This window comes from Vipera berus (genome assembly GCF_964194415.1).
Source record: "Vipera berus genome assembly, chromosome: 1".
Taxonomy (NCBI): Eukaryota; Metazoa; Chordata; class Lepidosauria; order Squamata; family Viperidae; genus Vipera; species Vipera berus.
In genome coordinates this window covers 137426794-138580226 of record NC_138202.1, presented here as the reverse complement: position 1 = coordinate 138580226, position 1153433 = coordinate 137426794, and the positions used below count along the sequence as shown (strand labels likewise).

The window sequence follows — 1153433 nt, the reverse complement described above, 5'->3', positions numbered from 1 at the left end:
TTTAATGCCCCCCCCGGCACCTGCACCCACACCAGCTTTGACAATAAAAGATTTGCAGGATGTTTTGCAAGAGGCTTTGAAAAAGCAATCCCAACAATTAGCTGAACTTATGGAGGAGAAGAACACAGAATTAAGGGCAGACATCTTACTTGCATTTCAAGGCATGGCTGTTTGTATTGAACGTTTGGATGAGAGAGTGGAAGAACTTAGTCAAAATAGTGTGAGATTAGATACTAAAATGACGGAAGCTGAAATGGTGATGGAAAAGATTGACGACGATTTATTATTGGTCCAGCATAGAGAGATGGAATTTGCTGTGAGAATTAGTGGGATGAAGGAAGATCCTAAGGAAAATTTGAAAAAAGTAGTTTCAGAAGCCCTTGAAGAGGTTTTGGGGCGCTCAGCAGAAGATATTATGGTGGATATAGATAAAATATTTCGCGTCAATTCCTGGATTGCAAGACAAAGGAAACTACCTAGAGATGTGGTGGTTTATTTTACAAAGAGAGCAATTAGAAATGAGGTTATTCCAACCTTCTATAATAGTAAATTTGCAGTTGCAGAGCAAGAAGTTTTAATTTTAAAAGAGATCCCTCCAAGAATTTTAAGGAGAAGGAAAGAGTTTGCTTTTCTGGCAAAAGAATTAAGAAGACGGGATATCCAGTTCAGATGGGAGATCCCAGTAGGTATGGTGGTGATATATGCAGGCACGAGATATCGTCTTCTCACAGTGTTACAGGCACGTGATTTCTATGCTAACATTTTAAAGGCAGTCCCCATACCACTTCTGGAATCTAAAAGGAAGAATGGTGAAGGAGAGCGTCAACCACAAAGTGAGAGTACACAAGGTGCTGAAAGAGTCACGCAGCTGAAAGATGGAGAATTTCATAAAGTTACAGGAATGGATCAGATTTCAGTATCAACGGAGGAGGTCAGAGACCAAAGAATGACACACGCTGTAGCTAGACGAATGAGACAAGAGCAAGAACAGCAGAGAGTTATGACGGCACCTCAAAAACCTACTTACAGTGAAGCAGTGGGAGGAGCGCAGCCAAAGAGAGTGCAGGTGATTTTGGAAGAGGCGCTCCAAAAGCTTCAGGTCGCAAAAGATGGCGACAAAGCTTCTAACCTGGAATGTTAATGGTCTAAATTCACCACATAAGAGAAAGAAAGTATTTCAATATTTAAAGCAATTTAAAAACGATATTATTTGCTTACAGGAAACACATATTCAAGCGGCTGATCAAAAGTACTTGGTAAACTTTAGGTTGGGCACACAGTTTATTGCTTCTGCGACTGATAAGAAAAATGGAGTTGTTATTTATGTTAAGAATACCTTAACAGCGAGTTTAATTGAAGCAGATAAACACAGAAGATATGTTATAATTGAATTATTAATAAATAGTTAAAAAGATTAAATATTTGGGGATATATCTGTCAGCCTCAAATGTGAAGTTATATAAAAATAATTATGAAATGTTATGGGGGGAAATACAAAAAGAATTAGATAGTTGGAAAAAATTACAATTATCTTTATTGGGAAGAATTGCAGCAGTAAAAATGAATGTTTTGCCAAAATTTTTATTTTTGTTTCAAATGATACCTATACTTAAAAAGGATTCAAACTTGGAGGAATGGCAAAAAGGAATTAATAAATTTGTTTGGGCAGGGAAAAAGCCACGAGTTAAATTTAAGATAATGCAAGATACGCGTGAAATAGGCGGTCTTAAAATGCCTAATTTTAAATTATATTATGAGGCTTCTGCTTTGTCAGCGATAAGTGACTGGTTTAATTTAACACAAGGGAGATTATTAAATCTTGAGGGTCATGATTTGTTATTTGGTTGGCATGCATATTTATTGTATGATAAGAAGGTGGATAATGTGTTTAAGATACATATTTTAAGGTATGCTCTGTTGCAAGTTTGGAAAAAGTATAGACATAAGTTAAATTATAAGATACCAATTTGGGCAATACCTAAACACGCAATAGAAAATATAAATGTGGGATTTAAACATGATGAGACTACATATAAGGAAATTTTAAGTTTAGAAAGGAATGTATGGCAATTAAAGCCATATAATATCTTAAAAGAAGAAAAGATTGTACAAACTTGGTTCCAGTATGGGCAATTACAGGCAAGATGGAAAGAGGACCAGAAAGTTGGTTTCTCGATGATTGATGAAAATTTGGTAAAACAAATTAGAGATCAAGGTCAAGCACATATAAAAAGGATATATAATGCATTGATAGAAATTGACTCAGAAATGGAACTTGTTAAAGATTGTATGATAAAGTGGGCCCAGAATCTTCAAGAAGTTATAACAATGGACACTTGGGAAAAGATTTGGGTTAGAAATGTAAAATTTACACAGGCCCAAAATTTAAGAGAGAATTTTTATAAAATGTTTTATAGGTGGCACTTAGACCCTAAAAAATTAGCAAGTATGTATCCGAACTGCCAGCCCAAATGTTGGAGGTGTGGCTGTGAGGATGCAACGTATTTTCATATATGGTGGACTTGTAAAAAGGTTAATTTAATTTAATTTAATTTTAATTTTAATTCCATTTATATCCCGCCCTTCTCCGAAGACTCAGGGCGGCTTACAAGCTTAGCAGTAGCCTTCATTCTATGTATATGCCTGCTTATTAGGGCTTTCACACACCCCCCAAGCGGCATTATTACAAAGTCAGCTTATTGCCCCCAACAATCTGGGTCCTCATTTTACCTACCTCGGAAGGATGGAAGGCTGAGTCAACCTTGAGCCTGGTGGGATGCGAACCTGCACTAATTGCAGGCAGCTGGTGTTACTTAAGGAGACATTAGCCCACTGCTCCACCAAGGCTCTGTGATTAAAGCTTTTTGGTTAAAGCTTTTTGGATTAAAATCTGGTGGAATATGCAAAAGATATTTAAGAAAAGGATAAAGTTTTCTCCGCAATTGTTTTTATTGGGTATTATTACAGATACTACTGTTATAGATACAAAGTTTATGTTGAATTTAATTACGGCAGCGAGACTTTTAGTAGCACAATATTGGAAGAAGGAAGAACTGCTGACTATAGAAGAGTGGACTTTGAAAGTCTCTAACTTGGCGGAAATGGCAAAGATTTCAGCATATTTGAAAGATCAATCGCAACAGAGATACATTGTGGAATGGAGAAGATGGATTGAATATATTCAGAATAAATATGGGACTAAAAAGTATCATTTAGCATTTGAATAAGTAGCGGATTTTTATGACGTATAATTAGTTAGTAGTTATTTTATTAATATTTTGACTATGGAGAGTTAAAGTGTGATAAAATTTAATGTTTTATTATTGTTGTTAGCTTATTTTAGATTATGCTTGTTTGTATTATTATACCCTGTATTCAGCTCTGGGAAGTTGGGGAGGGGGGAGGGGAGGGGAGGGGAGGGTTGGGGGGGTTGGGGAGAGGGGAGGGGGAGGAGGGGGTTTTTTGTATTCAAAAATGTATTGTAAAACTTTTCAATAAAAAAAAGGTAGGTCAAGAAATAGTGTGCCGATAGTAACTTCCATATTTTTCTAACTTCAAAGCCAGAAGACCTGTAGGATAAAACTAAGTAATATTTGACTACAGAAAATGTGGTTTGGCACACCCCATTAACTGACTTCAACATAGTCACTGTCAACCTTACCTCTTTCTGCTTGGAAAATAAAAGGAGAAAGAAATATATCAGACAGTCCCAATTTATAACAACAATGTGCAAAATCCACCAGGCTCAAGGTTGACTCAGCCTTCCATCCTTCCGAGGTAGGTAAAATGAGGACCCAGATTGTTGGGGGCAATAGGCTGACTTTGTAATAATGCCACTTGGGGGGGGGGCGAAAGCCCTAATAATAAGCAGGCATTTACATAGAATTAAGGCTATTGCTAAGCACATTGATTTGTGCTTCTTAGATTGTAAGCCGCCCTGAGTCTTCGGAGAAGGGCGGGATATAAATGGGATTAAAAAGAAATGCTTAGCTATTACAAGCTGTACATTCTGGGAGCTCTAATCTAACATGGGAAGACAATGGACAACATACATGATAGCTAACCTTTGTGGTTGTTTAGAGTGACCTCAGAGTGTGTCCTGTGACTTCTTGACATATTTATAGCTCAAAGCACACTTCACAACTGCCTTTGAATTTCTGTGCACTATAACTGTAAGAGTGGACAAACTGGATGGGACAAAAACATGCTAAAGGGAACTTAGAGTAAAGTAGTTCCAAAGGTGCTTTTCTAAAAGGCAGCTGGACTATCTTGGTTGTTTTTTTTCTTTGAAAAACTTTTCGCTGCTCACCCAAGAAGCTACTTCAGTTCTGATGAGTAGCAAACATTTTCAAAGAAAAAAGAAACCAAGAAAATCCAGTTGCCTTTGGAAAAAGCACCTTTGGGATAATTATGTACACTGCTATTTATGTACATATGTTAATTAGAAATATGTACACTAAGAGCTTATGTTTGTATGTACACTGTATGCTTATATGCACACTGTATGTTTGTAAGTACACTGAGAGCTGATGCACCGGACACAAATTCCTTGTGTGTCCTATCACACTTGGCCAATAAAGAGTAAAGAATTCTAAGAAAGAAAGTATTAGGACCTGGGTGATTGAGAATCTCCACAGACATCTAGAGCAAAAGCATGCATTCTTGCAAGACAGACAACAATGGGAAGGATTCTGATGCTGTAGCTGGGTGCATTTCCTCAGCCTAATACCCCAAATACCTACCTCCCCAGTCAGAGGGGAGGGTTTTGCCCTGCATTTGAGGAGCCTGTTTGTCACCGGTACCAAATTTCACAGGAAGACGTTTCTGTCTTTGGCAGACAAATGGTTTGTATTGAGTAACAGGATCCTACACATTTTGCCAAGGTGCCAGATAGACCAAAGGAGCCAGGAGAAGGTGACAGCAAGGAGTTGTTATTTATATTTGAAAGACAAGGTGACATTTTACTTTTGAACTAACAAAATCCATAAAATGCAGTCTGTTCTGATGACACCTGAGGTTGTTCTGAGACAAACATCTAAGGAGGTAGTTAAAGACTCAGTAGAGATGCTTTAAACAACCAATTCCAGTTTTATGACCTCCTCGGAATTGCCATTCCTAAAACTCCCAACCAATATGAGTATGATTAGCTTCAGCCCACAGAAAGATTCTGAGTTGTTTGTTTGTTTTGGGGTTTGTTTGTTGTTCTCTTTCACAATGAACACATCCTAGAGTAGAGTAGAGTAGAGTAGAGTAGAGTAGAGTAGAGTAGAGTAGAGTAAAGTAGAATAGAATAGAATAGAATAGAATAGAATAGAATAGAATAGAATAGAATAGAATAGAATAGAATAGAGCAGAGCAGAGCAGAGCAGAGCAGAACAGAACAGAACACAACAGAACAGAACAGAATAGAATAGAATAACAGAGTTGGAAGGGACCTTGGAGGTCGTCTAGTCCAACCCCCTGCTAAGGCAGGAAACCCTATACTATTTCAGACAAATGGCTGTCCAGTCTCTTCTTAAAAACTTCCAGTGTTGGAGCATTCACCACTTCTGGAGGCAGGTTGTTCCACTGGTTAGTTGTTCTAACTGTCAGGAAGTTTCTCCTTAGTTAGAGGTTGCTTCCCTCCTTGATTTGTTTCCATCCATTGCTTCTTGTCCTGCTTTGGAGAATAGCTTGACTTCCTCTTCTTTGTGGCAGCCCCTGATATTATAAAGGTCCAAGAAATGATAATACTATAGTAATTATAATGACTATTTCTTGGTTTTTCCTGCACACAGACATCTAGTCTTTCTGTCAACAATGTTTAGGTAATGTATGATGAACTTTTGAAAGCGGAGGCTATAGTTTTCCAGAAAGTATGATTGAATCATACCACCATATTTCCATGTATTTTTCGTGCAAAAAAGGTAGGTTTGTTGCTTGGAAAATTGTAAAGCATCCTTATATTTTCTTTATATTGTTGAATTTTCTTGGAATAACATGAAATTATTCTGTATCTTACTATCTTGGTTTTTACATGATAACAATATCTCCTTGTAATTGCTATATGAAGAAGCCAATCTTCTATCATAAAACTTATAAAATTCCTGAGAGCCAAAGCTAGAAAACGTAGAAGAGATCAATCTTTTGTTCCCAGTGTATTGATCCAAACTTTCCTTGAAAGAGATCTGTGGGAAAGCTTGATATTTAGTTTACTGATTGTGACATTGACAAGTTGTGGCATTTATTTATACTGTATTTCCTTTCTAATCAAAATCAGCCACAGTGGCATAAACAGAAATTTTTTAACACAGATCAGTAGCAAGCTGCTGTAGTATAAAAGACAGCTAGAAAAGCAGCAGCAACAAGAGAATAAAAGTTTTGAAAAATGGGATTTTCATCTACAAGTTTATATATTGTGCTAAATGTGGTGGATTTTCTTACATTGGCTTTATTATGTTGGGCAGAATTAACAAGCCTCAATTTCTTAGACATGGTTTATGGCATAACATTATATACAAATCATCTGAATAGAACCTACATCTTGGTGTAATACCGGTATGTGAACTAAGTCTCTTAAGTTGCTCTTAGAATTTGATGGCCATGATATAATTCAATTAATCAATGCTAACAAATTTAGTTCTACTATTCAGCGGGCTTACACCAGATTGAATCCTCTTTATAGGAGTGAAGATGAAGAGTTTTCCTTGAGAAAGTTGCTTCATAGAAGAACGGTCACAACTAGACATGTTCTACTCCATGCCATAGCAACATTTGCTTCACTATATCCATCCATCCATCAATCAGAATACTGTAGAGCTGGAAGGGATCTTGGAGATCTTCTAGTCCAAACCTCTGCTCAAGCAGAAGTTCAGACAAGTGGCCGTCCAGTCTCTTATTAAAAAACCTCCAGTGGTGAAGCACCCACAACTTCTGAAGGCAAGTTGCATTCATATATATAATATGAATATGCATATGAATATATGTAATATAATATGCATGCACTTACTATTGTTTTTCACTATTGTTCAATCTGTATACCTACCTACTCTGTACACCGCCCCGAGTCCCTCGGGAGAAGGGCGGTATATAAAAACAAACAAACAAACAAATAAATAAATTAATAAATAAATAAATAAATAAATAAATAATTTATATAATACAATTACATAAATGAGGAATGTAATACAAAATAGATTTCCTTATTAATGATTCCAACATCTTCATGAATGATTTGGACGAGGGGATAGATGGGGAACTCATCAAATTTGCAGACGACATCAAGCTGGCAGGAATAGCCAACACTCCAAAAGACAGGCTTAAGATATAGCGGGATCTGGGCAGACTTGAACACTGGGTGCTATCTAACAACCTGAAATTCAGTGGTGAAAAAAGTAAGGTTCTACACTTAGGCAAGAAAAACCAAATGCACAGGTATAGTATAAGGTGTACCTTGCTCAATAGTAGTAACTGTGAGAGGGATCTTGGAGTCCTAGTGGACAATCAGTTAAATATGAGCCAGCAGTGTGCTGCAGCTGCCCAAAAAGCCAACACAGTGCTAGGCTGCATTAACAGAGGGATAGAATCAAGATCACGTGAAGTATCAATACCACTTTACAATGTCTTGGTAAGGCCACACTTGGAATACTGCATACAGTTTTGGTCACCACGATGTAAAAAAGATGTTGAGACTCTCAAAGAGTACAGAGAAGAGCAACAAAGGTGATTAGGGGACTGGAGGCTAAAACATATCAGGAACAGTTGCTGGAATGGGATATGTCTAGTTTAATGAAGAGAAGGATGAGGGGGGACATGATAGCAGTGTTCCAATATCTCAGGGGCTGCCACAAAGAAGAGGGAGTCAAGCTATTCTCCAAAGCTCCTGAAGGCAGGACAAGAAGCAATGGATGGAAACTAATCAAGGAGAGAAGCAACCTAGAACTAAGGAGAAACTTCCTGACTGTTAGAATAATTAACCAGTGGAACAACCTGCCTCCAGAAGTGGTGAATGCTCCAACACTGGAAGTTTTTAAGAAGAGATTGGACAGCCATTTGCCTGAAATGGTATGGGGCTTCCTGCCTGAGCAGGGGGTTGGACTAGATGACCTCCAAGGTCCCTTCCATCATCATCATCATTATGATGATGATGTCATCTTTTCCATAAGGAAAAAAGGCAGAAAAGGCAAGAATGACTCAAAATAGCAATAACAATAGACTTACTGTATATACCACTTCACAGTGCTTTACAGCCCTCTCTAAGCAGGTTACAGAGTCAGCCTATTGCCCCCAACAATCTGGATCCTCATTTTACCAACCTCGGAAGGATGGGTCAACCTTGAGCCAATCAGGATCGAACCTCTGGCTGTGGGCAGAGCTAGCTTGCAATACTGCATTCTAACCAAGCAGATCTTACAGTGGCCACCCCTGAGTCAGTAAAAGAAGCGTTCACAGAAGCCCTGTTCCTTTTCAAAAGACAAAGAACAATATTCCACTGGTCCCATTCCCGAAAGTCAGGCCCATCTAATCCCCAGTGCTGGAAACAGCTGCTGTGGTTGTTAGACTGAACTGTGTATAAGTTAAAGTTTTGAAACCCAAACTCAAAATAAAAGTAATTCTCTGACTGTGAGAACTATTAAAGTGGTGGAAGAGTCTGCCTCCTGAGCGTTTTGAAACAAAGATTAGACCGCCATTTGTTTAGGATGGTCTGGGTATTCCTGCCTTGGGTAGAGAGGTGGACTAGAAGACCTTCAAGATTCCTTCCAAACATTATGATTTCATATCTTTGCTCCCTAGGAAACTAGACACTTCACTGTGTACCAGAAGAGATCATTATAAAAACATCATCACTTACATTTTCTTCTAAGCAATCTTACATAACTGGGAGTCAGATTTGGCATTCCATTTTAGCATGAAAATTTAAGATGTCCCAACTATCCCTTATGAGAACCAGCACTAGGAGAAGCTGTTTTCAACAGGAAAGCATATAACAGAAGAAATATCTTTTTGCAGTTCCCAAGGAAAGGGCTAGGTACTAATACACATCACCTTGTCACAAAACTCCAAGTGGTTTGCAATGCTTAAGGTTTATTGCAAGATAAGGACAAAGCCATCTTGATTTGTGGCAGTTTCTCCAACCTGGGTACCCTTGAGATGTACAAAACTCCCAGAATTTTCCAGCCACTGCGGTCTTTGCTAGCAATTCTGGGAATTACTATCTACACACCTGAAAGGTAAGCCATTTTCAACAATTCATAATTAAGCCACCCATACAGATATGAATGGTGCAGGCTGCTTGTGGAGCAGCTTAAACTTCTCCAGAAAAGAAAAACATTTATTCTAAGCTGCTTCCCATTCCAAGCAGTTGTCCCCTTTCATTAGACATTTAAATAATATGATACCATTCACAGGAAAAGGTTAGAGAAATAGTTTTGGCCAAGATCCAAGGACTCTCTTTTCTGACCTTGGGTTCTGTCCCAACTGTTCCCACATTAGAGCAAAACTATTTTGCCAGGCAGTATTTTCACATCTCTTGAAACAAGGGCAGGAACAGCAACAGAAAAATTGGACAAGAAAACTCAGGAAATGAATTTATATGAGATTATTTGCTTTATATAAAGGCAATTTTTTTTCAGCAAAGAAATCAAATAAGGCAGCAGATCCTAGAAGGTTTTAAAATACAAAAACACAAGCCTTGTAACAAGATTTCAATAATTTAATTAAACAGAATAGACAACAAGGGTTATACATTTATCAATTTCAATCAACTCCCCCTTCCCCAACCTGTCAGCACCCACTCATAATTGATTAACCATTGAAAATCTTTTTTCCCCCAGCATTTTTATGGAACTGAATGAAATACACAACAAATGTTATGCAGAAATAATTACAGAAGCAGACAACCGTAGCAAAAGTAGAAAATGATGAAATACCAACGCTAGGAATAGCTGAGGGAATAATGAACAGGATAGTGATCCATATTGATCTGGAGAACAGCTTTTGACGGACTGCAACCTATCAATTTCTAGAGTTTGAACAATTATTATTTCCAGGAAGGAAGTTTTAAATATATAAGCTCTTTATTCTGCTGACTTAGATGGCAAGATTTCTGAAGTTCCAGTGTTCAATAAAAGAAAAGAGCAGATCAGAACTTGGAATAAAACGAACGCAGAACATTAGTATGCCTTTCATATGGACCGTACTTTGCTAAAATAATAAGCCTCAAATGACAACAGATCTTAGTTCCTCAAAGAAGACATAAACAAACAAACATCTTCAACCAGAAATGGGCATAGAATTAAGAAAAAACGGGTGATACATTGATGGCATTGCTACAAATACACTTCTTTTGTGCCAAATAAGAACCACTGCAGAGAGAAGATACCTTTCAAGAACAATTCACTTCTAGGTTTGAATTTTAGTTACAGTAGTGCTAATCAAACCAGGTATTTGCTTCTGGATGCAGGCCCAGTCTTGGCTTAGGGTGTTGTGTGAACACAAAAAGTGAAGGAAATACTAATAGAATATATGTAGCTCAGGGTTGAACTGTGGGGTACTTAATGCTCTCTGAGCTTGGTTATTTTCATGCTGATGTTTCATTATCCAACTAGGGAACATCTTCAATACTAAATGTTTAGTATAAGAGTTTGCTCTCTGTTTATATATAGTTTGCCCTGAGAGAATTGGTGGAAGTGTGGTTTTTCTCCTTGGTGGTTCTTTGATTAGGCTATTGTTTACTACTTGATGTTTGTCTGAGTTGGTTCCTAGATTAGAGTATTTTCTGTTTGATTGTCTGCTGTTGTTCCTAGTGTTAATCTCTACTTACTTTGGGTGTGATTACTGGCAATGAAGTATTCTGGTTCTATATGTTTCTTAGTTTTTTATTGTCTCTTTTGAATTGTATGTAAATATGCTTATCTCTATGTGCCTGTTGATGGCTGATTTGTCTGAGCATCAAACATCCAGGAATGCCCTTGCATTTTTGGATTTAGTTTGGTCTAGGATGCTCAGTATAGGTAAATTTACATAGTGGCTCTTACTGTTCTTACACTGTTTGTTGTATATGACTCCATTTTGTGTTCTTCTTAGGCTACTGGATCTTTTGGTTTACTAAGATATCTTAGAGGGCTTAGTTGGCTTGTGTGCTATGGTGATGCCAAGTGGTTGTAATAGTCTCATGGCTGTTTCTGTGGGGAGGTTTTATGTATAGCAGTGTTATCTTTTTCATAGTTTGTGTTAGTTGTGCTGTAATAGATTGGGTGGTCAGGCGCTTATGGAGAAAGTTACATAGTATGAGAGATATTGTATAGGCAGCCTATTTCCTCTTTCTGGTGTTCCAGATTGCTACGGTATGTTTGTGTTCATCTGAATAATGTTTTTACATAGTTTCTCTTGTAGGAGATTGGGTTGGGAGATTGGTACTTTGGAAGTGTAACACTTAGTTAATATGGGTGGTTTTACGTGTATTTCTAATTTGCTGGCATTTCCTCTGCTGATGCATAATGTATAATGTGTTGTTGTTTTCTTCTTCCTTTGTTAATTTTATTCTTTTGAAGATGTTGTTGATTGTTTCATGTACCTTCTCTAGTTGTTCCTTTTTATTATGACAAAAGTGTCATCTACATACTAGATCCAAAATTTTGGTTGTATGCATGGGAGTGATATTTATTTTATTTTTATTTATTTATTTTAATTCCATTTATATCCCCCCCTTCTCCGAAGACTCAGGGCGGCTTACAAGCTTAGCAGTAGCCTTCATTCTATGTATATGCCTGCTTATTAGGGCTTTCACACACACACCCAAGTGGCATTATTACAAAGTCAGCTTAATTGCCCCCAACAATCTGTGTCCTCATTTTACCTACCTCGGAAGGATGGAAGGCTGAGTCAACCTTGAGCCTGGTGGGATGCGAACCTGCACTAATTGCAGGCAGCTGGTGTTACTTAAGGAGGCATTAGCCCACTGCTCCACCAAGGCTCATATAGCTTCTAGACACAGCTATGAATCCTGATAGTGGTGATCCTATGTGTATTCCTCTGATTTGTTGGTATATTTGTCCAACCAAATGAAAACAAGTCATGAGGCATTTGATAATAAGGTTCATGATTCTGGATATTTTGATCTTGTATATTTGGTTAGGTTGGGTGTGTTGTGTAGTACTGCTGCCATGCAGTCTTCCACTACTTCTGGGTCTATAGATGTAGAGTGTTATGACATCGAATCAAAGGAAATGATATATTGTGTATATTGGTGAAGGCATAGGATGTAAACTAGGCAGTACCATAATATGTTTTATATATTTTACACAAATGTAAATTTGATAGATAAGATCCAATTAACTGGATTTATACAGCACGCTAAACAATAAACCATGAGTTCATACAATAAAACAAGATCTAGCAAATTATATTGGGGCTTAGTGTGAAGTGTGCACACATATTTTCTTTGGAAATTCTTTACAAAATGAAGAGTAATGATTCTGTCTTTCTTTTACTGAAAACAGAATACTGGAATACATCTCCATCAAGTATAAAGGCTAAATGTGTGCAAAATTGATGGGAGTCTTTTAAAGTACACCAAAGTGGCAAATAAGACAGTAACCTTGAGCATTTTGAAGGGATATGAATTGGTCAAGACTTCACTCTTGATAGGTCATGCACATATATTGAAAATGGGCATCAGCACAGAGTGCAAAATATAAAGTGGGTCAGTCTGAAGTTCTTGTGCTGCATGCAATAAATTACAATTTCAAAACTTGGTGGACTTATCTTTGAATTCCCTGATAATAATCATAACCCTATCTTGGTTTGGTATGAATGAGGGTTCGGGTTTTGAAGTAACTTTTTAAAAAAATGCATAGGAAATTGATGCACAGAAAAAACAAAATGCAAAGGAAGGCAATGGAAATACACAGCCAATTGCTCCTCTGACTGATCTCTTCTTCCTTTAACAATTGCACACAGTCATCACTGCACTAACTTAGATCTTCAGAGTCTTTTCCATTGGCAGAATAGCCTGTAATAAAAGGGAGGCTCATGTTTTATTTTGTGTTTAATTCTATCTCCATAATGCAAATCCCACATCACTTCCCACATTGTTTCAAAGCTAATTTTCTGAGGCACAGGAGCTATAGAGAATACCTGTTTTTTCACCATTTGGCTAATGAGAAAGCCCCAAAATGTTGGATCCAACTGGCTTTACTAGCATAAAGATAATGGATCATTAAAATATTACTTATTCTAACTTACGATTTATCATAATTGAATAATCAAGCCTTTGATGGATGGACAGACAGATAATAGAAATGCACGTATCCAGGGGTTTTTTTTGTCATAGAATGCACCGGAACAGAGTTCCGGCACCTTTTTTCAATGGATTTTCCAGAGTTGCGTTCTTTTCCTATTGTTCCCCTTCCTATCCTCATTTGTTTTTGAAAATGCTCTGCTGGCGGTCCTCTCCTCTAAGAGGACCCATGAGGTGCCAGAGCACCACAGCCAGAGTGTGACATGGTTAGGTTGGGTTGGATTTGGCTTAACATAATATGTAAACTCAATCACTATTGTTTATAAAGCCTAATTCCCCATTTAGTTCAATAACTAAGGCACCAGGCTAGAAACTGGACAACTGTGAGTTCTAGGTTTTGTTTTTGGCATGAAAGACAGCTGGGTGACTCTCTCTCAGTCCAACCCACCTCACAGGGTTGTTGTAGGGAAAACAGAAGGAGGAAGGAGTGTTGGGTATGTTTGCTTCCTTAAGGCATTTATAAAAATAATAAAGGTAAGCAGCATAAAAATAAATATAAATAAATACATAAAAAATGTGAGAATCCAGCCAACTTTAGTAATTGCACAAAACCTAATGGAAGCATGATATAGAAAGAGCATGTGAACTCAATTTAAATATTCAGTCATGCACACCTACAAATAAATATTAAAAACAAAACAAAAAGTCCTTGGAATTCTGAGGTGAAAAGAGCTCCCAATTTTCTCATACCACAAGGCCAAATTTGTGTAATTCAGGGATAATCAAAATTGTACAAGGAGGTAAGTGCACCATGCTAAGACATTTGTGATTTGTTCTGTTTTGTCTTAGCGTGCCATACAAAACCAATTGTGGTTTGTAAATTTCTGACTCCACATAATAAGTGAGCCTACCTTTATTTAATAAAACATAGTTACCGGTAAGCAGGCCTAGGTTTAGCAAGACGCATTGATCCATTCTTTGATTGCTTGAATGTAATATAAAGCACAAACTTGCAAGACTGCTTCCGTGAAGATGCCTACTTTGATTTCATACTATCAGTTTAGATGAGACTGGTGGTTCTTAACTAGCCAAATATCACATTAAAAGAAAAAAGAAAAAGAAACACTTCATGAACTTTGCCATTGAGTAGGGATTTGTATCTGAAGCCTGAAAAGGAGACTTGAATATTGAGGAGACTTGGATATCAGCAGGGTTTTTTTATATTTATATATTCTGGCTGTCCTGAATTAAGGAGGTGTGTATTTTCTTGATCATGGAATCTGAAGTAGGAGCAGGTTTCATTGACTGAATTATTTATTTTCCCAACAAATGATTCCTATGTAAAGCTGGCCTCAAAGATAAAAATAATCTCTCCTGGTGTTTCTGTCCTTCAATCAAAGGGTAGTGTAAGTACAAGCAGGACACATTTGATGGCAGCTAAAGATATTATAGGATAAGGTTGGTTTGACAATAGAGTGTTAATTGAAAACAGAGTGACAAAGTATCTGAAAAGAATAAGCTGCCGCTAATTAACTTCTTATCATTAAGAAGATTAATGTGTATAAGAGAAGTTTTCTTCTACTTCTCCACACTGTTTCTGACATTTGTAAATCAGATCACATTTTCTCTACGCAGGGGGAAATTAAAGTAAATTGGGCATATTAATGATCTTTCATCTATATATCTTGGGAAAGAATGAAGTAAAAAAAGAGTACTCTCTCTACCAAGCACACCTGCACATGTGCTGCTCTGGTCTAATGGAATCTGATGCACGCACGATACAAGAAACTTTGATACCCGTCAGTGCTTTAGTAATTAATCACAGATAGAATTTCGATATCCTCCCCCCTTCAGAGCCGAAGTTAATCATACATGGGATTCTACATACTATGCAATCCTGTCAGTATTTCAGAAAGGCCTTAAGATGGTTTCCTTATGGATGAGGAGTTGGGTTTCCTTTGTTTTTAATCCTATGTGCGCCACACATAGGATTAAAAACAAAGTTGTGAGATGGGCAGCTCTATACATTGAATAAATAAGTAAATAACATAAATAGCATACATGCATCACTCTCAATTCACACATACAAATGATTTGGCCCAACGATGTTTTCAGATCCGTTCTCTAGTTGGGTTCACTCACTGATCTAAGCCAGGAAGGTATATTTTAACTTAGAGTTCATGTAGTCTCCACCCAACACTTCATTCTTTGCCTACCAACCTCACCAAATCTGGTGGCAAAATAACTGGTTTTCAGAAGCACTTTTTCTTCTTTAGAAAAATGTATATAATGGTGGGAATAGGAACCAAATGCCTCTGAGAAGCAAACCACTCCTTTTCCTCTCTTAAAACTGCCAATACTGCCATTCCTGATTTTGGAATAGCACTCTTCCACCAGCCAAAATCAGTTTTGTTTTGTTTTGTTTTGTTTTGTTTAAAAAAAAGTCGTATTCCCCCTTTAGGCGAGATGTTATCGCAATGTTATCAGAAGAAGATACCCTACAGTGCTGGTTGGGAAAATAAGCTACAGCCAGTTCTGCTCTAAACAACAATGGAATTTGCTTGACTCGGACTCAACGTAATGTATAAACTCAGCCATTATTGTTTTAAATCACAATTTAGCATTGTTAATAATAATAATAATAATAATAATAATAATAATAATAAGAAGAAGAAGAAGAAGAAGAAGAAGAAGAAGAAGAAGAAGAAGAAGAAGAAGAAGAAGAAGAAGAAGAAGAAGAAGAAGAAGAAGTTGGAAGGGACCTTGGAGGTCATCTAGTCCAACCCCCTGCTCAGGCAGGAAACCCTATACCATTTCAGGCAAATGGCTGTCCAGTCTCTTCTTAAAAACCTCCAGTGTTGGAGCATTCACCACCTCTGGAGGCAGGTTGTTCCACTGGTTAATTGTTCTAACTGTCAGGAAGTTTCTCCTTAGTTCTAGGTTGCTTCTCTCCTTGACTAGTTTCCATCCGTTGCTTCTTGTCCTGCTTTCAGGTGCTTTGGAGAATAGCTTGACTCCCTCTTCTTTGTGGTAGCCCCTATTATTTATTTGTTTATTATTTATTTATTTATTATTTATTTATTTATTATTTATTTGTTAAATTTACTTGCTGCCCATTTTGCCACAAAAGATGGGGACGGAGAGAACAAGGAGTGGAGAGTGTGAGGTAGGATCTGTTATTAGTCTATCAACCACCTCCAGGGTGACACTCCCTCATCCCCAGGCCAGGTCTTCAGGCTCTTAGGGAAGGTCAGGCAGGTGGGTGGGAGCAGATCTCACCCTGTGAGGTACAATGTTCCAAAGCGCAGGAGCCATGGCAGAGAAGACTATTCTCCTGGATCCCGCCAGCCAGAATTCCTTGACTGACAGGGTCCACAACATGCCCCCTTGGCAGCATTCCCCTCTGCCTCTATGAAATGTTCCAATTCAGTAAAAACCATGATGATGTCTCATGTATCGTGGTATCATCCTATAAATGACCTGAACTATTAAATTTACATTGGTCACGTCCTGATATAAATGACATAAAAGTACATACATTTGTGTAATCCTGATGTTCACCGTGAGCATTCAACTCACCAGGAACAAAACAAATCACATCTATAGTGCAATGAATTAACATTGCAGTTCTTTCTGCTACCCGCAAAATGCTCAAAAGCGGTTGCAAGGAGACTGGAAAGCAAACAGGAAACTGTGCTAATATAGACTAAATCTCCCAAGATTCTGACTGATTGTTTTCCTTCTTCTAATTTTGCTATTTATGTTTTTTTAGAATTTTATAATTAAACTAAAATAATACATGCTATTTAACGATCTTTAAAACTCCACTTTAGTGGTCTTTTAAAAAAAAATTCTCAAAATCTTTTCACCCAAGTAGGAAGAACCAAATTCATGTCCAGCATTTTGGAATGGATTCCATGACAATTGAAAGTGACAAGAAATCCTCTTGAACATTTTGAGAAATTTTTCAGTCTGCTCTTGGAATTCTCGAGATGTTTTGTCCAGGAAATATTTCCAGACTCCTCAATTCGTATTTTGGAATAATTCAATGACTACTTGATAATGGAGGGTTATGTCAAAAATCTAGCTGCAGAAAAGGAAGCCAATCTAACTATGATGCACGTATGGGTAAAAAACCAGCTTGATGAAGCAATTCAGTTGAATTGTGGCTTTGCTGATTAAGATGAACAGATGGCAAGATTACTTGGATCATGAAGTAAAAGTTAGAAAAGTACCATCCTAATCAAGCAAATGAGTCCAGTTTGGAATCAATTACTGGCATCCTTACAGAATAGAAAGAAAATCAATGCTTAACAAAGAAATGGCCTCTAATCGTGATCCCTGTATCTGTCATCTGCTTTTGGAGGAAGAACATTTAATCAACAATAAAGCAACACCATCTGCGAAACAGAAGACTTGTTTTTATTGTGGTCAAGGTCAAGCCATAAATTATTCTTTGTATACTTTATGTACTGCCTTGCTTTTATGCATGAAATCATGAAATTTTAATTGGTGAAGTTATATTCTCTACTCTTCTCTGCTTCCTATCAGACATATACGCATATATTTAGTGTTCCAAAAAAGGCAACAAAACTATGAAAGCTTAGATTGACAGCAATTATAAGGAATTATTATTTAAACAGTAACTACAAGACTATAGCAGAAAGTAGGACCTGGCTGGTCTGGAAAAGCTAACCATTTGAGAAAAGGTTTATCTTTCAGTAATCACCAAAACTCTTTTTCGGTGAAGGACATCTATTTGCATTTTCCAGTTATCAAGAATGATATCTTAAAATACAAATAGTCAACATATTAAAAAACACAGTATTCATAAAATATTCTTCTCTTAATTTCATCTAAAATGTAATAAATTATCAAATGTGAATAATCTTATATTTTAAAAGCTACACTATTTTTTGAGTCAAACCCAGTCTAATCTTCAAATTCCCAAGTCAAAGGTTGATTCTTCTCTTATTTTTTTAAGATCTAACTATGGTCTCCAGATCATAGGAAATTTAGTCAAATTATTGTCTCTAAGCAAAGTTGTCAATTTTGCCATCTTGGCTAGCTCCATTAATTTCTAAATTGTACAGGATGAATGTAGTCAGCAACATCCAATAGCAGCATAACATCTGCCCAAGCATTTTGAAACTCCCTCCTCATTTTAATTGGTCCAAACATGTGTGAGTTCACAAAGATTGGGTCAAAAATCAAGATGGCTGCTTTAATAACAATGCATGTAAACAAAGGATGGAGCTTTGATCACATGATACTTCCACCATCTTGATATTCTTGATCTTCCATTGTGGATATCCTGCCCAAAGTTATATAGATCATTGAAGAAACCGAAGCAGCTTCCCAGAGAGGCAAATCTGGGATGTCAGTGAAAGCCACAAATGTTTCTGTACTTACATACCCATATTTATAACCATTTACACAGAAAGAAAGAAGCATTTGGATTTTCTATCTCCAGATAACAAAATATCTGTTGGTTTTCCCAGACTACCTTTGATTGGCTGACATTGGCCTCAAGACTGTAATATCGGGTTAGGAAAATATATTACTGATCATTCAGAGCAATAATGAAGCTGAAGAGAAACTTGAAAAGATTAAAAGCTGAGTCTGTTGAAGTTTCACGTTAATCTGGGCAGTAGGCTACAGTAATCATTTCGCTATACAATCCATAAACTGAATTATTCTCTGGGGATTCCAATCAAATTTAATCTGACCATGAACAAGAAAATGTACACATTTTCATGGAAAAGCCATTCACTCCACATATTGAAGCTTCATTAAGTACATTAATGGCCTAGGTTTCATCAGTACCATTCCAAATAAATTTACATAAAATATCTGCCTTCCCTTTAATGAAACCTAAGGAGTTCTAATTTCAAGTAAATTCCCTTGTGGACATTGCTGAATGCGAACATTTTAGCTATAACTTTATCAACAAGGAATATACGAAGTTATCTTAGGCTAGTTACTGTCACACATCACACTTAGCTTTCTGCTCTTTCTCATGCAATTTGTGGATCAGGTATTCTTACGTTTTGTAAGCTAATGCTGACAGGCTGGTTTTTATGAGTTATTGAAGAAATAGTATTTAAGCATGCCTTATACCTAATGTAGGAATCCGGTCAGGGTTTATTTTATCAGGAGATTGAAAACTATTTTAGTATGCCAGTTAAGGTGTAAGACAGGTACTGCAATAACCCAGATTCAAGATCACCCTCAGCCACAGAAGTTCACTGAGTAACTCTGACATAGTCACTCTCTTTCAGCCTGTTATTTTATAAATTTATTGTAGAAAAAAAAATGGAGGGAGGGAGAGAAGGAAGGAAGGAAGGAAGGAAGGACGGAAGGAAGGAAGGAAGGAAGGAAGGAAGGAAGGAAGGAAGGAAGGAAGGAAGGAAGGAAGGAAGGAAGGAAGGAAAAGACACCCATCAAAACAGACAAAGCTTAGCTGGATAGATAAATAGTCTAATTCGATACAAGGCAGCTTCCTATGTGTCTCCACCGTTCTTCCTTTCTACCAGTCATTTGCAGAAGAATCAAAAAGAGAGTTGACAGCTCCACATAGCAAATGAAGGAGAAATATTGCTGGCTGGAATAAGGGATATCCTGTCTGTTCTGTGGGGACCACGCCATCCCATAAATTTTTCAAAATTAATAGAGAACAGGAGATGGAGAAGGAAGATTTCTTGGAAATACTGACATGCGATGAATCACTGCCCAGCAAATTTATGGTAGGATGTGAATCTCTATGGTGTAACCCGATGATACTAAATTGAGAGACATGCAGTTCTAATTCCACTGGTGTTCTGTTTGACAGCATTAGGTACCTGTAAGATTTCCTCCCATATCATTATTCTTATCACACAAACGGTCTCCTATTAAAACCCACGTTATTGTAATTCTGAGGCTACCTTGCTTATTTTGGAAGTGCTGAAGTCAGCAACCGTCCAAACATCCTGTTAACAGAGTTGACAAAGGTCACAGAAGCGCTTTGAGCAATTAGGAATAGCACTGTAAAATACTAATCCATTATTATTAATCAAATGCATACCTGGCAACTATTCCAGTATCTTTATCATTCTCTGCTCCTGGTGTCTGCTTATTTTTGTAACACTTAATAGGCTAGTTGAGGGCTCTTGAAATGTTAATCCTTTTCCTCAAGTTAATTTCCCAATCTTATCTGGTGATTTCTTTTTCTCTCATGCTGGGCCCAGAATTTGCAGGAGAGGCATTTTCCTTAATAGCTGGTGCTTTTATATATATATATATATATATATATATATATATATATATATATATATATATATATATATATATATATATATATATATATATATATATATATATATATATATATATATATATATATATATATATATATATATATATATATATATATATATATATATATATATATATATATATTGTTGTTGTTAGCTGCGAAGTCGTGTCCGACCCATCGCGACCCTATGGACAACATTCCTCCAGGCCTTCCTGTCCTCTACCATCTTCTGGAGTCCATTTAAGCTCACGCCTACTGCTTCAGTGACTCCATCCAGCCACCTCATTCTCTGTCGTCCCCTTCTTCTATTGCCCTCAATCTTTCCCAGCATTAGGCTCTTCTCCAGTGAGTCCTTCCTTCTCATTAGGTGGCCAAAGTACTTGCGTTTTAGCTTCAGGATCTGGCCTTCTAAAGAGTAGTCAGGGTTGATCTCCTCTAGGACTGACCGGTTTGATCGCCTTGCAGTCCAAGGGACTCGCAGGAGTCTTCTCCAGCACCACAGTTCAAAGGCCTCAATTCTTTGGCGCTCAGCCTTTCTTATGGTCCAACTTTCACTGCCATACATTGCAACTGGGAAGACCATAGCCTTGACTATACGCACTTTTGTTGACAGGGTGATGTCTCTGCTTTTTAGTGTGCTGTCTAGATTTGCCATGGCTTTCCTCCCCAGGAGCAAGCGTCTTTTAATTTCTTGGCTACAGTCCCCATCTGCAGTGATCTTGGAGCCCAGGAAAATAAAATCTGTCACTACCTCCATTTCTTCCCCATCTATTTGCCAGGAATTGAGAGGGCCAGATGCCATGATCTTGGTTTTCTTAATGTTAAGTTTCAACCCAAGTTTTGCACTCTCCTTCTTCACCCGCAACAAGAGGCTCTTTAGTTCTTCTTCACTTTCTGCCATTAGAGTGGTATCATCTGCGTATCTTAGGTTGTTGATATTTCTTCCGGCAATCTTAATTCCAACTTTTGATTCCTCTAGCCCTGCCTTTCTCATGATGTGCTCTGCATATAAGTTAAATAGGCAGGGCGACAGTATACAGCCTTGCCGGACTCCTTTCCCAATTTTGAACCAATCAGTGGTTCCGTGTCCAGTTCTCACTGTTGCTTCTTGATCCGCATATAGGTTTCTCAAGAGACAAATAAGATGGTCTGGTACTCCCATCTCTTTAAGAACTTGCCACAGTTTGTTATGATCCACACAATCAAAGGCTTTAGCATAGTCAATGAAGCAGAAGTAGATGTTTTTCTGGAACTCCCTAGCTTTCTCCATGATCCAGCGTATGTTGGCAATTTGATCTCTAGTTCCTCTGCCTCTTCGAAATCCTGCCTGCACTTCTGGTAGTTCTCGATCCACATACTGCTGAAGTCTAGCTTGTAGGATTTTAAGCATGACTTTACTAGCATGAGAAATGAGTGCAATGGTGCGATAGTTTGAACATTCTTTGGCACTGCCTTTCTTTGGAATTGGAATGTAAACTGATCTTTTCCAATCCTGTGGCCATTGTTGAGTTTTCCAAATTTGCTGGCAAATTGAGTGTAGCACTTTTACTGCATTGTCTTTTAAGATTTTGAATAGCTCAGCTGGAATACTGTCACCTCCACTAGCTTTGTTGTTGCTCAGCTTTTCTAAGGCCCACTTCACTTCACATTCTAGGATGTCTGGCTCGAGGTCAGTGACCACCTCATTGTGATTATCAGGGACGTTAAGCTCATTCTTGTATAGTTCTTCTGTGTAATTTTGCCACCTCTTCTTAATCTCTTCTGCCTCTGTTAGGTCCCTGCCATTTTGGTCCTTTATCATGCCCATTTTTGCATTAAACGTTCCCTTCATTTCTCCAATTTTCTTGAAAAGATCTCTGGTCCTCCCTATTCTATTGTTTTCTTCTATTTCTTTGCACTGTTCATTTAAGAAGGCATTCTTATCTCTTCTAGCTATTCTCTGGAATTCTGCATTCAATTGGGTGTATCTTTCTTTTTCTCCCTTGCCTTTCGCTTCCCTCCTTTCCTCAGCTATTTGCAAAGCTTCCTCAGACAGCCATTTTGCTTTCTTGCATTTCTTTTTCTTTGGGATGGTTTTGGTTGCTACCTGTTGTACAATGTCGCGAACCTCTGTCCATAGTTCTTCAGGCACTCTGTCTATCAGATCTAATTCCTTAAATCTATTTGTCACCTCTACTGTATATTCAACAGGGATATGATTTAATTCATACCTGAGTGGCCTAGTGCTTTTCCCTACTTTCTTCAGTTTAAGCCTAAACTTTGCAAGGAGAAGCTCATGGTCTGAGCCACAGTCAGCTCCTGGTCTTGTTTTTACTGACTGTATAGAGCTTCCATCTTTGGCTGCAGAGCATATAGTCAATCTGATTTCTGTGTTGACCGTCTGGTGATGTCCATGTGTAAAGCCGTCTCTTGGGTTGTTGGAAAAGAGTGTTTGCTATGACCATCGTATTCTCTTGACAGAATTCTATCAGCCTGTGCCCTGCTTCATTTTGCACTCCAAGGCCAAACTTGCCTGTTATTCCAGTTATCTTTTGGCTTCCTACTTTAGCATTCCAATCCCCCATGATGATAAGAACATCATTTTTTGGTGTTAGTTCTATAAGGTGCTGTAGTGCTTCATAGAACCGGTCAATTTCATCCTCTTCAGCACTGGTGGTTGGGGCATAGACCTGGACTACTGTGATATTGAATGGTTTGCCTTGGATTCGAACTGAGATCATTCTGTCATTTTGAGGATTGTATCCCAGTATTGCTTTTCCTACTCTTTTATTGACTATGAAGGCTACTCCATTTCTTCTGAAGGATTCTTGCCCACAGTAGTATACCTGATGGTCATCTGAATTAAATTCACCCATTCCTGTCCATTTTAGTTCGCTGATACCTAAGATGTCAATGTTCAGTCTTGTCATCTCTTGTTTGACCACGTCCAGTTTTCCTTGATTCATGGATCTTACATTCCAGGTTCCTATGGAGAAAAAATCTTTACAGCATCGGACTTTCCTTTCACCACCAGACACATCCACAGCTGAGCGTCCTTTCGGCTTTGGCCCAGTCGCTTCATTCTTTCTGGCGCTACTAGTACTAGCCCTCTGCTCTTCCCCAGTAGCATATTGGACGCCTTCCGACCTGAGGGGCTCATCTTCCAGCGTCATATCGTTTTGCCTTTTGGTACTGTCCATAGGGTTTTCATGGCAAAGATACTGGAGTGGTTTGCCATTTCCTTCTCCAGTGGATCACGTTTTGTCAGAACTCTCTGCTATGACCTGTCCGTCTTGGGTGGCCCTGCACGGCATAGCTCATAGCTTCATTGAATTACGCAAGCCCCTTCGCCACGACAAGGCAGTAATCCATGAAGGGGATATATATATATATATATATATATATATATATATATATATATATATATATATATATATATATATATATATATATATATATATATATATATATATATATATATATATATATATATATATATATATATAAGAAATACCTATGGCATCCAGTTCAGAGTTGAAGGGTTTCTCCAAGGTACTTTTTATTCCTGTCAGGCTTATTTTTGTGGTCCTATCATAATCCTACATCAGATTGGAATTCTTTCATTTCAGATGTTGATTGCATTTTAATCTGAAATATTTGGAAGAACTATTTCAGCTTGCAATGCAATGAGTGTCTGAAATGAGAAAAAAAAATCAATCTGCACAGGGAGGGAGGGAGAGAGAGAGAGAGCTTGTATCTGAAGCATGCTAGTTGTATTGTCATCTTTCCAATAGCCCTATCTGAAAATATTTCCCATCTTTCTCCGTAGCCCTATCTCCAATTCACATCACTTTCCCAATTACTGGGATATTTACCCTTCCAAGTCCGTTAAGAAGACCCCTCTCCAACACCCTCATAAAGGGTCTCTCTTCTAGGTAGCTTTTTCAAACTGTGTTACAAAATGTCCGCAAATGAAAAGTTAAGAAAACGAGGGTTGGTATAAACTGGAAGTTTTATTTGTCTGCCCCTTCCTCACATACACTTCCCTTCAAAATGCCCTAAAATGCCTCAGGGCGCTAAAAGCAGTCATAAGAGGAGTAAGAGAGAGAGAGAGGAACTTTAATATTATTATTTCTTTCACTTAGTGGACCGCCCACCACTGAAGTCTCTTGGTGGTTTACAATGACGACAAATATAAAATCTTCAAAACCTAATAACCATAAAACCAGGAAAATCAATACTTCAAGGGTAATAACCAGCATTCTATATTCTTCCTGGAAACAGGCAGCAAGAGCAGTGTTTAAAGCACAGGTGTAATATGGCTAACTTTTGTGTTCTTTCCAAATCCAGCTACAATTTGGATATTTTAAAGTTTTCAGACTAGAAACAAAGCAGCCTCACATAAAGCACATTATCTTAGTCAAACATGGAAATTATTAGAAAGTGTATTACAGTTTAAGTTTTTTCCCCATAAAAAACCCAGCTGCCCTATCAACCAATGCTCATAATTATTGTCATAATCTTGGAAATCAAACATAGACTGAAGTCCAGAAGCTCACCCAAACAAGCCATTCAGTTCTTTTAAAGGAACTACTTTCCATTATAAATACTCGGATCTACCAGCTCTTTGTAATTATGGCTGTTCAAAATAAACATCTCCATTTTTGCCTGTGTACAGTTGTTATTTATCTCTCATCCAATCCATTATTGATGGTGGAAAGCATACAAGGGAACCAAACCATTGTTTCAAAGTGTCACAGAGAAATAAATTTGAATGTCATTAGCACAGTGATAGCACCATTTAATCCTCCTCATCTAGTAGTTTCATGTGGATTTTGGATGGTTTTGAGACAGGGTCTGTCATGGAAGCTCACCAAATGGCTTTGGACCAACCAAAGCAAGATGGAAGGACTAAATAACAGTAGCGTTTATAATGGAAGATCTGAAGGACCAGCTTATGTCATAGGTTTTATCATAAATTCAGCCTATCTTTGTGGTCATTATGAGTCAACACTTACTTGATAGCACAATATTCATCAATCAGCCTTGAGAAAACATGGAAGTACAATGATGGAAAATGGTTTTTCCTCAGAGTTTTCATAAACAGCTTAAACAACGGTGCAAGTTGGGAATATCTTTATAAATTTCTTTTCAAACTTTTCCTGTTGGAGTTTTCATTACCTGGTGAGCTTTATAACTTGAAAATAAGAGCCTGTCCACTGCTATTATCCATGATGCCTTTGGAGAACTAGCAGCTTGTACAATAATACCTTATACTTAACAAGACGTTGATTTCTGCAAAAGGAAGGGGTAGCTAAAACAGATATGTAGCAGATATAACATTATATGATCTGATAAACATCCCATCCCATACCAAACAGAAATGTTTTCTTTCCCCCACTTTAATTACTCTTCAAATGGCCAACTACCAGATAATCATAAGGCTGTAGGCATCTGCAGCTAGCCACAAGGAACCAAGATAATAAAATGGAAAACATATCGTCATGATGCAAGCTCTGCCATTTTATACTTGTGTGGCAACTTCACCTACAAGTAGACAAGGGATAGAGTCGATGCTTCAACATTACCAAGCATAGTATACCCACCACAGTTTCTTGTAGGCATCCCCCCCAGCAAAGCAATGCTGGTTGAGTTAACCCATTTTGCTAAGCCAAGGGTAAAAAAGACTGGCCTCTGGATCACATGTAGTCTTACAGGAGTCAGATGTGACCTGTGCTGCTCCTTTGGCCCAGATCCTTTTTTGTTTTCTATCTACACCCATTTGCTACCATACATCCTTTCTCCACAGACTTTTACACCATCATAAATACTGTCTTTCCCTCTCACTGGCTCCCTTCTGTCTTCTATGCTTCTTTTTTTTCATGCTTCCAACTCCTCTCCAGCTGGACTGTAATGTGATTTCCACTTTACATGTTGTGTGAATCAGCATGATGGTTTATTTAATAAATCACAATAAAGGAACCTTGATTTAATGTGTGGTATGAACACAGTTCAATATTTGTGAATACAATTAGTAATGGCCAAAGCCTTGGAGTGGTTTAAAAGCATTTTGACTCCTGACTGTACTCATGTCATCCATTGGAAACTGGTAGAAACCATAATAATATAAAAAGGATGGAACTTGTGACATCCCAATTTAAACTCCAGCCTAAACCTCAATCACAAGTGCCTAAGTCATGCTGTTTGTGCTATAATATGTATTCTTCTTTGATCACTCCTTTCTGGGATAACTATGATACCATTAGCTTGTTTGGGGAAGCAATCCAACTTTTTTTCTGTCTCTCCACTGGAAGTTGAACCAAAATGGTGTCATTTCACCATCACCACCATACCTTGCAACACTGTGGTACTGCAGAACTTTCTGCCTAACAGGCCTTCCAAGTCCTACATGGGGGGAACAGAGGGGAAGGAAAAGGGTTTATACAGTCAACACTCTTCTCTCCATTAAAATTTATAGCTGTAGCTCCTGTTGCCTATACTATCAAGCAGACAAGCTTGTTGGTCCATGGGTCTCTTGAGTGTTTCAGAAAAATTGAGGTTTGAAAGTTCTACTTCATAACAAGAAATCAAGTTTTGGGGTAAGATGAACATGCAACCTGACACATATGATATAAATACATATGATATAAACAAAAATACGAATGGAAATAAATGGGAATGAGTTTTCTTTCTCTTATTTATGGAGTGGGGAATGATTTGTTGTTTTTTTTAACTCCAAGAAGGAGGTAACTCAGGTGGAGTAGTATGTGAATTTTTTAAGAGAAAGGAACAGTTAAAACTTTCAAAATTTATTTCAGTTTTCTGCATCCTACTAGTTATAAATACAACATGTACTTACATGTACTTTTATATAAGAGTCATCTGTTTTTTTTAAGAAGGTGATAAACTTTTCCATGCTAAGTTTTATGGGTTTTTTAAAGCAATGATAATCACATTTTTAATGGGTGGACAAAACAATCATTTACAGATCACTGTTGATATTTTAAATTTGAAAATTAAGTCCAAAATTCAAATGTATTAAATCTAGAAAAATACATGTGAGTTTGGGATTTAATTTTTTTTATTGAAAAGTTTTTCAGTACATTTTATCTTTAACAAAACAAAACCCCTCCCAACCCGCCCCCCTCTTCCCAACCCACCCCAACCCTCCCTCCCTCCCCTTCCCCCCTCCCCGACTTCCCAGAGCTAAATACAAGGTATAAAAGTAAAAACAATCATAATCTACCATATGCAAACGACAATAAGCTATTAAGTCTATCGCACTTTAACTCTTATAAAATGATTACAAGCAATATAAATATCACATCAATACTTATTCAAATGCTAAATGAAACTTTTTAGTCCCATATTTATTCTGGATGTAATCAATCCATTTTTTCCACTCCACAATATATCTCTGTTGCGAATGGTCTTTCAAATACGCTGAGATCTTTGCCATTTCCGCCAGGTTAGAAACTTTTAGAGTCCATTCTTCTATAGTTGGCAGTTCTTCCTTCTTCCAATATTGCCCTACTAAAAGTCTTGCTGCCGTAATTAAATTCAACATCAACTTAGTGTCCACAACAGTAGTGTCAGTAATAATGCCCAGTAAGAACAATTGCGGACAAAACTTTATCCTTCTCTTAAATATCTTCTGCATATTCCACCAAATTTTAATCCAAAATACTTTAACCTTTTTACAGGTCCACCATATATGAAAGTACGTTGCATCTTCACCACCACACCTCGGTATTGCCCATAGAGGTATCTTATAATTTAACTTGTGTCTATACTTTTTCCAAACTCGCAACAGAGCATGTCTTAAAATATGCACCTTAAACACATTATCATACAATAGGTATGCATGCCAGCCAAATAACAAATCATGACCTTCAAGATTTAATAATCTTCCTTGTGTTAAATTAATCCAATCACTTATCGCTGACAAAGCAGCAGCTTCATAGTATAATTTAAAATTAGGCATTTTGAGACCACCTCTCTCACGCGTATCTTGCATTGGGATTTAATTTTGAAATGGCTGGCTGAGGAATTCTGGGAGCTGAAGTCCACAAATCTTATACATTGCCAAGTTTGGAAGTCAGTGTTTCTCAACTTTGGCAAGTTGACGATGTGTGGACTTCAACTCCCAGAATTCCCCAGGCAGATAGATATGCTTGCTGAAGAATTCTGGGAGATGCTTTTTCAACAGGCAACTGGATTTTGTTTTTCTTTGAAGTCCACAAAAGTCCACTTGCCTCTTGGATAAGCACCTTTGGGACAACCATGTTCTGGATGACTGAGAATCTCCATAGACAAGAATTCTGGGAGTTGCAAGTCCATATATATTGTCAACTTGACACAGTTGAGAAACACTGATGTAGAAGAAAGTAGTACAGTAAAAGGAGTAACTTCAACTGCTGAATCAATTTGCATGGAAGCCTCCTTTGGCTTTGGTGGTGAGACTCATTTCAAAAGGGTCTTATAGCAAGCTTCTGCCTGCATTGATGCGTCAGACTTAAAATACAGGGGAAAAGAGTCATTCCAAAGCCATTTGTCCACTCTTATCATTCCATTCCACGACAGCTATTCAGCTCTCCCAGCAACAAGCAGACAGCGGCTTTTGCGATCCTTCATAAACAGTTATCGCAACCCCAGCTCATAATGGATAAAAGCTTTGAGTTAAAGGCTTAGATATTACATTGTGCAAGTTTTGAATGATTATATAACCCTCCTCATAAACTGTTGCTCCCAAAGCCTAAGGCTATAAAAATCTTGATCGGGCTAGCCAGTTTTAAAAAGCTACATCCTGTTTCTTTTTCCTGCCTTTAGGACCCTTTGTGCAAAGCTCATTGTTGAACTAGGTAGAGACACCAACAAAGGGAATCATTTTACAGTCTGAACGTTATGCAAAAAGATTATTGAAGAGGGACATTTTTTACTGCTCTTAACTGCCAGCACTTCAGAGGTGCCTAATTGGTGGTCCTCTGCTAGCTTAACTCTTTCAGGCTCTATACAATTCCAAGTAAATTAAAGAACTGGTCACCAAGAAATGATATACCGGTACCCTAAGCCAGAAATGATGCTTCACAAATCAACATGCACTTAACTCTGTAAATGTGTTGTGTTCATGGCAACTTATCCAAGCTAAGCTATAAAGAAACATGTTTAAGTTTTAGTGGTAGTTTAAAATGAAGAAAACCTCACTTCTATTAGTAAGAATGAATACGAGTATGAATTCACACCATCCTGTTTCCTCATCCCTGGATGGGATGAGTCCTAAGCCCCCAAATGAAAATTAAATATAAAATGTGAAAGTATGATTCAACATCAGTAGTTTCTTAATGATTTAATGTCCTACAATTCACTGTTGTGCACAATTATTTAAAGCGTGCCATTCTCTCCTGCACTGCCTGGGGACTGTAGGAATGGATGCTGCCGAAATGAAACCATGTAGGATTGAATTGACATCTATTGATCTAATTAAAATTTATTTCAAAGCTATGTATTCTCCCCCCCCCCCCATTTTTTATACTGGAAAAGAAGAAAGAAGGCAACTGAAAAGAAAAAGATGACAACAATGTCTTGACCTGGAAGGGCGGATAAAGAGACAGAAGATGTCCCAAGGAAAGAGAGAAGCACTGGGAGCTAATAATAAGTGTCAGGACAATGGGTGCATCAACTGTATGAGACTGCCAGACCTGGAATACTTGACCAGTCCTTGTATTTCTTTAGAATAGAGTGGAGACCTTTAGCCCCTGCTAAAGTCCAACTCCCGTTATCCCCAGTGATTAGCCAGAGGGGATGTACAGTTAGTAACATGTAGAATTGAAGTTCAATGACATCTTCAAGAAACAAAGGCTGAAACATTTGTTAAGTTTTGTCATCCCTGTCCAAAAATGCCATGGTCACTAACATCCAGGTCATGGCTGTCCCAAAGGTGCTGTTCAAGAGGCAACTGGACTTTCTTGAGGGGTGTGCCTTGAAAATGTTTCGCTTCTCACCCAAGAAGCTTCTTTAGTTCTCCTCCAGAAATGAAGAAGCTTCTTGGATGAGAAGCGAAATGTTTTCAAGGAGAAAAAAACAAACAAACAAGAAAGTCCAGTTGCCTTTTGAAGAGTACAGCTAGACTGCTCCTATTAATTTTCATATTAACAAGACTGATGCAAAGCTATCCTTAAATTTTGTACCCTAATGCTCTGTTATCATCTGTGAGTGCTCTCTTGCAAATGCAAAGAGGACAGGAGCTGTCTCTATTGGGAAGGTATAACCCCAGTGTCATCCGCAGAGAAACTCTCTATGGTTCAGGAGGAGTACAATGTGGTCTAGCGACATTTCTCTATCTTATCCTGCATTGTGCCAACTCCATGTGCATAAACTAGTTTCAAAAGTTCAGTCATTGGGCTTGCCTCTAACCACAAACCTCACAGTCTTTCATAATTCTTCTCCAGTGAACCACTCTGGAAAGTAACCGAAAGGCTGGGCTAATACAAAGAAAGTACTCAGAACAAAAGGAGTCCTCAGCATTCAACTGAAGAATGATTGAAACCACTGGAGCCTTTGGAGGTAATTAGATCATGATTTGTGGAAAGGAAACCTCCAAGAAGGAATTTCCTGAGATCTGTTCTGCTTTCACAGAAACATACGCATGTGTTATTTCTATTCCCTATTTTACAATCTCCCATAGAACCTACAGATCTCATTGTCGCCAAAGGTGCTTTTTCCAAAAGGCAACTAGACTTTATTCGGGGGAAGGGGTGTTTCCTTGAAAACATTTTGCTTCTTATCCAAGAAGCTTCTTCAGTTCTGACTGAAGAAACTTCTTGGATGAGAAATGAAATGTCTTCAAAGGAAAAAAAAACACCAAAAACCAAGGATGAACAGTTGCCTTTTATTAAAAAAGCATCTTTGGGACAACCATGATCTGGATGATTGAAAATCTGCATAGATATACAGATGTCATTCAAGTCAAAATTCAACTGGAATACCAACTACCCCACTTGAGGCACTGTACTGTGATTGATTTATCGCCATTTTATACCACTTTTTAAGGAACAAATGCTTTTGCAGTCTAGGTAATTGCTAAATCCAACTGTTGTTTGGTAACAAAGCAAAGTCCAATAGTCAAACAAAAGAGCCATTGAAAACATCAGTATTTTTATTCAATTAGAAGCAAAGCGGACCATCTTTAAGGCTCCTTTGCAAGTAAGCAAAGGAAAAGCCTGGTCCTCCAGTGAAATGAGATCTTAGTCATAGAAGAAAGAGAAGGCAATGCTTTAAATGTCGGGGGGGGGGGGATCCAGAAAGAATTGACATAGGAGTTAGTCAGGGAGTTAAGCTTCCTGCTCAAAAAGCAAATGAAAGTTTGGAAGTAGTTTATATATATAAAATTATTACAAATAAACTAGTCCAGGCGTAGGCAGAGTAGAGTTGAGAGATTTCCAAGTGTAAATCTATTTATTTATTAATGTTGGCTTGTTTGTTTTTATCCTATTTTTATAAGTTACTCAAGGTAGCCAACATATCTAATTCTCCTTCCTCCTCCCCTTTTCCCCACAACAATCATCCTGTGAGATGAGGCAGCTGACAGAGGTCCAAAGTCATCCAAACAGCTTTTATGTCTAAAGTGGAATTAGAATCCATAACCTTAAGTCCAGTATTTGTACAATTACAATTAAGACAACCCTGTAAAGGCTGCAGGACTCCAAATGACCACGAGAGCTAAGCAAAGAAAACCAGAACACTCAAACTGAGTTTCAGGGCCCAATATGGAATCTCTGTTTGCAATGAGTCACAAACAAGTTGCTTCCCATGGTTTTCGCTGTGCTTGTGGTCTTAACATTCTGCTGCTTGTGTCTCTGCTGCTGGCCAGCCAAGGCAACCTCCTAGAACAGGGGTCTTCAAACTTCATGCCTAGCTGAGGAATTCTGGGAGTTGAAGTCCACAAGTCTTACAGTTGCCAAGTTTGAAGACCCCTGTCCTAGAAGTACCTAATGAGTACCTATGCTCAACACTTGGGACAGCTCCCTGCAAATTGGCATTTGCAAAACTGAATCTCTGGTTAGCCCACCTAGTTAGCTATTCCACAAAAATATAGTATCAGGAGTCGGTGCCACTTTCCAACTTGGGGGATTTTGAATGGAAGTAAAACTCCTACCTGATGCTTCTGCAGACCTATTAATGTATGGCAAGGGCTTTTGATTTCAGTTGGTTCAGAATTATTATTAGACTGACTGCAACAAAAGGAGAAATCCAGATATGTGCCCTGATTTATGCCATAAATGTAAATGACCATTGGATGGTAACAAAGCGGTAGAGTTTAGTGTGTCTTTTTGCTGCCATCTAATAGTCTTCTGGACTTATGCAGCCTAGTAATCCTAATGATATAATTTTCGTGAGGAATCTAACTAAAGCCTATATAAAAAAGACGCATGAAGAAGTGGATGACCTTGAGTTTTGAGCCAACAGAAATTAAACTACGGTATAACGATCAGATTGTGATTATTTAGTAAAAAGTTATTCACTTAACAACTGTGGCCAGAAAGGTTGTAAAATAGTCACTTAACAACTGTCTTGCTTAGCAACTGAAATGTTGGGCTCAATTGCAGTAAGTTGAGAACTACGGTACTGTAAGAAAATGGGTCACTTTGGAACTGACTACTGAATGGGGAAATTGAAAGGGATTGAAAAGAAGATGGTTATACCAAGAAATCTGTTGGTTTTTGTTTTTTGTTTTTAAAAGAAAGATCATCTTTATGACAGGATATGGGAAGTTTCTTTGCAAATCAGTAGCCAATGTTATACATTTTGAAACTGATAAAGAGGCACTGACTGATTTCAGAATCTGTCTAGAGAAGCCTCCAGACGTTCACTCATTTCTAACCTTCCAATAAGAAGCTATGTTGCTTGGGGTGTAAGTATTATAGACACAGCAAAGCATGAGTTTAAAGTACTGTATATATGCTCCATGGTTTTATTTATTGGTTTATTAAGGTAAAAGGTAAAGTTTCCCCCGCACATGCGTGCTAGTCGTTTCCGACTCTAGGGGCCAGTGCTCATCTCCGTTTCAAAGCCAAAGAGCCAGCGCTTGTCCGAGGACATCTCCGTGGTCATGTGGCCGGCATGACTAGATGCCAAAGGCGCACGGAACGCTGTTACCTTCCCACCGGAGTGGTCCCTATTTTTCTACTTGCATTTTTACGTGCTTTCGAACTGCTAGGTTGGCAGAAGCTGGGACGAGTAACAGGCGCTCACTCTGTTACGCGGCACTCGGGATTCAACCCGCCAAACTGCCGACCTTCTGATCGACAAGGTGCTCATCTCAGATACATAATTCTGGGCCCAGGGAGCTTCTGTTGCAATGGACCTGGTGCACTGAAACAACTTTTTATAGAGCCAGAAATAGAAATATGAACTTTAAAAATCTTTCCAATTAATAAAAAAAAGACCTAGGGAAGCAGCCATTCCTTATCAACCTCTATAGCTAGCATCAGTCTTACTACTCTCTGAAGTAAAAGCAGAAGGAATGGGTAATATGAGATGACCAGCCACTGAATACATCAATGGCAGTATTGCCCAAGAAACAAGCCACATTTGTGTATATTTAAACATCTCAACAACTCCATTGAAAGACAGAAGTACACCTTCCCTCTTCTAGACAACGCTCTTCTTTGTTGGGCAGATATCTAAATATCTTCTCTGCTTGATACTACAAATGAATTTCAACAGATCCAGACAGTATCGAATTAATTAAGCTTATTGCATTATTTGGTAGATTTTTCTTTCAAATCTTACCTTCTGGGATCTACAGTGCTTCTGAATGGTTCCCTCCTCCACCCAAAAAAGATCTGGGTGATTCAGTTTCCATGGATGTCCTCTTGATTTATGGACTTACGGAAGATGAACATGAGAAAGGACATATAGCATAACGTCCTAGCAACCAAACTCAAAGATATAAAAATGAATACTGTACCTTGCATGTCCCAGAAAGCTCATTTATCTGGGACACTGCATAAATAAATGAAGAGTGAGCCCAAATTAAAAAAAAGATCAAAGTTATTTTAGAAATAACTGAGCATTGTACAGTTCACTGTGGGCCTTGTATACTTCATTGTAGAAGACTGATGCTACAATTTACAAAGTTCTTGCACTCTTTCAATAAATATCTAAGCCAATGTATTTGGCAGTGATAATACGCAGAAAATGACGCTTTCAATAATGTAAAAAACCGCAAACGCTCTCTGCAGTGTAGCTCCAGTGCCACCATTCTTGACAACTGGTTCATTATTGTGAGTGCTCACCTTTGCAGATAAACAGGAGGAAACTACGGTATATTTTATATGATAAATACACATTTAGAGGAGAAGCAAAAGTTAACCTGAGACTGAGCTGCTGCTAAGAAAAGATATCAAAAATAGTGCAATCAGTTTGTGTTGCGCAGCTGTGAAAGGTTAATGTGTTAAAGTGAAAGTCTCCAGCAAAATGGGACAATCATGGAACAAGCGTAGTTCCTTATCTCACAAACATGATGGAGCTAATCCTTCACAAAGTATAATCATCCTGGGTATCTTTCATGCTTTGTCCTACAGCCGCACAATGACAATACTTCATTCATGGTGACTAGGTGGATAGGCAGACAAGAAAGGGCACCATAAGGAACCAGGAGCAGCAGGGACTCTGTTCAGAGTCTCTGGAACCAAGCTGGAAGGTTGAGAATACACATTCCTTCATGGAGGATGAAATTGGTGGCACCCGTCCATCAGTTTGCCTTCCTTCTGCTGGCACTCAATAGAGCAACACCAGCTACTACTAGGACCGGTTACAACATTTCACTTCCTTCTCCAAATGACAAAGCGAAGGGAGCCTGTAACTTGTTTGCATAAACACCCATGTTTATGCAACTAACGGGCTGCATAAACTCACCACCTAAGCTGTCAGCTCATCATGAAAAAAATAACACGAGAAAAATCTTGGGTTTGGTACTTGGCTATAAGGGAGTTCTGCATGGCGCTGTTGGTGCATGCTCATCTAAAACAAAGCCAGTTCAGTCTAGTGGTTCAGGAACCAGGCTAGATGCCGGGAGACAGTGAGTTCTAGTCCAGTCTTAGATGTGAAAGCTAGATGCGTGACTTTGGGCCAATCACTCTCTCTTTCAGCTCAACTCAACTACAGGGTTGCTGTTGTGGGGAAAATAAGAGGAGGAAAGAGTAAGGTGTGTAAAGGCAGGATAATCAATCAATAAAGATAGATAGGTAGATAGATAGATAGATAGATAGATAGATAGATAGATAGATAGATAGATAGATAGATAGATAGATAGATAGATAGATGCAGGTAGGTAACTTAAGCCAACACCTGGAGACTGGCTTCACTCTCACTTTCAGGACCTTGAAGTATTTTTTTTTCAATTTTGACATTAGACATTGGCGATTTGGGATGAGCCACGGGGTTTTCAAGTGTGGGCTTGGTACACCTTAGGCAACTGACGCTGTGTATGTGAACTTAGAGCAACCCAACAAATGATCTATCTGGCACACATGAACTCACAGTTTCAGAATTGGCAGCAGTACAGACAAGAAAAAAATAACTGCTGCCCTTACTATTACTACTGCTACTATTGGGAAGTGGCTTTTTTCTGGGCAGTATTGTGTGAAGCTTTCACTTCCTCACTTTAAAAAAAATAATATTGGAATAGAAAAGTATGAAACGTAGGGTGTGTCACCCACCAATCTCTTAGTACCCATATCCAAAGAAGTTCATCCAGTGCAATAACAATCTACATGCTACTTGCTATTTCCAGGGAGATGAGATCGTGAAGATGGGTTGCTGGAAAAGGAATAACCTTTTCCATGACCATGGGTTGTGGTTTATTCCTGGGAGAACAAGGTTTCCTCCAAAAACAATCTCAATCTTTTGGGACAATATATGGTTCGTCAGCAACACAGGGAAAAAGAATGCAACTTTGGCAAAGTATTGTCTGCCTATCCATCCAGCAATGGAGAAAGAGAGATAAATTCTTCTGCAGTATTTTGTCACCGGTTATCTTTCAGTCTGGTACAAAAGAACATGCAAAATCTGCTGCCCCTTATCTGATCATTTCGCAGCTCTTCATCCTGCCTCACAAGACCTTCCTTTATATCATTACATGATTCTTGCCAACCCTACAAAGTATACCAGATTAAGAAACAAATGTCATATAGGTCAGGACTATTTTTATTGTAACAGAATCTGGCAAGTCTGAATGTATTTCCCCCTCCCTCATTCTATCTTTGCCTAAAGGTTCCTGCGATATTTTCTCAAATTACTTTCATGGTCTGGGCTCAATCCCTACTTCTCTGACTTCTGCCTTGGCAGCTGTTCCTTCTTCCTGTCCTTCAAAGCTATTCCCTATGCCTTCTACACCTCTTTCTTAGGGAAGCAAACTTCTGAGAAACTGAAGCACATGGACTTGCCAGATAGAGAAGACTTCCAATCTTCCTGTTGGTTAGAGAAGGCTTCCAATCTTGGATGATCACAAAGATTACAACCCAGAGAAAAATAAACATGGTACATTATCTTCTTTTATTCCAATGTTTATTCTGATTCTGATTTGTACTACTTGTTGGAGGGATGCCAGACATATACTTGTGGTTGTTTTCTTTCCTGAGATTTGCCTAGAGAAAAACTCAGCTGGTTCCTTTGCTCATTGGTTTACTCAACACAACTCTGCAGGAGCCCTTTCAATTCCTAAGAAGCAGCAGGTGGGTTGTGAGGTTCCTGACTTTTCAACATTTCAAGAAAATTCCAAGTACTGCTTTGAGGGGTTTGACTTACAGTTATCTTTAGCTCTTGGCATTTCTCTTTAAAGATATGTCTTATCTCATCTGGATCTGAAGAAACTTCCCCAATGCAACATTCACTAATACCATGGATGTCTCAAACCTCATCAAATGGCATCACACAATATTATTGTACTCATAAGGCATAAAATAAAATTAGAAACAAAACCCCACCTGAATTTTCACCATATTTCTGGAGAATCAAAGATGCTCCTTTCATGATAAAGACAAATTATCTGGATAAAATTAATCTTCTTTTTAGATCAATGCACTATTTTCCCTTGAGTTTTTGGAGAAGAAATGGAGTGTCCAGGAATGAAGGAAGTAGGACATCTTTTGAGGTTTTCCCATGTACGGCTGTTGAAGGGACCACTACCAACCTGAATATATATTCCCTAACCAGTTGATTCGTTTAGGTGGGAAATATGGATTGGAAAGTTCAGAGTACATAATACATAGGATATAATAATAAAATAAAATCAAATAGCAATAGCAATAGCACTTAGACTAATATATCACTTCATAGTTTTTATAGCTATATCTAAGCGAGTCAGCATATTGCCCGCAGCAATCTGGGTCCTCATTTTACCAACCTCAGAAGGATGGAAGGCTGAATCAACCTTGAGCCGGTCAGGATCGAACTGCTGGCAGTCAGCAGAATTAGCCTGCAATACTGCATTCTAATCACTGTGCCACCATGGCTCTTTAGGATAGACAAGATCTCTTTTGCTATTCATTAGGACGAGTTGTAAAGACTAACAAACAGATTCAGATCTCAGGACATCGTTTGTCTCAGCTGAACTGCTTTGCTAATATTCTTTTTGCTAAAAAAAATGTCATCTGGAAAATCAGGTAGTTAACACTTTTTCAAATTTCCCCTTGATTTGGAGGAACCAAAATGCTGAGTGGCACAAGCGATATAATGTTGGAAAATGGCTATATGTCTGGAGGTTCCTTCTGATCCAGCTCAAGTATCTAGTAGGCTTATTTCATTGAGACATTTTCATATTTTATGTTGTGAAAACAAGGAAAGAAGGTCATCTGGGCAACCAATATACTGTAAATCCTCTTACAAACCCAAGCATTTAAACATGGACATCACCCCATTAAAAAGCTGGGATGGGTTTTGTATGCTACAATGACACATCTTCCTTTGCTTCCTTGAAACCCTCTGTGTAATTGTTCTTATTGCTTTTCTTCTCTTTGCACTTTCATCTGCTGTTTTGTCTTGCTTTGCCTAATATAGACTCTCACAGGCTTCTTATAGAATGTAATCACTATTTTCTTGTACCTATATGCTAGATAAAAACTAGCACCAGTTATATTACTAACAAAGCTATTCCATCTCCAATTTGTGACTGCCTCTGAATTGCAAAACTGATCGACTGAATTTAACAAATGCTCTATTTTTTTTAATTCCATCTTACCTTTCTTTGCTTCCCATGCTTTTTGCCTCATGACAGATTCTGGAGAACCTGAAGCTTGCTTATTTTGTGTATATGTGTGTCATTTAGTTGGCCTTAATAAAGAATATCCAAAAATGTGTTTGTTTTTCTGATAGCCCAAAATGGCTATGATTGCTTTGAATTGGCTAAACTTGTTTTACATCCGGTACACCTTTTTTAGAAGGCAAAGTCAAAATACTCATAGGAGCTGCCATAGAAACCTTACCAGCGCTTCTAGCATTTAGAAGTGGTCAATTAAACAAAATTGACCATTTATGTATTTTGTCATTGTAGAGAAATACATTCTGAATGGGCTCTGGAATCCCAGTGCATAAGAATATCTCTTTATTAATTGGGGGGAGCGATTTGTGTAACTTATGCAAACCTATGGTATAAACACATGAGGTGGCTCAGGTTTTGGACCAGGAGCTAGAGATCCAGGTCCACTCTCAGCCACTGAAGCTCTGTAGGTGACTTTGGGTCAATTGGTGTCTGTCAATCTAGTCTATGTCAAAGGGTGGTTGCAGTGGAGACAAGTAGAATGAAGAAGCCTTGAACTCATGAATGAAAGGTTGCATGCAAATTAAATAAATGGAGAATACTTATGCCTTGCTCAACACCTGTTATAGCAAGGCAAAACAGAACTCCAGATGTGGTATCATAGGGATGCCCATTGACAGTGGCCATAACCAAATGGCTGGGACTTTTCCTGTACTTCATTTTTTCAACCCTTTCTCTCTCTTTTCTGATTTCTTTCTACTCTTTCACCTGCTTCAGCGTCTATCTTCTGGATTCCTTTTCCTTAATATTTATGTCTTCACTGCTAGCATGCAATTAGGTCATGAGCAACATAAAATAAATCTTGAGAGCCAGCTGCTACCACAAGTTGCCTATTCTGGGCTAAACAGATAAATAATTTAATGTCAGCAAACTTGCCATATTAACTATGAGAACAGTCTGCAAGGCTTTAGGTCTGAAGAGGCCAACTGACCTTACAGCTCCTGAGTGCTCATTATAGCAGATGCTGCTTTGGTTAGGAAACTCAGAATCTCTAGCACATAATTATTAGAAGTTTGAAAGCAATAGAAGTTTGGTCCTTTGTGGGAATATGGGAAAACATCAGCAATATTTTATCTCTTTTTTGAAGAAAGGGAAGAGAACAGGCCAGAGCACTTTAGAAGGAATCAAGACAGAGATGGTCCATTTATTAGACATTCACGTCCCATAAGTGGACATCAGGGAATGAAACCAGAAAAGGTGAGTAATGTTGGGCTTGACCCACAACCATTATACATTATACATACAGTGTATGCATGCACATATCTTTACAATTAAATGTGAGAAAGAAGCTAATTTCTCAGCCTAAAGTATAGGTGTCAAACGTGACATATCGCAACTTTTTTTCGCATTGCCAGAGCGGGGGTGGGCGTGGCCTCTGCATCATGCAACCAGCCCCTGGCCTAAAGTAACTGTAAGCCTGCAGCTCTAAATTCTTTCCAATAGGGGCAGAACACAGATCACAAATGCTTTAAAAAGCAGGGGAGGGAAACCCTTTTGCAGTTATGATTTTTCTCCCAGTGTTGGTGAAACTGATGAGAACCCCAAGGAAGTGGAGGCATGACATTATGATACAGATGTGACAAGAGGTGTAGTTCCAGTAGTGGCTTCCTAAAGTGTGCTGATCGTTTTGGGCATACTAGCGCAATTGAGGATGACACTCATTTCAGCAGTGTGACACCTGCCTTGTTTGTGGGCATTGCATTAGTTGCAAAAAGGTATCTGAATGCAGAATTGTGGTGCTTAGGCTACTTTCAGCAAACACCAGAACAGAAACGGCGCAGGCAGGACCTCAAAGATGTAGATCACTGATGACTTTTATTGCGGAAATCAGGGAAGCCGTGTTGAAGGAATTTCAGCAATTGCAAATGCAAGCTGCTTTACTTAAGAAGCAGGCGAGACAGCAAGTTAACAGTTTAACTTTTTATTCTGAACCAGGCGAAGAACAAGGGAACATGACATCTATTTATACTGACAGCTGCCGGCGGATCGACCAATCCGGGGTGAGTCTGCTCCCGCGCCGTGGTCGCCGCCAATTGGGTTCGTTTGGTTTTGACAGCTCGGAGCTGTCATCTGTAGCGCGTGTTGAGCTGTCAATGGTTGGCGCTTGCGCGGTTTCGCCCGGCAGCTTTTGACAGCTGTCAAAAGCTGCCGCGGTTTTACCTCAGCTCTGTAACTTCTGTTTAACTTAATGTAATAACAATTAGTAAATACACAACACCCCTTCCCCCTCCCTCTGATTGAGTTGATTTTACCCCAACTGTTTCTTTTTTGGTTTTCCCCATTCATAGTCTTTCAGGTATGTGGGAGGTTTCTTTAATCTCTCGGAGCGCCGGGGGGTAGTCTCGGTAGTATGTTCTGGTTCTCTTGGCGCTTCTTGGGTTGGCTCCGGGGGTGTGGGGTTTGGCTCTGCTGGATCTGCGTTGATTGGAGTGGGGTGTTGAAATGGTATGTTCCGGTCAGGGGAGTCTTGTCGTGCCAGTCTTTGCGCCGGTGCTTCTGTCGGTATTTCGTCGTCCCCCCTACCCCCTATGTTTTGAGGACTGCGTTGGCGTAGTTGGTCTATGTGTCGGCGGATATGTATATTTTGTCCAATGTCAATGATGTATGACAAGGGGCCTGTTTGTTCGATGACCACCCCTTGTGTCCATTTGTTCCCTCCCCCGTAGTTTCTAGCCCAGACAGCTTGCCCAGTGTTGAGAGTTCTATGATGGAGGGGTAGTTCTGGGTCTGGAGGGGATCTGTCTGGGTGGAGACGGTCCAGTCTGGTGGTCAATCTTTTGCCCCAGCGAAGCTCTGCTGGGGACTTTCCGGTAGTTGTGCAAGGCGTGGTGTGTTGGGAGAGAAGAAATTGTGCCAGTCTTTGGTGCCAGTTGCCGGAGATGATCTTGCGCAGTGCCTCCTTGGTTGATTTTACCATCACCTCTGCCAAGCCGTTCGACGATGGGTGAAAGGGAGCCGAGGTGGTGTGCCTAATAGAGTTCGCCGTTGTGAAACTCTGGAATTCGTAGGAGGTAAATTGGGGGCCGTTATCGGAAACTATAACATCAGGGAGGCCATGTGTGGCGAATAATCCCCTTAAAACTTGTATAGTGGCCGAGGAAGTTGTATTGGCTACTGGCGCCACTTCTAGCCATTTTGAAAAGCTGTCTACGACAATTAGGAATGATTGTCCCTGGAACGGACCTGCATAATCTATATGAATGCGAGACCAAGGTGACTTTGTCGTTTCCCATCTATGTATGGACGCCTGTGGCTGGGCTGCTCTAACTAGCTGGCAGGAATAGCAGCCAGCTACGTGTGCCTCAATGTGTTTGTCTATACCCGGCCACCAAACATAGCTCCTGGCCAGAGCCTTCATTTTGACGGTGCCCGGGTGCCCTTCGTGGAGGCTCTCTAGCACTTTAAGTCTGTGTTTGTCAGGGATGATTACTCTGCTGCCCCATAAGAGACATCCCTGATGGGTGGATAATTCCTTTTGTTTTAAGAAGTAAGGTTGGAATTGTGGTTCCTGGGGTGAATATTGCCAGCCCGTTGTGACATAGCCTAGGACTCTGCCTAGGATTTTGTCTGCCGCGGTAGCTGCGGAGATATCTTTGACAGATAAGGGGCATTCTGGCAGCTCTGAGATAGCCAGTATTCTTCCAGCTGGTGCTGGGTCTGGGTCAACAATTGGTTGCGGCAGTCTGCTCAGGCCGTCTGCATGGCCCATGGTTTTCCCTGGTCTGTATTCTAGTTTGTACGAATAGGCTGATAGAAATGTAGACCATCTCAGGATGTGGGGAGATAATATTTGTGGTGTTAGCCTGTTTACTGTAAAGAGTCCTAACAGGGGCTTATGATCAGTATAAATAGTAAATGGTCGGCCATACAGGTAATCATGAAATTTTTTTACGCTGGCCACTATAGCTAGAGCCTCTTTATCGATTTGAGCGTAATTCCGCTCAGGTTTTGACAGCGTTCTCGAATAGAACGCTACAGGGGTCTGTATTCCTTCTTTAGTTAAATGGCTTAGGACCGCTCCGATGCCGTACGGGGAGGCATCGCAGGCGAGACATAAGGGCAGCTGATCATTAAACAGGGCTACCGTTGTGCTGCTGGAGAGTAAGTTTTTTAGGAGGTTAAAACTTTTATCATGCTCAGGGGTCCACGTCCAGGGTTTGCCCTTGTCTAATAATCTATGTAAGGGTTCTGCAATGGAGGCTTTATGCGGTAGGAAGGTGTGGTAAAAGTTGACTAACCCTAAGAAAGCCTGAAGTTCTTGTTTGTTTTTGGGGGTCGGTGCTGTTTTGATAGCTTTAATTTTTGTGTCCGTGGGGTGAATTCCCTTAGCGTCTATTTTAAAACCTAAGAACTCTGTTGAGGGCACCCCGATGGAGCATTTGTCTCTTTTTAATTTGAGACCGGCCTTCCTGAACCTTAGGAGTACCTTAGTTAGTTTGTCAGCCAGGTCATTTTCTGATTCCCCTGCAATTAGGACGTCGTCAAAATATGGGCAGACCCCGGGAATTCCCTTAAGTGTTTTCTCCATGATTTCCTGGAAGATTCCCGGGGCTGCAGAGATGCCGAATTGAAGGCGGTTAATTTTGAATGCTCCCTTGTGGGTGACTATTGTTTGAGCCAAAGCGGTGTCAGGGGTGACAGGCAACTGTAAATACGCCTGCGCCAAGTCTAACTTGGCAAATATGGCGCCTGACTTAATGGCCGCGAGGATGTCTTTGACAGCCGGGACCGGGTAGGCATGTGCGTTTAAAGCGAGGTTGAGGGTCGCTTTATAATCGGCACATAATCTAATTTGGCCGTTTGGTTTAACTGGGGTCACTATGGGTGTCTCCCACTCGGCCCCTTCTACCGGTTCGAGGACCCCTAAGTTTGTTAATCTGTCAAGCTCCGCTTCTATTTTTTCCCTCAAGGCGAAGGGAACCCTTCTGGCCTTGATTCTGACAGGCATCACATTTGGGTTCAGTTTAAGTGATACGGGCGGTCCCGTGTATTTCCCTAGTGAGCTGTCAAAAACGTCCGCGAATTGACAGCAGACGGATTCCAATTTTGACAGCTGAATGGCGTTGACACCTGTCAACGCTATTCCTAGTGCCTCAAACCAGTCTAATCCTAGCAGGCTTATTCTGTTTTCTTGGGTCACCAAAATAGGAAGGGATCCTTTAAATTTTTTGAACTCTACGGGGACGGAAGCTTTTCCCCGGAGTTTAATGGGCGTTTTCTGGAAGTCAGCTAGGCGGAGTTTGGTGGGTCTAAGGGCGGGCCTTTTCCTACTTCGGTTACAAATGTCCCTGTACGTTTGCCATGAGATTAGTGAGACGGAGGACCCAGAGTCCACCTCCATCTCACAGGGAATTCCCTGAATCCGGACGTCCACCTTGATTTTGGGCTTAAGAATGCTGTGGACTGTATGTTTCTCCGCCCTCCCCCTTACATTAGACACTGGGGTTCTGGGGCTGTGCCTAGCTCTGAGTGTATATGGGGCCATACCTTCGGCTGTCACCTCCAGGTCGTGCAGGTTTTCCCGGCTCCGGCTGCGGCACACGGCTTTGAGGTGGCCTGTCTTCCCGCACCCGTGGCATTTGGCACTGCGGAACCGGCACGTTGCCCTAGGGTGGCTTCCGCCGCAACTGGCACACTTCGCCCTGTTTGTCGGGAAGTTGGGCCCCCTCTGATTGTTGGCAGGGCCCCCCCTGTAGTTGCGTTGCATCCTCAGTTTCTCGAACCGCCGTTGCACCGCGTCTATATCTGTGGGGCCGTCGTCGTCCTCAGACCCGCTGAACCTGCCGTCTTCCTGGTGCACGGACCCCCGTGGTCCGCTGTCCGGTACCCGTCGGTCGTCTCCGTGGCAGTCTTCGTATGCGATGACTTCCCTAGCCACATCGGTCATTGTCATTTCAGGCTTGGCGATCAGCTTCTTCCTCAGCCGTTCGTCCTTGAGCCCTATGACAATCTGGTCCCGGATTCGGTCTTCCAAATCCGGGAACCGGCACCGACGTGCGGCATGCCTGACCCTGGTTATGAAGTCATTTGCTGGCTCGTCAGGAAGCTGGAGTTTCCGAGCGAAGTTCACTCTCCAGTAGAGTTCTGACTTGAGGGGCATGAAGTATTTACTCAGCCCCTCAGTGAGGTCTGCATAGGAGATGGTGGCGACCGGCTCTGGGGTGAAGATCCCCACAGCAGCATCATAAACGGCGGGGCCGCTGAGCCAGAGGAGGGCGGCCGCCTTGGCCCGGTCATCCGTGATCTTCTTGACTACCAGGTACCCTTCTACCTGGCCCAGATGCGATTCCCAGCCTTCTGGGTGGCGGGTATCGAATTCTCGAATGTGGCCGTGGTTCGTCATGCTGTCTGTAATTGAGGTGCCGCTGCTTGCGTTGAATGGAAGTTTGACTTCCAGTGACTTCAGCAAGTGACCAGCTCGGCTAAGGGAAAAAATCTCTTCTCCCCTTAGGTAGTGACTTCAGCAAGCAAGCAGCATCCCACCCTCGTCGCCAGTGCTTTACTTAAGAAGCAGGCGAGACAGCAAGTTAACAGTTTAACTTTTTATTCTGAACCAGGCGAAGAACAAGGGAACATGACATCTATTTATACTGACAGCTGCCGGCGGATCGACCAATCCGGGGTGAGTCTGCTCCCGCGCCGTGGTCGCCGCCAATCGGGTTCGTTTGGTTTTGACAGCTCGGAGCTGTCATCTGTAGCGCGTGTTGAGCTGTCAATGGTTGGCGCTTGCGCGGTTTCGCCCGGCAGCTTTTGACAGCTGTCAAAAGCTGCCGCGGTTTTACCTCAGCTCTGTAACTTCTGTTTAACTTAATGTAATAACAATTAGTAAATACACAACACAAGCCTTGCGCACATTGAAGTACAGTAAAGGCTCAAAACTTTGAGCATTTCTCCCACCACCACCACCTATATCAGACATGTCAAACACAAGGCCCGGGGGCCAGATCCGGCCCGCGAAGTGGTTTCATGCGGCCCGCGAAGCCATCCTGGAAACAGTGAGGGAACGGCCCCCACTGCCTTTGCCCTGGCCCAGAGACCCTCCTTCTGCCAGAGACCCTCAGATCTGTCCCACTCCTGCCCAGGCCCTCATAGGCACCCTTGATGCGAATGATGTAGAGCTGGCCACGCCCACCCAGTAGGCCACGCCCACCTAGGCCATACCCACCCGGCCCCTTGAGGGCAACCGCAATGCTGATGCGGCCCTCAATGAAATTGAGTTTGACACCCCTGACCTATATCTTCTGAACGGGAGGAATGGTTGCTACCTGTCCTTTATTATGGTACTGGGATAAGTCTGTTTCAGGCTGTTTGCTTCTGATTTTGCCAAAAACAGCACTTGGACCCTTAGACTCCTGGTTATCTCTAGGACCAACTTCTCCAAACAGAATGTACCAGTCCCTTGCTATTATTGTTGGCTCCCGGATTGCTAAATGTTCAAATGACACGTTACTTAAACAGCCAACTGCAAACTCCCTTGTTATCAATGGAAAGATCCCAGAAAGAGATCCTGGAATGCTGTTAGAAAGAAAAGGAGAGGAGAGGAGACTTTCTTGAGTTTAAGCTTGACTTTGGGGGATCACATGGACAAATCCATGCTCCTTTACTAGACATAATGTGAAAACCATCTTCAATTGCCTTTTCCAGGATGTTTTTTTGACTTGCAAACCTTTCCTGCACTCCTGGGGTCTTCAAAAAAATGATACCATGTCCAGCCCTGCTAATACTTTTCAGGATCAACTCTCCCACAGTGCAATTCCAAGTGATCCTGGAACCACAGCAAAAAGAGGTTTGGAATCCTGCTGCTCTAAACAAACATTTTTGTTTCTTGTTACTGAACATATCTTTCTACCATGACTACTGTTGTCTTCCCCTCATATTGAAGGGGCATGCTTTTCTTTGTCTTCTTTCACCTTAAGCTGCTGGGTAATAAAAGGGATTGATACTCTTATTTCGCTAAATATTTCAACTGGCAATAACAAGGAGAACTGAGACTAAGAGACAACTACTTGTTCCCTTTGGTGTAACTGGAACCCACAATAACTTTCTCCATTCTTCCTCAGAAGGTCCACCAGGCCTCACTTTTCTTCCAGCAGCCTATCTCTGAGGTACCTAAATTGGTTTAAATGCTCTAAAACAATGGTTCTCCATCTTTTCTTCATCACAGACCCCCTTTATATACCTTTTGTGGCCACAGACAATGTCCATGGAGCACCAAGACTTAACTCAAGATTTAAAACATAACATTTCTTCAAGCCTTCGCAAACCCCCTGTGGGGTCCGCAGATCACAGGCTCAGAACCACTGCTCTTAAATGCTCTTTAGACCAGGGCTTTTCAACCAGTGGTACAGGTACCACCTGTGGTACATTGGCACCTGGCAGGTGGTACGCGACCATCCTAAAAAAGTGGTAGCGGGGGAAGGGAATGAGCTGAACCGGTGGCAGCACTGCATAAGCCTGAGCGAGAGACAGCTGGAGCTGCAGGGCTGTCAGGGCTCAGCGGAAGCGCCAGGATCAGCTCCAGGCTCCAGCTGGAGCTCGGCGCTGATCCCAGTGCTTCTGCTGAGCCCAGAAGAAGCGCCGATCAGCTGGAGTGTTGCAGCATCTCCAGGGTCTTGTGATTTACATTCAGATGCTTGGCAACTGATTCATATTTATGATGGTCACAGTGTCCCAGAGTCATGTGAAGTGACCAAAACCTGCTGCAACCACACAGCAGATGGGGGGAATAAAAACCAAACACCCCCCACCCCACCCCTGCTGCCAATCCTCAACAGAAATGCTCACAACAATGAAAACCTTGGACAGAAGGAAGAGTGCCGCCGGGCAGGCAGGCAGGTGTCTTGCTCGGCTGTGGCTTGGGGGGCACTTTTTTCAGTGCCATTGTAACTTCAAACAGTCACTAAGCAAACTGTTGTAAGTCAAGGACTACCTGTACTTCATCAGTTTTTTTCTGTTTTTTTTCGTCATCAAGTTTTTGACACCTTGCTAGGCAACTAGTGGTACTCAGATGTTGCCATATCCTAAAAGTGGTACAATGGGTGAAAAGGTTGAAAAGCCCTGCTTTAGACCACCAGATGGGATAGAGCAGAAAAAAGTAAGCTTGTTATTCTAGCAAGTAAAGTGGTCCTTATTAAAGAAAGCTAACACGATATTCACACAGTCACTATGTCTTTGGGGGCATCTTATCAGCTTTTAGCAAATCATAGGTTGCTTTCATCACAGTCAAACTGATTCAGATTTTACTCTGTCTCCTTGCTGCTTATGGTATTCAGTTCTTACAACAAAAGAGATAAAGGTTTCCCAGAAGTCCCTAAGCTGCCATATCTTGTATGTTTTCAAATATCCATGTATATACTGAATTATTAAGCACAGCATACAGTAGCAGTACTATTTTCAAATGGAGTTTCTTGGCTTAATTTCAGTTCTGAGCCATTCTAAAAACTAATCTTTCTCTGGGGATTTTCTTTTGATGGTCTAATAATTATCTAAGCAAATTTGTCTCTATTCGTTTATGCTGACCACAAATAAATTTTAACAAAAATTGACACCCATAATGAGCGATTACATAAGACCTTCACCCATGCGGTTTTGCTGGGAACGATGCCAAGTTTTATATACCGGAATTCAGAAGAACGAGTAAGAAGAGTTCTTATGGTACTAAGCGACAGTACAGGATCTTTCTAGAACAAACCAAGCAGGTAGTAGACATATCCTCAGGGTCTTCAGCTGTACCCTATCTCTTCCTGTTTTGAATAGGATGCCATAGCATCGTAGAACACATTGTCCTGAACACAAACTGTACTTGATATTTTTAGCATGACCTCCTGTACTGTTTTTCACACCTTGTTCAAAAGGTTCTAAGCAAACCATCTGAGGACAAAAACCCTCAGATGTCATACAGACTGAAGTTCCGCAAAACATAAGCAATGTTTAAAACCACTTTCTCTATCAAGTCTAAGTAAGAGGCAACACTTGTTGGTGGTTCTGTGTAAACAGCAACCCAGAAATGTCACTAAGAATGTGTGATACTCACAAGATTTGGATCAACTTTCCCTGTCTCTTTGGGACTAGAAAATAATAGGAAGTTCATTAGCTGGTGCTCACAAGACCTAAGTAATGGGGTATGTACAAATTGTTGGGCCACTGAAAAACATCTATTCTACGTTAAGGATGCTTATGTATATAATGAAAATCAAATGACAAGCACCATTATATTTTTTTATATGATATGGCCACATATGTGAAATAAATTTGGATTGTTTTGTACATCCCATTTCAGAAATAATTGAAAAAGTTCATCCATAATCAAAGAGATGAAACCTTTCTCGAGAAAGAAAATAGATTAGGCTTTTCAGTGTAGAAAAAACAACACCAAATGACAATTCTCTTCCTCACAACAGTACAAGTCTGGGATCAGCAGAGGAAATTCGCCGTAGATTCAGTACATTTTCACATCAGGTATCAGTAATTTATCCCAAATTAATCCCAAATTGTAGTGATGGAAATTTGACAAATCCATGGAGAAATACTGTGAAACTAACCTGAACTGTCAAATGCAGGATGGTATTTACTATTTAAGACATGCCATAGTTTCTCTGACCAGCTAGCAGACTTCGTGAAACATCTGGGATACAACAGATTGGAAAACATTGGTGGCTTGCATCCATCCACATATTTGGAAAACTATTCCAATTTCCTCTGATGATTAGGCATATTGGATGAATTGAAGGGAGATAATATTCAACATTTGAATGCACATGTCTTCTATTCTGCATTAGGAGATCCTTGTTCTGATTTTCTAATCTCACACTCTAGATTTTTCTTAGGGTAGTCATTGTTATAGTACTGCATAATATGGCTCAACATCAAATCAATTACAGTACATTACTTCTCCATGCAGTTGGTGTGAAAACTCAGATTTCAGGAATGGGCTCTCCAACGTTTTAACGCAAAAGAAGCTTTAAGGTAAAGGTAAAGGTTCCCCCGCACATGCATGCTAGTCGTTTCCAACTCTAGGGGCCGGTGCTCATCTCCGTTTCAAAGCCGAAGAGCTTGTCCGAGGATGTCTCCGTGGTCATGTGGCCGGCATGACTAGACGCCAAAGGCGCACGGAACGCTGTTACCTTCCCACCGTAGTGGTCTCTATTTTTCTACTTGCATGTTTACGTGCTTTCGAATTGCTAGGTTGGCAGAAGCTGGGACGAGTAACAGGCGCACACTCTGTTGCGTGGCACTCAGGATTCGACCCGCCAAACAAGCTCAGCGTCCTAACCCACTGAGCCACCGCATCCCTTGTAGAAGCTTTAGTGAAGTGTAAATGTGAAGATGAAAACCATTGCCGCATCTGGTTAAGTGAGCTAACATTCTGGAACTTGCCAATCAGGGTGAAGTGATGACCTAATTCAAGTAGTAACCCACTCAGTTTTATCTTTCCAATCTTCATCTGATGTCAGTTCCGAAAAAGTCCTGAAAAGTCATCCCACCTTGGCCTGCCGTGTAATCCTCAGAGATAAAACGGACAGCTTGTCCTGCTGCACAAATGGAGGCATGTTTGCCAGAGTGATTAACTGAGTAATCTTGTCAGTCAGTTCAGTCTAAAGTATCTTGTCAACGTCAGTTCAATCTAAACAAACAGTAAATTCTGCTAGAGGCAGTCAGTGTCCCCCTCCCCAAATGTAAACACTGCCCAAAGGGAGTAAATAAGCCATAGCTGCAGGGGACATTGAAACACAGACCGGTCCATTTTCAATCAGTCCATGTAACCAATTAGCTTACCATTTAGGGCACTTGAAACAGCATCATCTCATCTTACAGATGGAGGAATAAAGGCATGGAGGTTATTGCTTTGCTAGAGATGGATGGCAGGGAGGAAGAAGCAAAAAGGAATGAGCATTGTTGCTGCTAGACCATACAGACACACATTGTGCCTTTTTTGCACAGGTTATTTAACACCAATGCTTTGGGCTGAATTTACCTGGACAAGCAAAATCAGATCAAATAGGAACAGCAGTTAGAGATAGCAGGTATTTTTATTTTTTATTTTTTTTATTTTAATTCCATTTATATCCCGCCCTTCTCCGAAGACTCAGGGCGGCTTACAAGCTTAGCAGGTACCGTAAGTGGAGGAAATTCTTCCTGCAACTTGGTCAGGATGGAGGGGGAGGCAGTGTCAATTACTCCACCAGGCTGCTGCCAAAAAACGTAGACTGGACTCTAGGCCATTGTTTCTCAACCTTGACAACTTTAAGGTGTGTGGACTTCAACTCCCAGAATTCCTTAGCCAGCATGGAAGTTTAAGTCCACACAACTTAATGTTGCCCAAGTTGAGAAATACTGTTCTTGGCAGAGAAATCAGCTGTCTTCTCCAATTTCCACCTCTTAGCAAACATCTTCTGTAGCTGGATGACAGCAACATTGGAAGAAGCAAAGTCCCTCCATTGATTCACTTTCGATACCAGTTGCCTTTGGCCCTTCGTTTCCTTCTGCTGTGATATGGGAATAGCCCACTCATGACTGCAATACCCCTGGCATTGTATAAGTTGCCCGAAGCACCAGCTTCTTTTGAATTCCTCCTCTCCTTTTATGGCTTCCCTTCGAGATGCTGTTATGAGACGGAGTGCCTGAATATGTCTCTTTGCCTGTTCTGTCCATTCACCCTTTTTTGCCTGCGTCCTTCAACTTACGAGCCTGCAGGCTGAAGATCTCCTGTGTTTAATCTATGTTCAATATTCATTTTAAAGACAAGATTCTTTCAGGAACAGTAATAGTATAACAGAATTGGAAGGGACCTTGGAGGTTCTCAACCTTTTGGGCACCAGGGACCAGTTCCGTGGAGAAAGGTTTTTCTGTGGACCAGTGTGCTGCCGGCATCCCACGGATGGGCCTTTGCTTGTTTCTGCGGACTGGTTGCTGGCATGCCGTGGCCCGGTACCAGTCCACAGACCAGGGGTTGGGAACCCCTGTTTTAGTCCAACCCCCTGCTCAAACAGGAGACCTTATAGTACCATTTCAGACAAATGGCTGTCTTCTTAAAAGTGATGGAGTAACCACAACTTCTGAAGGCAAGCTGTTCCACTGGTTAATTGTTCTCACTGTCAGAACATTTCTCCTTTGTTCTAAGTTGCCTAACTCATAACTAAGTTAACTAACTAACTAGCCTAACTCCTGCTGACTTCATGGCTTGTTGTTGTTAGCTGCGAAGTCGTGTCCGACCCATTGCGACCCTATGGACAATGTTCCTCCAGGCCTTCCTGTCCTCTACCATCTTCTGGAGTCCATTTAAGCTCACGCCTACTGCTTCAGACTTCATGACTATCTACACTTAATTTTCTTGGAAGAAATATGGAAATGATTTCCCCTTCCCTCCGATCCTGTTCCTATATTCCAATGACCTACCCCTCTCCCTTTGGTCACATGACCATACACTGGGCACTTAGCAACCAATCCACATTTATGTAGCACGTTTCCAGCATCGCACATCACAGGACTGTTTTTTATTATGGTTTTCCTTAAAAGAGAGAGAGAGAGAGGAGGAACAGGCTTCGGCTCAATCCTGACAAGACTGAGTGGTTGTACGTTCCGGCATCTCGGGAAATTCAGTCTATTCCATCTTTAACCATGGGGTTACCATAGATAGGGCTCGCAACTTGGGTGTCCTCCTGGACTCACAGCTCAGTTTGGAAGACCATGTAGGTGCTATGACCAGGGGGGCTTTTGCCCAGGTTCGCCTGGTGCACCAGTTGTGACCCTATCTGGACCGGGATGCCCTGCGTACAGTCACTCATGCGCTCGTGACCTCTCGTATAGACTACTGCAATGCTTTGTACATGGGGCTGCCCTTGAGGACCACTCGGACGCTTCAGCTGGTGCAGAATGCGGCCGCGTGAGTTGTGATGGGGGTCTCCCAATACTCCCATGTAACACCTCTTCTCCGCGAGCTGCATTGGCTTCCAGTTGCCCTCCGGGTGAGATTCAAGGTGCTGGTGATTACCTATAAAGCCCTAAATGGCATGGGTCCGGATTACTTACGGGATCACCTGCTGCCGGCGTCATCTTCCCTTCATCCTGTGCGCTCCCACAGAGAGGGCCTCCTCAGGGTGCCGTCGGTCAGAGAGTGTCGGCTGGCGGCCCCCAGGGGGAGAGCATTCTTTGTGGGCGTGCCAGCCCTTTGGAATCAATTACCCGACCTTCGTTCTTTCCACCGTGATCTGAAAACCTACTTATTTGAACAGGCCGGCCTGGTCTAGGGTCTGGGGTATTTTTAACTATTTATTGTTAGGGCTAAATTAATTTAATCTTACTTTTAACTTTTGTATGTAGTACTTTTATTGCCCTGTACACTGCCCTGAGTCCTTCGGGAGAAGGGCGGTATAGAAATTAATTAATTAATTAATTAATTAATTAATTAATTAAATAAATAAATAAATAAATAAATACGCACCACAGAACTCTTATTATGGTGGCTATATTGCTTATATTTAATAAAAGTGTCTGTTTACTTTAAATTACTAAGAGACTATATTCACAGGGTGACATGCTAATAAAAAAGGCTTTACAGTGTTGACATTACAGTTGTCAATTATTGCTCCTGCTCTGCAGTAATTTCCCCGTCACCAAATTTGCTTTACCTATTGTCTACCATGGGGATCTAAGTCACCTTGTCATATCTTTGTAAAGCATTCTCAACCATTTTCGTATTTCCTAAATATTCTTCCAGGCTCAAGCCTCCCCAATATATAATGTGTTGCTATTGCTACATTTTCATTTCTTCAAAAAAATGTGGTTTCGTTAGGCAATCTGCTTTTCTCTCAGCAGTATGCATGTGCCTGTTTTCAAGTTCATGCATAAATTCTGCAGTTGCCTTTTGTGGTGATATTCTTACTATGAAAGGACTTTAAATCAGTGTTTCACCTAGATGCCGGCCAGCCAGAAAACCGTGGGCACAAAGATCATAGCCCATAACTATTGCCTTTGTAAACAGATACGTATTAAAATTCACATAAAAGTATCAGCTTTGATTTAAACAAGAATCCTCACATGGAAACGCTTTTTCCTGCAGACAATCACCTAGCATGAATCAATATCTTATGGAGGAGATGGGGCATCACTCATTTGGGACCTTTACAGTTATTTGTAGCATCTCACGGTCATGTGACCGCAATTTTTACAAACACCCACTGGGTAAAATGTATTCACTTAACAACCATCACAAAAAATGACGTAAAAATCAGGTCCGGTCACATGGTGACCCACTTAACCACAACCATTTACAATCATAATTTCAGGCTCAGTTACAGTCATAAGTCGAGAACTACCTAGATTTTATAAAAGAGTTAAATCTGGGTCTCCTCAGTGCAGTCCGAGTTAACAATTTTCATGAGGGCAGGGGAGTCACCTGGGGGCGGCGGGGTGGGGCAGGTCATCATATCAAAATTGTCATCAAAACCATGGATCAAGGCCCTGCGCCTTTTTTAGATGCATCGTCCTGCAAAACAGATACAGAGCAGTCCATCTGGGTCATCATGATCATATAGATCAACATTTCCCAACCTTAGCCATTTTAAGATGGGTGGACTTCAATTCCCAGCATACCCCAACCAGCATTGCCAGGAGTTGAAGACCACACATCTTAAAATGGCTACGGTTGGGACCACTGATGTGGACTCTTTCCTCCCCACGATGATGCCCATACGTGAGGTTAACAACCATAATCAAGACAGATTATTTCAGTACAGCAAGTCATCGAATTACAACAGTTTAATTACCGTTTAAAAGTTATGGTACTGAAAAAAGTGACTTATGACCATTTTTCACACATACGACCATTACAGCATCCCCACGATCATGTGATGCTTGGCAACTGGTTCGTATTTATGACGGCTGCAGTGTCCCAGGGTCATGTGATCAACTTTTGCGACCATCTGACAATCAGTCAATGGGGAAGCCAGATTCACTTAACAACCAGGTTACTCACTTAACCACTGTGGCAAGGAAAGTCATAAAATGGGGCAAAACTTACTTAACAAATGACTCACTTAGCAACATAAATTTGGGGCTCAGTTGTGGGCGTAAGTCGAGGACTACCTGTACTGTACCTTTAATCTCTCTTTCTTCAGTCACAGCCTACGGGATAGCTATCCCTTTAATAGGATTTTCTCTTTATTGATATTGACAATCTATACTGTTGCCGACATTAGTGTACCTGTAGCATTTTATACCCCTATAAAATGGATAAAATGATCGAGTGTAAATGAATTCCACTGCTTTGAAAGTTCCTCGTAAAAGCCTAGCATCACATAACTAAAGATGTGTTTGCCTTTCTTAAGTTCAACAGCCAGTTGCCTGTATGAGCAATGCCATTAAAGTGTCGTTTTGTTTGTCGCTGAGGGCCGTCAGGTAAATTATTCAACAAGTATGCATTAATAACTCACAGATAAATGAAGCAATATTGGAAAGGCACTTAAAATTTCACACTACAAATACTAAAAATTTCACACACCTAGCTTTGCTGAAATATATAGCAAACAGAATTCTAATGTTCACACATTTCTGCAATATAGTAATAAAACATTTAATGTGAAACCTAAAGTTGGCAATTACTGATTTCTTTGCTAACGTTTGTCCCCCCCCCTCCCCTTCTTTAAGAAGAAGCTTTTGCTGGAATAGCCCCTTCTTTTACTACTTTGGAAATCATTAACCACATATTATTCTGCTCTTTCTTAAAAGGAACCTTTCACATTATTTTCATACAGTCAGGATAACAAAAGACACTCTGGAGCTTAAAAAGAATAAACATCCAAAGAATGCCTACAATCAATATATACCTATATACAAATCTCATTAAGGGCTTACTGACTTTCAGAGAGTCTGGCACTCCAAAGGCCATAATCCACAAACTCCTAGGAAATTCAAGGCACCCTAAGGCCATACTTAGAAGATGGAAGACAACAGGCCAAGAGCATTGCATCCCATTGACAATCAGTACTTAGAAATCAAGGCATCCGTGCGCAAATCACGCATGGAAGCACCTGCGCCAGTCTCCAAGCATAGTTCCTCAGATTATCACAAGGACGGGAACATGTGTGATTTTGGTGAAAAGCTTTTTTTTTTCCTCATAAAAGGAAATTTTTTTTTATTTTTATTAATATTTCTATACCGCCCTTCTCCCGAAGGACTCAGGGCGGTGTACAGGGCAAGAATAAAACACAGAGATTTACAAAAGATAAAAGATAATTAAATACATGCCCAATTAAAAATACAGTAATACATAATAAAAAAACCCCAATAAAAATAGTAAAAAACCCCACCAATCCCCCCTCAGGCCAGGCCGGCTTGCTCGAACAAGTATGTTTTCAGATCGCGGCGAAAGGAGCGAAGATCGGGCGCCGTCCGGAGCTCAACCGGTAACTGGTTCCATAGCTCCGGGGCGCCCACAGAGAAGGATCTCCCCCTGGGGGCCACCAGTCGACATTCTCTGACCGGTGGCACCGAGGAGGCCCTCTCTGTGGGAACGCACAGGGCGGAGGGAAGTAGACGCCGGCAGCAGGTGTTCCCTAAGGTACTCCGGACCCCTGCCATGAAGGGCTTTAAACACCATTACTAGCACCTTGAATCTCACAAATGCACAGAGTTTCATCAAAAGCACTGGGCTATGGCTCTAAGCAAACTGATTTCAGTCCTGAACTTAGAGGCCTTGGCTTCCATCTGAAAACTCTTTTCTCAAAGGTTTCCGCCTGCAGGGTTTTTTTTCATCTCAGGAATTGAAGCCCCTCTGACCTTATCTTATAGCTGGCTGAGCATTTACTGCTGAATCCCAGCAGCTCAATGAACCAGCAAATAACTGGATTAAAAGGGGATACCACCTTGACTTTACGCCAGCCCTGCAAGAAAAAAAAACACGGAACAAATGAGGAGATAAGGAAAATATCTTGGGTAATTGCTTGTGGCCCAGCGGCCAGAGGGCAAATGGAAAGGGCAGGAAGTCTCAATATGTTCCTTTGCTCGGTAACCGATTTTCAGTTTTTATTACCAATGATAAATAAGGTTTGGTTTAACTTGTCCCAAAGTGGTGTCCTCCACAAGCGTTGGATGGCAACTCCCAGAATTCCCAATTAGGTGGGGTTCAAGGCCCAGGGTTTGGAAGATAATAAACCGGGAAGTACCATTTTTAAGAGAGCCAGTTTGGTGTAATGCAGTAGTCCCCAAATTTCTTTGCACCAAGGATCGGTTTCATGGAAGACAATTTTTCCATGGACTGGGGGAAGCGGGGAAATGGTTTAGGTTTCGCTCACTAGCCCGCCATTCACCTCCAGCTATTCAGCCCAATTCCTAACAGGCCACTGACCAGTACTGGTCCACGGCCCGGGGATTGGGGACCCCTGGTTTAGTGGTTGAGATATCAGGCTAGAAATTGGGAGAGCCAGTTGGGTGACCTCGAGCCACTCATTCTCTCACTGCTCTAGGAAGGAGAAAAGAGCAAACTATTTCTGAAATCTTTCCAAGAAAGCTGCTGCAGCAGCTTGTCCAGGCCGTTGCAGAAGTAAAAATAAACTGACTCAAAAGCACATGCATGCATACGCATACACTCACGCAAACACATGGCTGCTTTAGGAGAATAACTGATTTCAAACCGGGGTATTTCATCTACTCCACTTGTAAACAGAATTGCTTTCCATCCTGCCAAACTTCTCAAATTCTGCAAATGATTCCCTTACCACTGAAATTCACAGGCTTGAAGGTACAGCACTGTATATATAGCAACGGCCAACAGCAGGAAGAAAACATCAGAAATTGCACGCACACGCGCGCACACACACACACACACACACACAGACACAAAGTATGGAGGCAACCAGAAACTTATGCAATATACAGTATAGGCCAGGGAGAGTGTGCAGCAAAGAAACACAAAGACTCAGTGATTCTACAGGACTTTGCAGCTTTAAGCAGTGCAACTAGCTTAAGCAAGTTAAGCAAGTTACGCTCCTTTACATCGAATACAATGAGTACATTAAAAATTGCTAAGCACATTGGTTTGTGCTTAAATTGTAAGCCGCCCTGAGTCTTCGGAGAAGGGCGGGATATAAATGGGATTAAAAAAATAATAATAATATGAAGAATTCTATATTGGTTGGGTCCCAAGCAGAAATGCCCCACTGGACCCACAATAGAGTATTTTTCCAGAAAGCTAGAGAATGATTAGGGACTGTCTTACCATTACTGTGGTTTGAAATTAATCGTTTCTTCTGCAGTATTCGTTTGGAATTGCAGTTTTGTTATTAGAATTACAGAGCAATTGCACGCATGCTTACGCAGAAGTCTCACTGTTTATGATCTCACTAATCTGAAATCAGTGTATACAGCAATCAATACTTTTCCAAGGTCTGCCCCAATAATGTTGGCTGGAAATCAAGGCATTGTCCATTAGGAAAATCCAGCAAGTTACAGGCCGCTAACGTACTGGACTGCAGCCCCAGAGGTAGGTCTACATCAGAGGTGGGCAACTAATGGCCCCTCTACGGATTATGCCTGCGGACACGGTGGGCTGAGGAATTCTGGGAGTTGAAGTCCACAGATCATAAAGGGCTCCGAGTTGCCCACCCCCTGGTCCAGATAAAGAACAGCAAAGGAGTCTTGTAACAGCAAGGTTCAAGAACAGGAATTGCTGCAACACAAATTAAAGCTGTCCCGGTGAAGGGAGTGCAACCATCTGCCAGGACAAGCAGAAACACAACCTGCATACGGCATGCAGAAGCAGACAATGCAATTTGATAGCAAAGGCGGAAAAAAAAACAGAGCAGGCAGTCATTGTCTTCAGAAATAGGAGCATTTGTGGCTGCCGGTTTTAGAAGTAAGGAGAAAACTTAACGAGGTTTACTGGTGGAGTAAAGGACTTCAAACCTCGAGTTGAACTTGCAGCGTTAATATTCCAGAGTCAGATTTAAGTTTCTTGTTTGCATCTGTTAGGAAAATTGTGTACAGTATAACAGCCTCAGGCTAAGATTTCAATTCTTGGAAAACGCTCTCTCTCCCCCCCCCTTAAATCAAACTTCCTTTGACTCGTTTCAGGCATTGTTCCTTTCATTTATTTTTTTTTAAATTTTTGCTACTAGCTATTTATCCGATTAGAGCACGTGGCTGCGGGACTCTCCGAGATGCCTTAAGACGCACAATCGCACGACCGAAAAGGGAAGCCCCCGCACTCACAACGCAGACAGCAAAACTAATTGCGGGGGGGGGGAGAGGGATTGGAGATTCCTATCGAAGGCACAGCTGCCGGTCACAAAACAGGTAGCTCGGCGCATGCTCGGGGTACCTTTTTTTTTTTTGGACGATCCGTCAATCACCCCTTCCCCCGCCGCCGCCTCCTCCGAAGCCAAAGACTTGGGCGGAGCCGCCGGCAGCTTTACGGGCCGGCTCGAAGAAGGGGCAGCTTTATAAGAGAAGGCGGGTATCTCCGGGACGCGAACTTTTGGCTGCGAGTGGCGCCGCGGTTGCTGGCGAGGTGCAGAAGCGGAGCCTGCTGCCCGGGGAGCGCTCGAGCAATGGATCCGAATCTGGATGTAAGGGAGGCGCGAGATGTTTGCCCGGGCACCGATGATGGATGGATGGATGAATGGATGGACGGACGAACGAGAGCGCGAGTGCCTGGTTGGAGGTTGCTAAATGTCGGGACGTGCTTTGCCCGACGCGATCTCGCAAAGCTCTTTTGGGGAGAGCGGGACAAGGACACGCGCAACCCCTGGGGTTTTATCTTTAGATTACAAGCCGTGTAGCGGTTCTCATTCCCGATCCGATGAGAGTTCCCGCCTGGCGTTTACTAGATCTATCTAATCTGGGACCACCCAAAAACAAACAAACAAACAAATCCACTGTCGCTCCAAGCGGGTGAATCTTTGCAGCTGTGCCGACTCGCAGAGGTGCCGTTTGTAAAAAATTAAAAAAAAAAGGACCGGGCCGTGGATCTGAATTGCACCTTGTAGTAAGCGCTCTCCTATAGGTCGTGCGAGCGGACGCTCTCTCTCTCCCCCCCCCCCTTGCTTTGGAGGAGGTGGTTTCTTGCCCCGACACCTATATCAAACGTTGCGCTCTCTCAACTTGTAGAAAGCAGCTCGGTGGAGCGGCTTTTGCGGGCTCGCCGCGGAGAAAAGAGCGCCTTTGAAAGCAGCGCGCCCGGCTGCGTAAAAGTTGCGTGGGGTCGGGCGGGGACCTGCGAGGGAGCGTTCTGGATTGCAGGGAGTGAACAGGAGCTGTAATTAAACTTCGATTTTGCTTTCCTTGATCTCCCTCTCCCCCCCCCCCACATCCCTAGGATCTTAAAAAAAATAAAAATAAAAACCCTCGCCGGGCTTGGAACACGGGAGAGAAACTTGGCGGAATCTTCGGCTTGTCTTAGGAAGCGCGATTTTGACTAATATTAAAAGAAAACCTTGAATGAGAAAAGTTTTAGACGTCGGGGCGCGCCGTTTTCGGACGTTTCCGAGCAAGTCTTTTGACTCATACCGTTTCTTGCTTTTGTCGTTAAGTAGAGCTCAGAACGTGTTAAAAAAAATCGAGTCTTTGTGTGCAAGGCAAACTAGGGTGGATTTTTTTTCCCTCCTAGAATCTAGAGTGAAAGAGGGGGGGGAGTTGGTCTGTGAGCAAAGGTTTTAAAAAAATGCTTGGTCTATGAGCAAAGTATAAACGTATGTAAAGTATAGGACAGGTAGACCTCCGAAATGTTTTAACTGGCAGGGATTCCGCCTGGATATTGGCGTATTGTTTCACCAGCTTGTGGGAAGCACGAGAATCAAAACAGCAGGCTCTTTCCATAAAGTGGGGAAAGCCCTGGGTTCAAGAAAACGTTGAGGACGCTTAGAAACCCCCTGCACACTTAGGTTTCGTGCCCTTTTAATTTCTACTTGAACGCGTGGGAATGTGGAGGCTGGTCCCGTTTAGGTTCAGAAAAGTATCGCTTTTGTACCCTGGATGGGAGAATCGTCCTTGGGAGCCAGAAGGCGTCCTTTCAAAGCCTCCCGGCCTGAATAGAAACAGTCTCTGTTTTGAATGTGTTGTCAAGCCCTTTTGTAGAAGCGCCTCACAGCAAAAAGAAAGGAGAGTCTTTCTGCAAGGCAGTGGGGAGGATGAGGACTGAAGGAGGCAGTGGTGGCCAGGTGACCACTCCCTGACTTGCCTTTCAAACGGCTGGTGGTTTCCTGAGATTGCACTTCTCTTTTTTTTCTCTCTCCATCTGTTTTATTGCTAAATTGAAACTTCTCCCTCCTTTTTGTTCTGGCGGGCAAAAGGATCTGAGAAAAAGCTTTGGTGGCAGGAGAATTTGAATGGGGTTTTTTTACACCCTCTTGTTTCCCCGTTGGTTTGACATTTTTAAATTTACCGCCACATCTTATAAGCTGCTCAGACTCGCTTGGAACTACAAAATGGAGCAGCATATAAATTTAATAAATAAACTCTCCCGTTGTTTTCATTTGGCATATCATTCAGGCTGACAAAGGGTTCTAATGAACGCTAAGGCTTGCTTACTTCATCGCCACTTTTTAATGCTGGCATGTTTGGATTTATTTTATTTTTTTAATGAACCAATCTCTTGCTGGTGAGTCAGCTGCCTCATTTGGTGACCATTGGCAGATATGACAGTGATTTAAAAAAGTGGCTTTATGACCAATCCTGTTACAAGCTTTGCTGATCTGTAAAGCAAAAAGAAAGTTGAAGTAAGTTCATAAACACAGTGGCAAGCTCACTTAGCAACCACTTTGCTTAATAACAGAATTTCTGGCCCCAGTTATGGTCACTAAAGGAGGACTATCTGTATTAAACTATAGACCACTTCAGTTTCTTTCTAATGGGTTTCTTTTGAACCAATAAGAAGGTAGTTATTTTATCTGATAATGCAGGAGCTTGCAGGTGACTGTTTACAAAACTGTCTCCTCTGAATCCTTATTAGTTTGTAAATCAACCATTGCAGTCATGATCTACCTTTGCTTATTTTGATTCTTACTTCAGAAGAATATAACAAAATATGGTAGAGGTATGTACGAATTGATAACAATACATTTTGTTTCATCTATAGAAGAAATAGTTTGGTTTGCCACTTGAACCCTATTTTGAGCAGACCATAATCAGGTTAAAGTAAAACCTGGTATAGTTGGGTTGTTCCAGGTTTCATCCAAGAAAAACTAGAACTGACCTATGGGTAACTGAGCCAGTTAAGTCTAGTAGTTAAAGCACCAGGATAGAAAACCAGGAGACTGTGAGTTCTAGTGCCAACTTAGGCTGAGTGACTTTGGCCCAGTCATTCTCCCTCAGGCTAACTCACCTCATAGGATTGGTGTTGGAAAAATGAGGAAGGCTTGTTGGATATGTTCAACACCCTGAGTTATTTCTAAAAAAGTAATAATAAAGGCGAGATACAAACAAACAAACTAGGGCAAAGCTACTGCATCCTCTTCTCTACTCTTTCTTTCTGGGTGTGGCCTGTGCTGCAGCCCACTTGCCATTCTTTTCAGGATCTTATCTCCTACTTCAAGTACTTCAAGTCTGGCTTCTTTTCTGATCTTCCCAGCATCGTCCTTCCTCTATCCTGGTTTTGCATTTGTTTCCTTCTATCTCCCATGAAGAATATCTCTTCTCAGATGAAGCACGTATATTTGGCTCTAGGCATGAACCACCCAATACTGCCTCTTCCCTACATGGGACAGTCTGTGCACAAAACATTTTACGTATGTATTATTTTCTACTAGATTTTTATCCCACCTTTATTACTTCATGAATAACTCAAGGTGGCAAACTTACTTAATAGTCCTTCCTCCTCCCTATTTTCCCCACCACAACCTGCGTGTTTTTACAGAATGATTTTCAAAGCTGTAACCATATCCTAATGGAAGCATCATTGTATGAGGGGTTTTTTTAATATAAATTCCTGTGGAGACCCATTTTGTTATCATCAAATTTGAACAGAAAAATGTGATGCATCTAGGCCCAGGGGTAGGCAACCTCGGCTCTTTTATGACTCATGGACTTGAACTCCCAGAATTCTGGGAGTTGAAGTCCATAAGTCATAAAAGAGCCGAGGTTGCCTACCCCTGATCTAGGCATTCAGGAAATTCCTTGAAGCAATCACTGGAAAGCATTGGTTGACCTGGTGGATATACATCCTGTGTAACTCAAAGGTATATCTATACAGCGGTTGCCGCTCAGTTTCATTGAATGTGGTTCGTGTGGGTTTTCTTACATTTGAAAAGTCCTTCAGAGCATTGAGATGTGCACGTTGGAATGAATTGGTTGAAAATCTGACATTTCCGATCATCTCTTTGCTTCTGCATCTGATCATTGCCAGTTAACAGAGGAGCCAAATTTTCTGGGTTAGAGTAACTTGGCAACTTTAAGACTTTTGTGGACCTCAACTCCCACAATTCCCCAGCCAGTCTAGCTATGCCAGCTGGGCAATTCTGGGACTTGAAGCCCAGATGTCTTGACTGCTGAAGCATGATGCGGTGCTGACTCTTCCTCGCCACTGAATAGTCTCCCTATGTTTGCCACCACCTAATTTTTTTTTCTTTTGTCATTTACAGATGTATTCTCCTGAATATTTTACACTTGTGCTTGATAACAATACTGGTGAGCCAGGCTCCGGAGAAGAAGATAACTTCACAGGGCTATGCTTTGAAGAGGAAAACGAAGATTTCAACAGAATCTTCTTGCCCACCATCTTCTCCATCATTTTCTTGACAGGAGTTGTTGGCAATGGCTTGGTGATAGTTGTCATGGGCTGCCAGAAGAAGCTGAAGAGCATAACTGACAAGTACAGGGTCCATCTCTCAGTAGCCGATCTCCTCTTCGTCATGACCTTGCCCTTCTGGTCTGTGGATGCCGTGATAAGCTGGTACTTCGGGGAAATCTTGTGTAAGATAGTTCACATCATTTACACGGTCAATTTGTACAGCAGTGTCCTGATCCTGGCCTTCATCAGCTTAGATCGATACTTGGCCATTGTACATGCTACCAACAGTCAGAGAGCTCGGAAATTGTTGGCTAAAAGGATTGTCTACATCGGTGTTTGGCTGCCAGCTTTGCTGTTGACTATACCTGACATGATCTTTGCTCACGTTACTGAGCTTGGTGGAAAATACGTGTGCCAGAGATTTTACACTGACCTGACCTGGCAAGTCCCCTTCCAATTCCAGCAAATTTTAGTAGGCCTCATCTTGCCTGGCCTTATCATACTGACTTGTTACTGCATTATAATTTCTAAGCTGTCAAAATCAAAGGGTCATCAGAAACGCAAAGCTTTGAAGACGACTGTCATTTTGATTGTGGCCTTCTTTGCCTGCTGGCTACCGTACTACATTGTTCTCAGCGTAGACACTTTCATCCTCCTCAAGTACATCAAGAGAGGCTGCAGTTTTGAAATACTGGTGCGTAAGTGGACCACCATTACCGAAAGCCTGGCCTTCTTCCACTGTTGTCTGAATCCCATCCTATATGCTTTTCTGGGTGCCAAATTCAAGACATCAGCTCAAAACGCGCTCACCTCTGTCAGCAGGGGATCAAGCCTTAAGATCCTTTCCAAAGGCAAACGTGCAGGACATTCTTCTGTTTCAACAGAATCTGAGTCTTCCAGCTTCCATTCCAGCTAACATAATTTCCTGTTTTCTTTAAGGCCTGTAATGAGGTGGGACTTAACAAACATGCAGGCTCATTTGTACGTACTGTATAGTCACTCACAAGATTTTGGAGGGAGGAAGAGCCCTTCAAGATAATATACAAGTTTATTCCCAATTGGAATATTTTGTTTGCTATTAGTTTTCTGTGGAAATCGATGGACTTATTTATAAAAAAAAATATTAAAACCTTTTACATTTTGATGAGAATGTGTCTGGGCAGAGCCTAAAAACGTTGTTAGGTGATAAATGTTGTACTGCTTGTGTGCCTAATTGTACAGATGATGACTTTAAACACTTATAGAGAGTCTTGTCGATGTGCACAAACTGTTTGTACATAAAAGAATGCTTCCAAGATAATTTGTTGAAAGACTGTATAATCACTGTGGATATTTAGGATTTCTTGCCCAGATTGTGGGAAATGTTTTGTTTTATACTACTTCAGTGGTAGGCAGTGGATGTAATCCCCATCTTTCCAGAGGAAACATCAAAGTACATGGATTTGAATGCGGCTGGATTGTATCCAGTGGCACTTAACAACCAAAGTATCTTCAGGCATGTGCCTTTTGGTAATAAAGTAATTTTGCTGATCGCTGCCATTATAAAGTTGCCAATAAAAAAAAATTTGAAGAAAATTCTGAATGTGTAATCATTGTGAGTTTTCTGCCCTTGTTGTTTGCCCAGTTTGGATTCCATTTATCTCTGTTTTTGAATTTATAGAGAAGAATGGATAGGATATTATGCAGTCTAGATAGGATCCTTTGATCTGTAGTTCACATCGGTGTTTCCTTATATATTTTATAGACCAAACCAAAATTTCAGTAAACCTTGTGCAAATCACTGTATTTTCCTTCATGTAGATAGAATTTATCTGCAAAAGTACTTCCCTAGCTGAAACAAATGTCCAGCCCTAGAAAGAATCCAACGTAACATACATCCATGCCTTTGTCTTGAGTAAGGGCACAGCTAAAGCAATGTAGTATGCCTTGTCAGAATATATTTCAAGCCTTTTGATGAAATAGATAGCTCAATACGATGGCATGCTTCTGTGTCTTTGAAGTGGATTATGACCCTTACTCTTCCTAAAGTTCACCCATTTTTTTGCATGTGCGCCTTGATCAATGAGAACAACTTGTTACAAACAAAACAAGTGCACATGTCTTATGTGTGTTTTCCCTCCTGATGAGACACACTTGAAGTAGGAAATCCCATCACCATCAGATTTCTCCTTTGTCTTGTTCTTGGCTGTACATTGTTTCCCCCCACACACACCCTCTCAACCATGTACACACAAACATAATGCAACCTTGTCCCCCTAATTTAATTTTATTCAGGTAATCCTTCTGTATCAAGGCCTGGCATGTTTTTGCAGCCAGGAAGGACATCACCAAAGTAATTAATTCATTGCACTTCAATAGAACATAAAACAATATTGTAACCCTTGATGGCAGTCTGCCTTTTATTCCACCCTGAAAGAAAGGAGAAAGATGTCTGCATTTGTAGTAAGCCTTATTTTAAAGGGAGAAAGCTCTCTTAAGTCCTTAGCTTACTCTCTGATCATTTTGAGGTTATGAGACTTCAGATGTCCTTGGGTGAGTGTTTTGGGAAGAGGGGTCTTCAACAGTCAAGTGCAACAAGAATCAAATCAACAAAGTGTCCCTTGGAAAAGAAACAACAGCTAATGGTTGTACAAAAAGTGATAGAATGAAGGCTATTGCTAAGCACATTGATTTGTGTTTCTTAGATTGTAAGCCGCCCTGAGTCTTCGGAGAAGGGTGGGATATAAATGGGATAAAATAAAATAAATAAATAATAAATCTGTGGTTTGCCTTCTTAGGTTCTTAACAGCAAGCTGAATGAAGGCTATGGTAAAAGCAAGTGCTTTATGGATATATTTATGGGATTCATTATCACAATAAAGGTTTCAATAAATCTGAGGTAAGATCTCTGCAGAGGTAATAATAATAATAATATAATAATAACAACAACAACAATAATAATAATAATAATAAACCTTTATTGTCAAAGTACAACATGTGTACATTGAGATTAGCTGAGCCTCCCCCCCCCCCCGTGCGCTATCCCCCCCCAACACACAGTGACAACAAACCCTCCATCCCACCACAATATGTGAACCAACTACACCACACACCGGCCTCCCAAGTCAATTCTGCATAAGATTATGTCCCATTTAAAAGCCTAACAGCCCACAGATAAAAGCTATTTTTCAGCCTGTTGATACGGCTGGCTATATTCCTATATCTCCTACCGGATGGTAGGAGAGTAAAGAGATACTGTCCAGGGTGTGAGTCATCCCTGAGAATCTTCCTCACTCTTCCAAGGCAACGAGCCCTGGCGATGTCATCCAGTGGCATCTGTGATAGGAGTGGTGGTGGCCAAAACAACGAGTATCCAACAATGCTCCATGAAACTGTAAGGTTTCCCACTTAGCCTCACCATTGCCCCAGCATTACTCAGGAATTTAAAAGAGCCAAAAGTAACTCCTGAGCCGAGGTTTCAGCAAGCCAACAACTTTTATTTTGATCAGAATAGAGTTGGGTGGCCACATCTCTCTTCGTGGCTGGTAGAGAGATGAAGGCAACAACCAGGAAAGATTTCTTCCACCTTTTATACCTTTCCAGAACAAAGAGGTCTTGGTACTAGGAACCAAAAGGTACAGAAAAATAATTCCTAGATGATGACTCATACACAACAACCCAGCTTCCACCACAACTCCTTTTCCCCCTCCCCTTTAACATGCTCTTTTCATGTAAGCCAGACATGTCAAAAACAAGGCCCGGGGGCCAGATCCGGCCCGTGAAGTGGTTTCATGTGGCCCGCAAAGCCATCCTGGAAACAGTGAGGAAACAGCCCCCACTGCCTTGGCCCTGGCCCAGAGACCCTCCTTCTGCCAGAGACCCCCAGATCTGTCCCACTCCTGCCCAGGCCCCCATAGGCACCCTTGATGCGAACGATGTAGAGCTGGCCATGCCCACCCAGTAGACCATATGCACTCTAGCCACGCCCACCCAGTAGGCCACGCCCACCCTGGCCACACCCACCTAGCCCCCTGAGGGCAACCGCAACGCTGATGTGGCCCTCAATGAAATTGAGTTTGACACCCCTGACCTGTACCTAAAGCATGAAACATTTGCTTTTATATAACTAATTTCCCAATATAAAGCACCTACAAAGCTGCTTGCACATAAACAAAGATGATTACAAAGTATCACTACTCTTATCAATATTACTAACATCAACCTTAAGCATAATAAAATCCCTTCAAAACCATTAATAGAATCATTGCTGGACAATGAAGCAAAATGCTAAAATAGAAATGCTTTTTTGGGGGGGTGCCTTCAAGTTAGTGGTTGATTCATGGGGGTTGTCTAAATTAGTCTGTGGTTTTCTTGGCAAAGTTTTTCAGAAGTGACTTGGCATTGCCTCCTTCCTCAGGTGGAGAGAAAATGACTGACCCAAGGCCGTTGAGCTCGATTGGTGCCAAAGGTGGAACTGGTTCACCTTCTCCCAGTTGACCAAATGACAAAATGAACTGAAATACAATTGCAGTTTGGTATAGAGATTAAGGCATTGGGCTAAAAACTGGGAGACTATGAGTTCTAATCCCAGGTTATGTGCAAAACCAGCTGGTGGCCTTAGGCCAGTCCCTCTCTCTCTGCCCTAGGAAGGAGACAATGACAAACCATTTCTCAAAAATCTTGCCAAGAAACTGCAGGGACTTCTCGAGGTAGTCTTAGAGAAACAAACATGACTTGAATGGAAGAAAAAAAAATCTAAGAAATTAGCAGTAATTAAACATCCGGAAACCTAAATTAATAGAGGCTTCTATAAATTCTAGTCCCCATGTACTGTATTCTGCATTTAGTTGCCTAACTTGCCTTATCCATCTGACTGGATATAGGATTCTCACCCTTTACTCGAGTGATACTTTAGGACTAATCATTTCTTCAGCCTAACCTGTCTCACTAGGTGATAAGCTGCAAATGTCTTTCTGAGCTTTCTTGAAAGAAAAAAACAGGACAGAAATGTAATAAAGTAATCACTGACTTGGGGTATTAATGAACCATATCTGAAAGTGAATTTGTTTCAGAATAATGCTCTCATTTTTGTCTAATAGAACTATTATTTTTCATGAGGAAAATCATTTTCCTCCTGATAACACAATTTCAGCCTCTGAAAAGGCTTGGCTTTCACAGCCACCCTTACATCTTGGAATTAATTCAAATCAGTCACAGCATCTTGGGGGGAAAAATCTAAGCTTCATCTATACCAGCACTGAGATATTTTATTGTTACCGCACTCATGTTTAACTCATTTTACGGTAAGATCAGCTTATGGTTCTGTTTGCATTAATTCCAATAGGAGCATTTCAAATTAAATCAAAGGCCAATTTCTAAAATTAGATTGTAACATATTGAAAAAGTTTGGGAGACAACTAACGGATCCTTCCATTAGGTCACAGTAACAAAGGTTAAGAGGCTGCCAATTGTCACATTCATGAGTGAAAGTTGCTTATGATGGTCACCTGGGAAGCCCTTTTTAAACTGGTGTGGAAAGACCCCGTTGAGGTAGAGAAGTAAGAGGTGGCCAGAGGGCTCCAAAGTTAACTAGTCTCTCTTGCAAGAGATGTTACACACCCACTCACAGATCCTCATATGTCTATTGTTTGAGGTAAACGATAATATTGATTACCCTCCTTCTGTTTCACATGCCAAGGCCTAGACCTAGAGCAGAGGTAGGGGTAGGTAACCTTGGCTCTTTTATGACTCGTGGATGGCTGGCTCAGGAATTCTGGGAGTTGAAGTCCACGAGTCATAAAACAGCCAAGGTTGCCTACTCCTGATCTAGAGGATAGTGGCTGAATGTTAAAGTCCTCGCTTAATGATTGGTAGCTTATCGAATATTTGAAGTTTTGATGGATACTGCCCCCCCTGAAAAAAGGTACTCATGATCCAGTTCTGGAGTTCCAATGACAGCCCACATGGTCACATGACTCGCATTTGGGCCACTTGGGAACCGGCTCACCATTACAGTGGGTTGCACTCTTCCATGGTCACGTGACACGATTTATGACATTTTTTGCCAGAAACCAGCCATTTTGGCAAGGAAACACCCATAGGAATGCATTGACTTCCTTAACCACGGCGTTTCACTTGACAACTGCTACCTTCACTTAAAAACTGCCACAAAACACGTTGTCAAGTCAGCTCGATCACACGAGTAGCTCGCCTTATGACCATTGTGATGTACAACAGAAATGCCAGACTCCATGATGGTTGTAAGTCGAGGACCGTAGTTCAACATTGCAACTGATTGGGATTCTTTACAGCATTAGAAAGGCTACTGAATAGCTCAAGAGAATTCAAGGCATATATAGCAAACTCTCTGTTCTCTCAAATCTGTCCTTTCCCCTCCAGAATCAGCAGCCACCTAATTCTGCTGAAGAGTAGAGTCTAAAATGGCACATGGATTAAGCGGGCAGATTAGATGAGAACGACTGAATGACAGTAACCAACCTGTTGACAAATGTGGCTTTTGTCCTTTCCTAAAATAAGCGGTGAACTATCCCACTATCACTAAATACAGCATGCTAAGAAATTAAGGAGACTCTAGTAAAACCCTGGATACAAGAGAGCAATTGGCTCAGAAGAAGTGTGTCCTCTAAGATTATTCTCTGGCATCTGACTGTTCAAGCTGCAAAGGAGAAGATACCTTGAATACTAATGAAATTTTGAGAAAGCGCTATATCTAGGGAACTTGGCTGAGAAAAACTAAATTATAATCTCCAGAACTCGGTAGTTGACATGAAGGACTCATTCCCTGCAATAGATGTTTCAAAGGGAATTTATGACTCAATTGAAATGAAATCTCTTAAATCAACACAAATGGAATTTGATTTTTTAAAACAAAAACAAAAAATTGCATTGATCACATAGATGTTAAGGACAGGCATTTCATAAGTTATAGTTTGTATTCATAGATTCATCTCTGTCCAAGATGTTAACACAAATGGTTGGAACAAGAGAGATAGCGTGTGATTGCATCAAAAATAATCCACTTTCTCCTTCAAATTGGTTGGAGAAAAATTACCTCATCTGAAGATAATGTTGAGTTCTTTTAGATAATGGCACAATTTATCTATAGGCTCCAGAACAAACATTTGTATAAGTAGAGATCAAATATACAATAAGCAAGCACTATTACCTCCAATAGAGAAATGTCCTCAAAAGATTAAAAAGTATGTTATTAACTAAGTATTTTTTTTATTCCAACTTTTCTTTCAAGAACCTGAGGTTGCCTTTTATTTTTATTTGCAGAAATTTGTGTGGTAGATTACTTCAGGTTCTTGCATGTCTCTCAACCAATATGCCACACTGCTGACGTACAAGTAGTCCTCGACGTATGATTGTTATGAGCCTGGCAATTATGGTCGTACGTCATGACAGTCATAAAGTGAGTGATCACATGATTGGACCAGATTTTACCATCTTTCTTGCTGCAGTTGTCAAGCCAATGCGGCAGTCATTAAATGAATACTAAATGAATACTAGTACAATTATTGTACTAAACTAAACAGATTATTGTAATAAGCAAAGACTGCGGTCATTAAGCGAATCCATTGTTCTCTATCGCATTTTTTTTCCAGAAGATGCTGGAAGTTAACAGGGGTTTCTGGGAAAAACATTGTACATTGCAGTCACATGACTGCAGGGTGCTGCAAACAGCCATAAATGCAGGATGGTTGCCGAGCATCCAAAATATCATGAAAATGCAGGGGATGGGTGGGGGAGCGGACGTCATAACTTCGGGACAGGTCTAACTTTGGCAAGGGGGCGCTCTATTGAAACTTGAAATAGTTGCTAAGTAACCAGTCACAAGCCTACGGCTACTTTGTACAGGGTATCTGTTTTACTGCAAAATTATCATACTGCAGAGAACAATCCTATGGATATAAAGAATTATTATAAGGCAAATGCTAAATGGCAATATTCATCTCTGAAGGCAGTTTCTGAAGTGTGAAAAACAGTCATACGTCACATTTTTCAGTGCTGTTGTAACTTCAAACAGTTACTAAACAGATTATTGTAATTTGAGGACTACCTCTATGTCTCATTCATTGAAATCCTTTTTTTAAAAAAAAACAATCACAAATGATAGTGGTTTAAAATGATGATGGAGAGAACAAAGTTAGTAAAAGAAGTGAAGTAAAAGTGAAAGAGTTTTCTCCAATCCACTGTATTGTTAACACATCAACCAGCATGAACACCTTCAAAGCTGCCACCCTCTCAGCACCAGCGGTCTTTGTAATAACCGAGCATTTGGCACCGCAACCAAAATAAGAATAATAGAAAATAATGGAGAGAACAGCCAGTCCTAATTCAAGCAGCAGCACCCACGTATCATGTAGCAGCAGCACTTTTCCCTACATAATGAAATCTCTTTTTTATTTATTTATTACATTTTTATGCCACCCATCTCCCCTACAAGGTGAGTCCGGGAAGTTTACAAGTTATAAAGCAAGCAAAAAAATTAAAATACTATTAAGAATTATACTAAAACTGTACTAAGAGAGCTAAGAGCCCAACAAGACAGGGATGAGGTCTTCTTATCCCATCAGTCACCTCCAGTGTGAGCACCCTCCAGGTCAGCTGGTAAAGCCAGGTTTTGATACCCTTCTGGAAGGCTAAAAGGGAGGGGGCAGTTCTCACCTCCTATAGAAGAATCTATAGGGGCACAGCAGAAAAGGCTCTTCTCCTTGATCCCACCTGCTTCAATTCCTTAGAACAGTGGTTTTCAACCTTTTCTTCTCCACAGACCCCCTTTAAATACCTTTTGTGGCCACAGACAGACACCCCCACCAAGACTTAACTCAAAATTTAAATCATAACATTTCATTGTTAAATCATAAAAAATGTACATATGCGAGAATCAAGTTTGATACTTGCCAGATATTAGTGAATGAGTCTGGTATTATTCTGCATTACCTCACCTCCAGAATCGTTTTAATCTTTTGAGGGGAAGGGCAAAATAAATTTCATGGAATAAAACTAAGATAGGTGAGAAATGAAAATAATTAAATTACGTTTGTTTACCTCTGACTTTCAGTTTGATTAAAAGATAAACTGATTAGATCACAAGCTATGTGCAATCCATCCTAATCATATAGTCCACTGAAAGATGGCAGTTGCTCTGAAATGGTTAAAAATAAATCCCAAAATTATATGATGTTTTGCTGAAAAATATCAAAAACTAGTGTAATTTTAATGTTGTCACAGAAAATTGTGTGCAGTTTAGGTATTATGGTGCAAGATTTCATTAAATAAGAGAAAATTGAAATTATAAAAGCTCTTTAATATTATTTGATTTTGTGCAATCTACAGGCTTCTGTAAGTTTTGTGAGTGTTCCATATTTTATAGGAACCATGTGGCTGAACCCTTGTCTATTTTCTTAATTTCAAGAGAGTAGATAATTGATCATTGTCGTAATTAGGATGGGAATAAATGGGCAGGTATGCACTTGCTTGTGCTCTATAAACTTCTTCATTACATTAATACAGGTAGTCCTCAACTTACATCAGTTCATTTAGTGACCATTTGAAATTACAACAGCTCTGAAACAAGTGACTTACAGTATGACTATTTTTCACACTTATGGACCATTGTAGTATCCCTATAATCACATGATCAAAAATTCATTCACTTGGCAACTGAGTCATATTTATGATGGTCCTGGGGTCATGTGATCACCTTCTGACAAGCAAAATCAATGGGGAAAACAGATTCACTTAACAACAGGACAAGAAAGGACATAAAATGGGACAGAACTCAGTTAACAAATGTTTCACTTAGCAACAGAAATTTGGGCTCAACTGTAGGCATAAGTTGAGGACTACCTGTACAATGGTTGAAATATAAATATAATCCAAGTGAATTCCAGAGTCATGAAAATTGCTGTACTACTTTAAAAAAACAGTATTTGTTGTATTTTTGACCAACTGGCATATCAAAAATAAAAATTAATCAGGTTGGAGGCAGGGGGAAAATGCCAGAATGCTCTTAACATAGGTCATATTTTCAAAGATTTGCCTTTTTATTTGTATGCTGGCACCAGTATTGCTTGGTACAATTTGAAAATCTAGCAGAGTTTATTTTAGGAAATCTGCATAGTGATTGCTGGAAGACATTTTAAAACTGTTCCAAATGAACATATCTGGTTATCTGTCAAACATACTAGGGGCAAACAGAATGATGAGTTAGGTTGTTGATCCTGCTTTGTGTTTATGATCGGTACAAGACCAAGGTTCAAAGGGAAGTACATAGTTAGAACAGGGAGTCACTGAGCCTATTCTGAGGTCACAGATCTTGGAATTTGCTTTTGGTACAAAAACTTGAGCTTATAATCCTACCGCACAAAGTCCACTCTTGGTTGTTTCATCTGGGTTCAGGTGATACAAGTGATTTTGTTGCTTGTATCACCTGTTGCGAAATAGTTGAGACTCTTGTAGATCTACTACAAATCACCCTGACATCTAGCCCTGTATTCTAAACAACACTCTAGGGGCTAATTCTGATGAGACAGAGGATGTAATTAAAAGCCATCTCAATGTATTGAATGCTGAAACTTATCTAAAACCACAATGTCTCAGTATCAGTCATGGGGGTTTACACAAATGCAAAAAAGAAAAGAAAAGGTGGAGTTTCAGAATGAAAACTGATTGAAACTGAACAGGCTGAATGGCCATGGAGACTTAACTGGGTGTGGCAGGAGCGTAAAGGGGATAGGAAATGTAATGAAGTGTCCCAATTTATATCACAATATTTTGTTGCAGCTTCCAACCTATTTCCAACATTGAGGCAGTCTATGCCATCACTTAGGCAGACACAACCAGGCCATCCACCAAACCAAGGATCAAAAAGGAAAGGACCAAAATTCTAAGATTAAAAAAAAACCTCCAAAAAAAAACATCTGTAGAAAAACAGAATGGGGAGGGGAGTTCAGCCAATGTGAAACAGCCAGGAAGAGAAGGTGGACTATTAGGAGGGGTGGGGAACACTAGAAAATTGTGTAAAACAGAAAGCTCATGAAGAAAGACAGTTCTGCCTGACTGTAAAATAAGTGAGAGCACAACAATGTGTTGTACATTTCTTTCTTCTCCCTGTTTTTGTATTACAGATTTTGGATTTTCTATGGAGATTGTCACTCATCCAGGTTGTCCCAAAGGTGCTTTTTTCACAAGGCAACTGGACTTTCTTTCTTTTTTTTCTTGAAGACATTTTATTTCTCATCCAAGAAGCTTCTTCAGCTCTCAAGCTTCTTCAGATTTTGGGTTGCACTCCTCCAAAAACCATATTATTTATTTATTGAAATTTTATCCCTCCTTTATTATTTTATAAGTAAATTAAGGGGGTGAACATACCTAAAACTCCTTCCTTTTCCTATTTTCCTCAGAACGGCGACCTTATGAGGTGAGGTGGGCAGACAAGAGAGAAAGACCCAAACTCTCCCAGCTACCTTCCATGGCTAAATGGAACTAGAATTCACCGGCTCCTGGTTTGCAGCCTGATGCCTTAACCCAGGGGTAGGCAACCTTGGGTCTTTTATGACTCATGGACTTCAACTCCCAGAATTCCTGAGTCAGCTGACTCAGGAATTTTGGGAGTTGAAGTCCATGAGTCATAAAAGAGCCGAGGTTGCCTACCCCTGCCTTAACCACTAGACCAAACTGGCTTTGAGCTCTCTCTAGAAAATTCCATCTCATGTGCATATTTTCTCACAGAGTTACCAATAAGGATTACAATATAATACACAAGGATGTTATGGTAAAAACCTGAACAAAACCAAGAATCCAGTTATTTTCTGCTTTCTCCAGTTGGTTTCCCTTGATTCCAACTCCCAAAATTCTCAGCTGGTAAACACTTAGATTATGGAGAGGCATACGGTGATCTTTCATGAGGTTTTTAGATTATACGTATCTGTGTTTGCCCAAGAAAAGCAGATGCTTATGTATCTATGTATGGGAAGCTTTTCTTGTGACATAAGCTTCATTAAAATTCGGTTGTTTACCCAAGTTTTTTTTTTCTGGAGAGTAAATTAGTCTGCTCTCCCTGAGATTACATTGAGTGGCTTAAAGGAGAAACAATTCTGATAATGATAATTAACTGTGCTATCCAAGATATCCTGTCTGTCCTAAGCAAGATATCAACCCAGCAAAAAATTGTCTATTTGTACTCTTTATCATCTTTATCTGACTCTGCGAGAGAAATTATTCTTACTGTTATTAGCATGCACAACTGCTGAAATCCTGCTTGTATAAACTCAGTAGATTTGCTCTTCCTAATTAAGCAGTATCTTTAATCCAGGCATAATACATCTGATTTTCCTTGAAAGTTACTGCCACTCTGCAAAATAAATAACTGTGTTCTGAATGTAACCATGTAAGGCTGCATACACCTTTAATCAGCAATGGTATATATGCTCTACTAAATGTACTGTGGAGGGCAGCCGAGCTCTTTATAGTAAATATTAAGAATTAATCATCACCATCATGTTACATAAATGTAATTCCAGTTTATTACGCTATCCAGCCATCCTCCTTGGAAGCTGTTTAGAAGCAACAGGCAATGCTGTTATGGATCTGCAAGTTACTTTTACTGAGGAGCAACAATTATACCTTAGCCAAAAACAAAAAGAAGGCAAAATGCAAAAGATTAACAGGAATGCAGTTTAATGGGATAACTAATCTTATTTCGAAGCAACGGGTGTGCAAGAGATGTGCAGCAGGCAGACAAAACGAACACAAGAAAGAACATGCTCACAAGCTGTTCTGCTTCTACCACCACGCCATGGCTGCTCCTTGTCTTTGAATCTTTTTCCCACGGCTGTCTCTGCAGATCTTCCGTCCTGTTTTTCCCCATGGAATTCCTTTTTCCTCTCCTAGAGCACCAACAAAAAGAAAAAAAAGAAAAAAATCACTCCGGTCAACACTTTATTGAAAAGACACCGCTGGCAAACATGTCACCATCCATCTGCTTACAGAAAGAACTCTTGTTGCGATCGGTAATCCCAGGCCAAACTCTACCCAGCATTACTCTGGGCAGCTATGAGTTTTGAATGAAAGACATAACCTAGGTAAAATGAAGCTGAATTTTCTTTAGCTTTTCTTCTCCCGGCCCGGCCCCTTCTTTACTGTCCCAGTGTCTGAATATTTTCTTTAAATAGCTGGGACTTTGGGAAAGAGATATTTTCCTTGACCAAGAAAGACACCTCTATTAAACCAACAGAAGAGAAATTATCTTCATCAGGGTGGGGACATTTTACAGCTACCAGATTAATTGCGTTTAATCTGAACTAATAGTAATTAAAAGAAATCAAATGCATTGTGGTCTTGTCCCACCCATTATTTGGGGAGTGTAAGCCTCTGCTTACTGCTCAACAGCCAAATGTAGCCCCCCCCAACCAAGAAAAGTTGGCACATTCTTAGCCTCTAGCACTTTTAGGGGGTAACAAGGGTTGTTTTGAGTAAATTGCAGCTTTAGCAAAACAAGCAGTCAGCTTTAATTAAAGCTTGTATCTACAATCAGGAGATCCCACTAGGTTCATTCTTAGGTTCCATGTAAATCTAGAAAACGTCGCTCTCAATTCTGTTTGCACAACTTTAGCATCATAATCACATGTCTGCCTGCAAAAGAAGACATGGGGAATTCTCCCTCCCCCATTCCATCCCTGGATGAACCCTAATTCTCAGACTCCCAGACTTTCTGCAAACCAAAATGAAAGATAATGCGTTTTCACTCTTTTGCCAATTTTTTTTAAAGAAAAGCTGGTTCCTCATGATAATTGATGTATGTGATTCCCCAGAGGAGGGATTTCTGTATCTTCTCTGGTCAGAAGCAATTTCTTCTTCCAAGAAAACAATTTTAAACAATGGCCCTTTTGATGTAGCACGATTGGACAATAGTAGAAAGCAAAAACAGGAATTTATTTCATTCTTAACCTGAGATTTGATTTTGGGGGGTTTCTAAACACTTTAAAAAAATTACACTGAGCTATGGTGGTGCAGTGGTTATAATGCAGTTTTGCAGCCTAACTCACTGCTCACTCTAGGAGTTTGATCCTGACCTCAAGGTTGACTCAGCCTTCCATCCATCCGAGGTCAGTAAAATGAGGAGCCAGATTGTTGGGGGCAATAGGCTGACTCTGTAAACCTCAGTGAGTGCTGTAAAGCACTATGAAGGGGTATATAAGTCTAAGTGCTATTGCTTTTACTACTCCTAGTGCTTTAAAATCCATAAATATTACATTCCTGTTGCAAAAAGCAGGATGATAGCCAAATAGATAGTAAATTCTGCCAATTACCAAAAAGCTAGTATTGTTATATCTGTTTGCAGGGTCAGGTCAGTTATGTATGACAACCTTACCAGTTCCACTTTAGCCTACAACCCCAAGTGATCTTTCACCCAAGTACTAACCAGGTCTAATTCTGTATACTTATTCAATATTGGCCAAGGTAAACTAGATACTGCTAAATAAATGAGCTTATAGTGCAGAATATGAGGCAATTTTAATTTCTAAGGAGCGACTTATTATATCAGGGCTTTTCAACCAGTGATATGGGTACCACCTGTGGTACATTGGCACCTGGGAGGTGGTACGCAACCATCCTAGAAAAGTAGTAGCAGGGGAGGGGAATGAGCTGAACCAGTGACAGCACCTCACAAGCCTAAGCGAGACGGTCACAGTGTCTGAGGGTCATGTAAAGTGACCAAAAACTGCTGCAACCACACAGCAGAGGGGGGGAAATAAAAACCAAACACCCCCCCCCACTCCCACTGCCAATACTCAACAGAAATGCTCACAATGAAAACCTCGGACAGGAGGAAGAGCGCTGCCGGGTGGGCAGGCAGGTGTCTCGCTCGGCTGTGGCTTGTGGGGTGCTTTTTTCAGTGACATTGTAACTTCAAACAGTCACTAAGCAAAATGTTATAAGTCGAGGACTACCTATACTTCATCACTTACTTTTTTTTTGGTCATCAAGTTTTTGACACCTTGCTAGGCAACTGGTGGTACTCAGATGTTGCCATATCCTAAAAGTGGTACAATGGGTGAAAAGGTTGAAAAGCCCTGTATTATATTACCTTAGTTGCCAGGTTCTGTTCTAAGAAAAAGGGAGAGGCAGAACAAAAGAAATATTGTACCCTTACTCAAAAATGCGTAAAGTAGAAACCTTTCCATTCCTTAAGAAATTGCAAAGCTATCAGCTGCGACCCTCACCAACTATATTTCCTAAAAAAAAATCCAATAAAGCAGAAGGCTAGATTAAAAATACTGGAAAGACCACATAGCAATCTTTAATAATTATTACCAGTCTAGTTTTACATGGGCTTTTTTTTCTTTTCTTTTTTTTTTTAATCCCATTTATATCCCGCCCTTCTCCGAAGACTCAGAGCGGCTTACAATCTAAGCACAAATCAAATGTGCTTAGCAATAGCCTTCATTCTATGTATATGCCTGCTTATTAGGGCTTTCACACACACCCCCAAGCGGCATTATTACAAAGTCAGCTTATTGCACCCAACAATCTGGGTCCTCATTTTACCTACCTCAGAAGGATGGAAGGCTGAGTCAACCTTGAACAACCTTTTTTGTTCTCAGGCGATATAAAATGGTACAACACAAAAAATTAATTCAGTTTTTTGTTTTAGTTTTTGGAAGTCTTTATTTCACTCAGTGGTATTTAAACAAATAGGAGACACCACTGCTGAAGCATTAGAAAATAAAATAAAAATCTTGAAGAATCCTATAATTCAGTATTTTGACTCCATTTGCTTACAACAACTGAGTCATTTCTAATAGATTTCCTCCATCCATACAAATATATATTTTGTTACATAGGTATTGAATATGCCTATTTTAATTTTTAGATTTTCACTTTATATGCATAATATATAGAGAGAGGTGGTAGTTAAGACATCAGGCTAGAAACAGGGAGATCATAAGTTCAAATCCTGCCTTAGGCACAAAGCCAATGGAATAAACCTGGGCCAGTCACTTTCTCTCAGCCCTAGGAAAGAAGCAATGGCAAATCATGTTTGAAAAACATTACTTAGAAAAGTGTACGGGCAATAAAAGAAAGGGGGGAAATAATACAGAAAAGGTGCATCATTCAAGGATAGTGGTAGTAGCAGGGCCAAGTTAGCATAGAAATTACATATAGATGTCATTGGATTAAAACAAGGATGAATTTAGAACAGTCTGATTGGTGAAGAGCTTTTGTGAATAAAAGAGGCTTAGCAGGAGATGGGCTGGATTTGGAGTCCCAGTGGCTAAATAATATTAGAGTTATCTTGAGATAAGACGAGCAGTCAATAAATCATGGTTTAATACTCTGGCTAGAGAAATTTTTATTTCTAATTATTGTTGCTGAGTAAAGGCTCTGTTCTTAGTTGAAAACCAGCACAAGTCCAAGGTGCAGGTAGTCCTTGATTTATGACTATAATGGAGCCTGGCCATCGTGATCATAAGTTGTGATGATTGTAAAATGGATCAGTCATGTGACCAACCTGATTGTACAACCTTTTTTGCAGTGATCATTAAGTGAATGCTGAGGTTTTTAAGCAAACCAATGATTTGCTTTGGGTACCAGAGGTAAATGCCAGTTTTGGGCAAAAGTGTAGTGAAACACAATTACATAACCACAGAATACTGCAAATGGCCATACATGCAGACTGGTTTTCGAGGGCCAGAAGTTCAGTCATGTGACTGGGGAGGCGACCGTTGGAACTTCAAACCTGGGTCATAAGTAGCCTCTAGATAGGTCTGCTGTAACTTTGAATGGTTGCTAAGCAACCAGTCATAAGCTGAGAACTACTGATAAGTGATGCTGCAGGCATTAAAGAAAACTGAAAGGAGATTGAAATGGCTTTATTTTAGAAGTCTGATCCAAGTTGTGATCTTCCCATGGATTTCAATGAATTTTTGATAGTGTTGGGAATTAAATAATGGAGATTTCAAAATGAGGTTGAAGTAGGCATTCTTTGAAAGGAAAATCAAGCAAAATAGAACACAAAAGGTGTCTAATGTTTAATTTGGATTTCTAGAGAATCTAACAAGAAAAAAAAACCAGGTAGTCCTTGACTTCCAACCATTCATTTAATGACCGTTCAAAGTTACAACAACACTGAAAAAAGTGACTTATAACTGTTTTTCACCCTTACGACCGCTGCAGCATCCCCGTGGTCACATGATCAGAATTTGGATGCTTGGTAACTGCCACGTATCTGTGATGGTTGCAGTGTCCTGGGGTCACGTGATCACCTTTTACAACCTTCTGACAAGCAAGGTCAATGGGGAAGCCAGATTCACTTTACTGCCCTATTGGTAATTTAACAGCTGCAGTGATTCACTTAACAACTGTTGCAAGAAGCATTGTTAGAGACCCCACACACCCACTTTATTATCTGTTTCTGTTGCTCCCCTCTGGGAGAAGGTTTCAAAGAATTTCTAGCGGGACTATCTGATTCTGTAACAGCCTTGTTCCCTATGCCATCCGCCTGGTAAACTCGCAAGATTCATTTTTCTCACCGTGCACTTTATCCAAACTAGACCGTGTTGTTTCTCTGTGTCATAAAATATATGTGGGTATATGCATAATTCTGTATTTATTTATTTTTATTTATTTATTTTATTTTAATTCCATTTATATCCCACCCTTCTCCGAAGACTCAGGGCGGCTTACAAGCTTAGCAGTAGCCTTCATTCTATGTATATGCCTGCTTATTAGGGCTTTCACACACACACACACACAAGCGGCATTATTACAAAGTCAGCTTAATTGCCCCCAACAATCTGGGTCCTCATTTTACCTACCTCGGAAGGATGGAAAGCTGAGTCAACCTTGAGCCTGGTGGGATGCGAACCTGCACTAATTGCAGGCAGCTGGTGTTACTTCAGGAGGCATTAGCCCACTGCTCCACCAAGGCTCTTTTATTTATTGTTGTCATATTTAAGTAGTTTATATTGGAGGTGGTGACCCTTTGAGAGCTGTACGCAACAAAATTTCATTTTAATGTATGCCAATTAGTGTACATTCAAAGTGACAGTAAAGTTATTATTCTATTCTATTCTATTCTATTCTGTTCTATTCTATGAACTATGTTGTTTAGCAACAGAAATAATGGGCTCAATATTGTGGTCGTGAGTCGGGAACTATTTGGAGTCCAGCAGCTAGCTTGAAAAAAAAGGGGGGGGAAGCTTGCATCTTCATGATTCTGCACTGGCTTTTGAACTGTGTCTGAAAGAGGGGGCTTTTCTATTGGCTTAAGCAGCCCTGATAGGCCTTGCAACCAGATGGGGAGCTATAGGCATTTGATTCACAGGTTGCTCTCTTGGGATTTCCTTAGGCTGAACTACCGAGCATGAAAGAGTCCTATTTACAAAAAGCGCTGAATGCATAGGAAGTGAGAATGACACCAGGCATTATGAAAAAAATGCTTGGAAACGTGAGGTGGCTCTGAATGGCTTTTTTCTTAAGCAATTGGAGCTCTTGGGTCTATCTGAAGGAAGCAAGGTTGTCTGTGGAACCAGAGGTTGCACGACCTGAAGCACAGAGGCTGATGTGTACTCCCCTGCTTTCTTGCGAGTTCTTCTCTGCAAACACATTTTATGTCAGAAAGAAACCCTGAGGCCACCAGAGCCATGTTCAACACATAACCAGGCAAGCAAATTATAATACTTTTTATGCTGGCTATATTTCTACAATGATAAGGAGTGAATGTGTTATGTATGTACATATCTATATCTACATTTAAGTATATGTCTGTCTGTCTGTCTATCTATCTATCTACTTCCATCTGTCAATGGCTATAAAACAGACTACTCATCCTTTCAAAGCTTCCCTTTAAATAATGGTCTTTGTAGGAAGAAGCATCAACAAAAACATTGGCTTGGATCCTCATTTGGGTGATTTAGAAAAAATATAAATTCAGTTCAAACTGAATCAAAGCTGCCCAATTTGAATCAAGATCTAAATCTGAGACACAGTTCAGAGTTTTCCGTTTTCTAATGAAGGGCATCAAAAATCCCCAGATAAACTTAAAAGGGAAAACTGAATAAGATAAAATCTACCTCCTTTGGTTAGTACTGTCGCAATGTGTTTCGATTCTCACAGCTTTGAGATCTTCAACATCAATTCCTGCTGCATGTCTCTCAGAGCATCTCAGGAAAACAAGTATTTAAATACCATGAACATTTGTTAATCCCCAAAACATAAATGCTACTTTGGAAAGTCCAGTGCCATCCTGGGAACCTGTTTAAATGTTAGAATTTATTTAATATATTATTATATAGTATTGGTTTTTTATTACACTATCTACAAATAAGTAACCCAACACATTTGCACTATGTCAAGAAAGCGTATCAGTGTCTTTCAGTAAAGACACTGATCCCTCTTTATTCGATCAGAGAAACTTTGTTTTCTGCATAAAGTACCAGAGAACATATTAAAGAAAGGAAGCAACACAACAAATGCAAAGCATATTCCAATTGCTGTAGTAGATATAAGGTGCTGGTTATTACCTATAAAGCCCTACATGGCCTGGGTCCGGGCTATTTGAGGGAACACCTGCTGCCGGCATCAAACGCCCTTCGCCCAGTGCGCTCCCACAGGGAGGGTCTGCTCAGGGTGCCGCCGGTGAGAGATTGCCGGCGGGTGACACCCAGGGATAGGGCCTTCTCTGTGGGAGCGCCTGCCCTCTGGAACCAGCTGCCGGTGGAGCTGAGGACTGCCCCCGACCTCCGATCATTCCGCCGGGGCCTGAAGACCTGGCTCTTTGAGCTCTCAGGCCCAGGCTGAGGAGAAATTTTTAATTCGGGTTTTAATGTATACAGGGTAATTTAATATTTTTTAATTGGTTTTTTAACTTTTGTATGGTGGATTTTTAATTCCCTGTAAACCGCCCTGAGTCCTCAGGGAATAGGGCGGTATATAAATGCAACTAAATAAATAAATAAATAAATAAGATCACCAAATGTAAGAAGATATACTGTAGATGGGAGAGTCAATCCCTGGCAACAGTCAGGAATTTCCTGGCATGAAACCAAAAGGGGGTCTGCCATAACTCCTAGGCTTTGGCAGAAAACCATAACATTATTAAATCTAGAAGGGGGGAAAAACTAATTATTTGAAGGTTACACTTCCTTGAAGAGAGGCTTCAGTTGTCAGAAGATGTACTGATAACCTCCAGATGTGCATGTTGCATTACACCCTCCATAATCCCCAGCCAACCCACATGCATATTGGTCGGTGCAGATATTCAGCTCCCCTGAAGTTCCCTTGCCTGGGTGAGGCTGGTAAACACAGGGCAGAATTGCAGAAATCTGGATGTCTACCAAAGGGAAGAAAATTTAACCAGTTTTGTTATTTATTTATGGCTGTCCCCTGGCCATTCAGATTTTGCAGCCTCTCTTTTGGGATGCCTCACCAGAATCAAGGTCACATGAAGTGTTAGTACTGCTTTATAATGCCTTGGTAAGATCATACTTCGAATACTCCATCCAGGTTTGGTCACTACAATATAAAAAAATATCTTGAGACTTTAGAAACAGTGCAGAGAAGAGCCACAAAGACGATTAGGGGCAGGAGGTTACAACCTATGAAGAATGGTTGCAGGAATTGGATATGTCTACTTTAATTAAAAGAAGGACTAGGGGTGACATGATAGTAACGTTCCGATATTTGAGGGGCTGCCACAAGGAAGAGGGGGTCAACCTATTCTCCAAAGCACCAGAAGGCAGGACAAGAAGCAACGGATGGAAACTAATCAAGGAGAGAGAAAAACCTAAAACTAAGGAGAATTTTTCTGATAGTTAATACAATTGATCAGGGGAATGGGCTTGCCTTTGGAGGTTGTGGCTGCTCCACTCCTGAAGGTTTCTAAAAAAGATTAGACAACCATTTGCCTGAAATTGAATAGTGTCTCCTGCTTGAGCAGGGCCCAGACTATTGGACTACTTGGACTAGAAAACTTCCAAGGTCTCTTCCAATGCTGTTATTCTGTTATTATAAACTAGACACCATTTCTTTTGTTCCGTGGTTAATCGAGTCAAAGATTATTTTGAAACAATACAAACCCCAGTTTGAAAGAACAGCTGGGATTTCCCTGCCTGACTGCCAGAGCAGGAAGCAGCAGTTATTTTCATTGAACTATGTAACATTATAATTCATCTCCTTGATGTCCCATGGAGACCTGGCCCTGAGGGAATTTGTTCTGTCATATCAAATCTGCAATAACCCTCCATTCATTCATCCATGAAAAAAAAAATGTTGTTAATAGAACAAAAAAGACCATTTATTGCTAATAGTTCTTCTGTACAGACTCAGGACAAAATAGTCATATTTAGTCTAAATTAATCTTATTATTACAAAAACAATAAGGGGTTGCCCTTATTATGTTCAGCTAAACCAGGCACATCTTCAAAATATTATTCTTCATTTACAATGTTTGCTTTAAGAATTGGTGCTTTTTTTTCCTTTTAATGAATTGGATACATAAGCCAAACTATATAAAAATGCTTAATTTTGTAAAAAAAATATGTTCTATATACAAATAGTCTGTCAACGCTGCTAACATCGGATGTTTTTGCACTGACAACAGTTGGAGATGTAGTCATTTTCTTCTTTTCGCATTTAGAGTTAGATGATGCTGGGGAGGGGTGGAGAATGTACATGAGAGTCCAGCTAGACATAATAAGACTTAATCTAGCGTGAGAACCAAAGTTGTTGAAATAAGAGATAATAAAGAATTGGCGGGTTGAAGAACTGGAGGGAAAGCCCACGCTTCAAACTAATTGAGGAATGTGATTTATGACTGTTAATTGGAGGAGGGAATTGTGCTTTGATTCTATGCGCTCACGGGAGGGGAATTCAGTTTTTGGCTTTGATTATGTTAGTGCCGATGTTATGCTGCTACTCGAATAAAGATTCTTTAAGGTAAAAAAATGCCTCAAAGTTCTTTGAAGAGTTCCATTTGTCGGAACCATGACATAGTCCTTGACTTACAACAGTTCCTTTAGTGACCATTCAAAGTTACAACAGCACCGAATTTTCACGCTTACGACAGTTGCAGCATCACATGATAAATTTGGGAGCTTGGCAACTGGCACGTACTTATGATAGTTGCACTGTCCCGGGGTCATGTGATCACCATTTGTGACCTTCACAGTCAGCTTTCCATAAGCAAAGTCAATGGGAAAAGCCAGATTCGCTTAATAACCACATGATTGACTTAACAACTGGAGTGATTTGCTTAAATACTGTGGCAAATAGGTCATAAAATGGGGCAAAATTCATTTAACAATTGTCTTGTTTGGAAACAGAAATTTGGGGCTCTATTGTGGTCATATGTCAAGAACTATCTGTAAATATTTCAATAAATAGTACCATGAGTCATGAGCTATTCTGTATTGATCAGTATCTACAGTATTTTGTTTTCCTTTTTCTCTTTCCCAATTCATTTTTCCAATCATGCTATGCATTTTCAGGGTTGACAGCTGGACTGCCTGGAAATGTGTACAAATCCAAACATTCCCTTAATAGAGTGTTGTGTAACCCGACTGGGTATGACAGCCATGCTCTAAATAAAATAAGCACATGGATTCAAAGGGGCTCAACATTTCCAAAGTTTTCCTTGACTCCTGACACTTTTTGAGCCTAAATAAATCCCTTATTAAGGCTGAAACAAAGCCGTATTTACCTATGGTTCAACAGGTGGCTTCAGAGGCATCTTCTCATGTTCAGGTGGATAGGCCTGACCTTGCAGACAGCAGTCTATCCCCATCATTTGGCTGTCCCTTGTTGATTGCTCGTGGATGACATCTGTTCAGTTTAACATAATGTAGCCTTAGGAGAGTCTCAACTTGTCTGCTGCCTTCTGAGTCACACATATGATTTTTTTTAAAAAAAAAAACCTGACACAATGGCATGGAATTTTATTTATTGATTTTTGCGAATGGAAGAAAGCTGTTTCAATAGTCTTTATCTGTGCTGGGTTTTAACCACCCAAAATTCTGTATCAGTCTTGTATCAGTCCTCCGCAAAAAATGGTGTTAAGGATATTCAGAATTTGGGTTTTGAAATACAAATGCATCAGGGAGCCAGGCTGATAGAGGGGCTCAGGTGCTAAAAGATGTTTGGCACTCAAACACTGTGTTTTCTTGGCAATCACCAGCCATACCTGATAGTCACATCAAAGAATGTCACTGCTATTGGTCTACTTTGGGCGGCAAGTACAGCTTCAATCCGATTGCTTAATACCATAGGGCCTGGCTATATATTGTGGCAGGGTGACTCCAATCTCTCAGTACAGTTTCTGCTTAAATAAAGTATGTGTTCGTCTGTACTCTTCTGCGTGTTCTCGTTCCTGCTCATCAGAGCCCACGACATAATAGTCACCTCATAAAACATGAAGTCATTCTAAAGCTGCTACTGCCTGGGAACATCTGTAGTAGAGACTTTTCTTAACAGAAGCTTTGAACTGGGGAAAAGTAAAGAGAATTGTGTTGTGGTAGCACAGAAAAAGGGTTAGGATTGGAGGTAGGTTCCCAATCCATGGATTACCACTTTTTTTAGACTGTGTAATCCATTCCTACCACTCAAAAATGGTGTCATACAGTAGTTTCTTATCATTCTGGATAAGATGCACGTGAAAAATGTTATGTAATTCTTGAGACATATTCCAAACATCTTCCTTCCTCTAACTAACCATTACCACCACCAAAAAAACCAAGAAAATTTTGTGCCCACCATATAGTGATAAGTCCCACCTCATATTGCACCAGTATACTTCATACTGCACATACACCCCAATATTAAAAACTCCCTCTATTTACCAATCAATTATCCATCCCTATTGTGGAGATTAGGGGGAGGAGGAAACCAGACTGGGTTTTTATCCCCCCTGCTAAGTCAGTCTCTTTAAATGGTCTACCCGGAACTTTTGAACAAGTTTAAATCAATTTGCAGCAAGTGCACTCAAAGTCTGCTTTGGGGCACTTAGCATCTGTCCAGCTTACTTACCTTTACTGAGCAGTTATGAGGGGAAACTGTGATTACTCCATATATATGTCCTCCTGAAGACAGAAGAGAAAACTAAAGACAAATATTGTAATGAGCTGATCACAAACATTTCCTGGGAAGTAAGATCCCCTGACTTAAAAATGGAATCATGGTCAGGGAATACGTTCTATGGAGTTTATTTCTCCTTTAATACAGCAGAATGCAGTTTTTATTTGTAGTCCCATGAAGTTCTTGGTGCTCTCTGAACTTGGTTGTTTGTTTGCAGGCATTTCACTACCTGACTAGGTAGCATTATCAGTTGTAGTGAGTGTGGGGTTTGCTCCAGTGGCAGAACCAGTACCTAATTTTTTGTTGCCCAGGCTCAGAATGGACTTCCGGAAGTGGCATCCACACAGAGAACCGGTTGTTCATGTATTTGAATCCCACCACTGGTTTGCTCCTCTGTTTATATATGGTAGCTTGTCTTGCCAGTGTTGGTAGGAGTGTACTTTTTAACCACATTATAATTAGAACTAAAAGGTTCCAAAGTGGGAGTAAAAATGTTATTTCATGCGATGCTATATAAAATTCAGAAGTGCTTCAATTGAACAGAAAGTATTATTTTTTTCCTCTTTCATTTTCTCAGATTCTTAAGAATTCCTTTAGACATGGAAGGAATCCACAATATAGGGTATATAACTGTACCATAAAAAATGTCACAGCCCATAATAGCCACTCCCAAGTAATAATCCAAAGGCACCTACCTATTTTAAGCAACAAACCAACAACAGTTTCTCTGCCATTTTACAAGATAGAATCCCTGAATATTGATTACCCCAAGACAATTAGGACCATCACATTTGAAAAGAAATGCAGTTCAAATGAAATTAGCCTTTCCAATGAAACCGCTTGGAGAACGTTAGCCATGATTTAGTGAAGTAATCATCAGCACTAACTTGATTTAAAAGGGACTTATGGTTACCTTCATAAGACAGGGAGACATTAGCTTTCACATGACTTCCTAGGTAGCTATAGATATTACCAGAAATTGAAGGTAGGGGGCTGTTATTAATGTGCTGGGCTGACTGACCTTTGGTTACATTATCTTTACCCTGTCGAGATAATTTCATTTACAGCAGCTGAGATGCCATTTTCAGGGAGGGCTGCTGATTCAGGATTAGACAGTCCTTAGACAGACATTGCAGTTGCAAAATGCTAGCCGTTGGCCTTAGCGTTAGTGCAATGCTTTATGTAAAGATGGCAAAAAGGATTATTACGCCTGACATTTCCAAGTATGTTGCAATCACATATCATTTGGGCTATCAGCAGCTGTCATCCATATAGCCCCATTAGAGATAGAAGCCTGCAAACTGAAACTTGTACCAAGGAGTATATTTTTTAAACGACAGTGAAAACATTTTTCAACCCGAATCCCTAGTAGCTGATTGCCATCCCAGTGAGGGATAATGGTACCATTCACCTCCACTTTGTGGAATCGTCTGGATCCATTTGGAGCAGGCTCAACTTGCTGTTTATGGGGTACTATTATTTTTAGCCCTACTCTTATGCTTTTAACAGCATATTATTCAGTATAATCCAGCAATCTACACTACTACTTACTCTAGCAACATCAGATGTCTGAATAAGGAATGAGAAGAGTCAGCTATTAGACTGAGTAAGGGGCTTAATCAAAAGAAAGTCATCTTACCTTGTAAAACTAGTGTATCCCTAAATATGCTTGCCACAATATTGTTTATGAATCTAGTCATCAGAAGATTTTCTCTTGCAGGCTGCCCTAAAATTGTGTAATGTGGCAAAGCCTAAGGATGATGGAAAAAGAGGTATTTAGATGCTTTATTTAAGAATTGAGAAAGAGAAAATAGCCTGGGCCCATCACAGAATTTATTTCCAATCTTATTTTACAATTTTGAAAACATGTCAAACATGTCAGGCTCCCACTCACAGCTCTTTACTTGGGACCAAAAGCTAAAAGTTTTATGATTGATTGATTGATTGATTGATTGATTGATTGATTGATTGATTGATTGATTCAGGCTGCTTCAGTCCAAAGACTTTAAGCTGTTAACAATTCCCAATTACAGTAATTAGGGTTAAGACAAAACAAACTCCAAACTACTTTGCCTGTAATTAGAAGTTAGCAAATGATTACAAACTTTTCTCTGTCTGACTGAAATCTCAAAGGAGAATACAAATTGTACCTTCCCCATTTTTTTCAGATAAGAAGCTCTGTCTGAAACGTCTTCCTTTCCTTAAAAAAAATGAAATGTTTTAAAGATAGAGATGACTTTGCTAGATTAACTGCAGGCTTTTTTTTAATGCAGTTAGAAATAATTTGTTAAACAGGAAAACGATCAGAAAAATTTCAAATAGTTTTCACCTTTTACATATCCAGGTGCATAATGTGTGCTGTTGATTATAAAGCTGCCACACTGACTTTATTAATAGTTATAGAAATAAACTGCCCATCTGGGGAGAAAATAGCTAAATACAGAGTACGTTAAGAATACAAAGATTTTCCTAAGAACAAAGGCCAATCTACCAAGGAGAATATTTGTAGCTCAGGGTTGAACTGTGGGGTCTTTGCTGCTCTCTGAGTTTGGTGGCTTTCTTGCAGGTGTTTCATTATCTAACTAGGTAACAGTGCAGTAATGATTTACCTAGTTTGGTAATGAAATATATTCAAGAAAAACAGAGAGAGCACAAAAGACCCCAAAGGTCAATCTTGTCTATTGGTCAAACAGATACATCTTGAAATCCATTAGCAGTGGCAACGCCCATTGCTCTAAACAAGTCTGAGGCCTATTCCCACCCTGTTTCTTTTCCACAGAGCCTTGAAGACACAATTTTCTCAGTGGAAATGAGGGTCCCATTCAGAGCCGATCAAGTGGCTTGTTGATTCTGTTGTTACTGCCATGGGGGTGGCGGGGACAGAGAGGTTAAATTGTTAATTTTTAACTGTGGTCTTTTAATATTGTACACCAGCTGGAGTCACTGTGTGTGAGTTGAGTGGCTATATAAATTTGTTTAGTAAATACTACTTCAAAATAAAAAAATAAGGTGTAATCATAAGGATTTGTTTCAGTTAAAGTATATTTTAAAAAGGAGACACAAGTGATGGTACAAAGCTCAAAACAGGACATGACTGCTGTGTGTGTGTTCATATAGTTAAATATAGTTAATCACAATCATGCATACTTAAAGAAAAGCGGAACTAAATGAAACAACCTAAATATGTGTCTTATCTCCAATTTAATGGGACATAGTCAAAAATGCATTAGTTTTCAAGAAAGCCTCTATATTGGGGCTTGTGTCTTGGGTAGAATAGAGTGAACATGCATGGGGTAAATTTGGGTTTGGGGCCTACTTGTAGCAAATTGATCAAACTGGCAAAATTGATTGATCGATAGTGTCCTTTGATGAGCAGTGAATGTGAATATAGCATGGATGACTAAGGATGCTACCTAAGTAATATCTTTTCTAAACAAAGAAGTGGTGGAGATCAATCAAGTGATCACCATGGCACATAAAAGGAAGGAAAGGAGTAAATGGTAGGGAATTTGAATTATGGAATGTAAAACATAAAAACAGATATAGTGTGTGTCTCTCAAACAAAGAGAAAGTATGTACAGTAATAAGTCTGAATGAAAGTGGTCTGATTTCGTAGAAGCTACATGGATGAATATAAGAAAGGAAATTAAAGTCTCAGTTTAATTATGAATGAAAAAGCTAGAACACCTGCCAGTAATTATGAACTGATGTAATCTATGTTATGTGGGTGGACCTAAAAATAGCAACCCAGAGGTTAGTGATAGTTTCATGTTACATTCCAGCAAATAATAAAAATGAAAGACAGAATTTTATGGGAAATGGTGCAATATTTTGACAGAATGCCACACAGGAGAAAAAAATATTCTCTTAGGTGACATGAATAAAGAAATCAGAATGACCTGGGAAAGTACAGAAAAAGTTGTGTCATTTAGAGAATTGAAAATTAATGAGAATGATGATTGCTTACTCACTGATTAAAATAAGGTGCAATGGTTTTGAATTTGTGGTTCATGCTTAGGTCTGTTCACATGTACACATGGCGAAGAAATTAGTAAGACCTAAATGCATGAGTATTTAGACTGATTGATTTAGTAAAGATATATCATACAACAGTAAGTGGATGTTCCAAATATGGGACAAAGTATTTTTTATAAAGTCAGGAGTGGACTTTGGGGATCATGTGAACATGGAAGAAAGTGGTGAAGGTTAGAATGACTGCAAAAAGAGGAAATAACAATCTCTGTATGAAAAAATAGTTGAAGAATTAACAGAATAACAAAGTTGGAAAGGATCTTCTAGTTCAAATCCCTGCTCAGGCAGGAAACCCTATGTCATTTCAGACAAATGGCTATCCAATCTCTTCTTAAAAACCTACAGTGTTGGAGCAACTTTGGGAGGCAATTTGTTCCATTGATTAATTGTTCTCACTGTGAGGAAATTTCTCCTTAGTTCTAGGTTGCTCCTCTCCTTGACTGATTTCCATCGTTTTTTGTCTTGCCTTCTGATGCTTTGGAGATTGAATATATAAATGGGTGGCCAAAATGAAAGTTGTTCACATAGAGAGAACGAATGAAGATCAAATTGCAGAAGAAGTAGGTGAAGGAACAGTGAAGAGATTCAGAGGAAGATTGAGAAGTCTGAGCTAGATGGGGTAGATGAGCTTCCCAAAAGTAGGATGGGAGAAGCGTCAAGAAAAATGGGAATGGATGGATCAATAGAAGAATGGAAAGGTATGGAGAATATAGTGCCGGGCTTTTCAACCAGTGGTACGGGTACCACTTGTGCTACATTGGCACCTGGCAGGTGGTATGTGACCATCCTAGAAAAGTGGTAGCGGGGGAGGGGAATGAACTGAACTGGTGGCAGCACCACACAAGCATGAGTGAGAGACAGCTGGAGCTGCAGGGCTGTCAGAAGAAGTGCAGATCAGCAGGAATGGTGCAGCATCTCCAGGGTCTTGTGATTTACATTCAGATGCTTGGCAACTGATTCATATTTATGACGGTCACAGTTTTCCCCGGGTCATGTGAAGTGACTAAAACCTTCTGCAACCACCCAGCAGACAGGGGAAATAAAAAACAAACACACACCCCCCACCCACACCCCGCTGCCAATCTTCACCAGAAATGCTCACAACAATGAAAACCTCGGACAGGAGGAAGAGCGCCGCCGGGCAGGCAGGTGTCTTGATCGGCTGTGGCTTGGAGGGCATTTTTTTCAATGCCATTGTAACTTCGAACAGTCACTAAGTGAACTGTTGTAAGTCAAGGACTACCTGTACTTCATCACTTTTTTCCTTTTTTTTGGTCAAGTTTTTGACACCTTGTTAGGGAACTGGTGGTACTCAGATGTTGCCATATCCTAAAAGTGATACAATGGGTGAAAAGATTGAAAAGCCCTGATATAGTGAATATGTTACTGTAAACTAGATTTTGCTGTCTTTCTTTCTTTCTTTCTTTCTTTCTTTCTTTCTTTCTTTCTTTCTTTCTTTCTTTCTTTCTTTCTTTCTTTCCTATTATACTGATTCTCTTACTCCACTTTAATACTGCCTGTTCTGAAATAATATAACCATGTATAAGTACGTCTAAAATAAATTTTAAAAAAATAAATGTTTAAACTGAACTTTTGGCCTCATAATAATCCTGATATAATTTTGTGAATTTCTATCACAGCTGTCCCCAACCAGCTACCTTCTAAATATGGGAAGATTGCAACGCCTCATATTTTCAGCCTGACTTAAGAAAAGTTTTCCTCTTGTTTTTATTTTTAAAAAATAAACAAACAACATCCCCCCCCCCAGCATTGCAATTTGTTTTCTCCTAAAAAAAAATGCAATTGACCTCAAATTCATGCGTAGGTTAGAGGCAATTTCCTCCCCTTTTTCTGCTAACAAAGTTGTTGAAGGAGGTAAATAAATTTGAAACTTTCTCAGCACACCATGTCTGCTAAAGAAGATTGAGTCAAGCAGTTGTTGTTGCAAGCAACAAAGATAACACCTGCTGTGATGCTTTGTTTTATTCCTGTTCCTTTATGGTTTCCACCAGTCCATATGTCCATCGGTTTCTGAATGGCAATTGTTTCTTGATACTATAAAGGGTTGCCTTTCAGTCTCTGTTTTTGTAGGAAATCATTTAAGGGCACACAGGGTAAGCCTCGTAAATCAGTGGAAAAGAACATAAAAAGGAGAGGGGTGAAATCCCTAAATATAAATAGCACAATATAAAGGATATTGTGAATCATCATCGTCCTTCTACCTTCATTGGCTAGAACACTGGAAAGAAGAAGTCGGTGTAGTTCTGACTAAGCCAAAGGGGACATTTTCAGATATATATCCTCTTATAATAGTTCCATAAATAAAAAAGTTTTAGTGATGGGGGAAGTTCTGCTTCTTAGTTAAATCAAAAACTCTGAACATGTGAAAGTGCACGCAGCACACTGAATTGATTACAGCTTTAAAACAAATACAGGTAGGTAGTTCTCGAGTTATGACCACAATTGAGCTCCAAATTTCCGTTGTTGAGCAAGACAATTCTTAAGTGAGTTTTGCCCCACTTTACGACTTTTATTATCACAGTTATTAAGTGAATCGCTCCAGTTGTCGAGTTAGTAACGCAGCGGTTAAGTGACTCTGGCTTCCCCCTTGACTTTGCTTGTCAGAAGGTTGCAAAAGGTGATCACGTGATCCCAGGACACTGCAACCGTCGTAGGTACATACCAGTTGCCAAGCATCTGAATTTTGATCGTGTGACCATGGGGATGTTGAACTGTGAAAAACAGTCATAAGCCACTTTTTTCAGTGCCATTGAAATGGTCACTAAATGAATGGTTGTAAGTTTAGGACTACCTGTATATGAAATATAAAAACTTAAGAAAGAGATCCACTATATCTTGAGGACGAAGAGGGCCTTTTCTCCACCACCATCACCCCAATGATTACAGCTTAAAAGCATTAGATTCCGTGGGGGCTGAGGAGATTATCACAAGTGGAATCACATCAACACACCATTTTCTATTGTCCTAGTTCCTTTCAGCCTGCAGGTGCATGCTCTTGTATGGACCCTGGGAAGAAAACAGCAGGACACAATTCCCACGTGGTTCTCTCGTAACAATTAGTCATTGACTTCCTTTATAACTCATTTGAAACCCAGAGAATATTATTATAATGCTTTCCAAATCTCTTTTGTGGCCCACGGAGGGCAGTCTGCCAGATTGCAAGGATTCTGGAATAACAAACAACTGCAGGCTTGACTTTTCAAGCACTTCAATATCGCAGGTGTAAAGGGAATTTTAAAAACCCTAATTTATCCATAAGTCAATTCTGATTGAGTGCAAGGCAGATGGTTTTAAGTGAATTTAAAATGCTGCAGTCAAGGTGCCTACAGCACATAGACAATTCTTCCAATGTTACCTCCAGAAAGTCACTTAAGCCTCTATACAATTGTATCAGCACCTCCAATTCACCAGCTCCACACATACGGGGGGGGGTAACTATGGCCCCTTTATGACCAGTGGACTTCAACTCCCAGAATTCCTGAGTGAGCATGGTTGCCCACCCCTAGTCTAAAGCAAGCAGTAGGCTGCCCACTGACTTAGAAATTCAGATTACATAAGCCTCTAATATTTCATTGCCTGTAGACATTGTGTAAAGAATTAGCAAAAGGACTTTAAAAGAGATGTGCAAAAGGAACTGAAGCACTGTTTAAGTCTTTAGTGAGATGACATTTGGAAGTGTCTGAAGCCGACACCTCCCCAATTCATTGAAGTACAAGGAACAGGGAGAGGCGCAGCATAATCTGATTTGCAAGATCCTGTTATTATAGCCAATCCCAATTAGTTTTAGTCTTCCTATGAATATGATTTCCTGGTTTAGCCTACCTAATGGGGCAACCCTATCCCCACCATCTGAAAGGCTGAATGAAGTTAATGAACAGGAAAGCTGAAGTTCAATGTGCATAATTTCATTGCCCCTATTCAGTGCCCGTGTGGTAGAATTATGAAATTGTTCCTTTTATCCCCCTACGTTCACCACCTTGAGTTGTTTGTAAAAAACAATAAAGGTGGACTGCAAATAAATAAATCAATATACGGTATACAATAAGATGTTCATTGATCGAAGCACTTTAAAAAAATAGAGCATTGCAAAAAGAGTTCACACCATCTATTTCCAGAGAAATTAAACTAAGAACAATTTAGTTGTTTTAACCCATTGATTTGAAGCGCATTAAAGAATGGCAATTGCTTTTTAACTTCATCTCACCTTTCTAATTCCATGTCTGTTATCTTCTGTGTGCTCTCTGCAACTGAGGGAAGAGGGGAAGAGGGAATTGCCACAAGGTGCCTCTTCTATTTGTGTATACATTCCTGAATAATCTAGATTAGAAACCTAAAACATCAGGATTCCGAATTGCAGGAAAGTTGAGAGTAGAAACATTAGTTCTTCACTGGAAATATTTGCCTTTCAACTCACACAGGTCTAACTCTCTCTCTCTCTCTCTCTCTCTCTCTCTCTCTCTCTCTCTCTCTCTCTCTCTCTCTCTCTCTCTCTCTCTCTCTCTCTCTCTCTCTGTGTGTGTGTGTGTGTGTGTATTAACCGGGTTAATACAAATGTGAAATGGGCCAGGGCTGTTATTTGTAGAACTGCTTAAGTTGGAGAACCCAAGATAAGAGACCCAATGATGATCCATCTCAAATATCATATTCAGTATCTTCTCCTAAGGCCTGGAGCAAAAAAGACTGAAATTTAGGAAACAATCAAATGCTTATGCATGATAACAATGTGTTGGAGCATTGAGAGAGTTATGGCTTATTTGCATAGCAATTATCAAAGGCCTGCCAGCTTTCGCCTAAGACTCCTTTTAGTTGGAATGAAAGGTGTAAATTAAATAAATAATTGTTATCTAGAAAAAAGCATCTGTTACCAACATTAGCAATAAAATTCTCAAATAAAGATATTTTTATTATTGTTGTCATTGTTCTGATTCCATCTGTATCAAACTATTTCTGTTTTTTTAAAAAAAATCACAATCACATAAAATATCATTTAAAAAGCACAAATAATTAGAACATCAGAATAATTTGTCCTCTTATTTTCCTTTGAAATTTAGAATTTTATTTATTTTATATTAGGAGTGGATATTAATTAGCAAATACTATGAGGGCAGACATTTTTATTGGGTATGAATAGAGTTAGCTGTGCAATTTAGCTCTTTTACTACATTCAGTATTCTTAGGGAAGTTAATCTAGTCATAAGCAGCAGTTCCAGTCTCATTTTTTAAATTATATATAAAACTGTATTGTACAAAGTTGTACATAATACCTTTCTTACCAGAGATCCTTTGTAATTTTATGCTGTGATGCCGTATTCATTCATTTAAATAAAACAAATCCAATTGACTGCTTCCGGATTTTTATAGACATTGGACTATTAATAAATTATCTGAAAAACTATACAATTTTGATTCAGTAATAGCAAAGGAAGAGGTAGAATCATATGTTGTTGTTAGCTGCGAAGTCATGTCTGACCCATCGTGACCCTATGGACAACGTTCCTACAGGCCTTCCTGTCCTCTACCATCTTCTGGAGTCCATTTAAGCTCACACCTACTGCTTCAGTGACTCCATCCAGCCACCTCATTCTCTGTCGTCCCCTTCTTCTATTGCCCTCAATCTTCCCCAGCATTAGACTCTTCTCCAGTGAGTCCTTCCTTCTCATTAGGTGGCCAAAGTATTTGAGTTTTAGCTTCAGGATCTGGCTTCAGGAAAACCCTATAGACAGTACCAAAAGAATCATATGCCAACCACAAAAAGGTTTCTGACTTTAAAATAATACTGAGAGAGGCCCTTACTGACAAGAAACACACACACACACATTCCAGTGAATGAGGCCCAACATCTTTGGGGGGGGAAATCAAAGGCTTCATTTTCAAAAACAGAATATTGATGTATTGGTTTTCAGTTCTTGGGTATTATTTATTAAACTAGAACTTTCTGCAGAAAATAGTTATAGTGAAATTATTTTTAATAGAATTGTTGGTGAATTTTACACTGAATGGAGCAATTTCTTGTCACAGATTTTAAAAAAATATTGTGGACTTAGAAACTATATTGTGCAAATTCTCTCAATGGGCCCAGGTCCCATATCATCCAGATAAACCAGACCTGGGAAAACATTGAAGCAAAATAGATCTAGCAAAGCCACGTGAATAGAGGCTGCTTGCTGTGAAAATGTTATGGGATTAACAACTACTGACTATTAAAAGAAGGTCTAGTCTGGAACAGCGATAACTATGCTGCTGGATGCCACATCAAAAGATTGGGAATGCAGTAGAATCTGTTAGATAGCCATGCTAAGAAATTAAAGCAGGGCCCTTGTACCTTAGAAATCTATTAAATAGTCCACTAATCATAACAATAAACGATGAGACAGTATGTCCTAATCAAAATATATAAAGAACACCCTTGTGCATGATGCAAACCGAGGCATGATTAACATTTGCAAATATGGAAGTTAAAGAAAGGTACAGTTCAATGGTGGAAGCAACATCTACTGCACTTGAGTTTGACAGATTCCCATGTCTCACTTTGTTGACAGATTGCTCCACAAAAACTTAATTTTTCCTCCTGCTGCTGCAAAGTCATATCATCCCGTTATATATCCCCCCAATATATGGGCACAACGGGAAGAATGTCAGTCTAGTAAAAAGGCACATAACATTTTTGCAGCCACATTCAACAGCAGCAGGGTCGTAATGCTTTTGATAACGTTGTTATACCATTTGGGGCTACATTCATTTATAAGTGACAGTGAGCAATGAAAAACAGATCCAATACAAAATAAAATAACAGCAACCAAAAGGCAATATCCAAGGACTAAAATAACCAAGTCCTTGACCGAACTGTCATAAAGGCACAAACACCTAACCCAGCCCTGAGGAAAGAGGCCCGTTCAGCAAAGACAGTTCAAACCTCAGGTGTCAAGCAGGTGAGGTGGCACCCCACAGGTCAGGAGCCTTAGTCTGCAACTTGATGTCTCCCACACTTAATCTCCACAGTCAGCCTAGAAGGATATCACAAACAATAGTACTGAAAGCTACTGAGAATAACAGATGTCTTGGATGCCTTCTAGTCCAACCCTCTGCTCAAGCAGAAGTACCTATAACATTGCAGACAAATGGCTGTCCAATCTATTCTTAAAAACTTCCAGTGATGGAGCACCCACAACTTCTGGAGGCAGGCCGTTCCACTGATAGTTTTCAAGAAATTTCTCATTAGTTCTAGGATCTTTCTTAGGGTCTTGAGGAAGAACAGGGTAGAACAACGGCTAATGACCCTCTTTTACCGGTCTACTATAGAGAGCGTCCTCTCGTATGGTATTGTGGTTTGGTATGCTGGTCTGACAGCCGCGGACAGGAAAGTATTACAGAGGGTAGTGAGCACAGCACAAGACATTGTGGGCTGTTCCCTGACACCACTGGATGACATCGCCAGGAAGAGTGAGGAAGATTCTCAGGGATGACTCACACCCTGGACGGTATCTCTTTACTCTCCTACCATCCGGTAGGAGATATAGGAGTATAGCCAGCCGTACCAACAGGCTGAAAAACAGCTTTTATCCGTGGGCTGTTAGGCTTTTAAATGGGACATAATCTCCGTGAATTTATGCAGAATTGACTTGGGAGGCCGGTGTGTGGTGTAGTTGGTTCACATGGGGTGGTAGGATGGAGGGTTTGTTGTCACTGTGTGTTGTGGGGAGAGAGCACGGGGGGAGGCTCAGCTAATCTCAACGTACACATGTTGTACTTTGACAATAAAGGTTTATTATTAAACGATGGTGCTCTCCATGATTAGTTTCCATCCATTGCTTCTGGTTCTTCTGAGAGATCAAGGAAGATGAGGATAGTTGCAACCCCAGTTTCCCACTTCTGCTAGAAGCCATCGGCAACCATCTTAACTAACCATCTTAACTTGAAACCCCAAAAGAGATCTAAATAATGTATTTCCTCCAGCATGCCCTCTTAAGTCACAACCCATACTTTTTCAAATGTATACATACAGTATACATTCAGATATACACATACACACACAGCTTGATATGGAAAGTAGGCAAAATGAATTTAGGAAGAAATATATAGGAATGCGATCAAGAGCAGAAGTAAATGAATGAAGGCAAATATACATGTCCCAGGATAATGTTGCAGGATCAAATCTGAGACGCTCACCAAGATCAGAGGTTTAAAAGAGGGGACTCTTTTAAGGTGTTGCAGCCAGGGGGTCCCTAAGGGTTGCCACAGGCTCCAAAAAATATTGTTGCCTTCAGATCCAAACACTGCACAGCCATCGTAAATTACCTCTTCTAATTTCAGTTATGTATCGATCATTTTAAATTGTATTTAAAATATTTATATACCACCTTCCATGAACAACATCCCCAGGAAGTATACAGTAACAAATTACAATATTAAAAATGCATTAAATATAAAATTACCATAACATAAATAACATAAAATAGCTAATAGCAATGCCTTAATGTAACATTACCAGCGTTGGTTCTCACGTGCTGAAAGAATAAGAAATACGTAGTAGGCCATGCGTCTAAACTGGAGTGAGATTACTGCATAATTTATTTCTTTGTACTGAGTGAGTATAGGTTGTATTTGAAAGGGTTATGAGTGCTACAAACTGGGTTTTTTTCTGCTTTTGCCCAGGCATTCAGTGCTGAAGGTCAATGGGACTATGCATTCTAGAAAATATTTGTGCATCACATTCTGGTCAGCTGTAGTCTCACAGCTCCAGAGGGATCTATGCTCCCTTTCTCGGTGATGTTATTGTCCATGTTATTGTCCCTATTTAAGGAGCACATTCAAAAAATTGAGCTACCTTAATTTGAGCTAGCAGTCATGCATCTCCCATGGCATATTAAACTTGAAGGAATTAATGGCTGCCTGGTTTAAAGAGCAATGCTACAATAGATGTCTGGATGTCTGGATGGATGCATGGATTGATGGATGGATGGATGGATGGATGGATGGATGGATGGACGGATGGACAGAGAGACAGATAGGAATTGGGTATGGCTGGTCTAAAGAAAAGAAGGACTAGAAGGTGACATGATAGTGGTATTCCAATATCTGAGGGGCTGCCACAAAGAAGAGGAGGTCAAGTTATTTTCCAAAGCACCAAAAGAAGCAATAGATGGAAATTAATCAAGGAGAGAAACAACCTGGAATTAAGGATAAATTTCCTGACTGTGAGAACAATTAAACAGTGGAACAACCTGCCTTCAGAAGTTGTAGATGCTTCATCACTGGAGGTTTTTAAGAAAGGACTGGACAACCACTTGTCTGAAATGGTATAAAGTCTCCTGCTGGAGCAGAAGGTTGGACTAGAAGACTCCCAAGATCCTTTTCAACTCTATTCTGATTGATTGATAGATAAGAGTTAGCGGAGAGAGATATTAATGATAGATAGATAGATAGATAGATAGATAGATAGATAGATAGATAGATAGATAGATAGATAGACAGACGATAGATAGATAGATAGATAGATAGATAGATAGATAGATAGATAGATAGATAGATAGACAGACAGACAGACAGACAGACAGACAGATAGACGATAGATAGATAGATAGATAGATAGATAGATAGATAGATAGATAGATAGATAGATAGATAGATAGACAGTATTGTGATAACTATGAATAAAAATAAAATGATAAAGCACAAAAACTGGTATTTTAAGAAAATATTAAAGAAAATTTGACAATTAGATATTGAACAATGCTTCGGCCAAGTGTGCCAGTCCTTAATATGTTTCTCTGCAGTGACATATGGCACAGTCATTGTATAAATCCATCTCTTCTGAAGCAATAGAAATCTTTCATCTCTAAGCCAATGAGGGGATTAGAATAGGAGAGGGTCCATCTGCTTATCATTGCTGCTCCACAAAATTTCCCTGTTCTCAGTTAACTGGTGACTTTCTAAATATTGCATTTGTGTATGTAGCAAACAACCAGATGATTTCACTTGTCCAGTCAATCAGAACAATTTTGCCAATGGAATCAGTGGACTAAGTAATTGTAGTATAGCATCATGCCCAGCACAAGGGTTCTGCTAGTGTTTAATGCAGAGTTGTCTCTTTAAAGATTTCACACACACACACACACACACACACACACACACACTTTTTCGCTTTTTCTTTAACTCCTAGGAGAAGGAAAACACTTTGAAAAGATCAGGCCATCAGAATGTTTAGATCAGGGCTTTTCAACCAGTGGTACGGGTACCACCTGTTGGTACATTGGCACCTGGCAGGTGGTATGCAACCAGCCTAGAAAAGTGGCAGCGGAGAAGGGGAATGAGCTGAACCGGTGGCAACACCGCACAAGCCTGAGAGAGAGATGGCTGGAGCTGCAGAGCTGTCAGGGCTCAACGAAAGTGCCAGGATCAGCACTGCTTCGGGGCTGTCAGGGCTCAGTGGAAGCGCCAGCATCAGCACCAGGCTCCAGCTGGAGCTCGGCACTGATTCTGGTGCTTCTGAGCCCAGAAGAAGTGCCGATCAGCTGGAATGTTGCAGCATCTCCAGGGTCTTGTGATTTACATTCAGATGCTTGGCAACTGATTCATATTTATGATGGTCACAGTGTCCCAGGGTCATGTAAAGTGACCAAAACCTGCTGTAACCACCCAGTGGGGGGGGAATAAAAACCAAACAGCCCACCCCACCCCACCCCTGCTGCCAATTCTCAACAGAAATGCTCACAACAATGAAAACCTCGGACAGGAGGAAGAGCACCAGTGGGCAGGCAGGCAGGTGTCTTGCTCGGCTGTGGCTTGGGGGGCACTTTTTCCAGTGCCATTGTAACTTCAAACAGTCACTCAGCGAACTGAAAGCCAACACAGTGCTAGGCTGCATTAACAGAGGGATAGAATCAAGATCAAGTGAAGTACTAATACCACTTTACAATGCTTTGGTAAGGCCACACCTGGAATACTGCATCCAGTTTTGGTCACCACGATGTAAAAAAGATGTCAAGACTCTAAAAAGGGTACAGAGAAGAGCAACAAAGATGATTGGGGGACTGGAGGCTAAAACATATAGGGAACAGTTGCTGGAATTGGGTTTGTGTAGTTTAACGAAGAGAAGGGTGAGGGGTGACATGATAGCAGTGTTCCAATATCTCAGGGGCTACCACAAAGAAGAGGGAGTCAAGCTATTCTCCAAAGCACCTGAAGGCAGGATAAGAAGCAATGGATGGAAACTAACCAAAGAGAGAAGCAACCTACTGTAGAACTAAGGAGAAACTTCCTGACAGTTAGAACAATTAACCAGTGGAACAACCTGCCTCCAGAGGTGGTGAATGCTCCAACACTGGAGGTTTTTAAGAAGAGACTGGACAGCCATTTGCCTGAAATGTTATAGGATTTCCTGCCTGAGCAGGGGGTTGGACTAGATGACCTCCAAGGTCCCTTCCAACTTCTTCTTCTTCTGATGATGATGATGATGATGATGATGATGATGATGATGATGTCGAGGACTACCTGTACTTCATCATTTTTTTCCTTTTTTTTTGGTCATCACGTTTTTGACACCTTGCTAGGCAACTGGTGGTAGTTGAATGTTGCCATATCCTAAAAGTGGTACAATGGGTGAAAAAGTTGAAAAGCCCTGGTGTACATGGCCTCTTTTATTAGTCTGCAGCCCACACAATTCAACCAATGCATGCACACACACACACACACACACACACAGAGAGAGAGAGAGAGAGAGAGAGAGAGAGAGAGAGAGAGAGAGAGAGAGAGAGAGAGAGTGTTTCCCAAATACAAATAAAAAGAACTTAGAAAGTTTTCCTTTTAATTAGCTTTATCTGACCATGCAAGCCATAATGAGAGAAATCAAAGGGCTGGACTGTGTGGTGCCTCTTGGTAAAATAATCAGCTTTGATGTCACTTCGGTAGATCCCCATTTGGGGCGAGTGGGGGGGACAGTGTTCAAAAGTCATTCCTTAAGTTCTGCTGTCATTGGACGTGGTCTGACCAACTGGAAAGACTGCTGCTCCTGCCAACTCAGTCAGTAATCTGTAGATGTGAGATGAAGGGAATTAGAGTTTGGGGTCCTGGTGTTTTAATCAACACACCGTTTTGTTAAAAATGGAGTACAGAAAGTGAAAATAATGAAGACTTAAAAAAAAAAGCTGGAGCTGACATTAAAAGCATGAAAAGTGGAATAAAAGATTCAACAGTGCACATTTATGAAAGGGGATCAAGCTCTGAAAGGACCTTCTCGTATTTCTGGACATCAGCAAAAGAAAAAAGAAAAAAAAGGGCAATCTCCATATCAAATTGATTCCTTTGAAGGCACTCAATTAAAAGGCACATTTCAGATGTTCAGATTACTTGGTGCTTGTTGAGGTAGCCACCACTGAACTTTTAGCTGAACTCAGTGTCACGATGCAGATCAGAGAGAGAGAGTGAGAGATAGAGAGTAAGAGACAGAGAGAGACACACAGAGAGAAACAAGATAGCTAGATAGCTAGACAGACAGGCAGGCAGACAGATAGACAGATAACAGATGAATATTATTATTATTATTATTAAATTTATTTGTATACCGCCCTTCTCCCGAATAGACAGACACTTGTAATTACTACTCTTTTTTTCTGAGTGGAATTTCCAAAAAGCAATTACTGTTCCATTAAGAATATTTTCTATTTATCTCGCTCCCTCACCCTCCATGATTCTTTTCTAACCCAGTCCCTTCCCCATCATCTCAGCTTCTATCTGTGAAGCCTGGCAGGGGATCATGCAGCTTAGCAGGTGAAACAGCCAGATGCCGCTCTGCCGTACAAGGGACTGGGTGGGGGCAGGAGAATATCTTCCAGTCCTTCTCTTCTGACATTGGGAAATGACGATGAATGGCACTGTAGACGGTCCAGCACAAGAACCAACCAAAGCGTGCCTCCACTGATATCAACAGTGTGTACACATGCCAAGGCAGTTCAGCAAGTGCATGTACTTGGACAAAATTGGCTGTGCAATTCCTCACTTTTACTGCCGCCTCCTGGCACCAAAAAGCTTTGGAGAGAAAACTGTAGCAGCTGCTAGTGGCTTCATCTCCACCATCAAGTCCTGTCCATCACACAGTTTTGTTTTGTTTTTAAATCCCATTTATATCCTGCCCTTCTCCGAAGACTCAGGGCGGCTTACAATCTAAGCACAAATCAAATGTGCTTAGCAATAGCCTTCATTCTATGTATATGCCTGCTTATTAGGGCTTTCGCCCCCCCCCCAAGCGGCATTTTTACAAAGTCAGCTTATTGCCCCCAACAATCTGGGTCCTCATTTTACTTACCTCGGAAGGATGGAAGGCTGAGTCAACCTTGAGCCTGGTGGGACTCGAACCTGCACTAATTGCAGGCGGCTGGTGTTACTTAAGGAGGCATTAGCCCACTGCTCCACCAAACAGTTCTCTAGAAGCTAATCAGCTAAGTCTTTGGTGGGGTTTGAATAGGCAAAATGGAGTTCCAAAACTGAGTTCCAAAACTGAGCATGTTCTATCCAATAAGGTGACAATCCAAACTCTTCCAGCGCATCATCTGTACTTTGTTTTATCCTTTCAGGAGCAAACTTTGAAGAAGGCAACCTTCTTACATATGGCATGGAATCTCCTTGAGATTCTTTGTACTGATTGTGGGATGCTTTGGAACATTCCATAATCAGTACACAGCAAAGCTTATAAGAGTAGTGCAATAATTGAGAAGTATTAAGAATGCACCTTTACTAATAGGTAATAAGCTGCCCTCCCCCCCCACACACACACACATACAGCTTAGCAAACCAAGCTAGGTCCCCTAAAAAGCCAGACAATAAAATTTGGATTCCAATAGGAAGCATGTTCTGCTCCCTTTTATATGTCTGGACGCATGACTGAATCCAAATCCTTCCACCCTCCAGGCAACCCCAATTTCCCATTAATCCTTATTCCTCTTACTCAACCCCTGCAGCGGAGAAGAGTTTGCTCCTCACTCTCGCCCCCTCCCACTTCCTGATGTCTAGAGAATTGTAATCTATCTATCACTCTCAAAATGCCACTCTCCCAAGGATCCTGGGAAAAATATTGCATTTACCAAGGTGTGCAGAAACTGGACATTAGCTAAGAGTAGGATTCCAGGCAGCAAAGTCGGGAAAATAAAGGAAGAAAGAGAATCAAGCCATTGGTGCTCCCTGAGCTTGGTTGCTTCCTTACAGACATCTCATTCCCCAAACTAGGGAACATCTTCAGTGCTGTTTGGATAATGAAACATCTGCGAGAAAACAACCAAGCTCAGAGAGCACCGAGGACCCCTCATTTCAACTCCTCTCTATCAGTTAGAAAGCAAATTTGCTGCCTTTGTGAAATAGCAGCAGCTGAGTAGAAAAAGAAACTCTGCTACATCTTACCTTTCATTCCAAATGAAAGATGAATGACAAGAAAAACGAGGCCAAGTTCCCAATACAGATGCACATGTAAGCATGCCAAACTCATACTGGATAATTGGATGTTTGATCTGTGGTAGTATTACTTACATTCATATTGTTAATATTTAATGCAAGCCAGTTATTTCAAGCATACTATATTGGGCCATTATTCAGGTGTTAAATGTTTTTCACAGATCTCTGCTTCAGCATTTTCCTACTCTAGGCCTTTTTATTCATAGTAAACAAACCAGGGTATAACTGTTTGTTCTCCCTTTTTTCCTGGTTGGTTCTATTTGCCTTTTTGCTCTTATTCAGATATTGCCATTTCCGTGTCAGTGTGGGCAATAATATACTATTTCAATACATAAAATGAGACAAAGTGGGGGGATTATGGATTTCTATTCAGATGCTAGAAGTCACAACAACTCATTATAGCAGGATTTTGGATTCCTGCAAACTACTTGTTGCAAAACCACAGCTTATTCCAAAAGGATGGGGTGTAGGCAACCAGTAGGATCGGAATATTGTGATACAACATATTGGAATGATATGCATGTTAATATAGCTGGTATGATTTGAACTATACTCAAGTGTATCAAACATTATTAAAGAAGTTATACAATATTGTGTGAAGAAAATGAAAATGAAAGTCAAAATGAACCAAGATCACTGAAGGAATCACTGTGGTACAATATAATATAATGATGGGAGGGAGGGAGGGAGGGAGGGAGGGAGGGAGGGAGGGAGAGGAAGGAAGGAAGGAAGGAAGGAAGGAAGGAAGGAAGGAAGGAAGGAAGGAAGGAAGGAAGTAATCCTTTGCCCCCAAACACCATTAGTGAGTGAGTCTGCTCAAAATTGTTGGGTCCCTTCTGCTACTACCAATGGAGAAACAGTGATATGAAACAAATTAGACTAAAACATCTTCCATTCCAAATATCGCGTAGTGTGTATTGTGTGTGTGTGTGTGTGTGTGTGTACATCAATGAATGAACGGATGTGTGTATTGGTGAAAGTACCTAAATGTGGATGCACATCCCCAGTCTAGCACAGCATGCAGCCTTCAAAGCCAATATGTTTACTCACTTTTATAGCCAAGAAATGCTAGTATAAAGGTAAAGATAAAGATTCCCCCGCACATGCGTGCTAGTCATTTCCAACTCTAGGGGCCGGTGCTCATCTCTGTTTCAAAGCTGAAGAGCCAGCACTTGTCCAAGGACGTCTCTGTGGTCATGTGGCCAGCATGACTAGACGCCAAAGGCGCACGGAATGCTGTTACCTTCCCACCGTAGTGGTCCCTATTTTTCTAGTTGCATTTTTACATGCTTTTGAACTGCTAGGTTGGCAGAAGCTGGGACGAGTAACAGGCGCTCACTCTGTTACGCGGCACTCGGGATTCGACCTGCCAAACTGTCGACCTTCTGATTGACAAGCTCAGCGTCCTAACCCACTGAGCCACCACGTCCCTTAATGCTAGTATACTGCCTATTAAAATAATGCGCAGATCCTCAAATTTATCTAATCAGAATAATTGATATAAAATTTGGGGCCAGATCAGTCAATTTTACCTCATGCAAAAGTAGTAACTGAAAAAAGGAAAGGAAAGGAAATCAGCACCAAGAAATGTAATAGTCATTGACAGATTTGTGAATGTTCCTTCTCATTCTTTGGCACACACATTCCTTGGTGATTGGAGAGCCATAGAACTGTAGCTCCTTCCAAGATGCAAGAAGAAGCATGTCAAAGAATAAGAAGCCTTGGTGATATGGGAGAATTCTGGCAGAAGCAATTTTAGCCACAATACATGGATTTTTGCCCTTTAATTTGAGGATTCACACATATCCTAGGCCTAGGGGCATGCTGAACTACAGTGTAACCCAAGAATGTAGAGAAATTCTGCCATTTTAAAACACATTTATATCTACTACTGGTCTACGGTATGCTATTTATTGGATTAAAGGAACCGGCTTATTTCTTGGTATTAAGAAATTATTAAAACACATTATTTTAAACAGTGTTTTAATCCCTGCAACATCCATTATTAACTCTCTTTTATACTTTTATTCTAAGAGAGATAGAGAACACATTACAAAAATGTGTTCAAAATCAGACTTTAAGGAATCTAACAGAATCGTATGTTCTAAAAACTCATTTAGTTCAACACAAAATTCTCTTTGATGTTTATTGGAGATTCGCTTTCATCTTTTCTATGCTGGAAAGGTAAAATATTTGAGGGAATATTTTGATACATATTTTATGGACGTCTAAATCCTTACACAATGGAGATAGTAGCCCACTATGGTTACTATAGTGAACCAGGTTCTTGAAAAACAATTACAGGTTTAAAAGGTTAATATTTTGTTAAACTATATCCCCAAAATTGGATTCTTTCAGTCTTCAGGAAAGTTTGGATATTGAGCTTAGATTATGGTGAAAAAGCTCAATATATATTCATGGAAGAATGCTTGTGCTCCAGATTTCAAAAGTTCGCTTATTATAACTATTATATAGTTATATGCTATTTGATTTATCTATAATGTTACAGTAAAAATTAACAAAGGCTTTCAAGAAATGTTAACTGTTACATTTTTAACCTTTAATAAAATTATACACACACCCATATACAGGTTGTCCTTAACTTATACCCAAAATTGAGCCCAAAATTTCTATTGCTAAGTGAAACTTTTGTTAAGTGAGTTTTGCCCCATCTTATGACATTTCTTGCCATAGCTGTTAAGTGAATCAATGAAATTGTTAATAACATGGTTGTGAAGTGAATCTGGCTTCCCCATTAACTTTGCTTGTCATAAAGTGGCAAAAGGTGATCACATGATCCCACCGACACAGCAATTATTATAAATATGAGCCAGTTGCCAAGTGTCTGAATTTTGATCACGTGACCATGGGGATGCTGCAACCGTCATAAGTGTGAGAAACAAATGGTCACTAAATGAACTGTTGTAAATCGAAGACTACTTTTATATGAATGAATAAGATAATCTGCTCATGGCTGTTTATATATCAGCATCAAGTGAGGTCACTTCACATTTTCCTAGGAATGAAACTTACTGAACTGCATAGACTTATTTCTTAATAAACATGCTTAGGATTAGATAATAAACTCTCATATTATTCTCTAGCATTTCACCAACCTAACTGAAGGTATAAGTGAAAATTTTTAGTTTAGCATTTGTTTCTTTTGTGAATGCCTATGTTAGTCCTAGAGCAATTTGAAGAGTTTATGTGTGTGTTTGTATGTGTGTATGTGTAGTAATGCTGGCAAAACTGATAAGAAAGCTGTAAAGGTCAAGACTGGATTAACAAAACATGATGCATTTCTTTCATCTTAAAAATTTCTTGTATTTCAATATATCCCAGGACTATTCAATAAAAATGATCGTGTGTGTTTTTTTTAATCTGCTGAGTAAAAATTATGTGTTTTTTTTCTTTTCGTCAACTCGTCAACTCGACTATTATTTCTCCTAATCAAAAACAGAAACAGAATGCTGACCTTTAGATCGGTTCACTTCTGATGGACAATTTGCATGGCTCATTTCCTGGACCTTGGGGAGATTTATATATTTTATTTTTCCCATAAACCAGTGAGCTGCAAAAGAACTGCAGAGAGAGACGATATGATATGCCTGATGAAAACACCCATGACTATTCAGGGCATCTGAATCCTAGGTCTGAATTAAAATCGAATACTGTACAGTCACACATTTAGGAGAGTCATTTCAGTCAAAAGGGATTTGTTTTTCTAAGAAGCCTGATTGATTGTACCTGAGATAGTCACATTCTTTGAATAACTCCATTCGCTCAGCAGTTCTGAATCTGGTCTTCTCAAGAAGTTAATATAAAATTAAAGGTTACATTTGCCAAATTAGTTTTAGGCTGCCATTACCTGTACTGTTTTATCTAATGTTTTCGTACTGTTTGCATGAAACATCTGAACTCAATCAATCATATTATATCTGTTCACAGTTCATTATTCCAATATGCAGAGGGAATAAAATATTTCAAAATCTAAAGCTGATTGGACATAACTAAACCCAGCTTTTCTCTGGGAGACGTGAATAGAATTTAAGTTGAACAGAGTAATCCAAGCCACATACATTTGCAAGTACGGTTTCCCTCTGTTGAGAGAGCATAACCGCTAGTAAAACTATAAGATCGAGAATGGCTTCTGTATCACGGCATTTATTATTTGCTTGGATTCTCATGCAGGGCTGGTGCTTATGAGTTTCTTTACATGCATGCAAATTTCTCCTTTTGAAAGAGTGCTCATAGCAAGTCAATTTGTCTAGATTGCTGAAACTCAGGCAAGCAACAGTGAATGCACAATGCTCACTAAGACCATCTCTGATTGAATTGCCTATTCATTCCTTAAAGCAGCTTCTTCCCTTCACACAATATGTGATGGCCAGTTTTAGTGTTTCACTAATCCCCAGTCCCCAAGCTTTCATTTTGGAAAATGCCATCCAGAAAATCTGAACCCCAGTCAGGTCACATACGATATATGGACATTCTCATCCATTTAATTTTGGGGGAAGTCATTCCTCTCTTTCCCCCCCCCCCACGCCCGTTTTCTCTTTCTCTCTCTCTCTCTCACACACACACACAAATCCCAGTCGGGACACCCTTCCCTTTAGGAAGCAGCTTCCAACACCATCCTATGCCCCCTTCTTCTTCTCTGTTTTCTTAAACACAAAGCAGCCCTTCCATTGAGAGTCACGTACATCTGTGGTGACATTCCAAAGAATGAAAGAAAGCCCATGTCTACATAGCTGCATGGCTAATAATGTGCTCTTCCCATTCAGCTCCCCCTCCATTATGAATGCCAGGCAAGCCAGCCTAAACTGGTGAGCTCATTTTGGCCCTCCCTCTTCCTTTCTTCCCCTCGCCTCTTCTCTTTGCCCCTCTCTCACTTTCAATGGGTTCCTGCCAGTTACTCAGACAGACGGCATGCCGTTGCCAGGTGACACTCCCCAAAAAAGGGAGCGAAAGATGCTGGCGGCAAGGATAGAGCAAAGCCAGTCGGATGCTCTGTATTCAGGACTGAACGGGACTTGCTTTGAGGTGGCTGAATTATCTGATATGCCTCAATTTGATTGGCAGGCTTGGTACTTTTTTCTCTGGGTCTTCCAGACTAGAGGGCTGAAGCTCTACACCCCCCCCCCAGTCATTTGCCAGGTTGCTTGAATTTGGAGTGTCTCGGAGTGCGTTATAAATGACTGCCCTTTTCAAACAGCATTTGGCATAAGGGACATACAGTATAACAATTTAGCTTTAAGCTCTTAGGACAAAGGTACCTGCTTACAAACTATATATTGTTTTTCCTAATGGCTGTTTCACTATTCTGTTTATACCATTAAAGGGCTATTCCTGGGGGGGGGGAGAAATGTCATCTTTTTGAAACTACAGCTACCGAATTTTCTGAGAAAGTTTTCTTGGTCCCTAGTCTGCCACGTAAAAACATTAGCACAAATTAGTATTCATATCTGTCATTGTCATTTTTATATCTTATTCTTTTAACCAAAAGACAAGGGGTTAGGCATATACATATAGATAGTCCTTGAATTACAACCATTTGTTCAGTGACTGTTCAAAGTTACAATGGCATTGAAAAAAGTGACTTTTGACCAGTTTTCCCACAACTGTTGGAACATCCCCATGGTCACATGATTAAAATTTGGATGTTTGGTAACTGGCTCGTATTTATGACCGTTGCAGTGTTCTGGGGTCATGTGGTCACTTCTTGCAACCTTGCCAATCCTAATAAATAGTAAATCAGGACTTCTTGTATATATTCCCCCTTTTGGTTTGAAAGATCCAGATGTTTTATTAAGTTGGGTTTAGTGTATTGCATGAATCCAGCTAACGAATGGCCTACATCATTCAGCGACCTCTGTCACTGTGTGGGAATCTCATCCTCCTAATCCATAATCCAAACTCGACACCTTAACTACTACAAGTAGTCCTTGACTTATGAACGACAAAAATGAGCCCAAAATTTATGTTGCAAAGCAAGGCTTCATTAAGTTAGTTGTACCCCATTTTACAACCTTTTTGTCATGGTTGCTAAATGAATCCCCACAGTTGCTAAGTGACTGATGCAGTCGTTAAGCAAATCTGACTTGCCCCTTTGACTTTGCTTGTTGGAAGCCGGCTAGTAAGGTTACAAATGGCGACCATATGATCCCAGGACAGTGTAGTTATCATATACATGCCAGATGCCAAGTGCCCAAATTTTGATCACATGACCATGGGGAATGCTACAACTGTCGTGTGAAAACCGGTCATAAATCATTTTTTTCTGTGCCATTGTAACTTCAAACAGTCACTAAATGAATGGTTGTAAGTGAAGGATTACCTGTATTCTACACTGGCTCATTTGTTTGATAAGAATTTAAAAGAGATGGGCCAGAAGATCAAATTACAGATCTGCAATGTCTTTTCCCATTAGCCTATTTCTCCACAGAGTAACACAAGAGAAAGGTAGAGAAATAGCTGTGTTTACTATCATCAAATGGGTGAGCCACCCACAACACCCTGTTCAATATTTGCAGCTGGTACTTTTGCAAGGGGTGTGTGTGTGTGTGTGTGTATGTGTGTGTGCGCGCGCGCGCCAGTGGTGGGATTCAAATATGTGAACAACTGGTTCTCTGTGTGGATGCCGCTTCCGGAAGTCCATTCTGGGCCTGGGCAACAAAAAATTAGCTACTGGTTCTGCCGAAGTGGTGCGAACCAGCTGAATCCCACCACTGGTGTGCATGTGTATGTGTATGTGTATACCAGTTTTATGACAGGTTTCAATCATAAAACAGAAACAGAAGAAGCTATGAGAAAAGTACAAAGTCCCACCCTATTCAGATGCTTCAACCAACCATTTTCTCTATTCTGCTTTCTCTCTTCCCCTGCCAATTTCAAAGACGCTGCAGATTCAGGGCCTCTGCCAGGCAACAACAATTAAAATAATACCCCAGTTCTTTGTACTGAGTGCACCCAGCTGTCTTCAAAGGGAAATGGATTAATCTCAGTGCATTTCCTTTCCTCAGCTGCTATGTAAAGAAGAGCCTTAGGGCTTAGAGAGGAACTGACTATTACTTGTTCATTTCTCTCCAAGTTGGTTACTGCTAAAAGCAGACAGGCCAAGAGGGCAAGAATCAAGTCAGTTTCATTTTACTGATGGAACCAGGGCTGTAAACCAATCCTTTACTCTACTTGGGCAGAGACTTCAAGGATGTAGCCTTTAACAGACAAGATGTTATCCTGCCTGTTGTAGCTGAAAATCTCAGAAGGCGACTATGGAAATATGGGCAATAGCAGGGGTGGGGGGCGGGGAGAGTGATTTCATTCAAGACAAGGAATTGGTTTTGCTAGTGGTGGTGGAGGATCTAGCAGGGTTAACAGCAAAGGTGAACGCTGGGGACCGAAAGAAATCTCAGAACTGCTGCGGAATAGTTGTCCATGCACAATTCATTTGATGATAGCAATTAAGCAAGCAATAGAGTATTCAACTGTTATGCAACTGACAGGGCTCTATGTGTGTAAAGAGTGGGATTCTACAATATTTATATAAATCCATAGATAATCTGATTAGGCTAATAATCAGTTTTCACAATAAATTTTGTTCAACTAGAGATTCAGTAAAAATAAAAAATAAAAAGTCCTAGCATTTTGTTGCAATAGCTGGATTCGCTTGAGCAATCTAAGATATGAACCTTATCAAGGTCACTTATTGTTCACGCTCAGAATCTGGTATTCAAAAATTTATTACCACTAAATGAGGAAGTAATGTGGAGGTTCACATGGCAAGTATTCTTCCACAGATTTGTCTAGTGACCTTTTAAAGCTCTCACATTGCCTATTTACCACCTCTTGTTATTTTTTCCAAAGGGAAGAATTGGAAACATTTGATCCATGTAATCAAAACAATCCCTAGAATCACCATCAATTGCCACAATTGTTGAGCTTAGCTCTGATCGGTTTGTTCTTTATTTTGTTGTTTGTTTTCTGATTGCCACCCAGAGTTGTAGTTGTTTGAGTTGGAAGGCCATATAAAATTCTTAAATAAATATCACTTAACATTGAAACGTTATAATGGTTGTTAGAAAGTTATAACATTATATAAAATTATAATAATTTTTCCAACTTATTTAAATTTGATATAGATAAGGATAGGTAGACTTTCAATTTCTAAGACCTGTTGTCTTTTTAACAAGAACTCTGTGATCCACCAATTGAAACCAAAAAAAAAATTAAACAGTAATAAAGTAGGTGGACTTACAGTACACTAAGAATTAAGGGATAGTAACTCTTTTTCTCTCTTCTAGATGGCAGCATTAGCTGAGCTTGACCAATCTCAAAAAGTTACGCAAGGTTGGACTTGGTTAATATTTACTTCATTCACATTTATTTATTCATTCATCTTACAGTATATGACTCCCAATGACCCTGGGCAGTTCAAAAGTAAAAGAAATAAAATAATAAATGGAATAAGGAATATAAAATGGCAGATTTGACACACACAAAAAAACAACCAGATATGAACACACAACCCAAAGGGGCTTCAATCACCCTTGCCAAATGCCTAAGCAAAAGCCAGGTCCTCAGGGGTTCTTTGGAACACCAGCAAGGTGGAGGCTATGTGGATTATGGAAGAATGGCTACTAGGAAATCCAAACATTGTAGGCTAGATAACACCCAGATATGCAGAGATCAACACCAAGATCAATACTAGACAGACAATCAAGCAATACACAATTTCCCAATCAAGGAGCTGCCAACTCAGACAAACAAGCTAACAGTGAACAACAGCCTAATCAAGAAACCACCAAGACCACTCCCACCAATACTGAAGGGCAAGCTACTTGTATATAAACAGAGAGAAGAAACCCCTTGCTTCCAGCACTGATGATGTTACCTAGTTAGGTAATGAAACGTCTGCAAGAAAACAACCAAGTTCAGAAAGCACCAAGGAGCCCCCATTGTAGGCTGAGTTGCAAATGGGGGGGAAAAAATCCTGGAAAAAGACAATAGTACCCCACATCCATGCTGTTTCCAAGGAAACGTCATGGGCATGTCCATCTCATCACAGGGAGTTTGAAGGAGTCTTTAGGCTGATCTCACAAAAATCCATTCTTGGCTTTTCTCCAAACATACATTTTAAGCGTTTGGACAGAAATAAGCTTTGTGGTTGCTATTCATAACTAACTGGAATTGAGGTGTGGTGTTTGTTTTTTTTTGCTGGTCTTCTGCAACCAATCTCTTCACCAGTATGAATCTACAAGTAATCCTCGACTACAACCATCATTGGGACCAGAATTTCTGTTGCTAAGTGATGCGGTCATAAATCAAGAGGTCACATTGCATAGCCACTGCAATCCTGGCAGCCCTCCTTAACTGAGAATTGTGAGTCATTAAGGAAGGATTCACCCCAATCCAAGCCATTCTGGATACAAAATTCCATGGCAATGCAGCCCAAACCTTTCACTACATTAGTTTCTGTACAGTATTGTGCCAACGCTGCAATTGTCAATGGTTTTGCTGCATACAATGTTTGCAGGAAACAATTAGCACCGAGAAGGAATGGTTGGTTATTTGCTGTGTAAACCTGCCCATCATTACCCTTCTTGTCATTGTTCCTTCAACACTCTGTCTCTCTTCTGGATTTGGAGCCACATTAGAACAAATACTAAAGACTGTATCTTAGCTCTTCCCAAACCTGTAGTGGTATACACACACACACACACACACACACACACATATATATATGCCACAACAACCAATAACCAATGAGAAACACTCACAAATAGAACAAGGGAACTTACATCAACAGTTATTACTTTCTGACGGCATTTGGGGCTCATGACCCCAAGTGTACAAGGCAGACAATTGTGACTTGCTGTAAAGACATGGTGTCTGCTGCAAATCTCTTGCCTTTTTGAATAGGCAGGGAGAGATAAGGAAGGTGGGAAAGGGCAGGGAGCAAGTTGTGCCATTTGATTCTGAATCAAAAGTCAAAAGACTCCAGTGTTCCAGCCCTTCCTTTTGCAGGACCAAATGGGGGGTCCTACAGGAAGAAATCACTCAGCACTGCCAGATAACATCAGAAAACAAATAGGCACCAGAAACAAAGGCGTTTTACAATGATGGCTGTCCTGCCTTTTTTTTCCTTGCTGCCGTTCTTAAATTAGTTGCAAAATAATCTTTGTCTTAATATTTTCAGCAGGAGCCTCTCTTTTTTTCTTGGTATAAATAGCTTTTGATAGCAAAATCTAAGGATCGAATGCCCAGATCAGCTACAACAAAAATGATCCAGTGATAGGCCTTAGATTCTTGCCCTTTGGATGAGTTGAAACTATAAATCACAGTTTTCCTCATGTCATGGTGCTTCTGGTAGCTGTAATCCCTGAACATTTGGAGAGCATTAGGTTGGGAATGTTATATTAGCATATTGTTATACCCCGGAGTAGCATCTAATGAAACCTGATCTAATGTATAATTTGAACATCTTTCTGTTTATTGAGACTACAGTGGATCTTTTACTGTTGTTCCCCAAAAGGACTCATCTGGCTCCTCTCAAAGGTACTTATAATAAATGAACATGAATAAACACACAAGTTGAATCAAATTTTAAACGTATCTATAATTGTCAAGGGACGCAGTGGCTCAGTGGGTTAGGACGCTGAGCTTGTCAATCAGAAGGTCGGCAGTTTGGCGGGTCAAATCCCGAGTGCTGCGTAACAGAGTGAGCGCCTGTTACTTGTCCCAGCTTCTGCCAACCTAGCAGTTCGAAAGCACGTAAAAATGCAAGTAGAAAAATAGGGACCACTACGGTGGGAAGGTAACAGCATTCCGTGCGCCTTTGGTGTCTAGTCATGCCGGCCACATGACCACAGAGTCGTCCTCGGACAAACGCTGGCTCTTCGGCTTTGAAACGGAGATGAGCACCGGCCCCTAGAGTCGGAAACGACTAGCACGCATGTGCGGAGGAACCTTTACCTTTACCTTTACCTATAATTGTCAGCTCTTCAAGGCAGGGCAGACTAGGAAACCAAAGTTATAAATGCTAATGCTATTTTCATTATAAGGTTACCATTAGAGAAACTTCCAAGTCTGACTATGCCGAATCTCTTACCTCTCTTTATCTTTGTGAAAACTAGGGAGGGTCCTGTCTGAGATGCTTTCTCAAAATACATTTCTGCCCTAGACTCAGATTACTTTTATCTAACATTGTCTTGACTGCATCTTCTCCACCCTCATCGCGTCCGCAGATAATCGCCCGGCCGCCCTGTTTAGGGTGACTCGCTCCCTTCTTAATCAGGAGGTGAGGGAGGATCCCTTGCAGGGTCGTGCCGAGGAGTTTGGTCAACATCTGTCGGATAAAATCGCTCGGATTCGGACCGGTTTGGACTCCAGCTGGGCAGAGTCTGACGATCAGGACACGGGCGGTCTTGTCAATGTTATCTGGGAGGAGTTTGATTCTGTGACCCCTGATGAAGTGGACAGGATTATGGGGAAGCTGAGTTCCACCACATGTTTATTGGACCCGTGCCCTTCTTGGCTGGTTTATGCAGCTAGGGAGAGGACACGAGGCTGGCTCCAGGCGGTTATATCTGCTTCTTTGAGTGAGGGTTGTTTCCCCACCATCTTGAAGGAGGCGGTGGTGAGACCTCTCCTCAAGAAGCCTGCCTTGGACCCAGCTGTATTGAACAACTTTCGTCCAGTCTCCAACCTTCGCTTTCTTGCGAAGGTTGTTGAGAGTGTGGTGGCGCATCAGCTCCCTCTGGTCCTGGATGAAGCGGATTATCTGGACCCTTACCAATCGGGTTTCAGGCCCGGGCACAGCACGGAGACGGCATTGGTCGCTCTGGTGAATGATCTCTGGAGGGCTCGGGATAGGGGGTATTCCTCTGTCCTAGTCCTATTAGACCTCTCGGCGGCTTTCGATACCATCGACCATGGTATCCTGCTGCAGCGTCTCAGGGGATTGGGAGTGGGAGGCACGGTTTTTCAGTGGTTCTCCTCCTATCTCCTGGGACGCTCGCAGTCGGTGTTGGCAGGGGGGCAGAGGTCGACCCCTAGGACTCTCGCTTGTGGAGTTCCTCAGGGGTCGGTCCTCTCGCCTCTCCTGTTCAACATCTATATGAAACCGCTGGGTGAGATCATTCGTGGTTTTGGAGTTGGGTATCATCAATATGCTGATGATACCCAACTTTTTATTTCGACCCCAAACCACCCCAGTGATGCCCTCGCTGTGATGTCCCGTTGCCTGGAGGCGGTTCGGGTCTGGATGGGGAGGAACAGACTTCAACTCAACCCTGACAAGACTGAGTGGCTGTACATTCCGGCTTCCCGAGACACCTGGGATGTTCCACCTCTTTCTATGGGGGGTGAGCTTTTACCCCCTGTGGATAGGGCTCGCAACTTGGGAGTCCTCCTAGATTCACGACTCACTTTGGAGGATCACATAGTGGCCGTGACTAGGGGGGCTTTTGCCCAGGTTCGCCTGGTGCGCCAGTTGCGGCCCTATCTGGACCGGGAGGCCTTGTGTACGGTCACTCATGCGCTCGTGACCTCTCGCCTAGACTACTGTAACGCTCTCTACATGGGACTTCCCTTGAAGACTACTCGGAGGCTCCAACTGGTACAGAATGCGGCCGCGAGAGTTGTCTTGGGAGTTTCCCGGTACTCCCATGTTACACCTTTGCTCCGTGAGCTGCATTGGTTACCAGTTGTCTTCCGGGTAAGGTTCAAGGTTTTGGTTATGATCTTTAAGTCCCTACATGGCATGGGTCCGCGATACCTCGAGGACCACCTGCTGCCGGCGTCGACTCCCCTCCGCCCTGTGCGCGCCCACAGAGAGGGCCTCCTCAGGGTGCCTCCTGTCAAGGAATGTCGACTGGTGGCCCCCAGGGGGAGGGCCTTCTCTGTGGGTGCTCCGGCGTTATGGAACCAACTGCCGGTTGAGCTCCGGATGGCATCAGACCTCCGATCCTTCCGTCGCGGGTTGAAGACCCATTTATTCGAACTAGCGGGTCTGGCCTGATGGGGGTACTTGGGTTGTTTATAGGTTTGTTTTATTATTCTGGTTTTAACTTGGGCATTAATTTAATTATCTTTTAATGTTTGTACTGTTGTTTATATTTATGCCCTGTGAACCGCCCTGAGTCCCTTTGGGAGAAGGGCGGTATAAAAATCTCAATAAATCTAAATCTAAATCTAAATCTAAATCTAAATCTCAACAGCCATGGTGGCGCAGCGGTTAGAAGGCAGTATTGCAGGCTGACTCTGCCAACTGCCAGCAGTTCGATTCTCACCAGCTGAAGGTTGACTCAGCCTTCCATCCTTCCGAGGTCGGTAAAATGAGGGCCCAGATTGTTGGGGGCAATACGCTGACTCTGTAAAGGGCTGTAAAGGGCTGTAAAGCACTGTGAAGTGATATGTACATCTAAGTGCTACTGCTATCTCTTCTGTTCCTCAAGGTTATTCCTTCTTCCCATTACAGTTAACCTAAGGAACATACAGTAAGGTACCATCATCATAATAAGTGGCTTTTCCCCATGACTCAGTTAAATGCTCTCTACCAGTGGGTTAGGACACTGAGCTTGTCGATCAGAAGGTCGGCAGTTTGGCAGGTCGAAACCCGAGTGCCACGTAGCAGAGTGAGCGCCTGTTACTTGTCCCAGCTTCTGCCAACCTAGCAGTTTGAAAGCACGTAAAAATGCAAGTAGAAAAATAGGGACCACTACGGTGGGAAGGTAACAGCGTTCCGTGCGCCTTTGGCGTCTAGTCATGCCGGCCACATGACCACGGAGATGTCCTCGGACAAGCGCTGGCTCTTCGGCTTTGAAATGGAGATGAGCACCAGCCCCTAGAGTCGGAAACGACTAGCACGCATGTGCAGGGGAACTTACCTTTACCTTACCAGTTGAAACCCTGAATTTAACTGTCATCAGCTCTTGCCCTTAGCCTCTATCCCCAAACCCCAAGGCAGATTTTTTTTTCTTAAAATGGGTTATCTCATTAAACATAGCACATTAGCCAACTGTCTAGTTCACTTATATGGACGACTTGCTCCTGCTTCCCACCTGTCCTTAAGTCAGCAGAAAACTAAACTAGCAGGAAATTTTCTGTCCACACAGCCAATGCCTATCTTGTCATTCTCACTTGGCTTCCAGCCTTTTGGGTACATTATAACATTCTGATTTCCCACATGCAGGGCATATTAAGCAAAGTCACTGGTTAAAGTTTGCTCTCCTCCCCCTTTCTTGACATCAGTAACTGGTGTGAACACCCTCCCCCCCCACCAATTAAACCCTACGGTGAGGGGCATATGCTTTTAACAAATGGGCTCAGCTGCCTGTCAAAACTGATTACCAAGAGGGCTGTCTGCGAGGTCGTATCTGGGCTTTATGTAAAGAGCAGCCTTCCAAGGCTAATATCCACAAGCCGCCAAACTCTTTGCTAGTCAGGCAAAAACCCAGAATGAACAGAATGAACTTCTTTGCAAGAGTGAGATGACATTTGTCATTCAGACTTAGAGAGATACTCCACTGCCTCCATCCTGGAGACAGAAGATTCAGATTCTTTTTCAAAACAAAAGGAGAACTCGGAAGGAAGAACAGGAAAAGGAATCAGAGAAAAAAAAGCTGGAACCAAGACAGAGCAAAGAACTGGGGTTCAGTCCATCTTCCCAGCAGCCTTAGAAATAAATAACTGGAATCTCCGGAGTTATAATTAAAAGGGTGTATCTGCTTCAGTGAACTGCTGTCTGTGGAAATAAGTGCAAAAGCATTTAGGGAAGAAGGTTGTCTTCAGTTACTTTATTGTGCTGTGCTAAAGTGTCTTGTCTTTTATTTCTCTGTCTGGATAGACATATTAATGAAGTAGCTTTTCTATAGAATCTCGTATTCTGAAGTAATATTGACTACCGCTCCAATCTTTTAAAAAGTAATAGACTTGCACTAATTTTTTTCTCCCTGGAGCATCTTTTTTTAGGGCTATTTTGTTTAGCTGCTGACTCCAATCAAGGCCACTCTATATCCAAGACACTGCATCTTAATGCCTAAAATATAAAAGCATTAATAGGGGGTTTTTTCTGTGTTTTTTTTAAACAAAGCTTGCTTTTCTTTGTCTCTGGGGAGATTAGTCAATCTCCCAAGGAAGGCAAGGACTGAATCATCTAGCACAGGGGGTCCCAACCAGGGGTGCTTGCAGCCCCTGGGGATGCGAGACGATATTCCAGGGGTCGCAAAAACTTGGGTTTAGAAGTTTCAAAATTATAGTGTGTACACCTAATTCGTTTTGAACTTTTGTAAGGCGTACAAGAATATATCAGACGTGTTCTAAGGGTGCGGGGTATAGGAAAGGTTGGGAACCGCTGATCTAGCACATATCTATAAACCAAATAGCATCATTGCAATGATTTCTCCCCCTATCTTTTTTCCTATTAACTGCAAGAAGGACAATATACTTTAGGAAAGCCCCATTCCAATACTCTCGAAGACCAAAGGTATGGGGGAGGGGGGGGGTGCTGGTTAAAGTCTGTTATTAGGTACCTCCTCCCCATTATACCTATTAGCTTTTGTGCAACTTTTTAAAGGCAGGGCTTAGCCTACTAAAATTCTTTAGTAGGCTGCACTCCTTGCTATCATATGAAGGAGAAAATACTACTGTACCTCTATGAAACTGGAACAACCAAGGTTGATTGAAGTCTGTCTGCATCACGGGCTGAATGTCATAAGGACATGGTAAAATAAATTTGTTAGAGCATGCTCCTACTACAATTAGAGGCAAGAAGAGAAAGACCCAGAGCAGCTTCTTGAGAAAGTTTGCTTTCTTGTGTTATTGCAGGCTTCATAATTTGTTCAGTTTCCTAGGAAGAGATACCTAATCACAAAGCCATTATTCTTAACAATGGGTAGCAAAAATTGAGCTAGGTAGGTGGACAATGAAAAAAACCTGATCTTCTGAACTTCATGAAAAAGGTTAAAATTAATGTGTATGGAAAGAGTGAAATCACAGTGTCAGTGCCTAGTGGTTACCACATTTATGCTGCTATTGCTGCTCAATCAGAATTAGCCCTCAGGTCTCCAGAGAAATACAGACAGATATGCATATAGTACAGTCATTTATTCCCAGAGAAACATCTGAGAACAGTTCAGGTCCTCAGTCATCAATATGAGTGTGACAGCTTAAGAAAAGCATTGATTGATTTTGGTGCAGCTTTAATGCAAGGATCTTCTTTCCTAACCTTTCGAGATCAGCAACTGCTTTTGTAATTTTGACAGGACGTGGCCCTTCCAGAAAATGTTTTTTTAAAAAATGCTACGGTACTGAATACATTTGTTCATGAGAGATTCCTTTATACTGCTTCAGCCATGGACTTAATAAAGAGCTTAAAACAAGAATATGTAACAACTGTGTGCAGTAACATTATAGGTAGTCCTTGATTTACAACAGTTCATTTAGTGACCATTCAAAATTACAACGGCACTGAAAAAGGTGACTTATGACCATTTTTCATGTGACCTTTGCAGCGTCGCCATGGTCACATGATCAAAATTCAGATGCTGTGGCGATATGACAGTTGCAGTGTCCCGGGGTCAAGAGATCACCTTTTGCAACCTTCTGACAAGCAAAGTCAATGGGGAAGCCAGATGCACTTCACAACTGTGGCAAGACAGGTCGTAAAATGGGGCCAAGCTCACTTAACAAATGCCTCCCTTAGCAACAGAAATTTTGGACTCGATTGGGGTTGTAAGTCGAGGACCCTCTATACTACTGTAGGAAATTATCAAAATTATTTAATATATCGAAATAATAAAGCCAATCATTCTGAATCTTAAAAAAACCGTGATGCATTATTTCATCAAGCCAACCAAATTCAACAATTTAACCCTGCTTAGCACACATTCATTTCCTTTCTTGTCTCAGTTACCAAGTGCACGTTAATTATAAAGGTGGAGTTTTTAGATCTGATGGGAAAGTGTTTCATAGAAGGGGAACTTGGGCAAAGGATGCTTATTGGGAGTCTTTCTCTTGTTTTCATCCTTGAGAGAGGGGTTCTCAACAAGCACTCTTTACAGGTATGTTTCTGGTAGGCAAATTTTATTTGTAGCATTATTCTCAGAAATAGTTGTGCTACAAGCCATGTTGAATCTGACAGCCCCTTGAGTTGCACCAGAAAACAGACCACCAACGCAGCTCCTGCAATATTGGGATTGCCCAACAATACTTGGTTGTCCCAGTTACCTTGCTTTTGCTCCGTTTACACTGTCCAGCTAGTCTTCAAGGACAGCCCCATGAAGAGTCACAATAGCCTACTTGTGAAGTGAGAAGGGCAGGATTGCCTGGAGCCAGCACTTTCTGCTGTGTGTAGAGGACTATTGGACATACACATTAGACTTGGTTAGACTTGAGGCTGGTGCTTCACTTCAATTATCTTCCACTTTGTTAATGTAAGAGAGGGGTGCGATGGTGCAGCAGTTAAGACTCTGAGCTTGCCGGCTGGAAAATCAACAGCCTAGGTTCGAGACCCAAGAGCCACGCAGGGCAGTGAGGTCTCATTACCTGCCCTAGCTGCTGGCCACCTAGCAGTTTGAAAACATGCCAGTGTGAGTAGATAAATAGGTACCATTTTGGTGAGAAGGTAACAGCACTCTGTGTGCCTTGGCATATAATCATGTCAGCTACATGACCACTGAAAATGTTTTTAGACAATGCTGGCTCCCTCAGCTAAGAAACAAAGATGAGCATTGCGCCTTAGAGTTAGACACGACTGGACAGGGGAAACCTTTACTTTTACCTGCTAAAGTAAATTAATCTTAAAATAAATTTAGGTAAGGAATTTGGCAGGTGCTGATAAATATTTCAGTAGGCACACTGCTCTTTTGCTCCATTTACACAGCCCCATGAAGAGTCACGATAGCCTACTTGTGAAGTGAGAAGGGCAGGATTGCCAGGGACACGGGACAGAGAGCATTAGTGCACTGCTCTTTAAGAATGTAAGTAAACTTTAGACGATTTGCAGATCACAGCCTTGTACCCTCTGCTAACTAATCAGGAATAAATCAGATTTATGGCTTTGCTAAAGGCCATGTGCAGCCACTCAGCAGTACAATAAAAATAAAGATAACTTGTTCAAAGCATAAGCAAACATAACTTAATAACATCAGCCATTGCTGTATCCAAGATGTTTTATAATGATAAGCAAACTCTAACCTATTAGAGAGGCAATAGAGGATCAAATCCATTTTTTAAAAAACTGCCAGCCTTGTAATATCTGAAATATTCAGGAATAGCTTCTCTTCATTACTCTATTAACATTTTGCTAATCACAAGTGAACCAACAAGTCTTCCCAACCTTTTCTTTCCTCTTTATAATCACTTGGAAGGTTGCTAGAATAGGATGCTTTTAACCATGTTAAGGATCTATAATATATAACCTGAAGAAATGAGAAGTTTAGATTTAAAAAAAGACAGCCATAGATTTTTATTAAAGGGACCAATAGCAAAGCAGGGGGGGGGTCGTGATGTCTAAGCAGTTAAAGATGCTGACCTTGTCAGCTGGAAAGCTGACGGCCCAGGTTCAAAACCAAGCACCGCGCAAATGCAAGTAGATAAATAGGCACCGCTTCAGTGGGAAGGTAGCAGTGTTCCGTGTGTCTTTGGAGTATAGCCATATTGGCCACATGACCACGGAAAACGTCAATAGACAACACTGGCTCCATTGGCCAAGAAACAGAGATGAGCACCATCCCCTAGAGCAGGGGTGTCAAACTGCCAGCTCGCAGGCCAGATGCCGAAACCATACCCACCCCGTTGCCAGCAATGGAAAAAAGGTCACGATACATCGTGACACGTCACGTGACATTGCGAGCTTGACACTCTGCCCTAGAGTCAGACATGACTTCATCAGTCATTTGTATGAAACACCAGTCATGCAAATCAACCAATGCCAGTAGATGAGTCTGATCCATGTTCTCAGTAGCGTATAAAAACAGAGCAATTATAAAAAGTGACTTAGTGGAAGAAAAAAAAATAACCACTGAATGCACCTCTTTAAAGATTTTTTTTCCCAGTCACACATTTTTACAAGCAAGGTGTAAATTAAGAAATGGTGCAATTAAGAAAACACAAAGCCTTGGATGACATTCTACTGGTAACTGTCATTCATCACAATAGAAAAAATTACTCTTTCCTAATAATATTGCAATGTAATCAATCAGAACATTGATCCTTTTGCCTTTGCAGGTCATAGCTCTCTGGCCTTTTGTGCTATATTCAGTGCATTTTTTGTAAAAGAAAAAGGTGCCGGAACTCACACATGTCATACAACCCACCTTGCCTACCCTACAAGGTTCCATCCAAAAAAGGTGCCGGAACTCCGTTCTGAGCGTTCTATGAGAAAAAAAGCCCTGGCTATATTTAAAGCACAAGCATTCGAGCCAAGGTTATTCTGGAATGGTTAGTATTCTCCAGTGGATGTCTTCTCACTATTTAGGCTTTAAACAATGTTGCATTCTTGGCCAATTTTTTTGGTCACTTCTTCTTTCTTAAGAGCATGTGTAGCTTCCTTATGTTGTTTTCCCCAAAGCTTTGACGATGGCTGCTTATAATGATCTCAGAGGAAGAACAAAGCAATTGTAAAGCTTGTTCAGAAGTACTTCATATATTATTAAAAGTGACCTTGCCACTTCCACTTCTATTTTTTTTTCTACTTCCTTCCCTTAATGGAACAAATTATGTCCAGCAAGTGCAAAGTCCTCTAAGGAAAAACTGCTTCTAAATACAGGTGTTCCAAACTCTGATATAGAAAATTCTGCAGATTTAAGCTCATCTCTAACCTGAAGGATAGTGGACCTTGTTATTCTGAACCTTTTAATATCAGTGACATTCTCTTATATAGAAACAAATCTCATTTTCTTTCCTAAGTAGACTGATATCAGTGTTTTGCCTTAGCTGGTTTTATTGTTCTTCAGAACATGGCTGAATTATTGAAACGTGGCGCTTATTCCTTCACATGTTTCAGACTCCAGCACTGATATCGAAAGCAAAGACAACATGGCATTCCAGTATGATCAAAAACCAGACTTTGTTTCTAAAAATACATTGAAGGAAAATGTGAGATGATTTTGTTCCCCCTTGGAGAATTATTTTATGGGGGCTGGTTTTATGGAATTGTGAAGTCATTTGAAGTTGGACAGCCTAGAAATGTAAAATCAATTACCTATTTCATATAGCACATTAAAGCACAATTTTGTTAACTGTATTTTATTGAGAAACCCTACCCCCCCACACACACAGAGAGAGAGAGAGAGAGAGAGAGAGAGAGAGAGAGAGCATTTTGGAGTTCATACAACATTGTAAGTCAGGAACTGTGGATTATAAATCACAATGAGGAGTACATACAATTCTCCAAATCATTATGAAAGAGGGGGGAAAATGGCAATCTGGAGGTCCTGAAAAATCAATTACTTTCTTATTTATACATGATTTTTGTCTACAGAAAGGGAAGAAAAGGGGAAAGGGAAAAGAAATATGTATCACAACAAGAACAGTCGCTAAATTGACTTCACTTTGATAGCTCTTTAACCATCAATCAATCAGAATAGAGCTGGAAAGGACTTGGGGTCCTCCGCTCAAACAGGAGACCCTATACTATTTCAGACAAGTGGCTGTACAGTCTCTTCTTAAAAACCTTCCTTCTGTCCTGGCCACTTTTTACAGAGGAACGATTGACAGCATTTTAACAAAACTGCATCACTGTCTGGTTTGGTGGCAGCAGTGCCTCAGACAGAAAGTCCATACAGAGATTGGTAAGGACAGCCGAGAAGATTATAGGAAGCCCGCTTTCTGATGTTCAGGATGCTGCTTATAAGCCCTATGTGCTTAGAGCTCAAAGCATGGTTAGAGACCCCACACACCCACTTTATGGTCTGTTTCTGTTGCTCCCCTCTGGGAGGAGGTTTCGAAGTATTTCCAGCAGGACTGCCCAATTCTGTAATAGCTTTGTTCCCTATGCCATCCGTCTGGTAAACTCGCAAGATGCGTATTAGGATCCACCCCAATCCACGTCTTAACATAATCCAAACTAGACTGTGTTGTTTCTGTGTCACATATGTGGGTATATGCATACTTCTGTATTTATTTATTTCTGTCATATTTATGTAGTGTATATTGGAGGTGGTGACCCTTTGAGAGCTGTATGCAACAAAATTTCATTTTAATGTATGCCGGTTAGCGTAAATTCAAAGTGACAATAAAGTTACTATTCTATCCTATTCTAATTCCAGTGGTTAATTGTCCTCACAATTAAGAATTTTCTTTGTTCTAGGTTACTTCTCTCCTTGATTAGTTCCCATCCATTGTTTCTTGTCTTGCCTTCTGGTGCTTTGGAAAATAAGTTGGCCCCCTCTTCTTTGTGGCAGCCCCTTAACTACTGGAATACTGATATCATGTCCCCTCTAGTCCTTTCTTAGTTGCTCTTCTTTGCACTTTTTCCAAAGTCTCAACATCTTTTTTGTAATGTGGTGAGCAAAACTGGATGCAGTATTCCAGGTGTGGTCTTACTTGAAGAGAGTAAGTTGAGTTACTTAACTGAAGTGAGTTGGAAAAAACAAGCAAAACTCTAAGAGGTTAGAACAACTTTATTGGTCTCTGTTGAAATAACTGATTTTGAGACTTCATCTTAAGATAATTGGCAACACTACTGCAGCAGTGCCTGAAGATCAAATTATAAATTCACTTAATGCAGAGCATGAACCTACATCTCAGTCTCTTCTTTAATTAATCCTCGTTTAATTAAGCAAAAAATATAGGTGCAGGTTCGCTTTTTTGGCATGGAGCACAGACTTTTTTGAAACTGAAATTTATTATAAAATGCAAAAAGAAACAAATAGAGGGATTGGGGAAGAAAAGAAAGGGACAAGAGTGCAAGGGAAAAGGAGGGAAAACAACTTTTTTCAGTGCAATAGATACAAAGTCCAGTTACAATCTTAACTTTATATTTTACACAATTAGTAATTACTAATTAGAAAGTACCAGCCATTTCTATAACAATAAATTAATGTAACCAACAAATCCTAAGATCATTCGTGTGTTTTTTTCTGTTTCAAGTGTGAAGTCCAGAAGCAGTTTCCAAGTAGAAACAAAACTGGATCAATTTTTAATTAGAACAGTTAGTTTTACCATATCTTCAGCATGGAGTAGAGGCTTAACTTTTTTTTTCAGCTGCTACTAAACAAAAATGTTCTTTCTCTTACACACAAACACCTTCAGGTACAGCCAGGAGCTTAACAACAGCAAGAAAATTCTGTTGGTTCATATAATTGAGATTGAGATTGAGATTTATTAAATTTATATGCCGCCCTTCTCCCCAAGGACTCATGGTGGCTCACAACAATAAAAAATTAAAAAACATAAAGTACAAAATTTAAAAAAGAATTAAACAATGGATATAATAAATAAATGACAATTTAACCCAATAAAAACCAAATTTAAAACCATAGTCAGTCCAGGCCCACTTGTAGGAACATCCATGTCTTCAGGTCACGGCGGAAGGACCGAAAGTCAGGGGACGTCCGCAGCTCCGGAAGCAGTTCATTCCAGAGGGTCAGCGTGCCCACAGAGAAGGCTCTCCCCCTGGGGGTCGCCAGTCGGCATTGCCTAGCCAACAGAACCCTGAGGAGGCTGACTCTGTGGGAGCGAACCGGGTGATGGGAGGTTGACAATGGCAGCAGGTGGTCTTGCAAGTACCCTGGGCCTAAGCCATGTAGGGCTTTAAAGGTAATTACCAGCACCTTGAATCGCACCCGGAAGGCAACCAGAAGCCAATGTAGCTCGCGCAGGAGTGGTGTAACATGGGAGTATCGAGATCCTCCCATAAGCACCCGTGCGGCCGCATTTTGCACCAGCTGAAGCCTCCAGGTGCACTTCAAGGGCAGCCCCATGTAGAGAGCATTACAGTAATCCAAGTGAGAAGTGACAAGGGCGTGGGTGACTGTGTATAGGGCATCTCGGTCCAAAAAGGGGAGCAACTGGCACACCAGGCAAACCTGTGCAAAGGCCCTCCTGGTCACAGCAGTTAGATGGTCTTCCAAGTTAAGCTGTGAATCCAGGAGGACACCCAAGTTACGGGCCCTTTCTGAGGGGGGCAGTACCTCCCCCCCACCATCAAAAGAGATGGAACTTGTTGGACAATACGAGATGCCGGTATCCACAGCCACTCAGTCTTGGAGGGGCTCAGCCTGAGTCTGTTCCTTCCCATCCAGACCCGCACCGCCTCCAGGCACGGGGACATCACATCAAGGGCATCACTGGATTGGCTCGGGGTGGAGATGAACAACTGGGTATCATCCACATATTGGTGATACCTCACCCCAAAGCCACGGATGATCTCACCCACTTTACTCCTAAAGTTTTTAACAGCTTGGAGGGAGAAGGAGTGTGATTTTAAGTGTGATTGTTTGCTTCATAGGAAGACAGAAAGATTTGCCCAGTTTTCCATAACTGGAAGCCCCAAATCATTCCCACCTGTGATGTATCAAGGAAAAGAGGAACTCTATGCATGAAATATGTAGCCATAACATGTTATTTGGCCACAGAGAAAAGAGACTTCACATGCTTTACAACACATAGAATGATACGAGATGCCCATAATAACAACAACAAAAATGGTTATGATGACAGTATAGTAATTCACTGACTCTGAAACCAAGATGAAATACTGATCTGAAGCCTGAAGTAAGGAAACCATTTTTAGTTTAAATATATTACATTAATCTATGGTATTGGATTTTTCCTTTTTCTTCTTTTTGAGAACTAATGAAAAATCATTATTGTAGGGAAGTTCTAATTTTGCAGGTTGTTTCTGCTGTGATAGACCGTCCAATAAATAACAAGAATGTTCTATACATATAAGTTATGGATCGCAGAATATATGCTTTGTATACAATATTCAAATCATTGAACAGAATATTCTTAATCGAGTATAGATTAAACATGAATTGAGAAATGTCTAATTCAAATATATAAGCTGTGAATTTATTATATAATCACAGGCAAAAAATTGCCCTTATGCCTAAGTCCTCTACCCACCCACATGATAGGACTGATAAAACTATCTTATCTGGGTGTTGTAAATATTACTCTACTAATTCAACAAGAAATATATTGTAGGAACCCTTAATGTAGAACACAGCTAAAAATTGTTTTAGCAATTCTCTACCCAAGTTAATTCACAATGCATATTCAAATCATCCTCTATTTTTTCGCAAGCACTTCGAAGGATGATATTCAAAACCAGACACTTCTAGTGTGTGTGTGTGTGTGTGTGTGTGTGTGTGTGTGTACATGCATGCGTGTGAATTTCACGTCTTTTTCAAATTTTGGTCCTATTCGCATCTCCCACAGGATTAATCACACTGTTTAAACACTGTTTAAGCACTAAAGTCAAATGATTATTTATCCTGTGCAAATACATCTCTTTTCTCTGTGATCAGAGGACAAGTAATTCTTCTCTTGTCAAAAGCTTCATAGCAGGTTCCAAATTTTAACAACTAGGAAATGAGGAACTCAACAAAGCCAGAGGAAGTACTGGCACTGTTATATGAAGAAATCATGATTCTTTGTGGCAGGAAAAAATATTCCAAACATTTAAAAATGGTGTGGGAAAGTATGGCTCAGGGACCGCAGGTGGCCTGTTACTACCTCTTCCCCCCACCACCACTCTTTCCTTCTTTCTTCCTTCCTCAGCAATTCTTTCAGAATCGGTTAAAGCACCCATTTCCCGGAGTCTCTCTCAGAGAGGGTCTGTTGACCCTGTTTATTTCTGTAACGCAGATCTCATCTTGTTCTGCAAAGCCTTGTGCTGCCCTCAGACTGAAGGACGTTATTACACATGTGAGTTAGAATTAAAGGCACCAAGGAGATTTGATGATTCTGTAATAACCTCTGTAGCATACTACACTTTAAATTGAAGGTATTTACCCATCACTGAACAAAGATGTGTAGTTTCTATTCCTCAGTTGAATGATAATAATTCCTACCAGGCTGGGAATGACTTATTCAAATATAAGTGTTAGTATCTAATAACTATGTTACCATAAAACCTTTCTAAAGGTAAAGCGCTAATAGTATCTCTTTTTACACTCTCCTCCTTGTTTTGGGCAAGATCATGAGGCTAATTCAAGTCCAATAGGCAAAAATATATGTATTATATATAATATACGTATCATTTTTCTCAGAAACCTTCAAGAATAAAGAAATACATGTGCCTCAGTACCACAGAGCCCATATTAAATATCATTCACTACAAAACAGTCATTTTTGTACTTATTTATTTATTTACTTAAACATTTTTATTCTACTCTCCAGCTAAGAAGGTTCCCAGAATGGCTAAAGTTAATAAGAATTTCATTTCTAATTTAGTATTTTTCAAGTAGTAGTGACTGACTGCAGTTCTGTAATATCTATGCAATCAGGTAATGTTAACACCTTTTATGCCATGACCTAAAGAAAGAATTCTCTGCAATTTGACATTAAGCTCTGCAGAATATCTGAGAACGTTCTAATGTAAATATGTGGCAGATTAGTGATGTATTACCTGTTTAGTTCTAGAGGATTTATGCATCAAACATTTAACCTATTTTTTGCATATTTTTATATTAGTACCCCAGTTTTATTTTCATTCTGAAAATATTCTCCTTCCAGTATGTGAACTCTAACTAAGATTGCCTGAAGCCTTTGCCCAGCCCTAATTTTTAAATAATTCTGATTTATATGCCTGGATTAAATGATAGATGGGAATGCAATTATGCTACAAACCATTGTTTTTGGCCCAAGAATTATTTGCTAAAAAAAATCCAATGCATGTTAGAAGTTGTGTTAAAATATGCAATGAATTTTCTTACATTTTTTAAAAATTAAATTTACTGCAGAAATAGCACAGGGCAAGCTTAATGAATAAATGCATGAGAAGCTCACAGATCTGTGACTGAATATGTGAGAAAATGATATACACTGGCAATAAAAGGATTCGTCCCAACCTTTTATTTGGAAAAATAATAAAAAGTAGTAAATATTAGTAAATATTAATAGTAGTATTAATGGTAAAATACATGAGCAGGTTATATCCAAAATACCTGAAAAAAGTCTGAGATACTCAAAGACAGCATTTTGTGCTTTTGGCCTTTGCAATGATGTTCTGGGAATGTGAGTCAAAACAATTATAAAAAGATATTTTTTCTCAAATCTGGTGGTTCTGTGCCTAAAACCACCTCTGCCATTTTGTGGGGTCTCCATTATTTCCAGGTAAGCTTATATTTTTCCATTTTGGAAGCTCTGAATTGCCTTAGAAGTTTTACCATAAATTTTGAAACATTATTTGCATAAATTAAGAAAAATGCTTTGATATTTGGTCTGAAAATGTTTAGCTGAAAAATAAGTACTGGCAGTCCTCGACTTATGATCGCAACTGAGCCCCAAATTTCTGTTGCTAAGTGACACAGGTGTTAAGTGAGTTTTGCCCCATTTTACAACCTTTCTTGCCACAGTTGTTAAATGAATCACTGCAGTTGTTAATTTAGTAACACAGTTGTTAAGTGAATCTAGTTTCCCCATTGACTTTGCTTGTCAGAAGGTCACAAAAGGGAATCATATGACCCTTGGACACTGCGACCGTCATAAGTATGAGTCAGTTGCCAAATGCCTGAATTTTGTTCATGTGACCATGAGGATACTGCAATGGTCATAAGTATAAAAAACAGTCATAAGTCACTTTTTCAGTGCCATTGTAACTTTGAACGGCCACTAAATGAGTTGTTGTAAGTCAAGAACTGCCTGGATTCTTTGCATTTTGTCTGCTCCTGACAATTATTGGCATTTTGTTTGTTCATAATTTTCAAAGAAATGACTTATTTTATGATTGAACTTGACATGGTATACTGACAGTGTCTTGCAACAATTGTGCAATTAAGGAAATTGTGCCCTCGTAAGTATATCGAGCAGTAAGCTCACTGATCAATAGGAAAAACTTAATTTTTTTACCTCTGGATCTTGCCAAATTCAGCATGTTAAAAAGAAAACAGCCTATAGCAGGTGCTCGGAGCTGTCAGACCTTGAAATTTGTTTTGAAACCAGCCACCTGTTAGTGCAATTGTGTAGCTGTTTTTCCTGGCTTATGGGATTTTGCCTCAGCTGTTGTTCTCATGCTAACATTTATTTCCTTCAGGGATCACTCGGTTCACTTGCCGCAAATGAGATGTGTGTGTACGTTTGTCAGTCATCCTGAAGTCTGATTCATTGCTATGTATAGAAAGAAAAAGCACTTAAGTTTCCTTCATTATCAATAGACTTTTTATTCTTCTTGTAATACTTCCACAATAAGACAAGAGAAAAAATGTGGCTTAAACAATGCTTCCTGACTCATTTGCTTCATTATGATTCCTGTTTATACTTCTTCAGCAGGTCACATGGTTTTGATGCAAAAGACCCCAGGATGAACCTTTTGCAATTCCCAAAGACTTGTTAAATTATTCTGCCAGAGTAAATAATACTATTCTGGATAAATCAAGAGCCTGATACCGTGTTTCTACGAAAATAAGATCTGATCTTATTTTTATTTATTTTTTTGCCTCCAAAAGAGGCAGTAGCTCTTACTTTCAGGGGATGCCTTATTTTTTCCCAAACACCTGCCTTGCCTCACGGCAAAGGACACCAACAGCCCCGTCCAGCAGGAGCCTGCGTGGCCACTAGCCCAGTTCTGTGGCCACTCGCAGCCGTTCATGGCAGGAGACTGTAGCCTGCTGAACCAAGTCACTGCGACGAGGCAAGGCAGGTGGGGGAGGGGGTGGAGCTGCCCCAAGCGCCCCATAGGCACCCAAACACTTTTCGCCCAGATGGAGAAATGACAGAGACTGGAAGCTTCAGCTGCTTGAAAACAGGATGGTTGGAAACAGAGTGAATCCCCCGGTTTCTAACTGCCCCATTTGCAAGCAGAGAAAGGTTCCAGTTTCCCTCTGGGCAAAATGTGTGTGGCGCATCCGGATCACCTGCCTCCCCCCTACCTCTGCCTCTGTGCTGGACTTACTTGCACTGCTCCAAGGGATAGGTGGGCTGTGGCTGCTGCCGGACACTGTCGGCACCTGTGCACTCGCCGCCCCTTGTGTTGGCCACGCCCAATCCCTGGGCTTATTTTTGGGGTATGGCTTATATTAGGCCCATCCCCCAAAATCAGGCTAGGGCTTATTTTTGGGGTGGGTCTTTTTGGGGGGGGAAATGGTATGTATATGTGCAAATAATTTGTATATACAAGTGGTCCTTGACTTACGACCACCATTGAGCCCAAAATTTCTGTTGCTAAGGGAGACATTTGTTAAGTGAGTTTGGCCCCATGTAATGACTTTTCTTGCCACATTTGTTAAGTGAATCATTGCAGTTAAGTTAGTAACACGGTTGTTAAATGAATCTGGCTTCCCCATTGACTTTGCTTATCAGAAGGTTACAATAAGGGGATCATATGACCTGGAGACACTGCAAATGTCATAAATATGAACCAATTGTCAAACATCTGAATGTAAATCACATGACCATGGGGATGTTGCAACGGTCATAAGTATGAACCATGGTCGTAAGTCATTTTTTTCAGTGCTGTTGTAAGTTTAAACGTTTGCTAAACAAACTGTTGTAAGTCAAGGACTACTTGTAATGTGAATATCCTTATTATATTGAATGAAGTCTAGAGTCCCACAATAAATAAAGCTGGTAGTTGGAGGGCCAATCCAAGAAACCAACTATCTTCTCCACCAATATATTGTAATCATTGACCAAAAGATACTGATTCCCAGATACAGCAGGACACACCGTAGAAGAAAGCCTTCCCTTTCTTTTTAAGTGAATCCAAACGAGAAATACCGGTAGTAGGACAGTAGTTACCAAGGAGCATGAAGTAAAAAAAAAAAAAAGAAATATCTGGGCACTTTTCAATCAGGATTCAGGCTGCATATAACATGGAAATGGTATTGATTGTTTTTGTTTATGACAAGGAACCAGACTAGAATAGGGCGGGTATATAATTTACAGCTATTTCTGGAACAGAAGGATTTGCTCACATAGATAGTCCGCGACGTATGACCACAATTGAGCCCAAAATTTCTGCTGCTAAGTAAGACAATTCTTCAGTGTGTTTTACTCCATTTTACAATCTTTGTTGCCACAGTTGTTAAGTGAATCACTCCAGCTGTTAAATTAGTAACACGGTTATTAGGTCAATCTGGCTTCCCCATTCATTTTACTTCTCAGAAGGTCGCAAAAGGTGATCACGTGACCCCGGCACACTGCAATCGTCATAAATATGAGCATCCAAATTTTGATCACGTGACCATGGGGATGCTGCAATGGTCATAAGTATGAAAAATAGTCATATGTCACTTTTTTCAGTGCCATTGCAACTTTGAATGGTCACTAAATGAATGCTGGGAAGGATGGAAGAACCTGAGCAAGTAGCAGCTACCATCAACAAACCCTAAATAAATAAATAAACAAATAAACAAACAAACAAACAAACAAATAAGATGATGAGATGTTTATAACAAGTCACACAAAACTCAAACAAGAGTTGGAAAACGTCAGGATCTCTGTTGTCTAAGGGCTGGCAGAGCACCAGGGTGGGAATGTCACCTCTTTCAAATATCAGCTTGCTATTGCTTTCTCTAACGACTAGGCCAGGGGTCTGCAACCTTGACAACTTTAAAACTTGTGGACTTCAGCTCCCAGAATTCCTCAGCCAGCTATGCTGGCTAAGGAATTCTGGGAGCTGAAGTCCACAAGTTGTTAAAATTGCAGACCCCCCGCCCCCGGACTAGGCAAAGATAACTTTCCATATGCCTGGAGCTCTATTGCAAGGATGACTAGGATTACCTTTGCTTCTCCTTCCTCAGGTTAGCAATTCCTTCTCCTTCCATTTTGTAAGAAAAAAAACCAAGCTGGATTCACCCTACGGAAAGTGTGAGCAGACAGCAGAGCAACCCTTCAAAACCTAATTTTAAAACCCAGTTCTTCTCAGGCACTTAATTAAAAAAGGATGGCCCTTTGTATGATGTTCTTGTGGAAAAAGAAATACTCCGCTTCTTATCATAGGCAAAGCACTTCCTCAAAGTTCCTGTTTTACTAGCGTATTAATTGAATTGTAGTTTGTCAGAGGAAAAGCCTTTTGACTGAAGCAGAGAAACAAAAAGAATATCCGTAGCATTTAATCTTTTGAATAAGGTTTTGTTTCCCATTCAGAACAAACTTCCTAAAGGAAGCAACTTCCTAAATAAAAATCGCAGGCCGCACAAATCCAGGTCCTACACACATTGAAAGGGCTTTGTTATTCACAAAAAAAGGAATTTATGTAAAATCAGTTATACAGTTGCTAGTAGCTCAGAATATATAAATAACTGAATCATTTCCCTACCTGACAGCACCAAATTGGATTATATCATTGAATTAAATTACTTTTCTTTATCCCACATGTGTTGCTGCATACAAAACACACTCATACACACAAGTTTTGTTCTTTGCAAAGGTCACTGAATATATACTGTAGGCTGCAAAGATTGTGAAAGCACTGCCTCCCAAAGCATTTAGCCCAGTGCTTCCTAAACCTTTGCTACCCAAAACTGCTTATCAGAAATCCCAATTATTTAAATGTGATTGTGATAACGGCTTTGTGTGTCATCACCAAAGAAATATCATTTTTACCAAATTTTAGGTAATTTAACCAGATTTGAGAAGTACTAACTTAAGCTCATCAAGGGACATCAAAGGTTATCAACATGGTAGGATGAATGTTTTGCTTCCCAGTCATAAACCCTACAGGGAAGAGACAGTTTGTTAAATGAACTGGGGCAGTTGCTCTGTTTGAGTGGTTAAAAGCAAGATGCTACTTTGCTGAGACTCTTCTCTGTGAAAGCAAAGTTCTCCCTGAAAGATTTTCAAAGCTTGCCTTCAGAAGTTGTGGGTGCTCTATTACTGGAGGTTTTTAAGAAGAGATTGGATAGCCATTTGTCTGGAAAAGTATAGGGTCTCCTGTGTGAGCAGTGGATTGGACTAGACCAGGGCTTTTCAACCTTTTCACCCATTGTACCACTTTTAGGATAAGGCAGCATCTGAGTACCACCAGTCGCCTAGCTCCAGCCATCTCTTGCTCAGGCTTGTGTGGTGCTGCCACCAGTTCAGCTCATTCCCCTCCCCTGCTACCACTTTTCTAGGATGGTCACGTACCACCTGCCAGGTGCCAATGTACCACAGGTGGTACCCGTACCACTGGTTGAAAAACCCTGGACTAGAAGACCTCCAAGATCCCTTCCTGCTCTGTTATTCTGTTATTGTGATACTCTGATCTGCACAGCCATAACACAAAGTAAAGGAACCTAGATTACTGGAAACCAGTTTTCCTGTGGGAAAATTACCTTTCCTTTAGGTAAAAAAGAGACTATGTGCATCAGTACCATTGAAGTTGTCTAGAATTATCCCAATGAGCTTAATGAAACTTGTTCCAAGGTAAATCTGCACTCAGTGAGCGCATTAATCACCAACATTAGTTTTTTTATTGTTTTCCTTGTATAAATCATATTATGGGCAAAACTTTTCAGGATTCGGGAATTCAACAGCCAGCCAAGTTGGGCTTAGTTTTTTCAAAATCAGCCACAGTGCCACTTGATATGACAATACTGTGCATCAGAGACTGATAAATAATATTTTTATTTTTAAAAGCCAAATTCCAAATCTCATATTGAGTCCTCTGGGCCAGACTAGATCTAAATATCCTGAGGTTGATTACCTATCTATCTGCTAGAAGATGAATTTTAATAAGGGAGGAATTGGCAGTTGATAGCTTTGGTGGAAAGCTGGCATCTTGGTAAGTGCTAGCTTCTTGCCTTCTACTTTATCAGGAAAACTGAAATAATGAATGAACAGCATCTGGGGAAACGGGCTTTGCTTCAGGCTGTCTGGAAGGAAAACAGTAGTTAAAATATTGGCTCATCATCCTGTTCTTCCATCTGACATCCAACTCTGTTCAATACAATTTTTTATTGTTTTCCCATTTTGTATGCTGTTAGAATCCAGACATCTAAAATGAAACTTTTTATTAAATATATTTGCAAATTTTAGCACCATTAAAAGATTGAATTTTTTTTTCTTCAGACTAATTTGAGATCTTTTTTAAAAAAAATCATCCAAAGGCCAGATATATAGCAAAATCTTGTTCTCTGATAGATAGAAAATTATATAAACAGTGAAAAGGTTCCTCAGTTTTGTTGAGCCTTTAGTAATCAAAGGAAGAATGTTATAGAACAGTGGTTCTCAATCTGGGCAGACCGCAATGTCATCACAGAGGGTCCATGAAGGGTTGAAGAAATTCTATTATTTAATTCTTGAGTTATGTCTTGTGGGTCCATGGCCACAAAAGGTATTTAAAAGGGGGTCCGTAGTGAAGAAAAGATTGAGAACCACTGTTATAGAACATTAGAAAATCAGTTAACACCATAAATACCATCAGTAGCTGATTCTTGATGAAAAATTAAAGTTATCCATCATTTTTTCAAAAGAGACTGATATAATGAACTTCTAATTCATCACCATTTTCTATATAGTGGAACTTAAGGCCACATAGAGAGCAGCTTTGTTCTGGTAGCAGGCACTATCTACAGTATTTGAATGTTGTGTTAGGCACTCAGGTGAAGGAACCCGCTAGTTAAGTTACACAACCAAAGTCAACCTCCCTGCAGATGAAGACGGTCTAAGATTTAATGTTGATGACTTCCAGTGTGGTGATTCTGGGGGTCTTAAATCTCTTTGTCAGGACCACTTAGTCCTACTGAAGCTTTCATGGTCAATGGCATCATAACTATGGGATAGCCAAATCAAATATATGACTGGACACACATATACTTTGAACCTAGTTTCCATACTAGGCAGGAAATAGTAATTTGAAAGTTAGAGATCTTCGTTATGATTAGATGAACCTTTAGGAGTAAGAAATCTATTCCTCTCTGCCCAAGTGTGGGACCTGTTTGGAGTCATTGTTTTTTTTTAAAAAAATGGTATCCACTTCTATAAAAGAAAGGAAAAAAATACTACTTTGGAAAAAAAATGGATCCAGAAAACTTGAATAACTTTAGGTTATTAACCAATAACCTTTCTTGTGCTAGGTCACAGGTCTGCAACCCGCGGCTCCAGAGCCGCATATGGCTCTTTCAGCCATCTCCTGCGGCTCCCAGTCCTCTGCCATGTGCAGTCCCCCCAAAAAAGGGACTAAAAAAGTTCAACCAATCAATTCAAATATGCAGGGTAGGTGCATATCCTGCCTTGTCTCCACTATTCAGTCAAACCCTGTTCTGCACATGCGTGCATGTACGTGCACGCGCACACATTTTTTGCGGCTCCCAGTTTTTCCTTTTGTGAGGGAACCGGTTCCGAGTGGCTCTTTCACTGTTTCAGGTTGCTGACCCCTGTGCTAGGTGCTTAAATGAATGATGACTGAAAAGATCTAAATGTTCTTTGATTAATCGAGTTAATTCTATGTCCATTTCAATCAGAATTTTAGACTGATTTTAGTCATGAATTTGCTTTAGTTGCCCTATAGGCTGAACTTTCCCTTGAAAGAGAAATAGCATATGAATGCTAATTCACTTGCCTTATAGTCATTATTATTTATAAAATTTGCACACCATGTGTGTTCTCCAGTACTAAAAAGTTACAATGAATGTTACAATTAAACAATCCCTTCCACAATGGGAACTCAGCAGCAATAAAAATGGGACGTGGTATGGTACCATTGTGGTATGGTGATACAGCTGAAGGCCACCATTATTGGAGGTTCTGACTTAACCTTAAGTCCAAATTCAAAAAGGAGATAAATTTTCTATACCTAGCTCACTAAGAAAGTTGCTAAAATTGCAAGATGGATTTTAAAAATGGAAATGTTTGCTCCTTCCTTCCTTCCTTCAAAAATCAACCTATTTGGAATCCAATAGTTTTGACCCAAGGATTCCTAACAGTATCTTTTCATATTCACTGGCCAGATATGTCCAAAATATAAATGTAATTGCACTTTGAAATAAATTCTCTTATAAGACAATCACACTGGAGACTTAGCACGCTTGCAGGATAGATCCTGCTAGAAGACAAAAGCATTGTATATCCATATTTCTCATGCTTGCAGTAGAGCAGGGGTGTCAAACTCGTGACGTCACATGACATGTCGTGACGTATCGTGACTTTTTTGCCATTGCCGGCAATGGGGTAGGCGCAGTTTTGCTATGGTGCATCTGGCCCGTGGGCTGGCAGTTTGATACCCCTGCAGTAGAGGATGAAAGCCAACTAAACTAAAAACAGAAATCCTGCAAAGAAACGATGTCAGTTTTCTTAAAGTAGGGTTCCCCTCTTTTTAACATACATTTGTTAAATATTTGCACAAGTATGCCATGAGACATTAACCTTCAAATTCATCTCTTTTAAGCTTTCAGGCTCTCTGTGTGTGTTTTACATTACATTTGCTAGCTTTCAATTACTTTTTTATGGACAGGTGGGAGGGAGGAAGCAGTTATGACTGAAATCCCCAACTGCTGATATATTTCCAATTTGACTTAGTGGTTTACTGTAGCCCGAGGCATACATTATTTAGCACTCAGACATGATCTGCCATGTCTTGTTCCTTAAGTGCCATAGAGCTCTCATTTGTGTACCCCCAAGGGGACCATCCAATGGACAACTGGTGATGTCACCCTCATTTACCAATCCTTTATGATTAGAGAGGGGGGAAATTTAATGTTTTCAAGCAAAGTGGTCCTTCGTTTAACCCGAACCAGCTGATATATTTGGTCTCACCATGGAACATTCCCTGCTGGTAATATCCTGTTAAATATTATTGTTGTTTTAAATAAGAGATTCTACGTGGAAACTAGTACTGCTGCTTTTCTGAAGGCAGAACACAACAGAATAAACTACTTTAATTTCTGTTCCAGAATGAACTTGCCAGCTCTTACATTCTCTATCAGAGAGACCAAACGTTTTAGTTACCACAAATGGGAAACGGAAATTGAAACATTCAGATCATTAAAATAATATGTCTTCTGCATTACAAATATCATTTTGTAGTCTGAGCTAGCTGCGGTGTGGTCTTCATATGCTGTAATGGGCTTGTAATGTAATTGGATGTCCCTTGGGAGAAAAGACAGAATCTGAAAAATAAGAGGCAAAAACATGTAATGTTGGCCTTGTGAAAGCCTATCAAAAGAAATGTGCACTGTGCCCCCAAGGAGTTGTGTTGCTCAAAAAAGAAAAGAAAAAGAAAGATCACTCCCTTCAAACACAGAACATCTGGGAATCCTAACCTGGTATTTTGTCAGGTGAGTAAGGAATAGATCAACTATGTCTCCTGGGAAATTGGAGGCATTGTTTGTAATCTGTCCAACTATGATTATTTGCAAAAGAAAACGTATACTGCAAATGTATGTTTCTGGATTAAAAGAAAACAATAAGGATTCCATCTGCAACAAAGAGACAGAGAGAGGGGGGGAGGGAGGGAGGGAGGGAGAGAGAGAGAGAGAGAGAGAGAGAGAGAGAGAGAGAGAGAGAGAGAGAGAGAGAGAGAACGAGAACCCTGTACAGGTAGTCCTCAACTTATAACCATAATTGAGCCCAAAATTTCTGTTGCTAAGCAAGACAATTGTTAGTTCAGTTTTGCCCCGTTTTATTACATTTCTTGCCTTAGTTGTTAAGTGAATGACTGCAGTTGTTAGTAAACAGGGTTATTAAGTGAATCTGGCTTCCCCATTGACTTTGCTTGTCAGAAGATCAATCACATAAGCCCGAGACACTACAACTGTCATAGTCAGTTGCCAAGCATCCAAATGTTGATCACTTGACTATGGGGATGCTGCAATGGTTGTAAGCATGAAAAGTTACTTTTTTCGGTGCCTTTGTAACTTTGAACAGTCATTAAATGACTGGTTGTTAGTTGAGGACTACCTGTATTCATCTTTTCCTTCTCTTAACAAGAGCTCCAGAATGGGATGTGGCTATCAGTGAGTGATTAGTGGAAAGCTTGCTGGGGAAGAAAAAGGATCAAACCAGCAATGGGCTTTGTGGGATTTTGCATCTACCTTTGATTAAACCAGGGGTCTTCAAACTTGGCCCTTTTATGACTTGTGGTCTTCAGCTCCCAGAATTCCTCAGCCAGGCACGCTGGCTGAGGAATTCTGGGAGTTGAAGTCCACAAGTCATAAAAGGGCCATGTTTGAAGACCTCTGGACTAAACTGTACCTCAAATGTTCAGCTTCACTTTCTAATTCATTAAGAACATGGATCAAATAGCATAGAACTCAAAGATCCTATTCCGACTTTTTTCCCCCCTGACTTTTACCACTACGGAAATAAAAAACAATTGCATAGTCTAACCAAAGCATAAAGAAATATTCAGATTTTATAAAACGTTGGACAATACATAACAAACGTACAGCAGTAATAAGCATGAAACACTGGAAGTAATTTAACTGCATTTCCAACAACTGGAATCTACCTCAGGCTAGCCGAAAACTTAAAGAGAAGAAACCTTCTCAAATGAAGTCTGAAAACAGGACATTTCCATGCTATCAGTGGTGTCACCCTTCCTAACTTCACAGCTGTTCCTTAGAGCTGGGAGGTTGAGGAAGAGGGGAGGCTACCCAAAAGGGGCTGGAGAATCTACACCAGACATGTCAAACACAAGACCCGGGGGCCGGATCTGGCCCGCGAAGTGGTTTCATGTGGCCCACGAATCCATCCTGGAAACAGTGAGGGAACAGCCCCCACTGCCTTGGCCCTGGCCCAGAGACCCTCCTTCTGCCAGATCTGTCCCAGTCCTGCCCAGGCCCCCATAGGCACCCTTGATGCGAAGAATGTAGAGCTGGCCATGCCCACCCAGTAGGCCATACGCACTCTAGCCATGCCCACCCAGTAGTCCACGCCCACCCTGGCCATACTCACCTGGCCCCCTGAGGGCAACCGCAATGCTGATGCGGCCCTCAATGAAATTGAGTTTGACACCCCTGATCTACACTCTACACACCAGTGACTTGTCCTCAGTAGGAAGAGGTCAAGATGGTGGATGGATTATAATGTAAGTCCTGCCTCTTTTGTATATGCTGCACATAAACAATGGGCGTTGCAACACTGTATTAATTTAAGGTTGGCAAAAGAGAATATTATTGGAAGAAGATAAAATCAAGCAAAGCCATTACATGGACTACAGAATTATAGAAATTAATTGATATTGATTGTTTTTTAAATACTAACCCAGACAACACACTGTTTACCAAATATTAAGGTGATTATGTTAAAAATCAATAAAACATTTTTTTAAAAAAATGAAGAGGTCAAGATGGTGGATGAATTACAATGTGAGTCCTGCCTTTTTTGTATATGGTGCACATAAACAATGGGCGTTGCAACACTGCCATCTTGCCAGCATCTCCACAGATGCTGCCATCAGCCCTTGTCCTCCTGCAGAGACAGAACTTCAGGAGGGATGTCAAAAATACTGTAGGAAATATTGTGCCTACTCTTTTATTCATTTAATTATTTATCTCCTTTTTTTTGGTCTGTTTCTCATTCCAAACATGATGATCAGCCTAGAACTTCAGAGTTTCTGGTTTCTGGGTCAACATCTTCACCACACCAAACTGGCTCTCTTTGCTTCTTAAAAAAATCATATCATATAACTGAAAAACTACTGAAAGGAATTTTTTTTATGTTTAATCCCCTAGAATTTTTTTTATCCTGACAGTACAGTATAAAAATGATGGAAATTACACTGATAGATAAACCAGATCAATTTTGATTTAGTTTTTGGCCCAAAGATTTTTTTGTGAAAGAGATGAACAAGGGTGAAAAATAATTGTAAAGTGACCAGTTCAAAATCAACCTCTCTAATGATGCAGAGAAAGCAGCATTTTGTCACTTGCACCTTACTCTTGTCTTCTCTATTGTCAAAGAAAAAAAATGAAAAGGGGATTAGCTCTGCCTATATACGTAAATCTTTTGTGCATATATTGCTGTCATTAAATGACTCTTAGCAATTCATACTATATTCTAATATATTACATGAAGACATTTGTAGCATAGTATTAATAAAAGAAAATGTTAAAATAAGTCTACAAACAAAATAGCAGTATCACAAACACGCCCCCCCAAAATAAAATCAATAGGTAAATAAGTAGAAGGTAACAATACCTATTCAAATGCTTTTAAAATAGTTCTTTTTTCAAAAAAAAGTCTGCAAAATGCTGATGAAGTGGGGGTTAATAGTATCTCAATAGAAGAAGAATAAAGAAGACACTATCCAGAAAAACAACACCCGTGAGTCTCCATCCTTTCCTCTTGTGAATGTCGGCAACCCACTGGAAGATTCCCCTGAGAGGTCCACATGTGATGGATTGAGACAGGTTGTAAAAAAATGACCCTGGTGGCTTTCTTTGAAATGTGGAAGACAGCAACGCTGCTGCAGAAATAGGACAAGTATGTGTGCTCTGCTCTCCTTCTCAGATAGGACGCAAATAAAAATAGTCAACTACTGAAAATTCTTTTTATCAGGAAGAAGCTTGGTGGTTTAGTTGGACAAGTCCTCCAAGGCTGGATTAGGTTCTTGGACCAAAGGTTCCCCAAACCTGCTCTAAGGCCCTCCACAGAGGGAACACTTTGTTAGATACAGCTGCAGGATGGTTTTCTATGCAATTCTTCAAAGACAACAAATGCTTACACATTGAGGGAATCTCTAGAGCACATGTTCTGCATGCAAAAGGCCGCATGTTCAACTCTCGTCATCTCTTCCTAGCTTGGGAATGAAGTGGGTGGCTTTGAATCAGTTTTTGACTCCCAGTGACTGCCCTAGACCAGGGGTAGGCAACCTTGGCTCTTTTATGACTCGTGGACTTCAACTCCCAGAATTCCTGAGCCAGCATGACTGAGCTTGGAAACTCTCCCTTGCCCCTCAGCATGGCTGGCTCAGGAATTCTGGGAGTTGAAGTCCACGAGTCATAAAAGAGCCAAGGTTTCTTAGCAAGATTTCATAAGTAGTTTGTATTGTCTCTTTTTCCTAGGGGAAAGAGGTGAGTGATTGGCCCAAGCTAGCTTCATACCCAAGACAGGGTTAGAAGTGAGACTCTCCCAATTTCTAGCCTGATGCCTTAATCACTACACTAAATTGGCTCTAGATTCAGGTACTACCTGTCTAAAACACTGGACAAAGACTGTCAGCCATCATACAGACTATTGAGTTAGAGATGGACTGACATGCATAATAAAGCAGTCAAAATCTAGACTGGTTAATTCTAGCAATTAAGAAGGAGAACAATTGGAGCATGCCAATCAAGAGTGCAGGGTAAGGGTGCTTTTAGAAGATATGAAAAGGCTCTCCAGACATAGGAAGCTGGGCAATTTGGCTTATCTAGAAATAGTTACTTTTTCCTTTTGAAAGACACACTGTGCCTTTAATAGTTATATGACTGAAATTGAACAGGTGCATCAAGCTGCATTATTGCTAAGAGCAGCTGTTAAGAAAACTCCCTGTCAAAAAAGAGGCAGATTTCTTCATTGTCCTTTTTTAATGTTAATTGAATATAATTCCTAAATCCTGCCTCTTCCTTTTTTATTAGCATTGTTCCTAAACAGATGGCTACAATCCATCTATTTAATTGATACTTAGTCTAAATGTAAAGTGGACTTATTTCCTTAAATAGATTTGTTCAGTTAATTAAATATTTTTTCAGCTATGAAACAAAAAATAATCTACAAATATTTAACACATCTGTAGTTTGCAGTGTATAAATCTCAGCAATGATTTTTGGCTACAGCCAGGACAGAGCAGATAATATTATTGGCTGAGATTATGCATCTTGATAAACCATGTTTTATTGAACAAACTTCAGTTGGCTGGGTTTGTATACTTCACAACTATAAACCCTGGTTTTAAAACCACAACGGATAAGTTCCTTCCCCAAAGAGATCTTGTCTTCTCCTTCCCTTTTGGATTTCAAGAAAGCAATTAAACCTGATTATTCCCCTCAAACCCAAGATAACAGCATTCTGTTATTGAAGGTTTTGTGGATCATTTTGTAGATACATTTTATATAATATATATTTATATAATAACATGTTATATAATGTTGATACCAAATTTGGTTTATTTTATGGGCAGGTCCTGTTTAAATGGGGTGAGGAGGCATACTCCATGATGTTTCTAATTGTTGGCCACCTAAAAACATTCATGAATGAGTTACAACTAAAGTTCAAACTAATATTGTGGCTTAGAACGATGCACAAATCAAGTTCACTTTTAAGTGCTTTTGGTACTAGTACAATGTGGCCTTAATCATCCCACTCAATAATTAGACATAGTCTGCACTATTTATAGCTTTTGGACCACCTTTGGGGATAGAGTCCACTGCAATAATTGAGGTAGGGATATTATAACTAAACCCCTTGTTACTAAGTGTGCTGTTAGTGACAGATTGAAATTGAGGAGAAGCCTGGCTATGCACCTGTTTCTTCAGAAGAAGCACAACCTCATCCAGAATAGCCAATATTCTTCAAGACCTGAGAATCTCCTATTCTCACTATTGGTTTTACCTGAATTCAAGTTCATTATCTTGGCTCTTAGCTAGGTTTCCACACCTCTCCTGATTCAGGTAGAAAGGAGAGGCAGAGGTACCGTACTGTTTTCCAAATCTCTAAATGACCATTAGCAGTATATTCATGTAAACACTAAACAGCAGGAGTGAAAGAATAGAATCTTAAGGAGGAGCTCCACCACACAAGGACCATCCAAACAGAAACCTCCAGCTGACACTCTCTTGTGCCAGGAATGGATTACTATTAATTCTTTACCTCAAATTCCAAAGCCAATGAGCCGCTTCAGCAGGAACCCTGGAAAAAATGTATTGGATGGCCTAATACTCAAGCATCTTTTCTGTTTCCTCATGCTGCAGTGTCTAAAGCTGATCCCATAATCTAACCAATGCTCTCGAAAATTCAACAGATTCTGCAATAATAATGACATCATATTTGGAGCAGATGCAAAATACTCAGTATCTGTCAATGTCTAGTTCAGGGGTGTCAAACTCGCCACGTCATGTGATGTGTTGTGACGTATTGTGACTTTTTCCCTCGTTGGCTTCTGCCTGACGCATCCAGCCCATAGGCCGGCAGTTTGACACCCCTGGTCTAGTTTATCCTAATGTTTATTACCTAAGCATTGTTAAACATATTTATTATATGTGTTGTATTCAGAGGGCCCCAATATAGGTAGAGTTGGAAAAATTCAGCCCTGAAACACAGAACAGCCACTGGCAATCAATGTAGACAATATTGTACCAAATGGACCAATGGTTCAATTCACTATAAAGAAATCTCATCTGCTATTTTTTCATATTTCCAACAGCTTATTGAATAACGTTTCTTTATTATAAAGCTAAAATGACTACCGTATAAAGGAAGTTGGTTTCAATTATTATTTTTCTAATTAATGCACTAACCTTCTGACAGTTCTTTCTAAATAGAAAATATAAAAAAAAATAGCTTCCTCTTTACAAGCAAAACAAAAACATCTATTAGGGTGTTATTTTATATATAGTTAATGGCTCTCTGATTGTTTTGCATAATGCCTTGTAAGCAGCCAGCATATTTTCACACTATACAAATTTTGTAGATAACAATCTGACATCTAGCAGTTTCACAACCAGCTGCATTGTATATTTCCTCTTAGATTTTTATTAACTACAACCACCTTTAATTTGATTCAGATGTATATTTTTAATAAAGTATTTTTGATTACTCATTTGCTCAGTTTCAATGCCCAGTGCAATGAATAATACTTATTATTTTTGTACAATTTTATTAATAGTACATTATTTCTTTGATTTTGTGAGAACTGAGATTCTAATCATACAGGGGGAAAGTACAAGATCAGCAAGCTTAATTTTTCCACAATTTATTTTTGCCTTCTCATCATTTCATATACCACAATTATATTTGCCCTCTGATTCAACACAGTAAGTTAATTCCAAAATGTTCACAGTTGCAAAAAGAAAATTCTAAGTAGCGCCACTGATTTTTTCCTATTGCAACATTCCTTAAACTTAATAGGGAGGCAGAAATTCTTCATATTCCAAGTTAATCAAATGGTATCTTGAGCATACATATGATGATTCTGATATTGTCCTGGTAGTAAGTACATAGTGAGGACTTTGGTGCTCTCTGAGCTTGGTTGTTTTCTTGTAGATGTTTCATTACCCAACTAAATAACATGATCAGTGCCATAAAGGAATGGGGTTTGCTTTCTTTTAATATACAACAACCTAATCAATGAACCACCAAGAACACTCCCACCAACAGTTACAGGCCAAGTCATTAATATATAAAAAGAGAGCAAACACCACTCCCTTCTAGTACTGATGATGTTACCAATTGGAGAATGAGATGTCTGCAAGAAAACAATCAAGCTCAAAGAGCATTAAGGACGCCACATTTCAACTCTGACCTACAAATATTCTCTTCTATTGATATAGATATAAATATTTACTTTGACCCATCTGCATTCATAAATGATCTCTTTGCAAAAGCACCATTGACTGTATATAACAGGAGTTGCAGCCTGTGTTACAACTATTCTCATGAAATAGTTCCCAAGATGGATACAGGCAATCACAAAAAATCCATGTACCATAAACAAAACACTAGACTGAAGCAGCACTATCATTATTTTTAAAAAATATCTGATGGTTCTAAGATCTAAATAGATTCCAGAAGTATTGCTACAAATACAGGTTAAGTTTGAGGCTGATGGTTTACTCTGCAATATGCCATTTCTCATTCCTTGTTAATTAAAAGATTTTACAAAATAAACAAGGTAGGGAAAAGAGATGGCAGTTGTCAAGGAACGGGTTGGAAAGCTAAATGTCACACTGTGTTCCATATTGATGACCCAAGGCATAAAACTAGAATTTATGTGATCAGGCCCTGCTTTACTCTATTGGTAAATAATAAATAATGTCAGTGCCACTTAAAAGACATAGCCAAAATATTATGAGGTTGAGCTTTAGTTCCTCAGACTGGCTTGAGAATATCAACCTAAGGAAGACTTTTATCTGTGTTAAAAACTTATACTGAAATCTTATCATTTTATGTCCATTTGAGCACATATTTTTAAAATATGTCAGCAATGGGTCAATGGTGCTGCTCTCATAAATTTAATCTGTGACAACTGAAATAAAGCAATTGGTAGCACTCTCTCAGAGAGAAGGCAAGTGTTGACAGGTAGCTAAGCCATCTGTCAATACCTGGTTCCAAACAGGTTATTGTATAGCATGTGTGATTTTTGTTTTTATAAAACAGAAACTACTCCCTCGTTTTACTGTGTGATTCCTCATGGCAGATTCTGTTTTACCAAATAGAATGCCCAAATCAGGTGTGCTAACAACTGATCTACAGAAATGAGGTGGTTCAGCCAGTGAAGTGATTGACAAGCGGGAAGTCCCCAGGATGCTACCAGTTAAAGCAAGCAATGGCCAGAGATTTGGAGAACAAGCATGTCCACAACAGATAGCTAATTGGAGCTAGAGAGAATCAGTTATTGATCACAAACTTCGGCAACATTGTGGAGACACAATCTATTATTTGTATGGTTGGAGGAAGAGGGAAAACACTTTTACTAAACTAGAATTGCAAGTAGTTCTTGTTAGTGACTGACTGCGTTGCTAAGCAATGGTTTACAGTTAGGAAGCTAACGAAAAAGTAACTTTATAACCAGCGCTCAAATTTATGATCTTTGAAAGTCTGTAAAGAAGAGGTCCCCAACCTTTTGAGCACCAGGGACAGGTTTTGTGGAGAGGTTTTTTTGCGGACTGGAGGAGGCGTGGTTTCATGTACTGCCCTCATCCCACCGATGGGGCTTAGCTTGTCTGCACGGACCAGTTTCTGGCATGCCGCGGCATGGTGCTGGTCAATGGACTGGGTGTTGGGGACCCCAGCTGTAAAGCAAAGGAAAGATGAAGTAAAATCCTAAGCACAGTCATACTTTCACTTAGCAACCATTTCACTTAATGAAACCCCATCCCAAAGAAACTTTTATCTCAACTCCAAAGTCCCACTTTCTCCATACCAAGTCTCTTCAACTTTTCTGAATAAAATTTCAGCATTTTCTCCCTCAACCCAATATCATGACCGTGTGTGCGTGTATGCACATGTACGTATATATGTGTGTATGCATCAGGGCTTTTTTTCTCATAGAATGCTCAGAACGGAGTTCCGGCACCTTTTTTGGATGGAACCTTGTAGGGTAGGCAAGGTGGGTTGTAGGACATGTGTGAGTTCCGGCACCTTTTTCTTTTACAAAAAAAAAGCACTGGTATGCATTATTACATTATTTTATTATTACATTATCAAACATCAACCATAGGACATGTGACTTAAGTTTTAAATTGTACATTTGCCTATGATTTGTTTACTTTTGTGGATGGTAACTTTTTGGCTCAACAGCACGGGAAAACAAATTTGGTAAACAAGGTGCCTGAAGGTACACGGACTCAGTCACTCGCAAACACATAACAGTGCACTCACAAATCTTGTGTAAGAGTGCACATGAGGCATTAAGAAGGCAATTTTTTTCATTTATTTTTTTTAAGTATTATGAAATATGAGACAGGAACGTTTTAATAGTATTTTGAATGGGACGGGCAGCTTTCCTCCACAAATCCGTGCAGGAAATCCGCTCTCAAACAGACAGGTGACTCTTCCCCCAACACGTGGAGTCACCAACTATCCAAAGCTCGCGATAAAACGCTCCCTGGATAGTTTGGGAGTTGGGGGAGGGGGAGGGAGAAGGGAGAGGCAGAATGGTCCTGAATGGCGAAGAGCTCAATTCTCGCGTGACGTAATGCTTAGTTAGAGCGTGCTCGGCTCTCCCTGGTGTGCTTTACGTGCCCGGAAGTGGTACGGGAGGACACGCGGGGAGAGCGTTAAAAAAAAAAAAAGTAGCCCGGGGAATCGAGCGAGAGGCGGCGGAAAGCTTTGTCAGGTGGTAGTACGGGAAGCTTGAGGGGACAAAAAAAAGTGTGCGCGTGCCTACTCCGCTCCCCCCCCTCCCTTTTCGCTGCATGTGGTAAAAATGCCCGGCGTCCGTAAGAATCAAGAACGGAAGAGCGTCCACCCAATGGAGCCGCCGCCGCCGCCGCCGGCCGATGTGGGTTTCCGACGGGATGGAAGCGGGATGGGCGGGCGGGTAGAGAGGGCTGGTGGGCGAGGAGTATTGCGGGGCGGGGGTGGTGGTGGTAGGCGGAGGATGGTTTGCAAATGTCAAAAGGCCCAGCCTGTGGACCGAAGCACCCAGCCGGCCCTTCGCTCTTGGGACAAAACCTGAGCCGTGGAGGGGTCTTGCTTTCCCCTTTTTTTCGCACCTGGGGGCTTTTCCAGGCCGCCTTCGTTGCTCTTCAAACGTAGTCAGAGACTCTCCAATCTCCCCATTTTCACTTTTGTCCGCTCCTGGCTGTTTTTTTAGAAGGCAATGGAAATTGGCTGGAAGCGGAAGTAGGCGTTGAGAGAGGTTTGGGGCAAAATAGGTCAAATGAATGATCGTTATTCCCCCCCCCCCCTAAGGGTGGCTTTAACATCTTTTAAAATTGTCCCGTTTCATCTGGATAAACGATATATTATTCTGTGTGAGAGAGAGAGAGACAGAGAGAAAAGCGGAGACAAAATGGGTGGGCACACTACAAAGGAAGCATTTTCCAGACTAAATTTGGGAGAAAACTAGGTTTCGAGGAGGCGAGATTCATTAAAAACACTCAAGCAGATATATAATACTGTTGTATGCAGTGCTTTTTTTGTAAAAGAAAAAGGTGCCGGAACTCACAAATGTCATACAACCCACCTTGCCTACCCTACAAGGTTCCATCCAAAAAAGGTGCCGGAACTCCGTTCTGAGCCTTCTATGACAAAAAAAAGCCCTGGTTGTATGTAACCCTGAGAAATGGACAGCAGTGTTCAAAATCTGCCATGGTAAAAAAGCAAAAGGAGAGCCAGATATAACTTATTTTTTCAGGCAGTAGGAATGGGCTTAGAAGTAGGCACACCAAAGTTACCATTGTGTTTAAAACCATGTAATAGGGAAAAGTGATTTGTGCCTTTATCTCACTGCTTCCAACTGTTTCGTCCCTGGAAATTGTGTTTCTATAACCTGCAAGTTTTCCCTGATTTGATATTCTGTCCTTTAAATGTGGGATAATTCTACATTGGTAGAACTTTATTTCCCTTATTGAAACTTCACACAGATTTGCTACAGGAAATTTGCATAGAACTGGAAAATACATATTCTATTTAAATCAAACTTTCGGTACCTGTGAGTAAAGGTTCTGGGGTCCCATTAGTAAAATTAAAATAATCTGTTCTAAATACATATCTTTATGACAGCTTGCCTTTACTGTATTGTTGTCACATTCTGTTGGGAATCATTTTTACAAAGTGTGAATGATGTGATCTTGTTCAAGCTCACATCGTACTTGTTTGAGAAGTTTGTTCATGCTGTTTTCAGGTTTCTGTGGCTATCACAAATTTTGTTTTAGAGCAGAATTTATTAACATTCTGATTTTAATTCTTACACAGATGTTCTATAGAATTGGATACATGTACTGCTTTTTTAAGTATAGTAATGGGTGGTCTGCAAGTATCAAATTATTTGTGTAAATGGAAGTTGAACATAATGTAGTTCAATAAAGGAATGTACTGTTTCAGATTGTTCATTCAATTCTAATTACATATGTATTTGGAAAATCAAAAATGCTTTTTTCTATGCCTGGTGTAGCTGTCAGCTCTCAGACAGGCCTTTTTTCAGCCATATATTCTTAAGTTGCAAACTAAAGTTATTACATTCCTGAATTACATATTCCCTTCAAAAATCCCCAACGTAATCATGATGTGAATAAAACTTGCTGCACACCACTTTTGCGTTGTTGAGGTAATATTTTTTTACTTTAATGTTAATATCTTAATTTCAATTCAATTTATGATTATCTCTGTTTTTACACCTTACAGTGTATGACATATTTTGGATAGTCCTATTTCCTATTGGCATACCTGTCAAGTAAAGCCTAAGTAAACAGTGAACTCTGTTTCAAGGTTTGGAGTTCTTCTCCAGATTAGCTGGGGTACTGAATGCTGTAGTCCAGTTTCTCCTCAGAAAGAAATGTATCCTCAGAAGTTATAGCTGACTACATGAACTAAATTTGTTAGTATTAGTAACTTATTTTCCACCCTTCTGTAATTACAATAGAAAAGTACAGTGATTATTCAGTTCTCAAGGTTCAAATTATACCATGCTTCTAACAAAAACTGGAAGAGAATGAAGTCATAGATGGTGTACATTTTCCTGTGCTTATCACCAATAATAAATATTCAAAGTAATTTAGTACATAGGATTGACTGTTACTAACTAATTAAATATTTGTGTAACGTGAGTGATTCATGTATCTTGTGCTCAGAGGTGTATTTATTTGGAACTCCATTATTGTTTGTAGATTTCAGAATCTCAGATTAAAGTGCAGCTTAGCCTTGTTGATTAATTCTAAGCTTCATTTATAGAATATGTTGTTCACCCATCAGGAACTATTGTGAAATATATCAAGGCATGACTATTTGATTATGACTATTATAATTTATTGTTCTTTTCTCTTTTTAGGATTATGCAAAAGAAAGGTATGGAATATTGCCAATGATACAGTCACAGGAAAAACCAGGTCAGTTTCTGTAAAACATACAAAGAGTAAAAAGGTAAAGGTAAATGTTCCCCCGCACATGCATGCTAGTCGTTTCCAACTCTAGGGGCCGGTGCTCATCTCCGTTTCAAAGCCGAAGAGCCAGCACTTGTCCGAGGACATCTCCATGGTCATGTGGCCGGCATGACTAGACGCCAAAGGCGCACAGAACGCTGTTACCTTCCCACCGTAGTGGTCCCTATTTTTCTACTTGCATTTTATGTGCTTTTGAACTGCTAGGTTGGCAGAAGCTGGGACGAGTAACAGGCGCTCACTCTGCTACGTGGCATTCGGGATTTGACCCGCCAAACTGCCAACCTTCTGATCAACAAGCTCAGCCTCCTAACCCACTGAGCCACCACGTCCCTATACAAAGAGTAGTCAGTAATAAATAAGTAACATAATGCTGATCGTGGCATCAAATTAATTCTGTTTCTGGCTTTGATGGAGCCACTTTGAGCAAAAAGGTAAGAGAGAATTCATTTCAGTCTCAAAGGATTAAGGAATTGTAGCCACATACTGATATATGTCAAATGTGAATTAAATGTTTTCTCATGTGTTAAAAACTGGAGGAAGAACTATTGGCACATATTGAAACCAAATATGTCTAGATTAAAGATGAATTTGCTTTCCTATTAAACATTTAACTGGACAAGCAGCTGCACAGTTGCAGTTTTCTGCAGTTTTTCCTTCTCTTCCCTGTTCCCCAATTCCATTATATCCTCCGCCTAACCTTTAGGGAAATACAGGGGCTATAGAAAAGTCAGAATTGCTGTTTTGCCCCATTCCCAGCAACCCATTAGCGAGTATAAGCCTGGATCCAACCAACAATTTTGCTAAGAAATTCAATAATTCAATTTGTTTTTCATGTAAATATGAATAAAATGTTCTCAATATATGTCACTATATCTTTTATATGCAGATCGTGTGTTGGTACAAATAAAGGATTTGACAGGAGAAAAAGCTGATGAAACTGTTTGGGTTCGTGGCAGGATTCATACCAGTAGAGCAAAAGGTAAGACTGCTTCTTTTGACATTGTCATGAGTCAGAAAAGCTCAAGTATTATCTCCTTGGCCTGGTGTGTTTCTTATAGGTATTTCTATTGCTTCCATCCCATGCATCCTATCTTTTTCCACTTCTACTTCCATTGCTGCCAGATGTTCTTTTCCAAGTATTCATATCCTTGTGATCTGTGCATAACATTTATTTTGGTTTTAAACACTCAAGATGGTGTGAACGTTAAAAATAAAAAAATACAGTTCAAACTCGCTGAAACAGAAAATTGGGGTGAAAAAAATACAAATAAAAATGCTAGCTACCCATCATCCACCAGTTAGGATCACAAATTTCCCTGGCCTCTGGGAAGATGGTATTCCAGACAGTGATGACAACAACAGAGGAGGTATGACTTTGGGGTCCTACAGGATGGTACTGTTTAGTTGATAGAATCCACAATATGCCCACCTTACAGGACAGGCAAAGACAATTGGAGAAGGACAATGCCACAAATACAGTGCCATATACAACTTTATAGATGACAATTAACATTGTACCCAGAAGCCCACTGGTAAGTTGTGTATCTCATAGAAGAGAAAAGTCATGTAGATGCACCAAGATGCACCCGTAATTGCTTGCACACTTCATTCCATTGCCATGGGCTGAGGTATCATCAATATGCTGACGATACTCAATTGTTCTTCTCTGCCGTTGGTGGATTAAGCAATGATGTAGACATCTTATTCTGGTGTTTGGAGACTGTGAGGGTCTAAAGAAGAACAAGCTTCAACTGAACCCTGAAAAGATTGATTGGCTCTAGGGACCCTCTAGTTCTGGGACTGTCTCATCTTTGCTGCTAGATGGGACTACATTGCAATGTAGTTGGGACTACTATGAGCAATCGGGGGGTCTTCTCGGATTCACAGTTCCTGCTTGAGGAGCAGGTGGCAGTCATGGCTAGGAGGGATTTTGCACAACTTTATTGTTGTGCACCAGTTCACCCATTCATAGATCAAGGGGCTCTACCCACATTCACTTATTCCTTGTCACCTCCCAATTGGACTGTTTTGATGTGTGCTGCATGGCGCTACCCTTGAAGACTATCTGGAAGCTTCAACTGGTGAGAGAGAAAGAGGGAGAGGGAAAGAGGCAGAGAAAGAAAGGGAGAGAGAGAAGGAGAAAGAAAGGGAGGGAAATAGAGGAAGAGGGAGAAATAGAGGGAAAGAGAAAAATAGAGAGGGAGAAGGAGAAAGAAAGGGAGGGAAACGGAGAGAGAGAAAGAGGGAGAAATAGAGGGAAAGAGAAAAATAGGGAAAGAAGAAAAGGGAGAGAGAAAGAAAGGGAGGGGGAGAGAGGGAGAGAAAGAGAAGGAGAGAGAGAAATTAAATTAGTAACATGATTGTTAAGTGAATCTGGTTTCCCAACTAACTTTGCTTGTCAGAAGGTTGCAAAAGGCAATCATATGACCCTGGAACAATGTGACCATCATAAATATGAATCGATTGCCAAGCATCTGAATGTAAATCACATGACCCTGGGGATGCTGCAACGGTCATAAATGTGAAAAATGGTCATAAGTCACTTTTTTCAGTGTCGTAACTTTGAACGGTCACTAAGTGAATCATTGTAAGTTGAGGACTACCTGTACTTTATCATTTTTTTCCTTTTTTAGGGGGGGGTGTCAAGTTTTTGACACGTTGCTGGGTGACATTGCCTTGTCCTAAAAGTGGTACAATGGATGAAAAGGTTGAAAAGCCCTGTTTTAGTATACTGGTGCTATTTGGTTCAGAATTTTTTTTCTTCTTGTTTTCCTGCTCTAAAAACTGGGTGCGTCTTATGGTCAGGTGCATCTACTTCCACAGATTACAGCTTTTCTGCTTTCAAAAAACAAAGAAGTACCAGAGCTCAATGATGCAGAATGGAAATGGCACCTTGCCTTTCTAACAGATGTAACAGAGCTACTCAACAGTTTCAATGTGCAACTTCAAGGAAAAGGGAAGCTCATCTGTGATATGCAATCACATGTCAAAGCATTTGAAGTAAAATTAGGCCTCCTCATCAAACAAGTGAAGGAGGAAAACTTCTGCCATCTCCCCACAACTCAAAATCTGTTAGCGGAAAAACCATTGGTTGCATTCCCAAAAAAAACGTGTGGATTCACTGGAAAAATTGCAAAAGGAGTTCCAATTTAGATTTAAAGAGCTTCATCTCCATGAACAGGACATACAGCTTTTCCATAACCCATTTTCTATTGACATTGAAAATGTGGATACAATTTACCAAATGGAACTGGCTGAACTGCAGAATTGTGACTCTCTGAAAGACGCATTCAAGTCAAGCAGCCTTCATAGTTTCTATGCATCTCTCCCCTCTGAGACATATCCTCATCTCAGGAACCATGCACTTAAAATGGCAACCATCTTTGGCAGCACTTATGTCTGTGAACAGACTTTTTCCAGAATGAAACATCTGAAATCTCCAACCAGATCTAGACTAACGGATGAACACTTGCATCACTTGTTACGACTAGCAGTGACAAATATGGAACCGGACATTGACCATCTCATTAGCCAAAAGCAGCCCCATAGTTCCCATTGAAATACTGGAAAGTTTGTTGATTTAACTTTACTTGTTCTTCATTTTAAATATTGTATTTATTCCTGTTAAGTCCGGATTGACGAGCAGAGACAGCGAGGCTTAGCAAGGAACATTTATTGAACTCACATATGTCAACTCAACTAACAACGGTTAAACGCTACCTTATATACTAACTGTTATTCAAAACGTAACCAATCCCCAGCCTTGAATCCCCCGCTGAAAAGTAACAGCCAATGGCTGCACTGGGTTTTCCCGCCGAAGGAGAACCCTCCCGTAACTAAGGACACAACAATTCCCGTTTTGTTTCTTCACTTCAAAATAAGATATATGCAGTGTGCATAGGTATTTGTTCATAGTTTTTTTTAACTATAGTCCGGCCCTCCAACGGTCTGAAAGATCGTGAACTGGCCCCCTGTTTAAAAAGTTTGAGGACCCCTGGCATAGACCATACATGTCAAACTCACAACGTCGCGTGACATATCGGAGCTTTTTTGCCATTGCTGGTAATGGGGTGGGTGCATCCGGCCTGCGCGACGGCAGTTTGACACCCCTGGCATGGACCCAGGTTACTTGAGGGACTGCATCTCCTCAATTACATTTTCCCATCGCACCAGATCTAGTAGAGAGAGTATGCTGTGGCTTTCATCATTTAGAAACCTACAGTTGGTGGGCCCTAGGCAGTGGATGGTCTCAGCTGTGGTGCCCATGTTGTAGAATATCCTTCCCACTGAGGCTAGGCTGGCACCATTGCTCCTGACTTTCCAAAAGTCTATCAAGACCTGATTGTACCATTAGGCCTGGGATTCCCAGACTAGCAAACTATAAAGTAGCTCCTATTATTTACATTCCTTTGCCCATTATTTTTTTTGCTGTGTTTTTTATAGTTTTTAATAATTTTAATAATTGTTATTTTTAATTTATTGTTCTTTTAACTTTTTTGTACTCTTCCCTGAGTCATTTGGTTTGAGAGATGGGCAGCTATATAGATTTATATAGCATATAAACATAACATATAAATTGTTATGTTTTATATAAATTTTAAGAATAAATAATTTCTGGACCAATGATACATTCTGAGAGGTCTTCAAGGGAAGCCCGATATAGAGCACATTACAGTAATCCACATGAGAAGTAATTTGGAAGTGAGTGACTTTAATCATTGCTAGAACAACTTGTTAAAGGCTACATATCCAAGAAAGTTAGTACCAGGTCTTTCTTTTTTCTTCCTCCAAAAGAGGCAGCAGGAGGATGTCTTACTCACCTCCGGCACCGACAGCCCCGCCCATCAAGTCCACTTCTTCTGCTGCCAAAGAAGCAGCTTCATTCTGCAGCTGCATTCCGGCCTGCATTTTGCAGTTAGGCCTTTCCAGAAGGCCTATGCAGCCAAATACCAAGCTATGGATTCTTGCAGAACCGCACTATGAATTGAATCCATAGCTTGGTTCTTGGCTGCACAGGCCTTCTGGAAAGGCCTCTGACTGAGAAATGCAGGCCTGGCTGCAGAAGACGCCTCAGAAGAAGTGGGCCGGCGAGGTGAGGCCTGGCTGCAAGGTAAGTGAGTGTGGGGCGCGTGGGGCAGATCCACACCCCTACCCCTGCCCTAGCTTGATTTTTAAATGTGTGCCTTGCCCCCAAATTAGGGCTTATTTTGGGGGTAGGGTTTATATTAGGCCCACCCCCAAAAATCAAGCTAAGGCTTATTGTCAGGGTAGGCCTTTTGGGGAAAAACGGTAGTAGCTCAGGAAGTTTGCAAATTAGAATTCCAGGTTATGTCAAGCACAACTTGAGATAAGCAAATGCAAACATTTTTAAGAATTCTAGTTGCTTCCCTAGTTACAGTTGATAAAAAAAACCGACCACTTCCTTCAGTGAGATAGTAAAGTGTTACAATCTACTGTTTAAAATAGCAGCCTGGAAAGTTTGCTCATGGAAACAGTACACGAGATATATTTCTGAGCATGACATTTTGGATGAGAGCTTTGGATATTGGGAATGCCATTTTCTAGATCAGGGCTTTTCAGCCTTTTCAGAAATTGTACCACTTTTAGGACATGGCAATATTCAAATACCACCAGTACTTAACAAGGAGTCAAAAACTTGATGACTGAAAAAAGTGTGGGGGGGGGCTATTTTGGGTTTCATTAGTTAGATTCATTTGTTGTTATAGAAATAAATGGCTAGTTTATAATATTATAGAAAAGTAAAAAGTTGAGGTTCAATGTTAATGCTTCATTCTACTCCTGCAACAGAGGAAGTCAGAAGTCAGTGCCTTTTCTTTTTCCCTTCTCCCCTTCACTTTTCCCTTTTTCTCTCACCCTTCGCTCACAAAAGCCCCCCCTCACTCACTCACACTTTGCTCACAAAAGCTTCCACTCTCAATCACTCCTCCGTCTCTTTCAAAGGCACACTGTTCAGTCTCTCCTACAGTCACTCCGTCTCTTTCAAATGCCACTTGCCCGCTCACTTATTGCCCCGTCGCTTCCAAACGCCATTTGCTCGTTCACTCTCTCACTGCCCCGTCGCTTCCAAACGCCACTTGCTCATTCACTCACTCACTCCCTATCGCTTCCAAACGCCACTTGCTCATTCACTCACTCACTTACTGCCCCGTTGCTTCCAAACGCCACTTGCTCGCTTGCTCACTTACTGCCCTGTTGCTTCCAAATGCTTCTAAACACCATTTGCTCGTTCACTCACTCACTCACTACCCAGTCGCTTCCAAACGCCACTTTCTCACTCACTCACTCACTCACTTACTGCCCCATCGCTTCCAAATGCCACTTGCTCACTTACTGCATTTGGAAGCGATGGGGCAGTAAGTGAGCGAGTGAATGAGCAAGTGGCATTTGGAAGTGACGGGGCAGTAAGTAAGCAAGCGAGCAAGAGGCGTTTGGAAACAGGGCAGTGAGCAAACGAGCAAGAGGCCTTTGAAAGAGACTGAGTGTGTGGGGGAGTGAGGTTCCTTTGAAAGAGACGGAGGAGTGAGTGAAAGCAAGTGGAGGTTGGGGCTTCACTTCAAGGAATGTTTTCTTCAAGGAAGTGAGCTGGGCAGGAGCCCAGGATCAGTGCCAGGCTACAGCTGATACAGCCACCCAGAAGCGCGGATGTGCACATGTACTCACCCCTTGTGCCACTGTTGCTGCGAGTGTTGTGTGGGCAGCGGCAGCGCCACTAATATCACACAGGTAGCAGTATTGCCGCGAACCTTGTGCAGGCAGTGTCAGCGCTGCAAGTGGCAGATGGGCCGTGGAGTAATCCTTACAGTGGGGCAGCGGCGTGAGCCTCGTGCTGGGGCAGTATCACTGCGGGCTGCGGCGCGATCCTTGCACCTGGCAAAATTGGTGCGGGCCATGGCATGATCCTAGCACTGGTGGTAGCATCGCCGCGAACTGGCAGTGGCGGCACCACAAGCCTCACACAGATGCCTCACACAGATGCCTTGTGCGCATGCTTGCAGCCCCGTTTTGCCCCATTTTACGAATTTATCTTGCCATGTTTGTTTGGTGAATCCCTGCAGTTGTTAAGTTAGTCCCAGAGTTGTTCAACTGAATCCGGCTTGACTTTGCTTTTCAGAAGATCGCAAAAGGGGATCACATGATCTCCCTAGGACAATGCAACTTGCAAGCCGCATGTTTTCCGCAAGAAAGTGAACTGGGCAGGACCCTAGGACCCGCGTTTCTGGGCGGCTCTGCAGAAGTGCGGCTCAGCTGTAGCTGCAGACACTGATCCTGGGCTCCTACCCAGCTCACTCTTGCGCTTCTGGAAAACATGCTGCTTGCTAACTGAAGCTCCAGGATCAGCGCCGGGCTACAGCTGATCCGTGCTTCTGGGTGGCTGTATCAGCTGTAGCCCCCACTACAATTACCTAAGGCTTACATACCACCAGCCGGTTGAAAAGCCCTGTTCTAGATAAGTGCAGCAGGTCAGAATGTTGCCTTCTAGATTATAATTTTGAGAATAGAAGCTCTAGGTTTCTGCCTCTTTTTTTCTACTCCCCTTCTCATGGATTTTTATGGAATGCTTTTTAATATAAGAAAAGCACGTTCTCTAAATTACTGAAGCTCTGTGAACATTTCTACAATAAATATGTATGTTTACTCTAATCGTTATGTTGGATTTTATAACTGGTAAACTTTTTTATGAGAATATAGTTAAGTCTCCTTTTAAATGCCTTTAAGGTTATAAAGAACCATTTACAATTAATTTATATTTAAAGTCTCAAAGCATTGCTGAATTATTTCTCATGCTAGAATTTCTCTTTTCAAACTAAAATCGTGGCTTTTTATGTACTATAATACAGATTAAAGAAATGGGAAGCCCTGGAACAAATTTAGCTTTCATTTTGTGCAAAATGAAATGCTTCAGTTCTTTAAAGAAAAAAGAAAAAACTCTGCTCTTAACAGCGACCTCAGAAGAAGTTTAGTCTGAGCTCCATAGTATCTCTTTTTTATAAATATTTTATGATTTTTTTAGTTTTACAGTCAAATACTTAATAAACAATATATTGTCTGGGTCCATTAGTAATTCAGTGGTCTATATCAGGGGTGTCAAACTCAATTTCATTGAGGGCCACATCAGCATTGTGGTTGCCCTCGGGGGGCCGGGTGGGTATGGTCAGGGTGGGCGCGGCCTACTGGGTGGGTGCAGCTGGAGTGCGTATGGCCTACTGGGTGGGCATGGCCAGCTCTACATCACTGGCATCAAGGGTGCCTCTGGGGGTCTCTGGCAGAAGGAGGGTCTCTGGGCCAGGGCCAAGGCAGCGGGGACCGTTCCCTCACTCTTTCCAGGATGGCTTCGGGGGCCACATGAAACCACTTCGCGGGCCGGATCTGGCCCCCGGGCCTTGTGTTTGACATGTCTGGTCTATATTAACTTCTTCACCCTAGATCCAATATTACACCATCAGATTTTTCCTCTCTTCTTCCGATAGTATCTGTTTTCCCACACTAGGCAAATACAATTCTTATTGTTATTAATTAGTAAATATACAGTTGAATATCAACATCTTTGTTATCTTTTTCTAATAATATCAACAATGTCAGTTTAAGATATCTTTTCTACCCAAAACATATCTTAATTGCATTTGCACTTAACATCCATATGTTCAGCCAGTATCCTTTTTTCACTTTTTAAAATTTTTTAATTTCCCATCAGTGTTCAAAATATTTCTATTGTTTATAATTCCAAAGTAAGTTATATTTGGATAACCAAAAGCTTTCCTTATTCAAACTTTTTAGCATTTTCCTGTTTCCCTTCTTATACCAAAATCTAATATTCTAATTACAAATCTTATGTTTCTTGTTATAATAATACTTCTATTTCTAGCAATTATCTATTCTCCACCATATTCACACATCTAATTAATAGTATAATATCCCATCTAATGAGTCAAAACCTCTATTTTCTTCAGTCTTACTCTAGCTTTCTTCCTTTGCCAATTAACTTTCCAAGTCAGTGCGTTTGAATCATCAAGTAATTCTGCCTGTTTTCGTGTATATTGTTTGGAATAAAAAAGACCATTTGTTTAAAGTATTTTTGGAAGAACGCTTAGCACATTGATATTCATTAAACAGCCTCCCTCCTTCTCCAGTTCCCCATAGTTCTAACAGCTCTATCTTCCATTCAATCAGTTCTTCTTTTCCTCAAATATGTTCTGAAATCTTGATTGGTAAGATGTCTTTTCCATTTCCGATATTATCACTATGTCTTCTAGTTCTTCAGTTGTCTGAGTCTGTCTGTTAGTTCCTTCCTTTGGGTCCTCCATCTTTGGATCTGCTTTCTCTAGTTTTCCTTCTATTTCCTGGATTGCTAGTTCCTCCTTTGTAGTCATTTTCTGGGTTTGTTAATTTAGATTAGAAAATTGTTCCTTTATCTCCTTTGTGTTATTTTTAGTCTCATCACGAGCTAAATCAATTGTCTCTTGTATTGATTTCAACATGAAGAGAATTTCTTTCTGATCTTAATATTTTCTAGGTGGTATATCAAACCTAAGACTTTGGGGACAGGTATTAAGGATGGTTATTTTACCATTTAAAGCTGAGCATGGGACATCCATTTTATTTTTTGTAGTTGGTCTTTATAGTAAAAGTTGTTCATCAATCAAAGATTTATAATCCAAAATATTCCATCATCTCAAGCAATGATATGTGTTTCTCCTGCAGGGAAATAGTTCCATAACACAGTTCTGAAAGTCAGTTAATATTTATATTCATAGTTCAGGCAAGCTGGTTTCAAAGTAGTTTGTTGTCTCTACCACAGAGATAAGCAGCCCAAGAGTTTTTGTTTCCCTTGTCCCAGCTGCAGTCTTCAAAAGTGAAAGTTTCCAAGGACAGCAAGAGTCTTATCTGAATCTGGGCTTCAAGCCAAGTTTCCTTTAGGCATAACAAATTGTGCCATAATTCGCCACTAGATGTCCTTAGCGCCGTTTTCCAACTTTTTAAATCCCAACGTATATTAAAAGTCTTTTTTTTAAAAAAAAGTCTCAAAAGCACTTTTAGTCCCCAAATTTCAAAGCCATATATGTGTATTAATTCCAAATTAAACTTGTAATTTTTTCTGTTAATTTGCCGCTTTTCTTTTCTTGAGGGAGTGGGGTGGAAATTCCTCTTCCCTCTCTCATTGGGGAGGGTGTTTGGGGCAATTATTTCCAGGAAAAAAAGAGTCATAAAGAGAGAATATGGTCTTACCCAGTTTCATCCACGTTGCTGAAAAGTTGCTCGTTGGTGCTTATTTTCTTCAGTTGTCAGTAGCTTCTGATTGGCTACACGAATGTAGCCAGTCTTTCCCCTGCTGGTTTGGAGGGCTTCCTCCGATGAAACAGAAGGGCCGCCGCCCTCCCGCAATCAATGAGGGTCGCCTCCTTGCTTTACAGCAGGGGTGTCAAACTCAATTTCATTGAGGGCTGCATCAGCATTACGGTTGCCCTCAGGGGGCCGGGTGGGTATGGCCAGGGTGGGCGTGGCCTACTGGGTGGGCATGGCTAGAATGCATATGGCCTAGTGGGTGGGCATGGCCAGCTATACATCGTTCGCATTAAGGGTGCCTATGGGGGCCTGGGCAGGAGTGGGACAGATCTGAGGGTCTCTGGCAGAAGGAGGGTCTCTGGGCCAGGGCCAAGGCAATGGGGGCCGTTCCCTCACTGTTTCCAGGATGGCTTCGCGGGCCATATGAAACCACTTCGCGGGCCAGATTCGGCCCCCGGGCCTTGTGTTTGACATGTCTGCTTTACAGGGTCCCCAGCGGGGCAAAATTGGACAAAAGACAGAGCCCTGTGTCCTGCACCCATTTGCCGCAACGTCAAACCAGAAGTCCCAGCTGTATACTATGTCTTATGTAGATCCACCTGCCTGTCATTTTTCTTCACTATGGAAACAGGTTTTCTTGGACATCTGCTTCTAGCACACAAACTTTAAATATGTTTTGACATCTTTAGGTGACATCTGAAACTGACAGTTGTGTTGATCAAAGTTTATTTCCTCTTTAGACAAAGACAGTATTATATAACATCACAGTAATTAGGACAAATGCCTGTTGTTTAAAAAAACATTTCAGTGATGCTGGAAACAACAAACAGGGTTGCACATTATAGTTCTATAGTGAAGTAGATCAAATGACATATTATTTTGTGCCACTAATTCTGTGAAAAATCATTTTGTTAAACTGTCCTCTGAAAAGTAGGATACAGATGAATGTTAAGAGCATTCATGCTGGTTCATCAAGTCTGTGAAGAGACTCAGCTGCTGACAGTTCACATTCTTGTATTGTGACACTAATTTTGCTTTTAGTAATTGTATTACTAAATGTTCATTATTATGTTCATTATTCCAAGTCTGATCTTGTGCTATATGGGATTTCTAATAGGTAGATCTTGGTAAGCAGTTGAAAAAAAAAGATTTCCCCTATTTTCTTGGTATTAGCTATAATGCTGTATCCTGAACTGCTTGATTGAGCCTCCCTTAGGTTCCCTTAGTCTCCCTTAGTTTCAGAGCTAGTACCAATTTCTGCAGAAGCTAATTCACAATTTTAGGAAATGCATCTCTTTACCAGACTTCTTAAAACAGGTCAAAGAGGTTGACTAATTACTCGAATTATAGAGGTGTTATAACAAATGTTAAGACTATTTTAAACAATAGCTATTTTGACTTGATAAATAATATCTCTCTTAACTCAGAGACAGAATCTTGCCAGTGTTCTTTTTAAAAGATAAAAAAGGTGAGCCCCATAAATTCTAATTTATCTTCCATTAAAATGAGGACTTTAGATAGAAATGTAAATAAGTAATTTATTATAATATGCTGAATTCTCCCATTCTGACTGTAATATATTTATATGTAAATAGGTTTGTTCTTGAATAATTCCTTTGATTTTATTCCCCTGCTAAATATTTTCTGTTAAAATATTTTTAAACTGTTTAGTGTGCTTGATGAATAAGCATAGCAATTTGGTACAGGTAGTCCTCGACTTACAACCATTCTTTTAGTGACTGAAGTTAGAACAGCACTGCAAAAAGTAACTTGTGACCATTTTTCACATCTACGACTGTTGCAGGATCCCCATGGTCACGTGATCAACATGGATGCTTGACAACTGGCATGTACAGTGAGGGGGGAAAAGTATTTGATCCCCTGATAATTTTGTACATTTGCCCATTGACAAAGAAGTGATCGGTCTATAATTTTAATGGTAGATTTATTTTAACAGTGAGAGAGAGAATAACAACAACAATAAAAAAAGCATTTCAAAAAAGTTATAAATTGAGTTGCATTTTAATGAGTAAAATAAGTATTTGACCCCCTCGCAAAACATGACTTAGTACTTGGTGGGAAAAACCCTTGTTGGCAATCACAGAGGCCAGACGTTTCTTGTTGTTGGCCACCAGGTTTGCGCACATCTCAGGAAGGATTTTGTCCCACTCCTCTTTGCAGATCCTCTCCAAGTCATTAAGGTTTTGAGGCTGACGTTTGGCAGCTCGAACCTTCAGCTCCCTCCACAGATTTTCTATGGGATTAAGCTCTGGAGACTGACTAGGCCACGCCGGGACCTTAATGTGCTTCTTCTTGAGCCACTCTTTTGTTGCCTTGGCTGTGTGTTTTGAGTCATTGCCATGCTGGAATACCCATCCACGGCCCATTTTCAATGCTCTGACTGAGGGAAGGAGGTTCTCACCCATGTTTTGACAGTACATGCCCCCATCCATCATTCCTTCGATGCGGTGAAGTTGTCCTGCAGAAAAACACCCCTAAAGTATAATGTTTTCACCTCCATGTTTGACGGTGGGGATGGTGTTCTTGGGGTCATAGGCAGCATTCCTCTTCCTCCAAACATGGCGAATTGAGTTGATGCCAAAGAGCTGGATTTTAATCTCATCTAACCACAACACTTTTACCCAGTTCTCCTCTGAATAATTCAGATGTTCATTGGCAAACTTCAGACGGGCCTATACATGTGCTTTCTTGAGCGGGTGCTGCAGGATTTCAGTCATTCATGGCGTAGTGTGTTACCAATTGTTTTCTTGGTGACTATGGTCCCAGCTGCCTTGAGATCATTGACATGATCCTCCCGTGTAGTTCTCGGCTGATTCCTCAGCGTTCTCATGATCATTGAAACTCCGAGGTGAGATCTTGCATGGAGCCCCAGTCCGAGAGAGAGAGTTATTTTGTTTCTTCCTTTTGTGAATAATCGTACCAACTGTTGTCACCTTCTCACCAAGCTGCTTGGCAATAGTCTTGTAGCCCATTCCAGCCTTGTGTAAGTCTACAATCTTGTCCCTGACATCCTTGGACAGCACTTTGGTCTTGGCCATGGTGGAGAGTTTGGAATCTGATTGATTGATTGATGGCTTCTGTGGACAGCTGTCTTTTATACAGGTAACAAGCTGAGATTAGGAGCATTCCCTTTAAGAGAGTGCTCCTAATCTCAGCTCGTTACCTGTATAAAAGCTTGCTGATTGATAGGGGATTGAATACTTATTTCACTCATTAAAATGCAAGTCAATTTATAACTTTTTTTGAAATACACTTTTTCTGGATTTTTTTTGTTGTTATTCTGTCTCTCACTGTTAAAATAAGCCTACCATTAAAATTACAAACTGATTGTTTCTTTGTCGGTGGGCAAAGGTACAAAATCAGCAGGGGATCAAACACTTTTTCCCCCTCACTGTATTTTTATAAAGGTTGCAGTGACCCAGGAACTTGTGATCGCATTTGCAACCTTCTGACAAGCAAAGTCAGTGGTGAAGCCAGATTCACGTAACAACAGTGCTACTAACTTAACAGCTGCAGTGATTCACTTAACAACTATAGCAAACAAAGCTTGATCAAGGAGTACATCTTGATTCTCAGCTCTACTAGATAGATTAGATCTGGAAACTGACTCCATGGGAAGACTAGAATTGTATTTTACTGAGACATAACAATAATAACAAAAGCTTGCAAGTCTGCCTGGGTTTCTTGTTCCCTCTCTCTTATACCCCAGGGAGTCAAGAGGAGCCGGTCTTTCATGCCTCCCTAGCCTCAGTGCATACTTCTGCACCTGTTACTGTCTTAACAGCTTCCAGTTCGTTTCCCCAAGGCGACTCCATATAAAAATTGTAATTACTTGTGTAGGGGAAGTGTAAACAGGTCAATAAAATCCTGTTCTGTCCTATTCAAAGTCATAAATTAGACATCATAAGCATTTTTTATTGTGCTGATTTTTTTTATTCCCAATTGCTCCCTCGTAGCATCCCTCAGTAGACATTATAGCATATTGGAGACAGTGGAGAATTATATAATATAATGCAATTTAAATGCTATAGGATTGAATGTAGTCTAGTTCACTATTTTGAAAGAATATTCTATTTTGTACCACCACATTCCATTGAATAGAATTGTTTCAGAAAGGGAACATGGTGGATGTTAGCAAAAGCTGCCATAGAAGTGACCTCTTTGGCAAAAAATTTCTTGGGGTGAAATCCAGGATACAATTCTATGTGATACAGACGACTTCAGTGCAATAATCCATATCCTCATATACTTTCAGTTAGATTATTGTACTGTGTTATTTGTGAATCTTCCATAAATGCTGTCTGGAAACTTCAATTGTTATTAAATACAACTGGAATTAATATTTATGATTATGCTAGTAATATTGTTCATTAGCTCCCAGTATGTTTTAGGCCCAGTACAAAGCTCTTGTATTGATTTACAGATGTCTTCATAATTTTGATTTTACAGTATCTGAACAAATGTCTCTTTTCATATGTATCTATATTATTTCTATATAGCAGATAAATGCCGGGTTAAATGGGTTGGGTAAACAGAGTTGTAGAAGTTTATAAACTGGGCCTTTTTCACAAAGGGAGGAAACTATTACTCTTAAAATACATGTATCAATATTCAACTAGGGGAGACAATGTATATGTTTGTTTGTTTATTCACATTTTTTGTCTTGCCTAGTTTTGCTTTGTCTTTGAATTTTCTTTTTTTCTTTTTTGCAATTTGTATTTTAATGTTTTGAATAAAAAATTCAAAATATATTATGAAGTAGGGATTATTTGCAGGTTCATATTTAAAAACTAAAAATGAATTTTAGAAGCTCCTTTTCATACAATATCTGTTCTGTTGTGCGAGGAAGCTATCTTACTATAAGGCATCAACAGGCATCAAAATATTATTTATATTGTTATTCTATCAAGTATTATTATCAATCAACAAATAACATAGCACAATGAAAGACATAAAGAATCACATTTTTGGCTGATATTCTTTGAAAATTTGAGTTCTTGCCACGAATCTAGGAATTATCCAAGTAATATTATAAGATATAATATGTAGCTGATACAGTAGAAATATTTAATTCTTGTAAAATATGTTTGATCTGTTTTAATTCCACCCAGTGCCAATAACTATAGGAATGACTGCCATTTTTTCCAAAATCTATGTATTTTGAATGTTAAAGCTCTATATTTCATATTTTCCCAATTCTTTTTTCCTTTATTCTTTTGTTCCCAGATTAGCTACATCTACACAATTACTCTTTTGAATTATTGTTATATCAGGCGATCAGCAAATCTCACAACATTTTAGCATAATTTTAACTGCTTGCTCAATTTTGTGGTCATATTACCTTCAGGAAATGTGTAACTTTATATTTTTGTACAGATGCCCAAGAATAATAGTGACTGTTCTCTCAAGATGCTGTTTGAGCAATGTTGCTACATCCACTAATTATATGGTTTCATTTTTTTCTTCATAAAATGTTCATTTGCTGTGGTCGATACATGTTAAATACTTGATTTCATCTTTTTTTTGTTTGTAAGTTTTACTTATTACTATTACTTGAAATAAGTGTGCCATATGCCAAGATTCCTTTCTGAAACCAAATCTGGTAAGAGAAAGATTGGAGTATTTTTAACCTGACAACCAATCCAGATTAGGTTACCCGCTGATAGAGCTTGATTTACAATTATGCCATTTCTGTACTGGGCAACCAGGAAGAAAAATAGTAGATGAGTTGGAGAAGGCAGAACAACTGATGCTGAATTTCATTTGTGACATCTTGGAATAGCCAAATTAAAGTGATAAATGCTCATCCAATATTGGATACAAGAGAAGCTACAGAAAGCCAACTCTAGAGGCTTTGTTTGGCATGGCTACTGCTACCGCTCTATCTCAAGTAAATTATAGTCTAGCAAAGAATGAGGCATGAATCTGCAACCCATAGCCTTCATGTAGCTTACACTTCAGTTCTAATTGTGGTTTAAAATATCTGCAAGGCATCAGGTTGCTTAACTCTGGATTAAAGAAGTAATTGAAAAAGTATCTGTTCAGTGTCTGTCTTTTGTTCAGTGATGTTATTTATTAAGTGCTTTGAACGTGCCAAATTAAGTCAAAAAGGTAAAACCACTGAGGCGGATTGGAAACCTCAGAATCAACCTATTCTGCTTTGAACCTTAGTTACCTTAGATCTGGAGGTATTGCCTTGGTTATGTATCTTCATCTACAATTTTCCACATCTTAACACATAAGTAACTACATTATTCCTTACATTATATTATTTTTATCACTTAGCAAGGGTGTGAGCTTTTTCTGAAGAATAATTTCCTTTAACAAAAATAAGAAAATAAATCCGTTATTGTGGTGGAAAAAACACAGCAAAGACTACTGTGATTGTACTTTGCTTTATACATCTAAAGCCTGGCCTGATATTCCAAGAATAAACCATTTTCTTTTAATTCATTCAGAAACTTTCCATGTAATTTGTCCTGGAAACACTTTCATTGTTTCTTCTTCTTTCTTTTCAGGAAAACAGTGTTTCTTAGTCATACGTCAGCAGCAGTTTAACATCCAGGCTTTAGTGGCTGTGGGAGACCATGCAAGTAAGCAGATGGTAAAGTTTGCTGCCAAGTAAGTAAGCAATTATATCCTGTTACCACAGTGGACAATTGTGGGAATTCTGGCTCCTGGGGGTTGGGACCTTTTCACACATTAACATCAATGCTGTACTTGTTTTTTAAAGTGTAGTTATTTAAAATTGTCAGTTCACTATAACACTGAACGCCTTACATTTATAAAAGACAAAATGGAACCCAGGCCTGAAGTTCATTCTGAGCTGCTAAAGGGACATTCTTTGCACAGACAGTTCCCATTTATTTCAGCTAGCTAATAAAACGATTGGCAAGTTCAGCTCTCAGACCTTATTTTCTTGGATGTCTCTGTGTCCCTGTGAACTCAGTCTCAACTTTTTCTTTTTTTCTTTTAAGTTATGAGTTCCTAGCTATGCGATGTATTTCATCTTGTCTAAAGAGCAAGGGCAAATTAAAAGGTGTTTAGAAGTTCAGCACTGTGATTTTTTTTTGTCTTAAAAGGGAAAGGATTAAGAACCTAATTTACATTCCATTAATTGGTCTCACTGGTGCTTAATCTTGTTCTGTGTAGGGTTTTTCTTTTTACCTCATCAAACATTTTCCTAATAGTCATTGACTCTGTTTCTGTTTTACCAAAAAGTACTTCAATCAGTGGGCTCCTCCTTTTTGTACATGTCTTTAAAATTTTGGCCTGACGATATGACAGTTTCCTTGGGTTACCAAAGTAATCTGGCTGGATGACTTTGGGCACACACTCTCAGTCCAAACCACCTCACAGGGTTGTTGTTGTGGAGAAAATAGGAGGAGAAAGATGAGCTGGATATGCTTGCTGCCTTGAGTTATTTATAAACAATAGTAAAGGCAGGATACAAATAAAATAAATAAATAAAATTTGGAAACAAGGACAGAATGCAAGACTTCCTGGAAACAAACTAAACAATGGAATTACCAGAGTATTTCTAAACTTGCTGTTAGAACTTTTTGAATTTGAATCTTTCTTGATGTTTACATTAAACGTGAGAATGAGAGAGGGAGTCCGGTGTTAAGGAGCCATTTTCTTCTAAGATGAATAACAGAACGTATATACTTATGATTATTCACTTTTTAATTGGCATGTATCCAGATTTAAGGATTACTTCAGTGATTAAAAATGTTCTAGTGCAGACATGTCAAACACAAGGCCCAGGGGCCGGATCCGGCCCGCAAAGTGGTTTCATGCGGCCCGCGAAGCCATCCTGGAAACAGTGAGGGAACGGCCCCCACTGCCTTGGCCCTGGCCCAGAGACCCTCCTTCTGCCAGAGACCCTCAGATCTGTCCCACTCCTGCCCAGGCCCCCATAGGCACCTTTGATGCGAACGATGTAGAGCTGGCCATGCCCACCCAGTAGGCCATACGCACTTTAGCCACGCCCACCCAGTAGGCCACACCCACCCAGGCCACACCCACACGGCCCCCTGAGGGCAACCGCAATGCTGATGCGGCCCTCAATGAAATTGAGTTTGACACCCCTGTTCTAGTGCAAGATGTTTGAAATGCTGCTGTTCTCCTTTTGTCAGGAAAAAAATGCACTCGCATGATAATCCAGGTTCTAGTAAATTGAAATCTCAGAACTGGACCCCCCCCCTGTTTTCCAGCCCTGTCTCAGTTGTTTTATACTATTAAAAATTACACTGTAAGCCTAAACTTGACCTAATATGTTTTAAAAAGCCCCTTCCCAAACTGAAGTAAGCCGAAATGTTAAATCTACCATTGCAAACGTTGGCTTCCCCCAAAAGCCAGTAAAAGCCACATCCAGAGGTGGGTGTCTATCTGTGGTCGAACCTATAGAAATATCACAAATGTAAATAGTTCTAGTGGGCAAGAGAAGGAGGTGATGAGATTTGTACTTTCTGAAAAAGAGAAATCCCAACAGATCTAGCTATTCAAATTGATGAAGATGATTACTTCTCCTTTCCGATCTGTTCTGACATAAATGCTTCACTAGACCCAATCTCTATTGTAGTATTCCTCAATCTGATGCCCGCCACATTATTTAGACACTGTTCCCACAATTTTGAAAGTACAATGTCAGAGAGAGTTTCTCCAACTATTGTATATGGTTGTGCACAAAATAAAAGCTTTCCATGGAGTTCTTATGGAATAAGATATGTGGGGTGTCAAGTGTTCCATATAGTAATGTAGCTTCCCTTGCAGTTTATAAACAGGCAACAGTTAATTCATAGAACAAGAACTTTGCTTAATAATATTTAGTAGAAGGAAGGTTAAGGTTACAACACCATTGCAACCAGCGTTTGCAAATGTACCCTTATCTGTTTTCTTCCCATTTTTTTGGGTCTAGAGCTAAAAACTCTTATGTCTTATTTATGAAGACATAAAAGGTTGCATCAGTTCCCTGTTTTGATAACTTTCAGCTCTTTTATTAGCCCAGTATGAGAAGTAATTCACACTGCCTTGGGAAACATTGAGTTTGCTTTTTTTTACAATAACTTTATTAAGATTTACAAATACAAAGATATATATATATGTGTGTGTGTGTGTGTGTGTGTGTGTGTGTAAAAGTTGTTTATTGTTAAAATAGTAAAAACAATAAAACAACTATTTACAAACCTAAAACAACCTAGCTTTCGCTGGCCCACTGCCAGCATCATCAGGGTAAATGCTAGGGGGTGGGGAGATTGTTTATAAACCTTGTTGACTCAGTGTCCTGCCCATTGATCGTGTGATAGGGCCGCCCGTCCTAACTAACCATGAATATCCTAGCTGTCCCGCATCTCCTTGTGCATGTTTCAGTCCTGTTGCTTTCTTTTCTCCTGTTGTTCCTTTCTTTGCCCCTTCTACCTCTGTCAATCTTACCCTTCGTTGTTGTATCTCCTCACCTGCCTTTTTTATCCTCTCAACCTGCCCTCCCTGTGTCCAGCCATGTGATGCTACGGTTATTCCATCTTCCAAACGCCCCCCTCCCGCAATCATCATAGGCTGCGTGTCTTGGGCTGGCGTTGTATACGCCCGCTGTGATGTCCTTCCCCCCTGCCTCATCCACATGCAGTGGATCAGAGTGGCTGCTGGATCATTTTCCATCTTGTTGCGCTGTCCTCCTTCAGCAGGTTGCTCCTCGTGTGTAGGTGTGCGCGTGCGTTGTGGCATCCTCCCTCCCTGTCTCTCCGTGTTCTGTTGATTGGAGTGTTTACAGGGTCATTCCTGATCTTGTTCCACCATCCAATTGGCTGTTGTTTTATCTTGCTTCTCCTTTCTGCAGGCCACGCCATCCTCCTCTACTCGTTGTTTTTCCTCCAGGGTTCCCTGCATCACTCCACCCTCACCGATCTGTTGTATCACCTCTGGACTTCGGGTTGGGCATGCCCATATGTATGCCTGCCTCGCCTCCCAGTTGTTCCTGTTTCTCCTCTCTTCGCCCAACTGATTCCACTCTTTCCAGCCAATCTCCGTTTTCAAATGAATGTACTGGATGCAATCCACTCTCTCCCCACCCCTTTCGCGTTCGGCTATCGGGAGTTATTGCAGACTCACTCCTCATCTGTTCCCTTTTCCTGGTCTCAACAGGTTGTTGTGTATCCAGCTTCCTTTCCCTCACATGGGTAGCATGGCTGCCATCGTCCTTGGCCCCTCTCCTAAGTGCAATCAGTGTTTTGGGTTGCTCTTCATATGCTCTCAATGCTTGATAAGCTGGTGGAAGCTCTATGTGCCAGTTAATTGAGTGTGCGTCTGAGAACCAGGCTTCTCTAAGCAGCCAACCTCCTTTGGAGGTATCCTGGTCGATAGCCTTCGTCCCCCTGAAGTCAAATGAGTGGCCATTGCCGGCCATGTTTGCGAGTACTGTTCCTGCCTTTTGACGGCCAACCTATGCTCGTGAATTCTGGTCTTAATCCGTTTGGCCGTCTCTCCGATGTAATTACATTGGCAGTCCTTACATACATAGTAAAGGTAAAGGTTCCCCCGCACATGCGTGCTAGTCATTTCCAACTCTAGGGGCCGGTGCTCATCTCCGTTTCAAAGCCAAAGAGCCAGCGGTTGTCCGAGGACGTCTCCGTGGTCATGTGGCTGGCATGACGAGACGCCAAAGGCGTACAGAACGCTGTTACCTTCCCACCGGAGTGGTCCCTATTTTTCTACTTGCATTTTTACGTGCTTTCGAACTGCTAGGTTGGCAGAAGCTGGGACGAGTAACAGGCGCTCACTCTGTTATGCGGCACTCGGGATTCGACCCGCCAAACTGCCAACCATCTGATTGACAAGCTCAGCGTCCTAACCCACTGAGCCACTTTGTCCCTTCCTTACATACATACATACATATGTATGTATGTGTGTGTTTGTGTATGTATGTATATGTGTGTGTGTGTGTGTATATATATGTGTGTGTGTGTGTAAATGTGTGTGTGTGTGTGTGTGTGTGTGTATATATATATATATATATATATATATATATATATATATATATATATATATACACACATACATACATATATATATATATATATATATTATATTCACTTTATAAACCTTTCTATTTTAAAAAAACTTCTATCTATTGTCCCATGAAATAGTGTCCCACAAGTTGATTCCTTATCATTTTCCCGTTGTCCCCTTTCAAGAACAGCTTCAGAAGTTTCTCTTTGTCTCATCTCAGAAAGAGTTTCCTTGGTTTCTCACATTCTTTTTGTAAATCCAAGATAAGGCGCCTTTCCAGTTCACTCTTCTGATTTATTATTTGTATGTCCCCTTTAATTATTAAGACATCGACTGTTTCATTCATAAATCAATTTTGGTGTTGTTTTCCATATCACTCTTATACACGGAACATTTTAAAATCCACTTTCATATCCACAGCATATTTTACCATACCACTTTTGTAAGTAGTATTTTTTTAAAACTCCACATTCAGATCTGTCTCGGTTATTCTCCTATATTATCTGCTATACTATATATATTATTTTATAAATATGTGAACACTCTGCAGGAAGTATTCTTTCAGGTACATCTGGCCCCCTTAACTTTCCAAGATCCACATTCTATTTCCCCCTTTTGCATTGGAGTTTCTTTCATCCAGGATAGAAGGAGCTTTTTCCCAGTGATGTAATACACTTGCCTTTCTGAAGGTTCTTAACTCCAAAGAAATCTGTAACATGCAGCTTCCTAAAGTAGTTAAGAGAGAAAGTAGGCGAAGCCACTGTTTCTCTAAAAAGTGGCAAACTGTGGCTTAGGCACAGTTCCCCCAATCCCCAGACCTCTCAAACCCGCTGATGAAGTGTGTTTCACAAAGGTTGTTGTTTCATGATCTCTTTGTAGGGAGTTTCTGAATAGAACTAAACACGGGTGATCCTTATTCTTTCCTTAATTTGGAGAGGAATTCCAAGGAGTCAAACCATTCACTAGCTCTATTTCAGCTGCATTGACTCCTCAAAGAGCAGAGCCGTGCTCAGTCTGTTGAATTTGGAACAAGCCTTATGCTCCTGGATTTACCCACAGATGCAGTACAGTTTGTGCTGTGTGTAGTGTTTATAATAGCAGTACTTCTCCCAAACCTCCCAAAATTAAGTAAAAGTGGTTTCTTTTTGGTTAATGATACAAGAACCCATTACCCAATCCCAACAGGGACAGTTAAATAAGACTTTTCTGATAGTGATAAAAAAGGACTTTCTGATAAGCAGTTTTGGGTAATGACAGAAAATGTTTGGGAAGCACTGATGGATAGGCTCAGGACAAACATACTCTCACTTACACATGATTGACAGCCATCGAAACCTTGATTGCAGTATAGCAATAGCAATAACATTTTAGGCTTATACACCGCCCCCATAGCGCTTTACAGCATTCCCTGGGCAGTTTACAGTGTAAAAGCATTATTTGCATATTGTCCCCAGCAATCTGGATCTTCATTTTATCGACCTAGAATAAGAAAGCTGAGTCGACCTTGAAGGATCGAACTCCAGGCAGAGTTTGTCTGCAATACTGCTCTTTAACTATTGCATCACTCCTCTAGAATGGAGGTAGTCATGATAGAGCCAGATATCAAAGGCAGTAGTGTCTGAATCCTATATTAAGTCAAGTGGTGTTATGGCTATAGAGGCTCTGGGGTGCATTCTTTAGGTAATAACATGGCTGGAGAGTTTCGGTGTGGATCACTCAGATGATTACTATCAGGTCTTCTTGTAGGATGCCTCCCTCAGGTATGCATGACTGCAAGTCCCATACTGTATGTCAGCTAAGTGGTGTGACCAGTGACTTACTCTAAAATGTGATAATCATGAGTTGGTGTCTGAGGAGCACCATTTTTTCCTCACCTCTGATCATACATATCTGAGTAGTGAGCAGCTATCTATTGGTAATCTGGAGGCTTAGTGAAGGGGAAGAAGAAGGTAGTAGTAGTAGTTGTTGTTGTTGTTGGAAGGGACCTTGGAGGTCATCTAGTCCAACCCCCTACTCAGGCAGGAAATCCTATACCATTTCAGGCAAATGGCTGTCCAGTCTCTTCTTAAAAACTTCCAGTGTTGGAGCATTCACCACTTCTGGAGGCAGGTTGTTCCACTGGTTGATTGTTCTAACTGTCAGGAAATTTCTCCTTAGTTCTAGGTTGCTTCTCTCCTTGATTAGTTTCCATCCGTTGCTTCTTGTCCTGCCTTCAGGGGCTTTGGAGAATAACTTGGCTCCCTCTTCTTTGTGGCAGCCCCTGAGATATTGGAAGACTGCTATCATGTCACCCCTCACCCTTTTCTTCGTTAAACTACACATACCCAATTCCAGCAACCGTTCCCTATATGTTTTAGCCTCCAGTAAGAAAGTAAGAAGTAAGTTAGTAGTTTTGCCAGATTTAATAAACTAATGCATCAAACAAGAGCATGTCTTCTAACTCTGGTTTTGCTCAAGTTAGCTGTCTGAGACAACAAAATATATGTTGGGGCCAATGTAGCTGCATAAAATAAATCCCATTTGTTTTGAACGTTAATAGAATAAAATTCAACTTGAGCATTCTGTATTCTGCTGGTATAAAATCTGAACTGTTTTTAAGTGTTCTGGTCATAGAAAACAGAAGAAGAAATTAGGAACTAGCTGTAACTCCCTTGCTTTTCACTCCACATCTTCAAAAAAAAATAGTGTGCCAAGGGCCTTCCTACCAGGCAGACTACAGAAAATTTGTCTTAGGGGATGGTTTTAAAAACATTCTTGAAACTATTCGAACAATTTTCAATCGGAAACAGTAAAACCTATTCTGTTCTCACCCACTGAAAAGTTTTCCTAAGTGAGAATCTGTTTTCAAAACATTTCTCCATTCCCCCCCCCCCCCAAAAAAGAGAGAGGAAAAAACAGAAGTGTTTTTAGATTAAGTAAATCTGGATTGCGCAGCCCACAGGTTATAAAACAAAGAAAACACGCTAGTCTCTTCTACATTCCTTTCAATGAACACATCTCCCCTAGGACATTTTGAGAACTCTTTTTGGTAAATACCTGGCTTAGTTAGGAAGTCTAAACAACAGATTTGATGAACTTTGTATTGTAACCTATTGTTTGGTTCTAATGTTTGACTTTACTCACAGGGATGGTTGCTAGCTGGGGGAGGGGGTGTCATTTCATGCACTTCTCCAGGAAGTTACCAAGGGTCAGGAGTGACTCAAAGGCATTCATGTACAACCTGCATGCTTTTTAATTACACTAATAATTTTACAACAGTAAAACATATGAAAGAAGAAGAACATATGAAAAATGTACACACGTTCCAAAGCTGAACAATTGTATCCAGATTAATATAAAAAAATTTCAATATCAAATAGACATTGAAGTTCCATATCAGCATCTCACAGAGCATGGGCAAAATTCACATGCATGCCAGTATTTTAAAACAACAACAAGAACAACAAGCAAACCCTGGAGGATCAGCATTAAGGATAAAAGATTGAAAGCACAGGACCCACAACTGTGGGTAAAAGCAATTCTTACTAATAACTTGCCTTCCCCATAGCAGCGTGTCTGGTGCTTAACATCTTTTTTGTTTGTTTTTCTTTTTGTTTTTATACACTGGCCCCTATTGCTCTATTGGGTAAGCAGGGGGAAAAATCGAAAGAATCAACCCAGTCTTAAGTCCCAAAATAAATCTGTATTGTGAGAGCCCCAAAGAACTTCTATTGTGCGATGTTTTATAGAATTTATGGCTGCTTCTTAATTTTATTTCTGATTAGCTTTCCACAAACTGGGAGAGAAGAAAATGTTAAAAATGTTAAAAAAATGTTGCTTCTTTTTGAGGATTCATTAACACACACACGCACACACAAACGAACAACCTTGTGTTGAGTTAATGAGTGGCTTTTCATCCTTTTTCAAAAAAAAAAACCCTGCTTTGAACAGCTTATAAGAGAGATGTGCCTATAATATGGAAAGAAGAAAAGAAGAGTTTTGGAGGTCACGCCGTTGTCTCCATTTTTCTACAACGTTCCCTTGGCCAACTATTTAATAGTTCCTCTTTTTTAGTATTAGCACATAACCGAGAACTTTCATAACTGTGGGGAAAACTATTGGCACAGTTGCACTGAGCTGACGGTATTTTGGCTTTCATACTGTATGTAAATTCTGGATAGTTCATTTCTACTGCATATTCGTTATAAGAAACCATTTCTTAAACGGAAAGTATTTTGCAGACTTAATAGCGGTTAAGAAAAAAAAAAGAGTGGACCTGTTATGTCAGAAGCTCAAAGAAAAATGGGGTGGAGTTGTTTAAGCTATAGACTTTTTTTTGTATAAATGTTCATCTTGCTTTTTTAATGCAAGAACACATTGATTGCAGGAGATGCCTCACAGCTTTAGGCTTTTTCTTTTTCTTTTGCTATATAATGGGACCAGATTAAGATTGCCATTCTTACTATCTCACATGTAAACCATGTATGGGATGGTGCTGTTCAGCTGTCTTTATTTTACTCGCCTCACCCTATTGGAGACTGCATTACTTTTTAATTCCCCTTTTTATAGGCCAGATGATTTCTCACTGGTGTATACAACTGAAAACTCACTTTTTTTTTACATTTCATTTCCTTGTTGTATTATCCTAGAGTTCAGCATTTCAAGATACTTATTTTACAAGACTTAATTTAGTGTACGATTTGTTTCAGTTGGACATTTTAATTGCTTCATACCTCAGGAGCATTAGATAACGCTCCTAATTAAAATAATGTTTCTGGTCAGAAGCTAACTCACTGTAAATCTGGACAAGCCTACAAATACATAATGATTAATTGTAAAACTAGTTAGTTTTATCTAAAACAAAAAGCAAGATGCTTTGACATTGGAATAGAGTAGACTGAAATATTTTAAGGGGCATTCATTAGTATTGCTAATTTAAAGGATCCCTGAAAATGTTAGTTAGCCCACTCAGTGTTCTCACATATTTTTCTGTCTCTGGCTTTAGTGTTCTAATCTAGTTCTCTGACTGAAGATGGAAAATGATAGTTTAGTGTTGGTTTACTAAGATCTTGAGTCACATTTGTAATCATGTTTCTATTGTTAAGATGCTGCCTAGCATCTGGAATTAAACTGCAGTACAGGTCTTCCTTTTAATTGTAATATTGAACTGCATTTAAACTACATAGGACTGGAAACAATGGGCTGAAGAATAAATGTATCCACTGCTCATTCTCAGCCTATTAAACTATAGTTTAAGACACTAAGTAGGGGGAAAACACCATTGTCATCTGCTGTTCAACTTTTTAAAAGGAAGACCTCTAGAGCATAACTTACTTGTAGATAGATAGATAACCTTCATTGTCATTTTTACTGTGGGCACAATGGCACACATTAAAAATGAAATTTAGTTGCTTGCTCTCAAAGTGTACACAATGAGATGAAATTTGATGAGATGATCAGATGAAATTTGTATTACAAACCATGCAACGTTCTTGCCCAGATTTGATTTGTTGGTAAAATGTTGAGATTTAGGAGAACATTTTATAGAGGTAACATCAATCCATCACTCTTTACTAGCTCTACTGTAAGATAATGATCCAGTTCTCCAGAAACTGTCATAAAGATTAGTGTTTGTAGCTCGATGTTTAATACAACAAGAATAGTTCTCAGGTCCAAAGGAGGTGTTGACATGTTTATTTAATTTCCCTGAGGAGTTTTAAAAAAAATCAGCTGCTGTAAATATTTTAACATTTTGGAAGAACCATATTTTATTTAGCTGGAAAATAAGTATATATTTTCAGGTATTCAACAACTTAACAAAAAGTAATATTATCAGTACCCTAATTTCCAAATTCATAGTACTGTAATTTATATAAATATTGATTGCAAATATTGATTACAAACTATACCATAATCTCTAACAGCAGTAATTGGAACATTAATAATATAAAAAATATCTAGTTTTTGCAAATAAAATTAATTCTTAAATGTTAGACTCTGTAATTCTGTTTTCTGGATCTACACAAGTAATTTTTACTTTATAAATTGTTACTAATTTGTTTAGCAGCATCAAATTGATTATCAAGGAAAAAGAAATCCAACTTTATACTTTGGTTTTATTTGGAGTTCAGAATTGCAGACCAGGACATAAGTGGGGAAAAAAAGATAGTTTAAAAATGTTTTACAAAACATAGGGAGGGGGGAGGGTCCCTTCTGATCGACAAGCTCAGTGTCCTAACCCACTGAGCCACCGCGTCCCTTTTGCTCTATGTGTATACAGTATTATAGACAAAGATTTTAGCCCATTTTATCATACATTCTTTCAGCAAAAGCTTATACATTTTACACGTTCATTGCTAATACATACCGTAATTCTATTTCAAACTCAGTCTAGCTTTGTTCAGAAACATGAAATGTTTTATCCACTTTAAACTTTGCTGCTAATTGTACATAAGAAAACCATTGACAAGAATATCCTTGTTATCAAATCTTTTGATTTCATTTTACAATCCCCTTGGGAAAAAAATCTATTATATCTCAGTATGTTAACTATTTGTGCTTATTTATCATTTCTTGTCTATAGCGAGATTCTTGTGCTAAAAGCCATGCAGGTATTTTGGGCCAAAGACTGAGTTTATATTTATTCCATACTAGCCTATCTAACATAATGATGACAGTTTCAAAATGTATGATCATCTTTGCAATTGATCTGTTCACACATGTGTCAAAAGCAATCTTGGCCTTCATGGGTACACTGTTTTCAAGAGAAGAAAAAATAGAAAAAGCGGTGGGAGAGGAAGAAAGGGGTACTTAATCACTTTTGTTCTGGCCCTACCTGCTGCTTACTTTACTTATGCCTGCCTAGGAAGGCAAACATCAGCAGGTTACATCCTTGATAGAAAAAAGATTGCTTATTCTCATTTTAAGTTTTAATTCATTTGGATTTCAAATCCTTTCAGTCCCAGTTAGCATGTTAAATGGCAAGGGATTATAATCATAGAGAATTTCTAAAGGCTCCATCAAATTATCTAGCTATGTCTGAAGTTATATGCTTTCAGGTATTAAACGCAGTATAAAACTATAGTTACCAAGTCCCTATGCATTTTATGTGCTAAAGTGATAAAATACCCATTCTGTGTTTAATTCTCCTTTTTTTTTTTTTTGCTTTAATGGTATCAAAAAAAAATTACAGTAATACATTTTCCTTACTATATTCTTAGTTTTCTTTCTTTACTTTTTTCTTTTCCACACTTTTTTCTTTTTATTCTTTTATTTTTAGTTTCTATTAATTTCTTTGTTTTTAATTGTGATGTTTAATAAAATTATTATAAAAGTAAAACAATCAAAAACATGGAACTTCCTAACTAGCAATATTTTCAAGATGAAAGACTTCAGATTGCAGATGATGAAATTAAATAATTAAATAAACTACCAAGAAACACTCTGAGATAAATCCAAAACTTTTAAAATTTATGTGGGGTTACAAAATGTGGGAAATGCAGTTTATAATGTTTGTTCTGTAGTTGAACAACTCATTTTTGAATAGCAATAATACTTAAAATGAAACCAAGCTTACCTGTTCACTAGTATGCTAGATTTCAAAGTTATAAATAACATAATTAATTGCATACAAACTGTAACTTAGAAAATAAGCTATGTTTAGTTAATTAAAAACAACTTTAAAGGCATTTGTTTCCTAACTAGCGAAATGAAGGGTTTTTTTTAAAAAAGAGAAAAAAATGTGTTTGAGAAAACTGATTGAAAGTGATTCACCGCTAAGTGGGGACTGTGGGTTTGAACTTGAGATCCAGAATTGTTGCTGAAAGATGTTTGTACAGATCTCACCAGACTGCAGTCCTGTGGTTAAAATAGAAAGTCTTGACTAATATTTGTATAACTGAAGTTGGCATTTGAAAATTGAAACTGAACACTATTTGACAATTGAATGTAGGGCATTTTGTTTATGGTTCCATTTCAACATCACTTCAGCTTGAAAATCCTAGCTTAATGAAGACCTATACGAACAAGCAGTTATTCCATCTGTTAGAGTTTACAAGCGCAAATGGCATGTGCGGGTAAGCAGATTACAGGTAGTCCTTGACTTACGACCACGATTGAGCCCAACATTTTTGTTACTGAGACATTTTTAAGTGAATTTGCCTCATTTTATGACCTTTCTTGCCACCGTTAAGTGAATCACTACAGTTGTTAAATTAGTAACATGATTCTTAAATGAATCTGGCTTCCCCATTGACTTTGCTTGCCACTTTGCAAAAGGGGATTGCATGACCCCCCCCAGGACACTGCAACCGTCATAAATGTGAGTCAGTTGCTAAGCATCTGAATTTTGATCACATCACCATGGGGGTGCTGCAAAGGTCATAAGTATGAAAAATGGTCATAAGTCACTTTTTTCAGTGCGATTGTAATTTCAAACAGTCACCACCTGTACACATTTTTAGAGATGCCTTAGTAACATCCTTGGACATTTACTTGATCCCAGAGATTTGAATGATCAAACAATATTGTCCAAATCCTGCCTACAATCAGTCCTCAAACTGGCAGCCATGGAAGCACCCCATAGTCATGTCACAATTCAGGTATTTGGCAAGCAGCATGCATTTACGATGGTCATAGCAATCTGATCACATGATCTCAATTTGCGACCTTTACAGCTGGCTTCTGATAACCAAAATCAATAGGGAAGTCACAAGTTGTGGCCACGTTGACATGCTTAACTACCATACTGATTCACTTAATGACTACAACTGAACTGCTGTCATAAGTCTGGCACAGTCACGTTTCATTATTTATTTATTTTTGTCTGTGTCACTTAGTGATGGAGTTGCTGCTCCCAATTGCAGTCGGTGAGGATTATATTTCTGTTTTAACGCTTCCCAGAAATAAGATACAATGTTTGAATCAGACATTATTTTTAACTCAATCCCGTTACTAATTTATTGTAGGAAGTAATTTAACAGAAATATTCCTCCTCAATTTATTTTACACTAAAAATGTCTGTGGATTCTTTTAAAAATTATATGCAGATAGTCCTCAAGTTATGACCAGAACTGAGACTAAAATGTTGGTCATTAGGCAAGCTATCACACGACTGGACCTCTTTTATTTTTATTGCAGTTGTTAAGTGAATCATGCAGAGATTAAGTGAATCTAACTTCGTCAGTTGACTTCTGGCTTGTCAGACTATGGGAAGGTCACAATTGTGACTGCAAGACCCTGCAACCATAATAAATGTGAGCTGGTTGCCAAGTGTCTGAATTGCAATCATGTGACCACAGGGGCGGTGAGACAATCATAACTTTGAGGATATATCATAAGTCACTGTTTACGAAGCTGTCATAACTTTGTTAAACAAATGATTGTAAGTCAGGAGCTACCTATAGCTGTCTTCATAACTAAACAACTGTTCCAAACAGAAATGAATCTTTGAGACAATTACTGATTTTGTTTTTATTGACAGCATCAGCAAAGAGAGCATTGTTGACGTTGAAGGTGTAATAAGAAAAGTGCCAAATAAAATTGACAGCTGCACCCAGCAAGATGTTGAACTACACATTCAGAGGGTAATTTTTTTATAAGCAAATTAAGATGTGCCATGATATCATTGTTTCTTGTTACCACTCCTTAACTGCTGTCCTTTTGGTTTACATTTGTAAATAACAAAAAAAAACACCACCATCATTTGTGCAACAAATTCAACTGAAATAGAAATCAAAATATAAGGCAATGAAGATTTGTTTTCACCTGTTCTAAATTGGTTTCTAACAATAACAAAATATATAGGCTCTGTTTTTCTGTAGGTATGGCTAGTTCAGAAGATATATAATGTAATATAAACATTTGCATCCTTAATACAAGCCACTTAAATTCCAGCTGTCTTTTAAACTATTTCAGAAAGTGTAACAGTAGAAATAATGGGAGAAGTCCAGGCTCCCAGTGAAGTGAAAAGCAAATATATAGGGAACCTTTTAGGAATTTTGCAATATTGGGGGTGAATTGTGAGCACACCTGCAAATTTGCTGCCTAGGTGGGACTTACATATTCATAGAATCACTGACATGATTGGGGTAGTCAAGCACAAAACACTTGTGTTCGGGATGGTGAAGTTGGTTTCATGCCAACTCCGCCAGCTCATAATAAAATTCTGTATTACTGTATTTGGTTAGTTTTCATATTTCTAACAGAATTATTTAATAAAAAGATAGCACTTTTAAAAATAAAATCCAAAAACTGTATAATAAAAGACATTATTAACCCAACTTAATAGCTTAAAAAATAACGGTCCTGAAAGAATTGAACTGTTTTGAAACTACAAAATCAGTTTCAGTTTTAGCAAAAACAAACAGATAAATACTGTTGCAGCTGAGTGAGAGAGAAGCAGCTGATGTCTCGAACAGAATTATAATTTGCCTGTCCTGTCCTGTTAAAAGTGTAAAGTATAAACATAAACTTATATACAAATAATATAGAAATCTCCTGGGGGAAACATAGGAACAAAAGGGCAAGAAAAAAAATAAAAGAAAAAATAAGTTCATAATCTGAGTAAATATTTAGGAACCTGCTTCAATAAATGATTGATAGATATCTCCATTTACTCTCTCTTGACATATTCTTAGAACTGACTTTGTTCCAATGACAGATGACTGAATTTGTTATTGTTAGAAACCAATGTAGAACAGGGGAAAACAAATCTTCATTGCCATATTTTGATTTCTATTTCAGTTGAATTTGCTGCACAATTTATAAGGGACTAACTGTCAAAACTTCGAATATAGGACACAGGTACTCCCCAGGTAGATCCGTCGGAATTTCAGTCACTAAACGACTGGTCATAAGTCAAGGACTACCTGCAAATGCATGTTGCATCTTTTTTTTTTAGGCCTCCATAGTCTTTTAGTAATTGGCTTGGCTTCATATTTCTGACAGAACCATGTCTCTCTAAAGCACACTGTAGTTCCTGCAGTGCATTTATTAATTATTTGTACATATATATGTGTGTGTGTGTGTGTGTGTGTGTGTGTGTGTGTGTTAAATGCTTGTTAACTATTTAGATTACCTTGCTAGGCCCCAAACATGGGACAAATCTTTATTTCCTGTTTCAGCCTAACCGAAGGCCATCGACAGGCAGTAGTCACAACAGTGACAGCTCATATTTGTGTAATTTTTTTTTATTGTGTCTCTTTCAGATATATGTAATCAGTTTGGCTGAACCGCGATTGCCCTTGCAGCTGGATGATGCCATTCGGCCAGAGGTTGAAGGGGAAGAGGTGAAAATGTGTTTTCTAATAAGTAACATTGTATTAAAAATAATAAATGATTAGCCAAAGGCTTGAGATTTTAGCTGCCGTAAATAATACTGTTATGTTGAATCCTGAATGTTGGCCCATCCAGGATTATCTGCTTCCTAGTTCGTAAATATGGGAAATAATTTTTACTGCTTGATAACACATAGTGACCTGGCCTTAAGCAATGTCTAGTATGCCAAGATTTTGTGCACAGAGTGTTCTCCATGTTTATCTCCTGGTAATATGGAAATGTTCTCACAATTACTGTCACCTTATAAATTGAGCAGGACCTAGATTAATAAGGAAATTTTTATAGATACAGACATGTTCAGAATGGCCTTTCTAAACAGAAATCTCACTTCAAAGGGGACTTGATTAATCTTAAGGGAAAATGTATGTTTGAATTTTCTTGTATGTGTGTTCAGGAACAGGCTTAAAAAAACGACAGCACTAGTTTCTTTAAAATTAAAGTAATTGAAAACTAACCCTAAGAAATGTTCTGAATATAGTCCAGAGGACAGTGGTTGAAAAAAGAAGTTTTAGACTTCTTAAAAGCTAAGAATTTTTTTTTCTGAAACAAGTGTCAAAAGGGCCATTGTGGGGTCTTAGACACAGTGAGGTTTATTTGGTTTTAAAACATTTCAAATGGCCAAAACTTCATGAGAATGCTGAAATATGGTGCAGTCTTTTTTTTCACCTGCAATGTTGCAAAATCTCATAAGATTGTAGTCAGTTAGTAATTTGTACATTCAGTGTTTACATTGGCTCACAATCCAAGATGTTGCATGTACCAAGCTTGCAACACATGCTTTAAGATGAGAGTGGGGAAAATATGCTCCTTCAGATGATGTTTTGCATTTGTCCCAGCCAGTATGAGCAGCGATAAGGCCTTCTGGAAATTGTAGGTCTATAGTGGATCTTAATTAGTGGAGAGATATTTTTGCTCTTTAACAGGTTTGCCATCTTTTGTTTTTGTTGTCAGAGTTTGATTTTGGTCCCTGTTTAAAAGGGCCTTTAAAACCTGATTGTTCCCTAGGCCTTGGGTTAAGTGCAGTGGTGAGCCCCTGGTGGAAATGCTATTATTTGAGATGGCATCGGTTTTTATTTCTGCCTGGTGCTTATTTTTCTCTATTTAAAATTTGTTTTTAATAGTTTGCGCCATCAGAATTGCCATACAATCTAGTGAATTTATAAGTTTGATGTCTGACTGATTGAAATCTCTTGGAAATTATTAATTGGATGTTCTAATTCTATAGCCTGCTCAAAGCTTAGCCTCTCTATTCTCCACTTGAGACTGGCGATTAGGATGATAGAACCAACATACATCTGTTACTTGATTTTTTTCCCCACATTGCATTTCTGATTTTAACATTTAAATATCAAAACTGAAATACAAGAAGCCCTCATTCTGAAATACATTTATACAATATGCAATATATAGACCACATGGTTACATTTCTTGATACTGTAAAGTCAAGCACACTTAGTGTGTTAAGACACTTACTAGGTACAGTAGTCCTTGTTTAGTGACAATTCACAGGTATGATGGTGATGAAAAAGTAACTTGACCACCAATCCTTGCATTTACAACCTTTGAGGGTCTCTACAGTGAAGGAAAGCTGAATTAAGATCAAAAGTCCAGTTGTAATTTCGCTGTTCGCTTAATAATCAAGTTGCTGGTCCCAATTATGGTTGCTAAACGAGGTCTACCTGTTTCTGTGTCTTTGGATACTAAATCTCTGTCATATTTATGTCCTGAACATGCAATACAGTCAGCATTTCTTATGCTATAAAATATTTTGCTTTCTCCCTTTTTCCTAAATGTGGTTTTCAATATTTGTTTCTTTGCACCCATTCAGGAAGGAAGAGCTACAGTGAACCAGGATACAAGATTGGACAATAGAGTTATCGACTTGAGGGTAAGAATCCAATGACTCGGAACTGATCAAATTGTTCAAAAACTGGCAAGAACGGTATTATAAAAATGTACAGTATGTTTCAAAGGATGCATAACACATTGTTATAAAGACATTTTGCCTAACTGTAATCAAAAGTGTGGATTGCACAAAAATACTAAAAGGTTTTACTAGCTTATCTGTTATATTAGCCTAATTACAATTTCTGTGGCACCTGAAAAAATTGAACAAAATTTACCCAATCTCCCTTTCCTGAAACAATTTTGCTAAAATATTTCTATTCTAGAGCCTTCAAAATGGTTAGCTTCTCAGCTGACCAGTTGAAACTAACCAGATATGGTATCATATCATCTCTTCCAGTTTAGTTGAAACTATATGATATTCCCATCATTAATGTAATTAACTTAATCTTAATTAATTAGCATATTCTTTTCAATAATCAAACCTTTAATGACTTCGGCATAATTTGTTAATTCTTTTTCTGGATACCATGTACCATTTAGTTATCTTAATAGAGGTATCCAATTTTATTTACCGCATTTTCCAGCGTATAAGATGACTTTTTAACCCATTAAAATCTTCTCAAAAGTCGGGGGTCGTCTTATACGCCCAGTCGTCTTATACGCCGGAAAATACAGTAGTCTTATACGGCGAGTATAGCCCAAACCCTATACCCGTATTTTTGGACCATAAGACGCACTTTTTTCCCCCAAAAGTGTGGGGGGAAAACGAGGGTGCATCTTATGGTCCGAAGCTGATCTGTATGGCCAGCCCCAACCTCCGCAAGTGGAAAGCAAGGGAGATTGCCAGGAGCACGAATCGGCACGTGCTGAGAAACGCCGATCTCACACTCCTGCAATCTCCCTCGCTCGGTTTCAGCTTCCCTTGCTACAAGAGAAAGCAGGCTGAAACGGAGTGAGGGAGATTGCCAGGAATGCGAATCAGCTGATCTCGCGCTGCTGCAATTTCCCTCGTTTCAGCCTGCTTTCTCTTGTAGCAAGGGAAGCTGAAACCAAGTGAGGGAGATTGCAGGAGCGTGAGATCGGCCGATTTGCGTTCCTAGCAATCTCCCTTGCTCCGTTTCAGCTTGCTTTCTGCAAGAGAAAGTCGGGCCGCAGGGCCGCCTCCACAGGTACTGCTCTAACGTGGAGAGGGAAGGACAAAGGGAGGGAAGGAAGAAAGAAAGGAAGGAAGGAAAGAAGGGACAATGGGAGAGGGAGGGACAGAGAGAAATAGAGAGAGAAAAAGAGGGAGAGAGAGAAGGAGAAAGAAATAGGGAGGGAGAGAAAGGGAGAGAGAGAAGGAGAAAGAAATGGAGAGAAATAGAGGGAGACAGAAAGAGGGAGAGGGAAAGAGAGGGAGAGAAAGAAAGGGAGAGAGAGACGAGAAAAAGAGGGAGGGAAATAGAGGAAGAGAGAGAAAGGGAGAAATAAGGGAAAGAGAAAAATAGGGAGAGAAAGAGGGAGAGAGAAGGAGAAAGAAAGGGAGGGAAATAGAGGCAGAGGGAAAGGGAGAGCGAGAGAGGGAGAGAGAGACGAGAAAGAAAGAGGGAGGGAAATAGAGGGAGAGAAAGAGGGAGAAATAGAGGGAAAGAGAAAAATAGAGAGGGAGAGAAAGGGAGAGAGAGACAAGGAGAAAAAGAGGGAGGGAAATAGAGGGAGGGAGAAAGAGGGAGAAATAGAGGGAAAGAGAAAAATAGGGAGAGGGAGAGGGAGAGAAAGAAGGAGAGAGAGGAGAGAGAAAGAAAGAGGGAGGGGGAGAGGGAGAAAAAGAGAAGGAGAGAGAGAAATTAAATTAGTAACATGATTGTTAAGTGAATCTGGTTTCCCCACTAACTTTGTTTGTCAGAAGGTTGCAAAAAGCGATCACATGACCCTGGAACAATGTGACCATCATAAATATGAATCGATTGCCAAGCATCCGAATGTAAATCACATGACCCTGGGATGCTGCAATGGTCATAAGTCACTTTTTTCAGTGCTGTCGTAACTTTGAACGGTCACTAAGTGAATCATTGTAAGCCGAGGACTACCTGTACTTTATCATTTTTTTCCTTTTTGGGGGGGCTCAAGGTTTTGACACCTTGCTGGGCGACTGGTGGTACTCGGACATTGCCTTGTCCTAAAAGTGGTACAATGGATGAAAAGGTTGAAAAGCCCTGTTTTAGTATACCGGTACTATTTGGTTCAGAATATTTTTTTTCTTGTTTTCCTGCTCTAAAAACTGGGTGCGTCTTATGGTCAGGTGTGTCTTATGGTCCGAAAAATACAGTAATTTAACAGGAAAAGTAGGGGGTTGTCTTATATGCCCAGTCATCTTATACGCCGGAAAATACGGTAGCTGTTTCTGATGCTCTACATTTTTATTTATTTATTATTTATTTTAATTCCATTTATATCGCACCCTTCTCCGAAGACTCAGGGCGGCTTACAAGCTTAGCAGTAGCCTTGGGGACAGTGAAATAGAAAATTTATGTAGAGTAACTTCAAGGTTGAATATATAAAGAAAATTGTATCTTTAACTGAAAGCACTCATAAATATATGTGCATGAAGAATAGGTGTCCGAAAGCTGCATTATGTAAATTGTACAAAAGAGAAATATGATTCATTACCAGACTTCTTCAGCTATATGCAAACCTGTTTTTTAATTGAATTAAATATTATGTGTAAGTTGTATGTCAATCATAGGATATTTTGATGTATTTGAATAACTATAATCTCACAATTATTAGGTTACATTTTCAATTAAAAATTAATATTTATAACCTACTCATTGCATTCTTCATCTAAGAATTAAATCTATCTCAAAGGACATTGACAATTATTGTAGTTTTTGTTTATTTGTTCAACAAACATCCAAAGAGGTAGGCATTCCTTTATTTACATGAGGGGTTTTGTGTCACATTCTTAATATACTCATTAATTGAGGTAGCTTACTATTAAATTTGCAGTAATCTTAATTTTAATATATTTATACTTGTGTGTTTGTATTATTGTAAGTTACCCAGAGTCACTCAGGACAGTGAGATGGGTGGAATATAAATTAATAAATAAATATATTCTAAAATTACAATGTTAAAATGCAATGGAATGGAAAACATTTAAAATCATGAGGTATAAAATTTTCCCAAGAGAATGAAACATTTCCTGAATAAAAATAACTGGTAGCTCGCAGTATACAGTTAAAAAGTATGATAAAGTCATCTTCACATCAACTTACAGGTGTCTTCATGAAAAGATGTCCATGTTATTTTTTTAGCTGCAATATGAATACAATTTGCCATTGCTTTCTTCTCCTGTATAATATCCTTAGAACTTCCTTAAATAAAAATAATTGTTAAAAATGCCTGAAATTATGCATTAGAAATTAGTATTCCTCCGATTGTGAGATTTCAGAACAAAAGCATTAAGATGTGTAAAATTTGTAGAATAGTTTCTGACCCCTTAGCTATAGCATCTTCATGCTGAAAGCAGGAGAAAACTCAAATGTGATCAATCAAAACCAGAAATCTTTGTTCCTGCTCAGCAGTTTAACTATAATGTATTCTACCACAAAACCATAGCTCATAATTCCAATTTAGAGTATCTTAATACATACAGATCATCATACATGCAGATACAGGAAGACACAAATGTTTTTGCTGGAGAGGTAATACAGCAGTAGGAAAGCCTCGTTATAAAACGTACTCATGTAACCTTCATAGAGCTAAAACTATATTGTAGTCTGGAAAAGGGTAGATTTTTCATATACTTGACATTTTTATTTATTTATTAAATGTATATGCCACCAAACCCTCACTCTGCAAAGTGACTCTATGTTTATTTACGCAAATAGATACAAGTATTATTTAATCTGTGAATGGGAATGTATTTCCATATCTTTTACAGGTTTTAAAATAAAAGGTGAATAAAAATAATTCAACTGTTATATAGAAATTATTCTAGTCACAAATGTATGACATGGTGAAGAACTGTCAGAGACCTCAAGTTATATGTCAAGTATTTCCTCTATATTTTTCTAGCAGAGTTCAGGTTTTACAAAACCTGGATTGAATTTTATTAATAACTGTTATTTTAATTAAACTGGTTTAATTAAACCAATAAACTAACCAGGTCAAAAATGATTTCTTAAAAAAAACTGACTAAAATTGTTTTAACCCATAGAACAACTCACTTATAAGGCAAATGAGACTCATGGAAAATTCAGTAACTTTGTTGACATTCTCCAGTCTATGTAGAACAGATTGCATAAACCTTAAGTCAGCAGACATGAACTTTTGGGGTTTTGTTGTTTTGTTATGTAAGTTATTAAAACATCATGGAAAGTTTTTGCAAAGTATTACATAAACCAAGGGTCAGAAACACAGTGCCTGCAAACATTATGGCGCGAATGAATTTTACAGTTCTGCAGAATTTCAAGTTTAAGTAATAATTCAAAATAATCTCATAAGATTTTAAATGAGAATGTCCAAATCTTATGAAATTAAGATGTTGTGGGATTTGGACAATTGTCTCAAATTATTTTTATTTTATTTTATTTTATTTTATTTTTCTATCAAACCTTTTAACTTGCCTGCTCCTTCGTATAGGTGATTATACCAGTGTCTGTCGTAGACCCCATCATTGACTGTGAACTCAAGATTGAAAGTCATTGGTTTGGATCTGGGTTAGATCAGATGGCATTAATGAAGTTGTTTAGCACTATTAACATATTAAGTATACATGCACCACAACTGAAGTGGATACTGTTTTGCCTTTTCTTTCTTTTCCAGAATCCCCACTGATAATTTTATTCACACTTATGGGGTAGGATGTATGTATGTATGTATGTATGGAAACAACCTCATGAGAATTAAATTTATCTTTTAAATATTTTTAGCCTGTGCAACTATGGTATGTGCTGAAAATATATAGCCAATGCCCATTTCACGCAGGATTAAATGGTTCTTTCCTACATATAGAAAAAATGAGAGTAAATGAATAAAAATTAAAGTGATACTAGAGTTATTTGTATGTTGTTATGCCATATTTTCTTGTTGCAGCATGTTAACCTTTTAGCCTGATATAGCCCAGTCCCTAGTGATGGTTATCTTTCTGAGGGTGGTATAGATATATGGTATAAAATTTGTTTCTGAGTTAAGTTTGGATTGCTGGTTTCAGCAGTGTGAATTCAGTGTTAGAACAATTGCCTTTCTCTGTTTTTCAGTTATGTTTTGAATTAATAACTCAGCATTGAGGGGAAGGCCTCCTTTTGGGAAAAACACTCTCTACATACTGAAAACTCTTCAATTTCATTACTTCATCTGTTTTCATATTGATTGCTTAAATTAATTTTTCATATGGGTGGCATATGGATTAAACAAAAGACATATTCCAACAGACTAAAGTTGATGAGGTAGGAACCACTGAATCCCAGGCTAGAGAAAGATATTATGTAAACGTATCCTCAGACACTTTCCAAGGCTAGTGTCCACACTAGGAATCATAGCTGCAGGTCTCTTCTCCATTATCATCATCAGAGTTTCAGGGATATTGACAGATATTCTCATTCTAAAAGTACCAGTAAAAGCCAAGTACTTAAGTGAAGGCATCAGTAGATCTATTTAGAGTAGCAGCAATTACAATAGGCATCTTTGTGAATTGCCTACAGTTTTGCAGCTAGATCTATAGCAGGGCTTTTCAACCTTTTCACCCATTGTACCACTTTTAGGATAAGGCAACATCTGAGTACCACTAGTCACCTAGCAAGGTGTCAAAATTTTGATGACCAAAAAAGGAAAAAAGTGATGAAGTAAAGGTAGTCCTCGACTTACAACAGTTCGCTTAGTGACTGTTCGAAGTTACAATGGCACTGAAAAAAGTGCCCCCCAAGCCACAGCCGAGCAAGACACCTGGCGGCACTCTTCCTTCTGTCCGAGGTTTCCATTGTTGTGAGCATTTCTGTTGAGGATTGGTAGCGGGGGTGGTGGTATTTGGTTTTTATTCCCCCCCTCTGCTGGGTGGTTGCAGCAGGTTTTGGTCACTTCACATGACCCTGGGACACTGTGACCATCATAAATATGAATCAGTTTCCAAGCATCTGAATGTAAATCACAAGACCCTGGAGATGCTGCAACATTCCAGCTGATTGGCGCTTCTTCTGGGCTCAGCACCGGGATCAGCGCTGAGCTCCAGCTGGAGCCTGGAGCTGGTCCTGGCGCTTCCGCTGAGGCCTGACAGCCCTGCAGCTCCAGCCATCTCTCGCTCAGGCTTATGCAGTGCTGCTACCAGTTCAGCTCATTCCCCTCCCCCACTACCACTTTTTTTGGATGGTCGCATACCACCTGCCAGGTGCCAATGTACCACAGGTGGTACCCGTACCACTGGTTGAAAAGCCCTGATCTATAACACTGGAAATGGTGACACGAACCGTGCCTATGGCTCAGATATTGGGAGAAGGGCCACCAAACAAAATAGCTCATTGCAAAGACAATGATGGTGGGGGGTGGGGATGGGGAGATGAGAAAGAGAAGTACCAGACCACATACATACGAGGGCAATTTGGAAATAAACCTCCATTTGGTTATCAATGACAGACACTCACAGATACAGAACTTTTATTATGCACATTAGAAAACTACAACATTACATTACTGTATGACATAATCGCCACTCAAATTGAGGCACTTGTCATAATGTCTTACAAGGTTTGAAATTTCTTAATAGTAGTTGCTGGGCGCCAAATCTGGGCTGTGTGATCAAAAACATCCCAATAGAATTGCTTCAAAAATTCTTGGGTGCGTCTAGTGGTGTGCAGGTGAGCATTATCATGAACCAACAGTACACCGGAAGTGGTGCCATAGAAAATCCCACCAAATGTGAAGATGCCCAAGGAGTACTGCAAGTGAAGTTCATAGAGCGTGGTTCGACCATCACTTCAGAAATCAACTGTAAAACATTACAAAAACTCAAGACAATCCATCCATAGCAAGTGTCGGGGCATTCTGACTTCTGGTGTGTTGGTTCATGATAATGCACACCTGCACACTGCTAGATGCACCCAAGAACTTTTTAAGCAGATGTTCTATGATCACCCAAGAACTTTTTAAGCAGATGTTCTATGATCAACCCTCCCCATAGCCCAGATTTGGCGGTGAACGACTACTACTAAGGAATTTCAAACCTTGTAAAACGTTATGACAGGTGCCTCAATTTGAATGGCAATTATGATGATAAGTAATGTAACGTTGGATTTTTCTAACGTGCATAATAAAACTTCTGTATCTACGAGTGTCATTGATAACCAAATGGAGGTTGAATTGCCCTCGTATATTGGAGGCTGGGAGATGGGGGAAGCATTTCCATGAGCTAAAGGTTTTACATTGATTTTCTGTATGGAGACACTTCATTTGCTGCCCAAAAGAAATTACCATTTTACTAATTGGGCCCTTGTGAATATGCCAGCTTTCAAATTGTACAAGAAGGCTGCAACATTTTCCTTAAATTTAAGCAAAGTATTGTACCAACATAGAATTATGCATATGTGAACACCAGAGATATACTTGAAAGATAAAATATTGCCTCTAGCTTTCCAAAAGCAATATTCACGTTTTATGAGAGGCAGTGAGGCAAGGAATTTCACAATTATCTAAGGCTTGTTTTTGAAACTTAAGCTTCAGGAATGCATTTCACATGTTCTTTAGCACACTTTTTAGTTCAGTATCTTACTATATATGTTACAAAGAAATGGAAGATCCACCAATAAAAGTTTTCTCTCTTTCACACTGCATTCCATTAATTTAACACTTTTAACACTTTTCCAATTAAGCATTAGTTAATTGCACAAGAGAGCAATACAAGTTTGGAGATGAGAGCGGAGTGTTAGAATGGGAATTTGCCTATAGTTCTCTAGTCTAGCCAAGTTAGAAATATTAATGTTGCTTTTTGGAGTAATAGATTCCAGCTCTTTAAATATAATTTGATATAAATATACTGTTAAAGTGTTTAACAAACCATGGCTTAAATGTGGCTTGCTATGTCCAGAGAATTCAAGCGTTTTTTCCTCCTTCCTATATTGTGCCATGATAGATGGAAAGACTTCTAGTTAATCTGTATTGGACTTGCATAAAACGTATCCTGTGAACTATTCAGATCATCATACATTACAAGAACTATCACTGCCACTGAGATATGAGAGCTACAGTGCTGCAGTCTGATATGCTGTCAATGCTCTAATTATAATAGGGAAGATTATTCCAGGATTTTTTTTTTATTCTGCTGTTTTGAGAGAGGCAGACTATAAATAACTCTGGAGTAGTCCATCTGCTCTTAGGGTTGCTGTGTTTCAGAGTAGAAACCTCATATTCTTTGCTTATGTCTCTATGTCTTGGGTAAGATTTTCTCCACTTTATAAAACTCACTGTCTTAAATGCTTGAGAAATATTTTAATTTTAGGTCTTGGAAAGGAATAAGTGATATGTTTGGGAGGGATTATTTTTATTATAAAACTATGGTGCAAGTATCTTGGCATACCAATCATAAGTCAATCATAATTTATTTGTCAAGTTACTCAATATATTCATGCTGTTATGATGACCTCAAAATCCAAGCAACGTATTTAGTCCTTTGCTATTGAGCAAAATAGAGAAACAATACGTGCCTGTTTCTATATTTAGAACAAATATAATGAGGCTGTTTCAGAGAAACTATTGAGCCACAGACAATCAACTCTTTTATATTACCATTATCTATGTCATTTCTTTTCAATAATTGTGTTCATAGCATCTGAACAGTGGAATAGTAATACAAAATAATACTTTTCAATACATTATAATAAGCACCTTAATACCAATTTATTTCAAAGCAATAAAATAACCCAAGCAATGCATCTTAATATTTACAGTCTAACATTGATAATACTCTATCGACTATTTATATTTACCATGTAATAGTGTAATTCCATTCTGATTGCTCAAATTCATTCAGAGTTAGATGTCACATGCACAAATCCAGTGAAATGAAAGGTAGCATCTTGTGGAGTCTTAAAGGAATGGACATGAAAGATATCCTACAGTATGAATTCAGTTAGTTGTAGACTGGCTCCTGCCCTTCCTAGTTCATTTGAGCAACCAAGGAAAAGACATGTGACTGGATTTGAGAGATGGTAAAACTCAAATTTCCTCTCTTGGGAAAGGTAAAGAGACATCAGCTGCAGAAAATCCTGGATGAAGTGAATTATCTGGATCCCTAGGCATGAAAAAGAAATTGCAATTAGCAAGATTTGGATAGACTACCACAATTCTGGTCTTGTTACATCTCATTAGAATTTAGAATATAGAATAATAGGGTTAGAAGAGACCTTGGAGGTCTTCTAATCCAACCCTTGCTCACGGCAGGAGATCCTATACCATTCCAGACAAATAGCTGTGCAATCTTTCTTTAAAAATCTCCAGTGTTGGAGCACCCACAACTTCTTAAGGCAAACCATTCCACCAGTTAATTGTTAATTGTTCTCACTGTTCTTACCCAACCTAATTCTAGGTTGGATCTCTCTCTAATGAGCTTCCACTCATTGCTTCTTGTCTTACCTTCATGTGCTTTGGAGAATAAGTTGACTCCTTCTTCCTTGTGAAAGTCCTTCAGTTACTGGAAGACTTCTATCATATCACCCTTAGTCTTCTCTTTGTTAGACTAGACCAGTGATGGTGAACCTTTTAGAGACCGAGTGCCCAAAAACCATTCCTCTTCGCCACCACCCTACTCGGAGGGCCACCCACCGCCTCCATGGCCCGCCACAGCAGATCGCCCATGGTGGCCACACCCTCCACCTGTGCCCTGCATCATCATCTGAGCACAATGGGGCATGAGGGCGGAGTCTTGTCCCCGCTGCCTGGCTGCCATGTCCTTGGCAGTGCTGCTCTGCACGGGCCGCACTCGAGGGCAATTCTCCAAGAGGGCTGCTGGTGAGGAGGGGTCCACAGAGGGAGGCGGGGCTGGGACAATGGTGTGCATGCCCACAGAGAGGGCTCTGAGTGCCACCTCTGGCACACATGCCATAGGTTTGCCACCACTGGACTAGACACATCTAGTGCCCTCAATCATTCATCATATGGTTTAGCTCCTAAACCCCTTATCATCTCTGTTGCTCTTTTCTGCAGTCTTGTTAGGGCGTCAACATCTTTCTTGATGTTATGATCCTACTTGATACCATTGAATATCCTATTGAGCCACTTGCAAGGGTTGGTGCTTTATAGCATTAGGTTATAATGATTCTTGAATGCCAGTCAGTATTGGTAAGAAATGAAAAGTTGAGTTCCTGGTCACTCCTGAATGGAATGGCTTAAGAACTGGCTTTAATCTTTTATTTTGATGAGTGTTATCATCACACAGATGGCACCAGGTTATACAGTTGAACTCCAGTCGAAACAGTGAAGGGCCTAACCCACTCTCTAAAGACTAAGAGGAACTGGATGGAGTGGAACAGACATAGGATGAATCTTAGGAAAAAAAGAGTTAATGACTGCCCAGAAACTATTTGCTCCATATAGCTCTGAATTATTCTGGATGAGTGCCAAAGCCCCCAATAAAGCAGCTTCGTGCTCTGGGGATTCTCTTGGATTCCTAGCTCCTGCTTGAGAGGCCAGTTGATGCTGTGACCTAGAGAGCTCTGATTGATCTAGTGGTGGCAACCTTTTGGAGTCCTTCCCTCTTATCACCTCACCACCTCTTCAGATTGCTGTAATGTGCTTTAATTGGAGCTACTTTTGAAGACTACAGGTAGTCCTCAAGTTACGAGTGTAATGGAGCCTGCCCATTCCACTTGTAACTCGAAAACTCGTAGAGTGAATCTCATACTTCGAACGAGATCACTCCCTTGCTCGTTAAGACGCACACGGCTCGTTAAGTGCAGAGAATGGGAGCCTGAACTCTCGCGGTGTTTGCTCCCGGCCCCAACTCCTTTCTGCCACTGCTGGAACAATTTTCTCCAGGATGGAGAACCTTGGGGACACTGGAAGCTCCTTCTGCATGCTTAGAAACAGAGCGGCTCGCTCTTGGCTCCGTTTTCGCTGGAAAAAGCCATTTCTCAAACCCCTTCCTGGCAAAAACAAACCTTCCGGAGCGAGCACGCCTCGCTCTTCTAGAGAGCAATCCTGCGAAAACAAGCCTCCAGAGTGAGTGCGCCTCGCTCTTTGGTTACGTTTTTGCAGGAAAAAACCATTCCTCAAGCCCCTTTCCTAGTGAAAATAAGCCTCCCAAGGGGAGCGCGCTAGTGGCTTTTTCCTGCAAAAACTTAGCCAAACAGCAAGGCGTGCTTGCTCTGGAGGCTTGTTTTTGCTAGGAAGGGGCTTGAGAAATGGCTTTTTCCAGCAAAAACAAGCCTCCAAGCCCTGATACTGATGGAGTGAGGCAGCGGCAGCCAGAGCAGACCCTTCCCTGTCTCCCCATGCTTCCCCAAAGCCTCCTTTCACTAACCACCTTTCCAGCTCCGTTCTCCGCCATCGCGGGCAGGGCCACAAAAGAAGCTTGTGGGACTACCGGTTTTTTTTTTAAAAAAAGTTCAATCAGACCTTCTAACTTTGCAAGATTTTTTTTTCATGAGAAATTGGAAGGTTGGGTTGATTTATTTTTATTTTTTTGTAGTCCCACAAACTTCTTTTGTTGCCCAGCACATGGAGAACAGAGCTGGAAAGGAGGTTAGTGAAGGAATCTGGCGTAGATCTGGCAGAGACTGCAAGCTCTGTATTCCTGGAATGGGCGCTTGAGAAACGAAGCCTTCTGCCAGATCTCTGTTGGGATAAAAAAATGTTTCGGCACCTATGGAGCGCTTCCAAACGCAGGGGCTGGCTGCGTTTGGAAGCGCTCTATAGGAACTAAAAGACTTTTTATCCCAACTGAGATCTGGCAGAACCTGCAAGCTCCATTTGCCTGGAATGGGGCGCTTGAGTAACGGAGCGCTCCTTTCCGTGCAGTCACACAGGGTGCTTCAAAATGCAGGGAATCTCTTTGCGTTTTGAATAGCCCCACCAGAGCATAAACACTCCACAATGCCAAATCCTAACCACCACCCCAGGCCATCCACATTCCTTCACTAACCTCCTTTCCAGCTCCATGTGCAGAGCAACAAAAGAAGTTTGTGGGACTAAAAAAAAAAAAAGATCAATCCAACCTTCCAACTTCTCGTGAAGAAAAAAAAGGTCTCATAAAGTTGGAAGGTGTGATTGAACTGGTTTTTTTTTTAGTCCCACAAACTTCTTTTGTTGCCCTGCACGTGGTGGCGGAGAACGGAGCTGGAAAGGACGTTAGTGAAGGGAGACTTTGGGGAAGCGAGAGGAAATGGGGAAGGATCTGCTCTGGCCGCCGGCGGCATCAGGACTCGGAGGCTTATTTTTGCCGGAAAAAGCCATTTCTGATGAAAACAAGACTCTGGAGCAAGCACACCTCGCTCTTTGGCTCCATTTTCACCAGGAAGGGGGCTTGAGAACTGGCTTTTTCCAGCAAAAACGGAGCCATAGTGTGAGGCGCGCTTGCTCCAGAGGCTTGTTTTTGCCAGGAAAAAGCCATTTCTCAAGCCCCCTTCCTGGCGAAAATGGAGCCAAAGTGCGCCTCGCTCTTATTGAGAGCAATCCTGCGAAAACAAGCCTCCGGAGCGAGCCGGCCTTATTGAGTGCAGTCCTGCTCTGCACCTCCGTTTCCTTTCACTTAGAAGCAGACAAACTCAAGCCTGCCGCCCAAACACCTTTCATCCAAATGGAGACCTGAGTCATGCAGAGTTTCAAGCAGTCACACGGAGCGTCCCTTTCCGTTTCTGAAGTGCCCCAGTGCAGGCACACGGACTTTCCAATCTCTCTCAGGTCTGCGTTTGAATAAAAAGTCTTTGAGCAGCTTGAGTTTCTCTGCTCCATCCCAAAGGAAGAAACCGGAGGCGCAGAGCAGAATTGCTCTCAAGAAGACACAGGTGCACTGCATGCACCGGCCTTGTTGAGAGCAATCCTGCTCTGCACCTCCATTTCCTTTCACTTGGGGCAGAGAAACTCAAGCTGCCGCTGCTCAATGAGTGAGGAGGAGGAGGAGAAGAAGAGTGGTGAGGATTTGTGCCAGCCGGCGGGCCAGGCAAACACTAGATCAGGCGGGGTGGTTGGCTGGCCGGGGAGGGGGATCATGACCACTCAGGTGGTTGCCACTGCTGCCAGCTTGGACGCAGGTGCAATGGACCTGGCCCCGCAATGCCTCACCCCTCAGTTGAAGGCTTCATTCCTGCTGTCAAAGTAAGGCGGGTGCACAGGAGCGAGCAGAGCACCCGGGCCACAGACGGCATTGGTTCCTGCACCTGGCCAACTCCGATTCCATGCTTTGCCCCATAGGCATGCAAACGGAAACACTTTCCCCCCCCCCAGAGAATGGAAGTTTCTAGGGGCCATGATCTGTTTTGCAGAGAATTTATGTTAGAACTCGCGTGATATTACAGCACCCCAGGAGCTCCTATTGTCGGCGCAAAAAGCATTTCCAAGCCAACTCTCCTCTCCCTCAAAGAGAAAGAAACCGCAGCAGAGAGGTGACAGATTTTGCAAGGTAAGTGAGTCCGGCACAGCAGGAAGGAAAGGGGAAGCAGTTGCAGGGAGAGGAATAAGGTGAACATTGCAGAGCCTCTGCGGTCAGTCGCTCGTTAAGGGCGAATGACTGCTGTGGTGCTGCAATAGTCGTAATGTTGGGATTTGCTTGTAAACGCGGAACTTCAAACATAAGTGAACACTTGTAACTTGGGGATTACTTGTACTCAGAAACAATGGTAGGTACAGAAGATTACAGCCCATTTGGTAGTGGCTAAGAGCCATTTTAGCTAAATAAGACCCATAAGGTAAAAGGGAAAGGTTCCCCCGCACATGCATGCTAGTCATTTCCGACTCTAGAGGCCGGTGCTCATCTCCGTTTCAAAGCCAAAGAGCCAGCATTTGTCTGAGGACGTCTCCGTGGTCATGTGGCCGGCATGACTAGACGCCAAAGGCGCACGGAATGCTGTTACCTTCCCACCGTAGTGGTCCCTATTTTTCTACTTGCATTTTTACATGCTTTCGAACTGCTAGGTTGGCAGAAGCTGGGACGAGTAACAGGCGCTCACTCTGTTACGCGGCACTCGGGATTCGACCCTCCAAACTGCCAACCTTCTGATCGACAAGCTCAGCGTCCTAACCCACTGAGCCACCGCGTCCCTTAAATAAGACCCATACAGGTTGCCAGTAGGTTTCCAGATTACTGGTATTGATGTTATGTTTGTTTTTAAAAGCATTGGTAATTTGCTGGTCTTTTTTATTAGTAAATCTGATTGGGGAGTGGTACAAACATGTTAAATAAGTAAATAAATGCACTAGTCAGATCCTAAAAAGTTTGACAAAAGATGGGTATCGGTAAATAATACAGTTCCTATGTTGAAACCCTGGGTGAGACTTTTCTGATTCTCTTCCTATCCCTTCTCCCACTTCTAAATTTGCAACAGAGTAGGGCTTCGGTCTCAAAAACAATGCCTTCCTTCCTGTTTTCCTGACAGAAGCCTTTACACTAGCAAATAAATTAATTCAATACCACCCAGGGTTTTTTACAGCTTGCAGTAGATCTCTCGTATGCTTTCCTCTGCTGGTAAATAATGTGGTGCCTGCGGCCATCAACGTACCTTCAGTCTCTTTCCTTGTACCTGGCAAGCTCTCCAATTTTATTGTATTTTCTTTTCTTTTGTTCTAAGATTGTTTGAAATTGGATGAAAAGGGGGAAAGCTGCTACAGTGCCAAACACCAACTTCACCGAATATTTTTATTTATAAGAAGACTTCTGTGTCCTACATAGGCTTGAGCCTATATTCTTAGAAAATAAAAATGTTCGGTACTTCCTTTGGCAGAACGCTCACCTGTTCGGAAAGAAGAGACAAAGGTGTAAAAGAGATTATTTGGGAGTTGTGTGCTAGAGAGAATTAAATTAATCATTTTGCTTCAGATAAATGAAGAGGGAGAACTCCTAGCTCTCTAGACCCCACTTCCCCACACATGACAATCTTTGGTGACATTTTTTTCTCTCTCTCTCTAAAACAGGGGTAGGCAACCTCGGCTCTTTTATGACTCATGGACTTCAACTCCCAGAATTCCTCAGTCAGCTATGCTGACTGAGGAATTCTGGGAGTTGAAGTCCATGAGTCATAAAAGAGCCGAGGTTGCCTACCCCTGCTCTAAAACATAGACCTGTTTAAGCCCAAAAGTAACTGGTTAAGCTGTATGTATTTTGAGCAAAACCGTCCATCTCTGAAACAAGAGCCTGAACATCTGAAACCTCTCCCCCATACCTCTTCATACTTCAGAGGCCAAAAATAAAAATAAGGTGCAACTTCCAACTAGATAGAGGTAAGATGCCCACCCTTGCAGTAAATGAATATTTTATAATTAGCTATGCCCACCATGAGTAAATTCTGCTAAACAACTGACAACAAGACTGGCTAATCTTTAGAAATTCCAGCATAACTGTAGTTAAGAGCTTAGTCGAACTATAACAAAATAGCAAGATTGTATCAGTCCCTTTCTGGCTATTTTGCTTAACTGGATTGGCTAGCCTTCCATTGATGCAAAGAAGATGAAGTTTTATTTATTTTAAAGAATACAATCTGCTGCGTTTAAAATTTCTACACCCACATAACAATGACAGTTATGTCACAGTTCCTTTGTTTTTGCACATGTGTGGCTTGTTGCTATGTCATGTGAAAAACCACATGTTCTAACCTAACGAAAAAGATAGGCATCCTAAAAAAAGTTAATAGTAAACAGTTCTGTGACGCATATCCCTTTTAGTTAAAAAAAAAAAACTAACTACTTTAGGTTTAGCAGCTGCATGTTCCTAATACTTCAACATTAGCATCAGTTGTGGGTTTAGCACTATGAAAGTGTGAATCATTTTTTTTCCTTCTCACTGAGCCACAAAGCTAGTTAGTCTGTTTATAAGTATGTGGGTTTGCCAGTTTGTAAATAGCCCCTGTGACCTTTTTAAAGACTAGCTAGCTTGTCTATATTGTTTTGGAGAAGTTAATAGAAGGAAGAATAATCCTTTCACCTTCATACAAAAAAAAAATTTTTTGTTTTATTATAGTTGAATTATCTTTTTTGTACAGCCACCTGTTTGCTTTTTGAATGCTGTAATATTGATGCACTTCTTTTTTTTTATTGAAAAGTTTTATCATACATTTTATCTTTAACAAACCCCCCTACCCCTCCCCTATCCCTCCCTCCTTACCCCTCCCCCCCTCCCCCCCCCGACTTCCCAGAGCTAAGTACAAGGTATAAAAAACAAAAAAAAAAGAATCATAAACAACCATATGCTAATAACCGTAAACTCTAAAATCTATCACTCTCTAGCTCATATAGGATAACTACAAACACTATTAATATAAAATATATAAAAAAAGAGGAAAAAAAAGAGAAAAGAAGGGAAGACTTATTCAAATGCTACATGAAACTTTTTAGTCCCATATTTGTTCTGGATATACTCAATCCATTTTCTCCACTCCATAATATAACGTTCTTGCGAATGATCTTTCAAATAGGCCGATATCTTTGCCATCTCTGCCAGGTCAGAAACCTTTAAAGTCCATTCTCCTATAGTCGGCAGTTCCTCCTTCTTCCAATACTGACCTATTAAGAGTCTTGCTGCCGTAATTAAATTCAACATCAACTTAGTGTCCACAACTGTAGCATCTGTAATTATTCCCAACAAAAAAAGTTGCGGACAAAACTTTATCATCTGTTTAAAAATCTTCTGCATGTTCCACCAGACTTTTATCCAAAAAGCCTTAACCTTTTTACAAGTCCACCATATGTGAAAATATGTTGCGTCTTCGTCACCGCACCTCCAACATTTAGGCTGATAATTCGGATACATACTTGCAAGCTTTTTAGGATCTAGATGCCATCTATAAAACATTTTGTAAAAATTCTCTCTTAGATTTTGAGCTTGTGTAAATTTTACGTTCCTCACCCAAATCCTTTCCCACGTATCCATTGTAACAACTTCTTGAATATTTTGGGCCCATTTAATCATACAATCTTTAACAAGCTCTGTTTCTGAGTCAATTTCTATCAATGCAAGATATATCCGTTTGATATGTGCGGGACCCTGATTTCTAATTTGTTTTATCAGATTTTCATCAGTCATTGTAAAACCAATTTTCTGGTCTTCTTTCCACCTGGCCCGTAGCTGAGTATATTGAAACCAATTTTGAACAACCTTCTCTTCTCGCAAGAGGCTATAAGATTTCAAACTCCAGACATTTCTTTCCAAGCTCAGAATCTCCTTGTACGTAGTCACATCATGTTTGAAACCAGCATGTATATTTTCTATTGCGTGTTTTGGAATTGCCCACAGTGGTATTTTACAATCTAGCTTATGTCTATACTTCTTCCAAACTCTCAACAATGCCTGTCTTAGAATATGCACTCTAAACACATTGTCTACCTTCTTGTCATACAACAAATATGCATGCCAGCCAAACAACAAATCGTGGCCCTCAAGATTTAATAATCTCTCTTGTGTCAAATTAATCCAATCACTTATTCCTACTAATGCAGCAGCTTCATAATATAGTTTAAGATTGGGCATTTTAAGACCACCTCTCTCACGAGTATCCTGCATAATCTTAAGTTTAACTCGTGGCCTTTTCCCTGCCCAAACAAATTTATTGATACCTCGCTGCCATTCCTCCAAATTAGAATCTTTCTTAAGAATCGGTATCATTTGAAATAAAAATAGAAATTTAGGCAGGACGTTCATTTTCACTGCTGCGATCCGTCCCAACAAGGACAATTGCAATTTTTCCCAACTCTCCAATTCTTTTTGAATTTTCCCCCATAGTTTTTCATAATTATTTTTATATAACTTTGTATTAGAGGGTGACAAAAGCACCCCCAAATATTTTACCCTTTTAACAATCTCAAATCCAGTTAATCCTTCTAAGAGAGCCTTTTGCGAAACTGTCATATTTTTAGCCAGAATTTTGGTTTTCTGTATATTAACTTTAAATCCAGAAACCTTCCCGTATTGTGTTATTATCTCCATCAGGTCCACAACAGAGTTCTCTGGCTGGGTTACTGTAACAACCAGATCATCTGCGAATGCTCTCAATCTATAATCCTGATCTCTAATTTGTATACCCTTAATTTTTTCCGAATTCCGTATTTTAACCAATAATATCTCTAATGTTAATACAAATAACAAGGGCGATAACGGACACCCTTGCCTTGTGCCCTTCTCAATATTACATGCTTCTGTCAGACTATTATTAACTATAGTTCGGGCAGCTTGTTTTTGATATAATGCCCTAATCGGTTGTAAAAAATTTTTCCCAAAATCCATTTTGTCTAAAACTTTCATCAAAAATTGCCAATTCAATTGATCAAAAGCTTTTTCAGCATCTAGAAAGATTAGCGCCGCAGGGATCTGGTTGTTCCTTTCCAAAAACTCTAACACATCCACTATATGCCTCACATTATTTTTCATTTGCCTACCACTAATAAACCCCGTTTGGTCCCCATGAATCACCTGTTGCAGAACCCTCATCAGTCTATTAGCCAACACCTTAGCAAATATCTTGTAATCTGTATTTAAAAGCGATATCGGTCTATAATTTTTAACTTGAGTAGCATCTTGGTCTTCCTTCGGAATCAAGGAAATAAAAGCTGTTCTCCAAGACGGTGGCACCTTTCCCCCCCTCTGGATTGTCTGGAACAGTTCCTTTAACGGTTTCATCATCTCTAATTGTAAATTTTTATAATAAGCCGCAGACAAACCATCCGTACCTGGTGCTTTATCCATCTTCAATTCCTTAATTGCTGTAAAAATTTCTTCTTCTGTAATTAATTGATTAATCCCCTCTTTTTGTACTTGCGTAAGAACCGGGATGCTAGCATTCTCCAAATATATATCAATGTCTTTTTCATTAATCTTCTCCTTAGCATATAATTTAGAATAAAAATCCACAAAAGCATCCTTAATAAGGTCCTGTTGAAACACAACCCTTCCTTTATGCTCAATTTTGTCTATATTAGAAGCCCTTTGCTTTTTCCTCAATCTATAAGCTAACCATCTACCTGGTTTGTTGGCGTTGCAAAAGGTATTATGCCTGGCAAACCGCAAATTGGTTGCCACTTGGTCAGCCATTAATTTATCAAATTGTCCTCTTAACAGTTTAATAGCCTCCTTAATCTTCACATCCTCTGAATTCAAAATCAAAGCCTTTTCTTTTTCCTTTATTTCATTCTCCAGTTCTTTCCTCCTAGCTTCCACAGCACGTCTATGTTTATTATTCATATATATCAACACCCCTCTCATATAGGCCTTACTAGCATCCCAAACCATGTCCATAGAGGTGCCCTTATTCATATTAATTTCAAAAAAATCCTTCATCCGCTGTTTGCATTCTTCCACATTTCTCTGATTTCTAAACAAATTCTCATTTACGCGCCACGAGCGCCTATCTCTATTCTCCTTATCAATCTCTAGCCAAACTGGGCTGTGATCAGAAATAGTTCTTGCACAAATCTTCACCTTCTTAGTCCTTAAAAAAAAATCATTAGTCAACAAAATAAAATCAATCCTAGAAAAAGATTGATGTCTGTCAGAAAAAAAAGTATAATCCTTTTCCTGCAAATGTCTCTCGCGCCAAATATCTCGCAGTTCCAAGTCATCCTTCATTTCAAAAAAGGATTTAGGCAGTCTAGCATGACTTGGGACGCGCTTAAAAGCTCCAGCCTTGTCCATCTGTACATCCAAAACACCATTCCAATCCCCCATAAAAATAAAAGATTTATAATCCAACTGGGTAAGCTTTGTATGAAGTAAACTAAAAAAGTCAGCTTGTTGTTGATTAGGAGCATATAATCCAACTAAAAGCGTCTTTTTACCTTCTAGCAGCAGCTCTATCATAACGTATCTTCCATGCTTATCTGCTTCAATTAAGTCTGCTGTTAAAGCACTTTTAACATAAACAACCACTCCATTTTTCTTATTCATTGCAGAAGCAACAAATTGCGTACCCAGCCTTGAGTTCGATAAATACTTTTGATCCACAACCCTAATATGCGTTTCTTGCAAACATATAACATCTATCTTGAATTGTTTAAATATTGAAAAACTTTCTTCCTCTTCTGTGGTGAATTTAGTCCATTAACGTTCCAAGTTAAAAATTTAGTTGCCATGCATATCATCCCAAAGCTCTTGGAGCACTGCTTTGATAGGACTATCTTCTTTAGGCCGTGCTCCTCCCACTGCTTGGCTGTAAGTACGTTGTGGAAGTTCCATAGACTTCTGCTGATCTTGTTCTTTTGTTTTTTTTGATCGTTTTAAAGCAGCACGCGTCACCCTCTGCTCTCTAGGATCATCCAAAGAAGTTGTAACTTGATCTCCTCCAGCACCGTTCTCCTCTGTCTGTCCATCTTCAGCCTTTTGATGTTCTCCTTCTCCAGATCCCTTTGCAGCTTCCAGAAGTGATAATGAGGTTGCTTTTAAAACGTTATTGTAAAAATCACGCGCCTGCATCACAGTAACCAGACGGTACCTTTTACCTTCATGCATCACCATCAACCCAACTGGAATCTCCCATCTGAACCTTATATCTCGTTGCTTGAGCTCTTGCACAAGAAATGTAAAATCCTTCCTCCTCCTTAAAATCTTTGGAGGGATTTCTTTTAGAACCAAAACTTCTTGATCAGCAATCACAACTTTAGAATCATAGGCAGCTTGTATAACTTCATCTCTAATTTCCCTCTTTGCAAAATAAACCACCACATCTCTAGGCAGCTTTCTCTGTCTAGCAATCCATGAATTCACACGAAACACTTTATCCATGCCTCCCTTTATTTCAGATGCTGGCTGATTCAATACCACTTCCAGAGCCTCAGAAATCAGCTGCTTTAAATCTTCCTTAATATTCTCTTTTAAGCCTCTGATTCTAACAGCAAACTGCATCTGGTAATATTGAGCAAGACTCAATTCTCTGTCCATTTTATCTCTTAAATCTTCATTCTCCAATACTTTTGCTTCTAATATGGCATTCTTTTGAGTCAAATCTTCCACTTTTTCATCCAGATCTTCCACACATTCAGCCACTTTATGCACTGAAGACAAAATGTCTACCTTCATCACACTGAACTTCTGTTCCATCCTCTCTTCCATTCTCTCCTCCAATTTCTCCAATTTCTCCTCCATCTGTGCAAATTTATCACCCATTGATTCCAAAATTACCTGGGCATGTTTTTCAAGAGCATCTTGTAAATGCTTCGGTGTCAATACATCAGGAGGATGCAACGCCTGCAATGATGATTGTTGCACCGGAGAAGTTCCACCACTCCGAAGAGTTTTTGGGGGAGGTTTAGCCGCCATCTTTTACTTTCACTTGTGACGCACTTTCACTTTAAGTTTAAAAAGTCCATCAAGCTCGAGAGTAAAATATAATAATCCTCTTCACCTTTTCCTCTTGTACCGCTCTGCCTGCTCCTTTTATTCCATAGTCCTTCCTTCAGGCAGGGGTGGTCGCAAACGCCTGGCTCTGCTCCAAGAAATCCGGAGCAGAGACGCTGACCAGCTGGGAGCGACCCAGGCTACGGGGGAGTTCAATCCTTCAGCCGCCCAAGCTACAAGCTCAGGCGGCCCCGGAGAACTCGACCCCTACCTGGGGCCTCACCCCCTCCTCTTCTCCCGAGGAGGGGGCTTCAAATTCACCCGAACAGCTGATCGGCGCTGTTTCGGGTGAAAATTACTCAGCTGAGCCGCGGGCAGCCCGGGAAGGCTGTCTCCGGCGCCGCACAGCCACCGGAAGTCCAATATTGATGCACTTCTTATTTTAACAGACGATTTGTCGTTTTCCTTTTCTTTCAACAACTCAGCTTTTCCACCCCATCTATTATTGTTATATCTATTCATTAGGCGTATGGAAATCATTTTAAATTTGAACCATTTCAGATTTAAAATGTCCCATTCGGAGTATGAAATGGATTGTTCCCTCATCTTGAAAGTATTTTGGAACATTGGCACTTGAAACATTCCCAAACCCACTTCACATTTAAAACAGAGCATTTTGAATCTGAAACAGCTTGAATTCTTAATGTTTTGGGTCCTCGTACCATAGATCTAATTAGGATAAGAGTAGTATCACTTTGGAACAGTGTCCATCGATAGTTGCTATAATGGCATGGCAGAGAATTCTCTTCTCTAAACCTTGGATATGGTAATATGTGCATTTTAATATACCCAGTGCTATAGGGTTGATGCTAGAACAACCTTAGTCATTTCAATGAGTAACCTCTGTCAGAAAAGAACTAGAGGATTATAAACTCACTCATTCTCAGTTTTTATATTATTTATAGTATTTTGGTATAACTATGGTATAAGAGTAGAGAACAGAGTAATAAGGTAGTTCTGTTTCCATAATCCAGGGCAGGTTTTGCAAAGTTGGGTTTCCACTGAAATGCATATGTTTTGCTGCAAGGTCCCATGGAATTTGATCTTCTGTAACTCATCCATGCATATACATGTTGTCTACAATTTCTAGTAAAGTATCAAATGCTAATTAATCTCTTACCCTGGAATCAGTAATTGGGCTGGATGAGGAACAGTAATTTAAGCAAGCCTTTAATAACTTTTAATTGATTTGATAGCTTCAACTGTTTCTGGATATAAATAGCTTGTCTATAGTGTGCATCCTTGTGATTAGGTTAATGTTGGGTTAATGTTGAAGATGATAAAAAAATCAAATAGTTACAGATAGGTTTGTCAGAATTGTAACAGAAGCAACTAGATGGGAGTAGGTTATACGGGTTCTTAATGAATTACACTAGTTATATTTGTTTTCAAGTTCAGAGAGTTGGTTCTTACCTTTGAAGTTCTAAACCAGACATGTCAAACTTGCGACGTCACGTGATGTGGCGTGACGTATCGGAGCTTTTCCCCCATTGCCAGCAATGGGGTGGGCACGTTTTCTTTGTGACGCATCCGGCCCACGGGGCTTTCAGTTTGACACCCGTTTTAAATAATTTGAGATCCATATTGTCAAAGAAGTATGAATACTGTACAGCATCTTAAGAGCTTCCAAAAACACTTTTCCCAAGTTCCTTTGACAGGAGAAGCTCATTGTTTGAAAACTATATAGAGACTTTCTCCATATCAACTCCTATAGCTAAAATGCTCTCTCCACGAATGCTTGACTAACACTGCTATTATATTGTCATTACGCTAACATATTCTTACTTGCCAGCCTGTTAAAATATTCCACTGATCTATTTAACTTGATGTTTTCATGCTTTGGATTTGTTGTTGTAATATTTTGGGATTTCATTATGTTGTACTGTAGTATTTTTTATTTGTATTCTACTTAAGCGCTACCCTGATATTCTAAGAAGAAAAACAAATTAAAATAGTTTCGGTGAATGAATAAATAAAAAATAATCTCCTTTTGCCCTCAGTACTACATACTTTTAGTATGTATTTTCAGCTGTTACTCTTGGTATTACCGCATGATATTACTGCTTTGGGCAAACATGATCAGACACATCTGTAGGCTCTTAGGTAATAAAACATCCTTGAAAGAATATTTCAATGACTTCCATTGTCCTGATTAAGGCAAGCAATTAGTCTAGCAAGTAAAGTTATGAATCTTAATATAGTATCTTTATTTTCCAGACCTGCACTAGTCAAGCTGTCTTCCGTGTCCAGTCTGGTATTTGTCAGCTTTTTCGAGAAACTCTCATTCATAAGGGGTTTGTGGAAATTCAGACTCCAAAGATTATTTCTGGTATGCATTCAATATGTTAAATGGATTCAGAATTCACACATCGAATACAAGAATTTGCTGAAATATTATTTCTGCAGTAGCCAATATGAATTTATTTTAAGTGCCTGGTTGCTCATTATCACTTCTTTTTAAGTTGCTGCTGCCTCCTTTGAAACAGTAGCTGATTTAAAAAGCTAAAGCACTTTCCATTCTCAAGTATGGTATGGAAAAAAAAATCTCATTATTTAGTTTCTTCTGCTGTCATTTTCATCTTTGAAACTGACACTTATATTGAGAGTATATAAAAGAAGTCCTGTGGGGTTAGAGCAGTGGGTGGCATTGAAGAATTTATATGCTAACCTGGACTATAGAACTTACCTGTTAGTCTCAATACTGCCCATCATACAAAGCAATGAGTAGTCTTAAAAAATGCAAGACCTTTGCCTTGTGATTCCTCCTAATCTCCTCTCTGAGTTTCTGTTGCCGCTTCCTTCTCTTCTGAAATAAGCTTTGATGCTCTTGGATGCTATGCTAAAGTGAAAGATTCCAATTGAGGAATGAGTTGGAAAGTCCCTTTGTTGTAGGCAATGGGGAAAACCTGACCTGTTGACCCAGAGCTTTGGAGTTGGGTAGGAGGGCTTAACTTAGGTTGGCTTGAGGGTTGCACTGGGGTTTGGGGTGGAATGTTGAAGGCAGCATTCCCAAAGTAGGCAGGGCCAGATCAAAGGTTTGTGGGAGGAAGGTTAAGGGGTGAAATAGATCAAATAGATCCTTTTAGTTGCTCCCAATTCCAAAAATGCCAAAAAAGAATAGCCAATTTTTATTTTTATTTTCGCCTGTTCACAGTGGCCTCTGGAGACCACTGAAGGTTTGTTGGCAGGCCACATATAGCCTCTAGATTGTTCTTTTTGTGCCTTGGAAGTAAGGGGGCAGAAACCATATACACAACAGGTATATGTAAACTATAAAAAGGGAGAAAGCCACTTATTTTTATCATGATGTACCTTGTTCGAGACGTGTCACCACATTTGCTCTTGCTTTACTTTCCAGCTGCCAGTGAAGGTGGTGCCAATGTGTTTACTGTGTCGTACTTCAAAAGCAGTGCCTACCTTGCACAGTCCCCCCAGCTTTACAAGCAGATGTGTATTTGTGCTGACTTTGATAAGGTTTTCTGCATTGGGCCAGGTAAGGAAGTGTTTTGTTTGAAAGGCGGTTGTCAAAGTCTCTGGGGCAAGAATATCCTGAACGTTCAAATTACGTAAGCGCTAACTTTGCAACCTCTTTTCCTGTCTGATTTGCTAACAGACAAGAGTTTCATGAAAACAACTAATCAACATGACAGTTTCACAGAGTTTGCAGGCAGAACGAATAGTGTGTTCAGCTGAAATTTGGCTTATGAACAGAGCAATAGTGTTCTCTAGTGGCTATTAGAATACTGTATCATACAACATTCCACTAAAAAAAGTGACTGTATTTGGCATGGTTCAACCATTGTTGAATTTATTGCAAACCTACAAGCTTAGCAGGGCCAGGAGTTTGTTATAAGCAGCTTGCTGGAAATCAGTACAGCCCTACATAATGCATGCAAAATATTTATGTTCTCCATTTTGTAAGTAAACCCATATTAGTAAGCCAAACCAATATTATCCTTCACCCATCCTATTGATCCTGAACGCTTTCAGTATGTAACTAACTTGAGCTAAATTGGCAGCAGTATACCAAAAGCCTACATGCTTTCATGTACATGTTATGCCCTTTTTTGCTTGGTGCCCAAATGACAAACTAAAAGCATGTGCAATTACTGAATGACAGATCAATCCTTAAAAATGACTATAGAAGATTTTCACTTGTATTTTCCTGGTAATATTCATTAGTCTTACTGCTGGGATAGTGAATTCTCATTCAGATGTATTTTGGATGGAGGTCCCTCAGGACCAGATGCAGTTAGAAAAGGAAGGAAAATACATGTGACCTAAGTTGCAAGTTTTCTTGTGTCATATTGGATGGTAGCCTTTTTTAAAAATTACTGCTTTCAAATATTGCTTTTGCTGATCCTTATTTCTTGCCTGACGTGAATGTAAGACTAGCATAAATATTTGTTCTCCATTTGGGGATTTGAAGAGTTCCTCTCAGGGAAATAGAATTTTACTTCATATTAGAGCAATTCACAGTAGTAATGGGTGTTATAATATATCCAGGGCTTCTTTTAATTGCATCGAGAGAATCATTTAACATAATTGTAAAAGTATATTTCTCATGCAGTATTTAGAGCAGAAGATTCTAATACTCACAGACACTTGACGGAATTTGTTGGTCTGGATATTGAAATGGCTTTTAATTACCATTATCATGAGGTGGTGGATGAGATTGCAGATACCATGGTGCAAATCTTCAAGGGACTCCAAGAAAGGTAAAAAAAAAGTTTTTTATACTACCGTTATTTAGAAAATAAGATAAAACTTGAGAGTTTCAAAAGTAGTATGAATTCCGGCTACCTTTTATTTTACCTGTAATGGAAGAATTCTAAAGCGTTCTGGTTCATAATTGCAGCAACCACTATTCCAAGATGCAGATAGAAAGATCTAACAGTGTCTGAAATGTTTAGTCAACAAGATGTGAGCCTCAGCTGCCAAATGTTGGAGTCACATACTGATTACTCTATCAAAGAATGTTGGAGACCACTTATCCAGTGAAATAGATGGATGGGAGGTAAAATAAACAGAAAATTAGACTAAGAAATCAAAGATGCCTAGAAAGCTGCAGTAAAAACCCCCACTTCCATATTGCTGCAAAGAAATCTAACAGATGTGTCCATATAGTAATCAGTACTTGAGTTCAACTGGAAACCCATTGTCTTTTTCTTAGGTTTCAATTATTAAAAAAAATACTTTAAATTATTTAAAAATTTAACTCAATATATTTATATTATATTTATATTTATTAAACTTATATACCGCCCTTCTCCCAGTTCACAAGGTTTTTTAGAAACAATACAACAAATTACAAAAATTAAAAACAATTAAAATGATTACATTAACCTTGAATAAATAAAATCCCAATTAAAATCCAATTTAAAACCCCAATTAATACTCTCAGTCCAGGCCAGAAAGCTCAAAGAACCAGGTCTTCAGGTCCCGGCGGAATGAGCGAAGGTCAGGGGCAGTCCTAAGCTCTACAGGCAGCTGGTTCCAAAGGGCAGGTGCACCCACAGAGAAGGCCCTCCCCCTGAGTATTGTCCGCCGGCAATCTTTTACCGGCGGTACCCTGAGAAGACCCTCCCTGTGGGAGCGCACAGGACGAAGGGAGCTTGATGCCGGCAGCAGGTGCTCCCTCAGATATCCCGGACCCAAGCCATTTAGGGCTTTATAGGTCATCACCAGCACCTTGAATTTCACCCAGAGGGCAACTGGAAGCCAATGCAGCTCGCGGAGCAGAGGTGTTACGTGGGAGTATCGGGAAGCCCCCATCACAACCCGCGCGGCTGCATTCTGCACCAGCTGAAGCCTCCAGGTGGTCCTCAAGGGCAGCCCCATGTAGAGAGCGTTGCAGTAGTCCAATCCAGCCTGTGTCTATATATTTCTTCCTATTCATTGCAATTATTGGAATTTTACTTCAGCATTGTATTTTTATAGCTTACCTTGTAAAATCAGACTACAAATTTTGAAATAAAAGAACCATGGCATATAAAACCATAGCCTCAAATGTATGGATTAAAATAAAATTGAAAGCAGAGTAGCTTTCTTCATTTATTTTTTGTTTATGCAGCCTTTATTCAGATTAATGCTTGAAGCTCAATTTATTGAGAATAATTTTGGTGAAATTTAACTTGCTTAGTCATTTAGCACAGTAAATGTTTTGACATATACAGTGTAAATGTCGGTCACCTTATCTCAAGACATTATTTTTCCTTGCAGGAAAGCGGTAAACAGCCTTAAATATTACAGTGACAGAGTGAACTCTTGTGGTAATGAAAGGCAATGCTTCTTTGTTTTCTGCTTGGCTATGTTGAAAAGCCTTTTGTCTTTACACACAGGTTTCAGACTGAAATCCAGACAGTGTGCAAACAGTTTCCATGTGAGCCATTCAAGTTCCTGGAGCCAACACTCAGGCTGGAGTACCGGGAGGCCCTGGCTATGCTTCGGAAAGCTGGAGTGGAGATGGGAGATGAAGATGACCTCAGGTACGATTTTACCAGGAAAAGGAGGAGCGCCATCTATTGGCAAGAGGGTACCAGTTCCTGGGAATCCTCTGGTGCCATTTCTGGATTTAGCAACTGGCTACCACTGCTCATTGCTGCAGAAAATAGAAAAACTTTTAAATCTCTATAAAATAACACACCATTCCCCTGTAACGATATGATCTCCACCTCCCAAGGCATGGGTAGATCTCCAGAGAATAAGATTAAAACAAAGCTAGAATTACCAAAGGGCTTTCTTAAATCGATCAAACCATGAATTATACAAAACGTACGTGCATAATTCCAAACTGAACTTTTGAGAAGTAAACAATTCATTTGTCAAAATGCTACTGGTTATCCTCTGCAAATTACGAGGACCTCTAGCAGTTCTTTCTGATTCAAAGTTTAAACATGTTCTGAGCAGATAGTAGCACTAGTTGATCTTGCCTCAGCTCAAGAGTTCAACAAGACCTGACATGGCTAATACTTGGACTGGTGTTTGACAGGAAAAAACAGTGATGTAGGAAGGACTTAAAAAAAAATCAGGGTAAGCAAGTAGTCTAGAGTGTAAAGAGATAACACCTGTGAGCATACTGGTTGGGTTGCCCACGCCCTATTTCAACAAAATCTGAAGGTTCCCCATTATTCCTAATCCAGGTTTGCTATAGTTGAGCTAGTAATAAATAGCATTAAATGGAATTTTAACCATAAACATTTTATCTCGGTTATATTTTTTGGAAGGTACACAACACAAATCCAGTAACACCTTAGAGACATTCTTGCTTAAAAGCCAACATTGTTTACATCTGATTGTTTATTTTCAGTACACCAAGTGAAAAGCTGTTGGGCCGTCTAGTGAAGGAAAAGGTAATTTTTTTAAAAAAAAATGACTTTAAAATAAATTGAGTTTGTTTCTGACACAAGCTTAAATAAATATACCTTGTCACATAAAATTACTTGTGATTTGTGTATCACAGTATTGGTATATACTCTTCTTTAGTATGTCTCATAGGGTTTTAATTAATTTACCATTTTTTTCTTTTTAAAAATTATTAATATTTGCAGTATGACACCGACTTTTATATTCTTGACAAATATCCACTGGCTGTAAGACCTTTCTACACAATGCCTGACCCAGCAAATCCTGTAAGTATGTCTCTCAGTATTGAAAAAATGCTGTGAAATAATGACAAATATGAACACATTGCAAATTTGATGTGGGGATTTGTGCCACAAATGTGCCATAAAAATATTACAAGTTTACAGTCTGATCTGGGTCATTCCCAAAATGAGAACATCTATTTTCATATTACACAGTCATTAGTTGTCTTGTATTCCTTTCCTTTACTTCCCAGTGCATTGTGCCTGCCTACAAAATTAATTAATTGATTGAATGATTGGATGTCGTCAAGTCATTTTTCAACTCCAAGCAATCGCATAGATAGATTTTTCTCCATGACAGAATCATTGTAGTGTGTGATATTGTTGAGATAAAATAATTGTAGGAAAGGATTGGGAATATTAACTCTAGCATTTGTTCAGTGCAAAAGAAATGCTATTTGAAAGAAGTAGAAAAGATTATGAGGTCTCTATCTTGTTTGCCAAGTAAAACTTCTGTTTTAGTTAGTATAATATAAACTATTGTTTGAGCTATTAGTAGTTTCAGGTTGATGGCAATATTCTTTGGAATTAATTATTACAGCTGCTTTATTAAATTTTAAAATAAAAAATTAGCTTTTGAAATGGGTATGAAAGAATAATATAAGAGCCCAACCAGTTTCTTCAATTCCTTTTAATAAATTATAAGAGCTATAGATACCATCATTTAATAGTCTTTTGATCCTGTTTTGAAATTTTTAGTAGGCGATTTCAGTGTCCAAAGCAAAATCCTTCCAGTTAAGCATTGTCTTTCTAATAGCTGTGAAAAATATGTGACAAAAGAAAAAGCTATTATTCCAAAGAACCCTTATACCTGTCATTTTACCCATCTGGAATGCTGTTTTTCTTTTCCACTTATTTGTACAGCTGTGCAAATTAGAGGTCATTTCTGTATGGCATACCTTCTCAGTATTATATTTAAAATCATCTCTTGGCTTTCTTGAACCTGTAACAAGATAGTATGTTAATTTTAAATTTTAAAGTTAATTTGAAGAAGAGGTACAAGATAAAGGATCATACGGAGTCTCCTACTGGAAAACTGGGTGGTAGTATTAATAAGAAATACTGTGCAAGGCTGGGTTTCACTTAATAGCTTCTGAGTAAATTGATTTAAGGAGGCAGAGCCTTCCAGATACTAAAATGACATCATCTTGATTGGAAAAGGGGTTTAGCAAAGGCTTTTGCCTCAAAAAATGAAACAGGGACCTTAGGATGTTCTCCGTGAACTTGAAATAAGTCAGTACAAGAAGAGGCCTAGTCTCCATTTCTGGTCTAAAGATTACTTTCTGAATAATCTTCACAGAAGAAAGCAACCTGCTGAATTTTTCTTTTTTTCCTTCATATGTGGTGCTTTCAAAACTGAAAGAAATAAAATTTAAAAATGCAAGTTTTTAACCCTAGTTAGGATCTTATGGGTTAAGTAGAACTCTTATGACCCAGAGGAAGACAAAGGGAAACTAAACAAGTAACCGCCATTTTAGTATAGTTATACTACAGCAGCAGTTCTGAAAACTGCACACACAAAGCGAAGAGTGCTCTTTCTCATGGAGACCATGATGGCACAATGGATTCCTAGTTGGAGCAGGCAAAAGCTGCCTCAAGCAGCATTTTCTCCTACTGCAGATATTCCTGTTACATTTCTCAGAGTGGTCAGTGCCTTTATCTATGTTGTTTGTTATGTATAGATTCCAGTTTTGAAACATACTTAACTATTGGTCACTAAATCACATTTCCTTTCCCCCTCCCTTCCAGATAACCTCCAACTCCTACGACATGTTCATGAGAGGAGAAGAGATTCTGTCTGGGGCACAGCGAATTCATGACCCACAGCTGTTGACTGAAAGAGCCTTACATCATGGCATTGGTAATTCCTAAGGTCCATTAGTTAAATAAATCGTTTCTAACAGGGGTACCTCTTTATTTAGAAGAGGCTCGTACTGCTTATTTTTATGGATCCTTGTGGCTGTAAAAAAGTAATTCTTATTTTTCTCCTGGTTCAGTATTTCTCAACTTTAGCAACTTTAACATGTGTGGACTACAATGTTGGCTACAGTTCATGGGGCACAACTAGAATTTTTTTACTTTTATATTATCCGGTATTTTAAAAGTTGGGCCTTGGGCCACATCATGATTTGAGTAGCATGTTGAATAGCAAATAGAGCAGGGTCAAAACTCAAGACAGGACAAATGAGGGAGGAGTTTGGAATTTTTACAGATGATTGTTGCCTCTTAGAATATCCTTTCCCTTGCAAAGAAAGTCAAACATTTGATTGTCTCGCAGAAAGTTAAAAAAGTACATATTCAAATAATAAAAGCTATCATACGGAATTTTTTAAGGCTAGGAAAAGCCATTGTGCATAGTGTGGTTTTATGAGTTAGCCTAACAAAAATTACTACATTAGCCAAACTGCCTTGCCTTTCAGCAGCAAAAAGACTTTTTAAAAAAATAATAGTAATTTTGTTAATGTGTACAAAGAAAAAAAACTAATACAAGCTAAGAAAAATTATGAGTAAAATGAGAAAAAATTAAAAAGTACAAAAAGAAAAAGGAAAATATATACTGCTCAAAAAAATAAAGGGAACACAAAATAACACATCCTACTATTAAATACAGTACGTTGTGTTGTTTGTGTTCCCTTTATTTTTTGAGCAGTATATTAAAGAAAAATGAGAGATAAAGAAATAACTTCCCTGTTCATCAGTACAATTTCAGTAGCTTTTCATCTTCTCTAATACAACAAAGTACTCTTCTTTCCATGTCTCATCTCTTACTTATAAACAGATAAAACCTATTTAATTCTAATCAGCAAAAGTACATTAACAATTTAAGAGCTTTCTAGTCTATTGCCTGAATCTCTAAACCAGACTACCTATTTAACATTGGATAGTATTGGAACTTTGTGAAGACCTGAAACATTGGTTAATATTGGTGCTCTCTTCTATGTTGAATACTTTTTCCATGATGCTAATTAGAATTATCCCTGAGCTGAAATAAAACATTTCCTTTTCAGATTTAGAGAAAATTAAGGCTTATATCGATTCATTTCGTTTTGGTGCACCTCCCCATGCAGGCGGCGGCATAGGTAATGTAGCTTATATTCATTATATTCTATTTTCAGTTTGGTCTGTGTTCAGATGAAAGAATGCAATTTAGGATGAAGAGTATTCTAGCATTTGTCCTTACTTTAGAAAAATATCCTGCATTTACAAGTAATGTGTGCTTTAGAAGTGCAGACACTTACTTTATATGAGTGTGGAATCCTTGATGGAGTCTCCTAATCTAGTCATTTGCTTGCCAATGTTTCATTACCCAACTAGCTAATTTTATCAGTACATTTTATCTGACTCTTTTTTGTAGATTCTAATTCTAGACCACTGATTTCTGAGGGTAGTTTTTTTTAAGTTTTGTTGTAAATTTTGTTTTCTTTTTTTCTTATGAACCAGTTATCAAAGAAGTAATGAAACAATAGTGAAAGATCCTTAATCGCAAAAGAAATCATAACACTTATTTGCCATGTTCCTCTTTCTATATCATCTAACAGGGCAAAGAATAATGAGGCAAAGAAACAACTGCTGTTTGATGGGGATCTGTTTCTACGGTTCATATTATTAATGTGATAAAAATAATGGCTATTATTCCTTCCCCTGCCATTTTTCTATAAAATCAAATTTAGATGTTATAAAAAATGTAATCCAACTTTTATCTGGTAGTGATTTGGTTTATCACAAATAACCCAGTGAGTCTGTTCATGTTTGTTTTGCTTATGAATATTTCAATATATGTACAAATATCTTCAGATTAATTAAACTGGATTTAATTTTGACAGGCTTGGAAAGAGTCACCATGTTGTATCTTGGGTTGAGCAATGTCCGGCAGACGTCCATGTTTCCCCGTGATCCCAAGCGTCTCACACCTTAAGAACACTACAGCATCAAGTATCACAGATTTAATGTTGCTTCCAACTATCCAGCATAAATCAGTATGCCGTCAGAGGATATCTCCTCAACTCAAGTGCCACAATAACAATCATTCAAGTCATTACTAATGTTTAAATTCAGCTCTTTTAACAGATCTGGAGTGCTGCAGAAAATGTCATAACTTTTAAAGAAAATAATAAATCAAGGTACTACAGTATTGCCTTGTAGGTAAGCAAATTTCTTTAAAAAAAACCCTCAAATTTTAATAAAATTCATAGTTTTGCATAGTTTGTTTCAATGTATGTCAGAAGGGTAATAAAATCTCAGATTAGACTTTGACAATAACAGTGCAACACGGAAAGTAAATTGAGCAAGAATTTTTTTGTGAAGCAACTGGAAATAGTGAACAGTGTGATCTTACTAAAATGAAAAAGATTGCAATAAAACTTCTAACAATTCTATGTGTCAGTTTTTTTCCATTTTGTAAGAGAAATATATTATTCTGAAATAATACTTGATGCTTACCTGATGCTAAAATTATGCCAGCTTCATTTACACAGGGCATTGGCACGAATTAAGGCTTCTGTTGCAAAAGATCACATATAAAATGTATACTTAAAGCTAGATCTAGCAATATAACAAGCAGATTTATTCTTGCACATTAGATCTTCCGCCTGCTTTCCCAACTATTCTGTGCATCCCCAGACTTCTCCAACGGGTTCTGGAGTAGATTTCATGGTGCAAATGGGAGGAACTCACTCCATTGATACTGAGTTGAAGAAACTGTAATAAAACTGATAAAATGGAAATGTTTTTAAAAAAACATATGACTTCAAATATTAAGACCCGCGAACTTAACGAAGCAAGGTACTTTTGTTTAATGGACCAGTTCTATACATAGACACCAGCATATACAGATAGCCCTCAATTAACAACCACAGATGGGATCAGCAACATGGTCATTAAGTGAAGTGGTCACTAAGTGAAATTCTGACTATGCTTACAATCTTACTTCAGCTTTCCTTTGCTTTACAGACCTGCAAAGGTCAGTAAAGTAATAGAATTGGAAGGGACCTTGGAGGTCATCTAGTCTAGGGGTCCCCAACCCCTGGTCCATGGACCGGCACCGGGCCACAGCATGCCAAAAACTGGGCCGCGCAAACAAGCAAAGCCCCATCTGCGGGATGTACGCAGCATGTGAAACCACACCCCCTCCAGTCCGCGGAAAAGCCTCTATCCACGGGACCAGTCTCTAGTGCCCAAAAGGTTGGGGATCTGTTGATCTAGGAGACCTGACAAATGGCTGTCCAGTCCCTTCTTAAAAGCCTCCAGTGATGGGGCACCCACAACTTCCCAAAGCAATTTGTTCCACTGGTTGATTGTTCTCACTGTTAGGAATTTTCTCCTTAGTTCTAGATTGCTTCTCTCCTTGGTTAGTTTCCATCCATTGTTTCTTATCTTGCCTTCATGTGCTTTAATAAGGAAGTGGGCCCCCTCTACCTTGTGGCTTCAAGTATTGGAAGACCGCTATCATGTCATCCCGGTCCTTCTTTTCACTAGACTAGGTATGCCCAGTTCCTGCAATTGTTCTTCATATGTTACAGCTTCTAAGGCCTCTAATCACCTTTCTTGCTCTTCTCTGAACTCTTTCCAAAAAAGAGTTTATTTTTTGACTAATTCCTCACCAAATCAAAAAGAGGTATCAAGTAAGGTACTTTAAAAAAATATCAACCCCACATCCTCTATTCTAGTATTTTTTATCAGTGACTTGGATGAAGAGGTTTTAGGGAGTGCTTGTTGAAATTTCAAGTAAATTGGATGGATGGATATTCAGAAGATCTCAGCAGGTTGCAGAAATGGTCTGGAAATTACCAAAAGACAATTGTAATGCTTTCCACTTTAAAAAAAAAGCAGTTATAACATGGCAAGAGGGGAGGGAAGATCTTCAAAGAAGATTGTGGATTAATAATTACAACGGATGAAGGGTCTGATGATAGTTTTTGTTTCTTCATGGGTGCTGTGATTGGATCTTGTGTTATTTGGGTAGGGCTCCATTTTAGCATTTTCAGTGTGTGTGTGAATTGTTTAGTGTAAATTATAAGCTGAATATTAGCCAGCAGCACAACATGACTACAGCAAGAATAAATGTAATTTTAGGTTTCATTAAGTGTACTTTTTAAATCTTGAAATGGTTCATGTGATCCCTGTAGCCTTGGTTAGGTCCCATTTCGGGGCACAATGGAGTAAGGAGGATTGAGAGAAGATCAACAAAAATTAGGATTAGAAATGAGCTCCTACAAAGAGGCCGATGAAGCTGGGTATGACTGGTTTTGAGCAAAGGCTGAAGCTCATAAATCTTTACATTATCTCAGAAGCTATCAAATGGAAGTAAATCATAAGAGCCAGTTTGGTCTAGTCTAGTGGTTAAGGCATACAGCTAGAAACTAGGAAACTGCGTTCTAGTGCTGCCTTAGTGACTTTGGGCCAAATACTCTTTCTTAGCCCTGGGAAGGAGGTAATGGCAAACCATGCAAAAAAAAAACCCTGAAGTAAATCAAAATCTTCCTCATTTTTGATTGCAAGATAGAATAATGGTTTTAAGTTACAAAAACGCAGATTCTGACTGAACATTAGAATAAAAGTTCCCAACAGAGCAATTCAGCAGTGGATCCAATTACCCAGAGAGATCACCTCTACTGGATAGGTTCAAGTAAAGGTTAGATAATAGTATGTGTAGATCTATCTCCATCTACCCGAGGTTGAAATCTCAAACACGTAGTTTCTATTTTATGTAGTGCTTCTGTAATACATAAGACCAGGTTCATTGGGTGGCCCTGTAACCTGAGAAAAAAATGCCAAAGGCAGAATATCTTGACCACAGTTAGTATCTAAGGTTTGTTATTGTTCATTTGTCTTATCCTGGGTACAATTTTCTTTCAAATTCAGAAGAGAAATTTGGGGTTACTGCCTTTCAATCTCTAAACAGAAAAATGGGAAGCTAGAACAACTGCTTAATAGGGCTGTTCTAGCCATGCTCAGCTTTTTCTTCCATTCCTTTGCAAGTGCTGAGAAGGTGAAACAGGTACGTGGTTTTGGGGAAGGGATAGTAAAACTAGCACTAACACTGATTAAACACTGGGCTTTACCATTTTTTACTGTGAAACTGCTTAACCCTGCAAAGATGGCTTGGACACTAGCCAAGATAGCTACACTCCAGTAAGCAGTCCTCAAGCTAGACCACTTGGGAAATCACTTACCCATGGACCGTGGCAGGCTCACCTAAGCATGTCACGCAGACACACCCAATATTGGAACATGCTATACATAATCATTTTGCAACATTTTCTCAAAATAAGCAAAAAATATACCAACATTATAGGCACAAATCCCAATGGAAAAACATTTTTAAAGATTTAAGCACAGCAAGTCTTTAAAGATGTGGACTTGTCTCTGATGCCGACAACCTAATTTCTACCTAAAACAGCACCTAAATGAGATTTTGAAAAGTTACTTGCTAAATGCAGTTCTCAGAATTTACTGGATACTTGCAACTAGGAATATGGGACAGATTTGATATTAGGAATGTAGGCAGCTAAGACCATCCAGACCTGAGGTTTTCAAAATGTTCAGTCTAAGCAACCTGTTAGTTTTTTAAAAAAAAATCATTACCTCTAATAGAGGCAGAGCACCTGTAATAGCAAATTGGCTGAGTTAGAATGAACTTTTTCTTTTTTTGCTCTGTTCAGTTCTTTATAGCACCCCATCAAGCAATTTGAAAAATCCTGCTGTACATTTTTAGAACTTTAATTACCATCATCTCTGGAGTTTCTAGGTGTCATGGCATAAAAAGAAACAAATTTTATTTATTTCTTACATTTATATGCCACCCATTTCCCCGATAAGGTGACTGACAGTACAAAAGAGGGAGAGAAGCAACTAGGGTGGCCAACTGACCAGATGCATAGGTGCAACTGTGCTTCTTGATTAATTGTCACATAGCTCAATGGTATGTTACTCCAAAGCAGGAATGCATAGGATGCCACCTTTGGCTGGAACTTTGGGGACAAATACATATTCTGCTACATGCAAGTGAAGGAGGAAGAACTCACTGTAATCACTCTTGTAGAATTAGAAAAGTTTGTCAGAGTTTGGGGACAGGCAGGGAGTCAGACTTTGTCTGGGTGCACATTGTGAGGGAACAGCAGTTAGCTGCCTCTTGCGTGGAGCATAGCAGTGTCAGAAGGAAAATGAGCTGAAGACAGGCCACATTTTGGAAAGTTGCCAGAAACTTCAGTGACAGCAGCATGTTTTTGGGGTGACTGACAAAATGGAGTTGAGAGTGGGTGGGTTTTATACCTTCTTTGGCCTTTGTATTTGAGGTGCCTGTTCCTGTGCAATGTACTTGGAGCTGAACTTGAGTGTGCCCTTTTGGTATTCTAATGGTGGTAGGTTAATCCTATTATGTCCTAAAGGTCGTGTGCTGTCCTTGGAGCTGGGTGGGGGAATGTAGATTTTAGGAGTCTTTTTTTTTTCTTAATCCCATCAGCTCCAGCCTTCATGGTTCCAGTCTTCCTGAATGAATTACCAAATCTGCATTTCTAAAAACTGGCTTCCTCAGTTTCTGCTTGGGGCAGAGAGAGTGGGGCTAGTTTCTGCCTCCCTTAAGATTTTTTCCTCTACTTTTTCTTCAGCGAAAAAATTCTATCCTGCCTTTTTAATATTCCCCAAAATATTTCATTTCATTCTCGGGGAGGGGGGGTTGCTGTCTCCCTACACTTGCAAATGTTGGTGACGTTCAGCCAGTGAGAGGAAATATAACACTGAGGTAAGAGCTCAGTGCATTGGAAGGTAGTTTTTTTCCCCCCATAATCCAGACATGTCAAACTCGTGAGGTCACGTGGTATCACGCAACGTATCGGGATGGTTTTGCTATTGCCGGCAATGGGATAGGCGTGGCTTCTGGATGACGCGTCTGGCCCACAGGCCGGCAGTTTGACACCCCTGCCATAATCTCTTGCCAAGAATATTTGGCTTTTCCCCACCACCACCACGCACACACCCTTTAATCCCTTGTGGAATCCATTGATGTCTTTGAAGGATCCTAACGTTCCTGGAAGCTAGTTTGAAAAAGGCCCATTTAGACTATCACTGTCAATCCTGATTACAAATTGATCTCAACTTTGTCTGCCTTCCCTGGAGATGCCAGAGGTTAAACCCAGGACTTTCTATCTACAAAACACCAAGGTCTGCAATTTGGGAATACTCCAGATTCGGTAACTGTTTTCAACTGACTGTAGCAGTTCCTGGAGAGGCCATGCTCCTTGTTTACACATCGTTTCATCTATATTGTATACATGTTTTTTTTTACAGAGGTGCCTTTTTAAAAGGCTTAGACAGCTTAAACAGTTCCAGAATGCTAGAGCCAAAGCAGGGCCTGTTAATCTGAGTGTACTAATTGTTTGCTAAATGCAGCAGCTTAATTGGCCCCCATTCTATCCCTGAGAATAATTCCAAGTTGTAATTAAGATATCTAAAGACATAGCAAAGGAATGCAGAGGCTGCTGAATTTGCTATTTCAAAAACCCATCTAATGGCCTTTAGTTTTTCCACATGATACCTGTACTAGAATTTAGAAAAGGGAAAGGCTTTAGTCTTACATGCAAGCCAACAAAAGTGTATTTTCTGGAAAAACATACTGCTGACTTTTCTGGAAGACATTTTAATGTTTTTCAGTTGTCCCCTTGAATCCATGAGCAGCTCTTACATAAACAAATGAACTGTGTATAAGTTACAGACTCCAGCTCAATTGAGGAGTATCTAGTTACCATTTTTTAATTGGCAGATGATGACTTTCCTGTGATGATTTCAGTCTCCTAAAGGATATGATACTTCCATTTCAAAGGAGTAACATATCAAAGTACAGCTGATTTACAAGTCTAAAACTACTTTATCTTCATTTTGCAGCAAAGGAGAGATAACAAGAGTGAAAGATAGTGGCAGCAAAGTACAGATTTTTAAAATAATTGCAGTATCAAGGCTTTTCCTGCTCATTTACCCCTTACTTACAGCTTTAAATAATACTTTGCTCTATTATAGCCACCTATTTATTGCTCCCACTGCGACTTCAGCACATTTGCTATCCGAGAGGATGTCCCTTGCTATACATCCATCCTAATCTTCAAGGATAAACTCATTAGTTGTGCAGCTAACTGATAGCTTTTAATCCAGTTGCAACAGGAAATTACTGTCAGTTATTCTATGTTTTGTTTTTTTGGCTTTTCTCTTTTACCAATTCTCCAGTTCAAAAGAATATACTAAACTTGCATTAATAAATACCCAATGAAACAAAATGGCCTAGAAATATAAAAGTTGACATTCAAAAGCTTAACCAGAAAATCCAATTTAAGCTGATAAATGAAGTCTGCCAAAAGGCCCAGAGTCACTTTATTGGTGAGATGGAAAGCATATAAATTTAATTATTGCCAATTTTTCAGAGGATATTTTGATCAAGTCCAAATATTCAGAAGTGTTGAAAGAAAAATCTTCATCAGGGTCCAGTCCAAGCCAGGAATAAACAAAATGAAGGCTGCTTTAGAAAGAAGGCTGTAGTTTTTTGAAGAGCAGAGCCAGTCAGAAATGCTTCAAACAGGAAGGCAGTGCAGAGCAGTGGTGAGGATGGCTGAAAAGATCATTGGCAGTTCCCTCCCTTCCATCCAGGACATAACACATAAGCGTTGCTTGAGTAGGCTCCACAAGATAGTCTGGGACACTACACATCCTTTTCACGACCAGTTTTCCTTGTTACCTTCTGGGAGGAGGCTCTGTGGTATCTGAAGCAGAACATCCAGATTCAGTCACAGCTTTGTTCCATACAGTACCAACCTTGTGAACTTAAAGCTTCCTCCTTCTGTTATGTATTCAAGATGGACAGTGATTAATATTTATATGTTACTTATATGTAAGGGCTTAGGTCTATACATATGTTGTATATAGTATGTTTTAAATGTGTGTTATGTATGTGTACACTGAGACAGAAACCAACTAAATTTCATTTTTAATGTATGCCATTGTGCCCACAGGAAAAAATGACAATAAAGGTTAAAGGTTATCTAACTCTAAATGTGGCTCTGGGAAAGGTGACTACGTGTAGCTGGGAGTGGTTGGTTTTTATACCTTCTTGGGCTTTTGTGTTTGGAGTTGTTTCCTGTTCCTGTGGCATGAACTTTGACCTAAGCTTTTGAATATGTCCTTCTGATATTCTGATGGTGGTGGGTTAATCCTACTATGTCCTAAAGGTCATATCCTACTTCCTTTGGTTGAAGCTGATAGCTATGTCTTGTGTTGGATTTTTTGGGTGAGGGGTTGTTGGTTCTAAGGATCTTTGTCTTTCTAATCCCATCAGCTCCAAGCTTCCTGGTGCCAGTCTTTCTGAAAGGATTATCAAATCTGCATTTCTAAAAGCTGGCCTCTTTGGTTTCTGCTTGGGGGAGGGAGACTTGTGGTTGTCTTTGCCTATGATTTTTCATTATTCCTTTGGGAAAATGTAATATTCTGTCCTTTTTAATATCCGCCCCCCAAAAAAAATTTCCTTCTCTAGGAGGGTAGATGGGTGCTGACTTCCAACAGGTTTGATCTAGGGCACAGGTGTCAAACTCAACACATCATGTGACATGGCACAAGCTGGGGTGGGCACAGCCTCCGCATGATGGAACCGGCTCAGGGCCAGCAGTTTGACACACCTAATCTAGGGTAATGTAGCTACTGTAGCTCTTTAACCTGAAGATGAATGCATTCAGATCAAACTTATCATTGGTGTCAGAAAAAAGTTACTGAAACAAATTCTACTTTTCTTGTATTTTAAGACTACTAAGGGGAGGCTTTTCTTTGTTCTTTGCTCAAGAGACATTCAAATGTTATCTTACAAACACACTTCAGGCTACCATGTTGTGTAAACTCAGCTCATATAATTTATGTTTTACTTATGGAGCCTTGTACAAATGCAGAAAGCCATACCTAGAAAAACCAGGACAGGTTTAACCATGGCAAAGACAGGACTAGACCGCATCATTTCTGGTAGCTCAACTGCCACCAACACTGCTATCTTGCTATCATTTTGAAACCAGATGAAAACTTAAAAACTTTTTAAACAATGTTTATTTACTATGAAATCTATTTGCTTTCAATTTGTTCCAATTATGATTTCTATATTACATTGCCATTTGTTTTCTGAGATCGACAGTATATCCGAATCCATCAGCAATGTATTTTGACTTTTTAAATCTTTTTTTTAATGCTGAGGGTTTACAAAAGGTCAAAATGAAACTCCCAAATTCCAAATCTCCAAGTTACCTCTCAGACAAAAATTAGTAAAGTCGTAATGTAAAGCATTAGGACTGTAATAGCTACCTGTAAAGCCCCCGGAAAAAGACACACAGAAAACATTCCTTCTTTACTGCCATCTAATAGTCATCCGTATTTTGCAACCTGTGGCTGTATAATTATATGCATCTAAGTTATTTGAGAATAGATTCTTTAAGAGACACATGGGGTTTAATCGAACACGTATGAGGGGCACTGAATAACATCCTTCCCCTTTTCTGTTTCTATAAGGGGAGATCGGCATTCTGCGAGCAAGCCTTTACCCCTGTACCGCTTTTCTCTCCCAATATCTCTGCTTGCTCCTGCAAGAGCAATGTTGCTTACTTCTGAACAATCACTTGTAAGACTGCATTGTGTGGTGCATTCCCCTCCCTTTCCTCCAAAACCGACTTAACACTTCCGTAATCAAGTATGCAACGACCCTACTTACGGTGGTTTTCACCTAAGATTTAATCCCTCCCCCTTTCGGTTTTCTAACTCCCAGACTGCCCCTGCAACGTCCTGCGTTGCTCCCCGCTTCCTCTCCCTTACTTTCTGCTTCCTCTTCCTTTCAGTCGCATTTGGCGCGAAAAGTTTCCCGGGGAACATTCGAAGGGGGCGGGCATTCCGCTATGAAGCTTCCGATTGGCTAGGCTGGGCCATGCGGGGCTCAGCAGTGGCGCGAATTCCTTTCATTGCCCGGGTTTGCCGTCGGAGGAGAGAGGAACTGGGATGGATCTTGTAGCCGCCGGGGAGGCTGGGTTGGCCGCGGCGGCTGCCCAGAAACAGCTCCGCGATGAGGTGGCCGAGAAGTGCCAGAAGTTGTTTCAGGACTTTCTCGAACAGTGAGTGACAGCCCTGTTTCCAAAAAGGGTGGTGGTCGCTGGGATCAACTGTACGCAACAGCATCTTTTTTTGGGGGGAGGGGCGTGTGTTTTGCCTCCACTCCTCCTAATTCACTGGGCTAAAAACTACAGCCAATATACTTGGAGTAAAGCCATTTAAATTGAGGGGGAACTATTGCAGAATGCAAATAATTCTAAAATCTGCAGCTTTCCACATACCTAACTCTGAAGAAACGCCATTTATTTTTATTACGTATTTTATATATTTATATCCCGCCTTTATTTTACAAATAACCCAAGGTGGCAAACATCCAACACACCCTCCCCCTCCTGTTCTCACAACACAACAACCCTGTGAGGAGAGTTGGGCTGAAAGAGAAGGATTGGCCCGAAATCAATCAGCTGGCTTTCATGGTTAAGGCAGAGCTAGAACTCAACAGTTTCTTGGTTTCTAGCCTGGTGCCTTAATCACTAGACTAGACCAAACTGGGTCATCATGATGACGTTTGTGGTTTTATACACGTGCAATCTTTTGTGTGATGAAGTGGCAGAGAAACTTTGAATTCCATACATCCTAGATACCGGAACTGTACATTCTGGTTGTTGAGTTCCTTATTATCTCATGTATCAAATAATAAAAGTTCTCTGCCTTGTTGTATTTGTCTCAAGGAACACAAAGCAGGATGACATTCTAAAAACCACATAAAAGCAGTAGTGGAGTGTATCAGTTCAACAAACAAATAGCAGAAATAACTGTCAATCTGCTTGTTAAGCAGCTGAACATTTATGTGCTATATGACTTTTTTTTAAGCAATGCTATCCTGGCTTATTTACCGCCACATAAATTCAATTGTTTATGAGTTTCTTTTTTAAGCAAGAGAATGAAAAATAGACTGCACCAAAGCTTGTATGTACATCTATTAAAGAATAAAATCTCAATAGAGACTATTGATATACTAAACATGTAAGGTTGTTTAAATTTGCTTGAAGTTATTTTACAGTGCTGCATCAAAACAAGCTGTTTTTCCTAGAACATCTGATTTTAATTCATCAGATACAAAAAAAAAGAATTAGCCTAAACAAATATTTCCTTTTTTATTTTACACAGTTCAAAACTGATTTGTTAATGTTTTACTTCTTTTGTAGACAAAACATCAGTATTAATTTTCAGAGATAATTGTGTCAAATTTTGTAATTTGTTAAGTCATACAGAATAATTTCCATTCACAGAAATGCTGTATTTAAGTAAGGGGGGTGTCGCTATAATCCTTTCATATTCACTACATAATGGTAATGTATAATTAAACATGCTGTGTAGGAAATAATTATACAAAATTGTTCCTTAAAAGATTCCAGAATAGTGATGGAGAAGTTAAATATTTGCAAGATGCAGAAGAGCTGATCCGTCCAGAGAGAAATACCTTAACTGTAAGTTTTGAGGATCTGGAGCAATTCAATCAACAACTTGCTACCACAATCCAAGAAGAGTTCTATAGGTAAGAATATCCAAAATATTCTTAGGATAGTCCTTATAGAAGTGGTAGTTTCAAGATCACTGGTCTGAATATTCTTGATTGAACATTGCCTGTTTCATTAATTCTAACCCAACAGGGAAATTTATAACATACGTAGAGAGTCTGAGTGATGCAAAAGCTGACATAATTCTTTCTATCTTTTATTTTAGAGTATACCCTTTCTTGTGTCGGGCTGTAAAAACCTTTGCCAAAGATCATGGAAATGTTCCCCCTACCAAAGATTTTTATGTGGCCTTCCAAGATTTACCTACCAGGCACAAGTAAGAATCTTAATGATTAAATTGTCCTTTGCAATGTTATGTAACAAGGAAATAGTAAGTTGGTACTGAAGGCATTTGTCCACGTGATTATCCACAATTCAGGAGAATCCATTTTGGCATTGTACTGAACAGTTAAGCAAAGGCTGCTGGGAAATTATGCAATTTGCTTCTAAGTAAGCGGAAGGAGCATTTTGTTAGCCTGTCCACCTGCTTGTTAGCTTGTACTTGCCAAGGGTACCGTTCCATAGAAAACAATAGGCCATGATCAGCTGTGTCATTGCAATCTGATTTTCTTAAGGGTGTTAAAGTGAAAAGCTGCTAAGACTCAAAAATATGAGCTTGCTACATGTCCGTTCATTTACAGGCTGTCATATATAGCAGGGGTCCCCAACCCCCAGTCCATGGACCAGTACTGGGCCGGGGCATGCCAGCAACTGGGCCTCACAAACAAGCAGAGCCCCATCAGTGGGATGCAGGCAGCACACAAAACCACGCCCCCTCCAGTCCGTGGAAAAACCTCTCTCCATGTAACCGGTCCCTGATGCCCAAAAGCTTGGGGACCTCTGATATATAGGGACCATGGAAGCATGCCTATTCTATCACTACTCCACTCTTCTGGCATATTTTCCCCTCAGATATTTGAAAATATCTCACAATATTTCCCTCCTAGTATATTTTCAGAAAGCTTGTAATGACTTGGTTGTTCCATTAAGCATCTGGGGGACAGTGATAGTGTCACTGTTCATCTGTCTACTTTGATCTAGAATATTTTGATTCCATGCCTATGTATGATTGATTATGTTGCTGAACACCGCCTAAACAAATGAATATGTTTGCAGCATTTGTTTTCTATCAGGTATATAAAAGATGTCAACTTTCGTATGGCTTGTCTAATGTTGTCTTGCACTTGTGTAATTTTTCATCTGGATTTCGTATAGGATTTAATAAAGGGTATCTTATCCAGCCCATTTTAAAAGCTAAGTGGAACATAGTGGAAATTCTGCAACTGATGTTCCTGGACTATTAATGCTTGATTACCTTCTGCTCCTCATGTCACAGACGTCAGCACAGCCATATGCATTGTCTTAACCGATAGCACAGCAGCAACATTCTTTTCTTAGTTACAGAAAGCCTTGTACTTGACAAGGCTACCATTCCATAGAAAACAATAGGCCCTCACCAGCCGTGTCATTGCAATCTGATTTTCTTAATGGTGTTAAAGATGAAAAGCTGCTAAACTTGACTTTTCTTTCCTGAAAAGGATTCGAGAAATGACGTCTGCCCGAATCGGATCCCTCATGCGTATTAGTGGACAGGTAGTTCGCACCCACCCTGTTCACCCAGAGCTTGTCAGTGGGACCTTTCTCTGTCTGGATTGCCAGACAGTGGTAAAAGAAGTGGAGCAGCAGTTCAAGTACACACAGCCCAACATCTGTAGAAACCCAGTCTGTGCGAATAGGAAACGGTTTCTTCTGGATACAAACAGATCCCGGTTTGTTGACTTCCAAAAGGTATCGTAGTTGGAACTGCTGTCTTTAGTTTTTAAACAACAGTATGTTATTCTCAGATCAGTTTCTCAAACAGGCTACAGAAAGTCCTCAACTTGCAGCCGTAATTGATTTCACAATTTTAGTCACGATGGTAATAAAGTGGGTCACCACAGGGCCTATTTTATGAGGGTTTTTTTTGCAAACGTCATTAAACATTCAGTGATTGTATAAAATGTTTTATAGATGGCACTTGCCTCCAGCAAGATTAGCAAAAATGTTTAAAAATGTATCAGGTAAATGTTGGAAATGTAAACATAATTTAGGTACGTATTATATCTGGTGGACATGTGACACAGTAAAGGCTTGTTGGAAAAAAATACATGCTTGGCTAGAAAAAATATTAGGAGAACATGTAGTATTTAATCCTGATTTTTTTTATTAGGTATAGTACCGGAAAAGATTAATAAGCAAAATCTATATTTGGCTTTACATATTATAACCGCAGCAAGAATAAGTTATGTGCAATGCTGGAAGAATGAACGAATGCCTTCAGAAGAAGAAGTGATAAAAAAGATACTGGACTGCGCGGAGATGGACAGATTAACTATGAGGCTGAAAGATAAAGAAGAAACAGAATACTACCAAAGCTGGAATTTATTCTACAAATGGCTAGAAGAGAGAACCAAAGAGTAGGACTTGATTATGTATTAGCGTTTTATGAACCCAGGTCACACGCTGTTTGATCTTGACAAACGTGAACACTGGGCCCCATATAACAAAATGAAATTCAGTGCAGAGAAAAGTAATGTTTTTCACTTAGGTAAGCAAGCAAAACCAAATGTACAGGTATGGGTTAGGTGAAACATGGCTTAATAGCAGAAACAGGGATCATGGAGTTCTTGTGGACAGTCGGTTAAATACGAGCCAGCAGTGTGCGGCAGCCACCAAAAAAGCTATGTAATCCTTGGTTGGGGATGAGGCTAAAACATAGAAGAAACGGTTGCTGGAATTGGGTATGTCTAGTTTAATGAAGAGAAGGACTAGGGGTGACATGATAGCAGTGTTCCAATATCTCAGGGGCTGCCACAAAGAAGAGGGAGCCAAGCTATTCTCCAAAGCACCTGAAGGCAGGACAAGAAGCAACGGATGGAAACAAACCAAGGAGAGAAGCAACCTCGAACTAAGGAGAAACTTCCTGACAGAACAATTAACCAGTGGAACAACCTGCCTCCAGAAGTGGTGAATGCTCCAACACTGGAAGTTTTTAAGAAGAGACTGGACAGCTATTTGTCTGAAATGGTATAGGGTTTCCTGCCTGAGCAGGAGGTTGGACTATTTGACCTCCAAGGTCCCTTCCAACTTTATTATTATGTTGCATAAACAGGAATAGAATTAAGATCACCTGAAGTACCGCTTCATTAAGTCTTAGTAAGACCACACTTGGGGTACTGCATCCGGTTTTGGTTACTACATTATAAAAAAGATGTTAAGACTCTAGAGCAAGGTGCAAAGAAGAGCAACTAAGATGATTAAAGGCCTGGAGGCTAAAACATGAAGAACGGTTGCAGGAATTGGGTATGTCGAGTCTGGTGAAAAGAAAGACTAGGGGTGACATGATAGCAGTGTTTCAATATTTAAGGGGCTACCACAAAGAAGAGGGGGTCAAACTATTTTCCAAATTAAGGAGAAATTTCCTAAGTGAGGAATTTCCAATTAACCAGTGGAACAGCTTGCGTTCAGAAGTTGTGGGTGCTCCCAACTGGCAGTTTTTAAGAAGAGATTGGACTATCTGAAATGGTATAACGTCTCCTGCTTGAACGGGGTTGGACTAAAGACCACCAAGTTCCCTTCCAATTCTGTTATTCGAATAGCCATAAATGCAAGTTGGTTGCCAAGTGCGCCCAATGCAGTAACGTGACTGCAGTGGGGAGCCAATATCAGAATTTGTAATTCGGCTGATGTCTCATTTTTGGGATCCAACACAACTTTGACCATTTATACTTCGACCATTTATAAAACGAGGACTACCTGTACTTTAATAGAGCCTTGGTGGAGCAGTGGGCTAATGCCTCCTTAAGTAACACCAGCTGCCTGCAATTAGTGCAGGTTCGAGTCCCACCAGGCTCAAGGTTGACTCAGCCTTCCATCCTTCCCAGGTAGGTAAAATGAGGACCCAGATTGTTGGGGGCAATAAGCTGACTTTGTAATAATGCCGCTTGGGGTGTGTGTGAAAGCCCTAATAAGCAGGCATATACATAGAATGAAGGCTATTGCTAAGCACATTGGTTTGTGCTTAAATTGTAAGCTGCCCTGAGTCTTCGGAGAAGGGCAGGATATAAATGGGATTAAAATAAAAATAAAATTAAAAATACTTCAAAATGTGAACTTTGGGCACTATGTGAACAAGATATTCGTGTCTCTTCCTGCCTTTTCTTTCCTTTTGCCATATCTTATTTCCCCTCCAATCTTCTCATTGCTGGTGCAGTGAAGCATGAGACCCCTGATACAAAGGAGAAACAGTATGATCTTCACAAGTCTAACAACTCACTGGCTATACTATATCTGAAGTAATACTGGGTCTCTAGTGGAATTTAGTGTGTTTTATTGGAAAGGTGGAGATGTTGCAAATGTCGACAAAATACTTTTAGCTGATCGTATGCACGTTTTTGGTTTTCATAAAATTATGAGATTTTGTTTACCAAAAAAAGTGCTTTAATGCCAGCTTAATCAATCCCCGTGTCCATTTTAATGTTAGGAAATTTCTATTTTCTTCGTAGTTCCGTTATTTTAATAACACCTTCTCCCCATATCTTATTTCTGCTTTTTACCGTAACCAAAGATAAAAACCATCTTGCTTTTCTGGATTATGTCTCCTAAAAATTGTTGTTTTCCTAGTTCAGAAGTTGAAGGGAATCTGTTTAATGATCTTCCATTTGCTTTCTTTTGGAACAGGCATGTCAAACTCGCAATGTCATGTGACGTCGCACGACGTATCATGACTTTCTGCATTGCCAGCAATGGGGTGGGTGAGGTTTCGGTGGGACGCATCTGGCCCGTGGGCTGGCAGTTTGACATGTCTGTTTTAGAACTTCCTTAGCTACACATCAGTTTGGTATAAAAACAAGCATCTGTTTCTTTGTTTTTACAAGTCCATGTGCAAGAAATATTCAGGTTTAATTTTTAATCGTTCTAAGGTCTGGCCATTTAAAGCCTCTTTCCTGTCTTCCCAGGTTCGCATTCAAGAAACCCAGGCTGAATTGCCCCGCGGGAGCATTCCTCGAAGTGTCGAAGTTGTCTTGCGTGCTGAAGCTGTAGAGTCTGCTCAGGCTGGTGACAAGTGTGACTTCACAGGGTCTCTCATTGTCGTGCCAGACGTATCTCAACTATCTACCCCAGGTTGGTGAATCCTACCGAGAGTCTTCATTCAGTATTGAAGATATTTGTATATTCTTAGTATATGTTATACAGGTAGTCCTTGACTTACAGCCACAATTGAGGCCAAAATTTCTGTTGCTAAGTGAAATATTTGTTCAGTGAGTTTTGCCCCATTTTGCGATCTTTCTTGCCACAGTTGCTAAGTGAATCGCTGCAGTTGATAAGTTAGTAATCCGGTTGTTAAGTGAATCGGGCTTCCCCATTGACTTTGCTTGTGAGAAGGTCGTGAAAGGTGGTCACGTGACCCTGGGACAGTGCAACGGTCATAAAGATGAGTTGGTTGCCAAGTCTGAATTTTGATCACGTGACCATGGGGATGCTGCAACGGTCATAAGTGTGAAAAACTGTCATAAGTCACTTTTTTCAGTGCCATAGTAACTTCAAATGGTCACTAAACAAACTGTTGTAAGCCGAGGACTACCTGTAGTCTGCTATGCTGCTTTAAATTACAGGTTAGGAATCACATGTATTACATGTAGTCCTCAACTTAGGACCGTAATGGAGCCTGCTTGTCAGTTGTAAGTCATGACAGTGATGATTCGTATGACTGGTTTTTTTGGCAGTTGTTAAGCAAATATAATGTTCATAAAGTGAACACTGCAGTTGTTAAGTAAACTGATGTTTCGCTCTGGGCCAGTTTCATAAGTAAATGGAGATTTTTTAGCAAAAAGAAGTAAAACATGGTCAGATAACTCTGAGATGCTGCAAACAGCCATAAATATAGGCTGATTGCTGAGCATCCAAAATGTCATGTGACCATTAGGAGGAGGGCAACCTTTGGGACCAGATTGTAAGTATCTCCTGCTGAAATCTGGCTGAACTTTGAACATTCATTAAACAACCAGTCATAAGTTGAGGACTACCTCAATGTAGTCATTTAAAGAACTACATCAGAAGGCTGCTCTACCAGGCTGTGCCCTGTTGGCCACCGGGCCGTAGGAGTAGTTGGCGAGGGCCCCCCCCACTCACGGTCGTGCCGCTGCACGGGTGCTAGCAACCCTGTTTGCACATGCGTGGGTGCACTAGCACTGCCACCAGCATCACACGGGCACTAGTAGCCCGCTTCCACATGCACGCAGGCGCCTGCAGCTCATTCACACAGGCAGGCACTAGTGCCACTGCCGTGCTTGCACCCATTTGCACAGGCACAGGGCGCGCACGCACACACATTTCCTTGCTCCTCCCTTTCCTTCCGGGCCGCCAAGCCAGAAAAGTTGGGAAGCTCTGCTCTAGAATCCTAGAACTGTTCTCTCTTGCTAGGGTTAGATATATTCAACTTTCATAGTGTTTAGCTTAGCTCTATGTATGAATCATGGTCACTGTGGCTAATTCAGTGAACAATGGTTAAAGTTAAACATAACTTTTAACATGATGCATGATTTGGAACTCTGATGGTAGCCTGTCCAGTGTCCTCTTCAATTCTTCTAGGGTAGGGGTCCCCAACCCCCAGTACTGGGCCGCGGCATGCCAGCAACCATTACGCACAAACAAGCAAAGCCCCATCCATGGGATGCAGGCAACATACAAAACCACGCCCCATCCAATCTATGGGAAAACCTCTTTCCATGGAACCGGTCCCTGGTGCCCAAAAGGTTGGGGACCTCTGCTTTAGAGTGATATTTATGGGTAGCTGTTCTCCCTCTCCCCCCCCCCCCAATATATGTATTCTCCAAGCAGAACTTTCAAAGACCTAATTTTATAGGTGTACGAGCAGAAACTGGTTCTCGTGTGACTGGAAAAGAAGGCTATGAAAGCGAAGGCATCCGAGGTCTTCGGGCCCTTGGAGTCAGAGAGTTGTCCTATAAATTGGTCTTTCTAGCCTGTTACGTGGCGCCAACAAACCCAAGGGTGAGTCTTGCTAAGGGGAAATAACAGCAAAGATCATTTTAAAGAAACCAGTTGTGGGATTTTGTTGTTCTTCTACTCCCTCTTGCTGTGAGCGTTGGGAGTTCATCCGCAAAGATTTTTAGTTTCGATAATGGCACCTGTTAATTAGCAAATCGTTTTTTTCATGCAGTCTGTATTTTTAAATGCGTTGCATTCAAATCCGCCCAGTTTAAAGTAGAACAGCTCCCCATGTTGTCTTGACCAGGTTTTCCAGCATTGGAATATGGGAGTAGAATTGCTGGCCTGCTGTAGCTTCTTCTATGGGTACTGGCTGCAAAATCAACAATAACAGAACTTTCCCCTAGAACAGGGGTAGGCAACCTTGGCTCTTTTATGACTCATGGACTTCAACTCCCAGAATTTCTGAGCCAGCATGGCTCAGCTTGGAAGCCTCTCCCTTTTCCCTCAGCTTGGCTGGCTCAGGAATTCTGGGAGTTGAAGTCCATGAGTCATAAAAGAGCCGAGGTTGCCTACCCCTGCCCTAGAAGATTTTTTTTCCCCTGTACAACACTAGCTTTCTGCATATAGAAGTTATTTTAATTGGGATTTTTCTGCCACCTGTGCTCTGAGAGTTCACACATTTTTCACTATCATTTCATTTTAAAAACATATTTGTGGGGAAATAACACAATCCGTATTTTTCCCCCCTTGGATTTGGTGACTACTTCTTGTCTGTCTCAGGTTTTAAATTTTCATGAATGACTTTCTAGTCTTCTGCAGTATTTTGAATTTGTGCTGTTTTCGTCCTTAACTTAGTTTGGAGGCAAAGAACTTCGAGATGAGGAACAAACTGCAGAAAGCATTAAAAATCAGATGTCTGTAATGGAATGGGAAAAAGTATTTGAAATGAGCCAAGATAAAAATCTGTACCACAACCTTTGTACAAGCCTCTTTCCCACCATACATGGTAAGGCTAAATTAGGGAGGATTTTTTTTTACGTTATTTGGAAAGCTTTAGAATGAATTATATAAACTCTTATCTAGTCTGGAACTCTCTCCATAAATATTATCTCTTCTCAAGGGATCAGAACAATTAATTTAATTGTTAGCAGTCTTCTTTGGGGTAGTGTGTGTTTGGGATCCAGAAAACCGCAGATATGTGCACATGCCTGTATTTGACTTAAATTATATTTATGTGCATGCCTTTATTAAAGGACTTGAAGTGGTTGGCAGTCCATTGGAAGAGAGAAAAGTCTCAGAAGCTTGTCTCAATCTTTTAATATGCATACCTAGTTATCTTTCTACTTATCAATAACCTCTGCACTTTAATAACAAAATGATAAACTTGGACTTTGTTTCGCAGATTATTTTAAATTGCTTATTTTAGCTGAATGCAACATTGGCCTGTTAAACTTATCTTATGTGTCAGCAGTCCAATGTAGACTGTTTTTGAACTATGATTATTCTCTGACATAGACCTATTTTAGAGATAATGGGGCGAATCTAGAGTTCTCATGAATAGAGTCTTCAAAGGAGGATATATTATTTTTTTTCCTCTGCAGTCCTTTGGAAATGGCCTGCTGGGGGTTGGGGCCCTCCAAAACATAGTGAGAGATGGTTCATGTCAAGTGTTCATTAGTGAAAATAATTTTTCCTTTTTCAACTTTTCTCTGGAAGGTTTTGTTGGCTCTGAACCCATTCCCCCCAGAAAGTCTCCTCCTTATCAATAGTACCATAGTAGAAAGATATCAAATAATGAATATATAAAGCATAATTTATTATAAAAAAATAAAATAACAGAAAAACAAATGTAAACAAGTTTACATTATCTATGATTATGCTAATTATGTGAAGTAACATTAAAGGGATGGAAAGGAAACAAGGCATCAAAAACTACGTCATTCACATAATTCCTAAAAGTTTGGTAAAATTGCTCAAAATTTCCTTCCTTGTCCTTTGTTGGAAAAAAAAGTTTATAAATAACACATGCTGTAATGTTCCTGTTGGAAATCAGGTATAGGTGTGTTTTTTTTTCTTTAGACGTTTTAAATGATCGTTGTAGCTATTTATCATGGACAAAAATCCGCAACTTTGAGGTCTTAATAGATTCCAAACACTAAGTAGAGCCAAGAAGCATATACATATCTCTATCATGCAGTAGATAGCTGGCTTGGGCTAGCAGTTAGAGCACCAGGCTAGATACTGGGACACTGGGAATTCTAGTACCACATTAGGCATAAAGCCACTTGGATGATCTTGGGCCAGTCACCTTGTCTCGGCCCCAGGAAGAAAGCAAGGGCAAACCATTTCTGAAAATCTTGCCAAGAAAACTTCAGAGGCTTAACCAGCCTGTTGCCAGGAGTCAAAAACAGATTCAAAGCACACAGATCATACAATAAGCAGTCTAAAGTCAGGTTAATACTCTAGATTGCAGGCCATAAGGAGGCCTTATGAGATAATGTTCCAACGTAATGCTTCTTGGTCGTGTTCTGTACATCTTGAAAAGATGGGATGGAATAATGAATGTGGAGCGAATTTCCTGTGATCCTTTGACCTGGTTGATGCTGTTCAGTTACAAGCAACGTTACTGAGTTCTGAGCATTGCTTTAAGGCCAACATCACAATAGCTGGAAAAGAAGTTGCCTTTTAATTTACATACATTTACCCAAGGAATTTATTTTGTGTGCATGCATTTGTGAAATCTTTAATGTGCCTAACATTCACTTGGCTGTGGGGTAGGTAATGATGAAGTGAAGCGAGGGATTTTACTCATGCTGTTCGGTGGAGTTCCTAAGACAACGGCAGAGGGTACTTCACTGCGTGGCGACATCAATGTTTGCATCGTTGGTGATCCAAGTACTGCCAAAAGTCAGTTTTTAAAGTAAGTTTTTCCAACACTGTGGCGGGGTTAGCTGCGCAATCTGCACGGCTTACGCATCTCTGCATACATGTGAAGTAATTTTTAGATAAAGTTGAAAAAAATTATTTAGGAAAAAATCATGGATTGCTAACTTTTTTAAACAACTACTGTAATTGCAACCTTTTGCGCTAAATACCTGTATCAAACTAGAGCAGACATGTCAAACACAAGGCCCGGGGGCCAGATCCGGCCCGCGAAGTGGTTTCATGCAGCCCGCAAAGCCATCCTGGAAACAGTGAGGAAACGGCCCCCACTGCCTTGGCCCTGGCCCAGAGACCCTCCTTCTGCCAGAGACCCTCAGATCTGTCCCACTCCTGCCCAGGCCCCCATAGGCACCCTTGATGCAAATGAGGTAGAGCTGGCCATACGCACTCTAGCCACGCCCACCCAGGCCATACCCACCTGGCCCCCTGTGGGCAACTGCAATGCTGATGCGGCCCTCAATTAAATTGAGTTTGACACCCCTGAACTAGAGGAAAAAATATAAGGAAAACAATAATTTTGGGAACTGCAGGCTTAAGTTTTGCTATTTTAGGTGTAAAAATCACAATTCTGAGGGGGAAAAAACCCATTTTCTTCAGAAACGCAAAGCATCCTATTTTCTTTCAGACTGCATTCCAAGGGATTATCTGGTGGTTTTTCAGAAATAAATTTTCCAATACATGAAATGGTTTCTGTTGTTCTAGAATGCTCTGGCCCCAAAATATTTTGGGAACAGCGAATTTTGTTTATCCCTAATTTTATCAGTCATTTGAATTCAGATGCAGCCAAGTTAATACTTTTCTTAATGTAACACAATTCCTCTATCTCTTGCATAATGGAGTACAATTGTTCCAACATTCTTTCACACATGAATGAAAAGATATAATGAAATCTCCTTGCAAATGTTTGTGTATCTGATTGACCCAAATATGATTTACTTTGCTCTTTTATAGGAAACATGTGCCTGAGTAGAATTAGTACAGTTGTGCAAAGTTTTGAAGAGATGATTAAACTCAAAAATAAAATTTCATCAGGGAGTTGCCTCACCTAATGCAGTGAAATTCAGTTAATACTCACAACCAGGACTCTATAGAGATTGCCATCATTAAGTGATGCATTTATGCTTTACAACCTCATCACTTAGTAATGGAAAATCTGGTCCTAATTGCTGTTGTAAGTTGGATACCTTGAATTGCTTCAGAAAAACAGACATGGCTGGCTCGTACAAGTTGCACATAAGTATTGTATTTTAAGTCATGCAAGCTTCAAAGTGATACTTCTGATCTGAATCCAAAGCAGCAGGCAAATCTATCAAAGGTTATTATTCTTTGCTGCTGGCAAGTGTTTATTGAGACTCTAGTCCAGGGGTAGGCAACCTTGGCTCTTTTATGACTCATGGACTTCAACTCCCAGAATTCCTGAGTCAGCATGGCTGGTTGAGGAATTCTGGGTATTGAAGTCCACAAGTCATAAAAGAGCCAAGGTTGCCTACCCCTGCTCTAGTCCAATGCCTTGTTGTTATGACACCATAGCAGTGGTGGCGCGGTGGTTAAAATGCAATAGTGCAGGCATACTCAGCCCACAGTCTGGAGTTCGATCCTGGCTGGTTCACCATTGATTCAGCCTTCCATCCTTCCAAGATCAGTAAAATGAGGCCTCAGGTTGTTGTAAAGCACTATGGGATAGTATTTAAGTCTAAATGCTGTTGCTGTTGCTCTATTTTGTAAAGTTGCTGATCATTAAGTCACCAATTTGTGATCCAACAGGCATGTGGAAGAATTCAGCCCCCGAGCTGTCTACACCAGCGGAAAGGCCTCGAGTGCTGCTGGCTTAACTGCTGCTGTGGTCAAAGACGAAGAGTCCTATGAATTCGTTATTGAAGCCGGAGCACTAATGTTGGCAGATAATGTATGTTATCCAAATTATGATACCTTCCACTTAAAAAAAAAGGATTACCATTCATTTTATTTATCTCAGTAATGGAAGAGAGAATTGACAAGCTTCCTGTTGCATTCTTCCCAGGGAGTATGTTGTATTGATGAATTTGACAAAATGGATCTGAGAGACCAAGTTGCCATTCACGAAGCAATGGAGCAGCAAACTATATCCATTACCAAAGCTGGAGTTAAGGTAAACATTCACTGCCGGAATTACTAGTTGTTATTATTAGTCTTTAGGATTAGTATAGATTATTTGCCAGGCTTCTGTAGTTGGATTTGCTCCAGTCATTTCTTTTCAGAATGTTATTCTGTGACTAAATTGTTTAAAGTGGTTATGCTCTAGAAAAGAATCAGTCTTTACATAACTATAAGCCATCCAAAGTCACTTGGAATTGGGCTACATTTAATTTTTTTTTATTATTATTAAATTTGTATGTTGCTCCAGTGCCAGGTAAAAAACTTTTTAAAAATGCAAGAAGCAGGAAAACGAATATACAGTAGCAAAGATGACACACAAAATAATTAAAGGAGAAAAGCCAGATCTTCCAGCCTCTTTGAAACATCAATAGGATTTGGGCGATCCAAATTTCAAGAATCTGGAACCTCATTCCAGATTCCAGGAGCTGCTACAGAGAAATCATGTTTATGGAGTCCCAATAGATACTCTTCTTTAATCCAAGGAATCTGGAACACACCCTGCCAGATCAAATTGGTCTAGACTCTAGTGGATATTTTGGGACATAAGTGATCTCTTAGGTAACCAGATTCTAGCCAATATTTCCCATATATTAAAATTTATGTTATGGAAGAAGTAATTTTGGGGGGCAAGAGTCATCTTTGGGTAGATACGGAACTGTTCATTTCAAGCATAGAACTTCATTTAACATCCTGTTTTCAATGCAAAATGAGTTTGGTGCTCCAAATTACTTGGGAAAGCAATCTGCTCCAAGATGGTTAGGCAACAGATCTACCTTAATTGCTCTGAACTAAAAACAACTTGTTTTCTTTAGGCTGCAGTCTTTGTTTCAGGCAGATATGCATAGTCTGGATGGAGCTAGCTATGTAGGTTTAACTGGGACAAGGTTGAAGGCTTAAACAGAAGCCTCTACAACCTATCAACAAAATTCATCAAAAAAAAGTCTGCTTGACCCAGTAATATTGTCTTTGAAGATAGATAAGAGAGGAAAAGAAAGTAATTTGTTGTTCTTGCTTTTTAATATTCGTTCCCAGTTAGATCAGCTTTATGAAATAACTGTGTGCATATTAGCTATTTTTTTCAGGAATTATTTTTGGAGGAGGGGGGGTTACATCTTTTTATTTACTTTGTTTTTAACAGGCCACTTTAAATGCCAGGACATCAATTTTGGCAGCAGCAAATCCAGTCGGTGGATGTTATGATAGAGCCAAGTCTTTGAAGCAGAATATAAACTTATCAGCCCCTCTCATGTCTAGATTTGATCTCTTCTTTATTCTTGTGGATGAATGCAATGAGGTAAAGCAGAATTTGCAAGTTTGTGTAAATCATGGTAGATTAAATTATGTGCAACCCATAAAATACAGCTCTGTGTCTTTTTAATCCATCTTTTCATATTTTAGCTGGGTAAGGGGGATTTTGTACTTATTAATTGCATTATATTTTAACATTCTGAGCATATTGGTAGCTCTTAAGGATGTGCAGATTTTACCAAGTTAGAAAGTAGTATGTTATTTAATATACCTGGGAGTAAGAATAATCTTGTCAGAGTGATACTTGGTTAAATGCTGATCGTGGGACATATGGAATGGCTTAGATCCATCAGAAGCCAAGTTGGGGACGTTTTTAACCTTTTACCTAGGTTAGTACACGGAAGTGATCAATGAAACTTCTCTCTTTATTACATTCATCTGTCTTTTCTCCCTTTAAAAACCACTTGAAGAGTCTTCCTGGAAAATGAATGAAACGACCCAAAGGGATGTTAATACCAGTGATAAGGATATTCTGCAGGAATAGGAAAAATAAAATGTTTGTGAAACTGATGATTGTAGAGTTAGTGTTATGTAAACGTTATTAAAGATATAGCTTGGTCGTGATATTGATCGATATTTATTTTGAGAGCCACTTTGATTTAGCAGTTAGAAAGCTGGCTTTTCACACACTCTCCATCCAGCCCTCCTCATACAAATATTGTTGGGATATTAAGAGGCAGAAGTATTATGTGTTCCACCATGAATGTTGCAAAGCAGAAGCAGAGTATAAACCTAATATAATCACATAATCATTTTAAAACAGAATGTCCCAAAATCCAAATGAACTAACTCATTGTCTGAATAAAGATGTTATGCAGTCATGTCACAGATGATCCCCTTTTAGAGTTTCTGTTAAAATTATTTAGCAGAGTAAGATGAACAGTATTTCTATTGGCAGATCTGGACATATCAAAGTTTTTTTCTATTATATTGCTCCTTATATCTTTAGTAATGGTGCCTAATGTTTCCCTAGGTTACAGATTATGCTATTGCAAGGCGCATTGTGGATCTTCATTCTAGGATAGATGAATCAATTGATCGTATGTATACGCTTGATGACATACGAAGATACCTTCTCTTTGCCAGGCAATTTAAACCAAAGGTAATGAGAATCTTTAAACTTCCTCATCATTTAAAAATAGTATATTTTTAATATGGGCTCTTTAGCACTTCCTTCCAATTTGCTGAAATGACTCCTTGTATTTCTCTAAAGGTTAGGGCTTCTATTGCTTGATCCATGATGTCATTTTGCAATAATTTTACATGGAAATTCTACTGAATTCCACCGCAGCAGAGTGGACTATTATTTTTATCATTTTCATCGCTTCTGATAGATCTCCAAAGAGTCAGAGGAATTTATTGTCGAGCAGTATAAGCGCTTACGCCAACGGGATGGCTCTGGTGTCACAAAATCATCATGGAGAATCACAGTACGACAACTGGAAAGCATGATACGACTGTCGGAAGCCATGGCACGGATGCATTGCAGTGATGAGGTAGCTACATTCAATGGAGTGTACAGGGGAGTAGAGATCATTCCTTGCTTTGTTTAGGACTATTTGTTTGTCCCTGTGTGTGGCATATACCAGGGGTCCCCAACCCCCTATCTGTGGCCCGTTAGGAACCGAGCCGCAGAAGAGGTGGGTAAGCACACACGCGCGAAGCTGCATTTGTGAAAGCAATATGCACATGTGAAACCATTCCCTCTCACCCCCCATTACCGCCATCTCCACCAGTCCGCGGAGACAGAAAGCTTGGGGATCACTGGCATATACCATGTTTACCCATAAGGCATTTGCTGAAAAATTTTATGATTAGTTAAGATACCCTTGAGTTAAACTCCGGTGAGTATCTGGATATATCTGTGCAGATTTTTTGGTAGTAGAACGGAGGTGCTTTGCCACCTGCATTCTTTGGATGTGTTTTTCAACTCTGCAATCTAATCTACAGCCATGGATTTCCACCATGTTTTCCTATCAGTAAGCACCTCCATTCTGCTACCAAAGTATCAACTGACCATTTCCTGCTTTTTTTTGGATCCCAAACTAGATGATGCCCCTTGTTTAAACCCCAAATGTTCACCAGCTAATCATACGATCTACCTAATATTTACATACGTATCGCAGGATTGAAAGAACGCAGGTTGAAAAATCTAAAGTTTTCAGTTTTAAATGGCCTGGTGCTTTCTTATCTATTTCTAATTTTGGTAAGAATAAAGCACAGGATAAGTATTCAAAAAGGACAATTTAAACAACAATCTGCACGTTTGTGTTCATGCATACTCTTAATTAAGTTAGCTACAAAGCTAACAGCTGCATTTATTCAATATGCTAACTATGGTTAACTTTATGTTGAGTTTGTGTGGATTAGCATATGCAACTTGGTGTGTTCAGTTAGTTTGTTATATTGTGCAAACTCAGAAAATGGATTCATTCAGTAATTGGATTCTGAATTTAGTAATCCTGAATTCTGGACTTACAACCACTTTTAGTGACATAGTTACAATAGCACTGAAAAAGGTGATTTACAATCGGTCCTCACAGGCACAGTGTCTCCATGGTCACACCATCGGGTGGTTGTCAACCAGCATGTATTTTTACAACGTCTGCAGTGAGGTCACCATTTGTGACCTTCCCAGCCAACTTCCAACAAGAAAAGCCAATGGAGGAAGTAGTATTTGCTTAATGGCCAAATGATTTACTTAACAACTGTGGCAAAAAGGTAGTAAAATTAAGCAGACTCACATAACCACCTTGCCTAGCAATCTAAATTCTGGTTCCAGTTGTGGTCATGTCAAGGCCTACCTGTAAGGGAATGTGTATACCAAGGAAGTCTTTAATACTGTATATACTCTTGAATAATTTCATAATTCAAGCTTGTGCAGTGCTGTACCAACTTCATTAAAAGTACCATATTGAGTAGTTTTATGTGCCTCCCTTCGAGTATATATAGAAAACTTTGGCTTTGGCAGTAAATCTAGTGTAATTTATTCCTTCTGTTCCTTGCCAAAAAAGAGGGAATAATCACCTCAGAGAAGGAAGATGCATGTCTCTTCTACTGTTGTTTGATTCCAGTTCCTAGCAGCCTTGGCCAGTCCAGCTAATAGGGGACACTGCTGGAAGCTGTCCATCAACCCCTGGTGAGCCACAGACTCCCATCTGCGGTAGCAGTTGTGTTCCTCTATGCTTTAGGTGTAAAACTTGTGCAGGAATGTTACGTGATAGTACAGTACATGAAGCAGAATCCTTTCATCTGGTTCTCCCTGAATGCTCTTACAAGGTTCATCCAAAACATGTGAAGGAAGCTTTCAGATTACTGAACAAGTCAATCATCCGAGTTGAAACTCCAGATATCAATCTAGACCAAGATGAAGAACAATCCGTTGAAGAGCCTGAGGACCAGGACGGAGTTGCCGGTGAGTGATTGCCAGATAAGTCTTAGCCAGGGTGCTTCTCAGTTTCAAGTGAGGAGATACATCCGCCCCAAAGACAAAAAGGCAAAAGGAGAAAAGCCCACCCAAGTGTTGCTTCTTAGGGTCTGCTTGTGTCCAATCCAGTTTGAGTGATGTTGGGCCTCTTTAAGTCAATCTTGCTTAATTATTGCTACTTCTTAAGTTTAATAACACCTTGGTAATAAGCATGCTTAGTACCACTTTAACTAACTTTAAGTTAGTTAATTTAGGAAGGGTTTTATTTTCAAAAGGCTTTTAGTTGAATACACACTTCATTCAGCTTTTTTTCCATGTATCTTCATTATTTCATAACACCAGTTGTGAAATGCCAAGAGAGATTTATTGCAGAGCTTTGTATGAGCTTTACTCATTTACCTCATTGAACGTTGGGCTAATTTCTGAGAAAACTGTCCCAAAAACAAAAAGAAAGCTGGCTAACTTAATTTTTAGTTTAGAGATAGGACAATGTCTCCAAACCTGTATAGTTGCAGAAAGGAGTGAGTGAATACTTCTGTTGGAAGGTCTCCAACATTTTTGGTTTGGCGGCCCAGAAAGGGAGGCAGGCACCGTTAACGTGCGCATGCATGTGGACAAATGAGCCGTGAGTGCACACACAAATGGGCCGCGCATGCGCACATGCAAACGGGGTCACGCGAGCTCAAGTGCTGCAAATGGGGCGGCGCTAGCACAAGTGGGGGGGTAAATGCATGTACACAAGTGCGTGCACTGACCATCCCTTCACATGGCCCGTTAGTGGGCCGTGGCCCACAGGTTGAGGACTCCTGCATTACATGAAAGAAAACAATGCTCCCACTTAATGTTTTCCAACAGCTCTGGTAAAGATGCCTTTTTGTGCCCAAGGGGCAAAAAAATACATTTATTGAATACAATAAAGTACAATAAAATGTTGAAGAGACTGAAGCGCACACAAAATAAATGGAGTCATATCACCTATGTGAAATCATTGGGGAAGGAGAGGTCTTTATTTATTTATTTAGCTATTTAGGATTTCCACCACAGATTTCATCTTTTTCCCATCTCAGAAAAGAAACTGCCATCAATTTTCAACAGTCATGATTAGGAGGGATTCCAAGATCACAGAAAAAGGCCCATAAGCCACATGGTTACAACTTACGGGATAAATTATCCTGAAGGACAAAAGATTCTTCTGATCTCGGAGGGTGTAACTCATATTACTTTGCTAGAGTCCTGCCCTTTGAAGCAGGCAAGGTGAAGGAAGAGGAATATCAAGGATTTTAGGAATGTGCTTCATTGTGATAGGGTATAATAACAGTATGTTGGAAAACCTGTCAGAGTTTCATTCATATCTTAATGAAATAAAACCAGGGTTAGTTTAAGTTTCTTTCTCATCCTTTCTTCTTTCCCAGAACTGAATAGTGTTTTTTTTATTATTATTTTTTATAACTGTTCGTTTTACAGCTCATTCATCCCTCCTGCATTCCCAGGACCAGGTTTACATCCTTCTATAGCCAGCTTCCAAAAGGGGCTTGGGAGGGTTGAACCAAAACAAGTTTGGAATGCTCAACTTCTCAAAATCAGTTTCCCAAACAAATACCATAGGCCCGTGGTGGCGAACCTATGGCACGCGTGCCACAGGGGACACACAGAGCCCTCTCTGTGGGCATGCGCACCATTGCCCCAATCTTAGGCCTTCAGCTGGGTTTTATAAAACCTTTTTGCTTTAGGCCTCCACTGCCATGTGCCAAAAAAAAAAGTTTCGATTAATTTCAACTTCTCGTGGAAAAAAAGATCTCGCAAAGTTGGAATTGATTGACTGAACTTTTTAGTCCCACCCCGTCTGCCGTTACCCCTGCAGCCACACCCACCTGGCACCTGATGATACATAAGTGGGTTTTGGGTTGCAGTTTGGGCATTCGATCTCTAAAAGGTTTGCCATCACTGCCATAGGCTTTGTTCCTTCCTATTGCAAGGAATGAGAAAGAGAGGAGCTTTGGAGAAAGTGGCTTGACAAATAGACAGTCATTATGTTTGTTAGTGTTTATTTTGAATGAATAAAGCAGGAAACACATTAATCCAATTTATTTCTTGATAAAGTTTCACTGTGGTTTATCAGTTCCAGCCTAATGCATAAAATTGTTTATGCTTTCAAGGAGATGAAGACAACGTACTTACTAATGGCTTAATAAATGGTACCAGTGACCCTGCAGATGATTCAAATAAAGATGTGGCACCAAAAGCTTCTCTGAGACTTAGTTTTCTTGAATATCGAAGAATATCTAACCTCATTGTAATGCATCTAAGGAGATCTGAAGAAGGTAAGGAAAGATAACCCTCAGGGGAAGCAAGGATCCCCCATTTCTAAGATCTGTCCCTCATTGGACAAAGGATGTTAGAACATTATTTAAGAGACTTCACCTCTACATCCTACGTCTGGGTGCCAACGATATTTCAAACAACCCCGTTGCTACTAAGGTAGAGGAAAAGGAATTGAATTCTACATGAATAGCATTCAAAATGCAGATGACTTAAAAGTTCCAGATCGTTATACAAAAGCTTTATTTCCAATGCACTTTTTCTGAGTGTTGTGTCTTATGATTTATGATGAATGTTTTTTATGATTATAATCATGATTTATCACATTGCTTGTATGTACACTGAGAGCTTATTTTATTTTATTTATTTATTTTAATTCCATTTATATCCCGCCCTTCTCCGAAGACTCAGGGTGGCTTACAAGCTTAGCAGTAGCCTTCATTCTATGTATATGCCTGCTTATTAGGGCTTTCCCCCCCCCCAAGCGGCATTATTACAAAGTCAGCTTAATTGCCCCCAACAATCTGGGTCCTCATTTTACCTACCTGGGAAGGATGGAAGGCTGAGTCAACCTTGAGCCTGGTGGGACTCGAACCTGCACTAATTGCAGGCAGCTGGTGTTACTTAAGGAGGCATTAGCCCACTGCTCCACCAAGGCTCTATGCACTGGAGACAAATTCCTTATGTGTCCAATCACACATGGCCAATAAAGAATTCTGTTCTATTCTAGTCCTAGTCCTTAGTCTTAGTCCTGTCCTATTCCATTTCTGTTCTGTTCTGTTCTTTTGTGATATGTATCTGTTTGATTCCTGTGCAGGCAGAAACCTTGTACAAAATGCTGCGGTCTTCATGTCATCTATAAACTTGCTTAACCAGGGAGGGGCCCCAATTTTTATCAGACCTTACAAGGATATAAAGATAATTGAGATACGAATATAAAGTATGCTAAAATTATATAAACTGTCAAATGTATTATTAACAAATGTTTATAAAATTATTTTCTCCCGATTGCAGAAAACGATGATGCCGCCTTAAAAAAGAGTGAGCTTATCAACTGGTATTTAAAGGAAATTGAATCTGAAATAGATTCTGAAGAAGAACTCATCAATAAAAAGAAAGTAATAGAAAGAGTGATTCATCGTCTTACCCACTATGTACGTATACATATACTCGAAGGCCCAGGGCTGCATTTGAACGCAAATGTTAAGCAGAGCTCCTTATATACAGTCTGATAACAATTATGGGTAGACCTCAATTTGGAACTGTTTGTTTAATGACCATTCAAAGTTATAACGGCATTGAAAAAAGCAATTTATGACCAGTCCTTGCGCTTATGACTCTGACAACATCCCCATGGTCATGTGATCAAAATTAGGGTGCTTAGCTACCAGCATGTAACTTACGACATTGCAGCATCCTGAGGTCCTGTGTTTCACCATTTGCAACCTTCCCAGCTGGCTTCCTACAAGCAGTCAATGGGGAAGCTGGATTTGCTTAGCAACTGTGTGATTTATTTAACAACTGCAGTGGTTCACCGTGCTGGTCTATGACCAAATAAAGATTTGATGATGAAGATGATGCAATGGTTCACTTAACAACAGTGGCAGAAAAGGTTGTAAAATAGGGCGTGACTCACTTAACAATTGTCTTACTCAGCAACAGAAATTTTGGACCCAATTGTGACTGTTAAGTAAAGAACTACTTGTAATAACCAATAAACTTCCTCACATTTATTGGTTATTACAGGTAGTCCTTGACTTATAGTCACAATTGGGACCAAAATTTCTGTTGCTAAGCAAGGCAATTGTTAAGTGAGTTTGTATTTAAAAATGTAAAGAACCATGTAAAGAGTTAACAGGATCAAATTTGTGAGTTTGTGAGTTCTGGTCTAAAGCAGAGGTCACCAACCTTCTCTGTTGGCGGACTGGAGGGAAAGGGATGGGGGAGCATTTTACATGCGCATGCATCATGCGCACGATGCAAACGGGGCAGGGCTAACACCCATGTGATACTAGCCCTGCCCCCTTCTTGCATGGTGTCTTGCCCTGTGTCCACACCCTGTGGTGCAGTGGCATCTGTTTTTGCACCCTGCAGCACAGCGGCCACCCGTTTTTGCGCCCCGAGGTGCAGTGGTGTCCCATTTTCACACCCCAAGGGTTTTGAACCCTGTGGCACTAGCATGAGTGTGTGGGGGTGTGCAGTAGCCAGTCTGTCCCACAGCTTGGTGGTCAGCAGGACATGGCCCACTACCGGGCCCCAGCCCACAGGTTGGGGACTCCTGGTCTAAAGGTTGATGTTTACTCCTAGATAGACATTAGAATTCTGTGCATACTTAGAAAATGGAAAGTCTTTAATTTCTGAACAGAAATATATAAAAATGCAAAGTTACCCTTTCTGTTAGAATGTATGCAAATTACACCTTTCTCTTTCTGACTTAAAACTGCAACATTGTAAAAAAGGATGTATTTGTCATAATACAGTAAGCAAGTAAGATAGCAAAATATTTGCTGCTTGGAAATCCGTCTAAGTGAAACTGATTGCACATAGTATGATTGCGTTTCAGATCTTTTATAAACATAATCTGACCAAAAATTCTCTGTTTCAGGATCACATTCTAATTGAACTCACGCATTCAGGATTAAAAGATTCCGTGGATGAACAGACTTTTGACGAAGACCCCTATCTTGTAGTTAATCCTAACTACTTGCTAGAAGATTAGAGACTGAGCAAGCAATGCTACGAAATCCATTGCATACCAGTGAGATAATAGCTCATTAGCTGATACGCATCAATTGTAGATAGCTGACTAATCCGAGATTTATCTTGGAACTTGCTTACCTTGCCTTTTTAAATAATCTTTTATGGAGATAAAAGGAGGAGTTATATAACCGGGTAAAGGAAGCTATTTTTTTAAAAGTTGCCATCTGCTTCTTCTGTATTTTACGTTTTAAAAAATCTTATGCAGTAGTTCAGTTGTACAATCTTACTCTGTAAATCTCTTCTTATTTGTGTCCAATAAATTAAAAAAAAGTTCACTATATATGTCTTCAGTTTCAAAATAAATTGTTTATGCATGAAACGGAAAATACATACCTTCATACTTGGAATAACATTTTCAGGTTGGAATTGCTAAGATAAAACACATTGTTTTTTATGTTTGGGGAGACAAACTTCTCAGAGCATGTGTGTTGTTCGTCCGATCTCAGAATGCTGAAAAAGGGCCCTCTTTAGGTTCAGGGGTTTCATGGTCAAAGCCTTATATTCATTTTTCATTTTATTTATTCAATTTTTATAGACCTTTGCACATCCCTGCATGTTGATCTTGCTGGATCATTAGTCTTAAACATCAATTTAAAATTGAATTTCACAGTTGCGATGCTCCAATATTATTACAACAATTTAGGAATAGGCTAATTTTGTTATTTAGCCTTGATCAAATGGAAAGAAATTCACATAGAGACACACTGATTAAGATGTAAATGGAATCCATTTTTTTTTAAAGGTACGTGTTCCTGATAATCCAGGTTGGCCCATGCTACAAGGTTCTCACACATGGCACAATTTTTTTCTCCAGAAAATCTTAAGGTGGTGGGGTTTGTTTTTTGTCAAAGGGGATTTTTAGTGTTGAAAATACCATGTGGGAAAAGTTATAGTTTTGTGTGTGTTTTAGAATCCAGATGAGATAAACAGATGTTGAAGAATCCTCTGTATTGATTCTTAGCCCTCTCCTGCCTGGAGATTCTCAGTCATCCAGGTCAGTTTTCCCAAAGGTGCTTTTTCACAAGGCAACTGGACTTGTTTTTGTTTTGTGTGTGTGTGTTTTTTGACAACCACTTCATAAATGCATGGTACAACGTAGGAGAAAAAACCCATCAGGACAAGCAATCCATCTGCATTTAAAAGACAAAGGCCACTCTTTCAAAGACAGCAAAGTCCACATTTTGGACATAGACTGCTGGTTTGAAAGAGGGGTCAAAGAGGCCATCTATGTAGAACAGCCCTCTCAACAGATGGGTAGGGATACAGCATCATCTATCTCCAGTCTACAACACAGTCCTTTCAGCAGTTCCAAGAAGGCTCCACACCCATTTGCACTACTCAGGTGTCCCTGAGGACACAGCTAAACCTCCAGGTGGCCTCAACGACTCTAAAATGCAAATGACCAGCTGTTTGCAAGGAGTATAAATCCTTCCATTTCCTCACCATCCAGTCAGAGCTGAAGAAGTTTCTTGGATGAGAAGTGAAAGGTCTTCAAAGAAAAAAACAGTCCAGTTACCTAGTGAAAAAGCACCTTTGGGATAGTCGTCTTCTGATTCTTTGAAGCACAATTTGGATAAAATACTTAGGGATGCTACTACGAATGTACCAAGTATCCCACAAAAGTTACACTGCATTGTTGGCTGTTATCTTTGCAACATCTGCCTTGACTCCATTCAGATAGATGGCTGGTGACCTATGGACTTGCAGTACATTAATAAGTCATAAGTTCTGCAAACTAAGCTGCATTCTTAATGCTTGCTTCCTATCTTTAATAAAAGACATTCAGAGAATTAAACGTTTCATGGTGTTACTGTAGTACACCACAGGCACCTTTGTATCTTAGCAGTTATAAAAGTTAAATGTTAAATTTTATTATCTCTGATCTAATATAAAGGCGGCATGAGTCCTTGTGCTATAGCATCAAAAGACATGGAGCTAGTTTATAAAATATGTTTAGTTTTTCTCTTTCCTTTTTCTTGCTCTGGAGAAGCCTGGAAATTCGGCCATGGTCAAGGGCATATTTATATAGCAGGGCCTCTTTCTGTTGAGTTAATGAATACATTAAATTTCCAAAGATGTATGGGAGAATCTACCTTTCATTCTGTAGTAGAGGCTCAGCTAGATTGTCTTTGCCATCAACAGTCACTCACTTCTTTGTCATCGCATTTTGCCAAACTCCGTGCAAATGGTGTGACGCATTTTAAGGTGGCCTTGCCATGGTCTCGTATCCTGCCAGAAATGAAGGCCCAAAAGCCCAACAAGACAAATGTGGAATGCTACCGACAACTTCTCATAACTCTCAGATCTGCGGATCTTAAACCAATTTTGATTCTGCATCAACATGGTTTACCGAAATCTTTAGGCACCCAGCCTGGATTTACCACTTTTGTCAATCTTTTTGCTGAATATGCAGACTTTTCATTTAGGACTTTTGGTGAATTAGTGGACACCTGGATCACTTTCAGCCATTTGCCTGAAGTTATCAAAGAATTGTCTCCTGAGGATCCGAAAGTCTTTCCTCTACAAATACTGGTTTCAGCACATCAAAAAGCTTATAAAATCTACCGTGAAAAACATTCATTTGAAGGTAAAGGAATGAATGAATGAATGAATGAATATGAGTGAATGAATTGCAATTTTAGACAACATGAATTTTAGAGATTGGAGCATATAGAATAAGTGAGTGCAGTGCTCTCGTAAGTTAATAGCACATATTCTAGGAAGTATCACAGGATGATGTCTTTGAAGACTAGCAGAGTAAAAAGTAAAGGGTGAGCATTTCAAAGAGAATCCTATCAATCTCAGCTCAGTTGAATCCCTGCCTTCTTATCTGCATTCTTATTCCCACAACAGACCACATTTTATTTTGCCTAGCATTTGTCTTTAGTGAAACTGACCACTCTTCTTGATGTATTCTTCCTGCCTGCTTTAGATTTCTGGGAGATAATTTGTATCGTGATATTGGCATGAATGCAAGATTTTTCATTTGCAAATAGGGGTGGGGGTGGGGGGAAATGAATTGAGTTAGGGAACATGGAAAATTGCCTAAAGAGCCTAAAATTGCCTAAAGAGCCTTGGTGGAGCAGTGGGCTAATGCCTCCTTAAGTAACACCAGCTGCCTGCAATTAGTGCAGGTTCGCATCCCACCAGGCTCAAGGTTGATTGACTCAGGTTGACTCAGCCTTCCATCCTTCCGAGGTAGGTAAAATGAGGACCCAGATTGTTGGGGGCAATTAAGCTGACTTTGTAATAATGCCGCTTGGGGTGTGTGTGAAAGCCCTAATAAGCAGGCATATACATAGAATGAAGGCTACTGCTAAGCTTGTAAGCCGCCCTGAGTCTTCGGAGAAGGGCGGGATATAAATGGAATTAAAAATAAAAAAAAATAAATCATTATTCCATTAACTCAATTATATTAAAGTTTTAACATGTATTTTATATGGAGGGGAGGGGGCTATAACTCCAACTGGAGTAAACAGCAGTTCCCTTACTCCCAAATGCAGAAAGTCAAGGAAATGCTCGTTTGGATTGCCAAAATGGGGGGGAACCTATCCTCAGAAATTTTTTCCGTGTGTCTGTGTGTGTGTGTGTCTGTGTGTGTGTGTGTGTGTGTGTGTTCCTATGGCCTAGAGGTTAAAACAACTGCCTAACATGCAAAGCAGCCCAGGTTTGAATCTCAGAAGGGTGTGGCTGATTGATGAGAGCAAAGAAGCTTGAAATAGCTATATCAATCTCCCTTTAATTCTTTGTCAGCAATCCAAATTTACACACACACACACACACACACACACACACACACACACACCACCTAGTGGCCATCTAGTCAATCAGGTGTGAAGCTTTGGTTCCTCTGCCAGCTCCCTCATTTTTCTTTCTCCTTTGCTCTTTTACCAAGTCAATTTTGCTATGTGAAAATGTAAGCCTTCCATTCGATGAGATTGCTGGCCCAGGTTTCTCACCACTGTACACGGTTGTGGGTGAAATCTCCTTCCATTTTTACCTAAGCTAGTGCCTCCAAAATAATTCGTTCCTCCTTTGCTATTTAACGTCTTGTCTTTCTTAAATATAAGCTGTTTGTTTTCTCCCATCATTATCTCAAGTCTATCAAAGCCACATGGCTATTCCCATTTCCTATCCCACTCCCTACGCACCACGGGCACAGACGCAAGCACACATCCTGCTAGTTTTTGAATAATTCACTAGTTCTGTAATCATTCATTCATCCATTCATTCATCCTCTAGTGCTGCCCAATCCTCAAGACTATCTGAAGACTCCCAACTGCTTAAATACTGGTTCTTTCCATATATTTTTCTCCTTGGATTCTGATAACTGTATTTTTTTTCCTAATTTTCAGGTGGAAAAGTATCCATTTCCTTGGACTTTAGTGATAATCAGCTGGTTCTTCCAGAATCATTCATATCTTCAGTTTGGGTAATGTGTTTAATTTTCTTGGAATCAGATTATCTCCAACCTATAGCTGGGGGAAAAAAAGAATTCTAACTTACAAAACATATGACACAGAATTGGCGAAAGCAAACACCACCCATTAATAGTTCTTGTAGCCTGTTTGAGATTGTCCAACATCTGCCAAGCTGAAGACCCTGTTGGAAAAGAATATGGCACAAAACATTTTGTTCTGTACCTGTTGTCTTTATGGAACTCAAAGCAATTAGTTACAATGGCCAGTAGCCTAAAGGTAAAGGTAAAGGTTCCCCCGTACATGCATGCTAGTCGTTTCCGACTCTAGGGGCTGGTGCTCATCTCTGTTTCAAAGCTGAAGAGCCAGCGCTTGTCCGAGGACGTCTCCGTGGTCATGTGGCCGGCATGACTGGACGCCAAAGGCGCATGGAACACTGTTACCTTCCCACCGTAGTGGTCCCTATTTTTCTACTTGCATTTTTACGTGCTTTTGAACTGCTAGGTTGGCAGAAGCTGGGATGAGTAACAGGCGCTCACTCTGTTACGTGGCACTCGGGATTCGACCCGCCAAGCTGCCGACCTTCTGATCGACAAGCTCAGTAGCCAGTAGCCTACCTAATCTCAAAAGGCAATATGACACATTTATAGAAATAATCCCATTAGTTATAATGACACTATGGGAATTCCAACCTTTGAAGTCTGGCCTTTGGGGAACAGAAGAGGACTTTTCCAAAAATTCAGGTTAGCTGAGCAATCTTCCTAAATCTGCAAGTATGCTATTTTAGAAAGCAAGATGCTGGATTAGATGAATCCAACAAGACTTTAATATTCTCAGAATATTCAGAATATCTTCAGAACTGATCTTCTTTAATTTTTTTTTCAACTGTTGTCTCCCATGTAAGAAAACATGTGGAAATTATCAATAAGTCATCTAACTGAATGCATGTGACTTTTTTGGCCTTTAGGGGGAACTGCAACTGATCACTGTCTTCACAGCTGAAAATTATATCCCAAGGCCTATATCTAGATTCAGCATAGCCACACCATAGTGCAACTACAGTGTACCTTCATAGCAAAGACACCTCCCCCCCTTCAAATGGAACTTGACTGCTGGGGGTATAATATTTATGTCCATGTACTTCTCTCGCTTGTTCTGTGATGTCTTCTCTACTTCCTACTGGGAAATGTTTGTGTTCTTGTCACTAAATATTAAATATTATTAAATAATAAAGCTTCTGCTGTTTTAAAAAATGGCAAGTCTTCAAGTTAATAAATAAAATAAAGTTAATATCCTATGCTTTAGAAGAAAATGAATCAGTTTGCTACTGTACTTTGCATGCATACATAATTTTTTTATATATTTTAATCAAGATTTGCAAATGGTGATTTCTCTGCTTTTACAGTATTTTTTTTTCACCTTTACATTTGGTGAATGTAAAGTGGGAATAGATCTTTTAAATTTTGTGTTTTATGTAATTTTAGGGATAATGGTTTTTGGTTTTTTCCCCCTTAGATTTGCATTAGCATGCAAGAGTAGATAATGCATCTTTAAAATCTGAAAATCAGGCATCACCACACTAAAATAATTCTGCTTCATAATTTATACTTTTTGTACAATGCTCTGTCATTTGCCTTCAGACCAGCCATCAAGCATAAATGGGTATTTTAAAAATAAACCTAGTTCCAAAGTATAATATAAAAGGAGCATTGAGGGGGGAATGTGTGGATCAACAGTCAACAGCATCAGAATCTATGTGTGTCAAACACATCACGCATGTAGTCATGCCTCCCATTTTGATCCTGTGGGCACCTCCCTTGGCTGATACCCCTGATTATCCTGATGAATGTTCTTCCAGAGGTATAGCTGCAGAAATGATTGCAGATATTGATGGCCTCTTCATAACAAGGTTCTGTTTCATTTTAGGCCTCCATAGATTTTCTGTCTCTCAGCTTATGGTACAACTGTAAGATGGAAGCAAATATTGGAAAGATGCTAAGTGAAATCAAGGTAATTCAGATCAACTGCACAAATTTACTTTGTGGTATTTTGCGAACCATCTCTTGAATGGCCTCGGTGATATCAATGGAAACTTTTTGCATGCCTCTGAATCAGCTTTCCTCAATTTAGCACTTTTCAGATGTGTTGAACTATCAACCTCTCTCCTAAGGCAGGGCTTTTCAACCTTTTCACCCACTGTACAAATTTTAGGATATGGAAACATCTGAGTACCACCAGTCACCTAGCAAGGTGTCAAAAATTTGATGACCAAAAAAAAAGGAAAAAAGTGATAAAATACAGGGAGTCCTCTACTTACAACAGTTCGGTTAGTGACTGCTCGAAGTTACAATGGCACTGAAAATAGTGCCTCCCAAGCCACAGCTGAGCAATACACCTGCCTGCCCACTCGGCGGCGCTCTTCCTCCTGTCCGAGGTTTTTATTGTTCTGAGGGGAGGAGTTTGGTTTTTATTCCCCCCCCCCCATCTGCTGGGTGGTTGCAGCAGGTTTTGGTCACTTCACATGACCCTGGGACGCTGACTGTCATAAATATGAATCAGTTGCCAAGCATCTGAATGTAAATCACAAGACCCTGGAGATGCTGCAACATTCCAGCTGATTGGTGCTTCTTCTGGGCTCAGCAGAAGTGCCAGGATCAGCGCCGAGCTCCAGGCACTGATCCTGGTGCTTCCACTGAGCCCTGACAGCCTTGCAGCTCCAGCCATCTCTCGCTCAGGCTTGTGTGGTGCTGCCACCGGTTCAGCTCATTCCCCTCCCCCATTACCACTTTTTTAGGATGGTCGCGTACCACCTGCCAGATGCCAATGTACCACAGGTGGGTACCCGTACCACTGGTTGAAAAGCCCTGTCCTAAGGTTCTGTAAGCAAACACATCTGGGTGTGATACGTTGCCTGTCTGGGGAAATCTTAACTAAGTTCCCCTGAATAAATGTGAGTGCAATTTGGTGCTAAGCTGGCTGTTCATTCCCAAAGCAGATACACTATAATTAATTGTACACAATGTTCACTCAGAAACAAGCCAAGAAATTTGCCTGAATCTTGCACACCCGTCAGTGTATTTATTTGCAAATAAGATCTATGTTTATTGGGTCTGCTCAATTGAATAGAAAACTGTAGCCTTCATCTAAGTAGGTAATAAATCCAGTATGTATATTCTGATATTCTAGCCTCCAAATCTTTCCTTTTGATCAATATTCATTTCAGTTTAGACTCCCTTTTTTTTAAGCATGCATGAGAATGAGTGTTTAATATTGCCCTTGGTCTAAATTAAGGGCCATTCTAATGTGCTGTCTGAGGATTTTGATCAAACATAGCAGGAAAACTCAGGGTGAGGAAGGATGCTGATGGAGAGTTTTATTCATACATCATTAATCACCAGCATTTACCAAATCTTTCTACATCTCTCAGGAGAAGCAATGTTGCCTTTTTTACAGGGACTAATTCTCCCTCACGTAAGATTTGATCGATCGATTGATCGATTGATTGTCAAGTCATTCAATTCCTAGCAACCACACAGATTTTCTCCAGGATGAACTTGACTCTCACTCAAGGCTAACACAGGTCGTAACTTAATATGTTTTGGTTTCAGCATCTCATACATGATAAGGAGGTTCTACTCTTCACTCTACACTTCTCTGAATGTTCTTCTGTTCGAGAAAACCTACCTACAACAATGGCTTCCATTTTCAGTGGTATGTTTCTTGTGTGGAAAAGACAAGCGGTGCTTTTGTGTGGCTTAGCTGCATGTGGATTGGGCAGGAAGGAAAATACAGCAGTTTTCCTACTGCTCTACTGCAAAGGGGAATGCTATTTATTTCAGTGGGAAGGGGGAAATTAAACGGATGCTTGTGGTTGAAAGCAATAACATCCTATTAGAGGATAACCTTTTTTAAGAGCTGCAAATTAAGCAATTTCTCTTGAGTATGATGGAGGATAAGCCGCCCTGAGTCTTCGGAGAAGGGTGGGATATAAATGGAATTAAAATTAATAAATAAATAAATAAATAAATATTGCACATAGCAGCATTTTTAGACCTCTCTTGCCAAAGAGCTGATGTGCTTAAGAAGGACCAGTAGCCAAACTAAAAGTTCTTACTTATTCTCGCTTATCTATTTATTGCATTAATTCTGTTCTCTATTTACCAACCATATATGAAGCCGAAGCACAGGTGAAAGGCTATGATGTGAATTCCTTCTTAGAGAACTTAGTCATTCCAAAAGCAAGGTATGAAATATTAAATTTTATCCTTATGTGTGATTAAATAAAGTGCATGTTTTTTCCAGCAGTGTTTGTATGCCTCTTATAATAAATAGTGCAGTAAATCAAAAACCATATTTCGTATTATCTTGAGAAATCCCGTGCTTGACAGAAGCTGTGTTTGTGACTTTAGGAGTGCTATATAAGTGGCCATTGTAGTTTTAGCCCAACTGTTCTAAATTTTAAATGTTTTGGAAGAGCAATCTGGCAGTTCAAGAGATGGCAAACGCCACGTTGCCTAAATGTGTTACAGCTATTCTTAACTTCATACAAAATATTGTGAGGATAGTCTGGCTGCTTTATAAATGAGGAACCCTGGGATTCTGTCAGGAATTGGGAAGGGGATAACCCTACTCTTAAAGCCATAGCTCTTTCCCCAAAGTTTTGACTACAGCCCTCTACTTTCCTCCTAAAGTACCCCTGGGTTATCAGATTATAATAATAATAATAATAATAATAATAATAATAATAATAATAATAATAATAATAATAATAATAATAATAATAATAATAATAATAATAATAATAATAATAATAATAATAATAATAATTTTATTTATATACCGCCCTTCTCCCGAAGGACTCAGGGCGGTGAACAGGGCAAGAATAAAAAATACAAAGTTACAAAAGTTAAAAAAGAATTAAATATATGCCCACTAAAAACAGTAGATACAAATATTAAAATAATAAAAAACCCCACCAATCCCCCATCAGGCCAGGCCGGCTTGTTCAAATAAGAATGTCTTTAGATCGCGACGGAAGGAGCGAAGATCGGGCGCCATCCGGAGCTCAACCGGTAACTGATTCCATAGCTCCGGGGCGCCCACAGAGAAGGATCTCCCCCTGGGGGCCACCAATCGACATTCTCTGATCGGTGGCACCCTGAGGAGGCCCTCTCTGTGGGAACGTACAGGGCGAAGGGAAGTTGATGCCGGCAGCAGGTGTTCCCTAAGGTACTCCGGACCCCTGCCATGTAGGGCCTTAAACACCATTACTAGTACCTTGAATCTCACCCGGAAGACAACTGGCAACCAATGCAGCTCACGGAGCAGAGGTGTGACATGGGAGTATCGGGAGACTCCCAACACAACTCTCGCGGCTGCATTCTGTACCAGTTGGAGCCTCCGGGTGGTCCTCAAGGGCAGCCCCATGTAGAGAGCGTTGCAGTAGTCTAGACGAGAGGTCACGAGCGCGTGAGTGACCGTGCATAAGTCATCCCGGCTTAGATAGGGCCACAACTGGCGCACCAGGCGAACCTGGGTGAAAGCCCCCCTAGTCACAGCCACTATGTGATCTTCCAAAGTGAGACGTGAATCTAGGAGGACTCCCAAGTTGCGAGCCCTATCTACGGGGGGTAATAGTTCACCCCCCATAGAGAGAGATGGAATATCTGAAATAACCCGGGATGCAGGTATGCAAAGCCACTCAGTCTTGTCGGGGTTGAGTTGAAGTCTGTTCCTCCCCATCCAGACCCGAACCACCTCCAGGCAACGGGACATCACGTTGAGGGCATCACTGGGGTGGTTTGGGGTCGAAATGAAAAGCTGGGTATCATCAGCGTACTGATGATACCCAACTCCAAAACCACGAATGATCTCACCCAGCGGTTTCATGTAGATGTTGAACAGGAGAGGCGAGAGGACCGACCCCTGAGGAACTCCACAAACGAGAGACCTCGAGGTCGACCTCTGCCCCCCTGTCAACACCGACTGCGAACGTCCCAGGAGATAGGAGGAGAACCACTGCAAAACCGTGCCTCCCACTCCCAATCCCCTGAGACGCCGCAGCAAGATACCATGGTCGATGGTATCGAAAGCCGCTGAGAGGTCTAATAGGACTAGGACAGAGGAATATCCCCTGTCCCGAGCCCTCCAGAGATCATTCACCAGCGCTACCAATGCCGTCTCCGTGCTGTACCCGGGCCTGAAACCCGATTGGTACGGGTCTAGATAATCCGCTTCATCCAGGACCAGAGGGAGCTGATACGCCACCACATTCTCAACAACCTTCGCAAGAAAGCGAAGGTTGGAGACCGGACGAAAGTTGTTCAACACAGCTGGGTCCAAGGCAGGCTTCTTGAGGAGAGGCCTCACCACCGCCTCTTTCAAGACGGTGGGGAAACTACCCTCACTCAAAGAGGCCGATATAACTGCCTGGAACCAGCTTCGTGTCCTCTCCCGGGCTGCATAAACCAGCCAGGAAGGGCACGGGTCCAATAAACATGTGGTGGAGCTCAGCCTCCCCATAATCCTGTCCACTTCCTCCGGAGTCACAGAATCAAACTCCTCCCAGGTAATATCGACAAGACCGCCCGTGTCCTGATCGTCAGACTCTGCCCAGTCAGAGTCCAGACCGGTCCGAATCCGAGCGATTTTGTCCGACAGATGTTGGTTAAACTCCTAGGCACGACCCTGTAAGGGTTCCTCCCTCACCTCTTGATTAAGGAGGGAGCGAGTCACCCTAAACAGGGCGGCTGGGCGATTATCTGCGGACGCGATAAGGGTAGCAAAGTGATTAGACCTCGCCACCCTTATCGCAGCGAGATAAGACCTAATATAGGCTCTTAGTCGCAATCGGTTGGATTCGGATCGGCTGGATCTCCAACCGCTCTCTAGGCCCCGTCTCCGACGCTTCATCTCCCGGAGCTCCGCAGAAAACCATGGAGCTCGACGGGATCTGCATCGGGTCAGGGGCCGCAAGGGTACAACTCGGTCAAGAGCCTTCGTGGCTGCCCTTCATGAGAAGTCAGTCTTACAACTCATTGCTGTGTATTGTTTGACTATCTGATAACTGTCTGTCTGCTAAACACTATCTGCTCTCAGAACCCTTGTGAGCTGTTATTCATACTGCTCCCATAAAATGGCTTCCCTATATTAACCAGATCAAGAAAAGAGATTGCTGACATTTCCCCCAGTTCTGAAATAGCTACTTTCATCAAGAGCATGTTGGTGGTGTATATGCTCTCCTTCCCAATCTGGTGTACTGTATGCAACATGGACATTGTTACTTTCCAGATGGGCTGTATCAGCTCTCTGGAAGCCCTGGAGCTGAAGATCAAAGTATTTGGAGGTCTTCAGATTCAGATTCAGATGTGGGTTTCATTTTATTACGTGTCTGTGTCTGTGCGTTTGTTTATCTGCGCACATACATACACGTACACGTGCACGTGAACGCATTCCCATGTGCAGACAAAATATAAGCCAATACGGTTTGAATTTTATAATATAAACATCTCTCTTACCAATGAAGAGGTATTTTATTGGGCCAGCAGACTTTCTACACGTTAGTCTGATTTATAGAGAGAAATCTAGACTAGTCATCTGAATGACCAACATGCATCATACTGTGGGGGACAAATTCCACCCCTTGCATACATGGGTGTGATGTCATGACGCATGTACAAAAGGGCAGAGTTTGCACTGAGGTATCACAGCAACAATTCAACATTTCCTTTGGATTTCTTTATTTCTGGTATGTTTTATGAAAGTCTATATACTAAAGATTGTTCTTGTCCTAAACCAGGGGTAGGCAACCTCGGCTCTTTTATGACTCATGGACTTCAACTCCCAGAATTCCTGAGTCCATGAGTCATAAAAGAGCCGAGGTTGCCTACCCCTGTCCTAAACCCTGGATGATTCTCACAACAATTTTACCACAATTTTGCATAACATAATCTGTATTTTGAAATTACTTTCCCAAACATGAATGATTTGAATGAATTCATTTGAACGAGTCATTATAAAAACGCAGTTATTGATATAGCCGTGTTTCTTTTAAAGCCCCCACAAGGATCCAGCTATTCCATCCAAGCAGAAGGAAGACTCCACACGTGCTGTGACTCCGCTTTCAAACTATCAAAAGATCTGGGGAAAATTTGCTAACCAAACTGAGCTGGAAAGAGACTCTTTTTTGACAGATACTTTTCCTACTGGTTTCCTCTGGGGTACCTCAACAGCCTCCTTTCAGGTTGAAGGGGCCTGGGCAGAAGACGGGAAAGGAGAGAGCATCTGGGATCGATCTGGATATCAAGGCCAAATCCATAAGAATCAAACTGCCAATGTAGCTTCTGATAGTTACCGCAAGGTGGAATATGATGTTTATCTGCTTAGAGGCCTTTATCCCAAGATCTACAAATTTTCTATATCGTGGCCTAGGATTTTTGCCAATGGAGACAGCAGCAACCTGAACCCTCAAGGAGTGAGTTACTACAACAAGCTCATTGACAGTTTGCTGGATTCTGGCATTGAACCTATGGTGACCTTGTTCCACTGGGACCTTCCTCAAGTGCTGCAGGACTTTGGTGGCTGGCAGAATGAAAGCATCATTGATGCTTTTGCAAACTACGCAGCTTTCTGCTTTGCCACTTTTGGAGATCGCGTCAAACTCTGGATTACCTTCCATGAACCCTGGGTCATTAGCTATGCTGGCTATGGTACAGGACAGCATCCTCCAGGAATCGTCAGTCCAGGCAAAGCATCCTATGAGGTACGAGAAGCAATAATACTTGCTCTAACTTAAAGGTTGAAGATGAACATGAGGTCGATGTTAATTGCTACTTAATCTGAGGCTTGAATTAATTTACATCACCTATTTAAAAATTTGAAGAACAAGGAATCCAAGTCTTGAAGATGAAGATCAAACCGCTAGGCATTTAAGAAAGAATTGGGCAACTAGTGGGTTGCACATGGTGCCAATTTCCCCTTCATGGTCCCCAAACACCCTCAGAACCTTCCAAATGTATCTGGAAAGGAAAGAGCCAAACTCTTAAACCACGTTTGGTCTATTTTAACCCATCTGCTTGCTATGGAGGGTCCTCTATCTGTGCTGAAGCCCTAAAAAAAATGGGCTGAGAAAATCTTTAGATTCTCCTCCTCAGAATATGGTTAGTCAAGGCTAAATCAGGAGCCTCAGTAGATGAACAATACGAACCCGCTGATATAATATCACCTGGATTGACATTTTTTCGTATCCCTTCTTGCCAGAGACACTAGCACCTGAATTTGTAACTTCTAATAAAATACTCAGCGGAGTAATGTCTACTGAATTTATTGTGTGTTTTCTTTTCCAACAGGTGGCTCACATCATCCTCAAGGCACATGCTCGAACTTGGCATGTTTACAACACGCAGTATCGTCCCCAACAGCAAGGGAAGGTTGGCATAGTGTTGAACTCTGACTGGGCTGAACCCCGAAGTCCTGGATCTCCCCAGGATTTGAAAGCAGCCGAGCGCTACTTGCAATTTATGTTGGGTTGGTTTGCTCACCCAATATTTATTAATGGTGATTATCCAGAGATCCTGAAATCCCAGATCGAGGAGATAAATAAGCAGTGCTCTGCCAACATTGCCAACCTCCCCACCTTCACCAATGAGGAGAAGAAGATGGTGCAAGGAACAGCTGACTTCTTTGGCCTTTCTCATTATACTTCTAGGCTTGTTGGTCCTTTGGATAACCAAACCTGTACTTCAGATTATGAGACTATTGGAGGCTTTTCCCGAGATGTGGATCCTTCTTGGCCAACGACAGCTGCACCTTGGCTGTATGTTGTGCCCTGGGGGTTAAGGAGATTGCTGCAATTTGTGTCTGAAGAATATACAAAGACCAATATCCCCATTTACATCGCGGCAAATGGTGCACCTATTGATGATGGAGCTGATTTGATTAATGATACCACCAGGGTGGATTACTATCGTCTCTATATCAATGAGGCCTTAAAAGGTACAGAAGGTTTTCACATTGAACGCCCGGGAACTTGGTGAATATTTGGCTCTTTCACCAGATGCTAGTTGTTAGCGTCCCACATATTGCTTATCTGATTAGGTAAGATTTGCATGTCTTCTTGAGTAACCCAAAGATCAGAGAAGACATGCAGTCCCTACAGCTTCAAAGATCATTCTTCTGAAACCCGTTGGCAATGTAACCGTTTTAGGTGGCATGATTTTTTCCCCTCTTCTTAATAAATGCATTAAATGTCTGCTAGGTTTAACCCACCTATTCTGTCTTAATCAATTTCACATACCCTCAAAAGAGATATAAAAATTATTGAATGTCACTTCATATCTCCCATGCTTTCAGGAGCCAAAGCATTAAAACATATACAGAGTATGGTTCCAGTTACAAAGGCTTTTCCTATAAAACTGCCAAGGGGTATTACTTCACTTTTTAGAGCAGGGGTCCCCAACCCCTGGTCTGTGGACCAGTACCGGTCCACAGCATGCCAGCAACCAGTCTGCACAAACAAGCAAAGCCCCATCCACGAGATGCAGGCAGCATACAAAACCACTCCTCCTCTGCTCCGTGGAAAAACCTCTCTCCATGGAACTGGTTCCTGGTGCCCAAAAGGTTGAGGACCTCTGTTCTAGAATGACTTGTTTTCAATCACTGCTCTGGCCTTCTTCAAGAGAATGCCTCATTTCCTCCAACTGAAAGCATCAAGGCTGGGCACCTTACTTGATTTTTACACTTTGGTGGAAATGCCTTCTGCTCAGAACATTGTTCCAGGCTAGTGAAATAACCAGTATGATCAAGTTCTAAACCCATTGTCCTGAAATGGAGAGCTACTTCACTTGCTAGAGCTGTCCCAGAGAGAAGCATTCCTTCAAAAGCTTCATTTTGGCCTGCTATTTATCCTGTTTGCCTTCTCTACTGTTTGCCTTCTAATACCAAACCATGAAAGATGGGTGGAACTGGTGCTTCAGGTAGCACAAAGGATTGTCAGCCATCACTGGGAAAGCCAATCAATTGATACAATAAAAGGCCATTTCTCATGCATAGTCTTATGGGTGACAGAAGGGTCAGTGATGTTTGATGGGTAATGCTGGCCCCTTGCAATGAAATCCTTGATAAGAGAAGAATCTCTGTCATCTGGTCACTACCACATTAATGGATATTTATGCATCCAGGTGAATCAGAGACTGTTGATGTAACTATCAAAAGGCTTTATTGATCATGAAGCTTTTTAAAATGTTAGTTCACTTGTCCAGCTGTGAGTTATATATGATACAATCAATTATAATGTTTTTAGCTTTGCTTGTTGAATTAAGAGGTTTACTACCATATCACCTTTTTATGTCTTGTATATCAAAGATATACAACAAAAGTTGTATATGCAGTTCCCCAAAGTCTTGTGCACAATCCCAGAACTTTTCCAAAACCTGATATCGAAGTATAATTTTTAACAGAGGAGTAATTGCATTTCAAAACTAAATAAAATTGAATATAGTTTTGGTTCTGAAAAGAAAGGAGTGGCAGAACCTGGGAGCAGAGTTAAAAGAGGGATCAGTCTAAAATCCCTATGTAGCCACAAGTGAACTAAGACAAACCCTCCTTGAATTCCATGGACCTTATGTACCGTAACTCCAAGCAGGTGCTGTTATTTGAAAATATTTCTGTGCATAGGCTGTTTAGCAATAAATCAGTTGAATTGGACCTTCGTATGTGGACCTGATCTTCCATGCCTGTTAGGTTCTGATCCTACTAAGAGTATGGCCTGTACATATTCACATCACTTTGTACAGTGTAGATGAAAGCAGAATAAATTTGTGGTTATTCTGTGTATTTTATAGGACTGAATGAAAATCTAAATAAATTCTTTGTTCTTTGCTCAACAGCTGTAAAGGAAGATGCTGTGGATGTTCGGGCATATATTGCCCGATCACTGATTGATGGTTTCGAAGGCATGTCAGGTTATAGTCAAAAATTTGGCCTCCATAACGTGAATTTTGAAGATGCCAATAGACAAAGGACACCAAGAAAATCTGCACATTTCTTCTCTTCTGTGATTGAAAATAATGGATTTCCTAATGCAAGCATGATAAAACCTATCCAGCCATTCAGAAAGGATTTTTCCATGTTCTCAAGGTTACCTAATTTGCCAGCCTCTGAAGTCCCATCAAAAGCAAAGATAGTTTGGGAAAAGTTTTCTGGTCAGACTAATTTTGAAAGAGACATGTATTTTTATGACACTTTCCCAAAAGATTTTCTGTGGGGTGTTTCCACTTCTGCCTATCAGATTGAAGGAGGCTGGAATGCAGATGGAAAAGGTCCTAGCATATGGGATAACTTTACTCATACGTCGGGAAAAATTAAAAACAATAACACTGGAGATGTAGCTTGTGACAGCTACAATAAAGTAGATGAAGATCTTTATTTATTGAGAGCTTTAAAGGTGAACAGTTACCACTTCTCCTTCTCATGGTCTCGAATTTTTCCAGATGGCAGAATCCAGTCTATAAATAGTCATGGTGTTGATTATTACAACCAATTGATTAATGGTTTACTGGCTGCAAATATTACACCAATGGTCACTTTATACCATTGGGATCTGCCTCAAGCTCTTCAAGATATTGGTGGGTGGGAAAACGCTGATCTGATTGAACTGTTTAATAGTTATGCTGACTTCTGTTTTCAGACTTTTGGAGATAGGGTTAAGTTCTGGATTACTTTCAATGAACCTGTCACAATTTCATGGTTTGGCTATGACACAGGAGTCCATCCTCCAAATGTAGAAGACAGTCCAGGTGATGCCCTCTATAAGGTTGGTCATACAATATTGAAGGCTCATGCCACGGTATATCATACATATGACCAGAAGTATAGGAAAAGCCAGAAAGGTGTAATTTCCATAAGTCTCAACATTGACTGGGTGGAACCAAAGGCACGGAAAAATTCCCTCAATGTAAAAGCAGCGGATCGTTTCCTCCAGTTCACTGCAGGATGGTTTGCACATCCAATTTTTAAAAATGGCGATTATCCAAGTGCCATGAAATGGACAGTGGGAAACAGGACTGACTTACAGAAACTGCCAATCTCCCGGCTTCCGGTTCTCACTGAAGAAGAGAAACAATTTATCCGGGGTACAGCAGATGTCTTCTGCTTAAATTATTATACTGCCAGCTTTATAGAGCACAAAACCACCAAGTTGAAAGCATCTTCTTATGAAACTGACCAAGAAAGAGTCCTGAAGAGAGATCTTTCGTGGCCAGGCACAGCCCTGGCCAATACACCAGCTGTGCCGTGGGGGCTTCGGAGGCTCCTCAACTGGATCAAGGAGGAATATGGCAATCTACCTATTTACATTACCAAAAATGGAATTGGAATAAAAGCTAAGTCAGATGTGGATGATACCAAAAGGATATTTTATTATAAAACCTACATCGATGAAGCTTTGAAAGGTAATGAAAATAATAATTTATTAAATGTATATGCTGTCCAACTTCCAAGGACTCTTGATGAAGCTTAATAATAGCAATTTAATATCTGCTTGCATGATGGATATATATTTTGGGTTCAGTGGTTATTGGACGTCCTTGGAAAATTTAGACTTATCATGGGCATTTTGACCATCTGGTTGCCAAGATGGAACATCTAAGTTCCAGGAGGGAATCTTGAGCACTAATTGCACTAATTCAGCTCAACTTTGCCCTTTTCCGAGGAATGAACAGAAGCCCAGAGGCATTCTTGTAAATAATCTAGAGACTGCTTTGCTTTGCTTTAGGCTAAGTATTGATTTAATTTTGTTTTATTAGAAAAACCTAAAGAAAAAAAGAGTAGAGTTAAATTTGACCCATTGCTTATAGTCATCTTATTACTCAACTAAATTAATCCAAGCTTTAAATAATGTTGAAAGGGAGCAAAGCAGATAAGGCTCAATGGAATTTACCACTGAAAAAATATCCTTAGTATTGCACTGTTAGATAAAAAATATAAATTAATAATGACTACATTTAAAGTTAATGAAATCAAGCATGCAAACCTAAGCTTACATTCCTGACAGTAAATGCTGTTGACCCTTTGGGAATTCAGAATAAAATTATGCAGGATTGTACCAGTCATCATTTTTAAATGCACTAAGTCTTAATTAACTTTTCAGTTACTTTTACATCTGAAAAATCATTGTTTTCTGGGATGACCACTAAGTTTTAGTAATGATTTCTTAGAGGAAATTTCTCATGTATTCTATGAGATTTTGCCTCCTGCAAATGCGGTTGTTTCTTCAGAGTTCAAAGGGATTTCCTCCCAGAGAAAAACATGTAGGATTGTAGCCTGGTTCAATAAAAGTTCTGGCCTCCAGTTCTGAGCTTTGTAGGTCCAGCATGTCTGAAGCACCAAGTTCAGAACGGCTGCATTTGTGTGTGCCGAAATTTGTATTCTTAAGGTCATGGGTCTTGAAATCTGGGAGTAAATCCCTTGAAATTGCAGGTAAATGTACATAAGACTGTGGGGTGAAGGACAATTTATTTCTAGCTATTCCCAAGAGCACTATGTACTCTTACACATAAGTCAACAGGAGTGAAGCATCAACTCCTTTTCTCGTTTCCTAAGTTTATTTTCTTTTTTAACATTATAGTAAACATATCCAATACGAAATCAGTCTTTTGATTTTCTATATTTTTTTAGCCTACAAACTGGATGGAGTAAATCTTCATGGGTTTTTTGCTTGGTCACTTATGGATAATTTTGAATGGCTACAAGGTTACGAGCCAAGATTTGGCCTACACCAGGTTGACTTTGAAGATCCACACAGGCCTAGAACCCCAAAGGAGTCTGCTATATATTATTCAGAAATCATACGTAACAACGGATTCCCGCTGTCAAAAGAAGATGAGTTCCTTTATGGAGAATTTCCCAAGAATTTCTATTGGAGTGTGGCCACGGCAGCATATCAGGTTAAAAGAAAAAACATGCCTTGATCTAGAACTTTATTAAGAACATTGTGAAATTTGTTGGGAGATTTGTTAGATCTGGCCCGAATAGCCACTGGCTAGATAGCTAGAATGCCTGTATGTAGTAGTGGTAGTGGAAAATTAGGGGATTCACCAACCAGACTACCATGGAGAAGGCTTGGAGTGGGAGAAGCGTGGGAGATTACAGCCTGGGGTTGGAAGGGTGAAGAGGAACTGGAGAGTACGGCAAAGGAATGAGACTGGCGGAAGGCAATATAGTCAGTGGTGGGATTCAGCCAGTTCACACCAGTTTGGCAGAACGGGTAGCTAATTTTTTGTTGCCCAGGCCCAGAAGGACTTCCAGAAGCGGCATCCACACAGAGAAACAGTTGTTCACATATTTGAATCCCACCACTGGATATAGTCACTTTCAAGACTTACTTGAATTTTTGGATGCCAGATTGCTGGGAGACTTGGGCTCAGGCTGCTATTACTAAACGTCAAATCTTGTTATAATAAAATCGTAATCCTCTGCTATGTGGAAAGGAAGTGCAAACAGACTTGTACATACAACTGTAGCCCAATTTGGAGATATTCCTGTTTCAGAAGCTATAAATCTAAGGAAGGGCCAGAATAGAGCAATTTGCTAGTGGTACTGCTTGTTTACCAACTAACATGCTGACCAGCAGTGTCCTTATCTGAGCTGCTGGATTTGATAACTTGACAGAGATTGGATTCCCCATCTGGTCATGCTGGGAAATTTCAGTATCGACTCATTCTTGAGAGTGGGACTGGTTGAGAAATTCATGGACTACGTGGCAGAAAGCAGTTTCTCCCAGACGGTAATTGGTCTAACTCATGCACGTGACCTGATGCTGGTTCTAGAATGGCTGGAGAATTCTTTTTTCTAAATTAGCATTTATCTTGATGATGGTGAATTACCACTTTAATGATAATTCAAATCCCATACTAAAGAAACATGCTTATTAGACGAAATGAAGCTTATAAGATTAACAGGAATTCTTCTTTTGACAAATTTACTCAAACACCAGAAAAAAAGTGGGAGGAAGGGAGACATGCAAGATTGCCAGTTCTTAAACTCTCTCTTTTTTTTTTACTCTTATAGTCAGGGCTTTTTTTGTTATAGAACCCTCAGAACGGAGTTCCGGCACCTTTTTTGGATGGAATCTTGTAGGGTAGGCAAGGTGGGTTGTATGACATGTGTGAGTTCTGGCACCTTTTTCTTTTACAAAAAAAGCACTGCTTAGAGTCAATATAATCGTACCGCTAATTTTGTACTTAGCGGTGAGTCATTGAAGTGAGAACCAGCATGATCTTCTAAGTATTAGTCTAGGTGTTGTGTAATGGGTTCTGGAGAGTAGGAAGGACGCCAGGCCGATGAGTATAGCATAATAGCTCTTTATTAGGTGGACGTGACCGTACTGGGGAATAGGGGCTACCTGCACTCTTTATATACCTGGCCAGTACCTGGCCAGGTACACAGCCAACCAATCGGATTGAACCTCTGTTTCCCGCCAAAACTGCTTCCCGCCAGAACAGTTACAGTTCAGCGCCTCCTGGTGGTGACTCTTATACAAGTGCTTTAGGTGTTCCTAAAAAGCCTAATACATAACACTAGGGTTGGCCAAAGCTGGGTTCAAATTCCTAGTCAACCCTAAAGAGTCTCTGTCTTTCTCATTCTCTCCATCTAAATTTACACTCTTTTGATGAGGATCAAATTGGATGCAAATGTATGATTATTGCCTTGCAAGGAAGATATAATCAACCTAAGATAAATAACTTCCCTTTCTTTAAAGATTGAAGGAGCTTGGAGAGAAGATGGAAAAGGCCTCAGTGTTTGGGACCAGTTTGCTCACACGCCTTTGAAAATTGACAGCGATGATAATGGAGATGTAGCTTGTGACAGCTACCACAAAATAGAGGCAGATGTGGCTGCTCTGAAAGATATCAAGGTGACCCATTATCGTTTTTCAATCTCCTGGCCTCGCATTCTCCCAGATGGGACCACCAAGCACATCAATGAAGCTGGCCTGAAATACTATGAAAGACTTGTGGATGCACTGCTTGCAGCAAATATCCAACCTCAGGTAAAAACAGCACGAGATTCCTTACCATCTGCAGCATATATTTGGAAGGGGGGGAATATAAGATGGTATCTTTCAGGTTGATAATTTGTTATATGCAGGTAGTTCTTGACTTACACCACAATTGGGACCAGACTCTCCATTGCTAAGGAAGGGGGCTATTAAGTGAATTGTGCCCAATTTTATGACCTTTTTTTGGCCACGGTTGTCACTGAACCACTGCAGTTGTTAGATGAATCACATGGCCATTAAATGAATCTGGCTTCCCCCATTGACTTTGGTTGTTGGAAGCCAACTGGGAAGGTCAAAAGTGGTGATCACATGATTGTAGGATGCTGGAATCATTGTAAATATATGCCAATTGCCAAGCACCCAATTTAGATCATGTGACCATGGAGATGCTGCCAACAATTGTAAGTGGGAGGACCAGTTGTAGGTCATTTTTTCAGTGTTATTATAACATCAGTGAAGGACTATCTATGGTCAAGGTTGGGTATGCAATAGTCAGAAGAACTAGGTAGTGTCCACTGATTTCCAATACTCCAAAAAATTACAATAGACAAAATCTCACAAGAACATACTGTTCTGTTCCAGCCTACGACCAGCCCTGTTTGAATGTCAGGGACAACCCCTTTTTATAGTCAATAGGCTGGAAAAACCCAACCAAATTTATTTACAAAGAAATCAAAAGTTCAAACAAGAGTTCAATCAAAAGTTGAAACTAGTTAAAAAGGAATAACAGACCAGGACACTAGCAGAAGATCTTCAAACGGCTGCCTTCAGCAACCAGCACCTCCCACACCTTCCCGTTTTATCAGCAGTCCCAAGGCGTGGCTTCTCATTGCCTTCTCCTCCTCTCACCGAGTTGCCTCATTGCCTTTCTCTGTTCTACTCTGCTGGATTGCCTCCTGCTCCTAGCCTCCCTGAATAGATCCAGCTGTGAATCATCTATGTCCAATACCTCGTGCTCACACGGCTGAGTCTGTTGAGGAACATGACAAGAGGGGCCAGGCTGAGAGTCCTGCAGTGCATCAGAGCCTCCCTCCGACACCAAAGGCTCTCCAAACCCCTCCTCCTCCTCCTCTTCAGAATCATCAGACTCAGCTGCCGGTATCACAGGCTGACGCTGAATCACAGCACATACATGTTTGTAAGATTTACACTAATGTTTCTTTATTTCCACCCAAATATGTGCTAAGAAGCCAAATACAGTATAATGGCATGCACAATGTCTCTTAATTGATAGTACAAAGGTTTCAGCCTGGAAGCATTTCACATTTGTTGACTCAAGCGTTATATATTTGTACCCCATGACTTGGCTGTGGTTTTGTAGAACAGTTTAATAAACCATTTCTCCCAAAGTAATAAATTTACCGCTTGCCATTGCACAGATAACTGGCTAATTGAACAAAAATGATAGACTTCTGTAAATGCATGTCTTAAACTCTAGATAACCCTGTACCACTGGGATCTCCCTCAGGCCCTCCAAAACATTGGAGGGTGGGAAAATGACACTATCGTTCAGAAGTTTAAAGACTATGCAAACCTCATTTTTCAAAGATTGGGAGACAAGGTGAAATTTTGGATAACTTTAAATGAGCCTTATGTCATTGCCAACCTTGGTCATGGTTATGGAGTGTCTGCACCAGGTAAGACCTTTCGCCAATTCTTCTTGTTTGTGGGAGGAATACTTTAGGAAATGAGAGGATATTGTTAAGATCTCCATTGACCCAGGAGTGGGTAGTTTTGCAGTTGACAGAGAACCTAAAATTCCAGGTTTAGTCTAATGCAGGGGTAGGCAACCTCAGCTCTTTTATGACTCGTGGACTTCAACTCCCAGAATTCCTGAGTCAGCATAGCTGACTCAGGAATTCTGGGAGTTGAAGTCCACGAGTCATAAAAGAGCCGAGGTTGCCTACCCCTGGTCTAATGTAAAGATAGGGAACCTTTAAAGCCTTTCAAGTGTTGCTGGATTATACATTTTGGCCACTTCAATCATCAGGATCAATTGTGAGGGATTCACGGATTCCTCACCCTTAACCCAGTATTCCTGACTCTTCTGAGTAGAGTATTAGGAACAGGAGTGATTAGAGGAAGAAATTAATGGAGCTAAGAGCTTTGAAAAAACTGAGTAGCAAATCTGTTCTTAGATGAACAAGTTCTGAATTGTCTCTTGGGTTTGTTAATCAATCTTGTTAGAATGTCTGAGAAAGTCACAGAAAACATTATCCAATAGATTTCTACAGAAAGAGCAGAGTCTGCAAGAGATCATTATAAGCCACATATAAGCCTTTCCTTGGCCTTGTTATCTTAGGCCAGGTGTGTGGCTATGCTGCCAAACCTATTCAGATTTTCCTAGTTCTTCCTCTTAAGCCAATGGGCCATGATCAACTTCAACTGCATGTATTTTGGAAGTCTGCTGTTCTTTAAGCAACACAAGCTATTCTCAGCAACTTCTATTGGGGCATAGGGAAGGATGACTTTAGGAGTTTAAGGCAAACATGGAAATAAGTTGCGGGAAAACTTCAGCTTAGAGTTTTTAGTTAACCATAGGGGTGGGGGGGTGGGGATTCACACCGGCCAGAAACTGATGTACGTGTCAGAAATAAAACATGATATAATATGTATAATATTTAATTGTGATTCAATTCATTTATATTTTTGAACAAGGGGATTATTTCTTTAGAATCTCCTTTAAATTTTATGATCTTTATCTCAGTGCTACAATAATCAAAGCAATAAAATGGACATCTGTCACCACTTTAGTCTAATATACTGAAAGAAGGGGTGGGGGAAATGCAGGTTTTAAGAGGATATCTCCTTTGAGAAATGCAAATAGATTAAAAGCTATGATTAAAATATAGCTATTGGTACTCCTGTAGTTGCAGGGTATCCCATTCCCATGTCACTGTTTTCTCAGGCATATCTGGAAGACCAGGCCACGCTCCTTACATTGTGGGGCACAATTTGATCAAGGCACACGCAGAAGTGTGGCACCTCTACAATGGGACCTACCGTCCCAGACAAAAAGGATTGATCTCACTGTCCATCAGTATTGAGTGGGCTGAACCAAAGAACCCTCACAAGCAGGAGGATTATGAGGCTGCTGAGAGATACATTCAGGTAATACTGTATCTGTAACAATGAGACACTCCCCCCCTCCCCCCAGTCTTAGACCCTCAGTTGTGGCTGGACCCCAGCTTCCATCTGGTTTGATCACAAATTATATTAACTAAGGAGGAGATGAGATACAAGCTATCGGTAATCAGGACACAATGTTGAGAAGGTCCACCATTTCATAAATTAAATAATGTTATAAACCAGGGGGGGTCCAATCTTGGCAACTTTAAGACTTGTGGACTTCAACTCCTAGAATTCCCCAGCCAGGTCTTAAAGTTGCCAGGTTGGATGCCCCTGATGTAAACTCTATCATGCAATCCCAGTCAGGCCTATAGTAGTAATCTGCTTGGTTTTAAGGCCAAAAAGGAGGTGTTCTTCTAATTAAAATCAACAGGAAAAAATAGTGTGGGTATTCAGTAGGTCTTGGTATCTAATCTGCACTTGGATTATGAAATGTACTTGGATTGTGAACCTTTGAGTCACAGTGTAAGGACTCAATGGGCATCTGGAAAGAGATGGTTTGAGGAGCTGTTCTTTTGCAAATACGTTGGCTAATGTGTGTGTCACCCTTGATTTCTTGTGATGTCCTGCCACAGTTTTTTGCTGGTTGGTTTGCTCATCCCATTTTCAAAACCGGTGATTATAGCGATCTGATGAAAAAGAGGATACAAGAAAGAAGCACTGGCAAATCACGGTAAGTGATTCAGAATTCACAGCATATTTTTCAGCTGAAGAAGTTCTCAGGGTAGCCTATAAAAAAAAATCAAATAAGCCATCACTCTCCACTGCCTTACCTCATAAAAGGAAAAGGAATGGGAGAGGGAAGGAAAAGGAAATCCAAGTGTCAGCTGTTAAAAATGAAAGTCATTCTTACGATGACCAATCGTATCAACTACAGTGTGGGAATGGGTGGGCCGAAGAGCTTTCTGAATGTTTCTGAATGGCGGTGAGGAGTCTCCTTGGAACAACCAAGCTGGCTTCGTCAACCATCACAGTATCCTCTTTTCTGGTGACCTCTAAAAGCTAGAATGGACAAGAGAGTGGGAGAAAGATGCTGGGAGTGGGGGGTAAGGTGGGATGAGGTAAAATGAAACGATGTGAGGAGATGATTCTTGCTAGCAGAAACAGTAAACATTCATCTCAAAGGTGCTTTTTCAAAAGGCAGCTGGACTATGGGGTTTTTTTCCCCTTAAGGAAAAAAAAAGAAATAAGAAAAAAAAGTCATAGTCCAGTTGCCTTTTGAAAAAGTACCTTTGAGACAACCATGACCTGGATCAGGGGTCCCCCAACTCATACCAGGCTGCGGCATGCTAGAAAATGAGCCATGCAAACAAGTGAAGCCCCATCCGTGGGATGCAGGCGGTACATGAAACTGGGACCCTTCCGGTCTGTAGAAAAACCTCTCTCCACTGAACCGGTCCCTGGTGCCCAAAAGGTTGGGGGCCGCTGACCTGGATGACTGAGAATTTCCTTAGATACTAAATGCTCATGAAATTTATGAAGCCACAGTACTTCAAGAGAAAGCTAGTATTGCTGCCGCTTCATTTCTACTACGGCAGGGGTTTTTAAACATGGACGTTTTATGACTTGTGGACTTCAACTCCCAGAATTCCTCAGTCAGGCATGCTGGCTGAGGAATTCTGGGAGTTGAAGTCCACAAGTCATAAAAGGCCCAAGTTTGAAGATCCCTGTAGTACAGCAAAACCAGCAGTAAACCAACTCAGTTCCTGGTTCTGTTCATGAAACTGGGCATGTTCAGACCAGATTCTGAATTACCTAAGAACATCCTCTGTGGAAATGCTCTTGATATAAGATCAGTTTTCAGTGCCCTCCTTTTAACCCTTTTGAGACCATAAAGTGCCTACATCAGAATTTATGCTACATTATAAATCACAGAGTCCAGCTGATATAGTAATATATAACCTTGTCAGTCCTTTGTAATAAATGTATCATGTAAAAACTTATTTTTCTATTTCCATGTATGTTTGTGTTATATGTGATGCAGGCTCCCTGAATTTACTGAAAGTGAAAAGCAAAGAATTAAAGGCACATATGACTATTTTGGCTTGAATCATTATACCACAATCCTGGCATCCAATTTAAATCTTTCTCCTCTTATGCCATCCTACGATGGTGATAGGTAAGCTGCAAGCATGATTTTCTATTGCATTAAATTATTCACCGTCTAAGTAATCCTAATAAAAACGAAATACAAAGCCATTCTTGAGGATGAAATTACTGGATTTTATTATTGCACAGTAACATTTACCATTATGTTATTTGATAAAATGAGAATCTTCCCATGTTTTGAGAGCCCTGGTGGCACAGTGGTTAGATGCAGTATTGCAGGCAAATTCTGCCCACAGCCAGGAGTTTGATCCTGATGGAAGCTCAAGATTGATTCAGCCTTGCATTCTTCCAAGGTCGGTAAAATGAGGACCCAGATTGTGGGTGGCAATATGCTGGCATTGTAAACTGCCTAGAGAGTCCTGTGAAGCACTATAGGGTGGTATACAAGCCTAAATGCTATACTATTGCTATTTTGAAGCAACTTATGCATCACGTGTTACAGGCACAAAGCTAATATGCTAGTCCCTGTTGCAGAAAAAGCTAACTTTTCCATAAGACTATGTAGATGGCTGGTTCTCAAGGAGCTGGAAACTGTTACGTATTGATCTTTGGTACACATATGTATTGTTTGTCTAGTATAAAATAAATTTTGTGGATACCTCTAATACTACCAGCATGTCTGTAAATGGGTATCATTTCTATCAAATAGGTCCCTAAATGAAATCCTAGTGCATGAGTGGCCCAACTCCTTATAGTTACAGTTGTCTGCGTCCTCACTTTAGCACTATGCACCTCACTGCCTAAGTGATCAATACACAGTTCCTGTTACTTGGGAAATCACTGGAATGTTAACTTTAAAAAGAAGTGCAAATACATAAAACACTCTGTAAATTCAAACTAAGCATACTAGTGAAACATCTGGATTTACACTTTGAACTGTTAGCAATTCTAAACTTTTCTTATTACAGGGACACCAGTATTTTTGCAGATCACAGTGAATGCCAAAATCTCTTAAGATTTTATGAGAATGTCAACATCTCATGACATCTCATAAGATTTTGGCCAATTATTTTTTTGTTACTTTCATTTTTACTTGGTCCTGCTCCGTGGACCATTTATAGTATCCTTACAGACCACCAGTAATCATTGGAGCATAAAATTAAAAGGCAGTGTTTTGAAACTATGGACTATTTCAACAATAATTCTTGAAAAACCTAGTCTTATATATAACGCTAAGTTGTAAATCATTTTAGAAGCCATAAAGTCTGGGTTCAAAACCAAACAACTTGTTTATCTCCACATGGTTTATCTCATAGCGATAAACAACATCTACATACTATTCAAAAAAGACAATCAAAAAGCCAAAAAAGAAATAAAAAGACTAAAACACTTCCTCGCTAGCAATCAAAAACCAGATGAGCAGAGATTAACACCAAGATTAACATTAGATGAACAATGAAGGAGGAAACAATACCCCAATCAAGGAATTAACCAACTCAGCCAAACAAGCTAACAGTAAATAGCCCAATCAAGGAATCACCAAGACCCCTTCCGCCAACACTGACAGAGCAAGCCACTTGCATATAAAAAGAGAGTAAACCCATGCCCTTCTAGCACTGATGATGTTACCTAGGTGGGTAATGAGATGTCTACAAGAAAGCAACCAAGCACAGATAGCACCAAAGAGCCCATATATTTATGTTTGCTTTGACAGAGGTGTTGCTTCCATAGTAGACCACAGCTGGCTGGGTTCTGGCTCCTTTTGGTTGAAAGTGACTCCATTTGGCTTCAGAAGGCTCTTAAAATGGGTCAAAGAAGAATACAATAATCCACCTATTTATGTGACTGAGAACGGAGTTTCTGAACGTATAGATGAAAGCTTGAATGATACCTGGCGCATACATTATTTAAAGAGCTACATCGATGAAGCATTAAAAGGTATGTGGTATTCCTTCCACAAGCAGTCTCCAAATCCAATTAATCGTTCTTCCTTATCTCTATTTTCCCTTAAAGAGTGAACATTTAACTAATTTTCCACTGAATGTATGTAATGGAGAAAGAACCTTTGCTGGCATGGAGATGGGTTTTGAGTACAAAAGTGAAAAATTTAATTCTAAACCCTGTGAATGACTACGGGGAATGATATGGTGCAGAACTTCCACACTGCTTTTGAAAATTTCATCCCTATTGCAGATTTAGTTATTCTGCTAATTGTTTAGCATTGGAACAAGCTAGCTTAGTAATTGCTATTTATTATTTTTTTAAATGCTGTATGAGTGTGTTAAATGTTGCGTATGGTGCGTAGAGAAAAAAAACAACTGTAAAAAAATTAGCAAGAACAAGTTAGCATTTGTAACGTTAACAATATTAACAATAACAATTTAAAATATATTACATAAGAAGGCTAAGATTACTTTATCAGGACTACTATAATGGAGATTTTTCCTGGAAAGGGAGCTAATTGAAACTAGTTGATCATTTGAGGTTATTTCCAGCTTGATGGCTTTGTTTTACTAAAGGAAGGAAGAGGCTAATGATCAAGTACCTCTAATATATAATCAATCTCTCCCTGATGAAAACATGAAAACAGCAAAATAGTAACCATCTATTCACTGCCTATATTCAGCTATCCTTACTGGAAATATTGAGAGGCGCTTTGGTTAAGGTGCGGGCCAAGAAACCAGGAGACTGTGAGTTCTAGTCTCATTTTAGGAATGAGAACCAACTGATTGACTTTGGGCCAGTCATTCTCTCAGCTTAACTCACCTCACAGGGTTGTTGTTATGGGGAAAACAGGCGGGGAAAGGCATGTTCACATGTGTGTGTGTGTTTATAGTAATAAAAAGGGCACAGTGTTTAACTTATACTGGGTTATCTTTTAAGAGCTATTTTTTCAACACACTTTGCATTAAGCTGAGTCCCTCTGTATAACTGGCTCTAGGTTTTTCTTCTGTGCTCACTCCCTCAAGCTGAAGTTTTGAAAGCAGACCAGATGCTTAGAGGCTGCAACCCAAATTATTCAGGAGTCTGCATTGTGTATGAGTTTGTAATTAAACCTGTATAAAACCACACTGTAAAAATCTCTCCCCATCACTGTTTTATATATAACAGGAGTTGTATTTGATGGTGTTGATCTCCGAGGTTATACAGTTTGGACTTTGATGGACAATTTTGAATGGGCAGTGGGCTTCTCTGAAAAATTTGGCCTGTATTACACCAACTACACAGACCCCAATCTAACTAGAATTCCAAAAGAGTCTTCAAAATATTACTCATCTATTATTCGCTGTAACGGCTTTCCAAATCCAGCTAATGGACCTCATTTGTGTCTTGAACCACAGCCTGGAGGTAGGTATGTTAGGAGAAAAGGACTAGCTTTAAAAGGTATGCTAAGATAATTTTTAAAATATTACTATTTTTAACTATAATAATTGTACCAGTCTGAACAGTTCTATATGGCGGGGGGGGGGGGAATGAGAGATTGAGATTCCCAGGAGGAATGGTCAGCTAGTATTGATAGGAAATACTGTCATATCTGATGCTAAAAGAACAGCTTAATGGACATCCCTCTAACAATGCCAAAGCAAATTAGTCCACATCTATTTGTCTTTGATTCTGGAGCATCCGCAAGAGGAATACTCAAGAGAATAGCCTCAGGGATTGAAGCTAGAATACAGGAATTTTCATTTTTACAACTATGAATCAAACCCAATGGGTCTTGTTCCTTATACATGCCACTGACAATAATGATCTTCTCTATTTGAGGTTGGTTTGAGGTCTGTTTTAAAATTACTAGGGCAATTTTTTATCAGCTTATTTGGATGTATCAGTTTACAAATCTTATGATTACCTTTGTAGGTACTACTAAACCACCAGCTACAGACGTTACTCGGCCAACAGTTACTACTAGTAGTCTGCCACTTACAAGCCCAACAGGACTGGTAGATATCAAGAAAGTGCCATTTTTGGGACTGGACTTGACTTCATCTGAGGCTGAAATAGCTCTTTACGTTCTATTTGTCTTATGCTTGCTGGCTATACTAGGATTCGCTGGTTCCCTCTGTGCATGTAAAAAGGCCAAAAATATTTTGAAAAGAACAACATTTTAACAATCAGGAATATGTTTTGCTTTATCATCTGAAGACTCTGAACCATGCATTTTTGAAGTGCTCTATTCATCTATGAACTTTAAAGTACATTATTGTAACAACATGCATCAATTAGCAATATCATTTTTTGCACCCAAGATAAAATCGCTTAAGAATTACACAATTTTGGGATATTGTTTTGCTGTGACTATGAAGTTAAAACTAGCACTCTCAATGGAATGGAAAACATACATATGCACCTATGTGTGTGAGCAGCATAAAGCACATAGACATGGCAGGTTGTTTTTCAGGATTTCAAGTTAACTCCAAATCTCATATTACAAATGTTGGAGCGTCAGTATTTAAGTGCATTTCAGAAAAAGAGGGCCATTTGTTCAGAATTTTTTTCATAACAAATGAATGAAAACAGGTCCTTGTATGCAAATGTAATAAAGAATATTACAGAAAAATAGTTAAGAATGACTTCACTACATTTGCCAAGTTTCGGAATTACTTCTGAAAATCAAATAATCATACTAAGTACCAGTTGGAGACCTTTTGGCTTTCCTGTTCATTTACTGTGACTCTAACACAACTTTAATTCCACAGAAATCATAGCTTCAAGTTAACACATTCACAATGTCAGTATTTGCTGTGATGAAGACATAGCCAGATAGGTGGTTAGTGAACTTTGCTTATACTTCAATGTGAAAGGGAAAGGGGCAGAATTGTATTGTTTTTCTGTGAAATCTGTCCACTCATAAATCAGCCTCAATCCAATCAATGAAAAGTCCCTTCACTGCCCCCCAAAAAACATACCTGGAGCAATTGTAGTCAAAGACTATATAAAACTAAGAGTTTTAGAGCTAATGGCTAGTGTTAATCCAGTCTTTGCCTATGACAGCTCTGCATTTTCAGCGAAGGCATAAAAAGCACCTTTTCTGTGCTATGGGTAGTTTGCCTGCTATAGCCAATTCCGCAGTTTCCATGCCTTTTCTCTCAATTGTTCTACTGTACAACACTGCATGAAATAAATATATAACGTGACTCTCAGGTATTTTAGCACAAATTATTAATAGCTAGGGTTGACTAAAAGAATCATTAATTACTTTTCAAGCAGCTGCACAATTTATTGGGACACATGAGTTGGACTGAAACTGCAAGCACGTCTCTTTAAAGCGATAATGTCAAGCATTTAAGGACTTTAAAATCTCATCTGAACACCAGTGGATCACATCAAGTCAAATAAGAGGCAAAAAAGAAGGGAAAAGCGGGACGTCTATTTTTGTATGTTAACCCCCCTCCCCGTCTTTCTGTGAGAGTCGAAAGCAATGGAGAGTGGGGCACATCTTACTTTTTATTTGTAAAAAGACTGTGAACTAGATTGAACTGTTAATCTGAATGTGTTTTTCATTTTTCTGTTGTACTCTACATTGCCCTTTGATTTTTTTTCAAAGGTCTTGTCGAGGCAAGAAACATTAAAAATTAATCTGACTCTTCCTGTATTTCTGTTGCTACGTACAAATAAATAGTTGAACCAGAGCCAATGTGATATAATTAGCATTCACCACAGCAGCCATGTTGAATCACCAGACCCTGTCCCCAAATAGGATATGTTTCCTTTCCAAATCCCATTTATCCAAGTCAGGAAGACAAGTCGTCACGGGGATCATTCCATGGCTTTCTTTATAAAAAGTACGACACGTCAAAAGAATGATCATGTGATGCACCAAGGACTTGGGGGGAAAAACTTTATTGAATGCTGTGAGATAAAAACTAGGAATATTGGACTGTTGTTACAGAAGCGTTACAGGAAAAAAAAAACCTTATCCAATTTATTAGGATTACACTCTTCTAGGCTGAGTGACTTGTTTGGTATTTGGAGATGCGTACTTGCTCAAAGATTTATATAGGTAAAAAGTGTCTTTAGAGGACTGCATAAGTAGTAAATATAAAATTCTAAACGCTGATGGGACATGGAGGATTTTTGTATTCTTTGTTTTTGGCAGTAGTTACATTTGCAGAATCCAGCTGCAGAAGTGGGTTAGCATTTATTCCACGTGCTAAGATGAGGAAAAAGGTATGATCCAGGCAGAATACCCATCCAAGCCCACTTATGCAGCAGAATGTTTTAACTGAAGCTAAATCAAATAGGGAAAAAAATCAGTGATTTCTATGTACAGTTTACTCAAACTACATTTGTTGGGTTGAATTTCCATTCCAAGTATTATTGTCATCCTCTCCATCATCCTGAGTTCTCAGTCGGTAGATCTTGCCTTCTTTCTTAAATTCTTCATTCCGTTTTTCCAATACTCGTTTCCTAACTGCTTGTCTGAAGAAGAAAGAAATAGAGACTGAGTACAAATTCCAATAGTGGCAGAATTCATATCAGTATTAACTCTTGATCTAATTTTTGTCTTTTTCATTCCAAATTTAAGGAAGTGTTTATGAGAGCCAGAAAACTTAACTTGTTCATAAAGCATGCATTCACGTCACAATGTATAGACAATGCCCGACATAGGACCATTTGTTCAGCGACCATTCAAAATTATAATGCTGAAAAATATGTACTTACAACCCAAGCCCCAAGTCATGGCTGTTGCAGCATCCCTTAAAGTCATGTGATCAACATTTGAGTGCTTGGAGTCCCACCTACACTTGTGACTGCGGGGGGGGGGGGGTAGTGCAACTCCTCCCCACCCATCACCCCCCATCTATGATTTTTTTGACTGCCCTGTCCAGTGGCACACAGCAGCAGGACTGGGGCTGAAGTAGAAGAGCCGAGCCACACTTCTTCCCACTGCCTCGTGTTCCACAGGTCCTGCTCTGCCAACTTTTGTTGTTTGATTCTCAGTTAATGACAACAACCAGGATGCAGGGATTGCAGTTGCCTAAGTGATGCTGCCATGTAAATCTTGCCTTATGACCGCTTCGCTTAGTTCTGGAAATTCCGGTTCCAATTTTTGGTCATAAATTGAGGACTAATATGGTGGATTGCTGACTTACTTTCAAGGCACAAATGAACAGCTAGAATATGGAAATTACAAGCACCTATTTACAAATGGCACTGTTATCATCAGAGACCATTTCCTGAGAATGGCTTAACTTCACTAGTGAAGATGCAACAAACTAGGACATCACAATGCCAACTGTTTCAGGCCATCCCATGAAATCAGACAGCATAGACATACTTCAGGGCTTTACATGAAACAACTAGATAACCCATAATCTCTTGAATCAGAGATATTTCTTTACCAGATTCTTCAATGCCTTTATCAATGGCAGAGCTAACATACTGCCTACACTAGAAAGTTTGGGATACATTCAGAGATGTATCTCCCTTGAAAATAGCCCAAGTTGAACTGTACAGTACAAACATCAGCACAGGAAATGTTTTATGACATTTTATATTATGTCATACAACGTTTTATAAAATTTACCATATTTCAATTCCATGGAAGTCATGGGTCCAGGATTTTGGATGCATTCTGCAAATTAGCCCAATTTAGGTACCTTAGTTCAGAAATTGCCATATGAAGCACCGTTTTGCCTAGTTACTAGCTACAGGAATGAGATTTTTAATACTATGTAAAACACTGCCACCTAGTGGGCTGCAGGGGATATGATTTATTTTGTTGAAGTGCATGCTCTTTCCAACAGCATATGCCTGAAATTCAGATGCCCCCCCCTAACCCTATTAGGTTAAGATAAAGTTTCCTCTTTCCAGTCAACTATGAATCTAGGGGGCAGCGCTCATCTCTGTTTCTTAACTGAGGCAGCCAGCATTGTCTCAAGATGCTTCCGTGGTCATGTGGCCAACATGAATATATGCCGAGGTACATGGAAAACTGTTACCTTTCCATGGAAGTGGTACCCATTTATCTACTTGCATTTATAAGGTTTTGAACTGCTAGGTGGGCAGGAGTTGGGGAATGTAATGGGAGCTCACTCCATTGCACAGTGCTCAGGTCTTAAACCTGGATTGTCAACATTCCAGTTGACAAGTTCAGCGTCTTTAGCCGCTGAGCCATGGCGGCTCCCTTGGCCTTCCCTAAGGCCTTAAAAACAGGCCTTTTTCACTCAAGCATTGTATTTCCCAGCTTGAATTGGCTTTCTGAACATGCCTGTGGTTTGGCCTGATTGAAAACTAAAAACAACAACAACAACAACAACAAAAAACCCATAAAAAGACAATGCATTGATTTCTGTTCTTTATTTTTAATCCTATGCGGACTGCCCAGAACCAGAGTTTGTGAGATGGGAAGCCCAGATCAATTAAATAAATAAATAAATAAATACTGGTTTGTTTGTTTTTTAGTCCCCTGCTATATTTACAGTTGGATTTTACAGTTCATGGAAAAAAACTAAACTAAACTTAAGAATAACATGAAGAGTCAAAAGTAACTTCTACATGAAGGGACTTTAAAGCCTGTCTACCTTCACTCGTTTGTTCTTAAACTCTTCATAATTGGGAAATGATTTTTTTTGGGGGGGGAGAGAATCACTAGCAGCAACACACTGCTTCTTTTTCTACTTCATGAGTGGATCAGATTCTTTCCCTAATTATACATCCTCGGGCTCCAAGTCCATTTCCAAGGACCGCCCTACTGATTAGAAAATATTTGGAGTTTGTGCAGAAGAGAGGAATCAATACTCTATTCTTGTCAGTTTCTTCAACTGAGAAAAATCTTGAAAACTTGATGGGTTTAGTACAGGGGTAGGCAACCTTGGCTCTTTTATGACTCGTGGACTTCAACTCCCAGAATTCCTGAGCCAGCAGGAGTTGAAATCCACGAGTCATAAAAGAGCCAAGGTTGCCTACCCGTGGTTTAGTAGGAAGTGTTTGTACCTGTTTGGCTCTGCAGTGCTAGGTGCTGAAGGATTTGAGTGCTGCTGTTGATGTCTTGCAGGAGGTTGGGAGGAAGGAGGGCTGGTAAACAAGAAATTGCTAATAAATCGCCAAACAGCTATCAGCGGGTAAAGGATAGTGCCAAGGAACTTCCATAAATCTCCACTGGAAGACTGTATGACTGCTGTACCTGGTCTTCCTGCCTATTTTTGGGGAAACAAGCAAATACCATTTAGAAATTATTTTTTCAAAAAAAGAAACCGCTCACTGTATGATGTACGCGTTTACTAAAAATGTAAATTTATAGTTATTTATTTGAGTCCTGCGTATTTTTGTTTCCCCTTTTTTACACACTTACAGGCAGCAATACTATCGAAGCACTTGGAGCAAGTCCCAGGTCCAATAATTTTTTCTCGTAATCGTCTTTGGTAAATTCTCTTCTGGGGAACATTGTTGCCAGGGAGAAGTTGCCATATGTGTTGCCAACAATCTGTAACAACAGAACAAGCCAAGTTAATTTCTATTCTTTAGAAACACGAGGAAATATAAAGGACATGCTATTTCCAAGACAAATAGATTTTCATCCCAAAACTGTTTTCATAAGGAACTGAAAAAATTCTTCACTGACAGTAAGAATATTTGGATGCTCACTTGCAGTGATCGCTCAACTTGTGTTAGTTTGGTTCTGTATTACTGATATGTGCGATAGTAGACAATGTGCCTTACTAATGTCCAATGATTTAAATAAATGATCCTTGAAGGCAGAAATTAAGTAGGAGTATTAAAAAGGTTGACGTGGTGGCTCAGTGGGTTAGGATGCTGAGCTTGTCGATCAGAAGGTCGACAGTTTGGCGGGTCGAATCCCGAGTGCCACGTAACAGAGTGAGCGCCTGTTACTCGTCCCAGCTTCTGCCAACCTAGCAGTTCGAAAGCACGTAAAAATGCAAGTAGAAAAATAGGGACCACTACGGTGGGAAGGTAACAGCGTTCCGTGCGCCTTTGGCGTCTAGTCATGCCGGCCACATGACCACGGAGACGTCCTCGGACAAGCGCTGGCTCTTCGGCTTTGAAACGGAGATGAGCACCGGCCCCTAGAGTTGGAAACGACTAGCACGCATGTGCGGGGGAACCTTTACCTTTATTAAAAAGGTTAATAGGTCCTGAATATACTTTGAAAGGAATGTACGTTCTTTGATATGTTTACCCAGTTTTTATGTTAGGCAACAATGCTTTTCTTATTATAGAACAATCTTTTTCCCACAAGAAGAGAGAGAGAGAGAGAGAGAGAGAGAGAGAGAGAGAGAGAGAGAGAGAGAGAGAGAGAGAGAGAGAGAGAGAGAGAAAATTTCAATTGCATTATTGGAGCAATCGATGGGGTGAGTAGGTAGACAGGCTGTAATCATGTAAATATCATAAACACGGACTGGGATGCTTATGGTTTGCTCACTTCTATGTTTGTAGTATGTAATTCAATTTTTAAAACCCTCCTTATTAAACCTATTTCCTTAAAATTTTTAAAGGCAATAATTTGGTTAAATAATTAATAGAGCTTCCATTTAATTAACTTTTGGAAAAAGAAGAGATGCTTGTTCACCTGTGCAGCAAACCGGTGAGCTTCTTCCAAGGGGGCGTCTGAAGAGAAACTATTAGTGAAAGAAGATCCATCTGGAAGGCGAAATTGGATTCTTGCTATAGCACTAGGGAAGATATTTTACATTAAAAGTCCGGATTTTTAAACACTTCGTTTTACAAAGAACACCTTCCTAGCATTTAAATAATAGAAACACAGGTGGTTCTACAGAAAAAAGAGCTCATTACTTAATCAACTGTAGAAGAGTGGTAGAATCCGGGATGCAGTCAAAAGAGGAATGCACCTAGACTCACTTCTGGCTATGTAGCAACTATAGGCCGACTCCTCTTTGGATTCCACCCCCAGGTTCTGCCATTCTTTCTCTTACAACAATGAAGAAAGAAATCTGTGAACTCAGAAGAAACAAATTTTCTGCCAAGAAGCTTTATAGCCCTAAAGTAGGAGAAGGAAAGGAGATAAGGACTGAAATGAGAACTGGGATGAGGTTAGAATGACTGGCACTTGCATCCAAAAGTTATAGGTTCTTGAAAAATGCAAAGGGTGGTTTTGTGCAAGTTGAAAATATAGGGATTTGTAACAGGGCCTGAAAAATCTAATTACCTTTTTTCCTTTTGAGATGTTTCCTTCCTAGCTTCCATTTCAGCTTGCTTAGCCTGAAGAGCGGCAGCTTTGGCAGCTTCTGCCTCTTCTTTTGACCTTGCAAAACGAGCTGCTCTTTCAGCACGATCCTTCAGAAGACAAAAAAGTAGCCTATTACCATAACTTTTTAATACCAGCTGCAAACATCAAACATCATTGTGTTTTTGATGTAAAAGGAATTGTATTTGAGTTAGATCCAGTTCAAACTATATTTGAATGTTATTGTTAGCTGCGAAGTCGTGTCCGACCCATCGCGACCCTATGGACAACGTTCCTCCAGGCCTTCCTGTCCTCTACCATCTTCTGGAGTCCATTTAAGCTCACGCCTACTGCTTCAGTGACTCCATCCAGCCACCTCATTCTCTGTCGTCCCCTTCTTCTATTGCCCTCAATCTTTCCCACCATTAGGCTCTTCTCCAGTGAGTCCTTCCTTCTCATTAGGTGGCCAAAGTATTTGAGTTTTAGCTTTAGGAACTGGCCTTCTAAAGAGCAGTCAGGGTTGATCTCCTCTAGGACTGACCGGATTGATCGCCTTGCAGTCCAAGGGACTCGCAGGAGTCTTCTCCAGCACCATAGTTCAAAGGCCTCAATTCTTTGGCGCTCAGCCTTTTTTATGGTCCAACTTTCACAGCCATACATTGCAACTGGGAAGACCATAGCCTTGACTATATGCACTTTTGCTGACAGTGATGTCTCTGCTTTTTAGCGTGCTGTCTAGATTTGCCATGGCTTTCCTCCCGAGGAGCAAGCGTCTTTTAATTTCTTGGCTACAGTCCCCATCTGCAGTGATCTTGGAGCCCAGGAAAATAAAATCTGTCACTATTTGGATGGATCCACTGAAATCAGTAATGAGCAAGTAAATACTATTCTTAAATCGATTAAATATAACTGTACTCAAAGCACCCATGATCCACGTCAATCATCAAGGAACTACATTTAGGATCCACGGGCTGAAGTTTTCCTCGTTCAAGTAAACCACATGCTTGAATAATTACCATTGCAATTTGCTGCCTAATGCGGTCCCTAGCAGCTTTCTCTTCAGCTTTTTCTCGGTTCCTTTCTTCCAACATTCGTTTTGTAAGTTCATCTTCCTGTTTCCTTTTATATTCCAACATTTCTTTCCCAGTTTTTCTTCTTTCTATTTCTTTTTTTATTTCTTTCTGAATAAAAGAAACAAAAGTAGTACTTTAGTTACTTGACTTTACCTCACCATTCTATTTGTTTAATAACCAAGAGAGCAATAAAAATGCAAAATAGAAACAAATAGCGGAGTTAAAACAGCTAAAAATCAAATGTTTAAATGAAAAAAATGCATTTCACAATCAAAAGCATGGTGGAAGTGATGTAACTAACCTCCAGGACACAGGGGAAATAGGAGACAAGCGCATCTCCCTAGGAAGCACATTCCATAGCCTTAGAGCTACACAAAAGACAATGTGACAAAGATGAGCCTCTGGTAGTGGAAGTGTCTTCAAAACAGCCTGTTTTACTAATCTGAGTATTTACTGATTTTGTATGGTGAGTAATGCTGCTGCTTCTTGCTGGGAAATCCTTGTGAGGTCCATTCTGATTATTAGTCTGAGTGACTGGACAGTTTACAACAGTACAGGTCACCATTTGGACCTTTAAAGATTATTACCAATATTGTGAATAGTGACTAGTAAGCCACAATAGGCAGTACTAATAGGCAGTACAGATCTTTTAGTACAGGAATCTGCTTACATTTTGTAGTAATTAATTTAAATCTAAAAAGTTCTAGCCCAATGCTGGGCCACATTCATAGCAGGGTTATTTCCAACCAACAAGTCATTCTGTGTGCATGTCTTGTGCCAGGGGGCACTGTAAAAGACGGAGAGTTGTTTAAATAGTACATTAACAATAAATATCCTTGTTCTCTGGGAGAAACCCAATTTTTCCATGCGATCTTTAGTTCTAGCTAAACCAATGCACAGTCTGTTTAAACGTCTCCAAACCATCCATTCCTCCTCCGAACCTCCAGGCCACTTCTCAAGTGGTTCTATACAATTATGAAGAGGTTGGCTTAGAAGTTTCCATCTTTTTGTTTTTTTAAAGTGAAGTAACAATTTCCTTGGTGCAATCTAAAAAGCTCCTTCTTCATTTTATTTATTTATTTGTTTGTTTGTTTGTTTTTATATACCGCCCTTCTCCCGAGGGACTCGGGGCGGTGTACAGAGCAAGGTAGGTATACAGTTAAACAATAGTAAAAAACAAATGAAACCCCAAGAGCTATCAGGCCAGGCCGGACTGCTGGAACAGATTTTAATCTTTTTGTAGGGGGTACTTGGCCAAATAATGGGTCTGTGGGATCATACAACACCTTTCCATATTCCACATCTTGTGCCATACTCCTTCTACCGCCAGGCGGAGCTATTCACATTAAGATACACAGTTTGTCAAGTAGGGTGGGGTACAGACATCCAGTAATAATGCAGCATGTACCATTAAGCAACCTATATGCACCTGTGTATAATCTGCGGCCCAGCCCCAAATGGGGCAGCCATACTCTCCTGCCGAGTAACACAATACAGGGGCAGCCATTCGTAGAATAATGGGCTGGGCACTCCAAGTAGATTCAGCCAGTTTATTAGTGTAATTGCACAAGTTTGGGGGCATGTCCTAACAGGAAAGAAGGGAACCATTGCAAAACAATGCCCCCAAAGCTCAATACTGTCAAGGGTCTGTGGGTTGAAAATATTGAAAACCACTGTAAGTCCCCAAAGAACTAGCAAAATTGCATTTCCCCTATTTATGCGACCCATGTCTAAGAGAAACAAATGGCCTTAGTACCCTATTCTAAACTAATTCCAAATTAACACAAGTCCAAAAAATTGTTGCAAGCAACAATTTTTGAACCACCTTGCCTGGGAATGAAGTATCTAAATCTTGCCTAAAATTAGAAACCAGAAATGATACTCGGGTTAAGGGAGGGATTTTTTTTAAAAAAAAATATAAAATTATAACTATCTCCTTTCATATACTAGAATATAATTTGGTGCTCAAAGAGACATTTAAGTATCTTTCAGAATCAAGGGCCCAGTCCCAGCCTGGCTGAATTAATCATCAGCAAAGTCAAGGGTCAAATAAGCAATGTAGCAGGCCTCATTTCTCCACCTCTCCACACATTTCAGAGATATTAAAATAAATCTGTGTTCTGCCAACTAGAGCATTCCTAGAGGGAGGCTGGCAATGATAAAAATCAAATTATATTCTACCTGTTCTTCTTCTTTTTTCTTTTCTTCTCTTCTCTCTTCAAGTTTTTGTGTCACTCTGTATTTTGAAGGAAAATAAGAAGCTCATACTGAAACTTAATTTCCGATTAATGAAATCTCATATCAAGGTCACATCCAAATTTCACAATTCACCAGTGATAACTATGCTACAATAACTTAATTCCATATGTTTAGGATGCAACATACTGACAAAAAATGTATATTTAGGAAATAATGTAAAAATTTCCAACAAATTTTGTTCCTATGAACAGAAGCAATTCCAAATGCTATCATATGCTATACGTATTTCTATTTTGTTTTTCAAGCTTTGTACATACACCCACCCTTGTTTTTCCTTATAAAATATATTTTCCAAAACTTTGCTTCCTTCTTAAGTATGGCAATTCTGGAAAAAGCGTTGATACAAGTTTCATTTTCTTTCTGATTTCATTTTTTTTTAAAAAAGTACAAATACAAAATGTCCTAATCAAAACTCAAAGACTCTAAGACACACCAAACTTTCACTAAATACTTGCATTAAATAGTATTTTTTTAAAAAACGTACCTTTCTACTCTAGTAGCAAGATCATCCGTAGTCTGTTCTACCCGTCTGTCATCTTTCTCATTTGTCTGGACCAAATTTACTTCACCTTCTCATAAATGAGAAGTCCCATATTTAAAAAAAATACAAAAATTGAGACTTTCGTTATAATTATATCTGTTAATATAATTGTATATATCAATCCTTTCTGGTAATAAAAATAACACAACACTTTTGTCTGATTGTGGTTTTTTTAAAGAAATGTTTTATTGCATTATAAAATGTAGTAAAAAGAGGCATAGTTCTTTACTACCATTTGCAAACGAGGAAAGGTGTGAGGGACATACAGAAGGTTCGAAGGACACACAAAGCAATTAAAGGATACTAACACAAGGAGGCAGATCCAGTTATTACTAGGCTAAATATTAAACTTCATGGGATTGAACGGCAACATCTCAGAGGAAAAGTTATCTATAAAGAAAGAGCTAGTAATACTTACCATCTGGAGTTAAACGCAACCTTTCTAGCTCTGTTTCAGAAGTTTCAGCGGTTTGTGATTGAGAATCTTCTGGGTTGCTACATAAAGAGGAGGAACATGAAGCAGAACTTTCTAGCCCTTCGGTTTTTATTAAGTGCATCTAGGGAAGAAGGAAGTGTTGACATACATATGTGTTGCACTTATTTTATACTCCACTTATTACATTTAAAAATGTGCACTCGTTACATTTTAAAGAACAAAATAGAATTCTTTTTCGCCTAGTATGCACACACTATGTCAGGCTGTATTTCAAAAATTATTTCTAGTCTATGCAACATGATCTCTGCTAAATGTCTCAACTACAACTTCTATAATGCTTGCTATGAACTTGCTGCCTGGAGCTGACGGCAACTGATACCCAAAATAATGTGGAGGCACCAGATTGCCTCCCCATGGTCTACTGTATTTACTAGACCAGGTGGCATTTGTATCAACAGAGTTTCTTTTCTAGTAGGTTATCAGCCCACTTTTCCAAGAAAGACCTGGCCACGTAGACAATGCAAATATATACAATGGGGGATTATCTTAGGAAATCTGACCCTGGTAAGTAACTAATTTCAGAAAGGCGTATAGAAAAAAATTATTTAAAATAATATGTTTCAATATCACCTCACTATGCATTCAAGAAGTACCGTATTTTTCGGACCATAAGACGCACCGGACCATAAGCCGCACCCAGTTTTTAGAGCAGGAAAACAAGAAACAAAATTCTTTCTCCTTCTCTCTCTCTCCCTCTCTTTCTCTCCCTCTCTCTCTTTCTCTCCCTCCCTCTCCCATTGTCCCTTCCTTCCTTCCTTCCCTCCCTCTTTGTCCTTCCCTCTCTGCATTAGAGCAGTACCCGCGGAGGCGGCCCTGCAGCCCGGCTTTCTCTTGCAGAAAGCAAGCTGAAACGGAGTGAGGGAGATTGCCAGAAATGCGAATCGGCTGATCTCGCGCTCCTGCAAACTCCCTCGCTCGGTTTCAGCTTCCCTTGCTACAAGAGAAAGCAGGCTGAAATGAGGCAGATTACAGCAGCGCAAGATCAGCCAATTCGCATTCCTGGCAATCTCCCTCACTCCGTTTCAGCCTGCTTTCTCTTGTAGCAAGGGAAGCTGAAACCGAGCGAGGGAGAGTGCAGGAGCGTGAGATAGGCGTTTCTCAGCACGTGCCGATTCGTGCTCCTGGCAATCTCCCTTGCTTTCCACTTGTGGAGGTTGGGGCTGGCCATACGGATCACCTTCGGATCATAAGACGCACCCTCGTCCCCCCCCCCCTTTTTTGGGAAAAAAGTGCATCTTATGGTCCAAAAAATACGGTAACTGCAGGCAGTCCTTGTTTAATGACAATAATTGGGACCAGAATTTCTGTCACTGTGACATGGGCATAAAGCGCAACAATGCCACCTAACAGCAGTCCCTAGTTGCCCAAGTGAATAACCACAGGTCATTAAGTGAGAACCTTGTATGACCATGACTTCCAACTTCCTGCCGACTTCCCTATTGACCCTGCTGCAAATCACAATCGTGTAACACACAGCAATGCACCAGATCACGACTGTAGGCCCATGAACGGTGGTTGTTGACCAAGAGCCTTCTGTAACACTAAATGATAAGTAAATAAAAGATTATTTCTGACAACAAAAGCCAAGTGTGGAATAATTTATAGACAACACTGCTGCAACTAGCATGTATTGTGAGCAATATGTTAAAAATTAAGAGGATCTGAATTCTGTGTAAAGAATAAATTAATTCCACATGGCTTTTAAAGAGAAAAAAAATCATTTACAGTGAAGTTTTCTTATTGTATAAAGGCTGAAATTATAATTAAATTTTAATCCAAACTATATATATAAAAACCCAAGGAGACAAACGTACCTAACACTCCTTCCTCCTATTTTTCCCACAACTATGTGAGGTGGTCTGGGCTGAAAGAGTGTGACTGGCCTGAAATCACACAGATGGCTTTCATTCTTAATTCAAACTTAGAACATAGTTTCTTGGTTTATAGGCCAGCCCTTGAACCACTATATTAAATTGGCTATCCAACCCAATGTATATCAGAAAGTAACAATTTATTGCAATAAATATTTTATTCCTCTGACAAAAGTTCTCATGACTCACTACCTTTCAAACTTTGAACACAATGAATTTGTTTAATTGAATGCAACTAGAAAATGAAGAGTTTGTGTGTATATATTTAGGTAGTTATATATACAGTTTGTATGGCCACAAGTTCACAAAATGCAATTCTTGACAAATAATGTAGGATTAAAAACAAAACAAAATAAATAATAGGCATAAATGAACCATCATAGCACAATGTAAAACAGCCCAGAGGAAAAACTACGGCATATTCAAAATCCTGTATCAATTTTCCAGAGAGCTTCATCTGATGTCCTAACCCAGTCCTTGGAAGAAAAATCATGCTTAAAGCCTTATGAAGGGGCCAGGAACACCTGAATCGGGAGGTGGGGGTGTGTAGGGAGGGCTGTTTCAAGGGGCAGAGTGGGTGCATCATTCTGCCATCTCAGTTCTGCCACAAGACGTCTACAGGGGTGATTAATGCCACCTTAATAGTATACACTGATCTGAAACCCAATTGAAGAGAGTCCAGATAAACTGTTCAGGGCCACTCTGGAACTCTGAATATTTTTTCATCAAGCTTTCCTGGAAAGCGTAGCAGAAACAGGACAAAACCTGTCCAAAACTGAAGAGGGGCAGATCACTGCCTCCTTAACAACTGGCAGAACCATACCATTCTTAAAAAATGTAATCACTACTGCTTGGATCCAACAACAACACATCATCTTCTAGAGGGCCTTATCCAGCCAGGACCTCTTACGTAATGGACCACAGAAAACAGCAAAGCCATCAGAATGTGATCACTTCTGAGTCAGGACTTTAATAATCTGTGTCAAATTCATGGTTGCCATGCTGGTCATGAACTCCTGAGGTTTCTATGATTTAGCAAAGAAAAACTGAAATTCCCCAATATGCTAAGTCTAGGGAATTCCACTGCTAAATTAGACACTACTCAGCAAAGAGACTACAGTTGGCAGAAATCCCAACTGATCCTTATGCCCAACTTTAATAAGACCTCACACCCTGTTCTGCAGGACAGCACCTTCGAATCCCACCAGAATGATGATGATGATGATGATAATAATAAAGTTGGAAGGGACCTTGGAGGTCATCTAGTCCAACCCCCTGCTCAGGCAGGAAACCCTATACCGTTTCAGGCAAATGGCTGTCCAGTCTCTTCTTAAAAACTTCCAGTGTTGGAGCATTCACAGCTTCTGGAGGCCAGTTGTTCCACTGATTCATTGTTCTGTCAGCAAATTTCTCCTTAGTTCTAGGTCAGGGCTTTTCAACTGGTGGTACGCATATCACCAGTGGTACGTGAGCCCCTGGCTGGTGGTACGCGAGCCCAGCCTACCTAATGATAGTGGGGGAGGGAATGAGTCCAAACGGAGTCGCACCGACCTGGAGATTAGCTGGAGCTGCAGAGCTTGCCAGAATCCCCAGAATCTGTGGCAACAAGCTAATTGGAGGTTTCGGTGCATCCGGAGGAGAAAAGGAGGAGGGTGGAGAGAAGAAAAGGTATAAAAGGGGCAGACCGGCCTGTTTTCAGAGGAACAGTGAGCGGAGCGGCCAGTGAGGAAGGGTGAGTGAGCAAGTGGTGTGTTTGGGGGGGAAGGGCTAGCAAGCGAATGGCTCCTGCCCAGCTCACTTGCTTGCAGAAAATAGGCTGCTTGCTAAGTGAAGCCCCAGGATCAGCGCAGGGTAGCCTGCTGATCCTGGGGCTTCACTTAGCAAGCAGCCTATTTTCCACAAACAAGTGAGCCGGGCAGAAGCCTGGAATCAGCTGAGCCGTGCTCAGAAGCGCTGATCCTGGGCTCCTGCCTGGCTCACTTGCTTGCGAAAAATAGGCTGCTTGCTAAGTGAGCTGGGCAGGAGCCTGGGATCAGCTGAGCCACGCTCAGAAGTTGTGCTCAGAAACACTGATCCTGGGCTCCTGCCCAGCTTACTTAGCAAGCAGCCTATTTTCTGCAAGCGAGCTGGGCAGGAGCCGTTCGCTTGCTAGCCCTTCCCCCCCAAACACACCCCTTCCTCACTCACCCTTCCTTGCTGGCCGCTCCACTCGCTGTTCCTCTGAAAACAGGCCGGTCTGCCCCTTTTATACCTTTTCTTCTCTCCACCCTCCTCCTTTTCTACTCCGGGTGCACCGGAAGCTCCAATTAGCTTGTTGCCACAGAACCTGGGGATTCTGGCAAGTAGTACAGCTCCAGCTGATCTCCAGGTCTGTGCGGCTCCGTTTTGATTCATTCCCTCCCCCACTATAATTAGCTAGGCTGGGCTCGTGTACCACCAGCGGTATACGTACCACTGGTTGAAAAACCCTGCCCTAATCATCTTTGTTGCTCTTCTCTGCACTTTTCCTAGAGTCTCAACATCTTTTTTACATCGTGGTGACCAAGTGTGGCCTTACCAAGGCATTGTAAAGTGGTTTTAACACTTCACGTGATCTTGATTCTATCCCTCCGTTAATGCAGCCTAGCACTGTGTTGGCTTTTTGGGCAGCTGCAGCACACTGCTGTCTCATATTTAAGTGATTGTCCACTAGGACTCCGAGATCCCTCTCACAGTTTATTTATTTTATTTATTTTAATTCCATTTATATCCCGCCCTTCTCCGAAGACTCAGGGCGGCTTACAAGCTTAGCAGTAGCCTTCATTCTATGTATATGCCTGCTTATTAGGGCTTTCGCCCCCCCCCCAGCGGCATTATTACAAAGTCAGCTTAATTGCCCCCAACAATCTGGGTCCTCATTTTACCTACCTCGGAAGGATGGAAGGCTGAGTTAACCTTGAGCCTGGTGGGATGCGAACCTGCACTAATTGCAGGCAGCTGGTATTACTTAAGGAGGCATTAGCCCACTGCTCCACCAAGGCTCATTGCTATTATTGAGCAAGGTACCCCCTGTACTATACCTGTGCATTTGGTTTTTCTTGCCTAAATTCACCATTGAATTTCATTTTGTTAGATAGCGCCCAAGGTTCAAGTCTATCAAGATCCTTCTGTATCTTAAAGCCTATCTTCTGGAGTATTGGCTATTCTTGCCAGCTTGGTGTCTGCAAATTTGCTGAGTTCCCCATCTATACCCTCATCCAAATCACTGAATCTCTTTAGTGACAATAACTACTCCAGTATCCCTGCCCAAGGGTTCCAGTTAAAGCTTGAAACCAAGGTGGGCACATTTATAAAAGAGAAAGACTAACCAGGTTTCAAAAATATACTAGACTACTATTAAGTCATGGATGGATAAGGCCTCATTTAAATGCCAACTTAACGTTCAATAGCAACAGCTGAAAGAGTGGACCACTAAAGTACTTTCCATCTTTTACAAGCTTGGCATAATTTTTTTAAAAAAACAATCCTTCACTTTACTGGAAAAAAAAATCACATCCAAAACTGTTTTACCTGCTTGACTTTATGAATTCTTGCAATCAGTTCTTCTGCAGGAACACTGCCAGCAATTACTTCAAGAGGTATTCCATTATCTCCTATAAAGAAACTAGATGGAATACACACTACTGGATCTACGCAATAACAGTAAAGGATAATATATTTTCATAAGAGTAAACTAGAAAAGCAAAGAAAATGAGTTTAAAAGAAATGAAATTACTGAAAGGAAATGGGCAATTTACATTCTGCATACAGCAGACCATGCAGGTTCTCCAAAATATCATTTTCTGCTGTCTCCTAAAACTAAATAGACCGTTCAAAGGAAAAGCTGGACTTGAACCTTACTGTTTTAAACACGTGCAATCATCCACATTTGATGACTGCATCATCAAAATTCTTTTTAAAAAAATATATTTTATTCATTTTTTAATATAACATCTTGATATTTGGTAAACAGCGTGTTGTCTGGGTTTATATTTACAAAGTAACCACTAATGGTTAATTTCTATATTCCAAAATCCACATTATAACTTTGCTTGATTTTATCTTCTTCCAGTAATATTCTCTTTGCAATCTAATTTAATACAATTCTTATTAATTTGATAGGTAACAATTAAATATAAAGATTTTTCTAAAATTTCTACCAATAATAATCTCTTCAATATCATGCTTCTTTTCTATCTGGTCATCTTGGTTGCCTTGTCACAAATCCTGTTTACAATTCTTATTTAAACTTATAAGTTTCCCAGAATTAATTACATTAAGTATTTAAATCTATTTTCATATCTTAAAAACTAAGTAAGAAAAAGACACAAAAGACATTGAAAAAGAAAATTCTTATGCATGGTTTGTAATTAATTGCTAACTGTAACTTCTAATCCAGTAGCCCATTTCCAATCACAAATGAATGGGTATTTGAGGTGCTCAGAAGCAGGAAAAAAGGAAGTGGTACCAAAATGTCAGCTGCCTCTGTGCACTATAGTTCATTTTTATTAATATTAAAGATACTATAGCATTCTGTACTAATACATTTAAATCTTTTATAGATTTTTAAATTAGTGACTGTAGTGTTGATAGTGAAATCCCATGAGTTATAATGGGCAGTACTCAAATGTTTCAGTCAACTGAACCAACACCAGTTCATATAAAACTAGATCTAGAACTGTTGAAAGCAATAAACCATTCTGCAATCATTGGGATGCTGTTACATAATCAGCTTCCCACATGGTATATAACTTGTCAGAATTCCTGTTTTCAGCAAGCTATGGCTCTATGAACCCTAGTATGAAGCTAAAAAAAAATATAAGAGAAAAATATCTGAGAGACTAAAAGGCTTTTATTGTGTTCCTTGACTGAAAACAATAAAGATGTATATTATGTATGCATACATGCATGCATATCCTGCCTTATAGTACTATCAATGTATATAATGTTAAAACCACATAGTGCTAAAAGCTCTACCTTGAGAACAAAAAACTTGAGGAAAGTAGATATGATAAATAGAGAAGCATATGAAGCCATCTCAATAAAACATGTATGCATTTTGTTAAAAGGTGTGGAACAGTACACTGTACAAACGATACAAATGGGCTTCAAAACATGATTTTAATGGAGTGATCTGATGGTTTCGCATAAATGAGAGGTCAGTTCCAAGATTATATGATGGCAAGTGCAAAAATCATTTGAGGAAGCAGGAGATCTTAAAAATATAACAAAGAAATAAGAGATATACTAGACCATTAATTTGTTTTGTAATCATGTACTATGAATCGTTATAATTCTATGATGTTCAAAGGATACAGATTTGTGAGAACTGCAAACAGGCTTCACTGTGTAAGAGAAAGCATTTATTTGCTATTATAACCATAAATACAAAGAATGGCACAAAACAATTAGATATACCATATTATTATCCATATTACTGCATATTATTTTTGAGATTGCACTGAATTAGTTTCTTATTCTTTAAGATACCATACTGAAACTGAGAAATATAATGGTATACAAGTTACATAACATGGTTAATCTAAAGTTTTCATTTATTATCTATTATAAACATAAGTAAAGGCTTCTTTGCTGAAAGGGCTATATGATTTTTCACCCAGCTAAATGAGTTCTTTCATTTGATTCAGTGAGATGAGAGGTTAAGAATGGATCAGTTCATATTTTCCTCTGTTTGGTTTTTCCAGGTCCCAAAGTATGTTTGTCAAAGTTAGATTCGCACATCAGTTAATCTTACTGTGTTCTCCTTCTCTTTCTTCCATCTTATTGCCTTTCTCCATTGCTCATTTTATGCAAGTCATATCTTTGGCTGAAAAAATTAGATAAACCTACTTAAGACAAAAAAAGTAAACTATATTAGAGAGACAGTTTGATTAGTGATTAAGGCGATGGGATAGAAACCGAGAGACTGCGAGTTCCAGTCTTGGGTGACCTCGGGCTGATCAATTTCTCTCAGCCCTAGGAAGGAGGGAGAGAGAGAGGGTTAGGGTTACAAAGCATTATCCTAAAATTAGATAAAAGTGAGAAATATTTATTGTTTGAGCAAGAAACTATATTTTATATAACTAACTATTCCTGTGGAAGGAAGGGATGTTGAGCCATCATGAAAAGTGAATTGGCGTATGTATACCTATAAGCACACATACAGCTTAACGTTTGTCCATTCTAAATTGCCTTTAAAAGAGAAAAATATATTTAGATTCTAAATGTGAAGAAAAAGCTTAAGGACGCATTCCTCTAAACTGTGAGGCTGGGAGAAAAGTTCTACAGATGATCAGCCTTCATATAAGCATTAGGGATTTTAGAGTGAAAAGTATCAGCCAGATCTTATTTTGGCTGATGGCCAAACAATAGGAAAAATATGAAGTGAATTATGTAAACTATATTCTTAATATCTACTTGTACAAAATGTAATATTTCCTCCCTGTAAACTAACGTTGTTTCCAAAATAGCTGATTAGAAAGTATTTGAAAATAAAACATTTATTGAGAAATAAATACAAAAGATATTGCCAAACCTTTGGGTATCAATTTTAATAGCCACAAAGTCATCTGTTGCTGCCTCAGACACTTTTGCATTCTCCCAGCTGGCAGCCATTTCTGTGGACTGTTCATCTTGCCCTATGAAAAACATTGTTTTAGAGATGTAATTATAGTGCAATTGCAAATTGCAACATACCCCACATACAAAACAAAAATTATTACTTTAAAAACAGGAATGCTCATATAATTCCAAAGTTGGGTTTGATCAAAAAAAATCAGGGAACCTACAGATCAGGTTCTCATACATCAGTGTTAAGAAACCCAGGCTAGACATCTTACAAATGGGCAGCAGATACAACACCCAGACAAACAGCTCCAGAATAACCAAATTAAGAGAAGCCTGGATAAAAAAAGGGAAAATAAGAATGAGCATGCTAATTCCATATTTCCATCTCAGTAATCATACTCTCAATTTTATGATGAACCTCTAAAGTAGGAGGATCTCTTTGATCTATAGAGGTTCTTTATTGAATCAAAACACTTCCTCTTATTTTAATGCCAAAACATTAAACTTATCTCAGTGCTCAAATAAGATAGGTTAAGAATGAATCCATCCTAGAGATCAACCCTGACTGCTCTTTAGAAGGCCAGATCCTGAAGCTAAAACTCAAATACTTTGGCCGCCTAATGAGAAGGAAGGACTCACTGGAGAAGAGCCTAATGCTGGGAAAGATTGAGGGCAAGAGAAGAAGGGGACGACAGAGAATGAGGTAGCTGGATGGAGTCACTGAAGCAGTAGGCGTGAGCTTAAAAATGGACTCCAGAAGATGGTGGAGGACAGGAAGGCCTGGAAGAACGTTGTCCATGGGGTCAGGATGGGTCAGACACGACTTCACAACTAACAACAGCAAAGAATGAATCTAGTCTGATTGTTTGAAAAGAATTACACATCCCACTCCTCTTTGACCACTGCCATGTTTGAAATCTGAACAAAGTAGTGATTTTATTTGGATAATATATTTATCACTTGTTTTACTATGAGATATATGGTAGAGGATGTTCTTTATACTGCAGGAGAAAGACTTCTGGGGATTTCCAAGAGTATTGGAAGGAATGTCAACAGGCTTATTTGACTGCAGGAATTGAAGGACCTGAGAACAATAATTGTAAAAGGAGAGTGAAAAGGCTAGGCTTTCTATGAACATCAAGAAAATAAAGGTCATACCTACTGGAAAACTAGAGGATTTAGGATAAATGGTGAAATGTTAAAAATAGTTGACCGTTTCAGTTTTCTAGACTCTAGAAGATTATGGATATACAAGACATCATCATTACCATCATAAATAATAATCAAAAGATATTGGGGGGTGTACTATGTAAACTCATGAAAGACCCTGAGATTTCATCCAAAAAAACCTGAGGCGATCAATAGATAGATGCTGCACATCTATCTAATGAGAGAGAATTATTCCTTGAATTATGATGCTAGAAGAAATGGCTTCACATATCTTGTATTGTCAAGAGGACCAACTTAATACCAGAGGAAATCAAAGATCGGCTTGAATGTTCACTAGAGACAAAGATCATGAAATAAAGACTATTATACTTTGGCCACATTGTGAGGGCAGATCCAACTATGGTAAATACTTTAATATTGGGGAAGGCAGAAAGAAAGAAAAAAGGCAAATAGATGGGGTGCTAGAGTGGTATAATGTAGGGGTATAGGGATGCACTTGGTGTAATGCACAGCATAACCTGTGGATAGCTGTTATCCATCAAGTCACCAGGAATCAACCAATTGGAAGGAGTGTCACAGTTCTTACACTAAAAAGGAGGAACAATGAGGATATTTATTATAATTTCTTATTTTATTTTCAAATGAGATGGTAGGTATAGTTTTATCTCCTCCCATATAATCTGTTATTTTTCTTTTCTGCATCTAAAAGATGTTCTAAACTTCAAAAGCTTTAGATCTGGGATAGCTTGAACTGACTGAGGCGAATGAAAACTGAGGTCCAAAAATGCAGAAGGCATTATTACTAATTTAATCTGAATATATTATTCTGGAATTATATTGTAATATGACTATAACAGCATGCCCTCAAAACAGAGAGCAGTAAGTTCCTGTGGCAGATTTTCAGGAAAAAATATTGAGATTAGATTTTATTGAGGGAAAAATTATATAGCAATTCTAGTTTACAAAGCTAGATCACATAAACAATATGCAGCATGTTCTGTTTAGCTAACCAGAACAGGAAAACCAAGATATATCATTTAATTCAATGGTTTAGCAATTAACTTTCCAGTTGACCTTGAGTTATATGCTAGGACTATGCCATTAGTTTACTGATTACAGTACAGGATAGAAATATAGAAAGGGGAAAAAGTCCATAGCACAATGAATTGTTGCTATTTAATTTTTAAAAATAAAAATAGCACCAAGAGGATGTTTTAATCTTGTCAACAGAATAACTAGCATCATTACTTAAATTAAAACATTTACCTTACTGATAGAAACAGGAAAATATGTGGGGGAAAGCCTAATGCTAGAATAGATACAAGGTGTATACAGAATTACTACCCTAGAGAAAACCAGACAGAAAAATAAAAAGCTCAAATGTATCATAGTCCCCTAGAGGATATCCCTATGTGATGTAACATGCAGAACGCATGCAGGAATCATATGATAGACAGCCAGATTAATGTCTATATTAAAATACATTGTTTTATATACTTAGAATCTCTCACTAGACCATAAATGGTTTCACTTTTGAATTAAAACAACTACCGTAGCTGTAGGCTGTAAACTGAACAGTGAAATAATCCAGTTAGTGAAAATACCTTTAAATTCTTTAATCTGTATTAACTATACCATAAGAGATATCAATATCAACCTTCAGTTTAATATTTAGAAATTGAATTCACATTCATTTCTAAATAGCTGAGGATCCAGTGACTAGGATAGTATTTTTCAGGTACACATTTACAACTGCTGCTTTAGCAGACAATAATTCTACCATCTTGTCAGTGAAGAGAAATGAATAAACTCCAACAAGAGTAATGTAGCACAATTATTGTTTTCCTGGACCGATTCAGCCTGAAGCACAAAGCACATCTTGTTTAGTCCAAAGACCTTCTTCTTGGCTCCTTATCTTAACTTATCATAAGCAAATAAGAGGCCAAAGACTATCACACATTTTTAAGCTTCTTCATGAAGATTCCTGATATTCTTTTCAGTTATAGTGAAAGAATTTTCAAACGATATTAGAGAACTTGAGAAGCAAAGAAATTAGAAAGGAAAGCAGATATTTAATAAGACAGGAGGTGATTGTACAACTGATAGAACAAGGTTGCTGGGTTTTTTTTCTTTTAGTATAAGATGAAAGGAAGCAAAAGTAGCATTAAGACTATGGACCTGCCAAAAATGTGCTAGATTTGATGTAGCTTGGGGAATGTCAACCAGATCAATATGTCCTCGGATACATTCAGGATGGCCACTTCAGTTTAATCCACTAGATCAAAAGTGCTAGATTTATTATACTTGATAAACTGGCCAGTTAAACTTGAGACTGATTTTGAAAACAGTAGAAAATTCCATTCTTCTAATTCACTGCAGCCCAAGGGTTGAAGGGCAAATGTAAAGAGAGAGTATGCAACACCACATTCCAGCTTTGGAAAGTGGCAAATTAGACAAGGTAAGATTTTAAACCCAGGTGTGTCTGACACCTCCCCCCCCTCAAAATAATCAGATTTACTATAATGTGATGCACTGTCAATTTTTTAATCTATTCAATGTCAGTGAAACATCAAAGGCATTTTGTTTGCAGCTTATGCTGACATTGAAGGCCCTTCTCACAGAAATGTCAGAAAAATAGGGAAAAAAGATTCACACCAGCATTCAGCTCAAAAGTAAACAAACACACCAGGACTAAAGCTAAACCTCTGTGCCCGGTGACCAACCCAGATTGGATCCTGCAACGTTATCCTGGGACATGTAGTTTATTCGCCTTCATTTATGAGTAAACATACAGTTTACTAGGAATAAGGGGATTAATAAAAGACACCAGATCTAGAATATTAGAAAGAAATGGAGAACAGAAGGAAACTCAAACGACAAGTCTAGAAGGCTCTCTGTGGAGGAAACTTGAAGAGAAAACATGCAGAGAAGAAGTCAGGCACAAATAGTTCTTTGGATGAAATTCCTGGGCTGGAAAAATAATCTGAAACTAATGCATGGCAGCGGTAGTAATTTCTACTTAGAGGTAGTCCTAAACTTACAACCACAAGTGAGTCCAAAATATCTGCTGCTCGGTATGATGACAATGGTAAGTGAATTTTGCCCTATTTTACAACCTTTCTTGCCACAGTTGTTAAGTGAACGACTGCAACTGTTAAAAGTTAGTAATACAGTTATTAAGTGAATCTGGCTTCCCCCATCGACTTTGCTTGTCAGGAGGTTGCAAGAGGCGATCACGTGACCCGGCAACCATCACACATACCAGTTGCCAAGAGTCCGAATTCTAGTCACATGACCCATGGGCAGGGGTAGGCAACCTCGGCTCTTCTATGACTCGTGGACTTCAACTCCCAGAATTCCTGAGTCAGCATAGCTGACTCAGGAATTCTGGGAGTTGAAGTCCACGAGTCATAAAAGAGCTGAGGTTGCCTACCCTTGCCCATGGGGATGCTACAACATTTCTAAGCGTCATAAAACGGCCCATAAGTCACTTTTCCAGTGCCCTTGTAACTTCAAACGATCACTAAACGAAAGGAGGCACGTTGAGGTCTACCCGTACCGTGTTTTTTTTTCCCCCTTACGTTTGTACATTAGAGAAATATATACGCAAAACCGCAACGCCGTTGCTTCGATCAGCACGTGTCACATTCGACAACCCCGGGGGATAATGCACCGCCTACGCTCTTCTCATCTTGCCTGATAACTCGAAAAGCGAACCAGAATTAAAGGAGGAGGGGGGTTGTTGTTGGTGGTGGTGGTTTTTTTTTAAGCACCCGGATGAGACAACTCTGCTCACGGGCCGCAGGATAAGACTGGAAAGTTGACGAAGAGTCCCCGAAGAAGGAACAGCAGCGCAAACCCTTTGCCGAGTAATATTACTCGCCAAGGAAACGACACGGGCACGGCTGTGCGGTTAACGGCGTCGAGGTTGACACGACGGAAGAGTTTGGACAGTTTACAGGCCGCTCCATCCGGAGGCGACCAGGTCGGCAGAGGCCGTGAGCAGCGCCGGAGGCAGCTCTTAAGCCTCCCTTCCTAAAGCCTACGCGCAGTGGTCTTCAAACTTGGCCCTTTTATGACTGGTGGACTTCAACTCCCAGAATTCCTCAGCCAGTGTGCCTGGCTGAGGAATTCTGGGAGTTGAAGTCCACCAGTCATAAAAGGGCCAAGTTTGAAGACCCCTGGCCTACGGTATTTCAAGGCAACCCTCTCCTCCGAGGCACAGGTCCCTTGCCACCCACCCACCCACCCACCCTGGCAGGGCTTTTCCATCCCTCAGAGAAGAGGCCCAGCGTCCCTCGGGAGACCCAAGCGGCTCCGCGTCGGATTCCCAGGGGAACAAGAGCGCTGACGCGGCGCTAACCAACCGCGGACGGGCCCCGTACCTTGCACAAACACCACGAAGACGGCGCTGCGCTGCTTGGCGGTTGCAATGGCGGCCGGGATGGTGCCAGGGAACCACAGCATAATGGCGGCGGCGGCGGCGGCGTCGACTCCGCACGCAGAAGACGAACGGAGGGGGAGGAGGGCAGAGAGAGAGAGAGAGAGAGAGAGAGAGAGAGAGAGAGAGAGAGAGAGAGAGAGAGAGAGAGACGGTGCGCGCACCCCTCGTCGCTCCGTCCCCTCGACCCTCCCGCAATCCGTTTGCCTCGTACGGGCGCGCGCACGCACGTCACAAACGTCACCCTCGCTCCGGAGGCGGTGACTCTCCGCTACTTCTTCCCGCCCTCCCTTTCCCTCAAGAGGCGGTCGGCGCCGAGGGCGCAGGCGCGCCTTTAAAGCGCTTGGGTGGAACGAATAGCAGGCGAACGAGGAGAACCCGAAGGAAGGTTCCCCTCGCGGAAAAGCCGCGCTCTGATTGGGCGCCGAGGAGTGTCCAGCTGAGGTTTAGAAGCAGCGAGTAAGGCGCGGAGGAGAGCCCGGGGATGCGAGGGTGCTGGGTTAGTCCAGGGTGTTGCGTGAATTAAAACAACAACAACAACAAAATTAAATTAAAAGGATGGTATTGGGCAAGCGTGTACAGACTATTGCAGTTCTAGTATGTCCTACAACAGGGGTAGGCAACCTCGGCTCTTTTATGACTCATGGACTTCAGCTCCCAGAATTCCTGAGTCAACTATGCTGACTCAGGAATTCTGGGAGTTGAAGTCCATGAGTCATAAAAGCCGAGGTTGCCTACCCCTGTCCTACAACCTTGGCTCTTTTATGACTCGTGGACTTCAACTCCCAGAATTCCTGAGCCAGCCATGCTGAGGAGAAATGGAGAGGTTTCCATACTGAGCCATGCTGGCTCAGGAATTCTGGGAGTTGAAGTCTATGAATCATAAAAGAGCCAAGGTTGCCTGCCCCTGAGTCCTAAAGCAGGGCTTTTCAACCAGTGGTATGGGTACCACCTGTAGTACATTGGCACCTGGCAGGTGGTACGCAACCATCCTAGAAAAGTGGTAGCAGGGGAGGAGAATGAGTTGAACCGGTGGCAGCACCGCACAAGCCTGAGCGAGAGATGGCTGGAGCTGCAGGGCTGTCAGGGCTCAGCTGAAGCGCCAGGATCAGCGCTTCTTCAGGGCTGTCAGGGCTCAGCAGAAGTGCTAGGCTCCAACTGGAGCTCGGCACTGATCCTGGTACTTCTGAGCCCAGAAGAAGCGCCGATCAGCTGGAATGTTGCAACATTGGTTTGTGCTTAAATTGTAAGCCACCCTGAGTCTTCGGACAAGGGCGGGATATAAATGGGATTAAAAATAAAAAAATAAAATAAAAGTCTCCAGGGTCTTGTGATTTACATTCAGATGCTTGGCAACTGATTCATATTTATGATGGTCACAGTGTCCCAGGGTCATGTGAAGTGACCAAAACCTGCTGCAACCACACAGCAGAGGGGGGAATAAAAACCAAACACCCCCCACCCCACCCCCGTTGCCAATCCTCAACAGAAATGCTCACAACAATGAAAACCTCGGACAGGAGGAAGAGCACCGCCAGCGGGCAGGCAGATGTCTTGCTCGGCTGTGGCTTGGGAAGCACTTTTTTCAGTGCCATTGTAACTTCGAACAGTCACTAAGTGAACTGTTGTAAGTTGAGGACTACGTGTACTTCATCACTTTTTTCCTTTTTTGGGGTCATCAAGTTTTTGACACCTTGGTAGGCGACTGGTGGTAGTCGGATGTTGCCATATTCTATAATGGGTGAAAAGGTTGAAAAGCCCTGTCCTAGAGCCACTCTGACCACTTTTTTTGGAAGAAAAAATTAGCAGATTTCACCGATACCTCGTTTCCCATGTATTCGGAATTGGAGTACCACAGAAAGTTATGCAATGTTGCACAATAGTGGTTGAGGCACCAAGGTTAAAACCAGACCAGTGAATTCTGGGCCAGCCTCGGGCATGAAAGCCAGCTGGGTGACTGGGTTAGTCAGCCCAGCTTACCTCACAAGGGTTGTTATTGTGGGGAAAATAAGAATGGTACCAAAACTATAATTCTCTGGGGATTATGGAATGAGTCTTCCTGCATTTTAATATAAAGACCCCTTGAGCGGTCTCCAATCTGAATACTAACCAAGTCAGCTAGGTTTTCCTTTGTGCTTGCAAAGCTTAAAAGGATTTATTGCGGTGTTTCTGTTATCTCTGGTGGTGTGGTGTGTATGCAATAGTTTATCAGAAGTGTACACAGGAGTGAAGTTAAATATTTTTATCCATTATTTTAACTTTCTAGCATTTCAGATGGTAGGAGAAGAGTTGGAGGTTAGCAATCATTAATGCTTCAAGAAAGTATGATGAAAGTTATGTATCTTTTGACAACACAAGTCTGTTTGCTCCTGGAGAAGCATGATTTCAGTTATTATTTGTCAGAAAAAGTGGTCACTGAAAGCACACAGCCAAACAAAAATAAAACATATGAAACCATGATAAAAACATTATTGCAGTTTACCCTTATTTTGCTATATAGATTAAAATTAAATGTAAGTGGCACATTTATTTTTTGTTGAATCCTGACTCTAATTAAACTATTCATTTTATTTAGAGGATTGTCTAATTCCATCCCAGGATCACAGAGTTGCAGTATTTGAGTTCCTCTAAGTTAATATATTGTCAGTGTATAAAGCACCCACTTTGATGAACTTTTATACATTGTTATGGTATGGACGCGGTGGCTCAGTGGGTTAGGATGCTGAGCTTGTCGATCAGAAGGTCGGCAGTTTGGCGGGTCGAATCCCGAGTGCCGCGTAGCAGAGTGAGCGCCTGTTACTCGTCCCAGCTTCTGCCAACCTAGCAGTTCGAAAGCACGTAAAAATGCAAGTAGAAAAATAGGGACCACTCCGGTGGGAAGGTAACAGCATTCCGTGCGCCTTTGGCGTTTAGTCATGCTGGCCACATGACCACGGAGACGTCCTCGGACAAAGGCTGGCTCTTCGGCTTTGAAACGGAGATGAGCACCAGCCCCTAGAGTTGGAAACGACTAGCAGGCATGTGCGGGGGAACCTTTACCTTTACCTATGGTATGGATGAGAGTTTATTAATTTATTACAGATTTTATGTATCGCCACACTCCAAAATAACTCAAGGCAGTTTACTTACATATAAAAGCTTAAGATCACAAGATCCTCCAAGTATAACATGAAACTATGAGACATGGTACCAGTCGAAGACAGAAAGTTTGCAAAATTACAGATCAACAGGAGCAGCTAACCATAGCCCTTGCCAAAGAACAACCTACCAGAATCGGAAGGCCCTCTTCATTGCTATTTTTATGAGTGCCACCAAGTTTGGAGCCCCCCACCCCCACCCCAGTTCTTGCATTTTCACCTGCATTGAGTGAACAGGATGGACATTCTATTTGAAGGAGGTCATCCTGGAGATATCTGGAACTATGCTGCATTAGAGTTTTAAGTCAAAACCACCATTTTGAATTGTACCTGGAAAACTATTGGTATCTAATGCAGTACCTGTAAGTTGCTGTTCTATTTATACAGACTTTCACCTACTAACTAAATCAGACTGTTGCCATCTGTAACAATTGCAATTTTTGACTGATCTTCCAAGGCTGGCCCATGCAAAACAGAATGCAGTACAGGTAGTCCTCGACTTACGACCACAATTGAGCCCAAAATTTATGTTGCTAGGTGAAGCATTTGTTAAGTAAGTTTTGCCTCATTTTACGACTTTTCTTGCCACAGTTGTTAAGTGAATCTGGTTACCCCGTTGACTTTGCTTGTCAGGTTGTGAAAGGTGACACCAGGACACTGCAACTGTCATAAATATGAGTCAGAAGCCAAGCTTCTGAATTCTGATTATGTGACCAAGGGGCTGCTACAACGGTCATAAGTGTGAAGCATGGTCATAAGTCACTTTTTTCAGGGCCATTGTAACTTTGAAGGTCATTAATGAACTGTTGTTAAGTCGAGGACTACCTGTACTTTTGCTTCAGAATTATTAGTTATAAATCACTGTAACCAAGATCATAAATATCCACTTTCCAGTATCTAAAAACTTGTTAGAATTGCATGACTATGACTTCTTTTTAATCTCTCATTTAATTTTTTTTCCAATCTAATTCCGAAGTGAGTTAACTCAGGGAAAGTTTTTGAAGCCTCTGGCATTTCTGAAAGTAAGTTTCCATTCAGCTGACAAACACCCAAATAGGTCAAGTGCTAAAACTTACTTCAGAGTTTAAAAACTAAAGACTCTGTCATGCCAAATCAAGATAAAAGTGAGCTCATGGACCTTATTCACAGGGCATAGTCCAGGGGTAGGCAACTTTGGCTCGTGGACTTCAACTCCCAGAATTCCTGAGCCAGTTATGTGGAGTAACCCCCAATTTTAGGTTGGTTAGAACATCGTGCATATATCCTTTCAAGAAATAACAATGTACAGGTAGACATTGACTTAAGACCACAATTGAGTCCAAAATTTCTGTTGTTAATTGAGACATTTTTTAAGTGAATTTTACCCCGTTTTATGATCTTTCCTGCCTCAGTTGTTAAGTGAATCACTGCAGTTGATAAGTTAGTAACCCTGTTGTTAAGTTAATCTGGCTTCCCCATGGACTTTGTCAGGTCACAAAAGGTGATGACATGACCTTGGGACACAGCAGCGGTCATAAATATGAGCCAGTTGCTAGTCACCTGAATTTTGTTCACATTATCATGAGAATGCTAGAAAGGTCGTAACGATGCTGTTGTAACTTTGAACCATCACTAAATGAACTGTTGAAGTCAAGGACTACCTGTAATTTACAGCTTTCTTATGCTATCCTTTTTTATTCCTGTAGACATCTTCTATCACCGTAGGTGCTTCATGCTGAAATGTCTTCAATTATCTTTCTAAAAGCCACATACAAGGCTCAAAGGAAATGTACCTGTTTTCCATAGAAATAGGGTAGAATATAACTAAAGGATAGACTATAGATTAAGAGAATATTTAAGTATACATGTGATCTTGGCTAAAGTAAGGGCCTGATACTCACTTGCAAAGATTCTCTACGAGACTTCATAAGCCTTGTGTGAAATCCAGAGCAATACAAAATTTGCTTGATTCTTACTAGGTATAGCTAAGTTGAGAGAACACCTTAAGCCAAATCTATAAATGAATTAGCCATTGCAGTTTGTAAATAAGTTCATGCTGTGCAGGTCCTGCACAATGTAGTTTATTAAACAAGCTGTAGCACAATGTGATATGTATATGAAAGGTAAAGGTAAAGGTTCCCCCGCACATGCATGCTGGTCGTTTCCGACTCTAGGGGCCGGTGCTCATCTCTGTTTCAAAGCCGAAGAGCCAACGCTTGTCCGAGGACGTCTCCGTGGTCATGTGGCCGGCATTACTAGACGCCAAAGGCGCACGGAACACTGTTACCTTCCCACCATAGTGGTCCCTATTTTTCTACTTGCGTTTTTACGTGCTTTCGAACTGCTAGGTTGGCAGAAGCTGGGACGGGTAACAGGCGCTCCCTCTGTTACGCAGCACTCGGGATTCGACCCGCCAAACTGCCGACCTTTGGATTGTACCAGAGTTCCCATGATGGATGTAGCTTAATCAGTGAACTACAGCTGAGTTTCTAATGTGTTTCCATTATATCTACAACAATACAATCAGTGTCTAAAATAACGCATTTTTATTAAACTCATCTGTAAGACTTCAATTTTTGTTTCTGAATAGACTGAAGTTCTCCTATGAGGACCTGTACGATACAGCTCAATAGTTAAAATACTAATAAATAATTAAAATCTTTCACATTTATAACCAAACTATCATTAGATACTTGACCCTTTACAGTGAGGCTCCAACTTGCAAGATACCAGTTTTGAACTAGTCTTTTTTAAAACAGCACTCCAGAAAACGTATATTTGTAAACATTTATTTTTTTTCCCAAACTTGCATCAGCACACATTGTACAGCCTTGCAAATTATACAGAAATTGAAAAAGGTGTCTCCTTTATATGTGCAATGAATCGTTTGATGTCCAGTGATCCTCTACAAATGATGAAAAAAAAAACATATCTAAACCACTTAAGAAGTTTCCAGCACTTATCAAATGTGATCACTCTCACAGTAAAAAAAAAGTAAGGAAATAAACATATTGATGGGAACACAATTAAAGTGCAAACTTTTTACCATTTGGAGAGTCACCTTTTTACCGTTAACTGAAAACTAATGGGTTCCAGTTAAAATTGTTGGTGGTGGTCATTTTTGTTCCTTTTTCATATTTATTCTGTTGGAATAGAAATAAGATGCTCAAAAGTAGAATTTATTGGCAGCTACCATTCACATTTCCTAAAGAAATCTAGAAAGGGAAGGTCTTCAGTAGTTACTGTAGGACTCTTGTTATCTTGGAGAGGAAAAAAAGGGAGGGAAAAAATCAGCTAATTTCTTTGCCTTTTGCATATTGGGCTAGAAAGAGTGTAATTCCCTTGAAGCTCTTCTCTCTTTCTTTCCCGATCCCAGTTCCCTGCTCTTAAACGGAGAGAAGCGTGCTGGCTTTATACAATGGGATTACAAAATGTAGGTAAGAATATGGTTATTTCTTGTGAATAAAAGTTTGGTGTACAACAAAGCTTTGGATCTGGTACAAGAATTTGGAAATATAAAACAATAGTATTACAAAAGGGGATCTTTAATAGCATTCATTACAGAAGGCTGACTGTCCATTTTATCTTATCACAGCTGTGTTTTGTAAGTTGATGATTTTGCTTAATTTTTTCCCCTGCATCTTCTCCGGGATCACTGAGTTTAATTCTTAAAAGACTTTACTGGTGTCTGACATCCAAGGGGTTTTATGAAGACAATAACAAAAAAAAAACCATAAACATCAAGCCAATCAAGTAGAAGAGAGATAAGGACATGGAAGTAATAAAGGCTGAATGTTCAGTGCCGTAACCGTTACTGAGAACTAGCTCTTTCCAGGATGTGAAAGTCGTAATGTTTCTTGCTTGTTCTCAACCTAAACTTGTTCAGTGAGTTACTTTGTTTCTTCAACGCATTTTGGGCTGCAGACATGGTGGGAAACGTTGCCAGAACTGTATATGTGGATGCCAAGTCACTAAGTTTGGAGGGTTCCGTGTTTATGTTGCTATCTCCACTCCCACAGTAGCGATGGTGGTGTTGGTGTGGCTGATGCACCTGCACCAATGGAGGGTCTCGTAGCCATCGAATCTTGGCACCAACTTTAAGAAGTTCCACAAACAATTTTTCAGCTTCGACACGAGTTATTCCTTCTGGCAGTTCAGTAATTTCCAAAACTTTTCCTATAACTGAAGGAGAACACAGGATTTAAAATGACTGTTAGGAGATATCGTATATTGGTCCTTTTACTAAAGAGTGGCCTAAGTACAAAACTCTGTGATTGCCTGGCAATAAAATATTGGATTTGTCCTCAACCTATCACTATTCCAATTTCAGGATTTGAAAAAGACAAATTAGGTTCCATACTCAAGGGATAGCCACTTTAAAATATATTTGATGGAGGCTTATAGCATAAAGTCATGAGTAATCATCAGTGTTGCCATACTTTAAGAATTACGGAAATATAACCCAGTGTCTTTTATCTTTCTTAAAGTTCAACATTAAGCATTAAAGGACTATTAAAGGAACTAGAATTTTAAAAACATGTTTTGCTGAGTCTTTTTTTTGTTGCTGTCATTGTTATAACAACGGCCATTTCTTGAGGAAAGATTCCAGAAGAAACAGCTACTTAGCCTTTTCTCTAATGGCAGGAACTAAACTGAAATATACTCCCAGCATCCACTCTATTGAAATGGCTAAATTCTTAACTGCCACAAAGGGATGGTTTAAAGAGTGATCGGTCTACAATACCTCAATTATAAAGGGAAAAAAAAGATTTTACATACATGTTCCAGATGTGGCTGTAAACATGCACAGTATTACTACATAAAGGTTATGTACAGGCCCCCGATGGATCCAGAGGGTTCCTGAGCGACACGGGATTTTCCAGCTATCTAGAAAGTGGTTCTGCAGGCATCTTGTTAGCCTTTGGATAATGGAGGTGACCCAGGCCCTGACAAGATGGCTCTTGAGTGGCCCTTTTCCTTAGTTTACCAGCGAGTTTCAGAAAATGAAGTGGGTGAATGGATGCCTGGATCAACTCTGATGCAAATAAGTGAGTATGAGCAGATACAAGTAGAGCTTAAAATCTGAGCCTATTCAAGGGGAGTACTTCTCATCCTTATTTCAGCTGCATAATGTCAGCCAGCTGTGCAATTTAGAGTAGCACAGACCTACAGATGACCAAGAGGATCCACCAAGTATGGAATATGATCATCTGGCCAATCATTTCACAGATGAAACAGCTTGCATTTGCATTTTGTTGGAAGCTGGTTGGGTGGAACAGAGGGGTTGAGTCTCCAGGAAGTGGACTTGTGAATTTGATCCTTTTTTTCTCCCTGCCAGATTTAAACAGCATTGGAAAGAACTGGGAGTTGGGTACAAGCTGAAATAAATGCCTCTTAGAGGGAGATTCCAGACGTCCGGTTTTGCGTCACAGTAAGATGGACACAGGAAGGAAGGGCTCTGCCTTCCGCGCCAGATTTTGCCCTGCTGGGGGCCCTGAAAAAAGCCTAAAGTAGCCCCGAACAGGTGATGAAGAAGGAGGGGTGCCTTGTTGATTACGGAGACAGTGGTCTTTCCGTTTGATCCAAGGAAAGCCCTCTAAACCAGCGGGAAAGACTGGCCACATCTCTTCGGCCGGCCATTAGCTGCTGACAACCAGACAAAAGCTTCAATTAGCACATCGTAAACAGTTTGGAACTGGGTGAGAATACTGATCCCTTCTTTACTATTTTACAACTGAATTTCCTGGGAAAGACTCCCAAAAAGCTAAAAACCTCCAGATATGAATGGAAGTGGCATTTTAATTTTTTTTATGGGGGACAGAAATACACAATACTGAAGTGAAAGCTATACAAAGCTACAGTTTTGATAAATTTGAGAACTGAGATAATTGTTAAGATTTTGTTTTTGGAAAAAAAATAATTGAGGTGAAATATAAGAAATCAGTCCTTTGTTTTAAGAGTGGAAAATGGACTTTGGATGACATCTAGTGGTGGGTTTGAGTATAGCACTATAACTAGCCCCTTGGCTGCTTGGTGACTTTCAGCTGAAGGGATAACAGCTGGCAATAAAGGAAAATATTTGGCATATTTATCATCCTGACCTTCTTGGACTATAAATACCTACTGAGCTTGGACTTTTAATCTCAAGAGCTATTGGGAAAGAAAGAAAAGTTTGACTTTTGAATACGTCTGGCTGCAGAGAGGTTGTCTATTTTGAACACTTGGAACATTGTGGACTACAACCTTGCCTGACTGATAATTTTCAGGATACTTGAGACAAAGGATTACTATAAAATACTGCCATTAGGACTGGATTATAAAGGCTACATATAGACTAGAAAACTAGAGGAAACTTTGTTCCACTCTTACTGATACTGGTGACACTAGAGGATTTCTAGGAATGATGCCTTAAGAAAAAAAACCAAATACCTTGCAGAAGGAAATATTCTCCATGCTACAGCTAATTCATCAAACAATTGTTGCACCCAAAAAGGACATAAAAAGAAACCATAATGAGACTAAAAACAACCTAGTCCTAGTTTATATAAATGACCAAATCGCCAAATTGAAGCTACAACTGGAAAGTTTCCAGATAACAACTACAAAGTATGAACAAATAAACCAGAAACCAGAGGATGAAGCAGAAGAAATGGACCTAGAGATGGAGAAGATAGGAGAAGGGAAATACGGGCTGCCATATACAAATAAAATACTGCAAGACCTACCTATAACAATGAAAATACAAAAGACCCCTTAGTCCTTTCTCCAAAATACAGTTGATGACAAGGAAGATTCTAGAAAATGGAACATAGAACGGGAAGGCGAAATGTTTAGGGAATGTGGATGGGTGGAATTCCCCCACCAAAAATATTCTACCTAAATTGTCTTCCTCATGCCAAGCAGCTTTCACAAAAATAGAAAGAAAATTTTTGGGCGATTTGATTGACTTGGCCTGGAAAGCTACTTGGCAAAGAAAAAAAGAGAGTTAGATTTAAAAAACAGAGGATTTGATCTATCAGAGGGGGCTCTATCTGTTTAATATATCTGTTTGAATATGATTAAAAGTGGATGACCCTTAGATATAACTAGATTTTTATAATGGAAAATACATTTTAGAATTAAAATAGAATTTTTTTGTTCTTCTTTTGATATGGGAAATTTGAAAATAAGAGAATTGGTATGAATAAAATTTTTTAGCTATATAAATGTAAATAATATTAAGAAAATCTTAAGTGACAGATACTTTACTGATGGGAAATCAAACTTTAATAAGAGCACAAAAAACAGGATATTTATTGACTTATGAATTGATATTATTGTTATTTGTACAATATTTGTAAAATATGATGAAGATGTCTATATCAATAGTACCAAAAATTGTAATTGTCTAATGAGGGAGAAATGAAAAAATATGGGAAGAAAGGAGGATCAAGGAATTGTGCAGTACTGAATAGATTTATATTGAAGTTAATGTTAAATATATAAACCCAGACATGTTGTTTACTAAGCTCTAAAGATTGTAATTTTAAAAAAATTAACAAAACTTATATAAAAAAGAGGGAGATTCAGTTCCCTTAAAAGAGGTCCATCCTCTCTTCAAAAAATCTGATCTGGATCCAACAATATTGGACAACCACTGCCTAATATTCAACCTCATCTTTGGAGGCAAATTGTGAAGAAGCTGGCAGTTCAGTAACTTCAATAAAGTGGCAACTGTAGAGGACTCTGGAAGAAGTGGATTATTTTATCTGAACTCCTGTCGGTCAAGCTGGGATATGCAATGAAGCCACCTTGGTCTTGCTTCCTAATGACATACAGAAAGGCATGGATGGTGAGAATGCAACTATCCTTTTCCTGCTATTCCTCTTGACAGCTTTTGATACTGTTGATTACAGCAGTCTTCTGAACCACCTGTAAGGGCTGGGAATGGGGGGCATTGTTCTATGAGGTTTCTACTGCTTTCCAAATAGACAGGTCCAGTCAATCATACAATGAGAGGTTGAGTCTGTGGGTGGCCTTATATGGAATGTCCCAGAGCAAAGTTCTCTCTGCCACTGTGTTCGACGTCTACATGACATTCCCTCGAAGACCATTTGGAAACTCCAACTGGTATAAAACACAGTGGCCTATTTATTATATTAAATTAATACTTGATTTTATAGGAGGTTTCAAAACCTGGTTATATATTTGAAGGGCCTTAAGTCGTGCCCTGTTGCAGACTGTTCACACAGTACATAATAAGCAATTGAGCACACCAACTGATGCAGCAGAATTGCCCAAGAAAGACCATTGCAAGTCAGCGTGAAAAGGAAGGTATAGAGTGAGAAGTAGAAGCTGGTGAGAGAAGGGGATGACTCTCAAACACTATGAGAAAATATAGAAAGCATACCTAATCACTTAAGGTCAAACTTGCCCCCTCCTGTTCAGGGAGCGTAGACTGTCAAATCAACTAAATTCAATCAATCACACATCTGGGGATCATCATGCTTGTGCCAAATAAAATTTCAATTTCTTAATATTACCCTCATGACCCACCCTAACGTGCATGTCAATTCATTTTGGGCTGGAAGCATGCAGGTTAAGAACTACTAACATAATCTGTATTCATCTCCATTATTCCTACAGAGCAGCATAAAAAGAAAGGCATAATATACTTCAACAGTTGCAAAAGTTGCATCACAAAGTAATACCAGACAATGAGTTACATGCCTGGTTCTCCCGCACCAAGATCAGCTGAAACAGCCTTTTTAGCTGGTTTTCTTCCTCTATTTCCATGTCTGTTTCCTGGTTGACACTAAAATAGGAGTGGGGTGATGGATATGGGGGTTACAGAAAGAGAGAAAGAGAGAGAGATAGAGAATTCAGATACATGTACACAAAAAATTGACCAGGAATGATATTTCTTCTACTTCCCACATACGTATTTTCCAACCACAAAAAATGAAGATGGCCACATGATCAATCTTAATGGAGCCATTTAAATAACATATTACAGCTTCTTGGAAAGACATCTAGCACACTGTAACTTGAATTCACGAAACAGTGCCATGCTTTTAACTGTTTCATATTTTAAGTGTTAACTATTTTAAGGTATGTTTTATTTGTTATTGTTACCTGCCTTCAAAGTCCTATTGACAGAAAGGTGGAAGATAAATAACAAATCATTTATTCATTGCAATGTAATTAGTAATTTCTGACTCAGGGAAGCAGCTATTTGACAGAGGTTTTTTTTAAGGCACATACATTCAGATTTACAAATAAGTGCTAATCTATGATTAATTAATTAATTTTATTTGTATACCGCCCTTCTCCCGAAGGACTCAGGGCGGTGAACAGGGCAATACATATTAAAAAACAGAATACAAAAATTAAAAAAGATTAAACAAGTGCCCAGAACTCTTAGATAGATTAAAACGCATTTAAAAGTAATAAAAACCCAACCCCCTCCCATCAGGCCAGGCCAGCTTGTTCAAAAAGATACGTCTTTAGATCGCGCCGGAAGGAGCGAAGGTCAGGCGCCATCCGAAGCTCAACCGGAAGATGGTTCCATAAATCCGGCGCGCCCACAGAGAACGCCCTCCCCCTGGGGGCCACCAGTCGGCATTCTTTGGCCGCTGGCACCCTGAGGAGACCCTCTCTGTGGGAGCGTATTGGGCGGAGGGAAGTTGATGCCGGCCGCAGGTGCTCCCCAAGGTATTCCGGACCCATGCCATGTAGGGCTTTGTAGGTCAATACCAGCACCTTGAACCTCACCCGGAAGACCTTGGTGATCTCTGAGCTTAGTTGTTTGCCTGCACGTTTCATTACCTAACTAGGTAACATAATCAATGTGGGTGATTGTAGGGATTGCTCTGTGTTTATATAGCAGGTAGTCCTTGACTTACGACCACAATTGAATTCAAAATTTCTGTTGTTAAGTGAGACTTTAAGTGAGTTTTGCCCCATTTTACGACCTTTCTTACCACAGTTATTAAGTGAATCATTGCAGTTGTTAAGTTAGTAACCCGGTTGTTAAATGAATCTGGCTTCTCCACTGACTGCTCGTCAGAGGTCGCAAAAAGCCATCATGTGACCCTGGGACACTGCAATTGTCATGAGTCAGTTGCCAAACATCTGGATTTTGATCATGTGACCATGGGATGCTTCAAGAGTCGTAAATGTGAAAAACGGTCATAAGTCACTTTTTTCAGTACTGTTGTAACTTTGAACGGTCACCAAATGAACTGTTGTAATTTGAGGACTACATATAGTTACTTGCCCTACTAGTTTTGATGGCAGAATAGTTTCCTCTTTGGGTTCCCTGATTAGAGTATTGTTTTCCACCTGACCATTTGTCTAGTGTTGATCTCTGTTTATCTGAATGTTGGCAGCTGGAAAGGAGTAGTTCTGGTCTTTTTTTAATCATCTCTTCTGAATGGATTGTAAATGTGGTTTATCTGTGTGTGTGTTTTGATGGCTGATTTGTCCGACTGCCAAAATTCCAGGAATTCCCTAGTATTTGGGCATTTGGCTTGGCTTAAAATGCTAATAATCTACTGGTTGAAACTGCGGTTGTGTCTGTCCATGTGTTATGGGATTAAGAGTTTTCATCATGTTTTCTGACAGGTATTTTATGCTAGTGGTGTTGGAGAAGACTCTTGAGAGTCCCTTAGACTGCAAGGAGATCAAATCAGTCAATCCTAATGGAAATCAACCCTGACTGTTCTTTGGGAGGACCAATACTGAAGCTGGAGCTCACATATTTTGACCACCAAAGGAGAAGAGAGGACTCCTTGGAAAAGACCCTGATGTTGGGAAAGACGGAAGGCAAAAGGAGAAGGGGACGGCAGATGATGAGATGGTTAGATAGTGTCACGGATGCAATGAACATGAATTTGGACTAACTCTAGGACACAGTGGAGGGCTGGAGGGCCTGGTATGCTATGGTCCATGGTATCACAAAAAGTCGGACATGACTTAGCGGCTGAACAATGACAACATTTTGTTATATTCTGTTTGGTAGCCTACTGTAAAGAAAGCCCTTTTTCGTACCTGTGGACCTGCTATGTGCCCATGTGGCAGAGAAGGATTGTACTGCAAAGGCTGGCCAAGTAGAGGATATCTGGCATCTCCTGAAGAAATACACAGAAACAAGGTAATTTAAAATTCAAATACCAATGCTATTATATGTTAAGAACAGGTAACTGAAAAATTAAAGAGCATTTTGTATTCTTAAAGATTTTTAGCAAAATTTTGCAGAAATCTTTTATTCAGGGAACATTTCATCTTAAAACAAAACAAAACAAAACAAAAAACCCAACCCTGCATTGCAGCCCGGTGAGGTACTGCACATGATGAGGTAAAGGAGTTTAATTTGGTCTGGGATCACAGGGCAGAGTGGGCTAAGTAAAATAAAATATATAATTGTATAGTGATTACGTCGTAACACGTAGGCTACAAAGATGCCTTCATATGCAAAAAAAAAAAAAAAGACATGACCCAAAAGAATGTGATAGAGATGCAAAACCTTGTAATTGGGATTGCCAGCTCCAAATATTGTAAACTCTCTTTTAGGAAGTCAAAGTTAATCAAAGTTAGCCGAGTATATTAATAAAGACCTGATCAAATGAGGTTGAGAAAGACCAAGCCAGGCAAGGGGAGAGACCTCAAGCAAAGAATGAGGCTCAAGTCCTTGGCGCACTTGCAAGAGGTCCGGAACTGATTCCCCTTAAGCTCCATAGACCCTCATCTATCTGTTCTCAGCCAAAGGCTGCTAGTCGGGGAAAATTCCTGTACAATGCGCAGGATATAATAAAGTGGCAAGCTTAAACCTTACAGGTGTCGGTCTGGTTACTTTTGCCTGACAATGAAGACTTCAAGAAAACTACAATAACCCACTGAAGTCTGCCCAATGATCAGTGAGGATGCGAAGAGCCCCAAAAGTGTGGAGGCAAAGGTTACACACACAGCTCGATTTGACCCTCATGGTAAGACAATTAAAAATCTCTGTGACACAACATTATTATCCAAAATTCATAAATCCCACATTGCTAGCAAATAAATTGAAGCAAGCTGTGTGTCCTTACTTAGCGGTTGAACGGGAAAGCAAAACTTTTTTTTTTGAAAGAAACAAAATGCAACATCCTAATTTTAAAAGCCATAATAATGCATAATTCAGTATTTAGGAAATGGGAATTCTTACCTTGTCCTGGAACGAAATGTCGTGAGAATGGGGGTACAAGAGGGAGAGGTGTTAAAGTGGGACGGATGTTCTTCATGTTTGACAGCTGAGTTGGTGCCGGTGACTGGGCTGGAGATGTGGCAGGGCTACCTATTTGTGGACTATGTTGTAGCTGTTAATTTAATGAGAGCAAGAATACACAATTTTGTCAGAACATGGGAAAAAACATGCCTTTAATACACTCAGCTATCTAATTTAAATACAAATGATTCTGTGATGTGTAACCCTGTTGAACTCTCACACTTAGCAATTTCTTGAAAGGCTGATTCTCCTTTCCTATAATTAAGAGGCATAACATCAACATAAGTGATGTGAACAGAAAAACACTCTATTTCTACACATTCTTGGATACCATGTAGAAGGATCCATACTCTAGACCTCTATTAATCTTCTAATCTCAGTCAATGTAACCTTCTGTTAATTTTCTTATAGTACTGGACTTTAGACTTTGATGACTTTCTTAATATATCTTGGGGTGCGGGATGGCATTTGAATTACAGAAAACTCAGCCCTTCCCAGATCCAAAACCAGAGCAAATTTCCTACTTGAATTTGAATTCCATCCATCCTTCAATATCTAAAAATCCAGTCTAGATAACAAACATTCAAACACCCTTGTAAAAGGGATGTTTCCCTTCCTGAAAATATCTAGGTTTTCCAAACACAGGATAAGTTATACCTGTGGGCAACTCTCCAATGAACCAAACTCTGTTGATTTCTGCCCTCTTTGATGATCGCAATAATATTTATTCTGCTTCCACTGAGGAGGGGAATGGGGCCGAGGCTGAGGATTATTGGGAATATTGAGCTGCATCATTACCATTCCTCCACTGGGTGGTGGTGCTACTGCTACAAAACAAGATTGGAAAGAAGAGATGTTAGTATTTCTCCTTTGCCATTCTGAAAAACCTAAGCAAATTTATCTTTAGGTTGATGTTATCAATCAAGGCCTTGCACAATGCTCTGTCAATGTCAGACTTGCAGTTAAGAGCTTTTTGATTCTAATTCCTGTGGTTCCATCTAACTGTGTTTGCCTGCAGACAAACAGTTTGCTTTAGAGTATTGGAGGGACTTTGAAGGAAAGTTGGGGGCAATGGGGTGGCAGGGTGAAAGCAGTTCTGAATAAACAGAGTTGGAAGGACCTTGGAAGTCTTCTAGAATCTAGTCTAACCCCCTGCTCCAGCAGGAGATCCCATACCAGTCCAGAAAAATGCTGTACTCATTTGCAGCTGATCTGGTGCACCTGATTCTAAGTTTAGGGATTTGAGGTAGTGATAAATGTAGGGGTATCCTTACTTTTTTCACATTCATAATTTGCGTTATTTAAATTTCCCAATGGACTACCAAATGTAAATAGTACAGTACATGATATTTATGTTCTTCCTCCCTTTATTAACTATATTGTTGAAATGAAGAACAAATATCTGTGTGATCAAAAAGTCAAACATTTCAAGGGTTATGTGTTTTCATATGAATAAATTTAATGATTGGTATATTTTAACTATCCGCTGTAGAAAACTTGCCCATTGTTTAGAGTCTATGATAATTGAATTCTTGCCCAATTTGAGTACTTTTAAAAAAAATTGATGCTGTTATGAGTTAACAAACTTAAGAACAGAAGGCTTCCCAATTGGGAGAAGTGTTTGAGCTCTTGTGAATGCAAATAATACTAAATATAGCCCAATACTTTGGGCCTTCTGCTATGGGAGACTTGTAGGACTCCACTTTATCGTGACTTTGTTAATCAGAGGTGGAGGAAGACAAGGCAACTTTTAACTGATTCCCTCCCCCCAACCCTGTTCTCTCTCTCTCTCTCTCTCTCTCTCTCTCTCTCTCTCTCTCTCTCTCTCTCTCTCTCTCTCTCTCTCTCTCTCTCACACACACACACACACACACACACACACACACACAGGCACTTGAAAAATTGGTTTACAAAACTGAACAGCTGAAAAGATAGCTCAAAAGAATTACCACTGCTGGAACTCAAACACTTCTATCTGCTTATTTAATTAAATTAAAAGTTAATTTAAAAATCTGTTTTTGGGATTCTCATACAATAATTTTTTAAAAAGTGGCCAAGTTAATTATGCAAGAATTCAATTATTATAGAGTCCAAATGATGGGTAATTTTATTCAAGTTTTCTATAAAAAAGGTAAAGGTTCCCATGCACATGCGTGCTAGTCGTTTCCTACTCTAGGGGCCGGTGCTCATCTCTGTTTCAAAGCCGAAGAGCCAGCGCTTGTCCAAGGACGTCTCCATGGTCATGTGGCCGGCATGACTAGACGCCAAAGGTGCACGGAACGCTGTTACCTTCCCACCGTAGTGGTCCCTATTTTTCTATTTGCATTTTTACGTGCTTTCGAACTGCTAGGTTGGCAGAAGCTGGGATGAGTATATTAAAATATACTAATTATTAAATATGGTCATACGAAAACATATACTCCTTTGAAATGTTTAACTTTTTATCCCACAGATATATGATCTTCATTTCATTAATATAATTAATGAAAGGGATAAATATAACAAATATCATGTACCGTACTACTTTTTTCGTCCCTTGGGACTAAATGCAAATTATGCATACATACAGCTACATTTATCACTACCTCAAATCCCTAAACTTAGAATCAGGTGCACCAGATCAGCTATAAATGACTACAGCAGTTGTCTGGACTGGTATAGGATCTCCTGCTTGAGCAGGGGGTTGGACTAGAAGACCTCCAAGGTCCCTTCCAACTCTGTTATGTTATTGTTAGGGAGGATCTGGGAGAAATCTGTCTTTATTGAATCTTCAGATGTTTAGTTTGATTTGCTCTGTTGTTGTTGGAAGTGTGATATTATCACACCTAGATTGAAAGAGCTCTCTGAGGTCTTGAAGCTCTTGCTTTTGGATTGTCCTAAGTATTTAAGCTTTAGCTTCACAGTTAGTGCCTTCAGGCTGTAGTCAGGTTTTAGCTCATCTAATATTGAATCACCCGCTCTTGCTTTTTTCCGGATACTATCAGTGTAGTAGTAGATGGCCATTCCACCCACCTTTTGCTTTGGAAAAATGTTTTCAAGCTCTCTTCTCTCTGGCCCCTCCAAAAAACCTTTTATCCCAAAAGCTGTCTATGGTCCCCCGCTCCCTGACACTTGCAAAATGTTGTTGTTGTTTTTTTAGTATGCAGGAACAGATGTGAAACTTTTGTACCGTGTACTGTTTTAAGCGAATTTTAAGACAAGTCCATGCGTATAGTATTTAAAGCCAATAAACAGTCATTTCCTCATTTATCATTATCCTGTGTTTTATTTTGTATGCCTCAAAGTGATGTTACCAAATAATTTAACAACTAACCAGCTTGTATAATGTGAGATGTACGATGTAATGATGGGAATGACTCAGCACGGTCTGTGTCCCTTTAAGAGCCTTTGTATAAAAGGAAGGCTCTGCTACTGTGTTCTCTTCTCTTCAGTTTCCTGCTGTAATTGTGGTTTGTTGGATCCTGCTGTGTTAACACGTATATATGTATATTATTCCTGGTGTATGACATTGTAGATAGTGTAAGATAAACCACCATTTAATACAAACCACTGTTTACTGTGTTTACTCCTGGGTTATCTCAGCGCAGTAAGACTGTGCACACTTTGACAGATATATATAATGTTCCCAATGTTACCCCAGGAACCAGTGAGATAGGCTGGACTGGGACAGAGCAACAAGCCTCCTTTCATACCTAAGGGAGGACTAGAATTCAGTTTCCCTGTTTCTGATGCAGCACCTGAATCACTGCATCAAAATGACTCTCTTCCAATTCTTTGCCATAATGCACTGGTACAAAAATGATTTTTTTAAAAAAAAAAATCTAATTAAGTGAAGAAGAATGGATTAATTTGTTAGTGTTCTATTTTCACACCTGCACACTGTTGTCCTTGGAGCTGTTGGGAATTACAAGGTGATGTTGTTCTAGGAAACTGTATCTGCTCTGACCCTGGAGGTTGAAGATATGTCACTGAAGAGCTGCAGCAGATTGTAAAGGGGGGGGAGGAAGAAAAAGAACAATAGAAGCATATTAAATTGCAAGATTCATTTCATCCATAATGCTTTAAATAGATGAAAGTTGCAAGCTTAATTGGGATTTACACAAAAAACAGACATCATGCACTCCAGAAATTAAAATTAATGGTTGTATTATTTCTCATGACTTTCTTTTCTTATAAAATAGTAAATGTCAATAATAGTTTGTCTCCCTTAATTACCTTTTCGGTCTCTTAGGAAACAGATGAGCAAGTTTAATTTGCTTTCAACTGAAGGCTGAAAATATATTATTACCGTATATACTTGAGTATAAGCCGACTCGAGTATAAGCCGAGACCCCCAATTTCACCCCCCAAAACTGGAAAAAGTTATTGACTCGAGTATAAGCCGATCCGCCGTTCTGCAAGCCTGAATACACAGGAATACCCTGTGTGGCCGCGGCTCGTCGGCAGGTCTCCGTTCCTCCTGCCGACCTTTGGGGAGGTTTGGGCGCCTCCCCAAACCTCCCCAAACGTCGGCAGGTCTCCGTTCCTCCTGCCGACCTTTGGGGAGGTTTGGGCGCCTCCCCAAACCTCCCCAAACCTCGGCAGGTCTCCGTTCCTCCTGCCGACCTTTGGGGAGGTTTGGGCGCCTCCCCAAACCTCCCCAAACCTCGGCAAGTCTCCGTTCCTCCTGCCGACCTTTGGGGAGGTTTGGGCGCCTCCCCAAACCTCGGCAGGTCTCCGTTCCTCCGCGCAGACCTGCCGACCTTTGGGGAGGTTTGGGCGCCTCCCCAAACGTCCCCAAACCTCGGCAGGTCTCCGTTCCTGTTTGGGGAGGTTTGGGCGCCTCCCCAAACCTCCCCAAACCTCGGCAGGTCTCCGTTCCTCCGCGCAGACCTGCCGACCTTTGGGGAGGTTTGGGCGCCTCCCCAAACGTCCCCAAACCTCGGCAGGTCTCCGTTCCTGTTTGGGGAGGTTTGGGCGCCTCCCCAAACCTCCCCAAACCTCGGCAGGTCTCCGTTCCTCCGCGCAGACCTGCCGACCTTTGGGGAGGTTTGGGCGCCTCCCCAAACGTCCCCAAACCTCGGCAGGTCTCCGTTCCTGTTTGGGGAGGTTTGGGCGCCTCCCCAAACCTCCCCAAACCTCGGCAGGTCTCCGTTCCTCCGCGCAGACCTGCCGACCTTTGGGGAGGTTTGGGCGCCTCCCCAAACGTCCCCAAACCTCGGCAGGTCTCCGTTCCTGTTTGGGGAGGTTTGGGCGCCTCCCCAAACCTCCCCAAACCTCGGCAGGTCTCCGTTCCTCCGCGCAGACCTGCCGACCTTTGGGGAGGTTTGGGCGCCTCCCCAAACGTCCCCAAACCTCGGCAGGTCTCCGTTCCTGTTTGGGGAGGTTTGGGCGCCTCCCCAAACCTCCCCAAACCTCGGCAGGTCTCCGTTCCTCCGCGCAGACCTGCCGACCTTTGGGGAGGTTTGGGCGCCTCCCCAAACCTCCCCAAACCTCGGCAGGTCTCCGTTCCTGTTTGGGGAGGTTTGGGCGCCTCCCCAAACCTCCCCAAACCTCGGCAGGTCTCCGTTCCTCCGCGCAGACCTGCCGACGTTTGGGGAGGTTTGGGGAGGCGCCCAAACCTCCCCAAAGGTCGGCAGGAAGAACGGAGACCTGCCGAGGTTTGGGGAGGTTTGGGGAGGCGCCCAAACCTCCCCAAAGGTCGGCAGGTCTGCGCGGAGGAACGGAGACCTGCCGAGGTTTGGGGACGTTTGGGGAGGCGCCCAAACCTCCCCAAACAGGAACGGAGACCTGCCGAGGTTTGGGGACGTTTGGGGAGGCGCCCAAACCTCCCCAAAGGTCGGCAGGTCTGCGCGGAGGAACGGAGACCTGCCGAGGTTTGGGGAGGTTTGGGGAGGCGCCCAAACCTCCCCAAACAGGAACGGAGACCTGCCGAGGTTTGGGGACGTTTGGGGAGGCGCCCAAACCTCCCCAAAGGTCGGCAGGTCTGCGCGGAGGAACGGAGACCTGCCGAGGTTTGGGGAGGTTTGGGGAGGCGCCCAAACCTCCCCAAACAGGAACGGAGACCTGCCGAGGTTTGGGGAGGTTTGGGGAGGCGCCCAAACCTCCCCAAAGGTCGGCAGGTCTGCGCGGAGGAACGGAGACCTGCCGAGGTTTGGGGAGGTTTGGGGAGGCGCCCAAACCTCCCCAAACAGGAACGGAGACCTGCCGAGGTTTGGGGACGTTTGGGGAGGCGCCCAAACCTCCCCAAAGGTCGGCAGGTCTGCGCGGAGGAACGGAGACCTGCCGAGGTTTGGGGAGGTTTGGGGAGGCGCCCAAACCTCCCCAAACAGGAACGGAGACCTGCCGAGGTTTGGGGACGTTTGGGGAGGCGCCCAAACCTCCCCAAAGGTCGGCAGGTCTGCGCGGAGGAACGGAGACCTGCCGAGGTTTGGGGAGGTTTGGGGAGGCGCCCAAACCTCCCCAAACAGGAACGGAGACCTGCCGAGGTTTGGGGACGTTTGGGGAGGCGCCCAAACCTCCCCAAAGGTCGGCAGGTCTGCGCGGAGGAACGGAGACCTGCCGAGGTTTGGGGAGGCGCCCAAACCTCCCCAAACAGGAACGGAGACCTGCCGAGGTTTGGGGAGGCGCCCAAACCTCCCCAAAGGTCGGCAGGTCTGCGCGGAGGAACGGAGACCTGCCGAGGTTTGGGGAGGTTTGGGGAGGCGCCCAAACCTCCCCAAACAGGAACGGAGACCTGCCGAGGTTTGGGGACGTTTGGGGAGGCGCCCAAACCTCCCCAAAGGTCGGCAGGTCTGCGCGGAGGAACGGAGACCTGCCGAGGTTTGGGGAGGTTTGGGGAGGCGCCCAAACCTCCCCAAACAGGAACGGAGACCTGCCGAGGTTTGGGGAGGCGCCCAAACCTCCCCAAAGGTCGGCAGGAGGAACGGAGACCTGCCGAGGTTTGGGGAGGCGCCCAAACCTCCCCAAAGGTCGGCAGGAGGAACGGAGACCTGCCGAGGTTTGGGGAGGCGCCCAAACCTCCCCAAAGGTCGGCAGGAGGAACGGAGACCTGCCGAGGTTTGGGGAGGCGCCCAAACCTCCCCAAAGGTCGGCAGGAGGAACGGAGACCTGCCGAGGTTTGGGGAGGCGCCCAAACCTCCCCAAAGGTCGGCAGGAGGAACGGAGACCTGCCGAGGTTTGGGGAGGCGCCCAAACCTCCCCAAAGGTCGGCAGGAGGAACGGAGACCTGCCGAGGTTTGGGGAGGTTTGGGGAGGCGCCCAAACCTCCCCAAAGGTCGGCAGGAGGAACGGAGACCTGCCGACGTTTGGGGAGGTTTGGGGAGGCGCCCAAACCTCCCCAAACGTCGGCAGGTCTGCGCGGAGGAACGGAGACCTGCCGAGGTTTGGGGAGGCGCCCAAACCTCCCCAAACGTCGGCAAGTCTCCGTTCCTCCGCGCCCTGCCTGCCTGCTTCTTTCCGCTGCGGAAAGAAGCAGGCAGGCAAGGCGCGGAGTTTGGGGAGGTGCGCGCGCACCTCCCCAAACCTCCCCAAACTTCGGCAGGTCTCGGACGGCGGTGGCTTGGGAGAGGTGCGGGCGATCCCGGAAGCACCAAAGCCTCGGCCGCGCACAAGTCCTCGGTAAGTTTTTTTTGTTGACTGGAGTATAAGCCGAAGTGGAATTTTTCAGCCCAAAAAGTGGGCTGAAAAATTCGGCTTATACTCAAGTATATACGGTATTTATTTATTTCCCTTTCCTAAATTAATGGGTATTTGATTATTTTATAATTAAACAGGTTGTAAAAAGAATAAATTACCTCTGCAATGTATCTTAATAAAGTTAATATGAATGTAACATTGGACTTAATAGCTAGTTAACTAGACAGATAGACAGAATTACTATTTTTCTTTTTCTAACTGTTCTGTGCATTATTTAAAGAGTGACTTTTGTAAAGGTGACAAGGCTTTAAAGACTGATGTTAATTTAATGTATCACAGTGACTTGTATAATAATAATAATAATAATAATAATAATAATAATAATAATAATAATAATAATAATAATAATAATAATAAATGTAAGACACACAAACATCAGAGTAATCCTAAACGTTGAAAAAAAAACCAATATAGAAATATCCTATAGGCAAGAATGATTATAATCCCACTGAAAGTTAGTTGGGATCACAACGATTTTAAACTGATTTATTCTTCTCCTATCAAAAAAACCCAAGATGGGCCAAAGAGTTATGTAGGATAGCATTGTATATTTTTCCAGAAGATCCTTTGTAGTGTGCCTTCCTTTCCTTCCAAACTATGCTATATCAACTTGTTTTCATCACCTATTGCCATATCTCCAGCTGCACAGGACAACAGAACACCACTCCTTAAAATATTCTAATAAATCATGACATCTGAAATTTAAATTCATTTTAGATAAATTCATACATTCAGAATTTCCTTTTTTAATGGAAGATTTACTTCCATATCATTAAGGGAAGAGGACCTCAGAGTATCAGCAAGGTCAGGAAATAGACACCACAAGGACTACTAGAACTCTGTTATGGTAGGAGATACTTATAAAACATTGAAACACTGATGTTCTGAGATTCTAACATCTGTCTTCCCATGTTTTCTTGATGGAGCAGCAATCCTAGCTGTGCAAATTAAAATCTTCCACATGATGGCACAAAGGAAATGATAGAGTCAATAATAAAATTTGATTTTGTTGAAGATATTGAATAAACTGCACTTAATCACTAGGTCTATATTTGCTATGTGCTATACAAACCAAGCAAATTTTTTCTTCCTGCTATTTTCCTATAAGTTCAGGATCTGCTTTTTTTCTGCTTTAAACAAGAGTTGATACATTGGTTGTGATAGGAACTAACCAACCGGTCAGCTTGGGCAGTTTTCATATCTAAAGTAGGACTAGAACTCACAGTCTCCTGGTTTCCAGCCTGATGCCTTAATCACTAGACCTTAACCACTAGAACTCTCTATTGCACAAACCAAGTGCATACAATTAAGAATTTCTCAGAATATATATAATTTGATGAATGAATGAATGTATGCATATATGAATGAATAAATAAATAATAAGGCCTTCTTTCTCACCACCCATTCCCAACTAATCCTGTTCTGCAAAGTTTCACTGGAAGAGAATACAGATTATGAGATTAAGAATACATCCATCAGTATTTTTATAGTTAAACTAAACCACCAAAGTAAATTTCCCATATTTGTTTCATTATTAAAATTACTGAACATAATATATAAGTATAAAATATTTATATTAAGAAATAGGAATAAAGTCAATGCACTTTAAATATTTAAGCAGGAATATGTACCATATTTTAGGCTTGTAAGCATACAGCATGTTCTCAGCATTCTCATAAAATGTCTACAACATGGAGGATTATAGCTATCCACCAGAACACTAAATGCACTAACTAATGAGGATACATCCTACCACCCTTCATCACTCTTGTCTTTTTTTCTGGGAGTTGAACGTAACTGTTAATACCATCCCACTGCCACAGTCCTTTTAAAATTTCTAATTATGCCCGTGGGTTTCACAGAGGTCAGAAGAATTCCTGGAAATTAAGATGATGCTTTGCAAAGGTGTAGTTTCCTATTTATTTACATTATGAAACTGAAAAATAAAAACTACTCAGCATCTGGTGCCTTTTCCTAATTTGGGGAGCAGGGGGCAAGTAATATTGGAAAGCTGATGTATCGACTGCTCTGCATCAGAAAAAAAAAATCCCTGGAAATAACCTTTTTTTAAAAAAAGATGGTAGAACTTTTTATTCACATTCCTAAAGAACAAAAATACCCAGGTCTCAATCACCTAGAACAGAAATAGGAGCCTTCTGCAGATTCCACAAATCTGTTTATTTTAAGAACAAAGTACACCCTCACACATATTCATATAATGGGTTAAAAAAGTAACAACAGACCCAGAATTCTTCTCAACGCTTGCTTTAGAAATGAATTTCTGTCCATACATTGTTTGGCATTATATCTAAACCAGGTTGCCTATCTTAATGGCTCTTCTAAAAAAATAAAAAATAAAATCAGAATCTTAGCCCAAGAACAAAGTCTGCCTTAAGAGGCATTCTTACTGAGATGGAAACAAGCCAGCGATCCCAGCTGAGACGCCATGTAATATAAATCTAGACAGATTTCTTGGTTTATTTAGCCATTCCACTAACATGGAAAGTAAAGTGGAAGCAATTGGGAGCCAACACCAGGACGTTCTCTTGCTCATGGAAAATGGCTTGCAAATTAAGCTAATGCTTTAAAAAAAAACCTGGCATGATTCCCATATCCTGCACAGTAATTTTTTTTATTCTCAAACCCTAGCTCATTATTTGCACCATGTTCCATTTTCCCCTTTTATATAGCTTTACAAATTCCCAATGTAGTTTTCTCTGACATTAGAGAAGAACTATCTCACAGCAAGGAGTGACTCACTCCTATTCCCTGACATTAGCCGATTTAACTATTCTGTGATCCTTCTGTAGCACATGCACACGCGCACACACATACACAACTTTTTTTTTTTTGAAAGATCACTTCCACCTGCTTGGCAGTGCAGTTCACCACTTCATTTATCCTCAACAGTATAAAGACTGAGGACATTACTTGAGATTATTTTGGGCATCCATTGAGAAATAGGGCAGAACCTCATGTATTATATATAAAGCAGAGCAGCAAGCCAAGGTCTTTGTACTGTGGAGAAGGTGAACTTTTAAAAATAAATAAGTGCATGCATCCACTGAGGAGTGCGTTGGAAGCGGATAGCCATATAATACCAGAAGGAGTCCAAGAATTTTTTGAAATGAAATAGATGCATTTCAATCAATAGAAGAGGCTTAATGCCCTTGTCCTGCTGATAATTTCTACAAAAATCTCAAAATGCTTTTGTTTCTTTGGGTTTCAGCTTCCACGCATGCCTCATACAGGGGAGGAAAGAACAGATTCATAGCTTCCCATCCCAGAAGGAAAGGAAGAAGCACAATACAAATTGCTGGACATGGAGCAAATGTATTACATGAAGCATGAGAACTCAAATCAGACGCTGCAGTGTAAAATATGGAATTTAACCTCCAAGCATAAAAAGGAGGTTGCTCTATGATTAAACATTTGTATATGGAGAAAATGTTTCTGAAAACTAAAAAACCACTCCATCCCATTCTGTCATTTCTAAAAATTAAGCAGGCACAATTAAAACTTCTGCTCATTTTCATACTCCCTAAAGATATCCTTTTAAAAGAAACATTGACATGAAACAATGTTTTAGCCTACTCAGACATTTAAAAAAAGGATTAAGTCATACCACATTATTCAAATTCAACTTCAATGGGTTTGTAAGTTATTGATACTGTTTTTCATTGTGTATTGTGGCTTCTCTGACCACAATCTTTTAGTAAAAAGCAACCTCCCACTAAAATCTAATCTAAAATCTTAAATTACACTCACCTTAAATTATTCTGCTGTCCAGATGGAATGACGCTGTAATAAACGGGCATTCCTGATGTGGGGAGTCCTTGGTTTGACTGACTGGGAATAACCACTGGCTGCTGATATGTTTGTTGGGACAGTCCTTGGGAAACTGGAGCCATGGAGACCTAAGAATTAGAGTATGTCAGGATCACTAATAGTGAGCAGACACATATATAATGGCAGATTGTTCATACAAAAGAAGCATACAAGGCAACCAAAGAATACTGAAGCCTAGTATCCAAAAAGGTATGTAAGAATCTAACAGCTATGGCGACCCACTACAAATTGTACATGGATAGCCACAAAAGTGAATGTTCATCTGGATAGAATAATCTCTTTCAATTCAGAACTGGAAGAAAGGACAAAAAAGTTCTGAGAACAGTATTCGGCAAAAGCTACTTATGTTTTAACACTATCACACGGCTTACTTGATAAGATGGCAGGGGAGGATATGGAACAAGTACTCCTTGAATCTGATTTCCAATGTTGTTGGGTTGGCCTCCAACTAGATTTTGGTTTTGTGACTGCTGGACACCAACTAAACCCTGGTAGTTTTGCTGCTGGTTAGGCATAACTTGGTAACCTGCAAGTATACAAATATTTAAGACAAGGATAGGGTAGCATGACAGGGTAACATGAAAAAAAATTATATACCCAAGTATTCTTTAAATATAATGACTATACCACTTTTCTATGGGATACTTCAAAAAATGTCACATAAAACAGCAGAGATAATTTATGACTCTGTAATATTTCTGTGATAATGACCAAAATCTTAGCTGTGGTTTGCTGTGAATGACTATCGACAAGCTTACATTCATAACCAGCTAATCTGCCTACCAGCCTGATGTAGATATATAACCAACAATTTCATGATAGAGAGATGCTATACATCACATAGCCAGTTATCTCTAGAAAACAGATAGATCTTTTTAGCTAGGAACATTGTGTTACGGTTTATCTGTAGAATCCTGTTTTCTGAAGAAATAAATGGAATTCAACTCCATTTTATTAAAGTATTTTCCCCATGTAAGATAACTAGTGCCATCTTGGAGTTTGCCTGGAACATCTCTTCCTATATTTTCATTTCTTAGTCTACTCATTTGTACTGTCTTGTGGATTTTCTGTTAGATTGGTGACCCTGTTCAAGGTAACTCTACCTTACCTTACCTTGCCTTACCTTAACTTACCTTACTCTATCTATCTATCTATCTATCTATCTATCTATCTATCTATCTATCTATCTATCTATCTATCATCTATCTATCTATCTATCTATCTATCTATCTATCTATCTATCTATCTATCTATCTATCTATCCATCTATCCATCTGGCATCTTAATATTTGAAGTTTTTAACTATAAATATTTTACTGTGATAACATACTGGTTAGAATGTGGTACTGCAGGCTACTTCTGCTGACTGCCAGCCGTCAGTTCGATTCTCACCGGCTCAAGGTTGAATCAGCCTTTCATCTTTCCGAGGTCAGTAAAATGAGAACCCAGATTGCTGGGAGCAATAGGCTGACTCTGTAAACCGCTTAAAGAGGGCTGTAAAGCACTGTGAAGCGGTATATAAGTCTAAATGCTAAAGTGCTACTTATATTTTAAAATAAAGTTTCATTTTGCTTCTCTCAGGTGAGATTATCTCTAGTGAGGACAGCCTGCACTCATTAATTATATCCCTATAAAGTACATGGACATGAGATCAAATTATAAATGTATATCTCTTAATTGCCAGAAAGGTAGCACTGGTTGTGATAGTCCTAACACAGGGGAAGGATGCCATGTGAAGATCTCTGAAAGACAGATTGTGGCAGCAACTGCTAAACACAAAACAGGTGGTCAAACCAGAGTGTAAAGGGCCGTCAAGACTTCCAACAAATAATAACCACAACATTTTTCAGCTAAATACATTTGTATTTTATTTTCATAAAAACTAAACTTATATTTTATCATTTTATCATTGGGGCTTGTTAGTTTAATCTTTTTTAACATGTGTATTATTGTGCTTTATTGTTGTTAGCCGCCCTGAGTCCTTCGGGAGATAGGGCGGCATATAAGTCCCAAAAATAAATAAATAAATTTGTTGAGCAGCAGTCAACATGCAACTTTATGTTCTAATTATGCCAGATAAATAGAAATATCTATCAACTTTAGCTTCATTAAAACATAATTTGTTAGTTCTGATTCATGGCACAATATAACAGTGCTTTGCATATGTACATTTGTCTGGCTACATATAAATCATTTTTCCAAGACTCAAAATAGCCCTAAACATACCAAGAGTATGAATATATTTTACAGAGTAGGCTTTCTTCTAATTGTTTATCAAAATGGTAGTGGGAAGCCTCTTCAGCAAACCTAAAAATCTCTAAATTCTCATTGATGTTATTTAAAAGGCAGCCATCGCATTATATAAACACAACACATTTCTTCAGGCAGAATTGAACAGATTTGATTTTCTGAATTATTTAACCAGTGTTTCTTGATCTTGGTAGGTTTCAGATAACTTAGTTGGCTGGGGAATTCTGGGAGTTGAAGTCCACACATCAGAAAATTGCCAAAGTCGATATACAACAACTTAAGAAGACTGAGAAGATGATCAAACGTAGGCACCTGTTTCATAGTGAGAATGAGTTCTTCATCCAAGTCAAAGAAAAAAAAATACAGCTACTAAGATGGGACACCATTGTTTTGTTATTCAGTGGAACAAGTTTTAGAAAAAAGGCTTCACTTTTTCCACACAACTAGAAAATTATTCACAGGTTCCTTGTCAGACAATCAACCAACCTCTTACAGTTCATTTAAAGGAACGAAACGTAACTTATTATGAAGATTAAGCCGAGTATAGATTGGAAGCTACAAGACTCTCTTGTGAAGGGAAAGAGGATTCCTTCCCAATAGACAGCCTTCTCTGAATTTTCTGGCAGTCAATTAAGGTTTATTACAATCCTAATTTTTTTTGGTAGTAAAACAAACTTTATTACAATCCCAATTGTAGAAAGGGTGCAAAAGCCTTGCTCAGATATTCTAATTAACCAAAGAAGAGGGGAAAATAAGGTTCAATTTGTCATTAGGTTAAGAGCTGTTAAGGGGAATGTTTCCCTTTAAAAAAAAAATTCCACCACCACCATTTATTTTCATTTTGCCAAAAGGAATTAAGACGTTAATGGAAGACAGCAGAGCTGGTGTCTTAGTTTTCACTCTCATCACTAGAAATGTTCAACACAAGAATAATGCTTTAACGTTTTTTAATCAGCAACCTTTGATTCCTGAATAAGGGATTGACTTTTTTATAATTCCTTTTAGCCTTTTTTTATAATTCCTACCGGTAATTCCTCTCTTATTAAATTATCTCTTCTTCCCTCCCTCCCTCCCTTCCATGTTTCTATGAATAAAAGGACACTTTTTATGTGAGAAGAATATTTGCTATAAACAAATGGAGATCAATTAATTTTTTAAATGTTCACTCCCACAGAATTTATTTGTTTGTTTGTTTATAAAATTTATTGCCTACCCATCCTATCACAAGGTAACTCTGGGCGGCTTACAATCATGGAAGATGAATATGCTATATATGCTAAAAACATAAGTTAAAAAGCCAAACGCCATGCCAAGAGTCGGACACAACTGAAAATATAACATCATCATCCATGTTGTATCTTGTTTTACAAGCAACATTTTCATTTCCCAGTTTAGCCTGCAGCTGTGGCTCTTCCTGCTGGTCTCCTATTCCAGTTACTAAAGCCGGTCTGATCTTGCATTAGATTTTTATAATCTGTAAAAGTCATCCACTTCCTAAAAATCAGGATGTTCTTGTCCCTCTTTTTAAATATTTGGAAAAATATTTGGCAACCCAATAGACCCTGCAAAATAAAACATAAATTATTCTTGGGCACCAATTGCACATTAACATATAATTGGATGCATACGCTAAAGTTGCAGAAGCAATACTATTTCAACATTTCTGTTTCTCAGGGACTGCAGTGTAGCTGTGAAAGTTATTCTGAGTCTTCTGGCACTTTCGTACTGGTAAAAATCAATTTTCCATGCTGAGAGAAGGACTAAGACAATATAAATGGACTGCTAACATATTTCTGCCCTGGGTTCCAAAGCACCTTGCTATTTTTAGCTGCACTCTTCCTCCTCAGCGTACCAAATGGCAAGAAAGAAACACAGCATGCAGCAGGAAAAGAAAGAGCATCTGCTGAGACAGATGGTTATATTTTGCAGCCAGGCTATGAAAGAATGGTTCAAAACTGATGCTCAGAGATTACAAAGAATGAACAGTAGTTCTAGATCGTGAGTGTCCTTAAGTAATGAAACGGCTTCCAGTATCCAAAACCCACATATTGTACATGTATCAGTTAGAAAGACGCACAGCCTCTGTTAAAGCATTAAAATTTCAAACCACGGCAGGATTCTAAAAAAAACAAAAGAACGCAGGACAAATAAAACAGACCACATAAAGACAAAACACTTGTCTAAAATATTCCTGCCCTGGACATTACATTTCCTGATACTTTCTCGGAGTATCTGAGGGCGAAGGAAGAAGATCAGCCTATTTTTTTTTTAAAGGGGGGAACACAATCCTTGATAAGAAAGTCACAACCGAAGACAGATGCACCTGCAACCCCTTTACAAAGGAAGCCAGGAAGCAGCTGAAAAAGAGACCGGTTCACTGTGAGATATGTAACCCTCTCAGACAGTGTTACGGCCCCGAATCCAACAGCTCAAGATAAAACCGATCTATTCTACAAGGGCTGTTTGTTGCAGAGACACACATAGAATTGTGCTCAGAATACAAGTGTTTTCATCACGGACTGGACTGATTATAATGCATTTTTCAATCTTGTGATGTAAAGTCTTGTTTATCCTTCTTATAGCAAATGTTCAATACCAACAGTTCAAATGTGATTTTTTTTAAAAAAAATTTCCCAATAGGCCCACATATTTCAATCAGCATCTTTTCCAACAGGTTTTGCATATTTTATACTCAGCATTGCCCTTCCCACTGCCCTGAAATCTAATGCTTAATCCAATTCAAACCAGATCTCCTTTGCTCAGTTTCCATCTATCTTAACTATGAATCCTCTGAATTCATAATTAAGATAGATGGAAACTGTAGAAAACTGAGCACCCGTCTGAGGGAAATGGGTGGTTAAGAAATGTGATAAATAAACAAATAAACAAATCAATAAATAAAAATAAAAATAAAAAAAAATTCCCAAAGGTTCCTGATTTGTGCTTAAAGGCACAGGATAGAAGGCTGAACTTTTCACCAAATTTTGTCGTTATTTCAGCATTTGCTTCTTGAAAAAAAACCCCTCATTCCAACCTTTTGGTTAAAACACTTCACCATAGCAAGCACAGATTAGTAATATCTGCATGATTCATGTAACAGGAAATATAGAATATTGAATCAAGTGGTAAATATTTCAGTCCGATAACCCACTATATATTTGTGTTTCATCAAAAGCAATATCCAGGGCTGCATGAAAAGATGTATCAGAAACCACGCAGGAATTTTAATATCTACATAATGTATACATTCTTGTTAGCTACAAATACTTCATGACTGATGGGGAAAGGGAGAAATATCTATAGAAAGAAATAAAAAAATAGAATACACGCTATGGATCCGAGTCTAGATCAAATCTGATTTGTTCAAATTAAACAAACAAAACCACGTGAGACTGCAAGACACTGTCACACCACAAAAAGCGCTAATCACTCTAAACATTAATGAAGATAGAATTCTCCAACAATACCAAACAAAAGCAAACAATGTGGATAATGAAATTATTTATGTCATTCATTGTTAATTAATAACTCCAAAAACTGCAACTGAATTAGCTCCCTTGATATTAGTGTCAGGGTTACTATTGAAATATATGTCGGATTTCAAAGGCGCAATTTTACTTTAGTCTTAATTTTATAATTTCATAAATGTATTAGAACCTCTTATCGCCACTGAAATGCTCTATAAAAGGGTTTCTTTTAAAACACAGAAGCCAAATTATTTCAGATTCATTTCTGCTGAGAAAGCAAAGTTAATAAAATTTATTTTTATTGAAATTTATGCAGTGCTTTCCAGGTCTCAAGTCCAGATAATTGCTGCAATGATTTAACAGACTCAGCAAAGAGCAAAGGCCCCTTCTTCAATTTTAGTGTGAAGTCATAAAAGAACCAATTACTGTGTGTTTTCCAACAGTCATCCTGCTAGTTAACCATAATGAAAAACAAATGTCCATGTTGGTAAATGCAAGTAAAAGACTTGATCACCTCTGAAGAGATAAATCAAGGCAACCATTTCTTTTTGGACAATAGTTTTATACTTTAACCCATTATCGCTGAACAAAAGCATCTAAAATATATATTCTAATTTATCAGTCTAGGAAAAACATAGGAAGGGTTAATAATGTCTTTAGAAGAATATTTATAAAAGAAGGAAAGGCAAACTGATGCAGATGTTCTGGACTGCAACTGCTATCATCCAAGACAATAATAACGGAAGAACAGAAGCTACAGGTCAAACTGCAGTTGCCCAACCTCTTTAAAGCTTAGTTTCTGAGGCAAGGCAAAACATTTTGTTTCAGAAATGTTATACCAGAAAGCACAAGTTTCATGTGGATTTTAACTGATTTTTTTTCCAATTTATATGGGGCTCGGTATAAGTGGTTCTTATACTTAACGCATACAAAAACTAAATCGTCTGGCATACAAACCTTCTTAGCTATAAAAGTCAATCTGTAACGGCATTAATGATTCAAATAAAAGCAGGAAAATATACAGGAGAGGCAAGAAGCAAAATTGATTTATACAGAAGACAAACTCCATCCATCAACCTCCCAACAAACAATAAAAAAATCCCACCCAAAAGTACACCATGAAGAATGTAAGATATATCTCATTCATTCAAGATCCGGTAAAATTTGTTTATAAAACTGATGAAGAGAACAAATGCTAAATTATAGTGTTAGTTCTTTGATAAGAAAAATTTTTATTTCACTCTGGCCTTTTGCTGGAAATTATTTACAAATAAGGGTGATCAAAGGATATTTTGATTTTTTTTTGGTTTGATTTTCTAAGCAAATAATAATCCTTTCGAATTCTGCCTCATAGGATTTACTGAACGCAGCCAATTTAAAATATGCATTCCTACCAGTAGGAAGAATTTTGGTCATATGGGGTTTTTTTTCCTCTATAAAATATTTTACGTTACTTCTTCCTGCCTTGCCTAGTCACCTGAAACAGTCAAAGGTACAAGAAGTAAGGGGAGAAAGCACCACAAACCTGTTTGTTGAGCAGGCTGTGGCAGTGGCTGGTTTTGCTGTGTGTTGTAATGAACTGAAGTAACTGGCCGATATTGTTGACTGGAGTGTGGATACTGGCCTGGAGCACAGTAACAGGCTGGCATCTGAAAAAAAAATGTTGGGTTTAATGTATAAGAGACCCATGCATATGTTTCTAAATTAGATCGCTCCTATAGTGTTGAATGTAGGCAGATCAAAAGAACCACAAACACCTTGGAAAAGAATAAACCCAAGCTTAGCAAAAGGTACTGGAAGGATGTTCTTTAAATGCTAAAAAGAAAAAAAGCCACCTCCCCAAAATGTTAAAAGTGGCTTCATCTGCATTATAGCAGAAAATAATAAAGCATCACAATTTGTCAGGGAGACATTAAAAAAAAAATATTATCAGCCACACAGAAAATTCTTAAATAAATCTCATAAGTTCTAATAACCAGTTACTTCTTTCTCAGAAAAAAAAATACTGCAAATACATAAAACTGACAGTGGATCTACCATGAAATCATTATTTAATTATTGTCACAAGCCTACAGTTCTTTTAAGAGTAGAATTGTGAGTACAGCTCAAGGTGTGTCAAGTTCTAATTTGTTACGTTTTAAATTTTTATAATTAAATGAATAAGCAATACATATTGACAATAAAGTCATAAAGCCTGTCTACAATAATTTATTCCGTGGCGGTTTCTATAGATTTGTATACAATAAGGCAGCCTGTGCAACCAGTGCAAGGTACAGGAATCATATGATGTTGGTACTAAAATACATAACCTGGCTACTAATTACTACTGGGCACAGGTTAAGATGCCTGTCCTGGACTTAGAACTCTAAAGGGCTTATGCCTGATTTTCTGCCAGGTAGCCTCTCACATTATAAACCTGGCTAGCTACTCAGATCACTAGGGTATGTTCTTCTGAAGATGCCCACATTGCCAGACACTCAAGTGTTGGATACTTTGGAAAGAGTCTTCTCCTTTCAGGCTACAGATATGCTTGCTAAGAATTACTTACTTAATACTAAGTAATAGGGGGGGAATGTAACAGGTGTTAATTTGGTTTTGATTTCAAGTGCATCCAATTATCCTTTATTTCATGTATTTTTTTAATCATTGTAAACTGAGTGTAGGAGTAAACGAAAAAACAAAACAAAACAAAAAACCCAAACCCTATTACGGGCTAGGAGTAAACCAAACTGCAGGAACACCAGCTTGACTGAATTCTACAAGCACGTAGTAGAAATATCTTGCTACCTGTGGCATTGGTTGCTGCATATATCCCTGTTGCTGAAGAACTTGCTGGTTAACAGGGTGGCTGGATCCACTGTAGTTAGGAGTAGGTTGGCCAGGTGGGGGCGGTGGCGGCGGTGGCGGCGGCGGTGGCGGGGCCGTTGCTATGATAAAACCAGATTGCTGTGGTGGTGGGAGGACTACTGTAGACTGGAACATGTTGGCATGAGGATCGGCAGCTTCTCCAGATGGCTGTCGGGAGAGACTCATATGGCTAAGTTGGGATCCTAGGTTGTCTTGCTGAAATAAGTAAAATAGTAACCAAAGGCATTCTTTAGATATAGAATGCAGAAGTTGTTTAACACCAAGGCAAAGCAAGGAATCACAGGGTTTAATTATGGAGAACTATTAAGCTATATTACCGAAAACTATCTTGGAAGTAAACACACAACCCTGCTGTTGAACACAGGAGAGAATTACAGAGCTAAGAATCTAAAAATAGTCATACTGCATCTAAGCAAAGACTTAAGATGGCAGTAGAGAATTGTTAGCCCGAAAGGTCAACCAGTGTCTTATTGGACAACCTTTAGCATGAGACAGAGTTTAGAACTCTTGCCTGCTCTATTTCCCAGTGACTGGTATGGGAAACCATAGCCCTGTAATGCTAACCTAACGCTTGTCTTGAATAGTAGACACTAATAGCTTTATCCCTAGGGATTTGTCTAAAGCGCCAGTAAAATCAATTTAAAGGAAAAGCTGTATTTGTCTACCTAGCTTCTGTTAAAATATCAAGCAAACAGCAAAAATGGCAACCAAGGATACCGATGTATGGAGAACCTACCTTGAGACATGGATTAGATGTCTATAAATCTGAGGAATGCAGCTAGGCTGCAAAACTCAAAAAAAAATAATAATTTCTGGCACTCATCAAACATTAAAGCCCTGACAGAAAGCTTTCACTGTCATGGAAAATGAGATACCTTAGAAGAGAAAGATATAGAAGGGAAAAGAAAGAAGGGCATTTATATGAAACAAATTTAAAGGTGTACTGAATACTGACAGGCTGCACAAGGGTAATATCAGCAAGCACATTTTTTATATCAGGGAACCAATTATTTTTTTTAAAAAAAATATCCTTTAGGCAAACTAGTAGGTAGACCAGCCTAATTCTTTCCGCTCTCTCTCTCTCTGTGCTCCTGCCAATAATGGGATTACCTTTTGAGGCTACAGCCAGTCAATATTTACATTTCACATGCACACTTCATATATTCGTCCAGCCTAGCAGAGAATCTGTCATGCAGAGAAAAGATGAGTAGAAGATAATATACCACAGTATATTGCTGGGTAGATGAGACTGGCAGGAGCGGGGGTGGATAAGTGACTGTGGAGAACTGAACAGGCTGTGAAGAAGGCTGAAGAGGTCGGATAGGCTGAAGGAGCAATAGTTGAACATACAGCGTTAACAACTGAGTAAGAGGAAATGAAAGTAGGAATATTTCTTTTGTGTAAAATAAAAGTTTTTAAAAACAAAACAAAAAACCCCAGAAGAGATCTTCAATATTAATTGTACAAATAGGTTTTAACGCAAGCCTCAGGTTATGGTGAATCAATCAATAAACACTGGTTCAGCTATCAGTGGGAGATGATGACAACAATGGCCAAGCTTACGATAAACTAAACATATACAAATCAAACACCCAATGGCTTTAAGAAAATGTATCTTCCTTCACCAAGGCTTAAACTGTAAACCATAAAAAAAATAAGCAACTATTTGTTTAATCAAGTATAGACCGAACATTCGTATTTGATCTTAGCACCTGTGAGAGGATGTGATTGGTTGCTGGCTGTTGCTGAGGTGGTATGGGAGGTGGTGGCGGCTGAGGAGGTCCAGGCACTTGGTTTCTAATTGGTTGTTGAGGCATTGGAGGATTATACACAACTGGAGTGCCATCAGGATTAATGAATGGCTGACCTACAGGATAATTGTAGAATAATAATAATAATAATAATAATAATAATAATAATAATAATAATAATAATAATAATAATAATAATAATAATGCAAAAGGCAGCTTGTTAGCAGAATATAAATTAGCTAGTATTTTATTATATTACAGATAATACATTATTAGAATATCCAGTCTACGTCTTATCTGTCTTGCTTACTTATTTATTTATTTGCAGCACAATTATATTATAAGCTGTCTTATTCACACATTGCTTCTTTTAGCAGTTGATTCTGCAGCATAATGTAGACAGAATAAGAAAGAAGAAAAAAGTGCAAGAAGAAAAGAGAAAAGGAAGAAAACAGTGCAAGAAGAAAAAAAAAGCCAAATATAATACTTCGCAATTCTACTAGTGTGCAATTTTAAACATTGGATGCAAAAGAAATTAAAACAAAAAATGCCACTGAAAACAGAGTTTATAATTTTATTTTAATTTTTTTCAAAACATCACTGCATATCTACTCTGGGGAGGAATAAAATGCATACATCTTCCAAAAGAAAAAGAGAAAAGCATATTGGGAAGCAGAGGGAAGGGCAAACGGTTCATGGAAACACTACACATTTCTAAAACATTGTTGTCAAGTCAGTTATTCGAGACAGAGACACAAAAGGGAGAGAGAAAGACAGACAAACTGACACCCACAACTGGATACCAACCTGTTTGAGGGTTGATCAGAATACTTCCAGGTGGTATGCCTGCCGCTTCCAAGGGAAGCAAAAAGAAGCTACCGCTAGAAGACGCCACTTGCCCACTTATGCCACCATCAAAGGAAAGAGAACTACTAGTGCTGATAGTTGGATAGACGGCAGATGTGCCATGAGAAGGCTGGCTGAGAGCTGTGACTGGAAGAGGTTGCTGGGTGTGAGAAAGAGAACCCGTGGATGACCCTACACTACTAGAAGACTCTGAACCTAGGAAAGGAGTAATGAGAAAGGGATTTTACCTAGAGACAGAGTAACAGCATTCACATTTAAATAGGCAGGTTGCTATCTAAAGTTATCCAAGTAACTCCCAGCCTGAACTACAACAGCCTACTTCCCCAAACCCCACTGCAACTTCTCCAGGTTAGATTCCCATCTACTCCAAATGCCACACAATGAGGGAGAACTAATGACCCACTGCATCAATTTTGCCTTGGAGCCATGCAAATGGCAATAAAGCAGGATGGCAACAGTCTTATTATTTATCAATAATTACAACGAATATCTATTCAATGAAGTATCAGGTTGAGATGTTGGAGGCAACTGAAGTGTAAAGTAGCATTCAAAGGACCCATCTACAAAGCCCCATGCATACAAAGCTGATGAAAAGTTGGGTCTACAGAATTTTAACTTGTTAGTATTGTCAACTAATCTTAATGATTCCAGCCCTGGATTTAAATCTTACTGTTTTAAATACATTAATATGCACAGGTTTATTCCAAAATGGACTTAATTTTAAATGTTTGTAGAAAACTAAAAATATGTTTCTCTAATGAAACAGCAAGGGTTTTTTTTATTTACTGAGAAATACATTTGGATTGCCTTTTACTTTGTCTTCACATAACAAATAAAATGCCTTATTTTTATTTTTTATTGATATTCAAATCAATAAAAAGCAAGTCTTATAACCTAAAGATTAAACCTTAATAAATGGCTTCAAACCAAAATGAAAGAGATTAGTTTGCTATACTGGTTGTACTCACATTATAGCACAATTTTCTTTATATGTTTTTTAAAAACCCTCCACTATCAAAGCTCTTCTTCATTAATATCAAATATGTATGTTCACAAGATATCCTTATCGTATCACTTAGGCTCACACACAAAAAAGAGAACCTTATTTTAAGAATAAGGATCTAGAAGAATCCTGCTACAAATTCCTTCAGGAGCAAATTTAGAGTAGTTATTTGCTCCCAGAAACTTAAACATTCTGAATGCTAGCCGTAAGTGAAGTCCAGCTAGTATTCTTATTGCCTTCTCCCAAAGCAATGGAAGGGGATGTTCATAATTCAGAAAAGAAGAAGAGAAGATTTTCTGCCAAGAGCCCAAAATTGCTGTGAAGCTGTTGAGCTTCTTTAAAACCCCAGCCGTATTTTACCAGTGTTTTTTCCCCCCCCCTTATTTTCAAAACCCCAGCCGTATTTTACCAGTGTTTTTTCCCCCTCTTATTTTCAATCATTATGAAAAAATGCCAAATTGAACTGATTGGGTTGTAAAATGAAGCAGAATTCTAAAAACTACAAATTCACACACTTCCTTGTTTTTTTCCTTTGTTCTGTATCCTTAATATAGTTCTTCCTTTAAGCCACCACAAATAGTCTCCCTATTTAAGCTGTGTTGTGCAGCTTGGAGGTGACTGAAATACTTTGAAACAGACTTTGAAAGTTGACTATAACAGTACATGTCAAAAAAGAAAGGATACAGATTTAACGCTCACGACACCTCATTATGTCCAAATTCAGGGTCAATTAGACCATTCTTAATCAATTTCTTGTCACTAATTAAGGCCAAACATGAGCCTGAAAAAGCTAGGCAGTCAGGTAACAGCGTTCTGTGTGCCTTTGGCATCTAGTCATGCCAGCCACATGACCACGGAGATGTCCTCGGACAAGCGTTGGCTCTTCGGGTTTGAAACGGAGATGAGCACCGGCCCCTAGAGTTGAAAACGACTAGCATGCATGTGCAGGGGAACCTTTACCTTTTTAATCAATTTCTTGTCAATAATTAAGGCCAAACATGAGCCTGAAAAAGCTAGGCAGTCTTACAAGAGTCCAATAAAGAAGTATTTGGCAATCTATATGCAAGTGAGGTCCCAAGTGGAAATTTATTGTCAAGTTTGGGGTGTTCCAAGTTCAGAAAATCAAAAGGAATGCTTAAAAATCCTACTAAAGAACATTTGATGAAATCAGGAGTTGAAATGAATTTTTTTTGGGTGGGGGGAAAAAGATCAGTAATGTAATCCCAATTCTTGATATTTTAATGTTTTTAAAAAGGATTTCAGGTCATTTATACCAGGTTCTCCAAATTTGGCAACATTAAGACTTGTGGATTTCAACTCCCAGAATTTGCCAGTCAGCATGGGGAATTATGGAGTTGAAGTCCACAAGTCTTAAAGTTGCCAAGCTTGGACACCCCTGATTTTATACCATTACAAGAAAATGACTGATAACTTTTTATCCATCAAAAAGAGCCTAAAGGGACATTTTATTAGGCAGAAAAGGTCAGGTTCTAGCTCTCATCTGGATCACCATCACTTTTGGTATCCATAAAAATATTCACTTGCTTGTATTAATATGACTGAAAATTTCATAATGCACACTTGTGCCAGCAAAATTAACTCTTAAAAATCATGCCTAATAACAAAACAATTTTACTTAGCAAACTTGATAAAAGCTCCAAAAGAGATTTGGAGTTCCGTCGAAGCTGATACAGCCTAAAAATGGACATAAGAAATAAGGATTTGCTTTTATTGAGTTAGTGTCTAGAATCCATCTACTCCAATAGTGCCTACTTAGGCTTCAGACATATTGACAATAGGCAAAGGATTGTACTGAATTTCGAAGTAATCCCTAATCAACCACGAAACATATGGAGCTACAAAAGGAAGGGCATAATTGCCTTACTTTACTCACAGGTATGGAGCTATAAATCTCCATAAATCGTATCTAAAATATAATGTAGAACTTATTGTTGTATGCATCTCCTGAAAGCATCCCTCCATTGCTATTCAGATCAAGGAATCTTTAGAGTATTTTAAGATAGCAGTGTCTATCTCAAAATCATTTTAGAAGACTAAACTTAGGAGAAGCTCTCAATGTTAATTCCTAAAGAAACTTCCTAAAACATACCTGAAACCCTCTTGCAATGTTATAGCTTGAGTCACTGTTAACAAAATTTTAATTCCCTGAAATGGCAAGCACGAGAGAAACACTGCATTTCCAGTCTCTACTACTACTTAACAGTTGTTTCAAGGTCTCATCCTGGTCTACTAGCCTACGAAGCTGGCTGGGTTAACAGTGGTCGAAATGCAGAAGATCGACAGCCTCCAATTAAGGCATGCAATTCATTAAAAGATGTTTTATTGATAAACAATTCAAAACATTGGTAGGATCAGGAATAGCCACAGTCCTTTCTGGTCTATTCAAAATGCTACCAAAGGTGTGTCTAACACTTAAGTGATTATAACTCCAAAGAGGCACTTTCCAAAAACTGGGTGGGCAGGGGGTGCTTTTTGCAGGCTACCTAGCTATTCCCTAGACTTAAGTGTTTTCCAGTGGTACCTGTTTTGGATAGCCTGCCAGTGCTTTTGCTGCTTCCTGTGCTATCGCCTCTTGTCAGGACAGAAATCCCACTGAAGCTGCTGGCTTTGGTCACAGGGGGCTTCAAACTGCGAAGGGAGCTGTCCGAGTCCGTGCTGCTCCATGGACGGGGTTCCGAGTATTTTAGCTCGTTGTCTGTACTGCTCTGGAGACTGTTTGCCGACCTCCCTGAAGCATCCTTGTTGATTCTGTAATCCACAAGGTTAGTTTTTAAAGATGGAAGACTCTTTGTCAAAGCATAAAAAAAAGAAAGAAAAGAAAAGGAAAGGAAAGGAAAGGAAAGGAAAGGAAAGGAAAGGAAAGGAAAGGAAAGGAAAGGAAAGGAAATACGTGCAGAATGCTTTGGGATTTAAAAAAATTAATTCATTCGGTACCTAAATATCTGTCGCCTTTGCTGGGTACTGTTGGCTTCATCCTCTTGAATTCTGTTGGCGTGTTCAATAAAATTGTAGCTTAGTACTTTCTCTCATTTGTATTTAGAAAAAAAAACCAAGCTTTTTTAAAAAAATAAATAAATAAAATAAATAAATACTGATTATGCTTACCTTTTGTCAATAATATAATTCTCTTGGGAACACAGTGACTGGGGAAGAAACAATGTAGAATAAAAATCACCAGCATTAAACGATTCTATCATCAATCCATGTTGAAATAAATGTATAAACACCTGGGTGGAAACAACAACTGGTAACCAGTTGCAAGCAATTATTAAAGAAAGATTACCAAATCCTTCAGTCAGGCCAATGTGATCATTCAGACAGGTTTTAAATATAACAAATGGGGAGCAAAGAAACAAAATGCAAATGCTAGTCAACAGAACGTGCAGGGTCTATAACAATTCACCAAGGCCATGGGACAACTCACTGCGGGACAAGAGTTACACTAATATCAAAGAAATAGTGGAACAGAATCTTTAAAGAAAGGATGTAAAAGGAGAGGCAGAATGAAATGTGAATGACAAAAACTAAAATAATTATTTATTTTAAATCATTGAATTGTTAAAATTGTCCCAAGGCGAGTTTGCTGGTGGCGAGTTGCCCATAGCGAGTTGTCCCGGGACAAGTTGGCTGTGGGGAATTGGCTGCATTAGGTTGGCTGTGACAAGTTGTCTGCGAGTTGTCTTGCAACTCGCCGCAGCCAACGCACCACAGCCAACTCATCAGGGGTGTGACTGTTCTCTGTTATAGAGAAACAGAGGAAAACCACAGCAGGATTTATTACTCTTCGTTTCACTATCTTTTATTTGCAACCTAGGAGAAAACGAAGCTGGACAAACAATTTTTGGGTGTACTCTTAATTTTAAAGTTAATTTGAAACCTGTCAACCTACCATCTCTGAGCCTTGGCTACTGTTCTTAGAAAATGCAAATTACCACAATATGAATGATTCAAACAAGTATATGACTATCACCTGCATAAACAGATGCCCAGACTTTACAACATCCATGACTAGACATAATTGTTATGAACAATCTCTCCATAAGAGCGGAAAACATTTTAATTAAACAGTATCTCATAGGAGGAGATAAGTAGCAGTGATACTATATGTATACATGTATATCATCATCACTACCCCCAGCCTAGGGACTGAGAACCAATCTATTCCTCTATCCACTACTTAATAGATGTTCTCTTAATGCAGAGAATGCAGAGACAATTTTTCGAAATATTTTGAGCACTTTAATTATGCACTTTAACTTTATTGTTCTTACACATAGTCAAAGATACTGTGGACATTCCTTAATACCTACATCTTGTGCAAATATTCGTTCTCTAGCTCTCTGGTACTCTTCTTCTCGCTCTTCTATAGATTTGCTTCTTCTGTCATCTTTTAATCGTATTCGCATCTAAATTAAATAAGTTGTTAATTGCTGATTTACACTGTGCAATATAAGCATGCAGTCAAGACACTGTTATGTTCCATATTTACCTGATTATCATCTTTGTCTAGACTAGAATTCTCTCGTTTAAGGATGTACCGTTTTTGAAAATCTTCACTTTTTTCATCTTTTATATGTTCACAAAACTTCTGGTCAGGTCTTTTGGAAAAAAAAAGATTAAAATAAAATAAATAATTATAAATATGCAGGCAGTTTTTTGTGGTCCTTAGGTTTGAGGAAAATAAAACTGTAAGATACATGTGGACAACAGGCCATTTAGTGGTATAAAGGTTATCAGAATATCTTGTAGGCTTTACTTTTCTTTCACACATTGGAAATCTATGCAGAGAATCTGATACCGACGTTGGAGCTGCTACATCTTGATCTGTCATTTTTCCGCTGAAGGAATTGTATGTGTGTTTCGATGCAAGGCACCGAGTTAATGTATCCAGCAGTTAGCGTATCCAAAGTTACTTCAAAGAAATATAAGGTTTAATGATATTTAATAAAAAGATGGGAGAATGGAAAAGGAATTCAAATTTTAGAATTTGTTTCATTTTAAGTCATTTTCCAAAATTGCCAGACTTTATAATATCACTAAACACAAAAGAATAAGCTGACATGATTGTTACATTTCCAACTATTTTCAGAAAATTATTAATTAATTATTAATTCACAAAAATAAATGTTTAATAATGAAGCATAAGGTGATAAATCTGGGCTAATTCAGTTTTCAATGTCTTAGTTTTGATATACTGCTTATTATCCCATTTTTTTAAAAAAACTTTTTTTCTGTGGATTCTTTAATTTTTGCCTATTACTGAAAGACACGGAAGCAGAGAAATGAATGTTTTAGGGGCAAAGAAAGATTTCAGAACAAACCTGTACACCCCTACGGTTGTAGAGTCCTACTTTTAATGAAATCACGAGATACTTTTAGCTTTTAAACATCCAACTTCCAGGGTACCAAGAAACTTTTGTAAATCTTTTTCAAGGTGTTAGAAATAATTATGATTGTGGTCCATAAAAACATACAAAGTTATATGTCCTCATAGACTTGTTACTTGAGAAATTTGCAAAAAAGCAGGATCGAGTTTCTTTTTAATTCCCGAATTGCATTATAAATGATGAAATAATTCTCAAACACTACCTAAGAATTATTGAATGCCAGAATGTAATTAGCAGGCACTTCGGAAAACCTTTAGACTGTCTTACCTCATTTTTTTCTTAAAGGTCCCTGAATTTACTGCCCTGCCATCACCACTCCACTCCACTGAGTCGTCCCAGTGTGCACTGGGTTGATGATGTCATTAACAGCACAGACCGGCACTGGAGCGGGGAATCTCCCTATGAGGAAAAGGTAAGTTGGGTTTTAGATTGCCAAGGTTTTCTAGCTAAATTCTTATTTTAAATCCCCTGAGATATAAAATAAGAACACTGAAAACCTTTAAATAATTTACATAGTCTATTGGTTCAAGGAAATGCCTGCTAATTATACTTGGGTCTTTCAGATTCTAGCTGAGATTGTCTTTGCCATGAAAGTATTCTAAATATAGCTTGTTCTCCAAAAACTTCATCAACAGCTGCTACAATGCTGTTCCCAAACCATCTCATGCAGAGGGTTTAACAAATGGATGCAGTTATCCTCTGCATCTGGTTACATTAAATTTTAAATAGAACTTTTGGTCCCCTAGTTTATTTCTCTAACTAAGCAGCGGGGGAAGGATGGGTTGGGTATTGAAATACGACACAATTAATGGAGTACTAAAATGGAATCACTCCAAGTAGTCAGTAATTACCAGATTCTGCTTTTCTGCAAAGTCCAATTTAGCTAATTTTTAAAAAAAGACAGAGGCAAAACTTCTTCCTCTACTGTGATAGCCAGTTCATATGCTGGAGGTTTGTGTGTTTTTTTTCCCAAAGAAATGTGTCTTGTTCTAGAAGCAAATTACTGTAATTCAGAAATTTTTTTTTTACACAATGAAAACAGGATATATTTTTAAGAGGTATAATGGATAGATTTTTTTTTCTTTCTCCAAATCCAAAAGAAAATTCTGTAATACAGAATTAAGGGTAATTTTTCATGCAGACATGCTGTAATTATCCTGCTTTAGTCATTAACACAAACATCCATTACTGATGGAACTCAATTCAATGACAAACGAACAAACAAAGTAAGTAAATAATATTAATAAAAGAACAGCAACTTACATTCTGGTACTGCTCGTTTTATTCACAATCACCGACTTCCCACTCTGGTCCACGTTGTGCTCCAGGCCGAAATAAGCAGCTACTCTGTGCAATAACATTCTATGGTACGAGGTCATTGGGGGGAATTTTTTCCGTGGGATTCTGAAAAGAAGCAAGTACTTTTTAGGCTGACATAAGCCTCAGGTCATCTCCTATAATTATACGTCGTCCAATGACACTTACTCATTATTTCCAATGAAATCTAGGATTTCCTGTTCTAATTTCAGCAGCATCATTCTGTCCCTGGAAGGCAAAAAGTAACATTCGTTAGCCGGGGAGGGGGGGGACAGTAAAGTAGGACATACTTTCAGAGCCTGTAAACATATTAAAGAAGTATATATTCTCCATAATAAAAGAATTATACCAAGTGTCTGCTGAGGAAAAGCCCAAAAATATTAAGGATGCTTTTAATGATTGGACAGTACTTAGCAACTCCTTTGATTTCAAATAGCTTAGGTGGCTCACAGGAATAATCTGCACTGTTTTGTCTTGAGCAAGTTAAGATAAACTATCACTATTTTTTTTTCCTAAGGACTTTAATGACTGCTCAGTTCTGAATATTTTTGCCACTCTGGGCTAGTCGGACCAATTCACCAGAATGTTGTGGGGATAAAACAAGGTCCCCTTGATTAACCCCATTCTGTCAACTGTAACCCTATCTTGCATAAATGAGTGCTTATTAAACAAATGTACACAGAGATATTTCACTGAATCTTCTGACAATGAGTACTGTGGCTATGTTACTTGGTCGCCATTTTATATTTACATATTGCATATTTAATGAGATTTTTATTTTTTTATTTTGAGGGTTTATATTTTTAAAGTAGGCCATGAGAATCACATTGTTTGGGTAGCCTTATATTTCTTAAGTAAGTATAGTTGAACAAAATGGGACATAGGCTCAAATGATGTAGAGTTAGATATTAAGAGCATAAGCCCTTTAGCCTTATGAGAAGCAGTCCTTACCCTAATGTACCTAAATAAGAAATTAATTTATGGTATATATTGTATCACTCTTGATGTGTGTCTGTGAAAGAGGGGGAGGGGAGAGAGAGAGAGAAACCTATCAGGAAAAATTAATGTAACTCATTTTCGGTTCAGATTAATTAAAGGTTAATTAAACCCTGGCATTAGAATAAGAAGTCTATGTATTGAGCTATGGTAACCCTGAAATCTGCAAAAAGTAAATTTTGACCACAAGAATGTTTATCGTTTTATGGCACACAAAAGCAATAGGGAAAAATTGTTTGGAAAGAGGGGTTCTTTTTTCTTTTAATGAGTAAAGGTGTAAAATAGGAGGCGGAAGGTATATTGTATTTGTTCCCATCTTCAAGTTATTTGTAAAAATAATAAAGGTGGGATACAAATCAATCAATCAATCAAATCAAATCAAACTGTAGTAGCACTGATTGCAAAGCATGAATATCTGAATGGGTAAGGATAGTTGTGTGTGAGAAACAGAAAATTTGCTATAAACAGATGAAGTGTAATTTAGCAAATAAGGTGACTAGACTAGACTAGACTAGACTAGACTTCTAGACTAGACTTCTTTATTGGCCAAGTGTGATTAGACACACAAGGAATTTGTCTCCGGTGCATAAGCTCACAGTGTACATACAAACAGCAATTATTAGGTCATAGATCATAAATCATAGTTACAATGATTAATCATGTTACAAACAACAATTGATAAATCACAAGATACCAATAGGAGAAGATAGTAGGAAAGTTAAAAAGATAAAAAGAAATGAGACAGTGCTGTGGGAATTAAGTGTTCAGCAGAATGATGGCATGGGGGTGGGGGGGGAGAACTATCTTTGTGTCTGGTTGTTTTGGCATGCAATGCTCTATAGCGGCATCCTGAGGGGAGAAGTTGTAATAGATCACATCCAGGATGTGAGGGGTCTGTAGATATTTTCTCAACCCTCTTTCTGGTTTGTGTAGTATACAGATCCTCAGTGAAAGGCAGGCTAGTTGCAATTGTTTTTTTCTGCAGTCTTAACTATCCGTTGAAGTCTGTACCTGTCCTGTTTGGTTGCTGTGCAATTATTTTACAGGTAAATTATTTTAATTAGCAATTATTAAATCATTTAATGTGTGTGTTTGTCTTGGCCCTAGGTTTTTTGGCACATGGGTTCTGAATATGTATGCTATATGTGCATAAATAGATGACACACACATCACATGCACCGATTTATTACATGGGGCAGATATGCTAGGATTGCTTTCAGCAACTCCAAGTTGACAAGATGGAGAAGGTGGGTTTTGTCTAAAACTTTTTTTTTATTCTCTTCTCTTTCAGGAAGGTGGCCACTACTGAGTTAAATTCAAAGCACTCTTCCTCTCAGGTAGCAATAGCAATAGCACTTAAAACTTATGTACCACTTCATATGGCTTTACAGCTGTCTCTAAGTGGTTTAGAGTCAGTCTACTGCCCCCCCCCAACAATCTGGGCCTTCATTTTACCAGCCTCGGAATGATGAAAGACTGAGTCAACCTTGAGACGATCAGAATCAAACTCCTAGCAGTGGAATGCAGTGTTAGTCTGCAATACTGCATTCTAGCCACTGCACCCCCACAGCTCATATAGGTAGCTGTATCATATAACTGCTTCAAAATGCCCAGAATTCCTTTCTAAATTCCATGGCAACAAAACATGGAAACAAATGACAGAAAAACTAGAGATGTACTTAAAAAAAGAAAAAAGGCAAATTGATTGGTTTCTGACTATACCAAGGAACTAAAAAAAAGCTATTAAATCAATCAAAATACCTCCAAAAGGAAAGCAAGGATTCTTGTCTATCTCACTAGCCAGAAACGAGGAATTTGATGCCATCTAGATAGAGAACATCTTTCCTTCCCTTGGTGAAGAAAGGGTAGATTAGAAGTAAGAGTCCAAGATATTTGTCAGTATTCTCTCTTCCTGAACTCAAGTTGCATGGACACAGGATTCTAGTGAATTGCTTAAGTTCGGATATCTGCGCTGGTCCATCCCCAGGTACGGTGCCTTATTTTGTGTGGTTGCTGTCTTATCTGAATGCAACATAGTGGTTTCTTCTGAGAGAAGCAAGGGATTGAATTCATAGCTTTAGTTTGTTCTGAATTCTACCTCTAGCTTCTTTTTGCAAGAAGTTATACTGCTGTCTTTGGATGAGTCATCAACCTATCATGTTACCATATCAACAAACCATAGGCAGGCAATGATTTGTAGCTGCACTGTTTCAAAGGAAAAAAATAATATGCTCCAGGCAAGTTTGCAGCCAACCACAATTGCTGCCTTTGAATGCAGTCATGGCAACTGATTTTACCTAATGTTAGGGGGGGGGGAAACCTAATATCATACACTTCTGTTTAAAGCTATTTCCCACAATCATCAACACAATATTGATCATAATTTCTGGTGCAAGCTGCAGTTAATGTAAAATTGAATAAAAAGCTCCCAGACTCTTTCCTCACAACTATACAAGAAGCAAAGAATCAGCACCTACTCTTGTGACTTTGTTCTTGTTGTGCTAAACTATAATTTGGTGTGAATAGGTTCTAAATATGGTTACTGTAGCTCATGCTTGCATAAAGTTAAACCTCAATTAAAAAGATTTCTGAAAGCATTCCTGCATTTAACAGTGCTTTCCTAATGCACAACCAAGAGAGCTTTATGAATGCCTCAAAAGGTAGAATAAGAATATTAGAGGCTCCGTTAGTTTGAAAAACAATGTGCAGAACAATATGACTTCAAAGGTTTTTAATAAACTATCCAATAATAGAGCAAAATGCCTTACATGGCATGGGTCCGGAATACCTCGGGGACCACCTGCTGCCGGCATCGACTCCCCTCCGCCCCGTGCGTTCCCACAGAGAGGGCCTCCTCAGGGTGCCTCCAGTCAGAGAATGTCGGCTGGTGGCCCCCAGGGGGAGGGCCTTCTCTGTGGGCGCTCCGGCTTTGTGGAATCAGCTGCCGGTTGAGCTCCGGATCTCCGCTCCTTCCGGCGCGGGTTAAAGACCCATTTATTTGAACAAGCTGGCCTGGCCTGATGGGGAGTTATTTAGGGTTTTAATATTTATATATATTTTCTATTGTTTTTACTGTGGGCAATAATTTAATTCTTTTTTTAACTTTTGTATTTTTGTAGTTTTATGATATGCCCTGTTCACCGCCCTGAGTCCTTCGGGAGAAGGGCGGTATAAAAATTTAATAAACCTAAACCTAAACCTAAAATGTACATATAGACCAAAAGAAAACGAATAAGAAATTCTGTAAATAATATATACATTCATTTCAACATGAACAACATCATTGTCACTTGTTTACCTGGGATTGTTTTTCAATGTATTAACTAAAAACTCGTGTAGATCTATACCAGTTGAATCTGTATACTCTTGACTAGAATCTAAAAGAAAAATAAATCCACAGTTACAGAGAATGCGTTAATTCTTTCAATGAAACCAAGCCATTAATATTTTAAGACTCCCATTTACACAATAGCAGCTGGGATGACTAAGTCTGAAAGTTTAATGTCACCCTGGCTTGGATAGTTGATTGCTTCTTTATCAACAGAAAATGTGAGGAGGGAGTGAGAGGAGGGAGAAAATCTCTCTTACTTTGCCTCCCTATCTTATAGCTCTCTCAATAATCCTTCAGATGGTGAAGGACTGTAAAACAAGTGAGCAGGCCAGGAGAATGGGTCTATTTTTTTCATTATGTCAGGCCCATTTTAGGGTTTATTCTGGAATATTCATGTGTTTTGCATTTCAGAGTAGTGGGAAAGCGGTCTGTTGGTTTTCAACAATATTCCCAAAGTTGTTGGAGTATGACCTGTATGTTGTCCTGAGCCACAAGGTGCTCACCCCACTTGGGAAGGAAGTTTGAAGTAAAACATGAACACTAATCTACTTAATGAAAGAAAGAAAAAAAAACCCACTTAAGCCAACGTGTGAAATTCATTAATGTTGACATTTCTATCTCCCAAAAGATCACATTTCAAAAATGTCTCATGTCTCACATCAGAAATCTTATATACATGATATGCTAGTGTTCTGAGTTTGCACGTCTTCCTTTTTAAATTGTAGCACACTCCAATTACTTTTGAGCATGCAATTCCCGGAGAAAACTAGGTCTAAGATAGCCTAACTGCTCAGCTAAATCAACTCTCTATCTGACATGAAGATAAGGGGATTATATACTTTCAGTACTAATTAGGCATCTCTGGGAGATTCTTCCAAGAATAAACTTACCAATATATAAAGAAGAGGCATTATGACAAATACTAGCAACCTGCAGGTTTTTTAAACCTACAGCCCAAATCATGTACCGGTAATTTAAGAAGAGGACAATGTATAGCAAACCTCTTGATAACATTTTCCTGGGTAATTTATCAGACTTCTCCTTTTCAGCTTCATCTTTCGAGGGTTTCTCTTCCTTTTCAAATAACTGTGTTAACTGGATCTGATTTTTTTCCTGTTGAAAAGTTGAAAAATTAACAATTTCCCCCCCCAAGAAAGGTATCCTGTAAAGAAAATGGTGTCTGTTTTAAGTAGTCTACAGGCATAACATCAACAAAAACCCTGATATTTGGTTGCAAACCAAAAGGCCAATCTGAAATAACTGATTTTGCAACTCCCTTAAGTTCATATGCCTGGGAAATGGGCAAATGATTCAAGAAACAATATTGCTATTATTTCCTATAACATTACCCCCAAGCTAAATTTTCAAAGAAAGCCAGCTTCCATGCAATATTTGAACAACAGCTTAATGGGAGGCAGGTGAACCTTAAGAACCACAATTGATGTTTTGAAGGTTCAGGCTCCCACACTTCTTTGCATTTAGCTGGGAGGAGATTGAGGTAAGATTAATTTTGTTTTATCATGTGTGAACAAGAAATAAACCACGATTATAAGCCAACTGAGAGCAAGTTTGCTGTAGTGGTTAAGGCATCAGGCTAAAAATCAGGTGTCCCAAAGCCAGCTGGGTGACCTTGGGCCAGTCACTCTCTCTCTCAGCCCTAGGAAGGAGGCAATGGCAAATCATTTCAGAAAAAAATTGCCAAGAAAACTGCAGGGACTAGACCAGGTAGTGACCATCAAAACTGACTCAAAGGCACGCGCGCATGCGTGCACGCACACACACACACAATGATTAATTTGAACTAGGCATATCTAATCACTAACCAGAACTTGTTTTTAATCTTCATTCATAAACAATAAACCAGCTTTCATGAAAAGTAAATCGAAATCTAAATTCCCTGGCAAAGAAGATGTCTAGGAACCAGATGGTTTCCTTGGGTTTGGTCCATCTCCAGAGTGTATTCCAAAGCCAACACTAAACAACACTTGGTAATATGATGCTAATCACTTTGAAATATCCTTGGTATGTTGTTTAGGTTGCAGTATCTCAGAAAACAAAATCAACCTTAATAATTGAACTCAACAAGAAGTACAGTCCCATTGAGTTAAATTTGTGCACTGTTTTCTCTTCATATCTTATAAAATCTAGCTCAATGGGAATATGCTTCTTGTAAGACTGAACTGCAAGCCTCCACATGTAAGAAAAGTAATTTAAGCTTCAGAAGCAGTGAATTTTTTTTCTTATCTAACAATTATTTTTGTATGTATGTTTGCTAGTTAACTTCTTCCAATTATCTGATGTTTTTATATTATTATATTTTATATTATTGTACAAGACAGTTTTTTTTGCAAAAATCAGTCTCACGCATAGCATTTAAGTTAAGCAAGTAGAGGAGTTGTATGGATGGCAAAGATCCACACTTTCTAGAATGGCAAATCATTCTGCATTGAGAAAATAAATACAATAACCAAGGTAACCTCCCTTTTTCCAATCCTGTAATCCCTTACTTCAGACCAGAGTGGGTACATGCTATAAAAATGAGGATTCGCTTACACAGATCTGTTCTTTAGCCTTTTTGTTGTTTTCAAATAGGTAAATGAAATAGAAGTAGTTAAGCAACTAGTTAAGCAACATGCTACATCAGTTTCAAAATGTATTTCATTGCATGATTAAACATATTTTTATCTTGATTGGTTACATTCTTAACTTATAATATTTGTAATGGTTTTATTTATCCGAGCTTTGCAGCCCCAGAGCCAACCTTGATTTTTGTGTCACCTGATATCTGTTTTAAGAAAAAGTGATTACAACCTACAAATGAAATGTTAATGCATATGTTAACAGAACAATAAAATAATGTCTTCAGTTTCCAGCTTCTTTTGATTAAGAGTCAGTGCTATCACCAGAGATAATGCATTCAAGTTGAGTTTTTTTGAATCTTACACCCATACCTGAAATTGAATGAAACCAAAACCAACACTGAAGAGCATTTTTAAAGACTGATCATAATAAAATTACAAATGTTATGATGCACAAGCTAGCTATAAAGCATTTGGGAAGGCAACAATTATATGTTTTAGAAATGATTTACCTCCCAGTCAAGTTTATGGAAGAAGTAATTCACTCAGTCCATAAGCCAGGAATTCTCCATGAAAGCATCACACATTATTGTGTAACTAGCTCTACAAAATATTAATCTCTAAAAATATCTGCACAAATATTAATCAGCTAATAAAGAATAGGCTACAGCCATTCATTATTTAGTATTGCTTTGATACCTAGTAAACATATTAAGAACCATACTTGATGTCTTGAATGTACAGGTGCCCATATTTTGTCCTCCTCCTTGTATTTAGCTGGGAGGAGATTTAGGTTAGTTTTGCTTTATTCAAATGATGGTTATCATGTGTGAACAAGAAATAAACCATGATTATAAGCCAGATGGGTGACTGAAGACAATACTATGCTTAAAGATTACATGAATAGTTTTGCTTTGTCACAACTTTCTACTTCACAGCCTTTTTTGTTCCTTTACAGAGTCAAATACCCAGCAAGTCAGAACTTTATACAAACTGCCATAAGTCCACCACACTAAGTGATTTTCCAAACTTTTGTAAAAAGACAATGGACAAATGTCTCAATTTTGACCAACCCCTCCCACTTAAATTTCTTCCATGTGATGTCAAAGCATTTCATTTTGTCCACATTTTCGTATCCAAATTGACATAGTTGCCTTTTTAATGATATAAATCCTAAGATTTTGCGCTGTAGCATCAACTTAAAATTTGGAAACTAAAATGCAGAATGAGAAGAAATTGCACAGCCCATGTAAAGTTTCTTCTTGGCGTTTACACAAACATTAAGATTCATTGGGAATTTCATGATCTAAAATTTCTAGTCTATTGTATCACAGTTGTCAAAACATTTTTACAGTAAGGCATCATAGCTGCATACAAACAGCAAAACGATTCCCTGTACTTGGTTCTCTAGAAGAGTAGCAACTGGAACTTTAAATGATCATCTAAACTTTTCATAATCTGGCTTCCTCTAGAAAAAATAAATACTAAATTTTACTGATCAGAATCTGAGTTTAATAAATATTCCAAGGTAGAGTACCTTATTTGTAAGGAAATAGCTGGAAAGCAAACCCTCGCTATCAAATCAGCAATTTTAGAACTTCTAATTGGCAAAAGGACAGACACCAGGATGTCATCAAGAATCTAAAGAGGAAGCGTATCTCATTTAAATGTGGTCATAGATGCTAAAAGGACGAATGTCCAAGTCTGCTGTTTTCACAGAGGAAATCAATACACCTGTCTTTCAGTCCAAAGTGGTAAAAACTATATTGCAGGAGCTATCCTTCCTACTCATCTGCTTCCAGATGCAATTCAAGATGCTGATTATCACATGGCTTGAGGCCAGGCTATCTGAAAGACAGGCTCTCCCCTTATTGCATCTACTTGGCCCAACAGGACAGGAAGGCAGAGAATATTACAGGTGTCAATGATTAGGGATATACATTTGAAGGGACCACATCATTTTTAAGAAGAAATATAATAAGACTAGAAGGAACTAAATAAATTTGCCTGAATGATCCTGGCAGTTGATAATAGCTAAAATGATCCAATTAAAAAAAAGTTAAAAACCAATATAGAAACATATGAAACATCAGGAACCGTTTAGAAATCAAATAATTCTATACGACTGATTATCAGTTGCATCAAACATGGAACCTTCCCATGATGAAGACTAATTTCCAGAATTCTTAGCCAAGCTAGCCATTGCTGATCATTCTGGAACCTGAAATCCACCCTCAGCTGCAGGAGACCTGGTTCTGGAAGGATGATATAAATGAATAGCATAGGAAATGGTAGTTCTATAAGTACTCTTGGTTTACTGGAAGTAGACATGAACTTAAGGATGACCTTCAAAAATATAGGAGTATGCATTTTCTACGTAATTAGCCTGAAGCAATACCGATTAAAATAAATAAGGCACAACCGCATTCCAGTACAGCTACATTTCATTTTATGGCTAAGGAAAATAAAAACACTATCATTCAGGCTACTGGCTTGGATGGTATGTCACTCGATATTTAATCTTAAAATTATTTCTAGGCATATGAAAAATTAATCCTGGAAATCAAAATTGTTATCCTGCCAAATAAAATGAGATTTCAAAAGTCCTATTATCCAGATGGCTTCTGAGACACATCTTGCTCAGTCAAAATTAACATCTCTTCAATAATCAGATGAATCTCAACAAAGTTAACCCAGTGTAATCTTTTTTATTATACTTCATTTAGTTAAAATAGTTTTCTAACATCTGTAATTATTTATCTGACACAGCACTTAAATACTAAAAATGCCGACCTGCTCTTTTAAATGAATCCTACATATTCTTCATAAACTTAATATTAAAATAAACAAATGCACATTATAAAAGCATACGACATCCAGTTTTCCATATTGCTCTGCCAACTATCACCATTCTAATTTAATACTGGATAGAAAAAATAAATTAATTCTGATAGTGAAGCTATTTGAATAAAAAGAATATACCCAAGCCTTAACACTTTCAGGATTTGGAAGCCTGTGTTAAAACAATCAGTTTATAGTCAGTGGCTTAATACAACTGCAACAAAGGTCTATGATACAAATGTATTCGTTCAGATAACAGCCACAACCTTAACAGATTTATATGTAGGACTCTTCTTTAGATATCATGGAAACTACACTTTGCTTTTTGTGAAATACTGTATAAGTTCCCAGTGTTATGCCATAATAGATAAGGGGTTCCCAATCATGGCAACTTTAAGACTTACGGACTTCAACAACCACAGTTCACCAGCCAGCATAGGCAAGTTGCCAAGACTGGAAACCCCTGCCATAAGATCATGGTTTAAAAATCACAATGCCTTGTCTATACAACATAGTAAATGAAAACTAAACAAATCTTAGCATGACGTATGTACAAAGAAAGTTGGACTATAATTGATACTAGTGCCAAGGGAAGTTCTATTACAACATATGTGAAATTCAATCTGATTGATACCATTGCTTCAATTCTAAAGCTGCTAGACTGTGTAAGGCAATTGTTTTTTTAAAGTTGTAGTGCTATATTTTGATACCAATCCCAGACATAAATATTCCAAAGTGTATTATCTTTTAAACCACACAACTGAATGTAAAAATCCATCAGGAAGTCAAATGAGAAGACTTTTTTTCATTATCTTGGGATAGCACATGAATGCAGATGTGTACTCAGCTAAAATATTTTACAATTGTTAAGTAAAATATTTAAAGTTCAATCATCAGTTTGTTGACATTCATAGAGATTCACTAGCATGCTCCAAATAATACATCTTTTTTCATCTCACTCCCATCCTTCAAATCATTCCCAAACATTTTTACAGAACAAAAATGAAAGTAAAAGACCTCAGAACTATTTTATTTTTACCTGGATGTCCTGCGAAATTTCAGCTGTGGGAGGTGGAGGAGATTCTTCACACACAGCCAGGCTCCGAACTAGCTTTAATTTTGTACTTGACTAAAGAAAAGTATTTATAATTAAAAACTACAGTTCACAGATGTTTTACTTTAGTTATCTTGGGTCAGCTATAAAACAAAATTGCTTACATAAGGATTCCCAACAACTTTCAACACACTGTAATTCATTATTTGGGAGCAAAAACACCCTAAAAAAGCAAATAAAATAAAACAAAAATAGAACTCTGATGCCAATTTAAGCTTTGAAGTCATCACAACATCAGCAAAAAGCAAACTACAGTTAATGAAAAAAAGAGGTAGAAGCAAAAAGCAGCACTATTTTCTCTGTCTAGCAACATCAAGCCACCAAAAATATAAAGGCCAAGCAAAAGCAAACAGTTAGGCAAATCATAAATCCAAAAAACAGAAAAATACACTTTGGTTGCCAACGAAAGAAAGAACAAAACTAATTTTCAATAAACAGCCAGGCTTCCATCAAGCATAAAGACTACCTTAGCATGCCAGCACAGCACACACGTCTACTATACCTTTGACCTTTTTCCTGTCTGTCCAAAAGACTGCACTGGCCGCTGAATGGTGAGCACAACAGAAGAGAATTTGCATTAAATTTCATGTACTGATTGTGTAAGGCATTTGGTGTGCACAGTAGAACGAAAGCAATTTCATGGTGACCGTTAATTACAGGATGATCCATCCCACAAGGAAATGCAAGAGCATCCAAGACCTCGCTACTGAGATTGGACTTGCTAGGGTGTGTGTGTGTGTGTGTGTGTGTGTGTGTGTGTGTGTCTCACCAGGCCAAATCCTGGACAACAGTTCTGGCCGTTCACTGAAAAATTATTGGACTTCAGAAACTGTTATGGTCTGTGAGACTGAACACATTCCAGCCAGAGAGAAAAGGCTCCTGCTTTTCTACCTGTTCAGTTTTGACAGGTAAGGAGGCTGATACAATTATCTGAAATTAAAATTGTAAAATATTTGGTCATCTGTGCCAACCACCGTGGTAATGTCCAGTTTCTAAATGACAAGGCTGCTATTGAGCTGCGTCTTTTTTTTTTAACCTTTTACATCTTTCTGGAAAATAGACCCTGTTTTTATCTCCTTCCATTCTATTATTCAGTGATACCTCCATCTTTAGGGAGTGTTATTATGCTTACAGGTGTTAAACTAATCCATCCTTCGATAGGTTAAATTTACTGCTAAGGCTACTCCATTAGGCACAATTAGAGATTTAGAGCAGTTCTACCACAATGTGAAAAATGTCCTCAAGTGTCTTCCCTTTCGTGAACCATAAAATCCCCGTCCTCCATTCAATTATATCTTTTCCTACTCCTAAGGGAAGAGACTGAAACACTGTCTATGATATTTGTAAGCAATTTTAAGCGCTTATAATTGTTCCCTCTGTAACTCAGATTGCTGGCAAGGAAAGACATACAGAAACTTCATATATACGCTCTTGAATTCCACAGAAACAATGTGAAATAGCACTCTTCCTAGCAGTTGCTAAATAAAAATGTGGAAACCCACGTACGTATTCAAGAGCGTTAGATCCACAGTGGGAAATGGTTTCAGTCACATTTCCACAGAACAAAAATTAGGCATGATTTTCTCCATCTGTGTATTCTAATGGATAATCTATAAATATCTGTTAATTCTCCTTCCATACTTATTGATCCGCTCACACATAAGAGTTAGTGATAATACTAAAGCAGGCTTGTTAATAAGAAATGCTAATCAAAACTCCAAGTAGCCAGCAAGCTTGCTGAGTAATCCTGGGTATTAACCTCTATTTTAGTTCACACAAAGATCATTGAAAGAATAACTAAGAAGTACAGAACATTTTTCCTGAGTGGGCATGCAATTTTGCAGTATACAATAAAGAGGAAAAAAAATACCAAATGCTTACCTAAGCATAACATTTATTTATTTATTTAAATTTAAATAACATATATGGTTACAGGGTTTTTTGTTTTTGTTTTTTTAAAAATCAACACACACAAGCATGCAGGCAACGAGATCGAGGATATCTCAAGTCAGAATAATTAAAACCACAAAGAAATTGTTTGTGATTCTTATGCTAGATAAAAAGAATGGCTTCCTACTTGGGTGGACTATACTTATATTGTGCCACATCATTCAAATCTGCATTATGTAGGATGAAGATTGATGGTTTAATACTGGAGTCAGCAACAAATGTCCATAAATATTGGATATGCTTCTTGGCATCTCCCAAAGGCCCTGTCTCTAATAATTAAATTTTATTCTGTTTTAAAAACTGAACTGAAAACAGATGTGTAGCTTCTAGTTGCTCTATCATCCTTCTCTTCCTCTCATTTCAGATGACCCTGTCCTCCCAAAAACTAAGGAAGTAGAAGTAGCAGGAAGCCTGTTTTAATCCAATCACACCAGCTATAAAAACAAGCAAGCAAGCAGTTACTTGAGATGTGGGCAACAGGCCTGAGTAGGGCAGATGATAATGACCTAGGACAGGGGTCCCCAACCCCCAGTCCGTGGACCAGTACTGCTCCGTAGCATGCCAGCAACCGGTCCACACCATCCGTGGGATGCAGGCAGCACACAAAACCACATACTCTCCGGTCAGCGGAAAAACCTCTCTCCACGGAACCGGTCCCTGGCGCCCAAAAGGTTGGGGACCTCTAACCTAACAACTCCATCTCACACTTTTAACAGTTGATTTGATCTAATGCATTGTTAGCAGGCTCTGCCTGACAACAGAAGCTGATGTTTTTAGTATGCTTATGATATAAAACACCTATGCCTGAAACTTAGCTGAAAACAAATCTATTTTTTTTTATAGAAGACGTGAAAATCATTACTGGAAATCAAGCCAAATATGTTCTTGATCTATGGATATTGGAGCAAACAAAAGCCCCACTTTCTCTCTACACAGGAGAAAGTGAAGGATTTAATTCGGTGTGCACATCAGCAATCTGGTTTCTAGCCTGGTCTCTATTTCACAACTGCTTTAATGTGCAGCTTTCCCTAACATTGGTTTGTTAAAATGTGGCTTAATGAATAAAACACAAATCCCTGGGCCCCCACAATTTACAGGACATAAACATACGTAGTTTACAAACCACTATTTTAAATCACAGTCTTAATGTGGCTTAAACTGAATGTATAAATCAGGACAGTGATCTGCTACAAGGGTCAGGTTCTTACTAACTGAATCTGTCCCATTACAAGCAGATGAATTTAGCACTCTCATACGGTGTTTCTCCGAACATAAGAGCAGGTCTTATATTAATTTTTGCTCCAAAAGACACATTAGGGAATATTTTCTAGGTAGGGTTTATATTCGAGGAACTATGGTACTAAATGCGTGGGTTTGGCTGACGATCTTAACTGGGGTTTATTTTTGGTGTGGGGTTTATATTATGAGCGTCCTCAAAAATCATGCTATGCCTTATTTTCCAGCTGGGTCTAATTTAAAGGGAAACACAGTAGTACTGGTTTCATTTTCAATACTCTTTGAGCATTCAAATGAGCAAAGGGATGTCATTTAGCCTGGAGTGACTACAAAAAGTCATTTACTCCCTGGGGTAGACCACATCAATTAGATAAAAAGCTGAAAATGCAAAAATGGTTATTTGATATCCTTTGCTTTAGAGAGGCACTGCAGAAGACAATAGGATCTTACTTCCACATCTACGCGAGTTAAAGAAAAAACATGTAAAAACATCGTTATTAAACTAGTAAATTCTGAAAAAAAGAGAAAGATTCATTAGCTCAGGGAACCAAACTCCCTACAGGAATCCATGTAGGCATTCATATCGCACAAAAATGTCAACTTGGACATAAAAGGAAAAATTCTGCTGTTAACACCAGACATCATTGATGTGAATTAGAAATTTAAAAAAACCCTTCATTAATAAGAGGCAAACGCATTTAGAAAGAATCTCCGTGCCCAGAAGTGGCAGATAGTGTTATGAGTTCAGTAGACTTTTAGGGTTATTTATAATTTATTATTTTTTGAATAAAAGCAAAGTTAGATTGCAGGTTGAATCACTTTTGCTGGGCTTATTAGAACCCATTCGACTCATAGAAATGAGGTTTTCATAAGTTTTCTAGACCCAATCTCATAGCTTCTTACTAAGACAAAGCCAATTTGAGGTCATCCTTGCTTTTATAAGGCAGTCTTTTTCCATCTTAGCTGCTTTCGGATATGCAGATTTCACTGCCCAGAGTTCTCAGAAGTGTCCATCTGGATTTCGGAAGTCTTTACCAGGAAAAGTTCTCATCAAACCACCATCAAAGTAGCTATTAAGTCATGGGGTTGCCTCACCAAAATGATACAGTCCATCACTTGAACACAGCACTGCATATCTAGCTCACAATTACTGCAAGGATCAGAATCAAGGTTTCAAAATCAATCCTAAATCTTATTTTTTACTCTATGTACTTGTTTCCTCGGAAAAGACAGTTTTTAACCATCAAGGCAGAAAATAATGCAGCTCCAAAGATAATGGCTCAAAACAATAACCACTGTCAAAAAATAAATGGAATCACTGAAAATGTATCTTGCCTGACGCCACAGCGCCCATCAGCTTTCACAAACCTAAGCAGTCCCTTTTGCCTATAGTTATGTTAAAAAACATTCAGCGTTGACATCATTGAAAGAGAAAAATAACTCTCCAAACAGTCCTATACATAATGTACCTGCCTCTATGCCCAAAGCAACTAACCAAGGGAACACATTACTCTAACTGTATAATTTATATAAGGAACAGATAGCATTTTGAAGGAGGAATTACATTTTTTTCACTTTGCAAATAATTTTCCCTATCAAGTAGGGACTTTTCTATCAACAGAAAACTGAAAAGCAAGAACAACTGCTTCTTTCAGAGCTCTTCATCTCCAGTGAAAGTTACCTCTGAAATACGGGTTTCCCTAACAAGAACGCTGTATTATCACATGAGTTAAAAAGAGGATTGGGCAAAAGAAAAATCCAAGTGCCACAGTAACAGAGGTGAAAGGACCAAATAAGTTAATAACCACTTTTCACACTACTTGCTAGCATTTGTATCAGAATCACTAAGGCACTTTCGGGTTGTAAATATCAGGCGCTGATATCAGGGTGCCTCCGATCAAAGAATGTCGATTAGTGGCCCCCAGGGGGAGGGCGTTCTCTGTGGGTGCGCCAGACCTGTGGAACCGCTTACCAGTTGAGCTCCGGATGACCCCCGACCTTCGCTCCTTCCGGCGCGATCTAAAAACTTATTTATTTGAGCAATCTGACCTGGTTTGATGGGTTAGGGTTGGGGTTTTAATATGTTTTTAATTACTGTTTTAAACTTGGGCATAATATTTAATCGTTTTTTAACTTTTGTATTTTGTTTTTATATTTATTGCCCTGTACACCGCCCTGAGTCCTTCGGGAGAAGGGCGGTATAAAAATATAATAAATAACAAATAACAAATAACCACTGCCCACGGGACGCCCTTTCATGTCCCCAGCAGGAGCTAGAGCGAAAAACAGGAGTTCAACCCTGCCCCATGGCAGCACTCCATCTCGAACATGGGCTTGCTAAACCTCCATCCCAGCATCCTAACCACGCGAGCCACCATACTGCCACTTTTCACATTAGAAATGCTCCAGGCAAAGCGTATTTCTTTCTTTATGGCAGTGGTTTCAGTTGTTACAAGACAAATTTATACCTTAATGGTACTTATCGATAACAGATGCTCCACAGTGCCACACTCCCAACACTGAAGCTTCTCAAATATAGGCAGTCTTCTCTGAATATTCTATTTATTTATTTTATTTTATTTTGGAATTCTTGGGGAAATTGTGTTAAAGCCTGTCTTAAATGATTCATAAATAATTAAGCTATATTCAACTTATGCCAACTATTAGTACGACATAAGTACCTCTATTATTATCGCAAGTAAAAAAAAATAGAAATATTAAAAATCATGAAAAATTGGTAGATTTCAAAGTCATAATTTCTAAAGGAACATATCAACAGTGATCAAAGAAGACTGCCAATATTGATTTTATATTATTAAATAATAAGTTATCAGGTGTACATTCTTACTATGTTAAAAGTCAGAAATACAGCATAATTCTATTTATTCAGAAGTTGTCTCACAGCTTTAGATGGGATTTTATTTTTAATAATTATCTTAGGCATGGCGCATGTAGTAAGAAACTTTTTTTGAAAATGACCTGGTTATGTATCAATGTGAATCTAAAGCACCAGTAAAAACAGTTTAGGCAACAAATTAACTTCTGGAAATTCAGAAACAGAATAATATATTTATAAAATAGATTATGTACTATTGATAAAGGCATCAAAAATGATGTTGCCTTGGTGACCAAACATCTCTATTTTGTTCTCATGCCGAGATGCAGAGATAATAAAAGCTTCCGAAGCAGAAGCTTTGAACTTTTATTAAATTTTATAGGAAGAGAATAGGACAAAATTTGAATATAGCTGCACTAAAGCAACACTGGAAGTAACTTTAAACTCAGTAATAAATCAGAAACAAGAACTATACCACAGCAGTCTCCAACCTTTGCGGCTTGGTGGCCCGGCTGGGAGGGGAGGGGGGAACCGGGCCACGCGAGCAACGGGCCAGTGCACACACAAATGCAATTCAATTGTAAGTTGAGCTGCACATTGCATCAGCCGGCCACTTGTGCAAGTCGAGCTGCGTCCGGATCTGTGCAACCCGCCACTTGCATAAGTTGAGCTGCGCAAGTGTGCGCGCACCAGCCCATTCGCATGACCCAGTTGTGAATAGGCCATGGCCTGGGGGTTGGGGACCCTTGTTATACCAGATACACGAGTCTTGGTTTGCACCAGAGTTATTATCAAGGAAGGTTAACACATTATTATGGCTGATCACTAAGATCAGTAGTCCAATATAGCCAAACACTGGACTTCAACACAAGATAATATGGTAGTATGAAAAATTTTCTTTGGCTACAATTAACATTGTCCAAACATTTAGAGAAAAAATAGTGACCTAGTGAATATTTTGTAATATTATATAGATTACCCATAGCACTTCCAACTAAGATCTATTTGCAAGCACACATTTTTAAATATCTCAGTGAACAATTTAGAGATTCACAAGAATGCTATATATATTTACCTAAGATAAAGCCCTATTGAACAAAGTGGGGACTATGTCTAAGCAGATATGCACTGCTATAGACTATATTTCAACTTTTCTTGGATTGACAGATTTACTCCATATATAGACAATATTGGCTTATCAATGGTAATTGGCTTTTTGGCTGGGGCAGCAACAAAACAGGAGAGTGTGGCATTCATCAACGTTCTTGTTTACACAGGACTGTTCGGAAAGAAAGTGAGGTTTCTTAACTGCACGGGAGTACGGAGAAGATTACAAATCACAGGAGATAGTCCTAATCAATCTTACCTTCTATATGGTCTACCACAAAAGAAAGAAACCCCAATATTTTTCTAAAACCAATGTAGAATTCCAGAAAACTAAGGAGGTTAAGGGGAAAAAAAACAGAAGTTTGACTAAGCAAACATGTCAAAGTTGCATAATGAAACACTACTACCATAAAAGCAGAAAGTAAACGGGGCCACGATCAAAGTAACCAAAATTGCTTTAGGGTTTTAGGAACAATTCTCTCTGGACTCCGTTTTCAACTTTGGATTACTCTCTCACTTACATTCTTTTAAAGAAATGCTGAAACTAATGAAATTAAACTGCTTTTGTTAAGAATACCAACTACGAAGTAGAAAGCTTAACATTCAACTGAAATTAACCAAGCTGGTTTTTGGTTTTAAAAAGCATGTATTTCATATCTGAAGTGAACATTGATCAATTCAACATGTTTTGGACCTCTGATATTATATTAATATGATGACTCACCAATACAAAATATGTATTGCTACCAATACGCCCAGTTTGCCTTCTGAAAAATGTACACACATATTTTCAGACCTACTTAAAAAAATTAAAAACACAATAATAAGAAAAGGGTAGATTAAAGCAAAGGTGCAAACAAAATTACAGTTCGTGCACTTTAAGAACACCAACAAAACTGACTCAAGTATAATTAAGAGACACCATGTTTTATTTTATGTTATTTATATGTTAAGATTTTTATCCTGCTTTTTGTTCTGGAACACAAAGTGACATACATTGTTTTCCTTCCTTCCATTCAATATACACTAGGATGAAAAAAATAAGATGGGAGACATTTCTCTTACCTGTACATCATTTTTATTATCGGTACATTTTTCAATCTTTTCTGCTTGAATTTGCTCTTGACTTTCTGATCTTATGAACTGTTCCACTGCAGTATTGTCTTTTATTTCGGCTTCTGAACATTTCATTGTATCACCTTCCTCCTTTACTCTAATCGTATCAGTCATCCTCATTAGAAAGGGTTATTTTAAAAATCTAAAGGAAATATGGAGCCTGGAAAAAGAGAAGAGAAAAGAAGAGAAAAAGGAAGAATAGGGGTACCATCATTAGTATATGTATTAGCCCATTTCAATAATATATGAAAAGATCAGGTTCAAAAGGCAATCTAAAAAGTTTTAGCCCCGAACTCAGGATTGTTCACTTTATTAACAATCACAGATAAAATATTTGCAAGAATCAAAAGTGACATTCAAACCTAGGCAATATTAAACTTAACTAATATTTTAAAATTGACATTTTGAATTAGACTTAGAAAGTATCATTTCATTAAATACCTCCTATATATTATGTAGTTGGAAACAGAGAATTACATCCAGACTTGTACATCTGCATATGGAAGACCAGTATTTCTTCAGATATGCATATATGCTACTCAAACTAATTTTTACAGGTAGGTCTTTGACTTGCAACGATCGTTTGAAGTTACAAGGGTCTCAGAATACACCCCATAAAGCACTTCTGCCCTTTGTAAAACATAGTGCTACCCCCGTGTAGTCATGTGATGCACCTCTGGGTGACTGACAACCTGTTCATATTTGCAACTGGCTGCTGTACAACCCCGTGATCATGTGATCACCATTTGCAATCATCTCTGTCTGCTTCCCCGGAAAGTCAATAAGGCAGCCAACAGGGGAAGGTTGCAATCTACTGCTGCCTGCATCTGAGCTGAGATTCCCTCCCAGCAGGCAGCTCTTTGCTGGGAGGGAATCTCAGTTCTGCCTGGAGCTTCCATCCCCTCACCAGGCAGCTCTTTGAGAACGAAAGGGCTGCCTACCAGGAAGGAATCTACATACCGTAACTGAACGAAGGCTCTCAGCAAGACTATTCGCCAGAAAGAACGCTGTCCTGTCAAAGGACTAAATTTGGGTCACACTACCCCTATATAAGAGAAGCAGCGTGCTTCCCAAATCCATTGGCAACAACTCTCTGTTCACCTCACCATCGTGTTCCTCAACATCTTAGCTGCCTTTTTGTTTGTTTAAATATTTTGCTATTAAGGATTCCGTTTGAAAATCTTTTAGAAAAGATAAAATACTTACCTATGCACCCGTGATTTCCTGGGATGGGATAGGACACTGGGATTGTGTTTGTTGAGCGAAGCAGTCACATGAGTGACTCACTTAGCAGCCATTTTGCTCAACAACTGAGATGCCAGTCGTAATTGTGGTCATAAGAAGAGAATTACTTAATATTCAAGTCTTGTTAGAAGGCTTTAAAAGCTTTCCAAATCCTGATTTGAAGGAATATTTGTAGTTGAGTGTACCAACAAGTGTTAATGTTTCCATCTAATGCAGCAACCCCATACACTGTTAATTCTCTAATTCAGTAAGTAGAGTGTGATTTATGGATCTCTGGCCCTTAACTATGGATTTTCCAATTAAAATAAATTGGTGGTGGTTATTTTTTGTTAAAAAATAGTTTTGAGGGAAAAATAGTGAAGATACAAATGTCTAAAGTACCAAATTTCAAAGCAAAGAGGAATCATCACTCTTCTCACGGACTTCCAAGGCAAAAATGGGATGTGGCTGTCCTGCTCAGTTGTAATATTTGGACCAAGTAGTGTCTCTCTTATAGTACAGTAATACCTTGACAAACACTACTACAAATTTCACAAAGATAAATCATTATTTATTTCTAAAATATCCAACTATTTGCTGATTATATATTTACATTTTTAAGCCCTGCAGGCTGCAGTTTTAAACATAATTACTAGAAAACAGAGTTCACAAATACACTGAAACCTTTAGGAAGATGGCTTGAGATCTGCATTGTATATAGCCTTCCTCCTTCTATAATAGAAAGGCCACATAAGCAATTAAAGCTCGGTACTACTTGCCTGGTGTATCCTGTAGATCTGTGATTGTGGTCCCCCACGAAAATAAAATAAAATAATCCAAGGATCTTTTTCACAGTCGTCAACCAAGATGTCAGTTGTAATGATCCATCTGGAATCTGAAAAGTGTCCCATGTCCTTATTACTATTGGAGACCCCTGGGCTGTATTATACTGTTTGGCATCAGCAATACCATTCCTTTTAGACACCTAAAAAAAAAGTTTCAAAACCAACAGCTGATTTTTTTTTGAAAAAATAAACACAATTTTAACTCTATTTAATTTTTTTCATACCTATTCAAAAATTCCCACTTAAAGTTGTTTGATTTTCACAACTCTTCTACAGCAGTCCTCAATATATAACTTGCAATTAATTATAAATATTATTAAGACTAGCAATATATTAATTGGGTTGGAAGGAGTTAGTGAATTAAATTTCAAATGTTTTTCTTATAGCTGAGACTGTGATATAATCCAATGATAATGACATTCTTGAAAACTTTTCTGTAAAGATGTGTGTTATATATTTCAATTTAAATAAGGTACTTTCAGAAAGCGCTGATAAATGCTACCGTCTTTATTCTTCACTTTCACACACTAAGTGTAAACCAAAAGGCTAAATTAGTAAGACATCAGGGGTTGAAGATGATTTGAGATTTTTTCTTTAAAAACAAAGGTAAAAAAGCAGCTCTAAGCTAAATGCAAATATTAGATTTCACTTCACCATCTGCATGGCTCAAATGGAACTGATCTATTGGATCTGAATATAAATGCTAATCATCATCCTGAAAAAACTAGTTCAAGACTTCCATAAGCATTTCAAGACCATGCTGGAAATGGGCCAAAATTCTAAACTTTTAAAAGAATACATGGGGAAAAACAAATCACAACAGTATAAAAAGAAAAGAAAAATGATTTAGTGGAAGGACCCTTTTCTTCTTATGATCCATGAAAAGATCATGTACTATCTCTTCCCCCTTTCAACAGTCATACCTATTAGAAATCATAAAACATAATTTATTTTGTGGGGATTAAGAAGAAAGATGAGAATAATCTCATTATATACCATCTATGTTACAAAAAATATGTATATATTTCTTTAACAGAAAAGAATTCAACTATGCATGGTAAATTTTTATAATTAATTAATTGGGCATAAACAGATGACTGAAAGTCTGATAAATTTAACTGCTGGTCAGATAATAAAAAGAAAATGATTACAAGTAACAAACACAATTGGCTGATTAAAGATGTACAAGATGACCAGGATGAGCCTGAGGGAGGAGTCAAGCGTGTCATAGGTTTGGAGTCCCTTCACGCTCACAAGAGATCTAAGACCATCCCTCCTTGAATTCCGTGGCCTCTTTTCTACTGCCAATTTGCTTTGACTGTTAGCAGTTCAGATTCTTGTAGAGAGAGTTAGCATGTATATTAACTTAAACCGCCTTGACTCCTGATTTCCTGCGCATGATAGTAAGTTTTAAGTTTATGGATTCTATGAATACTAAGCAGATTTAAAACATACTGAATGAAACATGACAAAAGTAAGAAAAAAAATCTACCTGACAGCATGAGGATCCCAATTATTTATAAATGAAATTGTCCAGAGGAAAATAACTCTTTAATGTCTCACAACAGTTCAATTTTATTTCTTCCCTCATTCAAAACATCACATCGATTTCTCCCAATTGGATGTAAATGCAACTGAAATTCAGAAGCCATCACCTTGAGAAAAACAATGAGATCTCTAACTGCACAAAAGCTAATATCCTATACTCAAACCTACCAAATTACTTTACTTTACATAGTCCATCTCTTTCTTATACACATACACACATGCACATACACACAACACACACACACACATATACATGTGTATATAGATATAGATATATGGCAATTTATTTTTTTCCAACATGGGAAATCTCTCTGCCCATTGGATTTGTTGATCTTACTAAGAATTCAAGTGAATTGGATTAAGAATTGATTTGATTCTGTTAGATCAATTTTCATGGGTAATCATGAATACTACTTCTAAAAGTTAATTGATGTTGGGAAACTTTAATCTAATTTGGATCAAACGTTATACTTAGGCTGGCTAAAACTAGGATGTTAACTAATCGCACCAAAGCTTTATCTTGTGCTATCAGTCTGTACTTGTGTTTTAAATAATTGACTGTAACAGGCCCATACCATATTTTTATTTAAAAAGCATTGTAATATTACATTTTTATACTGCAGGCATTCCTTGGGTTAAAATCATTCACTCAGCAACTGTTCAAAGTTAAAATGATGCTGAATTTTGGGGGGGGGGATTAGGATCGGTCCTTCCATCCCTGCAATCATGGGACTGTGAGCCAGGAGATTTGCTTGCAATTAAGATGTCGCAATGAGCCACTTCCATATGATCGCAATTTCTGGTGCTGCTGACTTCCCACAACCAAAGTCAATGGGGAAACCAACAGGAAGTCAGAAGTAGTGATCGATCACATGATCACTTAACAATGGCAACAGGACTGTGGGAATTGTTATTGCTAAGCATCACGGTCAGATGACTTTACACTTTATAACTGGATCGCTTATCAATGTAGTTTCTAGTCCCAACTGCTCTCGTAGCCCTAAGGCTACCTGTATGTCTTGTTTAGATTTCTGTCAATACATTCATGTCCAAAAAAAGCAGTACTTCTTATATATAAATCAAGGCAGTTGGGATTGCAGTTTCTTTGTACATTTGGATTTCAAACTTGTTCGGCAGTTGAAAGTATTATATCTTATAAAAATATTATGGAGATAGACGATAGCTTCCATTTGGTCAATAACATGCTAGCTTTCAGTTGCAGTGCTATAACACAATGTAAAGAATACTCAATATAAGGAAAGGAAAACATTTTTCAGCTGCTGAACAAGAAATAAAAGATTAGAAGTGTTGCCCACGGCAGAGGGCAGTAAAACACTTCAACATCTCAAATCACTCAGATTGAGACTTGCTAATCAGAAGGTTCAAACAGTAAAACACTCAAATAATTATAACCCCCCAAACTATAAATCACTGCATAAACCATCAAAATATTCATTCAGTTATGATTTCTTCCTGTCAGGTTAGAGTTGCTTCAAGCGTAGAAAATCAATCACTGTATCGCAACCTGACTGTATAAAATTGTATACAAAGACAGAATTAAAACTGCAAAAATAAGATGCATTCCTTTTAACACAGAGCAATTTATTTTAAAATAAATGTGACAGATGGGAGATTTTGGCCCTATACAATTAAACTTCATTTTTAAAAATTTTGTAATAACCGTAAACAATGACAAATCACAATGAAGGAAAAGAAACTAGCTGAAAATCAATAAAATTATAACCATTGTCCGTGTCCTCTTAAGTCAAAAGCTGTAAAAGCTTAGCCAATATTTTGTTGGCATAACATTTCATGACATTTATAATAGAATCAACAAAAGAAGACACTCTTCTGCTTTTTTCCCTTCTTGATTATCTCTCTAATATACAGGAAGCATTCATTTTTCAATGGATAAAGAATTCTGCAATATTATTTTTGACAGATTATTCCTTCGCTAATCTATTTCATAACAGAAAGCAAAATGCTATCTGTTACATAATTACTTCCAGAAATACACTATTTCCCTTAATTTTTAGCATTATGGCTAAGTCACAATGACCGCTTTTTAGTTTAACAGAAAACACTCTGAATCTTCAGTACAGCAGACAACTCGGTATTCAGACACTCGTCTTTGTGTCCTCTTTTACAATTTAAGTCATAGGTTTGTATGGGGTTTTTTTAAGCTATTGCTTTAGCAAAAATAGGCCAAGGCGACATTATATACACATATTTAGCTGCTTCAAAATTCAAGAATAATGAACGGAAAGTCTCTGGAAGCCTTGGGCTACTACTCAATGCCTCATTATTACTTTTCCCCCAAAGGATGCAAAGTAAGCTGGTGAGGGACTCCAAATCTTGTCACTAATCAGGGAGGCAACATTTGAGGCACCACAACATAGATGGATTTTGAAGGCCATGCTGTGAATGCTGTCAGAAAATGGTTGCAATGTGACAACTTGCCAGTTCACAAAATGGTCAGTACAGGTAGTCCTCAACGTACAACAACTGAGCACATTTCTGTTGCTAAGCAAGACAGTTGTTAAGTGAATTTACCCATTTTATGACCTTTCTTGCCATACTTGTTAAGTGGATCACTGCAGTTGTTTAATTACAGGTAGTCCTTGAATTACGACAATTGAGCCCAAAATTTCTGTTAAGTGAGACATTTGTTATGTGGATTTTGTCCCATTTTATGACCATTTTTGCCACAGTTGTTAAGTGAATCACTGTTGTTAAGTTAGTAACATGGTTGTTAAATGAATTTGGCTTCCCAAATTGACTTTGCTTGTCAGAAGGTCGCAAAAGGTCACATGATCATATGAGCCCGAGACGCTGCAACCGTCATAAATATGAACCAATTTTGCCAAGTATCCAAATTTTGATCATGTGACCATGGGGATGCTTCAACGTTCATAAGTGTGAAAAAGGTCACGAGTCACGTTTTTCAGTGCTGTTGTAGTTTCAAACAGTCACTAAGTGAACGGTTGTAAGTCGAGGACTACCTGGAGTTAAGTGAACCTGGCTTTGCCATTGACTTTGCTCGTCAGAAGGTCGCAAAAGGTGATCACATGACCCTAGGACACTGCAACCATCATAAATGTGAGTCAGTTGCCAAGCGTCTGAATTTTGATCACCTGTCCATGGAGATACTACAAAGGTCATAAGTGTGAGAAATGGCCTTAAGTCACTTTTCTCACATTGTAACTTCGAACAGTCATTAAATGAGCTGTTGTAAGACAAGGACTACCTGTATTTCTGGCATGGCCAATCGTCAGAAATCCCATTTGTAAGAAAGAAAAGTCATGATGTTGTATCCTGTCTTTCTCTCGAGTTGCCCAGAATGCTTTCCCCCATCCTAGCTCATCTTTATGCACAGGAGACACTTTTGTGAAATAAAAGGAATGGGATTCATGGGTTTAAAATGTATAAAAAGTAAAGCACCACTGAGGAATATGAGCATGCGTCACATTAAAAACCAGCTCTGGCAAACAGCTCTGCATACTCAACAAAACCAGCATCTTAATTTTGAATGTAGATTTTAACCTATGGAAGGAACATCCCTCGCAATGAGAGTCTGAGCCCATGAGGAGCTATTCAAGATGACTGTTTCTCACCCTTCTGACATTTAGGCTGCTCTCAGCCATTGGACAGAAGACAAAACCTCTCCTGAGCACTTTTAAAACATGATGTTGATGGAGAAAGCAGTCTTTCCAATAACTAATGACCCATTCCTTAGGTGCATTTAAAAAAAAGGAAAAAAACAGGTCCCGCATAATGCTTAGGAGGGTGAATAACGACTGCTCTAAGTGCAATTTGATAATTGGAGTTTAAGAAATTGTATTTCACAGCACAGTAAGGAACTGCGTGTGAGTCATAACGCAAAGAAACATACTGCACTATTGTTATCCCTGTTCTAAAATGCAGCAGAAGCTGAATACATTACACTGGGAACATTAAACCGTCTAGACGCATTAGCCAAAAAGCACACCAGCTTCTTTCAATATGCCCCTCAGATTAAATAAAATGGTGCACAGGGCACAGAGAGTGCAAGAAAATATTTGGAAGGTTTTCTTCTTTTCTGGATCTTAATATTATCCTCTCTCAGGGAGTGGGAAAAGTTAGGGTTGATGAAATTTCAGAAACATAGAAATTCTATTCCCATTCCACTCTACTGTACAAGTAGTCCTCAACTTATTACAATTGGGCCCAAATTGAGTTTTGACCCATTTTATGACCTTTCTTGCCACAGTTGTTAAGTGAATCTCTGCAGCTGATAAGTTAGTAACCCAGTTGTTAAGTGCATTTGGCTTCCTCATTGACTTAGCCTGTCAGAAGGCCGCAAAAGGTGATCACATGACCTTGAGACACAGCAATGGTCATAAATGTGAACCAGTTGCCAAGCATCTGAATTTTGATCACATGACCATGAGGTTGCTGCAAAAGTCATAACTGCGAAAAATGATCAATAAATCACTTTTTTGGTGTCGTAACTCTGAATGGTCACTAAAGGAACTGTTTTAAGTAGAGGACTAACTCTATTCTATTCTCTTCTATTCTCTTCTCTTCTATTCTATTCTATTCTATTCTATTATTCTATTCTATTCAACAGTAGCGCTTATGTGCGGTTTGGGGTCCTTTAGATTTGATCGGCTCAATTGGTATTTGTTATATTCTGCCACTGCTTCACTTCAATTTCAAATCTGGAAAAACATGACAGCAAAAAAAAAAATTGACAGTATGTTATCAAATGTAGCATCAGCTTGTTTAGGAGAATGCTGGCTGGATTTATTTTTTTTATTTTTTTTAATGCAGTATGAAGATATAGTCATGATGGATGGCAAAAAAAGAGTGATAGCTTAGCCATTATGGTCATAAACAAAACACAATGCCTTCTTCAATAAACCATGGCTAAAGCAAATTATGACTTAGCATGATGAATAAACTCTGATAAATGAGGCCTGGAGTAAATCACGTTACTTTCCTTCCGAAGCAAAAAGACTGAGACACGACGTCATCAATGATGTTTCCAATTCAGTTCTCATTTTCTTGCATAGGCAGTTTTCACTACACAGATGTACAGCTCAAAACCTAGTCAATACAATTTTGCAGTTTATAATATCATCGTTTCGGTTTTACTTATTGTTTCACGGGAATATACAAGCTGGCTGGATGACTTTGGGTGAGTTACTGTCTCTCAGCCCAACTCACCTCACAACATTGTCGAGTAAAGCTCTACATTTAGGCAAGAAAAAGCAAGCATATGGTGTAGAATAGAAGTACTTGGCTCAACAGTACTGTGAGAAGAATCTTGGGGTCCTAGTGGACAATCACTTAAATATGAGCCAGCAGTGTGCTGCAGCTGCCAAAAAAGTCAACACAGTCTTAGGCTGCGTTAATAGAGCGATAGAATCAAGATCACATGAAGTGTTAATACCACTTTATGATGCCTTGGTAAGGCCACACTTGGAATATTGCATCCAGTTTGGTCACCATGATATAAAAAAGATGTTGATACTCTAGAAAAAGTGCAGAGAATAGCAACAAAGATAATTAGGGGACTGGAGCCTAAAACATATGAAGAATGATTGCAGGAATTGGGTATGTCTATTTTAATGAAAAGAAGGCCGGGGTGACATGACAGCAGTGTTCCAATATCTCAGGGGCTGCCGCAAAGAAGAGAGGGTCAACCTATTCTCCAAAGTACCTAAAGGAAGGACAAGAAGCAATGGATGGAAACTAATCAAGGAGAGAATCACCTTAGAACTAAAGATAATTTTCCTGACAGAACAGTTAATCAGTGGAATGACTTGCCTTCAGAAGCTGTGCTCCAATATTGGTTAGACAATTGGCGAGAGATTAGACAACTGTTCGTCTGAAATGAGTTTCCTGCTTGAGCATGGGGTTGGACTGGACTTCCAAAATCCCTTCCAACTCTGTTGTTCTATTATTCTGAGAGGTAAATAGAAGATAAGACTATGAGGTATGTTCACCACCTTGAGTTATTTATAAAAATAGAGGCAGGGTTTTAAAAAATCTAAAAAAAACCCTTACAATCATATATAGGTAAGTTTTAGCACCCAGTTTAACTAATTTATAAAGCAGTGTCTTGTCCTTTAGTAAAAACAATGCTCTAATGTTCCTTACAATTTGATTGGTAGGATCTTAATGCCGTTAAAGACCACCTATTCCCTAATTAGCTGAAAAGCTTAGGTAAGACTTTGTTTGCTATTCTCTCAAAAGCCTTACCACACTCCAAAGCTGTAACCATGGAAACTAGAACAGGAAAATGCTAAAATCGAATTATTCATTGCACTATAAATAACATATTCTAGAAAAAGCAGAAAGGAACATTTGTACTTTAGCACCTTTTCCGTCCTTTCATATAATCAACTTGCAATTATTTTCCGTATATATTCTCTATAACCTTCAGCTATGGAGCTTACTGTTCATTTGGAAGAGAAACAGAGCTAAGCAAATACATTATTAGTTAATATTTATTATTAACCAACGTAACTATAGTAGCTGGTATATTTTAAAAAACCCACAACATTTATAGGCTATGTGCTTCTTAACTGCATAGGATGTTGATGCTGAGCAGGAAAACACGAGGGAAGCTGGAAAGCAGGCAAGAGAGAATTAGACTGTGAAATATTTAACAGCTTATTCTGGGATTTAAAATTGGGAGGACGCAAGCCAAAGAATTAAGCAATAAAATTCTTCTACCCATGCTCTACCAAGATGATTCATGAGATGGCTTTCCCTTCTATCTGCTCTTGAACTCATCTCACTCCCACTCTATATTGATCCAAAAGCCTTCTAGAATTAAGGAAAGAGCAAAGAAAGCTGTCCTACGCTTGGAAATCTAAACTCCTCCAATGGGTTCTGAGGTGCAGTTCCCAGTAAGTCCAGATGGCTACACTGGAAGTAGAGCTCAGCAACATCTGGTTGGTTCCCCACTCGGTTCTCGCTTTCATTACAGCAAAGGAAGGCAAGGAAGAAGGGAAGTATGCTTCCCCTCAGCCCTCCATCCATGTGAAGACTGAACACACAAGACTCTGGTTTGCAGCTAGGAAGGTACTGTTGTCTGCCCTGAGGAAAAAAATCAAAGAGCCAGGGCTGCTTTTGCCTGCTGATGCCCTCTTTAAAAGCACAGATCTGACAGAACATAAAGGAGATCCGTAACACTCTTTAAAATGGTTAGTTGAAAGCCATTCAAGATATTAAAATTACAAAGAGAGCAAAAAAGCTAAATGTCATTTAAACCGACAGCCATCCAAGTAAAGATTTCCTGAAACGACAATAGCTACAACAAATATCTAACTAGGACATCCACTTTACAATAGGAGTAGAGAGGGAGAAGTAATCCCAAAGAGGTAATCACACATCTCCCATCTTATTTTATCCTAAGCCACACTGCTCTTGCTATTTCATAGCATTGTACCTGCGGTTTTAATATGTTCTAAGCACAATACCATTAAATACTGTTAAATTTCCCCCCCCCCCCGGAATATAACGTACACAGCATTTACTGTGTCATTTAAAGATCAGTTATACTGATCTTAGGTCACGGTTGATACTTGGATAGGAGACACCAGAAAGACAGGAGGTGCAGGACTGGGGAAAAGACTTGAGAAATACTGCAGAAAAAAATATATCCTGGAATAATAACACAATGGCCATTCACCGCCCTGTGGTTCCAACACACACACACACACACACACACACACACACAAACCCTTTATGAAAAAAATCCATGAAGTCATCAGGAACTGAGCTTGACAACAAATGTGCATTGCATCCATCCATCATAAGCTTCTAAAAATATGAGCATTCTCTGAACTGAGGTCAGTCAATCCATCATTGAAGATTGGGACTGAGCTGTCTTTTGCCCTTTAATGGATGAAGTGTGTTAATTTTAATATCCAAGTCAAAATATCACTTGCTGCTATTCACATGCCTGCTCTATGTCCCTGATTTTTTTTCCTCTATCACCACCGTAATTGCCACTTCCATATTCCCAAATGCTTAAGGCTACTGGTGAGCAAGGATAGGAGGAACCTTATGTCAGGTCACACTCTATTTATATTTACCATGGCACTTCACATTTCTAGCAGCCTCTTCTTAATCTTGCTTTTCTAAAAGAGGATTATGAACTTTTCTTCACGTACTGACAGTACTCTAGTTGGTAATTAAATTATATTCCTATATTTAATATCCCTTTGTGGTGGTACATCCCTTTGCAATTCCTGCAGTCCTATTTGTAAAGCAACATGCTTATTCGGCTTTATAAACTGTCTAATGGAGCTCAACAAGAGAGGGGACTAAAGGAATTTAATTCTTGCAAAGCAATTTCACTGAACACCTTCTGATCCTACTGATTTAAAATGAGAAAATCGAAAACTGCTTAAAAGTGTAATTGACGCCTAGTATGTAGTGTTTCTCTGTGGCTTGATGCCTCTGCAAAGAGAAACAGAGGGTAACAATTTGTCCTTCACTAGGATGCCAATGCCTAGGAAACTTCAAATGGTGGGAGATATTTCCATTATGATGGGTCTTTGGTGCTCTCCGAGCTTGGTTGTTTTGATTGCAGATGTTTTATTACCCAAACTAGGTAACACCATCAGTGCTAGTCAATTATATTATATATCAATTATTTGGGGGGAAAGGTTCAAGAGGAAGGGAACTCAATTTATCAGGGCGTAATTGCTGGATTCTGTCCTCTCCTACCTAAATTTGCCTTTTCAAATGAGAACAGATACATTTTCCCTGAATTATTTATCAGATTGGACTAGAATCCCAAGCAAAATTTTAAAAATCTTGATTTCATGTTGCTCTTACTAACTATACGAGTAACGAACAATAAAGGATAAAACCGAGGGTCTCCAAATCCCAATGTAAATCAGTCACCAGAGCAATATTGATTGATCAAATTTCTCCTCTCCCTCCCCTGCAGCCTCCATAAATCTACTTGGTGGGGGATGGAGGAGCTACAGGAGTAGATATTAGCAGCAGGTGCAGGGACAAGAGGAGAGAGGAGAGGAAGGGAAATTCCTGTTCCACAAGCAGACGCCCATTTGCATATATCAAAACACGACCAAATAAATTATCATTTTTCCCTAATATCGTGATAGCTAAATTCATCGACCAACAGAACAAGTAAAGCAATTCATTTAAGAGATCACAGTAATCACTAATGCCAATGTTTGGATATAAAGGGAAAACACATCGTTTTAGCAGCTGAATTCCTTATCAACGCTGCTTTTCATTTGTATATCATGATGACAATATATTACAACACTGTAATGAATTCATACTTTTTGAACAAAAGTATTAATGTTGATATGATGCACATGATCTACTATTGATATATATTGGGATCTCCTCCTGTATTGACTTCCATTTTCAATTCTGATACAAAATATGTCCATTCCACAAACTACCGGTAAATCAGTTCTTATTAAAACCCAAAATTAAACCATTAAATGGTAATGCAGTTAATGTTAAATGTTAATGCAAACATTAATACAAATATATGCAGAAAACATGGGCTATCAAACAGGGAGCAAAGTAATTCATTTTTCTAGCACGTAACAGAATACTGCACTATTCACATATGCCCGCATTACTTTAACTGCTACATCAATATTTAACTATTTATGACCAACAAAACATCATTGTCAATGAGAAAAATGGATACTTTTTATGAACTTCCACAAACCAATACTATGAAAGATGTTTCTGGGTACCAAGCTCTCAGAATTTATCTCTAACTCAAATAGAGTCTACGGACATATAGTTTAAAAAATACAAAATAAATTCTTCAACACATTTTTAAGTCTGATTTTAATTAAAAATCCTATTATTTGTTCTGGATCACCAGCTAATAAACCTATACCAGTAGTTAAAAACTGAAAAGGAAATATTTACATCTTCAACCATTTAAGCATATTACAATACTAATGAGCTTGGACTAAGTAAAACACACAAGATGAAGTGTGCTTACTGATTGCACCAAAATGGATAGGAGCATTTGGAACAAGACATCCAAGTTTTAATGTTCTGTTTCTCTGATGTTTTGAAATAATACAGTAATAAATTACAACAGTGTGATTTATTTTATTAGCACCAATTGTATTAGTTAGATAGCACAGCAACTATTATAAATGGACCACTGCATAATATTTATCTGGTAAAAGATCTCAAGCATTAACAAATAAAACATATTGTTTTCCCCCTGCATCTTATTTATACTATTGTGTTTTCTAGGACAGCATTTTTACTACGGTAGGTAAAAAGTGAAAACCAAAGAAATATTTTTTTGTAAAAACCAAGATTTATTTCCCATCTCCCCCCTCATCCCCCACCCATGGGGCTGCTTTTGTAGCATTATCACAAAATATATTGTCAATTCTTTTCATGTTTTTCTGGAAACAGGTCCTATTGTTCTCAGTAAATATTATTTCTGAAAAAACATGTAAAGGAATCAACTGTTAATTGCTTTACTGCTACAAACCACATTAAAATGAAATTTACTTAATTGCATTTTTTTCAACAACATATAAGCTTTTGGAAAAATGCCTTGCGAATTTTTGTAAAACTAAGACATTTTTATCCGAGTTTTGTATTTTCAAAAAGAACCTTAAAAAGCCTTTGCCTCTACTGAGGCAAAGCACATTCCTGACAATCTACCTATTTATATAATTATACGTTCAAAATATATAAAATCTATATATTTCCCGACAATGTAACTATCCTTACATCTCAGTGCAACTGAATTATCTATTTGCAGAAGTAAATAAATCATGCACATAAATATACCGAGTTTTCTAGCAAGATTTAAAGAAGAAATTTGCCAAAGCACAAAGAATTCTATAAATAGAACCAAGTTTGCTCCATTTTTTTAACCAGATATTTCAGAAATCGCATACCTTCATCATACTGGCATACAGTGTAGTAAAGTTGCTGAGGATACAGTTTCCATCATTTGCCTTCTCTGAAACTGTGCAGAGCCCCTTAGGAAAAGAGCTCAGCTGCTGCTAAAACCTTACACTGTTTGAGGTTTAGATGTTTAGATATTCGGCAGGTAGCTGCTGAAGGTTTTGGCTAAGGCACTGGCTGAAGCCTCAGCCATGACTGAAAATCACAACTGTTATGTTGTGATATCAGCAACGCCTTCACCCGTCTCTGTGTAGAGGAACAAGGGAAGTATCTGGGAAGCTATCTTGAGCTCTTCCTTAGCAATTCAGCAGCAAGCACTGAAGGTCTGGTAATAAGCAGAACATACTGAAAAATGGTTGTAAAGGTTTTCTTCTCTCTCTCTCTTTTTTTTCCCGAGAGGGGAGTGACACTTTGTGAAGACAAGTAAAAATAAAACGGATTATCTTGAAATATCCCACAAATGGTATCCAAAAGGACTGACGTTGCTACAAAAGCACAACTTTTTTTTGGAAATCTAATTAAAATGCCACTAACTTTCCCCCCCCCCCCTATCTGAATCCTTGTATAAAAACCTTCCTCCGTGTTGTAATAGTGTGAAAGAACAGGACTTACAAAACTCTCTCCAGACTAGCGACTGGCTTAGTTATGCCAGAGAGCAGTGCCTTGTTTTGTATTTTGACTATTTCAAATATGAAAAAGGGAAGGAATTTCTTCTGCTAGGACTTGTCAGCTTTTCCCCTCCGTTACTATAATAGGACATAGGCTTCTGAAACTTGATGACTAGAAATTTAGAATCTTCCCAATACTATAACATTCTTCTCCTCTCCCCTCCCCTCCCTCTTCCCTCCCCTCCCCTCTTTCTCCCTGCCTTAAAAATTTCAGCATTTACTGTTCCACCAGAACACACCAACAAAGACAGCAGTCTTTTGTGGCATGCTGTCAAATGAACTTGATAAAATTGTCAAAGGGAAAACCTTGAAAAATACTGAAGCCGGCCTTAAGGCTCAAATAATTTGGCATAAGTAATCAGCTAATGGCTGCCGCAGGGAAATGGCTGGGGAAAGATTTTATGTGATGTTGCAATAGTCATGCATACTATGTGATGGTTGCAGTAGCCATGCATGCTACGTTGTTGTCTGTTAGAGGTTAAAAATGCACCAGATGCACGTCTTGAGGGGGGAGAAAACCAAGAGCATTTTCTAAGACGCGTAATCTGAGACTTACTCAAAACATAGTTTTAATGCACTAAAACGGCTTTTGGTCCATTGTGGACCAGCCTTGGAACAGTGAATGAACATGTAAAAGCCATTTTCTTCTAAGAATATACAAAAACACATATGGTTTAAGTCACCCCATTCTCAGGTAAATGGGAACTCTTTCAAGACATCTTCTTTAAGAGGAGACTGGACAGCCGCTTATCTGAAACGGTATAGGGTCTCCTGCTCGAGCAGGGGGTTGGACTAGAAGACCTCCAAGTTCCCTTCCAAGCACTTGAATAATCGAAATTACACTATCCCTTTTTCTTAGCAATTTAAATGAAATCTCATATACAAGCTAATCTGGTGAGAAAGAGAGAGAGAGAGAGAGAGAGAGAGAGAGAGAGAGAGAGAGAGAGAGAGAGAGAGAGAGAGAGAGAGATTGTTATAGTGCAGGGGTAGGCAACCTTGGCTCTTTTATGACTCGTGGACTTCAACTCCCAGAATTCCTGAGCCAGCACGAGTCATAAAAGAGCCAAGGTTGCCTACCCCTGGTACAGTGGTTACAGTGCTGGCCTAGAAACCAAGAGCTGAAAATTCTAGTCTCTCCTTAGGCATCCAAGCCAGCTGGGTGACTTCGAGCCCGTTATACTCTCTTAGCCCAACCCACCTCACATTTATTTTTTTATTATTTATTTTATTTTATTAAATTTCTATACCGCCCTATTCCCGAAGGACTCAGGGCGGTTTACAGGGCAACATAAAATACAATATAAAAATAATATAGAATTAAAATACATTAAATTAATTAAGCCCAATTAAAACAATATTTAAAAAGCTAAAACCCCTTCAGTCCAGGCCTGATAGATCGAAAAACCAGGTTTTCAGGTCCCAATGAAATGAACGCAGATCGGGGGCGGTCCTAAGTTCCACGGGTAAATCATTCCAGAGGGTGGTGTGGGGGGGGGGGGAATTGGAGGAGGAAGGAGTATTAGTATATTTGCCATCCTGAGTGGTGTATGAAAAAAGTGGGATAAAAATCTAAAAAAAATATATAGGTACAGTTCTACCTTTTGACTGACGTAAAATACAACACAGTAAAAAAACGTTGAAATGAAAAATATATGAAAAACACAACACAGTACAAAAAAAGAACAGAGTTAAAATAAAAATTATATACATAGGAGCTCGTTAATGAGCACACATTTGACTTGCAAATAAGAGATTCTTCACCTTTTATCTTGCCCTATGTAGAAGCTCTGAAGCAGGCAGAAATAAAATACTTAAGAATTGGGAGGCAAGGAGGTAGCTAAAGAGGCCTTAAATGAGAATTATGTAAGTGGAATATATTTCTTTGTTCTTGCTTATTGCTGTATTCAACTTTTCCCATTTACCAGTGAAATGGATTCCAGCCATACCCCCCCCCAGAGTACTCGATAGCAGTGTTTCCCAATCTTAGCAAATCCAGGGGGAGTGGACGTCAATTCCCAGAATTCTCAGAAATGGCCAATACATAAGGGGTTGTTGGTAATATTACTGAATCTCTCCAATCACATCATCAAGGGCAGGATGTCCAGATAGCCTGTGAAAGGGGTCTTCTGGGTGAATACCTCAGCTGAATGTTGCAGAGTTGTGATCTCTTAGTTCTATCCCTATGCATCTAGATTTGAGGGTCTCTGCTTGACTTTGTTCTTGGCTCATTCTCTTTGTTCTGTATTTTTTTGGTCTATGGCAAAACACAAACAAAAATGAAATGCTACCAATTTATGAGTTATTATAATCCAAGATTTAAAAATGACCACACAAACAATATATCCCTCAGGGAACATATTCTTGAAAGTTCCAATTAAATTGAGAATCAGTTAATGTGAAATCAATATTAAAGGTATTAATGGACAAGATTTGTAACGTACAGGTACTTTCAGTGAATTTTTAAAAACTATCCTACTTGTCCAGCACATAAGGCACATTCACCTTTTAAGCAAAATAATAAAACAAGTTTCAGTAGTAATAATGACTTTTTTTAAAAAAAAAGCAGAAGTAATAGTGTGTATTATTCATACAATGTTAAGCCATAAATGCTCAGTCAAATTTTATTGTTTATTTATTGCTTATTCTTTATGGGGTTCATACATGGGGCTGCCTTTGAAAAATATCCAGGAGCTTCAATTGGTTCAAAATGCAGTAGCCCTCATGGTTTGTGCAGGTCTGGATGTACACATTTTCATCTCTCCTATGGGAGCTGCATTGGTTGCCGATTTGCTTTTGGATCCATTACAAAGTGGCGGTTGTCACCTTATAAGCCCTATGTGGCTTGGAACCATGTTACTAGAAGGCCTGCTTTTTCCTGTCACATCTACCTGAGCCACCAGATTGGGATGGCAGGGAATGGTACGGACTCCGTCTGCTAAGGAGATGCAACTAGTGCAGGGGTCTGCAACCTTGGCAACTTTAAGACTTATGGGCTTCAGCTCCCAGAATTCTTCAGCCAGCTATGGTGAAGAAGGGTCTTCACCATGTTAGTCTCTCGCTGTGGAACATCATCTCTGTGGAGATAAGATTGGTTCCCAGTTTGATACTCTTGCGCGAGGTCCTGAAGACCTGGTTTTGCCAAAAGGCCTGAGGACCGTAGAGTGGCTTGGAGCTCATTAAGAGGCCTATTTGATCATTGACTCTGGAGGGGGGGGGGATTATTGCTTTTTATATTGGGTTTTTATCTTTGTAAGCTGCCAGAAGTCACTGAGAGGTTGTTTTTTTTTTAAAAAAGATATCTTTCCTGGTTCACATACAACACTAACTTTTAATGGGTGGGTTCACTAAGCCAACCACATTCTAGCTTTGCTATTTCTAAACTAGGCCTGGCTAGTCTAGGCCAGTAAAATGTTAAAGACTGAAATTAATCTCACACGTCTTCAAAATAAAACATTTCCAGCCAAGTGTTTGTTTTCCTCTTAGCACTGTAAAAAAAATTAAGAGGATTCAAATGTCTAAAACCAAATCCACATGCCAGGCTCAAATTTCCCTTAAGATGAGATTTTAATTTATCTCCCACATTCTGTTATACATTTGTAGTTTAGCTACAGCTCAGACAAATTGCACAGTTAAAATCAGGTATTAACCAAGTCTATGGGTTATAATAATCTTACAACTAATTAACAAACCAAAATCTGATTTCAGTGGTACAACCAACGTATGATACATTTGATGAACTTGTAGGATCTCCACACACAAAATGGATGGCTCTTGAAAAAAGCATATATGAAGAGTTGAGTCTGAACTTTTTCCAGAAAGTCATCTAATAGTTTTTTTTTAAATATGACACAAGACTAAGAGATAAGGTTAGCTAATTAAGATGTTCTCTATGAGTGTTTTATTTTTAGTGTATAATGCAATGTGCATATTAATATCCAATTCTTCCAATTAAGTTTTCTTATGTTTTTTTACCCACTTGCCCTTCAGATGCAGAGAGGTTTTACACCTATTTTATGAACCCAAATCAGTTCACATGAGAGACAGAGAGTGGGCACAAATTCCTTTCAGTTCAGTAACCCAGCAATCTGATAGCTTTTTTCACATAATTAGTTTTTCTTATTAGTAATATGTGAATGTCAATTGTAAGACATAGATGATATAGCTGCATGTGTTGAGGTCAAAGGTTTAAGAACAGATTTGATCATTCTTTTGAAGAGAAACTTTCTGCATTTGAAAATATCAGCAACTGGCACGTATTTAGAAAGAAAAATGTTACTATTTTTAGATGATTACCTGGGAAACCAAAGAATTGCCATCACCTCTCTCAAACATATTCAAACAAGTTCCCCACCAAAGAACAAGATTGGGATTAAAGAAGCATATACTAGGTGGAATTTACCCAAACCCTTGTGATCACATGATCATCACCACCAAATATTTCTGTTGGATTCTAGCAGGAAAGTGGCCAGACCCTGGAGCCATCCTGAGCACTTTCAGGCAAAGCATTCAACTTTCCCTATCCATTTTTTTAGCTACAGCTAGTCCCCGACTTATGACTGTAACTGAGCCTGAAATTAGAGCCGGAAGTTGTATTGGTTGTTAACTGGATCACCACGTAGATCATGACAGTTGTTAAGTGAATCACTGCAGTCGTTAAGTGAATCCATAGTCCACACTGGGCATATTTTTGCTGGAAACTAGAAATGAATGTGTTTCCATCAAAAAAATCATAAATCATAGTCACATGATTGTGCGACGCTGCAAACAGCAGTAAATGTTAGACTGTTGCTGAGTGCCTAAGATGCAATCATGTGACTAGGGAGAGCCACTGGAACTTTGAATCCAGGTTGTAAGTAGCCCTGGAAAGGTCCTTCGTAACTCTGAGTGGTTGCGAAGTGACCAGTCGTAAGTTGAGGTTTATGCTCAACCTGGCAAACAGATTTGTCAACATTTGTTGTAAAGGAGTAATAAACTCACAAATGAGGCCTAGTTCCTGGGTAGTATTCAGGTGGATGTGATTCAGCTGTAAAATATCAAATTTGGAAAAATAAAACTAAAGGAAATATTCCAACTTCTGTAAAATACACATGAATCATGCTCATAGCAATAAATATCCATATATTTATCTAAAATGGTATTTGTCTGAAACGGTATAAGGTTTCCTTCCTGAGCAGGGGATTGGACTAGAACAGGGGTCCTCAACCCCCGGTACGTGGACCGGCACCGGGCCACAGAATGCCAGCAACCGGGCCGTGCAAACAAGCAAAGCTCCATCCAAGGGATGCAAGGCAGCACACAAAACTACAGCCTCTCTGGTCCGTGAAAAAATCTTCCTCCACAGAACTGGTCCCCGGTGCCCAAAAGGTTGGGGGCCTCTGGACTAGAAGATCTACAAGGTCCCTTCCAACTCTTTTATTCTATTCTCTTCCATTTGCTCATACTGAACATATGCTTAAACATTAATGTATACAGTACAGTATAGTCAAAGGCAAGCTTCAGGCATTTCAGAGAATCTGATAAGAGACTGAAAACAGAATGCACTTATGGGCCTGAGAGTGCATTTGAATGCATTTGGCTTTTGGTGCAAAACATTAATTTAATTAGACCCAAGATTAATCTTCTTGTTTCCTGTGTCCATAAGGGGTTTCTTTTGGATAATATGCAGGTGTTGGCACAAATCAGCCAGACTTTTTGCCAGTAGATGCACAAATCGTTAGGGTAGTTTCTTTAAAAATGCACAAATACTATGAGACGAAAATGTTTTTCAGAGTCCCAATCACTTTCACAAAATTTCTATGCCAACAGGCAACCTAACATAATGGTTTTATTAACAATTTCAAATAAAATGTGCATGAAACATTTTAAAACTGAAGCCAAAAAACTCTCCAAAAATATCCATATTATGGCCAAACTCTTTTTACTTCTCAAGCTATCATTTATATAATTAATTCATTTCTTACCACATTGTTTCCATATGCAAGGTGGTGTCCTGGGGGTAAATCTTTGAACACAATATAGCTAAAAGAACAGTTTCTGTTGGCCTGCCAGAATTTAATATTAAATTTTGAGACAGTCTAGTAGTCTACCAGTACAAGAAAATCAGCTTGAAGAGCATCAAAGACTTTTTAGTTTAAGTTGTGGGAACTTTCTCCTTGGGGGATTCTTTCTATTTTAATATAATTACTGAAGATTTTCAGCTAGGTTTCTTGTGAATATTTATTTTATTTTTCTATATTTTACTTGGGTATATATGTCTTGGGTATATTTTAACATTTTGAAACTCTATCATATTATTCTATTTGTTTTATATTTTATAGTTTGAGTTTTAAAACCCTGCTCTTATAAGTAACTCAAGGCAGCTAACATGCAAGAGAGAGAGAGAGAGAGAGAATTTCCTTCAGAAATTTGAATATACAGTATTAGAATAAATAAGTATCTGCTGTAAAATATTTGATTGCACATATTGGTAGCCAGTTCTTTTGACCTCCTCGAAGGAGCATCCTGCTTTATCAGCACTTTCAAGGGTTATAAGGCTCACAGAGTACCAGATATGAATACAGAAAGAGCTGAAGTCTACCTCTGTTCCACGACCAATGACTTGTCAGACGTCTTTGTGCAAAAAGGTTTCTGCCGCCCGAGTGTCATGGCATGGCATGTCATGGCATGTCATGTGCCAGCTGCAAGTTCCAAATGCCCTGTTCTTCCTTTTCTTTTAGAGAGCATGGCCAGACATATGCAGACTAGCAATTGGATGGGCTTCTTTTCACAAACTGTTGCTTTCCAATACAGTACAGGTAGTCCTTGACTTACAATGGTTTGAAGTTGCAATGGGACTGAAAAAAGCGCCTTATGGCTTTTTTTTCACACTTAGGACCACTGCAGCATCGCCGTGCTTATGTGATTTTTTTTGGATGCTTGGCAACTGACTCATCTTTATGACGGTTGCAGTGCTCCGGGGTCATGTGATCCCCTTTTGCGATCTTCTGACCAGCAAAGTCAATGGGGAAGCCAGATTCACTTAAGAACTGTGTTACCAGCTTAACAACTGCAGTGATTCACTTAACAACTGCGGCAAGAAAGATTGTAAAATGGGGCGAACTCAGCGACTGTCTCTCTTAGCAGCAGATATAGTGGGCTCAATTGTAGCTGTAAGTTAAGGACTATCTGTATTGGCCTACTAGCTTTCCCATCATTTATTTTCTCCCCCCATGTCATGGCACATTTGTGCAATACATAACCTTCATACCTGCTTGCAACAGCCTTTACTGGCCAATAAATATTGAATTGTTGTCCCTGAGCCCTACCTTCAGATTACAGAATGAACATTTGTTCATTCAGAACAATCCAGTTCATAGCAGCCCAGTAACTTTACAGAAAAGGACATTGGCAATAAAAATGACAGAACCGTGGCATAAATAAGCATTTACAGAGTGCCACTAAACAGGGAATTTAAGATGAATATTAAGCATTTTAAATCACATAAACATGGATCCCAAGCCATATAGCCTTTTAAACATTAAACAGTGTTTTAAGGGGAGCTCGCACACACACTAGGAAATGTTAGATATGACATAACTTGTATCATTCCATAAGGTGCAATACATGATAGGGAGAGGACCTTAATCGATGGAAAATTCAATCAAACCTCCTTAATTGAAATAATTGCTTTCACTCATTTCTGCCCTTGCTTGAAATGAGTATCTCCACCCCATATAGCAGGGACAGGAAAACTGTCACAGAGCTACAGGTACTCCTTGACTTACAATAGTACATTTAGTGACTGTATGAAGTTACAACAGAACTGAAAAAAGTCCTATGACCATTTTTCACACTTATGACAATTGCAGCATCCCCATGGTCAGATGATTTTTGGATGCTTGGCAACTGACTCACATTTATGATGGTTGCAGTGCCCCAGAATCATGTGATCTCATTTTGCAACCTTCTGATAAGCAAAGTCAATGGGGAAACCAGATTCACTTAACCATGTTACTAATTTAAGGACTGCAGTGATTCACTTAACAAATGTGGCGAGAAAAGTCGTAAAATGGGACAAAAACTCACTTAAAAAATTTCTCACTTAGCAACAGAAATTTTGGGCTCAATTGTGGTCTAAGTTGAGGACTACCTGTATTTAGCAGCCACAGGAAGTACAAGAAATAGTGAGATATATTACAACATAGTTGTAATTTAATTAGCATTGCATAAACTACCCATTGTATAAACAAATAGGAGCACAAGCTTTGGCCAAAATGCAGTTTTCAATCCTGTAACACTAGGATATTGAAGTTACGACTTATTGTGATTGGCTTTGCACGGTTCATTGCGTCTAAAGATGGCTGACTAGTTTGTGCCTCTTGATATTATATAAACCCAGTTATTACATTTAGTTTAGGCTGTCAACCCAGGCAATTGGGTTAGTTCTGGGAACTATGGCTGCACATAGTTTGTGTCTGAACAGTCTCATACAGAGAAACATGGTTTATCAAACTGACCCAAGATCTACCCTGCAAGAATGTATCAGCAAAAATTCATCATTGTCTTTATCTCACAGATACAAAAACTACCTTAACAAACTCTGCTTTGCTTATCTAAAGCAAACTCAATGCAAAAAATAATTTGCTAATATAATTAGGAGTAAAACATAACTGTTATTTCAGATACTGTATAGTAGGGCTTTTCAACCTTTTCACCCATTCTACCAATTTTAGGATATGGCAACATCCGAGTACCGCATCGCCCAGCAAGGTGTCAAAAATTTGATGACCAAAAAAAAAGGAAAAAAAGTGATGAAGTACAGGTAGTCCTTGACTTACAACAGTTCGCTTAGTGACTGTTCAAAGTTACAATGGCACTGAAAAAAGTGCCCCCCAAGACACAGCCGAGCAAGACACCTGCCTGCCTGCCCAGTGGTGCTCTTCCTCCTGTCTAAGGTTTTCATTGTTGTGAGCATTTCTGTTGAGGATTGGCAGCGGGGGGTGGGTGGAGGGTGTTTGGTTTTTATTCCCCCCTCTTCTGTGTGGTTGCAGCCGGTTTTGATCACTTCACATGACCCTGGGACACTGTGACCGTCATAAATATGAATCAGTTGCCAAGCATCTGAATGTAAATCACAAGGCCCTGGAGATTTTTATTTTATTTTTTTATTTTTAATCCCATTTATATCCCGCCCTTGTCCGAAGACTCAGGGCGGCTTACAATTTAAGCACAAACCAATGTTGCAACATTCCAGCTGATCGGCGCTTCTTCTGGGCTCAGAAGTACCAGGATCAGTGCCGAGCTCCAGTTGGAGCCTAGCACTTCTGCTGAGCCCTGACAGCCCTGAAGAAGCGCTGATCCTGGCGCTTCAGCTGAGCCCTGACAGCCCTGCAGCTCCAGCCATCTCTCGCTCAGGCTTGTGTGGTGCTGCCATTCCCCTCCCCCACTACCACTTTTCTAGGATGGTCGCGTACCACCTGACAGGTGCCAATGTACCACAGGTGGTACCAGTATCACTGGTTGAAAAGCCCTACTGCATAGCATCAAAAATGTTTACTCATGATTAATGGGGAAACCTGCTAGCTTAATATGCTTCATTACATGTGATTTCCAAAAATAAAGAGCAAAATTTATAGGCAGGATAACTATTGCTTCAAACTCCATGTAGAACTCTAGAATTGTAGTACAATGTCATTAAACAGAAACCCTCAAAGAACGAAAAAGAGCCGTAGTGGCCATGTTCACACACCAAATCAAACATGAACAAACCACATTAAGACTTAATACATCCATTTGGTTAGAGATCATTCAAAGCTACAATGGCACTGAAAAAGGAACTTATGACCAGTTTTCACGCTTACGACCGCATGATCAAAATTCAAACATTTGGTTAGATGCTTGGCAACTAGCTCATGACAGTTGCAGTGTCCTGGGGTCATGTGATCACCTTTTGAGACCTTCTGACAAGCAAAGTCAATGGGGAAGCCAGATTCACTTAACAACCTTGTTGCTAACTAGTCATTCCTTTAACAACTGTGGCAAGAAAGACTGTAAAAATGGGACAAACTCATTTAACAATTGTCTCGCTTAACAACAGAAATTTTGGGCTCAATTGTGGTCATAAGTCAAAGACTACCTATATGAAGGATAAGCCCCAGTTTATTAGCAGTTGGATTATCTTAACTTTTGCATAGGCTCTCTCAGTGCTTGAGATGAACATTAGTCAAGAAGCTCAAAAACAAGATGGATCCAGTTTAGATGATTATTTCAGGAACATAAAATTATGAATGAAGATTGGTTGCAATGAGCCATTTCATTTTTATGATTTCCATTTAACAATTAAGTTTATTTAAGATAAATAGAAGAAGCTCCAAAGAAAGTCGGCAATAGGGAGAAAGAAAATAACAAGAAGGAAAAGGCATAGAAGGAACTCTTGATCCTGACTGTGATTTGCACAATACTATAAGCTAAGGATGATTGCTTGAATGAGTTCATTCATGATTATGAACAAGGGTATATAATGCAAAAGCAGTTTGAACCTAGGTGAATATTGCAGAAAGGATAAGTGCTAGGTTTATCCTACCTTTCATTAATGTGTCAGTGGATGGAGGGAGCTCATTTTGGAGAAACAGGTGCAACTAAGCATTTCATTTGCTCTTAAGTTATTTTAAACCATCTCTTTGCATGTAAAAGAGATAAACCTAGAAGCCTCCTGCTTGACATTTTCCTCAATCTTAAGACAAAAGTTACCAACATGCGTGTTCTGCGGCAGCTGGTTCTTTTCTATCCTAATTGAATGAAATAACTGAACTGAATACCATTTGTAACATTGCCCAGGCAAGATTTCTCTACGACATAAATACAATCTTCATTCTAAACATAGAATTTTTTAAAAAAATCCCTAAGGGCAAGTGACACACATCTTCAGCATAGCCACATACACAAAGCAAATTCCATTTGGCAAAATTCCATGTCATTTCTCTCTGCTTTGGATCCTATGATGGGTCCAGCTGCTGGTGAGGACACAAAAGGGACATCTCCTCTCATCCATGCGTTGCTTCCTCCCTTTCTGTTTAAATAGCTTGATGCTCCAACAGAAAGCACACAGCAAGTCAGACGGCTCATTTGAACTTTAGCATTTTACCATTTTGATCTGAGTAGATAAATGTCATAGATTCTCCTTTTAAGATTCCACCTCTGCATAAAAAAATTAACTACACACAACAGCATGCACTCCTTCGTGATTGTTACTTCTTAAAATACTAGAAGCAGACTGAATACATTATACAAATGTGCTTGCCAGGTAAAGATGTACAACCAGAACCATGGACAAGAAAATCTAAAAAAAATATACTTACTAGCATCAGTGCATTCACCATAACGAAATCAAATGTTCTTCCTTTTTTAAAAAATCCACTACTCATATCCTTCATCCAATTTATAAAATTACAGTATTTGATAGAACATTTTCATACACAAAATTAAATTGTCCTTCTGTAATAGTCATTACATTTAGCTCCATTTTAAGTTGCATGCCACCAGGAGAGGCTGCTAAAAGTAGACAGTGATGCAGCTTCTCTCTTCTATCTGGCCTTCAACTCACATAGTGCCAAATAGATCCATGAACAGAAAGAATATAATTTCAATAAAGGCAAAAACCAGCTGGCTATCTGTTTTTCAGTAACACTCCAAAAGATAGAGGTAGTATTTAAAAAATGAGTATTTGATCAAAAGATACATAAAACCAGAGCATTACATTTTAGTAGTGAAATACATAAATCTAATTCAAATTCTTTCTGAATAGATTCACTAAGGCAGTTTCAAAATAGTGCTTCAAAGGATTATCTTCCTACAGAGAGATTTTTTTGAAAGACTAATTTGACTGTATAATTATCACTCCCATACTGAAAAACAGCCTGAGTTGGTAAAATGCTAAAAGGTATCTAATTTAGTAAAATACAATCCATTTTTCAATGTTACAAAGTCAGTTCAGACAAGTGTCAATGATGGCTACAAGAGGATTTAAGATAAGAACATATTGTAAATACAGAATTACTGCACCAAACAAGAAACTTGAAACATATATAAGGCAGGCTATGCTAGATACTTTAAAAGGTGTATTTGTATTATCAAAATATCCTGTAGCTATATTGTCTAGGAAAATAATATAAGACTATATGAATATTGCTCAGGCATCCTATTCTTGGGCTTTTGAGCAAGCGTTCCAAGGACAGACAACATCACCAAATATTTTTCTTTTCCTTTTTGTAAATCCCAAAATTAAATTTATCTAAAATTATTCTAAAATATATCAATATTTAAATCTCCATACAGAACACCAACATATGTACAGGCTTTCAGCAAGATTGAGACAGATCACTAATACAGTCTATTAAGATGCTTTGTGGAGAGCTGAACAGACAATATGATTCCAGGTACTGAAGGAGGATGAATGTGTAGCTTGACCAGAGGCTAAAACTGACAAACACCATGACTGACTTCACAGAACTTTGCTGAAAAATCAGGCACATGTATTGCTAGGAATTATGGATATGCTCTGATTTGTACAACAAAATGACTTTATTTAAACCATTTTTCAAATGATCCATGAACTACCGGTATATATGTATTTTTAACTACTGCTTTATAGCAATTGCAGGGTCATATAAACAGTGTTGGTTTTTTTCTGGAAAATTGTGAGTTCAACATCTGAAATAAAATGGCACTAGATTCTAGAATGCTTCAAGTAATTTTTAAGCAAAAATGAAAAATGAAGAGTCTGTGAAATTTACGTATTGTATCGCAAATCATGTTGCACGTAAGTCAGCTGAACAAAACTAAGTGGTGAGATATGAATTCAAGGAAGCACTTTTAGTATGGTTTAAATATCTTCGTTCAAACCAATTATTCAAAAGCATTATTTAGAAGTTATTTTTATCAGAATATTTTGAGAAATGACATTTCATTGTATTTTTTAGAAACAAAATAACTAAGATAGTTCACAAACAGAAATTCAATCAGTTTTTGGTCTCATTTTCAAACATGTTCACTTGGTTGGAAATATATCTAACATTGCACCATAAATTTTACAAAAATGAAACATCCATTTTAGAAATAAGAGTAATTGTTACTCTTATTGACAATTTCTTTTTTCCTGTATCATAGCATTAGCCAATTCAGAATTTCCTATTTACAGGCCTTAAGTAAATATTTTGAGAAAAAGGCAGCTTTCCTTCCATATACTATGACAAGGATTTATCTGTTGGAAATGCTTAAGTATCTAGATACCAACATAGAGGACAATATCTCCACCATGTTTTGTTTAGTTTTTTTTTATTTAGAAAGGGAGATAAAAACTTAAGTATATGGAAAAGAAATAGACAAATAGATTTGGGTTAAATCGATGTGCCACAGTAAACTGGCACAACCCTTCACATATTTGTATTGTTCTTTACAGACAACAGCATATCACAAGTTCTTGGGAGTGTACAAGTTGCTAAGTGTCCACAGATAAAGGAAGCATTTATATAATGATATACATTAAACAAGCCTACAGCTCTCTGTGTGAAAGATGTATTTTGCACTACTTCAAGTTCTAGGGGCAACATGGGAAGATCATGTCTTGGATAATGGAAAGTCACACTGTCTGGGACTAACAAACCAACACTTAACACCTGTTTAAAGCAGACAGAATCTCCTTGTCCCCATAATCCATCACGGACAGCTAGAAAAAGACAAGCAGACTCACAAATTACGCTGCCCTTGATTACATATTTTAGGTCCCATGTATCATTTCTAAAACAGCACAAGCCTAAAAATTCCACCCCCAAATCCCTGATACTCCATTTGGACCTTGTGGCCATTTCCACTAGGACCTCAATTCATTTGAACAGGTAAAACAAAAACAAAATCTGTGCAATCAATTCATCAACAGACCATGATCATTGCAATGGTCATGAAAACTGGGATTGAAATTGTGTGTGTGTGTGTGTGTGTGTGTGTGTGTGTGTGTGAGAGAGAGAGAGAGAGAGAGAACTAGACTTAATTTACTTATTTCATTAAAAAAATAACTCTTCTGGGTAAGCAAGGCTGACAGATCACCACAGATTTTGCAGGTATTATTTGGAACCGGTGCAATACTTCCATATTTTGGAGAGTTTGGGGAATGTCCAGTTTGTCTCAAGATTTACAGCTTCTTGGGTATGTATTTATACACAAAAATAAAGAAATCTTGGAAAAACAGAAGGTAAAGGGGGAGGGGGGAGAGGGAGAGGCAGATGTCTCTTTTTTTGCAGGCCCCGAGGTGACAATCCCAGCCTTCCGGATATTAGAAGCGCTCTGCCATCAGTTACAAGCAGCGACTTGTCACTCTATGATGTGTGGGCACGTATGCGAAACACGCAGACACACTCCGCGTCTGTGTTTTCGTGTGCGCACAGACATACATGCGCGTCTGGGATAGGCAACCCCACACATGGGCAAGCCGGGAGCGAATCAACTCCGGCATCCCTGTGCCCCGGGAGCAACGCTTTTCCTCATCGCCGCAAGGCCCGGGGGTTTAACTGCACCAACTGCATCCACGAGGCAGGCGCACACTTCCGTCCAATGCAGGCCCGGGGGGGGGGGGGGGGGAAAGAGAGGCTGGCTGGCTGGCTGGCTGCCGTGGGGTTAGTGCTCCTGCCGCCGCCGCCAAGCCCAGAGCAGCCGTGCTCCCTTCGCGTGCAATGGGGACAATTGCCCGCGGGGAACAGCCGGGGAGTTCCAAACCTTGTGCAGCCCGGGAGAAAAACGCGGGTGGGGGGCACAACTGGGCGATGGGGAAAGGGACCGGGAGCGCGGGGTAACTTACCGCAGTGCCGCGAGGATGACGAACGGACAGTCCGAGGGGGGGGAGGGGGGAGGGAGGAGCAGAAGACGTCGGCAAGGCCGGCTTGCGAAGGGAGCTTCACACACGAGGGGGAATGAACCCCATCACCAGCCCCCTACAGCGGCTCCGGCTCCTGCCGCGGGTGCCACCGAGGACCGCCCTCTACGGGTCCTGCCGACCAATCGCGATCGTCCCTCCGCGTGACTGGCATGCCGCGAGGCCACTCGGCAGCCGCAGCCCTCCATCATCGGCTAATCTCTCCCTTGGAGCTATCCGCTGAATGGTCTAAAATCCGGCCCACGAATGAAAACGCCCGTCAGGCACCGCAAGCCAATGACGGGCCGCGGCTTGGCTAAGCGACGGGTCCAAAGGACCAATTGGAACCTAAAGGACCCGGCGTACGCTTCCCCCACCTATTGACGTCATTGTGACCGGCACGATAGGTTTTGAAGTACTAACCTAAGTAAGGTACTCGGATTTGTTCCGAGTTGGGACGTGGGTTCCCAGTTTGGCTTAGATATGGGGTTGCTTGGAGCGATGTGCGCCGTAATATAATGTAACAAGCGAGAGAAATGGGTCAGAGTCGTCCTAAAACTCCCTGCATGGAGGAGGGGACTGAAGCAAAGCATGATGGGATTTGTAGTATCGCGTTCAAGTTTGCAATAGACCACTGCAAAGGGGTCATTTGAGTCCGTTGAGTCCTGAAATTCTTCCAGGTGCATTACCTGCTCAGTACGTTGTGGGCTGGCTTTTTAACAAGATGCTTAACCGAGTCAGATAAGACCTAGCACTATTGAAATAGTCTATGAATAATGTTAACAATTTAGAGCTAGGGTTTGCCACATATATGCCATGTTTAATATTTAAACTGTAAAAGCAGGGACCAAAGCCCAGAATGAGTTTCAAGCTCTCATACTGTGCTGAAGCAAGATTTTAATGGTGATCTCTCCTCTAGCTTCTGGTGAGTCACAACTACAACTACAATTGTGCAGTACGAGGAGCATGGCTAACACAGATGCCTCGTTGGCTGAGGAGCTGAATATCTTCTTCGCTCACTACACGAGGTAAAAAGACCAGACCCCGTAGCCTCTGCTGGCCGGCCTTCTGATTTTCAGCAACTCACCTTATCTGAAGACCAAGTGAGAACTGTATTGAAGGCTGTGAATCCCAGCAAAGCCGCAGGCCCAGATGGGGTGCTGGGGATAGTGGTTAGGAATTGTGCCGACCAATTAGCAGGGGTCCTGACAAGGATTTTTAACATCTCCTTGCAAACGGCATGTGTACCATCGTGCTTGAAAGCAGCTACCATTGTCCCAGTCCCCAAGAAAACTGCAGTTGAGTGCCTGAACAGACCTGCCTGCAACAGATTTGTTGCATTAACGTCTGTAGTCATGAAATGCTTCGAGAGATTGGTTCTCCAACATCTCAGGACATGCCTCCCACTGGATTTTGATAAACATCAATTTGCCTATAGGGGGAACAGGTCGACAGACAATGCCATAGCTACTGCTTTACACTCTGTAGCAAGTCATCTTGAGAAACCTAGAATTTATGTCAGGATGCTTTCTGTTGATTATAGCTCAGCTTTCAACACCATTTTGCCGAGCATTCTCATCAAGAAGCTGACTGACTTGAAATTCTCCCCCGCCATCTGCGATTGGATTCAAGACTTTCTTAGGGACCGGTTACAAACAGTGAGGGTTGGGTCTGCTTTGTCCACCCCCCTGAAGCTTTGCACCGGCTCGCCACAGGGCTGTGTGCTTAGCCCCTACCTGTATTCTTTGTACACATATGACTGTATCATCTGACCCATCCACTGCGATAATTAAGTTCGCAGATGATACGACCATGGTGGGTCTTATTACAGGTGGGGATGAGACAGCATACAGGGCGGAGGTACAAAAACTGTCCATATGGTGTTGTAACAACAACTTGCACCTGAACATCGGCAAGACGAAAGAGATGCTGATAGACTTCTGGAGGAAAAAGGAGGATCCTGCCCCACTTTACATCGGGGAGGACTGTGTGGAGAGAGTTTCCTCCTTTAAATTTCTGGGAGTCTACCTCTGCGAAGATCTGACCTAGAAAGTTAATACAACCCAGGTGGCTAGAAAGGCCTAACAGAGGCTTCACTTTCTCAGGGTCTTGCGGAAGAACAGGGTAGAACAACGGCTAATGACCCTCTTTTACCGGTCTACTATAGAGAGCGTCCTCTCGTATGGTATTGTGGTTTGGTCTGCTGGTCTGACAGCCGCGGACAGGAAAGTATTACAGAGGGTAGTGAGCACAGCATAAGACATTGTAGGCTGTCCCCTGACACCACTGGATGACATCGCCAGGGCTCGTTGCCTTGGAAGAGTGAGGAAGATTCTCAGGGATGACTCACACCCTGGACGGTATCTCTTTACTCTCCTACCATCCGGTAGGAGATATAGGAGTATAGCCAGCCGCACCATCAGGCTGAAAAACAGCTTTTATCCATGGGCTGTTAGGCTTTTGAACGGGAAATAATTTTTGTAAACTTTATGCAGAATTGACTTGTGAGGCCGGTGTGTTGTGCAATTAGTTCACATGGTGTAATAAGATGGAGGGTTTGTTGTCACTGTGAGATGGGGGGTAGGGGCACGAAGGGAGGCTCAGCCAATCTCAATGTATACATGTTTGTACTTTGACAATAAAGGTGATAGATAGATAGATAGATAGATAGATAGATAGATAGATAGATAGATAGATAGATAGATAGATAGATGGATGGATAGATAGATCAATCTAAAGCAGGAAAAATGCTTTGAATCTGTCATGGGGGCCCTCATTGTTATTTGGGAGGAGTACTTTGAAGAAACCACACCTTTTCCCAATTTTACTAATACAGGATTAGTATAAAAAAGTTTGCAGTTAGGGTGTTGCTGATAGATCCAGTGAGTGTACCCATGGTGACAGATGTAGGAGCTAAAGCACTTTCTCCTACTAAGATTGGAATACTTGCACATTTCTAGTCACTACTCATAAATTTGAGAACCCCTGCCTAAACAGATATATTTGTTAAGCTGGTTAGTTTTGTATTGTTTGGTGTTATATATGACATTCAGTTATCTGGCTCATTTACTGTTCACAGTACAGTACTGTTTAATTATTTATTTATTTATTTATTTTAATTCCATTTATATCCCACCCTTCTCCGAAGACTCAGGGCAGCTTACAAGCTTAGCAATGAAATTAATCTATATTCAAAGTTGTGCATTCTGTGAAGCTAATCATATTGTCTGCATGGTTAGGAGATTGCTCCCGCAGTCACTGCAAAAAATCCTTAGATGGAAGGGTTGTAGTTTCCTCCAAAGATGAGCAATAGAAGTTGCCTGTGTTGTATAGTGCAACTAACTTTTATATTTTCATTTTTAAAAAATACAGTTCAGATAATGTTTGCTTTTCAGGATAAACGTATCACATACTATTAATCCTTACTAGCTTTCTGAGCAGCATTTCATACTACTCATACTATCTACAACTCAAAATATTGATAATTTTAATCTTATATAACTTCTTATAAAAATCCTGTAACATTTTAATGTTGGCTAGAATTATTGTTTAGTCTGTAAAAGGTTAAAATAAGGCCGAAGATTACATATTTTGTACTTTAAAGCCAGGTTCACTAATTATCAAGGATCTCATTTTACCCTAGTTAGATGTCTTTTTCAAAGTGTCTCCATTGAAAGTCAGATAAGAACTATAAAGAATCTAAGGATACCTTAAAAATTTATATAATCTCCCATGCTAGAATGAAATCAGGTCATGACACATTTAAAATTAAACATGTTATGGTCATGCAAACCAAATCATAATCTCACGCAGTTCATTTATCCCATATTTCTTATCATAAAACGCCTTTATTAATAATGGCTGACCCAACATGCTAATCCAGCCCCTCACAATTTAGCAATGTCTAGGTTAGGATGGAAACCATTTTACTGACAAAAGTTTGTTATTGGATACAGCCTAAATACCCTTATTCCATTATGAGGTCCAGATATAGAAGAAAAGTTTAAAATGCAATTAGGTTTTTCTTCTGGGCTCTGACAAACAAGAAACTAGAAATTGGTTTGTTTCTAGTTGTTTTTTGGCAATGTCTGGGAGGAGAGAAATCCTGTCTTACATGGTTAGCCATGTAGATTACCTCATCTGGTCATTCTACATCCATGTATTAAAAATGAGTGTTTGCAAACTGCTACAAATGTGATATTACCATAAACGTACTGAAGTTTGCCTGCATGGTCCATGTGAGGAATATGCCAGACATCTGGCAGATAAAATCATTTGTATTTGCTCTGCATTGGGGCAGACTTTAAGTAAGGGGCTTTCCTTCCACCCAACTGATGTGGACAATAAAATCTATAAAAAATTTAGGGAAAGTTGTAGAGAAAGTGGTAACCTGACAGTTGCAGAGCGCCTGGTGGAAGCAGATTATCTAGACTAGGAGTGTCAAACTGCTGGCCCACGGGCCAGTTGCATCATATAGAGGCCACACCTACTCCAGCTCCGGCAATGCAGAAAAAGTTGCAATATGTCACGACACGTCACGGGACGTGGCAGGTTTGACACCTGTGATCTAGACCAGGGCTTTTCAACCAGTGGTACGTGTTATGTACTGGGCTCTTCAGGAATACGACGTGGGTTGCTGGAGCAGCTAACGGCTCTCCAGCAACCCAAACTACAAGTCTCTTGTGCTGCAATTGGCTATCTCCAGGTGGCAATGGTTGATTTAAACCTATTGGCTGCCGCCTAGGGGCTAGACTATATATTGCAGCTAGATGCAGCCATTTCCCCAGTACAGTTTCTGCACGAAATAAACTATGAGTTACCTTGTACTCAGCTTCGCGTCTTCATTCCTGCGTCAAAGAACCTGCTATTTAACAGTGGCGACGAAGGTGAGATTCTGCTTCACTGATTAAGAGTTGAAGTCTATGAGGGAAAGGCAGCGCATGCCGGAGGGAAAAGGCATTTTCCCCCCTCTCTCAAGGTCGGCTAGCAAGCTACGCTACCGACCTCGTGCTCAGTGGACTCATTCCCTGAGCCGGGAAGCAGGATCCAGAAGAACACAGGAACCAGCAAAAGAATGCCGAAGGTCAGAAAACTGCGAGAATTCAACGTGAAACACCCGGAAGAATGGCCATTATATTTATCATAAGTAGAAAACTACCTCAGGGCCAATCAGATCGCGGAAGAAGGACTGAAGGCCGCAACGCTACTCTGCGTGTGTGGCCCAGCAACCTTTGATTTGGCCGAGAACCGATCGAAGCAGTCTCCTACGCAGACCTCAAAAAGAAGCTAACCGTACATTTCCAGCCCAAGATGTCTGAAATGGTGTGGCAGTTCAAGTTCGACCAAAGAGTGCAGCAAACGGGTGAATCAGCTTCAGAGTTCATAGCGGGCCTGAGGCAGGCCGCACACCTTTGCAAATTTTCAAATTTAGAAGAGCGACTACGAGATCGGCTCGTCTGCGGCCTACGGGACAGAATGCTTCAGCAGAGACTCTTTGCTAGGCCAAATTTAATGTTTTCTGAAACACAAGAGGTGATGGCCAACGAAGCTGCCGGGGGCGCAGTTCAAACAGTGCAGCCCACCAAATCAACAAAGTTTGAAGAAACGGTCCACCGTGAGGACGCCAAACTCACCGAAAAATCTTCCGAGAAGAACCTGAAATCAACCAACTCCAAAGGCAACCCAACGCGCAACACCGCAACAACCAGCAGCGAGATGACAGTTACAAGACAGTTCTCTTACTGAGATGTAAGGGGTGCGGCGGCAACCATTTTCGCACCAGCTGCAGATTTCAATCAGCCACGTGTAGAGCTTGTGGAAGGACAGGCCACATTGCAATGGTTTGCAGAGCACGCCAGAGAGACCACCCACCAAAACACCAGTCAGAAGAACCGAATAGGAGAGGTACTGGGGCCCAGGGTCCAGTTAGTGTGGGTTTTTTCAGAAGCCGCAGAAGCATATGCCACACCGGTGCTCGACGCCCCCTCAAACCCAAACTTAAGCTCATGATAGAGCTACAAGGAGTTCCATGTAAGATGAAATTGGACTCTGGCTCTGCAGTTTCAATTATTTCTCAAGACACTTTTAACTTCGTGTGTAGGCGCAGTAACAATTGGGCTAAACTAAGACCCTCAGGTATAATCCTAATGGATTTTCAAAATGCTCACGTAAAAGTTATGGGAGAAGCCACTTTGTTGGTAAAGTTTAAAGGGTTTTTGGGGCACCTGGATGTAATAGTAGTAGGGGGTCAGAGCACGAGTCTCATTGGACTTGATTGGTTTGATGCCTTAGGTATTCAGATTACTGGCATAAATTGGACACAAACTGCAGACCTCACGTCAGTATGTGAGGAATATGCGGATGTTTTTGATTCAGGCACATACACAGGCCCGCCTATCTCATTTAAGTTAGATCCCAATATAGTTCCAATCAGGGTTAAGCCTCGTAGGGTCCCCTTTGCTTTAAAACATAAAATTGATTCCGAAATTGATAAGCTTGTAGAACAGGGCGTATTACAGCCTGTTGATGGTGGAGAGTGGGAAACTCCTGTAGTCACTCCACTTAAAGCCAACGGGGAAATTCGCATTTGTGCTGACTATAAATGCACTCTAAATAAAGCCCTCAAGCAACACGCTTACCTGGTCCCAGTGGTCAATCATATTTTAGCTTCCTTGCAAGGGGGTACTATTTTTGCTAAACTTGATTTAGCACAGGCCTATCAGCAATTGCCGGTTGATGAGGCCACAGCCGCGGCTCAAATGATCATGACTCACAGGGGGGCTTTCAAAGTTGAACGCTTACAGTTTGGAGTCAGTGTTGCACCGGGTATTTTTCAGGGAATCATGGAGCGTACACTCAAGGGTATTTAGGGCGTCTGTTGTGATTCAGCGTCAGCCTGTGGTTTCGGCAGCTGAGTCGGACAATTCTGAAGAGGAGGAGGAGGAGGGGTTTGGAGAGCCTTTGGTTGCAGAGGAAAGTTCTGATGCACTGCAGAGCTCTCAGCCAGGCCCCTCCCATCTTGTTCCTCCTCAGACCCAGCTGTGTGAGCCTGAAAGATTGGAAGAAGACGATCCACAGCTGGCTCTGTTCAGGGACGCTCGAAGCAGGAGGCAGACTAGCAGAAGTGAACAAAGAAAAGCAATGAGGCACCTCGGGAGAAGGCAAAGAGAAGCCACGCCTTGAGACTGCTGTTTAAAAGGGGAATGTGTAGGAGGTGCTGGTTGCTGAAGGCAACCGTTTAAAGAGCTTCTGATATAGTCTCGGTCTGTATTTGTTTAACTCTGTTTTGAACTGTTTCATTTAGTTTTTACAAATAAATTTGGTTGGCTTAATTCCAGCTTATTGAATATAAAAAAGGGGTTGTCCCTGACATTCCAACAGGGCCGGTTGTAGGCTGGAACAGAACAGCGTCTGCCCTTATTTTGATGATGTTCTTATTGCAGGGGAATCCCCAGAAGTGTTGGCCAGTAGGCTCAGGGCTGTCTTGCAGAGGCTTTGCAAAGCAGGCCTCAAATTAAAAAAGAACAAGTGTAGTATTAGAGTTTCTTCAACAGAATTCCTGGTTTTCCGAATTGATGCTAATGGCATTCACCCCACTGATTCTAAAGTGAAGGCCATTAAAATGGCTCCTAGGCCCAAATCAAAAGGAGAGCTACAAGCATTCTTGGGCCTCCTAAATTTCTATCACACATTTCTACCTCAAAATCAGCAATAGCAGAGCCCCTCCACAGGCTTCTAGATAGGAAAGCTCCATGGAAGTGGACTAACTTACATGAAAAATGTTTCCAGGACTTAAAAGCACTATTGTCAGAAAAGTCCACTGTAACTCATTACAAAGAGTCTAAACCTGTATGTCTTGCATGTGATGCATCTCCCTATGGGGTGGGGGCAGTTTTAAGTCACATAGAGAAAAATGGGAAACAGGTTCCTATAGCATTTTACTCAAGGACATTGTCCTCTGCTGAGTGCAACTATGCTCAGATTGACAAAGAGGCCCTGGCCATCGTTGCTGGAATAAAAAAATTCCATGACTATTTATATGGCAGGGATTTCACGGTATACACTGACCACAAACCTCTGTTGGGACTTTTCACAACAGACAAACAAACCCCCCACATACTATCTCCAAGAATGCTGAGATGGTCTATTTTCCTATCTGCATACAATTTTAAATTAATTCACAAACCGGGCAAGGAAATGAGCCATGCTGATGGCCTCAGCAGACTACCACTGCCACTAATGGATCCAGATCCGGCTCCAGCTGCTAGAATATTGTCCATACAGGACATACCTGAATTTCCCCTCAATGCGGGGGACATTGCTGCTGAAACTGCCACAGATAAAATACTTAGTAGAGTGTTGTCATGGGTATACACAGGCTGGTTGGATAAAAGTCCAGGCTCAGAATTTCAGAGCTATTTTGTCAGGCATGAGTTATCTGCCCATAAAGGGTGTATTTTATGGGGAAACAGAGTCATAATTCCCACTTCCCTAAGAGACAGGTTTTTACAATCATTACATGAAGGCCATCCAGGCATTGTCAGAATGAAAGCTTTAGCTAGAAGCTACCTCTGGTGGCCTGACCTTGATAAGGACATTGAGGCTCAAGTCCATGGTTGTTATACATGCCAGCAATCTAGGCCTGAAATGCCACAGGCTCCAGTTCACAGGTGGGAGGAAACGCACACTCCCTGGTCTAGGGTTCACATAGACTACGCTGGGCCCTTTCAGGGACAGCTCTTCCTTATAGTAGTGGATAGCCACTCAAAATGGCTGGAAGTAATTCCAGTTCCTAACATGACTACTGCTAGGACCATCCAGGTGCTAAAAAAACTCTTTGCCACACATGGGTTGCCAGATGTCTTAGTTTCAGACAATGGGGCCCAATTCACTGCTGCTGAATTTCAGGCTTTCCTTAGAGCTAATCTCATCAGACATGCAATGTTTGCGCCTTTTCATCCATCTTCTAATGGTCAAGCTGAATGCATGGTGAGGACAACGAAGGAAGCACTCAAGCGCATTGTCACAGGTGACTGGCATCACAGATTGGCAGATTTTTTACTCTGCCAGCATTCTACGCCCTGCACTGCTACAGGCAAAAGTCCTGCAGGACTACATTGAGGGAGGCATTTGATTACTAAACTGGACAGGTTGCATCCAGATAGAGTGGCGGCAGAAGCCTCTCGGCCAAAACCCCCGAGGGGGCTGCACATGGGTGATTGGGTTTGGGCCAGGAACTATGGTCATGGGAATCTGTGGGTTCCTGGTCAAATTACAGTTGCAAGAAAAAGTATGTGAACCCTTTGGGATTACGTGGAGTTTTGCATGAATTGGCCATAAAATGCACTCTAAATGTCATCTAAGTCACAACAATAGAAAAACACAATCTGCTTAAAATAATACTACACAAACATTAGCTGTTGTCATGTTTTAATTGAAGATAAGATGGAAACATTCACAGTGCAGGGTGGAAAAAGTATGTGAACCTTTGGACTTAATAACTGGTTGACCCTCCTTTGGCAGCAATAACCTCAACCAAACGTTTCCTGTAGTTGCAGATCAGACCTGCACAACGATCTGGAGTAATTTTGGACCACTCCTCTTCACAAAACTGTTTTAGTGTAGCAATATTCTTGGGATGTCTGGTGTGAATCGCTCTCTTAAAGTCATGCCACAGCATTTCAATCGGGTTGAGGTCAGGACTCTGACTGGGCCACTCCAGAAGGCGTATTCTGTTCTGTTGAAGCCATTGTTTTGTTGAATTACTTGTATGCTTTGGGTCATTGTCCTGTTGCATCACCCATCCTCTGCGGAGCTTCAGTTGGCGGACAGATGGTCGTACGTTTTCCTGCAAAATGTCCTGATAAACTCTGGAATTCATTTTCCCATCAATGACAACAATCCGTCCAGGCCCTGAGGCAGCAAAGCAGCCCCAAACCATGATGCTCCCTCCGCCATGTTTTACAGTGGGGATGAGGTTTTGATGTTGGTGTGCTGTGCCTTTTTTTCTCCACACATAGTGTTGTGTATTTTTCCCAAACAACTCAATTTTGGTTTCATCTGTCCACAGTATATTTTCCCAGTAGTGCTGTGGAACATCCAGGTGCTGTTTTGCAAACTTCAATCATGCTGCAATATTTTTTTTGGACAGCAATGGCTTCCTCCATGGTGTCCTCCCATGTACTCCATTCTTGTTTAATGTTTTCCTTATTGTAGATGTGTCAACAAAAATGTTAGCATGTGCCAGAGATTTCTGTAGGTCTTTAGCTGACACTCTAGGATTCTTCTTTACCTCATTAAGCATTATGCGCTGTGCTCTTGCAGTCATTTTTACAGGACGACCACACCTAGGGAGAGTAGCAACAGTGTTAAACTTTCTCCATGGTAGACAGTCTGTCTTACCGTGGACAAATGAACATCAAGGCTTTTGGAGATACTTTTGTAACCCTTTCCAGCTTCATGCAAGTCAACAATTCTTGATCGTAGGTCTTCTGAGAGCTCTTTTCTGCGAGGCATGGTTCACATCAGACAGTGCTTCTTGAGACCAGTAAACCCAAAACAGGTGTGTGTTTTTAAAGGGCAGGACGGCTGTCAGCAACACATCCAATATCATCACACTGATTGGAGTCAAGGTTGGCTCACTCCTGGCTCCAATTAGCTCTTGGAGAAGTCATTAGGCTAGGGGTTCACATACTTTTTCCACCCTGCACTGTGAATGTTTACATGTTATGTTCAATTAAAACATGACAACAGCTAATGTTTGTATAGTATTATTTTAAGCAGACTGTGTTTTTCTATTGTTGTGACTTACATGACGTTTAGAGCGCATTTTATGGCCAATTCATGCAAAACTCCACGTAATCCCAAAGGGTTCACATACTTTTTCTTGCAACTGTACCAAGGCATCCGGACCCCTATCTTATGAAGTGGGGTTGGAGGGAGGGTGAGTTGTCAGACGACACATTGATCAGCTCAGGAAACGGTTTCCAGAACGGCCACTAAGTGAGGACTGTGTCATAAGTCCCTCCCAAGGTCCTCAAACTTGCGGCCAAGCCAGTCCTCACATGGACTATCAGGACTTTCCCTTCTTAACTGAGGTGGAACTGGAAGGGGAACTGGGGAGCCCTGGAGTGCAACATGGATCCCCTGAAGGAGCAAGCCAACCGAACTTCAGCAACCGCTGTGCCTACTCTGCCGAACAGTCTGACTCTGGGGTGGGCCAACCTGGGGAGGCCAGCCAGAGTGCATCGAATCCCCTTGACTCAGGAGCACAAAGGGACACAAGTCTACCCAGCCCACTGGGCAAGCTGGTAGATCACAAAGTGATGGGAACTCCAAGACGTTCCTCTAGGACACACAAGCCTCCGTCATATGTTGCAGATTACGTTGTAAAATAAAGATAAAATATTACAACAAATATTGTTGTAATTCCTGTTTGCACTAGACTACAGAAAGATAAAGATAAAGATAAAATATTACAACAAATATTGTTGTAATTCCTGTTTGCACTAGACTACAGAAACTAGTGCTATGATGTAACTGTCTAAAAATGCCATCTTTGAAGCCTTTTCATTTAGACGTTTAATAACATTGTAACCTACATTGTTTTTTTATTATTATTATCACTTTTAGTATGTTTGGATGAGTCTTGACAATTGTTGAGACTAATTGGTGTTATGATGATCTGTTCTAAGAGGGGAGGGGTGTTATGAACTGGGCTCTTCAGGAATACCACGTGGGTTGCTGGAGCAGCTAACGGCTCTCCAGCAACCCAGACTACAAGTCTCCTGTGCTGCAATTGGCTATCTCCAGGCGGCAATGGTTGATTCAAACCTACTGGCTGCCGCCTAGGGGCTAGACTATATACTGCGGCTAGATGCAGCCATTTCCCCAGTACAGTTTCTGCACGAAATAAACTATGAGTTACCTTGTACTCAGCTTCGTGTCTTCATTCCTGCGTCAAAGAACCCGCTATTTAACAGTACGGGTACCACCTGTGGTACACTGGCACCTGGCAGGTGGTATGCAACCATCCTAGAAAAGTGGTAGCAGGGGAGGGGAATGAGCTGAACTGCATAAGCCTGAGCGAGAGATGGCTGGAGCTGCAGGGCTGTCAGGGCCCAGCGGAAGTGCCAGGATCAGCGCAGTTTTGGGGCTGTCAGGGCTCAGTGCAAGTGCCAGTATCAGCGCCAGGCTCCAGCTGGAGCTTGGCACTGATCCTGGCACTTCTGAGCCCAGAAGCACTGATCAGCTGGAATGTTGCAGCATCTCCAGGGTCTTGTGATTTACATTCAGATACTTGGCTACTGATTCATATTTATGACAGTCACAGTGTCCCAGGGTCATGTGAAGTGACCAAAACCTGCTGCTACCACCCAGCAGATGGGGGAATAAAAACCAAACACCCCCCAACCCCCCTTGCCAATCCTCAACAGAAATGCTCACAATGAAAACCTCAGACAGGAGGAAGAACACCGCTGGGCAGGCAGTCAGGTGTCTTGCTCATCTGTGTCTTGGGGGGCACTTTTTTCAGTGCCATTGTAACTTCAAACAGTCACTAAGTGAACTGCTGTAAGTCGAGGACTACCTGCACTTCATCACTTTTTTCCTCTTTTTTTTGGTCATCAAGTTTTTGACACCTTGCTAGGCAACTGGTGGTACAATCGGTGAAAAGGTTGAAAAGCCCTGATCTAGACCCTTTTCAGTCAGAGTTCAGGAGCAGGTTTGGGGCTGAAATGACATTGATCATACTTTTAGATCACCTCTGGCAGGTGTGGGCTGTGGATAATGTATCCATCCCTGCTGTTCTTGACTTCTCAGTGGCACTTGATCATGGTATCCTTCTGGCTTGGCTCCGGGAGTTGGGAATAGACAACACAATGCTATCTTGAGGCCCCTAATGTGTAGAGTGCTTCAGGGCTCAATTCTATTTAACATCTACATGAAGTCACTGGGTAAAGTGATCCAATGGTTTAGGGTGAGATACCACCAATATGCAGATGATATCCAGTTATATACTCCATCCCTGGCCTATTGAGTGATGCCGTGGATATTTTATACACTGTCGAGGCTGTAGGGGCCAGGATGGTGAACAATGGAGTCAAACTCAAATCCAAGCAAGATGGAGGGCTTTGGGCATTTTGTCTGCTTAGGAACAAGTTTCCTTTGAGACTGGATGGGGCAACAGTGCCCCAGACAGATACAGGGTGCAATCTGAGGATCGTCTTGGATTTGCAGCTCCTGCTGGAAGAGGAGGTGGGAGTTCTGGCTAAGAGCCTTTCGGTTGTGCATCAGTTGTGCCCATTCTTGGATCAGGCGGCTTTGTTCATTCACTCATGCTCTCTGGTTGGATTACTGCAACACACTCTTCTACATGGGACTGCCCTTGAATAGCATTTGGAAACTTCAACTCCTGCAAAACATAGTGCCTGTTATATGATACATGTAACACCACTACTACAGGAACTGGACTGGTTGCTGGAATTTCTAGTGCAATTGAAGGTGCTGGTTGTTACCTTTAAAGCCCTACATGGCTTGGGATTACCTAATGGCCCATCTTCTCCCAATAGTTTCTATTCGTCTAATTCGATCTAGTAAGCTCGGGATGCTGTGGGTCCTGTCAGCCAAGACATGGTAGCTGGCAAGTACCAAGAGACTGGTGATTTCTTGGCAGTAGCCCCTGAACCGTGGAGCATTCTTGCTTTGGAGCTCAGGATGGCCTAGATCCTGTTAGCCTTTGTAAGGCTTTAATGACTTGGCTATATGCTACAGGGCTTTGTTACCTGGTTATACTGTTAATGTTTATGCTATAACTTTTGATTGCCTACACATATGTGTGTGTGTATACACACACACATATATAATATATATATAATAGTATAGTATAGTATAGTATAGTATAGTATAGTATAGTATAGTATAGTATAGTATAGTATAGTATAGTATAGTATAATATATAATATAATATAATAATTTGTGTGCTTTTCTGGGTTTAATTATTTGCTGCCCAGAGTCAGGTTGATTGAGATGAGCAGGTATAGAAGTTAAAATATTTTTTAAAAAATTCTCTGACACTGGATTATCAAGTAAATCATTCCAGATTAGGATAGATTTGTCATATGGATTTACTCACTAGGACAGAAATTTTGAATCAAGAGGGATAGCAGAGCTAGTTTGTTACAGTTTGAAGCAAACAACATATGTCCTATTAGCTAAGGAGCAGAGGGTTATTAGACTGTATTACATTTGGAGTCTAGAATTACTTAATCGTTCCATTATTCAATTAGTAACAGATTAGAATGCCTCAGCAATCAACATGCACTAAAATGACAGCCAAATATATAAGGATTTACCACAGTATTAGATCAAACTCTTGTGCAAGCCAGCTGAGTTTCTAAGACTGCACAGAGCTGCATACTGCTTGCTGGGGAATTCTGGGAGATGAAGTCCAATCATCTTAAGACTGCCAAGGTTGAGAAACAGTGCTATAAAGTATTTCTAGGAGAGTTAATCTGCTTTAACATGCAATTCCATACATATCTACTCAGACGCAAGCCTCTTTAAGTATACTAAGTTGAAGCACCTTTCATGCTCCTAATTCATTCTCATAATCATTATCTGACCTTAGGTCTCCCATATGTTCATAAACCCACCAAACCAATTGGCTTTTTCATTCTGTAATTGCCGTCCAATTCAACTACCAGCTCAAGAATTAAGACATTATTCGCATCGTTCTGTTCCAGGAACACAAAATACTTATAAAGACGGCAGTTTCCCTTCATTAAATCCACCCTCCCCAATACTGCAGCCCAATTCCTTTTTGTAGCGCGGCTTCGGAGGCTTAGGGAGTTTTTATCCCCAACACGCACGCAAAATGCAGGGTTGCTTTCTTATGAGAAAAACCAGAAATCACTCGGGATTTCAATCCGCGAGGAAAATCGCCTTTATCGCTGCGGCCTTGGTGGCAGCATTAAGCAAAGCAAGAAGCAAAGCCACCCCACCGCTTTGATTTACAGTTCTGCGGGAAGCGTTACTTAAGCAGTCGGGTTCGTCCCGCCACTAGTGAAGTCACTTCCGTCGGGTTTAAGCGCCAAAAAAAAGGTCATTCTGGTTAGCGGAGGAAAAAAGAAGCTGTTGCTGCTTCGGCGAATGTGGTTTGGTGAGGAATTCTTTGCGTGGTTTTGTGCAGAGTGGAAGAGCAAATTAGCCTCTGCCCTTGGACTGCAATGATGTCCCTAAATGAACGTGGCAATGTGCTCTCTCTTTAATGCATTGTGCTAGCTCCTGGAATTGCTGTTTTGAAAAACAAGATTAAAGATTGCATGGATGTTTTTTGGCTGTTGTCCTATATCTAGGACAGATGCTCATTAAATTTACTGCAAAACTAGGCTAAAACGGAGTTGGGTAGTTTGCGGTTCAGCATGTGGTGTAAGCTCAGCCGCTGGCTTAACTTTATGTTAAGCTTTATTTGGGCACAAGAAATGCTCGGTGTGTTGAAAGTGGATTTACTACTGTATGAACTTGGTGGGAGTTTGATGTATTGCATGGCCCCCTTATGGTAAAGCCCCTCCCCCGAAATATATATGTTTAGTCAATTAAACACACATAATCTCACATACTGTACTCTGATGTTGCTGCAGGTTTAATTGGAGGAATCTCTATATCCATTTTAAAATTGAGTTGTTAGTAGGCCAAAGGGAATGGGAAAGGTATTACTGAAATATAGTTTAATGGTGCTGTGTGAAAAAAATAGGATAATTCCCAAATTGCCTGAAATTAATCTGACTTTCTTGACAAGGCCAGTGTGTTCTGAGTAAAGGTTGAGATGGAGCTGAATTATTGTTGGCTTTTACAGGTAGTAAGTCCTTGACTTACGACCACAACTGACCCCAATATTTCTGTTGTGAAGCAAAATAGTTGATAAGTGAGTTTTGCCCCATTTTATGACCTTTCTTGCCACAGTTGTTAAGTGAATCGCTGCAGTTGTTAAGTAACAGTCGTTGGAAGTTGGCTGGAAAAATTGCAAAATGGTGGTCATGTGACTGGGGTAATGAAGCAGTCATAAATATGCAACAGTTGCCAAGCAACCAAATCATGTGATTGCAGGAATGCTGCAATGGTCATATTATGTGAGGACTGATGATAAGTCACTTTTTTCAGTGCCTTCATAACTTCAATGGTTGTAAAGTGAGGACTACTGACTAAAACGTTTAGGTAGAGAAACCAGGAGGATCTACTCCTTCTTTAGCTGGCTGAGTGACTTTGGCCTGTCATTCTCTATCAGCCCAATCTGCCTCACAGGGTTCTTTGTGGGAAAGAGAACATATTTTGGGAAACATCAGTATAATACAATAGGACTTGACTAGATGTTTCAACACTGCACCCCAGAAAATACTTACCATGTTGTGGAAATATCTTTTAATATTCACCACTAGATGGATCTGTAGCTGGCTGGCAAACTGTACTCAATGAGTACTCAATGGCACCACATCCACATGGAGAGACGTAAGCAACGGAGTACCACAAAGTTCCATCATAGGCCCAGTACTTTCATAAAGGACTTAGATGAGGGAATTGAAGGAGAACTCATCAAATTTGCAGATGACACCAAACTGACAGCAGTGGCCAACACCCCAGAAGACAAACCCAGGATCCAAAAAGATCTTGACAAACTTGAACAATGGGCCCTATCCAACAAAATGAGTTTCAATATAGAGAAAAGCAAAGTTTTACATTTAGGCAGGAAAAATCAAAGCTACAAGAACAGATTGGGCGAGACCTGGCTCAAAAACACTAACTGTGAGGGACCTTGGAGTCCTAGTGGACGATCACTTGACTATGAGCCAGCAGTGTGCAGCAGCAACCAAAAAAGCTAATACAATCCTGGGTTGTATAAACAAGCATAGAATCAAGATCACGCGAAGTATTAGTACCGCTTTATAAAACCCTAGTGAGACCACACCTGGAATACTGCAGCCAATTCTGGTAACCATATAACAAAAAAGATGTTGAGAATTTGGAAAAAAAATTCAGAGAAGAGCAACTAAAATGATCAAAGGCCTGGAGACTAAAACATACAAAGAACAGCTGCGGGACTTGGGTTTGGCTAGTCTAAAGAAAAGAAGAAATAGGAGAGACATGATAGCAGTATTCCACTATTTGAGGGGCTGTTATTGACCAAAGCACCAGAGGGAAGGATGAGAAACAATGGTTGGAAACTGTTCAAAGAGAGAAGCAACCTGGAGTTAAGGAGAAACTTCTTGACAGTGAGGACAATTAATCAGTGGAACAGCTTACCCCCAGAAATCGTGGGCTCTCCATCACTGGAGATTTTTAAGAAGAGGCTAGACAGTCACTTTTCTGAGATTGTATAGGTTCTCCTGCTTGAGCAGGGGGCTGGACTAGAAGACCTCCAAGGTCCCTTCCACCTCTATTCTATTTTAAATAAAGCCAACTTATCGTTGGCTTTAGTGATCAATTCTGATAATAAATTGGTATTTTACAGCAGGGAATCCCAATATTGGCAATTTTAAAATGTGTGGATTTCAACTCCCAAAATTTCCCAGAGAGCCATGTTGGCTGGAGAATTGTGGTTGTTGAAGTGCACAGGTCTTTTAAGTTGCCAAGATTGGGAACCCCTGTTCTATAGGCATAAACACTCGCAAGTTTAATACTGGCAATATCAAGATACCCTAAAAAAGTCAAGCAAAGTAGATTGACTAAAAACAGGCATTAGCACACTTTTAAATCTCCAAGAATGAAAGGAAGATTTAAAACCAATTTCAAATGTATTTCCTGAAATTTTTGTTAAATTTAATAAAAGCTTCTTCCTTTTTCTTGCATGTTTTTAGAACCTTATTTTCTTCTACCTCATTCTTTGGTTGACTTAGAATTTCTTTTCAATCTCTTTTGGTGGAATTTTTGAGTTTAGAATACTATTATAATAGAGTGGTAGATGGCATTGTTTTCTATTCTGTACTGTCTCCAACATTATGTATTCTGTTGCTTTTTTTTAGTACAATCTTTTTTTATTCAGCTTGAATGAGAGAGGTTGAAAATCAGCAAAAGAAAATGTTGGTACAGCAATAATGAGAACATATTTGATATATAACTCACTAGAACATTTAGAGCAAATGTTGGACTCTGTTCCGCAGAACACAGCTGGCAATACAATGGTGTCTCTGGAAATTTTAAGAGGCTGTTCAAAGTTAAGTTATAAACAGAAAAAAATTAAATCAAGAGTAATTAGACAAGTGTAATTTCCAGGCATTTGGAGAAAAACAAAACAAAATAGAAATTTGAGAAAATAAATATATGGAACATTTTTTCTTATCAGACCTAAATGTAAATTATTGTATTAGCTTAATATAAAAGGTATCTTTTGTTTATGCCAAATTGGCATATTTATTTGATATATAAGACAACTTTGTTCATATTAAAAACCTTGACCAGGTGGCTTTCACGTAAGATTATTTTGGCTTTATTCCAAAAACCTTGTTTAATGAAATTTACTCCCAAGTAAATTGGGAATATGGTATTCTTGAGGATGCAGTCTTGAAAACTAGCAGATTCCAATTTGAGTTGCAGGAAGAAGTAATCGGGATATCATCCACTTTTGCTAATACATCACGGATAGCAAGACCACAGCAATCTGAATCTTTGAATTGAGGGAGTTCTTAAGGCTACTATCACAACTCCATTGACAAGAAAAAAATCAAATGCAGGTAGTCCTCAAGTTACACTATTCATTTAATGACAGTTCAAAGTTACGATGGCATTGGAAAAAGTGACTTACAGTAAGTCCTTGAAATTATGACTGCTGCACCAGTCCCACAGTCATGAGATTGCAATTTGGGCATTTGGCAACTGGCTCACATTTCCGATTGCAGTGTCTTGTGATTACGATTTGTGAGCTTTCCAGATGGATTCCAACAAGCTAAGATAATTGGGGAAGCCAACTATGTCCATTCGTCACTTAACCATGTGATTCTCTTAACAACCACGGTAAAAATGATCATAAAATTGTGGCCATATGATCTCACTTAACAACTGCATTGCTTAGTGACCAATTTTCCCAATTGTGGTTGTGAATTAAGGACTGTTGGTATATGCTCTCAGAGATCTGTTACATTTTTATTCATGCTCTGCATATAATCATTTAGCCTTATAAAAAGGATGGAACCTTTTGAGGATCTCAATAAAATATCGTCAGTTTGTACTTCAGAATGATCTTCCTCAATCTGATATCCTATAGAATAGATGGCCAATACTATTTTAGGCACTGACCTTCTGCCCTCAGTACTCAAGTCTGCGGAATGTCATTATTTGGGGAATAGCTACAGAAACACTTATTGAAATAAATTCACAGCATGTATTAGGCAATCCTTTGTATGAAGCAAACTTTTGTACAGGTCAACCATTTGTTTAGTGACCATTCAAACTTACAAGAGCACTGAAAAAAGTGACTGTTTTTCACATGTATGACAGTTGCAGCATCCCCGTGGTCACGTGATCAAAATTCAGATGCTTGGCAACTGGCATGTATTTATGATGGTTGCAATTTCCTGGGATCATGTCATCACCTTTTTCAAAGTCAATGTTAAGCTTTGTTAAGCTTCACTTAACAATCGTGTGACTAACCTCTGCAGTGATTCACTTAATAACTATAGCAAGAGAGGTTGCAAAATGGGACAAAGCTCACATAACAACTGTCTCGCTTAGCAATGGAAATTTTGGGCTTCGTTGTGGTCATAAGTTGAGGACTATCTGTATTGGACCAATGCCACTTCTACCTCACCTCCTCAAAAGATCTCATAATGTAGCATTTGTGTTCTGGTTTTTGCACAATACAATGTTCCCTGCATGGTTTTAGGAGATTTCTAATAGTCTCCTAGAAAAAGAGAAACAACTTGTCTATATGAAAAAAATTAGTAATAATGTTTCTTCTTACTGTTTAGCATCTAATTTTTACTAGTAGTCAACATGTAAGAGAATGGGAAGGGCTCATTGTTAGGCTATTATTTCAGTACCAAAAATCTAGTAAATGGACGTGATTGATTAATTTGGACTGTGGCTAATATTTTCACAAAGCTTAGGGTTAAAAAAAGTTCTCATGTAAGTGAATCAGAGTATATGTGAAATACCCAAACAAAATCTCAAGATTATTTTTTTAAAATATGGATCCCAATGAGGATATATGGATCTTTTGAATACTATTGGCCCATATGTTCTATGGATGTACACATTTTTTGCCTACCAATCTTCCCAAAGTACAATGAATAAGTAGATTTAGATACTCTCTTGATTGCATTAATAAGATTCATTAAGCAAAACTTCGAATTGTTAAGATATTTCATCCCGTTCTGTTATTTTCCTTAAACAGATTATAAACTACTTGGATTTTTAGAACCTTGCTCTATTGCTTATATCAGTCATAATGTCATGTTTGTTAATGGACTGTAATTAATTGCTAGTATTATCTTTTCATCTTTTATAATTACAAGCTACATTGCTTTTTATGATGTTCAACGTGAGTGTTTCTATTAGCTGTCTTCTCATCAGTGAATTTTCTGTAGAATAAAAACACTGGTTACAATAGCCTTTGAAAGATATTTTATTTTGTGTCTATATGCATGCACGCGCAAATAGAAACACACTCCTGTGTAACTACTGTATGTAGCAATAACAAAATAAAAGAGTTGGAAGGGACCTTGGAGGTCTCTAGTCCAATCCCTTGCTCAGGCAGGAAACCCTATACCATTTCGGACAAATGGTTGTCCAATCTCTTCTTAAAAACCTCCAGTTTTGGCACACCCACAACTTCTGGAGGCAAGTTATTCCACTGATTAATTGTTCTATCAGGAAAGTTCTCCTTAGTTCTAGGTTGCTTCTCTCCTTGATTAGTTTCCATCCATTGGTTCTTGTCCTGTCATTTTATTCCCAAATTAATGATCCATGTATAATGCTATTGTCTATGTCAGTGGTGGCAAACCTATGGCATGCGTGCCACACGTGGCAAGCAGAGCCCTCTGTGGGCATGCACGCACGCCGTCGCCCCAGTCCTAGGCCTTCAGCTGGTTTTCATAAAACTTTTGCTTTAGGCCTCTGCTGCCGTGTGCAAAACAAAAAAAAAGGTTCAATCAATGAATCAATTTCAACTTCTTGCGGGAAAAAAAGATCTCGCAAAGTTGGAATTGATTGATTGAACTTTTTAGTCCCACCCAGTCTGCCGTTACCACCGCAGCTACGCCCACCCAATGGGTCATGCCCACCCAATGGGGCACACCCCCCCAGCACCCGACGACACATAGGTGGGTTGTGGGTTGCAGTTTAGGTACTCGGTCTCTAAAAGGTTTGTCATCACTAGTCTATGTTGTCTTCAACATTGCTGAATAGTAATGAAGAATAATGCTGAATTTTTAATAACCTCCCCTTTTTTCACTTTTGCTAGAATAAAGATGGCAGCTATTATCCAGGAGAGTCCTAGAGTTGGAATCTCATGTTCAAATTCTGATGCTGATGAAGAACTTTCTTATCTACCTGAGAAGCTAAAGGAAAAGCTGCTTCCTTTTCAGAAGAAAGGAATTATATTTGCACTAGAAAGAAGTGGCAGGTAAAATTATCTTAAAGATGAGTAGTGATAAAATTGTTTCCAAAATACAACCTCTTCTGGCCTACTGGGTTGAATGGAAGTTCTGTACAAATGTTTACTGAAGTTTTGGATTTGAAATATTGTGTACTATTAATGTCAAATTGTTGAAACTGAACCTAAACTTAATTCTGGTTTTTGAGTTTGGATTCCAAGTCATTGGTCTGTAAATAGCGGTCCTTGATCAAGCTTGACATTTTATTTATTTATTTATTTATTTATTTAACAAATAATCGAAGGTCCTTGATCAAGCTTGGTATGCTATTTATTTATTTATTTTACAAATAATCTAAGGTGGCGATTATACCCAATAAACTTATTTTCCCCACAACATCAATCCTTTGAGGCGGGTTGGGCTGAGAGAGAATGACTGGCCCAAGGTCACCCAGCGACTTTCACTTTCTCACAATCTCCCACTTTGTTGCTGAGGACTTAACCACTAGACCAAACTGGCTGTCTATATATTTCTGTTTATTTTATTATAGATACTTAAATTACAATGAAGGTAAAAAAAAATTAAGAAAAAATAGAAAGGAGATTTGTGGATGGTATAATAAAACTGAATAAAAAACGGAAAGTAATGTTAGACTAGTATTGTTTTTTAAAGTAACTTGTACAGTTTAAAAGACCACACCTGGAATACTGCAGCCAACTTTGGTCACCATACCACAAAAAAGATGTTGAGAGTTTAGAAAAAATTCAGAGAAAAGCAACTAAGATGATCAAAGGCCTGGAGGCTAAAACTTACGAAGAACTGCTGTGGGACTTGGGTTTGGCTAGTCTAAAGAAAAGAAGAAATAGGGGAGACATGATAGCAGTGTTCCAGTATCTGAGGGGCTGCCACAAGGCAGAAGGGGTCAAGTTGTTCACCAGAGGGAAGGACAAGAAACAATGGTTGGAAACTGATCAAGGAGAGAAGCAACCTGGATTTAAGGAGAAACTTCCTGACAGTGAGGACAATCAACCAGTGGAACAGCTTACCCCCAGAAATCGTGGGCACCCCATCACTGGAGATCTTTGAGAAAAGACTAGACAATCACCTGTCTGAGATGGTGTAGGTTCTCCTGCTTAAGCGGGGGGCTGGACTAGAAGACCTCCAAGGTCCTTTTCAGTTCTATTATATTACTATTACTAAAAGGTTGAGTCAATCTACAATAATTAACAACAAATGCCAGTATACTATGAATCATAGATTAAAGTGAAGAATTAACAAAGAATTCTAGGTAACAAAAATTCAATCCTTATTTAGTAAATTAAACAAAATCTTAAGTATTAAAACAGTAAGAGAAACCCAATTTTGGGAGGTAGCATATGGCTACAAATAGAACTATAAACTATGAATGGTTTTCAACATAAATTCTGTTTCAGAATTGTTCTGCAAATACAAAGTTATTTTTACATTGATGCATACTCCTATGTCTTAAAGTGGTATTCTTCTATAGAAAAGATTGCAAGCAATTTTCAGTAAAAAGCATAAAGTGTCCTGGCAATTCTTAGCAGATTTATATGGAAATAGAAGAATTAACAGAATGATAGCTGATTGCAAAGAAAATTCAATTTTTAAAATTTGTTCAGTTCTGTCATAAATAATCTTTCAGAATTGTTGAGCATAATATTTCCATCAAATGAAAAAGTAACTGTCAAGAGTGATTTTTTTTTCTTATTTGGATACTCGAGCTGGAGGTTGACAGTAATTTAAACTGATTATTGCATTTCCAGTATTTTCTTTTAGAAAATTGATTGTCTATTGTAGCAGCCAGTAGTAGAGTAATATTCCAATGATAAAATATCTTGTAAGTCTGATATTCACACTAAATTTAATATTAATATTTCCATTAATATTCCCATTATTGCATATCATCCTGTTTAAATTTTGTACCCATTGATTCATAGTCTTTGACTTGTTCAGTTTCTGAATTATATTCCACTGACAGTTTGCCAGTAACCTCCCCAAAAGTTACGAATCTGGCATTACAGGTTTTTCAAATTCAACTTTATCAAAAAGTGTCTGCCCATTCAACCCATACAGCACAACTGACACAAGCTATGAAAAGGGTAGCATTGCCATACACCAGAAACAACACACTCTTACAACCACACGGCTTCACTGTGGTACACAAACCAACTAAAGAACTCCAAAATACCTTGTTAAAAAAGACCCATTAGCCAGAAGAAAAAATAGGAGTCCCATACAACATATCATGTAAGGACTGTAACAACTGCTGTCTAGAACAAACAGGCAGAAGTCTAGCAAAGTGCCTCCATGCACATTAATTAGTATAAGAAGACATGACGAAAATCCCATAATTTGACTATACAGTATATGGACAGACTTAGTCATAGCTGGGAGACTGTGAGCATCCTAGACCAAGCTAAATGCAAAAACTCTAGGGAATTCCTAGATGCTTGGCACTCAGACAGATCAGCCATCAACAGGCACAGAGAGATAAACAACATTTAAAAGAGACAATAAAAAAGCTAAAAGGGAAACAAGGCCACACCACCTTGCCTGCAATCAACACTCAAAACAGCAGGAATCAAATCTAGGATTAACACCAGATAAACAAGCAGTAAACAATACCTTAATCAAGGAACTACCAACTCAGATGAACAGTCAAACAGTAAACAGCAGCCTATCAAAGGAATTACAAAGAAGAAAACAATACCCTTAATCTGACAGGTTAGGCTCTTTTTAGTGTATTTACTACTATATAGTAAGATATAAATGTTTATAAACAGATGTTTATATAGTATATAAACACAGACCAACCCTACTCCTTTCTAGCACTGAGGTTGTTACCTAGCTGGGTAATGAAATGTCTGCAGGAAAACAACTAAGTTCATATTGCACCATGAGTTCCACATTGACCTTTTGCTGTATCAGTTAGATGTCAGTCTGCTGAATTCAATGGGGAATTTGGAGGGAGGGCCTTGCTGGGTTTGTAAAAACATGAATCAATAGCCTAGAGCAGGGGTGTCGAACTGCTGGCCTGCAGGCTGCACATTTCATCCGGAAGCCACGCCCACCCCATTGCCGGCAATGGCAAAATAGTCCCGATACGTCTCGCAACGTCATGTGACGTCACAAGTTTGACATGTCTGGCCTAGAGCCAGAATATCTTAAGGAATACTATCTCTCTTATGCAACTGGTCAAGTTTTTTTAGTCTTCAGAGTGCCTCCAATGAAGTGAGGCAAGGGAATATAAGGAATAGGACTTTTTTAAAAATTGTAAGGCCTGGCTTATGTAATGCTTTCCCCAGGAAAGCGTACCTGTTGCCCATCCAAAAATACGTTTTTGAGACAAGGCAAAGGTTTTCTTCTTCTCCCTAGCAAATTGGTAGTTTTGTACTTCATTTTAAGTGGGTGCCTTATACTACAATAAGGAATTTTATGAGACTCGTGTCTTTGCTATGAATTTTTAATTACCGTATATACTTGAGTATAAGCCGAATTTTTCAGCCCACTTTTTGGGCTGAAAAATTCCACTTCGGCTTATACTCCAGTCAACAAAAAAACTTACCGAGGACTTGTGCGCGGCCGAGGCTTTGGTGCTTCCGGGATCGCCCGCACCTCTCCCAAGCCACCGCCGTCCGAGACCTGCCGAAGTTTGGGGAGGTTTGGGGAGGTGCGCGCGCACCTCCCCAAACTCCGCGCCTTGCCTGCCTGCTTCTTTCCGCAGCGGAAAGAAGCAGGCAGGCAGGGCGCGGAGGAACGGAGACTTGCCGACGTTTGGGGAGGTTTGGGCGCCTCCCCAAACCTCGGCAGGTCTCCGTTCCTCCGCGCAGACCTGCCGACGTTTGGGGAGGTTTGGGCGCCTCCCCAAACCTCGGCAGGTCTCCGTTCCTCCTGCCGACCTTTGGGGAGGTTTGGGCGCCTCCCCAAACCTCCCCAAACCTCGGCAGGTCTCCGTTCCTCCTGCCGACCTTTGGGGAGGTTTGGGCGCCTCCCCAAACCTCCCCAAACCTCGGCAGGTCTCCGTTCCTCCTGCCGACCTTTGGGGAGGTTTGGGCGCCTCCCCAAACCTCCCCAAACCTCGGCCGGTCTCCGTTCCTCCGCGCAGACCTGCCGACCTTTGGGGAGGTTTGGGCGCCTCCCCAAACGTCCCCAAACCTCGGCAGGTCTCCGTTCCTGTTTGGGGAGGTTTGGGCGCCTCCCCAAACCTCCCCAAACCTCGGCAGGTCTCCGTTCCTCCGCGCAGACCTGCCGACCTTTGGGGAGGTTTGGGCGCCTCCCCAAACGTCCCCAAACCTCGGCGGGTCTCCGTTCCTGTTTGGGGAGGTTTGGGCGCCTCCCCAAACCTCCCCAAACCTCGGCAGGTCTCCGTTCCTCCGCGCAGACCTGCCGACCTTTGGGGAGGTTTGGGCGCCTCCCCAAACGTCCCCAAACCTCGGCAGGTCTCCGTTCCTGTTTGGGGAGGTTTGGGCGCCTCCCCAAACCTCCCCAAACCTCGGCCGGTCTCCGTTCCTCCGCGCAGACCTGCCGACCTTTGGGGAGGTTTGGGCGCCTCCCCAAACGTCCCCAAACCTCGGCAGGTCTCCGTTCCTGTTTGGGGAGGTTTGGGCGCCTCCCCAAACCTCCCCAAACCTCGGCAGGTCTCCGTTCCTCCGCGCAGACCTGCTGACCTTTGGGGAGGTTTGGGCGCCTCCCCAAACGTCCCCAAACCTCGGCAGGTCTCCGTTCCTGTTTGGGGAGGTTTGGGCGCCTCCCCAAACCTCCCCAAACCTCGGCAGGTCTCCGTTCCTCCGCGCAGACCTGCCGACCTTTGGGGAGGTTTGGGCGCCTCCCCAAACGTCCCCAAACCTCGGCAGGTCTCCGTTCCTGTTTGGGGAGGTTTGGGCGCCTCCCCAAACCTCCCCAAACCTCGGCAGGTCTCCGTTCCTCCGCGCAGACCTGCCGACCTTTGGGGAGGTTTGGGCGCCTCCCCAAACGTCCCCAAACCTCGGCAGGTCTCCGTTCCTGTTTGGGGAGGTTTGGGCGCCTCCCCAAACCTCCCCAAACCTCGGCAGGTCTCCGTTCCTCCGCGCAGACCTGCCGACCTTTGGGGAGGTTTGGGCGCCTCCCCAAACGTCCCCAAACCTCGGCAGGTCTCCGTTCCTGTTTGGGGAGGTTTGGGCGCCTCCCCAAACCTCCCCAAACCTCGGCAGGTCTCCGTTCCTCCGCGCAGACCTGCCGACCTTTGGGGAGGTTTGGGCGCCTCCCCAAACCTCCCCAAACCTCCCCAAAGGTCGGCAGGAGGAACGGAGACCTGCCGAGGTTTGGGGAGGTTTGGGGAGGCGCCCAAACCTCCCCAAAGGTCGGCAGGAGGAACGGAGACCTGCCGAGGTTTGGGGAGGTTTGGGGAGGCGCCCAAACCTCCCCAAACAGGAACGGAGACCTGGGGAGGTTTGGGGAGGCGCCCAAACCTCCCCAAAGGTCGGCAGGTCTGCGCGGAGGAACGGAGACCTGCCGAGGTTTGGGGAGGTTTGGGGAGGCGCCCAAACCTCCCCAAACGTCGGCAGGTCTGCGCGGAGGAACGGAGACCTGCCGAGGTTTGGGGAGGTTTGGGGAGGCGCCCAAACCTCCCCAAACAGGAACGGAGACCTGCCGAGGTTTGGGGACGTTTGGGGAGGCGCCCAAACCTCCCCAAAGGTCGGCAGGTCTGCGCGGAGGAACGGAGACCTGCCGAGGTTTGGGGAGGTTTGGGGAGGCGCCCAAACCTCCCCAAACAGGAACGGAGACCTGCCGAGGTTTGGGGACGTTTGGGGAGGCGCCCAAACCTCCCCAAAGGTCGGCAGGTCTGCGCGGAGGAACGGAGACCTGCCGAGGTTTGGGGAGGTTTGGGGAGGCGCCCAAACCTCCCCAAACAGGAACGGAGACCTGCCGAGGTTTGGGGACGTTTGGGGAGGCGCCCAAACCTCCCCAAAGGTCGGCAGGTCTGCGCGGAGGAACGGAGACCTGCCGAGGTTTGGGGACGTTTGGGGAGGCGCCCAAACCTCCCCAAAGGTCGGCAGGTCTGCGCGGAGGAACGGAGACCTGCCGAGGTTTGGGGAGGTTTGGGGAGGCGCCCAAACCTCCCCAAACAGGAACGGAGACCTGCCGAGGTTTGGGGACGTTTGGGGAGGCGCCCAAACCTCCCCAAAGGTCGGCAGGTCTGCGCGGAGGAACGGAGACCTGCCGAGGTTTGGGGAGGTTTGGGGAGGCGCCCAAACCTCCCCAAACAGGAACGGAGACCTGCCGAGGTTTGGGGAGGTTTGGGGAGGCGCCCAAACCTCCCCAAAGGTCGGCAGGTCTGCGCGGAGGAACGGAGACCTGCCGAGGTTTGGGGAGGTTTGGGGAGGCGCCCAAACCTCCCCAAACAGGAACGGAGACCTGCCGAGGTTTGGGGACGTTTGGGGAGGCGCCCAAACCTCCCCAAAGGTCGGCAGGTCTGCGCGGAGGAACGGAGACCTGCCGAGGTTTGGGGAGGTTTGGGGAGGCGCCCAAACCTCCCCAAACAGGAACGGAGACCTGCCGAGGTTTGGGGAGGTTTGGGGAGGCGCCCAAACCTCCCCAAACAGGAACGGAGACCTGCCGAGGTTTGGGGAGGTTTGGGGAGGCGCCCAAACCTCCCCAAAGGTCGGCAGGAGGAACGGAGACCTGCCGACGAGCCTTGGCCACACAGGGTATTCCTGTGTATTCAGGCTTGCAAAATGGCGGATCGAGCCTCTGCTGGCGGCAGAGGCTTGCAGAACGGCGGATCGGCTTATACTCGAGTCAATAACTTTTTCCAGTTTTTGGGGGTGAAATTGGGGGTCTCGGCTTATACTCGAGTCGGCTTATACTCAAGTATATACGGTATGTTTTCTTGTTTTTTATTTTCTGAACTTTTTAGTGCTTTTTGAGATTTAATAGTTTAAGAAACTTTGTCAGTCCTCCAGAAGATTTCAGTCATTAGATGGATCGCAAGTATTACCAATAGTAAAAATAGAAAAGTACCCCATACTGCTGTCAGACTGATAGTTCTCATTAGCACCACATTCAGTTTGAACATTCTATATTTGTGTCATTTGAGGCTCTATTTTTGGCAAGGTTCTGTTGCAAGACAAGTCATTTTGTTTCAGAATTAGGACTGCATCGTGTGATTGGTGACATATAAATGAAATGGTAGCTTGAACATTTTAAAATGTACCAGGTTCACATTCTTTAAATAACTCCAGTATGAGAAAGATGTTAATGCTAAAGTACTGCCTTGTATGTGGGATGCAAATTATATGCTGGAGTGTTATATAAAACTGATTCACATGAGTGGGCGAAAATCCTAGGAAAATCTGGAGCTCCAAATTAAAGGGAAACAGAACTCTTCCTCTGTTACAGAATGTTCTGTAGTTAGAATGTGTAAGGACTGTTAATTAAAAGGTGAAGGGGGTCCATTGGTATTAAATCAAATTTGCTTTTGCTTTATTATTCTTTCTTTTGTGTTTGCTTCTGATGTCTCTCTTAAACTGTGCTCAATTGTTAGGACCTCATGTCAGAAAACATAGAAAGCTGAGATATAAATGTTTTCAATTAATTATAATGCTGAACAAAATAAAATTCCATTTTTAAAAATGACAGCTTATTATTCATGTGCATTATAAATGATGGTCCATCTTTTTAGGTATGCTTGTCTAAAGGCTGGATCACAAATTTCTTAGGACAAAATCATGTCCCCTCTTAATTTGTGAAAACTGTGTTATGAATCATAGTTGATGGCAGTTCAGCTTTCATGGAACACAAGTCCTGAATAATCCTTTTCACAGGCATTCAGTTTGTGCAACATAATTTCTTATTTTGCAAAACAGCAGCTGTGTGTTTTCTTGTGCTATATTGCAGGTTGGCTTTTACAGACTTGGGGACTATGTATTTGCTTTAATTATCCTTTCCAAATAAACTATTAAAGTGAATGTGAGTAGTCCAGAAGCTAGAATAATGGGCTGGAATTTGAGAAATGTATTTTCACATCTGTGTCTCCTTAATTGAGCAGAGTTCCAGCAAGTATCTCCATTTATTTGTTATGGTTTGGTAGAGATAAATATGATAAATTACAAAGATGGCCCTTTTTTCAGTTTAGAGAGAAACTAAGCTTTGTACATTCAACAAAAAACATGAGCCTCCTTTGGTAATTTAGTGTCTTTAGAAATAGAGGTTATGCAATTTAGAAACTTTATGTCTTTAACGTAAAGGTTTGAGGACTTGCATGTTTATAAGGGTTAGCATTTGTAGTTTCTTGACCAACAGCTTTGATTTGCTGAAAATATTGGGAATAGCAGTCCCATCACATCTGGATGGCATGAGGTCAGAGATCTGGCCTAAGGGAGAGTTAATAAACTCAATGGTTCTCAGTGCAAAAACTATGTGAGACTTATATTCACTGAAATGTATAAAGACAATAAGGACTATGAAGTAAAATGCAGCTGTTTGTCTTTTACATTTGTGCATACTTTCATTACATCTGTATTCCACAAATCAATGTATTCAACTTGTTACTGTAATATCGTTACTCTTTCTGGAAAATGAAACAATATTTTAGGTATATAATGTAGCTTGTTGTGGCATGTGACTTCAGTCCTTTCATTTTTCCCCCCAGGGCAGGGGTAGGCAACCTCGGCTCTTTTATGACTCATGGACTTCAACTCCCAGAATTCCTGAGTCAGCTCAGGAATTCTGGGAGTTGAAGTCCATGAGTCATAAAAGAGCCAAGGTTGCCTACCCCTGCCCCAGGGCTACCATTTAAGAATATAGAGATAAAGGGAGTAAAATATTTTCTCAGAAATTAGTTTCATTATGAGTTAGTGTGCATAGTGATGAAAATGTAGAGCTAAGGGCTGGGCTTTTGGATTTAAATCAGAAAGAGTCTTTGGAGATTCCAAGGACCATTTACTCTCTCTGAGCATTATCAGTCCCATATAATGGTTGCTATAGAAAGTATTGGCAGAAGGAATACTATGCTTGCTTACTATGTGGCAAGATATGGATCTTAATAATGATAATGGATCTTAATAATGATAGTGGTGCATGTCAATATTGCAATTTATTTATTTTTTCCTTTAATGACCCTGTAATCCCTTGCATCAGGGTGGAGTCAGGGTGAGTGAGTAGAGCTAAGCATTTACCGGCTGGATGCCCTTCCTGATGCCTAGACAAGAGTTTGCAGCAGATATTTTCTCTTTGCGCCCAGAGAGAGAAATATCTGCCACTACCGAGGATCGAACTCACAGCCTCCTGATTGTGAGGCAAGAGCAACACCCCTGGGCCAACACGCCGCTCCAATATTACAACCTAATAACATTGTATTAAATATCAAGATATAAAAAATATTGAGACTCCAGAAAGAGTGCAGAGAAGAGCAACAAAGATGATTAGGGCTAAATCATCTAAACCTATAAAAGCTAAAACATATAAAGTACGGTTGCAGGAATTGGGTATGTCTAGTTTAATGAAAAGAAAGACTAGTGGTGACATGATAGCAGTGTTCCAATATTTAAGGGGCTGCCACAAGGAAGAGGGAGTCAATCTTCTCCGAAGCACCTGAAGGCAGAACAAGAAGCAATGGATGGAAGCTAATCGAGAAAACCAACCTAGAACTAAGGAGAAATTTCCTGACAGTTAGAACAATTAATCAGTGGGACCAGTTGCCTCCAGAAATTGTGGGTGCTCCAACACTGGAGATTTTTAAAAAGAGATTGGGCACCCATTTGTCTGAAATGGTATAGGATTTGAAGGGTACTTTCAAATTAACTGTGTGAACAGGAAAAACAGGCATCTGGTTTAACTGTTTGAAGAGAGGTGGTTTGTGTGTACTCCTTTTCATTCTGAAGAACTTTTTTGAAGGATTTGCGCAGCGCTAGCAACTGCTTTCCATTCTGTTAATTGGATTTCTAAAAGAACAAGAATAATTGGACATTTACCGTAAGCTAGATTGAGATCAATGTATTTTTAAGTTTGTTGGTAGAATCAACAAGAAGTCAAACTAGCATATTTAGATTTTTATTTGTATTTATTTTATTTCTGTAGCTCCCCATCTCACAAATGAGTCTAGGCAGCATACATCATCAAACATAAAAGGAATTAAACAGTACAAAATAAATATAGACGGCACCAAGTAAAACTATGGAAATTAACACAGCCATTCAATATGACTGTATTAACACACTCTTAACAGACTCAGGGGGTCCTAAGCCCAAGCACTCAATCAAATCTTCACAACTTTGCGAAAAGTCAACAGGGTCGGGGTAATCCTGATATCTGAAGAGAGAATATTCCAGAAGGCAGGAGCTATAGCAGACAAGGCAAAACACCTGGTTCTTGCTAGCTGACCTTCCTTCGCTGACGGGACCCGCAATATGCACAACCACAAACTGGATGGGTAGAAACAACTGGAAGAAGACAGTCCCTTAAGTAACCCAGCCTCGAATCATCAAGGGCTTTAAAGCTGACAGCCAGCATCTTGAATTGCACTCAAAAACTTAGTGGCAAGCAATGCAGCTCACAAAACCATGGTGTTACTTGTGAAGAATACCTGACACTCTTTAACTACACATGTAGCCACATTCTGCACCAGCTGAACCTCTGAATGCTCTTCAAGGGAAGCCCCATGTAGAGTGTATTGCAGTACAGATAAGAGCTCACAAAGGCATGAGTAACGGTGAACAAAACCTATTTTGTTTCGTTTTGCAAATAGGTACAACCTGCACACCACCCCAAGGTGTGTAAAGACCCACCTGTCCAAGACTGCCACTTTCTTGTGGAGTCTCTGGATGGCTCCAGATTGCCCACTGGGTCTTAGTGAGACAGTGCAGTGGCACCCTATCCAGGATCAGTCGTGGGAAAACCTTATCATCGGGAGGCTCAAATACCCAAAGCCATTCTGGTTGCAAGCAAACTATTCATCCTTTGTTCTCAGTCTTTTCATCCAGGAGGATAGAAGTATTAGCATTTTAATATTTTCTAGTATGCTGAACATTGATTAATATCCTCTTTTGGCACATTTGTTTGTTCTAACTGGGTTTATAGCTTGAAATGAAATGCCTCAAATCTGAAATTAGAGTTCTTGATATAGTTGTCACATAGTTTGGACAGATGGTATGCAAATTATCTATTCTCAATTGGGTAACTATCAGCTAAAAGGAAATGACTAATTGAACTTCGAAGACAAGATGTCCTGCTCATAGCAGTCAAAACATATGACAGAATTTATTTTTGAATCTCCATAAAAAAGAAAAAGAAAAATCTGAAGAACTGTTTCTTTTGCTTCAGCACCATATAACCTTTCTGAGGGTGTAGGTGGTTTGCTTTTATTTGATTAATAAAGAGACACTGGCCAAAATCTTTAATAAAGCTTCAGATGACAGATTATATTATTAATAAAGATAAGGAATTTAAAATGAGGCATAGCCGCTATGAAAACACATATAATAAAAAATCAGCTCTCTGCTACAGGTAGTCCTCGATTTACAACAGTTCACTTAATGACCAAAGTTACAACGACACTGAAATAAGTGACATGACCATTTTTCACACTGATGATCAATGCAGCATCCACGTGGTCTCTTGATTAATATTTGTATGCTTGACAACTGACACATTTATGACGGTTGCAGTGTCCTGGGGTCATGTGATCACCTTGTGCAACTTTCTGACAAGCAAAGTCAATGGGGAAACCAGATTCACTTAACAACCTTGTTACTAATTTAACAGTGATTCACTTAACAAATGTGGCAAGAAAAGTTGTAAAATGGAGCAAAAAAAACACCTGAGGGATTTTAAATTTTAAAGTATTTAATTAAATTATATTAAATTAATTTTAAAATTTTAATTTTATTGTTATTAGGAATTGTGGGCCTGTACTAATTTAATTCCATTTTATTCTTTTTGTACTGTTTTAATTGCCCTGTGAACCGCCCTGAGTCCTTCGGGAATAGGGCGGTATATAAATTCAACTAATAAATAAATAAATAAATAAATAATAAAATTCATTTAACATGTTTTTGACTTAGCAACATAAATTTTGGGCTTAAGTTGAGGACTACCCGTATTAAGATACAACAGCAATGTAAACCTTGCTCTAATAAATTGCTAGGTTCTTTTCTTATACTTTATGTTAATATTTACTTCCTGCTTTAAACCTTATAGTTAATTTCTTTATCATTTGAAGATTCTTCAGTGTTTATCCATGGAATTTGAACCAACCACAGACCTGGAAATACAGCCTTTTGAAAATTCTCTTTCGCTTACACGTATCGATGTCCTTCTTTCAGACATACGTTAGGAAGCCTTCCCAAGTAGTACTTCTGTGTTAAAGCCTCCAAGCTTGCCTGTTTTTCCTTTGGCCCCTGACTTTCATTATCCTTGACTACCCATAGTTGCAAACAGGAGCTCCCAGTTTTCTTGTCTAACTTGCCTCCCATCCATCCCTTTGTTTTCATTCTCAGCCATACCACTTATGGTACCTTTTCCATTCCACCAAGTTCCACTGCATCATCATGTTTCTATTTGAGGGCTCTCCCATTTTAAAATGGCATTTCAAGAAAAACGGTTTTCCTTCTGATTAAATACAGTATTTCAATTATTTTTTAAAACTATTTTGGATTGTTGTTTAGTGTAGATCTGTGTTTCATCTTCACAAATGAAAAGCTGTTCTACTTAAACATTATGTAATTTCAGAATTACTTGGTTAAAAGTATTGCATATTTAGTCCAACCTTTCTGCATAATCCCTTCAGTTTTATCTCTCAACAATTCAGAGTGAATGGATTCAAGCCTAAACAGAGCACTTGTTAAAATTCAGAACTAAAGCTTGGCCATCACAGCTTCATATATTTTTTTAAAAATGCTAGACGATACAGAATTTTTGAATTAAGTTTTGAAATGTGATCAGGCAGGAGATGCCAGTGGAACTCAGTATGTCATGAGGAAATATTCTTCATTTTCAAATAAAAATTGACTTGCAGCTTAGTTAAGGAATGACTTGGATTTGGGGAGACACCAATCTAAAGCCAGTTTAGGCAGAAAGTTTGCTTGCATCAGTCTTTAAGTCTTGGGGAAATCTTTTATTAAACCATGTTAGAAAGAAATTGCTTCCTGATAATTAATTTGCAATTTAAATAATGCTTTGTTTTGGTTTTTTCCTAATTTGTTTTATTCTTCTCTTAGGTGTATGATTGCAGATGAGGTAAGTGACTCTCCTCTCTCTACCTTCCCCCCCTTTCTCTCTTATTTAAATACTTGTTTCTTAATTGTTTTGAACACCTGATAGTTGAGCATAGTTTTCTTAACATTTAGAGTATGTACATGTGTCAGGAATTTCTGTGGCTCTGGGTATCAGATGTCTTTGTTGCTTTGGGGCTTTCCTGTCATTTTCTAATTTTCAGCAGGAATGCTAGGAAGCAAAGGGAAGCAGATTTCTCTTTTTTGCTGAAATTATTTTTAACAGGGCTGTTGGATGGGAAGCCTTATCCCTTTTCTCCTGGTGATCCCTTCCAAGATAAGTGGACTCTTCTTAATATGTGATCTGTTTATTGTAAAAGCCAATAAAAAATAGAAGATACTTTGTGGACCATTGTTTAAACTAAAAAAAGGAAATCCAGAAATTATCTACCGTGTTTTCCCGAAAATAAGACCTACCTTGAAAATAAGCCCTAGTTTGATTTTGGGGGGGTAGGCCTAATATAAACCCTACCCCAAAAATAAGCCCTAGTTTTGGGGCGAGGTGCACACCTAAAAATCAAGCTGGAGTGGGGGTGTGGAACTACCCCAAGTGCCCCGCATCCGCTTACTGTTGCAGCCAGGCCTCCCAAGCCCCAACACCTGCCTCGTCTTGTCGGCCCACTTTCTCTGCGGTGGCACACCACAGCTTGCACAGGCGCATCACGCTGGCCTCCATTTCGCCGTCAGAGGCCTTCAGGAAATGCCTCCGCCGTGACCTAAAGACCTGGTTATTCCAACAAGCGGGCCTGGACTGATCATGGTTTTTAATTTTGGTTTTTATTGGTTTAAATTGTTCTTATTTCTTATATTGTTTAATCCACTTTTAATTTTTGTATTTATATCTTTTAACTTTTTATTGTTGTGAGCTGCCCTGAATCCTCAGGGAGAAGGGCGGCATATAAATTTAATAAACCTTAAACCTCTGTAGCATAGAACCAAGCTCCGGATTGATGTGCGCAATGCCCCCTGGCCTCCAGGAGGTGCCGCGCACATCAATCCAGAGCTCCGTTCTCAGCTGCAGAGGCATTTCCTGAAGGCCCCTGATGGCGAAAGGGAGGCCGGGGGCGATACAAGCGGTGGTGAGTGGCCGCAGAAGAAGAGGTCCAACTGGGTGGGGCTGTCGGTGCTGCCGCAGCGAAGTGAAACTATGGAAAAGGCATCCCCCGAAAATAAGACCTGGTGCCTCTTTTGGAGGCATTTTTTTTTTTAAAAAAATAAGACCAGGTCTTATTTTGGGGGAAACACGGTATATGCGATCTAGATTAATATATGCATTTGTTTCCTCCAAAGAAAGATGCACATATTTATAAAAGTTGCAGTAATAAAAATACATTTATAATATCAGTGTTGAAAATGTAGAAGAATGTAATTAAAAGTAATATAGAGCATTCTTAGTTTTCTTGAAAGATAAATCTGGATGCCTTGTAAATACAGAATAATTGGGGGGGGGGGTGTTGATGATCATTTTTATTATATCAAGAAAATGTAGCAGAATGCTATGGATGAAGTGTTATATAGTCATTAAGCCATTCTCACTGTAACTTTTGCCGCCCCTCCAGTATTATTGTTGCCTATTCACAACAATGTGAAGTTACAACTTCCAGTTCTTTAGCTGGTGTTGGCCTTCATAGGTGTTGGCATCAAGTTATTCCCAAGAACTTAGGATGCTGTACTATATTGGGGTGGTATATGTGCCGATGTAAGCAGTATGGCCTTTTGCAATTGACTGATGGAAACTTTGTCAATGTGCATATTTTCTCAGTACCATCCAACATTTAGTGTATCCATTATTATTAGTAAGATATACACCAAAATGTGAAATCACAGTTCTATAAAACAAGGTATAATGGAGGGGAAGTGGCCATTCTGCTAGAATATACTGCACAGGCAGAAACGATGGGAGAAACTTTCTCAGATGTCCAAATCCTATGTCATACAGAGGTTTACCAATTTAACCAGCATCTTGAATTGCACTCAGAAGCTGACTGACAGCTAATGCAGCTCCTGCAACTGTGGTGAGATACAGGTATACCAAAAGGCACATCTGTGCCATTGCATTTTGAATCAGCTGTTGTTTCTGGGTAGTCTTCAAAGGCATTTAGAGTGCTTTGCAATAATCCAATCATGAAGTGACCAGGGCATTAGTAACTGTCTGAAGGGCCTCCTGATCAAAGAAAGGGTATAGCTGATGCAGAAGATAAAACTGTGCAAAGGGCTTTCTATCTGCTCTAGTATAATAAGATGGGATGTAGATACTCCTCAAGTTATGATAGTAATTGGAACTGAAATTTCTATTCCTAAGTGATGCAGTGATAAAGCACAATGCGACATAACCACATACCGTAACTTAATGATGACAATCCCATCAGTCTTCATTGCCATTGTTAACCAAATCCCTCCAGTTGTTAGGCATTCCTACCTTGGTCCCTACCAGCTCTGTGCCTCAATAAGGGTCTGCCTCCTTTTCAACTCCCCCCACCTGACTATCAAGCCCCATCTGTGCCCTTTTGCACATCAACACTCCTTGGCACCAAAGCTGGGGGCTGAAATAGAAGCCTGGCACCTTGAGATTCAGCTATCTGCCATCATCTCCGGCCCTCTTCTTCAGTGCCACCATCAAGGAGTGCCTCCTCAAGCACACAACCACACCCACCCTGTGCTCTGCAGGCTCTGATGCACCCAGCTGACTTTCACTATCTTCATCTTGCTGCTGAAAAGATGTGCCCAGTCTGGCACTATCTGAGGCAACTGTATTCTTCCTGAAGTGGCTCATTCCTTCTCCAAATAGCGTGCCCTGTTCTCACAAGCCTTCAGAAAGCTTCTGGGGCCTTCCAAAGCATCACGAGATCAGCCTGTACTATTTGGAGAACAGTCCAGGTGGCTTTGGCAAAAAGTGCTACTTTTTAGCAGCAGCGCTGGGGCCGAAGTAAAGGCTGAGGCAGAGGGCTGAGGTTGTTGAAGGCCTCAGGCCTCTATTTCAGCCCCAGCACTGCTTGACCCCATTGAGGAGAGGCATTGTTCAGTGGCTAAGTTATGTCGGACACTTTGCGACCCTATGAACCTGATCATGCCAGCCCCCCCCATCCTCCAGTATCTCCTGGAGTTTGCCTAAATTCATGTTTTATTATGTCTATGATACTATCTAACCATCTCATCCTGTCTTTTCTTTTTGCCTTCAATCTTTCCCAACATCAGAGTCTTTTCCAAGGAGTCCTCCCTTCTCATTAGGTGGCCAAAGTAGTTGAGGTAGTCCTCGACTTACAGCAGTTCATTTAAAGTTACAACGGCAGTGAAAAAAGTTAGTTATGACCGTTTTTGACACTTATATGACTGTTGCAGCATCCCTATGGTCATGTGATCAAAATTCAGGAGCTTGGCAACCGACTCATATGACAGTTGCAGTGTCCTGGGATCACGTGATTACCTTTTGCAGCCTTCTGATAAGCAAAGTCAATGGGGAAGCCAGATTCACTTAACAACCGGGTCACTAACCTAACAACCGTAGTGATTCACTTAACAACTGCAGCAAGAAAGGTCGTAAAATGGGGCAAAATTCTCTTAACAAGTGTCTCACTTAGCAACAAAAACTTTGGGCTCAGTTGTGGTCCTAAGGAAAGGACTTCCTGCATTTGAGCTTTCAGCTTCAGTATCTGTCCTTTCAAGGAACAGTCAGGGTTGATTTCCTTCAGGATTGACTAAGCCAATCTCCTTGCAGTCCAAGGGACTCTTAAGAGGCTTCTCCAGCATCACAAGAGTGGCAAAAAGGGCAGAGATGGGGCAGAGGGAGATGAACCGGTGGAGGGATTTTCTTCCCTCCCTTTATAAGTGTGGGCAGGTTGCCAAGTGCCCAAAGTTTGATCATGTAACTGCTGGGGCATCACAAGGGATGTAACTTTGGAGAGCAGCATAAGTACCAAGCAAAGTTCAGCTCCTTTTTCAGAGAGAGATGGTGTGAAAGGACAGACTGCACGTGGAGATTATAAACCTGCCTTCCTTTCCCTCCCTTCTTGGCCTTCCCTCATTGTCAGGACGACCCAGTTGCCTTCAGACAACAGTGTGAGATAGATGGGGAAGCAGAAGACAGAACAAGATGGCTGCCTGGGAGCTCTATAGCCACAGGTCTTGTGAAGAATAGGCTGACTCAAGAAACCTCAAAGCCCAGGAGTAAAAGTAACAAGTAAAACTAAAGGACAGATGGGGAGAAAGGCCTTCCCCCCCCCCACACTTTTCCCAGACCTGAAGTATAGGAAAGGTTATTCTAGATGTGTCCCCTCAGCTAGAGGCAAACTTTGGAAGAGGAGAAGAGCCATGAAGCCCAGCCAGGAACACACAGCAGGAGACAAAAGACAAAAGTCAAGACTTTGACAGAACAGAAATAGAAAGCAGACGCCAGAATCAGATAGACAGATTGAACTATGTGGAAAAGATTATAGTGCTATAGAGGGTAACCATAGAGATATACAGGGCTGTTCTATGATTGAACCACATTTTTTAATTCAGGGTTCTTCAAACGTGGCCCTTTGATGACTTGTGGACTTCAACTCCCAGAATTCCTCAGCCAGGCACGCTGGCCGAGGAATTCTGGACGTTGAAGTCCACAAGTCATAAAAAGGGCCAAGTTTGAAGACCCCTGTTTTAATTAACACAGGGAAGAAAGACTACTTAAATAAGATCACTCTTACTTTGGGGAGCAGCATGCCTTAAGTTTGCGAGCTGCAAAATAACTTCTTGCCTTAACCCCAGTTAAATAATTATTTCTTGGTTTTGCTTTAACTTGGCACCCCATATTTGCTAGACCATGGTTGTCCAAATTTTTGGCTTGCCTGGGCAACACTGAGTGAAGGGGAATTGTCTTGGGCTGCATATAAAATATATAATATAGTTAATATACATAAATAACAAGCTTCCTTTATTTTTTATATTTTTTATTATCTTGTGGGGGGGCATTATTAGCTGCCCAGGGCCATATGCGGGCCACCGTGGATACGTTTGTGCTAGATGCTTAACAATGAAGCTAGTCCTTATCAACATGTAACTTTCCTTATTAATACCTATACTAAGCAAGCCTGGGGGCAGAGAGGGAAGGAGAGAGGTTGAAGGGCTATAAAACATGCCCAGTGAAAGCAATCCCTTTATGAGAAGATGCCATGACATTTACTCCTCACTGGTGTTTTGGCTCACCATGATCTATCAAGGGGGAATCTCTCTGATGCTGTAAGAACTGTATTTGAATTGTCTTAATCTATCAATGCCTTAATCATTCTTGATTGATTATACTGAACTATACAGTTCTACTGAAATACACAGTTCAGTATCACCTGCAAATGTTAAAGCCAGCAATAAGGTCTTAGGATAAAAGATATATAAAGGACACCAATAAACATATAAAGGTAGCTACGATTGTACTGAAAAAAGTGACGAATGCACTTATGACTGTCATCCCCATGGTTACGTTGTGATTTGGTTGCCTGGAAACTATTGCACATCTAATGACAGTCACAATGATCTGCAGTCGTGTGATCGCCATTGTGATCTTTGCAACCTGCTTCCAACAAGCAAAGTCAATTGGGATGCTGGCAGGAGTTTGCAAATCACAGTTCCATGATGTCTTGCTTAAGGACCACGAATGATTCTCTTAACATGAGCAAACTAAGACTGCTGTTGCCGGGAGATTATATGATATTTTGCTTAGCAACCACTTTGCTTAGCAATGGAATTATGGATCTGAATTAGAGTTGCTAAGTGAGGACTACCTGTGTGTTAGAGATATAGAATAGGAAGATATGAAAATATGGTAAAACCGGACTAAAGAATATAGTCTAGATAACAGCCTTTAAAAATAATTAAAATAAAATATAATTGTAATTATAAGATACTGGTTTCTGATATAGTTGAAGGCACTTATAATTTCCTCTTTTTTGCAAGTTGTCCTTGTTTTGTAAAATAAAAGTCTCCCCCAGCCATTAAAGGGAGATACAAGAAGTCCAGTTTCCAGTGCTTTGTGTCTTTATTGAATCTGGGCCAATCTGGTTATTTTTGGTTCAAAAATGCCTTAAACTCAAGATAAAATTCTGAAATCCTTTCCAAAACTTATCTTACTATTAATAATAGTAGTGCCTGCCCAGAGTATTTTAGACTGCGGTTGCTATAACAAATTTAATAAATTAACAACAGTAATGCCATAATTTAGGCCTGGGCAGTTCTTGAGGCACCTAAGGTGGCCCACGTTATACCGTTGTTCCGCAAACTGCATTGGTTGCCTGTTTGCTTCTGGGCAAAGTTCAAGGTATTGGTTATTACTTTAATGCCCTTCATGGCATGGATCCAGTTATCTGAAGAACTGTCTCACTCCAGTGGGATTGGCCCACCCCACCCTTGCTGGCAGAGAGGGTATACTACAGACCCTGTCAGTCAAGGAATTTCAGCTGATGGGGTTCAGGAAAAGAGTCTATTCTGTCATGGCTCCTGTCCTTTGGAACATCGTATCCCTGATGTGAGATCTGCACCCACCCTTTTGACCTTCCGTAAGGGCCTGAAGTTGGCCTGGCTCTGCCGGTTGGCGTGGGACCCCAGTATACCATTCTTGAAGGTGGCTGTTGGATTAGGAAAGACTACACCCCTCCCTGTGTACTTTGTGTTCTTCTCCTCCCTATCTTTTAACAGTATTTATTACTGTTATTTTTTGTGTAGTGGTTATAATGATTGTAAGCCACCCAGAGTCTTCTCTGGACAAGATGGGCAGCACATAAATTAAATAAATAAATAATTTGGAGAAGAATGGGCATGCTGCTTTCTTAATAATGTTGATGCCTCCAGTTGAATGCACCCTTATTTTGCTGGTTTTGTTAGCTACACATATTGTTTAAGGAATGGTCCATTTCACTGGAGAAATATTCATGAATATATTCATTATCACTCAATTACCACCTTTACAATTACACTGATTTAGTTTTAGAGAAATAGTGTGAATGAAGATGGTAAAATAACTCTATTTATAACTGTGTGTGTGTGTGTGTGTGTGTGTATAGAGAGAGAGTGTGTGTATGTGTGTGTGTGTGTGTGTGTGTAGAGGACAGGAAGGCCTGGAGGAACGTCTATGGGGTTGCGATGGGTCAGACACGACATCGCAACTAACAACAAATATATGTACAGTCTTTTAATTACACATTAGCTTATATTTATTTATAATTTATACATTTATTTATAACTTACCTTTTTATTGATAACTAGCAGGAGTATATTCTGAGTGACTGGCAACTAGTTGAGCAACAATAAACAAAGGGTAGAAATGGGTAATTTTTACAATAAAGGGAGATAAGAAGTGTGGCCCTTCAAGGATTTGATTTGGGTTCATTGCTATTTTACTAGTTTGTAAACAATTTAAAGTTAGGCGTATCAAGTGAGGGTGCCAAATTTGCAGATAACACAAAATCGTTGAAGATGGTGAAAACACAATTGTTCAGTATAAAACTCCAAAAGAGTGTCCCAAGCTTAATGATAAGAGTGCTAAGTGACAGATGCCATTTTGGTTATTCACACATAAAAGTAAAAAAGTTTATTACTTCACCATTATTTAATACTGATAGGTTTGGTCAGCTACTGTTGAATATGTAACAACCCTAGTATATCTATATCTAGTTATACCTTTAGATCAGGGGTTCCCAACCAGGGGTGCTCGCACCCCTTGAGGGTGCAAGACGATATTCCAGGGGATGCAAAAACTTGGGTTTTCAAAATTATAGTCTATATGTATAATTCGTTGCCATTATTTTGAACTTTTGCAAGGGGTGCGGGAATATATCAGAAGCATTCTAGGGGAGCGGGGTATAGAAAAAGTTGGGAGACGCTGCTGTAGATGAAGAGCTATCATGAACAATGTATTTTTCTCCTTTCAATTGATTGCATTTTAGATGGGTTTGGGGAAGACTATCCAAGCAATAGCTATATCATACTATTATAAAAATGAATGGCCTCTGTTAATAGTGGTGCCCTCATCCCTGAGGTACCCTTGGGTTGATGAAATGGAAAAATGGATTCCAGAACTCCATCCAGAGGATATCATTGTCGTACAAAATAAAACTGACATTTGGTGAGTGATATATTAGCAATGGCATTATTTTTGAAGTGGGTACCAGATGGTTTAATCTCCTTTCTTGTTAGACAGGACATGGTATGTACAATCTCAGCTCTTCAGCAGAAAATGAAAAAAAACACATTTGTTTTGAAGATTTGGAATTAATAAACTGCTTTCAAATTCTGGAGCAGTAATACAAAAACAACATAAGTTGGAAGACAGAATAAGAGCTGTAATTTTTTTCCCTTTACTTATTTTTTGAGGTCCTAATTTGGGTTATATCATACAATTTGCTAATCCGAATATTTGGTCTTGAATTTTTAAAATTGGCCAAACAGTTAGACTATGGCTTGAAAGGATCCCAAAAAGCAAGTTGACAGCATTCCTTGTCAGTAGTTGTAGTTATTATATGAGAGGAGGAAGACAGGAAGGCCTTTTTTGTGTGATTGGTATCAATTATATCTTGCAGTTAAAAAAACCCTTTTCAATACTTGGTTTCCTTCCTTACTATATTGATCTTCAAAGACTTAAAAAGGCCTGGGTTTGTCTTAGAGTGCATGCTGTTGTAGGTAATGTTGTAGGTAGGTTGAAGGCTCCAGTTTCTACACACACACACACACACACACACACACACACACACACACACACTGAGTTACTTTGCTTCCCAAATCAGGGTGCTGTATTTTAAATATTTGGATTCTAGCCATCCCTTTCGGACCACTAGCACATGAGGGGAAGCTGATGCAACACTGTCCTAGACATTGCTGCCCTCTGAGCTTTCCAGTTAAGATCAACTCTCATGGCTAGCCTACAGCCACCCACATGTAATCTGGAAACTTTGCAATCTCACTGGCTGAAGTAAGCGTTTTCTTACTATTTAAAAATGGCTCTTTGTGATGATCACCTGGGTAACTATTCTGTTCATCATAGGATGAAAGGATATAATTTACTAAGTTTTGTTTTAAAGAAATTATTGGGATATTTGAAACAAGATGCTTTTGAACAAACCTCAGTTCATCTTATGACTTAGTAGCAACCACTCCTAAGCTTAAAGAGATTAATAATATTGGTCATGTAAAAAGTCTTTGAAAAAAGTACTTGTCCCTTAAGATTTTTAATAGCAACTTTGTTCTTTATACGTAAATTTTCTGAAGCGCTTTGAGTTGATAGTCTAGCTATGTTTAAATATAAATGAAATTACACATGTGGCACACATTCAAGCAATAGGTACTTACGGATTAATTTGAATATAGTTTAAATCACTATTTTTTTTATTCTTTTCATTTTCTAGGCAAATACCTGAAAGCAAAGTGACTATCCTAGGTTATGGCCTGTTAACTTCAGATGCTCATGTTTTAATAGAAACTTTATGCAAACAGAAATTCAAAGTAGTAATAATTGATGAGTCTCATTACATGAAATCCAGGAATGCAACTCGTAGCAAGATTTTGCTGCCCATTGTACAGAATGCTATTCGAGCTGTTCTCCTCACTGGAACTCCTGCTTTAGGAAGACCTGAAGAGGTTCTGAAAATCACTTTAAGTTTCAAAACCTATGAAATGCATGCCATGGTGAAACAGTTATGGGTGGGTGAGGAGGTGCTTTGGGCCTACAGAGTTCTCCATCACTTGCATGTTCAAATGCCCTTTCCCACTCTGATGGGTGGTAAACATAGGGTTGTTATTTCAGAGGTCTGATTTCTAATAATGGTCTGTAACAATCATAATTACTGTATATATCTTGATAACCCAGAATTGATGCATGCTGGAAAGTGATGGGGGAAAATATTGGAGGAGGGAAGAATGGAGAAAGAAGTCTGATTTAATTTGAATTGTTAAAATGAGGTTTTTTGACTAAAATGCAGCTTCAATAAAGCACCTTAGTACTTGCACCGGTGACATTACTGATGCTGTTTGGGAAGGACTGTTGATTTTACCTCAATAATATATTGTGCTGATTAAAGTCCTAATAAGAGATGGGCTGGACTTAAGATGGGCTTCATTTAGGATTTCTGACTTAATGGGCATTTTAAAAACATTTATTGTTATATTTCAACAGCTTTTCATGCAACTTGAAGCACTTTGTCCACAGAAATTTGGCACATGGACTGAGTATGCAAAAAAATACTGCAATGCACATGTCAGGTAATGACTTTTTCACCCTTTTATACATAGATGTATTCATGGTGTACAGTGCTAATTTGGTATAATGGTTAAGGCATAAGACTAGAAACCAGGAGATTTGAATTCTACTCCCACCTTAGACATAAAGCTAATGGAATGAACTTGGGCCAGCACTTTCTCTTAACTTTAAGAAGGAAGCAGTGGCAACCATTTCTAAAAAATCTTGCCAGGGAAACTTCAGCGACTCGTTCAGGCAATCTCTGAGAATCAGACATGAATGAAAGTGTGTGTGTGTGGGGGGGGGAATCACAATATAATCTTGTAGACTGAAGTTAGTTCCAGAATGCAATAATTGGAAGAACAATATTTATTGTACCCTTTTATAACAGTAAACATTACTTGTTATCAGAGGTGAGGAAATAACTGAACTGTTTCAAACCTTAGCTAAAGAAGTTTATTTTTATTACTTCAGGGTAATAGTAGACAATTTTTAGTTAATTTATTGCATAACTTCATAGTGCAAAATGCCCTTATGTAAGTCTAAACTTTGCAAAACAAAATTTCTCCCTTATCTCTCATAACTCACACAGTGTTCATCTTGGATGGGACCTCTGGATATGTGGTTTGGGGTTTTATTGTGGTAGTGGTGGCTTGCAAACATTATCTCCATGATTATTTCCAAATAGTCCTATGTCAGTGCATTGGTTCATCACATATTCTACTGTAGTGGTCCCCAACCTTTGCAGCTTGGCAGCCTGGCTGGGGAGGGAGAGAGGAACCAGCCCGTGGGAGCATCGGTCTGGTGGCACGCAAACAACTCAACTCATGCAAGCGTTGAGCCAGCACACACGTGCACACAAATCAACTTGTGCAAGTTGAGCTGCACACTGACCTGACACTTGTGCAACCTGACAGTCATGCAGCCCGCTTGCGAATAGGCCACGGCCCGGAAGTGGGCTGTGGCCCAGAGGTTGGGTACCCCTGTTCTACTGCTTTGATTTGAGTCATAGAACTGTCGTACACCATCAGACTTGAGACTTTCTGAATTGTCTTAGCTTTATTACCATTAGAAACAAAATATCTAGGCAAAACAAACATATTTGAATCTCCTATATTAAACTATTAAACTATAACTTTGCTATATAGCTTAAATGTGAATCATGACATAATGATTTTTAAGTTTTGGGAGAATGCCGTCAGTATATTATATTTACCTCCTTTGGAAAGAAATAGTTTTACTTAGCTCATATGAACGTATATGTCAAACTGAATAAGAAATGTTACAATATTTTAAAGGAGTTGTTCTATTTTTATTGTTCTTGTTCCAGATATTTTGGTAAAAGACGACAGTGGGACTGCAGAGGAGCTTCAAAATTAGATGAGCTGCATGAATTACTAAGCAACGTGATGATTAGGCGAATGAAAAGTGAAGTTTTAACACAATTACCACCTAAAATTAGGCAACGGATACCTTTTGATCTTCCTAAAACTACTGCTAAAGTAAGCTGATATTAGCATGCCGAGAAATACATCAATCATGATTCATTTTTATGGATATAATGACTTTGAGAAGTATACAGAAGCCTGGCCATGTTCCAAAAGTTATCACCGAGTGTTTGCACATGTTCAGTAGTTCTATTCAGTTTTGCTATTATAGTGAACCTAACTTGTTCATTGTAAAATAAGATGTCATACAGGGTAAATAGAACATTATTGTGACTTACCGGTAATAGAAATATCTAAGTTGGCAGTGGACTATTATTTTGTGATGGAAACTCATAGATAAGAGTGCTAAAGATACATATAAAATGGACTCAAGGAATGCTCTGCTTTGAATAGTGTAGTAAATACGCATTTTCTCAGCATAATCTGGCAGCTGAAAATGCAGTTATGTAATTTCAGGAATTTTTTGGCAAGTGCTAGTTGAGTGTCCTTATGTATTCCAAAGCTTTTTTTCCCCTTTTTCTCCTTAAATCCAAAGGCCCACACAACCCTAGCAATTATAGCCAATAGCCAAAAATTTGAATAAGTATAATTTATGTTACGTGTTCAGAAAAACAGTACAATAAGGTGCATACTAATTACTAATTTCTAAAATATTGTTTTCATGAATACATATAATACATTATATAAGTAACACATAAGGTGATATAAATACAGTACTGAGAAATAACTTGCCTATTCTGTTATTTTTCTCTCAATCTTTTAGTAAATTTTAATACATGGTAGGAATTTATCAATGACCACACATTGCATTGACATTGCTAAGTGAAAAAGGTTATTGTTCTTGTTCTTTATTGAGGAAATATGGTATGATTCAGAGACAATGTAATTGTTTTGCCTTTTCACATTTTTGCCTCTAAATGTTGTTTCCTCCTATGCAGGAATTAAATACTAGCTTTGAGGAGTGGGAGAAGTTAATGAGGGCTTCAAATTTAGATTCTTCTAAAGATGACTTTGTCCAAGTGATGAGTCTAATTACACGTATGTTTAAGCAGACAGCAATTGCCAAGGTAATCCTGAAATGTTTTGTGAGTGTTGTTAAAATGTAGTAGCTTTTTCTATTCTGCTTTTTCTAACGATATAACAGCTGGATAAAGAATATTCATTTTATATGTTTACTTATTTAAATTTACAAAGCTTCCCAGCTCTACAGCAACTCTTGAGTGGTGCGTAATAAAAATACCAGCAAAATACAGATAGTAGAAATAATAAACCCCAACTTCTGGAGGAACAAACCCAACCATCTTATCTCCCCAAATACAGAAGACACATCACTCACTCAACCCAAGGCTTGGAAGAAAAGCCAAGTTTTCAAAGCCCTTCTAAACACAGTCAGGATGGCACCACGTGGATTTCAGGGGGTGTGGTATTCCAAAGGGTGCTACCACCAAAAAGGCACCTCTTCCTGCATTTCTTGGGAATTGAAAATAATATAAAGTGGTATTCTGATTATATGCATCTACATTTTTATAACAAAAAGATTTTGAAAACCAGAAAGAAATATTTTTCCATCTGTAAGATGCCCAGATCCAGCAAAAGCTTCTATGAATAGATATATCGTGGGAGATTTTTGTTAACCATTCTTCATTCCCTACAAACCCTGAACTAAATTCTACTTTTAATTTGTCCATGAACTGCCTCGTTTTAGGATATATTATCAAAAACATATTTAACAGTAATTAGTAGTATATTTTATGATAGCAAATATATGTTCTGACATTTAACTAGTAGTACTTCATCCCTAGCAGCAGCACTTAAATATTAATTTCAAGAACTTTGTGTGGTAAACTTTTTGTCAAAGTGGACTTCTCTAGTCAGTTTTTTGTACTGCATAACATAAACCCTCAAAAGACCAACTTGAGAATCAGCTTCTCTGCATATAATTTGGGATATAGTATATTGGATTGCTGAATATGCAGGGAGCTGGGAGACATTTTATTAGTCTTTCTTGAATTGAAGAATTCCTAGTCACAGTTAAGTAGAAATACTTCCATTCAAAAATATTTTTAATCCAAATCTTAAGAGATTGTAAATTCAGGTACTGTGTGTGTTTGTGTGTATTATTTGTCATGCTTGCCTGTTTGCTTTGAACATAAGTAGCCCAAAAATCTTTACAGGAATTGATGAGCCAGTATGATGGAGTAGATGAACCAGTATGTAATAAAATAGATGCCATAGTTTGCTTTTTCTTTGCTTTTTCTTAGCCTGAATCTACATTTGATTAAAAAAGAAATTAATACTTTATTTGTGCAGTTTTATTTTATAACTTAAGGTACCCGGTATTTTGTTGGTGTCCCTTTGCCTTTCCTTTTCTCAATAATTATAATAAGATTCCAACTTGCTTATATATTTTAGGCAGGAGCAGTAAAGGATTATATTAAAATGCTGCTGGAGAATGAAGAACTGAAGTTTCTGGTCTTTGCTCATCATTTAACTATGCTGCAGGCATGTACAGAGGCAGTGATTGAAAGCAAGGTAAATATGCTTTATGGAATGAGATTGCTATTGGAGGCTTTTATTAAGCTGTAAACGTGAACATCACAGTTACAAAAAAAGGGTAAGCTTACATCTGTACCGTCTTGACTACTGACATACTTTCCACTGTGGTATAAACCTCTATAAAATAAACAATTATTAAGTGAAAATTAACAGTTAAAACCAGATAGCACTGCATACATTAGCTTTACTCAGCATGGCACTTTCCACTTATGTTGGGGCTGCAACTTCAGAATACCCAATTAGCCGTACTACAGTCCCAAAATGTTTGGAGCGGGGTGCCGGGAGGGGGAAGATCCTACTTAAATTGTTATTCGCTTATAGTAAATAAGTGACTCTTTACAATTTGTTGGAAGGCCAACAGCAGTGGACCAAAGACTAACACTGGAACAGTGTAAGAGCTTATAGTTCTCAGATTAATAAAGTTTAGTCCATGTAAAGACAACAGAGAAATTCTATTGCTCTCCAAGCCCACGATCTGGTCTTAGCCCACTGTAGCCTTTACCTTTCCTCTAAAAAATGTTGGTCAACTTTGGTTCCTATCATACTATCAAGAATCATATACTAATACGTGTGCTTTGATGCATGTGATTACCATCAAGATAGTGTTGGTTCTTAATGACCACAAGATAGAGCTTTTCCAGGAGTATCTATCCTCATCCTGACTTTTGGTCTTCCAAGAGATGAACTGATCATTATTGTAATAAAGTCCATTCACCTTATTGCTGGTTGTTCTCTTCTTTCCTTCCACCTGTCCCAGCATTCTGGATTTTTCAAGAGAGCTGGGTTTTCACATAATATGTTCATGTAGCATAATTTGAGCCTGGTCATTTGTGTTTCAAGAGAAATCTGGTCTGATTTGTCTGATGAACCGCTTGCCGGTTGAGCTCTGGACGGCCCCCGACCTTCGCTCCTTCCGGCGCAACTTAAAAACATATCTATTTGAGCAGTCTGACCTGGTCTGATGGGTTAGGGTTGGGGTTTTAATATGTTTTAATACTGTTTTAAACTGGGCTAAATATTTAATCGTTTTTTTAACTTTTGTATTCCGCTTTTTTATATTTATTGCCCTGTACACCGCCCTGAGTCCTTCGGGAGAAGGGCGGTATAAAAATATAATAAATAAATAAATAAATGATCCTTTGTTTGTTTTCTTGGCATCCTTGGTATTCTCAGGAGTGTTTCCCAACAGCAGAATTCAAAAGTGTCAATATTCTTCTTATCCTGCTTCTTCAAAGTCCATCTTTCTCTTGCATAGACTATCGTAGGAAAAACTAATACTTGCACCATCTGATATATTGTATCATGATGTTTGAATATCTTTTCCAAGGTCTTCTGTCAAGTACTAGTCTCAAGTGTATTTCTTGATTGCTGGTTCTGTTAATAGTGATTATTGATCCTAAAAGTGAGAAGCCATATAGACCATTTCAGTAATGTCTGATAATTCTTAGGCTAACAAGTGAACTTAAGCCTGTAATTGTTGTCATTTGTTTGGCCTTTATATTTAATCTTAGTCCTGTGATTCACTGCTCTTTTAATTACTAGAGTTTTTATTTTTTTTACTATCATAGTAATAATCAGCATATATGGTTAATAATGTTTCTTTCTCCGATTTTTAAACTTTGCTCATCTGCTTCCAATCCTGCATTCCTCTATACATATTCAACATTCAGACTGAATAAATAATGAGGCTTGTCTTATTCTTTTGTTGATTTTAAGGGCAATCTGCTTTGCCATGTTCCGCCACATTTTTCTAAGGACTTTACACAGCATGCCATGACCCACATAATCAAATGTAGTTCTTTCATCGGTGAAGCACATATTGACTTCTTTTTAGTATTCTTTGACTTTTTTTCATTATCAGTTGTGCATCAACCCTAAAGTTTCTTTTTCTTCTTTTTCTAAAATCAGCTTGAATATGTGGTGTCTCAGTTGTCAGGTGGGACTCCCATTTGTATTGAATGAATTAAGGATATTTATGAGAGCTTGTGCAGCCTGTCAAATCTTCTTCTTTGGTATTGGTGTATACCTTGACCTCCCAAAACTATTTCTGATTGTCTCCTTAAAATGGTGGCTATATTCTCAAGATGATACCCTAGAAACTGGGTGATTTGTTCTTCTGCATTAGCTTAGTTGGCACTTCAACAAAAGCAATTTATGATCTATTCCACAGTGAGCAACTGGATATATCTTTGCCATTCTAAATGAATTCTTCCATCTCATTATACCAATTATGGAGTGAGTTTTATTTGTATGTGTTTCTCGAGTGATGTTCATGTATATAGGCATTGGTTTGGTTGTTTGAGGATTGCGTTAGCAATGAAGAAATTGTTAGGTTGTAGAAACTAATATCATTCTCCTGATTCATTTCCTGTTTGCTAGGCTGTATAATCCAACAGTGTTTTTCTCATTATTTTCAACTTTTGACATTCCTACCCCCAACTACAAGCAAGCAGTGGTACATCTGTATACAATAGCAATATTTATTGTATTTTTCTTGCTCAAATTAACGCAAGTTAGCATGGCATGCCTCAGCTCCAAGTGCAACCCCTTAATTGATTTTGGCTAATGTGGAAATTTAGACAGAGTTGACCATGCCTAATGCTCCCATGAGGGGCCATTTGAGAAAGCAAGGGGTTTACTCTAGACTAGGTCATAAAATCAAAATTTTTGGAAGAAGGCAATGTGAATCAGTTCTAACAAAACAGAGGTATAGATAGATCTCAGCCACCAGAACTCAAATGTAATTTCACAACAAACTTTAGTTTATGGTAATAGTGACTTTCTATTTTTTTAATGTATACATATCTTAGGGTTATAATCAGAACTTACTAGTCAAGTCACACTAATAAGCCATTTGACGTGTTTTAAGGGCAAAAAGATAGTAAGGTGCTTGCTCAGCAGTCCTACCCTAACAGAGTTTTACTTACTACCAGCACAAAATACTTGCTGAACTGTACACTATGAGATAGTGTACACTGGAGGTCAAGGTAGAAAACATTCAGTTTTAACCAAAAGAGGATCATTGAGCAGATGATAGGCTGTAGAGTTTTACTGGAAATAGTAATGATACTATTTATGTAGATAAGATGGAAAATGTACTGGATAATGTATTATAATGCAGGGATATAATGAATAGCATTTAAGTGGAGAGGTCAAGGCCTAAGGAACTAATTATAAATCATAAGCAGTACCTATAGTGTTTGGCCTTATAGAGAAGTTAATTCCTGACCTCTGTTTTCTTGGCATCCAAGATGCTAAGATAAATTTGAATACGCTTTGGTGGCGGTTTTCTACTGAACACAATTTTTGGTTTTCAAGTGATCGTAATTTCAATTGCAAAATAAAATACAGGAATTTTCTTTTGTCTCTCTGTGTGCCTGTCTTTTAAGTATTTTATTAAACAAAACAGAAATTTATATTTAAATAGTAGACGGCAGAAAGGGCACATAGACCTGAATTCATTGCAATTTAACTTGGGGAATAAATTTTTGTAGAAGGCAAACTTAAGAGTTTTATTTTCCCAAACTTTTAAACTATCAGCTCCACAAGCAGGAGCTCATTATCAGCAAGGTCCTCTTCTTTGGGTTTGTGTAGGGTAGCTTTAACCGTTCTTGCATTTAATATTTATAATGCTAACGTCAAAAGTGCTGGCGAGATTAATTTTTAAACTAGCTGTTCTTGTGACAAAGCAGGGAAGAGGATTTTCAAGCATTTTAGCTACATTTACTTGTTTTGTCTAGGTGGATTTGCACATGTTACATTATTATGTTTGTAGATATTACCCTGTCAATTTAAATGGTTGTCCTGCAATAGTTAAAAAGTATTGAAATTGATGTTGCAAATGTCAGATAACATAACATGATTCTAAACTCTCCAAAAGTTTTCATTATATCAATTTAACTAGTTGACTATCCATTAATATTTTAATGTTAAATAATAATACAACAAGTGCAGTTTGTTCAGTAGAAGTGTTACTTGTTTCTACTGCCTTGCTCTTCCAATATTTAAACAGCTGCACGTTGTGCCATTTAATGTTTCTGAATCATTTTTAAAGACAACCCCATGATAACACTGGAGCATAGGAAACTTACAAGGTCCATTATTACTATTATTTAGCGTGTGGCATTGGTACATGAAAGCCAGGAATCTACAATTTTATTACAGAGTAGAAGTTTGGCTGCCTAAGATTGCTAGTTTGTTCAGTTCGTGTTCGTGTGCTGTCCACTGTGCATCATAGGAACTAGCTCCACACACAAAGCAACTAACGACATTCTGTTGGAGTGTCAGCGTCATCTGGGCCTTTTTCTCCGCTGGTTTTTGCCTCTCATTCAGGTGGTCCGGTGCCCATTGGTTTCTTGCTTATTAGTCCCACCAGAGTAGTACCTGTTTATCTACTTGGTTTTGAACTGCTAGATTGGCAGACACTGAAGTGAGTAATGGAAGCTCATTCTGTCACGTGGTGCTAAGGATCATACTGCTGGAATGCAGAGACCCAACCTTCTCTGTCCGACAAATCCAGCATCTTTTAAGCCACTGAGCTGCCGTGTCTCATTACAAAGTCCACTGAACAACTTCCCTTCAGTACTTGTGGGTGCTCCTCCACTAGAGGTTTTTAAGAAGAAACTGGATAGCCATTCGTCTGAAATGATACAGGGTCCCCTGCTTGAACAAGAGGTTGGACTAGAACAGAGGTCGCCAACCTTTTGGCCACTGGGGACCATTTCTGTGGAGAACGGTTTTTCCATGGACTGTGTGGTTTTGTGTGCTGCCTGCATCCCACGGATGGAATTTTGCTTGTTTGTGTGGACTGATTGTGGGCATGCCACAGCTTGGTACCAGTCCATGGATTGGGGGTTGGGGAACTCTGGACTAGAAGTACTCCAAGGTCCCTTCCAATTCTGATATTCTATTATTTTGTCTGTTGACTTTAGACAGGGGCAGAGCAAAAGGGGAATGACATGAACTGCAGTTTCCTCAACCAATATTGTTGCTTCCATAATATCATCTTCCTGCTATGCCCAACATTTCCTTTGCTTCTCCTGAATTGATGCAAAGCCAATATGAGAGTTCTAGTTACATCACTGTTTTGGATCCCCCAAAGATAAATTCCTTTTTAGTATCATCCTTTTTTAGTTCTAGTTCTATTGATAGTGACCTAACTATCTCTGGTTCCTAGTAACATTTTCCTTTATGTTCTTGCTATAATAGGTGATGCAATCTGACAGGGATTATTGTAATATTATTGTAATTATTCTAGCTATGAGGCAACAGCATTTGGCCATCAGACCTTCACCCCTGTTCTTCCTGTGGAAGACTAGAGCAACTTTCTCCATTAAGAATTGTTATCTTTTCAAACTAGGGACCTATATTCCTGGAAAGTTTATCATATCTGTGAAGCAAAAATGGTGTGTCTAAAGCTGCTGTTCTTTTGGGATTGAATCAGTCACACACACACACACACACACACACACACACACACACACACACACACATCTTAATTGTGATTGGTCTGATGACCATATTCAATGTGGCAAGTAGTAATCTCATTAACATCTTTCTTTCCCAATTGTCAGGAGTTGTTTTTTTTTTGTCAAAACCCAAGTATTCTGTTCAGGTGACTGTTTGTGTTACTTTATATGGTACAGGTTCGTTATATTCGGATAGATGGCAGGGTACCTTCAGCAGAACGAATAAATCTTGTAAATCAGTTCCAAAAAGATCCAGATACCAGAGTGGCCATTTTAAGCATTCAGGCTGCTGGCCAGGTAATGACTTAAATAAATAACTCTCTCCCTCTCCCCTTCTCTCTTCTCTTTCTCTGGGTGTATGTGCATGAAACCTGTTTGTTTAAATAGATGCTGAATTAACTTTTCTTAATTGACCATTGTGCAAAGCATCTGTTGATCATCATTCAGTGTGCCTCTAATGAATAAAATAAAGCCTTTTTTTAGCACAGTAGACTTATATTTTATAATCATGAGCATAGATTTAAACTTAAGTATATTACTTAAATACACCTTAAAATTGTTCTCTGATATGGAACACTGGTAGAATCATTTTCAAATCCAGTATGGGAAAATTCTTTTAGAACTCTTAGGCTGAATAAGTTCCACATATAGATTTCTACACATGGTATGCTCACAGCTAGAAAGAAGATGTTTTCCAGGTCCACAATGGAGTTGAGTGTGGAGTATAAAGTGAAGGAGAACTCAAAATCTCCTTTGCTTTCTGTTAGTCTGAGCCTTAGCTGGTCAAAATGGTCCTGATTAATAGGAACACTTCCAATTGCAGAAGGAAACTTCAGGAACCAGAATTTCTAACTCAGCTTCTTTCTAAGCAAATTCTAGCAGTGATGTCACGGCCCAGCAAATGATAGATGCCAGAATCAACACATTGCAACATTTTTGCAAAAATTCTTTTAGCTATTTTTTTTGCTAAGTACTATGAATAGTAAAGGACGCAGTGGCTCAGTGGGTTAGGACGCTGAGCTTGTCGATTAGAAGATCCGCAGTTTGGCGGGTCAAATCCTGAGTGCTGCGTAGCAGTGTGAGCGCCTGTTACTTGTCCCAGCTTCTGCCAACCTAGCAGTTCGAAAGCACGTAAAAATGCAAGTAGAAAAATAGGGACCACTACGGTGGGAAGGTAACAGCGTTCCGTGCGCCTTTGGCATCTAGTCATGCTGGCCACATGACCACGGAGACGTCCTCGGACAAACACTGGCTCTTCGGCTTTGAAACGGAGATGAGCACCGGCCCCTAGAGTTGGAAAGGACTAGCACGCATGTGCGGGGGAACCAAAGGCTCACGGAACGCTGTTACCTTCCTACCATAGTGGTCCCTATTTTTCTACTTGCATTTTTACATGCTTTCGAACTGCTAGATTGGCAGAAGCTGGGATGAGTAACATGCGCTCACTCTGCTACACGGCACTCAGGATTTGACCCGCCAAACTGCCGATCTTCTGATCGACAAGCTCAGCGTCCTAACCCACTGAGCCACTGTGTCCCTTCTAGACTAAACTAACAACTTCTATAATTTAGTCACTAATAGTCAGATAAGTGCTGTTGTCTCCATTTGGGGACACTAAATAAAGCCAAATGATTGTAGAACCACTTCTCAAAAAATGAACTGAAATTTCATCTAGGGGTGTTATCCTACCAGAAATTCAAACATATACAAATTATAGTGTGGACCCCAGCTACTGGTAGTATATATCTACATGGTTTCCTACATTTGGTCATATGTATCTGTGCATACAGGGACGCGGTGGCTCAGTGGGTTAGGACGCTGAGCTTGTTGATCAGAAGGTCGGCAGTTTGGCGGGTCGAATCCCGAGTGCCGCGTAACAGAATGAGCGCCTGTTACTCGTCCCAGCTTCTGCCAACCTAGCAGTTCGAAAGCACGTAAAAATGCAAGTAGAAAAATAGGGACCACTCCGGTGGGAAGGTAACAGCGTTCCGTGCGCCTTTGGCGTCTAGTCATGCCGGCCACATGACCACGGAGACGTCCTCGGACAAACGCTGGCTCTTCGGCTTTGAAACGGAGATGAGCACCAGCCCCTAGAGTTGGAAAGGACTAGCACGCATGTGCGGGGGAACCTTTACCTTTACCTTTATCTGTGCATATTTAATAACTTATGTTTCTATTATTAGAGAATATGTTTTTCTGGAACTTAAATTATTTTAAAGAATTTAGCTGAAGTGCTATGCATCTTTTCTTTACTTTGCCCTTGTTCAGTTGTTCCAGTTAAGAGGTTTTTGTCAGTCCTCTCATGTAGAGCTGATCCAGAAACTATTACTTGCAATATATATATAGGAGCACCTCATTTATAAAAGAGTATATCTGTCTATATAGTGCAATTTCTTATGAGATATTTAGGAAGGAGCTACAGCTTTGTTACTGTGGAAAAACAATTAGCAATGCTATTTTACTTGTGAGGCCTTTTGAGTGAATTTTTACAAAGAAGACAAAACCTTGTGAGCCAAGATAAAGAGGAATGATGTTCTCTAATTAATTCACTAAATGTTCCCCGAAATTTCTATAAGAGACCGTAAACTTATAAAAGGGATTGCTTGTTGCCTGTTTGAAAAATGATACAAGTGTTTATTTCTTCATCTTGTTTAGGGTTTAACCTTCACGGCTGCCACTCATGTTGTTTTTGCTGAACTATACTGGGACCCCGGACATATAAAACAAGCAGAAGACAGAGCTCATCGGATAGGACAGAGTAACTCTGTGAATATCCATTATCTTATTGCAAATGGAACATTAGACTCTGTAATGTGGGCAATGCTGAATCGTAAGGTATGATTAAATATTGAAAGTCCCAGCTGCTACAGATTTTATACTGCATGGATGTATACAGACCGTTCAAAGTTACAACGCCACTTTAAAAAGTGACTTATGACCATTTTTCATACTTATGACCGTTGCACTATCCCCATGGTCACAGGTCTGCAACCGTGGCTCCGGAGCCTCATGCAGCTCTTTCAGCCGTCTCCTGCGGCTCCCAGTCTTCTGCTATGTGTAGTGCAAAAAAAAAAAAAAAGCGGGACTAAAAAAGTTCAACCAATCAATTCAAATATGCAGGGTAGGTGCATATCTCGCCTTGGCTCCACTCTTCAGTCAAACCCTGTTCTGCGCATTTGTGCATGTACGCGCATGCGCACACAATTTTTGCGGCTCCCAGTTTTTCCTTTTGTGAGGGAACCGGTTCCGAGTGGCTCTTTCACTGTTTCAGGTTGCTGACCCCTGCCCATGGTCATTTGGATGCTTGACAACTGACTCATTTATGATTTATTTATTTATTTATTTTATTGAATTTATATACCGCCCTTTCCCGAAGGACTCAGGGCGGTTTACAGGGTACTTAAAACATTGATACAAAAATTAAAAACGATTAAAAAGATTAAATTAAATACTGATGATTGCAGTATCCTGGAGTCATGTGATTCCCCTTTCTCACGAGGAAAGTCAACGGGGAAGCCAGATTCACTTAACACAAGGGTCTTCAAATTTGGCCCTTTTATGACTTGTGGACTTCAACTCCCAGAATTCCTCAGCCAGCGTGCCTAGCTGAGGAATTGTGGGAGTTGAAGTCCACAAGTCATAAAAGGGCCAAGTTTGAAGACCCCTGACTTAACAACTGTATTACTAATTTAAGAACTGCAGTGATTCACTTAACAAATGTGGCGAGAAAAGTTGTAAAATGGGGCAAAACTCACTTAACAAATTTCTCATTTAACAACATAAATTTTGGACTCAATTGTGGTCGTACGTTGAGGACTATCTGTACATTTTATGCTGTTCCTTTTTCACCCGGCATCTTTTTTTTCTATCAAGTTTTGCTTCGTTTTGATTCTGAAGAAGAATATTATGTATCTGAAGAAACTGCCAAGACATAATGGCACATAAAAGTTTCTTTGCTACGAAATTTCCTTAGAAGCCCCTGAGCCCATACTTCAGAAAGCAGAAGTGTCTCAATTTGGAAAGGACAAGGATAATGAAACAGAGGAAATGTTTATGTAGGTAATTAGAGCTTGGAAGATGCAGTCAGACAATATTAAGAAGCAGCCTTTACCCTTGGAAATGTTCCATGTTTTGTCATCATTTATCTTAACCTGACATTAAAGACCTGAAATCAAGACCTTTGGAACGAAAAAGGAATTTGTTGAGCTATAGAATTCATGAAACGTCAGATTATTTGGGATGCTCTATCTGTCATCTCTGCGGATTCTGTACTAAAACAAAATTTGTATTAGTGCAACTCAGAGGTCACAAAATAATATGCAAGTTTTCATGTTCGCCATAATTTATCGCATAGCATGGTAAATAATGCAGGGATGGGGGAAGTTATTAGGGCCATGGAACCCGAGTTTAGTCACACATATTTGAGATTTAACATGAGAGAAGTTTCATACATTAACATTAGGCTAGGGTAAGTTTGTAATTGCTTGTAAGACTCTTTCCAAGACTGCTGGGAAGTAGACATAAGGAGTAATTAATTGTACCTTTATTTTTTAAAAGATAATATTGAATTATATGCTCTTAGAGGCAGACTTTCCAGGTTCTTTGGAAGGCGGCTGAAATAGAAACTAAGCAGTTGTTATTTTGAAAACTGCAAATGATTTTGGATGATATATTTGGAGAAATGGCAGTCTTTCTTGGCGTTTTTGCACTTTGTTGTTATATTAGCTCTCTAGGCCCAGAAAAGGCCAAATGAGTACAGCCAAACTTTCTCGCTTCTTTTTAGGGAAAGTTAGGCATTTGGAGATATAATGTGGATATTAATTATGTCCCTGAGGCTTAATAAGTCCACTTTGATTTCAACAAGGAGGAAAATGCAGGAATTGCATAGCTGAAAATCAGCTATTGTGCTGCTAATTGGGATTGTGTTATCTGAGAGTAGTTTTGGTGTTGGGGAGCGACATCTGAAGTACTAGGTGATAGTTCAATATTTCAGTGGAATATTAAGGAATATTTTCTCTTGAAATTTTGTTTTGGAAATCTGCAGAGACACAATTTTTACATCAGACTTCTAATTTCTATTTCTAAGTATTTTGCTTGTCATCTTGAATGCTTATTAGAAGTTGGGTATGAGACAAATAGATAAATAACAACATGTGGGGGTTTTTTAAAATCATTTACTGTTTAGGCCAAAGTTACAGGTACCACATTAAATGGCAAGAAAGAAAAGTTACAGGCACCAGAAGGTGACAAAGATAAATGGAATTTTTTGAATTTTGCTGAAGCCTGGACCCCAAACGAAGGCCTAAATGAAAGCAAGGATGAGGTGTTATTCACTCATGTAAGAATGTACATATATAAATCTTTTTCAGTAATACTATGTTTTGATATACAAGTACTTCTCCTTTTGGTTTAGATCTGTAATAACTGAATTTCACACAGCATTCTATCATCATCAATGTTAGCTGTTGTAATGCTGCTTTAGAATCATCAATGAAGGGAAATGTCCATAGGAATAAATGCTTTATTTTATATTTAAAGTATTCTTTTATTTTTCTCTTAAACCCATTGGTATGGTTTCTGTTGGATTTGCTGACCTAGACATTCGGAAGAGGCAGCTGACATTCCACATGTCATGATGTTGCACAAATGATGCTAATTAGATACAATATGTTATTTGTGTAATGGCATTGTGACAAGTGTGACATTATCAGTGCTTCTAGCAGATGCTTATGTCCACTGATTATAATTCTGTTTGGTCTTTGATAACTGTGTAGGGAGTTTTAGCGCTTTCTGCAGAAACTTAATGGTAGATTATAGCAGATTAATTTGTCTTAATATTTTGGTTCAGGGTTTACTCAAATAGCCTTTTGCATATTATCTAGGGCATTAGCTTCATTACAAGCTGCACTAATAATTTTTCATATAAATGTCAAATTGTGAAATCTAAAAATGATCACCATTGGCAGAACAGATCTCTCCCTTTACAGCATCATTTTCCTAATAACAAAAAACAGGTTCAGAATTAATTACACGGCTCATTATTTTTTAAAAAAACTAGCCAGTAATGTCAGTTGAGTTTCAAAATCAGATCCAAATACATAGAAACAAACATGATTCCTATTGTTCTAACTATAGCAAAGATTAAAATGAGTTAAATGTATGTTATTTGACCAAAATATTAGTATTAATAATTCATTCTCTGAAATTTCTCAAAATATTAGGATTAATAGTTCATTTTGTGAAATTTATTTAAAAGTCTGGAGTAAGTAGTACTCATGCAAAACCTTACTTTTCATTTGGCATCTAACATACCAATTTTGTTTAAAAGCTCTATATCCAATATCCCAACTTTTAAAAAAACAAGTTTGAATAATGTTGACAGAACGTTTATACTAATGAAATTCTATATTCTAAAATATAGAATATTACTTTTTTTCTTAAGATGTCAAATTGCCTCTTAAAATTCAAACTACAGACTTATGATCACAACTGAGCCTGTAATTTTGGTTGTAAGTCATAGTGGTCATAAGTCAAGTTACCACATGACCTAACTCAGTTTTATGACCATTTTTACAACAATCATTAAGTGAATCAACATGGTTGTAAATCTAAATCCAACTTAATGGGTATTTTTTGCTGGAAAATGGCAAAAATCACCAAACATGATTGTGACTACAATACACTGAACTGGTATTAAATATGATTATGTGAGCACAGAGGTGATGTGGCATTTGTAACTTTGAGGACCAACCATAGGTAACTTTTAGTTTATCATAACTTTTAATAGTTGTTAAGTGACCAGTCATAAGTCAAGGACTACCTATTTCTAAAATGGTGAAATTGAAATAAGAAATGATTGATAATGAAAGGGTAATGAATAGTAATTGGTAATGAAGGGCCATCCTTGTATGAAGCAAATGATTGTTGGGTCTTCCATCCTAGTTTGAAAAGGAGAAGCAACATGATATTCGTGACTTCTTTTCGCCAAAACCAGATATAGAGAAAAAGCGAAAAATGGATTCCTGTTATAATGCATCCCCATGTTTGAGTTCAAATCCTTCCCAAGCCTCGGAGGAAAAGGATCTGGAAAATGGCAGAAACATAGATCCTCAGGATCCAGAGGATCTAGATGAGCTTTGTAGAGAGGCCAAGAGGCCAAGATCTGTAGATCCATCTACACCCAAGCCTGTTCCTAATAGAGGAAAGAGAAAATGTTTGTTTAGTGAAAGAAATGGTTCATTTTCAGAAGAAGCTTCCCAGGAAGAGCAGGATTGTATCCTTTTACCTGGGTCAACAAAAGGATTTGCGTCTGAAGTAACCTGGCTTTGCAGTCTTTGCACTTACAGTAATAGTTCATTGCTACCTTATTGTGAAATGTGTGAATCTCCTCGCAGAAAGAATAGTGAGTAAAAATATTTGCTTCTGTTAAAATCTTTTTTCATTGTTTTAACACATCTTGTCAGTCCGTTTGTATTATAGCACGTATACAAAAATATCCTAACGTTTAATGCTAAAAGCAGAAATTAGCAGTTGGGCCTAAAAGTGTCATATTGCATAAATTCAGGGTTTACAGAAATAAGTGTAATTGTCCATGGTGCAAATTTAATTTTGTATGATATCTTATAGTTAGACGTGTTAAAAGAAGCAACTTTGTTAATCTTTATTACTGCATCTCTGACATTCCTTCCTTCCCTCTCTGAGTAATATACATAGACTCTTGATCTAGAGCAGGGGTCTTCAAACTTGGCCCTTTTATGACTTGTGGACTTCAACTCCCAGAATTCCTCAGCCAGCTTGTCCTAAAGGAAAGCAGCAGTAGGAAAACTCAGTTCAAGGATAGATCTTATTTCATCCCAAAGGCTGTAGGCTGTGGACCATGTTTGATCTCAGATGCGTGAAAGGAAGTGTTGCTAGGAGAAAAGTAGGACCAGGAAAAAGCTAAATTCAGTTGAATTGAAGCCTAAAATAATTACATTTAATGAGCAGCGTGGTGGCCTACAGGTGGAGCTCTTTCCTCACAATCAGAAGGCTCTGAGTTTGATCCTAGGTAGCGGCAGATATTTCTCTCTAGGCCAGGCACGTCAAACTCGCAACATCACGTGATGTCGCGCAATGTATCTTGACTTTTCCCCCATTGCTGGCAATGTGGGCGTGGTTTCATCGTGATGCATTCGGCCCGCGGGCCGGCAGTGTGACATGCCTGCTCTAGGCACAATGAGAAAATATCTGCTGTGAACTCTGTGTAGGCATCAGGAAGGGCAACCGGCCAGTAAGTGCTCAGCTCCATTCAATCACCACAACTGCACCTTGATGCAAGGATTACAGAGTCATTATAAGAAAAAAGAATGCTAATATGAGTATTTTGCAAATATTCTATAATTACCCTGTGTGTGACATTTAAAGAGTCCTGTGATAATTCTTGGAGACTTGGAGAGGGAGATGTATTTCCTTCATTTAGCATATGCAATTGTTATTTATTCAAGTGTCAAATATGTGGTAGTACCAAAGCACTATAGGGACGCAGTGACTCAGTGGGTTAGGACGCTGAGCTTGTCGATCAGAAGATCGGCAGTTTGGCAGGTCGAATCCCGAGTGCCGCGTAGCAGAGTGAGCGCCTGTTACTCGTCCCAGCTTCTGCCAACCTAGCAGTTCAAAAGCACGTAAAAATGCAAGTAGAAAAATAGGGACCACTACGGTGGGAAGGTAACAGCGCTCCGTGCGCCTTTGGCGTCTAGTCATGCCGGCCACATGACCACGGAGACGTCCTCGGACAAGCGCTGGCTCTTCGGCTTTGAAACAGAGATGAGCACCAGCCCCTAGAGTCGGAAATGACTAGCACGCATGTGCGGGGGAACCAAAGGCTCACGGAATGCTGTTACCTTCCCACCATAGTGGTCCCTATTTTTCTACTTGCATTTTTACATGCTTTCGAACTGCTAGGTTGGCAGAAGCTGGGACGAGTAACAGGCGCTCACTCTGCTACGCAGCACTCGGGATTCGACCTGCCAAACTGCCGATCTTCTGATCGACAAGCTCAGCATCCTAACCCACTGAGCCACCACGTCCCTATAGTGCTTTGGTACTACCACATATTTGACACTTGAATAAATAACAGTTGCATATGCTAAATGAAGGAAATACATCTCCTTTACCTTTACCTTTACCAAAGCACTAGATGCTACAGAGGAAATAATAGATGTAAAGAAAGTAATTGAAAACAGTTTCGGTCTTTATAAATATATTGATTAATTAATAACTGGGTACAATGGAAGACAATTTAAACAATGTAATTTATAGATTTTTCACCTTTTAATTTTTGTATTTTCTTATACTTTTGCTTTTTTATTTTTATTTTAATATTTATAAATAGTGATATCAATACTAATATGTTTAAAGTGTTATAGAACTCTCTGGTTGTATTTTAAGATGGCATAATTAATAATTCTAGACAATTAATGAAATATTTTTTCCAAATTTTATTATAATTAAAAACTCTATTTAGTATTGTTATTCTTTTTCCGCTATGTCTTTATCAGCCTTTTTGTTTTATGTAGCTTTTTATTCTGGTCTTTTATTTTTTTAAAAAAATCTATTTAAAAAATTGCTAGATGTTTGGTGACTATGTTATTATTTTTGTACCCATAGCCACTGAGTATGAGCATAAGACAAGTAGTTGGCGGACACATATCATGTTCTTGTTTAATCTGAGAATTATCTATATAATTACTACAATTAACTGCTATTCTTCTCTTAAGAACTAAGTAGTAGACTTTATAACAGAAATGTACCTTAGCATTTATGTTAGCTTTTCTTTCCCAACAGTATTATATATAATTGTTATTCCTTCTTGCTTTTTAATACCTATAGTTATAAAAAAGGAAAGTCAAATTGGTTTTCTCTCTACTGAAAGTGAAAATGGAAATGCAATCAAAAATAACATAGGTCTTAATGGTATCGAGATGATCAAGGAAGAGACAAATAAGAAATTGGACTGCTGCAAGCAAGAACTCAAAGAAGGTAATAAATATTGCCTTCCTTCTGGCACTAATTATTACATATTCAGGTTTGGACTGTGGGATATCTAGAAGTTTGAGAATTATCCGCTCTTCAGTAACTGTTGCATGTATAACATTTGCAAAATGTTTAAATGGTGAGAAAATTTCTATCTAGTCTTAAGGGTTTGGAGCCAATTTGGAGTCGAAGTGGAGAAGGTAGGGGAATGAGAGGCAGGGGAAGACTTATTAGTGAAAGTCAACTTTTTAACATTGGAACACAAAACTCTACAAAGAATAATGTAAACACTTGTTGGATTCTTCCTCTCCTCTGTTGTTGAACACAGTGCTTAGAAAGACTTACAAGATGCCCTCAGTACATTTTGGAGACCATGGTAGGGCTATAGTTTGCATTTTGAGAATTTAGACAATGCAAGAAAATGTCCTATTGGGAAAAAAATCTTATTTGTCTACCAAAATTAACTTGATTAACATAGTTGCCTCTCTCTATAACAAGGTTATACTTCAAAAAATACCACAAAATATTCATCTGCTAAATTAGAAGTGAGGGTCAGTTTGACTTAGTTGTTAAAGTAACTTCATTAGAAACTGGAAGACTCTGAGTTCTAGTTCTGCCTTAGGCAGGAAGTGGGTGACTTTGGGCCATTTGCTTATCCCTCAATACTAGGAAGAAGGCAGAAGCAAACAATTTCTGAAAATGTTACCAAGAAATTTGCATGAACTTGTCCGTGGAGTTCAAGTTATCAAAAAAAAAACACAGGACCTTGGTTCCCACAGGACAGTAAAATGATTTGACTACTAGAAATCCTCCATCCCCCTCCCAATCTTGTGTCAACTTAGAACGAGGAAAATGGCTGCAGCCAGGTTCGTTGTAGAGTTGACAGATGTGTTTTGACATGCTAATGATATATAATAATAAAAATGTTATACAACATCCTAGTATCTTTCCAATAATAATCTTTTACCTCCTCAGAACACTGCCATAGAGGGGGAAAAACAGAATCTGTGTTTTTGGTATATCTAGGGCTTAAAGCAGGGGTCCCCAACCCCCGGTCTGTGTACCAGTACTGGGCTATGGCATCCACACAAACAAGAAAAGCCTCATCCGCAGGAGGCAGACAGCATATAAAACCACACCCCTTCCGTTCCGCAGAAAAACCTCTCTCCACGTAACGTCACTGGTGCCCAAAAGATTGGGGACTTCTGGCTTAAAGCATCCTTGCAAATACAAATTAGATACTAGATCTGGGTCTAGATCTAGATCAATTCAATTCAATATTTACAACAATAGACTATTATTGTTTTCTATTTCTACTGGGAATTATTAATTGGAGATACAATTAGATTGTTATCCTTATTTCTTGAGTAAATGAAAAGATCTAAATAGACCACCTACTATAAAGGTACTTACTTCCTCAGATGTTTTTCTCATATCATTTTGTTGAGAGTTGGGCCTCATTGCAGTTGTTTTAGATACAAGTATTCCTTGCCTTACAATTATTGCTGAGGCTGGAATTTTGGTCATAAGCATTGCAGTCGTAAGTTGAATCACCATGTGACATAAATCTATCAAGTACTAAACAACCCCTGTGCCACAACAAGCTAGGTAGGATCTAAGGTTGTGGTTGCATCTTAGGAAGTTTCCTGGTAAATCATGTGGAATGTGCTTGGGCGGTGGCATGTTCATTATCATAATTGTTATAAAGAGATGAAAGTAAAATTATTTTGTAATAAAACTTAAATCATTTTTATTCACAGAGTATTTAAACGATTCAGAATCCACCCTAACATATCATAGTCTAATGTTCTGCGCAAGTAGGAACACCGACCGAATTCATGCCTACACAAAGGTAGGAAATTAATTTTGGATTCTAAGAAGCACAGGTAGAATTCTGATTGGTACAATATTTTCTATTTCTTTTGCTCGTGACTTTTCTATGCCTTCTAAAAAGCATTCCTGAAAGAGTCTAAAACTATAGGCTGTAGAATGGAATTGCATCAAGAAAGCAAAGAGGCTGAGTTTTGAGGGACATAAGTTAGAAGACGTTGGCAGAAACTGAGGAGAGAAGTTACAGAAACATACTTATTTTTTGCTGTTGGGAACACCTTTTTCCAATTTCCATCAGTTCTGTGGCTTCTCACTGAGTCATTCTCTTTTAAGATTGACCACTGGACATTGCAGTATCAACCATATTACTATCCCAATCCAGCTAGTGTACAATTCCTGGAGCATTCCATGATTAGTTAATACAATCCACTATGAGTACTGGCTTTCCACCCATTCTTGTCTTCCCCCTCTAGGTAATGTAATTTTCAACCTAACTAAGATAGTTGTTGCCTGGAATACTCCCATAACCAGCACCTCCCTATGATGTTGCTATCATGTCCTCAGGACATCTCTGTCATGGGAAGAGATATTGTGGTCTCTTCAGAGCAGATTTCAAGCTCCATCCCTACATGACCTATTGCTCTAGGATTGCTGTTTTCTTCACAGATACTATGTTTGTATCTTCAAATTTTCCCATGTCCCCATTCTATTGTCAGTATAGGAGATCCACCTTGTCATTATTTAATATTCAGGCTGAATTTCCAGAAGGCAACACAGTTAATGTCTTTTGAGGTCTTGATACAATCGACTTCTCCATTTATTATCAGGTCAGAAACCAGCTACCTAATTATTCTTTGAATTATTCCATTTCTATAATGAGCAAGTTCCTTAAATGGTGTAGTTTCTTAATGCTGAAAGTCCAACCATTTCAGATTATGTAAGACCCAGTTTACAAGCTGCAAGATATGTAAATCTTGTCCTTTGAAAGCTAATCTACAAATCCGGGCCGTATCTAAAAGGATGATTTTTGTTACGAGTTGGCAAACAATATTCCTGCAGATCAGTACCTAATCTATAAGAAGATTTTTCTAGTTTTTCTTTGTGGCCTCCCTTTGTGTCAGGAAACTATATGGCTTCAGTCACCTACTAGACAATCTTTAGAAAACTTTATTCAATCAGTACTTGATTATCACATCCTTCTCTAAGTAATAAATTAGCCATCCATGTGTGACTTACAGATTCCAACCGAAGAACCTGTTATTTATCTATGACATCTATCACAGATATCCTTGTGCTCCATTTGTGATCAAATGATAGTGACCTCAATTTTACTATGTCAGTCTCTGGGAAATGAGAGGATTTACTGTGAGCTGTGCTGAATACAAAAAGTGGGACTCACAATAAGAAATCCATATTCTACAAGTTTCCACAGAGTTACTTCTACATAGGGAAGTAACCCGTACCCAAAGATGCAATCCATGTGACAGATGGCCACTTCACTTACATAATAAATAACTCATTCTTCCTTGAAACCATTAGCAGGCTAAATAACTTCCTGTGTTATTTGATTATCCAGGATGGAGAACCTCTCAATTGCAATTTCATTCCACTTGATATAAAAATAGGCAATTGGGAAGATTTACCAGCATGTTTTCAACAAAAACAGAACCATACCCTGGTAAGTTTTATTCCATGATTCTTGATAAAGCTATAAATAAAACCCAAACTATATATTTTGACTATATTAACCTAAATTGATTTCTTAGTGTTGTTTTTGTTTGTAGTTGTTGTTGTTAGCTGCGAAGTCGTGTCCGACCCATCGCGACCCCATGGACAACGTTCCTCCAGACCTTCCTGTCCTCTACCATCTTCTGGAGTCCATTTAGCCTCACGCCTGCTGCTTCAGTGACTCCATCCAGCCACCTCATTCTCTGTCGTCCCCTTCTTCTCTTGCCCTCAATCTTTCCATATTTTTCTGATATGCTGTAAAACTACACAAATTCATTCACTTTACTACTTTAGCTTTTAGCCATTTACATATAATTTGCAATTTTTCATTTCATTTCCTCTGTAAACAAATTACCTTGGTCTTTGATATACTAGTGGTCAGATCTGTATATCCCAGTGCCACACACGGTCTTGTATTGTTTTGCAAAACAGGCCCTTGGCCAATAGGACAACAGTGTCTGCATGCATAATCGCATGCACATTTGTGTCCCCAGCCACTATCTCAGGATTTCCTTATAATTTATCCATAAATAAGTAAATCAAAAGAACATCAAGGTTCCTATGTCTTGTTTCATGTTTGATGTTGAACCATTTGTTAAGCTTCCTCCTTATTGTCACATTTGCTTTACTACACGATCGCATTGATTTAATTGACGTAACTAACTGTTTGACTTTTTGAATCTGACAGAATGTACAAAAACTTACAAATATTTGTTTCTGAAAACACAAATGAGGCTCTAGTGGATTTTTCCCCCTTCATATTACAATAACATCTGAAAATAAGAAGTGTTCACTGCTGCAGTCATCAGCTGTCCCTGTATTACAAAGCAAAATATAAAATAATAGGTGCCAATTAATATTTTATGACCAAGTGTATGCAGGGCTTTTTTTCCTCATAGAACGCTCAGAACGGCGTTCCGGCCCTCTATTGGCTTTAGGAGTAGGCAATCTTGGCTCTTTTTTATGACTCGTGCACTTCAACTCCCAGAAATCCTGAGCCAGCCACACTGAGGGGAAAGAGAGGTTTCCAAGCTGAGCCATGCTGTTCTCAGGAATTCTGGGAGTTGAAGTCCTTGAATCATAAAAGAGCCAAGGTTGCCTACCCTGCACTAGAGGAGGACACAAACATTATTTACAAGGTTACTTCTTTAGGAACTAAACTTTTAGAATCTAAAACAGTTAATTCAAAAAAGCCAACAGGAAAGAACCTCACATTTTTCATCTGCTTTTGTCTTTTGGAAGGTAAAATTAGATAACAAAATAATCTATTTCCTATGTTAACATCTCTGCAATGAAATCAATAAAGGTAACAGGAAAGAAATGAGAAACATTTTTCTCAATGTAATATGTCTAATTTAGCTGGTGCTAGAAAAAAATAGTATCTTTTGTACACTCTTGAAAACTATTTTGAATCTATAACCATCTATTACAACTAAACCACTTTAAATTAAACAATTCTTAAGAATGAAATATTCTTAATTTGGACTTTACTTTTACTGTTTGGACTGTTGTGTGTTTTGAAAAATAGATTATTTAGAATGTTGCACTTCAGTCTTTAAATAATTAACCTAGTATATACACAACAATATATGATGTTTTCCATGGTGAGCTTAACATCAATAACAACATTTATTAAAAAGGCTAAAATAATTTCTGGTGGTATTATCTGTACATTAAAATTTTCTTTAGTCACAATCTTTCACTTTTCACATTCTGGACAAGCAGTGGTCATGTAACCTAGCAAAAGATGTTACATATGCGCATAAGCATAGTCAGTAGCATATGCCTTTTTAAAAATATCAAACATGCAAATAAACAAAAATAAGTCCAAAATATCTGTATTACATCCAGAAATGCCAACTTTGCAACCAATATTTCTCATGCATAACTATGGCACCCAAAGGATACCTGCATACATTGCAAATGCTTCTCTGGGATCAGTAACGCAGCAGGGATTGCTTTTTCCTTCCAGTAACAGTTTGCTGGGAAATACAAAACATGGCCTTGAGAATTTCAATGTTTGTTACAAATTTTTCTGGATGTGGTTGGAAAGAGGCTGTTTGGCGCCGGAGACCACTGCCATGAGGAACACAGCTCTGGGCCAGGGTTCAGAGCAGCTCCGGGTGGGGGCTCAGCACGGGCCGCAGCGTGGCAACTGTGGGGAGGGGAATCCCCACAGTGGCTGTGGGGAGGGGAATCCCTGCGGCCTGTGGCTCCGAGCCGCAGGGGCAGAGGTGCAGAGGACGGGCAGTGACGCCGTAGCAAGACACCGGCATCGCTCCCAGTGACAGCACCTATGAGTTCCGGCACCTTTTTTTTTTTTTTTTAGAAAAAAAGCACTGAGTGTATGTATGTACAAGAACGATACAGCATTTTCTATTTTCAGAGGTGTCAAAGAGACAATTGAAATATACAGGAGTCTTTCTGCTAAATCCAAACATTAACATTTGTACTGTGCACACAAGGCTCACAGGCTTATAATGGAAGATTATTTCGAGTTGAAGAGACTGAGGCTGAAAAAATGGTTTGGTTAAGGTAACCTAGTGTAATAAATGTTTGAAAAAAATAGAATTTGAGCAAAGAAATTCATGCTTGTCACCCAGTATCAAGCCACTGGGCTGTATCTATATCCACGATTGAATGGATGTACAAGGCAGAATAATCTGTGGCTGCGCAACTGTTGACAAGCATAGCTCTTAGCACGCTGATTGAAATGGATGGGAAAAGAAATCTATCAAGAGAATTGAAGTTCCAAGGCTAAGTCCTCTTTGAAACTACACTAATTCTCACCCGCTTCTCTTTCTCTTTGCTGTGATTTGTGATGAAATAAGATGAGGCCTGGCTGAGTAGATATTTTCTGATCTACAGAGATTGGATTGGATGTTACTGAGTTCTCTGTTTCTGGAGTTCCATATCCCATCAATACTGAGGCGGCTGCCATGTTAAGAAAAACTTCATTTATCTTAGAAATGGTTGCATGTTTGTACAGGGTAAATGACATAAAGAGCATGTCATTAGTTGAAATGATTTTAAAACCCACTGTTATCTATTGGGTGTTTGATTCAAGGTAAAATCTTCACAGTTTTAATGAATAATAATTCTTTTCTAGATACTGAGGTTTGTGAGAGAATGGAATAGTCTAACAGCCATGAGACAGAGAATTATCAGAAAAAGTGGCCAGCTCTTTTCTAATCCTGTTCTTGCTGCTGAAGAAATACTGTCTAAACAACAAGCCAAACTCACCAGTACCAAACGGTGTGTGCTGCTGGTCCTCTTCCCCACTCTGGTCTAAGTATTATGTCTCGAGCAGTTATATTATACTTTCCTCATGATGATGCTAGACCAGGGGTCTTCAAACTTGGCCTTTTTATGACTTGTGGACTTCAACTCCCAGAATTCCTCAGCCAGGCACGCTGGGTAAGGAATTCTGGGAGTTGAAGTCCACAAGTCATAAAAGGGCCAAGTTTGAAGACCCCTGTGCTAGATCAAATGACAAATGACTTTCTTCTTTTTAAAATGTCTTTGTAACCTAAGTGCTTTTTGAATTGCATAATTCAAAAAAAATCAACAGTAAGTGCTTTTCCCAACAGTAGTGGAAAGTTTCCGTCATAAGATTTGCATTTCCTAGTAGCTCCACTTGACCTTTTTGATAGTCTTATCACCAGTTCAGGCCTTGCTGCAAAAAGCCAAATTGGATAGTGAAATGCTACCAGGAGAAGGGATGGGTGAGATACCATCAATATGCAGATGGTACCCAACTCGATATCTTTACCCCAGGCCCTGGAGTGATGCTAGTATAGACATCCTATCCTAATGTCTGGATACTATTGAGGACTGGATGGGGCAGAATGAACTCTGACTCCACCCTACCAAGACAGAATGGCTATGGATATTTAAAACCTCTGAAGAAAAGGTTCTTCCATCTCTAGTTCTGGATGGGGTGTGGCATTACCCCAGAAGACCAGGTGCGCAATCTGGGGGTCCTCCTAAACTCAGCTCCTGCTCGGAGACCAAGTGGCAGCCGTGGCTAGGAGGGCCTTTGCATACCTTCAGTGGTGCATCAGCTGCACCTATATTGATCAGGGAGGCCCTGCTCAGAGTAACTCATGCCCTTGTAATCTCTTGTTTAGACTATTGTAACACGCTTTACATGGAGCTGCCTCTGAAGAGGGCCCAGGTTGTTGTTGGCAATATGCTGGCTCTGTAAATCGCTTAGAGAGAGCTGTAAAAGCACTGTGAAGCGGTATAGATAAGTCTGAGTGCTCTTGCTGTTTGGAAATTTCAACTGATATGCAGGTAATAAATGGTGCCAGATATGCCGCACACATAGCACCACATTTGCATGAGGTGCATTGGTTACTGATGTGTTTAAAGGTGTAATTCAAGGTGCTAGTTGTCAGCTTTAAAGCCCTACATGGCTGGGGACCAGATTACCTGAGGGGTTGCCTTTTTCCAAGAGTCTCCACACATCCAACCCAATCTAGCAGAATGGGCCTGCTGCAGATCTCGTCAGCAAAATAAGTGTCGACTGGCAGGGACAAGGCCAGCTTTTTCTGCAGTGGCTCCAGCTGTGTGGAAATTAGAGTCATTCCAACCCTGTTAGCCTTTCGTAAGGCCTTAAAAACCTGGCTATGTTCCCAAGCCTGGGTGTTGATTGTGTCAAGGGTCCAGTTTCCTCGCTATATTGCTAACTCGCCAAGTATCTTGCCTGATATGTATGTTTATTTTGAATGTTTTTATTGTTTTTTTATAGTTTTAAAATGTTTTTAATGTCTCAATTGTAATACATTTTTGAACTGTAAGCTGACAATTCATTGACTGAGGTGGGCAACTATAGAAATTGAATAAATTTTAAAAAAACAACTAAATAGAACTTTTTAAAATCCGGTCCTGACCCTAAAATAGGACTTAAAATCTCATTCTTGCTGTTGAACATATACTGTGGACCCCACAGATTCCACATGGGTTGCTGTTAACAATCAAGTAGCAGATCATCACTCAATATATTTGCACAGTACAGATGTAACTTTTTCATCACATATTATGATAAACAGCTTGTGTGAAGCAAATGTTCTTCAAATATATCATTTCTTTTTCCAGATTTGAGTGCTAAAATATAATTGTGAATAGAACATAAATAGAACAAGCCAAAATAATGTTCTGAGGAATTAAAAAACTTGAATTCATAATCACTCTTAAGATATAAAAATCAGAAATTCCTCATAATGTATTTTTTAGTTTGTAACTGTTTATAACTCAGAATGGAGTAGAAAGTAATGGGGATATAGTAATAAGCCTTCAAAAGAGTAGCGAAGCTTTCTAATTCTCTCTAACAAGAAGAAGATTAAAAAATAAGTTTAACCTCCAACTAGGCTGCTGAAATAAAGCTTGCAAGTAAATAGTCTTTTTGAATGTTGAGGGTTTCTGGAATCCAAAGTTCATATACTGAAAACAAATTTCTGGCTTCCACGCCTACAGAGAAAAACCTTGTTCTGAAATTCAGTATCTGTTTGTTCAACCACTGTTTTATACATAGCTCTTTCCCAATAGACTATTTTGGAAATCTTGTGAGAAAAAGATGGATTCGGAAGCTAAAATCTGTTTCCTTGTAAGACGTCCTTACCTAACATTAACATTTTAGAAATAACGATTGGTAATTAATGCTGTAGCTTGCCCTTGGACGGGAGGGATCACCTTATGGGGGGCCATCTGTTTGTAAATAGTGCACCTCAGTTTTTAGCTTTTTCTCAAAGCTAAGAGCGGTGTTTAATATTCTAGGTACATGACAAAAGAAGACATTGCCAGAGCTTCACTGACAAAAGCTGACAGCAGTGGCGGCAGCGTTCGTATAATCACCAAAACATCCAGAGAAGTTAAAAGAGTCCAAGGAGCCTCTGTTGGAAAAGAAGATAATCATTTTATAAAGTAAGTTTAGTCGTGCTCGGGAGAAGAAAACAGAAGTACTGTATGACATTCGAATAAAGCACTTTTTCCTTGCTGTTCAATGGTGTCCAGTTCTCAGAGATTGCCTGGACAGGTCCCTGCAGTTCTTGGGGTTTTTTTTCAGAAGTGATTTGCCATTGCCTCCTTCCTAAAGCTGACAGAAAGTGACTGGCCCAAGTTCATCCACCTGTCTTTGTGCCTAGAGCAGAACTAGAACTCAGAGTTTCCCAGTTTTACCCCGATGCTCTAACCCAGGGGTGTCAAACTGCTGACCCGTGGGCCGGACACGTCATCTGGAAGCCGCGCCCACCCCATTGCCGGCAATGGCAAAACTGTCCCGATACGTTGCGCGATGTCACATGACGTTGCGAGTTTGACATGCCTGCCCTAACCTGTACACCAAATTGGCTCTGTAATAAAGTAGTTAGACCTTGATAATTGAAATTATTTTCAGAGAATTCATGCCCAGCAACTTTGGTGCCTCTTGGAGCCCTCCTCTGATAAAGTGAAGTACTAGCACACTGCACTTTTTAGTGGCAATGCTGTTAGTTAGAAAATTCCTCCCTAAGAGAAACTTTCCTGGTATCTGTTATATTTTCAGCACGTGATGAAAATGTTTCTGATACCTCTAGTATTTAAACTTTAATAGACATTTTAGATTTTGGTATTCAGCTTGCAGTTGACAACACTTTAAAAAACGAAACAAAACAGCTAAATGATTTGGGCAATTTCTCTTAAAAAAAAAACACTAGAACAACAATAGCTGTTTTCTTGGTAGCAGGATCACCAGCTATCATAAGCTTTCTCTTTCTGTCTTCTCTATACAGGAAAACATTTTTAGCCTCTTGTCTTTTCTATTCAGTGGGTCCTTTGTTGATTTTCTGCAGGAGCCTTAAAATCATTTTTTAGTTTGACTCAAACCAAAACTGAAATGTCATTTTGTAAATAAAATTTAACTTAGATTCAAAAGAATCTGACAGGAAACCAATATTAAGTGTGTTAGGAAATGTGTGTAAAATAAGGCTTCACTTAGTGTTATTTGATTGAATCATTCCTTGCTATACTATGGTAAGCCTTTTATAGCATAAATGTGCAACATTTTAAAGGATGAACGCTACACGATTTTTAAGGGGCATGTTAGGAACTCCCTAAATATAAGAAAGACAAAGAATGAATATATTCAGGCCAAAATAAAATATGCTTAAATTCAATTAAATAGGGGTAAATGTATTTAATAATTTCTGTTCTTTCATTTCCTAATAAAAAATACATTTTGGCAGGAAATCTAAGGATTTTTCCAAAGGCAGCTAACAGATTATGTGGATCAATGTCTATTTCTAGGTTTTATAACTTGCTTGGGACCATAGGCTATTCAGTAATGGTGATAATCTTATCCATTCAGTTGAATCCGACTCTTGGCAATTCTGTGGACCGGGTCTCTCCACATCTTCTGATCTTGCACTATTTCTTTGAGTTGTTCTATATTCTGTCAGCTTTGATGGTGTCCAGCCACCGTGTTCTTTGGCAGCCTGGTTTCCTTTTGCCGCTAACTCTTCCAAGCATAATTGCTTTTTCTAGTGAATATTCACTAATGGTACATAATTGAAACAAGTTGGCACAACTGTTTTAATCCAGTGAGGAGGTTGCAATTTAACCAATGCTTTCAGCCTTTTGGGAGGGGGTGGGCAGATAGTGATAGGATCAGAATGGGAGATGTCTGAGAGGTAAAGCACCCATTTTCATTTTCTTACTTAAATCCACTAATCCTTCTTTGTGCAGTTAACATTCAACCATTTTGTTACCAAATTTCAGACACATAATCTGGGGCTGCTGAAATGAGGTGATAGGGTACATTGGTCTACAGATTTGCCTACTCCTGTCCTAATGAAGCAATGGGATACAAATGTAAAAATAATCTAGGCATTTATTAATTTATTTACTGTATTATCCTTTCTCTTTTAGGTTGCCTTCAGAAGATGGGAGTTGTCCAGGTACCAGTTTAGTTTCTGACCAGATAGTTGCTGTTGCGGAATTTTCATCAAGCAAAGGCTATTTACAGGCGGTAGATAATGAAGGGAACCCACTTTGCCTAAGCTGTCAAAAGCCAACAATCCAAGATGAGGCAAAGTTAACATATACCGCCTGGGACACACGATTTTGTTCTCTTAAATGCCAGGAAGATTTCTTCTTCTATACTAATAATAGTTACCTGAGAACTAAAGTTTTTGAAATAGAACATGGACTTTGCCAATTATGTGGCTTAAATGCCCAAGAACTCTACCTTTGTGTCAGAGATGCCCCAAGGAGTCAGCGCAAAGATCTTTTGGAGAAATCTTGGATGTCCAAGCTTCCTTTAAAACAGGTGAAATATGTTGCTGGAATACAGGAAATTGTTCTGTGATGAATAAATGGTGATTTTAGAAATATAGGGGAACTTTTAAAATCTTGTGGAAGAAGCAATTTGATCCCTTCTGATACTCATTAAAGAAGCCTTTTTTCAGGCTTCCAAAAAGCCTCGAAGTTGCAGTTGCTTATAGACATCCACATGTTAATGCCAACAAGAAACAATGGTTGTAAACTGATCAAAGAGAGAAGCAACCTGGAATTAAGAAGCTTCCTAACAGTGAGAACAATTAACCAGTGGAACAGCTTACCCAGAAATCGTGGGCGCTTCATCACTGGAGATTTTTAAGAAGAAACACTAGACAGTCACTTGTCTGAAATAGTATAGGTTCTGCTTCTTGGGGGGTGGGGGCTGGACTAGACCTCCAAGGTCCCTTCCAGCTCTATTCTGTTCTATTTCTATTCTATTTTCTATTTCTGTTTCTATTCCTAAAACAGCTGCAACTTTTCCTCTAGGAAGTCAACTTCCTTCTTTACTTCTTTAACCTCTTCTAATAAAAAGGTATTGGACTTGCATGCATGAAGGTACTTTTTCTGAATTATTTTCAAAGGCTGACAACTTACATTAAAGCTGTTTTCATGTAAAACTGCTATTTATACAATAGAATAATTAGATTGCATGGTTATTGTTATGCCGTAAATGTTATGAGCTTTCAGTCCCAAGCATTCAAAGAATGAAAATTGTGCTATTCAAACAGCTTGTTACTTAACAAGACCGGCTGCTCTCTGAACACAGCAGATGTAAACATGGTAACTGTAGTCTCAATCATATTCCTTTGCATAATGAATTAAATTTATTTTAGCCTTTCAGAGACAATATAGCAGATCAAAACAAGAGTAGGAAATCCATATATGTATGGGTTTTTTTAAAATCATCTCAAAAATATTAGGTAATACTAAAACGTCAACAGAATTTATTATTTTATAGGTTTAAATGACCAGTTTTGACATTTAGTCACAAATTTTTGATAGCAGAATTTAGCAACTATCCCATGTGAATCTGTTTGACACTAACAGTATTATCAGCTGTGCTACATTTCCAACTCATTAGGAATAAATTTGAATCTCCAATGTACTTCCATTTCATGCTTTTAGAATGAATAGCTACAGTATCTGACTTACTTTTTGAAGGCAGGCTAACAATTATACTGTTAAGATGCCTACTTGCTACTTTTTTATATCAGTTTAAAAATTAAGAACAAAGCTGATTTCCCTGTGTTTGGTCTTCACAGATGTGACTTAATGATATTTGATATTTATGTTTTCCTTAAATTAGTACTGCTATTTTTGTGGAACAATTATTATTTCTGAGGCACTTAGAAAATTGATTTGACTAAAAGCAACAAAAGCATACCGGAAGAAAGATATATAAGTATATGGCTCATTTCCACTTGTAGAAGGACATGATATCTGATTGCCACTGATTCTATTTTATTTCAGTTAAATGAAATTATACTGAACCCAACTGAGGGCCATTTCTGGCAAGTGGATCATATCAAGCCAGTTTTCAGTGGGGGTGGACAATGTACTCTTGAAAACTTCCAAACACTATGTACAGTTTGTCACAAAGAGGTAAGTACAGGATGCAGCAGCAAAATACTGTAACATTCATGAACTTTCAATATTAAAAAAACTTGATTTCATATGATTTTTTTTCTTTTGTATATTTTTAGAGAACAGCAAAACAAGCAAAAGAAAGAAGCCAAGTTAAAAAGCAATGTGTTGCTTCAAAATATGCATCAGACATCACAAAGTTTTTTGTAAAATTATGAGAAGGTTTGATGAAATGGACGTCGCAGTTTGAATGAGTATCAATCAAGTTATTTCAAATTAAATCTTCAGGCTGAACTATTTTGTAAGTTTTTTAGTACAGCTCATTAAGAAAACACCATGTGAGAAATGTTTAAAAAGCTATATCAATATACATGTTTGTTCCTTCTAAATTTCAAGTTTGGAAAATTGAAGATTTTTTTTTTTACAAATTGTTAGCAAGGTTGATGCAAACATTTATTTAAAACCTTGGTACTGCAGCATTACTAGTGCGTTTTTCTTAACATCTGATCTGCAACTGGAACTGATTGTAGGATAGGTTATATAGATTATAATCGGTATAACAATCCTTGCTGCTAAACAAAAGTATCTTTTATAAAACTAACCATGTACTAACCATGAACCATTAGTTCATCTCAAAATAAACTCTGGTACTTTTATATTAACTTTTTCCTAATTTATATAGATTGAAATATATAACACCTTTTTTCAACATATTACCCTAAAGAGCAAAACCAGCGAAATATGGATGTGTGTGCGTGTGCTTGCATGCGTAATAATACATCAAGGTTAGTATTCAAAGCTGGTAGTTGTCCAGGATTTGGTATCATCCAATGCAAGTAGAGGGGTGTGACTGCTATATTAACTACCAATAATTTTCCTGACCATATTGTAACATATAAAACAAAATGATTTTAATAAGTACATTGCCATCCAGGCCACAATGAAGTGAATTTTATTATATATAATATCTATATTTGCATAGCTGTAAATAATTTAAATCCATTGATTTATTAGGTTTCTAATCTACTCACTTTACATGAGCATAAAACAAGGCTGCGAAGCAGTTTTGCATAATTTAATTTACACTTAATAATACACAGTTCTGTGATATTTTCATTATCATTGTAAAGCAATTTTTTTAAAAGAGGAATTGATCGCTAAGTAAAGATGAGTAATCCCCCAACATCTATCAACAGACAAGGGGCTTTCATGGAAAAGATTAAAATCCCATAAATATTATCTACGTGAACTGTTTCACGTCGGCATTATTCTTGAATATTATCTTCATTTCCAGGAGACTGGATAAACATCTCTTTAATGTACTTGCTTGGGTGACAATGTTGCTAGAGTGGATGTTAAAATCAGAAGAATGTTGTGTCGGATGAGAAGGCACCCGCAAGTCGGAAATCATCTTTTGTAAGGACACTGTACATCCGCTGAGGCAAAGGCTTAGAGTAAGGAGCAGGCCGTGGAACAGTTGTACGTAAAATAACCTCACGTCCTGCAGGGGGTGGAAAATCTGAACTCATTCCAGAATTCAAACGTTTTTCATCCATGGAGCCTGATCTTTTTAGTTCTTCCTCATAGGGCATCACTGTGGCAACCTAAAAAAAAGAGAAGCCTCAGCACTGAGACATTTTACTGGATTCACATTTGTTTTTGAGATATGATAGCATAAAAACATAAGTCAATAGATACTAAGTGTGACAAAGCACAACATTCACTGGGATATAAGCTTAAGGAAAAAGCATTTATTCTAGAGTTTCTGCTTACAAAATTGACTAGTGCTGATACAAACACGTAAAATATATGTTCTGCACCCACAAGAATATCTCCCTGAAATGCCAAAAGGAGGCTTTAAACGATGTCACGCTGATTTGTCCAACAAAGAAAGCAATTTATGTTATGAAACAACAGGCAATTGAACGCTGTGATTCAATCAAATGATAAAACTGGACTGAAATTATTTTGCTCTGACTTTCTGAATGGTGGTATCTATAACTAGAGAAACCTACTTTAATTAGACCTGGTATCAGGATGTCATCCATTAATCGGACATTTTTATCTATTCTAACTTAAGCTGATCCTATCACACCTAAATGAAATTTTAAACTGATTTGAAATACTGTGCTTCAACAGAGTTTCTACTCAACCATCAAACTATAACTTCTGCTTGGTTCAAATTAGCTGACCAGCTACTTCACACATCTGTACTGTACCACTGTGAAAATGAAGATTTTTCCCCCCTTCCAATATCAAGATGTAAGAATTGGGGGGGGGGGGGAGAGAAACTCCATAGAGAAAATAGCTGCAAAACAAATGGATAGTAGTTTACGATTACTTTCATCAAGCAAAATGGAGAACATGTCATTTTATACAATGTATATTTTAATGCTATCAGAATTTGGTGCTTGAAATGCAAACATGATGAGTAAGATACAGCTATATTACGCAGAAAAAGTTGAAAGTTATAAAAATCTAGAAACCCATTTTATGCATCCATTTTCAACAGTTTCCTTCATTCTCTAGTGATATCAATGCTCAGTTAATAAAAAAAAATGTCAATGCTTTAAGTTGTGCAAATAAGCAGTAGTTGAGCCATATGCTATGCTGCTGCAGCCTTCATACCCATGCACCTACATGAAGTTAGGCCGATGACTAGAAACGGGGAAAAAAAATCTAGTTACCTCCTCAGATGATTCAGTCAGCTGGGTAAGAAAGAGAATCAATGGTGAAAGGCAAGTCAGAGATGACTCACATAGGGTTAAAGAGAGGTTTCAGAACAGGGGCAGCAGCCTTACAATTGGATTTGTTGCTATCTATACAAACGGATAAACACTTGGAACACAAAATAGATCTAAAAGAAACTGATAATAGGACCAGCACAAAGTAAACAATCAATTGCATCACTATAGTCCAGGGGTAGGCAGCCTTGGCTCTTTTATGACTCATGGACTTCAACTCCCAGAATTCCTGAGTCAGCATAGCTGACTCAGGAATTCTGGGAGTTGAAGTCCATGAGTCATAAAAGAGCCAAGGCTGCCTACCCCTGCTATAGTCAAGTCCATGAGGTTTTGCTGTGAAGCTGTTATAAACCATGTCTATCCTAATTCAGTAATTGATGGAGGCAGGACCTTTTGACCTCTGTAGCCACACACATTTACTGTTAGGATTTCTAAAGGGAATTCCTATAAACATGCATTCTACTTCCATAAATCAAATCACAAGACAAGTAAACAACCCCTGCCAGGGGTAGGCGACCTTGGCTCTTTTATGACTTGTGGACTTCAATACCCAGAATTCCTGAACCAGCCATGCTGACTCAGGAATTCTGGGCGTTGAAGTCCACAAGTCAAAAGAAGAGCTAAGGTCGCCTGCCCCTGACCTATGCCAATGTATCTTTTGTGCATTAAAGTACATGCAGGAGATCGTGTCAATGTTTTTGTATTAATCCAATGTGTATAATATTATTTATTTATTTATTTATTTTATTATATTTTTATACCGCCCTTCTCCCGAAGGACTCAGGGCGGTGTACAGGGCAATAAATATAAAACGAAATACAAAAGTTAAAAAACAATTAAATATTATGCCCGAATATAAAACAATAATTAAAAGACTTATTAAAACCCCAACCCTAACCCATCAGACCAGGTCAGATTGCTCGAATAAATAGGTTTTTAGATCTTAAGTTGGCCCTCAACTTACAATAGCAATGGCTGTCTCTATGCTGTCTCTGTGTGAAACAATCGTAAAGTGAAATTAGCAATAGCAATTCCACAGTTACTAGGTGAGGCAACTTCCTTCTGGCTTCCCACAACTAAAATAAATGGGGTGGAATCCAGCAGGAAGCTGCAAGTCCCAGACCGGCAGTCAGGTAAACAGCTGCTGCAGAGTGAGGGAGGAAGCAAAGAAAAGCACGAGGTGCAAGGGATTGTGAAAGGTGCGTGGGAAGGATAAAGTGTGTGCAAGAGGCGGGGGGGAGGATGCGTGGAGTTGTACAAAATGCAGCATGGGTTAGGGAGGGTCTGCAAGGGTGTGACACGGGTTGGGAGGGGGTTATGCAGGAGGCATGGCAAGTGTTTGAGGGAATTGTGCAAGAGGCACAGAAGATTTGGGGAGGTGCAGCACAGGCCAGGTAAATCAAGGTGAGGGACGGGGAGGATGTATGCCAGGCACAGGAGGAGTGAGGAAGAGGAGCAGTTCAGTAATTTCAAATAGTTACTGACTGACTAGTCATAGGTTTCACAGGTTCTCAATCTACGACTATTCAATAAACTGTTTGAAATATGATGGAGTTAAAATGAATGGTGGTGATTATAAGTGGTCTTTGACGTTCCAGCAGTCCCTTCTGCACAGTTCATAATCTGTACCCACACACATCCTGACTCCCACTGCACTGTTTGACCCAATAACCCTATTGCAGAAATGCCTGTGTAGATTATAAGAAGCTTGTTTTTAAAACTAAAGGTAAAGGTAAAGGTTCCCCCGCACATGCGTGCTAGTCGTTTCCAACTCTAGGGGCTGGTGCTCATCTCTGTTTCAAAGCCGAAGAGCCAGCGCTTGTCTGAGGACGTCTCCGTGGTCATGTGGCCGGCATGACTAGACGCCAAAGGTGCACGGAACGCTGTTACCTTCCCACCGTAGTGGTCCCTATTTTTCTACTTGCATTTTTACGTGCTTTCGAACTGCTAGGTTGGCAGAAGCTGGGACGAGTAACAGGCGCTCACTCTGTTACGCGGCACTCGGGTTTCGACCAGCCAAACTGCCGACCTTCTGATCGACAAGCTCAGCGTCCTAACCCACTGAGCCACCGCTAGCAATATATTAATAATTGAAAGAGGGTGCCATGCTAGAATGGGTCACAGTGGCTCTCTATGATGCATCAATTTCTGTTCTAGCAAGTAAACCCAACGTCACAAACACAGGCTGCAAAGTCCCTCAGAAAAGATTAAAATCTGTTTCAGATAAATACAGATGAATAGAGAAGGAACTATTAGCATTGGATGCAGTATCTGGATAGCCTCATAAAAATTCCTTTTGGGAGGAACCAAAAGACTTTGGACAAAGAGAAGCAAAGAATCCTGAACATGCTCTATTTATTGGTAATATCTAAACCAAAATAAGCCACTAACTTGCAACAGTTAGTCTAGGAATGAGGAGAACCAAGTTGGTATCCCTGCCTATTCATGAATCTTATGACTGGGCTAGTCACGCTCTCAGATCCACCCAATTCAAAAGGTTGGGGAGAATTATACCTGTTGCCCTGAATTCCAAGTCAGAGAGAAAATACAACGCCATCAGAGTACAATTGAAGCCGGTACTGATTAGAGGAGGGCGTGGAAATGCAGCATAAGGTGACTTTTTTCCTGCACCAAACAGCAGTATTTTTTGCTTTAAACTTCTGGTTGTGCACCAGTTATAGTCTACTCATATGGCTCCTTGCATCCAAGCCTCAGCTTGACTATTTTAAATCATTCTGTTAAGATTTCTTCCATCTGTCATGCTTTCTAAGTCTTCACTTCCCCTCATACTTTTTCCATTTTTTTAGGAACTTGGTAGCTCTTTAATTCTGTCCCTATGCCTGGTGCCATTACCTAATCCATCAAGTTGTTCCAGTCCTGTTCCTAAATCAATACCACACAGTGAGATGAATACAGGTACATTTTATAGGCTACTACCATCGTATAGTATGATTAAATATTAGGCTTGAAAATCATTCACTACTATTGCCAAAGGCAAACTTGATCTAAAACAGTACCACGAGTATCACATCTTTTGAATTAATGCCATATCACATTAAAATACAGCAATCTGTTGGGAGTTTTGTAAACATTTCATAAAACTACTTCCTGAAAAGAACAGGTTCTACCATTTTCTTATTTAGTTGGAGTTTTAACACAGAATTATATTTAGTTTTTAAACATTCATGCAATTTGGTTATTTTAGTTAGGACAGACTACTATCACAGCTATTTCTCCGGAAAATACACCCATTAGTGTATTATGCAAAAGCAAATTTTCAAAACCTGGCATTCAAGTATTATAAAGAAAAAGAACAATTGTTTTAGAAGTATATTAGAGAAACTTAGCAGTTCATCTTACCCTTTGTGCATTCACAAAAAGTTTGTGAATTATAATACCAGCAGGCCCTCTTCCGGCACCAACGACTGATACTTCTGGTTGTTCCAGAAAGGAATGTACAAATCTGACAGCATAGGAAAAGTGGGAGGGAATATATCAGCAAAAGAAAAATCATTTTTACACAGACTGTTTTAAAAACACTGGAACACTGAAAGTCCTCAACTGACATTCACATTCAACGAAACATTTTCAATTGATAATTCTGAACAAATGATTCAGGTTGCTTTATCTAGGACTGAAAACCTTGTAATTAATTCCCCCCTTTAAGGGAACTTTAATCATTCAAGTTTATCAAACAAGCCACTTACTTTTCTAGATCTTTGCGTTCTTCTTCTTTACTACATTTTTCTACTCCAAATTTTGCTTTTAGAGACCTTGCCCGAGCAATAATGGCTTCCACATTCATAATTTGACCAATGATTTCCTGGGAAAAGACAAAAAAACAAAAACCCAATTTTCCCTACTTGTCATAAGTCACATATTTCAAAGCTTTGCTCAAACTTTTATCAGAGCTGGGTTCAGTAGAATTTCCCAGGATTGCTCATCCCCTTCTCTCACATAGTTAAGACAATCGTATATAACCTCTTTTTCCCCCCTTGTGATTATCATAAAATATTTATTTAAAAGCTACATTTTTAAAATGTTTTTCTTGGACGTTATTAGGAAAATAAAATTCCTTACTTCTAATTTTTTGTCTTCTGGATTTGGGAACCGGAGAATTTTACTGGAATGGCTGATTATCTGCTTAATTATCTTCTTTACTAACCCAATCTCTTCCAGAGATTCTGTTGGGGAGGGGAAAAGCCCATGAAGTACATTGTAGTAAAAGCAGCCTATTTTTACTTGAAACATACAACCTTGCTTGATAAAAGGTTATTTACCTTCTTCTTTTACCTTGAGTACGGCTGCGTGGATGACACAAGAAAGAAGATGCCTTGCAAGATCAGCTGGTTTCTGAATGGCTAAATAGTGCAAGACCTGAAGGTACAGTAAGCCAATTAGAGTGCCATAATCTTGCTGCAAAATTGGCAACCTATCTTTCAAGGCTTCAACACTGAAGGTTGCTCATGTCCTTTCTTAAGCACTCAGTCCAAAAGCATCTTTCTCAAGTCTCTGAAGGGAGGGCCCACTCTCTGAACGTGCTTCTAAATTTATCAAGTTTATCTATTTTATAACTGAAAGGAACAATTTCAGTATAGCATGCTAGGTAGCAAAAAAAAAGGTGATGAAAGACAGAGACAAAAGCCAAGAAAGTAAAATTCACTGTACTTATTGCTTAAAAGGAAAACGGGCTTAAGTTCAAAAGTAACTGAAAGTCACTCCGTTGCTTCATGTTCTTGTGAATAATTTGTTTACATGTTTCCACATTCAAAGTGGTTGCCAATTTTGACGATTATATCTCCAAATGTAACGTGCATTATCCGGTCTTACTTTAAAAGTGACCTGCCTAGTTGGTTACCGTTGTGAGCAACACTACAGAAATTCCATACAAATACAGTACAACAAAAATAAGCTAAGCTAATAAATGAAAGTGCCTCTAATGGACTTTTCCCAGTCTATACTAGGATGGGCACCATGGAAGCTTTCAGATCTTCTAGAATTAAAATGGAAATGTCTCGGGAACTCCCCTAAGCATCTTTTTTACCTTCTCTGCCTCACGGGTGTCATCAAAAAGGCGCCTCTGCCTCCTTGCTGGAACAGATTTTGCTGTTTCCCATGCTTCAACCCACATATTACTTGGAATCTTCATTCGGGCGCTCAGCTCACCCTTGATTACTACACCCCCCTTTTCATCCACAGTTTCCTCTTCAATGTAATCCCGGGGCGAATACCATCTCACAAAATCTTCCAGACAACAACCAGGGTTGGCAGCCTAAGAGGAACAAAGGGGGGGAGGAGAGAACATGCTTATTTCTATGTAGGCCATGGTTATCCAAACGTGAATGAAGACAAATTGTCCTGGGCCGCATATAAGATACATAATAAAGTTAATGTACATAAATATCAAACTTCCTTTATTTTTAATCATCTTGTTCATACTAATCATATTAGTAGCTGTCCAGAGCTGCAAGTTGGTCACACCTGATATGGATCTGCCAGACAATTCTTTTTTTGAAAAATAAGAGCACTTTCATCTTTTTAAAACCTGAGCGCACAACATTCAAAATGAAAGCCTACCTTCCTAACATTGTAATTTTCAACTTGTCTTAACATGATCCTAGATGTGACTATTGCTTATAAATTTGCAAATGGTTATATGACACATAGGGACGCGGTGGCTCAGTGGGTTAGGACGCTGAGCTTGTCGATCAGAAGGTCGGCAGTTTGGCGGGTCGAATCCCGAGTGCCGCGTAGCAGAGTGAGCGCCTGTTACTCGTCCCAGCTTCTGCCAACCTAGCAGTTCGAAAGCACGTAAAAATGCAAGTAGAAAAATAGGGACCATTACGGTGGGAAGGTAACAGTGTTCCGTGTGCCTTTGGCGTCCAGTCATGCTGGCCACATGACCACGGAGACGTCCTCGGACAAGCGCTGGCTCTTTGGCTTTGAAACGGAGATGAGCACCGGCCCCTAGAGTCGGAAACGACTAGCACGCATGTGCGGGGGAACCTTTACCTTTACCTTTTATATGACACATACAAATCAGATCTGGGTTAAGATTTTTTTTTCCCCAATGAGCCCAACTTTTCAATACAAAGACGATTCTGATCACTGGTAAAGTATTTAAAAGTAAGGTTATTTCAGAAACTGGGAGTTCTTTAAAAGCTCAACTATTTTCTATACCGTGGGATGTACAGATAGCAAAATGTCTTCAAAGAAAAAACAAGAAAATCCAGTTGCCTCCCGAAAAAGCACCTTAGGTTGTATCATGGGAGGACAACCTGTAGCCTTACAGATGTTGATGAACTGCCAATTCCCCGATTCCTTCACCACTGATTTGGTAGGCTGGAACTGAGGGAACATTCCAATTCATTTCAAACTGGAAGGACACCATGGATGTCATGGATATAAATACAAAAACGTTTTATCACCATTTTGTTCTTTAAAATAAATCAAGAGGGTCCGGTTGCCCCCAAATTGGATCTACATGGTTGTAACATGGGAGTCTAGGGTAGGATCCAGCTTCTACTTCTGTATATTTTTGAAACAAAACGAGGGATTGTTGATTGCAATTGTATGTATTTTATGATCTAGTTTCTCAAGTGTTTCTAATTTTCTATACTGTGCCAAAGAATGTAGACTACAAGTAAGTATTAAAATATATTAGACAGCTGTTGTAAGATTTAACATCGATACTGGGCATTTAGCTTCTGCTTCCTTCAAGTTCAATTAAACTATACTTAACTCACAGAAAAGACAGCCAACCAATCCGTAAACATATTTTTTGATCCAAATAAGCATAATTTGGATGAGTAAGCTTATCAAAAAAAGGGTGAGGGGGAGAATGTTGACTAATATTAATACAGACAACTGGCAACGAATACACTTTCCTGAACAAAAAAGCCAAGTAACAAACATGCTAGAAAACCTACATTTCTCTGTAAACATTTCTCATTTACAGCATGCCGATGGCAATGGAACAAAGACTAATGAGTAAAATGGAAAAAAAAATGATAGAAAAGAGGAAATATCCTGCTAGGTATGTTGCACGAGATGTTTATGTAACTGCACAGGTAGTCCTCAACTTATAAGCCTTCAACCACTGTTTAAAGTTACAATGGCACTACAAAAAGTGAGTTATGACCGTTTTTTCACGCTGATGACTGCTGCAGCATCCCCATGGTCACCTGATCAAGATTTGGATACTTGGCAAACGCATCATATTTACAAAGGTTGCAGTGTCCTGGAGGAACGTAATCACCTTTTGTGACCTTCTGAGAAGCAGTCAATGGGGAAGCCAGATTCACTTAACAACCATGTTACTAATCTAACCACTGCGGTGATTCACTTAACAACTGCGGCAAAGAAAGATGGTAAAATGGGGCAAAACTCACTTGATAACTGTCTTGCCTAGCAACAGAAGTGTCAGTCTCAATTGTGGTCATAAATTGAGGACTACCTGTATTGATTTCGTGACGACCCTGGCAATCTGTACCTACTTTGAAAGATTCCATATCTGAGAGCAAGCAAGCACTTTGCATGCGAGCTCGAAGATGAGCTCCTTCTGCTGATGTTCCCAGCTTGGCCAGTACTTCAGACTGCTCTTCTAACAGATCTTCTGTCATAGGAGCTGGTTCCTGAACGGGGAGAGAGAGAAAGAAACTCGTTACACTCATTAGCTCATTAGGGGGGAAAAAGCAATGAACAAAAAGAACTGAATGTGGCTTCCACCTGCTTAGAACCTGTTATTCAACCTCTTTATTCCAAAGCCAGGTCAGTCCGTCCAAAACCAGATACTTTCTGAATGCAGATACAATTCGGTCATTGAACAGACTGCTGGTTTTTGCATAACAGGAAATAGGAGAAGACAAAGGAAGGTGAGAGATCAGCTTGGATTAAGACAGCTTTGTGACTTCGAGGAAAGGCAAGAATTGCACGTAGTGCTAGGCCGAGAGGGAGGGAAAAAGCATTAACTGGTTATCCTATGGCTAGCTTCTAAAGAAATAAAAAAAAAACTAGCTTCCATTGTTGTACATTCCACAAATGTGATAGCTTGAGATTTTTATATATAGATGAAACGCCCATACAGGTGTTCCTCAACTTTCAACCATTTGTTTAGTGACCATTCAAAGTTACAATGGCGCTGGGGGAAAAAAAGGATTTATGACCAGTTTTCACACTTATGACCATGGGCAACATCCCCTGGTCACATGATCAAAAATTGGGCAACTGGCATGCAGTTATGACGGCTGCAATGTCACGGGCTCATGTGATCCCCATTGGTAATCTTCTCAACTCGCTTCAGACAAGCAAAGTCAATGAGGGAAGCCAGATTTGTTTAATGACCTATTCACTTAACAACTGCAGTGATTCACTTAACTACTCTAGCAAAATGAAGCAAAACTCACGTTAGCAACTGTCTTGCTTAGCGGCAGAAATTTTGGACTCAACTGTGGTTGTTAAGTTGAGCTATATAACTTTGCTGTTGACATTGTCTTGCTTTGTGTTTCCCTTTCCTTTAAAAACTTTGTTTAAAGGAAAAAGCACTGTAATACAGTTGCTGCAACTGTAACTGTACAGCTCATCTCCCATGCTGAGTCTGAATGGTAAACATATTGAACAGAATTTTTAAAAACCAAGAGAAAATTACATCTGTGAGAAAATCAATTATTTTAATATTGTTTGTGTCTAACAAATCCTTGGAGCCCCTTTTTTTCTTCCTCTGAAATGGAACTGAACTAGGAGATACCAGAGAAGCAGAAATATTTGTACAGATAGTCCTCGACTTATGACCACAATGGAGTTCAAAATGTCTGTTGCCGAGTCAGACAGTAAAAGTGAATTTTGCCCCATTTTACAACCTTTCTTGCCACAGTTGCTAAGTGAATCGCTGCAGCTGTGAAGTTATTAACACAGTTGTTAAGTGAATCTGGCTTCCCCGTGGACTTTTATTTGTGTGAGGGACACAAAAGGTGATCACGTGACCCTGAGACACTGCAACTGTCATAAATATGGCCAAGTGTCGAACTTCCGGTGGCGGCGCAGCGCCGAAGATAGCCGTTTCGGGCTGTCCGCTTCACAGCTGAGTTTTTCCACCTAAAACAGCGCCGATCAGCTGTTTAGGGGGATTTGAAGCCCCCTCCTCGGGAGAAGAGGAGGGGGTGAGGCCCCAGGTAGGGGTTGAGTTCTCCGGGGCCGCCTGAGCTGAAAGCTTGGGCGGCTGAAGGATTGAACTCCCCCGTAGCCTGGGTTGCTCCCAGCTGCTTAGCGTCTCTGCTCCGGGATTTTTGGAGCGGAGCCAGGCGTTTGCGACCACCCCTGCCAGAAGGAAAGACTTTGGAGTAAAAGGAGCAGGCAGAGCGGTACAGGAGGTTAAGGTGAAGAGGACTTTTATTCTTACTCTCTAGCTTAATGGACTTTATAAACTTAAAGTGAAAGTGCGCAACAAGTGAAAGTGAAGAAAGATGGTGGCTAAATCTTCCTCTAAAGTTCTTCGGAGTGCGGGAACTTCCCCGGTGCAACAGACATCGTTGCAAGCTCTGCTTCCTCCTGCACCTCCTGTGGCATTGACGCTTAAGGACTTACAAGATGCCTTTGCAAAGCAATCCCTGGTAATGTCAGAAATGCTGTATGATAAGATGGTAAAGTTGGAGGAGAAACTGGAGAAATTGGAGGAGAGGATGGAAGAGAAGTTTAACGAGAAGTTTAGTGCAATGAGGGTAGACATCTTGTCTACAGTGGAAAGCGTGGCTGAATGTGTGCAATGTTTGGAAGAAAAAATGGAGGATCTTAGTCAAAAGAACACTATATTAGAAGTAAAGGTACTGGAGAATGAAAATTTAAGGGATAAAATGGACGGAGAATTGAGTCTTGTCCAGTATCATCAGATGCAATATGCTATTAGAATCAGGGGCTTAAAAGAGAATCCTAAAGAAGACCTAAAGCAGCTGATTTCTGAGGCTTTGGAAGCAGTATTGGGCCAGCCAGCATCTGAAATAGAGGGATGTATGGATAAAGTTTTTCGTGTAAATTCATGGATTGCAAGGCAGAGGAAGTTACCTAGAGATGTGGTGGTCTATTTTACAAAGAGAGCAACTAGAGATGAAGTTATTCAAGCTGCTTATGATACTAAAGTTGTGGTTGCTGAGCAAGAAGTGCTGGTTCTAAAAGAAATTCCTCCAAAGATTTTAAGGAGAAGGAAGGATTTTGCATTTCTCGTACAGGAACTTAAGCAACGTGATATTAAGTTTAGATGGGAGATTCCAGTTGGATTGGTGGTGATGCACGAAGGTAAAAGATATCGTCTGATTACTGTGACTCAGGCGCGTGATTTCTACAATAATGTTTTAAAAGCAACCCTCTATCACTCCTGGAAGCTGTAAAGGGATCTGGAGAGGGAAAACCTCAAGAGGCTGAAGGTGGACAGACAGAGGAGAATGGTGCTGGAGGGGATCAAATTACAGCTTCATCGGCTGCTGCTGGAGAGCAGAGGTTGACACGCGCCGCTGTAAAACGAGCAAGACAAGTACAAGAGCAAGACCAGCAGAAGTTTATGGAACTCTCAAAGCGTACTTATAGTGAAGCTGTGGGAGGAGCGCGGCCCAAAGAAAATATAGGGGCTATTAAAGATGTGCTCCAAAAGCTTCGGGATGCCACGCATGGTGACTAAATTTCTAACCTGGAATGTTAATGGATTAAACTCACCACAGAAGAGAAAGAAAGTTTTTCAATATTTAAAACAATTTAAGATTGATGTTATATGTTTGCAAGAGACGCATATTAGGGTTATGGACCAAAAGTATTTATCGAACTCAAGGTTGGGCACGCAATTTGTTGCTTCTGCGTTGAATAAGAAAAATGGAGTGGTTGTCTACGTTAAAAGTACTCTAACAGCGGAATTAATTGAAGCAGATAAGCAAGGAAGATATGTTATGATAGATTTGTTGTTAGAAGGTAAAAAAACGCTCTAAGTTGGACTGTATGCTCCTAATCAACAACAAGCTGATTTTTTTAGTTCACTCCATACAAAGCTTACTCAATTGGATTACAAATCGTTTATTTTTATGGGGGACTGGAATGGTGTTTTGGATGTACAGATGGACAAGGCTGGTTCTTTTAAGCATGTTCCGAGTCATGCCAGATTGCCTAAATCTTTTTTTGAAATGAAGGACGACTTGGAATTGCGAGATATTTGGCGTGACATACACCTACATGAAAAGGATTATACTTTTTTTTCTGACAGACATCAATCTTTTTCTAGGATTGATTTTATTTTGCTGACTAATGATTTTTTTTCTAGGATTAAGAAGGTAAAGATTTGTGCAAGAATTATTTCGGATCATAGTCCAGTTTGGTTAGAGATCAATAAGGACAATAGGGATAGGCGCTCGTGGCGCGTAAATGAGAATTTGTTTAGAAATCAGAGAAATGTGGAAGAATGTAAACAGCGGATGAAGGATTTTTTTGAAATTAATATGAATAAGGATACTTCTATGGACATGGTTTGGGATGCTAGCAAGGCCTACATGAGAGGGGTGTTGATATATATGAATAATAAATACAGACGTACTTTGGAAGCCAGAAGGAAAGAATTGGAGAATGAAATTAGGGAAAAAGAAAAGGTCTTAATTTTGAACCCATCGGATGTGAAGACTAAGGAGGTTATTAAGCTGTTAAGAGGACAATTTGATAAATTGATGGCTGATCAAGTGGCAACCAACTTGCGGTTTGCTAGGCATAATACTTTTTGCAATGCTAATAAGCCAGGTAGATGGCTAGCGTATAGACTAAGGAAAAAGCAAAGGGCTTCTAATATAGATAAAATTGAACATAAGGGAAAGGTTGTGTTTCAACAGGATCTTATTAAGGAAGCCTTTGTGGATTTTTATTCTAAATTATATGCTAAGGAGAAGATTAATGAAAAAGACATTGATGTATATTTGGAGAATGCTAGCATCCCGGTTCTTACGCAAGCACAAAAAGAGGAGATTAACCAGTTGATAACAGAAGAAGAAATTCTCATAGCAATTAAGGAATTGAAGTTGGATAAAGCGCCAGGTACGGATGGTTTGACTGCGGTTTACTATAAAAATTTACAAATGGAGTTGATAAAGCCGATAAAGGAATTGTTTCAGACAATTCAGAGAGGGGGAAAGGTGCCTCCGTCTTGGAGAACTGCTTTTATCTTTTTGATTCCGAAGGAAGATCAAGATGCTACTCAAGTAAAAAACTATAGACCGATATCACTTTTAAATACAGATTACAAGATATTTGCTAAGGTGTTGGCTAACAGATTGATGAGGGTTCTACAACAGGTGATTCATGGGGATCAAACTGGGTTTATTAGTGGTAGGCAAATGAAAAATAATGTGAGGCATATAGTTGATGTGATAGAGTTTTTGGAGAGGAACAACCAGATCCCTGCGGCGCTAATTTTTCTAGATGCTGAAAAAGCTTTTGATCAATTGAATTGGCAATTTTTGTTGAAAGTTCTAGATAAAATGAATTTTGGGGATAAATTTTTGCAATCAATTAGGGCATTATATCAAAAACAAACTGCCCGAATAATAGTTAACAATAGTTTGACTGAAGCATGTAATATTGAGAAGGGCACAAGGCAAAGGTGTCCGTTATCGCCTTTATTATTTGTGTTAACATTGGAGATATTATTGGTAAAAATACGGAATTCGGAAAGAATTAAGGGTATACAAATTAGAGATCAGGATTATAGATTGAGAGCGTTCGCAGATGATCTGGTTGTTACGGTGACCCAGCCGGAGAACTCTGTTGTGGACCTGATGGAGATAATAACGCAATATGGGAAGGTTTCTGGATTTAAAGTTAATGCACAAAAAACTAAAATTCTGGCCAAAAATATGACGGTATCGCAAAAGGCTCTTTTAGAAGGATTAACTGGATTTGAGATTGCTAAAAGGGTCAAATATTCGGGGGTGTTTTTGTCACCCTCTAATACAAAGTTATATAAAAATAACTATGAAAAATTATGGGGAAAAATTCAAAAAGAAATGGAGAGTTGGGAAAAATTGCAATTGTCTTTGCTGGGAAGAATCGCAGCAGTGAAAATGAATGTCCTGCCTAAATTTCTATTCTTATTTCAAATGATACCGGTTCTTAAAAAAGATTCTAATTTGGAAGAATGGCAACGGGGTATCAATAAATTTGTTTGGGCAGGGAAAAGGCCACGAGTTAAACTTAAGATTATGCAAGATACTCGTGAAAGAGGTGGACTCAAAATGCCTAATATTAAATTATATTATGAAGCTGCTGCGTTATCAGGAATAAGTGATTGGATTAATTTGACACAAGAGAAATTATTAAATCTTGAGGGCCACGACTTGTTATTTGGCTGGCATGCATATTTGTTGTATGATAAGAAGGTAGATAATGTATTTAAAGTGCATATTCTAAGACAGGCATTGTTGAGAGTTTGGAAGAAGTACAGACATAAGTTAGACTGCAAGATGCCATTGTGGGCAATTCCAAAACACGCAATAGAAAACATTAAACGTTGGTTTCAAGCATGATGTGACTACGTATAAGGAGATTTTAAGCTTGGAAAGAAGTGTCTGGTGTTTAAAATCGTATAACCTCTTGCGAGATGAGAAGATTGTTCAAACTTGGTTTCAATATACTCAGCTACGGGCCAGGTGGAAAGAAGATCAGAAAACTGGTTTTGCAATGACTGACGAAAATTTGATAAAGCAAATTAGAAATCAGGGTCCAGCACATATCAAACGAATATATCTTGCATTGATAGAAATTGACTCAGAAACAGAACTGGTTAAAGATTGTATGATAAAATGGGCCCAGAACATCCAAGAAGTTATTACAATGGACACGTGGGAAAAGATCTGGGTGAGGAACGTAAAATTTACACAAGCTCAAAACTTAAGAGAGAACTTTTATAAAATGTTTTATAGATGGCATTTAGATCCTAAAAAGCTTGCAAGTACCGTATATACTTGAGTATAAGCCGACTCGAGTATAAGCCGAGACCCCCAATTTCACCCCAAAAAAACTGGAAAAAGTTATTGACTCGAGTATAAGCCGATCCGCCGTTCTGCAAGCCTCCGCCGCTGGCGGAGGCTGGATCCGCGCTCTGCAAGCCTCTGCCGCCAGCAGAGGCTCGATCCGCCATTTTGCAAGCCTGAATACACAGGAATACCCTGTGTGGCCGTGGCTCTCGGGGAAGCCCTGGCTGTCCGCTTCCTCGCTCCACGCTGCCATTCGGGGCCCGCGCGTTCCCCGGGCAAATCGCGGCGCCCAGCAGGCGAGGAAACACGCCCGCTCCAGTCGCCCCCCCTTCCCTCAGGAGACGCGAAGCAAGTGACCGCCCGGAGCTTACCGAGGACTTGCGCGCGGCCGAGGCTTCGGTGCTTCCAGGATCGCGCGCACCTCTCCCAAGCCGCCGCCGTCCGGAGACCTGCCGAAGTTTGGGGAGGTTTGGGGAGGTGCGCGCGCGGAAAGAAGCAGGCAGGCAGGGCGCGGAGGTCCGGAGACCTGCCGACGTTTGGGGAGGTTTGGGGAGGTGCGTGCGCACCTCCCCAAACCTCCCCAAACTTCGGCAGGTCTCCGGACGGCAGTGGCTTGGGAGAGGTGCGCGCGATCCCGGAAGCACCAAAGCCTCGCGCACAAGTCCTTGGTAAGTTTTTTTGTTGACTGGAGTATAAGCCGAAGTGGAATTTTTCAGCCCAAAAAGTGGGCTGAAAAATTCGGCTTATACTCAAGTATATACGGTATGTATCCGAACTATCAGCCAAAATGCTGGAGGTGTGGTGGCGAAGATGCAACATATTTTCACATATGGTGGACTTGTAAAAAGGTCAAGGCTTTTTGGATAAAAATTTGGTGGAATATGCAGAAGATCTTCAAGCAAAAGAAAGTTTTGTCCGCAGTTCTTTTTGTTGGGTATAATTACAGATGCTACTGTTGTGGACACTAAGTTGATGTTAAATTTAATTACAGCAGCAAGACTTTTAATAGGTCAGTATTGGAAGAAGGAGGAACTGCCGACTATAGAAGAATGGACTTTAAAGGTTTCTGACCTGGCAGAAATGGCAAAGATTTCGGCTTATTTGAAAGATCATTCGCAAGAACGCTATATTATGGAGTGGAAAAAATGGATTGAATATATCCAGAAGAAATATGGGACTAAAAAGTTTCATTTAGCATTTGAATAAGTCTTCCTTTCTATTTTCTTTTTTTTTTCTATATGAAATATTAGTATGTTTGTAGTTATCTTATCTGAGCTAGAGAGTGATAGATTTAAGAATTTATTGTTGGTAGCATATGGATGTTTATGATTGTTCTTTGTTTTTATACCCTGTACTTAGCTCTGGGAAGTCGGGGGGGGGAAGGGGGGGAGGGGTAGGGAGGGATAGGTAGGGGAGGGGGAGGGGGGGATTGTTAAAGATAAAATGTATTTTAAAACTTTTCAATAAAAAAAAAATGGCCAAGTGTCCAAATTTTGATCATGGGGATGCTCCAACAGTCGTAAACGTGAAAAACGGTCATAAGTCACTTATTTCAGTGCTACTGTAACTTCGAAGTCACTAAATGAACTGTTGTTAAGTCGAGGACTACCTGTAAATGTTACCCACTCACCTGGGTTACCGGCACATAGAGAGGTTGTCCAGGATGAAGCAATTTCATATTGCCATACGGATGCAGACGGCCCTCTGGCTTCAATGCTAACGTCTCTTTACTGCTTTCCTTTGCAATTCCTTTCTTTCCGCCTTCTTGTCCATTTCCTTTAAGCTCCTCGGTGTCACTCAGGCATTCAAAAAACTCTTCTTCACTGTCACTCCAAGATTCCCAAGATTTCCCCACTTCTCCTTTTTCTTTATCGCTCTCTTTCGGAAAGTCTCGCTCCACCGTGTCTTTTTGTTTTTCCAAATTAATCATCTTTTTCCCCTCATCTCTTGCTTTCTTTCTTTCGATGCAACAATTTAACATCTGGAAAGCAATCAAACTTCCATCAAGCACACTGAAAATCTATCGTTTAACGTTAGCAATGAGCATTTTCACAACAGCCATGTTTTATTCACATATGTCAGGGAAGAGAATCCAGAAGGGAGCCTGAATTAAAAAAATTGTTATTGCAAAAGACAGCACAGTTCTTCATATAAATCCTTATCCCAAATTTACAGGCTGCCCCCAATCTATACAACTCTTGGTGGCTTACTGGATACAATTAAACAGTAACTGATCACAATTTTTCAAACAAAGATTAATACATAAAAAAAAGAAAGCATGCAGATTTGTAAGATTTACCTGTAGTTTCTGATGCAATAAACAACATCTCAGATCAGGTGCACTGTTGGTTAACCTAAACATTAATTACATTTATATTACTACACCAATAGAAAAAGAATTGAACTGCAAGACGTAGAGATGCTGCCACTTTCACAAAAAGCATATACAGGTTGTCCTCAACTTTTGACCAAAACTGAGGCCCAAATTTTCACTGGTAAGCAAGACAATTGTTAAGTGGACTTTGCCCCATGTTATGACCTTCTTGAAAAAAGTTCAGATTCTTCAGTTTGCAATCATTAGCATTATGGAGATGGTAGTAGAAAATATGTGCAGATAATGCTTATCACCGCAACTAAGCCCGAAATTTCTGTTGCTAAGTGAGACAGTTATTAAGTGAATTTTGCCCCATTTTATGACCTTTCTTGCCACAGTTGTTAAAAGTGAATCACTGCAGCTGTTAATAGTGAATCTGGCTTCCCCACTGACTTTGCTTGTGAGAAGTTTGAAAAAGGTGATCACATGACCCCAGGACACTGCAATCGTCATAAACACGAGCCAGTTGCCAAGTGTCTGAAATTCCATGGAGATGCTGCAATGGTCATGTGAAAAATAAGTCATGTCACTTTTTTCAGTGCCATTGTAACTTTGGTCATTAAATGAATAGTTTGTAAGTCAAGGACCACCTGTATAACCTGTCAACAACTTAAATTAAGACCTTTGTGTCACAGCCTAACAATCTTCTGAACATAACTTTGCAAACAAGAAGGCTCGGATATTTCATAATTTATCAACCAAATCTCCCTCAACAAAGCTATTCATTATGGGCTGCTTAGAATCTCCTTCTGAGCAATCTACACAGATGATATAAATGTATCAACCTTTTTCTCCTTTTTATGTTAAATAAAAGACATTGGCTGCAAATAACTTTTGAGATGGCAGTAATATTTCACTGTCTTCAACCTAACTCTGAGGAGTGTAGAAAACTATTGGTTTACTATTAGTAATAAATAACTAATAGGCCAAATACTCACCCTGGGATGAAGAAGTTGTTCTCCCATCTATAGCGCATTTCCAAGACAAATTCCTGCCAGAGATGTGCAACCCCTTTGACTCCGCCATGATAAAAGTTGATCATACAAAGACAAAGAGCCAGTTTGTATGTCAGACTGTCTGAAGGAGCAGATTTGAACTGGATGTAGAGATTCTACGTATAAGGACAAATGAAAAGAATCTGTGAAACAATATTGAACTCATCCACAGAATTGTAAATTGTATTCTAAATTGTAGAATTTAGTTTTAATGTATCCAGTTGTTTTCTTTAAACAAAGCATGATGAAAAGTCATCCTAATCAAGCCTGTGAAATTTGCTTTTCATTTGAATAAAAGTAATTAAAATCTGGCACGTTTCTCACATATGCATTGGAAACTTACAGAGTCTTCACTATCTGGGGGTGGAATGCTTCCTGGTGAAGTATTAGTTCTAGCTTCAGATCCATCTGCTGATTTGTCAACAGCATCAGGGAATAAATACTGAAAAGAAAAAGACGTAGCCTCAGTTTTCCATTTTTTCACATGCTTTAGATGTTACTATTACACTGCCCTGAAACATGGCTACCAAACACCCAAATCATTATTTCTTCTGCTAGGAAGCTATCAACAACACATTTTGCTTATCAGCCAATGTGATTAATAGAGCATCAATCTGATCTCAAAAGCTGAATGCCTGACAGCAACCTCACTGGTGCTTTTTTTTTTTCAACTGAGCCTTCTAAATGCTTTTTCGTGACAATGCCAGACATTTAGCAGCAGTCCATTCTGAATGTGCGACAGCTAGATATCTATCTCCAGAGAAAGGTCAGGTTTGTTATTCTAGTGTCACCCAAACCGTTCTTGGCTCAGACAACTTATAACTCATCATAAAATGTAACTTACCATGAGAACAGTATTCAGGACTTCATTGTTTAAAGGAGATTCATCTATGCCTCTGTGCTTACGAATCTTTTTCTTGGCAGTATGAACCATATTTGTCACTGACAATTTATGGATTGGGACTGGTGCTGGTTCTGTGAGCTTGGACAAAGCATGGCTTATATCAGCATCTACAAAATATCATGTTTGACAAATAAATAAACAAAATCAGTGATCCAAAGTATTAACTTGTAATCTAATTTCCTTAGTATCTTTCCCTTTCTTGCCTTATAGATCATTTTAAGCAAGCAAGCAAGCAAAAAAGTACAAAGCTACAAAGTTGGTTTATTAAATCTAAAATGCCCTTTGCTACTTAATTCAGAATTAAGTTACACTCCTCTTAAAAAGAACTGGAAACAACTGCCAAGTGTGCAGGTGAGGCCAGAGAGATGACATTAAAATGATCAAAGCTACTTGGCAGTAAAGCTTAAAAATAAGTAAAAAATTAAATATGGAAAGAGGGCAGATACAAACAAAATGATAGGTAGTCCTCTCTTAACAATGGTAACCGAGACCAGAATTTCCATCACTAAGTGAATCTCTGCAGGCCGTTAAACAAAAATGTCATATGGTCGCCATTAATGATTTCCTGCCGGCTTCTCCATTGACTCTGCTTGTAGGAAGCTGGCAAAAGTCACAAACTGCAATCACATGACTACTGAATACTGCAACATTATAGCTCCAAGCCAGGCGTCAGGACATTAACTGACTTTAGTATAAGGACCAGTTTTATGTATTGCTCATTCAGTGTCATCATAAGTTCAAGTCATAAAATGAGTGGTTGCTAAGTCAGGACCATATATACTGTGCAAAAGGATTTTTTTTTTAAAAAAAAAGAACTGGCATGTTCAGAGGTTGCCGACCCCTGGGCATGTTTCTTATCCAATAGCTCACATAAACTGTTACTCTTTGTTTTATTAAATACTACTTAAATGTTTTCACAAATCCAACTGTCTCAATCTTTGATAGTTTCAGGAAAAACTATGAATTTTACCTTTCCCTTCTTCTTCAAATGCTGATCTCCCAAGAATCTCATCAGTTGATTCTTTACGACGACATAATTTGAAAAATTCAGTAACAAAATCACCTGCAAGAGAAATTAGTCATGCAGATACTTTACTGTTTTCCACAAAGGCATACTCCATATGAACAATATTGGGATTTAGTAGAAAAAGTATTCCCCTTTATCAGACCTATAATTGGCAATTTGCATTTAGTACTAAAATTAAACTATTGGTCTATTCTACTGGGAGGGCTTTAAATTTCATATTATAAGAGTAACTAGGATTTAAGATGCTAGCATAAATATAAAAACAATGTGCCAATACCATTACGATAAATAAAATTAGGATTTCAAAATTAACTATGAATAGCTAACTATATAAATCTAAATACAAGTTATTTGTCTTCTCTGTCAACACAAATCCCACATTTTAATTGGAAAATATATAATTGGCCAATGTTGGGTAAATAATCAACTGAGTGTGCTATGTTGTATGTTCAGGTTCACTTAGATTTAAATATTTAAATATTAAGATACAAATTGCCTTCTTTGAAGTTTAGGGAGCTTTCTAGAACAGACATGTGCCATTAAGAATTAATATAATTTATTGCTATCACAGAAGTTGAAACCCACATATAAATATTTAAGTATGGCAAATGAAACCATAAAATTGTTTTTTTAAAAAATCCAAATTTTACATTCAAAACATTCCAGTGCTATTTTTTCTGAAATAGAATCATATTTTAACTATTAAGACACAGAAATAAAAGATTGCTCTTACTGTGTTCTTTACCATAAAACATACATGAACTTTTCAGTATCATATAATGCTATATCAGCGTCATATCTTGCTGTAATACAGGTAGTCCTCGACTTACGACAACTGAATCCAAAATGTCCATTGCTAAGTGAGACAATTGTTAAGTGAGTTTTGACCACGTTACAACCTTTCTTGCCACAGTTAAGTGAATCACTGCAGCTAGTTAGTAACCCGGTTGTTAAATGAATCTTGCTTCCCCACTGACTTGGCTTGTCAGAAGGTTGCAGAAGGTAATCACATGAACTCAGGACACTGCCACTGTCATAAATATGAGCCAGCTGTAAAGTGTCTGAATTTCGATCACATGACCACAGGGATGCTGCAACGGTTGTAAAAGTAAACAATGGTCACAAAGTCACTTTTTCCAGTGCTGTTGTAACTTCCAGCATTCACTAAATGAACCGTTGTATACCAGTAATTTAAAAGAAAAAAATGGCAGGGGACGGAATAAATCTCCGGAATACTTACTCAATAAGCACTGTGGATTATCAGCTTTTCTGACTCTCACAGACCACTGAGGTGCTTGAGCAGGATCCAGGTCTCTTTAAAAAAAAATAAAAAAGGTTTACTTTGTTTCACCCAAACACTGCGTTTATTCTGACAAAATAAAACAAACCTCATCTTTTAGGTAGGCCCCCTCTGCCATTTTTGACTAACGCGATTATTTTTACAATCTCAAAAGCGCAAGGGCTTGTCTAGACAATTTTGAATTAGAGCATTTCCTGAAAAATTTCCCCATGTTAATTATTCAAATTAGCATATTAGTCTCAATGTATGTAGTGGATTTTTGAGGCCCTCAGGATGGTAAATAAAAGGACCCAAACCTCCGTTCCCAGCAGCTCCTTGGGTCTTCACTCCTGTTTCAATTTCTTCTAGGGTAGCAACTTTTACTAGATTTTACTTTCCAGGGGATGCCTCACCTGGAAATCATTCCCTAATTCCAGGGAATAGGAAAGCTCACACTCTACGCTATTTTTCTTGTGATTCTAGCTCAATTCTTAGAACAATTACTTGAAAAGCAGCCACCACTTAATTCTGCATCTGCCAAACTTTTCCTAAAAGAAAAAAACAATTCCTAAATATTGGGAAGAACTTTTGGGGTTGGTATAAGTCATTCAAGAATAGACTGCTTGAAGTACAGCAAGTTTTCTTTTAACCAAGGTTTTTATGCAGGTGTTAGATCACCACTGATCACTGCTTCCTGCTTTGTTTCCATTAGATTCTTTCACACACACACACACACAAAAAAAACCAATATCCACGTAAGAAAACCGTTACTGCGTAGTGCAGTTTAACCAGAATGAATAGATTCAATAGCATCTCTTATTAAACAGATATACATTCCCATTAGCAAAGTCAGCCTTAATATTATTACAAAGGTTGCTATAATGTTCATTCTATAGCAGGGGTGTCAAACTGCCGGCCCTTGGGCCGTATGCATCATGCTGAAAACGTGCCCACCCCACTGCTGGCAATGGAAAAAAAGTCACGATACATCATGACATGTCACGTGACGTTGAAGGTTTGACACCCCTGTTCTATAAACAAACCTTGTTATATAGAATCAAAAATTTAAATACAATTTTAATTATATTTATCCTGAGGGAAATGGAGAAGTCTGATTAAAATAGAGTTCTGGAATTCTGAACTATAAAATCTAATCAAACAGAAAAGTATGTACTTACGAATAAACATCATTGTCCACAATTATGCCTTCTGTTAAATGGGGCCATATAGCTGCTAAATGGAGTTCACTGGAAGGAGAAGCATTACTTTTTGCAAGTAGTTTTGAAATTATAACACAAAAGGTATTAGCGTAGATCCAAACTTAAGAGTTGCAGAAATAGGAAGTTACTAATGAGGTAACTAACTCTTAATAGTGCAGGAGAGGTATTCTCAAGACCAAAACTATTCAGTGATAAAAAATGGCCTGAAATTGATGGTGAGATTTTGCATCACTTTGGGAAAGGATTATATGTAGGCCTAAACCACGCTTAGCATCACTTGGAAGAAAATGAGGGAGAGAAAACTCTCCCAAACTTGAGGAGGGGAGGGGGGAAACCAAAATCCCTGCATTATGTGTGACATAGCTGCACTCACCTATCAAGCCCCCTAATTATTAAGGATGGTCTTTAGTACCAAAAGACTGTCCATCACTAGAGTGACTGAACTGCAAAAAAAAGACATGTTCTCATTGGTTGTAGCAAAGATAAGCAAATGGCTGCTATATAATTCGGTTTTTAAACTGCCTATGGAAATCCAAACATTATTTTACAAATACCAATGTCTATTTATTAAAATATATCCATGAAACCCAATATTTTCCTATCACTCACTGAATAATTTTAAAGAGAATGTACGCATGCCTATTCATTGCCATAATAGCACTGTTGTATTGTGTTCTCTAACAGTGAGTTTATAGAAGAAATAGATCTGGTAACTTTAACACATAGATAGCAATTACATATTCAGAGATTTATCAAACCCCTTATTACATGTTACACAATGTTAGTTGCATAAGCAACAGCTCTGTTAAAAAGACTTCTGAAATAATAATAATTAAAAAAAACTTCTTACCTAATAGGATCCTCACAGGCACCAAATGGTAACTTTCCAAATTCTACACCTCCAACTTCACCTCCAACTAAAGCATCTATATCTATTGGCAAAACATATAGTTATGTTTGTATCTGTCTGTCTGTCTGTCTGTCTGTCTCTCTCTCATCTATCTAATCTGTCATATCATAGAATATTTAATATTCTAATTCCTATCACCTGCAGAAAGGATGATATTGCCACAACAAACCAGTAACATCATCTCAGACACAAAAGTTTAATCTTCTGCTTAATTTCTATCTTTTATCAGGGACACTGGGGTGAATAAAAAAAAGATTTTGTACAATTTCTACACAACCTCTTCTTGAAAAAAGTTCAGATTCTTCAGTTTGCAATCATTAGAATTATGGAGATGGCGGTAGAAAATATGTGTAGATAATCACTGACTTAACGACCACAACTGAGCCCAAACTTTCTGTGGTGAAACAGCTCTTAAGTGATTTTTGCCCCATTTTATGACCTTTCTTGCCACAGTTGTTAAGTGAATCACTGCAGGTGTTACGTTAGCAACATGGTTATTAAGTGAATCTGGTTTCCCCATTATCTTTGCTTGTCAGAAGGTCGCAAAAGGGGATCATGGACCCTGGAACATTGCAAACGTCATAAATATGAACCAGTTTCCAAGCATCCGAATTTTGATCATGTAACCATGGGGATGCTGCAATGGTCTTAAGTGCGAAAAATGGTCATAAGTCACTTTTTTCAGTTCTGTTGTAACTTCAAACGGTCACTAAATAAATTGTTGTAAGTTGAGGACCACCTGTATCAGTATAATGCGTTCTTGGGCAACTAAATCTACTACAACAAATGAAGAGGAATCCCAATGCATGTGACAGTCTGCTAACGTAATAATGTATGAATGCTTCATTTTATGGGCAAACCTCAACTTATGACCATAACTGGAATAATTTTTTGACATTATTTTGCAGTGGTCATTAAGCAAATCAATTTTGCCCAATAGGTTTTTTTTTGCCAGAAATCAGAAGTAAATGTCACAAAAAGCTAATTGTGACCACATGACTGTGGGATACTGCAAATGATCATACAGAGAAGTCAGTTGCCAAGCACTCAAAATGTGAGCCTGAGGTGTGTGTGTGTGTGTGTGTGTGTGTGTGTGTGTGTGTGTGTGTCCATCATAACTTTGAAACAGCTCAGAATTAGCTTTGGGGGCCCTTTCATAACTTCAAATGGTTGTTGAGCAACTGTAAGTCCAGGACTACCTGTGTATACTGTTATTATTTTTAATATAAGACAGTAATAGAGAGGATATAAAAATTATCTAAGGGGTCTGAATGACACTGTTTAAAATCCCTGTGCAAAAGATTGAAATGGCACTGGTTCACATAAAAAGGGATCAGCCCACTTTATCTAAACCAGGGGTCTTCAAACTTGGCCCTTTTATGACTTGTGGACTTCAACTCCCAGAATTCCTCAGCCAGGCACGCTAGCTGATGAATTCTGGGAGTTGAAGTCCACAAGTCATAAAAGGGCCAAGTTTAAAGACCCCTGACCTAAGCCAAGCCATACAAAAGTCGGTGAAAACATGTGATAGGGAAGTATCTACAATGTGCAAATCAAGCTCACGTATCAGCAGTCAGAAGAAAAGTCTAAAACAATTCCTTAACACAGATTCAACACAATAGAGAAAATCAGAAAAAGGCTCCCTTGGGACATTGTCCAAAATTTTTCAGATGTGTGGATTTTAATCCCTCAAATTTCGCACATGAAACTGAAATTGAAGCCCACAAACATTCAGGTCAGGGAAGGCTAAACTCTTCAGCTTTGCTTAGGCTGTTAATTCTTATTGAGTATTTTTATGTCAACCATGGATGTTTAAAAATGTTTACCATGGAGGCTGATGACAGCAGGATATATATTACAGTTAATCAAGGTTTCAATCAATCAACTGAGAGTTCAACCAATTACACAATATACAACATACACAGATGTAGATCCGGTATGGTATGGCTGTATGTCACAGAATGTAGAAACTGTGATGGACTTGCTTCTAACAACAGCAGCAGCCAAGGAATCCATGACTGAAAGCTGTTAACCATGGTGACCTTGGGAATTTATATTATATGATCCAGCAGGTAATGAAACACCTCTTAAAAGGCAAAGCCTTCTTGTTACTTAACTATAAACAGAAGGACATTAAGTTCAAAAAAAATTCTACTGCTGTGAAATTCTTTTATTTGTGGCACAGGTATTAGAATTTTGACACTAACATTTGGAATCTGTTTTATATTTTAAACCTGGGGATTTAATAATCAAGATTGCAAAAAAGACAAAATTATAGAAGAGAATATTTGTAGCGCAGGGGTGAATTGTGGAATCCTTGGTTCTGTCTGAGTTTCTTGCAGGTGTTTTGTTACCAAGCTAAGTAACATCATCAGTGCAATGCCTAATTTACCTATCTTGGTATGAAATGTCTGCAAGAAAACAGCCAGGGAGCCCACAAATAAAAGTATTCTTTGCTATTGAGTTTTACGGTGAGGAACCAGTCTTTTTTTCCCCTTACCCTAGACTCAAAGCAGATGTCATATAATATCTAATATTTGTCAATCTTTTATTTGTCCTATAAACAGAACAGGGAAAAGAGGAAAAGAATCCTTGTTGCATGTTTTTTTTGGTTCTGATCTACTTTTGTACTAAATTCCACAACATGAAATTACAATACAAATAAATCAGTTTCCTACCTGGAGGTTGTTGAGGCCAGAAATACTGCTGCCAGTCTTGAAGTATATATGTAAGCCTAATACTTATATTGATTGCAGGTAGTGGGGTTAACGGGCAGCCCTGGAAAACATACCAATAAGAATAATTGTTAATGAATTTGTTGTGCAGAGGTCTCCTTGTGCTACCAAAGAGTTGCACAGACAAGGAAGGGCACTGAGAGCAGTAAAGGTCACACACAGAAATACACTGAGTTCTAAAAGCAAAAAGTATTTTACTTTGAGGTGGTGTAAAAACAAAAATGCACAGTCAAAAATAAACAGTCCAAGTCATACACAATAGCAACAGTCCAAGGAGTAATCCAAACTACAAAGTCTTCTTACCGGTCCAGAGGTCAATACACAGTTCAGCTTACAACAGTAGTAAACCAACAGCAGAGCAAAAACAGTAACAGTAGAAAGCAGTGAATTCAGAGAGAGAGAGAAGCTACGTTCCTAGCTTCCTCTTATGGCCATGAGAACACTTACACACCCATTGGCCAATTAACAACTTAAAGACATAGCATTATGGTTAATATATTTTCAACCCAACATTGTAGGCTAACACCATATGCCTAACATTCTCCCCTTTGGGTAGAATAATATATAACTCTTACAATCTTATGCACATTCTTTCACAATTAGCATTGTGTTTCACAGCACTTTGTACCTTCGTAAAATGGTCTGCAATATTTACATCAGATGGACAATACTCTAACTGTATTAATTTATCTTTGACACATTGTCTGACATTTAAATAACGAAGATCAGTATGTTTAGATCTTGTTCTTACTGCAGCATTATTAGCCATCTTTATTGCAGCTTGATTGTCCTCATACACAATGAATGGATCATTTACATTTAAACCCATATCTAACAATAATTGTTTGTACACTAGCAGTTCTGTACATAACACTGATAAACATGAAAATTCAGCCTCCATTGTAGATAAGCTTATGTGTTTTTGTCTAATAGACTTCCATCCAATCAAAGAATCACCCAACATTATAGCCAACCCTGAGGTAGATTTACGAGTGTTTGAATCAGAGGCAAAACTCGCATCTGCATATGCAGTAAGGATTAACTCACGATTTGGCTCTAGATATAACGAGTAGTGAATAGTTTGCTTCAAATACCTTAATACTCGTTTAGCTGATTGCCAGTGTCTAACAGTAGGATTATTGTTGTACCTAGCTAATTGATTTACACAGTAAGAAATATCAGGTCTAGACCAATTACTCAGATACATAAGACTTCCTATCAAAGATTGGTACATAGTCTTATCAAATACAGGACTCTCAACATTAGTGTCCTTAAAATCCATAGCCATCGGAGTTTTTGCTGGTTTACACATTTCCATATTGTATCTCTTTAATAACTGAGATATCTTACTGGCTTGCGACACCTTAAAACCCCTATTCGTTTTCACAATATCTAACCCCAAATAGTGGCTTATTTTCCCAAGATTTCTAATTGTGAATTTATTTTGCAATCTTGAAATGATAGTTTGTGCTTCTAATTCAGTTTTTGTTATTATTGCAATATCATCTGTGAATAATAAAATAAAAGATAATGCTCCGTTGTGTTCTCTTCTAAACAAACAAGGATCAGCATTACTGGCTACAAAACCTATTGCACTTAACTCATTAACTAAACATGTATTACACTCATAGCCTGATTGTTTCAATCCATAGAGGCTTTTCTTTAATTCCCAACAATCATGGTCTCTATCACTGGTCAATCCTGGTGGTATTCTTAAATAAATAGTATGTTGCAATGGAGCATGTAAATATGCAGTTTCAACATCTACATGGTTAACCATATATTGGTTTTTAGCCGCCCATACTAAAGCTGCTCTTAAAGTAGTTGCCCTTAAACTGGGTGCAAACACTTCGTCATAATCCTCAGTAGTTTGGGCAAAACCTTGTGCAACCAAACGTGCCTTATGGGTTATAGTTCCGTCTACACCCTTCTTTATTTTATATATCCATTTACAACCTATAGCTTGCTCACCAGGTGGCAGTTTTGCTTTCACATAAACCTTAAGATCCTGCAAAGAATTCAACTCCCTGTTCATTGCAGCTTTCCATGATGCTTGTTCCTTTTCAGGATACATCCTGATCTCATCATAGTTAGATGGCTCTACACTAACTTGACATACTATACTAGCTTCATAGCGATCAGGTGGATGTCTGATACGCATTGAACGCCAAGGAATTACAGGGCTTTGAATTTCTGTCTCCTTTCCTTCCTCTGATTCATCTATTATCTCCCCTATCTCCTCTTCATCTTTTATATTTACAGGAGATGTATTATCATTACTAGTTACGTTATCAGAGGAGTCCTCAAACACTAGAGGATCAGTATTAACAGTTACTTGCTCTAACCTATCCCAACCAACGTGCTCAAGGAATTTTGCACTAGCACTGTTATATACATTAGTTGTGCCTCGTTCCCAGAAACGATAGGATCTATGGTTAGCTTCATAACCTACGAAGTATAATTGCCTAGCCCTATGTTGGCCTTTACTCCTGAGTTGTGCAGGAATGTGGACCCAAGCTGGGGTGCCAAACGTGTGCAGGTAATCAAGGTTTGGTCTTCTACCATGCCATATAGTATATGGTATTTTACCAGTAGAAGTATTAGCAACTATATTCAGAACATGGTTTGCACATTTTGCTGCCTCCCCCCACAGTCTATCTGTTAAGCCAGAATCTCTTAACATAGTTCTCATCATGGCTTGTAACGTTTGCCCACGTCTCTCAACAAATGCATTATGTTGAGGTCTATAAGGGGCTGAACGTTTATGCTCAATGCCAGCTGATTGTAGCATATCAACAAAACACTTATTTGTAAATTCAGTACCATTATCAGTAATTATGCACTGAACCTTTCTCTTTGTTTTTCTCTCCACGAACTTCAGCCAGTTTGCAAATTGTTGGAAAGTATCTGCCTTTGACTTAAGCAGATAACAAAAACCATATCTAGAGTAGTGGTCCAATATACTTAACATATAGCATGACCCTCCTAAACTTGGTTTCATGGGTCCAATTAAATCAGCAAACACAACTTCCAAAGGTACAGTTGTTTTGAAGCTGTTTATCCTGTTTGCAGGAGTTGCCTTACTCTTTTCCTGATTACAGGCATTGCAATTCAAATACTTACTACATGGCTTCAGTTTAATTCCCTCTACTAACTCAACTGTTTTACGTAGTGAGTTAAAGTTTACATGCCCTAACCGCCTATGCAATAAATGTATACATTCATCATGTGGCTTCTTGTTCTCACATATTGAGTTAGCTTTAACTGTACTAACCTGGTTACTTGTGAGAATGAATAAACCATTTTTCAAATTAGCAGTTACACAGGTTCCATTCCTCTCAATAGTGCATTGCTCCCCTCTGAATGTTACCACAAACCCAACCTTAACCAATTCCCTTACAGATAACAGGTTGAATCTTAGCTTAGGTATATATAACATAGGTAACTGTTCATTAATGCATGGACAATAGGAATTACCTTCACCAGAGGCCTTGATCTTCCAACCGTTTGCTAGTGAAACATATTGGTTGCTGTTTTTCATATTAACAAACCTCTTTTTCACTTTAGTAATGCATTGTGAAGCCCCACTATCAACAACCCACAATTCATTATTTCTGGATGTTGATTCACCAGAAATAGCCAAACCAATGCCCTTCTTAGCCTTCCCACTGCTATTTACATTCTGTTTTCTACCCTTTCTACAGAATTTGGCTATATGCCCTGTAGCCCCACAAGAATAACATTTCTTGACATTGTAAGCAGTGGTAAATGGCTGCTCCTCTCGTGGCTGTGTCTCTCTCAGCTGGTCTCTGTCACGCCTTCTTCTGGACTCTTCCAGCAGTCTCCCAGTAATGTTAGTCAATGTCAGTTCCTCTCTGGTCAGGACTTCCAAAGAAGAAACATACCCATCATAACTCTCATCCAAAGATGACAGAATAATGTAGACCTGATGCAACTCTGAAAAAATCAGCTCCTTTTCATGAAGCTCTTGAAAAATTGCTTTCATGTAATTTAAATGGGTCAGCATATCTCCATTCTTCTGCAGACGAGCCCTAAACAGCTTACGTGTAAGGTGTATATGTGCACCCACACTGTCACGAACATAAAGCCTTCGCAAAACATCCCAACACCTAGCAGCAGACTCCTCACCACGAATATGGACAAGCTGCTGGTCATTCAGTGTTAGTCCAATAATGCAAAGAGCTTTCTCGTTGCTTCGTTTAAAGTTGTCTAACTTCTTTGCATCCTCTTCATCATCTGGATCCCAAGCAGTAGTATCTGGTGGGTTATTTACAACAGCCCATAGTCCTTCCTTGCGCAAAAGCAAGCAGCATTTTGTGGACCAGGAAACATAGTTTGTCCCATCCAACCGGGTTATCCAGGAGATGCCTGACAACAGTTCCTGTGCCATTTTACACCAAATACAAACTCAGCTAGGAATACTGTGTGTACTTACTCTCAGTACAGGCCTGGGCCCATAACCAGTGTTAATGAATTTGTTGTGCAGAGGTCTCCTTGTGCTACCAAAGAGTTGCACAGACAAGGAAGGGCACTGAGAGCAGTAAAGGTCACACACAGAAATACACTGAGTTCTAAAAGCAAAAAGTATTTTACTTTGAGGTGGTGTAAAAACAAAAATGCACAGTCAAAAATAAACAGTCCAAGTCATACACAATAGCAACAGTCCAAGGAGTAATCCAAACTACAAAGTCTTCTTACCGGTCCAGAGGTCAATACACAGTTCAGCTTACAACAGTAGTAAACCAACAGCAGAGCAAAAACAGTAACAGTAGAAAGCAGTGAATTCAGAGAGAGAGAGAAGCTACGTTCCTAGCTTCCTCTTATGGCCATGAGAACACTTACACACCCATTGGCCAATTAACAACTTAAAGACATAGCATTATGGTTAATATATTTTCAACCCAACATTGTAGGCTAACACCATATGCCTAACAATAATCACAAAAAATGTGAGGTCCAAAACATTTGGCATTCCTAATCTTTTGTTTTAACCTAGATAATTTAACAAAAAATATTTCTAAAGGATAAATTTTCAAGATTGTATATTGAATAATTTCTGCAGTCAGCTGAATTCTATCAATGTCCTTCTGAACCACTTTAAAGTTCAAACTAAGACTGGTTCACAAAAAATGTATCTCTTGTGAGCATTGTATTTGAAACGACAATTTATGAGATGAAAGACTTTCCCCAGGCATTGGATATGTGACAAACAACAACACAAGTCATTTTTAATCATCCTGTACATCTATTGAAGTGAAAAGGCAGAACTTTAAATTTTGAAAAATTTTCCCTACTTATACTGTTCATATTTAATTAGATCAAAAAGAGTAGGAATAAAAACTAAGGAAAACTAAAGTCGGAATAAATTATAAATGGTACATGAAACAGCACAATCTCAAAAATGTTTAATCTGCATGGCATTCTTGAATAATCTCATCTTAAGTGGCCTATTCAAAATACAGGTAGTCCTTGCTTAATGACCATTTTTTAAACAACTGTTCAGCTACTACAGTCCTGCAAAAGTCATGTTCAATCAATCCTTGCATTTGCAACCATTGCAGCATCCTTGGGGGGTCACCTCATAGTGATCCAGGCACTTAGCAATCAGCTCACACTTACAACAGTTCCAGCATCCTGCAATCACATGACAAAACATTTCTGACCTTCCCTATTTGGCTTCTGACAAGCAGAATCAACAGGGAAGTTGGCAGAAGGTTTCAAGCTGTGGTCAAGTGATGTCTCACTTAATGACCAGGGCAAAAAAAAAAAGATTGTAAAGTCAGATACAGTCACATGGTGCCTCGCTTAATGAACACAAAAATTAACTTATTTTCTGGTTCCTACTGTGGTTGTAAGCTGAGAACTAACAGTAGCGTAAGATTTGCTGCACTTGCTACTTTTGGGAAGATCATTTGGGACATATCTTCATGCGCCTACCATGTGCATGCACAAACTATACTCACAATCTTAGATTTGAAGATGTCCAACAATCCAGATAAGTGACTGTACTGACTGGGTACTTTGCGAAGATGAACCATTTCAAAGTCAGTTCTGACTCCAGGACCTTGACACTCCCCAACGTACAATTTCCGGTATTTGTGATGAATTTGCACAAATACTGGCACCTGGCTGAAAAATATTGAAAATGTTTTCCAATAAAGATGATTGTATTCTTGGAGGACTAGACTGATTAAAATCACTAGTGTAGAATTTGAGGGAAAACCACACTGAAAACTCAGCAAAGCACCTTTATGTAATTTCTATTTTTTGGTTGTTGTTAGCATCTTGTCTCATTTCTGCAACCTAGTAAAACAAGGTTCTTCGTGTGCATCTACTTTGCTACAACAAAGATAATGCAGGGTTATAACGCTTAACCTTACCACTGTATATAAACAGAGATCAAGCTCCATTTCCTTCCAGCGCTGAAGATATTATTTAGCTGGATAGTGAAACAGCTGCACAAAAATAACAAAATAACAAAAAATATTCTGTTCTGTTGGTAAAACTTTACTTACCAGCCTGTGTTGCCCAGTGCAATAGAAACTGAACTCAGAAGGAGATTACATTTGGATTCGCTAAGAACTGCCTCATTGTTTGCTGCTGGTGCAATGACTATAAGTTCACGCAAGCCATACCTGGAACCAATAAAATATTCCACTAAATGTAGATTTCAAACATTAAGAGGATTAAAATGCATCTATCTCTATTATTTAAATGTAACAACGGTCCCTCTGCTAAGTCCCCCTAAAGATTTAACATGATCTAACATCAGACAAAAGCAATATGTTAACACTATATTCTTTTTGATACCTTGCATTTCATGACTTAATTATAGTCCTATGAAATGTATTATTTAATCATAAGAAAAAAAATTTCTTACAATAATTTCTTAAGTTAAAATGTAAGATTTTGAATAACAGACATACCATCTTACTAGACAATGAGCTCTAGGAGGGAAATCATTGTTCATGCATAGAAGATCTTGCATAGCAACAGGAAGAGCATCTGTTAAATCATTAAAGATGAAACCATTAAGTCTTTAAGATTTCAACCGATTAAATAACCAAGGTGGGTGATTTGATTTTTAATCCAATTAAATGAACAATTAAATGTAATAAGACATTAATCGGTTTAATTATTTTACAATTCTAAATACTAACTGTCCTTTTAAATACACTTTCACAACTACTAAATAAAAAAATAAGCATATTAGTCCTTGGTTTTGATTTTGGGTCCTTTGGATCAGTCAGTCACTGGACAAGTCCTTGCATTTATCTGGCAAGATTTTGGAAGTGGTTTGCCATTACTGCTTCATAAGGCTGAAAGTAACTGGTCCAGTTTGTGCTAGCTCAAACTGGTACCAAACTACACCAAATTAGTCCTTATCAAGCTATATATTTGCCCCTTCAATAGTCTAATGACAATGGAAGTTGATGCCTTCTTTTTAAAAAAGTTACCATATATCTGTATGCTCCTTTAATGAGTAAGCTCTCAAATATGTAATTTGTTACAGAGTATGACACTGTCTATAAGTAATAACTTCATAGTGTATCACATTAAAAAAGTGATATTGTGAGCTACCCAGAGTCAGTTGAGAGAGATAGGCAGCATATAAATTTAATAAATAAAAAATAAATGCTATAAGCTATAGATTATTTGAGCAACTGAAAATGTACCTACCTTCTACTAGTTCATCTTTTGCATTTTTATCACTTGATTTTTGGACTAGATAATGATGTGTCACAGAGAATCGAAAATCAGCAAAAGTAATTTCATCAGCTTTCTCTTCCCATATTTCAGTGGTATATACACCCTATATATCAGACATAATTGTGTGATTAGAAAAGTTATCTGAAATACTTTAATCACATTTCATAGGAAATACCATAGTAAAAACCTACCCCATTTTTTTATAAATGTATTTATTCATAAAGAATTCTGCAAAATCTAACAAAATAGAAATATAATTTATTTCAACCACTATTGGCTCATGTTCCTAGCTTATTAATTAGTACTTTTGTTTCATTTTAAATCGAAGTAGATATAAATCAATAACTTTAAAAATAAATACCTTTTCTTAAGATGTTTGATAAAAATGATCACACTTCAAAGACATAATGAACAAATATAATCATATTCTCTTACTACTATGGAGATGAAATACAAATTTTAAAATCCTGGCAACTAATCTCCCTATAAAAGTCAAGAAAAAGGAAAGAATCTGAAGTGATTTAAAATACAAGGGAAGAACAGTGTGAATATAAAAGCAAGCGGATGGAGAGAGGAACTGAAAATGAAACAAGTTGAAAATATTTCTGCAGTACTAATAGAATTAGTATTATCCATTTATGTAGAATCTTTTTCTAACTTGCAAAAATGAAACTAAATGCCAAAGAAACGCACAATGATGCAGCCAAAAAATATAAGATATGCTTGTTGAAGCATCACTGAGATAACTACATTTTCTTTGAATATGAAGGACCTTGAGATTAGTAAATATTTTTATACATTTTTTTTCTTCTTGAAGTCTGACTTGCTTGTTTGAAACTTATAATGGACTTTTTATGCAGCTAAACAAAACAAGTAATATTTTGCAAAAATAAATCTATACAAGGAAAATATGGAGAATATAGCAAGAGACAATTAAAGACGTTTAAATCCTTACGTCTTTAAGAAATTTTTGATACAGTACCTCAACATAATTTAGTAAATTTTAGTACAATACATACTACCCAGTGTAGGAAATCCTACACAGAGATTTTTGGATAAAATATTTAAAAAAGGAAGCTGGGATATGTATAAATAATCCAGGGGGAAATAACCCCAAGTCTTGATGGAGAAATGTTGATAATTATTCCATCATATCTACTTGTGTATCAGCAGAAGAAATTCCATGTCTTAATTGACAAAAATTATACAAAAGGACAAATATTTTACTATTTACAAGTAACAGCAGCAAACACTACTTGATCCATCCACTTTGTTAATGACACTCTAAAACAGGGCTTTTCAACCAGTGGTACGGGTACCACCTGTGCTACATTGGCACCTGGGAGGTGCTACGCGACCATCCTAGAAAGGTGGTAGCGGGGGAGGGGAATGAGCTCTCTACATGGGGCTTCCCTTGAAGACCACTCGGAGGCTCCAACTGGTACAGAATGCGGCCGCGAGAGTTGTCTTGGGAGTTTCCCGGTACTCCCATGTTACACCTTTGCTCCGCGAGCTGCATTGGCTACCAGTTGTCTTCCGGGTGAGGTTCAAGGTCTTGGTCATGATCTTTAAGTCCTTACATGGCATGGGTCCGGGTTACCTCAGGGACCACCTGCTGCCGGCGTCAACTCCCCTCCGCCCTGTGCGTTCCCACAGAGAGGGCCTCCTCAGGGTGCCTCCGGTCAGGGAATGCCGACTGGTGGCCCCCAGGGGGAGGGCCTTCTCTGTGGGCGCTCCGGCATTATGGAACCAACTGCCGGTGGAGCTCCGGATGACATCAGACCTCCGAACCTTCCGTCGCGGCCTGAAGACCCACTTATTTGAATTAGCTGGTCTGGCCTGATGGGGGATTATGGGTTTTTAAATTGTTGTTTTTAGTATTGTATTATTGTTTTTTAACTGGGCATTGGTTTAATCTCCTTTTAACTTTTGTATCGTTGTTTATATATGCCCTGTGAACCGCCCTGAGTCCCTAGGGAGAAGGGCGGTATACAAATCAAATAAAACCTAAACCTAAACCTAAACCGGTGGCAGCACCGCACAAGCCTGAGCGAGACGGTCACAGTGTCTCAGGGTCATGTGAAGTGACCAAAACCTGCTGCAACCACCTAGCAGAGGGGGAGAAATAAAAACCAAACACCCCCCACCCCACTCCCACTGCCAATCCTCAACAGAAATGCTCACAATGAAAACCTCGGACAGGAGGAAGAGCACTGCCGGGCGGGCAGGCAGGTGTCTCACTCGGCTGTGGCTTGGGGGGTGCTTTTTTCAATGCCATTGAAACTTCAAACAGTTACTAAGCGAACTGTTATAAGTCAAGGACTACTTTTTTTTTTGGTCATCAAGTTTTTGACACCTTGCTAGGCAACTGGTGGTACTCGGATGTTGCCATATCCTAAAAGTGGTACAAAGGGTGAAAAGGATGAAAAGCCTGCTCTAAAACAAGTCACATCAGTGAGCTGAATCACTTAAACCTTGGATTCAGAAGCACAGTGGTAACCCAGTTTTTAACTGCAGTACCTTCTTCTGCTGCTACAGAAGAATGTTTTCTTCCTCTACTGTAATATAGTCAATATCGAAACTATAAAATATGTCTGTCAAACTGTGTATAGTTTGTATAAACTGTATAAATACACATGAAAACTACATTCACCATTTTAAATTTCTTGTAAATTGGCTAAAATTTGTTTTATATTAAAAACATTTATAACTAATATAGCAAATTCCAATGTGCATGTACTTCTTAGATAATAATTTACTCTATATTGTTTCTGAAGCTAATGAGAACTAAAAAGATTAATATAATTTAAGAACTGATCCTAATTCTCCTTGTATAATTCTTCCAAACATTCAGAACAATTGAAGGAGAACTGATTCCACTCCTAACGATTTCACAAGTTTGCATTTGCTTGCTTGACATTTAAGAATATTCCATTTTTTGTTTAATGAATCGGAAAAAACCCAATGAAATAATTGCTTTATATGGCATGTACCATATAAATGTGACATCTGTATCGTTCAATAATAAAAATATGTTCAGATTATGTGAAATGATTGTCCTTTTACTAAAAATGATCACAGAATCCTAATTAGTGAATACATATTTAAATAATTAAATAATTAATGTGACCCACCCTGCTAGGAATTTAAATTATTTGGTAATTTAAATCAAGGCCATACTAATTTTTTCACACGTTGACTCACTTTGTCTTACTTTCTTATGTTTACATTGGCCTCTAAATAATTGAGAAGCAAACATTCTTACCTTTTCTAAAGGTTTGCCTGAAGAAATGTTAATAAGTTTCCAGTCATTCAAAACTTCTTCAACTCTGGAAATAAATCTAATGAGAAAATGTTTAAAAATCATTAGTATTGTAATCCATGTTTCTAAAAAATAAACATAATTCAACAATGTACTTGCCTTTTTGCTTAACATAAAGGAAAATTCATATTTTAACACACTTTTCTAAAGTTTAAATCAACAGTGATCAAACAGTGAATTACAAAAAAATCAAGACAATTTGTTACACAAACCATTTATCAGACCTAGAGCCTTTCAAACTAATTTATGATAATTCCAAAGATCAGAAATCATCACAAAGTGCAATTTAGATCCACAATTGATCATTTTCAGAAAAAAAGCTTAACTGGCAGATACAATTTACAAAAAACATATATTAAAGAATCAAACGTCATCAGGGCAATATCACATAAAGCATTAAACATGTCATTATCCTGAATTGACATTCCAGGTACAAGCATAACTCAACACAAGTTAATAAACAAGGAGTCAAAAGTAGTGCTGACCCAAGGAGGACAAGTAGTCCTCAACTTACAACCCACAATTCAGCCCCAAATTTCCAATGTTAAGTAAAGCAATTGTTAAGTGAGTTTTGCCCCATTTTATGATCTTTTTGGCAGAGTTGTTAACCAAATCACTGCAATTGTTAAGTGAATTGTACTGTCATTAGGACGACAGAGAATGAGGTGGCTGGATGGAGTCACTGAAGCAGTAGGCGTGAGCTTAAATGGACTCCAGAAGATGATAGAGAACAGGAAGGCCTGGAGGAACGTTGTCCATAGGGTCGCGATGGGTCGGACACGACTTCACAGCTAACAACAACAACTGTCATTAAGCAAATCTGACTTTCCCCATTGACTCCGTTTGTCGGAAGCTGGCTGGAAAGGTTACAAATGGCAATCACATGCCCTGGGACAGTGCAACCATCATAAACACACGCCAATTGCAAAGCACTCCAATTTTGATCACAGAGTTGCTGCACAGTTGTAAGTGTAAAAATCTGTCGTAACTCACTGTTTTCAGTTCCACTGTAACTTCAAACAATCATTAAATGAATGGCTTTAAATCAAGGACTACCTATACCTATACTTTGAAATGGTGAATATGATCCTAATAATGATATGAATTCATCAAAAACAGATCTTTTACATTCAGTTTAGCCAAACTGATGGGAAAATTATTTTGCAAGTTGTGTAGCTATTGCCTCCTCTGTTAAGACTCATTTTCATCTACTTGATCACTGTCTAATGACATTTGCTAAAGATCACAGCTTGATCTGATGGAATTAATAGAACTTGAAGTCATAACATGTATGGTACATAGTGGTTATGTTAGCACCTTGCCCTATTCATTTTCCATGTTGTGTTTAATCAATACGTAAATATACCTATGCATATTCCTCTTCCTTGCCTTCAATAAAAACAATAGCATGCACAAAATACTATTGCACTGAGATGCCAACTTGATTAATTTTCCTATTAATATCTTAGAAAATATGTTCTATTGAGTAGAATGGAATTTATTTCTAAGAAAGCATACTCAGAATTAACAGATGACTACTAATAAATATTGACAGTAGCTGAAACACCTATGTTAGTCATAGCTAGATATCACATTTCTGCTTAATATACCATAATTTCAGAGAATCCTTACACAATGCTGAAACAGGTTCCTAAATAGAAACTATTAATAACGCTTTTGTAATTAGTAAAGATAATTCATATTTTCACCCTGTAATATTAGACAGTTGTTATATTCTATATATACTGAGTCACATCCCTTAAGCAAGGAACCTGATAGAACCCAGAAAAGGAACAATTCTCTACCACAGCACTGACCTAACAAAACAACAGCCTTCCACCTCGAGATTTGAACAGCCCTAATGCCATTTTCCTCACTGCTTAACAGCAAAGGCTCTCAACCTTTTTCTTTTATTCAGGGCACCCTTTAAGCCTCATTTCTCTTTGTGACTCCTGTCAGCGTCGCTGTTAGCTGAGAAAAATTTCTATTCAAACCATTTTTTCTTCTGTTCAACTATGTCCTATTCTAGCAGTTTTCTTGGCAAGGTTTTTTTTTAAAGAAATGGTTTGCCATTGCCTCCTTCCTAGAAATGACAGAAAGTGACTAGCCCACAGGTACTCAGCTAGCCATCTGCCTAAGGCAGGACTAGAACTCAGTGTCTGCCAGTTTCTTGCCTGATGCCTTAGCAACTAAACCAAGCTAGCTCTCTTTCAATTGTATTGTATGAAAGCAAAGTATTTTTAGCAACTAACAAAATTGATCAATTCTATGCAGACAATGAATCAGCACTGAGAATAATATGTGAAGATTATGACACAAAGATCATATACCTGGCAATTAAGTTTGGGTCACTCTCTCAAAAACATATTGGCATCCCTATAAATGTAACAAGGACCCTGGAAGGCTATATAGTCCATGATGAGAACCACTGCTCTATACTTTTGCTTTTCATTCTATACTCTCCCCAAAGTTTATTATTTATTTATTTATTTATTACATTTATATACCGCCCTTTCCCGGAGGACTCAGGGCAGTTTACAGGGTAATTAAAAACCAAAATATAAAAGTTAAAAACCAAATTTAAAAAATAAATAAATTTATCCCTGTATAAGTAAAACCTCAGTTAAAATAAAATTAATCCTCAGCCTGGGCCAGAGAGCTCGAAGAGCCAGGTCTTCAGGCCCCGGCGGAATGAACGGAGGTCGGGGGCAGTCCTCAGCTCCACTGGCAGCTGGTTCCAAAGGGCAGGCGCCCCCACTGAGAAGGCCCTATCCCTGGGTGTCGTCCGCCGGCAATCTCTTACCGGTGGCACCCTGAGAAGACCCTCCCTGTGGGAGCGCACTGGACGAAGGGAACTTGATGCCGGCAGCAGGTGTTCCCTCAGATATCCCGGACCCAAGCCATGTAGGGTTAATAACAAGTTAAGTTAATAACAAGTTGAAATATAAATAATAAAGAAGTAAATAACCACTCCAAGCAATTTTGTTACAGGCACTGTATTAGCATTTATTTTATTTGCTTTCCAAATACTTGCTCATATTTGTCTTCTGTATCTTTAGTGAACTCATTCACCCAGCACAAACAATATCCTTACCATAACTGAGTTACCAAATAATTACCAGCAATATAAGACTGGAAACGCATTTGTGTGTCCAATATTAAGTAAATATATATCAGTTTACAGAAGATGTTATAGGTATCCCTTAAATACCAGAGACTCTAAGCAAAAAAGGGCCTGGTGAGTAAGTGTGCACTTCCTAATTCTAGAACAGATTAGAATTGAATAGAGCTGGAAGGGACCTTGGAGGTCTTCTAGTCCAGCCCCCTGCTCAAGCAGGAGAACTTATACATTTCAGACCAGTGACTGTCTAGTCTCTTCTTAAAAACCTCCAGTGATGGAGTGCCCACGATTTCTGGGGGCAAACTGTTCCACTGTCAGGAAGTTTTTCCTTAATTCCAGGTTGCTTCTCTCTTTGATCCTGCCCTCTGGAGAATAGTTTGATGCCCTCTTCTTTGTGGCAGCCCCTCAAATACTGGAATACTGCTGTCACCCCTATTTCTTCTTTTCTTTAGACTAGACCATGGGTAGGCAACCTCGGCTCTTTTATGACTCATGGACTTCAACTCCCAGAATTCCTGAGCCAGCCTACCCCTGAGGTTGCCTACCCCTGGACTAGACAAAGCCAAGTCCTGCAGCCGTCCTTCATATGTTTTAGTCTCTAGTCTAAGACTGCCTTAACCTTATTTTCTTCACAATTGCTGCTATCACGAGTCCTCGCCTCCAACGTGACTAACCACTGTCGGCAATGCAACACTCCCAACAAACTCTTTCCCGTAAGTTACCTATTTACATTTCCTCTCCTAAAGCTACCGGATAAAGCAATTCCAGATACCTCCTCCCCCCCAAAAAAAAATTCAGCTCAGAAGTCAAACGAAAGCCCCCGGGAGCAGTGAGCCCCCCCCCCCTTAAACACAACCGCATCGATGCCAACGCAGGTTAAGAGGGGAAAAGGGACGAGGCGGAAAGGGTGAGGCACCTACCTCTCCCACTCGGAGGCGGTGGTGAAATCCGTGATCTCGAACACTTCGGACTCCGGCTGTGGAAAAGGAAAAGAAGGAAGCAGCAAGTGAGGCAACAAGCGGGGAAAAGAAGAGCTCTGGCCCCGCAGCGCCACTTTCCCGCTAGCCCGAAAGGAGAAAGAGGGAGCGGGGGGGGGGGGAGAAAGTGTTTCAACCGGTGAACCAACCTCGCTGTCGGCCGCCATCTTGAGAAGCAGCGTCCCGAAGGGCATGATGGGAAGGGGACAAGACGGCGCGCGGCGCGGCGCTGCACGTGGCCGCGCGAAGGGGTGGGGGCGGGTGCGCGTAAGGAAAGAACCTCTCCGTGGAGGCCGGAGAGGCTGAGGAGATTTTTCTCCCTTCTTTTGCTGCTGGGTCGCGAATGTAGAGGGAGAGGGGAGGGTTGTCTGTTTAGCCTTGGGATGAGGAAGGCCTGTGGAAATAGTCCCGGGCGGTCCGTTTTGTGTTCTCGGGGAAAACTGCAGGAATGTGATCAGGGAGTCACGCTCCATTCACACAAATGTCCTTCCTGATAATGTTAGTTTACTGTTGCAAAGATGAGCGAATCGATTGGGGGAGGTAAAGGTTCCCCCACACATGCGTGCTAGTCGTTTCCGGTTCTAGGGTCCGGTGCTCATTTCCGTTTCAAAGCCGAAGAGCCAGCGCTTGTCCGAGGACATCTCCGTGGTCGTGTGGTCGGCATGACTAGACGCCAAAGGCGCACAGAACGCTGTTACCTTCCCACCGTAGTGGTCCCTATTTTTCTACTTGCAGTTTTACGTGCTTTCGAACTGCTAGGTTGGCAGAAGCTGGGACGAGTAACAGGTGTCTGTTACCCGGCACTCGGGATTCGACCCACCAAACTGCTGACCTTCTGATCGACAAGCTCAGCGTCCTAACCCACTGAGCCACCGCGTCCCTCGATTGGGGGAACTGTGAGGCAAAAGAGTGAAGGAAGGTGCTTCAGCTATGTGGCACAATCTTCTGGGAGTTTTAAGGCAGGGTACATTGTTTCCTCTTTGCCTCACGAAATATTGTGGCTGGCTTGTAAGTCATCCTGGGAATTTCTGTGGCGAAGGAGAGATGGACCCCGATGCTGAGGCAATAGAGACCAGGCCCTGGGGCTGTCACTGCGTTTTTTTCTGTTTTGTCAGCTATGCCAGTCTCACTCTGTTTTTCTGCCAGCTGCATTGTAATCTTATCATTGTAACCAGGGTGATTGTCACATGTCCAGCCATGTTTTGGTTTCAATCTGTTTTTACTATTAAGTGCGCATGTCCAAACAAAACTTTCTCACTTTACTTTCTTCTTCTCTCTGTGCTGTCTGGTGAGAGCATGTGGTCAGTTAGGAGTTTTTCTTTGTTTTCTGATTAAAGTTTTATTACAGTAGAATATGCTTCTGGTTTTATTTTACCTGATGTGCACCATGCGTCAAATGAACCACGGTTCATCGCCCTCTGATAGGGAGCTTTTGATTTACCCCCCTGACGGGCATCTGTTTTTCTCTGTGCCACCTCAGTACTTAAAAGAAGTGTTCTCTAACCGTACACAAATTAAATGTGTAACTGCCGGCCCTGGGATGGTTGCGTCACGCCAAAACCGCACCCACCCTGTTAGGTCCGGATTGACGAGCAGAGACAGCGAGGTTTAGCAAGGAACATTTATTGAACTCACATATGTCAACTGACTAACTAACGGTTAAACACTACCTTATATACTAACTGTTATTCAAACGTAACCAATCCCCGGCTTTGAATCTGTCACCGAGAAGTAACAGCCAATGGCTGCTCTGAGTTTTCCCTCCGTAACTAAGGACACAACACCCCTTCCCCCCTGGATGAAATTTACCATTGGATATAGTCCTTCAAGTACCCAGGAGGTTTATGCTTCCTGACTGGGTATCTGCTGACCATACTAGCTGCTGAATGGGTTTCAGTTCCACCATCGCCAATTGCCTCTGACCCAGGTGTGTGTATTGGTGTTTCAGATGGTGAATCCCTATCGGGCTGTTGTTGATGCTGTTGTTGGGGTTCACTGGACTGACTGGACGACTCTGTTGGGCTGTCAGGGAACGCAATTTCTGTTTCAGCATTGCTAATCTGGGGGGTTGCTTCTATTGACCTGAATTGTATTTCCCTCCCATTACTCCCTGGTGCTGTGTTTACCCTGGCTGGGGAAGGAACAGTGTCTGCTGTGGTGTTCTCACCTACTTTGTTGGCTAGTACACATTCGGGGGCCCTTTTCCTTAACTGATCAATGTGTCTCCTAAGCAGTTGCCTCCCTTCCCCCTCAATTAAATATGACAGTGGTCCAGTTTTGTCAATTACTACCCCAGGAACCCATTTGTCCCCTTGTCCATAATTCCTAGCCCACACCATATCCCCAATGTTCAGAGACCGGGTTGAAGCGTCCAGCTCTTGTTCAGCAGATAGCCTGTCAGGGTGCAGCCTGTCCAGTTTTGTTGTTAAACGTCTGCCCCACCTCATTTCGGCTGGGCTCTTTCCTGTGGCCGTGCAGGGTGTGGTATGTTGGGCCAACAGGAACTGAGCCAGTCTCTGATGCCAGTTGCCGTGGATGAGTCTTCGAAGGGCGTCCTTGGCTGTCCTGACGTTACGTTCTGCCAATCCGTTGGAGGAGGGGTGGAAGGGTGCCGATGTCGCGTGCCTAATCCAGTTGGCCTTGAGGAAGTCCTGAAATTCATTAGATGTGAATTGGGGCCCATTGTCAGAAACAATCACGTCAGGTAACCCATGAGTGGCAAAGAGTCCCCTTAAGACCTGTATGGTTTTGGCTGATGTCATGGACTTAACAGGCACGACCTCCAACCAGCGGGAGTAGCTGTCCACTACTACAAGGAATGTGAGGCCCTGGAATGGGCCAGCGAAGTCAATATGGATCCTAGACCACGGGTTTCTTGCCTCTTCCCATTTATGTACTGTTGTATGTGCTAGCTCTGGTCTGGATCTCTGGCACTGATAGCACCCCGCAACTTTGACCTCAATGGCGTTGTCCAACCCTGGCCACCATAAATGGCTTCTAGCAAGAGCTTTCATACGCACAATACCTGGGTGCCCTTCATGAAGTTCCCCAATCACTGTGTTCCTATGATACTCTGGAATCACAACCCTGTTTCCCCATAAGATACACCCTAAGTGAGATGACAATTCATCCTTCCTTCTAAAGTACGGTGTGAACTTGGGGTCAGGATTTTTGTTGGGCCATCCCCCTTGTACCCATGCTGCTATCCTGCTGAGTATGGGGTCTCTTCTGGTAGCTGCTGCAATGTCTCTAGCCGTCAGGGGGCACTCAGGAAGTTCTTGTAGGGACATGATCTGTCCCACAGGTGCAGGGTCTGTGTCACTATCCTCTAATGGTAGCCTGCTGAGGGCATCAGTGTGCCCCATCTCTTTGCCTGGCCTGTGTTTAATTGAGAATGTATAAGCCGATAGGAGGATTGACCATCTGAGCATTCTTGGAGACATAATTTGTGGTGTTTGTCTATCAGTAGTGAATAATCCTAGCAGGGGTTTATGGTCAGTGTAAATGGTGAAGTCCCTACCGTACAGGTAATCGTGGAACTTTTTTACGCCTGCCACGATGGCCAATGCTTCCCGGTCAATCTGTGCATAATTCCGTTCTGCCTTTGTTAAGGTTCGGGAATAGTAAGCTATAGGCCTCTGTTGACCCAGATCATCCATGTGACTGATGACAGCTCCCACGCCATAAGGGGAAGCATCACAGGCTAAGAATATGGGTTTATTTTCTATAAAGTGAGTGACAGTGGAGTTACTGGACAATATGTCTTTTAGTGTTTGAAAACTGGTCCTGTGTTTTTTCTGCCACTGCCACGGGGTCTTCCTATCTATTAGTCTGTGTAGGGGCTCAGCTATAGCTGCTTTGTGAGGCAGGAATGTGTGATAAAAATTAATCAAGCCAAGGAAGGCTTGTAATTCCGCCTTGTTCTTAGGTTCTGGAGCTAATTTAATTGCTCTAATTTTTCCTTCTGTTGGGTGGATGCCCCGGGCATCAATCCTGAACCCTAAGAATTCTGTTGATTTTACCCCTATGCAACACTTATCTTTTTTTAATTTCAACCCTGCCTCTCTAAATTTCCCCAGTACCTGTTCTAGCCTCTCCGCTAGGATGTCCTCAGTTTTTGCAACGATGAGGACATCGTCAAAGTAAGGGCATACACCTGGAATGTCCTTCAAGGTCCTCTCCATCACCTCCTGGAAGATGCCTGGAGCTGCAGCTATCCCGAACTGAAGTCTGTGAACGCGGAACGCCCCCTTGTGGGTAACTATCGTTTGAGCCTCGGCGGCTTCCTTAGACACAGTAAGTTGCAAGTACGCCTGCGCCAAGTCAAGCTTGGCGAAAATGGCGCCGTCCTGGATCGTCGCGAGGACCTGCTTCACCGTCGGGACCGGGTAAGCGTGTTTTTTCATTGCGAGGTTTAGGGTGGCTTTATAGTCGGCACAGATCCTCACATCCCCGTTCGGTTTCAGGGGTGTGACGATCGGTGTCTCCCAAAGGCCCCCTTCAACTGGTTCTAAAACGCCCTGGCCTACTAGCTTATCTAGTTCGGCCTCGATTTTCTGTTTAAGGGCGAAAGGCACCCTCCGGGCCTTAAGCCTAATGGGCCTGACTGCTGGGTCTAAATTAAAGTTAATGGGGGGTCCTTTGTACCTCCCTAATGACCCATCAAATACATCTGCGAAGTTATCGCAGACGGATTTGAGGGTCTTCCTTTGTATAGAGTTAATTCCCCCAACCCAGATGCCCAAGGCCGAGAACCAATTAAGGCCTATAAGACTAGTTCTCTGGCCTTCAGTGACTAGAACAGTTAATACTCCTCTAAACCCCTTGTATTTAACCATAATGCTAGCCTCTCCCACTAATTCAATAGGTGTTTTTTGGAAGTCAGCTAGTTGCAGTTCGGTGGGTTTAAGGGGAATTCTATGGCCACCTCTCCTTTCTATGTAACTCAGGGTGTCCCTTGAAATTATTGATACAGAGGCCCCTGAGTCCACTTCCATCTTGCAAGGAATGCCTTGCATTTGGACTTCTATCCTCAATTTAGGCCTCAATATGTGGTTGATTCTTGGGGTGTAATTAAATTTAGGGTTTCCCACGTGGTTGACCCTCGCCCCAGCCCCCGGGTTGGAAGTGCGCGCCACTAGTCTAGGGACTTCTCTACCACTCCGATTGGGGGTTACCTCACCTGTGGGCCAAACATCAAGCTCGTGGAGACGGTTGTCGCGCGGTCGGCTTCGGCAGATGGCCTGGATGTGGCCCGTTTTTCCGCAGCCTCGACATTTTGCATTTCTGAATCTGCATGTCGAGCGTTGGTGATTTCCCCTGCAGCTTCCACACTTCGTTTCTGGGTCGCGAGGTCTGTTTGGAATGTCCCTCTGGGATCGTTGGTACGCGGGCGGATGCTGTCTTCTGCTTTGGTCGGGTCCGTAGGCGCGTGATGGTCTCGGCGCCATCTTCCCGAACCTTCGGGTGATCTCCGCAATATCAGCTTCCCACTGGTAATCCACCTCCCCACCGTCCACATGGCTCTCAAGGTTTACTTCGGCTGAGGCAGCCATGCTGTTGTAGGGGGGGTCGCGTCTGCCGGTAGATTCGTATGTCAGAAGCTCATCTAGAACTTCTTGGAGGTTGCCAGTAGGTTTTGAGATGATACGGTTTTGCAATTGTTCGTCACGAAGTCCCAAAACCACTCTGTCCCTAATACGAATCTCCAGATTGTCGTATTTGCAGCGCAGGGCTGCTTCTCTGACCGCCGCCACAAACTGTTGAATAGATTCCCCCGGCCGTTGGTTCCGCTTCTCGAATATCCGCCGACAAAACAGCTCCGACCTTTTAGGGGTGAAATGGACCTTCAGCTTGGCCAACAGGTCAGCGTACGATACGCTGGAGACTGGCAGGGGTTGGCACAGGCCTACGGCTACCCGGTAAACCGGTGTGCCGCTGATTGTTAGGAGAGCCGCCGCCTTTTTCCTGTCCTCCATGATCCCGTTGACCAGCATGAACCCCTCGACTTGACCGACATACTCCTCCCAGTCTTCAGGGTAATTAGGGTCGAACTCCTTCAGAGACCCCACTTGCGCCATCCTTAAGGTCTAATTGCTTGCTGCTCGGTTGACTGTAGTTCAAATTTCCCGCTTTTCGCCCGGTCGGGTTTTTATTTTTTATTTATTTATTTATTTATTTATTTATTTATTTACTCCCGGCTCCTTTGCTGATCTGCCGTCAGATCCCACCTTCGTCGCCACTGTTAGGTCCGGATTGACGAGCAGAGACAGCGAGGTTTAGCAAGGAACATTTATTGAACTCACATATGTCAACTGACTAACTAACGGTTAAACACTACCTTATATACTAACTGTTATTCAAACGTAACCAATCCCCAGCTTTGAATCTGTCACCGAGAAGTAACAGCCAATGGCTGCTCTGAGTTTTCCCTCCGAAGGAGAACCCTCCGTAACTAAGGACACAACACACCCCATTGCCGACAATGGGGAAAAAGTGATATGTTGCAAGCCGTCACGTGATGTCGCGAGTTTGACATGGGTGGCGTGGAGGATAGGTTTCCTTTTAAGGTTCGTTGTAATTATTTCTGAGCAACAGGTGATAAATAAACCCATATGCTTTGTCTCCCTGCCTCCCATACACGCACAGAGAGACAGAGGTACACGGATCCACAGTGCACCCCACACAGAGGCCAGCTACATCTATCTGCTTATGGAAATCAGTAAATAAATAAATAAAATGCAGCCCTCATTTGAGTTGCCCAATCCAGATCTTGAATGACAAAATCAGCCTGTCTGGAACTTTTAACATTTTAAAGAGGATTCTGACTCATAGGATGCAGTTAAAGCAAAAGTTTTAATTGCATTAAAACAAAAGAGTAGAGTTAAAGTGATTAAATATCCACCAAAAATAAATAGCATAGGAGTGATTATGTCCTATAGTTGCGAGAACTAAGATCTTGGCAATGTCAGTATTAGTTAAATCAGGGACACAGTGGCTCAGTGGGTTAGGATGCTGAGCTTGCTGATCAGATGGTTGGCAGTTTGGCGGGTCGAATCCCGAGTGCCACATAACAGAGTGAGCGCCTGTTACTCCTTCCAGCTTCTGCCAACCTAGCAGTTTGAAAAAAATGCAAGTAGAAAAATAGGGACCACTACGGTGGTAAGGTAACAGTGTTCCATGCGCCTTTGGTGTCTAGTCATGCCGGCCACATGACCACGGAGATGTCCTCGGCGAAAGATGGTGAACTTTTTAGATACTAAGTGCCCAAAAGCCACCCCACCCCTACCCCCGTACCTGTTCTGTACCAGCCTACTACCGGCCCTGCAGAAAAGGCAGGGACAACCCTTTTACAAAAAGGCAAGAGGCTGGAACTAAGCCTGCCAAATTTATTGACATAAAACAGAGCAAACAGAGCCAAACAAAAACACGAACCATGAAACAGGAGCTATTCAAACGGTTGCCTTCAGCAAACCAGCCCTCCCACACATTCCACTTTTAAACAGTTCAAGGCGTGGCTTCTCTCTGCCTCCTTCCGAGGTGCCCCATTGCCTTCCTCTGTTTACTCCTGATTGACTGCCTCCTGCGTCGGGCGTCCTTGAACAGGGCCAGCTGTGGGTCATCTTCATCCACGCTGTCAGGCTCACACAGCTGGGTCTGCGTCGTGACCAGATGGGAGGGGCCTGGCTGAGGGCTCTGCGAAGCCTCCGGGCTGTTCTCTGCAGGCTCTCCAACACACCCCTCCTCCTCCTCTGAATCATCCAACCCAACTGCCAAACCCACAGGCTGACCCTGAATCACAACAGTTCCACACACCCCGCCCACACCCATTCCTCCTCTCACCCGCCACCTACCGCCCCCATAGCCCACCACAGCAGATCGCCCAGGTGACCCTGCAGTGCCATGGCAGCCATACCCTCCGTCCGCACCCCCCAGCATCGTGTGACGGGTTGCAAGAGTGGAGTCTTGTCCCCATGTCCTTGGCTGTGCTGCTGTGTGCTGGCCATGCCCGAGGGCGACTCTCCTCTGGGGGGGCGCGGGGGGAGGTAAGGATGGGGCAATGGCATGTATGCCCACAGAGAGGGCTCTGCATGCTGCCTCTGGCACGCATACCATAGGTTCACCACCACTGACCTAGACCTTAGAGATCATAAACAGCCAAGGTTCTGAATGATAAAGCCTAGAGAAACAAAAAAAGGGAGAAGAAGACTACATGTTCAACTCATCTCTGTTGAAGTGGTAAGGTGTCTGAGGTCGTATTTTTTCAAATTTCAAAAGTTGAAGCCACAAGCCTGCTGATATTCAATCAGCAAACATGTCTTACATATAATTTAAGGGATTTTTGCAAAGAAAATAATTCCTTTTTATCAACTTTCCAGAAAACATTCATCTTCTTCTCATGGCTACCAAAAGAATAAATGAGATAATGCATTTTATGTGTGATGTATGTTCTTAGAATTTTGCTGCAAACGCAAGCTTGTTAGATGGCTTAATCTAAGATCTAGATTTCTCATTTGCTTTCCCAGCCCAGCTAAGCCTCTTTGATCAGTCATTCACTGTGCAAAATACCCAAAAGAGAGTTACCTTGGTGACAGCTTGTAAACTAAACAGCCAGAACCTAGCTCTCAATATCAGAAGGATTTGTGTTGAAAGAGGAAGGATCTTCAGAGCATTGGAGCTCTACAATCATGTTTCTTCCTTTCTTGAAAGTCTATATTGGCATCAAATTGAAGGTAAGAATTTCATTAGAACATCTTTATTTTTCTTCCCAGTAAATAAAATTCAACAGATTGCATATGATGTGTGAACAAAAAAGCTGCTTTAATATAAAGTTTACTTTGATTCTGCAACTGCATTGATCTACAATACTTGAACTACAGTACATAGTGATAATTCATCCATTGTATTTATGATACAACAGATCTAAGGATTCTGTTAGAATGATATTTATTGGTTTTGTTATTAATACCTATAACTATATTGATTGGTGATGTTAGCAAACTTGGAAGTAAGTGGAATTTGGAATATTTTGATCTTCCTTGCTAGATGAACATTTGCATTGGACTGCTTCTCAATTGGTAGGGCGAGTTATAATTAAGAAATACACTTTCTACTATTTCCACCTATTACTCAAATATGGATGTGATAAATAGCATAAAAGAGACAAACAGCATCTTCAGATGAGTGAGCTGCCAGGTTTGCCACTGAAATCTTTTTAATAAAATCTCATCTGATATATAAAATATAAAGAGAAAGCTCCGTTGTTTGGAAGCCCATTGTGCTCATTCTTTTGTATCTCCATTTTTTATTTGTTTTTAGCCAGTCTTTATTATTTGTATAAATAACTTGGGGGGGGGGGAAACATACCTAATACTGTTTCCTCTTCCTATTTTCCCCAAAACAACAATCCTGTGAAGTGGGTTGGACTAAGAGTGAATGAATGGCCTAAAATCACCCAACTGGCTCACAACTCCCAGAATTCCATTGTCCATGCTTTTTGGGAATTCTACAAATTGTAGTCTTGGCCTTTATTTACAGAATAATTTTGTGTCCTAATAAACCTTTGGATTCCATTTTACTTTCACTTAGCTTTTAAGTGATTTAAACTAAAGCAATTAATGTGCTACATATACCAATTTTGTACCTTTTTGTTCCACTAAATCTGGGTTTTGTACATTTTAAGCATGGAATGGGTCCTGGCTGATAAAAGGATGCTTTTATTGTGGGTTGTTCTTCTTTCCATTGTAACTTTTAAAAAGTAAACTAAATGCTGCTTTTATTAAGTATCATATTTAATTCACATAGGAGGTTTCTAGGTAAACCATTAATAACAGTATTCTATGAATTATTTTCTGCAACTTACAGAAACTTCTTGACAACCTATCAAAGCAATATACAGTAACTTCCTTTAGTAAGAAAGAACACTAAGAAAGATAATAATGCTAACAATCTTTCACATATTCTGAATTCTCATTCACCATTCAGGAAAATTGATCTCCAGGCAGATGGTCAGCGCCAGGGATGCCTTTAGCAGTCTGATGATCACATCCTCAGTAATACATCTGGAAGCTTCCCTGTGCAGTTGGGACATTCATATCCATTACTCAGAATAACATTGCATAGTCTTTGGCTACTCCAAAACCCAAGAAATTGAACTCCAGTTGAAATGCAACAGGTCTAAATCATATATCATAAATCTACCAATTGTGCAACCTATAAAGTACTAGTGATCTCTGAGAATATAGATAATATAAACAGCAGTTGTGATTTTGATTGTTCTGATAGTTGTCTCAATCCAAGTGAAATATTTCCTGAAGCAAAAGAATCGGAATGTTAATCCTTCAAGACATAAAATATTTTTAAATTTAAGTGGTGCGGGAAAAAGATTTAACAAGTAAGAGTGTAGATTAAGCAAAGCAGAATCATCAGAGGTGAAAACATCACAAGAAAAGTGTAAAAAAGGCTGCATTTGGAAGTGTTGCTATTCAGAACAAAACTATCAAAGATCATACGTTAATGACTTAATACCTTAGTAGGTTTTGAATCATCTGATACTACTGTTTGCCCAACAGATGGTTTGAATAGAAATGTAATTGAATCTGAAGCTGCTAAAAGCAAGATTATGCTTGTCCCAAAGAAAGAGCATGCTACCTAACATAAACCAAAGCTTCAATATATTTGCTCACAAGAAGAGTGGCAGATATAAAGGAAATAGTAACAAACATCTTTTAAACACTAAACCGTGTACCAAAATGACTCAGAAGTTAATGATTTTGGGCAAGGGTTCCATTCAGCATCAAAATAAGACAAAAAATCCTATTTCTCATTCTTTAGGATTGTTTCATGAAGAAACTGAGATATCTTCCAAACTTCAGAAAAATAATCTCCAACAGGAGAAAAAATGCTTCCAGCATAATGATCAGAGTTCTACAAAGGAACTGCTTCCCTGTATTTCCCCAAGTTCTGTTACTTTGAGAAAAACAATCACTCCATTGCCTGTTGGACAAGCACAATCCCCAGTAGACCATTTGAATCTGAAATACAGTGACATGTTCAAAGAAATACATTCTAACAGCAAAGGACCTGGCATTTATGAAATGTTTGGGACTCCGGTATATTCCCGTAAGCCTGATGGATATGGTGAGAATAAAGGTAACAGGAATGTGCGTTCTGTTCCAACTGGATGGCATAATGATATGAAATATAAATCCAACCGTTTCAATGGGAAGAAGAGTAGCAGAATAAAAAGTCCCCAGAAGCAAACATTCTCTAAATCTCACAAGAGTCTTAGTATTAAACCAAAGCTGAAGGAGAAGGAAGTTGCACCAAAAAAGGTGTCCAAGTTAACAGGTTGTGGTCTAGAGCAGGGCAAAGATGTGACTGTCTCTTTTGCTGAACTGCAGATTCAGCCAAAGGAGACCACTGAGTCAATTTGTGAAGATCAACAAGCTCAGATTTCCATTGAGTTCCCTGAACCTGCTAAGCAAAATGAAGTATTTCCTAATTCAGTCTTGTCACCAATTGAAGAAGCTTCTTTGGAATATACTTCAGATAATGATGATGGCGATAAAGATGATGCTTTTCCTATGAAAGCATTTGCCACCAATGTTCAGGAGTTACTTTGGCCAGAAGTTAAAGTTCATGCAGAATACGCTCCTTTCTTAAGCTATGTGAAAAATATAAATGAACCAAATAATGCAAACAACAGTAGGACTTTAAGGAGTGGACAAAACAAAACAGCTGATCGCCTTGTGGAGCAGGAAGGAAGCCAGATTTTACACTATGAGTATAATCAAAAGCCGTCTGCATCCTTTTTTACAGACCAAATAAGCTCATTTTCTCTTGAAAATTTCCAGCTTGAGAATGTCAGTGTAGCAAATATGACAAATGCATGGACTTACTATCTTGCAAACTCAGTCTCTCAGACATATACAAATATCTTTGGGTACAAAGATTATAAGGAAGTAACAGAAGACATGTTCTGTTGCTCAGTCACTGAACTGCTTTCTCTGAGTAGGACAGATGACAACAATTCTAGCTCAGTGACCAGAAATATAAATGTAGAGGCACAAAGTAGAGACTGGAGAACAGCAAAAGTTAAAAATAATAAGGTAAGTGATATCCTACATTTATAATATAGTCTAATATTTAGGCTTTGCTGTACTTTAGTTTCCACATTTTTCTTCTTATTTCTTTCTTTGAGTAAAATGGGCTCTTCATTCTCCTATATCCCCATTTAAAAATGTTAAAACATAAGAATTTGTTTACTGGATCAAACTAATAGTATTTTTCTAGTCCAGCAGATAACCTGATCTGTTCACAGACTTACAAGCAGGTCAGGGAGATCATGATCTTTTGCTGTCTTCAGAATCTTTATTTAGATTATATTTTACTTACTTTTATTTTATTATTTAAAATATTTATATAGCCACTCTGGGTGGCTCCCAATCAATTAAATTAGGACATTTAGTTAATAAATTTTTGACAATGCTAATTCATTATACTGTATATTCATCCTAGGAATATAAAACCAATATGTCTCTGAATAATAATTTTAAATTGAATAGTAGCAACTTCAGTCTTAGTCTCAGGGCTGTGATATGACAAGCAGAAATTCTTTTCAATTTCAGATGTTGCAGTGTAGAATTTACTTCATGTAAACATAATTCTCAAAACAACTGACAAACCATCTGTATTTATCTTCTATTGCCTAGCAGTATTCTATTTTTCTGCCATCTTTTGCAGACTTTTTATCTGGATTTCATGGGATTTGATGAAGAAAATCCACTTCTACATGAAACTGCATTTTCAGAAAACAGTTTAATTAACCAAGAATGTATTTTGTGGACTAAAGGTGAAATCCTTGGAAAAGGAGCATATGGCACAGTAAGTCGTATCGAGTCTGACCCCATTTTTGTATCGTATTCTAAGTAGTTTAATTATTTCCTTTTGGACAGAAACTCTCAAAATGGAGCACAAACTTAAAAGATACTGAGATATAAACTTGGAATCAAATTAAGCTTCTGAATATCATTAAAACTAGAAAATTATCTTAACAGATTTCTTTATATAAGGCAACTAGTAATTAATACAGTTGATTTTGCCCTGTTTGTCTTCTCTTTGGAATCTAGCCTTTGACCAAATATCCTAGACGTACAAATGTTTGCACACATAACTTGTTAAGGATGCAAATCTCCACAATTAATTTCAATGGGAATTGAAATGAGCAAAGTATTTCTTTGCTTGTTTGTTTAATTTATATAGCTGCCCATTTCAAAGCAGTGCCTATGGGGAGATATGGTGGGAGACTAGGAACAGGCCATTCCTTGGCAAGACAGAAACAATGTAATCCACTTCTTTCACATTCCGGCTCTTGGGGCTCAGTCCCTGGACCCAATCAGCAGACAGACAATTAAAACATTTACAGAAAGAAATGAAATAGAAACAGCAGCCAAGAGAGAACTATAATCTGACAGTATCAGCGTAACCAGGAAATGGGGCCCTTTCCACATTCAGAACTTCAGTCCCAGGCACATATCCAGGGCTCCAAGGCCCTCCAAAAAGCCAGCAAAGTCAGGCACGGTAATCTCAGGTGGGAGGGTGTTCCAGAGGGGAGGCAGTATAGCAGAAAATGCATGTCTCCTGGTTCCTGCCAGCTTGATGGGAGCTGGACTATGCCCATCCTGCTAGATCGGATTGGACAGGTAAAAACAATTGGAAGTATTTCCAGGTTATTATTATTTACTGCCAAGTCCAAGTTAAGTAAATGCAACCTAATTGTGGAGTTACACACGACATTGGCAGGTGTTAGTGTAGTCTGGTTGGCAGAAGTGCTTCAACAGTGTATGTGTGACCACGTGGGATACCTCACCTTGATGTCCTGTTTGAAAGGTGAGAAGTCACAAGAGTCTGTGACTAAAGTAGAGAGAAGCTAATGATGTTGCTAATGTATCAGCTACCAAGCAACAGCTTTTCTTGAGTAGCTAGTGTCATCATGGGGCTGGCATTGGACTGTTTCAAGATATTGTTCCTGGGACAGAGGTTTCAGACCCAACGCAAACTGCTGCTTCTTTCAGAAGAGGAACTGTAGCTACCACTGCATGGTTCCAACTGCACGTCACCTCCCAGGAAGCATTGATCAGCCAGGTGGGACATGGATCCAAAACATAGGAGGCAGCATGGCATCACGGCTGCATTCCTCAGAATTAAGAAACTCAAATACTTCTCAGTTAACCAAGCAAGATCTTACCGCAATCACCCCATTAGATCTGTATAATGAAAGACCACCTCTGTATGATTCCAAGTGAGTTTATCTGACAGATGCCTTGAAAACTCCTCACAGAGGCCCTGCGTGGTTTACCCAACAGGGACTGAGTCACCCTAAACAGACCACTATTCTATCCACAGATGCAACAGGAACATATCCATTGTATATTCCTCCTAGAGATACTGTAGAAAGCCAGTGTGTCTCTGAATAACGATATGCACATTTTGCCACTTTTACTGTAAGATGGTCCTTAACAAAAGACTTGACCCATGCTGTCAGATGCATTCTACACTTTATAACTTCCTTCCAAGACTTGGAAGTTAGGAGAAAGTATGTTAAAGTGGTTCTGTTTCTTCCTGAGTGAAAAGTGGGAGAAGAGTGACCAGACCTGTAGCATCTGCTATACAAAATGGGGCCTCTCCCCCATGTTTTTTCATGATCCCGCATGAAACCCCTGGGAGAAGGGAAAGTAATCAATATGTTGATGATATCTATAGATCTCTACTCTGCTCCATTCTGAAGATGCTGTGAATGTCCTTGGTGTTTGAGACTGTCAGCTCAGATCAGACTGAATCCCAACAAATCCCAGTTACTGTTTGTCAGAAGCCATCTGGCTCATTGTCTATTCCAATACTAGCCTGGATTGAGTCACACTGCCCCTGACCTTGCAGATCCACTAACTTAAGGGGCTGAATCAATATTGTTGTTGTATTTTTTTTTCAATTTGGGTGTCATATAAATTGTAACTTTCCTTGAGATTTTGATTTGGCAGGATAGAAATGAAATAAGTAAATAGTAGAATTGCATAATTAAAGTGTCATAAAATGACTGAGTTGGAAGATGCCATTGAGTCCAACTTCCTACTCAGAAATAAGAACTACAGCACTTTTGACCAATTTCTATCTATCATCTCCCTGGTTAAGTGATTCCTTGAACAGCTGTTTGACGTTTAGGGAGGGGACAATTGGACTTCCAGTGCTGAAGTGATTAAGCTGAATTAAATAAAAAAATATAGGTTGTTTTTTATTTGTTCTACTTCAAAATGACCTGCTTTGATATTTAGGTATACTGTGGACTTACAAGCCAAGGACAATTAATAGCTGTGAAACAAGTAGCACTGAATGCATGTGACCAAGCTGGGAATAAAAAGGAATACCAGAAACTGCAAGAAGAAGTTGAGATTTTGAAAAACCTAACACATGTCAACATTGTGGGATACTTGGGAACACGTTTAGAAGATAACATAGTAAGCATTTTCATGGAGTTTGTTCCTGGTGGTTCCATTTCCAGTATTATTCATCGCTTTGGCCCACTGTCAGAAATGGTGTTTTGTAAATATACAAAACAGATTGTACAAGGAGTTGCATATTTACATGAAAACTGTGTGGTGCACAGAGACATTAAAGGAAACAATGTTATGCTTATGCCTAATGGCATAATCAAACTCATAGACTTTGGATGTGCAAAGCGCTTAGCCTGTGTGAGTCTGACTAATACACATAGTGAACCACTGAAATCTGTGCATGGCACTCCATATTGGATGGCACCAGAAGTGATAAACGAATCTGGCTATGGAAGGAAATCAGATATCTGGAGCATTGGCTGCACGGTTTTTGAGATGGCCACTGGAAAGCCACCATTGGCTGCCATGGATAAACTAGCAGCCATGTTTTACATAGCTGCTCACAAAGGACTTATGCCTTCACTACCCAAACATTGCTCAGACAAAGCAGTTGATTTCGTACATCTGTGCTTAACAAGGTACGTGATTTGTATACCTAAAATCAGTTTTATTCGCATTAAAACAATTCACACAATTAGGTTTCTTGAGCTTGAGCTCCTTAAAAAAATAAAATAGTAGTTTAGGCATCGCAGTTCAATCACAATTAAACTTATGGTATACAACACATCCATCTTTTCTGGCCTTTTCAGTTAGGATTGGGAATAAGCCTTTTCTATACAGTGCAGGTTCATATATGCTTTTCTTGGGTGTGTTAAGTCATTTGTCTTCTGCAAAAGTCTCTGGGGTAGTTCAGGTACATGTCAGGTTAGTCTAGAACCTGCTGTCTCCTGGTTTCTGCCCCCAACCTTCACCACAATATAAAATTGGTTCTGCAAAAACTGGCTTTTCCTCCAGCATTGCAAATGGATTTTTATTGGCAAATCAGGAAAATTCCCTTTTCCTCTCTCCCTGTAAACCTCTTTGGATCCATATATTGATTCAGAAAACTCCTAAACTTTATAGAGATGTGAAAGCTTCAGGGACCAAAGGGACATCTCCTTGCCACAAATTACCTTTTAGCAAAAAACTACCACGTTGTGAGCCGTGGTGGGGCAGGGGTTAGAATGCAGTGTTGCAGGCGGACTCTGCCCACTGTCAGGAGTTTGATCTTGACCAGCTCATAGTTGACTCAGCCTTTCAACCTTCCAAGGTCGGTAAAATGTAAACTCAAGAGATTGCTGGAAAGCACTCTGAAGTGGTATATAAGTCTTAAGTGCTATTGCTATATTCCCTTTAAGACAAAGACAAACTTGTCTTCCTGCCTATCTTGTGAGAGCAACAGTTTTGAAAGCAAGTTACAGTAAGACAGGTAACTAACCCTACTAAGAAGGTTTACCCCTATGGAACCTTTGAAGATGGCCTTAAGATTTGTGTAGGATTACGCAGGGAGAGGTGAGCCTTCCAACACTGGAATGACAAGTTGTAAAGGATTTAAAACATTTTTCTTACAACCCTATTAACTGACATTTCCAAACTTGTTTTCAATGGTAACCTCAGATATAGGCCATTTTTATGAAATGTCAATATCACACACAGATTTTTCCAATACATAGCCGTCTGAAAAGAAAATAAAGGAACGCCTGTAATATGAAAACTGTAGTTATCATTTAAATAACCACCAGGAACCATGGTAGCTGGGGAGTAGAAAATATTATAGAAAATATTCAGTCATAAATGAAAAAATAATTTGTTTTGGCAGCTGGCCTTATGGCATTAAATTTAAAGATTCTTAGCTTCATTGGAATCTTTGTGATGACTCGTGGATAAAGTCAAGTTTAATTTTACTTTTCATATTTATATACAGTGCATTCAGAAAGTATTCAGACTCCCTTCACTTTTGTAAAATTTGTTATGCTGCAGCCTGTTCTAGAGTTACTGAAATTCATTTTTTTTCTCATTAATCTACACTCAGTACCCCATAATGACAAAGTGAAAACAGAATTTTAGAGATGTCTATAAATTTATTAAAAAGAAAATACTGAAATATCACATTGGGATAAGTATTCAGACCCTTCACTCAGTACTTTGTTGAAGCACCTTTGGCAGCAATTACAACCTCAAGTCTTCATGGGTATGACGTGGCAAGCTTTGCACACTTGGATTGGGGGATTTTCTGCCATTTTTCCTTGCAAATCCTCTCAAGCTTAGTCAGGTGGGCAGCCATTTTCAGGGCCCTCCAGAGATGTTCAATAGGGTTCAAGTCAGGGCTCTGGCTGGGCCACTCTAAGCCATTCCTGTGCTGTCTTGACCGTGTGATTAGGATTGTCATGTTGGAAAGTGAACCTTTGGCCCAGTCTGAGGTCCTGAACACTGTGGAACAGGGTTTCATTGAGGATATCTTTGTATTTTGCTCCATTCAGTTTTCCCTCAACCCTGACCAGTCTCACAGTGCCTGCTGCTGAAAAGCATCCCCACATATGATGCTACCACTGTTGGGATGATAGTGGGCAGGTGATGAGTGGTGCCTGGTTTCCTCCAGATATAGCATTTAGAATTGAGACCAAACAGTTCAATCTTGATTTCATCAGACCAGAGAATCTTGTTCCTCACTGAGGAACAGTCTGGTGCTTTTTTGTAAACTCCAAGTTGGCTTTCATGTTTTTTGCACTAAGGAGAGGTTTCTGTCTAGGCACTCTACCATAAAGCCCAGACTGGTGGAGGGCTACAGTGATGGTTGTCCTTCTGGAACTCTATTGGATCTCAACACAGGATCTCTGGAGCTCAGTCAGAGTGACCGTTGGGTTCTTGGCCACCTCTCTTACTAAGCCCCTTCTCTCCCAATTGCTCAGTTTGATCAGGTTGACTAGCTTTCGGAAGAATCCTGGTTGTGCCAAATATCTTCCATTTGAGAATTATGGAGGCCACTGTGCTTAGGAACCTTCAGTGCAGCAGAAATTTTACTGTAGCCTTCCCCAGATGTATGTTTTGTAATAATTCTGTCTCTGAGTTCTGCAGACAGATCCTTTGACCTCATGGCTTTTGCTCTGCTACAGTATGCATTGTCAGATGTGAGGCCTTCTATAGAGAGGTGTGTGCATTTCCAAATCATGTCTAATCAATTTACCACAGGGCAACTCTAATCAAGGTGTAGAAACATGTCAGCAAAGAGACAGGAGAAATGGGAGGCAACTGAGCTAAATTTCAAGTGTTGTTGCAAAGGGTCTAAATACTTATGCCAATGTGATAGTTCAGTTTTTTCTTTTTAATAAATTTACAGACATTTCTAAAATTCTGTTTTCACTTTGTCATTATGGGGTACTGAGTGTAGATTAATGAGAAAAAAAAATGAATTTCAACAACTGCAGAATCAGGCTGCAGCATAACAAGCCTGACAAAAGTGAAGGCCTGAATACTTTCTGAATGCACTATATACATAAAAAGGGTGAAAAACAAATTTAATAAACTTAAGAGCATGAACTTCAGTTCAAATACCGGATAAGTATCTTAAAACATTTAAGATCAATAGAATTTTGTTTAAAAATAGAACTTGGAACAATGCTAATATTTTGGCATATTTTTCCAGAGTATAGTACTATCTTTTTGGCTTTGAATAGATAAAATAAAAGCATGTATTAATGCACCATGCTCTAAGAATCAATGTACCTCTTTTATATAAGTTATTAAACAGATACAAAATAAGGAGTAATATGGTTTGTACCAAAGATTTTACTGTTAATTTGTTTTTTTAACACTTCATGCAGGGACCAACGTGAGCGGCCAACTGCCTTAGAATTGTTGCAACATCCTTTTATAAGAAACTCATGACACCTGGTAATGCTTCTGTCAAACAAATATAAGCTATTTCATTCGTGTGGAAAAATGTCTTCTAAATTGAGAAAGTGTTGGTACAAAACTTGTAGAAGTTGCTGAAATAGTAAATCTTTACCTCTTCTGAATGAACTTTGTAGCATAAGATTTAGCACGTGTGTGTGTGTGTAAATAAGTTCAAAACATTAGACCTACGAGGCTTTTTTTACCCAAACAATTCACATTCCTGCCTTTTCCCTCCAGCGGAGCTACTTAAGAGATGGACAAGCTTTTGAAGCGACCCTAAGCTAAAAGTAACAATTTTTAAAGTCCTGGACAAAAATCAAAGTATTCTCAAACTCTTTAGATTCTGGCATAAAATGAGTTCAATGTAAATTACCAGCACACAAAGTATTCCTGATCATCTAAAATGTTGGTTCTTAAGCAACAGTACTTTCAAAAGCCTATTTGTATTACATGTCAATGTGGGAATGCTAAAGCACAATCCAGTGCAAATGTCCTGATATAAATCCCTTTATCGTTGGATTACCATGTAGTGTATATTTGTATATGTTAAGCAACATTACAGATAGATGAGACTTGTTACTCGTGTCTATATTACCCAGATAGGCAGTTCCAACAAAGTTCAAAAATTATTTGAAAAATTACTTAAACATTCAAGTATAAACAGACCTTTTGTACATTGCAAAGTTCATTTAACTATCCTATTTCATGGTATTCTGAAACATGCAGCTAACCTAAGGTGCCTTCTTTTTTTAAGGGACCTGCTCATTTGCTTTTTTCTTGATGTACTATATATACTCACAAATAAGCCCATGTATGAATAAGCCAACCTTCAAATTTTTAAGCAATTTTTATCTGAGGTGACACCAAGAAAAATGTGTCACTTGCAGATAAGATGATCTCCATTTTTCGTGATATTTTAATTAAAATAATGTGAGGGTCAGTTTGGCTGCAGATGGGCTTATATGCAAGTATACACTGCATAGATTCATTGATAAGCTGAAATTGATTATTTTTGGGTGCATTTGAGCAGTCCTCTACATCGTTTCTTGCTACTTTGTAAAACATTTCTTCACTGTTTTTAGGAAATGTAGCTTTACAATGAAATCTTTATGAATTGCAGTAATCTGGGAACAAAGAACTGGTACTCTTGCTATATTGCTTCCTATGATGTGGAAAGACAGTAATTGAGAAACATGCAGATTTATACAGAATAAGAAATCCAACTTTCCTTAATTTCACATGAGCTTGTTTGTAATAAATATACCCATATCTAGAAGTAAATTACTACTTGGCTGCCTTCCATCTTTCATACTTGAAACTAGCAGTGAATTCTGAAGCTTTTTAAAAAAGATTTCTGTATTTTGTCTTGCAGTTTCTGTATGTTGAGCGTTTAAAATGCTTCCCAAAACCATATATGCCAGTTGCTAAGATTCCCATTAATGGGCAGATAAAAAATTTGAAAGCTGCTTTTATTAAAGTTGCTTGCTTTTGGAATTGATCGGATCATAGCAGCTATTTGGAATTAGTTTCTTCTTAAGTAAATATTTTAAGCTAAGTATTGTTAAGTCCATTTTGTAAATTTCTACAGGTAGTCCTTGACTTACAACTATTAGTTTAGCAAACATTTGAAGTGACAGTGGCACTGGAAAAAGTGACTGACTGGTCTTAGCACTTACAACCGTTGCAACATCCCAGTCACATTATCACAATTTGTGCACTTGTCAATTAGCATGTATTTAGAATGGTTATAGTACCCAAAGGTCAGGCAATCATCATTTGTAACCTTCCTAGTCATCTTCTGACAAGCAAAGACCATGGGGGATGCTCAATTTGCTTAACTGCATAGTTCACTTAACAACTGCAGTGATTTGCTTAACTGTGGCAAAAAAGCTTGTAAAACCAGACATGACATAAGCCATCTTTAAATGCAAGAATCAAAGTCATGCAGGTACTCAAAGCTCAATACAGTAGCCTTGTCAAAAATGAACAAAACAGTAGTAGATACAAATATGTGCTTTTCAGGGTTGGGCTTTATAATGCTATCACTTCTGATGACCGGCAAGGTCTGCTGAGGTTCATTGCAATTATAGTCAAAATCAGCTTATCTATACTCCTATGACTGAGCTTCACAATGATTATGCCGTTCTTCTTCCACAGAATGAAAGTTTATTTTCCTTTGGCAACATCTTTGTTTCAGAGATTTCAAATTTCTTACACCAGTTTAATGGCCATACTTTGTTACAATAAAGGTAAAGGTTCCCCCGCACATGCGTGCTAGTCGTTTCTGACTCTAGGGGCCGGTGCTCATCTCCGTTTCAAAGCCGAAGAGCCAGCGCTTGTCCGAGGACGTCTCTGTGGTCATGTGGCCGGCATGACTAGACGCCAAAGGCGCACGGAACGCTGTTACCTTCCCCCACTGGAGTGGTCCCTATTTTTCTACTTGCATTTTTACGTGCTTTCGAACTGCTAGGTTGGCAGAAGCTGGGACGAGTAACAGGCGCTCACTCTTGTTACGCGGCACTCAGGATTTGACCCACCAAACTGCCAACCTTCTGATCGACAAGCTCAGCGTCCTAACCCACTGAGCCACCGCGTCCCTTTTTTTTGTTACAGTACAAAATATCTATTTTCCCATTTCTTTCAGATTCCCTGAACTTTATTTAAATCAGATGCTACTACTGTATATGCTATTAAGCATCGTTCCCTCCCTGAATGAATTCTTACCTAGGACTATTTCCTTGTCTTTCCTTCACTCCTCTTCCATAATGGTGTCATCTCCAATTCCTCGCTACTATTTGTTATCTTCTATAGCACAAATACAATTCCCTCCCCTCTTGATTTCAGACATTGTCTACCTATTCTCTGAATGGGATATAGATTTCTTAAGGGCATATTCGGAATGAGAAGAAAATACCATAAATTTCTAAATGAAAAAGTTAAGTTAAAAACTAGAGCTACATGGAATACAGCAGCCAAGTTAGCAGCTTCAGGTGTTAAGTTGGCTTTCAGAGATACATGTTTTATACACGTTTTTAATTTTAAATAGTGCATGAGCTCCTAGGGAGCCTGACATATGCTTTAAACAGAATATACATACCGACAACATAGATAAATTATTTCAAGTTAAGTTTAGAATCTAAGAATATGAACAGAATTCCTCCACTGAAAAGAGCAGCGAGATCAAATGCTTCTTCCTTGCAGGTTTTCTCCAAATTTCATGGCAAGAGTAGACATTGAATTTCATCCTTACAAAGCAAATATCAAGGAGTTAAACCAGGGGTGTCACACTGGTGGCCTGTGGACTGGATGTGTCACACAGGCCACGCCCATCCCTGCTCTGCAAAGCAAAAAAAACACAACACATCACAATATGTCATGTGACATGCTCGAATTTGACCCCCGTGGGTTAAACCATCAGGTTATGGCAACATTTACATGGCACCCAAAATATGTTTTAGCACCTAACATTTAACTTTCTTGGGAGCATTAGTTCTTCCCCAGAGTAAATTTCTTAACTCTAAGAGTTAATAATGATTATAGATAATGATAATGGCTTATAATTGTAAAATGAAAATGCAACTACATCAAAGAATTAAGCCATTAGAATTCCATAAACTTCTACAACTGCATTGAAAGTTACATGGAACTGACCTCTTCTGTGAGTGTGTGTGCCTAAAAAGGGGAAGATTTATATAAACCCCTCAAGCATGCATTCCAGTGTGCCACCTACAAATACATTCCAAGTGAAATAAAATAATCCTTCCTCTTTCTCCCTAGCAGGACCCATTTTCTATGAATAAGAGTCCTTGGTATTCAAGAAACAGTAAATACTTATACATTAAGTAAAATTCTACAGATCTGTTATTCGAGTCTGATCAATATTATAGTCTGGATTCTTTATTTGCAGCTGTGCAATTAGGTTTATATCTTTTTAAGAGAATCCAATTTATAGGAAAATGGATTCCTATATAAATTAAATTAATAAATAATAATAATAATAATAAAATGAGAGAAAAAATTGAGTCCGTATATAGTACATTTAAAGAGCAGAGGAGAAAGAGAAAGAATCCCAATCCTATGGTTACTTGTGGAAAAATAGAGAGGATTGGCTTCCAAGTACTAAATTGAAGTTCAAACATATTTTAACAAACGTAAAATTCTGGGGTTGTTTTTATTTAGATCTATAGCCATGTGTCAATTATATCTTCAAACTGTAATGGATAAAATGCATTCCAAGGCAAAGCTACAAGCTGGGAAGCAAATACTATGAGACTTTGTAAATAAATTTTATTTAAAGCAAACATTTACTGGTTTGTCTTCTTCCTACTGGGAATCACAGTTTAAAACATTTAATCTTTCTTACACTGTATGTCAAAAGCTCTTGAGGATTTCATAGCATAAATGAGGTAGTGAAGAAAGTCTAAAAAGGCTTAAAATGCAACAACGCAGGATCAAATTTCACAATACAGGGTTTAAGAAATATTCTCAATATAAAAATTACAAGGGTGAAGAAGTAACAAGTATGGATGAAAGAGACTGAAGAGCTAAGGAGATTAAAATTTGAAGATACATTATTCAATAGTGCCCATGTTAAAGTATTAAAAAAGACACCCATAATTCAAATAAATGTATTCAAGTATGCAGTACAAAGTTTTGCATTACCGGCAACTAAATATTACATAGTAATTGATGCAACAGTAGTTACATTATATTGTAACCACTAATTGGATACATGCTCAACAATTATCTAAAGCACTTTTAATGTAGCTAAAGGGCTTAAAACTTCAGACTTTTTCTGAAATGTTTGTAACCGATTAGAGCATATACTGTGCAAGAACTGATTTTACCAAGTAGTGGATCCCTCTCAGATATGAGGATAACTTAACAAAATCTTTTAGATTTTACACCCAGTAAGTAACAGTTGCTACTGTACTGAATTTACGCTGAGGTAATTTCCATGCACTTAAGAGTCACAGCTGGTAAAAATGGGACATCAGCTTGGAACAAGAATTCATCAACATTTACAACAGTAATTTGTTTTTTTTAAAAAGGCAGGTGAATGAAAACAGTAATATGACACAGCCATAAAAATGTATACTAGTGGTTTAATTGGAGAGTGATTATTCAGATCTGAAAAAACAACCTCCATTTTCGTTACTACAATCACAAGTACAATTCATGTAGCACACGTGACAATTATTTTATTGTCCGAGATAAGAGAGAAGTTGGTATACCAACAATTGTACTTATTTATTGCAAAGATAGTATTCCACCTGTAAAAGAAATGGCATTTTATTCACATAGCACACTTTTTAAATTCAAAATGTGGCGTTCTGTATGAAATGCTAATGGAAAACAGTGATCTCTGTCCACTAATAACTTAAGTTTTTTTTTAAAAAAAAAAACCTTACTAATGTCACTACAGAAGTTTTATGTATTTCAGCTCTTAAATCACGTTAATCTATGTAACCATTATTAACAGCTCTGTGTGTCTATTACTGCATCAAGCCAAACATTTAAATGTGCTTTCACGTCAAAAGATTATATATAAACTTTTTTTATTTTCACTCCCCCTTCTGAAAGTTACTGACATTTCAGCATTCGATTGGTTTGTGACAAATTGAGGCCCATGCCATTTTCACATTGCGTGGCAGGGGTCCTCCTGCCAGAGTTGTTCATCCACTTCCCACCAGCACATGATTCCCCAGGCAGTGGATGGCGCTCAGAAGTGGCTCCCAAGTAAGGCCCAACGTTTAACATGAAGTGCCCCTGAAGTTTCTTCCTTATCGATGCTGACACAAGGGAAAAAGTTAGGTACACGGGTTATACTTACAAGCAGCTCCAATCCTGAGTTATTTATGGTATATCTAAACATACAAAAACGTATGTACAATCTCTCCACTTTTTTGTTGTAAACATTGTCAGTATACTTTATATATATCCCTTCTTTGAAACATGCAAATCATACATACAGTATAAATACACCAAAAAAAAAGTTACACTCATTCATTCACTAAGCAACAAAAATCGTGGCTGGCATAGTCAATTATAAATAATGCATGAGGCATTCCATACAGCTAAAAAAAGCAGCCATTTAATCTACTGTTCTTAACTGTGGTTGTGGAAATACTGTGATTTTGCACCTTCTGTATCATTAGAGTATTTATAACACTATCATTATGTGGAGACAGGCTCATTTACTAATCTCTTCAGAGTGAAAGATAAAGCAGCACGTACATATATACATATATATACATATATATATATGTATAAATTACATATATATATCTATCTATATCTATATATAAAGTGGACAACAGCTGCTGGATTTGCTCTTCTTAGATGATGATGGTTTTTTCCCCCCGTCTAATATTCTTAAATTAAGAAAAGGGAAAAGGAATCTAAACAACTGATTACATATTCATTCCTTGGGCACTTAACAGTGAATCCAGCATGTCGAATGTGTCTTTGTAGTCCATATGCTGGCTGTTTGTACTGTACTCGTGACTGGCATCAGGACCGTTCTCCACTGGGTTCTTGTCCAGTTTCACGAGGGTGCTGAGATGTCCGTAGCCCACCTGGTATGTGACATGGGGAGGAGGGGGTAAGGGAAGGTTAAAAACAGAGTTGAGAGAGGATACATACTGCTTAACAGAGGAAGAACTAGATGAACTACCTGAAGTTTTGGAACTTTTGCTCATTTTGGAATGATGGTTGTGAGAAGCATCATTGCTGAAGAGCTTCTTCCTTGAAGAGCCGGAACAAGAGACGCTGCCATCGGAGCTCAAACCAACAGGACTCCTCAGAACAGCTGGGGTTAATCCATCACTACCATGTTTACCGCTGCCACTATGCTTATGGCTGCCACCATGGTGACGGTTCATGGAATGTTCCTTGTGCTTTTCCTTGCTAACGTGGGGACTCGAGTGCTTGCTTTTCCCACTTCCTTCGTCGGACGAGCTGTGCCTCTCCGAGGAGACTTTGATTTTCATTTTCAGATCTTCTTTAGTGGCACCCTTCTCGGTGGGAGGAATGGGTATTCGCAGCTTGAGGGAGCCACTTTTGTCTTTTTTGTCTGGCAGGTACTTCTCAGGTTTCTCTGCACCCCCGATGGGAATTTTCATTTTAATAGGGGAAGTTACAGAACTGCTATTGGCTGTTTGGGGTTGGGTGTGCTTTTTATATGGAGGCTCGGATCCCAGGTAGTGTTCTCGGATATCCAGTTCTAAGGTTTCTAGCTTACGTTTCTCTCTGTATTTATCCAGGGTCATTTTCTGAGGCATTATCGCAGGGGCCGGAGCAATAATCTGCCCGTGTTTGTTTCCTGCTTTGTGGACCAGAGTGTGCTCAGAGAGTTTGTCGGCTCGATGATGCAATCCGGAATGTAACTGTAACGAAGAGCTCGGCGGATAGTTGATATTGAACTGAGCGCCTGGCAATGAAGTCTCCTGTTTCTGAGAGTACAACTGCTCTGTCCTCGTTTGTTCTTGGTGTTGAGGCCATTCTTGGTGTGTTGACAAATTATATGAGGTACTTGGCATTCCTGCAGCTAATATGGCCAGATTATCTTGACTATCTTGAACAGACATATTTCCTGAGTTCAAAGGAACTGGGGCAGGAAACGTGGACGCTGATGGTTTCTGGAAACTTGCATTTGCAGATACACCAGCAACAGCATCCACCAAGATGGAATTCTGAACCAAAGAGGAGCCGAGAAGAGAGTTTTCAGACGCTTGGCCATCTCCTTTAGGTTTCTTAGCAGCTTGATTCGCCTGTGCAAGAACATATGAGTAACTTAGCATCTATTCTCAACTGTACAATCTCTAAGGACATTTCAAGTTCTACGGGGGTTACCCAGACCCCAAAGAGAGTAGAGTGCGCAAGCGTTATGATTACCTAGGCCGTGAACAGAGAGACTAGGATCCAAATTTGGAAAACATTATTTGTACTCTCTCCCATTTCACTCCACAGCCCCATCGCCCCATCTTTTACACTGCTTCCCAGGTCCCAACCAAAAATCCTGCATTTTAGAAAATATAGGAAAATAAAAGAATTTCCCAATATCATCCGCCAGCCAGCCCACTTTGGTGCAAGCACAAATCTGTTTATACAGTAAACCCTCCTTCCTGGTGAGCTAGACTACATGGACATGTTCGTATAATCTTGTTTAATAGCAATATGGAATCCTTCTCCGTTATCCTCTTTTAGAAAATTTTCTTCAAATTACCAATCCAGCCTACACTTCCTGAAAATTTCCCAACCCTGTATACCTCAACTCTACTTAGCTTCTGAACCAATATTTTTTTTTTTAAAAAACACACAGTTCAGTAAACCATTTCCTGGGATCCCATATTAGCTATTCACTTCATAAGCCATACCGACTGGAGGGAAGGAAAGACAGATCTATCTATTCCTTCTTTTTTTGTTATCTAAAAAGTCCCCCTCAAGAACTAAGGAATCATCTGGGCTTCAGTAGGGGGTGGCCCGGTATGGAGTGATGTTCCACCAATGAAGAGCAATAAATCATTTAATTTCACTGACATTTTTGCTTTATGCTTATTTAACACAGATTTATCCAGAAAAGTCAAATAGTTTTAAGAACATCCAAGGTTCACTTTTAATAAGTAAGGTGGAATACCACAGATCTATAAACAGAAGCAGATTCCAGCTGCAGAATGAAACCCCTGGGGGAAGGAGGCAAACCCTCAAAGTCTGCTCAGCAGGTCTCTTTTAACAAGCAAGCCGATAATTTAAAAGGTATATGGGGATTACAGGAAAAAAAGGCAAGCGAAGGAAAATATATAACATTTCTATTTTGGATTTGTCCAGAATACTTCAAGAAAGCTAAAGCAAAACATCAAGGCACACATATCAACATACAGGTAGTCCTTGACTTACAACCACAATTGGCTAAGTGAGAAATTTGTTAAGTGAGTTTTGCCCCCTTTTACGACTTTTCTGGCTATATTTGTTAACTGAATCACCGCAGGGGTTAGATTAGTAACATGGTCGTTAATTGAATCTGGCTTCCCCAGTGACTTTGCTTCTCAGAAGGTTGTAAAAGGTGATTACATTGCGCCCACCCCACCCCTGAGACACTGCAACCGTCATAAATGTGAGTCAGTTGTCAAGCATCGAAATATAATCCATGTTACCCTGGGGATGCTGCAATGGTTGCAAGTGTGAAAAATGGTCGTAAGTCACTTTTTTCAGTGCTGTTGTAATTCTGAACAGTCACTAAATGAACTGTTGTTAAGTCGAGGATTCCCTGTATTAGTAACAACAGTCTTTATCAAGAGAGATTCTTACCCTCCAATTTCGAATTCTCTTTAGTCTACTAGGAGTTTTCTCCAGTATCTGAAGAAATTCATGAGTTAGCTCTGCGAAAGAAAATAGATGCAAGATTAATATATTTGAATTACTAGCTGAAATCCTTTAGTGCATTTTCAGTCCAAGAAAAAAAAAATAGGACAATTTTATTAGTGATGAAAAGTGTTTCTATCTCGACAAAGAAAGCGTAAACAAATTCAAGTTTAAGACTTGGCTGTTAACTGTTACCTCCTCCCATAAAAGTTTACATACAACGATGCTTAAGAATATGCAAAGAATGAAAGGGACTTTTTTCTAATAATTACTACATGAAAAGTGGACAGGTAACGCATATCAGTCCTCCCTTCTGCAGCCCAAGATTTCAAAACCAGGTATCACTGGTGCAATGTTAGCCTGTTTTTCAGAGCATCACTGAAAATGGTTCTTGTGGGACTTTCCCTCAAGCAAAATTTCGATAATTTCTAAAATGTTGGTTATTCTCCTTCCATTAGTATCATAGCATCACCATTTTTTTCCCAAAAGATTGGGAGGTAGAGCTGCAAGTCCTCATGGTTCAAACACTGATCACACCACCTTAAGGCCTAGCATCACTCGTTTTATCATAGCTTGATGTTTGAGTCCTAATGCTATACAGGAAGCAGGACATTATGTCTTTTTACAGAATCTCTGCTAAAAATATACTCTCAGTAATAAGCATTGGATTTACTGTTTGCTTTGTATTAACAAGGCTCTTCATTTTTACACTGTATTTTTTCAAATAGTACAAACTATAAAAAAATTACTTAATTTCTGTAGACTTCAGAAAATAAGTCTGAAGTAGTATACAACAAAACAGCAAATGTATGCAGCATTAGTACCTGTGTCCAGGAATGTTATTTAAGAAAATTGACTCATTATTTTTATGCTAAAGATGTAATAAGTTTCAACAAACTTTGGTATGCGTGTTATGGTTCTGTCCACTTGTAATACCATATTGGTTAAGAATTACTGATATGGTGAACCAGATTCTTCAAAAGCAGTTAAAATGGTTAAAATGTCAATATTCTGTTAAATTATGTCCTAAACCTCTGAAATCTATCAATATATGAAGAATGGAAATAATAGAATAATATATTCATGGAAAAATGTCTATGTTTCTAAGTCTAAATGCTGGCTTAAAGAAATTTGTTAGCTCTCAGCCTCTGAATCCATTTTGTATTCATGGAGAGACAAGACTGGATAATATAGTTCCTTATGATTTAGGTTCAAATTATTGTTTAGAGGTTGAATTACAATTTCTAGATGGAATCTGCAGTTGATGATTCCAGAGGAACAAGTTCCAAATATATGACTGTAAAATAAATAAGAAAACAATCTTGTCTATCAGGACAGGGAGTGATTTTAATTAGAAAAAAAAGAGGGGAGCATATGGAAAGAATAAAATTATGACATAACCTTAGAGACAGGGTTTCTTTATTAAATTTATATGGCCATCCATTGTCAACGTCCGCCTGAAATCCCCACCAGGAAACACACTGGAGTCAAAAAGCCCTCTAATGCAGGGGTCCCCAACCTATGGGCTGCGGCCTGGTGGACAGGGTCCAGTAGGGACAAGCTGGCCCGCAGACCCAATTTGCACATACGCACAGGGCTAGTGGCAGCAGCTAGCATCTGTGCAAATGGGGCCACTAGTGCACGCGTGGGTTGCATGGCCCATTTGTGTGGGGCTAGCAGCAGCGGCTACCTCTTGCCCGCCTAGCAAACAGAGCCATTAGCCCGGCACATGGTCCCATTTCTGCATGCATGCACGCAATTTTCCTAACTGTTCCCTTTCCCTCCAGGCCGCTAGGCATGAAAAGGTTGGCAACCTCTGCTCTAATGTTATCTTTAATGGGCTGAATCATAGGGGCAAGTTAGGAAGCTAAAACTGGCTCTAATGAAAAGGTGGGAAGCGATTAATTAAAAGAGTAACTCTCCTCCTCTCTCCTCTGACCGGTCAGGTCACACTGTCCAATAGAATTCCCAATGTTTGTTATGAGAGGCATTCTTGGTTTACCAAAACAGAACTTTCACTTCTCTAGCTTTCTCATGATGATAAACCACCTGTGGATTCCACTCCCTCTCCATCCCCCCTCCCTGCTCTGTAGACAAGCTAAAGGCACGCAGTGCTCCTAAAGGCAGCCGGGTTCATAGCTTGACACCCACCTCATAAAAAAATGACCCTGGGTAGCATACAACAATTTTCTTATTCTATTTCTGATTTTCTTTTTTTTTTTACTAATATACTATTCTTTCTTATTTTCTTTGTTTCTTTTCTAATATTTGTATTGAATTTATATTGTTAAAATTTCTAAGGAAGGAAGGAAGGAAGGAAATTTTTCCATATTCCTCATTTTCTTGCTTTTGAAAACAGACCCTTACAAGCCCACACCTCCCCAAAACCTTTTTCCTCCCCAAATGGCCTATTTGGCCAAGTTATTTTATTTATTTATTTTATTTATTTTAATTCCATTTATATCCCGCCCTTCTCCGAAGACTCAGGGCGGCTTACAAGCTTAGCAGTAGCAGCAGTTAATTCTTCCAATTAGTTCTGTTTGTGTGAACTGGCACTGATAGAATTGCTACTGCTAATCAGAGCTGTGGTGGCGCAGTGGTTAGAATACAGTACTGCAGACTAACTCACTGCTTACTCCTGGAGTTTGATTCTGAATGACTCAGCCGTCCATCTTTCCGAAGCGGATATGAGGACCCAAATTGTTGGGGGCAACAGGCTGCTTAGAGAGGGCTGTAAAGCACTATCAAGCGGTATATAAGTCTAAGCAGTATTGCTATTGCTACTTGCTAGATAAACGTAAGATGAATGGTTGGGGTTGCCAGTCCCTGAGTGCAAAGGCTATTCACCGAGAACTCTGTGACCCATGTAGCCTTGTCCACCACCAGCAATTCAGCAAAGGCATCCATACACAGTAAGTTCTCGTGATCACCCTGGAAGTGGTAACTTACCATCTGAGAACCTGCATTTTAATGGACTGCCTAGAATTAATTTAATATTTTCTATCAGGATGTCCTCTTGTGATGGAGGTGACAACTAACTGAAAAGGTCAGCAAAAGATGAAAAATACAGAGCGCCAGACTGACCCTCCTCGCATTATTTTCAATCAAAATACCAAACCACTTTAGGTCAGATGACTGCAACTTACTTCCTCTTGCTAAATCTGTATCTACTAAACTTTGAACTTCAAAAAATGACCATTAGATGGTTATGCTTATCATAAAGTTCAAATTTTCTTTACCTCTTCACTTGGCTAATAAGCTTGTTCTGAATCTGGTATTTCATATAATTTAAATCCAGAACAGATAGTTTTTTTCAGATTTAGTTTTGTAACTGTACCATTATCTCACTGATGCAAGCACATCATCTGGCAGAATACTTTCTCTCCCTTCCCAAAATGCTCCAGAAAGATTGTGGTCTGAAATCTAAAGACAGCATAGATGATGATGGAAAACTCCACTGCATAATAATAACCCAACAGCTCAACTGACATGCCTGAACATTCTTAATTAAACTCTAGTAAGATGGCTCACATTACATTCTGAAAGAACAAACCTTAGTCTTCAGGAAACTAAAGACATGTATAAATTAGCCAATATCACCTTAATATAGTTAATATTAATACAGCGTATCACAAGCAAAGCAGTTAATTATTTTAAAAAGATACAGGAAAGCTTATATTACTTACCATCAAGTAATTCTAAAGTTACAGAAGCATCTACATATTCCCACCAATGTTTTCCATCAGTTGATACAGGGATTTCCCAGTTAGACCACTTGCATGCCAAATGTATACATACACATGCTATCACAGTTGGCTTGTACTGAAGACAAAATGTAGTAAGGTGCAGGCTGTGGTTGGGAATGTTTCATAATGGAAGAACAAGAGCCAATCATGGAAAAGACAAAAGAACAAAAGGAAAGAATTTGTCAACATATATTCAAGGCAATTGTTGTGGGTTGTAAACATTTTTTGAAGTTTCAAATTTTGGACTTTATAAAAAAAATAAAAATCTAAGATATGTAACAGAATTTAGTGTTTCTCGTACTAAACACATGGAAATTTATTTATTTATTTATTTATTGATGGGATTTATATCCCGCCCTATCTCCCGAAGGACTCAGGGCGGCTAACAACAAAACATATAATAAGTACAGATATCAAGATAAAAATAAAATTGAAATCATCTGTGCAATAAATTAAAATTAAAGAATTAAAAAATAAATTAGAAATTCTAAATATAAATTAATTAAAATGCCTGTCAGTCCAGGTCAGCCTGGTGGAACAGGAGTGTTTTGAGGCCACGGCGAAAGGATTGGAGGTTTTGGGCCATCCGAAGCTCAGGGGGGAGCTGATTCCATAGGGCTGGCGCTCCCACAGAGAAGGCCCTCCCCCTGGGGGTCGCCAGCCGACATTGCCTAGCTGACGGTACCCTGAGGAGGCCTTCTCTGTGTGAGCGTACTGGACGATGGGAATTTGTTCCCGGCAGCAGATGGTCCTGCAAGTATCCTGGACCTAAGCCATGTAGGGCTTTAAAGGTAAGTACCAGCACCTTAAATCTCACCCGGAGGGCAACTGGTAGCCAATGCAGCTCACGCAGGAGGGGTGTAATATGGGAGTATCGGGGTGCTCCCATCACAACCCGTGCAGCTGCATTCTGCACCAGCTGAAGCCTCCGGGTGGTCTTCAAGGGCAGCCCCATGTAGAGCATTACAGTAATCAATACGGGAGGTAACGAGTGCGTGGGTGACTGTACGTAGGGCATCTCGGTCCAAAAAGGGGCGCAATTGGTATATAAGACGAATCTGTGCAAATGCCCCCCTAGCCACGACTCCAATATGATCTTCAAAACTGAGTCGTGAATCTAGGAGGACGCCCAGATTGCGTGCTCTATCAATGGGAGGTAACATCTCTCCTCCTATAGTCAGAGATGGAACCTCTTGGACTAAACGAGATGACGGTATGTACAGCCACTCAGTCTTGGCCGGGTTGAGTCGAAGCCTGTTTTCTCCCTGTTTTACATCTAAAAGACATATCTTAATATTTAAAATGCCAAAATATTAATGTATATAACATTTTTGCAAAAATCAGGTCATCTAGATTTTACTGCATCATTGTTGATGTTTTATTTTTAAAGTTACTGAGGTAATAACTAAGCTATCGAGTAAGGAAAAACCAAAAATTTTCTCTTCAAATCCACCTGGAAATACAGCATGTATTAATTGTTATTGTTTAAGAAATAATGAATTTATGTCAATTTTATATTCTAAAACAGCCTTGAAAAAGGTTAGTTAGAATAGCAACTATATATCAACCCGTTAATTTCTTTTGCCCAAATTATGTGTATATATACGTATCTGTTCATGCATTTTTACATAATAATGTTAATCTTATTCTTTAAATAATATGTCATTCCAAACATTCCAAAAATAGCTCTGAAGAAGTCACCATGATTTTCCAGCTTTCATTCACACAACTACTATAACTTCTTAAGATAATATTTAACACTGGATCCACACTTTCATTCACCCCAATTACTTTAATGATTTTTGCTGATTCTCCTCCGCACTTTTTTATTAAGTTTAATATCTGAATTGAATCCTAAGTTCCTAGGATATCACATCTTCCCCCAGGTTATTTTTCTTGCAATTTTCCAGATGAAATTCTTAATCCCATTTTAATTTCTGCTACATACATGCTAATCCACTACTAGCTCTCTTTTGTTTTCTTCTTTCATTGTCTCAAAACTGAAACACTAAGTTAGAAACTCCACTATTTCTGAATTCTTAAAAATCTTTTACCCATAAAATTATCTAATGTATTGCTATGTGTTGTATGCTGTGCTTCTTAGCATTAAATAGCTGCCTTGGTCTGCCTTTCTCTTCTTATAGGTTTACCAAGGTTACGTTGATTTTCACTGGTATTTTATTTTTATTCAGGTCTGAAGACTCACTGGGCAGCATCTGACCAGTTAAATGGTAAATAGGGCTTAAAAAAAAGACAACTACATTATAGAACCAGATAGCTTCTGCAACGAGAAATATTTAAGCTGGTTCTAATGTATCTAAGAATGTATTTTAACTAATGCCTTAATTTCACTTTTTTTAAAAAAAAAACAAACTTGATATTTTTACTAAGAAAAAAAATTGCCATTAACTACAAGGGTAAACTAGAAACAGCTTTGTACTTACCAAGAAGCTCGGATTTCTAGGTTAAGTTTATCTCTCTGTAATCTTTAGCTGCTATTCAGGCTACCAATTTTAGACTTATGCACTCACAATCGACAAAATGCCACCAGAAAGCACCACTACACTTCACATCGTGCATTTAACCCCTTTGTGCCATTAGGCCCTTGTACAATACACCGCACTGCAAACAGGAAGGTACCACCACAGTCGACAGCCCAGTCGCCTGTTGCAACAAGGGTTAGACACAAGTAGGGGGCCCTGCAGTAAAGGAAGCTATAGTGTGCTACAACAGTGCAACAAAGAGGTTCAGGATAACAACCTGTTGGTAGCCATGAAATAGGATGTCTGTGCCAAATCCTTGCTTGCTGTAAGAAAGAAAAATAATTAGCCATCAGTAAATGTGATTTTATTATTAAAATGCCATGTGTGTGATGGCTCAAGATTTAGATTTAGATTTTATTAAATTTATATGCCGCCCTTCTCCCCAAGGACTCAAAAGCTTCCCACTTGCAAAAAAATAAATAAAAAATACCCAATACTGCATATTTTCACTCTTCCTCAGGAAAATTAATTGCTTCTTTATAACCGATGTCAAAAGTACACAATTCTCTCTTATCTCACATTATGGCTAAGACATGTTACATCGTTTCTGGTGAATCCACTAAAGTGAATGTTAGCACAATTTCAGGCTGACATGTCAATTGCGTAATTGCTTTTATTATTCAATCCACAGAACAAGCGTTGCCAATAACGAAGTGTAAACAGTACATTTAACAGAAGATTCCCTTTTGCTTTCAAAGGACGTTTTCTGCCACAGTGATGGGGAAAATGCCCTTGTGGATTCAGTGGATATTAAAATACAACATAAAAGTCAGGATTATACATGCTGATCTTTCGATGCCTTACTTCTTCTGGAGCAAACAGTCTCACAAAAGACTACATTTTGGGATGTTCCAGTTCAAATTCAATATGAAGTGTACTTTAATGTAATTAACTTCCACTGTAAGTTAACTTTGAATTATATTTAATGTAAAAAGGATTTTTTTTCTCCTAAAGGAGCAATAAGGATAATGTTGCAAACAGACTTCTACTTAGGCAATGAAAATGCACTTCTCTTCGTCTAAAGATCCCTCTCCACTGCCTGAGTTTTGAGTGACCAGGGCAAGCCTCAAGCAGGTGGAGGGAAGGACTGATGGAATACCTAGTTATGCAAACATAATAGTTTGTTCCTCATGAATTCTGTATATACTTAAAAATGTGAATATTTTATATATACCTTTTACAGGTAGTCCTTGACTAACATAACCACAACTGAGTTCAGAATTTATGTTGCTAAGTAAGAGAATGTTAAATGAATTTTACCCCACTTTATGACCTTATTTCCAAGAGTTGTTAGGTGAAATCACTGTAATTGTTAAGTTAGTAACCTGGCTGTTAAGTGAATCTGGCTTCCCCATTGACTTTGCTTGTCAGTAGATCGCAAAAAGTGATCACATGGCCCTAGGACACTGCACCCGTCATAAATATGAGTCGATTGTCAAGCGTCTGATTTTGTGATTTTGAAGATTGTGGTTTTGGAGATTCTGCAAATCCTAAGTCATTTTTTCAGTGAGGTTGCAACTTCGAACGGTCACTAAATGAACTGCTGTTTAAGTTAAGGACTGACTACCTGTATATTCTTTTTCTTAAAAACATTTAATATGGGTAATTGGTAAAATTTCAGAGAAAATTAAATAAACTTGAAAAGTGACATTAACTTAAGAAGTTAAAGGCTTGTCAAATTAAAAACATCTTCATGTCAAAAGTATTAAGCAATCATAAGAAAGGGGACAAAAAAAGTCCTTAGGCAAGGACCTACAAGTCTAGAAATCTTAAGCTCTGGAAATAATAGTAACAACAATAATTGATGTATCACTGAAAAAGTTCAAGAGTTTTGTATTTCCCTCCATGAAGCCTAGAAGAGAGCCTCCACTTCAGATATTAATACACTTGAAAGATAATATAGTACAGCTCTTAAATAATCTGGATTTAAACCATTTATGTCTGTGTAAGACAATAACCAATATTTTATACTGGGATTTGGAAATTTTACAATATGAAAATCACATGAATTTAAAATTATGGTGTTTTAAAGAGCCATGGTGGTGCAGTGGTTAGAATGCAGTATTGCAGACTAACTCTGCCCAGAGCCAGGAGTTCAATCCTCAAGGGCTCAAGTTTGACTAGCCTTCCATCCTTGGCCAAGGTCGGTAAAATGAGGACCCAGATTGTTGGGGGGCAATATATACTGACTCTGTAAGCCACTTAGAGAGGGCTGCAAAGCACTATGGAGTGGTATATAAGTCTAAGTGCTGTTGCTATTATTTATTCAATTTATAAATCGCCCATCTCCCCTATAAGGTGACTCTTGTAAAGAATAAATAATGAACAGTTGTGCCGGCAGAAGGGACATGCTATAGACTAGACATGTCTAACTTGCGATGTCACATGACGTCGCACAACGTATCGGGACTGTTTTGCCATTGCCGGCAATGGGTTGGGCGCAGCTTCCACGTGACGCGTCCGGTCCGTAGGCCGGCAGTTTGACACCCCTGTTATAGTCCCTGTCAGCCAGGCCCAGAAGAAGAGACTTTTGTGCAGCAACACAGGACACCTCGAGGTAAGGTAAAACCTTAGTATCTGGTTCTGGCAGTTGGCCTGGAGTCCAAATGGGGAGTGTTTTCCTGGAGATGGTTATTAGATTAAATCCAAGTTCCCACCTCCCTACTCCATTGTACGACTTTCCCATCTTAGCTGCTCTTCTGTTAATTCTTAATCTTTTATACTTTATCAGATTGTAAGCTGCTCAGAACTGTGTGATTGTAAGATGGATGGATAATAAATTTAATAAAAGAAATACATTGTATTTACAATTGAAAGGAATATTAATGGTTGCTAATGTCCACTGAACTTAAGTTACATTTGATTATGAATTTTCCATTTTCTCTTAAACAGGACATTCAAAAATAGTACGGAAAAAGTACTACATGTTATTTCAAAATGTTACAAATTAAACTCACAATTTGCTTACGAAAACTATAAACTGCCTCAATAATGACCAAATTTTATATGGATCTTTCTGGAAGAATTTCAAGGTCAAAAGACTAAAAATACTGGATAAGTAAAGCAGACTGTTTCAAATTCAAAACAGAGTGTTTCACTCAACATATGTAACATTTCACAGTATCTACCCTACTCTTTTTAGATTCTTTATTTCAGTTATTCTCCTCCATTAATTCCAAAATGGTCACAAGGAATCAGCATAACATGAGAATGGTTAGAATATCATCAATTGCATTCGAAGCCCAAGCTTGGGTATAGAGAAAAGCAAAAGGGCAGTGAACAGCTGTAGACCTCTAGATAATCCTATGATCATCTGGCAATATGTCCCATTAAATTCAGCGGGAGCCATCACTGGGTTATTAAATAAACTGGGTTATTAAAATGAAATCACCATAGTTTAAAGATTTTCCATGGCACGGTGTATTATAAAAAAAATGTCTATTAGCCATGTTCAGAAACTGAAATGTACCAATGCTCAGCTGATATTAGTGCAGTGAAAGATTTTATATTCACATTTACTTGAAAACCCCCATTAAAAATTATGCTTTTTTATGGGGGTTATGTAAACAAAATAAAAGTCTTGGCTAGGCAGCACTGGAAGATTTAACTTATCATATGCTCCTGAAGGGGGATCAGTATGAAAATAAAAAGTCAGTGACTATTGATAAATATAAAGCATATATTACATTTCTTTCTTTCTTTTTTGGAATTGTCTCTTTTTAAAAAAAAGAAGTTTAAAGATTATTTTGTTGATGTATAAAATAAAAAAAGTAGCAAAAGGAAAAAAGCACCATCCTTTCCCCTTCAATAAAAGCAACTGATGAACAGGATTTTTTAAAACATGAAATGAGTCCGTGCTAAATGCTTTTATAAATCGCCTTAAACAAAAGCAGTGTTAGTATCTTTTCTCTCTCAAAATTCTCTTAAAGTTATCAGTACACGAGCTGCTTTTTAAAAAGAGCTTTCTTGCAAATGACTATGCCATTTATTTCAAATTAAGGAAAGATTTGGCAGTTTAGTTGAACCTATTCAGATATGTTTTCAAAATCAGTAATAGAAACATCAGTGAATTCTTATTGCATTTCTAAATAAGAAACATCAAAATAAGATAGGTGCTTATTTCAACCTCTGAGAAAATATTCACAAAATGACATCTACTATACAATAAGAACAAGTATAAATCAGTGCTGACACAATCCAGCATTGATTTACACAAAGCTGCAGTCCTCTAATGCAGATATCACTTGAACACATGTGAGTGTGATAAGACACTAAGGATAGATGTCACACCATTACTTTTTTCCTTAAGAATGATTAATATTCAAATGAACAAACAATCAAGAAATGGCTATTTTTAAACATATGAATATTTAGAGCAATTAATACATTTCGTTGACCCTGGATTAACTGGCTGACTCCATGCAGCATACCAAATTGCAAATCACAGTTTTTAAACTAAAGTGACCGCTTCATATTTAATCGTTTGATATTAGGATTCTGGCCTCTGGGGGGGGGGAAATGACCCTACATGCATACTAGACCAGTATTTCTCATCCTTAACAATCTTAAGAAGTGTGGACTACGACTCTGAGAATTCCTCAGCCAGCAGGTTGTCAAGGCTGAGAAATACTGAACTAGACATTAATCAAATCTAATTAAACTGATTAGAAAAAGAACCTAAACAGTGTTGTTAAAATGAAATTCACTACAAAACAGATATATACAGTTGCAAACAATTCCAGTAATAAATTTTCTATGCAGCAACAAACAAGGTGAATAAAAAAGTGGGTTTGGAAGCGTATTTTCTTGTCCCGTGGTATTAAATGAATGTTATGAAGGACTAAATAAAGACTAAAAATACAGTCCCCAGAAACTGGCTGCCGCAGTTGTCAGATATACCAGGATATCCATATGTGGGACATGGGCATAAGGTGTAAATTTACCTTCGTATCCTAATGTTACTTTGGATTAAATACGCTTATTTCAGAACTAGCTGTCAATTTTGAGTTTAGTAACTTTAAAATTGAAAAAAAATCACCTATGATTTATAATTCTTTTAAGCATATTTGCTGAACCAAGTAAACCAAAACTTATTTGAATACTCTAGTGTTTTATTCACAAGAATAATATTCCGCAAATAATTTAGTAAGTCACACCATCTCAATATCTCATAATGGAAAAAAAGAATTTAGTTACTGACCTCTCACTAACTGGGTACATTTCACAACATCTGTATGTGGATGCTCAATGGTAATCTCAAAACCTGAAAAAATAAATGTGTTACTTCAGAAAATATATTACATATTCTCATGTTATCTTTAAATTTAATTCAATAATCTCATTTAAGTTTCAAAATATACATTGATTGTATTGAACACTTTCTGAACTAATAAAAAATGTACGATATGCTAGTATAATTCTGAAAGGAGAGACATAAATATATATATATATATATATATATATATTTAAAAAGATAGCTTATGTTACCAAGGTTCCTCTTAAACATATTAAACGAATAGGCACTCCACTATTGGAAGTACAGTGTAAGAATCATATGCATTTGCTATGCTTACCTAAAGTTTGAAGCATTATTGTTTCAAGTATAACCAATTCCTGGGCCTGCTGAAGATATGCCTAAAAATTGGGAAACATATTCTGAAATATTAATATAATTTTAACATGTTTAATATGTTAATAGCACCAAGATTGATTTCAAAAAAACCCGAGGGGCTTATTTTAGGTACATTATTTGATCAGGTGACAAAAACTAAGGCAGATAAAAATCACAAGGACAGACAACGGAACAGTTTTAATTCAAACAATTCTTTTTTTTCCAAATAGGTACATGTAGTCCTTAATTTACCAATGCGATTGGGACTGGAATTTCTGTCGCTAAATAATGCGGTTGTAAAGTGCTATGTCATGTGATCGCATCACTTAGCGATGGCAATCCAGTGCTAGCTGTTGTAATTCCAGACACACGGATAATTAAATGGGATGTAGAGAAGTCCCAAGTAAAGAATGATGGGATGTTGCAGGGAATGGGGAAGGCATTTGGGGTGGTGGTGGGGGGTTGTGTTCCAAGCTCAGGTCTCACCTGAGGTGGAGGAGGGGAGTGTTGTGGTGCTGCACAAGGTCAGCAAGGTTAGGGAAAGAATATGCCACAGCTCAGTGTTATTTTGGCATGCTGCGAGTCTGGGGATCCAAGAAGCCCCCGAGTTGTAGTAGCCACCCCTGGAAGCCTTAGTTGCACAGTGCAAAGGGACTTCTCAGTGGCTGAGGCTACAAAACGTCCCCAAGCTGCACTACAGCGCACCACCCAGGAAGCCCCCGGCAGGGTGATGTCCTAGAAAGCCCCAGCTGAGCTGCGCTGCACTCTGAGATCCCCGTCACCTACCATTATTTCAAATATAACTTTCCAATTTTATTTTAGCCCGATGGGATGAAGAAGAGGTTAGGGTTCACAACATTTCCTACTACACTTTCTGCTGCTTCCCTCATTGTATGACAACCATGACAACTCATTCTTCTTCAGGTATTACAGAAGAATAGAAAAATATCCCAACCATTATTATTACTATAACTTTCTGCGTCGCTTTGTAACTACACCGAGCGCTTCTGTACTGGAGATAAAATTCCTTGTGTTTAATCACATTCAGCTAAATGAAGTATTCATTTCCAGGGAAGCAATGCCAAAATGCTCCATGAGAGCAGAGACCCCAAAATTCCTCTTTGGATGAAGGGGAATACCTGGGATTGCCCATAGTTGTCCATACAGATGCCCCCCCCCATGATGAGACTGTAAAACAGCGGTCTTCATTGGGTTTCACTTATGGGAGCTAGAAGAATCAGGTTTGCCCAAGCTACAGTTCAAAGCCTTCAAATGGACACTGGGTTCAACCGTGTCCTTTCTTAATCACTTTCACTGGGAATGGTTTGTAAACTGATTTTTAGATGTTAAGAACTTTCAGAAAGACAGGTTTTACTACACTGGGTGACTTCCTTCAATCCTCAGCGAAAGACGTTTGACGTAAGTTTAAAACTTTTAAAAGTTTTTTTATTTGGAGTCAAACAACAAAAGAGTGATTAGATTGTTAATTCTGGAAAGCTTTTACTTGAAAGATTAACTTGAAATAGGATTTTGAAATAATTTTAAAAATACTTTCTGTGGTTTGTTTAAAATCCTATTAAAAAGATATGAAGATTCTGAATTTAAGAATGTTTCTGCGAGAAAATGTTATGGATTAGAGAAAAATATAAGAGGAGACCTTGAAGGCTGGTTACTAGAAGCAACCAAAAAAATCTAAATATTACAATTAAAGGACAAAAACCACTAATACATAATGAAAAAAAAGTATTTCAACTCTGGAAGAATTCAAGGACTTTCTCTTAGATTTGTTTTGATATTATAAAACAGGTTCAAAACAAAAGATAAAAAAGCATGCATGAGGCTTTGAATGAGAGTGTCATCTTTTGAAGGAGAGAGGTTGTTTTGCATATGGATTTAAATTGGCAGGATACAAAACAATAATGCTGACAAAGATACTATACAGGTCTTACAAATGAAACTAGCTGAAGTTTTAATAGCTGAAAGGTACACACAAATAATAAACAAAGAAAATGATTTGGATATGTAGATTTCAAATCAGAAAACTCAGATGAGTTTCTTAGTTTGGATTTGCAAGATATGTGTTATAAGGCAGGGCTTTTCAACCAGTGGTACAGGTACCACCTGTGGTACATTGGCACCTGGCAGGTGGTACATGACCACCCTAAAAAAGTGGTAGCGGGGGAGGGGAATGAGCTGAACTGGTGGCAACACTGCACAAGCCTGAGCGAGACAGCTGGAGCTGCAGGGCTGTCAGGGCTCAGTGGAAGCGCCAGGATCAGTGCTTCTTCGGGGCTGTCAGGGCTCAGTGGAAGCGCCAGGATCAGCGCTTCTTCGGGGCTGTCAGGGCTCAGCGGAAGCGCCAAGATCAGCGCCAGGCTCCAGCTGTAGCTCGGCGCTGATCCTGGTGCTTTGGAGCACAGAAGAAGCGCTGATCAGCTGGAATGTTGCAGCATCTCCAGGGTCTTCTGATTTACATTCAGATACTTGGCAACCGATTCATGTTTATGACGGTCACAGTGTCCCAGGGTCATGTGAAGTGACCAAAACCTGCTGCAACCACCCAGGAGAGGGGGCGGAATAAAAACCAAACACCCCCCCACCCCACCTGCCAATCCTCAACAGAAATGCTCACAACAATGAAAACCTCAGACAGGAGGAAGAGCGCCGCCGGGCTGGCAGGCAGGTGTCTTGCTCGGCTGTGGCTGGGGGTGTGTGGCACAGTGCCACTGTAACTTTGAACAGTCACTAAGCGAACTGTTGTAAGTCAAGGACTACCTGTACTTCATCACTTTTTTCCTTTTTTGGGGGGAGGGTCATCAAGTTTTTGACACCTTGCTAGGCGACTGACTGGCGGTACTCGGATGTTGCTATATCCTAAAAGTGGTACAATGGGTGAAAAGGTTGAAAAGCCCTGTTATAAGGAATTTCTGAGAAAAGATAAACAGAAAGAAAAGAAATCAGCTTTTGGGATATTACTTAATAAATATCAATATATTTTGTTATATTTTTATAGAAAGTGATAAGTTCTGATATTAAAATTTAAGAGAAATGATAAAAAATAATTTATAGGACATTGAAGGGATTAAAGATTAAAATTTTCAATGTTATTTCTACTAGCCTCTGATGGAATTTTTCTTAATTAACTTGGAATAATGAGGTTTTAAAGATTTGGTTATAGACATAAGACACATGAAAAAGATTTTTTGCTGTATTTTAAGAAAAAAATAAGATACTGTGTAAAATAAAGGAGTACAAAATTAATTTATTTGTTTAAAGTTAAAATACATTATTTCTTATATTGCTATTTTTAGTAATTCTTAAAGGGCATTTGCTGAATAAGACTTAATTATTTGCTAATAATAAGCCTTATGGGATAATGAGATTTTTGGCTGAAATGTTAAAAAAAAATATTAGGTTACTGAAATTGCTTTTACTCATCCTGATAAAGAGGGAAGTCATTCCTTTTTTTCACTTTTTTATATATTTTTCTCCATTTCCTCTTTTTCTTTTTTCTCTGCACTTTTTACATTTTTCTCAGTTTGTATTAGTATTTTTCTTTTTAAATTTCAATAAAAATTATTCTGAAAAACATACAATGCTCTAAACTTTTCATTTTTTTACAATACACTTTAGTATTAATGTAGATTGACAGTAAACTAGAAGCAGAGAATAAGGTAAAACATTTCACTTTTTTTTTACAATTTCATAAGTTGTCACAGAAAATGTAAATGATAATTACTGTCTCATTTCAACAAGATTCCCCTTAGTAGGTATTTACTCCCAATGAAAACTTAAGTTTTCTGATGATTATTGTGATGGTTACTGCTAATAAGTTTTAAGAATGGTAGAATGTTAAGCAGAAGTGCATTACATTTGTATTTAAATTTCTCAGAAACAAACAAAAAAAACAAAGATATTTTTTGTTAATTAACAACACAAGTGATAACATGTAAACCTTCATTTGAAAAATAAAGCAATAGACAAATTCCTCTCTGATTTATAGACTAAAATCAGATTAAATCTCTATATAAACATACATCACACTTTGTGTCCAGCTGGGGCTCTAGAGGATGAAGGCAAGCATGTGCTACTTTGATAACATGTTCAAGTTTCCGTGGTTGTTCTTCTACTTTCGCAGCCAAAAATAATGCAGTAGGAGAGATGATCTGTGGGTAGAAAATGCACTCTGTTGAAAACATCATTACAGCATATCCTTTACAAGATTTGTTACTACAGGTCACTAGGAGAAATTTAACTAAGAATAATAATACTGTCTTGTATACATTGAGGTTTACTGTATGTCTCATTTTGTCACTTAAAAATATTAGGACAATTGTACTTTCTTCCAAATATTTTCAACAGAAGTGAAGAATCAAAAGGCCCACTTATTTTGGCTTGTGCCCAATGCAACGCTGATTAGAACCAATGCTGGCTTTATTTAGATTTTCAACATGTGAAGCATCAAAATTATTTTAACCTTCATCTTGTAGCCAGTAAATTCAATTGTCCTCTGGGAGAAAAATTTTAGTGAGTGCCTAAATTTGGATTTTTAAATATTCCTTCTCAAACTCTCTCCAACTAATACCACTCTTAATAGAACACAAATGTCTTTATCTCATGGATAGACTATGGAGTTCTTGGTGCTCTGAGCTTGCTTGCTTGCTGATGTTTCATTACTCAACTAGGTAAGATAAACCATGTGCCAAGTTGGGCAATGAAATATTTGCAAGCAAGCAAGCAACCAAGCTCAGAGAGCGCGGAGACCACTCTTTCACTGGCTTACTCTTAAAAGTGAAGTACACCGTAGTGCAAATCAATCAGTAGCTAGAGGTGGTGTACTATTATACCAACTATTATACCACCTCTAACCTACAGCTAGAAGTGGTATAATATTAATCCGTTTATTCTGCTGGATTCCTTAATATTTTTCAATCCTTTGGGATTATCTCTGAAGATCAGGGACAGCCTTGAGAGAGACACTGTTGTATGTTTTCATGGCTGGCACCAATGAAGCAGTGATGAGCTTTTGGGCTGGGTGGGTGACTGTGGTCTAGTTTCCTTTTGTTCTGATGTTCTGCTAGCAGTTGTGCCAAGTTGCTAAGAGGTATATGACAAAGCAGTTCCCGCTACCTCTGCAGATGCCAGCCTGAGTTGCTGGAATAACATCAGAACAAAAAAGACTAGACCTCAACTATCCAACCAAAACTCAGCACCGCCTCAGCCTTAAAGGATATTTTTCTCATCCCTAGCTCACAATAAATTCCTCAAATTAGAGTCATATGTGAATCATCCTGAAAAGTCCTACAGGGCTGTCTTTTCAACCTTGACCTTAACCTAATATAAATTCATCTTCAGCTCTGGGGCATTGTGTTAATTTGAAATAGATAGGCTAACAGCATCCAGCTTTATCATATCTACCACAGGCTGCCAGTAAAGTTTTCAAAAGGTTACATAGGATCATTTAGGAACAGTTTCCATGAAAACAACCATGCTGAAGTTCAATCTACAGAACCTTCTTCCAGTAAAGAGTTTTTTCTTCAGGCTGACTGAATTCACAAATTGTTTAAAAAGCTGTCATGACCTAGTCTACACCTAACCGCAAATTGTAGGTCTTGGTTTACAAAGCACAAGGATTGGTTTCACATAAAAAACAACAACAACCTTATTATGATTTAATTCAGTAATTGTCGACCAGGCCTCATGGACCATAACTAGACTAGGTTGGATGCAAACTAATTTCAACTTTATGCATTTAAAATTTACCATGAATGAAATATAAAAAGTGCTTTGTTTTTTTATATAGAAATGTTTCTAATATGGTTGGATCCAGGTTCTCTGACACACGGATTGAAAGGACTCAAGGTATGAAAAATATATATATTGTGAGCCCCCAGGAATGTTTATAACTGCAGCTGAATATAAATGTGATCAATATTATGGTATATTCCTCAGCTATTATAACGCATTTTATAGGGAGTTTCCTCCTGAAAATGGACAAGCAATTCCAGCTGGTGAAGAATCTACAGACTGATTAGGTATATGTGATTATTATTCATGAACTCTTTTTATTATTTACAATTGATTTTACTTACTTATATTCTTCCTATATATATATATATATATATATATATATATATATATATATATATATATATATATGGATCTTTGGTTATTCGGGTTTTTCCCCGCGTAGAACTAAAGGTGTAGGAGCGACGTTTCGACGGAATCCCATCCGTCATCATCAGGCTGGTGGCTTCTGCTTTCTTCTTCAAGCCACCAGCCTGATGATGACGGATGGGATTCCGTCGAAACGTCGCTCCTACACCTTTAGTTCTACGCGGGGAAAAACCCGAATAACCAAAGATCCACATACATAACCAAATAACCAAAGATCCACATACATACATATACATATATATATATATATATTCAAGGCAATTAACATATCTAATGTTTTTCCTCCTATTTTCCCACATCAACAATCCTGTGAGGTGGGCTGGCTGAGAGAGAGAGGGATTTGCCCCAAATCACCAAGCTGGCTTTTATGCCAAGGTGAGACTAAAACTCATAATCTCCCAGTTTCTAGCCTGGTACTGTAACCATTTAGAGCAAACTGGCTCTCAATTTTTGTTAATTTCTATTTAAAGAGCTTTAAAATCATATGGAAGTTATACACTGGACACCTTCAAAAGTACATATAGTATATACTTCCTATGAGTTTCACTTGAAGAAATATTGCCCCAAATGCTACCATAGATACAAGGCAGGTTTATTGCTGATAGCATCTAAATTGTAACATTTTCCAAAAAATGATTCTACATCAAAAGATACTTTGTGTTTTTAATTCCATAAAAACATGCTACTTCTGCTCTTCACAGAAAAAATTGCAATAGCATTTAGAATTATAAACCAGTTCATAGTGCTTTATAATCCTCTCTGAGTGGTTTACAGACTCAGCATATTGCCTGCAACAATCAGGGTCCCCATTTTACCAACCTCTTAAGGAAGGAAGTGTGAGTCAACCTTGAGCCGGTGAGGATTGAACTCCTGGCTCTGGGCAAAGTTAGCCTGAAATACTGCATTCTAATCACTGTGCCACCACGGCTCCTCCTATAGCTGTGCTTATCTTTACTGAAATTTTAAATAGCTGATTATACAATATAGCCCCTAAAGTTTTGCCTCTATTCACTGCCATCAGATTTAGGTATTTCAAAAGAAAATGATTTTTCCCCATGAAAACATAATATCAGTTGTTTTGATTTTTAATCAAACTCATAAGTGGGCTCATACACAATGCATTGTGATTTGTTTGTGCCTAAGACAAATGCATAATCCTAGCTATTTTAATTCCATAGCCTGTCTGTGGAACTACAGATATAGAAATGGTGAAGAACTTCTCATTATATTACATGAGCTACTTTGGATCCCAAAATATAACAAAGTTTGTGTCAGTTTCAGCAACCACAATAACTCATTTATTCAAATCAAGTTTTTTTTTATTTTAATGCATCACTCCTTTACTATTAACTAATATATAAGCAGAAAATATTTGACCAATGAGCACTTGTAAAATAACTGCTGTAGTGTAAACGAGGAGGGTATGGCCTCAAAACTCCCAATTTACTAGATGGCAGACTCTTCCCACCTACCTAAGCCTCTTAATAACTATCATTCCAGCTTTCTAGCCCAGAACCATTCTTGAAAATAAAATAGTACCTAGAGGTAGAATTCTGTATCATGAGATCATCTTTTAAAAACACAAGGGAACATCCCAAACATCAAGTTGCCTGCAATTAAATTTTACCAGATTACATTAAAGTCCATTGTGTTTGTCTAAGGCAGGGGTCGGCAACCTCGGCTCTTTTATGTCTCGTGGACTTCAACTCCCAGAATTCCTGGGCCAGCCTGGCTCAGCTTGGAAACCTCTCCCTTTCCCCTCAGCATGACTGGCTCAGGAATTCTGGGAGTTGAAGTCCACGAGTCATAAAAGAGCCAAGGTTGCCGACCCCTGGTCTAAGGGAATATTCAGGAATATTTTGCTGTTGTTGTTAAGACTAGGCCCGTGGTGGCGAACCTATGGCACGTGTGCCACAGGTGGAACACAGGGCCCTCTCTGTGGGCACACGCGCCCTCGTCCCAGTCCTAGGCCTTCAGCTGGGTTTTATAAACCCTTTTTGCTTTAGGCCTCCACTGCCATATGCAAAAAAAAAAAAAAGTTCAATTTCAACTTCTGGCAGGAAAAAAAAGATCTCGCAAAGTTGGAATTGATTGAACTTTTTAGTCCCACCCAGTCTGCCGTTACCACTGCAGCCACGCCCACCCAATTGGCCACACCCACCCAACTGGCCACGCCCACTCGGCACCCAACGATACATAAGTGGGTTTTGGGTCGCAGTTTGGGCACTCGGTCTCTAAAAGGTTCTCCATCACTGGACTAGGCTTTTAGAAAGCACCTTCAGGGCGAAGTGCATCTATTTCAGAAAAGCATGCTACACTGAGATTTATCATTACAAAGCGATCTGAAGTTTGCTCTGAACTAAAGCCTCTATCTTTTCACTGCTAACTGGTGACTTGTGGAAATGCTAATATGGCTCATTTTTAGTGGACTTGATAAGCAGTGTCCCAAGAGAAAACAATTCCATTTAAGTTCATGACACCGAATAAATGATGCCCAAAATCAGGTTGTTCCTTTTTTAATTTTCTGCAAAAGTAAATCTGAGTTAGGCTTTAGCTTCTTTCTGAAACATATGGATGGAATATTCTGTCATTTCGACACGAGTTGAATATAGATGTTAAATCTTTTATTTCATTGCTTAACCTATCTTTTGTTCCCAAGGAGTGCTTGTAGTCACCAAGCATATGGCTACTGGTTTCTAAAGTCTGTAATTCTCAGTTTACCAAAGACAACATGATTTAGTGATTAGATATATTAAAAAGCTATTAACCCATACTGACATATCTTGCTTGTCCATTATGTATATTAAGGTAAAGGTAAAGGTAAAGGTTCCCCCGCACATGCGTGCTAGTCGTTTCCGACTCTAGGGGCCGGTGCTCATCTCCGTTTCAAAGCCGAAGAGCCAGCGCTTGTCCGAGGACGTCTCCGTGGTCATGTGGCTGGCATGACTAGACGCCAAAGGCGCACGGAACGCTGTTACCTTCCCACCAGAGTGGTCCCTATTTTTCTACTTGCATTTTTACGTGCTTTCGAACTGCTAGGTTGGCAGAAGCTGGGACGAGTAACAGGCGCTCACTCTGCTACGCGGCACTCGGGATTCGACCTGCCAAACTGCCGACCTTCTGATCGACAAGCTCAGCGTCCTAACCCACTGAGCCACCGTGTCCCTTAATGTATATTAGCAAATTGTAATCCTGATAAAACAAACCTTTTAAAAACTCTTCTGGAAAACTGTCCAGAACACATTCTTTCTTATCACAAAGAAGGTATTATAAATAGTTTATAGTACAAGACTAATATATCCCCCAAGTTTCTAAAGCCACGAATCACAGGATATTTCAAAAGCCACTTCCAGTTACATGTTATGTCAAGTGCAGATATACTTACATTTCTATTGAATTTTGTGAATGAATGGTGCATATAAAACCTGTGCATATAAACAATTGCGGTGTTTATTGTAAGTTGAGATCTTAAACTGTGTCAAGGAAATACTACATATGCATCCCCTATTTTAATTATTTTATGTTTTTATAATGTACACTGCCAGAGACCCTTGTTGAGTTGGGTGGCTACAGAAATAAAAATAAGTAAAGCTTGCATTCAACTCCTCTGTAAAAAGGTTACGATTTTTTTTCAAGTTATTGATTCAAATATAACTTTCATGAGACTGAAGAAGTTTGTTAAGATAAATCGCTCTAAACACAAGAGTGCTATCTGCAAGTCTTCTGGTCAACCAGGACAGGGGTCCCCAACCCCCAGGCTGTGGCCCACTAGTGGGCCGCAGTCCACTCAGAACTGGGCCGTGCAGGCAGCACGTGAGTGTGCCTGCTGCTTGTGAAAATGGAGCTGCCAGCATGCATCTACATTCATACAGAACCATCCCCTCTTCCCCCCCACCGAGCCACCAAGATGGAAAGGTTGGGGACCGCTGAACTAGCACAAAGTTTGGACAAAGAAAAAAGGACAGCAAACTTCCTCATTGTTGCCCCAGGTAGAGCCCTATGCCTACAGAAAACTTTGAGGTTTGGGAAGGAACTTCCAAAATGGTGTATACGGTATTATGCAAACATTACGGTATTCCTCGTCTACAGTTAAGAACACTGAGAGGAACTCTATGCTGCCCACATCAGCAAAATAAAAGCTGGATCCAATGTAATGGTTATATTTATTCACACAATTAAAATTCCTTTCCATGCACCAACTGAAAAATCCATTTAGAGAATAAAAACATGTCCATGAAATTCTGGAAATAAGTAATGGAAAGTCACGGAGGTAATACAATTGCAGAAAATTAGGCTACAACAGGAAAGCAATCTTGGGGTTGGACTAAGTACTTTCAGTTCTTAGTCACCTCTGCCTGGAGATGGAACAGGACTGGAAAAGTTGCTGCCACCATGCCTTTGTTATTAACCAGATTCATCCTCCCACACTAGTCCTCGGATCAACCAGGAAAGGACTTAAGGGGAAATCCTCACCATACCTAGGGCTGGCTGGGCTAAACTACCAAAAGGGAAAACAAATGAAATTTCAGGGAATTAATAGTTCAGCCAAGCTGAGGTGGGTCACAGAAGGCAGGCAGACAACTCCAGGATTTAACTATAAAACCACTTTATTATAGGTGCCAAAAGAAGATAAGATTCCAGATACTAGAAATGGTCAGATATTTAAAGCCCCAATTCCAATATGATTCTAGCTGCAGCCAAACAACTCAATTTCCAATCACTGTCTGAGGTAAGCCCCTCATGGTAAGTCCAGCCAACTCTCTCAAAAGGCACCAGTCCTTTTCCTACTGAAAACCTGACAGAGAACTCCCTTTTCCTTTATTGGCTTTTAGGGATCAGGCAATTCCCTCTGGGCAGATAAGGTTGGTCTGTGATTTAAAGGGCCAGCTGCTCTCCACTAAAAGGCAGATGCAGTTTGTGCTAATGTTACATACTAAACACTAATATGTTTTAGAACACTGTGTTTTCAATAGTGCCATTTTCAAAGACATTATTCTATAACCTGAGTTTTAGAACTCAGGTGATAGAATAATGTCTTCGAAAGTGGCACTATTGAAAAAAATAATTTTCTAAAAATGTTTAGTTTAGTTTAAGAACTCAGGTTATTTCACTTCAAAGGCTAACAACTTCAGCGTCTGTTACAAAAAGTTGGCTTTTAAAAATTCAGCTAAGCCAAGATGTGGTTCAGAAATAATCTTCGGCAAACATCTTCTGTACCAGAAACTAAAATAACTATAGAAACTATCATCAGTTATAAAAGCTAGAATATGTGTTAACTTTAAACATTAAGTATTCACAATCTTTATTGAAATAAGTCTGTTCTCCCTTTTCAGTTGTTACCACTTTCACAAATTTCACAAGTAATATGTGAATTGTCAATCAACAAGTTTATTTCTAAAAATGTTCTAATGGATCTGCACTGTGCAGTTTTGCATTACATGACTCATAAGAACTCCAATTCTATGAAGTAAGAAATCTCTCAAGTGGAAGCAACTTTGATGATTTCATGGACACGTCCACGCAATTTTCTTGGCAGCAGTATGAAAGTGGTTTGCCACTGCCTTCTGCTGGGAATTTATTAGTTGCCAATCTAGAATAGTACTCTGGATTTTCTGGCAGAGTTTCATCCAAGTAATAACCAGATCCTAATCTGCTTAACGTTTTGAGATAAGCTTACTAGAGTCAACTGGATCGAAATGAGTATCTATAGAAATTGAATAAAAAATTACTAGTGGGATTACTTTTATGATAAACAGCAGCTATAAGCCAATACTTCTTTCAGCAAAATGTTGATCCACATTAGATTTGATAATAGCTCAGAAAGTACTCTGATATCTTCATTACATTTCATTAAATATGTTCTGGTATTTATACAAAACTTCTTCAGTCTGGTTTCAGAACTACAGACATTATGACAGCAGTCACTTCAAACTCCTGAAAAACTGTTGAGAATACCAGAGAGGCTGTTTTCAATTTCATTACTCTAAAATATCAAAAGTTCTATTTAATAACCTTATTTTTATGACATTTAACTTGCCTAGATTGTTTTACTCTTATTTAAAACATTTGCATAGTTTCCCTTTTTTAAAAAAAAAAAATCCTGGATGAAATTTCTTTCCCATCGATTACATTAAATGTCTAAAAACGTTATTTGCCAATGTGTGTGTGTGTGTGTGTGGGGGGAAACTGCCTTCTGTCACCAAACTTTTACCCACCCACACGCAGAAAAAGCATCAAATCTCTTTATGCTTGACCAACCGATACATAGGGGCATTTGGGGGGGGACACTTCTTTTTAACCAACAAGATGTATTAATACAGTCCCTATGAAATCGCAATTTTAAAAAAAAAACAGCAACAACCGTTTGAAAAAGAAAGAAAAAAACCATACTGACGGAACAAGTCTGAGATTCCAGAAAACCGTGTTCAGCAGCCATTATACAACCACGCTCCTTTGCAATCAATCGTTAAGAGCACTTTGCTAAAACGCCAAGCCGCGCAAGCGAGAGAGAGAGAGAGAGGAGAAAGAGAGAGAGAGGAGAGAGAGAGAGAGAGAGAAAGAGAAAGAGGAGAAAGAGAGAGAGAGAGAAAGAGAGAGAGGAGAGAGAGAGAGAGAGAGAGAGAGAGAAAGAGAGAGAGGAGAAAGAGAGAGAGAGAGAGAGAGAGAAAGAGAAAGAGAGGAGAGAGAGAAAGAGAGAGAGGAGAAAGAGAGAGAGAGAGAGAGAGAGAAAGAGAGAGAGGAGAAAGAGAGGAGAAAGAGAGAAAGAGAGAGAGAGAGAGAGAGAGAGGGAGGGAGGGAGGGAGAGAGGGGGGGGCTAAACGAGACAAGTCGCGCGTCTGCGTGGAAAACTTGTTAAAAACCACCCCGAAGCCCAAGGGAGGCAAAGAGGCGCCGAAGTCGGCCTGGCTTTTCCTCCTCGACTCCCGGGGGAGCCTGCGGCGCCTTCCCGACTCTCCCCCCCTGCAGACAGGAGCGCAGGCCGAGGGGTGGAGCCACAGCAGGCGAGGCCTCCCAGGCTCGCCCTCGGGCCGGCCTTCCAAAAGACCCGGGACCAGGCGTCACCCCGAAAGGTTCCCTTCCCAGCCCCCTCACCCGCTGACTCGCTCCCGGCCCCGGCCTCCTCTTTGCCCGTCCCAAGCCCCAACGCCCGCCGCTGAAGGATACACGTTGAGGCGCTGGCCCATATCCTGGATGAGATTGGCCGCCTGCTGCCGGTAGGAGAGCTCTTTGTCGGCCTCGACGCCGCAGTGGCGCGACGGCGTGTTCTCCAACCGCTCCCGGCTGAAAAACCAGCGCGAACTTCCTAGGCCGCCGCCGGGTCCGCGCGACCCCGAACTCGCGCCAGGTCCGGAACCCAACGCCGCCGCCATGACACTTCCTCCTCCTCCTCCTCCTCCTCCTCCCGAAGCAGCACCCGCCGCCGGCGCGCCCGACTCCTCCTCTTCCATCGCGGCACCTCTCGCGAGAATTCAGACAAAGCGCGGCCAAACCGGCTCTCTGCAATACTCTGGCTTTAATAAATCATAGAGTTGCAAGCTGGCGGGGGGGGGGGTTGAGGGTTGGAGCGAAAGGAAAGGCTGGCGAAAGACTACTGTAGTGCGGTTTTAAAATAGTGCCCCTATCGACTCGGAGGACGTTCCTCGAACTGTTTCCCTCCCCCCTCCATTGGAGGCTGCGCCGAAGGTTTTTCTTAGACCAGGGGTAGGCAACCGCGGCTTTTTTTGTGACTCGTGGACTTCAACTCCCAGAATTACTGAGCTATGCTGACTCAGCAATTCTGGGAGTTGCAAGTCCATGAGTCATAAAAGAGCCGATAATAGAAACTCAGAGACGGGAACTCGGTTGCTTCGTGCATTCAAAGAGGAGTCCTGATTTCTTCGGAATTTTTGTTCTCTATAGTTTTTTTCCCGGGTCAAAAATAATTTATTTATTTATTTTATTTTAATTCCATTTATATCCCGCCCTTCTCTGAAGACTCAGGGCGGCTTACAAGCTTAGCAGTAGCCTTCATTCTATGTATATGCCTGCTTATTAGGGCTTTCACACACACACCCTAAGCGGCATTATTACAAAGTCAGCTTATTGCCCCCAACAATCTGGGTCCTCATTTTACCTACCTGGGAAGGATGGAAGGCTGAGTCAACCTTGAGCCTGGTGGGACGCGAACCTGCACTAATTGCAGGCAGCTGGTGTTACTTAAGGAGGCATTAGCCCACTGCTCCACCAAGTCCATTAAAAAAGGTGCTATTAGTGAATGGTTGCGAGTCCACTCAGCCATAATAGTAAATAGGAGATTTCATCTTAGTTTTGGTCTATGTGCACGGGGTGAGAATCTTCCTCACTCTTCCAAGGCAACGAGCCCTGGCGATGTCATCCAGTGATGTCAGGGAACAGCCCACAATGTCTTGTGCTGTGCTCACCACCCTCTGTAATACTTTCCTATCCGTGGCTGTCAGACCAGCATACCAGACCACAATACCATACAAGAGGACGCTCTCTATAGTAGACCGGTAAAAGAGGGTCATTAGCCGTTGTTCTACCCTGTTCTTCTGCAAGACCCTGAGAAAGTGAAGCCTCTGTTGGGCCTTTCTAGCCACCTGGGTTGTATTAACTTTCCAGGTCAGATCTTCACAGAGGTAGACTCCCAGAAATTTAAAGGAGGAAACTCTCTCCACACAGCCCTCCCCGATGTAAAGTGGGGTAGGTTCTTCCTTTTTCTTCCGGAAGTCTAGCACCATCTCTTTTGTCTTGCTGATGTTCAGGTGCAAGTTGTTGTTACTATACCATATGGATAGTTTTTGTACCTCCGCCCTGTATGCTGTCTCATCCCCACCTGTAATGAGACCCACCACAGTTGTGTCACCTGCAAACTTAATTATCGCAGTGGATGGGTCAGATGATACACAGTTGTATGTGTATAAAGTGTACAGCTAGGGGCTAAGCACACAGCCCTGTGGCGAGCCGGTGCAAAGCTTCAGGGGGGTGGACAAAGCAGACCCAACCCTACTACACTTGCTGAAGGCAGTGTAATTTATTTTATTTATTTATTTATTTGATTTGTATACCGCCCTTCTCCCGAAGGACTCAGGGCGGTGAACAGTGACATAAATGTCAAAATGCACAAATACAGAAAATTGAAAATAAATTAAGCCCTACTGCCCAAATGTAGAAGATAAATTAAAACCACAATTAAAATTAAACCCCTCAGACCAGACCGGATTGCTTAAATAGATATGTTTTTAGATCGCGTCGGAAGGAGCGAAGGTCGGGAGCCATCCGGAGCTCAACCGGTAAATGGTTCCATAGGTCAGGCGCGCCCACAGAGAACGCTCTCCCCCTGGGAGCCACCAAGCGGCATTCTCCGAATGGTGGCACCCTTAGGAGGCCCTCTCTGTGGGAGCGTACCAGGCGGAGGGAAGTTGATGCCGGCAGCAGGTGATTCCCAAGGTGCTCCGAACCCATGCCATGTAGGGCTTTGAAAACCATTACAAGCACCTTGAATTTCACCCGGAGGATAACTGGGAGCCAATGCAGCTCACGGAGTAGAGGTGTAACATGGGAGTATCGGGAGGCTCCCAATACAACTCTCGCAGCTGCATTCTGTACCAGTTGGAGCCTCCGAGTGGTCCTCAAGGGCAGCCCCATGTATAGAGCATTGCAGTAATCTAAACGAGAGGTCACGAGTGCATGAGTGACTGTACGCAGGGCATCCCGGTCCAGATAGGGCCGTAATTGGCGCACCAGGCGAACCTGGGCAAAGGCTCCCCTAGTCACAGCTATTATGTGGTCTTCCAAAGAAAGCTGTGAGTCTAGGAGGACTCCCAAGTTACGGGCCCTATCTACGGGGGGTAATAACTTACCCCCTATAGAAAGAGATGGAATGTTCTGAATATGCCGAGATGCCGGTACGTAAAGCCACTCAGTCTTGTCAGGGTTGAGTTGAAGCCTGTTCTTCCCCATCCAGACCCGAACTGCTTCCAGGCAACGGGACATCACATCGAGGGCATCACTGAGGTGGTTTGGGGTCGAAATAAAAAGCTGGGTATCATCAGCGTATTCATGATACCCAACTCCAAAACCACGAATGATCTCTCCCAGCGGTTTCATGTAGATGTTGAACAGGAGAGGCGAGAGGACCGACCCCTGAGGAACTCCACAAGTCAGAGGTCTCGAGCTCGACCTCTGCCCCCCTGTCAATACCGACTGCGAACGTCCCATGAGATAGGAGGAGAACCACTGAAGAACCGTGCCTCCCACTCCCAATCCTCTGAGACGCTGCAGCAAGATACCATGGTCGATGGTATCGAAAGCCACTGAGAGATCTAGTAGGACTAGGACAGAGGAACAACCTCTGTCCCGAGCTCTCCAGAGATCATTTACCAGAGCGACCAATGCCGTCTCCGTGCTGTGTCCGGGCCTGAAACCAGATTGGTACGGGTCCAGATAGTCAGTTTCTTCCAGAACTGAAGGGAGCTGATGCGCCACCACACTCTCAACAACCTTGGCAAGGAAGCAAAGGTTGGAGACCGGACGAAAGTTGTTTAATATAGCTGGGTCCAAGGTAGGTTTCTTAAGGAGGGGTCTCACCACCGCTTCTTTCAATGCGGAGGGGAAACAACCTTCACTTAAGGAGGCAGATATCACCGCCTGGAGCCAGCTTCGTGTTCACTCTCGAGCCGAGTAAACCAGCCATGAAGGGCACGGGTCTAATAAACAAGTGGTGGAGCTCAGCTTCCTCATAATTCTGTCCAATTCCTTTGGGGTCACAGGGTCGAACTCCTCCCAGATAACATCGACAAGACCACCCATGTCCTGATCGTCAGACTCTGCCCAGTTGGAGTCCAAACCGGTCTGAATCCGAGTGATTTTGTCCGACAGATGTTGGCAAAACTCTTTGGCACGATCCTGTAAGGGATCCTCCCTCACCTCTTGATTAAGGAGGGAGCGAGTTACCCTAAACAGGGCGGCTGGGCGGTTATCTGCGGACGCAATGAGTGTAGCAAAGTAGTTAGACCTCGCTATCCTCATTGCTGTGAGATAAGATCTAGTAAAGGATCTTAATCGTATTCAGATTGGGTGGATCTCCAACGGCTCTCTAGGCCCCGTCTCCGACGTTTCATCTCCTGGAGCTCCACGGAAAACCATGGAGCGAACTGGGATCTGAATCGGGTCAGGGGCCGCAAGGGAACAACTCGGTTAAGTGCATCTGTGGCAGCCTTTTCCCAGGCTTCAACTAAGGCATCAACCGAGCTGTGAGCAAAGGAGGCAGGTGGAGACCCCAGTGCTTCCTGGAACTTCTTAGGGTCCATTAAGCGCCTGGGACGGAATAATCTTGATGGTTCAACAACTCCACAACGGGGGGTGGCATAGTGGAAGACCAGCCTCAGGAGATGATGATCGGTCCATGACAGGGGTATAATAATTGGAGAACCCCCACCAAGATCATCTAACCACCGTCTAGAAAGAAAAACCAGATCAAGTGTGTGGCCCCCCACATGAGTCGGGCCCTGAATTACTTGTATCAGGTCCATGGCCGTCATGGAGGCCATGAACTCTCGGGCTAACTCAGATGATCCTCCCAGGGATGATAGATTGAAATCGCCCAAAACTATAAGCTTGGGGAGTTCAACCACCAGCCCCGAGAGGATATCGAGAGGCTCTGGCAGGGCCGCTGCTGTGCGACTAGGTGGAAGGTATACCAGCAGTAAGCCCAATTGCGCCTTAGGGCCACATCTCAGGAGGAGGGATTCACATCCGGATATTTGGACGATGGTGGACTCCTGAGGACAGAGAGTCTTCCTCATAACTACTGCCACTCCCCCGCCCCTGCCCTGAGCCCGAGGTCGGTGAAGCACTCGGAAATCTGGTGGGCAGAGATCAACCAGAGGGACACCACCCTCTGGGCCCAACCAGGTTTCCGTAATGCAAGCCAGGTCCGTATGCTCACTCTCAATCAGTTCGTGAATGAGAGGAGCCTTATTGATTACGGACCTGGCATTCAAGTACACCAGCCGGAGATCAGGTGGCTGCTTATCCTTGCTCCCGGGGTCTTGGGAAGAAATCAGAGGGTTGGAGCGCTTCACCGCTTGGAGATAGCGGGGACGCAATCCCAGATGTCGAAAGGGTCCTCTGTCTTTACATCTGCTGCCATTTCCTAACGTCGTGGGAATAGGTAGTCCCACGACCCGTTTTGGAGCCCCGGAGGCAACCAGTCTCAGCTCCTTCCCCATGTGGTCAATCCCAGATCTGGCCTGAGCAATAGTTGGTGGATTCCCTCCCGTTTCCATCCAACCCTGAAAACCCTCCCCCCTCCCTAACCCCATAAAAAATTTAGCTAAGAAATTAACCAGGGGCCTCCTATTAGGTTTGTGATGGAGGCACCTATCCCTGCCCAACCATCTCTCAGGTCCCAACAATTGGGCCTTTCATCAAGAGGAAGAGTGGTAAGTGAGGCGGGTCGCAGCCAGGACGGAGGGGCACCCCTGAGGGTGCACAAGGCTGTGCTGGAATAGCTGAGACGAGTCATTGTTATTAAAATAAGTAAGTTCAGCAAAAAGGCAATCCCTAGATCGATCGGGAGGGTCTTAATTCAGTAGGAGGTGTTCCGTCTGCTAACCAAGCTCAACTGCCACTTGAGCTGGATGTACCCTGGTATAGATCAACCCCCGTCCTCTCACGACGGTCAGAACCGGGGAGCAGCTAGAAACACATAACCGGGATGAGGCAAACCACCTAGAGCTCTCACCCCTAGGTAGGTAGCAGATGGTAAGATTAGCCACTCTCTCACAGTGGCTATTTGTCCGGGTCCTCCTGAAACCTTGGGGGGGAGGAGAAAGGTAAAGGAGTCAGCGGGTTAATATAAGGAGTGATAGCCTGCGGAGTCACAGAGTGGTGAGAAGTACTGGTTTCAATGATCTTCTCCGCATTAGAAGAGGGTTAGGTGATGGTAAGCTGTTGAAGGTGGAAACCAGGAACTCAGAGATATTTTGCTAGGTAATAATAGTGGTGCAGAGTTAGTATGTGCCTCCCAGTCGTCTAAGGCGCAAAGCGTCTGTTCTCAATTACTGGGTCATGGTCTCTACGTTGGGGTGGCCACAGCACTTCAGTTCTTCATTGATAGCCACCTTAGATGTAACTATAATTTTCGCCTCTCCATCGATTCGACGCTGCTCCAAGCTGTGGCTATCCGGGCAGCTAGTAGGTTCTCCAAAGTGTCCTCGGGTTTGTCAAGTTTTTTCTGGCTCCGTCGGGTTTCCACAGCACCGTACATCAGCTGATCGGCACTGTATGGAGCATAGTTGTTATGAGCTCTTCAGGGTTTTCCCAGGCTCCAAAAGTTTTCGCCGAGGATCCCATGGCACCGACAATCAGCTGGTCGGCGCCGTATGGAGCACGGCTATGAAGCCAGGCTATTTCGGGCTCTTCAGGGTCTTTCCAGGCTCCGATGGTTTTCTCCGGGGCTCCCACGGCACCGACAATCAGCTGGTCGGTGCCGTCTGGAGCGTAGTTAATCCAGGCTCTTCTGGGCCTTCCAGGCTACAACGGTCTTCGCAGAGGCTCCTACGGCACTGACAATCAGCTGGTCGGCGCCGTACGGAGGGTGGTTATGGAGAGCGGCTTTTTTTGAGCTTTTCCGGTTTCTCCCAGGCTCCGATGATCAATATTAACAGAAAGGGATCCCAGTTTAATTTAATCTATCTCATTTGTTTCTTGCAAGACATGTGCTTCTGTTGAAAAACCAAACCCCTGTAACTTGCATTAGATTATCTTTCAAAATAATGGTAAAATGTCCCCCTCATTCATCACCCTATTATAGACTTGTCTTACATAGAGTATCCTTGTGGGTATTTTTCATTTCAACTGCTTTGTAAAACTCTCTAAAGTCAAAAGTCCCATACTGCCAAATGAAATGTCATGACTTGGGGAAAATGTTCTAACATTGATTCTCAGAAGAATGCTGGACTTGGATATGTCTCCATTGTTTTGAATGGACATGGAAAGCCAAAGCAAGCACATGAGCAGACATGTCAAACTCGCAACGTCACATGACGTTGCTCACCGTAGCAGGACTGTTTTGCTATTGCCGGCAATGGGGCGGGCACGGCTTCCGCATGACGCGTCCGGCCCATGGGCCAGCAGTTTGATACCTCTGCCCTAAAGGAATCTGTAAGTCAGCCATTTGGATAAAAACAGATACAGGTAGTCCTCAATTTATGATCTCAATTGAGCCCCAAAATTCTGTTGCTAAGTGAGAAAGCTTTCCCCCCATTTTATGACATTTCTTGCCACAGTTGTTGAGTAATCATTGCAATTGTTAAATTAGTAACATGCCTGTTAAGTGACTCTGGCTTCCCCATTGACTTTGGTTCTCAGAAGGTTGCAAAAGGGGATCACTTGACCCTGGGACACTGCAAATGTCATAAATGAGAACTAGTTGCTAAGCATCTGAATTTTGATCATGTGAGCATGGGGATGCTGCAACAGATGTGTGAAAAACTGTCATATGCCACTGTTATCAGTGCTATTGTAACTTTGAATGGCCATTAAATGAACCGTTGTAAGTCTCGAAGACTACCTGTAGTCCTCTATGTACAACTATTCTTTTAGGACCATTCAAAGTTACAACAACACTGAAAGAAGTGATTTATGACCATTTTCATATGACCATTGCAGCATCCCCATGGTCTTATGATCAAATTTCAGATGCTTGGCAACTGGTTCATATTTATGACGGTTGCAGTCTCCCAGCGGGGAAGCCAGATTCACCATATTATTACTAACTTAAAAACTTACATGATTTAGTTAACTCTGGCAAGAAAGGTCGCAAAATAGGACAAAGTCACCTAATAACTGTCTTGCTTAGCAACAGAAATTTTGGGCTCAATTGTGGTCATAAGTTGAAGACTACTTAAACAGTCTTGCCTGATTTGGGGAGGGGCATGACAGAGAGAGAAAAGAAAGGGGAAATGATATTTAGTCAAAGGTGAGCTTGAGATATAAACTTTCAGGTCTTCAGTAATTTACTGAGCACTTACTACGGGTCCTGTTTGCCCAGTATGAATCCAACTCACTACAGTAAATATTTCTCAGTTGTTATGGGGAAAAAGGAGGAGGAAGTTATGTTGGATATGTTTACCGAGTCGAGTTATTTTTAAAATTAAAAAAGTAGGATACAAATAAATAAACCCTCCAACTCTCTGTGTGACAGTGTAAACTTTGTGTAAGGCAGGCAGACTTCTAAATTTAAGGGATAATTATTCATTGATGTCATGCTGAAACAATCCATTCCCTATATAACAAGAATATTTTTTTTACAACTATACAACTTCTCAAAAGTTCTTAGCTCATACAGCTTTTATAAGCTTTTATTATAACCCAGATTCGCGTTTTCAGTACATGTATATTATCTGAAATTGGCATGAAACTGCATAAATATGAAGTTTATGGTTGTCCTCCAGAACCTAAAAGTGTTGATTTATAATTACAGCAGTTCTTCTATTACTCAAATTGTTTTCTGTCAATATTCAAAAATGAAAGTGCGTTGCCAGATTTGAGTTTCTCCTGTAACGAAAGGAATGAAGATTTTGAGAAAGCATTAACAAATATTACATAGACGTGCAAAAGCTAAAGTGTCTGCCTTAGGAGGCTTCCCAGTCAAATACTCAAAGAATTACTGTTTATAAATCAATTCATAAATTAATTATGTATTACAATGAACCACATTAAGTAGTTGTTCCTTAGAATCTCTCAGAACATGCTAATGTTGTGTGGAAAACAGATAGACAAACAGATAAGTATGCCTGAAAAATCTGTCAAATGTAATGTATCTTCATCTTACTCTCAGATTAATCTGATTTTTAATCACTATGTGCTACTCCAGATGCAGAGCAGATTATCAATATATCATCATCAGATATCAGTGTCACTTCAACCGAAATGTTCAGTCCTTCCTATTCTGTCAACTAATGCTGAGAGGTAACTTGGACTGGAAGATAAGGACATATATCAAAAAGTAAAATTGATGCAAAAAATGCAGGGATTCTCTAACAGATAAGGTAAAAACTATTGAATCATAGCTGATTCCTGGTTACTATTTAAATATCTCCTTATGAAAAAGTGCCCACTGTTTCAAACACAGAATCGTAATCATTTAATTTTGCCACAGAAATTTTTAATTAGTTTTTTAAAGCTTCCCGACATAACTTGACATACTATTGTCAAATGTTGCTTGATAGTGAGATGGGCTGCATATAAATTAAATAAAAACACAGATTTATAGCTTTTGAATTTCTGGATAGTTTTCTACTCAGTTACTCATTACACAATAAAACAATTTAATACATTAATTTCCTACAGTTTTTTAAAATGACAGTGGGTGATGATATATAAAAAAGGGTGACTCATTGCTAGGCTTCGAATAGATGTCTAGTTCAGGGCTTTTCAACCAGTGGTATGGGTACCACCTGTGGTACATTGGCACCTGGCAGGTGGTACATGGCCATCCTAGAAAACTGGTAGCGTGGAAGGGGAATGAGTTGAACCGGTGGCAGCACCACACAAGCCTGAGCGAGAGACAGCAGGAGCTGCAGGGCGGTCAGGGCTCAGCGGAAGCGCCAGGATCAGCGCCAGGCTCCAGCTGAGCCCAGAAGAAGCGCCGATCAGCTGGAATGTTGCAGCATCTCCAGGGTCTTGTGATTTACATTCAGATGCTTGGCAACTGATTCATATTTATGACGATCACAGTGTCCCAGGGTCATGTGAAGTGACCAAAACCTGCTGCAACCACCCAGCAGATGGGGGGAATAAAAACCAAACACCCCCCCACCCCACCCCCGCTGCCAATCCTCAACAGAAATGCTCACAAGAATGAAAACCTCGGACAGGAGGAAGAGAGCCGCCGGGCAGGCAAGCAGGTGTCTTGCTCGGCTGTGGCTTGGGGGGCACTTTTTTCAGTGCCATTGTAATTTTGAACAGTCACTAAACGAACTGTTGTAAGTTGAGCACTACCTGTACTTCATCACTTTTTTCTTTTTCTTTTTTTGGTCATCAAGTTTTTGACACCTTGCTAGGCAACTGGTGGTACTCGGATGTTGCCATAACCTAAAAGTGGTACAATGGGTGAAAAGGTTGAAAAGCCCTGGTCTAGTTTATGGTAGGGCAAAACAGGTTTACTGTAAATGGCCCAAAGAGGCAACATTTCTTCTATTCTGGAGGTAGGTATTTTACTTTAAATTCTCACTGCCATGAGACTGAAATAATAACCTTAGAACTTTTATAATGAGCTTCTGTTCTTTCCTATTAGGTTTTTTTTAAAATTTGCAGCATAGTATTTCAGGCATTGGAATTGGGTGGTGGTATTATAGTCTATTTCTCACTTATTCAGAGGACTAGTTATTTTGAAAAAGTAACATTTTATAAACTCTTCCATTCTTGCCTTCAGATTTCCTATAAATATAAATGACCACATATTAGCTTTACTCCCAATGTCTCAAAATATTTCAAAATATGATCCAGTGTGGAAACCAATTTGATCCATTAGTTAAAGTGCTGAAGTAAGAGTGGTAAAACCTGAATTCTAGGCCTGACTCAGACTTGGAAGCCAGCTGGGTAATTTTGGGCTTGCAACCTTAGGAGAAAACAATGAGAAACTACCTCCAAACAAGAAGCTAAGAAAAATTATGGAAACTAGGAATCAAGCCTAGCTTGAAAGCAAAATTTTGTAAAAATTGTCCCCATTGTAAATTTTTGCAAAGAATTGTCTCATAAACTTTTATTTACATTATTCTTATCCTACTTTTTTTCTTAAAAAGAAGTCTGTCTGACTAAAAGCTTACATTTAAATAATAGATATGTCATATAAGCCTCTAAGAAAGGCCAATGAACTACAAATTACAGTACTGACAGCCACATTAAACATAAAAGCATACAATCAAAATCAGATAACATACTTTTAATTGCTCATCAAAGTCCTCCATGGATTCAATCAGTTTTCCAGGCTCATGTTCCCCAAGTGGAAATGGATAATCTGTTCCCAATATCACTTTCTCCTGAAAATAGAAACAAGTAGATTGATTGATCTGTTGGCATTTAATGGGTGTTTGTTTTTCATCTTAAGGAATCATTATAAAACTATGGGATTAGATGGTTTGATAGATATGCACTTTTTAACTTTTTGTAAGCTTTTCTGCAAACTTACATTAAATTGTCTTGGAAGAGATAAATATCTCTTTCCTTATTAAAGGATTCTCTTTTATTTAAAAATAGAATATTCTTTATTGGCCAAATGTGATTGGCCACACAAGGAATTTGTCTCTGGTGCATAAGCTCTCAGTGTATATACAACAATAAAGTGATATAATCATAAGATATCAATAGGAAAAAGTAATAGAAAAGATGAGAAAGATATTTCTGATATAATTACATTATTTTCTATAGATAAAAATAATTTATGTATTTCAGTGAGAATTTCTTATTTTTATTTACTGAAAGATAGATGATAATGAGGATAATAATTCTGAATAAAATATAGAATCCGGTTTTGAAAGACAGCATATAGTTGATAACCAATATTAATAAAGCATTTGAACCAAAACCAATATTAATAAAGCATTTGAACCAAAACCAATATTAATAAAGTATTTGAACCAAAGGCTTCTGCGGGAGACGAGACAAAGTCCAACATGGTGGCCATGATCACATGATTATAGCCCACCATGTTTTTCTACATGCATCACACAAGCAACAGATGTAAAAAGGGAGTAGGATTTCAATCACTGACTTTTAACCCCCAAGATACCCCTGAATGAAATTGCATTAAATTGATACTGAAATTTTTAAAAAATAATATTGGTTTGCTTTTGGAGCATTTTAGTGAATATCTGTAACATATGAAGGAAAAAAGGAGAATTTGATAAACCTTTATCGATTGAAGACAATCAATTTAACCTTTCATATATATTTTTATCTAGCCACTTATTAATGGCTACAAATAGTTTTGATATCTATGTTCCATCTACAATAGGAATCCTGCTAATTTATAAAAGTATATCTTGCCCTGAAATGAAGAAAGTAGTGAAGATGAATTACCGTATATACTTGAGTATAAGCCGAATTTTTCAGCCCACTTTTCGGGCTGAAAAAACCCACTTCGGCTTATACTCCAGTGAACAAAAAAAAAGAACTGTCCCTTCGTTCGGAACAGGCTGCTGAGAGAAGGGAGCGGCAGAGCCTTGCAGAGCTGGCGGCAGTCCAGCGTTGTTTCTCCCCCTCGTGCGTGCGTGTGTGTGTCAGACCCACGGGAATGGCTGGTAGGGAAGCGGCATTCCGGCATTCCCCCCCTTCCTGTGTGTCGAGCCCACGGGGCTTGACACACAGAGAAACGCAAATGCCGGACTGCCGCCACCTTTACTAGCCATTCCTGCGGGTCTGACACACACACACACACACACACACACACACGCACGAGGGGGAGCACGAGGGGGAGAAACAACGCTGGACTGCCGCCACCTCTGCCAGCCCTGCAAGCCTCTGCCGCCCCGGCGTTGGTGGTCGAGCTCTTCGGAGCCGGCAGAGAATCTCCCGCAGGAGGAGGTCGCGGCTTTCTCTCTTGCTTCGGACTGCAAGGATTTAAACTCCAGGAACAAATCCCGATGGAAGTTTTTTTTAAAAAAATACTCCTCCGGGTCGGACAGGGGACCGAGGCTGAGGTCTAGGGGTAGTGGGGGGGGGGGCTCGCGGACATAGATGGGCTCAAGTGGAAGCCAAGCAGCCCTCCCGAATCTGGGCTTCTGGACGGAGCAGCCGGTGGTGCGTTTCAAAAAGCAGAAAAGTTGGATTTTGAACATTTCAGAGGCCGTGGGTCAAGCAGGCTACGCTTCCCCGGGCGCTGCAACGGCACCCGTTTTCCCCGGCGAGTTTTCCCTACCTGGCCCCTGCAGAATCGCGGCGGCGCCCCTGGAGAAGCCTACCCCGAGGCTGCGGCCGATTTTTCCTTCTCCAGGCCTCTGCCGCCCGTTTCTGTCTGACACACACACACACACACGCACGCACGAGGGGGAGAAACAACGCTCTGGGCGGCAGAGGCCTGGAGAAGGAAAAATCAGATTACCCCTTCCACACGTAAAACTTCCAGTTTAATTACAAAGGAAGAAGAGAGAAACTTAGATCAACAGCTCACCTTCCTTTTCCTCTAGGTTGCAAGGGGAAAAATAAAAATCAAAGATCCTTGGAAGTAATGGTTGGAAAAGTTTGCAAGTCTTTGGGAAAGTTCAAGAAGTGAAAGGAATACCCTCCTCTTGAAAGACCAGATAAGGCAGACAGGGAGATGAAGAGTTCAACCGAGTTTCCTCTTTTGTTCAGGCATCTGCACCCGCTGCTTTTAAACTCGCCGGGTGCTGCAACGGCACCCGTTTTCCCCGGCGAGTTTTCCCTACCTGGCCCCTGCAGAATCGCAGCGGCGCCCCCGGAGAAGCCTACCCCAAGGCTGCGGCCGATTTTTCCTTCTCCAGGCCTCTGCCGCCCAGAGCGTTGTTTCTCCCCCTCGTGCGTGCGTGTGTGTGTGTGTGTCAGACAGAAACGGGCTGCAGAGGCTCGGAGAGGAGTTAGGGTACACCGGGACTCCCAGGCGCGGACCCGGGTGTCCTTTTTTGCAGCTTGCCAAGCGGTCGGGAGCCGCGACTTGTTGCTTCTGCGCGACTCTTGGGAAGACGCAGAGGGTCCTCTGGCAAAAGCAGATGTGCCCTGGCCGGCCGGGCGCTTCTTTGCTTTCTTTTCCAATCCCCTCCCCCAAAATGTATTGTGGTCGGTATTTGGCGACCGAGTCCAGTGGCTTTTGCTGCTCCTGAGGAGGAGGAGGAGGAGGAGGAGGAGGAGGAAGAGGAGGAGGACAGGTGAAAAGGCCGAGGCTTTGTTATGCGCTGGATGCTCCCTGCCTGTACAACAGGTAGCGATGTCAGAAGCCGGGAAAAGCAGCGCGCCGAGTCCCGGCCGAGGCGACGCTTTTGTTCTCCTCGCCTGGATGCGCTTCCAAAAGTGAAAGGAAAGAGGCTTCACCCAAAACTTGCTTCCCGTTTTCCTCCCCCTCCCCCCTTTTCCCTTTCTCCCTCCTCCCAGCGCGGCGCTTTGAGTAGTAGCCCTTCCAGTCCCCGGCTCCCATCCCGGGTTCTTGAAAGCCTCGGTTTTCGTCCTTGGGTACGGGAAGAGGACTCCCGGAGCCCACCCGGCCGAATTGCGAGGGGAGATCGTTCTCTGCGCCTGTCAAAGGGGACCCAAACAAAGAGGTGCATTTGCCGAAAACAACGATCGGAGGGATTCTCCTTGCCTCCTCCGCCTCCATGAAGATTTGTTTTTCTGGGAGGCTTACTTAGAGGGAAATTTTGAACTGGAAGCCAGGGATGAGGCGAGAAACCAACAGCCTGCGTCCGTCTCTCTCTTTATGTATATTTCTGTATATATCTTATCTCGGGATCTAGACCTTTCGAAGGAGAAGGGGCGGCTGGAGTTCGTGAGTTGCTGTGGGACCCAAGGGTTGGGGGAAGAGAGATGGGAGGGAAAAGGGGAGAAACCTGCCGCTGGCTAGTTCTTTGTCTGATCGGGGAGCCTGAACAAAAGAGGAAACTCGGTTGAACTCTTCATCTCCCTGTCTGCCTTATCTGATCTTTCAAGAGGAGGGTATTCCTTTCACTTCTTGAACTTTCCCAAAGACTTGCAAACTTTTCCAACCATTACTTCCAAGGATCTTTGATTTTTATTTTTCCCCTTGCAACCTAGAGGAAAAGGAAGGTGAGCTGTTGATCTAAGTTTCTCTCTTCTTCCTTTGTAATTAAACTGGAAGTTTTACGTGTGGAAGGGGTAATCTGATTTTTCCTTCTCCAGGCCTCTGCCGCCCAGAGCGTTGTTTCTCCCCCTCGTGCGTGCGTGTGTGTGTGTGTGTCAGACAGAAACGGGCGGCAGAGGCCTGGAGAAGGAAAAATCGGCCGCAGCCTCGGGGTAGGCTTCTCCAGGGGCGCCGCCGCGATTCTGCAGGGGCCAGGTAGGGAAAACTCGCCGGGGAAAACGGGTGCCGTTGCAGCGCCCGGGGAAGCGTAGCCTGCTTGACCCACGGCCTCTGAAATGTTCAAAATCCAACTTTTCTGCTTTTTGAAACACACCACCGGCTGCTCCGTCCAGAAGCCCAGATTCGGGAGGGCTGCTTGGCTTCCACTTGAGCCCATCTATGTCCGCGAGCCCCCCCCCTACCCCTAGACCTCCGCCGGCGGCAGAGGCTGGATCTGCGCTCCGCAAGCCTCTGCCGCCGGCGGAGGCTGGATCCGCGCTCCGGAAGCCTCTGCCGCCGGCGGAGGCTGGATCCGCGCTCCGCAAGCCTCTGCCGGCGGCAGGGCGCGGATCCAGCCGGCGGCAGAGGCTTGTGGAGCACGGATCCAGCCTCCGCCGGCGGCAGAGGCTTGCGGAGCGCGGATCCAGCCTCCGCCGGCATGCAGGCAAATCCTGCTAAAGGGCTTTTCCCCCCCACTGGATCCGCGCTCCGCAAGCCTCTGCCGATGGCAGGGCGCGGATCCAGCCGGCGGCAGAGGCTTGCGGAGCGCGGATCCAGCCTCCGCCGGCGGCAGAGGCTTGCGGAGCGCGGATCCAGCCGGCGGCAGAGGCTTGTGGAGCACGGATCCAGCCTCCGCCGGCGGCAGAGGCTTGCGGAGCGCGGATCCAGCCGCCGGCGACAGAGGCTCGATCCGCCGTTCTGCAAGCCTCCGCCGCCGGTTAATACCCTGTATTCAGCTCTGGGAAGTGGGGGGAAGGGGGAGAGAGGGGGAGTTTGGGAGGAGGGGGAGGGGGAGCTCCACGGTGCAAAAATAAAGCCCTGCCGCTCTTCGCATTGCTTGCCCGACTGGCTGTCACGGGACCGCATGGATCGCCTCGCTCCCACCGGCAGCTGATTCCTTCGAGTTTGGTCTCGAGCGATTTTGCATTTTCTCCAGTGCTGAAAGCCACTCGGGCGGATCCCAGCCTCGGCTTATACTTGAGTCAAGAACTTTTTCCAGTTTTTGGGGGTAAAATTAGGGGTCTCGGCTTATACTCGAGTCGGCTTATACTCAAGTATATACGGTATATTATGATCAGTAATGAATTGATGTTTTCCTTCATTATAAATAATTCCTGTGTTTCTTCTCATCCTATTCCATCATGCAGAGTTTTCTGAGAATAAAGTATGCCTTTTAACACAGACTATACTGAGCAACTTGGAGAAGGATACTTCCTGGGCATGTAGACTAAAATGCAAAAAAAATGGGTTTCATTTATTGGAAGTAAAGTCCAATGTATTGGACCTGGGAGTAAAAAAACATTTTGTTTTTCTACAGTACTTGCAATTGGTAATGCCGAGAGAAGAAAGTAAATTTTCCTATTTGCTATTGCATACTATTTCCAGTAGGGGTCCCCACAGGGTTCTGAAAGAAATGCTCCGATCTAAGCACTTTATTTTATGCCATAACAGAGATGCCTACTTCAGTCTAGACTGCTTTTGTGTGTGTGTGGTAGAGGGATGATATTGTAAAACAAAACAAACAAAATGGAAATCAAAAGATGGGAAATATTTTGAATAGTGGCATCTAGTAGGACAGGTAAGACTGATGAAGACTATCACATCTCTTTATGCGTAATGTGATTCTTTTTCAAAATTTATTAAAGAAGTTTCTTGAAGCAAACTAATTTGTAAAATCAAATGTGGATATGATCTGAGAAGCTTTGTAATGCATAATCTTTACTAATGGGTGTGTTCTAGAGCAGGGGTCCCCCACCCCCGGTCCGTGGACCAGTAACAGGCCACAGCATGCCAGCAACTGGTCTACACAAACAAGCAAAGCCCCATCCATGGGATGCAGGCAGCACACAACACCACGCACCCTCTGATCCACAGAAAAACCTCTCTCCATGGAACCGGTCCCTGGTGCCCAAAAGGTTGGGGACCTCTGTTATAGAGGAGGGGGGGAGGAGGAGGATGCAATTGCCAAAAAGGATATGGTGAAATTTTTTTCCTTGTAAATTCCATGCAAGGAATAATTGAACACTATTGTAAATATCTAGTATTTTTACATTATGGTCATTAGTTGCTACAAACTTTATTTCTGCTTGTTCCCTAATGTGAGTCATTTCAATAGCAGATATTCAGATAGAATTCTTTTTTACAGCACATTTGATTTACACTGCTCTATGTTGCAATTTGGGAGGGGAATAGGAAAAATCACCCAAATATTTGGCCTGAAGGGTCATTAATATTCAATTGATATTCAGCTTCACTTCCACATAATTGTCCCAGGGAGACTATGACGGTTTGAAACAGTCCTTATACAACAAATAAGAATAAAGATACACTTAATATAGACATATGTATTGGGGAATATGAGCATTCATAGCTGGCTGTAAATTAGAGATACTACATCTGGGCTGCCCAAAGCTGGAAGAACACTAAATACGGTAGTAGTAAAAAGATATATCTTTACTGCCATCTAAAATTTATTTGGAGTTTTGCAGCCCATGTACATTAGCTATACTTTAACCAGTGTTGTGTTTTCTATGAAAAACTAAATATATAATTCAGGACTCCCAGGATCCTGTGCCAAAACCTACATATTTAGGCTGCAAAAATCTAAGCCACTATTAGATGGCAGAAAAGATCTAGAGTTTTTAATATTTTTTGCTATCATCTACGATGGTCAAGGTTTTTGCTGTCTAGAAGTTATGGTGTTATAGCTATCTAGAGAAGGATTAAGGGCCAGGAATTTCTTGCACCTGGCTAAGACTGGTGTGCTAGCTATGCTGTTGTGTGGAAAGGACTTTTTTTTAAAAAATAGGTATTTAATACCCAGGCTAGACTGCTATCTACTATTTTGCTATTAAGGAAAAATGGGAAATGAGAAAACACCAAGAAGTGAAGATTCAGCCTCTTCCTGATGACAACTTTTTTTTAATCTTTGGCTTATCTTTGTCCAATGAATAAATCAAGAGAAGGAACTGTAACTGACCAAAAACCAAAAGCTACGCCAGGCATAAGTCACACAACTAGCAATATTGTGAATATGTTTAAGTGTAAACTGCAAACTACAATATCTAACTTAGTATGTGAATTTGGAGATGAGTAGGATGTTACACTTTTTTTGCTATTATTGCAAGACTTATCTAGATTTGGAACTCTGTTCTCTGGTGCCATAGCATAACAAATTGCAGCCATATGAAACTGGAGTGGGATCCCAGTAGGAAGTGAAAGCTGTTGGAAGTGTAACTCCTATGGGGACAGGTTTCTTAGCACCTCATAACCTACAGATCATAAGGATGATCAGTAGGTAGATAAAGAGTTAAGGACTTGTTCTGTATCTCTTCCTTTTTAAAAAAATCAGCCTGTGTGTTTTTGGTCAAAAGGATTGCCAATCTCAGGTCACATCCTTCTGCTTTTGTTCCCATTTACACATGCACAGAATAGTGGCTCTCCTGCTCTTTCCCTAATAGGATGTAGTCAAATTCTTATTTTAAGGAATAAAACACAGAATGTTTCAATCTCCCAACAAAACAAAACAACACTAAAGCTCTGCACCTCTGTCAGGATGTCAGTCTACTGTATTAGAGACAACACTACTGGTACATTTTTAAGAAAATGTTCATGCCATTGCTAATTGAATGAATGGAATGAAGTCTCATTTGGCCTGCAGTCTCAAAGGCATTGTTGTGGAATTGTGTTTACAGTCTAGGGATGTACAGTGTCTTGTAGTAGATTTTCACTCACCTTTCCTATTATGTTTATCAGCAACCTCAGTGCATGCTCATCATGAACCAATGAATCTGTGTAGAATGAACCAAGGTATTGCCTTGGGTCAGTGTTGTTATGGATTGCACACAAGTCGGGTCTCACTCTGAATCCATGGGAGATACGTCCTACCGTGTAAGGAAAGGAACCACCTAAAAAAACGTAAAATATGTTTTATGTGTTAGTTTATATTCTACCTTTTCTGCAGGAGTACAAGGTGTCATATTACTCTTCCCTCCATGATTGTCTCTCCAACAGCAAGAGCATACGGTTAGTTGGGTTTAGAGATAGGACTGATCTTCAACTGAGTTGTCATGGCTGAGAGATTTTGCAGTTCTACACCAACAATATAATCATAATACTACCTTGGCTCTGATACTTACCTCCATGGGCAAAGCAAACTCTCAGATTGGGGAAGCGCTCAAAAGTTCCTCCCATAATCATGGAGCAAATAGCAATGGTTGTTTCAGTGGGCATGCCTAATAATAAGAAATAATTCCATATTCAGGAATAATGATTGGTACTAATATGATGGTATCATACCATATAGTTCTTGCGGTTTTCTTGGACAGATCTTCAACCAAGGAAGAGGAAGAAGAGCAGGGGCAGAGAAGAAAACTCTGGGCCATTTTAATTCTGGGGACTTGGGCTATAGAATTACAGCAGAAATACGCTGTACAACTGCTGACATGGCACCAATGGATGTCAGCCCTGAGAGTTCACAATACAACCCATAAGAATCTTTGTGTTATTACTTGGAGTCCTGAAGGGCAGAGAGTACTAGCTTCCTTGGAAAAGCAGAGTGGGATACAGTATTTCAAACTGTGATAAGAGAGGTACTCAGTGCCATGTAGCTTTAAGTGAAATATTACCAAAAGTGTATTGACTCTGTGATTAAAATTTGCACTCTTGGCAACTGGTCATATTTATGACAGTGGCAGTATCTCAGTATCATGTGATCACCTTTTGAGACTTTCTGACAAGCAAAGTCAATGGGAAAGCCAGATTTACTTTACAACCATATTACTAACTTAAACAGATTCAATTTACCACCGTATTACTAATTTAACAACTGCATTGATTCACTTAACAATGGTGGCAAGAAAGGTTGTAAAATGGGACAAAACTCACTTAACTGTCTTGCTTAGCCACTGCAATTTTGGGCTTTGTTGTGGTCGTAAGTCGAGGACTACCTGTAACTAATCCCTCTTCATAAATGTAATTCTTGTGCCTACTTTAATGAGACTGTCAGAAAACATCCTTGTATATTTCTAATCCATCTGCATAAGTGACTTTTAAAAAGTCTCTTGATTGCACCAGTATCAATAAATAAAACAAATACTGTAATTGTCATAGAGAATGCCAACCCTGTACATTAATTACTGACCTACAAGCCAGGGAAACCAGTATTTAGACATTCTTCTATCTGTCTGCATGTCCCAAGGATGCACAAAGAGGCAGCAGTTTAATTGTTCGACAGCCTTAAATCACCAAGAGAGAATTTAAAAGATTATTAAATAGAGGACAACAGGGATGATATCTCAGGCCATTAAACTGAAGTTTTTAGATAGATTTTTTTTACTGTTTTCATTACAGGACTTGTGAGGTTAGGAAAGACAGAACATGTTTACTTACAGCATAAATGGGAGCAAGTTCTGGGGCACTCAGTTCCCAGTTGTTGATATGGGTTCCTATCTGTACACCCGGAAATCCAAGTTCCTTCACACAGCGCTGCAGTTCCTTCACGGCCAGATCTGGAGCTTGCATGGGGATAGTGCCAAGTCCAACGAATCTTTTTGGATGCCTCTTTACTGTAGCAGCTAAGTCATTGTTTAATAATTGACACAAGTCTAGAGTATCCTGTGGTTTTGCCTAGAAACAATCATTAGAGGATCGAGTAATTAAAACATCATTTTCAGATTGAAAGGATTGGCTGAACGAATAACCTTCACTAGAAACAGTTCTAGAAAACAATACCTAATTAGAACCAAGGACCTAAGTATTTTTACTCGATGAAACAATTAACCCATGTACAAATAGTCCTCAACTTTCAACCATTTTTTTAGTGACAGTTCAAAGTTACGATGACACTGAAAAAAGTGACTTATGACTGTTTTTCATACAACTGTTGCAGCATCTTCATGGTCATGTGGTCAAAATTTGGACACTTGACAACTGACCTGTATGTCTTGGGGTCAAGTGATCACCTTTTATGACCTTCTGCAAGCAAAGTCAATGGGGATTCACTTTACAACCGAGCTACTAACTTAACAACGGCAGTGATCCACTTAACAACTGTGACAAGAAAGATCATAAAATGAGGCAAAATTCACTTAACTGTTTTTGTTATCTGTCTCTTTGCTAAGTTAAATGTTGTTGCGATAATTAATAGGTGGCACAGTCTTCAGCCAGCTGGTATGGAAAATTACTAGAGACTAGTAATTTAGGAGTACAATAATTTGAAGTAAGGAATAAATTTTAATTCATTAAAAAACCCCTCTGAATATGACACTATTAATTCTGCTCTTTTATTACATTCTTGCTTCAGTTTTAAACTGTGACTGCCAATCAGAATCATTCAAAATGTTTGAAAGTAGCTAGCCTATCCAGGGAGAAAAGGACGCTTTACTTAATATGTGAAATAGCTACTAATGGTCCTATCATGTCCGCAGCACGCTTAGATTCTCCCAGCAGATAATTCTGGACAAAAACTGAAGCAAGGCAAAACATTCAAAAGTCTAACAAATCATCATCACCAACTCCATGACCTGTGCAGTTAACTACTATCCATCTTGGAATGTTATGTAGATACTGACTTTATTTTGGGTAGACATGATACTGTAAAGGATCCCTATTGGAACAGTCACCTCTGCATGCTAATATTTTTTTCTCTTGGAATTTTTAACTTATTGCTGGGCTTTAGGAACAGAAGTAGATGCTTTAGACGTCGAGAGGAATTGCTTGCTGCAACTGATGTTGTTAAATGAACACTGTTGGCATAGTAACCTCCATTAGCAGCAATGTTTCTTAGTGAAGAGTTTCCTGAGAAATTGGCAGAGATGATGCTCTGAGATTTTTTTTAAAAAAACCTGGAATATGCTCACTGGTTAAGACAACAATTATTGTATTTCTTTTGTTTTCTGTGCTTTTCCCATGACATTTCCCTCTCACAGATATATATATATAAACACACACACCCAAACATATAGCATATTTGGATCCAAACCAAAATATGATTTCTTTCCATACTGCTTAGCCAACCTCTGAGTGACTCAAGGGTCAGAGATGTCTTCAGCAGGTGTGGGGGATCTCTGCTAAAGTCCTGATTGGTTTTCATTAATTGTTTTAAATGTGGCAGATAAATCTGGGATAATATGCCTGAACATTTCCCCGTTTGATACTTTCAAAATAAGGCTGTTGATAACTACTCTTTTGAATGGCTAAAACATGGATAACAAAATATGGACGCAGCGTTTATTCAATTCCCTTGAAAAACACATTTCTAACACAAAGTCCTGTTGCAGGAACAATATCTGTTTAAGCTATTGCACAGTGGAAGAGCAGAATTTACCTGGGGATTACAGTCCTAGATATAATTCTGCAATCATTTCAGTTCTCCTGGTGGCGCTAATACTTGAACACATTGCTGCCTCTTAAGGACTGAAGCTACAGTAATTAAAGAGTAAATATGTGTAGAATTGGCACCATGACAGTTAAATGTATTTTGGGAGGCTGTAATTTCCAACATAATTATGTTGGAAGAGTATATACCAATTTTAATTGTCATCTGGATTTAAATGTGGGAAGATTTTAATTCATTTCATTTCTCCATCATGTTAAAAAACGAGGAAAAAGGGTTATTTCTGCTAAATCAAAATTGCATGCTTGAACAAATTTCTTCATGGTGTTGAAATGTTAGCTACAACTGGGGAGGGTGAATTTTCCTAAAACTTTAACCAATGGCATCCTCCTGTGAAAATTGTACTGATATCTCCTCTTTGTGAATTCATGCTCATGTAGTTTCTTTGGAACAATAAAGAATATGCTTGTTGTTGCTTTCTTCTGGAAACAAGTCCCAGGCAATATCAAAATTGTATGGTTGGATGAGGTATTTGGAATACATGAACCAATTCCAAGATTTCTTGAATCAAACCAATTATTCCAGTTTAGCTTTGAGACTGGTTTTAAATAAGAAGTGGCTGCTTATAAGCAATACTTGCTAAGAGATACGCTATGCCTCCTGCTGCTGGGGCACTATTCAACAACTCTTAGTACTATTGACCTTTCTATACTTCTGAATAATTGTGTGCAAACTATTCTCATTTAGAACATTATGAACCACTTACTATTCCAAACCTTTGATTTGCAGAAACAAATGGAGCAAATGATAGTCGGGGGGGGGGGGGGAGAGAGAATGTTCTAGTGTTGTCTAGAACATTCTATCCCTGGAATGAAGAATTTTGCATATCCCTAATTCTGATCCATCTTAGGGATGGCCTAAGGAGCTAAATCCAGTTCATCATGGCAAAAAAAAGTTTAAAATGAATAATAATTTAAAAATATTGCCTTCTGTCAGCTGCAACCAAACCTTCAGGGAACCTATGGCATTAATATATTACAAGTCAGCTTACTCTTATTGGCAGCAAATCAGCATCATCTTGTACAAAATTTATTTTTACATGTTCCATTGGTTTCATTTTATGTTCTATTCATATGAAGTTGCTAGATCTTTGGACTGAAAAAAAGATATACTTCATATATTGTTGTGTTCGAAGAGACGAGCGACACAGTGAGGTTTTGAACAAGAACGTTTATTAGTACACATAAGTCAACTGGCTATTAACGGTTGAACTCCCTCTTAAATACTCAGATACGTTTAAACAGTAACCAATCCCCAGCCCAGAAACTCCCGCCGAAAATGCACTATCCATAATTGCACCCAGGGTTTCCCGCTTCAAGGAAAACCCATTTAATTAAACTACTGACACAACACCCCTTCCCCCCCAGTTAATGTTATTTATTAACATAGTCTTTTAGATATGTTGGTGGCTTGTGAACCCTCGTGGGGTATCTATTAGTCTTGCTGACAACAGTTTTATCTGCTGTCTGGCAATTTGCTATTGGCCCAGATGTTTGGGGCAATGACTCTGATGTTGCAACGTTAGTGGTTTGTTGTTGTTGTGTTTGTTGTTGCGCTGGAGGTGTATGGGATACTATTGTGCTTTCCACCGGAAACAACTCCCAATCAGCAATGCCATGCTGTAGAATTGTTTCTGCTACCCTGATTTGAGTTTCCTCTCCAACCTCTCCATCCCCGCAAACTGCTGTGCCAAGCTGGTCAGGACTGAATGTAACATCATGTGTCTGCGTGTTTTGACCCACATCATCCTGCACAATTTCAGGGGCCCTTTTCCTTAATTGGTCTATGTGTCTCCTGATTACTCTATTCCCTTCCCCCTCAATAGTGTAAGATAGTGGCCCCGTGATGTTAATGACCACCCCTGGAATCCATTTGTCCCCCAGACCATAGTTTCTGGCCCACACTAAGTCTCCAATGGTGAGAGACCGGGCCGGAGTAACTGGCTCAGCTTCTGCGGGTATTCTGTCAGGGTGAAGTCTGTCCAATTTTGTGGTTAATCTTCTTCCCCACCTCATTTCTGCTGGGCTTTTTCCAGTGGCCGTGCAAGGTGTAGTATGTTGCGTCAGTAGGAATTGTGCCAATCTCTGTTGCCAGTTGCCGCGGATCATCCGTTTCAGAGCGTCTTTTGTTGTTCTAACGTTCCGTTCGGCCAAGCCATTGGTGGAAGGGTGGAAGGGTGCCGAAGTCGCATGCCTAATCCAATTGGCCTTGAGGAAATCCTGAAATTCAGCAGAGGTGAATTGGGGGCCATTGTCAGAGACAATTACATCAGGTAACCCATGGGTGGCAAAGAGGCCCCTCAAAACCTGAATTGTTTTAGCTGATGACATAGATTTAACAGGCACAACCTCCAACCACCGGGAAAAACTGTCCACCACAACCAGGAATGTCAGGCCCTGAAATGGCCCTGCGAAATCAATATGAATGCGTGACCATGGATTCCTAGCCGCCTGCCACTTATGAGTTGGTGTGTGAGCCTGTTCCGGCCTAGATCGTTGACATTGATAACAACCAGATACGCGCTCTTCAATTGCTGTGTCTAACCCGGGCCACCACAAGTGGCTTCTAGCTAATGCCTTCATGCGGACAATCCCCGGGTGACCTTCATGTAGCTCTGCAATTACTGACTTCCTATGGATTTCCAGGATGACCACTCGGTTGCCCCACAAAATACAACCCAAATGTGAAGATAATTCGTCTTTCCTCCGAAAATAGGGTGTGAATTTAGGGTCGGGATTTTTATTGGGCCAACCCCCTTGAACCCAGGCTGAAATTCTGTTGAGAATTAGGTCTTTCTTAGTGGCTGCCGCAATATCCCTTGCAGTTAGCGGGCACTCAGGTATTTCGTGTAAGGACATAATTTGGCCCACAGGTGCAGGATCGCCCTCAGTGTCAATTAGAGGCAGTCTGCTCAGAGCATCTGCATGGCCCATCTCTTTGCCTGGTCTATGTTTCAGGGAGAACGAGTATGGTGACAGGAAAATAGACCACCTAAGCATCCTACCCCTTCATGGATTACTGCCTTGTCGTGGCGAAGGGGCTTGCGTAATTCAATGAAGCTATGAGCTATGCCGTGCAGGGCCACCCAAGACGGACAGGTCATACCCGAGAGTTCTGACAAAACGTGATCCACTGGAGAAGGAAATGGCAACCCACTCCAGTATCTTTGCCATGAAAACCCTATGGACAGTACCAAAAGGCAAAACGATATGACGCTGGAAGATGAGCCCCTCAGGTCGGAAGGCGTCCAATATGCTACTGGGGAAGAGCAGAGGGCTAGTACTAGTAGCGCCAGAAAGAATGAAGCGACTGGGCCAAAGCCGAAAGGACGCTCAGCTGTGGATGTGTCTGGTGGTGAAAGGAAAGTCCGATGCTGTAAAGATTTTTTCTCCATAGGAACCTGGAATGTAAGATCCATGAATCAAGGAAAGCTGGACGTGGTCAAACAAGAGATGACAAGACTGAACATCGACATCTTAGGTATCAGCGAACTAAAATGGACAGGAATGGGTGAATTTAATTCAGATGACCATCAGGTATACTACTGCGGGCAAGAATCCCTCAGAAGAAATGGAGTAGCCTTCATAGTCAATAAAAGAGTAGGAAAAGCAATACTGGGATACAATCCTCAAAATGACAGAATGATCTCAGTTCGAATCCAAGGCAAACCATTCAATATCACAGTAGTCCAAGTCTATGCCCCAACCACCAGTGCTGAAGAGGATGAAATTGACCAGTTCTATGAAGCTCTACAGCACCTTATAGAACTAACACCAAAAAATGATGTTCTTATCATCATGGGGGATTGGAATGCTAAAGTAGGAAGCCAAAAGATAACCGGAATAACAGGCAAGTTTGGCCTTGGAATGCAAAATGAAGCAGGGCACAGGCTGATAGAATTCTGTCAAGAGAATACAATGGTCATAGCAAACACTCTTTTCCAACAACCCAAGAGACGGCTCTACACATGGACATCACCAGACGGTCAACACAGAAATCAGATTGACTATATGCTCTGCAGCCAAAGATGGAGAAGCTCTATACAGTCAATAAAAACAAGACCAGGAGCTGACTGTGGCTCAGACCATGAGCTTCTCCTTGCAAAGTTTAGGCTTAAACTGAAGAAAGTAGGGAAAAGCACTAGGCCACTGAGGTATGAATTAAATCATATCCCTGTTGAATATACAGTAGAGGTGACAAATAGATTTAAGGAATTAGATCTGATAGACAGAGTGCCTGAAGAACTATGGACAGAGGTTCGCGACATTGTACAACAGGTAGCAACCAAAACCATCCCAAAGAAAAAGAAATGCAAGAAAGCAAAATGGCTGTCTGAGGAAGCTTTGCAAATAGCTGAGAAAAGGAGGGAAGCGAAAGGCAAGGGAGAAATAGAAAGATACGCCCAATTGAATGCAGAATTCCAGAGAATAGCTAGAAGAGATAAGAATGCCTTCTTAAATGAACAGTGCAAAGAAATAGAAGAAAACAATAGAATAGGGAGGACCAGAGATCTTTTCAAAAAAATTGGAGAGATGAAGGGAACGTTTAATGCAAAAATGGGCATGATAAAGGACCAAAATGGCAGGGACCTAACAGAGGCAGAAGAGATTAAAAAGAGGTGGCAAAATTACACAGAAGAACTATACAAGAATGAGCTTAATGTCCCTGATAATCACAATGAGGTGGTCACTGACCTCGAGCCAGACATCCTAGAATGTGAAGTGAAGTGGGCCTTAGAAAAGCTGAGCAACAACAAAGCTAGTGGAGGTGACAGTATTCCAGCTGAGCTATTCAAAATCTTAAAAGACGATGCAGTAAAAGTGCTACACTCAATTTGCCAGCAAATTTGGAAAACTCAACAGTGGCCACAGGATTGGAAAAGATCAGTTTACATTCCAATTCCAAAGAAAGGCAGTGCCAAAGAATGTTCAAACTATCGCACCATTGCACTCATTTCTCATGCTAGTAAAGTCATGCTTAAAATCCTACAAGCTAGACTTCAGCAGTATGTGGATCGAGAACTACCAGAAGTACAGGCCGGATTTCGAAGAGGCAGAGGAACTAGAGATCAAATTGCCAACATACGCTGGATCATGGAGAAAGCTAGGGAGTTCCAGAAAAACATCTACTTCTGCTTCATTGACTATGCTAAAGCCTTTGATTGTGTGGATCATAACAAACTGTGGCAAGTTCTTAAAGAGATGGGAGTACCAGACCATCTTATTTGTCTCTTGAGAAACCTATATGCGGGCCAAGAAGCAACAGTGAGAACTGGACACGGAACCACTGATTGGTTCAAAATTGGGAAAGGAGTCCGGCAAGGCTGTATACTGTCGCCCTGCCTATTTAACTTATATGCAGAGCACATCATGAGAAAGGCAGGGTTAGATGAATCAAAAGTTGGAATTAAGATTGCCGGAAGAAATATCAACAACCTAAGATACGCAGATGATACCACTCTAATGGCAGAAAGTGAAGAAGAACTAAAGAGCCTCTTGTTGCGGGTGAAGAAGGAGAGTGCAAAACTTGGGTTGAAACTTAACATTAAGAAAACCAAGATCATGGCATCCGGCCCTCTCAATTCCTGGCAAATAGATGGGGAAGAAATGGAGGTAGTGACAGATTTTATTTTCCTGGGCTCCAAGATCACTGCAGATGGGGACTGTAGCCAAGAAATTAAAAGACGCTTGCTCCTGGGGAGGAAAGCCATGGCAAATCTAGACAGCACACTAAAAAGCAGAGACATCACCCTGTCAACAAAAGTGCGTATAGTCAAGGCTATGGTCTTCCCAGTTGCAATGTATGGCAGTGAAAGTTGGACCATAAGAAAGGCTGAGCGCCAAAGAATTGAGGCCTTTGAACTATGGTGCTGGAGAAGACTCCTGCGAGTCCCTTGGACTGCAAGGCGATCAAACCGGTCAGTCCTAGAGGAGATCAATCCTGACTGCTCTTTAGAAGGCCAGATCCTGAAATTGAAACTCAAATACTTTGGCCACCTGATGAGAAGGAAGGACTCACTGGAGAAGAGCCTAATGCTGGGAAAGATTGAGGGCAATAGAAGAAGGGGACGACAGAGAATGAGGTGGCTGGATGGAGTCACTGAAGCAGTAGGCGTGAGCTTAAATGGACTCCAGAAGATGGTAGAGGACAGGAAGGCCTGGAGGAACGTTGTCCATAGGGTCGCGATGGGTCGGACACGACTTCGCAGCTAACAACAACAACAAAGCATCCTAGGAGACATGATCTGAGGTGTCTGCTTATCAGTAGTAAACAGTCCCAGTAAGGGTTTGTGGTCAGTAAATATAGTAAAGTTCCTACCATAAAGGTAATCATGGAACTTTTTTACACCTGCCACAATTGCTAAAGCTTCCCTGTCTATTTGTGCATAATTCCGTTCAGCTTTGGTAAGCGTCCTGGAATAATATGCAATTGGCTTTTGTTGACCTTCATCGTCCATGTGGCTGATGACAGCCCCAACACCATAAGGTGAAGCATCACACGCTAAATAAATTGGCTTGTTTTCAATAAAGTGTGTGACTGTGGAATGGCTAGACAAAATGTCTTTTAAAGTTTGAAAACTGATTCTATGTTTTTCCTGCCATTGCCAAGGGGTTTTCCTGTCTAATAGCCTATGTAATGGTTCAGCAATAGCAGCTTTATGTGGCAAAAATGTATGATAAAAATTGACTAATCCTAAAAAGGCTTGTAATTCAGCCTTGTTCTTTGGTTCAGGTGCCAATTTAATTGCTTTAATTTTTTCGGTTGTTGGGTGAATGCCCTTCTCATCTATTCTAAAACCTAAAAATTCTGTTGATTTAACCCCAATAAAACATTTTTCCCTTTTTAATTTTAGCCCTGCATCTCTAAATTTCCCCAATACCTGCTCCAACCGATCAGCTAAAATTTCTTCAGTTTTTCCAGCAATCAGGACATCATCGAAGTAAGGGCATACACCAGGTATGCCCTTTAAGGTCCTCTCCATCACCTCCTGGAAGATGCCTGGAGCTGCTGCAATACCGAATTGAAGCCTGTGAACGCGAAACGCCCCCTTGTGGGTAACAATCGTTTGGGCCTCGGCGGCTTCCTTAGACACGGTAAGCTGTAAATACGCCTGCGCCAAGTCAAGCTTGGCAAAGATGGCGCCGTCCTGGATCGTCGCGAGGACCTGCTTCACCGTCGGGACCGGGTAAGCATGTTTTTTCATTCCTAAATTTAAAGTGGCTTTATAATCGGCACAAATCCTCACATCCCCATTAGGTTTTAGGGGTGTGACGATTGGTGTCTCCCACAGGCCTCCCTCGACCGGTTCTAACACGCCTTGGCCTACTAGCTTATCTAGTTCGGCCTCGATTTTTTGTTTAAGGGCAAAAGGCACCCTCCGGGCCTTTAGCCTAATGGGTTTAACTGCAGGGTCCAAATTAAAATTAATAGGGGGGCCTTTATATTTACCTAAAGACTCATCAAACACGTCTGCGAACTCATCGCAGACAGATTTGAGGGTCTTACTATGAATCGTATTTATTCCCCCAACCCAAATTCCTAAGGCTGGGAACCAATTTAGGCCTACCAAGCTGGTTCTCTGGCCATCGGTCACTAACAGGTCCAGCGAACCATTGAACCCCTTATATTTAACCCTAATGGTGACTTTTCCCTTAATTTCTATGGGAGATTTTTGGAAATCAGCTAACTGGATTTTAGTCGGATTAAGTGGAATTTTGTGACCACTTTTGTGTTCGATGTGCTTCAGGGTTTCACACGAAATTATTGATACTGAGGCCCCTGAATCTACTTCCATTTTGCAGGGTATTCCTTGCAATTGGACTACAATTTTTAACTTAGGCCTCAGTATATGATTAATTTTTTGTTTCCCTATGTGGTTGACTCTCGCCGCCTCCCCGCGGTTGGATTGAAGTTCCTTAGGTCTAGGGGTCTCTCTGCCACGATAACTAGGGGTTACCTTACCTTCGGCCCAAACGTCGATTTCATGGATGCGGTTGTCTCGCAGTCGGCTGCGGCAAATGGCCTGGATGTGGCCCGTTTTTCCACACATTCTGCATTTTGCTGAGCGGAATCTGCATGTTGTTCTGGGGTGGTTACCCCCACAGCTACCACAACTAGTGTCCGAGTCTCTCGGTCTGGACTGGTTGTCCCTTGGTGGTCTTTGCGGTGCTTGCGGCTGTTGTCTCCGACCCTGGTCTGGTCCTTCGATGCGCGATGGTCTTGCCGCCATTTTCCCGAATCTTCTGGTGATTTCGGCTATGTCGGCCTCCCATTGTTGATCCACCTCCCCGCTGTCCACATGGCTCTCTAGATTTATTTCAGCTGAAGTGCCCATGCTGTTGCGGGGGGGGGGTGTCCCGGTTTCCCATTGATTCGTACGTCAGCAATTCATCGAGGACTTCTTGCAGATCTCCTGTGGGCTTAGCAATTATGCGATTTTGAAGATGTTCATCTCGCAAGCCCAGCACCACTCGATCTCGAATTCTAATTTCGAGATTGTCATATTTGCAACGCAAAGCCGCCTCTCTCACCGCTGCCACGAACTGCGTAATCGATTCGCCAGGTCTTTGATTTCGTTTTTCAAAAATCCGCCTCCAAATTAATTCAGACCTCTTTGGCGTGAAATGAACCTTCAATTTGGCCAATAAGTCTGCGTAGGAGACACTGGACACTGGCAGCGGTTGGCAAAGGCCGACGGCGATCCGGTACACGGGCGTGCCGCTGATGGTCAAAAGAGCTGTGGCTTTCTTTCGGTCGTCGGTAATGCCATTAACTAACAGGAACCCGTCGACCTGGCCTACATACTCTTCCCAGTCCTCTGGATAGTGGGGATCGAACTCTTTCAGAGAGCCGACTTGCGCCATTATTAGCTTTATTTGTTCGGCAGCGTTTATCTCGCAGTTGACTGTGTTTTAAATTTTTTTTTCCGCCTTGCACGCAGCTGATTATCGCCGTTCCTTCACTGGTCCGCCGTCGATCCCATCCTCGTCGCCAATTGTTGTGTTCGAAGAGACGAGCGACACAGTGAGGTTTTGAACAAGAACGTTTATTAGTCACATAAGTCAACTGGCTATTAACGGTTGAACTCCCTCTTAAATACTCAGATACGTTTAAACAGTAACCAATCCCCAGCCCAGAAACTCCCACCGAAAATGCACTATCCAATAATTGCACCCAGGGTTTCCCGCTTCAAGGAAAACCCATTTAATTAAACTACTGACACAACACATATCTTCTCCAGCATAGATTACTTGCATTCTAAAATGTAAAACTAAGTACAGTTTTTCTATAATTTTGCCTTTTTAAAATAATAATAATTTTGTCTATACCGTACTCTGAAACTAATTTATTTCCAAAGGGAGAAGGGTTAAGATCCCTAGGTCTTATATACTTTGACACTATATGGCCAAGAGTTGGCCTCAGAGCAATTATTTATTTTTCATCTTGTAAATGCCAAGGTAAGGTACTCCTTTCTCCCTCATGTGCCAGGGTTAGAAGGAAAGGTGCCCTGGGAAGCACCCCTAAAAGACAAGATGCGGCAATGTGTAATAACAAGCCACTACTCCAAGGGTCAAGAAGTGGGGCAGGATATGAGGCCTTTTGGGAGAATAAAATGAAAACCTCCATCCTTCCATCCTGCAGGTTCTGCCAAGCTGCTACAGGTCTTCCAAAAACATGGATTTCCCCCCCCCCCATTTATTGAAGACATTGAGCACTGTATTTCTTTTTCACTATCGGAAGAGACTTGGGAGAGGGAGTGTCAAATCAATGTTTGGAAGAGGGGGCTGACTACAAAAGCCACTGCCTCTCTTTCTGCACGGGTAGCTTTTGACTGCTGCAGCACAAATGAAAATAATTCTTTCTATTGACTTACCCAATAGCTAAACATGACAGGAACCGTCGAAAGTACCTGAATGGAGACTCCTATGGAACAGAAAAGGTATACATGACTTTAAATAATGAACTGATTTATCCATTAGCAGTGAGAGAGCCTTAAAAATGCTGAATCAGCACGCATGTCTTTTTTGTTACAGTTTTTTTCCATATACGGTGACAGGAATTGCTTCCAAAGTCATCTTGTCAATGGTAGACATTAAGTTATTATTGGTTTCCAACAACTGATTGCCATTAGTTGTATAAGTTACAAAAATCTCTTTGACCAAGGTGGCTTAGAAAATGATGGACCCTGTTCACTATTTATCCTTACATTTTTGAAGGGAGTGTGTGGAAATCTGTAGAGCCTCCACAACCATCTCTTCAGGGCAGTCAGGAATTTGGTGGCATTAGGTGAAACTTGCAGGCAAAATGTTACTTTTGGAGGAAAGAACCAAATGCCATTCTTCACAAAGTTAAGTACAGATAGCATCTATTTAAGAGTCTCAGAATCCTCAGAAAAGAGTCTGAATAGATATTATACTTGTTATTAAAGACAAAATAACAGCTCCAAAATAAAAACCATGAATCCTTTAATCACTCCAACTACTATCCTACAAAATCAGGGAAAAACCCTAAGCAGAGAATATTGTAGTGTGGATAGAAAAGTCACAGTATAATTGATCAAATGTTGATCAACCCAAATTAACCTAAATTGCAACACCATTAGGAAGTATAAATTAAACTGTGGTTTAATAAATGAACTGGCATAAAATTCAAGAAGAGCTGTATACTTCAAATGTAATTTTTAAAGAAGTATTATCAATAAGAACGTTTGAGGAAAAGAAGATAACATTTATGGGGAAAAGGAACATTCAGATACCTTAGAGCAGGGGTGTCAAACTCAATTTCATTGAGGGCCACATCAGCATTGCGGTTGCCCTCAGGGGGCCGGGTGGGTGTGGCCTGGGTGGGCGTGGCCTACTGGGTGGGCATGCCTAAAGTGCATATGGCCTACTGGGTGGGCGTGGCCAGCTCTACATTGTTCGCATCAAGGGTGACTATGGGGGCCTGGGCAGGAGTGGGACAGATCTGAGGGTCTCTGGCAGGAGGAAGGTCTCTGGGCCAGGGCCAAGGCAGTGGGGGCCATTCCCTCACTGTTTCCAGGATGGCTTCACGGGCCACATGAAACCACTTCACAGGCCGGATCTGGCCCCCGGGCCTTGTGTTTGACATGTCTTCCTTAGAGAGTCAATGCAATTAGTTTACTAAATAAATCAATTCACTAATGCAAAAACATTCCCAATTGTTAAAATTCATAAAAGTTTCAAATAATACATTCACCAACTTTTTTATACACAAATAGAGAAAGCAGGGTATTATTTAAAATAATTCATTTTCTGTTGCTGGCTCTAATCTTTCTTGATGCCACAGGATATCCTGTCTCTTGTTGGGACATCTTGTGATCCAAATTAGCCAACAAAAAGAATATACTTCACTTCTAGAATCCCAGGTGTGCCAATGCAGCAAAGAATATAAATGAATTGAGTTCTGGAAATTTTATCCAATTGTAATTCAGAACATTATGAATTTGATCTTCAACCTTATTCCTCCATAAATACAGAGATGCTTCTAAATCAGGAACCCTGATACTGCCCATTCAAATATGCTGAAGCAATTGATTGGAGATGTTGCTAAGGGAAGTTTTAAAAAATGGGGATCAGTCTATGCTAGCCTTGGATCTGCCTTGGAAGGCCATTGGGTGGGAGAGGAGGGTCCTACTTTGGCTGGTCACTGTGAGAACACACAGCTAGACTAGTTAGAGTCAGGGGTCTGATCCAGGAGTTCTTATACTCTAGAACCCCTCCCCCTCCCTTCAACTATTTTCTTCTTTCTGCGGACAAAAATGCAGCCGGTCTTCCAACTATCTATACCTAGAACTAGCTATCTAGTTGATATGTCTTGGTCAGGATTCATCCTCAGTTTATTGCCCCTCATCCATCATATCACTGGAGACTGGTTCAGAACATGCATAGGTCTTAATGGAGAAACAGAGCTGAGTGTTATCAATGCCCAGATAACATGTATAAGAAGTTTCCTGATTATCAGCCTCAGCAGATATGACATTAAAAAAAAAGAATCTCCTCTTGATGTTGCAGATCATTTTGTTGTCCTTTACTGATAATCTTTAACTGATTTGACATAAAGATATTTTAAAGGTTAATTATGAATGTTTCATTAAAACTGCTGATATCACACTGATATCCAAATTCTATACACTCAAGCTGAGGGTACCTGATTTGTCCATCTGTTTAATCCGAACTTCTGGATCCCAACAGTTCTCTTGGATAACTCTGAAAACTTTTCCATCTTTCATCATTTTGGCTTCCCCCTGCAACATTTATATATTGTACGGCACAATATGTTAGCACATTTTTTCATTTACTTCAGAATTATACCTTTCACAAATTGTCTTAAAGCACATAAAGGATTTTGTTGACCTTCTCTTAAAAGTGTGGGGGCTCTTGCAATATAGTTTTCTCCTGTAACACTAAGCTAATATTAGATACCTGTCTGGTATTGTATCTCATATAAGAAATCTACCGTAAAGCTACAGTAATATTGTCCTAATGTGTATGGTCTTCTCCCATGTGGCCACAGATTTTTGAAACTATATAATAACATGAACCAGTTTCATGTACTGCAGGGGTGTCAAACTGCCAGCCTGCGGGCCAGATGCATCATCCGGAAGCTGCGCCCACCCCATTGCCGGCAATGGCAAAACCATCCTGATATGTTGCGTGACATCACGTGGCATCACGAGTTTGACATGTCTGATGTAATGGTTAAGGTAGTGACCATAGAGTTGGACACAACTGGACAGGGAAACCTTTACCGTATGTATGTATGTATGTATGTATGTATGTATGCATGTATGCATGTATGTACTATATGTATGTATGCATGTATATGTAGGATAAAATAATAATAATACCAGAAAATAGTAGAATGGAAGACAAAGAATTGGAGAAGGTCACAATTTAAGATATGAAAATCAAAACTGGAAGATTATGGCATAAACCAGCCATAGTGATCCCAGTGGCTATCAGCATACTGAATGCATAGCAAAAAATCTTGAATGGCATTTAGAAAATCTGCACATTCATAAAATTTCTATCAGTCAATTACTAAAGGCTGCATTACTTGGATCAACAAATATACTACATCATGATAACCTTAAATAACTTGATGCAAATGAAGGCCAACACCAGCTAAAGAACTAGCAGCTGGGATTTCACATTTTTGTGTATATAATATTTATAGATAAGAAAGACAAAAACATCTGGATAGTGAATGTTGTAGCACCTGAAGCCAGCAGAACAAAAGAGAAAGAACTGGAGAAAATCACCAAATATAAAGATCTGCAAATAGTAGAATAACATGGCAAAATTAAGCAAAGATAGTATTACTAGCACTCCCAGAACATCTGAAGCAGCACTTGAATACCATCGGCATTGACAAAATCACCATCAGTCAATTGCAAAAGGCAGTTTTACTTAGAGCAACTTACATTCTGCTATACCTTTAACACCATCAAACAACAATATCTGCCTATCCCAGAACCTTGGAAATAGAATGACTGTGGTTAAAAAAAAGCAAAGGTAGTACCAGTAGTAATAGATGCCTTACGTGCAATCCCACCACAGCTATAGCACCACTTGAATACAATTGGCATTAACAAATTCACCATCAATCAATTGCACAAAGCAGCTTTACTCAGAACAGCTGTCATCCTGCAACAATATCTGTAGCACCATCGAACATCCACGTTGCCTATCTCAAGTTCTTGGGAAGTCCTTAATAAGCGGACAAAAATGCCAAATCCAGTCTGAACATCTGATTGACTGTGTGACAAAGCATAGTAATAATAATAAATCTGGCTGTGTGATCTTGTAGGAAAAAAACTGGTTTGGCAGAAGCAGCCAAGATAGGAAGATTTTGCAATTTCACTGTAGCCCCACACACCAGAATATCAATAATTCAGTTGATTAGTGCCCATTTCTAAAATGTTATGAGATTTTAGAATAATTAAAGTGATATTTTTCTATTAATGTTAAGGGGAAAAGATAACTTTTACTTTTTATTGCTTTAAATTAAATTTAAAAAATGAAGTCTGATAAATAGCAAAGCAAGTTTTACAATATTAGAAGCGGAATCACTTATGACTAAAAAAATCTGAAGGAATTAAACATGTTTTTTAGCTAGGGATAAAAAGAGAACAAAGTTGGTCCTTGGTAAAATGAACTCAGCGGATAGGGAACTTGTAACATCGACCATGGTATCTAGCTGGACCACCTGCAGGTATTGGAGTTTGGAGACAGTTTTTTTACAATGGTTTTGCCCTTCTCTCTCAGTAGGTAGTTCCCACTGATGATTGTGGGACAGGGAAGACACCCAGATGAATAACACTATACCAGTTCCAGGTCACACAAGAGGTACTATCAATCTGCCCAGAGTCTGGAGGCTTTGACAACCTCAGTTGGGTGAAACAGGCTGTAACTGTACCCAAGCAGGAAGAACTTATTGGATGGGTGAGGGGATGATTTTGCACACATGCATGCCACTTGCACAAGTGGAGTTTTGCACACTCACCCACTGCTTGCATAGCTTAGTTCCCAATGGGCTATGGGCAGGTACTGGTCGGTGGACCGGGGGTGAAGGACCCCTCCTTTATAGGATAAATAAGTCATAATGCCTTTCAGTCTTGCACTGTTCCAACCACCTCTAGAATATAGCATTGCCTTTTAGGAAAGACTCCAACCAACTGGAGCATGTCTTCATGACAGCAGTCAGGACGATAAAAGTCAGAGGGGAAAAATCTATGAGGAATGGCTGGAGAAGCTGTGTGTGTTTAGTCTGGAAAGAAAAGAATACAGGGAACAATGATAGTTTTCTAAGTATCTGAAGGTTACCACATAGAAGATGAGGTAGAGTTGTTTCAGAATTGTTCCAGAAAAGAAGAAACAATGGATTTAAATCTGAAGGAAGTGGATTTCAGATGAACATCAGGAAAAATCTAACAGTAAGAGATATTTAATAATGGAACAGACTGCTTTGGGAGATGTCATATTCTCCTTTGCTTGAGATTTTTATCTGACTAGACCAGGGGTAGGCAACCTCGGCCCTTTTATGACTCGTGGACTTCAACTCCCAGAATTCCTGAGCCAGCTGGGAGTTGAAGTCCACGAGTCATAAAAGAGCCGATGTTGCCTACCCCTGGACTAGACCCTCTGACTAGATGGCCATCTGTTGAGAATGTTTCTATTATGTCATGGGCTCTGATGAGCAGGAATGAAGACACACAGTTGAGTACAGAGAAACTCATTCTTTATTTAAGCTGAAACTGTACTGAGGATTTGGAGTCACCCTGCCTCAATATATAGCCAGACCCTCTGGTAGCAACCAATCGGATTGAACCCAAGTTTGCCTCCCAAAGTTGACCAATTGCAGGACTGGAGACGTCCTGTCTGGGTTGCTGGAGAACTAACGCACGTGGTGATATTCCAAAAGCCCAGTGCATAACAGTTTCAATAGAGGATTGCTGCACTGGGTAAAGCATTAGACTATCTTCAGGGTCTCTTCTAAACCTTGGAAGGATAGGATTTTATGGTTTTATGACTATCTAAATATTACAAAAGGGTGCCTAGAGTTAAGAAAACCCATGAGATGTTCACGTAAAACTGCAAAAAAGGAAACACGCCTAATATACAGCATTAGTATAAAGTGTATACAGTATGTAAAATGAATAATAGGAAGTCATATAATTTGACAGGGAAGGGAGTGATATTTCTTCTATAAGTCCACTTCCAGTCTCATTCTGTGCCTATAGGTAGCATTTAGATCTTAGAGGCATACCCTGAAAATCAGAAAAAGTAGCTTTTATAGAAGCTTGAATTCATCTCTTAGGTTAAAAATAATCACTTGCAGAGGAAATTCTTCAACTATATAGTTTTCTAAATCAGAATAGGACAGTTGGGCTAAAGGGTCTGAATGCACATATCTACATATTTTGATACATAGGATTCTTAAGTATTCTTAATCCTAAAGCTGGATTTAGCATTGAATGTTTTATGGGCTTATATATTTTTCATAACTAATACATTTTAGAACCTCAAAATCCCCCTTCCCATTCCCTAAATGTGACTTGTCGTGGTTTAAGAAAATAGTTCCAAATATCACAGGAAATAATTACACAGCCATTATATTATGTAAGTTCTCTGGCAAAACACTGTTGTAGAATTGATTTTCCAAAGTGCAAGCAGAGCAAATTTTAACCATCTATTTCTACAGGCTATGAATAATGGATGTGAGCTTCCTGTTGACTGTTACATAACAATAGATGAGAAAGTATTTACGGGGGTGGTGGTGGTGGTGGAGGATATTCAAAATAACTAGGTTGTATAAAAATAGATGCTGGGGAATCATTGTTGTTAAGCTCAATGAGAATATTTTTGATATGTGCAATAACCTATGTGGTTATTTTTCAGGCAGGCTGTTAACATGGAACCATTATAGTGCTAATGCTAAAAGGATTGTAATTGCTCCAAGGATTCTCTTAAGCTTTCATACATAAATGCCAGCTATAGCAAGATAAACAGTAGTCTTTCTAATGTTTAACAGAGCTGTCCTTGAGTTGGAATCTCCAATGAGCAAAAAAAGCTTTCTTGATGAGCGTAAAATCGTAGAATGAGTATATGCCCAAACAAACTGCTTGGATCAATAACACAGACAGGGCTTTGCCTATTGTGAAAGTTGCAAAAATCATACTATCATGTTCAATATGGAAATTCATGATCCAGATATATTTTAAAGTAAAAACTCACTTGTCAGATCTGTAGTTAAATGTTAATTTGGGGCCAGTCCTCAAAGCTTTGCCAGAATCAGTGGATCCAAGAAAATTAATTTTCTACTGCAAGCTATTTATGAGTTTTCCATGAAGTTTTCCATTTTCTTTTTGAGGCTAAATCCATTTACTTTATATCCCAGCAATTCTACTGCAGCATGTTCCAATATTAATGTTTTTACTTTCATTGATCAGAACAGAACAGAGAATAAGAAATAAGACAATAAGAAGAACAATTTCAGAATTAGATGCTGAGAAACTGAAGCTCATGGGATTTTTTAAAAGCATCTTTTATTTATTTATTTATTCCTGCCTTTATTATTTTTACAAATAACTTAAAACTAAAATTCTTTATCAGCCAAGTGTGAACACACAAGGAATTTGTCTCTGGTGCATAAGCTCTCACTGTACATAAAAACAAGTGATAAGTAATAGAATATAAATCATAGTAGAACCTCTGTAGGACTGAGACCAGAGCTCAGGGCAGAAGAATATGCCTCCATTAAATAAGTGCTCCCTTGCTCTCTGTAAGGCATTTATCACTGAGCACAGGGAGTCTTCAACTTATGAGCACAATTGAGTCCAAAATGTCTGTTGCTATGTGAGACAGTAGTTAAGTGAGTTTTGCCCCATTTTATGACAGTTGTTAAGTGAGTTTTGCCCCATTTTTTGCCACAGTTGTTAAGTGAATCACTGCAGTTGTTAAGTTAGTAACAAGGTTGTTAAGTGAATCCGGCTTCCTCAGTGGCGTAGCGTGGGTTGTCAGCACCCGGGGCAAGGCAAGTAATTTGCGCCCCCTAACCTGTGGATTTTAGCACTCGAGTCTCTTCCACTAGCTCAGGAATTCTGGGAGTTGAAGTCCATGAGTCATAAAAGAGCCAAGGTTGCCTACCCCTGAGTTAGGTTCAAGGCAAAAAAGGGTCTCTGGAGAAGAGGGAAAATGCTAGTTTAACACTGAAACAAGGCAACTTTAAGGTGCCTCAGCTGTGATTTAGGATGAGACAAAGAGAGGACATGGCGTTGAAAATGGTTAATGGGGCATGTTTGTTCCACTCTTAGTGGACGTCAGGATAAACCCCACGAGAGAATGACCTTACAACAGATGTGAATAGGCTTGGACTACGTTTGTAGATTGAGTGCATACATCACATGGAGCGATGATGGGCTTCATCAAGATTTATGATCCCACAATTGGCTAGTTTTCTCCATCTTGTCCTAAACCCTGGATACCAACCACGGTTTATGGCTTAGCATGTGGCGTGGGGTTGACCCAACATGTTAGGCGACAAACAATGACTTCCAACTTACAATGCCTCAGCTTCCCAAGGTTATTCCAAAGCCGGAAAAGCCAACCAACCCACCCTGCAGCTTTGCCTGCTTAGGCTGAACCCCAGGAATTCATACTTGCTGCGGCGCCCGACCTATTTTCTGCCCAGACGCTGCTTATCCAAGCCAAGCCGCCTCCTTCTCTTTGGCACCTCACCCCAAAGATTCGCCGGCCTGGCTGGAAACTCTCGCTGCTGGTGACGTGTGTCGGGGGGGCGGTCCCGATCGCCGATGCACGGTTGGATCGGCAACCTGCCGACGCAGCTTTCGTTCCAGAGCAGGGACCCCCGGAGAGACGCTGCAGCGATCCTCCCCCCACGGGAAATCCACCCTCTTTCAAGCCCCGCCGCGCCCCCCCGCCTTTGGCAACCCCGGGAGCGCCTTGGGAGAGCCTCCGCAGCGGAGCCCCGGGCTTGCAGGAGGGCCGCGCTCTGTGCACGCTCAGGAGCCGCCTTCTCCTTTGCGGGGGGGAGGAGGGAGAGAAGGCTTCCGTCCAGCGCCGGAGCGAAGGCGGAGCGGCCCGAAGGAGGAGTCACGCTGTGTGGTTGTGTGTTTGTGTGTGTGTGTGTGTGTGGCGCGCCGTGGGGCATCAGGCCCTTCCCGGCTGGGGCTCCGGTGCCTCCGCCCTGCCGGATCCCGGCGCCGTCGAGCGCGCCCCCCCCAGAAGTTGCGCCCGGTGCGGCCGGCCCCCCCTGCACCCCCCACGCTATGCCACTGGGCTTCCCCACTGACTTTGCTTGTCAGAAGGTCGCAAAAGGGGATCACGTGACCCTGGGACACTGTGACTGTCATAAAAACATGTCGGTTGCCAAGTGTCCGAATTTTGATCATGTGACCACCGGGAGGCTACAACAAGTGTGAAAAAACAATCATAAGTCACTATTTTCAGTGCCATTGTAACTTTGAACGATCCCTAAATGAATGGTTGTAAATCAAGGACTACCTGTATTATTATTTTTATTGTGATTGTAATGTTATATATGGATATTATTTTATATTATCTTTTTGCATTTATTTATTAGATTTCTTAAGGCCACCCTATTCCAAAAATAGTCTTTTAATTGCTGTTTAGTTCTTATTTATTAATAATTACTAAACTGCATTCTGGATGGGAACGCATTATAAATAAAATCTGTGGGGTTTTGTTTGCTTGTTTGTACTTAACTTTGGATCTAATCCACCATCAACTGTTTGCCAAATTTCCAAGCACATTAATCACTTTATATGTTTCTAGTCTGGCCTCAATGCTGAAGAAGGTATCATATAATCAGTGCTTTTTTTGTAAAACAAAAAGGTGCCGGAACTCACACGTCATACAACCCGCCTTGCCTACCCTACAAGGTTCCATCCAAAAAAGGTGCCGGAACTCCGTTCTGAGCGTTCTATGACAAAAAAAGCCCTGCATATAATTATAATTGTTTTCTATCTACAATGTTATGATTTGCTTGTTTATTGCATAACAAACCACTAGAATCCAAAGGTTCCTTAAAGACCTTCGGCACAGCAAGTCGCTCTGGTTTTCAGAGGGAAATGGAAAAAATAATTACACTAGTAACATTAGATTTCTCTGTGCACAAATGTGGATGCAATGAGCATTGCTATTTAACCAGTTCAGTTCCTTCTTTATCCAGTACATTCTTCTAGGGTTTTTTGCTGTAGAAAATATTTATTCCCTTGTTTATTTACAGTATGTGGATTTCCATGCCATTTAGTACAACAGAGATTACTGATGAAGGAATTAAAGTCCATCAATAATAAATGACCCAACCATAGACCAGAGATCAGATTCCAAATTTTTTACGTCCCCTCCTAGGGCTTTCTTTAGGAAAGTTTCCACAGTTGTCCTGAAATGAAACAGGATAGAAGCTACTCTGATCTTGGGTGATAAGGTAAAGGTAAAGATTCCCCCGCACATGCATGCTAGTCGTTTCCGACTCTAGGGGCCGGTGCTCATCTCCGTTTCAAAGCCGAAGAGCCAGCACTTGTCCTAGGACGTCTCCGTGATCATGTGGCCGGCATGACTAGATGCCAAAGGCACACGGAACGCTGTTACCTTCCCACCGTAGTGGTCCCTATTTTTCTACTTGCATTTTTACGTGCTTTTGAACTGCTAGGTTGGCAGAAGCTGGGACGAGTAACAGGCGCTCACTCTGTTATGCGGCACTCGGGATTCGACCCGCCAAACAGCCGACCTTCTGATCGACAAGCTCAGCGTCCTAACCCACTGAGCCACCACGTCAGGGTGATAGGCTGTTCCAAATCAAGTGAAGCAGCAAAAAGGCTTGACATCTGTAGGTGACAGTCCTATGGGAAGGAAGCCACGGTGAGCTTACCCAGCTCAGTCTTACTGAAAGGACAGGAGCTGCTAGGAGTAGACAATCCCATAGATAGTTATGCCCTGAGATTTATATATGGGTTTAAAGTAACATTTAGCACCTTTAATTGCACCCAGAAGCTGAAGCAGAAACCAGTGCAGCTCTAGTTACATGAAAAATTCTGGAGCTCCCACAACTGCTTGAAGGAGCTGTATTTCATATCAGTTGAAGCTTCCAGATGGTCTTTAATGACAGAGCAAGTTGCAATTATCCAGAGAGGAGATGGGCATGAATGATGGTGAGAAGGGTTTTCAGATCAAAGAACAGTCACAATTTGCTTTGGAGAAGCAATTGGGCAAATGACTCTTGGCCACAGCAGCCACCTGTTCTTCAAGCAGTAACTCTGAGTCCAAACAAATGCCCCAGTTGCACTAAACACTCCCGATGTCAATAGTAGAACTCTGTTTTTGCTACTTTTCAAGACTGATGTAACCTTTTTGTAACCTATATAAGACTCATATATCTTTGATTTTCTTTCATTTCTAGACAAACATAACTCTAGGGGATGTTCTAAACTATATTCTACTGAATGTTGCAAATACATTTCTTCAGCTCGTACAGACATGTCTTTTAGGTGAACCCCCCCTTTCACAAATCATTTATATCAGCTTTTTGAGTCACAACCATGAAACATCAGTGAAGTAATATAAAGCTTATTCCTCATTAGTGACACAAAGACTGTTGGTTGACTCTCAAAAAATCCTATGAGTGACTAGGAGGAAATGACCTTACAGCAAATGAGATTCAAATAATAGTAGTTATGAAGATGTGTATTACAATAGTTCAAAGATTCGGAGGACAAAAGCCATGGGAACAAGCTTCTTAGCATTTGCAATGTAATATTTGTTCAAATGCATACATTGGTTGTTGTTTCTCCTCTAGACAATAAGTGCTAGAGAAAATTGAGAAGAACATCAACAAGCAATAGCCATCATACTCCCTCCATAGATTATTTATTTGCTTTCTGGTCCATTAAGAGCAAGGATGGGCAGTCTGTGGAATGGGAAGAGAACTATAAATAGTGCATATTTATAAAGGAAAATTGTATGTTTATGGGAATAGAAAGGAGAGTTCTCACAAATATATTTACGATTGCTTCCATGAAAAGATAAAGTAAGTATAATTTTTAGCTCACAGATGTAATTTTATAATGATGTTGTGCTCCTAAATTATATACATATTCATTTTTCCAGGTTTGGGCAGGTTCTAAAAAAAATCCCTCCAATTTTTTAGTTTTTGGAATAACAAGTGACTAATATTCATGACACCAGTCATGCGTTTGTAATTTTTCTTCAATGTGTTCTGCTGTTTATATTTCTCTTGGGCAATATCAGTGAAGAATATTTTCTGAGCTACATTTCTCAGTCAACTTTAGTTAATAATTAAAGAAATATCAGCTAAAAGACAGAACATATAAAATGTACTCAAATTGAACAATCAAATACAACCATCACAAAGAGTTCAGACATTTTAGACCATATAAAATTATATTTTATATTACATTATTTTATGTTACAGGTAGTCCTCAATTTACGGCTACAATTGAGACCAAAATTTCTGTGGTCAAATGAAACAGTTGTTCAGTGAGTTTTGCCCCATATTACAACCTTTCTTGCCACAGTTGTTAAGTAAATCACTGCAGCTGTTAAATTAGTAACATGGTCATTAAGTGAATCAGACTTCCTCATTGACTTTGCTTGTCAGAAGGTCGCAAAAGGTGATCACATGACCCCGGGACACTGCAACCGTCATAAATATGAACCAGCTGCCAAGTGTCCGAATTTCGATCATGTGATCATGGGGATGGTGCAACAGCTGTAAGTGTGAAAATGGTCATAAGTCATTTTTTCTGAGCCATTGTCATCTTGAACAGTTACTAAATGAATGGTTGTAAGCTGAACCTGTATGTTGTCTATTTTATATCACATTGTTAATTATGCAAGGCTAGAATGAGAGAGATTCTCCCTTTCTCCCCTTACCTGTGAGAATTAGGACAGGTGAGCGAATCTGTTAAAGTGATCCTTCTTACTCTGGGATCCTCACTGCCGCTACCTAATAAATGCATTTATCAAGAACAAAACCTAAACAGTCAAAGGAACTTCTATAATACCATAGTGCAGGGGTGTCAAACTCAATTTCATTGAGGGCCGCATCAGCATTGCGGTTGCCCTCAGGGGGCCGGGTGGGTATGGCCAGGGTGGGCATGGCCTACTGGGTGGGCGTGGCAAGCTCTACATCGTTTGCATCAAGGGTGCCTATGGGGGCCTGGGCAGGAGTAGGACAGATCTGAGGGTCTCTGGCAGAAGGAGGGTCTCTGGGCCAGGGCCAAGGTAGTGGGGGCCATTCCCTCACTGTTTCCAGGATGGCTTCGAGGGCCACATGAAACCACTTCGCGGGCCGGATCTGGCCCCCGGGCCTTGTGTTTGACATGTCTGCCATAGTGTGACTCAGACACAGCTAATTGTCATCAGATCCAGAATATCAGAAAATAAGTACTTGTTCGCACTAAATTAATTATAGTAGTGACATTCAGTGCCAGACTTGTTGGTGTCTATTATCATAATGTATCTATCAGTATAGTTCAAAGCTATTATTTCCACTAAGTATCCCTAGTGGTAGGAACTGATGCTGTATTTAATACTATTTTTATAGTCTTCTTGGAAACTCCAGAAGTGCTGCATTAGAAATCTGATGCTGAATTAGATAGACCTCTGGCCTGATTCAGCATGATTAAAAGAATATTCTTTTCCAAAATTCAAATATATATCCTAATAATTATTACTTAGCAATGTATTATTATCAGTCACAAACTTAACCTACCTTATGGTCTTTCTCCAACTGAACCCATCCTCCATAGCCATATCTCTGCGAAAAGGAAGACAGAAGTTAACAAATATACATAAAGTAAGTCATACGTTATCATCCACCAAATAGGTCATGTTAATTTAAAACCAAACAAGTCATTTCTTTTATATTCAGACTGTATAATATACAAGTAGTCCTCGACTTAGGACCAAATTGACCCCAAAATTTCTGTTGCTAAGTGAGACATTTAACTGAATTTTGCCCTATTTTACGACCTTTCTTGCCACAGTTGTTAAGTGAATCACTGCAGTTGTTAAGTTAGTAAGTGAATCTGGCTTCCCCGTTGACTTTGCTAGTCAGACGGTTGCAAGAGGTGATCACATGACCCTGGGACACTGTAACTGTCATAAATATGAGTCAATTGCCAAGCAGCTGAATTTTGATCAGGTGGCCATGGGGATGCTGCAAAGGTCACTTGAAAAATGGTCATAAGTCACTTTTTTCAGTGCCATTTTAACTTTGAACAGTCACTAAACAAACTGTTGTAAGTCGAGGACTACGTGTATTGTAGCAGTGTCATATTCTCCCGATGTATTTAACTTTAACTAAAATGATCCTTAAGGATGAGTAAGTTGCTATATAACATTCTTCATTGCTTAAAGTCAAACTGTAAGTAACTATGAGTTCCACATGCATACTTAAATACAAAACTATTTATTCTAATTATATTGAAATGGAGTATAATTATTCATATCACCTTTTAAAAAAGCAATTATTTTTAATAGCAAATACTATATTACGCCAACACTGTAATGTTTTGCAATGTAAATACACCAGGAGAAATATAACAAGTTATATGAAATGAAGAGAAAGAAAAAAAACCACTGTGGAATTTTGCTGTTTAAATGTATATATATTAAATGTGATTAGAAAAGAAGAAATATAAACCTGACAGAAAAAGAAATAAAATGATATTTTTCTACGTGCCCCAGGTTTGATAGAACATTCATTTAATAAGAAATTTTATATTCGAAGAATATAATAGAATATTTAACTTTTAAACTATTTATCTTTAAAATATTTATCTTTTAAACTTTTAAAAGATATTTAACTTTTTCTTTCCAAGATATTGACCTATGTAATGAATTGAAACCAAAAGGAAGCTAATACAAAACCAATGATCTAATGGCCAACCCTATGTGTCATTTTGTGCCCTGTTCACCGCCCTGAGTCCTTCGGGAGAAGGGCGGTATACAATTATAATAAATGAAATGAAATGAAACGAAATTTTAAAATTAGGTTCTTTCCTTTTTTCGTCAACGGAGTAGAATGAATCTCATTTTTAAAGTACAGTGTATTTCTATATAAGATGGCCTTAGACAAAAAGGTTTCCTGATACAAAATGATTGAGATCATTTTGTTATAATTTAACTGAAAGAGAGATTTACTTCCTCTGGTACATCTTTTACTATTTGACTTCCCAACCCTCATATGATGAAGTTCTCAATAAGGGCAGATTTTTTTTGAACACCTTACATTCTTTATTATGTAATCAGAAGTAAAATAAAGGTAAAGTGAAATTATAATCTCAGCTGAGCAGAATTTGTTAATAATTAGTGCAGTCATGTATTGATCTGCTTTTCGGCCTGGATGGTTCAATAGTAAGGATGAAGGTCACCTTTGTCTATTAATATTTAAAGAGCAGCAAAAGGCTTCAAGTACACAAGCAAAATATCTCCTCATTCTCCCAAAGAGGATTGTAGCCTTTCTGATGGCAGAAAATACCATGACAGCAATAAGGCCAGTTTTTCCTTTACTTCACTTTCGTTCAGCTTGAACTATCTCATAATCACAAACGGAAAAAGTACTCAGCCTTTTTTCTTTCTACATAAAAAAGGTTCACAAAGAGGCATTTTAAGAAATCAGTAACAGCATCCTGGCATAAATCCTGCGATGTGGTTTTTTCGATTGACGTCAATCTATATTTGAGTTTAGCTTTAAAAGGTGCAGACCTGAGATGTTAGCAACAGCGACATGTTCATTAATTGAGCTACATGAATATAAGAACAGGTCATTGAGTTATCAAACAATCTTGTGAAATTTGATACAACCAGTATTGCTCCATATTCAAATATTTTGGGATGTGAACTTGAGTTTGCTGAAGAACCTAGAGATCTATTCTTATATCAGAATTGCAGGCAATATTTTTGACAAATTTACAGCAAGATATGAAGACAATAGCTATTTCCACATCTGCCTCCCCCCAATCCTGTTCTGGTCATTCAGTTCCACAACCAACACCCTTGATAGTTATTTTCTCAGCAATCACCAAACAAGTTCATTTTAACTGAGCTGTTTTCAAGGTTTTTTCTTCTTACCTTTCCCACTTATATATATATATATATATATATATATATATATATATATATATATATATATATATATATATATATATATATATATATGTATGTATGTATGTATGTATATTTAAAATCTTAAATGAATACTATAATAATATTGATTATTAATTAATGATTAAATTTTTAGATTTCTTTATTGCTTCCTTTGGACACTTTTTATTTTCATCTTTGGGTACATTTTAAAATAACTTTTGAGAAAAAGTGGCCACTTCAGACAAATAAATGATCCATCTCGCATAATATCAAATATTTTCATGCAGTTGCTTTGAACTATGTAAGACAAATAATCTATTAGCCAACATTTTAATTGCCACATATTTTACAAATCTCATTTATAATTTCCTATGGCAGAAAAAAGATTCAAGGTAATTGTAATACTGAAATGAAAAAAAGAGGATTGCAATACAGCATGTCAAACTCACAATGAAATTATCTTTATTTGAGGTTATTTGACTAATGCAATCAGTGTAAAAGTGTTGTTAATATTGTTCATAAGCAATTTGAAGCTTTGTAAAATACATGATTTACAAAATAAATCTTGTCAATGTGAAACACGATGGATATAAGTAGAGTTAATTTGAAAAAAGTGGTTTTTCATTTTTGCAATTACACAGATGCTGCCATTCATGACTGTATCACAAACTATTCTAAAAAAGATCACATTATGCTCAAAGCTTTATTTATATTGTTAATATCAATGTATCATTCGGATAAACTAAATCCATCTAAATTTACTGAAGCTAGCTGCAATGCCAAATATACTATATGCTCCAGCAAATAAATTGTCTTACAATTGCACTGCACAGCAATCCATTGCTTTTCACTGATTCTGAATAAAGCTAAAAAAGATGTTTATGTACTCAGAGCAATTTAAAAAGAATTCTAAGGATTCTCCATTAGCAAAATTTCTCTTTGTATAGTATTCAAATTCAGCATTCATCCCAGATCATTTTCTTTTGGCCATAACAAAACTAAAACTACACATTACTGTATTAATGGTCATAATTTGAATATAGTGGAACGTAACTGCTGAAAGTAAATAAATACTCTTACTCCCCTTTTTTTCTAGCAAAGAGCTGGCACATAGATACATGAACCCAAACTTTTTGCTTTATAAAGCAGTTAGTAGGAGGCCTTTGTTCAATAAATTCAAATGTACACCACTGTTTGAAATATTGAACATAGAGTGTTAAAGTACAGAAGCAGTTTGAAATGAATATCTCCCTAGTTTCTCATTCAATGGGAGTTCAGTCTTAAAGGAATATATATATATATAAGAAAACATTTAAAAGTTGGAACTAGCCAAGATAAAGTACTAGTGAAACTATCAAGAACAATCAGGAACTAGAAGACTTCCTAGAGTTTCTGTACCAAATATCCAAAGGCTGCCATTGTTACCTCTTTCAGATCAGGCCATTCCTTAGGCAGAATGTGACAATGAATGTCAATTTTCATTTCTGTAGTTTCACCTGAGGATTAGATGGCAATAAAGATGTTTTTCCTCACTTTTTAAACTTCACTCATGCCTATGTGGTATTTGTTGATTAACCTAAGTGACTATTGGGGTGGCTACCTAAATGAACCAATCAGGCAGAGTTTCAAGAGAGCTGTACTGTGCAATACCAAGCTGCTGAAGGGTGTGCAAAGCCAAGGAGTTTTATGTGCAACACTGAGCCAGGCAGGCATAAATTTCCTTAGATTAATCTGCCTGAGAGGTTCAACTGCAGGACAAAGTAGTGTACACTTAATTTACAAGCTGGGCAGCCTTTAGACAAAGTTGTAAACCAATGGTATAAATTCCATAGAGTTGATAATGAGGTTTTAGCTGCTAATCTCTTAGGTTTTGCTAATTTATCTAAAGCCCCATCTCATTTTTAAAAGATCTCAGGTGGTTTAAAATAACAAACACAATACAAAATTATGAAGTGTGAAATAGATTTAAAGTCTTCAAACAATTCTACTCTGGACACAAGAGCAAACAGTTGTAAGGGTCAGCAGCTACCCGAAGAACTTGAGGTTCCAAGAGGGCAAATCAGGAGATTCAAGTGGAGGCTTCCAAGTCAAACAGAACTTTATTTGGCCAAGTGAAGTTGCTGGGCGGAACACTGTCTGAAACACTGGCAGCTGCATTCAGAAGTGCCACACATGGTTAGTTAGGCACTTGTATTTATATACAGGTAACAACCAATCACAAGGTGACACTTTTTGGCATGCAGAATATTAATCATCCTTCATTACTTTCCCGCTCTTTCCCCTGTCTCTGCGTCTGTGTATGTAATCTTCCTGCCTTCACAAAATGGCATCCCTAACGCAAGCACAATGTACAGAAGCAAGATGGCGGTCATTAGGCTAATAACAAGAATACCCTTTTGTACAATCCCTATACAGTAAGAATACTTTTCACAAAATAAAACATGATATATAATAAAATAAATAAAACCCTTGCCCAAAGCCAATTAAATTTCTGTACTTTCTAAAAAGTGTCCATTTGTAGAATGACATGCATTCTAAATTTAAAAAATGAATTTCTATGATTCCATCCTTGAATAAGATCATTTCTTTGGGTTAGAGGTGGGCAAAAAATACACCACTTTTAATATGTTGGAAGGAAATCACACCTTCCACCATTCAACTCCTTCTCCATCTCTCATCTGAATTTTCAGCCAATTTCTGGGCAAAAGATTAGACATTGTATTTAAACAAATTTAACACCAAGATTGAAATTAGCAAAAGGCATCAGCCTACTCAAATAAAGGCAATCTCTTCATGATACCTTCATGACTTCCCCTTTCTACTTAAGATTTCCTCACTTTCTATGCAATAAGACTCACTTTGCTACAAAAATGTCGGTTCTAGAGGCCAAAATCCTAATCCTGACATGCTTTCTTCCCAGTTGAAGGACGGAAGAAAAATGCAAGTAGTCTTCCACTTATGACCACAACTGAGCCCAAAATTTCTGCTGCTAAGAAAGACTGTTGTTAAGGAATTTTGCCCCATTTTACAACCTTTCTTGTCATAGTTGTTAAGTGAATTACTGCAGTTGTTAAGTTAGTAACATGATTGTTAAGTGAATATGGCTTCCCCATTGATTTTGCTTGTCGGAAGGCTGCAAAAGGTGGGACACTGCAACTGTTATAAGTGCATGCCAGTTGCCAAGCATTTTAGTCACATGACAGCAGAGATGCTGAAATAGTTGCGTGAAAAATGGTAATGTCACTTTTTCCAGTGATGTTGTAACTTTGAATGGTCGCTGAATGAATGGTGGTAAATTGAGGACTACCTCTATATAAACACAGGTATGTGGATGTGCTCACAGAAAAATATTAACATAAAATATTTCTTGTGCATAGATATATTTGGAGAAAATGGGTTAAATCCTCTCCCTTCCCAAGCTATGATCCCAATCTAGGCTGCTAGCTCTGACTTCTATTTAGCAAACACAAATATAAGCGCAGGTTCGTCTTGGGAAAAGTCTAACGCCTTTGTTAACTTCAACAATGCCAAATGAAAAATAATGAAGTAATTAAGAGATAGGAAAAAAAATACTGGCAAATTGCAGTACAGGCGTAATAGCTCCAGCTTGTAACTGAGAAAGATAAAACACGGAAGGGAGGCACAAAAGAATCTTCTGATAGAAGCTAGGTAAATGTTGTTGCTATGGAGAAAAAGCCAAGGATAGTAGCATTGTACAACCTCAGCCTCTTGACTTCACATCAGAAAAAAAGGTGACTGTGCTGCCTAAAGACATTTTTCAACAGATTATAATCAAATCTGGATTGAAAAAATACAAAAATATTGACAAAACAGTGCTGCAGCTGAGAGGATATTGATTTTTTTTATCCAATGGATGTTGTGAAATCAGTGCTATCAATCATTGATCCCATCATTTTGGAGAAGCCCTTCCAGGAACAGCCACTGATTTTAATCCCGAAGTGCTTTTTTCTCTCCAAAAGGCAGCTGGACTTTTGTTGGTTTTTTCCTCTGAAAACATTTCACTTCTCATCCAAGAAGCTTCTTTAGTTCTAACTGACTGTTGGGGAATGGAATGATTTACAGGTAGTCCTTGTCTTACAACCAGAAATGAGCCCAAAATTTCTGTAGTTAAGTGAGACATTTGGTGAGTTTTTCCTCATTTTACAATCTTTCTTTCCACTATTGTTAAGTAAATTACTGCGGTTGATAAGCTAGTAACCTGGTTGTTAGGTGAATCTGGCTTCCCCATTGACCTAGCTTGTCAGAAGGGCACAAAAGGTGACCACAGTACCCAGGGGACACTGCAACCATCATAAATATGAACCAGAGGCCAAGCATCTGAACTTTGATCATATGATCATGGGGATGCTGCAAAGGTTGTAACGGTGAAAAACGGTCATAAGTCACTTTTTTCAGTGCTGTTGTAATTTTGAATGGTCACTAAATGAACTGTTCTAAGTCAAGGATTACAATATAGGAGAAAAAATACTGCTAGCAAATGTCCATCAAGAAGGATCTCAGTTGTCCCTTCATTGGCCTCATGGTTTGTTAACAATAGGTTATTGGGTAAATAATTTTTTTTCTCTTCAATTCTCTTAGTGCAGGGGTGTCAAACTGCCAGCCCACGGGCCGAACGCATCATCTGGAAGCTGCGCCCACCCATTGCCGGCAATGGCAAAACCGTCCCGATACGTTGCACGATGTCATGTGACGTCGCGAGTTTGACGTGTCTATCATAGTGGTTAAAGTATGAGACTAGAAACTAAGAGATGGTGAGTTGTAGTCCCACTTTAGGCATGAAAGCCAGCTGAGTGACATTGGGCCAGTCACTTTCTTTCAACCCAACTCACCTCAGAAGGTTGTTGTGCTGAAAATAGGAGGAGGAAGGAATATTAGGCATTTTTTGCCTTGAGTTATTTATAAAAATAATAAAGGTGGGATAAAAATAAATATTCATTATATGCTATTTCATAAATTGTAAATTGCAAACATGCTCGACGCACACAACAGAGAAAGCCAATATATAATTCACTTATTTGTAGATTAGTGTGGTTTGTGAATTTAGTCTACATCTCGGGTAACCTTCTGATTATACTTTTATTTTTTCATCCAGGGGATAAATAAACTCTGCTGATTGGACATTATCTAGGAGTTAATTAGATAACTTTATGGAAGAGAGAACAGAATGTAATAGTGATGAGGACTAAAACCTTGAAAGAATCCAATTGAAAACTTTTATTTATGATATTTGGACCCATACCTTATCAATGAGGTATGTGATTCCTGCTAAATGTAAAGAGTAGCTTGATAACTTTATACAATAAAAAATATCTAACAATAGGAAGAGGGGGCTATTAAATTATTCTAACACTTAACAAGGGTTTGAGATTATAAGGGATTTTGGAGGAGGAGAGTAGAATTTCAACTTTTTAGCAGGAATTGAGATAGGCTATTCTTTGTTCTATTAGTACTAACATTTATTCTCATTATGATTCAGTCTTCAATCAAATTCTAGTGAAGAACCCTCTGTTTTCATTATTATTGCTTCTGAAGTTTTCAGTAATGAAAAAATGGCCATTCCACAAAAATTTCTTCAAGGTTAATGGACAATGCCATCTAGTGGCATGAACAGTAATTAAATTTCTGCCTTGATATTTAGCTGGACAAATGGTACTTCCGAATGACATTTCCTCCAGTAATGCAATAGCAATACAGGAAATAATTAAAACAGGAGTAAAAAAAATTGTAATCTGACTAGTTACAGATTATGGCTGGCATACTAACAGTTTGGACCACCACACATTTTTGCAAGTTCAGTATCCTTCTAGCTTAAAGTTGCCTGTTGTTCAGATCTGTAAAAGTGGCCATGGTTCACAAACTGTGTGCTGCAATACCCTAGTAAACTCTGAGGGTTGCCATGGGGTGTTTTGCTACTTAATAAATGAAACTGTTAGTGATTTGATGTGATGCTCCAGGGTGCCACAACACACAGTTGGGAACCATTAGGATGCCATCAATTTAAAACATTTGGGAATTTCTCTGCTAGGGAAAAATAATCATATAAAAAGCAAAAAATAAACAGAAAAACTGTGATTAGTTCATTATATATCATTAATAGTTTGAATATTAATATATTTTCACACACACACACACACACACACACACACACACACACACACACTTCCTTTCAGGATAACCAATGTTATGCAGAGCACAGAAAAGGCCAAGGAAATAGTAAGCCAAAGAAATGAATGAGATATAAAAAAGGAAATACAGTTATATTTGCTTCTTGTCAACGCTGCCCATTATTTCCCTCCATACCTTTTTATCCTCGCAGACTATCTTTGTTTCCATCTCATCTATACACATTTTCATAGGCCCACCTACTGAAGGATCTCATCAAGTCTATTCAACCATGATTTTCTTGGTCTTTCCCTTCATTTTGATGCAGTCACTCCTGTTTCATATATTTGTTTTTACAATTTAATCTTCATCCATACTCTCTAAAATAAATCACCTCATTGTGCTTCTATTCAGTCCACCTTTATGTAGTATCTATTCACTCCCCCCCATTTCTTGTAGTATATTCACCATAGACAAATACTATACCATTCTGGTTCCTCTGTGGATATTATATTTACTTCTACTACTCTTGTCTTTATAGGAGAACAAACCAACAGGCTTTCAACTGTCAGGTGTAGAGGCAGTAAACTCATATACATTAAATAATCGTGAAAGTTTGCACAGCCACTCCACATAAACCAACCATGCTGATATTTTACCCTGAAAAGAAATGTGTATGTGTACGTGTAAATATATTAATATTCAAAATATTAATTATGTACAATTAAATAATTGTGGTCTTTCTCTTTGTTTTTTATTTTTATTTTTATTATTTTTGCCCAGAACAGAAATTCCCAAATGTTTTCAATTGATTCCCAACTTCAGCATCTACACCAGCAGCCTTAGTGGTATCAATATTCCCAGTATGCTTATGACTTTTTTTCTTGGAATGAATGTTGATAACCATTTTCTCAATTTCATGAATCTTTTACATAATGTAACATTATCAAACCGGTCAGTCCTAGAGGAGATCAACCCTGACTGCTCTTTAGAAGGCCAGATCCTGAAGCTAAAACTCAAATATTTTGGCCACCTAATGAGAAGGAAGGACTCACTGGAGAAGAGCCTAATGCTGGGAAAGATTGAGGGCAATAGAAGAAGGGGACGACAGAGAATGAGGTGGCTGGATGGAGTCACTGAAGCAGTAGGCGTGAGCTTAAATGGACTCCAGAAGATGGCAGAGGACAGGAAAGCCTGGAGGAACATTTTCCATAGGGTCGCGATGGGTCGGACACGACTTCGCAACTAACAACAAACATTATCTTTCACAAAGAAATCTCTAAAATATTTCTTCTGTATTCTCTTACTGTATTTTTATCCCAAATCATTCCATTGTTCTTATTTTTAAATCCATTCTCTCTGCTGAAAGCTGCATTTTGGGATCTCTTCGTCCACTTCTAAAACCACTTTTATTTCCATCAAGATAATTTTGCATTTTCTCTCCCACTTTTAATTTTAACTGCTCTTTGTGGTCTTTGACTGCAGTCTTTTATCTTTTTTCTATACACATTGTACTGTATTTCTATCCCGTCCTTATTTTTATTACTGATTGGTGTCAGCTCTTAGTGTCAACTCTTAGTGATCACATAGATCAGGGGTCCCCAACCCCCGAACCGTGGACCGGTACTGGGCTGCGGCATGGCCAGCAACCAATTCACACAAACAAGCAAAGCCCCATCCATGGAATGCAGGCAGCACACAAAATCATGGCCCCTCCGGTCCGCGGAAAAACCTCTCTCCACGGAACCAGTCCCTGGTGCCAAAAAGGTTGGGGACCTCTGACATAGATATATTTTCTCCCTGACAATCTGTCCTTGACTTGGTCCTTCTGATCTTCCAATGGTGCACTCATTGCCACTGAGTCCATCCACCTTGCTGCTGGTCTTCCTCATCTTCTCTTTCCATCCACCTTTCCCAACGTTAGAGTCTTTTCCAGTGAATTGCATAGTGGATACAGAGTAGGATAATTTGAGCCTGGTCATTTGTGCCTTGAGTGAGAACTCAGAGCTGATTTTTTGATGATCCATTTGTTTGTTTTAATGGACGTCTAGAGTATTTTCCAAGTTCAAAAGCATCAATATTTTTTCTATCCCACCTCTTCAAAGTCCAGTTTAAGCTTCCATAGAGTATAACAGGAAACACCATGGCTTGCACTATTCTAACCTTTATTACTATATTACTATATTTATTACTATAATTCTCTTAATGATAGTACTATGATTTATTACTGTAATTCTCTTCTCCTTTACTTTGGTATTCCACCGAGCATCTCATTTGGATGACTCCACACCTTTCCATGGTAGTTTGTAACATAAAGTGCCACAGTTTCCAGATCCTCTTTCCTTCCTCTGTCTTGATTTTCACCCGCCAAGTGGGGATAGCTCTGAGCGTACTGGAGGTCTCTGAGCCATAAAGTCTGAGTGCTTTGAAATGGGAGACAGGATTGCTATATAAATCAGGGATGTCAAATTCACAACATCACATGACATGTTGCGACGTATTGCACTTTTCCCCCCATTGCCGGCAATGGGGTGGGTGTGGTTTCGCCATGACGCATCTGGCTCACAGGCCAGTGGTTTGACGCCCCTGATATAAATGATAGCATTGGATACTTTTAAAAATACACTGCATTTGTCAAGTGTAATAATGCAGGGCAACTAGTGCATTATCCAGATGGTGCAGATTAATCCCTGGATTAATTTCACATTCATTTAAAATGTATACGGGGTATCAGTAATAAAAAGAGAAAATAAAAGAGATGAAGTCCAAGACATAGATGTATTTGCTTAATTTAAAATAAATAACATCTACAGCATATTTAAGAATAGTCGCCTAATTCCTGATTTTAGTTCACCCTTGGGATATTTTCCTGTGCCAGCTTGTTTATTTATTTATTTATTTATTTTAAAAAAAGCTTAATTTAAAAAATGCTCTCACAGGTACACATCACATGATATTTTCACATTAAATTAAATGCAAATTAGGTCTCAAATAATCTCTTGCAAATTAGGTTTTGTGGGTGAGTGTTGCTTGCCCAAGTCACACAATCCGTGTTTGTGGCACTTCTGCTGTTATTCTTTTCAGCTCTGAAGAAGTGTGATGCCAAGAGGAAGAGAGGAAAGAACAGGCAGCTTGACAAAACAAGAAATACAGAATCAAGAGTAATGAGTTAGAAAGGAAGCTACATATTCAAAGACAGATGATATACTAATCTTGTTTTCAAAGCCAATGACATTAAATCAAGGAGATCCTAGTGCACCATTAAAAATATATCTAAGGAGGAAAAAAAGTACCCGATCAGACAACATCGGCTTCCTATCTTATGCTAATTCATTGTGCAGTTCAACTTTACCACAACATGCTGCATAAACCTGGGTACTATAGTTTGTAAATCAAATCTTTTGATATAAACTATGTGAATCCAGCCACTGATGGAATACTATATTCAATTTTACAAAGTAAAGTTTCCTTCAGTTTGAACTCAACTCCTAGTGACTTTATGGATACATCTTACCAACAAGATGGGAAATGGCTTGCCACTGTTTTCTTTAATAAGCTACATTTAGGGGTGGGTTTACAAATATGTTGTGCCAATCCAAAGAAATCATGTTTGAGGGCAATCTGGCTGCGGCATATGTCACCCCATTGATCGCCAGGGTTGATTCGGCTGATCTGGCTGGCTAGGCGGGTGTCCCCTTCCTCCCTCACTGCTCCATGTGCGTCCCTCCCGAACCTGCACGCTCGGTGGAAGAGGACGACCATCCCAGATAGAAGGAGTGTACCGATCTTCAGTCAAGGGTACAAGAGAGAGAGAGAGACAGACAGACAGAGACAGACAACTGGATTCTTGATTTTCTTACTAACAGACTCCAATATGTGCAACACCATTTTCTTGAGCACAGGTTCTCCACAGGGCCGCATCCTACGTCTGCTGCTATTCACCCTGTTGACCCATGACTGTTGTTCTAGGTTTGCCACTAACCATATTGTGAAGTTTGCAGATGCTACAACATTATTCATTATTCATGATGGCAACAAGGGTGCTTACCGCAAGGAGAGTGATGGTCTGGTGAACTGGTGTAAGGAAAACAGCCTAGTTTTAAATAGTGGAAAAACCAGAGAGATCATTGTCGATTTCAGAAAAAGCAGGCACAGCCACACTCCTCTGTGCATTAATGATTCACCTGTGGAGATGGTTATCGGCATCAAATTCCTGGGTGTGTGTGCAGTTAAGAGTAGGCTGGCTTGATCGCTCAACAGCGAGACACTGGTGAAGTGGGCACAGCAGCACCTGCAATTTTTTCTGTGTCACATGAGAAAAGCACATCTTCCTTCCCCTGTCCTTACCACTTTCTACAGAGGGACAATCTAGAGCATCCTGTCATATAGCATCACAGTCTAGTTTAGAAGCCTCACTGCTTTAGACAGGAAGGCGTTGCAGAGAGTGGTGAGGAAGGCTGAAAAGATCATTGGCAGTTCCCTCTTTTCCATCCAGGACATACCACATAAGCATTACTTGAGGAGGGTCTGGAAGATTGTCTGGGACACTAAACATCCTTTTTATGACCCGTTTTCCTTATTACCTTCTAGAAGGAGGCTCTGTGGTATCCAAAGCAGAATATCCAGTTCAATCACAGTTTTGTGCCATACAGTATTAACTGGTTATCATTATCATTATCATTACCTTTTTTTGCAATGGTTGTTAATAAAATGCTGCAGTCATAAAGCAGACGTTATGTCATCAAATGAACCAACTGTTCACTATGGCCTGGTTTTGGCTAAAAACCAGAAATAAATAATAGATTCAGGCAAAAGTAATCAGCTGCAGCCATGGGAGTGCAGGTGCTGCAAACAGCAGTCACATGACCTTGAGGAGGGTCACCTGTAGTCACATGACCTTAGGGAGGGTCAACGTTGGAACTTCAAAACCAGGTTGTAAATAGCTTTTGGGGTTGCTGTCATAACTTTGAATGGTTGTTAAGTGACCAGTCATATGTCAAGGACTACCAGCATTTGATTAGTATTACCATCATGTAGCACATGTCAGAAATTGCATACTTTTTTTTTAAATGCCCTCATTCCCTTAAGGTTTTAGCTGCTATTCCCATATTAAAGAGGGTTGTTCTGAAGCAGATCCATGTGTGCAATTTATAAGAAGACAAGATTAAACCTCAGGATTTTAAAAGAATGAAAGGAACCATAAGATGCTTTGCACCTAAACATTCAGAAGTTTAAATCCAGGCTCACAATACATTCAGACTAATATTATCAAATGCACGTAACTCATTCATATCCAGATTTAGCACTGAAGCATGTAGGCTTTGAATTGGGGGCTCCATAAGGTAGTAGCAGAGCAATCACCAAGTACAGAATATGAATTCCTATGTTTGCATCCATAACTCTCACATCCCTTTCCCTCTTATGTGGTTGAAGTATAAGGGCATGTCCACAGGTAGAATGTCCAGTCCTAAAGCCTACTTGTTCATCTCCCAGTATATGCTTTAGGTCAGAGGTCCCCAACCTTTTGGGCACCAGGGGCCGGTGCCATGGAGAAAGATTTTTCTGCAGACCAGAGGGGGTGTCAATGTTTAGTCTTGTCATCTCTTGTTTGACCACGTCCAGCTTTCCTTGATTCATGGATCTTACATTCCAGGTTCCTATGGAGAAAAAATCTTTACAGCATCGGACTTTCCTTTCACCACCAGATACATCCACAGCTGAGCGTCCTTTCGGCTTTGGCCCAGTCGCTTCATTCTTTCTGGCGCTACTAGTACTAGCCCTCTGCTCTTCCCCAGTAGCATATTGGACGCCTTCCGACCTGAGGGGCTCATCTTCCAGCGTCATATTGTTTTGCCTTTTGGTACTGTCCATAGGGTTTTCATGGCAAAGAAACTGGAGTGGTTTGCCATTTCCTTCTCCAGTGGATCACGTTTTGTCAGAACTCTCTGCTATGACCTGTCCGTCTTGGGTGGCCCTGCACGGCATAGCTCATAGCTTCATTGAATTACGCAAGCCCCTTCGCCACGACAAGGCAGTAATCCATGTTTACTTATATCAATTGCACTGCACAAATCCAGAGGACTGGGACCTAGTCTTTGTAGTGTCTATTTATTAAAAGGGCACCTGCCTACAAATTATAAGCCAATTAGCCTTTTAAGTATAACAAGGCAAGCTCTATGCCAAACACTTATACCACAAATTAGTTGACTGGTTCTACCTAAAGCAGGGGTCCCCAAACCACAGTCCATGGACCGGCAAACAAGTGAAGCCTCATCCACAGGATACAGGCTGCCTACAAAAGCACACTTCCTCCAGGCCACAGAAAAACCTCTCTCCAAGGAACCGGTCCCTGGTGCCCAAAAGATTGGGGGCTGCTGACCTACAGCAGGGGTCCCCAACCCCTGGTCTGTGGACCAGCATCAGTGCGTATAGTCAAGGCTATGGTCTTCCCAGTTGCAATGTATGGCAGTGAAAGCTGGACCATAAGAAAGGCCGAGCGCCAAAGAATTGAAGCCTTTGAACTATGGTGCTGGAGAAGACTCCTGCGAGTTCCTTGGACTGCAAGGCGATCAAACCGGTCAGTCCTAGAGGAGATCAACCCTGACTGCTCTTTAGAAGGCCAGATCCTGAAGCTAAAACTCAAATACTTTGGCCACCTAATGAGAAGGAAGGATTCACTGGAGAAGAGCCTAATGCTGGGAAAGATTGAGGGCAATAGAAGAAGGGGACGACAGAGAATGAGGTGGCTGGATGGAGTCATTGAAGCAGTAGGCGTGAGCTTAGATGGACTCCAGAAAATGGTAGAGGACAGGAAGGCCTGGAGGAACAGTGTCCATAGGGTCGTGATGGGTCGGACACGACTTCGCAACTAACAACAACAACAAAACAGGGAAGCAAGAACTGGGTTCAACTATTTTGAATTATTATGTAATATTTCAGCATTAATAAAATAATTGCTTGGAGCTTTACCAAGCTGTAGTTGATTTGTAAGATTCCCTATTTCAGCACTTGAGATTGGGACCCTATTGGGCAGCATGTTAACACTGAGATTTAAGTTGAATTTAGGAGATTCTTTTTGTGAATATACTATAAGACTCTAAAGCAAGGGTGTCAAACTCAATTTCATTGAGGGCCACATCAGCATCGTGGTTGCCCTCGGGGGGCCAGGTGGGTATGACCAGGGTGGGCGCGGCCTACTGGGTGGGCGCAGCTGGAGTGCGTATGGCCTACTGGGTGGGCATGGCCAGCTCTACATCATTGGCATCAAGGGTGCCTATGGGGGCCTGGGCAGGAGTGGGACAGATCTGGGGGTCTCTGGCAGAAGAAGGGTCTCTGGGCCAGGGCCAAGGCAGCGGGGACCGTTCCCTCACTGTTTCCAGGATGGCTTCGGGGGCCACATGAAACCACTTTGCGGGCCGGATCTGGCCCCCGGGCCTTGTGTTTGACATGTCTGCTCTAAAGTGACCCTCCTATCATAAATCTTGAAGTCATTTTTCAGCTTGATTATCTAAAAAGGAAAAAAAGGACCCTGATATATTTGTGATTTGATAACTTTTTGCTATTGGATGATTAAACATTTGGTAGAGAAATTGCTCAATTCTGTGCATATAACAGAAGAAATGATCGATTTAATCTAAGAAAATTGCTTGAATGTAATTACTGTATAAGTGTGTGATTGTTTTATACATTCTATTAAGTCAAGACTTGCATTGGGTTTATTGAAAATATAGTATTTAATAGGCTGATTTCATACATTACTTTAGCCAAAATTAATCAAAACATAATGGTTTAACTTCTGTTAAACTAACTCTAATACAGATTAAAACTATAAATCAGCATCTAAATATGTACAGCTTTTTCTGAAATATTGTGAAAGACTTTAGACATTATATCATTTCTCCCAGCCAACTGTGGTTTCATCAATTTTGATTATGTGTCATTAAGTTGGTGTCAACTCTCAGCAATAACAGAGATACGTTTTCTCTATGACAATCTGTCCCTAATCTGGTTTAGTTAATAGAGTATTGTTAAATAAGCCATGGCTGGATAATAAATGAAGTAAATCAACAAGTACGCACACACAGTCCTTTTGGGTGATAGAATGCAATGCAGATAGTCTTGACCTATGTCCACAATTGAGCCCAAAATTTCCATTGCTAAGTGAGACAGTTGTTAGGTGAGTTTTGCCCCATTTTACAACCATACTTGCCAAAGTTGTTAAGTGAATCATTGCAGTTGCTAAGTTAATAATACTGTTGTTAAGTGAATCTGGCTTACCCATCAGGTTTGCTTGTCATAAGGTTGCAAAAAGTGATCATATTACCCCAGGACACTGAAACTGTCATAAATATGAGCCAGTTACCAAGTGTCCAAATTCTGATCACATGACCATGGTGATGCCACAATGGTTTTAAGTATGAAAAACGGTCATCAGTAACTTTTTTCAGCGTTGTTGTAACTTCAAATGGTCACTAAATGAAATGGTTGTGAGTTGAGGATAATAATAATAATAATAATAATAATAATAATAATAATAATAATAATAATAATAATAATAATAATAATAATAATAATAAGTTGGAAGGGACCTTGGAGGTCATCTAGTCCAACCCCCTGCTAAGGCAGGAAACCCTATACCATTTCAGGCAAATGGCTGTCCAGTCTCTTCTTAAAAACTTCCAGTGTTGGAGCATTCACCACTTCTGGAGGCAGGTTGTTCCACTGATTAATTGTTCTAACTGTCAGGAAATTTCTCCTTAGTTCTAGGTTGCTTCTCTCCTTGACTAGTTTCCATCCATTGCTTCTTGTCCTGCTCTCAGGTGTTCTGGAGAACAGCCTGGCTCCCTCTTCTTTGTGGCAGCCCCTGAGATATTGGAACACTGCTATCATGTCACCCCTCACCCTTCTCTTCATTAAACTACACATACCCAATTCCAGCAACCGATCCCTATATGTTTTAGCCTCCAGTCCCCCAATCATCTTTGTTGCTCTTCTCTGTACCCTTTCTAGAGTCTCGACATCTTTTTTACATCGTGGTGACCAAAACTGGATGCAGTATTCCAGGTGTGGCCTTACCAAGGCATTGTAAAGTGGTATTAGTACTTCACGTGATCTTGATTCTATCCCTCTGTTAATGCAGCCTAGCATTGTGTTGGCTTTTTTGGCAGCTGCAGCACACTGCTGGCTCATATTTAAGTGATTGTCCACTAGGACTCCGAGATCCCTCTCACAGTTACTACTATCGAGCAAGGTACCACCTATACTATACCTGTGCATTTGATTTTTCCTGCCTAAATGTAGAACCTTACTTTTTTCACCATTGAATTTCATTTTGTTAGATAGTGCCCAGTGTTCAAGTCTGTCCAGATCCTCCTGTATCTTAAGCCTATCTTCTGGAGTATTGGCTATTCCTGCCAGCTTGGTGTCATCTGCAAATTTGATGAGTTCCCCATCTATCCCCTCATCCAAATCGTTGATGAAGATGTTGAAGAGCACTGGGCCCAGAACAGAGCCCTGGGGCACCCCACTACACACTTCCTTTCATGTAGATGCAGTTCCATTGAGGACCACACGCTGAGTACGGCCTGTCAGCCAGCTACGAATCCATCTGGTGGTGATGCTATCTAACCCACATTTTTCTATCTTATCAAGTAGTAGGTTGTGATCTACTTTATCAAATGCCTTACTGAAATCCAAGTAAATTATATCTACAGCATTCCTCTGGTCCACTAGTTTTGTCACTTGGTAAAAGAATGCAATAAGGTTTGCCTGGCACGATCTGTTTTTGACAAACCCATGTTGGCTTTTAGTGATAACTTTGTTCGCATCAAGGTGTTCGCTGATTTGTTGTTTGATTATCTTTTCCAGAATCTTCCCAGGTATTGAGGTCAGGCTGATAGGTCTGTAGTTTCCTGGATCTATTTTTTCCCTTTTTTGAAGATGGGAACTACATCAGCTCTCTTCCAGTCCTCTGGTAGTTCCCCAGTGCTCCAGGATCTTTGAAAAATATAGTTCAGTGGTTCTGAGATCACGTCTGCCAGTTCCTTGAGAACCTTGGGGTGTAATCCATCTGGTCCTGGTGATTTGAACTCGTCTAGGCTGGACAGGTGCTCACTTACCATTTTCTTGCCTATCTTAACTTGCATTTCTATTCTGTTTTTTATGGCACTGGTTTTGGTAGGTTGGACTGTTTTTCCCCTTTGTGTAAAGACAGATGCAAAAAACGAGTTAAATAGTTCTGCTTTCTCCCTGTTGTTTGTCACCTTCTTGCCACTTTCCCCCACTAATGGACCAATCATTTCCTTAACTTTTTTCTTGTTTCTTATATGTTGAAAGAAGCTTTTTTGTTATTTTTGACTTTGGTCGCAAGCCTTAATTCATTTTGAGCCTTAGCTTTCCTCACTTCATCTTTGCAGGCACGGGCTGTTTGCTGATATTCTGCCTTAGTTATGTGCCCCTCTTTCCACTTCTTATACTTGTCCTTTTTATCTTTCAGTTTATCAGAGAGTTCTTTATGCAGCCATGCTGGTTTCTTTTGAAAGCTGTTATTTTTCTTCTTTGTTGGTATTGTGCTAGACTGGGCTTTTATTATCTCACTTTTCAAAATTTCCCAAGCTTCTTGAGTTGTTTTCCCCTTTAGGATTCTCATCCATGGAATTCTTCCCAAGGTCTCTCTAAGTTTATTGAAATTACCTCTTTTAAAGTCCAAGATTCTAGTTTGGCTGTATTCTATTGCTTGTGCTTCCATAATGTTGAATTTCAATATTGCATGATCACTTCCCCCCAAGTTTCCTGTGGCTTTGACACTTTCTATCATTTCATCTCTGTTAGTGAGAATTAAATCCAATATGGCTAATCCCCTAGTTCCCTTCTCTACTTTTTGGGAGAGAAAGTTGTCTGCTAGGTTTGTCAGGAATCTGTTAGATCTTCCACTTGGTGCAGAATTTGTCTCCCAGTTGATATCAGGGTAATTAAAGTCCCCCATTACTATTGTGATATGCTTCCTACATACCTTAGTTAACTGACTAGCAAAAAGTTCATCTATTTCCTCTGGTTGGTTGGGCGGCCTATAGTATACACCTATGGCAAAGTCATTTTTCCCCCTTTTATATTGACCCAAATACATTCAAGTTTACAGTTTTCATCATTGTTGTGCTCTATTTCTGTAGAGATAAAGTTATTTCTTATATATAGAGCCACTCCACCTCCTCTTTTGTTTAGTCTATTTCTTTTAAATAATTTAAATCCCTCTAGCTGTGTGTTCCATTTGTGGGTTTCGTCCCACCATGTTTCTGTAATGGCAACAATATCATATCCGCCCTCATTTACCTGAATTTCTAGTTCACCCTGCTTACTGTTCATACTCTGCGCATTGGTGTACAGACATTTGAGTCCTTTATGACTGACCCTGTGTTTACTTGCTACATAACTTGTGTGGTGCCTAAGTTCCCCTATTTTCTTAGATTGCTGGGGACAGTGATGTTCTGTATCAATTAACTCACTGTCCCCGTTGTTTAGTTTAAATATTCCTTCAGAAAAGCTGTGAATTTATTGCCAAGTAACTCAGTCCCTTTCTTGGATGGATGCAGATCATCTCTTTTGTACATTTTTTCATTGGACCAGCTACAGACATCGTGACTAATATAACCAAAGCCTTCTCCTTTACACCACTCCTTTAGCCACATATTAAATTCTGCTATACGCTGGCCTTTTCCATTTTGCTCCTTATACACTGGTAAGACCTCTGAAAAAGTGAGCCTACAGCCTGTTCTGCTGAGTTCCTTTCCCAAGCTCTGGAAATCATTCTGCACAGAGAGTACATCATTTTGGGACAGATCGTTAGTGCCAAGATGTACAATGGCATCCACATCACAGTTTTTGCTGGCATTGTTGACTATTTTGAAAATACGCTTCTTGTCCCTACTGGCAGTAGCACCTGGAAGACAGCTGACCTCTTTTGAAACCTCTGTATCCTTTCCTAAATTAACATCCCTTATAATTGAGTCACCAACCAGAAGGTGGCTTCTCTTTTTGGGTACCTTTCTTTTCTTGCATGACTGATGTGTAATACCTGATTCATACTTCTCCCTGTCAGAAACAAGTTCATCTCGGACCATGGTCCCCTGCTTATTTGAGTTATCACAATTACCTTGACCTGTTTCCTTAATGTCCCTGTTAAGGTCAGCAAGGGCACTGTATCTGTTATGCAGGGACACAGCTAAAGCTTTGGGTTTATGGTTCACAGCTTTCACCCTGCCTGTAATATGTTTTAAAGAAAGCTAGGAGAAGTGGAAATATCTTGGATATTTTGGTTTTTACTCTAATGGTCCGTGAGAATACTCTTGAGAGACAGGAGGAGGAGGAGAGGACAGACTAGGCAAAAGTCACATAATACGCCATTAACTCAAAATTACTGTTTCTGCTTCTGCTTCTTTAAATGGCTACCAACAAACTTACTTAACTACTTTCCTGTCAAAGTTTACCAAAGTGCTTTGTCCTTTAGAACTTGGGTACTGCTGATAGACAAATAAAATGTTTCCAAGTATCTGTAATGTAACGCTTGGCCTTTTTTATACCATACTAGTTTGAATTGATGATAACATGGCACATACTGTATTTTAAGAACACTTCTGAGGCTTTTATTTATTACTTCCCATCAGATGGTGATGTGAACAGCTGGCAAAGTCTTAAGAGGTTGAATTCTACAAAAAGTAGATTTCAGAGTCTTTCTGAATTCTTTTATTATTAGTTAATCAACTGGTAAGACAAAACCATTTTTTGGGTAATTATTTCTCCTATTGCATATGTGAACCAACCAACTGGAACTATTGTAATTATTTTATTGCGCTGGCTATTTTGTTGAAATTTAAATGTAGCAATATTCCTTTAACTGATACAATTATTTTTGGAAAGTAGTCATGTTCTTTGCTGGATTTGGTAAATATAAAAATACAATATTATTCTAACTTCCTCCATTGGATGCTTATAAACTTGTTTTAATGATATAGCCAAGATTCATAAAGACTCATTCACAATAATCTTGTAAATCCCATGCAAAATACACAAGAGGTGTGGCGTTTTAACCCCAGCCCTGATGGCTTGGAACTCCAATAGGCAACTGGATGAGTTTGCACAATATGTAAAGTTAAAATGGGCTTGATTGGGTGTGACATAGCGAGTCACAAATTTGACCACCGTCATTAATTTATGGTATTGAACCAGTCAGTTCTATAGATCATGCTTCATTTAGGCTTTGGTTGGCCTATGGTAGAAATACAACCAGCATGAGAAATCCAAGTCAAAATATATGAGGCAGAGAGGACTATGTAGTGTACCTACCATGCTGCACTTGAGGATTGCATCCCACTGATGCTTCTTTTTTGGTATAAACTTTGCATCTCCCTCATTCCTTTCCCTCGAGCTTCACCATATGAAACTATTAGATGGTCTTCCCATTTGCAATGTATGGCAGTGAAAGTTGGACGATAAGAAAGGCTGAGCACCAAAGAATTGAGGCCCTTGAACTATGGTGCTGGAGAAGACTCCTGCGAGTCCCATGGACTGCAAGGCGATCAAATCAGTCAGTCCTAGAGGAGATCAACCCTGACTGCTCTTTAGAAGGCCAGATCCTGAAGCTAAAACTCAAATACTTTGGCCACCTAATGAGAAGGAAGGACTCACTGGAGAAGAGCCTAATGCCGAGAAAGATTGAGGGCAATAGAAGAAGGGGACGACAGAGAATGAGGTGGCTGGATGGAGTCACTGAAGTGGTAGGCGTGAGCTTAAATGGACTCCAGAAGATGGTAGAGGACAGGAAGGCTTGGAGGAATGTTGTCCATAGGGTCGCGATGGGTTGGATATGACTTCGCAGCTAACAACAACTACCTGCCTAATGTCAGAGGGGCTGGCACCAAGCGATTCCCTTAATTTCAGTCTAATCATGTAAATCGACTGCTTTAATTCTCTAGGTGCAAATTAACTCTATAGCCAAATGTAATCTTCAGAACAAGATGGCCTTCCTTTTTCTGCTTCCCAAAATAAAGTCTTGAGAATTTTTCTACCCTCCAAAACTGATATGGGTCACAGAAAGTGGTGGAGAAGGAAGGAAGGATCTGTTATAATGGCTCCGTTTCACCTGTTTACCAAAACCATTATTGGCACTCATGGTAAATAAGAGGTTGACAGACTTGGACAGTTCCTGCACTCTGCTAAGCTGGAATTTGTTTAAAGATGGTTTATAGAATAAGCCGTGTTTCAAATTTTTATTGAGATTTGTTGTGAGATGAAATAGAAATAGAAACAAAACTCAGAAAAGACAAAGAAGAGAGGTGCAAAGGAAGAAAAACAAGTGGTGACTTCCAGCTGTTTTTTTCAGGAGAGTACCTTTTGCTCAACCTTTTGCTTTCCACTTCTAATCATTTCTATAGCAACAAAGTCAATGTAGTCATTAAAACTTAAAATCAAAGTTTCATTTTTTTCAGTTGTGTGTCCAAAGTCCAGAAGCGGTTTCCAAGTAAAAATAAAACTAGACAGATTCTTCTCTTTAATTAAAGGAATCAATTTTGCCATCTCACCAACTCTTACTGCCTTTACCATCTATTCTTCCATTGTGGTAATTAATGTATCTTTCAATCTTTGTGCATATAGGTTTCTCACTGCCGTCAACATATATAGTAACATATAAACTGCAATTGAGTAGATTCACACAACAATTAAAATTACAAATCAGTAAGCCACATTACTGCTTACATGAAGTAAGAACACAGCTTTAGAGAACAGGTAAACTATGCTAACTCATGGACTCCTTAAATAGTTAAGCATCATAATTTACATACTTCACAAACAAGCAAAATATGTGCTTTAAAAACTAATAGCTGGCTTCACCCAACATGCTGAAGCACAAATAAACAGCCACATTATGATTTAGTGTGATGTGTGAACAATTTATACACTTATTAGTGTAACTGTGTTTACATATTTCCCAATTCCAGAGGCTGTATTCACACCCTTGAGTAAGTCCAAAACTTTGAGATACATAGAATTACTTCATGATTTTTTTTGTTCTTTTAGGTTTTGGCCTTTTTATTTGGTATGGAGCTAATAGCAGAATTTGGAATCAGAGCATCCTTTATTTGAAATCTCAATTTTGAGTACCATCATAGACTACTTTATTGCAAAACAATCGTAACAAAACATATTTTTAAAAAACAGTGTTAATGTGTAAATAAATATATGAAGTGGGGGACGGGCATGAGTGAAACTGTCAACTGAGTACACCAAATAGTACATACTGTGTAAGAATAATTCACATAGGCATAGTAGAGTATAGAGTCCTCAATGCTACTATCTGATTTAGGAGGTCACAGGATTCAGTGGTATTTACGATTTGATAAATGTATTTATGATACAGCTTAAATAATACAAGTACCTAAATGATATCTGTTCAAAACTTAAAAAAAATACAAGAAAAGCTAGCAGATGAAATTCAGTAACATAATTACATGTAACATTACCATCAGTAAACAGCTAATAGAGACCCAGATTTAGGATGGAAAATGTAGAGAATGGCCAATTAGATGAAAGGGACATTTTAGCCCATGCAATTTGCTAGAGAGCTACTTCTGCTGAAATCTCTTTTTTCACAGACATTAATTGTTCTTTTTATATGTTCCAGTGCTGAAGGAATAAGAGATTTATGCAACCAGCAGACCATATCTAGGATCAGCATATTGTACAAATCTAACCTAATGATATACTCTCTAGTACAGAAGAAGGCAACTATGGCAACTTTTAAGACCTGTAACACTTCATTTATAGGGCTGGCTCAGGAATTCTGGGAATTGAAGTCCATAGTTGCCCACCTCTGTTCTAGAAACTCCCTCCTTTAACACTTCTTACACAACATTGAAATCTTAAAATAAATTGGGCTTTAGTTTAACTAAAACATATTTTTTGCATAATCACATTTTTCCATTTAATATATTTGTTTAAAATTTTAGTGTAATCTACCTTGGGTATTAGTTTCAGAATTCTATTCAAAACACTGTTATATTCAGAGTTCACAGTGCAAACACAGTAAGGACCCACTTCAATCTACATCATAAGAAAACAGAACTCTTGGAAACTGTTTCTTCCAACAGGAATTTTTATTAAAAGAGAAATTGACTGAAGGCATGCTAGACAGGATCTGAGGGATCCCACCACCATTCAATGTTTTAAAGTGTTTTCAAGCAGCCCACCCACCCTGCAGTTCTTCAGTTCACCCTCTGAGCTGTCGTCTGAGGCATCCACTGGACGTGCGGTGTAGGCTGGAGTTCCTTCCGCGTGTTGAGCAGAGGTTGGGGATTCCACAGTCTCTATCACTTTAATGGCGGATTCTTTTGGCTTCGCTGGGGACTTCCCAGATTTGCTGGCCGGTGATCTGTCTGGGTTGTGCTGGGGGGGCTTTCGAGTGGCATTCATGGCCCAATGCCCCTCTCTCTCACATTTGAAACAGCCCGTTGGCTTCTTGACCATAGCTGGTGGCTTCGCTGCTTGTGCATCGGCTTGGGTGGTGAGCGGCTCCATTGTTTTCCTCGGCGGTGCCTCTTCAGTAGGTCGATCTCTGCTTCCTTTGCCAGGATGTACCATTTGTCAAGTTGGTGTGGGTCCCCTCGGGGTAGGCATGCGTCATATATGTCATAATTTAGGCTGTCTTTGAAATGGCTAAGGAGAATGTCTTCCGGCCAGTTTAGCTGCTGGCAATGGCCCGGAATTCTTGAGTATATTCGACTACTGGGCATCTGCCTTGCCTCATTGTTTTGATTCTTTCATGGGCTTTGCGATCAGCAATGGGGTCCTCAAATCACCTTCTCAGAGAGGACATGAAATGGTTGAAGTCGTTGAGCTCTGGGGCATCGGAGTCATGCAAATTCACCACCCAGTCTGCAGCTGGTCCATCCAGAGCAGATTGCACGATCCGGATATGGGCTTTGTCGCTGGGGATGTGCCGGCCATATTCTTGCATGTAGTTGAGGGCTTGGGTTAGGAAAAACCCCAAGTGTGTCGGCTCCCCCTTGAATTTTGCATCCAGTGGCAGGAGTCTTTGAATGGATCGGTGCCTTTGTCGTCGGTGGTATTGTCTTCCATTCCGATCACCATCTGTGGTTCGGTGGGGAGTGGGGGCTGCTGAAATGGTTGCTACTGGATCAGTGGATGTCCCCGGGACTGCAGGTTCCAATTCCCCCTCAGTGTCTCTCCAGCTGCAGCTCTGGGTGCTAGTGAGGCCGTGGGGCTCAGAACTCTCCTCCCCATGGGAGCCGAGGGTTCTTTTCATCAGGTCGATAGCTTTCTCTAGGATCCAGTTCGAGTGCTATGCCCAACTTCCTCTTCGCTTACGTGCAGGGATTTTTCCATCTCCTGCTTCCATTCTGGTTGGTTGGGCCCCTGTCTCAGGGTCACCTTTCTTGATTTCTTTTCCCACTTGCTTTTCTTTCCAATGCCCATTGACCACTGAGGTTTGTGGTTACGCATCTCCACCACCTCTTCCCCTGAGGAGTATGACATTTCAGATCCCGACAGATGGCAGTTTTTCAGTTGGGGAAATGGCTCCCTCTCCGGGAGAGTTTCTTCTTTCCCTGCCTCGTTGTCTGACATTGTATTTTTTGCAAAGTCTCCCGGCAAGGTTCTCCCTTCCAGGTTGACTATTATTGCAGATCCTGCTTAATGTAAGGATCCACTTCAATCTAGATCTTAAGAAAACAGAACTCTTGGAGACAGTTTCTTCCAACAGGAATTTTTATTAAGAGAAATTGACTGAAGGCATGCTAGACAGGATCTGAGGGATCCCCCTCCATTCAATGTTTTAAAGTGTTTCCAAGCAGCCCCACCACCCCGCAGTTCTTCCAGGCGATTCAAACCAGCAGATTTCTAGGTGTCAACTTCAGGAAAGATAACATCAGTCTGGCTCTGTCAGCACGATCATTCAATCCTCTTATTACCCTGATTCCAGGTGTTGCATCTTTCCCCCTCTCCTTTTTCCTCTTATTACCCTGATTCCAGGTGTTGCATCTTTCCCCCTCTCCTTTTCCCTCGCTATCGGTAAAGAGAAGAGCTTCAGAGGAGCATAGGATGAAAGGCAGATGGCCACATTGTTATGGTTAGCAGACCCGAAGGGAATCAACAAAAGGTCACTTTGTAGTGAATACAGGAAATGAAAATAGTAAAACCCCATGCATACCCTCTCCCCTTTTTTTAGTATGACAGAATCCAAGAGATAGTAAGGATTGGTTTTAAATCAGAGAAGATAGATAGAAATGAAATATAACTGGATTCTGACAAACACTCCTAAATGACTTCTACAAAAGCCCAACTCTCTCTCATTAATGGAAATGCTGACTGTACAGGCAAGTACATCCTTGTTCTAAAAGCACAAGATGTGTTTGAGCTATCAAGTTTATTTTTAAGCTCATTTTTTAAACTGCTAATAATGGCTAATAATTATTCAGAAACACAGATTTTCAGAGGGCAGATTTTCAATCTTGCTAAGAGATGAAGATGTCAATCCTGTTCTTTACCTTGAAGTAAGTTTCAGCAAACCAGAGTCAGCTTCCCATAATATAGTAACTACAAAGGAGTCAAAAGGACTTGAATCTAATATGCATCATCATCATCATCATGCAGGTTATGAGTAAAATTATGGGTATACATGACCATGGTTAATTTAAATAATCTCAATTAACCTAAGATACATAAGCCAACTATGTAACATGGATTTGAACAATGTGTTACCTAATATCCAGTTGACTACTTCGTGGTTCATTCATTCAAACATACCCTGTTTCTTGTGTCTATGTAATGAAAAAATTAACGTTAGCATATTGTTCAGTGTCTTATAAATGCAAGCAATTGGATTATTGCAACAAACCATGATTCAACTAACTTACTTTAATACAGGTAAGCCTGTTGTGCAAACAAAGTTCATGTAACTTTATGAAAAACTGTCTCTTTCCATTTTCCTCACTCAGGGCTTTACTATTATTCTAAGATTTTCAGAGTTTCCTCCAAAAGGATCCTGCTTATCTTTGCAAGTAGCAAAGAAGAAAAATTTTATTAGATAACACCATTTCCTGGAGTATAGCTCTCAGCTGCCCTTGGGTGTGGCTTAGATTGAGAAGTCAGAAAGAAACCTGAAAGCAGGAAGGGTAAGCCACATCAATACTGTTGCCAAGGAAAATGCATTAAAATGCCCACAAAGCCCTCTGGAATGAGGTTCTCCCCAAGATCCAAATGGCCCCCACTTTGTTGTTGTTTAGAAAAGCTGTGAAGTCCTGGCTCTTCACCCAGACCTTCAGCATGGGAGACTGAGACCCTTTGAATTTGCTTCATTCCATCTGGCCTGTTGTGTTTATTATCTTTCATTGATTTTATTGTAATTTCTTCATGACTTGTTGTGAGCTACCCAGAATTGTTGGGAGCTGGATGGCCTACAAGTTTAATAATAATAGTAATGATGATGATGATCATTCAAACTTGAATCAAGGGAAATATTACATTTATAGTTATTTTTGGATAAAATAAAAGCCCAATAATTTCAGTAAAGTTCATTCCCCAAGAAATGGGGGTTGGATGGTAAAGTCAGAATAGTATGTGTGTGTGTGGGGAACCTAGCTAATTATATTGATTTAGTTCAGTGGCCCCAACCTTTTGGGCACCAGGAACTAGTTCCATGGAGAGAGGTTTTCGGTGGACCAGAGGGGGCGTGGTTTTGTGTGGTGCCTGCATCCCATGGATGGAACCTAGCTTGTTTGTATGGCCCAGTTTCTGGCATGCTGCAGCCCCGTGCTGCTCCATGTACCAGGGCTTGGGGACCCTGATTTAGTTAATCCTAAATCAGTAAACTACAGCTTAATGACTAGTTATCAAAATGGGATACAATATTTTGAATACACACAATGAAGCAGAACGGTTCTAAATGAGCGTCTGGGATAACAGAACCCATCGCTCTTATACTTATCATTGCTTTGGTTGGAGTATGCACTGACTTCTTACAAAGGTGTAGGTTGCCTTAAGTTTTACTACTCGTGTCTTTTCATTGAGCTGCATCCTTTTTGCATGCACTCTGACACCAAAGAAGTCCATGTAGAAGATGGAGACTGTAGACTACAGTCCAAAACATTACCATTCTTCTTCTTTTCCTATTCAAGCCCCTGGCAATAGCTGGATGGGTTTCACTAACCAATCTGACTCCACTAACCAAAATGAAGATGGACCAGTTGCAGGTTCAGCCTTCCCTCCTTCTGTTAAATCTCTAGCTGTGAAAAGATAGGTTCTGCATTTGAGGTTGTGAGTCTAATACATTTAAGGAGCTACCGGGTGTGTTAAACTAGAGGATTTGGAGCTCTCAACATTTGCAGAGTTGCACTGGAAGTTCATTCCTTATTCCAGCATAATCACCTGGTGCTTTGGAAGAAAAGTCAGCTGGGCTGCCTTAACTGGGAGGACGCCGTCATTGGGAATGGGGCAGCATATAAATTTAATATATTGAGGGTATAGCAGAGTGGGGAAACTGGGACAACTGCTAGTATTACTTTGGTCCCAATGTGGGGTCCTTGGTGTTCTCTGAGCTGGGTGGTTGTTATGCAGATGTTTCATTACCCAAAAACTTGGGTAATGAAATGTCTGCATGAAAACCACAAAGCTCCGAGAGCACCAAGGACCCCCTCATTTCAACCCTGAGTTATAAATATTCCCCCTCGCGTTGGTGCCAACGTCATCCAACCTTACGGGTCTTCGGGAGCGTTTCAGCCAAGGTGCGATAACCTTCGCTTACTACCGCTAGTTAAGAAGCCGAGGGGGAAAACTCCGAACTAAGGCATTTCCAAAGTGGGGAGGGCTGCGGCACGCGGCCGGTCCCAGCAATTCCCTTTAATGTCCAGCTTTTCAGGGAGTTGGGCGCGTGGGGCCAACAGCTTCCGATTGGGAGGCGTGGAGGAGGGCGTGGCGGCGTGCGCCAGGCAGGAGCTCTGCACCGAGCGAGGCTCTTCTGGAGTTAGGACATCCCCCCCCCGCCTTCCCAAATCTCCTGCGCCCCTCAGCCCGGGAAGAGTTTGCACGCTCCGCGGCCGCCTCGCCAAGGGGAGGAGGAGCTCCGCGGCCAAGCGGATTGCTGGCGGCTTCCACCTGCGGTTGACTGGCGAGGCAGAGCGGCGGCCGGGGGAAAGCTAGGCGAGAGGCAGTTCGCCCGCCTCTCCGTTCGTCCGTCCGTCCGTCCGGTTCTAAGTGTTTCCTCTCTCCCTCCCCCGCGCTCTTTCTCCTCCTCCTCCTCCTCCTGGCGCCACCGCCTTCTTTCGTTGCTCCGCTTCCCATCTTCTCGCTCAGCTAACCATGGAGGCATTTCCAGTCGGGGACGAGCTGGGTAGCACCCCAGAACCCACCATTTTGCAGCCTCCCGGCACCGCTCCCACGCCGGCTTATCCGGCCCTCGAGCTGCAACAAGGCGAGCACCTGCGCGTCGGGGAGGACGTCCAATTCAGCGAAGAGGTGGAAGATAGAGGTGAGCCCTTCGGTCCGGGGACGCCGCCCGCCGCCGCCTCGTCCCAGGTCCAAGCCTGCGGCGCCCGTTGCCCCACCCACCCCTCACTCACTCACCCACCCACCCACCCTTTCTCCGCTTCTTTTTTTCTCGCCTCTCCCGGCGTTCGAGCCCTGCTTAAGTTGCCGCTTTTCCCCCCAAAGCCCTGTGGCGCGCGGCGCGCATTCTCCCCGGCGACTTCTGAGGGAGCCCCGCTTGGTTGATTGATTGATTGGCGCTTCTCCACAGAAGAGAGCCCCCCCTCCCCTTTCCCCCACCCCCTCTCCCAATTGAGTTTCTGTAGTCGGCGCCTTGTCCGGCCCTCCCCTGATTTCCGCTTCGCTTCAGAGCCGCTTCAGCGAAGCCCCACACAGCCCTCCTCAACTCTTCCCGCCGACGGCCGGCGCGCGCCCTCCTTTGCGCAGAGCTACATTTTGCTTAGGTCGCTTGGTCGCCCCCCCCCCCCGAGGGATGCCTTCCTCCTGCGGCTCGTCCTCGGTTAACGATTGCCTGGCCTGGGACTCGCTCGGGTCCGCGCCGTCCTTTACTTCCAAAACCCTATGACCTTTCACCCCCCCTCCTCAAAATCTCCATCTCTCTGGCCCAATTCGCCCCTCCCCTCCTCACTAGCCTCGCTTTGCCCACTCCCGTCCTGGCTGGCGTTCCTGAGGCGCTGTGTTAACGCTGCTGTTAAGACGAGTTTAGGCGACAAGAAATCGTTTTAGGGGAGTCCCTGAGACCCCACGCCGTCTTCACCTGTAAACACACCGACCTGAGGGCCTCCGTTGACTTCTCCCTCCTAAACAAAAAAAAAAAAACCGTTTTCCCGTCTAGGCAGCTGGAGTTGGTTCCTGCATATCTTCCTGATTCCCCCCCCTTCCCCTTATTTGAAAATATGCAGAAAAGCATCTACCAGGATAGAAAAATAAAAACATCACATGCCACCCAGTTTTTTTTTTAAAAAATGGGTGTGCTTGAAGGCTAGCAGGCAAAAATGCAAATCCGAATGCCTTCCCTGACTTGCAAGCAGGCAGCATCCTTCATTGCAAAGAAAGGACGCTGTGTATCCATCTTCCACCCTTCCTTACAGGGAAGGGACACTTGGTCTATTGTCTCCTGCCTGTGGTGGCACCTGCCCTGCACATGCCTATTCACTGGCTTTGCATATTCTTCCCTCCCGCTTTCTTTCAATCTCCCCCTCTCCATCTCCCACCATGGCAAGGAAGTTCCCTTTGAATCCAGACATTCCTTTGAACTTATTCCTCGCTGCTCTTTTCTTTCAGTCATTGTTTCTAATTCTTCTTTTCAATGGCTTCTTTTAGATTTGTTCCCCCCCCCCCTAATGTTCTGGCAGTAGTTAGTTCCATTGTGTAAAATTGAGGGTGGTGAATGAGGTGGTGTGTCAGTTTTTAAATGAAAAGTAGTTAAAATCAGGAGGTAACTTGCTTATTACTTTGGAACTCACGGGGAATGTATTAACTCTATGTAAGGTCCAATTTCAAGCGTTTGAGTCCAGGAATAGCATGGTCTTTATTTAACCAAGAATACTCCTCCCACTGTTACCTTTTGCAGTATATGCTCCTGCAGAGATTTTGTCAGATATGAGGAAGAGGAGCTAAAATGATAAAAGAGAAAATAACTGCATGTTGGGGACATAAATGTGTGTTGGAGACAAAGAATCCCCTAAGCTTATTTCTGTATTTGCTCCCAGGAAAATGTTAGAAATATTTTTTTTTATCATTAAATGTTTGCTAATTGCACTAGGCAATTGTCAGATGCTTTTCATTGGGTCCCAATACATGGAGGTTTTATACGTAGCCCATTTAGAAAGTTTAAAGTCAGTCTCTCAAGATATTATTTATAAAAATTTTCTCTCATTTGTTAGAAAACAGAGAAATTTATGCCATTAATAGAGCAAGAAATAATCAGAAAATATAAAATGTGATGTTTTATACAACATAAAGTAGTATCAATTTCATAAAGTGAGCAGAAATAAATTATAAAATTTATTTTTAAATATATATATAAAACACAATTACATCACAATACATAGTAGAATTTTATGATATAAAAACATTTAGAATTATTTAAAAAGAGAATAATTTTGTCCAGGAATTGTGGCCTTTAAATAATGTGTATTGTATTGCCTTTTGTAATTTAACTTATTTGAACCATTATTCTAGAGGAATTTTGTACACTTGCTCAGAAGTATGATGCATATAAGAAAATATTTTTTTCTGTATAGCTGGTAGGAATATCATGTTTGTATATAATTGCAAAGGTGTCTATCATATATGTCTATTTATATGCCATGGGTCTTTAAAGGATTAACAGTTGTAACTAAATAACTACTAAATCACTTTAAACTGAAAGAACTGAGTAGTGCCTATTTTACCTGGCTTAATTTAATAGATTCAGTTATTTTAGTTTCAATTAGAATGCACTGATTTTAATTAGTAAAAGTAAGCATATTAAGTTATAAAAATGGTATAGAAAGAAGGGTTGTATGTCTTCCACCCATTACAGACATTAGACTTTTATTTATAGTTTATTATCTTATGAATAGTTTTGCTTAAGGCCTTGGTTACAGAGACCTGTAGTACTTTTTATCATAGAATTCACTAATTCAGAGGGCTTTGTCTAATCCTTTGATAGTTAGTCTTGGTTTGATAAGACTATTTGTGCTTCCATGTAAGATAATGGTACTAAAGTAGGGATTTGCTTTTTATCCAGAAATTAAAATAATATTTAAGGAAAAGCCAAGAACAATTTTTCAAATGTCGTTAAATAGACAAGTTAAATTTGCAGACATAACAATAAACCTAGAACTGAAAAAATAAAATAATAAAATGGAAATAAATTCTAATATCACCTATATGTCATCTCTCTCTCTCTCTCCCCACCCCTCCCTCTCACACACACATGCACGCACAAACACAGACACACACACACAGAGCTACTTTTTAGGTTTGTGTTTTTGACTGACCAGCATCCCAAGGAAGCATTCCTTTGTGCTTTGATAGCTAATTAAGAATTGCAGTGTAAATGCAGAGGCTTAAGGATAATGTGAAGCCTTCATATATACGCAACCTCCTTTGTGATTACAATATGCTCCAGGTGGTAATTAGGCTCCTTCAGCCTTATTGAAATCTAGGCTCAGAACTGAATCAACACACCTTACTTGTAATAAAACGATTGATTGGCCTCTACTGTAAGATTCAAATACACAGAGGGCATACCTGGTAGATTCTGTACGAATCCAGTTATAATTGGTGGCAAAGAGAAGACTAAAGCAATAGATATACGTTTTGTTTCTTATCAGGTTTACTAGAAAGCAGTACAAGATTAAAACCTCATGAAGCTCAAAACTACAGAAAGAAAGCATTGTGGGTTTCGTGGGCCTCCATTATTGTTACGCTGGCTCTGGCAGTGGCTGCTTTTAGTAAGTATTGAACCACTTTCTCATCTTTAGACTGCATGCACAATATGATACTGCTGAAATTACATAGAAAAAGCTGCCTGTTCTCATTTTTTTTCTGGAAAAGACATAATTGCTGAAAGTTAAAAGAAAGACTAGATCTTGATGTTTTTTTAACTTGTATGGATACATACGGGTTTGCATTTTTTAGTGGAGAAAAGTGTTATATGGCTTGTCTCTTTTTTAAACAAAAGGAGTTCCTTAACTTAAGTATTCCACAGAGATGCAAAAATAATAGCATATGCAAAGGTGGAATAATTATTGCAGCATAACAGCTAGTTAATATTTGAACTGCAGCCTATCATTTTGATAGGATTATATCTTTCTTGAGGTAACTTTAATGATGCGTGGGTGGATATGATTTTCTGCTTTAGGCTATTTGTTAATATTCCATTGAATGTATTATTATTTTTTGTCAATTTGCCTTTGCGGACTCCAAAACTGAATGTAGCTTTTAAAAAGATCAGATGAAGGAAGGAGGGTTATTTCATTTAAAAAGAAAGTAAATAGCTCGGCACAATGGGAAAACGTTGCACACTTGCTACCATGAATAATACAAAACGATCTTGAATTTGATAGAGTGAGCTTAGAGATGCAAAATTTTACAATGGTTACAAAAATCAATTCCATTTTTTTATTTGAAGTGCCAGAATATTTATTCTATTCTATTTCACTATAAAAACAGAATGAAAAAGACAAAGATTTGTGTGAGATAGTGAAAATACAATCTTAATGTGAGTAAGGCAAGCTGGATGCCTCTGCAGCATATGTTCCTGTGCTAATCTGCAGCAGTGGGCTATTGCTGAAAGTTGGTGTCAGCTCCCAAGGGGGGTTATTAGTCTTTGGCCAAATGGGCTCTGCAGAATTTAGCATATATTACTTGGAATAATTTGTATGGAAAACACACACACACACACACACACACACACACGGTGTATATATTTTTGAAAGGAAGAGAGGGAGGAAATATAAATGCAGAACTCATCTGTAAATCAAAATACAGCCTCTGTAGATTTGTTCTATGTCACTGATAAAATTTGCTACCTAGAAACTGGGTCAGTTCTCAAACCAGAGCTGTGGCTAGGATAGCAGTCTATGGCATTTTAGGCAAAAGGATTAGTGGAATTTTTTTTTTCAGAGATCTTTCCCCTTTTCTTTTAATCTGGCAAGATGTAATATCACTAACATTACAGTGTGTGTTCTAGATATGCTAACAATCCTGTTGCAGCATTTGCTTGAAGTATGTAAAGATGAAATCACTGGAGTTTAATTCTTAACTTTGAATAAATTTGCTAATTTGCATTAAAAGTTTGGGATAAAAGTTTCTAAGCATCACTTGGTATTACTATATTGAAATGTGCTAGTAACAAGGACTTACATTGAAAGGGGAGAGCAAATTATGTCTGAAACTGAAGTGCCACATCCTGGGAACTGAGAAGAATAAAGCCAAGATTTTTAGAATTCTGGTTATTGCTTATATCCTTAGCCAAATTCTTCAAAATTGTAGTTTATATTCACAGACTTGATAATTGGTCCACTGCAACTTTTTTTCATCACTTGGAGACATCTCATTTTTTAAAAACCGAAGCTCAGAATCTCTCTTAGCAACATGAACAGAATTAGTGCAATGCAACGCAGCCCTAGGCATTCTGTTGAGAAGTAACCACCACTGTATTCAATGGAAGTAAGTTCCAAATATTTCAATATTTGTTGGATAAAGGGTAAACTTCTTGTTCAAAGTTGACAATGCAAGAAAAGGCTAATGACCTCCAGAATTAATTTCCTGTGTTTTTATAATGTTATGTAGGAGTGACCTTGGGAGTCTGTTAGAAGAGATGCTGTTTAGGGAATGTTCAGAGAAGGGAGGGTGAGGTAGAAACTGCAGCTGCATGACATTTGCAGGGAAAGAACCTCAGAAAGCATCCTTTCTAAACTATCAGGCTGTAAAAAGAGTGTGGGGGGTTTCTGCTTTCAGATTTGCAAGATTCTGTTAATGCAACCTTACAATAAAGTGGAATTCACTCATCTCCTCTGGTTTCCTATCTCTGGTGTATGCAACATAGCATACACATGTGACAGCTACTGAAGGAAGCGCGGAGCTGGACAGCTCCGGGCAGGAACAGCGTTCCGCGGGAAAGCAGGATTTAAAGGGACAGCATTTGGCGGGAGAGCCGGATTTAAAGAGATTGGCTGACCCGCCGGCGGGAAGCAGGGGTTTAACTCTATTGGCCAGGTATAAAGGTGGATTGGTACCCTTTGTTCCCCCATTCTGGACCACGTTTTCCTCCTAATAAAGTCATGGTACGCTAGAAGTCTGAGTCTCTTTGATCCTTGAACCCGACACAGCATTGGCAATGAGGATGGGATGCTGTTCCGAAGGGCGGTAGGACACCCCGTCTGGCAGGGAGTCGTCGCCTGAAGCGGAACAGGATTGATTGGATCGCTCGAGATGTCTTAGGACGGTTAGGCTCCCATGGCTCAGGTCGGTCAAGCCCCCTTGGCACCAGTCAGTTTAGCTCCCGTTTTCAATAGCACCCAGCCCGAAGAATGGGAAGCGCTCGTGAGGCAGCTAGAGTTTTATTTCATAGTAAACCGCATCACTGAGGACAGGATAAAGGTGGCCTCCCTACTCAGCACATGCGGAAAGGACATTTATAAAGTGGCAGTGGGACTGTGTTCGCTCACGGCCATTGGGGAGGTGAAGTACGATGACCTCATGGACAAACTGAATCAGTATTTTAACCCGCATATGTCGGAAATGGCATGGACGTTCGAGTTTGTAAAGAGGAACCAGCTGCCGGGTGAATCGGGGTCGGCATTCATGGCTGCAGTCTGACAGGTGGCTCGCCTTTGCAACTTTGACAATTTAGAAAGGAGGTTGCGGGACAGAATCGTCTTCAGCCTCAGGGACCGAAAATTGAGGCAGAAGCTGCTGGCCAGACCAGGTCTGACTCTCAAGCAAGTACAGGAGGAAGTACTGGCCTGGGAGTTAGCTGAGAAGCCAGAGATGACTGAGACCAACCGAGGCAATCAGGGCATCACCGTCCATCAGACGCACGGGGCTGGAGGAAGCAGCATGGGTGATCTGGAGATGGAGGTGGACACGCTACAGCTCAGAGCCCCCCACCCGACGGGACAGCGCGATAGCTCGAGGGGTTAATGGTCCACAGCTGCGGCCAACGGCCAGGACAGGAAATGCTCCGGTTGTAAGTGCGGCTCGACCAAGCAGAAATGTGCCGGCTGTGGGGGGAACCATCATTGATCCGCCTGCAAGTTCAGAACGGCCAAATGCCGAGCGTGTGGCAAGACGGGACACATCGCGTCCGTTTGCCTGAGCAGGAACTGGGACACGCTGCACGAGGTGGATGCTGAAGCTCACCTGGCGTCAGGTACTGGGGCTCCGAAACACATCGTGTCCATCAGCCACACAGAGGGCAGAGGGGAGGTGTGTAATACGGGGGCTCGACAACTACTCACCCCAAAAATTTAAGCTAGTGGTGCATCTCCAAGGGGTTCCCTGTAAAATGGAGCTGGACTCCGGATCCGCTGTCTCAGTCATTTCGTATGAGACCTATAAGTTAATTTGCAGCCGGAGTGGCCAGCGGGTTCCCTTGAGACCATCTAGCATCACCCTCACCGATTTTCAGAATTACCCAATACAAGTCCGGGGGGAGGCTACCTTTCCTGTGAGGTACAGGGAGTTCCAGGGGTTTTTGGACGTCCTAGTGGTCAAGAGGCAAAGGACTAGCTTGCTGGGGCTGAGCTGGTTCAAAGCGCTGGGAATTTGCATTATCGGAATTTACCAGACACAGTCCCAAGTGCAAAGCATCGAATCCGTGTGTAAGGCTTTTGCAGACGTGTTCGATGGAACGCTGGGAAAATACACAGGTCCACCAATCACATTTAAATTGAACCTCAACATACAACCCATTAAAATAAAGCCACGGAGGGTACCGTTCGCATTAAAACACAAAATTGAGCGGGAACTTGACAAGCTCGTGGCGCAGGTGGTGCTGCATCCAGTTGAGGGAGCAGAGTGGGAAACCCCCATTGTCACGCGTCTCAAAGCAAACGGTGACGTCAGAATTTGTACTGATTATAAATGCTCGATCAATAAAGCATTAAACCCACATACATACCCTGTGCCACGTTCAGCAGCATCCTTGCATCACTCCAGGGAGGCACAATCTTTGCCAAGCTAGATCTTGCTCAGGCTTACTTACAGCTCCCGGTCAGCTGCACAAACAATAGTCACCCACAAGGGGGCGTTCCGGGTAGACCAGTTGCAGTTCAGAGTTAGCGTAGCTCCAGGCATCTTTCAAGAGGTGATGGAGCATACACTAAAGGGAATACCAGGAGTCTGCCCATACTTTGACGATGTCCTTATAGCTGGGGACTCAGAGGAGGTTCTGGCAGAACGTCTGCGGGCAGTTTTGGAAAGATTCCGTGCTGCTGGCCTTAAGCTCAAGAGGGATAAGTGCAGCATTGGGGTGCCAGAGACAGAATTTTTGGGGTTTAGAATTGATGCTCAGGGAGTTCACCCTGCAGCATCTAAGGTGAAAGCAATCAAAGAGGCACCCACGCCAAAAAATAAGGTGGAGCTGCAAGCTTTCCTGGGGTTACTTAACTTTTATCACACTTTTTTACCCCACAAGGCATCTATTGCTGAACCTTTGCACAGGTTATTGGACAAGCACTCCACATGGAACTGGACCAAAACACATGATTCCAGCTTCCTGGCATTAAAAAACCTCCTGGCAAGCAATGCCACCATCACCCACTTTATAGAAACCAAGCCAATTTGCATTGCTTGTGATGCATCCCCCTATGGAGTGGGGGCTGTATTGAGCCACCTGGAAAAGGATGGCAGACAAGTCCCTATTGCTTATTACTCTAGGACATTGTCAGCGGCTGAGAGGAATTATGTACAAATAGACAAGGAAACCCTGGCAATAGTTGCTGGAGTAAAGAAATTCCACAACTATTTGTATGGTAGGGATTTCACTATTTTTACAGATCATAAACCGTTACTTGGTCTGTTCACCACAACAAGCAAACCCCACAGATCATGTCACCCAGAATGCTCCGGTGGTCCATTTTCCTTTCCGCTTACTCCTGTAAATTAGTACACAAGCTGGGCAAGGAAATGGGCCACGCTGACGGCCTAAGCAGACTGCCCTTAAACAATATGGAACCAGACCCAGCTCCTGCAGCTCAAATACTGAACATTCAGGATCTGCCAGAATGTCCTCTCAGTGCCACTGACATTGCAGCTGAAACAGCAACAGATAAAATATTAAGTAGGGTCCAAACGTGGGTGAGCACGGAGTGGCAAGACAAATCTCCTGGGCCAGAATTCACGGCATATTTCACCAGGCGGCACGAGTTGTCATCACACAGGGGCTGCCTATTGTGGGGTTGCTGGGTCATCATACCTCACACATTGAGAGACAAGGTGTTACACTCATTACATGAGGGTCACCCTGAGGTAGTGCAGATGAAGGCGTTGGCAAGAAGTTATCTGTGGTGGCCGGGCCTGGACAAGGATATTGAGAACCAGGTAGCAGGCTGCTACACCTGCCAAAGATCGCGGCCACCACAGCCCCACGCCCCAGTCCACAAATGGGAAGAAACACACACACCCTGGTCCAGGATTCACATTGACTATGCTGGGCCTTTGCACAACCAATCATTCTTGGTAGTGGTTGACAGTCATTCCAAATGGTTGGAGGTGGTACCTGTCAGTAGCATGACCACAACAGGGACAGTCCAGGTGCTCTTGGGGCTCTTTGCCACTTCCTGATGTATTGGTCTCTGATAACGGTCCACGATTTACCTCCTTGGAATTCCAGGCCTTTCTGAAGACCCATGGGATTAGACATGTCACCTCTGCTCCCTTTCACCCCTCGACTAATGGCTTGGCTGAACCCATGGTGCACACCACAAAAGACGCATTGAAGCGCATCATCCAAGGGAACTGGAAACAACGCTTGGCCAAATTTTTACTACATCAACACACCACTCCCTGCACTGCTACCGGGAAGAGCCCAGCAGAACTCCGTTGGGGATGGTGCCTCACAACCGTCTTGGACAGACTACACCCTGACAGAGTAGCAGCAGTCACAGACCACCCAAAAGTCACCAGGGAATTTTCAAAGGGAGACTCTGTGGGCAAGGAGCTACAGTTCTGGGAATGCATGGGTGCAGGGGGAAGTGGTGGAGCGAACGGGGCCACTGTCTTACATCATAGGGGTGGAGGGGGGCCTCCAGTGGAGGAGACACATTGATCAGCTCAGGCATCGAGCGCCTGAAAAAGGACCTGACAGCAACATTCAGGGGGGCCTACCTGACCCTGAGTCCACTCAGAGGGTCCAGAGGGACACAATAATCAGGGAAGTACTTCCCAATCCTCGGGGGTTGGAACAATCCCGACCCCACCAACATCTGGACCTGAGTGATGGAACTACCTCAGCTGGTGGAAGCCCTGGGAGTACACAGAACTACAGGACCCAGGTGGACCGGCAGTTCCCTTCCCCGGGAACATCACCACCTGAATTGAGGAAAATCCCCAGCCCCAGGCCAGAGGCCTTCAAAAACAACACCGAGCCTGAGGGGAAAGAACCCCTGAGGCGTTCTGGCAGGTCCCACAGGACTCCTGCCTACCTCTCAGAATATGTACAAATGTAAGGGGGCAGGGGAAGATTGTGGGAAATCAATGTGTATATAGAATGTTGAGGGGGGGGGGAAGAAGTTGGAAATGGAAATAGGGTATTGTTCTGGCTTATGGGGGAAGGGGTGTAGCGTATGCAGCATAGCATAGACATGTGACAGCTATTGAAGGAAGCGCGGAGCTGGACAGCTCCGGGCAGGAACAGCGTTCAGTGGGAAAGCAGGATTTAAAGGGACAGCGTTCGGCGGGAGAGCCGGATTTAAAGAGATTGGCTGACCCGCCGGCGGGAAGCAGGGGTTTAACTCTATTGGCCAGGTATAAAGGTGGACTGGTACCCTTTGTTCCCCCATTCTGGACCACGTTTTCCTCCTAATAAAGTCATGGCACGCTAGAAGTCTGAGTCTCTTTGATCCTCGAACCTGTCACAGCACTATCTGCTCTAACTGGGAAGGCTGACAGTTTCAGCATTGTAAAATAAAAAGCAGGCATATAGATTTAGAGGTATATGTTAAGATGCTTAATTTTAGTAGCTGGAGCAGCGCGCACACACACATATGTATATACGTATATACGTATATATGTATATATGTATGTGTGTATGTAAAATATTAAACTATGGTGCTGGAGAAGACTCCTGCGAGTCCCTTGGACTGCAAGTTGATCAAACCGGTCAGTCCTAGAGGAGGTCAACCCTGACTGCTCTTTAGAAGGCCAGATCCTGAAGTTGAAACTTAAATACTTTGAGTTTCAAAGTGAGAAGGAAGGACTCACTGGAGAAGAGCCTAATCCTGGGAAAGGTTGAGGGCAAAAGAAGAAGGGGACGACAGAGAATGAGATGGCTGGATGGAGTCACTGAAGCAGTAAGCGTGAGCTTAAATGGACTCCAGAAGATGGCAAAGGACAGGAAGGCCTGGAGGAACATTGTCCATGGGATCGTGATGGGTCGGACATGACTTCGCAGCTAACAACAAAAAAAGTAAAATATATTTATATAAAACTACAAGTTTGTGTCAGAGTCTATAACTTCATTTGGACACCGGCTGCACAATTCCCTGACAATACAGCATTCTGAGCACTGGGAAACCTACAGAATAAACTAAAGCATGTAGGAGTTCTGTAAAAGATGCAGGAAGTTTCAAATGCAATTATGCTGTAGCGGTGAACATTCCTTTTATATTTTTTATTGAAGTTTAAGATGCAAAGATAAAAAACTAATACAAACTAAGAAAAAGAAAAAAGTATAGAGATAAGGAGAGAGGAAGAAAAATATATTTAAAAAGAAAAAAAGGAAGTTGGTTCTTCATCAAGATAAGTTCTTTTTCAGTAACTTTTCACCTTCTCTAACTTTTCAACCAAATTTTCTTCATCCCATATTTTATCTTTTATCTAGGAAATAATAAAGCCTCATCATTCAATCTTAATCAGTAAAGGTTCATTAAGAGTTTTTAGAGCTTAAACAAGTAAATCAGTTTCATATTCCTTTACACAGTAACCTACCATTTTCTTTCAAAAAACAACAAAATACAACAAAAAACTTCTTCCAGTTTCTGCTCCTTGGTGGAGCAGTGGGCTAATACCTCCTTAAGTAACACCAGCTGCCTGCAATTAGTGCAGGTTCGCATCCCACCAGGCTCAAGGTTGACTCAGCCTTCCATCCTTCCGAGGTAGGTAAAATGAGAACCCAGATTGTTGGGGGCAATAAGCTGACTTTGTAATAATGCCGCTTGAGGGGAGGGGGGCGAAAGCCCTAATAAGCAGGCATATACATAGAATGAAGGCTACTGCTAAGCTTGTAAGCCGCCCTGAGTCTTCGGAGAAGGGTGGGATATAAATGGAATTAAAATAAATAAAAAATAAAATAAAACAGGGGTGTCAAACGCAATTTCATTGAGGGCCGCATCAGCATTGCGGTTGCCCTCAGGGGGCCGGGTGGGTATGGCCAGGGTGGGCATGGCCTAGGTGGGCATGGCCTACTGGGTGGGCGTGGCTAGAGTGCGTATGGCCTACTGGGTGGGCGTGGCCAGCTCTACATCGTTCGCATCAAGGGTGCCTATGGGGGCCTGGGCAGGAGTGGGACAGATCTGAGGGTCTCTGGCAGAAGGAGGGTCTCTGGGCCAGGGCCAAGGCAGTGGGGGCCGTTCCCTCACTGTTTCCAGGATGGCTTCGCAGGCCACATGAAACCACTGCGGGCCGGATCTGGCCCCCGGGCCTTGTGTTTGACATGTCTGCTCTAAAAATACAGCAACAAAAAAACCTCTTCCCATATTTTATCTATAAACAAATCTACAAAGCCTCTATTAGTTCTGGACAAGAAAAACCCATCAAAAGCTACTACAAAAATTATACATTTTAACCTTGATCAAATAACCCAACTTTATAAAATATCTTACTTTTAAAAGTCTTGATGTTATTCCTTTTAAGTAGTGTCCCAAAAGATTATTTCTTTTCATTCTTTTTTATCTCTTCTCAGAAGCTCCTTCATCTTTGTCAATATGATTTTTGCATCCTGTCAACTTTGAATCATATCAAAAAGAGCCTGATTCAGAGTTGTATCCTCTTCTCTCTCCTCTTTTAATCTCATTTTTATAGTAACAATCTTAATCAAATGTTCTGCAATATTTAGCAATATTATTGCTAAATATTCTTCCTGAGTTAAAATACTTTCTTCCATTCTGAATTAATGGGTCTTCTACTTTAATTCTAATCTTTAATTCTATATGGTCATCTTTAGTGATCAGCATTTAAGGTTTCCTCTTATCATGTTTTTTCTCTAATTCACATTTTCCCAGGGAAATATTTCTTATACTTAAATTCAAAATCTCCATATATTTTAATGGATTTTTTAAAAAAACAACACAGGAAGCATTCTTATAATTATTTCTGAATCTTATTCCAGTCAATCTGACCCCTCAGTGTTCTAATCACCCTTTTACTGCTTATTTCCAAATAAAATATTTTTCTTTAAGTACTTACATGAAACCTTTTTCACTGAGGATTGAAGGAAAAATTACCCAGTGTAATAAAATGTGTTTTTCTGAAGGTTCTTAGCATCCAAAAAGCAATTTACAAGCCATTTCTAGCGAAAGTGGTTAAAAGGGTGGACTCAGTGTCTTTTTAAAGGCTCTGAACCATGGTTTGGGCAAAGCTGATTTTCGTTACTCCCAGAGTTCTAAAACTTGCTGGCGACCACTGTTTTACAGTCTTGTCATGAGGGACATCTTTATGGAGCATTCTGGATTATCCCAGATCTCTCTCTTAATCTGGGGAGGAGTTCAGGGAAATCAATTCATTCACTGGATCCTCTTCCCACCATGGTCATTGGCTCTGCTCTTGTGGAGCTGTCTTCAGTTTGCCATTGCTCCCATAGTAGATAAGACTTTTTCCCCCCTGATCTAAATTGTATCCAAAGGAATTTCTTCAACAGAGACTAAGGATATCCATATGGACAACTGAAACAGTTTCTTACAAGTTGTGAGAGCATAAATTATTCATGGGGGTTAGGATTAGGATTCCTTTTTGTTCTTTTCAATGAAAACTTAGGGTATTTTCAGTTTGTATTTCTCTTCTCCTGTCGGCAGTTTCCATGTTTAGGCAATTAGAAAGCTGGTTGACAGCTTGCTGATAGTCACCTGTGTGATGTGATTGGTTTTTGCTGGCCTAAGAATCCTTTTAGACACCTGCTATTTATGGCACACGTTTTCTAGCACACAATTCTTTAGCTGCTGCCGTTTAGTCAAACTGCTTCTCATTCAAACTGTTCACAATGGCAAAGCAATCAAATGGCAAATCGGATCCTGTATTCTGTGATTATAACTATTGACACATAATGCTAAATTATAATGTGATTTGTTGGGCTTTGCCTCAATATGTTCTACAAACCAGCTACTATGACTTGTTTAATGAACCGTGGTTAAATTACCATGAAGTGTACAACCATTTTTCTATATATAAACCAGAGAATGATGAGGCATATTAATTTATAATGGCAAAAAGAACATTTCTCATGTTATAGCTAAATATTTAAGTTCTCCTTTTTAACCTGAGTTTGAGATTGAAAAATAAGAGTATTTCCAGTAGTAAATAGAACTATTTGTTCCTAGTTAGACATGTCAAGCTGAAACTATAAATTTAACATGAGTTCATCAGACATTCTTAACAAACCATGGCTAATAAAGGATAATTTGTCACTGGTGTTACCCACCAATTGGCTTTTCTAACTGAGAGAAGGGTTTTTAACTTGGGAAGTAAGAATAAGATTGAAAGTTATTTTTGTTTAGTAAAAATATCAAGATTAGTTAATACATTGCTTTTGACCAGAAAGAAAAATCTCAGCTTTTTTATCAAGACCATTTCAGCTACCAAAACAAGTCTTAGATTACTATTTCATATAGTTACTTTTTTTCTTATGATGTGAGCATTGGTAATGAAGAATATATTCTTGGAAGAAGAAATTTATGATGTTGGTTATAAAAAGAAAGTGGAGAGCATTATTCCTTTACTGCATTTCTTTTGGCCTAGCCCTAGAAACGTAACATATCACTTAATATAATTTGTTGTTTTTAATGTTTTAATTGTTTGAGTTTTGTACTTTTGAAATGATTTTACATGTCTTTTAATTTTTGATTGGGAACTGCCCAGAGTTGATTGAAAGATGGGCACCTGTCATAAATGTTTCAAATAAATAAATAAATAAATAAATAATAAAAAACAAACAAACAAATTTCTTCTGGCTTAGTTTGTTGTGTGGATTCAACCGGCAGTCGTCAAGCGCCCTTTCGGTCCTTTTTTGTTTGTGCGCCGGTGAATCGCTCAGCCGCCTCGCTTGCGCCTTTCTCCCTTCCCCCCGCCCGAAGGGTCTCCACAGGCAGCCAAGCCCCCCACGAGTGTTTTCCAAGCAGCCGCCTTCCCCAGAAAGATTGCCATGGATGATGATATTGCAGCGCTGGTGGTTGACAATGGCTCCGGCATGTGCAAAGCCGGCTTCGCCGGAGATGATGCGCCCAGAGCCGTCTTCCCCTCCATCGTGGGTCGCCCCAGGCATCAGGGTGTGATGGTTGGGATGGGCCAAAAAGACAGCTATGTTGGAGATGAGGCGCAGAGCAAGAGAGGTATCCTGACCTTGAAGTATCCCATTGAACATGGCATTGTCACCAACTGGGATGACATGGAGAAGATTTGGCACCACACCTTCTGCAACGAACTCAGAGTGGCCCCCGAAGAACATCCTGTCTTGTTGACAGAAGCGCCCCTCAACCCCAAGGCCAACAGAGAGAAGATGACTCAGATCATGTTTGAGACCTTCAACACCCTAGCCATGTACGTTGCCATCCAGGCTGTGCTCTCCCTGTACGCCTCTGGCCGTACCACCGGCATCGTGATGGACTCTGGTGATGGTGTCACCCACACTGTGCCCATCTACGAAGGTTATGCCTTGCCTCATGCCATCCTCTGTCTGGACCTGGCTGGCCGCGACTTGACTGACTACCTCATGAAGATCTTTTTTTTTTTATTGAAAAGTTTTAACATACATTTTATCTTTAACAGTCCCCCTCCCCCTCCCCTCTCCCTCCCTCCCTACCCCTCTCCCCCTCCCCCCCCCGACTTCCCAGAGCTAAGTACAAGGTATAAAAACAAAAAAAACAATCATAAACATCCATATGCTAACAACCATAAACTCTAAAATCTATCACTCTCTGGCTCATATAGGATAATACAAACACTATTAATATTAAATATATATAGAGAAAAAAAGGAAAAAAAGAAAAAGAAAAGGAAGACTTATTCAAATGCTACATGAAACTTTTTAGTCCTATATTTGTTCTGGATATACTCAATCCATTTTCTCCATTCCATAATATAACGTTCTTGCGAGTGATCTTTCAAATAAGCCGAAATCTTTGCCATCTCTGCCAGGTCAGAAACCTTTAAAGTCCATTCTTCTATGGTCGGCAGTTCCTCTTTCTTCCAATACTGACCTATTAAGAGTCTTGCTGCCGTAATTAAATTCAACATCAACTTAGTGTCCACAACCGTAGCATCTGTAATTATTCCCAACAAAAAAAGTTGCGGACAAAACTTTATCCTTTGCTTGAAAATCTTCTGCATATTCCACCAAATTTTTATCCAGAAGGCCTTAACCTTTTTGCAAGTCCACCATATGTGAAAATATGTTGCATCTTCATCGCCACACCTCCAGCATTTTGGCTGATAATTCGGATACATACTTGCAAGCTTTTTAGGATCTAGATGCCATCTATAAAACATTTTATAAAAGTTCTCTCTTAAATTTTGAGCTTGTGTAAATTTTACGTTCCTCACCCAAATCTTTTCCCACGTGTCCATTGTAATAACTTCTTGGATGTTTTGGGCCCATTTTATCATACAGTCCTTAACAAGTTCTGTTTCTGAGTCAATCTCTATCAATGCAAGATATATCCGTTTAATATGTGCTGGTCCCTGATTTCTAATTTGCTTTATCAGATTTTCATCAGTCATTGTAAAACCAATTTTCTGGTCTTCTTTCCACCTGGCCCGTAGCTGAATATATTGAAACCAAGTTTCTTGACCGAGAGAGGCTACAGTTTCACCACCACGGCCGAAAGAGAAATTGTGCGTGACATCAAGGAGAAGCTGTGCTACGTTGCCCTGGACTTTGAGCAGGAGATGGCCACCGCCGCATCCAGTTCATCTCTGGAGAAAAGCTACGAACTGCCCGATGGACAGGTGATCCCCATCGGCAACGAGCGGTTTAGGTGCACAGAAGCTCTCTTCCAGCCATCTTTCTTGGGTATGGAATCCTGTGGCATCCATGAAACCACCTTCAACTCCATCATGAAGTGTGATGTTGACATTCGCAAAGATCTGTATGCCAACACCGTCCTCTCTGGTGGCACCACCATGTACCCTGGCATTGCCGACAGGATGCAGAAGGAAATCACCGCCCTGGCACCCAGCACAATGAAAATCAAGGTCATTGCCCCACTTGAGCGTAAATACTCAGTCTGGATTGGAGGGTCCATTCTGGCCTCCCTCTCCACCTTCCAGCAGATGTGGATCAGCAAGCAGGAATACGACGAATCCGGACCATCCATTGTCCATCGCAAATGCTTCTAAAGCAGGACTTAGTTACCACCATAGCATTTTTTTTCCTTTTTTTTGACCAAAAAAAAAATCCCCCATAACTGCGCATAAGCGAAAAAGTTTTTTGAGAATTGGCATGGCTTTGTTTGTTTATTTGGTGCTTGACTCAGGATATAAAAACTGGAACGGTGAGAAAAGGTTTTGTGACTGGCGGCAGCCTTTATTAAAAAAAAATGCAAAAAAAAAAGTTTGGGAGCGAAGACCCACCCCCCTCTGACCCCCTTCCCTCCTTCCCCCCACCCAACCTCCCCACCCCTCCCCAGTTCTGCAGTGCAGCTGAGGACTCCGATTGTATTGTGTGGATTAAACCACTAAGTTATGGTTTATGGATTTGGCACAGGGTATTAAGACAAAGTATGCTTCTAGACTTTACAGAGGCTGATAATTGGGGAGATTATATTTATGAATAGAATACAAGTAAAGAGTTAAGAGGACAGTTCATTATAAGGAAAACAGATGCAAAACTAAGAATTTAGAACCACAGGGGTTAGAAGAAAAGATGGTGGCTTGAAAGAGGAAAAAGAAAAGAGTATTTATAAAGATAAAAGAAGAGAAGCAATGTAGACTTTGCTCTTCAGTTGAATAATTAGAAAGCATTTTGGCTGATGTATCTCTAGAAACAAAAACCTGAATTCTATACCAGGGGTTTTCAAACTCTGTTCCATGCAATAGGATTATGTGAGAGATATGGAGGTATACCTTTCATGGGGATTCTGTAGAATTTAGTTTCAGAAGGCAAAAGGGCTAGTTTATGTCTTATTAATAAGCTATATTGTCCGAAGACTGCCAATATTTGTGATATCTTGGAAGAAAAAAGATTGCAGTGTATGCTTTGATTTTGCTGGTGGTATGCATCCATGTTTTTAATCTTGCAACAAATTGCACTACGTCTATTTTAAAATATGATTATGACTTCAGTATGAAAAACACAACTGTATCAAGAGTACATAAATATTGAGTTAGAGTGCCATGGAACAGAACTCCGATAAATGAATTATATCAATACTACATAAATATTGAATTAGAGTCTAATGGAACAGGACTCATATAACTGGAAGTCCCTGCTGGAGGACAGAAGTAGGTATTTATTAAATTTAGAGGCTGCCCAAATTTATCATAGTTAAAAAATGCAATAGAGACATTACCAAAAGCAAGTATGTGAGGGAAATTTTTTTCTGACTAACCAAACCTCCTCACAAAAGGTCTGCCTGGGGGAAGAGCCAGATTTTAAAAGTTTGCTTGAATAAAGTTAGGATGGAAGCTATGCTGTTCTTTGGGGAGTTGCCATTTCAGAGGACACGGACTGTGACAGAACATTTCTGGTTACATCAGATAACACTGTTTAATGGATGGGACCCAGAACATGCCAACTTTGCAAGACCATAGAGGATGAGTAGAAATTGCGAGGGTCCCTCAGCTAACCAGACCCAATGCCATAAAGAGCTTTATTTATGATAAGCAGCTCCTTGAACTGCATCCAGAAACCTATTATTACAACTAGTGTGAAGAATGGTGCCTATAAAGGGTGAGAGGGTGTGATGGTCTATAGTGAACCAGAAGTTTCCCAGGAAGGAGGGAGAAGATTCCAAAATGGAGGGAGGGGGAGAAGAGGCAGCATAGCCCGGATTTTGATAGGAGGATGATAATTAGGATAGCAACTCCCTAGAATCTCCCAGGGTATAACCATTAGGGTGGGTCTGGTAACATTCTGTGTATTGTTTGTAAGCAAATAGAGAAATGAACTCTGACTGAATTGCTCTTCATTGTTCCTGGGCTTAGCCTGATAAGTAGCTCACACAGTAACTTCAACCAGAATCTTCCACACATGGATAACAATGGAGTACAGTCTCTGAAAGCTGAAGGTCTTGAGATGACAATTTCCACCCAACTTTCTTTAAATTGGACTCACAGCTGGTGCCAAATTCAACCACCACCACCCCGGCCCACATGTCACCTGCCAAATCCAAATGAGATCATGGATGAGACAGGACTTGTTCCATATACAATCTAGCATTCAGGAACAGCAACCAGAATCCAGGGCTACTGAAGATCTCATGACCTGATGTTGAGGATGAATTTTGAAGGCCGGACAATGCTAAGCATGAGTCTTACCCTCCCACTAAATAATCCATATTCCCATCCTATTCCCTCATTCCTGTCACAACATTAATGGAACTGCTAGTTTTCCCCTCCTCTTTCGCTTATCCATCCACAATAATTACATAAATATAGCCGGTCAAACTATGCCTTCACCTTTACCTCCATAATAACAATAGGATAGCCACAGTAACCTCCTTAGTTTTTCTGCGCTCAGACACTCAGATTCTTCAGCCAATGGTTGTGATCACCAACCATTCACCCTTATCCACTCCCACTTGCCACTCATCCATTCTCATTCACCAACCTTTCCGTTCCCTGACCTCTGTATTGGCACACTAAAATAGATTGTGGGTCACATTTGGCTCAGCTCATTCCAGATTCTCCCAGGTCATAAGTAGCAAGAATGAAGGAGCAGTGGAGAATGGAGAAGCCATCAGAATAAATGCAGCAGAAACAGACTGACTCAGGTATAAATAAGAAGAAGGTAGAGTGGTCTGCAGGCTTAGTTCAATAATACCCAGTCCAACTCTGCTCTGATTGCCCCAGTTATCTCCAGGTGTACCTCTGGTTATTGTTTGCAAAGACTCTCCACAGGGTAAGAGAACTTTTCAAGTGCCAAAGAGCCCGTCAACATTCCTCTGCCAGACCAGAGAGAAAAAGGGAAACTCTACTGAAAACACATGACTGCCAACACACACACACATATATAGACATATGCTCCTAATCTGTTCTTCTATTTGACAGTATTTACACATACTTGTAGTTGTTGACTTCTTATGTAGGCTAAACACATCTACATAATGATGTAGAAGCCACAGGCATCTTCTGTGATATCATGATCATTGCCTATTCATATGGTTTGAAAAATAATGCCTGCAAAACAAGGTAATGAAAGTGTGAATGACCTTGTGCAGGGGTGGCAAACTGCTGGCCCACGGGCCAGACGCATCACAATGAAACCACACCCACTCCATTGCCAGCAATGGGGGAAAAGTTCTGAAAAGTCGTGCAATGTCACATGACATCGTGAGCTTGACATGTCTGACCTTGTGTGACAAGGGGAAGAGATGCCTAGGAAACAGTCGGACAAGAAAGGGCAGGAGCCCCCAGTGGCTTCATAGAGAAAGAAATTTAGGAAAAAAATCCTAATTGCCCAGGCAGTTAAAAGTATCAGAAGAAGGCTTGTACTTTCAGACTTGTAAGAAAATGTTAATTCTGCTTTATAATAAAATAGAATTATTTCATCTAGTCATGGTTCCTATCTGATTTACTTGAAAGAGCTGATATAAGGTGAATATTATGATAAAATTTGTGGAAGTCTTTCCTAAGGTCCAGGTACACTAAATCTATGTCGTTCCCTTAATTTACTAAGATGGAAATTCTGTCAGATTAGATTAGTCTGATATACAGTAATTTGTGACACATTCGTGCTGGTTCCTATTAATTGTGGCATACCTATCCAAGCTCCATAAAGTTGCTGTTTTATAAAATATCTGATGATTTGGTCTGGTAAAAAAAATCACGCTGACTAATCTGTATCTTTTTAGGCCGTCTTTTCCTTTTTGAAGAACGGTATTGCATTATATTTGCTGTATTCTATTCTTTTAAGAATTTTACCACTCCTCCCAGGAGTTCTCAGAAATTAGCAAAAAGATTTCTGCAATCATCCTTACCAGTTCCTTTAGTATTCTGGGATATAACTCATCTGACCCTAGAGATCTGAATTTATTTACATTAGCTAAGTTCTCTTTTATCCTGTTCTCATTTATCCTAAGGTGCAAAACTTTTCTTCCAGTGGCATAACAATGAGCAACTAAGGATCCATTCATTCTTTGCTGAAAAAAGACAGTATGAAATAGATTAATTGAAGTTAGGTAGTTCTGCCTTGTAACCATCACCATTCATTACTTTATCCTCACAAAGGACCTTGCTCCTCTTTAACTTTTATTTTTAATATATCCAGAGAAACCTTTGATATTTCTTTTAATATCTTGCACAGGCCTTAGCTGAGTCTGGACTTCAGCATTTTTGACAGAATCCCTGAAGTTTCTATGTGGTTATCGTTTCCTGTACATGTCTCCTTCTCTTTTCAGTATTTCACAGATGCCCATCCACTCTGCCCTCTTTAAATTTCTCCCAGTTTCCCTTTCGGTGGCGGCGATTGCTGGCAATTGTGCCTTGTTTGGTAGGATTTGCACACTTTTCTTCTTAAGGATTTAAGCTGGTTCTGACTTGCCTTCTCTTGCAATTCATCAACATCTGCTCTTCTGAAATCAAGTATTTCTGTTTTAGCTGCTTTTACTCTGGATATCACAAATTCAAATATAATTCAATCAATTTTCTCCACTGTGCTGGTCACCTTCACTACTTTAGCCAATTTCTCTATGTTGGCAAGGATTGGTTCCAGCATAACTTATTCCCTTACTTTTTCTTAAACCTGAAAAATGAAGTTGTCAGCTAGAGCAGAGGACAATTTTTGGTCATATGGTTGTTGACAGATTCCCAATAGATGTCAGGATAACTGAAACTTCCTTCATCATTATTTTATGCTTTTTTTTTAAAGACTGGTCATCTGATGCAGATAAGTTACATCTTTATGTTCTGACTGCTCAGGTAGTCTATAGTACCATATCTTCCATAGTATCTCTTTTGTTTCTCTTTTTACTACTTCACACACATCTCTAGTACTATTTGATATAAAATAAGGTAATAGAAATGTGTATTTTTAGTTTTTATTAACAAGTATTTATTATTTGAAAATGTAATGCTTTGAAATTGGAGAATAAGATCCTTTTTTGTCTTATGATTCTGTGTATCATACTCTTCCTGATTAGATTTGCTAGTATGACACTCTGCTTAGAATATCAAAGTTACCATAATGTTGTAATTTTTGGTTTACATTCAGGGCTCAAAAACTGCTAAAATGTGTCTATTTGCATGGAGATCTTGATTATTTGGAAAACTTTGTAGCAGTGGATTAATATCATTTGTTAGAAATAAAATTAGTTTTCTGCTCCAGTATTTTTGCATATTCAGAGAACATACTTTAATATGCTTTCTATTATTAGAAAATAAAACTTGTTGTAAATTAAAGTGTACTTTATAGAAAGTTAACTTGCTTAGTCTTAGAACTTTGTATGTACTGTACATTGTAATCAAAATTAAGGTATGAATCATATGTAATATGCGTACACATCACTTTGACAGAAATGCTGCAGACCATCACACATTGCATTTGTTTTTTTTTTAAAAAATCAACAAATCCATAGTTTAATATTAATGATGAAACTATATTTCAGAAGAGAATGATGCTTTTATCAGTTTAGTTTAGAACAAAGCTCTGAATTTGATGCTCACTGAACTTAAAGAAGCTGCTATACTATGAACGCAAATTGTTGTTGTTGTTAGCTGCGAAGTCGTGTCCGACCCATCGCGACCCTATGGACAACATTCCTCCAGGCCTTCCTGTCCTCTATCATCTTCTGGAGTCCATTTAAGCTCGCGCCTACTGCTTCAGTGACTCCATCCAGCCACCTCATTCTCTGTCGTCCCCTTCTTCTATTGCCCTCGATCTTTCCCAGCATTAGGCTCTTCTCCAGTGAGTCCTTCCTTCTCATTAGGTGGCCAAAGTACTTGAGTTTTAGCTTCAGAATCTGGCCTTCTAAAGAGCAGTCAGGATTGATCTCCTCTAGGACTGACCGGTTTGATCGCCTTGCAGTCCAAGGGACTCGCAGGAGTCTTCTCCAGCACCACAGTTCAAAGGCCTCAATTCTTTGGCGCTCAGCCTTTCTTATGGTCCAACTTTCACTGCCATACATTGCAACTGGGAAGACCATAGCCTTGACTATACGCACTTTTGTTGACAGGGTGATGTCTCTGCTTTTTAGTGTGCTGTCTAGATTTGCCATGGCTTTCCTCCCCAGGAGCAAGCGTCTTTTAATTTCTTGGCTACAGTCCCCGTCTGCAGTGATCTTGGAGCCCAGGAAAATAAAATCTGTCACTACCTCCATTTCTTCCCCATCTATTTGCCAGGAATTGAGAGGGCCAGATGCCATGATCTTGGTTTTCTTAATGTTAAGTTTCAACCCAAGTTTTGCACTCTCCTTCTTCACCTGCAACAAGAGGCTCTTTAGTTCTTCTTCACTTTCTGCCATTAGAGTGGTATCATCTGCGTATCTTAGGTTGTTGATATTTCTTCCGGCAATCTTAATTCCAACTTTTGATTCATCTAGCCCTGCCTTTCTCATGATGTGCTCTGCATATAAGTTAAATAGGCAGGGCGACAGTATACAGCCTTGCTGGACTCCTTTCCCAATTTTGAACCAATCAGTGGTTCCGTGTCCAGTTCTCACTGTTGCTTCTTGACCCGCATATAGGTTTCTCAAGAGACAAATAAGATGGTCTGGTACTCCCATCTCTTTAAGAACTTGCCACAGTTTGTTGTGATCCACACAATCAAAGGCTTTAGCATAGTCAATGAAGCAGAAGTAGATGTTTTTCTGGAACTCCCTAGCTTTCTCCATGATCCAGCGTATGTTGGCAATTTGATCTCTAGTTCCTCTGCCTCTTCGAAATCCTGCCTGTACTTCTGGTAGTTCTCGATCCACATACTGCTGAAGTCTAGCTTGTAGGATTTTAAGCATGACTTTACTAGCATGAGAAATGAGTGCAATGGTGCGATAGTTTGAACATTCTTTGGCACTGCCTTTCTTTGGAATTGGAATGTAAACTGATCTTTTCCAATCCTGTGGCCAAATTTGCTGGCAAATTGAGTGTAGCACTTTTACTGCATTGTCTTTTAAGATTTTGAATAGCTCAGCTGGAATACTGTCACTTCCACTAGCTTTGTTGTTGCTCAGTTTTTCTAAGGCCCACTTCAGTTCACATTCTAGGATGTCTGGCTCGAGGTCAGTGACCACCTCATTGTGATTATCAGGGACGTTAAGCTCATTCTTGTATAGTTCTTCTGTGTAATTTTGCCACCTCTTCTTAATCTCTTCTGCCTCTGTTAGGTCCCTGCCATTTTGGTCCTTTATCATGCCCATTTTTGCATTAAACGTTCCCTTCATTTCTCCAATTTTCTTGAAAAGATCTCTGGTCCTCCCTATTCTATTGTTTTCTTCTATTTCTTTGCACTGTTCATTTAAGAAGGCATTCTTATCTCTTCTAGCTATTCTCTGGAATTCTGCATTCAATTGGGCGTATCTTTCTTTTTCTCCCTTGCCTTTCGCTTCCCTCCTTTCCTCAGCTATTTGCAAAGCTTCCTCAGACAGCCATTTTGCTTTCTTGCATTTCTTTTTCTTTGGGATGGTTTTGGTTGCTACCTCTTGTACAATGTCGCGAACCTCTGTCCATAGTTCTTCAGGCACTCTGTCTATCAGATCTAATTCCTTAAATCTATTTGTCACCTCTACTGTATATTCAACAGGGATATGATTTAATTCATACCTGAGTGGCCTAGCGCTTTTCCCTACTTTCTTCAGTTTAAGCCTAAACTTTGCAAGGAGAAGCTCATGGTCTGAGCCACAGTCAGCTCCTGGTCTTGTTTTTACTGACTGTATAGAGCTTCTCCATCTTTGGCTGCAGAGCATATAGTCAATCTGATTTCTGTGTTGACCATCTGGTGATGTCCATGTGTAGAGCCGTCTCTTGGGTTGTTGGAAAAGAGTGTTTGCTATGACCATCGCATTCTCTTGACAGAATTCTATCAGCCTGTGCCCTGCTTCATTTTGCACTCCAAGGCCAAACTTGCCTGTTATTCCAGTTATCTTTTGGCTTCCTACTTTAGCATTCCAATCCCCCATGATGATAAGGACATCATTTTTTGGTGTTAGTTCTATAAGGTGCTGTAGAGCTTCATAGAACCGGTCAATTTCATCCTCTTCAGCACTGGTGGTTGGGGCATAGACTTGGACTACTGTGATATTGAATGGTTTGCCTTGGATTCGAACTGAGATCATTCTGTCATTTTGAGCATTGTATCCCAGTATTGCTTTTCCTACTCTTTTATTGACTATGAAGGCTACTCCATTTCTTCTGAAGGATTCTTGCCCACAGTAGTATACCTGATGGTCATCTGAATTAAATTCACCCATTCCTGTCCATTTTAGTTCGCTGATACCTAAGATGTCAATGTTCAGTCTTGTCATCTCTTGTTTGACCACGTCCAGCTTTCCTTCATTCATGGATCTTACATTCCAGGTTCCTATGGAGAAAAAATCTTTACAGCATTGGACTTTCCTTTCACCACCAGACACATCCACAGCTGAGCGTCCTTTCGGCTTTGGCCCAGTCGCTTCATTCTTTCTGGCGCTACTAGTACTAGCCCTCTGCTCTTCCCCAGTAGCATATTGGACGCCTTCCGACCTGAGGGGCTCATCTTCCAGCGTCATATCGTTTTGCCTTTTGGTACTGTCCATAGGGTTTTCATGGCAAAGATACTGGAGTGGGTTGCCATTTCCTTCTCCAGTGGATCACGTTTTGTCAGAACTCTCTGCTATGACCTGTCCGTCTTGGGTGGCCCTGCACGGCATAGCTCATAGCTTCATTGAATTACGCAAGCCCCTTCGCCACGACAAGGCAGTAATCCATGAAGGGGGAACGCAAATTAACTATTTGCAAATCTGTTGCTGAAATAATAGAAATTAATGATCTGATTTTTTTTCTAGTTATGATACTGCTTTTAGTTAGAATAATCCAGTTTCTGAGTTCAAATGTCAAATGATTTAACCATGGTATAGTGAATAAATGGCTGGAATACACAGTGTACTAAACCCAAACTATATTAATCTAATAATGGCTAAGAGCTACGGTTCCTAAAATTAGATGCAGTGGAATGCCTCATATGACATCTGCCTAGGCTCAGTTTCCTATCTGACATTTTATAACATAAAAGTCAAATTGGTGAGGGATACATCCTGGCAAGAAAGTGATAACCAGGTATTTGATGATTAGCTGTATCTTCTTTTCATGTATTGTTCCATGCCATGGTGTATAAATCACATTTGTGGGCTTATAATATTCAAAGCTATGGTTTGCTGGACTAAAGTTGTTGCATGAATAAAAGTTGAATGGGTTCATCTAGGTCAGCGGTGCCCAACCTTTTTTGGCACTAAGGACCGGTTTTGTGGAAGACAATTTTTCCATGGACTGGGGGGAGGGAATGGTTTTGGTTTTGTTCGCTTGCCCTCGTCTCACTTCCAGCCTGGTTCCTAACAGACCATGGACTGGTCTGTGGCCCAGCTTTTGGGGATCCCTGATCTAGGTCATAACTCTAATTGTAAATTGTGCCTGGGCTTGTAAAATATACCAGAAGATAAAATTACCTTCAAGATATGCATTCAGCCATTGAATTGGAAGCATAGCAATATACTACCTTGAACTAATGTGCAATAACAGGAACTAAGTTTTTAAAATTAATTTCAAACTCTTATCAATTGAAGAAGAGTAGTTAAGAGGTACTGTAGATAAAAGAGTCTTTGTAGGATGTGGAATGTTAATATTTTGAGTAAATAAACCCATATTACTTAATCCTTACTTCAGGATACAAGAGACCTACTGTTCTGTGATTTACTTTGCTTTGGCAGTAAACATTTATCAGGCCATCATTTCCAGCTGTGTGGAACTAATAATACCCAAAGGAGCCTGTTCCATGGCTTTGGCATGTGAGATACGAGGTCTGCAAAACCAACTCATCACTTTAATGAACAAGGCATAATATTTCAGATACGGTGAAGTGTAATTAGTAGAATAAAACTTTAGTAAAAGATTTTAGAAAATCTAAAGGGCAGGCTTGCATAATAATGTCTGTTATGCAATGTACAGAAAAAAATACTTATTGGTCTACTTAGGTAGATAAAACAGATCAGGCAAATAGATTATCCATTGTTTTATTTTCTAATATAAAAAGTAGAATGATATCCTTCTTTCTATTGTTTGCTATTATTTCAATATTCCAATGGGTCTTGATTGCAGTCTCCCAACTTTTAAAGTCTGTTTGCTTGTTTATTAGCATTTTTAACAATTGCCAACAATTATCTTGATATCAGGGATCTGGTTCTGAAGAAAGCAAGGTTTATGCTAAATCTTTTTTTTAGATAACTGCAGTTTGTATTTTAATATCTATTTCCTCTTTTCAGTCAAGCCAAAGAAAGAAGGAAAAGCTATGCAGTTATATAAAGCAGAGGTCCCAAACCTTTTGAGCACCAGAGACCGGTTCCATAGAGAGAGGTTTCTCCACGGACCGGAGGGTGCGTGGTTTTGAGTGCTGCCTGCATCCCACAGATGGGGCTTTGCTTCTTTGTGCGGAGTGGTTGCTGGCATGCCGCAGCCCGCTACTGGTCCACGGACCAGAGGTTTGGGACCCCTGATATAGAGAATATACTATAATTTTGAACCTGAATATAAAATATTTTTTTCCTGAAATACTGTTATGGAATAAAGACAATACTCATTAAAGGATATTAGACATCAGAAACATACAACTATTTTTTTTTACTGCTTTGCTATTCATTGCCTCATTTTTGCAAAATGGTATCAGGGTTGATTTAGAATTGCCAGCATTGAGCTACAATGATCTTAATTTATTGTTAGTTATTGTATTTGGGTTATGGAAGTGAATTAACACTGTTTTTAGTATACTGCATTTTAATTCAGATTTTTATATGATATTCTATTCACAGCATTAGGGACATTACTAATTACATGATTGAGTGTAACTCAATAAATAAGAGCATAATATTTGTTACAGTTAGTGATTATCTAATAAATATTAGATATTTTAGCTGCAATGTAGGAAAACAGCAATAAATCAACACACAGTGAAATTGACTGCAGTCTCGGGTTAAAAAAAGAATGGTGCATATATATCTATATCAAAGAGATGCAATTGAGTCTATAAATTATTAAACTATTGCTCTAACTATACAAACAACATTTTCCTTGAGTTGGCATAAATATAAAAAAGACATGCTAAAAGAAATAAGCAGGTATTAGAAAACCAAGAAAACATGATCAGAATAATAAGGATAATTCAGTAAGACAGAAAATTTGACTGTGTATATTTTATGAGGAAGTATAAGGTTTGATTACTGTGGTGATGTTCTACAGAGCAATGGGTTGTTATAATTAAAAAGGAGGAATTATGATTTGGGTGGAAATGAAAAGTGGCATGGAGGTAGATGAAGAGGGCTAAGCAAGCAGCCTCTAGCTGATTAAAAATACAAGTGATTAAATGATTGATGTTAAAATTGGTAAGGCAATGAAAATGGTGTAACTGAAGAACTATTAAAATATGGATCTGCTTTGTTTACATAAAGAAGGGGTGTCAAACTGCCGGCCCGTGGACCAGATGCGTCACGCCAAAACCGCATTCACCCCATTGCCGGCAATGGGGGAAAAGTCGCAATACGGTGTGACACATCACATGACGTTGCAAGTTTGACACCCCTGACATAGAGAGTGTCTGACTCTCTTCATGTCTCTGTGAAGACTTTATGTATGCCTCATGATTGGATTTACAGTTCCCTTGTCAAAGGAAAAGAGCAAGAATGAATGAAAAAAAATATTATTAGATCAGGGGTGTCAAACTCAATTTCATTGAGGGCCACATCAGCATTGCAGTTGCCCTTGGGGGGCCGGGTGGGTGTGGCCAGGGTGGGCACGGCCTACTGGGTGGGCATGGCTGGAGTGGGTGTGGCCTGCTTGGTGGGCATGGCCAGCTCTACATCGTTCATGTCAAGGGGGCCTGTGGGGGCCTGGGCAGGAGTGGGACAGATCTGAGGGTCTCTGGCAGAAGGAGATAGGACCGGGGCAAGTGCCAAGGCATGGTCCACTGGAGGAGCCTCACTGTTCCTCTCAGGCCATGGTGGTGGTGGTGGGGGCTGGACGGTGGCACGGAGGTCAAATGCCCAGCCCAGCCCTCAAGCACCCGTGGCACTAAGCCCAGCTCCACTTTCCCAAGGGGGGTGTCCAGCTGCACTTACCTCCTCCTCAAGGCTGCTGCTGCTGTGCTTGCTCTCCTTAGCCGGGTTGCTCATGATGGATACGAGGGCAAAGTCAACAGGTAAGCCCACTCCCTCTCCATGTGAGGAGACCTGGCTTTGTATCCAAAGCTTCCTTAGCAATAGGATGGGAGACCCCCCAAGATAGGCCAGGAGGAGGGGCAAGGGGATGGTGACAGGGCAGCAGGGCAGGACTAAGGCAGGACTTCCCTCAGACCCTCCCTCTCCCTTCCTTCCTTCCTTCCTTCCTTCCTTCCTTCCTTCCTTCCTTCCTTCCTTCCTTCCTTCCTTCCTTCCTTCCTTCCTTCCTTCCTTCCTTCTTTCCAAGAGTGGTGGGAAAATATTTGAGATGAGGGAGGGAGAAAAACAGGCAAGAAACATAGCTGGGGAAGTGTCATCCTTCGTGAGGAATGAAGAAATGTACCATCGCCTGGAAGTGGCCAGCACATGGCCCTCGCCTACTTCACATATCCGGCTTGGTGGGCTCTTGGGGAGGGGATGCCATGAACAGCATGAGAGTCGATGTTACCTGCGCAATGCTGCCCAGCCTCCAGCCTGCCCGATTCTGGCGGGCAGCGGGGCGCTCTCCACATAGTGCCGAGAGGCTGAGCCAGGTGGCATGAATCTGAAGAGAAGTGCAATGCCGCCCAGGCCCTAGCCTGCCCGAAGTAGGCAGGGCCACGTGCTGGCCACTTCCAGACGATGGTGCATTTCTTCATTCCTCACAAAGGGTGATACCTCCCCAGCGTGCGCCCAGGGGCAGTGCCGATGCGGCAGGGGCTGGTCCCTCACTGTTTCCAGACGGCCTTGTGGAGCCAAGACTTAATGTATTTCAGCATAGATGGCCACCACGAAATTGTACATTGGCCCCCGGCTGGCCTGGGCTGGGGCCAAGGCAGCAGGGGCCGTTCCCTTACTGTTTCCAGGATGGGTTCGCGGGCCACATGAAACCACTTTGCAGGCCGCATCCGGTCCCCGGGCCTTGTGTTTGACATGTCTGTATTAGATTGTTAAATGTGGTATTTTCTGGGATCACATATCAGCTGTGATGGACAGTCATAGGAATCCAGGAAAAGATGTAGCTGCTTTAAGAAATACTTATCAAATGCTATCTGTACACCAAGTTTCATTTTATGATTCAAATCTGGGTCTCTGCCCAGTCCTTATTCAGAACTGAGAAGGAAGACAAATATTGTATCATCCTTGTACTGGTTTAATTTATACTAGACAACTCGTGACCTGCTGGGTCATCATTTCAGAGATACTTTGTTACCAGATTCCTTAATACCTTGAATGATGACATAATGTACTGGAAAAATTCTTATTAAAAGTTCAGGAAAATATTCAGAAATGTATCTGCCTTGGAAGTAGTCCACATTGAACTGTATAGCACAGTCAAATGTCAGCAGTTGACCACAGGAAATATTTTATGACATTTTGTATTATGTCATAAAATATTTTATAAAATTTGCCAAATTTCAGTTCCTCAGAAGTCATGGGTTCAAGGCTTTGAATGCATTCCACAAGTTAGCCCTTGGTTAAAAAAGGTCTGCTCCATGATCCACCATTTCGCCCAATTATAGGTTAGAGACACAAGAGTTTTAGTAATATATACATAGATAGAAATATGCTTTAAGAATGCTGGATTGGAAGAGAAGGTAATTGTAATCAAACTAAAGGTTCTGAAACAGTACAGACAATACTACCTTAGTAAAAGAAAGACAGTAAAAGTTACAAAGGTCTCATATGCCATCAAGTTGGTGTGGACTTAGCTATCATAGGTAGATTTTTCCAGGAAGATTTGTGCCCAATTTGGTCCTTTAGATCTTCCAACAGTGTACCTAGTGTAATTGAATCTATCCACCTTCTTTCCTGGTCATCCTCTTTTTCATTCCACCTTTCCAGAGTTGGGTCTTTGCATAAAGTGTTGAAGTAGGATAATTTGAGACTAATTATTGTGCTTTGAATAAGAATCCTAGGTTAATTTGTTCAATGATCCATTTGTTCTTTTGTTTGGCAATCCATGGTATTCTCAAGAATCTTCTCCAACACCAAGTTTCAAAAATGTCAATATTCTTTTTATCCTGCTTCTCTGAAGTCCAGCTTTTGCTTTCTTAGTTTCACAGGAAAAAGAATTGCCTGCACAGTTTTCATCTTTCTAAATATAGAAATGTCCCAGCAACTGAATATGTTTTTCTAAAGCCCCCATTGTTATCTAGCAAATGCTAATTTATGGCATATTTCTTGATACTTGTTTCATTACTTTTGATAGTCAATCCTAAAAGGTAAAAATTATCCACTACTTCAATAACTTCATTGTCAATTTTAAGATTGGTTGCTGTATCTATTGTCATTAGTTTGACCTTTTTATTTAATCCTGGTGCTATTTTTTCCATAATGTTACTTAATTTTCATTATTCGAACTTGAAAAATATTTTTATATTCAGCTATCAAAATAGTGTCATCAGCTTGGGAGAGGTTATTGATTTTTCTTCCTCCAGTTTTAAAACTACCAATCTTCTTCCAATCAATATAGATTCTGCATGTAAGTTGAATAAATAAGAGTGTACAGCTTTGTCTCATTCCTTTGTCATTCTGGAGCTAGTCTGTTTCACTATTTTTCCTGACTTGCATATAGGTTTTGTGTGGGGCCAATAAAAGATTCCATTTTTCTAAACACATTTAAGATTTATATATTGACACAATTGAAGGCCTTTCTATAATCAGTGAAACACATCTATTTGTTACCCTTTGATTTTGTCAAATATCTAACATGCATCAGCAATAATGTCTAACTTGAACATCTGGCATCCAACTAATCTGAGTTGAATAACATTATTTTGCTAGCATGTGAAAATAAAGTTATTGTATATAGATCACACATTCTTTTAAATCATTTTTCCTTTGGTATTGGTATGTAGTTAACTTCTTCCAGTCTCTGAACCATTGTGTTTTCTCCATGTTTTCTGGAACCACTTGATTAGAATAGTTTCTTCTGTTGCTTGCCAAATTTCTCTAAATATTCCATTCCATTCCTTTAGTTTTCCTATTTAAAGACCAAAGGTCTTTATCTTATATCTTATATCTTCTTGTACCAATAGTTCTTGTAAGTAAAGTTATATTAGATATGGACTTCTGTTCTATAGAATTTTGCTACATTTTTTCCGTTTTTGTTTAATCTTCTTTGAATTGATTACTATTTATCCATTGGTGTTCTTTTGTACACCAATATTAGGTTAGAACCTCAGAACCTGTTGAATTTAGAGATGGTTGGAAGACATTGTTTTTCCATGTCTGTCTCCATCTTCAATGTCTTACTAATACTGTTGCACTATTGCTTCTCGTCTCTTCTAACATCTCTCTGAAATTCTTTCTTAAGTCCCTGAGATCTTTGTGTTTGTCTTTCTTGACTTGGCATTTCTTCGCTTGGCAATTTCCACCATTTGTTCTGATATTTAGTTTGCTTTCTTTTGTCTCTTGATCTCTGAAGTCTCTTGTCATAGTCATCCTTAACATCTTTGATTTTATTCCACAGTCCCTCTGGATCTTGTTCAGTGAGGTTCAAGACTTCAAAGTGATTCCTGATGTTCTTGCAAATGATGTGCCTATGCTTAGGGTCATATGGTGGAAAGTGATTGGCTTTTTTATTTAGCTTATCATGGGATTAACACATAAGCAATTTGTGATCTGTTCCACAGTCTGCCCCTGGTCACATGTTGTTGTTTTAACTGAACGAAATCTTGTTGGGGAAGTAAAAATAGAAAATGAGAAATCCAGGTGAATATTAACCAGCATGACTAAAAAGGAAAGAAAAGTGACATTTTTGAAATAAGAATTTGGAGGTAGAGATGATTACTAACAGCACCATAACTGCAAGAAATAGGGAATTTGAAATTGAATAATGACTCCTCCCTTGATCTGGTGATCAAAAAGCAAGAACTTACATACTTAGAACATGTCATGCGACAGAATTTAGATAAGGTTGAAGGAAGTAGTAAAAGGGAAAGACAACACATTAAGTCATAAATAGGATCACAGGAAAATCTTTGGAAGAAATAAAGTTGTTATGAGAAACAGATCATGATTATGAAAATTTGTCCGAGCAATTATTAGAAATCAAATTTGTTTGATGATGCCTAATAAATAACTATTTATCACAATATAGTTTTGTGTTCTTTATGCAATTTGTAGCTTTGTGAAACCAATGCTCTTGATATTTAGGGCGAAACAGCATCTGATTTAGAATAAAAAGATTGCTGTTATGGAATGGAGTATATCTAATTATCTGTTTAACCTAATCAGCTCTTGATTATTTGTGCTTTAGTAATTTTTTTAAAAAAGTCTTTTTTTAAAAAAGTTGCTTTTGAAGATGATCTGTAAATTGAACTTCAGAATTCAGCTTTGATCAGCTAAGTAAACACATGATATAAAGTGCTAGGAGAAATGACAAAGCTTCTGCAAAAATAAAAATAAAAATAAATGAAGTCTTGATCACTTGTCATCATAAGTACCTTCTTTGTGTTGAGAGAAGAATCTTCATCAGGATCCAGTCCAAGCCAGGAATAATCAAATTGGAGACTGCTTTAGAAAGAAGTTTGTAGTTTATTGAAGAGGAGAGCCAGACAGAAAGATGGCTCTGGAAAAAACTGACCACATGCAGCAGTGGTGGGCTTTTATACCTTCTGGGGTGCTTAAGGTTGTTTCTTGTTCCTGTTTGAGGCTTTGTATTTCCTGTGTCATGTACTTTGACTCTAGTCTGAGTGTGCCCTTTTGGTATTGGTGGGTTAATCCTATTATGTCTCCTGTCCTTAGAATTTGGGTCAGGGTATGTAGATTAGGTGTCTTTGTCTTCCTAATTTCTAGCTTCCTGGCTCCAACCTTCCTGAATAGATTATTGAATTTGCATTTCTAAAAGCTGGCCTCTGCCTAGGGGCTGGGGCTGATTTCTGGGGGCTGGTTTCTGTCTTTTTTAAAGATCTTCTCCATTATTCCTTTGGGGAAATATATTCTTCCTTTTTAATATTTCCCAAAATATTTCTTTCTCAGAGTTCTTCCCACATTTCTTTCCATTAAGATCTTTGGTAGCTGGTATTTTAAGAGTTTGAGGCAGTGGTAGGGGGTCAGGCTGTAAATTAGGAGAGTGTGGGTTTTAGTCCTGCCTTTGACACAGAGCTAGGAGGGTGACTTTGGGCCATTCACTCTCTCTCTCAGCCCTAGGAAGGAGGCAATGGCAAACTACTTTTGAGAAAAGTTGCCAAGAAACTGCAGGGACCTGTCCAGGCAGTGTCCAAGAATCAAGCAAGGATTAAATGGAGGAAAAAAAATAGATAGCTTGGATGTTGAGAAGATGGTCTATTCAGTGATGATATCTGTTTAGAGAAGCTTTCTCCAGGGATATTTTTTTGTTTAGCCTCACAAAAACATCTTTTTGTTTCTCCTAAATTTTGAACCTATATTTGTTTTAATTGATTTTACATTGCTTTGAAATGTGTCTTGCATTTATTTTAATGCTTCATTGGTGATTGCCATTTAATATATTTTACTGTATAAAATCAAATTGTCTTGGAAACATGATTGAAGGATATGTAAAAATATTTATCCCAATCTTTAATATGTAACAATATGAACTTGATTATAAAGCTTGCCTTAGAAATTTCTGGGATAATTAAATCAATTTAGCTGCTATGAAGAAGGATGCATAGTTATCAATTTTCATAATGAATCACTGATTTATTTTTAGAGTGTTTTACTTCCAAAGTAATACTGGTAATTACTTTTTAGTAATTACTAAAGTTCTGCTACTTTAGTTGGTTCAGGTTAATTTAAGTGTTCAGAACGTTAAAGCAAAGTCGTTAGGATATTTTGACTTAATAAAAATTCAGTATTTTTTCCTTTATCTTTCTTTACCTGGCAAATTGTTATCAGTTATGTATCAGTACAGATACAGCCATTTGATTTATTGTCATTTTCTAGACTGTTTCATGCATGAATAAATAGATAATTCATCATGTAGCAGGTTTATAATGTTCCTTACCTTAAAGGTAAAGGTAGCTGGTAATTAATTTATCCTCCAAGCGGGAAAGTTCTTAGAAGTTTATAATTTGGATTGTTTTATTGTCAGCTGGTCTTTTTGAGAGATGTCACAGTCATTCTACATCTGCAAAATTTTCAGAATTGCTAGAGATACCACTATATGCTTTGATTTGTGAATAGATGTTAAGTTCTAGTTCTATATCAGTTTATAAGCTATAGTTTATGATTTATCATTATGTGTGAACTAGGCTACTTTGACTTGTTTAACATGTGGATATTAAAAGAAGATTATTTTAGATTAGGAATCTAAAATAGGAATCATGCTGCAATCCATTGAATACACTGGATGGATACACTTAAGTTGAAACAACCTGTAATGTGTAAACTTAGTGCCTGAAATCAGGCTTAGACAAGTTTTTTCCATCCTGATGCTTGATCTTAGTCACTTTACTAGACTATGTTTGCTATTTTATTTCAACTAGTGAGCTATATTTAAGTATAAAATAGAATTTAAACTTTATTATTAATCTGGAGATTTGATATCTGGTAGTGACCTGAAAAGTTGGGGACCACTGCTGTAGAGCAATTGGCAAGGCATGTGGAGGTCATGCATTCTGATGACATGTCCCGGCCATCTGGGCTCTAATAATCAGGGACCCAATGCTGGTGGAATCCACAGATTTGAGATTTGAGACCTCCAGGTTGGAGATGTAATTTTGCCAACAAATGCTGAGGCTGGAACTGGACTCACTTCTGCTCTGTAGACTTTAAGCTTTGTGGAGATATGGATGTTATGTTGATTGAGCATTCTAATATGTAGCCACCTCAGTGCTTGGCTAGCTTTGCTGATCCTGGAGTTAATTTCTTTGTCCAAAATCCTATTGCTTGAGATGATCCTTCCCAAGTATTTGAAGCTATTTTATATTTGTCAACTGGGTGTGATCAACAGTGATTTTTTTTTGTTCTATAAGCTTGTCATTTGGCATTGGTTGATAAAGTATGTAAGTCTTGTTCAGGCTGATAGTCAGGCCAAAGGGCATAGTGGCATCTGAGAATTTGTTAGCAGCAACTATAAATCACTGTTTTAGTGTGCCCTGAGTGCACAGTCATAAGCAAATAAGGTTTCTTGAATGATTGTATGGAGGTACTTAATCTTTGGCAAAGGTCAAAGAGACCAGTACATCCCCCTCTTTCACACCCTGGACATCACGTGACAACATGCAAGTAAAGAACAGATTGAATAGGATTGGGGCTAGCATGCAACCCTTTTTAACCCCATTGGAAATGGCAAAAGCAGCTGATGCATCTGTTGTAAAGTATTTCTTGTCATATTGCCATGGAGTAGCTGAATCAATTTCATGAATTTCTTCAGGCATCCATGTCTCAGATCCAGAGACTCTTCCTGTAGACATTATCAGATGTTGCCTGCAATGGATAGCAGTGAGTTACCTCTGTAGTTTCATTTGCTTTCCTTGTTTTATAGAAAGTCACAATGAAGACATCACAGCAGTCATCAGGCATCTCCTTTGTAGACCAAATGTCTCCCAAGATGTCTTGAAACACCTGCAAGGTGTTTGGGTTTAGTGTTTTGTGTATCTCAGCAGAAATGCCCTCCTGCCAAGTTGCTTTATTTGAGTCATCTGCAAGATTGCTTTCCTGATCTCATCAGGAGAGGGAGGCAGGTCTAGGGTATCTAAGACTGGCAGCTGAGATATCTGCTGTAAGATATCGTGATCAACTGTGGATATTGAGAATAAGTTGGAAGCATTCAGCCCACTAGTTTTTTAGTTTTTCAGTTTTTCCTGGTCTTTGATCATGTTCAAACCGTAAGGACTATAAACTGACTTTATGGCGCTGAAAAATCCTGGTAGCATGCATTTCTGCATAGTGGTTCACCTGCTCAGCCTTCCTTTGCTATCACTTGTCCTGCCTTTCCCGCAATTCTGTCTGAACTATGGACTTCAGGTGGCGCAGTGGTTAGAATTCAGTATTGCAGGCTAGCTCTGCATTCCCACTGCCAGGAGTTTGATCCTGACCAGCTCAAGGTTGACTGAGCATTCCATCCTTCCGAGGTTGGTAAATTGAGGATTGTTGGGGACTTGTGGACTTCAACTCCCAAGCTGGCTCAGGAATTCTGGGAGTTGAAGTCCACGAGTCATAAAAGAGCCAAGGTTGCCTACCCCTGGTCTAAGTGCTATTGCTATTAAACTTGTCTTTCATTGAGATAGATGATGGGTTGTTCTGCCAGTCTGCATAGGCCTTGTTCTCCTCCAAATATAGTTGTTGATGACAACTTTAAACTGCATCCACTCTTCAGAATAGGTTCTTAAAAACAGTAACTTGCTGAATAGTTTTTCATTAAATATATGTTGGAAATGTTGGACTTGGCTTGGAGCTTGCAGTCTGCCGATGGTGAATGATTTTCTGGAAGTCCTTGGTTGCTTACAATGTAACAGGACTAGGATGCTTTCTGGGGTGTGGCTGCTGCAGCTTCTTGTAATTGCCACAGGTGAGAGCTGAACCACAAGGTGGAGATCAAAGGTGAACGAGCAGACCTGAGAAGGACGTGCATGGCAGGCCCTTCCACCAAAGATGCTACCCCTCCCTGAGCACCTTACATACCCCATCTTTTACCTATGGAGTAATGAAAGGACCCAGATTGTTAGGGGCAATTAAGCTGACTTTGTAATAATGCCGCTTGGGGGTGTGTGTGTGAAAGCCCTAATAAGCAGGCATATACATAGAATGAAGGCTACTGCTAAGCTTGTAAGCCGTCCTGAGTCTTCGGAGAAGGGCGGGATATAAATGGAATTAAAATAAAAAAATAAAAAATAAAAAGAGTTAGTATTCACTGCCAAGTTTAATAGTGGTTCTTTCATAGTTAAAACTACTTGCTCATAGTCTCACACTCTGAGTTAGAATTATGTTAAAAGCAACAATTGAACTCTTTTAGTACCACACTGCATAAGTACAGTATATAGATTTTCATATGTTAATACTTGACTGCTAAAGCTGAGAGACGCTTGTGATGATATTGCTGTCGTAGCAAGATTTTATGCAGAACACATCTCATATTTGAGGCTGTCTAGGTAGCATACTGCAGTCTCATGAGGGGACTTAAACTAGTTTAAATTACAATTAGGCATCAATTAGGTGAAATTTGTCATAGGAAAGCAAGGCTTACTAGAATTTGAAGCTGATATATTACAGACATAAAAGGCTTTTGATATCAGGTAATCTGATTATTCTTTCTGACTGCAATGCATTACAATGCAATGCAATGTAAGCCACCCAGAGTAACATTTTAGGGGAAATGGGTATATACAAATTTAATAAATAAAATAAATAATAAATGCCAGTTAGATACCTGTTTTTTAATCTTAATTTAGAAATGATAAATAAGGAATAAATGGCCTAGAAACACTAAGTGACAAACTTATAATAGGCATAGACAAACCATTTGAAATAATAGCCAAACCACGTCCTCCAATCGGCAGACAACACAATGGCCAACAGACTGAAAAAAGTCAGCCTAAACATTAATATCAGAGATAGGAGATTTAACATATTATTATTCCTGGGGTACTATAGATAGGTAAATAAAACAAATGGATTGTAAAAGAAAAGGACTAGGGGTGACATGATAGCAGTGTTCCAATATCTCAGAGGTTGCCACAAAGAAGAGGGAGTCAAACTATTCTCCAAAGCATGTGAGGGCAGGACAAGAAGGAAGGGATGGAGAGTAATCAAGGAGAGAAGCAACCTAGAACAGGGGTGTCAAACTGCCGGCCTGCAGGCCGGATGCATCATAGCGAAACGGTGACCACCCTATTGCTGGCAACATCACGACACGTCACGTGACTTTGCGAGTTTGACACCCCTGACCTAGAACTAAAGAAAGATTTCCTGACAGTTAGAACAATTAACCAGTGGAACAACCTGCCTCCAGAAGTGGTGAATGCTCCAACACTGGAAGTTTTAAAGAAGAGACTGCACAACCATTTGTCTGAAATGGTGTAGGGTTTCCTGCCTGAGCAGGGGGTTGGACTAGATAACCTCCAAGGTTGCTTCCAACTTTATTTATTGTTATTGTTTTGTTGCTGTTGTTGTTGTTGTTATAATATCCAGAGTTCTTGCTCAAGGGACAAATGTCCAGGCTCAAACTAGCATATTTTGGACTCATTGCACAAAGATACAACTCCCTTGTGACTTCCAGAATGTTAAAAAAAGATGAAAGAAAAAGGATGACCAGCAATAGGATGGATGTGCTTGATTACAGTATCAGTGAATGCACCATTGAAAAGACTCTTAAACCAAAGTGTTGTTAGAACATATTTAATTAATTAATATTAATTTACAATTGCCATTGGTTTTTTAAAAACTAATGTTGTAGCTTTTACATAAAAATTGTGCAAAATCAGCTTTCATAATTTTTTAACATAATTTAATGTTAAATATGCTCAAGCATACTTTTCAAATCACTCCATTTGATATAGTATTGAACTGATATTGCAGCTGCTGTTGTTTGAAGCAGAGTTTGAGCTTTTCTGAAAACTGACTGTAATTTTTAACGTGGCTGGTGTGAAATAATTAGCAAAAATATAGGACATTGAATAATTACATTCCAACAGTACTTTTTAAAAAATGAAATAATCATGTTGGTTTTCTATTACTGTATCTAAGCTACCAGTATAGCCTGTTCTAATAACATTAATTTGGTGTAGAAAAACGATGTAGCTTTTAAAATAGATGTTTTAAACATGTTTAATGCAGCGTCATTTGCACAGCTCTGTAAAATTTCCAGACAGAGAAGTTAAATTATTCATGTATCAGTCATGCCCTGGTCACATAATGGCCCTTTGAGAAATCAGCGTTGTAAGCATTCAATCAGTTGATAGCGTGACAGTTTAGAAATTAGTGCCTATGTAAAGTCAATAGAAAAAACATTGCCTCAGATGTGACAGAAAGTATAACATTGTGCATGTATTTTATTGGGCCATCTTGTATAAATACTTAAAATGCATAGAGAAAATATGTTCATCTCCTCGAATTTTTGCCGTTTTCTCATGTTTTTTGGCGTTATCAAGCCAGGCTAAGTACAAGATCTGTCTACCGTATATACTTGAGTATAAGCCGAATTTTTCAGCCCACTTTTTGGGCTGAAAAACTCCACTTCGGCTTATACTCCAGTCAACAAAAAAAAGAACTGTCCCTTCGTTCGGAACAGGCTGCTGAGAGAAGGGAGCGGCAGAGCCTTGCAGAGCTGGCGGCAGTCCAGCGTTGTTTCTCCCCCTCGTGCGTGCGTGTGTGTGTCAGACCCACGGGAATGGCTGGTAGGGAAGCGGCATTCCGGCATTCCCCCCCTTCCTGTGTGTCGAGCCCACGGGGCTTGACACACAGAGAAACGCAAATGCCGGACTGCCGCCACCTTCACTAGCCATTCCTGCGGGTCTGACACACACACACACACACACACACACACACATGCCGCCGGGCTCGGCTCCTCGGCAGGAGGGGCAGCCCCCGCCGCGCCCCCTCCCCTCCCGGCCCGCAGCGCCGCACCGCCGCCGCTTCCTCCGGGCAAGTCGGGGGGGCTTGCGGGGCGAAGGCCAGGGGGCAGGCAGGGCGGGAGGGCGGCCGCGCAGCTCAGCGTCGCCCCGAAGCCACAGCCAGCCGCCGCTTCCCCCCCATCGCTCGCTCGCCCGCGCAGCCCCGAACTCGCCCCAACTCACCGCCAGCCGCCGCTCGCCCCCCATTGCTCGCTCGCCCGCGCAGCCCCGAACTCGCCCCAACTCACCGCCAGCCGCCGCTCGCCCCCCATGGCTCGCTCGCCCGCGCAGCCCCGAACTCGCCCCAACTCACCGCCAGCCGCCGCTCGCTCGCCCGCGCAGCCCCGAACTCGCCCCAACTCACCGCCAGCCGCCGCTTCCCCCCATCGCTCGCTCGCCCGCGCAGCCCCGAACTCGCCCCAACTCACCGCCAGCCGCCGCTCGCTCGCCCGCGCAGCCCCGAACTCGCCCCAACTCACCGCCAGCCGCCGCTTCCCCCATCGCTCGCTCGCCCGCGCAGCCCCGAACTCGCCCCAACTCACCGCCAGCCGCCGCTCGCCCCCATCGCTCGCTCGCCCGCGCAGCCCCGAACTCGCCCCAACTCACCGCCAGCCGCCGCTTCCCCCCATCGCTCGCTCGCCCGTGCAGCCCCGAACTCGCCCCAACTCACCGCCAGCCGCCGCTCGCCCCCATCGCTCGCTCGCCCGCGCAGCCCCGAACTCGCCCCAACTCACCGCCAGCCGCTGCTCCCCCCCATCGCTCGCTCGCCCGCGCAGCCCCGAACTCGCCCCAACTCACCGCCAGCCGCCGCTCGCCCCCCGCTCGCCCGCTGCCTCGCCCGTGCCGCCCCAACGCCACAGCCAGCCGCCGCTCGCAGGCCTTTCCGCCTCCCTCCCCTTTGGGCAGCGCTCCGCCCGGCGCCTTCCCTCCCCCGCTCTCCGCCGCCTGGCGACGCGCACACTGGCGCAGCGGGGCTGAAAGGAAGCCGGTCCCTTCCCTTCGCTCCCCGCTTAGTGCCCGAGTCATGGCTGCTGACGGGGTGGATGAACGCTGCTGTCAGCGCCCAGTTCGGGCAATGTGACTCCGACGGCCCCGCCGTATTTCTCGGACAGCAGCCCGAGAGGTAAAAAAAACCCTCATCTCTCTCCCCAGCCTCATCTCCCGGCACGTTGGCCCCAAACTCCCCATCGGCTTTCCCGGCGTCGCTGCCAAGTTCGAGGGGAGAAGAAGAAGAAGAGCGGGGCGCGGGGGTGGGGGTGGGGGCTGACGGAGCGGACGAGCTTGGGCGGCGGGGCAGAATTCCGCGGGTCGCTTTCGAGGCCGCGGGAGCGAACCGTCTCCAGTTCTTCCGTTTACTCCCGGCTTTAGGCAGCTCCAGGCGCGCTGGGGAGTGAATTTGGGGGCGGAAGTGGTGCATCTCTTTGCGCCCCCCAGGCCTCCCTAGCTGCTTTGTTGATGGCAAGGGAGAATTGGGGATCGGAGTGGGGGGCATCAGCTTGGAAGGGGGCGGGGACGCGGCTGCTGCGGAGAGGACTCCGCTGTCCTTGAGGCAAGGCTGAAGCTCCTGAGCCTTCTTCCCATTTGCCTGGCTCTCTGCGCTTCCCTCCTTTCCCTCCCCCCCCACAATTTTGCTGAATCAGGGGGCTTCTCTTGAGAAACGGGCACGAGGAGGGAAACAACGCTTGACTGCCCCCCCCCACACACACAAAAGCGGCAAAAGCGGGGGGGGAGAGAGAGAGAAACGCCTTGTTCTCTCGTCTCAGCGGAGACTTGTTTCGGGGGATCCAGCCTCTGTCACACACACACACACACACAAGCGGCAAAAGCGGGGGGGGGGAGAGAGAAACGCCTTGTTCTCTCGTCTCAGCGGAGACTTGTTTCGAGGGATCCAGCCTCTGTCACACACACACACACACACAAGCGGCAAAAGCGGGGGGGGAGAGAGAAACGCCTTGTTCTCTCGTCTCAGCGGAGACTTTTTTCGAGGGATCCAGCCTCTGTCACTGGGCAGCTGACAGAAAGGGGCGGCAGAAGCTGCATCCCCCGAAAGAAGTCTTCGCCGAGAAAATGGGCGCTGAGATTTTCTCGGCGAAGACTCACCTTCTCCCGTTCACCTTCAGCAGCTCCGCCAGGCCCGTCCAGTGCCCTGCTAGCAGAGCTTGACAAATGCAAAAGCTGCTTTGGTTAAACACTGGAAGGTTTAGTGATTAACCCACCCCACCCCACCCGGTCTTCTTGCTGTTTCTCCCCATCCTCACTCCTACCCACAGGGGCTCTCTGCCTCTTCTACTACTTTTTCTTTCTTTCTTTTTTGCTGAGGTGTGCGTCTCTCTCTCTCTCTCTCTCTCTCTCTCTCTCTCTCTCTCTCTCTCTCTCTCTCTCTCTCTCTCTCGTGTGTTATCTCGAACCAGATGGGATGGCAAAGTCAAATGCAAATGGGGATCTTGCAGATCTTGCCCTGCCTTTCCCCCCACGGTTACCTTCTGTTCTTGATGAGCTCACGAGTGCTCAAGGACAAAATAGGGCTGGGCAGAGCCGGCAGTTAAAAATAGGATGCAGATAAAAGGAAAGGTAAGGAGGGGTTCAGGTTGAGAGGAGAGGCTGCGTAGCCTTAGTGTAACTCCTGTGTGGGCTGACTGGGTTGCCTCCGATGGGCTCGGACAGTGGAACAGAATGGAATAGAAAATATGGAATGGATTGGAACAGAACGTAGAACAGAACAGAACAGAACAGAATAGAATAGAAATATAGAAAGTGAATGGAATAGAATAGAATAGAAATATAGAAAGTGAATAGAATAGAATAGAATAGAATAGAATAGAATAGAGAATGGTAATAAGAATAGAATAGAATAGAATAGAATAGAATAGAATAGAATAGAATAGAATAGAATAGAGAATGGTAATAAGAATAGAATAGAATAGAATAGAATAGAATAGAATAGAATAGAAATATAGAAAGTGAATAGAATAGAATAGAATAGAATAGAATAGAATAGAATAGAATAGAATAGAATAGAATAGAAAAGAAATATAGAAAGTGAATGGAATGGAATAGAATAGAATAGAATAGAATAGAATAGAATAGAATAGAATAGAAATATAGAAAGTGAATGGAATAGAATAGAATAGAATAGAATAGAATAGAATAGAATAGAATAGAATAGAAATATAGAAAGTGAATGGAATAGAATAGAATAGAAATATAGAAAGTGAATAGAATAGAATAGAATAGAATAGAATAGAATAGAATAGAATAGAGAATGGTAATAAGAATAGAATAGAATAGAATAGAATAGAATAGAAATATAGAAAGTGAATGGAATAGAATAGAATAGAATAGAAATATAGAAAGTGAATAGAATAGAATAGAATAGAATAGAATAGAATAGAATAGAATAGAATAGAGCTGGAAGGGACCTTGGAGGTCTTCTAGTCCAGCCCCTTGCTCAAGCAGGAGGACCTATACCAGTGGTGGTGAACCTATGGCACGCCTGCCAGAGGTGGCACTCAGAGCCCTCTCTGTTGGCACGTGTGCCACCACCGCTGCCAGCAGCAGGTCCTTGTCAGTTGGTGGACTGGAAGAAAAGGGAGGGGGAAGCATTTTACATGCGTGCATGCGTGCACGGGGCCACGAGCAGGCACATGCTGCAAAGGGGGCGGGGCTAGTGCCTGCGTGATACTCACTAGCCCAGCCCCGTTCTCACGTGGTGCGGTGCCTTGTATCTGCACCCTGCGGCGCGGCGGTTGGCGTTTTTGTGCCTTGCGGTACGGTGGCCCATTTTTTGCTCCCCCTTTTTTTTCGTGCCAGAGGCGGCACTCAGAGGCGCCTCCCTGTCCCCTCCCCCGAGGGCACCAGAATGCCGATGCTGCCTTGGCACTTTGTGATAAACAAGTGGGTTTTGGCTTGCGGTTTGGGCACTCGGTCTCTAAAAGTTTTGCCACCACTGACCAATACCATCTCAGACAGGTGAATGTCCAGTCTCTTCTTAAAAACCTCCAGTGATGGAGCACTCTTGATTTCTGGTGGCAAGCTGTTCCACTGGGCAGCTGAGAGAAAGGGGCGGCAGAAGCTGCATCCCCCGAAAGAAGTCTTCGCCGAGAAAATGGGCGCTGAGACGCCTCATTCTCTCGCTCAGCGGAGACTTCTTTCGCGAGATCCAGCCTCTGCCGTGCTGCACCGAGAGAACAGCAAGCCGCCCCATTCTCTCGGTGGAGCACTCCACCGCCCCATTCTCTCAGCGGCTTGCCACCCCGTTCTCTCATCTCAGCAGAGACGTCTTTCGGGGGATCCAGCCTCCAGCTGCTGCATTTCCCAGCCTCGGCTTATACTCGAGTCAATAACTTTTTCCAGTTTTTTGGGGTAAAATTGGGGGTCTCGGCTTATACTCGAGTCGGCTTATACTCAAGTATATATGGTATTTATTGCTGGATCGTAACTAACGGAATAGAGATGAAGGAGGCTTAAAAGCAAAAGGTATATTTCAATCTCTCTCTGTATTCTCTCCAAGCGCTTCCTTGCATTTGGAGAGCCCCTCTTTGAGGGAGATGGGCAGTTCAGAAATATGAAAAACAAACAAACAAATAAACAATAAAAAGGATCAAAAGACACTGGAGATAGAACCCCTAGCACGGTTGGGAGGAAAGACTCGGTTATTGGTTATTTGCTAGCATCAGAGCTGTCCCAATCCAATCCCTTAAGAAAGAAAGGCCCTTGACTCCATTTGGTTAAAGCAAAGGGTTCTTTTACTAAAAGTGTTGGTTGCAGTAAAGTCAAGCCAGCTCTGAAATCTCCCTCGCTCACTAGATGCAAAAAAGGTGTAGTTTTGCCCAAAGCCTCCCCCTGTGACCAGTTCCACTTCCAGCTGACCGGAACTTGCCAAGATGTTTTGAGAACTCTGAGATGTTTGAGGGTAAACCACGTATTTCCCATGGGATTCTGGTACAAACAGGATCCGGCAGTTCATTTAATGACCGTTCAAAGATACAACAGTGCCGAAAAAAGCAACTTTCATTTCATTTTTCATTTCATTTTATTAAATTTATATAAATTTATATGCTGCCCTTCTCCCTGAGGACTCAGGGCGGCTCACAACAATAAAAATTAAAAAAACATAGAGTAAAAAATTTAAAAGAGAATTAAACAATAAATGCAAAATTACAAAACAATTTAACCCAGTAAAAAGCCTAATTAAAAATCATAGTCCAGGCCCGCTTGTTGGAACCACGTCTTCAGGTCACGGCGGAAGGACCAAAGGTCAGGGGCCGTCCACAGCTCTGGGGGTAGTTCATTCCAGAGGGTTGGCGTGCCCACAGAGAAGGCTCTCCCCCTGGGGGTCGCCAGCCGGCATTGCCTAGCCGACGGAACCCTGAGGAGGCCAACTCTGTGGGAGCGAACCGGGCGATGGGAGGTTGACAATGGCAGCAGGTGGTCTCGCAAATACCCCGGGCCTAAGCCATGTAGGGCTTTAAAGGTTATTATCAGCACCTTGAATCGTACCCGGAGGGCAACCGGAAGCCAATGCAGCTCACGCAGGAGTGGTGTAACATGGGAATATGACCATTTTTCACAGTTACAACTTTTGCAGCATCCCCATGGTCATGTGATAAAAATACAGATGCTTGGCAACTGGTTCATATTTATGACCATTGCAGTGTCCCTGGGTCATGTGATCACCAAGCAAAGTCAGTGGGGAAACCAGATTCACTTAATAACCTTGTTACTAACTGAACAACTGCAGTGATTCACTTAACAACTGTGGCAAGAAATGTCATAAAGTGGGGCACCTAACAAATGTCTCACTTAACAACAAAATTTTTGGGTTTAATTGCAGTCAAACGTCAAGGACTATCTGTATTTATTCATTTATTTCCTGCCTCTACTATTCTTATAAATAACTCAAGGTGGGGAACATTCCTAATATTCCTCCCATTTTCCCCACAACATTAACCCTTTGAGGTGGGTTGGGCTAAGAAAGAGTGATTAGCAGCATGACAGAACATAATTGAGGTTGCTAGTTTCTGGGTAAAATCTGTTTAACTTGTACATAATTTGATATTTTATATTTTAAATTATATGTCATATAGTGTGCCTTATTTTAAATATGATGCTTCTGACATGAATTAACAAAACAAACTGGCCCAAAATCACTCAGCTGGCTTTCATATCTGAGGTGGGACTAGAACTCACTATCTCCTGGTTTCTAGCCTGGTGCATTATGGTTTGTTAAAAGCAGTGTAGTACTTTAGAAATTAGTGATATACAGTAGAAGGGGAAAAAGAAGATCAATAAAATAATTTTCGGCAAGGCAATCTAGGGCACTTCCAAATTTCTGCTATTTCCACTCCCCCCAAATAACTACAGATCCTGGTATGACAAAAATCTCCACACCAATATTCCATGTAAAAGGAAAACAAAATGCTTCCACTCTTCTCTCATCTGCGACTTTATTTTATGCTCAGTACACTTGAATGAAAAAATAATAATCAGAATTCTTATGAAGAAATGCTGTATAACTGTCAAACTATCTTCTTCTTTGAAAGACCAGTTAAGGCATCTGAAATTGAGGATGTGAGTGAGAGAATTTTTTTTTTGCAAGCGTGGAAATAGACTGCATTCAAGAGTTTCAAATGAAAATAAAACAGATTTAATGTTGCTTTAAGTCAGTGGCTCCTTTTGTCTACCCCCCCTCCCGGAACGCTTCTGATATATTCTCACACCCCTTACAAAAGTTCAAAATAATGGCAACAAATTATGCATATCACACTATAATTTTGAAAACCCAAGTTTTCGAACCCCCTGGAATATTGTCTCGCAGCCCCAGTTGGGTACGCCTCCTTTAAGTGTATCAGAGCTGTACCACAGAACAGTGTTTCGTAATTTTTTTTTACTGTCAGGAGTCCTTCCTACTTATAAAAATTATAACTTTTTTTAAAAAAAGCTTTTGTTTGTATGGGTTATATTTATCAATGTTTACCATTAAAAATTAAAATTGATGCATTTGTGAAATATTTATTGACTCACAGAAAATAGCAATATCCCATTGGATATTAACATAAAATGTTAATAAAACAATGTGAAGAGTGTCCTTATTTCAATATCTGGCAAAATAATTTTGATTTTGATGACCTATGAGAAGGGGATTGCCAGGGATCCTAGGACCATACTCTGCTATAGAGAGCTAGTTTGGTCTAGTCTAGTGGTTAAGGCACCAAGCTGGAAAACAGGAGATTGTGAGTTCTAGTCCAGTCTTAGGTATGAAGCCTGGGTGACTTTGAGCTGGTCACTCTTTCTTAGACTAACCTACTTTACTAGGTTGTTATTGTTGTAAGGAAAAAAGGAAGAGGACATGTTGGATATATTTGCTGCCTTGAGTTATTTGTAAAAAAATAATAAAAGGCAGGATACAAATAAACAAAATATTATTTTAATTTGGACTTAATTAATTGATGATTACTACAGGTTGCTGTAGGTTAGTACCAGGTTGCCCAGACAAAACATTCTGTATTGCTTCAGAACTGCTTCATATTTCCTAGGTGTAATTTAAAAAATACAAAGAGATATTTTGTAAAAGCCTCTTTAGGCTTTGATCAGTGCATGCCAGAGAATATGTCAAAGCTTGCTAAAGATTGGGGTAAACTGTACCAGAAGGGAAAATGTCCTGTGTCCTGTAGAGATTTTGCCAAAACTTTGCAAAGCAAAGCCTAGTCACTTCGCTCTTATTACTTAAAACTCCAAAATTCTGTAGTCCTTACCCCCACATAATTGTATTTAAGTTGTACTTTTACTATGGTGGTGATAGACTTATTTTGCTCACTTTATTCCATCTAAGCTGGGGGGTGAGAAGTGGGGGAAAGTCCTTTGGATATAGGATTTCTTATAAATGGGATTCAACAGGATTTAAATTGACTTAGATTCATCTAGGAAATATACATAAGTTTAAAGAATTTATTTACATCAAATTGCTGCTTGGCATGTTTGTATTCCCTAGGCCAGGGGTAGGCAACCTTGGCTCTTTTATGACTTGTGGACTTCAATACCCAGAATTCCTGAACCAACCATGCTGACTCAGGAATTCTGGAAGTTGAAGTCCACAAGTCATAAAAGAGCCAAGGTTGCCTACCCCTGCCTTAGGTAAATATGTGAAAGGGTGAATGCAGTTGTTCCAGCATATCTTTTAAGTGAAGTACATACCTTTATCCACAGAATTATTAGTCAGGATGATTATACTGACCAGTGATTTTGGAATATGTAGTTCAGGATATATGAAAAGGCCCACAATAAGGAAAATTGCCCCAAGGGTTAAATAATAGCCAATAAACTAAGATTGTTTGTATAGTGGTTTACGTGGGTTTCTCTAGGGAGAGTAGAAGGAATTTTGAAGCTTCGTTGACAAAGCTGGGAGGTATTAAGTGGAACATTGAATTAATATTTATGGTGACTGTCATTTTGAATTATGACAAGACCTTTTGCTTCTGGAAATCTATACAATATACAATAAATATATTTTTGTTCAGGGACAGTCCTTAATTCATTTGGAACACAACATTGTTTGGACTACAGTTTTTGGAGCATCACTGTGTTTGCAATGAATTGTCTGTGTAGTATATCTACTAGATTTGGTTGTTTCTTTTTAAAAAAAATAGAAATAATCTGAGTTATGGTTTGAGACAGTAAGATAACAATTATACATGTAACTTTAACATGTGGTGCTGAAACTAATTTCTGCCTTTCTTTTTAAGTACAAAAATTTATAATATACTATTCCACCACCATCTATAGAACAGATACGCAAACCATGTTCTTTTTTCCAGATCTGGACAATACTGTGAAAATTTTCTAAGTGAATTGATTGGTAAAAGCAAATATTCCTTCACTAAATTATTGTTTTGTTCCAACAGATTTGTTGGAGATTTCAGATTTTTTTTGTTCATAAAGTAATAAGTAATAAGTCCCAACATTGGACTTGGCCAAAGTTAGATAAGTATTTCTGAGGTGATCAGGCCTAAACTGAAATTCCTTTACCCTTTTAAGAGGTATAATACATGATGCTGTTTTTAATGTTATTGGTTGTACTCCATTATTGACTTAAAAAGGTGACCAATCCATGGTTGAATGTGGCCCTCAGTCCCTGTTTGCAGTTTCTAAAGACTTCTGAGATTTAGCAACAAAATGATTTTTGTTGTTTGGTGGTTTTATTTTACTTCTTTTTATATATGGCATTTAGAGTGGAAACATCAAGGATGTATCCAACCTCCTGGAAAGCCAGAAAAAAGACCTAGACATATTTAGTCCACCAGCTCAAAGTGTAATTCCTAGGCTAAAAAGGGTTATCCTCCCCTATCTTAGGATGTCTAGTGCTCAAATGAACTCCCACATTAGATAATCAACCTGATGGCTGCTGTTGTAAATAAGAAAAAAGCTACCCTACAAGGCTGCCTTAAATTCGGTATCGCAACTAGAGTTAGCATGTCTATAAAAATGAAAAATAGCTCTAGAACATTACCACCCACTCTATTCTTTATCCTGAGATAAACAGCTTGCCAATTTCCTCTGTTTCTTGTTAGTTTGTCAAATGCAAATGTGTATTTCCCAAAGGTGGGGAATAAGGCAGTGTAAGTCTGCTAAATGGATTTTTTAATAGATAAGATAGTTCAATTAAGCATGCCTTAGTGGTAAGTATGTCCAGGGCATGTACTTCTGCGTGGTTGGAACAGAAGATGACCCTATAAACATGAATCATTGGTGTCTGAAGCACAGAGGGTCTCAAGGGCATCACAGAAATAGGTTGAGATTAACCCAAACTGGACATAATTTTGTGACGGTTAATATTGATGTCTTGGGCTTCAGTCTATTGAATTTTCCAGTTCTTCCTCTGCAGAGGTCTAGTTGTCATCCATTTAGGTGCTGGGAAAGATTTTAATAATGTGGTAGAGCTGCATTTTCTTAGACTCAAATATTTTTCAGTTGAAGAAATGCAAGGTATTTCTCAGCCTTATATTTCTGCTGCACATTGAAGTAGTTTTATGCAAAACCAAGACTTTGATTTACATATACATGAAATTACTAATAATGAGCTTCATCCTGCCTTTTTCCTACTATTTTCAGAGTTCTATAAATTCTGTGTCCTTTCTGATCTTTAGATGCTAAATACTTCTCTGCTTTTTTCAGAGAACAGCTCACTCTGTTCCTAAGAAACCCAAATGCTGATCCGCCTCCTATGTTATCAGCCATGTTATCTTCATTTCCTGTTGTTACAGTGTATTACTTTGGGGCATTCACTGTGTGGTCCACTTGTTTTTCTACATTTTGTTTGCATGAAACAAGCACATGTATGACATGTATAGATTTTCCAGAGCTGATTTGGTGGTGTAGGGGTAGAAGAGGAAAAGGAAATTAAATTACAGTCATGGAACTATTTATTCCTCCCTTTAATTTATAAGTAAATTCATAATTAATGTAATTCATAAGTAAAATCTTGATTTTAGGCACCCCCTTCAGTGGACTGGATGCATTGGCAACATCTAGATTCATATTGCTTTGCCAAATAGAATTTAGTCCAGACAATGTTCATACATTTATGTAAATTATATACATTTTACATAAGCTATGAAAATTTCATGTGGATTTCTGTGCTAGATATCATGTGAAGATAGTGGCAAGATGCATTGTTTTAAATTAATGTAATTTCTGACTGCCTGTTTTTAAGATCATAGATACATGCGACACATTGCTTCCTTATTATACATGTATTTATTTATTTATTTTTGGGACTTATATGCCGCCCTATCTCCCGAAGGACTCAGGGCGGCTAACAACAATAAAACACAATAATACAAATGTTAAAAAAGATTAAACTAACAAGCCCCAATGATAAAATGATAAAATATTAAAAATATTCTATTTAAAAATCCCTATCGTCAGTTCAGGTCAGCCTGATGGAAGAGAAATGTTTTAAGGCCGCGATGAAAGGACCGGAGATCCGGGGCCATCCGGAGCTCAAGGGGAAGTTAATTCCACAGGGCTGGTGCTCCCACGGAGAAGGCCCTCCCCCTGGAACCTATCCAGGTCCATCAGGCGCCTGGGGCGGAACCACCTGGTTGGTTCCGCCTCCCAGCAGCGGGAGGTGGCATAACGGAGGCCCAGCCGCAGGAGATAATGGTCTGTCCATGAAAGGGGTTGAGAGATTGGAGAAACCCCACCCAGACAATTAAGCCACTGCCCAGAGATAAAAATAAGGTCGGGCGTGTTTCCCCCCTCATGAGTCAGACCCTGAATAATCTGGACAGCTGTAATAATCAGACCAAGAATATGTGAAATTGCTTTTCAAGATGGTATTTGTATCGGGTGCATTTGAACCTGGGGGGCAGTGACTGAAGAGATGCTGTTATGAAATCTCTGGGGATTTTCAGGAGGATGTTACTTTACCAGTGTTTCTGTTACATTGTAATAAATAGACTATGCTGGATTGGATAGTTATAATGAATTTAGATGATAGAGATAGATAGATAGATAGATAGATAGATAGATAGATAGATAGATAGATAGATAGATAAGGCAGGCAGGCAGGCAAATCTGGCTATATGATTGTTAATATGCTGCACCAGATTTTTAAATGTAGAATTATTTTGCTTCTGCTTTATGTCTCCAACTATGATTTTTTAAATTGTTCTTTTATATATATATATACCTCTGTCAGCTTTTCAGAAGTACGATCTATTTAAATGTTTTTTTTTAAATAAAGCTAAAATTCCTTAGAGGGATCAGTATCATGGAGTTTAGAAACACATATTTGTATACCTCAGAATATTCCGTGCATAATAATAGCAGGACTCTGCTATGAATTTCACAGCATTCTACTTTAAAAGCCATTGATTACCTTATTTTAATCAGTATTCATTTGCTAAGTGTTTAAACTAGAGTAATTTTGAAACTAATTTAAAAGCAATGTGTAAATTTAATCACAATGTGAAAGATGAAGGTAGTAAGAAAACAATAAAAGGAATGCATTTTTTAAAAACTCTCAATAATGTTTTCTTGCTTTTAAATAAGAAAGGAGGGACTTTGAAATAAATGACATAATTTGAAACACTTATCAAGATCACATATTAGGAAATACACACACACACAAATACAAATAAATTATTCAAATATGACACAGGAATCGAACAAGTTAAAAAATGTATGATAAAGTGGATGCAAAACTTCAAATAAATGATTACAGTAGAAAAATTGAAAGAGCTATAAAAAAATCAAAACTTACTACAAGTTATTATTCCTTTAATTTTAAGGGAATATTTAATTAATATAAAGTGTATAATATAATTACCAATCATATAACAATAAATGTTAGAAATGCCATAAAAAGAAGTAATATTGTATCATAGAGATTTTTTTTTTGGTAAAACAAAACTCCTCTTTTCAAATATTTGTCCCTGTCACTTGCTCTCTACATGTAGATTAAATAATTTATCTGTATATTTTAACCTAGTGGAATCTTCTATTTGTTTCCTTCAAGAGAGTGGCTACTTAATCCTAAAAGGGAAAGCCCATTATTTCCCTTATGGTTTGACCTTAAAAATAAATCCATAATAAAGGTTATTAATATTTTTCAGTGTGACTTTTTCTGTTTGATGGTAAAGAGATTAACAATATAAGAGTAGCCCTTCTTAGTCAAGCATTTTATTTCTCACAGTTGGTCACAGACCAACAAAATATCTCTGGGGTGCATTCAATCAGGAGGAGAAGACATATCTCCCATGAAGGGATGAGAGACAAGGATAGAAGTCCTGTAACAGATGTTTGACTCGATTGCTGGTCAGATGGATTAATAAATTGATATCTCACAGATTCTAATTACATAAATTGCAGGAAAAGAGCCATGTAGTTTATAATAGCTAAAAATCAGAAGGTGCTAGTGGCACTTTTTTTCAAACTTAACACATTTTATTATGTGTTATTTCATTATTATATACACATTTATTTATGTGCAATAATGAAAAAACATATATGCCTTTTAATGAAATGTGTTAGTCTGAAAGAATGCTACCCAGGCTCCTCCTCATTCAGAGGTTGTAATTTGCCTTCAGGTTAATAGTTCCTTTCCCATAATATAATGATACTTAAACAAGCACAATGGATAATCTCATTAAACTATGTTTTCTTCAGGAATTAAACATTTAGAATAACTGCATGGCTGGACCCAAAGCAACCAATCCACTTTCTCTTCCTTGTTAACATCTTGTTGAAGAACGTTCTGTTTCAGTAAACAATACGGGGAAAGATAGAGAAGATGTAAGATTCTGTTTTCAGTACCAGCAACTGATACTCATGCATAACAAAAATTTGTGAAGTCTAAACAGGTCATTTAAGAGTGCAGACACAGAACAGAAGGAGGAAATACATATTTTCTCCCTCTTAAGCACAAATAAACTGTGCTAAAAAGACCCTCTTTCATCACATTTTGAAATACATATTGATTTTTAGAATCAGTTATCAAAAATAATTAGGTTTGGGCTCCTAGTAATGAGACAGGAACCAACTGCTAATGCAACCGTTTATCAAAAAATATTTGGAATACATAATGATAAAAAAGTAAAATTAATTATTATTTAAAGAATATTTTTATCAGGTTTAAAGCTATATGTTCTTTCTGATCTCTACAAGAGTTACAACTTTTCTTTACAGACTATTCCTATAAATGATTGTGCTGTGTGTGTATGCACATGCGCCTATTTGTTATTTCTAATCTCCAGTGTAGAAGGGCATTTTGAAAAAAAACATAATTTCCCCTTTTCGTTTTGTATCATTCTTATATGATAAATAGAGCACCCTGAGGCCCTTGTTCCTACGCATGTCTGACAAACAGTTGGGTTTGTTGAGATCCTGTCCTAGTGTTTAGAGGAGAGCTTCCCCAAATTTTTCTTTCAGAGAGGCAGTTTGGTCTGCTAGTTAAGGCTTCAGGCTAGAAACCAGGAGTCTGGGAGTTCTAGTCCCACTTTAGGCATGAAAGCCAACTGGGTGAGTCTTGTCCCAACTCACCACATAGGGTTGTTGTTGTGGGGATGATAGGAGGAGGAAGGAGTATTAGATATGTTTGCCACCTTAAGTTACTTATAAAGTAATTAAGGCAGGATTGGGAAAAAAAAGAATCTGATAAATAAAAAATACCCCAAACCATTTATCCTTTTTACCCAGAGTAGGAAAAAAAACTTTAAGTCAATTTAAATGTCCCAGTTGTGATTAAGTAATGGGTTTGTATGTCATCACCCAAAGATAAACCACTTTTACCCAATTTTGGATGATTTATTAAGGTTTGGGAAGCACTAGCTTAGATCAGGACTTCCTTATAGCAACTAGTGTGTAGAAACCAATTCCCCAAAATGTGTTTCTTGCCCTGAAGCTACAGCCTGCATGTTGGGGGCATTTGCTTCTACAGTGAAACTGTCTAGCAGTCTTTGCAGAGGTCGGGGCTTTCCCTAGCAATCTTGGTTCTTTTACTCTGCTCTTGCCATCCTGTCAGTCCCACAATACAAACCAAAATGGAAGGAAGGAAGTCAGCAGCAGCCAGAGGGAGGGCTCTGTGGGTCCGCAATAGCCACAAGTAGCCTAAAGGAGCTAAGCAGCTCTGGTCACCACTGAAACAACACACAACATACCTATTGAAGGTTTATGTCTTCCATCGAAGTGGAAAGTGCTACTTCTACATCAGATCAGGGGAAAAAAAGTTAGCTGACCTTTGATCTGAAGAACTTCCATCTCTTTCTAGGCCTAAATGGGCCTTTAATCCTGGGAGTCCTGATTGGAAATCTATGCGAAAATCAGTACATTTGAATTTATATGTTTAAATGTCCATTTTTGTTCCGCTGCTAAGTAGATTGATTTAGGTGTTAACAATTACATTGTATTACATGACTCAATATACCCATTTTGAATAGGATATGAGAAACATGCATTTTTGTTTCCTTGTTTCTCTCTTCTTATTTTCACATAAAAATGAAAGAAGGATTAGTAATGCAAATTTTAAATTGTAACAAATTATAATTTGATGACACTTTATATGTTCAAGGCCTTTATGTTGTAAAGTATATTTTTAAAATTGCATTAACATTATCTTAGACAGTGTTTCTCAACCCTGGCCACTTTAAGACGGGGGGGGGGTGGACTTCAACTCCCAGAATTCCACAATTCTGGGAATTGAAGTCTACCCATCTTAAAGTGGCCAAGGTTGAGAACCAATGTTGAATACCCCTGAAATTTGAATTTTGATATTTCCACAGCTTTGAACCATAACAAAACAAAAATGAACATTTGGTATTGGCTGGTGTTGATCTGAACAACTAGTGGAAAAAAAAACCCTATGAAAATTCTGTTTCTTAAAAATGGCTCCGATAGCTGTATTCTTTGTTTCAGTGACAGTAACTCTACAGAAAGCCTTGTGAGCAGAAATCAAAACACAGCATTTTAGGGAGTTGAAAGGATTGAAAGAGCTGCTTGCAGATAATAGGAAGAAGCATCTCTTGTCCTTGCGTATGAAAAACAAAACTCTATAACTACATAGAGAGAATCCTCTACGTTTTAATAGATTATATCCCTTTAAAATTTTATTCTAAAATCTACTGTTTTTAAATATTTATGATGAAATAGTGAATTTATATATTCAGCATGTGATGCTCATTTTCTTTCCAGATATTCTTTCTTATTCTCTCAAGTTTCTGAATAACAATTCTGATATATTTATTCATTTTGAGGTTATTGTACTACAGTAGTGTCATTTATTCAGAGTGAGTGATAATCAAGCATGAAATTTCAATGAATGTAGATTTTAAAATTTCTTTTTCCTTTTAGCTGTCTCTGTAATGAGGTACAGTGCTTCATCATTTGGATTTGCAGTAAGTATTCTCATAGCTGAAAAGTACATTTGCTTTTTCTGATTGAATTCATACCTTAGTTTCATCCACAGTTGCCACAAATGCTATCAATTCATATAAAAAAATTAAGAAAGAGAGGAACCATAAGTAAAGTTAAAACGATCAAATCAGAAGACTAATTGGATTTTAGGTAGGATTTCTTATTTGAATTTCACAGAAGAATTAGAAATGGGTCTAAAGCATGTTCCCAGCATTGTCCACTGTTTCCTATATTAGCTAGCATAACTCAAGCATGTTTCAACCGAGAGTCCAATTTGTGGAGGTTTGTTTTATCAATAGTGTTGAGCAAGAGCTAACTTAATTCTGTGTGTATACTCTCAGGGTAAGTCTCAGTATCAGAAGATTAATCAGCTTCATGCTGATTTGCAAGTGCTGGGAGCTCTGTTAGAAGCAAAATATGAAATAGACATTGTAGTTCACTATTTGCATAACATTAAAAAGTTCTTATACTAAGGGCAAATTTCAAATGAACAGAGAGATGGTTCCCCACCTCCATGTTATTGTAATGCCATAGAGACCCAGTGTTGTACAGGTCTAGGACTGGACTGAGAGTTTAAGTCCATTCTCGTCCACAGATGTTCAGTGGGTGATTTTGATACTGTCCCAGCCCAATCTATCAAATAGGGTTATTTTGAGAAAAACCTGGAGGAGGGAGTGCTATGTCTGCCTCCTTGAGCTGGAAGAAATTTGGGAGATCCAGCCAATAAATGCACCAATCAGTTATGAAGGAAATCCTCTTTTGGTAGTTCTGTTCATGTTCATATATTCATATTCATTAAGAACTCTTTTAAAAAGTTTGTTCCTAAGATCATCATCATATGTATCTAATAGGATTGGATTGTAGTTTGAACATTTCTTGCAGTGTTGTTCATGTGAATCCATCAGACATGAAGTTGGTGCTATAATTTGCTAATTTAGAAAATTCAGTAACAATTTGCACTCTAGTTTTTATCATTTGACATTAATGTTCATTGCTTTGCCATAAGTTTGATCCTTCTGCCCTTACAGAAGAGTCTTGTTTTTAAATATATGTGTTTTGCAGCAGAAAAAAGGTTACACTGTACGATTGATGGGGTTTCAAATCTTATTACTCCTTCAACTGACATAATTGTATTGTTTTTTTTGTTTCTTTTAAAATACAAAAGTCAGCTTTCAATGTTTTTTGCTTTTTGTTCCAATGATTAATGCTGTATCCATATATAGCCTTGCATCACCCTTACCAATCTTTCATTGCGACATGTTTTGCTTTAGTTACCTCACTTAAATTGTTTATTATTTTTTCCAGTTTGATGCCACTTTGGATGTGTTGTCTTCAGTGATAGTTCTATGGCGTTACAGCAATGCAGCAGCAGTTCATTCGGCACACAGAGAATATATGTGAGTACTTAAAGCTATTTTTATCTCTGCTGAAGCTTTCATTAATACTTTATTTCCACTGGGCCAATTATTTTTTTCTGCCCTCATGATTTCTCAAAACCTCCTGGTGGCACAGTACTAAAAATCTTTTCACAGCACCACGGGAAAGGACCACATGTAATATAGCTCCTTTGCTGAAAACCTTGGATGCCTCCTTCGGTGGGGGATGCGTACATTGATACCTGCAGCTTGAAAATCACATTGAACAGACAGGCCCTGCTGCATTAAGTTGCACAGTGGGTAATCTCAAAGCAAGCAATCTATCAAAGCATAGTTTGTGTAAAAGTGCAGCAGTAATTCATTATTTTGATTTTATCTTATTCCACTGACAGAATATGATGTATCATATTAGATTCAAAGTATAATGTTAATCATCTGCTAAGGTGCTGCTCCCCCCCGACCATTTTTCTTTAATAAACATTTCAGCAAGCTGCTATTTGAAGGTAGTTACTTGTTTTAGGTGCATAATTACCAGGTGCATAGCTATATAGGAAATGCATGATTTCTATTCATTAATCCTGCCAAGGTTGCAATTGGTTCACATGCTGTGTCACTCCACGCTAAGCAGATTATTTGTTTGGGGTAGGAGAGACACAGACTTTACCCTCTTATACAGTTTTTTTTATTACTTATGAAGGAGAGTTTCCTGCAACAGGCTGTGATTGGAAGGAGATGTAAATTGAGTGCAACTGTGCGTGTTGAGAATGTGGGGGATGTAGAAAACATGCTTGCTTCCGAATGTGTATGCTTTTGTGCGTGTGTGCAGGAAAAATAAACGCCTCCATGTTTTATGTAATGAAACAGTACCATAGGAAGTTACTTATAGAGGGAAATTACCAGTAAGAAAAGATCAGAGGTTAAAAACAATGGTTACAACTCTCATGTACACTTGTCTAGCAAATCTTAGAAACTGGCATGAGCAAATCAGTTTGGTGGGGTATCTTCTGGAGAACCTTGTAATCTCCATGAAAATGGGCGAAAGAACTGAGTACTGTATGTAATATGCTGTGGCTTTATTTAAATAATTTCACCTAGTCTAAGGTCTAAGATATCAGGGCACGGGTACTGATCTTGAACTTCCTAGCGGCCTAGCCTATGGTTGAGTAAGTTTGATCAGAAAAATAGCATCAGAAATCAAACATGAATAAACAATTATACAGTCACGGACAAACTAAAGTTATACTTACAGTACTGTATATCTTTACCTCTTGCATTGCTCATTATTTTATAAAAAACAGAAATGTGGGCCCTGTGGGTAGGAAAAAAGAATGGAGCTGTAATTCATTTTGCCACTGCATACCTACTGCAACATTTAGCTCAGAAAAAGATACAAAGTATCTTGTGTGAAATTACTTGGAATCATTAGACAGATATAATCATATAGCACTGTGCTGTTTCATATTCAATAGTTAAATGTACTGTAAATTAGAATAAACATGGATCACTAGAATAAGCATGAATAATTCTGATCATAGTGCTTTGATATTTTCTTGTATATTTCTGTTTGTATTATAAAATAGGTAGGTGAATGATACTTTTATTTTAAATTTGCTGAGAAAAGCATTATAAGATACCTTTGTTAAATGTTACCATAGGCATTGGTAGTAAGCCTTGTGATTTTTTTTAAAATAAATCGTCTCTTTATGAATATTTTAAGATCTAAAACCAAAAGAGAATAAAGCTCAAAATGCTTGTTGCATTGTTCTGTTGTACAAACTCAGCATTTCAGAGCCCAATTTCTGTCTTCCAGGCTACCTAAAATCAGAAAAGATGTGCCACAATTTTTTTTGTTAAAGTCATATATATGAAAGCAAACAATTTGTCATCAAATATACTAACGTAGTACTTAAGGAACAGTGCATTTAAAAATTTGCGTTTGGAATGATTAAAACAGTTTGTGTGTGTTGGAATAGAAAGCTGCCGTGTATATTTCAAAAACAGATAGTATAATGAAAAGCTCTGCAGTATCGGAGCCAAAGCTGTTGTCACTTGCATCGAGAGTCCTATAAATAACTTTGCAAACATATTGAGTGATTCTCTTTGCTTTGCCTGGCCCTCAGCATTACGATCTGGCTGTAAAAAATTATGTCTTCCTCCTACTCCTTGTTGACCCTGGCACCATTCTGAACTCTTCATTCTACCAGCTAATTCCCTTCTTCAGAAATGGTAATGTTGCTTCTTTCCTTAATCGTTTTGATGCAGAAGAGACTGCTTTAGGTTGCTTTTGCCTCACTGAATCCCCAGCCTGATTCTGTGTCTGACATACAGGTGCCCTTCGACTTACAACCACAACTGCTAAGTGAGACATTTATTAAGTGATTTTTGCCCCATTTTACAACCTTCCTTGCCATAGTTGTTAAGTGAATCACTGCAGTTGTTAATAAAAATGGTTGTTAAGTGAATCTGGCTTCCCTATTGACTTTGCTTGTCAGAAGGTTGCAAAGTGACCCTTTGCGACCCAGGGACAATGCAACAGTCATAAATACATGCCAGTTGCCAAGTGTCTGAATTTTGTTCAGGTAAGCATGGGAATGCTGCAATGATCATAAGTGTGAAAAACAGTCAAAAGTCACTTTTTTCAGTACCATTGTAACTCCAAACGATTACTAAATGAATCGTTGTACATTGAGGACTATTCTGGTCCTTGAGTGTTTAAAGAAGTTCCTGAGATACAGGATGTACATGCCTGTGGACAACATCTAGATATCTACTTCCAGGTTTCTCAGCAAAGGCCATGCTGGCTGGGGAATGTTACAGTTTAAGTGCACTATATGGATGGAGAATGTTAGAGTCAAGGAAGATGAATGCAAGTATATTTCTCTTGCTGATTAGTTAGTTATTTCAGTGGTGAAAGAACCTATGATGAGTAAGTTAGTACAAAAAGCAATGTTAACTAGTTTATTATCGATTATCGTACAGTTAAAGCTAGTTGGGTGGCTTGGGTGTCCAGTTACCCTAATAATGAATTTAGCCTCTGTTTAGTCTTCCCTTCATTTCAGCATGACTGTGTCCAGAAGATTATGAGGTCATAACAAACATAAGAGGCATTCGGTCTTGCATACATTGGCTCTACTTTATAGATTGCAAAGTCTAGCCTATGTAGACAGAGATTTCAATTGTTCTCAAACTACCCAATCTGGAACTGGCAATTCTGCTTAGCAGTTATTTTTCTTTTTCCTATTAATTTATACTCTGTATCTATCAACTTATTTTCTAAATCAGGGCTTTTCAACCTTTTCACCCACTGTACCACTTTTAGGATATGGCAACATCCGACTACCATCAGTCGCCTAGCAAAGTGTCAAAAACTTGATGACCAAAAAAAAAAAAAAAGGAAAAAAGTGATGAAGTACAAGTAGTCCTCAACTTACAACAGTTCGCTTAGTGACTGTTCGAAGTTACAATGGCACTGAAAAAAGTGCCCCCCAAGCTACAGCCAAGCAAGACACCTGCCTGCCCGCCTGGCAGCGCTCTTCCTCCTGTCCAAGGTTTTCATTCTTGTGAGCATTTCTGTTGAGGATTGGCAGTGGGGGTGGGGTGGGGGAGTTTGGTTTTTATTCCCCCCCCTGCTGGGTGGTTGCAGCAGGTTTTGGTCACTTCACATGACCCTGGGACACTGTGACCGTCATAAATATGAATTAGTTGCCAAGCATCTGAATGTAACTCACAAGACCCTGAAGATGCTGCAACATTCCAGCTGATCGGCGCTTCTTCTGGGCTCAGCAGACATGCCGGGATCAGCGCCAAGCTCCAGCTGGAGCCTGGCGCTGATCCTGGCACTTCCACTGAGCCCTGACAGCCCCGAAGAAGCGCCAATCAACTAGAAAGTGGTGCTGATCCTGGCACTTCCGCTGAGCCCTGACAGCCCTGCAGCTCCAGCTATCTCTCACTCAGGCTTGTGCGGTGCTGCCACTGGTTCAGCTCATTCCCCTCCCCCGCTAACACTTTCTAGGATGGTCGCATACCACCTGCCAGGTGTCAATGTACCACAGGTGGTACCCGTACCACTGGTTGAAAAGCCCTGTTCTAAATGGTCTACATAGCCATCCTTTTTTTGTATTCTGTCATCACTGTTTCTTTTCTCTCCACATTTTATTTTCTTAAGTTAGAATAAGCCTGCTAGTCCATATGTTAAGCATGTGTGCATTCTAGCTTCCAGCTGTCTTTCATAGCTGTCTGCTATGTATATGTAAAGGAAATTGTCAATTTTTTTTTAACTTCAATACCTATTTAATCTCCTACTTGAATACTGTGTAGATCTTGGTTGATCTAATTATCCTTGTTCTGAGATCTATCAACTTAATTATAACTAATTTATCCCTTAATTAGCCCATCAGAAATAGCTATTCCCCAATTTTTTTTAAAAAACAGCAATCAATAAGACATTGTTACGCATTTAAAACCTTGTCAAAATATCCTATAGATCAGATATTATCTACATACCTGAAATTATGTGTGTAGGTGGTGAATTTCTGACAAGAGTACTGTCAAAGCAAGAACATCTGATGTTAGCAGCGTTGACAAGTACACAACTGTTTCCCAATGAATTTAGAAATATAGAGGCATACTCTATGCAAAAGGATGAAGCTTTTTGAAGTCCTATTGATATCATTTAGAATGTGAAATACACTACTTTTAATAAATTTAATAAAAAAATAAAGTTTTTTTCTTTTTTTAAAAAAATGCCTTATATTAAATGAATAAAATGAGATTTGAATTTCTGACAGCTATGTCAAACTGTAAGTTAACTACAAGCTAACAAGCACACCCACTAGGTATATGATTGATATTGATAATCTTGTTCTATTCAGCGTAGTGTCATCACAGTTCAGTGAATACTCTAATTAACTTTGCAGAGAGCTGCTAAAATTGGTTCCAATTCCTTGCAAAATACGTATTGCAAAAATACAGTGGATAACAGGAGGAAGGCAACATGATCTCTATGTATTGTCACATTCAAGTGAAAACAGTTGCACAGGTTGTATTTGCGTGCATCACTGGTTTTTTCTTAATCCTTAATTCTGTTGCCACACCTTTATTGCTCTTAAAACAGATTGAGTCAAGAGTAGTAATTACCAAGAGCTTTATTATGTTCCCAGTTACACATATTGTTGTCACTATATTTCATTTGCTGAAAAACTAGGAAGTGATTATGTAGTGTTGTTTTGCAAAAACTAAATTATATCAGCAATGCATAGTTATTTAAACAGGGTAAAGAGAAATGTTATACAACACAAGGTTTATAACGAAAGTATTGCTGTATATACTGTATTTCTATGAATTGCAAGTGGTTAATGTTGGTAATAGTAAAGTAATAAGTATGCAAAAGTAAAATGTTGAGGCTATAATTTTATTACCTTTATACTGCAAGGAGATTGCGGTTATGGTGAACTGGTGTAAGGAAAACAACCAAAGAGATCATTGTTGATTTCGGAAAAGGCAGGTACAGCCACACTCCTCTGTGCATTAGTGATTCACCTGTGGAGATGGTTACCAGCATCAAATTCCTGGGTGTGTGTGCAGTTAAGAGTAGGCTGGCTTGATCGCTCAACAGTGAGACACTGGTGAAGCGGGCACAGCAGCGCCTGCATTTTCTGCGTCGCATGAGAAAAGCACATCTTCCTTCCCCTGTCCTGACCACTTTCTACAGAGAGATGATTGAGAGCATCCTGTCATACAGCATCACAGTCTGGTTTGAAAGCATCACTAGGTGGTGCAGAGAGTGGTGAAGATGACTGAAAAGATTATTGGCAGTTCCTTCCCTTCCATCCAGGACATAGCATATAAGTGTTGCTTGAGCAGGATCTGCAAGATTGTCTGGGACACTACACATCCTCTTCACAGCCTGTTTTCCTTTTTGTCTTCTGGGAGGAGGCTTCGTGGTATCTGAAGCAGAATATCCAGATTCAAAGTTTTGTGCCATACAGTATTAACCTTGTGAACTCTAAAGCAGAGGTCCCCAACCTTTTGGGCACCAGGGACCGGTTCCGTGGAGAAAGGTTTTTCCATGGACCGGAGAGTGCATAGTTTCGTGTACTGCCTGCATCCTACGGATGGGGCTTTGCTTGTTTGTGTGGACCAGTTGCTGGCATGCTGTGGCCTGGTACCAGTCCATGGACCAGGGGTTGGGGACCCCTGCTCTAAAACTTCCGCCTTCCGTTATGTATTCAAGATGGACGGTGATTAATATTTATATGTTACTTATATGTAAGGGTATCAGACATGTCAAACTCACGTCACGTGACGTCACACAACGTATCAGGACAGTTTTGGCATTGCCAGCAATGGGGTGGGCACGGCTTCCATATGATGCGTCCGGCCCATAGGCCGGCAGTTTGATACCCCTTGTGTAGGTCTACACATATGTTGTATATAGTATGTTTAAATGTGTGTTATGTATTTGTACACTTTGAGAGCAAGCAACTAAATTTCATTTTTAATGTGTGCCATTGTGCCCACAGTAAAAAATGACAATAAAGGTTATCAATCTATATCTATCTGTCTGTCTGTCTGTCTGTCTGTCTGTCTGTCTGTCTGTCTGTCTATCTATCTATCTGTTGTGTATTAGGTTTTGGGAAAGCAACTATTCACATGTTTGAACTGTAACAGTTCTGGTGGGAGTCTTAGTGGCAGGATTGTTAGGTTCAATCTGATTGGTTGTATGAAAGTATATAAGCTTGCATGTACGCCCTAACTCCCCAGTACAGACATGATTGCCAATAAAGCAATAGTTCACTTGTACTCATCTGCCTGGCATCTTCTCTGCACTTCAGAACCCGATACACAACAGTGGCAACGAAGGTGGGATCCTGCTTTGCCATAGAGCTGAAGTCACGAGGGGATGGCTTCATGTGCTGGAGGAAAGAGGTATCTTTCCCCCCCCCTCTATCGGCCGGCTAGATCAGCACACTAGCGGCCTCGTGCCCAGAAGCACCCATCTGAGTTTGTGGAGCAGGATCCAAGACCAGAAGAAAGAAGATGCCAAAAGTCAGCCAGCCTCATGAATTCGACATCCGCCACCCCGAACAGTGGCGATCGCACCTCGGACAAATAGAAAATTACTTACGGACGAACCAGATCACGGAGGACGGCCTGAAAGCGGCGACACTACTCTGCATATGCAGGCCTGCATCATTCAACCTGGCCGAAAGCCTATTCACCCCAACACCAATTGAGACCGTCTCGTTCGCTGATCTCAAACAAAAGCTGAACGCACACTTCAAGCCCAGGATGTCGGAAATGGCCTGGCTGTTCAGATTTGATCAACGAGTGCAATGCCCTGGGGAAACTGCATCAGAATTCATTGCGGCCTTACGCCAGGCTGCTCGCCTCTGTAGGTTTTCCAACCTAGATGAGCTTCTTCGAGACCGGCTCATATGTGGTCTTAGAGACAAGGCATTGCAAGAAAGACTATTCGCTAGGCCCAATCTAACCCTTTAGGACGCGCAAGACAAAATTATGGCTGACGAAGCAGCCGGAGGCGCGGTCCAGGTCCAGACGTCCAAAACCAGTGAGCCGGAAGAAACAATACACCACGAGGCCGTTTCTTACAACGAAAATGCAGTCGAAGAGGAAACAGAAGTGGACAAGATTCGGAAGAGAACAGAGCCACGAGAACGAGGACTCGAGCACAGAGAAGGCAATCAGAAGGCCGTTTTCTTCTCTAGATGCGGGGGTTGCGGTGGCTACCATGCAAGAATGTACTGCAAGTTCTGGTCGGCCACGTTTCGGGCCTGCGGTCGAATGGGGCACATCACGACAGTATGCTGAAGCCGTTTCAGAGACAGCCAACACAAATAACAACCGGGAAATTCGCCAAGGAGAGGTACCGGGGCTCAGAGCCCAACCAGTGTGGGGTTTTGTGAAAGCCGAAGGGCTATTTGCCGAACCGGGGCCCGCCGCTCTTTAAAACCTAAGTTAAAACTTGAAATTCATCTTCAGGGTATTCCTTGTAAGATGGAGTTAGATTCTGGTTCTGCAGTTTCGATTATATCATACGAGACTTTTAAATTTGTTTGCGGCCGTAGTAAGCAGTGGGCTAAATTGAGACACTAGCATTTTGTTGACTGATTTTCAGAACGCCCAGGTTAAAACCAAGGCGGAGGCCACCCTATCTGTTAAATTCAAAACGTTTCATGGGCACCTGGATGTTGTTGTGGTCGAAGGCCAAAGAACTAGCTTAATAGGATTGGACTGGTTTGAAGCGTTAGGAATTGCAATTACCGGCATAAACCGAACTCGCGGTTAACATCGAATCTGTCTGTGAAGAATTCACAGACGTATTCGATTCCAAGCTTGGAATGTACACTGGGCCCCTCATCTCATTTAAGTTGGACCCGAACGTCTTGCCAATTAGATTCAAACCCAGAAGAGTCCCATTCGTGCTAAAACATAAGATTGAGGCCGAGTTGGACAAGTTAGTAGAACAGGGGGTGCTGCAGCCTGTCGAAGGGGGGAAATGGGAGACCCCTATAGTTACCCCACTCAAATTAAACGGGGAAATCCGCATCTGTGCAGATTATAAGTGTACCCTGAATAAAGCCCTTAATCAGCATGCTTACCCGGTCCCCATGGTCAGCCATGTGCTTGCTTCCCTGCAAGGCGGCACCATTTTCGCGAAAGTCAATCTAGCGCAGGCGTACCAGCAGATGCCTGTTGGCAAGGCTACAGCAGCAGCCCAGACCATAGTAACATACAAGGGAGTATTCAGAGTCAACCGTCTACAATTCGGCGTAAGTGTGGCACCGGGGATTTTTCAAGAGGTAATGGAACGTACTTTAAAGGGCATTCCGGGAGTCTGCCCATATTTTGATGATGTTTTAATCGCGGGGGAAACTGAGGAAGTCTTAGCAAATAGACTCAGAGGTGTGTTAAATAGGTTTCACTCTGCAGGTCTCAAGCTGAAAAGAGACAAATGTAACATTGGGGTCACTTCTACAGAGTTTCTAGGATTCCAAATTGATGCCAGTGGAATCCACCCTGCAGAGTCTAAGGTCAAGGCGATTAAAATGGCCCCCAGCCCTAAAAATAAGGCAGAGCTTCAGGCATTTTTAGGGTTATTAAATTTCTACCACTCATTTTTGCCTAACAAGGCTCCCATAGCTGAGCCACTTCACAGGTTGCTAGATAAAAAAGTTGTATGGAAGTGGACTAGTTTGCATGAGAAAAGTTTCAAAAAACTTAAGAGCCTATTATCTGACAAATCCACTGTCACCCACTATATCGAATCCAAGCCTGTCTGCATTGCTTATGATGCTTCCCTCTATGGAGTGGGAGCTGTTTTAAGCCATTTGGGAAGGAATGGGGAGCAAGACCCCATCGCTTATTACTCAAGAACTCTATCGAAGGCTGAGAGGAATTACGCACAGATAGACAAGGAAGCTTTGACTATTGTTGCTGGGGTTAAAAAATTCCACGATTATCTTTATGGTAGGAATTTCACTGTATTTACTGACCATAAGCCTCTCTTAGGCTTATTCACAACTGACAAGCAAACCCCTCATATACATTCACCAAGGATGCTTAGGTGGTCCATATTCTTATCTGCCTATAGTTTCAAAATGATTCACAAACCTGGAAAAGAAATGGGCCATGCTGATGGCCTAAGTAGGTTTCCCTTACCATCTATCGATCCAGATCCATCCCCTGCTACACAAATACTGTCCATTCAAGAGTTACCTGAATTCCCCCTCCACGCAGGGGACATAGCAGCTGAAACTGCTTGAGATAAGATTCTGAGCAGAGTTCTGTCATGGGTATTCACAGGATGGCAAGACAAAAGTCCAGGTCCTGAGTTCCAAGCTTATTTTTTAAGAAGGCATGAGTTATCAGCTCACAAAGGGTGTTTATTATGGGGTAATAGCATCATCATACCCTTCGTCTTGAGAGATAGGGTACTACAGTCTCTACATGAGGGACACCCTGGCATAGTGCGCATGAAAGCGCTAGCCAGGAGCTACTTGTGGTGGCCTGGGTTAGACAAGGCTGTTGAAGAGCAGGTACATGGTTGTTATATTTGTCAAAGGTCTAGACCCGAAATGCCTCAGGCACCTGTTCACAGATGGGAGCCAACTCACACGCCCTGGTCCAGGATCCATGTCAATTATGCTGGTCCATTTCAAGGACAGCTCTTTCTAATTGTAGTTGATAGTCATTCAAAATGGCTGGAAGTTGTTCCAGTCTCTAGTATGACTTCAGCCAAGACAATCCAGGTGCTGAGGAAACTTTTTGCCACTCATGGGCTTCCTGATGTCATAGTTTCTGATAATGGGGCTCAATTTACCGCTGCTGAGTTTCAGGCCTTCCTGAGAGCAAACATGATCAGACACGCCACATCTGCGCCCTTCGACCCATCGTCGAATGGACAAGCAGAATGGATGGTGAGAACGACCAAAGACACACTCAAGCGCATCATCACAGGTGACTGGCATCACAGACTTGCAGACTTCTTACTTCGTCAGCACTCCACACCTTGTACTTCCACAGGGAAAAGCCCTGCAGAGCTGCGCTGGGGCAAACGCCTCATCACCAAACTGGACAGACTTCACCCTGACAGAGTGGCATCTGATGCTGCTCAGCCCAAACGCCCTAGGGGGCTACAACCTGGTGACATGGTCTGGGCCAGGAACTATGGACCAGGACACTTGTGGGTGCCTGGGAAGGTGGTTGACAAATCAGGGCCCCTATCTTACACAGTAGGGGTGGAGGGAGGGCGTCTAGTGAGACGGCACATAGATCAATTAAGGAAAAGGTTTCCAGAATGGTCACTAAGTGCAAGTGAGGGTGATAATTCCTCCCATAGCTGTGAAGCTGACACACAGGTTAGCTCTTATTCACCCTACCAGCATTTTCAGCATTCAGTTGAGTTCCAGTCTGAGGAGGATCCAGAGGGCATAGAGTTGCAACAGGAAACCCTTGAACATTCGGATCAGGTAATCGTCAGTGACCACAGTGCTAATCCTGTTTCAAGATCTGACTCTGGGATGGGCCTACCAGACAGGGCCAGCCAGAGCAATTCTTTGGAGTCTCCAGCTGAGATGGACACTGGTTCACAGGGCATACCTAATAAGTTGGTAGACTACAAAGTGAGGGAACCGCAGAGATGTTCCTCATGGCCTCATAGGCCACCTGCACATCTCGCTGATTATGTGGTAAATTAAGAGAAAGAAGTATGTATTGAATCACCAAGTGGGGAGGCATGCCTCTTGTTTTTTGGATTTTGTTAATTTATCTGTGCATATCATTTTTGTAAAGGAACTTACAGGAGAAGTCTATTCATAGACACATACTGGGTCATTGTGTACTACTTGTTAGTACAGGGATACTGGCAGAACAGCAGAAGGGTCTGTCTGTGATCTTAATGGCAGCAACACATAAGTGCACGTCCGTCGCGTTGGACAACTACCACCTTGAGTGAGGTCAATCACTTAACTAAATATTGGAGGAAGCACATAATCCCTGAAAATGGGTGATAAAGATATTACCTTGAGTGGGGTCAATCACTCAGAATTAATGTTGGTGGTTGGGAGTGAGTTTATAATCCTTGAATAAGGATTATAGGAATATATAGCTTTGAATGGGGTCAATCATTCAATTATTGTATTAGAAGTTGAAGTGGAAGATGTAAAGCTGGAATGTTATAAAGTTACACTGTCTGTTCCTTGAAAGGGGGAAGGGGTGTTGGGTATTAGGTTTTGGGAAAGCAACTATTCACCTGTTTGAACTCTAAAAGTTCTGGTGGGAGTCTTAGTGGCGGGATTGTTAGGTTCAATCTGATTGGTTGTATGAAAGTATATAAGCTTGCATGTACGCCCTAACTCCCCAGTACAGACATGATTGCCAATAAAGCAATAGTTCACTTGTACTCATCTGCCTGGCATCTTCTCTACGCTTCAGAACCCGATACACTATCTATCTATCTATCTATCTATCTATCTATCTATCTATCTATCTATCTATCTATCTATCTATCTATCTATCTACCTACCTACCTACCTACCTATCTATCTCTATCTATTTCACTTTGAAAATATGATTTTCAAGTGTGACAGGCAGAACAGTTCATCAACTGCAGTTGTATTACAGCTTTATACTGGCAATTTTGTCACAGTGGATTTATATTCGAATTGGGTTATTTAACATGAGACCAAAATCCCTTTTTTTACCAACTGATCAAGAATTACTTAGAGGGTTAAACACATTGCTTTGCTTTTACTGCTACGTTAGATTTTTAGTCTTTCAGACAAAAATCATAAATCAAGGAGATAAATCATAAATCAAGGAGCTCCTGATTCCATCAAGCTTATACAGGTAATCCTCGATTTATGACCACAATTGAGCTCAAAATTTGTTATGTGAATTTTGCCCCCTTTTATGACCTTTCTTGCCACAGTTGATAAATTAGTAACCCAGTTGTTAAGTGAACCTGACTTCCTCATTGATTTTGCTTGTCAGAAGGTTGCAAAAGGTCATTACATGACCGAGGGACACTGCAGCCGTCGTAAATATGAACCAGTTGCCAAGTGTCTGAATTTTGATCACATGATCATGGGGATGCTGCCAAGGTTGTAACTGTGAAAAATGGTCATAAGTCACATTTTTCACTGTCGTCATAACTTTGAATGGTCACTATATAAACTGTTGTAAGTTGGGGATTATCTGTACTGCCTAAATTTGGCAGTTGATTAATAGTGTAACTAAAATGTTATTTTCCACAAATTTCTGGTAGAGAACCAAGACAAATAGGTTCATTAAAGTTACAAGTTTAATTGCACCCCAATATAAGAAAAACATTACTATTTCTAAATTGATAGTAATGTTTCTGGTCCTGGGAAGTTTTAAGAATATGGAAAGGATCATAATAATGTGGATGGACAGGAGCTATTTGCTGAAAGATAAATATTTCATAGTGAATTACCTTGCCTGTCCATTGGAAACAGAATTTAACCCTAATTAAAAAAATAAAAAAATTGAGGATAGCCTTGGATAATCTCATTAGGGAGTCAAGTTCACATTATTTAAAATGACTGAGTAAATACTCCAGTTCAAGTGATGCTTTCATTTGTTGTCAACAGTTAAGAACCTGTGAGAAATACATTCCCTATAATTTGCCCAGGGTGAAACCACTGAGGAAATAATTTCTGAATACAGATTTTCTGCTGTGAGAAGTCTGCATTTATATGTGAGGGGTTTCTTGTGTGCTGAATCATCACCTGTTCACAAGTGTTGCTTGTATTGCTTGAGCAGAGTCAATATTGAAAAAAAATACTGCTTCTATTCAATTTCTAAATAGATCTTTTTACATAAAAGTAAAGCTGAGAAATACGTTATGACAGCAAATCATCTGCTTTATGGTTTATTACTAAAATACGGACAGTTCAAAATTTTATAACAAGGATGCCATACTTTGCGTATGATTAATTGTTGTACAGTTTAAAATATAGGTGTTTACGTCTATCATTTTTCTTATATTACTGTCTGGAACTAAAAATAAGTAGGTGGATTAAGCATTTCAGAGTTAAGGGAACAACATACAGGCCTCGACTTACGACCACAGCTGAGCCCAAATTTTCCATTGTTTAGTCAGAGTTGTTAAATGAATTTTGCCCCATTTTATGAGCTTGCTTGCCACAATTGTTAAGGGAATCCCTGCAGTTGTTAAGTTAGACCAGGGGTGTCAAACTCAATTTCATTGAGGGCCGCATCAGCATTGCGGTTGCCCTCAGGGGGCCGGGTGGATGTGGCCTGGGTGGGCGTGGCCTACTGGGTGGGCATGCCTAAAGTGCATATGGCCTACTGGGTGGGCGTGGCCAGCTCTACATTGTTCGCATCAAGGGTGCCTATGGGGGCCTGGGCAGGAGTGGGACAGATCTGAGGGTCTCTGGCAGGAGGAAGGTCTCTGGGCCAGGGCCAAGGCAGTGGGGGCCGTTCCCTCACTGTTTCCAGGATGGCTTCGCGGGCCCATGAAACCACTTCACGGGCCGGATCTGGCCCCCGGGCCTTGTGTTTGACATGTCTGAGTTAGACACATGGTCATTAACAAAGCTCCCCTCATGCGGGATTTGATGGAGGGTGAGCATGCGGACCTGGCTTGCATCACGGAGACCTGGTTGGGTCCACAGGGTGGGGTCCCTTTGGTTGATCTCTGCCCACCAGGTTTCCGGGTGCTGCACCGGCCTCGGGCTCATGGTAGGGGCGGGGGAGTGGCGGTAGCTATTAGGGAGACCTTATGTCCGCGGGAGACCACCGTTCCTCAGATAGTCGGGTGTGAGTCTCTCTTTATGAGATTTGGTCCGGGGGCGCAGTTGGGCTTGCTACTGGTGTACGTTTCGCCTAGTCGCATAGCAGCAGCCCTGCCTGAGCTACTCGATGTCCTCTCTGGGTTGGTGATTGAGTTCCCCAAACTTATAGTTTTGGGTGACTTCAATCTACCATCCCTGGGAGGGTCATCTGAGTTGGCTTGGGAGTTCATGGCTTCCATGACGGCCATGGACCTGACGCAGGTAATTACCGAACCAACTCATGAGGGAGGCCACACCCTTGACCTAGTTTTTTTATCTGGACGGTGGTTTGATGATCTTGGTGGGGGCTCTCCATTTATTATGCCCCTGTCATGGACCGATCATCACCTCCTGCGGCTGGTCTTCCGTTTTGCCACCCCCCGCCGTGGGGATGTGGAACCAACTAGATGGTACCACCCCAGGCGCTTAATGGACCCTGATGGGTTCCAGGCAGCGCTGGGGTCCCCACCTGCCTCCGTTGCTCACAACTCGGCGGAGGCCTTAGTGGAAGCCTGGGAAAGGGCAGCCACTGAGGCACTTGACCGAGTTGTACCCTTGCGGCCCCTGACCCGGTGCAGATCCCACCGAGCTCCATGGTTCTCCGCGGAGCTCCGGGAGATGAAGCGTCGGAAACGGGGCCTAGAGAGCTGCTGGAGGTCCAGCCGATCCGAATCTGACCGGTTGCGACTAAGAACCTATATTAGGTCTTATCTCGCAGCGATGAGGGCGGCGAGGCGTAATTACTTCTCTGCCCTCATCGCGTCCGCAGATAATCGCCCGGCCGCCCTGTTTAGGGTGACTCGCTCCCTCCTTAATCAGGAGGTGAGGGAGGATCCCTTACAGGGTCGTGCCGAGGGGTTTGGTCAACATCTGTCGGATAAAATCGCTCAGATTCGGACCGGTCTGGACTCCAGCTGGGCAGAGTCCGACGATCAGGACACGGGCGGTCTTGTCAATGTTATCTGGGAGGAGTTTGATTCTGTGACCCCTGAGGAAGTGGACAGGATTATGGGGAGGTTGAGCTCCTCCACATGTTTATTGGACCCGTGCCCTTCCTGGCTGGCTTATGCAGCTAGGGAGAGGACACGAGGCTGGTTCCAGGCAGTTATATCTGCTTCTTTGAGTGAGGGTAATTTCCCCGCCGTCTTGAAGGAGGCGGTGGTGAGACCTCTCCTCAAGAAGCCTGCCTTGGACCCAGCTGTGTTAAACAACTTTCGTCCAGTCTCCAACCTTCGCTTTCTTGCGAAGGTTGTTGAGAGTGTGGTGGCGCATCAACTTCCTCTGGTTCTGGATGAAGCGGATTATCTCGACCCGTCCCAATCGGGCTTCAGGCCCGGGTACAGCACGGAGACGGCATTGGTCGCGCTGGTGAATGATCTCTGGAGGGCCCGGGACAGAGGACATTCCTCTGTCCTAGTCCTATTAGACCTCTCAGCGGCTTTCGATACCATCGACCATGGTATCCTGCTGCGGCGTCTCAGGGGATTGGGAGTGGGAGGCACAGTTTTTCAGTGGTTCTCCTCCTATCTCCTGGGACGCTCGCAGTTGGTGTTGGCAGGGGGGCAGAGGTCGACCCCAAGGGCTCTCGCTTGTGGAGTTCCTCAGGGATCGGTCCTCTCACCCCTCCTGTTTAACATCTACATGAAACCGCTGGGTGAGATCATTTGTGGTTTTGGAGTTGGGTATCATCAATATGCTGATGATACCCAACTTTTCATTTCTACCCCAAACCACCCCAGTGATGCCCTCGCTGTGATGTCCCGTTGCCTGGAGGCGGTTCGGGTCTGGATGGGGAGGAACAGACTTCAGCTCAACCCCGACAAGACTGAGTGGCTGTGCATTCCGGCATCCCGGGACATTCAAAATGTTCCATCTCTTTCTATGGGGGGTGAGTTTTTACCCCCCGTGGATAGGGCTCGCAACTTGGGAGTCCTCCTAGACTCACGGCTTAATCTAGAAGATCATATAGTAGCTGTGACTAGGGGGGCTTTTGCCCAGGTTGGCCTGGTGCGTCAGTTGCGGCCCTATCTGGACCGGGATGCCCTGTGCACGGTCACTCATGCGCTCGTGACCTCTCGTCTGGACTACTGCAATGCTCTCTACATGGGGCTTCCCTTGAAGACCACTCGGAGGCTCCAACTGGTACAGAATGCGGCCGCGAGAGTTGTCTTGGGAGTTTCCCAGTACTCCCATGTTACACCTTTGCTCCGTGAGCTGCATTGGTTACCAGTTGTCTTCCGGGTGAGGTTCAAGGTTTTGGTGATGGTTTTTAAGTCCTTACATGGCATGGGTCCGGAATACCTCGGGGACCACCTGCTGCCGGCGTCGACTCCCCTCCGCCCCGTGCGTTCCCACAGAGAGGGCCTCCTCAGGGTGCCACCAGTCAGAGAATGTCGGCTGGTGGCCCCCAGGGGGAGGGCCTTCTCTGTGGGCGCCCCGGCTTTATGGAACCAACTGCCGGTGTAGCTCCGGATGGCACCGGATCTCCGCTCCTTCTGGCGCGGGTTAAAGACCCATTTATTCGAACAAGCTGGCCTGGCCTGATGGGGGAATCTCTGGGTTTTTATGGGTTTTTATATCTGATTGTTTTAATTGGGCAATTTATTTAATCTTTTTTTAACTTTTGTATTTCTATTTATATGCCCTGTTCACCGCCCTGAGTCCTTCGGGAGAAGGGCGGTATAAAAATCCAATAAATAATAATAATAATAATTAAGAGAACCTGGCTTCCCCATTGACTTTGCTTGTTAGAAGGTTGCAAAAGGGGATCACGTCATAAATAGGAGCCAGTTGCCAAGCATCTGAATTTTGATCACATGACTGTGGGGATGCTGCAACAGTGGTAAGTGTGGAAAATCCTCATAATCCCCTTTGTTCAGTTCTGTTGTAACTTTGAACAGTCGCTAAATGAACTGTTGTAAGTTGAGGACTATCTGTATATGTTCTATCTAACCATAGAGTTTTTCTTATTTGTAATTTATTTTTCTTTGGGTAGATACAGAATCAGTTTACCTTATCTGTTTTAGCTGGTAAAGCCAAATATGGCCTTTCAGGTACATTTGAATGACACCTCCTACCACTCCCTGGGTTTGCCTTCCACTGCTGGTGATTCAGCAATATTAGTTTCTCAGAAAAATAATTTTAAAGGCTTTCTCTCCTATCTAGTGCTAGTTAGATTTTTAAATGAGCTCAAATAACACCTATTTTTATTTAGAAATGCATACAGGCTTATGTTTTATGCAGAAAGGCTTGAGTTTCTAAAACACCTCTAAATATAAACCTTTATTGTCAAAGTACAACATGTGTACATTGAGATGAGCTGAGCCTCTCCCCGTGCTCCCTCCCCCCAACACACAGTGACAACAAACCCTCCATCCTAGCACACCATGTGAACCAACTACACCACACACCGGCCTCCCAAGTCAATTCTGCATAAGTTCACAGACATTATATCCCATTCAAAAGCCTAACAGCCCACGGATAAAAGCTGTTTTTCAGCCTGTTGGTACGGCTGGCTATAATCAAAGATTTCGCACCAATTTAATGCAATATACTTTAAACACTAGTGGATCTGTAGTGCTGAGATGTTGAGAGGCTGTATTAAAATTGCTACTTAGGTATGGATGATCTTGGGCAGGCAATTGTTTTTCATTGATAGATGAAATATTCTAAATTCTACTTACAGAAAAAATAAGGCTACAGATAATATTTCAGGATAAAACTCAGTAATTCATAGCCAGTTGAATTAATGTTTGTAGAATAATTGTCTATATTATGCAAGGCCTGTTTCCCATCACCTGAAGTCAAATGGGAATTCACATATTGACAATGCTGATATTACAATAGTCTTTTCTGGCTTTCCAGTAACATAGTCAGCAAAATTCTTATTCTTATTATTCCAAGCTAGAATGTTAATTTTGTCTGTCATACTAGGTTACTGCAGTGCCAACTGTGGTCAGTGAAGTAATGATGCTGAATTGGTAAAAAAAGGAAATATAAAGCAATGTGAAAGTCTTAAGCATGCTATTGTGAGGACCAGTTTCCAATCATCCTGGATTTGTGAAAGGTTTAGCTTCGGGGCATCCTCTCTCAAATGGAGGCTAAGTATAAACTATTGAGGTTTGTAATTCTTGATGCAGTTATGGGATATAAGCTTAGAGGAAGAGATGTGGAAAGAGCAGTGAACTTCAGTGAATAGATGTGGAAGTGATAATACAGTCAGCTGCAAGGAATTCTGGTAACTGATGGAGAGAGCACTGAAAGAGAAGTTTTTGGCTTTACAATGACATACACAACTTGATCATTAAATGTGAAAAGCTAGAACTAAGGAACATTTTTAAAGCAGAATCTTAAGTGTCCCAAACTGGATGTCTTAAGACTATGATTCAAGCTCATGGAAATGGCCACTTTAAACCAGGTTACCATCTTACATGATCTACCATTCAGAACATGAGTCCATACAATGGAATAAGGAATAGAATGTTGATGATCCTCAAAAAGCTGTGTGCTCAGCTAGAAACCAATGAACAATGGGATCGTATTTGTTAGATTTAATTCATGATATCCAGTGACATCAGTGTCATACAAATGCACGAGCCAACCACAGATCTTTTAGTGAAAGCAAATGAGAAATTTTATGACAAACTACAAGAAAAGCTAAATGCAGCATAAAGAAAGTAGTGGGTATTTGGAATGCAGAAACAGGAGAAATAAAGGAATCCTGAATTACTGGAAGATTTCTGTTATGTAAAATAATCATATTAAGTTTTGTAAACATAACTATTTATTGCATCACTTAATTGAAGCAGCATAAATATATAGTACAAGACATAATCAAATCGGCACTATCAGAATAAAAAAAATACATAATGAAAGATGGAGCACTAGTGTAGTTCAGTCAGGTTATTTTACATCCCAATCCTGATTACAGAAACAATTATGAGTTATTGGTAGCAAATATATGGATTTAAATTTAAAAAATTAAAGAAGTCATATACACTAATTGTGTATGACCAGGAAAAGACAAGTATATAACAGTAAAACAAAGAAGTTAGGAAATATTGCTGTATATCCTTAATTTTTCAGGCAAGGAAAGTGGGATAAAAAATAATTAGGCAGGTTTTAGAAAAAAATCTTTAGAAAATGTGGAGATTTACTCTTTGCATCAATGACTACAGCAAAGTCTGTGAGTTATATTAAGAAAATGGTATTCCAGAACAACTGATTATTCTTCTGCAAAATCTTTACAATGAATAACAACAACAAACCCTGAGACAACTTAAATTGGAGGCTGTGATCCAGGATAATAAGATTATGTTGCTCAAGTGCACAATTTATACTGACTACAATTAAGATATTTGCAGCTAAAGCCTGAACTATGGCTATATAAGATCTGAACTTTGGTTGGGCACATTTCCAAGAGAGGAACCCAGGTCTTGGTTATGAAGATCTCGGACTGACATCCTCATACATGGTAAGGTGGGGGCAAATTTACTGCAAACTGACTTGACATTCCAAAGCAGTAATAAAAGTAACAGGAAAATAATCATGAACTTTAACAAGAACTTTAAAAAAAAGGAAAATCCATCGAGAACAAAGATTAGAATAATTAAAGCAATATTTTCTCCAGTAGTGATGTCTCACTGTGAAATTGAACATGGTGAAAGAACTTTTTTTTATTATGTGTTTAGAGTCAGTAAAAATATTATGAAATTCATGAAGAACCAGCCAGTTTTAACGAACAAAAACTTACTGGTCCCTTGAATTGATGGATGTGTGTACTTTGGACATACGATGTAAACGTTGAAGTAGAAACAAATGACTACACATGGTATAGTAAGTTGGAAAAAGTAAAAGAATGCAAATGTAAAATTTTAAGGCAAGTGGAAGGATGGGGGAAAACATTTTCTGAAATTTGGAAATTTTGAATTCTGAAAGCGTTTGAAGAGCTATGGGCTCTTTTTGTAACCTTTATTCCTGGAAAGTTGATGAGCATTTGTCCATACAATGACTAGAGAGCTGAACCTGATTTTTCAGTCCATAGATTTTAGTTGAAGTTAAAACAGATTTCCATTCTTATTCCTCCATTACCTTTCCTTCCCACACCACTTGCCAAATATGTTTGCTGTACTGCAGGGCTTTTCAACCAGTGGTACGGGTACCACCTGTGGTACATTGGCACCTGGCAGGTGGTACGCGACCATCCTAGAAAAGAGTTAGCGGGGGAGGGGAATGAGCTGAACTGGTGGCAGCACCACACAAGCCTGAGCGAGAGACGGCTGGAGCTGCAGGGCTGTCAGGGCTCAGCGGAAGTGCCAGGATCAGCGCCAGGCTCCAGCTGGAGCTCGGCGCTGATCCTGGTGCTTCTGCTGAGCCCAGAAGAAGCGCCAATCAGCTGGAATGTTGCAGCATCTCCAGGGTCTTGTGATTTACATTCAGATGCTTGGCAACTGATTCATATTTATGATGGTCACAGTCTCAGGGTCATGTGAAGTGACCAAAACCTGCTGCAAACACCCAGCAGAGGGGGGGAATAAAAACCAAACACCCACCCCACCCCCACTCCCAATCCTCAACAGAAATGCTCACAACAATGAAAACCTAGGACAGGAGGAAGAGTGCCGCCGGGCAGGCAGGCAGCTGTCTTGTTCGGCTGTGGCTTGGTGGGCACTTTTTTCTGTACCATTGTAACTTCAAACAGTCACTAAGCTAACTGTTGTAAGTTGAGGACTACCCGTACTTCATCACTTTTTTCCTTTTTTTTTTTGGTCATCAAGTTTTTGACACCTTGCTAGGCGACTAGTGGTAGTCGGATGTTGCCATATCCTAAAAGTGGTACAATGGGTGAAAAAGTTGAAAAGCCCTGCTCTACTGACAGTAAGGCGTCAGAGATAGACAAAATGGGAGGTGTACTGTCTATCCTATAATATGTCCAGTGAGTTGCTGTGCAACTTGGTAATAACTGTAGTATCAGCCCTTGGGAATTTCAAGGGCTGCTTGCATTCTAACATGCTGCATTATAGCCCATAACGCCATAAAATAGGAAGGGTGAAGCATTAACAGAGACTAGCAATGACTGAGGAGAGAGTCAGACAACTGTCTTTTCCTTTCTTATTGACGCCAAGCTCATCCAGTAAGTGGGGAGAAAGATAGCATGTATGTATGTGGATAAGTGTGGCTCACTGAGAAGAAAAGACAAATTCTGGATTTTACTAAAGTTGAAAATAAGAAAAACTGATTACATCATATAACAATTTTTTGACATTTCTGAATAGACTGTATGAAAAATAAGTTTGCTTTTCTTAAGAAAAGGTTTTCTGCAGTCTATTTCGTCCATCTGATCTCTATTTCCGTATGCTTCCAAACCAGCAGATTGCCTGATGTGTATAGGTTAAAAAATAGTAGCACATTGCTGCGCTAATTATAACAGCCTCAAAACTGTCTTAGCAATAGGTGACAAATTTCTGAATGTTACATGGAAAATGTTGCTTCCTTGTTTCATGTAATATGTAAAAGAAACAGATGCTGACTATAGGGCAAATGAATGTGCAGTATCATTTATCAGAATAATTGCCAAATATTAAAACATCTTTCTTGCCAAAACCTGTATTTATTGGGGATCTATTTGAACTAATTAATAAAATCAGTTATGAACTTTGGCTTCCATCTTGAGAGGTTTTAGTCAGTTTAGCCATTACGGGTGCAGCTTCACATGACAACTGAAAATAGGGGTGCTTTGCATCAGTACAAAACTCAGCCTAAGGCAAATGCTGCACATCAGATTTATTCATATTTATGCAGTGTACGTTTTCAGACTACTTCCTAAGTCCTGAATAAGTGACAAGACCAATGTGGGTATTTTACTACATGAGCAATTGCTTGGTACTTTGGAATTCCTGACAATGGTTTTGTTTTCGTGTCCTTCTCTTGAATGTTGTTGTATGTTGTGTGGAGTATTAATTCTTTAAAAATGTTTTCTGTATAAACATTCTGCTTATTATTTAGTTCCTTGTTTTCATTAAACAGCAGGGCATAAAAGTTCCCAAAAATCTTTCTTTCTTTACAGAGCTTGTGTCATCTTGGGCGTGATATTTATTCTGTCCTCTTTATGTATAGTGATCAAAGCCATCCATGACCTTGCAACTAAGTTGCTTCCAGAAGTGGTAAGATCTTTTTTTTTTTAACAAACCCTAAATTTCAGTGTTTTTTGGTAAGAAAGCTTGTTATGCAGCTGCATGTACTCTTTTGTAGCTTTGCATAGTTCTATGGAATTGTATACAAATTGCAAGGTTATGTTTTATAGTTTCACACAGTGTGATGTCAATTTTATCTTTATTATTTCCTTTTGTATTAATATGCCAAATCCATTCACTTCTAGAAATCAAAAATTCCAGAAAATGTGCTGTGGCCAATAGTTGGCCTAGGAGTAGTTAGCACTGGCGAAATGTTGAGAAACTGGAGTTTGCTCCGATTTTGTGAACCTGTAATCTGTGCAGCAACAATAGGAAATAAGTGGTGCTCTTGTTTCCTAAGATAGAGTACTCTAGAAATTACTTACAATATTGTAGCTAAACGTTGTTACAAAAGTACTGTTCTTTTGAGATTCTACAGGCTTAGAGCTGTTTAAAGTGAAATTTTATTATCCAAAATCTTATTTTTTGTAGAACCAAGATTGTATTTATTATTATTGTCCGTTGCATATTAAGGCATATATTTAGGCTAGATTTGGCATTTTTGTCGATCTGTTGAGTCCTTCCCAAGAACCTGAGATAGGCAGATGTTGCTGTTCGATGGCATTAAAGATGTTGTTGCAAGATGTAAACTATTCCAAGTAAAGCTGCCTTTTGCAATTGATTGGTTGTGATTTTATTCAATGTTATTATTATCAGATTTAGATTAGATATCCTGCACTTGTTATATGTAACCCATGATGACGACCATACCTAATACTCCTGTCTATTTTCTTTATAACAAGAACCCTATGAGGGGGGTTGGAATGAGAGAGAGTGACTGGCCAAAGTCAGCCAGCCAGCTTTCGTGCTTAAATGAGGCCTAAAATCTTTTGGTTTTACATATGGATTATTTATATACTGTTGTCTAAGAATTATATCTAGAAGAAAATCAACTAAATTCCGTGTACCATGTTTCCCTGAAAGTAAGGCCTACCCCGAAATTAAGCCCTAGCTTGATTTTTGGGAGTAGGCCTAATATAAGCCCTGCCCCAAAAATAATCTCTAGTTTTGGGACAAGGCACACACCTAAAAATCAAGCTGGGCTGGGGGTGTGAAGCTGCCCCATGTGCTCCGCACCCACTTACCTTGCAGCCAGGCCTCTCCTTGCCGGCCCAGCTCTTCTTCTGCAGCCTCTTCTGCAGCCAGGCCTGCATTTCTCAGTCACAGGCCTTTCCGGAAGGCCTGTGCAGCCAAGATTGAATCCATAGCTCGGTTGTGCAAGACCTCTGCAGCCGAGGACCGAGTTATGGATTGAATCATTAGCTCGGTACTCGGCTGCATAGGCCTTCAGGAAAGGCCTGACTGCCAAATGGAGGCTGGAATGCAGCTGCAGAATGAAGCTGCTCTTTTGGCCCCAGAAGAAGTGAACTTGCTGGGCAGGGCTGTCGGTACTGGAGGTGAGTAAGACATCCCCCGAAAATAAGACCTGGTGCCTCTTTTGGAGGCAAAAAAAAAAGACCTGGTCTTATTTTTGGGGAAACACGGGTAATAACAACACAAGGGATTTTACCTTGATAGATTTCTTAGCTATCTTTCTTTGTAGAAGCATTTTACAAAGCTTGGTATGAAAATTTAATAGCATGACTTCCATTTTCAATCATGTGGTTTTGGCACAAACTTTCTAATACAAAATTTTCTCTTCATGTTCTGGTAAGAGTACAACATTTAATTCATGGGGCAGAACAAAGTAATAATGGAACTATGATTTAAGGATATTATGGTTTATTCAGTTTTAATAAATCTTAAAACTGTATATTTTAATGTACTTAATGTATTTATATTTTAATGTACTTAATGTATTTATATTTTAATGTATTTAATGTATTTATAGTAATTCATATTTTTAAGGCCATCACAATCCATAGTTAAGCAAATGTAGCAAATAGCAGGTCAATCATAACGGTGTTTTGGCATTTGCCCTGCTTCATTAGACTTACCTCTTACAGATAGTCCTTGACTTACAGCCAATTATTTAGTGACCGTTCAAAGTTACAATCGCACTGGAAAAAATGACTTACAACCTTTTTGTACATGATAATTGCAGCATCCCCATGGTCACATGATCAAAATTCAGACACTTGGCAACTGAATAACAGAGTTGGAAGGTATTCTAACTTGGACGTCTTCTAATCCAGCCCCCTGCTCAGGCAGGAGACCCTATATACCATTTCAGATAAATGGTTGTCCAATCTCTTTTTAAAAACTTCCAGTGTTGGAGCATTCACAGCTTCTGGAGGCAGGTTGTTCTATTGATTAATTGTTCTGTCAGGAAATTTCTCCTTAGTTCTAAATTGCTCCTCTCCTTGATTAGTTTCCCTCCATTGCTTCTTGTCCTGCTTTGAAGAATAGCTTGACTTCATTTTCTTTGTGACAACCCCTGAGATATTGGAACACTGCTGTCATATTACCTCATGTCACTGGCTTGTATTTATGATGGTTGCAGTCTTCCAGGGTTATGTGATCACTTTTTGTGACACTCTGACAAGCAAAGGCAATGGGGAAGCCAGATTCACTTAACAACCACGATACTAATTAACAACTGGAGTGATTCACTTAACAGCTGTGGCAAAAAAGTTGTAAAATGGGGTAAAATTCACTTAACAACTGTCTTGCTTAGCAATGGAAATTTTGGGCTCAATTCTAATCGTAAGTCAAAGACTATCTGTAATAACAAATAAATAGATTGAGAAAGGAATGGGAGTGAACACTGCTAGTTCCTAGACTTTTCCTCTGGTGAAACTTCTCTGAAATTTCTTCAGCTACAGGAGTAGAAGATCTGCTTTAATTGCCTTCACAAAAATCTCTTCTAACTGTAAGAGTATGAAAAAGAAGACTCTTTGAGATATATAGTAGATAATTCAAGTCATTTGTTTCAGAATGCATTTTGTCAGCTTCCAATTTTGAGTCAAGTTATTCATTGTATGTCTAATGTACTCCAGTATTTTAAGAATGTTGAATCACAGTTTGAAACCCTCAGATTAAAATGCTTGATTTGACATGATGACTTGCCTGTTTTCAAAGGTTCTAGGCAGTAGACCGTATCTCTGCACTTAAAGCCAGTTAGAAGAGGCATGAAAAACAAACTTAATCTTCAAATTAGTTTTTTTAAAGAGTTCATGTTTTCCTGTCACATGTATTCTACTTTTCTATGTAAAGCAAGCTTGATCAGATTTGACAAGGACACATGAAGTAGCTATGATTTGATTCAAGTTTGTGATCCAAGATTCAATGGCAAGCATATTTGATTTGAACTATTTGAGATTCTATTAAAGAAGATTTGTCTGCATAGGTTATAATGGGAAAACCACAAAATGCCTGAAACTGTCTTCCTTTGGGGGCAAGTTTAGACAAGTTTAAAATTTCAGTGTGATACTTTTAGGAGTTTTACTACAAAACATTCTTGAAGCCGGCCCTTTAGCAAGAATGACAAAAGGCTAACAAAGTCTCTAAATTGTCTGGGTAGCAGTTGTAAGATAGCAGAATGATATAACAATGCCATAGAAATAGGCAAATCATACAGAAGGACTTAGGGCAAGAAAATGGCCTTGCCATCCCTTATCTCCAAAAGCAGTAAAAATGTTGGGCAGTGCCTGTAAATGTTACCATAGCCTGGTAATCATTCACTTCAATTTTCCCCAGTTGTGCAGGATTAAACAATTAGATTTGACTAAATCAGTAATTACAGTATCTGCATATTGCATGCAGTTTTAATATGCTTGGATATTCCGTAGGGAACAAAACAAAACAAATCCTATACAGGTGAAACTCAAAAAATTAGAATATTGTGCAAAAGTTCATTTATTTCAGTAATGCAACTTAAAAGGGGAAACTAATATATGAGATAGACTCATTACATGCAAAGCAAGATAGTTCAAGCCGTGATTTGTCATAATTGTGATGATTATGGCGTACAGCTCATGAAAACCCCAAATCCACAATCTCAGAAAATTAGAATATTACATGCAATCAATAAAACAAGGAGTGTACATAGAACAATATCAGACCTCTGAAAAGTATAAGCATGCATATGTACTCAGTACTTGGTTTGGGCCCCTTTTGCAGCAATTACTGCCTCAATGCGGCCCGGCATGGAAGCTATCAGCCTGTGGCACTGCTGAAGTGGTATGGAATACCAGGATGCTTCAGTAGCGGCCTTCAGCTCTTCTGCATTGTTTGGTCTCATGTCTCTCATCTTTCTCTTGGCAATGCCCCATAGATGATTATTTATGCATGATGTTTATTTACTTATTTACTTACATGTCTGACATGATGACTCTAGGTAGCTCACAACAAACATAAAAAATATAGCTAAAAAGAAAAGTACCCTCCACTTGAAGGCCTTCAAGAGGAGGCCTCTAACCAATGTCCCTCTAAGTCAGGGGTGTCAAACTGCCGGCCCGTGGGCCGGATGTGTCACGAGGAAACCGCACCCACCCCATTGCCGGCAATGGTGAAAAAGTTCCGATATGTTGCGTGAGAGAAATTTACCAAATGTGAGAGCTCGAGGAAAGAATACAAGAATGAAGATCAGTGGGCAGGAGTCTGTAGCTGTGACATTTTGTGCAAGTGGCATGCTTCCCTGACTGTCTGAAATTCATATATTCATTATTATATGAATTGTCCTAAGATTTATAAATAAATAAAATAAGATTTTATTTGGGAATAAAATATTATTAAAATGGTTCATCTCTTTTTAAAAAAAATACAATTTTGATCCTTCTTTTTAGTACCAAGTAAAAAGTTCAGAAAGTCAATAAAAGAGTAGGAAAAGCAATACTGGGATACAATCCTCAAAATGATAGAATGATCTCAGTTTGAATGCAAGGCAAACCATTCAATATCACAGTAGTCCAAGTCTTTGCCCCAACCACCGGTGCTGAAGAGGATGAAATTGACCGGTTCTATGAAGTCCTACAGCACCTTATAGAACTAACACCAAAAAATGATGTCCTTATCATCATGGGGGATTGGAATGCTAAAGTAGGAAGCCAAAAGATAACCAGAATAACAGGCAAGTTTGGCCTTGGAGTACAAATGAAGCAGGGCACAGGCTGATAGAATTTTGCCAAGAGAAAACCATGATCATAGCAAACACTCTTTTCCAACAACCCAAGAGACAGCTCTACACATGGACATCACCAGACGGTCAACACAGAAATCAGATTGACTATATGCTCTGCAGCCAAAGATGGAGAAGCTCTATACAGTCAGTAAAAACAAGACCAGGAGCTGACTGTGGCTCAGACCAGGAGCTTCTCATTGCAAATTTTAGGCTTAAACTGAAGAAAGTAGGAACAAGCCCTAGGCCACTCAGGTATGAATTAAATCATATCCCTGTTGAATATACAGTAGAGGTGACAAATAGATTTAATGAGTTAGATCTGATAGACAGAGTGCCTGAAGAACTATGGACAGAGGTTCGCAACATTGTACAACAGGTAGCAACCAAAACCATCCCAAAGAAAAAGAAATGCAAGAAAGCAAAATGGCTGTCTGAGGAAGCTTTGCAAATAGCTGAGGAAAGGAGGGAAGTGAAAGGCAAGGGAGAAAAAGAAAGATACACCCAACTGAATGCAGAATTCCAGAGAATAGCTAGAAGAGATAAGAATGCCTTCTTAAATGAACAGTGCAAAGAAATAGAAGAAAACAATAGAATAGGGAGGACCAGAGATCTTTTCAAGAAAATTGGAGAGATGAAGGGAACGTTTCATGCAAAAATGGGCATGATAAAGGACCAAAATGGCAGGGACCTAGCAGAGGCAGAAGAGATTAAGAGGTGGCAAAATTACACAGAAGAACTATAGAAGAATGAGCTTAACGTCCCTGATGATCACAATGAGGTGGTCACTGACCTCGAGCCAAACATCCTAGAATGTGAAGTGAAGTGGGCCTTAGAAAAGCTGAGCAACAACAAAGCTAGTGGAGGTGACAGTATTCCAGCTGAGCTATTCAAAATCTTAAAAGACGGTGCAGTAAAAGTGCTACACTCAATTTGCCAGCAAATTTGGAAAACTCAACAGTGGCCACAGGATTGGAAAAGATCAGTTTACATTCCAATTCCAAAGAAAGGCAGTGCCAAAGAATATTCAAACTATCGCACCATTGCACTCATTTCTCATGCTAGTAAAGTTATGCTTAAAATCCTACAAGCTAGACTCCAGTGGGTTAGGACACTGAGCTTGTCGATCAGAAGATTGGCAGTTTGGCGGGTCGAATCCCGAGTGCCGCATAGCAGAGTGAGCGCCTGTTACTCGTCCCAGCTTCTGCCAACCTAGCAGTTCGAAAGCACGTAAAAATACAAGTAGAAAAATAGGGACCACTATGGTGGGAAGGTAACAGTGTTCCGTGTGCCTTTGGCATCTAGTCATGCCGGCCACATGACCACGGAGACGTCCTCGGACAACCGCTGGCTCTTCGGCTTTGAAACGGAGATGAGCACTGGCCCCTAGAGTTGGAAACGACTAGCACGCACATGCGGGGGAAACCTTTACCTTTACCTTTTTTAGACTCCAGCAGTATGTGGATCGAGAACTACCAGAAGTACAGGCAGGATTTTGAAGAGGCTGAGGAACTAGAGATCAAATTGCCAACATATGCTGGATCATGGAGAAAGCTAGAGAGTTCCAGAAAAACATCTACTTCTGCTTCATTGACTATGCTAAAGCCTTTCATTGTGTGGATCATAACAAACTGTGGCAAGTTCTTAAAGAGATGGGCACACCAGACCATCTTATTTGTCTCTTGAGAAACCTATATGTGGGCCAAGAAGCAACAGTGAGAACTGGACACGGAACCACTGATTGGTTCAAAATTGGGAAAGGAGTCTGGAAAGGCTGTATACTGTCGCCCTGCCTATTTAACTTATATGCAGAGCACATCATGAGAAAGGCAGGGCTAGATAAATCAAAAGTTGGAATTAAGATTGCCGGAAGAAATATCAACAACCTAAGATATGCAGATGATATCTAATGGCTGAAAGTGAAGAAGAACTAAAGAGCCTCTTGTTGCGGGTGAAGGAGGAGAGTGCAAAACTTGGGTTGAAACTTAACATTAAGAAAACTAAGATCATGGCATCTGGCCCTCTCAATTCCTGGCAAATAAATGGGGAAGAAATGGAGGTAGTGACAGATTTTATTTTCCTGGGCTCCAAGATCACTGCAGATGGGGACTGTAGCCAAGAAATTAAAAGACGCTTGCTCCTGGGGAGGAAAGCCATGACAAATCTAGACAGCACACTAAAAAGCAGAGACATCACCCTGTCAACAAAAGTGCGTATAGTCAAGGCTATGGTCTTCCCAGTTGCAATGTATGGCAGTGAAAGTTGGACCATAAGAAAGGCTGAGCGCCAAAGAATTGAGGCCTTTGAACTATGGTGCTGGAGAAGACTCCTGCGAGTCCCTTGGACTGCAAGGCGATCAAACCGGTCAGTCCTAGAGGAGATCAACCCTGACTGCTCTTTAGAAGGCCAGATCCTAAAGCTAAAACTCAAATACTTTGGCCACCTAATGAGAAGGAAGGACTCACTGGAGAAGAGCCTAATGCTGGGAAAGATTGAGGGCAAGAGAAGAAGGGGACGACAGAGAATGAGGTGGCTGGATGGAGTTACTGAAGCAGTAGGCGTGAGCCTAAATGGACTCCAGAAGATGGTAGAGGACAGGAAGGCCTGGAGGAATGTTGTCCATGGGGTCACGATGGGTCGGACATGACTTTGCAGCTAACAACAACAATGACCAAATTGTGAAATAACGTTTCTTCTCCCTTCGTGAAAACAGAAACTGCCTTTGTGCAGGAGCAGTAGACAGTTTGGAAATAGTAGGTTCTCTGCCACTTAAATGTGATTTTATGATCCGCTGTTTATAAAGCAGTTTTTCAAATGAAGCTGTAATACTTGATCTAGGTACAATGGCAATTTATATGAAACAATTACTAGGATTTTTCTCATTCAGCCAAGGGTACCACAAGTGCTGCTCTTGTTTGATCTTCATTGTATAGTTTCCATGGCAACCCCCTGGCAAATACATCTCAGCACACCTAGGAAAGTATTGAGATATATTTACTAATAGGACACAATGAATGGTAAGATTAATTCATTTCATAATACATCTCAATAAGTGCGTCATGTAGATCTCCCTAATCCAAACGTGCATGGAATTGAAAGTATTAAAAAGAATCTGTCTTTTTGTCTGTCTGCCTGTCTGATCAGGAAATTGTTTTCTTTACTTTTTTTGATAGGTTACCACTGATTTCCCCTAAAATTTAAAACACTGTGGGAGGAAGCTTGGAATGATGATGAAGGAGCCAAAAATAGCATCATTGTATAGAAAATGGAAATATCCGTAGGCTAAACACACAAACACAGAGAGTAACAACATAGAGGGCAGCTCCCTCCCTAGAGATATCCTTGTGAGAATTACGCATGGTTGCAAAATACTGTCTATTGGAAGAAGAGTAATTATTGATGTTAGCAGGACTTCCCGCTGATACTTGATTCTTTCTAATCAAAAGAAAAGTTAATAACCTGCAAAACAGAATATTATTTTACACTATTGCCTTTGTTCCTGCAAGCAGCTCTTGCCTTCCTATTTCTCACTATCTCTATTTCAATCTATCTACATATAAATATTCATACATTTTGTTTTCCATTTTTTCCTATAGAGGGGATGTGTTTTACGATTAATAATTTAGTAAAAAATGTTTAAAATAAGATTTATTCTGCTTCTGTACCTAAAGAGCCTTAATTAAAAACAGAATACTTATTGTGCAATGGATATGTGAACATTGCTATTATATAATTTAATTTTGGTATCAATTAAACCAACTTTAATTTTTGCCTTGACTCCACTTATATCTTTCTATTTATCCCAGTTGCATATTTAGCTGACTTGTGCTGAAAGCCAAAATTGTACATCCCTACCATATGGAGTCTTCCTTGCAATCAGCAATCTGTGAGAGTTTATGAAAAAATAGAATGTAAAATCTACTTGTAAAACCATTTTTTTTCTTTCGATTTTTGCTCGTTTTTGGATTACTTGGTTTAGCAAGTCTAGCAAACTACGAAATATCCATGAGTGCTGTCTAACCATTGTTAGAAACATATGCAGCCTTTTTTGAGGTTTACAATAAAAAGAAAATTAAATATAATAGAAATATTTACATACAATATTTAAAAGAAAGAAACAAAAAAACTTTCATCACTTAATTTAATGTTTCTATCAGGTAGAAATAAACTTGAAAGCCAACAGGAGACTATGAGTTCTAGTCCCACTTAAGGCATGAAAGGCGGCTGGGTGATTTTGGGCCTATCACTCATTCTCAACCCAACTCACCTCACAGGGTTATTGCTATGGGGAAAATAGGAGGAGGAAGGAGGAATAGGTGTATTTGCTGCTTTGAGTTATTTATAAAAATACAGGTAGTCTTTGACATATGACTGTAACGGAGCCGGCTCATTAAGTCACATTATGCAACAGTCATTACATGAAGCAGCTCAGCTAACCTGCCATCCCAGTAAGTGGCACAGGGGGTACCTCAGGAGTAGGGGGAAGCCCTTGGAAGCCTAGTACTGGCCCAGGCCCAGGCCCACCTGCCCTGACCCTCCCAAGGTCTCCCCCATTCCTGAGATTGCCCCGGGCTCCATTTCCCACACCTTGAGTCCCAACAGGCCTTTCTTCACTCCCAGTGAATCCTACCAGGCCTCAGGTCTGATTCCCACCCCTACCTGGGCCAAACGCCCTCCTCCTCACTTACCTTTTGAAGAGCTCCAAGGCTTCCCAGAGGGCTGGAATGGATTACTTCATGGTGGAAGGAGCCACCATGTTTCCAACAGCTGAATTGCATTAACAAGCCGCTTGCAGAATCATGCCATGCAGCCATGTAATAAAGCAATCATTTTGCTGCTTTAACCTGATTTGCACAGTTAATTTCTGCAGCATTCAGAAGCTTCTGCAGCTTGTTAAGGCAGCAAAATGAAGCAGTTTGGCGGGTGCCATTTTGTCCCTGTCCACATGGGTGTATGGGTTCTGGAGGGCTGGGATGGGGGGAGAGGCGTGTGTGTGTGTGTGTGTGTGTGTGTGAAACCCTGTGATCAGTCATAAAGGTGCTACAGCCATCATAATTTTGAAACAGGGTCATATATAATTTTGGACATCTATTGTAACTTTGAATGTTTGTTAAGTGATCTGTTGTATCTCAGGGACCAAGTGTAATAAAGGTGGGATATAAATAAAAAAATCAGTCAATAAATATTAAGCTAACCTAATTTCCAAGGCAAGCTCGGAAGCTTTAAATCTGAATCTTCAGGTGCTCCAGAAACTTTGTGTTTAGCCTAAAACTTAGCATAGGTCTTCCCTCCCTCGTGGTCATTAAATGGTTGTTAAACAAAACTGGCTTCCCTAATTGACTTTGCTTGTGGAAAGCCAACTGGGAAGGTTGCAAATAGTGACCACATGACCAGAAGGTGGTATAATGGTTGCAACTTCACTTTTTCCGAGACCGTTGTATCTTCAAACTGTCATTAAACAAAACAATCATAAGTAGAGGACTACCTTTATATTGATTTGATGGTGTGTAGGATATTCAAAGTAAATGCACTGATGCAGATTAACAGTACGGCTAAGAAAGGGATATTTATCTGCAGGTATTTAAAGTAATATACTGCATAATGCACACATGCGCACATATTACATTTATATATTATATAAATATAAAAGTTTAATAAATTTATTTTAAATAAAAATGATTTTTCTCATTATGGTAGTGCTTAAATCTTAATCCTCTGGCTGTAATTCAGTATACTGCTGTTCTAATTAAAATAGTCTAGTGAAGCAATGAACAATATGAGTCGATGGATTTGTTGCCTTGTTTAATGATTTTCAGAAGCAATATAAGAAGAAGATATGTGGCACCAGAGAGGAAAGGTCCCGGGGGATGTGGCAGCAGATGGCTAGGCTTATTTTATTCATTTACCACTGTACTAAAATATGTCTCATCATTTTTGGAAGGTGAATTAATTTGGAACGGTAATAATTTTCTCCTGCGGCTCTTGTGCCATTTCCAGAGATTGTGGACAGATCATTCTTTATCCTGTTGTTATTATACAGGTAGCCCTTGACTTACAACAGTTCATTTAGCGACCATTAAAAGTTTCAACTGAACTGAAAAAAGTGACTTAGGACCGTTTTTCACACTTGCAACCACTGCAGCTTCCCCGTGGTCACGTGATCAAAATTCAGTTGCTTGGCAACTGATTCATATTTACAACCGTCGCAGTGTCGTGGGGTCCCGTGGTTTCCTTTTGTGACCTTATGACAAGCAAAGGCAACGGGGAAGCCAGATTCATTTAACAACTGCAGCGATCCACTTAACCACTGGGGTGTGAAATGTCGTGAAATGGGGCAAAGTTCACTTAACAAGTGTCTTGCTTAGCAACAGAAATTTTGGGCTCAGTTGTAGCCATAAGTTGCCTGTATTCTCATCTCTGCATTCGACCCTTTGGCTGTTATTAAATTTTTGCCTTTCAACTCCCCTGAACTTCATGAACTTACTCCTACTTAGTCACAGTCTGTTCATTTTCCAAAGTGGAATAGAAAGAGGACCGATTTAATTTTGGTGTGTGTGAAATACCTGTGATATCTTGGTTTGCAGAGAGAGAGTTAGGAAAAGCAAGCAGGTGTTGCAGTCAGCAGCTCTGACGCTGAAGTGTTAATAATAGCTGACTGAGCACATTCTGGTTTGTTTGCTTGACAGCTTTTGTGCCTGAAACCTGAATTCTCTTGCTTGTTTGTGTTCTTTTTTTTCTTCTTTGTTCATGAAGCTGCAAATTGATAATCATATTTGGATCACCATATTTGAAGGGGTCAGGTGTGTCAGTATTTTTAACGCAATTGACGGAAATATCAGAGTACCTTTGCATTAGACAGAATTAGTAGGAAAGGATAAATTTAGACAGCTGTTGGGGGTGTGAGATCTGGCACAAAATGCTTCTCTCTGCGTTCTCCGTAGCCTTCTGTTCCAAACTGGCTAAAGCCCTGACATCTTGTTGTCTGGCTGGCGGAAAGAAAGTGATAGGAACCAATTGTTTCTTCCCATTTTTTTGAGGCTTGGATCTGCTGCTCTCCACAGCTTCCAAGACCTCAGATTCGTTTTGCTGTAGCTGCTGGCTCTGAATATGAATTATTTCTGTAGAGAGCGGGAGACAAAGATCAATTTTCTTGTTTCCTCCAGGGACGCAAGAGAGGTACTCTTGTTAAAATATTCATCTGAAAGACCATCTCTTTCCTCCCCCGCCCCCATGCCTGAGGCCAAGTCTTTAGCTAGGTAGCTTGGTTATGGATGGCACCAACTAGAAAGGCAGTAAAAAATGGGGCATCTTGCTTTCCAGGGAGATTAGATGTTTCCTAATCTGCCTGGAAACTGCTAAAAATTATAGGACCGTGCTACTTAATGCTAATTGTTTATCTTAAAAGTTATTTCTAGATTATTAATTTTTATTCTTTTTAGAAGTTTACCAAAAATAAGCAAAACACAAGGTTAGCTCATAGAAAAGAATCGTAGAATACTAAATAGTCATTAATAAAGAATGCTAGCCCCAAATTTAAAACTAAACAAGATTAAAAAGCAAAATGCCTATAAAGGCAGTAGCAAAATGTACTGTAATCAATTACAAAACTAATAATTTAAGATAGGCCTTAATGCTACTGTTTTACAAAAATTCTTATAATGCTATATTATCATCAAAAACAAAAATTTAGAAGTCACCTAATAATACTTCTGAATCGTAAAATATCACAAAAGAAGATATTACTTCATAATTTGATTAATTGGAAATATTGCCTTTTTCAGAAGGATAAATTACCCATTTTTTTTAAAAAAAACCAGTGTTTGGAATAACATGTTTTTTCCAATTTCACATTGTAATCCTTTTTGCCACCTACCATGCCCACTACAACCTTTATCAATGCCTCTTTGGAGAGGACATAATTTTGGCCCCAGTGCTGGGCTGTTATTACTTTCAAAACACCAGGGTCTATTGAGCAATACCAGAATTGCTTATCTGGTTCAACTATCAAAGAGAAGGCCTCACTCTATGGAATAAGCAGCTTCTGGAGATACAGATTCATTCATTCAGTTTATAAAGCTGCCTACTTAACAAGTGACTCTGGGTGTAAATGGGATTTTTCTGCTGGGATTTTGTGAAGAAGCCAAAATGGTTTTTCCCCCCTATACATTTGGGCTTTAGATTAGACAAACTATTTTAAGGATACCTAGGGCAGTTGCTGATAATTGTTTTTACGGTAATTGTTTTCCATTTTTATTTTGTCTTTGTATCCTACCCAGGTTTGTCAGAATGTTATAAAATCAATCAGTTAACTTTGACTAGCGAACTTTGATTCAGAACTATTCCATCTTTATGTTTATTATTTGAATTGCATGGCAAAATGGCATAGAACGTTTTCCTTTTCTTTTTCAGGATGACTTTCTATACAGCGTTTCAATTTTAAGTGGAATCCTTTGTACTACTTTAGCAGTGATCAAATTTATGTTGGGGAAGGTGCTTACAAGCAGAGCATTGTTAACAGATGGTAAGTTAGCATACAGGCATCTCTTTCGTGATATTATTACATCAAAGGCTAATGAAGTAAAGGTAAGTAAAGGTTATGTGTGGTTGGATTGCATTACAGAGAGGAGACTTGGCTAATGTATGTATAACAGATTTGGTTAACTTTTTTGAGTTCACTGAGCCTTTTGTTCTCTGATCTGTCCCAAAAATTAATAAATTCAGAAGCAAACATCATGCAGAGAAGTAGTCCAGGGATTACCTGATTCTGTTGTTTGTTGCTCTGAAATTATGATCATGATTAAAGCCACTAACAATTTGTCTAAATAAATAAATACAGGGAAAAATAAACTTTGAAGCCAAATAGCCAGATAAAATGTTTACAGTCAAATGAAAACAATGTATCAAAATTTACTGTAGGAATCTAAATGACTTTTCACACATAACATTTGGACAGAATGTAGACTTTTTTAAAAAAATCTAAGCATCCACATGTTATTAGATTCAATAATAATTCTCCACCTGCATTTTGCCTGGAATTGCTGTTTGTCTTTTGCTTCTTGTTGTTTTCCAGACTTCAGGAATACTGTAGATTGTATTGCTTTAAATCATTTTAATGTGTGCAGTGATGGGATGTAAGAAATCTGTGGTTTACTTACACACACACACACACACACACACACACACACACACATCTTTAGCCAGTAGCTAAGTTAAGCTTCACTTTTAAAATTAAAATGCTTTTAAAACGGGACTTAAATCAAAAAGTCTTAGCACAAATTTAAAAACTGGGTTCTTTACCTTCAAATTATAACTATATTTATGGTTTGGAACTGAATTAACTTTAGGTAAGATAGGTGGCCTATAACATTTATAAATAAATGAATAAAATTAGTAACAGCAACACTAGAGCATTCCTTCAAAAATAATATTGCATCTATGATTTTATAAAGATCATGGAATTTTCTCCACATTGCCAACATCATTTATTGTGTTTCCCAGCAACAATGACTAATAGTTCTCACTGGGAATTTTAATTCTGTGGCATTATTTTTTTGCTGTGCAAAATTTTGAAAGAAGCATCAACTGATTTATCTGTTGTGAAAAATAAAGAGATGTGTTTTCTCTGCGTGACAGATTGAGTTAGAATCCTATGACTAATCTGAGAGAAACGACCTTTGAACTCAGTAAGATTTATTTATGTCTGAGGTTAACAGGGATAATTTCACTCTTGCAATAGTGGCACGTATCTGTAGCTCAGGTGTAGGATGAGGGTGAAGGTTCATTCTCCGAGCTTGTGGGTTGGTTTCCAAATGTTTCATTACCAGGCTAGGTAACTTCTTCAGTGGAGTTTAGGGGATGTCAGTGTCAGTGTTCTTCTGTTTATAAGGGCTTCAGGTGTGGGTGTGTCAAGTGAGGGTCTTGTGAAGGATCTTGTGATGGGTCAGGTGTTCACTCTTACTTTACTGTATCTCTCAGGCATGTACAAAGCAAGTCCATATTGTAGTTTTTTTTATTTTTTTTTACAATGTATGGTCTTTAACCAGGTTCTAGCTTAACTGAATGCGTAAAGAGAATTTCCCCAAAATATGGGCAAGAATAATCATATTCATGAAAGGTCCAGTATACATCCTACGATGAATGAAATGAACGAATGAAAATGAAAAAATCCTTCAGGAGCCAAGGCATAGGAAAGGTAATCCATGAAACAAGCTGTAATCTGATAACAAATCTTACACACAAGCAAGTTGTTTAGAAATAAATTTCAAAATAATTTAATTTGGTTAGCACAGCCATTATGTCACAGGGCTGTTGGATCAATTACATTTTTAGGTTACTAATCCTGATGTATAGAGATTCAGATATTTACTGATATTTGGGCAGATAGCAGTGTGAAGCTTTAAGTTCCTCATACATGCCAAGTTGAGCATCAATATTTAATCCCTGTTGTTGGACCACAGACCCTGAAAAATGGGCATCTTCATTGAGATTCTTGGGATCCTAGAGTATGCACAAAGTATGAACAGTAAGCAGGGTGAACTAGAAATTCAGGTAAATGAGGGCAGATATGATATTGTTGCCATTATAGAAACATGATGGGATGAAACCCACAAATGGAACACACAGCTAGAGATATTTAAATTATTTAAAAGAAACAGACCAAATAAAAGAGGAGGTGGAGTTGTTCTATACATAAGAAATAACTACATCTCTACAGAAATAGAGCACAATAATGATGAAAACTATCTTGAATGCATTTAGGTGAATATAAAAGGGGGGGAAATGACATTGCCATAGGTGTATGCTATAGGCCAACCAACCAAACAGAGGAAATAGGTGAACTTTTTGCTAGTCAGCTAACTAAGGTATGTAGGAAGCACATCACAATAGTAATAGGGGACTTTAATTACCCTGACATCAACTAGGAGACAAACTCTGCACCAAGTAGAAGATCAAAAGGATTCCTGACAAACCTAGTAGACAATGTTGTCTCCCAAAAAGTAGAAAAGGGAACTAGGGGATTAGCCATATTGGATCTAATCCTCACTAACAGAGATGAAATGATAGAAGGTGTTGAAGCCACAGGAACCTTGGAGGGAAGTGATCATGCAGTATTGAAATTCAACATTCTGGAAGCACAAGCAATAGAACACAGCCAAACTAGAGTCTTGGACTTTAAAAGAGCTAATTTCAATAAACTTAGAGAGACCATGGGAAGAATTCCATGGATGAGAATCCTCAAGGGGAAAACAACTCAAGAAGCTTGGGAAATTTTGAAAAGTGAGATAATAAAAGCCCAGTCTAGCACAATACCAACAAAGAAGAAAAATAACAGCTCTCAAAAGAAACCAGCATGGCTGCATAAAGAACTCTGATAAATTGAAAGATAAAAAGGACAAGTATAAAAAGTGGAAAGAGGGACACATAACTAAGGCAGAATATCAGCAAATAGCCCATGCCTGCAAAGATGAAGTGAGTAAAGCTAAGGCTCAAAATGAACTAAGGCCTGCGACCAAAGTCAAAAATAACAAAAAACCCTTCTTTCAACATGTAAAAAACAAGAAAAAAGTTAAGGAAATGATTGGTCCATTAGTGCGGGAAAGTGGCAAGAAGGTGACAAGCAACAGGGAGAAAGTAGAACTATTTAACTCATTTTTTGCATTTGTCTTTAGACAAAGGGAAAAAAACAGTCCAACTTATCAAAAACAGTACCATAAAAAACAGATTAGAAACACAAGTTAAGATAAGCAAGAAAATGGTAAGTGAGCACCTGTCCAGCCTAGACGAGTTCAAATTACCAGGACCAGATGGATTACACCCCAAGGTTCTCGAGGAACTGGAAGATGTGATCTCAGAACCACTGAATTATATTTTTCAAAGATCCTGGAGCACTGGGGAACTACCAGAGGACTGGAAAAGAGCTGATGTAGTTCCCATCTTCAAAAAAGGGAAAACAATAGATCTAGGAAACTTCAGACCTATCAGCCTTACCTCAATACCTGGGAAGATTCTGGAAAAGATAACCAAACAACGAATCAGCGAACACCTACAAACAAAGTCATTACTAAAAGCCAACATGGGCTTGTCTAAAACAGATCATGCCAGACAAATCTTATTGCATTCTTTGACCAAGTGACAAAATTAGTGGACCAGAGGAATGCTGTGGATATAATTTACTTAGACTTCAGTAAGGCATTTGATAAAGTAGATCACAACCTACTACTTGATAAGATAGAAAAATGTGGATTAGACATCACCACCACCAGATGGATTCGTAGCTGGCTGACCGGCCGTACTCAGCATGCAGTCCTCAATGGAACTGCATCTACATGGAAGGAAGTGTGTAGTGGGGTGCCCCAGGGCTCTGTTCTGGGCCCAGTGCTCTTCAACATCTTCATCAACGATTTGGACGAGGGGATAGATGGGGAACTCATCAAATTTGCAGATGACACCAAGCTGGCAGGAATAGCCAATACTCCAGAAGATAGGCTTAAGATACAGGATGATCTGGACAGACTTGAACACTGGGCGCTATCTAACAAAATGAAATTCAGTGGTGAAAAAAGTAAGGTTCTACCTTTAGGCAAGAAAAATCAATTGTACAGGTATAGTATAGGGGGTACCTTGCTCAATAGTAGCAACTGTGAGAGGGATCCCGGAGTCCTAGTGGACAATTACTTAAATATGAGCCAGCAGTGTGCTGCAGCTGCCAAAAAAGCCAACACAGTGTTAGGCTGCATTAACAGAGGGATAGAATCAAGATCATGTGAAGTGTTAATGCCACTTTACAATGTCTTGGTAAGGCCACACTTGGAATACTGCATCCAGTTTTGGTCACCACGATGTAAAAAAGATGTTGAGACTCTAGAAAGAGTATAGAGAAGAGCAACAAAGATGATTAGGAGACTGGAGGCTAAAACATATAAGGAACAGTTGCTGGAATTGGGTATGTCTAATGAAGAGAAGGGTGAGGGGTGACATGATAGCAGTGTTCCAATATCTCAGGGGCTGCCACAAAGAAGGACAAGAAGCAACGGATGGAAACTAGTCAAGGAGAGAAGCAACCTAGAATTAAGGAGAAATTTCCTGACAGAGCAATTAATCAGTGGAACAACCTGCCTCCAGAAGCTGTGAATGCTCCAACACTGGAAGTTTTTAAGAAGAGACTGGACAGCCATTTGTCTGAAATGCTATAGGGTTTCCTGCCTGAGCAAGGGGTTGGACTAGATGACCTCCAAGGTCCCTTCCAACTTTATTATAAAAAAGAAGGGAGACTCCTTTCCAATCTGATTCAATCTCCCTTCCTTCCTTCCCCTTCACTTGGGTATGAAAAAATCTGTGACACCTTGACCAACTCTATAGTCCTTATTCCTCTCCAGAGAGCTTCCTTTCCTTGGAGGAAATACTCTTGCAACTCTATATGACAGTTGCCCAACTGGATAATTTTGGAGTATTTGTAACCCATCTCCTTCTCCATAACCTTTGATGACCTTATGTTAGGACACCTCAATGGGAACTTTATGTAACCCTTTAGCAGTGTTTCCTATTTGCAAGTCCAGGCAAGAACGGCCAACAGTTCATAAAAGGACTTAGCAAGTCCCAGGATTCCGGTGTTCCGCTGTAAATCTGGTCTAACCCTGTCAAATCCGTGAAGCTTCTCCTGCTAATGAATTTGAGACATGAATTCAAGTCTTTTCTGACACCTTTAGGGAAGTAAGATCTATTCAATTGATACATTTTTTTCCTATTATTCTGGCTCCCTGATGATTCCCAGCATATTATACAAGAAGAGCATGTCTTTTTACTTAATTAAATGTATAAATCTTATCCCCACTCTACCACTCATCTGGGGCAAAATATAATGAAATATAAATTAAGGCTGATCAGAAAACAAAATAATGGTTGAGAATTAGCATTAGAATTTAGAGAGTCATGCCACATCGTAAAATTAAAACTCCAACTGTGTAGAATAGTATTTATGGCATGTTAAAAGCTGACCAGTGAAGGAGCTCCTCTTCCTTTGAGACTGTTCTAGAGTCATGGTATTGCTATTAAAAACACCCTGTCTGAATATTTTCCAAACTGGACTTTGCATTTGAGAGACAATGCCAGAGGCCCTGATGCTTTTAAATAAATTTTGGACAGGTTGACTAGAAGGTCTTGGCTTACCCCAGGCTATTTAGACTTATTATCAGCATTCTGATTTCATAAACAAAGGTAGTTTACAACAGAGTCCCTCTTTGAGGGACATAGTGGTACACCAGGGGTCTTCAAACTTGGCCCTTTTATGACTTGTGGACTTCAACTCCCAGAATTCCTCAGCCAGGCACGCTGGCTGAGGAATTCTGGGAGTTGAAGCCCACAAGTCATAAAAGGGCCAAGTTTGAAGACCCCTGTGGTACACAAATGTAAAATAAATAAAAATCATCATAGACAGAAATAGAGAAGTAAATAGATTAAAAGAGTGATTCAACCCACGAAGTTCTTGCAATAAATATGGATTTATTACGATTAACCCTGCGAGAGCTTTCAGCAGCCTTTGATTATCACTCAATTAACAAAATTTAGGAGTGGAAGGTGATGGTTAGAGACAGAGTTGAAATTTAGAGAATCTGTGGTAGGTATGGCACAAAAAGCCTGTTTCTGAAATGGATGCCATTTGGACATAGGCAGCAGCAAACATTCATTTATCTGATTTAAACTGATTCTCCCAAGTGCTGTAGAACCATAGACATTACTGCAAAATATATAATATTAGAAAATGCTTTTCTGATGTGATTTTTTTATTTAATTTAATTTGCTTATTGACAAAACCTACGGATCTGGTTAATAAGAGTTGCCTTATAACATATAGAAGAATAGAAGTGGGACAAATATTTTATTGTTTTTAAGCATAGTTCTACATGGAATAACATAATTTAGTACCTAGAAATAAACCCTTTTGACGTGCGTGTTAGACCCTTTACTAATATTGTAGCATCTCCCTATTTTCTTAGAGGAAACAGACTTGTGGTTTTTGCAAATAGCTGAGAACGTTCCTTTTCTTCCTTTAATTATAGGCTTGTGATAATTGCACTGCTGCTATTTTCCCCATTAACAAAATTAAGGAGTGAACTGTGTAATTTGTCTGCTTGTCTATGTGTTTAACCTATTTTAGTTAAATATAGCTAAGCCCAGATTTCTCTACTTTTGCATCATTAGATTGAGTAGAATAGAATCTCTGGAAAATGAAGATCTCACTCACAAAACATTAAAAATAGGATAATCTTTGGGTACAAAATTCTTCATTTAAATTTAAAGTCTCCTTCAAATCAAGCTCAGTTCCTGGTGATTACACAGACATGTTGAAAAAAGTGGCTTTCAATTCATTGATTACTGTGATGGCCTCAATTTTTTGTGTTGTTTGTAAATAGATGGCATGTGTATAATTTTGAGATGGTGTTGGGGGCGGTCTCAGAAAGTAGCATATAAAGTCCCCATGTATGTGCTCCCAGTCTACTAGTTCCAGTTAGGTTTTACGGTAATTCTGTCTTCATAGAACAGAATTGTCATTTTCGGTTGTTTCTGGAGAAATGCATTTAAAAGGTCCAGGAAGCCTTCTAAAATTCCACCATGCTATTCAGTAAGCCTAATTAACAAATGGGGAATATTGATGAGGTAAACAAGCTATTTGGGCTTGTTGCTGCAGAAGAGCATCTCCGAATATGTTAACAACAAAGCTGGGGCCAATAGAGGGGATGTTGTTGATTTTAGAGGATTTTCATTGTAATCACTTGCCTTAAAACAAAGGGTAAGAGTGAGGGCCAAAAGTTTGTGTGTGTGTGTGTGTGTGTGTGTGTGTGTGTGTGTGTGTGTGAGAGAGAGAGAGAGAGAGAGAGAGAGAGAGAGAGAGAGAGAGAGAGAGAGAGAGAGAGAGAGAGAGAGAATGAGAATGAGAATGAGAATGAGAATGTGAATGTCATTGTGGGGAGAAACCTGGGAGATTCAAATGAATTAACCATTCAAATAACAGAGTCACTTAGGAAGTGAGATGGGTGATGTTTAAATTGAATAAATATGTTAATGAACGTCAGATTGTGGCTAATCTGGGTTTATGGATGTCGGGAGAGATGTGATCAGGCTGACATCTTATGGCCAGAAGTTGAAGAACAGAGCTGAAATATGACCATTATTTTCCCTGGCAGTTTTATTTTTTGACAGTTGTTATTAATCACTGTCTAGCATTCACAGCTTCAGTGGGAGATTCAGTGGGCTATGGAATTCCTTCTGAACTCTGATGGAGCTCTTGGGTGCAATGTCACCATTGGAGAATCTCTGGTGTCTCTTGAGAATCCAAAAGCACAAATTAAAACCTTCCCTCCTTCTGCTCTTTCTCTCTCCCCCCCCAAAAATAAATAAATAAATCAGAGTATATTCAGTGTGTCCATTTGTTCCCTTTGGGGCCATATAGAGCTCTCTGCCCTGTTACGTAAACAACCTGAATTGCTGTGAGTGAGAAATGACTAATTTAACAGTTGATTGTGGGATGGAAGTGAATTGGGAGCATCTTATAAGAATGGAATGGGGCTTTATTGAAAGATGGGAGAAAGATAATTGATTAAAAAAAATCATAAAAGAGCAACCTTTGTGTTGTCAGTAGCCTTTCTGTCAATAGGGTGGGGGGCAAGCAATTATTTAATAAAGACTGATGAAATAGCCAGCCCTGCTAGCCTTTCCTTCTTGCCACACCTTGTAAGTTTTCTGCTGTTGGGGCTGTGTGTTTTCTAACCCCCATCTACAGCCAGCATGAATGTGCTGTTTGTTTATTTTACAAAACTGAATAGACTTTCCTTGGCAGCAAGCTTCATTTTCCTCCTCTGCCATATTTGCATAGCTGTCATGTTGTCCCTGAAGGATTGGATCTACTGCAGAGTTAGTGAAGTTATGTTTCCAGCTTCTAGAAAGCAGATGGTCGCTGTTCATTCAAATGCAGTCCACAGAATTTGACACTACCCTGCCTTAAAGGCCCAGAACACACCTCTAGTGCTGATGGAATAAATGGTTTTGTCTCATTTTGGGGTGCAACTGGTAAAATATAGCTGGCTATTTGAAAACAAGTCTTCCAGTTCCATAGCCTTGCATGGGTGACCATATTAAGGCAGCAGTTGCAAGGGGTGAGGGCAATTAAAGGGTTAATAGGAATCTCATTGTATGAATTGGGACAACAAAGATTTATGTTATGGTGGATTAGGTTTCTGAGCTGTAAAGAACACTCACTGAAGTGGGCTTTGGTTAGTCCTAGGTACATTTTAAAGCTTTGGGGAGTCGTAATTCCACTAGCAGGCACCGGGATCCTGAGCTCAGGCATAACGACGTGTAAATCTTGCATCCGTTGACATTGGCTATTTCTTGCTAGGAGGGCCTAATCTTAATTTATTTCATTGCAGGTTTCAACTCTCTGGTAGGAGGCATTATGGGCTTTTCCATCCTCCTGAGTGCAGAGGTTTTTAAGCACAATGCTTCTGTCTGGTACCTGGATGGAAGTATAGGGGTTCTGATTGGACTTACAATATTTGCCTATGGTGCCAAGTAAGTGAAACCTTTTTCAAAAACAAATTATTTTACATTTGCATTTGAATGTTGCTCCATGATTGTGGCAAGAAGGAGTCTATCCCGTGTACCGTTTATTCAGTGTTGCACGTGTATTTTTAATTACAGTGACTTTGCTATCTTCATACTAAAAAGCTATATTGATTGAAATGTCCTATTACCAATAAAAAAGAATATTTGTAGCTCAGGGTCGAACTGTGGGATCCTCTGAGCTGGCTGGTTTTCTTGCAGACGTTTCATTACCCAACAAGGTAACATCATCATAGATGATGTTGCAAGTTGGATAAGGGGTAATGACATTAATGTAACATCACTGATGATGTTACCTAGCTGGATAATGAAATGTCTGCATGAAAACAAAACAGCTCAGAGAGCACCAAAGACCTCTTATTTATTTTCTGTTTTGGGGTAGACAAGTACCGATTAGGAAAATGCTTTAAAACATGCAGATATTTATGGCTGGATCTTTGCAGTGTATAACTGTTGCCCTCGATCTGGGTTTGTTTTCCTTTTCAGGCTCCTTGTGGATATAGTTCCCCGTGTACGGCAAACACGTCATTATGAAATGTTTGAATGAAGGCAACTCAGCTATTGGACTAAATACATTTTGCAGGATTTGAAAACATCCTACATCCTGGCAAGTGGGGCCGATCCTACTTGCAAGATTGAATTTTGTTTTTTCATATTATTTTTGCATCATCATTCAAGGGGAAATCAATCTGTACAAATAGGCAAATACGTGCACTGCTTAGATCTCTGCAATCGCATTTGGCATATGTTCCCCAAATTCAGCAAGCTGCAATAGAAATGAGTAAGACTTCTAATCCTTTTTGCTACATGTTTAAGTGATCAGCCCGCTCAAGTCATTTAACAGCTGCCCATTTAAAGGGGCCAAATTAAGAAGAGTCCCCCGTCTGACTGTGGCTGTTTAGAGACAAATAGATACAGTGGAGTTTGAGTTTCTCCAGGAAAAGAGACTAATCTGTCAAAGAACTTTTAGTTCTGTTACACCTAAAATTCACAGTGGATGAAGGACAGCACCTCATTAATGTGTCTCGTCAAGTCAAGGGTGTTTACACATGATTGCCAACAGATCAGACTTGCTATTTTTATTGATTCAGTATTAAAAATATTAAGTATTTTCTTCCTGCAAGATGCCAGTTTCAATAAAAGGTGCAATCCACCCCCTCTCAGCTACTCAATCTCCCAAATTTTAGGACATGGTTTAATTTATAGTTTTATTAAAGTATTTAAAATATGTCTCTCTCCCTGTCCCCACCTTCTCTCTCTCTCTCTTGATATATATTAAGCTACACAATCAAAATAAGCACAAAGTATTCATGTACAGTTAAAAGCCAAAAAAGGATTGAGGTTTAATGTGTTGATTTAGATTATGCACTTATGTAGCAGTATGTCTGTCTCAAAAACACGGGTGTCCTGTTGTCTAATAAAAGTGGAAGTAATGGTTCCATTCTGACAGTAATTAGACTCTAATCATGAAGAGTTAGGCTTTTCTATAGATATTCACGTGCTCACTCATTTTATGTTATTTAACATCTGGATTACAGAATGCATTTTCCATCTTGTATAATAGACAAAATGTTTCTTGTTTTATAAAGGACCTATAACTAACCTTTAAAAAAGCAGTGTATATAGTACATTAAATTGAAAGTCTTCCTGTACAGAAGCACCTCCCATCGACAGGTTACCTCTGTCGTTTTTCATAGGTGGAATGTTTTAGCACAAATTTAACATATGGTTAAGTAAATTAGGTTTTGAAGTTTACTGCTTAATCCACATCTGTTCGTGGCTCCACTATTTTGAAAATGGTGCGTTTGTAAAGAGGTCAAAGTAATTTTATATCTGGCAAAAAGTGTAAAGTTTATTGGAAGTATGTATATTGGTGTGGAATAATGATTTGTAGAGGGGCATAAAACTTGCAGTTGACATCTTTAATAACACCCCCTAGTGTCATTTACTGGTTTCTTGCTTCTATGTGTTATGTTTCTGTGGATGTATTTTTGTGGAAATGCAAATAGAAGATTGATAAATGGAATATTTATTTCATTTCATTTCAAAGAATTGGATGCAATGCAGTCTCCTTAATTACTTGCTTGAAGGTGTTTCCATAGGAATACTAATCTCTCCAGTACACTTCATCACTTCAGACAAAAAATGTCCAGCCTTGTGGTAATGTTTTTTATTCCATGCAGTCTTCTGAAATAAATGCATTGAACATGATCCAAAACCAGTATGTATCTTGGTGTGGTCATAGAAATAACTTTCTGCAGAGGGGCAGTTAAGCTAGCAGCTCATTAATTTACCAAGTTTTCCAGAGGGATCGATTGCTGAGTTAAATCCTCTAGCAACTTAAAAGCTAACAAATGTATTACTACATGAAATGTATTTTTGTGTGTTTTGACAAAGCAAGTCATTATCCACCAAAAGCTTATTGGGTAGCAGGCTATATATAGTATAGGTTATAGTATTACTAGTCCTTTGACTTAGTATGGATGACTACATGGCCATTTAAAACAAATCATCATTAACTGAGATTCAATGATATTGTTCACAGATGAAAGGGACAAAAAGGTAAAGCATTCCCCTGTCAAGGCATGTCCAATTCTAGAGGGCGGTGCTCATCTCAGTCTCAGCCAAGAGAGCCACCGTTGTCCATAGACATTTCTGTGATCATGTGGCCATATATGCCAAGGCACATGAAACACTCCTCACCTGTTACCTTCCGAAGTGGTACCTATTTATCTACTCACACTTGCATGGTTTCAAACTGCTAAGTTGTCAGGAGCTAGGGCAAGAACGGGAGCTCACCCTGTCACACAGCAGCATTTGGGTCACTTGCCTTAGCTTCTGTCCATCTAACAGTTTGAAAGCATGTTCTGTGCAAGTAGATAGATAGGTACCACTTTGGTGAGCAGACGAGCTGGTCTGTGTGCAGACAGTCAGATTCCTGACGACTCTGAACCTTTCCAATTCCGAGGCAGCTCTGGAAAGGGAGGGTGACACTGCAGGAAGAGCCTCTGGTCTTTCTCTTTGGTGCAAAGCCAGCTTGCCCTCCTGTGGGACACCTTGGGATACACACAAGTGTGTCCTGTTACAGGGCTGGTACCTTGGCATGCCATACTACTACTCTGCAAAAGCATTAAGGTCTCCCGGCTACTGTAACAACATCACACGCTAATAATAATTCAGATCTCAAACCAGAATCAGACTTTCCAGCTGATAAGCTCAACATCTTTAACAGTTGAGCCATTGCACCCCTGTAGGGACAACAGATGTCCAAATTCCAATATTATAAGAGCCACAAAATTTCAAACATTTACTTTTAAAAAAGCTTTGACATCCCAAATTGCGGTATCTGTATGGATAAGTTGGAAACAATTGGACCATATAGGCAAGCAGCATATAATTCTATTTGCATGTAAATACAAAAATGTATCATCTCGTTCCTCTCAAGTGGGCCGTAAGCTTTCATCAACTATCACAGAGAGCAGGCAAAGGTGTATCACAATAGAATTAGGTCTGTTACAATTGATACACTCCAATGATGCCATTTGAAAAAAATCAAGGAAAGATAATGTATTGTTAAATATAAACTTAAATGATAATATTAGCATCATGGGGTCCCAGTGTATTGTTTAACAAGGTAAATAACTTTTCCTGCAACTTTTAAATGGTGAAGAAAACACTTAGACAAAGTTAGTTGCACAATTTATTGAAAAACAAGATGCCTTCCTAGTGATAATGAAAGCCGTGCATGTTCACTTTTAAAATTTTCTAGTGATCAAATCTGTATTATTTGCCAGGCAACAATTTTCTGGAACAAAATTGAGTAGGACACAATTTATAAATAAATCCAAGCACTTACTTTTTTTTGTTTTTGAAAAAGTGCTTTTGGAGTGGCTTCATTTGAACTTAAAATATGTACTAAAAATTTACCCAGTTCTTAGCTGAACAGAATGATGAAAGTAAGTATCTAGTAGCCTATCTACCCCCTTCATGGATTACTGCCTTGTCGTGGCGAAGGGGCTTGCGTAATTCAATGAAGCTATGAGCTATGCCGTGCAGGGCCACCCAAGACGGACAGGTCATAGCCGAGAGTTCTGACAAAACGTGATCCACTGGAGAAGGAAATGGCAACCCACTCCAGTATCTTTGCCATGAAAACCCTATGGACAGTACCAAAAGGCAAAACGATATGACGCTGGAAGATGAGCCCCTCAGGTCGGAAGGCGTCCAATATGCTACTGGGGAAGAGCAGAGGGCTAGTACTAGTAGCGCCAGAAAGAATGAAGCGACTGGGCCAAAGCCGAAAGGACGCTCAGCTGTGGATGTGTCTGGTGGTGAAAGGAAAGTCCGATGCTGTAAAGATTTTTTCTCCATAGGAACCTGGAATGTAAGATCCATGAATCAAGGAAAGCTGGACGTGGTCAAACAAGAGATGACAAGACTGAACATCGACATCTTAGGTATCAGCGAACTAAAATGGACAGGAATGGGTGAATTTAATTCAGATGACCACCAGGTATACTACTGCGGGCAAGAATCCCTCAGAAGAAATGGAGTAGCCTTCATAGTCAATAAAAGAGTAGGAAAAGCAATACTGGGATACAATCCTCAAAATGACAGAATGATCTCAGTTCGAATCCAAGGCAAACCATTCAATATCACAGTAGTCCAAGTCTATGCCCCAACCACCAGTGCTGAAGAGGATGAAATTGACCGGTTCTATGAAGCCCTACAGCACCTTATAGAACTAACACCAAAAAATGATGTCCTTATCATCATGGGGGATTGGAATGCTAAAGTAGGAAGCCAAAAGATAACCGGAATAACAGGCAAGTTTGGCCTTGGAGTACAAAATGAAGCAGGGCACAGGCTGATAGAATTTTGTCAAGAGAATACGATGGTCATAGCAAACACTCTTTTCCAACAACCCAAGAGACGGCTCTACACATGGACATCACCAGACGGTCATCACAGAAATCAGATTGACTATATGCTCTGCAGCCAAAGATGGAGAAGCTCTATACAGTCAGTAAAAACAAGACCAGGAGCTGACTGTGGCTCAGACCATGAGCTTCTCCTTGCAAAGTTTAAGCTTAAACTGAAGAAAGTAGGGAAAAGCACTAGGCCACTCAGGTATGAATTAAATCATATCCCTGTTGAATATACAGTAGAGGTGACAAATAGATTTAAGGAATTAGATCTGATAGACAGAGTGCCTGAAGAACTATGGACAGAGGTTCGCGACATTGTACAACAGGTAGCAACCAAAACCATCCCAAAGAAAAAGAAATGCAAGAAAGCAAAATGGCTGTCTGAGGAAGCTTTGCAAATAGCTAAGGAAAGGAGGGAAGCGAAAGGCAAGGGAGAAAAACATAGATATGCCCAATTGAATGCAGAATTCCAGAGAATAGCTAGAAGAGATAAGAATGCCTTCTTAAATGAACAGTGCAAAGAAATAGAAGAAAACAATAGACTAGGGAGGACCAGAGATCTTTTCAAGAAAATTGGAGAGATGAAGGGAACGTTTAATGCAAAAATGGGCATGATAAAGGACCAAAATGGCAGGGACCTAACAGAGGCAGAAGAGATTAAGAAGAGGTGGCAAAATTACACAGAAGAACTATACAACAATGAGCTTAATGTCCCTGATAATCACAATGAGGTGGTCACTGACCTCGAGCCAGACATCCTAGAATGTGAAGTGAAGTGGGCCTTAGAAAAGCTGAGCAACAACAAAGCTAGTGGAGGTGACAGTATTCCAGCTGAGCTATTCAAAATCTTAAAAGACAGTGCAGTAAAAGTGCTACACTCAATTTGCCAGCAAATTTGGAAAACTCAACAGTGGCCACAGGATTGGAAAAGATCAGTTTACATTCCAATTCCAAAGAAAGGCAGTGCCAAAGAATGTTCAAACTATCGCACCATTGCACTCATTTCTCATGCTAGTAAAGTCATGCTTAAAATCCTACAAGCTAGACTTCAGCAGTATGTGGATCGAGAACTACCAGAAGTACAGGCAGGATTTCGAAGAGGCAGAGGAACTAGAGATCAAATTGCCAACATACGCTGGATCATGGAGAAAGCTAGGGAGTTCCAGAAAAACATCTACTTCTGCTTCATTGACTATGCTAAAGCCTTTGATTGTGTGGATCATAACAAACTGTGGCAAGTTCTTAAAGAGATGGGAGTACCAGACCATCTTATTTGTCTCTTGAGAAACCTATATGCGGGTCAAGAAGCAACAGTGAGAACTGGACATGGAACCACTGATTGGTTCAAAATTGGGAAAGGAGTCCGGCAAGGCTGTATACTGTCGCCCTGCCTATTTAACTTATATGCAGAGCACATCATGAGAAAGGCAGGGCTAGATGAATCAAAAGTTGGAATTAAGATTGCCGGAAGAAATATCAACAACCTAAGATACGCAGATGATACCACTCTAATGGCAGAAAGTGAAGAAGAACTAAAGAGCCTCTTGTTGCGGGTGAAGAAGGAGAGTGCAAAACTTGGGTTGAAACTTAACATTAAGAAAACCAAGATCATGGCATCTGGCCCTCTCAATTCCTGGCAAATAGATGGGGAAGAAATGGAGGTAGTGACAGATTTTATTTTCCTGGGCTCCAAGATCACTGCAGATGGGGACTGTAGCCAAGAAATTAAAAGACGCTTGCTCCTGGGGAGGAAAGCCATGACAAATCTAGACAGCACACTAAAAAGCAGAGACATCACCCTGTCAACAAAAGTGCGTATAGTCAAGGCTATGGTCTTCCCAGTTGCAATGTATGGCAGTGAAAGTTGGACCATAAGAAAGGCTGAGCGCCAAAGAATTGAGGCCTTTGAACTATGGTGCTGGAGAAGACTCCTGCGAGTCCCTTGGACTGCAAGGCGATCAAACCGGTCAGTCCTAGAGGAGATCAATCCTGACTGCTCTTTAGAAGGCCAGATCCTGAAGCTAAAACTCAAATACTTTGGCCACCTAATGAGAAGGAAGGACTCACTGGAGAAAAGCCTAATGCTGGGAAAGATCGAGGGCAATAGAAGAAGGGGACGACAGAGAATGAGGTGGCTGGATGGAGTCACTGAAGCAGTAGGCGTGAGCTTAAATGGACTCCAGAAGATGGTAGAGGACAGAAAGGCCTGGAGGAATGTTGTCCATAGGGTCACGATGGGTCGGACACGACTTCGCAGCTAACAACAACAACACAACAAGCCTATCTACCTTATTTCTATCACAGGCTTCACAATGAGGTACAGCTATTGTAATTTATGCCTGCAGAGACCCAGTGTTTTTGGATGGTTTCTCCCACTGCAATTAGATTTATTGAGACGTTTATGTAGACAAGCAACTAGTAAGAATAAGCAGATGTAGGAATTTGCACCTGCTTAAGTTAGACATGAGAAAAACCCAGGAATGTATATTTTGAAAATGGAATTCTTAAATTCACATGAAGAGCTTTACCTTCTCTAGTTTCTTTTTTAAGAATATTTTCAGTTGTGCAAAATATTATTAGAGCACTCCTCAATTTTAATTAAGTTTGAGAAAGTGTAAATAATATTGGATAGATGGTACTAGCAACTCATGCAATCTAGTCAAGAGTTGTTGTTAGTTGCGAAGTCGTGTCTGACTCATCGCGACCCTATGGACAACGTTCCTCCAGGCCTTCCTGTCCTCTACCATCTTCTGGAGTCCATTTAGGCTCACGCCTACTGCTTCAGTAACTCCATCCAGCCACCTCATTCTCTGTCGTCCCCTTCTTGTCTTGCCCTCAATCTTTCCCAGCATTAGGCTCTTCTCCAGTGAGTAGATGTTTTTCTGGAACTCTCTAGCTTTCTCCATGATCCAGCGTATGTTGGCAATTTGATCTCTAGTTCCTCTGCCTCTTCGAAATCCTACCTGTACTTCTGGTAGTTCTCGATCCACATACTGCTGGAGTCTAGCTTGTAGGATTTTAAGCATAACTTTACTAGCATGAGAAATGAGTGCAATTGTGCGATAGTCTGAACATTCTTTGGCACTGCCTTTCTTTGGAATTGGAATGTAAACTGATCTTTTCCAATCCTGTGGCCACTGTTGAGTTTTCCAAATTTGCTGGCAAATTGAGTGTAGCACTTTTACTGCATCATCTTTTAAGATTTTGAATAGCTCAGCTGGAATACTGTCACCTCCACTAGCTTTGTTGTTGCTCAGCTTTTCTAAGGCCCACTTCACATTCTACTAGTCAAGTATACAACATGTAATTCCCAAATCATTGTTTCCATTCAAACCAGGCCACCCTTTATACACTAAGTCCTTGGATGTAATTGTGTTGTTACAATTTTAGTAACCTCATTTATATAATATCCAAATTACATGTTTCTTTAGGAAAGAAGTTTTTTTTAAAAAAATAATTGCAGGGAACATACGCTTCAATTGTCTCATTTTATGGAATGGCCTATTGGTTAGTGAATAAAAGAAGACATGCTATTTATATCATTTATATCATTAAATAGCAGTTTGGGGGTTGATTTTTCTTTTTTATGTTCAGTGGGCATTTCCACTTCAAAGCAATGTCACAATTATCTGTCTCCACACAAGCACACACAAACATTTCTGAGATTTGTGAATTGACAGATATGGCTAATTATTTTGAGGCCAGCACATAAAATTGCATTTAACCTAACCTTCTGTTGATAGTTGTTACACGGTGCATTTATTACACAATACCTTTAAAGCCTAGGTGAATTCTTGGTGAACAAGAATGTGATGCAGTGGGAATAGAATTAAAATTAAAGTCAATTACAGTTAATAAGATGAAGTTTTCAACATCTGGCACAAACTCCCTAATGTAATGGTAGGAACATCCAGCTACTGCAGCTTTAAAAATAAAGGGATTCATGATCTGTATTAGATAAAACTCCAGTGAATAGATATTAGAAGCAGAATGTCAATGTTACTTAAAATTAATGAACAAAGCAATTTTTACTGTGTCAGAAGCATGTGTGCCTCATCCAGTTGTATTTTATACAGTGATCCATATTTTAATTGCTTTGCCTATCTTAATTTCTCCCCTAAATGTATAGACAAAAGCCCAATTAAAAATACATTAACTACAATTTTAAGTATCTGCTTAAGCCTTACTATTAAAAATAAACTCTTCAAGCATTTCTAAATGATAATTGGGTCTTCCGTGAGCTTCAAGAACTATTGGTAATATTAACTATCACCTTGAAGATAGTCAAAGGTAGGCTGATGGTGTGCCTCAAATTATTCACAGGTAGTAGAAATACATAATTTTTCCACCCAAAGTTGCTGTGATGGATGCTAATTCTAGAATCCAGAGAATTTTTTATGATTCCTTATTTGTACATAGTTACATGGAAGAACCAAGCAGAAATAGAAACTGGATCCGCCTCTTCAGTTTATACAGATTTACTGATTCACAATGCTTGGTTCTTCAAAAATGCTTCACCCAGTTCTCACTTCATTGCGCTTGCCATTTTTTATCGTTCACCTTTATTGATTTTATTGTAATTTCTTTGATGTAGCCACCCAGAGCTGAATAATTTAGTAAATTATTATTATTACCTGAAAAGGGATAAAGCCATTTTAAAGCAAGATGTGTGTTCCTCTTGTCATTGTCATCGTCACTGTAGTCTTTGCAAAGCAGAACTCACGTCCAAATATCATACAAACAATTATGAGACTTTTCTTGTGCAGGAGGCTGGGAATTGAATTTTAACAGAGTAACAGAGATGAACTCAGGCACACAGAGGATGGAATGAATGAACTACTAGTGTCATCCCATGAACAAAGTTCTGAAATGAAAAGGCATATTATGAGAAGCAGATTCTCCCTTCCCCTGTAGTCTATGACAGGGCTTTTCAACCTTTTCACCCATTGTACCACTTTTAGGATATGGCAACATCCGAGTACCACCAGTCGCCTAGCAAGGTGTCAAAAGCTTGATGACCAAAAAAAAAAAAGGAAAAAAGTGATGAAGTACAGGTGGTCCTTGACTTACAACAGTTTGCTTAGTGACTGTTCAAAGTTACAAAGGCACAGAAAAAAGTGCCCCCCCAAGCCACAGCCGAGCAAGATGCCTGCCTGCCCGCCAGGTGGCACTCTTCCTCCTGTCCGAGGTTTTCACTGTTGTGAGCATCTCTGTTGAGGATTGGCAGCGGGGTGGTGGTGGGGGTGTTTGGTTTTTATTCCCCCACCCCCCTGCTGGGTGGTTGCAGCAGGTTTTGGTCACTTCACATGACCCTGGGACACTGTGACTGTCATACATATGAATCAGTTGCCAAGCATCTGAATGTAAATCACAAGACCCTGGAGATGCTGCAACATTCCAGCTGATTGATGCTTCTTCTGGGCTCAGCAGAAGTGCCAGGATCAGCGCCAAGCTCCAGCTGGAGCCTGGTGCTGATCCTGGTGCTTCTGCTGAGCCCTGACAGCCCTGCAGCTCCAGCCGTCTCTCGCTCAGGCTTGTGCGGTGCTGCCACTGGTTCAGCTCATTCCCTTCCCCCGCTGCCACTTTTCTAGGATAGTCGCGTACCACCTGCCAGGTGCCAATGTACCACAGGTGGTACCCGTACCACTGGTTGAAAAGCCCTGGTCTATGACCTCGTTCTCCAGATGAGTGGGAACCTTAATGGGCCATGTGGGAAACAAGCTCTAGGGAAACATTTTGTAGCACATGGTTTTATATTATATTATGAATTATTAGAAGTGTTTTACATTTCAGAGTTGAACCAACTGTAAAAACAAAGAACAAGAAATTATGACAAAAGGTCAGTTTTGAAAAGAATACAGAGGGACATTTATCTCAAGGTGCAAATAATCCATTGGTATTTTCACTGAAAATACTGGGCAATTTGGTTTTCCTATCAAAGTTGCTTTCTTTACTATCTGGATACACAAACTAACTTTATATCCTCAATTAATGTACGTTTGCATTTAATTTCAGTAGCATATTCTATTGTACATTTCTTGAGTAGCGTATTTATGCCCAGTTCACTTAATATATTGTTTTGTTAATGGAACTGCAATTTGTTGTTTGATAATCGCTCTTGCTTTTCTAATGTTTCTGGGTTAAATACAAAGAACATGAATTAGTACTAGCAACCATTATTAAATCAAGGTCTGCAATATTTACAAGTCCTAAATGATTGAGAAAGGGTGCAGTACATCAGCACTATACCACGAAACTCATGGACTTTAAACTTGGTCTCCAACCGAGCAATGACAAAATAGTTTGTAACTATTGGCAACATAAATTACATTTGGAGCCAAGTGTAATTTTTGAGAAGTGTTTTACTGTCTCTGTGTTAGAAAATCTGTGCACTGCAATAAGAAACGTGATGGCTATCTCAATTTTCAGTTCAAAATCCAGGCAAGGTTAGCAAACGTGCCTGCCCAGAACCAATGATTCCAGCTATACCGGGTGGAGCAGACCAACAGCATAATACAAGCTTTCTACTCATCTACATGTGGATGAGTGATTTTGCTTAAATGTAGTTGCATATGTTCCAGAAATTTCTGAAGTCAACATTTGGATGCAAACATCATACATTACAAAGAAATGATTCAGTTTCAGGTCTTCTGAAATTCACCCAGAATATTTACTATTGTTAAATACATGAAGGAAAAGTTATCTATTTTATAGCTAATGTGACATATTTTCAATAGTGTAAGCACTACTGCAGTCTTTTCCCCAATACTGAGTGGATTTAATAACTGGTAACACTTTATGGCACTTACGAATTATACTGTCAATCACCCAGGTACATTGAGGAAATCATTTGGAGTTATCCAGGGCTGGGTTGTCCTGCTGTAAATGATCCTCTAAATAACGCTGACCAGAGATTGTGACTTAATAGATTTTCCATGTTCACGTTACTGGGTTTTTTTCTTCTTCCAGAAAACCCTCGTTGAAACCCAGATAAGTAATTTTTGTTACGTCTATTATTCCTTAAGTCTAGTTCTATTATTCATATTCCAATTAGCCATTATTTGAAAATTCAATTTATAAAAAAATAAAGGCACTAATGTTATCAGAATAGATACCACCATGGAAAAATTAAACGCAACCCACAACTATAGGTGTATTGATGAATTACAAAAGAGACAATTTAAAATATATTTTGAGATAGAGCTATAGATAGATGTACAAATCAACTTGCATATATGAAATAAATGAGGTTTTTATTGGCATTTTTAAACAGTGTATTCATTCTTTACCTTTCAAAGGCAAACTTTTAATGTTATTTTTAAAATAAATTATGCAAATGCTTTCTCAGGTTTTGGTAATCTCACAGATTTTAAAAAATATCAGTTCAAACAAATGTGTAAAATAAAGACAATGTTCTTGACAAATGAAGATTTATAGTTTAGGATTAATCTTTTTTTATTTTTTGATCCATATCCAATTCATTCACCCATGTTTATTTCTAATAATTGAACTAGCCCTAAATTTGCATGATGAAATTGTTGTAGTTCTGCTTGTCTTCCACCAAACATTCCTTCAGTTGGTTCTATATTTTCTATTTTAAGAAACAAGAAGGAATTAACAGGTTCATCTACTATAAATCTGTGTAATTTTAATGACATCTTGGACAAACTCCTTAATATTCAGCTTATAAAGCAGTGCTCAATGGAACTAGACTTGTTGATATCTGCATTTTAATAGACGTTTTCCCACGGAAAAATGCTTTTATTCCACCAAATCCGGATAGTAAATAAATATATAATTCCAACAGAAAGGCCTGATATACAATTTTCCTTCAAGGATCAACACCATTTTACTGTCATAAAAAACTTCAATAAACTATGAAATAATGGAATTGAATCTATTTAAAGTCTGACCCTACTCTCAATGAGATACAAGTACTGCAAAAATATAAGAACTATAATAATTCTACTTTCCCCCCCAAAAAACCCTGTCATTTGATAACTCTTAACCATTCTCTCTCAGCAAATGTATACATCTATGTTGAACTACAAGACTATCTATCCATTAGCAAATCTACCTCTGAATGAAGGTTTATAATTATTGATTGGACTAACCAACAACCCATTTTAGGTTTCAGGGTTTGTTTGGATGTTAATATAATATTACTCTCGGAAGCAATTTATGAATACAGACACACAGGCACACATTGACAATTCAGCATCAGAATATAAAATCCACAATAATAATGAAGGAAAGATTCCAAGCAGATCTGATTTCTGATCATTTCCATTCTTTCCTACAAAATTTGCCTGGATTTTTTTAATTCGTGCTTTATTGTTAGCTTTTCTGGAAAAGAAATACTGGACTTAAAGCAGTCCACCATTACGCAGGATAAATTAATTTGAACACATTAACAAAGTTGTATTTACAGCACAAATATCAAATTCTTTTGCTGCTACAGCAATTAGAAGTGCTAAGTCTGTGGGTTCAGATGAACTCATGATATACATACATATAATTCTTGGCCTTAGAAATTATCTAGGTTTGATAACCTAAAAAACACACATGCTTAGATCCCGAGAGTTACATTCTGCAGAACCAAGAAAGTAACGTTTACAATATTCAGTGAATCCTAATTTTGAGGTTAGCTCAATCCTTAGTAATTTTTAATTCTACACGTTTCAATTTAGGTAATATATTTCTTGTTACAAAATGAGTTTTCTGAATATACAATGTAAACATTTTTTTAAACATCATTTTTCTTCAGATTTTATTCAGATCTGGCAATATGTCCTTTAATATAAATAACTGGCTTCTGTAAATACTATGTTCACAGAGATTTTAAGTTATTTTAACTTGATTTTTTTTTGAAAAATCAACTTTAAAACTTCAACTTGGCAATTTGTTCAAAAATGTTTCTTTTGTGGTCTTCAGCAAGTGAAGAGATATGCAATGACTTTCAGATATAAAATAATGCATCAAGTAGTGGGGTTGATAGATTACAAAAGATTAAAAGCAGGCATATTGTTCTATCAGTAGAAATAGCAATTAACTAACATTTACAAAGGAGGGAAATAATAGTTTTGATTTTGCAAATGGTTCAAGAGTCTCCTCCCTTCTCCCCCTGCTCCCAAACTAATTAAAAAAAAGATAACACATTCATTTTCAATTGAATGCTTTTTTCCTACCCATCAACAGTGCATTTAAAGATGTGTCAGTTGTGCTAAAAAAAGAGTAAAACATTAAAAAAAATACCGTGCATTTTTTTAAACGAACAGCTTATTATCCTGTCTATGAACAATGTTTGAGTTCCATATTCTGGATTAATTGCAATTTTAAAAAATAAACGGCCTATTTCTACATATCCACTTTTTAACAAGGGCTGCAAAACATAAACTCCCCTTTTCATGGCCATTATTTGCAGACCATAATTGCTCTATAAATCCTTACAAGATACCAGGACAGACCACTCTTCCGCTATGTATCATGGTCTTTTTTTTCCTATTTTCATTATTTTATACACTGTTTTGCTATCTTACAGCAAATTCAAGAAATAAAAATATTGCTCCAGTGAAACTATTTTATCTCCAATGATTACATAGTATTCCTAACTAACACCCTAAGCAAAACCTTTGGACAAGTCAGAAAGGGAGTACAGAATTGAAAACAAGTGTTGTTTTTTTAAAAATAAAAATAAAAAAAATTGGGTGTTTATGTGACTATTCAGACTCTGATTACTGCCACAATCATAACCCATGATAGAGCCTAAAGGATCCGTCAGTCTGTCAGTCACCAATCTTAGTTTGGAGGATTCCCTTAAATGACCGTCTCAAACAGTGATGCTGGAGAAAGTCCATTGAATGAGGCTAGGATAGGCCAGAAAGTGACCAAGAGCTGGTGGTGCTATTCAGCAGCTGCCTGGCCTTGTTGACGGGAACAGCACCACCATTTAACATACCTATGGTAAGTCGTTTCTGCACTATCCAATCCTTTCAGGTTGATATTTTGTTCAGTGATATCTGACAAAGTGTCCATCGTGAGGAATCACTGGGGAAGAAACCTCAATGTATCTCAAGCTTTAGTTGGGACTTGATTTGCCACGTCTTTGAATAAAGAAATTTCTCTGGCTGGAAGTAGCTCACTTCGAAAAACGAAAACATAAAAGAGTTCAGGGTTGTTGTTTCCCCGCCCCTAAACATTTAAATCACTCATCTGTCCCTTTCTCAGGACAGATTTCTACTCTCTGACGACCGTTTTGTCTGCAGTAGCAAAGTGCACAGTGTGGCTCTCTCCAAGCCACTTTGAAAAGTCACTTTAACTTCCTGCTATAGGCAGTCTTTACATAGTGCAACTTGTCCTTTAAGATAGTCTCTACAAGGGCAGATCCTTTTATGGTTTAGATGAGATCCTGCGCAGCTGAACAACAAAAGATCGCCTTGGAAAACACAGTGTTTTCTCTTTTCATCAAACGATGGGACCAGAATATCATTTGCAGACTCAACGGTATGACACTGAATGTTGTATCTGGAAAATGAAGGGGGGAAAAAAATCCCATGAGCTCCTAATTCTATATTTTACATATATCATTTTGTAGTACAAACAATTCGGATAATATTCAGTGGTACATTTTCTACTGGTGCAAAACCCATTTTCCTTGCTGATTTATCTGTTATCTCTCTCTCTCTCCCACTCTCTCATCCATCCATCCATCCATCTATCTATCTGTCTGTCTGTCTGTCTATCTATCTCTATTTATCATCTATCTATCTTATAATTTTTCAAATAGCTCAAGGTAACAAATACTTCTTCTTCCTCCTGTTTTCCCTACAACAACCATCCTGTGGTTTAATAATTAAATGGCAAACTTTCATATCATGTTATGTTAACTGTTCCTCTAGGACGGGTCTTCAAACTTGGCCTTTTTATGACTTGTGGACTTCAACTCCCAGAATTCCTCAGCCAGGCATGCTGGCTGAGGAATTCTGGGAGTTGAAGTCCACAAGTCATAAAAGGGCCAAGTTTGAAGACCCCTGCTTTAGGATTTGAAGCCTGAAGAGCACTGCGCCATGTTTGCAGGAGTGGACAGTAAAGATTTCCTGTATATCTCACTGGCAGCAACCAGCATGGCCAATATACCGTTAGGAATTGCCACTCAACAACCGCTGGAGGACCCCAGGGCCCTCACGCTTGCACAATCTGACATTACTGGTAGAAAGAGGGCAGCTGTTTTGCTTTTTCCCCAACTGCAGTTATACTGATCTACTTCCCAGATCAACAACTCCAAGTGGGGAAAAGTAATCTTAATGCACACAGAAGTATTCCTTATGAATTACTATATAAATGTATCAGTAAATTACAGTGAACAGTCAATAATTCCAAAACTGAAAATGAATGTCTTGCTGCAGGTCGACAAACATAAGCCTACTGGGAAAATTCTCTATTTAGGATAGCTTGTTTATTAATCAAATTTATTTAGCTGCCCAATTCATAAGAAGAAACTCGGGGCAAGCATCAAATTAAACAACAAACATAAAAATCAAAAATATAAAAATCCACAAAAATTAAATATTGTAAAAATGAATAAGCAAGTCCTAGGCCAGGGGTCTGCAACCTTGACCTCTGAAGTCCACAAGTCTTAAAATGTTGTCAAGGTTGCAGTCCCCTGGCCTAGGCAAAGGGGATAAAAAATGGCAACCTCAACGATGGAATCATCTAAGCACACTTACAACTACTGCAGCATCCCCATGGTCACATGATCAAACTTCGGGCTCTTGGCAACAGGTGTGTATTTGTGACAGTTGCACTGTCCTGGGGGGGGTCATGTGAGCACCAGCTGTAACCAATGGTGGGATTCAGCCGGTTCGCACCACTTCGGCAGAACCGGTAGCTAATTTTGTTGCCCAGGCCCAGAGTGGACTTCCGGAAGTGGCATCCACACAGAGAACTGGTTGTTCGCATATTTGAATCCCACCACTGGCTGTAACCTTCCTGGCCAGCTTCCAAAAAGCAAAGTCAATGAGAAAAGTCAGCTTCACTCAATGACTGCAGGATTCACTTAACAACTTCAGTGATCCACTAATTGACTGTGGCAAAAAAGGTTGTAAAATGAGGCACAACTCACTTAACAATTGCCTTGTTTAGCAATGGAAATTGCTAAGCAATTGCGGTGGTAAGTTGAGGACTATCTGTACACAGGCCTGCTTCTTAACCTATAACCACGTCTCCAGAGAACTGACACTGGGGGGGGGGACTCCAGATTGTTACAGCTGTGGTGTGTACAATGCAAAGGGCTGTAATAGGGACATATTCATGTCTACAGTTGAAGGCAGGGTAGCTTCTGCACAGTCCAGGATACTAATAGCCTGTGAATCTGAACCTATCTCACGAGTGCAAGGGCTTAAGGGGAATCTTGTGGCCACTCCTTGTGTGATATGCATAACCACTTTTGTAATATCTCTACAGAGCGAAAGTTGCCTATCAGTAGTTCTTCAATAAACCATTTCAGATTAAAAGAACATGTCACCATTTCCTTGCGTTGCACACTTACTTCAAGAGATCTTTGTCCTTATTCAAGTGCTGGAAAAAAGATGGCTCACATATGAGCTGGTTTTCTTGACAAACCTGTTTACACGATTTTCCGGTTTCGGCAATTTTGACTTGAAGAGCATTTAACGGAGGCCACATCACTTGGCCATGACAGAAATCCTGAAATGACACATGAGTATTTCCATAATTTCCTAAGGGAGTATTATAAATACAAAAAGCTGGAAAGACTGCCCTGCTTAGCAACAGGGAATACCACAGCCAGCCAAAATAATTTTTATCTCTATTCTTTTTATCAGGGGTGTCAAACTCAATTTCATTGAGGGCCGCATCAGCATTGCAGTTGCCCTCAGGGGGCCGGGTGGGTGTGGCCTGGGTGGGCATGGCCTACTGGGTGGGCGTGACTAAAGTGTGTATGGCCTACTGGGTGGGCATGGCCAGATCTGAGGGTCTCTGGCAGGAGGAGGGTCTCTGGGCCAGGGCCAGGGCCAAGGCAGTGCGGGCCGTTCCCTCACTGTTTCCAGGATGGCTTCGCGGGCCACATGAAACCACTTCGCGGGCCGGACGCGGCCCCCGGGCCTTGTGTTTGACATGTCTGCTTTTTATATAGCACATATATAATCAGACAGAATGTGAAGAAAACTGGCAAAATTCAAAGCCCATCTTATAAAGAAAGGTCTAACACCCAGTTCTCCAAGCTGGGAAATTTGAAGGATAAAACAGAGACAGTTTTACTCCACTGAAATATTTTAGCCTCTTAGACAGACATTACTTAACTGACAATCCACAATGAATGCTTAATTGGTCTTGCCTAACCCTACATACTCATTTCTCAGTCATTGCAAATAAATTAATATTGCTGCCTTGAATCATGCAACAATGACAACACAGCAGATATCTGCAACACTGTGCACAACCTTCACTATTACTCTAATTGCCCAAATATTTCCTTATAGAAAAGAAGCAGGCTTTCTTATCCCAGTTTCCAAGGACTATTTGGGAATATCAAAAGCTGCTAAATGCCCTCCTCTGCTTTTTTTTGTTTACAATTGCCAGAAAATTTTATCCTAATCCTGCTTCTTCCTTCTAGGAACAAATCTCTCTTGCCTAATGGGCAGATTAAATCTCATCAGCACTTATCTTTCAATTGGGATACTGTTCTGCTGGCTACAACCTCAATTGATTTTTTTAAAAATTTGATGGGGACAACACAACTGGAGCCATGGTGGCAAAATGGTTAGAATGCAGTATTACAGGCAAATTCGGTCCACAGCCAAGAGTTCGATCTCATAGATCCTGACTGGCTCAAGGTTGACTTAACCTTCCATCCTTCCAAGGTCAGTAAAATGAGGACCCGGGTCATATGCTAACTCTGTAAACCACTTAGAAAGGGCTGTAAACACTGTGAAGCCGTGTATAAGTCTAAGTGCTATTGCTATTTCTGTAGCACCAGCCTTTCATTTCTCTATGCTTCCCCTCCCAAGATACTGTTGCTAAACAAGGCGTTACTGAATTCTGCAGAATGACTGCTTACAAAAACAAATACTTTCCACATATGGAAAATGCAGAGATCGAGATAAAGCTGAATCACTAGCAGATCTACTTTCTAATTCTGGCTTGAATGATAATAGCATGTGCAGAAATTGTATACAGTACAACCAGGGCTTTTTTTTGTCATAGAACGCTCAGAACGGAGTTCCGGCACCTTTTTTGGATGGAACCTTGTAGGGTAGGCAAGGCAGGTTGTATGACGTGTGAGTTCCGGCACCTTTTTCTTTTACAAAAAAAGCACTGAGTACAACTAATAAGAACTGGTGCGATACCGACTTCCGGTGGCTGCGCGGCGCCGGAGACAGCCTTCCCGGGCTGCCCGCGGCTCAGCTGAGTGATTTTCGCCCGAAACAGCGCCGATCAGCTGTTCGGGCGAATTTGAAGCCCCCTCCTCGGGAGAAGAGGAGGGGGTGAGGCCCCAGGTAGGGGTTGAGTTCTCCGGGGCCGCCTGAGCTTGTAGCTTGGGCGGCTGAAGGATTGAACTCCCCCGTAGCCTGGGTGGCTCCCAGCTGGTCAGCGTCTCTGCTCCGGACTTCATGGAGCAGAGCCAGGCGTCTGCGACCACCCCTGCCTGAAGGAAGGACTATGGAATAAAAGGAGCAGGCAGAGCGGTACAAGAGGAAAAGGTGAAGAGGATTATTATATTCTACTCTCTAGCTTGATGGACGTTTTAAACTTAAAGTGAAAGTGCGTCACAAGTGAAAAAGATGGCGGCTAAACCTCCCTCAAAAACTCTTCGGAGTGCTGGAACTTCTCCGGTACAACAATCATCATTGCAGGCGTTGCATCTTCCTGATGTATTGACATCGAAGGATTTACAAGATGCTCTTGAAAAACATGCCCAGGTAATTCTGGAATCAATGGGTGATAAATTTGCACAGATGGAGGCGAAATTGGAGAAATTGGAGGAGAGAATGGAAGAGAGGATGGAACAGAAGTTCAGGGTGATGAAGGTAGACATTTTGTCCTCAGTGTATAAAGTGGCTGAATGTGTGGAAGAATTGGAGGAAAAAGTGGAAGATTTGACTCAAAAGAATGCCATATTAGAAGCAAAAGTACTGGAGAATGAAGATTTAAGAGACAAAATGGACAGAGAATTGAGTCTTGCTCAATATTACCAGATGCAGTTTGCTGTTAGAATTAGAGGTTTAAAAGAGAATATTAAGGAAGATCTAAAGCAGCTGATTTCTGAGGCTCTGGAAGTGGTATTGAATCAGCCAGCATCTGAAATAAAGGGAGGTATGGATAAAGTGTTTCGTGTGAATTCATGGATTGCAAGACAGAGAAAGCTGCCTAGAGATGTGGTGGTTTATTTTACTAAGAGGGAAATTAGAGATGAAGTTATACAAGTTGCCTATGATTCTAAAGTGGTGATTGCTGATCAAGAAGTTTTGGTTTTAAAAGAAATTCCTCCAAAGATTTTAAGGAGAAGGAAGGATTTTATATTCCTCGTGCAAGAGCTCAAGCAACGAGATATAAGGTTCAGATGGGAGATTCCAGTTGGGTTGATGGTGATGTATGAAGGTAAAAGGTACCGTCTGATTACTGTGATGCAGGCGCGAGATTTTTATAATAACGTTTTAAAAGCAACCTCATTATCACTTCTGGAAGCTGCAAAGGGATCTGGAGAAGGAGAACATCAAGAGACTGAGGATGGACAGACAGAGGAGAATGGTGCTGGAGGAGATCAAGCTACAATTTCTTTGGATGATCCTGGAGAGCGGAGGGTGACGCGTGCTGCTTTAAAACGATCAAAAAGAAAATAATAAAAGAGCAAGACCAGCAGAAGTCTATGGAACTTCCACAACGAATATCTAGGAAGTTATCGCAATGGACACGTGGGAAAAGATTTGGGTTAGGAACGTAAAGAGAGAACTTTTATAAAATGCTTTATAGATGGCATTTAGATCCTAAAAAGTTTGCAAGTATGTATCTGGACTATCAGCCAAAATGTTGGAGATGTGGAGATGAAGATGTTACATATTTTCATGTATGGTGGACTTGTAAAAAGATCAAGGCTTTTTGGATAAAAATTTGGTGGAATATGTAGAAGATTTTTAAGCAAAGGATAAAGTTTTGTTCGCAAATTTTTTGTTTTTGTTTTTGTTTTTTTTGTTTTTGTTGGGGATAATTACGGACGTTACGGTTGTGGACACTAACTATGTGAAATTTAATTACGGCAGCAAGATTTTTGATAGCTTAGTAATGGAAGAAAGAGGAACTGCCGATTATAGGAGAGTGACTTCAAAGATTTTTGACCTGGCAGAGATGGTGTAGATTTTGGCCTAAGATTTTTCGCAAGAACGTTATATTATGGAATGGAGAAAATGGATTTCTTTCTTTTCTTCTTTTTCTATTTTTGTTTTTTTATATATATTTAATATATATATATATATTATCCTATATAAGCTAGAGAGTGATGGATTTTATAGTTTATGGATGTTAGTATATGGTTGTTTATGATTGTTTTTTTTATATACCTTGTATTTAGCTCTGGGAAGTCGGGGGGGGAGGGGGGAGAGGTAGGGGGGAGGGAGAAGGGAGGGGGAGGGGGGATTTTTAAAGGGAAAATTGTATGTTAAAACTTTTTAATAAAAAAAAAGAACTGGTGCAATACCAATTGTCCTACATGGAACTATATTGAGCAAAATATTGCTTTACAGTGCTTACTACGTTTTGACTCTTGGTATTATCCGAGAAAGCATATTGTTTGATTCTAAAGAAAAAGGAAAGAAATCTAGTATATATAATGACTCTACTTAACATTTGGGGCACATAAATTATTAGTATTTTGTCTACAGTACAGCACAAATATTAAACTATAAATCTATACGCTATTAACATCTGAAGCTAAGGAATATTAGCAAATGAAAAACAGCTTAACTAGACAGTCAAGGTTGGATCTAAAGTAGGATATAATGTGTGTAATTGGTTTCAATATTTGCAATTATTCATCAATACTTAATAGGGGAAACTGAATCAGAGAATTCAATATGTCAAAAATCAATATGCATTTTCTTAATGGGAAAACAGCTTTGAAAGCATATTATTCCATTGGTGAGTTTGACCCTGGACAGAGATCTGATTAGAGGAGGTGCAGGAATGGAATAAATTTCCGTGAATCCCTCTCTTAAATCTTGGGGATATGTTCAAAATAAAGGAAGAGAAAGGATCAGTATATCAACTGCTCACAGAAGACAGTTAAGGGTTAATAGGTATTTGGTGCTGAATAATAACTCAATTAAAAAGAAATTAGGAAGTATGCGTTCCTTCTAAAAGTGAAATTGTTCCATGCTTATGAACAAAGGAAATAGAATTGATTTAGAAACCATACCTGTTTCTCAATGAACACATTCATTCTCTGAAGCATTCCTTCACACGTGAATTCAAAAGGCAAGTAAGGTTCGATCTGTTGTATGTAAGTAATATAAATACATTTCAATTGTGCAATACAGGACGAGGATGCATCACTCTGCTAAATAGTTGAACATATGCTCAGTTTAAATTCATTAGCAAGTTCTGAGTGATCACCAAGAGTTGATGGCATGGCATGGCATTTGCCAACAGGAGGAATTCCTCTTTACTCACATACAGCCTTAGGTGTACTGGGATCTTTTGGGAAGAGGGGAAAGATAACAAAAGGCATTCCCACCGTGAAAGCTAAAGTTCACTTAAGTAATATTGGATTACACCCGTAAGTCCCAGATTTCTTGGGATTACACTTTCTACTACTGTCAGTCATGTAGCTTGGAATTATGTCAGCTGTAATTCCAATGCACATAAAAAGCAGATGGTTTGAGAAGCCTATCGTTCCTACGTATAATTCACTTTTTCCCCCCACTGGAAATATTCTGGTTCCCAACAAAGCAAGAATGCCCAGCAAATACAGATAGTCCTCAACGTACGACCACAATTGAGCCTAAAATTTCCACTAAGGCAATTGTTAAAGTGAGTTGTGCCCCATTTTATGACCTTTTTGGCCATAGTTGTTAAGCATTCGCTGCAGTTGTTAAGGGAATCATGCAGGCATTACGTTAAACTGGCTTCTTCCACTGACTTTCCTTGTTAGAAGCCAGCTGGGAAGGTTACAAATAGTGACCTCATCGCCCTGGGAAAGCGCAACTGTGCCAGTTGCCAAGTGCCCTAATTTTGATCACATGATCATGGGGATGCTGCAATGGTTGTAAGCGTGAAAAGCAGTCATAAGTCACTTCGGGTTAGTGCTGTTGTAATTTCAAATGCTCACTTTATGATTAGTTATAAGTGGAGGACTACCTGTATTACAGCAACGGTTATTTGCAATCCAATATTTTTATTAGAATCTCTTTTACAATTTTAAGGTTTCTCTTAATACCCTTATTCTAAGTATCTAGTCCTCAATACTGTAGCAACTTCTTTCAGTGCATAATGTGGTACTATTTCCCTTAAATAAATACCCCTGAAGTTAAAAGTACTGTTTCCCCGAAAATAAGACCCAACCAGAAAATAAGCCCTAGCATGATTTTTTCCCAGGATGCTCGTAATATAAGCCCCACCCCCCAAAATAAGACCCAGTTAAGATCGTCAGCCAGACAGACGCATTTAGTACCGTATGTCCCCCAAAATAAAACCTTACTGGAAAATAAGCCCTAGTGTGTCTTTTGGAGCAAAAATTAAGATAAGAGCCGGTCTTATTCTCGAGAAAACACAGGTGTTTGTGCAGAGCTATATGAAGTTATATAAAAATGTGATATTAGATGAGTATTTCTCCTCCCCGCTCTAAAATTATCAATGTACTAAAAAAGCCATCCCACATATTCCTCCAATGCAACTCCTCCACATAACGGAAAAGTACTTGGTATTTGTTTTATTTCTACAGATTTTACTCACTTAATAATCTTAATGGGGACTGGCAATTTCGCTGCTAAGCAAAGTGGTTGCTAAGTGGGAAGTCATATGACTGCAGCTGGGCTTTTTGAATGGAAACAGACAAGACCACTCAGTTTCACACCTTTGGCGTTGTTTGCCTCCTTTGGAATACTTACTGTCTTGCCTTTGGAATACTTGGGTTCCCCCACCCTTTGGAAGAACAACATACTCTCTTGAAATCTCCCCACTCTGTGGGGAGATGGAGGGGCCAGGCAAAGAAGAGATGGCCTCCAGAAACCCCTTGCTTCCCCCCCCTTTCCCTTTTGCAGAGCAGAGAGTATAAAAGAGGAAGAGTTTTCAGGAGAGTACTGTAAGCTGTTTGTATAGCGTGCCCACAGCTCTCAGCCATGGGCTATGTAGAAGATCAGATTACTCTCTTGCAATCCCCTTTTCTCCAATGTCTCTGTTCTGAAAGGAGTGAGGTAAAAATACCACACACATCAGGCACAAGATAATGCACACTGAATGCAATGGCAGTCACGACTGAAGGATGCTGCAAAAGTCATATGTGGTGATAAATCGTCTGTAAAGGGTTTTTTGGGGGGGCATTTTAATTAAATGGTCGCCGAATTAATGGTCAGTGGGTTAGGATTCTGAGCTTGTCGATAAGAAGGTCGGCAGTTTGGTGAGTCGAATCCCAAGTGCCGCGTAACAGAGTGAGCGCCTGTTACTCGTCCCAGCTTCTGCCAACCTAGCAGTTCGAAAGCACGTAAAACTGCAAGTACAAAAATAGGGACCACTACGGTGGGAAGGTAACAGCGTTCCGTGCGCCTTTGGCATCTAGTCATGCCGGCCACATGACCACGGAGACGTCCTCGGACAAGCGCTGGCTCTTCGGCTTTGAAACGGAGATGAGCACCGGCCCCTAGAGTTGGAAACGACTAGCACGCATGTGCGGGGGAACCTTTACCTTTAAGCAAGGCTTATCTGTAATTCATATTATTTTAAAATTATTACATTCAAATTCTATGTTACTTGCTACTAATATATTTAAGGTATTTTTATTCATAACGAAAGTTTAATGTTACTTCATCTTCCAACCTTTTTTTGGGTTTATAATATTACAGATAAGCTTTTCTAGAATGTTTATCTTGTGTTTTGTAAAGATTTTTTTTCCATAATAATTCCTTACAATATAGCCTACCATGTTTTATTTCATTGTAAAACACTTATTAAGAAAGTAATTATCTTTATTAACCTTTTGGCTCAGAATTGCTTTCAGGGCCTTTTCCACTTCAGAAAGATCATTAATATTTACTGTCCAAACATGAGGCTTCCCAATGTAGACTTCAGCGTAGGGATGTTGAGATGTCAACTGGAAGAAAAGGAAGAGAAATGCCATATTTTTACAGCTTAGGTTCACTTAGTAACCTTCAAAATTGTATATTAAGAAGGCTTTAATTATCTTTCTGAAATCCTGACTATCAAAAAAATTACTTGCCATACTTTTAGGAAGCCCTGAAAGATGATGAGGAGCAAATAATTTTAAGGAGTGCATTTTTTTTAACATGGTGTCTTTGAGTCAGTCTTAACTCCTGGTGACTGCCTGGACAAGTCCCTGCAGTTGGCTTAGTAGTTCAAGGAACCTTTTTGGGCACAATGTGGCCCAGCCAAACTTATATCCAGAACTTCTTGATTTTTTCCAGTTTTTAGCTGAAAACAAAGCTGGATAAATCTTCTAAGGTAGGGAGGACATGGCTTGGCCTTCTATTGCATGGCTTGTGAGATAGTGATCTGCTCAATACCTCCCTATCCACTGAGATGTCACCATGCTTGAATTCAAGGATGGCATATAGCCAGTGGGCCTCCCTACCCCTCCAAAACATTCTTTGCATTTCTCTTGCACTTCCCTTAGCTGTCACCATTTAAAAAACACTACTGCCAAGGGCTTACCTTTTTCTGTTTTTCCCCCACTCTGATAACCTCTACCTAAAATATGGCTTTTTATAGATCTGTCCCCGAAGAAAACATGTGTTCACTCCAGACATGGTCTGCCTGAACGCTTTGTGTCATTCCTAGCTTTGTCACCAAGAAGCCAAAAGACTGGGGGCCAACCTTAGCTTTGAAGGAAATCTGTTCAGTAATTTATGACGAAACAAGACAACTATCTTTATCCAATAAATAGGTCTTGAACAGAGATAACCTCAATATGGCTGCTTCTGTAGGCTTTAATATCTGGGCAAGTTAATAATGTAGTTGAGGCAGGGCATTAAGCCTTAAGTGGTTCTTTAAAGCATGAGTGATCAAAACTAGCTTTCAAGAAATTGTTGAACAGCAATTCCATCATGTCTATTGAAGAAGATTCAATGGGATGGAAACCAATTATGGTAATTGTTGCTGGATCTGCCTGATTAAAAACCAGATTAAAAACCATTTGCAAAGTAAAATCTCTCAAAATCTCTCTCTCTTTCCCTCCCTCACTCTCTCTCTATCTGGGATTTGTTCTCTGGTTTGAACTCTGTCAATAGCATGGCCTGATAACAATAAACTATTGTATTTCAGTACAGGGTTGTGTTTGAAGATGTGTTTCAAAGACACTGTTCACATATCTAATCAACAGTAATTACAAATAAAAACTTACCTCTCTAAGAGTTGGCTTGCCTTTGAAGAAGTCTGTGTTTTTGCTGCTTTTTGGTGGATTAAACTTCGGGTTCAAAAATGCACATCCATTTGCAATAGCCTCCAAAGGTGCGGGACCCTCATATGGGAAGCCAAGGCCCACAAAAAGCTGCAAAATAGAAACTCTTGATTTAGGTCTTTCTACATTTGCATCATCTTGAGGAAACTCGCTTGAATCCAAGTCTGTATTTTTGAACAGTACTGAGAACCTGAAAAATAATGAGAATCATTTCTCTCCCAAACCTTTCATCATCTTTTGCAAACTCTGTTCCAAAATCCTTTGCAATTTCTTGCTTTTGCTGTCAGAAAGAGGCTTTTAAGGTAGTCAGGATTTAGGTTAAGCTTGGCTGGGTTTGAGAGTGTTGTCAAGCTAAAAGTAACTTGATGGCAAAAGGGGGAGATCCTAAATCTTTTCAAAAAAACAACCTTCCAAGAATGGACAGTGCCATCTTTTTGGGACGAGAAAGAAGTCTGCTTTGTTTGGTTGTATTATTTCAGAAGATAACTCGAGTACAAGTAACAAACCAGTACTACTAGTGTTAAAACCTCTTCACAAAAACATTCAGCCAAGCAGCTTCAGTTGCTCAATACAAAAATAGCCTTAAAATATGTCTATAAATAACATCAAAATAGGACTGCTATTAAACTCTGGGCTCAGACTGGGTCCTTCATTAACAATGAGCTCTAAATCCTATCTAGCCCAGATTAGAAATTACAGTAGAGTGATGTCTATTTTAGTACAAGCTAACTTAGTTTGTATTTGGCTCATAATTTATCAGAGTGATCTTTAAGAATTTGTATTTTTTGTGAATTTAGTAACAGCTTTGTAAAAAAATAAAAAATTAAACAGTATAAGAATTGAAACAGGCAGAAAATATTCCCGTTATCTGTGAATACATATATGAAATTAATTAAGAGCAATAGATTATAATAGATCAGTTTGATTTAAAATGTATTTGGGAAAGTGTCCCAAACTCATATGAGTGCAGAGTTTACAATTTAATTTAATTGTTTAAGCCATTTTTTGTCAACTGTCAACCCCAGTGCTATTGGATTGTTAAATGTTCGTATCACTCAAGGAGTCAAAAAAGTTCCAACTACAAACAGCAGGTGGCAGCAAAGTTCACAAAAATGTGAATTTATCCACAGCATGGAAAGTTGTATTAAAAAGCTATTCTTAGAAATTAATGCATTACAAAAGAATTGAACGGAAAACACAAATGATTTATAAACAGGAAATGCAAGAATTATTACTGGCATTCTAACACATTTTTAAACTGTTTTCTGAAGACTAATATACTACAAAAGTTTGGAGTGAAGAAACAGATTAAGCCACAGGAGATAGCTATCATCTAATTGTGAGACGCCATAATGCTTATTTGCTATATAATGCTATTTTTTTATTAAGAGGCCAAGAATGACGTTTAGACTTTAAAAGAATACTTCCAAAACAAAATGCAGAGTGGTAGGTAGATCAGAATAGTTTGTTATATCTCTGTCTCTAGCTTCCTTGGTTTAAGTAACACTGTGATAATGATAATGATAACTTTATTGTCACTTTGAATGTACACCAATCGGCATACATCAAAATGAAATTTCGTTGCATACAGCTCTCAAAGGGTCACCACCTCCGATATATACTTCTTGTTCGTGGCCCGCTCAAATTTCACATTGTCCATTTTAGTCTCTAGGGAGTGAACGATGGCAAACAGGACAGATGGAAATGGGGCTCCATGTGGATTAGCCCTCAAATTCGCTTGTATTCTGACAACCTCGCCTTCTTTCCTTTTTCTGATCCTGACTCTTCCACCTTTTCCTTAAAGAGGCCTTGCTTCTTTTCGCCCCTGGAGCACGCTGCTGCTGCCACCAACTCCTCCAAAAGCCTCTCTCTCTTCCTCTGGGCCTGCCGACAGCCTCATCCAGTTCCTTCACTCCATAAGCTCCAGGTCCTCTCCTCCTCTGCCTCCTCTGGAAACAGCCCTGATTTGCAATACAATCCATCACTGGGCCAGCAGTCAGATCTTGCTGCTGGTAGAACAAATTCAAACAGTGCCAACGACTTTTAACGGTCTCACCAACAGTTCCAAAACAACTAGAAACTTGCCATGCCAGCAAAGATTGTCGGTCGTATGTCGTATGTTACCTTAGTTCCACCATGTTGCTCAAACACATTAAAATCTTCCTGATCATGTGGCCTATAGCCCTTACTATCCCTCCCAAAACTATTTGCCTTCAAGAGCCAATGCAGCCGCACCCATTATCCACTTCTGAATTTTTGACGGAAATGTCTGATTAAAATAATAAAAAAACATTAACTGCAATGGAAATATGACTGAAGGGCATGAAAATGTCACCAACAATTCACTGCTGATTTGGTTTTAATTAGGTACAGAAATTAATACCCTTGGTTAAATAAACATTCTTTGTTTGTTACTTCTTTTCTCTTCTGTACTGTCAATACGTTAAAGAAAATCTCCTTTCCACTGAATCCAGGAGCTTTGCCAATCAAGAACTTCTGTCACCATTTAACTATAAATACACCTAACTGCTCTTCTGTCACTTTAAAACTATTACAAACTAAAAATCCTATTTTAGAAGTTGCTACATTATTCACTATGTCAACCTGAGGTATCACATTGATGCACAACTTCCATTTTAAATGAAAAGGTTTTGTTTATACAGTGTCTTTAAAAAAGCAAACCCTGTTAGTCATGCGGCAGGCGTGACTTTTTAGAATGAATGAAACCCATGCCAACTTACGTAATACAAAATCTTCAAAATATTATTAGTAATGTCCATGCTGTGAAGGGATAAACTAGAACTTCATCCAGATTGTGTTTGGGTTAAATTACAAACTATCCAGGGTCCAAATTAGTCCAAAGACCTAAATTCCTTTTTGGGGAGTTTTAGAAACTCTATCCACTTGCCGCTTCCAAGCTTTAAAGTATAGGATTTCAAAGAAAATGAATGCAAACAGGAAAAAAAGAAATCTGTGATTCGTGGTTTCCCAATGTTCCTGGCCATACTGAAAGTCACGCAAAATTGTTCTAAAAAACAAGGAGATCTGTTTCCCTCCCCCCCTTTTCTTTCGTCATCTTGGAAAACTGCTAGGATGTTCAGAGGAACACCATGGTTACTTTGTATGACATTTCAGGAACCTCAGGAAATGAATAGGCAGAGATCGTCATAGAAGTGACCCTCAATGGCACGAAAATCAAAAACTGCAATAGCTGAATAAACTGGACTCGGAATGAACATGTTTTTTTTTCTAATTTGGAGTCTACTCTGGAGGTTTCTCCTCCATCTGTGAATTCATCTTACTTTCCTTAAGGGAAATTCTAAATGTTTACTGCCAGTGTTTGCTTCCTCTTTGAGCAATTGGTTCTCTTACACCAGGGGTGTCAAACTGCTGGCCCGCAGGCCGGTTGCATCATATGGAGGCCGTGCCGACCGCAGCTCCGACAATGCAAAAAAAAAGTCACGATACGTCATGACACATCACATGACACGACAAGTTTGACACCTGTGTCTTACACTCTGCTAATCGAGAGGCAGAAAGTCAATATATATATATTTATTCTTAATGCATCTATTTTTTTAAATGACCCAGGCCTTACTAAGGAAGGACAGGGATGGGTGGGGATATAATCTCTTGGAGGAGTTTTGGAGGCATCCAGGTGACAAAATCACTCTGATCCACTCCCAGCTGAATGCCAGCTGGGAAAATCCCAAAGAGGAGACTGTCTTGCGGATTATCTGCAGTAAGTTTACTCCGGGAGTTCTGAGGAAGCGAATGGGGTTCTCTGTAGCTTTGGCTCTGCTACTTTGGAGGGACCCCTCTCTTCCCGATAGGTGAAAAGCTCCGAAGATGAAAGGTGGGGGCTTGGGTCAGGGTGGTGATAAATGCATATCTGAATGAAGGGGTGCTATTGTCCTCCCCAAAGGAGGCAGTGGTGTGCTTTATTTTCAAGAAGCGTTTGCTTCTGGGTAACGTCTGATTAGCCTTCATCTCCCGGCCGATGAGAAAGTGGTGGGGCAATGGCTGCAGAAGGACCTGGAATAAAGATATTACTGAACCTATTTCACTCAGGCTTCTGGCCCAGTATGGCGTTAATAGAGCACCAACTGCAATTGGTGAATGGTCTCTACTGAAACCAGGATAGGGAGCGTATGGTCCTTCTCGATGAGTTGTCATTTTATCAGGCCTGAATACCGTCAACTACAGGTAGGCCACAACTGAGCCCAAAATTACTGTTGCTAAGTGAAACATTTGTTAAGTGAATTTTGCCCCGTTTTTGTGACCTTTCTTGCCACGGTTTTTAACCGAATCACAGCAGCTGTGAATAAACCTGGTTGTTGAGTGAACCTGGATTTCCCATTGACTTTGTTTGTCAGACGGTTGCAAAAGGGGATCACCCGATGAGCCGAGGACACTGCAACTGTCATAAATATGACCCCAAAAGGATTCTCCTCCTTTTAACTGGGGTAGTTCCAGTGGTGGGATTCAAATATGTGAACAACCGGTTCTCTGTGTGGATGCCGCTTCTGGAAGTCCATTCTGGGCCTGGGCAACCAAAAATTAGCTACTGGTTCTGCTGAACTGGGGCGAACTGGCTGAGTCCCACCACTGGGTAGTTCCAGTCATTGATGGTAGAGAAAGACTGGCCCCTTAGGCTCCTCAATTGTGGGGTGTCACAAGGCCCTCCTTTCTTCTAGGCAACAACTACATGAACTAGGTCAGGGCTTTTCAACCTTTTCACCCATTGTACCACTTTTAGGTTATGGCAACATCCAAGTACCACCAGTTGCCTAGCAAGGTGTCAAAAACCTGATGACAAAAAAAAAGGAAAAAAGTGATGAAGTACAGGTAGTCCTCGACTTACAACAGTTTGCTTGGTGACTGTTCGAATTTACAATGGCACTGAAAAAAGTGCCCCACAAGCCACAGCCAAGCAAGACACCTGCCTGCCCGCCCGGCGGCGCTCTTCCTCCTGTCCGAGCTTTTAATTGTTGTGAGCATTTCTGTTGAGGATTGGCAGTGGGGGTGGAGTGGGGAGTGGTTGGTTTTTATTCCCCCCCATCTGCTGGGTAGTTGCAGCAGGTTTTGGTCACTTCACATGACCTTGGGACACTGTGACCGTCATAAATATGAATCAGTTGCCAAGCATCTGAATATAAATCACAAGACCCTGGAGATGCTGCAACATTCCAGCTGATTGATGCTTCTTCTGGGCTCAGCAGAAGCACCAGGATCAGCACCGAGCTCTGGCTGGAGCCTGGTGCTGATCCTGGCGCTTCCACTGAGCCCTGACAGCCCCGAAGAAGCGCTGATCCTGGCGCTTTCACTGAGCCCTGACAGCCCTGCAGCTCCAGCCATCTCTCGCTCAGGCTTGTGCAGTGCTGCCACTAGTTCAGCTCATTCCCCTCCCTCATTCCCTTCCCCCCACTACCACTTTTTTAGGATGGTCACATACCACCTGCCAGGTGCCAATGTACCACAGGTGGTACCCGTATCACTGGTTGAAAAGCCCTGAACTAAGTGACAGGTCATCTGTCAACATGTCAATGGGGCATCATCTGTTAGCTGATAATACTCAACTTCAATTCCAACTCTGGAATCGATGCCTCTCGAATTAATAACCAATGATAACAATGTAGTCCAAGTGCCTAGAAGCTGTTTGGATTCTTTAAAGTCAAAACAAGGCATTTCAATGTTCTTAGCGCACTTTAAAAAAAAAGGTTGTATTTGTTTAAAAATACCAAGATTTGAGAAACTTACAACTTTCCTAAGCACGGAGTTAATTGTGAAGGCACCTGACTGAAAAGACAGTTGAACTGAGGATATATTTAGAATACTAGTACAGGGGTCCCCAACCCCTGGTCCGTGGACCAGTACCGGTCCGCGGCATGCCAGCAACCGGTCTGCACAAACAAGCAAAGCCCCATCTGCAAGATGCAAGCAGCACACAAAACCATGCACCCTCTGGTCCGTAGAAAAACCTCTCTCCACAGAACCAGGCCCTGGTACCCAAACGTTTGGGGACCTCTGTACTACATTACCTGATAGAATGAAAAAATGAAATACAATGGGGTTATTATGGAATAGGGTTTTGGATTTGATCCCCCAAAGATGCTTTGGATGTAAAGGCCCACAAATTAACATCTAACTGCAGAACTTTAAAGCAACCACATTTACCCCTCCCTCTTCCAAGATCACACAGTATAGTTACAGAAAATGGCTATGTGATCCTGAGAAAAGATGCTGGTCATTTAAAAAGTTGCAGACAGATGCTATGTTCACCCTTCTGTATATTAGAAAGAATCTTTTTGGAATTGAACATATGATTTAGCCAAGGAGGACAGAGTTCCAAACAGGGAAGAATAAAATAATTTAAAATAAGTTGGATCATACCCATTTAGACTTTGAAAAAAAAATAGCTAACTTACTTTTGTTCCTCTCAGCAAGAATTGTAAATCTCGGCCACTGAGAATCCCATGGTTCTTAACATAGCTGGGCATGTGGACAGCGCTTGTGCCATGGACAGTTCCGTGAACTTCTGTATAGGTATGAATGACATCCAAGTAAGACTTTTTATCCTAGAAAGAAAGAAAGAAAAATGAATGCAAATCAGGTTGAAGAATTAACATAGAGCACCTGTGTGCAATTATTTGTTAAATTTAACTGTTACAGGTAGTCCTGCAAGAAAGAACTGTTTTTCAAAACTTGCGAAGTTAAACAAACATACGGTGTTAATTTCATGTCATTCTCCAATATAATTCCAGACGGGGAATATTCCTGTTCAGCAAATTTACAGCAAAGCTTTATTTAACCACTTAGCCAGGCACTAGGAAAAAAGTTGAGACATTTCAGATGCCTCTTGAAGTCTAGGAAGAAGCACTGTATTCTATCTAGAAGACATGTAACATAGAGAAAAATGAAGCAAATTCTCTGTCCATGTGGACCAGCTGGGGAAAAATAACCACTGAACAAATGGAAGGATCATCGATAAAAATTAAGATTTCAAGTCGTCTCATTATGTGCCGTGTGTGTGTGTGTATCCTCCAGAGTGATCAGATTGATTATTCTTTCAAAGAATGTTAATGATAGGATTGTCAACAGAACAAAATATCTGAGGGAACACCTGCTGCCGGCATCAAGTTCCCTTCGTCCAGTGTGCTCCCACAGGGAGGGTCTTCTCAGGGTGCCACCGGTAAGAGATTGCCGGTGGACAGGGATAGGGCCTTCTCAGTGGGTGCGCCTGCCCTTTGGAACCAGCTGCCAGTGGAGCTTAGGACTGCCCCTGACCTCCGTTCATTCCGCCGGGACCTGAAGACCTGGCTCTTCGAGCTCTCTGGCCCAGGCTGAGAATTTTAATTTTAATTTTAACTGGGGTTTTATTTGTTCAGGGACGGATATAATTTTTAAATTGTTTTTAACTTTTGTATTTTTTCTTTTAATCACCCTGTAAACCGCCCTGAGTCCTTCGGGAAAGGGCGGTATATAAATATAATAAAATAAATAAATAAATAAATAAAATAAACCATTTTAGTTTCATCGTAACTTAAAATGCACTTTGTCTTATATCCATATTTTGAGGCGATAAAAGCTTTTGCTAACACTTAAGATCCTTAAAGGAATTGTGACAATGGTCTTTTTTTTTCATTTAGAGAAATGAAAATTTTCTTAGAATTAAGAAATCCCTATTCTTTATAACTGCACCGCTGACATTGCCTGAATCTTCTGGAGTACAACGGGCAAGTGCCCATAATTTATGTTTAAATGTCTCAAAAATAAAACAGATATTAAGTATAAAATGATCCTTAACAAAAAAAGGTATTGTGACTTGGGAGCAAAAGTAAAATAATATAATTTTCAGCCTTAGCAGCTAAAACTATGTCCTGTTATTTATTAAAAAATACATGTGTTCAGATTATATACAAGTAAGTATCAAAAGCAGGTCTTCACTAGAACAACAGTACAATTTTGTCTACATTTTCCAGATCTGTTTTTGCGGGATCCTCTTTAAAAATCAATATACTTAATACTCAAATCCTTAATCATTTATATAACAATATACACTTTAATCTCCTCTTGGGCTATTTTATTTTTTACATAAGGAGGTTCTTAGGCATACTTTGGGCCGAGTTGCAAAATTCTGATAAATGGATGCTAGATAAATACTTGGTAGATTCAATATACCATAGTGTCCAGGTTTCATGTGAGGATACTGCAGAAGATAACAATTCCACACTTACAGAATACATTTCTGTACACTGCTCTGAAAATGTACAGGAGGAAACTGCAGGCAGATAATTTTATTTCTAAACCATAAAGCAATTTTAGAGTTCATTATATACGAATGCAGCAGAAGCTGAACATCATAATTATGGCATTCTCAGCATGTCCTCACAACATATCCAAAAATACCTACTGACCTAATGAAGCAATAGAACACAGACAAAGGAATAAATTAGTTGGGCTGATTATAACAACATAACATTCTTGATTTGATAATTCACTCTCATCCATCTTTAGCCTGCCTCATTTTCTATTCTATTCCCATAAATTACAATTTTTCAATTCTGATGTATTCCACAGAAAAAATATGAATTAAGCTAAGATATCAGATTTGTAAATAGAGTAAGAGGAAAGAGCAGGGAATATGTCACTTATTCACAAACTGATATATCATAAATCACACTAGATTGCTTATTTATGAATGGTGCCATATTTGAGGTCCATCAATGTTAAGTAAGCAACACTATGACTAAGTGAACCCCCCAAAAAACTGAATGTACTTAAGTTTCTTCAGTGAAGAATCAAATAATAAACCAAGGATTAAGGGAACATTAAGGAACTGGGGTCTTTTTTCACTACTGAAAGTTAAAAAAAAACCCAGGAGCATAAGAAACTCTTTTGATACATGTTGATTAGAAACAGAGAATGAGCTAGTATATTCATAGAACAAAGTGAAATATCCCTACTTGCTTAGGTGCATGAGATTTAAAAAAAATTCTCCAACACTAAACACACAGAGCAGCAGTGATTAGATCTACAGAACAGCAATGATTATATCTGCTTTATCAATTTTCTTGGGAACTATAATAAACTTCCGTTCACAAAAAACATCTTTGTTTATCATCATGTATGTAATTGTCATTATTTCATGGTTTATTTCCACCTTTACTTAAAAGTGCCTCTTTATAAGACTTATTTGGTTGACCAAAGGCTAAAAGGGATTTTTAATTCTCTCTCCAAAGGCAATTTTAGCAGAAAAATATAATCCTGAGAATTTGGAAAGGGAATAATTGGAAATTCTGTTATCAGTAAATTGCAAAATCAGAATGGATTGACAAAGGCATGGATGAAACTTTTCCTTGTATATTTTTACCTTGTAAGCATGCTGTATTATTTATATGATTTACTTGGAAGTCAATTCTAAAAAAAAAACAACCCAACAAACCAATCAGATCATTTTGTGTTTTCCCCAAAGGAAAGAAGTTTAAAAGGTAAGTTAGATTTTTTGGGAGGAAAAAAGGGGACAAGAACTTTAAATCATAATCATAATCCATTCTAAAAGTAAGGATACCATTCCAAAGTTCAATTCACCTTTGGCCTAGATCAGCGGTGTCAAACTCAATTTCATTGAGGGTCGCATCAGCATTGCGGTTGCCCTCAGGGGGCCGGGTGGGCGTGGCCTACTGGGTGGGCGTGACTATATTGCATATGGCCTACTGGGTAGGTGTGGCCAGCTCTACATCGTTTGCATCAAGGGTGACTATGGGGGCCGGGCAGGAGTGGGACAGATCTGAGGGTCTCTGGCAGGAGGAGGGTCTCTGGGCCAGGGCCAAGGCAGTGGGGGCCGTTCCCTCACTGTTTCCAGGATGGCTTCGCGGGCCACATGAAACCGCTTTGCGGGCCGGATCCGGCCCCTGGGCCTTGTGTTTGACATGTCTGGCCTAGAAAGAACTTAACACTCTTGTCAGCCTTGTGACAGAGCTGGAATTGTCCAATACTGTAACTGTATATTCTCAATTGCTCTATAATTATTCTTACAGAGTAAGACATACATGTCTAACGGTTGGTTGAAGATTAAATAAACATTATAAATGGCAGCATGTGAATTAAAATAGTTTCCTAACATTTAATGCAGCAAGATGAATAGAAAAATAAATTAATTATAGCTCTTAATAATATACTTTTAAAAACTTTATAAGGGGATAAGCTCAAGCCTAAATCCATTTCCGGCATTACTTTTCAAATCTGCTTATTTCTTTCTAGAGCAATACTACAGCTTCTGGAAAAATTATTTTCCAAGAATTAAATTAAAACAACAGAACTGATTTAACAGAAGAATGTTGTTGTTTTTTTACATCAGATACCTAATGTGAAACTTTCCATACTTACAGAATTGGAAGGAAATTATAGAAACTGAACTACAGTACATCTGGAGAATTGGTTAGGAAAGACTATTTTGCAAACTTTTAATAAAACCACGATTTTTTTATGCTTTCCTCTTTGTTACAGAAATATGTTAGATTGATTTGGGGAGGAAAAATGAAAAATTTTAAAACATCTAGCAATAAAATAAATAGTACTATCAACATTAAAGATCTTTTTGTACTTCATTAATTCTAGCAGCTACAAAAGCAAAATCAATAAATATACTCTACAGAATACTGAGCTGATTAAACTATCTTAATATATTTTCCCAAAATGTAATAGGGAAAAATTAGACAACATTTGGGAAGAAACTGCTAAACAGACGGGACACTGATAGATGGACATATATATGTTAAAGCCAATGGTCAATCTTCACAAATAAGGAAGAAAACAAATATATAAATGGAGATATAACTATATTTAAAGCATAATGTGACTTAGTATTTAATTTTTTTTAGATATAAGCAACTGTAAATGTATGGGGTTTGCTTCCTTTAATGTGTGTGTGTGTGTGTGTGTGTGTGTGTGTGTGTGTGTGTGTGTGTTATATACTTATGCATATATTAATAGTATGCTATAGTTTTAAATTATGTGACTTGGCTTTGGACCATAAGTAAATAAATATAAAAAGATTTTAGATAAAAGAGCCAGTTTGGACAGAAAGCTCTTAAAAAGTATCAACAAATTAAAAGTCTTCAGGTTTGTGTTTTATGCTCAACCAAAACAAATTTGCTTAGCCTGGCAACTCACCTTCCAGAAGTTATCAACTTTTCCATAAACAAGTGATTGATCCTGCCTTTTAATGACATTGAAGTGTTTGATGTCACTGGAATTCAGATACTGCTCCACAACAAACCCAAGGAAACTGTTATCTGGAGTGTGAGCTGCAAATTAAACAACAAAAGTGTATTAGTGCATCATTCACTGTAACACTTGCAAAAAAAACAATTTACAGCCTGTAAATGTCTGGAAGTTGCATTGACACAAATCCAAATATGAATTAGTTTTAACTCCTGAGCTACATCTTTAACAGGAAATACTTGTAAACCTATTGATCATTCTCTGATTTTTCTCTTATGCATAAAGGATTTTTTTCTTTCTTTCTTGTACTACATTTATTTTAAAGTCATAAGAAACTAATCTAACATTATTTAAAGCAACTTCTTTTGGAAAAGAATACCAGGACAAAATGTCAAACTCCTTATTCTATAAGTTGCACTTGTTCAAATCCCTGAAAAAAACTGCTGTACTGGTGCCATAATTAATTCCTCTAAGTCTCCAACTACCGTGGAACTTGAGGAGCAGAAAGAATACCTGAATCAAGCAACAATGCATGAGTTGAATACGCTGTTAAGAAACACACGGAGCTAAATCAAACTTGCTTTTTTTATTTCTGGAAATATTTTAGAAACCAACTCTTCAGAACTGAGTTGATTATTATGGGAGACCCCATTTACTTTAAAAACACATATTTTTTTTGCATTTTTAAAATTGCTAGGATTATCCTGACACTGAGTTATATTATTGACAAGACCGACTTACGAAACATTGTGTAAAACTGCTGCGGATTAAGGTTCCACTTCCCCCATGGTGTTTTGTGGCCTTTAGACTGGGCATAGTGAGCATGATTAAATTCTGGTTCAGTGCCAAAGGAATCTAGCACCCGTAACATACACCTAGGAGGGAAAATAAAGCACAGTCGCAACAGAATGTATTAGAAACAGTACGTTATAAAAATGAAACACAGTGTAATTTGTGTTGGCACAATGCAGAAAAGCGCTGTGCGAACACAGCAAGGTGCTTGAACAAAATTGCAGGCACCTTGTGTGTTCTCTTAAGCTCCTTCTCCATTTGTGCCTTTTCCCCCAGCGTCAGCCTGGCAGAGTTGCCAATAAAGCCGCAACCTTGCCAGAGGTGTGGGAAGAGACATGCGTTCTGGAGCTCTGCAGCCACCAGCACAGAGTACAGTAGCCAGGTTAATTTTTTCCTCAGAAGGAATGGATGGTCCGAAAGACAGGAAAAGGTAGACCTTGACTTATGACCATAATTGAGCCCGAAATTTCCCCTGCTAAGTTAAGACAGTTGTTTTGCTCCACTTTACGTTTCTTGCCACCATTTTTAAGTGAAACACTGCAGTTCTTAAGTTAGTGACGCGACCGTTAAGTGAATCTGGCTTCCCCATTGACTTTGCTCAGAAGGTTGCAAAAGGGGATCACACGATCCTGGGGTCACTACAACCGACATAAAATATATGCCAATAACCCAGCATCCGAATTTTGATCACGTGACCACAGAGAGGCCGCAATGGTCCTAAGTGTGTGAAAAAACATTCATAAGTCACTTTTTTCAATGCCACTGTAACCAAATGAATGGTTGGACTACCTATAAAGAGAATTGTTTTGTAAAGGACAAATACTTACTGACAATGAACCCAGGAAGCCCAATGGAAGCCCTTCAGTGAAATATAACTCCAATTTCCAAAATTTTCAGCTAATGCCCAAAATTTTCAGCTAATGAAAGCAGCAAATATACTGGCTGGGGACTTTAGAATTTGTGGACTCAGCCTTCCCAATGAGTGCTTAGTTAAAGAAGGCTGTTTCTATCCATTACGGAGGATAAGATAAATGAGAAATCAGATAAACCAACGCAGATACTCAACTTGTGGCTAATGCTTTTAAAGAACTCCGTCCACTGCTTTTCATAAAAAAATATTTTAAGTAATAGACCTAGGTTTCACCCGAGTATCTGTAAAGGAAGCAGCTTCACAGAATAAAGCCATCTGTGTAGCTGAATATTCGAATCACAAGGATGCTTTTGTGTGCAAACAGCTGCTCATCCATAAAGATTCCTAGTTTAAGCTCAGCAAATATACATCAAGCACTGAGCCAGGTATGTAAACAGAGGCTTTCTTCTCTGTTCTGTCTCAAAATGCTCTGTGTGAAAGCTGCTTGTGAAGAGAGAGAGAGAGAGAGAGAGAGAGAGAGAGAGAGAGAGAGAGAGAGAGAGAGAGAGAGATGAAAATGTCAGGATCAAGAGTAAGTATGGAAAGAAGTAAAAAGTTAGTTAATACTGGAGGCCCTCGACTTATACTGTAAGTACAATCAAGCTCAAACTTTCTGTTGTTAAGCAAGACCACTGTGCGCTTTGCCCCATTTTATGACTTTTCTTGCCACAGTTTTTACGTGAATGACTACAGTTGTTACGTTACTAACATGGTGGTTAAGTGAATCTGGCTTCCCCATTGACTTTGCTTGTGAGAAGGTCACAAGAGGCGGTTGCGTGACCCTGGGACACTGCAACCATCATAAATACCTGCCAGATGCCAAGCACCTGAATTTTAATCACTTGACCAAGGGGATCCTGCCATGGTTGTTAAGTGTGAAAAAACGCTCGTAAGTCACTTTTTCCAGTGCCATTGTAACTTTGATCACTAAATGAATGGTTGTAAGTTGAGGACTACCTGTAGAGAGAATTGTTTTGTAAAGGACAAATACTTACTGATAATGAACCCAGGATGGCCCAAGAGTTTTCTTAAACTGAGTGAGCCCCACAATGTCGATATAAATAAGCTCCACCACTTTATCGCCCTGGGTAGGACAGCCAGATCTGTTACCAACTACCTTCTTCATAATCCTAGCCAAAAAGGAAAAAAAGAAGGGGAAAAAAAGAAGAGGAAAAATTAAGGAAAATTCCTTTTACAAGCCTTGACAAAACGGAGAAGTAAAGGCAAGATTCTTGAGGAGGAGCACTACATCTGAAGGTTAAGAAGTTTCAGGCATTTTCCTGAAGTAGTTAGTCTAATCCACAAAATTATCTGTTCTAAAACTGCAATGATTAATATATAAAATAATAAGACTCTCATACAAAAAATGTACAAGAGAGAAATAACGTTTGATAACCTGATAAGCAAAACACCCTGCTGGTACAACTCATTAGAGTTGTTGTTTACATTTCATATATCCTGGCTTTATTACTTTTGTAAACAACTCAAGGCGGCGATTATAACCCTGTGAGATGAGTTGAGCCAAGAGTGACTCGGCCTGACTAGTCTAAAGTCACTCAGCCGGCTTCCATGCCTCAGGCAGGACTAAAACTCATAATCTCCTTGCTGCTTGCCTACCTCCTTATTCCCTAGGCCAGGGGTAGGCAACCTCGGCTCTTTTATGACTCATGGACTTCAGCCTTGGTGGAGCAGTGGGCTAATGCCTCCTTAAAGTAACACCAGCTGCCTGCAATTAGTTCAGGTTCGCGTCCCACCAGGCTCAAGGTTGACTCAGCCTTCCATCCTTCCGAGGTAGGTAAAATGAGGACCCAGATTGTTGGGGGCAATAAGCTGACTTTGTAATAATGCCGCTTGGGGTGTGTGTGAAAGCCCTAATAAGCAGGCATATACATAGAATTTATTTATTTTATTTATTTATTTTAATTCCATTTATATCCCGCCCTTCTCCGAAGACTCAGGGCGGCTTACAAACTTAGCAGTAGCCTTCATTCTATGTAAATGCCTGCTTATTAGGGCTTTTCACACACACACCCCAAGCGGCATTATTACAAAGTCAGCTTATTGCCCCCAACAATCTGGGTCCTCATTTTACCTACCTCGGAAGGATGGAAGGCTGAGTCAACCTTGAGCCTGGTGGGATGCGAACCTGCACTAATTGCAGGCAGCTGGTGTTACTTAAGGAGGCATTAGCCCACTGCTCCACCAAGGCCCTTTCAATGAATGAAGGCTACTGCTAAGCTTGTAAGCCGCCCTGAGTCTTCGGAGAAGGGCAGGATATAAATGGAATTAAAATAATTAAAATAAATAAAAAAAAACTCCTAGAATTCCTCAGCCAGCTGGCTCAGGAATTCTGGGAGTTGACGTCCATGAGTCATAAAAGAGCTGAGGTTGCCTACCCTGCCCTAGACCAAACATTTTTTTATACAAGAAGAATGAATGTTTTAATTTTTCAAGTCAACATTGCAGACATTTGCTTTTATTACTCTTTCTATATCATCAAAGAAGGGCAGATTCTAGTGACAGCTATAGTCTTCTTTTGGAGGAAAGCAGGATATAACGCCTTTGGGGTTTGCTTTAATAGTGTGTGAATGGCTCAACAGTTCTGTGGCCTTATCAGTAATAGTCATTGATTTGTTGCTATTCAGCTGCTAAGTCATGTTTGATTCTTCATGACTCCATGAGTGACAGCGTGGCAGACATGTCTTCCAGAGTTTGCCCCAGTTCATGTTCATTGCCTTGATGACACCATCTAACCAGTGGCATTCCCTTTTCTTTTTACCTTCAATAATAGTCATTGATGTGACATAATAAATTTCTTCTATTAAACAGTCCCTAATGTGAAACAGGGCAATGCAACAAAATCTGTGTTCTCAAAGCTTTTCCAATGCAATATTCTAAATCGGTTAAATTTAGAAATTATGGATAATATGCAATAAGACTATCAAAAAAGATCAAAATCGTAGCAAAAGAAGTATTTTCACCAAAATTACAGTCAATTTATCCATAACAAGTTTCTTATTAAGAAATAAGTTCGTTTAAGAAAGAAAAAGCAACCAATTAAGCCCATTTAGTTTTTCTGCAGATGTCTAACACACCTGTAATGATAGGGAATAAAGCTGCATAGTCTGAATCATCTAGTATTCATTTAACCAAAACTCAGGAAGAAGCAGCTACAAAGTATACAAAGTGTATCTGTTTCATGATGCATATATTTAGCTTATGAAACTAATTTTTTCACTGTTTAGGGAATTTATCACTTTCATTTTCCCCTTCACAAAATTACAGCTGTACAATGAACACTCTGAGAAGAATGGTGTTGCTGCTGCACTTTTAAAGTGGATTATAATCTCCTTACTCCTTGAGTTCTGCCAGGGAAGCTGAAATCCTTATGTCATGGCCCAGTAAATAGAGAGATGTAATTAAATCACTCCACTGGACTAGTTCGCCAAGCGGGCCACCACTGAAGGCATTTTCTGCAATCTTGAATCCAGATTCTTTTGTGAGGAGTCCCAGATGAACAAGGACCTGCGAAAGGAAGAGGGACAATGAGGAACAATTTCAGCACCAACTGTTGACAATTTCTAGTATGAGTTTCCTTACTTTAGTATGCATATAGATAATTTAATGACTCTACCCTAGACCTTTGGCCAGTGACAAAACTATATATATTTTCCTTCAATTCCACTACAGGTAGTCCTCACCCATTTGTTTAGTGACTGATCAAAGTTACAATGGCATGGAAAAAAGTAACTTATCCCCATTTTTCACATCACTGTGTCCCCATGGACACACAATCAAACTTTGGATGCTTGGCCACTGATTCATACTTATGACCGTGGCATTGCCCCAGAGTCAGGTGATCTCAACCTTTGTGACCTTCTGACAAGCAAAGTCAATGGGGAAGGCAGTTTCACTTAACATCCGTGTTACTAACTTAACAACTGCAGGGATCCACTTAACAGCTGTGGCAAGAAAGCTAGTAAAATGGGACAAATTCCACAACAACTGTCTTGCTTAGCAACATAAATTTTGAGGCCAATTTTGGTTGTAAGTTGAGAACTACCTGTACAAAAGGACTAACGTTAATATTTTATACGTTTAAGTTTTCATTATTACTTTTCATCTTAAGCATTACCGTGTGACATCACACACAGGATCCAATTTCCCAACCATTTTCCCAAATGTTGTTCTACAACTATGTTGGCTGAAAACATTAAAGATTATAGCTCCATATTTATGAATGAATATATAAATTTATTCATTCATTATTAGGTGCACTTCAATCAATCAAATGTAAGTGTTTCACAAGGAAAACAAAGAACATAAAACACTCCCTCTCCCCCCACCCCCTTTCATTCAATCATGTTCAATCCTTGGAAACTGTCTGGACAAGTCCCTGCAGTTTTCTTGGCAAGATTTTTTTTAGTTTTGCTGTTGCTTCCTTCTTATGTCTCAGAGAAAGTGACTGGCCAAGATAACCAGCTAGCTTCGTCCATAAGGTGGACTAGAACTCACAGTCTCCTGGTTTCTAGCCTGATGCCTTAACCACTACATTAAACTGGTACTCTTAAATAATACGACTATGAATATGTAAATATCATAATATAAATTTAAAAAGTAGTCCAATCATCTGGACTATTCATCAGCCTTCATAAAACTAAAAAGTTAGCATCATCCACATCTTAGTTTTTCACACCCATTCAATCCTGGAATGCCCATTTAAATGATCATTTCTGGCAGTTTTATTAATGAAGATGTTTCCTATTTATTCTTCATATTTCTAAGGATATCCAGTTCTGCAGCAGAAAAGCTTTAGCCACAAATATTTTTTCTCCAAATCAGTTCTTTCTGCTCCTCAAGGCGGTTTATTCTCTACTGACTCAAACTGGGCAGGCAGATTTTAATCGAAGCTAATGATCTCATAGAGACCCAGGCCCTGTGGCATGTAAAACCTAAATAAGTTATTACCCCCACCTTTAATTGCATCCAGAAACAAACTGGTAACCAATTCAGTTCCTGCAGTGCAGGCTTTACAAGTGAACACTTCAACATTGTCAGTACACAAACTGCTACATTCTGTACCGGTTGAAGTTTGTGGGTGGTCTTCAAAGACAGTTCCATGTTGATAAAATTACAATAAACAGCACCCGTGCACACATACAGACGAAACCACCAGGAAAATCCAGAGCTGTAATTAACCAGACAACCCATAATCCACTGGGTCTTCATCTCAGGGATATTTCCACATATAAAGAATGGAGCAGAATCGCCACATGTTGGCAACAAAAGCAGTGAGAATGGGAGCAACTTCCAGCTTTCTGCCAGCTTCCCCATTGAGTTTGCCTGTGGAAAACTGGCAAGAAACTTCACAAATCTTCCTTCCTTCCTTCTTCCCTCCCTCCGCCATGGATCAGAAAAAGTGTTATCAGCCAGGAAAGGCGTATGAGAGAGGCCACATTGGTTGGGGTGGACATGTGAGGATGCTGCGGAGGTCAGGTGCACAAGAGGTGCCATGCGGTCTGTGGAGGATCTGCAGGGGGCAGCATGGTTTGGGTGCATTAGACTGCAAAGACAGATGTCACATGGGCTGAGGAGAGTGCATGGGGTACAGCATGGGGTGGAACGAGTCTGCGTGGGTGCACGAGAAGGGCCACATCGGTCAGGGAAGGCTCCTGAAAGATGTTGACATGAGTTGGGTGGCCAAATCTGGAAGGCAGCATGGTGATGCTGAGGTGCCATGTGGCTCAGGGAGGATGTGCAGGAGGCAGCACAGGTTAGGAAGGATGTGCGGAGGGGGGAGCAGGGAGCATAAGAGATGCAGCTTGGGTCAGAATAATTGCATGGGAGGTGGCTGGGGTCAAAGAGGACGGAGATGGGAGCAGTGTGGGCAAGAAAAGGTATGTTGAGGTTCCTTCGTTACTCCCCTTTTCCTTCCCTTCCCTTCCCAGCAAGCAGGGAAATAGCTGCTGATGGGTGGGAAAGAAAGGGAAGGACTGTGCGAGTGTCCATCTTAAAGGTATCAGGAAATGGTGAAAATGAGGTCACATGACCGTATTGTGATAGGGCCACTGAAATGGCAACAGCCCACAGAACTGAAGCAGCAACTACTTTCTCAAATTTCAGTCCCTCGGGTGTAAAGGGCCCCAACTTTCTGTAAGTTAGACAAAGATATACCCTATGATGCATCATTTTGCCTAATTGGAGGCTACAAAGTATCAAACAGACACAGAGTTTGTTATTGCCAAGAAAACTAGATAAACTACCTGTCCATCTCATCAACAGAACCAGAGCTCCAGTCAAGGGACTTCCCTTCCCTGAAGTTGCAATGTGCTTTTCAAGTTTAAACAATGTAAAAATATATTTTATGTAGTGAGCTCACTTTTTTTCGTTTTCTCTTCTCCAAGTTTTGCTTCTCAGCAAGTGATTTTATTGCTTCTATCCAAGTGTCAGCCATCCTTTTTATTCGCAGCACCATCCACCGGAATTCTTCATGTCTCGACATTATTTTGTACAGCAAATCAAAATTGGTTCTGATTTCAGCCTTCAACTAAATAATACATTTTAAAAATCAGTGGTAAGGCAAAATCAAAATTTCCTATGCGTATTTGTGAAGGCGAGAGGTTGCTGTTTCATTTTCATTAAAGGGACATACAGATGTTTCAAAATTCAAAAGTATAAAGCAGAAATTTAACACTAAAACAAATAGAAATTAATGTTAAAAATATTTGCAATACTCATGGGTGTCAGACAATCTACCTGGATTCCTAAATGAAATATGAAATCTCTCAACATTTCACATGAGAATACCAATATAAGATCTTTCTAAAATCTAGCAATGGCACTTGGGAACACAAAAGTTGCTGATCCTTGAAAAATCCTGATTTATCTTATTTGGCTCCCTCACTTATCAAAATTCTAGTGAAGATATGTCACATCCAAACACAGTTCACAGTTCACCAAATAAAGATTCTGAACTTAAATCTTAAATACCTTTTGCAAATTCAGTAAATCCAGTCATCACAAAGTGAGCCATGAGTATAAGTATTTGCTGAATGGTTAAATTTTTTTTAACCTTTTCCCTCAAAACTTATTTTCCACATACTATTTTCCAGCAGAGTAAGGGGGAGAGGGGGGATGATAGGGCAGACCATTATCAGAATACCAGATGTTAGGGTGGACTAACTCTTTGTGTTAGTATCTATACTACTTTTCTTAGTGGAAACATTGAGAAATCTATTTTGTAAAAACTAAAACAATGCCAAAGCCAATTTTAAATGTGAGTAAGACTTACCATTGTCTTCTGATCCATTTCTTCATTGGGATTTTTTGCTCTCCAGGGTAAACGAGGACACCAATTTTCAACCTGCAAAAATGTTAGGTTCAGCTTCAGAATCCAGTAAAATGACCAACAGTGTAGTTTGTTAATGCAATTCCATCCTCATTTAATAGCACATATAACAGAACAAGTTCAGCAGGTGAAATAAATGTTTTTAGCAAGACAGCAAAAACAGCAATGAAGTTCAAAAGATACAGGAAATAGCTTCACCTCTAAAGGTTTCTTCTGTCCTTCAATAAACTGGTTATCTTTTAGAAGGAGCTCATATAAGTAGGGCTTTTTTGTCATAGAATGACACCCTTTTTCGATGGATTTTCCAGAGTTGCGTTCTTTTCCTATTGTTTCCCTTCCTATCCTTGTTTGTTTTTGAAAATGTCCCGATGGCGAAGCCATAAGGCGCCGGAGCACTGCAGCCAGAGCGTGGCTTGATTTTCGGGGTCGGACCATGTGGTGTGGAAGCCAATGGTGGCAGTGGGAGATACATAAACATGGAGGCCATCTTTCACAAGAGGGTGAGTGAGCCTTTTGCTTTCCCTTACAGAAGGTGGAGTGTGAGGTTAAAAAGAGGCGAAGCGAGAGGAAAGAAAGGTGACTGGCGTGGAAGCTTGCCCAACAGCGAAACTTTGCCCTTTCAGTTCCTTGGGTAGTTCAAAGGCTGGGATGTCTAGGAAAATCTCTTTTTAATCTTTTATACTTTATATTCAAACTGCAGAGGGGAAGAATAAGAATAAAGCCAAGGTCTTGTGATTTGGAGGTATTATTATTAATAAAAATATATATTAATTACGTATTGGTCAGAAGTAAAGGTAGACCTACAATCTGAGGTTTAATCGGATCTATTTATTAAAGTGGGTTTAACTTAAAGGTAAATTAAAAGTAATCTGTTCACTGACAAAGTTTCAACTTTAATTTGTTTCAAGTCAATATCCATATTAAACTCCAAATGTAAATTTTTCCACCTTGTTTGACAACGTCTTAAAAATAATTCAATCTTTTACAAGCAACAAAATTTTGTTTTATTGGGCCAATTTAATTCCACATAGAAAGCTGACATTTCCACTGATTAAACTAAATAATAATAATAATAATAATAATAATAATAATAATAATAATAATAATAATAATAATAATAATAATTTAGAAGGGACCTTGGAGGTCATCTAGTCCAACCCCCTGCTCAGGCAGGAAACCCTATACCATTTCAGAAAAATGGCTGTCCAGTCTCTTCTTAAAAACTTCCAGTGTTGGAGCATTCACCACTTCTGGAGGCAGGTTGTTCCACTGGTTAATTGTTCTAACTGTCAGGAAGTTTCTCCTTAGTTCTAGGTTGCTTCTCTAGGTTGCCAATGGTAAATGTCCCAAAAGATTAATAAAATGTCTTCTTGTAATTTAAAGCCACACAGTGCATGGTAACATTAATAGTATTAACATTTTAGAGATGAAGATAATGCATTTCACAAAATGCATCACAGATAAGATTTTTTGCCTGGCAGGCTAAACTGGAGCCAATTAAACAAGCATATAAGAACCCAGGAAATTCTGATAAGGAATTTTTATTGAAAGAAAAGCAAGGAAGCCGTTATGAAAAAATTCCAGTGACTTGCATGCATGTAATATAAGTTCTATAAAAAGTGACAGCCAAGTTCCATTTTCCCATTCTTTGTGCTGCCTGAATTTTGCAGTAGGCTGACTTGCCCCCTTTTTTGGGAGAGGCGGCTTGTTTTTAATCTTTGTCGTGTTACAATAACAGCTAGATGTGATATTGAGTTAACTTCTTTGAGTACATGAGAACTCACCCTCATGTAGTTTCAAATGCTTTGGGGCTGGGTATTCAAATTCAAAAACTGGCTGCTGGCTTTGTTATCAAATAATGCCTAAAATGCTATCCACAAAATGAAACTATACACCAAGAGCTAAGGATTTCCAAATATACATCCAAATATAAATTGTTTACTATGCAGTAAGAAATCATTAGAAGAGAATCTAATTCCTGATAGAACAACCAACGAACTATTGGGAAATAAATGTTATATTTAAACAATGTTCTTGTTCACTATTAATGTTCACCTTCTCAATATTCACATGCTAGAGGAAAACATACAGAGTCTTTGGGCTATGTGGAAAAAGCCCATTCAAAACATGGTTTAGAACTGGAAAGGCTCAGTGATGTAATATTGTATATTGTCCTTCTTTCCATTCAATTATTTCAATATTTGGGTTTGCTTTCAGTCATGAAATATTTGAATTCAAAAGAGAGAGAAAAAGTGACATATAAGAGGAATAAGTCTGTGTGACAGAGAATAATGAATATTCATTCTGCCTGTGGTCGTTTGAGTCTTTAAAAGGCCTTGTGTAAAAATTATTTCAGCTTATTTCAATATAAATTGCCATGCAGACCAATATTAATATCACATATTTCTTTATTGGACTGTGGTTTTATTCCTAGAAAAAAAGTAATTTCGTTTGGTTTTTTTAATCTCGATATAACCCCCCCCCCGAAAATAATGCATTCAAAATTAAAAACCAAAGAAGTAGGTGAATATATATGCTGCAAAAGGGTAAACCAATTTTGCTAACTGGAAATAAAGTACAGGGATGGCAGAGTGCTGAAATGGAAGATATCTAATCATCCATGGACGGCTGTGGGAAAACTAAAGAAAGCCATTCCAGATTAAATGAAGGATTACTTAAATTCACATGCTTTCTACTTCTGTTTTTTTTTCCAAGAATTTTTTTTTTTGCTTATCAAGCATATCCTTGGATTGAGCAGTGTCTGCACTGGTAATGTTGAACAAAGATTGAATAAAGGAAAATGTTCTTACATGTAAAAAATGATAGCTAAAGTGTTCTGGAGATTAAGCCCACAAGCAACAGAAAACTGAGAAACTTTGGGAAGGAACTGATCTGGTAACTTGGAACAAAGCCAGTATTAAAATTTCTCATATAACATTACTTTGTGGATAATATCCAAATCCCGCATATTTTATTAGAATTAATTAATCATCAATATTGTCCGGTTAGTTAGAGCTATTTCCACGATGAAACAAATAAGAGCAAAAAAAAATCTCCATTAAGGACGATTGTTGATCAATTGTAACAGCATGTTTGCTTTTGAACTGTTCAAATTTAAATAATTATTCTCACGAAAGAATATTCAGTTATTAAAATGTTATAATGGGATTGTGCTTACTTGCACAGATACAACTCCTTGAGTCATATAGAACTTTATTCTGATGTAGATAAACTGAACGTATAACCTTCACACCAGATCCAGCTCTTCTGTTAGAGAAACTTAAGTAGGCACAGCAACAGCACAGAAGACATATAATTAAGTTAATGTTACAATTAAATATTGTTTGTTTTCAATTTGTTAAAGGAAAAGCTACAGGAGATCAGCACAGCATCCCTATCTTTGGGGGATTTCCACTAGTGATGAAGTTAAAAAAAATATTAATATTAGATTTTTCCCCCTTCAAAAACTAATTTCTTACTATTAAAATTTCTAGTTTGATTCGTTTCTATTTCTCCCAAACTACTATAAACATAGCCACAATAGTTAGCATTCAGCTTTCAGCCATATCATAATGTGTTAATTCTCCACCACTGTCCATTTTAGTGAATAGTCATATAAAATGTCAGTTTTAAGTGACTCAGACTAATTCATATATCCACACTGTTGTATTGGATACAAGAACTTCCTTTTGTGCTTTCAATCACTAATACCATAGTTTTCATCTATAGATGCTTACCATAAAGTACAAATGAAAGGTAGGATTAAGTATGTTTGCTGAATAATTTGTGGTCAATATTATGATGGCATTTCCTTGTAGCGGAAGTGTCAATCTTTACCAGGTGACCCAGTACTTTTGAACAATAAGGAAATGTACTAGCCCTTTGTAATTCAAGAGATGGCTTTTAGCCAGAACGTCAGTCATCCAATATTCTAGCTTGTACCGTAGGTTTCAAAAAGAAAAGAAAAAATAGGCAGCCTTTCAAAATTGTTAGTTCTTATTCATAACCACACTAGCAGTGAAGCACAAAGCTCTGCTAAAAAAAGAAAAGAAAAACTAAATTTTACAAGAAAGGAGATTATGAAAAATGATGCCCCAATGGGATTAAATGCCCCATATATTTATATACATATATATCTAAGCCTTACCAAAAATAACATGATTTTTACAAAGTTTAAGTATGAAATGGCAAGTTAAGCCTATGCGTCCTAATGGATGAATGAGAATATATACTAAAATATTTATTCATCTATTAAAATAATGTAGTACAAATAAATGTGTACTTTCTTCTTACAAAAATTATATCTTGGAAGGGTATCTACATATTTTTAAAATTCCAAATAAGCCAAACAGCTCAACAGCATAATGCCAGAAGACAGCACCTGAACAAATGAAGTAGTACGGCTTGATATGGGTTTTGTAAGGGACCTATGAAATTAATGCAGGTATTATTAGTCACTTAGAAGCATATCTGTACATGGCAATGTGAAAACATGAGAGGTTATTTTATCATGCTTGGTGCGTAAAATAATACAAAGAATTCTAAAGATTACTATTAATCTGAAACCAGAACTTTTCTTCCTGGGATTAGCAGACAGACAATTGTAATAAATTATGGCAGATTGTAACTGTAAAGCCACTCCTTTATATTTTTTTCCCATTTCTCTTTCGTTTTTTGTCTTTATTTAATTCTTACTTACTTTTAATTTTCCTTTCCATTTGTATTTATTCAGTTAAAACTTCCTTTAATAAAAATTAATTTGGAAAAGAACTGCATCCATACATAATGTTGAACTAGGTTTTTAGCATTTTCTATGAACTTTATCTGATAGGAAGCTAACATCCAATAAAAGGTACACAGGACAAAATGCAGCATAACTGATGACAATTTAATTGGCCGTTTCTGTCCAACGTCTAATTAGTTTTATTCTATCAGAGCTTATAGTAAAGTAGGCTACATGTCAAACAAGTGATAGTTTGTAACACTAGCTAATTATTTGGCCATTTTCATTATTCTCTGTTACTATTACAATTGTTAAGGGGCCAATAACCAAAGTTCTCAATATGGACTATCAATCTATTAAAATAAAAATTCAAACAATAATACCACACATTATAAAACATAAAAGTGATTATTGCATATTGTTTGTACATTTAAAATAAAGTCTATCTGTAAAAATTACAAAAATACTTAGAGAAGAACGCCTGGCATGGCCTCAAAATCACATTAATATGGGCATTATTTATGATATCCTACAGCAAATAGAGTAGCCCTCAACCTATGACAACTGAGCCCAAAATTTTTGTTGCTAAATTTGTTAAGTGAATTTTGCTCCATTTTACGACCTTTCTTGCGACAGTTGTTAAGTGAATCACTACAGTTAAGTGAATCTGGTTAACCCACTGACTTTCCTTGTCAGAAGATCCCAAAAGGTGATCACATGACCCCGGGACACTACAATGGTGATAAATGTGACTCAGTTCCCAAGCTTCTGAATTTTGATCATGCGACCATGGGGATGCCGCAACTGTCATAAGTGTGAAAAATGGTTGTAAGTCAATTTTTTCAGTGCTGCAGTAACTTTGAACGGTCACTAAATGAACTGTTGTAAGTCGAGGACTATCTGTACCCACAAGTGTAGTCTGAGAATTATGAGTGCTCCCCCACTTTGTACTCACGCATCTAATTTTACTTTTAATGCAAATGCCCAGAGGTAGGGCTTCAAGGATGACCATTGTGTCCAGGCAAATATAGGCAGAGATATTCCTGGAGATTAACTTTATTTACACTCCTTTCTCAAAGCAAATCCAACAGATTGGAATTATGATATAAACCTATTTTATAATATGTTTGCAGTTAATCAAAAGTAATATTTTAATTTTTCCATGCCAAACTTAGGAGGATCTAGATCAGACATGTCAAACACAAGGCCTGGGGGCCGGATCCGGCCCGCGAAGTGGTTTCATGTGACCCGCAAAGCCATCCTGGAAACAGTGAGGGAACGGCCCCCACCCACTGCCTTGGCCCTGGCCCAGAGACCCTCCTTCTGCCAGAGACCCTCAGATCTGTCCCACTCCTGCCCAGGCCCCCATAGGCATCCTTGATGCGTACGATGTAGAGCTGGCCACGCCCACCCAGTAGGCCATATGCACTCTAGCCACGCCCACCCAGTAGGCCACGCCGACCCTGGCCATACCTACCCGGCCCCCTGAGGGCAACCGCAATGCTGATGCGGCCCTCAATGAAATTGAGTTTGACACCCCTGATCTAGATTGACTGATCTAAAAAAAAACCCCTTTCAATCACAGTTATATCACACTTCTCATTTTGGTGAAAGAGGTTTATTGTATTCTCTATAATATGCTTATGTTATAAAAAGATATTGATAACAACATTTACAATTACATGCCAGGAATAGTTTTTAATGTGAGGGAGATATTAACAAGCTAACTTCTTATCTTTTCAAGGCTGACGCAAAACATACAAAAATAAAGTAACTAAAGAGCTACACATAGTCATGACATACAATATTCTGTGTCATCTACAATCAAGGCTGATGATTTATCAGCAGATAAAAAGTATTAAACGAACAAGTGTTCACTCAGCATAACACAACACACCATTTCTAACATAGGTTTGCATGAAAAAAATCAAGAAAGCAAACCATTGTTAATCTTCAATAAAACACAAAGAGTGGCATATTGAATGGTACCAAAATAGCAACACTCACAAACCCAAGTGCTGAATAATATTCAGACTAACAAGCAAGTTGCACTTACATGCTAATAAAATAATTCTAATGATTATAGTCAAGACTTCAACCATTTGTGAAAGGAAAAGTACCAAAGGTACGGATTTAGTTACAGAAGAAGCAAAGGCACTTGATCACCCCAGAGATATTAAATGAAAAAGGCAAGACAGTTTCACACAAAAGCATTTTTCCCCTTTTTCAATTATACTAAGACTTTTTCCTGCAGAGGCAACAAATCAGGCTATCCTTGTTAAACATGTGTATACCACCTATATAATGAAGAATTATATGTGGACCAAAAAACAATAATTGAAAGGGATTATGGAGCAACTAAATGGTTCAAAAATAGGAAAGAACCATGGTAATGTGTCAACCTAACTATTTCATTTACATACAGAAATATCATGAGAAATGCTGGATTAAAAGAAGTAGAAGTTGGAATTAAACAAGTGTGAAGAAATATCAAACGTTGGGACAAAATGTTTGGGATAAAAATCTTTTTTTTAAAAACAGGGAATTCTCCAGGGTAATATGTTCCAGATATTGTATCCCATTATTTAGGGAAAGCTATAAAATTTCTGAAAGTTTAGCAGCAAGAGAAAAAACAAACACCTTTCTACCTTAAAATTTAGAAGGAAATGGAGGGGTTTTTTAAAACCACTTTTGCTCATTCATTTAATTGTGGGGGAGGAATAAAAATGGTTTGGGGGAAAAAAAACCTTCTTTCAGACACTTTACTGCTTCTCCTGGCTTCAGATCCCTCCAGAGTGGAAAGTGACAAAAGGTAAGGAAAAATGACCTTGCCCCCACTACCAAAATCTCAACACGTGAAGCAACACAGAAAAAGAAGGCACAAGCCATTCAGCATACTATCAATGATTTATCACTCATCATGCATAATTAGGTCAATTCACAGCCAACTATGTGGAATCTCTGAACCATTGCAGTATCCAGTTAATAACTGCAGCTGCTCAAAACATTTATATAAAAAACTATACATTGCAACAAACAGATCCAAACTCCAGTGCTTACAATAAACAATGATCACTGTAAGACTTTTTATTGATAAAACAGTTATCTCTGTCAGGCCCCTGTAAACCAGGAATGACACATGGAGTTACTTCTGAGTAGTTTCTTTATTGCTGTTCACGTAGAATCTTGCTGGCTTAAAACAACTATCTGTAAGGTGAAGGTAAAGGTTCCCCTGCACATGCGTGCTAGTCGTTTCCAACTCTAGGGGCCGGTGCTCATCTCCATTTCAAAGCCGAGGACGTCTCCGTGGTCATGTGGCCGGCATGACTAGATGCCAGAGGCGCACGGAACGCTGTTACCTTCCCACCGTAGCGGTCCCTGTTTTTCTACTTGCATTTTTACGTGCTTTCGAACTGCTAGGTTGGCAGAAGCTGGGATGAGTAACAGGCGCTCACTCTGTTACGCGGCACTCGGGATTTGACCCGCCAAACTGCCGACCTTCTGATCGACAAGCTCAGCGTCCTAACCCACTGAGCCACCGCATCCCCTTAACTATCTGTATAACTATAGATATACTCTGTGAACTGCTAGGAAGAATCAATTTTTACCTCTTCCTATTCCAAAGCTCTGCTGCCTCTTTGCTCTCTGGGAAGCAGCTACAGTACCTATGACTCCTGACTATATTTCAACACAAGCTCACACTGACTTTTTAAAAAATAAATAAATGTGAGGCCATTTACTACTTTCAAACGACCCTAAGGTTTGCTTGAAATACTCTTTGCTCCTTCTCCTTTTCTGCTGTAAGTAGAACTTTGGTGTTGTGTAGAACTAACAGCAAATTCGTTATGTACGACCTGGGACAAACTGAAGCGTTAACGATGTCCTGTTGTAACACGCAGAGACACTAACTCGGAACAAATGAGCGTACACCACTATTCAAAACAGAGGTGGTCTGTCAACCCAGTGTCTGCAAAACACATAGGAACTTGCAAAAACTAATATGTGGCTCTGTGTGAAATTCCATAACCGTGGAAAGAGTATTGGTTTTAGCATTTCTAGGGCACAACAAATAGAATGCTGCTGAGCTTCTATTAGTATGTAATTGGAAAAGCCACACAAAAGGATTCTGTGCTATGCTCAGGAATGAGGCAGCCAAAGCTAGTTGGCTGCTGCTTCAGGCTGAGCGATTATTTTAATTGCTGTGATTCTATGGAGGTTTTAGGTTTAGAGGCAATACAGATAGTCAGTTAGTGAGTCAATCAATCAATCAATCAATCAGCATAGAGCTGGTAGGGACCTTGGAGGTCTTCTAGTCCAACCCTCTGCTCAAGCAAGAGACCCAGACCTATTCAGACAAGTGGCTGTCCGGTCTTTTCTTCAAAACCTTCAGTGATGAAGCACTTCTGAAGGCAAAGTTGTTCCACTGGTTAATTGTCCTCACCGTTACGAAGTTTCTCCTTAATTCCAAGTTGCCTCTCTCCTTGATTAGCTTTCATCCATTGTTTCTTGTCTTGCCTTCTGATGCTTTGGAAAATAGGTTGACCCCGTCTACTTTGTGGCAGCCCCTCAACTATTGGAATACTGCTATCATGTCACCCCTAGTCCTCCTTTTCTCTAGACTGGCCATACCCAATTCCTGCAACCGGCCTTCATATGTTTTTGTCTCTAGGCCCTTAAATCATTTTAGTTGCTCTTTCTTTGCACTTTCCCCAAAGTCTCAACATCGTTTTTGTACTGTAGTGACCAAAACTGGACGTAGTATTCCAGGTGTGGTATTACTAAGGATTTATAGGTAAAGGTAAAGGTTCCCCCGCACTTGCGTGCTAGTCGTTTCCGACTCTAGGGGCCGGTGCTCATCTCCGTTTCAAAGCCGAAGAGCCAGCGCTTGTCCGAGGATGTCTCCGTGGTCATGTGGCTGGCATGACTAGACGCCAAAGGCGCACGGAACGCTGTTACCTTCCCACCGTAGTGGTCCCTATTTTTCTACTTGCATTTTTTACGTGCTTTCGAACTGCTAGGTTGGCAGAAGCTGGGACGAGTAACAGGCGCTCACTCTGTTACGCGGCACTCGGGATTCGACCCGCCAAACTGCCGACCTTCCGATCGACAAGCTCAGCGTCTTAACCCACTGAGCCACCGCGTCCCTGTAAAGGATTTATAAAGCGGTACTAATACTTCACCTGATTTTGATTCTAGCCTCTGTTTAATACAACCAAGGATTGTATTAGCTTTTTTGGCGGCTGCTGCACACTGTAAGTCCTCTACTTACAACAACAGTTGAGCTCAAAATTTCTATTACTAAGTGAAAACAGTTGTTAAATGAGTTTTGCCCCATTTCATAACCTTTCTTGCCACAGTTGTTAAGTGAATTACTGCAGTTGTTAAGTTAGTAACACAACTGTTAAGTGAATCTGGCTTCTCTGCTGATTTTGATTGTCGGGAGGTCACAAAAGGTGATGAAGTGACCCCAGGACACTGCAGCCATCATAAATACACGCCAGTTGCCAAGTGCCAAAAATTCTGATCATGTCATCATGGGGATGCTGCCAAGGTCGTGTAAAAAGTGGGCATAAGTCACTTTTTTCAGTGTCATTGTAACTTTGAACAACCACTAAATGGATGGTTGTAAGTCTTAAGCTATCTTAATAGTTTCCTACCTTATTTAGATGACAGCACCACTGCTGCATGATGAAAGCTTCACCAAGCATGATGAGCGTTCAAAAATAAGTGCTTAAGTGTACTCTCTGGACTTTTTACTGTTTTTGCCTTCTTTTCTATTAGTGATTGTCTCCCATAAGTTGTTCTGGGATCAAACTGATTTTATTAGGTCTATGCTGTCTATAGCCGACAGTGCCACAGACAGAATGATATAGTTGCAGTTACTGGAATAAGTTAAGAGATAAGAGAACTGATCTAATCCCCAAGAGATTTAAAACAAGCCTATGTGAATTCCGAGTTATTTGAGGGAAAAGTATAAGAGAAATAATAAGAAAGCAATATAATACAAGGAGGAAGAATGATCTGAAACAAATTAAAGTAGTTTAATAGGCCAATGTATCTACTGCAATGACGGAAGTAAAAAAAATTCACAGGCAGGAGCCATAAATATTACAGTAACAATTATAACATTAACTCTGGCTCTTTTATTATCAATTATTAATTGTTACTGTGCACATATACTCTAAGTCAATAATTAACAAAAGCAATAATAACTGCATTTATTTTTATTCAATACAGTATACTTGAATTAAATTGGCCATTGGTCAAAATGCAATAGGAAGGAAGGAACTGTATTGACTCTGGAACTATAGTTGACCGTATTTCAGAAGACAACTACCAACAAAAGCAGCCTTTGACCAGAGAAAGTTTGGTCATGCAGGTAGTCCTCAATTTATGACTGTAATGGACCCTGCATCAGTAAAGAAACTACACTGAAGTAATTTCTCGTGTTGTTCTTGGTTCCTTGGGTTTGGCAGCTAGTTGCAAAGTGCCCAAAATTCTGTCACATGATTGTTCCCCTGCTCAATGGTTGGAACTTCAGAACCAAGTCGTAAGTACCTCCGGGGAGGTCCATTGTAACTATGAATGGTCACTAAGTGACTGGTCATAAGTTGAGGACTACTTGTATTCCACTCGGCACTTTCAGCTGGCTAAGACAGCTGTAGCAGACAAAGGAAGGTGGCTGTTTTATGATGCTGCAAAAATAAAGGGGCCACATTGGGGAAAAAAAGTGAGCCTTCATGAAAGCAAAGCATTTCCTCAAAGACTGGCAGAGTTCTGTCTGGCAGTAAACACAGTTTATAGGGGTGCAAATATTGACAAGTTATAATTAGTTGAAAAGAGAAGATGTCATTTTCCTCTGGGAAAGAAATTTGCATGGCAAACTGAAAACTTTCAGTACTTTCATGCTATTAAATTAATAAGGCTTAGAGTCATTTTCATAGGAATATTTTCTTGCAGCATAAGCAATAAAAACCCTTTTCTACTTTAAAGACTAGCAATTTTTTATATTCCAAGTTTTTACACAGTACAATCAGTTTATCAGATGCATTCAGATAGAGACAAAAGTTCACCATATCTTAATGTATTGGTTGAAATAAAAATTTACCGACCTCACTGAGGTAAATAAAGAATGAGCATGTGGACCCATCAACACCGTAACTTGCATAACAAGGATCAGATCTCCACATATCTTTCATCCACTAAAAAGGAAAGAACAAATAATAATAACAATGCATATACCTTCAAACAACAGGTTACGGTTCTTATGAACCTAGGATACAATTCTAACTACACAGTTTAACCAAGTTTCAGGTGGCTGCTCCCACAGCATTTTGAATCAACAAGGTCAATGCAAGCTTCAATTATAAGGATAATTCATATAATTTGTAGGAATTTTACTACTGGTCAAAACTATTTCCCTATTTCTACAATCACCGAGACCATGATCATTATCCATCTATGTAGCATGAAGTTTACATTTTTATATGGAGTTTTCATCCCACCAGATTTGTACCGGTAAATGAGACTGGAAACTTATTAGATTTTTATGTATGTATGTATGTACTCTGTCTGTCTGTCTGTCTGTCTGTCTGTCTGTCTGTCTGTCTGTCTGTCTGTCTGTCTGTCTGTCTGTCTGTCTATCTATCTATCTATCTATCTATCTATCTATCTATCTATCTATCTATCTATCTTTTTATATCAAAATTCTTAACCACCCGTCTCCCACGTAGAGAAGCTCTTTTTATCCTTGCCCTTCATATATAACTGCAACCTGCAACATGTTACTACTCAACATCTTCATAAAGAGTTCTGCAGCATTATTTTTGACATCTGGATCAATAACTTATGAATTAGTGGATACTTTGCTTCAGTCACCATGCTCACATAATCTAACCTATTGCTAAGAGAAAATTATTTTTTTCCACCTGTCTTTTGATCAATTAACAGATTGCCAGATGAAATGGGATCATTAAAACATAGGAGAATGAATACATCCAGAAAAATGGTGTAATAGATGAGGCTTACTTTTATTTTGCCCTCACAGTGAGGAAAACCATCCATAGGAGGCAATTCACACTGTTCCTGGGCTCCATTAATGAGATCTGAAGAAGAAAAATTAACACAATGTAATACATAATATTAAACACATGAGAATAGATTAGCATTTTTTTCCACCTCAACTGACTGTGAGGATGAATCATCACTGTGATACTAATCGAATTCTAAAAATGCAGCACTGTCTTCTTCCTCATCTCTCTGCTGGGAAATTGGAAAAGGGCCACGAAATCAGGGAATAATAAATGGAATGTGCATCAAATGTGCTCAGACATGAGAGGTTATTAAGAATTAATGGAAATAATTGTTCATCATTTATAATTAAGCACAACTAACTTTTTAACCAGAAATGCAATTAACCTATTCGTTAAACTAAAGTACAGCTATCATTCAATTAGCTAATGGAAGTCAAAGGTCTGGATGACAATTTTAGTAAGAAATTTAGATAAAGGCTCAAAACCCATTAAAATTAAAATGAGATTTCCCAACAGATATATCCATTTAAAAAAGTACTTTATTACATATGTAAAAACAGACAGAAGTGGATATTAGTAAGAACCATAGGATCCAAAACCTTCTCTCATTTTGTTATTCAACTCAGATGAGATTCCAAAATTCTGGCAACCCGTTGGACATATTGAAGATTCCCAGCCTAACAATTTTCGATAGCAACTTTCATGTTATGACAACTTTAACCAGAATAACTAAGGAATTCAAGGTTGCCATGACAACAAACAAGACAGTAAACCAAGATATACTTTGTGCCACTCTTGTACTGGTATTGACTGGGCAGAAATTTTATAGTGAGGTAATGAGAAGCTGACCCCACTGTCACAGTCAGACCACTTTATTTAGCTCATCTGGATAAACAGTTCTTTTTCCCCCTAGCCTGACAATGAGAAAAAATCTATTATAATGATTTATCACTAGACATTGATATAATTTGATGGGCCCCCAAGGGCTTTAGGCAAGTTTTTAGCGGTTATATTTGTTACACATGACAAAGCTCAATCCCTATCATATGGATTCTGTTAATTTGTATGATATGGAAATGAGTTCGGAGTAGGCATGATTAGCTTATAGCCATGTATCCTTCTGCTTAGCAGGAATGCTTGATAAATCATGTAACACCAGGAACTAGGTGGTCTGAACTGAGACAGAAAATGTGATGCAAACAATAGCTAAAGCAGGCAGATAAGACTATTTCAATCCTTGTGTAGCAATAACTACGGTAAAGAAGCAATAATCCGCTGCACCAAACTCTATTCTTAAAATACTTTTTTCAGCAGAACGTTTCTCTGTAGCCCTGTAATATCTAATTTTGGTTTGCTCTATTAATAGTAGCTCTGTTGACAGTTACTGAAGTGTGAAAACTCTCGTCAACCCAAATATTTGGAATCACCTTTTTAAGCTCTTAAATATATAATTATATAAACATATATATAATACAGTATATATAAATTTATATAAATATAAATAAATATTTAAATATACCATGGGGTTGGGAAGATGAGAGAAGATAGCTGTGGAAGTAAAAAAAAGTGTTAACTCATGTTTCCTTTTAATAAAAAAGCTTATTTTTATAATGAAGCACTCTTTAAATGGAATTTATGTACATGCAACTTGCTTGGTGTTTCTACTATCTTGAACTTGCAACAGGAACAAGATGACAATACACAAATTGAAGACTTCCTGATGGAGCAGGTCCAGATCTCGGGAGGCCTCGTAAAGTCATAGCTATTGCCAGATAGGGAGGTGGAAACCATACCAGTCTTATCTCCTGCATCCATTCCTGGAGGAGATGCCTGAAACAGCCCATGCCTGACTTTGCAGGGTTATTTGGAGGTAGGTGCAAAATGCAGCAGCCAGCTCTGTGAAGAGCTTCTATTTCAATGCAATGTTAACGCATTGCTTCAGACAGGAAGGCGGTGCAGAGAGTGGTGAAGATGGCTGAAAAGATCTTTGGCAGTTCCCTCCCTCCCATCCAAGACATAGCAGAGAAGTGTTGCTTGATCAGGGTCCGTAAGATTGTCTGGGACACTACACGTCCTCTTCATGGCCTGTTTTCATTGCTACCTTCTGAGAGGAGGCTTTGTGGTATCCGAAGCACAACATCCAGATTCAGCCATTCATTCCATACAGCATTAAAACTTGTGAATTCTCAAGCTTCCTCCTTCTGTTATATATTCAAGATGGACAGTGTTTAATATTTATTTGCTATGTGTATGAAGGGGTGTGGGTCTATACATATATTGTATATAGGATGTCCATGTATGTGTGTCACGTATGTGTTCACTTTGAAAGTGGGCAAATAAATTTCATTTTTGATGTGTGCCGTTGTACCCACAGTAAAAAAAATGACAATAAAGGTTATCTTATCTTATCTTATCTTATCTTATCTTATCTTATCTTATCTTATCATCTTATCTTATCTTATCTTATCACAGTATGATTCAAAGTACAGGTAGTCCTCGACTTAGGATGACAATTGAAGTCCAAAATTTCTGTTGCTAATTAAAACATGTTAAGTGAGTTACAACAGGTCGTTTTACGACCTTTCTTGCCACAGCTGTTAAGTGAACCACTGCAGTTGTTAATTTACTAACACATTTGTTAAGTGAATCTGGCTTCCCCATTGACTCTGCTTGTCAGAAGGCTGCAAAGGATGATCACATGACCCTGGGGACAACTGCAACAGTCATAAAGATGAACCAGTTGCCAAGAGTCTGAATTTTGTTCATGGGAATGCTGCAATGCTCGTAAGTATGGAAAACAGTCATCTCACTTTTTTCACCACCATTTTAACTTCAATAAAAAATGAACTGTTGGAAGCCGAGAACTACTTGTACGGGGTTTTGACCTATAAATCTTTACAGGGTTTGGTGCCCAGGTACTTGCAGGATTATTTCCTTTAAGTAGTACCCGTCCACCTGTTCTGGACATCCTGTGTAGGACATCAAGGGCTACCTTTGCAGGGAATTTTTAAAGATTGAAGCCAATGTTTCTCAGTTATGGCTCCAACCCTTTGGAACAACCTTTCCATAGAAAGCCATATAGCAACCTATCTCCAAATATCCTGGTACTGTGAAAAAAAACTGTTCAAAAGATTATTTTAACAGTTAAAATAACTGTTGGTTGATTATGTCCAATAGTACATTTTTAATCATACACCGCTTTTATTTGATGGTTGTGTGGTTGTTTTACTATATAGTATTAAAACCACCGTGAGTCCTCACTGAATGTAGTAATATAAAAGCAGAATAAATAAAATCAAGAAGGTAACATGTTTGTGTTAAGTTCAAGTGTAACTTATTTACTTATGTCAAAGCTCAAGTGGCTGACACAAATGGATTACTTCATAACGGAAGAATTATGATATCTGGATATACCAAACTGGTATATCCAGATATGATTGCACTGTAGCTTCCAAAATTTCTAGGCAGTGTCACAGTACCATAGTATTTCTGGCAACTGCTACATCAGTATATCTGATATCCAGGTTATAGAAGACAAATCTATGGATGCTAAAGGCCTTGGAACTACAGGGATAGCAGGAGAGAAAGCAGACCTTGGTAGTAGCCATGATAACTGCCAAGACTATCAGAGTAATTAAGACAATCCCCTTTAAGCCTGTGCCTAATTAACTTAATCTGGACAGCTAACATTTTAGAAAACACGGAAAACCTATATATAATTACTAATTTGGCTGAGCTCTATGCCTGTCACTTAGTAGATGATCTGTAAATAATTCAACAAGAAGTCTGCAGCAGACTCATTTTTCTGTCACGGAAGAAAGTAAGTGTAAAGTCTCTTTATAATAATCACCAAGGTTTTTTTTTAAGGACAGAAATCTCTCTCTTTTTTCACTCAACACACCCTTACTTTCTATACAGTTTAAAGAGCACAAGAACTTATGTAAAAAAATTCAACAAAACAATGATTATTTTTCATATATCTTGACAGAGACAGGCTTAATTTGTCCACTTCATCCCACCTTCTTTGTTCCCTTAATAAGTTAAATATATCACAATCATCTATTTTCCCCACCATCCTCCCAAGATGCATAGTTTGAAATGATGTGTTCATCTCAAGAAAAAGGAAAAAAATCAGAAAACCTTACAAATAATGAACTCACATGGAGCACAACATATCAGAAACAGACTGTTTAGGTTATTCTATTCAGATCTTTATTCCACAATCAAGATCTGAATAAAATCAGCAACTGGGCCTCTGACACTTCCTTTCCTGCTATGCCTATGCTGTGATGCAACTGTTAAAGAAGTGAGTGAGTTCGAGTTAAGCTTGTCATTAATTCTTAGCTGAACGTGTTCCACAGTACCCTGTGGAAAAATTGTTGGGAATGCAATGTATTTTATCTTGCATTCCTATATCCTATATATCCTATCTATCTATCATCTATCTATCTATCTATCTATCTATCTATCTATCTATCTATCTATCTATCTATCTATCTATCTATCAGAATGTTTAATCTTTATTTAACCATTTTAAAAATCTAGATATCTGAATGCCTTTAGAAATATATGACTCCAAGATCCACGCAGAATCTCATTACACATTGTGATAAATTGGGTTGTCCACTGACCCCAACTTCAGGCTCCAAATAATTCCCTCCCAGATTGCTGCACAGTTCTAGTAGAAGGCCAGAAAAGTTCATTAAATACACCACACTTAAATGTCATCATTTTAAGAAAATGAAATGTATCATAACTAACACAACATAGTGATTTTATTTATAAAGAAAAATTAGGCATAATTTCCCTCTTAATTAAACCTGAATTACAACAGCACCCAATTGCAAGATGCAGCACAAACCTGAATCAAACCACGCTCCTTTTTTACTTTGTGGCAACCAGGAAAATAATGAGCAAACTGACTGACAAGTAAAAAACAAACAGAAATCAAGAAACCAAGGGAAAAAAAGATTGTTGAGACATGGTAAATAGGACAGAGGCCATAACAATTATACTTTGCTACACAGAAGAACAACCATGTTTCTAAAGAAAAATCAAAAATCAATATCCTTTAATGCAGGGGTCTTCAAACTTAGCCCTTTTATGACTTGTGGACTTCAACTCCCAGAATTCCTCAGTCCACAAGTCATAAAAGGGCCAAGTTTGAAGACCACTGCTTTAATGCAATTAACATTATTTCCATTCATAATTTTTAAAACAATTACTCCTTAAGAGTTTCCTCTTTTTTCTTCCAAACTGGTTTTCTGCCACAAGCTGGGAGAAACAATAAGATTTCCCTTTTCCCCATTTCCTACAGTGCCTCTCTGGCCATCCACTTCTAGCACAAGTTGATAAATTATCCAGATTCTCTTTGGACTGACATATACCATTTCTAAACTTTCAAGAAAATAAACCTTAAAAAAACCACCAGGCAGAGGGAAATCACAAATGTCAATTCCTTTCTCTGTGTTGCAAATCTTCAAAAACTCTTAGAAATATAATGATAACTCTCCTCCTTTCCCTGGTGTAGCCCAGGTGTGGATAAGCCCTGCCAAAGCAGAAAAGATAAATAGGATACTATCCTCTTTACTGTTTCAGCTTGTCTCCACATCACAAAGCATAAAATAAATTCCCATTAAAGTCACTGAGATTCAAAGTTCCCTATTTCCTGAATTCTTTTATTAGTATTCTTTAGGCCAGGGGTAGGCAACCTTGGCTCTTTTATGACTCATGGACTTCAACTTCCAGAATTCCTGAGTCAGCTGACTCAGGAATTCTGGGACTTGAAGTCCATGAGTCATAAAAGAGCCGAGGTTGCCTACCCCTGCTTTAGGCTGTTCCATTATGATGCCGTACATTTTAGGGATTCCTACCTGTGTAGAAATTAGCTCTGTCCACCAGCAGCTTCTCCTCCTAAGCTTTGCTAAGCTTCTAAGTAGAGCTTCTTATTCATTGGATTTATGATTTGGTCCCAGGACGTGTGATGGCTCAGTGGTTAAAGACTCTTTAAGTTTATCAGCTGGAAAACTGACAGCCCAGTCCCGAGTGCTGTGCAACGGGGAGAACCCCCATTACTTCCCTCAGTTCCTGCCTACCTAATAGTTTCAAAAGTATGCAAATCCAAGTAGATAAATAGGTACCAGTTTGGTGGGAAGGTAACAGTATTCCATGTGCCTTTGGCGCATAGTCATGCTGGCCACATGACCATGGAAAATGTCATTGGACAGGTGGCTCCATCAGCCAAGAAACAGAGATGAGCACAGACAGAATTGGACAAGGGAAATCTTCACCCAATATTCACCAAATGTGCATGAGATATGGGAATATGATTGATCTTGAGGACTGTCATTCTGGCCTGATTCCATTACAGATAACAGGAGTGATTAGAAGAGCGGAGGGGAAAAAATGACATGCAAGGAAGGAGCGTATCTTACCACATGTCACACATGCTGGGAAGGAAAAAACAAATAAAGAAGGGAATGACAGTGTGACATAGTGATTCAAATGTTGGACTGTAACAAGAGACAGACAGTTTTAAGTGCTCACCCAATCATGAAACTCATGAGTCACACTAGGACTAGGATACTCCCTGTCTCATAGGCCAACCTACAAAGTTGTTGGGAGAATAAAATGTATTTCCCCACTGCATTTATATCCTACATGAAAGGCAGGATATTAATTTAATAATCATACAGCTGTAACAGCTGTCAGGATGTAACTAGGGAGAGATAGCCCCGAGGAAATACAATGCAAAACTGAAAATGTTGCTCATTCTTTACGCCCTTATTACTTTTTAAAACAATATTACAGCTGCCAGGTTCACATTACTTTGGAAGGCATTTCATAATATAGTTTCATCTTTTGGCTTGAGAAGTTTTGAACAACTTTTGCCTAAAAAGAAGCATCTGCCACTTACATAGGATAGATAAAGACTATGGAACAACACCAAAAAAGGAAACAAATGCTTGTATTTCAGAATGTACAATGAAAATGACTGAAATATTTTAGTTGAAAATTCAACTTCCAACAAGCACTACCAGTCTTTACTTAAGAGACATTATTATGCCTTAAACCAAAGATAAATATTTGACTTGCAAGTCTCTCAGAAGCAAAATACTTATAAAGCATATGTTTTGAATTTAAGCCCAAGAACTAATAGACTACAAATTAGCAGGTATGGAAAAAAAATCTTTACATTGGCTTAATTCCAAACCTGTAGATAAGAATTGCTCACAACTTGCTTATAAAATGCTTACAATTTGTATATTACCTGTATTGGCCATTCAAACATAAAGTGAAGCAAGGAAGCGTGTCCTTTAACAAACTATCATTTACTGCTTTATTTTGTTGTTAAGTAATATGGATATGAGGTATTTCCCCTTAACGTATCTTCATTTTAAGAAGAAAATATTTAGTCCAGGACTTATTTTCATATACTATATCAATATCCAAGATGGTAAAGATAAGTGAAACATATAGACAGATTTAACCATAGTTTCAATTGAGAAAATATGACTATCCTAGACCAAGCCAAGACCAAAAATGCCAGGGAATTTCTAGAAGCCCAGCACTCTGACAAATAAGCCATCAATAGACACATAGACATTAACAACATCTACAGACTACACAAAAGAGACAATCATCCAGCCCAAAAAAGAACAAAAGAACCCCACTCCTTACTAGCACTGATGTTACGTAGTTTGATTAAGGAAATGTCTGCAAGAAAACAAGCATGCTCAGAGAGTACCAAGGACCCGTCAATAATGGAGGCAGCAAAGAAATTAAGCTCTCCTGTCCTCTATCAAGGCCAGCAGCAAGATCTATTAGTGTGGAGGATGATAGGTTGCTGCTGGACTTTCTGTCTATACTTCAGACAATGGAAGCCCTGGACTCTTGGATGCCGGAGACTACATGAATTTGCACTACATGGTGGATGGCCAGTGGCTGAGGCAGTGGCATTCTAGGAAGTGTATTTGGCTTCCTCAGCTGCCGAAAGTTTTGCATGGCCACCTCATCTTCTCAGCTATGTGTGAAGCCAGTCTTGGGCTACTTTGTTTTGAATAACATGATTTTGTACTATGAAGAGGTTTCTCTGGGGATCCTGGGATGAGAGTGAGGAGAGTGTACTTAGATCCTCTTCTCTGGATGAGAACCAGGGGGAAGTGGCTCCCTGCAGCATGGCTGAGAGCAATTCAAATAACAGAACTGGAAGGGCCTTGGAGGTCTTCTCGTCCAAACCCCTGCTCAAGTAGGAACCCTATACAATTTCAGACAAATGGTTGTCCAATCTCTTCTTTACAAACTCCAACGTTGGAGCACTCATAACTTCTGGAGGCAAGCCATTCCACTGATTAATTCTTTCTACTGATTAATTAGGGGGTCAGATGAAGAAATGAGTGAGGAGGCTGAGAGGTGCTGCTATAGCAGCTGTCAGGTTTTACTTCTAGCTGTGATGTATGTTGTTTGGAGCGGGGGGTTCATTTTAGCTTGAGATGGGAAGCTGAGGATGGGGGACGAAGAAAACTAGAGGGGTGAATAGGGTGGGGCACTGTATCTCAGTGGTGTTGGATATGGGGAGATACAATGGTTGGGAAATAAGGGAGTGAGCCACTCAAAAGGAACACACTCCTAATGTCTTAATCTGTCTCATGTTCTGGCCCCGAGCTCAAACTATTTACCTGTTAGTCAGCAGACAAACAGTGGCCCAGGTTTTGGGCTACTGCTTTTAAATGCCAGGTCCATCTGCAGGAAAGGCTCCCCTTATTGCTGACTTGATCATCACAGTTACCCGCTGCCCAAACCCCTAATTTTTATCATGTGACTGTGAGGTGCTGCAACAGCTGTAACTTTGGACCCAGGTCGTAACTCCCTTCTATGTTATTGTAATTTAGAATGATCACTGAACTGAAATTGAGGAACCATCCTTAATTAGCCTCCTCTCCCCTCCCCTCGTTCCCTGAACCTTTAAGAATAATAATAATAATAATAATAATAATAATAATAATAATAATAATAATAATAATAATAATAAAATCTACTTTTAGACTATTTTATATTATGCTATATAGTTCATAATTAAAGGACAGAAACGAAGAGTTTTCAGACCTACCTGCAACATTCAGCTTTTCAGCCGCTCCCGAACTAGGAATTGCAGTGGTGGTACTATTTGTGGAATTTGCACCTGTGCCATTGATTACAAGGTTCTCAACTTTAGACTCAAGCTTCCCAATACGCTGCAATATATTATCCAGTAAGACAGCAAGAGTTTTCTTCAAATCTAAATCAGGAAAGCAAATAAAACCAATTAGCTTTATAAAGGAAAATATAAAACAAAGAACTATTCAATATTTTATTCGGTTCAAAGCAATGATATTACGTATTACTGAAGCAAATTATTATACTTCCTGGAAGTCCCCAATTCACTTTATTGACTTATGTGAGGCTAAAGACCATGTGCAGACAGCATTATCATTTATGGCAATCCATGTTTTCTATATGTGATGTATTGTGACAAAATCATAGCTTTACTATTTGAAGCGGAACCAAATATAGTACCATTTCTTACTATACATTCAAACACCAATCCTTTCATCATGCAGTGACAGCAGTGACTTATTTCATTCTACTGATGTGCGCATAATAGGGTTGTGCAAAGTTTTTGGAAGAGTTTTTTTCAGAATGTGAAGTAGTATGTATGAAGCCCTTCTTTTCTAAGAGTTAAAAAAGGCTCCTTATTTTCCATGCATGCAGTTTTCAGGTTTCAGCTGTCTCTAAATATGCTTCCACTTTGCTTGGCTTTCTTCAAATCAAAATGAAGGTCCGTTTAAAATAAAGGAGACATGGCTGCTTTCATAATTCAAAGGGGCTTTATTTATGCTCTCATAATCATGATGAACCTCGTTCAAAGGCTTTGCACAGCCCTACTAGACAAGTTACTTCATATATCTCTGAACATAAAACATTTACTAATCGTGTTTTTAACTCATTTATTTTCAAGTCATCTACCAGTTTGTGAGCAATTAATTGTCTCTAGCGGATGGTAATACAGGTGGCCATTTAACAATCACTCATTCAGCAACTGTTCAAATTTGTGATGGCGCTGAATAAGTGATAGTTAAAACGGTCCTTGAAATTCCATCCGTCACAGTAACCCTGTGGACACATGAGGGGAATTTGGCTGCTCAGCAATTGGCCCAGATTAACCAACCGTTACAGCATTCCATGGTCACATGATTACAATTTGTGTGACTTCTCCTTTCGACTTCTGACAAACAAAGTCAATGGAGAAGTTAGCAGAAACTTGGAAAATGTAATAACATGAGGCCCTGTCTTAACAACCTGCATGGTCCCTGCTTAATGACGGTAACCTGAGATTGCCAGAACTGCCAACACTAAGCAGCAGGGTCACATAACACTGTGCTTTTTATCACTGTTATAGCTTAGCAGCAATTATTGTAGTTAAGTGAGAATTACCTGTTCAATGCCACTGTGCATTACAATAACAGGGGTGATGGAAATGGTAGAGTTCATATGTCTCTGATTTTTTTAAGCTTTTGACAAAAATAACTTCATTTTTGAAATGATTTTTTTTCTAAGAAACTCATGTTGACAATAATTGTAATTTCCCAAAGGAGATTTTTCTAACAAGCAAAATTTCTTGTCAGGATTCCCATTCTTGGATACTTCATCTGCAGAACCAAGAGTCTGACAATTATAGGTAACAAAATTATAGCTAAAGAAACCACAAGGCAGATGAAGTTAAAATTTGGGCAGGATGTCATTTTCAATAATATATTTAATTTTCCTTGCCGAACAGAATTAAGGCAGAAAACCTTTTGCTTCCAGAACAGCTTTTAGCATCTGCTATCTTACTGAAATTTCTTTTCAGGTTCAAAAAGAATAAATGATTGTCCCTTGTGAAGAGAAACATGGCACATCAATAGTCTTTAAATGTATTCCGTTCAAGGACAAGTTAGCACGAATTCTAGCCAATATGTAATATTTAGCAGGAGAATCAGAATGTAACTCTTGGTACAGGGTGTCAGAGCTATTATGCCTTACAAAACAAGCACTAATGTTACATGACTGACAAAAGCAGTGCAACAGGCCTGTTTCTAAGGATGGTGGCCTCTACCTTTCAAGCAATTGCATTCACAGCGGTCACAGAATCTTGTCAGGAAATGAGACAAGGCAACAATTGGGACACTTGTTCTAAAGAGCAGCTTCAGAGAAGGAAAGATATTTAGGGAGATATGAAAGAAGGTTTATTTATTTACCGGTATTTGGATTTGTATACCGCCCTATTCCTGTAGGACTCAGGGCGGTTTACAGGGGAGTTAAAACCATGAATACAAAAAATTAAAAACAATTAAATTAAATTCAAGCCCCAAGAGTAAATCTAAAACCCAGTTAAATTAACAACCCCACAGTCTGGACCAAACAGATCGAAGAGCCAAGTTTTCAGGTCCCGGCGAAATGAGCGAAGGTCGGGGGCAGTCTTAAGTTCTGTGGGTAGTTGGTTCCATAGGGCAGGCGCACCCACAGAGAACGCCCTTCCCCTGGGAATAACCCGCCGGCATTCATTAACCGGCGGTACCCTAAGAAAGCCCTCCCTGTGGGGGTGCACAGGACGATGGGAAGATGATGCTGGCAGCAGGTGTTCCCTTAGATAGTCCGGACCCAAGCCATTTAGGGCTTTATAGGTCATTACCAGCACCTATACAGGTTAGCCTTGACCTGTAGGCAGGTCTGTTCAAGGATTTTGCAGTCTTTCCTTTTTGCCAAATAAGTAAGATTTCGTAATGATAAGATGGGATGGGGGAAAAGAACAGTTGTTGAGAGAAAACAAGGGGAACTACTTAGTTTTTAAAAAGAGGCAGGTGCCTTCTTGCAAAATAAACAGAAAGGTTAGAAAGTGAAAACCAACAGCAAGAGGAACATCCAGGACACACTTTATACACAATGGCACTGATCCCATTCAGGAGCAGGAAAGCACCATTTTCCAAGCTGGTTTTGGACAATGAAAGATTATGGCTCTGTATAATATATCAATATATTTATTCCCTCTCCCTCCCCCAATTCTTCTTGTTCCAAATACAGAAGGAGCAAATAAGTTTGCTTCTTTATTTAAAATGATCTTAAGCAGAAACAGAAAACGAACAAAAAATGTTCTTAGGTAACATTTCATTATAGGTGGTCCTCGACATACGACCTCAATTGAGCCCAAAATTTCTGAGACATTTGTTAAGTGAATTTTGCCCCATTTTATGACCTTCCTTGCCCGAGTTGTTAAGTGAATTACTTCAGTTATAAGTTATTAAGTGAATCTAGCTTCCCCATTGACTTTGCTTGTCAGAAGGTTACAAAAGGTGATCATATGATCTCAGGATACTGCAAACATGAGTCAGTTCCCAAGCTTCTTACTTTTGATCACATGACCAGAGTTGTAAGTGTGCGATGGTTGTATAAGTGTGAAAAACCATAAGTCACTTTTTTCAGTGCTGTAACTTTGAACAGTCACTAAATGAACTGTTGTTAAGTCGAGGACTACCTCTACTTGCCATCATGCTGGGATGTCTCATAAATGATTCATTTTACTATTTTAATATCATTGGAAAAGTGGGCCAAGAAGGCATTTAAACTATTAAGAGAAACTTTGACTGATTGTTTAATTAATTAAAGAATAAATATCAACTCTACACAGAAAATATAAAGATGATAAATAGCATACCCAGATAATAAACATTAGGAACTAAATAAAATTATTTTTAAAAACCTGTTACATAGAAAGACAACAGGGCTGTCTTTGTTTTATGTACAATTATGAATATGATTTTTTTTTCTTAAGCTTGATAAATTAAACTGTTAGGACAGAATCTGGCCCTTTCTTCATGCAATATTCATTGTTCCACTTTTAAAATAATGTATCTGTTTCTAGAGCTGTGCTGTACTGGTGCAGTGGCTACAATGCAGGCTAATTCTGCCCAATGTCAGCAGTTCAATCCTCACTGGCTCAAGGTTGACTCAGCCTTCCATCTTTCTGAGGATCCAGATTGTTGGGGGCAATAGGCTGACATTTGTAAACCGCTTAGAGAGAGCTGTAAAGTACTATGAAGGAATATATAAGTCTAAGTACTATTGCTATTGATTCTGCCATTATGTTTGTCTGTGTGTCCAAGTAATTCCTAAATTCTCTGTGGACGCAAAAATCATAATACAGTAAAATATGTAGAGAGAATTCAAGAGGATACATAAAAAGTAATTAAACTTCACTGTTGTAATGTATCCTCCAACTCCTTAATACTAGAAGGGACATTATTTCAAAATTCTTCTAACATCCTCCTACTCTTTCAAAAGTTTGCTAAGTGCAATGTGTCAACAAAATGCTTTTATCCAGTAACTTCTGCTGTTTGATAGACTCGGGATTTTTTAAATATAATCAGAAGTTTCTCACTTGCAAATTACTTGCAGAACCTGAATCCTTTAATAGCATCTTGAAGAGATGACAGTTTTGTAAAAATTATCCAGTGAAACCTAATTTTACTAGGCTTCAGTGCAACAAATTTCACTTGCAACAAACCACAGCTTCACTGCAGTTTGAATCACAACTTCATTGCACAAATGTTGTCTGCACCAATTTAGATAGTGACATCATGGAAATGATGTGTACTGATGTAAATAAATCCATGTAATGGCCTACACTTTAATTTTCTGCTATCCAAAATGTGTGAAATTAAAGCTTCCTATATATTATAAAGTAAGGGATGCGGTGGCTCAGTGGGTTAGGATGCTGAGCTTGTCAATCAGAAGGTCGGCAGTTTGGCGGGTCGAATCCCGAGTGCCGCATAACAGAGTGAGCGCCTGTTATTCGTCCCAGCTTCTGCCAACCTAGCAGTTCGAAAGCACATAAAAATGCAAGTAGAAAAATAGGGACCACTCCGGTAGGAAGGTAACAGCGTTCCGTGCGCCTTTGGCATCTAGTCATGCCGGCCACATGACCACGGAGACGTCCTTGGACAAGTGCTGGCTCTTCGGCTTTGAAACGGAGATGAGCACCGGCCCCTAGAGTTGGAAACGACTAGCACGCATGTGCGGGGGAACCTTTACCTTTTATATATTATAAAAGTCCATCACTGGCTTATTTCAAAGTTTCTAAGGATAATCAGACAGAATTTGGATGCAGAGGACACTGCTTATAGTGCAAATGCAGAGACACTGCTCTATTAATTTCCTGCTTGGGGATTATCCATTGGCATCTGGTTGCACTCTGCCAGCCCTCTGATATAGGCCAGGTCAGGTAACAGGGATATTAGGACTCCAGAACTCTACTTTACTGAAATAAGCCATAAAACAGGCAGTCCTTCGACTTATACCCCATTCGTTTAGTGACCATTTGAAGTTACAATGGAACTGAAAAAAGTGTATTCCGACCGTTTTTCACAATTATGTCCGTTAAAGCAGCCCCATGGTGACATGATCAAAATTCAGATGCTTGGCAACTGACACATATTTATGACGGTTGCAGTGTCCCAGAGTCATGTGATCAGCTTTTGCCACCTTCCAACCGGCGAAGCCAAGGGGGAAGCCCTATTCACTTAACAACCGTGTTACTAACTTAACTGGAATGATTTAACAATTATGGCAAGAAAGATTGCAAAATGGGGAAAAACTCACTCGAAAACTGTCCTGCTTAGCAACAGAAATTGTGAGCTCAATTGTGTTCGTAAGTTGAAAACTGCCCGTAGAAATTTTAAATCCTAGCAACATTTCCCCTTCTCCTCCTCATATAGCAAAGGGAGTCAAAGTGGCACAATCTTTCTTTCTTATACTTTCTTCTTTTTTGGGCTACATTCATGTCTACTAACAATCACCATATAGTTTCTCTAAAGTCACCTCTGTGGTTTTCTACAGATTCTAAAAGCTGTATGAAGAAGGCCTTTAGAACAGCAGAAATATTTTGATTATTTTTTTATTTTTATTCCACCTTTTTTTTTCATATGTAACTCAAGATGGCAAACATACCATACTGTATTAAATAAGCCTTTAAAACAGCAGAAATGTTTTGATGTTATACCAGTTTTGTAAAAGAACTTTTGCAGGAAGTAGACAAAATGAGTACATTACACATTTCTATTCATTCTAAAAGCTTCTTAACATGTCTGGTAACACTGGCATCTTTATTGGATGTGAAGGTAAAGCGTCCTAACATTCAGGAAAAAATGAATTCTTTTATCTTTTATTTATTTGTGGAGATTACTCCTATAAATCTTTAGGATCTGCGTGAAACAATGGGGAAATGTCATCTGAGATTTAGAGCAGGGTATATACAGTAAAACTGATGTTATTAAGACTCGCCTTCCAATTCAACAGATTTCAAAAAGATGGTAAAAATTCTGCCCTGCCTCTGGGTAGAGTGGGATTGATTATGGCTTAACAAGCTAAAATGTAATATTGATGCCAACATCTGATAGGCTACCCAAGTCACTTCCTGAAAAAGGCAGATATAGCTGCCCAGAATCGCTTGACAATGAGATGGGCAATATGTGAATGAATGAATGAATGCTTCAAACACGAGATGCTTACAGAAATCCATTCTAGATAGGACTCCTTTGAAAAGCATTCCAAAAAAAAAAATCAGACAGAGCAAAATGTAACCATTCCCAATCTAGAAATTTTGCAGGATTGTGACCTTCAATTCCCAGGAAGCTGAAGTTCACACCCAGCATGGTCACTAGGGAGAAATTCTGAGAGTTAAAATCCATACAGGACCTTGTGAAGGTTTGGAAACACCCGAGTTAAACCAGGATTGTAGAAGTACATCTTTGTAGAAGATGTACTCTTGGCTTGGATCAATTTATATTAGCTTTCAACCGGTATGAAACCAAAGTGTAGGTGCTGGATTTTGCTGAGACCAGTGGATCTGAGAGAGTATAATTGCCTGCAGGAAAATAGCCAAAATGTGTGTTTATGATGAAAAATCCCGTAGTTGAAAGAGGGGCTTTCCCCAGGAAGTATATACTGTATTAGTCTTCTATTAAACTTCATTCTTACTTAAAAGACTTTGATATTGTCTTACCAAAGCCTTTGCAGTATACAGGCGGTCCTTGACGTATGACCATAATTGAGACCCAAATCTCCATTGCTAAGCAAGACAGTTATTAAGTTTTGCCGCATTTTATAACCTTTCTTGCCACAATTGTTAAGTGAATCACTGCAGTTCTTAAGTTAGTAATATTTTATTTTATTGTTGTTAGCCGCCCTGAGTCCTTCGGGAGATAGGGCGGCATACAAGTCTTTTAATTAATTAATTAATTAATTAATTAATTAATTAATTAATTAATATGGGCCAGTTGCCGAATATCCAAATTTCGATCACGTGACCATGGGGATGCTGCAACGGCTGTAAGTGTGACAAATGGTCATAAGTCACTTTTTTCAGTTTGAACGGCCACTAAATGAATGGTTGTAAGTTGAGGACTACCTCTAATTAGGGAAGGTCAGTATAGTATAAATGTCTGTTTTCTGAAAATAATGTATACTATTGTTGCATTACTTTTATTTCTGTTTTTAACATTCATTTTACATTTTTAATTCATATATACATACATTACATAAATGGGGTGTAAATCAAAGCAATTGGGGAAGAAGTTAAACACGTAATGTTTCTTGCTCTTTATGTGATGTATTTTTAGCTGCTCTCCTAGCAGCATTATGTATCTGCTATTACACAATATGGTTGGGAAAAGGAAGATTTTTTTTTAAAGCAGCAGCTCTCTGGCAAAAATTAAATCCTGACCTTTTTAAAAAATACAGTGGAAAGGCTGAGCTCATAGTGCTGATTGCCAGCTTTTAAATATAAGTCTCCCAAACTTTGAAATTTCTCTATAAAAATAGCAAATAAATGAAACTTCATATCCACAGTCTGCAAGATTCTTCTTTCCTGTTATGGACAACCACTTAAACCTACATTTAAGGAATTGGAGATTAATTTCTCTTGTCTTGCTCTTCCCTAATGATAATTCTTTAGCCAGTTGGTTACTAGCTAAATCTTGGGCATTTACTAGCTTGTACTGTTCCTCCTCTTCTCTCCCCCCCCCTCCCCATTTTCATACCCTACTGAAATTCATCCCTGAACAAAGAGATGTAATTACTGCAACACACAACTTTCCTTAAATTTCAAAAGTCTAAATTCAACCTTAGGGAAATCTTGTGTATACATTATAAATATAAACAGCTGCCAAGAGCTACAATGATATGAATGCGCTATTCAGGCTGCTATAAACATCCATGATCCAAAGGAAGAAAAACCAATGCCACATCCAGAAAAAGTGGAAGTCTTGTTTGCTGTGAGGGGCAACTTTAACATTTAAAATTCCCAGGAATCTGCTACCTTTGCTCTGGTTGCAGCTACTTTTTCAGACCGAGGGAGATGTGTGAAAAATCAATGGTTGAAATGCATTTTTTTCCTTTAGCAAATACCACTGAGATCCTAGCCAGGTTCTCTGCCTCTTCTGGTTTATTTTTTAAAATTGTCTGGGAGATTGGATACCATCCTGATTTATCTCTTTAAATTACCATTATTACCATTATTTCTTTATTCTGAAAGCTTGCTTACAAAAGAAGAGTGGTAATAAAAGCGCAACAGTTTTCAGTTCAAAACTGCCCCTGCACCAAATATGAAAGGATGGATGTATTTTCTTGCAAATTTTGGTTAAAATTATTTTAGTTATAACAACAATTGTAAGTGACCAACAGAATTTTGGGAAATCTCTAACCTATTATTTTTACTATATAAAGATTTTAATTTTATATTAAAATTTTGTATTATTTTAATGCATTGTAGCCCTTTTCGTTAAGGCCTGAAGTATCAGGCCCACAACTTGAATCTCCTTCTACAACTACTTTTGATTGGGCAGATGATAAACATAGCCAAGTGGGTCTTTACACAACTCTGAATCATGTGCCAGTTCTAGAGGTATCTGCAACAGAAGGACTTAGCTACAGTACAATTCATGTCTTCATCATCATCCATCTGGACTACTGTTCCCCATGGGACAGCCTTTGACGACTGACTACTGTTCCCCATGGGACAGCCTTTGAAGACCATCAGGAAGCTCAAGTTGTTTTAAAATGCAGTGATCCATTTGTCAGCTGACATACATTGCCAGGTGCATATCACACTTTTGTTGTGGGCCCTGAACTTACTTTTAACAAGTATCTAGATCTAAGTCAATTTCTAGTGCCACACTGTTCTACCAGAATCAACCCAATTGACATGACTGTTTCAAGAGGCAGGTGCTAGTTTTAAGGTAGGTGTGTGTTTGTGTGTGTGTGTGTGTGTGTGAGAGAGAGAGAGAGAGAGAGAGAGAGAGAGAGAGAGAGAGAAGAGAGAGAGGGAAGGAAGGTGTCATTTATTTGTTGCACTGACTCTGTTTGAATCAGCCTTTTGGTGTTTGCTTTGAACAATGGTGAAAAGGCTTTGTGAACTGAAAACTGATATCCATTTTTTATTTTGTATTGCTACTGGATTTTGATTTTGCTTGGAGAATTGTTTACTTATTAATATAGTACTTAATATAGTACTTAAATGTATCCTGGATATTTAAGTAATGTACATCTGTTTGTTAAACACCAGGAGTCCTAAGAGATAACAAGTTGAAAAAATAAAAATGGATCTCATGTTGAAAACCTTATAATTTTACTCTTTGAATGGGCAGAGAGAAAGTTGGATACATCTCCCTTTGTCTCAATTAAACTATTATAGATATACACCCACAAAATGCTTGTATGAAGATAATTATCAAATCCAACATCTATTTTGCAGTTTTATTTATTTCCTTCATAATGTATTTCCTTTTCACCAAGAGCCCAATGTGCTTTACATGGACATTTCCTTTCATCTGTACAACCACCAAGAAAGTAGGGCTCTATGAATACACACGTTATTGATATACAAGCCATTATTAATATATACTTATGTTCATTGCAATACTTCATTAAAGTTGTGGCATGGATAAACTTAAATCAAAGGAGATGGACATTCCTGTGTACTCTAGACCATGTTTTTGTGTGTCTGACTGGTTTACAAAAATCCTTATACATTTAGCACAAGAAACTGGAAAGGAGTTATAAAAGGAAATATTATTTATTCCTGTATTGGAAGGAAGGAAGGAAGGAAGGAAGGAAGGAAGGAAGGAAGGAAGGAAGGAAGGAAGGAAGGAAGGAAGGAAGGAAGGAAGGAATTTCTAAACCTCAAATATATAGGCTGATGAGTTGATTGGCCAGATGGTACTGAATAAGGCATGAAATATTGCAGTTTTAATGTAGGAATCTATTCAAACCTACTCACCATATGCAGTCATTGTCCCAACATAAGGGCCATCCACTACATTTCTATTCTCTTCTGCTAATGCTTTTATGTATCTTTTACTGAGATCCAGTATTTGTTCACGAAGCACTGAACTGCTTTCATGCTGAGTCTTCTGTTGAATAGTAAAATGCAGGAGCATCATTCCCCAAATAAAGCCAAAAGTTACCAGAAAGAAGCCAAGTTTCTGAGAGGACAATTTCCATGGAGTGAAGAGTGCCATGGCTGTTTAAACACTTCTGGAGTCCCTTGGAAAGATTTTGCAGCTCAAACTCCCAACGCAGGCCACACAAATCACAATTCTGAAGTTACGGATTGTGGCTTGTTAGTCAGCATGCTTTCTCTCCATTCAATTCCATCCAGCTGCTGCTGCAAGGGGAAAGAAGCATATGGTGATTTAAAGAAATTAAATCCCTCCCCCCAGTTGGCTTTATATTTGTTTATTTAACTCACTCCCCACCTCTGAGTACACAATATATTTCCTCAATGAATTGGCAATTGTTGCAACTCTCTATTTTATGTCATGAATAAGAATATCAGAGTGGAGACGGTATTTGGAATGACATAAAAAAATGTGTGTCTCTAATTGTAGAATCTACCTTTCAAGAACTTGAAATCATTTTAACAATGTTTTCAGTTTTCATTTCTACAGAGAGCTTTTTCACATGACAGCAACACAGTGGCATATCTTTAAACAGATACGAAAGCAAAGCATTCAGTTTCATTCCATTTTCATTGTAAAAGACTGCAGTTTTGATAAGAACAATGACATATCAAAAAAGTTTTAAGCAAACCCTTCAAAAGGAAAAACAATTATAATAAAAAAGGTTTCCTTAATATCCTTTCTTATATTTCAGTTTTAAGAGTATTTAAAAATCTCACTGACACTTCTCTAAAAATAAGTTCGGAATGAATCTTGGGTTTTCCCCAACTTATGCAATCTTTTTCTAAGCTTCACTTTACAGACTGAATTACACTCCTGAAATGTGAAATATAATTACAATACATAATCTACCTACATTTCAGGGAAATTATACGCTCATATCATAAATGTAAATAGTTGCAATGGTCTGTGAAGGAGTTATTCAGGCATATTATTTATTTAAATGAATTCATATGGATATCCAGGTTATAATGGATCTTTGGATGGACCATAAGTCAATTTCTGGGTTGCAGAAGATCCCCATATTCCATTATCCAGGTCGTTACAACACAAAAGACTAATGGGCACACAGCCAACACCTCAGCTACACAGGATGTTACAAAACAGCCGACTAATCCACAAACAATAACCCCATCAACCAATCAACATGTAACAATACAGCCAACCAACCTGCTTACAGCAACAAAGCCAGCACCCCCCACCAATATTTATAGAGAGAGGGCAGCTCCGATCATGCTTTGCTCGCACAAGCACAAAGCCGAAGACGCCAGCCTGAAGATGACGAGTGGGATCTTGTTGAAACGTCGCCAAGACACTATCAATCTTACACGGGAAAAGACCCGAATACGCCAAGACCCTACATACCTGTACTCGTGAAAATCTACGAACACACACACATACACACACACACACATATATACATACACACACACACACACACACACACAGAGAGAGAGAGAGAGAGAGAGAGAGAGTATATATATATCTCATATATATCATCTATCTGAAGTATAGAAGTGATCTGACGAATATCCAATACTGTAGTGCAGCTAGAAAAAGACAATTGGGACAAAGGTGGCTTATTTATATCTTTTCCCATTGAAAAAGGTTTGCCTTTGGGTAAGTTGCACTGAGGTTTTTTTTACTCAGTAAAAATAGTTTTGGCTCATGATATATTCAGAAAGTTAGCTCAGAATAGAAATGATTTTTATTGCCGGTTATTCTCTAAGAGCAAGGAACAACTGACTCTTAAATTAAATTAAGTCTAATCAGATTAGCAGCAAAAGACCAGAGAGTTTCATCTGGATGATCAGCAGGAAACCATCATAATCACTTTTAAATAAAATTCTGAAAATGTGCTCCAGCTTAGAGCTTTCTTACAAATTAAACTCTGCATTATTTCTAACAAAGACATTAATGCACCCATCCACTGATAGGCAAGTTTTTGCATCCTTTGTATTATTCTATGATTCTGATCATTCTTCTTTAATCTTATTCTCATTATTGCTCAGCTCCAAACTGTTTGTTATTTAGTCTTAATACCACCAAAGTGCTTATGGCAATGTCTTTGATGGTCACATTTAAAAATTAATCTTTAAAGTGCTGTTTAAATTTGGGAAGCATTTAGATATCACTTATTTTACTAGGTTCTTGAACAACTATTTTATATTATAATTATCTGCGTAGCATGATTTCAGACTAGAAATGGAGCTTGCAAGCTATTTTTCATCATTCTTAATGTGGCTCAAATCTGCAGTTAAAGTTAATCAAGTGATTTGCCTTTAAAATCAAAGCTAGAATGACAGTCTAAAGGCATTTTGCATTTCAATCAGCATATGACTCACTTTCAACAATGTTTAAATCACTGTTTATGCAATGTCTTTTGTTTAATAGTTCTCCCAGATTTTAGTCCTGCAGCATCTTTTTACAATGTTTTCAACATTTTAACAAAGCAAGAACTAATACTATAAGTATTTCATCTATTGTGCTTTGCTTTTATGCTGTTGGTGGAGCAGCAATATTTTTAAAATGAGAATTTAAATGTGCAATACATTTCATTCAAGAACTATAAAAACAAGCTTTGTGCTTTGATTTAGATATTAAAATTTGCCAAGCATTCATCTTCTACTGTACAGCATATCCCACGATATGATTTCACTCATATATATGAAATGAATGTCTTTTTTAAGGGATTGACAAGAAACTTATCAAGGCACATCAGGTATGTGATCATATTTTTAATAGTTTTCATTACAAATTTCCTCTTTAGTTTAGTTAAAAATTTATACAGTAATATATATTATATTATATCCTGGGACGTTCGCAGTCGGTGTTGGCAGGAGGGAAGAGGTCGGCCTCGAGGCCTTTCGTTTGTGGAGTCCCTCAGGGGTCAGTCCTCTCGCCTCGCCTGATCAACATCTATATGAAGCCACTGGGCGAGATCATTCGTGGTTTTGGGGTTGGGTATCATCAATATGCTGATGATACCCAGCTTTTCATCTCTACCCCAAACCACCCCAGTGATGCCCTCGATGTGATGTCCCGTTGCCTGGAGGCGGTTCGGGTCTGGATGGGGAGGAACAGGCTTCAGCTCAATCCCAACAAGACTGAGTGGTTGTACGTGCCGGCATCTCGGGAAATTCAGATTATTCCACCTCTAATTATGGGGGGGTGAGTTATTACCCCCCGTAGATAGGGCTCGCAACTTGGGTGTCCTCCTAGATTCGCAACTCTCCTTGGAAGGTCATATAGGAGCTGTGACTAGGGAGGCCTTTGCCCAGGTTCACCTGGTGCGCCAGTTGCAGCCCTATCTGGATCAGGATGCCTTGCGTACAGTCACTCATGCGCTCGTGACCTCTCGTTTAGACTACTGCAATGCTCTCTACATGGGGCTGCCCTTGAGGACTACTCGGAGGCTTCAGCTGGTGCAGAATGCGGCCGCGCGAGTGGTGGTGGTGGTTTCCCGATACTCCCATGTAACACCTCTACTCCGCGAGCTGCACTGGCTTCCGGTTGCCCTCCGGGTGAGATTCAAGGTGCTGGTGATGACCTATAAAGCCCTAAATGGCATGGGTCCGGATTACTTACGGGAGCACCTGCTGCCGGCATCAACTTCCCTTCGTCCAGTGCGCTCCCACAGAGAGGGCCTTCTCAGGGTGCCGTTGATCAGAGAGTGTCGACTGGCGGCCCCCAGGGGGAGGGCGTTCTCTGTGGGCGTGCCAGACCTTTGGAACCGTTAACCGGTTGAGCTCCGGATGGCTCCTGACCTTCGCTCCTTCTGCCGTGACCTAAAAACTTATTTATTTGAACAAGCCGGCCTGGTCTGATGGGTTTGGGGTATTTTAATATTCATTTTATTATTTTTTACTGTAATAGGGCTACTATATTTAATTCTTTCTTAACTTTTGTACATTGTATTTTTATTGTATTTATTGCCCTGTACACTGCCCTGAGTCCTTCAGGAGAAGGGCGGTATAGAAATTAAATTATTATTATTATTATTATTATTATTATTATTATTATTATTATTATTATTATTAATCATCATCATCACATGGAGCAGAAGAGGAAAATAGTCATTAACTTTCTGTTTCTATCAGATATTTATATATATTGCAGGTTATATCAAGTTACCCCATCAGATAATGAAATGTCTGAAAGCAAACCTCCAAGCTCAGAGAACACCAAGGTCTCCTTGGGTTGAGATAGCAAAACCATGTAATGTGTAATGTGCTACAAAGCTTTGAGAGCCACTGCTGACATGTCTCGCTTTTTTGGAATTATCTCCCACTATAATTATACTTGAAATCAGATCTCTTTAAGTTTATAAAAGCACTAAGAATGCTTCTTTGTATTAGGTCCCTGTGAAGCTGTACTGTATCTTTTACTTATTAATATAAGGATGTTTATATTATTATACATTGTGGACAGTTTGCTCTTGAGGATCCTTGTTTTAAAGTGTGATAACTTATGTCATAAAATTATGGTCGTTTTTACTCTACTTATATACTCTGCAGTTTTTCAGAAGTGGTTTGCCATTGTCTCCTTCCTAGGGCTAAGACAAAGTGACTGGCCCAAGGTCATCCAGCTGGCTTTGTACCCAAAGCGGAGCCAGAATTTGTTATCTTCCAGTTTCTAACCTGATGCCTCAACCACTACACCAAACTGGTTCTCGTACTCTGGTAAGCTACATATGAACTGTTAAGTTAAAATTAAAATCTATTTTAAAGGATTTTCAGGGTGCTTTCAGATTTTCCTTCTTGCAATTTAACCGCAGCAGCAACTAATCCTAGGACATTACTTGCATTTATTAGAAGATAAATATTATAGAACAAGAATTGCATCAAGTACTCTGCTTTCATTAAATGGGACACACACATATATATATATAAGGTGTGTGTGTGTGTGTGTGTGTGTGTGTGTGTGTGTGTGTGTATTTGTTAAATAAATAATAAGCAAGAGAAAATTATTACAGTTATATCATGCATAATCAGAATGACTTTTGGTATCTTTTTGAAGTATATGGAAGAAGACTTGCTTCTTTGATGAGAACCGGGAAAACTGCATTTGTTAATTGTTTTAATAACTACAAATCCTTTTCTCAGTAAGATAAATTACTGCTATAGGTGCCATTACAGATACATATTCCACAAAGCTCAACAACAGCACAACTCTCAACAATAAAAAAATATTCAATTATGTTGAACATTGGGTTAACAGGCTTGTACTTGCATATGAACAGCTTCCCCCCAATAGAACAGAACCTTAAATAATAAATACAGATTAAAAATGAACAGATTTTGAGGCAGATACTAGATCAATTCTATATTTTTTGAAACTCCCTACATACTATACACAATAAACAGTTATTCACATAATTATAGGTTATACAGGGCAATGTGATGGCTCAGTGGTTAAGACACTGGGCTTCATAGCCTGGGTTTGATACCCAAGCGTTGTGCAACAGGATGAGCCTCCATCTTCGTCCTAATTCCTGCCAACCTAGCCGTTCAAAAGCATGCAAATGCAAGTAGATAAATAGGTACCACGTTGGTGGGAAGTGAAGTCATGCTGGCCACATGACCATGGAAACATCTTCAGAGGACTGGCTCAATGGCCCTTGAACCAGAGATGAGCAACACCCCTTATAGTCTGCAATGGCTCCTAAAGGTTATACACCTACCATATTTCTCAACAGAATATATGTTTTTTTATTAAAGAGTTTTACAAAAACAAAGTTTTACAATATATCCCCAAATCCCCCCCCCACCCCAAACCCGCCCACTTCCCCCCCCCACTTCCCAGAGCTAAATACAGGATTATAGTTACAATAATCATATTCTAAATAAAAATTACGCATAATATACAATTAACCAAATTCATAATGTGCTTTAATTCCCCTTTAACATAACTATAAACAAAGTACCAATAACAATATCCCACTAAAATCTACTCATAAGCTAAATGGAACTTTTTAGTCCCATATTTGTTCTGAATATAATTTATCCATCTCCTCCAAACTGAAATATATCTTTCCTGTGAATGATCTTTCAAATATGCAGAAATCTTAGACATTTCTGCAAGATTCGAAACTTTAAACACCCATTCTTCTATAGTAGGCAAACTATCCTTCTTCAAATATTGTCCCACCAGTAACCGTGCTGCTGTTATCATATTCAACATCAAATTAGTTTCTTTAACATCACAATCTACAACAATACCCAATAAAAACAATTGCGGAGAAAACTTTATCTTTCTCTTAAAAATCTTTTGAATGTTCCACCAAATTTTGATCCAAAAAGCTTTTATATTTCTACAAGTGTATTATATCTGTAACAGCATGTATATATATATATAGGTTAACGAATCATTCCGGCTATTCAATGAGGGGAAACAAATCTGACAGGAGAACACGCGGGAACTTTGACAGCTGTCAAAGTTCCCCGCACGGCGCAGGCGCAACCACTGACAGCTCGCGGCTGTCAAAATACCGGACCATGCGGAAGCCTGAGCTGTCAAGAGCAGACGACGCGGATTGGTCCGGATAGACGCGGCGCCAAAATAAACGTTCCTGATTGGCCCTCACTGACAGCTGCCGGCTATAAAAGCCGGGCGAGTTATTCTGTTTTTGTCTTGCTCTAAATAAACCTTTAGTTAAGTAGCCTGTCGTCCCGAGTGGTCCTTCGGCTACTTCACTGGCGACGAGGATGGGATCGCTCCTGAGCTGAAGTCACGGCCGAGGAAGAGAGTTCCCGGCAAGAGCTGTCACTGGAAGTTTTAACTTCCCAAGCAGCGACCCAGGACCGGACGACATGGCAAACTTCGGGCGTGTGAGGGAATTCGATACCCGCCATCCCGAGAGATGGCAATCACACCTGGGGCAAGTCGAGGGATTTCTCCTCGTCAGCAAAATCACCGACGACAGAGCAAAGGCCGCCGCTCTACTGTACATCAGCGGACCCCCAGTATACGACGCTGCCGTTGGGCTGTTTAGCCCGGTGCCCATCACAGAGGTCTCCTACGCGGAACTGCTGCTTCCCTGACCTAGAAGACCGCATCAGAGACCAGGTGGTGATCGGGTTGAGGGATGAGAGGCTACAGAAGAAGCTGACATCCAAACCCGACATGAGCCTGGCAGAATTGACCCGAGAAATCATGGCATACGAGTATAGCCACAAGAAGAAACCGACCACCACGACCCCTGAGAGCCCAGCGACGGTATACCAAGAGAGCGCAACGCTCAGCGACAGCGACGAGTCGGTGGACTTCACTGACGGGGAAGCCCTCCAGCGAAAAATGGAACGCAGACAACAGAGGAGAAGCGACACATCGGATCACCGCAGAACCAAGAACCCCCCTCCGCCACCGCCGCGTTACGAGCAACGGGCCGCCTGCGCCAGCTGTGGGGGCAATCATGCCCGAGGAAGCTGCCGGTTCAGAAACGCTAAGTGCCACAATTGTGGGAAGACCGGCCACATCAAACCGGTGTGCCGCAGCCGGGGCCGCGACAACATCAATGATCTGGAGACCAATTCCCCAGGTAGGCCAGCTACCCGGGCCAACAGAGGAAAGACGCCAGGGGCCCTAGTAGAAACAATCGACAGGGTACACAGCCTAAGCTCAAAGGTGAGGATCAGGGTAAAAATTCAGGGAGTGCCCTGCCTCATGGAGGTGGATTCAGGGTCAGCAGTCTCTTTAATTTCATTTGGAACGTATCAGGAGATCTGCCGACAAAGCAAGGGAAAAATTCCTCTGAGGCAAACCCAGGTCCACCTAGCAGATTTCCAAAAAACCCCTATTCCTCTGGAAGGGAGGGCTAAGGTTGCCGTGGAGTACAAAAAGTTCAAGGGTCCCTTAGAAGTTCTAGTAACGCCAGGGAACCGCACCAACCTGATAGGGCTGAACTGGTTCGGGCCTCTAGGGATCGCCATAACGGGGGTGAATACAGTTCAATCACCCAGCCTAGAAGCCGTTTGCAACAAGTATGCAGACGTCTTCGATGGCACGTTAGGAAAATACACCGGTCCCCCCATCTCTTTACAATTAAACCCAGCAATCCAACCCATAAAGATAAGAGCTAGGAGAGTACCCTTTGCCCTTAAAGAAAAAATAGAAAATGAACTTGAACGCCTCGTAGGTCTCGGGGTGCTCGAACCTACGGAGGGGGGAAGCTGGGAGACCCCAATAGTCACCCCTATTAAACCTAACGGGGAAATAAGATTATGCGCGGACTATAAGGCGACCCTCAACCTAGCTCTCAGCCCCCACGCTTACCCGGTGCCAGCGGTAAGGGACGTATTTGCTTCCATCCGCTCCGGCGCCATTTTTGCTAAACTTGATCTTACGCAGGCGTATTTGCAACTGCCTGTCACAAATGACACCGCGGAAGCCCAGACAATTGTCACCCACCGCGGTGCCTTTAAAGTAAAAAGGCTCCAATTCGGCATATCGGCAGCCCCGGGTATCTTCCAGGGTATCATGGAGAAAACTCTGAAGGGAATACCCGGGGTCTGCCCCTATTTCGACGATGTTCTCATCGCCGGAGAAAATGAAGCAAACTTAGCTGACAGACTGTCAGCTGTGCTGAGCCGGCTCAGAGAAGCCGGTCTCAAACTTAAACGGGAAAAGTGCTCCATTGGAGTCACATCCACAGAATTCCTAGGGTACAAAATAGACGACCAAGGCATCCACCCCACCACAGAAAAACTAAGGGCTATTCAAACAGCGCCAAGCCCAAGGAATAAACAAGAACTCCAAGCCTTTTTAGGATTATTAAACTTTTATCATGCCTTCCTTCCCCATAAAGCCACTATCGCAGAGCCTCTGCATAGGCTCCTGGACAAGGGAACTGCCTGGTCCTGGACCAAAATACATGAAAATAGCTTCCAATCATTAAAAAAGATTATTTGTAACAGTTCAACGATCACCCTTTTCAGAGAAGACACACCAATATGCATCGCTTGCGATGCCTCTCCCTATGGAATCGGGGCAGTGTTAAGTCATTTATACAAGGACGGCACACAAAGACCCATAGCCTTTTATTCACGCACTCTGTCAAAAGCAGAAAGGAATTACGCACAAATAGACAGAGAAGCCCTAGCAATAGTCGCAGGGGTTAAAAAATTTCATGACTACCTCTATGGGAGACCCTTTACCATATTTACAGATCACAAACCCCTACTGGGAATATTCACGTGGAACAAAACAACACCACAGATTCTCTCACCGAGAATTCTACGGTGGTCCACATTCTTATCTGCCTATTCCTATCAGTTAATACATAAACCTGGGAAGGAATTAGGACACGCTGACTGCCTCAGCAGACTGCCAATTCAAAGCAAGGACTCAGACCCAGCCCCAGCTGGACTGATTCTAGCAATCTCTCAACTTCCAGACTGTCCCCTGTCTGCAAAGATTATAGCTAACAACTCAGCTAAGGACAAAATACTTAGCAGAATTCTCAGATGGGCTACAACAGGGTGGCCAGCACAAAACCCACACTCCCTATTCCAGCCATATTTTAACAGGAAAAATGAAATATCTACTCATAGGGGATGCCTGCTATGGGGAAATCGAGTCATAATACCTGATAAGAACATACATCAAACGTTAGACATCTTACACGAAGGACATCCAGGCATTGTCAAGATGAAAGCTATGGCCAGAAGTTATGTCTGGTGGCCTGGCATAGATAAAGAGATAGAAAGATATGTGGGAGGGTGCTACACCTGTCAAGCAACACGGAACGAGCCACCCCAAGCACCAATTCACAAATGGGAAACTACAAAAAACCCATGGTCACGCATACATTTAGATTTCGCAGGACCTATCCAGGGACAGAGTTTCCTAATTGTAGTGGACAGCTATTCTAAATGGTTAGAAGTCACTCCCCTCAGAAAAACAACATCAGGAGCCACTATACAAGCCCTAAGGAAAATATTCACCACACACGGCCTTCCAGACACCATAGTTTCAGACAATGGACCTCAATTCACCTCTCGTGAATTTCAGATGTTCGCTATGAAGAATTGTATTAGGCTGGTCACGTCTGCGCCGTTCCACCCATCGACGAACGGGATGGCTGAAATTATGGTACGTTCCACAAAAGAGGCGTTAAAAAAATTCGTCAAGGGGAACTGGCAGCGGCGACTCAGCCAGTTCCTAATGTCACAACACGCAACTCCATGCACAACAACGGGCAAATCCCCTGCGGAACTAAGATGGGGGAGGAGGCTGATAACGCGGCTCGACAGACTACATCCTGACACATACCCGGAAGAAAAAGAGCAACCCCATCCAAACCGCACACTCAGCCCAGGGCAAATGATATGGGCACGGTCATACACTGATAAAAACAAATGGGTCCAAGGGACAGTACTAAAACAAACAGGACCCATTTCCTACCTAATATCCACACAAACTCACGGCAATCTACTCCGCCATATCGACCAACTCAGACCCAGACAGCCACCACACAACCCAGAACCCCAACAAGAAGGACAGGATCTGCAACCCCCCCCAGAAATGCTACCAATACCAAACCAAGAGGAAGAGGGGCAAAGAAACGTACTACCGGCAGAACCAGACATCCCCCCACTTCCACGTCGCTCCAACCGGAACCGAAGAGCCCCCGCCTACCTAAAGGACTACCAATGGGCAGGTTCCAACGACCAAGGGGGAGGAAACGCTCCAGGGGAGGGGTAAGGGGTGTATTATATCTGTAACAGCATGTATATATATAGGTTAACGAATCATTCCGGCTATTCAATGAGGGGAAACAAATCTGACAGGAGAACACGCGGGAACTTTGACAGCTGTCAAAGTTCCCCGCACGGCGCAGGCGCAACCACTGACAGCTCGCGGCTGTCAAAATACCGGACCATGCGGAAGCCTGAGCTGTCAAGAGCAGACGACGCGGATTGGTCCGGATAGACGCGGCGCCAAAATAAACGTTCCTGATTGGCCCTCACTGACAGCTGCCGGCTATAAAAGCCGGGCGAGTTATTCTGTTTTTGTCTTGCTCTAAATAAACCTTTAGTTAAGTAGCCTGTCGTCCCGAGTGGTCCTTCGGCTACTTCAACAAGTCCACCACATGTGAAAATAGGTAGCTTCTAAACTACAACATCTCCAACATTTAGACTGTAAATTAGGATACATGTTGGACAACTTCTTGGGATCCAGATGCCATCTATAAAACATTTTATAAAAATTTTCTCTTAAGTTTTGAGCCTGAGTAAATTTAACATTTCTGACCCAAATTATCTCCCAGGTGTCCAACGAAATTGGTTCCTGAATATTTTGTGCCCACTTTATCATACAGTCTTTAACCAATTGTTTCCGAATCCAATTCAATTAAAGCATTATATATCCTTTTTATATGTGCACAATTTAAATCTCTAATTTGTTTTACTAAATTTTGATCTGTAATTGTGATGCCAACCTTTTGATCTGACTTCCACCTAGCTTTCAATTGGGTATATTGAAACCAAGAGTAACTTATGTTTTCTTGTCTTAACTCCTCCAATGATTTAAGTTGCCAATCATTCCCTTGCAATCTAAGTAGTTCCTTATAAGAAACCATATCCATACTCACTCCCATAGATACGCCCTGTATCGCGTGTCCAGGAATTCCCCAAATCGGTATTTTATAATTTAACTTGTACTTTTTCCAGACACGCAATAAAGCACTTCTAAGAATATGGGATTTAAAAGCCCTGTCCACCTTCTTATCCTAAAGCAAATATGCATGCCATCGATATACCAAATCCCATCCCTCAAGATGAAGTATTCTCTTATTAGTTAAATTAAGCCAATCACTAACCCACGTCAAGGCAACCGCATCATAATACAATTTCAAATTCGGCGCTTTGAGTCCCCCTCTTTCCCTGGCATCTTGTAAAATCTTAAATTTAACTCTTGGTTTTTTCCCCGCCCAAATAAATTTATTAATACCCTTCTGCCATTGATCAAGGTTGGCATCCTTTTTCAATATAGGTATCATTTGAAACAAAAAGAGAAACTTTGGCAGAACATTCATTTTAACAACTGCAATTCTTCCCAGTAATGATAATTGTAATTTTTTCCAATTATTTAAGTCCCTTTGTACCTTCAACCATAGTGTTTCATAATTATTCTTATACAATTTTACATTTGAGGCTGCAATATATACTCCTAAATATTTAACCTTTTTCACTATTTCAAAACCTGTTAATTTAGATAACATATCCCTTTCACTCATAGATAAGTTCTTAGATAATAAAGGTAAAGGTAAAGGTTCCCCCGCACATGCGTGCTAGTCGTTTCCGACTCTAGGGGCCGGTGCTCATCTCCGTTTCAAAGCCGAAGAGCCAGCGCTTGTCCGAGGACGTCTCCGTGGTCATGTGGCCGGCATGACTAGACACCAAAGGCGCACGGAGCGCTGTTACCTTCGACCCGCCAAACCGCCGACCTTCTGATCGACAAGCTCAGCATCCTAACCCACTGAGCCACCGCGTCCCGTTTCTTAGTCTTATTACTATTCACCTTGAACCCAGAAACCTTACCATACTGAGTTATAATTTCCATCAAATCTATAACCGACTGTAACGGTTGGGATACTGTCACAACCAAGTCATCAGCAAAAGCTCTCAATCTATAATCATTCTGTTTTATTTTAATTCCCTTTATCATAGAGGACTCTCGAATTTTAATTAATAAAATCTCTAATGTTAAAACAAACAATAATGGTGATAGGGGGCATCCCTGTCTTGTACCTTTTTTCAACAGAATATATGTTATCTCTCATCAATTATTTAATGCATACTACATAATACAAGTAGGCAAAGCTCTACACCAATCTGACATAGAAAAAAGCAAACATCAACTGATAATTGCATTTCTTAACTATAATTCATTAAAGGTATAATTTAGTCAACTAAAGCTTTGAAGTGATACAGGTTTGCTGAATTAAATAAAACAAGTTTTTATGAGATTATGTATGTATATATGTATGTATGTATGTATATTTGTTAGCTTAGTATGGTCAGGATGTTAAATATCAACAGATTTGCTTTTGAAATGGCCATTGATAGTAATGTAGTTAGCAACATATACTGTAATTTTCCACAATTCAGCAACTCCAAATTCACTACGTATAACTGTATATGACAGTATTTAATTATAATGCCTCATGAATGCGGTGAAATGAACAGCATAGGATCAAACACATAAAATCCTTAATAGGTTTACTGTTGCAAGGATTTAGAAAGTACAAAAATGAAACACGGGAGTACTAAAAACATAGAAATCAAATAGCATACAGATTAGGAAATCATCAATTTATTATTTGAAAGAAGCATAATCAGTCCCATCAAAGTATGCTGTCTCATACTTTACTTCATTATACAATGAAGTGCTTGGGAAAACTGATATGATTAAAGGAACAGCTAAATAAGACTCGCTAGTAATCTCTTGGTGCTCAAAGGACAATGCGCTCTAGTGTCTCCAAAGTACTATATAATTAAATTGCATGGGCAGCAAGCGAGACTTACAGCACTAATGTTTTTTTTCCAATTTTGTATTCTCAAATAGAATAGATCTGATCTCACATAATCTAATGTTACAATAACTGCTGGTGGAAGGTTGATATAGAATGGGCAATTTGACAGGGCACATGATTTTTACCTGAACAGGTAAGTGCTGTCATTGCTGATAGGATTTGGAAGATACCGGTGGTTTTGCATGGCAACTAAAGTGATCCTGGAAATGGCTTGTCAAAATTTAACTGCTTATTATTCAAATAATAACCTAATAATTTGTATAGTACAGATAGCCCTCACCTTACAACAGGTCATTTAGTGACCATTCAAAGTTATAGTGGCACTGAAAAATGGCACTTATGACCATTTTCACATTTATGACCATTGCTCGCTTATGACTGTGTGATCATGGCCATGTGATCCAAAATCAGATGCTTGGGAATGGACTCATATTTATGATGGTTGTAGTATCCTGGGTTTTTATGATCACATTTTGCAACCTTCTAATAAGCAAAGTCAATGGAGAATCCAGATTCACTTAACAACTGTGGCAAGATAGGCCGCAAAATGGGGCAAAATTCACCAAACAACTCTTTCTTAGCATAGAAAAGTTAGACTCAGTTGTGGTTGTAAGTTGAGGACTACCTGTATAGTGTTTTTAAATGTTCCAGGACAATACAATTATCACTTAAAGCAACAGCCTCCCAACATTTTGTGTGCCAAGGACTGGCTCCGTGGTGAGAGGGTTTTTTCTGTGGACCGGGGATGTGGTTTTGAGCACTGCCTGGATCCCGTGTGTGTGGATGGGGCTTCACTCACTTGTGTGGACCAGTTCCTGGCAGATTGTGGACTGGTGCTGGTCTATGGACCGCTGGAGTTGGGGACCCCTGACTTAAAGATTCCAGAAAATTTGACTATGGTGTCATTGTTTTAAAATAATTTCTCTCTGCTCTTTCCTGAATAATAAAACATAATAATGAAAAAAGAGACCAGATGTTTGCTGTACATTTGGTGCTACAACTCACAATGTCCCACCCTGGTCATATAAACCCAGACTATGCAGAGAGCCTAGAATTAGGCACTAGAAATAGTAAATCAATTCAGCAATACAGAAGTTAGGATAGACAGATCTATCACTTCTAAGTGCTATGTACTGTGACAAGATGAGTGAGGGCAATACTCAGTGCAAGCTGTTCATTACTGCTTGGCTGAAACTTTACATGCAGGAATAGATATTACAGAATTCTCTCTAAAAGTCAACTTTACCTACTCACCCTTCAATTAAATGGAGAGCTCAGTCCTTAAATTGCTTATGCCTTTAGTCCTGTGGTTTGCAATCAAACAGCAAAATAATAGTGTTGAAGGTTTTCTCAAAAAGGAAATAAATGGCTTTCAAAAGGAGGAGATAAAAGTTTACATGTAACAGCATATTACATCTCAGGGGTCAAAGCTTATCTTCAAAACAAATGTTGCAGTTGTTACCACTCTTATAAGGTAAAGGTAAAGGTAAAGGTTCCCCCGCACATGCGTGCTAGTCGTTTCCGACTCTAGGGGCCGGTGCTCATCTCCGTTTCATAGCCGAAGAGCCAGAGCTTGTCCGAGGACGTCTCCGTGGTCATGTGGCCGGCATGACTAGACGCCAAAGGCTCACGGAACGCTGTTACCTTCCCACCGTAGTGGTCCCTATTTTTCTACTTTCATTTTTACGTGCTTTCGAACTGCTAGGTTGGCAGAAGCTGGGACGAGTAACAGGCGCTCAATCTGCTACGCGGCACTCGGGATTCGACCCGCCAGACTGCCGACCTTCCGATCGACAAGCTCAGCGTCCTAACCCACTGAGCCACCGCGTCCCCACTCTTATAATCAGATGCTTATTCTGGAGACTTCCTTGCTTTCAATGCATGTTTCTTTACGCAGAATAATAACAAGCAAAGATGTCAGGTACAGTTAAGATGGTTCTCTGTTCAAGAACACAGAAAACAGTTCCCCGGAATTAAAAAACAATATTCTTAAAATGTAAATTGAGCATTTAATAACCACTGTTCCTTTTTAACTACTTAAGTTTACTGTCATCATTAACCAATTGGTTATAGTAAATTGACAGTTAAGTATTTATTGGACAAAAAAAATCACTAAAAACAATTATTAAATACTGTTCCTTTTTAAAGAGGAACACAAAAAAATGAGCAGTCATCAATACAGGCATGAAAGTAACTAAGTCCCTGACACTACGCTCCCTGCTATAAACCAATATTTAACCCTTGTGCCTTATCATTCACAGCAAGATCTTTTCTCACTGGAGAAAATTATTGCAGTTTTTGACTCACAACCACAAAATAACTTATTATTCTCACTGGTATTCAAGTTAGCTCATGTGCGTCTCCAGAAACTGTGGAGGATACCACTTCATTAGATGCCACAAATAGACTTTTTGAAATGTATACAATAAACATTGAGATTAAATTCCTAATTTGGAATATATATGGGACTAATACGTCCCAGAAAAGAAGACATTTTATTTGAAGAAATTAAAATTGGATGTAATTTGTTTACAAGCAGTTTTTGAAAAAAGAAAAAAAAAGAAAAAGAAAAAAAGGTGCCAGAACTCATGCACAACTCCGGCTCCAGTTGAAAGCCCTTTACGGGGGGGGGGGGGAGGAGACACGGACCGCTTTAGGGAGCTTCTGAGGTGCAGATCACGTGAGCAGCGATAGCTGATGGGGATGGCATTGCCGCGGCTTTTGAGAGGGCGCTTGTTCGGAGCCAGCATGTTTTCTGCCACCTTGTCCTCCTCTGCCTCTGATGACACAGAGGCTTCCTCCGGAGCTAGAGTGACCATGGGGATGGTGGCGCTGCTGCTTTGGGAGTGTGCCTGGTCCCTCAAAGAGATTCACTCCAGGAGTCAGTCTTGGTCCCTGGTGGCCAACGTGGGGGTGAGAACAGGCGGCGGCGGCAGGGGGAGGGCATGAACCAAGGCAGAGAAGAGCATCTGCTTTCAGGGCCATGGAAGTGTTTCTGGGTTGATCTTCAGTGCTCCCAATTTCCCCGGGCAACTTCCTTTCACCGAGCCAGAGCTTTACTTCCGCTGGCAGCTTAGAAGGAGCTGGTTCTTCCCTTCAAAAAAAAAAGGTGCTGGAATGCCGTTCCGTGCATTCTATGACAAGAGATGCATATAAGATAGATTTTTTAAAAATGTGAATGAAAACTTGGGAGAAGACCTCAGCTGCTTTAAGTTAAAGAAGTTGTTTTGTACATAAATTCAAAATTGTACTTAATATCAAAAATGATATTATTTGATGATCAAGGCAGGTATATGGGAGTGGAGATTAATTTTAATAAAAGATAGATCCTTTAGTGGATTTATGCTCGAATAAAAATAAATCTGCATTTTTCAATGGATGTATGGGGAAATTAATGGACCTGTCATATAAAAATTGGTACCTAATGGGAGATTGTAATGAAGTAGTCTGCCCACAGCAAGCTAGAACATTAACCAAAGGAATTAAAATGATACAAGGCAAGTTACCAAAATATTCTTCGAAATGATGGATAATCTTGAATGATTATCAATATTTGGCGACATAAAAATGATGACTCAAAAGAATATACTTATTTTTTAGAAAGATATAGTTCTTTTTCCAGAATAGACATGTTTTGGATTTCCAAAGGTTTGGCCACTTGTGTCAACAAAGTTGAAATACTGCCAAAGATTGCCAAATTTCTGTGTCCATAAATCAGTGACTTTAATATACAAGAAGAAACTTAGAAGTTGTACATGAATACCAAATGAAATATGACTACAGCTTGATTTAACAGAGTACTGTAATTGAAAAAGAATCTTTTTTTTAAAAAAAAGAGAATAACCTCATAAGGTTACTGATATTAAAATGGAATGGGATGCCAGCAAAGAATTGGTAAGAGGACAATTTATTCAGCAGAACAATAAACTGAACTAGAAAAATAGGTGAAAGATTCTAAATGATATAAAGATAAAAAAGGGCGAACTAATGAGATCTCTGGGGACAAAAAAATTTAACTCCTGTACTGTCAACTTTCTATATTAATGGTGAGAAAGATGGAAATAAAATTGAATTTTGTCAAAAATAGGAACTTTGAATCAGCAAATATGGCTTATTTGCTGGGAAATGGCTTATAGCCTGAGGAAAAAAAGGAAAAATAAATTGATATTAACATTACAACATCAGAAAAATATGGAGGCTGATAATGTAAGGATTCAAAGAAAAATTTATCAATACTATACAATGCTATACAAAGGAAAAAATTCATCTGTAAGGGCACATAAATATTTTAAAAAACAAAATTTACCAAACAAAGTTAATAGATGTGTAGTTTAATGAAGAGAAGGGTGAGGGGTGACATGATAGCAGTGTTCCAATATCTCTGGGGCTGCCACAAAGAAGAGGGAGCCAAGCTATTCTCCAAAGCACTTGAAAGCAGGACAAGAAGCAACGGATGGAAACTAGTCAAGGAGAGAAGCAACCTAGAACTAAGGAGAAATTTTCTGACAGTTAGAACAATTAACCGGTGGAACAACCTGCCTCCAGAAGTGGTGAATGGTCCAACACTGGAGGTTTTTAAGAAGAGACTGGACAGCCATTTGCCTGAAATGGTATAGGGTTTCCTGCCTGAGCAGGGGGTTGGACTAGATGACCTCCAAGGTCCCTTCCAACATTATTATTATTATTATAGATGCCCCCAAATGATGTATTAATAACAAAAAGCAAAAATTGTCAAGCTGTAAATAAAGGTGAATAAATTTAGACCCCCGGTTCAGATGGATTATTTGTTTCTTATTATAAATATTTGGAAGATGAGCTTTGCAAAAACTGATGAACTCAATTTTAGATAATGGAAAGATACTGGATAGTTGGGCAGAGCCACACATAGCACTGATTCTTAAGGAAGGACAAGATTTGAATTTGCCAAAAAAAAATTATAGGCTATCATTACTGAATAATGATTATAACAGTTCACAATTATTTTAACCAAAAGGCTGAAAAATGTTTTGACTTAACTTTTTTTTAATCTAGGAGAGAGTTAATCGGTGGTCCTCAACGTATGACAACTGAACCCAAAGTTTATGTTGTTAAGTGAGACATTTGTTAAGTGAGTTTTGCCCCATTTTATAACTTTTTTTATAATATATTTTATTGATTTTTTAACATAGTCACCTTAATATTTGGTAAACAGTGTGTTGTCTGGATTTATATTTAAAAAACATTCACTAACAGTTAGTTTCTATGATCTATAATCCACATATTAGCTTTTACTTGATTTCCTCTTTTTCCCATAATGTTCTCTTTTGCCAACGTTAAATTAATATAATTCTTGTTGATTTGGTAGATAACAATTGAGATTTTTTTTCTAATATTTCTACGGATAATAATCACACCAATATAATACTTCTTTTCTATCTAGTCATTCTGGTTGCCTCATCATAGATCCTGTTTACAGTTGTTTACATTTGCTTTTCCCACAATGTTCAAGACATTCTTACTGGTTAAGATTTTTTCAAAGTTAATTACATTTAAATATTTAAGTCTATTTTTTCTCATGTAAACCATCCCAATACTTTTACCTTTCTTAAGGAATAAATAAGACTAAAAAAAGAAAAAAGAATAATAGTAAAGAAAAATAAAAAGATAGCATGCTACTTAAAATCCATGTTTCCCCTAAGCCACAGGTCTGCAACCTGCGGCTCCGGAGCCGCATGCGGCTCTTTCAGCCATCTCCTGCGGCTCCCAGTTCTCGGCCATGTGCAGTCCCCCCCAAAAAAAGTGGGACTAAAATGTTCAACCAATCAATTCAAATATGCAGGGTAGGTGCATATCTCGCCTTGGCTCCACTCTTCAGTCAAACCCTGTTCTGCGTATGCGCGCATGTACGCGCATGTGCACACATTTTTTGCGGCTCCCAGTTTTTCCTTTTGTGAGGGAACCGGTTCCAAGTGGCTCTTTCACTGTTTCAGGTTGCTGACCCCTGCCCTAAGCTAATACATATTTATTTCCAAATTTTTCTGTTCTTTTTTACCATAATTAAAAATATATTTAATCTTTAAATATTCCATTTAATAAATCTAGTCATCTGGTCTTTTAACTCTTATTCAAAACATTTTTAATCCATTGTAATTTTTTTAAAGTCAATCACATTTAAATGTCTAAAACATTTCCTATATAAGCCATTCCAACTCTTTTATATTACTCATATCAAGAAATAAAGAAGAGAGAAGAAAAAGAGAGTACTATGTTACTTGAGGGCTCCTCCCTCTTAAAATAAAATTCATAACCAAAATCTTTCTATTTCTTTAACCATATTCAAACAAGTGTTTCTTTTTTAAAATATTTTCTCTGATAGATTCCATCGTCTATTTTCTTAATTTTCACTTTAACCTTTTTCTTTTGCCCAGTATCTTTCTTCAGTATGTTCTGCTGAATCAAAGAATCTTTCCATATTCTGGTAAGTGTTAATAATAAATAAACCTTTATTGTCAAAGTACAACATGTGTACATTGAGATTAGCTGAGCCTCCCCCTTACAGTTGATATAAAAGGTAAGTCAAGCACAATATCTTTGTAAGAGGCATTTACCCTTTCATGTTTGTTGAAAATCTTTTTTTTCTTTTTCTCTCTTTTTCTCTTATCATTTTTTGTCTCTCCAGTTCTAGTGGTGCTCCTGACATCTCTGCAGTCCATTTTGTCCAATCTTTTTTCTTATCCTCAAATTTATTTTGTGGTGTTAAAGTATAAGTTGTCTTTTCTAAGTCCAATATTTCTTATGAATTGTTTTCCACTTGGGTTAAATCATACTTCTTTGTTTTGTTAGGTTCCATCTTTAAGTCTCTATCCTCAAATTTGTGTTCAGTTATCTGTTTTATTTGCTCTTTCTCTATTGTTTTCTGGGATTTTTTTGTTGTAAAGTTAAATTGGAGATGAAGTGGTTTATATTTTCAAAGTTATTTTGGATTTCTTTATGGTTTAAAATCATTGTTGTTTGAATTAGTTGCAGCATATCATATGTCTCCTCTTGAAAGATATTTATTTTTTCTTGATAAGTTCTTTCTACAAGTCTCTGATTTTCCATGATGGTCAAGAATCAAAGTTTTCTTTCCTCTGCAAATAGCTTTGGAGTCACAGTTAAGTAGATATTTGTAATCCAAAAAGTTCAAAAAAGTTTTTTCCCCCTGAAGTTTGTAAGTCTCTCTTTGTCTCCAGCCCAGATTGTTTTCTTTTTTGTCACAGCTGTTCTCTATTGTTAGAGCTTTGAATGATCACTAAATGAACTGTTGTAAGTCGAGGACTACCTCTATTAAAAAAGTCCTTAATGTATTAGAATACTTGGAATAACAGTGAAAAACATCCCATTATATTTCTTGATGCAGAGAAAGCTTTTGACAAAAAAGTATAAATAAGTTTGAATGGAATATTGACCAAGCGAGAAAGGAACAAAGAATGTCCACTTTCTCTGTTGTTATTCATTCTGGTACTTGAAGTTCTTAATAAAGATATAAGTCAAGATTAAAAAATTGCTGGAATGAAATGTAAAGTTTTAAAAAAAACTAAGAGCATTTGCCAAGAACTTGATTTTAGTTTTGGAGAACTCTTTAGGAGAGATAGATGTATTAATGAAAAAACTAAGAGAATTGAGTGTATTGGCTAGTTTTAAAATTAATAAGGAAAAACAAAGAAACTGACAAAGAATATTAAAGTGGGAGACCCCAAAGAATTCTCTGTGAAAACTGGTTTTCATATTGAAAAAAGTGAAAATTTTAGCTAATAATTATATTAAAATATGGAATAAAATTAAGAAGGATTTATTAAGATGGAAAAATTACAATTGTCGGTGTTGAGAATAAATTCTATGGTAAAAATGAATGAGTTATCTAGAATGTTCTTATTTAAGACTCTACCTGTTTTCAGAACTGATGTACTATTTAAACAATGGCAAAACAAAAAAAAATAATCCAGGATTTATATGGCAGAAATAAAAAAAAGAGAGGTAATTATAAGGTTCTCCAAGATGTAAAGCAAAGAGGAATGGGATTACATGATTTTAAATTGTATTTTCCTGCCTGCAGTTTAGTTTGGACAAAGGAACAGCTGTTATTAAGAAATAAAAGCCTTTTAGATTTAGAAGGTGAAAATCTGAGATTTGGAAGACTGGGTTACTGATGGTATAATAAAATTAAAGCAAATGTAGCAATTACATTAGGAATGCGGTACAATAACTATGGAATAAATACAAACCCAGGCTATGCCCCCAAATACCTTTATTGGCTTCAGTTCAAGAAGTGTTTTATGGAAAAGAAGCAGGAGATAAAGACAAATGGCTAACATAAAGATTTACTAGCAAAAAAAAAATAGGGTGCTTCAAATGAAATCAGGAGAACAATTGATTGTAAAGGGATTTAGTTTTCAATGGGTCACATATGCACAATTAAGAGAAATACATAAAAAAGTACCAGGAACAGAATGTAATGCAATAGAATTTGAAAATGAACTACATATAAATTATGAATACATTATTGCTAAAATAAACTTTTGTTGAGATTTGAAATATAGAAAGAACAAGTTAAATAGTGTAAGGTAAAATGGATTAAGGTTTTTGGTTATAATATTCACAAGGTTTAATGAGAAAAATATTAAAAGGTCTGAAATTCACATTGTTTCACAATTAAAAGAAAACTATTTTAAAATGGTGTCCCATTGGTATATGACACTACTAAGAAATTGTCTAAGAGGGCTTTTCAACCTTTTCACCCACTGTACCACTTTTAGGATATGGCAACATCCAAGTACACCAGTCGTCTAGCAAGGTGTCAAAACTTGACCAAAAAAAGAAAAAAAAGAAAAAAGTTATGAAGTACACGTAGTCCTCGACTTACAACAGTTTGCTTAGTGACTGTTCGAAGTTATAATGGCACTGAAAAAAAACACCCCAAGCCACAGCTGAGCAAGACACCGGCCTGCCCGGCAGCACTCTTCCTCCTGTCCAAAGTTTTCATTGTTGTGAGCATTTCTGTTGAGAATTGGCAGTGGAGGTAGGGGTGTGTTTGGTTTTTATTCCCGTCTGCTGGGTGGTTGCAGCAGGTTTCGGTCACTTCACATGACCCTTGGACACTATGACCATCATAAATATGAAAAAACAATTCAACTTTTCAATAATTGGAAGTACTTGAAATAGAAACAACATTTTTGGCAATACATTCATCTTAACAACTGAAATTCGGCCCATCAAAGACAATTTCAAATTTGTCCAAATATCCAGATCTCTCTTAATTTCATTCCACATTTTGTCGTAATTATCTTTATACAAATTCAATTTTTTTGCCATCATATTTACACCCAGATACTTTACCTTTTTTACCGTCATAAATATGAATCAGTTGCCAAGCATCTGAATGTAAATCAGAAGACCCTGGAGATGCTGCAACATTCCAGCTAATTGGCGCTTCTTCTGAGCTCCAGCTGGAGCCTGGCACTGATCCTGGTGCTTTCGCTGAGCCCAGACAGCCCTGCAGCTCCAACCATCTCTCGCTCAGGCTTGTGTGGTGCTGCCACCGGTTCAGCTCATTCCCCTCCCCCGCTACCACTTTTCTAGGATGGTCGCATACCACCTGCCAGGTGCCAATGTACCACAGGTGGTACCCATACCACTGGTTGAAAAGCCCTGGTCTAAGCTATGTAAAGGTACTTCTAATCCCTGCTGGAAAAGTGAAAAACATGAAGGAACATTTTATGTGAAAAAAACTGAAAAGATACTGGATATAAATACATATGGTGCTACAGAGAGTTTTAAAAATTAACATCCATGTGAAAGTGGAACTTTTTTTAATAAATATTTTATTAATTTTCTAATTTTACAATCATAAGCATTTAATAAGCAATGTGTTATCTGGGTTTATTAGTAATTCAGTGGAATATATTAACTTTCTCAGTCTAGTCCAATACTACACCATCCAGTGCTTCCTTGGTCCTCTCTTCTTCCGGTGGTATGCATTTTTCCATACTGGGCAAATACAATTCTTGTTACTATTAATACATATACAATTAAATATAGACATCTTCATCACATTATTCTGGTATTATAGCTAGCCAATATATATATATATCTAGCCAAAATATATATCAATTGCATTTGCACTTAGAATCTATTTATTTAATCAATATCCTGTTTTTCCCAGTTTTTAAAAATTTTTTAATTTCCCATCAATGTTCAAAATATCTCTATCGTTTATAATTTTCTCATAATAAATTATATTTGGATAACCAAAAGCTTCCCTTATTCAAACCCTTTTAGAATTTTCATATTTCCCATCTCATAACAATATTCTAATTACAAATATCCTTCTAATTATAATAATTTTATTTCTAACAGTTATCTATTTTCTTAGCCATATTCAAACATCTGTTTAGTAGTATAATATCCCATCGAATAGGTCAGAACCTCAATTTTCTTCAGTCTTACTCTAGCTTTCTTCCTTTGCCAAATAACTTTCCAAGTCAGTACATTTAAATCATCAAGTAGTTCTTCCTCTGTTTTTGTATATACTATTTGGGTTGAGGAAAAGAATTTGGTTGAAGTGTTTTTGGAAGAATGTTCAACCCACAGCCTCCATCCTTCTCCTTCAGTTTTTCTTTTCATTTCTTGTTTGTAAATATTCAGCATTTCTCCTAACATTTGATCAGCTCTTCTTCCTTATCCTCAAATATGTTCTGAGATCTTGACAAGTACGATGTCTTTTCCATTTCCGGTGTTATCACTTCATCTTCTAATTTTTCATTTGTCTGTATTCCTTCCTTTGGATCTATTTCTTCTAATTTTCCTTCTGTTCTCTGGGTTATTAGTTCCTTCTTTCAGTCATTATCTGAATTTGTAAATTTAGGTTAGGAAATTGTTCTTTTATCTCATTTGCATTATTTTTAGTGTCGTCCTGAAATAAAACAATTGTCTCTTGGATTGATTTCAACATGGAAAGATTTTTTTTCTGAGATTCATTAACATTTTCTTGTTGATATATCAAGCTGGGAGCTTTGGAGACAAGTGTTGAAGATGATTTTTTTACCATTTAAGGCTAAGTATGGAACACTCATTTTGTTTTTGTAAGTAGTCTTTATAGTCCAACAGGGTCCCCAACCCAGAAAAGCAGTTCAAGTGTTTTTGTTTTTCCCATTTCCCAGCTGCAGTCTGAAAAAAAAACTGAAAGTGTCCAGGAACAATGAAAAGTCTTATCTGAGTCTGGGCTTCAAGCTAAGTTTCCCTTAAGCATAATAAATTGTAGTGCCATAATTTGCCACTAGATGTTGTTGACAGTCTTCCAGCTTTCCAAATCCAAGCTTATTTTGCAAACTTTCAAATACTTTTTCTAAAAGAAAGTCTCAAATGTACTTTTAGTCCCCAAATTTTAAAGCTATAGATCTGTATTAGTTCCAAATTTATCTTGCACTTTCCTGTTTTCTCCCAAAGCAATTAATTTACCACTTTTCTTTTCCTGAGGGAGCAGGGCAATAACTTCCCTTTCCTCTGTCATCAGGGAGGATTCTTTGTTTTGGGCATTTTTTTCCAGGAAAGTAGTTAGGGCCATAAAAAGAGGATAAAGTCTAACCCAGTTCCATCCATGTTGCTCAGAAATTGCTAGTTACTGCTTGTCTTCGGTTGTCAGCAGCTTCTGACTGGCTACATTCCCCTACCCTTTTGGAGGGCTTCCTTGGATACAGCGGAAGGGCCGCTGCCCCTCCACAATCAAAGAGGGTTCCCTCCTTCTTCAGCACCTCTTTGGGGCGACTTTGGGGGACCCTTTTTTAGGGTCCCCAGCAGGGCAAAATCGAACGTGGAAGACGAAGCCCCATCTTCCTGCATCCATCATGCCGCAATATCAAACCGGAAGTCAAACTGCATCTTTTATTAGGACTTATGGATCAACTAGAAAAGGCTCATAGACAATTCATTTTATATATGGTAACTGCATTAAAGTTATTATACACACAAAGATGGAAGACTACAGAAGTGGAATGGATTGAAAAGATGGTTTGTTTCCAGAAATAGCTAAATTGACTTGTCTGATCAAGGAACTACAGCTACTTTTATAAAACACTGGAAACACTTTACAGAATTCTTGCTGTAAATGAATAAAAACGAACTGTTGATTCTGGAATTTATTGATGAAAAAGGCATGTTTATGGGAAGAAGGAAACTGTGATATGCAATATGGGAGGATGGAGATGGTAACTGCTACATTTGTAAATGCTGCAAAGAAGACTGAAAGTCACATTAGATTTTTCTGTTTATTGATTTTTTATTGTTTGCTTTTCCTTTTACACTTCAATAATCTTTTTGTTTTTCTATTTATCCTATGTTTCTGAAGTTTTAAAAACTTCGGAAAATTGTTTAATAAAAATTATTTTTAAAAATGCCTATTGCCTGAGGGTAAATTGAGAGAGAGAGAACTCTGACTCCCTTAAGACAAGTGCAGCCTATTTCTGCTAAGAAAACAAAGAGGATTTTTTTTTGCATATATTTCCCAACATGCAGAATAGAACAGATGAGAAGTGCTGTCAACCACTTCAGAGATTCTGGCACTTAGTCTCCCTGGCTTTGTGTAAAAGGGTATCTGGGTAGGGATGGTCAAAAAATGCAGGAAAGTTACCACAACTGCATTATACAACCCCTCCCCCTCCTCATTGTTACCACCTTTACACATGCAGTGCATGTAAAAAATATATATGGCAGGATCACCACATTTACCTCTCTGACCTATAGTTGGAAGTTCTGGTTTAGGTGCTTTTGGTCCAATCTAGATTGAGTCCTATTAATGAATAAAAATACACTTATCAATAGTTTTGAGCTACAATATAAAACAATTATCCAATTAAAAAAATCAATCTCTATAAAATAATTTTAGGACAAGACCTTAAGAGATCATATGTTCTAGTATGTTTGCAACAATAATCTATCAGCTGCTTCGGGGAGTCCAGAAAATAAAGTTATCCTCATGTCACCCTCGTTTAGGTTCCCAACTAGCTTGTCAAATCATACATTAACACCTAAATAAAATATCTTCCTCAATATACAGTCCTGTTATGATTAATTTAGAATTCTCATTTAATACTGAACACTATTCAATACCACTAAATTTTATTTAAAACTATTCTTCCCTTTTAAAATCTATAAACACAGTGCCTCTATCCTAATGGGCAAGCTTGTCAAATTAGGGTAAAGATGTTAAATAACATGTTAAATAACAAGTCACATCATAGTAAAAAAAAACACCAAATGTTTAACTCTGGAGATTTTTTTGTTTACTGAAATGTAAACAGGAATTTTTAAAATGCACATCTGAAATAAACACGGAAAGTTCCATACTGTAAAGAGAAGGTGACAGTTCAAAGTTTCAAAATTACCCCAGGCAGAATTCAATGCTAAAGGATTAAGGATGATTTGAAAATCAAAATACCAATCAGATGGTAATAATAAGTGTGATGAGCCCATGGCTATCCAAAAATTGAACTATTTATTTGTGTCATCTCTCTCTACAGGACATGAACAGTTGCAATGCTGTGAACTCTAATTTGCCAACATGCTGTAAATAGTCCATACCAAGAAAATGAATCTTCCAACACAGGAGCTGCAGACATTTAATATATAATATACAATAACAACTAGCCAATCAGTTATGAGATGGTTCTCCAAGGAATCTTTTTGTTGGAGATGTAAGAGTATCAAAGCTATCACCCCTTCTCTACTTTCTCTCATATAATTCTAGAAACCTGCCTTCTTCCGTATCCTGATGCACTGATCTACAACTCAAATAATTTAATCTAGGTATATTTTAGATCAGTAGTTCTAGATCAGTAGTAATGCGGAACCCCCTGGGGGCTGCAATGTGGTCACAGAGGGTCTGGGAAAGCTTGAAGAAATGTTATGATTTAAATCTTGAGTTAAGTCTTCGGGGCCAGTGGCCATATCCATGGCCACAAAAGGTATTTAAAGGGGATCCTTGGTGGAGAAAATGTTGAGAACCACTGTTCCTGATCAATGAAGCAGATTAGGCAAACTTATATGTAAAACATTTTGCACATTTTATTTCAAGTTGGCTTCATATTGTAATAAGTTTCAACACAGTATTATGTCTCTAAATTATTTTTTAACTATGAAGACCAACTCCCTCCCCTCCCGCATCTACGTAAAATGTACTGCTGTAAATCCTATTTGGAACAACAAAATACCAGACTAATCTATAATCAGAAGTACTAAGACATATGAAACAGTTATTATGGGTAAAAAAAGTTCATTTGTCATCAGCAGTGATAATAGACACAGCTAAAATACAATCTTATCTCTTGTGATACTCTTATTAGACATAACTTAGTTATAATTCAATATTTCCAACCATGTGAATTTCTCCTGAAGAAGGGTATGTAGATATTTAATAAATTAAAAAAACATCATTGGTGCTGCAGGGTTGTATGTATGAGGCCTAAAACTACAATATCTATATCCAGTTTCTTCACAGCCCTATAACAAATATCTGAAAACTGAAAATATACATATATGACAATTCAGAATCATGAATCTATTCAGAGTTTTGGCACGAAGATTATTATTTGCATTAGAAATCAATACATTCCAAAATCTCACACGCTAATTAGTCACTTTTCTCTGTGCAAGTCTGCTCACTTGATTTTCTCTCCTTATGATACATCAAGAAATGTTTTCTTTAAAATGTAGAAAAAATGCTGATAGTCTGCTGAAGTTGCAACAGGAAAACAGGGCTATTTTCCTGTCTCATTAACATTGCATAGCTGTTGCCATATTTACCAACAACAATAGCTTCTGGGAAGCTGACACAATCAGGTCATAGTGAAGATAAGTAGTACAATATTAGAGGACAACTCTCAATGAGAAAAAAGCTCCCCATTCTGCATGAATCTCATCCAAAGCTGCAAACTTAGCCACTTCTCTTTCTCCATGAAACTATTTCATGAAAGCAAAGCTTCATGAAAATAAATAACCCATTTCACACAAAAAACCACCAGCCCAGTGATGTTATGGATATTCTTTCATATGGACAGATAGGAAGAATGGATATAAGTAACTATGGACAAGGAGAAATATAAGCTCAGGTAAAGGTAGGACATTTTCATTCCATAACATGACATTTCCTATAACTGAAGTTAATTATACTTTAGCCTGGTCAACACCAGGATGGGACATTGTTCTAAAAACTCATAACCAAAGAAAGGGAGACCATAAATGTTAAGCTAGAATAATGATAAAGTTCCCTCAGTTTAGGTCCGCTCCATGTAGTAAAGGATCTTACTGAAAAACAGGATTAAAGATTTAATGACAACATCTAGTATCTATTTCCTTTTCATAAGAGGTGGTTTTGTGCGAAGCATCAGCATTACTCTATCCAATTAAACCACTAGCATTCATAAATAATGCTAATATTGATCACAAAGCACTTTCAATTTTTCCTCATCTTTCCACTTAATTTTCATCAATAGCTTTCTCCAATAAAATTTATTTTTCTACAATTCATTTCCCTCTACAAGCCTTATTTAAGTTAGCCTAGCCAGCGATTCATTCAGCTCAGGAATCTATTTCTGAAAAAGATTTTAATTGGTAGCTAACAATAACATCAGACCCTAAAAATTCTATTATGGCTCCACTGGAATGTCCATTATACTTTTAAGTTTTGAAACAATAATTAAAGCTAAAGTCAATGCTTTGAGTTAAATTTCAACAATATATTGTTAAACATGTCACCCGAGTTGATTTTACAGAAATATATTTTCTGTTAATACCCCAAGGACAGAGATTCCAGGGATTATACAGTATAAAAGCCTGTACATTTTGCTACTGATTGATTATCTTCCTTGTTAGCAATCGAAGTAATTGAAGGAGCAAGGAGTCTAAATATGAAGAAGGAGCCATTCTCAATATATAACCCATAAACAATCACCATTACATTTCAAGAAAATTGCTAACTTCCTAAATCGGGGTGGGCAATTATGGCCCCTTTACAACCTGTGGACTTCAACTCTTAGAATCCCTGAGCCAGCCATGTTGGACCTGTAGTTGTGGTTTCACAGACTGTGAAGGGCCATAGTTTCCCGCCCGTGTCCTAGATGATAGTTGACTTAAACCTTATTATGGTAACTTGGAGAAAGAAATTGGTAGGTAAATTTGTATCTCATACCAAGCAATTATTTTTCCACCTTCTTTAAAAGAATTTAAATCCCAGAGTAGGGAAAAGATTTGTGATTGGCTCCTGAAGTAGGATGTAGCTGAGACAAAAACTCCGTCCATTGTTGAAAACTTTAAACTGATATATATCTCCCACTTTCGAGCCTAGTGCCTTAACCTCTAGACCAGTGATGGCGAACCTTTTAGAGACCGAGTGTCCAAACCGAAACCCAAAACCCACTTATTTATTGCAAAGTGCCAGGGCCGCATCAGCATTGTGCTTCCCTCAGGGAGGGCGGGGTGTGTGGCCCACTGGGTGGGCATGGCCAGGGTAGTCACAGCAGACTGGGTGATGTGGCCAGGTAGGCGTGGCCATCTCGATGCTCTAACACCTCTACTCGAGCTAGCTAGCTGGACGTTTTGCCTGCTTTGTGCTGGGCGGGGCTGCTGCTCCAGGCAGCAGCGGTGGCCTAATGGACCTGCGCGAGCTGCTAGTGGCGGTGGTGCGCGTGCCCACAGAGAGGGCTCTGAGTGCCACCTGTGGCAAAGCCTCTGTCCCTATGGGCGGGAGGAAGTCTGGGCCTGTGTCCCACTATCTGTCACTGCCAAATGAAGCATCTGTTGAGGCAAACTTATCTAACTTATAATGCCTCACAAATGAGGAAGGTGTTGTGATTCAGGGTCAGCCTGTGGGTTCAGCAGTTGGGTTGGACGATTCAGAGGAGGAGGAGGGGGGTGTTGGAAAGCTTGCTGAGGATAGCCTTGAGGCTCCGCAGAGCCCTCAGCCAGGCCCCTCCCATCTGGTTATGACGCAGAACCAGCTGTGTGAGCCTGACAGCGTGGATGAAGATGACCCACAGCTGGCCCTGTTCAAGGACGCCCGACGCAGGAGGCAGTCAATCAGGAGTAAACAGAGGAAGGCAATGGGGCACCTCGGAAGGAGGCAGAGAGAAGCCACGCCCTGAACTGTTTAAAAGGGGAATGTGTGGGAGGGCTGGTTTGCTGAAGGCAACCGTTTGAATAGCTCGTTTCATGGTTCGTGTTTGCTCTGTTTGCTCTGTTTTATGTTAATAAATTTGGCAGGCTTAGTTCCAGCCTCTTGCCGTTTTGTAAAGGGGTTGTCCCTGCCTTTTCTGCAGGGCCGGTAGTAAGCTGGTACAGAACAGAAGGGGACGACCACGTCGCCGCCTTGCATATCTCTTCTATTGATGCCTGTGTCGCCCACGCCGCTGAAGTTGCAGCACTGCGAGTGGAGTGTGCGGTAATTTGCCTTGGGACTGGCAAGGAGTGCGTCTCGTACACCCCTGCTATGCAAGCCCTAATCCATCTGTCAATGGTAGAGGCAGTCACTTTCTGACCCATTGAAGAGGGCTGGAATGAAAGGAATAGTGTTTCAGAATTGCGAAAAGAGGCAGTTCACTTAATATAGCGACACAAGGCTCTACGAATATCCAAGGTGTGCCATTTATGTTCCAAATCATGGGACTGCTCAGAACAAAAATCTGGCAGCACAATCTCCTGCACCCTGTGAAACAATGAGTTGATTCTGGGGACGGAGGGGTCTAAGCAAAGGACCACCCTGTTGGTTATGAAAAAAAAGCATAAGTCATCTCTAATTGAGAATGCTGCCAATTCCAAGATGCGCCTAGCGGCCCTAGCTGATATGACAGGTACTAAGAAGGCAATCTTGAGTGTTAAGAACCGTACAGTGGAGGTTCTGATGGGCTCAAATGGAGGTGAACTGAAAGCCTGTAAGACCTTGAACAGGTCCCAAGAGGGATATCTGTGAACCATGGGCAGTTTGCAGTTGATTGCTCCCCTGATAAAGGAACATACCATGGGGTGTTGAGCCAAGGGTTCTGAGTTGCCATATATGAGCACCGTAGACAGGGCAGCAACTTGCCTGCCAATTGTGTTGGGCGCTAAGCCCTTCTTAAGACCTTCCAGTAAAAAATTCAAAAATCCTGGAACAGGAATTGTAGCTGGATGTAATTGCTGTCTCCCACACCAGTTACAGAAATTTTTCCATGTGGAATCATAAATTCTATTAGTTGCAGGCCGTCTTGAAGCCTGAATCATGGTAATAACGTCTGATGAGTAGGTCTCCTTTGTTAGCAGTCTCCTTTCAACTGCCAGGCAGTTAGCTGGAGCCACTGAGGCTCTGGATGTTGTAGAAGCCCCTGGGTGAGGGAGATTCGATCTTGGGGTATCCTCCACAGAGGAGAGATTGACAGACCTACGAGGTCGGCATCTTGGCCAGTGGGGAGCAATGAGTATCACCTCTGCCCATTCCTGCAGTATCTTCCGGATAACTGCCTGGATCAGAGGGAGAGGAGGGAACGCATATAGGAGCTCTCTGGGGCATGGGCTGTGGAGGGCATCTACCCTTTCCGCCCCTGGAGATGGGAACCGGGAGAAGAATCTCAGGAGCTGGGAATTCGCCGGGGTAGTGAACAAGTCCAGTGCTGGATGACCGAACCTCTCCCTGAGATCGGGGTGCAGACACCACTCGAAGTGGTCCACTGTTGCCCTGCTCAAGAAATCTGCTTGCCAGTTCGTCTCCCCCAAGATGTGCTCCGCCTTGAGAGACGAGAGGTTGGTTTCTGCCCAGGTTCCTAATAACTGAGCCTCGGCCATGAGGGACCTGGAGTGGGTACCCCTTTGCCTGTTGATACCGGTTGTATGACCTGGATCCCCAGGAGATGTCGAATGGCCTCTTTCATGAGGTTTCTTTTGACCGGATTTTTGGATGATGGGCAAGAGACGAAATGTCTCAGGGGGGTGGATTGAACTCTAGAGTCAGGCTGAATCTGATGGTGTTGAGGACCCAGAGATCTGTAGTGGTGTTCTCCCATTTGTGTGCAAAGAGCGCCAACCTGCCCCCTATGGGAGAGGGACCTTTGCTGTCACTTGGATCTTCTGAAAGGACGGCCTCTCGTGCCTCGAAAGGGCCATTTGGTCTGAAATTGCTGGCTGGGGCTGTCCCTGTTACCAGATCTGTTGAACTGACGTTCTGGTCTGGGAGGATAAGGGCAGGAGTAATGAGTGAATTCCGATCCTGTGTCGGTTGAACGAAAGGACTGCTTGTGGGCATAAGTGGTATCTCCCCTGTCTGCTCTCCTGAGTAGAACATGACCTTACGCTTATCCTTGTTCTCAATCAGATAAGGGTTTAGTGCCTCTCTCAATAACTGGCCTCCCTTGTAAGGGGCTGAGACCAACTGCCACTTGGACCTAGCAACCGCTTGCCGCTGTCTGAGGCACAGAAATCTGTGGGAGGTAACATTAGATGCTAATGCCCAGGAGGAAAATCTGGCCACGTGCAATGATGACTCAGCCATGTATTGTGATGCAGCCACTAATTTTGCTTAAATCTTGGTGCATCCATACCTCTTCTGGTGGGACCCTAGCCTGGAATTGGCGAAGCCAGAGGAGTGAAATTCTGGTGAAAAAGGAAGTTGATGTAGCTGCCTTTACCACCCATGCTGAGGGTTGATGGGTCCTGCAGAAAATAAGCTCTGCTTTCCTATCTTCTGACTCCAGAACCTCCGCTATGTCTCCACACACAGTGATGGAGGAAACCCATGGTGCTAAGGGCTCATCTACCGTGAGGACTGCTAGCACCTCTGACAGTGCTGGAGCCATATCAAATAACTTTTTATTAGTCCCCCACCCCCTGGGGATGGAGAGGTACGAGGCATTCCCCGTTGTCTTTGGACTACATTGAAGAAAAGAGGCGGACAGGGAATGTCTTGTTGGGTAAACATTGGTTCTGAAAAGACCTTACTGGTAGGTCCCTGGCTGGTGGAAGGTTCAGCCTGAGTGACACTTTCAGGACCAAGTTGAGCAGTGCTCCTGGCCTTGTGAAGTAAGGATTTAAAGAGGGCCAGATAAAACAGGCCTATGAAAGGAGGGGGATCAGGAGATAAGTCCTCATCTTCTGACATCCCCTGCTCTTTCTGCTCCTCGTTCCCTATGAATGAAATTCTCCTCCCGGAGGAATGGGAGAGGGAAACTGACCCTTGGTATGTGGCTGCTTCCACCTGGGAGAGATATGATACATTGCTGTGAGATGGAATCTCTGATGCTATCAACTCAGGTCGAGCTCTCTGGTGTAGGGTCAAAGGTACGCCTTGGGCAATAGCCTGAGAAATCAGAAACTGCATTCGTTCTGATAGTTCTGTCTCCTGAGCATCTGGAGGGCGAAGCCCTGCCGCTGTAGGAGTGAATGTGGCTTCTGGGCACAGAGGTCTAGCTGTATTTGGAGGAGCAGGGATCTGAAGGCCAAGCCCTTCACTGGACAGGGGAACCATCTCCTAAGTCGTGAATGGGGATTCCTAGCCGAAGGAAAAGAGGCGTGGCAAAGGTTGATTGACTTAGTCTCTAAGACAGAAAGATTCCTGTACACCAATGCTCAGATATTGTAACATACATGGGGAACATTCTGAGATAGGAGGCATAGAAATAGTTAAATATATAAACAAATAGATTAGCTCAAATTACTAGTCTGGAAAAGCAAATGCGACATTCTGAAATCTAACAGAATGGAATTTATCACTGTAACATAGTATAGTGCTGGAAGTATATAAATTCTTCAAAAGAAACAATAAAAGGCGAAGAGGGCAATTATATTATGCATAAGGAAATAAGTGACAAGGTTAAAAATGCTGCTGAAAGCATCTGAGTGATATTAAAGGAAAAAGAAATAATAACAATGAGCTGTTGTAGAAGTGTGCCATAGGTCACCCAACCAAGCAGAAGATATAGATGAATTCTTTGGAATCTGAGATGGCTGAGGTGTCCATTATATACAGCTGACTGACTGAATAATCATACCTCACACATAGTCTTTAATGCAGCTATGTATTCACAGAGACACATATATAATGGGGGTACCTCAGATCCAGAGTCATCAGCCCAGTGAGCTTCAATATTTTGATAAATAATTTAGACGAGGAGACAGAAGGGATATTCAGCTAATTTGCAAAGTTGCTAACCATTCAGAAAACAGGATCAAGGTTCAAAAGGATCTTGACAGACATAAGCACTTAAGTTTTTCCAACACAATGCAATCCAATAGGGAGAATGCAATCCAATGGGGAGAAATGTAGGTTTCCATGTAGCTAGAAAAAATCAGGTGGACAAGTACAAAACGGACCATAATTGACCCAGCAGTAACAATCCAGAAGACAGACTCATCGTTCAAAAGGATCTTCATAATTAAACATTGCCAAAAAAAATCTCGGGTTACATCTTGGGTTATCTTGGGTTACATCAACAGACGTATAATGTTGAGATCATGGGAAATGATAATCTTTTCTATGCTTGTCAGATTTGACTGCTCCAACTGTTGGATACAAATACTGTATGCAACTGTTATCAGGACAATACAAGAAAAATGCCGAGGTCCTGGAAAGAGTACTGAGAAGAGCAACAGAAATAGTGAAGGGCTTAAATGTTAAATTCTATGAAAAAGTTAAAAGTACGGTGCGTCAGCGTCCTCCCCAGCCCCTGGTCTCCTCAGACATGACAGACCGGTTCCCCTTGACCTGCCGTCCAGTCTCTGCTGGATGACGCCGCACAGTGGAGGGTCGGAGCTATTCTCTACCACAGGTAAGTCTCTGCCTCACTCCTGGGCACCGTCATGGTGATTTCTAGAGCTGCTGCTTTCGGCTCGCAGCCCTCAGCCACCCGGCAGCCTCACTGGTGCCGCATGAGGCCGCTGACCACTCGGCAGCTCCGAAGGCGGGCTGACAGGCTTCCCAGCTGTCCGGCGGTGCTGCATCCACTCTGTGGATGGTGAATGGCGGCGCAGAGGGTGCATGGGGCTGCCTGCTGATTGGCAGCACCGGATTCAGCCTCCCAGCTGTTTGGTGGTGTTCCAGACACCAGCGTTGCTGCTCCATTTCCCCCCCCCCTCTGGTATGTCAAGCCCACGGGGCTTGACAGTGTGTATGCTTAGCCTAAAAGAAAGGCAAGGCTGAAGGGAGACAAGATAGTCGTCTTTCAATGCAGTACTCGAAGGGCTGTTATAGGAAGAGGATGTGGATTCATTCTCTGTAGTGTCTGAGAATATTACAAGAACCAATTGATAGAAACTTTCCAAACTTAAAATTAGGAGTAATTTCCTGACCATGAGACTGTTATGCAGAGGAACAGCCTAACTCCTGGAAAAATGGGTGCTTCATTATTGCAAGTTTACAAACAAAGATTGGGCATCTATATGTCTGGAATGATCAGGGAATTCATTCTCAGGGCAGAAGACCTCCGAGAAGACCTTTCCAATCCCATATTTCCTTTTTCAGCAAACGGTACTTACTCTTTAAGCTGAAAGCTGGTGATAAAAATTTACAATTTAAAAATGACCCTTCTTTTCTTTGAAAACTCTTAATACTTTTGGAGTGCTGCCACTGCACAATCTGTTTGAATTGCAAGCCATATCCAACACAGTGTAAACCAAATCCAGTTTTTCCTTGTTTCGACCTCACCAACTGCTGATCACAGATATTTTCAGAAGCTAGCTGAATGAGTATGAAACATGAGCTGGGAAACAAAGGGTTTGATGGGCAGCTACCAGCAGAAAACAAAGCATAGGAGAAATGTCCTTGAATAGCATTTTATACAGTTTCAAAGAAAAGCTGGTATGAGGTTGCAGAACAGCCAGAGGTTTTGCAGGGGGTGCTCTGCCATTGATCTAAGCAGATATGAGGTACAATTCTAATATGCTGAATCTTTATACTATAATGTGCAGCATTTATAAATTAAGTTGAATAACATCCAGCTGATCTCTTTTTCACTGCAAGAGGAAAATAGTAGGGCATATGGCTACTATGGATTTTTCCTTTTTTCTGATGAACCACTTATGCTGTCTAACAGCAAAGACGTATCTATCATCATCCTCTCCTGGATTTTTATCCATGTGTTGACAAGATATAAGGAACAGTTGCAGGAGAAGAAAACAAAACACAGTTACAGGAATTTTTGCAGGGCCACGCGGATAAGACCTAAGAGACCAAACGAATGTGATCAACAGCAATTATACAGAAGACAAGCCTGAGCATATTTAGAAATCTTTCAAACCCTAGTACATAAATATCTAGCATTACTGATGTGCGAACATGATAATGAAAAAAAAAATCTGAAAAACTTATAATCAAGACCAACTCGCCTCCCTTCCTTTTGTTACACTGCATGTAAGTTTCATTCAACCAGAATTTGCTTCATGTGCAATACTAGGGCAATGCCAATTTAACTTCTGAGAGAAAATAGTAAATCTCTGAACAAGAATCATTTAAAAAGAGGAAAATTAACAAAGCATTCTTTTTTTTAAAAAAGGGAAAAAAAGGAAATGGGGAACTTAAACATGATTCAAATGATCAAGAAGGAAAATCAGTAACTTGTTTTGTTAGGAGTCATTCAAGAGCTGTTCCATGGAAGGTACTCAAGATACCCCACTTATTCAGAATGAGACAGTGTTATTCAGACAGTGTTATTCAGTACTATAAACACTGCTTGGGAACTAATCGGATTTTTTTTGTGTTTCTTGCACATTGTACTCTGGACAGCGATGTCATCATTCAACAGAATGAGAGCAGATTATGCTCTCTGAATGGACCAAGCATATATTGTTAATAAAAAATCTGAATACAGGCCACAGGATCAATCATTTATCAACTGACATTGGCAGATAGGACATGAATACTTATGTCCCACTTAGGGTCTCAAAGCTGCTCATAAAACAATTGGATTTTCAACTTATGATTCACCTCACTCAAATTCCTTATTACGTTCTGTAAAACACATGGCTTCCTATGAACACAATAGCAGAAAGGAAATATAAAACCTGATTTATCAGCAAGCTATTATAACCCTTGGTTTCAGCAGGTGACAGCAACCTTGGTCTGAGACAAAAAATCATTCTAAGTTGGTTCCGATTACTCCTTGAAAGGGAGACCTCCAGAAAATATCAAGATTGTAGGCTAGGCTGAGAACTTAAAAAAGCATGCTCACAACAAAGGTAATGGAAGACCACTTCTATACTCCTGCCAAAAATACTACATGGATGTATACATGAAGTCATCAGAAACTTGGTTCAACTTGAAGGAAACTATTGCACATTAAAAATTTCTAACCAAAAGTAGATGCACTGTAATTGCACTTGAGTTACAGAGGTTATCTTTATTTTAAATCTGCTTCCTATGAAGGAAGGTCTTCAACTTTCAGTCATTTAGCTATAAATACTACAATGAAAAAGTAAGCTGCGCATTAGCTCAATGCATCTGAGTGTACAAAAACCAGTGGTAAAATTCTCTTAGATAAGTCATTTCAATTGAATGCAAAACATTTTTAAGGAAAATACTTGATTTGGACATACAAGGAATTACAGTAACTTGAAATTGGTACTGATCATTATTTTTTGTTCTCTGTTATTCTAAAATTACATTGCTTAAAATCTCACTCAACATGCCAAGCTATCTGAAATCTTCTATCAGAAAAGAAAAACGAGGGCACCCAATCATTTTACAGGGAGATTTGGAGACATTCTACCCATACTTACATTGCCTCATTCAATTCCTTCAGGATACTATCAATCGAATCCTCTAATCCAGGGGTCTTCAAACTAGGCCCTTTTATGACTTGTGGACTCCCAGAATTCCTCAGCCAGCGTGCCTGGCTGAGGAATTCTGGGAGCTGAAGTCCACAAGTCATAAAAGGGCCAAGATTGAAGATCCCTGCTCTAATCTCATCATGCCCTCCATACACTACTTCCCTTCTACTGTCTGCAGAGTTCTGAACAAATGTCAAATGTATTGATTCAACGAGCAATTAAGAAGAAGCTTACATTTATTTTCAGCTCCTCTCAGGCCAAAGAACAGTCCATTAACTGATATAACAGAGCTCTGCTTCCTTAAGTGCAAAATTCTGCAACCTCATTTAACATTTATAGCTCAGTGAAAATGAATGTCCTGCCCAAATTTTTATTCTTATTTCAAATGATACCGATTCTTAAGAAAGACTCTAATTTGGAGGAATGGCAGCGTGGTATCAATAAATTTGTGTGGGCAGGGAAAAAGCCACGAGTTAAACTTAAGATTATGCAGGATACTCGTGAGAGAGGTGGCCTTAAAATGCCTAATTTTAAATTATATTATGAAGCTGCTGCATTAGTAGGAATAAGTGATTGGATTAATTTGACACAATCGAGGTTATTAAATCTTGAGGGCCATGATCTGTTGTTTGGCTGGCATGCATATTTGTTGTATGATAAGAAGGTAGATACTGTGTTTAGGATGCATATTTTAAGACAGGCATTGCTGAGAGTTTGGAAGAAGTATAGACATAAGTTAAGCAGCAAGATACCATTGTGGGCAATCCCAAAACACGCAATAGAAAATATACATGCTGGTTTCAAACATGATGAGACTACTTACAAGGAAATTTTAAGTTTGGAAAGGAATATTTGGTGCTTGAAATCATATAGTTTCTTGCGAGAAGAGAAGGTTGTTCAGACTTGGTTTCAATATATTCAGTTACAGGCCAGGTGGAAAGAAGACCAAAAAAATGGATTTGCAACGACTGATGAAAATTTGATAAAGCAAATTAGAAATCAAGGACCAGCACATATTAAACGGATATATCTTGCATTGATAGAGATCGATTCAGAAACAGAGCTTGTTAAGGATTGTATGATAAAATGGGCCCAAAACATTCAGGAAGTCATTACAATGGACACGTGGGAAAAGATCTGGGTGAGGAATGTAAAATTCACTCAAGCTCAAAGTTTAAGAGAGAACTTTTACAAAATGTTTTATAGATGGCATCTAGATCCTAAAAAGCTTGCAAGTATGTATCCGAATTATCAGCCTAAATGTTGGAGGTGTGGTGATGAAGAGGCAACATATTTTCACATATGGTGGACATGTAAAAAGGTCAAGGCTTTTTGGATAAAAGTCTGGTGGAATATGCAGAAGATTTTTAAACGGAGGATAAAGTTTTGTCCGCAATTTTTTTTGTTGGGAATAATTGTTGACGCTACAGTTGTGGACTCTAAGTTGATGTTGAATTTAGTTACGGCAGCAAGACTTTTGATAGGTCAATATTGGAAGAAAGAGGAACTGCCGACTATACAAGAGTGGATTTTAAAGGTTTCCGACTTGGCAGAGATGGCGAAGATTTCGGCCTATTTGAAAGATTACTCGCAAGAACATTATATTATGGAATGGAGAAAATGGATTGAGTTTATCCAGAATAAGTATAGGGTCAAGAAGTTTTATCTAGCATTTGAATAAGTCTTCTTTCGTTTTCTTTTTTCTTTTTTTATTTTGTCTTCTATATATATTTAATAATGCTAAGTTTTGTTTGATCCTATATAAGTTAGAGAGTGATGGATTTTAGAATTTATAGTTGTTAGTATATGGTTGTTTATGATTGCTTTTTTATATATTGTATTTGTATTTAGCTTGTATTTAGCTCTGGGAAGTCCGGGGGGGGGAGGGGGGTTGGGGGGAGGTGGGGGGGAGGAGGGAGGGGGGGAGGGGGGGGAAGGGGGGAGGTAGGGAGGGGAGGAGGGAGGGGGAAGGGGGTTTCTTAAAGGAAAACTGTATTTTTAAAACTTTTCAATAAAAAAAAAAAAAAAACATTTATAGCTCAGTCCTGTTCATTTCTATGTATCCCCACTAGCAGAAGCGTGATTTCACTCCGCATGTACGTAGACCTTTGCAGAAAATATCCCTTGCTCAACAGCTTCCATTGGTGCAATATTAGAATTTATTATTATGAATACCGTACTAGCAAAACATGCAGCTTTGCAAAAAAGGTAGTTCCTAATGGCCATAAATATTTTTTAAAAGAAGAAAAATCATAATAGAAAAGCACTACTCATAAATGTAAAACAACAACATTGTTTTATTCATTTTTTACCAAAATGCCTTCCAATGCAAAACAGAATTATGGGTGTTTAAAGAATTTTAAGAAATCTGCTTCTACATTTTCCGCCACATATCCAATCTCCATATTAGAAGTTCTAGTAGCTACCATCTCCCAAGTGCAGACTAGTATTCAATCACCCTATGAGACTGCTGATATGGCTTCATATCAACAGATATTTTCTCATTGACCAGGCAGACATCATTGACTGAGAAAGAGAAAGTGAGTGGGGAAGAAGGAATATCAGCAGTGCTCCAAGCCCTATGTTACACAAAAGGTTTGTACCTGGCTCTCTGGCTTCCTTGTTCATTTCAACAACAATCAGTAGCCAAATAAGCTATTGATGTGTCACCTTTTACAAATGATCTGCTTTATAACTTTTCCCCAATAAATATGAATATTAAGATTTATATGATAATATGTCTCAGTATCTTACAGGAACTGCTTCTGCATCTAAGCATTAATGACTCATACGGAAACATACCGGTACTAAATGGATAACAAGCTTTGCACGGAATCATATTTTCTGCTGTCAAAGTGAAGGTGACTGGAAAGCCCAGTTCTCTATCTTGACCAGACTGATGTTGTAGAACAAAATAATCATTAATTGCATTTAAAGATTATTTTACAGTGGCAAAAAACCTCCACTAAACTAAAGATAATTTATTCAGCAGTCTCCAAGTATATGCTTTTGTAAACATGTACATCTGCACAAACATATAAACAAGCTTTTAAAAAATAGTCCCACTATAAAATGGAAGTAACAGAAGTCTAAATTCTCTCCTGAAATTTTTTTAAAAAATACATCACATATTTTGAATAAATAACACTGTTCATCTCTGTATCTATTTTAATATAGGCAAAACTGCACATTCGGCTATTGGGCACAATTAACAAGTAGACTATACTCTAAATAAAAGACAAGGTCTTCACCACTTCCATCTTCATTTATTTTACAGATTTTTATTTTATTTCAGTTTAAGGAAAACAAGAGAAAAAGAGTACGATATAACAACAAGAACGACAATAAAACCAACAGATTTAAGATTTAGTTTCATATACTTCCTGCAACTGAAAACAAAATCTCTATATGATACAAAGTTTAACTCAAAGGTATTGTTGTTTTCTGTCCACAAGATGTGGCACCTCCAGATTATACAATATTGTCTAAACAATATGTCCATTTCGTTTTCCATTGTATTCAAAATATGCAATCCCCATCATTTTCAGGAAGAGACAGAAAATCAACAGTGGCTCCTGTTATTGTACAACCTTGCGAACGTACCTGATAAAGAGAATGCATAGAATGAATTCAAAGGCTATGTTAACATTTACTTCTGAACAAGAAAAATAGGTTCTGTAATCTTTTTAAGGTTGGCTGCTGCTGAAAATGTAAGGATATCAAATATTATTATAAATATTGACACAAAATCCAAATTCATACTCTCTCTATATTGTCAATGCTGCTAATATCGGATGTTCTTGCTTTGACAACAGCTTTGAGTTAGTTGATGCTGGGAGGGGGAATGCGGATGAGAATCCAGTTAGTCATAACAATAATAACTCAGCCGTGGGAATCCAAGGTTATTGCAGCCAGAGTTGATAAAGATTTGGCGGGCTGAAGAACAGGGGAGAAAGCCGGTGCTTCAGGCTAATTGGGGAATGTGATTTATGACTGTTAATTGGAGGAGGGAATTGTGCTTTGCTACTTTGTGCCACCTTAATTGTCAAAAACCGCAGAGTACAGGTCCTGATGGGTTCAAATGGAGGAGAGGTAAGGGCATGCAAGACCCGTGACAAATCCCAAGAGGGATACCAGTGAACCACTGGAGGTCTGGTATTGGTCGCTCCTTTGAGAAATGAGCGTACCATATGATGTTGAGCCAATGCCTCTGAATTGCCCCAAGTAAATACGGTGGAGAGAGCTGCTACTTGTCAGCGGATGGTTTTGGGTGCAAAGCCCTTGTTAAGCCCCTCCAATAAATAGTCCAAGATCCTCGGGATAATAATAGCCGAAAGATCTAACTGGTTCTTATAACACCAACTACAGAAACCCTTCCAAGTGGAGTCATAGATCCTGTTTGTTGTAGGCCATCTGGAGGCCTGAATCATCGTAATTACCTCCAATGAATAAGACTCATGTGTCAGGAGCCACTGTTCAAGTGCCAGACGGTCAACTGGAGCCACTGGGGTTCTGGATGATGCAGAGCTCCCTGGCTGAGTGGAACGCAATCTGGAGGAATCCTCCATGGGGGAGAGATTGACAGACTCACAAGGTCGGCACACCACGGACATCTTGGCCAGTGTGGTACAACAAGTATCACCTCTGCCCGTTCTTGCAGTACCTTGCGGATGACTGCTGGGATCAGAGGGAGAGGCAGCAAAGCATACAGCAAGCCCACGGGCCAAGGGCTGCGGAGGGCATCCATCCTCACTGCCCCCGGAGAGGGGAACCAGGAGGAAAACATCGGGAGCTGGGAATTCGCCAGAGAAGCAAACAGATCCAGTACTGGCCAACCTAACCTCTCTGATATCTCCTCAAAGAGACCGGGATGCAGGCGCCATTTGGAGTGATCCACTGTCAACCTGCTGAGAAAGTCCACCTGCTGATTTGCCTCCCCCGAGATGTGCTCAGCCCGGAGTAATGAGATGTTGGTCTCTGCCCAAGAGCCCAACAGTTGGGCCTCGGCCATAAGGGACCTGGAACGGATACCCCCTTGCCAGTTTACATAGGCTTTTGCTGCTATGTTGTCCGTGAAGACCAGGACATGTTGTCTCACCCCCGTTGCAGAAGTGGCATAGGGCCAGTTGTATGGCTCTGAGCTCCAACCAATTTATGTTGTGCTTCAGGTCGGACCGGGACCACCAGCCCTGAGCCAACTGAGACCCTAGATGCACCCCCCAGCCAAACAGGCTGGCGTCCGTAGTCAGGGTGATCCGAACGGGCTCCTGGAACAAAGAGCCCCTGGCTACCGCTGGCGAGGTCCACCACTGGAGGGAGTTTAGGGTCCGAGATGGAACCCTTACCCTTTGGTTGAAGGAGCTGGTGCCCAGTCTCTGAAACAGGAGCAAAAACCATTGCAGGTCACATTGTAGTGTGACCCATGGGACTATTCCCATGCAGGAAACCAACTTCCCTAACAGTTGGGAAAGAACGGCCAGGGTAACTACATGCTCCCTCTGGACCTGAAGGACCAGGGCTCTGATGCTCTCCTGATGGTCCTGAGATAAACAGACCCTACGCAGTTCGGTGTCTATGACCACGCCAAAATGAAAAAGATGTGTTGAGGGAACTGTCTGGCTCTTTTGAAAGTTCACCAAAAACCCGTGGTCCTGGAGGGTCTTGATAGACAAAGCCAGGTCCGATTGAGCTACCTGGACCGATAGGGACTGGATGAGAATGTCGTCTAGATAGCACTGGATGCGTACAGGGATGGAGCTCAAATGCACAGTCAGCACCACCAAGATCTTGGTAAACACTCTTGGGGCCTACTAAAGGCCGAATGGTAAGGCTCTGTACTGGTAATGGTGAATCTTGTAGCAAAACCTGAGGAACCTCCGGTGGGCGGGAAGGATGGAAATGTGAAGGTATGCTTCTGTGAGGTCGATGGACGTCAGTAAGTCTCCCCTCCTGATGCTGGCCAAGATGGACTGTAGTGTTTACATCTTGAACTTCTTGTATGCAAGATGAGCGTCTAGACACTTTAGATCAAGTATTGCCCTCCATCCTCTAGACGTCTTCGGAACGACGAAGAGGATGGAATAGAACCCCCTTCGTAGCTGCCCATCCGGGACTGGTTCTATGGCCCTTATTTCTAAGAGGTGCTGAATAGCCTCTGACATGAGGGCCTTCCTAACCACTCTTTTTTTTTTTGGATAGCAGACAAAGAATGAAGCGCTCTGGGAGGACGGACATGAATTTTAGGGACAGACTACTCCTGATAGTGTTGAGGACCCAAGTATCTGTGATGGTGGTTTCCCATTTTTGAACAAACGTCAGTCTGCCACCAATTGGGGAGACCGCCCTGAAGGTCATTTAGACCTTCTGAATGGATGGCCCCCCTTGCCTCGGAAGGGCCACTTTGCTTGGAATTGTGACCTGGGTCTGTCTCTGGTTCCCGGTCGGTCGAACTGACGGTCAGACCTAGGAGGGAAGGAACGGGGGGGGGGGGGGGCTAAGCAAACTCCGAACCGGTCCCTGACCGGAAAAATTGTCTGCAGACGTACGGGGTAGACTGTCTATCTGCCCGTCTAAGAAGATGAGACATCACCTTACACTTGTCCTTGTTTTCCACCAAATAAAGTGTCAAGACCTCCCCCAAAATCTGACCACCACGGTAAGGGGCAGCCGCCAAGGGCCACTTGGATTTAACATCCGCTCACCAGTGTCTGAGCCACAGGAGTCTGTGAGCGGTAACATTGGAGGCCATGGCCCTAGAAAAGAACCTGGTGGCATGTAGAGATGCATCCGCCATGTACTCCGAAGCAGCCACTAACTTGGCTAAGTCCTGGTGCATTCGGACTTCCTCCGGGGGTACTCTGGACTGAAGTTGGCGGAGCCAGAGAAGGGAGGTTCTGGCAAAGAAAGAGGTGGATGTGGCCACCCTCACCACCCATGCTGAGGCCTGGTGGGTCCTGCGGAAGGAAAGTTCAGATTTTCTGTCCTCCGCCTTCAAGGTCTCAGCCATATCACTGGACACCGTGGAGGAGAAGAGTGAAGTCAGAGTCAGTGGAGTCAGAACCTCTAGCACTTTCAACAAGGCCGGGTCAACATTAAAGAGCTTCTTGTCCGTCTCCCCTGGAGAGGGAAAAGTGCCAGGTGTTCCCCATTGCTTCTGTACCGTGCTGAGGAAGAGAGGGGGACAGGGGATGTGACACTCAGTGACCACATGCTCTGAAAATACCGTCCTTGCGTCTTGGCTGGTGGACAGACCAGGATGGGGAACCTGGTCAGGACCAATCTTAGCAGTAGCGCTGGCCTTATGAAGCAGATTTAAAGAGCGCCGGATTAAATAGACCAACAAAGGGAGGAGGGTCCGGAGTAAGATCCTCATCCTCCGAGAGCGGCATTTCCATTGGGTCATACTTCTCAGAAAAAGATACTCCGCTGCGAAGAGACTGGGTGGGAGAAATAGGGTCAGAATATTCTGGTGCTCCCAACTGGGGGAGATAAGGCGGTGTCATTGAGGCCACCGATTCGGGTGCATACCTTTGTTGACGTAAGGCCAATCCCTGGGCGACCGCCTGGGAGATCAGAACCTGAAACTGCTCGGGCAACCACACTCCCTGCACCTCTGAGGGCTGAAGCCCAGCTGCTGTGGGCGTAAAGGTGGCCTCAGGCCTGGACTGCGTTGCTCTTAGGACTGGAGGCGTCAGTCAGATACCTGGTCCCTGGGTAAAGGAAACCATCTGCTCCTGCTCAGCCCTGGGAAGATAAGGTTGGTCATCATCATCCCCTTCCGGAGACCAGACCCTCTTGCAGACGAGGGAGAAGGAGCAAGCTGTGGCCCAAATACAGATTCCTCTGCCAGAGGAGAAGAGACCTGTTCAGCGCCCATCGTGCCCTGTTTCTGGGCCTTGGCAAACTGCCTTTCTAAGGCCTGGTGCCTCCTGCTGGCCTCTTTCTCTGCCGCCTTGGAGGACCTTTTGCCAGAGATGGCTTTGGCATTGGCCTTGAGCTTTCCAGCAGCCTCCGGTTTGGAGGACTTGTGCAATCAGACGTGTTGGGGGCACCGTGTGAAGCCTGAGGTGCGGTGTTGTCTGCCATCACAATTGGGAGATATCTCAGTGGAATGCTGAGAGGGATCTCAAACAGAGAAGAGTACTGACCTGAGGATGTGTGCCACTCCCAGGGATCAATAAGTACTCTATGGCAATGGTGGCTGCAGGACCAACTTAATGGACAACTGGCACACCTGCAAATCTCCTGATGGACTTAAGACCAGTTGAAACACCTTTGGAGCACAGGCCAAGTCTACTGTGGGGGCGGATCACCTCAGTGATAACAGCCAGCTCACATGTAGAAACCTAGTGGCGACAGATCACCTCAGTGATAACAGCCAGCTCACTAGTCCTAGTTGGTGGTGGCGAGGCCAAGAATGACACGGCCAGCACACATCTACTGTTGGAATGGACAATGAGACAGCTAGGTTGAGGCCTAGAGCTATAGTTGAATCCTCCTGTACTTGACCATCCACTTTGAAAGGTTTCAGGCAAGGCAAACAATGACTGTGCTACAGTCAGAAGGGATCTGAACTCAGAACTCTCTGCAATGATTGTGAGAGGAAGAGCCTGAAAAATGACCCCTGCGAACTGACCACAGAGCCTCAGGGACCAACTTCCCTGAGCTGGAAGGCAAGGTAAGCACCTTTGAAGTCTGGTTTTTTGGGGGGTGGGCCTGAAATCTCCCCCCCCTTCTCAGAAGCTAGCAAAGAAGGCTGCACAAGCCTTTTCAGAGGAAAAGCAATGCGATTGTGGCACCCAAAATGGCGGCCGCTACTGCTGATAGTGAATAAAGAGAAGCAACCTGTCCTTCCCCCTTAATTCAGGAGAGAAGGCAGGCAATTCTGAGAGTCTTCACGTGCCTCTGATGCTATCAGCACGCTTAAAAAGGCAAATTAAAAAAGGCTTTCTGACGAAGAGCCTCCTCTTGGCCAGCTGCTGGTAAGCTGGAATTCAAAATGGCAGCCGCAACTAGCGTGCCACAAAAGAACAGCCTGGGGCTTGTGAGGGAAAGATAAGATCCTGAAAAGAACTACAGAAAATGCTATCTGAGAAACCTTCCTCACGGACTTGCAACAGTGAGGAACAGTTGAGACCTCCGGAAGGCAAACTCGATCCTGAAAGGAACTACAGCAAATGCTATCTAATAGAAGAATCCATGAAGGGGAAAAATATATATATACGACCTGCTTACTTACTCAGAAGAGATGACTCAGCAAGATTCTGTGAGCCAAAATTACCACGTCTATTCTGGGCACAGACTAAGTCGTGACTGGAAGGTTTCCTGGCCCAGGAGAGGCGTGGCAAGTTTGACTGACTTAGTCTAACTGGGCAGGAAGACAAGAGTTAACCCATTCGTGGATTCTCCATCTATCATGCTGGAGAAATTCTATCATTCTAGAAAACATTCCAGCAATGCTAATCGATAGGCTTGTTGTTTTAATTTTCAGACAACAAAAATACTCTCTGAATAAGCCTATGACTCAACTATCCTCTACAGCAAAAATAAAAACAAAAAATAAAACACTATAGAATCCAGAATCCTAATTAAATTCTTTTGATCCAGTAGTTATATTCCATTATATCTTCTTACATTAACGTAAAGCCTATTGTCTTTTTTTCTTGAAAATAAATTCACTGGCATCAGTGATATTATTTTCATTAACAATGTATAGAATTTCAGCTTAGAGAGACTTGATACAATTCCTATTTGGCCTCTTATTAAAATTCAAGGATGCCCTGAAATATTATTTACTTCTGAAAAAGATCTGAATTCATCCCTTTGAAATGAAAATCATTTAAACTAGAGTGCTTTCTAAATGCAAATACCAATAAAACAGGGATGTCAAACTGCTGGCCCGTGGGCTGGACGCATCACGAGGAAACCGTGCCCACCCCATTGCCGGCAATGGGGGATAAGTTCCAATACATTGCGCGACATCACATGATGTTGCGAATTTGACATGTCTGCAATAAAATAATGCTATGTGGGTGGGTGTATACACATACACAGAGAAATACAGGTAAAATTTTTGATTCATTCACCTGAAGCATGTGTATATCACTCCCAATTCCACTAATCAGCACACAGAAATATACAGTAGTTTGCCCTGACAGTTTTGGTTGGGGTATGGTTTCTTCCTTGACTTGATCAAGGAATAATTCCTTCCCTAACTCATTATCTGGTTTTGTTTCCTGCTTATCTGGGTGTTGTTAGGAAGGATGTAATCTAGGTTGCTTGTTTCCTTGACTTTTCATTGTATCTTTTAAATGTTATAAACCGCGTTATATAAATGAGATTTACCTGTGTGTTTCTGCTATTGGCTGCCTTATGTGAATGCATAGCATAGCTGACTCAGGCATTCTGGGAGTTGAAGTCCAGGAGTCATAAAAGAGCCAAGGTTGCCTACCCCTGTTCTAGGGTCTAAATTATCAATTTTCTCAGTTGAAATTGTGGTTGAATTTGTTTTTGTGTTCACAAATTAAGGAATTTTCATGATGTCTTTTTTATTCAGTGATAGTTAAGGGGGTTTCTGTCAATCTTCTGTCTACTCTATATAGTAACTGTTGTAGTCTTTACACTGAATTATAAATTATATGCATTTTCTTCTATGGACACTGAGTCTTTGGGTTTCAAGAGTGGTTTTTGTAGAATATTAAATTTTGCTAAAAAAATGGCTATAGCTATGATTATAGCATCTATTTCAATCTTGTACATGCATCTGCCTTTCAAAACTGTTCAAATCTTAATAGTTGGATTAAAATTCCCATTTAAATGCAGAGTTTACTACTGCCAGTGTAACTCTGAAACCAGAGAAAGATAATGAAATAGATTCTGAGAATATTAAGCAATTCATCCTTCAGTTGTAAAGTTCAGAAACTGGGAAAGTGCATCACTTCCTGAATAGAATTACCCTAATTTAAAGAAACCAAACCAATGTTTAATAACAGCAATATTCTCTAAAGTCACCTCTTTATAAAAAGAGACCATTGTAATACTTGTTTTCATGGTCCTAGATTTCTGTACATCAATACCTTGGTAGGCAAGAAGGCACTTGGTATGTCTGAAATAGGATGTTTGTTTTTTTTTTTGTCTAACATTTACTGTTTTCAATTGCTTAATGAATAAAACAGCTGTAGCTTCAGGATACTAGTAGAAAAAGAACTTTATCTGAAAAGATCATATTGTGTGTATTGTAATGCCTATCATTTTCCTCTATAATAGTTCTATTTATAACTATTTTAAACAATAAAGTTGTAAGTTATTCAGTAAATTTTAGACTAATAAAGCACAAGCAAGATCTCAGATATAAGTATATGTAGAAAGACCTGTTACATTATTTTATTCGCCATTGTGCAAATGAAACCTCCCAGGATAATCAGATCATTAATGAACTTTAATAAGAAAAGGAGTGACATAATGCATTACAGTTTAACCCAAACTGGATATCTATTTCAGTCAAATAGTGATCACAAATACATATAGGCATCAGACTGTTGCATTTTGGTGCAATCCAAACTGCTTAAGACTGAGCACTGATGGGGACATTAAAAAAACGGAAAAAAAACCTTTGTACTGGGATTTTGGAAATGCTATAAACAATAGAATGGTATTGCTATAGTTGGGATGAGGTCTAGCATCAATTCCTAATTTGCTGGTTCACTTCAAAAGGTGCAATATAGTAAGTTCAACTACACATTAAAGGTAAGAGGAAGAAAAGCATTAAGCTAGCTAGCACTATATTATTCAGATTTAGAGTCCCTTGGAATTCTCTTATTCAGATTTAGGTTACCTGGCACTCACCCCAAGCAGCATATAATCAGAGCAGAGAGAGAGCAAACTAAAAAGCACAACCCCCCCCCTTATTTCTTGGGTACAGGAATTCAGATTACTTAATATTATATTTCTATGTTTCTGAGCATCCTGTTAATTCTCATTACAAACATTTGCTGTAGCAGGAGACAGATGTTTTAAATATTATGCCTGGTTATTTCTATGGATTCTGACTGTCTTAACAACCTCGTTCTGAAAACATGCATTTCCCCCACCAAAAGACAATACAACATACAAAAACAAACCAAAGAGTAGGGGTGTTGTGACATACAACTGGCTACCTTGAGAGTAGCTACCCAGGAAAGAAACTTCTTCCTTTTACTCTGATGTCATGGGTAGCTCAATATGATAAAAGATTTTGTAATCCTGTCTAATCCCTTCCAATTTAGTATAAAAAGACCTTAACTAACCTTTGACAGTCTTTCATTATTTCAATCCGAAAGAGGAATTTAAGAACAGGAAAGAAAAGAAGCTTGATTTGGCATTTATAATCCATGCATAAGAACAGATTTTGGTTGGCATAAAGTGGTATTTTTTATTGAGTACTCTTAATAGAATTTTCACTTAAAATAGAAACATAAATTACATTACAGAGAAAATAACCAATGGAAATAGGAAAAGTTTCCATAATGCAGAGAAAGACATACTGGTATAAAAATAAATCTTCATTTCAGTAATTCAAGATAGTAGTTTAGAAATACGTATGCACAGACAATATGCCTTTTATATCTTTTTATTCATTAGTAATATAAGGAGTATTTTCACTAGCAATTTCAAATGATGGTCATGATTTTTGCTTCCTCTATTGAGTACATCTCATTTTAATTGCAAGCACACAATGCCTTCCACTGATCTCCCATCATCTTTACAGGGTTTTGTATTATTATTTAATATTACCCAAAATTTTGTTCTTTTGATCCATTATTTACAGTACTAGAGAATGTTCATTTCACTCATTTTGAAGTACTGAAGGTAATACTGAAGTATTGATGTAAGTTTAGACATAACACAGGTAGACCTCAAGTTACAACCATTCATTCAAAGACATGACTGGTCCTCAAAGTTCTGGCTGCTGCAGCACCCCACAAAGTCAATTGGGAAGCCAGTAGGCAAGGTCATAAGTCACATAAGCTAAGTTTCTTCCCTCACTGTTTGTCTTTCTTCATTCACATACACACTTGCCTTCTTATATTTATTTGCTTGCATGCACACTGCACCCTCCTTTCTGCCCTACTAGCACTCACATGCATGCACGCACCCTGTGCTCCATTTCCCTGGCCTTTCTAGAGTTGCATTTATCCATCCACCCATCCATCAGCATCCTCCCTTCCTGAGCTTCCCTGTGCTCGTACACTTGCATGCCCTACTGAGTGGCCTTCACTCACTCTCTCTCTCTCTCTCTCTCACACACACACACACACACATACACAAACACCATGCATCTCCTTCCTCAGCTTGTGCCACATCATAACACTCCATTCCCCCAACTTACGTGTGCCTGAGTTGGGCCTTCACAGGAACCCCCACCCACCCACATCAGCACCTCCACTGTCCTTACCAGGGACTTGCTTTGCTTTCCACTTAATAGCCAACATGTTATGATAACCAGGATTGCCTAGATTGCTGTCACTAAGGATTGCTGTCACATGATGTTGTGCTTTATGACTGCGTCACTTAGCGGCAGCATTCAGGCAGTCCTGGTTGTCATCATTATGAGTGGGTCGTTAAATGGTCACATGATATTGCACTTTATGAATGCATTGCTTAGCAATGGCAATCTGTCTTGAAATGCAGTTATAATTCAAGGAGCATCTGTACAGGATCAATTTTTCCTAACTGTTTTCTTGTTCTCAGAAGCCAAGCCATGCTTTGAGTCCTATGATTAAATGAGATCTGTGATGAATGATGATTAAGTCTGTATTTTGGGCTCTAAAATTTTTGCTTCTTATATGAAGTTAAAATCCTTCTTACTAAAAATTAATGCAGACTGTGGTATTTCAACCAACCAGAAGAGTCGAAGTAGGTAAATTAGGTTTTTTTTTAAATAACAAGATGTTCTAAACCTATGAAATAATACTTTGCAATAAACTTATAATAGCTTTATTTACATACTGTCAACTTACTCCATTTATACACCAGATTCTTTGTTTTTCCACATCTAGTTAAAATAACACGTAGCATTTTGAATATATTTATTCTTGTAAGCATTTACTTGGGATCAGATATTTATCTTATTCCACTTCACTTACATTCCTAAAAGCTTAGTTACCTTAAATTATACATAATCTCTCTCTTTCCCATTATCACACTGCTGTACAATAAAAAAAATTAAATATTTAAAAAGCTTTTCTTAAGACATAAATGGGTAGCTGTGACCATAAGCGATTTGATAATTTAGGATTTATACCTCATAGGGAAAAATAAGTAAGTCTTATACCATCAAAATGAAACACAGAATAAAAACTTTTACCACCATGGGGAAAGAATATCAAAAGGGAAGCTGAACTATACAAAACTGCTGACTTTAGGACATTTGTTCTTTAAAAAGCAAGACCCTTTCATTGGAAATATGTGTTTTTTCTCTCCACCAAATTGTTTCTGAATAAACACAAATGATTTCTGAAACCACCTTGAAGTTAAACACGCATTTCAATATATTCTCTTGCAATAATGCTTTTAGGTATTTTTTGGAATCTGAAATTTTATCTTTCCAGCTGTAATATTTCAACTGTGAAGCACACATATAAAATTTCACTTCTCCTCCCCCAAACCATCCCATGGTTTGAAATTGCATTTGCACCCCTATATATTAGAACAAGAAAAACAAGAGCAGCAGCCCAGAAGCAGCTGCCAACTCAATACAAAAATATTGTAAACGAACAGGTAGCAAGGAAAAGACCTCCCTGAGACAAAATGGTTGCTACCTACTTACCAAAACAGCATTAAGGCAGATTACAGTACGTAGCAAGACATGCACACCCATTTTTAATATTCCCTGTAGTTTCTGTTCCCTTAGTAAACATCAAGTCATCTTATTTTGGTTGAACAGAGTTTGCTTCTTACATAACACATACATGTGTTGCCTAACTGCACATTGAAGTCATCACTCTCTTGCAAAAAAAACAAAACATTCATGTGAAACTGATGGTTTTCAAAAGAAAAAAATGGGACTGTTGCTTTATCCCTGAAAGGGCTGGTAACCTTATAAGGGATGGGAGCACAAATCTGCAGAGTTCCTTTATGTTTATGTTTATGTTTATTGGACTTATATACCGCCCTTCTCCCATAGGACTCAGGGCAGTTCACAAGGTATTTAAAATAACAATACAAATTACAAAAGTTAAGAACAATTAAAATAATTAAATTTAGTCCTTGAATAAAATAAAACCCCTGTTAAACTCCAATTAAAACCCTTTTTATAAAAAGGAAAGAGACAAAAATCCAGAGACCTCTGTTAAAGGATATTTATTACAGGGTTTGATAATTAATACAAGGATTAGTAATTTAAGCTGCTGGACATCACCTTTAACACCCTGCATGTTTAATGGCCTGAATATCTGCAAGGCCACCTTTATTGCAAGTCAAATAGAGCATGCCCTCTCCATGCCCCATAGCTGAAAAACTATCACCTGCATGGTGACAACATGGCTTTTATGACAGTCTTCCCGTTGGAATAACATACTCTGGCACAAAAAGCCCCTTTCCCTTTGGCATTAGGAAAATCTTAAGGAATTAGTTGTTGAAGGTATGGTTGGCTTCATGGTTATCTATTCCCAGTTTTAAATATATGATTTATATGGATTTTGGTTTCTGATACAATCTGAGTTACAGAGGTAGAAACTGTACAACACTTAGAGTTGGCTGTGAGTGGAGTGGCTGAAAAGCCCTACACCATACCTATACCCACCACTCATATGTTTTCCTTACATTAATGCCTGCCAACTGGAATTGTAGCTGCAGTTTGCGGTGGAGTCTGGAATCCCAACAGGAATTAGGGGATAGCATTTTAAGAACACTGGTATAAGAAAAATAAAATAGTCCTTCCCCTAGAAGTCCTCTCTTAATCACAATTAAGCCCGGAATTTTGGTAGTAATTGTTGATCTTTGAAGAAAGTCATGTAACCTGACTCTATTTTACAACTGTTGTTATGATGGTCATATAACAAATCATGCAGTTATTAAGCAAATCCATTTTCCCAGGAACCCAAAATGCAACCACATGACAGTGTGGAGGGTGTGGCAGTCAAAACTTCAAATCTGGGTCAGAGTACCTTTTTCTGAGTCTGTCATAGCTTTGAACAGTCATTAAGTAAGGATTATTATCTGTATTACTTTGTAACAAAAGAAGTAGTAGTTGTAAAGCAATTCTTTGAACTCCATGGAAACAAAAAACCTAATAGACTTGGGTATACTTTAGTTGAAAAAGTGATAGAATTCAATGAGTTCTGAATCAATCCATAAGTAATGAAAAAAATGAAACCTAATTTAAAATTACTAACGCTGAATTACACTTATATTTCAGGAGCAATTGTCCAGGCATCTTAGATGTCCCAACCTTTTTATGGAAAGATTATTCACCCATTATCCTGCTTACTTTACTAGTTTTACAAACATGTCCTATTGCAGGGGTGTCAACCTCAATTTCATTGAGGGCCGCATCAGCATTGCAGTTGCCCTCAGGGGGCCGGGTGGGTATGGCCAGGGTGGGCGTGGCCTACTGGGTGGGCGTGGCTAGAGTGCATATGGCCTACTGGGTGGGCGTGGCCAGGTCTACATCGTTCGCATCAAGGGTGCCTATGGGGGCCTGGGCAGGAGTGGGACAGATCTGAGGGTCTCTGGCAGGAGGAAGGTCTCTGGGCCAGGGCCAAGGCAGTGGGGGCCGTTCCCTCACTGTTTCCAGGATGGCTTCGTGGGCCGCATGAAACCACTTCGCGGGCCGGATCTGGCCCCCGGGCCTTGTGTTTGACACGTCTGTCCTATTGCTTACATGACTACCACCAGAATGACTGACTATAGGAGAATCAACCATTCTTCATTTCCATCAAAACCTACTTCAGATTTCAAACTTTATGATTTATAATATTTTCAACAATTTCTTCCACACTATGGGAAAACAAATATTGATTAAAAGTTTATTATTTAAATCAACATTTTTATTTGTTTAGATTTATAGGCCAGCAAATCAAAACACAGTTATAAATAGCTCTTGAATACCTTGCTTTCTAATGGTAAACTTTCACTAAGCAAGACCACATATTCTGTATAGTCATAAAAATGTACATTAGCTAATTTACTATATCACCAGCCCAGTTTACCATGTTTCTCTAGGAGTTTGAAACTCCTACATTTCTCATTACCTAATTTCAAAGACCACATCCTGCTGCAGAAAATTAGCAGCTGAACAGTAAAATACTTTAGAAGTTTAGAAGCAGGAAATTACTTACAATAACTCAACATAGACAAAAAAAGGCATCATGTATGTTGCAAAATAATTGGAACAGTGATTCAGCATGGAGTGATTAGCAGATAAGTCCAACATATTTGATACTATTTCTGGTGATCAGATGTTAAAAGGAATTAAAGTTTCAGAAGAATTGGGAATTTATGATTCTCAGGAAATGTGTAAAGGATATTGGATGGAAATTTTATGAATCAGAATATTTTGAAATTATGGATTGAGAATCTTGCCTTAGCATCGATTTTATTATTAATTATTAATCTTCTGTAATGCAGATTTTTATACTACTGTACTGCAAATAACAAAACGTATTCATTGCAATCAAGCTTTGCCAGATTCCAGTCTACAGGGAGATAGAAGGGAGGATGGTTTAGGGGCTATCAAAACCAATCTTCATGCTGTCCCCAGAGAGCCGCTGGCAGTTCCAAGGTCATGGAATGGAATCTATCACCATCCACCCCATCAAGCCAGGGACTGTTACCAAAACAATTAGCTGTGGATCATTGTAATTTATGAAAATTACAATAGATCTGATGTAGTAAAAGGTATTCTATTATCAAATTTGTATTGTTATTGTTTTAGACCTATACTGTTGCAATCTGGTAAATGGGACAGAAATAAATGAATCTTCTGGCTGTTTCTGAAGCAGTGACAAAAATGTGCTATAAAGCACATGTCTATTTGTATGCACGAAAAAACTAAATTTGTAGATGGCTTTACAGTCACTGAAAAATACAATGTAATTTTTGTCACTAAGTATACTGTATGAATTGTGATTTCCAAAACATGCCTTATGATGCATTTTAATAAATGTGCTTTGTATAATAACTGAAATGAACACATCATGGTTTAGCAAAGGTACAAATTCAAGCATAATGTACCACAATAGTAAGAAATGTCAGTCTTTTCTTTAAAGCATCTCTTTTTAAACAATTAAATCTTCATCTTAGATTTCATCAGAATGAAAGGTGTGGTTATCTATTATCTCAGGGTTTATACTCCAAGATTAGATAATCTTTTATCACCCTACAAGATTTTGGCAATGACTGCTATGCGCAATGTTGGAAGAATGAACAAATACCTTCAGAAGAAGAAGTAATAAAAAAGATACTGGAATGCGCGGAGATGGACAGATTAACTATGAGGCTGAAAGATAAAGAAGAAACAGAATACTACCAAAGCTGGAATTTATTCTACAAATGGCTAGAAGAGAGAACCAAAGAGTAGGACTTGATTATGTATTAGCGTTTTATGAACCCAGATCACACACTGTTTGAAAAACTAACATATCTATGTAGAGGGGAAAAAACAATAAAAAGCTTATTACAAATAAGATTTTGGCAATGACTGCAATACGTTTAGCTTGCCCGGTAGCTTTTTCTCTTACAGAGAAAAAGTAAGCCGAAAATCTGGATAACACACGACTTTTTTTTCACAAATTGCCTTTTCTTGAGAGATGCGATCTCATGTTCTTTGAATTTTGAATCTCACACAAGTGTATAATTTATCTTCTACAATCTTCTTCTTTCCCACTATGCTTGTAAAGAAAGAAAAATTGTATACTTATGTAGAGTTCTAAATGAGTGTGCAACCCATATTAAAGTTCATGTTAATTAAGCATATTGCAATAGTACCAATTTCATGTCAAGTTCTTAATTGTGATGGCAACATACTAGAGAGTTCGTTTCTTCTAACCGAACAGATCTGAGAACACATAATGAGAGAGAGAACTGCAGGGTACATGCGACCAGCCGTTTCCACTGGTCTTCAAAGCAACCTTTTAAATATCTACCACATTGTGAGTGGCAGCTTTGCATTTGTTGTATCTCTGCAATGTTTCTCAAGCAGCTGAGTTTATTGTGATCCAGTTATCACTGCAAAGTCAGTAGTGATGTTTCTTCATTGTAATTGTTTTAACTCAGTGTTATAAAATACTTTAATGTTCAGTGAACAAGGCATCAATACTTTTAAGTCATATTAAGATGAGCACTGCATCCGACAAGGCATTGAAACAGATTGTGTACTTCCATTACAGATTTTGTGGGTAATTCCCCAACAAAATAAATTCTCCTGCCAACTTGTACAGTAGTTATTCCCACATGGTTTTTCTGTGCTTATCGTCTGGAATGAACTTACGGTTGTCTTCGATGACAACTTTTATCCTTCTACTGAAAACTAATATTTTTACTTAGGTTTACCTATGTGAATGGTTGTCTTTTTATTCCTCTGACCTCAATTTTAAATAAAACTTTTACTGTTTTTGCATTGTTTTAATTTAGTGCACACACACATACGTTTATAACAATAAATATGAGCTGTACCTGCATAGAAAAGTTACTGGGATATATTGAATACATGGATACATACAATTCTGGAAAGCTTCTATTTGGAGCTAGAATTCTGTATATACTTTTGGAAATTAGTAAAAATAAAATTGGTATCGGCTGTATTCCAGGTAGGAGTGAGAGGCTGGCTTAGGTGTGTCAATTTAACAGAAAGTATGCCTTAGCTATGTGAAACCTGCTATGGATTTAAGTTGAGTCACCAAAAATGTTGAAATAGCCCGGGCACTTTCATTTAATAAATATGTACAGCTATACTTCATTTACTAAGATGCTCCTCAACCATCTTCTTTGGCTGCCTTCTTTTCATATATGTGTAGGCTACTTGTATTCAGAATTTTGAGTGATTATATTTAGATTTTTCTGTGCTTCCATTTATATTTTGGAAATCTTTTTGCTAGCATTCAAAGCTTGCATAGATCCTGAAAACTTTGGTTTTAACCTTAAACTAAATTTACAGAATAGTTAGAATCACTTTCTCTTAATAGCTGCCTTGCACCCCATCCAAAAGAACTTTTAAAGCCCCGTTAGGGATGCACACAGGAAAAAAATCTTTCCATGAATTTTTGTATATTAACTTATACTAAGATCTGAAGTTCTAATTTCTAACAGGAATGAGGAATATGTTTATGCTCAGCAATCTTCTGAAAAAGTAATTAAAATCCAGTCAAAGTGTCAGCATCAATGTTTCATTAAAAAAATAAAGGTCACATTTGTTATTCATGTTGGCAAAGATCCATGCTTACTATGTCTTATTTCATTGGCAAGCACAGGTAAAGTACAACTCTCGGAATATCTGGTATGCCCCCAAGCACTCTCTGTTATGATCTAAGAGGAAACTAGTTCTTCCAATGTTGTTTTCAAGCCAGTAGTTCTCAACAACAAGTCTTTCAAAAACAATGGGTTGGAATTTTAGAAAACCAAATAACGTTTTTTTTATAATTACCAAACCATCTCATGGTATTTGTGGAGAAGAATTAGATGCTGGGGGGAAAAACAAGACTGTTTGGTAACTATAATTCAGTATAAATGAAAGCTATAGGATTTTTCAGAAATGGCTACAGAAACAGAAAACAAACAAAAAATGTTCTGCTTTTCCACAAAGAGGAAAATACCCTTACGAATATAATTCTAGCTTTTCTTCCACTCTTAAGCAACCATCCACTTACTTGTCAGAAAAATGTCATAAGTCAAATTGATGTGGATATACCTACAGTATGTTTGCTTGACTACTTACAGTTAATTAATGTGGAACACCCTTCTTTGAAATTCCCAGCCTTCTGAAAAACCTTGAAGAGCTGGCTTTTCCCATCTGTGTTTGGGGTACAGAAAAGCTGGAATCCAGCGACATCGTTTGTTGATGAAGGAGATGTTTTGGAAAGTACCAGAGGTTTCTGGAATGTTTTTGTGTATTTGTTGTTTTTATTACTGTGTGTAAGGCCCATGGTGTTTAAAATGGGCAGTGATATGTCTTTTAACTAAATAAACAAAGCTGATAATTTCTGTACATTTGTTGGGCCCTAATTTCTAAAACAGATTGCATGTCTATCTCCCCTCAAAACAGAAACACATAAATAAGCTATATTTAAAGCATATGTACACCTTTTCTCTGTTCTCACTATTTAAACTTTGTTTTATTTCAGGCGGCAGCGGATAAGGTAGGAGAGAACACCACTTGGCAGAATACAATTAAATAACCACACTTTATTAAATCAAGTTCCTCCTTGTTAGTTTATATTCAAAACAAATATAAAATGTCTTGGGCATAATAACCATAGCAATATTGTTAAGAATTCCTGAGGGACACTAACTGCAACCACAGCCTCAACAGAGGAACAGAATACCGAGATAAAAAAATTGTTCCAGCCACTTCCTTCTACTCAATCAGCAAAGCCTCTTTGAGCCAGTATCCAGCATAAATATATAAAAGCTGTTTAACAGTTACAAAGTTGTTGTTAACTTTTTATAATAGAAGTTGCCTCTTTTCTCAGGCGTATTTTAAGTAATCCATTTAATTATAATTTTCCTCAACCTTCTTTGAAGATCAAGACAAACTTTCTTGTTAATTCTGATTTAAATGATTAAGACACAGCAGTTTTATAGTATTTTGGTGTTTTGTTTCCTTTCATCATGCACCAAGCAAAAGTACATGCACCACAAGTTATTTTACAAAAAATGAGACTGGACTAGAAATCAGGACACCATGGAATGAAATCCAAATGGGCATGAAACTAGTAAAGAAACAGGCAAGAATGTCAACTCACATCCTTATTATTATTCATCACTGCATTAGAAGTATTGGCAGAAAAATTGCAAGGTGATAAAGAAGCAACAGATTTTCAAATTCACAGAGAGAGCTTGAGAGGTGGAGGGACCTAAAGGCTTCTATTAGGATCTTTTGCAATTATTAAAATGAATGTACTGCCCAAAAGAAACTATGTCAAATGGCACCAATCATAATTTCAGAGAGAATTTTACATGAACAAGAAACTGTCAGTACAGGTAGTGCTTGGTTAACAAAAACTCATTAGGGACCATTTGAAATTGTGATGGCATTAAACAAGTAGTACTTAAGACCGGTTCTCAAAGTTTCAGCTGTCACAGCACCTGCTGCAGACATACGATTGTGATTCAGACGCTTGGCAACCAGCTCGCAATCACAACAGTTACAGTGTCCTAAATTCATATTATCACCTACTGTCAAAGTCAATGGGTAAGCCTGAAGGGAAGGTTGCAAGTTGACCCTGCAGCTTTTCTTCCTGAGGAGCTCCCCTACTACTGGAATCTCATATTTTGTAGCACATGCCAGCCTGACATGCGCTCCACAGCGCATGCCCACCCACCTCGCCATGCTCACACATCAGCACACTCCTGCCTGTGCAGCAGCACCCTTCCCCTGCTCAGATGCTGCCCAGATGTCTCTATAATATTCACACCATCTGCTTGTGAGCTACCTGAGACTTGTGACTTCCTACCAACTTCCCCATTGACTTTGCCTGTTGGAAGACAGCAGGATATCAAAAGTCACACACATGTGAGATAAATGTTAATACTAATCAGGGATTCTCATTTAACAATAACAACGGGGACTGCCAGATTGCCGCTGCTAAGAAATGTAATCAAATGACATTACACTTTATGAACGCTTTGGTTAGTAATGAAAATTCCAGCCCCAATCACCGTTGTTAAGCAAGGTCTACCTGCAAATTCATATGGAGCTGAAAAAGGGCCAAACAAAACATTGTACAAAGAGAGTAGTGGCCTCATCTTTCCAAATTTTAAATAATATCATAGAACAAGCTGCCTGTCACAATAACAAGTAGATAAAATTTCCAAATAGCAGAATGACAATTTTAGAAGCTGGCTTAGCCAATGGATTTCATAGATCCTTTACTTATGTTAGAGAGTTATACAGGAGGGGGGAAAAATTAAGGGGACACATTATTACACATTTTTTGTAAAAGTATGGAATTTTGTAAAGGTAATAAGTAAGCCTAACAATTTACCTCTAGCTTCTCCTTCAAATGTTTTTCATGTCAAAGATAACTACAGCAAGAAAAATGTAATTACATATGGAGATATAGTTCAGATTCTACAAATAGACTAAAACCACTACTTACTGAAGGCTCAAATATACCATGGCTGATGTATTTACAAACAGCCACAAGGATAAAATCAGATCTCGAGGAGAGCCATTTAAAACAAAACACAGAATTTAAAATTTTATTTATTTATTTATAAAATGCAAAACCAATCCTAATTAATAAGGCTGAATTGGGCTAAGAGAGAGGAATTGGCCCAAGGATACCCAGCTGGCCTTCATGGGTAAGATGAGACTAGAACTCATAGTCTCCCGATTTCTAGCCTGTTGATTTAACCAAACTGGCTATGTAAAAATAAAAATAAAAAAATAGTGAAAGGGGGGAAAAAACTAAAATTATGCTGATTTGGAGCCAGTCACTCTCTTACAACTAAAATCACAGTTACTGTTATAAAGAAAATAGATGATGAGAATATTATACACACTGCCTTGAGTTGTATGATATAAATCTAATAATAATAGTAGCCAGTCAAAAAGCCTATATTATCAGTATAGAAAAAAGAGCTAACTAAATCAAGGCTCAGCGTCATTTATAACCATGTTTGATTATGCTGCAAGTCCTAAATATATGCAAACTGTGTATTCAACGAAAACTCTTAATATTTTAGTTTGCTGTATTTGCAAGCCATGCTAAGCCAACATTTTGAAGAATTCTGGTTTACTGCAAATGCCCAGCATACTGAAAGAACAGCTCGTTGCCATTTGATTCTCCTGCCAATGAACACAACTAAATAAATTATAAAAAGTTCCATGGTGGAATCATGTACATTGAGATACCTATTTTGCCATTCCTAAATGATGTTTCAATTTTTGACTTCTTAAGGGAATCCTCCAGGACAAAGCATCCAGCTGGAATTTAAACACCAAAAATTCCCTTTTGGCACCATAACTGGCAGCTCTGCATGTAACCTTATAGTTAGCACTCTCTTCATGTTAAAGCAACAGGAAACTGAATGCTACTAAATGAATTAGGACCACGCCTCTCTTCTCTATCATTTACCTTTTAGGAAAACTGGCAGTCAATATCAGAGACGAGATTATCTGGAGATTTCCAGTTTAAGAAAAGTGCTTTAGAATAATAAAATAAATATTATTAAAGGTGTAGGTAGGGTGTTTATATCAATTTTTTCAAGCTTTCCCTAGAGTTGCCAATAATGAAGTCAACCAAACACTTGCCACAGAGAACAAAGATAAACAGAAAAACAACCAGTTAACTATTTATTAGCTTCAAATTTAGAATGTTATACTGTAACTTTAAATAACTATGAAAGTATTATATGTTCTGCATATAAATAGACATATTAGCAGTGCTAATTTGCTTGGTCCATGACACTGTGACTTATTCGCAGAGTAGTTTTGTAGATTAAAAAAAAACACTATACATTTACAGCAGAAAAAGGCAATCATTTTTGCTGTAGCAAAATATTCTCCCCTCAAGAGATTAGAATGGCCCCAACCCTGTTTGTTTTTTGCAAGGCTTTAAAAATATGGCCATGTATTGGGGCATGGGGCTTGGAACACGTTTAAAACCTGGTTACTAGGCTTTACTATTAGCTTATTAATAATCATCACAGCTCCTGTTTGTACTTATTTATTTTGTGGCTAGTTTTATTGTTTTAATGTTTTTAAATAGTTTTAATAGTTTTATCATTTTAGAACTGTAAGCTACCCAGAGTCACTTGGTTGAGTTGGGTGGCTATAGAAAATGAATGAATGAATAAACAAACACAACACAAACACAGAATACTGGATAAAAGGCAGTGAATTGGCAAATCTGCTTTTCCTTCTCAATCAGCTTCAGAGGGAAACCAGCTTCACTCCTTGTCAGCTCTGTCTGTCTGAGCTCTATGATGTATTGCTTGCTTTAATTTTGGTAACCATAAGCCCCAAATACAGAAATCTGTACCATTCTTAGTAGAAACAATTTAAATTATCTATTAATTCACCAGCCAAGCTCAGTATACCAAGAGAGAAGTATCTCTGAAAGGCTACTTCAGATAGTACACAGTTCAACGTACAGTACAAATTTTAGATAGATTGGGTAAAATATGTAACTCATTTCTCTTTCAACATACTGTGGCAAAAAGTCTCTCCACGGGAGAATTTTTCTGACTAAATAGGCTTCAAAGAAATGAGGAATATCCAGAGTGTTCCAAATACTATAATTTGGAAATCTCTGGCCTACAATTAAGAGCTGAATGACAAACAAGATGAACCTTGGTCTATTCAAAACAGAGCCTTTCCCAATCTTGACAGCGAAATTCAAATCCCAGAATTTCCCAGTCAGCATGGCCACTGGTGAGAATTCAGGAATTCAAAATATAGTATCTATATTACAAAAGGCTACCATTATTATATACCAACAGATAAGCATTTTGGCCAGCTTATTTCTCCAAAACACAAGCAAAATATCATGCTACTAAAATAACGTCAGGAAATTCTAAATTAATGTACTCTTTAATGGACTAACTATAGTCAGTGAATTGAAACTTAACATTAAGAAAACCAAGATCATGGCATCCAGCCCTCTCAATTCCTGGGAAATAGATGGGGAAGAAATGGAGGTAGTGACAGATTTTATTTTCCTAGGCTCCAAGATCACCGCAGACAGGGACTGCAGCCAAGAAATTAAAAGACGCTTGCTCCTAGGGAGGAAAGCCATAGCAAATCTAGACAGCACACTAAAAAGCAGAGACATCACCCTGCCAACAAAAGCGCGTATAGTCAAGGCTATGGTCTTCCCAGTTGCAATGTATGGCTGTGAAAGTTGGACCATAAGAAAGGCTGAGCACCAAAGAATTGAAGCCTTTGAACTATGGTGCTGGAGAAGACTCCTGTGAGTCCCTTGGACTGCAAGGGAATCAAATCGGTCAATCCTAGAGGATATCAACCCTGACTGCTCTTTAGAAGGCCAGATCCTGAAGCTGAAACTCAAATACTTTGGCCACATAATGAGAAGGAAGGACTCACTGGAGAAGAGACTAATGCTGGGAAAGATTGAGGGCAAGAGAAGAAAGGGACAACAGAGAATGAGGTGGCTGGATAGAGTCACTGAAGCAGTAGGTGTGAGCTTAAATGGACTCCAGAAGATGGTACAGGACAGGAAGGCCTGGAGGAACGTTGTCCATGGGGTCACGCTGGGTCAGACACGACTTCACAGCTAACAACAATAGTCACTGAAATAATCTGCAAATTTATTTGCAAGCTATCAAAATATTGCTTTTTTGATAGATAGGAAACAGATGTTACAAGGAATTAGACAGATTTAATAATAGCAAGCCAGAGATATGACTAAAAGAGAGAAAAGAATATTCCCTCTCTACTTACCTATTGCTTGACATACAATAATGAAATTACCTTAACTGGCAAACCATCTGTGATAATCAGAGAAAATAGCAGGAAACTATGTCAAATGTATATTTACCATCACTGTTAACTGCACGAGGAGATACAACACATTTTCCTTCTGTTTGCACACATCTCAATTAGTCATTATAAGAACAGTGGCTTTCTTGAATTGTATATTCAAAAATATACAATATAGGAAACAGGAAGGTTAAAAAAAATGAAGCCTAAAATCCATGAACCTGTTTTTCTTACATCAATTTTTAATGGGCTCAGTTTTCAGGAAACAAATGAGGATATTAAGTAAACGCTCAGTCATTTTGTTAATTCTTCATCACTGTGCTACCACAACCCAATTTCCTGTCTAGCTGTCAAATATATTTGGTCAATTATGTAGTTACATTTCATACATGTTACTAAGCAATACTGAAATGGAAAGTTTCCGTATTGCTGAATATGTTTCTAATATACCAGAAGTTTCTATTATATAAACCAGTTGTTACCATGTGTAAAGCTGAAGGTTTCCCTAAAAATCATAGCCGACAAATAAAAATAGCATTTTATGAGTCAATTATTATCAACAATATCTTGTCTGATCCTATTCATAATGTACATCAAGCCATGGTCTCTTTTGCTTAGTGTCCAAGTACCATTAAAGATTCACAGCCACCAAATTAATATATTTATAATTACATTACTTAAAACTGATTTAGTAATTCTATGATCAGCAAATGTAAGAGTCACATCAAAATGAAATCAAGTACTTCTACTGGAAGTTTTAAATGAAGCCTGTGTAAATCATAGCAAGAAGGGAAAGGCTTAAAGAGGCTGCAACCATAGACTCGGCATGCATGGAAATTAACCAACAAGGAAGGTTGCTTTTCACTGCCTGTTAATTATTAGGCCTCCCCAAAGTAGGAAGAAATATCAGAGAAGAAATGTACAAAGCTTTCCTACATAATTGAAGAGATTTTTCTTCCCTTCAGAAGAAAAGAACAATGGTTTCAAATTCCCAAATATTCCTTTGGATCTATAAAGTTTGTTCTAAGTAACAAATTATGCATGGATCTCATAAGGAAAGTGCATAGATATTTATTATTTATTAAATAGGAAATGAAATCTCTTTATTAATTTGTATCAACATATGTGATCATAGAGGGACGCGGTGGCTCAGTGGGTTAGGACGCTGAGCTTGTCGATCAGATGGTCGGCAGTTTGGCGGGTTGAATCCCAAGTGCCGCGTAACAGTGAGCGCCTGTTACTCGTCCCAGCTTCTGCCAACCTAGCAGTTCGAAAGCACGTAAAAATGCAAGTAGAAAAATAGGGACCACTACAGTGGGAAGGTAACAGCATTCCGTGCGCCTTTGGCGTCTAGTCATGCCGGCCACATGACCACGGAGACGTCCTCGGACAAGCGCTGGCTCTTCGGCTTTGAAACGGAGCACCGGCCCCTAGAATCGGAAACGACTAGCACAAACATGTGCGGGGGAACCTTTACCTTTTTATGTGATCATGCTTGATGGATAAAAGCCAGTATCACGCTTATTAAAATTTTCTAGAACGTATCTAACTTATTTTTAACATTTAATTTAATGAGAACTAAATTAAAGGATTTTTTTCTTCTAAAAAACACTACTGCTGAAACCAAAAGACTTGCATATTTATTTATTAGGTGAATATGTTTCACATACTTCCCTCACTAATCAATGTATTCATTTATTAAACCAATTTATATGGAAGTCTTTATCTTCTTAATCTCCCAGCTGGGGGCCTGCAACCTTCCTGGATTTAAATCTGCATTTGTACAGAACTGGTTTCTGCTTGGGGGAGGGAGACTGGGGCTATTAAGAAAAACTGGGCACGTTTTCCTGCCTCTTCAAGATCCTTTGAGGAAATACATTTTTTCTGCCCTTTTAATATTTCCTTCTTTGGGGAGCTGACTTCCCACACATATAAAGAAGTTTCAAATGTATGCTGGAAATACAACTGTAAAAAATATAGTTTTTATCATTTCTGGTGAACTTTGATGAAACAAAGAAATATTGGAATCACATTTTTATCTTAATTCAGATGATTCTTAATATATTTTTAAAATAAGTATAAAATTGAAACTAGTAATTTCCCATTTATGTTTGATTGAGAAAGAATTTGAAAGAAAATTTGGAACTTTGTTACTATATATCAGGGGTGTCAAACTCAATTTCATTGAGGGCCGCATCAGCATTGCAGTTGCCTTCAGTGGGCCGGGTGGGTGTGGCCTGGGTGGGCGTGGCCTACTGGGTGGGCGTAACTAGAGTGTGTATGGCCTACTGGGTGGGCGTGGCCAGCTCTACATCGTTCGCATCAAGGGTGCCTATGGGGGCCTGGGCAGGAGTGGGACAGATCTGGGGGTCTCTGGCAGAAGGAGGGTCTCTGGGCCAGGGCCAAGGCAGTGGGGGCCGTTCCCTCACTGTTTCCAGGATGGCTTCACGGGCCACATGAAACCACTTTGCGGGCCGGATCTGGCCCCCGGGCCTTGTGTTTGACACGTCTGCTATATATATTGACAGTAGCAAGAATCTTACATGCAACGAGATGGAAAGACACACTAATTCCCCTATGGAAAAATAGATCATGAAGGTAACGGAGCTGGCCTTGATGGCAACACTGACTGTTGTAATTAAACATAAGAATCAATCTGATTTTGTTTTTACTTGGAAATCGCTGAGGGTTTTTTTGTATTCTACTGCATTAAAAAAGCTTTTGTTCTTTCTTCCCCTTTACACCTTTCTTCTTCTTCTATCTTTCTTGATTTTTATTTCTAATTCTTTTATTTCTATTTCCTAAACAAACTTTAATAAAAATAATTAAAATGAAAAGAAAACATTTTCTCTTATTCTATCCCTAACTTGTTCTTTTAAGTCTCCCAATGGTGCACTCATTGCTACTGTGACTGAATCCATTCACCTTGCAGTTGGTCATCCTCCTTCTTCTCTCTTCCATTCCCATTTCCCCAACATTACAGCCTCTTTCAAAGAGCTGGGTCTTTGCATAATGTATCCAGATTAGGATAATTTGCATCTTGCCTCAAGTAAGAAATGTGGATAATTTGTTCGATGACCCATTTGTTTGTTTTCTTGGCTGTCCCAAAGTGTTTTCAGGGCTCTTCTCCAACATCAAAGTTCAAAAGCAACAGTGCTCAATGTCTATGGAGATTCTCAGTCATCCAGGTCATGGTAAAAAGGTAAAGGTAAAGGTTCCCCTGCACATGCGTGCAAGTCATTTCCGACTCTAGGGGCCGGTGCTCATCTCCATTTCAAAGCCGAAGAGCCAGCGTTTGTCCGAGGACGTCTCCGTAGTCATGTGGCCGGCATGACTAGACGCCAAAGGCACACGGAACACTGTTACCTTCCCACCATAGTGGTCCCTATTTTTCTACTTGCATTTTTACGTGCTTTCGAACTGCTAGGTTGGCTAGGTGCTTATTCAAAAAGCAACTGAACTTTCTATGTTTTTTTTCTCTTCTTGAAGGTCTTTCACTTCTCATCCTTGAGCCTTGGTGGAGCAGTGGGCTAATGCCTCCTTAAGTAACACCAGCTGCCTGCAATTAGTGCAGGTTCGCATCCCACCAGGCTCAAGGTTGACTCAGCCTTCCATCCTTCCGAGGTAGGTAAAATAAGCTGACTTTGTAATAATGCCGCTTGGGGGTGTGTGAAAGCCCTAATAAGCAGGCATATACATAGAATGAAGGCTACTGCTAAGCTTGTAAGCCGCCCTGAGTCTTCGGAGAAGGGCGGGATATAAATGGAATTAAAATAAAAAAAAATAAAAAAAATCCAAGAAGCATTTTGAGTTATGACTGAATGCTAGGGAATGGAAGGATTTATATTCCTTGCAGTCATCTGGTTGTTAGCACTTTGAAGGTGGGTCAGTAATTCTCTGAGAGTTGTTGAGGGGTTTAAATAAAACAACCACTTCACAAACACATAGCACAGCATAGGAGAACAAACCCATCAGGACAGGATTCAGAAATGCATCTGCATTTTGAAGTAGCCGAAGGACCACTCGGGACGACAGGCTACTTAACTAAAGGTTTATTTAGAGCAAGGCAAAACAGAATAACTCGTCCGGCTTTTATAGCCGGCAGCTGTCAGTGAGGACCAATCAGGAACGTTCCTTTTGGTGCCGCGTCAACCGGACCAATCCGCGCCGTCTGTTCTTGACAGTTCTTGCTTCCGCATGGCTCGGTGTTTTGACAGCCGCGAGCTGTCAGTGGCTGCGCCTGCGCCGTGCGGGGAACTTTGACAGCTGTCAAAGTTCCCGCGTGTTCTCCTGTCAGATTTGTTTTTCCCACACCGTATAACCGGAATAACTTGTTTAACTTATATAATATTGTTTACAGATATATTACACCCCTTACCCCTCCCCTGGAGCGTTTCCTCCCCCTTGGTCGTTGGAACCTGCCCACTGGTAGTCCTTTAGGTAGGTGGGGGCTCTTCGGTTCCTGTTGGAGCGTCGTGGAAGTGGGGCGATGTCTGGTTCCGCCGGTAGTAAGTTTCTTTGCCCCTCTTCCTCTTGGTTTGGTATCGGCAGTATTTCTGCGGGGGTTTGTAGTTCGTGTTCCTCTGGTTGGGGTTCGGGGTTGTGTGGTGGTTGTCTGGGTCTGAGTTGATCGATATGGCGGCGTAGATTGCCGTGAGTTTGTGTGGATATTAGATAAGAAATGGGTCCTGTTTGTTGTAGCACTGTCCCTTGGACCCATTTGTTTTTGTCTGTGTATGACCGTGCCCATATCATTTGCCCCGGTTTGAGTGTGCGGTTTGGGTGGGGGTGATCGTTTTGTTCTGGGTATGTGTCAGGATGTAGTCTGTCGAGCCGCGTTATCAGTCTCCTCCCCCATCTTAGCTCCGCGGGAGATTTGCCCGTTGTTGTGCATGGAGTTGCGTGTTGTGACATTAGGAACTGGCTGAGTCGCCGCTGCCAGTTCCCCTTGACGAATTTTTTCAAAGCTTCTTTTGTGGAGCGCACCATAATTTCAGCCATCCCGTTCGTCGATGGGTGGAACGGTGCAGACGTGACCAGCCTAATACAGTTCTTCATAGCGAACATCTGAAATTCACGAGAGGTGAATTGAGGTCCATTGTCTGAAACCATGGTGTCTGGGAGGCCGTGTGTGGCGAATATTTTCCTTAGGGCCTGTATAGTGGCTCCTGACGTTGTTTTTCTAAGGGGAGTGACTTCTAACCATTTAGAATAGCTGTCCACTACAATTAGGAAACTCTGTCCCTGGATAGGTCCTGCGAAATCTAAATGTATGCGTGACCATGGGTTTTTTGTAGTTTCCCATTTGTGAATTGGTGCTTGGGGTGGCTCGCTTCGTGTTGCTTGACAGGTGTAGCACCCTCCTACATATTTTTCTATCTCTTTATCTATGCCAGGCCACCAGACATAACTTCTGGCCATAGCTTTCATCTTGACAATGCCTGGATGTCCTTCGTGTAAGATGTCTAATGTTTGATTTATGTTCCTATGAGGTATTATGACTCGATTTCCCCATAGAAGGCATCCCCTATGTGAAGATATTTCATTTTTTCTGTTATAGTATGGCTGGAATTGGGGGTGTGGGTTTTGTGCTGGCCAACCTGTTGTTGCCCACCTGAGGATTCTGCTGAGTATTTTGTCTTTAGCTGAGTTGTTAGCTATAATCTTTGCAGAGAGGGGGCAGTCTGGAAGTTGAGAGATTGCTAGAATTAGTCCAGCTGGGGCTGGGTCTGGGTCCTTGCTTTGAATTGGCAGTCTGCTAAGGCAGTCTGCGTGTCCTAATTCCTTTCCTGGTTTATGTATTAATTGAAAAGAATAGGCAGATAAGAAGGTGGACCACCTTAGTATTCTCGGTGAGAGAATCTGTGGTGTTGCTTTATTCCACATGAATATTCCTAGTAGGGGTTTGTGATCTGTGAATATGGTAAAGGGTCTCCCATAGAGGTAGTCATGGAATTTTTTAACCCCTGCGACTATTGCTAAGGCTTCTCTGTCTATTTGTGCGTAATTCCTTTCTGCTTTTGACAGAGTGCGTGAATAAAAGGCTATGGGTCTTTGGGTGCCGTCCTTGTATAGATGACTTAACACTGCCCCAATCCCATAGGGAGATGCATCGCAAGCGATGCATATTGGTGTGTCTTCTCGGAAAAGGGTGATCGTTGAACTGTTACAAATAATATTTTTTAATGATTGGAAGCTATTTTCATGTGTTTTGGTCCAAGACCAGGCATTTCCCTTGTCCAGGAGCCTGTGCAGAGGCTCCGCAATGGTGGCTTTGTGGGGAAGGAAAGCGTGATAAAAGTTTAATAATCCTAAAAAGGCTTGGAGTTCTTGTTTATTCCTTGGGCTTGGCGCTGTTTGAATAGCCCTTAGTTTTTCTGTGGTGGGGTGGATGCCTTGGCCGTCTATTTTGTACCCTAGGAATTCTGTGGATGTGACTCCGATGGAGCACTTTTCCCGTTTAAGTTTGAGACCGGCTTCTCTGAGCCGGCTCAGCACAGCTGACAGTCTGTCAGCTAAGTTTGCTTCGTTTTCTCCGGCGATGAGAACATCGTCGAAATAGGGGCAGACCCCGGGTATTCCCTTCAGGGTTTTCTCCATGATACCCTGGAAGATACCCGGGGCTGCCGATATGCCGAATTGAAGCCTTTTTACTTTAAAGGCACCGCGGTGGGTGACAATTGTTTGGGCTTCCGCGGTGTCATTTGTGACAGGCAGTTGCAAATACGCCTGCGTCAGATCGAGTTTTGCAAAAATGGCGCCGGAGCGGATGGAAGCAAATACGTCCCTTACCGCTGGCACCGGGTAAGCATGGGGGCTGAGAGCTAGGTTGAGGGTCGCCTTATAGTCCGCGCATAATCTTATTTCACCGTTAGGTTTAACTGGGGTGACTATTGGGGTCTCCCAGCTTCCCCCTTCCGTAGGTTCGAGCACCCCGAGACCTACGAGGCGTTCTAGTTCATTTTCTATTTTTTCTTTAAGGGCAAATGGTACTCTCCTAGCTCTTATCTTTATGGGTTGGATTGCTGGGTTTAATTGTAAAGAGATGGGGGGACCGGTGTATTTTCCTAACGTGCCATCGAAGACGTCTGCATACTTGTTGCAAACAGCTTCTAGGCTTGATGATTGGACTGTATTTACCCCAGTAATGGCGATCCCTAGAGGCTTGAACCAGTTCAGCCCTATCAGGTTGGTGCGGTTCCCTGGCGTCACTAGAACTTCTAGGGGGCCCTTGAATTTTTTGTACTCCACCGCCACCCTAGCCCTTCCTTCCAGAGGAATGGGGGTTTTTTGGAAATCTGCTAGGTGGACCTGGGTTTGCCTCAGAGGGATTTTTCCCTTGCTTTGTTGGCAGATCTCCTGATACGTTTTGAATGAAATTAAGGAGACTGCTGACCCGGAGTCCACCTCCATGGGGCAGGGGACTCCCTGAATTTTTACCCTGATCCTCACCTTTGAGCTTAGGCTATGTACCTTATCAATTGTTTCTACTAGGGCCCCTGGCGTTTTTTCTATGTTGGCCCGGGTAGCTGGCCTACCTGGGGAATTGGCCTCCAGATCATTCACGTTGTCGCGGCCCCGGCTTCGGCACACCGGTTTGATGTGGCCGGTCTTTCCACAATTGTGACACTTAGCGTTTCTGAACCGGCAGCTCCCACGGGCATGATTTCCCCCGCAGCTGGCGCAGGCGGCCCATTGCTCATAACGCGGTGGTGGTGGAGGGGGGTTCCTGGTTCTTCGGCGATCCGATGTGTCGCTTCTCCTCTGTTGTCGGCGTTCCATCCTGCGCTGAAGGGCTTCCCCGTCAGTGAAGTCCACCGATTCGTCGCTGTCACTGAGAGTTGCGCTCTCTTGGTATACGGTCGCTGGGCTCTCTGGGGTCGTGGTAGTCGATTTCTTCTTGTGGTTATACTCGTAGGCCATAATTTCTCGGGTCAATTCTGCCAGGCTCATGTCGGGTTTAGATGTCAGTTTCTTCTGTAGTCGCTCGTCCCTCAGCCCGATCACCACCTGGTCTCTGATGCGGTCTTCCAGGTCGGGGAAGCAGCAGTTCCGCGCGGCGTGTCTGACCCCAGCGATGAAATCGTTTGCAGGTTCGTCTGGTCGCTGTTTCTTCTGGGCGAATTGTACACGCCAGTACAGTTCTGAGCGGGCCGGCATATAATGCTTGTTAAGCTGGTCCACCAGGTCCGCGTAGGAGACTTCGGTGATGGGTACCGGGCTAAACAGCCCGACGGCAGCGTCGTATACTGGGGGTCCGCTGATGTATAGGAGAGCGGCGGCCTTTGCTCTGTCGTCGGTGATTTTGCTGACGAGGAGGAATCCCTCGACTTGCCCCAGGTGTGATTGGCATCTCTCGGGATGGCGGGTATCGAATTCCCTCACACGCCCGAAGTTTGCCATGTCGTCCGGTCCTAGGTCTCGCTCCGTTGGAAGTTAAAACTTCCAGTGACAGCTCTGGCCGGGAACTCTCTTCCTCGGCCGTGACTTCAGCTCAGGAGCGATCCCACCTTCGTCGCCAGTGAAGTAGCCGAAGGACCACTCGGGACGACAGGCTACTTAACTAAAGGTTTATTTAGAGCAAGGCAAAACAGAATAACTCGTCCGGCTTTTATAGCCGGCAGCTGTCAGTGAGGACCAATCAGGAACGTTCCTTTTGGCGCCGCGTCAACCGGACCAATCCGCGCCGTCTGTTCTTGACAGTTCTTGCTTCCGCATGGCTCGGTGTTTTGACAGCCGCGAGCTGTCAGTGGCTGCGCCTGCGCCGTGCGGGGAACTTTGACAGCTGTCAAAGTTCCCGCGTGTTCTCCTGTCAGATTTGTTTTTCCCACACCGTATAACCGGAATAACTTGTTTAACTTATATAATATTGTTTACAGATATATTACACATTTGAAAGACAAAGGTCTCTCTTTTGAAGACAGTGAAGTCCACATTCTGAACAGAGAGGACCAATGGTTTGAAAGAGGGGTAAAAAAGGCCATCAATATTAAAACTGAACAGCCCTCTCTCTCAACCGTGGGGGAGGGATACACCACCAATTATCTCCTATTTACAACAGGATTCCACATTCTGATTCAGGTGACCCAAAGGGACAGATAAACCCCAAGGGGCTTCAATGACTCTCAGAGAGCTAATGACTCACATTCAAAGTGCTAACAACCAGATGACAGCAAGGATTATAAATCTTTCCATTCCCCAACATTCAGCCAGGATGCTTCTTAGATGTGAAGCAAAACATCTTCAAGAAAAAAAATTTAAAAATCCAGTTGCCTTTTGAAAAAGCACCTTTGGGATCAATGCTCAATGCATCAATGCTCTTCCTAACCTGCTTTAAAGTCCAACTTTCACTCCCATGGAGTGTCACAAGGAATACCATGGGTTGCACAATTCTGATCTTCTTAAAGTATAGATACCAGTGAGAGAATGGCGAGCCAAGGGGAGGAGTCAAGCAGGCAATTAGCCTAGAGTCTTTATGTAGGCACAAAAAAGGCAAAGTCTGATTCCCCTTGAATATTGTTGACCTTTATCTAGTCTGTCTAGGTGCAAACTATCAATCTGGAAAATTCCTGTATAATAGGCATGAGCAATACAGTAGCTAATCGAACTCTTCACATATCAATGTGACATTAGACCACAACATAGCCCAAAATTTATGTTGCTAAGTAAGAAATTTGTTAAGTGAGTATTGCCCCATTTTATGACTTTTCTGACACATTTGTTAACTGAATCACTGCAGTTGTTAAATTAGTAATATGGTTAAGTGAATCTGGTTTTCCCATTGACTCTGCTTATCAGAAGGCTGCAAAAGGTGATCACTCTGGGACACTGCAACGGTCGTGTGAAAAATGGTCATGTCAATTTTTCAGTGCCATTGTAACTTCAAACAGTCACTAAATGAATTGTAAGTCGAGGACTACCTCTATATTTTCTTTTTAGATTCACTTCATTAATTATTTATTAATTATTTATTTATTAATTTGGTTTATACTGCGCCCTACTCCCGAAGGACTCAGGGCGGTTTACAAGGCAAAATTTAAAAACAATACAATATAAAATTAAAATAAAATAAAATTAAGTCTAGCCCCAAAAATTAAAATCACAATTTAAAAACATTAAAACCCCTCAGTCCAGACCAGATAGCTCAAAGAGCCAGGTTTTTGGGTCCCAGCGAAATGAACGAAGGTCGGGGGCAGTCCGGAGTTCCGTTGGCAGTTGATTCCATAGGGCAGGCGCGCCCACAGAGAACGCCCCCCCTGGGGATCGCCCGTCAGCAATCCTTGACCGGCGGTACCCTGAGGAGGCCCTCCCTGTGGGAGCGCACAGGATAATGGGAAATTGACACTGGCAGCAGGTGCTCCCTCAGATAATCCGGGCCCATGCCATTTAGGGCTTTATAGGTCATCACCAGCACCTTGAATCTCAATTTAAAAGACATCCATCTCACCAAAATGACTCTAGGCAGCCTACAAGGCACATCTGAACTGAACAATCCCAATTTTTTTTTAAAAAAAAGTCTGAACACAACAAAACAAACCTTAATTAAATAATTAAATAAAATTTAAATTAATCTTAAGCCATTAATTCCACACACATACCCCAAGTAGATTAGCTAGTTATCCAAGACCCCAGGCAAGTAATTTGTATACAAATTGACAGAATTTGGGAATCCAGGCTGGAAAAGATATTTATTATAACTAGTTGATTCTATTGCTATCTACTAGAAAATAAGACCCACTGAGACCAATTAAGCTTTCTTCAGTTAAATAAATACAGAATTGTAATTATAACATTATGGCTTGAGTACCAAACATTTCTTTCTACAGATTCATGCTATAGCATTATGACATCTCATACACCGTAGAATGTTCCATATCTCCCTATCTTGAATCCTTCCCACAAAAGAGATTCAATCTTGTGTCTTTCTTTCCAAACCCTGCAAAATATCCTAAACGTTTTATCTCCAGGTACAACCTGAGGAGAGTTGATTGACATAATAATGGCCAGATATAACAATGTCTCAAGTCAACTACGGTATATTCTTAAATCAAAAAACTCTAGGCAGCTTCACAAAGTTAAAAGAGCAATTCCATAAAAATAAGTATCTATAAAGGTAAAGGTAAAGGTTCCCCCGCACGTGTGTGCTAGTCGTTTCCGACTCTAGGGGCCGGTGCTCATCTCCGTTTCAAAGCCGAAGAGCCAGCGCTTGTCCGAGGACATCTCCGTGGTCATGTGGCCGGCATGACTAGACGCCAAAGGCGCACAGAACGCTGTTACCTTCCCACCGTAGTGGTCCCTATTTTTCTACTTGCATTTTTACGTGCTTTCGAACTGCTAGGTTGGCAGAAGCTGGGACGAGTAACAGGCGCTCACTCTGCTACGCGGCACTCGGGATTCGACCCGCCAAACTGCCGACCTTCTGATCGACAAGCTCAGCATCCTAACCCACTGAGCCACCGCGTCCCTTATAAGTATCTATACAAGTATCTATAAAACAATCATCACTCAAAGAAACAAAACTATATCACCCAGATTCATAAAGAAAAATCTGTGCTAATGTACATAATTTTCCTCCTACTCACTACAATGGGAAGGAAGTGAGTAGACTCTCGTAACAGGAAGAAATGGGGAAGAATGACAATTCTCCCACATTTCTGTTACTAGAGAGCTTTGGATGTAAAGAAGCTTCCAATATCAAACTTAAGCAAAAGGACTGCTCAACTCATTTATAACATTCATAGTATCCTGAAGAGTGGAAGTTTAATGTGTGGTCAAATAAAATCAAAATAACTTTGGAACATAGATATATATTTTGAACCCTGGCAGCACAACAGGATGTTTGTTCTGTTTTCAGAATAAGTTTTTAGATACTTGATAAATAAGTTGATACAGGTAATCCTCAACTTACAACTTACAGTTCATTTAGTGACTGTTCAAAGTTACAACAGTATTGAAAAGTGACTTATAAGCATTTCTCACACAACCATTGTAGCATTCCCATGGTCATGTAATCAAAATCGGACACTTGGCAACTGACTCATATTTATGATGGTTGCAGTGTCCCCAGACCATGTGATAATCTTTTGTGACCTTGTGACAAGCAAAGTCAATGGGGAAGTCAAATTCACTTAACAACCGTGTTAACAACTTAACTGTGGTGACTGACTTAACTGTGACAAGGTGATAAAATGGGGCAAGTGTCTTGCTTAGCAACAGAAATTTTGGCCTCAGTTGTGGTCATAACTCAAGGATTACTTGTAATATAAAATGAATCTAATTAAACTAAGTGTGATAACGAGTGCTTATAAAATATACATTTTCTATACATTTGTTATTTTGAAAATATTTTTAAAAGGCAAATCCATCATAGTTCTATATATACACACTATATGCATATTAAGATTATTTAGCCCAAACAAGGCCATACTGTATGTAGTGACTTAATGCTTCTCATAGATCAGGAGTGTCATCCAGAAGCCGCGCCCACCCCACTGCCGGCAATGGCAAAACAGTCCCAATACATCTCATGATGTCATGAGTTTGACATGTCATAGATGACCATGACACCTGCTGACATCAGTAGGATTTTTTTTTAAATCTCAAATATGCTGGGACTATAATTCCCAGACAGCTTCTGGGGACCAGAATCAGCCTGGATCAATATGCTACATCATACATTCCAAAATGGACAATTGCTCAAAGACCTTTGGTAATATCAACTGTAGCATGTTGATAAAAACTAACATTAAATATTTTTGAACATGCTATAAACAGGACTTTGGGGCAACTTTACAATGAAGTTTAAATGCATATTCTGTAAAAATAGGTTATCAATACTTACAAAACTTCCTGATTTCAATGGTAAAACATAACATTTCAGCATACGTACATCAGGCATGTTGTACATCAGGCATGTTCAACCTGTTGCCTATGTGCAGCATGTGGCCTGGACAACTAGTAATGAGGCCCCACAAGACTCCCCCCACAAATAAAGGAAGTTTATTCAGTTTGGTGGGTCAAATCCCAAGTGCCGCGTAGCAGTGAGCGCCTGTTACTCGTCCCAGCTTCTGCCAACCTAGCAGTTCAAAAGCATGTAAAAATGCAAGTAGAAAAATAGGGACCACTACGGTGGGAAGGTAACAGCATTCCATGCGCCTTTGGCATCTAGTCATGCCGGCCACATGACCAGAGACGTCCTTGGACAAGCGCTGGCTCTTCGGCTTTGAAACGGAGATGAGCACCGGCCTCTAGAGTCGGAAACGACTAGCACGCATGTGCGGGGGAACCTTTACCTTTCTCTCTCTCTCTCTCACACACACACACACACACACACACACACACACATATATATATATATTTGTTTTCGTAGGTGTCTGTATGTGTAGGTCTAGAGTCTCGGGTTTCTTCCCGCGTCCCTTTCATCTTCAGAAAGTTGTGGCGACGTTTCGACGAAATCCCATCCGTCATCATCAGGCCGGAGTATTCCTCCTGCTGCTTTCAGGAGCAATGCGTGGTCTGTCTGTTCCTTTCCTTCCAACTGCCGGTGGGGCTGTGTTCCGACTGGGTGGAGGCGTGGCTGCTTTCTGATTGGGTGGGGGTGTCATCCGACTGGGTGGAGGCGTGGTTGTCTTCACTACAGGTGTGTGTCTGGAGGTGTGTGTCTACACTACACACACACACACACACACACACACACACACACAGAGTAAATATTTTATATATACAATTCCTCTTCATTCAGTGCAGCCCAAGCAAATGAAAATGCGGGACACACCTGTATATCATTTCGTATGTAACCACAATAAATCTTTGGCAATCTTTGTCCATGGTAATAACCTCATTATACCTGATTATTACTTACTGTAAGTACATTTGCCCTTCTTACATAGTTTTACTGCCATTTTTTTCTGCATGAGACCTAATTTCTCTGCAGATTACATCTTTCTTCTTTTGAAATTCCATACAAATGTATTATTTGTATTAATAATGCAAAAAATGGCAGCATGCGAAACCAGGCCTGGGAATTTTGATCAAAAGACTCCATCCTCTCCATTTTTAGCATAAGTATTAGCCACATCAAGAAAACCACATCATGAAAACTCTTTTATGTGGTACCAGTCACATTATTTATCAAGCCTGACGGGCTAATAATAACATGAAACTATAGCTCACGTCCTGCTATACTGCATCTTCTATAAGAACTTATGGACTCAATTTATAACACTTTACCTAGTAAATTATCCAGGAAACACAGATCTTTTTTTATGTGCAATTACTGTTATCAGATCGGTACGAAGTAGTTACTCTATGGCCAAATACTGCTATGTTGTATATTAAATTAGGCAAACTAAAAATTAGGCAAATCTACCACCAACTGCAATATATTATTATGTCTGTCTTTTATTTTTTATTTCTTAGCACTACCATCTTTTAATGCTTCTATTTGATCAGTGATTGATTGAAATATCATGAAATGTAAATGCAACACTGACATGTCAACATTGCTGTATTGCTGCATTTTCCTAATATGCTACTCCCCATAGTAATATTAGCAATGAGACTACACTGGTCAGTCAACAGAGGTCCTCAAAGCACAAACACCAGTTACAACATTTCTGCTCACATTTTCAATACTAATACTTTAGCCCCAAAACTCAATATCCTACCACTACCACCAGGAAAGGAAAGTACTACATGGCCTGAACTATCTCATGGAAGCAGCACATAACAAAGAAAGGCCAAAGAAAAATGGGGTATGGTATATATAGGGAAGGCCAACAAGTAGTTTTGTTGTTGATGTCCTCGTTTCTTCTATTTACTCCAAGGCTATCCACAGCGTTGTAGGCTAGCCCCTTAAAAGGGTGTTATTATCCTCTAAAATGAGGATAAGGGGAAAAAAATTGCTAATGGGATAGAGAAAAGCTCCTTTCCTTTCAGAGGGAATAAAGTTAACAGCTGTCTGCAAAAATAAAGGCTGGAGAAAAACAGCCCTAACATGACACTAAAGGTCGTCTGCAAGCAATAGGCATAGAGGCGCCTCCTGATCCGTTCAACAACTGAGACGCGACCTGCAAGACTATCACATTGATTCCTGGATCCTCTTAAAACAAGCTAAGCGGCGACTTTAGCAAGCAATGGGAGACCCGACAACAAATGGTGATTACCACGGAGGATGAGCAACCTCTCTCTCCAAAGCGGGGGAAAAGCACCACCTTTTTAAAAAAAAAAATAATTCGAGAAAAATGAGAAAAAAATAAAGCAGGTGTGGTAACCAGCTTTGTATCTGTGGCCGAGAAGCAAGGGGGGAAAAACACTTTCGTGCAAAGGTAAAATAACGCCTTTCTTGCCTCAACCACATCACCAAATCTCTCTCTCTCACACACACACACAAACACACACACACACACACGGAAAGGACCGAGGTCCTCTTTGCTCACCGGAGGAGAAAGACAAAGCAGCAGGTGAGCGAGGAGAAGCGCCTCGCCTCCAGCGGTCCCGTCAAAAAACCAGAACGACTTTGGAAAAGTGTCCCGTAAAAGCCGAGGGACAAAGCAGGTCGTTTGCCCGCTTCTCCGAGGAAAGCGAGGTAAACGGAGAAAGAAAGAAGGAAGGAAGGAAGGAAGGAAGGAAGGCACGCCGCTCCCCGCCCGGCAGGCAAACGCATGCAGGCGGGCGACCAGCGAAGGAGTAACCTACCTATTCCAGGGTTTTCCCGAGAGAAAAAGGCGCTCGCTCGTCAATGTGGGCGAGGAAAAGGAAACGGCTGGGTTTTCCATTGCGACCGACCAAACGACCCAGCACGCCGCCAGCAGACCGCAGCCGGAGCGCGCACCACGGGGGCGGGCAGGGGAAGAGCAGCGGCGGCGGCGGCTCGAGAACCGGGAGGGAGGGAAAGTGGGAGGAGTCAGCAGCTCCCTCCTCCCCACAGGCGCCAAGACCGCGGGCCCTCACACGGCGCGAGCTCCGCCGCCGCCGCCGCCTCCGCCTCCTGGCGGGGCTCGCGGATGCTGCTCCCGCTCGGAAAACAGGGCGCGCGGAGAGAGAGAGAAAGCAAAGCTGCTTACCAGCTTCCCTGGCGTAGCCGGCGAGGCGCCCTCCCCCCTTTTCTCCTTATTCCATCTTGGCGCTCTCTTGCTCTCGCTAAGCGGGGCCGGGGCTTGCCCCCCCGCCGCGGCCGCCGCCGAAGTGGCGGGGAGGCCGGACATGGAGCAGCGCAGGAGCGGCGCTTGCTTGCTTGCTTGCGGCGGCGCTGAGGGCCGAGCTCAGCCAGCTGCCGCAGCGGAACCCCGGAGAAGCGAGGCGGACGCGGCGTTCCTTCCCAGGCGCCGCGCTCTTCCGACTGCGGCGCGAGGGAGTCCCGGCCGAGCAGCCAGCGTCTGCCAGCCGCCTTGCCCGCCCGGGAGTGTACCAAAAAAAAAAAAGAAAAAAAAAGCCTCGCTGGAGCTAAGGGAGCGTCTGCAAACTACCCACCGTCAGCGGGAACGACCAATACCTCAACGCTGCAAAAGGGGGGGGGAGAGAGGGGAGGGAGGAGTTGGTGATGGTAGTAATAAATAAACGACTGTAAAGTGTAGCGCGTGAAGTGCTTCCTTCCCCGGCCTAGGAGGACTCGCTCTCGGCGAAAGCTGGCGGGCGAAGTCTCTCGGACGTCGCTTGAGGCGGCATGTGACCGGCCTGGACGGGGAAAAAAACACAAAACGAACCTAAAAGGCCGAGAGCGGCAGCACGTCGCCCGTTCTCCGGAGTGCAGTCGGAAAGATCCCAGAGAGGGGCAGGAGAGAGTTAAAACCGTTTTATCGCCGGGTTGCCTGAGCAGGAAGCGTCTGCATTCTCGAGTCCCGTCGCCCGGCAGGCAACGTGCAAAACATATGCTTGCTCCTAACCGCTCGGGTTTCTCAAGCGTTGAAGACATCCATTTGCCGGGAAGAGAGAGAGAGAGAGAAGCAGCTCTTGTTTCCTCCCTAAGATGCTATAGACGCGATCCCGAAGCCGATGCCATGAAATGAGCCGCTCCTGCACTGCAGAGTTTCCCACCTTGGAAGAAGAAAAGAAAAAAAAGGAAGCGAGATAAAAAGCGAGAAGTAAAACGGACAAACCTTCGAAAATGCAGGCGGGAAAGACCGTGCGGAATCGACTCTCTGCCTTGGTCACGATTAAAACGTAGCGAAGTTGGTGAAAAGCGTGCTTGGAAAAGCCGTGGAAATGGATCCGAGGTTCGGCGATTATCATGCAGTGCAGCTGGCCGCCGCCATCACTAAACCCCCAGAAAAAACGCCAAGGGCGCTCAGATAACAGCTTTATCTGCTTGGCCACAACCTGAAGCGACAAATCACCTTGTGAAGAAACTGGATTGTATCTCTTCACGTTGACTACAGCAATTAGTCACCGTGATATTCTGTGTTAACCCGGTTTTCTGGGTTTGCATAAAATACAGAACAAGTCACATTGGCTGAATTTGGTCAGCATACTGGGCTGAAATGAGGCTAGCTACTTCTTGGTTCAGTGTGTCACACAAGCACGCTGTCAGTTGTCACAATTAACCCTGATTAGGTTCCTGTTCTCTCCCATTCCCGCATTAGCTTCAGAACTCTGTATAGATTTCTACATATATTCTGTGGTACGTTACTACTGCTACATTACTCTTTCCTAACTAGAAACTTCTGGAGTGTGCACATACACTAATGGTTGAATTAGTTACTTAAATGTTGTCATTAAACTGTTAGGAGGACTCATCAATTGGTTTCAGATGAGGGTTTATTGGCATGCTGTATTTCCAGAGCAGGAGAGATGATGTAAGACTTGGTCCAATGTCCAGAAGCTGTGAATAACTGGATAGAAAGGTCAGAATTATATTGAATCCCAACAATATAAGATTGTCACTTGTCCAGAAGTTCTCTGGTTCCATCTTAGCTTCCATTTCATCTCTGCATCGATGGCACTTCCCCTTAGGGAGGAGGATTTGTACACTGCCCATAGTCACTATTTATTATTATTATTAATTTTATTTGTATACCGCCCTTCTCCCGAAGGACTCAGGGCGGTGAACAGGGCAATACATGTTAAAAACAAGAATACAAAAATTAAAAGAGATTAAACAAGATACCCAAAAACTACAGCAATAAGTTAAAATACATTAAACAACAATAAAATCCAAACCCATCACCCATCAGGCCAGGCCGGCTTGTTCGAACAAGTAGGTCTTTAGATCGCGCCGGAAGGAGCGAAGGTCGGGCGCCATCCGGAGCTCAACCGGAAGACGGTTCCACATCCGGCGCGCCCACAGAGAACGCCCTCCCCCCGGGGGCCACCAGTCGACATTCTTTGACCGGTGGCACCCTGAGGAGGCCCTCTCTGTGGGAGCGCACTGGGCGGAGGGATGTTGATGCCGGCCGCAGGTGCTCCCTAAGGTATTCCGGACCCTTGCCATGTAGGGCTTTGTAGGTCATTACCAGCACCTTGAATCTCACCCGGAAGACAACTGGGAGCCAATGCAGCTCGCGAAGCAGAGGTGTAACATGGGAGTATCGGGAAACTCCCAACACAACTCTTGCGGCTGCATTCTGTACCAGTTGGAGCCTCCGAGTAGTCCTCAAGGGCAGCCCCATGTAGAGAGCGTTGCAGTAATCTAAACGAGAGGTCACGAGTGCATGAGTGACCGTATCAAGGCATCCCGGTCTAGATAGGGCCGCAACTATGAGACTATGATTTTGTGAACTGCATTGGTTGCCAGTTAGTTTGTAGTTCCAACCTTTAAAAGTGTTCATGACGCAGATCCTTACTTGTTTGCTGTAAGTAGAACCTGCTCATGTGACTGATAAGATATGCTGAGGATTCTCCCACACCCTAAGACAGGGCTTTTCAACCAGTGGTACGGGTACCACCTGTGGTACATTGGCACCTGGCAGGTGGTACACGACCATCCTAGAAAAGTGGTAGTGGGGGAGGGGAATGAGCTGAACCAGTGGCAGCACTGCATAAGCCTAAGCGAGAGATGGCTGGAGCTAGGCGACTGGTGGTACTCGGATGTTGCCATATCCTAAAAGTGGTACAATGGGTGAAAAGGTTGAAAAGCCCTGCTGTAAGATATTGAAAGGAAGGGACCCAGAGGCAGCCCCCTTGGGTTCTAAGACAACTCACAGTGCCAACTTTCCCCAGTCGACTCTCCCTGGTCATCTCATCCTGGCCAACTTGCCCCAGGACAATTTGCCCTGGCCAACTTACCCCAGGACAATTTGCAGCAGGGCAATTCAACGTGGGATAACTCAAGAAGTGAAGTGCAGTGGGCCTTGTCTTGCTTTAGGTTTGAACCATCTCAGGTTAGAAGTCCTCAAGGGTGGAGTGAGCTGCAATTCTACTTGTCCCTGTCTTGAGTTATCCTGTGTTGAATTGTCCTGCAGCAAGCTGTCCTGTGGTGAGTTGGCTGTGGCAAATTGTCCTGCAGCAAGTTGACTGGGACAAGTCAACCAAGACAAGTTGCCTGTGGTGAGATGGCCGGGGCATGTTGCCACATTTCATCCCCCTCACTCTGGAAAAACTTTTCCTTTCCTTTGACACTAAGATGGTGCTGACTCATACGTGCAACTCTTGAGACAAATGGCCCTATCGTAGCTGGAAACAGCTGTTTGGATTGTGGTTGGTTGAAAACTGAAATTTAAGCCACTATGTCAGAGCATGCACAGTCTTATTGTGCTGAGATAACCGAGGAGTAAACACAGTAAACTGGTTTGTATTAAATGGTTTATCTTACACTATCTACAATATCATACACCAGGAACAATATACATACACGTGCTAATACAGCAGGATCCAACAAACCACAATTGCAGCAGGAAGCAGAAAAGAGAGAACACATCAACAGAGCCTTCTCTTTATACCAGGGATGTGAAACTGCTGGCCCACAGGCCACATGCATCATAGTGAAACCGCACCCACCCGATTGCCGGCAATGACAAAGAAATCACGATATGTCGCAACACGTCGTGATGTTGCAAGTTTGGCACCCCTGTTTTATACAAATGATGTTAAAGAGACACAGACCCTGCTGAGTCATCCCCATCATTACATTACATCTTACATCTTACATTACATAAGCTTGATAGCTATTATATCAATACCTTGACACACTATATTCTTTGATGAGATGGCATACAAATGGTTGTAATTAATAAATAGATGCTTGAAAAGAATATCAGTATAAAAAGGTACTGAATCATTAACCAGCCAACCACATTTAAGATGCATGGCATATGAACTCAACCAGTATGGTCACTGTTAATTTCCCTAGCCTCTGTAACTGAATGTTTTTTTCTATAAAACTTTCTCAAGAGGTTTCTGCTATTGTCTGTGAAAGATTTAATCTATGCCCTAGAACAGGGGTGTCAAACTGCCAGCCCACGGGCCGGACGTGTCACAAGGAAACCGTGCCCCATTGCCGGCAATGGGGAAAAAGTTCCAATACGTCACGTGACATCATGTGACATCGCGAGTTTGATATGTCTGCTCTAGAAGGTTCTACTTATCTTGTGCAGTTCAAGGATATATTGGGATCTCAGTACAGGAAAAGAAAAAATTAAAAACTCAGTCTATATTGGCCTTTCCGTTATATGCCAAAGGGCACACTTCAGAAAAATAGGAGATAAAAAAAATTAATCAGAACTAGGACAAGTACTTAAAATAAATACATTCACAATTAACACAATCACTCCCTATATATCTAGCAATATATCATCTTTTTTTAATACTAGAGATATAATCCAGTAGGGGAACTTTCTAGAGACAGTACCTAAGATACAAAAATCACAAGAAAAATTACAGAAAAGATGTAAAGTGGATATTTTTAAAATAGAAAGTTCAAGAATATGTATTTATATTGACCAATTGACCTGGTTACACATACATTTTGAACCTGTAAATTATCAGTATTGATCCTATTGTCCTTAGGACTGTGATTTCATTATTAATGGACACTACCTCCTGCCAACTCTACTTCTCTCCTACATAATATGAAGATTTTTTGAATTAGTTACAAGAAAGCATGTGACATATTAAAAGTATAAATGTTTCCATCAATCAATGCAATTACATTAGAAACTATTTTAGAAATGGGTTCAGAGAATAATTCACCCCACTCAGACTAATTTCAAGAAATAGTATTTTACCCAAAGCATGGCTGAAATTACTATTTGGAATAAAGGTCATAAAACATGGTATCAAAAAATGTCTAAGTCTAATCCTCAATTTATTTACCAAGATGTTACAACATCATAAAGTGCAAACCTTTTGTCTCAAAAATATGCTCCATTTTAGAGAGTGGTTTTGCAAGCTAAAATTAAATTATATATCCGTGGTATGTACATGTGTGTGAGTATGTGTGTATGTGTATGTGCGAGTGTATTCATTGCATTCCTAAAATTGAAATGTGTTGAGTAGGTTTTTTAAAATACATATTAATTGATGTATGTGTATATCTACACACATACAGAAGTGCACAGTGTTCCTCCGTGAGGTAGATGGGCAATTTTAAAAATTTGATAAATAAAATACTAGTTTTTCAGGAGAATTTCTGCAGGATTTATAGTTCAAAACATTCAGAGAATGTGGTTGAGTTTGATCGCAAAGCTAACGAAGTGTTTATTTCCTTGGGAGAGGATACTAATGAGGTTTATTTATGAGTAGACTTATATAGGATTCAATTGTAAAAGTAATTTGAAAAGGAGGCTTACAAATGTCTGCAGGAAATGCCTTTGTTTAAATTTCCTGTTTTGACCATTTGAAAATAATTGATAAAATTATACATTTGTTAAGAAAACAGAAAGATATGTATGACCATCATATTATATCAAACAGCATATTTGTAATAAAAGCCCATTGTCCATAGAATATGTTCAGTATTTGATAGGAAAATTTGGGGTATGATTTACCGTGCAAGAAGAAGTAGATAATCACTTTGTGGTCTTCCCCACTATAGTGAAGAAGTCATTCTTGTATGTGTATGTGTATCCACAGGGGCAGGGGTGAGATGCGTATGTGTACAAAACACTGTCATTTTCGGAGATGAGTACTTTCACTTTTCACTTTCAATATTTGCATTTGTTAGAAAAGAAGAATGAATGTATTTCCACCAATGTTTAGAATTCATTGTCATACTATTCCATTGACCTACAATAATATTTAAATAACCCAAACATAGGAATGCAAACTCATGCTGGAACACAAAGATATGAATGGAATTGATTGCTGCATATTTATTTTTTGAAGAGCAATGGAAAGTCAATGACATCTGGTGGTTAGTTTAATTCTTAGGAGAGGGGTGGTTTTTTTTGGCTGGGGGCGGGGCATTTAATAGCAATAGCATTTAGACTTATATACCACTCCATAGTGCTTTACAGCACTCTCTGAGCGGTTTACTGTGTCAGCATAATGCCCCTAACAACCTGGGTCTCCATTTTACCGACCTTGGAAGGATAGAAGGCTGAGTCAAGCTTGAGCCCTATCAGGATCGAACTCCAGGCTATGGGCAGGGTTAGCCTGCAATACTGCATTCTAACCACTGCACCACCATGGCTCTTTAATAATGAACCATTTTAATTGGTCATTGCCACTGAAATGAGTGGCACTTTTATTCCATGCAAATGATACCGTAGGAAACTTGTGAGACATATTCAACCCCATTACTTCAATATTAAGTCATTAGCTAAATTCTCTATTTTTCAACTGTGTCTTGAAAAGATTGCTTATTATATGATGTCCAAGATCTGAAATGGTTGGTTCAGATTATGCAGGGAAACAATCCCAAACTGTGAAGAACTAAATGGCAAGATAGCGTTATTTTGAGGATTAGAGCAGGCAGACTGGTACAGGTAGTCCTCAACGTAGGACCACAATGGAGCCCAAAATTTCTGTTGTTAAGTAAGACATTTGTTAAGTGAGTTTTGCCCTATTTTACGACCTTTCTTGTTACTTTTGTTACGTGAATCACCGCAGTTGTTAAATTAGTGGTTAAATAAATCTGGCTTCCCAATTGACTTTGCTTGTCAGAAGGTCACAAAAGTTGATCACGTGACCTTAGGACACAGAAATGGTCATAAATATGAACCATTTGCCAAGCATCTGAATTTTGATCACATGATCATGGGGATGCTGCAAAGGTCATAAGAGTGAAAAATGTCACTTTTTTCAGTGCCATTGTAACTTTGAATGGTCACTAAATGAACTGTTGTAAGTCAAGGACTACTTGTATTTTAACACTATTCTTTTGTTTCCAGGACCAGTGTGTTAGAAACAGTGAAATGTGCAAACATTAAGGTAATGTTCTTCAACAAAACAGTATGTATGTACTATTGTCTATGACTGTGTATTATAGTACGTCTTTTATTACTATGTCACTTCTGTTTTCCAAAAAGCCCTTGTCACTTAATTTAGGAATTGTAATTCTCACAGGTGACTGATGATCAAAGTCTTGGACCTTTTCGTACAAAGGGTGAGCTACGTCTGAAATTTCTTCTATGATTCATGGGCTTTGTATCATTGGGTCCTTTCACAAAATGAAAGCAGCTGAAATAATGCTGTTTTCAACCACTGCAACAAAAACCTTTTCAAGAGTCTCAAGGTGAGCCAGGGTTCAGGAGAATTCTGTCCTGCATATTATGCAGAAGTGTTTTTCAGCATTTGTAAAATATGCTTCCATCTTTCTTCTTTCCACAAAACCCACAAGTTAAGCGGAAAAAAATATGGAAAGTATGATAGCTTTGAATACTACCTTTCAGCTTTGTACTAATTATGTCTAAGTGCAGTATGGTCAGTGTCTATTTTAACTTGAACATTTTGAAGTTGTAGTCAGTGGGTGATATAATGTCTTTCCAGGAGATGAATTATTTTGTGCAGTCCTATTTACGAGGTATGTGTGCCTTTTGCAGGTAAGTGTACCTTTTCACACTAGGTTTCTGAGAGACCTGTGCAATAAAGGCACAGACATAAGTCAGAATAAAAACAAAAGTGAAATCAAGAACAAATGCACATGATTAATTTATTAACTTAATTTGACTGAAATTGGTATCAATATGATTATGTATTATTACTTTTTAGATATTCAGGAGGCCTAGGACATCTGGCAGCATTGGATTTTGCTATAAATGTATTAACTAGCTTGTGATGACATTTACTAAATTGAAAAACAAAACTTTCATATGAATTATCACAAAGCAATTAGTCCAATTCTTGGTGGAAGTTTATTTCCTTTGTTCTGTTCAGTTGTATCTCAAGTCTGTGTTTAGGACAGAGATTTCATTCATGGCCTGGTCGGATGATTTTTATTTGGAAATGAACCAGGGGAAATGTGAGCATGTTTGTTCTCCTACTATTTTGGTGGCTAATGAAGTTAATTATGGAACAGTTTTTCTTTATGAAAATTAGGGGCTTGTAAACATGTTTTATAATGATCCTGTTTTGTTTAACTACTCTGCCTCTTCTGAATATTTCTCTGCAAGAGAAGGAACTGGAACGTGCCCTTCTTTTCAGAATTTGTCTAATAAACTGGGCTGCAAGTTCCTGGATAACCATGACATGACAGCAGAAAGAAAAAGATAGTTCTTTGCCATCCTCACCAGCTCAAGGTTATCTCAGGCTTCCATCCTTCTGAGATCAGTAAAATGAGGACCCAGATTGTTGGGGGCAACAGGCTGACTTTATAAACCGCTAAGAGAGAGCTGTAAAGCACTGTGAAGCAGTACATAAGTCTAAGTGTTATTACTAAGTGCTATTTAGTCATCATCTGGGTTTTTGAAACCTACATGTGTATTCCTACTAAAATCCCTTTAAAAATTCTCTTGGGAGATCAGGTACACTCTCGGCCTGGGTGGCTTACCAAAATAAAAACAATGTACAAACAATAAAAATAATAACTCCCCCACCCTACTGACGACAGCAATCAATCAATCAAACAAGCCATTTCATGGACTCCATCCTGCTCTGGGTTCCCCAGGCCTGTTGGCAAAACCAGGCTTTTAGGGTCTTGTGAAAGTGTCAAAGGAAGGGGCCAATCTAATCTCCAAGGGATGATGTTCCAAAGTAAGGGAGCCACCACAGAGACGTCCCTTCTTCTGAGTCTGGCAGATGGACCTCCTTAGGAGAGGGGACTGCAACATTCCCTGCTTCCAGTGGTGGGATTCAGCCAGTTTCCACCAGTTTGGCAGAACCAGTAGCTAATTTTTTGTTGCCAATTTAAAAGTGGGAGGGTAAGAAGGGCTGAGTGTGAACAGGTTGCTTAGCAACCTGCTTAAACAGTCTCTGTAACTTTCAGCTCCCAGTGCCTTGCCTTTTTTAAGCTGGGAAGTTGAAAAAAAGGCTAAAAAGAAGGCAATAGAGTGCTATCAAGGAAAATGTATAGATATAGCCAGCAGACATTTAGGGTACATTTATTTTTCATACACTGTTCGAATTTTGTTTTAATGCCATGGTGATACACAATCAAATGTAATCAGTCTTTTTTTTAAATCCCAAAGCATCTGTTCATTAAATAAAGTATAACAAAGTTTTGGATGATGGAATTATTTTTTATCTAAGGATAACTAATGATAACAGCTCTTAAATCTGTTATTTTGTTTTATTTTTGCACAAAAAATTGTATAATTTGCATTTGCATTCATTTACAAATAGAATACATTGTTAAAATGTATTGGTGTTGAAATAATTAGTGCACACATATACCTAAAACCAGTTTATTGCATTTGCCAATTGTACTAAAAAAAATCTCAGTCAACCAATATAATTCATATAATATAATTTAATTTGAAATCAAGTGAAAAATTGATTTAAATTATTTTATTAAAACAAATTAATGGCAATTCTTTTATAAGAAATTGCCTCAAACAAAATGAGTTTGACATGCAAGGTCTAGATAGTTGAATGCTCCAAAATAAATTCTAGAGGCCTGTACATGCAGCCTACCAAAATCACCACCACTGCCTTGAAAGTCATGTTGCCTAGTGCCTCCATGGCTTACCATGACCACGAGCTCCAACACTGTAGATGCTCCTCTAGTCACCAAATCATTGATTAGCCCACCAGCATTCCTTTGCAGACCACAAAGATTTTTAATTTATCAGTGTGGGCCTTTCCCTTCTACAAGTTTATTTATTTATTTATTTATTTTAATTCCATTTATATCCCGCCCTTCTCCGAAGACTCAGGGCGGCTTACAAGCTTAGCAGTAGCCTTCATTCTATGTATATGCCTGCTTATTAGGGCTTTCACACACACCCCAAGCGGCATTATTACAAAGTCAGCTTAATTGCCCCCAACAATCTGGGTCCTCATTTTACCTACCTCGGAAGGATGGAAGGCTGAGTCAACCTTGAGCCTGGTGGGATGCGAACCTGCACTAATTGCAGGCAGCTGGTGTTACAGACCTCTTCTAGATTTTCCTCTTGCCTTTCCAAGTTAACTGCTTGGTCTGTCATTGAGCAAGAATTGACTTTGTAGGGAAGCATATTATCATTTGATGTATATTTAACATATGTTCTACGTTTATTTACCTATTACATAATATTTGTATGCAATCCACATGGCAAGGTTTGGGGCAACTTACGATATTTTTAAAATCATAAGATTAAAACATAAAAGCAGGGCTTTTTTTCTCATAGAACGCTCAGAATGGCGTTCCAGCACCCTTTTTTGCACACACAAAAAAAGCTTTTGCACAAGCTATGATACTCCCTCTATTGGCTTTCGAAAGCCAATAGGAATTGCTGCTGAGCGTGCCAAAAGACCTGGCCGGCAAACGTTGCACCAGCAAGTTGTCTGCAGCGAAGGCGAGTTGGCAGGAACTTTGCATCCCTCCCTGCTGCCCAACTACACCATCTCAACTAGGTAAGTAAGAGAGGACAAGGAGTGGGAGGTGGGTTCTGCGGAGTCCATGTGCACTCCTTCCTTGTGCTCACTCGTGTCAGTCAGGCTGGTGGTCTACCTGGTGCTGGACCTGCACCACCGTCACCTCGCCATGCGCACCTAAGTGGCCGTCTTACATTGCCTGGCCTGCACCACCTCTGTGCCCACCCCGCACAGCCCTGCCATATAGAGTGGGCCCCACTGCTCCCACAGCACCAGCTGCGCCGGCTCAGGTCCCTGGGAGCAGGCCGCCGCCAAGACCCCTCACACCCATGACCGCAGCAGTGCCACCGCCACCACCCCTCCACCTCCTGCATCCGCCAAGATGAGAGTTCTGGCACTTTTTTTTTTTTTTAGAAAAAAAGCACTGGGTACACCCTACTCCTATAAGCAGCCAGAAGCATGCCAGCAATGTCCATCTAGTTAAGTAATGCAGTATGCTTCATTAAAATGCTTGATGTGCTCCTTAGTCCTCAAATACAGTAAACAGAACTTGATTGCATACATAGATTACCCTTTGGAACTCATTTTTTAATAGAAAGTAGCTTATCAGAGGGATGTGGTGGCCCAGTGGGTTAAGATGCTGAGCTTGTCGATCAGATGGTCGGTGGTTTGGCGGGTCGAATCCCGAGTGCCGCGTAACAGAGTGAGCGCCTATTACTCGTCCCAGCTTCTGCCAACCTAGCAGTTTGAAAGCACGTAAAAATGCAAGTAGAAAAATAGGGACCACTACCTTTACCTTTACCTAAAGTCTTTTAATTAAAAACTATTTTTAAAAAGGAAGCTATTTTATGACACCACTCAGCAGAATTTACAACCAGGGATACTGCAAGATTAAAATATAAGATATATATATTAAAACAGTAGCATAAATTAGAATATATTACTAAATAAGAGAAAAGAACCTTTGCTTGGTAGCAAGAGGCTGATAGTATTGGAACTGATGGGCCACTGGGGGAGGAATTCCTCAAAGCAGTACCACTGTAAGGGCTCCCTTTGTGACAGTTGCCCATTTGATCACAAATGGTAGGGAACCAGGAGAAAATTCTAGAAAAAAAGCTTGAATACCTCTGAGTCATAAGCTGAAAAGGATTTAAATATAAACATCACCCTGTGAATTCTACTCAGATATAGACTTACTGGGATGCAGAAAGCCTATTGGTTCATTTTGAAGTAACTAAAGAGTAACACAAAGTGTAATACTCTGCCAAAGGGGAAAAATAGTCTTATATAATACCAAGATTCACAAGTTCATCATTCAAAATGTTCACATTCATAGGATATGAGAATATTGATTGATTTAAATTTTGTTCCAGACACTTAATTTACATACTTAATGAATAGGTATAATGAATAGCCTTAAGATGACAAAGGTTTTTTCCCCCTATGTTGAGTTATTGTCATCCCACAGCAGCAACTATCATCCGTCTTATTAAGGAGTCTGTTCTACTGAATGCACTCAATTCATGCATCATACAAAACAATAGTTTGGTTTACTTATTTTTTAAACTGCAGGATTCATGATCTCATCCATTTTATCTTTATAACCACAGGGTGTTTTTTTTTTAATATGAATCTGTATATCTCACTGAGCTAAAAACAAATTAGTGACATAGCATGATGCACAAACCAAGAGTCTAGGGTAATTGTACAGGATTGTGCTGTACAGTTCTTGACTAGCATAAAACAAATGGATTCAAACATTATTTCCTACCAGTATACAGTATTATCTTTGCCGTGTAACAGAGTTGAGCGCCTGTTACTCGTCCCAGCTTCTGCCAACCTAGCAGTTCGAAAGCATGTAAAAATGCAAGTAGAAAAATAGGGACCACCACGGTGGGAAGGTAACAGCGTTCCGTGCGCCTTTGGCGTCTAGTCATGCCGGCCACATGACCACGGAGACGTCCTCGGACAAGCGCTGGCTCTTCGGCTTTGAAACGGAGATGAGCACCGGCCCCTACAGTCGGAAACGACTAGCACACATGTGCGGGGGAACCTTTACCTTTACTTTAGCATCTCCAAGAGTTAAGAAGTTGGGGTGGGGCTTGGTGTTCTCTGAGCTTGTTTGTTTTCTTGCAGACGGTTCATTACCCAAAGTTGGTTTACTGTTAAAAACCAAAGAATCTCTAAGATCACCACCACCACCACCCAACAATGACAGGGCAAGCCACTAGAATATAAACTGGCAGCAAACAGCACTCCTTACAAGCACTGATGATGTTTATTTTATTTTATTTTTTATTTTAATTCCATTTATATCCCACCCTTCTCCGAAGACTCAGGGCGGCTTACAAGCTACCTAGTTTAGATAATGAAATGTCTGCAAGAAAACAAGCAAGCTCAGAGAGCACCAAGGACCTCTCATTTCAACCTTGAGCTACAAATATTCTCCTTTATTAGTTAAGAAGTTATTTAAAATAAAGCAATGGTATTTTGCCCAGAAGTGGGAAAGATGATGCTACCATTTAGTTTCTTCCTCAGCATATTTGTAAAGATAAAGATTGCATAAATTTTCCAAATACCTCAGTATTAGCTGATCGTCAATTACTTGTCACCACTCATATTTGCACAATGGAGAAATAAGTAAACTGATTTAATTAATGCATTGACTGGCAGCTCAATAAGTGGCAAGCCCCATGAAGTCCAATGGATATGATATGATTTGATTGCTTGATTTGTTTGCTGCCCGTTTTGCTTCTTAGTGGCTTATAAATCTTAACTGCCAATGAAATTGTGAACAATAAATATTCCTAATAACATTAATAAATTATAATTAAAAGGATGGGAAGGAAAGGAGCAGAATGCATGGGGGGAAGGATAAGATCTTCTCCTAACCCATCAACCTTCTCCAGTGTGATACACCACCCCTGTCACTGCGGTTTTTTTAAGTGTTTGTCAGCTACGCACCTCTCACTCTGTTTTTCTGCCAGCTGCATAGTAATCTTATCAATGTAACCAAGGTGATTGTCACATGTCCAGCCATGTAATGGTTTCAATCTGTTTTGTGCTATTAAGTGCGCATGTCTACAAAAGTTTTCTCACTTTACTTTTTCTTCTTCTCTTTGATTCTGTCTGATGAGAGGATGTAGTCAGTTAAGTTCTTTCTTTGTTTTTCCAATTAAAGTTTTATATACAGTAGAATATGTCTCGGGTTTCTTTATTTTTACCTGATGTTTACCATGCGTCAAATGAACCACGGTTCATCGCCCTCTGATAGGGAAGTATTGATTTATTTCCCTGACAACCCCACTGGTCCCCAAGCCAAGTGGCAGAGCCAGGTATTCAGGCCCTTACAGAAGGTCAGGTAGATCTTGCCTCTGGAGGACAAAATCTGTCAGAGGGCAAGAACCATGGCAGAAAAGTCTTCTCCTGGACCCCACTACCTTAAATCATCATCACTGTGTTATACTGCACAAATATCCTTAATTCTTTTGTGGTAGGAAAATGAATATTAATCTGCATTTATAATACATGAAGTCTCTTACATAACCTGTAAAATAAAGTAATTAGAAGTAGCTCATTTAAAGTTTATTCGTAAATCTGCTGTAAAAATCCAGTTGCATTTGAGCTAGGTTGGAACATTTACCCTGAACCTACATGAAATTGTAAAGAGCTGCTAGTAAACCATTAACTGCTATTGCTCCAATGTTTTTTTTAGAAGGGTTTGACAGGTGGAAATTATCCCTTCTTTGAAAGCTAGTTTAAATTTACATGAATGAAACTGTACTTGCAATCAAGATCAAATTATTTTTAAACTTTGTTTTGGCCTTAAGCAACATGATTGTAGAGAATTAACGGACTTAAAAACAAACAAACATGGCACCAATTAGCTTGGCTGGCTCAGGAATTCTGGGAGTTGAAGTCCATGAGTCATAAAAGAGCCGAGGTTGCCTACCTCTGGTCTATACTATTAAAACATTCATTGTCATAACCTTTGTTTGGGCAAAACAGTGCATCATAGGGCAACAAATTTTGAACCAAGGTAACTCAAATGGGCTAATTTACAGAATGCTGGGACCCGTTGCTCCTCAAAGAATGAAATTTGGGAAGTTGTGACTACTTCACAGTGCTGCTGGGCTGCTACAAATTACGTGATCCGTACTTTTGATATTGCACTACAGTTTCCCAGCCACTCACAAATCACTTGTTCCCTGCCCCACCGAGCCACAGCCACTTACCTGCCTGATGGGAAGGGAAGGGGAGAGAAGGGAAAATATGGGAAGAGAGGAGGGAAAGAAGAAAAGAAAGGAGGAACAAGAGGAAGGAAGAGAGGGAGGGAAGAGGGGAAGAAGGAGAAAGGAATTTTTGTGTACTCTTCTTGGCCTAACCTGCACCACTCCCTCATGTACCTTCCCTGAGAAGTATGGCACCTCTTCTGCATGCCAACAAACCTTTTCTGACCCACATGATACCTCTTAGCCATTTACCTGCCTGCTGCAAAAAGACTTACATCTTCCTATTGGCTTCCCCCCTGACTTTCTCTCTGCAAACTTCCCACAAGCCAAGTAAATGGCACAGCTGGTGGGAATTTGAGGGAAGGAAGGAGAAAGAAAGGTAGGAGGGAAGATTTCTTATGATCCCTGTCAGTTTCCCACAAGGAAACCTAATGGGGGAGCTGGCAGGAGATTGCTCCCATTGCTTTTTGCCTGCCTATGGCCATTCTGTCTCTCTGTTTAGTAAGAAGAAACGTCTCTGAACTGGTTGTCCAGTTCCCTCTATATATCTGCTTTTTACAATGCTATATATACGTATGTTTTCTATGACCATGTTCGACTATTACTTGATGTTCTAAACATTGATCTACTTTGTCTGACAAAAAGGGATACAGAAAAACTGAACTCTTTGCTACTATAAGGGTCTGGATTATCTTAATCTAAATATGGCAAGCTAAAGGTTCCCCCGCACATGCGTGCTAGTCGTTTCCAACTCTAGGGGCCAGTGCTCATCTCCGTTTCAAAGCTGAAGAGCCAGCGCTTGTCCGAGGACGTCTCCATGGTCATGTGGCCGGCATGACTAGATGCCAAAGGCGCATGGAACGCTGTTACCTTCCCACCGTAGTGGTCCCTATTTTTCTACTTGCATTTTTACGTGCTTTCGAACTGCTAGGTTGGCAGAAGCTGGGACGAGTAACAGGCGCTCACTCTGTTACGCGGCACTCGGGATTCGACCCACCAAACTGCCGACCTTCCGATCGACAAGCTCAGCGTCCTAACCCACTGAGCCACTGCGTCCCTTTAAAAGACTTTAGATAGATAATAAGAAATGCATACAAAGAAAAAGAAAAAAATGAAGTAAATGTGAAAAAATATATAAAAAAGATAGACAAAAAAAAGAACAGAAAATGTAGTTAGACAGACAGACAGAGAGAGGTAGAGATAATAGATAATACAGAGAGAGGGGGGGAAAGATGTAGCTTGTGAACCTCCTCTCAACAGTGATACATAAAATTATAATTAAACCTCTGTCTGCAAAATTTCATCGTAACTCCTTTCTGTAACCTATTCCTTCTAGTCATCAAACCATAAGTCACAAAATCATTTTCTTATGCAAAGAGGCAATGAGGGGTTTCCAGTCACTGATAAATGTAATTAATAAAATATCTTCCATGGATAAATAGGAATTGAGTTATATCCCACGGTTGCCTTGTTTTAACACAGTGCAACTCACTAATCTTCACTATTTTCTTCTTATCTACTGAAGTCAACCAGATCCCTGCAAAGTTAATTTTGAAAAGTGAAGGACTTTCTAACTCAACTATTGTCTAGATGTCTACTAGGAACTCTCCTTATTATTCATATACCCCTGGTTATATACTATGGCATATATTAAAATAAAAACATGTATTTTTGGTATATGAAATTAACCAACTTAAAATATGAATGTATGTATTTTCTCTATAGAAGAGCCTTGCCTCTTCCTCACAGGTTGACAAATTGTTCAAACTCTCAATGAATACCATACAATAAGATTTTGAAGTTCTCTACTGAAACCATATAAAAGTTGACATTTTCCCCCCAGAAATCTTATATAGAAACGCTAAAGTGTCATAATATTTGTGAGATTTCTATTATTTTAAACACTATGGATCCTGGAAATTGAACTTCTCCATTAGTATCATCCTACCACAACTCCTGATAATCTTCATAAAGTAAAGGCTTGGAACTGCTTAAAATAACTGAATTCGTGAAATATCTATTACTGTATGGAAAAATACTGTAAATCAGCAGTTTGGTTTGGCCAGAGAAAGAAAAGTCAAAATGAATTCCACTGGAAATAATTGGAAATGCGAGTACTGTTCCTTTTAAGAATGGATTCTTTTTATATATATATATATATATATATATATATATATATATATATATATATATATATATATATATATATATCTCAAATGTTAACTATTTAGATTACCTTGCTAGGCCCCAAACATGGGGCAAATCTTTATTTCCTGTTTTCAGCCTATCTTGAAGGCTATCAAACAGGCAGTAGTCACACCGGACAATTCATATATTTGTGTAAAATTTACTAACAAAGAATTAAAGGGAAACTGAGATGCATTTCTGACTCCTTAGTCGTCCTCAGCCAGCTATACCCTTCTGAGATTCGAACCTGGGCTGATTGCATAACACTGCCTTGTATGCAATCAGCCCAGGTTCGAATCTCAGAAGGGTATAGCTGGCTGAGGACGACTAAGGAGTCAGAAATGCATCTCAGTTTCCCTTTAATTCTTTGTTAGTAAATTTTACACAAATATATATATATATATATATATATATATATATATATATATATCTCGATACGTTATGTTTGAGTGCACACACCTTTTGCCTAATTTTCTAATAAATAAAGTGTTTGTTTATATGTATCTCCAAAACACTCTAAGAAAAAAGGCTAAGATAAAAACAGCTTTCACAATTTTTAAAAGATTACTCAGGTTACAAAAAAAGCATTATCACTTAACATACAGCAGTTGTATATAATAGGGACTTTATTATTCCTTTGCGATACTGCCAAGAAGGAAAATACAAGAACATCTGTGAAATTGTGATCCAATCAGGTAAGATAAATCTTTACTTTTTTTGTTTTTTTTTGCAAACAATCTGTTCGTGAGTATATTTAGGAGTTAAGTAGTGGATATGTTGATGAATGTTTCAAAAGCAGAGGCAGATGGAAAATGAAGTTTAGAAGAAGAGTAATTTACAACACTAAAATGTAAGATTGGAAGTAAATTACCTGTATTTCATATAAATTCTGTTATTTTTATAGCAGAGGTGCATAAGTGCAAAAACTTAAGATGTGAAGGCTGTATAGGACTCTCAAAGATCTTGGATGCAACTCTGAGAAAGCTTCAAATACTTCTGTCAATTTATAATTCTTTATGTTCAAAAAGAAAATTATGGAGTATATGACTACAACCTCACTATATTAAAATTCTGAGAGCCAGCATGGTTTAGCGTGGGAAGTGTGGGAATCCTTGGTATTTGAAAGAGCAAAGTTCAAATTCACTCTTAGCTATGGAAGCTCAGTGATGACTTTGGACAACACACCACTTACAGGTGAACATCTGCTCTTGGCCAGAAAAAAATAAGATATTCTGATTCTATAGCCATCATAGTATTCTGAGCACAAATTAAGTACATTAATCTCAAGGTAGAGCACAATGATCTTGATTTCCAATGAACCAGGTAAAATAAGTGAGTTTCGTTCTGTTAGATGCAGAGAAACTATAGTTTGAGAAAATAATTATTATTTTGTTGACTATTTTGGGAGTGGCAAAGGAATATTTTTTATTCTTCAACCAAAAGTTTATAACAACAACTTGAAGAACTCTGTGATCCATCTCTTATTTAAAAGATTAAAATCATACAAAGGTGAAAGGTCAGAGTCTTCAAACTGCCCAGGCACAATTGGCATTTCTGTGCTATAGAGATTTTTCTATTTAAATAGTAATTAATACCATGGAATTAAAACTTTTGGGTATAAATTAACATAGGCAAATATTATACATCTCTGCTTTTATGTCTTCTTGTTTTGCAATGTCTTTCTCATAACTTAAATGAGCAATTTGAGAAGATAATTGCTGGATTCATTCATCATGCAAGCCAAACTATGTTTTGCTTATTTCAACTTAGTTCTACATCTGTCAGAGGCGCAGAAGCAGCAGGCGACATTGCAGCCCAGCCCAGAGAAGGGGAAGGAAGAGCCAGTTGGAGAATGCATCTTTCTCCCCTCACCCCTGGAAGAAGAAGCCCCCCTTGCCTGCCCACCGCCCCAGCAGTGCCACACAAAGCTGCCAGCCACATGACATGCCCAGCTATGGTGGGTCAAGCGACAACCCTGGGCAAAGGAGGGGCGCGTGCGTGGCCACCTTCAAGCATGCGTGTGCATAGGCAGGGCCGTGATGTCACCAGTTCACTTCACCCCCAGCCGCTCCATGTGGTGAGAATCCTCCACTGCCTGCCAAAACCAGGCTGCAGTGTAGCGCAGGACAATGGGAGGGAGGAAGGGAAGGAAGGGACAAAGAAGGAAGGAAGGGAGGGAGGGAGAGAAGGAAGGAAGAGACAAAGAGGGGAGAGAGGGAGGGACAATGAGAGGGAGGGAGGGACAATGGAAAGGAGGAAGGGACAAAGAGGGAGGGAGGGAAGGAAGGAAGGAAGGAAGGAAGGAAGGAAGGAAGGAAGGAAGGAAGGAAGGAAGGGACAATGGGAGAGAGGGAGGGAAGGAAGGAAGGGACAAAGAGGGAAGGAAGGAAAGAAAGGGAGGGAGGGAGGAAGGAAGGGACAAAAAGGGAGGGAAGGAAGGAAGAAAGGAAGGAAAGAAGAAAGGTAGGGACAATGGGAGAGAGGAAGGGAAGGAAGGAAGGGACAAAGAGGGAAGGAAGGAAGGAAGGAAGGAAGGAAGGAAGGAAGGAAGGAAGGAAGGAAAGAAAAAAGGGAGGGACAATGGGAAAGAGGGAGGGAAGGAAGGCACCCACCCCAGTCCCACCCCCCTCCACCAGAGACCCATGGATTCCCCCCCCAAAACAGGCATCCCGCAACCTGAGTGATGAGCCGGCCACGCCCCCCCAGCCACTGTTTTTGCTTGTCAAAAAGTTGCAAAAGTTGATCACATGACCCTGGGACACAGAATGTCATAAGTATGAATCAGTTGCCAAGCATCCGAATGTAAATCACATGACCCTGGGGATGCTGCAACAGTCATAAGTGTGAAAAATGGTCATAAGTCACTTTTTTCAGTGCCGTTGTAACTTCAAACAGTCACTAAGCAAATTGTTGTAAGTCGAGGACTACCTGTACTTTATCATTTTTTTCCTTTTTTTTTTGGTCAAGGTTTTGACATCTTGCTGGGCGACTGGTGGTACTTGGATATTGTCTTATCCTAAAAGTGGTACAATGGGTGAAAAGGTTGAAAAGCCCTGATCTAATCAATATAAGGGGACAATCTTATGTCCAGAGTTAAGAATTTACTCCCTGTCTCCTCCTTGTCGATAACGTACTCTTTCTCTAAGAATTTGCTAATCAAGGATCACTTCCTCCTCCTTTTCTTTCTAGGCACAAACAAACAGATTGCATGTTTCTTAACTCTTTCCTGATAGGATGTAATTAGCCGGATGCTAAACTCTTGTGCATGTCCTGTAAATTGTAAACCATCCTCCTTTGTGGTATAATACCTGCTTCACTAATCATTGCTCAGATCAGATCAGATTCCAGTTGCTGTGAACACACAGAGAACATTTCAACTTTCAAAAGCTTTGTTCTTTATCTTTGATTAAAAACAATCACTTGATTACATTTCTTGCTGCTTGGAAACCACTGTTGGATTTCTACAAGGAAAAGAGAAAAATGAAGATTTGATTTGGGGATTTGAGGGTTAGATCTGATTTGATTAGAGAAATATTGTGGATTTTTATTTATGTGGTTATGATTTATCTATAGTTGACCAGTTATTATGCATTAGACTAAAGTTCAGTTAAGAACATAAAATGAATATTGGGGCTTTTAATGTTGATTATTAGTTTTTTAAGAGTTTTAAAGTATTGTTGTCATTTAATTAAATTCAAAGTGAAATTGTATTTTTTTCCCCTCTGTACTGGAAAAGGTCGGGGGTTATCTGTTATTTGTTTAATGTATCTCTTTGTCGTTTTTTAACTTTACCCTTTTATTCCCTTTCCCCTTTTCCCTTTATATTGATTTGTATTTTAATGTTTTTTTTAAAAAATGTAGTAAAGATTTTTTTAAAAGAAAAAAACGTTCTTCAAGAACCATTTCTCTCTCTATTTTATAATCTGTATTTCACATGGAAGTACAACAGAATGAGGTTAAAGTAATTTGGATTATTTAAATGGAAATCCTTATCCAGATTTAAACTGCATTAAAAGATAACAGCCTGAAGGTTTTCTGCCAAAAATAATAATTTCTAGTTGTGACTTTGGGTTTAAAGTGGGAGGAAAATCATCCCAACTAACAGTTGAGTTAGATTGTAGCAGATTGCTTTGGTCGGTTTCAAAGAGTGCTTTCAGCGATGGGATCGGAACTAGATTGAAAACACACAGAATAAGATTGTTGATCCTCTTCATTTTTGAGGAAGGAGATAGTGATGCAGGATGTGAAGAAGCAGAGGTAGAAGAAATGTATTATTTTTTATTTATTTAGATTTATATACCGCCCTTTCCCGAAGGACTCAGGGTGGATTACAGGGTATTTAAAAGAAAATCAATACAAAAGTTAAAACAAAATTAAAAAAGATTAAATGAAACCCTGAGAAAAAATAAAAAACCAGTTAAAATTAAAAATTAAAAAATTCTCAGCCTGGGCCAGAGAGCTCGAAGAGCCAGGTCTTCAGGTCCCGGCGGAATGAACGGAGGTCGGGGGCAGTCCTAAGTTCCGCGGGCAGCTGGTTCCAAAGGGCAGGCGCGCCCACTGAGAAGGCCCTACCCCTGGGTGTTACCTGCCGGCAATCTTTAACCGGTGGCACCCTGAGAAGACCCTCCCTGTGGGAGCGCACTGGACGAAGGGATCTTGATGCTGGCAGCAGGTGTTCCCTCAAATATCCTGGACCCTCGCCATTTAGGGCTTTATAGGTCATCACCAGCACCTTGAATCTCACCCGAAGGGCAACCGGAAGCCAATGCAGCTCGCGGAGTAGAGGTGTTACATGGGAGTATCGGGAGACCCCCATCACAACTCACGCGGCTGCATTCTGCACCAGCTGAAGCCTCCGGGTGGTCCTCAAGGGCAGCCCCATGTAGAGAGCGTTGCAGTAGTCTAAACGGGAGGTCACGAGCGCATGAGTGAATGTGCGTAGGGCATCTCGGTCCAGGTAGGGTCGCAACTGGCACACCAGGCGAACCTGGGCAAAAGCCCCCCTGGTCACGGCTCCTATATGATCTTCAAAATTGAGCCGCGAATCCAGGAAAACGCCCAAGTTGCGAGCCCTATCAACGAGGGGTAACACCTCACCCCCCATCGTTAGAGATGGAATAGTCTGGTTGACCCGAGATGCCGGTATGCACAGCCACTCAGTCATTTAGAGTGTTTGTTCCAGCCAGGGGCAATAAAAAGAAGGAAGATGGAAGATACCATCTGCATGCTTCTCTAAATCCAGCACAGAATCTCTAAGGTGGGGCACTGTTTCCAGCCGGATCCTCATAACTAGGGTACCTTAAACCACATAGAGTCTACCAAAGGCTAACTTAATTGTTCAAGCAGGTACTGGAGAGGAAAAATAAAAACCCATTGAGGAACCCCCAAAATAAAGATTCCACAGTACTTTAGTACAGGTAGTCCTGGACGTATGATCACAATTGAGCCCAAAATTTCTGTTGCTAAGTGAGACATTTATTATGTGAGCTTTGCCCTGTTTTCTGACCTTTCTTGGCACACCGGTTAAGTGAATCGCTGCAATTGTTAAGTTAGATTTGGTTTTCCCCCACTTGACTTTGCTTGTCAGAAAGTTACAAAAGGTGATCATCATGACCCTGGGGACAATGCAGCCATCATAAATATGAATCAGTTGCCAAGCGTCTGACTTTTGATCACATGATCATGGGGATGCGACAATGGTTGTAAGTGTGAAAAAGGGTGATAAGTCACTTTTTCCAGTGCTGTTGTAACTTCGAATGGTCACTAAATGAACTATTGTAAATCGAGGACTACCTGTCTTCCCAATAAGTCATGTTCCACTGAGGCTGCACAGCTGATTTCAGCTTCTTCTGGGCATCTACTGGGCATCCAGAAGAGACTGGACAGCCATTTGTCTGATAGGGTTTCCTGCCTGAGCAGGGGGTTGGACTAGATGACCTCCAAGATCCATTCCAACTTATTATTATTGTTGTTGTTGTTGTTATTTATACAGAACAGATCTACTTACGGCTGTGATTCTAAGCACAGTGGCTTCCATGCAAACCAGTCAGCATGTTCACTGCTTTAAGGACCTCGGTAGTATTTCTGTATTTTGCTTTATGTGGAATAAAACTTTAGTACATTACTTGGGGTTAAGTACTATCTCTATCCAAGCAGGAGGGAACAAAAAAATAATAATTGCTCCATTTGAAAGTACTTATAGAATCTATCTAATTAACTAATTAGTTTAAAAGCCTGCTGCTAGATCATTTACTGAATGTCACTGAGTGCAGAGAAAAACACTTCTCATTAAATACATTCATTGCGAGCAACATTCATGCATAGGAAATTCTTGTTTCTTATTCTTGCTTATGAATAAATGCACCCTATATTGCGACTGTTAATAACAGACAATTGTCATACTTTTCTGTACAGAAAGAGATAATAATAACCGCACGATACTTGATGCATACTTAACTGTCATTCTGAAAAGAGAAATGCATGGTATAAGAACAGATAAAATGACCATTTTAAAATGTTAGGTGTAATCCTAGTATCTCAAACATGGCTGAGATGCATAATAAAGCAATTCTATGTATTTTTACATGCTCCACTAAATTTAATGGAGGCTCCTCCAAGGAAATTGGCCAGGGCTACAGCATTTGTGAAATTTATAAAAAATGTAGTTGAATAAGGTCAGTGATTGTGATTATTGGGAGCCAGCCTCTTTTACAATATCTATTTGACATGGGAACAAATGTAGGCAGTCCTCAACTTATAACCAGCAGCCATGAAAACAGTGACTTACATCCAGTCTTCCCACTTATGACCATTGCAGCATCCCTATGGTCACATGTACAAAATTTGGGTGCTTGGCAACTGGCATGTACTTATAAGAGTTGCAGGGTCCCCGGGTCATGTGAGCACCCAGCCGGCTTCTGACAAGCAAAGTCAGTGGGGGAAGCCGGATTCATTTAACGAACGCATGATTCAGTTGACAACGGCAATGATTCGCTTAACAACAATAGCAAAAAAGGTAATAAAAAAATCGGACGTGACTGAGTTAACAACTGCCTTGCTTAGCAACAGAAATTCTGGTCCCAGTTGTGGTTGTAAGTCATGCATTACCTGTAAATTAATGTTGTGATGTGGCCTTGAGAATCCACAGTGCTCAGATTCAAATAACTGAAAACAGTTTAATACCTCTAATAATTTATTTTATTGAATCTCTGGAAGTAAAATATCTTCCTGACCTTTTTTCATTTCGGAAGCCTCCAGCCCAGTGATCATCAAGAGCAGAAAAATGCTTTTCGTGCGGTATTTATTTCGGAGATGGGATGGTGCGTTAAATCTACCTTGACCTGAAGGATTTTCTCTGTCCAAGAAGACAATTCCAAACCCATCTGATTTAGCAAGAATAAAACCATGCTGCAAGGAGGTCAGTGGCAAATGAGCATCTAGATGAAATTAGCTATGAAGAATTTGTCAGCTCTGCTAGATAAATTATTTACAACACATTTAATATATACTTCACTGGGTTATTCTCCCTACCATATTCCAGACAGCTAAAACATACACTTGCATCTGTAGTTTTTTTAAAAAAAAATCTTGAATTTTATTGACTCTAAAATCAGCGTATGTTATTGCAAAACTGCATAATAATCTCCCTTACTGTTACACTTTCTGGAGGCAGAACTCTGGGTGTTCCCTACTTTTATAAGACAGTTGGGTAGCTATCAGAAATATGGCCTTCTCAGTGGTGGTTTTTGGTCTGTAGAATTTCCTCCTTACTGTATGTCAGTGGGTTTGGCACATGGATAATCCATGATACTTTGGCTTCTTACCCAAAACCTTGAAGCATTTTAAGTTGCTCAAAACTGAACAACAAGGCTTTAAGGTTTTGCTTATAGATGAGTTATGGGAAGAAGAGATCTGCGGTTCACTTTTAAGGGAAGGAGATACTATTAAAATTGTTTAAACATGTGCTGAAAGGGAAGATTGTTTCTTTATATACTTTTCTTTTTTTATTATTTTTTATTTTCTTTCTATTCTTTTCTGCACCTATTTTTTCTTTTAATTCTTTTATTTTTCTTAGTTTGTATTAGTTTTCTTTTTTTAACTGTAATTTTAATAGAATGACTATAAATAGCTTATATCCATATATGCAGAGTTAAATTTTTTTCCTTGTTTGTCTTGTTTCCTTAATCATTGTGAAGTATTGCAATAACAGGAATCCTCTGCAACATAATTCTGTTATCCTTCAGAAATAGTACCATAGTCTCTATTTTATGTTGACAGCACAAATCAAACTAGCTGTTTGTCAACTTTCCCACCAAGTGATTTGATATATTGTCTAACATATCTGTTCCCCAAAGAATCTTCTGCCTAGATTCTTTCAGAGAAGAAAATAATGATGCACATCCATACTCTGCAATATGCCAATTTATATGAGATGGCGCATCCCTCATGTGTTATGAACTCATGCATTATGAATTATTAAAATAATAGTGTACAGGAGTAAAGAAATGGCCTCAAAGAAGGAATTCAACAGCAATTTAATAAATACCAGCTTAGACTTGGGAAGGAGGAGTGACTGAGGAAGAAATTTGAAAATACTCAGCATCTTTGCTAAAGGGAATGAGGGAAAAGAGAATTTCAGTAAGGCTTTTGAGATTTTGTTATAAAATTTAGGAATAAAGTTGAGATTTGCTTCTTCTTGTGGTGTCGGCTTCTTGACTTGGCCTCTCTGAAAGGGATAGCAATTAGTTTATACATTGCATTTAATTGTAGCTGGGTTAATATACAGCAGTTTAGTTAAATGTGTTTGTTTAAATGAGCTGTGCACACTGAGTAACCTTATTGTAAGAATTAACAGTGACAAGAAATGATGTGTCCTTGAGTTGCTGCTGAAAGTTAAATCCAATTACTGATCTAGAATTTCCATGGATGAAACAGATTCTTTATGTCACTGGTCTAATGTTAAATTCTAGGGAAAATTATAGTAGGCTAATGGCAGAAGGAAAGTGCTGGATAATTCCATTAGTAATTTGGTTACAGATTTGCCTGCGACCTTGTTTGGTAAGTCATAGTAATGAAGTTTGGAGCATCTGACTAGAAAGTTAAATCCTGAAATACTGAATTAAATCCCTTCACCCAAACCAGATCTCATATACAGGAAGAATTGAATGCATGCTTCCTATTTAAACTGCGACTCCTTCTCTAAATTCCTTAAGATTTTTAATTTTTACTTTGGAGGGCCTTTTTTCCCCACAGGTTCCACCCTTCAGGCTGGATTTTCTGCTGTCCAGGTCTTAATTCATCTTATATAACCACCAAATACTCAGTCTTTTGTGAGGAAAAGCTGGATTCCATCAGCTGTTTCTGACCTAGTAGTGAAGTTATGTTTGTCTTGGGCTGCATTGGTAACAGGAGCTGTAATATTTTGAAGTAATATCTCAAAGTGCAGTGTGAGGCGATTTCAAGCAAAAACTAAATTGGAAAAAACCCCATCATAAACATTAAAGGCAGTACTAAATCAAGGAGGAATACCTTAAATTTTTCTCCTGATTTGGGAGCACTCTTATGAAGTTACTGTTTTCCAACTTTCTCCCAATTTACAAACACAAAATGTACAATTGTATTTTGATCATCAACCTTGCTCCCCCCAAATTTGACAGTTCAAATGTTAATGTACATGACTATATTGCCAGATTATTTATTTATGAAAATATCATATAATCTAAACAGGCTCAGAGTTTACATTAGACAAAAGACACAATAGCACGGTGATAGCTTAACTAGAAGCATTTACTTCTAGTAAATTCTAATAAATTCATTTTCCAGCCTGTGAAATACATGCTGTTAAATAAATCCTTGAATCTTTTAGCCAGAATATATGAATTCAAAGGGAGGGGGAGGGGGATATTAGGAGATATTGAGTAAAGTTAAAATATAATGTGTTCCAAAAACACAAATGGCAATGGCATCGAAAGAGAATACTACCTGTTTATAAAGCAAATAAGGATTTTATAGAAGACAAGTTTTATCTTTATAAGTTCTGTTTAAGGGAATCCCAGAACTTCACGGAAGAAAAGATCATGACATTTTACAATAAAATAAAATGGTCTGGCTGAAACTTTGTTTAAACACAGCTGCTGCTAAGAACATACAGTACTTTATTATTTTATTACTTTATTTTGCTCTCAAAAACCTATAAGATTTAAAACAAACAGCTGGCTGTGCAAGTGGTATGATTGGGTGTCAATAAAGTTAAAATTCTGAATGAATTAAGGTTGATGTAGGATTTCATAAAAAATAACTAATTTTAAATATGCTGTTCAGTGAAGAGAGCAAAATACAACAGATGACAAAATAAGCAATAAGTTATTGCTCAACAATAACCCAGAAAAGGGAGGTGATGACTCCCGTTCACTGTATGTATTTTGGCTTTACATATAACATACTTTTGTAGCCTAAGCATGTTGACATGAATAGCCTATTAAATTATGAAAACATTTCCAACTTACTCTCTCAACAGCTTCCTGTTCAGATAAAACATATAAAACAACTGAATAACTAGCTGTAATTAAGAAAAAAAACTACAATTAAGGTTAATTATCATTGCTATAAAATTAACTTTATTATCTATATACATACCCAGCATGTTTCAGTATTATACTGTATGTAGTGCAAAAAAGGAGTGAAAAATAGAATGCAAAAGAAAATAAAGGCATGACATAAGAAAAAGAAATACAACTAAATCCAGTTAGCATCACAATACTTAGTTTACCACTGGATACCTTTCTATCTTTGCAAACTGCCTGTACTTTCACCACACATATACATACAGTACTTCATGGACTATTCTTGTGTTTAAAATTATGTCCTCTTTTTTGAGGATCTCATCAGTTCTGGTTTTCTTCTTCCTCTTAAGTCATTTATTCTTCCTTCATATATTTGTTGTTGTTCAATTTGATCCTCATTTTCACTGTACGACTAAAGCATCTCAGCATGCCTTATTGATACTGGAGACTCAGTTATCTCAAGTGCCAGGGAAATCAGGAGATTCAGGCAGCTTAGATGAGTATAAAGATTTATTGCAGGCTTAAGCTATATGCAAGAATCTGACCAACTAACCATCAAGGAAATGAGAGGGAGATAAGAAAGGCATTCAAGGTAGGCTGGACTTAGATCTCTTGTGGGCATGCAGGGACTCATGACTACAGATGCGTTTAACCCCTCCATCAGGATCAGCTGGTCATCTTCTATATTCAATCCAAATTTATTCATAGCTATTGAATAAACATCCTTTTGATCCTATTTCTTGGTTTACATTTTTTTCTTAAGCAATTCATTCACCCAGCAATCAGCATTTAAGTTGTTCTTGATGTTTTTAACATTTATATGAAGCCGCTGGGTGAGATCATCCGTGGCTTTAGGGTGAGGTATCACCAATATGCCAATAATACCCAGTTGTTTATCTCCACCCCGAGCCAACCCAGTGATGCCCTTGATGTGATGTCCCGGTGCCTGGAGGTGGTGCGGGTCTGGATGGGAAGGAACAGGCTCAGGCTGAACCCCTCCAAGACTGAGTGGCTGTGGATACCGGCATCTCATATTGTCCAACATGTTCCACCTCTTTTGATGGGGGGAAGCTATTGCCCTCCTCAGAAAGGGCTCGCAACTTGGGTGTCCTCCTGGATTCATGGCTTAATTTGGAGGATCATCTAACTGCTGTGACCAGGGGGGGCCTTTGCACAGGTTCACCTGGTGTGCCAGTTGCGCCCCTTTTTGGACCGAGATGCCCTATGCATGGTCACCCATGCCCTTGTCACTTCTCGCCTGGATTACTGCAATGCTCTCTACATGGGGCTGCCCTTGAGGTGCACCCGGAGGCCTCAACTGGTGCAAAATGCAGCCACGCGGGTGCTTATGGGAGTATCTTGATACTCCCATGTTACAGCACTCCTGCGCGAGCTGCATTGGCTTCCGGTTGCCCTCCAGGTGCGATTCAAGGTGCTGGTAATTACCTTTAAAGCCCTACATGGCTTAGGCCCGGGGTACTTGCGAGACCACCTGCTGCCAATGTCAACCTCCCATCGCCTGGTTCGCTCCCACAGAGTCGGCCTCCTCAGGGTGCTGTCAGCCAGGCAATGCCAGCTGGTGACCCCCAGGGGGAGAGCCTTCTTTGTGGGTGCGCCGACCCTCTGGAATGAACTGCCTCCGAAGCTGCAGACGGCCACTGACCTTCGATCCTTCTGCCGCGACCTGAAGACATGGTTGTTCCAACAAGCGGGCCTGGACTGATCATGGTTTTTTAAATTTGGTTTTTATCTGCTTAAATTGTCCTTTATTTTTTATTTATTGTTTAATTCTTTTTTAATTTTTGTATTCTATGTTTTTTAATTTTTTATTGTTGTGAGCCACCCTGAGTCCTTAGGGAGAAGGGCGGCATATAAATTTAATTAATAATAATAATAATAATAATAATAATAATAATAATAATAATAATAATAATAATAATAATAATAATAATAATAATAATAATAATGTCAATCTATCACTGCCATATAACAAAGTGACTGGAAGCACTTTTATAAATGGCTAGTTTCACTTCTTCAGACAAACATTAATTTATTGCAAAACCCTAGATATTACTGACTACCCTCCTACCTGCATTAGTATGTTTTGAAATTTCTCCTTTCTCCATCAGTAGTGAACACTCTAATAAGGTAAACAAACATATATGCTTGCCCTACATTTTTATTATTTATGCATAATCAGCGCTTATATTCTTTCCCTTAGATCCCTTTCATTAAAAAAGGGAAAAATACCCTTAAAACTCATTCCTGTCTTCTCAGTTAGTAGCATTCATTTATAATTTTCTACTTTCATGCACACTGAAAACAACTTTTTTGAATTTTTTAAATTAATTTTTATAGGGTTAAAGAGGGGGTAAGGGGATGGGAATTTGGGATACGGTACAGGAGAGTTTGGGGGGTTTCCCCCAATAACATTCAATATTTGGCAAACAACATATTGTCTGGGTAAATATATATATAAATAAAAGTAGTAAAGCTAATAATAACACTGATAGGTATAATAGATTATCAAAAACAATACTAAGTTTTCAATGTATAGTATTTTTCTTACTCAAATAAATTTAAAATTGCATATCACATTCCTTTCTCTCTAACTCGCTTATCTAGCCATTGACAGAATTTATTTCAAGTTCTATAGTAAACTGAATGTTCTTTCTCTTTAATCTCTAAAGTTAATCTATCCATTTCTGCACAATCCAATATTTTCTTGATTAATACTTCTTCAGTCGGTAACTCTTCATTTTTCCAATATTGGGCATACATAATTCTCACTGCTGTCAATACATGTAAGTATCCACTCTCCTTGTTATAGTTGGGGCCTATCATTCCTAACAGAAACAATTCTGGTTTAAATTCTATTTTTTTTTAATCATCTTCTCCAACCATAAATGTATCTTAAGCCAAACCCTTTTTGCTTTAGGACTTGACCACCAGATATGGTAATAAGTACCTGGTCTTTGGTTACATTTCCAGCAAACATTTGAAGTATTTTTAAACATTTTGGCTAGTCTCACTGTTGTCATGTGCCAGCTATAAAACATTTTATACAAATTTTCTTTATATGGTACAGCTTTGGTTAATCTAATATTTCTGTCCCATAACTTTTCCCATTCTTCAAGTTCTATAGTATGTCCAATGTTTTTTGTCCATATTATCATTGTTTCTTTAACTTGTTCCTCCTTCATCTTTAAGTTAAGCAGTAGTCTATAAAGTTTTTTAATCAGCTTTTCATCTGTTTTTAGCAATCTAAGATCAAGTTCTGTCTGTTCCTTATAGAGCCCCATTATTTTCATGTCTTTTTCATATCTTGATTGGATTTGTAGGTATGGCCACCATGATAGGTCAATACCTTGTTGTTGTAGGTCTTGTCTAGATTTCAATCTTCCTTCATTGTTCAGTAACTCTTTATATGTTACAAGTTTATCATAGTTAATTAAGTTTGGGTAAGCAAAGGCTTCCATTGTTGAAAGCCATTCAGGTATCTTAATATATTTTTTTTCTTTTCTTTTTTCCCATTCTAAGAGAAGTGCATTTCTTATAGCATGGTTCTGGAAATATCTATGTGTTTTATTCTTCCCATAACACAGAAAGGCATGTCAGCCAATCTGCAGGTCATGCCCCTTTAGGTATAGTAATCTTTTGTCTCTAAGTGTTATCCATTCTTTAATTCATGTTAAAATAGCTGCTTGGTAATATAACTTCCAGTCTGGGAGTCCAAATCCTCCCCTTTCTCTAACATTCTGTAGCAATTTCACTTTAATTCGTGCTTTTTTCCCTTGCCAAATAAATTTCAATATTATGGTATTCAGTTCATCAAAGAAGGCTTTTTCTAATTTTACCAAAATAGTTTGAAATGAAAAAAGTATTTTTGGTAAGATATTCATTTTAATTGTAGCTATTCTCCCTAGTATTGACAGTTGGAGATTTTTCCACTTTTCTAAGTCCAGTTTTATTTGTTTTAATAATTTTGTATAGTTGTCCTCTTTTACTGTTATACATCCTGCTGTTAAGTAAATTCCCAAGTACTTAACTTTTTTAACTGTTTGAAGATTTGTTTTTCTTGCAAGTTGCGTTTTTTGTTTTTCTGTTAAGTTCTTTGTTAAAACTTTAGTCTTTTCTCTATTTATTATCAGGCCTGCGACCTCACCATATTGTTCTATTGTGGCCAACAATTTTGTGCTTGTTTCCAGAGGTTCTTCCAATATAAAGACGAAGTCATCCGCGAATGCCTGCAATTTATATTTTTCACCCTTTATCTTCAGTCCTTTAATCTCAGAGTTTTGTCTAATATTTCTGTTCAATACTTCCAAGGTTAATATAAATAGCAATGTCTTGTGCCCTTTTTAATGTTAAGGTTTTCTGTGTGGTCTCCGTTTACAATTATTCTATCAGTCTGTTTATCATAAATTGCATGAATTGCATTCATAAAGTTTTCCCCAAAACCCATTTCCACAAGTTGCTGAAACATAAATTGCCAATTTAAGTTATCAAATGCCTTTTGTGCATCAAGAAATATCAAAGCCATCTGTTTGCCTGGATGAGCTTCATAGTACTCTAGAACATCCAAAATTGTTCTTAAATTATTTTTTATCTGTCTTTTAGGCAGAAAGCCATTTTGATCTGTGTGTATAAATTCAATCAAGAATTTCTTAATTCTTTCTGCCATTATTGAGGCAAAAATTTTATAGTCTACATTTAGTAATGAAATTGGTCTGTAATTTTTTATATGTGTCAAATCTGTATCTTCTTTAGGTATTAAAGTGATATTAGCTTCAGTCCATGTCTTTGGTATTTTGGTTTTCAGGAGAATTTCATTACAAATTTCTTTCAGGATCTGAGTAAGCGCGTCTTGTAACGCAGTGTAGTATTCTGCAGGTAGTCCGTCTGGCTGTGGACTCTTGTCCTTTTTTTTGCCTTTTTATAGCTTCTATAGTCTCCATCATTGATACTGGTTTGTTCAATATATTTCAGATATTCTGGGGAATTTTCGGTAAATTTGCTTTTATTAAATACTGCTCTATTTTTTCCTTAGAGATTTCCTTTGCCTTATAAAGTGTCTCATAATATTCTTTCACAATTTTTTTCCTTGCATCATTTTGAAACTGTATTTCTCCTTTTGTATCCTAGAGTTTCTAAATTATTTTCTTTTCCCTTTCTCAATCTATATGCTAGCCATCTTCCTGGCTTGTTAGCATTTTCAAAGAAATTCTGTTTAACCTGTTTAATCTCTCTGATAAACTGAAAGATAAAAAGGACAAGTATAAGAAGTGGAAAGAGGGGCACATAACTAAGGCAGAATATCAGCAAACAGCCCATGCCTGCAAAGATGAAGTGAGGGAAGCTAAGGCTCAAAATGAACTAAGGCTTGTGACCAAAGTCAAAAATAACAAAAAAAGCTTCTTTCAACATATAAGAAACAAGAAAAAAGTTAAGGAAATGATTGGTCCATTAGTGGGGGAAAGTGGCAAGAAGATGACAAGCAACAGGGAGAAAGCAGAACTATTTAACTCGTTTTTTGCATCTGTCTTTACACAAAGGGAAAAAAACAGTCCAACCTACCAAAACCAGTGCCATAAAAAACAGAATAGAAATGCAAGTTAAGATAGGCAAGAAAATGGTAAGTGAGCATCTGTCCAGCCTAGACGGGTTCAAATCACCAGGACCAGATGGATTACACCCCAAGGTTCTCAAGGAACTGGCAGACGTGATCTCAGAACCACTGAACTATATTTTTCAAAGATCCTGGAACACTGGGGAACTACCAGAGGACTGGAAGAGAGCTGATGTAGTTCCCATCTTCAAAAAAGGGAAAAAAATAGATCCAGGAAACTACAGACCTATCAGCCTGACCTTAATACCTGGGAAGATTCTGGAAAAGATAATCAAACAACAAATCAGCGAACACCTTGATGCGAACAAAGTTATCACTAAAATCCAACATGGGTTTGTCAAAAACAGATCATGCCAGACAAACCTTATTGCATTCTTTGACCAAGTGACAAAACTAGTGGACCAGAGGAATGCTGTAGATATAATTTACTTGGACTTCAGTAAGGCATTTGATAAAGTAGATCACAACCTACTACTTGATAAGATAGAAAAATGTGGGTTAGATAGCATCACCACCAGATGGATTCGTAGCTGGCTGACAGGCCGTACTCAGAGTGTGGTCCTCAATGGAACTGCATCTACATGGAAGGAAGTGTGTAGTGGGGTGCCCCAGGGCTCTGTTCTGGGTCCAGTGCTCTTCAACATCTTCATCTATGAATTGGATGAGGGGATAGATAGGGAACTCATCAAATTTGCAGATGACACCAAGCTGGCAGGAATAGCCAATACTCCAGAAGATAGGCTTAAGATACAGGAGGATCTGGACAGACTCGAACACTGGGCACTATCTAACAAAATGAAATTCAATTGTGAAAAAGTAAGGTTTTACATTTAGGCAGGAAAAATCAAATGCACAGGTATAGTATAGGTGGTACCTTGCTCAATAGTAGTAACTGTGAGAGAGATCTCGGAGTCCTAGTGGACAATCACTTCAATATGAGCCAGCAGTGTGCTGCAGCTGCCAAAAAAGCCAACACAGTGCTAGGCTGCATTAACAGAGGGATAGAATCAAGATCACGTGAAGTACTAATACCACTTTACAATGCCTTGGTAAGGCCACACCTGGAATACTGCATCCAGTTTTGGTCACCACGATGTAAAAAAGATGTCGAGACTCTAGAAAGGGTACAGAGAAGAGCAACAAAGATGATTGGGGGACTGGAGGCTAAAACATATAGGGAACGGTTGCTGGAATTGGGTATGTGTAGTTTAATGAAAAGAAGGGTGAGGGGTGACATGATAGCAGTGTTCCAATATCTCAGGGGCTGCCACAAAGAAGAGGGAGCCAAGCTATTCTCCAAAGCACCTGAAAGCAGGACAAGAAGCAACGGATGGAAACTAGTCAAGGAGAGAAGCAACCTAGAACTAAGGAGAAACTTCCTGACAGTTAGAACAATCAATCAGTGGAACAACCTGCCTCCAGAAGCTGTGAATGCTCCAACACTGGAAGTTTTTAAGAAGAGACTGGACAGCCATTTGTCTGAAAGGGTTTAGAGTTTCCTGCCTGAGCAGGGGGTTGGACTAGATGACCTCCAAGGTCCCTTCCATCATCATCATTATGATTATTCTCTTGCAAAAATAATTGAAGCAAGACCAGGATCTAAATTTGTTGCTCTTCAACTTTTCCTGGGATCATGTTGTTGCCCCATGTGGCAGTATGTTTATATGTTTAGAAACATGCTTCTTAGTGATTCCTACATGGAGAGGAAGCTTTCTAACTACTGGTATATGGCAGTAATCTTGCTTTGTGTTTTTATAGACTCTAAGAAAGTGATAAATTTGGAGCTGAAATTTGATTTTGTTTAGAACACAGTAGAATTGATTAGGTTAATAGTCTGGCTATCAGTCACAGCCTCCCAACCAAAGGTAACCTATTCATGAAAGGCTGCAATAAAAGCAAGCATGTGAAATCTGTTACTCCTCATCAGATTTAATCAGAACACTGAGGATTTCCTGTGGAAGGCAAAAGGGCACAACTGGATCTGATTAAAAAAAACCACTGAATTCATCCTTTCTCAATTTAGTATCCCTCAGATATAACTATCTTGCCGGCTGCTAATGCTGGGAGTTGCAGTCCCAAACCATGGAAAAGGTCAGGTTGGGAAAGGATGATCACTTGGATGCTTCCAAGAAACTTACAAGCAGGAAGTAAAGGCACCACTCCTCTACTGTCACAACTACTACACAGCTACTATTAGGAGAAATATTACCTTAGAATGTCAATGCTTAGCTTGAGTGACTAATAGATCTGTCTTTCCAATTAATGTCTCTAATCCTTTTTTCATGCTATCTAACCAGTAATAAAAAAACTTTAATTACTCTTTCTGGTGACCAAATATTTCATCTTCCCCTAATTCTCTATTCCAGCCAAATGCAACACTTGACCTTGAATTCTAGCACTATTAGAAAAGAGAGAAATAAATACTTGTAGTCATTTCTCCAGACTATGAATCATGCCCTACTGATTGCTAGGAAAAATTTGCTACCTGAAGAATCTCCAGGAGAAATAAATGTCCAGTATGTTTGAACACAAAGTTTCTATTCATCCCATGGCCAATGACAACTTCAAAATCAAATGGCAGGTTTCCACTCATATCAGGAAGTGGGGAAGGTGCCATTTCTTTTTGGAAATAAGAGCTATGCCCCAAAAAATAATAATAAATGGTTTTTTTTTTGAAGATGATTAGTGTATCTCACTATAGTGTATCTCAGCACTTTAGCCATTTTCTCAATTAAGTTGATTCAGGAGCAGCAGGAAATCAATAAAAAGCTGTGCATAAGGTTTATTTATTTTCACTACGTTCATACATAACATAGATATTGATTTTCAACTCTTCAAGAGCTGCTTAAAAAGAAGGAACATCTTTACCTGTATCTAATGTACATAACTCTGAAACAATTAGGGAAAGTTCAGCTTCCAATTTTCTATATTGCTTCATTATTTATGGAAGTTATGGTTAAAAGTTGAAACTTCAGTAGAATCTAATCTATGATTTCTTATCTTCACCCTAGTTCCACTACTATTGCCTTGTTTGCCTTTTCTTATGATCATGAGGAGGTTTTGTCAATATATGCCAGTCTTCCCCATTTAAGCACTGGAATCTTTCTCTATAGCTGAAGATTTTCAGGTTATGGGAAAACAACTTATTCCTTTGAAAGGCCAAATGAAGCAAATTAAAATATCCAAAGAAAGAAATTAGAGATAATCTATTCAGAGAAAGTGATTTTTTTTAAAAAAGCTCATTACAGTTAGTTTTGTAAACATTTCAGTAATAAACTGAGTATTTTGAAATATAATTTTTGAAGTTAGTCTTCATTAAATGTTATTGGAAGATTGGCAATGATTGCACATTGCACATCCACCAAAAGCAATGAGACTTGGGCAATTGGTTGATACATAGAACAACACACTACGAAAGTGAGCAATAGATTTCAGTTCTCAAATGACAAAAAAGGCCACCCTATTAGTGAAGATTTTCCCAATTATCAATTTTATTGCAATAGAATATGTGGATATGGATTGGGCTGATATAAAGAGTTCCTACAATCCTACATTTTAATTGCAGTTCACCTCATTTCACTCAACATTTCATTTGAGCTGGTTGTCATCAAAGTTGTTTTCAGTGTGTTTAGCACTTTTATAGTCCAAAGTTCCATCCACTATTGCATTAAAGTCTCCCATTATACAAAAGTTTTGGTAGTTTAAAGGAGGAAATTTACTACCTAAAGTGTTTTCAAAAATGATAGAAGAATTCAGTATTCTAGATATATGGCGAGAGAAAAACTCAGAGAAACTACAATATACATTTTACTCAAATAGACACAATCATGGTCAAGAATTGACATGATATGGATTTCGTTGGACTTGAAACTGATGATTCAAGAGGCGGAAATTGTAACCAATGAGTGGGCAGACCACAATCCAATAAAAGTGATCTGAAAAGGAATTAAGAAGAAACCTAGATGGTCTCTAAACAAATTGATATTGAAAGAATTCCTACAACTAGCAATAAAGGAAATGAAATTTTTCTTTAAAATAAACAAGAAGGAAGAAACATCACTTCAAAATGTTTGGGACACTGCCAAAGCATATTTTAGACGCCTGGCCATAACTTATATTGCTAAGAAGAACAAAGAAAAGAAACAACTACAATTAAAGTTGAGGGACGAACTTAGAAAACTAGAATTAGAATTACAAATAGATCCAGATAAAGTAATACTCAACAAACAAATGGAAATAATAAAGCACAAATTAAACTTAGCTGAGATGGAATTAATGACTCAACAGATAATAATAATAATAATAATAATAATAATAATAATAATAATAATAATAATAATAATAATAATAATAATAATAATAATAATAATAAAAAATAATGTTGGAAGAGACCTTGGAGGTCATCTAGTCCAACCCCCTGCTCAGGCAGGAAACCCTATACCATTTCAGACAAATGGCTGGCCAGTCTCTTCTTAAAAACTTCCAGTGTTGGAGCATTCACCACTTCTGGAGGCAGGTTGTTCCACTGGTTAGTTGTTAACAGAATAACAGTTGGAAGGGGCCTTGGAGGTCTTCTAATCCAATCCCCTGCCCAGGAGTAGACCCTATACCATTTCAGGCAAATGGTTATCCAACCTCTTCTTAAAAACCTCCAGTTTGGAGCACACACTACTTCTGACGGCAAGCCATTCCACTGGTTAATTGTTCTCACTGTCAGGAAATGTCTCCTTAGTTCTAAGTTGCTTCTCTCCTTGATTAGTTTCTATCTGTTGCTTCTTGTCCTGCCTTCTGGTGCTTTGGAGAATAAGTTGACCCTTTCTTCTTTGTGGGAACTATCATGTCACCCCTAATCCTTCTTTTCATTAAACTAGACCAAACATGTCAAACTCGTGATGTCACGTGACATTACACAACGTATCAGAGCTTTTTCGCCATTACCAGCAGTGGGGTGGGTGTGGTTTCCCAATGACATGTTCGGTCTGTGGGCCAGCAGTTTGACACTCCTGAACTAGACCTTCCCAATTCCTGCAACTGCTCTTTGAATGTTTGAGCCTCCAGTCCCCTAATCATCCTTGTTGCTCTTCTCTGCACTCTTTCTAGAACAAGGGTGTCAAGCTGCCGGCCCGCGGGCTGCATGCATCATAGTGAAACCGCGCCCACCCCATTGCTGGCAATGGGAAAAAAGTTACAAAATGTCACGACATGTCACATCAATTAACAGACAAATATTTGTTTGTTTGTTTATATTTCATGTTTCTAGACTGCCCATCTCCCTCAAAGAGGGCCCCTAGATTTGGGTACAGTATAATGTATAAATATATAAATTATCAATTGCAGTGTCACACCTTAGAAATAAATACAGTTGGTAACAAAACAGTCAATGCCATGTGGAATCATCAGAAAGGTATAACAGAAGAGTAGAAAAATAAACACAATATGGAAACTTTGTTCCTTCAGCCCTCAATATTTGTTTTTGCTATCTTAACGTTCTTTTAAAATTCAGTAGAAATTCCCAATTTCAAAAAGCCTGCAAGCCTGATTTCGGGAGTAAACTTGAGAGCATCCATGCATACGAGGAACAATTTGAAAGCTGAATTCAGCCAATTATTAAATATGTGAGAGCTAGTTCTCACCATGTTCAAAAGCAAATAGGCTGATATTGGATCTGGCCATTCTTACACAAGAACAGATGGAAGCAATCTATTTCCCCCCCCCCCAAAAAAAAATTGGTTTTACTTTAAGCAGCTGGGGAAAAGAAGCGCAAAAATGAACACTGATTGCAGTTCAAATAGAACTTGTGTTTCAACTGTAACAAGCAGTGGATTTTGTTGTTGTTGTTCCTGAGCCTTTCTACAATAAGCTTTTCTTGTATCCTCGTGTTTAATTGTTCCATAGCTTGCTGGAAAAAAGCATAACAAAATCATAATATTCCTAAAATCAAATGACTAATGCTCTGCTTTGAGCTAGGTAAATGATAAAGCTATCTCTGGAAGAAGGAGATTGGTGTGAAGCAGACACAGACTTACAGTGTCTTTTTAGGAGGGGGGAAACCAGTGAGGGTTTGGAGGAAAAAAAAAAGCAGAGTACAAGAACTAACATTTTGGATCTTTTTGCCAACGTACATAACACACCCACACTTGTTTTCATAAACCTACCTGCCTGCAACTCTAAACTGAGCGTGTTAAAAGTGTGGGTGGATTAGCATATACTGAACATACTATAAAATCAATTTTTATATATATTTTGCTACTTCTACTGCATCGTGGCTTTATTTTTTATTATGTTTGTGTATTTGCTTGAAAAAGAATTGCGGGGTGGGGGTGGGGGTGGGATAGAAAATGCTTTAAACAGTCCATGAATCCCACACTTGATTAATTTTCAGAATCAATCTCCTTGACATTTTTTAAAGAGTCATAATGGAAGTCTTAACAAAAGTGAAGTGGCTGAGTCTCCTTTAGAGGCCAGAAAATGTCATGCATTGCTTATGAGTGCACCTAGGTCCTAGGCTCTGGGAAGTGCATATTATATTACACTGCTTCATAGCACATTCTTGCCCAGTGAAAACTAAATAAGTACTGCATCCAGATTCAGGTTCATTAATAACCCAGGAGCTGAATTTGCCTTCTTATCTAAGCCGTAGTGTGAAAATATATTGAAAATATATTTTTCTGAAAACAATTTGGCATCCTTTTTGGCTTGCTGCTGGTAAAGAACACTCAGCCAATGAGCAACATGGCAAACTATTAAATTCAAAGAAATCCTCACATTTTCATTTGGGTGGAAAATAAACATTAAAAATGAAGGTGATTCATTGGCCATTTGCAGTGATACAGATCCAAGAATGTTCAATTAACATGAGGATCCATAGATCTCCCCACTTATTAACATTTCCACTGACAAAGCAAAGGATTTTGTTTATTGCCCCCATTTTAATCTTGAATAAATTTGAGAATCTGCATCTAGCAAAATAGTTTGTCACATGAGAATGCTTTTTTTCTGGAAAAGCTCTTGTAAAGCTCTTTGATCCCAGTGATTCAGATCTACTTTATTACCTCAGATAAATTGTTACTTTATTACCTCAGATAAATTGTTGTAGAGTTGGACTCTTGACATAACTTTTGAATTGGCTATATTTAATAACACTCTTGCAAAATCTGTGCTCTGCTTTCCCACAAGCTTCCTTCTCTGGCAATTGTTTTAAATATTCTTGAAATATTTTGATATTTGAGTTATTTTGGTTGTATTTTGGAGATTGAGTTAGCACTCTGAAGCCATTGGAAACGCCAGTACAGGTAGTCCTCGACTTATGACCACAATAAAGCCCAACGTTTCTGTTGTTAAGAGAGACATTTGTTAAGTGAATTATGCCCCATTTTATGACTTTTCTTGCCACCGTTGTTAAGGGAATCACTGCAGTTGTTAGTAACCTGATAGTTAAGTGAATTTGGCTTCCTCCATTGACTTTCTAGTCAGAAGGTCAGCAAAGGTGATCACATGATCCCGTCATAAATATGAATCAATTGCCAAGCGTCTGAATGTTAACCATGTGACCATGGAGATGCTGCAATGATTGTAAGTGTGAAAAATGGTCATAACTCATTTTTTTCAGAGCTGTTGTAACTTTAAACGGTCACTAAATGAACTGTTGTTAAGTCAACAACTACCTGTATTGGAGGTTTGGGGTTTGTGCACGTTTTCCATTGTTATTCAGTCCCTTGGGCTGCAAACAGCATCTGACTTGAAAAAGTATTAATGTGACTTTTCTTAGGATTTAATCGACAAAGCCAAGATGATCGCAAACCATTACAGAAATGATCGCACAGTACAAGGCAATAACTTTTAGTCTGGAGACTAAATTAAGTGCAGGAAATCCAAACCCCATTCAGGACGGCTTTGTGGGGTTTTATTTTACTTGGTTAAAAAACAACAACCCCGAAATAAATTTATTCTTCCATATAAGTGGAAGTGGAACAATCAAACAAACAAAAAGCAGATGAGCAAGATTAAGGGCAAAGAGAATGAATTGTAATTTCTAGAACTGGCTGCGACATAGCATTGGTTATATTTATACCAGCATCTGGAGGTGCTGTGTCTTTTATTTGAAATATTAACTTCATGGTCTTATGTGATTTAAAATCAGTGTTCTGCTGCTGTCTTAGTAGCTGCTGACTCAGGCATATATTGCATTCACGATATCTTAAAGAAGATTCCCTTGGCAATATACTGCATAATGAGAGTGCCTGTCAGATTGATTGAATGGACCAGCCTCATCGTTTCTACTTTGCCTCAGCAAAAGGAGGGTGACGGAACTGAGGTCTGCATTTTACTTTCCTTTCCTTTCACCAGTTCTGTTAGGGTTCTTCAGGTAACCTTTTCTAGTCTCACAGCTGATATAAGTATCATCCTTGACTTTCTTTCTAATTTCATTGTTATTCAGAAAAATATGTAGTGCATAAGAAGGAAATCCTTAATGGCATCCCATCTAACCATTCCTAAACTTTTCTTAGACTTGTCCCATCAATCTATAGTTGCTCTTCCTTATTTTTACCTTCCTTGAGTGTTGAGTTGGTGGGCCTATCTGTTCACTATGGGGTTCTCGGTGCTCTCTGAACTTGATTGGTTTCTTGCAGACATTTCATTATCAAACTAAGTTACCTCATCCGTGCTAGTAGGGAGTGGGGTTTGCTCTCATTTTATATAAAGGTAAAGGTAAAGGTTCCCCCGCACATGTGTGCTAGTCATTTCCGACTCTAGGGGCCGGTGCTCATCTCTGTTTCAAAGCCGAAGAGCCAGCGCTTGTCCGAGGACATCTCCGTGGTCATGTGGCCAGCATGACTAGACGCCAAAGGCGCACGGAACGCTGTTACCTTCCCACCGTAGTGGTCCCTATTTTTCTACTTGCATTTTTACGTGCTTTCGAACTGCTAGGTTGGCAGAAGCTGGGATGAGTAACAGGCACTCACTCTGTTACGCAGCATTCGGGATTCGACCCGCCAAACTGCCGACCTTCTGATCGACAAGCTCAGTGTCCTAACCCACTGAGCCACCGCGTCCCATTTTATTTACTAGTGGCTTAACCTGTCAGGGTTGATGGGATTGTTCTTGGTGGTTCCTTGATTAGGCTGTTGTTCACTGTTAGCTTGTTTGTCTGAGTTGTCTTCTATCCCTATTCACATATTTATCCTTCCTATGCTGCTTGCCCAAATGATTCCTCTAGAGCAAATCAGATGAAAGTAGAACTGCCAGGTTGGGCCAAACAAGATTTTTCTATTACCAGCTTGTTCCCTCATATCCATATTTTTGTGTAAATCACCTGAAGAAAGAGTTGGGAATGGCCAGAGAAGCAGAAGATGGCCAGATGGAGGGAGGGAGGGAAGGGGGAAAGAATGAAGAGGTGATGTCATAAGACAATGGTATGGAAAATGATAAAATGACATAAAGGAAATGAAATTACAAAGTAAATAGACATGTAAGGTGTGCGGTTGTTTGTGAATAGATTTTTCATTTCAGTAGTAGCCTAAGACAGAGGAGAAGGTAGGAATTCAAAATGTTTTCTAGCAGCGCTGTACCATTTAATGGTGCATCTAGATATTTCATCACTATGCAGGGACATCTTCTCAATGAACCAAATGCAACTTATCGATAAAATAAAGGAATTTCATTGAAACAGCTAGGTCATGTTGCTTTCACATAGTTCCCATCTCTCCCCCGGGCCCCTAAATCCAGTTTTGTGTCAGTCACTGCTAAAATATTGAAATTTTAATAATAAAGTGTGATAGCCAGAGGCAGGTTTCTCCTGACCTCATTCTCTGCATCTTTTGAAAATGTTGAATATTATTCATATTGGGTATCTGCTAGTGGTCTAACTGGTTTTATAAACTGAAAATGTTTTATAAATTGCAGATAAAAGACCCACCTAGAGTGGGTCAGGTGGAGTTTTTCTCTCTTTTTTCCAGAAAAAAAAGAACAGCTTGTTTTTAAGAATAGAATAGAATAGAATAGAATAGAATAGAATAGAATAGAATAGAATAGAATAGAATAGAATAGAATAGAATAGAATAGAACAGAACAGAACAGAACAGAACAGAACAGAACAGAATAGAATAGAATGATCCATGGAATCTTTAACATGCTTACTGTATATTGCTGTAATTTTGAATAGCAACACCCCCTTTCCCAAAACTGACAGTTTCTTGTTCATTGACTGGCCAATTTTAGGGAATTTATCGAGCATACATGTGACCCACAGTTTGCCCACCATTCTTCGCCAGGAAGCAATACTCTCTGCACTTGCCTAGGGATTAGTTATACAGGGAGGCTTTCATTTGGGTTGATCTGCAGAAACTTGACAGCAACCCAAGACTTGTTGAGCAAGAATCAGCATCATTGCTTAAAGCAAATAGAACATTCCTGATTTTGCTTGCAGCACCCCGCCTCCATTAGAACAAGTGCTTTGAAATGGACCCTTGATTTCTTCTGAAGAAAGCTCTATTTGATTTCTGCGGGAATTGGCTTTTTCACAAGTATTGTGAAAATTGGGATCCGTCATAAATGTTGAATGCATTTTTCCTTCTCATTTAATGTTCAAAATGAGGTAAGCGGCATCTCTGATTTTATGTAATTAAACTATTATCTTTACAATAGCATAAAGTCCCAGTTCTACTTGTGTTCTTTCTTTCCTGCTACAACTGTTTTGTCTAAACTGATTGTTACTATGAGATTCATAATTAACCACTCTAGAATCTGGATTGTTCATTCTTTGAAGGCTGCTAGGCTGAAACCCACTGATCTACAATAAGTAATTGTTAGACTGAACAAAGGTATTAGCTACGCTATTATTAATTAATCTATATACAGGATCTTCTCATGGTAACAGCAGTAGTAGTAGTTTTGGTTAAGAAAGAAGTTGCTAAAGGTTTCTTAATTCTAGTCCATTTAGAGCTTATCAGCATTGCTTTGTTGCTCTGTCACCAGAACAGGTGACATGTTTGAATAATGTAGTATTAGTAATAGGCTGTAGTATTATTTAAACTTTTGTTGTTGTTGTTGTTAGTTGCGAAGTCGTGTCTGACCCATCGCGACCCTATGGACAATGTTCCTCCAGGCCTTCCTGTCCTCTACCATCTTCTGGAGTCCATTTAAGCTCACGCCTACTGCTTCAGTGACTCCATCCAGCCACCTCATTCTCTGTCGTCCCCTTCTTCTATTGCCCTCGATCTTTCCCAGCATTAGGCTCTTCTCCAGTGAGTCCTTCCTTCTCATTAGGTGGCCAAAGTATTTGAGTTTTAGCTTCATGATCTGGGCTTCTAAAGAGCAGTCAGGGTTGATCTCCTCTAGGACTGACCGGTTTGATCGCCTTGCAGTCCAAGGGACTCGCAGGAGTCTTCTCCAGCACCAGAGTTCAAAGGCTTCAATTCTTTAGCGCTCAGCCTTTCTTATGGTCCAACTTTCACTGCCATACATTGCAACTGGGAAGACCATAGCCTTGACTATACGCACTTTTGTTGACATGGTGATGTCTCTGCTTTTTAGTGTGCTGTCTAGATTTGCCATGGCTTTCCTCCCCAGGAGCAAGCGTCTTTTAATTTCTTGGCTACAGTCCCCATCTGCAGTGATCTTGAAGCCCAGGAAAATAAAATCTGTCACTACCTCCATTTCTTCCCCATTTATTTGCCAGGAATTGAGAGGGCCGGATGCCATGATCTTGGTTTTCTTAATGTTTAGTTTCAACCCAACTTTTGCACTCTCCTTCTTCACTCGCAACAAGAGGCTCTTTAGTTCTTCTTCACTTTCTGCCATTATTTCCCACTTCTACTGGTTGCGCAATTTTATTATAATTTTCTCTGTTATTTTGCAAGTACATGGAGCGCTTCTGTACCGGAGACAAATTCCTTTCTTATCTAACCGTATTTGGCTGAATATTCTATTCCAGGGGTGTCAAACTGCCAGTCCATGGGCCAGATGCGTCACGTGTGGGCCACGCCCACGCAGGCTCTGAAAAGGCAAAAAACATTGTGATATGTCATGATACATCACATGATGCGATCGAGGTTGACCCTGTGGTCTATTCTATTCTGCTCTGCTCTAACTCTATTTTTTTTCCTGTTCTGTTCTGTTCTGTTCTGTTCTGTTCTGTTCTGTTCTGTTCTGTTCTGTTCTACTCTATTCTGACCTTACTTGGACTATTTGGGAACTGAGGGTGAAGTTCTCATGTACTGTAATTGGAGAAACAATGAAATGGTGAGGCCAAGCACTTATCATTTTTAACCGAGCCAAGGGAAAAATAGCCAGTTGAGGGAAAGAAAAATAGTAAATAAAACAAAACAAACAACCTTCAGTTGGGTTTGAATCATCAGACTTTCAAAAACAGAAGTTAGCCAGACCAGACTGAATTAGACCAGGTTACCCTTCTGGTGAAGAAAGCAGAGAAAGCAGGGAGCAGCAATAGATACCGAGGGCAGAGAGTCAAATGCAGAAGCCTCTCCCTTCATTCCTCTCTCTAGTGCAGGGCTTTTCAACCTTTTCACCCATTGTACCACTTTTAGGATATGGCAACATCTGAGTACCACCAGTTGCCTAGCAAGGTGTCAAAAACTTGATGACCAAAAAAAAAAAAAGGAAAAAAGTGATGAAGTACAGGTAGTCCTCGACTTATAACAGTTCGCTTAGTGACTGTTCGAAGTTACAATGGCACTGAAAAAAGTACCCCCCAAGCCACAGCCGAGCAAGACACCTGCCTGTCTGCCCGGCGGCTCTCTTCCTCCTGTCTAAGGTTTTCATTGTGAGCATTTCTGTTGAGGATTGGCAGCGGGGGTGGGGTGGGGGGTGTTTGGTTTTTATTCCCCCCCCTCTGCTGGGTGGTTGCAGCAGGCTTTGGTCACTTCACATGACCCTGGGACACTGTGACTGTCATAAATATGAATCAGTTGCCAAACATCTGAATGTAAATCACAAGACCCTGGAGATACTGCAACATTCCAGCTGATCGGCACTTCTGGGCTCAGAAGCACCAGAATCAGCGCTGAGCTCCAGCTGGAGCCTGGCGCTGATCCTGGTGCTTCCACTGAGCCCTGACAGCCCTGCAGCTCAAGCCATCTCTCGCTCAGGCTTGTGCGGTGCTACCACTGGTTCAGCTCATTCCCCTCCCCTGCTACCACTTTTCTAGGATGGTCGCATACCACCTGCCAGGTGCCAATGTACCACAGGTGGTACCCGTATCACTGGTTGAAAAGCCCTGAACTAGTGTTTCCTTGTAGCATGACTGATTCTGACTCTATCTGGGAGGAAGGCAAGGAATAAGAGCTACTCTAGCGTCAAATATCAGGAGGTGTTTCCCTTTTTAAAAATAGTGCTCCCCTAATTGAAGGAAACTGATGACTCTGAAACCTGGTTTCGCAGAATGGAACAGAGCCAAAAGGGGAGAGTAGCCTGTCACTTCTTCCCCTAAAATTTAAAATCAGACCTGAAATATTAAGTTAACTAATATGTTCCTGGAGACTTTGGTAATGAAATATGTTAAGTAGTTATAGAAATCTTAAGAGCAAAGTTTTTAAGAAACGTTTGTCATGAACTTTGAAGGTTAAATAGTTGTAAAAGACAATAAGGAGTGATTTATACACTTTTTCTCTAGTCACAACCAGAACCTGAACAAACTTTAACCTGAGTGACTTCACTTTTATAACTTTTATCATATCTCTATAGATAGTGGATGTTTTTCACAGGTCTCTTGATAAATGACATCTACAAATGTGTGTAAATGTGTGTAAAAGTGGGTCCTGCAAATTCTGTTTAACTATTTCTTTGGCATGTTCATGTGCAGAGTGCATGCTAATTTTACTGTTTGCAGTGACTTAAAACTTGAGATACATCCCGTTATTTATTAGGTAGGAGGCAAGCTAAGATATTTCCAGTCACATAAATGAAAGGAAACTATTATGTACTGGGTTTGTTGCTTAATGACGAAGACGAGGCGAGTGAGTTCAGCAAAGATCATTGTTTGCTTGCAGGATCTGAACTGAGAAACAGGGCTGCGAATACAGCAATTTATACCCTGGCCTCTAGGCGGTGGCCAATAGGTTTAAAGCAACCTATTGCTGCCCTAGAGGCAACCAATAGCGGCACTGCAGACGGGTTGTCTGAGGAGCTGGGAGCCGTTAGCCAGCTTTCCTGCTCAAGCAATCTTCCCACGTGGTGTTCCCTTAACAAAACAAGCCCAATACATTACACCCCTCCCTGTTAGAATGAACAAACATTATAGCAACAAAAGGAAAGTAATTACAGCAATACAGTTTACAAAAGGTATAATGATAGTGTGAGTCAACACGTTTCCATCCTAGCTAATACAGGTGATTCCTAGCTAGCAGCACAATAAAGGTACATACAACATTATAGCTTCATTATTTCAGGACAAAATCTTGAAGATAAGCAGGAGGTTTGCGAGTCCTTGTTGAACGCCTGGGAGATCCAGGCACTTCCTGGCCTACCAGCTTGCCCGCCAGGCTGGGTAGACCAGTGTCCTTCAGTTCAAGTGATTCAGATTGGCTCAGCAATCTCTGGCTGGCCCTTCCAGGTTGGCCCACCCCAGAGTCAGTTTGTTCTGCAGAGTTAGCCCAGCGGCTGTAGTACTCAGGTTGGCTTTCTCCGTCAGGGGACCCATGTTGCACTTCTGGGCTTTTCTCCCCTATGGCTATCTCCCTGTTGCTTTGGCTGTTTTGGCACTCAGAGTCTATGCATGGACCAGCCTGGCTGCCGGTTTGCGGCCTAAGGCAAGGATCTGTGACGAAGTCCTCGCTTTGTGGCCGTTCTGGAAAATGCTTCCTAAGCTGATTGATATGGTGACAGACAACTCGCCCGCCCTCTAGGCCCACTTTGTATGAGAGAGGGCCTGATGTTTTAGTGATTTTTCCTGGCAACCACAAGTTCCCATGCCTATAGTTCCTGGCCCACACCCCGTCGCCCACTTACAGCCCCCTTGGGGGTTTTGGGCAAGAGGCTTCTGCTGCCACCTGGTCTGGGTGAACCTGTCCAGTTCTGTGATTAGTCGCCTCCCCCAGCACAGCTCCACTGGCCCTTTCCTTGTAGCCATGTATGGTGTGGAATGTTGGCAAAGCAAAAAGTCGGCCAGTCTGTGGTGCCAGTCCCCAATCACTATATGCCTCAGCGATTCTTTTGTGCTGCGAACCATACGTTTGGCTTGACCATTAGTAGATGGGTGAAACAGGGCCGATGTCTCATGCCTAATGAGGTTTGCTCTCAGGAATGCCTGAAATTCTGCTGCAGTAAATTGGTCCCGTTATTGGACACTACGACGTCTGGCAGCCCGTGCATGGCAAAGAGTTTCCTAAGCACCTGGATGGTCCTAGCAGTAGTCATGTTTGCAATTGGTACAACTTCTAGCCATTTAGCGTGGCTGTCGACCACTATAAGAAAGAGCTGTCCCTGAAAACCCCTTAAATTTAACGGCTAGTGTGGCTTCACCCTTGACTGCGACTCTGGCATTCTGAAAATCAGTTAGTACAAACGAAATTAAATGTTTCAAGGGAAATAATTGAAACAGCGGAGCCTGTGTCCAGCTCCATCTTGCAGGGGACTCCTTGCAGCTCCACCTGAAGTCTATACTTGGGCTTAATCAGGCGGTGAGCCCCTGTACAACAAATGCTTCTGCGGCTGGAGCAGAAACCCAAGCTGTGCAGTCTTGGGGCCCTGGTACCTCTCCTGGTCAGATCTTCTGACTGGCGATTTGATGGCCGGTCCCTCTGGTGACCTCTGCAGATGGATGCAATGTGGCCCGTCTTCCCACAGGCCCAGCACGTGGCTGTCCGGAACCTACAGTCCAAGCATTGGTGGTGGCTGCCACAACCTAGACATCTAAGGAAGGGATCTGCCTTGTAAGTGGCCTCCTGTTGCTTGTTGCTGCAATGCTGTTGGTTGAGTTGTCTGTGTAACTTGTCGACTTCTGTGTTGTCTTTGGGGTCTTCTGTGTGTCCGGCATCCTTGTGGTGGACAGCTTCTTCGCGTTGTGCTGTTTTGGCAGGCCGAATGGCTCGTACGGCCCCACCAACAGCTTCGTCTGCCCTGACTTCCTTCTGGGTGTCCAAAAACGATAGAATCTCTTTGGTGAAAAGCTTCTGCTGTAGCTCTTGGTTGCAGAGACTGCAGACAAGCCGGTCTTGTAGCCTCTCCTTGACGTTGGAGAACTAGCACAGGCATGCAGCCTGCCTCAAGGCCGCGATGTACTCAGATGTGGTTTCACCTGGTTGCTGTATTCTGTGCTTGAAAGCATAGCCAAGCGATCACCAACAGCTTGGGCTGGAAATGTTCTCCGAGCTTCTTCTTCAAGTCCGCGAAGGATACAGACTCCAATGGCATTGGCGCAAACAGGTTCTCTGCTAAGTCGAACGTTGCTGGGCCGCACACACAGAGGAGCGTGGCGGCCTTCAATCCATCCTCGGTGACCTGGTTCACTCGAAGGTAGTTCTCGACCCTGGACAGGTACGAGGGCCACTCTTCTGGCTGCTTAATGTTGAATTCTCTCAGCTTTCCGACGTTGGCCATTTCTGTTGGTCTTCGTGGCTGGTGCTCAGCATCTTCGAATCCTGCTCCTCTGTTGCCCAGGGACTGGTCCTCTGGGCACGTGGTCACTAGCGTGGCTGTGCTAGCCGACCGTAGGGGGGAATTGCTTTTCCTGCCAGGCGTGTGCTGCCTCTTTCCTAGTGACTTTCAGCTCAGTCGGAGAAGCAGGATCCCACCTTCATCACCAGTGTTATGTACTGGGTTCATTGCTTAATGACGAAGACGAGGTGAATGAATTCAGCAAAGATCATTGTTTATTGCTTGCAGGATCTGAACTGAGAAACAGGGCTGTGAATGCAGCAATTTATACCCTGCCTCTAGGTGGCGGCCAATAGGTTTAAAGCAACCTATTGCCGCCCTAGAGACAACCAATAGTGGCACTGCAGATGGGTTGCCTGAGGAGCTGGGAGCCATTAGCCAGCTTCCCTGCTCAAACAACCTTTCCACGTGGTGTTCCCTTAACAAAACAAGCCCAATACATTACAGAAACAATAATTATTACAACACATTTATGAAATTTTTAAATACTTGGAGCTTATTCCATTGGTTAAATTCATTCCTAAGTCTTGGCAAAGTCCCTTCTAAACAGAGAGATGGAGAGCTGACTCATGAGTAACAGCAGCCAAACCGTGGGCTCTAAAGATGTAGACAATCTGCAGCATTTTATTCTTCAGAGACTCAACCATTCATGGGTGAAAAACAAGACAGTCTCTTTGGAGAGTCTGCAGGCCAAATCAAGCATACAAAAGAAGCATTCCCAAACATTAAATATTCAGATTGAAGGAGAAAATGTGACAGACACCAGTAGTTTGAGGCTTGGTATCTTGCTTCACACCAATAGACTCCATGGGCACTTCAGCCACAGCAAGAAGCAAAACTTTCTTCATCAAATTCTGGCCCCTTTCTTTCCTCACATAAGATGTTGAGACTTTGGAAAAAGTGCAAAGACGAGCAACTAAGACGATTAAAGACCTGGAGACTAAAACATCTGAAGAACGGTTGCAGGATTCTCCTTCTAGAGAAAAGAAGGACTGGAGGGGGGGGGATATAATAGCAGTATTCCAGTATTTGAGAGTCTGCCACAAGGAGGAGGGGTTGAATTTCTTTTCCAAAGCACCAGAAGGCAAGACAAGAAACAACGGATGGAAACTAATCAAGGAGAAATTAAGGAGAAACTTCCTAACAGTGAGGACAATTAACCAGTGGAACAGCTTGCTTTCAGGCATCGTGGGTGCTTCATCACTCAAGGTTTTTAAGAAGACTGGACAACCACGTCTGAAATGATTAGGGACTCCGCTTGAGCAGGGGGCTGGACTAGAAGACCTCCAAGGTCCCTTCCAACTCTATCTGATTGATTGATTGAATTCCAGTACAGGAACCAGCTATAATTAGTGCCTGACAAATGAGCCAGATCCCAATCAGGCAGCATAGAATGGTGAGGGAGTCTGTTTCTACAGGCCTTGATAAGAGAATTCCCAGCACTTCCTTGGAAGGCTTCTCTTTGTCATTGTGCTTTTGTATCTGCTTCTTCCACATTCTTCTCCAATCACTACACCTGCCTTTTCAATAGAGCAGCCTTCAAGCTTTGTTGTTGTTCAGTTGCTAAGTCATGTCTGACTCTTTGCAACCCATGGAACATAGCACGCCAGGCGCCCCTGTTCTCCAGTGTCACCATGAGATTGCCCCAATTCATGTTTATTGCACGGATGACACTATCTAACCATCCCTTAAGCTTAGCCAGCTCTGAATCTACATACACATATAATCAGGAGCTGTGGCTTACAGTGAATCATAGAGCTGGAAGGGATCTTGGAGGTCTTCTAGTCCAGAGCCCTGCCCAAGGTAGGAGACCTTATACCAATGTAGCAGCCACAACTTCTGGAGGCAAGCTGTTCCACTGGAGACTGGTGTTTTCCCTTCCTCACACAACGTTCAACTTTCTTCAGCTGATGGCTGGATTTTCACATCATATACAGTAAAAGGTTCAGAGCCTGTGAATCCAGCTGTTATGGTTGGCAAATTGTAATGGATGGCTCAGCATTATATGTGAACTTGGCCAATTTGGTTTCTTTAATAAACCACGAATACAGCAAATAATAGCTCAGTGTATACTTGAAAAAACCCTTTTGGTTTCATTTGAGGAACTCTGAGGAATATCGTTTTCATCTTTTGGATTTCCCTGTCTTTTCCTGAGCCATCTTTAGGAGAGATTAAAACTGGGAGAGCGATCTTGAAAGTTGCTTTCTGGGGTATCCTATTCTATAATCTGTCTCTTTTCCAACTGCGAAGTGGCTCAGAACTAAATCCAGGAGAACATCTCAAGGACAGAATGATGCGGTATCACCTCCTTCCTGGCTCATGCATCTCCACCTTCCCAGCCATGTGGGAGAAAGGAAACAGTTGATAGAGCAGCACAAACCTTCAAAGGGGTGTTCCATCAAGAAGAACATCTCCAAATCATTTTTAAGGCCTTAATAACTTCAGAGTCTGAAACTGCAACAGAAAATGGCTTCATTAGCACGATACATAAGGTGTGAGTAGTTGCATTGTTCTCCATCTGCAGTTTCCAGACTTACTTGAAAGACAAGATAAGCACTATCAAAGTTCAGCTTTAGTGAATGGATAACTAAAGCTATACTTGTTTTCAGTTGCTCCAGATTTTCATGACTCCAGGCCACCATCACCTTCTCTTCCCCAGAAAGTACAATATCTGCGAGAACTCCCATGCTTCAAATACTGCTAAGCTTGTAAGCCGCCCTGAGTCTTCGGAGAAGGGCGGGATATAAATGGAATTAAAATAAATAAAAAAATAAAAAAATTATGTCCTCCATTCAGAGGACATATTCAGCAAAGACCAATTCTCCAGCCAGAGTGACTGACCGTCCTCCTCACTGCATCCATACCCTGTCTTGTCTGAATCTTGGCTGAGATCTTTGGAAAAAAGCCACAGAAAACAAATTAAAATGGCAATATTATGTTTCTCTCCAACCAGTCAGCAAAATCCTTCTCTGGAAATCATGCACAAATGTTTTCTTTTATAGTGAAAAGGAGGGAAACCAACTTTCTTTTTCCTTGAGAGGAAAACAGGGACAGCACTTGTTTATTAAATTGCTTGGTAACAAATGTGTGACATTGATGGCACTTCATTGGTAGAAATGACGTGTGTTTCTTGACAAGAAAGACGCTTGGATAGGAAGGACTAGCTTGAACTAAAGGCTTGTTGTGGTACTCCGCATCAGATAATAATCAACACTTCAGGAAACGGTATTTTCTATAGTTGGCAGAATACCTATAGTCAATAAAAAAGCTGATAGAAATATTACAAGTAAGTGGAAGTTTAGAAGATTAATATGTTTGCCCAGCTTACTTTTGGCTGGAATTATTCTTAATGACTTGGAAACTGCATTTTAGTGTTTCCTCCATGTTTCTTCTCACCATTTAAGGCTGAAAAATGTCAACCTACTTTGGATACCATGGCGAATCGTAGTACAGAACAATTACTTTACTGTCAACCTATGACAGTAATTGAGCCTGGAATTATGGTTGTAAATTTTGCAGTTGTTAAGGGATTGCCACATAACCATGCCCAGTTTTATAACCTTTTTTTGCAGAGGTCATTAAGTAAAAGTGGCAGCTGTTAATCAAATCCATTTTATCCAATGGGTTTTTTTTTTGCCGGAAAAGAGGAAGCAAACGCCAAAAATTGGCAAAACCTGCTGAAAATCAAAGTCACGGGACTGTGGGATCCTGCAAATGGCTGTACATGCAAGCCGGTTGCTAAGCAACAAAATACAATCATGTGACCACAGGGGTGTGTGTCCATCAAACATTGAAATTGGGTTGTACAATTTGGGGGGGGGAATCCATTGAAACGTGAATGGTTGCTAAGTGACTGGTTGTTAATTGATGACTACCCATAATGTTCAATACAACTGTGCAATATTGATAAAAATAAGGGTGTTATAAATGTGGTGGCAGAGACCTACCAGACAAGACCAGTTTTCTCTTGAAAATCTAATCCCGGTCTACTGAATTGTTTCATTAATAGTGCAGTACAGAGATGTTATCACCTGATGTCCTACTTCCATCTATTTTGCTACAGGATAAATGAAAGGGTTAATACTGAAATGAGTATTAAAGTTCATTCCTTTTGGAGTCATCTGTGCTAAGTACTCAAAGTAGTGTTTCCAGTGGTTCTGGAAAGTTCTGTGCTTTTTGACATATAGATATAAATGATATCTGGCTAGGTGACATTCAGGCCTTGTTGTCTTATGAAGGTCTCTCTTCAAATTATAACACATATAACTTCAATCGTCTTATCACGGGGAAGCAAACTGCAGCCATCGGGTTTTGCAGAGTTCCAGCAGTTTGGTTCAATTCAGTCTGAATTGCACTACTGGCTATGACTGTACGACATCCTGACACAGAAACTAGAGAACCACTTTTTAGCCTAGTGCAGGGGTGTCAAACTCAATTTCATTGAGGGCCGCATCAGCATTGCGGTTGCCCTCAGGGGGCCTGGTGGGTATGGCCAGGGTGGGCGTGGCCTACTGGGTGGGCGTGGCTAGAGTGCATATGGCCTACTGGGTGGGCGTGGTCAGCTCTACATCGTTTGCGTCAAGGGTGCCTATGGGGGCCTGGGCAGGAGTGGGACAGATCTGAGGGTCTCTGGCAGAAGGAGGGTCTCTGGGCCAGGGCCAAGGCAGTGGGGGCTGTTCCCTCACTGTTTCCAGGATGGCTTCGCGGGCCACATGAAACCACTTCATGGGCTGGATCCGGCCTCCGGGCCTTGTGTTTGACATGTCTGGTTGGAGTTTCATAATCTCTGTGCAGAGTATACTTGCCTGAGAGGCTCCAGGATTATAAATCCTGTGCTATGGTCTTGTTTGGTATTTTAGTCCTGGTCTCTCTCTCTCTCTCTCTCTCTCTCTCTCTCTCTCTCTCTCTCTCTCTCTCTCTCTCTCTCTCTCTCTCTCTCTCTCTGTGTGTGTGTGTGTGTATGTGTGTGTGTGTGTGTGTGTGTGTGTGCGCACACACACATTTCTCTCTCTCTCTCTCTCTCTGTGAATAAGAGAGATTCAGATGGTTTTTCCTTTTTCTCAGCTACAAATTTCTTTATTTAGCATACATAAAGTGGCCTTTATAAGAACACAGGTAGTCCTGTAAATAGCTTAGGTTAAGCCATGTTGTCACTGTTACTAAAGATTGACAAATGGTAGCCTTTTAAGTGCTGATTTGTGTAATAACTAGTTGCAGCTACCATCTGGCAAATGTAAGTTCTATTGTCCAAGTTATACCAATCGATTTTAATGTCTAGCACAGATCCTGGACCTTGTCCTAATTCTTGCTCTGGAAAGAATTAAAGAAACCTTAGGAAAAAACTATTTTTGATCAGCTTACTCTCCCTCCAAGACTGATTATCAAAAATAAAAGAAAGATCTCTCCCTCTCCCTCCCCTCCCCCTCCCCCTTCTTCTCTCCCTCCCCCCTTGCTCTGTTTTCAGTGTTCACATTGTACATTTCTTCTTTCAACTCCAAAGCAGGCACACTACAAAGAGAGCTTTGAGCTGTATTTACTTCAAGTACTACAATGCTCATGGTTCAATAGGTCAAGTTTTTAATGACATACAGGCATCATTACATAGATCAACTCTTTTTTTTGTTTTACAAGAAACATTTGCTCATCATAAGCTTACAAACTTTTTCCAGTGAAAGGCACTATTCCTGCAGGGACACAATGCATTGGGAGTCGCATCATAGGGTGGGCTACAACAAATCCTGAATGGGGATTGCAACAGAATTGGTTCTGATCTTGATTCCATCTTTGACATTTCCTGTGGCTCTTCCAGTCTGCAAGCAAACAAGAGAGGGAATGTCCTTTATATCTTAATATTTTTTTATTTATTCATCGAGCTTATACGCTGCTCATCTCATCAAAGATGACTCTTCTTATGACCCTTTAATCCACACCCCCACTGGGACCCCAGGTTAGTTGGCATAGCCACGTCTTGTGTTTGAAATTCAGACCTAAATGCAGGTCTAGGATCACAGGTGGCCTATCCTCCTGTCAATTCTAAGCAGATTAAAGCAAATAAGCATAAGTCATTGCTCTAGTGCAGAGGTAGGCAACCTTGGCTCTTTTATGACTCGTGGACTTTAACTCCCAGAATTCCTGAGCCAGCTAGGAGTTGAAGTCCACGAGTCATAAAAGAGCTGAGGTTGCCTACCCCTGCTCTAGTGTATAGATACCTGTTTTAAAATTGTATCTTTATTAAATTCCAATATCAAACATTCAAATGAAAACTAATGTAAAGGAAAAAGGGAAGGGAAATAACCTAGCAAATTAAAAGTGACAAAAATTATACATAAAAAAATATAACAATGATGACTTCCAACTTTCTTTCAGTATGGAGATAATAACAATTCAACCGGCTCTCTCTAATTTTAAATAAATACCACCAATTTATAAAGTAGCTTAAAATATTAGTAAACATATTAAAACCCCAATGTAATGAAAACACTCTTCTCTTAATTTTATCTAAAACACAGTAATTGCGTTTAGTACTGAGGGTAAATAAGCCTATATTTAAAGAGCAATAATAGTTCTCTAGTCATGCCCAATCTAATTCTCGAACCCCAAAGTTTAAGTATGTAGATTTCTGACGCTAGCAGTTCATAGACTGGTAAATAGGTAATAATTTGGTTGATTATAGACCAATGAGGATACTTCTTGGGGTGCTCTGAAGATGGAAGAAATGCTTAGAAAAGCAGACATTCTTTCTGCTCCGTTTCTTTCAGTTATATGATTTAAATATAAGCCTATTCACATGTGTACCTAGCAAAAGAATAAATAAAACTCTATTAATTAAAAGTGCATATAGTCAAGGCTATGGTCTTCCCAGTTGCAATGTATGGCAGTGAAAGTTGGACCATAAAAAAGGCTGAGGGCCAAAGAATTGAGGCCTTTGAACTATGGTGCTGGAGAAGACTCCTGCGAGTCCCTTGGACTGCAAGGCGATCGAACCGGTCAGTCCTAGAGGAGATCAACCCTGACTGCTCTTTAGAAGACCAGATCATGAAGCTAAAACTCAAATACTTTGGCCACCTAATGAGAAGGAAGGACTCACTGGAGAAGAGCCTAATGCTGGGAAAGATTGAGGGCAAGAGAAGAAGGGGACGACAGAGAATGAGGTGGCTGGATGGAGTCACTGAAGCAGTAGGCGTGAGCCTAAATGGACTCCAGAAGATGGTAGAGGACAGGAAGGCCTGGAGGAACGTTGTCCATGGGGTCGCGATGGGTTAGACACGACTTCACAGCTAACAACAACAATGAGAAAATCAATGAAAGATATAAGAGTAATGAGAAGTTCTAAATGCAGAAGAGACCAGGTTTTTGCTAAGGGAAAAAGGAACCTCTGGGAAATATGAACATGGAAATAAAATGAAGAAGTGAGAGAAACCGGAATGGGAGCAGAACTGTAGGAAGCGAAATAATAAATTCTGTATGAAAAACTTTAGAAAATAGATTTATCTCTCAAAATAATTAATGGAAATTGGATTTATGGAGAGTAGCTTGGCTTCGTCCTGGGTGAGGGATGTGCATATCAATTTTTTGTTCTTCAGCCAATCATTGAGAAATGTATGAATATGACAAAAAAGTTTATTAAACTTTTTTTATAAAAGTTTTTATTGAATTTTATAAGGTTGGGGAAGGGGTAGGACCAGGGTAGGAATTAAGGTTCAGGGTGGGGTTAGAATCGGGATTGAGGTAGGGACGGGGTTGGGAACAACATCGGGATTGCCCCCCAGTAACATTTTCAAGCTTTAGCAAACAGACTATTGTCTGGGTACGTATGTTCAGTTAACGCTAATTAATATAATAGTAAATAGCTATAATGTATATGCTAAACAATAATCATAAACGGTATCAGTTGGTCAATACAAATCATTCTCCTTACTAATATATATTCAAAATAACATATAACATTCGTTTCTTGTTAGTTCATTTTCCTAACCATTGGTAAAATTTATCCCATGTTTTAAAATGAATTGAATCCTCTTTCTCTTTAATCTCTAAAGTTAATCTATCCATTTCTGCACACTCTAAAATTTTCTTGATTAAAATCTCTTCAGTTGGTAAGTTTTCATTTTTTCCAGTATTGGGCAAATACTATTCTCGCTGCTGTCAATACATGCAATATTAGATACTCATTCTCCTTCTCATACTTAGCTCCTAATATTCCTAACAAAAGCAGTTCTGGTTTAAGTTCTATCTGAATTTTAGTCATCAAGAAGTTTATTAAACTTTTGTTGATTTTAACAAAATATAAATATGGAACATTTTGCATGCATACAGAGTTGAAAACTGGCCTTGGAATGCTTTAACAATGATAGATGATGGAAGCATTTATGAAACTAAATAGACTACTCAGTGCATGTTTCATTATTGATGACAGAATAAAAGAAGGATGTGTGGTGTCTCCCTGGTTGCTTAATGTATTACGGGAAAAAGTTTTATGGTGACATTAGAGATGTACGAGTTGCAGGCATGAATGTACATATACTTTTTTTTTACACAATGTTGTATTCTTGGCTGAGAACTGGAATGATTTACAGCAAATGATGCCAGGAGAAGAATGAATATCGAAATTAATGTATAAAAATAATGAAGCTCTGTTTGACACAGAAAATGGATTGGGAATGATATATAAATGGCAAGAAAGTAGAGCAAGTAGGTGAATTTATGTGCTCGGTCAATATGTCTTTAACTGAAGATAGGAAAATAGGAGGAGACATGTGAAGACGTGAAAATGCTTGTAGAAAAATAGTGAGTACTGGATGGTAGTGTAGCGTTTATTGAAAATGTCTGTGTAGAAGGGCATGTTTTACGAAGTAGAAGCAAGAGTTGGGTATATTTGGAAAAAATACACAGCAAGTTGAGTGCATTGGGAATGAATTACTTAGGAAATGTATAAAGGTAAAGGTTCCCCCACACATGCGTGCTAGTCGTTTCCGACTCTAGGGGCCGGTGCTCATCTCCGTTTCAAAGCCGAAGAGCCAGCGCTTGTCCGAGGACATCTCCGTGGTCATGTGGCTGGCATGACTAGACACCAAAGGCGCACGGAACGCTGTTACCTTCCCACTGTAGTGGTCCCTATTTTTCTACTTGCATTTTTACGTGCTTTCGAACTGCTAGGTGGGCAGGTAATATCATTAGTGCACTGCAAGAAAACAACCAAGGTCAGAGAGCACCAAAGACCTCTCATTTCGACCCTGAGCTACAAATACAAGTAGTCCTTGACTTATGGTCACAATTGAGCCCAAAATTTCTGTTACTGAGCAAGACAGTGGTTAAGTGAGTTTTACCTTTCTTGCCACGGTTGTTAAGTGAATTGCTGCAGCTGTCAAGTTAGTAACCTGGTTGTTAAATGAATCTGGCTTCCCCATTGACTTTGCTTGTCAGAAGGTTGCAGCAGGTGATCAGATGACTCCGGGACACTGCAGCCGTCATAAATGTGAGTCAGTTGCCAAGCGTCTGAATTTTGATTGCATGAGCACGGAGCTGCTGCAATGGTCGTGTGAAAACTGTTCACTTTTTTCAGTGCTGTTGTAACTTCTAAAGGTCACTAAAGAAACGGTTCTAAGTCGAGGACTACCCATATCCTCCATTATTGGTAATGGATGCTTTCCATTTCGACCTTTCCTTAAGACTTCCAATTATCTCTTTCTGAGGATATCAACTACAGATGGTCCTCAACTTACAATAGTTCATTTAGTGACCTGGCATTGAATAAAGTGACATATGACCATTTCTCACAGTTACAATTTGCAGCTTCCCCATGGTCACATGATCAAAATTCAGACGCTTGGAAACCAGTTCATACTTATGACCATTGCAGCGTCCCAGGGTCATGTGATTTATTTCCCTTTGGCGACCTTCCGACAAGCAAAGTCAATGGGGAAGCTAGACTCACTTAGCAACCGGCTTACTAACTTAGCCACTGCAATGATTCACTTAACAACCGTGGCAAGAAAGGTCATAAAATGGGGGCAAAACTCACTTAACAAATGTCTCACATAACAACAGAAATTTTGAGCTCAGTTGTGGTCGCAAGTTGAAGACTACCTGTACACCTGTATCTATGTATTCTCCAAAACTGGATATATTTTTTCTCTTCTTGTTTTTTTTGTTGTTGTTTGGTTTCTAACCCCCACAACTGACAAAGAATTCTCAAATTTGAAAAGCCTGCAAAGAGCACACTTAGCCTGGCAGAAATGCTGCCTCTGAGGAGTTGGAGATAGATACACTGCTGTTTTACTGCAATGTACTTTTAAGTTTTTCAGAAGTTTCTCAGAGGTTTTCCCGGCTGGTGCAGGACCATACCACATGGGCTTCCAAACAAAGGCGCCTCTGTGCTCAGTTGAACACAAAGCACCATATAGTAGACTAGTACAAAAATACTTTTAATCCCAGCAGTAAATCAGATGAACAGCAGCATGGGCAGAAGATAGCTTCTTTGCAGTGTTCAAATGTGATTTATACTTGGCTTTATTTTACAAAAATGTTGTAGCCCTGAGCTAAACTGGTAACTTTAATTCACAGGATTTGCAGAACCAAATGATTAGATTCAGGGTGGGGTTTTTTGGTTTTTGTTTAAAAGTAGTGAATGTAAGGAGTCATTGGGAGCCTCTGGCCATTTTTTGGAACTTTTCAAAAGTGTATCAGATGCTATGAGAAAGCAGTTGCTATGCAATGGGGGTTGTGTTGGGCGGGGGCATGCCTTAAACAGCTTTTGCCTTGAATGTTGTGTGGGAAGTCAGCCTCCCCCCAATCCGAGAATGAAATTATTAAAAGAGCAGGAAAATATATTTCCTCGAAGGATCTTAAGGAGGCAGAAAAGCATGCCCAGTTTTTCTTAATAGCCCCATGTCTCCCTCCCCCAAGCAGAAACCAGTTCTGTACAAATTCAGATGTAAATCCAGGAAGGTTGCAAGCCCCCAGCTGGAAGATTAAGAAGACAAAGACCTAAAATGTACATACCCCACCCAAACTCTAAGAGTCATCAGCCCCAGCCCCAGGGAAGCAGGATATGACCTTTGGGACATAATAGGATTAACCCACCACCATCAGAATACCAGAAAGGCACACTCAGACTCAGGTCAAAGTTTATGCCACAGGAACAACTCCAAACAAAAGGCTCCAGAGGGTATAAAAACCCACTCCCTATATGTGCTTTCTCTTTTCTGCCAGAGCCATCTTCCTGTCTGGCTCTCCTCTTCAATAAATTACAACCTTCTTCCTAAAGCAGTCACCATGTTTATTCCCAGCTTGGACTGAACCACGATGAAGACTTGTCTTCCAACAGTTGCTAGCCTTGAAAGCTTAAAAATATATGTGCAGAGATAAACAACACAAACACACAAACACCTTATTCAGGAAGCTGAGTACAAGCCAGAGCTGGAGTTGGAAGCTGCACACCCCAAATTTTCTGCTACAGAAATTATTTCACAGATGGAAAGATATGGAATTTATACAGAACTGTGGAGCTGTACTTAGTCTGACACTTCCCTGCCCCCTCCCCCAATCTTATGTACTTTGGACTTATCTACATGCCCCTTTACAATCCTTTAGTCTTAAGCTGACATCAGTAATAAAGCAGGATACGAGTGATGAAAATACACAATCCTCTTTCTGATGAGTGGGAAAGAGTTTTCAAAAATAGACTGTTCTTTTCCCTTCACTCCACTTTCAATTAATTCCTCTCTTTATTTCATTTTTCTGTCTCTGTTTGTACCATTTTTAAAGACTTTCCTTCTGGGGACAGATGCTTACATTAAACAATTACAGGCATAACACTGGTGTGCTCCTACATACGCCAAAGCAGTTTCCTAGATCTATTACACATATGGGTGTATACACTTATAATGCAGCCAGTTGTTTCCTTGACCATTCAAGCTGGCGTTTGCTTCCCTCTGCTGGTGAACTGATAAAACAGTTTTAGAACTGTTAAGAAACTAAGTGGAACCAACCCTCAATCGGCTTGTTTAGAACAGGGTTAAAACATATTTGGAAAGGGGCATGAAAATAATAGATTTTCATTAATGCTGTGCTGAAATTGGCTTCACTTTTCAACCTCAAAACTGGTTTTTGTTCCTGTGTTATATTCTTTGAGGCTTGAGAATTTCTCAGTTTCTTTTAGTAGTGCTCTTGAGTTACCCCTCTTGTGGGAAATAGTGGCATACCATGAGGTTTGTTGCTTTCTGTCATATGATTCCCTCTTTCTGAAGGCTAGAGCAGATGGTTTATGCACTTTTTCAGGATGTGGAACTGGTTAGTTAAAGTAAATTCCTGGATCTCTGGTCAAAAGGCAAAAGCTCTGGTGATAAACAATCGGCTGTGTTCAAGTGAACTCTTATATTTTTTTCTGACCTTCGTCTCTCATGGAACTCCATTAACTACTGGTTGTATTAGGACTTGGTGGAACACCGTGTAGAAGATGACCAGTCAAAGCCTGAGGGAGGGGTCAAGCATGCCATCAATTTGGAGTCCCTTCACATCCACCAGGAGATCTAAGTCCAGCCCTCCATGAATTTTGTTGATACTTATCTATCACCAATTTCTTTTGACCATTAATAATTCAGATTCTTATAGTGAGCTAGTATGGAATAAACTTATATTCATATGAGCAGCCTTGTTCCTGGTTTCTTGTGCCTGAAACATAGTTTGAAAAACCCTGATCCAGAGTTACCATATTTAGGCTGCATAAATATAGATGACTGTTGAAAGAAAAATCTTCAGGGTCCAGTGCAAGCTGGGCATAAACAAAATGGAGACTGCTTTAGAAAGAAGGTTATAGTTTATTGAAGAGCAGAACCACAGCAGCAGGTGGCTCTGGAGCAGCTGACCAACAAATTTGATGAGTACAAGGATTTTTATACAGTTTTACAGCATTTGGTAAATTGGAGGCTTGTTTTGGGTACTTTTGTTATTAGATTAGTTTAGTTTGTTTCACAAAGGTTAGCCATGGGACTAAAATACTTACTTCCTTGGTCCTAATCCTGTCAAAGAAACATAATTAATTTACCCCCTTATCTTTAGTCTGTCTATTACCTCCATTGAGCTCTCTTTGTGAATCAACAGGCCTGATTCAATGTTTCTGCTTTTCGCAATAGCCAGGGATTTCATGAGTGAAACACTGCTTCTATATTTCTTTTCCTGAGTTTTATTCTTGTGATTTGGAGGGCATAGTAAAAAGGACTCTGTGTGTGTGTGTGTGCGTGTGTGTGTGTGCGCGTGTGTGCGTGTGTGTACACGTTCTTACCACATGACTGTTTTGTTTGTGCCTTTGAGTCAGTGTTAACTCCTAGCTGGAATATCTGCTGCTTTCTTGGCAAGGTTTCTCTGAAGTGGTTTGATGTTGCCTGCTTTCTATGGCTATTTATCAAACTGAGATTTCATCCTATTTTTCTCTGGCCAGTATGCCAGCAAGCTTCATGGTGGCTGGTCAGCTATCACTTCCTGGTTGTTTGCTTTTAATTTGGGAAAAAAAGAAAAAAAAAGAAAAACAGGCAAATCTTTCCCAAGCCTCTTTGTTTCAACAAAGAGTCTTGTCCCAGTGATTTTTCTTTGTATTAGAGAGAAAACACCTGCAACAAAGAACATGCCAAATGAAGCATGTTATAGTAAGATTCTACCCCAGGTATTTTGAATATCTATTAATATATTAGGGATTTCCCCCCCCCCCCCAAGGATTAGTTTTTACTTCTCTTTTGCTTAGGTTTAAATGATGGGAATGAAGTAGCTGAGATTTCTTTGCAAAGTGCTTGTAGCCTGCCAGTCCTTTTTATTTACTGACCCATTGATTTCAGTTTTCTGACAAGTGGCTTAAAAGAAGTTGCTTTTCCTGCCAAGCTTCACAAATAAAATTTCACCAGGAGGCCTGTGTCGCTGGGATGTGAGAATGGAATCCAATTTCTCCGAGTTAATGTCTTGGCTGATGTCATTGTTTTCCAAGAAAGCAAGGTCTATTGGTCTATTTAATTACCTGTCTATTCACAGCTCTAATTCCAGTGAGGTGTTTGTGCATTAGGATATGGCAGAATATACAACCATTCAGTCAAGTGCCAGCCCTACTGGATGACTTTTTGACAAGAATTTTAGAGATGGCTCTCCCGATTTTCTCCTTGTGTATTTGTGGAGACGATCTTGAGACAGATCTTGAATGGCAGGAAGCAAAAGAAGGGATTTGCCATGTTCATCTGGGCTGAAGTAAAGTAAAGTAGCTATCATTTCATGGCCTGGAGAAGTAAAACTGCAAACAATCCCACTTGCTTCTTATCTCTCTTCAAAAACAAGTCCTGCCACCCCATGGGAAGCGGATTGAAAAATGCTAAGAGACAAGCGCCCACAGCAACCTATAGGACCATCCAGGGACTGCTGCTAACAGACCTCAGGGTAAGCTTGCTGGAATGGATCAGATCCCAAATAAATCTTTTATTGGCATCTGTCTCATATTTTAGAGATAAGAGTTTATAGACTTGTGTGGATAACTTTTGAAGTGGCTGAAGGACCACGCAGGACGACTGGTTAACTAACTGGAATTTATTAAGAGCAAAGGCAAAGGCCAGTACAACTTGTTCGGCTTTTATAGCCGGCTGCTGTCAGTGTAGACCAATCAGGTTCCTTTCTTCTGGCGCCGCGTCTTGTTGGTCCAATCACCGCCGTCGCGTCTTGACAGCTCTTCTCTCCGCGTGGTAAGTCGGCTTCTGTGTTTTGACAGCCGCGAGCTGTCAAATGGCTGCGCCTGCGCTCTGGCAGGGAACTTTGACAGCTGTCAAAGTTCCCGCGTGTTCTTCTGTCAGCGGTGTTACCTCACAGTATTAAACGGTTATAACTGGTTAATAACATACGTGTTTATATACATTACAACTTTTCCAGTTAATATGGGGTTTACAATTTGAGTGTGACTTCCTCTTTGGAAGATGTTGATCTTAATAATATTGCTAATGTATCTCTCTCTCTCTCTTTTTTGAAGTGATAAATCCTTGCAAAATATTCCCAAGCAAAGGAAAAACCTGCTTAGATGGCTTAATTGTTGAGGGGCCATTTTTATCCTCCTTTTTCCTATGGTTTGTATCTTTGGCTTTTATGATTGTTGTTGTTAGTTGCGAAGTCATGTCCGACCCATCGTGACCCCATGGACAACGCTCCTCCAGGCCTTCCTGTCCTCCACCATCCTCTGGAGTCCATTTAGGCTCACGCCTACTGCTTCAGTGACTCCATCCAGCCACCTCATTCTCTGTCATCCCCTTCTTCTCTTGCCCTCAACCTTTCCCAGCATTAGGCTCTTCTCCAGTGAGTCCTTCCTTCTCATTAGGTGGCCAAAGTATTTGAGTTTCAACTTCAGGATCTGGCCTTCTAAAGAGCAGTCAGGGTTGATCTCCTCTAGGACTGACCAGTTTGATCACCTTGCAATCCAAGGGACTCGCAGGAGTCTTCTCCAGCACCACAGTTCAAAGGCTTCAATTCTTTGGTGCTCAGCCTTTCTTATGGTCCAACTTTCACAGCCATACATTGCAACTGGGAAGACCATAGCCTTGACTATACGCACTTTTGTTGACAGGGTGATGTCTCTGCTTTTTAGTGTGCTGTCTAGATTTGCCATGGCTTTCCTCCCCAGGAGCAAGCGTCTTTTAATTTCTTGGCTACAGTCCCCATCTGCAGTGATCTTGGAGCCCAGGAAAATAAAATCTGTCACTACCTCCATTTCTTCCCCATCTATTTGCCAGGAATTGAGAGGGCCGGATGCCATGATCTTGGTTTTCTTAATGTTTAGTTTCAACCTAACCTTTGCACTCTCCTTCTTCACTCTCAACAAGAGGTTCTTTAGTTCCCCTTCACTTTCTGCCATTAGAGTGGTATCATCTGCATATCTTAGGTTGTTGATATTTCTCCCGGCAATCTTAATTCCAACTTTTGATTCATCTAGCCCTGCCTTTCTCATGATGTGCTCTGCATATAAGTTAAATAGGCAGGGTGACAGTATACACCCTTGCTGGACTCCTTTCCCAATTTTGAACCAATTAGTGGTTCTGTGTCCAGTTCTCACTGTTGCTTCTTGGCCCGCATATAGGTTTCTCAAGAGACAAATAAGATGGTCTGGTACTCCCATCTCTTTAAGAACTTGCCACAGTTTGTTGTGATCCACACAATCAAAGGCTTTAGCATAGTCAATGAAGCAGAAGTAGATGTTTTTCTGGAACTCCCTAGCTTTCTCCATGATCCAGCGTATGTTGGCAATTTGATCTCTAGTTCCTCTGCCTCTTCGAAATCCTGCCTGTACTTCTGGTAGTTCTTGATCCACATACTGCTGGAGTCTAGCTTGTAGGATTTTAAGCATAATTTTACTAGCATGTGAAATGAGTGCAATGGTGTGATAGTTTGATCATTCTTTGGCACTGCCTTTCTGTGGAATTGGAATGTAAACTGATCTTTTCCAATCCTGTGGCCATTGTTGAGTTTTCCAAATTTGCTGGCAAGTTGAGTGTAGCACTTTTACTGCATCGTCTTTTAAGATTTTGAATAGCTCAGCTGGAATACTGTCACCTCCACTAGCTTTGTTGTTGCTCAGCTTTCCTAAGGCCCATTTCACTTCACATTCTAAGATGTCTGGCTTGAGGTCAGTGACCACCTCATCGTGGTTATCAGGGATGTTAAGCTCGTTCTTGTATAGTTCTTCTGTGTAATTTTGCCACCTCTTCTTAATATCTTCTGCCTCTGTTAGATCCCTACCATTTTGGTCCTTTATCATGCCCATTTTTGCATGAAATGTTCCTTTCATCTCTCCAATTTTCTTGAAGAGATCTCTAGTCCTCCCTATTCTATTGTTTTCTTCTATTTCTTTGCACTGTTAATTTAAGAAGGCATTCTTATCTCTTCTAGCTATTCTCTGGAATTCTGCATTCAGTTGGGTGTATCTTTTTCTCCCTCCTGTCCTCAGCTATTTGCGAAGCTTCCTCAGACAGCCATTTTGCTTTCTTGCATTTCTTTTTCTTTGAGATAGTTTTAGTTGCTACTTCTTGTACAATATTGCGAACCTCTGTCCATAGTTCTTCAGGCACTCTGTCTATCAGATCTAATTCCTTAAATCTATTTGTCACCTCTACTGTATATTCATCAGGGATATGATTTAGTTCATTCCTGAGTGGCCTAGTGCTTTTCCCTACTTTCTTCAATTTAAGCCTAAATTTTGCAATGAGAAGCTCATGGTCTGAGCCACAGTCAGCTCCTGGTCTTTTTTTTACTGACTGTATAGAGCTTCTCCATCTTTGGCTGCAGAGCACATAGTCAATCTGATTTCTGTATTGACCGTCTGGTGACGTCCATGTGTGGAGTCGTCTCTTGGGTTGTTGGAAAAGAGTGTTTGCTATGACCATCGTATTCTCTTGACAAAATTCTATCAGCCTGTGCCCTGCTTCATTTTGTACTGCAAGGCCAAACTTGCCTGTTATTCCGGTTATCTTTTGGCTTCCTACTTTAGCATTCCAATCCCCCATGATGATAAGGACATCATTTTTTGGTGTTAGTTCTATAAGGTGCTGTAGGGCTTCATAGAACTGGTCAATTTCATCCTCTTCAGCACCGGTGGTTAGGGCATAGACTTGGACTATTGTGATATTGAATGGTTTGCCTTGGATTCGAACTGAGATCATTCTGTCATTTTGGGGATTGTATCCCAGTATTGCTTTTCCTACTCTTTTATTGACTATGAAGGCTACTCCATTTCTTCTGAGGGATTCTTGCCCACAGTAGTATACCTGATGGTCATCTGAATTAAATTCTCCCATTCCTGTCCATTTTATTTCACTGATTCCTAAGATGTCGATGTTCAGTCTTGTCATCTCTTGTTTGACCACATCCAGCTTTCCTTGATTTATGGATCTTATACTCCAGGTTCCCATGGAGAAAAAAAAATCTTTACAGCATCGGACTTTCCTTTCACCACCAGATACATCCACAGCTGAGCATCCTTTCGGCTTTGGCCCAGTCGCTTCATTCTTTCTGGTGCTCCTAGTACTAGCCCTTTGCTCTTCCCCAGTAGCATATTGGACGCCTTCCGACCTAAGGGGCTCATCTTCCAGCGTCATATCGTTTTGCCTTTTGGTACTGTCCATAGGGTTTTCATGGCAAAGATACTGGAGTGGGTTGCCATTTCCTTCTCCAGTGGATCACATTTTGTCAGAACTCTCTGCTATGGCCTGTCCATCTTGGGTGGCCCTGCATGGCATAGCTCATAGCTTCATTGAATTGTGCAAGCCCCTTTGCCACAACAAGGCAGTAATCCATGAAGGGGAGCTTTTATGATAAGTATTTATATATCTGAGAAGCAAATTGATCTTCCTTCCTTCCTTCCTTCCTTCCTTCCTTCCTTCCTTCCTTCCTTCCTTCCTTCTTTCCTCCCTCCCTCCCTCCCTCCCTCCCTCATATATATGTCAGGAAAGAAGAACTATGATCAATTTGCTTCTCAGATATATAGAAACCTGAACAAAATTTGAGAAGAATACAATGATACTATAATGAGTGAGGAATCTTTACTTTTCAAGCAAACCAAAAGTAATAATTTGATTTTTTTAGGAATCTTACACAAGTGTTGGGTTTTTTGTTTTTTGTTTATTTCTGAAACTTAAAATGCATCATTGATAGAGCGCAATAGTGTCTGGCACAAGCAGCCAGAACCACTCTTTGAATGGGTCCAAAGTAGATACTCCATTGCTGATCACCTGTATTACAAGAATCTTGCCAGTCTGTCTGCCTTCCCATGGGAAATGGAAGATATAGACCAGGGTTTTTCAACCTTTTCACCCATTGTACCACTTTTAGGATAAGGCACTCTCCGAGTACCACCAGTCGCCCAGCAAGGTGTCAAAAATTTGACCAAAAAAGAGGAAAAAAATTATAAAGTACTGGTAGTCCTCGACTTACAACAATTCACTTAGTGACTGTTTGAAGTTACAACGGCACTGAAAAAAGTGACTTATGACCATTTTTTACACTTATGACTGCTGCAGCATCCCCAGGGTCATGTGATTTACATTCGGATGCTTGGCAACTGATTCATACTTATGACGTTCAGTGTCCCAGGGTCATGTGATCACCTTTTGCAACTTTTTGACAAGCAAAAACAGTGGCTGGGGGGGCGTGGCCAGCTCATCACTCAGGTTGCAGGGTGCCTGGGGGAGGGAAATCCGTGGGTCTCTGGTAGAGGGGGTGGGACTGGGGTGGGTATCTTTCTTCCCTCCCTCTCTCCCATTGTCCCTTCCTTCCTTCCTTCCTTCCTTCCTTCCTTCCTTCCTTCCTTCCTTCCTTCCTTCCTTCCTCTCACCTTTCACCCTTTCCTTTCTCTTTCCTTCTTTCCTCACGTTTCTCCCTCTCTTTTCCCTACTCGCTCTTCTTCCTTGCTTTCTCTCACATTTCTCTCTTCCCTTTCCTTTTCTTCCCTTCCCTTTTTCATCCATTTATTTCTTTTCCTTCACTTCCCCAGCCACATACTTTCCCTTTCCTCCCTCCCCATTTGGTCAGCTGGTAAAATTGTCTGACAGATCCCTCCAGGGGAGTTAAAAGAAAAAAGGAGAGACAAGGCAGCTTTCTCAACCAGGCACACTCCAGCTGGTGGGGGGCTTGGTGTCCTCTCTCGCCAAGAAGAATTGTGGGAATCGGGCGACCTGGAGGACCACCTGGTCTTGCCGGAGCTCCTTAATGTTCCCGGAAAGACAAGGGGGTTTCTCCGGGGACGTCAGGATGCCACCTTATTACCTGATAGGTTGCTGCTCCTCTTTTTGATCCTGGCTGGGAAAAGGGGCGTGTGTGTGTGTTTGTGTGTGTGTGTGTATGTAAAAAAGACGGGACTCCGGTGCAGGATGTGTCTCCCCACTCTGGAGAGCCCTGCTTTCCCCAGCACATTGCTCCTGGCCTTATTCCCAGGAGAGGAAGGTCGCCTGCCATGCTGCCTCGGGACCCTCCGTGGAAGCCAAGAGGGCCGGGAGCGAAAGTGCAGCTTTGGCTGGGGAGTTCAAGGAAAGGGCCCCTGGGAGCGCTCTGGGGGCAAAGAGCCATAGGGCTCCCCTGAGGGCATCTAGCCTGGCCGTGCCACTGCAAGGCCCCATCAGGGGCAGCGCATTCTGACTTCCCAGGCTCAGCTGGCAAAGGGTGAGCGGTGCCTGTGGGCTGGCCAGCGTTCCCACCTGTACCAACCAGGTGAGTGCAGGGAAACGGAGCTGGGCGACCGCCTCCCTCCCCCCCACCGGGCCTGGCACCTCCTCTACCTGGCCACGAGGGAGTGGCACCTGCCCTGCCCACCTGCCCACCTTGCCAGGCAGTGGCTTCTCCCTCCCTCCCCACCCACCCACCACCCTTCACCGCTGGGTAGAGGAGTCGGGCCAAGGCCAGTCAAAGGTCACGGGTGCTTCTCTGTGGGGCATGCCAGCCCTCCCCTGGCCACTGCTCCACCTCTGGGGCTGCCCGCAGACTTACGTCCTCCGCTTTGCATCCCTTTGGCTGTGCACCTCGCCAGTCCGGCCATGTCGCTGATGGAGCTCTACAGCCAGGTAAAGGGATGGGTGGGGGTCATGGACTGGAGCTGCCCGGATGTCCCCACCATCTCCTTCACCAGAGCCACCTGCGGTGCCCACTGTGGCTCCCTTTCTGGCCAGCAGAGTTTGTTCCTGGAGACTGCAAGTCCTCCCCACCCGCATTCGAACAGCCTGGCCAGGAAGGTGGTGGGGAGTCCCTCTGCCTCCCCTTTGCCTGAGGGGGAAACTGAGGCCTGGGGGGCATCACATGCAGGCGCACCGCAGTGGTGCTCCAGAGCCACTCGGTCGTTGTAATTTTGCCCCATTTTACGAATTTCTCTTGCCATGTTTGTTTGGTGAATCCCTGTAGTTAAGTTAGTCCCAGAGATGTTTGAATCCAGCTTGACTTTGCTTCTCAGAAGGTCGCAAAAGGAGATCATGTGATCTCTCTGGGACAATGCAGGGGGGAGGCAGGGGGGAGGAAGGCAACGCCGTGTACCACCAACTAGGTGCTCACGTACCACCAGTGGTACACGTACCACCGGTTGAAAAGCCCTGATATACGTCGCCGGAGGCAGCCATTCTTTGGCTGTCAGCCTCGCGGCTCCGTAGAGCCACCGAAAACAGCGCTGATCAGCTGTTTTGGCAGCTCGGAAGCCCCCTCCTCGGAAGAAGAGGTGGGGGTGAGCGCCCAGGTAGGGGTAGAGCTCTCCAGGGCCGCCAGAACTTAAAGTTTTGGCGGCTGAAGTATTGAGCCCCCCCGAAGCCTGGGCATGCTCCGGACTGCGAGGCGCCTCTGCTCCGGGTTTTTTGGAGCAGAACAGGGCGTTCGCAACCATCCCTGCTAGCAAGAAAGAACTTTTGAAAACAAGGACACAGGCAGAGCGATGCAGGAGATTTTGGTGAAGATGGTCTTTTGATCTTTAACTCAATGGACTTTGCTGAGCTCGTAAGTGGAAGTGCGTAGCTAACAATAGTGGGTGAAAATGGCGGCTATATCTTCTAAAGTTCCTGCTCTGGTGCAGCAGTCTTCGTTGCAAGCATTATTGTCCCCTGCACCTGTATTTGCATCAGCCCTTACAGTAAAAGATTTGCAGAATGTGCTGCAAGAGACTATGGAAAAGCAAATGGAACAATTTGCTGAGATAATGGACAAAAAGTTGGAGGAGAAGTTAACAGAAAAACTAGCTAAGGTTATGGATGAAAAGATTACAGAGAAATTAACAGAAATGAGAGCAGACATTTTATCTGCATTGCAAGGCATGGCTATATGTATTGAGAATTTGGACGAAAGAGTGGAAGATCTCAGTCAAAATGATATTAGACTGGAAGCAAAAATGACAGAAACTGAAAATGTGGTAGAGAAAATTGATTATGATTTGACCTCGACACAGTATTATCAGATGGAGTTTGCTTTAAGGATTTAGAGGCCTAAAAGAAAATCCTAAAGAAAATTTGAAGAAAATGGTTTCTGAGGCTCTGGAAGGGGTGCTGGGACGACCAGCAGATGAAATAATGGAAGATATAGATAAAATTTTTCGTGTTAATTCTTGGATTGCAAGACAAAGGAAATTACCCAGAGATGTGGTGGTTTATTTTACAAAGAGAATGATTAGAAATGAAGTTATCCAGGCCTCCTACAACATGGATTTTGTAATTGCTGAGCAAAAAGTTTTGATTTTAAAAGAGATCCCTCCAAGAATTTTAAGAAAAAGGAAGGAATTTGCTTTTTTGACACAAGAATTGAGACGACGTGATATCAAGTTTAGATGGCAGATACCAGTGGGTATGGTGGTGACCTATGAAGGTACGAGGCATCGTTTTACTACGGTGATTCAGGCATGCGATTTCTACAGTAATGTTTTAAAAGCAGCCCCCATACCACTTTTGGAATCTACAAAGAAGAAGGGTGAGAGAGAGTCTCAACGATACAGAGAGAATCTACAAGGTGCTGAAGGAATAATACAGACAGATGAGAAAGTTACAGGAGTGGATCAAATTTCAGTATCACTGGAGGAGGCCAGAAATTGGAAGAGGCGTGCTGCTTCTAGACAAATGAATCAAGCCTGAAGATTTAGTTGCATAACTGCAGGAGATAATAATGTAGTAAGGATTATGGGAATTGAAATTGTTAGAAGGGCTAAATATTTGGGGATATTCTTTTCACCCTTATAAAATAACTATGTGTTGTAATATTTTATGTTGCTTTAGTTTTAAGATGATTATGAAAATTTAATTGGGAAGATTTGTAGTAGTGCTTACTGATATTTTGTAGGTTATGATTTGCTACTTGGTTGGTATGTATATTTATGGTGTGATAAGAAGGTGGATATTGTGTTCCAGGTATATACTTTGTGATATGCTCTGGTGCAACTTTGGGGAAAAATTATAGATGAAAGTTAACTTGTAATATCTTTATGGGTAATAATGAAACATGTAATAGAAAATATAAGAATGATGTGATTATATAAAAATTTTTAAGTTTGGAAAGTAATGTATGGTATTTTAAGCTGTATAATATATTAGGAGGAGGAAAGGTTGTATAAACTTGGTTTTAGTATGGAAATTTAAAGCCCAGTTGGAAGAAGAATAGTTTTTAATAATTGATATAAAATTGTTTTATCTGTGATTGTTTTTATTGGGTATTATTGATATTATTGTGGTGGATATTAAATGGATGTTGAATTTAACTATGGCAGTAAGATTTCTAGTAAAAAGGTAAAATTACTGATTACAGAAGAATGGACTGTAAAGTTTTTAATTTCGAGGATATGGTAAAGATCTTAGTGCACCTGAAAGACTATTTGCAACAGAGAGATACTACGGAGCAAATATGGGACTAAAAAGTATAATTTTGCATTTGAATAATTATTGATATGATATATATACATTTGGAGTTTATCTATATGAGTTAAAGTGCGATAGTTTAAATACCGTATATACTTGAGTATAAGCTGACTCGAGTATAAGCCGAGACCCCTAATTTCACCCCCCAAAACTGGAAAAAGTTATTGACTCGAGTATAAGCCGAGGCTGGGAAATGCAGCAGCTGGAGGCTGGATCCCCCGAAAGACGTCTCTGCTGAGATGAGAGAACGGGGTGGCAAGCCGCCGAGAGAATGGGGCGGTGGAGTGCTCCGCCGAGAGAATGGGGCGGCTTGCTGTTCTCTCGGTGCAGCACGCCAGAGGCTGGATCTCGCGAAAGAAGTCTCTGTTGAGCGAGAGAATGAGGCGTCTCAGCGCCCATTTTCTCGGCGAAGACTTCTTTCAGGGGATGCAGCTTCTGCCGCCCCTTTCTCGGACTGGATGTTTGCGGCGCCGACCCGCTCCCTCGGGCGTTTTCTGGGCCGTTTTCGCGGTACCTGGTGGTTTCGGTGGCCGGCGGTTTCGGCAGCGGCGTCCTCGGCGGTGGCGGACCCGGCGTCCTCGGAGGGTCCTTCGCTGCTGGCGGTCTTGGCGGAGGCGTTTCGGGCCATTCCGGGCCGCTTCTGTGGTCGGCTTGGTCTCCCTCGGCTGTGGCGGCGGCGGCGTTCTTGGCTCGTTCCGAGGGCGACGGGGACGGCGGCGGCGGCGGCATTGCTCCAGGGCCGCTCTAGGCCTTTCCTTCCATCGACAGCTTGCTGGGCGTCCTCGGCGGTAGCGGAGCCGGCCTTCTGATGGTCCCTCGCTGCTGGCGGTCTCGGTGGAGGCGTTTCGGGCCATTCCGGGCCGCTTCTGTGGTCGGCTTGGTCTCCCTCGGCTGTGGCGGCGGCGGCGTTCTTGGCTCGCTCCGTTGGCGACGGGGATGGCGGTGACGGCGGCGTTGCTCCAGGGCCGCTCTAGGCCTTCCTTTCCATCGACTACTTGCTGGGTTGTCTGTCTGACCGTTTGCCCGTTCCCGCCTGAGCCTTGTTGGCCCATTTTCGATCGGTGGCGGGAAGGGCTGGATTATTCTTGGTTCCATCAGCGTCCTGGCGGCGGCAGCAATGGCGGCGGCGTCTGCAGCAACGCTCCGGTGGTGGCAGCGGCCCTGGCGACTCAGCGGCGACGCTGCACTCAACTTATCGCTTCCTCTGCTTGCTTTACTCTTTCTAGATGGCCTGGTACTCTCACTGCTGTTGGTGGCCTCGAAGGTTCCTGGGCTAGCCGGTTAATTCCGGTGGATCCCAGTGGAGCCCAGTGGTCCCTTGAAAGATCTATGCTTCCCGTGGCTCCAGTTGTGACTTTGGTTGGTGCCATTGGATTTGTGGACCTAAAAGAGTTAGATAATTTGGAAGACCCCAATGACTGCAGAACTGGCCATGATCAATCTTCTCGAAGGACAGAGCAACGGAGGATTTGGCCATCTAGTAGTGCAGACTTTGATGATATAATACACTATCTCATCCCTGCCTTCGGACTGTTCTTTATTGCCATTCACATATCGTCCCCAAAGGATTCAGAGTTCCCTGGGTACTGGCCACAGTGAGAGGGTGGCCTGAACTTACATCTGCTGCCCCTAGAGGTGAGAGCTCTAGGGGACATGCTGTACCCAGGATGGATGTCTCGGACCATTCCCCCTGGTATAGGCTCTCCAACTGTCGTGAGAGGGCGGTGGTTGGCCTGTCCTGGGGTGGCACCCAGCTGAGTGGCAGTGGCTGGGTGAAGGCTCGGGACACCTATTTGCTCTCTGTTTGGTTCCTCCTTAAATCAATTGACCATGGACTGCCTATATCTGGACTGCTCTTATGCCTTGCTTTAAGTACTCCTCTACGGACTTGCTCGCCCTCAGGGGTGCTCCCCCTTCCTGGAGGCGGCCCGCCTTTCCAGCCGAGTACAATCTCGAGGAAGGTCCCATTTATTGGGATCCTGAGAGATGGCCGGGCACGGCTATGGGCCTCCGACGTAAACCTAATAGGAGGTCCTTGGTTTGCTTTTTGTCAAAATTTTTTTGGGGGCTAGGGAGGAGGGAGGGTTCTTTTCTTGGTTGTTTGGATGAGGGGGGCAGTCCAACTACCTCTGTTCAGGCTAGTGCTGAGGCTGATCGCGGAGGGGGGGAGCGGGGGTCGGCTGCTTCTGGGGCTCCAGGGCCAGTCGTGGGACTATCCATCCCCACGACGATAGGGAATGGCAGCAGGTGTAGGAACAGAGGGCCGTATCGGTCTCAGGGAAGGCCTCTCCGCTGCTTACAAGCGGTGAGGCACTCCGACCCTCTGGTTCCGCCCCGAGGACCCGGGAGTGAGGATGTGCAGCCTCCTGAGCTCCGGCTGGTGTACTTGAATGCCAGGTCGGTCGCTAACAAGGCTCCTCTCGTCCGAGACTTGGTCGAGGGTGAGCAGGCTGACCTGGCTTGCATCACGGAAACTTGGTTGGGCCCAGAGGGCGGCATTCCTCTGGTTGATCTCTGCCCACCAGGTTTCCGGGTGCTGCACCGGCCTCGGGCTCAGGGTAGGGGTGGGGGAGTGGCTGTTGTTATGAGGGAGACCTTGTGTCCGCGGGAGGCCACCGTTCCCCAGATAGTCGGGTGTGAGTCTCTCTTTTTGAGATGCGGCCCTGGTGCGCAGTTGGGCTTGCTGCTGGTGTACCTTTCGCCTAGTCACGCAGCAGCAGCCCTGCCTGAGCTGCTCGATGTCCTCTCTGGGCTGGTGGTTGAGTTCCCGAAACTTATAGTTTTGGGGGACTTCAACCTACCATCGCTGGGAGGATCATCCGAGTTGGCTCGGGAGTTCATGGCTTCCATGACGGCCATGGACCTGACGCAAGTAATTTTGGGACCGACTCATGAAGGAGGCCACACCCTTGACCTAGTTTTTTTGTCTGGACGGTGGTTAGATGATCTTGGTGGGGGCTCTCCAATTATTATGCCCCTGTCATGGACCGATCATCATCTCCTGCGGCTGGTCTTCCGTTTTGCCACCCCCCGCCGTGGGTGTTTGGAACCACTTAAATGGTACCGCCCCAGACGCTTAATGGATCCCCAGAGGTTCCAGGCGGCGCTGGGGTCCCCACCTGCCTTCCTTGCTCACAGCTCGGCCGATGCCTTAGTGGAAGCCTGGGAAAGGACGGCCACTGAGGCTCTTGACCGAGTTGTACCCCTGCGGCCCCTGACCCGGTGCAGATCCCGTCGAGCTCCATGGTTCTCTGCGGAGCTCCGGGAGATGAAGCGTCGGAGACGGGGCCTAGAGAGCGGTTGGAGGTCCAGCCGATCCGAATCCGACCGATTGCGACTAAGAGCCTACATTAGGTCTTATCTCGCTGCAATAAGGGAGGCGAGGTCTAACCACTTCGCCACCCTTATTGCGTCCGCAGATAATCGCCCGGCCGCCCTGTTTAGGGTGACTCACTCCCTCCTAAATCAGGAGGTGAGGGAGGATCCCTTGCAGGGTCGTGCCGAGGAGTTTAACCAACATCTGTCGGACAAAATCGCTCGGATTCGGACCGGTCTGGACTCTGACTGGGCAGAGTCTGACGATCAGGACACGGGTGGTCTTGTCGATATCACCTGGGAGGAGTTTGATTCTGTGACTCCGGAGGAAGTGGACAGGATCATGGGGAGGCTGAGCACCACCACATGTTTATTGGACCCATGCCCTTCCTGGCTGGTCTATGCAGCCCGGGAGAGGACACGCAGCTGGTTCCAGGCAGTTATATCGGCTTCTTTGAGTGAGGGTATCTTCCCCGCCGTCTTGAAGGAGGCGGTGGTGAGGCCTCTCCTCAAGAAGCCTGCCCTGGACCCAGCTGTATTGAACAACTTTCGTCCTGTCTCCAACCTTCGCTTTCTTGCGAAGGTTGTTGAGAGTGTGGTGGCGCATCAGCTCCCTCTGGTCCTGGATGAAGCGGATTATCTAGACCCGTACCAATCGGGTTTCAGGCCCGGGCACAGCACGGAGACGGCATTGGTCGCGCTGGTGAATGATCTCTGGAGGGCTCGGGACAGAGGGCACTCCTCTGTTCTGGTCCTATTAGACCTCTCGGCGGCTTTCGATACCATCGACCATGGTATCTTGCTGCGGCGTCTCAGGGGACTGGGAGTGGGAGGCACAGTTTTACAGTGGTTCTCCTCCTATCTCTTGGGACGTTCGCAGTCGGTGTTGGCAGGGGGGCAGAGGTCGACCGCGAGGTCTCTCATTTGTGGAGTTCCTCAGGGGTCGGTCCTCTCGCCTCTTGTTGTGACTCAGGGCCAGCCGGTGGGTCCGACAGCCGGGTCCGATGTATCGGAGGACTCAGATGTGGGGGAGGAGGGAAACGAACCGGCTGATGATGATTTGGAGGCTTTGCAGAGTCCTCAGCCGGGGACCTCTTCTCAGCTGTGTGAGCCCGAGAGTGCGGAGGATGATGACCCACAGCTGGCCCTGTTCAAGGACGCCCGACGTAGGAGGCAGACGAGCAGGGACAAACAAAGAAAGACTATGGGACTCCTCGGGAGGAGGCACAGGGAGACCACGCCCTGAGCTCTCTATAAAAGAAGTGTTTGGGGAGGGGCTAGTTGCTGAAAGCAACTTTTTCGTTTGAGAAGACAAGCTCTTGTGTTTTGTTATCTGCGTAATTAAACCTTGGCAGAAGCCTTTTAGCCTTGGACGCTTTCCAGACTCGTCTCTTAATTAGGGGTTGGGAGAAGAGGGCTGGTTCAGAACACCTCTCCTGTTCAACATCTACATGAAGCCGCTGGGTGAGATCATTCGTGGCTTTGGAGTTGGGTATCATCAGTACGCTGATGATACCCAACTTTTCTTTTCGACCCCAAACCACCCCAGTGATGCCCTCAACGTGATGTCCCGTTGCCTGGAGGCGGTTCGGGTCTGGATGGGGAGGAACAGACTTCAACTCAATCCCGACAAGACTGAGTGGCTTTGCATATCTTCATCCCGGGTTTATTCGGACATTCCACCTCTGGCTATGGGGGGTGAACTATTACCCCCCGTAGATAGGGCTCGCAACTTGGGAGTCCTCCTAGATTCACGGCTCACTCTAGAAGACCACATAGGAGCTGTGACTAGGGGGGCCTTCGCCCAGGTTCGCCTGGTGCGCCAGTTGCGGCCCTATCTTAGCCGGGATGATTTGTGCACGGTCACTCATGCGCTCGTGTCCTCTCGTCTGGACTACTGCAACGCTCTCTACATGGGGCTGCCCTTGAGGACCACCCGGAAGCTCCAACTGGGGTACAGAATGCAGCCGCGAGAGTGGTGTTGGGAGTTTCCCGATACTCCCACGTTACACCTCTGCTCCGTGAGCTGCATTGGTTGCCAGTTGTCTTCCGGGTGAGATTCAAGGTACTGGTAACGGTGTTCAAAGCCCTTCATGGCATGGGGCCGGAGTACCTCAGGGAACATCTGCTACCGGCATCAAGCTCCCTGCGCCCTGTGCGTTCCCACAGAGAGGGCCTCCTCAGGGTGCCACCGATCAGAGAATGTCGATTGGTGGCCCCCAGGGGGAGATCCTTCTCTGTGGGCGCTCCGGAGCTGTGGAATCAGCTACCGGTAGAGCTCCGGATGGCGCCCGATCTTCGCTCCTTTCGTCGCGATCTCAAGACATTTTTGTTTGTACAAGCTGGCCTAGCCTGATGGGGATCGGTGGGGTTGTTTTATTTTTGGTCTTTTAATTTTATCTTGGGGTTTTTTAGAATTGTACTTCTATTGTTTTTAACTAGGGCAATTGTTTAATCTCTTTTTAATGTTTGTATTTGCTATTTTATTCTGCCCTGTGAACCGCCCTGAGTCCTTAGGGAGAAGGGCGGTATATAAATGTTATTAAATTAAATTAAATTAAATTATTCTATTCACTTTCTATTCTATTCTATTCTATTCTATTCTATTCTATTCTATTCTATTCTATTCTATTCTATTCTATTCTATTCTATTCTATTCTATTCTATTCTATTCTATTCTATTCTATTCTATTCTATTCTATTCTATTCACTTTCTATATTTCTATTCTATTCTATTCTATTCTATTCTATTCTGTTCTGTTCTGTTCTGTTCTGTTCTACGTTCTGTTCCATTCCATTCCATATTTTCTATTCCATTCTGTTCCACTGTCAGAGCCCATCGGAGGCAACCCAGTCAGCCCAAACAGGAGTTACACTAAGGCTACGCAGCCTCTCCTCTCAACCTGAACCCCTCCTTACCTTTCCTTTTATCTGCATCCTATTTTTAACTGCCGGCTCTGCCCTGCCCTATTTTGTCCTTGAGCACTCGTGAGCTCATCAAGAACAGAAGGTAACCGTGGGGGGAAAGGCAGGGCAAGATCTGCAAGATCCCCATTTGCATTTGACTTTGCCATCCCATCTGGTTCGAGATAACACACCACACACAGACAAACAGAGAGAGAGAGAGAGAGAGAGAGAGAGAGAGAGAGAGAGAGAGAGAGAGAGAGAGAGAGAGAGAGAGAGAGACACGCACACCTCAGCAAAAAAGAAAGAAAGAAAAAGAAGTAGTAGAAGAGGCAGAGAGCCCCTGTGGGTAGGAGTGAGGATGGGGAGAAACAGCAAGAAGACCGGGTGGGGTGGGGTGGGTTAATCACTAAACCTTCCAGTGTTTAACCAAAGCAGCTTTTGCATTTGTCAAGCTCTGCTAGCAGGGCACTGGATGGGCCTGGCGGAGCTGCTGAAGGTGAACGGGAGAAGGTGAGTCTTCGCCGAGAAAATCTCAGCGCCCATTTTCTCGGCGAAGACTTCTTTCGGGGGATGCAGCTTCTGCCGCCCCTTTCTCTCAGCTGCCCAGCTGAGAGAAGGGGGTGACAGAGGCTGGATCCCCCGAAACAAGCCTCCGCTGAGATGAGAGAACGAGGCGTTGGAGCGCTCCGCGATGTATGGGGCGGGGAAGCTTGCTGCCCATTCTCTCAGTGACGAAGACTTCTTTCGGGGGATCCAGCCTCTGTCGCCCCCTTCTCTCAGCTGCCCAGCTGAGAGAAGGGGGTGACAGAGGCTGGATCCCCCGAAACAAGTCTCCGCTGAGATGAGAGAACGAGGCGTTGGAGCGCTCCGCGAAGTATGGGGCGGGGAAGCTTGCCACCCATTCTGTCAGCGACGAAGACTTCTTTTGGGGGATCCAGCCTCTGTCGCCCCCTTTTCTCAGCTGCCCAGCTGAGAGAAGGGGGTGACAGAGGCTGGATCCCCCGAAACAAGTCTCCGCTGAGACGAGAGAACGAGGCGTTGGAGCACTCCACGAAGTATGGGGCGGGGAAGCTTGCCGCCCATTCTCTCAGCAGTGAAGACTTCTTTCGGGGGATCCAGCCTCTGTCGCCCCCTTCTCTCAGCTGCCCAGCTGAGAGAAGGGGGTGACAGAGGCTGGATCCCCCGAAACAAGTCTCCGCTGAGACGAGAGAACGAGGCGTTGGAGCGCTCCGCGAAGTATGGGGCGGGGAAGCTTGCCGCCCATTCTCTCAGCGGCGAAGACTTCTTTTGGGGGATCCAGCCTCTGTCGCCCCCTTCTCTCAGCTGCCCAGCTGAGAGAAGGGGGTGACAGAGGCTGCATCCCCCGAAAGAAGTCTTCGCCGAGAAAATGGGTGGCAAGCTTCTCTCAGCGGAGGCTTGCAGAGGTGGCGGCGGAGCTGCGCGCGCAGCTCTCCAAACCGCCGCAGCCCGTTTGGAGAGCTGCTGCCTTCGTCCATGTTTGATGAAAGCAGCAGCTCTCCAAACTGGGGGGTGGAAGTTTTTGTTTTTTTTTTGTTCACTGGAGTATAAGCCGAAGTGGATTTTTCAGCCCAAAAAGTGGGCTGAAAAATTCGGCTTATACTCAAGGCTTATACTCAAGTATATATGGTAGTTTAGGATTGTTTGCATAAGTTAGATTATGATTGTTTGTATTTTTATACCCTGTACTCAGCTCTGGGAAGTGGGGGGGGAGGGGAAAGGGAGGGAGGGGTTGGGGAGGGTTGGGGAGTGGGAAGAGGGTGGGAGGGGAGGGGGTTGGGAGGGGTTTTGTTTTGCTAAAGATAAAATGTATTGTAAAACTTTTCAATAAAAAAAAAAGAAAAGCCCTGATATAGACCTCAGGGTTTAACTTCAGGTGTTTCCTCCCCTGAACTGACTTGAAACCAGAAGGTCTTTTTACTTCTCCCTAGAGCAGGGGTAGGCAACCTTGGCTCTTTTATGACTCATGGACTTCAACTCCCAGAATTCCCAGGTTTAAATTATTGTTATAAGCTACCATGAGTCCATACAGTATTAGCAACCTGTATAATCAATCAGTCAATCAATGTCTTTGCCATTAGTCTTTGTTCATATTTGACACAGACATATTTGGAGAAGATTGCTACATTGCTGTCTGCAAATCGCTTCCTTCCTGGTTTTCCCCCCACCCCATAATTTATCTGAGCTGAGCAGTTTGCTTTCTAACAGTTTTTGTTCAACAAAACAATCTTTTGCAGGATCCAACTAAGCTTGTGAAAAGATGTCTTCATTTTACCTGCTTTCTCTTCCTGTAGGAAAGTCTGTCATTCCGCTCAAGCACCCGGGCAGATTTTGAAATCACTTCTACTCATAAAGTATGTAATAACCTGAGCATGAAGGCCATTTTATGAAGTAACATACTGAAGCCACAATCACTCAAAGGAATTGTCAGAAAAACAGTCAGAAGGGGAAAAAATGGAATAATGAAGAAAAATGGCATCTGGAGAAGGGGGTTGCAGAGTATCTCATGAGTGAGTCAGTTTACTTTAATGGAATAAAACCTTTATATAAATCAGTCCCTACATGCCCTATGGATTTTTTTTTTAAAAAAGAAACAAGATCATGTTATATCAACTACAGTCCTTTCAAATACTCAAGTACAAGGGCATGTAGTACACTGGGATATATATATATATATATATATATATATATATATATATATATATATATATATATATATATATATATATATATATATATATATATATATATATATATATATATATATATATATATATATATATATATATATATATATATATATATATATATATATATATATATATATATATATATATATATATATATATATATATACACAGTATATATATATACAGTATATATATATATATATATATATATATATATATATATATATATATATACAATATATATATATATATATATATATATATATATATATATATATATACAGTATATATATATATATATATATATATATATATATATATATATATATATATACAGTATATATATATATATATATATATATATATATATATATATATATATATATATATATATATATATATATATATATATATATATATATATATATATATATATATATATATATATATATATATATATATATATATATATATATATATATATATATATATATATATATATATATATATATATATATATATATATATATATATATATATATATATATATATATTCAGAAGAAGGAAGCAGAAGCCACCAGCCTGATGATGACGGATGGGATTCCGTCGAAACGTCGCTCCTACACCTTTAGTTCTACGCGGGGAAAAACCCGAATAACCAAAGATCCACATACGAATATATATATAGTGAGAGGATGAGCAGTTTGGCATTTAAGATCTTTAGCAACTCTTCGATGGATACTACATGGCCCTGATAATTTATTATTGTAAATAAACAGCATAAGAAACATAGAACCAGCAAAATAAACAAATCCCCTCGTACCTGTTTTAATTTGAGAACAGAGGCAGCCTGAGTGAAGAAAAAACAGTACAGCAGACTTTGTACAGCAAAGAGAAATTGTGCTGAAACAACTAATATGTGCCCTATTCCAACTGAAAAAAATAAAGACTACATGACCACTAAATATGACCACAATTGAGCCCAAAATTTCTGCTGCTAAGCAAGAAGGTTGTTAATTGAGCGTTGACCCATTTTATGACCTTTTTGCCCTATTATTAAGGGAATCTCTGCCGTTGTTGAGTTAGTAACACCGTTGTTAAGTGAATCTGGCTTCCCCATTGACTTTGCTTGTCAGCAAAAGGTGGTCACACTGCAAAAGTCATAAATACGTGCCGCATGCCAAGCATCCAAATTTTGATCTCGTGGCCACGGGGATGCTAGGATAGTCATAAGAGTGAAAAATGGTCATAAGTCACTTTTTCCAGTGCCGTTGTAACTTTGAACAGTCATTAAATGAATGGTTGTAAGTCAAGAACCACCTGTACCAAATAATCAGTTTGATTCACAGGAAAACAGATTGAATGTCAGGAGTGAGAAATCCCAACAACAGGAATAGTTTGACAGTGGGACCAATTACTAAGAGAAGGGAGGGCTTCTCTTTTGTAACTTACCTTCAAGAGAAGGCCAGGCAACTCTCTCTGCTGGAGATTCATTGCAAATTTGGTTTTCTGCACTGAGTGGGAGTTGGACTCAGTGGTCACATGGACCTTTCTAATGTTATGAGTCTGTTGTATGATTCTGTCCAGTGTCTTCTTAAAGGCCTCCAGTGCTGAAGCACCCACAACTCCCACTGATTAATTAATTAACAGCATAACAGACTTGGAAGGGACCTTGGAGATCATCTAGTCCAACCCCCTGCTCAGGCAGGTGACCCTACACCATTCTAGACAAATGCTTGTCCAATCGCATTCTATTGCTCTCATGCTTATTCCAGATATGAAATTTTAGTTTCATTGACCCTGGTGCTGTTTGACAATTACCACTCCCATTGGCATAGCAGCTGCATAGGAAAACTTTGCAGTCTTGGCCTCTCTCCTGAATATCTAGGCCCGTGGTGGTGAACCTATGGCACGCGAGCCACAGGTGGCATGCAGAGCCCTCTTTGTAGGCACGCACACCATCGCCCCAGTCTTAGGCCTTCAGCTGGGTTTTATAAAACTTTTTTGCTTTAGGCCTCCGCTGCTGTGTGCAAAAAAAGAGAAAAGGTTCAATCAATAAATTTCAACTTCTCGCAGGAAAAAAAAGATCTCACAAAGTTGGCATTGATTGATTAAACTTTTTAATTAATTAATTAATTTAATTAAATTAAATTAATCCCATCCAGTCTGCCGTTACCACCGCAGCCACGCCCACCCAGTGGGCCACGCCCACTCAATGGGCCATGCCCACCCAGCACCCAACGGTGCCCACCCAGCACTCGGTCTCTAAAAGGTTCGCCGTCACTGATCTAGGCCAATTAACCCCCGAGAAGGCCAAATCAATAGTAAAAGAGAGAATCAGGGACACTGATCACCAGGAAGGGTATCACCAGCACTTTGAATTCTATTGCCAAGTGTTAGACAGTTGCAAGACTTTCACTGTGGGGTATTATTATTATTATTATTATTATTATTATTATTATTATTATTATTATTATTATTATTATTATTATTATTATTATTATTATTATTATTATTAATTGAATTTCTATACCACCCTTCTCCCGAAGGACTCAGGGCAGTGTACAGGGCAATAAAAGTACTACATACAAAACTTAAAAGTAAGATTAAATTAATTTAGCCCTAACAATAAATGGTTAAAAATACCCCAAACCCTAGACCAGGCCGGCCTGTTCAAATAAGTAGGTTTTCAGATCACGGCGGAAAGAGCGAAGGTCGGGAGCCATCCAGAGCTCAACCGGTAATTGATTCCAAAGGGCTGGCGCACCCACAGAGAATGCTTTTCCCCTGGGGGCTGCCAGCTGACACTCTCTGACCGACGGCACCCTGAGGAGGCCCTCTCTGTGGGAGCGCACAGGATGAAGGGAAGATGACGCCGGCAGCAGGTGATCCCGTAAGTAATCCAGACCCATGCCATTTAGGGCTTTATAGGTAATCACCAGCATCTTGAATCTCACCCGGAGGGTAACTGGAAGCCAATGCAGCTCGCGGAGAAGAGGTGTTACATGGGAGTATTGGGAGACCCCCATCACAACTCGCGCGGTCGCATTCTGCACCAGCTGAAGCCTCCGAGTGGTCTTCAAGGGCAGCCCCATGTACAGAGCATTGCAGTAGTCTATACGAGAGGTCACGAGCGCATGAGTGACTGTATGCAGGGCATCCCGGTCCAGATAGGTTCGCAACTGGCGCACCAGGCGAACCTGGGCAAAAGCCCCCCTGGTCACAGCTCCTACATGATCTTCCAAACTGAGCTGTGAGTCCAGGAGGACACCCAAGTTGCGAGCCCTATCTACGGGGGGTAACACCCCACCCCCCCATGGTTAAAGATGGAATAGACTAAATTTTCTGAGACGCCGGAACGTACAACCACTCAGTCTTGTCGGGATTGAGCCAAAGCCTGTTCCTCCCCATCCAGACCCGAACCGCCTCTAGGCAACGGGACATCACATCAAAGGCATCACTGGGGTGGTTCGGGGTAGAGATGAAAAGCTGGGTATCATCAGCATACTGATGATACCCCACTCCAAAACCACGAATGATCTCACCCAGCCGCTTCATATAGATGTTGAACAGGAGAGGCGAGAGGACCGACCCCTGAGGGACTCCACAAATGAGAGGCCTCGAGGCTGACCTCTGCCCTCCTGTCAGCACCGACTGTGAACGTCCCAGGAGGTAGGAGGAGAACCACTGGAGAACAGTGCCCCCCACTCCCAACCCCCTGAGACGCCGCAGTAAGATACCATGGTTGATGGTATCGAAAGCCGCTGAGAGGTCTAATAGGACTAGGACAGAGGAACAATCCCTGTCCCGAGCCCACCGGAGATCATTCACCAGCGCGACCAATGCCGTCTCTGTGCTGTACCCGGGCCTAAAGCCCGATTGGTACGGGTCCAGATAATCAGCTTCCTCCAGGAACAGAGGGAGCTGATGCGCCACCATGCTCTCAACAACCTTCGCAAGAAAGCGAAGGTTGGAGACCAGACGATAGTTGTTCAAAATAGCCGGGTCCAGGGCAGGCTTCTTGAGGAGGGGCCTCACCACCGCTTCCTTCAAGGCGGCAGGAAAGCTACCCTCACTCAAAGAAGCAGTTATCACTGCCTGGAGCCAGCCTCGTGTCCCCTCCCGAGCTGCATAGACCAGCCAGGAGGGGCACGGGTCCAATAAACACATGGTGGAGCTCAGCCTCCCCATGATCCTGTCCACATCTTCTGGAGTCACAGAGTCGAACTCTTCCCAGATAACATCACCAAGACTGCTCGTGTCACCTCCGTCAGACTCTGCCCAGTCGGAGTCCAAACCAGCCCAAATCCGAGCAATTTTGTCTGCCAGATGTTGGCTAAACTCCTCGGCATGACCCTGCAAGGGCTCCTCCCTCACCTCCTGATTGAGGAGGGAGTGGGTCACCCTGAACAGGGCGGCCGGGCGATTATCTGTGGACGTGATGAGGGCAGCAAAGTAGTTAGACTTTGCCGCCCTCATCGCCGTGAGATAAGACCTCATAGAGAACCTTAGTCACAATCGGTCGGATTCGGACCGGCTCAATCTCCAACAGCTCTCTAGGCCCCGTCTCTGATGCTTCATCTCCCGGAGCTCCACGGAAAACCATGGAGCCCACTGGGATCTGCGCCGGGTCAGGTGCTGCATGGGTACAATGCAGTCGAGTGCCTCTGTGGCTGCCCTTTCCCAGGCTTCCACCAAGGCATCAGCCAGGCTGTGAGCGAAGGCGGCAGGCGGGGACCCAAGCGCCACCTGAAACCGCTCAGGGTCCATTAGGCGCTTGGGGCGGAACCATCTTGTCGGTTCCGTGGCCCAGCGACGGGGGGTGGCGAAACGGAAGGCCAGCCATAGGAGATGATGATCAGTCCATGACAGGGGCATAATAATTGGAGAGCCCCCACCCAGATCATCTAACCACCATCCAGATAAAAAAACAAAATCGAGCGTGTGACCCCCCCATGAGTCGGGCCCTGAATTACTTGCATCAGGTCCATGGCCATCATGGAAGCCATGAACTCCTGAGCCAACTCTGATGATCCCCCCAGGGATGGCAGATTAAAGTCCCCCAAAATCATAAGTTTGGGGAACTCAATCACCAACCCCGAGAGGATATCGAGGAGTTCAGGCAGGGCTGCTGCTACGCGACTGGGCGAAAGGTACACCAGCAGCAAGCCCAACTGAGCCCTAGGGCCACATCTCAGGAGGAGTGACTCACACCCGGATATCTGGACAATGGTGGCCTCCCGCGGACATAAGGTCTCCCTCACAACCACCGCCACACCCCTGCCCCTACCCTGAGCCTGAGGCCGGTGGAGCACCTGGAAACCTGGAGGGCAAAATTCAGTCAGAGGGACACCACCCTCTGGGCCCAACCAGGTCTCCATAATGCAAGCCAGGTCCGCACGCTCCTCCTCAACCAAATCTCGGATGAGAGGAGCCTTATTAACTACGGACCTGGCGTTAAAATACACAAGCCTAAGCTCAGGTGGCTGCTCACCTATCTACTCAATTTAACACTAAACAAATATAGATGGGCCTTATCCAGACCATGCCTTAATTCCCTCCCATCAGCTGTATTGGCAAGAAGATTTCACAGGACTTCTTATTTGTAGAGACTTTGCCCCTATAGATCCAGGGAGGTAGGGAACCTCACCCATGCTCTCACCTGGTGCCCTTTCTATGATGCCCCAAGAAGTACTTTGATTGCCCAATCATTTCCAAATACGAGGGCTATATAGATGCTACATTCACTGTTTTTAATAGTAAAACCAACCGTACACTCACATATCAGTTGGCCAAAAATCTGTACAAAACGTTTAATTAGATAATGCTGTTTTGTTGGCCTATTATTATTTTTTTCCTTCCCCCATTAGCAATTTCCCTTTTTACTGTACTCTTTTACTATAAAGGCTGGTCAAAGACTGTAATAAAGATGTTTGATTTGATTTGATTTTTGTAGAACTGAACCTATCTGTTATCTCTGAAATGAAGGGCTGCTTTCTTCCCAGCTTTTGTTTCTTTCAACAGCTCTCTCTCTCTCTCTCTCTCTCTCTCTCTCTCTCTCTCTCTCTCTCTCTCTCTCCCTCTCCCTCTCCCTCTCCCTCTCCCTCTCCCTCTCCCTCTCTCTCCCCCTCTCCCTCTCCCTCTCCCTCTCCCTCTCCCTCTCCCTCTCCCTCTCCCTCTCCCTCTCCCTCTCCCTCTCCCTCTCCCTCTCCCTCCCTCTCTTTAATTTTTAAACCTAACATTTGTGCTTTGGATTTTTACATATCACTCGGGTTGTTTCCACATCAGTGTCACCCATACTGCTGTCATTATAAATTTGATTGTCCAGACTGTCAACCCTAATGACTCCTCTAGTGATGCTGGTCTTCTCTGCATTCAGGTTACGTGCCGGGGAGAAGTACAGCATGTACAAATCAGGATACTGTAATAAGGAAAAACTCAACTATTACATCTATTCTGACAGCATTTGATCTTTGTCCCGTTTCACCTTCATGCCTCTCCTCCCTTCCCACCGATATAAATCTGCCCACAGATTCGAGACCATCTGCTTCCCTCTCGTCTTCCTCCCCCACCTTTATTTTTAAAGGAATATAATTAATACCTTCTGTTTAGTCAAAAGATTTGAACATTCAGCAGGAAAGCAAAACTGGCTAAAATGTTAAGGTACCAGTGAGACTGAAAAAGAATCTTCAGGCTCTTGGTTATATTTCTTCCTTCCTTCCCTGGTTGTACAAATCTACATTCTCATTACTTTGCAAACTCACCGCTTTCTTGCTGGCTGTTTACTTATCCACTCAGAATCAAAAAGAAATGCTCTCTGCTAGATAGCTGATAAAAGAAGGTAAGATTAGGACTTAATTTAGTTCCAAAGGGGGAAGGCACAGCTATGGGAATGGCATCAAAGATGCAGTCTTAATGTTGCAGGGTCCAATCTGGGTTGGTCACCAGCATCAGAGGTGTAATCCTCTAAGCTTTGACTCATGCTGGAGCCCATGTGCAGGGAACTTCCTCCTTGTTCAAGTTCCCTGAGTATGGGCTCCGGCATGAGTCCAAAATCTCGGAAGACTAAACCTCTGGTCCCAGTGACCGACCCAGATTGGATCCTGTAGCATTATTCTGGGACATGTATATTTGCCTTCATTCGTGAGTTACTTAATATTATTAGAAGACTCTCGGAGAGAGAACTTAATGAAGGTATGTAATACTTAGCAGTTTACATGGATCAGGAGTGTGATGGCTGCTAGACAAAGTGCAATGGGGGCTGATGAAGTTATAATTGATTGGGAGGTGTTCATTCTGCTGAAGTCTTGTTTGGTGGAGAGTGGCCTGAAGATCCCAAAGTGAAGGAGGACAATATTGTCCAGGACTTTAAGAAGAGGTGGTCTTCTAGGTTAAGTCTGTCCTTCACAGATGACCTTTTGGTGAGGTTGAAGACAATGGAAGATAAAAGGTTTTGTTATTCAAAGACAAGTGAGCTGCCAGACTCAGTGACAGAAGGAAATTGGTGGCCAGTCTCTTTAGACCATTTCTTAATTCTAGATAGTTGTGATTCAAGTATTTAGAAACATACGAGGTATGTCTACACTAAGCTAAAAGTATGTCTTACAAACATATACAGCTAGTGTTCACTTAACAACCATGAGCTTAGCGACTGCTCAAAGTTACAATAGCCCTGAAAAAAGGGACTTACAGTGACTACAACCACTGCGGCACCCCCACAGTCATGTTGTCATGATTTGCATGCTTGACAACTGTTGTGTTTGTGGTGGTGGTGGTGGTGGTGGCATCCCGTGGAACACCATTTGTAATCAGTTTCTAACTAGTGAAGTCAAGGGAGAAGTTGGCAGGAAGTTGCAAGTCATGGTCACATAATGCCTCACTTAACAACAGTGGGTGATTTGCTTAACAACCACAACAGGGACTGCCGGACCAGATGTCGGCTCAGCAGAGTGGTTACGTATCTCAGTTAACAACTGCTTTGCTTAATGATGGAGTTTCCAGTGCCAATTAGGGTCATTAAGGACTACTGCATGTCCTTAAAGAGGTTTTAAGTTATACAGTTAAGGAGGAAAAAAAAGCCTATAAGGCATTTTAGATCTCAGGACGATGTTGCACTCCTTTCTCTGTCTGATCGATACATGGGTCCAAGTGTTCTGGGCTCCTTGTAAATCATTTTGCTAAATAACATTGTTTAACAAGGGGAAACATTTGGAGGAACCCATAGAAAGCCCAGACCCAGGTTCCTTGTCATGATTTTGTGCAGTGGATGACTAAGTTGCTGGGAAAAAGAAAGGAAGCAGATGGAAGAAATGACAGGGCTTTAAATTCAGCTAAATTTAAATTCAGCTAAATTTAAATTCAGCTAACCCACTGAGCGGTGGCTCAGTGGGTTAGGACGCTGAGCTTGTCGATCAGAAGGTCGGCAGTTTGGCGGGTTGAATCCCGAGTGCCGCGTAACAGAGTGAGCGCCTGTTACTCGTCCCAGCTTCTGCCAACCTAGCAGTTCGAAAGCACATAAAAATGCAAGTAGAAAAATAGGGACCACTACGGTGGGAAGGTAACAGCGTTCCGTGCGCCTTTGGCGTCTAGTCATGCCGGCCACATGACCACGGAGATGTCCTCAGACAAGCGCTGGCTCTTCGGCTTTGAAACGGAGATGAGCACCGGCCCCTAGAGTTGGAAACGACTAGCACACATGTGCGGGGGAACCTTTACCTTTTACCTTAAATATCCTGAGTCTCAATGCAGAGCCGATTAGCTCAAAAGACAACACCAAACAGAATTTGTAAATCAGAGTGGCACCAAGGTCACAGTCAGTTTGATTTTATAAATGCAGGGAGCAGGGAAAGACTCTTGTAACTCAGCCCTAAGTGGGAGATCGGATGTCAAAGCAAAAATGCTGGGAGTGGTTCTCAGCCACTCATCCGAGGGAAGATAACTAGATCACACCTTAACTAAAGGTAGTCCTTGACTTACGGCCACAATTGAGCCCAAAATATATGTTGCTAAATGAGAAATTTGTTAAGTGAGTTTTGCCCCATTTTATGACTTTTTTGCTGCAGTTGTTAAGTGAATCCCTGCAGTTAAGTTAATGAACACCCTTGTTAAGTCAGTGTGGTTTCCCCATTGATTTTTTTTAATCCCATTTATATCCCGCCCTTCTCCGAAGACTCAGGGCGGCTTACAATCTAAGAAGCACAAATCAATGTGCTTAGCAATAGCCTTCATTCTATGTATATGCCTGCTTATTAGGGCTTTTGCCCCCCCCCCCAAGCGGCATTATTACAAAGTCAGCTTATTGCCCCCAACAATCTGGGTCCTCATTTTACCTACCTCGGAAGGATGGAAGGCTGAGTCAACCTTGAGCCTGGTGGGGCTCGAACCTGCACTAATTGCGGGCAGCTGGTGTTACTTAAGGAGGCATTAGCCCACTGCTCCACCAAGGCTCTTTGCTTGTCAGAAGATCACAAAAAGTGATCACATGACCCCAGGACACTGCAACTGTCATAAATATGAACCAGCTGTCAAGCGTCCAAATGTAAATCACGTGACCATGGGAATGCTGCAAAGGTCATAAGTGTGAAAAATGGTCATAAGTCACTTTTTTCAGTGCTGTTGCAACTTCTAACAGTCATTAAATGAATTGTTGTAAGTCAAGCATTACCTGCATGCTCTCAACCAGAAATCGGTCGCCTGATTTAATTGCCCCCTCCTAAAGAGGATATGAAATGGAAGGATTTTACACCTTTTTGCTATTGGTTTAACACCTCCCTCAAAAACCCCTGTCTTTAATCCAGATTGGGAAGTGAAAAAAGAAGACTGGTTAAATTTTGAGCCAAAGTTTTGATCACACTTTTTTATTGCAGGTCTTGGTGTGATGCAGTGCTGAGGTAACAGACTGTAAGTATCTCCCTTCTACAAGAGTGTCTTGTCCATCCTTCTTTTCCCTGTAGGAATGTCTGAGAATGGCAAATTAACACTGTTCTCAACTTCCACAGTAAATTTTATAGCCTTGTGTTGATCCTTTGGGTGGTCTAGAAATTTAATCAACTCCTTTTGTCCTTGCGGCCAAACAGGCGAATATCAATCAATGTTAGCCAGCAATTTGGCAGTAGGGAATCAAATTCTAAAGATGCCTTCTCAAAGTCTTTCATAAAGATATCAGTAAAAACTGGTAACAATGGCCACACTTTAGCTGCTCCAAAATTCTGTTCATCATAGCCCCATTTGGTAATGGAGAACAATTAAAAAAAAACTGCTGGGATTTTCTTTCACAAAATATTGTGTTTTTCCAATGAAGGTTTGGAGATGTTTCTCAGTATATTGTGATAGTCTATATGTACGTGAGGCTTCTCCTTCCAGCATTCCAGTTCTCCCATCTTGGTTTGCAGGCTAACACAGAAATATATGTATATTGTGCCATTCTTCTGCATAGGAAAAAAAACACAACTCCATCTTTTTCCCTCCATATGTACTTTTTCTAGGTGGGAATATTGGGGTCTTGATTAACTTTCACCGCTAGATGGCAGTAAATTTCCAGACTGAATATGAGTTCACCTCTTAAAAGACTGCTCACTATTTCCAAGCCTAGACAAGCAAACCAAAAATAACAGAATAGAAAAAAGGGAATTATTTATGAAAGTCTTCATAACTGAACTGTTGTGATATTTCTGACGAAGCAGCAACCCCAATTTATTTGATATCATCTAGGTGTAACTATTGAAGCAATATCATCTGATTGGCAAATTATATTCATCGGCTTTCTTTGATGTAAATATCTCAATCATCTTCTTGACTCTCCTGTCTTTTGCTGAACAGAAAGTCTAAATATTATGCTGTAATGTTATATACACTCCCATTTAGGTTAGTCTCCAGTGGTGAGGAAGACAGGGATGAACCTCCTCTTTCAATTGTGGTCTTGCTTAGAAGCAGCAAATGGCTACAAGCTGTGGCTTTAAATTTCTTGCACAGTGCCTGAGATTGCACTATAATTCAACGGTACACCTGCTCAGAGCTGGTCATAAGAGGGGTAGCTATATAAATGTTGCTAAACAGACAACATTTTTTTAAATAGTAGCAGCTCCTAGCTGCTACGGTAGTATCCAGGACAGGCATCAAATCCAATGATTTATGCCAAAATCTAAGCAGCTGTACCAAGTTGCCAGATACTAATGGCAGGCTGGCCAACAATTCTCTGTTAGTTTTAAACATGTTTGAGGCATTTGCACAGCAAGTTCATCCATTCTTCATTTTTTTTTGGAACAAAATATAATTACCCTGCCTATTATCCAACACCACTCTTGTTCCTTCTCTTCTGTGCTGGCATCATTCTGTGGGGCTTGCGTGGATGTTTGCTATTGCCCTAGGATTCCGTACACTTTTTATGGCCTTCCAAGCACACTTGGCATCCAAACCATGCTTAATTAGCAGGCCAAAGAGGATAAAGAAACAGCTGTATAAGCCCCTGCAAATGCCAGAAACACCCTACTCTCTATGTGTTCTAGCCTGGTTTCTTCAGGCCCTGAATTGCCTTATGGTTTATTCTTTCTTCCTGAATGCAATAACACGATTCTCTTGCTGTTCAGTGCTGTCTAAAAGTTTGAAAATACATCTTTTTTTTAAAAAAAAAGAAACTGTTGAGTTGTATATTTCAATAGTCTTTGCTTATACATTTTAGTCCCCTTAAACTTAGTCTACACACAAATAACTGGCAATAGTTAGTGTTATGTACTGGGCTCTTGTGAAACACCACGTGGGTTGATGGAGCAGCTAACGGCTCTCCAGCAACCCAGACTACAAGTGTCCTGTGCTGCAATTGGCTATCTCCAGGCGGCAATGGCTGATTCAAACCTATTGGCTGCCGCCTAGGGCCTGGACTATATATTGCGGCTAGTTGCAGCCATTTCCCCAGTACAGTTCCAACACGAAATAAACAATGAGTTACCCTGTACTCAGTCCGCGTCTTCATTCCTGCGCCAAAGAACCCGCTATTTAACAGTTAGAGTCTTTCATCTTATAAATCATACGTAGGTTACACTTTAAGTCTTGCTATTCATGCTGAAGGACAGGATTTATGGGATTCCCAAATAAAAAAAAATCCCAGGTTGGAAGGACTATCAGAGGGATTTCAAAAAGATACAAATGCTGCTTTACAAAACACACTGCTGGGCAAAATAAATAATGTCCCAGAGCTTCTAAGTAGAACAATACTGAAGGAACATCAAGAAATCAGTGTCAGGAACAAAACTGGAGGCCAATGTAAAAAGAAAAAATGGGAAATGGGAATCTTTCTATCTATTTCTGTGTGTGTTCATACATTGCAATTTAGATTGAAAGCTGTCTGTTCTCCTCTGAACATGGTTTGCATGTTGGGGGAAAAAAAGGAGCAAAATGCCTCTTAATATCCTACAAATGCAGCTGGACTGCGTTAAACCAGCTGAATGACTTTGCCATGACTTCATTACTTCTTTGTCTTGCTCTTAAAAAGAGAAGCAATGCAGTGATCTCTGTCAGCCAAATATTTTTCTAATCCCCTATCAGATATGGGAGGCTCTTAGAAGACCGTGAGGGCGATGCTAATAAAATGCAGTCTCATCTTTCTGTCTTGAAAAACATGTTTGGGAGATACGGTGTCTTTCTGTGAATTTGCACAAAGCTTCCAGCCTGCTTTTCATTTTATGGTCTGCATGAAGGGAATGCACCCTGCTTCATCTCATGGGTGTGGAAATGCTGGAAAATATTTGTAAATAGGCGGGGGTCATGGGTTAGGAATCACTTTCAGTTGTGGCTTTTGGACATGAGCCTGCCACATGTTTCAGGACATTTATTATTATGGGGTTCAGGACCCAGACAGGCAGTGCAAAGGCTGATTCATTGCAGATACATGTGAAACAGACTTTTGTGTTTGTCCCAGTCCAGATGGAAAATGAGGAGCTGAAAGTGGACTAAGGCCATGCTGCAAAAATGTAATCCAAGGAGCTCTGTGTGTGTGTGTGTGTGTGTGTGTGTGTGTGTGTGTATGCGTCCAACCTTGGCAACTTTAAGACTTGTGGCCTTCAGTTCCCAGAAATCCCCAGCCAGCAAGGCTGTCAATGAACTCTAAACTAATAGCATGGCTGGCTGGGATGTTCTTGGAGTTGAAGTCCACAAGTCTTAAAGTTGCCAAAGTTGGGCATCTCTGATTTGCAGCCTCCTAAAAGACCCAAAAGGTATGGAGATAGTGGATGGGTGGAATAGTCCATTCAGTTTTGCACTGTAGACTTTAATAGATTTTTTTTTTAAATTTCTATCTCATTGCATCAACAGTAGTGCCAAATTAAAGGTTTTATTAGCATAAACATATCACAGGACAATGCTACTCCTTGTAGACATTAGAACAGGAAGGGATTTAGCAAAGAACAAAGGGCACATTTTTAAGAGTACATGTGAGGTGTCTTATCCCTCTCATTCTATCTTCAGTGGGAGCTTCCACACAATATACCTTGCCCAAGTTGGATGAGAGAGAGATGGTTTGCATAGGTTCTTGGTGCAATCACCTCCTTTTTCTACTGCTTCAACCAAGCATTTAGGCAAAGCCTAAAGAAAAAAAAAGCCCCCTCCTTTTTGTAATCGAAAAATAATAAGAAAAATCCAAGATTGCAGTCCATCAACCAGCAGTTGACTTAATAGCGAACAAGATATAGGCAATCTGAGGCATGATACAGTTTAGACCCCTCAAGAAACAACTGGCCTTACTCTGAAAATATCTGCTTAAAATGATATTTATTTTATGAGAAATCTTTCCCAGCAAAGAGGTGTATGTGTGTGTGTATGTGTGTGTTGGGATGAGTGACTATCAACCATGTTATTCTTTGGGAGAACCTAATGAGATTTGGCTTTGAGGGAACTGCTTAATATTGATTTATTGTTTAACAGTGACTTTGGTTTCTCCTGTTGTGCTGTGGCCAGTATTTATTTAATTATTATTTTTATGCCACTTTTATGCCTACAGGGTGACTCTAGGCGGCTTACGGGTGATGCTGAGAGATTACTTTTCATCACCTAGGACTGTTGACTGATTGTATTGCCCATGTAACTATTATGCTATTTGTGACAAAATGGAAGTGTTACTGGATAATAAGCAACTGGATGGAAGTTCAGTCTCTTTTGGGCAGGATTGCACCTTCTTCCATCACCTTGGAGCACAGGTGTCTTCAGAAGCTATCAGTGATACTAAGATATTATTGAAAGCTTCTGAAGACCCTTGTGCTACTGGGAGATTAAACCCCTGCTCCTTTTTACATATGCTTGATACACATGATGCATATTAAAAATGGGCGGAGTTTCAATCCCCCAGTTGCATCCGTGATTTGGGTGTCTGATTTGGAGTGCGTTTGATCTTTATCTGTCACTGAATTCTAAGATAATAGTTAGGATGGGAACTGTTGACACAATTAAACTGCATTAGGACATTTGACAGTAGTGATCCATCCCTTGGTACAACCTATCTTGGCTATTGATTCATTTCTCTGTGGGCTCTCCACAACAAATAGAGAAAATACACTTGGCCAGGCATGTCAAACTGCTGGCTCATGGGCCAGATGCATCACGATGAAACTGTGCCCTCCCCATTGCTGGCAATGGGGAAAAAGTTGCGATACGTCACGCGATGTTACGTGACGTCGTGAGTTTGACATGTCTGCACTTGGCGATTTACTGTTACAAGGGGCAGGAGTCATCTTCTGTTGGAAGATGTGTACAGATAGTCCTCGAAATACAACAGTTCATTTAGTGACCATTTGAAGTTGCAACAGCACTGAAAAAGGTGACTTATGACCATTCTTCACATTTATGACCATTGCAGCATCCTATGGTCATGTGATCAAAATTCAGATACTTGACAACTGACTCATATTTATGACGGTTCCAGTGCCCCGGGGTCATGTGATCAATTTTTGCGACTATCTGACTAGCAAAGTCAATGGGGGAAGCCACATTCACTTAACAACCATAATACTAATTTAATAACTGCAGTGATTCACTTAACAACTGTGGCAAGAAAAGTTGTTAAAATGGGACAAAATTCATTTAATAAATGTCTCAGCAATGGAAAATTTGGACTCAATTGTGGTCATAAGTCGAGGACTATCTGCACTAGTGGCCAGTTGTTCACTAGAAGTGGTTTAAAATGGTGGTATTAGGGCTATGCAAAACTTTGAAGGGATGATTTAGTTTGAAGAAGATTTAATGTAATAACCCTTAAATCAAATGTTCAAATTAAATTGTAAGATTAGTATAAAACATCAATCAGCTATTTTCAATCTACTTTAGATAGATTCAAAGCAGTTTAGAGATTTGGTAGATTTTCTTCTGGGTTTGAAGATCTCTTCTAGTTGCCCTTCCATATGTAGTCAGAGTTGTGCTGCTGGAGGGTGTGATGGGGTGCCTTCTGTGACTTTAATAGTTGACTAAGGAGTTATAGCAGCCAGCCTGTCAACCCAGAAAAGCAGGTTTTCAGAAGCTGAAAACCTAAATATTGGACAAACCTACCATTTTAAACAAGGTCTGAAGATGTTCATGTTGACACTGGAGTTTAACACATTCTCTTTGCTGTCTTTCCCTCATCCCTGCTACCTTTGTTTCAAAAAGAGTGAAGGATGATTATTTCAAAAAATGTATTGTGCTGAAATCTAGAAACTATCTGAAACTTGGTAAGTATAATGCCTTTCAGGGTTCTGCCTTCCTGATATTTTCATCTTATTTCTGCAAAAAAACAAAAAACAAAACCTGAAGCCTCTGTGGGCATGTTTGATGCTTCCCTATTATAACTGGTGGTCAAATATATTATCAAATTAAGTATTACAAATTGAATCTTGTTGCCCTTTAATCTCAGATTTTAATACTGTAGAACCTTGCCAACTTCATGGCTTGAATTTGAATTAGATTGGGATGATTTGTGGAATTCTCAGTTGAGATTAACTCTTAAAGCCCCTCCTTTCCCCCACATTATCAGCTTATCCTGTTAGAAACATACTTCTGTGTGGCCGTTAAGACCTGCTGATGAAGTTATTCTGGTCCAGAATGGAACCATCATGGAGATCTAGAAATAATTCTAGAAGTTCATGCTCTGCATACTATGGTTGAAGGGTTTCATTTAGGAGACACATATTCTTCACCAGGCTTATAATTTTTAATCATTTGCATTTCTTTCCATTTATGTTTTTATTTTTAATTTTGTGCTCTGCATTATTATTGTTAATGGGTCAAACAGAATCAAAATAACAGGATGACGTAAAATAATAATTACTTCAATTTTTCCAAGTTGGTTTTAGAATCATTGGTCTGGTAGAAAAACACTGCCATCAGAATTGCTTGTCTGCATCTTGACAATGCTGTGAAAATGGATGTCCACGCTCTGACAACTAAGAATCAGCAGCCATTTTACCTTTAATGTGCCTTTTGCTGTTCTTTTAGAGTTCAGAGGTAGAAGGAAGGATGGGGTAAATGCTTGAGGGTTTAGCTAGCCATAAAAATGCAGAAGTGTGGGAACTCAATGACATTGTCTGATAAGCTTTTGATGGGCTGAGGAGCTGGAGAGAAAAGCCCACATTTTGTGCTAATTGGGGAATGTGATTTATGACAGCTTTTGTGAGGAGGGAATTGCAGCGTGTTACTTTGTATCTGAGGGAAGGGAATCTCAGTCATGGGTTCAACTATGTAAGTGCTGATACTTTGTTTCCTGAATAAAATGTTCTTAAAGGAAGGATTCCTAGCCTTGAAGATCTTTTGTTTGGTTTCATCTATCGGAACCATGACACATCTATAGAGGAATAAAATTGGATTAAAGGGTGGATACTTCTAGAGAAGGTTCAGGGTGTTCCTTCCCTGGATTATTTTTTTGTATTGGAAATACTTCCTTTCAAGGTCATTCTGAGATAAAACTGAGGGTGGATAAACTCTACTATGGTATATATAGATACCATATATACTGTTTTCATTCCACTAGGACTGTAGCTGAAAAGGTTTTCATTTTATTCACAAAAAATGAAATCCAGTTCCTAATGAAAAGGGTCAATGAAGGATGCATGTGCAATAGCTATGGATTTCTTGAGAAATGTTGGCTTGTAAACAATTTATTTTCATGGAAAAACATGACTAGCTTATAACATGTGGTTAGTGTAGTTTTGCTTTACTGTATAACAATCTACTATAGGCAGTTCTGGCTTGTAAGTACATGTTTTGGCTTATAGGAAAGTATCAACAATATCCATTTTCCAGTTCCTTTCTGGAGAGGAGATTCCATGAGCACATTTATTGTCTGTCTGTCTGTCTGTCTGTCTGTCTGTCTATCTATCATCTATCTATTATTACATTTATATGCCACCCATTTCACTGACAAGTGATTCTTTGGCACTTTAATTGTCTTGAAAATACATTGCTGCTATAAGAAAAAATATAAGGCATGTCTGTAAATCAGCAAATGTGATATTTTAATATATAAGTCATTTCCAAAGCTTTGTAACATCACCAAAAAAAATTATATTCAGACATCTAGAATTTTCTAGATGTGGGCTTCGTTAGCCAGAAACAGAAAGGATGTGATTGTGTAACATATTGGATGTATTTTTTCCATTAATGAAATGCAGGTTTAGAGCTTTTATCTATGACAGATGCTCTAATGTGCTGAACAGGTTTAAATGAGTTCACACACCCCTTCCTTAGCCCTACTGTGGAAACCTTCCAAATTCTGATTAGGAAGATAACTAAAGTAGCATGGCCCCAATTTTGCAGTGGCACACAGAAGTAGGAGGAAGTAAGAAGGGGGGAAAAAAGTCGGTAACATGGCTATGTTGGTGCCAAACATTGATGGCTTTTGTGAGCAGTTATGAAGGATTCAGACAGGAGTTGAGGGGGAAGAACATTTTCCCTTCCACTTTTTCCCATTTACTGCAGAGGCACATTTCAGCAGCAGCAAATCAATTCCTAATGCTTCAAAACAGAATAAAAACCTATTTCCAGGTTTAAAAGAAGATATGGGTAAAAAGAGCAGTTAGGTTTTTTTCGGCGGCATCTACCATATAACATGCAGGAGAATTTAAAGGCTGAATAAATGGTATTCCCAAGCAGCTTGAAAGGCAAATGGTCCGTTGTCTCTTTAGATTTGTGATAGGAGAGACTCTCCAATTCAATTATTTCTCTGTTCAAAGGAGAAATGTGAAGGGTCATGTCACTCCCATATTACCACTGGCTTTGATTCCTCACCCTCTAAAAGAGATTCAGACTGCTTCACAGTAACTCCGTGGTCGCAGAGCTAAAAATGCGCAGAATCTTCCACAAAGCAGAAATTCTAATTAGAGAAAGTAAAAAAAAAAGAAAGAAAGAAAAGTCTGACCAGGGTTTAGTGCCTATTCTCTGTTTCTTTTATTTGGTAATTAAAACATTGGAGGCTGCCATCAGAGAGCCAGAAAACCACCAGGTGCAGTCCCCCCCCCTGCCATTCCTCTGCTTATTTTCTGAAGGCAGGATTGAAACGACAGCATGATGCTACATCAACCGAACCTTTCTGGAAAGGTGGAAAGGATCACTTAGAGCCAAGAGTGTCTGCCAATAGCAAATGGCCTGCTTTTTAGAGCGTCAGTATGTTTAACTTGAAAACCAGATTTGTCTGCTTCCTGTTGAACTGCAGCTGAGCTGGAATTAAGCCAGCTGAGCTGCTGAACAGCAATAACATCATGTACTGGGCACCAAGGTGATCCGAGAGGGGCACAAAGGCGGGCTGTAGGGGTGCCCTCAATCTGTCCAAAAGCAACATCGGATCATAAAGCCTTGTCTCTAAATCTCTCATTGCCTTTTCGGCATGGTGAGCAACTGGTCTGCTCCAGATAATTTGGACTACAACTGCCAACATCCCTGATCATTAGCCACACTGGCCTGAACACGAAGAGCTATAATTCAAAGCATCTGGAGAACACCAGATTGTCTAGAGTTTTTATTAGTTAGGGAAATATAACTGTGTAAACATGTTCTTGTCTGAAGATAAAAACAAAAGAAAACCACACAACCCACAATAGTTTAGGGTCGAGGATTACTCACAAGCAACCATCTTTCTCTTGCATAAATAATGCAGCTACTCAGGGTAATATCTGTTTATTAAATTTATATGCCAGCCATCTCACTGTCAAGTGATGTTGGGTGGCTTACAATAATACTAGCAATAGCAATAGCCCTTAAGACGTATATATCACTTCACAGTGCTTTACAGCCCTCTCTGAGCAGTTTACAGAGTCAGCCTGTTGCCCCCAACAATCTGTATCCTCATTTTACCGACCTCGGAAAGATAGAAGGCTGAGTCAACCTTGAGCCTCGTCAGGATCAAATGCCAGGCAGTGGGCAGAGTTAGCCTGCAATAAAGGTAGTCCTCGACTTACAAATGTTCATTTAATGACCATTTGAAGTTACAACGGCACTGAAAAAAGTGACTTATGACCATTTTTCACACTTAGGACCGTTGCAGCATCCCCCATGGTCATGTGATTTATATTTGGATGCTTGACAAGTGATTCATATTTATGATGGTTGCAGTGTCCTGGGGTCATGTGGTCCCCTTCTGACAAGCAAAGTCAGTGGGGAAGTTACTAATTTAACAACTGCAGTGATTCACTTAACAACTGTGGCAAGAAAAGTTGTTAAAATGGGACAAAATTCACTTAATAAATGTCTCACTTAGCAAGATAAATTTTGGGCTCCATTGTGTCCATAAGTCGAGGATTGCCTGTGCTGCATTCCAACCGTTGCACCACCACAGCTCTGACCATGTGAAAACACAATATAAAACAATAAGAACAGTAAAAGCATTCAACGTTAAGAATTAAAATTAACCAAGAACTAAATGAAAAGGGTCCAATATGTAAACTTTTCAATTAATCCCCTTCAAAGGGGGATGCCCACATCGGGACCCAAGACAGTTGTATTTACCACAGTTGCAGCATGGGATCACCATTTGGGATCTTCCAAGCCAGCTTCCAACAAGCAAAGTCACTGGGGGAAGTTGGGTTCACTCAATGATTGCATGTTTCCTTTAACAGTGATTTGCTTAACAACTGTGGCCAAAATGTGGGTGTGACTCATTTAACTACTTGCCTGGCTTAGGAACAGGAATTCTGGTCTCCATTGCAGTCATATGTTGAGGACTGCCTGTATTCCAGGCAGTAAGTAAATTATGGCTTGCTGTAGCCCAGGGGTCCTCAAACCTGGCCACTTTAAGACTTGTGGCTGGCTGGGGAATTCTGGGAGTTGAAGTCCACAAATCTTAAAGTGGCCATGTTTGAGGACCCCTGCTGTAGCCTGTTGAAAATAAGTCCCAATGAGATAGGCCAACATTTGTACAAGGTATCCCTACAGGCTTTCTCTGGACAACCAAGAACCTCTTTGGGGCAAGGTTCTGTGGTGTTCATGCAGAGTCAGTGCTGAGTGCAGCTTTTGTGACAGAAGCAATGATATGTTCAGTGTGGTTTAAGCAGCATAAAATCGCACAGTTCAGCCTACATGACTTTCCATCAGCCCCGACAAAAACAACAATAAGCAGCTTTGTACTGCTGAAACAAAAGTTCCCGTTTGAGTTCTGAGTTGTTGCTCAGGATTATATATGAACAAATGCTCAATGCAAAATACTGCATCCAGTTTTGGCCACCACGATGTAAAAAAGATGTTGAGACTCTAGAAAGAGTACAGAGAAGAGCAACAAAGATGATTAGGGGGCTGGAGGCTAAAAGATATAGGGAACGGTTGCTGGAATTGGGTATGTGTAGTTTAACGAAGAGAAGGGTGAGGGGTGACATGATAGCAGTGTTCCAATATCTCAGGGGCTGCCACAAAGAAGAGGGAGTCAAGCTGTTCTCCAAAGTACCTGAAGACAGGACAAGAAGCAGCGGGTGAAAACCAACCAAAGAGAGAAGCAACCTAGAACTAAGAAGAAACTTCCTGACAGTTAGAACAATTAATCAGTGGAACAACCTGCCTCCAGAAGTGGTGAATGCTCCAACACTGGAAGTTTTTTAAGAAGAGACGGGACAGCCATTTGTCTGAAATGGTATACTATAGGGTTTCCTGCTTGAGCAGAGGGTTGGACTAGAAGACCTCCAAGGTCCCTTCCAACTTTGTTGTTGTTGTTGTTGTTGTTGTTGTTGTTGTTATTATTATTATTATTATTATTATTATTATTATTATTAATCATTGCACAGTCAGCCAGATGTTCAGATTGGATTTGGCATTTTTGTCTACCTATCGAGTCCTTACCAAGGACCTGGGATAGGCAGATTTGGATGTTTGATGGTATTACAGATATCGTCGCAGGATGGAAGCAGTTCCTAGTAAGGCCACCTTTTGCAATTGACTAATGGCAAATTTGTCAATGCCAATGGTGTTCAAGTGGTGCTCCAGTTGTTTTGGGATTATATTATTATTATTATTATTATTATTATTATTATTATTATTATTATTATTATTATTATTATTATTATTATTATTATTATTATTATTAACTTTTACGCTGTTTTCCACTGGCTGGTTGTAGTTGAATCAGTCCAAACAGCTAAGATCAAAACTATGTAATATTTTTTCAGGTGAGATAAAGGTTATTTTCTCAGAAAGAACATTTATTGCAACCTTAATCTTTCTGTTATTCCATACCGTATTGTCTGTTGAAATGAAATATGTTACATTTTTTTCTCTTAATAGAGCAATTCTATGGTATAATAAATGGGGGAGCCCCTTCCCCCCTAAAATATGATCCTACTTAATGACTTTTGGCTTATGAAATCCATGGAAAAAAAGATTGTACTTTTCAAATCATTCACAAACAAAGATGCAGATGAACTATGCAACGTGAATGGCTATAAATCTAGTGCTAGTTCTGCTATGCACCACAAAATAAATGAGAACAGATGTAATGTTCCCCTCTTTTTCAATGAGAAGAGTTTTCAAATGTTTGGGGCCAAAATGTATGGCTTCAGGCATTTATTTTGCCTTGTGAAACTCACAAAACCAGTCCACAGATACGTTTTTGGTTGTACCTACTAATGGAATACAACTACCAACACAACGTGCAAAGCCTTGAGCTTACAAAAATTATGCACTCCTGGCTTATGGAATTTCATAAACACAGCCATTATGGTTTATTTAAAAAAACAACAAGTTAAGTGGTGGCTTTATTGCATATGTGAATGGGTCATAGGGAGGGTCCTGTTAGAAGAAGGGAAAACATAAGGTCTTTTCAAGTACAGCCTGTAACAAATAAACTTGGGGCCCTTTAGATTTCTGGGCTCTGGACCTGAACCCATTGAAGCACAGGGATTTGACCTAATGAAGGTGCCATCAATTATTTTGAGAAGGAAATTCCCACTGGGACAAGAATCACCCATTTCTCTTCTAAGGAATCAGTACAGCTAATCCTCTTTTAGCAAATGAGCAAATTGAGAGCCAGTTTGGCCTTGTCACGCAGGGGTAGGCAACCTCGGCTCTTTTATGACTCATGGACTTCAACTCCCAGAATTCCTGAGTCAGCATAGCTGACTCAGGAATTCTGGGAATTGATGTCCATAAGTCATAAAAGAGCCAAGGTTGCCTACCCCTGGCCTAGTGGTTAAGGAACCAGCCTAGAAAGCAGGAGAACTGTGAGTTCAAGTCCCACATTAGCCATAGAAGTCAATTGGGTGACTTTGGGCCAGTTACTCTCTCTCACAGGGTTGTTGTTGTTGTGGAGAGAACAGGAGGAAGAAGGAGCATGTTTGCAGCCTTGAGTTATTATTAAATATTAAAGGCAGGATGCAAGTAAAGAAAAAAAAAGGTGCCTCAGAGTGCAGCCTTTTGCAAATATAATGGTAGTAGAGAAAATATTTTTCTAACCAACGCATGCCCAATTTTCTGTACTTGACAATGCATGCTGGAGTGAGAGTAAGGCTGGAATAGCTGTTTGAGAGAACTGTACCTGAGTGAAACAGGAGCAATCAGTGAACTTTGCAGTCTTTCTCAGTCCTGTGGTCTGCTTAGTGACCATTTTGCTGGAACCAATTGTCATTGCTACATAAGGGTTACCTACAGAAATTTCATCCCAAAATACCTTCTAGTTCAGCCTGGGCTAATGTAGCAAAATTCAGGATACCTGCTGCATGCAGCAAGGTCTTCATGACTGAGGCTGCTTTTGTGCTCCAGGATTTAAGAATCTCCATGATGCAAAACATAAAGTCAGTGTTATATATAGTAGCACATTTTGGCAAAAAGCACCTGGAAAATGTTTTCCAAATTAAATGCATCATGTATGAATATTATTATACTGTCTTTTCTTCAGGAGCTTACATGGAACATCCATGACGACAAACTCTCTTATTGTAATTCTTTTTAGTCATTTAAATAATTTAAAGTCACAATCAGAAAGATTTAAGTTAAAAGACCTACGACGGAGCATAGATTTTGCATTACTATGCACTACCAAAAGTCCTGGTCCTTTCACAGCTGGCAAAGCTTTAGCATTACTTCACCGTATAGCCCAGGGGTAGGCAACCTTGGCTCTTTTATGACTCATGGACTTCAACTCCCAGAATTCCTGAGTCAGCTGACTCAGGAATTCTGGGAGTTGAAGTCCATGAGTCATAAAAGAGCCGAGGTTGCCTACCCCTGGTATAGCCAAAGGTTGGCAAATATCTTTAGAGATATTCAGTTATTTAAAATACCAGGATTGAGGAAAAAGGCATATACACTTCAAAAATCAGCAAAGCAAGCTAATTAATAAAAAGAAACATAAATATGTTCTGAAAAATAATCTTCTATGCATTATGAGAATCATTTCTTTAAATATACTTTGAATTAGAAAGCAGTACAAGCAAAGAGCAACATGAGGCACCAACCTGTATCCCTGGAGTCTGAAAAAGAAGAGTCTTTATTAATAGAGAGCAATATGAACATGGTTACAACCTCAAAAAAGCAAAATGCTCCTGCTGAGTTTCTCATAGAATTCCATTTAGGGTTTAATGTAGCAAAGTTCTGGGGGGCCCATCCGTCCTTCACTAGTGTTCTGCACTTTTAATTCTTTGCCTATATTTCCAATGTACAGTAGTTTTATCTCCTTTATATGTGTGCATGACTTAATTACAAGCCCAATTTAGCAATCTAATGTACATTTATTGGTTGAGGTTCCTTGAGGTTCCTTAACTATTTTAATTGCTCCCTTATGCACACATTTGCTAAGTTTAATTACTGGGATTTGTTTGCTAGGTAGGAGCAAAAGAAAAGGGAAGAGGGTTATTATTTAGAATTATGCCTAAACGATTTGTTTACAGTTTACATTTATGATGGATGCAAGGCAAACCTACTATGCATAATGCTCATCTGTATTGTGTGCAGACTTTCTGAGTAGACCCTAAAAACAATTTTTCCAGGAGAAAATTGGTAACAGTGGTGGCAAAGGGTCCACAGCAACTCACCTTGCTGCAGGACAACTCGCCATGGCCAACTTGCCATTGGACAACTCACCACAGGACAAGAGCTACAATAATATTGAAGAAATAGTGGAATAGAATCATTAAAGGATGCCAAAAGGGGGACAAAATAAAATGTGAATGACAAAAATTAAAATATTTTTAAAATTGTTTTAAATAATGAAATTGAATTGTTGAATTGTCCTGCAGTGATTTGTCCCATGGCGAGTTGGCTGTGGTGGGTTGGCCACGGCGAATTGGCTATGGCGAGTTGACCGTGGCAAGTTGGCTGCAGAGAGTTGTCCCTTTCCGTGGTGGCAAAGGGGTATACCTAGTGACTGGAGAGAAATTCATGTTGTACTGAAATAGCAGACACTCGGTAAACTTCCCTGGGAATTTTCTACGACTGCAAAGAAGGCCATTTGTGTTTAGATGGGATTCAAGTGTTTATTTTGAGCCTCTTTTTTTGCAAACAGTGCTTGCCATGGCTGTCTAAAATTGCTTACATTCCTTCCTGAGAATTTTTTTTAAAAAAATCATCATTGAATATTCTTATGATCTAAGGAGCTGCCTTATATACTTTTGCTTCTGGGCTGAATGCACAAGACAAGATTAAGTCTTCCTTAAGTCAAGCTCAAATGCATGGATTTATTCTTGTCCTGTCGTGTGATAGAAGTGGCTTTCCATTATCTCATTATCTCTGTTTATTTCCTAGAATGGATGCTTCATAGATATATAAAATAATATAGGCAGGTGTTGCTAATTTGGGTAGAGTATCCAATTGTATTGTTATTATTTTGGTGTCACTGAGCAGTGGCTCAGTGGGTTAGGATGCTGAGCTTGTTGATCAGAAGATCGGCAGTTTGGTGGGTTGAATCCCAAGTGCCGCGTAGCAGAGTGAGTGCCTGTTACTCGTCCCAGCTTCTGCCAACCTAGCAGTTCGAAAGCACGTAAAAATGCAAGTAGAAAAATAGGGACCACTACGGTGGGAAGGTAACAGCGTTCCGTGCGCCTTTGGCATCTAGTCATGCCGGCCACATGACCACGGAGACGTCCTCGGACAAGCGCTGGCTCTTTGGCTTTGAAACGGAGATGAGCACTGGTCCCTAGAGTTGGAAACGACTAGCACGCATGTGCAGGGGACCTTTACCTTTTTACCTATTGTTGGCTGATCTTAATTTATTTATAGTACAGGTAGTCCTCAATTTACAACAGTTCATTTAGTGACCATTTGAAGTTACAATGGCAGTGAAAAAAGTGACCATTTTTCACACTTACAACCATTGCAGCATTCCCCATGGTCACATGATTAAAACTCACTAAGTGACTCATATTTATGACAGTCTCAGTGTCCCAGGATCATGTGAACCTATTTTGTGACCTTCTGACAAGCAAAGCCAATGGGGAAGCCAGATTCACTTAATAACCACTTTACTAACTTAACAACTGTGGCAAGAAAGGTTGTAAAATGGGACAAAATTCACTTAACAACAGTCTTTTTTTAAAAAAAATTAATCCCATTTATATCCCGCCCTTCTCCGAAGACTCAGGGCAGCTTACAATCTAAAGCACAATGTGCTTAGCAATAGCCTTCATTCTATGTATATACCTGCTTATTAGGGCTTTTGCCTCGCCCCAAGCGGCATTATTACAAAGTCAGCTTATTGCCCCCAACAATCTGGGTCCTCATTTTACCTACCTCCGAAGGATGGAAGGCTGAGTCAACCTTGAGCCTGGTGGGATGCGAACCTGCACTAATTGCAGGCAGCTGGTGTTACTTAAGGAGGCATTAGCCCACTGCTCCACCAAGGCTCTTTTCTTAGCAATAGAAGTCTTGCTTAGCAATATAAATTTTGGGCTCATTTGTGGTCATTAAATTGAGAACTACCTGTACTGAGGTAATTTTTATGCCTGGTCATATCACAGAAGTGATTCCAAGTGGTGTACAGCAGGGGTCCCCAACCCCAGTCCATGGACCGGCACCGGTCCACAGCATGCCAGCAAGCAGGCCGCCCAGACAAGCAAAGCTCCATCCTTGGGATGCAGGCAGTATTCAAAACCACAGCCCCTCTGATCTGCGGAAAAACCTTTCTCCATGGCACCGGTCCCTGGTGCCCAAAAGGTTGGGGACCTCTGGTGTATAGAAATTAAAAAGCCAAGATTTTTTTTAAAAAATAACCCATGCTGCTTGAGATAAATGATACATTCCAGTCTTAAACTCCCATCTATATACAGAGCTTACATAACCTTCTGACCAGAATGCCTGGGGAACTAGCTAGATCTCCAGAGCGTTATGAAAAGAGGGGAACTCCTCTCTTTAAGAAATGTAACTGAGTTAGCAAATGTGTGGAAGTTCTCCTGACAACGGTGAGGTGAGAAAGACAACAAAGGAATTATGTTCTTCTTTGGCTTTCTTCTTTTCCTCTGTAGTTCCTCCCCAGTGTTACCCTTGGCATCCATGATGGATATTGCTCCACTCTCCATAACTGGAACAGTTCCAGAACTTTGCTATCATTGAGGTATTTTACACTTTGATAGATTGATCTAAAGTAAGGGTTGAGGAGAGCAAGTTGGCAACGCAAACCTGCAAGCATGTTGATTTACTTAAAACACCCCTTAAATCATGGGAGGAAGGCTATTATTCTCAATCTCCTTGGGATTTAACCATTGAGTTTTCAGCAGAGTCTTGGACACAATGACGTCTAGCTTGTCCCCTGTATAAGCTTTTTAAAGTCAAAATTGATTCAGGTTGAATTCTTTAAGCCTTGTGTCTTTAGAGACAAGCTCTATAGCACGAAGGGTTCAGTAAGGAAAGGGGAAAAAATCCTTTCTGAACATTTCAATCCAAATGGGAAGACATCAGTATAAAATATTTAATTTGGAAAGAAAAATCTAGGTATAAATATATAATTTGTTTCTTAGTGCTGACTAAATGTCCAGCAGTTAGGAGGTGGCTGAGATACAGTAGTATAAACATTCCCATTGAGTGCAGTTTTTATTTTATGCCATTTTTCCCCCTATGTGTTCATCACACTAATGCAATTTCTGGCTTTGATTTTTATCAACATATAAAAAGAAAGTAAAACAGCTTGCTTGCTTTGTTTAAAAATGCCTTGCAGTATTATTGTATTAGCCCTTAAGTAAAAAACAACAACAAACATATAAGGTACACCAGCGGTATAACTGGAGAAGAGTTCTGAGTGGTAGATACGATTTCCATACCTGTAAATATTTTACTATTCTTAATCAGATTTAACAGCCAGTTTGGGATTTTAAAAAATTTCTTGTTCTCAACATCCTTACTGTGTCACATATAAACTTGCAATAAGCATGTGTTTGTTAGTGTTTGATTGCTAACAACACATAAGGAAATCATGACCAGTTTGTAATTTTGCAATTTAAGTTTCTATAAATCTTAGATCAAAATTAGTTTATCTTCAACATTTCATCAAAACTGATTATACAGTGTGGTCTCAGGAAGAAGTATATATCGTTAAATCTTATGGTCTTTTAAAGCTGGGTTCTCACCTGATGCTGTGCCATAATGTCGCTTGTTTCCTTTTAGAATCATAAGTTGTATGAATATAGCACTCAGGTTTGCAATTAATGCACAAGTTTATGGCTTAGGGTTATTTATTTCTCTATTATTATGTCTTATTCACCAAATAATGATTAAGCAAAGCATGGCCTAGTTTGATACTTGAACGGGTCAGCATGGCCTTTGAAGAGGAAAGATCAATAAAATCTGATGTGGATATTCATGACATGGATTGACTCAACGGCAGATAACCTACAAAGTCAGTAAATGAACTGATATTTTTTACTGAAATATTTTGAGTCTGCCTCTTCACAGCCTATTGAATAGAAAAGATGTACATCCAACCTAATTCAGTTTCACTGCTCTGTGACCAGGTGGGGTGGATACCAGTCCCTTACCATGAAAAGCTTGATAGGTGATAACCAACAGCTTGAACTGAACCCAGAAGCAAACTGGCACATATTTTCTCTAGCATTGCATTTTATGACTTGTGGACTTCAACTCCTAGAATTCCTCAGCCAGGCACTCTGGCTGAGAAATTCTGGGAGTTGAGGTCCACAAGTCATAAAAGGGCCAGGTTTGAAGACCCTTGAACTAGACCATTGGTAATAATGACCAAGAAAAGCGTCCTTTTACCGGATTGATCTGTCTGTAGCCCACTATTGTCACCTGAACTGGTTTTGTTTCTTTTAACAGGAGTTGCCACTAATTGAATTTGACGTGATCTATGTGCAAAAAATAAAAAAAATTCTACCCTAGATTATAGGGGAAGAGACTCTCAGAAGAGCTTGATTCCTGATAGACTTTATGGACATGAATGTATATTTTCCTTGGTAGCAGTAGGAAAATGATTTGCATTGCCTTCTTCCAGATTATTTTTTTTTGTTTCCCATTACAGCCTAAAGTTTGATATTCCCTAGTAATCTCCCATCCAAATGCTAAGCAGGCCGTCTATTGCTTAGTCTTCAAGTCCAGACAAGGTAGATCAGGGGCTGCCATAATCCCTCCTAGACTGAAAATTGCACATCCGGAAAGCCAAAATTAAAACATAACAAAACAAAAACCTCAGGCAACTCCACTAAGTATTTTATCAGATGTGTTGAATTCTGTGCTGGAACCTTATTTCTTCTCTAAGTTTCCATTCTAGATAGCTAATCTAATTGCACTGATTTTATATGACATCTTAGAAAAGGAGTATTAATGATTTCATTAGGCCAGGAGCTTTGAAATCCCTCAAGAGGCCTAGCTTCTATGGAGACTACATCACCTGCCTGCATAAGTACCCTTTCGCATATAGTATAGAGGTCCGAACATTATAAGTTTCATTGGGAAAGGAACCCAGAAGCAGGAATTTGTAATTTGGAGATATTAGAGGAAAAATATACATCCAGATCATAGTTGACAAATTAGGGCTATCATTTTATTATACCCCAGATTCAACTGAGAAAGTATTTAGGAAAGAAAGTGAAAAAAAACCACAATGAGATTGTTTCCTTCTGAACCTTTCTCTTGTAGCTGAAATACTTTTAATATCTGAAAGGGACATTTCATAGAGGCTCTTGGAATTAATTAAAGGCATACACTTCCAGAACAAACCTCTACATATTTAATAGTGATTTGATAGGAAATAGGTATGCCGAAGCCAATAGAACATAAAAACACTACAGTCAGTTCAATATCTCAACAGTCTCACAGAGGACAGCAATATTCTTCCCTTTTATTTACTGACCCAGACATCTGCAGTTGTAATGAATAGCTTTATAATGCAATACTTGTGCTATTTGTTTGAAGTGCATTGAAGGATGACCATTGCTGCATAATTTAACCTTCAAATAATGCTCATAGATAAATGTGACTGATACGAGTTTTTTTTTCCCCTTGAGGGAACTTCACTCCCGATAGATGTTTACATTGCAGCCTATCTGCTCACAACAGATGAAGCGTGGTGTGGAAAATATATTATACCACTTTAGGTCATGTTTTATTGCTGTCATCATTACTTCTCAATAAAGTAATCTGAAATAAAAACTGTTCTCTACAACAAGAGTTGCTTGATGATCGCACACTGGAAAATTTTCTTGCTCTAATTCAAGTATTAAATGTGAGTTTATTTCCACAGGAAAAAAGTGCTTTGTCAGTTCAGTTTTGGTATAGACGTTATGCTGGTAGTTCATTCCTCTGATTGTGAAAAGTTTGAGTTTAACCTGTTCTGGACAAAGTCACTCTAAGGGGACATGAGTCCAGAAAGACTAGTTTTTAATTTGAGGAATACTAGAAAATTCAGCATTACATGCCTTTCTACATCATGTTGTCTGTTTCATAAACCTAAGATTACTGTGCCAGTTTTGACTCCTAGCATTTGTTTTCAATATTCAGGTGTTTTTGGGCTAGACTACTGAAATATGTTGTTTATGAATTTGTATTTAAGAGCTTGCCTTTGAAATGCCTTTCAGACTCGTCCTTTGATATTTCTGCACTGAGTGTGGCTATTTGAAGCGGGGCAGTATGGAAAAGCTATTTCTTATGTGTGGAGCCAGACAATGTGAACACACTGCCTGTTCCTAAGTTCTGATTGCACGGTATGTTTACTCACTAGAAATTGCTCACCTTTTTCCAGATGCCTTATTTCCAAGGCTCAGGTGGGCATACAACACCATCAGTTACAACCTCATTTTATCCTTTACAGCAGTGGTCTCCAAACTTGGCAACTTTAAGACTTGATGACTTCAACTCCCAGAATGCCTCAGCCAGCTATGTTGGCTGGGGAATTCTAAGAGTTAAAGTTCACAAGTCTTAAAGTTGCCAGGTTTGGAGACTCCTGTCCTATATATTTGCTCACACACACACACACACACACACACACACACACACACACACACACACACAAAAGAAATGACCAAAAAGACTTTCATCAGCAAAGATGTTACAGCATGGATATGTAGGAACAGTAATGGACTCTGTGAAAAGGTAGCTAAATTGTTTACATATCAATCAGAGTAGAGGACTTTCACAAAAGCAAAAATCCCTTGGGACCTTCTAGTGTCAAGCATTAAAGCTATCCTTGTGTCTCCTCTATCTACATGATTTTAAGATGTGTGATACATAACAACCTCTCACTTACCTCAGTGTTTTCCCATTGCTGGAAACCAAAGCCGGTGCTGAGTAATTGCTATTTTGTTTTTTAAATGAAGCATTTATTGCCCTTTGAAACACTCATTAAAAATTTCTGAAAGAACACATTTCAACGCTGATGAACAATTCATGAAAATCAGACCTGTTTAGGCTTAGAACACTTTTTCCCCCCATAAAGGATAACATATTGTTTCATTCAACTTGTGGAATCAGATTTCAGTTTTCCTCAGCACATATTTTCAGAGGTAGATTCAGGTGAGAAAGCCACCTGATTGAATGGATGACTTCTCTGGGTGCTTTATCAGGATTCATCAGGTACATTTTACAAAATGTCCTGAGGGAAAAGTGCTGAAGAGGTTGTTTGCTCACCTCAATGACATTCAGCTCAAACCCCGTGACTAAGAAAACCAGTGGCCTTCTGCAAAGCCTACAAGAACTCTATGTGGTTCACTTTGTCTGAAATATTTAGATTTTCATGAGCTTCCCTTACATTTAGCAGCTTTCGCCCTTTTTCTTACAGATAATACTTCACACAAAACTTGGTTATAGGAATTAAATCTTTTGGTTTATGCACTTCATTGTTCTTCAACTTCACCATCAGCAGCTTCTATAGGGGGATTAAAAAATGTGGCAGAAGTGATTGTTATCTGTGATTGTGTAGTCAATGTCCAATCTAGGCACTTAATGTTTTGGTTGATGCTAGTGCTTCTTCACAGCCCTTTAAAGCAGGTCATCTTAAAGTTACAATTAATTACTCATAACATTTTTCTTAATAGCAACTCACAGAGTTGCCTGTAGTAAGTAAAAAAAACAACTTGATGCCAGGAGCTTTCATAAATAAGGATACAATGGTGCTTTTCTTGCTTTGGACAACCGGTGCCAGCATAGAAAGACATGAGGCAAATATGTGAGATGTGCAAGAATTGGTGAGTGGGTGTATGCATATATTTAGCAGTGTATTAAATATCATATATTTTTTTATTAATTATTTGTTCATTGAACAGTCAGCCAGATTTCAGACTGGATTTGCCATTTTTATCCACCTATTAAGGGCTTCCCAAGGATCTGGGATAGGTAGATGTTGATATGTGATGGCGTTCAAGGTATCTATATTATTATTATTATTATTATTATTATTATTATTATTATTGTTATTGTTATTGTTATTGTTATTGTTGTTGTTGTTGTTGTTGTTGTTATTGTTATTGTTGATGATGATATTTTTGTTGTTGTTATTATTATTAGTCACATAGCCAGATGTTCAGTCTGGATTTGAATTATTATTTATTTATTATATATGTATGTATTCAATAAATATTGCATATTTATTTACTGTGTATGTATTTAAATACTATATATTTAGGTACTGTGCAAAGCAGATTATTTCTTTGTTAAAAGATACTGTAGCTGGATAGATAGATAGGCAGGCTAAGATACAAAGAAGAGAACTTATTTGGACACTGATCCTTAGGAACTACAAATGAAATCAGTAAAGCACTTCAAACATTTCTCAAACCAGAAATAATTATTGTTTCCCTCTCTATATGGAAATGTTAAGAGTTAAGTAATAATATGTAACATTAGAACCCGTAAAGGAAAATAAAAATAAAATCCAGGTTTAACAATAATGCTTCAAAAATGTAAGTATACAAAGCATACATAACCCCTTTTTTTCTTAAATAAGTTTTACAGACCTATCACAATGCTTATCATGGGCTAAAAGTTTCCTTTTATTTTTCTTTCTGTGTTGCGATCCAAGTTCCATCAATAATTGCATTAACTGTAGATTATATGTAGAACTTGGTGCCAAACTTTTCAGAGTGTGTAAAACATCTGCATCTTCTGAATTCTCCTTTGTTTTTGTTTTTAGTTTTAGTTTTATTATATTTCTATTCACCTAAACTCCATAGAACTCAGAGTAACTTGGCAATTTTTCACCTAGATCACAACAAGAAGTCCAGATAATTAGCTGGGGAGTTTGGAGAAGCAAACTAGTAAATTCTCCAGCTCATTTGTCATGAGGCTTTTGACATGTAGTCTAAAAGCCTTCATAAATAAGTTAATCATATTGTTGCTGTAGCACACTGCAATTGTCATTTGGTAGAACAATCTCTTGATTCAATTAGCAACTTAAAAAAAATCAGTGGCAATTATTCTGCTCCCATATGGTAATAATACTTATTCCTGGGAACACGGTATGATTCTAAAATAGGCTACCTTAGTCCATATTTAAATGGTGAAATTCAAAGAAGTGGGCCTTCAACCTTCTAAAGTCTCATTAAATTGGAGGCATTCCAGAGAAATAGTATCCTTGCTAAATTTTCTAAGGAATTTAGGCAAGATCCTCCCACTCCATCTTCTAGATCTGTTTTGTAAGAATAAGTGAATGATTTGAAACACAATCTCTCCACCTGTATGAACAATGACTTTGACCTCGATTTTAGGAAATGGGCAATGGAATGGGAAGGGGAGTAGTCTGTTATTGAAGGTGTACAAGAATAAATGAATGTCTGCACAATAGGAAGGACTTGTGCAAATTAAAACACCACTCCCTTATTCTCCTCTTTGGGTGTAAATCAAGTCATTCATTACACCTGGCATTCCACCCTAATTACAAATTGAGAGCAATATGATCTTTCTTTCTTTTTCTTTCTTTCTTTCTTTCTTTCTTTCTTTCTTTCTTTCTTTCTTTCTTTCTTTCTTTCTTTCTTTCTTTCTTTCTTTCTTTCTTTCTTTCTTGAAAGATAGGATCAAGTGGCTAAGCAGAAAATAAGAACAAAAGCCTTGATTGGGATTTCTGTACAAATTGACTCCCCCCCTTTATTTTGTTCATTTATTTTATTTTTATAGCCACCCATCTCAACAATTGACTCTGGGTGATGTAATGCTCCAGGGAAGTATACTTCACAGAATTATCTATCATAGTGGAATAATTCTGTCTCATTCTCTCTACCATTTAATTTAATATTTCATAAAACACACAAGGTCTCTATCTATTTCCAATGTCTTGAATACTCAGGTTATTTATATCTACCAAGTATAAGACAACAAAATATAGCATAGCAGAGTGGAAGGGACCTTGGAGGTCTTCTATTCCAACCCTCTGCTGAACTGGAAACCACATACCACTCTGGACAAATGGCAGTCCAATCCCTTTTTGAAAACCTCCAGTGTTGAAGCTCCCACAAGTTCTGAAGGCAAACCATTCAGGTGATTCCCACTGTTAGGAAATTTCTCCTTACTTCTAAGTTGGATCTGCAGCAGACAGGAGAAGATTCAGGAATAGGTTCTAGAAGGACTATATCTAGCTAGGTCTGTGGCCTTGACTTGGTATCAAGGAAATAGGATTGTTCCAGATTCATTTCCAGGGAATTAACTTCTTTTTCATCCAGATTCTTGATATTGCTTCACATTCACCGTGACAGCTGAAGCAACTTGAAATCTGTAGGACAAAGTTTCCTTTTTTGAATTTCCTACATCTTAATGCTGAGAGAGTATGTGTAGTGTCCCCTAACAGTTGGTCTGGAGGTTAAGATCATCTGACTAGACCTTCTCAAAATAGTTGTTTAGGAAAGCCATGTTAGGGATTTCCAAAAAGGGATCTTTTTTGTCTTTAAAATAGCAATACAAAAGAAATTTTAGTAACAATGCTATTATTGCCTTTTTGACATCATGTTGAATCACCCATTTGCCTAGACATTTTGGATTTTGTTAAGTTTTCTGCTGAAGAAATGTCCTACTATTTACTCTTCTTCTGACAGGTACAGTATGTTTAGGACTGCATCAAAAGTAATTCTATACCCACCTAATCAAATTTACTCAACATACTTCTGAATCAGCAAATCTGAAGCCAGCATGTGGGCAGCTCTATTGAGATTTTTATTTTTTTTAAAAAAACACGTGTTTTTAATTAGTAATATGACAATGACAAAGTCTGTTTGAAGAATCTATTTTTAAGAGCAGAGAAATACATTTATGCCTATTAGACTGTCCTCCCCCAAAGTAAGCAATGTTACGCAAAGTATGCAAGGAGAGAAAGAAACAACAAAGTAAATTAAAACCATGCTATATAAGAAAAAGAAATATAAACAAATGGGCTCACAGAGATTATGTTGTGTTATGGCTTTGGTCAATCAAGACTTTCACATGTTGTTTCTTAATAAGAGAGATAATGGACAAATTAGACTATCAGCCTAAGCTATCAGCCTTGTCACATGCATCATTCTCTGCTGACAGTATGCCAAAATGTTTTGGCATATTTTAGGTCAAAGTGAGGTTTAATCTCAAGTTATGCTATGCAATTTAGGATCTCTAATCTAGAGACTACCTTGAAGTCAACATACTGTTGCCTGCATTCCATATATTAGGAGGAACGTGCAATGAATTGACACATTTTTGGGGTACATGGGGATAATTATCTTTAAAAATATGACAAAAGGTAATGTTTCCCATGGCTGGGGAATGGGAGTGGAAAGGGAGGCAAATGATGAAAGTAGCATCACACCAACATGATACAAGCCCTACCTATATTTGTTTGTGTCTCTGTGCGATGACATTACACACATATAGGAAAGGGGCAGAATTTCTCCTTAATTCTAGGTTGCAATTGCAACAGACAGAAGAAGATTCCCTTCAAAACAATTGCACAGGAGACCAGAAGTAAGTTCCCGCAAATTTCCCCACCCAATTTCAAATGTTTTCCCCCAATTTCAGAAGCGTTTGTCTTGCTTAAGGCACTTAACTGAGGCCTGGGACTCTTGACCTGTAGTAAGTTCCTCATCTAAACCGTTCTTCCTAGGTACCTTCTCTCTCCCAGTGAGGGAAAGTAAAACATACCTTAGACTCAGCCAGTGGCTGAGTGGAGCCCTTTTTCCTGGCCCCACTCAACCCAGCTTCCACCCAGTTGGGAAGGGCTATTTTAAAGAACATCACTGTTTGACTGCACTTTCTAAAGGAATTTGCTTTTGGAGAGAGATGTGCCAGCCCCAGGTTCCACAATGCTGCTATCCTATCCTTAGTAAAAAAACCTTCCCACCCTGACATCAAGAGGGATAGTTTTAAAGCCCAATTGCCACCAAGTGGGCCATTTTTAAGATTTAATTGTATTAAAAATGGTCCTGGTGCAAATGTTTCCCCACTTTGCTAGCTAGATTTGAAGAGAGAAGCCAACATTAGCATTAGAGAAAATCTCCTTCAAACAACAATAACACAAAAGACCCCGTTTTGCCCATTAATCCATAACTCCATTTCCCCATCTAAAGACGTTTATTCTATTCAGCCTGTGGATCTCTGCAAGAACAATTATTACACAATTTATCATCGTTCTTGTTTTATTTCCCTCATGAAAGATAAAACCAACAGCCAAAGCCATTAAAAAACAATTCTCATATTGTAAAAAAAAAAAATCAGATGACATTTACACAAAAAGAGGACAGTATAATCCAGCTAAGGAAAACTTATGTTCTGTTTTTTTGCAGGCTTCCTTTACTGAGGAATACAGAGAAATGTATTGGAATGAATCCTGCAGCTCTTAACTCTAGGGGCAAATAATAAATTACACTGGACCTGGCAAAATGGACTACCAGCTTATACTGCAAGATTCAATTTCCCATACTCCTATAACTCTAATTTTTGTCACATTTCCCTGTGGGGATAATTTGTTGCTGAAATCCAGTGTTTTGGATTGTAAGTCCACATTCCTAAGATCTGGCTTCTTCATCACTGGAAATCTCCCATCCATCAAACTGACAGAAGAAAGTAACATATTACAATCATTCCCAAACCTTGGTTTCCACAGCAAAAAAATAAAATAAAAGCAAACTGTACAGAGCAAATCTAAAGGTTGACTATCGATACATTTGAGCGAGTTACTTGTGATATTTTTGATCCAGCTTGTTATCTTATAGCAGGGGTGTCAAACTCAATTTAATTGAGGGCCACATCAGCATTGTGGTTGCCCTTGGGGGGCCGGGTGGGTATGGCCAGGGTGGGCGCGGCCTACTGGGTGGGCACAGCTGGAGTGTGTATGACCTACTGGGTGGGCATGGCCATCTCTACATCATTGGCATCAAGGGTGCCTATGGGGGTCTGGGCAGGAGTGGGACAGATCTGGGGGTCTCTGGCAGAAGGAGGGTCTCTGGACCAGGGCCAAGGCAGTGGGGGCCGTTCCCTCACTGTTTCCAGGATGGCTTCGGGGGCCACATGAAACCACTTCGCGGGCCGGATCAGGCCCCCGGGCCTTTTGTTTGACATGTCTGTCTTATAGGTTTGTTAAGAATAGCTTTCTAGCTGGAAGAAAATCTATGTTGGCATCAGTGTTGCTGCCCCTAGATAGCGATAGTTATTGATTTAGCATATGATGAGAACACAATTAAAGAGTAGTAAACAAACACATACAATCCACATAATTATATACCAAACTACTGTGGGGGTATGACAGTGGCCTCATAATTGGATGTCCAATTCAGTTATCTAGGTCAGGGCTTTTCAACCTTTTCACCCATTGTACCACTTTTAGGATAAGGCAATGTCCGAGTAGCACCAGTCACCCAGCAAGGTGTCAAAAACTTGACCCCCCCCAAAAAGAAAAAAAATGAAGTACAGGTAGTCCTCGACTTACAACAATTCACTTAGTGACTGTTCAAAGTTACGACAGGACTGAAAAAAGTGACTTATGACCATTTTTCACACCTATGACCGTTGCAGCATCCCCAGGGTCATGTGATTTACATTCAGATGCTTGGCAACCGATTCATATTTATGATGGTCACATTGTTCCAGGGTCATGTGATCGCCTTTTGCAACCTTGTGACAAGCAAAGTTAGTGGGGAAACCAGATTCACTTAACCATCATGTTACTAATTTAATCTCTCTCTCTCCCTCTATTTCTCTCCCTCTCTCTCTCCCCCTCTCTCTTTCTCTCTCTCCCTCTCTCCCTTTTTTCTCTCTCCTCCTCTCTCCCTCTTTATCTCTCTCCTCCCTCCTTCTCCTTCTCCTTCTCCCTCTTTCTCTCCCTCTATTTCTCTTTCTCTCCCTCTCTCTTTTTCTCTCTCTCTCTCCCTCCCTTTCTTTCTCTCTCCATCTCTCCCACTCTCTCTCTATTTCTCTCTCTCCCCCTCTTTCTCTCTCTTTCTTTCCCTCTGTCTATTTCTCTCCCTCTCTCCCATTGTCCCTTCCTTCTTTCCTCCCTCCCTCCCTCCCTTCCCTCCCTCTTTGTCCTTTCCTCCTTCCCTCCCTCCCATTGTCCCTCCCTCCCTCCCTCCCTCCCTTCCTTCCTTCCTTCCTTCCTTCCTTCCTTCCTTCCTTCCTTCCTTCCTTCCTTCCTTCCTTCCTTCCTTCCTTCCTTCCTTATTCATTTTTATCAAGAAACCTGATGCCCACTTAACTCTTTATGAAGCACACGAGGAAAGTTGGGGAAGATCTATCAACGATACTCAGAGGTTGCCAGCTCATTTAATAAGCTTTATTCTAGCAACAGAAACACCTCGCATTCGCTCACAGTTGATCCATGCATGCCAACAATGCTGCCGTGGACCACGGGGCAGGAAGGCGCCCTTCACACGGGATGGATTGAAGACATGCCAAAGAGCCCTTCACCCCGCTGCCTTTTGAAGACACATCTGGAGTCTCAGGTGGGGGGAGATCCGAGGCTGAAGCACACTCGGGGAAGTGCATGGCAGCAAATCACAACCAGCTGCTCTTGGGGGATGGAGACACAAAGCCGGCCAAACAGGGCTCGGAGCGGTTGACTGTCCTGGACCACAGCTGCGCTTCCACCTTTCCCAAGGCGGCCCCCGCAGACAGAGCGCAGCACAGGGAAGACGTGCCAAAGCTTGTCCCAGAGCCTCCTGTTGCTGAAGGCCTGCGGCGGCAGCATAACAGGGCTTGCAAAAAGCGGGGTGGGCAGCAGTGGCTGCTCACGGCATGGGCCAAGGCCGCTATCAAGCCCCAGGCTCGACAATCAACCGGGTGGGGTGGAGAATCTGTGCCAGCCACTCGTTGCTCTTCCAATCAGCTGGGAGGCTAAGACTCCAGATTTGAGCTGCTAAAGAGTGTTGCACAGGGAAGACTTGCCAAAGCTCGTCCCAGAGCCTCCCGTTGCTGGAAGCCTGCTTGCAAAAAGTGGGGCTGGTGTCAGCAGCTGCTCACGACACCAGCCAAGAGCAAGCAGGGCAAGGCCGCTATCAAGCCCCGGGCTTGACAATCAACTGGGTGGGTGGGTGGGTGGAATCCGCGCAGCAAACCAGCTGATGGGCAGAGCAATGAGCAACTGGCTTTAGTGCATCTTCCCTGCGCTGTGCTCTGTCGGCGGCTCAACTCCAGAGTCTCAGCCTCCCAGCTGATTGGCAGAGCAATGAGCAGCTGGCAGGCCAGGTAGCCGGGTTGCTGCATGGATTCCCCCCACCCGACCCAGTTGATTGTCGAGTCCAGGGCTTGATAGCGGCCTTGCCCTGCTTGCTCTTGGCCAGTGCTGTGAGCAGCTGCCACTGCCCGTCCCACTTTTTGCAAGCAGGCTTCCAGCAGTGGGAGGCTCCGGGACGAGCTTTGGCCTGTCTTTCCTGCGCTGTGCTCTGTTGGCGGCTCAAATCCGGAGTCTCAGCCTCCCAGCTGATCAGCAGAGCAATGAGCAGATGGCAGGCCAGGTAGATGGGTTGCTGCATGGATTCCCCCCTCCCCCCAACCCAGTTGATTGTCGAGCCCAGGGCTTGACAGCCACTCCTGCTTGAAAGGCAGGGTTTGGCGGCTGGCAAGGCACTCATGCAGGGCTCTCCTGGGGCTGGCGGGCCGAACAGGGACCGGCCTCACCCTCTCTGCACTAGAGCGGCACCCGCAGAGGCAGTCAAGGGCAAGCAGGGCAAGGCCGCTCCTGCTCGAAAGGCAGGGTTCGGCAGCTGGCGAGGCTCTCGCGCGGGGCTCTCCCAGGGCTGGCGGGCGATGGGGGAGGAGCAGGCTGATTGCCTTACAGGTACCTGGGACTCTGACATGCCTTTCCGGCCCTGTGTGCCCTGAAGAAGCGTCAATCAGAAGTCAATCTGATTGCTGCACAACAAGTCCCTGGGGAGGGCGGGGTCTCGCTCTGCGCCTGCGTGCGCCTTCTGTAGGGTTCCTGCAGGCCGCTGCCAAGCAGCATGCTTTCTGGCAGCAAGTGAGCTGAGAAGGAGCAGAGCACAGGGGGGAGGAGGAGGCAGGGGGGGTGGGGGGGAGGAAGGCGATGCCGTGTACCACCAGCCAGGTGCTCACGTACCACCAGTGGTACGCGTACCACCGTTTGAAAAGCCATGATCTAGGTGATCTGGCATTGTTTCATGCAGATCTTCAAAGGAACCAGAAAATGTGCATTGTGAGCAGTCGGGCACAATAGGTTTAATATTTGGCATATTGGCAACACAATCTCAGCAAGAGGAGTCTTTCAAACCACATTGATACAGGGCAGAGCCACTTCTTCCACTAGCATTAGGAGCTGTGGTGATGCAGTGGTTAGAATGCAGCATTGCAGGCTGACTCTGCTGACTGCCAGCAGTTTGATTCTCCCTTGCTCAAGGTTGGCTATGCCTTCCATCTTTCCGAGATTGGTAAAATGAGGACCCAGATTGTTGGGGACCATATGCTGACTCTGTAGATTGCTTAGAGAGGGCTGTAAAGCACTGTGAGGCGGTATATAAGTCGAAGTGCAATTGCTATTGCTATAACGCCTAATTCTGTTCAATTTCATCCAGACTGAGTGAGGCCGGCTAAAACCAGTTGGTTGTAGTTCCTCATTCAGAATTTATTTATTTATTTGTCAAACAAAAATTACAAATTCAAACAAACCAAATGAAATAATTAAAATGTGACAGGGATGATAGGCACATTAGTGCACTTATGCACACCCCCTTAGGAACCTCTTAAATATGGGATGAGGTCCACAGAAGTTAAGTTAGAATTAAAATGGTGAAAATTAGTAGCTAAGGCAGCTAAACTGTGTAAAGTATTTTAGACTTTGACAACTCTTTAACAAAAATCAATTTTTTTACAATCAAGCTTAAAGCGGTTTACATTAAGTTTAAAGCATTTGTTTGCACATGTTACATTTCAATTAAAACTTGTTCTTGGTCTCCACGCAAATATAGATTTCCTGTCGTATAAATCAACATTTGCCTATATTTGGGAGGGATGGTATGTTTAGTACTGTTTGGCAGTGCACAAACTGTTGGAATGCTTCTTCAGTAGAAGATGAATGAGAAAAATGGTAATAGATGAATTTATATTTTAAACACACCGGAAGGAGAGAAGTGATCTCAAACTGATTAAAAAACAGATATAACTGTTAGAAAGACTGTGAAACTAGTGTGTAGAGCTATGCATACATCTTATTCTCCCTTGCCAAGGATTTTTGTACCATGGATGATTTATACTTCAGGATGGACTCAAACTTCTCTATTTGAATAACAGATCATTGCAGGCGCAAAAGGGGCAGTGGCATTGCAGCTCAGTGGTTAAGATGCTGTGCTTGTTGGCTGGAAAGCTAGCAGCCCAGATTCAAGACCCAAGTGTCACATGACAGTGTGAGCTCCCGTCCTCATCCCAGCTCCTGCCGAATCTAGCAGTTCAAAAGCATGCAAATGCAAATAGATAAATAGGTACCACTTTCATGGGAAGGTAACAGCACTTGGTGACGTCATGCTTGCCACAGGACCACAGAAATGTCTTCAGACAGCATTGGCTCAATGGCCTTGAAATGGACATGAACACCGCCCCCTATAGTTGGCAACGACTAGCAGAGTAAAATCTGCAGGGACTCGTTTTCCTTTCTATAAGCACAAAAGAGTCACCTTGTAGGGGAGATGGGCGGCACAAAAATTTAATAAACAAATAAATACTTAGCTTTAATTCACATATGATAACAGAGTGAGTCATATCATTGCCATAGTGGTATGAGTGTAGGAAGTACTGGTCAAGAAACCATATCTCAAGAATTACACAATGAATACTTTACTAAGTATAATACAAAAACTTGTATTTCAACAAGTTGTGATAACCTTTGGGGACTAAACAGGGACTCTGTGAAATGCTTTTCTGGAACCAAAACAAACTACATGCACAACATTCCCACAATCTACTAAACATTTAAATGGAACTAGTGAGAAATAGAACTAGTCAAGCTTTCTTCTTACCACATACTGTAAGTGGAAGAAAATTCTCTAAGGTATTTTCTGACTTAAATATGGCAAGATATATAAATTGGAGACCCAAATAAGTGACCACTCATGCAAAGTTATGTACAGTAGTTTATGATTCTGTTTCATTATCAGTCATTTCATGTAGTCTCCAGGTCATATGGAGAAGCCAGCTATTACATTAATATCCTCATGATGGAGGGGGGATTTACGGCTGATAATTTACATCCTCTCATTCCCAAACATAAGAAATAGTCTTGTTATCTAATCTTATTTATTCCTAGATACAGATAAAATTTATAGGCATTTATGGTCTAGTGGTTAAGACACCAGGCTAGACATCAGGTCATCCATCTAGGCATGAAAATCTTTGGGCCTTTCAGCCCACAATATCAGGCTCAGGTGACACACACACACACACACACACACACACACCTGCTAAAGTACTACTAGTAGTAGATAACAACCAGATAGTAGACAAGGATAATGATAGGTATGGGGAGGGCAAGTGACAACAACATCAGGAAGAAAGAGTATGGGAAGCTGGAGAAGCACCAGGGCGTGATGGAGGAACCGGAGAGGCCAAAGCAAAGGCCAAAATGGCGCCAATGGTGGTAGGAGCCCTGGGGCCTGTAACTTCTAAGCTGGGAGAATGGCTCCAACAGAGCCCAGGAACAATCTCAGAGCTCTCTGCCCAGAAAAGTACAGTGCTAGGAACAGCTAAGACCCTGGGCTGAACCTCAGACTTGGTAGAGGAACTGGTAGAAGACCTGAGATTGAGGAAGATATGTACCCCACCCCCCATAAGGGTGAGAGGGAATTTTTATACCTAAATACATACAGGTAATCCTCAATTCACAACCACAATTGAGTCCAAAATTTCTGTTGCTAAATGGGACATTTGTTAAGTGAGTTTTGCCCCATTTTAGGGCCTTTCTTGCCACCATTAGTTACTAACATGGTTGTTAAGTGAATCTGGCTTCTCCATTGACTTTGCTTGTCAGAGGTTCTCAAAAGGTGAACGCATGGCCATGGCACATGGCAACCATCGTAAATATGAGTCAGTTGCCAAGCATCTGAATTTGGATCACGTAACCATGGGGATGCTGCTGGAATAGTTGTAAGTGTGAAAAACAATCATCACTCACTTTTTTCAGTTCCGTTGTAACATGGGATGACTACTAAACAAGCTGTTGTAAGTTGAGGACTCCCTGCACAGAAAACTGAATTTCTTTTAAGCAACTTTGTTAGTTACATTTTACTATACAGTAACTGACCTACGTTTTCAAAAAAATGCTGTCCCTATTTCACTAAAAGGGTGAAAAAAAAATCAAATATATTAGCCAGCTAAAGCATTTTTCATATATTGGAATGTGCTAATTGACGGATGCTATTCCCATGAAATATGGTTCCATGAATTATATAGCTGTAATCTGGAATTTCCTCTGTTAAAGCAAACACACTTGTGCTGGCTGACCCTGTTCTGCTCTGTTTAAAATGTTATATTGATTAAGCAAGACTAGAAACTATTTTTCATGCTTTGAAATTATTATTTTAAACAACTGTAAAACCATTATTTATATGGAGCTTCTGATTGCCGAATGGTTTAAATTAGCCAAGATTACAAGCTGAAGCTTTCAGTTATAAATCAAGGTGAAGAATGTTAGAATTTGTTTAGTGAAATGTTTAATGTGCAGAAAGTTCTGACTTCACAAGTCAGGCGCAGGCCATACCTCTGACAGATGGTGATGCCTATATGCAGGCTGCGCCCTTCTATACCAAGATGAATCTATTGGGGGCAGAGCCTCGTGGCTGGCATTGAACAGGAGACTTTAATTCCTTCAAGGCAGACTGGCAGCAGATGTTCATTTGAGCGTTGCATTTTCTCCTGTACTTAAAATAAGTCTGTCTTGGAGGTTTTTCATCCGTCTCTAAGTATTTATGTCACATAGTAGAAACTATGCAAGACTCCTGGTCACAGGATTTTTTTAAAAAATAAAATACATTATTGCAAAATTTATTTTCATTAACCAAACAGACGATTGCCCGGTTTAGCAAGAGAAATAATTTCTCCATTCATTTATTTTATATCCTGCAGTTCTATTTGCCAGAATATTATAAAAATATGCCTTAAAATGTAATACCCTAGCTAATATATTCAGCTATTCTTGCTTACCTCTGGAAGCTCCTCCTTTTCGATATCTAATTAAGAACATCTCACACAGATCTGATCCCAAACTACATTTAAATAACTATTATGGATTGCTGTAATCATAGAGGATTAGCATCACAAAGAGTCCTGCCTTGCTCTGGCCCTTTTTAGATTGCTTGTGCATTATTCTGCGGTCCTGCTCTTATGCAGTCTCAGATTAATTTCATCAGGTAGCCCTTTCATTGTTCAAAATGAAGGGTGGGTGGCAATGCAAGGCTCCTGATCACGCAGAGGATATACATAATCTAAGAGTCCTTTTATCAAATAATACAAGGTATAATATCCCAGCCCATGAACCATATTAAATTAAAACAAAAGAGCTACAACTCTGTAGCTGGATGAAATTTACACTATCTCATTAAATAGTGTCCATCTCTTTGCCAGTGTCCATGTCAGTTCTGAACATAACACAACTGTAAAAAGGGCATCTAGTATTGCAGACATTTATAGGTCTGTATGTTACATGTGTGCTACCTGCTCCAATATATGCCGGGGAAACATGCACACTAACCTCACAATTGATGCAAAAGCTTCAAGTGGCGCAAAAAGTAATGGAAAGATACATGCTTGGCATTACAAGACAGGATAGAAAGACCTGCACATGGATTAGAGAACAAACAAAAGTATACGATATCATTGAGACTCTAGAAAGAGTACAGAGAAGAGCAACAAAGATGATTGGGGGACTGGAGGCTAAAACATATAAGGAACAGTTGCTGGAATTGGGTATGTGTAGTTTAACGAAGAGAAAGGGTGAGGGGTGACATGATAGCAGTGTTCCAATATCTCAGGGGCTGCCACAAAGAAGAGGGAATCTATCTATTCTCCAAAGCACCTGAAGGCAGGACAAGAAGCAGTGAATGGAAACTAGTCAAGGAGAGAAGCAACCTAGAACTAAGGAGAAACTTCCTGACAGTTAGAACAATTAACCAGTGGAACAACCTGCCTCCAGAAGTGGTGAATGCTCCAACACTGGAAGTTTTAAAGTAGAAACTGGACAGCCATTTGTCTGAAATGGTATAGGGTTTCCTGCCTGAGCAGGTGGTTGGACTAGATGACCTCCAAGGTACCTTCCAACTTTTTTTTTTTTTTTTTATTATTATTATTATTATTATTATTATTATTATTATTATTATTATTATTATTATTATTGTTGTTGTTGTTGTTGTTGTTGTTGTTGTTGTTGTTGTTGTTAAAGAATTGAAATGGAAATGGGCTGGTCACTTAGCAGGAAGGATTGATGGCAGGTGGACCAAGGCAGTCATAGAATGGATCCCATTTGATATAAAGCATCCATAACTACTAACAGACTGCTACTCTGGCTTTTCGGCTTATAAATGGCCACGGACCATCTTTTCTCAGAGTTTGCTGATGTGTGCAGTTCTGGTGTGGAAGTTATGGGGGAGGCTTTTTGACGCCTTCTTTCCCCCAAACGATGATGGAGATTTGACTGCTTGAAGCTGAACATTTAACATCTATGACTGAGTTCCCGTTGCCCTAGGGATGGGTTCAGCGTGTTTGATTATCTCTGCTGCGTTACTGCTCAAGATGGGTTTGTACTTGATGCTGGTTGATGCTGGTTAGAGGCTGGAACAGGATTTGGGATGTTTTGACTTTTTCCTGTTCCTGTGACCTCCCTGTGATATTCTGGAACATGTGATATTCTGGAATGATTAAAAAATTAATGATTAAAAATCCCATTAATACTATAATTCCTGCATGTCCATTGAAAGTAAATTAATTCATGTCAATAGATCTTAACTTGTGTTAAGGAGCGTAGTCTAAACCAGCAATCATAAACACATTTACTTTGGAATCAATATAACTGAAAAACTAAGATTCTTTTTTGCCCCTAAGAAACATGAGTAGGATTATCTGCAAGCAGTCTAAATGCTATGATAACTTTTATTCTATAATACTGGAATTTTTTTTTAAAAAAAGTTTTAATGAAAGCCACTTTGAGAAGGTTTTGACCTAAACAATGGCCTAAAACAGTGGTGGGATTCAAATATGTGAACAACCGGTTCTCTGTGTGGATGCCGCTTCCAGAAGTCCATTCTGGGCCTGGGCAACAAAAAATTAGTTACTGGTTCTGCCGAAGTGGTGCAAACCAGCTGAATCCCACCACTGGCCTAAAACTTTTAATGCTAATAATACCCTTATTTGTAGCTAGGGATAATCTGGAGAACAATGTGCAGATTTGCTGTTTCAGGGACATCCATCGTCCCAGGCTACTTTATCAAGCATATTTTATCTGGTCTGCACTGCTAATAAAAATCCAAAGTGTATGCAGAACAACAAAGCCAAATCTATTAAGCACTTCTGCGTATAAGGAGTAGACAGTACAAAGCAAACCTATTATCAAAAGAAGAGTGAGCTGTATTAAATTAAAAATGTAATCAGCCTTAGAAGGTGCATTCAAAACAAACAGTAGTAGTTTCATGCTGGATGCTATTAATCTCAAACAGCCACATGTATGAATTGGAAGTGAGTAAATATCTCTCTGAGTTGCAGAATATTAAAAATAGGCAGATGTTGAAATATATCTGGAACTTATTCTTTTACCAATCTGTGGCACAGGTGAATAAAATTTCATGTGGTATGAAGATGGTATAACCACCACTTCACTTAAATGAAAGATGAATTTAAGATGACTCACAGCCCAAAAGGAATATTGGAGTAAACAAAACCCCCAGTCTACTAAGAACTGGCTTCTTCCAAAACCATATCAGACTGAAGACAATTTGCCTATTTTAGTGGAAAAAATATTCAGGGGTTGGGGGAATTAGTTTTTCTTTGAAATAAATACTGTATTATCACCAGTGGCAGAGTCACTATTTCTCTTGATATAAACTCCTAGCTACTGCAATAAATTTTGGCTCTCAAGTCATTTAACTGTCTGAATTCAGGAATTTACAGTAAGAGCTTAAGTGACAATATGATTAAATCTGCAGACAAAATGAAACCATATACACACAGACAACCTGTCTTTCACAGTACTCAATAATAAACCTTATTCATTACTTTTCTCTCACCTAGTCAACATAAATGCGGCCATTTGCTTCATGATCTAGAGATTGGGAAGCACTTTAGTTCCGTTTCATCTAAAATCCCGAGTTCCTGCTTTGTGGTCTTCATGCCTTCCACATACCGTGCTGGTGGGCCCTCCACAGGCATCTAACTGACCACTACAGAAACAGGGTCCTGACAATATCAGTTTTGGGTTATGATTCAGCACAGTTCTTTAAAACCTATGAGACTCCCTTACTGAAATAATTGAATAAGCTGTCAGTCTCTTTCCAGGCAAAATTCAAAATGCTTGGTAGGGTGACACTCTTTAAAGTCTTGAATGGTTTCAGCCTATGATTCCCAGCACTGATTTTAATTCAAGACTTGGAAGAACACAGGAAGAAATGGACATATTTTTTTTATTGGACAGGACAGGATTTAATTTAATTCTTGGTGTCTCACTATTTTTAAAATGGCTTTTCCCTAAATCATTTTACTATTTTATTTTTGCTGATATTAACTCTGAGAACAGCAGCAATCTTTCTCTAGTGCCCCAGGGTTCATAGAGTAGGAATTGGGTGAGGAGAGCCAGAAAAAAAAGTTCTTTTATTTTAAAAGAAAGCAGTAAACTTTCTCCTTGATCATATGCATATTTATTAACACAGAGCTTTAAATCCCCTTAAACCCAGTAGAATCTATTCCTGTGGAAAGATTGCTGGTCAGCTATAATGTTAATTCTATACATACATACATACATACATACATACATACATACATACATACATACATATGGGACGCAGTGGCTCAGTGAGTTAGGACGCTGAGTTTGGCGGGTCGAATCCCGAGTGCTGTGTAACAGAGTGAGCACCTGTTTCTCGTCCCAGCTTCTGCCAACCTAGCAGTTTGAAAGCATGTAAAAATGCAAGTAGAAAAATAGGGACCACTACGGTGGGAAGATAACAGCGTTCTGTGCACCTTTGGCATCTAGTCATGCCGGCCACATGACCATGGAGACGTCCTCGGACAAACACTGGCACTGGCTCTTCGGCTTTGAAACGGAGATGAGCACCGGCCCTTAGAGTTGGAAATGACTAGCACGCATGTGCAAGGGAACCTTTACCATATATATATATATATATATATATATATATATATATATATATATATATATATATATATATATATATATATATATATATATATATATATATATATATATGTCAAGTGCTTGTTAACTATTTTAGATTACCTTGCTAGGCCCCAAACATGGGACAAATCTTTATTTCCTGTGTCAGCCTAACCTGAAGGCCATCGACAGGCAGTAGTCACACCGGTGACAGCTCATATTTGTGTATATATATATATTTCCATTTAGGCTCTATGTAGAAATTTTATTCCATTCATTGATTGGCACAACAGATCACAGGAGATCTGATTTCTTAAAGTTGTTGGCCCTTTGGGGCTCTTCAGTAATGCAGTGTCTGGTTTCAAAGACCATTTTTACAAGGCAGGATCGGCTTTGCTCTTGCTTCTCTCTTGTCCTGTGAGATGGGACTCATACGGATGGGTTCTGTGTAGCAAGCACTCTGGCTGGAATAGGATGGTGCTGACAGGAAAACAGACCCCAAATTCCATCCCATATTCTAAACCGCAGACAGACTTTGTCTTCATGCCGCAGGTTCTGACTTGCACTAGTTACACAGATAGTCAGTCCTCAGCTTACGACCACAACTGACCCCAAAATTTTTGTTGCTGAGCGAGGCATTTGTTAAGTGAATTTTGAACCATTTTACGATGTTTCTGGCCACGGTTGTTAAGTGAATCATCACAGTTCTTAAGTTAATAACACAGTTGTTAAGTGAATCTGGCTTCCCCATTGACTTTGTTTGTCAGAAGGTCGCAAAAGGGGATCGCCTGATCCCAGGGATGCTGCAACTGTCATAAATATGAGTCTGTCTGAATTTTGATGATGTCATCCTGGGGATGCTACAAGTCATAAGTGTGAAAAACAATCATAAGTCACTTTTTTCACTGCCATTGTAACTTTGAACAGTCACTTAATGAACTGTTCTAAGTTGAGGACTACCTATATACTACTGGGAAATGTCTTTGATCCCACAGTAATATTCCTTTGAGTGGTATAATTATCTATTTTAAAATAATATACTGTAGGTTTTTTATCACTGGTAAATGATAATTAAAATATTAAATTGGCAATTGTTCATCTAAGCACAAGTATTATTTTTTTTTGGACAACCTCTTTACAAATAGTCCCTGATTTACGAATGTAATTGAACTCACAATTTTGGTTGTTAGTTGTAATGGTTGTAAACTGGATCACCACATGACGCAGACCCAATTTTATGACACTGTGGTGGTTGTTAAGCAAAATTGTGGTTGTTAAATGAATATGATGGTTATTAAGTGTACCTATTGGTTACTACAGAGCAGTTTTAGCCAGAAACTGTTGATTTCTGACAAAAACATTGCAAATCATGGTCACATGGCTTCAGAATACTACAAATAGCTGTAAGAAAACAGCAGTTGAGTGCCTGAATGACTACAGACCTGCTGCATTAACGTCTGTAGTGGTGAAATGCTTCGAAAGACTGGTTCTCCAACATCTTAGGACATGCCTCCCACCGGAATTCGACAAGCATCAATTTGCCTACAGGGGGAACAGGTCGACAGACGATGCCATAGCTACTGCTCTACACTCTGTAGCAAGCCATCTAGAGAAACCTGGAAGCTATGTCAGGATGCTTTTCATTGACTACAGTTCAACTTTCAACATTTTGCCGAGCATTCTTATTGAAAAGCTGACTGACTTGAATTCCCCCCCCTCTATCTGCGATTGGATTAAAGACATTCTGAGAGACCGGCTGCAAACAGTTAGGGTCAGGTCTGTTTTATCCACCCCCCTGAAGAGACTCCAGTTCTTCAGGATCTTGTGGAAGAACAGGGTAGAACAATGGCTAATGACCTTCTTTTACCGGTCTACTATAGAGAGTGTCCTTTCGCACTGTATTGTGGTTTGGTATGGTGGCCTGACAGCCGCAGATAGGAAAGTATTACAGAGGGTGGTGAGCACAGCACAAGACCTTGTGGGCTGTCCCCTGACACCACTGGATGACATCGCCAGGGCTCGCTGCCTTGGAAGAGTGAGAAAAATTCTCAGGGATGACTCACACCCTGGTCGGTACCTCTTTTCTCTCCTACCATCAGGTAGGAGATATAGGAGTATAGCCAGCTGTACCAACAGGCTGAAGAACAGCTTCTATCCATGGGCTGTCAGGCTCTTGAACAGGAAATAATTTTATAATTTTATGTATGATTGATTTGCGAGGCCGGTGTGTTGTGCAATTAGCTCACATGGTATAACAAGATGGTGGGTTTGTTGTCACTGTGAGTTGTGGTGGTGGGGGCACGAAGAGAGGCTCAGCCAATCTCAATGTATACATGGTTGTACTTTGACAATAAAGGTTCATTCAAATGTGGGCTGGTTGCTTAGCACCCAAAATGTCACGTGACTGTCTTGGGAGGAATAGATGTTGGAAACTGGGTCTTAAGTCCCATTTTGGGGGTCCATGTTAACTTTGAATGGTGACTAAGCAACTGATGGTAACTCAAGCACTACATGTATTAGTAGACATAACCCATCTTTGATGTTCCTCCCCACCCCACTTCATTTTAGCACACAGTACAGTATATACGTATCTGGTATAATTAAATATAGCCATCTGCTATATTTAATTTTATAGCAGAAGACAAGAATATCAGGGAATCTTGTTTTTAGGGATAATGTGTTTTCTATCACTTGATTCATGTGTTTGTGATATAGTGCTTCAAAGTTGGGGCTGAAATTGCTTTCTAAATCTTTTATTTTCTGCAAAGATTCCAGTGTGGGTTTTCATAGGTCACAATTCAATGGAAAGTTTTCTAATGCAACTTTGTCAAAATGGATAGAGTTTTTAGATAGCATATATAACCATTCGAAAAATCCAGACTGAATTACACACATAAGCTTTACTTGCTGGCCGACCTTCGCATTCCTGCCCTTTTGACTGTGGGTGAAAAGCCAAGACAATTTCTTTTGGCATTTTGATAATCCCATTCATTCTGCAACTATTCCTAAATAAATGCAAAAAGCAAACACGTTAAGGCACCTTATATTGCTTTTCTTTAAAGCTGAAGAGTAGATTTCAGGCTTTGTATATTTCTGCTTTTCTGTCTGTATATTCTCATCTTCTTGAGTGGCTCTTTGTTAATTTCTTTCAAGGCTTGCCTGGCTACTTTATATAAGCAAATATTAGCAGGAACCTTTAATGCATATTATGAGAGTAAAATAGTTCTCATCATCATTGGAAAATCTGGTTATTATTGCTGCAGAACATTGCTTCATCTACTTTGGATTTTACAATAGTTTAATAATGCTGTTAGCTTTTAATTAACTAAACTATTAACTCTAAATACACTTATTTCCATAAATAAATAAACTCTTTTCATTTCATACTACTTTAAACTAGTGTGTTAAAGTTAAGCCTTTCCCATACTGGGTTGTAGATACATCAACCAAGCAGGGTTTCTATATGAGTGCCACCAGGCATCGGTGAGAATCTTTGCTCCTTCCTGCTTCTGCCATATAGTTTCTCTTTCTCACTCATTCTAAAATGGCTGCCTACCTCAAACTTTGGATGGCTAACAGGAAATAAAAACAAATAAATAACAAATATAGGAACTAAGGCACAACTAAATTGCACAATCAGCATAACCACGATACAGGCTCAACCACACTCTTTGGGCCCCAAGGTCTGAAACAGTACCAGATCTTTAGGGTCTCTTTTTTTGTAATATTTTATTGATTTTCTAATTTTACATTTAAGTATTTAAAAAGCAATGTGGCAGCTGGGTTAATCAATAATTCAATAACATACAAAAATCTTTAGTACAAATCTCAAACTACCACATTAAATATTTCCTCTCTTTTTCCCTTAATATTTACTGTTTCATATTTAAACTAATACAATTCTTATTATATTCATTAGGTAAAGATAGCATTGTTACATTTATCAATAAATCTTTAGCTTATGCATATCTTAGTTATTTTAACATTCAATCTTTATAAACAGTCAATGTCCTGTAGTTAGATTTCCCCAATTTTTAGTTTTCTGTTAATATTTAAATTTAACATTTGATATTTATTATTTCCAAATTTTTGGTAACCAGTTTCCTTTGTCACAATTCTTAACAAAATCTAATATTCAAAATACACATCTTATCTATTTGAGTATATTCTACTTCTCACCATCTTATATCATCTAATTAATAATACAATATAACATTTCTTTGTTTTCCCCAACGTTTAATTTCCCATCAATATTCAAATTCAACTTTTAGTATTTATACTTCCAAGTTTTAAATGACCAAAGTTTTCTTTATCTCAATTCATATCAACATCTGGTATTCAAAGTACACATCTTGTCTATTTAAGTATATTCTATTTTAATTAGTAATATAAAATCCTCGCTGATAAATCAAAACACCAGTTTTCTTCAGCCTTATTCTAGCTTTCTTCCTTTGACCATCTTGCCCTCCATGTCAGTGCTTTTAAGTCATCAAATAGATCTCCCTCTGTTATTATATATATGTTATTTGAAATAAAAGAGACCATCCAGTTGCCATTTTTTTGGAAGGGCTAATCAATTGTTTCTCTATTATTCCAGATCCCCATAATTGTCCTGGTATGTTTATCTTCCCTTCCCTTTGGTCTGTACTTCTTCTTGCTCCTCAAGTTTCTTCTGGTTTATATAGAAAGTCTTTTCCATTTTCAGTGTTGTCAGTCCCTTTTCTGGACTTTCCATTGACTGTATTTGTTGATCAGTTGAATCCTCTGTCATAGTATTTAATTGTTCCACTTCTTCTGTTATGTTTTGTGTAGTTGATTTTTTAGTTGTAGTCAAAATTTGAGTTCGTATATCTAGGCTGACATCTTGTTCTTTTCTGTAGCATCTTATTTCATCACAAGCTGAAAGAATGGTTTCATGTATTGCTTTTAACATAAGGAGAATCTGTTCCTGGTCTTCACCCATATTTTCTTAGTAGTCTCTTAAATTAAGAACTTTAAAATCAGAAAGTGAAAATAATTTTATAACTGAGTATAGAACACAGCTGAGCTTCTCACAGCTGATAATTGTCCAGGTTGAAAATGTCTTATCTGTATTCTGGGCTTCCAGCCAAGTCTCCTTTAGACAATAACAAGTTGTAATATCAAACTTAGCCACAAGATGTCACCAATGCCATTTAAGGTTTTTTAAGTCCAAAATTTTTATAATCCTTTTTCCAATTTTATTTCTTTTTTGTAAATAAAAACCAATGACGCTGATATTCTTAGAGGGTGGGATAAAAGTTCGCTTTCCTCTCTTCACAGGGGGGAAGATACTTTGGGCAGCTTTTGCAGGAGAAAAAAAAATACTTGGAATAAAAGAGAGGTTCAGATCTCACCCAATCTCATTTGCGCTGCTTTGGAGTGCCTGGTGGTAAGTTTGACTTCGGCTGTCTGCAGCTTAGTGACGACCCATATATCTATGGCCGGTCTTTCATCTGCCGGTTTGGAGGGCTTCCCTGCGATCAAGTGGGGATCCCCTCCTTGTTGGTCGCCTCTACAGTGCGACTTTCGACCCTTTCCAGGGTCCCCCAGTGGTGCGAAATCAAATGCAGAAGATGGAGCTCACCTTTCAGTGTCTGTGGCGGCCACAATGGCAAACTGGAAGTCCCCAGATCTTTAGGGTCTTAGAGAAAGCCAGCTGGGTAAGATAAAATCTAATCTGAGGGTGAAGGCTTGTTCTTCAAGCTTGTGGGTTGGTTTCTGAACGTTTCATTACCAGGCTAGTAACATCTTCAGTAGAGCTTAGGCAGTGGTGGGATTCAGCTGGTTTGGACCACTTCAGCAGAATCAGTAGCTAATTTTTTGTTGCTCAGGCTCAGAATGGATATCTGGAAGCGGCATCCACACAGAGAACCAGTTGTTCACGTATTTGAATCCCACCACTAAGGTTAGATGTCAGTATCAGTGTTCTTCTGTTTATAAGGGCTTCAGGTACCTGAAACTCTTATAAACAGAACAACACCAACACTTAAAACTCCTAAACTCCACAGAAGATGTTACCTAGCCTGGCAATGAAACATTTGGAAACCAACCCACAATCTCAGAGAATGAATCTTCACCCTCATCCTACATTAAGCTACGGATATTTGCCACTATTGCAAAGTCTAATCTCTAGGGGAATGATGTTCCAGAGAATGGATGCTATGAGAGAAAAGGGTCTTCTCCAGGGACCCGTCAGAGACATATCATGCTCCAGGACTTGGACTATGACTCTGGAGAAGCTGCTCCAGCTGAACCAGTTTAATGTCAGCCTTAGATCATTTGAGGCTGATCAAACACAAGCATCATCAGAGTAGCTGAATCAATCAGATGATGAGGGAAGATCCCCAAGCCCTTGGATTCAGTGAGTAGAATGGAGATGAGAGCAAAGACGTCCAGTGAGGCTCCTTGCCAAGCAGAGGGGTAAATATCTTAATTAAAGATAGCTGGCTGCAGCCTGATGTACGAGACAGTCCTGAGTCATGTTTCTCTGCTGGAAAAAACTGTCTGGTCTCTTGACTCTCTGAACTTCAGACTGCGTTTTTACTTCCCTATGCTGTTGAAAACAAAAGTAAACAAGCAAGCTTTCTTTCCAAGAGACTCTATTTTGATGTGTATTCATTTTCTCATCTGCAGTTTACCTACCAGCTTAAAGTAAACCAGTGGTGGGATTCAAATATGTGAACAACCGGTTCTCTGTGTGGATGCCATTTCCGGACGTCCATTCTGGGCCTGGGCAATAAAAACTTAGCTACCAGTTCTGCCAAAGTGGTACGAACTGGCTGAATCCCACCACTGAAGTAAATTGTTATTATTACCTAGAAACTTTGTGTTGCGAGTTTGAAACTTGAAATTTGACAGGACCTGAAGTGTGCCTTTACTGTTCGATTCACAGGATGGGTAGACATTGCTCCATCCCATCTTGCTTTCACTAGAGGTCATCTACAAGTACAATCAATGCTGTCTAAATCTCATACCCAGATCACAGTCTTGGCTGGAAGGGTGCAGGTAACCTGTTTCTTCCGAATTCTCTGGATCTGTCACACAGTCACCTTTTCCACAACCTTCTCAAAAAAGGGAAGGTTGGAAACTGGACAAAAAATTGTCCAAAATAGTTGGGTTCCTGGGGAGTGAAGACTACTTTGTCCTTGAGAACGGTTGGAACAATCTTCTCTCTCATTGCCGAAAAACCAACTACATCTCATCTCCAGGGATGTCTTAGCCAATCAGGAGAGACATGAATCTAAAACAGAGGTAGTCAACCTGTCACAAGGGCCTTGCCAGCTTCCCAGGACCAACAAGAACAAACTTGTCCCAGTTAATTAATCTGCAGGAAGAGGGTTTCCACAAGACCTGATCCAAGGCCAGGAGCCCAAATCAGCATGAATTTAAGTGACTTTATCTATTAGATAGACTGCTCTTTCTTGACAGTTCTGGACCGAAGGGCCAGATATACAGTAGGTGATGCCAATTGGCTATGCTAAATTATGAGGAAAAAATATTTTTACTGTCTAATTGTGACAGGAACATATGTATGACAATTTTTGTGACACAGAGCACGCTTGAAAGCAGCACTTTAAAAATTCCTCACCAAGAATATCCTTACTAATTAATCTAGAATCACTTTGATAGAGCTAAGTAAAATTGATCTTATCTCTACATGTTTTAAGGTAATTCTATGGCTAAAAAGGTTCCTGTACTTGTGTAACTTTTAAGGCATAGCTACCTTTATTGCTGTATTGTTACATGTTAACTTGATGTTTCAGGTATACTGTAAAGGAACATCCTGCTGCTTCCTTTCCTTTCCCTTGATCCCGCCAGCTTGGCACGAAATATGAAGCTTCATAATGATAGCAGAAATGAAATTAAGAGATATCTATGAAATGGACTTTTTTTTTGAGCTGCAGCTGCTTCATTCTGGTCTCCCAGAGGTCTTTAAACGACATAGACAATACCAAACAAGGTGGCCTCCAAACGAGAACAAATTCCTCTGAATAAACTTTTGAACTGCTAATGAAACATTTGTTTATATTTGTCTAGTTCATTTTGGCTAAAGTTACTGATAGGTTTCTTAGGTAGGGAACTTTTTAAAAGGATAAGCGGTAGCAAATTATGGACCAGTTAGCCTAGCCCAGACATGTCAAACACAAGGCCTGGGGGCTGGATCTGGCCCGTGAAGTGGTTTCATGTGGCCCACAAATCCATCCTGGAAACAGTGAGGGAACGTCCCCCACTGCCTTGGCCCTGGCCCTGGCCCAGAGGCCTTCCTTCTGCCAGAGACCCTCAGATCTGCCCCACTCCTGCCCAGGCCCCCATAGGCACCCTTGATGCGAACGACGTAGAGTTGGCCATGCCCACCCAGTAGGCCATACGCACTCTAGCCATGCCCACCCAGTAGGCCACACCCACCCAGCCCCCTGAGGGCAACTGCAATGCTGATGCGGCCCTCAATGAAATTGAGTTTGACACCCCTGGCCTAGCCAAAGTCGTACGTAGATTCCTTGAGACACTGAGAATGGATGAAATAATTTTTTTAAAAAATCAGAAAAGTACCATGACTGAAAAATAAGAATGAATAAAAACCCAAGTCATAATGAATTTGTAAAATATAAAGTTGCTATAAATCCACTTAGAAATGTATGTAAGCACAAAAGAAGAGAGGAATAAGCTTTTCTATCTATTACTTTTATTTATTCATACTGTACAATAAAGCCTAGAGTTCAACAGCATTTAGTTTCAGATTAATTGATGGAGATTTAGATTGTGGAGGAAAGGAAAGGAAAAATTGCATTCACAAGTAAGAGTAAATAATAATGGAATAAAATAGAACTATCAACCATGGAGAAGGTGGTTGGCATATTAATCTGTAAAATTGTGAATTTAGATTAAAAGAGAGTGTCTGTAAATAAAGCTGTTGGCTCAATAAAGCAAAATTCTATAACTTAACAATTATTTCCTAAGAACTTTATTGGGAAATTATAGAGTAAGAGAATGAAGCAGAAAAGTATAATTGCAGCAGAAACACTCTGCTTCTGCGTGTTGTGGGAATTGTGATGGACATCCCTTCTCTTCCACTCTTGATCATTTGTGTAAACCCGTCTAATCCATAAATCAAAAGGAGCCTGGTAGTATCTTTCCTAACAACTTTTGCCAAATGGTTTAAATTTTCATATATTGCAGCTCACTTTATCAGATGCATGAAGCAGCTACTGTAATCGGATGCTGGATTTAAATTGGGATGAGATGGGGGGAAAGGGAGGGGAAGACAGGCCGATGCAAGTTACCACTGAGATTGTTTAATAGTACCTTCTAAATTAACAATTATAATGTGTTAACAACTCTTTCTTTTTGTTGAGACCTTCTCAGATACCCTGAAACATTTTGATGTTTCTTAGTTTCAGAACAACTGTAATAGAGTATCCTGGAAGATTAAAATGCTTTGCTATTGCTTATTTTGAGTCCTGATGTCAAACTTGTATCCACTGTTTCTTTTGCACAAAGTCTTATTATTTGTCATATGTATAATCCAGAGAAGCACTGCTAGTAGATGATGGCATATAAAGGCTGTCCTGGGGTTAAGAACAAGATCTGTTTTCAAATCTGCCTTTAATTTGAATTTGTATGTAAATCAGACTGCCCATTATTAAAAATGGTGGATGGCATTCTCCTCCCTTGAGCTGATGAACTGCTGAAGCAGTACAATATTTTCATGAATTGCTGAAAACCACTGAAAACAGGCTGTGCATTAAGAATGTATGACTTTAGCAGTTCATGAAAACATTGTGAGGCTTCAGTGATTTGTCTGCTCAAGGAAGGAGAATGCCATCCACCATTTTTAATAATGGGCAACCTGTTCATACATACAAGCTTTCCATAAAATCAGACTTTCTTAACCTGGGGACGAACTGTATTACATTAGAGGAAACACATATGAAGGCACCTTGTATGTGAATTTTGGATGTGAATAAATTGCTATATGTGTGAGACCAAAGTAGACAACTTCATTAGTATTACTTCCCTGTTGTTTTAGTTGCTTACGATAATCTGCTTCAAGTTAGGTATTTATTTTTTATTTTATTTTATTTTATTACATTTATATACCGCCCTTTCCCTGAGGACAGGGAATTAAAAACCAAAAATACAAAAGTTAAAACCAGTTTAAAAAAGATTAAATTTAACCCTGTGCAACTAAAACCCCAATTAAAATAAATTAATCCTCAGCCTGGACCAGAGAGCTCGAAGAGCCAGGTCTTCAGGCCCCGGCGGAATGATCGGAGGTCGGGGGCAGTCCTCAGCTCCACTGGCAGCTGGTTCCAGAGGGCAGGCGCCCCCACTGAGAAGGCCCTATCCCTGGGCGTTACCCGCCGGCAATCTCTTACCGGTGGGACCCTGAGCAGACCCTCCCTGTGGGAGCGCACTGGACGAAGGGCACTTGATGCTGGCAGCAGGTGTTCCCTCAAGTACCCCGGACCCAAGCCATGTAGGGCTTTATAGGTAATAACCAGCACCTTGAATTTCACCCGGAGGGCAACCGGAAGCCAATGCAGCTCGCGGAGTAGAGGTGTTACATGGGAGTATCGGGAGACCCCCATTACAACTCACGCGGCCGCATTCTGCACCAGTTGAAGCCTCCGAGTGGTCCTCAAGGGCAGCCCCATGTAGAGAGTGTTGCAGTAGTCCAAACGGGAGGTCACGAGTGCATGAGTAACTGTGCGTAGGGCATCTCAGTCCAGATAGGGACGCAACTGGCGCACCAGGCGAACCTGGGCAAAAGCCCCCCTGGTCACGGCTCCTATGTGGTCTTCAAAATTGAGTTGTGAATCCAGGAGGACGCCCAAGTTGCGAGCCCTATCAACGGGGGGTAACACCTCACCCCCCATCGTTAGAGATGGAATAGTCTGGTTGACCCGAGATGCTGATATGCACAGCCACTCAGTCTTGGCGGGATTGAGACGAAGCCTGTTTCTCCCCATCCAGACCTGGACCGCCTCCAGGCACCGGGACATCACGGCGAGGGCATCACTGGGTTGGTTCGGGGTGGAAAGAAAAAGTTGGGTATCATCAGCGTACTGATGATACCCCACCCCGAAACCACGAATGATCTCGCCCAGCGGCTTCATATAGATGTTGAACAGGAGGGGCGAGAGAACCGACCCCTGAGGAACTCCACAAATGAGAGGCCTCGGGGCGGATCTCTGCCCTCCCGTCAACACCGACTGCGAGCGGCCCAGGAGATAGGAGGAGAACCACCGTAAAACGGTGCCTCCCACTCCCAACCCCCTGAGACGCCGCAGCAGGATACCATGGTCGATGGTATCGAAAGCCGCTGAGAGATCTAATAGGACCAGGACAGAGGAGCAACCCCTGTCCCGAGCCCTCCAGAGATCATTCACCAGCGCGACCAATGCCGTCTCCGTGCTGTGTCCAGGTCTGAAACCCGATTGGTACGGGTCCAGATAATCAGTTTCCTCCAGGAACAGAGGAAGCTGATGCGCCACCACACTCTCAACAACCTTCGCCAAAAAGCGAAGGTTGGAGACTGGACGATAGTTATTTAAAACAGCCGGGTCCAAAGCAGGCTTCTTGAGGAGGGGTCTCACCACCGCCTCCTTCAAGGCGGCAGGGAAGACACCCTCCTTCAAAGAAGCAGTTATTACTGCATGGAACCACCAACAACCAACAACCACCAACAACCAGGTAGTTGTGTATATGCAAGTGTGGACCTTCCACTAGGTGCTACTAGGTGGAGGTACTATATTTTCTACTCCCAGAGAAAATACAGGAACAAACTTGGGTGGAATCAGAATGGTTTTATTTACCTTGTCTTCTATTTGAAACAATACTCATGACATTCTATGCCGTGATAGGAAGATCTATTTATGGCTCTTGTTCATGTATACACGAGTTCATTCTTGAAGCAAGCAAAGAAGAATGTTCTATCAAACATTTTACCTGCTCTCTCAAGGTTATACTTTTGCTAATGGAGAATTCCCATAGACTTTAGATATAGACTGGATATAATTTTTAATTTAAAAAATCTCATTTTTTTAAAAGTGAAGAATTATCGAGTCCTGTGACTAGATGCCCTGTAATAACTTTTAGATTAAAGGCTAGGATAATTCTTTTGTACTAACCGCTAATAGGGTTAGATTTAGCTTAGCATGTTGTCTGAGGCCAATCAATACGTAAACCATCATTTCTGATGAACATGTCTGAATCATACCAATTATAACTATTCAATAAATCATGATTAAACAACGTAATGTGTTCATCCAGTTAGGATAAGCTCTTATAGCAACTGCAAGGAAAGGGGAACTTTGCAGAATCAGCAAAAGTAAATGAAATTACTTAGATGCTTTTGATTCACAGATGTTATCGTGAATCAATAGCTTTTTAGTCAAAGGTTGTATCTTTTTAAATTAGATTAAAACTGACCTGCAACTTCTTCAAAGTCACTTCCTTACTTTTTTGCTGAGTGTCTCAAACCCAGCTGGATTCAAGCTCTGTTGACTTGAGTCTCCTATGAAAAAGCATCATAGAAGAGAAAGAAGAAAAAGAAGAGAAATTCCAATGAATAGGGGAACATATTTTAATTGTACCCAGAATAAAGTAACTCACTGTCAAACCAGTGCAGTAGCACCAAAAGTATTCATGGCATCAGATCGTTTGACATGATTTATTTCGCTCTTATGTAATGATTAAGTTCCCATTTAATTGTTTCATTTTTACGATTCAGTTTTACTTATAGAGGGAACACAACATAGCAGAAGAAGGAAAACCTTGACAGGAAGGAGGGATCCAACTGATATGTGTTTAGGAAAATATTAAAATTTTAAAACATCTATTATATTGTTAACATCATTTCATAAAGCTTCTGAGATCCTCCTTTTCCATATATGGCTTTGCACCTTTTGCGTAGTGTGATTGTTCTGTTCCAGCCTACTACCGGCCCTGCAGAAATGTCAGGGACAACCCCTTTTCAATAGTCAATAGGCTGAAAGTAAGCCAACCAAATTTATTTACACAAATGAAACGAAACAGATCCAAAACAGAGCAAAACAAATACTAACCACGACTAAATCAGAAGCTGTTCAAACGGTTGCCTTCAGCAACCAGCACCTCCCACACATTCCCCTTTTAAACACAGTTTCAAGGCGTGGCTTCTCTTTGCCTCCTCCCGAGGTGCCTCATTGCCTTCCATTGTTCACTCCTGCTTGTCTGCCTCCTGCTTCGAGCGTCCTTGAACAAAGCCAGCTGTGAATCATCTTCGTCCAAGCTTTCAGGCTCACACAGCTGGGTCTGAGGAGGAACAAGACGGGAGGGGCCTGGCTGAGAGCTCTGAGATGCCTCAGAACTTTCCTCTGCAGGCTCTCCAATCCCCCCCTCCTCCTCCTCCTCAGAATTGTCCGATTCAGCTGCCGAACCCATAGGCTGACACTGAATCACAACAGTTATGTTTGATGGCAACACATTACTGTCTTTTTTTTCCTTTTTGGCCTGAAGAATAGGTGGATCTGTGAGTTCTTTCATGTTACTGGGTACAAAGTACTTCATAAGAACATGGGATTAATAACAATTTGGATAATTGATATTTCTTTGACACCTTCATTTATGATACCACCCTTGCATGAAAGAGTAGGGGAAATGAAGTTGTTGCTTCAGGGTAGCTGCATATATCAGCAAACCTCTGATGGGATATTAGGAACCTGTTTTCCAAATGTGTGGCTTAATGTACATCCCATGAACATAAGCGCCATACTGGCAAACACTCAGCTCAGGGAATTGCAGGGATAATCTGCTTCTAAAGTTGTCCTTCAAATAGTCAAATCTCTCCACAATAAGGTGTCTGTTTGTTGGAGGAAGATAGTGCCAAAGAACTCTGACTTTTTAAAAAGGTGTCAGTGCTTTAATATACAGTGTATCATCTGTCTGTCTATCTTTCTATCTATCATCTCTATGTATCATCTCTCTCTCTCTTCCCCCCCAATATTTAATGTACCAAGATTATTCACATTTTGCAGTTTTTGAAACTGGCTATCACATTATATTTTTATTATTTTCTTTTCATACATTGTACTGTTTTGTATTTGATGGTTTACATGGAATGCTCTTTAACTGGCAGTTAACTTTCACTAATGTATAGCATAAGATAAGGTGATCAGCTCAGGAAAGTAAATATTTTATATTGTATTTTTTCCCTGTGTAAGCTTCTATTTGATTGTGGTGACATAGAAATATGTTCAATAGTTATAATAAATAAATAAATGTATTGTAAAATCAAGTGAATCAAGACTTAACAATCTGTTTACGCCAGTTAGATTTCTTGAATTTGAGAGGATGAACATTATTATTTTTCAAACTGTGTGGTAACAATCTGAAAAGCAACATATATCTTGCAATTCCAACACAGATTGAATGTTGAGCATTTTTTAAAGTCCAGATATACTCAACTTAGTGGATAAGTAAAAGCTTTTAGAAGTCTTTACAATTTTTTGATGCCTAGATATTCTGGGAGCTGTAATTCAACATTTTTGCAAGAGGTTTAGAAAGACTTAAAAACAGATTATTTAATAAATAGATTCCAATTTAATGATTTCAGCAATGAGTTTTCACATGAACCCATGAATAATATCTCTTGATTTTTCAGCTTTTTAGTCCAGAGGTTAGGGTTGAATGGGGAATTCTGGGAGTTAAAGTCCACAAGTCTTAAAGTTGTCAAGTTTGGAGACCCCTGTCTTAGTCTATCTAACAGAAACCAAGTCAGTAGTCATAGTTAGCAAAGTTAGCCGAAGCAGCAAAACAAGGCACAGAAGATCTTTCTGTGGTTTGTTCATTATGATCTTCATGATAATTAGATTTTGAGAGGCAAAAAACAAACTATGGCTTCTGTCTCTGAAATCAGAATCCTGGAATCACCACAAACAAACCATGGAAGGAATTTCTGCGAACTGTTTACCTATTTCTGTTCATAAGATGGGCCAAGAAATAGATTTTTTAAATTTTTATTTACTTATTCATTAAATTTATATGCTGCCCATCTCCCTAGTGACTCTTGGAGACATATATTTAATAAATAAATATACATTTAATAAAAAAAATGTGGCACATTTTTCGGTCACAGAAAGCCAACATGTTTCAAGATTCTTGCTTTCTCTGACATATCAAAAACAGCTATTTTATTTTATTATTTTATTTTATTTTATTTTATTTTATTTTATTTTATTTTATTTTATTTTATTTTATTTTATTTTATTTTATTTTATTATTTTATTTTATTTTATTTTATTTTATTTTATTTTATTTTATTTTATTTTATTATTTTATTTTATTTTATTTTATTATTTTATTTTATATTTATTTTATTATTTTATTTTATTTTATTTTATTTTATTTTATTATTTTATTTTATTATTTTATTTTATTTTATTTTATTTTATTTTATTTTATTTTATTATTTTATTTTATTTTATTTATTTTATTATTTTATTTTATTTTATTTTATTTTATTTTATTTTATTTTATTTTATTTTATTTTATTTTATTTTATTTTATTTTATTTTATTATTTTATTTTATTTTATTATTTTATTTTATTATTTTATTTATTTTATTTTATTTTATTTTATTATTTTATTTTATTTATTTTATTTTATTTTATTTTATTTTATTTTATTTTATTTTATTTTATTTTATTTTATTTTATTTTATTTTATTTTATTTTATTTTATTTTATTTTATTATTTTATTTTATTTTATTTTATTTTATTATTTTATTTTTTCTACCTTTATTAATTTTACAAATAACTGAAGGCAGCGAACATATCCAACACACCTTTTCCTCACAACAACAAATCTGTGAGGTTATTTTGGGCTAAGAAAGAGTGTCTGTCCTAAAGTCACCCAGCTGGCTTTCATAGCTAAGGCAGGAATTGAACTCATGGTCTCCGATTTTTTGGCTTGGTGCCTTTGAGGCTTCCTGATCAAACTAATTCCCTAAGTTGTGTGGCTGAAGTATAGGAAAAAGTTGCAAGGTTGCATGTTTAAGAACATGAGGATTATTTTTTTAACAAAAACCAAAAAACAAAAAGGGGTGCTTAAAGGAGTTGTGATTGCTAGCCTTATAGTCTTGCCTTGAGACTGTTTCAAAGAAGAGAAATAGAATGTTTAACACAAATAAGACAATTAGGACACCACCTAATTGCCCATCTTAGTGTTATGTAATTCCCTGCTTAAGTTCAGATTCTGGTAAGATATGAGCATCACATCAATACTGACTGAGAATTACAACTGGCATGCAAGACTTTGATTGCAAGATGATTGATGCTTATAATGCTTCGCTACAATGAAGGCTAACCCAAGGATAAATAAGCATCTCTTGATTCCTCATTATTAGATCATAAACTGTGGCTCCACTGAAATTAATTGTCAACAGGTGGCGAACATGCACATCAGTTCTTTGTTACTGAATCATAAGGATGCACAAATCAGCCAAGTGTGGCATGATTTACATCCTTATTCCTAAAAAAATATCTTTCTGAGACCTCAAGAGATTAATATTACTTTGATTCTCTACTGTATATTCTCCCTCCATCCTTTGTTAGTGTCAGTTTTTATCAGCTGGGCTGGGGGAAAAATGATTGTTATTAAAAATACATCAGAATTTAACACACTGTTCTTGAAAACTGACTTTGTGATTCATTGCAATAGTGAATGTGTGCTGTTTTCAAAAATACAGCACTCCTGGGTGGAGAATCTCTGGCTCTCCAGATGTTCAGAAAGAATATAGTTGTCCCATGAAATTTGTGACCTTTATGGTCTATCAACCAACCAATACTCATATTATGGGAAACATGCAATGTGATCCCAAACGGTTATTTCAGAAGGCCAAATGCAGGTATTTCTACTTGTTCAGTGAAATTTTGAAGTTATGACAGTGCTGAATGAAGAGTATTTATGAAGGATTGACATACTGTTGGTTGTCACAGTGTTCCCATGGTCACATGATAACAGTTAGGGAGCTTAGCAACAGGTTTGCAGTTACAAGGTCACAGCATCCTGCGGTCACTTGATCACCATTTGCGATCTTCTTTGCCAGCTTTGAACTATCTAAGTCATTGGGGAAGCCAGTAGGAGGTTGCAAGTGACGAGCACATGACTATAGGAATGTCAGGCAAAAGCAATCAGAACTACTGGAAGAATCTGAGCAGGAATGTTATTGCTAGTCAGCTATATCACAAGAATCTGACCAGACTGAGCAGTGCATTTCCTTGGGAATGGCAAAATAAGATTTCAAAGATTCTGGGGGAGGTCAGGTCTGAGCTGCTTCCTGCAATGCAAAGACTCCAGACTCAGCCCTCACTTGACACCTGCCTCCAGTCTAGCTGGAGATTCCACCACATGGATGCTGTGAACGTATGGAATTCACCTAATCTTGGCAATGAGGACTGCTGTGTGTGGAATATTGGGCCTTATGAGTGCATCACTTAGTAAGCAAGTTTCCAGTTTCAATTACTTTGGGTGAGTGAGTACTACCAGTAGGACTTAAGAGGAACAACAGATACTTGGTAAGATAAATTCCATAACTATATAACAATTGAGAAGAGCATTAGTCAATAGTATTGCAAATGGAACCAATGCAATAGACAGGGTGCCAGAATGTTCGATCCTGCAGTGTCTACCCTTCAATATTTTTCAGGAACAATTTGGGTGCATAGATAGAGGGTACACTTATCAAATTCAAAATTGGGTAGGATAGCTAATACCAGGGCTGGATTGAGACATGGTGAGGCTCAAAGTGGTTGGAAACTGTGGAGTCTGTATTTGCAAGGGCTAACAGAGAAGAAGGTTGTGTTACAAGTGATTTTGGCAAGAATACTGCCAAGAAACATAACATACCCGTATTGGGTGGGGAAGTCCTCTTTGAACAGAAGGTATGAATGCCTGCAGAAGCAAAGCATATCTTAATCAATTAATTAACTTTGAAATATGAGCACTATATTTCACATATAAAACTATAACCAATAAAGAATGTATTAAAAATTTGAGACGCTCCTTGAAACTGTGAGACCTTAGGGTGTAGTGTATTTAGCTTTTGCTTAAATACAACTTTGGCTGACACCATAGAAGACATAAATAAACAAGAAATGTATTTATTTATTCCAATTCCAAGGCCACCTAGATGACTTACAAATAAAAGAAATAATACATGTAAAAGAGAACACAGACAACCAAAAGAGCAAAACCAAACTAAATTAAAAAGTTCCACAACCACCCTATCCTAAAGGCTTGGCAAATAACCAGGTTTCTAACATTTTTCAGAATAACTGTGCTAAATTGGAGAAACGGACTGAAAATAACCCCATGAATATCAGAGAGAGAAGTGCAAAGGTCTTCATTTAAAAAAGCAAAAACGAAATGCATAAATATAGAATAGGCAATACCTAGGCTCGTAGTAGTTCTTGTGAAAAAGATTTTGGAAGAATAGTGGATTGCAATATGAAACAAATCAAATTGTATTTACTGTCCAAGGCTAAATCCTTCTAAAGTGAATGAATTTGTGAGAAGTGCGTTCACATAAGGCAAGTGCAATTATGGGTGCATCAGCAGTAGAACAATTGCCAAATTAAGAGAAGTAATTATTTCGCTCTAGTCTGCTTTGGCAAGTAAGACCCTGCTTTCAGCGCTGAGTCCATTGTTGAGGATCACACTAAGAAGGATCCAAAGCAACTGGAATGGACTCAGAGATAGGTGGTAAAAATACTTAAAGTATTAAAAACTAAGCCATATAAAGAGAAATGGAAGGAGCTGGATTGTTTAGCTTTGAGAAAAGAGCCCAGAGGAGCCAAAGATAGCAATGTTTATACAGCTGGTACAATGTCACATAAATGGGCAAGGACTGACACCTCTTGTTTCAAAGCAGAAGACACATAATGATAGATTTAACTTAAATCTGTTGTGATTCAGGGTCAGCCTGTGGGTTCGGCAGTTGGGTCGGGCGACTCAGAGGAGGAGGGGGGTGTTGAAGACCTTGCTGAGGGGGTTGAAGATCTTGCTGATGATAGCCCTCAGGCAGGCCCCTCCCACTTGGTCACCATGGAGACCCAGCTGTGTGAGCCTGACAGTGTGGATGAAGATGACCCACAGCTGGCCCTGTTCAAGGACGCCCGACGCAGGAGGCAGTCAAGTAGGAGTAAACAGAGGAAGGCAATGGGGCTTCTCGGAAGGAGAGAAGCCACGCCCTGAACTCTTTATAAAGGGAATGTGTGGGGAGGGCTGGTTTGCTGAAAGCAACCGCTCAGATAGTGTTTCAAAGCTCCTGTATCTTGGTTCGTGTCTTGTTTGTTTTTGTAGTAATAAATTTGGCAGACGTAATTCCAGCCTCTTGCCGTTTGTAAAGGGGTTGCCTTTTCTGCAGGGCCGGTAGCAGGCTGGTACAGAACAAAATCTTAAGTTATACTTAAGTTAAATTTTCCTAAGATCTCAATACTTCAATAGAGAACCAAGTCTCCAAACTAGTGCTGGAGCCCAGCCCAGCCTTCAAGAAGAAGCTAGACATCCATCTGCCTAATTTATATTCCTGCATTAAATAGGGGGTTGGGTTTGACAATCATCCATTTATGACACAATTGTGGCAGAAACATTTTGCAAAAGGAAAAGAGATTATTCTCCAATCATTTCCATCAGAGTTCTGCTCTGTGCTAAAGCTTTAGCTTTGTGCTAAAGGAATCATGAGCTTCTTTGGAAGTAAAATAGATGGATGCTAATGTGACTGATCCATTGAATGAAATATGGTTAGGTATCTGGTTTGGTTCTGGACTAAATTACAGACTCATAGAGTTGGAAAAGCTCTTGAAGACTTCCAGCCCAATCCTCTGCCCATGACAGGAATTCTCAAGCCCTCCCAGGCAAATAGCTGTTCAACCTTTGAAAATTTCCAGTGAGGTGCACCCACAATTTCAAGAGAAATGCTGTTCCACAATAGCTCTCATAGTCAGGAAATTTCTCCTTTGGTCAGGCTTGGGACTCTGTAAAGCAGGGGTCTTCAAACTTGGTCCTTTTATGACTTGTGGACTTCAACTCCCAGAATTCCTCAGCCAGGGATGCTGGCTGAGGAATTCTGGGAGTTGAAGTCCGCAAGTCATAAAAGGGCCAGGTTTGAAGACCCCTGCTGTAAAGCTTCCACCCCTTGGTTCTTATTTTATCCTGAGCCATTATAATAAATTGTCATCATCTTTCCCATGACCACCCTTCCATTTTGGAAGATTGCTATCTCTGCACTCTTCCTAACTCCTTAATAATCTTCTTGTACTATGGCAACCAAAGCCTGACACAACATACCAAGTACGGTGTGATCTGTGCAGCACAGAATGCAACCATAACTTCTTGTGATCTCAGCATTATATTTCTGCTGATGTCCCTTGAAGGCTGCATTGTCTTTTTTTGACAGCTACTGCTGGCTCATATTTAATCTCTAGTCTGCAAGGAAACCCAAATCTTTTCAATCCACTATCACTAGATATCATCCTCCTTGTACCGGGTTTTTCCTACCTACCAGTAAGTGCAGTGCCCTATATTTTAAACTGCATTTTGCTGGAAAATAAAAAAGCCCAATGTGCAAATCTACTCAGAACCTTTTGAACCATAACTGTGTCTTCTGACTCATCAGCAATGTTCTCAAATCTTGTCTCACCCGCAGATTTGCTGAACATCCTTTTGATCCCCGTGTTCAAGTCACGTATAAAAATGCTAAAGAACACACTGGGCCCTGAACAAAATCCCGAGGTACCGCCTGCATATCTTTCTCTGCCTGGACATAGACTCATTAAGGAGCACTTGTTGTGCACGGTTGTTCAATCAATTGTGACTGGTTGTGGGGCTATCTAATCTATCCCACATTGTCCCGCTTATAACTTATAGTCAGCTTGATCAAATACCTTACTGAAGTCTAGGTTACATTCTGTAGGAGATAAGTAGACTGAGCCCAAGGTCAAGGTCAAATGTTTCATTGTTTGGAGTCATTCCATGTGCCTGGCACATTCAGAATGTAAGCTAGTTACTTTATAAAGCAATAAGCTTACTTTGCCATGATTTATTTTTTGAACATATCCAGGCTGGCTACTGTGGTAATATTTTGCTCTTTTTAAAGTTCTTACAAACCCACTTCTTGGTGATATATTTTTAGAAATTGGTACTGATGTCAGACTAATTGGATTGTGGTTTCCATGGTCTACTTCATCCTCCTTTTTAAAGACTGGAACAATGTCAGCTCTTCTTCTGTATTTTGCACTTTTCTCCTGTACTCCAGGAATTCTCCACTTTGTGGTTATGAGATTACATTTGCCAGTTCCTTTAGCACCCTGGGAAGTAACCAGATGATGCCATCATTGCTGGCTGAGAACCTGAATGATTTACAGTAAATGTTGGATAGACTGGATGATACAACCAGAAAATTGGATCTGACAATTTACTAAGGTAAATATGTGGAAAAATGGACTAGAAAATTGCAAGTTGCATACAAATAGTGAAAAAGAAGAGCAAGTAGGATAATCTATAGGTAGGTTTTTGTTACTGCCCATGAAAAACATTGCCATTTTTCATTTTTTTTAAAATGATTTTATCATTGTGTGGTGCATTGTTGCTTTTGATTTTGTACCATGGATTTGTTGTATTATATATTTTCTCTGTAAGCCACTGAGAGCATTTTGATTCCAGACCCATAGAGATATATTTAATAAACTGTTAAAGAAAATCCATGAAGATATGTTACAATGTGTAAAGTGGTAGAAGGACATCAAATAACATGCAATTTCTTGTGAGGAGTAAATGTTGGCTGAAGGAAGCAAAAACAACTGTTTATAAAGTCTGTTTCTGCCCACTTTGTTCTATGGTAGCAGGAGGTGAGTTATGTCAGGAGAACAATGGAAGTATGTTGAGCATATGGCAACTAATGTGGTGCAGAAATATGCATGGTAAAACAAGAAGTGATGGCTTCAACAATGGACTGAATAGAAAAGTGGGTGGCCAGTGAACAAAATATGTCTATATTGTCAGGTCATGTAGAATAAAGAATGAGGAATGAGTGGCAGAAGAACTACGTGAAGGAAGAGTGAATGGGTCAAGAGGAAAGGGAAGCCATGACTGGATTAATTTTAGGAAATTCAACAACAACCAAAAGGAAGAGATGAAAAATTTAAAGAACAAAAGGGTATGAAGTGCAGGAAGTTATATAAGGCCACAGTGGAAGAAAATACTCTTTGCAAAGATAGAAAAATACTGTGTGTGGTGTTGTTGTAATCTACTTTTAGCCATGTTTCCACTTCTTTTTCTTGTATTATTTGTTCCTTTAATTTCTTTGCCTTCTCCTTGCCCATTCTTCATAACATCCCAAAATATAATTGCATATTTAGTATATACAGAATGTGAGAAGTTTTATATCAAAATATTCTTTATACTGTTTCCATCTTCCCTTAGAACATTAACAGAATCCACAATAGTTTGAGAATCAGCATCTCCACTAGATAATTGGCAGTCAAGTTTAAACTACCGTAAGTTAATCAAGTAAAAATAGCAAATGTGGGGAAATCTTTTACTCAAACTTCCTCAAATGCCCCAATAAATTACCTAGACCTAATCCAAGTATCAAAGGAAAAGGTCTGTAAACACAAACAGAGTTAATTAAACTCCTGGTCCTATTAGATCTCTCAGCAGCTTTCGATACCATCGACCATGGTATCCTGCTGCGGCGTCTCAGGGGGTTGGGAGTGGGAGGCACCGTTCTACGTTGGTTCTCCTCCTACCTCCAGGGCCGCTCGCAGTCGGTGTTGACAGGAGGGCAGAGATCCGCCCCGAGGTCTCTCATTTGTGGAGTTCCTCAGGGGTCGGTTCTCTCGCCTCTCCTGTTCAACATCTACATGAAGCCGCTGGGCGAGATCATTCGTGGTTTTGGGGTGGGGTATCACCAGTACGCTGATGATACCCAACTCTTTCTTTCCACCCCGAACCAACCCAGTGATGCCCTCTCCGTGATGTCCCGGTGCCTGGAGGCGGTTCAGGTCTGGATGGGGAGAAACAGGCTTCGTCTCAATCCCGCCAAGACTGAGTGGCTGTGCATATCGGCATCTCGGGTTAACCAAGTTATTCCACCTCTAACGATGGGGGGTGAGGTGTTACCCCCCGTTGATAGGGCTCGCAACTTGGGCGTCCTCCTGGATTCACGGCTCAATTTTGAAGATCACATAGGAGCCGTGACCAGGGGGGCTTTTGCACAGGTTCGCCTGGTGTGCCAGTTGCGTCCCTATCTGGACCGAGACGCCCTATGCACAGTCACTCATGCGCTTGTGACCTCCCGTTTGGACTACTGTAACGCTCTCTACATGGGGCTGCCCTTGAAGACCACTCGGAGGCTTCAACTGGTGCAGAATGCGGCCGCGCGAGTTGTAATGGGGGTCTCCCGATACTCCCATGTAACACCTCTACTCCGCGAGCTGCATTGGCTTCCGGTTGCCCTCCGGGTGAAATTCAAGGTGCTGGTTATCACCTATAAAGCCCTACATGGCCTGGGTCTGGGTTATTTGAGGGAACACCTGCTGCCGGCATCAAACGCCCTTCGCCCAGTGCGCTCCCACAGGGAGGGTCTGCTCAGGGTTCCGCCGGTAAGAGATTGCCGGCGGGTGGCACCCAGGGATAGGGCCTTCTCAGTGGGAGCGCCTGCCCTCTGGAACCAGCTGCCGGTGGAGCTGAGGACCGCCCCCGACCTCCGATCATTCCGCCGGGGCCTGAAGACCTGGCTCTTTGAGCTCCTGGGCCCAGGCTGAGGAGAAAATTTTTAACTGGGTTTTTTTAAGAGTACAGGGTGAATTTAATATTTTTTAACTTGGTTTTTAACTTTTGTATGTTTGATTTTTAATTCCCTGTAAACCGCCCTGAGTCCTCAGGGAAAGGGCGGTATACAAATGTAATAAAATAAATAAAAATAAAATAAATAAATAAATTAGGTCTCCCAGCAGAACTGCATGTTCACAAGAATAAACATCATAGATGGCATGCCTACACACACACATGCACACACACACACACACCCACCCCCACCCACCCCCACACACACCTCAAGTGGCACACTAGAATCAACACGTACAGTAGATACTTCCACACCTGGACAAGCTCCCCTGTAAAAATATGTAGCTGTACCCTATTTCTCTGCAGCTGCCCCTAAAGGCAGACTCTTTGCTTTTAGTAATAAATATTTCTGCTTTCTTCACAGCTATCTGGATCTCAATTTTATTTATTTTTGCACAACCTTGACTCAAGTTGGAACCCCAAATTATTCTTATGATAATAGGGATCTGTGATGTTGAACAGTACATGGCTAAACCAATATTTCTTGTGATTCTAGTGTGAGATGGTTCTGCTTTATTCCTGGATTATCTGCCAAGGGTAAGAAGGAGCCAAAGAAGAAAGGAATAAATGAGCAATGCAATGATTTACACGGAGGAGCTAAATATCAGATTATTCAGAGATGTTTTTTCTTTGATGATACTTTAAGACATTGAATGAGTAAAATGCCTAATCTTTCTGATACCCGAGTTACTTTTTCACAAAGCAGTTACTGTACTGCTCACCAGTCCAAATCCTGCATCACACAACTGTTGCTGTAAGAATCCTTATAATTGGGAGTTCTCTAGTAATATTTTTTGTTGAGGCTTTATTTTCCTTCACATGAAAAAGGCCAGGACTACTTCTTCTTCTTCTTCTTCTTCTTCTTCTTCTTCTTCTTCTTCTTCTTCTTCTTCTTCTTCTTCTTCTTCTTCTTCTTCTTCTTCTTCTTCTTCTTCTTCTTCTTCTTCTTCTTCTTCTTATTATTATTATTATTATTATTATTATTATTATTATTATTATTATTATTATTATTATTATTATTATTATTTCAGTGAAAATAAGGTGAAACGAATAAATTATAGGAAAGAAATAAAGACTGGCTTGGAAATATGCTACTGCAAATGCTGAAGTTCTCAGTTAATAGGAGAAGTCTAAATGCAGTGTAAGAACGTAATTTCATGTATATATGCATTAGATTTAGCTAAGTTGACAAGTAAATGAGCTATGGCTGCCTTAACATAGGATATTAACTCTGCAGCAGGTTGTTTTTTCCATCTGTTCAGCTCACTGAAGTTTTGGGACACATTCTAAAATTTAAAGAGATACATACTTCTTTCTCATTTTAGTAATGTCCAACATATACAATTCATTTTGAAACAAAGTGACCCTTTTTCATTAATAGAGCCATTCTGTCCAAATGGATTAAACCTTCAGAGCAATCAGGAAAGAAATATTTGACCATGAAAATGACAAGGTATTTTTTTTCCTCCAAAAATAGGAGAGACACAAAAAATGTACAAGTAAAAGGGATTAACAGTTGCACTAAGCAAGGAGAGTTGCAGTTACAACTGATTGTCCAGCTTCATTTATGAAGACAGTAACCAGTGCTTTTTTTGTAAAAGAAAAAGGTGCTGGAACTCACACATGTCATACAACCCACCTTGCCTACCATACAAGGTTCCATCCAAAAAAAGGTGCCGGAACTCCGTTCTGAGCGTTCTATGACAAAAAAAGCCCTGACAGTAACTATGACTTTCTTAAAGGGTTGAGTTACATGGCCTGGACATCTCTAGCAACTGCTGGAGAAGATACAGGAGGAGTCTTTCTAACCCCTCGTACTGGAGCTAAGATCCAGGCCATCCCTCCCACTGGGTCAACCAGCTTGCAGGGGATTAATTGCTGGTTACATTGAAAAAGAGTATTGGTCCCTCTGACCCAAGACCTCAGTAGTACAGATAGAATTGCTACTGGCATAGATGTTCCATCTCACAGTTTCTCTCATTCCAGCCAGTTCCTGTAATTAGGGGACTGGAGGCTAAAACATATGAACAGCAATTGCAAGATGTCTAGTTTAATGAAAAGAAGGACTAAGAGTGTCATGATAGCAGTCTTCCAAAGGGCTGCCACAAAGAATGGGAGGTTTAACCTATTCTCCAAAGCAGCTGAAGGCAGAACAAGAAGGAATAGATGGAAACTAGTTAAGGAGAGAACCAACCTAGAAGTAAGGAGAAATTTCCTAACAGATAGAACAATTAATCAGTGGAACAGGTTGCCTTCAAAAGTTGTGGGTGTTCCATGACTGAAGGTTTTTAAGGAGTGATTGAACAACCATTTGTCCGGAATGGTATAGGGTGTCTTGCTTGAGCAGGGACTAGGTCCCTTCCAACTCTATTATTCTTACATCTCAGTTTAGTTGTGAGGAATTGATGTATGTGTGGAACATCTGTGAATGAACATGAAGATTTTGAACATTTTATAAAAATGCTTTTGCTTTGCCCTACTATCTTGGAGAAAAACTTTTTAATGCTTTCCCCATACTACTTTATAATCTCCAACTTTATAGTCTCCAATCTGCAGTTTTATTTGATGGGGAAATAGAGGACCCAGTATTTTTCCCTTCTCCCATTTTTAGGTGAAACTTCAAAAGTTTGAATTTTGATCAGGAAAAAAAAAAGAAATTAGCATGCTTCAGTTTTCAGCAAACCGTAGCTTCCAGTTCTTAGTGTGTAGCAGTTCTGTAGTAGTAATTAAACTTAAAGTATTCATGGATCAATCTAGTTATTTAGATATGTGTCAGTCTGCTTGCAAGGCAGGTTGACAGATAGGAAATTCATATTTCAACTTGGTATTAAACTATAACATTTGGTGCTAGCTTAATGAAACTAGTCTTTGCAACTTGCAAAACTAGACCACGATGGCTTGATATGATGTATAAACCCTGACATTTCAGTCTTGGATGCATTAGCATTTCCCTAAAACTAAAGATCTTGTGATTGTGGCAGGTGTAAATATGACAAATAAATAAATAAATAAAATTACCACAAAAGTCATACTTTCTGTAAAAGGTTAATTTACATTCAGCAACTGATTATAGTACTCTTGAAAACTTCATGCATTAATCCAGATACGCATTAATCCAGACAGGAATGCTTACAGAAGTAAAGAGATCATTTCAGCTGACTTCCTGTTATAGACGTGAGGAAGACTATGATGTTGTAATAACCTAAGTTAAGATTATAAAAGTTGATCTATGAAATTTGATTAATAAAAATGGAATGCTGGGATTAATTTGAAAATAACATTGCAGTCTTCTCATTAATTGTGGAATGTTAAATTGAATGTGAGAGAGCCAATTTGAGGCTAGAAACCAGGAGATGGTGAGTTCTAGTCCCAACTGAGACATAAAGCCAAATGGGTGTCCTTGGGCTAGTCACTCTCAGCTTGTGGAAGCACGCAAGGGCAAATCATGTTCACTTCTTGCCAGGCAAACTGCAGAGACTTATTCAGGCAATAGGCAGGCGTTAAAACTTGATTCAAAGGCACAAATAAAATAAAATAAAACTGAACATTAAGACGTATCTGATATTAAGATAGAAAATATTCATAATTTGTATAATGTTTGTCCTTTACCTTGTAAACCTCTGGACCTAATATGAGAACAGTTCCAACACTTTTTGACCTTCTCATAACCATTTTCATAATAGTTGTGACATTCTATAAAAGAATATGACATTAAAATTATTTAGCTACCAGAAGTTATATGTTGCCTTAATATTTGTTGTCAGAAATGCAGCTTAGACTCATTGCATCTGTTTCTTCGTTAGACTTCAATAAACTAATAGAACTATATGTAACTGAGCAAAACAGATGAATTATTTCTAAATGGAATTTGAAGTGTTCTGACATCCGATTGAGACAAAAATTATACAGTGTTATATGAACATGACATGCTGGCAAACTGCTGCCTGTGATACAATTTGCACAAACTCTTAATGAAAATATGACAGCTGTATCAGACTTCAGAGTGCATATGTTTGAATGGCAATTTATTCTCCACTTATGGTGTTTTATATTGCAATAAACAAAACACTGGCAGAGTATGTTTTGTTAACCTTGCTCTGGCTTGTATACCAAAAACAAACATTTCTGAATGTTTAAAAATGAGCTTACTCAGGAAGGAATGGTATCTAATTTATAGATTCCATAGAGAGAAGTGCAGAAACTCTGCATGGACTGGCATTTCAACAACCCAATAAACAAGATAAATGAGTCCAGAACTAGAGAGGAAAGGGGATAAGCTAGCATGAATAATTGCAGTCAGCCATTGGAATCTGCTCTTTTCTGCACATTATTGTAAAACACAAATTATGGTCTTTCAGGCAATGGAGTTTTGGACATAACAAAACTGGGATGGAGACAGTTTGGCTGTACAATCAAATATTTTAAATCCTAGGATGAACAGAGCTATGACAGCTCTGTCATCCATATTTTGTAGTAATGTAGGATATCTGCTTTTAATGTTAACTGACGACTATATCTAATTTTTCCTGCTACCGCAATGGCCTCAGATCTATTCCAATGCAATACAATTTCAAGAAAACAAAAGATGCTGCTACATGCATGTAATGTTGGATATGGATCACAAAGTGTTGTGCACACACGATCTTTTGAATGAAAGCTGTCCCATTTTCTATGCAAGCTACATGGTCCTCAGAATTCATTTCAGCATTGGGTTAAGATCTTTGCTCATTATGTATCAGGATAAATGTTTGTTTTTACAAAAGGTTCCCAAGTGATAATACTAAGAACACCCTAGTCATAAGTTACTGCAGTGCAATTGTTATAATTACAAAAACATGCACTCTTAACTACATTGTATGTCTTGCTTAGGGAACAATTCAAATTGTGTGGGCCCTATGTGACTTGGTTTTATATGTGCCTGCATGTAAGTGTATAAATATATATTGTTACATGTGCCTGCATGTAAGTGTATAAATATATTATTGTTATCATACCTCTTTATCCAATTGTATTGTTATAGAGACCCCAACCTACAATGTTGCTAAAGAACTGACAAAAAAAAAGCTTGGTCAGAGGAAAGCAAATACTCCATAAGCTCCCCACTATAGTGCCTCCAAAGAATCAAAGACCTAGCCATAGATGAAGATGAAATCATTGTCATTTGATGTCACAGCATTTTTTATATCTATAAACCCAGAATTAGCAAAATTACTCTCTTAAGAGAGACAATAAAAAAGCCAAAACAGAAACAAAAAGACCAAAGCATCTCTTCATCAGCAATCAACATCCAGATGAGCAGAGATTAGCACCAAAATTAACACTAGAGCAACAATCAAGAGGTAAACAATATCCCAATCAAGAATTTACCAATGCAGACCAACAACCCAACAGTAAACAACAACCTAATCAAGGAAACCACCAAGATGACTCCCACAAACACCAACAGGGCAAGCCACTTGTATATAAAATGAGAGCAAACCCCACTTCCTTCTAACCCTGGTGATGTTACCTAGTTTGGTAATGAAATGCCTGCATGAAAACAACCAAGGTCAGAGAGCATCAACCCTGAAGTACAAATATTCTCTTCTATCGGTACACTTTCCTTCATTTTACTACTATTACTTCTTTGATGTTTTGCATATATCATACATTTTAAAATTTTATTTCATGTCTATGTCATATTTAAATGATACTTTATGAATATGTTTAGTGAGTGATTTTGTACAGTGCTGGAGACATTCCAGAAATATTATAGAAGATCACAGTAAGAAATTGCTACTTATCTGTTATAGGGGATAAATTTATGGTATAAAAGTAGAATCAAGTAAGTTGCTATGAATGTGTGTTAAGCAATATTTACAAATAACATCACTTCTGCTGCTGCACCTTAGTCATATATTGGTGTGTCATGTGCTACACCAAAGTACTCTCATTTCTGCAGAACAATCTGAAAGATCTAGCATTGCATTGGGAAGATAACAGCTTTAGCATCCCCTGAGTTTTCTCTCCTATTCTGGTTTTAAACATTCATTATTAATAATGGCACCGTTGGTGTTCAAGCTATTAATTGCAATGACCCTATTCAACAGAAAATAGTAAAATGTCATATGCTAGGCCATGTAATCATTTGCTGGACCTGTTCCTCATGCAAAATCCACAACTGTCTTTTTCAAGCACAAATGATCATTGGAATTATAAAAAATGGCTGGGACAAGATTTTCATTCTTTAAATGCAGCAGAAATCCACATATGCAATGTATAGCCTTAATAACTAGTTTTTTTTATTAACAATACATTTGCAATATCCTTATACAATAATTCATCTCCTTACTGTCATCTCAAATATCTTTGGAAATGTTTAAAGAATGAAAGTCAACTGAAGTAGCAACTGTTGTTTCAGAATGACTCCCTAGTTGATGATCCACTAAGTGTAGAAACTCTTTCTGTCTTGATTGTACCCAAAATACAAATGTTACAATTCCTCTCTGAATAGCTACTCTACTCTAGACAGTGAGGCCAAATATGCACGGAATGTCTTGTAGTTCTTAAGAAAACTATGTTGACTATCTCACTTTACAAACAACTGTGGAAGATGCCAAAATGAGGAAGCTATTCTGGCTCTCTTTCCTTGGAATAAGATCTGAGGTGGTTGAAAGATTTTGAAACTGCCAGTATGCATGATTGGGAATTTTCCTACCTGGCAAAAAAGCCCTGGAGAATAATCTTGCCAAAAACATGTCAAAAGGAATTGCAAACAGCATTTGTTCTGCTGTGGTAATACCAGTGCTTTTTTTGTAAAAAAAAAAAAAGATGCCAGAACTCATGCACAACTACAGCTCAGGTTGAAAGCCCTTCACAGAGTATGTGTGTGGGGGGAAACCACTTTAGGGAGCCTCTGAGGTGCAAATCACATGAGCAGCATCAGTTGACGGACGCCATTGCCGCGGCTTTTGAGAGGGTGCTTGTTTGGAGCCAGCATGTCTTCTGCCACCTTGTCCTCCTCTGCCTCTGATGACACAGAGGCTTCCTCCGGAGCCAGAGTGACGAAGGGGCCTGGTCGCTCGAAGAGATTCACTCCAGGAGTCAGTCCTGGTCCCTGGTGGCCAACACAGGGGTGAGGACAGGCAGCGGTGGTGGTGGGAGCCCTGTGAAGCAAGGCAGAGAAGAGGGTCTGCTTTGAGGGACATGGAAGTGTTTCCAGATTGATCTTCAGTGCCCCCAATTTCCCTGGGCAGTTTCCTTTCACCAAGCCAGAGCTTTACTTGCACTGGCAGCTTAGAAGGAGCCGGTTCTTCCCTTCAAAAAAGGTGCTGGAATACCATTCCATGTGTTCTATGACAAAAAAAGCACTGGGTAATACAATCAAGTTGCCAAAGATTTATATGATATTCATTAGATTTCACAACAAACCTTTTTGTGACTTCTTTCTTCTGTTCAGTCATGTCTGATTCCACTGGACAACAAAGATTTTGCTTCCTGAACCCTTTTAACCCTTTTAAGGTTGTCTTTATAGATGTTTGGCTGCTAATAAACTGTAGTTTAAGCTATCATACTATTTTATAGAAATATTTTGTTTTTCACAATGGCCATGTACCCCCTTCAGTACCTATCGGCTATACTGCGACACATGAAAGAAACATTATGAAAACATATGGATTGGATGTGCTTCAACAACATATGGAACTGTTGTTGAAGCACATCTGGTACACCAAGTATAACTGGAATATCTGTGGGAATCTAAAAGTAATGGCTCTGTTGCTTGAAATGTAGCTCAGATATACCAAGTACTATTGATTCTTATCTGAATGGGACACCCATGCATGAGAGTCACATTACATCAAAAAGAAATGGTTACTCTGAAAGAAGTTGGTTATAGGACAGAAAAACATGGCACATGAATCACTTGTTGACTTGACAAAGCTATTTTTGCCTCCGCTTCACATAAAACTCAACCTTACATCACATTTTGTGAAAGCAATGAATAAGGAAGGTGAAGGTTTTCATTATTTGAGACAGCTGTTTCCAACAATAACTGATTCCATGATTAAAGAAGGTGTTTTTGTTGGTCCATAAATCAAATATGTCATCAATGACAAGTGGTTCAAAATTATGTTAGTGGGGCTAGAGAAAAGCACTCAAGGATGTCATTGAGAATTTCAGGAAGCAAAACTTGAAAGAAAGAATGCTGTCCGGCTTTAGAGATTGCCTGGACAAGTGCCTGCAGTTTTCTTGCCATTGTCTCCATCCTGGGGGATGAGAGAAAATGACTAGCCCAAGGTCACCCGCCAGGCTTTGTGCCTAAGGCAGGACTACTATTCCAAATCTTCTAGTTTCTACCATGATGCCTTAACCACTATATTGAACTGGCTCTCTTTTTTATGGCTTAGTCTACTTTTATATGCATCACAAACATTCCTTAAGCAGTAAAGACATGTTTTATTCAATTACCTTTGTGGAAGCGAGAGGGATAAAAATATACCAATTAGTCATCACGTTGCTGTTGGGAAATCTTGTGGGGTATGCTTCATTGAGCTTGACTTGAAGAAGCTGCACTGACTCCAAATGGTTGTGCTTAGTTACTGTATGTGCTCTTTAAATGGGTTAATTAATTAAAATGCCTACAAGGAAAGTCAACTTGATTTTATTTCAGTTAGCTCTTCTTATTAATGAGAGGAGGTCTTAATAGGAGGTAGCACATTTTGAACAAATATGTTCATTAGAAATAATGGCCTGCCGTTGCTTCTGCTTATGGAGCGTGATAGGTATGCTTTTATTCTTCCTTTGCACTTCAGATGCCACTTCCGTTTGCAGAGAACTGGAAAAGCAAAATGAATGCATACAAATGTACTGGAAAAAAACCAGCCAAGGTTTTTAAATAAAGAATCAATAGCAATTTCACATAAACTAATGTGAGGGCACAGAACTTTTAAATCTTTGTTCTTTGACCAAAGTCTTCTACCATCCAGTTTTCTCTTTTTGTGTTCTTGAACCAAAGTACTTAAGACCTAATAGAAATTCACACATGGTTTGGTCTCAATGGGAGAAATCACCAATGCTTCCAGAAAGGGGAGGTTGAATTGCAGACCTCTTCATCTAACTGAAAACTTCATTTGCGTTAACTAACCTTTTGTAAACATTCTTAGCCACAGCACAGAGTGCAAGGACCAATTTCAGATGCCTTGAGGTTGTAGAAGCCGACAGATATGAAACCTGATAAAGGTCTTTGAAAAAGCACAAACACGAATGAAGAACCAATACCAGCCTTAAGTCTCATAAGGCTGCATTGAACCAACATTTACCTGGAATGACAGCAGAGCTTTCGAAAACTGGGCTTGTTCAAAGAATCCGTGGCACTGATTTTCTTGACATATTCTGGATAGACAAAAACCTTCTGAGTGTTATGCTCTAAAATGAACAGGATATTTGTAGGCTCCTAAGGAACTGACCATCCGTATTGATAAAAATGGAATCAAAACAAAGAGAGAAGGCTGATTTGTATTGCTGAGAGGTATTTAATTGATAATCAACAAAATATTTCACAACCATTAATTCAGTCCTTGATGCCTATCGTTGTTATTCATCCTTTTGATCCTCCCCCTCCATTTTTTTCCAGTTTGTTTGTATTAATTATAGTGGATGATTGGAAATATTATTAGTCTATTGAGACAGATCAAGGTAGATGTCCACATACACTGAAACGTGGACTGTTTATTATATGTTTTATTGACGGAGAAACAGCAAATAGATATTTCAGTAGAAACATGTAGGCTTTGCATGGAAGAGGTCTCCGATATTGCCTTCGGTTCACAACAAAGATAACCATATAAAAAAAATACCAATTTCCTGGATGGCAGAATATCCAGATGTTGGATTTCAACTTGCATCCTGCCTATTTATCATATTCAGTGGTAGAGATGACGTCGCCTTCCCATGATGACTGGCGGGATATAATTCTTCATTTGTTATTTATACTAGAAAACTCAGAGATAGTGTTGATTCAGCTTAAGAAATATGCCACACGCCAACAATTATTTTGGTTATAAATTTTTGATGCCCTTTTGATTTTACTTTAATCTACAATATACACGAGCCCGACTGAACCCAACATTTCTGTTGTTGAATGAGACAGTTGTTAAATGAGTTCTGCCTCATTTTTTGGCCTTTCTTGCCAGAGTTGTTAAGTAAATCGCTGCAATTGTTAAGTTAGTAACATGGCTGTTTTAAGTGAATCTGGCTTCCCCATTTTGCTTGTTGGAAGTTGGCAAATGGTGATCATATAATCTTGGGACGCTGTAATCGTCATAAATATGAACCAGTTGCCAAGTGTCCAAATTTTGGTCATGTGGCCATGGGGATGTTGCAATGTTCATAAGGGTGAAAAATGGTCATAAGTCACTTTTCTCTATGTTACATTGTAACTTCAAACAGTCAGTAAATGAATGGTTATAAGTCGAGGACTACCTGAAATGGTGCAAGCAGCATATTGTTACCCAAATGCCCAAAATACTGAGAAGCATCTAGGGGAAAAAAAAAACTTTCCTTTATATGACAGCTATTGACAGCAACCCAGTAAAACAATTATTCTTGGAAAAGCCAGATATCCTCTAGTAGACCCGTTCTGAGTAGTGCACCATGCACTGATCACATTGAATCTTTGAAAATATCTGAGCTTTTCAGAGTAAGATGTAATGCAAAATGCAAAAAGCCTTGGTGGAGCAGTGGGCTAATGCCTCCTTAAGTAACACCAGCTGCCTGCAATTAGTGCAGGTTTGCATCCCACCAGGCTCAAGGTTGACTCAGCCTTCCATCCTTCCGAGGTAGGTAAAATGAGGACCCAGATTGTTGGGGGCAATTAAGCTGACTTTGTAATAATGCCGCTTGGGGTGTGTGTGAAAGCCCTAATAAGCAGGCATATACATAGAATGAAGGCTACTGCTAAGCTTGTAAGCCGCCCTGAGTCTTCGGAGAAGGGCGGGATATAAATGAAATTAAAATAAAATAAAATAAATAAATAAATAAAATCAACCTAACTCAGCAAAGTTGATTAGCGTTTGATTAAGGGTTACGTTAATATTTTTGTATCGATTGGGATCTGACACTTCCAGAATGTTTCAGCCCATCCATTTCTGAGAGACAGTCTATATTCTCCACAGTGCAATCAATCAATCAATCAATCGCTGAGCAGAATGTGTTTTTTTTTGTAATGGATGACTACAACAGCAAGCAGTGGAGTATTCCTTCAGCAGGGAATTAATATGCTGTGATAATAAAGAAGAATGACAATGTCCCAGTTACTTTGATGATTTAAAGTGTCTAAACTCAGAAAAAGCTAGAGAAATAAATAATGCTTAATCAGAAATGATTTAAAATAATTGGGCATCGGAGGGAGACTATCTCTTATGTCTACAGATGCAGAAAGTATGATAAATCATTTGAATTTTCAGTGACATCTGGAAAATGATGGAGATTTCTATCACCATGTAAATCTGCTATACTGAAATATGATGTGCACAACTCAGAATGCGCAAGAGGTTATTAGCGTGATATCAATTTGATATATTTTTAATAACTTAAATTAATAACTTTCAAATATTTTTTATTAAAGATTTAGTTACAACAGCAAATATAATTCAAACTGTAAAACAAAAGGAAAAAGATGCAAAAAACAAGTATGAAAGGGAAAAGAAAAAGAAAATAACTTCCACCCTCATCACATCTGGTATAAGCAGTTTCATAATTTCTTCACTTCCTCTTAATTAACAAATATAAAACTCTTCATCCCATAACTTATCTCTTAACTGTAGGTAAATCCAATAAGTAACATTTTTTTCAATCCAGGTATCAACTAAAATTCCAGACAGAGCTCTAAAATAACATTTCACATCTCAACTTTTAGCTCTAAGTAAAATCATATTTTAAAGACATAAAGTGGTCGCAGTATTCTAGTGTAAACCAAAAACTCACATGACAAAGAGGGACCTTTTGTTCTTAAAAAAAAACCAAGCTTACAAATAGGTCTTACTTCTAGATTAACTGTAGGGGGAAAAAGCTTAAGCCCCATGTTGAATGTAAACAAACCCAATACACAGCTTTTTCCTATTCCAAATGCTAACAATTCCAAAGAAAATCATACCAAATAGCAACGTATATCAGTGAAATAAACATTCCATATCTCAACTCGTGACTTGAAAGAATTTCACATTTAGCAATATAAAGAAACTCTACGTCCTAATATAAACAAAAGACTAAAATTCAACATAACAAAGGTTTTATTCTTTAAAAAGAACAAGTTCACAAACATTTTTGAAGCTAAAACACTGTATTAAGTGTAAGCAAATGCAATACACAATATTTTTCCTCTTTCTCTCACTGACTTACGATCTTGCTGTGTCAATAAGGAAGAGCGTCAATTTTGCATTACCAGGCTCTCATTTGTATTATTTCTGATAATGGTAGAAGTTCTACAAATAGCCAAAGATACCATAATGTTCAGAAACATATAAGGTGTTAATGCACCTTAAATAAAAGCAGTGAACTGTTCTTAGAAAGGAGAAGAAGAAAGTTTGGGCAAAGATGTGTAGAATGATCAGGAAATGTAGCAGGTTGGTTTCAGGAATTAAAAATCGTTATTCAGGCTTATGCTCAATGGAAAGTAGGACACTATTATGTTTTAGATAAGCTGCCTTTCCAGACCTGTTTGCAAGCATTACCGAGCTAAAATGACAAAATACCCGCCCAAAAGTATTGTTCATGTCCCAGTCCTCAGTACTGTCTCTACAAATTATAAATGTGACCTCTTCATCTTTAATAACTTTACATACTTTTTTATTAAGGTATGAAATATTGCCAATTAGGGCAATATAGCACTTCAGATTCAAATCTGCTTCAAGGCATGTAGGGTGTAAGCATAACATCTGTCTACAGTTCTGTGTCTTTTCCTGGGATGATGGCTGAAAACTTCAAACCCCCTTTTTGCAGCTGAAATCAAATCACTGCACAATCCTATTGCCATTAGCATTATAGTCTCAGATATTATGTTTCTAGCATATTATGATGCCAGAAAGCTAAATCCAATTAGTGTCACACTAAGGTCATTCTTTAGCAGTGCCACATTGCTAAAGAACTACCTTTTTACTCCAATGTTTCTCTCTCTCTCTCTCTCTCTCTCTCTCTCTCTCTCTCTCTCTCTCTCTCTCTCTCTCTCTCTCTCTCTCTCTCTCTCTCTCTCTCTGTGTGTGTGTGTGTGTGTGTGTGTGTTTGTGTTTAATCCTTGGGATCAGATTTTCTGGCAAGTCCTAAAAATGATCAAACTCCCTTCCTCCTGCAGCCTACACTGTTCTAAAATGCCCTATGACCATCTGGAACAGATTAAAGGGAGATGTGAAGAGTATAGGAGGGAAGGGAAGTCACTCAAACATGCCTCTTCCTTGTTCTGTGACTGGCAGATTCCACCTGGCCGAAGAATTTGCCATCAAAGAGTTTTCCAGTGACACCACAGGGTAGATAAATTTCAAGACATGTTCAGTGGAGCAGAATGCCTTGGAAAGTTAGATGTCTCTGGTGGTAATAAAAGAGAAAGTATCGCGATCCTCCTCAATCTTATGTTTTTAGCTCCGAAATAGCTTCCCAAATTTATCTCCTTTTCTTTCCCAATTCTATTCTACAGTTTAGAACAAATTAGAATTCAGTGCGTTCGGGTTATTCAAATGTGATAGGATTTTTAGCCCAGTGACATAACCGATTTTGTTTATTAAAAAAAAGTATAATTATATGTATCCTATTAAATCCTGAATTGGCAACAAGGATTTGTAGGCCTGTAGGCTAGAGTGAAAGTCAAATCATACCAAACCAAATTCTACTCTAGAAGAAAGCAGTAATAGTTCAGTTTCAAATTGCTGCCAGGTTCATGTCCATGAATTCACCAGGAACTGAGCTCAACTTGGAGATTTTACTTTTATTACAAATTTAAATAAATTCAAGTGAGTACAAGCATTGGTTGTGATACTATAAATACAGTATAAGCATAAATTAATGATAAACATTCTTTGGAAAATCCCACTAGATTTCCCCCTCTTGTTATGTGCTCTTCATTAATGTTAATAATTGTACAATCTTGAGCAAAAGACAGCTGTTATATTAATTGAGGCTCAGGTTGTGATGGTATTTACCTCTTTTCCTCTAGGGGAAAAAGTTTTAATTATATCTCCTGTTAATTATATTTTATTCATGCTCAACCTCCAAAGTTATATTGATGACATGATGGTATTTCCTAATTATCATAATTGCAGTTCATGGAGTAGTTAGAGGCTAAATGTTGAGCATTAGTATTAAAGCCATATGTAAGTGTGTATGTGTATGTATACACAGATACACAAATACTTCAATTATTCCTAAGAAAAGTCCTTATACTATCTGAAGCCACCCACAATGTTTTCAGATTTCTAGATGTAGATATTCTATGTTCTTGCCCACATGCCAACACAGTTCTGAATCCATCACCTTGCTTAGAGCTATTTCTGAATTTTATTTGAATGATGTTTTTCATTGTGTGTGTTCAGTTTCCACACATGGATGTAGACCACCATCACTTGCCTGTTAATACCTTCTTACAACTCTTTATCCACACTGAGATTTGAACAGCCCTTCAGATGGATTACATCTTTTTTTAATTGAAAAGTTTTACAATACATTTTTGAATACAAAAAAACCCTCCTCCCCCTCCCCTCTCCCCAACCCCCCTCCCCTCCCCTCCCCTCCCCCCTCCCCGACTTCCCAGAGCTGAATACAGGGTATAATAATACAAACAAGCATAATCTAAAATATGCTAACCTCAAAAATAAAACATTAAATTCTATCGCACTTTAACTCTCCATAGTCAAAATATTAATGAAATAACTACTAACTAGTTATACGTCATAAAAATCCACTACTTATTTAAATGCTAAATGAAACTTTTTAGTCCCATATTTATTCTGAATATATTCAATCCATCTTCTCCATTCCACAATGTATCTCTGTTGCGATTGATCTTTCAAATATGCTGAAATCTTTGCCATTTCTGCCAAGTTAGAAACTTTCAAAGTCCACTCTTCTATAGTCAGCAGTTCTTCCTTCTTCCAATATTGCGCTACTAAAAGTCTCGCTGCCGTAATTAAATTCAGCATCAACTTTGAATCTATAACAGTAGTATCTGTAATAATACCCAATAAAAACAATTGTGGAGAAAACTTTATCCTTTTCTTAAATATCTTTTGCATATTCCACCAAATTTTAATCCAAAAAGCTTTAGCCTTTTTACAAGTCCACCATATATGAAAATACATTGCATCCTCACAACCACACCTCCAACATTTGGGCTGGCAGTTCGGATACATACTTGCTAATTTTTTAGGGTCTAAGTGCCACCTATAAAACATTTTATAAAAATTCTCTCTTAAATTTTGGGCCTGTGTAAATTTTACATTTTTAACCCAAATCTTTTCCCAAGTATCCATTGTTATAACTTCTTGAAAATTCTGGGCCCACTTTATCATACAATCTTTAACAAGTTCCGTTTCTGAGTCAATTTCTATCAATGCATTATATATCCTTTTTATATGTGCTTGACCTTGATCTCTAATTTGTTTTACCAAATTTTCATCAGTCATCGAAAAGCTGACTTTCTGGTCCTCTTTCCATCGTGCCTGTAATTGCCCATACTGGAACCAAGTTTGTACAATCTTTTCTTCTTTTAATATATTATATGGCTTTAATTGCCATACATTCCTTTCTAAACTTAAGATTTCCTTATATGTAGTCTCATCATGTTTAAATCCCACATTTATATTTTCTATTGCATGTTTAGGTATTGCCCAAATTGGTATCTTATAATTTAACTTATGTCTATGCTTTTTCCACACTCGCAACAGAGCATACCTTAAAATATGTATCTTAAACACATTATCCACCTTCTTATCATACAATAAATATGCATGCCAACCAAATAACAAATCATGACCCTCAAGATTTAATAATCTCCCTTGTGTTAAATTAAACCAGTCACTTATCGATGACAAAGCAGCAGCCTCATAATATAATTTGAAATTAGGCATTTTAAGACCACCTCTTTCACGCGTATCTTGCATTATCTTAAATTTAACTCGTGGCTTTTTCCCTGCCCAGACAAATTTATTAATTCCTTTTTGCCATTCCTCCAAATTTAAATCCTTTTTGAGTATAGGTATCATTTGAAATAAAAATAAAATTTTTGGCAAAACATTCATTTTCACTGCTGCAATTCTTCCCAATAAAGATAATTGTAGTTTTTTCCAACTATCTAATTCTTTTTGTATTTTTCCCCATAACATTTCATAATTATTTTTATATAACTTCACATTTGAGGCTGACAGATATATCCCCAAATATTTAATCTTTTTAACTATTTCAAATCCCATTAGCTCTTCTAAAACAGCCTTTTGTGATACAGTCATATTCTTAGACAATATTTTAGTTTTTTGTATGTTTATCTTAAATCCAGAAACTTTCCCATATAACATTATTATCTCCATCAATTCTACAACTGAATAATCCGGCTGAGTTACTGTAATAACCAGGTCGTCCGCAAACGCCCTCAGTCTATAATCCTGATCTCTTATTTGAATTCCCCTAATTTTATTTGAATCTCGTATTTTAATCAGTAATATTTCCAATGTTAAAACAAACAATAAAGGTGACAGCGGACACCCCTGTCTTGTACCCTTTTCAATATTACCGGTACATGATTCTGTCAAACTGTTATTTACTATTATACGGGCTGTTTGCTTATGATATATTGCCCTAATAGGTTGTAAAAATTTTTCCCCAAAGTCCATTTTCTCTAATACTTTCATCAAAAATTGCCAATCCAATTGATCAAAGGCTTTTTCAGCATCCAAAAAGATCAGCGCTGCGGGGATCTGATTATTTCTTTCCAAAAATTCCAATAGATCTACAATGTGTCTCACATTATTCTTCATTTGTCTACCACTTATAAATCCAGTTTGATCACTATGAATCACTTGTTGCATTACCTTCATTAATCTGTTAGCTAAGATTTTTGCAAATCAGATGGATTACATCTTATTTTTCTTTCATAATCGATGCACAAACAAACACACAAACACATACACAAAAGTTAAGAGTTGAACAAGCCTGGTCATTTGTATCCTTTGTAGGCAGAATTGTGTCAATGATATCATTGAAGAGATCTTTAACACTTCTAACTGTATGGCAAACCTATGCCATACTTATACATATACTTTTTATAAAATGACCAGGTATGTTTAGATTTTTTTTAATACAAAATTGCTTACAGTTGTAAGTCCTTTCTTATTTTTATTTTTTAGTAAAAAAGCTTATTTTCCCCAACCGGTTAGTCATCTCGGAACTCCTAGATCTTTTATAAATAAAACAATTTTTAATATTTTCCATTTTATCTTTCCTTTTGCACTAAAGAGATTCCCTGTCTTTGGTTTTCTTCCTCCTATTCAAATGTAGTTTGGTTTCCTTTCCCTCCTCGGCCTTCAGGATCCATGGCAATGCTATTCTGTGTTTATACAAACCTTCCTAAAGCACAATATTGCCTATGTCAATATTTACCGAGCAGGAAATTATCATGACAAGTGTGAAAATAAAGCCATGTTTGTCTTATGATGAATAGCTGCATGTACAGCATGATAGCCAAGCAGATACAAGTCAGATATAATTTATTTAAGTTACAGATACACACTGCTCCATTTTATAGTGATGCCTTGTACATTAGTCCTGAAATGTGCCAAACAAGGGGGGGGGAAATGTTAGCGGTCTGCTAAGAGAAGGCAGAAGAGTGGGCACAGAGATGTATTCCTATGTCAGGTGCACAGGGAAGAGGTCAAGATCAACCTGACTATTAGGATGGGAGGCAGCTTTGAACCAATGGATAGAGGTCAAGGTCTGTGAATGGGTAGTCCTTTGAACTAGGCAGAACAGAAGGTTGCGGCCCACTGTGCAGAAAGAAGATTCAATTGCCGATCAATTTGCCCTTCAGTGGTCCTCGCCTACAAACCATTCATTTAATGACCATTCAAAGTCATACCAGTGCTGAAAAAAAGTGGCTTATGACTAATTTTCATACTTATGAAGCTTGCAGCAACCCCATGGGTCACGTGATCAGAATTCGGGCACTTGGCAGCCGGCATGTATTTATGAAGGTTGCAGCGTCCCAGGTTCACATGATCACCATTTGTGGCCTTCCCGGCTGGCTTCCGACAAGCAAAGCCAATTAGGGAAGCCAGCTTCGCTTAGCTAGTCACTTAACAACTGGGAAATACTCTCTGAGCAACAGAAACTTTGGGCTCAGTTGTGACTGTAAGTCGAAGACGACCTGTACGGAAGAAGTGGTACTACTCTACACCAGAACTGGCTGTTCTGAGAAAGGATGCTCCCTTCTTTCAACCCTCTTTCTACCTGCACAGGTAAAAGACCAGCAGAATTGACTTTTTTTTCCTGCTAACCCTCCAGCAGTTGGTCTCTGCATGCCTGTGGCTTAAATTCAAGGCTTACTGCAAACAGTCAGCAGAACAGATGTGTGTAGACTAGTGGCAGAGATAAACACCTGTAATTGCCATTCGGTCGGCATAGATATACTAGTGTCATTACAGAGGTCTGTCAATCAATGGTGGCCTGATCAGAACCATTTTGCAAAGGCAATTTTGGGGTTATTTCAGATCAGCCTCTTTCAAAGGGCTGCAATTCATTCTAAAGCAGTCACAGCCAAAACGGACCACTCAGCATACCTGTCAGCCTACCTGAAAGAACTTAGGCCCAGAGAAGTAAACTGAAAAAAATGGGGTTTTTTGAGCTGAAATACCCATTCTCTACTCTTTCCCATTGAAACTTAACATTAAGAAAACCAAGATCATGGCATCCGGCCCTCTTAATTCCTAGCAAATTGATGGGGAAGAAATGGAGGTAGTGACAGATTTTATTTTCCTGGGCTCCAAGATCACTGCAGACAGGGACTGCAGCCAAGAAATTAAAAGACGCTTGGTCCTGGTGAGGAAAGCCATGGCAAATCTAGACAGCACACACTAAAAAGCAGAGACATCACCCTGCCAACAAAAGTGCGTATAGTCAAGGCTATGGTCTTTCCAGTTGCAATGTATGGCAGTGAAAGTTAGACCATAAGAAAGGCTGAGCGCCAAAGAATTGAGGCCTTTGAACTATGGTGCTGGAGAAGACTCCTGCGAGTCCCTTGGACTGCAAGGCAATCAAACCGGTCAGTCCTAGAGGAGATCAACCCTGACTGCTCTTTAGAAGGCCAGATCCTGAAGCTGAAACTCAAATACTTTGGCCACCTAATGAGAAGGAAGGACTCACTGGAGAAGAGCCTAATGCTGGGAAAGGTTGAGGGCAAGAGAAGAAGGGGACGACAGAGAATGAGGTGGCTGGATGGAGTCAGTGAAGCAGTAGGCGTGAGCTTAAATGGACTCCAGAAGATGGTAGAGGACAGGAAGGTCTGGAGGAACGTTGTCCATGGGGTTGCGATGGGTCGGACACGACTTCACAACTAAAAACAACACTCTTTCCCAGAATGTAACAATGAGATAATCTTTCTGCTGTCTCTGGCTTTCGTCTTTGCTTGGATTGCTATTGGCAGACATCCATTTGTTTATTTTTCCCTTTGGGAAGAAAAGAGAAGACGGATGACATCCTATTCAGTGCAGCATCCTGTGTCATTTAGACAACCAAGAGGCCCAAGAGAGTCAGCATGAGCACGGACTGGGGACTTCTTCCACTGTTTCTCCCCAACATCTTGTCTATAATTCAGGAGGCGACATTGATTGGTGAAGTCTGGTCAGTCTCCTTTTAAAGCCACCTGAAGCTGCTTTTCTTTTCTTCCCTTCCCTGGAACCTGGACTAAAACCCACTTACTCTTTTCTGCTGTGATCCATTTCTTCAATAAGGAAAGTGCCGGTTCACTAAGGAGTTGTGCTCTTGGACCACTCTTTATTAAACTTCATTGCAATGAAAATAAAGATTTTTTTTTTTAAAAAAAAGGGGGGGAGGGGGGTGTAAAAAAGAAAAGAAAATTGTCTTCCGATCAATACAGTTAAGGACTAACTACATTTGTATCCTGAACCTTTTTATTACACATAGTTATTACAAGCCATTTCTATAACAATGCAATTACTCAGTCTTCAAAGTAAAATCTGAGTTCCATTTTTTTCCTGTTTCGAGCATAAAAATCAGAAGCGACTTCCCGATAAAAACAGGACGAAGTAAACTCTTTTCTTTGTTTGAATCAATCTACCTTGTCATCTCAACCAAATCCATTTTTCCCCTGTTCTATTTCTCACAATGGAAAAAACATGGATAGGAAAACCTGTGGCAGGTTCATAGCACCAAGCACTGCTCTAGTAGTACCCCCTTGCTTCTACGTTCCCACCTTTATAGTGTGCAATACAACCCCAGCTGATACACAACCAGGACAGGACCCAGGCACAAATATTCTTATGTATACAAATGTTTGTCTTCAATCAAGCTGTTCTGGATATTAAGTGGCAGAGGGAAAAGGCCTGGCAGGCCTTTTGCATACAGTGACAAACTGAAAATAAACACAGCAGCACTCAAAGTAAATACAACGTATTGCATGTGAACTCATAGCAGCAGTACATCTTCCCATTACACTCACTTAAAAATCTAGCAGCTGAATAAAGGGTGACATGCAGTGGTGCAAGAGAAGGAAGTCAGATGATGGCTGAGCCACCACAATCAAATCTTTCCCTTGAGAGATGCTGAAAAAAAAATAATTCCCACGAATGCTACCAAAAGGATGGAACATTATGAGATCCCATTTACAGATCTGCAAAAGAACTACAGGAAGTCCTTGACTTATGACCCCGACTGAGCCCAAAGCAAGGCAATTGTTAAGTGAGTTGTGCCCCATTTTACAACCTGGCTTGCCACAGTTGTTAAGCAAGTCTGGCTTCCCCCATTGATTTTGCTAGTTGGAAGCCGGCTGGGAAGGTTCCAAGTGATGATCACATGACCCTGGGACACTGCAACCGTCATAACTCCATGCCAGTTGCCAAGCATCCAAATTTTGATCACATGACCATGGAGACGCTGCAACAATTGTGGGCATGAAAACCAATTACAAGTCACTTTTTCCCCACTGCTGTTGTAACTTCAAATGGTCACTAAATGAATGGTTGTAAGTCTGGAATGCCTACAGAATGATTAAGTAGCAGGTGGTGGTGCAAAATTTCATGAGAAATTTCCTACCCAAGTAGGATTTTATTTTTTAATACAGTAGCTACTAATACATTTCCACAAAAGATTTCTGGGAGCTATAATGCATGCATGGAAAGAATGTGTAGTAGAAAACTCTTTTTCTGTTTACTCTGGAGTCATTATTTGCTATCAGTTAGATTCTGGGTGGACCTTCTCCCTGGACAGAAGACTTCCTGCCTTTTGTTTGATACGATGGAATATTTTTGTCCTTCTTAGCCAGTTACCTGCAGACACAAACCTACAACAAGTTTGCTCTCCTGAACACAAGGACACACTGTCTTATGAATTCATAATATTTATTATGTTTTTTGCCAGTTACCTATCAGCAGCCTCGGGAAAGCAAGTAGTGGCAAAATGCCATTAGAGACAGTGCAAACTGGTTTTAGATGTTTACAGTGTTACTTTTTAGGACTGACGAACTTTTTAATGATATCTGTCATACACACACACACACACACATATCAAAGTAATGCTTTCTCATTTTCATCTCCTTTAGGCTGTTAAGTGGCTTAAGAAAAAGTTTGCTCTACTGAACACAAGGACACACTGTCTTATGAATTCATAATATTTATTATGGTTTGTGGCATAGTCAGCCAGATGTTCAGACTGGATCTGGCATTTTTGTCTGCCTATCAAGTCCTTCCCAAGGACCTGGGATAGGCAGATGTGGATGTTTGATGGTGTTAGAGGTATCATTGCAGGATGCAAGCTGTTCTACGTGAAGCTGCCTTTTGCAGATGAGGAATTTGTCAGTGCTCATGGTGTTCAAAGGGTGCTCCATTTGGGGTTTGGGATTGCGCCCAAGGCGTCTATTACTATTGGCAATATCTTTGCTTTCTTTTGCCTCAGTTCCATTTCTATTTTAAGATCTATGTATTTTGTTATCTCGTCCAGTAATTTTTCTTCTGTTCTGCTGTCTTATTTTATTATTATTTATGAGACTTTTATACTGCCTTTATTACTTTTAAAGTAACTCAGGGTGACAAGCCTACATAATACTCCTTCCTCCTCCAATTTCTCCCACAACAGCAACCTTTTGAGGTGGGTTAGGCTGAGAGAGTAACTGGCTCAAAGTCACCCAGCTGGCTTTCAGGCTTTAGATGGGACTAGAACTCACGATCTCCTGGTTTCTAGACCTGCACCTTAATCACAAGGCCAGACTGGCACAGCCTAAGATTGGACAGCATATAGCCAATATAGGAGAATTGACCGAAATACCATTTAGGGCTCCTTCTGGTTTAGTGGAATGAGGCTTGACAATTATTTGGCAGCAGAAAACACATATATGCCCTTACTCGATATGACTCTGTAGGGCTGAACAATCCTTCTGATTTGATTTCAAAAAGGGTGCTTCAGACTGCATGGGGATGTAAATGTAACACCTGCCTGAAACCCGTTAAAGCAGCTATATCTTTTCCTGGGATCATGTGGGAGCTGCAAAAGAGCCTTGGTGGAGCAGTGGGCTGATGCCTCCATAAGTAACACCAGCTGCCTGCAATTAGTGCAGGTTCGCATCCCACCAGGCTCAAGGTTGACTCAGCCTTCCATCCTTCCCAGGTAGGTAAAATGAGGACCCAGATTGTTGGGGGCAATTAAGCTGACTTTGTAATAATGCCGCTTGGGGGTGTGTGTGTGAAAGCCCTAATAAGCAGGCATATACACAGAATGAAGGCTACTGCTAAGCTTGTAAGCCGCCCTGAGTCTTTGGAGAAGGGCGGGATATAAATGGAATTAAAATAAAAAAGGCAAACATGCAATCCTAGGAAAAGATACAGCTGCTTTGAAGGGCTGGAGGGGTGGGAAGTACAAATATAATGGTGCTGACTTTTTAGCCCTCATAACTACCCCAAGGGGACAATGGATTGTAGATTAAATGGTACAGATTTGCTGTGGGTTGCCTCACTCTGATCACTCTTGGTCTAAAAGATGTCATGCCATTTCCTTCTGCCTTTCTTCCCTGGCATACAGACAGGCCATATTCTTGGACTGTCCTCCTGTAGCTAGATAAATGCTAGGCTTTGCATATCCTATAATGCTTTTCCTGTAAGTCAATCTCTTGCTTCATGCATTCTTGATCAGGTTAAGGGATTCCCCTCCGTGTAATGCTCAAATGCACAGAGAGAATGCTTTAAGCTCCAATGAGAAGCAGGTGCTATGATTATGCTCCTGCCTGTCCTGAATCACCTTGTCCAGTCTAAATCTGAAGCACTGCACTGTTTTATTACACGTTAGCCTGGGTTTTTAAGTGATGATCTTTCTATCATATCATAACAAGCATCAACCATAAAAACCAAGGCAGATCAAACACTGCAAAATATTCCAGTGACTGGAACTTAGGACACAATTATGCAGGATATGTAGTGTTCTTCTTCTCTTCTGCTAGAATGCAGGATATTTGCATGTTCTGGTAACCCCTCCTCTGTATCATATGTCTACATGTGAAATGGTTTCCCATATGTTAATGGTGATTTTTACAAGCAAGATTTGGAGGCACAAGATGTTTTGCTGCATTCCCAGAGCCTTTCACAGAATTGCATCATAAGACAACACGGACTAACTATATATTCAAATGTGCATAAATTGAACAACAAAATGTTGAGCAGAGTGTACTCATTTCCACTCATTTTTTTTAAAATATTCAGGTGGTTGAAGGTTGCTTCAAGCATTAAGAACAGTTCGAAATGCCAAAGCAATAAACAAACACACAACTCTCTCTTAACTAATATAAAATCAAGTATGTCCTGGGAATATTCAGTGCACAGTCCCACATGTTCAGTGGAAGAGACAAATCTTTAACAACTTTGTAAAAATCAGCAATGAGAGACAGATCTTGTTTTTGATGGATGGGAATTCCACAACAAGACAGGAGTTCCTGCAGGCATATTTTATGAGAATGGAGATGTCAGCAGTCCTTCTCTTCAGGCACGCTATTTCTCACAGATACTAGGCATGATATCTTATAGGATTGTAAAGATTGTGACCAGCACCTGGAATTTCATCCTAAAACTAATCAGCAGACTCTCACACACTAGTGATATTATCTAGCTATATCAGACTAAAATAGTTTGAGCATGTCTGCTTTCAGGGGGAAAGACTTAAATTTTAGGATGAATTCCTGAGCTCGTTTTTAAAGTATTAAACTAACCAGATGAAAACAATAAGGTTGACATAAAGAAAACAATAAATGACATAACCTATTGTCCTTCCCCAGGTTTACATGGAACACTTCTGTATCTAGAATCACCTGTGGTTGCTTCGGTTCACATTTGCTTTTAACAGATATATTCCCATATTTAATAAATTCACAACATATTTCTAATATAATGCATAGCTCTACAAAGCCCCTTTTGCTTCCATAAAATAGTGGGAAAATGTGATTTTTAATTGGAAAAATATGGTTGTAGTATTACATAGATTAAAGATCTGTTTTGACAAAATAAATGTATCAGCCTCTCTCTTTCAGTCCATCTACCTTTCTTTCTTTCTTTCTTTCTTTCTTTCTTTCTTTCTTTCTTTCTTTCTTTCTTTCTTTCTTTCTTCCTTCCTTCCTTCCTTCCTTCCTTCCTTCCTTCCTTCCTTCCTTCCTTCCTTCCTTTCTTTCTTTCTTTCTTTCTTTCTTTCTTTCTTTCTTTCTTTCTTTCTTTCTTTCTTTCTTTCTTTCTTTCTTTCTTTCTTTCTTTCTTTCTTTCTTTCTTTCTCTCCTTGTGTCTCTCTCATCTATCATATCTTTCAGTCTCACTCTCTTTTTCTTATCATCTACCTATTATCTATATCTATATCTACCATCTATCTATCATCTATCCATCTGATTTTTATTCTTATGAACCACTTGGAGAGCTGTAATTCCAATCCTACACATTTATAGAACCTAGTGAGACATCAAAACCATTTATTATATACACATTCAAAAAAAAAATCAAACCATCTTTAAAAAGTTACTAAAACCACAATCCACTATTTATGTATCCCTGTGGCACCCAACCAGACCAGTTCATGGGAGAAGGGATCACCCTCGCATCCCTATCAAATATATTAGTTTCGTGCCAAGATCAAAACACTCCTTGAAAAGAGTACAGCATTGAACATGTATGTCTCTTGTTTACCAGATTCTGACATAGAACCCACCAAAGGGAGCTTCTGCAATTTGCTGTGGTTTTTTTCTTAGGAAAATGTCTTTTATTTTTGTATTTATTGAATTTATTTATTGCCCATCTTGTAACAAAATGACTCTGGGCAGCTACTGTCTTACTGTGTATCAGACATTGTCCCACAGGGCTAACCCTGTCTGCTCTAGCTCTTTTTCAGGTTTCAGAGAGCGGGAAATCTGTTTTATCACTGTCTCTAGAGTCTTTTTTCTCTTGATGTTTGATTTAAACTTGGAACTTCCAATATGTCGACCTTCAATGAATAGTTGTCCTTTCCTGTGTGACCCTCTTCCTTGGCCACGGCAAAGAAAAAAATAGAGGTACATGGATAACGGGTAGTGGAGTATGTGAAGAATTAAAATAAAAAAACAGATCCATTGGCTCAAGGCTGCTAGAAATCTTGCCCTGATCATGTCTGGCTTGCAGATACTTATCATCAGCTGAGTGTTTATTTCAATGCTTCACTAATATCAAGAATACTAGAAATTGATTCTGAGTGACTTTAACCAGATGTATTGCTTCATGGATATTTTATGTATCGGCAAGATCACAGTGAGAGAATTAAGCTCTGGTGTGTTTTTTTGGAGTGGAACAATAATAATAAGTAGTAGTAGTAGAAGAAGAAGTAGAAGAAGAAAAGGAGGAGGAGGAGGAGGAGGAGTGAATTTCATAGAAAATGTGTAGAATTTCAAGGCTTTTGAACCTAAATTTCCAACACTTGTACTCAGCCAACTTGTGAAATCACCCCTCTCCTTATAATTAAGTGAAGTGTTCTGTGTATAATGTATATTTCACTTTCAACACAGTCAGTCTTAAGTGCTGCCATTTTTTTTTACTCCTGGCAAGAGTTGTTAGAATTTTAGCATGAAGATTGACAACATATATAGAAAACAATCCTCATTGTTCTCTAGCCAGAAAATAATCTCCTTTTCTTTAGTGCCTTTATTCTTTCTAATACACTAGTGATGATGTGAGACATTTCCAGTTAGCCATTTGATTTCCTGGAGCTTTCTAGATATGAAAGATTACAGCTTTCAGAATTCCCAGTGTGGCAATTGACTCTTTTGAGAATTCTGGAATTTATGATGCAACACATTTAGAAGGCAGATTTTCCTAATCTGAGCACCCTCCAGAAGTATGGACTTCAGCTCCCAGAATTCTTGAGGTAACTGGCCACTGCTGAGAATTCTGGGAGCTGAAATCCATACACCTGACATTCCTGAATATTCCTATGGTTTGAAATACAAATGCCTCACACTCCCGCATTCCGGGCACACACGAGCGAGCAGCGCACCTGGCTCTTATTGTTTGAGAGCAATCTCACTGCTGCACCTCCGCTTTCAACTCGAATGGAGCAGAGCCACCCAAGCTGCTGGCAGCTGATTGAGTGGGGAGGAGGAGGAGGAGGAGGAGAAGAGCGGTGAGGCTTTGTGCCAGCCGGCTGGCTAGGTGAGGAGTAGGTCGGGCGATGGTGGCTGGCTGGCTGAGGAAGGGAGAATCATGGACGCTCGGGGGATCTGTCAAGCCTCATGGCAGTGGCACCTTCCCCCACCCAGCCTGTTTCCCCAGCTCTGTACAAGATGCTTGACAGAGCCCCCCCCTGTGCCCCTGATCAGACCCACGCAGCACCTTCTTTCCAGCTCCACCGCAGTCCTCCGTCACTTCCTCCGCCGCATGCAGTCCCACAAACAAAAGAAGTTTGTGGGCAGCTCCCACAAACAAAAGAAGTGGGACTAAAAAAGTTCGATCAATCAATTCTAACTTTGCGAGATCACTTTTTTCTCTGCGAGAAGTTGGAATTGATTGATCAAACTTTTTTAATCCCACTTCTTTTGTTTGCGGGATTGCAGATGGTAGCGGAAGTCTGGGAGTCACAGTAGAGGGATGAAAGAGCCACATGCGGCTCCGGAGTCATGGGTTGCTGACCCGTGGCCTATCTAGATCCTTGGGAAGGGCTCAATAGATAGATCAACATGTCAAATTGAAATTAAACATCTGGCTATGTTACAAATTAAGAGGCAAAATCTAGATCACAGCTATGTGTAAAGTTTCTTGCAAGTAGCCCCATTTAATCAGGATTGAGTATGCATGGAAATGTGGGTAATATGCACATGCATATATTTTGTTGTCATTCTGCAGAGCATAGAAGTTCCCAATTATTCAGTGGGATTAAGTTCTGAAATTGGGGGTCTGTTTGGCTGCAACCCCATAATGCAACAATTAAACACAGTGAAGAGGGGGAAAAATATTTCTGGCATCCAAGTAATAAAGATTTGTTCCAGTTGTGAACCCTTTGAGAACATTTTACAGTGTTTTGCTCGAATGGCTTCTGATTCATGCCCTTTTAATGACTTCTCTCTTAATTGAAAGACAATATACCAAAAATTAGTAACAACATAATTTTGATTCCATGGTTGAATTTGCCCCTTATGGGGGAAGCCAATGATATTCCAGCAGTTTCTTTTTGGTCAAGTCATGGGGGCCTATTTCAGCTGCTAAAGGGCATGCTTCCAATGCAAAATTGCTGCCAAATGAAATTCTTTCTAAATTCCAGTCAATTAAAATACATTTAAAGGGCAGCCGCTTTGGAGCAAAACACAAAGCAAAAACTGCCTACAACTTTTGAAGGCATCATCACATGAAAGTCACTCCGCTTGTCAAACAAGATAATTAAAGTCACACATGGCTGTTATTATTTTTGTCCAAGGGGGTGGAATCTCTGCACGGCGCCTGTGTGCAGTCAGAAACTCAGATGACATGTTGGGCACTACCTTAAAAGAGACAAAGGCAGGAGTGTTGGTCCGGCTCTTGGTTCTTTAAACCATGTGCGTTTGGCTGCTGGCACTCGGTGGAGCTGCGTGCAAATATTGACAGAACACAGTGGCATTGTTAAGCTGGATCTTGGGAAATGAGCGATTAAAACTCTAGAGGAAGATCTTAGCACTTCAGACCTTCCCTTCTCTCTCCCCCTCCCCTTCTCCCCCTCATCTTTACAGCTTTCACAGAGTGAAAGTGAAAATGCTGAGTTTAGCCAAACAGGAGCACTGACCTTTTCCTCTGCCTTGTTCTAGGTAAGGTCCAACTTCTTTGACTTCGTCTTTTTGCCACATGTTTTAAATCTGTTTATAGAAGAGGAACTTTTAAAACAAAGGAGGGGGAAGGTGCGATGGTGGTGAAAGGAAGTATTAATGTTTGCAAATTAATCTGAGAAGCGATGAGATTATCTTGGGCCAGCAGAGAGATGATGTACACCAGAAACTGTGCGCCATCCAATGTTAGTTTTACCTTTCCGAAGTTCCATTTTTAGGGGTTGAGAAGTTCAAAAATCTGAAAGATATTTTAAAGATACCTTTTGACCCAGTAGTGAAGACTTGTGAAATTCCCTTTGGATTGCCTCTGAATGATCCTCAGCAGAGATTCTGAAGTTTATTGCCTGGTTTTACTTGTGAAACTTTATTGTTCCATCTGAGTAGTTAATCACTGTCTTAGTTTTAATGCATGCTAAAGGCTTCAGAAAAACCTGTTTGACCTGAGGTTATTATTTAACTTCAATGGCTTTTGGATAAGGAAATATTTTCTCTATGGCACATGGTACAGTAAAAAAAAAAATCCCTGATGAAATGACAGAATGGGATATTAAGTAACTTCCATAACATAACTGAATGTGCTATTCATGTTTTTTTAAATGATAGATTAAAAATGGCAATATTTGGTGAGTTTATTAATAGTGTTCCCTCCAGTTCTTCCATGTAGAAACCTTAATTATTGTAAGTCTTGGGGTTTCTTGTAAGAGTAAGCAAGACTCTTTCATGTGAAGGGATTATGTCACCCACGAGCAATTTGTGTAAACGTGCCTTGTCAATCTCTAATGTCCAACTATCATTCAGTTTACACCAACCTGAAACATTTAAGAAACCCTTTGCCAAAATAAATTCTGGCACTCCACAAAATAATATTTTTTAAAACAAATTTCCAACCAACTTCAACATGTGAGTTCAACTGTCTCTTTATCCTTTGATGTATTTTGGAAAATGTAGAAATGCTAGCTTAACTATTAAAATCTGTAGTTGGAGGACTGGAATGCTGTAAGCTTTCTTTTGACTGAATGTCACTTATTCATGAAGCTAGTTCAATCTGGTTCAGTGGAACAGCTTGTTTCAGTCAGTACTATGCATCATTACTGTGAAATGAAACTAATTTTATAGAAACTATTTATCAGCATATAGGCTGTCCAGTGTCCACTTAATGCTGAAGGATAGGAATATAGAGCAAAATACCAATAAACAGAAAAGCATGTGGGAATATTGCCCTTAAAGATTCACAATCTGGAGCCCAAAATATACAACCACCACCCCACTCTCATACACACATATCAACTTAAATATATACAAAATGGGATTATGGTGTTCTGACACCCAATCCTGCTCTGCCAAGAAGCAGAGAAGATATATTATCTACAATTGTCTCTATTTCCCTATTTTTATCTTCATAATCAGGGCTTTTTTTCTCATAGAACGCTCAGAACGGAGTTCTGGCACCTGTTTTGGATGGAACCTTGTAGGGTAGGCAAGGCGGGTTGTATGACACGTGTGAGTTCTGGCACCTTTTTCTTTTACAAAAAAAGCACTGTTCATAATGCTTCCGTGATATAATTGTAGTGGCTTTTTTATGGTCTACAGTCATCCGGTGAGCTTCATAGCTGTGAAACTGAACTCGTTTATTCAAGCAGGACAGTCTGTTCACTAGTCAGGATGAGTGAGACATGGCCTGCCAGAGAGCATGGCCAATGATGTGGGATAGTCAGAGATTAGAAGACAACTAGAAGATCACGATCCATTGCTTATTCCTGAACTATGTTGATGGTTCTTAAAACAAAAACAAAAAACATGAAGACCTCTTTCCTTTTAGCTGGAAGAACACTAGATGATATTTTGAATTCAGTGGTAAAAAGGCTTCAGTTCCTGAGAATTGTGTAGTACAAATAAATATGTCAAATAATGTTCATATCTTCCTGATACCAATAAACCTAAAAGACCACGCAATGTTGGATGGACAATACAGGGGCTCCATCTTCACCTCAATAAATGAACAATTTGCTAATTTCCAGCAGAGCTAAGTAAAAATGTAACGTTAAAGGACAACTGAAAGGAGCTACTGTTCCAGAGGGATTTGTGAGGTTTGTGCAGGAAAACCATTAAAAAAGCCAAATGCCTCAAGCATGGCTGATTTATTTCAATATATTTGCTGGCAATTCTTTTTATTGGAAGATTGCTGATTTTTCCCCTCCCCCCAGAAAAAATGTAGCTGCACTGCACTCTAAAGAGCCCATTGACAGTTAGGAAAGAAGCTTTAGTAGACAGACACTGAATTCCTTTTAAAGTGGAGTGATTCAGTCTAGGGAACAAAATAGCAAGCACCTTCCCTTCTCCCCAGCTTATGGGAAATCTACAGGAGTTTGGCTACAGTACTGATTATACAACAGTGGCTATCTTTTTTACTGCATGCTGAATATCATAGACATAACTTATTAGACATCCTGATGAGCTTCTCATATTGGACCACTTCCTCAGTTCCTTGTTACTGACCATCTGGTTGGGAGCAAAATTCAAAGCATCTGGAATGTATCAGGTTGCTTCTCCTTACATTAGAACCAGTGGTGGGATTCAAATATCTCAACATCTGGTTCTCTGCATGGATGCAGGCCTAGGCCTCCGAGGCCTAGAATGGACGTCTGGAAGTGATATCCATGCCCTTCCTGTGGGCTGTTCTAGGCCTGGGAGGCCTCCTCCAGGTCTCCGAGGCCTAGAATAGACTTCTGAAAGTGACATCAAAGCACTTCCGGCAGGCCGTTCTAGGTCTGAGAGGTCTCCACCAGGCCTAGAATAGACTTCCGGAAGTGACATCCATGCACTTCCAGTGGGCCTTTCTAGGCTGGGAGACCTCCTCCGGGCCTCCAAGGCCTAGAACGAACTTCCAGAAGCAGCATGGGTTCAGATGGTTCTCCGAACTCAACAAAATTTGGCTACTGGTTTTACCGAACCAGTGCGAACCGGCTGTATCCCACCACTGATTAGAACAATGATGGGCACCCGTTTTTGGAGATTGCAAAGGGCTGCAAGACAATCCAAAATATGACACATATATCTTGTGCCATGAGCATAAGCTGCCGTAAATTTACAAAGATCCATTAAATAAGCAGCAGAAGCTTATGTCTTTGCTAAGCTGGGAAACAAATAGTTTACAGAGAGGGCAGGTAATGGTAAGCTTTAAGGCACCCAAGTTAATGCACCTTCAAAAAAATTAAGGATACAATTCTAACAATCTAAAAAGAAAAAGAAAAAAAAGCAAAAACCTTGACAGGAGTTTGTAAAGTACATTAAAAATGGATTAAGGGGAGAGTTTTGCCTTATTTAAAATACTTTTGAATTAATTATAGACAGTGCTTTTTTAAAAAAAAAAAGTGCCGGAACTCTCATTTTATTTATATATTTATACAGTGCTTTTTTTGTAAAAGAAAAAGGTGCCGGAACTCACACATGTCATACAACCCACCTTGCCTACCCTACAAGGTTCCATCCAAAAAAGGTGCCGGAACCCAGTTCTGAGCGTTCTATGAGAAAAAAAAGCCCTGTATTTATATAATTTAAAAATTATATATTCAATTCTTAACATAAATTTAATTTATTGTATTTAAGGCAAATGTTCATAGTAAATTCCAAAGTTTTGTCCAATTCTCATCTGGCAAATCTTTGAGATTTGAGTCAAGTTTAATTCATAATTGCCTTTAGTTTTTTCATCTGTTTTTGGCTTAGATGAAGTAATGCATCTTTCAGGCATTCACCAAAGAAACTAGAATTTGTTGTGAGCATCTCCTTAAATACAAACAGCTCATAAGCTGGACCTACCTATATTAGCAACCACATTATTGATGGCTTGTACATGCCATTTTAAAGATACATTGGTTTAAGTGAATGAGATGCTCCTATAACCCAAAATGCATGCTATTAATTCATCCCTGCCAAAATAGTTATTTTCATCAGACTTAGTTCATGATGAACTTAGAACACTAAGTTCTGTTTTATCAGATTTATCATGAAGACAGCATAGTAGGCTGCCATTGGGGTGAAAAATTGTGGAATAGCTCCTCCATGTTTATATACTGCAAGTGGGTATAGTAAAGATGGAATATTATTTTTTTTGTCTACTTGGGAAATGATGTGTTGCACTTTAATAGAGGAGACAACTTTTGCATATATAGTATGACATATATTGAGTTCCTTTTGGAAGGACTAGCAGTTGGAGATAATAGATGTCTAATACAAGTGCATATGCTGTCTTCAACATATACTGTATGTGTTTAATTGATGGAGTCATGTTACTGACAAGATAATGAATTGCAAAGAAATTGTTATTAATACATAAGTTAAACATTTTGTTTCTATTTCTTTACAACTGCTGATAAAAAATGACCTGGCTATGTTCAAATTATACACACAAGAGAATAGGCTTAGGTGAGGGGGAAAGTGTTACAATTCAATCTATTTATGAATATGAATGAATATGTCCATAATTGCCCAGTGTATTTTAACAATGATATAGAACTGTGCTATGAGGAGCTTACAATTTACATTTCTTATTCTTGGGGAATTAATGACAGAAAGAAAATGGATTGGAAAAAAGTAGATGCAAAAGTAACATTAGATAAATATGAGAAAATATAGTTGCATATCCTTAAGTAATTTATGAAAAAAATGCTTAAGATTATCACTTCAGATAGATGTACAAAATCTGCAAGAATCCAGATAACCACTAAAAAAGTAGCCATGAAACACAGTTCCTGGCTGAGGGAGGTGACCCCCAACCCCTCCAGGCCACACGGGATGATGTGGTCAAACCAGGTTAAGTCAGTGTAGCAGTTCAGGGCCAATCTGTACAAGGTGATGTGTCTCCCGCAATGCAAACTGATGGCGCAGAGCTTGCAGTCACCAAGCCAGATGCCAGTGTGGGGCGGCAGGAGGGTGCGGGTGGTGGGCAGGCCGAGGTAGCAACAGGCATTGCAGGCCAGGCACTCCAGGGCGGCCACGTAGATGCACAGAGCGAGGCAGCAGCACAGTCCAGCACCGGGTAGGCCACCAGCTGGCCTGGCCCATGGAAGGTAAGCCGCCCGCCACACTCCATGTGTGCCACCTCAGTGCCCAGCGCCCGCAACCACCCCGCCAGCACCGCCTCTGCCCCACCGCCCACCACGCCGTGTAGAGCGGGCCCCGTGGCTCCCACAGCACTGTGGCGTTGCTGCTCCTGTCTCCTCCAGATATCTTCAGGACTACCGTTAAAAAGAGGTGGAGCGGGAAATCATGGCCACCAGGCTCACCTCCCCATTGGGCCAAGGGTCTCGCAGAGGGCAGGGTGGACTTGACAAATGCGAGTTATTTGAAGAGGGGGTTTCTTTGCCACTGTGTTTTCTCCTTCTGACTTGTGTTCAGCCTGGCTGGCACGAGGTAAGCATGAGGCAGGCACGCACATGTTTTCCGTGCTTTGGTGCCAGGCTCTCCATGTTGCACTGGAAGTGCATGTTGCAGCGCAGCATGGAGAGCCTGGCTGATAAAGGTGAGCACGAGGCAGGAGTGCACATGGACTCTGCTTTTTCAGCAGGGCAGAATTAAGTGCTGCTCCCCACCTCCCACTCCTGGTCCTCTCTTACTTACAACTAGGAGATAGTGTAGTTGGGCAGCAGGGAGGGGTGCAAAGTTCCTGCCAACTCGCCTTCGTTGCAGACAACTTGCATGTGCAACGTTTGCCAGCTGGGTCTTTTGGCGCGCTCAGCAGCAATTCCTATTGGCTTTCGAAAGCCAATAGAGGGAGTAGCACAGCTTGTGCAAAAGTTGAAAAAATCTATCAAAAAAAGGTGCTGGAAATCCGTTCTGAGCGTTCTATGAGAAAAACAACAACACCCTGATATAGAAATTAGACAAACACTGTGGGAAAGAGGAGTGTTTAAACTTGGTAAGGAGCATGATTGACTGACTTTATTAAACAAAGAGATTAAGTGGAGAAAAAAAGGAAATAGAAAGTTGTGAAAAGTCATGTGATGAGAGAAGTACAGGATGCTGAAAAGATTAAAGAGTTATGGACAGAGGAAAAAAAGCTCTTATTTTTTTATTTCTCCTTTTTGGAGATGAGATAAAAAGACAGGCAGTTCAACACTGAATGACCAGTTCATGTGAATTGGACTGAACTAGCTAACTAGTTAAGAAGTAAAAAACAGTAAACCCAAGAACGTAATAGCATAAGGCTAGGGACAAGGAAAGGAAACCTAGCTGAAACTTGTTTACATCAGCATCCTTCTCTATATCTCTCTGTGTTTTTCTATCCTTGCCAGCTACTTCTGTCTTCACTGCATCCATATATTATTTTATTCCTTAAATCCTCACCTCCCTCCTTATGAGGATCTCATCGACTCCATCCAACCTTGACTTTCTTAGTCTCCCCCTTTTTTTACTTGTTCCCTCTTACTTCATATGTTTGTTTTGCTATTTAATTGTTTTTCACTCTTTCCATGGGACCAAATTCCCACAACATAGTTCTTTCATACCAGTCAACATTTGTGTATTTATTCCACTTTCAATCATCCATCACCCATTCTTTCCTGATTCACTTTCTTAATGCAACCTGCAGCTTTAGGAAGACGTTTTTCTTGGTCCTTGGCATGAGAAGAATTAAATTCTCCTGTTTGTGTTTTAGTATTGCTATTTGTCTGGTGCTTCCAGAGCTGCTAGTTATTTACAGTGTTACTAAAGACATAAATTGCATTTATATTATTTTAGAGTTTGCTGTGATGATGGAATTCCATCTAGAAATGAACATCAAGTCAATGGCTATTTTTAGAATAATTATATTAGCCATCCAGAGTAATTCACTTGAGATGGGTGACTATGTAATTTTAGAAACAAAGAAATGCTACAATTTTTCATATGTCACATACTTCGATTTTTTTGATGCTTTCTTTAGCTAATCATGAACTGTAATATTTTCTCAGTCAAAACTATTTTCAGTTTGCATTTCCACAGATTTTTTGCTGTATTTTTTAAATTAATATTATAAATCTGTAGTGGAAAGCTGGAAAAGTGAGAGGCTTTTTAACAATAAAATCATAATACTTGCAGGAAGTTTGTTCAGAATCCCAGTTTTCATAATAATGAAGCAATATTGTGATCCTCACTTTTTCAAACCTATGATTGATAGCACAAGCAAGAACTTGGTATTTTCTTTTTACATGCTTAACTTTGCTTCTTATTCTGTTTTATTTCCCCTTGACTTGTGCCTTATTCCATACAGTACACAGTGCTGTGCATTTTGATAAGTTTGCAACCGGAGGGAAATCAATGAGCAGGTGCAAATTCAAATCTTTACCAAGGAAATAATGAGATCTATTTGGGGACGAAATTTAGACGCTGTTTCACAGAATCAATCCAAATAACCTGCTAATGTGGTGGCAGATTGTAAAATGTTTCACAATGCAACTTCGTTGATGTGCTGAAAACATTGGCTGTAGGAAGTTTCACTGACAACCATGGGACTCATATCTGGTTGAAAATGGATAGAATTGCATTGCTGTCTTTAGTAATGGAAGTTTTAAACCTTTATGTGAAGACAATATGCCTTTTCATAGTACAACTTTAACTGGACTGAGTGGGAGAAGCCATAGTTATATACAGGGGTCTGCAACCTTGACAACTTTAAGACTTGTGGACTACAGCTCCCAGAATTCCCCAGCCAGCTATGCTGGCTGAGGAATTCTGGGAGCTGAAGCCCACAAGTCTTAAAGTTGTCAAGGTTGCAGACCCCTGGTTATATACATTTACTGTATACAGAGAATGCTTTAATATATTGTGATTTGTGTTTTCAGGAACAGAACTACAAACATCATAGTGTCTTGGGTGTTGATCTCGGTTTCAAAATCCTGACCCGAATGGGATTTTTTATTTTGCTGGGACTCAATAACATTTGTTTTGGCAATAATTTTCTGCTTCTCTCATACTGAATCATTTCTTTGGGTTAGTCACTACCCCAGTGACTACCTCGGCAGATTTTTAAAAAGAAAAAATACCCTAGCAGCTAAGTTGAATTGTTTCAGACATGGCAGTTACAGTGGATATTTTTTAATAATGGAATAATCAGGAATATCACAAACATATTTTAAAAATGTTCTGAAAATATAAAAACTGAACAAAAAAAAAACAAAGGTGGAGAAGGATGAGAAATCATCACTGTTATTTTTGCAACTATCTATCTATCATCTATCTATCTATCTATTTATCTAAAGTTGATTAGGGACTGGAGGCTAAAATGTATGAATAACAATTTCAGGAATTGGGTATGTCTAGTCTTGTGAAAAGAAGGACTAGGGGTGGCATGAAAACAGTGTTTCCATATTAGAGGGGCTGCCAGAAGGAAGAGGGGGTCAACCTATTTTCAAAAGCACCTGAAGGTAGGACAAGAAGCAATGGATGCAAATTAATCAAGGAGAGAAGCAACCTAGAAATCAAGATAAATTTCCTAACACTTAGAACAACTAATCAGTAGAATGGCTTGCTTCCAGAAGTTTTGGATGCTCCAACACTGGAGGTTTTTAAGAAGAGATTGGACAACCATCTGTCTGAAATGGTTTAGGTTTCCTGCCTGAGCAGGAGATTAGAGTAGAAGACCTCCAAGATCCATTCCAACTCTGTTATTCTGTTATAATAACATCTATCTGTCATTTGTATCTATTTATCTTGTATCATCTATCTATCTATCTATCTATCTATCTATCTATCTATCTATCTATCTATCTATCTATCTATCATCTATCTATCTATCCATCCATCATCTATCTATCTATCTATCTATCTATCTATCTATCTATCTATCTATCTATCTATCTATCTATCACATGAACACATCATTAATTTGAATGAAACCATGTTCCTCATTCCTGGGCAATCATTTCTTCAATCTTCCATCCCAGCCACTAAAAATTTAGAGTAGAACTTTGTATTCACTGAATCCTGGACCTTGTGTAATTGGAATAGGAGCCCCTCTTTTTACTGATAATAGTTTGTATGTGTGTGTGTATAGATATCTATTCAAGTAGATACAGATTAGTGTATATTAATCTCTCTCTCTCTCCCTCTGTGTATGTGTGTTGAATATGAATTCCATCAATCTCTGTAAAATGCACAAAGAGGACAGGAAAGCTGTGAGTACATATTTCATTTTAGAACATGTTGCTTTCCATGCTCAGTTGCATTAGGGAAGACTCTTGTGAGAATATGACCTTTGTCTGTTGTTTCTTGGAATCAATGCCAATTTTTTTGTTGGAATGTTCTGTTTATGACCAAGCAATTCTGAGTACATGTAAATAATTCAGAAGGCCAAAGATTGACAATGAACCTTACATTCATCAGAGAAGGGCAATCTCTTGCTCTCTTTCAAGAATCCATATTTCAAGGGTTCAGTGTTACATCTGGATGTGGGAGATGTCACTTCAAATCTTTTTCTTAGTCTTGAACTTTATCATATGACCTTGGGCTAATAACAGTCTCTTGTTCCTCCCAACATCATCAGGTTGCCAGTGGATGAATAAAAATCATAAGGAAGATTGAAACCTGCAGTAAAAAAATACAACGTTGCAGAGTTGTGTGCCTCTAGAGAAACATAAAAGAGAAAGAAATGGTGTGAATATCTGCAGAGAGTTGTACATAAGAAATGTTCTTTGCTATTTTTTTGAACCAGAATTTCAGCAAAATAAATCAAAGGCTTTCCGTTTATGAATTCTGAAGTTTGGAAAGAATTGATCTATAGGAGAAGAAAGAAAGGCTTAAAATCTAGTGTGCTTCAAATATTTTGGATTACAAGTCCAAACTGCTTTGTCTGGGAATGGCATATGCAGTCCATCTTCCCCCAAACTCTCAGAACAGAGAGATATGGATGTTATGTACAGAATGAGAAAAGTAGGCTTATTGATTTTGCTTAAAGCACTGGGAAGATAGTGCTACAAATAATAAAATTATATGAAATATGTATGGGGCAGAATTTGCAGCATAATGTTGTGACATTTATTTCATCACTTGCACTTCTGTGGACACCTACAATAGATTTTGTATAATTTTGTGAACTCAGCTGTGATCATTTTAGAAACAATAGTTGGAAACTGATCAGAGAAGCAACCTGGAATTAAGGAGAAAGTTGCTAGCAGTGACGACAATTAACCAGTGGAACAGCTTGCCTTCAGAAATTGTGGATGCTCCATCACTGGAGGTTTTTAAGAAGAGACTGGACAGTCACTTGTCTGAGATGGTATAGGTCAGACATGTCAAACACAAGGCCCGGGGGCCGGATCCGGCCCGCGAAGTTGTTTCATGCGGCCCACGAAGCCATCCTGGAAACAGTGAGGGAACGGCCCCCACTGCCTTGGCCCTGGCCCAGAGACCCTCCTCCTGCCAGAGACCCTCAGATCTGTCCCACTCCTGCCCAGGCCCCCATAGGCACCCTTGATGTGAACGATGTAGAGCTGGCCACACCCACCCAGTAGGCCATACACACTTTAGCCACGCCCACCCAGTAGGCCACGCCCACCCTGGCCATACCCACCCGGCCCCTTGAGGGCAACCGCAATGCTGATGCAGCCCTCAATGAAATTGAGTTTGACACCCCTGGTATAGGTTGTCCTGCTTGAGCGGGGGGCTGGACTAGAAGACCTCCAAGGTCTCTTCCAGCTCTATTCTATTCTTCCTAAACCATGCTTTTGGCATCTTAACAAACTATAAAATTGTGAAACTAATCATTTAAAGTTATTCTACATGAAGTTATAGTTAAGTTATAGTTTTATATATATGTGCAAACTAGGTTGGCAAATCTTTTCCCATGTAGCCAAATGTCTTCCAACACATTAAATCAAATTTGGAAATATTATTCTCTATGTTTGCTATCAGATTTTTATTTTGTAGCTTTTTTAAACTCACAAATTAATTGTATGCATGAATTTGTTTCAGAGAATGTCCATGTGATTTCACTTGAAACTGAATGTTGAACTTTGACCTTATAAAGGTATAATCCACATTCGGTTTCTTTTTTATCTGCAGAAATATGTGTCAGCTTTCTAGCTACATAATAATCAGTGTTCATAGCTTAATACAACACTGCTACTAACAATTAAAAGGAAGAATTATTGAAACAACAAGAAAAACTAATTTATTGTGAAGCTAAAATCAATTGGTGCTATAACCACAAATATTTATTTTGCTGCATTATCCTGGTATCAAGAATCTAGAACTAACTGTACCTTCATAGAATTCGAATCATAAAAAGGGAGACCTATTCTGAATTACATGGCAGTGGTAAATTAACAAAGTGATCAATGATTAACTAAAGCATATATATAAAACTTCTATATATACTTCAGAAGGTTGGGTAGTTTAAAGGAATAATCAACTGTTACAGTTGCCAAGAAAAAATAATAAAAAGAGCAGACAAGATATTAATAGCCTTGAACCATTGCCATGCTTAAATGCAATAATTTACAGCAGGTGGGGAAATCTGCTTCTCTCGAAATGTTGCCAAAATCAGTTCAACTAATGAATGGGAACACTGGGCCCTTTAGTCTTACAGCTTAGTCTAAAGGCTCAATGATTATCTTAAAGCTCAGCTCACCGGACTCTTAATGTGCTGTCTTATCAAATATCGCTAAGTAAGTTTGTAGCCTAACTGACACCTAGATTTTTGTGGCATACAGTGTCTCGGCCTTAACGTCATCCTAAAATTACAGAAAGTATAATTTCCTATCTCTTCAGTCTCTTTCTAGTCAGCAGCGGAAATCATTTCTCCTTTAAACCTGAGCAGTCATGTAGGATAAACTGGCATTTAACTCTACTCACATACCGGTAATTAATGTTGATGAATGAGAGGCTGTAGCTGTGAAAGGCCTTGGCAAGCCTGCCACGTAGCTGCTAAATGCTACCTATGCTGCTGTAATGGAATTACTGCTTTCTAAAAACATGAGTGTGTTCTCTCATCTAAGAGACCACCATTATCTCCTAGAGCCAAAGAGGACTTTCCTTTTCCTTCCTCTTCCTTCTCCTGTATTCTACAAGCAGAGGGAGGATTGATTGGTTGAAGAGCTACAGCTACTGCTAGCCACACAAATAGAATAGAACAGAATTCTTTATTGTTTAATTCTTTAAACATGCAAGGAATTTGTCTCCGGTGCATAAGCTCTCAGTGTACATACAAGGAACAAGTGATAAATCATGATCATAATCATAAAATGCAATCATCATAAATCATAAGATACAAACTCAGTGATAGTCTTGGGATACTAAAGCAAACAACAACTAATAAAGGCAGTCAACATAAATCGAGATGCAAACAACAAAATTATAATCATAAGCTAAGGAAATATGTAATAGGAAAGATGAGAAGGATAATAGATAATACAGCCCTACTAGGTGGTCTGACATCCTAGGGCAGACATGTCAAACTCACAATGTCACGTGACGTCATGCAACGTATCGCAGCTTTTCCCCCATTGCTGGCAATGGGGTGGGCGTGGTTTCCTGGTGACGTGTCCGGCCTGTGGGCCGGCAGTTTGACACCCCTGTCCTAGGCCATAGACAATGTTGTGGGAATTAGTTGTTCAGCAGAGTGATAGCATGGGGGAAAAACTGTCTTTGTGTCTGGTTGTTTTGATGTGCAATGCCTTATAGCGTGGTCTTGAAGGAAGAAGTTGAAACAGCTTATGTCCAGGATGTGAGGGGTCTGTAGATATTTTCACAGTATTTTTACAGAGGATATTCTGATAGTGCCTTCTTCACTGGCAACACTGAACTTGGATTTTGAACTAGATTGGGATGAAAGAGACCAGCAGAAACGTAGGCCGTATCAGGGAAAGGGTTGTGTATCACTGCTGAGCGACATGACAGATATAATTTTGCCAAGATTGTTTGTCAATAATTGTTCTTTGAATATCTGTAGGCTCCTGCTTCTGCCATCAATGATAATATCTAGCCATCTTGTCTTCTGTTGGGCTCTTTTTCAATTGTCTCCCAAAATTCCTCTCCAGTTCCTTCAGCCCTTCTACATTTTTCTTGTTAACCGGCACAGTCCAGTCTAGCTCAGACATGTAGCCCTCTCCTATTTAATTTTTCTTTTTTTTACTTAGCTATGTGCCAGTAGGAATGACAGGCCATGAATAAGGCAGGATTAATAAGTGGGACAAGGCTGGATTGAATTCAATGCTCACTCATGTCTTTCTTTGCATAAGGGGGAGAAATGAGAATAGCTCAGTCTACGAAAGCACAGCTTTTTTGCGGGAGTTATGTGTAACGTTTTTGTGGCAGTTGTGTTTTACTCATTAAAATTTTTTTAAAAGATATGCTATTGGATCTTGGTCATTTATTGCCAAGTAATTCTTCTTGACAAATAATCTTAGATTCCAGAGACTTAAAAGATTATGGTTTGTGGGTTGTACACCCCTGCTTTAGAATAGAATAGAGCTGGAAGGGACCTGGGAGGTCTTGTAGTCCAGCCCCCTGCTCAAGCAGGAGAACCTATACCATTTCCAGTGCTTTATATTCCCACTATGCGGTCTATATCATCCTAGACAAAGAGCCATGCCCTAATTTACTATGTAGGAATTAATCTTACAATTATAAATTATTTCATATAATCCTCATAGTTATAAATATCCTGGAGGGTATATGATATAACTTGGAAAATGCACTGCAGCTAGTTCTCTCTTATTGATAGCCCTGTTTAGCAGCTTTCTGATATTACAACAGTATTAAAACAGTGACTTTAAAACCAGTCCTTGAAGTTATGAGTTTTGCAGTATGCCCAGGGTCATATGATTGAGATCCAGGCACTTGCAAATGGCAGACGTTTATAACCATCACAGAATCCCACAATCATGTGAACATCATTTGTGAGCTTTGCTGCCAGCTTCCGACAATCAAAATCATTGGGGAACCTGGCATTAAAATTGCAAGTCTCAGTCACATGTTGTCTCTCTTAAGGACATGGATAATTCACTTAATGACCACCAAAGTGAGGATGTAAGTCTGTTATCTGTACTATATTTTATATCAGGGATATAAATCTTTCACCAACTTCAGGACTGCAATGGACTTTTGTCCAGCCTGTTAAAAGCCACAAACTAAAAACGGATAAAGTCAAAATCCACAGCGTACTTTTTGCATCCCAGCTCCATATGATATGGGCAATTCTGTCTATTAATGTTCCTATTAATGTTAATGTTACAAGTTCCTTGAATCTAGAACAGGAGAATGAAAACTGATGCTGGGAGATATTTTAAACTCCTGAAATTCTTTGGTGATGTTTTTGAAAACTAAAATCCAAAACATCTGGAGGGTTCCAAGAATTGATTTTAGATGCCAGTTGATGTTGAATGCATGAAAATTAGTGGTCTGTTAATAAGAGATCAGATCTTAAGAGCTATAAGTAAATCATGTTTCATCTCAGTCACGTCTTATGGCTTCAAGTTATAAATAATTCATTCTCACCTACCAGTAGCTCCTGTGCTTGTTTGTGTGTGTGTGTGTGTGTGTGTGTGTGTAATGTGGATGTGGATGTGATGAAATTGAGTGGTTTGCAAGGATGAAAAGCTACAGAGAGTGATAGTGAGTAAGTTTGGTGTAACTTGTTTTAGCTATGCTTTCCCTTTTATCTCTTCCTTTAATTTCCTTAGGTTGTTTCTTACTCATTTTCTGTGTTGAGTATACCACTGGTTATCCCCAAAGAGAATGATGTGGTAGGAATGTATGTATGTATGTCTTTATGGTTTAAATTTATTTTTTTTTAATTTTTTTATTTGTATCCTGCCATTATTGTTCTTATAAATAACTCAAGGTGGTGAACATATCCAACTCACTTTCCTCCTCCTATTGTCCCCATAACCAACAACAACCCCTGTGAGGTGAGTTGGGCTCAGAGAAAGTGACTGGTCCCAAATTATCCAGCTGGCTTTCAATGCAGGACTTGAACTCATGGTCTCCTGGTTTCTAGCCTGATCCCTTAACTACTAGAATAAACTGGCTAGCACATGCATATTTGCATCCATTCATGTAGCTTGGATCCAGATTGATGCGCAGTCTTATTGGCCAACCTCAGTACCTTACACAAAGCATATTTGCTTTATTAAAACAACTAACACTTTAGAGTTCCAGAATCAATTCCAGAACAATTAGAACATAGAACAATCGGATTGGAAGGGACCTTGGAGGTCTTCTAGTGAAACCCCTTGCTCAAGCACAGACTCTAAATCATGTCAAACAAATGATTGTCCAGTCAGTTTTTGAAAGCCTCCAGTGATGGAGCACCCGCAACTTCTGAAGGCAAGCTATTCTATTGGTTGATTGCTCTCACCTTAGTTCTAGGCTGATTCTCTCCTTGGTTAGTTTCCATCCATTGTTTTTTTTGCCTTTTGGTGCTTTGGAAAAAAGTTTTTGTAGGAGCTCCTCAAATATTGGAGCACTGCTATCATCTCTCCCCTACTCCTTCTTTTCATTAGACTTCATTGGTTGTATGTTAATGTTTTTCTTATCAATGGATACTTTAGGAGTGGGAAAAGAAGATTGGAGTGGACATACAGGAGTTAAAAGGGGAAAGGCCTTTTCTTTGACATTAGCATATTGTTTCCACTCTCCCTTTGTAAATGGGCCAAATGATTCATGAACTTTCCAGTATGTTTCTGCAAATGAGGCCAAAGTGCAGAAAAAGATTGCTTCCTATTTATGTCAATAGATTTGGCAGCAACAGCCAACAGGGGAAAAAAAAGAATAATAGCAATAGTAATAGCTATAAACGTTGCCAACACCAGTAGCATCTGAGTTACCGGAAGTCCATTACAATCTGTTATCTATTTTAATCTATTCCACTCTAATTAAAAAGACTCTGAATGTATGTGCTGGCTCTATATAAGATGGGAGAAGGCAAGAAACAGCCACTGTAAGCTTAAGGAAGAATTAAACTATCCAGAGATGGACAAGGGCATAAAACTTCTGTCCTGCCTTCTGCTTACTCAATTTCTTCAGCACCAGTTAGGTTGAGCAAATTTTATAAGATTCGGTAAGATAAGAGAAAAACAAGCTACATAACCCCTGAAGGAGATGGGCAGTCTAGACACATGAAAAATCAGTCAATCAATTAAGCAATCTAGACCTCAATTTACAGCCATTTGCTTAGTGACTGTTTGAAGTTAAAATGAAAAAAGTGACTGATTGTTGTTGTTTTTTTGCAATTATGACTTGCAGAAGCCCCATGGTCACATGATCAAAATTTGGGCACTTGGCAGCTGCCATGTATTTATGCCGTTGCAACGTCCTGGGGTCATGTGATCACCTTTTTCAACCTTCTGACAAGCAAAACCAATTCACTTCACAACCAAGTTACTAACTTAACAATTGTGGCAAGAAAGGTCATAAAATGGGACAAAAACTAACTTAACAACTGTATCGCTTAGCAACAGAAATCTTGGGCTCAATTGTGTTTGTAAATTGAGGACTATGTTGGTACTTGGCAGGTGCTACGCCCAGCCCAGCCAAGTGTAGCAGGGAAGGGAATGAGCCAAAGTGGCACAGCACAGGACTTGCCATGAGAGAGTCGTCAGGAGCTGCAGGGTGGCTGGGGTGAGGCAAAGGCCTCGGGATTGGCACTTCCAGCTCACCAGGAAAAGAAAGGAGGAGGAAGGAATATAAAAGGAGGCAGTTTTGGCGGGAGAGGGAGAGAAAAAAAAGATGGTAGAAGAGAAAAGGCTTTTGTCAGAGAAGGAGAGAGAGAGAGAGAGAGAGAGATGGAGGGAGGGAGGGAGGGAGGGAGGGCTTTTGGAGAGGTGTGTGCATGAGAATGGGGAGGATTTTGGAGGGAAGTGTGTGTTAGTATGGGAAAGATTTTGGAGGGACGTGTGCGTGAGAATGGGAAAGATTTTGGAGGGACGTGTGTGTGAGAATGGGAAAGATTTTGGAGGGACGTGTGCGTGAGAATGGGGAGGATTTTGGAGGGACGTGTGTGAGAATGGGAAAGATTTTGGAGGGACGTGTGCGTATGAATGGGAAAGATTTTGGAGGGATGTGTGCTTGAGAATGGGAAAGATTTTGGAGGGATGTGTGTGTGAGAATGGCAAAGATTTTGGAGGGATGTGTGTGTGAGAATGGCAAAGATTTTGGAGGGACATGTGCGTGAGAAAGAGAGAAAAGGCTTTTTGTGAGAGAAGCCGTGAGAAGAAAGGTAGAAGAGAAAAGAAGGAAGGAGATGTGAATGAGAAAGAGGGAAGGAGGGAGGGGGAAAAAGAGCCTAACCATTCCCCACTGACAGTAATGCTGATGTGGCCTTCAATGAAATCAAGTTCGAAACCCTGATATAAAAGGACGAGGGAGGGAGAGGAGAGGATATAAAAGGCAAAGGGCTGAGAAATTTGTGAAATGAGATTTGCCCCATTTTACGACTTTTCTTGCCACAGTGGTTAAGTGAATCACTGCAGTTGTTAAATTAGTAACATGATTGTTAAATGAATCCAGTTTCCCCATTGACTTTGCTTGTCAAAAGGTTGCAAAAGGGGATCACGCGACCCCAGGACACTGCAACCATCACAAATATGAATCAGTTGCCAAGCATGCAAATGTAAATCACGTGACCCTGGGGGATGCTGCAATGGCCATAAGTGTGAGAAATGGTCATAAGTCACTTTTTCCAGTGCCGTTGTAACTTCGAGCTGTCACTAAGTGAACTGTTGTAAGTCGAGGACTACCTGTACTTTATCACTTTTTTCCTTTTTGGGGGGGTGATCAGTTTTTTGACACATTGCGAGGCGACTGGTGGCACTCGAATATTGCCATATCCTAAAAGTGGTACAATCAGTGAAAAGGTTGAAAAGCCCTGCTGTAAAGGATTGCAAAGGAGGAAGAGGAGTAGGAGGGAGAAGAGAAAAGAGGTCTGTTTCTTTTAGTAGTTTGTTTATCACCTGTTTGGATTTTGCTTTCTATGCCTGAAATCTCTTGATATTTGTGCCCAGATTGTAGATAAGCAAAGCCTAATCTAAGTAGCCAGAGATAAAATCAGAGGCTCCCTTTTTTGGATGTGGTCCAGCAGAGAGGCAGGATAAGCTCTGAAGGTGGATTCTATGCAAGGCCTTGGACTTCAGAACCAATGTAATCCTACGTAACCCTTTCAACACGGCAGCCACATAAACTACCATATGTTCTTTGTTGAATATTTGAGTCAGACTCTTCTAAGTCCTCACAGGCTAAGCTGTTCTAACCCACAGACAGAGCCAGGTAGATGAGCCCTAACTAGCACTCATAAATCATCACGAGAGAGAGGAATCCAATTACTAGTGCTAATTTTCAAACATTTTCAATTATTGCATTTTTTATTTTATTTTAAATTCCTATTGCAAAAGGGGTTTGCTATGAATTTTCCCTAGGTTCTGGTCTCCTTTTTTACATCTTACCATGTCATTACTATGACATTGATTCAAACTATAGTCATCCCCAATAAGATCAACTCCAACAACATTTTTGTAAAGGACTAAGAAATTCAGACAGCCTAAGTCAGAATCATGGTCAGTTCAAGACCATGGCCGATTACTTCACAGAAGTCATTCCCATACCTGATAGGCATAGGCTTTTTATAGCAGAACCTGCCTGAGGTACCTCCACCATGTTCTGGAAAGAGAGAAGTTCCCTGAAAATGAGGGAGCCCCAAAGTTTGGAAGAATAAATCTATGGTCCCGGTGACCAATTCAGATTGGATCCTACAACATCTACCACTAATTATTGTAAATACTGCAAGCTTTGAGTAGACCGTGGCACTTTCATGACACTTTTCCAAGCAATTCTGTATTTCAGAATGAGGAACCAGTGGCAGCCCTTCATCCAGATTCAGAATGATCCATACTCACCTTCTCTTCCTGCCTCTCCTCAAGAGGAAGAGGGCAGGGCTGAAGGGGCCATAAGATCGACTAAAACTGAACTCTATAAAAGGCTTGTTATACGTGACCAGAACGCAAACAGTCCATTCATTGACTTATCTGTCATTTCACTATTTATATCTAGCATTCTTTCCGAGGATAGTTTGCATTTTTTTTAAAAAAAAAACTGTCTAAAATTCCAACTAAAACCAGAAAGTTAAAGTGCAAAACATGCCGGGATAATTAATAAGAATTTAAATAACTACTAGGCACCCAGAACTTACTCATGGGGAAAAGAAATAATTAGGTGGTCTCTTTGTACTGTAACAGAGCTAACATTAAAAGGCCTGAAAGAATAATCAGAGAGGGATGATTGTTGTGATATTGACCACACAAATAAACAGTAGGAAACTACAGTATTTCAGCTTGAGGACTGAGTTGACTTTAGACAAGTGTATCAGGGAGCCAATCAAATGGGACTACAGCCTTAAGTGGATAGAGCTGTAGCCCTAAAGGGGGTGAGGTCATTGTTCAACCTTTATGTGCTGGTCTGGCCCTGTATTCACACTCGTATCATCAGTTTGCCCTTCTCTGTCTATATTTGTTTCTCACAGACATTCTGAAAACCTTCCTCACCCAATCAGAAGAATGTTTAAATGTATAAAATGGTGTCTTATCTGATTTCTATTATTTTCTCCCCATTTATAGTCAGGAGTCTTTAGAATTCCCTTGAAATCCATTTTAGCATCCAAGCCATTTTGGATAAATAGAATTCCAATTATTTCACGCCATCATACTGCTCGTTTTTACTAAATTTCAGGTTTAGTCTCTTTATCTCTAGAATTTGTATCTCTCTTTGGGTGTAATACAGGAGTCCCCAACCCCTGGTTCATGGACCAGTACCGGGCCATGGCATGCCAGCAACCGGTCTGCACAAACAAGCAAAGTCCCATCTGCAGGATGCAGGCAGCACACAAAACCACACCCTCTCCGGTCCACGGAAAACCCTCTCTCCACGTAACCAGTCCTTCGTGCCAAAAAGGTTGGGGACCTCTGGTGTAATATTTATAATAAAACCATACTGTAGTATGTACCAAAATAACATAGATATTACATTGGGAAAAAATATCTAAATTTATTCTGAATCTTGTTTCCAGTGCTTTTGAAATCTGTAGAAATAGCAATTTGATATTTTTCATGGTCTTCTTGTCTTTTCTCAGAAATAAGCAAGCAACAGCCTGATAACTTCAGCAATAAAAAGTTCACTGGATTATTTATTGTAGCATCTTTTTATTAATGGTGATTCAATATTACACTACTTTTCAATGCTTTGGCAAGACAAAGAGAAATATTTTTATACAGAATAATTTTAGAAATGTGTTGTTTTTTTAGCAAGACCTTTGCAGTATATAAGATATTTATTAGTGAAAAATACTTAAAATAGAAATAATGACACTCCCACTTCCACACCAATTACATAGTCCCCATTGGCAATATTTAGCCTTACCAGCAAAGTAATTATAGGAGCCAAATATTTAAAACTTCATATGGATTTTTGATCCTAGTGAAGAAAATTAAGAAAATAATAGCTGGCAACAGATGCATATTTATTAACCAAGATGCATATTTATTAACCAAGGGACTGACAAATCCTTTATGTGTGGTAACTTTTCCATAAGGGTACCATTACATTATTTTTGCTTTCAGCTATTTCAGGGTACATATTGATTTTCAGAAGCTGTCCTGTAGCTTGAAGTAGGTTTCCCAAGCAAGAAAGGTCACAAATATTAGATATTCTCCAAAGATCACTGGCATATGAACTCCTTTATAAGCTAAAAGCCCATGGTTTGTCTAGAAACAATGATTTAAAAATCCCTGTATGTGCATACTCATCTACTTAATTACTATCCAGTATTTGCCAGGGATTTCAATGGGGAGGAGTAGACTGCTCTCTGGTTTAGGGTTATGATATTTGGTATTACTCCTTAAAAGCATTCCTTTTATGTTAGATTTTTTATTGATTGCAATGAATGAAGATTATTCTTGAAATACATTTGCTAAAGTTCCTAGGGCTAGTTAATCAGATTCTCCAATAGCTGAAACAGAAGCTCAAGGAGGAGATCATGAAATTAGTGAATCTCCCTAATGGGACTTTTGAATTATGCTGAAAATACATCATTTATTTTCTCATATCGTGTATGGACAAAGTGACAAATCCATATCACGCAGTCGTTAATTATGACTGTAAATGTACAGAAGAGTTGTTTTTCCATCTATAGCAGGGGTGTCAATCCCAATTTCATCAAGGGCCGCATCAGCATTAGGGTTGCCCTCAAAGGATCAGTTGCTGTTGCCTTCTCTCCCTCAGGCTTGCCTCACTGAAGCCTCTCCTATCCTATCCCCTTCTCTCCCCCAGGCTTGCCCCATCGCCATCTCTCTTTTCCTCCCTATCGCCATCTCTCCTTTCCTCCCTCTTCCTCCTTCTCGCCAAAACTCCTCCTTTTATATCCTCTCCTCCCCCATGCGTTCACTCACTGCCCGGCTGGCCTTTTCAAGCAGCATTCATCAGCTGAAGCTGCGTGCACTGATCCTGGTATCCCCGCCAAACCCCGGCAGCCCAGCCGCTCCAGCTGACTCTTCCCCTGAAGACTGTGTGTGGCTGTCGGCCACCCCAGAGGTCACCGGAAGCCCCAATCAGCTGGAGCCATGCACGCTGGTTCCAGGGCCTCAGCAGAGCCCCAGCAACACTGCAGCTTCAGCTGACTCTCTCCCAGGCCTCTCTGGTGCTGCTGCTGCTTCAGCTCAACCCCTGCCACATACTCAATCACCTCCTCCTACTAGTCTGCTTGTGGGCCAGATCTAAACACATCAAAGGCTGGATCTGGCCCACAGGCCTTGAGTTTGGCATGCCTGATCCACAGTATATCTGTATGTTTTCCTATCTAAAACAGATGACCACAATTGGGCTGTTGGTTCCCTAGAGTGGTATGTGTATGTGTGAGTTCTCACATTTGACAATACTACAATCTATTATCTCTGCTCTGCCCTTTATTTAGATAGGAATTTTTAAAAAGCATTTCATTTGATGGCCTATATAGGGACTTTGACAAAGGAATTTCAGTTGCACAGGGGACACTGCTGTGCAAACCTGGACTCAAGCATCAAGATAAAAATGATAGAAGAGACAATCCCTGGATAAAAGTATGGTGCAGACAATGATGGTTAGTTCATTCCAAAGTACTTTACAAAAGGAATGGCACAGCAAGGAAGCATTCATCATTCTGAAAACCATTTTACTGCATGTCACTCTTGCAAAACTAGCTACCTCTATTGCTAAATTATTCTTTTAGAATGACAGGGTGGGTCAGCATTGTGGATGCCATCCTAGGCAGCACAGCAATAATGCACAGATCTTCCATCATCCATCGATTTCAGTTCAATACTGATATATAAAGCCATGCATAGTAGGGTGAATTGTGTTTAGGAAGAGATACTTAAAACAATCTGTGGGATTGCTTCCTTCCCAAATTTTCAGAAAATAAATAGCAGTTGGATATATGTGATGCCGCATAGTGTCTCTAACTAGCCCTAGTACTTAATTTGATTCCTTTGGAACTCTTCCTGTTTACCAAATGTCCTTCTTGAGACATCCTTTTCCTTGATCAGAAATAGGATATACCTATTCTGTAAAATCTCTAAAGACCCATGATGATGAGAAAACATTTGCTTCTGGCATCGTGCTGATGATAGGCAAACTTCTCTCCTGAGATGGATGTTCATTAGAAAGAAATGTCTGATGGACCAGGAAGAAACCATGCTGCAGACAGAAAGAGTCAAACAAGTACAGTTATTTATTATTATTATGGTTGGTCAGATGTATAGACTAGACTTGGCATTTTTATCCAGCCACTGGGTCCTTCCTGAGGACCTGAGATAGGCAGGTGTTGTTTTTGACGGTGTTAAATGTATCATTGTAGGTTGTAAGCTGCCTTTTGCAACCCGCTGAGTGATTTTTGTCAATGCCAGGTGTTGTGGGATTGTATCCAAGGTGCCTATTAGCACTATCTTGGCTTTCTTTTGCCACAATCATTCTACTTCTATTCGCAGGTCTTTATATTTTGTGACTGTGGTTTGTTGCATAGTCAGCCAGATGTTTATCCACCTATTGAATCTTTCCCAAGGGTATGGGATAGCAGATGTTGTTTGAAAGTATTAAAGGTATCGTTGCAAGATGTAAGCTCTTCTGAGCAAAGCTGCCTTTTGCAATTGACTGATGCTGATTTTGTCAGTTCCAATGCTGTTCAAGTAGTGCTCCAGATATTTTGGAATTGCACCCAAGGTACCTATTACTATTGGCATTATCTTGGTTTTCTTTTGCATGGTGTTTCTACTCTATTTGCAGGTCTCTATATTTTGTGATTGTCTCCTGTTCTTTCTCTTCTCCTTCTGATATCTCCAGGCATTGCAATGCCCACTCTCCAGACTTTTTTTTGCCTTTCTTATCAACAATTGTTAAGTCTTATTGACAATTGTTATATGTGGGCAACAATAATAATTTGTAATTTATTAAGTTTACCTCTCAACCAACTCTCTGTGAAGGAGAGACAGTTGATTTTAACTGATGGGTTAAGTGACAAGTTCTACATCAGACCCAGTCAGCTCTCTCTCTCTCTCTCTCTCTCTCTCTCATTATTTTGATGTATTTCTTGGTCCTAGCTTAGGGGAAAATTGCTTTAAAAATGCCACACAAGTTCTAATGTTTTTTCTTTCTTTCTTGGTTTTGTATAGTCTCCTGGAAAGACAAAGGGGGTGATCTGGCCTCAGGTTTTCCTTGCTGCTTGATTCTAATAATGGGGTGTTCCTAAAGAGAGGCTTTCCTCAGGCAGTAACTTTTCTGTGCCAACATGTTGGTGAATATGAAAAGCTCTACATTATTCTTTATAGAGCTGCCTGAGAAAATTTGTGGTTATTTCCTCATATTTATTTTCTCTCTCAGATTCTCTCTCTCTCTCCCTCATACACACACAAACATCTATCTATCTATCTATCTATCTATCTATCTATCTATCTATCTATCTATCTATCTATCTATCTATCTATCTATCTATCTATCTATCTATCTATCTGAATATTAATTATAGTTTCTAGCTGCATCATTATTTTCATTGTGATATGAATTTTATTATGGGCTCAGAGTAAAGACCTAAAAATTGCTATTATTTCATCTATGACACCTGAGAATTGATAGTACTTTTACTCAAAGAGTAAGGTCACTCCGATGTGGTCTTTTGCAAGCTGGCAATTTACCGCAAGTCTAACTGAATTCTTCAAAAGCGTACCAGTCAAAATGCATGCAGGAAAAGAAATTTCAGCAGGACAGTAAGTGTTCTATAAAGCAAACAGCAATTCCACATTGTTCCAAAAATGCCATTTTTGAAAATACCACGTGGAATAATGAAATGTTTAAAGGAATCTAAAACATGCCATTACAAAAGCCACCACTGTAGCAATAAATTGGCTACCTATCAAAAATTCGGGAAACAATAGTCAAAGCAAAAGTTTGTTTCAGCAGCAAAAACTTGGCAGAGTGAGATGAAGTGAAATGCTTCCCACCACCACCACCACCAAGCTGTTCTCCAACAATGTGAAAACTGATGTCACTCTCATTCTCTTGCAGGGAAAATGGTTACAATTCGAACTACATCAATACAACCATTTATTGCATAAACTAGGCTATAAAAAGACACTGTGTGCAAGTTTTTGCTTTCTTTGCCAGAAATGCATTCCTAAAACATAACAACATTTTAAAAAACAATTTAGCTGCTCGTTTCTATCTAAACTTTCATAACATTTATATATTGTCCCAAAGGATTTAGCGGAATACTCTGGGGCTACTTCAGTACAAACATTTATCTTAAGAGGAAGATAAACTTAGTATGTCAATCTACAGAAAATTTATAAGAAGAAGTTAAATCAAAGATGCTTGAAAGAGTAACAACACTGGCAGACACAGTTATGGGACTGTAGGGACAAAGATACGAAGGTTGCCAGGAATTAAGAAATATGAGATTATCGGTGTTTGGCATCTATCTACTGATTTCTAAGCACTCTTGTATCTGACTCTTGTATATCTAGGATTATTACTAAGATTACAAAGATCACTTTGGCACTTATAATTCCTTCTTAGTCTAAACCAATCATGTTTTAGATGAAGAGCATGTCCAGTTTTGGTTCAGCCCTCAATTTGGAAAACATTCTGAATTTAGACAGATAAATAGGCTTACTAATCTCTTGATTATAGTCCTATTTTTTTAAAAAATAGCTATGATAGCTATATAAATAACCAAATTGCTATTGAATAGCTATATAAATACATTTTGGGTCAAAACTGGACCAGATTAGTGGATGAAGCTGAACATATATTTGTATTTTTATAGTGCTTTACTATTATTATTGTAGGGACGTGGTGGCTCAGTGGGTTAGGATGCTGAGCTTGTCGATCAGAAGGTCAGCAGTTTGGCGGGTTGAATCCCGAGTGCCGCATAACAGAGTGAGCGCCTGTTACTCGTCCCAGCTTCTGCCATCCTAGCAGTTCGAAAGCACGTAAAAATGCAAGTAGAAAAATAGGGACCATTACGGTGGGAAGGTAACAGCGTTCCATGTGCCTTTGGCGTCTAGTCATGCTGGCCACATGACCACGGAGACGTCCTCGGACAAGCGCTGGCTCTTCGGCTTTGAAATGGAGATGAGCACCGGCCCCTAGAGTCGGAATCGACTAGCACGCATGTGCGGGGGAACCCTTACCTTGCCTTAACTTACTCTTATTGTATATAAATTGATGTATTGCTTTACAGTTGTACCTCAGTACTCATCACTAATTGGTTCTGGGAGTCGCGATGAGTTCCAAAAATGATGTAAAGGTAAAGGTTCCCCTGCACATGTGTGCTAGTCGTTTCCGACTCTAGGGGCCGGTGCTCATCTCCGTTTCAAAGCCGAACAGCCAGCGCTTGTCCGAGGACGTCTCCATGGTCATGTGGCTGGCATGACTAGATGCCAAAGGCACACGGAACACTGTTACCTTCCCACCGTAGTGGTCCCTATTTTTCTACTTGCATTTTTACGTGCTTTCGAACTGCTAGGTTTGCAGAAGCTGGGACGAGTAACAGGCGCTCACTCTGTTACGCGGCACTCGGGATTCGACCCGCCAAACTGCCAACCTTCTGATCGACAAGCTCAGCATCCTAAACCACTGAGCCACTGCGTACTAAACAAATTTTTCCATATGGAATAATGTAGTAAGTCACCCATCAGGTTTCATATGAAGATATTCTCTTGTTTTGTTTCAGGCATGCAAAGTACCAAGCAATAACAAGCAGCAAAGCAAAGCTTTTGCAACACACAATTCACAGAACCAACCTGTGAAAAGAGCAGTGAAAGTCAGCTGAGAAGTTATTACCAGAAAAACTAGTTTCTTTTGTGAGACATTCGGTCAGCAGAGATAATATTCTAGAAGTTGAAATGAGAGTTGATAAATGGAAAACCAAGTCCAGAAGCTAGAAAAATAATTCAGAATGGATCTGCTAGCCTGATAAAACAGTTGTTTAAATTTCAGGGTAGTCTGTAATGAAGACTTTTAGATGATCTTAATTTAAAGGGCTACCTAAAAGCAAGGACATCCCAAAGGTGCTTCTCCCCCCACCTCTAAAAGACAACAGGACTTTCTTGATTTTTTCCTTTTAAAATGTTTTGCTTCTCATCCAGAAAATTTTATCGGTTGTAACTAATTGGTGGGAATGGAAAGATTTATATTTTTTGCAGTCATCTGGCAGTTTCTTGGATGAGAAGCAAACGTTTTCAAAGGAAAAAACTTAGAAAGTCCAGTTGCCTTTTGAGAGAGAGAGAGAGAGAGAGAGAGAGAGAGAGAGAGAGAGAGAGAGAGAGAGAGAGAGAGAGAGAGAGACCTTTAAGATAACCATGACCTGTGTGATTGAGAATCTCCATCGGCATAAAAACAAGGACATTTCTAAGCAGACCTCTTAAATCTCATGAAATGTTCATATTATTCAAATAATTTTCTGCTTTTCCCTATGTTTATGATAGCTTTCTGGGCAGGTCAGCATGTTGGGATTTATGAAAAAATAATCTTCCCTGCTAGATTCCAATTTTTGACTTCTACTTTGTTGCTATCCAGTTCACAAAAAATGTGGTAGGACAAGGGTAATTGATGGATCTAGTAGCAAAGGCAGGAGGGCTTGTACATCCAGTAATTTCTAGGCAAACACCCACTAAAACAACCTTCTTCATCCCCCAGGTGCCACCAAAACATTCCAGGAGAAAATGAAAAAAGAGCAACTGAATACCGGAACTATCTTTACTTCAATGGTCTCCATCCAAACCTCCATGACTGGAGAGCTTTGATAAAACCATGCACCGCTGTTAGGATTTCTCACTCCATCCTGTCCTTACTTAAAGAGCTTCTATCAATTTGGAAAGATATTTTCTCTCTCTTCAGGTGTTTAAATGAATTGAGACTTTCATAGTAAATCAAGGATGTGATCACCTGTGCATAGGTTCTCCTGCTTGAGAAGGGGGGGCTGGACTAGAAGACCTCCAAGGTCCCTTCCAGCTTCTATTCTATTCTATTCTATTCTATTCTATTCTATTCTATTCTATTCTATTCTATTCTATTCTATTCTATTCTATTCTATTCTATTCTATTCTATTCTATTCTATTCTATTCTATTCTATTCCATTCCATTCCATTCCATTCCATTCCATTCCATTCCATTCCATGCTATTCTCCCTGACGTCCACCTGGTCAGCTTCTGGGAGTTGAAATCCAGCAACATTTAAAGGATAAATACTACTGTCTGGGTTTAAGAAATAAAGGGAATAATTGTTTCTTTCTCACTATGGTTTGCAAAGCAATGACTTTACTCCTAAAATGCAACGTCTTTCCTGTGTTATCTGATTATAAGATTCTATGGAAAACATTTTTAATACTAGGTCCTTCATTCATTGACATCTAGGACCAGGGGTTCCCAATTTTGGCAACTTTAAGATGGACCTCAACTCCCAGAATTCTCCAGTCAGCATGTTTGGAATCCTGGGAGTTGAAGTCCACACATCTTAAAGTTGCCATGATTGGGAACCCCTGATACTGATAGAATAATCACATCTAATCATTAGGCATGATTATAATTAGAGAAATATGCTTCAGTTGGAATTTAGAAATACTTTTGCCATTAGTTGAACTTAAGTAAGATGAGAAGATTGGCCTGTTCCTGAAATCCCAAATTTGGAATCATATTATCATAAAGTAACTATATTTTTCTAGATTTATTTAGCACTCTAAGTAGTTTAATCTCTCTTTTCATATGCATCCTGCCCCATTAGCTGTGTTTGCTCATGTTTGTTCCATGTTGCCCTTTTACCTCCTTCCACTTGCTTTGTTTCCTTTGCTATTCAAAATCTCCCAGAAACAGAGAACTTTCTTTCGATTATTTTACTTTCTTACTTTTACTTTTTTTACTTTACTATTTAGACTGGTGTTGATATATATGCATATTAAGCATTGTTGTATTGGAAGAGAAAAACAACAACAGCTAATGAACAATTAATGACTTGTCCTGGACAGTTGCTCTGATAACTGGTAAAAGGAGAGAGTTCATTCCATTTCTGCGTACTCATATTTATTTATTTTATTTATTTTATTACATTTATATACCGCCCTTTCCCGAAGGACTCAGGGCGGTTTACAGGGTAATTAAAAACCAAGATACAAAAGTTAAAAACAAGTTTAAAAAAATTATATTTGTCCCTGTATAAATAAAACCCCAGTTAAAATAAAATTAATCCTCAGCCTGGGCCAGAGAGCTCGAAGAGCCAGGTCTTCAGGTCCCGGCGGAATGAACGGAGGTCGGGGGCAGTCCTCAGCTCCACTGGCAGCTGGTTCCAAAGGGCAGGCGCCCCCACTGAGAAGGCCCTATCCCTGGGTGTCGTCCGCCGGCAATCTCTTACCGGTGGCACCCTGAGAAGACCCTCCCTGTGGGAGCGCACTGGACGAAGGGAACTTGATGCCGGCAGCAGGTGTTCCCTCAGATATCCCGGACCCAAGCCATGTAGGGCTTTATAGGTCATCACCAGCACCTTGAATCTCACCCGGAGGGCAACCGGAAGCCAATGCAGCTCGCGGAGTAGAGGTGTTACATGGGAGTATCGGGAAACCCCCATCACAACTCGCGCGGCCTCATTCTGCACCAGCTGAAGCCTCCGAGTGGTCCTCAAGGGCAGCCCCATGTAGAGAGCGTTGCAGTAGTCTAAACGGGAGGTCACGAGCGCATGAGTGACTGTGCGTAGGGCATCTCGGTCCAGATAGGGTCGCAACTGGCGCACCAGGCGGACCTGGGCAAAAGCCCCCCTTGGCCACCTGACGTATCTTCAAAACCCAGAGAAGATTTTGGAAGATTTTGGAAACAGGGAGAATGACCAGGGAAAGTCCTTTTAGTTCATTATAAGCCTGGTAACATCTTTCTTGCAATTTCCATTAGAAAATTTGTGAACTGAACCTATGGAGTGAATTTGGCTATATTAGTGAAAAAAATCTGGAAGTAACCTCTTTCTTCCTTTAGTCTCACCATTAATAACAAGCTGCCTTTATAACAATCTTCAAATGATTAACTGTGCAAGTGTATCTCAGAAAGGGGTGTGTGTGTGTGTGTGTGTGTGTGTGTGTATGAGAGAGAGATACACAAACACACATAAATACATATATAGACATACATACATACATATAAACTCCCACTTTAGATAAAATTACATTCAGTGACAGCGGAAAAAAAGGATATTTGTACAGTAAAAAGTTCAGGTTTTTTTATTCCCCTCAAAGTAATGTTTGCTAGCCTATGGAAAGCACTATTAATGATATGTCACTTGACAAGTTATTCTGCGATCTGTGATCTGTTTAGGCAAATCAGAAGGGTGTAGGACAAGAATATGAGCATTTAGGTGATTTGCAGATCTGCAAAACAGCAAATCATCAGGCATTTCTTTAGCTGGCAACTTGCAAGGACATTGAAAGCTCTGAAATGAGAATGTGCAACAGGATCAGTGCGCTAGAAATTATATTTGCTTTTTTTAGTACTCTCTAGTGGATTCTGGGTATAAATGTGTGCATTTATACCAGTTATTTCAATATGTAAGTGACAGATCGTGCTTTATATAATGGTGTGCTTTCTATAGTTTATTGAGTCTTCAATCCCTTGAGACATTTGCATTCACTAATGCACAGTTATCAAGCTTGATTAATTTGTTTATGAACATGAATCATTTAGTAAAGACCTGCCATGGCAACCTATTCTCTAATGGGCATAGCTTCTTTCTTTCTTTCTTTCTTTCTTTCTTTCTTTCTTTCTTTCTTTCTTTCTTTCTTTCTTTCTTTCTTTCTTTCTTTCTTTCTTTCTTTCTTTCTTTCTTTCTTTCTTTCTTTCTTTCTTTCTTTCTTTCCCTTTTTTCTTTATTTACAGGTAGCTCTTGACTTACAACTACAACTGAGCCCAAAATTTCTGTTGCTAAGTGAGACATTTGTTAAGTGAGATTTGCCCCATTTAACAACCTTTCTTGCCACAGTTATTTAATGAATCACTGCAGTATAGTAGTTAAGTTAGTAAGCTGGTTGTTAAGTGAATTGGATTTCCCCACTGATTTTGCTTATTAAAATGTTGCACAAGGTGATCACATGACCTTGGGACACTTCAACCATCATAAATATGAGTCAGTTGCCAAACATCTGAATTTTGATCACATGACCAGGGCTTTTTTTTCTCATAGAACGCTCAGAACGGAGTTCCGGCACCTTTTTTGGATGGAACCTTGTAGGGTAGGCAAGGCGGGTTGTATGACATGTGTGAGTTCCGGCACCTTTTTCTTTTACAAAAAAAGCACTGCACATGACCATGGGGATGCTGCAGCGGTCATAAGTGTGAAAAACAGTCATAAGTTACTTTTTTCAGTGCCATTGTAACTCTGGACAGTCACTAAATGAACTGTTGTAAGTTGAGGACTACCTGTATTTATTAAACCACCCCTTTCCCCCAAAGAGGGGACCCTGGGTGGTGTACAATAAAACAGCAAAATATAAAACAGTATATAAAAAAATAAATTTTAAGAGTTAAAGTTTTAGAATTAAAAATGAGCTGACAAGGAGAAAGGGAGGGCTCTCATGCACCAGCTAACCCAAGACTGCATACTTTTTTGTGCTCCCCACGCAAGGCTGTGTCTTAACCCTTTTTTTTTGAAGGCCAGGAGAGTTTGGGTCCTCCTCACCTCCAGGGGAAGAATATTCCACAGGGCAGGATCAACAGCAGAGAAGGCCCTCTTCCTTGGACCCTGCCAGTCAGACTGAGGGCTCTTTAGCTGATGAGGTCTACAACATCCCTTCCCTTTATGTAGCCATTAGAGCTCTTTTCCCATTGTCAGAACCTGCATCGGCTTTACATAAAAGGCCACGAAAGAGATCATGCCTCTAATTATGTATTGAGTTGGGTCCATTTAGACATATTGAGACAAAACACACTGGAGTCAATGACACCATTGATTGGCCTAGTATAAATAATATGGCTTTCAAAGAGTTTACTTTAAACAGATATACACCAAACCATAGGCTTCACAAACAATCATGAATGTATAAGTGAAAGGGCAATGAATGCTAATGTCCAGTCAAATATAAAAACTTTATTACAGCCAAAGTCAGGAAAAGGAAAAACAAATACAAAAGTCAGACAATTAGCTAACAGAGGAGGAACATCTACCATCTACCAATGGTAGATTACAGAACTTGGGAATGTTTTAAGTGACCTACAGCAAAAGTGTTTGTTGGTTAATAGGAAGACTATGCTAATCACCTGACTGTCCTGGCATTGTTACCAGAAAAGTAGAAAAGTACTTTTGGTGAAAGCTCAATATGGACAATATAAAAATCCTGTATGTATTTTTTTCAATTTCTTCTACATTATAAGGACCCAGATAGCAGGTTAGAGGAGTTGTGTGATATTGTCCTGCAGCAAGGTAAAGAGAAGGATGTCGCAATATGCCATTGTAGACATCTAGTATGTAGAGTAGGCCAGTGGATACAGATAAGTGGTCATGAATATACCATCAGATATAGTTGGGCTTGTGCAGAGGAATACTAATATTCACCAACATTTCTGATGGTGTGAAAAAAAATCTGGTAAGATATTTAAACAGCTGCATATTCTCTCTCTCTCTCTCTCTCTCTCTCTCTCTCACACACACACACACACACACACACACACACACACAGAGAGAGAGAGAGAGAGAGAGAGAGAGAGAGAGAGAGAGAGAGAGAGAGAGAGAGAAGAATAATTTTAAAAGTTAACATCCTGTAGATGTAATGGCAATTGTTGGCTTCAAACAAAATTGTACAAAGATGTGTACACAGCAGTCATATCCTTCCATGTTCAATGGAACTTATTCCCTAGTAAATATATTTACTGTTCCAGGCTTATTATCTAGAGCCTCTCCACATATTGCTAGATTACCTCATTTTAACTCAGTGCTAAATAACATAATGCAGTTTATGAATTTGCCTTGAGTGGGGGCAAAATATCAGCATTCTTTGTGTATTTGTCAATGTGTTATGATTAAAATGTTTGCCTGTTTTTTTCCTGAAGGCGGAGAGCTTTTCAATTTGAGGAATAGAGGCATGATATGGATTAGGCCTAAACAAGACCCAACTTGTGATTGTAATTTCTGATCTTGCTTTGACGCACTTAGTGTTTTATGTCCCCTTCTACAAATATTTTAAACAGTAGGGCTTTATTTGTTAAGATGTGGAATCCTTGCCCCAGATCTGTGTATGGTAATGATTATCTTGCATTCCCAAATAATCAAGAAACCTGACGTAAATTTAAATCCACAAAACTGTGCGATCATATATGTACATTCCAAAGGAGAAAGAATCTTGGAGTCATAAACAAGAGGTGATTCTGCAGGTTACAACTATTGACAGGAATTTTTACATAGGGCAGGTAAAATTTTCCTTAAGCATTCATTGAGAAATGTGTTTGTGTTTTTTCAGAAATAACACAGTTTTCTAACAGCTAAGAAAGCAATAGCCGTAACTTTTGAAGAAGGCATCGGGAATAACTGGGACATTTATTGGAACTGCATCTACATGGAAGGAAGTGTGTAGTGGGGTGCCCCAGGGCTCTGTTCTGGGCCCAGTCCTCTTCAATATCTTCATTAACGATTTGGATGAGGGGATAGATGGGGAACTCATCAAATTTGCAGACGACACCAAGCTGGCAGGAATAGCCAATACTCCAGAAGATAGGCTTAAAATACAGGAGGATCTGGACAGACTCGAACACTGGGCGCTATCTAACAAAATGAAATTCAGTTGTGAAAAAAGTAAGTTTCTACATTTAGGCAGGAAAAATCAAATGCACAGGTATAGTATAGGTGGTACCTTGCTCAATAGTAGTAACTGTGAGAGGGATCTCGGAGTCCTAGTAGACAATCACTTCAATATGAGCCAGCAGTGTGCTGCAGCTGCCAAAAAAGCCAACACAGTGCTAGGCTGCATTAACAGAGGGATACAATCAAGATCAAGTGAAGTACTAATACCACTTTACAATGCTTTGGTAAGGCCACACCTGGAATACTGCATCCAGTTTTGGTCACCACGATGTAAAAAAGATGTCGAGACTCTAGAAAGGGTACAGAGAAGAGCAACAAAGATGATTGGGGGACTGGAAGCTAAAACATATAGGGAACGGTTGCTGGAATTGGGTATGTGTAGTTTAACGAAGAGAAGAGTGAGGGGTGACATGATAGCAGTTTTCCAATATCTCAGGGGCTGCCACAAAGAAGAGGGAGTCAAGCTATTCTCCAAAGCACCTGAAGGCAGGACAAGAAGCAATGGATGGAAACTAGTCAAGGAGAGAAGCAACCTAGAACTAAGGAGAAACTTCCTGACAGTTAGAACAATTAACCAGTGCAACAACCTGTCTCCAGAGGTGGTGAATGCTCCAACACTGGAGGTTTTTAAGAAGAGACTGGACAGCCATTTGCCTGAAATGGTATAGGGTTTCCTGCCTGAGCAGGGGGTTGGACTAGATGACCTCCAAGGTCCCTTCCAACTTATTATTATTATTATTTGGAGAAAAGTGTGCAGGATTGGTTTAGAATGCTCTAGAAGTAGTAGCAATCTGCCAATTTGTACAGATAAGAAAGAATCTACTTATTTTCTCTGTGTGACATTAAGATTTCTTGATACTTGAGTGAATTGACATTAAACATGTTCCTGTGCCCCATGGATGTTGATAATGAAAATGGACCCAGAATGGAGATTTTGCATACATTGCTTTAGTTTATATTATGAAACATGGAAAAAGAGAAAGAGAAAGAAAAGGATAAATATGAGGAGACATTAGCCTGCTTTCATAAGTGCCGTTTATTTGCAATTATGTTTTTATTGAACCGAGTATGAGAGATTGTGGGAGATTGGGAAAAGAATGGAAGGGAGAGTAGACATGAATACTCAAAAGACAAAGGGACACTTAACAGAACAGAATCTTGATAAACTTTTTGCATCCTTCATTATGAATTGAGGAATCCCTTTACAATCTGAGTATTTTCCCACCCCTTGAAGACCTGGTTTTGCCAATTAGTCTGGGGATGCTAGAGCAGGATGGAGCCCATTATTTGATTGATTGATTGATTGATTGCTATCACCAGGGGAGTGTGGGGGGGTTGTTATTGCTTGTTATTGTTTTATATCAAGTTTTTATTTTTGTAAGCCATTCCCAGAGTCACTGAGAGTGAGCTGGTGGTATATAGGTTTTCTTTAAAAAAAATCAATCTAATGTATGGTTTACAATCAACCTGATGAAGGAACCAGACTTTTCATACAAAATAGCCTCCTAGACAACTAAATTATTTTATGAAAAGCTACACTCATTTAAAATATTTTATTACAATAAAACACAAATAAACATTTGGAATGTTAAAAGAAAGACAGAAAGGTGCAAACAGAGATTAAAAAAGCAGAAAACAAAGTAGCGATTTCCAAGTTTTTTCAGTGCAGCAGAATAGAAAAAGAATTGCAGCCTCAACCGTTTGCTTTATATTTCTAAAGATTTCAAGCATTTCTATAAGAACAAAATCCTTCCAATCTTCAAAACCTAAGATTAAAGTTTTTTTCTGTTTCAAGTGATTCTTTCCAAATGTAAACAGAGAACTAGATACTGGTAGATTCTTCTCTTTAATCAGAATAGTCAATTTTGCCATATCTGCCAATTCCATCACCTTTACCCTCCATTTTTGCATTGTAGGAATTAGCATGTCCTTCCATCTTTATGCATATAAGATTCTTGCCATTGTCAACTTATATAGTACTAGAGTTTCAAATTTTCTTTTAAGCTCTTTGTCCATCAAATCTAAAAGGAAAAATCTTGCGAGCTATGTTCAATGAAACTATCAAATAGATAACCATGGACTATGAAATACCTTGGCTATGATAAGGTAGATGATCTGTGTGAGAGAATAAGATGGCTTTCAGTTGTTAGCTCAGCAGGTGAGACAAAATGGAAGAAATTAAATGGATAGCATATATAGGGACTATCAGAAGAAATACTGGCCAATACTGGCCAATTGCTCATTTGGTAGGCATCCCAGAGATTTTGCTTTATTCAAGGTACATTTAGATTTTGATGAAAGACTGGAATTGTGCAGACACTGGACAGAAGAGAACTACGCCCGTTATTCCCTCTTTTCCCACCTCCATTTTTACTTTAGTTTTGCTTTCTGCCTTAAAAAAACTGGCCATTGAGAATGTATCTCATCCGGTTTTTCATCCTTCCTTCCTGGTCCTGCAGCCCTTCCAAATACATGTAGAGAAAGGAGCTTTGAGGTAAAACTTATGTTGGGTTTCCACCAACATAGCAAGGAGAACTTTGAAAGGGCTACCCAGAGGTTGAAGATGAGAAGTAATAGAATTTGTACAGTCCTCCCCACTCTGCTTCACCTTTTTTGACAGTTCCATTTGCAAAATTTCCACAAACTAAAATTGCCTGACTGACAACCTGTTCTCAGCTGTACAAATTTTGAGGGTGAAGGGGACTGATTTGGGGACAGGAAAGGTGACAGAGTGTAGAGGAGGAAGGTTCTGAGATACTGATTTGAGGGAACAAGAGACTGTTCTGGATAAATCATTTTCATCTCCAGTCAGTTTAAGAAATCAGTATTCTCCTCTCACTTAAGGTTTCTAGCTAAGAAGGGGAAAATTAAAATAGCTAAAAGGGGGAGAAGCAGGGGGAATTCTTTCCAACTATGGCTGAAGAACTTCAGTGAAAAGCTTCTTCCTCCTGAGATCTCCAGCCAAAAGGAAAGAGGGGCTGAAGTACTGTAAGAGACTTTGTCAACTCCAGTTGATGGATCTACAGAAAATATAAAATTGACCACAACCCTTCTAAACCCTTAGGACCAGAGGGAAGGGAAGGGAGATGTTTCTCCAAATCTAGAGGCAAAGATAGTCTAAAAGATTATTTTGTGATAGGGGAAATATCTGATCCTCATGGCAAGAAAACTGCTTTCTAAACAGATGGCAGAAACTTTGAAACTTAAGAAATTAATAGTTTTATGTCAAAGAGGTAAGAGAAATAGACCCATGAGTAACACAGATATACAGACACACAGATACACACAGACACAAACACACAGACACACACACACAGAGAGAGAGAGAGAGAGAGAGAGAGAGAGAGAGAGAGAGAGAGAGACAGACAGACAGACAGACAGACAGACAGAGACAGACAGAGACAGACAGAGCAAGCACACAAGATTACAGCACACAGTTAGATGGAAAACATATATATTACTTTCCTCTTCGGTATACTAAATCTGTTGATGTAACTTTCTGCAATCTGCTTCAGAATGTGGAGCAGGTTTTAATCACCGTATCTGTTATAAATTCTTGGCAGTTGGATTTAAAGAGGTTGGTTGTATTTATATTTCAGTAAAAAAACCCATTTAATCATGAACATTATTACTAAAGCATTTTCATTTCATTGTCATTACTCAGAAGCTGTAACTCTTTGAATGGAGAAGAACCCAAGGCAGAACAATAGTGAGGAAGCAGGAAAGAGATATAGGGATAAGGACCAGCAACTTCTCTCAGTCTTTCTCTGTTTTTGATCATAAAATGATGGAATATTGTATAGGGATATATGAATGTTTGATTCAGAGTGTCGAATAAACTCTAAACCAAATTCAGATCCTTGACTTATATTAAATGGTCTGGGACACCTCTGCACATGCACCAGTTTTTCCATATTTTTAAAATCTAGTCTAAATGGTACTAATTCAATAATCTGATCTACAGTAGTTGTTCAAATGGATTGACTTGCAAGATGAGTTCAGAGGTCTGGACCAGATTACAAATTTGAATCAGATTGATGATTCAGATCTGATTTTACAGATTTGCACACTTTTACTACTGTACATCACCTAGATAAATCCCTTTCCTTATATAAGCATTGGAGAGATGGTATGCTGCAGCAGTTGAACGTATAGATTTAGGAAGGGAAGATAAAGTTCAAGTACACTCTTAAACATGACTTTGGGCTAGTTGCAATGGCATGTGGGGATAACCTTGGGAGACAGGTTAAAAAAACCCAGCCTAGACAACAGTCTGACAAATGGAACTTGATTTCTTAGGAGGAGTGATGGCAAAAGCATAATTTGTCCTTGACTTATAGCCATCCATTTAGTGACCATCTGAAGTTACAACGGCACTGAAAAAAAGTGACATATGACTATTTTTCACATTTATGACCATTACTGCATCCCCATGGTCATGTGATCAAAATTCAGATGCTTGGCAACTGGCATGTATTTATGACAGTTACAGTGTCCTGGGGTCATGTGATCACCTTTTGTGACCTTCTGTCGATGGGGAAGCCAGATTCATTTAACAACCGTGGTACTAATGGGACAGCTGCAGTGATTCACTGAGCAACTATGTCAAAAAAGGTTGTAAAATGGAGCCAAACCCATTTAACAATTATCTTGCTTAACAACAGAAATCTGGGGCCCAGTTGTGGTTGTATGTTGAGGATTATCTGTATCTCAGAAAGGACCCTTCCTAGTTTTGGGGAGAATAAGTGACAGGAGGGGTGGTTTCAGGCTTGCCAGATTCAATTAATATAATCTTGCAATGAAAATAGAGCTAGTATTCTTGGGTGTGCTTGTCTAGACTGCTTCATAAGGCTAACAAAGTGATAGTGGTGAGGAGAAATAAGTAGAATTTCTTGAAAAATCAGGTTATAAATCAAGGAAACATGCATACTGCAGGCATATACTGTACATACAAATGAATTCCATATCAGAATGGATATCATAACAGTATCATTCTGTAGCAGAAATTTCCTGTTAGGGGAAGAGCATTTTCAGACTTAATACAAGAGATTTGCATACAAAAGAGAACTGAAATCAGGTAATATACCTTACTGTGGCCAATTGGGAAATCTGTTTAAGAAAGTAACTGATGTATCTTAGGGAGTATGTTTGCAGGAAGCATTATGCAACCTCTTGCATAAAGTCAACCCTAACATCTCATCAAACAAGCCTACGTGATGTCTTCCAATTGCATTTCCAGAAGAACTTGTAGGACACAATAATGATAACTTCATCATCTGTGGATTCCACCCATCTTCTCAATTCCTCTACACTGGAAGCTGAATACTGTATACATCTTTTAACCTTGACTGCGCATTCTTTGGCAGATATTCCCACACATTCATTTGCATGCACAGCATTATTATTTTTTTCCCATGTCTTTCTCAAAACTTCTTTTATAATATCAAATCAGGCTTCAACTGCTTCTAGCTTTTGACTATTGGGTCGGTTCAAGAAAACCTGTCACTGCTTCCTGTCTTTAGAGTTTGGTTCATTTGATAAATAGTTCAGATTAGTAGACCTGTGGGTGTCTATTGAATATTTGTTTAGTGTTTAGACCTATGTATATAATTCATGCACACATACACCTTCCAACCAGGGAGTGCTATTGTCTTTTAAGTTTATCCTTCTTGACAGATAAAAGCTGAACAAGGATGTCTGTACCTAAAATATGGTTGTTAAGAGCCACAGGGGAAAATTTGGGTGCGTGAGAACATTGTTACTAATTGCTGAATAAGAAGCCCCTGAATTTTGGCAGAGATAAATTGCCAAATGCTTATAGTGCACAAGCATGTACATGCCAAGTAATGACTTGATGGTTTGATCTATATTGACAGTTTCTGGTGTTGTGTTCCATTACATGTGCTCAGCTGGAAGAATGAGTTTACAATAAATAGTTCCAAGTAACCAAATGTATCCTTGAAATCATCTGTCATTTGAAAACTAATCTAAATTGCTTTTTATAGAATTATGATTTAATTATCATGACAGGAACTTAGGGTGGGTTATGTGGGTGGGCATGTGTATATAAAATGCATATTAAATATCTTCTCTGCTACCCAATGTATGGCACGATAGAGAACACTCAAGGTGTTTTAGTGTATCACATAATTTACTCGTTATCTTTCTGTTTCCTGTAATACAGGGGTGTCAAACTCAATTTCATTGAGGGCCAAATCAGCATTGCGGTTGCCCTCAAGGGGCCGGGTGGGTATGGCCAGGGTGGGCATGGCCTACTGGGTGGGCGTGGCTAGAGTGCGTATGGCCTACTGGGTGGGCGTGGCCAGCTCTACATCGTTCGCATCAAAGGTGCCTATGGGGGCCTGGGCAGGAGTGGGACAGATCTGAGGGTCTCTGGCAGAAGGAGGGTCTCTGGGCCAGGGCCAAGGAAATGGGGGCTGTTCCCTCACTGTTTCGAAGATGGCTTCGCGGGCCACATGAAACCACTTCGCCTTGTGTTTGACATGTCTGCTGTAATACATGGAGAATGATTTTTCACATGGTTTAATGCAGCCATCTGTTTAAAAGTCATTGTCAGTATCTTATATATATATATATATATATATATATATATATATATATATATATATATATATATATATATATATATATATATATATATATATATATATATATATATATATATATATATATATATATATATATATATATATATATATATATATATCACTACATTGGTGAATTGGTCTAATGGTTCAGGCACCAGGCTAGATACCAGGAGACGATTGAGTTCTAGTCCCACCTTAGTCATGAAAGCCAGCTGGCTAACCTTGGGCCAGTCACTCTCTCTCAGCCCAACCCACCTCACAGGGTTGTTGTGGGGAAAATAGGAGGAGGAAGGATTATTAGTATGTTGGCTGCCTTGAATAATTTATAAAAATACAGATTTTAAAAGTGGAATTTAAAGGGCGTGTAAAACATTTGTCACCATGTTTTACACTTTAAAATTAAATTCCATGGGTCCTGTCTATCATCTTTGCAATGGGAGATACCTTATGCTGTATTATGGGAGAAAGAGAAATTTCCAATTCAGTTTATGGGTTCTTGCAATAGCTTAATTGCTACATGTACTGTATTTCAGGACCATCTGGAGTTTTGAAGATCATATATTCTCTTTTATGTATGAATCTTCACTAGCAGAATATATATTTGATAGCAGTGAACCTAATTTGACCTATGACTCTTTCCTTGCTTGCATCTGCCCCGGCAACCTCTTTTTTCCCTGCTGTGTTCTCATGACTGCGCTGCCTTAGATGTATTTCCCCCCTTACTTCTGCCAGACATTTTGCTGTTGAAACAATCTGATATTCTTCATCAACATTTCTGTCAGTGGTCCAGAGTCAGCTAACCACCATTTGGCCATTTTGGTGCAGGTACACTTCCCCTATCCCTGGACTTCAAAGTTAGAGGAGGGAGGGGCCAGAACAGTGGTGGGATACAGCCAGTTTGCACCACTTCGGCAGAACCAGTAGCTAATTTTTTGTTGCCCAGGCCCAGAATGGACTTCCGGAAGCGACATCCACACAGAGAACCGGTTGTTCACATACAGGTATTTGAATCCCACCACTGGGCCAGAAGTGGTGCTGAAGGGCAGCTGCATGGTGAAACAAACTTTCTCTCTGTTGCTTCTGTGACTCGGTGGCCAGTGAAGAACTGATTTTTAGAAGGATTTGCTTACAATGTATCTTTTGTAGACAAGCAGATTCAAAGATAACTGATTTTGCCCTCATATCTCTTTCCTCTTGCAGTGATCAATAAAGTCAGCATGTTAGAATGGCAATCAGAGACTTGGCACCTCTCATAGATCAAAGCTTCTAAGTTACAATTTAAAGAATCCATCAGTAGAGGCTTCATACAGATATGCCCAGCTCTCCTTTTTTTATTATCTTGAATTCTTATCTGTTGTAAAACAAGTCTCTCCGTATTTGGCGGGAGGGGAGTCCTTTTAATATATGTGATGCTCACCATGTGTTTGATCAACATTCTGTATAAGGTGTATATAATCTAAAGGCTCATCAGGGTGACTCACCCTAACCTTGCCCACATTAGAACTAATAAAAGCATTGTTGGATCCTTTACAGTTGTTGGTGTTACAGGTAGTCCTCATCTTACAACCATTCATTTAGAGACCATTTGAAGTTACAATGGCATTGAAAAAATGATTTAGAATGCAGCATTGCAGGCAAACTCTGCCGACTGCCAGCAGTTCGATCCTGACCAGCTCAAGGTTGACTCAGCCTTCTATCCTTCTGAGGTGGGTAGAATGAGGACCCAGATTTTTGGGGACAAAACTGCTTAGAGAGGGCTGAAAAGCACAATGGATCAGTATATCAGTCTAAGTGGTCTTGCTATTTGGGAACGTTTTTCATACTTAGGACCGTTGCAGTATCTCCAAGGTCACATGAAGAAAATTCAGATACTTAGCAACTAGCTCATATTTATGACAGTTTCAATGTCCCTTTTGTGACCATCCAACAAGCAAAAGCAATGGAGAAGCCAGATTCACTTAATAACCATGTTACCTACTCAGCAACTACAGCAACCACACAGTTTAACAACTGTAGCAAGAAAGGTCATAAAATGGGGCAAAACTCAGTTAACAACTGTCTCAGAAATTTAGCCACAGAAATTTTGGGCTCAGTTGTAGTCATAAGTCGAGGATTACTTGTACCTGAAGTGAATCTTTTACCATGTTGCCCACATCTTATCAAGTATTACTTGGGCTACTTTTTAAACACGTTTAACATTTTTCTGGAGTCACAGTAAACCATGTAAAAAAGGAGTCCCTTTGTCAACTGACACCCCATAGCCAAGCTCTCTTTGTACACTTTTGATTAAAAACAAACACATGGAGCAAATTTTGATAAAGGAGTAAGTAGGCGCATTTCATCTTAAGCAGATAATTGGTAGATATTTTCCCAACAGCTGTTTGATGGGAGAGGACAGAAATAAACGTGGGGGTGGCTGGGAAAAGGACAACATATTGGCATTATGAATAGAATAAAATAGAATAGAGCTGGAGGTCTGGAGAAACTATAACATCTCAGACAGTTCTCTTCTTAAAAACCTCCAGTGATGGAGCATTCACAACTTCTGGAGGCAGATTGTACCACTGATTGTTAATTGTTCTAACTGTAGCTTGTATGCCTGTAGCTTGATTCCATGAGAATAAAGTGGTGAAAGCAAGTGCAGGATTCTCTTCTACAACGTCCTCCATAGCTTGCTAATAATGGTTGAGAAATGAGGTAGTGAGAACCACAAATCACTGAAAATCTGTCTAATTCTTATATAGTTGGTGAAAATTGCTATTTCTTCTGGCAGCAAGATCCATATTTATAACCCAGGGTGAACTGGAGGTCCTTTGTGCTCTCCGAGGTTGATTGTTTTCTTGCAGACATTGCATTACCCAAACAAGGTAACATCAACAGTGCTTCAGTTTGGGTAATGCAATGTCTGCAAGAAAACAACCAAGCTCAGAGAGCACCAGTATTGATTATTGGAAGATATTCTTCTCTGAACATTCTGATTCATTGATTTTGGTCCTGGATTCTACTGGAAAGGTTGGTTCATATCTCTGCTGCCTGACCACAAAGCTAATGTGGGAAGATTTTGTGGTATTCATCCCCAGTCTAGCCTAGTTCAGAGCAAAATCTATAGGGAAGCCAGATTCATTTAAACACTGCAGTTATTCACTTAACAACTGTGGCAAGAAAGGTCATAAAATGGGCCAAATCTCACTTTACAAATGTCTCTCTTAGCAATAGAAATTTTGGGCTCAATTGTGGTCATAAATCAAAGACTACTTGTACATTTAAACTTTCAGTAAAAAGAGTCAAATGGTGTTCTGGATTTATTTATTTTTGACATGCCAGATATTTTCCAGATCAATAGATTGGGCTAAATAAATAAAGCTCCAAAATATAAAACATCTAAACATCTAAAATGGCTTGAAAGTATGACTTTTTGTAAAAGCCAAATCCGCTTAAATCTTCATTTCAGAAAATGCTTCTTTTATAGGTGTGGGACATCCCAAAGATAAATTAGATTTATTGACTGTTGTGCACAAATTGTGCAACCCAAAATGGAGACATTTGCTTCTTATAGGATTTGAGTTATGTGCTGTATATTTTATTCATATGGAGCTGCATTTTGAAAAGACAGTTATATTCAGATTAGGTCATTAAATGCACTAATTGCCATGTCTTTTCCTGGCTACAGCCTTGATATTTGAAAAACCCTTGAGTGACAGTTTTATCTTTCAAAAGCAGTGATAAGTAATTTGCAAATGTATATTTGCTGATGTTGCATGTCAATGTTTATTGTTTGCACTGCATAGCTACATACCTTTTATATATCAGACTATGTCTCTAGGCAAATTGATTTTAAAAAAAAATCTGTATCCCCCGGATATAGATACAAGCCTTAGTAGATTCTTGTGCTCCAGATGGAGCTAATTCATTTATAGTTCAGAAATATACTGGAAATTAATATTTTATATCATTGGTGTCCGGAAATTCTACCATTTCTCCATTAACTATTCCTATAATTATCACAGCATGTACTATATAACCTAGTGGAAAAGCTGCATAATGCATAGAAGCCCCAAAATGGGACTTTTTGGGCCAGAGCTCAAATTAGCAGCATTGGCCAAGATGCTAGAGGCATTCTTTCATAATTTAGTATAATAAACCCGTGCTGAGTTTGGCACATATTTTTTGTCTCCAAGCTGTAATTTGTCTTTTAAAAATAACTTGGCTTTCGTGAGTTTCTAGAGGTGGTTGGCAGGCTGGCTGACATTACAGAAGGAGGGGGGAGAATATAGGGTTGATTTTGTTCTTGTGTATGTTTCTCTTTGGTTAAAAATAGACGGGTTATGCCTATCATGTGCTTAATACTTATATAGGTAGTTCTCAACATACAACCGTTCATTTAGAATCCATTAGAAGTTACAACAGCACTGGGAAAAAAAGACTTATGACTGTTTTTCATACACGGCAACATCCCCAAGGTCATGTGATCAAAATTTGGATGCTTGGCAACTGGCATGTATTTATGGCAGTTACAGTGTCCCGGGGACATGGTATCACCTTTTGTGACCCTCTGGCCAGCAGGGTCAACGGGGAAGCCAGATTCACTTAACCACCATGTTACTAACTTAACAACTTCAGCGATTTATTTAACAACTGTGGCAACAAAGGTTGTACAATGGCACAAAACTCACTTAACAACTAACTTGCCTACCCAGGGGAATTTTGGGGTCAAGTGTGGTCGTCAGTTGAGGACTATCTGTATTTGCAGTCATATTTACTTTTATTTGAAAAGAAAATATCACACCTTTGACATTCAGCTATATCGTCCCCACATGTCTTATGGATCATGAAAGTAAATCTGGTGGAGATCTGTGGTTGTATGTCCTGGAGTATTTATGCAGACAGAAAAATGTATAAAGTGCCTTCAAACAAACTCAAGCACTTCCTGATCTTCTTTTCCTGCCTCTCCATTCAGTTTTGTCCTCCTAATTCTTGGCCTCAATGGGGATCATGAACTGTGAAAATTTTGTCAAGTTATGCGGGTGAAATTGATCTACCGTATATACTTGAGTATAAGCCGACTCGAGCATAAGCCGAGACCCCCAATTTCACCCCCAAAAACTGGAAAAAGTTATTGACTCGAGTATAAGCCGATCCGCCGTTCTGCAAGCCTCCGCCGCCGGCGGAGGCTGGATCCGCGCTCTGCAAGCCTCTGCCGCCAGCAGAGGCTCGATCCGCCATTTTGCAAGCCTGAATACACAGGAATACCCTGTGTGGCCGCGGCTCTCAGGGAAGTCCTGGCTGTCCGCTTCCTCGCTCCACGCTGCCATTCGGGGCCCGCGCGTTCCACGGGCAAATCGCGGCGCCCAGCAGGCGAGGAAACACGCCCGCTCCAGTCGCCCCCCCTTCCCTCAGGAGACGCGAAGCAAGTGACCGCCCGGAGCTTACCAAGGACTTGCGCGCGGCCGAGGCTTTGGTGCTTCCGGGATCGCGCGCACCTCTCCCAAGCCGCCGCCGTCCGGAGACCTGCCGAAGTTTGGGGAGGTTTGGGGAGGTGCGCGCGCCCTGCCTGCCTGCTTCTTTCCGCAGTGGAGATATTATTTAATTGTTCCTTTCACAACGGATACATCGCTCCTTACTTAAAGGAGATAGTAATGAGATCACTGTTAAAAAGACCTGAGAAAAGCTGAAAAACTGTTGGTTGATCTCAAGTGATCATCCAGTTGCTACTGTGTTGACAGGGAGCTTGTGAGCTTGGCACCTCCAGCACAGCTATGGACACTGCTTATCTGAACCCATTTCAACTGAGCTTTCAACTGTGACTGGAGACTTTGGACATTCTCATGGTCCGATGCCTTTGGGGAAGCATGACCAGTTTTCTTGGACTTTTTGATGGATTTCAGTTCTACTTATATTGCCTGTACTAAGCCTCAAGGATATTATTTTACAATGGTTCTGGTTTGTTTGTTGACCCATGTCATGAAAGGGTATAGGGATTACTATACTAGGCTTTTGTACTTGTGATGCCTTGCATGACTCCAGATGGTCCCCTAGACAATTTATACTTGAAACTATGGGCAAAGTTTTTCCATACTGTGGAGTGTTGTGGTGATACCATCATGCTGATGACACCCAATTCTACTGTACCTTACCTTCTAATTTGAAAGCAGTGGAGTTTGAGGATTGATTTCTAAGTTCAGAAATGGGCTGTACCAAGGTCAACAAGATCAAATAAAATCTCAGAGCAAAAACCCCAAACTTAGAAATGCTGATAATCAGTAGGAAAAATAGGCTCTGGGGTTAGGATTCAGCTTATTTGTAAATGAAGTTGCATTCTTCCTGAAAGTGTAGGTCTGGAGTTATGAAGTACTCATTAAACTCTTTAGCTTTTTGGATTTCTGTATGAGAGCAAGGAGTGTGTTTGCACAATTGCATTTAATGCACTAACCGTGACCATTCCTAAGCCAGTCAGACAGTGATGGACTTGGCGATTGGTGATTTCCCATCTATACTTCTGCAATGCATTTTGCACATAGTGAAAGGATGGTTGGTTGGTACAAAATGCTGGTAACTGGTGCATGGTATAAGAAGCATATCGTTATTATGTTTCAGGACCTCTTCAACCAGGGGTTTCCTGTTTGAGTTTGTGTATAATTGATTTTAAGTGTTTTAATCAGTTTTAACAATTTAAGCTTTTCTGAAATTGTTATCCCTCATGAATTTCCTCTGGATGGAATGGTGGGATAGAAATAATATATAATGATATATAATATACATAAAATGAATACACTGTACAATAATACATAATATAATAACAGAAAACAGTCACGGTGAAAAGTATGATCCAATTACGGGAAGCTCTAATTACTTCTGTGGAAGAGTATTAATTTCAAGGTCCACGTTTTAACTCATTTCTGTGTCTGTAGTCCCTCAAATCATTAACATAAATTCTCCTGCTGTGCAGAGACAGAATAAAACTACCTTGCCTGCAATTTAAATTTAAACTCCAAAATCAAGTATCTTTAGAACTGCATATTCCATTCCATTCCATTCCATTGGGATATTTGGGTTCCTTCCTTTTTTTATTTATTGTATCATTAAAAATTTTTAATAGGGAGCTTGTTCTTGTTTGTTTGCTACTGATAGTCCTCAGTGAATGGCCATTCATTTAACAACTGTTTGAAGTTTTGACAATGCTGAATGAGGAGATTTAGGACACATTCTCATAATTTCAACCATCACAATGTCTCCATAGGCATGTGATTTGATTTGAGCTCTTGGCAACCAGCTTTCTGTTACAAGGTTGCAGCATGATATGGTCATATGATTGCCATTTTGAGCCTTCATTGCTAGCTTCTTCACACACAATAAATGGCAGGACATTGCAAAGGGTGATGATATGACTGTAGAATGCTGCGACCTCCTAACGATGGCAACTGAGATTGCCGCAACTGCCATTGTTAAGTCAGTGTGATCACATGACATCACACTCTACAACCATGTTGCTTAGTGACAGGATTATCATCGTTAAATGAGGACTCCCAGTGTAAGATGAGGTGTTCATTCTCCTTTATGTTCATTCCATGACAGTATTTAAGGAGGGAGAAATCCTACCAAGTTTAGGCACTGATCTAACAGAAAGAATGCCATTTGAGAGTATGGTATGACCTCTGGACATTCCTAATGTGTGCCTCTATAGCAGATGTAAGGCTGGTTTACTCAGAAATTGATAGGTCCAGATTTGGTCTTCTGAGAATTGGATTCAATTTGTTAAACATTTACCTCAAAATAAACTTCATGTTATAAAACTGATTAGACAATAAACTGAGGAAATGAAATCAAAGCAAACCTAAATAGATTCCCAGAAGTGGCTTTTCGAGGAAGTTATGAACAAAAATGTTTGCACTGGAAGCGTTATCTGTGAACATATATTGACAATAAATATATAATAATAAATCCTTAGAAGATAAAGGCTCATTTTGGCTGTTTTTGTATCTTGAAACTGGACATGAAAACACCATTCTCCTTCCATGAATCAGTTGCTCTAAGGATAATATTTAAGGATGTAAAAGCAATCTGCTATAGTTTTCTTTTTTTTAAAAAGGTGATCTATCAGTAACGAATGTATACAAGCAATGGTAGTGTACAGATTCCTGTACTGTCTGTCATTCTTGGCTTAAAAGTCCAATCATGGTTGCCTAGGTTTTTTTTTTGTCCAACCTTGATGACTGTTGAGAAGATGGCAGTTCCAAAGAATGCTGGAGGAAGTAGATCATCTGGAGGATCCCTTTCAGTTGGGATTGTGCTTGTGGGTGACCTGTGGGATCCTCTTATCCCAGGAGTGAACTAAGAGTAATGTGTCTAGCCTGGCTTTTACTGACCTATCAGTGGCCTTCCATGCCTTCAATCATGGCATCCTTCTGGATTGGCTTTGAGTGTTAGGAATGGGCAGAGCTGTGTTGTGCTTGTTCTGTTTCTTCCTTTGGAGCTGATTTTGGACAGTGTTGTCAGTGCCGGAGAGTGAGGGGGAGAAGTCTAGCCTGTAGTCCTTGCTTGATGGGTTTTCTCAATGCTCTCCCCAATCCTACATAAAGCCACTGGGTTTTGTATCTGTAACAACAAAGCAATGCTTTGAAACTCCAAGAGTCAGACTCAGCTGAAAGACACATCATCATCATCACCATCAGTATCTACATTTGATCTCTTCTTAGAGCTTGTCCAGTTCTTGCCTATTCTCTCAGACCCCAATGATCTGCTCTTTCTGGCTGTCTCCATAGTCACCAGATGCAGGAAAGTACTTTTTAAAATTCAGACTTTCCGTTTAATGGATGCACTTTCTTTCCAAGGGTCTCTTAAATTAAGATTTCATTATATTTCTGAAAGTTACATCTATAAAAGTATTTTTAGGGATACCCGTTACAAAAGGTTGAAATGGGAATACTAGTGACATTGATCCGAATTCTACTGAGTAATTTTCACTGGGATCTAATGCTTTTGAAAAATTACTGGACACAGAAAACTGCTCTAAACTCAAGTCAGGTCATTGGATCCTCCAGTTTAGTTTTCGATTTCGATTTGCGGCAACTCCCCAGAATTTTGGAGCAGAGAATTTTCAGCCCTACTTTGAAATATTAAGGATTGAAGTGAAAGCTTCTCCCTCTAATCAGGAGCCCTAATCTAGGTTATGACTAAATGCTTCATTGGAGATCATGACTAGCCACAAAAGCAACATTTACCTTTGATAAAAATTGAGCAATGTTATTTGAATATTTTCATAGGTTTACATTGTCAAAGACAACACCTGTAACATCCTTAAAGAAGAACTGCTCCATTTATTTCCCCCAAGGACCAGTTCCGTAATGATGGTAAATAGATTAAATTTTCTTTCAAGAACACAAGCAAACTTCCAGTTCCAAATGATTGGTTGAATGTACAAACAAACAAACCAAAAACAAACAAAATGGTGCATATAAAAGAAGTGCATGGGAACACATTGCACAATACGAAGGAGGCATTAATCACTCCCTTAACCAAGATGCTAATTTAGCTTTGTTAGAGGAAAGGAAATGCTCATGAGCAATTACATCACCTGTCCAGACCACCCTCATCTGCAGATTGGCCAAAGCTTCAACAGTTTCACTGACAATTGAGGCAGAAAATTCCCTAAGTCCACTGAAGAAACCATTTGGCTGTGTTAGCCAGTTGGATTAGATGTTTTAATTCATCTTCTATCTCTGCAAGTTAATGGATCTTCTTCCTTTTTTAAAAAAACAGCTGTTAGTGTAACATTGAAGAAAAAGTGACTTGTCTATATTAAGGGTGCTATAGAGAGCAACTCCACTTTCAAATCATTGGCTCCAGCTGAACCAATTTCCAGCCTGAACTCTGCTGTAAACCTGAGACCAGATATTCATTGGGAAAGTTCACGGTTGTCATGGTAGTTATGAAATCCTGAACTATTTCTGTCTGGAGAACCTCAATATGGACAAAGCTGTCTAAAACAAGAGGTCTAGGACAGATTGCTGCCACATTACAGGTAGTCCTCGACTTCTGTTGTTACAACGGAACTGAAAAAAAGGGACTTATGACCTGAGTCCTTCGGGAGAAGGGCGGTATATAAATAAAATAATAATAATAATAATAATAATAATAATAATAATAATAATAATTTTCACACTTATGATCATTAGAGCATTCCCACGGTCAAGTGATCAAAATTTGGATGCTTGACAACTGGTTTATATTTATGACAGTTGCAGTGTCACTGAATCACGTGATCACCTTTTTCAGTCGTCGGACAAGCCAAGTCAA

The 1153433-nt window shown here is 40.0% G+C and overlaps 14 protein-coding genes and 2 long non-coding RNA genes across 31 annotated transcripts; 9 read left to right on the top strand and 7 right to left on the bottom strand.

The window, feature by feature from the left end:
* Window positions 1-59302: 59302 nt before the first annotated feature.
* Window positions 59303-65073, top strand: CXCR4 (C-X-C motif chemokine receptor 4). Its single transcript, XM_081314874.1, has 2 exons — window positions 59303-59375; window positions 63384-65073. The coding sequence occupies exons 1-2, from the start codon at window positions 59358-59360 to the stop codon at window positions 64446-64448; spliced, it is 1083 nt and encodes a 360-aa protein (XP_081171000.1). The 5' UTR covers window positions 59303-59357; the 3' UTR covers window positions 64449-65073.
* Window positions 65074-151000: 85927 nt separating this feature from the next.
* DARS1 (aspartyl-tRNA synthetase 1) lies at window positions 151001-221943 on the top strand. The gene is made up of 16 exons (XM_081318971.1): window positions 151001-151340; window positions 153831-153888; window positions 154829-154921; window positions 170784-170886; window positions 184733-184835; window positions 186459-186539; window positions 188417-188476; window positions 212150-212261; window positions 213291-213425; window positions 214503-214650; window positions 216274-216420; window positions 217242-217284; window positions 217483-217563; window positions 219328-219439; window positions 220587-220658; window positions 221403-221943. The coding sequence occupies exons 1-16, from the start codon at window positions 151266-151268 to the stop codon at window positions 221492-221494; spliced, it is 1515 nt and encodes a 504-aa protein (XP_081175097.1). The 5' UTR covers window positions 151001-151265; the 3' UTR covers window positions 221495-221943.
* An 8535-nt stretch (window positions 221944-230478) lies between these two features.
* MCM6 (minichromosome maintenance complex component 6) lies at window positions 230479-254375 on the top strand. Its single transcript, XM_081319174.1, has 17 exons — window positions 230479-230696; window positions 232046-232192; window positions 232381-232491; window positions 233753-234002; window positions 237212-237377; window positions 239119-239264; window positions 240060-240210; window positions 241983-242124; window positions 243912-244053; window positions 244168-244275; window positions 245422-245577; window positions 246565-246693; window positions 246926-247087; window positions 248871-249006; window positions 251175-251339; window positions 252352-252491; window positions 253943-254375. Exons 1-17 carry the CDS (start codon window positions 230584-230586, stop codon window positions 254054-254056), a joined length of 2478 nt encoding a protein of 825 aa, XP_081175300.1. The 5' UTR covers window positions 230479-230583; the 3' UTR covers window positions 254057-254375.
* A 1801-nt stretch (window positions 254376-256176) lies between these two features.
* LCT (lactase) lies at window positions 256177-284858 on the top strand (the record flags this gene model as incomplete). Its single annotated transcript, XM_081339137.1, has 16 exons — window positions 256177-256684; window positions 258453-258529; window positions 260442-260525; window positions 265806-265882; window positions 266571-267276; window positions 267863-268508; window positions 270401-271963; window positions 273189-273457; window positions 275272-275562; window positions 277010-277208; window positions 278480-278682; window positions 279276-279373; window positions 280685-280819; window positions 282464-282687; window positions 283861-284101; window positions 284663-284858. The coding sequence occupies 16 exons, from the start codon at window positions 256177-256179 to the stop codon at window positions 284856-284858; spliced, it is 5517 nt and encodes a 1838-aa protein (XP_081195263.1).
* Window positions 284859-286571: 1713 nt separating this feature from the next.
* Window positions 286572-310499, bottom strand: UBXN4 (UBX domain protein 4). Of its 2 annotated transcripts, none has more exons than XM_081314641.1 (13): window positions 310276-310499; window positions 304689-304791; window positions 303470-303498; window positions 301685-301803; window positions 296187-296325; window positions 295712-295799; window positions 295150-295204; window positions 292912-293076; window positions 291878-292005; window positions 291281-291383; window positions 290045-290176; window positions 289687-289889; window positions 286572-287169 (listed from the first exon to the last, which is right to left on the bottom strand). In XM_081314641.1, the coding sequence occupies exons 1-13, from the start codon at window positions 310355-310357 to the stop codon at window positions 287031-287033; spliced, it is 1485 nt and encodes a 494-aa protein (XP_081170767.1). In that variant the 5' UTR covers window positions 310358-310499; the 3' UTR covers window positions 286572-287030. The 2 variants fall into 2 exon arrangements, with proteins under 2 accessions (XP_081170767.1, XP_081170768.1); XM_081314642.1 differs by having other exon boundaries at window positions 295712-295796; window positions 310276-310496.
* A 5721-nt stretch (window positions 310500-316220) lies between these two features.
* R3HDM1 (R3H domain containing 1) lies at window positions 316221-377462 on the bottom strand. 5 transcript variants are annotated; one of them, XM_081344397.1, is made up of 26 exons: window positions 377255-377462; window positions 375201-375411; window positions 367509-367550; window positions 366932-367021; window positions 361474-361585; window positions 360440-360518; window positions 356314-356373; window positions 356092-356232; window positions 353931-354039; window positions 353752-353847; window positions 352547-352584; window positions 352376-352426; window positions 351963-352189; window positions 348358-348612; window positions 347512-347666; window positions 347023-347124; window positions 345719-345994; window positions 344457-344580; window positions 337586-337740; window positions 337134-337282; window positions 329561-329664; window positions 326346-326515; window positions 325629-325779; window positions 324479-324558; window positions 322157-322241; window positions 316221-317629 (listed from the first exon to the last, which is right to left on the bottom strand). In XM_081344397.1, exons 2-26 carry the CDS (start codon window positions 375369-375371, stop codon window positions 317259-317261), a joined length of 3393 nt encoding a protein of 1130 aa, XP_081200523.1. In that variant the 5' UTR covers window positions 375372-375411; window positions 377255-377462; the 3' UTR covers window positions 316221-317258. The 5 variants fall into 5 exon arrangements, with proteins under 5 accessions (XP_081200523.1, XP_081200525.1, XP_081200526.1 ...); XM_081344399.1 differs by lacking the exon at window positions 348358-348612; XM_081344400.1 differs by lacking the exons at window positions 347023-347124; window positions 348358-348612.
* A 49348-nt stretch (window positions 377463-426810) lies between these two features.
* Window positions 426811-484149, top strand: ZRANB3 (zinc finger RANBP2-type containing 3; the record flags this gene model as incomplete). The annotated part of the gene is made up of 20 exons (XM_081341981.1): window positions 426811-426965; window positions 440151-440169; window positions 448115-448293; window positions 449570-449801; window positions 450337-450422; window positions 451730-451901; window positions 452786-452914; window positions 454260-454379; window positions 460049-460168; window positions 462527-462706; window positions 465057-465209; window positions 466814-467273; window positions 469739-469888; window positions 471643-471734; window positions 473289-473390; window positions 476550-476695; window positions 479219-479365; window positions 481346-481745; window positions 483227-483358; window positions 483460-484149. The coding sequence occupies 20 exons, from the start codon at window positions 426811-426813 to the stop codon at window positions 483556-483558; spliced, it is 3273 nt and encodes a 1090-aa protein (XP_081198107.1). The 3' UTR covers window positions 483559-484149.
* Window positions 484150-484400: 251 nt separating this feature from the next.
* RAB3GAP1 (RAB3 GTPase activating protein catalytic subunit 1) lies at window positions 484401-526853 on the bottom strand. 2 transcript variants are annotated; one of them, XM_081341994.1, is made up of 24 exons: window positions 526820-526853; window positions 526614-526669; window positions 522516-522591; window positions 519221-519353; window positions 518467-518545; window positions 518056-518175; window positions 517504-517669; window positions 511463-511562; window positions 508725-508806; window positions 507833-507901; window positions 506616-506689; window positions 505319-505411; window positions 504289-504455; window positions 503788-503886; window positions 503388-503560; window positions 502375-502429; window positions 501706-502056; window positions 493581-493718; window positions 491129-491356; window positions 490365-490461; window positions 490165-490268; window positions 489792-489907; window positions 489445-489547; window positions 484401-484944 (listed from the first exon to the last, which is right to left on the bottom strand). In XM_081341994.1, exons 1-24 carry the CDS (start codon window positions 526835-526837, stop codon window positions 484702-484704), a joined length of 2940 nt encoding a protein of 979 aa, XP_081198120.1. In that variant the 5' UTR covers window positions 526838-526853; the 3' UTR covers window positions 484401-484701. The 2 variants fall into 2 exon arrangements, 1 of the variants encoding a protein (XP_081198120.1); XR_014028285.1 differs by lacking the exon at window positions 484401-484944 and having other exon boundaries at window positions 489458-489547; window positions 490378-490461.
* Window positions 526854-533978: 7125 nt separating this feature from the next.
* On the bottom strand, window positions 533979-537267 carry LOC308671518. Its single transcript, XR_014027220.1, has 3 exons — window positions 536648-537267; window positions 535254-535380; window positions 533979-534849 (listed from the first exon to the last, which is right to left on the bottom strand). It is a non-coding gene; the product is annotated as an uncharacterized lncRNA (long non-coding RNA).
* A 21-nt stretch (window positions 537268-537288) lies between these two features.
* MAP3K19 (mitogen-activated protein kinase kinase kinase 19) lies at window positions 537289-548316 on the top strand. Its single transcript, XM_081333743.1, has 4 exons — window positions 537289-538780; window positions 539415-539555; window positions 542000-542697; window positions 545920-548316. The coding sequence occupies exons 1-4, from the start codon at window positions 537314-537316 to the stop codon at window positions 545981-545983; spliced, it is 2370 nt and encodes a 789-aa protein (XP_081189869.1). The 5' UTR covers window positions 537289-537313; the 3' UTR covers window positions 545984-548316.
* Window positions 548317-548752: 436 nt separating this feature from the next.
* On the bottom strand, window positions 548753-580880 carry CCNT2 (cyclin T2; the record flags this gene model as incomplete). 5 transcript variants are annotated; one of them, XR_014028286.1, is made up of 11 exons in its annotated part: window positions 548753-549329; window positions 552410-552570; window positions 552669-553764; window positions 555302-555372; window positions 559042-559205; window positions 561862-561907; window positions 566845-566907; window positions 567218-567278; window positions 571293-571421; window positions 576818-576899; window positions 580597-580880. XR_014028286.1 is itself a non-coding variant. In XM_081342012.1 (10 exons), the coding sequence occupies 10 exons, from the start codon at window positions 580878-580880 to the stop codon at window positions 552506-552508; spliced, it is 2061 nt and encodes a 686-aa protein (XP_081198138.1). In that variant the 3' UTR covers window positions 550260-552505. The 5 variants fall into 5 exon arrangements, 2 of the variants coding, with proteins under 2 accessions (XP_081198138.1, XP_081198137.1); XR_014028287.1 differs by lacking the exon at window positions 548753-549329 and adding an exon at window positions 550260-551784; XM_081342012.1 differs by lacking the exon at window positions 548753-549329 and having other exon boundaries at window positions 550260-552570.
* An 8050-nt stretch (window positions 580881-588930) lies between these two features.
* ACMSD (aminocarboxymuconate semialdehyde decarboxylase) lies at window positions 588931-656033 on the bottom strand (the record flags this gene model as incomplete). Its single annotated transcript, XM_081342086.1, is given in 11 exon segments — window positions 588931-588993; window positions 591381-591479; window positions 599201-599373; window positions 599605-599700; window positions 600609-600702; window positions 600857-601093; window positions 612736-612785; window positions 615030-615126; window positions 626160-626204; window positions 655820-655933; window positions 655935-656033. Coding segments are annotated over 11 exon segments (1167 nt in total).
* Window positions 656024-760258, top strand: TMEM163 (transmembrane protein 163; the record flags this gene model as incomplete). The annotated part of the gene is made up of 8 exons (XM_081342096.1): window positions 656024-656192; window positions 659533-659652; window positions 713028-713071; window positions 714396-714487; window positions 736871-736967; window positions 750505-750616; window positions 759519-759660; window positions 760198-760258. The coding sequence occupies 8 exons, from the start codon at window positions 656024-656026 to the stop codon at window positions 760256-760258; spliced, it is 837 nt and encodes a 278-aa protein (XP_081198222.1).
* POTEE (POTE ankyrin domain family member E) lies at window positions 671126-673787 on the top strand. Its single transcript, XM_081341208.1, has 2 exons — window positions 671126-671852; window positions 672896-673787. Exons 1-2 carry the CDS (start codon window positions 671280-671282, stop codon window positions 673469-673471), a joined length of 1149 nt encoding a protein of 382 aa, XP_081197334.1. The 5' UTR covers window positions 671126-671279; the 3' UTR covers window positions 673472-673787.
* An 11617-nt stretch (window positions 760259-771875) lies between the features above and the next one.
* MGAT5 (alpha-1,6-mannosylglycoprotein 6-beta-N-acetylglucosaminyltransferase) lies at window positions 771876-921068 on the bottom strand. Of its 6 annotated transcripts, none has more exons than XM_081342046.1 (17): window positions 920514-921068; window positions 838660-839046; window positions 828421-828588; window positions 819307-819383; window positions 818391-818480; window positions 806499-806570; window positions 805587-805754; window positions 802563-802732; window positions 800203-800337; window positions 798247-798380; window positions 797455-797588; window positions 792708-792857; window positions 786223-786369; window positions 784840-784956; window positions 782068-782142; window positions 777187-777344; window positions 771876-775163 (listed from the first exon to the last, which is right to left on the bottom strand). In XM_081342046.1, exons 2-17 carry the CDS (start codon window positions 838898-838900, stop codon window positions 774965-774967), a joined length of 2235 nt encoding a protein of 744 aa, XP_081198172.1. In that variant the 5' UTR covers window positions 838901-839046; window positions 920514-921068; the 3' UTR covers window positions 771876-774964. The 6 variants fall into 6 exon arrangements, with proteins under 6 accessions (XP_081198172.1, XP_081198169.1, XP_081198170.1 ...); XM_081342043.1 differs by lacking the exon at window positions 920514-921068 and adding an exon at window positions 919507-920297; XM_081342044.1 differs by lacking the exon at window positions 920514-921068 and adding an exon at window positions 919507-920297 and having other exon boundaries at window positions 838660-839043.
* Window positions 921069-1102963: 181895 nt separating this feature from the next.
* LOC308676305 lies at window positions 1102964-1136283 on the top strand. Its single transcript, XR_014028294.1, has 3 exons — window positions 1102964-1103203; window positions 1130405-1130605; window positions 1136192-1136283. It is a non-coding gene; the product is annotated as an uncharacterized lncRNA (long non-coding RNA).
* The last annotated feature ends 17150 nt before the right edge of the window (window positions 1136284-1153433 follow it).

Excerpts from the sequence above, each read along its gene's own strand:
- POTEE (XM_081341208.1), top strand. The coding sequence starts at position 671,280 with ATGGATGATGATATTGCAGCGCTGGTGGTTGACAATGGCTCCGGCATG. Across the intron at positions 671,853-672,895 it reads TGACTGACTACCTCATGAAG|CTGAATATATTGAAACCAAG; the intron begins ATCTTTTTTTTT and ends CCTGGCCCGTAG.
- R3HDM1 (XM_081344397.1), bottom strand. The coding sequence starts at position 375,371 with ATGAGGATGACTGATACGATTAGAGTAAAGGAGGAAGGTGATACAATG. Across the intron at positions 325,780-326,345 it reads CATTGGAGAGTTGCCCACAG|CTACAACATAGTCCACAAAT; the intron begins GTATAACTTATC and ends TTAAATTAACAG. Across the intron at positions 324,559-325,628 it reads ACATTTCGTTCCAGGACAAG|GAGATGCCAGATATCCTCTA; the intron begins GTAAGAATTCCC and ends GTATTTCTTCAG.
- DARS1 (XM_081318971.1), top strand. The coding sequence starts at position 151,266 with ATGCCCGGCGTCCGTAAGAATCAAGAACGGAAGAGCGTCCACCCAATG. Across the intron at positions 214,651-216,273 it reads TTCAAGGGACTCCAAGAAAG|GTTTCAGACTGAAATCCAGA; the intron begins GTAAAAAAAAAG and ends CTTTACACACAG. Across the intron at positions 219,440-220,586 it reads AGCCTTACATCATGGCATTG|ATTTAGAGAAAATTAAGGCT; the intron begins GTAATTCCTAAG and ends TTTCCTTTTCAG.
- MAP3K19 (XM_081333743.1), top strand. The coding sequence starts at position 537,314 with ATGCTACCTAACATAAACCAAAGCTTCAATATATTTGCTCACAAGAAG. Across the intron at positions 539,556-541,999 it reads GAAAAGGAGCATATGGCACA|GTATACTGTGGACTTACAAG; the intron begins GTAAGTCGTATC and ends TTTGATATTTAG. Across the intron at positions 542,698-545,919 it reads GTACATCTGTGCTTAACAAG|GGACCAACGTGAGCGGCCAA; the intron begins GTACGTGATTTG and ends CACTTCATGCAG.
- MCM6 (XM_081319174.1), top strand. The coding sequence starts at position 230,584 with ATGGATCTTGTAGCCGCCGGGGAGGCTGGGTTGGCCGCGGCGGCTGCC. Across the intron at positions 230,697-232,045 it reads TTTCAGGACTTTCTCGAACA|ATTCCAGAATAGTGATGGAG; the intron begins GTGAGTGACAGC and ends GTTCCTTAAAAG. Across the intron at positions 245,578-246,564 it reads TTGTGGATGAATGCAATGAG|GTTACAGATTATGCTATTGC; the intron begins GTAAAGCAGAAT and ends ATGTTTCCCTAG.
- RAB3GAP1 (XM_081341994.1), bottom strand. Across the intron at positions 518,176-518,466 it reads GCTCATTGTCTAGTAAGATG|GTATGGCTTGCGTGAACTTA; the intron begins GTATGTCTGTTA and ends TATTGGTTCCAG. Across the intron at positions 504,456-505,318 it reads ATTTGAAGAAGAAGGGAAAG|ATGCTGATATAAGCCATGCT; the intron begins GTAAAATTCATA and ends GATATTTTGTAG.
- MGAT5 (XM_081342046.1), bottom strand. The coding sequence starts at position 838,900 with ATGGCACTCTTCACTCCATGGAAATTGTCCTCTCAGAAACTTGGCTTC. Across the intron at positions 819,384-828,420 it reads TGAAAAGCTGAATGTTGCAG|ATCTCATTAATGGAGCCCAG; the intron begins GTAGGTCTGAAA and ends TTTCTTCTTCAG. Across the intron at positions 798,381-800,202 it reads CCATCCTGGGTTCATTATCA|GTGTATGTTACGGGTGCTAG; the intron begins GTAAGTATTTGT and ends TTTCCCTCCTAG.
- UBXN4 (XM_081314641.1), bottom strand. The coding sequence starts at position 310,357 with ATGCTGTGGTTCCCTGGCACCATCCCGGCCGCCATTGCAACCGCCAAG. Across the intron at positions 296,326-301,684 it reads GAATTCATAAAGTCAAGCAG|ATGCACTTAATAAAAACCGA; the intron begins GTAAAACAGTTT and ends CTTCTTCCCTAG. Across the intron at positions 290,177-291,280 it reads CTCACCGGTTTGCTGCACAG|ATTGTTGGCAACACATATGG; the intron begins GTGAACAAGCAT and ends CTGTTGTTACAG.